General features: G+C 42.9%; 19 protein-coding genes and 3 long non-coding RNA genes across 58 annotated transcripts; 8 read left to right on the top strand and 14 right to left on the bottom strand.

Moving 5' to 3' along the window:
- Nucleotides 1–174,643: 174,643 nt before the first annotated feature.
- Nucleotides 174,644–178,661, bottom strand: LOC119152432. Its single transcript, XR_005105776.1, has 2 exons — nucleotides 178,460–178,661; nucleotides 174,644–177,811 (listed from the first exon to the last, which is right to left on the bottom strand). It is a non-coding gene; the product is annotated as an uncharacterized LOC119152432 (long non-coding RNA).
- Nucleotides 178,662–178,933: 272 nt separating this feature from the next.
- Nucleotides 178,934–187,326, top strand: NOCT (nocturnin). Its single transcript, XM_037397676.1, has 3 exons — nucleotides 178,934–179,249; nucleotides 184,702–184,971; nucleotides 186,060–187,326. The coding sequence occupies exons 1-3, from the start codon at nucleotides 179,066–179,068 to the stop codon at nucleotides 186,893–186,895; spliced, it is 1,290 nt and encodes a 429-aa protein (XP_037253573.1). The 5' UTR covers nucleotides 178,934–179,065; the 3' UTR covers nucleotides 186,896–187,326.
- Nucleotides 187,327–194,062: 6,736 nt separating this feature from the next.
- ELF2 (E74 like ETS transcription factor 2) lies at nucleotides 194,063–233,391 on the bottom strand. Of its 6 annotated transcripts, none has more exons than XM_037397621.1 (9): nucleotides 233,239–233,391; nucleotides 225,324–225,519; nucleotides 224,158–224,323; nucleotides 204,564–204,677; nucleotides 203,397–203,570; nucleotides 201,326–201,412; nucleotides 196,996–197,188; nucleotides 196,265–196,618; nucleotides 194,063–195,782 (listed from the first exon to the last, which is right to left on the bottom strand). In XM_037397621.1, the coding sequence occupies exons 2-9, from the start codon at nucleotides 225,393–225,395 to the stop codon at nucleotides 195,155–195,157; spliced, it is 1,788 nt and encodes a 595-aa protein (XP_037253518.1). In that variant the 5' UTR covers nucleotides 225,396–225,519; nucleotides 233,239–233,391; the 3' UTR covers nucleotides 194,063–195,154. The 6 variants fall into 6 exon arrangements, with proteins under 6 accessions (XP_037253518.1, XP_037253524.1, XP_037253533.1 ...); XM_037397627.1 differs by having other exon boundaries at nucleotides 203,397–203,519; XM_037397636.1 differs by lacking the exons at nucleotides 224,158–224,323; nucleotides 225,324–225,519; nucleotides 233,239–233,391 and adding an exon at nucleotides 211,756–211,924.
- A 10,245-nt stretch (nucleotides 233,392–243,636) lies between these two features.
- On the bottom strand, nucleotides 243,637–271,113 carry LOC119152383 (mitochondria localized glutamic acid rich protein). 3 transcript variants are annotated; one of them, XR_005105762.1, is made up of 7 exons: nucleotides 270,895–271,113; nucleotides 269,082–269,185; nucleotides 267,971–268,073; nucleotides 263,102–263,362; nucleotides 248,498–248,656; nucleotides 247,664–247,787; nucleotides 243,637–245,232 (listed from the first exon to the last, which is right to left on the bottom strand). XR_005105762.1 is itself a non-coding variant. In XM_037397587.1 (7 exons), the coding sequence occupies exons 1-6, from the start codon at nucleotides 270,977–270,979 to the stop codon at nucleotides 247,741–247,743; spliced, it is 759 nt and encodes a 252-aa protein (XP_037253484.1). In that variant the 5' UTR covers nucleotides 270,980–271,112; the 3' UTR covers nucleotides 243,637–245,232; nucleotides 247,739–247,740. The 3 variants fall into 3 exon arrangements, 2 of the variants coding, with proteins under 2 accessions (XP_037253484.1, XP_037253494.1); XM_037397587.1 differs by having other exon boundaries at nucleotides 247,739–247,787; nucleotides 270,895–271,112; XM_037397597.1 differs by having other exon boundaries at nucleotides 247,739–247,787; nucleotides 263,117–263,362; nucleotides 270,895–271,112.
- A 1,843-nt stretch (nucleotides 271,114–272,956) lies between these two features.
- Nucleotides 272,957–275,669, bottom strand: NDUFC1 (NADH:ubiquinone oxidoreductase subunit C1). The gene is made up of 4 exons (XM_037397610.1): nucleotides 275,564–275,669; nucleotides 274,727–274,830; nucleotides 273,856–273,938; nucleotides 272,957–273,112 (listed from the first exon to the last, which is right to left on the bottom strand). Coding segments are annotated over exons 1-4 (249 nt in total). The 5' UTR covers nucleotides 275,625–275,669; the 3' UTR covers nucleotides 272,957–273,111.
- Nucleotides 275,670–276,286: 617 nt separating this feature from the next.
- On the top strand, nucleotides 276,287–318,882 carry NAA15 (N-alpha-acetyltransferase 15, NatA auxiliary subunit). Its single transcript, XM_037397572.1, has 20 exons — nucleotides 276,287–276,502; nucleotides 289,916–290,000; nucleotides 290,879–290,983; nucleotides 291,699–291,856; nucleotides 294,287–294,421; nucleotides 294,592–294,745; nucleotides 297,046–297,165; nucleotides 297,794–297,889; nucleotides 298,025–298,131; nucleotides 298,531–298,603; nucleotides 300,623–300,792; nucleotides 303,174–303,326; nucleotides 305,428–305,556; nucleotides 307,927–308,140; nucleotides 309,313–309,506; nucleotides 311,660–311,768; nucleotides 312,364–312,462; nucleotides 313,205–313,348; nucleotides 314,432–314,529; nucleotides 317,434–318,882. Exons 1-20 carry the CDS (start codon nucleotides 276,449–276,451, stop codon nucleotides 317,632–317,634), a joined length of 2,598 nt encoding a protein of 865 aa, XP_037253469.1. The 5' UTR covers nucleotides 276,287–276,448; the 3' UTR covers nucleotides 317,635–318,882.
- Nucleotides 318,883–333,840: 14,958 nt separating this feature from the next.
- RAB33B (RAB33B, member RAS oncogene family) lies at nucleotides 333,841–342,799 on the top strand. The gene is given in 3 exon segments (XM_037397530.1): nucleotides 333,841–334,196; nucleotides 334,198–334,329; nucleotides 339,889–342,799. Coding segments are annotated over 3 exon segments (693 nt in total). The 5' UTR covers nucleotides 333,841–334,079; the 3' UTR covers nucleotides 340,333–342,799.
- A 10,530-nt stretch (nucleotides 342,800–353,329) lies between these two features.
- LOC119152365 lies at nucleotides 353,330–359,097 on the bottom strand. Of its 3 annotated transcripts, XM_037397559.1 has the most exons (7): nucleotides 358,918–359,097; nucleotides 358,006–358,259; nucleotides 357,068–357,127; nucleotides 356,281–356,412; nucleotides 355,072–355,215; nucleotides 353,990–354,050; nucleotides 353,581–353,804 (listed from the first exon to the last, which is right to left on the bottom strand). In XM_037397559.1, the coding sequence occupies exons 2-7, from the start codon at nucleotides 358,168–358,170 to the stop codon at nucleotides 353,701–353,703; spliced, it is 666 nt and encodes a 221-aa protein (XP_037253456.1). In that variant the 5' UTR covers nucleotides 358,171–358,259; nucleotides 358,918–359,097; the 3' UTR covers nucleotides 353,581–353,700. The 3 variants fall into 3 exon arrangements, with proteins under 3 accessions (XP_037253439.1, XP_037253447.1, XP_037253456.1); XM_037397542.1 differs by lacking the exons at nucleotides 353,990–354,050; nucleotides 355,072–355,215 and having other exon boundaries at nucleotides 353,330–353,804; XM_037397550.1 differs by lacking the exons at nucleotides 353,990–354,050; nucleotides 355,072–355,215 and having other exon boundaries at nucleotides 353,330–353,804; nucleotides 358,006–358,174.
- A 1,160-nt stretch (nucleotides 359,098–360,257) lies between these two features.
- SETD7 (SET domain containing 7, histone lysine methyltransferase) lies at nucleotides 360,258–413,379 on the bottom strand. 2 transcript variants are annotated; one of them, XM_037397488.1, is made up of 9 exons: nucleotides 409,677–413,379; nucleotides 397,475–397,551; nucleotides 377,996–378,125; nucleotides 372,930–373,131; nucleotides 370,977–371,166; nucleotides 369,239–369,320; nucleotides 368,012–368,129; nucleotides 367,565–367,722; nucleotides 360,258–366,565 (listed from the first exon to the last, which is right to left on the bottom strand). In XM_037397488.1, the coding sequence occupies exons 1-9, from the start codon at nucleotides 409,706–409,708 to the stop codon at nucleotides 366,385–366,387; spliced, it is 1,170 nt and encodes a 389-aa protein (XP_037253385.1). In that variant the 5' UTR covers nucleotides 409,709–413,379; the 3' UTR covers nucleotides 360,258–366,384. The 2 variants fall into 2 exon arrangements, with proteins under 2 accessions (XP_037253385.1, XP_037253394.1); XM_037397497.1 differs by lacking the exons at nucleotides 397,475–397,551; nucleotides 409,677–413,379 and adding an exon at nucleotides 383,460–383,585.
- MGST2 (microsomal glutathione S-transferase 2) lies at nucleotides 408,072–420,050 on the top strand. Of its 2 annotated transcripts, none has more exons than XM_037397519.1 (5): nucleotides 408,072–408,364; nucleotides 413,420–413,519; nucleotides 414,721–414,791; nucleotides 416,737–416,818; nucleotides 417,666–419,538. In XM_037397519.1, exons 1-5 carry the CDS (start codon nucleotides 408,307–408,309, stop codon nucleotides 417,751–417,753), a joined length of 399 nt encoding a protein of 132 aa, XP_037253416.1. In that variant the 5' UTR covers nucleotides 408,072–408,306; the 3' UTR covers nucleotides 417,754–419,538. The 2 variants fall into 2 exon arrangements, with proteins under 2 accessions (XP_037253416.1, XP_037253406.1); XM_037397509.1 differs by lacking the exon at nucleotides 417,666–419,538 and adding an exon at nucleotides 419,545–420,050 and having other exon boundaries at nucleotides 408,085–408,364.
- Nucleotides 420,051–423,791: 3,741 nt separating this feature from the next.
- MAML3 (mastermind like transcriptional coactivator 3) lies at nucleotides 423,792–675,665 on the bottom strand. 2 transcript variants are annotated; one of them, XM_037397463.1, is made up of 5 exons: nucleotides 673,918–675,665; nucleotides 514,993–516,483; nucleotides 433,583–433,825; nucleotides 431,344–431,431; nucleotides 423,792–427,959 (listed from the first exon to the last, which is right to left on the bottom strand). In XM_037397463.1, the coding sequence occupies exons 1-5, from the start codon at nucleotides 674,362–674,364 to the stop codon at nucleotides 426,980–426,982; spliced, it is 3,249 nt and encodes a 1,082-aa protein (XP_037253360.1). In that variant the 5' UTR covers nucleotides 674,365–675,665; the 3' UTR covers nucleotides 423,792–426,979. The 2 variants fall into 2 exon arrangements, with proteins under 2 accessions (XP_037253360.1, XP_037253371.1); XM_037397474.1 differs by having other exon boundaries at nucleotides 431,344–431,428.
- Nucleotides 675,666–684,936: 9,271 nt separating this feature from the next.
- On the bottom strand, nucleotides 684,937–747,448 carry LOC119152323. The gene is made up of 3 exons (XR_005105751.1): nucleotides 747,341–747,448; nucleotides 688,185–688,305; nucleotides 684,937–685,238 (listed from the first exon to the last, which is right to left on the bottom strand). It is a non-coding gene; the product is annotated as an uncharacterized LOC119152323 (long non-coding RNA).
- On the top strand, nucleotides 739,408–752,666 carry LOC119152308 (short coiled-coil protein). Of its 3 annotated transcripts, none has more exons than XM_037397429.1 (4): nucleotides 739,408–739,511; nucleotides 748,559–748,630; nucleotides 748,734–748,817; nucleotides 749,397–752,666. In XM_037397429.1, the coding sequence occupies exons 1-4, from the start codon at nucleotides 739,448–739,450 to the stop codon at nucleotides 749,537–749,539; spliced, it is 363 nt and encodes a 120-aa protein (XP_037253326.1). In that variant the 5' UTR covers nucleotides 739,408–739,447; the 3' UTR covers nucleotides 749,540–752,666. The 3 variants fall into 3 exon arrangements, with proteins under 3 accessions (XP_037253326.1, XP_037253334.1, XP_037253343.1); XM_037397437.1 differs by lacking the exon at nucleotides 739,408–739,511 and adding an exon at nucleotides 747,895–747,945; XM_037397446.1 differs by lacking the exon at nucleotides 739,408–739,511 and adding an exon at nucleotides 748,201–748,323.
- Nucleotides 751,901–782,760, bottom strand: LOC119152287 (calmegin-like). 5 transcript variants are annotated; one of them, XM_037397406.1, is made up of 17 exons: nucleotides 782,643–782,760; nucleotides 779,223–779,267; nucleotides 777,765–777,850; nucleotides 777,008–777,183; nucleotides 776,059–776,129; nucleotides 772,563–772,621; nucleotides 769,396–769,537; nucleotides 768,490–768,571; nucleotides 765,293–765,485; nucleotides 763,225–763,414; nucleotides 762,493–762,606; nucleotides 761,724–761,880; nucleotides 759,248–759,463; nucleotides 757,589–757,708; nucleotides 757,272–757,407; nucleotides 754,505–754,623; nucleotides 751,901–752,919 (listed from the first exon to the last, which is right to left on the bottom strand). In XM_037397406.1, the coding sequence occupies exons 4-17, from the start codon at nucleotides 777,167–777,169 to the stop codon at nucleotides 752,839–752,841; spliced, it is 1,842 nt and encodes a 613-aa protein (XP_037253303.1). In that variant the 5' UTR covers nucleotides 777,170–777,183; nucleotides 777,765–777,850; nucleotides 779,223–779,267; nucleotides 782,643–782,760; the 3' UTR covers nucleotides 751,901–752,838. The 5 variants fall into 5 exon arrangements, with proteins under 5 accessions (XP_037253303.1, XP_037253295.1, XP_037253286.1 ...); XM_037397398.1 differs by having other exon boundaries at nucleotides 777,765–777,847; XM_037397389.1 differs by lacking the exon at nucleotides 777,765–777,850 and having other exon boundaries at nucleotides 777,008–777,192.
- Nucleotides 782,761–787,356: 4,596 nt separating this feature from the next.
- LOC119152276 (calmegin-like) lies at nucleotides 787,357–803,509 on the top strand. Its single transcript, XM_037397353.1, has 5 exons — nucleotides 787,357–788,064; nucleotides 789,604–789,723; nucleotides 789,874–790,009; nucleotides 792,672–792,790; nucleotides 802,423–803,509. Exons 1-5 carry the CDS (start codon nucleotides 787,912–787,914, stop codon nucleotides 802,501–802,503), a joined length of 609 nt encoding a protein of 202 aa, XP_037253250.1. The 5' UTR covers nucleotides 787,357–787,911; the 3' UTR covers nucleotides 802,504–803,509.
- Nucleotides 802,371–807,454, bottom strand: LOC119152280 (short coiled-coil protein B-like). Its single transcript, XM_037397368.1, has 5 exons — nucleotides 807,404–807,454; nucleotides 806,719–806,790; nucleotides 806,532–806,615; nucleotides 805,815–805,953; nucleotides 802,371–802,586 (listed from the first exon to the last, which is right to left on the bottom strand). The coding sequence occupies exons 2-5, from the start codon at nucleotides 806,735–806,737 to the stop codon at nucleotides 802,505–802,507; spliced, it is 324 nt and encodes a 107-aa protein (XP_037253265.1). The 5' UTR covers nucleotides 806,738–806,790; nucleotides 807,404–807,454; the 3' UTR covers nucleotides 802,371–802,504.
- A 3,581-nt stretch (nucleotides 807,455–811,035) lies between these two features.
- Nucleotides 811,036–850,956, bottom strand: MGAT4D (MGAT4 family member D). Of its 7 annotated transcripts, none has more exons than XM_037397311.1 (16): nucleotides 850,814–850,907; nucleotides 842,373–842,436; nucleotides 839,643–839,801; nucleotides 836,082–836,222; nucleotides 834,017–834,150; nucleotides 831,769–831,815; nucleotides 829,535–829,648; nucleotides 828,172–828,247; nucleotides 823,017–823,128; nucleotides 821,952–822,082; nucleotides 818,011–818,118; nucleotides 816,947–817,140; nucleotides 814,734–814,812; nucleotides 814,534–814,612; nucleotides 812,672–812,784; nucleotides 811,036–812,124 (listed from the first exon to the last, which is right to left on the bottom strand). In XM_037397311.1, the coding sequence occupies exons 3-16, from the start codon at nucleotides 839,785–839,787 to the stop codon at nucleotides 812,098–812,100; spliced, it is 1,500 nt and encodes a 499-aa protein (XP_037253208.1). In that variant the 5' UTR covers nucleotides 839,788–839,801; nucleotides 842,373–842,436; nucleotides 850,814–850,907; the 3' UTR covers nucleotides 811,036–812,097. The 7 variants fall into 7 exon arrangements, with proteins under 7 accessions (XP_037253208.1, XP_037253216.1, XP_037253186.1 ...); XM_037397319.1 differs by lacking the exon at nucleotides 850,814–850,907 and adding an exon at nucleotides 849,794–849,954; XM_037397289.1 differs by lacking the exon at nucleotides 842,373–842,436 and having other exon boundaries at nucleotides 850,814–850,956.
- Nucleotides 850,957–856,329: 5,373 nt separating this feature from the next.
- On the top strand, nucleotides 856,330–873,877 carry ELMOD2 (ELMO domain containing 2). 4 transcript variants are annotated; one of them, XM_037397266.1, is made up of 9 exons: nucleotides 856,330–856,430; nucleotides 856,600–856,747; nucleotides 857,561–857,589; nucleotides 858,904–858,998; nucleotides 859,763–859,892; nucleotides 860,829–860,962; nucleotides 861,568–861,636; nucleotides 862,771–862,904; nucleotides 867,855–873,877. In XM_037397266.1, exons 2-9 carry the CDS (start codon nucleotides 856,603–856,605, stop codon nucleotides 867,926–867,928), a joined length of 810 nt encoding a protein of 269 aa, XP_037253163.1. In that variant the 5' UTR covers nucleotides 856,330–856,430; nucleotides 856,600–856,602; the 3' UTR covers nucleotides 867,929–873,877. The 4 variants fall into 4 exon arrangements, with proteins under 4 accessions (XP_037253163.1, XP_037253152.1, XP_037253143.1 ...); XM_037397255.1 differs by lacking the exon at nucleotides 867,855–873,877 and adding an exon at nucleotides 863,315–867,189 and having other exon boundaries at nucleotides 860,829–860,947; XM_037397246.1 differs by lacking the exon at nucleotides 867,855–873,877 and adding an exon at nucleotides 863,315–867,189.
- On the bottom strand, nucleotides 872,847–928,056 carry TBC1D9 (TBC1 domain family member 9). Of its 7 annotated transcripts, none has more exons than XM_037397176.1 (21): nucleotides 927,571–928,053; nucleotides 912,480–912,590; nucleotides 905,731–905,849; nucleotides 903,852–904,080; nucleotides 902,568–902,829; nucleotides 901,204–901,411; nucleotides 898,254–898,460; nucleotides 896,274–896,444; nucleotides 895,660–895,810; nucleotides 893,915–894,129; nucleotides 891,871–891,988; nucleotides 890,643–890,928; nucleotides 889,342–889,471; nucleotides 885,774–885,872; nucleotides 885,579–885,647; nucleotides 883,987–884,227; nucleotides 878,637–878,702; nucleotides 877,335–877,421; nucleotides 876,361–876,435; nucleotides 876,123–876,226; nucleotides 872,847–875,135 (listed from the first exon to the last, which is right to left on the bottom strand). In XM_037397176.1, the coding sequence occupies exons 1-21, from the start codon at nucleotides 927,695–927,697 to the stop codon at nucleotides 874,410–874,412; spliced, it is 3,801 nt and encodes a 1,266-aa protein (XP_037253073.1). In that variant the 5' UTR covers nucleotides 927,698–928,053; the 3' UTR covers nucleotides 872,847–874,409. The 7 variants fall into 7 exon arrangements, with proteins under 7 accessions (XP_037253073.1, XP_037253082.1, XP_037253090.1 ...); XM_037397185.1 differs by having other exon boundaries at nucleotides 876,123–876,223; XM_037397193.1 differs by lacking the exon at nucleotides 876,361–876,435.
- A 33,385-nt stretch (nucleotides 928,057–961,441) lies between these two features.
- On the bottom strand, nucleotides 961,442–1,089,412 carry RNF150 (ring finger protein 150). The gene is made up of 7 exons (XM_037397036.1): nucleotides 1,088,764–1,089,412; nucleotides 1,018,530–1,018,780; nucleotides 1,011,257–1,011,328; nucleotides 1,010,756–1,010,838; nucleotides 1,002,313–1,002,409; nucleotides 995,813–996,023; nucleotides 961,442–969,419 (listed from the first exon to the last, which is right to left on the bottom strand). Exons 1-7 carry the CDS (start codon nucleotides 1,089,227–1,089,229, stop codon nucleotides 969,301–969,303), a joined length of 1,299 nt encoding a protein of 432 aa, XP_037252933.1. The 5' UTR covers nucleotides 1,089,230–1,089,412; the 3' UTR covers nucleotides 961,442–969,300.
- Nucleotides 1,089,413–1,103,106: 13,694 nt separating this feature from the next.
- Nucleotides 1,103,107–1,117,073, bottom strand: LOC119152214. The gene is made up of 3 exons (XR_005105715.1): nucleotides 1,116,943–1,117,073; nucleotides 1,116,744–1,116,868; nucleotides 1,103,107–1,107,523 (listed from the first exon to the last, which is right to left on the bottom strand). It is a non-coding gene; the product is annotated as an uncharacterized LOC119152214 (long non-coding RNA).
- Nucleotides 1,117,074–1,117,134: 61 nt separating this feature from the next.
- Nucleotides 1,117,135–1,131,824, top strand: ZNF330 (zinc finger protein 330). 4 transcript variants are annotated; one of them, XM_037397051.1, is made up of 10 exons: nucleotides 1,117,135–1,117,196; nucleotides 1,121,148–1,121,275; nucleotides 1,121,554–1,121,573; nucleotides 1,121,690–1,121,760; nucleotides 1,123,876–1,123,955; nucleotides 1,125,250–1,125,376; nucleotides 1,126,127–1,126,231; nucleotides 1,128,854–1,128,900; nucleotides 1,130,020–1,130,137; nucleotides 1,130,814–1,131,824. In XM_037397051.1, exons 2-10 carry the CDS (start codon nucleotides 1,121,156–1,121,158, stop codon nucleotides 1,131,089–1,131,091), a joined length of 966 nt encoding a protein of 321 aa, XP_037252948.1. In that variant the 5' UTR covers nucleotides 1,117,135–1,117,196; nucleotides 1,121,148–1,121,155; the 3' UTR covers nucleotides 1,131,092–1,131,824. The 4 variants fall into 4 exon arrangements, with proteins under 4 accessions (XP_037252948.1, XP_037252957.1, XP_037252965.1 ...); XM_037397060.1 differs by lacking the exon at nucleotides 1,117,135–1,117,196 and adding an exon at nucleotides 1,117,252–1,117,416 and having other exon boundaries at nucleotides 1,130,814–1,131,380; XM_037397068.1 differs by lacking the exon at nucleotides 1,117,135–1,117,196 and adding an exon at nucleotides 1,117,457–1,117,720 and having other exon boundaries at nucleotides 1,130,814–1,131,380.
- The last annotated feature ends 21,609 nt before the right edge of the window (nucleotides 1,131,825–1,153,433 follow it).

Below are 1,153,433 nucleotides of genomic sequence, written 5' to 3'. Positions count from 1 at the left end.
ATGTACGCTTAATTACCTGCTGCCTGCTAGCACTCTCAATTTAAGCTATTTTTTTCACCTACAGCAACACCCAAGTGAAATACAGAAATACATGCTGTTTCGTGATGAAAAGTGGACTTATATCATTATTAACAGCAGCTTTCATGGGTTCCAACATCGTTTAAATCACTGCAAATACCACCTCAGTCTTCTCTCTTTCATAAGACTGCTGATAGTCTGGAGCTACTCTGGATCTACCAGTTCAGATGAGACGATTGCTCTTCAGAGAACAGAAGCAGCCTGGGTTCCTGCTATGAAACCACAGAGACACCATCATTCTGTGAATCACACACCACAGTGGAAGTTGGCCTTTGATTTTGCAAAATCAAGAAATAGCCTAAGATGCTCAACATCAATTTTCAAAAATCATCACATGCTCCTGTTGTGAATGAGGTACCTCAACACGGTCACAGACATTTCAGTGAAGGCAGGATGTGGATAACTTCAGTAAATCAGTTGTGCACTTAAGCAAGTCATAAGACTAAAACTTGAAATGGGGAAGTAGTGGAAAACAAAGAACATTCTTCTCCCTCTTAGGCACATCCGCACAGATTCGTGACTGAATTTCCGAGCCACTAATCATGACTAATTTCAGAAGAAGAGGCAAAGAGGCTGTGACACCTGAACAAAAGCCATAGGACATGCTCCACAGCGCTCACTCTCACCAGACAGCCCATTACTCAACTCAACACACACCGCAACTTTACCCAGTGTTGATGTGCAGCACACAACCTGGTAAGATGGACATGTGCTAATTGTGGACCTTAACTTTATGGAAGCAGATAAAGTTTGTTTAAATACTTTAGAAGAAACTGTGACTACCACACCGTATTTCAGGATGAGAAGAGAGAGCTACCAACAGAAAATACTGTGGCATAATAGTTCATGTAGTCACAATGTAATTATCCAAACTGGACTTAGTCCAAACATCAGAGTTAATAAACTTCCTACTGTGAAAGGTACCAAGAAACTTTTAATGACAACAGGTGATTAGGACCATGGGTTAAGTCTCATGCTACAGTAGCTCAGAGGTCTTTGCTTCAAGGATGCTGCCAGCACACTGATGAAAATAGTTTTTACTCACAAGCTCAAACAACTTTTTATCAATGTGCATTTTAACGCTCACTCAGAACAACCAAGGTATTTTACTACTGAAGTACCATTGCAGGATGAGGAGTTTATGTGTGTGTAACATATCTATTACAAGGAGAAAACAATTTAAAGTATAAATTCAGAAGCACCATTTGACATAACCCTGTGCTAACATTTTTGCTCATAACCCAATCTTCAGGGAAATAAACTGCTTTTTCTCCAAAAAGCCCTGCAGAGCAGGACCCATGTAGAGTTTCAGGTGAGTAGTCCTGTTGACTCCAAGTTTAAAATTGCACTCAAGCTGAAAATCTCATTAGGCTTAGGGCCTAAAAAACTATTTTTAGACTAGCCACTGTACTTTGTTCATTTCATGATCTATTTTGCCACTATGGAGAGATGCAAGAATTCCCCATGCTGCCTTCCATTTTATGTATTACAGAAATTACTACATAAATTGTATTACATATTCCAGAGATTTTAAATGAAGTGTTTGTGCAACTACAAGGAATTTATGAGAAGATATTTAAAGTCACACACGCATCCTCCTGTGGAGAGGCTGCAAAGCCAGGCATGCACCTCTTGGCCACACAGCTCAGCAGCAGCCCTCCCACCCTCCTCATCCCAGCAACACTTGGGGAAAGCGATAAATGCCGATAGCCTGGGCCTGCTCTGCCTTCCCAGTCAGCTGTGCAAACTGTGCAGAAATCTTACTAAGAACAAGGTTTTAATCTTGTTCCAACACCCTTTCTCCCAACCCCATGCAGGCAGGCAAGCCAACCCATCTCCTGCGTGCCTCTGCTAAGCCTCAGAAGTCCTTTGTTGTGCTTCCGACTGTGTTGCCTGTAGCCTAGTGTTTTTCCTTTGAAGACTTGCAGCATAATCCCTCTCTCTATGGTTTTAGTGCTTTGGTAAAGGGTTTTCTTTGTCTTAAGTAAGTGTTTTTACAAACCCAAAAGTATGCTTTTAAAAAGCATCTTCCCTGTTTGCAAGTCAGTGCAGTGATGTGACGCTCCTGACCATGAGATCATGTAGAAGGAAAAGGTCTCTAGACATTATCAGGATACTCTTCTCACCACTTTTCTTTGTTTCTAAATCCATTTACTGAAAAAAACTTTTAATTCTACGATGTCAGTTGTTTAGTAATACACACCAAAAAATCAAAATCATGTTTGCTACAAAATGCAGATATTTATTTTCAGAGACATAAGGACTTAAAACAATTGATCTATACTTGGAAATACAAAAGAATAACAAGAAAACTTTTATTTTAGATGTTGAGCCTTTGTCTTACTGTAGTTTTATCTTTCAGCAGCTCGTCTTAACAGAAATGGTTTTGCACATCTTTGTGACCCAAAGCCACCCAAAACACAATGGAAACAAAGCAGCTCAAAACCAAGTTCTGAATACATCTCTCCCTCTCCTTCCCTGTGCTGTTGGCATTTGCTTTTTTTCCACCAAAAGGAGAAAAGGTGCAAAATGGGATCAAGGGCACTCACAGTTCAGAAAACTGAGGCTGAACATTGTTTAGGTCACTGAGAACAAAGCCAAGTTTCAGCCATATAATCTATGTGACAAGGTGCCCCTCACCTCACTGAAGCTTGACCACATCAGAGATCATTCTCTCATTGCTTTATCCCACCACTTTTTGTCAACAGGATAAAGGAAAAATGTCACAGAGCTACTAGAACTGCATGGGGATCATCTACATGATGGGATTTCCCTCAGAGTAACAAGTGGTTATTCACCAAAACAGTTAGTTAATAAGTGCAGACCTTACACCCAGGCCCTCGTGCCAGGCTGACAGAGAAGATAGTGCCCAGCTGTAAACACCAAGGGAGAAGTGCAGGACTGGGAGAGCTCCATTCCCCCTCAGGCAAAAGGTGAACCTGCCCTGTAGGACTCCTACAGCTGAAACTCAGTTTATAAATCAACTGGAAAGGTACTAAACTTCCCTCACAGCAGCAGTGCTGCCCTGCACAGAGCCTTTGGCAGTTACGAGGGAGCAGAGGAATGCAGGGAGGAAACATTGGTAATTTATGCTTTTTAATACAGTGCCTACTTCTGTTGCAGGTGATGCAGGTAAAGCAGCTCACAGAGAATGTATGAACTGATTCGGGATTAATAATTAAAGGCCTTTGAGAATTACATTTCTGCTAAAGCCTCTTTTAGAATATGAAATATACTTTTATTTAAAAGCCATTTATAAAAATGTCTGGGATTTACCGATATACAAATTCGTGCAAGACCTTGGAGAGCAGCCTCACCAAACTTGTACCAATTAATATCCCCCTCTATCATGCAGCAGTTGCTTTGGACTGCTTGTACAAGGCTTCCTGCTCAGTAAAAGACGTATTTGTTAAGGAAGTCTTCTCCTGAGCCTAAGATGGTTGGGATGCCAGCTAAAAAAGTCAGATGGAGAAGTGGGACAGAGGTGCAAAGGAAATTGGTGGCAAGACTACACTTTGGGATCCTGCAAAAGAATAGGATGGGGGGGGAAGATGCAAAAGCGGTATTTTGGGTGTGCATTTGAGGCAGCTGTTACAGAGAAAATTGTGCTGAATCTAAACTCTCTTTGTTCGCATTTGCCCATGATGATGGCAGCCAATTGCAGGAATAAACCCATGCATTAGCTCTAAGCATCCCCTAACAGCCAACACAAGCACAAGCATGCTTACTGCTTCTGTCTGCTGGTAGTTTCACCATGAAGAACGCCTAAGGCTCCAGCACCCTGCTTGGGCTGCCACCCACAGCACCGTGCCGGGTAATCAGGCACATCCCCAGCCAAAGGGTCATCTTTCCTACCCACATTACTTTTTTCCAAGCTGTCTTCATGCTGTTCCATGTCTGGTGCAGAACTTCACACCAAAATCCTGTCCCCTTTCCTCTGCAATTCTGGGACAGCGCTAGCGGCGTCATTTCGGTCTTTGATCTACTACTCCCACCTGCTGTCTTGCTGCAGCCCTGCAGGCTACCTCACGAGACCCGGCACAAGGGAGATTAGTTTCTTGGTCCCCATATCTGTTACTCATCCTTTACAGGATGAACTGGGGTATAATCTTCAGAGAAGCACAGATGTAAATACAAGCCATCAGTATGGCAAAGGGTTTGGCTAGTGAAAAATACATACCTTCTTCAGGTATCATGAAACCATCCATCTACTGAAAGCAGGTTGTAGGTTACCTGGATATGAGGTGAAGACTCCACAAAAAAAAACAAGCTGCGAAGAGAAGCTTCTTCGTGTGAGAGACAAGGCAAACATCATGTCAGCCCCACACTCTTCCTTTCCTCCTGGCCCACTTCCCAGGCATGTACCGTAGGCCAAAATCCTCAGACCAGAAAATCCTTTCTAGAGCAAGCAAAAACCAAATCAAGTCCCAACAAGCTGACATTTTGCACCCAACAAGAATGCAGGAGCAGCCCACAGGAGACTTGGGCAAATACAGAAAGGTATTTTTGGCTTCTACCCAAACAGGTAGAAGTCCAAGCCACACATAGTTCAAGGGCTAAAGCAGGTAGGGGCAACCTAACTATTCTGGTACCTCACAGATGTCTCACTTCTGATCACGGGAGATGCAAGGAGCACAGTTACAAAGAATTCACGTAGCAGAGGTCTGGTCCCTTTCCTGAAAGTCACACTAGCACATCATTAGACCATCAAATCACTTCAGTACAAAGGAATATACAAGTAAACACAGGTATTTTGTAAGTTGGTTTGAGGCAAAATTATACCCGCTTCAAAGAACAACAAAATTTCCAAATATAATCCTGACTATGCCACAGCAAGGAGCTCCATTCGGTAGGCTTAGGCTTTTCCACAGCAAAGCAAGGCAGCTTATAAAGATACTCAAATAAATAACCCCATGCTTTTTGGTACACGGGGCAAAAGGAAGATACAGCAGGGAATGAAAGCCCAGCAGCATTTTGCTGCCCTAAACCACTCAAGAGATGAGAATGAAGACTTCAGTGCAGAATGTGTTGGTACATCTAGTCATTCAAATGAGACACATCCAGCACATGTCTGGGTGGGTATTTTCATGTCTAGCACAAAAATCTATATACACTGATAAGCAACAAAGCAGATGAGAAAACATGGTCTCAGAATATGAGGTCTGATTGTCCCAGAGACTTTCTACTCTCCCTTCCCATGGTCTTCCAAGCTTCATTTAAGCCATATGTTTTACTATAGCTCTGAGTGCTCAACACTTTGGAAAATTGCACGAGTAAATTAAAGGACTGCTTATGTCTACTCGTACAGAAATCCTTCCTGTGCTGGCTACAGTAATGAACAAGTAAAACTTTCATGTGCTGCAGTGTTGCTAACTATTTATCTAACGCATTGCTGCTTAGAGCTCGTGAAAGATCAGTCTTTGGCGAGACAAAAACTTTGCTAAACAAGTACTTACAGGCCCATTTGGAAAAGGTTTTGTCTAGCTGCATTCCCTCTGTTTAAGCTCTGGAAGAACTGCGAGCCCCAGATCTGCCAATACGCCTCTATTAATATTTGGAGAATTAGCTGTTTTATTAGAGAAAAAGGCCAGGCAGTCAGGAAGAGATTTTGTGAGCTCAGACTAAAAATAGTAGTGAGCATTTATTCATCTGTAAGTCTGTTTATCTTGGATAGTTTTTCATTGATTTTACTGGGGCTCTTCCAGGTCTATAAGCTTGAAAAGCTTTTAACAAATAAAGGTACTACTTTGTCAGATGGGCTGTTTCCAAGCTTTCAAAGCAAGAAGCTCCCTTTAACCTTTGTGGCAAGCCCATCAATAAAAGGGATGATCAAAGAGGGCAAAATCCTATCCTTCATGGTACAGATCTGTATAAACACACATCCCCAAAGAGCGCAGGCTCCTTTGCCTCAGCACACACGCAATAAGCAGGACCCAGACATGTATGCCACATGCACATTTAACTGTGTCCTGATCTTCTAGGTAAGCAACACCATCCTGGATTGCTGCAAGAAAAGAGGCAATTTAGAAGATGGCAAGTCGTACAGAAGTAGGTAGTAGGCTGCTGGAACCATACCATCTCTTGCCATCAGACCTAATACTTGTCTAAAGAACTGTACCAAAGCATTAATTTGATTTGCACTATAAAACACTCAAGAGGTACTTAGCTTGAAGGATTCATAACTGAAATGCAAACTGTTCTATGTAAAAGGTAGCAAGAATCATAAATCAAATGATAACAGAAAAGCTGGGGGAGAAGGGTAAGCATGCTGCTGTGCTGAGCAGAAATTCAACGGACAGGGAATTACACCCGCAGCACAGGAGCACTGACCACTCTCAGCTATCAAAGCTCCCGCAGCACTTTCTGAAGTCTTGAGGCTCACGCTGCTGGCTTAGTCAAACACAGGTGGTTACACTTTCCTTTCTTCAGCTTCCTTTACAGCATCGATTACAGAAGTTAACCTCTTGCTTCTGCACCGTGGAAGTTTCTGCTGGCAGGTGCTGAGTTCCCCAGGATCGGTCAGTCATCGTCTGTAGGTGGATTCAGTCCCTGTATACTGTATACACAACCATCAGTGTCCCAGTTGGATCCTTTGGGGCACAAGGTATATCTTAAGTGTCCCATGCACCATACACTACTGAAGTAGCTTAACATAGAGCTTAATGCCTAAGCTAAACCACTTTCAAAGCTTAAGAGGCTGCCTCTGCTTGTGATTTAAAGCAGCTTAGTGTGTCTAATCACAAAATCTATGTCCTGCAAAAGAGATCTTGTCATCCCTATTAAACAAAGGATTATCCATTGAGTGTCAATGGAAATAAACTGGCTGCTTGAAGAAAATCCATTTAAACACACTTCTCAATTACCCGTTTCCAAAACTAATTGGAGGGTACTGCATTATGTAAACGAAGGATGTCACTGATTAATGTCCCCAGGGACTCTTAACCTACTTTATGTGAAAGTTCCAAGGCCAGAGTTTTGAAGTACAACCAGTAATAATGGGTTCGAAAGAGAATTTGCTTTTCAAAGAGCACCAACCCCTTATTTTTGATAACTGGCATTCAATTCCCAGCCCACTGAAGTCAATGAAAAATGTTTTGTTCGCTCTTCTAGGGGAGCGAACATTTTTACTTTGTCACAGGAAGAGCGCTGAAAGTAGACAAAGCATGCTTGATCTGAAAAAAAAAATAAAATCTAGAAGTAATTACCTGGTAGAGTTTGTTTAAACTTAATTTGTAAAAAATCCTAATGTGATAATTTTAAAATGTCCTCTGCTCTCTTGTATTTGCCTTCTTCACCAAGTATCGGATAAGACAAACATGTATCTCTACATTAATGGTCTTTCATATAAGATATCTTGTGCTATCTCTAAAATAAATTCAGACCATGACTACTTGGTGACTATTATCAAAATGAAAAGTACATTAAAATGACTATCAAATCAGAAGTAATATTCCTTCATCTTCACAGAGCAAGATAAAATGTACGTAAGTAGTCATGAACTTCAGTTTCACTTGCATTCTCAGTTTTTCACTTAAAATTTCATCTCCTAATACAGTCTTTTTATTGTCAAGCTAGCCCTAATGTCTCCATTTTAGCGTTTGGATAAATATCAGAAGTGCACTTTCAAAACAAATCTCCCAACCATCTTCCCTTTCAGCAAATTTCAGATTTCAAAGATGAAGCGATAGTGATAGTTTCTTATTTCTTCCCACCCTGTCCCCTCATGGTTTTGGGTTTTTTTGTTGGGGTGTTTTGGGTTTTTTTTCGCCTCATGGGAATCTCCCAGAAATACATTTCTTGCTGTTTGTATTGTTGATCACCCAGCATATCTGCTTCACTTGGCATTTGGAACCCATGTGCTGTGAACAGTCACTCATCACTGCTTCAGAGGGCATTTAAATGCTGTTTGCTAATATTACAAGCAAATAGAGATGCTGTAATAACACCTACTAAAACATTTCATATCCAAAGACCCTATGTGCTGAGGCTCTTCAAGCACAGAATGTGGACTGCCATTCTAGCTTCAGTGTATTTACACATATCATAAGGATTCAAACCTAATTTAAATTTCTTAAAATGACATTAATTGAAAAAATATATATATAATCTTACCGTAGGGTTAGTTCTACCAAACCACATAAAGCCACTGTATATCACTTATAGTTGCATGTTTTCTTTAATTTACAATAATTTTATTACTCAAAGTTTCAAAAATATCTTCATGTATCCACTCCCTACTACACTCTACTGGATTGAATTAAGCCCCCTAAAACTGTCACAGAATTTGCTGGCAAATTATAACAGGCATTTTCATTAATATCATTTTTCATACGTATGCATGTTTAGAAATGCACCTATGTTCAATCCCCAAGGAAAGCATAAAGCAAAAACTGAATATAACTTTAAAGTGAAATCAGCAGGCTTTGATAGGCTGTGTTGCTGATTTTATTCATTTTAAATACTATCATGAAGCGATAATGGAATACATGTTTGTCACATAGTTTACCTTCTGTTTTGTATAAATTGTTCACCTTATTGTTGCTGGATACAATACAATATTTATTATAGCTTCAGGTAGAAGCATATAAGTATTATTGGTATCTGTGACTGACAAGCAATACAAGGAGAAAGTGTGACCAAATTATCAGCTGATACAAGTTTACCACCAGATTAAGAATCCAGTTTATGTTTTGATAGGACAGGTCAAATGTTCCTTTCAAACAGAAAAAAATCCCTTAAAAACAGTCATTTTGATTGACCGTTAGGGAGCCTCAGCATATAAATTTTCAAATCCTTCTGAAAATTTTATTCTATCATCAGAAACACTATAATATAATAAATAACTTCTGACAAAAAAGCAATGGCATTTAAAGCTTGCCGCTAGTAAACATTTAAAACTGAAATGCAGGGCCAGACTACATGCTGCGGCCATACCACCTAATTTTGTAAGCAATGCTGTATGTAGCCACACACATCAGCACCCACAAACCCACCGAATCCCTGACTTGGCAAAGCTGCAACGCACACGCTTGGAGCAAACCACCAGAAATTCACTGCTTCACCATATTTTGGAAGATCTCATCCACAGTTTGAAAGGCTCCATTGCACCTCACCATCAGTTTTATCAGCTCAAGCATTTACAAATCAGAATTCAGGACCCTGAAGCAAAGATGATGTGTAAATCCTGAGAGTTTAGAAGTTAGTGTGGTTGGGTGGTTCTTCATCTCACTGAGGACTCAAAGTCAGGGCCCTGAGAATACCAACAAGGTCAAAGGACTTAACAGCCCCAACCAGCCTCACCTGGGAACCCCAACCATGTCAAAGTGCTTAAGCAACTGGTTGCGAACACACATACACGAGTACATAAATACTCACATATGCATGTATTTCTTGAAGGTCTTGTTCTGCAGTGTAAAATCTCATGGTTTCAATTATTGCAAGCACTGTCATACAATTTTTGTAAATACTCTAGCATGGTTTATCCAAAGTACTGAGAACAGCAACACATGCTCTCACCTTTTTTAGATTTGTGGCTATGCAAAAGAGAATTTCAGTTTTTGAAATCTCATAATTGCCTCTGATCTGATGGCTATCAAGAATAACAACAACAATTTGTTTTTTAAAAAGACTGAACACCTAGATCTTGTCTTCTCTAGGAAAACAGCATGCTCTGAATTGTGTTAGCTCTCGGGTGGCGATGAGTTAGCTTTAACTGAATGCAGCAGACCAGATTAAACCTTCTGATTCTCAGTGCACGGTAGGACAGGACTGACAGCCTTATGAAAGTGCAGATCCTTCATCTCCTGGTATGCCAACTTCTCTGGATCCCCTAAACCACAAGCTCGTCTTTAAGAAAGGCTTTGACCACCCTGATCTACCTGGGACATCAGGCCTGCTGATGTCCCTTCCAACCTGCCTCCCTCCCCGCACCATCCTCAGAGGCTTTTCTTTGACTGCAGAATAACAATCTCAACAACAGCTACACTCATTTACCTTTTCACTACAGGCACTGCCATAAACCTGTAAAACTAGAATTAAAAAAATACCTTTTGTAGTCTTTAGACAGAGATAGTAGTATAAATCTTAAGCTCAGCAAGCTTCAGGGTACATTTCAAAATACACTATCACTTTGAGAAGGACTGGTTAGTGCACAAACAGGAAGAAGAAGAGCTGAAAGCAATGCAAAAGCAATTAAAGCCACTGTTTGGACCGGGAGGGAATGAATGCAGGTGAACATTTCACTCAGGCAGGTCTCAGCTCTTGCAGAATGTGGCTGAGAGGCTCTGTGCTGATCTCTCAAGCTGCTATAACCTATGTCCCCAAAGTGTTAGGTGAGACTTACAAGTGTGCTAGAACTCATGCATAGCTCCAATATTACCATTGCAAAGTAGTGTGTGAACAAAGTTCAAATGACCACTCTTTCCATAATGAAACTTTCTCTCTCTCTCTCTTTTATTTTGTGTCAGAAGACATAGCTAAAGTCTTTCCAAACCATTCCCTTCTACTGATCACAGCTTAAACCTCATAAGTTCAGTGGCAAGAAAGCAGAAAAAAAGTCACCATCCAAAAACCTTCCAGTGATTCTTGAAGCTTTCCTGCCCTCTTCCTTTTGTCTGTCCCTTCAGAAATGTTTCCATGCTCTCCACTCCTCCTGTTTCTTGATTTCTCCCATCACAGAACTGGCATAAGTAGATCCTAAGAAAGGAATCCAAGCTCATCACTCACAGTTGCTCCCATACTACAGTGTAAACTGCCTCAGTTGTTCCCATTTAATTATCTGTGATTCATAGCCCAAATCACAAATCCCCACTACAGTCCCTTTTCTATGGAGGATTAGACTTTTAATCTGACGATTTCACAGATCGAGTACATCTCTACATCAATCGAGTGAAGACAATTTCATTCTGACATGGAGCATTTATGTACAGGTTTAAATAGTTCACCTTAAAGAGGTCTGTCAGGGACCCTGTGTTTCATTTCTTTTTTGTTCTGAGCAGGTACAAACTAGCATAAGGAAAAAGTTCTTCCAAGACTAGTGAGGGAGAGCCTTGTATTAAATTTGGTAGAAAGAAAACATGGTCTAATAATAAAAATATGACTGGAAACCCAGAGACTTGAATTATAGACTTCATTTCTCATCCGACTGGGCAAGTTGTGTTAAATCCTATGAGTTCCAAGTGAAAACATTTTCTCATTGTTCATCAATGCTTACAGTCTTCTGAGATTCCCAGATAAAAGACATCATGCAAGCTACAAAGGTCACCCAGTCATATGTTTTTCTATTTTACTTCACTGGCTTAACTTGTGATAAATGCTCATTGATTCTTCTGTATGACATAACTGCAGGCATTAAACCTCCTGTGACATGTGTTGCAGTTCGCAGCTCTGAACCTCTCGCCTTTAAATTGTAGGCGAGTTTACTTTTCCATTATATAACGCGCCAGGTATTCTCTGAAATGCACTCAGGATCAGTACTGACTCGTTAAGCTTTCTTATTTCTTAATGCATCCATTTTCTTGATTCTGCAGCATATTGAACTCAGATGCAATCAAAGTCATGCAACAGGCTAGAGGAAGAAGTATATACAGAGTCTGCATCGCCTAACGACTGACAATAAAATGCACATAGTAGGGATAGTGAAACCCAGGGTATCAAACAGATTTTTGTACAAAAAGGCATGAAACAAAGGTTTTTCAGAAGGATTGTTTTTCCCTGTTTTAAAATGTTGCTTTGAGAGTTAACAAAAACTCCCAAAGGAAGTATTCAGCAAATCCACAGAGGTGGCACTTAAAAGATTCAAGTAACAAAACAACTGCAAAAATTTAACAGGTCTCTAAGGCAGAACAATTTGTTCCCACCAGGAGATTTCTCTGTGGAAGTCCATCTTATATTACAAGTGACAAAACACCAACAGAGCAAGTAATAAGTGTCTCTGAAATCAATCAAATGCAATTATTTTACTGCAGCTATATTTTTATTGTCATTTCTAAAGATTACAATATTTTATTAGTGCTGCCACCACTATAAACTTATTTTATACCACAATTTTGTCTCACAAAGACTCTGCAATTTTATTTTTTGGCCTTCTATTCTATTGTTACTTTGTGTTTTACACTTTTACTGTGTTACAGAACCACAACAGCAGGTCCTGGGGGAAGCCGCTTTGTTAATCCATTTTAGCCTTCTGTATCACAGGAGACATGTCACTAAATTCTCCTCACTAATCTCAACTAACCTTTTCAAGTTATTTTAATTTTAGATTTATGCAGAGGAGTAGACGGAGAAAAGTAGTCTGTTGCAAGAAGCAGCAAGAAAACAACCTCTTACTACACAACCTCTTACAACCACATTACTACACTGTCAATTCTTACAAAACCAAATCCAAGGTCCAACGTATCTGATGTGTGAGAAGCTCCTATACAGGGGACAGATTCTGCATACAGAGGTAAATCTAATGATAAAACCTGAATATTTCTGCATGAGGTTAGCTTTGCTCCCATTTCCATCATTCCTCCTAAAGAAGAAGAAAATGTTTTCAACCGGTTTATGGATTGCGAGGGAATAGTTGATTTTCTTCCGTGTACATCCATATCACCTCCTGGGACACTGGTGAAATTTCTGATTTCTTTCCATACGTGTTTACCCCTAGGCACCACCTATTTCTCAACCTCATCAATATTCATCTGCCACTTCATGAATGACAAATGAACAAGAACGGAAGAAAAGTAATATTTCTGAGAATTTTAAAGTTACTTGTCAACAAACCTGTGAAAATTGACAGGAATGCATCTACCAGTGGCTTCACAGAAGACCTTTCCCAAAAACTAAGTAACAAGCTAAGCAAAAAAAAAAAAAAAAAGCTACTGGCTCTCCACACCTGGTTACACAGCCAGTAACCCATGTTCCTTTAGTTCCTCTAGCTGATGCAGACAACCTGAGCTGCTGGTGAGAGACCTGGGGGTCTCCAGCACCCAGCATTTGATTCCTGTCTACTCAGCTATAAATCAAGAACACACCAAATATGACAGGAGAAGGGAAAACCAGGTCCAGGTACGTTCAAAGATGTCTGGAAAAGTTTTTCTTTGTCTTCTGCACAGAGCCGTTTTCAGCTAGAGGTCAACTGCTACAGACTAATTGCAGTTTTATTTCATGAGCATTAACTACCTACCAATCACCGTACAGCAGCACCAATGAACTATAAGTATTATGGGTTGCCCTTTTAATCACTTCTCATCAATCATCATTAGTTGCTGGTTTCACTGCAAATTTCATCATCCATCCTAGATGATAAGCGGACACTTCTGTGCTACCGGTACAGGATACCAAAGCAGTGACAATCTTTGTTTTCTCAAACCAAGAAAAAAGAAAGCATCATAACTGTCTACAGTTTTTTTCTAGGAAACACTTTTAATCAATCCCCTGAAGTTTTTCTTGCATGTTCATTTATGCTAAATTGAACATTCTGAGTGACTTTGCTAAGCTTTACATAGTAAAAAAAAAAAAAAAAACTAACAAAAAACTGATCATGAAGAAAAGTTGCCCCTGGGCCGGCAGCCAGCCCCGGTGGCCCAGGAGGCCGGTGGCGCCCTGGGGGGCGTGAGGAGGAGCGTGGCCAGCAGGCGCAGGGAGGGGATCCTGCCCCTCGGCTCTGCCCTGGGGAGGCCGCCCCGGGAGTGCTGTGCCCAGCGCTGGGCTCCCCAGTTCCAGAGACAGGGAGCTGCTGGGGAGGGCCCGGCGGGGGCTGCGCAGGGGGTGAGGGGCCTGGGCACCTCCCGGGGGAGGGCAGGCTGGGACACCCGCGGCTGCTCAGCCTGGGGAAGGGAGGGCTGAGAGGGCTCTGATCGATGGCTGCAGACATCTCCAGGGCCAGCGGCAGGAGGACGGGGCCAGGCTCTTTCAGCGGTGCCCAGCGACAGGGCGAGGGGCAACGGGCACACGCTGAGGCACAGGCAGCTCCCTCTGAACGTGAGGAAGAACTTCTTCACCGTGAGGGTGGCAGAGCACTGGGGCAGGCTGCCCAGAGGGGCCGGGGGGTCTCCTTCTCTGGAGACACTCAGAACCCACCTGGTCATGATCTTGTGCAACCTGCTCTAGTAGACCCTCCTTCAGCAGCAGGTTGGACTAGATGATCTCCAGAGGGCCCATCCAACCCTGACCATTCTGTGATTCTGCAGTTCTGTGAAAACTAAAGACACTGGAAAACACCTCAGCACATATCTAAGCCCAAACAAACTTCAGGTCTAATAAAAACTTGTAACTATAGTTCATGAAATATATCTCCTCTATTCTATAATTTCTACATAATGGGGGGGGGGGGGGGGTGTCTGGGGGGGTGATACCCCAGGCTTCCATCTCCTTTAACAGAAAAACTGGTTTCATTACTTTCAACAATTATTTAGGACCATGGCTTCAAATAAAGTGAAGAATTCTTACTTGTTTCTGTCCCCAGATCTATTCACTCTTATACCTACCATCTGGTTCCATTTTGTCCAGAAAAATGCTACTTTTTCTGTTGGAGTCAATTCTAATTTAAGTTTGAAAAATTAACTTTTATATATAGACTGGGAAGCAGATAAAGATAATTGCACTTTGGTTGCATGTGATCAGAACAATTCGAATTGCTAACAGCTAATTCATTCTCTTGACTTCCACTGTTTCACTAATCCTCTCATGCCACACCATGCATAGAAAAGACCATCATGGGGTCCTAGATGCTAAGCTAAAATTAGAATGTAATAACAAATATTTAAATACAATATCTTAATTTCATAATCCCTTACCTTTATGTCAGTTATGTCCCTACAGATGGTTTTTCAAAGCCCTCTAAACTTCCATAATCCCTTTCCTCATACATAAATCCTTCCACTGTTTGTCATGTAGATGCTCTAGGACACATGCTCTACAATTTTAGTACATCTTTCTTCAAAACAGAGTGAACTAAGTTAGGCAATAAATGTCAGATGCAGACAAAATGAGTTCTACAAATTGACAGCATAACACTCCTAAACTTACAGCCCACTTTGTGCAAGCCAGCATCTTATTAAACTTTATTACTGCTGCTCACTGGTCAAGGAATTTAAATAATGTGTATATTAATACACCTCAATCAATTTCTTCTTAGGCATGTATGAACATATTTGAAATTCTGTGAATTGAAACCACAGATCATCCATCACATTATCCTTTAAAGAGCTGGCTGCATTGTCATACAACTGTACAATGCAGCTACAATAGACAAACCTTTCTGTGGATACAGAACTATTTCCAACAACAACACAAGGAGCACAGTTAACTACTGACTGGTTCCCCTCTGCTACATGTAATTGTTCCCTCTCCTTACCAGCTTGCTTCTGTGAAAAAGCTGCTTATTTTATGCTTTTGAACACGTTTTCAGAAGGGTAAGGAAAGGACAACTTTGGGAAATTACAAGATCTTTGTTCTGCATGACAGAATTATGACAGAGTGTGAATTTGCATAAAGTTCACTTTCCTTCAGAGAAATTTAATTTCTCTGCAGAGGTTTATATGCCTTAGGAATTCAGAGACTGGATTTGTTTGGCTTTGTGCAACACTCACCATCTGGCTTCTTGCGTCCCTTCCATAGAAAAGTTTACTTTCCTGTCAATTCTGTGTATTTGAGATCTTTTTAATCTTTCTTTTGAGATCTTAGAAATGGCTCCATAGAGTCTGGCATGTAGCAGCATTTAGAGAACTTTGCTCAGTGAAAATTAGTCATTTATTGTGCTGTGTGCCAGCTGTACTTTTGCCTGTTGTGTCTGTTTTCCTAACTGCAAAGAGGACACTGAACAAAAACACAAGCATGAAAAACCCCTCTGTTCTTCATGTACTGTGGACTGTGAGTGGGCTTGGAGACCCACCAGGATCTTGCAGTTGCTTGTTTTCTACTATCTATTGAAAAGATAAGTGAACCTTCAATACACAGAGTTGCTAAGGTCATTCATATTTTTGCCAGCATATCTACAAAGACTAGAATAAAAAATCCCCAAATTTAAAATGCTTAAAATGTCTGCCTCCCTCCGATCACAAATGCTTATCCAGCTTGTAGTCTAGCTCGTAGGGGGGAGAGGAAATAGATCTCCCCCATCTAGCTGTTCATTCACTGAAATCCACAGTTTCTACTCATTTGGGCCATTTTCTGTTCCCTTTTTCTAATCAAATCTCTCTTCCCTTTCTCAGTCTTTCCTTGCATACACGCCCTATTAATAATCTTATTCTTCATTTCCTTCAAACCCACTTGAAATAGGAACAACTTTTCCCTGCAGAAATAAAGCAGAAAAAGGAGAAGAAAAGGAAGAAGATGAAATGTGAAAAGACAGAGGAAGGTGTTCAAAATTGTCCATCTAAGGACAATGAGGAGGTAGAAGCAAAGCTGGCAGCAGAACAGCAAGGAAGTCCATGCGCCAACCCTATTGGTAGGGGAAGGAAAGCACAGGTCCATATTGGCAGGCTACTTTCGGCAGATGCAGGTCTCAGTTTTCCTTCATTGCCTTGAAAATTACACTTTCTCTTCCACTGACAAATGAAAAACATCTCACATGAAAAAACAGAAATCCTGTGAAACACTGACACTATGCACTGTTCTTGGAGTATATGGCTGTGTAACTCCGGACGAGTGTTACGTTTAGCTTGCAGATAGCTCTGCAGGCTCTGCAGGTGCAGCCATCCCACAGGAGAGAGTGGTAGCAGGAGACAAAGCCCTGGCAGAGCCACGCATCTGACAGAAACCTCTAAACAAGTTGTTTAACTGACCTGGAGAAACAGATAACCTGCTTAAGTCTCCTGATCCCAAGCGACTCACGTCTGTTGGCTGTATATGCCTCTACAAGCATTTGTATATGAAACTCCCCCTTTGCGTGGGCAGAATAAAGATTAACAGACACTAGCAGGGATAGTGGCCTCTGAATCACACAGGGGGAACACAGAGGTGCATTTGTACGAAGCAGGTTACTGCAGTATCTGAAGCCTGAAACAGGACTTATTTGTTTACCAGCAGACATTAAGTTTGAGTTCATCCTCATTTCCATGCAAACACGAGCTGCCACAGCAGCGTGAATCAGCGCTGAGAATCCTCCTTCCTGCATGTCTGCAGGGAACTCCGCGTTTTCCAGTCCCTTTCCTGTCATCACTACAGGACTTTTTTTTTCCTCCATAAGCACAGTGAGACAGATAAGATGCAATGAAAATAAGGAACATTTGACATCTATGGTTACATACGGTCCAACACCATACAGCCTGGGACACTGACACAGGATTAGGCTGAGCCACGTAAGCTCCCAAGTGTTCTCATTACAAACAAGACAGCAAATGACCATCAACTGAAATGTTGAGGAGTCATCAAGAAATACACAGCAAGATACACTACACATAGCGTAAAAAATTCTGGTTGCAAAGAAGCGGTTAAACTGGCAGTGCTTTATACCCATCTGTGCGTTATCAGTGGTGTCAGCAGATGCCAGCTGGTAGTTACCATCTGAGGAGGGATCTGCCCCAAGAGCCTGAACCCCGTAAGTTTCTCGGGTGTCCCCAAATGAGCCTACATGAGTGTTACCTCTAACACTTGTATCTCTTCTGGTGTTTTCCCTGTGTCAGCTCTTCCAAGCCAATTCACAAATTGAAAAATAATTCAGCAAATAACCTATCGGGGAAAAAAACATTGCAGACACTAGTTTGACAAGACAGAAAATATTGGTAACTATGACCAGCACAGGGAAAGTTCCCAGGTAAGAAAAACAGTACTCAATAAGTTTCAGAGAGAAGCCTGCAGGGGTTTCAGAGATGTGTTCAAAACAAGACAACATTTGGAGCCTACCCTGACAATATTTTAACAACAAAATGACACCAAATTTTTTAGGCAAAGGCTTGCCTTCCAAGTGACAAGTTTTTTCACAAGTCCCTGATCTGTCACCAATACTGTTTCCACTACAGCAAGGCACCCAAGAAGGCATAATACAAGTGACATGGTCTACATAGCACGAGTTAGAAAAATACAGAGCTTTTCAGGCTTCGCAGGCTATTTCAATCAGCAATTAATTTTCTACTTGCTTTATAGAAATTTTTTGTTCGTATTTATTACCTGCAAACCAGTACACTTTCTTTGCTCAAAACGCTGTATGGTCATTATTATTCCATAGCTATTTTCACAAGGTTAACCTACATAAGGAGTTATCAAACTAATCATCAGAAGCATTTAGGAATATGAATATTCATAGCAAAATCTGGTGCATGCCCCAAATAGGGACCATTTCCTTCACTGAGAGATAAATTATCAGGAGGCCAGTCAAAACACAGGTTCCCTACACCTGGGATCCTTCTCAAATAAGGAGATTTAATACAAACAAGTTCCACAAACTTGGAAAACAAAATGCCCTTTCTACATGTGCAGTGCACAGAAAGAATTCACTTGCTCACATGGATGTCAAAGCCCCATACCAATACAGAGATACAGATATATTTTAGGGAAAAAAAAAACCAAAAAACAAAACAACCAAAAAAAAAATCCAAAAACTACACAGTAAAGAAAAGTTATGCTGACAGTGTAAAAGTCCTCCTATCCTCCTTGCAGTACCTTTGACCATCTGAGCCAGTGTCAATGCGGTTGTATGAGTGTCCTCTCAACAACTGTTGCACTACTATATCCTTTACCTATTTACCAAAACCTACTGGCATCTGGACAAGAACACGGTATTTGTTCTTGGTGGTCTTCAGCCCTAAAAGCATTTCTACCTAAGTCAGTTTAATGATCTAGATACCACAAAAGTTTTCTGCTGTACCCAGTGTACTCTTTCACGAAAATACTTAATATGGTTCATCCCCTTCTTCACCTTGCTCCTAAAGAGGAAATCAAGGCACTCAAAAACTTCTTTCTCAGTAACAGTACTCAGTACTATGCTGGCAACTACCCTACCATGAAGTATTTGTGCTAAGTAACATATATAAAGTTAGGACCCTACAGCAAGACCTGCCATTTTCACCAGCAGATAGAGCAGAGAGCTCCTGCATCTAGAAATGCAGGACACACATTTCTGGCTTTGTTTCCTGCTCACAAGTTTTCCAGTTCTCCTGCCTGCTTTTTGTAAACTACACTAAATGAAAGAGGCTGTGCAAGAAATTACTGATTTTTCCTCACGGAGAAGAAATGAGTCGCCTTTTGGCTCCAGCTGCACTGGCTGGAGTTTTGCAGATTCCAGATCCAGCAGGCTATGTCTTCTTCAGGCCCACTAGCCATCCCTTCTGGAGTTTGCATAAACTCCAAGTTTATTCTAAAATTGAATGATTCATATGCTGGACTGTATGTCATTTATGTTCATCTCATTCTTCCAAATTCAAAGCAGTTCCAGATATAGTACATGCCCACGTTCAAGCATAGAAAGTAGAGTTCATGCAAATGTTTTCCTGCTCCCCTGCCATCTCAGAGGGGATTTAATCACCATGTGTAGGCAGAAGTGATCTCAGAGAGCTCAGATAGCAGTTTGTTGCAAAAAGGGATATAGCCAAACTTCAGCTTAACACTGTGTTTCCCTAAATATAAAACTATTTCATGAAAAAGTCTTTCGGGAATATTGTCTTTAAACTTCATTCATGTATGCAGGAATATATGCATACATTTCATATGTGTGACACATACTACACATATAATACACGCACAGAGCACTTAAGCCATCTTTGGAGCTGGTTTTCTGACGCTCGTTTGTGCAGGCTCTTTTCGTTCTGCATTCAAGGACCACAAAAGCCAGCAGGGAGGGCACGGTTTCAAAGGCTCCCTTGGCAATGGTTGTTAGCTGTGGCAGATAAGCAACCACCTGTGGATATAAATTGCCAGTGAAGCAGCCAGGTGCCCAGCACTTTTGAAAAATCACATATTTAAATAGGAGCTAGAGCAGTATTCACAACACCGAACTTTAGGTATCTAATTTCTGTTTCCAAGTTCAACAGTTCTTCTTCCTGTTACCACTGAATAGAAACAACTCCTAAATAGGGAGGTTTAGACATTAGAAACATTAAAAATTATATAGTGTGAATATGCACTGTTCTTTCCATCTTCCAGCTGTCCCCTCCTCCTAGAAAGTGTAAACTTCAAGTTACTATTGAAAAGTGTCAAATTAATATATTTCATATATAGAAATAAAATTGTTATATGTATATATGTGTATGAAATTATACAGACAGCTCTCTCCCTGCCTTGTGATGCACCGCTGCTTTGTTTAGTCTTGGGCACCGAAGCAACAGATAAAATCACACCTTGGCATCCCCCAGGTACCACTGACGAGAGAAATCACAGCACTGCACTGTGCAATTTCTGCATTTCTGACGTCTCCTCAGTGTGTTCTTGCATACAAGTCAAGCAAGGAGAATATGAACGTCAACAAGCTCCTGCATATTACCTGCTTCTTTTTCACTTAATCCTTTCTTGGGTTTGCGAGATTTAAGTAATTGCAAAAAGATGGTCGTGCTTTTGTGGGGAGGAGTTATGGTTATGCAGACCTACGCTTCTCTAACAAGGTCCTTGTTTAACTTCCATTCTCAATATAGGCTCTGACAACGTCTGGGACACACGCAGGGATGCTTCGTATTTAAATTCTGAGGAGAAATCAGCAATCATCATAGTATCAGATATCACAGCTCTTTTATATAACCCAGTTGCAGAGCTTCATTTTCTTGTTATGTTAAGCCTTACACAAATCAGTAAAATTACTTGATAGATATTTCTTACCTTTTTCCCTGAAGCAATTCCTTCTCCCCTGTTTTTCTCTTCATGGGAAAATCCTACAGAAAATAAACTCTGTTGACCTCCTTATGCCACACAGTAGAATGTAACTGAAAGTTATCTTCCTCTTACAAAAAATATCTGTAGAATTGCTTTCAGTTGAACATTCAGTTTGTTGCTTCCTTTATACTTTTAGACCTAGATTTATGGAATAACAGTATGTTTCTATTTACATAATACCGATTTTGTCTTTATTAAACTCCAGGAAATCTGGCTCTGAAATTTTGTGGGTTTTTTATTTAATTTATCTTAATAGTTTTGAAAATACACCTGTCACCATTTGTCTGCAAAAACTAGACAGTAAAACAATTCAAGTGCTGTACCCTTGAACTGAAGATAACATGCTTCAGCAGGCACTTCTGTTCCTGCACCCCAATTTTTCCTATGTCAAAGCAACCAACAGCATTAAACCCTTCTGGGGGCCAAGACGTGTATCTGTGGGCACCTGGACTGCATTGGGCCAGACAGCTATTCTGTGTATCAAAGAACTATATTTTGCTGAGCAACTGAAACATCTTGAGGATGACTGTAATCTATTGACCAATGAGCTGACTACTGAAATGGGAGCAAAAATGAAAAAAAAAAAAAAAACCACAACAGCCTACACCTTTTAAATTAATCCCTTAAACCATTTTTCAAACTAGATTCCCAAGCTTCTGAGGTTAGATTCACAAACACAGAAAGAAAAAAATGTCTCCAGAGCCAACGGCTTTCTTTTCCCAGCTCAGCCACTCTCCTCGCTGCTAATTCTAGCCAGGGTTCTGACACACAAAAGAGAAGTGAGAAAACATTATCCTCACGTCACCAGTTACCCATGTAGTTGGACTAGGTGATCACTGCAAGTCCTTTCCAACTGGAATGATTTTATTCTATATCTGGATTTCCAGCTAAAATAACATTCTCTTCACAGACTACAGATTTTGGAAGAATAACAATGTAAATTTCAATTGTCTGTGAACACCTTACCATACATTCCAGCATAAGTGTAGACAACAAATAACTATCCAAGTATGATTTAAAATCTTGGAGCAATCTGGGTTCCCAAACAGAGTTTGACAAATGAGTCCACGAACAGAGAACGTAAATGCCAATGGCTGGGTACTCCAAATGTCTCCTCCTCATTTCTTTGAGCTCTGCAATAAAGGCAGACTAGCACAGTCTTTTACTGCCTCTAGCAATACGCAATGACATTTTAAATTGAGTAACACCTTTCTATCCATCTGTTCGTTACACAGGTGAGTCCTACAGCAATCATACTAACTTCACAAGTGCCTAGAAAGCTCCTGGCTTATAGAGAGATTTTTGCCTTTAACTAACCTTTATCAATACAGGCTTTAGAGATAGGCATGCTACTTTGATGTAAGCTTACCTTTTCATCCTAATTAAAGCAAAGGTAGAGAGAACTGGGCATTACTGATTCCCTGAGGGCTCCAGGGGTTAGTCCTTACCTGTCTGTAGATCAGAGACCTCCTGCATAGCTCATGGTTTTCTGAACAGAGCAGATTGAGCAAAGAAGCCAAAAAAGAGGAGAATTTGACTGCAAGCGCCTCTTTACTTGAACCTTGGCATTTTAAACAATGCCTGATGTTAATAAATCTCCACACATGTTTATTCTATAAGCAGAGAAATTATGTTTGAACTTTATACACAGCCACATGGGAAAAATAATAAAAAAGGAACCATATCTTGTTTCCTGTTTTCATATCAATGAAACATAATGCAACAATATGATATTTTAGTTTGGTAATAAAAACCACATGAAAAGCCTAAGGAAGTTTTACTTAAAATGATACTATTTATTTCACTTTTTAAAAGGTTTTTTTCTGATAAATGGTAATGTTAAATCCTGTCATAAAATCTTCTTGAGGATTCTTCAGGAACCTCAAATGTTTTCTAATAGTTAGGTTTGTACTTAAAAACCTGTAAGAAGAAGAAACACCATACCATTGCAGTGTTCTCTAAGGTACATAGTTTGTTCCAGAATTAGTGTAGAAACAGAAGTGCTTGATGGAACGGAGCTGAATCCCAGTATGTCCCACCTACCTCACCCCCTTAGGATACAAACCTATCCGCTGATTGCACAAACAAATTACCATTGTATTAAAGACTACGTAACAGAAAATATATAAGCATTCATCGTAAATATATGGTATATTTCACAGGTTATAAAACAGTGTAACAAACTCTCCAGAAGGTACTATATACATACTTTTTTTTTTTTCAGATACAAAGTTTTCTTGATTCTTATACTACTGTTACTTCCAAGGTCTACAGGATTCCACATTCAATAAATGGACTTTCAAAACCAGCTGCAGTCACACCACAAAGTTCTTCTAAAAGAAAAAAAAGCTATTATAATCTGCTATTGGTGCATGGTTGTTAATAAAAACTTGTTATCTTTATTTACTGTATGCAGTATTACCATGCAGACTGCAGGGTCTGCCATGTCATCTACTCACCTTCCTACTCCAGGAGGCAGGAAGACATAGGATTCAGGTGTGGAGGTCCAACCCCTCAGGGAAATTATTCCCTTCATATCTGTGGCCAAGTTAAAAGGAGTGGCTGCCTGTACTGTAAGGCCATATAGTTATTTCGCAGTAGTGCAGGTTCGAGCGAGTCGAAATCTGTGGCAAGCTACTTTTAAAATGAAAGGCAACTCATGCAAACTCGAACTTTTGTACTAGCAACCACGTTTCTGAATGCAAGTTCCACTTCTGTTGGACTTGGGGGTGCAAGCAACGGACTTACTACTAAATTCACCACAACTTCTCTCTTAATTGCAACAACCAGTTTTGGTGTCACAGCTTCAGGTCTGAATTAATCCAGATAAAGAAGCAGCTTAATTTCCCTATGGGGAAAAAAGAAGAGAAACAAACGCACCAACAAAAAAATAGTTGCTGCCTTGTTTTATGTAAACTATTGTCATTACTTTTTCACTTGTTCCATGAGACAACCAAGAAAGCCACCAGTTCAGTGGAAATTCCCACTATGTGCAGCATAAAGTCATCTAGTGCATATAGGACAAAAAAACCTCCTCTGTAGCTCTGCTATCACCACTTCTGAAACAAACTAGCAGATGGAAAGTGTAGCAGTCTCTCCTTCACTAAACCAGTCACTGCTGCACTACTGGAAGCCCTCTAATCAGATTTTGTTCATATTCTTTCCAGGACTGCTGAGTCGTGTCAGCAAAAAGTGTTCAGAAAATGCTAACATGCAGCATTTTGCGGTCAATTTGGTGTTTTCATTTGAACTACCTTTTGCAACCCACATGCCTCCTTCCAGAATGTGAAAAAAAAAAAAAAACCAAAAACCAACCATAATCACTAACCTTGAAAATAAACTTGTTAAGTTTTATAAACACATAAGAACTTCTGAGACTGAACCAGCAAACAAGCTCTTAAATATTTTTGCCGTATGTATTTTTTAAGACAGCTAAATATGGACAAGTAACCACAAAGAAAGCAAAGACTGGATGGTTTCGCAGATGCACAAGAGAAGTCAAGCACCTTGCACAGGTAGACCAGGAAGGTTCCCCAGGGGCATCACATGGGCACCTCACCAGGCCACAGCAGCTAACCAAATTTCTGTAAGAAAATAAGGGGGGGGGGGGGGGCAGGGAGTTAAATATGCAAGCAAAAGAGGTAGTTGTTCAGGGCATTTTGAAGTTAATCTGCCACATGAAGCAAAACAAAAGAGGTAAGAAAGTCCTGTGGGTCTCTTTCTACCCTGGGTTCTTTATGAACTCCGTCATCAACCTTTTAAGGTAACAATTATTAAAAGACAAAATACTGTTGGAGTAAACACATAGCAGCTAGTTAGAGACAGTTGTTGCCTTGACAGGCTATCTAGAAATGCATACACTGAGACCCATTTTTATGAAAAGGTACCTTACACAGTCATTTAGTAGAATTATAACTGTCAGCATCCTAATAATCCCCCACCTTACTGTTATCTAAGAAAGAGTTGCCTAATCTTTGTCATTCTATTTTTCAGTTAGCTACATGAAAAAGAAAAGCACCATTTCTCCTTTATTCCCTACTTAATACTGAAAAATAAGAAAGATATTTATTCCAGTGTATAATGTGAGAATACTAGGATTTTTTAATTATTTTCTATTTATCTTATTATTATATTCTTCACAGGTACGTTCTTCCTCTCGACACAATAAGCTATTGACGTTGCATGTGGTTCACAACATCTGAAAGGTGCTGCAGGGTTTAAATATTCTTATCAATATATGTTTTTGTGGCATCAGTCTCTAATCCTTGGAGCTTTTACTGCCTCCAGAATAATACTTCTACAATCAAAGGCATACATGATTATCTAAATCACAGCAATATCACAGTGAACAAAAGGATACACTGCTTCTGCTATGAGGAAGACCTAAAAACATTACAGTACAGTAAAATATCTCATTTTATTCACACCAGAAAAAGCCTTGCAATAAATAAAAGACAGGTTTCATTTACAAAAATAAGTTCCCAGTACATAACTTTCAGAATCTTTTAAATATGATGGTATAAATACATAAAGCCTGTGGGTTCCTTTCCCCTACTTTCTGCTATTTCTTAGACTATTTACATGGTGTGTGCTGGAGCACAGACTTTTCAGATGCTACCTACATTTGGATAAAATATACAGCAGCCAGAATTCCCATATCATTCTCTCTTTTCCCTCTCCCCACCTGGCACAGGCTTCTTCTTACACTCAAAGTATCATTAATATCTAGGATGACTGCTAATCTCCTGTCAAGCAACTTCTGGGAATTACATGATAGTTAGGAGGAGGAGTTGTAAAGAGCCGCTTGCCTTCCACACTCCTTTTGATCCAGGCTGATTCCCCATAGGAAATTACGCCTACTAGACCATCTAATTGGAAAGTCTCTCCAAATATAATATGGTATAATACAATGTAATATAGAAATAGTAACTGGCAGCAAGTGAAATTAGCTGCTGCCTATTTAGCAGCAAGCTCTGCTTGCCCTGTGAGCAGCTCAGCACAGAGGAAGACTTTGAGCTCCTTTGACAGCATTGCTGTCCCGTGAGACATGGTCCAAGAGGTCTTGCACCACTTAGAAGTGCCTGGAACTAACACCCAGGAGCCATTCCCTACAGGGAGTAGGGAAATGGTCCCCAAGATCAGGCAAGACACGTTAAACTGAAGTCCACAAAACGAAAGCCTCTGAACCTGGTTGCGTTGGGGGACAACATTTACAAACTGACCACAGCCATGCACAATATCGGCTGCCAAGGGCCAAGAACAAGACTACTTCAGTCATTTCCTGGTAAAAGAAAAACCTACATAAATTAAACAGTAAAAACAAATACTATTGGGAAATTTACCTAGATTCATTACAAAGAATAGAAGTAGCCTAATCTATCTTACATGAAAGTTGCACGAAAAATCCCCTCATCCGTTCCCAAAAAAGGAATTGGTGGGTTTGATTGATTTATTCTTTTTCCATGCATCATTTTAAAAAGTGATGTAAAACCACAGCCAAGCCAATGCCACTGGTTAACTATGTCTATGCAGTCGTTAGGAGATAAAATGATTCCAACATCAATCTCTTTTTCCAGTTTCTTGCTGCAAAACACAGCAATAAATTGCAGACAGTTCACCACAAGGCTAAGATGTAATGCTGTAAAAACTTCTATAAAGCTTCAGTACCAAATTTAACCCCAGTGATGGCCTGTATCACCAGGCCCTCATGCTGTGGCAGGAGATGGCTCTGCTAAGCAGTAGCAGCAAATCAATTAAAAGTTGCAGTAAATAGCACAATCCCTTAAAAGCATTCACAGTACAAACATGGTAATGCTCAGTGTTATATTTAGAAATAAGATATAAATAACTTACAATTGCATTTATAGTGCTTCAAGCTTTGCTTAAGGATAAAACATAACTGTATAGTAATTATAGCTGAGGAGATTTAAGGAAGTTTTAAGGAGGCTTTGTTAGAAGCACATTTAAAATACAGACTAGCCGCACTACTGCAATATTAAAACTCTACTATTCTGCGTGAAACTCCTAATACTAACAGAACCCTATACTTTGGTATATCTTGAAATACCACTTGCCTGTCTGGTAGTCCATGTCACTTGTGAATGAGGGGTTGTGTTCAGTAGCAAGAGTGTCACAGGGATCTCTGCCATGCCAGAACCTCTGAGGGGACAGATATGAGTTGAGGAGTACGAGTGGGAGACATACTTGTGGACAAGGGCCAGGTCCTGGCTTCAGCACACCAGCAGTGAGCTGCAATGTTTCCTTGAATAGCAAGTGTTGCTTCAGGTACCCTGGGTTACGACTCCAGCAAATACCAGTACTGACCCACGCGCGAAATATTAACATGGACAATCTGGAATTACTATATATTTATACGTAACGATATTTTCCAAGTAAAAGCAAAAGTATAAGTATGGGTGATATTTGCAGTTGACACGTTAAAGAACTACTATCACTAATGAAGATGCTTTATAAACCTTGGGAAACCAAGAAAATCAATGAGACAAAGCAATCTCAGGGACAGGTCTTTGAGTTGCAGGTAGATACGTAGAGCTCAGCATTTACAAAACCCACATTAAACCCCTATGAACACTCCTAAAAAACAACCCACACTTTACAACCTGCATTAACACAGGAATCTGGCTAGTAGCTAATGAAAGCATGCTACTTGCCCCAGAGTCTACCACAACAGAGCCTGACTAAAAGAATGAAAAGAACTCAGGATAAAGTTTCGTCATCTCTTATCTAGATTTAGAAAATTATGGCCAGGTAGTAATCCTGAAATGAATCACATTCCCCTTTAGCACAGGGCCTCTTCTACAAGTAAAGAACACACAATAACTGATACGGGCAGTGTCGCCTGCCCAGCACACAGCCCCACACGGTGTCCTCCAGCTCTTCATTTCTACAAACAGAAAGCACATTCTTGTGCATACTGAAGATCTGCCACACGCAGGACCAGGTGCAGATCTATTAAAATCTATGGTAGCCTGTCTGCTGATTTGCCTCTTATCGAATATGCTCACAAAACAATAAAAGACACTTCACCGTTTTTCATGAGCATGAGCCCTGCTGGAGTTTAATGCATTTGTCTTTTCATGCATTAGAAAGTGCTTCAGGAGAACAGATGTGGACAACACAGAATTAAACAAGAGAGGGGAAAAACAGATAAATGACCACAGGCTAACCATGCATATGTGAGCATAAACATGTGTATATTTTACAACCTTGCACACTGCCAATTAGTCATTTAAAGATTTGGCAGCATAACTGGCAGTTACAATGACCACTATTTCCCTACTGGACTGATTTTTAAATTTAACATATTTTTTGTACAGGGGTGTGGGTAATTTGAAGACATACAAAGTTTCAGCACACTGCAATAGAAACCAGTTTTTTTTGCATACATCCATGCAACACCAAAACCAGCAGAGCCCCAAGAACAACTGGAGCCTTTGTGTACAGCTACAATACTTCTAAATGTATACGTACCCTTTTTAGGTGATTTTTCTGTGACAGAAAATGAGGTTGTACTCTTACCCATTTTAGATTAACAGCTTCTCTTCAGCTCCTGACCTAACTACCAAAGATATTCTCCAAGGGCACCATGTTGAACATTATGTCACTTTAAAAGCATTTAAGTGTAAAGGCTAATTCATTAAAAATGAGAGCTCCTAACTGTGCTTCTAAAAGGCCATCTCATATACTGTTTATGTATTAAAAATACACTCTAGCATTAACAAGCAGAGAATTAAAAGTAGCAAAACTGGTGGACAAGCCAGACTGAGGTGGGATAATAAGCCATTAGCTTTTTTTTCTTTTTTTGGAGAAACAAGAAAGACAAGAAACTGAGATGAAGGCATACTATTGCACGGAAATCATCTTTCTCATCCTAGGAAAATATTAGATGTGCTCAACTTGCATGATAATTGCAAGATGTTATGTCTGCCACTAAACTGCCCTGTTACCTGTACGTTTGCCTCCTGTTCCTCAACACAATGCTAAGAATTGTCACTGTTGTTCCTTTCTTTGTTGCTCAGACTCACATTTGGCACCACCTCTTCAGTAATGAAATAAAATCACCACCAGCAGCTTTCTCCTTCCCTGACAACTTTGTCCCATAGGTTTCCAAAGCACCTGTAAGGCTCCCCAAAGGTCACCCCATCACCTCTCACATGAAGAGCAACAAAGGACACAGAACAAACCACAGGGAGAAGAAAAGGACATCTGCATGAACAGCTCTAGTGTGAACTTGTAATTTACAGCAAATGCTGTAATAAATAAAATGTTTTACAGCCAATAAAACTATATTCTTCTTTATGTAAAGGCATTACACAAACAGAAGAGAGAATAAACAGAAAAAAGCTGAATGCATTGCATTCTGCTTTGAACTTCTTGTGCGTTTCTTGTAGAAACAGATGCTCTATGCAATTCCAAAACCTTATAAAATATTAACAGAGAAAAAATTCATTAAATACATCAAATGAGGACATGAACGGCCATGTATTCTGAGTACAAACTAGAATGAGCACATCCAAATTATGTCAAAACCTATGTACTCTAGGCATTCATGTAATTTCTATATATAATTATCAGATGCGTCATGATAAATATGTTATAATTCCCATTTTATCTAAATTGTATCACAGAAGCCGTGTTTCTGTGCCACAATGTAAAAATCACACAGGTTACTTTTTGTTTTCCTTTTTTGCATTTCATTCTTGAAATGAATTGAGATTCTACAGTTAGGTAATTTAATGCAACAGACTTTTTAACATCTTTAAAGTGTCATATAGTTTAAAGAGATCAGACTTCTAGAGATAAACCTTCCATAGGCATTTACAACTATTAGCTTATCACTTTTTAGGGCCTCCAAATTCATACCTGTCACAAATACACTTTGAAACAAAGGCAATACCCTCCTCTTTCCTTTCCGAAGCTAAAGTGATGCTTAAAAAAAAACCCCTTTTGTTCTGCTCAAAAAGAAATCAAAGTAAATAAGGAGTAATGTGTAGGTCTCACACTGTACCGTTATCAAGACTGAATTCATTGATTTGATGAATTGTCACAGTTCGGCTATAAAGTGCAGAAAATGTCTGTAGTGTATAGTAAGAGGAGTTCTGGAGTTTCCAGCTTCCCACTACCACTTATTTTGAAACTTCACAGTCAGCAGTAACTTTCATGCCAGAAAGCTAAAACACATTTTTGGGTTTTATAGCCAAAGGAGGAGATAATACAAATGCTATTAGACAAGGCTACTTTTCCTGCCATCTACACTTCCTAAAAAATCCACGACAAATTATATTTTCCATATTATCCTAAAAAGTCAAGATCCCAACCCCTTCTGTAACCATATAATTCCAGACAGCTGTACTCTTTGAAGTCCCAAATACATGCCTGTTTTCAGGATCAGCATCCCACAAGTATAAAACTTGACATTTATTTTGGTACACTAACACTTTTAAGACTGCAAGAAATGAGTGATTACTTTGAGCTAATATGTCATATTGACAACTACATATTTTGAGTCATTTACCTAAAGAAGGTCACACAGTCCACGCCAGTCAAGAATTTACACCCAAAATATCCAGGGCCCTCAAATCTTGTCAGTCTCCATTTTCCCTCCTGCAATGGACTATTTTTCTAAACAACTGTAATGGATTCACATCTGCATTGAGAACAAACATTTGACCGTTTATCTATAGACAAATAACTGCTAATAAAAACAAAAAGCATTTCTCCTTTCCTTCCTTTACTTTCTGTCACCATCATCATGACTCATACAGCTTCAATTTGATCTTCTTGGAAAGAATACCTTGAGAAAAAAGCTCCTAGAATCCACCTATATATTCTCAAGTAACCAAAGTAGGTCTGCTTTTACTTCTGTTCTTTCCCTTGTCAGCTGCCTAGTGCAGCAGTGCTTACTACCTACCCGCTGCTACCATCAGCGATGTTCAAAAGCATGAATACCAATTTTTCTGCCTGTAAATGCACTTTAGGCACCCTATCTCATCAGCAATCTACAAACAGCCAAAAATGCAGAATTATTTGCATTGCTTGGAGGTGAAATTCCCCATTACCATCTCCTTCACGAACCAAACAGATTCAGAGATTAAGTTTTACAAAATTCAGGTCCTGTAGGGAGACCAGAGTGCCCCTATGACACACCAACTGCCTGGCACAGCTATACAGCACCTACACAGCTATACAGTCAATCAGCTATGCCAAAGGTGTGTGCCTGACTCCCCCAGGAAAGATTAGAGCTGGGGTGCAGTGCTCTTTCTGAGCTCAAGAGAGTGTCCTGGGATTTGCTGTCAAAAGTAACAGGCACCTGAAAATCAGAGAAAAACATGAAGTATAAATTTGTCTTTAGAAAAAATTACGGTCACAAGACTTAAATATTTTTTCCAACCAAGTGACAATTTGCACATTGGTAATACAATGGTGCAGGTACTGAACCACGTTAAGAACAGGCCTTCAGGGCACCTCTTTTCTGCTTGTCTTCTGATGGAAATCAATGTGATATATACACACTGCACAAGTTGAATTGCATCCTCCATTTTGTGAGGTAAATGGTCAGTAACAAATAGATTCCTCATCGACTGCATCTCGTCTTCACTTTTTCATTTGTTAGAAAACAAGGGCAGTTGCATGTTCCGGCCCCAGAGAACTTTATGCTGCCACAAAGATGTAAGAACTGGGTATAAGCAGCCTGAATCTCTAGGCATCTGGAGCCTTCTTTCTGCTCAAGTAAAGAGAAACAAGCAAAATGATGTTGAACCGCATTATCCGCTGCATAGCACATACAGTGATGTGAGATTATCGCCTCAGAACCCTGTTTCTCTCAGCTTCATTTGAACTCATATTATTTGCTTATACATTGTATTCTACATACAGTGCTTGAGAATGACTGCATGAAAAATTATTTAGTGTGCAAGCATTATTAATAGTATCTGGAGGAGGCTGTTTTTGCCTTAAAGAGTAATTAAATGTGTGTTAGACTCTGGGGAATGCTGATCTTAATCCAGCAAAGCATCTTAAGAGGTTGAAGTCTCTCATACGCTTAAAACTGAGCGTATGCAAAAATGTTTTGCCAGGCTGCAGCTTTTAATAGCTCCACATATGCTTATAATTAATGATCTGTGGCTATTTTTCATTATCAGATTTTGGTGAAAACTGCAGGAGACTTGACAGACCTGTCATAGTTCGCAGTCACTCAACAAAAACTAAGGCAGCCCGTATTAGTGACATTTAAGACCATTTGAGTCTGGTAACAGCCGAAATCCATGCAGTAAAGGAGACATTTTTACAGTGCCTGCTTAATGAAACAACATATAGTCCTGGTGGTGATCAGAATAGATAACTACAGCAGGAGAGTCACCTTGCTAAATAGCTGGATGCTACCCAGTACTAAAACTGCCAGAGCTTTCACTTACTTAGCTGGCGATCACTGAAGGGATTTGTCCTTTAAAGTTTTCGCCAGGTTTGATTTGAAGCGCTACTAACAGGTGCCCTGAAACAGAAGCTCAGACAGGACAAGTTGTATTGGGCCCCTGCTTTCTGAATGAGGGGGGGGGGATATCTGGGGCAAAGACCCTGGCTCCCACCCATCACAAACGAATTTTTGCCTCTTTTTTCAAAGATTTCTTTTAACTAAATATTAGTTCAATATGCTTTTTGTTCAAGAACAATACCTGTCACGCCATCATGTGCAGAGAAGATGCAATTTGCAGTGGCTAGATACACACACTCTGCAGCTGGAAATGGGACTGCAACACCCATAGGAACATTTGCCCTCCACTCAACCTAGCCAGCTGAGGCAGGAACCAGAGAGGTACAAAGCAAAGGACTTCGGCACAACTTTACAAATTACAAGTACACCCAGGGGTCCCCAGAAGCCCTAGGTATCAGTTGCTGACATCCAAGCCACGGCACCTTTGCTGCAGCAGTTATCTATGCTGAAGATAGTAAAACCAGTGTCAGCGTGTCTGTCGCTGCTATAGTATTTCCTCCAGATTCACAGGAGGTGCCTGCTTGCAGTCCTGAGAATGTGTCCACCTTCTCAGTCCCTCCAGAAACACCTTCTGCCCAGTGAGACTCGCGCATTACCACTGTCCCATGATCACCTTTCAGTGGCAGCGCCAGCAGCTGGGCCAGGGCTGCTGCGCAGGGCACATACACGGTGCCACCCTCTGAGACTGAGTTTGCCACCTTCACTGCAACAACAGCCATGCAAATGTGTTTGCACCTTACACTTTATGCTGGGAATATCTACCCATGTGTTATAATCCTATGTACGTGGCACGTTTTCAGTGTGGGCATACTGCTTAACAATAAGCTATTTATTCAAACTAGGTCCCTGTATCAAAATCATTCCAGGTTTGTTCAGCTACAGCCCTCCCTGCCATTTGTTCAGCAAGAGGGGTCACCAGAGATGGAAAACACGTGCAAGTACGTGGAAAGGGAAGGCTGGAAAGGGAAGGCTTTTAAGGGGAAAGAGCTTTCTAACCTCATCTCATGATCAGTATGGAAAGAGACATGATAAAGGCATGCAGCAAATATTTTGTTGTCTGCTTTCATTACTAGCGTGCTGATGAGAAGAAAAGTTTGATTTCTAGTTCCTTCTAGGGGTAACTGAATCTTATCCTAATTGAATATCAAAAGATCCACACAGCATCCTGCACTGCAAGCCACCATGCTTCAACCGAAAAGGCAGGACAGTGGAACCAGAATCACATTAAAACCAGAGGGGAAAGGGAGATCCATGGCCAGGACAGAGGCACCAGGTCTGCTGGAGACTTCGGTGCATGCTGAGTTCTTTCCACAGTGTGATCACAGAATCAATGACTTATTCTGTTTTCCTATAATTTAGCAGCAGAAATGGAAAGAAGTCTTATTTCATACCTCCAAGAAGGAACTCCTAGAAGCTAATACTAACGTCCTTAGATAGGATTGCACAGACACGCATTCCCCCAAAATTACCATGCCATTGAGATCAAATGGTATGATTTCATTACCTGTATAACCATAGTGAAGTCAGGTGTAAATCAGAGTTTCCACTGATTGGTTTACCCATAGGATGGTGTTCCCAACCCAGGAGCTCTGATCCTCTGCAAACACCACTGAAAAAAGACACTAGCTCCATCCCATCCCAAGCACAACCCATCCCAAGAAACTATTTTGTTGGCTTGGTGTTTTGATTCCAGGCCATTGTTCATGACAACTTACAGAGAGAAAGATTATGGAAAATAATGAACGTGCATACTTTTATCTTACACATCTGATCAGAAATTAGTGTTTTACTGGCCACAATACACAGAGAACATCCAAATGCAATAAAAGGCGCACATCTTATACCTCACTTCCCAGAGTCCACTCAAAAACCTAGATAGACGCTGAGGCGCAGTACCCTTGGGGAAAACAGATACCTACTCAGTCTGTGGAGCTTGGCTCCCACGGGCACAAAAAGAACCCTTCAGTTTGTAGAGCCAAGACAGAAGAAGAAACAGTACCAGGGCGTGATGCTAGTCACCTACCAGTGGAGTAAGCTTATTTTCAAGTGCTCTAGCATATGTAGACGCTCAGGAATCAAAGAAAGGAGTCAGAATAAACACACTTTAACTGAAAAACTAAACAAAAAACTTTGGATACACAGGGAAAATATATTTAACAGATAGAGAAACACTTAAGTTATGTGGTCACGCATCAACCCCTCCAAGGCTCCGTTTCATCTTTTGGTCCTCATAGGCTTTTAGCAGGGCTCCAATCTCACATTGATATCAAATCTTACAACTTTGTTGTTTTAAAAACAGCTTCTTGGTGCCAACCAGCCAGAGCTGTCCAGTTCTCTGAGGAAAAAGATGTCTCAATAATCAGTCAACTCTGATCTCCCTCTTATTGACATGCAGAAAAAGAAACTCTCGCTTTTAATAATAGGACTTCCTTTCATGCAAAGATAGTGGAAGCTTTCAAAGGATAAATAATTCATCGTCTTCCAATCTCTGAGAATAAATTTGTTCCTTTTCTGTTTTACTTTCCTTCAAGATATGACATCTTAGCAAAGCAGGGGAAGGAGACTCCTCTTTGCTTCTAAGGATATAAACACGTTCAATGTTTCATTCCCCACTGCAACAAAACTATAAGATCAATAGACAAGCACTGAAAAGCTTTTCCCACTAGGCACAGACTCTGCCATCTAAATAGTCTCTCAAAAGATACAATCTCACAAGCAGAAACAACAAAGAAACATCTGACATATAGCTAGGGAGCATGCTCAGAATAATCTCACATGGGGACATCTCCACAATAAGACATCAAATTAATTAAGCTTGATCGTATCAGTGAATGGTGACCTACAGTTCTGTCTCCATTCTTTTAAGTTTTATCTAAACTCCAAGGGGATATGGAAAAATTGTTTTACTTATTGTGACATTTTTTGTAAACAAGGGTGGGTGGGTGTGGGGGTGTGGGGGGGTGTGTGGAAATAATCTGTAGACCAGGTTGAATAAAAAAATGCAACATACTCTATCTGGCAAGCTGGGCTGTGCTTGTATAGGTCAAAAGCAGAAAAAAAACCTGAACAGAGCAACCACCATTTTTCACGAGTAATTAATAACACCAGACCCCAGCAGGCTAAGCATTTCTGCCCAAAACGTGGGGGTTATTCTTATACATGGGAGTCACTCAGCTCTCAGCACAATTGCATTTGGAAAAGGATCCAAAAATCAGCTTGTAGACTATTCTCATGGCTCCTTTTTGTAGCACAGCAGGAATCACCTTGTATTAGGTTTATTCATGAATCACTAAAAGTAGATGCAAAAAACATAAAAGCTGCCATCTGGTCAGTTCAAAGCCAAACCCATCCCAAGAAAGCATCTCACAAGGAAGGAGGGGATCCCAAGGATTGTGTATGGGCAGGAACACCATAACAAGTATCCCCATCCATCCTGCAGGATTATTCCCTAATATACAGTTACTAATCTTTGTCTGGTCACAGTTTATATTTATTAAAAAATGGAGCTTTTAGTACTTACTTTTAAAAGCTCCCCCCCACATTACGCAGGTAGGTCATTGCCAGCAGCCACAGGATACCGAATGTAAACACCGTTCTGCAGATGACAGGGTAATATTTTCTAATGATAATTTTAAACAACGTATCCCTCTTCAGGAGGCTGGAAGTGCATTAATATGAATGATTTCCTGACTGAAGAGGGAGTAGCGCCATTTGAAACTTATAGCTGTATAGCACAAAGTAATGTTGGGGAAGGTGGAGGATAAAATCACTATATTAGTGATAAGTCATTAATTTATACCTCAGCACTATGGATTAATTACTTGCAGCAATACTGACAAGAGAAGCCATGAAAAAAAAAAGAAGAAATCATTGCCAGATATTTTTTTTTAATGACTGTTATTGTCAACACTACCAATCCAGTTAAGACTCTACTAAAATGATTAAGGAAATGCAAGATAAGGCTTCCACAAATACAGTCCACCCCATGAACCATTTTGCTGCTTCAAGCCCAATTCCATCAGACAGTGTGCTGGTATCTGTGAAACTTCAGCTTTTACAAACAAGGTGTTATGAAAGAGAAAAAGAGGAAAAAAAAATTTCAAATGGTTGATTGCAAATACTTTGCAAGGTTGCTGCTAACATGTTGCTGAGAGGTGGTGAAAGTTGAGGAAAGACAGGAGGAGAGATCATTTACAGTGACAATGCTTGTTGCTGTGGATGTCATTTTATCTCTAAGCTCTGGGAGCAGAGATTCAGAGCCGTTATTGAAATGGTATTGAAATACACTCAACGTTTCTTTTCACAGGGACTGCAGTTCCAAAATATGGAGGGTTTGCTAGGTCTAAGGACTTAATTTCACCATTTGTGTGTACTTGGGTGGAGGATGAAGCGGCAGATGCCTTCCCCTACTACATCCTGTTTCTTCCTTTTCTCTTTGATGGTTTTGCTCCCACCAGAGCAGCAAAGGTGAGGGGAGAGACCAGCAACACTGAATTCAATTCTGGCTCAGCACTCTGTACACATCATTGATCTGGTATCACGGTGGACATTCAGCATCATCCACATCAATATCATCTATGTATAGATAGAAAAGGATAGAAAAAAAATCCAGTAGTCCTTTTTCAGTCTTCTCTTTATGGCCTGATATAAAATAATTATCCCATGCCACTTGTAAGGCAAACATAGCTGAGAAAAAAACATTCAGCCCTTTTCAATGCCAACCATAAAAAAGCACTTTAAGAGCTGCTGCACACCATGCTAGGAGGAATAAGAACTGGTGCAAACAGCACTTCCCCAGCAAATATTTGCCTCAGCAGTGCTGTACTCCAAAGAGAAAGGCTTCCAGGGACAGAAACAGGCTGCTCACCCAGTACACAACTGCCCCAGGGAGGGAGGGAGCCTCGGCTTTGGTCCTGTTAACCAGCAATGCAGCTGGTAAAATTCTCATCTCTGCCAACTCCACACTGCTAGGACTAGAATACAACCAGCACCCAAACTGAAGATGTTAAAATTAGTTCAGGTCATTCCATCCCTACAATACCTATTAAAATGTAAGTGTACTCCCTGCCTAAAAAGACACTGGGTTTTCAGTGCCTCATTGATCCAGTCAAATGGCCTCAGCCTAAATATTTTACATATATATGTATATATTTCTTAGCTAGTATATATTTTAAAGCAATTTAGCACACACATTTAATTAAAATCCGAAGGCATTACTTCAAAGTAGTACTTCAAAAACCCCATTAGCTTTCTACCACAAACAAGCTGGCATAATCCCCCTGGAGAGGTTACCCAGTGTAGTGCTGACCCTGCAGCCTTTAGGTTCACTTTCCCCAGCACAGTTTTAATATACATACTAACATATGTACATACACAAGGGAGCAAGTACATTTCTCAGGCTGAAACTAGAACCTGTTCCAGGTTCACTTTCCTCAGCACAGTTTTAATGTACATACTAACATATGTATATGCACAGGGGAGCAAGTGCATTTCTGAGGCTGAAACTCGAACCTGTTCCCTAAAACTGAGCTACCCAACAAAAGAAAACACATTGCTGTGTGCACAGTTTTCCAGCATAATTTTCCAGGCCAAGCCTTCTCTCCATACCTTTCCCGGGGTATGTGTCAGTCACAGATCTGGAGCCAGAAGATCAGTGTCAGGAAAAGCTGCCAGAAGAGGAATCAAGCTACGGGCAAAACTTCACCAAAGTTTATTCACTTTAGAGAAAAGGAATAAGATAGGCTGATAGAAGCACAGTTTTACCATACCCTCGCCATGTGTAAGACATGCCATTATAAGCTGAACACTTACAGATCTGACCCAAGCAAAGAAGAGGAGCAATTCATGAGAAATTAACTTTCACCAGATGACTGGGAAGACCTTTCGCTTCCCAAAGTGAGTGCACTTTGTTAGGTCAGTAGGGTTTGGCTAATTAGAGCTGTTTCTGGCTCTTCCAGGATTGAACATATCAAACAAAACTGGTTAGAAGAAAGTTTTCATGCAAATTAAAATACTAGTTTTAATATTTAAAAATATAATATTTAAGTATTTTAAAATATAATCTTTAAAATAAATATATTAGTTTCAGTCTCTCAACATAAATTTGTCCCACATTCAAATAGCTCTCAAAAAGACTGGGAAAACTTGGAACGTCATTAATAAAGTCTGCAGAGGTCAGTCCTAGATACTCTGCATGTGCTGACTTACTACTTGCACACAGGGGCTTTAGCAGCTCCTAGTTCAGTGCATTTTTCAAGATTTTGGATGTCCAACGGCTCGGTTAGCATCCCAAACAAATGGCCACTGTCATTTGTGCAGTGAGTGTGACACAGCCTGGATTTACACTGTGTACACTACAGGGCCACCAAAAGACCTGCAGTTCCTATAGACTTGTCGCTTCAGATTTTTCTACAAGTGCATTTGGCCTACTAACACAGTGATTTCATTTCATGTGAACACATGTTTTTGCTCAGGATTTCTCAAAGGAAAATATGGAAACTTCCTGTGCAACTCACAGGTCACATAGCTGTACAGCCCCTTGCACCTCCCTTACTCCTGCCCCTCTCCAGTTTGGATCCCCCTGGCTCAGCTCACACTGTTAGCACATAGCTATGCTTTTACCATCTCTGAAAAGACATTTTCCTGTATTTTACACCTTTGTATCATGGGGTGCCTTCAGTTCCCAAAGGAGGAAAACGTTCATCCTCTTTCTCTCTGTTGAGGACTTTATTGATATAGTTTTACACAAGTGTGACGGGGTGCTTTCTGTCAAAAAGGCAGAAATGTCTGTAGCATATCAGATTCCATAGTCTCAGTTTCAAAACCAGCAATGCCATTGCCCCCACACTTTGTTCAGGCTTTTTCCAACATTGAACAGGTCTGCTCTTATACTACCTGCTGATGACACTTTTTCCAGTTTGATGCTGTACTACTTCGTGAGATGTCATAATTTCTCTCATAAGCTGCTTTTGTCCCAATTAATTTTCCCGTAGTAACTGCACATTACTATAAGCAAACTGGCTACAACTGCACTGGGTATCTGGGTTCCAGCACTGTATCAGCTCTCCTCAGATCCCTCCCCATGCAGAAATCCTTTCGAGTCATTGTCTGAAGAAAAAAAAGTCTCTTAGGTCAAGCGTTCATTTTACTGAACTTGCTTTCATGTTTTACTCTCAAAAGGCACTAAGAGTGCAGAAGTCAGTGGCTGTGAAAGAGCATGTCCATTTGTTTGCTGTCATATCACGGAACAAGTCAGTGCGCATCTCACCCGCATTTCTAAAAAAATGAGACTTATCTTTGGTTAATATAATTGCTCTGCCTTCCTCATTCATATGCTTACATTTTTTTCAGTGGAAATGACAACCTTGAGCAAGTTTTAAAGACAACAAGTTTCGCTGCTCAGGATGAAACAAGCAAACACACCACAAAAGGGATTTCTCTGCAGAATTGTAGTCAGGGCTAAAGGGAGTCCAGAAGGTATTTACATACTACAGGTTTTCTGGAAGTGAATCTGAGCTATATCCAAATCTAGCTGAAGTTGGCCTATCCTGCCAACAGACCCTGGGCAGTCTTACACTGATAACTTAACTTTTTCCAAGATCAAGTCAGATCTGGAAAGTAATTGATCCCTTGTGAAGAACCAAGGACTTTCTGAACAGCCTGGAGGGACTTGGAGCCCTTTCCATGAAACTACATTAAATATAGTTCTGAAAATATTCAGGGAAAAAAAGTCTAGACCTTTTCTTGCAAACAGTCTGTGGGAGCCAGTTATTGTTTGCTTTCAATCTAATCAGTTCAATAATAAATAGTAAAAGTTTGGACTAACTTTAATAGAATTATAGTGAATTATTTTTTCATTATTCTCAGATTTATTGTTCTTTACTGTAAATTATCTGCTCTCAAGTTTCACAAAAAATTCACTGGAACACAAGAGCAAAACTAAAACCTTTATAAGCAGCTTAACTAGTTTTTATAGAGAACTTTTAGGGTTTTAACTCAGTTAGCTTGTAGGGTGCACAAGCAGACCTAAAAATAAACATGTTTCAGAATGTTTCCTCATGTTCAGACCAATCCTTCAACCTCAGTGAAAATTCTGGCTGTATGAGAAACTCTCACTTGGTCCTCCCATGTATATTCTTTACAAGGATCTGTAATTAAAGAGGGAGGGAAGTAGCTTTACATGCTTACCTTTGAAACATGCCATTACAACATTTAACAGAGAACAGAGAGAATCCATGCCCTCAAGCAAAAAAATACAAACAAAACAAAGGTTATTTAATGGCTGGGGGTTTATTTTAGTTTCCTTCTAAAAGAGGAATTTTGCATCGTGCTGGTTGTGTGGACGGCAGCACCTGGTCATTATATGTTACTGCAGGCTCTAGGCTGGTTTCCAAAATACACCTCAGCTGGGTAAAAAGTGCACATCTGATTTATAGGCTGTAAATGCACCTAGAAAATTGGTAGCTTGGTTTTGATGATGTTCCTAACAGTAGAAAGAAAGAAAGAGTCACTGGCTAACCCCTGATGTACTTGCGTAAGATACTATGACTTGTTGTACAGCCCACAAAAGGCCCAAGGACATTCCAAGAGTCTAATATGCCCCAGAAAGGACAAGGTAGCACACTAACCAGAGGGCCAGCACAACTCCAACCACTCCTGCATGCCATGATGTCTGCCTGCTCAGGCATTGCACCAGCTGCAGACCTGCATGCACCTCAAAGCAAAACTTTGCAGCTGCTAAGTTCACTGTAACGTTACTTTATACGTAGCTCCTCCAAAGAGCTTGAATATTGAGATGTCTCCTGTGGTGGACAATACCAGGAAGAAGCCTGTAAACTGTACAAATTTTTTTCTTCCAAATATGGTCACTCCTGTAGCTTCACCCAAGCCTTTAATGTAATTAACCCAGACAGGACCATACATGCAGCGACACAGGGTATTATCAGCACCATAAAGCACATGCAGACCAATGCACACCACAGAAAAATATGTTGCTTAACATTTAAAGCATCAGAAGATAACTTAAAAGATAAAAAAATTAAAAATAAACACACACACACACACACTGTCTAAATAACTCGATCCATGCCTTTTAAGTAGACTGCTTGTGTACTTTCCTCTGGGGAACATTACTGGAAAAGTGTTTTAGCAATCCGTTTTTCTGAATTCTTTACCTCATTCACAACAAGCATGGAAAGAGGAAAGGTATGTCTTGGTGACACCCTGCCCTCCAACGGCACAAATTCCTACACATCCTCTCTCATTCCTCCAGTACTGCCATACTCCCTCCTGGTTTGTCAGCACCCCAGAGAATCCTCATCCCTGCCAGCATTGGGCTTTCAAACCTATAGCTCTGATATAAGCAAGTTTATTATTCCTGCAGCTGAAGGCAAGGATATCAAAGGGGGCCTCTAAGATTAAGTTTTCATCAGAGTTCAGGCAGAAGGAGCAGAATTGTGAAAGATGTTCTTAGACCAAGTTTCTCCAGGAACTGCAAAACTGGTAATTCTAAAAGAAAACAAATAAGTATTTTTTCCAAGTCTCCATGTTTCAATACAAAAATTATTTCAGCAGAAGCATTTTGAAATGGCTCGGGGATCAGAGGGAACTGAAGAAGGAGAAGCAATAATAGAATTACATAAAAGCAAGTAAATGATTAAAAAATAGTCTATTAAGTTGCACTAACACTTGTAGATGCTGGGTTCCACACCTTTCCCCAAAACAGCCTTGAATCTTCAGAAAACTTGTACAAAATCATATTTGGAGCAGTCTCATTCAACGTAAAGGAAGAGACCAGCTCAAAAAAAGAGAGCTACTGATCTATTTATGCAGATTCAAAGTACTCAGGGATGGTACTGATGAAGATACCCTGAGGATTGACGCATATTCAGAATACATGTGGAACATCGACAGTAAATATAAATATATAGGATCCTTATACTGCTTTGCATGATAGTTAAATTCAGTCTTTCAAAGATGTAAATTTGTGATGATGTGTGAGCAGACTTCCTCAAATCTCTAAAGATTCCTGGGTATATAACAAGTGCAACTGTTTAGTAGCAACTGCCATAAATGCCTTCTTTCTAACATCTGATGACAGATTTTGTAAATTGAATAAGCATTTCAAAGATAGAAAAGTGGTGGCAGGTATCCTTCTGTTAGAGAAGTACCTACTGACTATGATGGGGACTTCGTGTACGGCACAGCACAAACCACGTTACGTAAGATGACACAGCTTTATAGCAATTACTGGCATACAAGTTGCTTCTTAAAATAGAAAACACAGAAAGGCTTACTCTAACCAAAGCTAGAATTGCACACCCAAAATCTTTCAATTTATTAACAATGCAGCACAATTGCAACAGCATGGACTTGGCCAGCATACAGGTTTCTAAACAAGCTGTTAATATATTTATCAAGATTGCATTATGATTTATTATTAATTCATTTCCTACGTGGCTGAATCAATATTCAAAGTCTAAACTTAAAAACCCCTGTTAATTATGCAGGAAGATGAATGATCTTATAGGTTAGCTTTGTGAAAACCAGTTGCACCATCTGTCAGAGATTAATTAAGAAAAGATTGATAAGCACAAACGAATTTGTCACACTTATTAAAGAAAAATGACTTGGGTGATGAAAATTATTTTCTAATGAATATACATAATAAATAGGACTGTAACCTCTTGAACTAGGCATGAAACCTCAATTCAAAAATAAGGGAAGAGACAGAAGTATGGTTTCAGAGCTTTGGTTGATTATCATGTATGCCAAGTCAGGAAAACATACCAGAGAAGATTCTTCTTGAAACTGTTTAACTTGCATTGTATTTTCTTAGTAAAGTCCACAGTTCTTCCAGGGTTTTTTTCACAATATTCTTTCCAACAAATCCATCAGTAACTGATCAGCTACTTGCATGTGTACAGAAATAAAACGACTGTCAGCTTTTAAAAAATAAGTCAGAGGAACCATTCAGAGACACAGGGTGCTAAACATAAAATTTTGCTTGGACCCTTTAAAAAACACTGTAGGTAACATTCAGAAACCAAGGACAGAAACTTGCACTGAGGTTCATGTTAAGATAATCAGGCTGTTCTCTCTACAACAGGACTGGAAATTTTGCTTTATCTTTTTTTATGTAGTTATTCATTATTACTTAAAATTCCCATTGCATTAGCCCCTAGCAAATCTGTCCGCTCTTACACATAATTGTTTAGATCAATTCAGTGATAAAGGTTTTTCTAACAATCACATGAAAGATCTTAAATTATGTTCTCAATTTCATACAAATTCATCTTCCAACTTCTAATTTTCCACTGGCTTAATTTTGGGGCATTTGCTTTACACAATAGGCATTCTGAAATCTTATATTCCACACTGCTTTAAAGACCTGACAAAAAAAACACTATCCCCACCCTGTCTTGTGTTCCATTTTCTTCAGAAAATGCAGTTTGAGGTGTGTATTGTGCTGAACGCCTGCGAGGGCAACAGCTGGGGAGGCACATCAGCACTGACTGCTCTAGGTGTTTCGAGGAACTGAAGTACAAGTAGGTAATATATGTGACTAGGAACAGATACTGCAGAAGACGTGTTGATAAGGCCATCACACCTGACTCTTGCTGCAGACCTGAGCATCAAACATGCGCAGGTTCCCCAAGCCCCCACAGCCTGACGGAGCATCAGGGTTACTCTTGGAACAGTGTGTGACATCATTTCTTTAAAAATACTGGAGGGGTGAGTATTTTTTTTTCAAATTGCCTTTTCCAAACTATTTGCTTTCATGGTCTGTTTCTCTTTGTTGCATCTTCTGGACAGCAGTACTGACATACTGCAAATAGTTAGACTTAATGACAATGCCTATGACCTGCCACATGGCTCTGCAAAGCACAAACTGCCTTTCCACACTGTCCTCTTTAATTAGCACTGCCACTGCTGTTCAGCAGTCATAAGATGAGCAGTATCAACAGAAAAAGCAAGGGCAACATTTCTGTTGAGTTAATTGAAAATGTCTCATGGTTACTGTGAAATAACATTTGCAAAACACTTCAAGGCCTTTCAACAGGAATTTTTCTTTAATTCCCATCTATAAACTCACTTAAACAATTCACCTCCACTGGCTCTTATATGTTGTGCAGCAAATTTGGGGCTGCAGCAACAACAGGTTTCTGATGCAAGTTTCCAAGCAACTGGAATTTGGCCATAAGAAAAAGTGAAAACAAGGAGCGCTCTGTACACCCATATATGCAGTGGGGTGGTCAGAAAGCCCAAGAGCCAGAGGTAGCTCAAGTGGGAAAAACCGAAATAAATTAATGTAAGAAGGGGGGGGTGGGGGTGGGGGTGGTGTGCAAAAAGAACACAAGGCTCTTTTATAGGAAGGGAAAGGAGTTTGTTTTGGTCATGTAATAATGAATTTTTTATGCACTCCGAGGCAAACATTAATGGTGAAACCTGTGATGGGCAACCCAGGCCAGCTGAGGCAGCATGAAAGAGAAGATGAGATCCTTTCTTGTCATCCTCAGAAGAATCACACTGCTTTCAGCCTCAGCAACCATTTACAGCAGTATTGGTAATAAGGTGCAAATTGTCATCCTGTCGGCAATACTGCCAGCGCTCAAGTTAATGAAAGCCTAAACAACAGGAGGACCTTAAGTGATGTTAACGACAACATGTTCGCTCTGTCTTGCAAAGAGGTGATGCTCATTACTGCTCTTGATCTGGGGGGTGGTCTTGGAGAACATTGCATTAGCAAGCATGAGAACAGATGGGCGAGAAGAGAAAAAGAAATTGATTGTGGCTGCCTGAATTTTATACTGACTGTCCCCAGCACAGTTTAGGGCAACTTCAGGGGTTGTAATACAGTGAAGAATCTGACCTTTCTTTCCCCAAGTGCAAAAAAAAATTAGGAACAGGGCTTCGCTTCACGCAAACAGGACAGTTTGCTCTTTTCCTTCTGCCCACTTATTTTATGCAGCAGTCTGCTCTATTACCATTTTAATAATAATCAAACACCATCATTTTTTTTTTCTGCTAAGAAACAGAACCAATGAAGTCTGGCTTTTGTTTCATCTGACCCTCGCATCTCTGTTTTCTACCATCCCCATATTCTTTTTAGCTCTCTCCTGACAATTCCACCCGACTGAGACCAGTCTGAAGCTGCCCATGGATTAGCCCGGTTGTGAATTCTCTCTTCCTCAACAGCAGCACTAGTGTACATCTCTCCAATCCCCCTTATTGCAAATTTTGAAATAAAACTAAAAAAAAAAAACCCAAAAAAAACCCCACCCAAACCCACAAAAAAAAGATAAAAGATACTTACTCTTTTCTAATTAGGGTGCAACTGGCCCCCATTCCAAATTTATGAGGGTAATGGAGGAAACTTACAAACTGCACCATTGTATAAAGTCTTCTTTCCCAGGGAAACCTGCTTAAAAACACTTACATAAAACATATCAGATTCACGTACCAGTGTGGACAGTGGTTGCTGTTTCTCCACAAAAAACAGGGGTAGATGCTGGAAAGAGAATCTCATCAAAATATAAAAGGCATACACATATTCAGTGCCAGTGATATTAAATCAAGGATGAATCCAAAGAGAAGGACAGTAAATTCAACAGGAAAAAACATTATTTTAGTAGGCAGAATACAAAGTTTATCTTCTGCTTTCAAAGTAGACTTGGAAAACTTTAGCAAAGAAGTCATATCAGACAGTACATTAGAGTTAACAGAAATCTGTTGGATGTCTCTGACACTAACGACAACTCAAGATCTGGTTTAAATGTTTCATCAACAATCACTTTGATAAGCAGCCCAGGTGAGAACAAATCTTAGCAGTAGGACAGCAAGAAGGTCACAGTAACTTCACTACAGAGGTTTTAAGGCTCAGTCTGATCCTTCAAATCAGTTCCTAGTGACCTGTAAGATACAGAGGTTAACATACAGCTAATTAAAACCTGTAACAGCCTTGACATTTCTCAATAATCCATTGGGAGGAAGGGAAAAAAATATTTCTTTTTTTGCAGAAAACAAAACAAGCTTAATTCAAGAATCAATCCAAACAAACCATTTACACAGTCCTCATTTTTCCTATCCTACCTAAAAAAAATTTCTGAGACTTAAAAATACTTTAGGTATTACATGTTTTGTTTATAATTTACAATCACATGTACACAGACTTAACTTCACTTTTGTAAAGGTGGTAATTTAAGAGAACTACTTATTTGAATAAAGCTAAACATAGCCATTAAAAACAGTTTCATGCCTCATGACTTGTCTCATTCTTTATGCTGCTCTGGAAGACGTTAAAAGGCCTTGCCTTTTGTGCTAATCTTTAAGTATGAGACTGCATTTAGTTGTATAGCTGCTATGCATGCACACTTACATCAGGTGTATAGCGCTTTCCCTACTCACTGAGATCAGCTTAGACAGCGCAAAACTAAAATAGCACCATCGTAGACTTGAACATAGGTATTTTCTTATTGAAACCTGGTTCCCCTCTGACGTAGTTAAGATTTCTTTTTGCTACCATCAATAGTCCATCACAGAAATCCAAGATACGCGTGTTTGTTCTGAAAGTGCTTACCAAAACCAACTTGTCATCCAGCTTTACCCCCACCACAAGCTTCAGAAATCTCCTTACAAGAGCTCTAGCCACCATATTCCCTTTGTAAGTTAAAGGCAGTCACAAACTGCAAACATATACACGAGTCTCAGAGGAAGATATTTCTACAATTACTGCTAGGCGGAATTCCACCTTCTTCCTGGCAAGTCATCAAACTGTGTTCAGTTACTCTACTATAATCATAATAAATACCAGTGGTCCAACCAACAACAGAAGAGTTTTCTCCAGACATTTTTCTCAATGGAACCCAGTAAAAAAAAAAAAAAAAAAGGAGAAAAAAAAAAACAACCAACCCCCAAAAAAACCCCCAAACATGTTGTATCATAAACAGCAATGAGAAACAAAATTTTGAAATATTTTTTTTTAGATAAAATCTCATGTTTATTCTGAAGTGCAGGTAATTACTGTAACAAATTTGAACTATGTCTTAGAAAAAGTAATGATAAATTTATAAAAAGTAAACTAGAGTGCCACAATTTAGTTGATACTTCCTTTGAAATAGTGCTAAATAGGTAAAGCTGCATTACCAACTGGTAATGAAGGCAGGAGCAGGATGCCACCCGCAGAAGTCTTATGTTTTTAGGACCACATATCTACATTATACGTTTACCACCAGTAAAATTTGCACCAGTTGCCAGTCCAGTGTAAGCCACACATGTGCAGAGGGCTGCCTACTGGAGGACCTAGCAGCCACATGGCAAGCAGGGCACTCTAGATTGTGCTCTGGTGCAAACCTTTAACTTCTGTTTAAGCATAAGAAGGACAGTTTCAAGTGTACCAGTGGTGCGATCTAGTGCCTGCCACAACACAAATTCAGACCAAATAGAACACTAAAGCCAACAACACTCAGTGAAACCTAGATAAATAAGCAAAAAATAATCCTGCTAAAAGCTTGGACTCTGCCGAAAATGGGCAGGACTGCCAATTGCTTCTAAAATCAGCTAGGTTATAGAACAACCCAACCCAAAAATTAACCCAAGTCAGAATAAAACTCTGTGAATCTATGGACTTACTGTTGTATGAGAAAAACACTATTCCCCAAGCAGAGCCAGCAAATACCCTAAATGCAAGAGATTTACAGGCCTTGTCGTTTTTCTTTCTTTCTGCTGTCTTTCCAGCTTATGGGACCATGTTTTCATTCTTTCTGGTACTGCATGGTTTAAGCATACCCATTGATGAGGCCTCATGAAAAGCAATAGAAAGAATTGCTCCATCTGCTTTGGGAGAGGAAAAAAAAGGAAGTCCAAGTTTCTGCCCTTTCAGAAAAGCACTATCTTCTCTTCAGCATCATCTGTGTGCAAAGACTCCTTTGAGAAACCTAAAAGCTTATGGAGTCCTTCAAAAAACAAAACAGTAACTCTACTTTGCTGGGATTCAAAGGCCTGACTTCAAGAAAGGTAGGTATTTTGAAGTTTAACTGGCAGCATTTATCTTTCTCACAAATTATATAAATATATATATATATAAAATCCTCTTTTTCATTCTGTTCTGCTACTTTAATGGAGAAAATTAAGCAGTAATTTCAGCCAGGTCCTGCTGTTCTATTCAAATCTATTTTCATTAAATTATTACTTCCAGCAGTGATAGAAATATTAATGATTTTTTTAAAGGGAGCGTTGTATTTGAATATTTCAAAACTATTGGTTTGTGTCAATGAGAAAGAAACATATTGACTGGAAGCTGCAGCTAATGCTGCCTTTTGTAAGTCTCCTGTCAGGCAAAGAATGGCTCTCCATAGATTCCAATATGATGTAGAGCTCTGAAGTAAACACCTCTATTGCCAAGAGGCTCAAAGGGAACTGCCACCGCAATGTCGTGGGCTGAATAGCAGGATTTTAGTTTATCTTCCCCACCATAGAAGCTGAGCAAAAAAGGAAGATGGGTTAGAAACCTTCAAGTAGAAAGTTGATTGATTTACTGAAATGCCAAAACCTCTAGATAAGCAAAACCGCTACACTGTAGTTTACAGGAAATTTCATTAGGTGACAGCACAGCGGAGACAGTGTTTGCATCCTGCTCTTACGGGCACCTCAGGACTCTTACTTCAGTGCAGAATTGCACATATGCACATGTTGCATGGGAATGCACAAATTATAGAGCATTCTGGCTTCAGCGTCTGTGAAGTCTACAAGTACACTTTCAGCTACCTGGTATAAAAACAATATACTAATAATATATATATTTATATGTTATTATTATAACAGCTGTATGTACATTATAACAACAACAGCTACAATGGAAAATGTAAACATAAGGAAAAAAGTTACAATTAGCATGGTCTAAGCATTCCTAACTGCATAATAGGAGAAGGAAAGAAATAAATCAGCAACACATGATAACTTACCTGATTTCATTTCTTATTATGATTTATTCAGACTAACTTCTATGAGTTTTAGCCCGGTTTGCACAAGTTCAGCAAGCACTTTGGGAACTACACATCGTAGCGTACTTCACAACTTTTTTCAAATATTCTGACTTACAAGTCATTGGGACACCAACCCTTTCAAGAATCAGCAGAAACACATCAGAGAGAGTTCTGCCCTACGCCCAAGAACAGTCTCGTTGCTTACAAAAAGATGTTTTTATAGGGTTTATGCAACCACAGAGACTGCAGTAGTTCAGGTTTCTGCCATCACTCCCAAGATATGATACTGCTGATGTGCCCTGGCCATGTATATTCTGCCAGATGCAGTACTGCTTGTCACAGGGAAAAACTGCTCGTCTCACATGGTTTAAATCAAATCAGGATTGAAGCGGTTTACTGATTTATTAATTACATGTAATTACCAGCAATCAATGAACTATACATTCAGGATCAGGATCAGCAACACAAAGGAAAAAACCACAGGACTGGACTATTTCAAAATCTTGGTAAGTATAAGTAAGTTTCCAGCTACCCTTCTACAAATAAATCCTAACAGTCCCTACCCTCACATGCAGACGTGGGTGCACGCTCACTCTGATGAGCATGACTCCTGACGCGCCCTCTCATGGGACACCCAGCCTCGCGTGTCCCACACTGCTCCCCACAGCACAGACCATTTTTGGGTTTCCTGCCTCACACAGTGGGTACACATTCACATGCCCCATCCCAAGAGCTGCTGTCTTCCAGGCTGTTTTGCCCAGGCTGAGCCATGAGAGGTACCCATGGCTACTTTCTCTCCATTTCGCAGATGGAAGAGTTCAAGTTTTAAAAGTTCTGATGTTAGTTCATCAGAAAATGTTGTCTCCTGGGATTTTGGACCACTGGGACCAGAAAGGCCTCCCTCTCCACCCACAGGTAGGTGCTGCCAAGTAGGGCTCCCTCCTGCCCTAAAATAGGCAGGCTCCAGTCAGTGCTCCCTTTAGGAGAAATGCCTCCAGGCTCTCCACCAGACACTTTCCCCTGCGCCTAAAATAGCAAAGTTCACAGAGAAGCATTTTTGGGGTCTGGAAATTTGAGTCTCCTCCAGACACCTATTTTCATAAAATTCATGAGAATCATCTTGGTTCGCAATTGAAACTGTGTGGACTGGCAGGGCTCAAATCAGTCACAGGGCTCAACAGCAACAAATACACATATGCACACACAAGGTATGACACCACAGGGTTGGTTCCAGAGCAAGCCATAAAAACGCTAGAAGCAGCAGAGCATTTTGTGATTATAAAGGTTCAGGCAGGAAGGACATTGCTTTTGTAATAAGCAGGAACACGGCAGCAAGTGTTACACCCCTGGTAGCCCCCCCACTGCCCATGCAGCAGTGTGCCATCTCCCAGGGACCCATCACAGAAATGCTGTACAGAGCTAAAGCTTGGAGCTGAGTTCTGGTACAAGTGTTAACACCAAGTACTTTCTAAGAGATACCTGTGTGTCTTTTTGCAAAACAAACAGGAAATACAATTTGGAAAAACTTGCAATCACTTTAAAAACTAGTGGGCAGTAAATCTGCAGTTGCTCTTTGTGCAGATTTCCCCATGCTGTTGCACTTAGTAATACAAGCACCTGCAAAACTACTGCAAATATACATATTCCCTGCGCATACCAGTTATAACAAAAAATCCTGCAATCTAGTAAGGATTTTTAATGGAGTTCATTCACAGTGAACTAATGGATTTGACAAATGAAATTCTGTTCACAGATCTCCAGGAACAATTGCTTTGATTACAAATTAAAGTAATTTGGTCACTTTCTAGTCCTTGAGTTCCTTTCCTATGCATTCTTCAAAATACATTTTTTAAACACTTCTTATCACTCTGGTTAATGCTTCAATTTCCTGTGCCTAAAGCCCACAGGAAGCAAAGCAATAATAATTAAAATATATACTTGCCTGAATTTTTATTTAATATCATGCTCTGATTGTTTCCATTGTTTCATTGACAAATACTTTAAGAATATTAATTAAAAGGTTCAACAAACTTTGTAATGGATATATTACACACATCTGCCATTCCCCAAGGATATACCTTCTACTAGTCATACAGAATCCTGATCTCTGCTTTATGTGCCACCAACCACCTTATTTGTTGTTGAGCAAGCTGACATGGAGAGAGGACTTATGTCCAATTGAAGTTGCAGAAGGTCAGAAATCTCCAGGAGCTAGTTTCCTTCCAGAAAATCTCTATACAATCTGAGCTCAAAGTATAAGATAGCAAAACAGACCCAGAAATCAAACAAGCCTTAGGTTTTAAAGAGCCATCACATTTCTAACAAGGCGTGCCGCTCAAGTAATAAGATGGTTTCTGGTTAAAGTTTTCAGAAGAATATCTGCTCAGCTGCTGGACACTTTCTGAAGAAGATTAAAATAAACCTTCATCCTCTGCTACAGGCTCTGGTTACCAGTTCCTGATTTATTATCCATTTATTTGGAGCAGAAGAATTGCCTCTAGTCCTCTTATTCTCATCCCAGCTGCCTACCCTCTCTATATATGTGGACGGCAGAAATGGCTCCATGTTCTTTCAGATGGGGCAATCTTTTTAACCTTGATGGGTTTAAGTGACAGGAAGAAAGCACTGCTGCAACAGAGAACAGTCTCTTTCTTGCCTTTATTGCTTTCCAGGACTGTAAATCTACCAACATCTAACCTAGTTTCTCCAACTTCTGGTTCAAAAAACCTCGTATTTGGTTTCAGATCACACTTTGACCTGGCAAAAAGAAACACACACAGCTCCAGACAAGCAATCCTGCTTTTACCTAACAAACAAAAATTAGGTTTTCCGTTAAGTTTTGTTTCACGTGGGCAGAGCTGTACACCTCAATATAACCTGCACTCTTGCATCCACAGAGCAAAAACATTTAGCTCTTCAAAGTGGAGCAAATAATAGTAAAATATTTCACTCAAGAGTTTTTGGAAATAGAAAATAAATGCAATAAAACAGAGGAAAACTCTAAATGCCTGCACCCCTAAAATATCAGTGTAGTCCCCTGGCTTAAGAGTTGCAGGGAAGCAGCTCTCTGATAGCTGGCATCAGCAGTAGAAAGAGCGAGCAAGGTTCGCCGCTCAGGAAGCGAGGAGAAATTACCCTGTGTATTTGTATCTACCTTTGGAGTTGAGCCTCTTCATTAAAAGTGCAGTTAAGTTTGTGCTCCTTGTTACACAGTGCAAGAAGAGAACTGTACTTGATTTCCCTGAAGTGAGTCATCTTCCTGAGGAAAACCTGTTCCCAATGGCCTTACAACAGCACATACCCTGCAAGAAAGGAGAAATGAGAAATGTGCTGCCATTTTGCAGAGACAGGAATTTCAGTAGCCCCAATTATCCACCAAGTGTCTCTCCCCCCATCACAACGGCGGAAGGGAAGCAGGGAAGATGGCATCTCAGCCAGAGATGGGTGCTGGTCAAGTTCAGGGTTTTCACTGGAGGTGCAGAAGACAGCAACAGAGCTGAGGGTGTCCGTGTGAGGATCTTCCTTTTCTACGGCCCAGGCAGCAGAAAAGAAAGAGCTGGAAGACCAGTGCCATCAGACTGCAGCATTGCAGGCTTCACTCCGTGGCTCAGAGACAGCAGGGTAAGGCCACAGAGGCTGTCTCACCGTTGGAGGCACCGATGCAACACAACCAAGCACTGAAGCATGCTTCACAGTAGCCAAGCATAAGTTACCCTTAGCATCTGGAGGTGGACTTGCCAGGTGCATCTGGGATTTCACTGTCAACTGGTAATAAACAGCAAGTGAAGCTAATCAGGAAGGTGGGAAAGTGGTATGTCAAAAGGCACAGCACAGCCTTTCCTGCATGGGATAACACAAGCATTGTGCTGTGACAAAATTAATGATCTGTATCCATTCATTGTCCAGGAGTGAATTCCCATCTGCCTGGTAAATGCCGTGTCAGCATGCCCAAAGCGCATGCGGGCCACTAGACATCTGATCCAGAGCAACCCTGGAGTTACAGGGAGAGCGAGGTGTTACTTACTGTTGTAAATATAGCGCTGCTTTATTGCTGTTAACTCCATGTGGCTTTCTCTCCATACGAACATTTTGTTTGCCTTCCCACAGCATCAGTACTCATGAGAAAAGAATATTTGCTTAGAGTTTTAGGAGATTAACGGCATGAGCAAGGTCTCCAGGCAGATACCAACCAGTACGCTTTGAGAGGAGCCTTGAGGGTATCTGAACCTGGCTATTGCTTCCAACACCATCTGATGGGAATTTTACCGGTGTAACAGACTGCTTATTGTCCCAGTAACTTGAATTCATATTGAGTGCAATACTTCTCCTTACACTTGAATGTGTGGCGCTTTATATTTTCACTTGTGTCCATTGTGAAGGGATAACTTTAGGTACTAGTTGCCAATAGCTGGTCAATATCTCACTTGAGGAAACTTTGTATTCATTCGTAAAATAATTCTGCCTTGCATTGAGATCCTGAGAAAAACTGCAATATGATGAAGCAATACGCTAAATCTGTAATAAAGTACATTTTTTCGAAACCTTAGGTCACGTATTATCAATAAGCATTGCCATTTAGCTAAAGATGCCATTTCTCTGGAAGTTAGATAAAAAGTGATCAATAAGATCACTGCGGCAATAATATCCCTTGTGCTGATGAAATGAGAAAGTTTATTTTAAAGGTAAGTTGTAAATAGAAAACCAATTATTAAGCAGAGAAATCAGATTTTGCCTTGGACTGATAAAACCCTACAGCCATCAACATAGGGCACAAGCTTGATGAATGAACAATGCCATGCAAGTCAAGATGTAATAAATATTATTAATACAGTGTCACAGAAATTGGGTCGCTGCAGTCCCCTCTTGTTCCCTACTCACAAACTACCAGCAAACCTCTAGATCATTTTTAAGTTACAAAGGCAGCTAAGAAACCAATAAAACTCTGCATACAGCACTGTGGATATTTCATGAGATGGTGAGGGATAGCATCCAAAGTTCAAATACTGCATCATAAAAAGTGGTTAGGAAAGGGACAAACAGTCCGAGTTAGGTGTGATCAGCTGGGAGGCACAGCTGTAGAATGGCATGCAGGCAGACAACTATGCAGCAAAACAAAACAACAACAAAAATCAGCTCTTGTCACCAGAAAGGAGCAAGGTATGCCCTAACAGGAGTGTAACTACACAAAGTGTTTCAAACCATCTCCCATGCACCCCTCAGCCTGACAACAGTGACTACAGAAGCATGCAGAGCTACGATCTCATTCACATCATGGAGACATGGTGGAACAGCCTCTATGACTGGAGCGTTGGGATGGAAGGACACAAGCTCTTTAGGAAGGGCAAGCAGGGGAGAGGAGGACTTGTCAATCACCAGCTGGAGTGCGTGGAGCTCTACCTGGGGATGAATGAGGAGCTGACCAAGAGCTTATGGGTCAGGATCAAAGGGAGGACAGGGACAGGTGACATTATAGTGGGGTGGCTATGTATGTGGCTACAGGCCACTTGACCAGGAAGACCAAGCAGGTGAGGCCCTCTATAGGAAAACAGGAGCAGCCTCACATTCACAAGCCCTGGTCTCATGGGGGACTTCAACCACCCCAATATCTGTTGGAGGAACAGCACAGCAGGGCATAAGCAGTCCAGGAGGTTCCTGGAATTCACTGATGATAGCTCCCTTCTCCGAGGGATAGAGGAGCCAGTGAGGAGCGGTGCCATGCTGGACCTTGTTCTCACCAACAAGGAGGGGCTGGTGGAGAACGTGAAGCTCAAGGGCAGCCTTGGCTGCAGTGACCATGAAACGGTGGAGTTCAAGATCCCTAGGGCAGCAAGGAGGGAGCACAGCAAGATCACTACCCTGGGCTTCAGGAGGGTTGACTTTGGCCTCTTCAGGGATCTGCTTGGTAGAATACCGTGGGATAAATCCCTGGAGGGAAGAGGGGCCCAAAAAAATGGTTAGAATCCAAGGATCACCTCCTCTGATCTCAGCACCGATGTGACCCAGCAAAGAGGATGTTGGGCAAAAACACCAGAAGGCCTGCATGGGCAAACAGGGGGCTCCTGGGCAAACTCGAACACAAGAAGGAAGCCTACAGGGGGTGGAAGCAAGGACAGGTAGCCTGGGAGGAATACAGAGAAATTGTTTGAGCAGCCAGGGATCAGGTTAGGAGATCTAAAGCCCTGGTAACATTAAACCTTGCCAGGAACGTCAAGGGCAATAAGAAAAGCTTCTGTGGGTGATAAAAGGAAGACTAGGAGGCATGTGGGACATCCCAAGTAGGAAATGGGAGACCTGGTTACCTGGAACATGGAGAAGGCTGGGGTACTCAGTGACTTTTTTGCCTTGGTCTTCACCAACAAGTGCTCCAGCCACACCACCCAAATCACAGAAGACAAAGGCAGGGACTGGGAGAACAAAGAACCACCCACTGGAGGAGAAAATCAAGTCTGAGACCATCTAAGGAACCTGAAGGTGCACAAGTCCATGGGACCTCATGAGATGCATCCACAGGTCCTGAGGAAACTGGCAGGTGAAGTAGCTAAGCCACTGTCCATCATATTTGAGAAGTCATGGCAGTCTGGTGAAGTCACCACTGGCAGGAAAAGAGGAAACATAACCACCACCACCCATTTTTAAAAAGGGAGAAAAGGAAGACCCAGGAAACTACAGGCCAATAAGTGTCACCTCTGTGCCTGGCAAGGTCATGGAGCATATTCTCCTGGAGACTAGTCTAATGCTCATGGGAAATAAGGCGGTGACTGGTGACAGCCAACATGGCTTCACTAAGGGCAAATCGTGCCTGACAAATTTGGTGGCCCTTCTACAACAGGGTTACAGCATTGGCAGGTCAGGGAGAGCAACTGCCATCATCTGTCTGGACTCGTGCAAAGCTTTGACACTGTCCCACACAACATCCTTGCCTCAAAACTGGGGAGGTATGGATCTGACGGGTGGAGCACTTGGTGGATGAGGGATCAGCTGGATGGTCACACTCACAGAGTTCTGGTCAACAGCTCAACAACCAAGAGAAGAGCAGTGACGAGCAGTATTCCTCAGGGATCTGTACGGGGTCTGGTGCTGTTCAACATTTGTCAGCAACATGGACAGTGGGATCGAGTGCACCCTCAGCCAGTTTGCCAACACCAAGCTGAGTGGTGCAGTCGACACACTGGAGGGAAGGGCTGCCATCCAGAGAGGCCTTGCAGGATTCAGAGGTGAGCCAATATGAACCTCGTGAATTTCAACAAGGCCAAGTGCAAGGTCCTGCATGTGGGTCAGAGTAATCCTAAATACAGGGTGGGTGGAGAATGGATTGAGAGCAGCCTTGAGGACAAGGACTTGCAGGTGTTGGTGGATGAAAAGCTCAACATGACCCAGCAATTTGGGTTTATAACCAAGAAAGCCAACCAAATCCTGGGCTGCATTAAAAGAAGCATGACCACAAGGTGATTCTCCCCCTCTGCTCCACTGTCATGAGAACCCACCTGCAGTCCTGTGTTCTGCTCTGAAGCCCCCAACACAAGAAGGACATGGACCTGGTGGAGTGAGTCCAGAGGAGGGCCACAATCAGAGGGCTGGAGCACCTCTCCCATGAAGACAGGCTGAGATAGTTGGGGTTGTTCAGCCTGAAGAAGAGATGGCTTCATGGAGACCTCATAACAGCCTTCCAGTACCTAAAGGGGCCTACAAAAAAGCTAGAGAGGGGCTTTTTACAAGGGCATGTAGGGATAGTTCAAGGGCGAATGGCTTTAAACTAAAAGAGAGTAGAATTAGATTAGATATTAGGAAAAGATTCTTTACTATGAGTGGGGTGAGGCACTGGGACAGGTTTCCCAGAGAAGCTGCAGATGCCCCATCCCTGGCAGTGTTCAGGGCCAGGTTGGACAGGGTTTTGAGCAACCTAGTCTGGTGGGAGGTGTCCCTGCCCACGGCAAGGGGTTGGAACTAGATCATCTTTAAGGTCCCTTCCAACCCAAACCATTCTATGATTCTGTGCTTTTCCCCTACCACTTAGATAGCGGCCAGCACAATCACCACAGCAGGCTCCATTGCTAAGCCAGTTTAGTCGGTAATCAACAGCAGAACATCTTCCATAGTAGAGTTACATATTAAAAACTCGGCTTGAAACCACTCTAACACCAGTTAATAATTAATTGGTACATAAATCAACATTTTGAAACAAGGGCTGCAAAGCTGCACAAGTAAGTTATTACAAGAGAACGCTATGTGCTGTCATCACCTGAAAACAAGACTTGTAGGGCATCATCATATATCAAGTGAAAGGAGCTGTAGGACAAAGACCAGACCAAGTGGCCAGATAGCCTGGAGGCAAGTGAGTAAGCTAGGCTCACCAAGCAGTCTGCTAAAGCAAAGCAACATCACTTTCAGTGAGTTACACATCTGAAAATGCTGCACACTTAAACATCTGCCTGACAGATAACCTGCAGGCTGACCAAAGTCCCAGGAAATTTTCTGTGACTTCAGTACAATCTGCCCCTGATTCTCACTGGATTTAAAAGAACACTTAGTATCCTTTCAATGCAACCTTGGAATAGAATTGGAGTAGAAGGGGTCTTATTTAAGGCTTGAGTCAAATCACAAGAAAACTAGTTGTCCAAGGAGGAACACATCTACCAAAGAAGTGAAGACACGCTGAAACAGAAACACACAGCATTTTTATATATCCCTTATAAACCAGACCTTGATCCCATTTCAAAGCTTCTAGACTCTTCTGGAATTTGAGTGAATAAACAATTACAACAACTGCCAAAGCCTTCAATAAATCACAGCACTCCATCAATTTTAACGGGTGTAGTCCATCACTTTAAAACCGACATGAGACATACAAAAGGCACAAGGATAAACCATCACTCCAAGAAATAAATTTTAATCCCTCTTCCTATTCAAACAGGGGGCAAGAAGGTTAGGTACAAGAAGTCACATAAATTAAACAGAGGAGGGTGGGGAAGGGAACAAGATCACTACATTCCTGGCCTCGAAAGCTAAAGGCAGTGCTATGATTAAATAATTAAACTGTCTCACCTTGTGCAGTCAAGCTAAATTTCAACAGGAGCAATTAATCTTCATGTGGTCTTTTATACCCTGCCCTATCTGTACTTTCAGCCAAAGTAAAACATTTCCTCATGTTGCCTCTTTCTTTCCGAAAGGTATAAATATATGAGGAAAGAATAACTTCTCATTTAAATTAAATCAATGCCATTTACTAGCTTTCTATTCAAACATAAAGGCTTGTCCTTGTGAGAATTTTCACACACATTTGTGGAGCTCAATGCAGGATGAGAAATAGTTTGCTTTTCCTGAAAAAGCATTCAACATTTCAGAATATTTCCTATATCACATCACGACAAGCCTTAACCTCTGGAATTTTTTCCCTAAACAAAAAAAAAGCAGGCACAAAGCAGGAGACTATCAATAGTCCAGAGTTCAAGGTTTCACCTGTCATGTGGGATACCAGATCCAAGCCCCCTTGTTGAATTGGGTAGACCATGGGTTCCAACCTTGGTCTCAGCCAAGATGGTATTTTCTTTCTCATATGTTATTTCCAGCCTAAGAAACTCGTCCCAGTCCAAGACATACTGAAAAAAAAAAAGCTTTGGCTTTCTAGACTTAAAGTCTTTTTGAAGAAAATCTGTTCTGCCAAGCTCCTGCTTGACTCTGATTAAGCTACAGGAGCTGATGCCCCAAAAACACAACATGCTGGACAACAAACAGACAGATTATCACAAATCCCAAGGGCTTGTTCCACTGCCATTCCCATAGCACCAGCAAGTCCTGCTTTGTATTCACTCTCCTGCATTAGGCAAAAGAGGCACTGACGTGAAACAGCCTGGGGCAAACCACGGGTTCAAAATCACATGCTAAGGGAGGCGTATCACATAGGAAGGGAACTGTACTGAACCTCAGCTGCAATACCAAGGCAAACTTCATGCAAAAGTAGCTTTGAACATCAGCGTTTGGACCTGACTGGATTACAAATGCTTTGATCACTGCTTTGTGAAGCGCCACAGCTTCCTGTCACATATGCCCACTTACAGAAAGTCTTGAGAAGATCTTTTGGACCATGGATGATACTAACAGAAAGTGAATAACAAAGAACTTATAGGAAAAGGTTGCATATATATTGCACCAGCCAGCAGCAGCCTGCCAGAACACAGGGTAAACTGCTGCAAGCTACCACACACTAATCTATCTAACCTGGCTTTGAGGTTGCAAGTTTGCTTTCCCTCGCTGAAGATACAACTCACATTTGAATGAGATGAGGTCAACTAAGAGTAGCAGCAACAGAAAAGATGGGAGGAAAGAAAGAGAAGGAAAGAAAAGAAGGGCTTTCAGAACCCCCTCCTCCTCCCTGCAGCCTTGAACCATTGCTTATACAGCTCTCATCAGGCACAGCTGGACTTACAGGCTTCTTAGGCTGCTCTTTTTAAGAGGCAACTTGCAGGCAAAGCATGCTTTCAATTTAATCTTTTAGCAGTTGTTTTAAATGAATACGCCAGGTGGCTGTTTAGAAACAGAAAAGGTGAGGAGGAAATGGATAAGCAAGGAATAACAGGAGATCATAGGGAAGAAGGGGGAAAAGTAGTAGTTTTCCATTTCAGGAGGTTATCAATTGTCTGGTATAGCATATCCTGGAATATCTTAATGCTTTAGTACTATACTTTACAAATTTTCAGAGGGAATACATAATATTATATAAAAACAAAATAAATGTAAAAAAGAAAAAAGAAAAAAACCAAACAAACAAAAAACCCACACCTTTTTCTCTACCCCCCTAGCCCACATCATGACCAGTATTCTAGGTTAGTGTTTCTTTTGCTTTTTTCATTGGGCTTTTCTTTCTCATTCGTTTTGTCCCTGTACCCCTGCCCCCTACACATACTTCTTTTATTTGATTTTACTCACTTTTTCATTTTTTCCATTAATGAAGGAGTAAAGAGCAAGCCTCCTCTCATTCAAAGTGCAATGCTGCCCTCCAGAGCTCGCGGGAAGAAAATTACTTCAGCAAGCATGAAACCATCTAAGAGTAAACTGCAGTCATACAGATGAGATTACTGAATCTAGTCTCATATTTATTCTCTGGATTGAAAACCAGTCTGCATGGACACGTTATCTGGCTTAGCCTGGTTTACTGACAATCATTTTGCCAGCTCATCCACCTATACAATCTGTGCACCGACTGCAAAGCAAACAAGGGACTTTTCTCCTGTGTAAGATTATGGAAAAATTCCAACTAATAAATGAAGCCATTGCTTCTTAAAGTCACTCAAAATAAGGAATGATAACTTTTCAAATCCTGATTGGAAGGCTCATTCAGAAGAGACTTACTGAGCAGAAGCTCCAGAAGAATTAGTGTTTGGGTCTGACAGGAGTTCAGCTACCAAAAAAAAAAAAAACAAACCAGTATCTGATTTTAGATTTTTCTTTAATCTTAGTCCTGGAAATAGATCTTTCTATTGACAATTCTGAAAATTATAGTGCTGTATCATAGCATATCAGGCATCTGTTTTCTACAAGGGACAAAATTTTAGCTATAATTGGAGAATAAAATTACTCCAGTGACATAATAATGAAAAAAATGCATGACTGGAGCAATATTGTTAAAGTTCTGCCTGGAAGAGCTGCCTTGTTTATCACCTGCAAAACCATAATGTACAACTTGCGAAGAGCTTTCATCTTCTGTAACACCAGGTTTCAAGTCAGCAATTTTCACTAACTTAAAAAATGCATCATCACAAAAAGCAGACCTCCCTCTCCTTTTTATTAATATCACTTCCTAATAGCTTCTAGGAGGTAAAAAGCAACAGTAACAACAAATAACATGATTTCCAAGTTGTTTTCTCTCACCTCCGAAGCCTGATGCAAAAAGTCTAGAGAGGACGTTAAATGTCAATATACAGACGTGGATTTCAACATCCTGCAGGGAAGTCAGAGCATGATGGTGAGCAGCCATTACATCTTAGAAGGCTACATCAAAATTCATTGTTGGGATTTACCCGCACACTTGCAAAGCTCAGAACTATTCTAGCACAGGAAGACAAAAGGAAAGCAAGGGGAGGGCTGGTTCAGGGCTGCCACATAGGAAAAGAAAAGAAGAAAACAAACCCTAAAAAATTCATACAGCTGGTTCAAATTTATTTTTCATTCTGACCAAACAGGGTAAAATAGCTGCCTTCCTCCCTGTGACACCACCAACCCCAGAGCTTGTTATTTAGTTCTTCCATCAATGTGCAGATGTTCTTAACTCCTTTACACTCAAGCTGTGATGGGTCAGACCCTCACTGGTACAGATCAGCTCACCAACAGAAACACACCATGGTTGTAACAGGTGGGAATATGGCCCTGTTTATTTCACCAAAGAAAGCTGCAGTGCCAGGCAAGCACAGCTCCCTAATGCTTTGAACTAAGCGCATCTAGCTCATTGTTGCCATTCCCAGCAAAAGTCTTCAACCCTTGCAGACATACAGCTCTTCAGATACAGGGACAAGAGAGGCAGGCAGGAAGCCTCAGAGGTCAAACGTCATGACACAAGGATGCTGTGTCACGACACAGAGATTCTAAGGGGTGATCTGAACCTTTCTGAAGCGGAGGCCCTAGAAACAAACCCAAGACCAGATTCGCAGTTTGAATCCAGCCTAAGCATTTTATAATTCACGCACTTACTGCTGAATTTAAGTACCAGGGAGGATAAGTGAGAAGCCTGGGAAGTGCCCCATTTCACCAGGCACAGGAAGAGGAGCAGAGACCTTCCTCCACCCAGCAGCATGTCAGCAGGTTGAGCATGGTGCTGGGAGCAGTCCCCTTCCAATTGCTGCACTACCTGGTGACCCAGGGTTAATTGCTCTGCACTTTGCAGTTCCATTTTCCAGTCTTCAAATACTGAGAAAAATGCTTATTAATACTTATACAGCCTCTGAAATGTGCTGAGATGATCTCTGAAAGAAAACCATTAAATAAGTAGACCTGGAAGACAAACAGAAAGAACAGGATGTGTCTTGATTGTTGATTATCTGTTGAAGAACACAAAGTTTCTGCTAAATTTTTACTCAGACACGTTTGCCAAATTCTAAGTGTTTGTCACACCATAATTTACCTCCCTTCTGCCATCCAGTCACTTATCTCTTGCATTATAGACTAGATATTTGACTCTGTGTATCTGCATACTTTTTAGGTGCTATAACTAATTACAGTCTAGAAATACATGCAATCAATTTTAATGGAGAGATTTTAGTTAAAATTACAGGAATATATTTTACCCACAACTCTGAGAAATGGAACAAAGCTGATGGGTCTGTGAATATCTTTTAATAACTGTAACACTAAAGTTTGGACACCATTTTTTCCCCATCATATTTCTTTCCATTTTTACTTAATTTAGGGGTTTTGCTTAGTTAGTGCAATTTTTTTTATATCTCTCTTGCCCAATTTCAGGTGTTTCTGTTAGCTATAAAACCTTAAAAGAAATACTGTTTGGCTACATTTGCTAGCTGTAAAACTACAAATCATGAACATACACCAAGAGTATCATACTTAGTGTAAAGGGACAAGAATTCAATTAAAGTATTTGCCATATTCCAACCTAGACTCCACTGAGAACAACAGTTGGAGTTGAAAAATAGATGACAGCTTTTTTAATTATTATTATCTGTTTTAAAGACCAATTTTCCAGATTGTCTCCAGATGGTGGAATTTTAAAGCCAATTTACCTATTCCCTTCACTGAGAGTTTTGCAGTGGTTTTCTTCAGAAAGCTCTACTATTTATAAAATTATAAACTGCTTCCAGTAGAAATAATCCAGTCAGAAGAAATGCTTGTTTATTTAAATTGTATTATGTTAGATGATTATGGTCCAATCTTGTTACCCTCTCCGCATTAATGGATTCTGAAGTGTTGCTAGCAGTGCTTGGGCCTTATCCAGTTTTCCTTGTGGCTCTTCATTTCACATAAAACATTAGCAGTGATTTGGCTGGCCTTTTCTTAAATGAAAACCTTTTTTTTAAATTATTGAATAAAATAAATGCCATTTTTCCATACAAAGTTTAAGTAGTACCCTAAAGCCCTAGCTATGTGAAAAGCCCATATTTCAAAACTAAAGCTGTGGCTAAAACTCTTTAAAAACATCTCTTCCATAAGACACATCCAGCTTTCCAAGAACACATTGGGCTGCACCTTGTGACCTCATGGTCCCTCGGCTGGTGCGGGTGTGCTCCCCAGAATAAGTACAAGTAGGTGAGGTGCTGGGGATCTGTAGTCAGAAAATCTAAATTGTCTGGAAGATGACACAGCAAATGAATAGCACTGCCTCTTGTCCTTCCACTCTGCACCCAGAGACCCTGGCCCTCTCTTGCCTATAAACCTCTGCCAAGTAGTAGAGGACTAGAGTGAGATACCCCCAGGGCTTTGGATCAAGCACTGTTGGGACCTACAGCCTGGGAGCATCACCGGGGCCACAGCTCACCCCAGCTCACATGATAAGCACACACTGCAGCCAGAAAAAAGCATAGAGGCAGGAGAGACCGTGACAACAGCTTTGCACTGATGGTTCACATTTATCCAGAGTTATGATGTTCATCTCTTGTAGCAGAACAGCAATAGCAGCAAACTAGCACCTTCAGAAATCATGTTGGTAAGCACACCTGAAGGACCACCATGCAGAAGAAGTTACCAAGGACTAAAATAGCACAACACAAGGACAATTAGACACCTTCACAACGACTAAAAGTGATGAATGTGGTAGGAGGTAACCAAGTGGAGTTAACCATTAACAAATCTCTCCTTTCTTCTCAAAACCTCAGTAAAGCAGCAGTGGTTGGGGTAGGTGACAGTTTGCCTTTGCAAGGCATGACAAACACAGAATGAGAAAGACAACATAAAAGACCAGAGGTGGCAGCCTGAAATGATGTGGGATCAGTGTGTGTTATAAAGCATAAAGCTTTGTATTGCCAGGGTTTCAAGATTCAGCATTTCTAGCGTCCATAAATCAGCAACATGCACAGTCAGAAGCCAAGCAGGGTTGTGAGTGGTGAAACAAAGCATGGCCCCAACAGGAGCAATGTGACATGTGGCAGCGAAGGAGATCCTTTTTGCACAGGCATTCCCTGCTGGAGAAACAAAACAAAATGAAACACCTTGGCTTAGAAAGGCACCACCTCATTCTGTCCCTGATAAAATCCTACCAATGCACAAGAGCAGCCTTTTTATCAGAAATACAGACATTGTTTTTGAGAATTAACACAGCCTATTTGGAAACCTTCTTGTCTAGGGAAACTTCCACTTGCAACACTTATTTTATTTTACCAGGGGAGAGGCTGAAGCTGGTCTGTAAGGATGGTCACAGGGAAGAAAACAGGGCTGGGTGAGAGCGAGCAAAATGAATAGGAGGCAATACTACAAACAAATCATCCATCTTTTTGGCTCTGCTCTGCCAGCAGCAATAATGCAATGCAAAAGCCTTATGTCCTGCACAACCTGCCAAGTACAAAATCAGCACAGCACATCCTCTCTGTCACTGAGATGCAGGAAGAGATAAATTTCTTGAATCTATCTGAACAATAAGTAGATGATGTAGTGTCAATCCCATTAGGACTAAGAGAAAGAAATCATTCACTCATCCCTCTGGAGCTGCCAAAGCCAAAGGAGGGGGGGGCAGGTATTATGTTTTTTTCTCCTTAAGAATAAAATGCATTCTTCATCGATGTGATAGAAAAGAAAAAAAAAAAAATGTGTCTTACACTGAAGGCCTGTTGATCATTAGTAACCTGAGGCCAGCCCAAAACTGCTGGCCTTGGAACAAAAATGGTTTAGCAGATCCTTGTCCTGGCTTGAGCCAAGTGTATGACACCAGGGTTTGAGACAAAGAGCAGAGGTTGTCTTTGTGGAAGAGGAGAAACACTAACTCAGAGGCAGAAGGCCAGCATAGAGAACTTAGGTTATAACAACAGAAAAACAGATTAGAAGAAAAACCCATCCCACAGTAAATGAGCTTGTCTGTCCCCTGAAACCATAAAAGGAAATCTATACCACATTTGTGGGTGCAACAGCTTAAATATCTAAATTGGTATCCCTAAACTGCATCACCATTTCCTGATGCTCACTGCAGCCCTAGCTGCAGCTGGCACCACTGCATCACAACTCCTTTGCCTTTCCCCCTTTTCCCCCTTCAAAGGCCATTATCACACCCCCAGCTGCCCAGAGCCATGCCAGGAACTGGTGCCCGTTCTCAGTCAGTCCCTTCAGGCAACACATGGTGGCATTTCAGTGGGGACCGCATCAGCCCTCCTTGGCAGAAACAAGTGCTCTCCTGGCACGAACAGACCCTGCAAGTGAAAGCCTCTGGGTGAAAACAGGCAGCAAGGGGGGACCTAAGAGGGCTCTTGGAGTCAGTGCAATTAGAATAAAGTCCAGTTTAAGAGCCAAGTGTTTAGAACAGCACTCAAAACACTCAAAAAAATTATCTGTTTTCTTTCTTTTTTTTTAAATTAAAAGAGAAAAGAGACCATCTTTTTTCAAAATCTTCCTCTTACCTGCAGAAAAACTTCAGACCAAGGGAATATATGTTTTTTTAAAAAAAAAATTAAAAAATATCGTCACCCCTATCATCCAAGGGAAAGCCATTAGGAGTTTCAATTAGCGAGTGTTGTTTCACTACAGGCAGGAGTTCCTTATAACGGAAAGATGATTATTTATCTAAATCCCGTAAAAGCACCCTCCTCTGTAGAACAAATTGCCTATGACCAAAGTAATTGGCTCAGATGTGAGAGATTTTCATTACATGCGGCACAGTTTGCGGCAGCTGGTAGTATCAGCAGAATCAATACATAAATAGACAATGTTTGAGAAGAAGCCCTCCCCAATCTACCCACATGGGTTGAACATCTCTAACTCCACGCATCTGCACATGTCCACCCTGCGTAGGACAAGTGCAGGGATAACCACAACCCCTGGACCCTTACCCCCCAGGCAAGGCCCTGCAGAAGCAGGAGGTGGGGAAGTGCAGGCACAGAGAAACAAAACCATGTCTTGCTCTGTCCACAACACTCCAGGTCTGTGTAGGTGAAGCCCAGGATTTGGGCTTCCATGTAAAGAAATGGATTGTGTGACTTGGTACTGAAACTATCCACCACTTTATTTTCCTCTGTTCCCTCTCTCCACCTATCCTATCTTCCTATCTCCACTTACTCTGACAGTTTAAACAAGGTTTGGGTTTGTATCAGCTCTTTTAGACAGAAACATATACAATATACTTTTTTTTTTTTACTTTTTTTTTTTTCATCTTGAAGGCTTGAGCCAAAACCAGTTGAAGTCAATTGAAAGACAACCAATGACTTCAATAGGTTTTGGCTTCAGCCCTAAATGCACACCACATGCCAGACATGATGACTGGTTCTGTATCTGTCTCTAGGAAGCACTTAAAAATTGAAATGAGGAAAGGGAAGAAGAGACCAAGTCTGTGTATATCACAGACTGTATGTTCAATTGGCTTCAATAAATTTCAGAAGCAGCACACATGCTGGGAGTTGTTTTCAATCAATAAATAACACAGAGGTTGAATTGTTCACCTGCCACCTCATTACTGCCCCCCAGCAGAGGTGGAATTATCTTTTAGCCTCAAGGTTACTTGCAAACTAAAAGTTACATTTACAGAAACATCTATTTGCCAGCCTTTTATTTTTTCCCTTTATTTCCATTACAGGCAGCAGCAGTATTTGACACCCACAAGGACCCTTCTCAGCAAGACATTATATATCACTCCATGGAAATACATAAATGACAAATTATCCCTGATGGCATTGTGTCTCTGCTGACCTGCTCAAGGTTTAAAGCCAGCTGGCAATTAAATGCCATGGCTACAGACCTGTTAAAGGCTTAGGCAGAGTTGTATTTATATTAAGCAAAGGGAATTATACCTAATGGTATTTTGTAGATTTTATTTCTCAAATGTATTTGAGTAGTATTCATTCTTTCACTTCTCTTATTGAAATTATCTCTCTATCTCTCATGTATTATTGCTTAACAAGCTGAATTCTGACTTGCATTGGCAATTGCCTGGTCTAAAGCAAGAATATTGCTTCCCTCCCCCACAGCCCCCGCCAAGTAATTTGCCAGGAACTGAAAAAAAGTAGAAAGATACCATTTGCTCTGAATCTACAAAAGCTAAAGATTTCATAGCAAAACTGTGCCAGAGAGCACTACACAAAGGGCTGGGAGCTGGATTGATCCTATGGAAGATAAAGCAACTGGCAGAGACTGGCTTTTTTTTTTTGCCTTTTTTTTTTTTTTTTTTAGTGCAGGTACTTATTTTAACTATTGGGAGTCTTGTGGTTTTTTATTAAGCACAATATCGTTGCCTTCCCCTGGGAGCAGGCATATAGCCTAGCCACTATTCAATAGTCCTAGACACAGGAATTTGACTAGATCATCTCACCCTTGGCTCTCTAGGAACAGCTGTAGGCAACACGCTGCATCGGACAATTTCTGCTCTGCCAACATCTTTGTGGGTGAACCAGATGGGATGGAAGAGAAATGCATCACATACTGGGGTATCTGGGAAAACACACATCACACTGGAGTTCAGTGCTTCTGTACATCCCCAGGGCAGAGGCAGGTGAGCAGCGTATGTACAAGGGACACTTCTGACCAAAACCAACTTCATAGTGTGAGAGTAACTGCCCAAACCTCCTGGCTGAGCAGGAATGAGAAAGGAGACCTGTCACAGCCAGAGGAACTGACTGATAACCAGAAACAAGGGTTAAAGCAGCAGAAGCCAGAGGAAGAATGGAAAGTCCATGTTTTAAAAGCTGGCAGTGAATTAAAAGGTATCTTAACTCTACTGTTCGGTCTGCCACACATGCACACCATAAGCTGAGAAATTTTTGAACTAGTTTATCATAGCTAGACTGTTCCCTGTGGTTTAGTCCTGCTATTTTCATGTCTCAAGAAATGAAAGGTCAATGCTCAAATTAGCCATGCCACAAAGCTTCCCTCTCCACACCTTCCACAAAAGCTCTCCTAACCTAATACAACCTGTCCTTGCTTCAGCTTTTCAGCTGTAGCAAAATAAGCCCATGGGAACAATTAGGCCTATAGAAATAATAAAACTTTCAAGTTTTTCAGCATAACCAGGCTTAAGCTGGCAATACCTATCTCAAAGTAAGGATGCATTACAATTCAGACCAAGAATAGAACAGCCTGATGAAGCTATAATTCTCTGTGCACACATCATTAATAAGCCTTGGCCATTTAATTAATAACCTTATGATTTGCAGTTAACCCAGTATCATAAAGGTATATTTAGTCTTCTATCCACTTAAAAGAAAGCTCCTTCCACATCAGATGAAGATGACACAACCACATCTTCAGCTCTTCGCATTTCTATACTTTTCACTTAACACTCAAACAAAAGACATGACTAATGGAGTTTTCAAATGCATTCAATGCCAGAAAAATCTCTGCTCCTATCCCAGTCAATAGGAATTTTCCAGCCGATTTCAAAAGATGAAAATGAAACAAATTTTTGTGCACTTAAAAAAAAAATATTCTATATGTATGGGGGTTTTGTTGGTTTGGGGCTGGTTTTCAGTGTGGTTTCTTTTCCAAGTCCAAATTTAATTGGAGTTATAATGTATAACAAATTTAAAAAGAGAACATAATTCATATGTCACATAATTCATTAATGTAATTCACAAGGACCTCAGAGGCTACAGCCTGCTGTTTTATGATCAGTATTCCTGCCACGCTTATCAATTAAATACAGTGATAAACTTCACAAGTCAGACAGTTTTTCATATCATGTGCTGGAAAAGAAAAGGTATTTGATTTTCTATGATAAATTATCATTATTAATCACGTTTATTGAACCACTGCCTGGAACCAACTGAGAGGCAAGCTAGGTCCTCCTCCTATATGTGCACTGGACTGAAACTAACCCTCCTTTACACAAGTCAGTCCCACCTCCACATTGCTTTTGCTAAAAACTATCAAGATTCTCAGCATGGCATGGCAATCTTACTTTAGCCAACTACTCTTTTCATACTAATAGAGATCCGAAATGTGCCTAGCATTAAGAAAGCTGCAGATCCGACAACCCACTGACTCAAAGGAAAATAAGACCATGCAAAATCTTTAGTAGTCAAAAAAACCCAGCAGAGAAAGCTAGGGAAATGCCAAGACGTCCTTATGTTACAGACGCAACATCACAAGGCAGCAAAGGATTTGTTGGAGAAATAGCTAAGGAATCAAGAGATAGCTGGTCAGGACAAGGAGAGTACCACAAAAACTGAAGTCTTTTAGGAAGAAAATGGCACTGAGGAACCAAGGGGTTTACAGCTAGTGAGGAAATGAACTAAGGACCAAGGTGCCTTAAGAGACTGAGAAAGGGAATGAAGTAAATTAGGATGACTGAGAGAAAGACACAGATTTGGGCAGACTCTGAATGTTAAAGGAAAAGCTGGTAAGTAGACCAAGGAGCATTTTCTGAGTAGCATATAAAGTGTCTTCTGAAAGAAAATGGTAATTCAAACACCAAAATCACTGAGGCCTTTTTAAAATGTCACTAATTTCAGAAAGGTTATTGTGACCCAAAGGCTTTTTTAAGTTTTTCAGTCATTAGTCAGGTCAGACAACATTTTGAAAATTAAGGGTATATATCTGTAGGTTGCCCTGGGAAGGGAACTACAAAGCATCTGTGGGTTCACATGAAAGCTGTGAATCTGGTTTCCTTTATATCTCCCTTCTGCAAGGGCGATACAGTTATTTATACCTTTTGGGCCCAATGCAAACTAATCTGAATGCCTATAGGGACACCCTTTTATATGGTACCGGGAGATAACTGAATTCAGTTCCAATGTCTTTAGAAAGAGACAGGACATGCATAATCTGTGGTTGTCAATAAGCAGATCAGCAAGGAAAAGAAATGCTGTAGTTGAAGACTAAAACAGTTTGCAGATGGGTCCCAATCACTGAAAGCCTGAATCCGCTAGTTTTACTGTCCTGGCACACACTGTGTTACTTGAAAGCAGTCACTTCTAAGCACTGCTTGGAAAGGTTAGCTTCATTTGTGCCATGAGATTCTATGGAATCTCATGATACTGGGGAAAGGTCCATGTGGGACTAAACCCTTATAAACTAAAAATGGTATATCAGCAGTTGGAACTGGGTGGTTTTCATGTGAATTAAGAAGAAAAACCATAAAAATAGCTTTGGGAAGAAAGACTAATAATGTGAAAGCAAATTTCACAGAATACCGATATGAATGTAGCCAAACACAAGTCACTCATCAATTGACCCTCTTTTTAGTCCATTTCAAACAATAAAAAAAAAATCTGTGAACATATGGTACTACAAAGTTTATATACATATATATTTAAAAAAATTGTGTGTGTGCATATGCATGTGTGTACAAAGTTCATGCTACTGCCTTACAAGCCACCAGGTAAAAGCAAGGGAGACTATAGCAGAAAGATCCCAAGAGCACCGCTTCACCACTTATGATTCTCACACAGGAGATGCTTTCTTGCTGCTGTTTTGCAAGGACATTCCATTTTATTCACACATTTTCCATCTTAATTGTTCAGCAGTAAAAAGCAAATGGTTCTACTGTACTTTACGACTAAGACTCTAGTGTCAAAATGTTTCTTAACTGAGCCTAGAGCTATTTCTTTCTCACAAACCTTATTCAATATGTTCTTCCCACGTAAGATAGGTGGGTGGCAATTGTGTCTCTTCTAGAGAAGAATATTCTATGTTATTAACTGCTTTTCCATTAGAGGAAGGCATGTCAAAGTCACACGCTGTTCGTTTGGAGAAAGTGTGTATGTGCAAAGCACACATCTCATACTGTCCATTAGCTTAGAGTATTGCACTTACAGTTATAATAGTCTATTTTTCCTTCTTCCATGGGTAATGGTGCATGGAATGAATGTCTGAATCTTGAAATGGCACTATAAACTACTAATCTTTAAAAAAGTTTCCAGCAGCAAGGAAGGCACAGGAGAGCAATTATTTGCAGTGTCTTCCTGATGGGGAAGAAGCCATCAGCTCAGTTTCACTGCAAGTCAAAAGATTCAAGTCACAGCTTTAAAACAAAAAAAACCCAAAGGAGGAGGGGAAAAAAAAATCCCACCACCACATAGAAACCAGTATTCAAGGCAAAATGCAAAGCACACTTATCAGCTTATCAGAGAGACTTCTAGGAACATTTTATTTTGTTTACTATGTTGCTGCTTAAGATTATTGAAACAGGACTCTACCCTAGATAGTCGATTATAGTCTCACACTCATGTTTACCTTGTATTCAATCTACTATTGAACTGTTCTCCACTCCCTCAGTTTTGCTGAAGTCTTTTTCCGCAGAGTAGCAAAAATTTTGAATAATTGCTGAGAACGGTCTTTCAGTTTCAGTTCACTCTGTTATAAGCTGAAAAAAGTACAAGACAAAGCCTGTGAATTAACTATGCCTGCATGTATCATGACCTTAGAGCATCCTGCTATTGTTTGGCTTTTACCATGTTAGTATGTGAGATGTATTGCACTTAAATTAATTCTAGATGCCTTTCTAGATTAATGTTAGGCTCCTGGATGTAATATTAAAGTCCTGAATGGCTTTCTGTCAAAGTGACATGTCTCATACCGAATAGAAGCATTGCAAATGAAGAAGATTATTACAAGTCAAGACTGTACTGTCATGAGCATGAACAATGGGAGATAAGAACACAGTGCTAGAAAAGGGAATCTGGATGCAAGCAGCTCTCTGAAACGTGATCCTCCCCTTCTTATTGCTGAATATGGCTTTAGGAAAAGATTAACAGCACCTGAAAAATTAAGGTTTATTTCCACAGAGTATACACATCATCTACACACAGAAGTCATGTTTCACCTCCTACTGTCTTTCTACGAAACTTCTGTCTCTGATACCTAGAAATGGGACAGTGATAGGAACTTCATGTCCATTCTGTCCATCACCAGCGTCCCCCCTTTGATCACAATGGTAGCAGCTATTTCCTGCAGTCCAAACATTCGCCTGCTCCAAAACAAGCAGAGAAGCTGGGGCTCAGGAAAGCCTCTAAAAATCAGTTATTTAACAACAAATCTTCCCAGGCAGTTGCCTAGAATTAAAAATATGGGCAGCTGATCATTCAAGTGACCAGAATACAAAGAATTAGATAAACCTGAGGCGGGGCCAGCTATGAATAGCATACAAAGGTCCAACACCACCTCCTCAATATTCTTCTCACACACAAAGGTACAAACACAACCTTGTGATCACCAGCTGGCTGCAATTAACACGGTCCCAAGTAGCACAGTCCTTCCTACAATGACCAGGAGAACCCACATGCCACCATAGCGGTGTAACACAGACTTGACTGGCTCTGGCAGCCATAACACAAGATGAGGAGCAGCACCAAGCGTGCCCGATAGATGTAGAGCAAATATTTCCCTATGTCATAAGAGTGACTTCCCAACTACTGCTGTTCTTTCAGCTAGTCAGAGCTCCTCCATATAATTAAAATGAATGACACACACAGTTATGAAAGGGCAGGGACCAGCCAACACAGTTACTGAATTGTTAGCAATAGCAGAATGACTGGAGAGATGGAAGCAGAAGACAGACCAGTAAACTCAAGTAGCTGCTAACCGTCATATAGTATTTGTATAGAACAGGACCAAAAAAAAAGACCATTTAATGTTATGTTGACATCTGTTGTGCTAAAGGACAACTTTACAAAATGGGTTTCATCCCCACAAGTGATAATCAAGTGTGATGACATATAGCCATGATACAAATTGAAGATCAGTTAAATCCACCTACTTGTAATGTTTACAGTATAGAATACAATGTGTCAAGAAATACATGGACAATCCCTCAAAATCCCTTGGCAGACACTAATGAAGAAGATTCTGCCCTGAAAAATGCAGCAACAAAGGGCTGCACCCTTTTGAAAATATAATTGTCACAAGCACATGTAAAGGCATTTTGTCAGAAATCATCTGAAAAAAAAAGAATGATATACTGTCTTCTACACCACTAGTGATAATTATTCTGCAAAACTGCTTTTTTTCCCCCAGCTTCTCTGTCTGTAAAGGACATCTGTTGCCCTCATCCTTGAAACATGGGCTTTAACGACCAGGAACCTGCACAACTCCACACTGCCCAAATCCCCCACATAACCTAACACAGAGCTCCTGGCACATGGTTAACTCTGACTCCTCACTTGAGGGCAATAAGCCTGTCTAGCATCAGCTAGAAGATTTCAACTATTACAAATAACACAGAGGTCTGTGAAATATGAGCTGCTCCCCGATACCTCAGGAACAGGAAAGCAAGACATTATGAAACTTCCAACTGAGTTGTATTTCTTCTCCTCTTTGATGTGTCTACAACAGGCAGGGCACATTAAAAGAATGAAGATACAAGAAAGAACAATAAAAAGAAATCACTTTGCAAGGTTATTCTAGTAAGGCAATTAAAGAAATCTTGATTTTAAGGTTCTCCTCAGAAAGATAGAGTTCCATTTTTTTGCAAGAGACTGCCCTTTTAGTGAAGGTGTGGCAAAGCCATCTGCTGCTTTACTGCAATGTCTTTTAGTGTGGTAGAGAGGGAAATGGTGCTGATCACAGAAACAGGCTGTTCAGCCAGAAAGTGGTGCCTGCCAGACCCCACAGAATCTTAGCCCACATGAACTGAAATCACAGATGCACTTGCAATTTTATGGGTGAGTATTTTTTGTGTTTATTGGGCTGGACCAAGTTCAGCTCCTACAGGAGGAATATGACAGATTTCATCTGTTTGACAGCCAAGTCTAATTGTATTTTCTGTACGAAATGACCAAAGACAAAAGTACACATGTCTAGGTACTCCAGTGATGTGCCATATGGAGGCTTAGATAAAGGTTTTGTTGGTTGTTAGAGCTCCCCATAATAACTGGCATGACCTGCATCCTGAGTAACTGGAGCAGACAGGACAGATCTGAGGGCTTTTCTGGAATGGAGAGTTAAGGTATCATGTTATTTTTACATGAAAAGAAAGTGAGGCCTCATGCATTTAACTCCTCAGCAGAATGCACATTTATCCTACTTCTTATCAGAAACCTATACACGCACCTCCATCTAAAATATTGGATTTTAAATAGGTAACCATCTGTATAATAAATTCTGACGTGGTAATACTGCTTTCACTACTTGGACCACCAAGTACCACCAAGAAAGAGAAGTTAAAATTGATCAGACATTAACACTGCTGGTAGACACGTTAGTCACCAAACAGTAAATACTTAACTGGTGAAATTCAGTTAAAATAGACAAAATCTCATCTGGTCTATCCATATGGAAAGCAACAGCCCAAACAATCTGAAATCTTTGGATACCTTTTCCTGCATGAGATGTACTCTATCACATTACAAAAGCAAAACAAAGGCCAATATGCCTGAAGAAATAATCTCCAAACACTAGTCCAGCATCACATTCTTAGTGACTATAACCACTTGAATCACACTTACACCACACGTCCTTGGTATTTTCCTTTGTTTCTTAAGTCTTCTCACTTGGTAACTCAATTTTCTTCCCCTGTCCTCTTGGCCATCTGTTGAAAAATAAGCATCATCTTAAACAGACTTCTTTAAAACAGAATAATTAAATTCTCTTTCCTCAAAACTTCATCCTTCCCTGAGAAGTCATACTTTGACATACTTAATTTAGGGAAATAATTTTTATATCCACCATAATCTGGAAATGCTACATTACTAAAGTAACTCAAGCTACACTGCAAGTAGCCCCCCTCTGCCCAGCAATACATCTGTAAAACTCCTACCAGTGTGTCATTACTAATTAGCACATTGAAATTAAAGAATTCTTTCCACTTTAAATGCAAACTTTTTATTAAAAAGAGCTATTAAGAGAAGGATATAAGCTTTCGATATTGATGCTGTTAGATGCACCAACTAAGGTTTTCAAGTACATCATCATCGTTACTGTCATTGTTAAAAAAAATGGTCTAATTTGTATAATATAATATTAGCCATAGAGTCTTTGTAATGAAAACAGGTAACAAATGTTATTGTCCGATATATTTTGTGAATAGTAATGTGTTCTAATACAATGGCCTCTTTCATTTTCTCTGCATTAATTGGTCTCTTTTGGTGCAATCGTGAAACTGGAAATGGATGTATAGAAAGGCAGCAATGAAAGATTCCCGCACAGTCCAGAGCATTACGGTTGCAACTCAGTCAGTATACAAAGTCCTAAAATAGTCCTGCACAGTCAGTGGGACTAGATCATGAAAGCAACAAAAACTGACAAGGCTTTAGCCTTACCATTATAAACTTCCCAGGAAGCCCCTATTCCAACTTTTATTGTGGACATGGTAAGAGGGATGTTAACATTAGAAAAACTTCTATTAACATTAAATTCATGTCCCTCTAGCCAGCCTCCCCTGGCCTGTCCCAATCAGACTTTAAAGATGCCCCTACATTTTTGAAAAAAGAATAGCAGATAACCAAGGAGTGTTTATCTAGTGATGCAGCAAATATTGCTCAATTCAAAATGATCACTTTTGGAGTCCACACGATCAGTTTTCTCCTAACATTCAAGACATTATTGCAATGTGCTTTTTAGATACTTTGATTACTTTGACTTTCTTGCTGAAACAGAAGCGGGGGGGGGGGGGGGGGGGGGGAAGGTACCTGAAAACTTCTCTGATTTTTCCAGCTAATAACAAACCAAACTTCTTTCTACAAGCCTTTATTCACTTCAGACAACTACAGCTACAAGAGCACTGTATGTACTTGATTATAGAAGGCACTACACAGCTTTAAAAGGCATCTAATAGTAATTCACTAATCTTAGAATTACAGTATCTTGCAATACTGTGAGTGCAGTTTTGGTTACAATGTAATTGGACGGACTCCATCCAGTATATCCAATATGCCCATATGAACACAAACAAAACCAAACCAAACCAAAGAAAAAAAAAAACACCCACACATACACATTGGACTCTCTCCTTGTAACTACAAGTAACTGCCAGGTAAGCTCTAGGACCACCCTGCATTTCAATTAATTAATTATAAGTTATGAAGCACAACAAATGACCATTCTCTAATATATCCTGCAAATAATGACTATGACTGTTCTTGAAGAACACAAAAGCAAATCCTTAATGTGCTTATACTGATGGCCATCATGAGGTAGATCCCTGTGTAGAGAAAAGTCTGTCAACAAGGAGTCACCTGAACTCCCTATCTGAGATCCAAAGGTAACGGCTGGATTCTTTAAAAACCTTCTTAGGACAGTATTTAAAGGAATAAGACAGAGTCTCCTGTTGAAAACAAAACATCTGAAGAGTTTAGTTTTGTTTGTGTTAAAAATAAAAATAAAGTCTATGTTTTTAGAAGCTGATAATTTGTTTCAAATACACTGGTTTTTTCGTAGTAAAATAACTCTCAGTTTCTGCAAGTAATTAAGTATTCACAATTATTCTAAAAATATTCAGCATTCGTTATACACAAGTCCAGATGCTCTGTCACAGTGAAACTGGACTCATTATTTATCACTCAGCAGAGAAAGTCCATGAACCCTCCATCATTTCAACAACCAAAGCAATGCCCAACTCCTTCAAGTCAAACTCCTGCTAAAAAGAGAGAAACTCAGGCCTGTTGTTTACACAGGAATCTGTTCACTACATGGGCATCCAGGGAATGACGCACCCTGACTGAAGCTGACCCCAAAATACCTTGCCAGTGACAGGTTTTACTTCTTATCTTTGCTTCTCAGCCACAGACCAAGTTCTGCATTTTTACAAAGAGACATAAATTTTTCAGTTCATGAACAAAAGCACTCTGCTTCCATTTGGTTTCCATTCCTCTTTGTTTGGCATTTGGATGGCAGAAAAAGGAGACATATCTCTATCAGCAGCATACACTGTGCTTTCCAGAAACTGTGCACAAATCCGGAGGGACAGCAATAAAAATGGTCTGTAAGTACCTTGGATGAGTTTTCAAAGTACAGGCAGGATTTTTAGCTGCATGATTCCCATCTATCTTAACTGCTTTGTTGCTGCTTCACAGAATAGGCACACCACGTCAAATGTGTCTTCAGAGCTTGCCGACATACACATCACCACACGCCATCATTTTTCAATCATGGATGCTCCTGTGTTCTGCCACAGCACAGACATCTCCACTTAGGCAGTGGAGAACAAACAATCCAGTTGTTATAAGACCTAGCTAAAGCTCTGAGCTGCACATAGCCTTCTCGTACCAGCCTTCCTCATGCTGAGTGGTATTTTGCTTCAATAATAGTCCAGCTGATTTCTGCAAAACTACTACTCCACATGAGCAAGAACGGCAGCTTCATAACTTTTCACATAAACACCAGGCTAGAAATAGCTGGGCTCCTTGCACCCGGGAACAATGAAGTGCATACACCACTCCTTCCTGAGTGTTTTGTTAAAATTGTTATCGAATAGGAATTAGGAAGAAAAAAAATCAATTTGCTTCTAAGATATAAAATGTTGATATAACTCATTCCAAAGACCTGTTCAGATCTAAGAAAGGCCCAACACAGCACAGCAAGGAAAAGCATGGGAATATACCTGCGCACAGAAGATACAGATCTTGCCTAGGCAGAACAGACTTTCACAAGTGTGTGCTTCACAACCTGCACTAGGTTTAATCGAAATTCAGGTGGTGAGGAGCTGCTCTCTTGGAGCACCATCATCCACCTTCCGTCATCAGCCTCCCAGAGCCCACCAGGCAGGCACAAATGCATCGCTACATGCATGGGACAGCAAGCTGCCCAGCTTTTTGGTAACCAAAGGCTGCCCAGAGTTCTCCACTCTGGCTCCACAACAAAAAAATCCAGCCTGTCTGAAAACAGGTAGTATACAAGGGATATGGAGCTTGCCAAATGCTAGCACACAAATCTTGCAAATGGATTGAATGGGAGATTATTCCAAATGCTAAGACAAGACTTGCTCAAAGATTTAGCACATCTCTAGTGGGACAAGGACAAGCTTCCCACACAGTTAACAGGAAACGGAGTTTAAAATACACAGGAAGCTCCTGGGCTGCTTCACACACCTTGCTGATTTTCCTCAGAAGCACTCTCAATTTGTAAAAATACAATTTAATTTAAATATATATATATAGCATACAAAAATAGTTGACAGTCATGCTCAACGTAATCCTTATTTTATTCCAAGCCAAACTCACAAACAACTTTGCTGTGCAATTCTTTCTTTGCAGCAGCCTTTAGCTTGAGCACTCACACCAACGCTTTCACCTTTGCGATGAAAGATGTTGGGATTCTCCTCAGAGCTCTTTCACAATGGTCTTTAAATCAGGCAGAAAGGTCAACCCAGAACAAGACAAAGTTTTACTATCCTAAAGTCTATGCACAACCATAAGATATATTTATCTCTAACTAACCCATTTCTAGCTCTTACTATAAGATTAAAGAATGAGAGACTAGTACTACAGCTGCTGTCCTTACCACATCAATTACCGTAAATTGGCTGTCATCATAAAAAACACAATCCACTTCCAGGGAGTGCCTAGTTGCATGCTTCAAATGCCGGGCAGAGCATATTGAATACATCCCTGTAACGCAATGCTCAACAAACAAAGGAAGTTACGCAAAAGCGATTGGTCTCAATACTGCTGTTCTTAGCCTGTCCACACTCCAGATGCAGAACTGTAGATTTAACTCCACATACTGTTTACGCCTGATTTCCAACTGACACAAATTACTTCCAATCCCAGCATTTGTGAGTGGAGGCATGTTTCGTACAATATGCATAAGAAGCACTAACATGCCAAAACAGAATAAAAAAACCCCAGAAATTTACTGCAGATTTTGGGTGTGGAATTTTGCCTCCTCCTCATAAAATGATTGATCTTCAGAAATTTATCAAAATTAAAATGTATAAGCGATGCTAATATTTATCACAACATTGTGCTAGCACTTCAGATGCCCTCTATAAGGCAATTACTTCATTGCCCTAGTAAGATGAAAACCAACAGTGTTCATCTCAGAAATGCTTTTACATGCTTGCTCAGTGAGATTCTTTCTGAAGAGTTCAATATATGTAAGATCACTAAGAAATACTATTTCAAATAGTTCAAATGCAATTTGGGGTTATTTCAAAATACAACTACAAAGTCCTCCCATCAACAGCTGCTGAAAACCTGGCCACTTCCTCTGCTGATGATATCTACAGGGTGGTGATGTGTGGGGGTTTAACAGCATTAGGAGCGCTAAGAAAATCCACAAACCCTTTCTTCCTAGTCTCATGGGATGTACATGTGCATGTTTGTATCTGATGCACAAGCAGTACAATAGTTTCTCAGCAGGATCAGAAATCCAGGCATGAAAGAGAATCTATGTATTTTGATACTTATGCATTGGTGGTGAAGAAGCAAACATCATGAATATTAAAGGAATTCCTTAATTCATACTTTCATATATGCTAAAACAAAAGTGAAAAATCTTCTCCTGCTTTTGCTTTTTTTATTTAGTCCTTTAAAAGCACATAATTTTGAAAATAAATTCTTAAATACCAATGTAGAAACCAAATTATTATAGAAACTATTCTGTAAGTTGTATACTTTGTAGAGCTTAACATTAAAACCTTCCAAAACTTACTCTTTATAGGAATTCATAGGGGATTCTTCTGGAACTGCCACTGAAGAACTTGAGAAACAAGTACAGATCCAACTTTTAACTTTAAAACTGTCTTTTCTTACAAGCAAGAAGTTGCCTCAGAGTTTCAAACTTCTGAGATTCAAATTACTGTAATAATGCACTGGAAAAATTAGGCTTTGGGAGAACAGATTTTTCAAAAAACACATTAGCACAGAAGCTCAAGTGAATGTCTTCAATGTGATCATTAACACCTGTCAATAGGACTATTTCCAATTATTCAAAAAAAAAAAAAGGAAGTAGAGAAATTCTTAGAAGAAACATGTAAAGAAGTAGTAAGCATTCATCTAAGACAGAGATTCAAGTCAAAGAAACAAAGCTAGGTAAAAGTTCCGATTTTCACTCAATGTCTGAATAGCAACCTGCTATATGTTTGGCAATACAACGGAAGCCCAAAATACCATTCAGATACAGCATTACCAGATAAAGAAATTTCATTCAGACAGATAATACTCATGTACTGGGTGATTCTTCTGAGCTTCAACTCTATTATCTTTCCTTTAGCCTCCACACTACTTCCCCTCCCTGTAGCCCCTGTACAGATTCATTACAGAGCCTACAGCTGGCATTGACAAAGCCAAGATGTGAATACAAAGAGAATTTCCTAATGAGAGCTAATGCAAGCTCTGATACGGGAGAGAAATACTGTCCTCCCTGCGACCTTTTGCAGCCTAAAAAAAAAAAAAGGAAGTCACACAGTGACTGTCCTCAGACTAAATAAGCAGATACTTTTGACAGTCCAAGCAATTGTCAGCTCTCATTTCAAAAACTGAATTTCAAGAAAGACAGCTTCAGCTTTTATGAGAGATGTCATTCTATTGAAACCGCACTTATTTTTTGAGGTGCCATAAACTGGCTGAGCAAAATCTTAACTGCATTAACTTTTCAAGATACTTTCAAACAACTGTATTTCATCGAATAGCTACAAAACCCCCGACTTAGTGCTTGTATATCATCTCCTGAAAAGAAATCCATTCTGGCATGCTTTATTGAATATAACCCAATAATAAAACCAGACTTCCCAGACCGTACTCCGGATGCACAGCTGTATTGGTGCAGGATTCCCACTGTGCTATCAGATTAGGATCTGGAACGACAGATTCAATTGCCTAAATTATGTGGTGGCTGCTTATGGAGATAAGGGGAGCGCTGGTCTCATTTTTTGTAAAACTACTAAATGTTTAGCCTACTCTTTCCGGCAAGTCTCACGAAAGACATTCTACACTGCCGCTAGCTAAAAGGAAGCCACTGTTGTATAAACCAGTTCATGGTTTGAACAGTTTAAATACAGCATCCCATTCTCCAGAGTACGGACATTCATTATCATACCTATAGATTACATGGCAGCAGCAGCCTTGAGAAGTGTTCTTCAGTGACCCTTACTTATTCTAAGCCCAGGGAGCTTCTCAGGTATCATCCAATGGAGCAAAAAAAATAACTCTCAATGTCAATCATTCTTGGCTCATGTGCACTTTCTCACTCATGCATCTCAACTCTAAAGTGATTGGTCTTTTCCCTCTGGAGTCAGGCTGAATGATATAGCAGCTTTCTCAGTTGTGATATTAACATTTCAAGTCAAGCCTCAATCCACTTCTCCATCTGAGAGACAAGATACAAGACCTTAGGCCTGTAAGCCCTCCGGGGAAGTTTATTTTGATTCTCAAAATCTCTAGTGTTTTAGAGATTTGAAGTCTTCTAGTAACAAAGATGCCTCAAGTTTAAATGCCTCCCCTAGAACACAGAAATACACTGTTGAGATTTCTAATTAACATGGCTATTCTGGTTTTGGTAGGATACTGAAAGCCAGCTAGCTTTTGGAAGAACCCTAGCAAGCATGTTCAGATGGCACGCGGTACTACACCAAACCTGACCAACAAAAATCCACTTTGTGCACACCACAGCTAAGGCTGCCTGCCTACCCAGCCGCTCGCACAGCAAAGCACATTCCTCACAGACCGATTAGGCTGCATGTTGACTGGCTAAAGCCTGGGGATATACACCTCAGGACTGGTAGCTTCCTTTTAGCTCTTTTACTGAGCAGCTGAATCAAAATAACAGGGGTTTGGGTTTGTCTTCGATTCAGAGCCAGATGCCCTGGTAACCCTTCTAGCCAATGGCAGCAGCTGCAAGTAAGAAGTTGCTCACTTGAGCGGGTCAGAATTTTACCACAGAAAAAATCACAACAAAAATAGGCAAATTTTATACTGCTATTTTTCCATGGGTCATTCAGATCTATTTTTTGGCGTGGTTGTTTTAAATAGGCTTCACTTACATTATTTCAGGAAGAAATTTTCATCTTGAACTGGTTCCCAAAGACCAGCATGTTCTAGAAATAGATCCACCATCTTTATACTGCTTCCATTTTCTCAGGATATTGAATGCAACCGAAAGATGCCTTCTGTTTTCACAAACACAGATACATCTTATGCTTGTTCAGCTTTCACTCTAGCTTTTCAAAATCCTTTCAATATTGAAGGCGATATCCAGCTATCCAGAAGAAAAATCCAATTAACTTTTCCACTGTGTAATTTCTACCAAGTTGAAGGATCTGCACAAAGTTAAAGGTGGTTGGAAATGGAAGAAACAAAATCCAAGAACCCTTGGCATTTAGTTTATTTCCCTTAGAAAAGAGAAAGAATAATGTTTAATTTCTCTCCCATTTCTTCTCTACTAATTACACTTTTAACTTCCCAGATTTTCAAGTGGTTAAGGGGCAAAGCTGTAAAACTAATGTTCTGAAGATAAAAAACTCAAATTGAAAAATTCTGGAAGATAAAGCACAAAAACCAACAAAAAACCCCACTACTTCACACAGTATTAGACAGGTGCAAAAAAAAAAAAAAAACCAACACAACAGTGTTTTTCTATTTTAAATCATGTGAAAGAGAGACAACTTAAACAGTTGACAGAGCCACATGGTTCATCAGCTGTTTAGCTGTAGTTCTTTATAGTGTCCTTTGGACCAGAAAGACAACTCGACCATACTCAGAGATAGCTTTAGAAGAGAAGGAAAGAAGGAAAAAAAAAGGCAGTAGTTAACATTGAACTGGCAGTGACATTGCAGTACTATGGGTGACCTGGAAAAGGAACTGCCTAACAAACTCATTCTGAAAAATTCTAGTACTGAAATTCAGATTACAATAAGTAATCTTATTGTTACAACCCTTTAAAACTACAGCATTCAAATGCCATTTTACAATCACAGTTTGGCAGTATAGGAAATAAGTCCCCAGTTAGAAGTCTAATGCTGAAAATCCATGCTATTAAAGAAACTTATTGAAGGGACTAATAGATCTGAGAAAATAAAATATTATGTAACATAATTCCTAATCTTGCAATACTTTCTACCTCAACTATTTTTAAAAAAGTGTATAGCAATAAGTCATCTGGCTGGGTCTTGTATGGTTCGATTTCTGCTCACCTGCTAAAAATGTGCATATGTATCCCTATACCCAATGTCTTCTTGGATTTATTCCAGTGACAGCATGACTGCCCCCTCCTATAGTGTCCAAAATGCCAGTCTGACTTGGAAACTGGATCGTGACCAGCAGCTTTGCCCAGAGTGGTTTTATGGAGTCCTCCTAGGACTAGAGTTTGACATAAGGAGGGAAAACTTTCTCACCACAGTTTGCATAGGGCAGGAAACCTCTTAAGAGGGGAAAGGTAAGATCAAACAGCTCTTGTTTCTGTAACACTGCTGCTGGCACCTGGAAGTCTGGATAAACATCCCATTACACACTGGAGAAGCACACATAAGTAAAAATAAAATGATACAGTGCTGGCAGGAAACAGCTTTACCCGGATTTAAACTCTGTCTGACACCCAAGTTAAAACATATTAGACAGATTCTGGCTTCACCGTAGTCAGTGGAAAAGCTCCCATAAATGTGAAAAGGGACAGGATTAATGTTATTCACTTCAACCACTGATGTCTATAGAGGCAAAGAGAAGCTATTCTATAAAACAAAGGGATAAGTTTTACATTATTCTGTAAAACACAGCCATAGCTGTAGACGCTGAATAAATAAGAACTAGCTTCAAATATAATCCATACTTTTATTTATTTATATCTTAATGAAAAATTCTCTTTTTGAGCTAAAATGTTCCACACTCGCTTTCAGCTGTAAGGTGATTTTGTTTTCTGGAATTCTTTGACACGTAAATATCAAAGTACTGTGAATAATAGAAATAGACAAAGAGAGAATCATCTTTAAAATACCAGTGTACGAGATTTTATGAGTGAAGTGAATCTGCTTATAATATATAAAGGAACTGAAAGATAGTATTGACTAATAACTTCTTTCCCAGATGCCTAAGCTATTTTGTCTCATCCTGAGATTAGCCCAAAGCAAACAGATATACACTTTAAAAAATTATTTTTTTCCTCAACATAAGCAATCCTTGAAGGAAAAAAAATTAACCATAAAAATGTAAAGTTTAAAAATTGTAAGGAGTAAAGTGGGGAGAGGGCTGGACCCTAAATGACTGACTTGCAACCACAGTGCCCGGTCTGCCTGAAAAATTCAGATTTTTCAGAAGGGCTGTTCTCTCCTTGACAACCCCAGCCTATCCCAAATTTCAGAAGTACCCAATTACCCTGCTATTCTGCTAAAATGAACCAAAGGCATTAGACCTTATGACATAGCATCTCTGGACCAGGCAGCGTAGAACAGCTAATAACCACTGTAGACAAGGCTCTTGTGCTAAGACTACCTCCCTGACCACTGGCAGCACTGCACTGCCACGGGGCTGCCAGATCATCCAGATCCCCAACCACGGGCGGAAGCAGGACAGCAGGGGTCACTCGGGCTAGCATCACCCAGTGCTAGGGATGTCCTACGCACCCAACCCAGCCCACCCCCACCCCACCCCACCCGTGGGGCACCCGCTGTGCTGTGGCTAGTCTCCCGCTCATAGGAATCTTCCAAATCTCCCCCTTCTCCAGTCTCATCCCTGCAGGAAGCACCAGGTAACACTCACTGACATGAGTCCTTCGGCACCTGGTAACCAGGCGAGGAAAGTCAGGTACACAGGCTTTTCACATCCAGGGCATAAGGACCAGAGGGAGGCACTATTAAGATTCTATCACATCCCACACTGTGGCAGTTAAAGAGCTATCATGTAGACCTGGTTTGATTACAGCATCAAAACGGCCTACTTTATCTCTTAAAAGACCTTACAATGGCCTTCTTTCCCCTTCTTTCTCTTTGAAAGCAAGAATAAAATCACCTCAATTTCCTTATGATGCTCTCAGTGAGCCCAGCAGGCTGTACATTAAGAGTTTCACAATGCCACCCACAACTCAGGCTTTGGAACCAAGAGGGGTTACAGTATAATTGGGGTGTGGTGCATGTATTTCTTTGTCAGGTTTTTGGATTGCACTACCATCTCTGCAGACGTGCCAGAAAGAACTGAAGCCAAAACCTGATGTAGAAGTCTCCATTCCCTCTCTGGAAAAGGCACTGAAACTTTCCTCTTCTAATCAAGGCGAATCCTTCACACAATAATTAAAATACACCTCCTATTCAAGGACAGAATGACAAAGGTTGAAACAATTAGCTGATGAAGGCAAACAGCACTAACTTCCATCCTCCCCACTAACAGTAAACAAAGTTTTTCTGAAAAAGAAAAATAAATGCATCAAAGCTGAAAGGCAGAAAACAAAGTAGACACTTAAATTAGAAATTATTTAAATTGAATTTTATCTGAAGAATGCTCAGAAGCTGGCCTGTTTAAGACAAACCTCAAGTTTTCTGCATGGCTGGAATCACATTAGCAGAGGAACGATAGCCTTGTGTATTCACTAATCTATTACCGTCAAGTTAGAAATAGAATATTGCATTAGCATGCAAAAGGATGCATGCCAGCACTACAGGGGAAACCAGTATTTCTGTAGTAAGCACCACAGAATAGCAGCGCAGATTTGTATAAATAATGAGTCAAAAGGAAAAAAGTGAGCTGGTGCTGTTCTGAGGCTTATGTGCCTTGATTATAATATTGATACTATATTCATTTTAATGTGTCAGCTGTTCTGAATAGCCTACCAAAGGCCAATGTTTTAACATTGTGATGGAAGCCTCTCCTTCCCTCTGTCTTATTTCTCTAAAAACAAAAAAAACCCCAACAACAACAAACAAAACCAACCAACCAAACAAACAAAAAGTCCTGAAAAAATTAAAGCTCAGAGGTCCTGAAATCTTTCATCCACTGATGACTGTCAACATACAAATTAAATTCAAAGGGTTTACTGCAGCTCACCGTTTTAGCTATATAATTTACAGAGCCCACTCGGAGTCGCTCCAATCTAATTTGCAGTTCAGCAGTTATTATCCTTTGCTGACTGCACCTACCTGAAGTTTTCCTCTGAAGATCAGAAAAAAATGTAAACTTCTGACACCAACAGCTTTCCTCTGGGAAACGCTTCGAGACAGTGTTACCAGCAGGTAGGCTTGCATGCCACTTGCAGCTTGATGAAAGCTTTGTTCCTACCTATTTTCATTGTCTTTAACAGAAATGAGACAAGTCATGACCCATATTCCAGTCCCCAAAAATTCAGGAGAGTCTGAACTGTAAATTTCTTTGCTCTTCTCAACGGATCTTCACTACTTCCTGAGGAACTTTTTTTCTTCATTCACAAAGCGTATTAGCAGAGATGCTGACTGCTGCGCCATACGTTCAGGTTTTATAGTCCCCCCTATTAAGCTTGTATTTTCCAGCAGCCCCCAGAAATATTCATGTAGTTCCTGGGTTTATTTGCCTTTTGAGGTCAAGACTGTTGACCTGGGCAGGAGACATGCCTAGATCGTTTTTAAGAAAGGAGGGGAATTCATGATTTGGTCAAAAAGAGGGTTCAAACTATGACATCTACCTATAATAGAGTTGTTCAAAGGAAAAGGATCTTGCCTGAAGCTCCACAGACTGCAGATTTACTTGTCTGGCAAGGTTCCTGGAAGGCCACACATTCTCCTAGGCTGGATCCTCAAAGAAGGCTGTGCAGAAGGCATTAGGGCACATTGCTGGGCAACATTTCAATCACATGTATTGTGCTCCTGAAAAGTGCAGGCTTGAGGCAACTGAGACTACTGATTATTTTAACACCAAATTTGGCAAGTCATTTTGCCTGAAAATGTGTTTTACGTTTAAAACTTTTCATTTTGACATCATCCAAATACTTGGAAACGTTTCATTTCAAAATGCACTAAAGTGTAAATACTTAAAAACAACAGTTCTGAAATGGAAGAGTTCCCAAAAACAACATTTGATCCAAAAAAATCTTTCCCCCTTTGGCTTTTCAGTTCCTTCAGCAAAAAGTCAGTTTTTCACTGGTCCACCTGGGATTCTGAGGGAGAATTAGGAAAAATGAGAGAGGAGAGACAGCGAAAAACCCTCGGGCCCCAGGACATCCAGACTGCTAGGTCCCAAGTCATTGAAGGCAGCGTGCAAAAGACCAAATAAAGAGCTAGCCAGTATTGTAGCACCTCAAGCAAGAGAAATTGAAGAGTACATGGGCCCCAAAGCACAGGACCCAAATAAACAGCCCACCAAGTGTCCAAACAGAAAATCTGCTTCTCTGTTAGGTTCCAGTAATTTCACATCCTCTTGCTTATAGATTAAATCACTCTTACTCTCAAATAAGCATTCCAAAAGCAGAGACCCTCAACACATCACCTAATTATAGACTCAGACACCCCTAAATATTAGGCCTAACATGCAACTGGCAGAGATGCAAGAAAAAAGACAGTTCTCTGTTCAAAAGCCACTTAGCCAGCTGTCAGAAGGCAATATATGTCAGTACCTCAGATTGGTGCGTCCCACTGGCTTGAAGGCAAAATCTTGACAGTTTTATGCAATAACATTTTTTTAAAAAATAACGTGCAACCTGAAATGCTTTCAAACAACGTAGTTTGAGGGCTTAAACACAGACAAAAAATATTCACTTTTCCCATATTTGAATAAATGACAGGAGATTACATTGATTATTAATTACAATGAGATATGAAAGCAAAAAATCAGTATACATATCTTCAGTGATCACCCTCTCCTTACAATGTCCATTTCAGCTGAAATTCTGGTCAGCTAGATTCAGTCTTGCCTGAAGGGGGAACAGATATTAGCATAGCGAAAATCAACAGTTTTAATAATCCAGTTGTATTTGCCTCCTCATGCAGATGTGCTTATGCTGGGATAGTATTGTTCACAAAAGGCAGTTTTCTAGTACCACTATGATGGAATAACTTGTAAAACTTTCCCATTCAAATAGACAATCTGTGAGAATCTGTTCAGTAAGGAGATAATTTTACACTGCACATCACTATTTCAATGGAGGCAGAAAGGAAGTGTAATAGAATAACAGCAGACACTTTAGTCCCCAGTTCTCCAATTCACTTCAATTTCTTCTCCCTTACCACTTTTCAAGAACTACGGTGAAAGGGTTATTTAGCTGTTCTCTCTGCAACTTTGCAAGAGTTAAGTTTGAATTGCCATCTCCATGTGGACACTGCTGGCTATTAAGATGTGCATACCCTACAGGGGTGTAATTAAGGAAGCATTAAGATGTTTTCACCAAAGGACAGTTCATTCGTTGCAGCTGCACTCTTTTTTTCAGCAGGTTAACTACTTGGCAGCCCTTGCATGTCCTAGAGTCAATCTGCGGCTAAAGGATGGAGGTGAGTGGGCAGGACCGGGCAGTTCATCTTCCCGTCTCTCATTTATTACCACAACACTCAGCAGTGCTGCTGACCTTCCTCACCTTGGAAACCAGGACCACACACTTCTGGGACCAGTGGGACAAGACAAATAAATTCCCTTTGAAATAATCTACCTAATAAATGATAAAAATATTAATAGCACAAGGATACCCAAATAGTCCAAATACATTAAAAGCAAGCTGTTATTTCATTTGGTCCCCTGCTTGCCTTCTCCCCCACTAAATGGTTATAGTGCTGGTAATCATGCAGCCAGCCACAGTTCAGTGTAGTTATAAACAAAATTATTACACTTTGTCTTCAGCTTGAAACAGCATTTGCTTCAGAAGGGAGTGCTGGCTCATGAATGGAAAATGTCACACTCTGTCCTGACATAAGGGCCATCACAGTTCCAAACCCTTCTGCCTAACAATCTATAGCTTACAACTGCCATGGCATCATGCACCATACCACGGTTTATACATCTCTGCCACATTCCTGAAGCAGCAACAGGAGGCCATCAGGAGGCAGCAACAATGAAGGACAGTTTTCTGTAAAAGGAATGGAGAATAAAAAGTTCAAAGAGAAAAAGATGGCTCCATCTCCAGTCCCCTGCAATCAGTGCGGCCTCTTTTAACCCAGCTTCACTTCCCATACAGGGCAGCCAATATCTCAAATGATGCTCAGCAGAGGAGCAGAAGGGAAGACGACAATCAGTAGCAGTAAACAATGCAGCTCAGTCTCTCTGAGGACAGGAATCACTGCAGGACACAACTGCAACTGTTAAGAAAGTAGAAACGCAATTAGCTTCGTCCACTGCAGAAGCTCCTAAGGGGATTTAAACCCCCTTTTATACCTGGAGGGAGACTGTTACCATCACAGGTGCTGGCTATGCCTACTGTGCATAGCTGACCACTGCTGAAACCCAAGGTGACATTCCAGTCGGCATTAATAAAACTATCATTCAGCACCAGCAGCCTCATAAAGCGAAGCAAAGGAGGCTGGACAATGTCAAGTCAGCTGCAAGGGAGAGCAACAACTCATTTCCAACACCGCAATTCCCCAAGTCTTCATATTTAGGTTTTGGGACGCGATACAAAAGCAGCATTTGTTTCTCTGACATGTTTCCCCCTGTTTTCCCTATGCACCCAAATTTCTCCTCCATTTTTTTACCTAAAACCAGTAGTGGCAAACTACTCCTGTTTCCTTTGAGGGAAGCACAGACCCCCTTCCTGGGTTCTTCCACGCAGCCCAAGCCATCTGCAGAGCAATCTCTTGGAAATAGCTGCACAGCAGCTACAGGAAAGCATAAAAGATTAATCAGGTACAGGATGGAACTCTACATACAATTTGGTATTTAAAGTGATTCGCATTAAGAATCTGATAAATCCTGAGCAGGAGAATGAACTTCTCAAGCAAGTTTAAATGTGCTTAGATCTGTGATTGATAGATATGAGTGACTGCCTCATACTCTAGGGTGACCCTATTCACACACTCTCCTCTGACAACAATTCCAGAATAAATTGCCCTGACTGGCAAAGACATAATAAAAAACATTATTCTGTAAACCCCCTCACTTAACCCATAAGTCCATGACTGTACTCTAGTTAAATTACCAGGCAAGTCAGTCTAATAGTGATTAATTTTGGTGACTTAATCATTTTTATTTTAGGGAAGCAATGGTTGTGATGCATAATGATGAATCTACTCTGATTTTAAGGTGTCTGCCATCTGAAAAATGACTTTCAAAAACATCAAAAAAACTTAACCCTTCCTTCATTGTCATTCAATGACTCCTGAAATACATTTTGGATGAGTAGAGATTTTGTTAGGAGCAAACATCTAAGGAGATCAAAGTGGGCAATGGCAGAAAGTGGTTTTAAAACAAAAAATGCCAGTTCTGAAACCAGTACACAGGATTCATTGTTGCTTCTTTAGCACTTTTCCTGCCTACAGTTCAGTGAGGTCTGAACCCCACGTGCAAACAGCATACCCCAAAATTGGTTTTATATATGAGACAAGCCACAACTGAGTTAAAATTAATGGAAGGGGCAGACAGAAAGGGAACAGATTACAAATCTGGGGTGTGAGCTGTTCTTTTCAATCAAGAACTGGTATCACAAGTCAAATTCACTTCTTTCTGTTTCTGACCTTAGCAGAAAGAAAAGTTCTCTTAGTGGAACCTTGGTAGCAACTTGGCTGAGGTTTCAGAAAATCAGAAAAGACAGCCTAGTACATTCTTAGCTGTGCTGGCTTCATAGAGTATCAAAATACTTCTTAAAAAAAAAAAAAAAAGGGAGGGGGGAGGCGGGGGGGAGACAAACTTTTTTATTATTCCTTCAGTAAAGCACCTACGACAGTCAGTATTCTGTGAGGAAGCAGCTGCACTGAGCAAGGAGTCTATTTACATATTCACTTATTACCTTAATAGTACTTTAAAGGAATTGGGCAATCCAAATTTAATATGTAGCGAGAATTGCTGTTAGCACAGTTAACTGAGATAGCAATTAGTCTTAGCTACTGTTAGGGAAGAAAGCCAAAGAAAGAGGAAGAAATGTAGTGCTCCAAGTAACTGAAACGGCTCGCAAGACTGCGATTGCCCCTGCCTCCCACTACTTGCAGTAACGCTTCTGTGACTTTCTCTAAAACTGCCACATCTGACTGATATACAGGCTAGGACTAAGCAACTGAGATTCAACACCCTTTAAAAAACAATCATCAGGAAAGTTCACCAGTGTAAAAGGTCTGTGAAGGATCTAAACACAGGGTACACAGATGAACTGCCTGCCAACAAAGCACAGTTTATTTCACTTATGAGCAAATGAAGTGATAAAGCAGAAATCATGGCATTTTCATGCAAATTGAAGACAAGAAGCTAAGGGCTGAAATCCGGTCCATGGAGGCTGCAGTGTGAAAAAGCACAGCTGGAAATGCAGCTTCTAGCGCAGGCGGAGGCGACTCTCTTTAGAGCACTGAGCAGGAGGGTGAGCTCTTGCAGAGAGCCGGCACTGGCAAAGGGGCCTGGGAGGAAGGGCAGAGGCAGGCAGGGCCACCCCATGCTGCTGCTCGACAAGAAGTGTTATCTCTGACCGTCTTTTCTGCCCATTTAACAAAATTCAGGGCTAGGCAGGAAAGATGGCATACCACCTGCCTACGGTGTGCCAGCATTTCAGTCCCTTCCTTTCACAGGTACAAAAATAGCTGTTAAACAGTCACACTCGTGACTATTTAAATATATGTCTATTCAGATACCTAAAGTACTTCATCTCAAAGCTAATGTCCAGTCTATTCTCATTCAGAACAATCCCCAGATACGTGGCTTATGCAGCTTCGCTGGCTCTGAGCTGTACCAGAAGTCAGGGGGGAAAAGTGTTTTCCCCATAGTCCAGCACACCAGCAAGAAACCTGAAAAAGCATATTTCCCCACAGTCCAGCATACCCACATTGCCACACTATGTTATAGCACAGCTGGAAAAAGACAAAGAAATTCTCTCCTTTTGAATTGAGTTATCTCTAGATATCAGGCAGATATTACAAATAAATATTTAAAGTTCTATGTCTTTAATCAAATCGTCAGAGACTAGCCTTAGAAAACCAAAAGCTAGTAATCACCTCCACCAGTTGTTACTTGTTTTCTTTACTTCGAAACCTTGTGTACCATTTGCTCCAGCAGCAAGAAAGCCTTAAAGTGTGTTAATAAGGAATAAGCTTCCCTGTATTTCCTTAGATTGGCATCCTAGAAGAGAACCATATTTGGGTCTAATCTTAAGACCCTGGCTCCCAGCAAACTTAATTCATTTAAGGTGTTAACTGCTCTTTATTCTCTTGGAGAATGCCCACACTTGAGCTACCAGCTAACTAAATCACTTTCACCAAGAACCTAGTTAGACCAACACAGGTTCAGTATGCAAGGTAAACCGTACGTTGCAGTACACAAGGCCTGCAAGTAGTTGCCTTTATTTACTCCCCAGTTGAGTCCTTCCCTCAGTAATCCCTTCTCACCTCTAGAAAAACATGAGCTCCAAGGAGTAAACGTAACTCAGGGCAGAACCAGTCTTGCTGGGACTGATCCTGCAGGGTACTAAGCTGCAGCTCTCACTGAAGTCACCCAAGGAAGAGACCCATCAGAGGTCTCTGCGGTTACACGCTGCAAGTGGCAGAGCAGCAGACAAAGCGGGATACTGGGCTGGGTGCAGCACCAGACCCAGGCTTCCTCCTTAGAAACTGAGCTGGACATACTCCTGGGGTACAGCTGACGGGGAGAAACAAGTTGTTTCTATAATTCTCCTTTACATAGGGATAAACTGTTGTGTTTTGTGGTTTCTTCTGGCTGCATTACAAATGCTAAACAGTGTATAATATAGACGACAAAGCTCCAGGCAGACTGCACACAGGTTGTTCACCAAATATCGCGCCTTGTGGACTGGCTGCATTAGCACAGCAAGGAAGGAGAGGAGAGTGCTGGCGAGGCATGAATAATATATGCTGCATACTCAGTTCTGCAATCACACATAAACTATTTGTTTTCCCCATTACCAATGGAAGTAAGCAACATAAAATTGTAGGATTTAGTAAGTGCATATTTTGTTTCACACGGAGGAACATTAAGTCATGGGTACAGTAAGAGTATTAACTAGGCTTTCATTTTCTTGGTGCTATAACTTCAGGTGTAAAAGGTTAACAGTTATTGGCAATGCTACTGAATTTTACTGACAGGTGAATCGTTCACAAATAGTCAGACATTTCACCGTATTGCAGGCAATCAACACGCACAAAATGCAAAGAAAACAAAATTTAAGTACACCCTTTGCTTCACTGGAAGACTACTGTAGTGAGACAGCAAGTAGCCTTATGGTGCTCTTTATTCTCTCTTTTCTCATTTTTGCAGCTGAGTGCCCCTTCTTTAGGGGCCAAGGCTAGCAACTGAAGTAAATGAAACAATCCTCTGTAACGGCCCGGGAAATAAAAAGAGTCAGTGTCAAATTCGGACTATTGCTGCAAAACTAGTTCAACCACCATGTGCACTGTGCATCATTCCTTGCATAGGTTGGGTGTTCACTTCAGGAAAGCCAAGCTGGAGAGTCAAAGAGATTGTCATCTGTAAAATGCCTGCTGCATTTGCTGAGGAGGTGGCAAGCATGTCATGAATGTCAGAGAGGATTTCAGGAAGAAAACAGTTTCCTTGTCATAAGAAATGAGAAGGGGAGCATTCATCCAGGCATTTCACAGCTACTCCTGTACCACTGCCACTTGTGCCCTTTGCATCCAACTCAATGGCTTGTCCCCCACTTCCTAGCACCTGCGGGGGAGGCAACAGATCCCAACAGGGACAGGGATGTCACATGCTCCAGTAGCCAAGGGAGAGGTGACCGCCTTGATAACCCTTTCCTCTGCTCACCTCCCAGAGCCTCTGCCAGGTACCCAAGAAAAGAGATTCCCATGGGCAGCTGTAGCATGTAGCCTGGTCATGCAGCCAGCAGCAGTGGGACCCCATCCCTGCACCCAGGGACCCAGGAAGCATCCCCAGGCGTCCACATGCAGAAGCTGCCTCTGCAGTTCCATCACCCCTACACAGGGCAGACACGCTCATTCAGGGTCCACCAGCCACTACCACCCCACAGGTGTTCTGAGGTCTGGGCTGTAAACCCAGGATGAGCTTTCCAGATTTTCAATGCTTGCAGCATGGCACAAACAAGCAGGATGTGGGGTTGAAAAAAAAACCACAACAAACCACCACCCACACAAACAAAAACACCCAAACCCCCCCCACCCTCACCAAAAAAACACCACTCACACATATGAGGGTAGACCCCCTGCAAAAAACTACATCAGACCTGCCCTGAAAGGCTGGGGGGGAAAGAGGAAAGGCCAGGCCTCTAAAGAGAAAAGGTCACTAGAATTATTTCCCTATGAAAAAACTTTCTCTCTGCTTTTTCTCCTCGAAAAACAACAAACAAAACCCCCCACAACACTGAAAGTTCCTCTAAACAAATGAAAAAACACAAGAGCTGGAGGCAGTCACCCAGCATGGAAAATGAGCTCAAATCCTGGAAAGTTATCAAACGGAACAGAAAATAGTCTTATAATGGGAAGTGTCAGGCAACCCTAGTAAAAAGTGGAGCTTCCAGTCCCACCTGTAATCACCACCACTGCACTCTTAATAGGTTATCTACAATTATACACAGATGGTGAGAGATGGTGCAATCTTCTGCTGATGCTGGTGGTTATATATTTTGCTTAACAAAATGCTCAGGCAAATTAAGGGCGCTCCTGGAGATTTCTCCTTTATCTCTTAAAGATCACATCACACATCAGAGGGTGAGGCTTAGCAGGCATAACCAACAGTTTAGAGACAAACTCTTAAGACAGATAACTTCTGTTTTATGTCAGACTTTCATATTACCTATTGTTCTAGTGTATTCTGAAAGATGATGTTAACGTTTATTACATAAAGTCTATTTCATGTAAGTCTCTTACCACAAATGACAAATAAATTATCTAAGAATTCTGTTTTGGACAAAACACAAAGGAAAAACAAAATCATCTTACACACAACCAGGACATGATGAGAGATCATTTTGAAATAAGTTTGGTATAAATAGAACTTTATTTCTGAAAAACAAATTTAGTAAGACATTTTAGAAAAGCCCTTTTGTGTCTTTAAAATAAATTGCATTGTGTTCAGAATGCTTCAAGGAGGTGTTTGGGTTGAAATCCATACTTCAGAGTTGATATTCAAATATTAAGCTAAAGTGACTCCCTTTTTCACAGTAAAGCCTTATTTAATTCCCCATAAAATTTGCACAAAAATATTTTTTTATATTCATTCTAAATGTTTCCTTCTTCTGATATCAAAGAACAACATTTACAGAGAAATTACTTGTAGAAGTTCTCTATTATCTCTACATTGGTTTTTTCTGTTTAAACATGAAAACTTTCATTTGCTTCTCAGACATTTAAAGATGGCTTAATTTCTTGAAGACCAATTTGCGAATATTTTTTCTGTTTTCTATTCATAAGACAAGACTGTTAACAAGGCAAATGCACAAAGACGCTCAAGAAAGGAAAGATCAGAGCCGCACATTTTGAATATTGTTAAACTCTAACAAAGGTATAGCTTTCTCCTTAGTTAAATATCCAGAAGGAAAAAAAACACACAAATTTTTTCTAGACTAAGCAAGCAAGTGAACTTTTTGCACATCCCTCACCTTATCACTGTTTTTTCTGGTCTTTCTGCAGGCAAACTACCAATTACCACACTCAGAGAGAGAACAAAGAACCACAAACCTGAGCTGAGAAGCAGCTGTTTTCCAATTCAGCAGTGCTTTCATCATTGCCAGCAAAATGAAGTTAGCTTAAGAAGAGGCAAGTAATTATACTCTTTATGAAAAAAATTACATTCAGTCAGATATTAAATCATCACCCTTGCAGTTTAAGATAACACCACCTTCTCCTGCTAAGCACCATAAAGCTTACACTACATATTCCTGGAAATAAGAAAAAACCCATATGATGAACAGACAAATTTAAAGAACATTTAAGCTGTTTAGTAGTAGTTTGTTTACCAGTCTTAAAACTGGTCTTAGAATGGAGTAACTTCGGTGGAGTAACCAACTCTTTGGTTTCATACAACTTGGGTAAGATCAGTCCCTTTTATCGACTGGAGTTAGCACAATACATGTGACACAATGAATGTTTTTATTTGCAAAATTATTTTGCCCATTTAGAAACAGTTTAGTTAAGCAGAGTAAGAGAAAGAGTTCCCAATCAGTTGCAGGAGTATTTTGTCCCCTTTGATAGCAAATTCATACTCAAAACTGCCACCTTTGAAGCCCACATACTAGCCATTACTGGGTTTGGGTTTATGGTTTTTACTTAAATTGTAACACTTTCATTTATTTCTTTCGCAAGATATGGCAAGAAACCCAGGCAACTGGTATCTTGTCTCTCAACAGATATCATAGAAACAAGATTGGGCTGGTATTTTCTTGTGTTTCTACAGACAATATAATTTTATTGTTAAAAAAAATATTATTCAATACATTTTAAATACCTCTTTGCAATCTTTATACCTCACAACCCAGACGTTGTTGTAATAACTACACCACCTAAAGACCAGGAGAGTCAAGCTTGAGAAGCAGTCACAAACACCACTGTATAGAGTGTACAGATGCACTAACAAAGTTCATATCACAACTCAGAGCAGAGCAGCCACAGGTCTGCACCCCTCAAAGAAGATAGCCCTTTTCTTTTGTACAACTCTATGAGGCTCTTTAACCTGAATGTATTTGCTAAACCAAAAGCCTCAATCAGAGCCTCAATAGCAGCAATCTGGATACGCTGAAGTTGTGGTAACTGAAAAAAATTAACTAAAGCATAAAAACAGATGCCTCCTCTCAGATAATCAGCTGTATAGTCACATATTGGTAATGTAACATTTCAGATCTTTTTGGCTTATTTCCATTGGTGGCTTATACCAATCTGTTTGTTGCAGCCAAAACCCTCTTCCTAACAAAAACTTTCTTCCCTATCTAAAGGGAAATAGTTTGCTTCATCTAGCTTAAAGTTTCATTACGCACCCTCTGGGACTTTTTCTGATCCAAAATGTAATGCCTTCTAGGCAACCCCAAGCATGCACATACTAAATAGCCCTGTCAGCCAGGAACAGCAGTCAGCCTGAGCTATAAGAAAAACATTGGGAAAAAATGTCTAGGCTCAGGCTGGAGGGCTGCAGAAGAGTCATGGAGAGTGTAAGTGCAAAAGGTGAAGGGAATGCTCAGGTAATTAGTGAATGAGAGACCTGAATAGGCAAAAAGAAATAAAGGAATCCATTCTCTGCTCCCCTGGGGCACATGCACACCAGCGATCAGCATGACACCAGTAATCTTTGTACCAAATTTATGCAGATTATTATACAGAATGAAGGGTGCAAAGGAGATTCACACAGAAGTTTCAAAAATTTTGCTACATAGATTGCATCTGTAATGCTATTTAACAGTAGTTAGCGGGCACTATGCACTCACTACAAGTCAATTGGCTGGCTTAGACTTCCCTAATCGTGCTTTCCATTAGGGAACTGCCAAAAGAAGCTGAATCCCTTCAGCGGAGTTATTAACCCACCTGTTACACTACCTCCTGGAGACCCATTCCCAGCACTAGTCCGCAATGTTTCAGGTCCCCCATGTCAGAAAGATTTTTTTTAATTCAGTAGTCATCTTTATTATGACAAAGTTCTCACTGAAAACTTTGTCTTTTGGGAATTGAGGTCACAGCCATATGCAAGGCTTTCTCTTTGCTATTATAAAAGTGGTATTTCTGAAGAACTAAACACGTAGAAAAACAGAACAAAAGTAAATTGAGTTTACCTCAGAAGGAAGTTGAAAGCATTAAAAATAGAGATCAGCACCATCCATCCAGCAATGGGTCAATTTTCTCTGCTTAGTTTGTGATAAAACAAGCCTCATCTTCCTTCTGTTTTCACTTTGGGATTCTTTACACACATTATGTATTCCAAGTGAAAAAACTCAATCCTTTCTTTAGCAGTGAAGACAAGGCTCTTCATGACTACTTTACAGGGATTTAAATAGGAGCGCGCAAGGTGAAGAAAAGAGTTGTGCAAAACTTGCTGACTGCATTTTGACCTAATTCTCCAAATTCCTGATTTTGAAGGGACTACAGCACTGTTTAAAATCCCAGAGGCACAGATATCAAACCTCAGAAAACAAACCTCATCAAATGTTAAACACTTCAGACTGCACAAGATTAAGAAGTGGGATTTTGGTATAAATCCTTCTTATGTTCAGGATCACTAATGCCAGCAGAAGGTTTGCTCTTAGAATTAAGAAAGGCAAAATTACTAGGCAAATACAGTGCAAAAAAATAATTTTTAATTATTGCTTAGGAAAAGCAGACTTCTGATGAGCAGCCTTCCTTCTTGCCTGCCAGCTCAAAGGAACAAATGAGTTTGAAAAGCAGGAAAAAACATCTGATGCTTTTCTTCACACACACCTAGTCATTGCCAAGATCTTTTGTACCTACACAAATATATATTTTATATTTTTTTTTAAATCAAAGTGCAACCGAACCAGTCATGAAACTCAAAGCATGAGAAAGAAAGAACAAAGTCTGTATAAGAAGAAACAAAGCATGACCCCCTTCCCTGGACACCTGCTGAATCAAAAACCCTGTCCTTTCAGAGACAGTGGCACTAGGGCAACTGGAAAACAGGGCATGGTAAAGATATACATATATATAAAAAAAGAAAGTAAATCTAGAAAGAGAGAAAATTATTTATGGAGATTCCACCCATTCATCACCAGGAATCTCCTGTCTGGTAAGGAATGAATTGCTAATCTGGGTTTCTAACGAAGGGGTTGAGCCCACACCCCATTTATGCCTGATTTATGCCCCTTTCCTGTAGCCTATTCTTCAAATGTAGGAACTCTTCATTGATGGCTTCATGGGGGAAGCCTCCTTCAGGGGCTTCATTTCCTTCCTGGAACTCATACTGAATGTAAGCAGAGCAATGTCAACTCTAGCATCAAGTGAGAAGACTTCTCTCCAAGAACAAACACATTTCCCCTCACTTACTACACTTCCTCCTATATCATGTACTACAGTAACAAATTAACACATGCAGTTCAGTATTGGCCAACCTTGACAATGATCCTCTAGAAAAACATAGGGTAAATTAGTCAAATGGAACCTGAATAAAGAAAATCATTCAAATAGAGAGAAGTGGACCTACACGAGTGCGGGTTTTGTGCAAAACCCACTGAAGCAGATGGAGTGTGTCCCACAGACCTCATAAGGCCCTGGGCCCCAGCTCTGAATGGCTACATGTGAAAACAAGCACTTTTGTAATTATTTGAAGTTGCATTACAATTGCAAGATGCCTCAGTGAGTGTTCCCAAGGCAAGCTGCTTATCACCACCCCAACATGCCTGCTGGGGGACCAACAAAGAGCCAGCCATGGAGAAGGAGGCCCAATTCCATGATTCTTTAAGTGCAGAAGTCTTTTATAGCTGAGGAATAAAATTGAACCAATGCTATTCCGAAGCCTGTTCTCCTTTTAGCTCTGGCATCTTCAACTGTCGTAAGATTTCAAATTACACTGCTCATGCTACATGATGTAGAGATGCAAGTGTGACCTTGAGCATGCAATATTTCTTTCACACACTGTTGATTGCATCAAACCAATAAACCAACCCTCCTCCTCCCCGCAGCGCAGCCACTGCCAGAGCATTCAGACCTGTTCAGGATACTAACAAATAGCTCACTGCTGTGGAAGGTGAATCCTATTTGGGTGCATGACAGAAAAACAGTTATAAAGTAATTGCTGAACTTTAACTTTAAACTCGAAGCATAGTGTGGAGAAATAAAAACAATAAATCTTAAAAAAAGCATCTTCTTACCAAATACAAACGACTCTTTCAAGTGATTATAAATAATCAGTGATTTGTGAAGACCATAAATACTTGCCAGGGTTCTGGGACTATCATAATAAACCACAAGAGTAAAATTCATGTGGGATATGATGTCACTGTTGCCCTGATATGTATCGATACTCCAGTCCACCATGTTCCTGTATTTACATTTCTATAATACATGGTTGCAACCACAAATTTTAATGAAAAAAATGGTTTTTCTTAGCAGAGAAACGTAACTTGGAATTCAGAGTCTCTCTCCTGGCACTTACAAATTGTGTACCTCAACTTCCATATTGTCCAGAAAGAATTAGCAATACACCGATACAACACGTATTGATACAAGGCCTCGTTGACAGCATATGAAGACCTTGATAGTTAGTCCTGGAGCACCTAAGTGACAAGGCTCCTGGGCCAATGTGGCTGAGTGCCTTCATTTATTCTTCTTTTCTGTCCTAAATTTCCCTCTGAAATTTGCAAAGAGCAGGACCTATCCATACCCCTCAGTCCATGTCATTACAGTCTGCTGCAACAGAACAGCACCTCCTTAACATGCTTTGCCTCTCTTCAATTGTTCATAGTCCTCCAGACTCTTCGTTTTGCCCATTTTCCTTTTTCTTGTGATTGTTATTAGTGGTTGATGTTCTGGGCCACCGAATCCAGTTTTATTTCTATCATGTTTGCAGCACCCCAGATCACTAGCTAAGGGCACTTTAAAATACAGTATCAGGAAACAGGAGAGCTGCACTGCCTTTATTTAGGCAATAATTTAGGAGGACTCCATCTTTATAATGCAATGATCAGCCCTGGGGGCAAAAACTCAGAGGTGTGGTGCTTAACAGGATACGGCTATCATCTTGTACGCATGGAGGACCCTAAGGTCATTGCACTAAAACGTGCTTTGTCTCAGCCTTTTCCCATCTCTCCTCTTCTACTGAACAGCTCCCACTGCCATGAGGATGATTTAAAAAAAAAAAAATAAAATCAGTATTTTTATAACTGTTCTCTCTTCTGTCTCCATACTTTCCACAAGCAATACTTTGCTTTCTCTTATTAAACTGTTCAAAAAACCTGAACCAAGCTAGCTAGAGATACTACTGCAAACTCACTGCATGGAAGGTCCAAAAGCCCTGGTTTGCAGCAGAGTAGAGAGCTAGTACAAATCCTGCTGCTGACTTACATATTGGTTTTGTGTTTAGTCCTCAGTCACACATGCTTAAGCCGACACCTTTCATTATTTAGCTGCCACTGCCACATTTAAAAGTCCAGCTTGTTCCCTCTACTGGGCTATCACGTAAATACAGATTAAGTCAACCCACCTTCTCTGCCTCTGGTGAAAACTAATATGAGGAGGGAAGATCAATGCATACCAAAACATTGAAAAGGAAAACAGTAAGACAATGAGGAAAAGGTTTGACGCACAGTGGCATGGCTACTCTACACAACAAGGTTTTGCTGGTCCACATGCATTGACAAGAGCTTGTACAGTCACAAGGGGGTTTGTTGTCAGCAGAGCTTTACCATGCCCTAAAGGTCAAAGACTATAACAGGGTACATTTTTGGCCACCTGAAATCCTTTGCACATTGGTGTAACGTCTGATTACAGGCATCAAAAGTGTTGATTTGCAGACCCCTTCTCAGCACTCCTGGCAATGTTTTATCATGGAGCCCAGCTCTCCCTCAACACAATGCCAGGGTACCACTAACAATGAGAGTGGCAGGGGTTTAACATCACCTTCTCTGGCCCTTTTCTCAGCTGGCTTTAAAGCCACAATAACCAAAATTACTGTTCTCCTGCTGCACAACGGTGCCTATGGGAAGCACAAGCACAACACCACCAGGGTAAGAGGAGAGATTTCTTATGAAGGCCACAAAGACAGTCACCACCTACAAGAGCTGCCTCTTTCAGCAGACATAGTTCTGAGGAGTAGCAAGTTTCCTCCACGTAATCAGAAAAATTAATTTTAGCAGAAATATAATCTTTGCAGCTACCATTTATGATCTACAGCTGTTTCTTCAGCTTCAGATAAACAGAAGTTACAGATCCCAGGAAATGTAAATGAATCTATGACTCCTTTGATGATGTGTACTTCAGCTGTTACCATTTACTCCTATTTTGCAGATCTTTAGTATACTGTTTATCAAAAGAAATTGCTTCTAGTTACTTATGCTTTAAGGGCTGCTCCATCATAATTATTTTTTCATAGTCGAATCCCAGTAAACTTTTATCCAGACTTCTCACTTCCCTTTCACTGCCATAGCCAATCTTACATACCAATTAAAAACATTGTATAGACAATTAAATTGCACTTTGTTTTCTTAATGAGATAGTTTTGTAGGCTCTATTACAATAAAGAGGAGAGAAGATTCCAGTTCCCTCCCTCTCCTCTGTAACCTCAGAGCAGTTCATCACTGGTTCACAATTCTTGTCCTCACCTTTCTCTTGGTTTAAATTCTATCTAAGTGCAGCTGACCTCAGCATTAGAGAGCATGTCTGAGGAAATAAGGATTCTAAAAATGTCATACAGTCTCTTTATGGAGTAAAATTTCCAATTGCTCAGGAAGTAACTGAAAGTTTTATTTTTTTCAGGTATGTAACTTGAGGGATAAGTATACTAGCTGACCAATAACACAAACTGGTTTTGAACTCTGTAAGGCTAAGGCACTTATCAGCTGTGGGGCTCCTGTGTCCTTCAAAGATTGCCTCTTGCTATATATTGAAGATGTTGCTTCCACGTTCCTCATGGAGATGCATGGTTGGGATAGCTGTTTTCCATGAAGCACATTAATTCCAGGCTTCGTTTCCAGGCAATAGGATACAGCCAGAGCCAGACCCACCTTCAAGTCACAAGACAAGGCCACATGCACATCCAGATCTCCCTCTGTAAGAACTTTTCTGACATCTGATACCTACTATATTCATTTTAACTTTTTTTTTGCATGGCTTGACACATTCTATGAACATCTCCAGGGCCAAGCATGGTAAATAAAATGAAATACATGTATTTCTTAATAGTTCTGTAGCAATTAATTCAATAATTCGTACTAAAAAGACATGTTAATGTGGCAATACATACCCTCAGTTCCACTTGCAGTTAGAATGTTGTTCCCATGGATTACAAGATTTTTATAGCATCATAACTGCAAATTAGTATTTTTTCCTCTGCTTCTGATCAGTTAATTGAATGGGATATCTATTATAGCAGTCTATTATGACTGTATCATTTTTCTTAACAGCTTCAGTGTCCTTGTCTAAAGCTCCATCTCTGTATAACAGCTGGTCCAAACAGAACTGTTCATTTAACAAAGTGATCACAGAAGCTACTAACTAGGAACCCGAGTCCTTCACTTCATTGCTCTCCAACATTCTTTCTCAATCTACTCATGATTTATCTTTTTTCCCCTCTCAGACCCTCATTTGTCCCAAAAGTTCTCAGATGTTCATTTTTCCTTTTTTTAATTAATTACTTTTACCCAGTGATTCTCACTGACAGACTTCCACTGGGCCATAAAAAATTCCTGAAGAAGTTATCATGCCAGTAATAAATATACCAGATGGTCCTAAATTGCATTAGGTCTGCATGTAAATCTCTACTTTTAAAGCCAAGCCCAAAAGTTCCTGAATTTTGCAAGTGGTTCTTTGGTTGATCAAAATTCCCATTCTACATGTTGTTAAGTCTTCTTATATTCTCACAAGCTGATTACTGAAGTTTATGTACAAACAGAGTTAGTAAAATTAAATGATGAATTATTTTACCTCTAGGAAACAGGTCAGGTTCTGGAGGAAGTCTGGACAGCAACGCATCCTTCCCTGAACCAAAGCATCCTTCCACCACTTGGGGATGGCTTATGACTTGTCCCAACAGGTGCCGCTCTTAAAAGAAACACGAAGAAGTTGCAGATAGCGGTGACAAGTATAACCACATAACACTTTTCACATTAATTTAGCCTGCTCAGACTCCATGGCTCCAATGGTCTTTGTGCTGCTTTACTGGGCTAGATCACCGTTAAGCCTTTGGCCTGAGAATCTAGCTCACATTGCAAGACTTGTCAGGTTGTTTCTGAACCTGCAAGGTGGAACGCTATGCACTCAAGTACTCTTTGCTGCAACCTTGTTTGTCTGCAAAGGGCATTAACACAATCTCACACAGTAGAAGTCTACGACAAAGCTCTGAGTAGGAATAGACTGGGGCATGTAGACACAGCTAAAAAGGACCGGTTCCTTCTCCCACCCCTGGTCTGAGTTTGCAACTAGTCCCAGAGAAATCTGTCATCTGGCATATGTTATGGTGAGGTTTTATAACCTCCCTGCTGCTAGAAAGCATACTGTTACTCCCCTGGGTTTTTAGCGGACCCAATCAATTTCCCATCTGAAAGCGAAACCTTCCCCCAGACGACTAGCTTTCAGCCATGTCAGCTCACCCCTGGGGCTGCACAGAAGTGGAAAACAGCAGGGGACAGGACCACACGAGCACACACACACACAGACTGACCTTTCCATCCACCTCTTTCTTTTTCCCTTTCTTTAACCTGTCCATCAACCTGCACCCTCAGCGTTTGAGGCACCCCTTGCTCCCTGGCCTATTGCCAAGGGAGAGCTTGTTGCTCCCTCCGGTGCTCCCTGTGAAAAAAAATGTTGCACTGCTTCTTCCACTGTCTTAGAAACAAAGGGGTTCAGGAATCCCATCACCTTCAGCAAAACCTGCAGCTGCCTGTTGATCAAAGACCCTTTCAATGGCAGCCATTAACTTCTCTGCAAATGGCTTTATTATTTTATTCACACAGAGTAGTGCTCTATTAAGCAGCTTGTGGCTCATCCTGGAGGGGTGGTTTCTGTGGCATGGTGCTGTACAAATAAAAATCACTGTCATCTTAGGAAACCCTTCCCAGGCTGTGGCAAACATTTTGCCATAGGTTAGCCTTTAAAAACTGGGAAGCCAACACTGATTATAACCCAGGCTACCAAAACAGGAAAAGGCCTTACACAAGCTCTGGCTGTTTTATTCTGTCACCTAAAGCTGTATTTAATCAGTATTATTTCCAGGATTTGCTAAGCTTTCTCTGCCTCAAGAGAGCTTAGGACTCAGAACAAAACTTGGCAATTTAGAAGAAAATATTCAGCGTATTATGTAAAGCTATTCTTAGCACCAACATCTAATTTCTAAGAAGCATAAATCACAGTAAGTGTTTTAAAGTACTTCAGAAAAATCATAATCCAATAGGAAGTTTCTACCCTGCCAGTCTAAAGCACGCAAGTTCACGTTAAACTGTGCACATTCTCAATAGAATCTGGTGTCCTGAGGGATCAAGGACAAGTAGACATCTTGTTTACAAAAATCATACAACAGGGATATGCTCAGACTGTCATGCCTAAGTACATCTGGTCTCCTGAACAAAGTGGTTATCATCACTGGGTCAGCAGCATGGTAGACATCTCCAGGGAACAGCCCGTACAGGTAAAGTGGTAGGACAAACAGGTCAGAGGACAGCAGTGCCCCTCCACAGCTTCAGCTGTCAGAGGACAAAGCATACCTGGCCAGGTATTCATTGCATGTGAGGCTTTAGGAACAGAACTGAAGAAAATATCAAGAACTACCAAGGCAAACGTTACCTTAAAAGTTTAGTACAGACTGACTTCCTTTCATCAGCTCCTCCTTTCTTGCATTCTTTATGTATAGATAGTCAGAGATTTTCCCTGTCACAAGAGATTGACAGATGAGCAGGCACCCACCTGCACAAACCACTCACCTTTTCTTATTCTAAAAACCTAAAGCTCTTGAGACGATCTCATGTATGAGGGCTATCAATACCAGGCTCCCACCGCTGACAAATGCCTTCTCATTTGTCCCCTTGGTGCCATATTAACAGGATATTTTTATCTTCAGGGCAGACTCATTTACTGTCATGAAGTCAACACAGCCAGTGGCAAATTGCACCGTGGATCTAGACCGCAAAAGGCAAGTCATCATACTATCCTTGCTGGGCCAATTACGTGAGATGAATGGAGCCTGAGCGCCCAGAAAAGGACTGAAGACAGAGAGGCTATCTGATTAAACAAACCTTTAAGGATGAACCACGTTTTAAAATGCCACACACATGCACCTTTTTAACTTCTATCTGCAACTGCAATTTTTTATTTGAAGCTGGGAAAAGACCAGGCTGTGGCCCTAGGCAGCCACAGTAGATGTATATTATGGGGAGTATGCTTAGGGTGACAGTTATAAACACACTGTCTCCAGAAAAACACTTCATTTACAAAACAGATTTGACAGCTCGGTTTGTTTGCAATGCAGAGCACTCCTCCCAAACCCCCACATGGCCCTGTGAACCTTGATTATTTCTTTGATGCCAGCTCTTCCATAGAGACCTCTGAAATGGAAGTGATGAATGAGGTCCTGTCAGGCTCCATTCCCTGGGTGGCCTTGAATCCATCCAGTTATCTGTTACACTGCCAGCCCCGACAGTGATGAACACAATGCAGGCAGCTGACAACACCCCTATTCATTACAAAAAGAAAAAAGAAAAAAAAAGAAAAAGGAAAAAAAAAAAGAGATAGATGAAAAGAAGTATTTTTGCCACCCTTCAATGCTTCACTCATCTACACTACCTTCAGAGGACCTGCTTGGGAAGGAGATGATAAAGTCTGTTTATACAATTCTGTGGAACAGGAGATTCAACATCCCTCAACTCCATCCACTAAGGCTAAGCATCAAGCTGCCCAGATACTGGCATTTCTTTTTCTTCTATTTCTTTAATTAAGTTGTCTGCAGTTCACATCTATTGCAGACATGCATTCTGATGGATCTGTCACATGCACAATGGCCACAGAGCAGCCTGATGACACTTCTATTTTAATGTGTCACAGATATGCTGTCTTTGCTAACCAAAGAAGTATCTCATAAAAGGATGAAAACTGGGAAGAACTGCTAGCTTGGTATGCTGCAATTATGGCAGATTACAGAGCAGCCTTATTTTCTCCATAATCCTAACATGGGAGCAAAGGTTCCTGCATGTGAATTCCTCTTCTGGGTATTATCTCTCTTTTTGCCTCCAGCAGGTCGTCTGAACCACTCAGTGCCCTGCTTGTTGGCTTGTGTCATCAGGACTGACCCATATGACTCACAAACAAGTTTCATCATTAATGGAGGCTGGCAAGGCAATGTATATCAACTTATAAACCCCTCATGCTCTTCCAAACCTACAGACCAAGCAAAAGACACCACAAAACATTCAGACCTTCAACACACAGAGCTTGTGATCTTTCACCCAGGTGGATGCTACCTCACCTCACTCTTCACTTGTTTACTCCTTGAATTAAGCCAGTTGTACGTGCTTGAATTTATACCTTAATCCAAAATTGCACCACAGCACTCATTCTAGAAACACAAGAGTCTCACCCATAAGGCAGACTGAAAAATCTCTGTCTAAACCCTATAAAAGCAAGCTAGGGGTTTTTTGCTTTTAAACCAAAAGTCTTTTTCCATGGCATCTTTAATTTTCCACCACTTACACGCATAAAACCCAAAACATACAAGTGTGTCATCCCCCCTGCCCCATATGCCACTTCAATATTGTATTAAAAAAAAAGACCAACCTGGTTATTTCTTGTCCTCATTAGGACTCAGATTTCCCAAGCTCACTCTCTCACATAGTGTACCACAGAAAACTTATATTACACAGAAAAAGAGGCATTGTGAAATAATTCCAGAACAAATATCATTTCAAACAAATACCTCCACTTTGATTTTGTTCAGAGCTCACAATGTTCATAGGAAGTTTAAATGAAATGGTTTTGTTTATTTTCATTTTCCCAGCAGGAAGAACTTTCATAATGTTGGATTTATCCAACTGATACTAACCATTTAAATGTAGGTATTTACTTTTAATCAGCTACCTGCGCTCTGTCTATAGTCACTGGAAACAAATATCTCTAAAAGCAAATTGCATCTTAGAAACCATTTTATCTTTGAAACCTGTCTTTAGATGGACCGATCCCTTCAGGTGCTTCTCTCCCGTCATTTACTACTGAGGGAGTGACAATATCTATTGTAGACTAGACATCTAAGTTTAGTTAATGATAAGCGAGCTGTCAAAGTAATGAGTAACATACTGCAGAGACCTTGCCTTTGTTTTCTCACATTTAAGTACTAAAACTAGAGCTGATTTAAAAAAAAAAAAAAAAAAGTAGTAATGTTTTATTTCAGGAAGCAACTGCTCCTTCATTTACAAAAGATATTAGAGTTCTTGAAAATTTATTTAAAAACAGAGTGTTTCTTGGATAGAAAGCAATCACTCTGCTTCTCCTGTTGTTATAGGACAGCCCTTCAGGCATATGTAGTGGAAGAAACACAATACAGAAAGTACGGTTGACAAATTTTTGCAGAGGCAATGCAAAAGACCAGTGATAAGATAACCTGTACAGCTGTAGTTTTAGTTTCATCTCTTTTAATTATTTTACCTATTTAATACATCAACATATACTTTGGCTCCAATAATCTCACAAATATAAAACTAACCCACAGAAAGCTGAGCATATAAATTAGTGGTTACTCATGTACGTCTCAATAACCCCGCTGCTGGGCTTCCACAAACAACTCAGTAAAAGCTGATGACCTTCGTATAACCTAATCTAATAAAAAACTCAGCTTCTATTCAAATAGATTGGTGTTTAAATTATTATGAAAAAACAAGCTTTCATAAATCCTGGGGACCTACAGGTTCAGCCCTCCATGCTGACAACTGTTGCAACACCCCAGAAGGGCTGTCTTCCCAGTAGGCAGCTCCCAAGCTGTACAGGCCTGGGACAGATTTGTCCTACAAATTGCATGATTCACTCCTGTGCCCACAGCAAGGACTCCATTTTCTGCACAGATTTAAAATCCTCTCTTATGTAAAGCGTGGAACAAGGAAGAAAGCAGAAATCCACAAGATGTGTGCTGCTGAGGACATAGTACAGAGGATGTTTGCCACTGGATTAACCTCTAGCAGACATTGCTCCACTGCAGACACCAAGTAAGCCCTGTTTATGGCAGTGGTAAATTTGGTGCTCAGACTATAAGTGAATGGAGCATAAATAGTAGAAAGCCTGACTCTTATCTCAAGTTGGAAGACACAAGAGAAATGGCTTTGCCTGCTGATGAGATACTGTATAAGGTCCACGGTACAATTTAGAGAGCCAGATTAATCCAGCGTAATTCTGTTCTCTCAGCTTTAAAGATACAATCAATCAATTAATATTTATATCTGTATTACCTGGATGTGCTACTGAAGAAGAGGAATATTGTAAAAAGAGTCGTTTTTAAAACAACTAAATCTTTCACTGCTGAAAGTATGCCGTAAGCAGTTGCTGAACTTGCCTGGTCAGCAATACACAAACAGCAGAAATGCAGGAAAACAGGAGAACTAACTAATACAGGGCTTCTTAAATGCCACAACCATAAATACATGTTAGGTGCCAGCAACCTCAAAAGTCATAAGCAATCCTGACACTGGACATCTTGAAAATGAGTAATGGTTCTTTGGAGGTCTCCCTGTGGAACCAAATGCACACACATCTCACAATCTCCTCTGCCCACGTCCTAAACAAAAAAACTATCATTTAGCAGATGCTGATGCATGTACACACAGTGAGACAGCTGAAAATGCATCAGGGGACATAAAATTACACACCTCTCAGACAAGTGGCACAAGGCAGCAGAGGAAGACATTAAAGCCTTTACCCTGCCCATAAGCTTGTCCAACCCTCCCCCATAAACCCATCTCCAATGGGTGGATGTAGTGATAATCCTGGACCTGCACCACAACCTAGTACCAACAGATAAACACAAAAACCAGTACTGGTAAGTGTACCCAGAGCACTCCCTCCCCAGGGCAGCAAGCATAGATCCTGTACCACTTTCAGTAGACATAACCAGCAAGACTCATTTACTGATCTCCCATGGTTTACCAGCCAAAATAATCTGAAAAATGTGGCAAGGAAACATAGTTATTTTCTGTTCCAATATAAGCACAGCATATGGCACTGCCATTCAAGAGTTCCCAGAAATGCCTGCAGTTATCTTCCCCAGTTTATCATTTTTGAGCAAGAAGTCACACTTGTCCAATTGTTGGTGTCTGGGATTTTGCAAATAAACAAAAATATACATGACCTTAAAGTTTATCCTACATGATCTTTTCATAACACAGCCTAGAGCATTACATTTAGCTAAAGCTACTAAAATGTAGTGTGTGCAGTGCACATGTATTAAGCTCAAATGACCTTTTTTTGCAGGTAACTAAAGTGAATAACTCAGAATAAAGACTCTTGTATCAGTCCCTTCCTCTTCATCCTACTTAATGCAGGAAATATATAGTGTCAGCACCTTGAGGTGGACAACAAGGAGCACAATCAAGTCCCAGCATCTTTTCTCCTTTATCCCACTTCAGCAAAGGAAGCCTGCAGCAGGCTCACTGCTTTCACATTGCAGGAGTTATTGTTGGTCACAGAGTCACAGGGCTGGCAGGGACCACAGACAGTCACCAATTCCAGCCTCCTGCCACAAGGAGGGCTCTGCTGTACTTGTGTTACTTCCCACAGATCCATCTCAAAACTCTTCCTAGAAGCCTCCAGCAAGGAAGAGCATACGACACCCAAACAATATCTTCAGTGGTTTGTTGTAGCTGGAGTCCAACTCAGTTGGCCTCACACAGGGCACAAATTGTTGCAGCACAACCAAACTATCAGGCCGCAACAAGGCTTTTACATCAGTCAGATTCTACTGTCCATGCTGTTTCTCCTTCCTCCAGAAGTCAGACCACACTGCTCCTCCACTGTCCAACCCCCTCTCCCACGATCCTCAGGGCTATTTAACCACTTAGCAGAATGAGCTACAGCTGCACATTGTCCATGTCAATCCACCCACTGCCTTCGAGGCAAGGCCACAGCTGCATGTTATCAATGCTAATCATCCCACTGCCTTCATTCCTCTAGTGGTTTACCATCATTGCCTTTTGGAAAGCTTTCTGAATATTTTACCCAAATTTGGCCCACTGCAATTTAAGCCCATTCTTGTCCTATTGTTTGTTTTGATGAGCAAACAATTTTCTTCCTCTCTGCCTACTTGGAAGCTATTACACTATGTACCCTCAGTCTTCTCATCTCTAGACCAATCAAGCCCTGTCGGCCTATCCTCAGGCCTTCTCCCTGCACCATGAAGGCTCCATGCACACCACACTTGCTTTTCTTGGTTGACCTCTTTCTGAAGGCACAGTGACAGTTCAAGTAACTGTGAGTGTTGATTCTGACTTCCAGGTTTGAGCCAAAACCAGCATCAAACCTGCACTTCTGCTCATTTTGATGTCAGATCTGGTATAAGCTTAAGCACTTTTACATTGAAATACTGGCAGAGTAAGCCTTTCTACCCATGTATTTTTATACTGCCACAACAGAATCTATGTGGTTTGAAGGACCACTCTGACAAGCAGAATGGAGGAAGCCAAATAAACAGTTTCCAACAAAACATGAGGTAGTCTGAACTTTTAAACAACTACAAAAACCTGACAACTTCTTCACAGATAGGTTATTTTGGGCTCTACAGGAAATTTTTGTGCAATGCCAATCCACTGAGATCTGCCTCTCCTAAACTTGATGCTAACTCAATCCCTGGTGTCATTCCTGGATTTACACCAGAGATTAACTTTACTCTAGAAGTTAAGGATGGATGGATGGATGGTTCCTTCAGCATCCCCCAAAAAAAAAGCAGATTTCTCACTTCACAGCTCAGAGCTAGTTGCTGAACCTCCTGCCTTTTGCTGAAAATAGCCACTGAAGTCTGACTAATCTGGACCCATTTCCACTGCCTTTCTATCCACTAGTGAACAAATAAACTTCTTCATTTGCAAGTTCTCTGTAAAGCGTAGAGCTGATGGACAAGAATGAACTGTCAGTGTCACTACTGGAGCAAAAGAATCTATCAATCCTGCTAGGACTCTCTTATTCGAGTTAATCAAAAGCATGGTAACATCTTAAGCTCCAAGAGTCTGACTCAGAAGCTTCCAGAGCTTCCCAAAAATGATTCTGATCAATGGACCAGATTAATCAAAGAACGGAGAAAGATTCACAGCTTGCCACTCAATTACAAGGGTGATTCACTTCCAAGAGTACAAGGCCTTAAAATGGAAATAACCCAAGCAAAGGAAAGGAGCAAATCAAAGCTTTTGGAAGAACCCTACCAGTGCAGAAGCAGGGTAAAGACAGGAGTTATTTTTACTCACTTCTAACTCCCATCCCATAAAAATTGAATGCAACTCAAATAGAGGGAGAAGTGTTTAAATGAAGACTTAGGCTCATAGCACCTCCTAACAGAAATATAAAGTAACTCAAATTACTGCGGTGTCCTGCAGCACCAGCCATCCCACCATCCTTCTATGCAAGAGCAGACAGTAATGCAGAGGCACCGGCAGTTTTGCACTGTGCAGCTTGAGCCCCAAGAAAGCACAGCCTGGCTGCCTGGGCTGTGTGGAGCTTCTTACACTTCTTTGACTTTTTAAAGACTACATACAGGGTTTGAGGGCCTGTTTCATCAGCCCAGCAATGATCTGCCTTTGTTGCAGAGCTCGCTAGGTTTTCAAAGTTGAGCATTCTTTAAAAAACTTCTCACAAAGGTAAGATTTGGGGACTAAAAGGAAACTAAGCTGGCGTCCTGCTTTTCTCTCCTCCCATTCCCTGGAGCTCTTCTGTCACAGACTGTATGTGTCTCCATTTGTCTTCAGTCCTGTTTCTCTGCTGCTTCTGATAGCCACTTATGCACACAGAGGTCTTTCTTAGACTAACTAGTGGGGTCCTGCTGTGGAAAATCTTTCACTTAAAAAAAAAAAAAGAAAAAAAAAAAAAGAGAAAACCAGTCAGAACAAAGGACTTGTTTAACTTTAAGACCAAAGTGCCTTTCTTTTCTCATACTGTATGTGCTATTGTTAACTTTTATCAGAGGAACAGATATTTCAGGAATCACTTCACAGTTACCACCACAATGATTGATGGCCGGTCAAAAGAAACATCCAGAAAGCAATAAGCTGTAAAAAGGGGAATGCACTGAGCCTGATTCAGGATTGCCTAGCTGTGTCTTTCAAATTTCTTTCATCACATCTGTGACTATAAGCACTGCAGGGTGAGAACAGGCAAGGACTTTGTGGAATATTTGGAGGTGCTGATAGGTAATCTGTGTTGCCATTGGTACCAACCTGAGGATAAAAGATTTACAGAAATGGAAATACAAGGACTTGGGGTGTGTTGTGAAAGAAAAAAAAAAAAGAGCAAGAACAGTGAGATTTATGTAAACCCATTGGGAGTACACTGGAAATCTCTTTGATGAAAGATTGAGACTGCTTTGAAAGAGACTTTATTGAAGAAAAAAAGTGAGTGTTGTGTACTGGGAGAGGGGTTAGCTGTGTCACATACCAGTCTGTCCTGATTTTCCCTGTTCTTTCCCTGAAACTGTGCACATGCCATATGAGTCTCATACCCCAAATCTTGCTCTGAAGTGAAACATCACACAGAAGGGGAAACTTTTTGGAATTTGATTAATTTGAGCTGCTGTTAGTGTCAAAGCCCGAGGCAGTTCATGTATGGGAAGATGGGAGGGGAGAGGCCGGGGTGGGGGGTGGGGGGGGGAAGACCACCGCACAGAAGAGGCTTAGCTTTTACAGGGAGTATACACACAAACGTGCCTCACAATAAAAGCCTGTGCTGTCAATGGGATGCTGGTACAGAGCTGAGGCTCAGCCCATTACTGGCTAAGCAGCTGTATGCTACCTACCTATATATTCCTTCCATGAACTCAATATCGATGGGTTTTTTTTCCCCAGACTGCATCCTGTTTTGGGTACAGTAGCAAGCTTTTCCATTCTGAACTAGAAAATACAGAACCGAGTTCTGACTAGAACGGCCTGCCAGTGAGCGTGGCTGACCAGCTGCTATGTGCCATTCGTTCCCATTATGGCCAACAGATAGCCATAATCCAATCCAAGTGACCAGCATCTTTTAGAAGAAATGACACACTACGTTAATGTAAGTCCTCAGCATTACCTTCGATAAGCTAGTCCCTTTTGGTTTTGCACGAAAAATTAAGAAAATTTCCTCTAATATAGGCAATTATGGCTTTAAGAACATGCGACAAACTGTTAGAAAGCTTTAAAAATACAGAAAAGCCAGGAAACATGCACCGTCTGCTACAAAAACTATAATGGAACTTTGATACTGTAAGCCAGACAGGTCTGAATTTGGATATTCAACACATACATACCCCAAAACTTTAATTCTTGTCCTCTTAGGTGTACAGTTCAAGCAGAAGCACAAAGAATTTAGTGTTTCTTAGATTTTCTTACTGCAGATCAGTGTACTGCTCGTGACAGGCAGGTACACCTCTTCGCCCTGGTTCTCTTCCCTTCATGCTAGTAGCTGTTGGAGGTTTGTGCTCAGAGACACAGTAGCCTGTGACACTGGCTTTCAGCAATTTTGAGGCTTTTCTGCCACACACACAAACTTCCAGGGACAGGAAGAAAGCATCTTATATCAAACAATGTAGAATCTAGAAAACCTTTACACTACTATCAAAATGCAAAGCTCTCTGGCACTTGAAAGTAATTTGATCCATTTGCTGCACAACTAGTCATGACAAAGCTCATAAAAAAAAAAAAATCAATTAAGTTTCCATCCTGCCTACTTCACTGAATCTCTCACTAGATTTGCAGAGATGATTTTCAACATAGATATATTGCAAAAGAGAGCATAGCTTGAGGTTGAAGTCGTGTCATTCTGTGATAAACATGGGAATCCACATTCCTTCAAACAGGTTATACGCAGAGATGTACACTGACTTCTGCAGATCCCACTGAGAAATCAGCAGTCTTTCCACCAAACACAACCATTCTATCAAGAAAAATGCAAGTACAACAATTGATCCTTATGACAAAGCAAGAAGACCCAGCTTCCATGAGGATGGCTGTAGGGATATGACCTTCATCTGGATTTAGGTTTTACTACTTTAACAGTTAAGTTGGTAGAGTGTGGCAGCAAAAAGCACAAATCCACTTGCATACAACTCAGCATGAGATAATTTTTCCCCCCGTACAGCTGAGGACTGCTGATTGTCTTCATTATTTGGCCTGTATGCATGTGATGTTATGTTTAAAAAGAAAGCAAATCTTCCTCACCAACACTGGCAGAAAAGTGCTGATAGGAAGTATGGTTTAGCTTCTCTTTATTTGGCAATATCTATCTCTACTGACAAATCAGGATACCTTCCCCCTGTTTGCTATCAGTGTCTCCATCAACTATGTCTAACAACTGTAGTCCCAATTTACCAGCAGACTATATAGCACAAAAGGAAGTCTCAGAAGGTTCTCCATCACTGCCAGACATCTCATAACATACAGCAAATTTACATTTTCTTCTGACTTACTGCACTATTAAAACCAATATGAGAAACTTCCTGTTCTTCACAGTTTGTCTGATACACCTATAACAATGTCGAGCACGATGTAACAGCACCTTAAAGCAAGTACCAATCATGGATGTAATCCTGGGACTGCTGAATTCAGTAGCAGCAAGTCTAGTCAAATCTTTTCACCTCGACAGAGCTGGCATATAGCTGCTATGAGGAGAACTGGGTTCTGTGAGAAGCATGGCCACCAGTACCCATCCAGGACAGCAAGAACCCATGGTACAGCTCAGAGAGCACCAGGCAATACAGTAAACAAGTCAGCATGATTTACCCCACTTGTTAAGGAGAATTACTCCCCGATAGAAAGATGCTGCTTGTCAGCACAGGTATCTCTGTGAACTACCATACTGTACTTTTGAAGCACGTCAAAAGGGATTCACGGCAAAAAGCAGAGCCCACATGGTAATCACATGAATATCTCTCTCACAGCAAAGTCTTCATTCATTCAGCTGACTACATTGCTATCTTTTAGTACATGATTTCTGGGAGGCTTTTTGCCCCGTCTCAGGCAGATAAGGAAAGGCCAGTAAGGGGTTAAGTAACATTAGCCATGCTGCTGCTCCTGCACACCTCTGCACAAGTCAGCAGCACTGCCTACCAATGCCCGGAGAAGAACCAGCCCACATCACCTGCTTTCTCAGCAAACAAGAAGAAAAAAAAAAAAAAAAAAGAAAAATTGCAAGCTGCACTAGGGAAGGGACAACCATCTCCAACAGGTGTAAATCAACCACAGCTCCCACATAGGAATCTGTGTCTTGCAACAATCCTACCAAAGAGAATGGCCAAATGACAACAATCCAGCCCTGACAGTATTATGCAAAGAGACACCAAAGGATAGTTTGACAACAGATACTTATACGTAAAATAAAAGCTGTGCCTTAGAGAGCTTTCATTTTTGTTTGCAAGTCAGAGTTATCAAACAACACTCATTTTTCACAAAGATGTGTCCCTGCCTAACTCACTGGGAGGAGGTGAGACTGATTAGCATCAACTCAAAATCCCAGCCATCCTTTGGTGGGGGCTCTAAGGACTTCAAGCAGGGTTTGGAGATGAGAGAAGCTTAAAAGGATGCTCTGAAGACACAGAGCTGCATGTGATCAAAAACAAACTTTGTTTAGAAAATCCTCCTGATCCTCAAAAATCTCTGTCATCCAAAACAAGAGCTTACAGTGCCAAATGATCTGCCTGATGCTCACCAGTCCCTGGGTTTTCTAGAAGTTGCAGGCATGTCAGGATAAAATGTAGTAACTTGCATTCACATTGTGTATTTATGCTATTCCGTGCATCCCCATACACCCTCTGTATAACTGTGCCCATACCTGCATCAGCTCATTGCAAGTCCTTTTTCCAGCTCACTCTTGCCTTCTTCTCTGAGACCTTCCATACATAGCAGAAGCCAACCCCCTTCACTGGGCACACAATCTGGAGTCTTTTCTCCACGACCACATAATTCCTCTACCCTATTCCCCCAAAGACAAACAACAGAAAGGGCAAATCAACCTGAGAGACAATTTTAAAACCAACAGCTTGGAAATTATTTCAATGTTAGATTCAAGTTTGAAGGTCACCTTTATATTACCTTTAATGCTTGCAAGACAAAAAAAGAAAGGTTTCAGAGGTTCTGAGTGCCTACAACTGTCTGTGGTCTGTAATGTGTAACATTTGTGCTCTCTCTCTCTGTGAGACTAGAGATGAGCTACCATGTGTGAGTGAGGCAAGGTAAGAAATGCATTAGCAACACATCTGCCTTTGAGAGGGCATTGTTCCTTGTATTTCCAGCTTGCATTAATACACCTCTTTTGCTCAGTTCACTTGGTTCTTTCACAGAGACATCTCAATAGCTCTTCAAGAGACACAAAATAGAAGGGCACGCCTTTGAACTTGAATCAGTTCAGTGATATAAAGCATTATCCAGTAATAATCCAGGTTTTTCTGAAACCTCAAAGGATCCAGCAACTGCTATTAAATACAGTTGCTGAGCAGAGAATACCAAGCAACATTTACACCTTAAGAAATTATTACATGCATTTTCCATATTCTGTATGATTCTCCATTGGGTCACATTCTTTTTTAACAATTGCAGCTTTCCAGTTACAGAAAAATTTTGATTACAGCAGCCAACACCACTAAAGTAATACCTACCAAGGAAAACAGAGACAGACTAGCAAAGGCACCTTACAAGAGCTCCTGAAGCAGGATTCCAAGTCGCGCCCCGGATTCACACTACCAGCTGCTGCCACTGAACCCAGCCACAAGCAGATACCCAGAAAAAAGATTCCCTGCTTTCTGATGCAAACCACTAACTTGCCTTCACCATAAAGGGCTGATGGGTCACTCAAGCTCAGGCAGGCAACGGACTGAATAGGCAAGAGCAAATTTAGGTCAGCTGGATGTGGTCCTTAAGGCTGCTACTACATTTTTTGCAGAGGATAAGCCACTGGAAAAAAAGCTCTTGGTCTATCTCACAGCAGGCAGATAGCCTTCAGCTGTGGGAGGCATTAACATCTAGCCATTGAAGGCAATGGAGCTATAACAATTTACAGAGCTCTGCCCACAGGCCTGGAGCTTCTTGCAGGGTTACGTCCCAGACCTCTTTTTTTTCAGGTCCGTTACTGCTTAATAATGAAGAGCAAGGGTAAATAAAGTGTATAAATATAAAAACGTTAAAGTGATAACACATGCATAATAACAAGTATCAATTTGAATTATAGTCATGTGTACAGCAAATGAAGTCTTACTGTATCTATTGATCAGAATACTTAAGAAATGCTTAAAAAAATACTGAAGTGTGAAATAGATTAAGTTTTCAAAGACATATCAGCAGCTGCAATTCCTTAAAGCTTCCCCAAGTATGAAGTTTCTAGATAACTGCTTCAACTATGCATTGTAAGATAAACAATGTAAATAGGTACTTTGTTTTTCTGAAGTGAAAAGGATTGATCTTGTAGCTTGATTTCTGCTGAAGCCTGCAAGATTCTTGAGTAATTTCATTTCCACTGATCAGGAAAAAGCACATTAAGGTTAACAAGTGTTATGTTTACTAGTCCTAATCTAAACTAAGAGTCAACAAAACAGATCCACATCATCTCAGAAGGATTTAGTTGTAAACAGGAGATTTGTTGCTACAACAAATTAGACATTAACTCAAATACCTGTAGGATCTCTTTTCTTTACTAGTCAGGGTGGAAAGATGCTCAGAAAATATATGAATTTGTACTCACTTTGTCAAAAGTCCTCTTTTCTGCTTCACAGCCTACCAACTGATAAAATCCTCTGCAACTTGTTGGTTCTTAAAAAAAGTATTCTTAGACTCAGTTTATGTCTATCCTTCTTCTAATATGCAAATTCAAAGTGGTGCAAGTTTGCACCCCCCTACCAAAAAAGCATCCCATTAGACTCCCAGGAATCTGAGGGCAGAGCACGCCATTGCAAAGACCTAAATTAATGCACCTCAAGTAAACTACTGTGCTTTCCCTGGAAGCTACGAGTCTCAGCTAAAAGGCAGCAATTTATAACAGGCACATTTCAACATGTTTGTATACAGTGAATCATGTTTAAATTAATCCCAAGATTATTCTTTTTAATCATGCTAGGAATCTACCTTTAGGCCTACCTGTTTTATTTCTTCTTCACAACGAACTAAGAGCACACAAGGTCATGTACTGCTTCTCAGGAATAAACGGTTGTTAGGCTTGACCTGATCATTTATGGTTGTGAACACATTTGGAAGCTGTTAGCCAGATTGGGCTCTCATCAACATTTTTTTTCCTTGTAGTAAGTCTTTTTTTTTTTTTTTTTTTTAACTTATCACCTATATAAAGCTTTGGGAAAAAAAATAAACTGTTGGTTTAAAAGGATTAAACCACATTATTACTGCAGAAGTGTATCTTGCCTTGAACAACCTATATATTTGAAAATAATATTCCTTTGTATTCAAAGAACTTTTTTTTCTTTTAAATGGGAAAGTATGAATTGTATAGTAGACTAAATTTGATTCTCATTTTCTTATGGAATGTGCTTACTCTGGACTAGAAACTGGGACTCATCTGATCAGATTTAAACATCTGTATCTGACTTGGTTGTCAAGGCTCCTGTAATAATAAATTAAAATTAACGTGGCACTTCTAGGGCACAAATAATTTCATACTAAAGCATACCAAAGCAGGTATCTGAAGTAAGTTAGGTGAATAACACCTATTTCTCTTCAGAAAGGCAAGCTAATTCAAATGCAGACAATTGCCTTGTACACGCATAAAGCTAATAAAATTAATTCCACACAGATATGATCTGTGGTGGTGGTGTGGTATGAAGCATTGCTTACAAACTAATAAAACAGCCTACATCTGTTTGATGCTGTTTATCCCTAACAGTTATTCAGGCCTGTTCTACATAGAAATTGGAGTCATTGCTTTATGCATTAAATTGTTTGTTCTCCCTACTCTGGGTAACTTGAAGTTCTTCTTATGTTTTAGAAGAAGGGAGATGCCTAGATGAATAACCCAAGGAGAAGACAACAGGCATACAGTGTCCTAATAGCTGATCTCAGGAACTTCGTTTCAAGAAAAACAAGCATGTGATTAGTGCCCTGTGGATGGTCATGCTCTGGGACTGGGTGGCTTCTGGTACTTCCAAGCCTCAGCATACATTTCCCAGCCTTCCAAGAGTAAATCCATAGGAAATAATTTTGTTGTGAGGATGTGAAATTATTAGCTCAGTGAGGTTACCACGTTACCACCAGCCGACAGCTGGATGGTACTTCCAAAGGGAACACTGCAGAAGGTGAATCACAGATGTGCTGCTATATCTGCTGCTCAGGAAAGCTTTCCTCAGCATGGCATTCCTTTTGTACTAATAGAAACTATAGACTGAGACAAGTATTACATACTCCTTTTATAAGAATTTTATTTGGGAGATTGAGAGAGGAAACAATGTGAGCTGTATGCCAAAGATTATGCACCTGCAACCTAAAAACTTGAAGTTTTCAGACTCCAGTCAAAAGAATCCCAAGTAAAGAATTGTGGGACTGACAACAAGAGGAAAATGTGAGAATTAGAACATGGGCTAAGGATTTGGGGGCAGTAGATTTAGTAGAAAACCATGCTGCACAGTTAGTATGGGCTTTAAGGAAAAAATGTGGAGCTGAGTAATGTTCACATCACATTTATTCATCCACAGTATTTTAGTTTTGTATCAACATGATACTGCCAGATTACCTTAGAGATACAAGAGAATAAAACCAGTGAGTTTCCTGCATTGTAACGTCTATGCTTTTTGGCAAATTAATTTTTGAAGTTATTTTACATAGATCACACTTTTTTCTTCCACTCCTACAACTATGAGCTTATTCTGCACATGGGCTCTTTTTGCAATACCTTACAGCAAGAAGTATAAATACAGAGGTAGCAAAAATAGAAGGACTACCTTCACACCTTCTCAACAAGAAGATAGATATATTTTACTGATATCCAAAAAGCTTTGCTACCACACCCCCCAGAATTGAGCCCAGACCACAGCTGCATTGCTTCCGTGATGCTATATGTATGCATCAACGTCATGTTCTCTCTATGGGGAAAGTATTTGCTTTCTCCCCTGTAATGATAAAACTTTCTTCCTAATTTGTTCTGGAGATTTGAGTATTACAGGAAGGGGATGTTGTTCTCTGTGGCTGGCTGTGAGACACACAGGGACTCTCCACATTATGCTATGAGGACAGGGGTCACTTGCATTACTTACAGCGTCTGTAGTTTACACTTTTCAATTAGGAGGTAATCAGCATGTCATTATGAGTAAAAATTGTTGGAATGACCTTTGGACTGTTTTTTATCTGGTGAATCCCCATGGGCAGCTTGACTGAAGGAGTGACAGGAGAATGAGCTGAGCTAGACTCATGATAAATAAGAACAATTATCACACTTATTATCTGATAAATAATGTATCATGATTTGCCATTAATCCATCACAAAACACCTACTTCAGGAAAAAGCCTGCAGCCTGACTTCCTTTTATGCATCCCACTTAGTGTCAGGTATTTGTGCTAAAGGAACATAAAAGGAGTGTTTACTCAAAAGCAGACAGCCGCCTCTGCATCCTTGATCATTTCAATCAGGGAGGATGAATTATGGCCCTCATAGAAGCAACAAATTGATTCTTCAGACTCACTGCTGTATGTTTAAGTACCAGAGACCCATCACAGGAAAAGGTACTAAACACTCTGACCCTCTAGCTCAGAAAAGACTTCAAAGCACTTCACACATTACAGAGATTATTCTCCTTTTTTCATGGGTAAGTGCACTAAGATACAAGACAGACAGACCAATTTTTTTTCCAAATGCAGTACCCAAATAGCAGGACCTGGACTTGCGAGCAGGGCAGCCTGCCCTGGGATTTCTCCAGGGACTCCCATATTTGCTGCTGCTTCCCAGCTCGTGGGTTCTCATCCTTTCCACCAGGACAGATCAGTATATAATATCACACACTAACAGATATTAATGAAATCAGCACTGATATCCATTTTCCATAGAGTACATTAGCTGCTGCCCCACAATCAGTTGAGTTGTAATTGCTGCAGGGATCAGAGGCACTGAGCTATTAAAGATAATCTCTGTTTCTGTCTGATTTTATTCTGTACACATTTGTGAATGAAGCGCTCTGCTTTCCAGCATCCTAGATGGACCCCTACATAAAATATTCGGACTTTTGAGTTGAGTATCACCATTCATATTAGACACCCAACCTTAGTGGAAGTGGTTTGACTAAAATCACAGAAGAAATCAGTACCAAGACCAGCACAAAACCAGATTGTACACTCCTGTCCCTGCTACAGTTGTCTGGCATGCGGAGGTCCTTCTGCCTGAATGAGGTCAATGTCTGGAGATTAAGCCCAGAGTGAGAACTCACCAGCTAAATAATACCATTCTCTAGTAAAAAACAATACCGACTGAACATGGGTTTACTCATTAGTACTCAGCAAATGCTGAGCCTGTACGTAATCCATTAAATACACTCTAATGGAGGAAGGAAAGACAAAACTATCCTGCTACACGCTTTCATTACAGCAATTCCAACAAGCAAAAATGCATTCTAGCCACTGACCTGGACATCTTGAAAATTCACTACCTTTTTCCCAGGATATTTTAATTTATTGATTCAATGCCATTTTAAAGCATTTTTTGTTTGGTTTTTTGGGTTTGTTTTTTTTTGTTATTATTAATAATTTCTTTTCTTTAAATTTATTTCTGCTTTTATATCCTTCAACCCTAGTTCTCATTATAGTTCTAGATTGGAAAGCTGATATTTAAGAGCTGTGCATACTTGCTCAGGTATTTAAAAGTCTTGCAGACAGCTGTTTCTAATTTTTTCAGTATTTTCTTCACACATTTCATAGCATTTCCTTTCCATCTTCACATTTCCTCCTGTGTGCCCCGATCCTCCTAAAAACATGCTTTACCTCCACACCATAAACAATAAAGCCCTAAGTAGTCAAGCTAATGGAGAGAAAAATTGTTTTCCATTCCAAAACACAGAACTATTGGGCTGTTTCAAGTACCGTATTTTCAAGTCTAACCCAGAACTCAGCAATATTTCTTTAAAAGGATATTTGAATATAGGCTTTCAGGAAACATGCACTTTCAGGTAACTTACACAATATCAGAGGCAGAAGGGAATCAGAGAAAGAAGGGGAACACTGAGGAAAAGGCAGCAGGCTACCAGAGGAAAGGATAGAAAAAAAGAAGCTACTAGCAGAAGAGTCTTAAGGGAAATTTTACCTTAAATTTTACTCTTCCATGATTTAGACACAAAAAGCCCTCACAGCAGTTAACCTGCAAATTGGGGCTTTCTGATTAATTAGGGATTCCCCCCCACCTCTCCAAAAAAATAAGCCTCATTTTTATTTCTGAAAACGTAGTTCAAAAAATATCAAATGCTTTACAATGACACTGCCAATTTTCCTGCAGTTGTCCAGCTGTGCCTTCTCAATTGTCCAAATCTGGAAGGTTTCATGGCCAAACATACATAATCTTAAAGATGAACATTAAATTTTTGGACCTTTTACTCCTTTATTGAGCTCCTAGCTTCTTAGAAATCAATTTTTTGAGGATTAGTTTGCTATTAAAGATTTTTCACCAATAATCTGGCTCAGGTGGAGTTTTTATTAATGAGCTTTATTAATCATTAATCAAGTTTCCTAAAGATCCAATTTACTGAAAAAATGACATTTTTATAGACTATTCTTGCCACATTTTTTATACACCAGTTACAGTTACACCAAATGGGTAAACACATTTTGAGAGAGATAACCTTAGCAATAAGTCCAAGATGGCCACTTAAAAGTAAATACTTTTCCCCTTTAAGTACCTGCTTTTATGTCCATATGCATGTTTCTGTGTTCAGCACTCCTGGAGTTTCAGATAATGAATTTTTCTAGGACTACCCTGTGCCTGACTATGATATTTCTGGCTTTGAGTATTTGAGAAAAGTTTATTCAGCCACTCAAGGAAAATGCTTCTTTTTTTTTTTTTTTTTTTTACTGATGTATCATCAATGTTAAAGGTTGAAAATAGAAATCTAGCAACAATTGGAAATTTCTGTGGAGATACCTGAATCTGATTGTCCTTAAAATACATGCAAATTTACTGTATTCTTATTATTGCACTCAGCCTCCTCCACATTTTGTGCACCAGACCTTCTCCTTTGCAGGGAAGGCTTCAGAGAGCACAGCTGCATGGCGGATGTATTTAACTACCAAACCATGACCAAGGCACTAGCATATAACCCTGTGATGACACATAAAGCCAACAGACCACTATGTCTAAGATTGCTGGGGTAATTCTGTTTTCTGTTCTATTTCCCACAATAAAACAGCATTCAAATGCTGGGTCAGACTGAGAACACTATCTCATCTTTGAGTAGAAAGAACAGGTAGAGATGAGGCTATTTTGTCCATGTATTGAGTAATGAAGGAAGATAATCAAGAATATGAAGGCAGACAGCACTGCCAAAGTAGATGAGTAGGCCCTGGCTGAGAAAGGCATTTCTCCTGTTGCTCCTTGCTTGTAGTGCTATTATTCTCACATTAAAATCCAGCAGGGGAAAATACTGAAGCAGAATGAAGCAGGCATTGCTAAAAGGCAAAGGCGGGGGGTGCGGGCAGGAAAGGAAAGTTTACTAAGAAAATATGATCTGGTAGAGCACTGAAAACTGAGCAGCTCTTACTTAGGGCACTCTGTATCCTCAGGGAAGTGCTATGAATCACAGCTCTGACTTTCATTAATGGGGTTCAGCTGCAGCTGGGCTCATGGGATCTTATAGTTGCACAGCATCTCTCAAGAAATTTCCAGCACCCAACTAGTCAAGCTGGAAAGTAAAGTAACAAAAAGTGTGAAAAACTAGTATTTTCAATCACATGCATATGTACACACACACCAAAACAATCCAAATCATGACAACACTGCAAATTAAAGGCTAAAGATTACTTACGTATAACAAAGAACTGATAAGATGATTGAAAGGAAAAAAAAAAAAAGTGTACAAAATCAGGAAGCAGGTGCTAGAAGGATCCCACAGTTTTAAAGGTCTAGTAGAACGAATAGCTAGTGCCAATGACTTTCCTAAAAATCTTTGAGAACAGGCCCAGTCCCAAAGGGCTGCAGTGAAGGAAATGAACTGCCCATCTTTAGGAAGGAAAACCCAACAACTGAAAAGACCAGAAATTAGAAACTCACATTCCAGTCATCGGCAGATGTGCAACTGCAGAGACTTTGAAGTATGCTAGGAGAAAACAGACCTAACAACCTGGACGGCAAAAAATGTGGGAAATGTTCGGTAGTAGTGGGTGGGAGAAAGTACTAGTGCCCAGACATTGTTCCCTTGCCATTGTGATTACATCAGTTGAATTACTAAAATTATATTCATTAAATTAAATTCATTATTAAATTCATAAATTACATTAAAATTCATTAAGGTAGAGAATATTTATTAAACACTAAGAGCAAAAATTATAGCCCTCCACCGCCTTGTCTTTATGCCTATATTTAACAAGCCATTTGAACACATTCAATTTTGATTCTCAATGTTGGGCATGCCACAATACTTCCATTTTTATGCTCTTGAAAAGAAATTATGCAGGACAGCTGGCAATGCAATGAGCTGCTGAGCCAGCAGAGGGAGCAAAGAAGCATACGTCACCCCCAGATATTCTGGTGTTAATTTGAAGTTTAATTGCAATTAAAATACTAACTACATAACAAAAACAAAAAATATTTGCATTTTTTAAATCTAAAATCTATAGGTTAGATTAGACTGCATTTTATCCTGCCTTATGATGGACTGAGAATTAGAACAAAAGCTAAAATTGCAACCATTTTCATAAGACCAGGAGTTTCAGCACCTGTCTGCTGCAGCCTGGACTTAAAAAATGGGAGACATAACTTCATAATATTTGTGCTGGGGAAAATATGTTCAGATTGTCAAGGGTTCAGAAGTCACAGGCTGGGGAACCATAGATAGTCCGTAGCTCAGCTGGATGTGACCCTCCAGACTACAACCACTGAAGTAACAAAACAGGATTTTGTCTGACATGTCAACATCAACCTGGCGCTCCTGACATCATCTGCTCAGCAACACCATCAGCACAAGCTCTTCCAGTAGCTTTAGGCAGAATTCATTATAGTTCTTTTATATTGGCTTGGCCAGTACTAAACGACTGCAAAGTATCTGTAAGGTCTGGATTATGGGCTTTGCAAAAAGGACTTCTGGCAGTAAACCTAAGAGTTGGTGCCAGATCAAGAATAGGAATCAGGAATATGCCAGGATGAGAAGGAGATGCAGCTATAGGTAGCCTGGTGCCCTGGCTGCACCCCAGCTCTGGTTCTGTGCCACCCATATCAAGTGGGATATCATTTAGGAGAGCAGAAAGAGCTACCTTGGCAACACAGGAACAGGAGAGGAACAAGCTGGCTTACCCAGACCTTTGCAACAGGCTGTGCAAGAGCACAGGCATGGACTAGGTCAGGGGTGTCAAACTACGGCCCATGGGCCGGAGACAGCCCCCCAAGGTCCTCAGTCCGGCCCCCGGTATTTACAGACACCCCCCCGCCTCCCCCTGCCGGGGGTTGGAGGGGGGAAACCAAGCAGAGCAGATGACTGCCTGCCACTTCATCCACGTGCCGGCCCCCTGTTTAAAAACTTTGAGGATCCCTGGCCTAGGGTAACTGTGGCTTCTCCAGCATCTGAGCAGTTCTGCCGATCTTCTAGCATCAGGGTTTGAATTGTTGTCACTAGCACACTCATACTCACAGGCTTAAGCTGATTGACAAGAAATTAAACCTGAAAGGATCCTTTTGCTGATGCTCATTTTCATCAGCTTGCATTTCATTAAATGTTATTCATTTGCATTGTGTGGTACCACATTATTATACTTACCAAGCCATTAATTGCAAAGCTAGTAAATAACAGCAGAGCAGCCTGCTGTCGCCTCTGCCTGCCTAGAAAAATTTAGTACCCACATAGGCCACGGGAGCTGTAATCAGAAAGAGCAGCAGCCAGAATCTGTAGTAGCCTGTGAGTAGACAGTCTTGGTACACAGTGACTCTAAGTGGTTTTTTGGCTCTAGAAGCACTACAGGTGAGAACTCTGAAGCCCGCTGCTCTTTTGGCCTCTCTGCCTTTTAGTTTTCTAGCATCTTTTAAACTGCCTGTCAGCCAACTTGCTCTGCTTTTAGCACAACATTTGAAACAGGAGTGGTTCAGCCTACGAAGTCTGAAAAGCAGCTGCCCAAGCATGTCAGCTTTCAAAAAAAAAGGCAGGGGGCGGGGGGGGGGGGGAGGTGCATGGGGATATGTGAAACTTGCAAACATTTCATAAATCTCTGTATTACTTTAACCAATACTTAAGACCAAACAGAATAGATGTCAAGTGTGAGACACAGTGTATTTGTGGACCGTTGTTCATAAAACTCAGTCACTCTGAGCAGCTCTCACATTGCTGCTGCAGCCTTGAGGTTATACACGGCTGTTTTTCTCTGACAGCTTAACAGATCTGCAAAGTGACTGAGGGAGCAGGGCAGCTCCAGCTCTGCCCCTTGTCCCATCACAGTCCACCTTGTGCCTGCCTGCGCAGGACTGCCAGGTGCCTGGGGCCATGCTAGGAGCACAGCTGCCCCGCCATGCCTTGTGGCTCTGCACAGCGTGACTGCACTGGAGGTCACTGTGGCTGCAGATTAAGAAGGGGCTCCTCTGAGCATGATCTGGCATTTGTGTTGTCACTAGAGAATTAGGAAAATGAGCTCTCTCAAAGACCCCTCTGATATCGTGGAGACAGCTAATGCACTGTACCAATTCTGCCAGAGACTTGTGTCAAACAAAATTCAAAGGTTGAGAGCACGCACAGGTTAAGAAGAAGCCAGAAGTTTTCCATCAGGCAGCAGGGTCCGCACACCACACCACCTCCCTGGAAGTTAAAAGTAAAGAGATAAGCATGGGGCCTAATGCAGCTGCATGCACACACACCCATACCCTGCCGTGACTTGTTCTCATTTCAATGTAAACAATACCCATGCACCAAAGAAAGATTAATCCCAGGCATGCAAAGACTGCACTGCTGCCTTCTGCTTTACAAAAGGAATACAGCTCTGCAAGAGCAAGGAGGTGCCAGAGGCCCTTCTCTTCACCTGTACCTCACGCTTATGCATCTGGGGTAAGCAAACAATGCAGATAAGAGTCTGTGATTAACAAGCAAAAAACTCTTGCACCAGCACACTTATCTTCCATTCTTTGGCCTCAAGAGGTGCATTTCATAACTATTTGGTCCTCTATCAAAAGCAATGTTGTATTGGCCCTAACTGCTACTTTCTGTAAAGTCTTTACAGACAAAAATAACTGTTTGTGCCTGCACCATTACCAGCTTACATCTGACTTACAATTATAGGCCCAATACTACCATCACTGGAAACCTCAGAGTCCATACTCTATTCTCCCCCCATTTTGAATAACACCCTCATCACTGTAAGTATCTACTGCCTTCCAGAAGTATATTAAATGATGCAACAAAGTAATCTCATTTTCATTCCAGCTGGAAGCTGATGCATGGGATTTTAATTATTGATTCATTATTGGTTTGTTGGTTTTATTTTTTAAAACGTGCTGCTCTGTACATGCTTGTTATTGAAAACAAGCTCTGCCTACACAGAGCAGCTGCAGGATCACACACTGTGGGAAACCTCTCACGTGGGGTTCAATGTACTGTACCGCAAATGTCTGTCTTTTGATTTAGTGCCTTTCTCTGGATTCATGTAATGTTCTTCTTTGTTGGTACTGTTGTGGTTTTTAGGAAATTAAGAAACAAAACAAAGACTAAAAACTATTCAAAATAATTAAGAGCAGAAAATCGTTTTGGTTTAGAATATATGGCAATCACAAAAGGGGCTTTAAGAGGAACTGAAGAAACAAAAGGACTGATCATTCAAAACTAGAGATCAGTGATGAACTTCAAGATCAGACATTTCAAAGACTTCAACCACTTTAAAGTCACATGCCCCAGACTGATGTGCCAAAGGTTTCACACCCCCATCATTGCAAAAATCTAGGGCTAGTTCCTCAGCTAGTGTCAACTGATGAACACAGGTTGAATTCAGTGTAGCCATACTGGTTTACACAAACTGATAATCTCATTCTTAGATTCATATACTTGTACAAGCTGTAATTCTTCATTCAGATGAATAGGCTATAGAGTTAGTTTTAATTAGGATTAGTTTTCACTCAAGAAAGTGATGTATGATAAGATATACATGTTACATCCCGAAGAATATGCATAGCTGTGTGAACAACCGCCATTGTTCCCCTACGCTTAGAGATCAGTTTTGAGGACTTGGCCATATGTGTTTCCAAGACCCTGGAATATCAAGTATAAGAAAAATGGAAAAAGTAATTTTATGCCTACCAAAAAAAAAGAAAGAAAGAAAGAAAAACAGAGGAAAGTACTCATAACTCTCACCATAAGCAACGTGATCTTTTAACCAGCCACCTCTGTCTTACCAGTATACAGGGTAACTACAACTGTACCAGCCACAGCCTAACACCAGGATTTGGAAGCCCCGCTAGCAAACTGAATCAACAGATGCAATCATCTACCTTGCCAAAAATGATTCAACTGAAAGCCCCCCTAGCTACAGCAGCACAGAGGTCTGCAAGCAAATTAGTCAGCTCAGAGTTCCACATTGCTGCAGCGAGCCTGTTTCCAGCATCTAAGCTACCCATGTGTGATGTGTTTGTACCGCATGAAGAAGTAACCTTGCCCTCTGATGTGCCCTCATGCAGTTTCTCTTTGACTTCAACTTTGTAGTAAGGGATAGTAGTTTATTGCTGCCTCACACTATCTTCTACGGCCAGTAAGGAAAGGAGTCTTTTCTCTTTACTCCAGTGTCCTCTCACATTTCTCACCCATCCACTCTGGAGAAGAAAGACATCTAGCATATTTGAATCAATTCCCCATAGCAACTGCTTCCTACTGCAGGTATGTGATCCAAGGCATAATGTCATCCTTAAAGGTTATGCCCATCCTGTTCACTTTCTTTAAGAAAAAAAAAAAACAACCACAAAACAAAAAAAACACTTTTAATGGTTTTCTCCTGAGAGGGAAAATGACCTTTCCTTGCAGAAAAACATACTAGCTGCACCATTAATGCTGAGGAGTCAAGTCCTCGCTGCTTTGATTGAAGAGCTGTGTGAACAGCCAGCCTCCTCGCACTGCTGTAAAACTGGAATGCCGCATTTTGTGCTGCTTACGCTAGTTGCTGTCAGTTGCACTTAATGCAAATGGTACATGTGCCAGTTACTGTACATTGTAAGTTTTCCTTTTATTTAATAGAAAGACCCCTTTCCACCCAAAAGTCATGACATTTAATGTGCCACATCAAGGAATGCCAGACATGGTCTGGTATCAATGGTTTCAATATTACACATGTACCTAGTAGGCATATATGTTAGAGAAAATCGGCATCATTATTAAAGTACCTCATCACCTTGTTTATGACACTCAACTTAACTGATAGAGTTCATTATTACTTAAAGTTCTCTGTTCAGCGATGTTCTTCCTACTCCAGAGACAAAAGATAAGTGTTTGGCCAACTGAGCCGTTCGAATATGTAAGTATCCTTGATCTTCTTCATTCACAAACTTGCAGCTCTTCATTCCTAAAATAAAGCTCTGACTATATGGGGGTGTGGGGGAGTACTGTGTTTCTCTATTTCTTGCCTTTTTGTGACAGAAAACTCACACTTTGGAATAATGAATTATCTTTCTTAATATAAAGACTAGTTGTAAAAAGAAACCAATACTATAGATTACTGTAGGGATGTACAGGCTGTGCCTCTGTTAAGCTTTGGTTTAATGCATTAAATTTTTGAACATTACCCAAAGTATACAGACTACTTTACGTGCATTAATACCCAGGACATCAATAGCAGGTATTAATCATACAACCTACCTGCTTTTTGAAGACATGTATCTGGGTATCACAGATGATGCCTGAAGAAACCCAGGTATTCATGGAGTGTTTCAGGACCAGAGGTTCCTGCAGACTGGAGTTACCCACTGCTGTTGCACATCTTTTTCCAGCTCAGTAAGAGCAGAGCTGAGTACCGGCCTGTACAGAGTATCACAGACAGAACAACACCTGTAAGTTACACTTCATATGCATTCCTACCAGTTAGTCTATATATACTCATGGCTCCAAAATTGCGAGGCTTATAGCACCTCTTAGTTTAGTATTCCTTTGCCCTAATACTACGTAACAGTATTAGTGGATATTTTCCTCTCTAAAATGCCCCAAGTCCAGTGCATTACTATTGCCTCGAGTGGAGAGGGACTGTACGGTCTTCCATGCATCCATCGGGATGTATTCAAAAGCCATTGCCCTGCACAGTGGAATAAGACTGACTTTTCTGTATCTTAGCAAGCTCACACATAAGCATCTGTCTTCAGCAAGGCTTGCCCCTGTGATTACTGCCCTGCTGGCACTCTGCAGCAACAAGCACATCCTTTGAAACCATCAGGAAATGGAGGCACAAACCCAACACAATACAAGGGAATCAATCTTGCAGAGAAACTTGGGGGGGGGGGGTGTGCGGAAATCAGTATGAATAACTTCATGTTATTCAACATTAATAACTTGCAGGATGTTTTTCAGTTATAGATGGTCAAATGAAGAGCTAAGCTGGCATCTGAAATTCAGGGGGCAACTTGTGTTGCTCAGGTCTAGTATTCAGATGTTTATAATTATAAGTCACTCATACTTAGTCTCTTACGGTGACATGGCCTTTCCTGCCCTGTTCCCAAGCCAAGCCAAGTGTGAGGGCATCTGCCGGCAGCGCTGACCTGAGCCCTGCCACCTTCCACCAGGCAAACACCCCAGCTCCCACCGCAGCCTTGCCTGCTCAAGGATGGCTGCAGCTAGGAGTATTTTAGTGGCAGTTCATTGTCTGAAATTCATTTCAACAGAAAAATGCCTGGAAACATCCTCAGTGTATCCCAGCCTTGTATTTTCTTTGCCAGAAAGAGGCGTCCCTCCGCGTGCTGCCAGAGGAGGAAGGCCAGGCCGGGCGCTCCCCCAGCCCTGCTGCAAGGCCCCTGCCCCCAGACCCCATCTTCTCAGGGGGGAAACCCACCTTTCCTCAACCCATCCCTGTCCCTGCCAGGCCAGAGCCGGAATGCCCAGGGCCTCAGGGTCCCCAGCCGGGCTGAGGGGGGCCCTGGGCAGGGCGGGGGTCCCCAGGTGGGGCTGGCGGGCTGGGGCAGGCTGTGGAGCGCTGCAGCCCGGCTCCAGCAATGCGGGTGCAGGTACATGAAATGGCGTCTCATGGAACGGCGCCTCATGGAATGGTGCCTCACGGGCCTACTGGCAGAGACCTACCCTGGCTGCCTCCACTCCTGAACACAACTGAAAATGCTGTCTGCTCTGCCCTCACACGGAAACTGGTGATGGGTAGTTAAATTGGATAATTACCAAGTGAGAAGTGCATAATTAAGAAACAGTCACCGTGTACCTTTGGAAATCTGTGAGCAGAAGATGGAAGAGGTGCCCGAACCACTAAAATAAATGGTTTGTCCAGCTCATTACCCGATCAGCAATGGTCTGGGGGTTCTTGGATGCCCTGGCAGCATTATAATTGGTGCCACTTCCATTACATCTTTTGTAGTGCATTCTTACAAATGCTAATTTATGCCTAGAAAGTAATAGCTTTATTTCTTACCTCACAGAAAAGCAGATGAGTGAAAGCCTGCTTCTGCAGAGCAGAGGAGATTATCAGGGGCTCAATGACTATTGGTTTTTGCATTTGCCAAAACACATCCTGCGACTCTGCTAGGACACTTAAAAAACAAGGACATTCAGATCCTAATACAAAACAGACTAAACAGGTCTGGGGGGGGGCAAGGGAGGAGGGAATTGTACTGAGCACACAGAGCAGCCATCTCCGCTCACTCCTACAGCAGGCACGGGAGCGCTGCTACATAGTGCATCTCAAGCAAAAGGCATTTCAAAGGCGGGAAATAAAAATCAAGAAGTCCTCGTGTGCAGCCAGCTGCCTACAATGCAGCATTCGTCCCACAGCAGCCCACGGGGAGAGGAAAGAGCAAGCTGCAGATTCAAATGGGCACCTGTCTCACCAGAGTCCCATCCTGTTCAAAGGGGCCCTCAGCCACTGCTGCTGCCGCTGGCATGGCTGCAGGGGAGCGAATCCTGCTCAGATTTCTTCCTCCCCACAAAGGCAGCAAAGGTTTTCATTCTGGAACTGGGGAGAAGAGAGCTTCTACTCGTCCCAATGAGTCTTACACTGATGCAACAGGTGAATGAATATTCAGGGTGTTGCTGTTGCGACTGGTGAGCCGTGCTTGCTGGACAGAAAACCCCCATGCATTTTAGGTTATGACTGGCAGGGGCTTCATTGGATTTTCTGCCAAGAAGCTTCCTGACAGTCCAAGCAGTATTCCATCTAAACAACGCATTTCTGAAAACCTTAATTGAAGAAAAATCTTGCTGGAAATAGCATGGGGAACTCTTACTCTCCAAGCATGTATTTTTTGTAGCAGAATCCCAATCCCTCACTAGCAGTCCTGCTGATAAGAAAAAAAACAGGTTCTTAACCTGAAGCTAGCCACACTCAGAATTTGGTGAAGAGGGAATATGACCCAAATGGAGAACAGAAATAAGTCCCAAAACAGCTGGTACGCTTCCCACCAGGCCAGACAGGGGTAGCACACGTAGGACGAGCTCCCTTCCCATCAGGAGGTGAGGCAATGTCATTTTAGCCAGATATATTCAGCAATAAGGTTTTTATCTTACTGGCCGGGTCTTGTCCCTCCTAAAGAAATAATAAATGAGGGGGAAAGGGGGGAATGGCAGCTGTGACAGACAGTCCTATTGGTACCCAAGCACAAGCCACACAAGAACATCTGGGGCAGAAGAACTTTGCCTCACTTCAAGAAAAAAAAGACAGCAGAAGACAGCAAAATCAGAAAAGGGAGAGCAATTTTAATAGCAGGAATCAGCACTAGCATCTAGTATCCCCACTGTGATAAAGGAGACAACCTTTCTCTGGGAAGTTTAAAGTCCGGGCTGTAGACATTTTCATCTGCCACTTTAAAAAAATACTTTTATACTGTATGTCAGTATTTTCTGCTCTCTCCCTGTCATGTACAATTGCAACACCAATAGAAAGAGCCCCTGCCTCCATCCTGGATTAATACAAATGACATTTCTCCTCAACTATTTTTATATAGCTACTGTCAGTCATATCAGCTTTAAAAATCTCATTTTAGTCAGGACAGCCTTGAAAATGCTACTGGATTTCCCTGGAAGTATTTGCAAGTATTTTTATTTATTCTTATTTCCATGATGATTTCGTATGATTTTCTTTTTTTTTTTTTTTTTTTTTTTTTACAATTTCTCTTTTCTGTAATCTGGCTGGCAATCCCATAAAGCAAGCAAAGAGCAAAGAAGCAAGCCCTAGAAGCTACAAAGTGTGGAATAATATCTAAATATCTCAACTTCAGAAGCACTTTTCCTCTAAATGTCCTTCAAGCTTTAGATTTACCTTCTGGAGAGCTTGATCTATTTTTAGTTCACAGGGTCAGGAGACCTTTCTTTGCCAATTGCAAGATGGTCAGCAGTTCAAAAGTTATTGACCAACTAGGAGAGCAATAGCACAAAACTGTTTTAGGTCTCATGACCCTGTCTCAGCCAAATGGATTGTTTTTGAGAAGCCCTGAGGATAATAAATTATATAGCCAAATAGACACATTAAAACACTGTGGCTGCAGAGAAGACCAGAAAGTGCTGTGGTGATGATAAGCCACATTTAAACTCTATAATGAGCATAGGTCAGATCATGGCTTTTAATTTACTTGGAACACAGTTGTTTGCGTATTAAGACCTCGGTTCCTCCACCAGGCAAGGGAAGCTAAACACATGACTATGAAATCTCTTCACAGTTTAATCCCAGTGAACTTCCCTCACACCATTTATCTCCCTTACAATTAATTTGGGGACAATGTCAGGCAAACAAACATATAAACAAAACCAAAGCAGGCAGCGAAAACCTCTCTCAAAAAAGAGAACAAGAGGGAAGGGCTATTAAAAGATTAACAAAGTAAGCAACCCCAATCTTTTGGTAAATTAACTATTAAGTTTATATAAAGCCACAAGAAGGAAAGAAGGAGAAACCGTAACAGAGGGCACAATGCAGAGTTTCTTGCATTGTAAAACCAAGACTCGAGCACCGGTGCACAAGCATAACAGGGTGTTAGCTGTTCAGAACGGGGCAGTTCTCCCCTACTCCAAGACCGGTGAACAGTCTGGCAGCTGAGGAAGAGATATTGGGTGTAATGGTTTGGCAGGGAGGGTTATAGGATGTGCTGTAGTGGCCTTAGACACCACTTTGCCAGGGGAACGCTACAAAATGTCCTTCTCTAATCCTTACAGTAGCCTAACTAACTCTGCAAAGCTTTCCAGAACAGACAGAAGAAAAGCAGAATGCTTTAGTGGGCCATTAACCCATTGGTGCAGGTTTATATTTTAACAGAGCTTTAGACATGCAGACTGAACCAGACAAGAAGCTTTGCTGTTGGCCCAGCCTAACCTTTGCCAGAAGGGGTCAAGTTCTTTTTTCAGACTTTGAAGTGGGTCCACTGAGAAGGTCTGAGATAGCATAAAAAGGAATAAATAGGAAATTAAAAGAGAAGAAAACCATTCAAGACTCTGTGAAGAAAAAGCCATGGCCTTTTTGACTTCTTTGAAGTTACAAAGCATCCCTTAATGTTCTTCAGTCCCTCCCTTCATGCAGCTCAGGGGGGCAATACCTGTGTCACCACTGTAGTGGGACACACCACCTGAAACAGGCCACTACAGTTCTTTTTTTTAGCATTTTTTTTTCTGTGAACTGACAGCAGCTCCCTTCGAGGAGCAGAGTCCTACAAGCCCTTTGAGTTTGCTGACACAAATTCATTCTGCATCCATAATGTCAGGCAGCTGCAAGCAATCCTAAAATCCACTTAATTCACACATACAAAAAAATTTGGATTATTAGCTTAAATATAGCTTTCCAGGTTAAGGCACATTAAATGCCAGGGTAAAGAGTTTTGCATTGATATTGACAGCAGGATCTTAGTCCCTGGGGCTGGGTGTAGGAGTTTGGCAGCTCAAGACAGTCAGACAGATATCTTCCCCTTCCCTGCCTTTAGTCACTGAAGTACCTCTGCTAGTTTGTTATTCTAGGCAGCTGTCTGTTTTACTGGTATGACAAGGCTTGAATAAGTCAAGCAACTCAGATGCACATTGGTTTTGTTCTAACACATACAAAGACTGTTTTATCAAATCAGGAAAAAAAATAATCTTAGACATAAGGAAAATGCACACAGGACATCCTACAGAGCTTGTGTGGCAGAAAGCAAATGCTACATCCCAAATTTGTCTTTTGGCGCAGCAAAATGATAACCAGAAATTCGGAAGCTCAAAGGTATATTTGGATTTCAGCTTCAACATATGGATCTACATAAGGTCACTAAAGCAAGCACCTCAACAGAAAATGCCTCTCCTACAGCTTTTCTGCATGCAGTCGACAACATGTGGGTTTTTGGTAGGGCATGTTTTCTCTCATTATTATGAACAGCACCAGGGCTTATCTGTGACTTGTATAGAAGCTGTAAATCATGATTTCAATGGAGACAGAGCATATAAGCCACGGTAACAAGTCCAGAGCTGCCTGTTACTTTCACTGGCCCTATCCTCTCCATACAAACATAAGAAGCAATGAATCTGTCATCAGTACTTACTCATCCCCCCTCATCCTCATACCTCAACACCTCATAATCTTTAATGCACTTGCCCTCACGCTATCTGAGACAGTTTTGGTGATTTTATCTCAGAGGTGAGAACTCAAGGAGAGGGATGCACACAGGCTTGGTCTCTTGCCACCTCCGCCCCCCACCCCCCACCCACCCCTTCTTCAAGTTCCCCGTTTGTAAGGTAGAGACAAAATAGCTTCAGAAACCTGTACCAGATCAGGGAATTAAACACACTTTCCAGCCTAGCACAGTAGCCAGGGTTGTGCCCCCGCCCCATGTGCAAACCCTGTTGCAGGAGGGGCAGCTTCTGCCCCCGCCCGTGGCCAGGCACAAGCACTGAGCACCAAGTATTTCTGCTGCTCGGAGGCAGGAGGGACTCCAGCTTCGCAGCACATTTCAGCACAGATCCATCTCGGGTAGTACTGTTATTAACTGTTAATTCCCTACAGCGTGTCTGATGCTGTGCGAAGGGGGTGGCTGTTGAAAGGAAGCTAACTTCACACAGTGAGTTGATACGGTTTTCGTCCTTTACCATCTCCCTCTCTCGCTTCTTTGTCTTTTCAGTCAATCAGAATTCTTTAAAACTCCACATGAAAAGTAAATAACCGGCCCCAGCTCATTCCACCTCCTAACATAAGCTGTAAATAACATATTCCCAATCATTCGTATTCTGTGACTTGAACTTTATGCTGAAGGGGTTTATGCGTGTTAGCATTGGAAACATCTCTCTAAGGCAGGCTGTGCTTAGTAGTTAATAGTTATGTGCTGCATACCTGGGCTGAGGAATCGTTATACCCCCTGTGAGCAATTCAGTATTTATATATAATGATCTCATTACCAGGCAGCTATTCCAATTTTATCTAGACTTTAATATTTCTTGAAGCAAAAAAGCATACAAAGGGGGTTCAGAATGCCAACTCAATCAAACTCCGTATCGATGGGCAATTACTCAGCTGCAGGTCAGCATAAATAGAAAAAGAAAAAGGATTATCCTCCACCTAGACTAAGCTGTCTTACCTTGCTTCACTGTCTCAGTCTGTATCTAGGATTGGCACAAGCAGCTTCCCAAATGTCGTACCTAAGTGATTCGGTGAAGACTCCAACCAGAGTTGTGCAAATGCCGTGCTGCTGCTTCAGAGGATGCTGTGCAAAGATTTTCCCTCAATTTCCATCCACACGGTTCTCATCTCCTCCTCTTCTACCCTCAGAGTTTCACCCCGAGTCTTGTCTGGATCTCTTATCGTTGTTTCCACACCAGGCTACTGAGCTGGGCTGAGACAGGAGACACACTAAGAATACTCAGAGGAAGGAGGACAAGTGTTTCTCTCCTGTTCCCAAAAGTTCCTTTTCTACACACCAAGATCCTGGTCTTTATCCTGCTCTTTGTTAAACCAATTATTTTGGGTTTCTCTCGGATAAGAGAAAAAATACATGACATTCCCAGAGGATGCCCCAGCAGTCAACCTCATCAGGGTTATTACATTTGCAATCTACCACCTTGGACATGTCTCTTACAATACCAATTAGGTTAATGTGGCATTTGCATGCTCTACGTGAACTTCCCACATGGAAGCAGGCCTTTTTTTTCCTCATATTATTATAGTGGTCATAAGGACCGGCTGAGTCCTTGCAACATTTGTCACTATTTTGTCTTCCTCTTGCTCTCCTTGCTTGTTTCGGAGCTTGCGATGAAGATTGCAACGGGAGCACCTCATCGTATGAAACAGATTCGTTCTAGTGCCGCAAATTGTAATGAGAAGACGGCAGGGAATTAATCCTGTCTCGTCATGACAATCTCGAGATTGGAATCACACAGTCTTCCTCAGACCTGGACGCTGCAGCATCCATCATTCTCACCCCAGCAACACCTATGGGGCAGCAGAGAGAAAACGCTTGCACTGTGCTCCCAGCACATATGACAGTAAAAATAAAATACAACTGGCTTCTGGTTACAAATCCCAAAATATTACTTTCCTACCTAAAATATTAAGCAAAACCCATTTGTTTTAAAAACTATCTCAGAAAGAAAGAATGCCCTGCTGACCAAAATTTGTTACTGTCCAATCCTGTTACATTAGCTGTGGCTTCAGTCTGCTGAGCCCCAGACATACACTCTTTTGCCGTAAGGAAACTCAGTAGATTTTTCTTTCAAGTGGTTAATGACATATGTGAAGTGAGTACGCATGAGTATATTTTTCTTGTCTGCCGAGTTCTTGGCTTGTTTATCTGCTTAAATTTCTTTTGGCGGAACTCCAATTAGGAAACAGTAAGTATCCCTAACAGATTTTGGTTTTCCTGATCTTCAGTTTCTAAGCTGTGCTGTGTCTTCAGTGAGGGTTGTCTCCCATCTCCGTAGCTCAATGTGCAACTGTCTCAGCCATGGCAGAAAGGGCTCTGCCTTGCCTTCTCCTGTGCCCACTGCTAGAAAGTGGGTGTCGACTGGGGGCTGCCCATCCTCATGGTTATTCGACACACTTTGACTTTTCTCTTGCAGTCCTGGTAAGCCCCAGTGCCAGGCTTGGTTACATTCTGAGCTGGGGGGAAACACTCACCACAAGTAAATGATGCAAATGTATATTGTTTGTTTACACACCTGAAAAAACAGGAGGGAAAAAATGAGAGTAAATCAACTGGACCTTACACAAAAACTGACGACTGTTAAGAAACAAAAGGTAAAGTGGCAGCCAGGGAAAAACTACATGTAGAAATCATAACCTGACAACTTTAGCAACTGCAAACACATTGTTATGCCCTTAGCTTTGAAGCAGGCCCTCCTGTCACAGCCTGTCCACTTACATTCAACTAACCAATTAATCTCCCAAATCAAAAGCATCGTCCCCATCCCTATCATCTCATCACTTTCATTAGGACACCTAGATCTTTCAGGCAGAGCTGAAAATCCTAAATATGATTCGGGAAATTCTGGAAAAAGTTATTACCAAATCTCCCCATTCTACCCAAATGTAAAATATATGGTGCCTTCCTGAAGGGATGTGAGGAGCTGCTGTCATTCTCCACCATCAGCTGGTGGCACAGGGCTGCTCAATGGTTTTACACGCTGACAGGGGGAAAAGCACGGTAACAGCACCAAAGGGGAGGCTCAGACCAAGGCTGTCAGAAAGGTATTCCTGACTCAGAGATAATCTCATGTACAGTCATCATCCATAATGGCTGATAATGTAGACTAGAAGCGGTAAACGTTTGTGTGCCAGTATTGAGCAGGCCAGGCTTGTATTTTCAGCTCCACTGTACAGTCCTACCACTGAATTGCTTTGTCTGTTTGTGTTTTATTATTTGTTCCTGTAACAATGGCTTAGTTATTTCCCTGGGAAATAAGAGTGGTCTGTCAGATTATATAACCAGACTTCTGCTCATTTCTGTTAGGTGCTTGTGCACTACAAAAACATGATAATCATAGCCTCCCCCTGACGACTGTTCTCCAGCATTACATGGAAGAGGGCTGGCTGACCAGCTACAAATCTTACAAACTGCACTTACACTTACAGTAAGCTCACATTCTGTAACAAGTAGTCATAAATACTCCTATCAGAGTATTTATTGCAGCTGCAAAATCTTCTACACAAATTGGTAACAACTCAGCTAACCGTCTCCTCTTGTATGTTGTTACCCATTAGTTTTCACTCCTAATGACTAAAGTCTTATATTGTATGTCAGATGATTGTGCTCTATCATGTGATGCATCAGGCAAAATACTAAATGCAACTTTCTGGCACCACCAGTAACATAAAAGGCATCTGGTGTAATGTATTATTATAATCTGTTCTGTTCACTATAACCCACAATTAATTTTATTCACTTGTGCGTTTTTTCTTTCAGACATAGATTTATTTTCAGCTAGGTTCAAAGGCTGGAAGAGGGAAATTAGGTGTTTTCATCTTTCATCACAGATACAGCGATGCAGTCCGTATCTTCCCATTCCTTCTATGGTTTACACCAGAGCAAAGCAAAATACTGGTTTGATACAAGCAAAGAGATTGCTACAGGTATTGGCCATCATTAGATAAGAATATTAATGAAGATGCAGTGGCACCACCTAGCAACTGGAGCAGGGCTGCTGCAGGGCTTATCCTCCAGTTGCACACTGCATACTAAAGCCTGATCTGTACGATTTCATTAGAGAGGCTATGGCTGGCAGAATTAAGTCTGCGTTATACCTACCTGTACTGTAATCACACCTTTGCCTGCTGCATAAATATACCTTTCAAATGTGCCTATTTAAAGGCAAAAATTACTTTTGCAAGGCAATGCAGATTGCCTCCTCCCCACCCTTGCTTAGCTTAAAGATACTGCGCAGCCCTTGCCTCCTTTTGAGACAATATTTGAAATGTCATCCACTTCTTGCTTTCAGAACAAGAAAGCACTGCTAAGGGCAAAGGCCTTTGCTTTACAGCATATGAATTTATCTTTCTCTTATTTCCTAATCCTATTATCTATATCCGCTTTATCTGTTAAACCCAAACTCAGCTGTATTCTAGCTCCATTAAAACCATCCAGCAGTGTATCTTCAGCAATCAGAAGCCCACTTCCTAATGCTACTTCTTGGGTAACGCACTCCAAACTGCCCTTTATGTACTCTTTTCTTCAGAAGCCTTTACTACTGTTCAGGATCCCTTTATGATATGAGCACTCTTCTTTGAATCTGTCACCCAAAAGCACTTTCTGAGTGCCTGCATTCATTAACTGAGGGAAATAACTTGTGCTTGCAACAGTGGAGCCTTCTTAAGTGAATCCCTATGGTTTTTTGAAAGAACAGACTTCTTAAAAAGATAAGATCTGGTGCAGCAAATCCATACACTCTCCACTAATGACTGACTTAACATTAGTTAAGGCAGCAGTCTGGTGATCCTAGTGAAAACAGGGTCGTGCTATAAATAATATGCATAATAGCACTACCCGTTAAAGTTGCAATTTGATTTTCCTCTGGGTATCAAACACATGTATTACTAGTCTATGCAGCAGCATCAAGCTGCATGTCACATGGCAAAACTAGCTCTAAGGCTATCAGTTGCCTCCATCAGCATTCAGTTCCGCTGTATTTCAGAAGCATTGATATTTGGATTCCTCAGCATATGTATATCCATGGGATCATCCTACAAAATAGAATACTCTTCTCCTTTTTCCCCTTTCTCACCCTTGTCTTTCCTACCTCACTCACACACATTTGCAGAGGGTTTTATCCTACAGCCCTACCATTCATGTAGGTTGTTCCAGCACTACATTCATGCCAGTTTGGTTTGGTTGGTTTTTTTTTTCTCCAGGAAATACGTGTCTAAGACTGGGGCAGCTTTAACTGGCATATTTGAAAACGACCTAAGTCAGTAGAAAAGTTATGATCCTTCTGATGTGACTATTCATGGCACCCATTACATCAATATGTGACTTTATGGGGGTAGACAGTCTGTCTGTCTCAGGGTAGATTCTGTATCCTTAACTTAAGCCAAAAGCAGTCTTCTCATTATGTTTTGATAGCCCAAAGCCACAGGAAATAGAGAACAGGCTGGGCCTTTCTGCGCTTTGTTAAAGTGAAAGGACAATCAACATCAGGAACATTAGTGGTGGCAGAACACAAGATTGCTCAGCAGTGTATGAAAAGAAAACTAGTCATCTGAATTGAATTTTCAACTGGGGCCTAAGAGGCCAAATTTAATCAACCACCTAAAATTATCACACAAGTCAATATCCCCTACTTCCCTTTGCAAGGGAAAGAAACTGATTCTCTTATTTTTCAGTCAAGCAGGTGGCCTTGAGGCAGCTAACCAGCTGGCTGATAGCTAAAAACCTTTGCCAAGACAAAAGCTAGAAGCATGATTGATTATCTTCCTATTGTACTGGAAGTGGACCCTCCTCACCAGACTCCCAAGCTCCTGCTCCGATAGCATGCAGCAAAACTGTCCCGAGAGCTGGCAGAGGTGGTCCCAAACACCAGCCTCTGCATTAGCTGCCTACTAGGTCAAGTTACTGATGGGGCAGTAATAAAAACGCTTGCATTTTAAATTTCATTTTAGAGATGCTGAAGATACACCAGCAATATCAACGGGTAGTGCATCCCACACCTTACCTGCGGTGGGTATGTCACAGTGACGCTTGGGGCTGGAAGGGCATCAAGGGGACAGACCTGTTTGGGGGTGAATAGCCTCCTGTGCTGCTGCAGCACCACCGAGCTCAGCACAGCTGCCAAAAAAACACTTGCGACAAGCTGGGTAAACACTTCAGCCATGCAAGCTAAGCTCTGCATGCCATGGCCGCATAGCTAGCAGCATGCAGGATAGCATTCAGCTTACAAACAGCCCAGAGACTGTCTACACTACCTAGCAGTCATACTTTTGATTACTTCATTCCCTGCAGTGCCTGCTAAGATCAACCGTAGTTTTATGTGCTCCTGGGAGAAGGTAAATTCATGAGTCCCATCACACCTCCGTCTTCTCCTTAGATCACATCCTGACCTTCTTGTGTAAAAAATAGCCTTCTGGCTAGTTTGCAGCCAGCGTGTCACCAACAGGCACTCACCTGATGCAAGGTTTTGCTGGGTAGTAGAGCTGTGATCACACTCACAGAAGGAAACTGCGGGGTGGGACAGAAGTACAGTCCCAGGCAAAGCCTGCAAGTTCCTGTCAGTTCTTTAGTAATAAAATAGGAACACAACCTGCAAGCCCAGCGTGACGTGGGGTGGTTATGGCAGTGTGGCAAGCAGCCCTGGAGAAACAGGGCCGGACAACTGAGTGGCATTCACTCTGCTGTTCAGCTGCCATTCCCTTCCACTTCCGGGGCCGCAGGCTTTGAGGGAAGGACAGGAGACAGGCCTGGGGGTTCCTATGTCCAGCCCAAGCACAGAGAAACTTCCTGGGCATTTTATTCATGCCTCTGTTTTCAAGTGTGTGAAATGGCTATGGCAAAAATAAGACATGACATAGATATTAAGAGAAGAAATCAAGTGTAAAATGAAGAACTCTAAGGGTGTAAGCTTGTTTCTCATTATCTCCCTGTCAATCCCCTCTTCCCATCCCAGCCTGCTTTTAATCACCCTGTCTGTGGAGCCCCATCACTGCTCTCATCCCTTTCCCTCTGCAGGCAGGAATCACAGCGCTGTCCACGTATGAGGACACCATCAAATGTTTCTGGACATTTCTGGAGGCAGGAGAGGCTCCGCAGACTCCAGTGCAGCTGACACAGGCAAAGGGCATCCATAAATTACAGGTGCATTGTCTAGGCCTGAGGACAGGTAGATCTGAGGTAAAACATACAGTAATAGCCGGAAAGTAGAAAGGAAGAGGAATTATTCTTTCTATAAGAGATTTTCCAGCTGTACTTTAGATGACATTTTAACTGGGAGGCACATGAAGAGGAAATGTTTAAAATACAGATTGCTTTAGCTGTGAGGGGGTTTCCATCTGAGCCAATGCAAACCTTTAGGGGGAAAAACACAGGTTTTGTTACAGGTCTGTGTTACAAATGTGCAAGTCAAGAGGTTTACCTCACTGTGTCAGTTTATGAAGGCTGAATATTTTATTCAGGAGGGAGAAGGGGGAGAGACCCAATCCAGCAGCTATAGATGCCTGTCTGATTAGGTGTATAATTTCCACTCCAAGCCCAACCATGAGTCTGTTCATGAGCTAATCCACCTCCCACATCACTGTTTGCAGAATCAGGCCCTACAACAACATAAAAGCCAAGGAATGGACAGGAGATGAATTGCAAAAACAGCTTTCACAGAGCACAAAATGCCTCAGGTTGATAGCTGAGAATGCACTGCAGTCTCTAGAGACAAATTCTCTCCTACCAGCTCTCTTACTGTGTCACAGAAACATTGTTTGCTTGGTTTTAGGTTTTAGATGAAGGCAAGAAAAAGAAATACTTCAGTGAAACTATGTGCCATTCATGGTAGGAGCTCGCTATAACTGCCATGTTATTTTTTTGTATTACAAGGGGAACCAGCCAAGTATGTTGGGAATATTGGAAATAACACAAAGGGAACCAAGCATTTACAGTGTAAATAATTATGTTGTTTCTTGTGCATATCTCTGCACCACAGCTGTATGCTTTAGCTTTGCCTGAGGACACACTACAAGCCTGTACCCAGAGGTGCAGTGCTTGATTCTGCACAGTGCAGGGAGTTCTTATCATTGGGATTACTGAGATGTCAAGCGAATGCCTGCAAACTTTGCAGGACAGAAAACTGGACAGTCTGTAGGAGAGAGCCTCTGGCAGGTAGAAACTAGAAGAGTAGTCTACATCTGTCTGGCCTTAGACACTCAGAAGTCACAGTCTTTACTGGGGAGGTGGGGGGACACAACACCACCGGGTTTTCAGCTTTCTGAATCCAGTTCACTGTGCAGCTGCACAAGCAGCTCTGCCACACCACAGAAGGGGCAAAGCAGAAACAGGGATTTCGTATGCTGATGCTGCCCCAAAATTATGGTCCAAGCAGCCTCAGTGTGAATTTGCAGGACTCAAACTCCCAGAGATTAGATTACCCACTAGTAGCAGAAAAAAAAATGCCAGCTCCCTTTCAAAGTAACTTCAGTATTCTCCCTCTGTTTTGCATAACCAAAGATGAAACAGCTGTCCAAGGTGGGAACCAAATGACTCATTTATCACCACAGACACAATGAATGACTTCCTCCAGCCCCATTTTGACAGGTCAGTACCACGTAGCACCACTGAGAAAACGCAGCTCCGTGCACAAGGGTAGGTAGATAGAAATACAAATACTGATGCACTGCCATTCCTCAGCAGTTGCAAATGCATTTAGTGAATACAGTCAAATTCACTAAATTTCACTATGCACTAATGAGGCTGAGATCCCTAAGTGGGATTAAAGGTAACTGTAAATGCTGCAAGAACTGAAAGGGTTGACAGGATTTGCTTCAGATCTGAGCAAGGCTATGGCAAATATTCACCAAGAAAAAAATGCTAATATTCAAGGATTTGCATTTCATCAAAACAATTATTTTTTGAGCTAGAAAAAGAACATCCTGAGATCCCTTTCATTCACTTGGATTCCTCTTCTGAGCACAAATCCAATTAAATTTCAAATTACAAAATACATTTCTAATCTATCTCAGATATTTGACTTCGAACATACATTTGGGCCACCTGTAAGTTTGTGGTGAAACCTGCCATCCCATGAAACCCGTATTTTCTAAGTACTTCAGCCTACCTGGATACAAAAAAACCCCTCCAACAGTATAAAGTATTGTGAAAACTAAAACGTATCTGAGTCAAATGGAACCGTGAAGGTTTTTTCTTTGGCAGTCAGAAGGCTGTGAAGTGCTTTGTGTTCTCTGTACAGTTTACTGAATAACAGTACTGGAATTGCATACCTAAGTATGAAATCAGTGAAACAGGGATTGACAAAGACGCCAACATGCAAGAATGATGCAAATCTTGGGCAACCGATAATGCTTTATGGCATATACCTTGGGGAGCACTAGCTATTCATAGAAGCTGTGCCCATCTCACTTGCACTCGTCTGAAGAGCACCCTGAAATATTACCGAATGAATTTTTCATAACATATCCCTTCCCAACCACCTTCTGCTACAAGGTCAAAGACCTGACCGCAGGCTTCTGAAAAAGAGCATTCCCACAGTCCTTGCTTCCCTCGCAATTCCAGCACATTGAAGGATTTTGAAAGTGTCTAAAGAGAAGGGAAATTATTTTCCACAACATCAAAAATGGTTTGGGGACAAACTGCATGTCAAGCTCAACAAAAAAGAAATCATGAAAGCTTCTGTCAATCATAAAGTGAGGTAGTGGGAAAGTAACGTTATACAATACCTATTGGCCTCCAAGCAGAGTGGGTAGGCGTTATCTGCAGAGTACAGTATCTCCAATTACAGGAAGGGGTAAAAGACATGCTAGGAAGAGGGAAAGGAAGGTGAAATCTGAAGGACTCCTTGAGGTTGACACATTACTTCAGGCTTAGGTACTTACGTGAAGCTACAGGAAAGGCTGAGCCAGCTCCAGGCTCCCGGGGAGCTGGGAGCCCAATGCCCAGGCTACTGTGTGAGACCACCTCCAGCAGCACCACCACCCCCATGCACCCCGGCTGCCAGCCCTGGTCCTACCCCTCCACCCAAACACGTGGCTTTTGCTGGCCCTCAGGAGGGAGGTGCTGCTTCAGCCCAGGCCAGGGACTGAGCCAGGATGACAAAAGAAACCTACAAAATTTCCTGTGGAGAAGTCTTCAAGGGGAATCTGCTGTTGGGTCAATGTATAAAAAAAGGATGGCCTTGAGAGACCAACTTGGCCCTGCATTAGCATCACAGAAAGGCTAAAGAGGGGCAGGATGGGAGAAGAAAAAAGAAAAGAGGATATGAAGTTTAATTTCTCTCCCTTTCTATCTGTCAATATGTCAGTACAAAGTCAAGGCTAAGACTTCCAAGACTACCATTCTAAAGGCAAATTAAGTTATATCCGTATCTTCAAGATACAGCATTGTTTGGAAGCAACCAGGGGTAGGACTCTGCCCTAGATTCTGCACATGTAGCTGTTACAGTACAGAAACCCTAATAAGACAGACACAGAATTTCAAAACCAGGTAACTAAAACCTCTCTGGGCCATAAAAGAGCTTCTACCCCAGAACTTATCATTAGCCAAAGGCATCTTAAAAACTGGCATCGGATCTTGAGAAGACATTCAGGAAAGGTACATCAATAAAATAAGAATTGCTCACACATAAACCTCCCTTGAACCTTTTCCTAGCAATACTTAATCCTAAAACATCTGCATTTTAAGCAAGCCCTGGTAAATTCTTGGTATAAATGAAGATGAAGGGGTCTCGCTCCATACATCTCTTAACCACGTGACTCTTTCACAGAAAAGAAACCACCAAGGGTTACAGAAAACTGCAGAAACTCAGAATACATATACAACTGTAAGGTAGGGAAAATCAAGTACTCACACAAAACGGAGAAAAGGAAATAAAATTAAAATCATCCCAGTCTCAATATTCCTACTTATAAACTCCAGCCTTCAAAACACTCCAAAATCCATTATACTTTCAACCTAGCTGAAATCAAGAGATTTACATTAATTCAGAGCAGCCCAAATGAGGAGACAATTAGACCCCTTCATAGGAAAAAAAAACACCGAACACCTCTAGGTAGTGAGGTTTTGAATACAGTTGGTTTATAACTGAAAAAAACCCAGCAACCAACCAACCACAGCCAAAGCTTTTCAGAACCTCATCTCAGGCAGAACCTGAAGAGTCACAAGAATGACATGTTAGAGGAGGACCAGTCACTCCTGGAGCCTTCTGCAGGCACTCAGCTTTCACGCAGTTCTAAAAGACAGCAGACCAGTAAGCCCCACAGCATCTCCCAAGCTCCCGGTGTCGGGAAGAAGAATACTCTCACATCACAAATCCATTTTCTCCAATAACCCCCATCTTCTTACCCAAATTCTACAAGAAAAGCATTGCTGGCTTGCATGGGAGGACAGCATAGCCACCAACAGACCCTACGATGCCAGCCACCTGACATTTCTGGGACGATTAAAAGCAGAAGGTGCCGAGGAACACCATGAAACAGCCTGTTCTGATGAGATCCTCATCTTTGCATTTCAGATCTATGGCAGCACACGCTGATAACAAGGAATGCTCCTGGCTGGCTGTGCAAGCCAAGGCTTTTTCAGCTTTCTGTCATCCTGGTTGTCCATTAATATGATTCAAACAGTGACTGCTTTTGCATATATGCCCTTACAAACTTCATCAACAGCATCTCACAGAACCAGCTTAAAGAATCCAAAATTGCCTCCTGCACTGCAGCTCCCAAATTTCAAATTATAACCGATGCTTTTAGAAAGGCTGTTTTCAAGCAAATCAGGTAGAACATTCTCTTTAGCACCATTCCCCTGTAAGATGAAAGGAGGAAATCTCGCTAATGGCTTTTCACCTACTTTTCATTACTGTTGCTGAGAAGAATGTGCTAAAAGTAATACCAGTGATAAGAACAGGTTGAAGTGTGGGTGTGTGGCAGGTATAAGTCTGCTTTTCTTCACCTGCATGAACATCAGTAATTCTCTCCATATCACATTATTATCAAGGGAACATACAATGTCACCATGTGGCAGAAAAGAATTTCTGTTTCTCTTCCCACCTGTTTTTCACATCTGAATTCCTACCCGATAGCTACTGATGATGACAAAACAAGGCAAAATCAAGTTTCAGTTTCCTTCTTAACAATTTTCCCATAACAAAGTAGATCTCTGCCAAATGCTTTTCTGCATCTGGCCACTGGATCAGCATGAATACATTTTTGACAAGGGTAATGCTCATTTTTAGGCAAGGAATGACACTCTATACCGGCACTATTTACCATCTTTGTCAGTGACACGGACATTTGGATTGAGGGCACCCACAGCGGGTTTGCTGCCGACACTGAGCTGAGTGGCGCAGTTGACACACTGGAGGGAAGGGCTGCCGTCCAGAGGGACCTTGCAGGATTCAGAGGTGAGCCCCTGCAAGCCTCATGAAATTCACCAAGGCCAAGTGCAAGGTCCTGCATGTGGGTCAGGGAAATCCCAAGCATAAATACAGGCTGAGCGGAGAATGGATTGAGAGCAGCCTTGAGGACAAGGACATGTGGGTGTTGGTGGATGAAAAGCTCGGCACGACCCAGCAATGTGGGTTTATAACCAAGAAAGCCAACCAAATCCTGGGCTGCATCAAAAGAAGCATGGCCAGCACGTCAAGGGAGGTGATTCTCCCCCTCTACTCCAACCTCACGAGACCTGCAGTCCTGTGTTCTGCTTTGCAGCCTCCAACATAAGGACATGGACCTGGGGGAGTGAGTCCAGAGGAGGCCCACAAAGATGATCAGAGGGCTGGAGCAGCTCTCCCATGAAGACAGGCTGGGAGAGTTGGGGTTGTTCAGCCTGGAGAAGAGATGGCTTCATGGAGACCTCATAACAGCCTTCCAGTACCTAAAGGGGCCTACGAGAAAGCTGGAGAGGGGCTTTTTACAAAGGCATGTAGGGATGGGACAAGGGGGAATGGCTTTAAACTGAAAGAGGGTAGATCTAGATTAGATATTAGGAAGAAATTCTTTACGGTGAGGGTGGTGAGGCACTGTCCCAGGTTGCCCAGAGCAGCTGTGGGTGCCCCATCCCTGGCAGTGCTCACGGCCAGGCTGGACGGGGCTGGGAGCAGCCTGGGCTGATAGGAGGTGTCCCTGCCCGTGGCAGGGGGCTGCAACTGGGTGGTCCTTAGGGTCTCTTCCAACCCAAATCATCCTATGATTTTATGATATCTAGTTTGCTAAAGCGGTGGCTTATCTATTTTCACTCTCTTGTACTACCATCCCTGCATTTCCCTGCAACCATTACATAGATGTCTTGGTCAGTGCACATTAAAGGCTTAGCCTGCCCCTTTCTTTCAAAGAAAATTAAACAGTGGGAATATGCTAGATGTGAAAAGAAAAAGAAATAGAAAGGGGGAAAGAAAAGGGCCTTCTCTATTGAAAATGAAACTTTGTATCTCGGGGAACAATACAACATGTACTCTGCAGGATGTATTATGAACCCCTTACTGCATGCGGGATTTATGATCAAGGTCTCTCGCAAGGATCCCTAAGCGACAAACAATTTGTGTGAAAGAAATCCTCTGGCAATGCCCTTTGCAAAAGCCTTTAGTGCCATCTAATGGCACGTTTCGAGAGAGCCAGCACAGCTCTGGTTTTGAGCAAGGTTTGGGAAGTGCCACAGCCTCATCAGGCATTCACAGCACCTTTCTAACACACTGCCCCAGTGTCCTTCAGAAGCAGAGCCGGGGACACACTCCAACCACAGCTGCTGCAAGGTGATTAACTACCTTCATACTTGCTCCTTAATACACTCTGTGCATTAATCCCGGCTTTGCAACGGTTCAAAAAAAGCAGAAACCATAGATTTATACCTGAAAGTGCTTTGTCCTGAGAACAAACCCCCATGAGCAGCAGAGAGCTATGCCTCTTGCTAAACTCACTGGCTGCCCACCTGAGCACCCAGCAGTGCTGGGCCACGCTGGCACGGAGCAGCACCTCCTAAGCGGGATGGGGCACCCACCCCTGTAGTGCCAAGAAGCAAGGGACCAGCTCTGGTTAAGCATCTAGCAAATGATGCAGAAAAAAAGTGGCTGTGAAGATGGACTGAGCTATGAAGGAACACAGATCAGGACCGTGTCCCAGGAGTGCTGCCCAAAGGCAGGGTGGGGTGAGAAGCAGGCTGCACCAAGGGATGCTGCTCAGCCTGTGCTAGCTTGATGGCTCATCCCTGCCCAGGGAAGGAAGGCCTCTGCACTAAACCCAGCTCTAGGCAACTACATCCCCTTCATTCTTGCTTGGCTGTCCCCACAACTCTGCAACAGCCTCCTGTTTTCTATTTTTCTGGATAATCACTCTTCTCCATCCTTTATTTAACCTCAGCTGCACTAAGTGTAATTTCAGGATAGCTATACTGAAAAAAATGGTATAGCAGGAAGTATTGAAGTACCTGTATTCTAAATACATGTTTCCAAGAAAAAAAAAAATTGGTAACAAGAAGTTTCTCCAGTAAGCTGCATAAAAGCTCAAAATGCAAACAGCTGTAGAGTGCTTACTGAAAACTTATTTTAGCTACTTAAATTTAATTTAGCTAGCTTAAATTAGCTAGGAAAGATCTGCGATGCCGGCAAGATGATGGGGAGCACAGCTGAACCTAAGGGCCCTGAATGAGCAAGCAAATGCTCAAAAAAAGAAGAAGAAGGTGTACAGAACATGAAATTATGTTGCACTTACAACTGTTTTCTTTCCATTTTCAAGATTTGAAATGAATGACCTAACCAAACCCAGGAGGGAACCCACCATCGCTGCTTCATTGGTATCATCTTGAAATGTCCAGGTAGCATTGAATTATTTTCTCAGATAAAATCCCATCCATTTGGAGATTCATAGATACAAGGAAGAAAAGGACGTAGCCTAGAATGGTATAAGCACATAAATACATTAACATCAACAAGAAAGAAACAGATAACTTTAAACTATTTCGCTCTGAAAACAAAGATCATTATTGGAAGGAAGGTATGTGAACATCAGCTCCCAGAGCTTGTATCTGTTTCTAAGACAGATATGAGTACAATACTTTGTCCTTCCCTTGTCTGTCTGCTACTGTGGTGTTCATTAGCATGTAATTAAGATGTTTCTGTAAGGTGCACATCCATGGCATCTCCTAAGCATCTCAAAGCATTTTTAAGACCTTCTGTTACTCTTGGACAGCAGGCACCTTGACATATCACAGCAAAGAACCCACATTTCCATTTGCATTACAACTTTTTATGGTCGTTTTCTCAGTCCAGAAGTTATCGGTGACCTATATTACCACTGCTTGTGCTGGTGAATTAAGAGAATCTCTTTTTTACGTATTTACACCTCTCTGACAACTCAGCCCTCACAAAGAGTTCTGCAAGACAAGTTGTGTTTGAACAAATTTTCATGGAAATTTAACTTTGTGTTTATCACTGGAATATGTTTTGTCTCCCAATTAAAATACTTCCAGGGCAATTTGTGTTCAATAACCAGATGAATCCTTAAGGCCTATCAGACAAAAGGTGCAGCAGCTCTTGTTAGGGTATCTTGTAGTATTATAGAGATAACTACCAATAAAGCCCCAAATACCCATATTTTTCAAGCCTAATTATTAGAAAAGGAAGCCTGCAGTTAAGCTGCACAAATAAAAGTTAATTTGTTTAAATTTCAAACTTACTCACACGTTTGCCCAGGTTCTTCTGGGTGCCTCCCTTACTGATAGCCATAGGCAGCTATAGGAAAAATATATTACGTCCTCTTCAAAGAAACAAAATCAAAGCAAGGAAACAAAAATAAAGGCTTAGGATGAGGAAGAATATGGAACCTTTATGATACCGCCACATACTCTATAAACTGAACCACATTGTTAACGCTGATACTACTTTCTCAGTTTTCAAGAAAGAGTTGCCCTATTTTTTGGAGGGACCAGGTCAGCACAACAAACACAGAGTGTGTTACTTCAGCTACCTATAATGATTCAGTCATTTCTGAATGTAAACACATATACACAACCACGCATGCATGCACACACACATATCCTAAATTCTCAGCACAGGAGCCAAGATGAACATAAATAAGCATGGATACAAACATTGGTTATGAACCTGCAGATGTGAAAACTGATGCAATGTGGAATTGCCTTGAGTTGCCTCGTTGATAGATGTACTGGAAATACTAGCATACCTTTCAAGGACAGCATGCTCTGTGATCAATTGGCTGGATTTTCTTGAAACCTTTAATATACCATGCAGTAAAGGGATAATAAAATAATCTCTCTGCATTTTCGGTACCTAGCAGGAATTTGAGCTACACACGAATATATCCTGAGTGATCCAAGACAAATGTGCTGTAATGGCAGAAGCATTGCTGAGCCTCTCTAGTACAAGTCGCCATGAAAAAGCATTTCCAGTCTGAAAGACAAAAGGCAGAGAAAGAGGAAAAGTTTAAGATTCCTGATCCCAGTTCTTGCCGTAGCTAATCTCAGGCTCCAGCCTGTGCTCTCTCCTCTTCAAAGTCTGCAGTATAATATTTTCCTTCAGCTCTGCGTACTCCCTATATTGTCTCTACAGGGAAATACATCCACTTAGTCATATATCTATTCCATTTGTTTATTCAAGTATTATTTCAAGATTTCTTTCCCTCTCATTTCACAATATCAGCTACAAAGGTTGTTGTATAGTCTTTTGCACTTTTTTTAATGTTTGAGGAGATTGCTATAGATAGCCTTGAGCCAGATAACCTTGCTGTCATTATTTTTCCAGGGATGCTGGGATCATCTAGATCCTTTTAAATCTTCTTCACAATGTCCCAGTGGACAGCAATGGAGTATTTTCAGTTCATGGATCCTTTCTTCAGAATAATCTACCTAGGCAGCAATAGCTGTATTCAGTCTGAGCAAAAAATGTGTTTGGTTTTTTTCACTAGGTCTTCCATTTAGTTACAGAGTCATAGCATGTCTCTCGGCTGTATCTGAATTCAAAATAAGTGGTCTTTAATGTATTTAACAATACTGCTTTAAAATGGCCTAGGAAACACTTTGCAGCGAAATTTGTTTCCTAAGAAGATAAGAGCAGGGAGAATAATTTCTGATTTTATGGCTGGAGTGCTGTATTAAGAGGTCTTCTCAGCTATTTTTTAGCAAATAAAAATATTGAGCTACTCACCACTTTCCTCCTCCAGGGAATCTCAGAGTCCTCCGCACTGGTTCCAGCTGAGGAACGTGCGAGGGATGTTACAAACAACCATTTACATAACTGCCAGCGCTAATATCATCAGTGACGCTGGCTGAGAAAGTCCACCTGACCACACCAGCGCGGGAGGACACGCACAGATTCCTGTCCACCCTCATTCTGGCTATGGCTCGAAACATCCTCTGCCACTGGGCAGTCCGGGGATTGGTACCCGCTGCCCTAATGCTGTCTTCCTCTTTCTGTTTTCCAAGGAATAACTCGGTGTTTACAGTATTCCTTCCCCTTAGCTGCAGCAGCCAGCATCTAGTTGTCACGTGTCATCATCCCGCCTGGCTCCACATCCAAAATCCCAGGTCAAAGTTGATTTTGTTACATTTTATCCCAAAGACAAATGTTTCTTTTCCTGGTGGGTGCTATGCTTTAACAAGCACATTCTTATCCTAGGAATACAGCATGAATTGCAAGACCAAAAAAAAAGGAAGCTTCATGAAGCTTTCTTTCAAAAGATAAATGCATGAGTTTACGTGGAGGGAGGAAAGAAGGGGAGGAAAGAAGGGGAAGGGGAGACAGATGCATGCAAGCGCTCCCTGGACTGTCAAGTAGGATGCATGCTTCACTAAGTAGTCATATGGCACTTTTCACCTTTCTAAGCAAGGATGCTTTTAAAGCCTCTCTATCTGTCAGTCCTTGCTAACTCACACACCCAAACGTGACACTGAATCTAGCATCTTCTGCTCATCTGCTGCATGGTGCTGGCCATACCTCCAGCAGCTGCGTGCTCCCTGGTACCAGCCTACCTGCCATTTCCCCAGGAAAAAAGGATTCTGTTACTAGAAAATGCTGTAAACAAATTTCCTAGAGAAAAGACTTCTGTGGAGTTTCTCCACTCCGATATCTTTACTTGAAGCTGAGGTTTGCTATTCTTGCTGTTTCTTCAAAGCTCGCTGTATTTTCATAAAGGACATCAGTGGCTGCAAACCCTTTCATCAAAGAGGCATTGACTATTTAATTTTACAGTTGTGGCTCTTTTCCACAAGGAATACAGAGAATTCATTAGTAATCACACATCAGAGAGTGCATCCACCTACATGTTCTTCTCCTTTGGCGACTGAATAATTACACAATCATCTCTTATCAAAGAAACTTTTCCCTTTAACTTCTACACAATAATTGCCCATGGCTTTGCTTCCCTTTATCTCCCATGAAGAGAAGGAAACGCTAAAAACACTTGTGCCGAGGGTTGCTCTGGTTTCCTTTAAACAGCAAAACACAGGGCATGTGCAGAGAGAAATGTTAATCTACTCCCGAAACCACAGAAAGTAAAACTCAACCAAAAAAAACAAAAACCTTCCAGTCAGCAAGTGACAACCACACGCTACAGGGGCGAGAAGGAGCAGGACCCTCAAGCTGTCGCTGTTCTGTCTCTCTGTATCGCTCCTTCTCTCGCTTTTTTAATTCCTCGTTGGCATTTTGTTATTAGTCCCCACACAGTAAACAACGGGTTGCAAATTCTGACAAAATGAACTGCTGAAAGGATTATTCATCCCTCCGCGAGATTGCTGTGTGAGCTGAGAGCTACACGTTCTGCATTCTGTGACTAAGATACAGTCCCATGTGTTTTCCCAGTTCAATCAAGTGTGCAAAGAACTGTCACAATAGTCCTTGATGCCAAGAAAATAAAATTTAGGGTAGAGTGGGAAACCTGAGTTGCATTTTAATGGCATTTTGGTTGCACCTGTTTTCTCTACTCTTTGTTTATTTTATTTTTTTTTAATCTTTATTGACAACTCATTAAAGCCTTATCATCCCTCTCAACAGCAAAAGAAAAGGGAGTTGTTATTGTACCTGTCTGGATAATTGTTACTGAAGTGTTGTCAAGTTCTTAGAAGTGGCTATATATCTTTCATGTCAGGCCACTGGGACTGATACAAAAACATTTCCAGGCTTCTGCAGGGTTTGGGTGTTGGGGTTTTTTTCTTGCCTTTAGAAGACGTAAAAAGAACAAATAAGTCAAAATGATAAATTATGACAGAAAAAAAAAATCAACATTTGAATTGCTTGATAATAGAGAGAGCATGAAGCTTGAGGGAAGATTAGAGCGGCGTCAGACAAGACCAGAACTGAAAGTTATTTAAAAGTGATAGAAACCCTCTAGGATCTTCAATCCCACCGTTGTTTCCCTTTGGAAAAGCAGTTTTCAGAAGCTCCAATTAACCTTAATTGAATTCTGCCTTAGCAATATCTAGAATTTTAATTGACTGGGAAGTTGATCATAAATCTCTGTTCAAACTGCAGCTTGGCCATTAGCAATTCCCAGAATGGCCCAACACCATGTCATGGAGAAGGACTTGCCTGTTCTGCAGCTAAGGCTGCTTCTAGACCATAAAACAAACATTCAGAAGGGAAAATCCCAGCAGCAAAAGCCAGTCCTGCGGGTAGGCTTTTTCTCCAGTACTGATAGCTATGAATAAGAACCAGTGACTCCTGTGACCAATATATTCATGTATATACTGTCCACAGCATCCTTAAAGATTGTTTATTCCATTTCTTGCTTGCCTTTCTCTGCTCTTACATTTAGCTCTAATACTGGGTGTTTAGCTTCCACTTTAAACATAATCACATCCTTGCTTCTCTGGTGCTGGCTTCCATTACGTACACGCTTGTCTCTCACATATTCCGCATGTTCACTTTTAGGTCAGGTTACTTTCAATCTGACTGATATTCAGCTGTTCTGGAGTTCTGGTGGTTGCAAATAAAACTCTGCAAGGTGACTGCACTCACGGTATTGAATTGCAATGGCTTTCAAGTGCCTAATTCTTTTTTAAAACCTGCCCTGCGTTAGCCCAAACTTTTGGTCTTCAAAAGAGCTCACAAATGCCTCTTCCCTCAGCCATCAAAAGACGCCTGCTAGCCGTCCTGTGTCGCTATGACATGTGGAAAGGGGTTATTTTGCCACTGCTTAAGTACACATTTTTTGACCCTGAACTGACAGTCCAGCCACAGAGGGACAAAAGAGATGACTGTATACACACCACAAACTTCTGATAGGACAGTGATTTGGTAAGGGTGGAAGGTTTGATCCGTGGCGGACACAGATACAGCCTGTGCAAGGACTCTCACGTCTCTGGCTCGGGTTTCCTAAACAAAAACAGGGGACACATTGTTCTGTGCTCTGCAAGCCTGCTGCATGGAAAACACATCTAACACAACGCGTATGCTATACAGTCAAATTCCATATGCACAGCGGCCATTTGCAGATGCCTGGGAAGAGAAGGAGTCCTCATCTGTTCCCCACATTAACCCTCATGGGGCGAGAGTTATGCCAGGAAAAAAATGCCTTGTGCATGTATCTTTACGGATACACTAGCACGACAGCATTTTTCCTGACAAGGAAGCAGAGAGGATCTCTGTGTCCGCAGGGTTGTGTCCCACCACTATGAACTCAACAGATGCTGAAGGCGCCACAAAAAGGATGCACACAACCCCTCTTCTTGCACCTGCACTGGGCTCCTCCAGTGGCTGGAGGCACAGCCAGAGCTCAGTCCAAGGCAAGGCGGTTTTCAACAGGGCCATGAGCTCAGCATCATTTGAAGACCTACCAAGGTCTTACAGTGCTCACGACCATCAAAGCACTTTGTAGCATGGCCATTAACCCTCACAACACCCCTGGCCAGCAGGCAATTACTGCTATCTCAGTTTTGCAGACAAATAAGCTAAAGGAGAGTTATTCTGGGGAGAAAGACAGCTAACACCCATATTCACACCTGCACATCAGGACCTGCCAGACACTCCTAGTTTCTAGTAAGATCAGCAGGTGGTAGAAGTCCTCAGCACCTCTGAGGACGTCAAAGGTGCTGGGTTAGAAATGAAACAGAGGCCTTAATGACCTCTTTAGGGCTACAGTAATCAGAAGGACAAGGAAAAGCTCCCAATATCTTTTTTTTTACTGCAGGATATAAATCCCATTTAATTTATTAGGAACTTACATCATGCAAGAGCGAGATAGGACCTTAGCTTCTAGTTCTGCACACAAGCGGCATCTCCTTTTCCACATTTTTTTCCTTTCTCAAAATAGAAGCAGCAAGAATAGTGACTTGCTACTGTTTCTGTAGACACAGATTGAATTTAGACATGAATGACTGATTAAAAGTTGTGAATTTGGGTGATTTTGCTGACTCCATGAAATTGCTAGTACAGGAGGCAGGGCAGCTGAGTGACAGAGCTGGAAAACACATTAGAGTGAAGTTAAGCTTGTAAGCAGCTGTATTGAGCAAAGGGCCAGCAAAGACAAGATACAAGATTGCAACCATATTAAGAAGTTTTAATAGACTGAGAGAGCTAGGCACAAAGGAAAATCAGGCATCAGAACTAAACCTGCTTCAAGATCAAAAGGGAGAAGAGACAGAAGGGAGCTAAGTGACTCAATTTATCTCACCGAGGTGAGCAGCTGTCCAGCCACCCAGTTAGGACTCAGGCAGGGCTCAGAGAGAGGTGGAAGCAAAATGCCAACCGTGTGCAGAAGAACTCTTTCACAGACCAAAGTAGAAGACATTGTAAGGGTGAGCCCAAGACTAAGCACGTGATATATATGCGATACAGCAGCATCAAGGCTCATCAAAGCAAAGCTCATCTTGGGAAAAGCAGAACTGCTACATCAATCGGCAAGCAAGAGACAGGAACAATTCTTAAGTCCTCCACGTTACTACTTCACCTTACAGCAGAGGGTTTTCCCTTAAAGAAGGATGATTTTGTAAACTGCTGGCAATGGCAATTCCACGTGTCTTGCAAAAATTTTCCAAATAAAATTTCCAAATAAAATACAGGAGACACCTTCAAAAGCATCACCACTACCCATGGAAAGAGGCTCATTCGGAAGTGCCATCATCACGTGCAAGTGCACAGGATTCACAAGAGAACAGAGCTATGCAACAAAACTTGGATCTTTTATTACACACAGGAAGGTTCGGGCAGGATCCACCACAGCTGATTTGGAATTTATCACCTGTCTTTGTAGAGGATACTTCCTACACCAACTGTAATGGAAGCCCAGACAACTAGTTTACGTTAGACACCTAACACAGTAAAGAGAGCTCCAGAGAAAAGCTCACACACGACCACAGATCTAAAGTAAAACCCAATATAAAGGCAACGGTTCAGTTCAAAACCAAATGGATTCATAATGAAAATTAATAAATAATACTGGTCTCATACAGTCTCTCACGATGACACTGTCACAGTACCAGACAACAGAAGCAACAGTATTTATTCCAATCTATAAATGGGAAATTTAAGGCAAGGAGTGATTTGTCCTCTGCCACCTGTCCCAGGTCAGTAACCAAGCCGAAACTGGACCCAAGTGATCTCAGTCAGCAGCACGTCAGCTGGGAGCCACACTGCCTCCCAGATGCTGAGAGATGCTCTGCAGTAGATAATTAACCTCGCAAATCCACACTGAGCTTTAGTATTTCCCTTTCCAAAAAGGGGAGGGAAGGTTCAAGATGGCCAGACAGCTGCAAGCTCTCTCTCTTCAAGAGACTGAATTTGAGAGAGGAGAATTTGGCATGCCATAGCAAGACCTTTATGTCAAGGCTGCATGTAATGGAGTCTTGCGTACTATGGTTGGGAGCAAAGATTTAACAGCCTATATCCGAGGTGGCTGTATGAAACAGGGCATTACAGTGAAAGCTGAATGTGTTCTGAAAACGATCAAATGAGTTACAGTCCATACATCTGCAGGATGCTCCAAACTGACAATTTGGAAAGTGACCTTAATGGTGTCGGTAGAAGTGGAGGCTGACACTCATGACGGGTAGTTTGATGTTACATTGAGCACTTGGCCGCAGAGCACCTGCAATTTCCCTACATATTGATTTTATGGTGTTTTTCTACTTGTCTAAAGTTCGAGTGCCTCGCAAAGGACTCTGTCTTCTCTCCAAGACTCCTCAAGAGCAGGAGGAAAATGTGCCTTTGTCAAGACCACAGGACGATGCTGCCAACAGAGATCTCTGCCGGGGTATCCACCACTCCAGCCATCGCCATCCCTCTTCACCCTCAGGAAGCTGTCAGTCAAGCCAGCCACAGGCGAAGCAGGCAGGCAAGCAGCAGGCCGAGCGCGTTGCTGCAGTGTGTCCAAGGAGCAGGCAAGCCCTCATATATAAATATATAGAGATATATATATCTCTCACCTATGACCATATTGATAAATATTCTTTGGGACCACTCTTGACAGCTCAGCATCACCGCACCTGCACTGCCCAGTGCCCAAGCTGCTGAACTTGGAGGGGCCACAAAAGCCTCCTGCCAGACTGAAGTGGTGGGCACCTACGGCTAGGAGCAGCCTGAGGACAAAGAGGAAGGCTGCAGCGGGCACCGTACCTGCGGCACCAGATACCCACCTGCCTGTATTTCATCCCAAAGCCTGGGAAGCAGCGGCTGAGCCTGAGGTCTGCCAGGCAGTTCCACAGCTGACTGGCACTGCCAGCCCACTGATCCCCACCCCTGCTGGCTGCGAGCTCAGGTCCCAGTGGGAGCTCCCACTTCAGAAGAATAACTGATTTTGAGGCCTTTTCTCATGTTAGCTCAGTGACCGGCCCCCGCAGCCAGGGAGGGGATGGCGAGAAAAGCAGGCTGCCCGGTGCCTGCCTCCTCCACCGGTACCGGGGTGCCACCGCGGGGAGCTGGGGCGCCCACGGCAGGGACCAGGCATCACACAAGTGACGGCAGGAGGGAGGGCAGCAGCAAAACAGCGCAGCCTGTGAGAGTTAAGTGGCTTTTCCGACTTTAAGCCTAGGGAGGAAAAGCAATTTTCTGGTTGTGTTTCTTTGTGCTGCATAAAAGGGTGCCAAGGATGCTCTCGAGCCTCTTTCAAAACTACCAATTTCTCCCCAGCGCTCCGATGTATTTTTACCTACCCCATTTTTCTTACAAGGCTTTATGCAAAAGTGGCAGAGGGGAAGCATTATTATTTTAGCTACTCCTACTGAAAACTGAATGGTTGTTACTAAGAACATGTAGCGTATATCGGGGCGTTTTGTGTATTTTCCTCACCCCCTCCCTAACCGCCAGCGACAAGGAGAAGAGCTGTCCCTGCACACCCTGGCTGCTCCTTTGGGAGCTCAGACATTTCTGTTACCTCCAGGGAAATACAGTGAAAAGTAGACTTCGTACCCCTGGTATTTCTGGTTTTACAAAGACAGAAGGACATTTGCAAGCTTGTCTCATGTATCACATGGGAGCAGAAAGGATTAAAAACATGGACCTGTTTTCTCCTGCCGTTGCTTTTAAGAGTCTCAGCCCTCAAACCTATTTACGTGCAGGACAACCCAAGGCACACGTGGGTAGCCCAACCTGCCATGAATTAAAGGACATCTTGGAGGTACAGGCCCACTGAACGAGTGGTCTGGGCAAACAACCTAACAGCCACAGCACAGGGGGTGGTCCCAAGTTTTGGACGAGTGTGGGAGGGAAGGACACAGGACCAAAAAAACCAGCCAGCCCCACTTTCTCTCCCCATCCGGCGGCCCTGCTGGCATACAGAGCCCAGTCCTCCCTCTCCGAGCAGCATCGCCTTGCAAAACATCCAGAGCCCGGCCAAGGCAGCCTTCAAATGTGACTATGTGACTACATTTTCTACAGTATCTTTCATAAAGCAGGTTATTATTTTTCTGGCAACTCATTCACAAGCTACTGAGCAACGGGCAGATTTTCCTCTTTGATGGTAACAGCCATACATTTACAACACCGGCATATCGATTGCATCTCCGTAGCACCCAAATTCAGTTCTTCTAATAGAGGTTTTGTTGTTGTTGTTTTCCCCAGCATACCAAGAATGTCTCTTTTAAAATATATCTAGCTTGTTTGCTATCATGGATGGTCTATTTCTCCGGCAGTAAAATATCTACTCTGTCATCAGGTTCTGAGTTGAAATCAATCCAGAAATACAATGTTAGTTCAATAATGACCCACTTCAGCAGAATAAATCATTGCTTACCTCACCGCAAGCACAGCTCGTGCTGCACCCAGTCACCTATTTGGAACCCATTACTCCCTATAATCAACAGCGTGGCTGTTTGGGGGGCTGCTCCCTTCCCTTTCTACATGGGAATATGCATGATCTCACCCGCTTCCTTTTAAGCACCCGTGGATATTTGATGCTCAGCTACAAGGGTCGCATAATGGAGGCAATGCATCTTCAGTGAAGAAAAATGACAGTCAGAATAAGAAGACTAAACCAATTCATCACTTAATGCAAAGCGTTATTGTGCTGCAAGCACAGCATCGCACTGGGATTGATTACAAACAAGATGACACCTCCCTATGGACTGTCTGCTATATTATTATAAATAAATACCCATTCATTTTGCAGTCTGTATTACTGCAGAGGATAGATTATACCTCAGGTACACAGCAAATATCCCATTGAGCACAATGTCCCTTCCTCGCCAACAAATGAGTTTTGTCTCACATAATACAGTTTCGTAAACAAGATAAGGGAACGGAGAAACACCAAGAGACGGAGAGATCGGCAAAAAGCTCAACTGATATTAAGGAGCTATTTCCATGAAGGACATGCTAAAAATTCAGTGACTTGTGGTTAGAGGGGAGTCAAGGGGGGAGGCAGTTGCAGAAGGCTCATCCTTGCTCCTGAAAGAGAGCAAGTCCTAAAAAGCTTCCCGAGTCCTCCAGACATCACTGAGACAAAAGCAAACCCTTCTGGTTTCAAACATCTAGGAGCTCGCGCTAACCAGCTCTAATCAGGCATGCCGCAGCGTTCAGAAAAATAAAATAAGAGCAGTTTAAAAGGCTGCGTACTGAAAAGTGAACAGCCTGGGACAAATCTGGCTTGTCTTTATCTCCTTACCCACTCTGCCTGCTGAGCTGTGATCTCCAGGTGCTGCCAGAGCACTCCCTGCCCAGCACAACCCAGGCACCTCCTGTTCCCCCCAGCCACTGCCCCGGCGAGACACGGATGCTCAAATATCAGGCCACGGCTTGGCAAGCACAAGAAGAGCTGTTTAAAGGAATGTCGTGCCAAATATGCATTATTTATTGACCATTTCTCTTATTTACCCTAGGGGTTTTAAGCGCTCTGCACACGGGAGACAGTACTTTAAGCCAACAGCAAAAGCACTGCCCTCAGCTCCACCCTCAGTGCCTGTGCTTGGGTCAGAGCAAGGCTACCCCTGCAGCCCCGCAGCCGCAGCGGTTCTCTGCTCACATACTTCTGCTGCAAAAAGAAATACCTTCCTTCCTCCCCCATGCTACTCTGCCGGCCTCCGGTGGGTTTTGAGGACTGAAGCTTACTTGTGCAACACTCTGCCAGCCCCACATGGATTGTGGCAGCCCCTGAAAGTCCAGTGACGAGGGGGAAAAAATAAATGATAATTCTAAAAATGGCTTTTATCAGTCTTCCACACGTGAGGAAAGAGGTGACACCCATGCTGGGCTATACTTACTCGCAGATGTGGGCTGGGGGGAAATGACACCTCCACAATTTGCAAGGTGATTGGCAATACTGGATGTGTTGCATGCAAGAATGGTGACTGCACCCCTTCACCATCCAGGCGACCCGGTGCCAGGGAGTTTGGTGGGCGAGGGGGAGACTCCTCTGAAAAAATTAAAGCTTCTCACTTCACAGGCGTTTATTCTGCCTTCGAGTGACTAGGGAGCTCGATGTTTGCTCACATTTTGGCCACCAAAGCCCAGCTAAGCCTGTGGATGGGCTTTAGGAGTATAAAGAAATGGATTAAAAGCCACGACAGGAGTGCTGGAGCAGGAGCAAGGTGCTGGTGGGGTCTCACACCCCTGCTCAGCAGAGAGCAGCAGGCAGCCCCATGTGGTGCCCGGCCAGGGCATGCTGGCACTCGCCAACTGATGCCATTTGTCCCTCTGCACCTCTCCACTCTCCTCTTGCTCACAGCATGACATCTACCGGCTCCTTCCAAAAGGCCTTAAGGTGCTGGCACCAGAGGTGGAGGAATATTGCCATTAGAAGGCTGCAATAAGTAAAATATATGTGCCACAAATGGCTGTGGGGTTGGGATTTTCTCCTCATTTTTCTTTTCATTGACCGAGTTGCCAGACAGATCTACAGAAGCCAGTTCAGAAAAGATCCTCACCCAGATCTGGCATTTTGCACTACCTCTGATGCTCACACCTTTCACCCCTCCTTCTCCAAACTAAACAGGTAAAAACCTTCAAGATGTTTTTGGGTTTGGGTACATCAAAAAGAGAAAAACCCTCAACCTTCCCACACCTTCTACGAAACAAATAAGAATCATCCCATTTACCAGATAAGGAGGCTGATAAAACAGCCAACAGATTGGAGCCTGATAGAACCAAAGAATTTGTGGAAAAGCAAAGAAATCATCCAGATTTACAGCCGCCAGAGCCTGTCCCTTGCTGTCATTCCCCAGGGAGGCCTAACACATGCGGGAGAACAGCTTTGAAAAGCAACAGTATTGTTTGCTAATATTGGTAGCAGAATACGAAGTGGAAACAAAAGCAGTATTTTTCTTCCCCTCTCCATCTTCTGCTTTTTATATTTTCCTTCACTTCACCAGCAGAGAAACGCTTCCCTGTGCAGGCACAGAAAAAGTGAAGATAATCAGGCAATTTTCCATCTCCAGTCAAAATGATAACTTTCCCTTTGATTATAAATTCCCAATAAAATGAATATTGTTCCGTTTCCTTTGAATGTTTTACAAAAAGCAATTGCTGTTTTTCAGTGTCGTCTGCTGGTTTCCTCCCTACACATCATTTTCACTCTGGGCCTTTCCAGACATGTTTTATAAAAGCATTAACTGATACCCATCAGACATCGAGCTGCTTTTTCCATTTCTCTTTCAGTTTAACAGAACCCTACAGACCACAATGGCCCAAAATTGTTCTCACCTTGCTGTTTTTTATACCCTCGGTCTCTTTTTTTATGGAAAGACCAAGGCATAAAACCCAGCACTGGCAAGTACCCTTCAGGTCCCCTTTCACACAGGGCACGTCCTTCCAGCCCACAGGCAGGATCTGAGGCTCCGCTGTGCTCTTACCAAGATTAAGGAGGAAAGAAGAGGCAAATTCAGAAGTCACGGCTCATTGCACTACTGCAGAAAGTCCCTCTGCTGCTTTTTTTTTTTTTGCTAATGAAAGCCAAATAGGAAAATTTTGCGAAGTAGCTAATATGACAACAGAGACAAATTGTAGTAAAACATGAGACTTTTGTATTCCTACTTGCACCTCAGAAACAACTGCCAAGTTTGCATTAGATCAAGAATTTTGCTTGCACTCTGGTAAACAAAAAAATCCAAGACAGCCACCAAACTTCACCGCTAGGTCTACTGAGAGATTCAGTACCTGTCCCCCACTCCACCAAGGGGAGAGCAGAGCCACTGAAGAAATCAGCAACATCAGATATGCAAGGGGATGTCATTCAAGCACACAAGTCCCATCCAAGGCCCTACTGAATCAGCAAGACCACTTGTTAGATTTGCATCTTGCTGGCAGTGTTGACTATTTCCAAATTTCACAGTATTCAAGCACCACGAGATCCAAGGGAGCTCGATGAGACCAGCTCACCCCTCTTCATACGTATATTAGCCGAGACACAAGAAAATAGTGAGCAACACACTGCAAACGCTCTCTGCTCTGCGCCCAGGGTTGATGTAAGGCACAGAGAAAGGGTGGCAGACACAGTCCATGGCCAGGCAAGGAGAAATGCAACAGCCAGGTGAGGCTCGAAAGTAGGGTCCCAGTAGCCCCCTCACCTCTCTCAGGAGCATCTCTCCCTGTTGCAGGCCACCCTGCATCCCAAGAAGGTCACCCCTCCAGCCCCCTCACCCTCACTGGGTTTTTATCTTACCTTTGCACAAGGATATCAGTATAATGCACAAAGATGCGTGCCTTTCATTCCTTAGGGGCAAAAAAAAAAAGGCCACACGGTAAAATAAAGGCAGATCTGGCACGGCAGTGTGTTCATACGCTCCATTGCCTGCCAAACCAAAAAGAAGCAATATTCCCAGTGCAGCAAAGCCCAGCTCTCAACACTCTCTTCCAAGTTAAAATCTTTGAGGAAACAAATTCGGTAATTTTGAGGACATCTGTGATACTAAACCCACACCAGAATGTAAATAAAAAGTAACAAAAGCCAGATTTGCCTTGTTATCAACCCTGCCTAAAGCACTATTTGTTAGTGCCATAGCTAGCTGCCTGAAGCATCCTTAGAACTGACTAAAAACCTGGAGGAAAAGGAAGAATAGCAGTACAGCACACAAGAAATACTTACTCTTTTTAGCTAAGACAACACAAACACGGAAGCAAACGTAGCCAGCAAAAACTGCTCATCGCATGCACTCTCATTTCTTTGCAGTCTATTTATCCTGTCAGCTTAATTAAAGGGTTAATTTAAACTCCTCACAACCCAGAAAGATTTTTTTTAAAAGAAACTCCAGAAACTAGATGAAAATTGTCCCTGCATTGCAGTCAGCATGCTTTTTCTTATTTACTATTCTCTTCAGTCTGCGCCCCAAGAGGAAGATTAAAGCAGGCTCCATCCTACCACCAGCACTTTGCAAAGGAGGGGACAGACAAGGCGAGATGGCCACCAGCCTCCCGCGCCTTCCTTAAAAAAGGGCTTGCGGGGACTTCATTTTCCCGAGCAGCACTTAATGTCTCTGCCAAAGTGCAGGGGGTAAGAAGAGGAAGACCTTCTTATTTTGGTCATCGTTGAATGTACGTTTTCCAGTCACTTACACACCCTCTCCAAATAGCTTGGGTTTGGGGTTGTGGGTTTTTTTTCTTCTTTTTTCCTGATTTAATCATCCGTTCCACCAGCTTCTGAAATTCTCTGTATAGACAGTGACATCTAGTGACGGAAAGCCGCACCTGCGCCCACACAGGGCCGCACCTGCGGGAGCGGAGATGGGGATTTGGAAATGCTGGCAGGGAGATGGCCAAGGGTCACCGCGAACAAGGCTGAATTACAGCCCAGCAGAAACTCGTTTATTCCCCTAGCAACACCACGCGAGCGCTCGCAAGGCACTGCATTTCACTTGCCTGGGGGGGGTGGGGGTGGAAACCCAAGCAAAGCTGGGTTCACAGGACGTTTCTGACTGTCGGAGGGCTGCCAAGCGCTGGCTGAAGCCCACCAACGCGCGGCACTCAGTGATGGTAGATCCTGTCCTTATGATCATACCTGCAACAGGTACATCTGCAGCCGCTGCAGTGCCAAAATGCACGGTGGCAACCCTGGGCTTCACACCCTGCACGGTGCAACGAAACCTCTGTCCCCGTGATGGCACTTATTGGAGCTAATTTGAAGGGGGTGTGTGAAACCTGGAGTAATTTGATCGGCTCCTGTGGAGCGACGAGAACCCGAGTGTTTCTCATTGCTGCTATTAAAAAGCCGCCTCCCTCTCCATCCCACAGCCACATGAGTCTTCCTGAGCACCCGCCTTGAACCCTGGTGTGCAAACAGCTCTTAACGAGCCCCACGCCTTTTCTCACATCGGAAGAAGTGTTTCTCCGACAGCAGAGGTGCGTGCATTTGGGACTAAGCAGACGGGTAACGGATGCGGTGCTCGGAGGGACTTGGAGGGGGAGTTCAAGCACTCGGCATTGCCATTAGCCTGAACATTGAGAACAGCTCTGCCCCACCCCCTCCACCAGGATTTTCCCCCCTGAGCCTGATGAGTAAGTGATAGAAACAAACAGTTCCCATTTCTGCCGTAGGTCCCCCTCACGCAGCAGTGAAGGTCCAGGAGAGGAGAGAGCAGGCTCCCAAAGCCGGAGGGAGGGCTGGGCTGCACATGACATGCCCGCTGACTGTCTGGGACCCCACTGCCTTCAAACCATGGCCAAGCTGGTGGACACCGAAAGAAAAAGAAACAAAACAGTTGGCAAATTCACTTGCAGTGGATGCCCACTTTGTCACTGATGCGAGGAGGTGCTCTTACCCATCCTATAACACCTTAGCATTGGGAGGAATGAAAAGGAATAAGTTTGCAGCCATGGAAGAAAGACACCAGTATCAGGGGGGTTACTGCAAGGAGAGAATAAAAAGAGGGAGATGAGTCAAAAGAGAAACAAGCTAAGGGACAGAAACAGCAGCACTTCTGAGCACAGGCATGTCTGCTCTTGTGGCAGTGCAAAAACCAGAAGATACAACAGCGATTGTGAGGGGGATTAGCACAATGTACCTCACTGTCTCTGACATCTGTGCAAACAGCCCAGTGAGCATTGTCGGGGGTCACAGGTGCCAGGAGATGCTGCTGGCACATGTCTCTCCAATTCAAGGAGAAGCCCATCCACTTTCCAGGGCGAGCCCGGGATCCCTGCACTAGATGAAGGCAGCCCCAAGCACGCTCAGGAGGAGCAGATGTGTGGGCAGCACTGCACTCATCTCAAAGCAACCTGACAGCTGGACAGTAGTTGGAAAATGCATAAAATAGAAACTGCAGCAAACACTATTTGAAAAACAAACAGCCCTGGGATCCCAGCACCCCCCACCTGCAGTTAAGGCAATGTCACCTCTCCCTGCAAGAGGCCTCAGCGGGGCATCGCCACATCATCAGAGGAAAGGCATGCAGCACATAGCACTGATGCTGCAGACAGCGAACAAGTGATGTTGCAAATAAAAAGTGCCATCACCCAAAATCACCATCTCATATTTGATTATTAAATATAGCTTTTTGAAAAAAAAAAAAAAAACCCCACACAAAAAAACCACAACTAAAAATAATCTGCTGCAGAGCTCACCGTCTATCTCAGTGGAAGGCACTGAAGGACTTGGACACACTTAACTGGAAAAAGCACAGTGCTTATTAACCAAGGTGTTTTGGTAAAGCCCCCGCTCTGCCATATGCCTACAATATGCAGCTGTGGAATCAGCCCAGCTATGCTGAGCTCCCCAAGCCAGCTCAGGCCCCAACGCCACACAATTAAAGCGACACAAGGCTCATGCTCACATGCTTCAGGCTACAAAAACCAAATACAAAACTCATCCCATGACCTGAAGCTGTCAAGCACATGAGCTTGTGTTTTTTCCCCTTTAAAACAGCCTTGGGCTATGTTTATTTTTCAGTCAAACCCCACTGTTTTCCAGGCGAGGAAATACGTGCAGAGCCTGCCTGAGTTTTCACAAGCAGGGCCAGCTCTGCTCTTTACCTGACACCTCACCTGGAGATGCAATGGTATTTCATCTATCCTGCTTGTCTCAGAAACTAGAAATGGAGCTGGCCTTCACGTTCACCCTCAGACATTTAAATTAAGATGATAGCAGAGGTGGTAAGGTTTTCTTCAGGAGGAGAGAGGCCACTGCAACTTAGGGTGGTACACCCACGCTGTTTCATGAGCACCGTCAAACAGTAATGTCCTACATTTCCCAGAAAAGCCAGTATCGTGGTTGCTGAAAGTTTGGGGACGACACGAAGTCGGTTGTGCCTACCATCAGCCGCCGGTGGGGTTTTGGTCGGCAGTGGTGAGTGGGTTTTCCTTCCTGCATGTCTGCCCCATACTGTACAAAGAAGAAGTGCTGCCAAGAGTGTTAACTCCTGGCCTCAGGCCAGGATGCTGCCCCTTGACAGTGCCCTAAAACCCCCGAGCTGGAACAAAAAATCAGCCCTTTGCTTTGCTAGACTTTGGATCTTGCATGGCATCATGGAAAGGATGCTCAGCTTGGTCACGGACAGCGGAGCAGCAGGCCTTTCCCCTCCAGGATACACGTTCAAGCCTCGCTGGAGCCGCTAATGATCAACCACTGCAGCTTCGCTGCACTTGCAAGAACATTTCTCGGTCTGCAGGTCTGCTCTGTGCCACCCCGCTGTGGGACCAGGTCACCGGGCTGCCTCCGAGTCACCCTCCCATCCTCCCTGCCATGAGCTTCAGTGCCCAGGGCTTGTTGCCCACCTCAGGGGGAATTTGCTGCTCTCCTGGACCCAGCTCAATGGAGGGGAAATGGATTTAGCCTCAGACAAGGTCCTGTTTTCTCGAGGCAAAGGGGCTTTCACAGGGCAGTGTCTGCTCCCATGCAAAGGACAAGTTGTTCAAAACTGCACCTTGTCTGTCCAACATACAGAAATCCTGAAGTCACTCCAAAGTCTTGTCTTTTTTTTTTTTTTAAATACCACATACTTGGATCTATTGCATGACTCTCCTCCTGCCCTTGCCTCATCAGCCACCGAGTGTGTCACTACTTCATATGGAGAAGCCAAGGCTGAAATGTCACATAAACACACACCTTCAGCAGGAGCTCAGGAGGGTCCTGGGCAACTCACCAACACTTCCACCAAGTAGACAAGAGATAATAAAAACAGTATCATTTCGGACTATTTGCCACTTTGGAGCACCTCTCTGGCTTCAGACAGCTCCGTAAGTCACAAGCTGCCAGCTCCATGCCTTATCCCCAGAAGCAGGAGGTGGAGGTGGCATCAGCTCTGAGCTGTGGTGAGACACCAAGCCCCAGGACGGTAAAGCACTGAAAGAAGCAGGCTGAAGAGAAGTTGGGGAGACTGACATATGGCAATGGAGGGATCCTGTACTTCCCCCAAAGCCAGCCGTGCCGGGCAGAGCGATGCTTTCACGCTGCAGGGATCAGCATCTAACCATGCCTTTCTCTATAAGTTGTCTTCTAGAACGAGAGCTACTGGAATTCCATTACTGAGAGCCCACATCAACCCCCTAATATCCCTGGGATGCAGAGGTAAAATTAGAATTTCTTTCGATGAAAGACACTAGAATATAATGAATTCAAAAAGCCCAGCTGCTCTCCGAGGAAAACAGCAGCAGTTTCACCCAAAGTCCAGCACATACCTGCAGAGGGAAAAGTGCATTTCTACGTCTCATAAAGCTGCCCTGGAAGGACAACATCTATTCATAATTAAATCTATGTTTGATGCATTACAAGTAGGAAATTCACAGAGGAACTTTCTATTGAATACACAGAAGATCTTTGCAGGGTGCAAAATTTATTCTAGGCACAGCCCAGGTGGCACTTGCCATGACTTGCTCGCATTACCTCAGCAGAGCAACCCCTCCGGCGCACAGCTGGTGAGAGACGAGAGCCTAGCCAGCCACCTGGGAGGCTGCCAGCTACCAAACCTTGCCCTCATGGTGGGGATCAGCAAAACCTCTGGCTTTGGCAGCTCACCGGCCCGGCCCAGGGCAGTGGGCCAGGGGATGCTCAGCTACGTGCAACTGCAGAAGGAGCACAAAGCCTAAAACCCTGTTAGATGCCCAAAAGGGAGTCTCCGATTTGGTGGGTCTGGCAGCGCCAAGAGCTTCCCAGCCCAAATTTCAGGCTTCCCCACTCCTGCCGAGGCCAGTCATTGCTGAGCAAAGCCTCATGCCGAGGAGACCCAGGGCGCCTGGTGGGGCAGAGGGTGAAGCACCCCCAGAGCCCCACCAGCCATGTTACAAAAGCCATCGGGAGGGCACGCCAGTACAGGGGCACTTGCACAACCAGCAGGCCCAGTGACGTGGGGCAGAGCTGGGTGCCAGCCAGGTGGTGGGAGCTGCCTGCAGCCCTGCCTCCAGGGCAGCCCAACCACCGTGCTGCGGCTGAGCACACCCCCGAGGAGAAAGTCCAGCCCGGGCTTGGCTGCCGGCTCCACCGCTCCAGCCCCTCTTCCATTACAAATTTACTGGCTGGAAACTGATGACCAGCACATTCATTTGCCGCAATGCCAAGGTACCATGAAACCAGGGTAATAAAGCATGACAAACAGAAGTTGTATTTATTTCCCAAGATGAACATTAACATCATTTTACGTGAGAAGCATAGTGCCCAGCCAAGGATCCTCAGCACCTCCATGCCAGAGACAATAGCCCTCCATCAGTACCCATCACCTTGCTTTTCAAGAGGAGCCCAAACAGCTGCAATGTAGCTCAGTACATAAATACCCCAAGCGTGATCTGCAGAACAGCTTCCGAAATCCAGTTACTCAGGAAAACTCTGGGACTCCGATGTATAACTGTTTAGATCAGGCAGGGTATAAGCATTGTGCCCCCACCACGGGAAAAACAGCTGAGCCTGCTCAGATGGGACTGGAAACTGGACCCCGGGTGATCTGGAGGGCTTCAACAGACAGGTGGTGGGGTGGTTGGGTCCCCAGGTGGTCCCTATCACACCTCACTTCTCAGTCTCAAGCCTGCTAATGTGCAACACCATCTGCACATGCAACACATGCCGAGACACCCAGTGGCAGGGTTTGTTGGGGGCCACGCCGCAGTCGGCTGGCAGAGACCTTTAAAGCCAGGCAGATAGTCTCCACCCCAGACAACAGCTGTATGGCCAGTGCCTGAGGGCAGGAGCAGGGAAGCTCCTTTGCCACCCCTTAGCAATGCCAGAGTGCGGTTTTATAACAAAATAATTCAAAACTGTACAAAAACTAGAGTTAAAGCTCTTTGGCATGGACCTTTTTGCTCTTCCCCTCTCCTCCCAGCTCAGGCTCACCACCCCGGCAAGCCAGAATTTCAGCCTCTGCTTGCAGGTTGTTTTCATGGTGCAGGAATCAAAGACATCATTTGGCAACCTGCTGAAAGGGGGAAGAGAAGTGGATCCCAGCCAGATCTCCCCAAGGCAGGGAACACAAGGGGAGGGTAGGAAGAAAGTCCTCCGCAACCTGTCCATAAAACTTGTGCTTCCTCCAACACAATGGAAGACACTAAACCAATCTGAGGCCACACTCCTCCCAAAAGAGGTCTGCTTGCACCTTGAAGAGGAAGGAAAGAAGGAAGGAAAAATGATGCTTACACCAAGAAAACTCTCCTTATCTTAGCCTAAGATATTCTCACCCCCAACACAGTCACTGGGAAAGAGGCTGCATCTTCTGCCCCTTGGAGCTCATGGCAACCAGCAGGGTTTGCAGACCACCTCCGACTGGGCATCAGGTGCAGTGACCAGGCTAACAGGCAGCCCTGGCCCCCCTCCCCCTGCCTCTAAATGTGCCAGAAAGCACATTGCTACCAGGAGCTCCACAGGGTCAGCACCTCCGCCGACCTGGCCTCTGGAAAAGCATCACTCGGTGCTGCTGTGCAAACCCCAGGCTTTTCACAGCGCTCACCCTACCTGCCTCCCGCCTGGCTCGTGCTCGCGGCAGAGGCAGGTGAGCGGCTCCTGCATCACCAAGGGCTCCAGTACCTGCCAGCAGGTCAGGGGGACATGGCAGCCCTGCCAGGCCTTGCAGAGCCTGACCTTTCCAGAGCCCTCTGAAAATCATGTCAGCATCTGATAGCTGTTCAGAAGCTACCACCAAAACGCTGATGGTCACACCCACGTCCTAAATGGACAATGTGCCCATTTCTGTCTCTCAGCAGACAAAGGGTTGAATAGAACTATTTCCCCTGTGTGCTAAACAGCAATGAATTACCCTCCCCTTCCTCAGACACAGGTGAGCACCAGCAGCTGCAGTGGCTCTAAGGAAAGCTATTTACACACCAATTCCCTTCAGCGTCGCTAGCATTATAAAGGAAATTAAAATGGCTTTGCCCCAAGAAGCTAGGTAGTAGGTCTTTGGAGCATAAATAATTATTCCAAAAATTATGAGGTGTCAGAAAGTGGATCCAGAGAGTTACTGAGCAAGTCAAGCCAATAGCTGGCTGCCACATATAGAAGTCTTGGAAATTTTGACTCAACAGGCAGACAACCACTTCTAAATATGAAGTACACTGTTTAATCACCTGCAGTGCACATTCATATCCAAGACAAAGCGACATGCGTGTTTACTTAAGGAGATGTCAGAAGCGCCGCTGTCGTGCCCCCTCTCCTTCTTAGCTGTGTGGAAGACTTTACCAGCTGCTGCCCAGACTTACTGCTACTTATTTCTCAGTGAGACAGGTACCGGGTTAAAGTGGCAAAGCTCCGCTTTCTGAGACACTCTCAAGAAATCAGAGCCAAGTGCCTTGGAAAGCCATCATCTCAGCTACCTATAGCAACACTGCCCATTTCAAACATCCATCCTCTGCCCTGCTGTCACCTCAGGTGAACCTGTTTTGGGGCAGCCTCCTTAAGCCTACCAAGATCCCATGTTTGCCACCGAGTCCTGCCTCCCAGCTTCTTCCCAGGTGCCCAAAACTGAGGTGAGAGCAAGCAAGCACTTCCAGCCCCGCTGCCTGGGGAGAGAGGATGACCCACAACAGGGCAACGGTGGGGAGGTGAAGGGCTCCTGGGGATGTGGGCAGGGCAAAGGGGCATCCCACGAAAAAGTAGCCAGGAGCCACCACCCCTATCGATGGCTTCACTAGTGGGAGAAATCAGAAGCTGCTGGGATGTGCGTGCACTGTGAAGTTAGAAACTACAGCGCTCACAGCCATCCGCCCTGTGCAGAGGCAAACTGCCACGTTTTTTTTCCTGTTAATCCACTGCGGTATTTCAGTCATTAGCGTCCATCTCCCCCAGGATCATAGTTTCCTTTCAGATCATGCTTTTTCAAGCTGAAAATGCTGGGAGCATTAGGGCAGCAGCACCAAAGGCAGCACAAGCACTTTCCTGGCTTAAGGATGACCAGCTGGGAGGAGCTGCCTGACCAAGGCGGTGGAAAGATCATCCTCAGCTCATTATTAATCACAAGGAAGCGGAGTTTGTGGAAGTCACTGGTTTTACTACACACTGGAAAAACGTGAGTCATATGTATATGTTCTTTAATAAGTAACACAGTTCTGCTGGGCCTGGGATTTCCACAGCATCGGAAAACGATTAACAATGTCCACTGACCAGGATGTTTGAAACATTAGCATCTCCAGGGTAAGACCAGGTCAAAAAGTTAAAACAGCATTTCTTGCAGTCTATGCAGCCTCTGGTGTGGACTCCTTCTCTCCCCTTGCTCACTGCTTCCAGCTAGTGGAAACACCAGCCAGATGTGCATGGGATTGCTTTCAGAAGAAGCTTCTCTTTTCTCTCAGTCACATGTACCTAAAATTAATTGCATCTTTCGTTTCTATTTTCAGAAGGATTTTATTTTCTACGGCAGGCTATTGGGACTTTTGAATCACCCCGAGGGACGCCAAGCAAACATTGATTCATACTTTGGAGCTAAATCACTGTTCTTGCCAAATCCCAGGGACAAAGCAGTAAGTGTGCAAAACAGCTTTGTGCATCGTCAGTAACTTCTGTTTCTTTCAAAACCACCGTCATTATTGTCACACTGGCATGGTCACACACGGCTTAGGAAAGCCAGCACCCAAAACAGCAGAGAAAAGCACATTCAGTACAGCAGGGAGCAGGAAACCTTCTCTCCTTCCTTCTCGCAGGTCATGAGGTGGTGGTTTGGCCTAAACTCAGCTACTCAAATCATCAGCGTAATAAACTGAGTAATAAACATATCATACCTCTGATTCATTAGTTATTTAACCGCTGAGCTCTCTGGGCAGCGAGCAGCTCCCTGAAACCTGCTGGAGCAGGAGGCTGGGAGTGGTGGCAGGGAGGACAAGCGGCCAGCTCTGGAGGGCAAAGGGTTTTCCCATGGAGCAGGAGAAGCAGAACCAAGAGCCACCAGGCTAGGACGCACCTGAATATCAGTGACTGCTTGACAGGAGCTGAGGACACGGAGCTCAGACACAGGCCCAGCTGCCTCATCTCCTGAGTGGAACCACACAGTCAACCACCAGCTCCCCCGTCACCAAGTCTGTAATCTCTCAGCAGTGTTGTGGCACAAAATACAACAAAACCTGTGTTACCTATCCCTAAGACCACTGCTGTTACGTATTTTCCTAGCCAAATCCCAACAGAAACGGCAGGGGCATTAAGCTAGCTCATGTATTACTTTAATCACCAACCACTCGATCCTTCCAGAAGCATCTGGTCTTCTAGAAAGGGGGGAAAAAAAAGCTGGTTACAGATCATCATGCACAACAGGCATGGAAATAAACTCTTAGTCATGAGTTTGCCCTTCTGGGTAAGTGTTCCCAGACTTGAGACCAGCCCAGTCCAGTCAGGCACAGAGTCTGGTCAGCAAGGAACCAGGGCTCAGAGTTTTGCATGGCAATCAAGCCTTCGTCTCTACCATGCAGATTGAAACCACAGAGGGTATGAATCAGAGCTGAGAGGTCTGCTGCAAGGAGTGGTCAGTGTGTCTGAAAGCAAAGAAAGTGAGCTCCAGCCGTCCCTCTGCAGCTCTCTGACCGCCTCTCCACCATGCCCCCAGTGCTAGCAGATCTCTGTCGAGAGCAGGCAGCATGACTGCTTCACTTTACAGAAAACAAAACTGAAGAAGTTAGCAGGGTACTAATTACCTACCTTTAAAATGTTATTTAATTATCTCATTCTTTAATTATCTTCATTTAAGATCATTAAAGTATTAAACTTTTTGCTTAGGGAGGAGTAGGTGAGCCTACCATGGCCAGATCTAAGTTTATGCACCTAGTTCTAGGACCCACCTTTGAAACTGCAGTACCTCTACACATGTTCCAACTTACTCTCTTTATTTAATAGAAAAACAGTGTAGAGAGAAAAACACTGTCAGTAGAGGGCTTGTGAGACTGGAGAGGAAATTAGGAACAATGATAGATAGATGAAATTACAGATGAGAATAATAGGTTAGCACAAGCCTTCAGGGATGAAATCAGCATGGCTCATAACTGAAATCCCTCCGAGCCAAGAGGGTTCAAAGCATCAGAATGGTACAAGGCATCAAAACCACCTCTAGAAATGAGAGACAGACACAGACAAGTCTGAAGTAGGGAAGCAAATCAAGCAGAGAACAGGCAGAAGAAAAAGCTAACGAGTATCTCCATCATACCAGAAAGCTCTAGAAATTCTCCCAAGGCATCTCTGAACCCCTAGCAAGTACCTTCCAAAATCCAGGCAAGAAGAGTGCTCTCAGGTGACAGAAGAAAGATAAACGATGCACCTGCCTTCAGAAAGGGAGGAAAGTTACTGCGGGCACCCTTGTACTACAAAAATCTGAACTGCCCCAGCAGAGATGCCAAATGACAAATACAAATGTCTGTTACTGGCATGGAGAGTTAACACAGCACAGCTGCAGAAGAGAGAAGGGCAAATTTGCAGCAGGCTGTGCACGGGATGCAGCAGGGAAGTGCAGCACCTCACTTCTGAGCTGGGTCAGGCAAGGAGAAGCTTGAGGAGAAAGCAGTAAGAAAAAAAGATTTAGAAGACATGATCCGAAGAAACTCTTTTTTCTAGGAGGGAAAAAAAAAAACAGGCCAGTAGGCCCATGACAAACAGTCTTCAAGCAGATTAAAAGGCTGTTAGAACAAAGGCAACAATCAACTGCTCTTCACGTCTCCCAGAGACAGAATGCAATCACTTTCCTGTACTGGGGAAAGCAGGATAGGCTGTTACACTTAGGAAAGATAAGCACCTACGCTGCCCTCTCATCATATCAGAGCAACAACCCACTGGAAAAAGAGTCCCACCTTTCTGACAACACCTGGCATTTGTTTCCAGACCCAGAAGGCCGCCTTAGTCCCCAGCAAGGGCAAAACTCCCTTTTCTGCATACACGCACACATGCCCAACAAAAGCAGCCGCAGCTTCCTGGGACCTCTGAGGGGCTGCGAAATCTCCTTCACCGGCAGTTTAGAAATAGGTCGCACATCCCCTCGAGGGCTGCCTGCAAGTCGTTGATCCTGGCAGTGCAAAGAAAAATAGCAAAGTTAAGCTCCTCTCCAAAACCCGACCTCTGCTGGGTTGAGCCTCCCCCCAAGCTGAGGTGACCCGGCTCCTGCCTCTGCAGGACCGCTGTAATCGCCCTGCGCCCCGCAGGCAGCGAGCTGGAACGAACACCCTGACAGAAGCACCGAAGCACAGGGACCGGCAGCGGGGCTCGGCCCCCAGACCCCTGGGGAGGGAGAAGGCCCGGGGGGGTGAGGGGAGGCCTGAGGCCGCGGCGAGTGTAAGGGCAGGCCGCCCGCCGGGCCCGCTCCCGCGGCAGCGCCGTCCCAGCAGGCCCCCTCCTCCCGCAGCGGCCTCCGCGATTTATCCGACCCGCCATCGCGCAGCAAGTCCAGCGAAAAGGCGGCGACTTCAGCCGGAGAGCGCAGGCCCGGCCCGCTCTGCCTGAGGGGAGCGCGCCCGCCCCGGGCCCTCCCGCCCCCGCCAGGCCCCCCCCGGGCCGGGACCCCCGCTACGAGGCCTCGCCCCACCGTCACCCCGCACCAAGCCCCTCGCGGGCTCCCATGGGGGTGACGCGCGTGACGCGGCCCCGCCGGCGGAGCGCCCTGCCCGTCCCCTCCCGCGGGCCCGGAGACACGGGGCTGCCCGGCGCCCCTCCGCACCTGACGCGGCGCGGCGCCTCCCCGCTCCCGCCTGACAGGCTGGGAACCCGGGCGGCCCCTCGCCGCCCGCCCCACGCGTAGGGAGCCCCGGCGCCCCATGACCCACGGCCGCAGATGGCCCGGTCCTGGCCCTGGCCCTGGCCCCGGCCCCAGCCCGCCGGGCGGGGGAGGGGAGCGCGGTCACGGGGCCGCCAACCCCCGCGCCGTGACGTCCGTGGGAACTCAACGCGCCCCTCCCTGACGTCACCAGCGGAAAAACTCCACCGGGCGAGACCATCCCGCGGCGCGGGGCGGGGGAGGAGAGGGGAGCGGGAGGGTGGTGAGCGGCCGCGGGGCGCGGCCCTCCCGGCGCGGCTCCCCCGGCCCGCGGCAGCGGGAGGCGCGGAGCGGCCGCGGCACACGGCGCTCCCCGCAGGCGGGCTCGGGGAGGGCGGCGGTGCCCGCGGTGTGTCCGCGCCTCCCCCCCCCCCGGGTGCGGGTGGTAGGTGCCGGATGTACCGGCCGCGCGGGGCTCCGCCGCCTCTATAAGCGGCTCCGCAGGGCGGGCGTGGGAGCCGCTGTGTGTCCCGTCTGGTCCCGTCCCGCTCCGCCCGCCTCGCCGGGAGCATGTACCAGAGCCCTGCGCGCTGCCTCTGCTCGGCGCTGCCCGCTCTCTGCTGCGCCCCTGCCTCCGCCTCCCTCCTGCCCTCGTCGCGGCCGCGCGCCTCCCCACCGGTTCTCGACCCCGCCGCCCCGCGGGCAGCAGCAGCGGCGGGTGGGCCGCCCGCCCCGGGGCCCTCGCCCCGCACAGGTGGGTACCGGGCGGGGAAGGAAGCAGCCCAGCTGGGAGCGCTCGCTGCCGGGAGGCGGGCCGGGTGCTGCCGTCGGAGCGAGCACCGGGGCTCTCATCCCCGGGGCCGTGCAGGCGGTACCCGCAGGCTTCCCTGGGGAGGCGACGGCGAGCGGCGCCCGGTAGCAAAGCGGCCCGCGCCACGGGTCGGGGCCCGGCAGCGGCGGGACTCGCTGCGTGCCCGGGCTGGGGTCGGCCGCGTGGGGCGGGCGCAGGCTCCTGCCGTGTCCCGGCGGGTCGGTGTCCCGCCGCCAAGCGCCTCCCGTCGGCTGGCCGAGCCCTCCTACGGCGTGTTGCCCCCTGCGGGGAACGGGACTGGCGGTGGGTTTTTTCGACTGGAGACCGCGAGTGGGAAAAGCGCGAGTGACCCTCGGGCAGGCGAAGGCGGCTGTGCGAAGCCATCACGTTCCTGCTTGTCTGTCCCGTTAAATGATTTTATCCCGTTCCTAAAACGAGACCTGGAAAGCATTCAAGGTACCGCATGTCCTTGGGTGTGTGCTGTGCCGGGACGTCACGGCACGCCGGCACCTTGGCACGCAGCTCCCGCCGCGCCGTGGGGTAATGCGCCCACCGGGACCCCCCAGTCCCGCTCCAGCCTCGAGCCACATCTCCTGCCCAGCGGCTCGCCTCTCCCGGTGGGCAGATGTGCGCAGCTGCAGCACAGGCTCCCGGTGAACGCCAGGGAAGCGGCTGCTTTTCCTCCAGGCTGCTGCTGGCGGGAGAGGCGATGTGTCCAGCACGCTTTATGCAGCAGCCGAGGCCGTCTCACTTGCCTGGCGTGCAGGAGATCTACTTTTCCTTGCCGTCCTCTGCTGGGGTTGGAGCGATGTGTGTTGGTTCCCTGTTGGCGCTGTTGCAGGAGGGCTGGACGAGCCAGCTGGGGCAGGGTGCTGCCGTTCCTCCTCTTGAAGCCAGGCCAGGATGCTAAACAGGAGGATTGAAGCTTCATGCTGCTACGGGGAAGAGGAGCTTATGTGTATGTGCCTGCGAGCTGGCAGAGTCAAGCCCATGAGCAGAGCACTTTAACGGGTGGGGGGGAAAGGATCTCCAGAGCTTGTGCCAAGTACTGATTTTGTGTATTACTTAAGGCAAGATTTGAGGTTCCCTCCTATTTCTGGTCCTGCCTGTTGACTAAGCAGCACTTTCCTTGCTGTGCCAAGCTCTCCTAACTCCCACATGAGAATCCAGACTTCCCTGTACGTAAAACTGGCGTAAGCGCCAAAATCGGGACTCTAACTCAAAGCAACAGCAACAACTGCTGCTTTGAATGCAGGTGCTGCAGGGCTGCGGCCCCATTGCTGGCCCAAACAAGGCTGTACATGTAGTATGATACCCTGCAGCACAGGTCTTGTCACATGAGGATGGTGTCTGCCAAGTTTCTTCTAGAATGAGGGTTGCAGGGAGGGCATCTCCAGCTGCTGCTGGCTGCCTCTGCTGTGGAGGCTGATGTGTAACTACTGACTGGGCTGCAGGTGCTGTGGAGCCGTTCACCTGGCAGTGAAATCCCTGTGGTGAACCAAGTGGGGGCTCTCAGCCAAAAGCGGTGCTGGGAGGCACGAGATGAAAGGAAGGGAAACCAGAATGCTGTTTGCCTTACTCAAAAGTTAAGGGCCCTGGCTCTGATACTCCCTACAGTCCTCTGGTCTGCCTGCATGCTGTGGCCCTTATCTTTGAAGCAAAGTCCTTAAAATAAAGTCTGTGACTGCTCATTGCCTGAGATGCTAGAAGTTTATCTTCTGTGCTGTTGCTGGATGACATAAGAGACCTTGAACTTTGCACCCTGTTCTGAAGTTTAATGAACAGTGTAAATTGTTCCCTGCCCTTACTGCGTGGAGACACCCCCCTTGCAGGGAGGAAGACTTTTTTTTTTTATTATTTTAAGCACCTTGTATAGTAATTGCTGAGCTGGTGTTCCCTATTGTGACATCGCACCATGAGAATTGCTTCTGTGTTCACCCCTCGCTGCTAAAGTGCAAGCTCAGGAGTCCACTTGTTCCTCTGTGTACACCAGCACCACGGTGTCACAGCACTGGCAGCAGCATTATCCCAGCAAGTTACAGGTCATTTAACTTGGACTGTAAGGATCTCAGAACGGTGACCTTGTACTTGCCTCGCTGCCACGAACTTGTTAAGCGTTGGAAAAAATAACAAATGGGTTTTGTTTGGAGTTTCAGTGTTCAGGTTGCTGGTCTGGCCCCTGTTCTGCAGAACAGTCCAGTCAATGCTGTGGTGGTTTCAGGCACTTTGGCGACAAAGAACTTGTGCAGTTCATCACTCATCCTAAGCTGGAGTCTTCCTGCAGGAGTGCCCCTTCAGCCAGAGACTCCCAAGACCCCTACGGGAGGCCTGAAAGCATTTGATTTACAGCCCAGGCCCTTGATTTACAGCCCAAGCCCAGCAACCTTCCCTGGGCTTTCAAAAGAAAACAGCAGCTCTTTTTCTTTCCTGAGGTATTACTTAATCTAAAGCTGTCAGATCTGTGCTGTACCACATCCTGTGTGGGTTAGGCTATGCCTGACTCCCCGTAAAAAGCTGGATATCCACAACCCCAGGGGTGATGTGGTTTAGATGATGCTCTGGCTTCATTTGCAGCTGGCAGGTGCATGACTGAACTTAGAATTCACCCTGCTCTAACAGACATAAGCTGCTCAGAGCTGTAGCGTAGACTTTTGGCTCCAGATGCATTGCACCTTGCTTGTCTCAACATCCTCCCTCTGATCCAGGTCACAAGCAGTGAGCAGCCTAGGCTCTTGCTGTCTGCTTCTTGGGGCAGAACAACTCCCTAGTATTACTTCGGAGAGCCCTACAAGAGCCATGTTCGTCCATGGCGCGGCAGGGGCTGCGCGGAGGGCACTGCCTTCATGTGGGCTTCCCACTTGCCTGGCTAGTGCTGTGCCAGGAGGGAAGGGCAGGGCGTGCTTCTGGGGCAGAGCTGCGCAGGGCTTGTGGCTGTACTCGGCAGCTGACTGTATCCCTCGGGTAGCAGAAAGCACTGTGTACTTCTCTTCAGCTGCAGCACTTAACTATGGGTTGGTACCTGCCCCAAAAACAGGCGAGGAGCTCCCTGTGGAGCTTTCCTTAAAAGCTCTATAGACTTCTTTGGATTTCTGCATGGCAGCTTTGGTAGTGTGTCAGCTGGACCCTCTGTAACCAGTGTGCTTTCGTCCCTGCTCCTCCTCGCAGCTGTGTCAGGGTCCTGCTTAGGGGGTTTCATGTTTGGGCCAGCTTCCCTCCTTATTAAATGGCATTTCTTCTACTTCAGCAGTACTTGGCTTCTTGACAAGAATTGTGTACTAAAAGACTGCAAAAGCTGAAGCACCTTAAACACTGTTCTCCTAGAAGGACATTCATGCTTGTGAGCCCAAGCTCACATCACAGTTTGAGGAACTCCTGGTACTTTAACTAAAAGGGTGGGGGTGGAGGGAGACATCAGATGTCTAATTCCAATTCCCAGTTTATGACTTTTTTAGAACTGTTCAGAGGCACTATTTCACTGGCTTGCACATACAAAGCATATGTTAGAGCAGCAATTTTTTTTAGTGTCTTTGAAAGCACCCATTTTCCAAAAGGCAAGGGTGTGAGGCTTCTGCTGCAGAGTCTGTCTTTTCTCTTTTATTCCTTCTAAGTATGTTTATTAAAGTATTAGGGCTTCCGTCTTCCTGCCTTCCCCTCTAGCCAGGTCTGTCACTATTGTACATCTGTCACCAGCTTTTATGACTCATAATGCTGTAGCTTGGGCTACCCGAGGCCAAACATGCAGATGTGTTGGGTGGCACCCCAAACCTGTTGCAAGATGCGAGTGTGCAATGACAAGTCTTTTCCGTTTTTAAGTAACTCCAAGGTACAAATAAACTTAGGTAAAACCTGCTGTGGGCCAACAGCAATGCAACACTGAAATTCTTTTGCTCAAGATTACCTTTGCAAAATGCACTCAGGGGGAAATAAGTTGAGGTAACCATGAAACTCTGGAAGTGTGGCCTCTGCTGTGGTGCAAGCACTGCTCTTCCTGCCCGTGTTTGAAGGGAAATCAAGTGTCCAGGAGTGCTACTGGGGCAGACGCCGAGCATGGAAAAGCACAAACAGCCTCTTTTCAAGTTCTCGCCAACTTGTTGTGGCAAGGGTGGCACTGCAGAGCAAAACGCCCCCCCCGAGGAAGGGTTGGAAGGGACCTTGGGACACATGTGGCCCAGACTTGCTGCAGAGGTGTGGAGGGATATCATGAACCCTGGGCAAACTCCTCCACGGCTACCCAGAAGCCTGGCCCTTAGCCCTCACATCTTGGGTGTGTTTGCAGTAAGCAAGCCTCGGGGCGTTTGCAGCTGCCTGGTGGTACTGGTTGAGCCCTTGGGAAGGGGAAGGAGGAGGTATTTTATAGCATGATAGTTAGAGGGCCACCACCTGAAAGGGAACAGCTCTGCTGCTTGACCCCTGCTAAGGGAAGAGGGCTGCACCTAACTCCGTGTAAGCCAAAGGGCAAAACAGTGGGGGACACATGCACACTCCCCATGTGGCAGCTGTGGCCCAGTGAGGGGGGGACGGACCTCCCTGTAGGAGACACGGGGCCAGGAGGGTGGCTGACTGTGTTAATGGGGGGCTGGGGCACAGCTGGCGGTTTGCGGGAGGTGTGCTTGAGACGGCTGAGGGAGCAGGGGGTTGTGGGGGCCTGGGGAGGACCATGGGGTGCACTGGAAGCTGCCGAGCGGGGGCACAGCATGAAGGAGCAAGGAGCCGAAGGGAGAAAGGAGGGCGAGGGGCACAAAGGGGAGCTGAGAGACCCCCTGCTCTGCTCCACATCCCCAGGTCTAAGGCAGCAGAAGCATTTGGCCGCTCTGCGCTCGTGAAAATGTTGCTCCTTTTGGGGTGAATGAAGCCGTGGGTCGAGGTTCCTATGAAATACCAGCCTGAGGGAACGAGTCACCGTGCTCGCTGTGCTGCAGCCCGGAGGGAGCCCCGGCAGGCAGAGGGTGTCCAGCTGTGAGGTGCCATCTCCATCCGAGACAAACTGCACACGAAATAAGGAGCAGGCAGTATCTGTCTCCCTGCTGGGCTCTCTCCTCTGTGAGGAGGGGAAAAGGACACTCTGTTCTGTTTCCCACAAGACATGCAGAAGTTAATCTTAGCCCTGCTATTCTGGATGAAAGACTCCTTTCTTCCCTTAGAAGACACCTGCACGATCTCTTAAACCGGCCCGTTTGCGTGCTGCGGGGGTGAGCAGCCCCTGAGATGAAGCAAAACACGAGGAGACTGTGGGCAGAACTAACCCTGTCTCTGTATCCTTATTTTACCTCGGGTGCAGGAACAGGCTCCCGCACAAACCATCAACTGCTGGCACTGTAATGAGGTTATCCGTAAGGCACCTAAGTGGTGGGAAGAGTTATGGTGGTTGTCTCTAACACCGTTTTCTCCTTTCCAGTGTGTTCCATGGGAAACAGCACCAGTCGGCTCTACAGTGCGCTCGCCAAGACGCTGAGCAGCAGTGCCGTGTCCCAGCACCAGGACTGCCTGGAGCAGCCAGACTCAGCACGGCTGGATCCTATAGACCCCAAGGATTTGTTGGAGGAATGTCAGATTGTTCTGCAGAAACGGCCACCCCGGTTTCAGAGGAACTTTGTGGACCTGAAGAAAAACACTGCCAGTAACCACCGCCCTATTCGGGTCATGCAGTGGAACATCCTTGCCCAAGGTAGGAGCTGCCTCTAAGCTCAAGGTGTGACCTTGAGGTCAAATGCAGCAATGAAAACCTTTAAATGCAGCGGTGTCTGTGTAGTTAGGCATGCCTGGGACTGGCAGAGCAAAGGGGGAGAGGTGAACTACACGAGGCACAAGTTGACCGAGGGGCGGGGAGATTTTCAGCGCTTGAAATAGTGGCTTGCCTTCTGTTCCATAGGAAAGGAAAAAAGGTGTCTCCTTGCAACTGTGATGCCAAGGATAGCGCTGAATGCCTGTCCGAACACAGTGTTTTCAAAATACTGTGACCTGTCACTTCTAGGTAGCTGTCAACCCCCCCAAAAAGACTCATCCTTGACTAAGTTCTGTTCTTCATAAAGCTTCTGTAGAGTTTTCGAATTAGTTTATCAGTGAACTATTCAGGGATTCAGATGTGTTACAGGAATTCTTAGTTCTTCAAAGTAATTTTAACTGATTTTTTTTTTTTTCCTCAGACCCCTAAAATCAAGTTTGTAAATTGACTTATGCAACAGCCTCATCTTAAAGTCTTTTGGGGTGGGAAATCCCCCATGTAGGGACCGACTGCCTTAACATTCTGCAGTTAAGTCACTCCTATACCACTGCATTTTTTTTTTTCCCTCAGGCTTAAGCTGTGGCTGCCACATGTGGAAGCACTTGCCACAGTGTAGTGACTTCTGGGAACAGGGGGAAGGAATCTCTTTAACTTGTATCTGTAAAGGGAACTTGAGTTTTTTGGAGAGACTTCAGTGTTTAGAGAAGGGGTTCTCGCACCCATTGGCAAGCCTGGCACCCTTGAAGTCAGCAGCTGCTCCTGGAATACCCATCACCTGCATGTAAACTGATGTGCAGGGTTGTACAGGGAAAGCAAAGCATTACAAAAGCCTCGTGCTGCCCCCCATTATAACCCCTTGCAGTGTGACAGGCTGCCTGCCCTCATGCGGGGATGCAAGCAGCCGCTGGCTGCTGCACGGTGGCAGCTGGCTCCCGAGAGCCTCTGCAAAACCTGGAGGAAGACAGCCTGGTTTAGCTATTGGTAACTTCTAATTTTTTTTTTTTATTGCCCCCCCTTCCTGCCGATTTCAGCTCTCGGAGAAGGCAAAGACAACTTTGTTCAGTGCCCTATGGAAGCTCTGAAATGGGAAGAGAGGAAGTGCCTCATCCTGGAGGAAATCCTTGCGTACAAGCCTGACATCTTGTGCCTGCAAGAAGTCGACCACTACTTTGATACCTTTGAGCCGCTCCTCAGCCGACTCGGCTACCAGTGTACTTTCTTCCCGAAGCCGTGGTCCCCGTGCCTAGATGTGGAGCAGAACAACGGGCCGGATGGCTGCGCCCTGTTTTTCCTCAAAGACCGCTTTGAGCTCATCAACAGCGCCAACATCCGTCTCACCGCCATGAAGCTGAAGACCAACCAAGTGGCCATAGCTCAGACGCTGAAGTGCAATGAAACTGGAAGACTGTTCTGCATTGCTGTCACTCACCTGAAAGCCCGCACCGGCTGGGAGAGGTTTCGGTCCGCACAAGGCTGCGATCTCCTCCAGAACCTGAAGAGTATTACCCAGGGTGCAAAGATCCCTCTGATCATCTGTGGAGACTTCAATGCGGAGCCAACTGAGGAGGTCTACAGAGAATTTTCCAACTCCAGCCTCAACTTGAACAGCGCATACAAGCTGCTGAGCCCTGACGGGCAGTCGGAGCCCCCATACACCACCTGGAAGATCCGGCCCTCGGGAGAGTGCCGGCACACGCTGGATTATATCTGGTATTCCCAGCACGCCTTGAATGTGAACTCAGCCCTGGGCTTGCTGACTGAAGAGCAGATTGGGCCCAACAGGCTGCCATCGTTCAATTACCCTTCCGATCACCTCTCTCTGGTGTGTGACTTTAGTTTTAATCAAGACCCCGACAGACTGCTGTAATGCGTTGGAATGCCACCTGGTATTGCAGTGTCTTAACTCACTATTTTATTTTAGAGAAAACTTTTGAAGCTGGAAGCTGTTGAAGGATGAGGAAATACTGTTGACTAAACGTTATTATGGGCACTTGTTTGCAGTTGCACTTGCCATTCAGCACTTGTTCATCTGGAGCCTCTGAGGGAGGAAGAAAGGAGTGGGTGTTCTCGTCGCGGTGTTCCTGCCCTGTCAGGGTTTGACAACCAGAAGGCAAATGAGCTTTGTCCTTTCACCAACCCCCATGCGTAAGGATTTAATCCTCTAATGAATGCGGAGGCCTTAGTATTTAAATCAAAACACTTGTGTTTGTAAAACAACCTGCCCTGACAGCATGCTGACTTAATTTATTTCATGTTAAGCTTGTGCAAGTACTGAAGGGAACGAGGCTCGACTACCCGGTGGGATTGTGTTCTGTCTTTTCTGTTGCAATAGGAAGGAAGTTTAATGCAGTTTAGACATGAACAAATCTAAGCTCATGCGTGTCTTTTCACTCTTACATGACTTGAGATGACTGTTCCATTAAAAGTGAATGGATAATAGTGCAGCGTGAGGTGGACCCCCTCCCGTAAGAGCAAGTGAGGAAATACAGGCTAACCACATCGTACAGCAATATCCTCCTTTTTCCAGATGAATGTGCATGTGTCAGTTGCACATATGGCCTGTAGGTATGTATACCCAGTGACCATTACCTTTGTTTATTTTGTGCTCCTCTCCAGACAACACCTAACCAGGGAGTATTTCCTCCTCTGCTTCAAGTATTACTTGAATGGTTTAAATTTGTAGTCTTGTCAATCTTGCTGTTTCTGTAAAGGGCCAATCTTTATGTTGAAAGACTTCATTTTATTTATCTTCAGAATCTAAAGCTACACTGGAACCTGTTAGAAGATAAAATCTATTTATTGAGAGAAACTGGTGATCCTGCATCTGACTTGAAATCATACAGCAGCAGTGTTCAGGAGCCTCTCTCCGTGGCAACTCTGGCGAAGCACCCAAGCGACAACAGGGCTGTGCTATACAGTAACTCTGGTGCATGGAGTAGCGCTCATTGGTATTGCATATATGGATTGTAAATGTGCCACTATGCTGGAAAATGAGGTGGGGAGAGAGGAGGGAAGAGAGACAACAGTTGGAGTTGGGCTGACGTTTAGATAGCTGGAAAAGATGAGGGAGAAGAAATAAAGCAGTACTTCCATGTAGAGTAAGGCCCATAGTAAAGTGTTCAAAGTGTTTATTAATAAAAGTCTTTGGAAAAAAAAAAAGTTATGTCTCTCTGCTGCCATCTGGTTCATTTCCCTGTCGGTAGCAGTTGATCTCTTTCAGCTACTGACTGTTCAAGCTTCAAGGCAGTGGTGACGCCACCTGCTCCAGACCTCTTTCCCCTGACCCTGCAGTCCTAATTTTAAAAGTTGGCACGGCTGCTTTGCTTTCACGGCAAGTGCGTTCTCAAACTTGAAGTGCCCAAACAGGGCACAACAGACAGCTGTATTTGTATTTTAAAACATCATCTGAAGAGCAAGAAATGCCAAGGTAGGTGTTTCACACAACCTGTAAGTTACTGTACTTGCGTTGCTGGTAGCAAAGCAGAGTCTGGCCACCAGAAGTCCCAAATTCCCACACAAACATTCCCTTTCAGGCAAATGTGTGAAGTGCTGTGGTGCACAGCTGTAACATGCTCTGCGTGTGTTCCTGACACTTGCGGAATGAGAGCGATGATCTGCTTCTGAGCAAAGAGCTGAGGCCCCTCTAACCAGCCTGGGATGACAGATTCCTCTAGCAAGCGTGGATTTGGAATTCTGCAGACAGAAAGGATTTTACAACCAAGGAGCCTGGCTTCCTTGGTGAATGCTCTTCCCAGGATGATGTGGCATCAACTACTGCCAGCCAGGGCCTCCTTCAGCTGGCATTTCAGAAAGAGCAAATTGTGTCCCTGGAAGCCAGAAGGGGTGGCTCCTTTCGGGGAGATTCTGGGCCAGGGATGAGGAGCTCCTGATGCCCCACAGAAAGGCAGACCTTTGAGCTGCTGTAAGCATTTCACACCAGCTAGACTGAGACAGCTTCCTCTGTTCATGGTGCTGGCTGCCCTCAGTTGCTCTCTGAGGGGAGATGCAGTGCTTCTCCTTGAGGGTTATCTTCTCTTAGGCTCTGTCCTCAAATGGTCTTTGAGAGGAGGAGAAATAATCCACTTGCCCGTTAATGGAGATATCTAGTCATCTGTAGCTAAACACTTCTAAAAGCAACACGTGGCACCTTTAATAAATCAAATCCTTGCTTATCTACCACAGAAAGTCACACCAGAAGCTGGAGTTTCCATTCAGACCCTGTAGGCAGTTTCTAGAAGAAACTACACTTGTGGTAGAAAATGTGCGTTGCCTTGAGAGCAAGGACAATACTGCATTCAGCTCTGTATTTAAAACAAAAAAAAAACCCACCCCAGAACCCAAAAAACCCTCAAACCAAACAAACCCACAACAACAACAAAAAGCCCTTAATTTCCATTTTACTTTTGCACAGGCAGCTCTGTTTTCCTAAGGACAGCCCAGGGTGGCCGTTAGCGTGGTACTGCACCGCCACTGCCAGGGCGCAGAGCCACAGCACCCGTTACGGGACACTTTGCTTTACCAGCAGGAGCTGAAGTGTCACAGCTATGAAACTCCCACCATCACTCTCCCAGGGTGACGATATTTAGTATCTGGAAGGTTCTTACGCCATTTTACTCAGACCCTTGCTTTCAACGCTCACTCTCCAACAAAAAGAAACCAGACTGTGGGGAGCAGCATGATTTGTATGCTATTGCTATCCTTGCAGAGCTCTTCCAAAGTGGAAAGGGCCGAGATTCTTATCTCACCCTGGACATGTGACAGTGGATGTCCACCGCTTCACGTCCTTAAAGGGTAATTTGGGAGGGGAGGGGAGGGGAGGGGAGGGTGGAATGACTGCGAACAGGCTGGGGTCTCTCCCCACCGCAAGGCAGTTCTTAGGTTATCACTCAGAAAATCACACCCCCCTGCCACAGCGTAACGGTGAACCCTTTTCTGCTGTATTTTAATAAAAGGTAGACATGGCACAGAAATTATCTGGTAACTTCCCAGTCGGCTTCGCCCTTTTATTCCAGTACTTGCTATAAAAATGTATTTTGCAGACAGGCTCTTTTGGAAAACTTAAATGAAATATTGCTCTTGCTTTGTTTTATGCAGCAAGAGGCAGGCCTGCAGCACTGAAATGCTTTTGCCTGCTATAAATACCAGTACACTGAATATTTTTCATAGGAAGCAGCAGGAAGGGTTTCTTTTTTTTTTTTCTTCCTATGTAGCAGTATGACTCTTAACAGTAAAAAATGTCTTCAAAGCTCTTCTTGTGGCCTTCTGCCTTACAAGCACACCAAGGCTAAAAAAAGTCTCAACAGATCCCTTGCTCTAATCTTGAAGAAAAGCTGCATTAGCTTTAGCAGTGACAGTTTTCCCTCACCCTCAAGCTAGCTAAAGGAAGAAATGACCCACTTAATTAATTTGCTGAAAGGCAGAAGCTGTTGCAAGCTTATTAAAACGCTATCTCTCCTAGAGAACAATTAGATCAGCAGTAGATAGCATCACTTAGACCTTCTTCACTTAATGAGCTTAATACCCGCTACTTGAACTGGCTCTACCAGGCAGAAATGGAATTCAGCTTGTTCTGGCTGCGCCAACCTTCACGCGTCACTGAGACCCCTGCTGCACACGGCAGGTGAACAAGAACCGAGGCTTCAAACACCTCTCTGCTTTCTTATCAACTCCTGACTGCCCCTGGCTCACTGATCCTCGATCAGCTCAGATGTAATTCTCCAAAGTCCTAAATTTCATTAAATCAATTAGCAGAGGCTCCCAAGATCTCAGCCTTCCCCACAGCACCCTCCGCCCAGATCCCTTGGGTTACATCCAGGCACAGAACCCTTTGCTAAGCGAGACGCGCTTTGTCCAAGAGACAGTAACAAAAAGACCGGTCTCTGGGATAGCATTCCCCTTTCAACTTTCCTTGCCACAACCCAGAAATTTTGATATTCAGATCTTTATTCTGGGTTGCAACAGTTAGCTTTTCCCCTGTGGATTACCCAGCATTACCCTGTCTGTCCTGTAATTACAATAGTAATTTGAAAAATAAGTGTTGGTGTTTACATCTATAGAATCCGTGGTACCATGGCTGTATTATATTTCAATGCCTTCTGTACAAAGCCTGCTCACTTCACATGAGAGTTTCATTCCACTCACACATCTAGAGAAGTTACTACACTTGCCGAGGAGAAATTAAGCCTGGACTCTTCTATATGAGCCACCCGTTTCACACGTAAAACCTAGTGCTGCTTCGACGCATGGACAAAATGCGTTTTTCAACAGTTTGCAGAAGTCTAGGAGTATAGCTGGGGACTTCTTCAGTGTTTTACTGTCCCCTTGCCCATTTCAGATATTACAAACCTGACCAAAGCTCCCTCCTCCTGAAGTCACATCCTCCAACACCACCAGTAAAAATATTTCTTGCCCCCATCGTAATTGCTTAGATCTGCTTAAAGCAGCCACGATAAAGAGTGAGCTTGCAGAGAGCCAGAGAACAATCCCAGACTTTCAGTTACGGGTGGGAATCTCGCCCCGACATTTAGCTGCAGAAACCCCCAGGGAGAGGCTGCCTCTTGCAAGGAGCACGGCTTGTCACCCGGATTACATACCACCTCTGACGAACAACGGGACCTCGGAACAGCTCAGAGGAGCCACGCACCCGCAAAGCAACGCTGGAGAGCTGTGCTTAAAACGGACCCGCTGGAATCCCCGACTCACAAAAAACCTGTCTTTTTTTTAAATTTAGCTGCTAGCTAGAAGTACAAACACAAAAGAGAAGAATACAAAGGCACACACGGGAAGGTTAATAGAAACACTCTTTTACTGCTCAAAGCCGGGTTAAGAACCCTTTCCATTTCAGTTACAGCGCATCCTCGTACAGATTGAGGTTCTCAAAACGCTTAACAAACTTTTGGTTAACGTCCTCCAGTGCCGCTCGCCGGGTGGCCGGGGGCGAGAGCCAGGCGGCCATCGCCAGTTCTGTAGCAAGACACAGCACCGACAGCAACAGCAGCGCCCGGGAGCTGCTGCGAGCAGCCTGCCACCAGTAGCCGAGACGGGGCCTGCGATCCTTTCGGTTTTGCTGTTACACGATGGAAGTCTTGGCTCTAACTTAAGATAAGGAGACCATCAGCTGGAGATCCTTATCTATTTCCAAGAAAAGTCTGTCCCCATTTGACTTCCAGTGTATCTAAATTAGGTGTTGGAAAGGTCTCGACTACAAATACTCCAGACAGACACTCCGCACTGAGATACAGCGGCTCTTTCATACATGACCAAGTAACAGCCATTTAGAGAAGGATTTCTTACAGAAGACTTATAAATGTGGGTTTTAAAATGCTATTACTTTTCTCTCATCTTCTAGCTCCAATTTGTTCTACCCCCCTCTTCTCTTCACACTGCTCTGTTTCCCATTACCCAGAAGATTTCTGCCTCTCAGACTACTGAATTAGTCAAGCCATCGCCAAGCTCCCCAGGACCTCCCTTCCTGTCCTATCTTTCCTGGCAACATAAATCCTCTTTCTTCTCCTGCATCTCCTTCTGCCAAGGAGTCTTTGTCCTCCTTCCCAGGCCAGAAACACAGCTCATCTGTAAGAACCTTTGCTTCTTTGGTTTTAACTGCTGGCGGAAGGGTTTGCTGCCTTCTACACCACACTTACCTGTTTCACCTTGTTCATTCATTTGCTCTTCAACTTTGCTTCCCTGCTTAAGAGTATGAAAAAGAATCCCTTTTTCAGAAGACTTGCAAAGTTCCCCATATGCTGGCCTGGCTGCATGGAGCTATTCCCACATTTCTTACTTCTCAGTCGGAGGGAAGAACAAGGATTACTGCTAGGACTCTAGAGGTAACTCGCTTTTCGGTATTTTAATTCAGGCCTCCTTTATTGTAATTGAAGACCCTCAGTTCCAGACTTCTGTTAAAATTGCTCCTCCAGGCATGAAGTACTTAAATGGGCATTTAGACTTAAATTATTTCAAGATTACCCGAGCCCCTGGCTCTGAAGACTTTCCAGGGCACCTTACTGGGAACCGGGGGTGCCACTGGGCACCTGGCTACCCACAAACTGATGTGCTGCTTCTCTAGTCATTGTTGCAGCACCAGCACGGTCCCCATGAAAGCAGGGTAAGCTACCCGGCATCTATTTTAAGCCGAACTCTTGCACGCGGATTGCAACTATGGAGCAATTTGCGTACAGTGTGTTCTCACCCGAGCTTTACCCCACAGTAATGTATCATGATACCCGTAACTTCAGTGCAGTTCTAAATAGAAAATCTATTTAGATACTTACTTCATTCGGGGGGTGGGGGTGGGGTGGGGGAGTCACTTAATTTTGCTGAAGTCAAAACACCACCAGTTGGAAACATTAACAGCAACACCACCAAAAGGACCAGCAGTATAACTTTGTATTTCTCTCTTCTCACAGTTTCTACTTACTGGTACTTTCAGCTTGCTTCTGTGAGATCGTCAGATCAGTACGCTGGAGTAGCCAAGTCTGCTCATTCCTACCTTGCCTTGCAGCGCAGCCTTAGGAAATTAAGGTGTAGCTGGAGGAACAGTTAGGTAGTTCACAGAGCTCTACAGGTTACTGACGTTCAGAGTTATTTAAGCAAATGAAAAAAATAAATAAAAGCCTTCTTTGCATGAAAGCAGCTGGGAGCACACACAGTTACCACCCGCCTGTCTGCTGGAGGGCAGTAACCTCTTAAGCTACTCAAAGTTATTCCACAAGCACGCACGTGATTAGCCACAATGCAGGAACACTGTGTATGCTCACCGTCCTGAAAAAGACTAAGAGAAGTAGAACCCTGTCAGAAGTTACCTCACCGACTACTGCAAGTTTCACAGACATTTCAATGAAAGACATTTCAATGAAAAACATTTCAGCGTGAGAGCTGGTCAGCTGTTCCGAGTACCAGAGTAGAGAGGAGTTCCCAATTTCCACACTCTATCAGCTACCTTAGGCTGAATGCCTGGAAGGTTTCAAATAAGCAGAAAAAAACATTTATAGGTTGAAAAGAAGAAAAAGCAAAAAATACAAAGCAGACTGAACACCATTAAATTTTGTTTCTATATTTCAGTAAAACCTACTTGAATACACTTTGAAACAAGAGTACAACAAAATAGAATATACTTCAAATGTTGAATATACAAACTATTATAGTTCATTCTGAACACTGGTACTTCCCTCTTAACTTCAACTAAAAAAATTTTACAGGTTAAGAACTACCTGACAAAAGCTCATGCTGGGCGTGACCTTTCAAGTGACAGGGTAGAGCTGAAACTGTAATGTATGCACAGATGTCAAGGCTAAGTGAGAGACACAGGCATGTTACAGCAGAAGGCAGCAAGCCTGCTGCTATTTTGTCCACAATTAAGAAATTTAGACAGGCTTTTAACTACCATACAAAATATGTTACATGTAATTCTATAACAATACTGTGCTAGGTACAAGATTTTAAAAAAATTTGTTTTAATAAAAAAGCTTTACACAAACAAGCCATTAGCTTATTTCAAGAAAGGTAACTGAAAATCAGTCTAAGGCTTTCATTTTGAATCTGCTTAAGCTGTATGATACAAAAATCCCTCTAGGTCTCTGTCTTCTTTTAGAAGCTCTTTAATCTCCTCCTTTATTTCACATTCTACAATACCTAAGTAGCAGAGTTTTTCACATAGCACCAGTTGAGTACTGTGGGCACACAGTAGTAATTGCTGGTATGCATATAAAATGCATCAAATTTGCTGTTTGTAACAATGAGACTTTCCCCTCCCCCTGAAAACTAAAAACCAAGGCAAACCTCTCACACAACTCTCGTTTAGTGTTCCAGGTCTTAGTGTAACTTGGTAACAGGTAACGTAGTGAACTGTTTGGTCCCTTTTCAGTCCCTCTATCTTTCCTTCTCCATTGTTTCAGCTGTTTCCCAACTGGAAGAGACAGTTTTTGTCAGCATATCAATGTGGTTCAATTCCCACTGAAACACGGGAAAATAATTTTTTTTTTTCCAGTAAGTCTTCAACATGTTTATTAACATTTCAAAACTCTCCTTTTCGACTTGGTGATCACATCCACTTCCCTCCCCCAGTTATGTCAGTATATTCAAAACCGTAACAGTCTAGAAGTCCATGCTGGAAGCAACCTATTCTTCATTTCTCGCACGTTAGGATTCCTTCTGTTTTCATTGTTACAGGAAGGGCAATAGCCGAGGGCGTGCTAACTACCACTACGTGGGTCACAGTCTTGCTTCCATCTGCCGGCTTCTCTTCTTTTACCAGCTGCAGTGTTTTCACTTCATGTTCCTGTTTTAAAGCCGCTGTGTCTGATTTAACTTCTGGACTTTTTATAACTGCACTAATCACCCTGGGAGGAGTCTGGCCAGACGCCTGCTGAGCAGGCACTGATAGTCTCATTACCGGTGTCCCGTGAGCTATAGACACTGGGGTTAGTGCTCTAACAGCCAACGGGGTTCCCACGATGTTAATACTTCCTGACCCAGACAGGCCCGTTTTTGTTTGTAACTGACACTGCGTAAGTTGCGTGGCAGGGATTGTAATGATTTTGGCAGGCTGCATTGTGATTTTATCTCCGTTTTCAGCAGAGGTTGGCATCACAGTAGGGATTGTCTGGATTACTACCTTTGGAGTTGTTGCTGTTGTTGGACTTGTGTTGGTTATTAATGGTGACCCTGTGTTTACTGACTGCACTGCCACAGTTGAGATTTTCTGTCCCAGAGAGGTCATTACAACAGGCACTTGCATTGCCACACGTACAGTCCTGCAAAATACAGACAGGTGCGTTTAAGCCAGAACACAGGGCACCACTAGAGATGACAACAGGGACAGCCAGAGCTAGGATTTACAGATTTTTAATTGGTTCTTTAAAACCAAATCAGAAATTTAAAACCAGAACAAAAACTTTTAAAAAGCCCAAAACAAACCACCTAACAAAAAAAAGCCAAATCCTTTGGACATCTAGCAATAGAACTTTGGAAAATTAAGCAAGATTTCTATGTCCTTTTTTCCCCTTCCGTCTCTCTACATAATTTTAAAATATGCACGAGGACAAGCGTACTGACCATTGGCTCTGGTCTCATAAACTAGACTTTCCTAGTATTCTAACATGTTACACTGCTGCTTGCAAATCAGAAATAATTTTCAACATTTCAAACACAAACCAAAACACTAAAAGGTTAGCTTCCTAACCAAAACATTGCTTGTCATCAGCAAATGACAAGCCCAAGCCATGTTAACACAAACCTGGGAGCTGTCGTTGCTGGGACAGTAGTAGTGGTAGTTGAGGGACGAGATGACGATGTATCATGCGCTGGCGAGGCAATATTCACAACTCTGGTGACTGCTTTTTCTGTTCTGGTACAGCTTAACTGAGAGGAACTTTTTCCTCCACGTGCAGAGGTTGCTGCTTTTAAAAGGTTTTCTGCGGATAAAGACACCCTTTCCAATGACTTTTCATCTGTAGGCATTGACAAGTCTTCATTGCAGGACTCGCTTTTGTCATCGTCTATGACAACTATATTTTTTGGCATCTCCTTGAACTGATATACAAGCCTCTGTCCCTCAACTTTTGCAAGGATTCCTCTTTGATAGTAGTATCTGCAAGAAAATTACAATTACATAGTAAACAACATAGTGACAGATTTTAGAGAAAACCTCATCCTATGCTAACAAGAAAATCTGAAGTAACCACAGTAAAACCTACGAGGTGAGAAGGTAGGGGGAAGTAGCTGGCAGAGCATACTGGCAAGTATATGAAGGATCTAGCTGAAAAAAAATCTGACCTTTTAAATATACACACTTCAGGAATTAAACTGCAAATTAACTGGTAACGTAAAAAGCAATAGAAACTGCAAGTCTCTGATGCTTTTTAAGCAGCTAAGTCAGCAAGGGGGCAACCGTTGTATTTCTATAGCCAAAATTAAGAATCAGGCTTAAAATTATAGCAGATAACTTAAGGATGTAAGAGTTTTTACCTCAGAGCTCTTCCCATAGTCTCATAGTTCATGTCAGGTTTGTTTTTGTGTTTTCCCCATAGTTTGGAGACAGCTTTTGAGTCCACAAGTTTAAAGATTCCCTTCTCTCGCTGAGTCCATTTAATGTATCGAGGACAAGTATTTTTGTCCTGGAGAAGGTCCAGAAGAAACTCCCATAAGTAAGTCGTGTTTCCTATAATCAGAAAGCATTTAAATATTAGAAATGCACTTTTAAAGATAACACTTTTCTGTTCCCCATATATAGGTAGCTGATGAACGACCTGCATTACAAGCAAATATTACAGATGGTGTAACGTAACCTGCACATATTCATTCATTCTGTTAAATTTGGTAAAGCTTCCATAAATATTTATGTTCTGAAAGCAGCTAATCCACATGACCTGCTATATAGCACAGGAGCCTGTTCAATCCAGCGCCCATTCTCAGCTCTTGAACACAAGTGGGGGAGGGCGTTCCAAGTCACTACAACCTACATCTGTTCAGCAGAGGCAGGACGAGAGCTCAGAATTTTCTCCTCATACTTGCTTAAACAGGGAATGGAAATGCCAGTCCATTTTATGACACCGAAGGAAAGGATATAAATAATTTTCAAAAGGCATACAACCTTCGATAGCAAGCTATCTCAGCTGTGATAAGTTTGTAACGTAGCCTCCTGTCCAGGATCTGGGGGGCTCACACCAACTGCTGACAGCTCCATGTTCTGACCCTTCCCAAATACACGCTGCAGAGTGACGAACGTCCTTCTAGGCGCAAAGCCACTTCTTGTGACAAGTATTCCCCTAGTACCCTTCTGTAATTAGGGGGATACAAAAACGAAGTCAGCCTACAGAACAAGAATTTAATGTACTTCTCAGCTCTTCAAGAGGATTTTCCACTCCTCCATTTCCACTGGAGGAACCCCAAGACAGGGTTTATGTCAGTGACTATCAGCATGGCATAAAACATATGGGGGTTTGTCTGCACTCTGACTATACCATTGGCATCTAGGAAAAGGAGAAGAGAAGCAGAAGAAAAAAAACCCATCACATTCCAATTTGTACAGCTGGAAAAGACTCCTCAAGTTCTCTGAAAAGGGAGAACTAACACAGAACTACGAGCATAATAACCTTAGAACGTTAACCCCAATTATTCACTTGATCATGCTTCCAGGGGGTGACACGGGCCAAATAAAAATATATTTCAATTTATTTTTTGTGAAAAAAAGTCATTAATTCCTGAGATGTAGTGGTCCAGCATAGCACTTGTTATGCCATGTTGAAGACAATTACAATACGTTAATGCAAGTTAAAGACCACTGCTGCAGACTCCAAGAAGTTAGCTATCTTTGGAAAAAAATCTGGAAGCGTAAAAAAATATTACAGTTTCCATCTTCTGGAAGACCGCCCCATAGAGAGGGAATAAGCCTATTCTACCATGTGCTCCAATAAACAGCAAGTACTGCCACAAGAGTTCCCAAAATCCAGCTTCCACTGGATTTGAAAGACATTCAAATAGGACCTACGTGAGGAAAGAGTCAACAAGAGAACTCAGGAATCCTGAAATCATCCTAGAAATGTTTTTGGTTTTTCCTTAGCTCCTCAGAAACAGAATTTCTGGGTCCACCACCAAACGCTGCAGGTATGCTACAGATTCTTTGCAGAAATCTAAGTGGGCTTCAGTATTAGGAAGTAAACAGGAACATCAAGAAGAATCATTCCTCAAAGTGACTAACCTTCCTGAAGGAACAGTGCTCCCAGCTAAGCACTTTTCCCTCATACGCTATACTGACTTAAATAACTTCTTTTCCACAGGAAGGCTATGCAATAGCTATACTATTCAGAAACCACCTACTGCTGGTAAAGGCCCAGTGATACTTCAGGACGGCTGCTGTGTCAGCTATAGCTGCTACGCATTTAACAAAAAACTTAGTTTAGAAACATTTAATACAATTCTAAACCATTTTTAAACCCTTTCTGCTTAGAACCAGCCTTTCCTAATGCTATCAATCCAAGCTTACAGACTCCTGAGGAAGACATAGCTGTAAAATTTATCATCTGAACACTTGCATTAGTGCCACTCAAGGATCCCAAGTCCAGCCTGGTGGACAACCTTGCTAGGAAGACAGAAGCCTCATTTAACAGCATACAGCTCTCATGCTAAGCAGTACTGTAAGTGGCTGCTGAGCTAGACGTTGTTATTACCTGTCTTAACTTCAATACAGAGTAGATTTTGCACAATGAAAGATATCTTTGTGGCTAGTTAATTATTACAGCTGCCAGCTACTTAATGTTAGCCGTCATCTCAAAGCTGAAGGATTAATGACCAGAAAGCATGTGCATGACACAAGGCATTGTGACAATGAACTGTCACATTGGTACCAGCATCTAGGTGGAGACTCAAACTCAGTTTTGCTCCCTCCAACTGCCTACGATTTATGCAAATGAAAAACAAAATATGGAAAGAGAAACCACGCCTAAACTGCCAATCCACTAAAGGAGGACAAAAAACATACTACTATCTCACTTTATTACAGAGGAGAAACTAGAGACTTCTTAATATTTTTTTCTTAAACTGAAGAGCATCATTAAATCAGATTTACAGCTGCTTCACTTTGCACCAGAAGGTATCAGAACGCACAAAGGAAGGAGTACCTGCGTGGACCACAAGAGATCCCCTTTCCAAATGTGCACAACCAGCTGTCCTCCTCCTTCATGACTTAACTCTGCTGACAGTACTGTGCTCTAGAAATAATCTCTGGTTTTCCAAAGCCACGCTGCATGTAAAATAGCCTATATTTTCAAGTAATTTTTTGAAATAGATAACAAAAAATAAATCCAGTAACAAATTATTTTGCAGGACATCAAGTTAGCTGACATCAAGAAAAAAAAAAGTATTTTATGCCAATTGTAGTTAAAATCTGGAATGAGATACCTTGTGAGAACAAGAGACATAAGTAGATCATTATGAGGGTCCACAGAAACAAAACCAAAACAGAACACATTTCCCACTTCATAGAACCAACAGCTATTGAGTAAAATCAGCACTACAGACAAAAACTAGAAGAGACACAAATACAGACCTCCTTTCTCAAAGTTATTTGTGAATAAACTAGGAACTGGGACATTTTACGAGTACTATTCAGATAACGGAAAGCTGTAACAGTGAAATCAGAATTAGAAAGAGAGCTAAGAAGGCTTTAAGAATACTAAAAGGAAAAAAAAAAAAAAAAGAAAATTAAGCAAGATGTACTTTTAAGTAGAGCAGATGCCAAAATCTGTGATCTTCGTTGAGGTCCACTGCTATACCCAAATCCGAAGACAGCAACAGTGGCCACTACAGAGAAGTTTAATTACTGTTTGCACTGGTTTTCGTAAGCTAACATCTGCATGGACGTCAGTCCCATTCTTCCAAATGTGACGACTCAGGAACTATACCCAGATAAGGAATTACATAAACAGCAGGGATCCTGCTTTCAAACAAATCCCAAAATAATAGCGGAGCTGACCACTGCACACTCTTTTTCAGCTAGTATGCTGCCACTGAAAGCCACTAAACTTTGTTTCTCCTAGCCATAGCAACCTCTCCAAACAACTGTCAGTGCAGTAAGCAGGGAAGAGACCCACATTTTTCACCTATATCCAGGGGAAGCGCTGATCCACTGCATGCCAAACCTGTAAGCAAATGTCCTGGTCTGTCTCCCTGCTAAGTGAATAGCAGGGGCTTGGAGTCCAAGAATTTGGTCCCTGCTATTTATCAGGAGACACGCTATTCATCAGAAGAAACACTAGGAAACTATGACTCTCCTGCACAAAATCCCTCATTCCCCCAGTAAAAAAACATACGAAAAACATACCACGTTTTTCCCCTCAAGCCAAATTGAATCGATTAGTCAAGCAACATAAGCACACTGAAGTTTGTGAATCAACTAAGAAAACGTATTTTCAACCATCACCATTACAAACACCCATAAGCTGTTTCTACTTGAAAACAAGCCTCTCAGCAGCAGCTTAACAAATTACCGTCTAGCAGTAAGTTAACACGCAACACCAAAGGCAGCACGAGTCAATAAACACAAAACAAAGCAAATGAAAAAGGAGAAAGCCTTTTAACAGCAGAGTGTATTACAGGGCACATTTCTAGAGCAGTTCCACACATGCCTGTGCTCAACCTTCTACAAAAAAATTTGAAGACATCGAATAAAATTAAAACTCTAACGAAGTCAGTACAAACTCATCCACCAACTTTCTGAAGATCTGTGTATTTCCTGTGACAGATACAATACATATCCACCGCATAATTTTAAAGACTTGATAAATGAAAAAAAACATACCTTTGCCTTCTCTAGGCTTCTTCTTTATACCCAGATCTGGAGACCCATCAGATATAGCTGATTGTTGGGTCTTTGGTTTACGGCCAGCTGCACATAAAATATGAGAGGGGGTGGGAAAAAAATATTAAGCATATGCAGAATGAAAGTATTTCATTGCCTTTGCTGAAAGAAAGAGTTCATGCATTTTTTCCCCTGCTGTTTCTTTACCATGAGTATGGATAAACTTAAATTCTTCGATTACTAGTACTGCAGATACAGCTTAATTCATCATGTGGTTGCTTATTTCACAGGCAGATTTAACTCAATTCCTGACAAGTTAATGGCAGGTGAGGTAAGCACCAAACGTATAAAGTAAAACTTCAATTTATTTGCATTCTTTTAGTTTAGTGTTTTACTCTGAAATGTATTATTTCTTGATCTGCTTTGGGTTTTGTATTCTAGTATGGGTGTTGATCAAAGCACCATGTTTCCCAAGAAGTTTTACTACTGAAATTGTGAACATTAATTTCTACCTTGTGCCTGTCAAAAGCTACAGGTAACAGCTCCCACTCAGCGTGCAAAGGCTGCCGCACAAGACGCACACACGGCAGAGCACTGTGACGGCCTCCACCGGCACCCGCAGCCTCAGGGATGCCAGGAAGCCTACCTGCCCCGCTGCCCACGCGCGGGGCTGCCCCGCCACGGCTCGCTGCGGGCTGGCAGGGCTCCCACACGCCGCCCCCGTCCTCCGCCTGCCCCTGCCAGAAGGCTCAGGAGGGGACTCCTCGGCAGGCGGCAGGCTTAAGCTGCTGCCTTCCCGTGCCAGGGGAATCCTCTCCCGGCAGGACCTGCCGCTCCTTCATCCTTCCACACTTCAGTGACTTTTTTACTCAAGGTAAACAGGCCCAAGCAGGGAGGAGGATCACACCCCAGGGCAGCCGGCTGTACACAGCCCATGCTTCTGCCTGCAGTTACAGGCAAGCAGCGACAGTACACTCTCCTACCTCAGGCATTAATTTTGGCTGATGAATAACGTTCTTCATTAAATGATGAATTTCACAACGCACTAATTCTGAAGACCAAAGTTATGGCTCTGTAACTATGGCTGAATGACCCTACACACTTAAGAACAGGGATTTGGAGTCTGTAATAGGAAAAAAATATTTACAAAATAACCTTCACAAAATTTCAGAACTCCCTGAGCACAGCCCTGTAACACAATCTGCCCAGTAACGACCATTCAAACACACAGAGGAATGTAAAGAAATAGTTCCGAACCAGTGTACGACTACAGCTACAGAAAAGCTTTAATCATAATTTTCTTGCTTATGCAATTTACCTTAGAGTTACAGTTAATTTGCTATGTTTGTTTCTGTTAACTCTAAAACTTAAGAGATCTTAGATGCACATTGCTTTATCGCTACACTGCATTTTTGCCCCCTCTAAATTACAAGTAAATATTCCATCTTAGTACGTCTGGAAGCTCTGAGAAAACAGTATTCCTAGTTAATGTGAATTGTATTGATGCCTGTAAGAAAACTGCTAGACCAGAGAGAAACCCTACCAGGTACCACCCTCCCATTTGGTAGCTGAACACTTGGAACTCAAACACTGTTCTGAACAGTTTCTCCCCCAAGACACACCCATCAGACAAATAAGATACTTCTCTCACAAAGAAGATCTTGTACTGATCTTGTAAACCGATTTATGGGTTTGTAAGTTACTATTTACCCTGCCACTTCATTGGAAGAATCCTGAGTGTACACACTCTCCAAATACATTCGTATTTCAGACACCAACGGTTACCCACACAAGTCCTCTTTGAATCAGTCTCTACCCATCCTCCACCTTCGTGAACTGTGCTTATAAACCACAACAAAGACATCATTTTCCTTTATGGCTTGGTGAAGCTCATTCTCTTGCTACTCTTTCCTTGTTGCAGACTCGTTTTCTAAGAGCTCACATTTCAGCCTCCAAGGAGTCCATGTGAGTATAGAAATCAGATCATCCAACCTATCTTCACCACTATCAACTGCAGCAGTGCACATCAGAAGGCAATTCTGAGACCGCTCCTACGAAGAGCCATACACACCTTTTTTCTTTTTCATTGGCTCATGGATATCGGGGGAAGTTGGAACAGGAGATGCATCCATCGGTTCAGACTCCTCTGTTGATACCTCCACCACAGTTTCTGTGATCACATCGGGTCTCATGGCTGCATGGATAAATTCTGGGGTTGACACACAAGGAGGGACAAAAACTTCCACTATGAGGGAAGTGGGGGGGGGGAAGGAAAATCTGATGAAATTTCTACACGGTTATTTTAACATGTCTTACAAAAACTTATTTGAAACAAAAGCATATGCAATAGTATATAAAGATTCTGCTCCAACAACCTGTCACCTAGAAAAACAATCCAATCCCCAAAAATAGGCACGCTTGCCAGTATTGCTAGGCAGAAGACAAGTATCACACCAATATTCTTTGGAACTAAACTCAATTTTAAAGGAAACTAATTAGAGCTTAATCTTCAATCCTTATTCCAATCTCCATTTCCTATTTTGTAGCTTTTGGGGTTCAGTTTGACCATTATTTCATCCAACATATATTAAGTAACTTCAGAAGGAACATCAAGTTAAAGTAATCATCAACACTAAGTTTTGGATTTTTAAACTGACAATGCTTTGCAACATAGTGTGTTTGGATATCCTTTCTAAAACAGGAAGACAGACAAAAATACTTTTCCCCTAAAATAACTCTTTTATTTTAGCAATTTAAAATGTCAAATTCACAAATGGCTGGTTAGAAGTGACCTTTGAAGGGCACCTTGTCCAACCCCCTGCTCACGTCCAGCCACCTAGACCCAGTTGCTCAGGACCGTGTCCACACGGCTTTTGAATACCCCCCAAGATGGAGACCCCATGGCCTCTCTGGAGCAACGTGTGCCAGCGTTCAGCCCCACACACAATGAAGAGGTGTTTCCTCATGTACAGACAGAAAAGTTAATTTTAAATGTGTAGCCACTCAAAGATCTCCACCCGACCACCTCTCCTCAGATCAATAATTTCATCTGTAAGTATGCTTGTTATAGGGTGGAGAAATCATGTAAAAATTCAAACGAATCACTAGTTTTGAAATAAGCAAGCAAACATTTTAAACACCATACAGTTCTCCACAGAAGCAGGTTTCCCAATTCGCTTGTTTTACTAATCAGCGGACGGAGAAACGGCTCACGGGGCAGAAAGTGTGGCTGACATACCAGGACTCCTGGCATCTCTCAAGCAGGTAGGAGACTCCATATGAAGCAAGGCCTCTGCAGCTTCAATTGTCTTATCCGTGCAGTGCACATTACTTCCATGAACCGATGCTTCCACTGTAGAAGGATTAAAAAAAAATAAATGAGAACAGATTACTTGTGAAAGTCCACAAGTATCACTGTGCAACTGCACTAATCAATCTTAAGCATGAAAATCCTGAAATTGTCAGGTGTCTTCACACCTTTTATAACTTCCAGTAACAGAAATCTTTAGGGAAGACATGAGACAAGCAGAACCAACACTGTCACTTCTTATGATTAGATTTCTGGTTCACAACCAAGCTTCTCATTTCTATGAGGTGCTCAAGAGCTTACACAAGCAGACTTCTGGGATTTGTCTTCTGCCTTCGAGTTAACCAGAACAAACCAGATTGTAATGAGGATGGTTACAAACACAGCAGAGCAGGGAAGCAGTACCGTCTTCAACTATTACCCCATTAAAATCTAAATGTCACCTCTCTTCAGGTTTTCAGTCTATTTGTATAAATATATATGTATAAAAAATATAAATATATATATATATAAAAATACAAGATCAGTTTGCAGAACAGATATATCCGGTTTCATTTTCTGACACTAAAAACATCTGTGAGTTGGGTTTAGCAGGCTTGGTTGTTAAAAAACAAAACACAAAGCATAACAAAACAGTATGCAGGGGCACGGGGTGTTAAATGATAGCTAAGGGAAGAAGGTAAAATTTTATCTTTTTTTCAAGTTCTGCAAGTTTATAAAAAAATAATCAATCAAAAATAGTTTAAAGTAACTTCAAGAGAGCACACTAAAGCTTGATACAGCACAGCCCACAGCAACCCAAATGCAGCAGCAACACTAAACCCCCCCTCCCCAACTTATCAATTAAAACTACAATCCTATGCACAGCCAAGTATTCCTCACCCTTGCAAAGGTTTTTACAAGTAGCGACTGCAGAAACACCTGTTGCACACCATCCACACTGGGGCTAAGGTACGCGGCTCGCTCCAGTTGCTGTCCCCATTTATGGCCATCTGCTCAAAGCTGCACCGCTCCAGCAAGGCAGCCCGCAGCCCAGGAAATCTATCTTTAGCGTAAGCAGGGTCACCCATCTCCAGCGCCAGAGAACTAAACAGGATTCCGTAATAACTCTCTATGAGAACTTCAAGGCATCTATCCCGTTACTGAAAACATCTAAGAAATGACCTGAGGTTCATTTGGTGAAAAGCAGGGAAAATACTGCTATAGCGTTGCTTTTGGGTTAGGAAAACACGCTAACAGATTTGTGCAGGCATGTATGGAGTAAAGCTTTTCAGCAAAATGCAGCTTATTTAAATGCAAGGATTAAAAACTTGAAAAACCTACTAGCCAGCGGACTAAAGACACAAACCAGAAGCTGAAAGTGAACAAAATCAGGAAGATGCACAAATGCAAAATTCTGGGCAACTGAAACGTCTTGCTGGACCAGCCCAGCTGCCCACCCACTGGCTGGCTGCTGGGACTCCCCCTAGCCCTCTCCTCTCCTGGGATGCTATTTAGGGAGCTTTATCTTTTGGAATTGTAGATGCCTGGTAAAGCTGACATTCCACCACCATGTCGCCCCAGGCTGGGAACGATAAAAGCCTACTACCTAAGGGCACAGGAAAATCACACTAAAGGGTTTCTATTGCAGCTCTGCCCTTTGGATTATCAGTGGCAGTAGGCAAGAGTTCTTTCCCCAGCTGCAGTCCTGGGTGCTCCCATGCCCAGGCAAGCTGCTGGTTCTTTCCCAAGCAGCATTTTGGGGTGTCCTGAGTGAGAGGCTGAACACCTGCACTGAAACAGAGTGGCCCTGCAGGAAAAGCTCTACCTAAAGATTTTTTTTCTTTCTAAAGAGAAGCTTCAGTTTCACGGGAACTGATGACTAGAGTTTCCCCTCATCTACCTGATGAAACCTTCCACTTATCATCAGAACACAGGAATAATTAATATTCAGCTAGTCATTATAAATGTATTGATTCTACATCAATACTGAAATCCACAACTCCAAATCAGCATTTATTATTACCCTAAAGCATGAAAAAATATTTAAAGCAAAGCTTTTCCACCAGCTCCTCTGCTACCCCTGCAGCAAAGGACTGTATCATTTTCATTTGTTTCTGCTGGTTTCTGTGTTCGGGACAACTAGTTATCTTGCTTCTACGCAGATATCAGCTTCGATATATAAAGGACTTCTATAAAGAAACTCAAACAACAGTTGCAAAATTTCAATTGTAAAAAGAGTACTGATTTAGCTTACTGAAGTCACCTACTCCTAAATGCTTAAAAGCCTACAAAATTTTCCTACTTTTATATCCAAAGTATTTCCCATAGGAAGCAGTTTAGATGCTGCACCACAAGAGAGATGTACTTAACAGAGAACAGGAACAAGGCAAAAGAGACAGCTGAAAGCCATCTTTGTACTTCTGCAGCTTTATGGCATTCTGCTGAGGGGCTAGAGCGGAGGGAAAGGAGACACAACCCGCCTAGCATTAGGGACTAAGGCTGCAACCCCCTAACAAAAGAGCCAAGGAGCAAAGGAGCCACCCAACCTCTGCCCAAAGCCAGCCTTCCGTTTCCAACAAAACCAGCACTATCTACTCCTCACAGGCTTCTGCCATTTGAAAATACATGCTTCACAAATGTTTTTCCAGCATGAGTTACTTAGGTCTCCACTGAAATTGCCACCTAAAAAAAAAACCCAAGCAAAAAATAGTAACACTTCTGGCTTTGGCTGGGACAACACACATGCTGTCTGTCTATCATGACAGTTAACAAATTAACCTAACATTGCCAAAAAGACATCTATTAAAGTAGTTACCAAAACAAGTGCTACAACCAAGTTTGAAGTCTTCTCAGCTACCTATATTCTCCTGCAGCCAGTCCCTGGGTTTAGCCTGAGGAGCTTCTGCCCACCCAGCGAGCATCAGGAGTCTGCAGTAGTGATCAGGCAACACTACTGCACCAACACATTTGGAAGAGAAAAGTGTGAATTTGTAACTCAACAGAAGTTTTACCTAAAACATCTTTTTGCCACTCTAGAAAATGTCGAATAGAAGACAGCAAGTCAGAGTGTTCAGTCAGGGGACGTGATGAAAAATACAGCTAGAAAAGATATCCCAAAAGATTAAGTGGGGGAACAGGTTCTCTCACAGAGGGGATGGGACAGGGAAAAACCAGGCGGCTGTTCTTGCAGATGGCTAGATCAAGTGTCATCAACACTTGGTAGCACTTCTCACAATAAAGACAGGGGGTGGGGGGAAAGTAAACGAAAGGAGTAGGATTCCTCAATTAGAAAAACAAAGCCTACTTCAGTCAAAAGCCATCACCACAGAAAATCGCTGGCAGCTACTTACCATGCAGTACCTATCAGGCTCCTATAGCTTGTGCCAGACAAACACACATCATCACAGCAACCTTAATCATCTCTCAATACATCCAAGGTTGTGATGCACAAACACAGTATCACTGTGGGCAGAAAAATTTCTAACCAAAGAATGACGTGTACGAGCCTTCTCTTTAAAAACGTCCAGACTGACAAATTTTTTATTATAATTATACTATCAGCTTACCACTGTACACATATATAAGACTCCGAGACTACAGTAGCCTGTATTGCTTGAGTAAACAACTTAGTATGGATCCCTGTTACCTTATATATCCACTTCAGGAAGAGTATCAGTTGCCCAAACAAAGCAAAAGAGTTTAATGGATGGAAGTAAATTTCCCAGACTTTTGGTAAGTTGAGTAACAGGAGAACGGCCATTTACAGATCTAGATAGAACACATCAGAGCTAATACCACCACTCACCTTTCATTCTTTTAAACCAAATCTCATCCTACTGCTCTTATGAAGAGCTCTGATTCTCTGGCATTTTATTTTAATTAAAAAAACCCTTCTGATCTGTTTTCAGGAAAAAAAAAATTCCTCTTAGAAAATAATTTTTAAAACGTTAACAGTTAACTAGGCTGGTTGGGTCTATCTTCACTGTTGACCGAATGTCTTCTAGCTTCACTTTCTAAATAAATAGCGCATACAGTAGATTATTCAAGGCTCTCAACAGCTGTTACAAAATACCAAACTTGGTAATTAAGTCTAACAGGGCCATACTTTAGCTTTACAGAAGAAAATATTGGCAACATATCCATTTTGAAACAATGCCCCAGTTTTAACCTAAAACAAGAGTAACAAAACGAATTAAAGCAAAAGAGAAGAAAAAAAACCAAAAGGAACCGAAATTTTCAAAACAGTGCTTCTTGAAACTATGATACAGCTCCCCCCTCTTTATCTGAAGACCTATCGATGTCTGCATTTACAAGGTCAACACTTAACTGTAGCACCTGATTTACAATAGCTTATCCTTTAATACTATCAGGCAACCAGAGCAATACTTTAATGAAGAATTCCCAATTCCAAGCATGGAACTCAGTCAAGAGTGACTACACATAAGCTAACAGACCTCATTTAAGTTTACTGGCGTTCACATGCTTGTTTTATCTCAGCATTTAAAAGACCACAGTAAACAGTAGTAGAAGGCAGTAACAGTGCTTAAACCACATTTTAATTAAAAACAGCTGAATTGCCCATATAGCTAACACCCAGAAATCTTTCTGCATGCAACACTTGACTGGAAAAGAAAGCATTTTCAGTTTACTGCTTGTTTTACGGCAGACATTTGTTGAGAACCTGAAGAACAAATTCCTTGGGTTTTTTAGTATTTCCCTAAGCCTGGCTCTGTTCATTCAGAAGACTTTCAGCTGCATACAATTTAAGGATGATACATAACCCGCTGCATAGCAGCAATCAATGATGAAGACAAGAGCAAACACCTGAAATGCTTGTTTCCCTGTGAGCCCTATCTGTTATCAGCCCAATACTGAGAGAAACATCAGCTACGAAGCCAAAACCTATCTTTGTAAAGTCATTTAGGAGTTGCTCTTAGAACCAGCAATTGAGGTAAGGCTGGACTAAAATTGTTACTGCTTCAGGTTCTTCTCCCAGTTACCAAGCACTGTGAAGTTTTGCCAACACTGAGGCCAGCAGCCACGGGAAAAGGCAAGGCAGAATTAATATAATCCCGTAGGATAAAGCATTCCTCTCTTAAATCCACGTGATAGCATCTACATACGTAAATAAGTAAACAGATATGGCATCCTGACAGTATATACAGATGGGAATACTAGACGTGCATAGGTATCTGTATCCCTCACTGCAATGCAAATATATATACATATAAAAAATTAAGTCGGCTGGGCTAAGGACATCAGAAAGAGCAGCACAAAGGTCATTTGTTATCTATCCAAGGGTTGACGCACAAGCAGTCTAGTTACACCGTTGACACAATAATCAACTACTTTAACGTTCTCTATTTTATCAACAATAAAAAGCAAAAGTCAATTAACTGAAATCTCCTGCAGCAGTGAGCCCTGCAGAAATCCGAGAGGTGTGTGTTCTACTGGTGAAGCAAAGCAATCTTCTTCATATACGGGAAGGTGTCTAAACACTCCACTTTTTCTGTTCTGCAGCAGAACAGTTCTTCGTTGCTTTGTTGTCTGGGGGGGGGGGGGGCTGTTTTGCATGTGGCTGGCATTTGCTCCCCCACTCTGAAAAATCCTGAGTGTCTTTCCACATTCAATAAAATAAACCATTACAAAAAAGGCGACTGGCTCCCCTTTTTTTAAAAGAACAGCTTAACACACTGGTTAAGTGACGGAGCATTTACCCTTCGCACGCCTCCGTGCTAGCACAGACCTACAACGCCGCACGCTGCGCGCCATTCCCACCGACTGCTTTAAAAAAAGTTCAGCTCCGCGCTGGAACGACAAAAATAAAACCGCAGCCGGCACCGCCCCGGTGGAGAACGGCAGGTCTGAAACGGTTATTCCTTTCGGAGCGGCGAGACCCGGCCCGTGCTGGCCCCAGGGCTGCACCGCACGCAGGGACGCACGGGGGGCCGCCCCGCGTCCCACCGTCAGGAGCGGCGGGGTTTAACGGAACCAAACCAAGCCAAACCATGCCCGGTTCTGAACGCGGCCCCGACAAGACGCCGGAGCTCGGGTAAACGGCCTCGTCCCGGCAGAGCGGCTCAGGCGGGGGCTTCAAGACGCGACGGTGCGGCGGGACTGGCCCGGAGGTGCGCAGCACCTGCCCGGGCCGCCGGCAAGGAACGGCACTACCGCGGCCTCTCTTCCACTCCCAGCACGGAGCCGCCCGTAGAGCCCCGCTGCGCCGCGCCTTCCCCGGCTGCCGGCCCCGGGCCGGGACGCGCGCCCGCCCGCCGGGAGGGGCGGCCACGTGCGGCCCGGCGGCGGCGGCGCCCCCGCTTCCGTGTTTACACTCCGCTTCCCTCCAATTCCGTGCGCGCCCCAACAGCCCCGCGGGGCGCCGCCACTCCGCCGCTCGCCGCGCTCCCATTGGCGGCCGCCGGCCCCGCCCCGCCGCCCGCCAACGGCGGCCGCCCCTCCCCTCCCGCTCGGGGGGCCCCGGGGGAGCGCGCTGCTTCCGCTACGCAGCGCGCGTGGGGGAGGGGACGCGCGCCCCCCCCCCGCTTCCCCCCCCTCCCCTCTCCGCACACGTGGGCCACGGCCCCCGCCCGCGGGCGCCTCCTCCCGCTCCGCCGCCGCAGAGTTTAAAAGGGCACGGGGGGGAGGGGGGGAGGAGATGGCGGACGGTGTCGGGGGGGGACACGGGAGGTGGACACATGGACGCGCAGCGCCCCGGGAGGCCGGGCCGCGGCCCTGCGTACGGAGCGGAGCGAGGCAGCGAGCGCTCGGCCTTCCCGCTCAGACAGCGTGGCGGCGGCGGGAGGAGGGCCGGCCCGGCCCGGCCCGGCCGGGGGAGGCGGGAGGACAACAACCTCGCACACTTCCTGGTTCTGACCCCGGCCGCGCAAACCCCGCAAAACTCCGCCGCCCGCCCCGCCACAACTTCCGCCGCGGCAGCGGGGACGCCCGCGCCGGGGGCAGGTGCCGCGGAGCGCCGGCGGCCGCACGCCGGGCCGGCCGCACGGACGGGATCACTTCCTGATTGCCCCCCGGTGCTTCCCCTCCCGCCGCCGCAGCTTTCCCCCCCTCCCCGCTCCCCGCCGCCATCCCTTCCCGCCCCGGCGCTGCCGGCGGCGCGGTGCAGCCGCGCGGGGCAGCTTACCGGCCCGGATGAGGAGGTCGAGCTGGTTCGTGGGCCCCTCATGCAGGGACGTCGCCATGTTTACGCTGCCGGAGCGGCTTCACATTGACCGGCGGGCGGACGCGCGCCGGGAACGCGCGCGGGGCCCGGCGGCGGGGCGCGCTCCCGCGGGGCGGCGCGGCGCGGGCGGCGGATAGGGCGCGCGGCGCGGGCACCGCCACGGCGCGGCGGCGGCGGCGGGAGCGCTTCCTGCGGGGCGGCGCGGCGCACGCGATCCTTCCGCCGCCGGCCTCAGACAGGAAGTGCCGCGCCGGCACTCGCCGCCGCCGCAGCGCGGGACCGCCCGCGGGCGGGGGAAGCCGCCGGGGCCCCGCCGGCCGCCCGGGGCGCGGAGAGTGCCTCCCCCGCCGCCCCGCGGGAGCGCGGCCCGAGAGGCGACCGGGGCCGGCGGCGGCCCGAGCGCCGGCCCCGCCATCGCCCCGCCGCTCGCCGCTCCGTGCCCCGCTGACGCGCCCGGAGCGCTGGCCCCGGCCCCCGCCTACCGACACAGCCCCTTTCCACGGGGGCAGCGCTCCCCTCGGGATAAGCCCGTTAGTCCTCACCCGGGCAACCTTAATCAGTCCGGCCCTAGGCTAATTGCCGGGCCACCTACTCCAGCCGTGCTTTGCCAGGAGGCTCCGGGCTTATGGAACGCGATTATCCCCCTCGTCCCCCTGACGGGAGCAGGGCCGAGCCCAGGGGAACTTCAGGCGCCTTTTCCAGCCCGCCTGGGGCCCCATCCTCATCAAACCCACCCCCCGGGCGCATCCGCAGGGACAAAAGCTGCATCGCTCGCTTAATTGAAAATACAACCAGCACCACCGCTGCGCAGGGATGTCTCCTCTCCCCTCTGAAGAACAACCCGCTTCAGCAACACCGCAGCCTGCCCGGCCCGCGCTGCAGCTGCACAGCGGCACGGCGGGAGAAGATGCTCTGCAGGCTCCCCGGCTGAGTCCCTGTGCTGCTCGCTGCTTACTCTCGGGGTAAAACTTCAGAGCTGCATGCCAAGAGCAGCAGCTGTGCCAAGAAGACCAAAGTATGTCCCGCACAGAGATCACACATAGGAGCCTGCACAGAGCTTCGCATGGAGATCATGCATAGGAGCACGCATGAAGAAGCTACACTTGGAGCTCACACACAGGAGCCTGCACAGAGCTCACGCATGGAGCTCACGCATAGGAGCTCCTGCCTTCACGCCACGCACACCTGACGAGGCCCGTGTTATTAAGCCATTAGCAAAAGTATCGAGCAACCGCTTACTGCCCAAAGAGGCTCCCCTGTACACAACAGCTTCACAGCTCCGCTACAAAAAGGTGAAGGGCACCGGCTGCGTCAATCTGACAAGAAGGTGTCTCTCCCTTTTTTAGTAGTTTTAGTAATTTTTTAGTCCTCTCAAGTTTTAGTAGTCCTAGGACCTAGACCACATGCAAACATTTTGAAGCATTTTTCCCCAGCACAGAAATCGCAGAGTAGCATTCAGCATAAACCACCTCCAACTGGCACATTCAGGACCTCAAACTTTTGACAGGTCATACACCTGCTGCAACTCTCACAGCTTCTTAGGAATACAATTTGACAATCACGTTTATACACACAAATAAAAATTCAGGCATTTTGTAGACTTCACTCATCTATTCCTGGCTGTAAGGAATTAAATCTTTTCATCACCTCAACAGATAACGAATGAGACCTGCAAGCGAGATCACTCAGTCTCACATTCGAGCCGTGATATCTAAAGGTAGGTCTGTGCGGAAGTTTTGCCAGCCGAGCTCTTTCCAGCCAGAAGCATGGACAAAAAAGGCATGCTCTGCCAGCTGTGACGGCAACAAGCTCTCATGCAGATACAGCTCTGCCAGCAGCAGAGTGCTCCTGTCAGCTTGTGTTATTCAGAGAGGTGGAACAGCAGTGTTAACAAGAATTCCTTCTGTCAGCATTTCCACTAGGGGACTCTGCTGTATTCTCCAGCAGAAATTTTTCTCATGGAGACAAGCCCAAGGACAAGTAAAGGCATTTTAAGTAGGCGTGCACTTTAATGTGCAATAAAACTTCATAACCCTTCATTAAAACATCCTCAAATTGACGTGGAAACCTCCTGCAGCATAGTTTAGCAGCACCGTAGATTCAGCTTGCATACAGAGTATGGAAATACCTGTGCACTCATGTCACTTTGTCTTGTGTACCTACTGTTATTAAAAACCATAATTTACCTCCACTTCTCTTCAAGCTGTTAGGTCCGCAACAACAAAACACAGTTAAAAATAGTTTTCCAGTTTAGATCCAAATCAAAAGGTGCACTAAGACACTAAATACCTTTGAAGATTCAGACCTGTGTCAATAGGTGTTCACACTTACTTTGGAAAAGATGCATTCACAGCTTGTCTGCTTTACTGTTCGCTCTGCAATTCAGTGGGGATTGTTTACTGATTGCAACTTACAGTCACAAACGGGAAGCATTTGACTCCTGTCCAAGTTGTTCCCTCAACCCGCTATGGGTGGAACAAAGTTCTGAGTAAGATATGTGGACTCCTTGAATAAGTGCATTCAAGTAACTGGCACGTGTAATTTTTGACAAACACCATGTGTCCAAAACAAATAAAAAACCCAGTATAAAACATCAAGTTCTTGATCTAATAACGGTTTTCTAAGCAACATTTATTTACTACTGCGAGCACAGACTTAGCACAGTGTTTGCCAATTCACATGAAATGGACTCGAACAGCTGCACACATTATTCTGATTCTTCGCTCTCCCTGATCGTACATGGAGAGAGTATCTTTGGATGCCCAAGGGATTCCAGTCAGTTCAAAAAAGTCCAAGCCCATGCACTTCCAAGATTATAATCTACACAACTACCACAAATCTATGAAATGATCACTTTGACCTGTGCCCAACCTATTTATACAAGTATAGTATTAAAGCATAACACTGTCTTTAAGGAGGAATGTGATTTTTCCCAGAAGTTCTGCAGTTCTGTTTAAACTATACGATTTCCATAATTTTATGCTGGACACTAATTGATTTGTCACACTAATAAAATCTTACCATTTCAGGGGAAGAGAGACAGTCAATAGAGAAAAAAGTAAACATGCTCTTAATTTTTTCACTTCTTTTAAAGCCTCCTTTCTAGGCAGAAGGCTAACAAAGAGCGCTACAAAATCTACTCAAAGAGTGCTGGTGGCCCAACGAGGCAAGAAGTATTTACTGTAATGTAACAAGACAACATAACATTACAGATTAACTTATGTTTCTCTGGCATGAAAAATGTAGAAAAAAATAACAGAAGTAAACATCATCATTCTTTGTCAGCCAGAAATGTATTTCTTAGCCTACTATCTTTTCTTAACTGTTAAATGTACAGAGACTAAGCTTTACCGTAATTTTGTAAACCACAAGCTCAGCTGTCAAGACAGCCAGGTAGACCTACATGCTCATCCCATGCTACATCTACCAGCTGCCAGAAACAACAACAACAAAAAAAGTCAACATGTTCTAATATGCAGGAAAGCTACCATTCAAAACTGTGCTTATGACACACAGGAATGTAGTCAGTCATAAGTAATTTCAAGACAATAACAAGTTAGCACATTTTTAGCTGACAGCACCTCCGTGCCTGTGCACTTCAGAGTCTTTGGTAGATAAGGAACTTGGACAACAGGAACACCCAAGTGAATTGTATCCCGCTACTTGTACAAACACACAAGTAAAACACGTATCAACTCACACTTTCTTCTCAAGGGATACGGACAACTTTGTTCACATCAAAGGAAATAAGCTTCACTACTTCTTTGCAATATGCACCAGTTAAACTTCATCCTGATTATTTTGAAAAAGTGAAAGACAACTCAGGAGAAGAAGCTGGATGCGATTAAATGTATGAAAGGCCACGGATGTAAAAATTCAAAATACGAAAAACTAAAAGGTTTCAGCATAAGTGAATGGGTGTGGGATCAATTATCTCAAGCACTTCCTCGAACAGCCCTCAAAACTAATACAGCATTCAGTGGCTACAGAGGAATTGTCAGTCTCCTCTCCTGTTGTCTCCCATGCAAAGTTGCCCTACCCACAGTTCTGACAAATAGGTTGAAAACATTCCATGGTAACAGACTGTAGTTCCTCTCAGAAAACTATTTCACAAGCTTTGTGACTTGAAAAGCTTCAAGTACAGCCTGCCAGCAGCACTTCACTAACAGCAAATGATGAGCCAAGAAAGAAAAAACTCCACACATTTAACTACTTTTAGCCACAGAGGTTTCCAGTTGTATTCTAGTATGACAAAGCTACCCTGGGAAAAAGCAATTATCATAAAGCAGTCACTTATTGTTACAGAGGTGATATGTCTGACTTCATTTAAGCAAGTAGTCAAGGGCAGATGGCATCTGTCCAAGGGTAGTATTTGCAGTCTACATGAGAAATTGCAAGCAACAAAAGAAAAACAAAACTGAAGGTTTTTAGCTTGGTTGACATTTCAAGTAACTTCAGAAGTCCAAGTATGTCCTGTCCTGAGCATCAAAACTGCCTACAAATTTTAAATAGTTACAGAAAGGTCAGTTCTTCTCAGCACCCTGAAGAAATTCACATCTAATACTTAGAGAAGTAGTTGCTGTCCTCAACAGCAGGCTATCAAATTGTTGATAATTATTACTGCATCACAAGGATAACAATACAAGGAAACATGTTTAAGTTAGATTCCAGAAACATGCAAGAAGACGCAGCAGTCTCCTTTATCAGCACATCAACATAACCATTACTATCCACTGTGGATTCGTGGTAGAAAAACTCAACAGTAATAGCAAAATAAACTCAAAAGTGTCCCTGGAGGAACCAGGGAAATACTGAGCAACAGGGTCAGTGACCACACCAAATTTATCTTCCTGACTACACCACATGAAGTCTAGTTATACCAAAGCCATGAGTCTGTCACAATCTGCACCTCTGATCAGGATCCTGGTGTCACTATTCATATGGCAATTAGTGGTTCCACACAGAAAAACAGGTGTGTTCTCAGGATTTGGTACTACCTTTGACAAACAGAAAAGGAGTTACTCAAAATAGCAAGTGTCTACATTACAGCATTACTACCTGTGAATGTGGAACCAGAAAAAAATCGGCTGTCACAAAAAAAAAAAAAACCAACCAAAATTGATATATGCACTTCCCTGCCTCATAATGAAATTCCTTAACTTCAGGGCAGTCTAGCTAAATCAGGTATTTACATCACACATTACATGATTTTACAAAATGGACAGTATTTGAGACTGGTAATAGGCTGGCATATGAATTATGCCACCATTAAGCAACTTCTCTGTTCAAGCCCTAGCATTTACAATTCCTTAAGACTTCTCCATTAACAACAAATGTCTGTTCTATAAGCCCACTGAACCTTTATAAGGACTAAATGTCCTGCTCAAACACATACGGCTTCACTGTGATCCTAGAATTTGTCAAATACAACCTCCCTTTTAATAGACAGATCACCTTTTAAAATTGTTACTTTCAACTTTGTCACTGTATTTTTGATCAGTAAGGACCACGATGGTTTTGGCATGCCATACTGCATTCTAATTTCAAGATACAAACCACAAAATTTTTCAGCTCACATTAGTATAATGCTGTGGCTGAGTCTTCACAGTAACATCCGGCAATTTCTCACTCCCAGCTGCAACTGGAATTGGGAGTTGAGAGGAGCGTGCATCTGTACATCTCAAGTCCAACCCATAATGCCCCACACTAGCAAGCCATTCAATTAGCCTCACACCAGCCTCATAAAATAAAAATTATGCCTGAAATGAGTAGTTAAATTAGGCTTTATCACAAGCCTTGCAGTGTTCTTTCAGTATGAATGGAGCACTGAACACACCAAGGCAGAAACCTGAAATCTAGAAGGAACTGGACACCGCAACCTGACTGTTACCGTCACGTTAAAATAGTATCATCCATAGAGCAGCTGCATAGCTCTTTTCATTAACTTCTCAGAAAAGGAAACACCAGCAAGGATGACATAAATTTTAGGCTGCAGCTGAATTTTATTTCTGAGTTAAGAATGTTACTGAGAACAGTATATGCCCTGGGCGTAACTGCTCCAAGTGCTATACTACAGCACATGCAATGGGAGGGGGATCGTTTTGTTTCGCCGTCATCAACATTTAACTAGGAAAAACGCAACTGATTTCTTGGCAGAGTGGGAAATCACACTGATGTAGCAGCAGCATGGTGTCAAAAATAAAATTAGTTCACATTCAAAGGACAAATTCTTAACCCATGAATGTGTTAGAGGCATCTAATTCCTGCAGTAAAGCAAATACTGCACGCAAAGTTTTACCTTGCTTTTGTCTAGCTAACGGGCTTCATCTTAGCTCTTTGATGAAGGCAGTACCAACTTAAACTGAGAGCTTAATCAAGTTGTTAGAACGTCCAAACTCTTGTTTGTAGTCAGTTGAGCCTTCTAAAGCAAACTGCTCTCCACTTTCAAAAATCTCATCAAGCTGTCAGCGTAAGGAAATTAAGTTCAACCAATAGGGTATGTCAACACTACCTGAACATATACCAGATGTTAGCGTTAACTCATTTTTTTTTAAGTCAGTTTAATCAAATAATGTCTGGACAAAATGGATGATCACAATGTTTTGTTGATCCCTTACACACACATGCCGTAATCAAAGGTAAGATGCTAACCAGACCTAATACTGAGCTCTTAGTATATGGTATTAAACAACTGATGAAAACTTAGCTGAGATAACCAAAGAGTTCACAGGCTCAACTCATACAAAAGAAGTCAAGGGAAGCAGTTTTAATTATAATGAGAGAATACATATAAAAGCAGAAGGAAGAACTAGTAACTAAAGACTTTATATAGAGATATAAAGCTGGTTTCAACGGTGACAACAGTCTAAGTAGCAATCTGAAATTTCCTCTGTAAAAAGATTTGCCTTGAAGTATATTTTTTATTTATGCATTTGTTTAAATTGGAGGAGGAGTTAAGCCTAAATCTCACTGTTTATTCAACCTCCTCCATCCTTAAGAATGGTTACCATTTACATGTTAGTTTTAACTGAACTTCCTGGTAAGGGGGAAAAAGTATTAGAAGATTACAGACAAACATACCATCATTGTTGTCTTTGTAGGTCAGTATTTTTCCATCAGATTGTAATCCTGGAGGGGCTCATTTTCAGATCCCCATTTTTTCATGCAGATCTTCTACCCCCCTGTGGCAATAACATTTTCAGAATTAAAACAGACTTTCAACTTGCACCACAGGGAGGATTTCTGATGGAACATCAAATGAAAAAATGTGGTGACAGTTCACAGGTCAAACGGTATTCTCAACTTCTTGAATGCAGTGGTTTTGTTTCCTCTTTAATCTTACAAATTGTGAGGAAAAAAAACCCAATACTGTACTTGTAACTTTGATGATTAATAAAAAAAATAAGGGGAAAAATACTATTGATACAAGAAGTTAGATTCACTGAATCAATTAAATCAGAGTGTATAGTAGCAATATGATTTTGGTATACCTCTCATAGTGATCAAGCTTTACTGTACCTACAGCAACATCTGCTTCATAGCTGCCTACTGTTCAACAAGATTTGTAAACAACAAATAATGCTAGTTTTGCAAATTCATCGTAAGTGGGGTAACAGAGAAGAAAAATAGGACCTGTGCAGACATCAGATCAGCACAAAGAGAGTTCAGAAAGTACTACCCAATTTTAATGACAATGTTCCCAATAACTTGGTGTTTTTAAAACGGCATTATCCTACTGAAATACTCATCTAATGCCTTACTTGACTAGAAGGCTAGGCATCACCCGTGTACAAGATCTGCTGATCATGACTGTGGTACCTTCAACACTGCGCATATGGTAAATCCAAAGATTAGATTACCCCCATTAACACACCTACACATCCACCGCACAGGTTCCGTGTCATGACCAACAAACAGAACTATAGCAACAGTTGATTTCAGACTGACTGATTCTTTAAAGTCAGCAGCTTCTGCTGTTAGGTAAACTACAAAGATTTTGCTGAATAAATCCTAGAATTGAAGTGGTAATTAACGACAAATAACTACTCGGGAAATGGAAGCCTACAAAATCTGGATATTATTGAAGAATTGTTAAGAAGGATGTATTGTTTATGATGCAAACACTTTCACTGTTGCAGGAAACAAACTTCTAAGACTGTAACACTCAGAACCAACAGTCCAAAGGTACCACTCCTAAGAATATCATACACACAGGAAAAGAAATTTAAACACTCTGTCAATCTAAAGCTTATACTTTTCCTTTCAAACATCATAAAAGGCACTCACTACTTCCACTCAGAATGTCATTCGGTCATCTGAGAAGATCAAAATTCCTACATTTTGTTTTCCCTAGAAAACTCCTTTGTCAAGATTTTTTTATATTCCAAGCAAACAGGCAGTTTTCTTCTGGAACAGGACAAAAAAAGAAAAAAAAATCTAACTTGAACCATTAAGTCTTTCTTGCTGGTTAAAAGACTCTTCGGTTTTACTTTTATAGTTAATGGATTAATTTTATAATTAAAGGATTAATGATCCCTGATTAATGAATCAAGATAGATTATTGGGAAACAGGCTGGAAAGAGTCTGACAGGCAAAACCCCCATACTCTGCTAGAATTAACTAAAAATTCATCAGTAATTACAGACACAGCTATTTGTAATTATTATATAGCCTGTATTATTTGAATTGTGGTTTCATAAGTGCAGGAAGTTTTTTAATACAAAACAACATTACAGGTCCTGATTCTACATTCAGATCAGCACCGACAGTCCCTACAGTCCACAGTGTCTCAAATCCAACCACAGAACAGCAAACCACTAACAGAACCATTCACTGCACAGCACAAATCATCTCTTCAGTGTCCCAAGTAATTTTTACCACATCAGCTAGCCCATTACATTTATCACAAGGGGTACTGATCCCTACCTCTGAAGGCTAGGATAATACTATGTTTTACTAAATTACGCAGCTTTTGATTAGCTGCAAAGTAGCTGGAGGCTCTTGGAATATGTACGCTGTAACACTGTAAAGCATGTAAATCAGTAGTCATTGGAATTGCCAATGGACTGTCACAGGAAGAAGAAAAAAAAAAAAAACCCACCAGGTCCATGGCCAACAGTAGAGATACTGACAGCTGGGTGTGTATGACGTTACGTGGATATGTATGATTTCAAATACTGCCAAGACTTCTTTAAGATGAGCTTTTAGTATTTACCATGCTGTCTGTAGAGTCTAGAACCACAAAAGATAAGTCTACTCATTCTTGGTGCAACAACTATACATTATCAAATAATGTGAATTTTTTTGTAGCAATTAATTCTGACATTTATGAAGTAGAATCAGTTGAGACTTATTTAGCAACAATTGATTCTTCTTCTAAGATGCACAGAAATCAAACTGTTGCACCTATCTAAATTAGGATCATTAGCATAATAAAGATATGCACTTCAGAAAATTAGCATCTTAAAACATCTTTCAATAAACACTATTATACCTTGTTTACTTGTTACTGCCTTAGCCTGCTTTCTCATGAATATTTCCTATGGCACCCTTTACCACCTCTCCCAGTACCTCTTCCCTTCCCCTACAAAAATTAAAAATTAAAAAACGCATCCAGATTCACTCTCCTGCAACTCAATACTAAAGGCACACTACCAAAATGAATGTTTCTTGGGGCCTTTATACTTTCTCTCCACCCAATTTACCTCTCTGTACCTGCGATGAATTCAGAAAGACTCTTGGTACCAAAACACCTTGGTCAAAACACATGCCCCCCAGTACTGCCTCCCCCAGAACACTCTAAATTAAGCACTTCTTTCATCAACACTAGATAAAAACTCTGTGCAAGAACCATTAGTCACTGTCACGTATAATTACACCATGAAAACTGCACTGGACTAATGGTATATATACTATACAAATAATAACGAAAATAGCATCGGAACGGCTGTGCAAGGGGAGATTACCTCTCTCTCCAAAGACCTTTTAGAATCACAAATGGTAATAGTCACAAACAGCTTTTAGAATCTTCATTCATTTCTCCTCTACATTGCTCTAAGTTGGCTTTTTAGTGCACATTGTAATTTTTATATAAAAACTATTAAAACAAAGTTTTAAATATTTGAACTTATTTTAATATTTTATAACTAAATTTTGAAAGACAAATTAACTTCAAAGTCATTGCGAAATTAAAAAAAAAAACACAAAAAATCTCAGCAAATAACACAACCAAACTATCTGCAGTCAAGACATTCCTCAACATTTCGAGCCACAAACTCACCGTAACATTGTATCAACTGCCCTATATATTTTAAGACTGTACTTTCAAACATCAAAACTTGGAAGCAGCCACATATTTGTTTCTTTGAACAGTAGCTTAATAATAATTTAAAAATTCATACAGAACATCTACCAGTTTTTAACTGTCATTTCCACCGATTTATTGTGGCCGGAAAATGATACTTAAGAACATAGAGTTCATTTGCGGTAGCTTTTTATTCTAAAATAATTGTTTGTTCTGTTAGTCATTAGTCTACCAAAATCTTACAAGAAACAGCAGACTTAGTGTTTAAAAGCAACACTTCTGATGCACAAGCCTTCAAAGTATAAGCTCTTCAAGGTTTTCAAATACAAGTTTAATTTAGAAAACTCAAGCTTCTTGGGAAGAACACCTGCACTTCTCACTTACCTTACTCTTAAAAAAATGTATTACCACCGTCAAAAATAAATAAAAAAGTATGTATTTCATATCTTTTCTTTACCTGAATTTGTTGAACTTATAATTACCATATTTAAATCAAAACACATTTGAAAAAACTGGAATTTTAAGTATTGTCCCAAAACCCAAACCATGCACTCATTCATGCACATCCTATAAGCTGATGCACGTGATTTTTGATGCAGTGCTACAGGAGATTAATATCCAGCTTCAGAAAGATGTATGAGCAATAGCATCTACTGTACAGAGAAATTTGAACTGAAAGCCACCTAATCTGATGGGAATGCAGTGTGTTTACTGGGCTGCAAAGTTAAGCAGCTGCAAGAAAAGAAGAGTCTTTCTGATTTCTTTTGCTTCCTTGACATCATGAATTCAAACAAACAACTCTAAATTACGCAGCCCAAGGATAGGAACGTATGCCATCCATGGTCTAGTCCAGTGGTCTCACCAGTTCAGTATGGAGTGCCCAAGACCTGTCCTCCCTTTGGTTACACATCTGTGTACTCCCTACTCCAGCACTCATCAGGCCCTTGGTTGAGCCATATCACAGCATCGTTTAGGTTGGAAAACACCTTTAAGATCAAGTCCAATCGTTAACCTAGCACTGCCAAGTCCACCACTAAACCATGTCCCTAAGTGCTATGTCAACATGCTAATCCAGCAGAAAGTTAGCTAAACAAAAATACAGAAGCGTTGAGTGTTTCCTGGCTATTTTTTCTTGCAAAATTGGCTTACTGAAATGGCTAAAAAAGGTTTAATGAGGACGAGAAGTAGCGCAAATAAGCAAGCGGGAGGGACAACTGGAATTGCAGCCCAGCAGCAGCCTGGCAGTCAGATGTAATTAGGCTCCCACAGGAGCACAACTTTCATCTCTTCAGACAGCTTAAACTTTGGTCCCTCTCAGAAAGTTCAAAGCTCCTGATCACGTTCTTCGGAGAGAGGTGTATGGAAAGATACACGCTTGTCACTAAACAGGTCAGCTGCCTTAACACCAAAGTTCTACCTCTTCGTAACTTGTTATTTTACCACATAGAGTTAATTTCAATCTATTAGGCTTTTTGCCCATAAAAAAGACAGTCCAACTCCATCCCCCCCCCCCCCCCCCCCCCAGCCACACGCTCCTGCCACTAAGGCAGTAATAAAACTGCTTTTGGACCAAAAAGGCAGGATAGCAAGGGACAAAGGATAGAGCTTATGGGAAGGGGGAAGGTGTTGCAAGATGAGGTGTAAACAGAGCTGCACAGCACATATTGCCAGCTACTCTGCAGTTATATGGCTCAGACACATTGTAAATCTAAATTCTAACCAGCTTCGTGGCTCAGCTGATTTTTTAAAAAAAGTTTAGTTATCCAGTTAACTCCCTGCATAAATAGGTAACAAATATATAAACGAAGATCCACCCGCTCACGAGGGTACATAGTGTTACAATGCAGAGTCCTGAACCTAAGGTGACATTTTTACCTGTCAAGCCCCAATCCCGTCACCACTGAAGCCAAGTAAAACTAAGTTTAGAGGGAAGAGATATGAACCCAAGTCAGGATCTCCACCCTGTGGGTAAACACAGAGTCACATTCCTCAGAGACTTCTAAAAGGACAAAAATCTCATGAAAAAAAACCCCAACACAACAACATTAAAGTCAGTCTACCTGTTTCCACAGTTTCAGTCTCAATTTCTTGTTCCTCTGCTACATCTTGCATCAGGTAAGTCTCGTCATCATAAACCAGGACCTGAGCAGCGTAACCCTGTTCTAGTCTGGCACTAGGAACTGGCTCCACAATCACTGCTGGGAATTCAGAGACTGGCTCATTTTCCTACAGAAAAGAAAAAAAAATAAACAAAAACAAAAAAACCAAAAAAACACGCTCTAAATACTGCACTGTTGAACTCTACATCAATATTTTCCTCTTATGTTCTTAAATATTTTAAGAAATAATGATAACAATTTTAAAGATTATTAAAGGAAATTTTCCTCTAAAGCAAAAGAGATTTAAAAAAAATTAAAAATAGCTTATCATCCACCAAAGGGACCTTCCTGAATCTCAAAGATATCTTCCTGGCTTTAAGCGCTCAAAATTTAAAGCATCAGTCAGCTTTAACATAATGGAAAAGAGAAAGCTTTCTAATTAAGACATTCAGCTGTGGGAAGTGTTTCTTCTCCCTCTGCTCTCAAAAATGTAATCAAGGCTTTGCATGTGTACTGCAACATACCTACATCTGACCTGTATCTTATGAACACTCATGTTTTGGATTAAGTACATAAGCTATCACAAAAGAACTGGCTACTTCAAAGCCCATATGCCTATCCCAACTTATTTAAGGATCAAAATGTCTGTAACAGCATATTTAATCTGTTAAAGTGTTGCAGAAGTGGAAGTCTGCCAGATTCAATTTACTACAAGCTACAGGATAGTAGAGTATACCTATTATTTGTTGATAAGAATGCAAAATACCAGCAAATACATCACATGGACTAATTCTGAAAAAGGTCCTTGTACTGTTCTCATCTTGTTCTACACCTCAAGACACATCTGAGATCTTTACTTGAAAGAGATGCTTAGTATAAAATATAATTTTGTAAACCCAGTCTACAGTTGTACTGCAGACTTTAAAACTTACTGCTTCCATTTCTCTGTGATAAAAAAATCTTCTAATAAAAAAAACATTTGAAAAACAGGCTGACTCCCTCCTCCCCACACAACAGTCTCCAATCCATTCCACTTGCTTTCACAGCAGGTTTACAGTGAATTCTTTCAAATTAAGATAAAAGATGTCAGGTTTGTTAGTAAAAAAAATGCTATTTATTTTTCTAACCTCTTGATTTTTTATTCCATTGCTGTCAAACTCCAGGCCAGGGCCTCCAGTGTCAATCACTGCTGATGTCATGGTGCATCCCCAGAAGATGCTTTGAGAGTTGTTATCTATCTCGAAGACAGTAATGCTGACAGCCTGAGGTTATCAAAGGCTTAAATTCACAATCCACTTCTGTTAAACAGCTAGGCAGAGGTGGCTGAAACACAAAATAATTTTAAGTTATTTGCATAGTTTATATTCAAAAGTCTTCCAACATTTATGAAAGCTATTGCATGCTACATCTCTGCATTAAAAGAGGGCATCGGTGAACACAACAGATGCGACAGAATGTACTGATCTTGGTAAAATCGACACTGAAAACTGCCATACAACACAGGTTTTACGCTAACTTTTAATACTAAGATAAAAGAATTTCAGTTTGGTTCTTTGCTATTTGTTAAATTTCACACAACTTTACAAATAAATAATATCCTTACATGTTTTCCATCAGCCCAAACCATTACTTTCTCACTGAGGTCAAATACCAACTAAGTTTTTGAGACATACATACATTTGAGTTACTGCGGCTTCACTTAAAGTTACCGTTTTCCTATTAAAATTACATTTTCTTCTTTGTCCTACTAGTTTCAGTCATTTCATAAAGCTGTATTTTCATAAAACTTTCAAACATACTGCTTTTCTAAAGCAATGCATATGTAATACAGATCTCACAAATACATACCTTCTTTCTAATGTACAGTTTTATTTGAAATAAAAAGGATTGTAGCAGTTTCCTATAGAAGAAATGCTTAGGAGTCCAAAAAAAGTAATTCCACATCATAATGCTTCAATTTGGGTATACGATGGACTCCTTGAACTTACAAAGATATATAACCTCCATCTTTCTGAATTTCTTTAAAACTAGATTAACAGCAGTGCTTCATTTCTAAACAACTGCTATTTATTTATTCTGAATAAATATTATTACTCATATCCTGTCTTTGGAAGAGACAAATGATCTGTCTTCATAAACCTTTGGCCGTGAGGAGCAGTTTACTACTTCAAGATGCAAACTAAGAAGTTTGGCTTCTTGTACAACAGAAAGCACATATTCCACGTGAGACGTAAGAACCAAATCTGTTATCAATTACCCTGGCGAGTAACTCCACTGAGATCAATGCTTTATAACAGAAGCCAGAATTTAGCCCAACATTTTTAATAAACTCCATCCATTTAGAAAGCTAGCACAATCACCAAGGTCTGCAAGAAAACAGGATCTCCCAACATATACTGAAGAAAAGAAAATTATAATTAATGCTCCAATGGATAAACTCAATAAGGTTGCTTTTCAATAGCAGGCCACCAGTTTAAATTAAATTAATTTTGCACAGGTATCGGGAAAAGCTCTCTCAGATTCATGCCGAGTAACCGGTCTTCCTATGGGCGTGGAAACTTTTACAGGTACAGTATCTCAGATATACTATTAAAAACTACAATTACTGATCTCCCCAACTGTATGTTAACCAACTAAGAAAGTCAACAAAAAAAAATCTTATGCAAAAGCTGTTTAAAAACTTCCATTTATCAAGGTATTAAGGATCCTCCAGCATGCCAGAAAAATGTGCTCAGAAAGACATCCTTTACATTGCCATACTAACCTATCACAAAAAAAAAAACACAGTAGCCACACCAATCGACCAAAGAAAACCTCAAGAAAGACATCACACCAAACAAAAAAATGCAGACACAACAGAATAACATATTCAGAGTTTTCACCCTTACATACAAAAAGGAGAACAAGCTCTGATCACAGCTTTCTCAGCAATTAAGCCTCATGAAATAAAACTGAAGAACAGGAGATCATCTTAAATCACTGTCACAGCAGCAGCAGAACAGGCACAAGATATATTCCAAAAGAAAGGGAAAAATATATGTAAATTAGAAGAAAAACTAAGGCATTTTTTGCTTATGTAGGCAGTCAACTTGACATGAGAAAGCATGATTCATAACTAAAAATATTTTATTTGTAATAGCACAAAAAAAACCAAACAGAGTAATACTTTATTTTCCATTGCTTCATTTATAAACCTAGCGTCACTTTTTGATTATCAATATTTTCCTTGATGAAAAAGAAAGCAAAACCTCCTCTGCTCCTCAGACAAGATTCAAGCTGGAAAGTCTTGGCCAAGCACCCTTGCAGCCATATACACCGGCCACCTTCCAGGTTTTTAGCACAAAAAGCCCACTCCCTACCTGCCTATTAATTACCACATTACTTCAAAAGTCTTTAAATACAGAAATTTGTGAAGTAGAAAAACAGCTGTTTATGAATACACTAATAGCATTCCTCCTCAATCAGGAGGAAAAATAAAAAATATAAATCACTTTTACTCCAAAAAGACTTTTTCCTCCTCTACCATTTTCCATCTACATCCACACTAGAAATACTGCCAAGCAAGCATAACCCAAAAGAGAAGTCCAAAGAATGGAAATTATATTTTAATTTGGAAGTGCAGCCTCCAACCAGTTTCAAACATCAGCATTATTCCTGCAACTCAGACTTGTATTTATGTAAGAACATACAGCACTTCATGTAGTACCTCTGCATAGCTTAAGCATGTCACAAAGCTAGTTTGGTTCTCAGGCAGTATATAATGCAAATAAGCAATCATATACTGGACGTGTAGTGTATATTCATATTTTATGTACTATAATCCCACACAGGTGGCCAAACAGCTGCCAAACTGCAGCAACTGAAAACACTTAATACTGTGTGCTAGATCAGGTTATGTCAAAACCCTGCTATTTCTGTCTTTTAGGTTACAAGAAGTTTAGATTACTTTTGCGCTGATTTCTCTCTACATGAATTACCAATTACCTATAGAAGTGACGATAGGGCAATGCAGGAACATAAATTATAATCCTCATTTTCCAGTTCCAGCACAAATTCATAGCGAGTAAGAACCTTGCAGGGGAAAATATACAGAAAAATGAGCGAGATGTTAAATTTTAGCATTCACTAAAAGGACGCTATCTAGACTGAATGCACAGCACAGTTCGGACAAGGAATAACTGAAAGACCCACGGAGTCTTTCTATTATAGAATTTGAACTTCATACTATGAGACTTGCTATCCAACAACCTTTTGCAAAACCTGACAGGGTGGGGGAAAGAGCAAGCCCACCGGCCAGCAAGTGGGAGGTTAAAGAGTTTCAGTTCAGTCTGCTTTAGATGTTCAAAGTTAAACGCACAAACACCCCCCACACATCTAAGTGTATGTTAGAAGCCTGCAGACGCACCCCTTTTTGAGTGAACCAGCTAAGCATCTGCCCTCTTCCCTCTCCCTACGTAGTATGCCCTTGTGGAAGCCTTTTTGCATCTCCCTTGAACTTCGGCAGAATATTGGATCTATTCCACATCCTCTCCCTAGCAAGTCACAACTAATCTGACTTCTGTAAAAGATTGCCTAGCCACTTTCAGAAATTAGTTCCAAAACTCACATTTCCCAAGTCTGAGAGAAAAAGGCCAAAAGACAATTAGCCTCACATTCTTAAGAAAGATATGACTCAGATTTGTAAAAGACCAGGTTACCGCCAGTGATACAATTAACCAGCATAACAGCTGGTTCAAAGTATGATTATTTTCGAATTACAGAAAGATTATTTTTTTTTTAAAAAAAGTGAATTTTAAAAAACACACACACACACTCTACAAATTTAATTCCTCTCTGGACAAGTGCTTACAACAAAGAAAAATATGGAATGACATCAGGGGAGGGGAGGCAAATAATGTAACTAACATTTCCAAAAGAGATGATCAAATATTTTGTTACAGATCTGACATCCACTCCTGTTCTTCCTGGTTGTGGAAAATGCAGGAGAAACTAGTTCTGAAACATTTGGAATATCCCTTATGACAAGGAAAACAACTTTGCTGCATCACCTGTTATTTTTATACAAATCTCATGGGAAAACAAAAATAAGTTTAAGTGCTCTCATCCTACAAAAAAAAATATAAAATCCGAATCTTGAAGCCATATTCTTTTCCTCAACATCAAGAAGTTTCTAACCATTTACCGCTAAAAAAAAAAAACCACCAAAAACTAAAAAAAAAAAAACCACCACACACACAAGAAAGACTCAAGTTTTTGGTAGTTTTCACTGGTCAGGAAGACCGGTTACAGCACGTGCGTCTGCAGAGGCTACAGGGCACTTGTCATAAAGGCTGCAAAATTTATTCACATATTTAACAGTACATTTATACAGCCTACACTATGTATCCAAGTGCCTGCCTACATGAAATCCAAACAGCCCTCTTGTGTTTTCAGCAGCTACCAGAGAAGCTTAAAAACACTGCAAATCACAACTGTGATGAACGTGCAGTCATCCCACAAAACCCAAATCTTTAATCAATCCCCCTGTGCATAATCACCTATCAAGTTAATAGAGAAGCAAACATGCAGCTCAACAGAATTAAAAAAAAAACAATGGAAAAAACAGCATGGAAAGGATGACAGTGTCACCTCTACTAGGCCAGACCCAAAGTGAATTTATTTAGGACTGGCTTCAAACCAAAACTCTAAACATAAATCTGCAAATAGTTTTAGTACCCTTTTATTTAAATTATAAAACAAATAAATGAAAAAATCAATGCTTGGGAAAAAAAAAAAAATGCACACACTGGTACCCACACATGAAAACAAGACAAACATGCAGGAGACTGGGCAGCAGCAACCAGAGGCAGCTGCTCCGGCAGCATTCAGAAGAAACGTAAGAGTACTTGGAATAATGTCCCCCTTTTATTCAGCTGGCATCCCAAATCCTGAGGAGAGATTTATGCAGATACCTACACAGATGCAACCACAAGAGCAGGACTTGCAGCCAGCAGTAGCATCACACACAACTTTTTTTTTCAAAAAGGCCCTCCTTTGGTTTAATCAAAAAAAAAAAAAGTTAAGGAAGTCTGCTTGAAAATGAAATTAGTTGTACGTGCAGAATTACACCAGCCAAGATCACTGCAGGATCCCATTAACTGTAACAAGGCTCCCTAAGGGTACAAAGGTGGTCTTTCATAGGCAGCACCTCAAACATACCAGTAAATGTCACCATCACTCTGATACATACAAACCATAGCACACTCCGGACACCAATTTTATGTCAACTGAAAGGCCTTTTTAAAGATATTTTCCCAGATAATTTTAACAGCTCTGCCTAACTGATTCACACTGGCATGTGCAGAAGAAACTGCAAACTCTGGTCGTGGTTTTGGTTTCTTTAAAAAAACCTCAGAACAAATCTAAAAACTGAAAAATTAAGTTACTGAAAAAGCTGACTGAATGAAAAAAAGTAAACTTGTGAACAGCTGAAGAGGGTGGGGTATACTCAAAAAGATGATAAAATAAATCTTTACATCCACAAGGTTGAGGGAACAACACACACAGTCCCTGCAATTTACAATACCTTATACATTATAGCTATCACAAAGTTATAGAAAAGGAAATCAAAATGAAGAATTGTCAAAGCAAGTAGTCCAGGCCATCATCATACTTCAGAAGGTTCCATACAACAAGGTAATAATTTTATTGTTGAACACACAGAAATTATTACCTTGGATCAAATTAATGATGTGCCAAATTCGGAAAGAATCTAGAGGAATTCCTTCCATACGTGTTTAATTTGATAATCTGACCATCTAAAGTTTGCTCTGAAACCTCAATATCTAAAGCTGATGAGCCCCAAAACATATAAGCTTATAATAACTTAAAGACTATTAACGTTCTGCAAAAAGCTGTGTGGCTTCAGCAGGCTTCTTCTGGACCTTCCCGTATTTCATCCTATTAGCAGGCTCTCTTCCCACTGCTCTCTATTTAAAGATCTCCTGAAACCTTCTCTTCCCTCTGCCCGAATCCTCATACACATACCCTGACTTTGTACCAGTACTTCTCTTTCCAGTGTGTCAATTGTTTGTCCTTAACATCCATTTCCACACCCCCACAAGCCAGAGTAGGAAGCAATTATTCATCATTTTACATAATAAAAGAGCAGACACATGAAATTAAATGGTGAGGATGCGGATTTAAAAAAAAAACAACACAAAAAAAACCCCAACACACAAACGGAAGTAGTGCAACACAAAATATGCAATTCATTTTCATAGGATATTCTAAAGGTCAAAAGAGTTAAGTTATACAATTTAAGACAGCTTATACAATTTATAGAGGTAAAGTCCCTGAATGGCTTATACAACTATTAAACACAAGGATGCACAGAGAGCCTGAAGCTTAGGGACCTTCCGAACCAGGTATTACGGAAACCTGAGGGATGGAAAGAGTAATGTCACTGAAGGCACCATACAGCATAACCATCCAGTTCCCAGAACTTTTCCTAAAGCAACTGATCCTTTCCCACTGTCAGAGACGGAGTGAAGGGAAAGGGAAGAGGATCTCGGGTCAGACCCATTACACACAGTTTTGTACACTTACATTTAATTTCTTTCAGATCCTTGAAATAAAGTTTTGTGCTAACAGGCACTGACTCAGATCTCCCCTGCAGTACTCAATAGCATAGCTGGCTCCACGACACCCCTTCTCATTCAACAATACGGGGTTTTCAACATACCCGGATAACAGACATTTCTGTAAAGCGAACCAAAACTCTGATATTCTCCGAGCTTTCCCCAAATCAGCGGTGCCCACACTTCTCCCTCACTTCAAAGTTACAGCACAAAACATGCCAACTTGCTATTTCTACATTTTTGAGGCCACAGAAATACCTGAACTGCTCTGAAATTTTACTGTTAGAGCACTGGTCTTACGAATCTCAAGAATTCTCCAACATTCGTATCCCCATCCCTGGCTCAGCTTCGTTTCACCCTGTTTGTCTTGACTAACTAGGAAGCCCTCGAAGCCTGATGCATATATATACACTAATGAGCGCTGAAAAGCTTTATGATTAAACTGTAGCACAGGTGAATAATTATCAGCGCTCAGCAGACGGACAACTTCAAAGCACAACAGGAGATGAGCTCAGCGGACGGAGAACCTGCCTCACAAACCGATTGCTTTTATGCTGACAGTCAGTAAGGTTTGGCCACCTTTGCTGAAGAAGTTAAATGGTTAAAATAATAATAATAAAAAAGTCACTAGGAGCACGACAGAGACTAGCCATCAGGGAAGGGGCACGCAGAATGAGAAATTGAACTGGGGGGGGGGAAGGAAACCCATCCAAAAAGCTGACAGATGCACAGCACACCAAGCTGGCCCAGTACGGCATTTTACGGGCAGGGTAAGGGACAATTAAAAATACGCCCGAGCGCAGCGCAGGGGGCTGGGCAGGCCCGGCGGGGCGATCCCCCCGCCCGCACGGGGGGGCGAGCACGCATGACAGCGAGTGGCCAGCGCGCCGGGCTGCCATGTTCTCCCGCCGCCCTGTGTAAACAAGGCGCTGCCCCCGCGGCGCTGCCCCGGCCGCCTCCCCGCTCCCGCCGCCGCCCGGGAGGGGCTGCGGGGCCCGGCCCGCCAGGCCGCGGCCGCCTCGGGGCTGTGTTTACACTGACAGCCGCCGGGAGCCGCCCAGCGCCCCCCGACGCCCCCTCCCCCGGCGGGGCGGCAGCCCGGGCGGGGAGCACGGCGCGGGGGTGGGGGTGGTGGAGCGGGGCGGCCCCGGCCCCACGGCCGCTCCGCCGCACCCGGCCCCGCGCGAAACCGAAAGTGCGGCCGGGGGGGGTGGGAGGGGAGCGGCGGAGCAGCCCCCGGACCCGCCACCCCCAGGCCGCCCGGTGCACCCCGGCGGCCGCCCCCGGGACGGGCCGGCCCCGTGCCCCGCCGCCCCCTCGCGGGCCGGCCGCCCGCTCGCCCCCTCCGCGGGCCGCCTGTCAGCGCCCGTCCCGCCCGCCGCGGCGGCAGGAGCCGGAGCCGGCGCCGGCGCCGCGCCCTTACCGTGCCCGCACGCCCGGAGGCCGCGTAGCGTCGCCCGCCCGGACCGGCAGCAGGAGCGGGAGGCGGTGGGCGCCGCCCGGGCAGCGTCAGCGCCGGAGCCAGGGCCAGGGCCAGGGCCGCCCCGCGGCGGGAGGGGCGGGCGCAACCTGCCCGGCCCCGGCCCCCCCCGCCGCGCCGCCGCCTCTGCACATGCTCGCGCCGCCCGGCGCGCGGGGGCGCTGCGGGCATGCGCGCCCGCCTCGCGCCTGCGCAGGGACGCGCCGCGGCCGCTGCTCTGCCTGGGGCGCGAGGCTCCCCTCGGGGAGCGGCCGGCAGCGCCGTGGCGGCAGCGTGCCCTCCCGCCCTGCCCCCTCTGCCTGCCCTGCCCCCTCTGCCCCCTCTGCCCCCTCTGCCTCCCGCCCTGCCCGCCCTGCCTGCCCTGCCCGCCCTGCCCGCCCTGCCTCCTCTGCCTCCTGCCCTGCCCGCCCTGCCCCCTCTGCCCCCTCTGCCCCCTCTGCCTCCTCTGCCTCCCGCCCTGCCCGCCCTGCCTGCCCTGCCCGCCCTGCCCGCCCTGCCTCCTCTGCCTCCTGCCCTGCCCGCCCTGCCCCCTCTGCCCCCTCTGCCCCCTCTGCCTCCTCTGCCTCTCCTGCCTCCCGCCCTGCCCGCCCTGCCCGCCCTGCCTCCTCTGCCTCCTGCCCTGCCCGCCCTGCCTCCTCTGCCTCCCCTGCCCCCTGCCCTGCCCATCTGCCCTCCCGCCTTCTGGTGAAAGGTGGTTCGCGTCGTCGTGCGCTGAGCTGAAGGGAGCCAGCCTGCGGGAGGCAGGGAGTGAGGCTGAGGGGAGAGCTCTGGCAGACGGGGTGTCGGTGGCCCTCAGCCGCAGCCCTGTGTCAGGCAGGGGTGAACAGCTGTCTGCTTTCTCTCGGAAAGCCCTTCCAGCGTTTGCGTACAGCCCCAGGAGGCGTCATTTTTTTCCTGTAGTTGATTTTGGTACGTAAGAAAATGAGCTGCCCGTCTGCTTGAGCAGCTGTGGAGCCTCGGGCGTACAGAACTGATTTCAGCCAGTGACTTGCAGGGGCAATGCTGAAATGTCAGTTTCAAGTTTTCTTCAATCACAGCTATCTCTTTTACAGCGCATAGCTTTTGGAAATAGCCAAATTCATCATACAGCATTTGTTATTCCCTTGTCGACGTGAGATACATCGTCGTCAGAGTCGACTTGCAAACTAAATACCTGTCAAGACTGTCTTGGTCTGGCCTGGTCTGAGAGGTTGAGGACAGAATTGGTCTTCTCCTTTACAATTACTGGCCTTTAACCATTATACCCTTCTCTGCTTTTCACAGAAATAAACAGAAGAGCTTTAGCTGAATAGGAGGCATTCCATTTTCTTTACAGACTAAAAACCCCACATTGCCAAGGAGACTTTCAACATTGCAAAGCCATTTGCTCAAAATGAACTCTAGACTGAAGGTTTTCTGTTCAAACCCATTTGGGCCCCCTTGTGCCTGTACGCTCTAGAAGTCTGACATACTCCTTTGTAACAGCAGCCCTCCCAGCACTGAGCAGCGGTGCGCAGATGGTACACAGACAGTACGCAATTGCACACACATGCTCCTCACCTTCACCAGTGTGAAAGCATTTCTCTGCTACATCTCAGTTACTATCTGACCGTCTGCATGGACTGTTCCCTTGGCATGCCATCTCCTCTACAGAGTCTGATTTCTAACGCTCAGTTTCTGCCTCAGGCTTATCACCATCCATGCTCTACAGGTTTGGTTCTTGTTCCTTAAGCATTTGAACTGGATATTTATTTTCCCTACATCTTCAGGGCATCACCTTCCTCTCTTAAGGAAATAAGATCTTCCAAGGGTCTTTAGGCCTTAGAATCTGAGTGGCTTTTACAGGTTATGTACAAATTGCATGTAACGCAGGCAATTATTTTCCCCAGGGATGGCACAAACATCTCCCCGACAATAAAGGTAGCCCTAAAAATATCAAGCCTGTGCCCTGAAGCATGCAAACACTGGAGATTCTTTCCTTTTCAAAAACGTGTCAGGCAAGATTAGTAATAGATGGCGCTACCAGCAGCCTCTTACGTAAGTGGCCACTACTGAGGTGTTAAGTTAAACTTAGCTGTCACTTTGTAATGAAGCACACATCATAGCAAAATCGAGGTTTATGCACTAAGCCTGCCAGACATTTAATAGGGCATACACTTGGATGTTGTTAATGACAGAATTTGCTACTAGTTTACATTAAGCAACATAAAATTTCAGTTGTCTGTCTGCTCTTTAAAAGATGAGCGATACCACTTTTAGATCTTTTGTTTGTCTTTAAAAGGAAGTTTCAAACTACATGGGGGATAAAATATAACTTATTAATAATATAGCTAACATTCATGTTGCTGCTAGGAACTATAGTGCTCAGTGTTTGCAGGGTAGAAAATGTAATTATTTTAATGTTCTAGCATGAAAATTGTATCAACAAAGGTGTAAAGTTAAAATCTCATGGGCAGTGCATGATGGAAGTTCATATTTTATAGGCCTTGAGCTTAGATTGGCAATAGCAGCTGACAATATAAAATAAATGAAAAAAAAGACTAAGCTAAGATCAGCGTGAGATACTGGGAGGAAAAGATTACAGGGTTCCTGGCAAAAATTACCTTGTTATAAACTGGAAATAAGTCTAGCTAGGTGGGAGTTTTAGCCCCCAGTACCAGCTATTTTGCAGCCCCGCAGACCTAGGTGCTGTCAGTTTGATCTTTAGTGCTTCACTAGTCCTGACTTGGCTTTTAGTTTTGTTTATTTTCTTCTTCTTTCCATGCGTCCAAGTGAAAATTCAGAAAAAGAAAACCTCTTGCCAAAATCTTTTTTACAGAGAAGAGCGGACAGCTTCTTTCAAAACATAGGCCCACTGTCAGCTGAACAAAGGCCATATAAACCACAGCCACCCTATACACCTCAGTAACTCCTTCATGGAGTCACTGGGCATGAGGTGACATGGCCACCACTTAGGGGTGTTCTGAAGATAGATTTTAAGTAGCCCCTTCTATAATGCTTATGTTTGTTTTCCTGCCACCAGGCCTATGCAGTCCTCAGTTTATTCAGTTTTTCTCCACTGTCTGTTTTGATGCCACAGGACAAGAGTTTCTGCCTCCCTTAACCTAGTTTATTTACACGGCTCCCAGTTCTCACTTCTTCTGTGCTGACATTTTCTGTGGAAGTTCAGCAGCATCTCTCTGCGAGGGAGTCATGGCAAGTGCTCTCTGAGTGTGCTCTGAGAAACCTGTGTTGCTCTGCAGAGAAAAACAGCACCGGTTTGAGAGCATCACAATGGCATCCTCATTTCTTTCTCTGCTGCTTCTTATTTTTGTTTGGTTTGGGGTCTTTTTAATGAAACTAGATTAACTCTTCATGTGGAAAATTGTTATTTCTCTTAGGAACAGCTCTTTTTGGTTTACCTTAAGCTAGCTGGAAAGCTATGCTGAAAAATATTAGTTCAATATCAAAAAAGCAGAGCCACTTCAGGATTTGGATCAGTCCAGCTGGATGGTTTTTGAAGTTATGTGATGCAGCTATATATATGAAAAAAAGTAGCAAACGGAAAAGGTGGCCCTTTTCACCCACTCATGAGGTAGACCTGCAGTCAATTCAAAACTGCTATTGCTGGGATACTGCTGTGTGGTAACGTGGGGTCAGCAGTTCAACAGATGCTTCTATGTCCCTTCTGCATATAGAAAGCTGCAGTCCACATTGCTTCTTAAATGTTGGTCCTCAAAATACTGTAGCCTATCTAATTCTATATGCTGAGCTTACTGCCTTTGGTTGTTCAAATGAAAGGGGAAAGTTACACTGGCTCAGACTCAGAAGTATGACCTGGCAGAAATGACCCAGAAGAAATAAGGGAGTGAGGGTCCCATGACCCTTATGTCAGTCAGTCCATTCTGTAAATCATTATTAATGAAGTAGCATTAACTCTACAGGTGTAATTAGGTTTTTTCCTTCCTAGGATAAACTTGCAGAACATACGGACTATTTTTGCGAAACCTCTAGAGATAGAGAAACAATAAAAGCTATCAATAATTTCTAGAATAAAAATGTCACTACTTTTGATTGGGTGGGTGGGTTTTTTTCTTTTTTATGTGAACTTTTAATAGACTCCATACTGTGCTTATAGAGTCATAGACAAACATCCCATTTTTGCTGTGCAGTGTTTCAACATCACTAAATTAACCTACATTTTAGCCTAAGGAAACAAGCTTTACTGAGACCTGGCTACCTATGTGTCCCTCCACCTCTCTGTCATTCCTTTTCCTTTGACATTATTTGCCAATTTCAGCTCAATTTTATAAAAAGGTAGAGATCTTAAAGATTAGTTCCTACAAGTTTCAAGAATGAAAGTATCAGAGGAGGCAAGACCAACACCAGTGCGTTTTCCCACCAGAAAGCAGCTATTTTTTATGCTGACCCACAGCAGCCAGTTGATGTATTGATATGCTACAGCAATGCTTTTCTTAGTGGATTTGCTTTCTCCCCTGCTAAAAAAGAAGGCATGTGAAGTATATTGAGATATAGTGGAAAACCAGTGGCACTATGGGATTAGAAGACATGAGGAAGGCCTGATGGGGCAGCAGCAAAAGGATCACACGGACCACAGAGGATACAGCTGGGATTACAGAGATAAAGACAACAAAGGAACTTCTATATAGACCACAAATCCATAGTAAACCAAGCATTACAGTAGAGCTTGCTTAGTATATAGCAACGGGAAACATGATGCTGCAGGACACACATTAAAATTGCTTAAAAGGCATCCTAATGGAAGGCCTGCTTGGCCTCAGATACATACCACGTTACCATTTAATTGTAAACCTATGAACTCAGTGTTTCCAAGGAAGTTTCCAAGCATAGAATTATTCGAAATAAAGATAGTATGTAGAAATCAAATCCAAACCCCAGTCTCTATGTTTGCTAAACATAACGGTTCAATTCTAGGATATTCATTGTCAGCCTGTTACAAGGGATGTTAGTGGCTGCTGCTTGACACATTACTGAAGCCATCTCTGCCAGCAGGAAGGAAATTCCTGATGGGCTATTTGGGGTGGATATTTTGTTGTATGTATTTGTCCCAAAAGCAATCACTTTACTAGCACAACTCTGAAACATTTGAATGGTCTTGCTTTTATGTAAGATGATGTCTGAGACCCTACCAAGCCCTCACAGGAAAAAAAGTATTGCATTGTGAGTTGTGAGCTCAAAGATTATTACTGGTGGGAAAATACCACTCAGAACCGTAAGAAGCAGGAGCAGTCTGGACAGTGTCCTGTCCTTCAGTTGCTGCACCCCCAGTGCAGAGCAGACACGAAAGTCAGGAGACCAGTTCTTCCTCTATCCTGCTAATGGGCTTTTTTTGCAGTGGACCAATTGGATGGATCCAGAATGGAGAAGGCTATTTTGACACACTATTGATAACTGAAACAGATCTTAGTACCAGTCCCAGGCAAGTGCAGGTAGCAACATCACAAATGCTGAGTCCAGAAAGGGCCACTGGATATCTGTCTCATATGTGACAGTGATCAGTGTTTCCCCAAGTCCTATAATACTTTGTACAGATGATACAAAAATATGACAGAGAAGTAGTGGAGGTGGCACCAGTGCTTTAAATCCATGCCACTGCAAGGTCCTGGTCAAACAACCAGTCGATGCTAGAAAGCAAACTGGTATTCACACTTCACAGGGGCAGGCATCCCTTCTCCCGCAGCCATTCCTGCACACAGGGCAGGGGGGAATACACCTTCCTGACCCCAAACTGGTGGTCAGGTTAACTTGGCATGCACAAGAAATGCTCACCAGCTTTTGGAGTTATTTTTGCAGGGATATGGGACCTTATTTGAGGTCTATAGATCTGGTAGTTCACATATTTCTATTGCCAAGGACAAATAAATGTTCCAGCCGTGAGGAATTCCAGATCTGACAGCGCTGAGGCAAAGTTTCAGGCTTCTTGTTGCCCCCGAATGCAAGGTTTCTGTGCTGTGGAGACACATGGCTAGTGTTGGCTTAACTCAAATTTCCTATCTACCCCTTGATTTTATCCGTGCTGTAGGCTACTTAAGCAGCTTATATTTTAGGGTGAAGTCCTTTAAATTGAATGTCTAATCCTAATCTTTTCTGAATTCATTCTGTCCCCTTGATAATTTCCCCTTAATGGCATACAAGTTAGAAGAAAACAAACAAACAAACAAAACCCCTCAAACCAAAAAACAAATACACACCCTCCTTTGCTTAAGACTACAATGCCACTTTGCCTGTAAAGTAGGTAACCACAGGAAGCTTCTGATCCTCAGCATTGCGGGGTTTGCAACGCCACTAATTATGTGGGAGTTATGTGATTAGAGCAGGAGAGCAATGCAATGCTGAAACAAGCCTGTTTCAAGCAGGATTTTACCCTCTAATAAATTTGTGTTGCTTTTAAGAAAGAAGGAATTGCACGGATATAAAGGAAGAAAGTCTGTAGCAGTCTGTTGCTGTATGTTAGATGTACTTTAAAATACAGCAGTTATTTTTAAATAAATATTTTTAAAATAAATATTTAAATAGAAACATAAAATACAGCATATTCGCTTTTCTATAATATTGTAAGTTAGAATAAGCGTGAAAGAGGACTTCACCTCATTTTTACTCAAAAAATACATGGGATGTACATGGCGCATTGATTTTCTTAATTTAGATGTAGCAGAAAACAGAATGCTTATGAAAGACCCTTCTGATACAGGAAAACTCTTTGAAAACTGTGGTGTTTTGTGAGAAGAAATTTCTTTTGGAGGCTATCTAGTTTGTTTTCAACTGTTTTGCTTTAAAGAAAAATTTTAAAATAATTGTCCTTAAAGACAAATTTATCTTTCATAGTGTAGTATTTCAGCATTGGAAACTACTTTTCATTTAGGAACTTCCAAGCTCCACAATTAGCAAATGCCTTCAGGCAGACAGCGCCTGAGTGAGGATCTCTCAGTACTGGTACAGAAGACAAAGAGTTTGAGAAGAGACACACAGAAAGCAAACTGGCCAGGAGGTGGAAATTAAGCCGCTAAGGTGTTTCTCATAAAGTAACAACTTGAAACACTTCAAAGCCCTTCTCTCTTTGTTTATAACCAGGACCGAATACTTCGTGTAACCTCCTTCTACTGCTGATACTTGTAGTAAGTGAAAAGGGACAAGACTGCAGTGATTTCGATTTTATAGAACTTCATTAATCATTTAAATGGAAAGAAAGACATTCACATCCAGCCTCATTATGTTCCCATTGGCAAGAACTGTCAAGCCTTGAACAGTTCCTCCAGGTTTGCCCCCTCTCATTTATGACAGCCTCAGCACCAAATACTTTGCACTGGAAACTAGTCACTTACTACAACAGTGGAATGAAAATAATCTGTATGATTTTAATTTTCTCCAAATCACAATTAAATAAATAATAATAAAAAAATCAACGCGATTTTCTCTGGTGAAAAAAACCATACATTATTCATTTCTTCCTGTATTGTACAGCTCCAGGGTTTGGAGATTGGGGATTCTTTCTCTGTTCTAGGTTTTAGTAATCATACAGCTTTTGATTTAGTGCCCTCTTCTGCTTGGTAATGTGAGTGCATGTTGCCCAGTCTATTATTCTCAAATAGCCCTCATTGGAAAATAGCATTTCCCAGTAACTACTGAGAAAGAAGATAGCCTTATGCAGGAAGAAAGAAGCCAGGAAAAAAAAATAAAAAATCATCGCATTATGGGAAGGTGATCAACAAATATCCACAGACCTCAGTAATTTAATTTAATTGCAGCAAGAAAAAAAAAAGAAATACGATCTTGATTCATATTACTCTCTCTCTTCTTCCACTTATTCTCTGTATTTTCCCCTTTAATTTGTTTGCATACTGCAGTCAACGCTGAACCGGGAAGACAAAATACAGGCAGCCATACTTCCTGAGATGAAGCAAGGAAATTATAGCAATGTATAACACTTTTCCTAGGGCATAAGCTGAGCTTGCACATACATCTTTTGAAAGATCACTGAGTCATGAAGGTATAAATAAGGGTAACTATTTATCACTAAACGAGCAAGATTTTTAGGTAATTAAGAGATGCTGAATCTACACATGAAGCTGATACAAATAACTAACAGATCACATGAAGAAGAGTCTTCTGTGCCATGGAAGCTTCCCATTTGTTTGTTGTACAGGAGCTGTTGAACATCAATTGCAAACAGCCTTTCAGAGCTTGCTAAAGCCATCATTTGAGTTTGGTAGAACCTCAAGAGGAATTGGAGAATATTTGCAGATAGCTAAACCATGAAGCAAATCATGCCATTCCGACAACCTGTTTAACTACCTGCAGTTCAAGCAAACGGCAGGAAGAACTCCAGCACAGAAACCTCCCATTTTAACCCTTCTTCCCATCCCAATAAAGCTGGAGGAAGCAACATCTCCCGCAGCATCCCACACAAAGGAGTAAAGACCAGAACGCAGGAGAATTCAGTTACCCACAATGATGTTTGGTATCTATTGCTCTGGGGTGGACTTTCTTTCCATCATCCTGTGCACCTTCCATCTTCTGCAGCAGGCAAGCAGGGCAAGAGCAAAGTGTACAACCAAGAAATACCTTTCCTGAGAGCAAAACTGTCTGTGTGTCAACAGGAACAGCCCCCTGTGGAAATGAGTTAATCCATGGGCAGCAGACCAAGCGGCACTAGCTCCTATGTCCTGTCACACAAAATGCCTCCTGTTCCTGCATATCTCCCCCCACCCAGTACATGCCGGTGCCCTCTGAGCTCTCCTCCTGTGGCACTGCTGGCTCAGTCTTTTACCCTCTAACTCCCAGCAGAAAGGAAACAGCATCTGCAGTAGCTGATTATGCCTGCCGAAGTACTACTCAGCTGCATCATATATGTGCATTTGCTGATCTGCTGGCAAACATGACAAAATAAGCTACTGATGTCCTCTGTCATCACTCAGCTGACAGGAACCCTGTGTCCCTCCCACCCCTCTGGTAAAGCAGAAGTTGGGGTCGGCTAGTTGGCTCAAAATTTTTGAGGTAGAGGAAAGGAGAGAGACCAACAGGTAGGAAAAAAGCACAGCCTCAGTTCTTGGCTTGGTTTGGGTTCGTTGGGGCTTTGTGGTTTTTTTTCCAGAAAAACAATAATATTTTATCACATCATCAAAGCTTGCCACACAGGCACAAGAAATCTTGGCTAAAGTATTTCACCTTCAGATTTTCCAGGTTTTGTGTACCAGCTTGCAGTTTGAATGATCTGTTAAAGTAATTGTCTTATGTTTTTAAGAAGCGCATGGAAATAAAGTTGAAACTCTATAATGGCACCAACATGAGCAAGAGTAAAACTGAGGCTGTTAGGTGGACTTCATTTGCCTCCAGCATTTCAGCTAGGTGAATTGCTGCTAGCAGCAACAGGCTGTGATCCTTCACGTGAGCTAGCGCTAGAGGGAGGTGAAACGCTTTGCCAGTGGATTTCACAGATGCTTGCTGACAGCAAAGGAGTGGTTTGCAGCTTGAACAAATTCAAGAATCTCAAGTTTTACTCTGAACTTAGAAGTGTATTGCCAAGAACAAACCTTTTCCCCATCTCCTTTAGTCTTGCGTTACGCCTGCTCTCTGCTGTGGTCTTGCTCTCCTTAACAAGCCAATGCCCTTTCACCATTCTCTATGGCTCATCACAGTCTTTGTATAGCGACTAAAAAATTCACATTTCTGGAGGTAAGGGACAGAAAAATATTAATCTATGTGGTAGTTAGATTCCATACTATAGACTGATAGAAGCAATCAATGATGGCTAGGGACAACCTAAACCAGTAAGACAAAGACTTTCTGATTAAGTGACATGGCATTCTGCATGCAGTTATTGGCTATTTATTTTGAAGTGCAGGCCTCCGCAAAGTGCAAAATATCTTTGTTGCCTATCTAGAATAGTCAAGTACTGAAGCAGACCACGCTGTACTACATGCCATCACAGCTACAGTTTATTATATATTCCTAGTTCCTTTGGCTTTCAAGAGTATTGTCTTTAATTTAACCCCCCCCACATCTCTGACATGAAGCATATGCACAGGCTATCCCGGGATTTACATATTTTTTTTAATGGAAAGGATTAAAATTTTTAGAAAGCACACCATAGATCATGCTACAATTCTTCAGGCACATATTCCCAAAAGCTAATGTATTTTGCCATGTACCAGAGCAGTTCCAGAGATAAAGGGACATTCAGCAAAGCCTACAATTTCAGAAAACCTACTGCCAGCTGCAGAAATTAGAAACAACTTCTTCCACTAGGAATTAGAGAAAATTAAAAAACAGAACATGTAAGAGTATGCATCCATCACAGGATGTTTAATCTACCAGATAAATAAAGACTCTCATCCAACAAAATATCAGTCTAAGACTTTTATTCCAGTAGCTTTGTCTACAAAAATTGCATTTAATCACAGTGGCTTTATCCTTTAAGCAGAAGGCTGTGGTATGGCTTCTTGAAGCTCAGGAGCATCATTTTGCTTCTGCATTATTCCAGTTATTCCTAAGCCAGTAGAGGGGCAATAGGCTACATTTTTGTTGGAACGCTATCATAATTTGCTTTACACTGGGGGAAGGAGCATATGTTGCTTTGTGCCATGGGGTAGGAATGTTGTAATGCTGTTGATTTCCCTTTCAACATTTTTCCAAAGTTCTGCTTGAACAGAAGGCAGTCAGATACACTTTATAATTCACGCTTTCTGTACAAATTGTGTATAATATACATTATTTGGCCCCGATTTAGAATTATCACCATTCTGTGATGGCTGTAACAGCTCTTAGGAAAAATTTTCTAGTAGATGCACACTCATGCACATGCATATAACACAGTGGAGGGTCAGGAGAACAATGTCATACAAATCCATTATTCATTATAAGTTTTTTCATTAAGATAATACCAACAAGATGAGATTATTTAGCTGTTCTGTTCTTTATTAGTCCCTAAGAATCCTTGTCCATTTGAACACCTGTGGCACAGCCTTTCACAGGGACTTTGCCGGCCACCTGCAAGTGCTTAGAGAGGAGCTTTACCATAGCCTGAATTGCTCACGACTTGTACAAGAGTGTTCTCTCAAACCACCACGCGCGTTGTTACGCCATTCCCACATGCCCCTGCTCAGACAGAACAACGCAGAAAGACTACAGCAAGCTGCATGAAGTTTGGTAGGAACAGGGCCCAGCATCCCCAAAGCAGGAGCTACCACTTCGATCAATGATGGTAACTTCAACCAGTGTTATTTTGATTTTCATGCTATAAATTACCTATTGCTACTACTTGCAAATAGGTTTTGTTCTCAAAGCAGGAGCCTTAAAAATGTTTACTCTTGGATATTATCGTGCAAGGAAGGGTAGCATCTAAAATGTTTATGCAGGGGGAAAATTAGATCTTGTACAGCCAAATGCCCTATGCTTACAATTGTAAATCCAAACCTGGCAGCAAACAAGGTTGTTATTTTCCCTGTGACCCGATGTAAAAATACTAGCAGGTAATTTTCATAAGATTTTAACTTAGTTAAAACCTTTTACTTAAATTTTAGCCAGGAATGTTACAATGTTATAATTATGCAGCAAAGTCTGAACAAAAAGTAAGAAATCAATGTACAGAATAAGACAACTAAGACCTAGAATGAGTTCTGACATGGTTTCAGTTAAGTTTACTGTTTCTATTAGCACATAGATTTATTACATGCTGGGTGGTGCTTTGACAGTTATTACTGGATGCTACTTTCTAAAGCAGGGACGTTAATCATAGAAGCATCTCTTTAACCAACTTAAACAGTATTAGGTTGTCTGTTGCAGCATTGAATACTGGTCCTAAGGAGCAGTGTGTGGTATGAAAAACTGCACAATTTCTTTTATGTCTCCAAGGAAGAGTATAAGGTTTCACATGGGAATCAGCTGGTTGATTGCCACAAATATTTCCATTAAACTTTTCAAAGGCTTCAGCACTGCTTACTGGGAAAAAGAAAAAAGAATCTGGTTTAGAGGATGCAACAATAAATGATGTTTAGCATCAGACGATTCATCAGGTCTGTTTCATTGCAAACATTCAAAGCACTCTGTAAATTTGACTGCAGGTTATCACTTCAGTGAATTACAGCATATAAACACAACTGCCGCATAAATCACACTTATCTGATGGCTTGTAAAAACTTGCTCTGCTACCAACAACAGAGCCCAATTTCAAGGAATCCCTCATCTTCAGCCCTGTCGTTCAGGTATAAATGAGTTCCCCTGCACGCTGGACACATTCCACTAAGCCTTACTTCTACAAATAGTTACTTGCTTAACTTTAAGCATGCGGTAAACCAATTGTGTTTGCCGAGATTACTGATATAAGTAGCTTCATAGCAATGTTAATTTGGGGCCAACAGTCACACACAGTAGAACTGCTGTACTCTGAAAAAAAGGGGAACAATTGTATTTTCTTACTCAGGCTTGCTTTCAGCATCAGTTCAAGGTTTATCTGAGGAATTCATCCATTACTACTACTTCTATTCCTTCACCAAATAATTAGTATTTTGTTTTAAGGTTAACTGGATACTGATTTGATTCTCACATCAACATTCTTTTGGTTTTGTTTGTTTGATTTTTGCTTTGAATTCCTTAAAAAGTATGTGTTTTAATGCAAACTTAAAAGTTGTGGTCTGTACTCTGAAGTGTTTACAATAAAAACATACACTAAAAAAAAGTAAAAATATCTCCTGACTGGGAATGCATGGTTGCTCAACTTGTTAACTGGAGAAAGTAAGCCAGCAATCTTCCAGCACTAAGTAGTAAAATATTTTATAAACCTGTTTTCCTCCCAACAAGATCACATTGGAACTCAGTAAGAAACCCTTTTTGTAAGCTTTTAATGCTACAGTCATAAAAAGTAATTTTTTTTGTCAAAAAGAGGCCAAGCAGTTTAAGCAGAATTCAGTAGACCTGTATTCTGGTAGCAGATTCATCTATTTTTCACCTGCGTTCAAACTGTTCCATCAAAAGGGCTTCCTCCAGCTTGCCCTCCCTCCCACTCCCACTGCTTTCAGTTACTGCCTCTGCCTTCATTAATTAGATTGGCTGTATTGGGCGTTTGTTGCCCAAATCAAATTCTGCAATAACAGTGCAACAATCTGTAGGGTTGCAGATGTTTACAGGAGGAGATTCCTAACTACTGCTTTCTCTATATCACTGCATTTATGTGCCCTAGAATGGGGAGAATTTCTTGGTAACTTATTTTTTTCTGATGTGCTATTCTCAGGTACCCCTAGCTTTCACTTTGAGCAAAAAGTTTTGAGAGGCAAACCCTTGCAACTTTTCTGTACATCTCACCCACATTCATTAAATATCTGTTCCCCTTTACACCATTATTCTCACTAAACCACATTATTTCTGTTTGGTAGAGGAACATATCTTACTCCAGCATTTATAAATTATTTTATAATTGTGGGGTTAGCTTTGCTTTGATACATTTTTTTTTTACTTTTGAATGCTAAGACAACATTGGAAAAAGACCATGCAGTTTAAGAACAATATTTACCTCTTATCACCAGAAGATAAGAGGCATTACCTTATTTTATTTTGCAGTGGATGATGGAATAAGCAAACATACATTTGTGAAGGCCTTGGAACACAATGATGAGGTTGTATAACTGCATTTAGAATATATGTTTTGAGGATGCAATGAAAAATAACTTTATTTGCTCCGTTGTCTTCTCCTCTTGCATTGGTGTGCCAGGACTTAGCGTATGAATTGTTAACCAGCAGCAAAAATAATTTTGAGAATTCCTGACCAGGGAAGTTGATTTGCTCAGCTTTCAGTTGTTTCTATTCCAGTTAATATCTTTTCTACCAAGATTCATGTTCATATTTCAGCCAAACTTTTTATTCCCTGAGGTTTCTGTCACCATCTTACAGTCCATTTTGGAAAGGGGAGTCACAGGGAATAGCAAAATAGTAAGAACATTGTGGACAAAGTATTTTATTCTATAAATAAGCAAGATACTAGAAAAATATTAAGAATATTATATTTAATATTTTTCATTAACTCAAAGTGCAGAGAGACTAGTCATGAAAAAACATGTCTAAAAAAAACAGTCCAGAAGGTTACAACCTCATCGTGTTTACACTGAGGATAAGAAGAGAAGGGTCACTTGTACAGGACAATAATCCAGAAGTCCAGCATCTCTGTAATTTAAACCAATGCCCAAAGTACGCTTTTTGCCTAGAAGAAAGCTACAACAGTTGGGTCTTTATCCAGTTTGCATGAGACTAAGATAAAGCCATAAATAAATACCCAGTGTGACAACTGATATAGAAACGTTTTGCTCCCTAGCCTCTAAAAGATGCCAGCAATGGTACTTGTTGGGAGCAGAACACCATCAGAATGCATGTGCAGACTTACCACATGCTGCAACTGCCACTGAGAAAAAAAGAAAGGTGAAGAGTGGGAAACCGCATGTTGCAATTGTCTGTGTACCTTTAGTGCTCCTTAGCAACTTCTTCAGGTGTCTTCTCCTCCACAGAAACTGAAAATGGAGATAAAACACCAATGAGAAACATTGGAAACAACTTACTCAAAGACGAACAATCCAATAAGTTCTTTCCTTTAGTCCAAAGGATCCTTTGGACTAAAAGGATACAATTTACAAAGTCACATTAGGCATGCAGACATTTTCCCTTTTAGCTTTTCTAATTGTAAAAGAGTTTAGAGGCCAAACTTCTAAACTCCTTTGAAAATCTCCCCAGTGACGATTTTAACACACATTTTTATTTGCATTTAATTATATCGTTCAACTTCAATAGCAATATAAGATTGTTCATAGCTGCATTGAAACACTGCAAGGTTTATAAATATCACATGCTCTATATTTCTCTTTAAAGCAATATAATTTACAAAATTCTATCTTTCAAATTAGGTCAGATATTAAAAAAGTGTGTTACAACCCATGCAGTACAAGGGAGAATTTCTTGTTCTAATGAACTTTGCAACTAGCCACTTAGCAGGGCAGTGAGCTCAAGACACCGCTGCGATCCAATTTAGCGATACCTACTTCTACTACGTGGCTTATCATTCCAAAATTAATTTTTCGGCTAACACTATGATGCCAAACACAGTCATCACGAGCAGCCACACTGCATCACTTGAGTTCTGCATGCTCTTGCAGCCAGTTCAGCGCAAACAGCCATTAGTGCTTTTCAGAGACAAAACATTTCAGACCCAGCTGTACTCCTGCACCTTCTGAAGTTTGCCCCGACTCCTCAGCATCAATGTCCTCACTCCTTGAGGATGTGTCAGAAATTTCTTGAGCTGCTGAGGCTACTCCTTCCTTGACACTGTCTAAGTTTTCCTCATGGGTAGAAGAAGCTGCAACATCCAAGACTTCACTCACAGTTTCTATGAATCAAATTGGAGAGAATCGTCTTGTCTTTCCATTCACCAGCAGAAATTAGGGAAAGCAGTGAAGGCTCACAAAGCACGAAGTACCTGCCTAACATACATGTGTGAAGTAACTGAAGACAACAGGATCTATCAGATTATTAATTTTATCATGCAAACAAAATTTTGCGAGTGGAATTCTGGGGAAGGTCTGACTTTTCCCATCCCTGGGGCAGAAAACTACAAACATGAGCTATTTTTATGTCTTTAGACAAAGGTAAGTATTCTCTAACATGTACATTCTCTCGCAGATACCCTCATTTTATTTTCTTTTTTCTGTACAACTATTAAAATGGTAAATTTGGATTAGATATTAGGGAGAAATTCTTTGCTGTGAGGGCAGTGAGGCACTGTCCCAGGTTGCCCAGAGCAGCTGTGGGTGCCCCATCCCTGGCAGTGCTCAAGGCCAGGCTGGACAGGGCTGGGAACAACCTGGGCTGGTGGAAGGTGTCCCTGCCCATGGCAGCGGGAGCGAAACCAGATAGTCTTTAAGGTCCCTTCCAGCCCAAACCATTCTATGATTAATAATGTGCAAGATAGTAATGGTAAACTTCCCATGGAAATAATCCTAGTTTGATCCATACCATAGGACACTACACGTAGACCCCACGTAACCTTGCAAAGACATCACAGGTAGTTTTGACATAGAAATATCCTAACATCAGGTGGAAGGTTCAGGCTGTGGTTCCAGTGTAGCGGGATTGCCAACTAGCCATTGTTCAATACTCCTTAAGGATAAAGCAATCTATCTTCACAAAAACTTCGTGATATACAGATAACACTCTGCAGGGAGACTGAGCACATCATCCAATGGTTACATATTAAATGGTACTTGAGTAAATTCTCTCTTACCAGCTTCTTCTAACCTTCCTGTTGGAGGTCTCCATCATCACACACCTTAACTGCTCGGCAGAGTAAGGTTTGCAGGGACTGTTGTTATAAATGGTGTCCTATACTAAGCTACATGTATACTAAATACAGCTAACTAAACAGCTTCATCAGAAGTTCAAAATAGGAGTTTTATAGAGCTAACATCCCAATGCCTTTCTCCAAGCATCAGCTTGCAGCTACTTAAATACAATATATTCTGAAGATCAACTATTCCACTTTATTTTGCAGAACATTAACTGAAGTTTGAAGAAGCAACAGGAAAGAAAAATCGGGAATTGCTGCCTTTGTCTTTATAGGGAACAGCTATGCAATAAAACCAGTACATTTGAAATTCCGAACATTAGACATTTTATAGCTAGCATCACTTGATGTCATGCAATATATTTGCTATAGTAACAAGCTGCTGGTTTTGAGTTTGCAACATCAAACATTCCATTTATATTACCAAAAAGGTTCTCCCTGGCTTATAGTATTTCATCTTCCCAATTTTTGTTTCTTTTTTGTGATGTTTCAGTGTTCTAATTTCTTTTGCACTAAGAAGAGTAGATCAGTAAGCAAGTTAGAGGGACCGACATCAACTTCCCTGCTTTTTAATAAAACCTCATTTCCTTTCAATGGGAATTGTGTTGATTTGTCACCTGCAGGAATATCTGCCTTGAAAACAAATGCTAATACTAATACCACTTGTACTAAATGATTTCTCTCTGGTCTGAATTATTCTTTATAGCTATCAGAAAGGCAATCTACTGCAACAAAACATGGATTCCTCCCACATGTCCATCCAGGTCTCTGCAGAGTAGCTGTCACTCCCTAAAAGACAAAGGGCCTGGTTGCAACAGGCGTGTTTTTGAAAACCTGTGTCTGTACATACGAGTGACTGTCCTTGGTTACTGCAGAAAACTCCAGCTGGTACTTTCATGCAAGTGGCTTTCACCCTCATTCCTTGAGCACACGTGGCTAGAGTTTCATAGGACCCATCCTCCTGCTGCCACAGCCTTAGTGCTCTTTTCAAGAAGAGAAAGCTGGCAGTAGCACGCAGCCCAAGCACTCTTGCTCATGGCAGCACCAGCCACGGCAGCTTGTACCCAGTCATTATCCATGCTTTAAGGTCCAGCAAAGGTTCAGACTGGTCCATGAAGATCATTTTGGCATCAGTTTTTTGGCCTATTGCAACTACAACAAGCTATCCAAGTGTCTTTTGCTGCTTGCAGCATCATGAAAATAAGAACCAGTCTATAACCATTAAGGCCATTTTGAGCATTAATGTGAGATACCAAAACAAATCTCCGTGTATTTTTTGGTGGTTCGTATATAGCTTGGTCTTGGAACAAATGCTCTGTATCCCATTCACAAGGTCAACATGTTTTTCTCTGCCCTAGGGAACTGCTGTGATCCCAGGGCAACACCAGAGGAATGATGACCTGGCAAGCTGAAGTCCCCTGCCTCTTTCAGAATCAGGACTGCCACATGGCCCCTTCTCTGCAGGGAATACCAGAGACACTGCCCGAGTACCTTGCATCCTCTCCTACTGATCAGCTGGTAGCACAAAGCATTACAAAGTTTAGGAACTTCTTTTTGTTTCCCTGGATGTTAAATTTAATCTAAGTGCTACTTCCCCCTCACCCCTTTTTTTTAATCTGCATGCATTTCATATTTTTTCAGTCCAGCTTAATCTCTTGCAGTTGTTGCATGTGAAATCCTGCAGTAATACCCTATTTCATAAAAGAGATTTTAATCTATGCGTGGTGCAATGATGACTCATTTTCCTTAATCCTTGGAAGAAGGATTTGACTTTCCTGTCTGTTCAATTCTTGCAAGGTTGTTGATAAGCCTGTTGTGAAACTCTACAGCAATTAATAGATGCAACTGAAATGACTTCCAACTTTTGTTAGTTCAAATACTAAAAAAAATAATCTTATTTTTTCAAAATAGAGTTGTAGAGGAGTTACAGCATCTTAATTGGTTCTGTGTTGTTTTCTGAATGAGGATTGGTTTGGAATTGTGAAGTCCCCGTATTTCCTTTTGCAGCAATGACTACAACCCACTTTGTCTATTTATGCCAGCTTTCTTACAATTTCTACAGGCTTTGACTGAACAAAATAACCTGCATTGTTCAACTGCAATGAAGACACATGGTATTTAAGTGCTGTTGGTATTAGGTTTTCTGCTGAATGCCCAGCTACTTTATTATCGATATTACACAATGTTACTTCAGCTCCTTAAGATCTTTGACAAAACACCCACTCCCAGCTTTCCAGCCAAATTTGTCTCAATCAAATGATTCACCCTGACCCATACAATTTAAAATCTGCCAAAAATGGGAATGTTCTTGATTATTTAGTTTCTTCTTAGATTTACAGAAGTGGGTTGGTTGGGGTTTTTTCTTAATTCTGTAGCTGGGACACAAGTCCCAACATCATTCATCAATAGCACTGGAATTAAATGGTTTCATAATTTTACTGTTCATTGAGTGAAGTGTCAGGTCCCATCCTGTCCCCATCTTAGTAGGATATATTACTCTACAGAAGCTATATGCTTCACAGTTTCATACACGGTAGCAAAATCTCAGCCTTTGTGCATAATATTATTTTTCCTGAAAAACTGGTATTTATTTTTCTTGTGCTCCTTCACCAGGCATTTGTCAATTTTAAGTTTTCCCCTGGGATAAGCAGCTGCATCCCAGTATTAGTGGCTACAGTTTTCTTTCATTTTGCTAGGCATTTGTATATACTGTCACACCTACAGATCCGAATTAGGAGCTTAACTTCCTTGTGATTTCAACAAAAGGTAATACAATAGAACTTCAGGCCTCAGAGAAATCAAACTAATCATGTGTACTAACATTAGGAAAGTGGTTAGGCTTTGCATACTGCATCAACAGCTGTTTTGAAAGCATTCAAAGGGATTTTAACACACCAAGGATTTTGAGGACAAACACCCTCAGGCTAGTTAGACCCCTGACATAATTTCCACTACACAACCACCAGTACATCACTCAACATCTGGGTAATATCCATCTCTTAATACTGAACCCTAACAAAAATATTGCCTGCTTCTGCCCAGAATAGCTATATGCACTCTCCAGTGGCCTTCAGCTCCCCTGCTTTACAAGATATTCTGAGAAATACATCCCTCCAAACTGCACACGCAGGAACAGAACATGATGGGGCAAGCACCTGCAGCACATTACATACGCACCAAACGCAGTACCAAACCATTTATGTTATGAAAACACATCTGTTTTGAGTTGAGTGAATACAGAAAAGGAAATTTATTTTACAGACAAAAGGAAATTAGGTTTGTGGGTTTAAACTTCTTTTATTTTTAAATAAGGCAGCAGCATTAGGAAGCTCCAGTAGCTTGTTAGCACAATACCCAGCATCTAGTTCCACCTAGAAACGTAACTTTTAGGAAACTATCCTTACCATGTCAGTGGAGAGAAAAAAGAAAAAAATAAATAAAGAGGAAAAAAAAGCTGCTTCCTGTACAAAGCAGTTATTCCTGCAGTCTTTAAAGACCCAATTTCTACTCTCACAAGTGCTACAGTTGTGAGAGTGCAGGACTCTACATTTCTGTGCATTCACAGTAGAACATAAACCAGCCCAAATCCAGGGCACTTCTGCATTCTCATGATGGTCAATTGAATTGTCTGAATATTAGTGAGCTCAGCATTCCCCCAGCAGAACAGAGAAGCACAATAAGCAGGGACTTGCTTGCCCTGACTGACTCATCTGTGCTCCAGCCAATAATAAAAAATAACCCCACACATACAGATTGACTTTCTCCTGCTGATAATAAAAAACCCCCAACACAAAACCCCATGCGCACAGACTGACCTTCAGAACCCAGACCCTACTGCTTCCATAGCGGCTTCCCCCAAATCTTTCAAGCATTTAAAACAAGCTTTCCAACTTCCCTGGGGGATTTTTTAATGCAGAATCAGCTTGGATTTTTGTTTGGAATGCAAAGCTCTAGTCCAAAATTAAACCAGCTCACACTGGCAGTCATGTCATAGCGCTGGGGAAACAAGATAGTATAGGATGATCTTGAAGCAGGCAGGTGAAAAAGAGGTATGGAGAGAACTGAGTTGGCGCGGATGATGGCTAAGTGGAATCTGAAATCTGCCAACAACTTGGTTCTCGCAAGAATTTTTGTAGAAGCTACTGTTTCCGATAGCATTTCTACAGGGCATATCTCGTCAGGCTTCAGTGTTCAGTGTTCACAAAGCTGGATTTCCCCAGCTGTGTTTCATACCACTTACCATGTGTGAAAGCTAACAAAGTAAGCTGCCAATTCTCCAATGCATATGTATTATTCCATATGTCAGCTTTCATTGACCACAATGCAACAGGATATATGAGATCAAGAAGAAGAAGAAACAAATAATTGACTTCTTTACACGTCTACAGCCACGTCAGCATTGCTAAGAGGAGTTAAGCCAACAAGTCAAGAGTAAGTTCTGCTCCTGTCTAAGCAAGCTTGGGCTACTCTGGGAGCAAGGAACCTTTCCCTTTGTTAGAACACTGAGGTTTCTTTAGTGCTAATTTAAACTACTGCTTTAAAGCTTAGAGCAGACCTTCAGAAAAATCAGTCTTGTTAATGTGAGGGTTAGGTCTCCACACTTCCACTGAAGCAGCAGCTAGTTAGCAACTAATTGTTAGGAAAACAAACAAAACTCATTTTACATACAGAAAGAAATTATTCCAAGAAGGAAAGAACTGCTTTCCTCTCTCCCCGTGCAGGTGAAGCACTTCACCTTGTGAAAGAAATATATATTTCTCTTAACATGTTAAAACACAGGAAGCTGTCTCTCATAGAACAGCATTAAAAGAAGGAAAAGTCCCAATTTTTTTAAAAAGTGTGGAGGCACTCCTGGAATTCGGAATTTCACTCCTACAGCAAGTTTTACCACCTTTGGCCAGTCAACTCAGCACTGCTGCAAATGCTCTCCTTGTTCAGGGTGATTTTGTGTTGAAATCTTTTTATTATCTATTGATACCAATTTCTAGATGATCAATACAAATAGCCTAACTAACTTGTACGTTATATTTTTAAATTTTACTGGACTTCACGGTTTTACCTTGTATTTTTAAGTAGCTTTGTAAGTATGTTTTCCTTATTTACAATACATATGAGAAGGCAGCTGTTCCAGATATTTTTAAAATTAAAGCCATATTCAATTTTTCCCTTGCTTGGGGGGAGGTGGGAATTTCTACACCCTCTCTCAGGATGGAAGTTTCATAACAAGATCATGCACGATAACCACAGCCTTCTCAAGAGTACAGCCTATATTTTTTTTCCAGTTTTGCATTTCCTTACTAATACACTTAAAATTATCATATTTTTATTCTAATCCTAATTCTTTGATTCATTTTAAAATAGGTATTTCCTAGTTAGAAATAACAACAACAAAAAAATCTGAACAAGCACTGACTGGTTACCTGCAATTTTCAAAAGATATTTAAATATATACTTTCCTGAGTGAAGTATTTCATGTAAAGCAGTATCCTTCATATCATGAATTTTCTTTTTATGCAGTCAAGATGAGGCTGATATCTTGTAATGCAGAAATTCAGGATCAATTACTTTAAAAAATATTATTTGCAGAAGAATGTGGCTTTATAAAGCTAAAATAATACAAGTAAGCCAGCATAATACAAATGGAATTTGCCTGGAGCACACAAACCAAAGCTGGAGTACAAAACAAAGCTTTGATATTTCAAGCTGCCTATAACATAACCAAGTCCAATTTAATTGTGAAAACAGAAACAATATTTCATTTAGTCTTTTAGAGAACAATCATCCCAGAATGTGATGCTTTTGTTTACATAAAGCTTCTCCTCAGTAAGGTCCCCTGAGGGTCTCGGGACGTCCCCTTAAACGTGAGGATAGGCAGAACAGAATATTCCCTATTCCTTTTCATAGTTTAAAGACCTGCTAATGGAAAACTGATAGTAGAATAGAATTCACTTTTTAAAAGTCAAATTCTGCCATCCTTGAAAAATAACTCAAGAATGTATTTGAGAGAGGCTGCAAAACAGAGCACAAGAGGCGGGGGTACCTGGCTCCCTCGGATCTAATCCAGGGTAGAACACAGCAGCTGCAGTAAGAAACTGCGACTCCCCTTAAGACCACCTTCACATATTCTGGTTCCATCATCAACTTTAAAGAAAATGGAAAAGAAGTTCACTCAACAATGGCTTCTGTTTTCATTCCTGAGGTGGTGGTGACAGCCAAGGTCCCCTTTCTTCCTTTCATCAGAAGCCACCTGCCACCCCACGTATGGCTGACTTGGGTTCAGCACCTCCTCCCACCACTTACAGGGGTTCAAACCACCCTCAGCCACATCAGCAATACAAAGAGAGGGAAATAATAACCACCAAGTCATTTGGGGACAAAATAGGCAAGTCTGTGCATAAGTCCCTGTAAAGTGAGCAAGTGCTTCAGGTTCCTTTGGCCAGGAAGACGCAGCGATCTCGGCATGGAGGGCTTGGACATACCCACCTGGGACATCCCAAGCACCAGGAATGTCACTCAGGACTACCTGAAATGCTCTCTCTCTGCTCACTGGCAGTTCAGTTACCATTTAAGATTACAACCAGCTAGAGTACGGTATCCATCTCTTCAGAAAGGAAAAACACTTAACACTTAAACATTGGGCTTAAAAAGGAAAAAAATCTACCAGATGGTTAACCACAGACCACCTCCTCTCCCTGACACTGTGAATTCAGCACTTGAGCTCAGATACGAAAAAATAAACCTCTCAGCTCTACATGCTAAACCAAATCAGGGAACTAACAATTCTTTAGAAAAACAACGACTATTTTTCAGTCTGATCAGTTCCTTGAATGCAAAGGACAGCAACTCATGGCTGGCAACTGCCAAAGCCCAGGCGGACCTCAAGAAATTGTTTGCAGAACTGCCCTGGCCCAACGACTCTGTTGAAAGCAGCCTCAGCCCTCCCTGCCTAGCAATACCCTCGCCTCCTGCGCCCACAGGCGTCGGGAATTCTCTCCCTTTGGCATGTCAGCTATTTCATAAATTAAACCTGAACCAGAGGCTCAGAGCCCAAGGTCTTTGAGAAACTGATGAACAAAGGAAGGCTGGGATTTCTAATAATCCTGCCACTGTAAAAATACGGCAGCTTTTTCTTTTTGCAAGCCATCCATAAGTAATCCAGATAAAAATCCATGGGGTCCAGCCGAGAGCCTAAACCATGGTGTAATGAAGCACGTTTTTAAGAAAAAAAAATTTTTTTACACTGCATACAGCAAGAAAAGAAAGGAATTCAACCAACTAAACATTTTACAGGTTGGTTGTGCCTAATGTAAGTTACTAGTTCCTCAAAAAAGCCTCATCAGTTCATACTAATGACCAGAAGACTAACTTCAAGAGAGCTTATTCCACAATGGATGATTAAAAGAGGATTCGGAGATGCCGGTCATCGTAAGAATGAAAGCATAACAGTGCATACCACATTAATCCAGAACAGTTTATAATACCTCATATATTTTCAAGTATATCAGTTTATATTCTGTAACAAGAATTTGTAGCAATGAGAAGCAATTCACATTGTGGTTGGTTGGTTGGTTTAAACATCTAACCACTGATTGGAATGGATCACGAGGAAAACTAGTGCAAGTTGACATAAACAGCATATATGAAAATGTACTAATAATTTTATGTATGAAATCCTCCAGAAGTTCTAAAAAAAAACAACTTTTCATTAAAATACGTTATACACTCTTCATACAAAGTAATGCACCAAGTTTTACCCACTTACATTGTTTTCAAAGAAGCAACCTAAGTTCGGCATGTTGTTTTTTGAAAAGAATGTTTCTCTCCGCAATGACAAACGCTGCCCAAAAATTAATATAAAAATCCCCACCATTACCATTCTGGTTTGAACTTCCACCACACAAGAACAGAAAAGAGTCCCTGCTGCCATTTTCCCTGAAGCAGGACACTAATAGTATTCCTCTGCATGCTGTATTTAAAGATTTTTTTCAAATAACACAGGTAATACTACTCAAGGTAAACGCCAACAGTTTTTGTTCACCAAAGTGAGTTCTTGCTTACCAATTTAAAGAAATAAAGTTTTTCTAGGATCTTTTTTAGGTCTCAATGAGTTATAAATGTTTTATTAGTAAAAAGCAGCAAATCTGTTTTCTCCTTAATAGTGTCAGCCATTTAGGCATTATTCACTTTACGTCCTTTTACCAGCTTTAATGTTTTTTTGAGAAGCTACTTGTCCCCTCGTTCTACAATAGACAAATAAGACAACAATTAATTAATGTAGCTGTCCCTCACTTAATTGTTTGCACTCTTAGCTGGGAAGTTCTACGTTTTTTTCCATTTTACTGGACTCTTCCTCCCCAGCCCAGTGCACGCTGTAAAATTCTCTTTTCAACTAAGCTCATCAAAACCAGTCTCCCTATTTACAACTCGTGCCTTCAGGTGCTCACAACTTTTACAGAAGTCTTTTCTAAATATTGTTCATATTCTTCCCACAGAGATTTTCCTGTTATGCTGTGATGACTCGTCTACAAGCTTAGTTTCAGGAAGGAAAAACAGGAGGAAGAGAGAAGAGACCAGCGTCCAGTATGTGGCAATCAGAGAGATAAAAAAATTAGCGCAGCAGCTCAAGGGACAGATAAAGAAAGTGGCAAAAGTGAAGCAGAAACATCCAACAGAAGTTCCAGAGATGTGGATACTTCCCCAGTAGGATAATATTCACGTAATTCAATTTTCTACAGCCTAATTTAGCTATCTTAGTCTACCACAATCAATGAAGAGAAAAAAAATCCTCTAAAAGAAGATTCAGAATAGAAAACCTTTATTACAGTTGGTAATTAAGCACAGACCTTGTCAGATGATATACTTTCCCTGATTCTGTCTTCTGTTATGCCAGTCTACACCTAGAGACACATTTCATGCCATGACATTACACGTATGAAAACGGCCACTAATAGGCCTGTTATGAGATGCTTCTGACATACACAAGCAAGGCTGAGAAGAAGAAGAAAAAAAAGTGGTTGTTTTCACGAGGTCCAACTGTGAGCAAGTAGTATAACCATAAGGGATCAGGTCTGTCCAGCCCTACCCACACTGCATCTTACCCAGCACCTACAGCTGTAAAGAGCTGCAGGTTGCACAGCTTTTCCTCCTCCTTCCATCTCATACAAACAGATGACTGGAAGGATGTATTTGTCCTACTGAGCAACATCATTCTGAAAGCCTCTGAAGAAGTATGAGCAATTGCAAATCACTTTGAGGACTTTTCAGCAATTTTCAAAATACTCCCAGCGTCAGAGCATTTCAACAAGCACCCAGATTTTGGTAACTTACCAGGCAAAAACAATATACCTCAGTCATGTCGGGTAGTTTTATCTGCTTGGCATCATTACGTGATCAGGTCAGCAAAAGTCCTGCCCAGAAAGCAGGAACTCCTGTCCAGTGCAGCCTGTATTTGTTTCTCTAGGCTGCAGACAACTGGCATTGTAATGCCATCCAATGCTTAACATGGAAAACACTGGCACATTCACACACTAATCCTCCCCAAACCTCATTACTCGTTCCAACGGTGTTTGAAATAACAGAGAAGACCACACCCTTTAATACTTCGAAAATTAGAAAAGAACCCACACTACAGAAGTCAGGAGTCCAAGAAAGCATGGGTTTGGGCTAATTGCTTTTTTGCTATTCCAGTTGATAACGCTAAAACCTCAAGCCTCAGTACTAGAGCTGGAGAAAAGTTTATAGCAGCAATAAAAAACTAAAAGTCACAGCCAATCTGTGCATTTTATAGCATTTGTTCTATCTGAAGAAAAACTGATATTAATTTATGGTCCCGAGCCACAGAGTACACTAGAAGGAGAACTGCAGGGAACTTACCAGCATCAGGCAGTACCCAAGAGTGACAGTGCAACAGCTCAAGTAATAAAAAGGTACAGAAAAATACAATTTAGAGGAAGCTAAAACCTTGGGAACAGAGTAACATGGCATAGGACTTTTTTCGGCAACAGTATTTCAAAGAATTCCAGATACCAGTAGCAGGTTCTAAGTTGCTTAAATTGAGGCAAGGAGAAAATTTCCACCAGGTACAATTGTAATTAACTTCTTAAAATTGAAATTATCCTGATTAAGTATTAAGTACCTACCTCCAAGGTTGAGGGTTTGGGTTTTTTTGTTGTTTGGTTTGGGGATTTTTTTTGCACATCCATGTATAATCACACATTCATGTTATCTGTATACATACACATCTATGTATACTGGAACTAGAGACAAACATCCATGGTCTTGCACTTCCAAACGTATTACAGAATGCCTTATAGATTAAAAGAAACAATTTGAAAAAGCAGAGTTTTACTGGTAACAATAAAAATACTTGCACCTTCATCTGTAGAAGTAACATCAAGCTACCAAAAAAATAATAAAGATTATTTAAATAAGTATACTTTTTCTAAGTAAGCCTACATTTTCCTGGGCAGTTGTGAAAGAAAAAATCCTTCTCTACCTCAGTAAAAATGGAGATAACACTTTTTTCTTCCTCTAAATGGAGAGAATACAAGGGATAAAGATGGTTAAATACAAAACTGAAAGGTATTTCCAGAAGGTTTTCAATTATAAAATTACTTTTTTTAAAAGCACAAGTAACTGTTGACTGCAGGCAAACACTCAACAAAGCGGTACATAGAGAGCAGAGAACTTCTGAATCAAAATGCCATCATCTTGTATTTTAAGTATTATGCCAGTGGAAACTAACTTTTACACAGCTTAAAGGGATACCTGTTTAAGCCTGTGCCTGCAAGACCCCGTGCTGCTTCCTAAACCCTTCACGAGGTCAAGAGCCAGAGGCCCCTGTCAATTCCTTGGAGACGCGAGGGAAGGAGCGCTGCAGCAGCCATGCTGTTCTCCTGGGGTCTGGAGGAGAGGAGCAGCCAGCGTTAAAGGTGAGCTGGCAGCCCGAGCCCCTGCAGCCTCCCAGGGCAGGACGGGACCCAGGCCCCGTGGGGAACCTCATGGAACCGCTTATGAAATCCCCAGGGCTCGCCCTGGACTTCGGCACGCCTGTTACAAACAGTTATTTACAAGTCTTCACCGGTGACCAGTGGCACGAGAGAACTGTTCTCAGAAGCAAGTCTGAACATCCCAGAAACGTCAAAGAGATCAGGCAACGGCTATACTGGGGAGAACACTCCCCTGCTTTAGAAACCAGTAATTACTGAGAGGAAGTACAACTTTTCTTGCTTGATATGAAATGCTTTAGCTAATATGTGATATCCTGATAAGAGGCTGGAAGGAAGAAACAACATGCAGAAGTTTCTCAACAATTTTATATCCCAGAGTTTTGTTTCTGCCAGCTTTACCACACAGCAAAGAACAACTACCGCAGCAAGATTCGACACAGGACACCTGAAACAACCCTCAGATACCCTTATAAATATCAGTATAGCAGAAGTGTTGTTCTAGTGCTGTTTTTTTTCAGCAAGTATGTTGCCAGAGAAAACAGATCTAAGAAATCAGTAACTTTTAAATAGCACATCCACTTCCAGCCAACACCAGCAGCAACTAACAGTTAAAATACATGCTTCCTCTTATAAAATAATGACCACTAACTACATGAAGTCACCATGTCTAATTAGACCCTCGGACTTTATCCACTCATGCACAACGTTTCTCAGGAATAGCTGTTTCTTCTTCAATAGAGTGGCAGGAATATTTACGATATGGAAGATCCTACACCCTATCCGACAGTTATCAAATATTCTTAAATAAGCGTTGTGAATGGAATATTCAGCCACTTCTAGATACAAGCAAGTGCTTACTCCCTAATGTGCAAGTTTGCAATTGCTCTGTAGAGCAAGAGGTGACTACTGTAAGACACTGTAAAACTTATCTCTTAACATCTATAATTCACTAACCGTAACGTATACCGGAATACTTCCTTTCTAAATTAAATGGTCTGAACATTCCATAGAAATGGAAATTTTTAAGGCTTTAGGTATTTAAACTACTACCTTAAAGCATTTATATATATATATATATATATAAAAATATATAAACCCTAATAGTGACTACAAATATACTTACTTGTACTTTTTAATAGGTATATTACTTTTAGCACATTAGACCAAGTATTGTTTTAAAATCTTATTTGTAGTGGATTGTTTTGCAGAGAAGCACAGGAGCTATTCACACATGAATTAAAATCCCATTCATACCTAGACCTTTCACTAAAGTCAGCCATTTGAAGTGCTGCACCATTTCTGAAGTTCATCTCTTAACAAGGCAATTAAGATGCACCCATTCTTCACTGGAGTCACCAAGGAAAAAAGTGAAAATTCTGAAATCTGCTCAAACCTTTCAAGATCCTACGATAACCTCCTGTGGACTAGCAGGCAAAAATACTTTTCACCTCAGCTTGACCTGTGTTTTAGATATATTCTCTCAAGTAGATGTTTGTTTTCTCAAAGCAAATCAAACACAGGTGTGCAGTATAGATTCCATGTTTGAGTCAAGCTGAAAACCACTTCAGTGATTTTCAGACTTGCTACAGCCACACTGAAGTCTCCCCTTTCACAACAGGAATCAAGAGTGAAGTTTCTCTTTCATAATAGGTTGGCAAGTTTTGTTGTCGTTGTTTGTTTTTTAATGGAAGACACCAGATGCAAATGTTTGCTGCTTTCCTATTGACTGAGAAATTGCAATTGCTTTATGTGTGTCACTTCCAACTTAAGCTGAACAAATCAAGAGGTAAGAGGATAAGCCATTGCTCTATCCTTACAGGTTAATAATAATAAAAAAAGTGCTAAAAAATAATCAAGTTAAATTATACTCCTGTAGTTTGTGCAACTTATGGATAGGTTTGCACTTGTTTTATTCTGATTTTTTAAAAAGCACAGTAAACCAAAATACTTCAAATGCCCTGACAGTTCAAAATACTGAATGTGTAGCCACTAATTGATTTAAGTGTTTAATACCAATTGGACGACTTATTGAATTTTGAAATTTTTAGCCTAGCATATCCTTAACACTGAGATCATGACAACACTTTGGTTGCTATGCAAGATTCTGTTGAAGTTACGTTAACAGAACAGCTATAATTATTTAGTGTGAATATCTTAGGAATGGCCAGTGAAATATGGTGTTTAGATTCCTTAACAAACTCTTAAGAACGAGGTCACTGAAGCAACTGTTTAACTGATCATATTACATGCTCTCCTTAATATAAGATCTTAAAGAAGAAAACCAGAATGGAGTAGTAAAATAGTCTTTTCATTCTACTCGTTCTAGACAATAACTCTGGTGCCACAGGCAACAGGCTTTTAGAGACACTGATTTAATAAACTTAATTACGTTATGCTCATGGTATGTCAACACCTGAATTAGTTTTCACTGCAGGACAGACTCCATTAGGAATACCGATGTTTGTTCTTAATGTTCTGTAGTAAGAGGCAGAGTTTTAGAACGCACAACACACACGCGCACAAACCACATTCATAAGTTAACCTTGCACTGTAGCACCTTCTGAATCAGCAGCAACTTCCAAATTAGCAGCAGCTTCCTGCTGTGCTTCCTCTACAGCAGGGGATGCATCTGGAGCCAGCAAGTCATTCTCCCCTCCAGTTTCTGGGGATACCCCAGCACTTTCATCCTGTGCTGCAGGTCCAGCACTGTCGTCCTGTGCTGCAGGTCCAGCAGCAGCTACTGCATCAGCCTCTTCCGTGGCTATCTCTGCTTCAGTGACTTCAGCCGTCTCTTCTTCATCACCTTTTAAGGATTTATTTAATACAATAAAGAGAGTAAAGTGCATGCATGCAACAGAAATTCACCAACTACCTTTTACCATCATCACCATCTAAATTTAAAATGGGAAACTAAGCTTTGAGATCTGAACGCACAAAGTAATCAATAATTAACACACCCCACCCCCCCTTTGTCTAATGTGGCACCAGAAAGATGTTTACAAGATGAGGAAACCATATTCTTAATTACCGAGTTTCATAACTGGTTCAGTGTAAAAAGAAGAGAAACTGTGGCTTAAAGCAAGTGACTGCAAGAGGTGGGAGTGCAGGGAAGGATAAAAGAGGACCCCACCAAGTGTTGCTGCAAACCCCCTCTGCTGAAAGGGCCAGTGATCATGCACTCACGGGTGTCAGAGGGAGGAGGATTCTTGCCCCGTTCGCACCCAGCAGTGGAATTACCACACTGGCAGTAAGACATTTGCTACCATACCTAGAAGCTCTTCTGGAGTTTATTATCCATCAGGCTCACAGCTTAGAAGCTCTGCAAGCCAAGATGCACCTTCAGTTTGTGCAGTTATTTTCGAGGTGGCTAACTTGGCCGGCAACAGCTACAGGAATGCCAAGCTCAACAAGCGATTAATTTTCAGAAGGGTTTTGTGCCATCTCGTAGCTCCACGCTGCCACAGGTACACGACCATCCCTATTCACCCCACTTTCTTGAAAGCTATACTGAATGCACCGTGGCCCCTGCAAGAGCCATAGCGCTCAAGGAAGACAGGTAGGTTCTGTGGGGCAGATTAAAACAGGGGACCCTTACTGAAACTAGGCATATATAAGTAAGAAAATAACTTGCTCATTGCAGATGGTCAGCCTTCACTTTACTAAAGATACGACCGCTTATGACTGACCATTTTCTTTTTTACAAGTCCCAGTTGCTTTTCAAAGACTTGCCTACACTGCTGTGGGTTGGACTCATTTAGAATTTGAAAAATCCAGTGTTTCCCAAACATGCATTACTTCAAACTCAGCTGAGACAAGTCATTAAAAAATAACAGCACAAAGCAACAAAGATGCACAATCACCATGCAAACATGCACTAAGATCAAGTTAACAAAAGAAAGTTATATACCAAGTGTTCATTGCAAGTTTACCACTAGAACCAAATCACCATGTGAAAAAACATAGCTGTAAACGAAGTTTGTAATACAGTGTAAACTAAGTGAGAATAGAAAAGAAAGAGCTTAAAGAGACATAGTCAGAATTTTATTCTTTCGTATCTGTTTAAAAACTAAACAGATCAGTTTTAATCCCTAGATGCCTTATGCTAGCGCAAGCCCATCTTTTTGTGTTCAGGTTTAAACGCAAATCTATTCATTGCTCAGTAAAAATCAAAGCTTTGTATTATGCAACCTGATCATGTCCCTTTAAGAGAATGCTATATTTAGAAGAAACTAAAATTGATTACACAAAGAACAGACTAACAGCCAAGCTCAGCATTCAGTACACTTTATTGGACAGTCAAATATAGAGTGCATTCATTCAGGACAGCCAGCTCCTCAATCTCAGAACTGCCTTCCACAAAGCAGGTTCAGTAATAAGCTCAATATGGTTTGGCCTTGCAAACATAGGCAATTCTTTTAAAGTCTCACAAGAATAGAGTTTTACAATAGAAGGTATAAAGTCATCCCAAGGTAGGCTGCAAGGTACGCAATGGTGAACGACTGTCCTTTGTTTGTATTTAACTTCCTCGGGTTTGGAAAGAGATTTCCCTTGTATTTTAGTCTGGAAAGTGTAAAAGCAGAGTATAGATTAGAAAGATTGAATCAGCTTGCATCAAGTTAAAAAGAAAAGTCATTGATAAAAGTGAAGGAAATCAGGAACAAGTTTAAAGGAGACACACAAATGGAAGACAAAATGCAGTATTTGCTAAATAAGCAAGTAGAATGTTCGGCAAGGCAAACATCATTTTACAGTTCAAATGATGTCCCAGATTTCCTACTGCTACTTCAACTCAGGCTTCTGCCAGGGGCTTTTTTAAACCTCTCCCTAAATTTGAGAGTAGCTTTCACTTCAGAAGAGCTACAGAAAATTTGCTATTAGATCTCTTTTTAAACTTGTGACATCATTAATTAAAATACCATTAACTATCATTTCAACCCTCTAATAAACAAATAAGCATAGAATAGCATGTGATTATTTCTCATGTTTTGACAGCCTTGTTTGCTACATGCAGTTCTTTCTAACAGACACTTGGAGTTTGGGCATAAGGGGAGAATTTTCCTCAGGTTGAAAAATCACAAAAATCATTTGTATCCGGACAGTCTGTCTCTGATCAGCTGCTCCCTGCTATTAAGTTCTTCCAGCTAGAAAGTTCTTCTCTTACCATAGGGCATGTAGCAAATATGCCATGAACGTGCTCTTTGGCACGCTGCTTTTCTATCTACTACTTCATATTGTTACCTGCACTGTCGTACAGCTTATTCGAAGCTTGATTTTACGTGACCCTAAAAAAATATTGAGATTACCTTGAGAACAGAATTTTTGATTGCTCTTATCAGCAAGGCTTACTGTGAAAAAGTATAAGGACTAACTGAATCTAAAGAACGTGTGGGGAAAGAAGCTGCCCTGGCACCTCTGGGAAAAGCAATACTATGGTAACACTCTGTGACAAGATACACACAAAAACGGGACTATGCAGGGAACAGGAAAAAAAGGGGAGGAAGAGAGATATTAATTCTTTGGAGAAAGCACAGAGGATTCCATGGGAAAAGTAAGAACAGAAACCTCTTTTCGGAGGATACAGTTGGGAGCAAAGAAGGATTTAAAAAAAGAGCTGATTCAACAGTAGATTGTATTGTGAATTGGAGTTAGCTACTCAGAAGTCCAATTGTAAACTCTGGGTTGAGCACTTAATTCAGAAGTCCAATAGCGAAAATAATAAAGGAAATAAGTTTCAACTGCGGTCACTGTGTGGCCTAGAAATGTTTTGGACTTCTTACTATCAATAACAAGGGAGGCAGCAATTATCTGCCATTGGTTGTGACATTTATGTAAATTACTAAGCAATGCAAGGCATCAGATTATGGGATGTCTGGAGAGTACCCTAACTCAGAATTAAGTGAGTTACAGAGCACTGAGTGCTCTAACCCCAGTCTCAGGCTACCCTGGTAAAGCCTTCAGTGGGTCAACAGCACCACTGACTCTGCGGGTATCCCACTCAAACATTTTGGTAGACTAGGGTTAAAACTCAGTACCTTGCAGAAGTGAACCTTAAGAGAAAAGAGAAAATACACTGACATCATTTTGAGCGCCTTGGAAGGTTTGCTTAATGCTTTCACATCTACCGTGTTCTTCTGACTGTCAGCCAGAATGTAACCAGTGTAACCCTTATTTCTTCCCTGAAGAGCAGACAACTAGGTCACTGGGAGAAAATATCTGCCTTGGTCCTGGTTAGATTTTTTTTTTATTTTAGCGACAAGGAAGGACTGCAGTAAAATTGTGGCCAAATTCTCAGCATTTAAAGAATTAAGTTTAAAAATTGTATCGCTTCCAGCTGCTCAAGAGAAAGGAAATTAGGTGTTTTGCCATTTTACATCTTAAAACCTGTAACCTTAAAGTTCTAAAACCAAAGCACGTGTGGTGGAACTTCAAGACTAACAACTTCAAAAGAAATAATTTTAGAGGTAGACAATTCAAAGCATGTTCTCACATTGAAAAGAAAATTTAAACTCAGCATACTTTATTCAAATCTGGGTTTTGTGTGCATGCAAATATATTAAATCAATTCTCTAGATGTCAGCATCAGTAAAAATAAGAAAGAACTTCAAGTGCTATGGCTTCATAAATTATTTATTTTTTAAATAACAACTAAATAAAAATAAAAACATCCTTAAGAAGTCATTTTTTCTAATTGCTTTTCCTAGCAAGGCCATGCTTGCCAAAGTTCTATCTTTTATATTAATGCTGCTGTAACACTAATTGATGTAGACAGAGACAACATTCCATTACAAGCATTTGAACTAACATGGTCTAATTATTTAAGCATGAAGAGCTAAGTAAGGATTTGCCATATATTTAGGTGGTGGCAATTTTGATTTAATCCTAAATTAAAAAGAATTAAAAATCAAAATTGTGGGACAAGAAATGTGTCCAATTTACAATATTTTTTAAAAACATTGTTTTTTTCCTATTGTGTTCCCTGATGGCAGGTGGCCTGCAGCCAAACTGTTGACTGAGGAAAAGGTAGTTATCTCTTTCCCCCCAACAAACAAAAGAACAAAACTGATTTTGACAGCATTATGTATTTAGTCAAGTTTCATTAAGCTACCAGTAAATCAAATGCAAATATCCAATATACAACTGTTAAACCATTGTTCACACATCAACTCTTTCCATCCAAAGAGACTCCTGCAGGTTGATCACAGGCCAGATTCATGGCCTAAACATTAAGACCATTCCCAAAATTTGTGCAGAAGTAGCTTCGTAACAGAACACTGCACAACCACCTCTGCCTTAGTCCCACTCAGCGAGCTCAGAAAAGGACTTGGACAGGGTTATGGCCTGATTAGACAAGCTAGGAATCCGTTCCAGATCCTCATGTACCCAGGGAACAAGCGAGAACAGCTCAACTCACCCTTGCTTGACCAAGTTTTGTTTTTCCGCCCCTCAGCTCTCTCATGAAGAATATTCATATGTTCAATATAATTGCTGCGGGATGAACTGACTGTTCTGTAGGCCTGAAAAGAAATTATACCTAAACTTAGTGCTATATCCCTACAAAGTTGGCAAACAAAAAGAGGGGAGAGGGAGAGAAGAGTTTTTAAGCAAGTGCTACCGCTCATCTTAAAAGGCATACTAAATTACGCTAAGCAAGGCTAAAAAAATAATAAATTAAATCTGTTTTGCTACACTAATACATTTATACATTTCGTATTTCTCCATTGTTAGAAAGCAAATACAATATACGCTGCAGCTTTCAAAGTGTTTCAGGAACCGAACACAGTATTTTAAAAGACAATTAGTCAGAATATAAAACAAAAAACAAAAAACAAAAACTCTGGTAAAAAGCTGACAGCAAGAGCTTTTGTTATTCCCCCAGATATGCAATCACATAATTTTAATATTTTGAACAAGCAGAAGCTACTTACCATTCAAGAGGATTATTTTGTGGGAGAGGGAAACATGTACCTCTCTGGGATGTGCTAGTCACTATCTCAGATCTTGGGGGGTGGTGGAAGGAAGCTATGAAATGGCTTTAGGGACATGAAGCATAAAGTCTCGTACACTTAGATGCAGGGAAGAAAATGATTACTGAAAAGCTTGACAAAAGCAGATGTTTACAAAACTTTTAACATGCTTTCTCTAACTAACTACTATTCTTATCTTTCTTTGTACCCCAAGTAACCCCAATAATTTTCCCCTTGCAGCTCCAGACAGCTTACTTCACATCTGCCTTGCCCGCTGAGATATTCCTAATGTTTGTGGTTGACAAGAAGAGACAAGGGGTTCGATGTAAGTGCCCTTCTCCATCTTTGGACACATTGATATCAGCGACAGCAAAACAGGCAAGCAATCGGCGTGCAGTTTCACTAGTTCTCTTCAACTAATTTTTCAGACTGTATTTAATGATATGCTACGACATTCACATTCTATTGACTGCGTCTTGACCATATTCTGTAACCCAGAACACACCGTACACCATGCCAACTGAGCAAGCACAAACAGGTTTGTTCCCAAACACTTACATAGTATAAACCACCAAAAGCAGCAACACCAGCAAGGAGATAGTAAATCATGGTCTCCCCGGAAGAGCCAGGAACACTCCCAGATGACATCTGGCGAAGAGGTGCTATAAAAACCATCATTGAAAATGATGTAAAGCGCTGCTAAAATACGATCACAAAATCTGAACTTTGTATGGGAAAGGGTAATTTAAAAAGGTGTAACAAAACAGAGGTACAGCTTAGCAATCTTTAGTACAACTGAGTAACACAGGGTGTGGTGCCTAACTGAACAAAGTACTTGGTTGAGCTCTTCCTAAGAGTGTAAAATTTTCTGCCTATGAATTTCTTCAACTATGCTGTCTGCCTGTTGGCTTCCAAGTACTGGGTGCAGTCTATATAGACTAAGGAACTACCTAAGGAATGTTAAGAAAAAGGAATGTAAAAAAGTTCCTGCCTAAGGTACGTAGAAGAATTAATCTGTCCTTATTCCATCTCGCTGCGGTCTTGATCAGGAGAAGTAACAAAACCTCTTCAGTTTAATAACAGAGCGTGTTAAGAAAAAGCCTTTTCCTTCAAATCTGCATTCCTTCATCCCAAAAGAGATGACCGACATTAAGATAATGCCCGTAACCTCAAGTATTGGCCAACAGGGTACAGAGGCAGGCAGGATGACACAATTTTATCCCTGATTGAATGCATATTCGCTATAATAGCAATGTTAGCCATTTATTTTTTGTTCACCGTTTCTCTAGTTTGATGCTTGCTATAGCCTTGGATTCTTCTGTACCTCTCAGAAAGAGACGCATGGAAAACAGATGTAATTCTGTTCACCAACAAAGCTTTCAGCTGAATTTCATGACTTCATCCCAGGCGAACAGCACAGATGACAAGCGCCTTACTGAAAGAGTGCTTATGTTTAATAACATAAAATGGCTCCGAGCATCGCCGTGTGTAGCTGCAAAAATAGGCTCAACCTCAAAACATTGCCGTCGTGTGCTGGATTACGTTTAGCATCATCTGTCTCATGACGCACTTCAGGATCCTCTTCAGCAGCCAGGCACCCCGATGGATCCGTGTACGTTTCTGTACAGGCTCGGCAGTAGTTTCCCACGCACACCTTCCCCTCAGCGGCTGCACCTCACCGGTGGGAGAGCGCCCAGGCCGCCCGCAGCCCCCCAGCGCGGCCAGGCGGGCTGAGCCCGGTTACACAACCCGGGACGCGCCAGAAGCCATGGCTGCCACACCGGGCTGACTCACGCCGCCCCCCCGGGGGCAGCCCCCGGCGGCGAGCAGCCCCCCGCGGCGAGCAGCCCCCCGCGGCGAGCAGCCCCCCGCGGGCACCGCCGCTCCGACGGCCCCCCCAAGGCGCTCCGCACCCGCAGTGTTTCCCGCGGGGGCTGGAGCCGACTCGCCGGCGGCCCCTCGCTGCGGGGGGCGGGGGCGACACCCGTCCGCCACCGAGCCTGCACCCCTGCAGCGGGGCGGCGGGCGGGGACGGCCCCTCCGCTGCCCCCAAGGGCGATCCCGCCCCGGGGGGGGGGGGGACAGGGGCTCCCCGCCGGTCGGTCCCCAGGCAGCCGGCTCCCCGCGATGACCGAGCAGCCGCGCCCGACCCCCGCCCGCCCGCCCGCCGCCGCGCGCTGCAACCGGCAGCGCCAACGGCCGCCCCCGCGCGCGCGCCCCCCGGCCCGCGACCTTCACGCGTATGTCCGCCCGTCCCCCCCCACCGCCGCCTCGCGCCACCCCCCCGTCCCCTCCCGCCCCGCCTCGCGCGTCCTCCCCGCCGTCCCGTTGACCTCTACCCGAGCCGCGCTCCCCGGCGGCCCCCGCGTACCCCGCTGCTTGAGGCGGCTCGCGGCAGAAGGAGCCCGGCTCAGGCGAGAGGCCAGCGCCTGCGAGGCGGCCCTGCAGAAATACATGGCGGCGGCCGGGAGCGGAGCGGGCACCGGAGCGGGCACCGGGGGCTGCCTGACCGCGCGGGGCTGCGGCCGCGGCACAAGACACCGATACCCGGCGTGTCCCCGCTGAGGGCTGCGCGGCGGGGCGGGGCCAGCGCGGCGGGGCGGGGCCAGCGTCAGCTCCGCCCCGCCTCCAGCCCCGCCCCGCCGCACCTGGCGTCGCTGCCGGGCTCGGCCGAGGCGGCGGCGGCGGCGGGGAAGCCCCTTCCCGGGGCGCTGCCGCGCCGCGCCGCGCCGGCGGGGATATGAACTACTCGAACAGCCCGCGCCAGCGGGAGCGGCTGAACACTCACATGCGCCAGAGTGAGAGGGAGGATACAAGTCGTTGCATTCACCAAGGTGCGGGGGAAGGTAGCGAGGAACATACTGCTGTTTCACTGAAACAGCCTCTGAGAGAGTTCCTTTGCTAACAATGCCCGCGGAAAAAAAATCGGGAGAAATAACTGACGTCCACAGCAAAGGGCAGCGGGGTTAAACAGTAGGGCAAGCGAGCTCGGCGCTGGCAGCAGCACGCTTGTGGAAGTAACTCAGCGCTGCGGGGTCACGTTAGCTGAAGCCACAGGCCCCTCGAGGTCGGAGCTCGGCAGCTGCCCTGCGGCCTTGGACTGTTGCCCCATTACTCATCCCTTCTCCACGCATAGCCCTGGTGCCCTCAGTGATTCTTTAATGCCATTTTCTGCCGATTATCTTTATCCCATTCTTCCACCCTTTGTCCTTGACTGACCTTGACACCTGCGACTCCGCCGGTGCAGTCCCACCACTGAGGCTGCAGGTACCTTTCAGGCACCGCAGTGAGCGATTCCAGAAACACCGGCGGGGTAAGGCCAGCCCTTCCTCTGCCACACAGCCCCGAGCCTCGGGTAAAGCACCGCACACCCTCCTCTACCGCCCCAAACAGCCAGCACAGCCCCCTCAGCTGCCCGCTGCGGCACCTCCACGGAACAGATCCTTGGGGGACAGCAGTGCATGGCTTCATCTATGACAGGGGTCCTCAAACTTTTTAAACAGGGGGCCGGTGCGCGGATTAGGTGGTTCCCCCACCCAAACCCCTGGCGGGGAGGGCCTGGGGGGGTGTCTGTAAATACTGCGGGCCAGACTAAGGACCCAAGGGGGCTGTATCGGGCCCGCGGGCTGTAGTTTGAGGACCCCTGATCTATGAGAAGCCTCAGAGAGCTGCAAGACAGAAAAGCAGCTGTGCCCAAGAGGACCTAGCTAAGAGCCACTGAGGAAGGGACAGACTGACAAGCTGCAGGTGAGTTAAACAGTCTCCCAGATCCAAGACTGGGCTTTCATCCTTGCTTTTTGACAATACAGAGTATGTTTCCGCTTTGCATGCAGAAGCAAAAGCAAAGCAAACTTCCTGGCAAGGACAAATAATAAAAACCCACACAGTATTCAAAGGTCAGCCACCTCTGATTTTTGTTGTCTCTGACAAAAGCTTCGTTTCTGCTCTAGGGAAAGAAAAAGCCAATCCAGATTACAGAGGACTTAAGAACAGCAGCACTCAAGGAACTAGCTCAAGCTTGCAAACAGATGTGTAACTTTCATTATGGCATCTCTAAGTCACTAGGTCAAGCTTTGAAAATCTACCCAGCCAAGACCGAGCTGAAAGACGCTGCTTTGATGTGTGAAGTAGCAAACACACATTTTGGCATTTGTACAGATTAGTTTCATTAGGTTTCCCATAAATCCCGTTCTTATATATTCACTTATTGCTTATGTTATAAATTTAGCAATGAAAATTATGGCAGGGCAAAAGTACACTTAACTTCTGGAGGAACATTTGCTGAACTTCCTCTGAACTGATGTCTAATTTTGTAATATACCTTCCAGAATAACAAAGAGAGTTTTGAAAATAACATTGATAAACTATGAAACAGAAATGCCACATAAAACAATTTCAAGACCAGCAGAATGAAATATACACGGCAAGGGAAGTCTTCATAAGTTTCTTCCATACTCCATAATTTATTTCTTAATTCTGCACATGAAATGTATGAGCGTAAGTATTGAGATACTTTTTACTTCTGCTGTGCTCATTTATTTGTAGGACAACTGCTGATCACGTTACTTCTTAGTGAGCATACCGTCAACCTAAGAAAGAAGGGGAGGGGAAATATCTTAGCGACACAAAAATAGAAGCAAAGAATATCGTTCGAAACATCTCACAACATACTGTATTTTTAGCTGGAGAGGAGTATTTATGGGAAAAATGACCACAGCACTACAAGTTCTTCTATACCTAGTATAATCAGTTCTTCCATGTGACATATTAACGGCTCTGAGACTTTAATTCCCAATAGACTTTTTAACTGGTAGAAACAATTATGTCTTTTACATTGAAAAGGACAATGACCACATACAATCTGCACCATAATGCAGGTCTACAGGCTTTGACTTTCTATCATTCTTATGTGTAATGTACAAGTGAAACTGAAAAAAACGTTTCCCACTGTAGACCTGTTAAAATAAAAGAGAGGCAAAGACAAGCTATTTTTAGTGAGCTCGATATCCTTGCCACTAAAGCACTTGTAAGGTATTCTCTTTGCGACCTAAATTTATTATAGGCACTGTAAGATATATGGTTATTTTCCAAAAGTTTGCATATCCAATACAGAAAGCTGGCAGTGAATATGCACACAAATGAATATATGAAAATACAGATCAGTCACCTTATCACTTTAAAACTAGGAATAAGTTAGAAGAAAAGCAAAACCCAATAAGTATAAAGGAAAATAGTACAGGAAGAAGGTAAGTCAGTCCGGTATCTTGATTGCTAACAGAAATCAAAGATGTGCAGAATTTATATTCAGCTAAGTAAAAAGCACCATACTTACTACGAACATCCTGTACACTTGTGTTGTCTCTCTGCTTTTCTTCTCTCATATTCCATTACATCTTCATTATGCTGCTTGAAAAGCTATAAAACAGCAGTATACGATAAACAGCTAAACAACACACAACTGGAACCAGAGAACAGAGACCTCGACAGCATATAAAATTCCTGTTACCAGAATGCAAACCAGTTTGTAATGGGGACAATACAGAGTAAATTATCTGTAAATTACTAACTGCACAGTGAGGCATTTATTCCACACCTTTCTCAAACATCTTCTGCGGGGTGACTGAATGGGGGGAGGTCCCTACTGTCAATCAATCCACCCCACTCTGAAAAGTGCTGTCATCATGGGAGTGCTGCTTATCCTGCACATATCTTCATGGGAGCTACGACACCCTGCTTACTTTATCAACATTGAGCCTGTTAGCTCTCTGAAACAGGAAACATCTTACATCTGCATTTTGCTTTGGAAAAGGGGGTCTTAATAGACTACAGCTGAAAGATGAGAAGACATTGCATTAGTAGTCTGACAAACACAACTTTATTGAGGCATATTGCTACGTCTTTTTTAAGATCCATGGGGGAATACAACATTAAAGCCTTAAACCAACAGGCTTGAGGAATTAATTCATCTGATGTGGCCATTTTAAGTTTGCAACACAGAGAAGTTTGGTAAGTTGTTCATTTTTATGAAGAAAAATGCAACAGAGATTTGGGGAAACATAATTAATCAATATATTGTGCTTCAATCTTGATACCTGCTGTGACAATCCGTTATCCCAATCAGCTAAGTAGCTTGTAGTCATTGCCTTCAGATCACTATGGTCTGGGAATAGTTAAGTTCAACAAACCCAAATGAAAACACTTACAAGAGCCCACAAGGCAGCACTGGTGCTAAAAGCCAAGCCAACTCCAAACCAGTTTGGTTGGTCATAATTACGTCTTTTTGCAACAAACGCAGAACGAGTAAAAGCTAAAAAGGAAGATTACAAATGTGTTAATGTTTCTCAGGTTTAGACTACCAAGTCCATTACTAACACTCACACAATCAAGGGGGGAGAGAAGCAAACCACAACAAAAAAATACAAACACATCCAATTAATTTTGTGTAAGTGGTCCCTACGACACTGTTAATAGCTCACCCATTTGTGAGCACCATGAACTCCCTGATCAGAGGAGGCAAGTGGGGATGGGGAGCAGTTCAAAGCAGCGCCCTTCGCCTTCCCTTGGGCCACAAGAGTCATACCCTACTGCATCTTTTGTTTGCGCTTCATCTTTTTTAGGGTGTCCCCGGCAAAAGCTTCATCCCCAGGCGCTTCCCGCGGCCTGCCCCACCGGGAGGGCACCGGCACAGCCTCCCTAAAGAGCTGCGACGGGGAACGGGCGAGCCTGCTCTCAGCCTGGAAGCAGCACTAACTTCAAACCGAAATAAATAGATTAATTTAAAACAGAGTGGTTGGGAATTAAAAAGAAAAAAATTAGAAAAAGGAAAATTGCACCGCGGCTTGCTTTAAGCACAGCCACGAAGAGGGGCGCTAGACCCAAGGAGAACGAGGCCGGCCCCGACCGACACTCAGGTCAACGGGCAGGCCCCAAGGCACCGACACGGCCCAGTAACGCGCCGAGCCCTCGGGGCAGACCCCCCCGCCTAAAGCAAGAGCGGGCTCCCCGCCGCCCCGAGCCACGGCGGGCTGGGCCCCGCTCACCGAGCCTCGGCGGCCCCGCCGCCAACCGCAACCGCTCCGCCGCCCGCAGCGCCGCCGCCATCTTGTCAGCCCGGCCTGGCCCCGCCCCCGCGGGCGGGGCCGCCCCGGCGCCCCGCGGACGAGCTGTCCCGCACGAGGCCGGGCGCCTGCCGCGCTGCCCCCCCCCCCGCCCTTAACGGCGCTCGCTGTCGGTACAGAGCCAGAGCCGGTCCCCGCCCCGCCGGCCCCCGCAGCCCGTCCCTTCCGCGCCCGCAACGTCGCGGGCAGAGCGGGGCGCGCGCCGCTCGTCGGGGCTCCCGCGGGCCCCGCCGGGAGAACCAATGCCCGCGCCGCGCGGGCGGCGGGCTGAGGCGCGAGCGGCTGGCCCCGCGCCGGGGCACGCCCGGCCCGCGCTGAGCCGGGACCCCACGGGCTGACTCGGGCCCCACCGACCCGGGCCCGCGCCGACCGGCTCGGGCCCCGCCCCGGCGCACCTGGCCCGGGCGGTGCCGGCGCGGGGTCGCGGCGCATGCGCGCGGGCCGCCGTGACCCGGCTGGGGAAGCCGCGGCGGTGGCCATTTTGGCGGCGCCTCGCTCCGGCCTGCTCAGTTACCACGTGAGCCGCCGCCCGGGGCTCGGCGCGGGGCAGCCCGGCGCGCAGACGGCGGCGGCCGGGAGGGGCCGGGCCCGCAGCCGGCGAGAGCGCGGCGGTTTGAAGGAGGGAGGGCGGGCGGGGGGTGGGTGGGGAGGGAGGCGGCGGTAGCGGCGGCCAGAGTCCGGTGGGGAGCCTCCCGGCAGCGGCGCCCGAGCAGCGGGGACGGGACGCAGTCCGCCCGCCCACCCCCCCCTCCCCGGAGCCCCTCGGCGGCGCCGGAGCCAGCGGCGGGAGCGGGAGCGGCGGGGAGGATGCCGTCGGTGAGCCTGCCGCCCAAGGAGAACGCGCTCTTCAAGCGCATCCTGGTGAGTGGCGGGGCGGCAGGCCCGGGCTCGGCCGCGGCGGGCCGCGGGCGGGGCGGGGGGGGGGGGAGCGGCGGTCCGTGGCCCGGCTCGTCCCCTGGGCTGGTGGCGAGCGGAGCCCCGGCGCCACCGCCCCGGCCCTGACGGCCGCCGGCTCCTTCCTGCCGGGCCGAAGGGCGCCTGTCACCCGCGCCCTGTCCCGCCCGGGCGCGGCCCCGCGGGGCCGGGGCAGCAGCGGGGGCGGCCGCCCCTCCGAGCTCGCCCACCCGGGGGGTGACCCGGGAGGTGACCCGTGTCCCAGCGCTGGCGGCGGCGGGACGCTCCAGCGGCTCCGTGAGAATACCCCCGCGGTGCTCCACTCACGGGCATGCCGCCTGCAGCTGCCCTCTGTTTTTTTTTATTTATTTTTTATTTGATTTTTTCTAGTAATCCAGATTTTTGGTGTAGATAGGGGCCAGATTTGTTGGTCGGTGGGGAAGATGGCTTTCAAAGGAGGAAGCGGAGCAGGATGAAGGTTTTGAAGTCCTCCCGAAGTTTTAACTTGTAGCTAACTCCCGTTAAAGTTTGACAAATCGATTTTTCTGGGCGGCAGCTGGCATGTGGATGCGGGAAACTGCGGTGGGATTTGGTCATTAAACCTGGTTTTTAGGATGCGATTGTTAAGAGTACAGTCCAAATACCACTGAAGTGTAACAGAGCTGCGCACGTCTGAAGGAACTTGTTCCAGCTTTGGTGCAGGTGTTGTGGGAACCTTGTCTTACCAAGGTCCTGGGCCGAGTGGAAAACAACAGAGTTATATTAGTGAATAAATTCAGCGGGTTGATTTAGAAAATTCTGTTATCTGGGTCAAGCGCTATGTTGTTTTCTCTCAAAAAAGTCAGTTTTGTCTAAAAATCCCATGTCCTCTTCCAAAGAGGCTTAGGCTGCTATATTGGATTGTTCCCAAGATCAGAAGCAAGAAGGGTACTGCAGTCCTCTTGGAGTAAGAGCAGGCTTACTGCTCTGTAAACCGCTGCCACTTAAGGGGGGGGAGTGTGTGCAATCTTCAGTCACTTGCTTTTTCAGAATATTTTGTGAAAATGAAATAAATCTGTAGAACCAGAAATCCACAGACCAGTCATCTCATGACACATGCAGTCTCGTTTAGGGTTACAAAGTAGGTACAAGGAGCTGTAAAGCTTATTTTCCTTGGAAAGACTCGGTCCTGCTTGGGAGTTGGTGTGGCCTTGTTCTAAGTGTGTAATTTTTAATGTGTTGGGAGCTGCAAAAGCGGTAGCCTTGTTGCTCACTCGCCCACCTTCCCCTGCATTGAGGATGGCTTGTGCAGTTCCCAGACAGACTGAATCAAGGAGCCTGTCTGTGTCTAAAACTTTTGGGGGTTATGGGGTTTTTTTGGGGTGGTTTTTTATTTGGGGTTTTTTTTTTTTCCTGGGCTTGATGCATGACTGTCTGAGTACTTGTATGGATGGCTGGAAAAAGGGAAGAACAAGAGTTTATTTGGAGAAAATGCTGGCTCAGCACATGCAAGTTGGGTAAAGCTTTGTGATTTGGTTCAGGTCAGAAAAGAGAAAGGTGTGCTCCAGTCCAAGCAGATTTCTTAGACTGAAGCAATTTTTATTTTGTCCCTTTTGTTTTTTAAACTGAAATTCTTCAATACAGACACAGGAGTTTCAGAAACTGGGTAGGCTGAAAGTTACTGTGGCATTTTGGTGTTTTCCTGTTATCTTGCAGGGATGAGCCTGTGATATGTAGTTTAGTGTTAAGACTGCCCTGCGATTAGAAAAGCCTTAAAGCTGGTTTTCATCACACTGGAAATTTGGCTAATGAACCACTTCTCAGCCTTGTTATGGATAATGACCCAACTTTGTGAAGTTTTGATTACGTATTTGGCTTGAATTAGCGAGATGTACATTACTTCCATACTCCTATGCTTTTACTCCACCTCTCTCTTCCTGCAGCCTCGCCAGTCTACACCTTCTTTTCAGGAGAGTGTAACCCTTCGTTATGCCATATCCCCTGCTGCGTCTTCCTCTGGCCCATGAGTGGTTTAACAGCAGCAAGAGGAGCTTGAGTCTGCCTGGGCATCTGGCTCCCTGACAGGACCCCTGAGCCCCTGAGCAGCTAACAAGGTGGTCTGATTGTCTGGCCCTGGGTTGGCACATGCTGTCTTCTGGCTGGGGTGGACCATGGAGGAGTTCTGTTGAGTGTGCCTGGATGAGATTTTTTTTTTTTTTTTTTTTCCCCCAGCAGATGTTTTGAGAACCAGCCCAAGTGGTATCAAAAGGATGCATTACCCTTCAAATAGATAATTGCTGTGACACAGGCTGTTTACAGAAATAGAAAATCATTCTGATTTTTGTGGAGGTAGTAAACACAGGAGTGAAGTAGGCAGCAGCCTTGTATTTTTGTAGGTGAAGCAGAAAACAAAGAAAAAATGTTGATTTTGTGTGTGTTTTAAGTTTCTGAGGCCTCAATTCTTTGCCATTTTTAAGAAGTATGCCTGTAACACAAACATTAAGGTCTACACCAAGCTGCCTAGCTTTCCATAGCAAAAGGCAATAATAACTTAACAGAGTTTGTTTGTTTGTCGTGTAGTAAGCATCTTACATGATCAGTAAATTTCTTTTGTGTATGGGTTTGCGTGCAAGCCAGCATTTCCACTTAACTGACAAATTCTGAGTTCAGAAGCGTGTGCGCTTTGTCTTTGCATGTTGCAACACACTGACTAACCTCTCTAGTCACTTTGCAGGTATGTGGAGGTTCCAATAGAAATGTTTTTCCAGTTGAAAGGCATTTGACAGTATAGTGTTCCTGTAGTACAAAGGGAACAGGATCTGCATAATTAGAATTAAGAAACCCCACAAAACAACAACAACCCACAGGATTATTGATCGTTGTTCTGCTTAAACTTGCACTTCAGTTAAAAAGAAAGTTTCTAGTTTATATTGCTTAAAGTTTTAACTATTTACTGTTAAGTCTGCAGGTAGATATTCCTGTTCTTCTGCTCAAACATTCTGTGGAGTTTAGGAGGAAAGTAGATCTCTACATTTTTTCTTTTGGTTTTTGATCCATTTGAACATTTAAAATTAATTGAGTGTGTATCATTATTTTGGACACACATCATCTCTAGGAAGTCCTGAGATTACTCAAGAATTCAGGCAGAGGCAGAGGAAAGGGTAGAATAGCAAACGCAGGAGTTGAAGGGATTGAGAAGTTGACTCTTTGGTACCCAGGAGGCTGGATGCAGTATGAAGTAATGGAAAAAGTGGTTTACTCCATCCCCCCCACCCCCCTTACTAGCAAGTATAAAACTAGTAGTTGTAGGACTGTCTGATTATGTTTGTAAATTAAATATAACCGATGAATGTTCCTGGCATGTTGCCAAATCATTCAGCCACTTATCTAGTCAGGTACAATTTGTCAAATATGTTCAGGGTGTTTTTTTGGTTGGGTTCCTCCCCCCAATCCAAAAGACAATATTCAGTTAACTTTTGTTTGGATGTACAAGTTAAATACATTGAAAATGTATTGAACAAATGTAAAATACAAAGTTGCTAGAGGTGCCCTACATCATGTGGAAGAGTTTTCCAGTTCCTCTAAACAGCAGAGAATAAAGTTCTTGGCGTCATGATGGTCTGGCAGAGTAAGTGGTGCAAATAGTTCTCACGATAGCTAGTGGGCTTAGCCTCTAGCTGAATATGGTTTAAGCAGGGAGGAAAGAAGTCCAAGTATTTAAGAAGCGAGGCATATTTTATGATGCAGACAAACAATTCAAGTGAGGAACTGTGTGTGTTCAGGCCGTGTTGAGGTAGTTTTGCTGATTTATAACTGGTATATACTGTAGAAGTAGCATCCTGGAGAAGCAAGGTGCCATGCTGGTCTGGGCTTGTGTATATTACATTGTATGCTCATCAGAGTTTCTCTGCTCAGGACTGGTGATTCTGTGGTCTTCATGATGTCTGGAGAGCCGTACATCTTACATCTCTGGATCAGTTACCTTATGTGCTGGGCAGGCTTAATTGGGTATGGCCAGAACCAGTGTCCTCCAGTGGGGCATTACAGTAACCAAGGTGTCTGCTGCAGGAGGAGGGGGCTTTGAATTTAGCCTTTTGGTGGTCATTTCTACAGTAATGCTGCTGTGCTTGAGGGTTTTTGTCTTTGAACGGTCTTCTTTCCATGCTGGCTTTGACAAGCATTCTACCAAAAGATACAGGAACTTCCTGATGATAAAAAAGCCTGTTGAACAGCGTCTCTTCAATGTCTTTGCTGTAAATATGCCAAGTCCCTCCTGCTGGGCCGTCTTCCTGTTTCTTCATTCCAGAATCTGTTCCCTGTCCCTCCACTTCCAAACTAGACAGACCTGTGCTTCTCCTTCACTAATACTTTTGCCAGCACCAGTTCTTTTAAAAATAATGATCTGTCTCGGAGAAGTTCAGGTGCTGACTTTAAGTTTGCTGAGGTGACAGATTTTGAAATCTCTTAATTGATCTTGGTTCAAGATTAAAGACTGATTTCCAGAACTTCACTTTTATCAGTAACCAAGTAAATTAGCACATTTTGTATGCAATCATTGTTGCATTTGCATGACTGTACAGTAATCAAGTATGCTCACCACTGGAGTTTCACCACATACTATCTCATCTGAAACACGGAATTACTAGGAAGGCTTTTCCAGTATCTTTGCTGCTGAGATGTCAGTCATTTGTTTCTTCCTTTGCCAAAAGGAATACATCACTTGGCTTTGCCAGAAGTAGTAGAAAAAAAATTATGTCTTGGTTTAAACATTGGAATGGAAGTAAAGAACAGACCTGCTGCTTTAAGCAGAGTCACCGTTCTTGTTTTTCAGAAATACTTCTCAAACTTGTTAAAGAAAGAAATTACTGTTTGAGACTCTAGGATACTATGAAGGAATTGCTTGAGCAATACTTGCTGTTACTGAAGCCTCTTCACCAAATTAGGGCATTTGTTGTCGTTGAGGCTGTCAGAAATTGTAGAAAGAGGATTCCCTGTTGTAAATTACAGAGGAGCAACATAATTTTGTTCATTAGCTGTTTCAGTTAATAAAGTATTTTCGTAACAGAAATGCATCCTAATTTCTTCAGTTGGAAGATCATAGCCAGTCTTACCTATAGGTACTCTCAGCTAAACCCGAAGTGGGGTAGTGGGGTTTGTAATGATCTGAAACTAACCTTATTTGGGGAAATAGACTTAATCCATCCAGTACCCTTTATTTTGGTTAGAATTTGATCAAGTTGTGTTTATTCCTGTTTTTCAAAGGGTTTTTTTGGGGTTGTTTTTTTTTTTAATGAGTGTTTGCTGGTTGCAATTGCTGGGCATCTCAGGTTTAAATCTCTTCATCCACAGCAGCACTGGGTCAATGCATCAAGAGTGGTGATAAGGAGTTACGTCCTTTCTGATTTTTCTTATAAGGCATTTGGAGAAAATGAACAATTATTCATTGCCACCCGTTAAAACTGAGATCAGCGAGACTTGTTACAAGGATTTGTTTGCTTCTATGATACTACGCAATCAGGTTAGCAAGCCTTGTAATGTTGAAGAACAACCTTTCTTATCTTACTAGCAACATTTAACTATTTCGCAACAGCTCAATGCTACAAGACAACATCTCACATACCTCAGAGCTAAGGGTGAAGAGTACTCTGGTCATATAATACATGGGTAGAAAATGTCAGTAGCCTTACCGCGTGTCTTGGGCTATGTTGTGTGATACAGCTGAGTTGGAGTGTCCGTGTAAATCCAGAAGAACCTATTGTGTAGGCTCCTTTAGCACTTTTCATGCCATATCTTGGAATTGATTTACTTAGTTGTTTCAGATGATCATGAAAAGCCAAATACATCCTATACAGACTGATCTTTTGTGAAGTACAGTCAGACTGATCTTTTGTGAAGTACAGTCAGTTTCATGCTAAATTCAGAGGTGAAGCCTGAACATAGGGTTCCCAGGGTAAGGCACAGAAGTCAGCTGATCTTAGTTGACGTGGCCAGATTCATGGTAATTCTCCCTAGGAAGGAGAGATTAAAGTAAGCAACTAGTGGCCAACAGAACTGATGTAGAATAATGAATTTTTCAGCAATAGCCTTGCTTCAGTGAGTGCAGATTTCTAGTTTTACTTCTGTAAGACCGGTAACTTATTTGTCAGCAGCCGTTCCCATACTGATTTCATCAAATACAGGAATTATTACATTATTAATAAAAAAATATTATTACTGCCTCAGTATTAAATGAAAAGACACAGATGTTTCTTACCTTCTTCCTAACTAATTTCAGTTTGAACTTGTTCTGTTCCTCTGGTTATATTCTACCAAGCAATGCTAATTATGAAGGTATCTGTCACTTCTGAAAAAGTAAGGTGGGCTGTGCAGGAGGAGGGTTTCTTAGTCCCTTAAATTAGGCAATTGCTAAAGCTGTTTCTTATGAAGATCAGTTCTGTTCATTAACACTGCAGAGCAATGGAAGAGGATTGGTTTCAATCTGACAGCAAAAGAATTTCTGCAAGTTTGCCCAAGTTTTAGGCATTAATGTATCTGTAAGTTTTGTTTTGGCGGGAGGTGGTGGTGGTGTTCAGTCCTTGGGTTTATACATCTTCTATTTGTCATGGAACTGAATCAGTGTGGTGGAAGCTTTCGCCTAGAGCTGTTGAGCTGTTTGACATGGTTAGTGCTCAAAAGACCCACTAATTCAAGGTGAGTAGTTTGATATGGCTAGTGCTCAAAAGACCCACTAATTCATGAGTAGTTGCTCTTAATGCTTCCAGCTTTCAGAATCTTCTTTACTACATTTAGCTTGAATTAGTGCCACCTTAGAGACTTGACCTGATCAAGTCTAGCTGTAGAGAGAGTAACTGCTGGAAAGCAGCCTTGAGCTGTGCAGTGCTTGGACTTAGTATCTTTTGAGTTGCTGCATCTGAACTGTGCTGGAAGAAATGGATAGCATCTGAGTGGCGGACATGCATATCGTGCGTTGTAAGCGCACACCTTGGCTAATGCAAAGACCAGCTACACTAATGCTTTCTGCTGCCAAAGGTCTTGGCATTGTAGTTGCCAACATTGCTATGTGATGCTGCAAGCGTACGTGTTCATGGCTGCTACTGGGAGAAACTGTGGAGTCTGCTAAGGAGCACATCCCTGTACTGTAGTTGAAAGGATTTGTCCACCTTGGTTCTCCTCAAGCCTCACAAACCCTCAGGGGAGAGGATGGCAGAGCGTGGAATCCCTGAACTGTTCTGGTAGAGCAACCCATCATCCTTTCTCCTGGGGACTTCCAGGTGCAAGTAATACATTTGCCTGTGCCCATGTATATTATCAGTTGTCCTGTCTGGTGACTCTTGTGTATGCTGGGGAATAGTCTGCAGTGTATTGCCTCTTACGATAACATGGGCCGTGTCTCCTGCTGAGGAAGAGGAGCTGAGCACATTGGATTGGTGATGAGAAGTTTTAAGTTTGCATCTTCACTGTCTCTTGTGGCTGAATCCAGTTTTGGTACTCGTTTGGTGAAGAAAATCGCATTCTTTGGCTAGGCCATCATAGCGTTGACTAAATTAGGATGTTTGCTTTAATGAAAGGAGTTACAGTCACTGAGAATGGATTTCCGATGGGGTTTTTGGTGGTGTTTTGGCATTTGGGTTTTTTGTTGGTTTTGTTTGAGGGTTTTTTTAAAACAACTTGAATTTGCATTCATTTTAATGCCATTAATTTGCAGATACAGGAGTCTAAAAAATTGGTGTTGTGGGGGTTAAGTGTGACGTGGGAAAATGTCATCTTCAAAGAGAAAACAGTTAAAAGTTTTTCACACTGTGCTTTGTAAATTTCTGTCTCTTTTAATAAACTTTGTATGCTATTGTTCTGTTACTGTTCCAGTTCAAAGGGCATAATGATTGAGAATGTGATCCCATCCCACATGCCTGGGACTGATTTTTTACTCTCACCCCATTCTTGTAACTAGCTGTGCTCCTCCAAGTAAGAATAAAAAGCAAGCAGTCACTTAACACCCCAGTGTTCCCATTTGTGAGCTTGGGGAGCAAATGGTACCTTTTTTGCTTTGGAAAAACTTCTAGTTTTGCATGCGTCCGGCTAAGAAGACAAAAGGCAGGTTCTCCTGTATGATGTTCTCCTATGACTATCTTCAGCTTGCTCATGAGATGCTTTTGGGTCTGCTTCTCACCTGTTTAATCAGCTGCAAAATCCATCCTGGATGGACTTTCATGAGACTTTTTTTTTTTTACTACTGCAAAGCAGTTTTGAAATGCTCTTGAACGTTAGATTGGATATACGCATCTTCTCAAGTGCCCTTCTAGAAAGGGAGTTTTCTGCTTTCTGTGTCATGATCTAGGTGATTCTTTGCTTAGGTTAAGTTAAGTCATACCTGGTGGCAGTGTAGATTCACTGGGCTATGAAGCTTCTGGTAAGACTGATGGTAACTCCTGGCATTGTGCTTAGATCTGTTGTTAACTGTTGATGTTACTGAACATCCAGAACACTTCAGTGTCTACTTGTAGTGATTATAAAATGTCTTACAAATAGCAAATTTAAGTTGGGATGGCTATTAAGTATTTACTTGAGTTACTAAATGCTTGCAGGACAGGAAGACTGCTTTGTGATAAAAAGAAATTGCACTTCTGGAAGTGAATATGTGCAAAATATTTCATGTGTAATGGCAGAATCTGGTTTGCCGTGTGCTGTGTATTTGATGCTGAGATGCATACCTGCATGTCAAAATACTGCACTTGACTATTATCCTTGCTTTTTAGTTGAAAACATATGTACTTGACCATTAAAATCTGTGTTTTGAGAGAGGAGGAATATGTCAGAGGTAAAATGTGCTGCTTGCTTACAGGTAGCAATGAATTAGAGCCTACTTCTCTACATTGCAAACTTACGACCGTCAAATTTCTAAAATGCATTTGTGAAGATGTATTTGCTTATGCAATATATAAAGAAAGCAATGCTGAATTAAGTTTGGGTGAAAAGTCATCTCTGCTATTGTCAGCAGCCCTTAGGAATGCAACTATAATCAGTAGCATGGCCCTTGCATATAACCTTGCAGGTAACCAGAGTAGTTGTTTAAGAATCAAGTCAGTCTTATTTGCTAGCCATAGGTTTGGTAACGAGGTTTAGAAAGTAGGTGCACTAGAGGGGGAAGATTCAAAACTGGATTATCTGTGGCAAGGGGGGAACAAACTCCATCTAGCAGTTAGCTGTCTAGACATAAGTAAGCCATAAATAGTGAAATCTTTTCACCTTTCTTTATGGCAGCCATCAAGGAAGAAATGCAGCGGAATTCACTCGCACTTGGCATGCTGAGCCATGTGTAAGACATCTGCTGGCCAAAGACTGATTTTGTGCAGATGCCCTAATACAGTGAAGGCATCCAAACACCAGCACGTGAGCCTTCTTTCCGCCTCAGACTTCAGTTTCTAGAGAATATGGTCTAGCTGTGTTCCTTACAATCGCAGTCTAGTAATCACCATGTATACAAATCCATTGAATAAATACTTTGGAGGCGGGGAGAGCTGTGCAAATGCAAGTTCTCTCCTACCTGCTATAGTCTTGCATGATTTTGAAGGAGTCTGACTCTGTCTGCTTCATCTTATTAATTCTTTGTAGAATTGCATTGGAGCAGGTGCTATTTCCTTGCTATAAATACGGAAAATGAGTTAGAGTATAAAAATAGTTTTGGTGTGTTTGGAGTAGGTTGTAAGTCTAGCCATGACATGTATAGAAAAGCTTGTTAGATATTTTAAAAATCTGGTAATTTACTAAAGGAAAAGCTTTGAAGGGCAGCAAATGTGTAATAGATATTAAGTGCTGATAGAGAGCTACGTTCTTTTGTTTTAAAGCATTAACCTTACTTTTTTAGAAGTTTAGCTTTTATGTTTTTTCGTTGCATGATGTCACAAACCATAGCTGGAGCACTTGTCTGTCAAGCGTCACAAGAAGGCTCTTACTGCTGGCTTTGGAAGTGTATATATGCAAGAATTCAGCTTGGAGGAGGCAACCACACTTTTGTAGCGGTCTCTGCAACGGAGAAGTATGTTACTTCTGCAGAACAGCTGTCCCAAAGTAAGGGTCGGAGGCCTGGGAATGACTACTACAAGCTGTTCATCTGGGAGGAAACAAACTACCCAGATGAAGACCATTTCTGCTTCCAGCAGCGTCCCAAGAATACTTGAGATGTCACCATTCCTACTTGTTAATATTTTTTTTAATTACTGGTTCTTTTTTCTCCTCTTACTCAGAAACTACTGATTCCCTTAGGGAATTTTTCTCCCAGGCTGTGTATTATTCATGCTCATCTTTACTTGTGTTATTCTTTCTGTTCCTCCTTTCCCCTTTTTGGTATCTACTGTCTCCTTTTTCTTAAATTTTTTTTTTTCTTTTGTGTTTCTGCTCCTTGAAGCCACAGTTTCACCAAGGTTTGTACCACCCATGGTGGCATGTGCTGCATTCCTGACTTCCTTCTCTGTCGTACACACATTTATTTAAGGTTGTTAGTCCGTAACCTCTTTGGAGAAGGAGATAAGTATATATGCATGGCTTCAAGTAGTAAAATCTTAGCGAGGTGGTTGGACCTGCTTTGATGAAACAATCTCTTTTCTGAAAGAGGATGAAGCATGACCTCATTTTCATTTGTTCCCTTCCTTTCACTGTCAAAATAATACAGTGTACATAGAATACATACATAGAATAGAGAAACTTATAAAATGACACAATTTGAAATGGTTCCATTAATAGAATGAAGTAGGCTTGAAGTATTAATCTGAAAGGCTGGAGAAATTCTTCAACTTGTCTTGATGGGAAAACGCCTGAAAATGGAGAGCTGATACTTTGCTGGGGATTATGTGCAGCTATGGCTGGTTCTTTATTTGGTACTTCAGGCGATACACGTACACGATCAGTTCCTGATAATTTATTGGTCCTACCCAGTGTCGTCTGGGTTGATGAGAACCTTTCTGTAGACATAAGTGGGTATAAACTTATAAACTTTTCCTCCCTGCAGCCTAAAGGGAGAACTTGTTACAATTCTGGGTGAGTTTAATAATGCAAGGTACTTTTACTCTGTGAAAAATCTATGTGCAAATTTTCCTGTGCTTAGCATATATATACCATCCTGGCTGAGTTTCCTTAAACTTCAAGGTGAAAGGCTGGTTGTTACAGTATGTAAAATGGAACTGTTTAGAGATAAGATTTCATAGAATCGTAGATAGCCAGCATCAGAGCAGCTGTACTTAAAGGCAAATTGCAAAACCCCTAAGTACCCCTTCTCCTTGTGGCAGTGCCTTGGTTCGACTCGAGACGTGTTCTTAAGTTCCTGCGGCTGCACCACTTTTGTGACAGGTTTTGCTGCTTTCACAACTACCTAGGTGGGAGCAAATGGAGGTTCTGCTTTCAGGGAGGAGGCCTGGGTGGTAACTTTTATGACTGATGATTTCAATTAAAAAAAAGCTTGACCCTGTTGTGTTGTCACCTGTAAGCTCTGTCAGCTGTGGCCAGTGGCTGATTAAAGTGACTCAGCCAGCTACTTGAAAGCAGGTAATGACTAAAAGGTGTGAATAATAACCAGTGAAGTTTAATAAAAATACAAAAAAAAAAAAAAAAGCCTACACAGATTTCCTCTTACCTAACCCTTAATCTTCCTTTGGCTAGGTGGTTGCCCTGCCAACTTTTCCTGTCCTTGCTGACAGAGGGTGTTGTCTTTTGGAAGTGTTCAAAGTCAGAGTTGGATAGGGCTTTGAGCAACCTGATGTAGTGAAAGATGTCCCTGCCTGTGGCGGGGACATTGGACTAGATGATCTTTGAAGTTTCCTTCCAGTCCAGACCATTCTGTCGCTCTTTTGTTGATACATTCCTCTTTGAGTCAGTCTTGCTTTGGATGCTCTCTCTGGGCATCTTCCTTTTTCTCCTCTTCTTTACTTTTCCCATTATTTCCTTTCTCCAAAAGTTGGCAGCAGGGTAGGGGGAGCAAGATCCTTGGTTTGTGATGCCTCTTGGTCTTTAGCGTTGATACTTCAGTGCCTAGCAAATAATACATCCACATAGTGGTATACCAGTTTTTTACACCTTTGAAGTTTATTGTTGGTGTTTCCATCTGTGCTTCGGAAGAGAAAACCGGATGCTGAACAGCACCTTTTGTGATGCAAAAGCAATGTAAAGCAGAGAAGTTGAGGTAGATAAGCCATTTCTTTTTTGAGCATTTCGATAATATCCATGTAACCTTTTAAATTTTTATTCTTAGGATTTTCTGCTTGATGACCTGACCTGTTGGGTCTGCCTCTCCGGACTTTTTTTTGATGGAAATGCTTGGAGAAAAAATGGTGTCAATACGTGCTTATTAATGCTCTTGCGTAGTTACTTTGGAGCAGTGAGGAAAGGTGGAATCCTGAACTATGACTGACTTAGGAGGACTTGAAAACTTGTCCACTGTACCTAGTTTTACACTCCTGTCAGCCGTGCTGCCACCAGAACTGCGCAACTGGAGTCAGTGAGGACCTGTTACGGAGTCAGTTACCATAGGATTTGGGTCTGTGCTCAAGCAATGTGTGTTTCTTGATTCTTAGACTCAAGTTGGGGCATTGGTATCACAGTAAAATGAAAACGAAGAATTTCCTAGGATTTGCTTAAGTGACTTAAAGCATATGAATTGGTGTTTACAACATTACTTCTTCCTCCTTTGGCTTCAATTTAAAGATTAGCACGGGGAGTGGATTAACAGAAGTAAAATACTAAAACTGGTTTTAAAAGTTCGTTCTGTGTGCCATTTTGCATTGTCATCTTGTGTAACAAAATGACTCAAACACAGGTCAATCATTACAGCTGGATATAATAAAACTGTAGAGGAGTGTTTTTAATTTCCAGAATGGCAAGATAATGTTAGTATATCCCAGTTTTGAAAGTTTGGATGTGTATGAGAGATGTGGTATTCAAATTGATAGTAAGAAGTTGCTTTCAGAGATAGTTTAAGCCAAGTTCCGATTTCAAATTTTTTTCTCGCTTGTATGGTTGTTGGAGGTTATCTCGTGGTATTTCTCTGAGAGATAGTTGAGCCAAAGTGAGTTGAATGCTCACCAAAATATGTTATGACATGAGGTTTGCTTTTATGTTATTGGAAACTTGAATCTTTGTAGGCACTTAACACTTCCTGTGGCATCTTAGCCAAGGAATTGCTGTATGATAATGATCTTCAGTTATACATTTAAGTTCGTGTTCTTACTAACATATGCTTCTTTTTTTCAGGGCATGTGAAGTATTTTTAATGTCAGGAAGCACATTAAACAGGGTTAACTAAAATATTAGTACATTTTCTGAAAGGCCTAGGTGCACTGATGCCTAATTTTGGGGGTGCAGAAATAATTTCACTTTAAATTGTTTTAATAAATGTATTCTGCTTTTCTTCAACAGAGGTGTTACGAACATAAGCAGTATAGAAATGGTCTGAAGTTCTGTAAACAGATCCTTTCTAACCCAAAGTTTGCGGAACATGGAGGTAAGTTTTTAAAAATGGCATGTGCTCTTTCCCCCTATGCTTTAGGGTGGGGTAAGTCTTATATTTATAGCATTTTATAGTTAACCTTTTGCGTTTAAAGCAGTAAGGGCATCCAGGAACATGCGCCATGTTAAGCAGTTATCGTTGCTAAGATTTGTAATTTTAAAGACTGGTCTTACCAGTAGTCATAGCTTACCATTCTTTATCTTTGTGCTGCAAGTCTAGTATTCATCATAGCACAGTGCATGTTTCTTAATACAAGTATGTATTGCTTAAATGACTTTTCAGGGGAAATTGTTATTCACTCATGTAGATGTGAAAGACAAAAGGAAGAGATTGGTTATTGTTCAGCACTGTATGCCAGTCAGGTCTGTGGCCTGCTACTTTTTCTGAAGGAATAGCCTTACTATAAAAGAAGAAAAAGATGTTTGGTTCTTAATACTGAGTTGAGAGTTTCTTTCTGCTGTCCAGAAATTTTCTTTTTCCTTTGCCAACTAATTTGGCATGGGTGGATGTGTGGAAGTCTGTGTTGTGAGTAAATACTTTAGTTATAATGCTTCTTTGCAGAGGAGGAAAAATGAAAACACTCTTCAAGATATTTGTAGACCAGACAGTTTTTAAGTGCCTTTAAAGTAAAATGCTGCTTCACATTTTGGTGGAAGTGATGCATAGATTTTATTGTTGTAGGTGATGTACTTAAGTGAATGATCTGCCAGTATAGTTTTCCATGTGAAAAAAGAATGCAAAATCTTGGTGCTGATAACTGAGTCTAAATTTGCATTTCTACTGTATTTAGAGTTGCTATATTAAGCTTAAAACCCTATGGAAATGACTGATACTTATTTAATATTATTATTATTATTATTATTATTTGTTAGAGACCTTGGCAATGAAAGGACTAACATTGAACTGTCTAGGGAAGAAAGAGGAAGCTTATGAACTTGTGCGTAGAGGCCTAAGGAATGACTTGAAGAGCCATGTCTGTATCCTTTTTGAAACAGCTTTCTTTTGTGAATGGAAAACGGTTTATTTCTACAACTACTTGATTTATAGAATAGCAACAGAAGCTAGTACCATTAGGCTTCAAACTGTAAGTTCAGAATTTCAAATTTTGTTTCCAATACATCGCACTTTGTCTACCCTATCCAAAGGGCAGATGGTTTGCAGTTACCCTTGCAGTCACAGTTGGTTCAAATACTACTCTGTCATGTTCCAAGTACTTTTTTATCATTAAGCTGCAACTCTAAACTGGTGGTGGGCTGAACTAGGCATTTTAAGTGTGTGATTTGCTTTAAAAACATCAGTAGTTGCCACTACATTGATAAGGACTTGTCATATACTTAGAATGCAGAAAGTGCAAGCACTTCAGTTGTCTAATATAAAATCTTATTCAAAAATGTGTTCGAGTAAGCCTGATAGTCTTTTCAGAGAACCTATTACTTTATTTCTTCCCCTAGTACATGAAACTACAGTTTAGAGCATCTTATATGTAACCTGTACATACAATGGGCAAGCAGTTCTCTGTCTTCAGTTTGCAGCTGGTTTTTACACAGCTAAAGAAGAGAATTGTAATGATTATAATGTTACTGTCCATTTCTAAAATGGCTTAAGAGCTTTTCAACAATTGCTCTCTGTGCTGTGTTGGGTCTTAATTTCTCCCTGCTCAAATTCAATAGAATCTTTAACAGAGTTTTCCAGGTTGGCATGTCTATGGCCTTCTTCAGAGGTCAGACAAGAAGTATGACGAAGCTATCAAATGCTATAGGAATGCACTGAAATGGGACAAAGACAATCTTCAAATCTTGAGAGATCTTTCTCTGCTGCAGATTCAAATGAGGGATCTTGAAGGTTACAGGGTAAGTACACATACTGCATTTATTATAAACTTCTAGGGAACTGCAGCAAAGGTGACACATTGTTCAGTGATGCTTCCAAAAACAATACAGTTAGATCCAGTGTTAAAACTGCTACCCAGTACTTTATGGCAGTAAAAGCAGATGTGCCACTGAGCAATTTCTGTACATTACACTGATTTAATGGCACATTAAATGATTCTTTTTCTGCTCAGTGCAGAATTGTTTGCTTTTCTTTTATGCTGTATAATCCAGCTGTAGATGTTCCCCAGTCTTTATTTTTCTGGAAGCATTCCTGCAGGTAAAAGGCAATGTGTTCAGATGATGACTGTTACTCAGGCAAAGGAGTTTCTATTTTTTTAATAACTTTTTACAATATATCCTTCCTCCCTTAAATCGGTGACCACCGGTGTTCTCTTGGCAGTGGGTAACAATGCAAAACAAATGGTATGCTGCATGGAACATCATATTTTGCTTCCCAGCCAACCTGGGCATTAGTGACAGCTCCTTTGGGTCCAGATCTTTCCCTGCATTTCCCGCCATTTCCAGTGTAAGATTGTGGATCGGAAGTCTTGAATATTCCTCTTTTCTTGATTTAATACTCAGAATGTTTAGGTTACTGTATTGTTTTTTTTCTGTTTATTTTTTTAGTAAAGCTGAACACAGTTTGGTGACTCAGATTGGAACCCTCTTTCTGCCTGTTAATGCAGCACCCAGTTACTTGCTGCCTTGCCTCAATTGTAAAGAACAATACAGACTTTCTGTTGTCTTCTCTACAAATGCTGCTCCTAATGTAGTTTTATTTTTTTTCTGTTGTCTTGAATTGTGAGCTGATGTCTAGTTAGACAATACCTTTATTTCTTAAAAAACTAGCAGCTTCTGTTTAGTTTGCATGTTGCAGAAATGCTCGTGTCGTTCAGGCTTAAGTCATAGTTGCTGCCTGTGATCCGTGTATGGCTCAGGATTAGACAGAACAATGACTATAGAAGACGTGTTTGTTACCTACTTTGCCATCCAGAGAAAGATGACAATGCTCACCCTAAATATTTATAATTCAAACATTAATCGGGGGGGAAAAACCCCCTTAGATCATCCTAAATTACATTTTTTGTGCCTGCAAACTTGTTTGTTTTTCAGCTGATGTAGTCTGCTGTAGTAAGATACTCCTTTTCCCTGCAAAAATAAATGTTTGATTTTTTTACTTCAGAGACCTTGGATGATGAGTTAAGTCAGGTTTTCATCTTTTCAGGTTTTCCTTGCACCTTTAAAGTTGTGGTCATTAAAGCACATTAGTTGATGTCTTCATTGATTATTTCCTTTTCAAATAAGGGTAATATTAGTGTGCCAAGAACACATTTTGTTCTCAAGAGCCGTGTGGAACCATCCGCTAACATAGGTCCTCAGTGAACTTATTCCTGAGTTAGGACATTTCTTAATCACAGGTTTTTTTCATATTAGTAATTTAGAAATTTGACTCTTCTTGCTGAGACAAGACAACCAAAACTTAGCATAGGTGCCAAAATTAATTTACAAATGTACTTTCTTTTAGCCTCTGAATAAATGTGAGTACAGATGCATAATTGTTAAACACACAAGGAACACATAGTTATAGAATGCATTAAGGATTGAATGTTAACATGGCAGTTTCTGAAGAATGTGAATTTACTCTCAAAACTGGGAATAAGGTTGTGAGTGGGTGGTTTTCCTTTGCTTTAACTTCTACCCTCTCCTAATTTATAATATTTTTAGTCATCTTCATTCTAGTCCAACTGCTGCAACTAGTTTTAGTTTTTTGTTAACCCCTACTTCTGACTGGGCTTTTTTAGTAGGCAGTAATGATTTTTTTTCCTTTTTTTTTTTTAATTACTTGAAGATGCCTTTCAGAAGCCTGTAACAAAACAAGCAATAACTTTTCCATCAGATTAAACCAGCATGATACCAAGCAAATCTGTTTCATCTTCCAGCTGTAATTATCATCTTGCCAAAGAACAGGGATGCACTTGCGTGACCTACTTCACCTAACAACTCTTGTAATGATTTAATACATATGTACTTTCAAGGTGGATTTGAAACACCAGGGTATAGTTAATGTTCCTGCAACTCAAACCAAAGTATCCTTAATTGCATCCTGTTCATAAGCAGTAATACAGGAAAAGCACGTGCCATACATCAACAAAGTTAGTCTGACTTATAAGTATTCGATTGGACCTGATGTGTTTTGTGTGATGGTTTTTTATTCAGTCGAGACCATCATAGTGTTTTAAAGGTTATTCTTTTTTTTGTGGTTCACAAAAAAACAATTTGCACATAAAAAAACTTACTTTTGGTGACATTCCTGAAATATTAAAGAGTACTGAAGACAGAATGTTGCCTAATGGATTCTACAAAGCATTAGAATAAAGTCAAGAAAACTAGTAGCTACTTTTTTTGCAGGAAACAAGATACCAGTTGCTTCAGCTTCGACCTGCACAGCGAGCATCATGGATTGGTTATGCTATTGCTTACCATCTGCTGGAAGACTATGAAATGGCAGCAAAAATTTTAGAGGAATTTAGGAAGACACAGCAGGTAAGAGGGTAACATGAAATTCCTCTGCGGATGGCTGCGTAAGCTAAAAATAAAACTTTGCTTCCTTTCATATTGTGAAAACTTTATGCTGTTCCTTTAGCTAAATGAATTAAATCCCAAATGCGTCCTAGAAGGCTGAACTTTCTCATGTGTCTTGTTTTCCTATCTAGACATCACCTGATAAAGTGGACTATGAGTACAGTGAACTGCTGCTGTATCAAAATCAAGTCCTCCGGGAGGCAGGACTATATAAAGAAGCCTTGGAGCATCTTTGTACTTATGAAAAGCAGATCTGTGATAAACTGGCTGTCGAAGAAACTAAAGGTCATTTCTTTTTGAAGATATATTTAAATGTATAGTATACAATGGAATGCCTGTACTGTCAGCTTTTCCCATCTTTTGGAACTTTGATTTGGTTTTGTTTAATTCTGCTGAGGTAAAGGGCTGCTTGCCTTGCAGCTCTTTGGTCCCCATCATACTCTTCTTCCAGGCTGATAAGACGTCAGCAGAGTACAGACGTACTGTTCTGAAACTTTTGAGCTGATGAGCGTTTCAGACAGATGATCCTGAATTGATGTCCTGAAATTCTGTTTGGGTAATGTACCTGGACCCGTGCTATTACAGCCTTAATAGTGGTCCTGACAGGGAGACCGCTTGCCTGAAGGGGCAGAATAATCTTTGGCAAAGTATAAGGCTCGTAATTGCACTCGGTCACTCTTGGCGTGTACGGAAATAGGCTTTTTAGCTGGGTAACCCAACACAGGCTTTTGTATTGTAATCCTGGTGTATGATATCGTAGCAGAGCAATATAATACTCTATCTTATATTCCATAGCTGGAATTGAACGGTGATGGAAGTTCATTCTTACGGTTCTGTTAACAGGTGCACTTTTTTTAAAAGTATGCTTTCTTCCTCCTCTGCTTCATGCTTGTACAGTCCTTCTGTGAAACTTCCAATCTATTGAAGGTACTGTTTGTTCACGGCCCACACTGGAACCTATTTGGATGATTGCTTGAAGCAAAGAGAAGTTCATTTTTACTCTATAATATTATTCATGTAGGTGTTGTAGCTAGCTCCCTATTTCTGCTAACGATAATCTCACTGTCTTGCAAAAAGAACCTAGGAATAGAATAGTGACAGTATTATGGAAGGTGTGTGGTACTTCCTCAAGATTGCAGACACCTCTCTACAGTTGCTGAATATGTTATTTGGTTTGCATATAAATGGAAATGAATGTAGAGATTACAGTATCACAGACCATTTTTTAGAAATAGTAGCAGGAGTTTTGGTTAAGAACATACTATTTGTTCTTAAGTTCTTGATAAAAGTCTGAGGCTCATACTGAAATAGGATTTTGAAACAGGACTTAAAAAAAAAAAACAAACAAAACAAGCCACACCACAAAACCCCAAACCAACACAAAACCTTCTAGCAAGTTACCAGAAAAAAGGGATGGAAATACTCCTTGCAGTGTCTGCACTTTCAACGGGGTGTAATGGATTCATTTTTTGGGACACAGCTACTTCTGTGTTGTTTGGTCTAGCTTTGTTGCTGTGCATACTACAGCAAAGCATGCTAATAAATGAGTGTTGTCTACAGATTTTAAGTGCATGTGCAAAAGCCTTTGTGGATGAAGTACAACTGCGAAACACTGATAATAGTGTTGGCATTTGCCACCATTATATAAAAATTGTAACTTTCACCTCGGAGAAAGAATTTAGGTTTATTTTCCAGATTCGGTCTTGTTCTCAGTGAGTGAACTACTGATGTTTTCCGTAGCACTAGATACCGCATGTAGTCCTCAAGTTCCCCTATCTATGGGGAGCAGCATCGCTTGACAGAATTATGTGACATAGGGAAGAAGAGAGGTAATGCTGACAAGCGTTTTCCTCTTGAAATTGGATGAGAAAATCTTACCTTAATCTGGAATGACATTGTGTGACCTCTGGTGTGTAATCTTGTAGGTGCCTATTTGTATTTGCTGATAGCAAAGCTTTGTAAAATACGGTTTCCCGTTGTGAAATTGGAAATTGACTTTTGTTTCAACTACAGCACCAGCAAAGATGCTCTATACAGTTGTTAGATCTAGACTTTATTTTAACGTGTGTCTTGTAATGAGGTATCATTAAAAGGAAACTTGCTTGCAGAATCTTGAGAATTCAGTAATCAGATCAATGTCTTGATTTCAAACACTGAAGTTAAGTTTTATGAAATACTAGACCGAAGAGCCATTCTTTTATGGGCCTCTCTGCAATTTTCAGTTTGGTTTTCAAGATGCTATATACATGAAATACCACGTACTGCTTTTAGTTGCCTTCTGTAGTAAAAACTGCACTTAAAAGTAACCCATCACTTCAGGAAGTGAGAAAAAAACCCACGTGCATCTGGCTTTTAACATTAAACTTTCAAGTAAGTTTCAAGAATTACTGGCTGAGTTGCAGAATTGTACCATAATTGTAAAAGCATATACGTCAGCTAGTCTGTGATGCCACTATGATCATTTTTTGTAAGAAATTAGAATCTACGTTGGGTTAAGGATTATCTAATCTTTTACTGTAGAGTGATTAATGTTACGCTGCTTCAGTATCGTTACCTGAATTTAAAACTTCCTGGATTTCACACAGGAGAACTCCTGCTTCAGCTTGGCAGACTTGAAGAAGCAGTTGAAGTCTACAAAGGACTGCAAGAAAGGAATCCTGAAAACTGGGCCTACTACAAGGGCTTAGAAAAGGCACTTAAACCAGGTAACGATGCAATATGTTGTAGTAGATAAGCTGTTTCTGCACATTCGGAATTTTTATCTGTATCAAAATCTTGTATTGCTCTAAATAATAAAACTATTATTCAAAAATGTCCCCATTTAAGTTTTGCTTTTTAGTCATAGTGTGTAGATATTGTCGTAATTTATTCTTCTTTAAGAAAGGCTGGAAGTATTTCTTGTATTGTTACACTGTCTTATTTAAAACCAAAACAACAAAAAAATGTTTGTATGTGGTTGAAAGAATAGGATTACTTCTTAGAAGACAGTTTTAGTTCAGAGTTTTTCTTTTACTGTCTCCGTTACCTTAATCTTGTATAGTAGGTAATACAGGTTTTGGAAAAGCCAGCATGATTCTCCTGAATAGTTTTCTTTGTTGAAGTTTTTTTGCACAGTGATAGGGCAGGAATTCTTTTTAAGATGAGAGATAAGCAGTTAAGCCTTCCACAGCTCAAAGAGGAATTTACAGATACTGGAATTAATGTTTTTTAGGAAGTATATAGCCAATAGTTGCTATATATTCTGATTCTTTTTTTTAACCATATAGAAACCCCCCATCTCCCTTTCCCTTGCCAAAAAGGAAGGAAAAAGTAAAGTGTAAAATTCTGTTGCAGCTAATATGATGGAAAGGCTAAAGATCTATGAAGAGGCCTGGACTAAATACCCAAGGGGACTAGTTCCAAGAAGATTACCATTAAACTTTTTGTCGGGTAAGTGCATTTTTCTGAGCAGGTAGTGACCAACACTTGTGTGTGTTAGATAGTAATGTTTTAACAGCATAAACAGTCTGCAATTGATGAGTAATGTGTGGTAAAACAAAATCAACAGGTCTTTTTCCTCTCAAGGTGAAAAGTTTAAGGAATGTCTGGACAAGTTTCTAAGGATGAATTTCAGCAAAGGTTGCCCACCAGTCTTCAATACTTTGAGGTCCTTATATAAAGACAAGGAGAAGGTAGGTTTCCTCTCCCCCCCCCAACATTTTACATGTTCTATCTTGTAGCTGTGCTGCATTAAAGAGACGAAGGAAACTTTTTCCCAGTGCTCACTCAATCAGCTCTGTTGTATATAATGGCCTAGTATATCTAGAAAAAGTAAAGTGCAAGCTGGTAAATGTAGGAAGCTAAGATTTACTAATTATAAGCTGCATGAGTATTAACCGAGGGAGGGTTGTTCTTAATTTGTTAAAAAGAGGGGCAAGATCGGGTGCGTTCCCATATGTATAGTAATTCAGGATGTAGCAGAACTCTCTTAGCAAAAGTAACTATTTTGGGTAACACCAAGTAGCTCAAGTAGAAATAAAATTCTGCCTTGCCCACAGATTATTTTTTTTTGTCTTGTCTTGCATCTGTAGGTGGCAATCATAGAAGAGCTCGTGATAGGTTATGAAACCTCTCTAAGAAGCTGCAGGTTATTTAACCCAAATGGTGAGTGCTAAGACTGTCGTACTTCATGGAAGTAGTGCCTGGTGAAAGCATTACGTGACCATTCAGAGGCAGGGAATCAGTGAGGAGTGAAGAAATTGAGATGATGGGGTTTTTGCCCTAACACAGAACTGAACTAACTATCCTTAGAATGGATTTAAGCTGTCAGATGCAAAGTCTGTATTCAGAATCTAGTCACTTGTTCAAAAATACGTCCTGGACCTGCAAATTCATTCATCTCTTTGCAGTTTTGAGTTAAAGTATTCAGTTTTCAAGACTCAAATTTATCATTGTCCAAGAAGCTGAAATTTGAAAGCTATGTTAAGACTTTAGTTACAGAAATGTGAAATAAAAAGGTATAGGTACTGATAGCACAGTCTTCAGGAGGAGGGAGTTTTGGAGTTTTTGGTGGAGGCTGGGTTTTGTGTTCTCGGGGGGGGCTTGTTTGAGATGTAAAAATGTTTTCCAGGTTTTCACTGACAACTGTTCTGTTGTGAGGTATGGTTATACATATACTGAATCCAAGTCTCATAGCTTCCTTTCTGGTAGCTTTATGATTTCTATTTTTTTTTTTAAAGTCATTTGCCTAACCACTTTATAACGGAAAATCTCCAGGAAAAAAACCTCTGCATAGAATATCGACAAAGGATAGTCTTGAAATGTTGGGAGATGGATTTTAATGGTGTAATAATCCAGACAGCATGAATGACCATATACGTTAAAACAGGGGTCCTCAAACTACAGCCCGTGGGCTGGATACAGCCCCCCAGGGTCCTCAATCTGGCCCCCGGTATTTACAGACACCCCCCCCACCCCCCCCACCCCGGGGGTTGGGGGCAGGGAAACCAAGCAGCTGCAGATGACTGCCTGCCACTTAATCTGCGCGCCGGCCCCCTGCCTAAAAAGTTTGAGGGCCCCTGCGTTAAAACTTCACAGGATAATCTTAAATATGAAAGACATTTCTGTTGAAGCTATTAGTTATGTCCTTGCTTTGCAGAAACATTAATGTAATACTTTGTTACGAAGTTCTCACCTAAGTTGCCTTTTGTACTTTTCCCTGGAATTTAATATTATAGGCTACAATATAGCCACTTAATACCAGTTTAAATTTGTGCTGGCCTTTCAAACACATTGTGCTTTTCCGGTTTCAGGAAATGGCTTACTGTCGTTTCAGTTCAGTGTTTGCTTCGATACTAAATTTCATTCAAATTAACAATTTTTTGCTACCTTAAAATATATGAATGCATATAACAGCATGGTTAAGTTATATCATAAACTGAAGAACCAGCACCTTCTGACAAGACTAGAGCCCCCACACTTTTTTTAACCCAGCAAGGTGCTATGCTTCATAGTCAAAACTGCATAGTGAACGTAACTTTTAAGACTTCAGTAATAGTTTGAATTTTGATCAGAGCTCCCTAACTTTCAAAACTGATTTGTGTATAGGAATGTTTTCTAGGATACGTTTAGACAAACAGTGATGGTAAATTTGTCAAAAGTAGAGAAATCTTTTTAAAGCTAGGGTTTGGAACAGGCAACCTCTTTTGTTTAAAAATACTCAAGTCTATGGGTTGAAAACCTGTAAATACTGAATATACTGAAATCCTTTACATTGTTGCTGTGCAGTGCTTGTTTTCAGCAGGACTCTGCTATACCCTTCATCTAAAACAGTTTTAAGTAAGAACTCTGCATCATGCACTGCAGTCTTGCATATCTGACTATCCTGATTAAGTGAACCGTTGGAACAAAATGCAACTTCCTTCTGACTCAACTCACTTTTCCTTTCCCTTAAAACCACAGTACAAGAAGGGAATGGTATATGCTCAGGTCTTGTCAAGCCATAGACATAGAAGTTAATGGACTTACTGGGACCCAGGTGATTGGAAGCACTCCCAGGTCTGCCCAGGTCTGGTGTGACAGAGGCAGAATTAACTTCAGTGGCTGTATTTATAGCAGTCTGCTTCTGGCATGTTGTTTTAATAAACTGAATGACAAAACGAACCCTCATTTTTCCCCCTCCAGATGATGGTAAAGAAGAACCTCCAACCACTTTACTCTGGGTCCAGTATTACTTGGCTCAACATTATGATAAAATTGGACAGCCATCCCTGGCTCTAGAATATATAAATGCTGCTATAGAAAGTACTCCCACTTTGATAGAACTGTTCCTTGTGAAGGCAAAAATCTATAAGGTAAGTTTGCTTATTGAGTACTAAAGCTAACTCAAGTCAGGTCACTGCTGCACTTGCACTGCTTGTAAGGTTTGTCCTCCATTGGTTCAGGTGATTCCTGCTATAGTAATTCCTTACAAGGTGCAGCTCACATCCCAGGTTCCAGCAGTTTAAGGGTACATGCATTACAGTCTCCACACCTGGTCTCTTTGGATCAGCCCATAGGGCTTAACATGGCAATGAACTCCTCCCCTTGCCCCTGCTCCAGCTTGGATTTATCCACAGACTGCAGTCCCTTAGGGTTATACCTGCTCCAAGTGGAGCCTCATCGCTGAACCACTCTGAACCAGGGGTATATCTGCTGTGGCATAGACTTAGCTGCAGCCACAGTCACTTCGAGGCACACCTGTTCCGGTGTGGCCTTATCCGTGGGCCTTGACCACAGACCTGCTCCAGCATGGCCTCGCTCACAGCCCCAGTCCCTTCGGAAGCAAACCTGCTCCAGCATGGCTGCACCCCTGGCTGCGGTCCCTCCAGGGGTGTACCTGCTCTGTTGTGGGCTTATCCATGACGACATGCTTTGAGGTGCTCCAAGCCAGACCTCGTGCACAACTAGTGATGCTTCAAGGTGTACCTCCTGCAGTATGGACTTGTCTATAGCCACAGATGCTTCGAGGTGTACCTTCTCCGACATGGACTTGTCATTGGGCCACAATCCCTTCAGGGGTATACCTGCTGTGGCACAGACATAACCACGGCCATAGGTGCTTCAGGATACACCTGCTCTGGCATGGGCTTATTCATGACCACACATGCTTCAGGATGTCCTGTTCCCAGGTAGACTCATCCACAGGTCACAGTCCCTTTGACTCCAATTCATGCTGGAGTTCCAGCCTGTCCAGTACAGCAGCACAGAAACAGCAGCCATGCCCTGGCCATCTGCCAGCCCAGGCACATCTCCACTGCTGTTATCAAAATGCTCCCGGGCACCGCACAACAAGGTGATAAGCAGTGCAGGAGCACAGCAAGCAGCAAAAGCAAAAAAGCAGCCGCTAACGAGCACCAGACTAATACACCGGAAGGCAAACAAGCCCCATGGCAAGTACAGAAACCTGTCTTTTAATAGCTAAACAACAATAAATTCAAACTAGCACATTCCATTCATATCTGTTGTTATCTCGAACCCTTGGAGCCCTTCGTTGGGTGCCAAAAAGCGCTGCTGTGGCTTAACCCTGGCCAGCAGCTAAGGCCCACACAGCCGCTTGCTCGCTGTCCTGCTTGGTAGGAGGGGGGAGAGGATCAGAGAGGTAAAAGTGAGAAAGCTCCTGGGTTGAGCTAAAAACAGTTTAGTAGGTAAAGCCAAAGCTGCGCACACAACCAAAGCAAAGGAGAGAATTCATTCACCACTGCCCGTGGGCAGGCAGGTGCTCAGCTGTCCCCAGGCCAGCAGGGCTCCATCACACGTCACGGTTATTCAGGAAGACAAATGCCATCATTCCGAATGACCCCTCCTTCCTTCTTCCCCCAGATTTATATACTCGGCACGATGCCGTATGGTATGGAACATCCCTTTGGCTAGTTTGGGTCAGCTGTCCTGGCTGTGCCCCCTCCCAATTCCTTGTGCCCCTCCAGCCCTCTGAGAAACTGAAAAGTCCTTGACTTAATATAAGCATTACTTAGCAACCGCTGAAACCATCAGTGTGTTTTCAGTATTACTTTTACATCAAATACAAAACAGGGCACTTACACCAGCCACTAAGAAGAAAATTAACTCTATCCCAGCTGTAACCAGCACAGTTTGTTATGATGGAAGACTGTTACGTATGCTTATACTTTCCTGTAATGTTTTTGATGTGAACATCAAAATGTTAAGGTCATATTAAGCAAAATACATGGAGAATCCATGGAAAATTACGTACTGAATTCTAGTGAGTTTCTACATAAGGGTATTATTTGGCTACTTGGGGTTTTTACTGTGCATGAAAAGCTATGAATGTTTTTAAGTAAATAAAGGAAAAACACTGCAAAATGTGAATTCTCAGTTTACAATTATATTTTCAATATTAAAAATCATACCAATAAATTTAACTGATGTTTTAGTCTTCCACTTGTTCTTACCCCCTTTTTTTTTAACGACTTAAAAGCAATTTCTCAATTGTGCTGAAGTGTTATATCGGAATGGGGTTATGCAAAGTGACCTTCATGTATTTTTCGGGAGGAATGTCTGATGCCAAAAGGCTGGTAGTTCCGTAATAAGGGAAAGTAATTTTTCTTTTTTCTTTAAAGCTTTCCTGAAGAAAGCTAATGTCTAAAAAAATTAACTAATTGTATTAAACAGTAAGTAGATAAAACATGCATGTTTTCTAATCATTGAATCTCATTTTAATTTCTATCTCTTTAAGCATGCTGGAAATATTAAAGAAGCTGCAAGGTGGATGGATGAGGCTCAGGCTTTGGACACAGCAGACAGATTTATCAACTCCAAATGTGCAAAATATATGTTGAAAGCAAATTCCATTAAAGAAGCAGAAGAAATGTGCTCTAAGTTTACGAGGGTTTGTTGCATTTAACTGTAGATCTTTTGAATATCGTGGATGTAATCCCTTGTGGAATAACTTTTTGCATTGACTTTCTTCTTACCTTTACTATAATCTTTTAAGTTCTGTTTCAGAGCAACTGTGGTTGCGTGCTTCACTAATGGCAGTCAGTATTAGGGTTTGAATTAACTTAGTTAAGCATAATTACGTAGTATTAAGTCAAAACTTAAAGCTTGGATTTCATTATTTTTGCCAGGTAGGGAAAATACAGCATGCCTGTTTGAGAGAGAACTTCTCAAATTATTTTTTAAAGTAGTTTTTGGGCTTGATGTTGATTCTGTAGGATCCTTGAAAGGTCTGATAAAGCTGCCTACGTGTCACTTCTTTTGTAATGGTAGTAAGCTAGAAATCGGGCATCTCTTGGAACAAAATTTCTGTATCTGCTAGGTGAGAGGCTTGCCAAGGTGCCTTCCTTGTGTGAACCAGCTCTCATCCCTAAGGCCATATCTAACAGTGATAAAGGGAAGTGGGCTATTGTGTCTTCCCCTTGCCCTGATTGCCTACCCATGATGAGTTAGCTGGCAGAAGAAGTTTGCGTTATGCAGATTGCTTAATTTCATGCATCAGCTTTTGTCCCTGCCGTAACCCATTCTAATAGGTTTGCTGGTCTCACAGGTTAGTTATTTTTTTTTTTTTTTTAAATTGATTTTTCTTGCTGTTGCTCTTCCATAACTGGAAGTCAAAACAGCTCAATGTAGTCTTTCCAGAATATTTGGCAAATGATAGTTTTAGAATATGGGTGATACCATTTTATGCTTTGTCAGTGGGAAGCGAGCAAGAAGCTCTTGGGACCTACCTGCAGAAGTAAAGCATTTTTTGCTTGTTTGTCCCATTTTTCCCTTCTCTCTTGAAGAGCAGGAGAAACCTGGAGGAAGGTAGGTTGAACAGGAAGGGGGGAGTGGGATGTGGATATTCATAAGGGGAAAGCTGCAGGATTTTGGGGAAATGGAGGCAGTATGCAGGCAAACATGGGAGAAAGGGCAGTTTGTTTTATATAAGCTTAGCTGTATGTAGAGTTTTTGATGCAAAACTGCTATGAATCTTAATTGACCTCTTTCAGTGCCTTAAGCAGCTTTCAGATGATGTCAAACAAGCAAGCATACCAGTTGCCCAAAACTGAACTTTAAAAATAGAATTTGCTGGTGGTGTTCTGTGTAATTTTTTTCTAATCTTTTTTTGCCCCTATGTCTAGCTTATTAATTAAAAAACAATAATTGAAGAAGACTTAAAGTAAGCATAATGAAAATGGAGCGAACAGTTTTTCTGATTTTTAGCTGCCTAAATTGGACTGGTTTGAAGACTGCCGTTCTGTCTCATTTGGGGCATTCTCCTTACCCTTCCATTTGATTATTATCTGTCATTTTCCAAGCTTTGGCTCTTGCCTGGTTTTGGCATTAAGCTTGAAAGGCATATGATGAGTTCTACAGATCTATGCAAGTATATATAAATACCAGATTTGGAAGACAACTGTCATCTCCTCCTTTGAATCGGGAGGTGTCAAAGCTACCAATATTCCTTTTGCTTTGCCACCGCTCTCTAGGACTGATCATATAAGAAATAGCCTATTACTACTGTCAGTTACTATGCTTAGCTCAATCAGCAGGTATCTGGAAGATACAGGTGGCAGTTTTAGTGTACAAAAAAAATAAATTCTCAAGGTGTTCGTGTCATGCCACATGCTAGAACTTTTCAGCCATTTCTCTTCATGCTGCAATGTGTTATTTGTGCACCCTATATTAAAAACACTGAATATCTCGCTTATTCTAAAGATGAGGAACTGTTACAGTTAAATGCTCACTACCTGGCTATTCATTGTGTATTTCTGACTCTTCCAATAAGTGGAATATAGAGGAATTTTTTTTATTTTTTTTTTTTTAGTTAATGAAGAAAGCAAGTCCATCTTAACTGTGGCATTTCTGACTTTCAGGGCTCCAATTTTGAAATTTAGCATTCTTTTGATAGCCTCTTTATTTGTGCTTTTAATTAGAACAAGGTAACAGAAATGGCAGTTAAATTGAATAAGACTTATTTTTTTAAATAATGGTGTTTTTCCTTTCAGGAAGGAACCTCGGCAGTAGAGAACTTGAATGAAATGCAGTGCATGTGGTTTCAGACAGAATGTGCGCAAGCTTACAAAGCAATGAACAAATTTGGAGAAGCACTTAAGAAATGCCATGAAATTGAAAGAGTATGTATCTAGTTAAACTTCCTAGGTTGGAAAACACTAGCTTAAGTTTACTGTGCTGGTATGTTTCCTTTCTGAGCGGTACGAGGTATGTGTCATTTAGCTTCAGGAGAGATTTTGTTTCATGTTGGCTACTGGCGAGTTGATTAAATTACATTTCCTCCTCAAAATGGCAATGTAAACTATCTATTATAATGAGATTCTGTAAAGTCATTTGAAGATCCAGGAAAGAACAGAAAACTCAGAAATAATCTTATTTTTGGCAGGGTGTGTAAAAATAGGTATTTGGGTACAAACCAAGAGTATGTGTACTGTAAGTCCAGAATGAACATGGCTGAGCTGACAGACCCAGCCTTAAAGTAAAGGGAAGATACTGCCTTCGTTATTGTTAAGCCACTGTATTTTAGAGGGAGAGAATAAATGTAAAAATCTTATCAAAAATATTAGATATCTTCTCCTTTAAACTGTAGCTTAATATTATTTTTTTTAAAAGAAGCTATTAGAAACATAAAGCCTTCTTAAAATAGAAATTGTATCCAAAAAGGGGAGGATACTTGCACATTAACTGCAGATCTGTAGTAAGGCTAGCCAAAAAATTGGGATGCACAACTTCTGAAAAAAAAATCAGTCTTGGTCTCGTTTTTTTAAGCACATTAGCATCTAGAAAAAAAGACCAGACAGCTGAGGGTGTAAATCACATGTTCAGAGAGGAGAACATAGTAGGAAGCTACGCCTCTTTGCAACAGAGAGGCTTAAGGAGATTTCAACACATGCTTTTCTGCAGAAGGGACTAGTCTGTGGAATATTCTTAGATTAGAACATACCAACAAAGTGATTCACCAAGACCATATTCTGTTCACACAAATCCTTTAAATATATTTGTGTAAATCCTTTTGAAAGAATTTGTGTAAGAAACTGTTAGTCTTGTAAATTGTCTCGTGTACCAGAAGAGGTCAGCAAATGAAGAGCTGATTTTAGGTCACCCTGAAAAAACATTCCAAAGGAATTAAGTCGCTGTGTTTATAATTTATTTATTAGAGGAATTGATTGAAGGTGTGGTAGAGATCAGAAGTAAGATAGACAAATACGTTGCATTTGGAAGCCATCAACAAAGCTTTTGAAAGAAAAAGCAGTGCCTCTTCAATCTCTTAGGGGTACCGGTTATGCTTAAGGCAGTCTAGTTGATAAAATGTATTCTGGATTGCAGAAACACTTTTGAAGTCATCCTTCACACCATAAAGTATCTGAACTGTCTCGGAAAAAGAAGGGAAGTTGATCTCGTGGATTTAATAGCTGGTTCACGGCTGGGAAAACAAGAGTAGGAGCAAATAATCAACGTATACAAGAAAAATAATTTATCATGGAGCTTACCAAGACGTGTCTCTGGGGTCTCCATTGTTTGATGTATCGGCAAATGATCACAGAAAGGGAGCAGTGTAAGGACAACACCTACAGTCTCAGTACTAAATAATAAAATGGCACATGAGACATCACGTTCAGCAGTGTACTTGGTGGAGGAGGGACAAGAAGAATGCCTATGCTTAAGTAGTAAAAGGTCTTACATGAATTATTGCTGCTCAGAAATCCTGGAACTGTTACAGACAGTGCTGCAAAAACTTCTGTGTTGGTGTGGAGCAGCAGTCAAAAGGACAGTGTTGGGAATTAAGGGAAACTTTTCTTCCGTTACATAAATCCGTTGTACTGTTTACATCTGAATATCACACCTCCTTAAAAATACTAGTAAAATATGTGCTGTGGAGTACCTTCTGACATGGAGAGATTGCAGCTGGCTTGTCACGCTTACTGTTTTATCCTCAGCTTTGACAAGCAACAGCTGAGTTTAGGATGAAGGTATATGAGATCATAAGCACATGGAGAAGTAAGTTGGAGAGGGCGATGACCCTCACTGCTTCTCAAACACAAACAAGGGGACAATGAGGTTGCAGTGGGGAAAGCAGATCTTGAACAAAAGAAAGTACTTTCTTACACCTTGTGTGGAATTCCCTGCCACAGTATTTAATGGAAGTAAAAATTCTACTCTTGACTGAAAAAAACCAGAGCAGTTCATAGAAGAAAAATTCTTCTAGTACTTTTTAAATATGAATGTAGAACCTTTGCCCCTTAAACTGCAAATTGTCAGAGGGTAGTTACTGTTAAGAGATTGTGAAACGGGTGAATTTTGGTTCTGACCTATGTTGCCTTCTGTTCTTTTCACCATGACTTTATTTTTGGAGAGTTTTGTTAACTCGTATATTTGTCAAACAGCGGGCTTTTACTAAATTATTCCTCTGGGGAGTGTGTGTATTAGAAAAGCCAAGGTCAGTATCTGATTTGTTAATACTTGCTAAATAATGTTATGTTCTATTGTGTTAGCATTTTGTAGAAATCACGGATGACCAGTTTGACTTTCACACTTACTGTATGAGGAAGATTACCCTTAGGTCTTACGTGGACTTGTTAAAACTAGAAGATGTACTTCGACAGCATCCGTTCTACTTCAAAGCAGCACGAATTGCCATAGAGATATATTTGAAACTTCACGATAATCCCTTAACAGATGAAAATAAGGAACACGAGGCTGATACAGGTATTCAATCCTCGGGATTCATTAAATATGTAGTTTCACTAATTACTGGATATTTTATGGAAATCCACCTTTCTTATAGTTGTCAGTTGTAGTAGCCAAAAATAAGTTTTGTCACAAGTTGAAGTAGATGAACTGTAACTTGGCCTCCATATAAAAGTAGATGTTTTACTGAAAGTTAAAATAATGCCCATTTTAATTTTGGTTATGATAAAACAATTACGTTTTTTGTAGTCACAATTGTAAAACATGTTTGTGTTATAAAATGGATGGGAAAACACGGAATTCTCATGGTTGCTGGTCCATGAAATAACAGATTGAAGCAGGTGTGTTTGGTAGCTCTTCGTAAACATTTTATTAGTATGCAAAAAAGTTGTCTAGATGGCAACTTGAATTTTATAATCTCTTGCTTCTGATGTAAAAAATGATGTTCAAATCCATCAATTTCTTTTTTTCTTTCTCATCTCTGATTTGAGAACAACTTACGTGATTATGGCTTGGAGCACCTCAGATGTTATGAGATAAGGGCTGTTGAATCCTTCAAGAGGAATTTGTCAAGTTTTAGTATTTCTCATCTCGGTTCATTTGTGTGGCTTCAGGTTCAAATTAAGACAAGCAGAAGTGAAAAAGAATTCCTGGTAGCTGCTTTCCAATGTGTTTGAAATTATTTCTCCGTGCTTTTATTTGGAGGGAGGAGAGGATCTGAATATGAGTCAAAAGTAAGATGTCTGTAGGGCAATAAAAACAAAGCTGGAACTGCCTGTGCCAAGGTGCAACTATTCCACCTTATTTTTGTTAGACCATTTAATTAGTACGTTAAATATAATTCACGTTGTGTAATGCCTGAGGAATAAATCAGTGTGTATTGGTGTGCACTCTTACTCCTGGCACTGGATTTATGGAGTCATGCAGTAGTTACTTTGTTCTGCCTTTCAGCATGTTACGCTTCTGTTGAATTCCTATTGCCGTGATTTCACAAAGGGATTTGTGAATTGTGAAGCAGCGGCATAGACTGTAAAATCCTCTGTCGGTAGTACATAAGCTTTTACAAATGTAATAGCAGCATCACTAGTTAGTATTTATGGTGTAAAGATGATGATGCAGTCTGACAACTGATTGAGAATGTTTGTATTAGATGTCAACATTGTCTGGTTTTGCCCTTTGCATGTGTACAGCAAATATGTCTGACAAGGAGCTAAAGAAGCTACGAAATAAGCAGAGAAGAGCGCAAAAGAAAGCACAGCTGGAGGAGGAGAAGAAGAATGCTGAGAAAGAGAAGCAACAGAGGAATCAGAAAAAGAAGAAAGATGATGATGATGAAGAAATCGGAGGACCGAAAGAAGAACTTATCCCTGAGAAGTTGGCAAAGGTGCTTACTAATGTAATAAGAAATTCATAGAAATTTCTAGAAAAGTTACAGTGAGCACACGTACAATTTGAAAGCCATTCAGATAACTTGTTTATCTCTTGTATGGCTTCTCTTCACAGGTGGCATTTTAAAAAGAATTCTTTTCTAGGAGTAGTTTGTTGGATGTACTGTCAGTAATGTGATGAAATCACAGTTTTTGTGCCTAGTTCTCAAAGGCAGCGACTGAAGTCGTAGACATTTGCTACAGGTGGAATTATCTTCATGTGTGTGTTGCACTAACTTGTTGATTATACCCTATTTCTAGTTGATCGGATGGAAGTCTTTCTATTCTGTATGTAAGGTGATTATCATTCACTCTTTGTCCCATACTATTTTTTAATTTATTAAGCATAGACAACCTGTGAAAGAGGAGACACAGAAATACTGAATGCTTTGACAGCATTTGTTTGCATTTGTTTTGAATGGGGGCGGGGAAAAAAGGATAAAGAAGCTGTTTGGAAATAGTGGTAGACTAGACCGAGGTGGACTTTGAGATCTGGGTTAAGAACTGTAGAGTTATATAAAGGGGACATGACCCAGAGGACTGTTCTTGCACTAAAAGTTGTTACCTGTAAGGAGCAGGAAAACTCTTGGAAAATGTGAGGAAAGGTAGTTTACAAAATAGATACAGACTGGAAAAACTAGTTTATGGTAATAGCAGTATAGTATCCTAGATACAGTATTTGGTATTTTCACATTACAAAGCATAAAGGCTGTTATTGGCTCTTGGGGTGATAATTGAAAATTGAAATGGTAAACTTCACTCTCTAGCCAGGAAGCAAGCGACTTAAAAAAAAAAAAAACAAACAACAAACTTGACTAGTCATTTAAGAATATTGTTGGTGTTCCCATTGTTTAGCTCACTGGTTGCAAGAAGGAGCATTCTAATTGCAGGGCTAGTTAAGATTGAAATGGTCACTATGGCATGTATTGAAATGGAGTTCTAGAGGAGAGAGAGATGTCATGGGATATCCCAGGAAAATCTAGGCAGCCCCCAAGATTATAGGGAATAGTCGCAGCTGTATAATGCATTCCTTTGGTAAATCTCCCCTGGTTATATTACATGTAATACCAGAATCGTGATACAGACACTTCCAAATTCGGTTGGTTGCAAGTGCCAGAAGACCATTTCTGACGTGGTCACTTGCAAACAGTTTTCCTGAAACGGTTGCCCCTAGACTACTTTGGGTATGTAGCTTCAGCATTAAAGGCATAGCCTTGAAATCTCTTTTATTTTACGTCCCGAATAGTTTAAGTGTACAGCTATGACTGATGTATGCAAACTCATAAGAGCACGTATAAATTACGTGATTTTATAATGAAAACTGCTGTAGTATATGCTTAGCAGGAACCTCATAAGCTGTCCATCATTGTCTTCAACTCCGTTATTTGCAGTGAAGTGTATTGCTTCAACATTGCTAAATTGTTATTGACAGACAACAATTAAATTTTGTATCCGATTCTTGGAGAGTGGCTTATATTCATAAAATGTAAATATGAGGGACAACAGAGAGTTCTTGCTCAAATTATCCCTAACCTCTAGATGCCAGTGATCTGTCTGTAAAGAATCCTTGCACAAACTTAATTTGTGTTAAAGCTGGCCATTTACTGGATTACGCTAGCCAAGACCAAAGACCATGATCAATATCTGGTTCCTTCAAGCTTGCTGTTAGTATCTTGGCTGGGAATGTCACCGTGACCGGGCAGCTTTCAGGAACCTGTCTGAAGCTCACATGAACAGACTGTTGTGGCCATAAAGCAGTCGTTCACCAGCGTCTCGGGCCCGTGTGTGTAGATTGGCGTGGGGGGCTGCACTGCCCATTACAGTGCAGGTTCAGCTGCAGCTTTGTTTGCCTTCTATCATACGTCAGCAGTGAAGACTTGTATCACTATAGGAACATGTGATTTGTAACCACAAAGCAATTTTTTTAGACTTAACAGTCTGCGTTTAGACACTAATGTTGAGCGAAAAATGCAAAATTTGTAACAGAAGAGGTAATCTTACGCATTTGCCTTATGAGAGTTACTGCTGTGACTCAGAAATAGCTAATTCTGTTGTGAATTATTATGTTTAAACTTTGACTTAGTTCTGTGTCACTTCCTTGAATCTGTAGGTAGAAGCACCTTTGGAAGAAGCCATTAAATTTTTAACACCCCTGAAGAATTTAGTGAAAAATAAAATAGAGACGCATCTTTTTGCCTTTGAGATTTATTTTCGAAAAGGTAGGTGAGAAAACTAATGAAAGAAAGCAATTTGCATTACATAAAGACGTAAATTTGAATTTAAGCAAAAATTATTAATGAGATATGAGGAGTCGGTCCCTGTTGAGACACACAACTTTGCATTGGACTGATACCCCAGCCATGAGCAGTCTGTGAAAAACCAAAGTTTGAACATTTGGTGATTATCCACTTTTTTTTGCTGTGTTTAAATCTATAAGCAATGAGACTGTAGTTAATTTTCCCAACTTGCATTTGCCCTAGTTATTTGTTTGTATCTATAGTTTGCAGAACTACACACTGTAAAGAAGTGGTGTACAGTTGCTAATGAGAACTGGTCTTTTGAAACACTTGACTTTTGAATTCTTCTATCGGGTAAATATTATGCTTTAAGAACTTATTATGTTCAAATTTACATACTAGTTTAACAGGCTTAATTCAATGGTTAAATAAACGCATGTTAGAAAAAATGGCTGTAGCGGTACGCTCAGCTTTAATTTCTTCGAATCAGTCTAATCTCAAGCACTGAATACTGGAAGATAATGCAGCGAGTTCCAGCCACAGGTTTTTGAACATTTGGCAACGCTTTCTTTTCCAGAGAAGTTCCTTCTGATGCTTCAGTCTGTGAAGAGAGCCTTTGCTATTGATTCTAGTCATCCTTGGCTTCATGAGTGTATGATCCACCTCTTCAGCAGTGGTATGTATCTGTTCAGTACAACTTCGTCTGTACACGCTTCCATATGATGCCTAACCCTCATAGTCACTGATTTTTAGTTTATGGACTGTTAGCACAGTTAATTCAAGATATTTGAGACACATACTAGATAGCATGAATCAGTTGTTTTAAAAGCTAAAATTAAATTATGTTGATTATGACTGCAGTTGGATGTAGTGGTTACTCCAACTTGTGCAGTTAAGTCTTGAAAAGCCTGTGAGTAGTACGGTGAAGTTGTGAAAGAGTGAGTGAGGAAATGGAAACTGCAGTGATAAATCTGACTTTTCTGCTGGCGGCCTGTGTCAGTGTGCGAGAAAAAGGCTTTGGATTTTGTCCTTTGTGTTAGAAGTCTGGAAGGGTTCTCTCCCTTCCTTTGCCCCAAAGGTCACCCTTCCTGTTGGTGGCTGCAGACTAGATACATTTAAGAACAGGCTTGTATGACCTCTATCTAAACTCCTAATGGATTTTAGTCTGTAAGGGAGAAAGGACTGGAGTAACAAAGGCTTTGGCTTTTTTAAGTATCAGAAAACTGTCACAGTTAAGCTTTTTCCAACCAGATCCATTTATTTACCCTTTTGAATTTCATGCATCTTTGAGATATTTTTTTTTCATTTATAATAATAATGTAAGTGTGACAGGTAGTAAAATAAATGCATTAAGTAGATTTTATTGTGATTACCTGTGCTTACCTCTGTTAACTTCCCCCCCCCCCCCGATTCAACAGTATCTGAAAGTAAGGATCTGCCTGATGCGGTTAGAACAGTGTTAAACCAAGAAATGAATCGGCTTTTTGGAGCAACTAATCCAAAGAACTTCAATGAAGCTTTCCTTAAAAAGAACTATGACTCATTACCACATAGGTTATCAGGTATTCTGCCTTGATCCTTTTTCTGCCCTGCTTCTGCATTTTCTGTGCTGCTTTAGCAGCGGTATCTCATTATCAGCACCAGTGATGTTAAAAATCACTCTTTCCATGAGGAATGCTTTCTTTTTCAGCTTGCATTTTTGCAATAGCATGACCACCAGGTTGTCTGTGGTTTTCTCTTAATTTTTTCTATATGCTGCTAAAATACCAATTTTTGGACTTCTCTGTCCTGTCCTCATTTCTGATGCATGCGGAATGTATCATAAGGCTGCAGCTATTTAATGCATTTGTGAAATAGTTGGTATGTGAAATAGTATTTCTGAGTTGCAAAGTTGTTGGGGTTTGGATTTTGAGAAGTGTGTTGGAAGAGGCTGACCGTCCAGAGAAACGCGCTGAGAGCTCAGCAGGCCCAGGTGGCACCCAGCGCTAGTGGTGTGCCTGACCAGGAAGGGGAGCTTGGGTGGTGCTGGTCACCTGTTACGAAGGGCTGCCTGCCCACAGTGGTCACATACTACGGTGTGTACACCACTTAGGAAAGGGGATTTAAATCACCCAGGGAGCAGCGTTACCGTTGTGGCTCAGTCTGGGCTCAGGCCTGGTCACAAAAAGCAGTGAGTTTACTCTTGCATCTTTTCTGGCATCAAGTCCCTTCAACTAAACTGTGTCCCGGTTGTGTCCTGAGCACCGTGTTACAACAAGAGCTCTGTGTGCACGCCTCTTCTGTGCCCCAATTTCCGTGTGAGGAACACGGGAGCAGTGGTGCTGGAGGGAGCTGTGGTGTGTTGCAGCAGGTCTGATTTGTTACCGGTGCTGCCTGGGATTCCATAGCATGCTGCAAAATGCTCCGACTCTGCAGTAAAGACAGCGCCGATCTGTTTTAATGCTTTGTCTAGCACTGAACAGTAGACTTAAAGCTACCCTTCTGCTTGCTGTGGTGTCAAGCTTCAGTGCTCCAGGTGGTTCCCTGTTGAGCTACTACTGTAGAGTCCAGTGTCCCTTCTTAGTCATATTGTCTCCATTTTACGTTTGTATACAAGATGTTTTTGGTCATCCACTGGGTGATGAAACATATTTTTCCTCCTGTAGCTGCCAAAATGATGTACTATTTAGATCCTTCCAGTCAGAAAAGGGCAGTGGAGCTGGCGATGACCCTGGATGAATCCCTCATGAACAGAAATCTTCAGGTAACACATTTTATAAATTGTAAACAACTTCTGGTATATCTATGGAAGCTCTATGGAGGTAAGAGGAAGCCGAAACGATTGCTGTGCCTCGTGATAAGGTTGGGTTCTCATGAGAGAAAGCGGTACTGGGTTCATCTGGACTGCAACGTTTAATGTCCTTTTCACACATTTATTGTAATTTTGTTGTAATATGAAGAGAGCTAGCTAGCAGCAGAAACCATGTTATCGCCACAGGGAACAGGAAAGCTTAATAAACGCAGGAGGGTTCACACGGCAAAAGATGCTACAGTCCTCCCCAAAAAAAGGATTGCAGTCTGGCCAAGCTCTAGCTGCTACACAGGCCACTGTTCACAAGAAAACGATTGAGTTAGGAGTGGCTCGAACTCTGTGAAGACTTCCTATATTCGTTGTTCTGCAGGCTGTGTGCATTATCTTTGCTTTAACAAAAAGTGCGTGTGAACGTTTTGGCCTTGGTACGTAGTTTAGCAAAAAGCTTATCGAATTTTGAAACTCTCCTCTATTCTGGTGGTCGTGGAATGATCTCACTGGGCCACTGGCACTGTGCCCCCTTCCCCACTCCCCCGCCTTCATTTGGGAAGGCTGTTAGCTCTGACTTGCGATTCAAAGTATTCAATTTTTGATAAATTGTGTTTAAAAATTTATAATTAAAAAAATAAATTTTGTTTAAAAAGTAATTTTTGTTAGTATCTATGTTTCTTACAAAGAATAATAAACACTTTTTTTCCCTGCTATGACTATCCACTGGCAGAGCCTTACCGGACAAAGCAGAGAAGGAATACAATGGCCTTTCTTTTTTCTAGTCTTTTTCTAAACTGTTTCTGTATCCCAGTCAAAGCAGTTCCTTTGCCATTACTGTGAGTGTCCGGCGCATTTAATTAAGTATTAAGAGAGATTCCTTGGCAGGCCGTGCAAACCTTAGGATGTTAGTTTCTCTCTGTCCCCCTGGCACTTTATTTCTTTATTGTGCTCTTTATGTCTGGGGGCTTAAGAGATACTTTTTTTAGACCTATTGCAAGTAAAGTAGGTGAACTTTCTAGTAGAATTATTCTTTCATGGGCCAAAATCAGCATTTTACGAAACACATCCCTTTGGAAATACAGTGGGTCCAACAGAACTTATAATTGTGAAGGATTTTAAGTTCAAAATAGAATTTTTGGACAAAACAGAGGGGTGAAAAAGAGAGACAAATGAAGACAATTTGCCTTGATTTATGACCTTGCTTAGGATGTTAAAAGATTCAGCTCCTTTCTCTAGCTGATCTGGTTACGGGAGACACTCATGTCTTTTATATCCTAAATACATATTTAGCAGTTTTCGTAAACTGTTTTCTTCTTTGGGTTCTTTTTTGTTTGTTATTGTTTAAGCATTCTCAAAGGGCTTAAAATAATTTATCAATAGATTTAGAGAACAAAAAAATTAAGTTGCTTTGAACAGCATTCTTTTTGCCTCATAGCTGCTTTTTGCCTGAGAGCGGGATTCTGGGACTTGGACTGGGGAAAGATTAAAATGTAACGAAAAATGCTTGGTTGTTTTAGAGGTGTTAACTTGATAAATGCTTCTTGTAGTCCTGCTGACTCAGCAGCATGTAAAGATGATAGACGCAGCGTTGTGATAAAACTCAGAAGGTTCAATTTTAGGTATTCTTGGTGTCAGCATGAAGAAAGACTCGGGAGTTCTGCTGAACTTCTATATGGAAGTTGAAAGTGCCCTTAAAAAAATGAGTATCTGAAGGAGTCTAGGCATTCGTTGAAAGGCGTTCTTATGCGCAAAGAGATCAAATATATTACATTTAATTTTGGTGAAGACCAGTTGTCTCAGGGCACGTTGCAGGCATAAATCTAGATATATTTGGCCTTCTGTGGATGCCAGTGTCACGAACAGCAAATGTAAGGAAAAAAGGGGTTGTTGAAGAGAACGTCATAACCCCATAGCAGGAGGACAGAGCAGTTAATACACAGAACAAATAAAAGCTGTAGTAAATGTCAGAGGAGCGGAAAAAGACTAGCTTGCTGTGCTAAGGCTGGCATACACGACATGGGTGGATGTTAAATGCTGCTGGGCTTTAGTGAAGCTCAGTAGGTCAGTTTCTCATGTTTGGAATGCAAGTTGGAAAAAAACGCAGGCAATCTCATTTTTCTCTCCTAATTCATGAACAAAAATGGATATGAAACTGCAGATACATTGAAGGATGTGATAATATCCGGGTAATTTTGTTTAATTCACTAGTTAGACACACTTCAGTAAGTCACGTATCCTTCAGTGTAAAGAAAAATTTTTTCCCCTACCAGAAATGTTTTCACATCTAATTATGGTTATTCAGCTGATGATATTTTTACATTTTAGTTATGTATTATTAATGATTAAATATTTCATAGTTCTTTCAACTCTATCTGAAAGCACGTTCACAAAAGTGATGATTAGGAAATTATAGTATATATTCTGGATCCGTTGTTTTATTTGCGAACACTAAAATACAAATGTATGTTATGTATTGCTGAAATGTTCAGCGTGTCCTGGGAGGGGAGGGGGAACCACAAACCCAAAAAACACATTTAGATGCAAGTAAGCCCAGTTTTTGGTTGCCAGCTAGTAAGATTCAATTCTTTTTTAGGAAAATAAGGAACAGCTGACAAATTAGTGTTTTCATATTCAGTCAAGATTTCTAGCTGGTTTTGGAATCCCTTTTTAAACTGCATTATTTTGACTCAGACTCCACTGGTATTTCATGCTGTGTCTAGTTTAAAGGGAAAAAAAAATCATTTGATATTGATAGAAAACAATACTTGGAGTTTGTTTTCTTTGTAGTGTTATATTTCTGGTTTGTGAGTGTTCAGACCAACTTTTAAGAAGGCATAACACTTCTTTATTTTTCTCTTTAATTAGACTTGTATGGAGGTATTAGAAGCTTTATGTGACGGTAGCCTTGGAGACTGTAAAGAAGCATCTGAAACTTACAGAGCAAATTGTCATAAGCTTTTCCCTTATGCTTTGGCTTTCATGCCCCCTGGATATGAAGAGGATATGAAGATCACAGTTAATGGAGATAGTTCTGCAGAGCCTGAAGAACTGGCCAATGAAATATGAACAACTTTATTGGAAAAAAATGACATTGGACCATATCTGGTGTATAATATTTTTGTCACGCACCTGCTGAATTGCTCTAACTTACACAGAGAACAGAAGGAAAAAAAATGTTGCCTTCAAATAGTTTTACTTTTTTTTTTTATCCTGCTGACAAAGTATATATATAAAATATCTAACATATTACTGGATATAGGTTGTTCGGTTTCTTAAAAATTAAAAGCTGCTAAAATTGAAGAAAAAACCCCCTTCTCCTTACCTACCTACCCATGTTTTTAAACTAATTTATATAAAATCTGGAGGCGTATAGCCCTCGGAGCAGGTGTGTGGCAGAAATATTACTTTAAATTTGTCTTGTGAGATTACTGTTATCTCAGACAGCAAAAATGCTGTTTTAGCACTGGATTCTTTCACTGAGCACAAAGAGTTGATGGGGCTTTAGCATCTGACTGATTTTGATACGGGGATGATTCTGTCCATAGGAAGTATGCAATGTGAATCAGAATATACAGAGAAGCCCGCAACATACGCGCTATGTTGTGGATGCTGGGACATACGGATATCAAGCAGAATTAAGAAACATAGTGTGTTCAATAAGCTTGTTGTGTCTCTGAAACTCACTGTACACGATCAGTTTGGTGTTCTTGCACCACAGTTTTTAACTGAAGGAACCAGTTAAAACTCTCTCTCTTTGAATTGAACTCGGGGGGTGGGGGGGGAGAATCAACATTGCTGTTCTTGAGATGAACCTATCGGCGTAGGTTGGCCAAACTTTTTAAAACTGTAATGCAAGAACCAAATAAAATTATGCACTGTGATGTGGCACCAACTAATAGGAAAGATAGCATGCATTTTTCACATAGAATGAAACAAAATGAGGACATACTATGGCTTGAAGTTGCAAAGAGGAGAACTCCTGACTACCATTTTGACTGATCAAGAGACTAATAGTTTAAAACCTCAGCAGGCCTTGTTCACGTTATGCAGAAAAAAAAAAAAAAGTGCTGCAGTTTAGATACCTCTGGAACTTTTCCACAGTGTCACAGGTTTGTAATACTTGAAGCCCTACATTTCTAAGAATATATTTCTTGCTCAGTTGTTTCAGGCAAGCCCAAGACTTTGTAACTTTTAAGGGGCCCAAGATTTTTTTTCAATAACAGACCAGCTTCTTATTCCTGCAGTTACAGATGTAATTTCCTTTGTCAAACATAAGGTACCAAATATAATGCAATAAAATGTTTTGAAAAACAATTGTGTGAATATTTAAACCAATCTCTGTTGTACTTTGAAAATGAATGGGTTCACTACAGTGCAGCTCAGGGTTGGCTTACTGTGCTGTCCAGTTACGCTAATAATGTCACTGCTGATGGGTGGTAGCTGAGTATAAAGTGCAAATGCATTATATGTAAATACTGAATGTCTGGGAAGTCCTATAACACAGAATGCTTTACTACTTGGCTTTTAAGTTCCACCAATGTTACGTTGAATTTTATTTTCAAAGTCAAGCTTCAGTCTACGAGTCTACTGTGTTAATAATATCGATAAGCGCTCAAATTTTTTTTAATAGGCTCATCATATAAAACAGAGGAGAAAATAAACTACAGCTTCTAAAGTGAGTGCCTTCTTTGCTGCAGAAGTTCAGTTACAGAGTATCCATCGTGTGGATACCCAGCCTTCCTCTTCCACGTCATGGAATTCAGTGATTGACACATACAGTTAAGAAATCCAGGAAGACTTATTGGGGTTTGTAGTTTTCTAACTGTCAGAAGGACAGGATTTTTTTTTCTTGTATATTCAGCCCCACTTTTTTCATGGTTAGACTATCCTTGTGTATGTTTGCAGTGTAGTTCATGTCAGAAATGTAGGTTGTATGGCAATATTTGTATATTTAATCTGCTGGGCTTTTAGGGACTACTAGAATACCTATAGAGCCTTTAATTGACTCTGGTATTTATGTCTAGATCTCAGTCTTTTCTGCAGCCTGAGATACCTGGACTGCATGTCTGCTGCAACTACTGAAGATGGTTCAATCTTGCCTACACAAGCTATGAGCTTTTGGCCTTGCCTCTGAGTATTGCTGCCGTTTTCTTGGCTTCTGATGCTTAGCTGGAGGCAGATGAGTGCTCACTCTTTTTAACAGATTGTGAATTGCATCAAGCAATTTTTTTCCCAAATTTTGTTTTTTGGGTGCTGCCTATAAATAGGATTATTTCCTTTACTTTTTCACTGCCTGTTTGTGTTTGTGTTGAAATAGATGAACTAAGAGCAAGAGGTTACTTGTTATCTTTCATTATGCAAGTGGGAAAGGATATTTCTGTGGGCCTTCCAGAAGCCTCCATCTACGCATCCATTGTGATTTCCCCAAAGGCATTTCTTCATAACCTTGCTGAAGGGCGTCCGTAGTGCTTCAGAGATTATGCTTTTGGATTAAAGAGGTTCCTCATCCCATTCCAGAAGACCAAGTCCCAGGAAATGAAACTCAAGTCAAGAGTTTACTTGCAGAAGAAGGTTCTTTAACTGGCAAAGGAATTGCTATTCCTTCATCTTTCAATCTCTCATGTTAAATGCAATGCTAACTTCCAAGGAAGAGTTTTTAAGAGGTGGAAATGAAGTCAATCCAATGCAGTGAGTCTTGCGAAGCAGTAGTAGTAGTAGTATTACAGAGTGTCATGCTACAGTGAAAACTTGGCTTTGCATGCTGAGATCCAAAATCGTAATCACGGGTACTTGGCTGCAGAAGCAGGTGAGCAGGGATTGCGGTCATGGCCAGAGTGACCCGGAACGTTGGCTTGCTAATGACATGATGTGTTTCGATTCGTCATGTTTTTCGCTGGAGAAATGTTTTCACCATCAGTGGAGCCACTGGTCATGAGATACGCCATGGATATCTTTCCTGGGGACAAAAGTCAAACCCGATTTTTTTCCCTGATGGAGACTGTAGATGGTGCAAATGCACGTTGCATGAAGCAATGCCAGAGTCAGAACTGGACTGAAATTGTAAGTAACTGAAAGTGGTTGTTTGCCCCGAGCTAGGCGATGTTCTCACTTTTTCCATTTGGAGACCAGAGCATTCAGATATGTGGTATGTGTGAACAAACAGGTAAAATAGTCTCAAAACTATCTAGTCAGTAACTCGCATTTTTTCTTTGCATCTTAAATGCCTTAAAAGCTCCTATATTCTTCTACAGTTACGGTTTTTTTCAGTAGAGGTCTTAATGCTTCCATGTTCATGGGGGAGGAATCATATCCTGATGTGTGGTGTGTCAGCCATAATACAGAAGAAAATTTGTCGCTCAATTTTCCTCCTAGTGAGGAAGAAGAAAATTCCAGTTTTCCAGGGAGCTATCTAGGGCTAGATGAGGTACATACAGTTAGCCTATTAAATCTTCCTGTAGTGTTTGCTTTGGTTTGTTTTTCCAGGTCTGGAGGTGCTCCAGCTCTACAGTAGACCCTGGAAGTTGGTGTAGCACCTTACTCTTCAGCCAGATTGAATTGTCAAAGCTCATAGACAGGAAACGCCAATGAGAGTAGGGTGAGATCAGGCCTGAGAAACCAGAGGTGCAAATACAATTTCGGTATCACGTGAGCAAGTTAAAGTAAGAAAACTTAAGATCTTTGTCTAACATGATGCCTTTGAGAGTTTGAGCGATGGTGCCATCATTCCTGCAGTGCTAGCGTCCCATACGCCGCAGTTGTGCTTTGAATGTGTGCCACTAATTCTAACAAAAACCACTTGATACAATAATCCAGCTCTATACCTGAATTAAAATGATTTTATTTTTCCCTTTTAATGATTGCTTTAAATGTTTTTTGTGTTTAAATTGCTTTAAATGTTTGAGTGTTCTGTACTGGGTAGCTAGCTAGCTTTGAATCTTTCCCCTGTCTTTCCCCCTAAAAAAGTTTGCTCTAAAAATGCAGTTGGTATCTAAGTGGTAATGTAAAATAGCTCAAACTATGTGGATATAAGAGTTAACGCTTGTCTGATAACATACTGCTTTGAGATCCTGTGGAGGAAAACCATGCAAATGTAGTACAGTTACAATTAGACAGTAATATCAGTAAGGCATTGAGCAGTCTATAAGCTCATTAATGAAAGTTAACGTTCCAGACAGAGGAAGATAGTTGCTGAGCTTGGGGAAAGGCTCTTGCTTCCAGGAGTATTCCGGTTGTGAACTGTTCCTGGATGTGGTAAGGAGCAAAGGGCGTACATTTTTATAAAACTCGTGGTCATGTTGTAATGATTGTTATTTCCTGGAAATTAAAGCTGCAGTCTACAAACACCAGTTTTAATGCCTCTTTCAGGCAGAGACTCTTCTTCCCAGGAGCATACGGCCAGCAGTGAGAATGGCAAGGAGCAACTGATAGAGCCAGCTCAGCAAAAGGAGACTGAAGTGAGTTATAAGGAGGTGGCATAGTAGAAATTCCATTTTTAGATTAAGTATAAAATAGCAGGGTTTTATTACTAGAAAGATTACTGAAGCTGTAAATACTGTAAATGCAGTCTTCCCATGCTGAGGAAGCTGTAAAATATGTATTACTTCTACAACGGTACAAGCAAATAGTAGTATGTTCACAAAGATTCTAGCTTTGTATGTTGGTCTTCAAGTAAATCGTGGCAGAAAACTCAAGAGGACAAAGATTGTCCAGTTTACAAGGGACCATATCAAAGGGTTTGTAAGAATATTGCAAGAGAAATATTACTATGAAATCCAAAGCATCTTAGAATAGCTTTCCTAAGATGTTAGTTGTTTTAATTGAAAATGTTACATCTGCTAACTGTTTATAACAAAAGTCAAGAAGTACTTTTACGAAATATTTCTGCCTGGCACTGCCCATTCAATATCTACCTCTACTAGTCCTAGTCTAATTCAGCTACAGCATAATTTTAGCCATTTAGCATCTAACGTAGGAAAAAGTGTCATTTACCTGGTTGGTGAACAAATGTATGATGATGGATAATGTTTAGTTTTGAACTGTAATGCAATAAACCACGAACTTAGTGAAAGTCCTGTTGTTGGTTCAGTGCAGCAGCATATTTATTGCTTCATTGCTGATCCGTTCAAAAAAATCTTAATTATAAACTCCACAAAGTTACTTGCAATTGTACTGGGATTTGCTTTCCCTTCCAGCCTTCCTAACTGGTTAACAATGTTGTACTGTGTTTTTACGCTCTTCTCTGGTGGTAGCAAATATCAAAACTGGCAGGAAGTCAATCAAAGAATAAAAATGCTGAGTTCTGTTTGTACATGAGTACTAGTGTTTCCTTGTAGGGTTCAGCGTCCTCCTTAGATGCCCGCTAGCTTTGTAACAAACCACCCCTTGACTAGTTCCCTTAATTTCCCCATCACCTCCTTCCATGCTGACGGGTTGTAAACTGGGGTGCGGGTCTCGCCCAAGGGAGCAAGATCAGTAGGGAAAGACTGTGGCTCTCTTTGGAGTCGGGCTAGAAAAGAACGACCTCAGCAGAGAGCCGCCTTTCCTACCCTTCAAGCGAATTGTATGTACGTGTAAAAAGAACCTTTGATTTTTCAGGCTCCAAAGAGCCAACGTGGGGATTTGGGAAATGCTCTTACTGAAGGATATTGAACAAAAGGGGTTTGAGGGGCAAGCTGAATGAAGAAGCGTTTGCTATTTTCCTCGGGTCTGGTTAGGGGGGAGAAAATAACAAATCTCAGTAGCCTCCTCTTCCCCACCCATAAGCCCTCCTTTCCTGACTCGGCATCCCCGGATGTCTTGTGGCTTTAATCAGTCAGCAGACAAAATAATATGGTAATGCTGACAAACTGGAGCAAAAGTGACTAGCTAGCAGCTGACACAGCATTAGAATAACCCATAGCGTGTTGTGAACTTGACCATTAAGATTACCTGGGAAAAATTGCTTGTTAACTCCTGTGTGTAGTGAATAACAGTTCTGGTGAACACTGTCTGCAGCGAGCACAAGGGGCTCCAGCAACATGCACATTCTGTACTTCGTTATAAACGTCTGGCGGGGAGGGAGATGCTGAAGTGACTACAGCACTATCCTCATATCCATCCCTTTGGGTGTGCAAGGGGAGCTTGTCACAGTAAGGGTTGCTTTGCACGGATCATCCCCTGCTGAAAAATAACATCCCGTCCTTGTCAGTGTCCTCAGCAATTTCATTTTTCTTTTGTGAGAGGGAAGGGGTGTTCATGTCGGGTAACTGCCTGCCATGAACTTTTAATACTTTCAAACTTCACCCTTCTCTCTCTGGGAACAGCTCCTCATGATTGTCTACAAGAGGACTTAAGGCACAGGAGATTTATGAGGAGCCAAGGTCGTCTAGCAGTTCATACGTTATATTATCTGCATAAATCTGTCAGGACTGACTTTTCATCAGTACCTGTCCGTTCCATCAGGTATAAAGGCTCTTCCTACCTTGTCACTATGCTGCTGGAGATTGTTCTGAAGGTCTCACATGCAGCAGCAGGAAGACACCACCTCTCTGCGGTCACTGCCTCAAAACGCTGAAGGGACACATACCAATTGCCTAGCGAGTCCCCTTCCTGCAGCTATCAAACCTCAGCAGATGCTGCTGGAGGGGAAATAAACACTGTTCTGAAAACAAAGAAAAGCCAAGTGGGCAAGTCATCGTACAGTTAGCAAAGCAACGTCAGGGTTCTGTTCTCTTTATTTTTTTTTTTTAATAATACGTACAAAGGTAATGTTCTCGTTTGGATTGCATGACTTCTGCAATGCCTAAGCTGTTGTGAAGCAGGGGAAGGAGGAATCCCACTTGGGCAATGACTTGGCTGTGCTGTGGACGAAGCAGGCGGTGGTTCTCCAGAACTGGGGCTGGCTGGTACGCTTGCCTTCGCACCGCTAACCCAAGGGATGTGGAAACGCCCTTTATTTAAGGGAAGGTAAAGGGTGAGCAAAGATGAGGCTGTTGTGTGGTTCATGCAGTAAGACTGCCGTTTCCATGGTAAGTGCGTGCAAGTCACGGGTTTGTGAGGGCTTTTTCAGGACCTTGCCGTGCCTGGCATTTTCCCCTGAACTTCCCAAAACCAAGAGCCATTGCTCCGTTCTTTTAAGAGCACCACAGAGATGTCCCGTCTGCCCCTGGCAGCAGGAACAGCTCTTCTTCCCTGAATACACTTTGTATGATTTTATCGCAAAAATTTGAAACTTAAAAACATAATATACTGACTCCTCATAATATATTGAGCTGATTTTAGTAATTATCTGCTAATTTTTTGCAGTTTTATTTTTCCATTTACAAGTATTTTTATAAAGTTCTAGGAAAATGTAAACAGCCAGAAGCCAACATCATGCATTTCAATCATTACTTTTTTTTTCTCTTAGGAATCACCAAATGCTCGTAATTCTGCATCTCATTTCACTTGCAATATCAATAAATGTCTTAATGAAATGTAACTGGAAAATATTTTTTATATGTTTGAGCTGGGAAAACAATCTCTGCTTTATTGAAGAGTAAACTTGTTTGTGCTTTTGAATCCCTATTTTGACCCCTGATGAGTGTCTTTCTAGATCACGCGTCTTTTACTTTCTGTTTAATACCCCAGGACCCTGATGAGGGAGGATGGTTACCCCCTTCAATTAGATGTTGGTATTTTTTGCCAAACTGGGCTGAGACTTCTTCATACTAGTGTATAAAATTACATACAGCAGCATCACAGGCTGTCCTGTGAGCCACGGCGCCTGTCTGAAATCCCCTCCATGCAACACCTCAAATGCAGTGGGCCTGACCCTACACTATCCCCTCTTTCCCAAATTCCCTGATGCTCCAAACTCAAATACAGAAAGTGCGTGGGAATAGAGAAAACACAATTTTTAGCTCCTGTCACTCAATCAAAAAAAATTCCCTTTTTCATGGGGATGGAAAAAAAAAAAAAGGACAAAAACAATCCCTCTTTGCTTAGCTTTTCCCCCCTCACTAGGTGACCCCAAAAGCACCTTCCAACTGGTAAACCCCCCGTGTATCCCGGCTTTCCCGCCCACCCAACGTGTGCCTGTTTCCGAAGGCCAAGGCAGCTGGTTAAGGTTAGCGTGAACCACGGGGAGAGGGCGGAGGGCAGGTCTTGTTCAGCTCTCCGATTACCACCGTCTTTTTCTCATAGTTTTATTCCATGTTTTCCACTGCAATCAAAGCCACGGAGGGAGAGGGATGCAGGAGCGCCATGCAGACCGAAGAAGAGTTCAGGTGGCGGGGCCCACTGGGCAGCTGATCCCTTGTTCCTCCAGCTCCATCTGCCACTGGAGTTGCTGGAGACCTGCCTGCTGGGGGTACTGCCCTTGGAGGTGAGCTGGAATCACTGCGCAAGGCGGCACACGTGGGCAAGGGAACGTCTCCACGCACAGAGAGTACAAAAGGACGCGAGACACTGCGTTTCAGACAAAAATATGAATGAGCAACGTGAAAGCGTACCAAATCCTCCGGCTTGGTTGCACTGAAAAGGACAACTGAGAGTGAAGCCGTCCTGCCTTTTATAAAGTACTGACAGGTACACAAACTGCATGCATACTACGTGAATAATGTGTGGTGACCTAAATCTGCCCTCGTATAAAACCCTGAAAGAGAAGGGAACGGGGGGAAAGCCTTGCGCTGCAGCTAGGCTAGAACTGAGGAAGCAGGCTGACCTGAGCGCGGGGCTGAGCCCTGGCTCTGGAGGCAAGGACTGCTGCTGCGTGTTAAGAAAGGGCAAGAGAAAGAACGGCATCGCTGGAATAAGCACAAGCAGGAGCTCTGAAATATAGTAAGAAAACTAAAAATCTGATAGCAGGAGGGACATCTTGGCAAACCACCGGGAAAATACAGCTTTTGCCTCGTACTTAAGTTAACAATGTTATGAGATGCACAGGCTCCCTCTGGTTTGGGTGGGGTTTTTTGCTTTTTCTATATACGTTATTCTTCCTGGTGAGATCATAGTATTGTCAATAGCACAAATACGTTACAATATTTGCTTTCTAATATCCTTTCATATGCAGCCCTCGTAAAAAGCAGATTTGTGTGGCTGACACCCTGAAGACTGATACTCTTTCAGAGATGTCCTTGAAGCAGCGTTTCAGCGCAGCTGTGGCACCACAGTACTGGTGAAGAATCAGGTTAGTTACCACAGCCCGCCGGGTCAGTGACTGCAAAGTTTGGGGAGAGGAGAGGAGAGGAGGTTTTGTTATTTATACAGGTAATGCTGATTTTACTGGAGGCCCCAATCTTGTTCTTGCTGAAAACAACAGATGTGGCTCGTTTAAGCGGGGTTTTGCTAAAAGGGACTGAAGTGGGGATGGTTCCCAGTTTTGTTCATAGGTGGGATGTTTTTATTCAATGTTTTGATTAAAACAGGAGTAGCACTATGCCCTTGGTAACAAATGAGAGCCTAGGAAAAGAAGGAGGAAACCTTATTTTTGCAGAAATAAGTACCAAAACCACACTGTGATATCACATTATTTGAAGAAAAACCTGCCGCCAGAAAATAAAATGCACGATACATTCTCACATCAAACGAAGCCTCGGGGCTCAAGGTCTTCAGTCTGGAGCTTACACATGTGGGCAGAGCGCAGTACAACTGGGCTTGTTTTCTGCCTGGCAACGATTTATCGGAGGCCATGGTGCACAGGTAAATATAGAAGCCTTGTGACATTTAATGAACCTTTCTGCGGTGCTTCTTTGGGACGTGCAGAAAGCCCCTGAGCACAGCACGTGCGATTGCAGGGAAAGAGAAAGCAGGGACACAGCTTTTGATTTAACACACGCTTAGCAGATCAAAATGCTTCAGAATAGCTTTCCTGTCAGCTGCTGCTGTCTACACCTCTGCTGCCAAGATGCTCCTCGTTAGGTTTTCTGATCCCCCTTGGGTAAGTCAGCGCAAGGAGGCAGAGGGCATGCCCAGCACTGGGGACGGGATGCCTAGGCAGTGCCGCTACAGGTTTGGGACTTGCCGACACCTCGTGTTTCAGCAACAAGCTCTTGACGCGGAAGTTATGCAGTTACCACCTCAGCTACCTAGACAGGCCAAATGGTTTGTTATTTCACTTCCTTTCATCCAGGAGCTGCACGGCATTATGTTTCTGTACAGACCCAAATGGCCAAGCAGTGCTTCAAGCGCTGAAGATGCAATCCCACAGCCATTCCAGTTCCTACGAGTAGGGGTGTCAAGTGGGTGCTCCTGTTAAGCTACCCGTCACAAAGCTGCAGGTGCTGCCGTTAGCACTAAGGGTCCAGTTTTTCTCTGCCCATGTTTGGCAGGGGATTGTCATGGCAGGGGGTGTAAGCTATCTGTCAAAGACTATGAAGGTATGTCCAGTGGGTGAGGCCTATTATTTTCATCCAGACAATCTAAAACATACACTGATCTGAACATTAAAGCCCCAATCTCTGATCAGGCACGCAATGAGAATGAAATCCAAGCACAAGCCAGAAAGGGAAAAACTTTTCTTTCATTTAATTTCCTTAAAGCTTTTAGCTTTACAGTTTTTGACAAGTACAAGGGCATGGACGTGAATGTGAAAGTCACATTCCAGTACCTGACAGTAAAAGCAGCTGTGTCAAAACTTTACTTCAATGCAAAGACAGACGATACATTTGGCTTTGTGATTTCATCAGAGTATGTTAATACTTGCTTTTTCAGTCTGCTTTAAGAACGTGACATGCAGGGTCCTTAAATCCTGTCTCTTAAAAAGCAAGGAACGTGTTCATGGAAGGTCAAACTCTTCTTAGACTTGCAGACTCAGGTCTTGCAATAGCAGAACTTTTCCCTGCAAAACCACAGGACTTTTCTTTGCAAAAATGGAGGACACGAGGCTTTGAGCAGAAGGACAAAGCCCCTGGAGGAATTGAGAAATCAGAGGTACAGTATCTCTGCAGAAACATTAAAAGCATTTTTAAATTACCTGTCATTAAACTACCAGGATCAGAAGGACACACCTGGAAACTTCTGGATCCCTTCAGAAAATATCAAGCAATGTGAGACAGTCTTAAACTTACACCTTTTTTCTAATTTGTTCCTTAACTTAAAACCCAGTAAGCGTAATTTTTAGATATTGAACAGTCTGCATTTTCATGGGGCTGACAAGTTAAGACATGTCTTCAAGGGAACACAAAAATAACTACTCTTGAAATGCTAAGCAAGTCCAGAAACTTGCAACTATTTTCAGAATCCCCTTCCTTAGAAACTTCTACATCTGCTAAATAAAAATAACTGTGAACTTGGGCTCTTGTACATTCATTCACTGAACACATCCAAATAGCATATTAAAAGTACTTGTCCTTGCAAAAGAAGAAAAACAAAAGCGTTTTCAAATGCTTATATAGCAAGAAGTATTTTTAATTTATTCTGTTACTGTAAATAAATTCAACTATATTTGCTGGTCTCCAAATATATTAGAAAGGAACATCCAGAAAGTCAGTGCTGGATGAAATGAAATTATCTAATCAACATCTTTATCCCTACATATATATCGGAAGTGATGAAATTTCCAGTTCTACACTGAAATAGCTCATATAAAAGTGACTTAAGCCAAGATTCTCCTGAGACCTCCCTGCATGGGAGTTACTCAATTAGCCATCATTTTTTAACCCATCACTAATTAAGAAGATCTGGGCTTGTAGCCTGTTTCACAGCTGAGGACCTCCAAGGAATTGTAAGATCTTCCTTCTCTTCATGAAGAATTTTCAAAGAAATACTGTACCTCCAACTTGCTTTGGCCACATCCCTGTATTTGCCAGAGTGAGGAGCACTTTGGTTCATGAGGATTTGCGGGAGAGCAGTTCCACCCACTGCAGGGGTTGTGTGGGAGAGTGATTGGGAAGATGTTAGCTGATATTTTTCCTGTAGCACTGGAAACATCTCTCAAAATTTTGAAAAGAGTTGTTCCAGTTTGTATTTGGAAAACATTGTAACCTAGCATATTATATTCAGGGTTGAGCTTCTCAGCTGAAAAAGGGCTTCAGGGCAACCAGCTGGCATAAAATGTCCTGAGGGAGTAAAAAACCACAGTGAAAACAGAACACCTCAGTTAATGCGGATCACAGTTGTGGAGGCATCAGCTATGGGAAAGCATTTTGGACACTTTACCTTGCTGTAGAATTAAAACAGAGGGCTTCACTGATGATTTTTTTCTATTTCAGAGTAACTCCCGTGGACTTGTTGCTCTAAGATAAGCACAGTGAGCAGAAGCTGTTAAAGAAGATGCTTGAATCCCATTCAAATACTAGTGTGAATGTTCCCTACAAAGAAAGCTGGGAAGGCATTTTATGAAGTACTGATAACCTTCACTGTTTATTGACATTCGCTCCTGTTTGCAGTTCAATGTCATACGAGGTTTTTGTTTGTGTTTTGGTTTTTGTTTTTTTTTTTTAAAATGCTTAGAAAGCAAGAGCGACCTAGTTTGGAGTACCTCTGACTTAACCATACTGAGAATTTCTGTGTAAGCGCTGCATGGATTGATCTAAAAATCCTTCAAGCTGGTAAGTATATTTTTAAGCTGCTTTTATATAGGCTCTGCAAAATAATAACTATTCAGAAAGAGAACTCTGTAACATTGTGATATACTTTGTTCAAAAGGTGCTTTAAAAATAAATAGATTTTCTTTACAGCTGTTGGTAGAGCACTTCCAATCAGTTAGAGGATCAACTTTAAAATAAGTTTTAGGATAATTTTTAATTTACAAGTGAAGCATTTCAGGAATATTTGTTCTTATACGAAGGCAGACTTTCAACAGAACAGTTTTGATGCAACTTCTGATTGTGAAATCCCTCACCACGGATCAGCAGAAGACACGAGGGTGTAAAAACAGGCTCTGGGTCCTCCCTTGTTCTCGTAGTCTTCCCTTCAGCTTCCTCTTCCCAGAGCAGACAGGAGAGCAGACTAGCTGGATTTTCGCTCCAGCCAACCTGGAACCGTTACAATTGTCCTACCAAAACCACATGGCATCAGTTTTGCATGGGTTTACGTACCCAAAATTCATCAGGCTGCAAACTTAAAGCAGTTGTTTACATAACACCCTTCATATGTCATCTTCCACACTGCTCTGGCTATACTGATAAAAACATAGCTTGTCCTCCTGTTGAGCTACTAGATGGACTAAGTGACGTGCACTGAAGGCTGCTGGGCCGGAGAACAGAAAGTTTTCACCTTTACCATTAACAGATATGTAGCATACCCAGCATACCTAAAGTTTCCATTTTCCTTCAGCTGAAATGTGTGCTAGCAATTAGTTGCTGATCACTGTGGGACAGGTAATCTCTCAGCCTCAACTGGATTTGGAAATGATGGGTGTTCCACCTGCTGTTCTGCAGAATAGGGTCTTGGGATTTCTGGTCTGGCTGGCAGTGCGGGGAACAAAGTGGTTCTGTGAGGAGACAGAGAGAGGTCTGCACTAACCGCCAGCCACCCTGTCCTTGGGGCATTTACCCACTATGTGAGACCCTGGGTCAAGTCCCTGTGATGGGACTGAAAACTGAAATTAGATTTTCTGGGTCCGATGTATTTTAGCCATCACCTATTCCTACTCTCCTGTTCTCCATCTAACCAGACATGGCATTTTCAACCACAAAACACTCACCTGGTAAGATCTGAGCCACTGAAAATACATTCCCATGAAAAAAATCAATTTTGACAAACTGGAATTTTATCATGTACATAATGTTGAGATTTAACCAAGCTCTATACAGCTTAGGAATTCTGGCTGAAACTATGAAGTCTGTCCATGTAAATCACTTGACCTTTCCGTCTCCATCTTAACACAATTCAGAAGGGCAGTGGCATCTGGCCGCCAAGCAGAAAACAGCTGCAGTGACTGCTGTCCTCTTGATGGGAAGCCACCTTCCCCCAAAACTCCTGCTCTGGAGGAACAGCCTTGCTTAAGAAAGGAGGAATGGGTGGGATGGGTGAAGCTGCCTCATGCCAAATCACTGATTTCTTAAGGCTGCTCAGGAAATCTCATGACTGGGGTAATAGGGAAGTTCAAAAAGGACAGCTGAAACTCCCAACTGTACTTTTACTAGCTCAAGCTAAGGCAAGCTGCTGCAAGAAAAGCAGGCAAATACTGAGTATGACCAAGAAACCTTAAGCAAATGAGGAGCTTCATTAACTGCACTGAGGATTTTATTTTCACTCCTGGGAGAACTGTGCATTTTTTAAAGTAAAGAATACTTTACTCTTTCAGTAAAAGTACCTTACTTTCCGTACCCAAAACTCTGAGCAAAATCTTTACATATCGTCGACATCTGGGATAATATTTAAACTCTCAGAAGGTATTTACTTCAAGTCCATTCTTTCAGGGGCCAGCTGTGTTCCAGAGCATCCCCGTGAGGGCGATTCTGCCTGTCTTACAGCTAACAAAACTGCAACGAGGGTGGCTGTTGATGCTATTGAGAGGCAAATTCACCAGCGAAGTATCAGGGCTGTGAGTGTAAAATTAGTGGAGTATAAAACTAATGAGTAAGAATGCCTTCGGCCACTAGATGGGGTATAGATTCTGCTATTTAATAAGTCTTAGTTGTTAAAATAAAAGATACTGAGAGCTGTTGAAGAGCTCAGATCTAATTATAACTCAGTTTGGCCCTCTTGGCATAAGCCAGATCAAACTCAGTTAAATGAGCTGTTGGCAAACCCTCCCAAACAGCTGTTTAAACTCTGCTTTTAGCACGTTAACCCAGAGCCCAAGTCAGAACATCCCTCACTAGAATTAGGCTATCTCTGCTTTTCATTACGCTACAGAGATATGCTTGCTTGTGCTCCTTCTCCTCTGCCAAACATATTTTATGTTCTGGCTGCAAAAAGGAGCAATTATGTAGAAGGGACAATAAGAACTCAAGTGTGGCACAACCTTTTCACCTTCCTTTGATCTTACTTTCACACCAGAACAAAATCACTCTTTCTTGACAGGATAAATTATTGACAGCGTTAATGAAGGCGTCTTGTCTTAGAAGAGTGCTACAAGGTGGAGACACTTCTCTGAAATCTTCCGTTAGGTTGGTGCAAGGGAGGGAGAACAGGGAGTAACAAGAAAGAAGATGGGCACTGTAACTGAAGTTGCTCTGAACTCAGGGCATTTTATTATTTAATCTAGCCTATTGTTTTTATATACGAGCAATGACAAGCTGCTCCAAGCACTATCCTTCAGCCACAGGGCAGCTGCTCTATAGAGAGCAATGATCCAAGGATCATTTCTTATTTGTGCAGGCAGAAGCCACAAGTGCCCACAAGCATGTGTAAGAGGATGAAGAAGAGGACTTCCAGTGGCTGTTATTAGGTATCTGATCAGAACCTTAGGCATCCCGGCCCAGCGATCAATTTGCAGGCCAGAGAGCTACTGTCAAGAGTAACAGTTCTCTCAATTACTGCTATCTACATTTGCTCTTCAGTGTAGGGTCAAGCCCTTCATAAAATTTTTGCTGGTGGATGTTGCTTAAATTTGATGTCTACATTCTACCTCTCTCCTAGGTCGATGCCCTTGGTGAGTTTAGTAACAGATTCTTAAGGCAACGCTGTACTTCCCTTCTTATTGTGAGATACGTCGATCACTTCTGGTCCGAGTGTCTGTCAGGGATGAACCTGCTGCCATTGCGTTAAATGACAGCAGAACAGTCAGGCTGGAGCGCAGCAAAGGCACAGGGGCTGGGCAAGATGCGTCCCCCTTGCTGCCTCACAGCGCACAGGCGGCCTCAGGCCTGCGGAGCCCAGCAGTGCCGGAGTGCGAAGCCCGGGCTGTCCGGGTCGTACCGCAAGCTGCCTCACAGAATTATCACACAGAATCTTCCCCACGATTAAAAATAAACCCTCGTGATCTCAGCCTTCCTCTGCCTATTCCGGGCACTGCGGTGAGGCCTCCCGTCTTCGTTTACTCCTCACCAACGGTAACGCTTCACACACACGGCCTGCCGGCGGTGCTCCTCCGGCACGGGAGGGAAGGGCAGGCCGCTCCCGCTTCCCCGCGGGCTCCCGGAGGGTGTGCGGGTACACCTCGCTTGCCGGGCCCCGCCGGTGCCCGAGCTGCCGCCGCAGAAGCAGCGCGGCGGGCGCCGGGGCAGCCGCCAGCCCGCCCGCCCGCCGCCGCGCCCGGCCCGGCCCGGCCCGGCGCCTCGGGGCCTGCGGCTAACCCTCGGCGGCGCCGCCGCTGGCGCGCGCGGGCAGCGCGCCCGGGGATTGGCGGATGGGCGGCCAGCACCGCCCTCTCGCGAGACTCCCGCGCGCACGCAGCTCCCCCCGCCCCAGGCGCCGGGCGCAGCCGGGACGTGACGTGTGGCGCCGTGCGGGCGGACGGGCGCGGCGCTACCGGCAGCGCGCGCTGCGGGCGAGGCGTTTCCCCCCCCGCGGGGCGGCGGCTAACGGACCGCGGGGCGCGCGCCCGCCCGCCGCGCCGGGAGGCGGCGGCGACAGCAGCAGGAGCAGAGCGGGGCGGCCGCGTCCCCCGTTGCCCCCCGCGCCCCCCGCCCCCGAGGCGGCCCGCCCGGGCCCGCGGAGCGATGATGGCCGCGGCGGCCGACCTGGAGTCCTCGCTGGAGCTGAGCCTGACGGGCAGCGGCGCGCTCCCCGGCGCGCTGCCCCCCGCCCGCTCCCGCATCTTCAAGATAATCGTCATCGGGGGACTCCAACGTGGGCAAGACGTGCCTCACCTACCGCTTCTGCGCCGGCCGCTTCCCGCAGCGCACCGAGGCCACCATCGGCGTGGACTTCCGCGAGCGGGCCGTCACCATCGACGGCGAGCGCATCAAGGTTACCGCCGGGCCGGGGCGGGCGGGGGGCCCTGCGAGCCGCGGTGGGGCGGCCGCCGTCGGGAGCGCGGCCCGGTGCCGGCCGCCGGGGGCCCTGCCCGCCGCACGGGGCGGGGCGGCGGGGGCGCCCCACGGGCCCGCTCGGCACGGGCCTGGCCGCGCTCCGGCACCCGCCGCACGGGGCGGGTGGGTCACGTCTCGGCTGGGTCTGCTCCACAGTTCTGCTTAAAGCTGGTTTTGCCTTGCTGCTGGTAAAAACCCGCATCCCAATCACGTTTCCGTGACGATGAAGAATTCCTCCCGTAGGCCACACCGTTGCACGGCTGCTGGCAGGGGTTAATCAATAATTTCTTCTTAAAACGGGGAATCGCTTACGTACCGGTGTGTCAGTGTTGGCTGTGCCTGGTGTGAGCACCTTGTTGCCTCCCAGAAATCCTGCTTCCGTGTTTATCACAGACCACGTTTTTTATATGCCTCAACCTTCAAGTCCAAAGCTCTGCAGGTGCCACGGTTTGTGCACGTTTTGCTTTTAAAACGTCAGGTTAAGAAACTGAACGTTTTTCGGGAGTGCACTGCTGCAGCAGTGATAGCAGTGTGTTACAACTTTTAATTATTTCTTTTTAGGACTCTGTTAAGCTTGTGGCACGTTTAGGCAAAAGCGGTGCAGCACTGGACAGTGACAGGTTGGATACCAAGCTCACATTTCACCGTTGGCTTTTACTCCTGATTACAGGTTTACCTAACACCTAGTCTTACAAAACTAAATTCAGTGAAAAACTGGATGGGAGTTAAAAATGCTCTTTTACCTTTTTTGCATTGTAAGGCAAATCTTAAAAGTATTTAAAATATACCTGGGCTGCTTGGTAGACACATAAATGCTAGTGGTGATTCTAACAGTCATTTGCAGATCAGACTGCTAGCTATTTGCAAATGCAGTTTATTTACTAGGAGTAACACGGTTTTAAACAGAATCCCATTCTGCTTCTGTATTGAGGTTTGTTTCTATGGGCAAAGTTTAATAATGCGTAGAAAAAGGGAGTAACAGTAGTCTTGGAGTTGTACTTCTGCATTTACTGCCAGGCCTTGTAATTACAGCTTACAGTCACGTAGCTGAAAGCTGTAGTTTTTCCTTGCTTACCGATTCAAGAAATCGCAGAGGGCATGTGAGTCCATTTACTTTCCTTCTCTTGTGGTTTTTCCACCTCTTATCCTTCTTTTTAACTAAAAAAGAAAAATGAGACGGTGTTTGCTACTCCTTTTCTTCATAGAACCATTGAGTAGCGCTTCTTTGGCTGATAGCTGAGATTCTGTACTCCCGGTTCTGTTGGTGTCTATGATGGAGGAGAGGGCCTCCTGAGGGATATCTTCTTGTCAGCACCATCTGGCATTTTCGCCACCTCTGGGTTATGCCCAGCCTTTGTTGGAGAGAAATGAAGAAGAATATAACCTAACCCGTGGTTCCGAGATGCTTCACATAGGTTATTGTGCCATTTTGTTACGTATGTTGTCCTAGGTTGTTTTGCTGCATTCTTGAGAATATTACCTGTTGAATATACCAGTTCTGGTTGAGCGAGGCAGACGACTGAAGGAGGCTTTTTTGAGACACATTGTTGTGTGGGAGGTTCTGTTTTGGCTTTAAAAGGGATAAACTTTATGGTTAGGACTCTAGCTTTTACGGGGATGCTATGTGATGTCAAGTATGCACAATTTTGGGGTTTTTTGCCACCTCCTCTCACTCATCTTCACCTTTCTCGCTGCTCGTAGCAGTCAGCTCCAGCAACACCTGTTGACCCAGGAAAGAGAGAACCTCAGATGGACAGAGTTACTGCTGTTCTTGCTGTGCCCTGAAGGGAATTTTTCTTCTTGTGCTGAAGGAGATTATAAAATAGCATCTTCTCTTTCTTTCCTCTCCCTTCCCCCAGCCAGCTGGATGGTCATTCTTGTGCTGCTACAGTACTGAGTGTTTCCCTCACAGCTGGAAAAATGCTGTGTCACTGGCAGGAACACAAGCATAGCTCTTCTAGCCGGGGGTCTCCCACACAGGAATTGTGTAGAATTCCAAGACACAGGGACAGGTGTATTCCTTTGCAGCTTGTACAGCTTTGTATGAAACACTGATACCTAGATGTCATGAATAAATTAAATTTTTCAGCAAACAAATTTTTGGCATTCTAAATTTTCCGCTTCCTAAATTGATTTAACCATTGAAAAATCGAAGGAAACAGTGATGTCACTCTTTACTGACCTACATTAAAAGCACAGAGGATGCAAATGAAATTCAAAGCAGGAAGCCCAAACGTCGTCATCTATACCTTCGAGCTCTTGCAGTTTTTCTCCCACATCTTGTAAAAGGAGACACAATTTACCATTTTGTCTTTATAAAGGACAGTTATGTTTTTACCAGCATGTTCTAAACCAAGCACGCTAATGGAGCCCTGGTTTAGAAAATAGCCTTTCTGGATCCACAAAAAGGAGTCAGAAGGTGGGAGGTGATAGCTGAGTCAATATATTCAAGTACCATTTATCTTGCCTAGGGAGTGTGACAAAGTGTTTCTATCCCCAGTTCTATTAGCTTAATTATGCTGTTAAACGAAATTTTCAAATCACGTATTTTACAGTGATATTACTAAAAAAAAAAAAGTGCTCCCTCGAAGATGGACAGTGTTGAACTAATAATGAAACGGTAATCTTAATGTTAATTCATCAATGCACATCTCTTAATGTGAACAGTTTCAGTGTTGTTTTTCAGTAGAGGAAATGTTTTTTGCAGGGCCTGAAAAGGAATGGTGTCTTCAAGTTCACCTGGTAAGAGGAAGAAAGAGACTTCTAAACTGAGATTTTCAGTCTTGGGGAAGGATTTGCCTCTCAGTGCAAATTATTCCATGCCAAGAATATCAACATTTTTAATTTGAGATAATACCCTTCAAGCTTGAAAGTGGCATGTAAATAAAGTTTATGAGGAACTGTAGTTTAAGCTTAACTTGGAAGGTATATAAACCTTTAATTTAATTTCCCCTTTTCTACCCAGGGCTGGCAATACACTTGCGGATCTGTGCTTGACTGAAGCTTGACTGATTTCTGCTCTGTGAATGAGTTGGGGAGAGAAGTGTAAGCTCACAGCTGCCTGTGAAAATGAGCACCCTCTTTAAATTAATTTGATACAGCATTTTCCAAGAGTACCTGTAGTGATTCCTTAACATTATGTTGTCTGAACATAAGGATTACTTCAGTCTGTGCTTCTTTCTTCTCTCTTTTAGTTTGTGAAATTCCAAATTGGTGACAATTTTCTGAGTCTCCTGACTTTGTAATGTTTTATAAGTGAATAGAATTAGAAGTATCTCTCATCAGGGTAGGTGAATGAATCTTAACCAAACTTAGGTACCTATGTAACTCCCTTAACAGACCACGGAGATGCAGTCAATTGTGTTTGGAGTGTAAAAAGTGGGTACTCGCTCTAAAATGAGATGGATTGCAACTGACTGCTGTTTTCTGCAATCAGAGGCTAGGGCAACTTGCCTTGCTTTTCTTAATAATCTTAATGATCCTTTTAGAAGCACTTAGATATTTGTAAGTCTGTGGATCAGAAGCTGCCGATAACTGGACTAGACTACGGAAGCCAAGCTGTTCTGATGATCTCATGTAAATTCTCAGTTCCCCTGATGAAACCAGTAACTGGCATTTTCACGTGCTCCAGTCTGAGTTTTTCTTGACAATGGACGACCAGGGTTGAAGATAACATTGCAAAAAAAGTCACACCATCCTGAAAGATCACTTTTTTTCCTTCACTCTATCACACTGCTGAATCATAATGTCCTGTGATTGACTACTGTATGGATCATCATCCGTTTTAATAGTTTCCAGACTGATGAATCCTGCACTTGTAGGAAAAAGTCTTTATTATTAGTCACTGTTATTGAGACTCTGCATCTGCTTCTATTCAGTTTTACCCTATTTCTGCTGTTCCAGCTTTCAAAAGGCTTTTATGTGATACTGTAATCCTCCTCTCTATCTGTGATGCATCTTTGCTTCTTGCTGTTGTAAATTTCCCTGGCACTTGGGCTTCTTTTTTTCTTTTTAATATCAAAGTCATTGGTAAAAATGGTAAACAAGGCAACTTTCAAGACACTTGCAATTTCTAAGTAAGTTTTACTGAAACGTTTGGATCAAAGGAATGCGGAACTATGGTAATGGCAGAACAGTTTCTTCAAGGGAAGACAGCAGCTGTACTTTTCATGAGAACAGATTGAATTTTAAATTTACCTTCATAATTTACAGAACATTTAATATTCCTTGAATTCTGAGTCTCAAGAAAAAAACTCCATTCATTCTCAGGAAGGAAACGTTTCTTTCTGACATTTTCTGTTCAAAAGTTAAAAGCTGAAGGTACTAATCAAACTGCCTTAGCCCTCAGGGGTCAGCTGTACAGGCAGACAGGAGTCAGCTTTAACCCAAGACATCGAATGTTGACTTTCAGTATTAACAGCATCACTAAGGTGCGTGTGATAGAGCCACACGCTATTTCTGACAGTGTACAGTTAATCTGGCGTAGGTCAACTGGCTGTATATTACAGTCCCATGGCTCTTGGGGAGCAAGTTTGTTAAAATATCACTGTGTCCATAAGTGCACAAATCTGTTGCATACTCTACGTGTCTGAGGACTCCAAGCTTCGATTATACCAAGGTGATTGATTCATTTAAAATTAGTTGTTGCTTGCATCTGCTTGTGCTTCAAGGCTTGTTTTGTTTTAATCTGAATCTGAAAAGTTTGGAAGCATTTAAGTTCTTCTGAATTTTTTTGTCCGTTACACTGACTAGGCTTCAAACAAGTATGTTCAGTCTATTTCGGACAGAATGGTCATACCTGGAAACATGTCAAGCTAACAGGAGGTTTATGCATTATTTTTTTCTTTTATTTTGCTTTCCTTTTATGGATGCTTTGATACTACAAACCACAGCACAATCCTAGTTTAAGCATTAAATAAGCTGAAGATAGGGGTTCATCACAGGAGGGTTTGATTCCAATAGATACACTGCAGAGAAAGATTTTTGTCCTGTTTTTGTTGTTGGTGGTGTTACTCGTGCATGATTTTATTTCTTCCTATTTCCATGTAGTACCACAATAGGTAGTTAACTTCATGGTAAGAACAAAACTTTGGAGAAGATGATGTTACTTTTGGCAATAAAAAAAAAAAAATCAAGTCAGCCAAGAGTTGTGCTTTGAAATACCTGTTGTTTTTCCAAATAAAAGTGCTGTTGCCAAGACTTTCAGGGTTTGTTTTTGTAAAAATCTTACAAAATACATGCTCCAGTAAACTTCCAGAAATTCATATTTCTAATCAAGTTGCATCATCATTTCTTCCTGGCTTCAGTTGTGAGCAGCTTTGAAAGCAAAAGTTTCTGAAATTGTGTGAAAGCAACAGTTTTCTTCAGCACAAACTTTTCAGTATGATTAATTCAGAAGAGTGGATTTCTGTGATCGTGTGACTACCCTAGCTACAGGTCATTTTCCAGCATGACTAATGAAACTTTTTTTTTTCTCTTGTTGTCTTTCCCTTTTCAGATCCAGCTATGGGACACAGCAGGACAGGAGCGCTTCAGAAAGAGCATGGTGCAGCACTATTACAGGAATGTACATGCTGTTGTGTTTGTATATGATATGACAAACATTGCCAGTTTTCACAGTCTGCCGTCATGGATAGAGGAATGCAAACAACACCTTCTTGCCAACGATATACCACGGATTCTTGTTGGAAATAAGTGTGACCTGAGAAGTGCTATTCAGGTGCCGACGGACTTGGCCCAGAAGTTTGCTGATACTCACAGTATGCCATTATTTGAAACCTCTGCCAAAAACCCCAATGACAATGACCACGTGGAGGCCATATTTATGACACTGGCTCACAAGCTTAAAAGTCACAAGCCATTAATGCTTAGTCAACCCCCAGATCGTGATGAAATACATATAAAGCCTGAACCAAAACCTGCCATGACCTGCTGGTGTTAAATCATACTATTATCGGCTGTCGTCTTGTCTTGTCTGCAAATACTTCAAAATTATGATCTTGGCAAAGTTCCAGGTTTTGGTAGCAATTGTAGTGAATCTCTTTTGGCACTTTAATGTGTTTTGGTTTTTTTTTTTTTCTGGTGTAGACGTGCCCATCCCATGTTCTTGCACTTTGTAATTGTACTTTCTGAAGTGTCACTATAAATATACAGAAAAGTAAACTCTCAAGTGAAGTTTTGACAAAGCAATTCTACTTGAGATCTTGCTGCCCGAGATAGTTTTCATCACTTGTGGTAAGGTTATAAATAGTAAGCCAGTTTACTTACATTTTTGATTGCTACTTGCATTGAAATAGTGTAGGGGAGAAAGTGTTTTGTGACAGCCAGGTAGCTCGATGCTTTTGCATCAGCAAGTGGAGAGATTTTTAGCATATGAAGGAATATTCAGTGATTGCTACCAAATTGTTAAGCAAATACCGTTATAATTAAAAAAACCCCCATCAACAAAACCCAGGACTGTCAGATAAATTTTGGGCTGTCAGTGTAGGTGCAAACTGCTAGCTTTTAGCCTGTCATTCCACTGTAAACTTTGTCCGTTTCTTCATGACTATGGTAAGAGAATTGACAAACTTGTCCCTACCTCTAGACCACTTAAAACTTCCTTACTTTTTCATAATTATTACATAAAACTAAACTATGCATACCTTCTTACAGAAAGTACTGTCGCACAGGCTTTGGGGTAAATTTGGGACTGTAACTGTCCATAACTTCTCTGACCTTACTAAAACTTCAATGAGGATTTGTTTCTAAAGATGCTGTGTTTGAGTTGAGTGTCCCAGGGTAAGTAAAAACACGTAAGTAAATAGAAAATAGAGTGAAGTTGGCAGAAGCATACTGGTTTTCAAAGACAGGGTTTCAGAGGATTTTAGTGATGATAAATGCTTCTGAAATAGCTTGGAAAAAGCTTTTTACAGCCAACTTGGTAACATATTTTAGGGATGGAAATACTTAGGACGAATGTTAGGGGTATGGGACTTCCTTAAAATACTTCCGAAGACAGAATGAATTCGATCTTGAAATATGGAGAAGATCTGCTAAATACATAATTTATTACATATTTTTGAGCTAAAGCATGCTTGTGTAATGTCATGGCTGTATGTGAGGCATCCTTGGCATTACTAATGTGAGTTAGTAACGTGTTTGGTCAGAGGCGGGAAATTACTCCTCTAGAACCATCTTCCTCTGTGTTCTCAGAACTGCAACCGTTTATTTCAGTTCTGTCTGAAGGTCAAGTTTCATAATAAAAATGGTGCTAGGTTGCACATAATTACATAAAGCAAAATGTAAGCTGCAGAATGCAATCTACAACTTCATGTGCCACGTCAAACAATGTTTTGTGACTTATTTTTTGAAGGGATTGAAATAATGAAGAATTGCAATGTGCAGTGTGCTACGCTGACTGGAAACTAAACAGAAGGGCTAGTTCAGAAGCTGCCACCCTAGTGATCACATTAGAAACAAATTACTGAAACAAGGTAACTAATAGTATTTAAACTATTACAATTAATAAGATGTAATTCTATTGCAGGTTGTACTGACAAAAGAAAAATGCATTGACTTTTTTTGAGATGTAGAAAGAGCATTCAGTTTCGTCTAATATGATTAAGTTATTTAAAAAGAATCTAAACAAAATATAATATTTTTTTTTCCTGTATAAAGCTGCTACAGCCATGACAGTAATTTTGTTTAGGAAACATTTGTAAAAGGGAACTTTTGTATTCATTCTAAACATTACATGACTAGAATTTGGTTTATAGTCCTTTCAGCAACAATCAGCTTTTAACACTAGTGTCCTTAATGTTTTTTTAAGAAAAGGATTGATCTTAAATTTATGTGTATACTATTGTAAATAAATATGGTTTACAGTCCTCTTGGACAATTTGTTTTTCACTCATGTCCTTAGTCCTTCTCCTTCAAAAGGATCCATCTTAACTGTTTGTATAATAATTATCAGCAAATGTTCTTTTTTTTTTTTATTAAAAAAACAGAATGAAGAATTCTAAAGTCAGTCAGTCAGGTTGGGGGTTGAGGTAAGGAAATTATGTCGCTCCAGTGCCAACATTTGCAAACCTGTTAAGCTTTGAGTTACTCACAACCTGTAAATAAGGGCCCTCGTCATGAAAATTGTGTGGAAACAATGTTTAAGTATGTAATTTCATCTTCAGCACAAAGCATGTTTTAATGGTTCTGCCATAAAGGTAATGTGGTCATTAATGCAGGATTCAGTATGCTTCCTGGCTTTCAGTGGTAATGTTCTGTCCACAAAATGGATGTTAAAATTACTGAATACTTTATATATGTATTTTCACTTTAACAAATTGTAAAGTTGGGTGATTTTGTATGTGTCGGGGGGGAGGGCAAGACACAATCCCAGAAACCTAATAAACTGGCTGTGCCACAAACTGTCATCGCTTGTTTTCAATAATTATACTAGGGATGATTGTATAATATCTTATGGTAAAATCTGTTAAAAAAAGTAAGGGAGAAGAAAAGATTTTCTAGTTTCTGCATGTGTGGGTGACAGTTTTGTGAAAGACTGTCACAATACTTGGACTGCTGTCAGTGCTTTGCTGGGATGGCGCTCAGTTGTTTTGAAGCATCTGAAGCACCCACCTGATGATTCAGAGGCATGTTCAGAATTTACTTCAGATCTAGAATGGGAAGTGATACAACAGTTACAAAACGAGGAGTTGCTGACCCTTGAATGTATGTCAAGACATTAAAGGAGTCTTCTCTGTTACTCTTTTAGTTTCCCCTCATGTTGAGAAATAGAAGTTGACTTGTATGTGAAGTTAAGAGCTTTTTTTGTTATCTCCGAAGTTGGTCTTGCAGGTTTCTGTATGTGTACACATGCACACATGTGTATACGTGCAGGCACGTACAGCAAGACTTCAATTCAATTAAGCTGGCTTTTTGGTAAATTTCATAGCCCTTTCCCCACAAAGAAACTCTTAAATAATTTGTGTAATATATTGTTTCACTACTGTCCTGTTCATGCCCCTCTTCTGGTTCCACACCTAATAGTGTTTTAAAAACAAAAAGGTAAAACACCTTTTTGAGATGATTTGTGTCTTTAAGTATGATTACAGTCATCACTGCTCACACAGGCTGTTAATTTTACTGAATGATTAAAAGAATCTGTTGAATGCGTATACTGCGTGCTTTTGGACCCTGGGAAGGACCAGAATGGCTCTCGGTAGGCTACCAACAGCACGTTGCAGTTGTGAGCACTTGTCCTAGATCAGCACGAGCTATTCCATCACACTGCTTGGGAAGAAAGCAACTTTCAACTTACTTACTTAGGAAGGCAAGAGACCAACATACAAACTCTAGATGTGTCCTAGTATCCATACTGTGCATTAGGGCTTTCTTGGTTTGGTTTTTTTTTTTTTTTTTTGTCTCACGTCTTTGTCATGATGCTATAACTAAGCAGCATCAAAATACATGGGGGTTTTATGTGTACTGTTATCTCCCCAAAGCAAAACATTGCTGATCCAATAAAGGGTCTAAAAGCAGGTAGTCATTAAAGAATTTGAAACATGAAATAGCTCTACCCTTGTCACTTTTTCCAGCTTTATAAACCAGTAATTTTAAAAGACAGCTTTCCAGATGTAGTGAGAATAGAGGACCCCTGATGAAAGTAATAGCTTTCACTTTAATCTTACTGGCTTAATGATCTAAAAATCAGTTAAGCTCTGACTTTGCCGGGCGTAATGTGGGAGTCCATACAAGAATTAAGGTGGAGGCAGTCCTGCCTCCTGCTCCCTCTTGGCCCTTTACCAGGCTCATCTGTGGCTCACAGGTGCTTCCCACCTGCAGGCAGCAAAACTGGATGGCAGAAAAAACATCAGCAACTGGTATCCCTCAAACACCAGAGTTCTGCATAAAGACAAACCCGATCAGTGTAACACTTGCCTATGCCCCTGATCACTCTTGGATGAAAAACAGCTGTGTTTGTCTCCCATAACATTTGATCGTGGGCCGGGGGGGGTGTGTGTGTGTGTGTGGAGCTGGCCATAGGCTCTCCTTACCTGATTCATCCTCTACCATGCAGCACAGTTGTCATCTTTAAATTGTAACCCTGCACTAACATTCATCTTTAAATTGTAACCCTGCACTAACATTCATCTTTAAATTGTAACCCTGCACTAACATTTTCCCCCACTCATCAGCACCTTTCTGCTTTCATAAATTCATTGGAAGTCCCATTCCTCATCCGCTCTTGGTGAATACTTTCACTTCCACCTGAATATGTAGTTCTAATGGTCTTATTTTTTTTATTTTTACCCCCAGAGTTCTGCTTTCAAGGCCATTCACCGATGTTTCACAATATCTTGATTCCCAGACAAAAATTAGAGCCACATGTTGTCTTAAAGTAATAGTGATGTTACTTTTAAAATGGCACTTTGGGTTTCTGTGCAAATCAGTGCCAAGCTGACATGTAATCTTAGATCTGAAGTTGTAGATAGTGTTAGAAATTGGCATTATTCTAAGACTGACAAAACCCCCACTGTTTTAAGTTTGAGGTTTGGCGTTTTTTCCATACCTCTTCACCCTGGGTACCCGGCGGAGGCCTCTCATTCATCTGGCTGAACGGCGGTGTCAGCCGGAGCTGTGAAGTGACATTGAGAGGGAAAGAATTGCTGCTGGTTCCCAGTGACGTCCTGGGGCTCTGTACAGCCTCCCAGCTGCAAAACCAGCCTCGTGGAGTCTGACGCCTATTGAAGCACTTGCTGAAGGCATCTCCTTGTAGTTCAGAAGATATTTCCAGAGCCCAAAGGCAGGCAGGCAAAGCTGCGAGCCATCCAGGGACACTCATGCAGGCACATAATCCTGCTCCATGCAGGTACTCTCACCGGGTATTGTTTTCTGCCTTTGCTGAATCACCCCTGGTCAATGCGCATCTGGAATGATACAATGCTTAGCTAATCATTTAAAATGAATGAAAAGCAAATTTCCCAGCAATACCAATGATCATCTCAAGAAACTCATAATCCTCCCCCCATCCTGCTCTTCTCTTCCCTGAAAAGCAACCTGGAATTGATGTAAGTGACGGAGGCCTGGGAACCGAGGTACAGCAGTGATCATTGACCAGAGGCACAGCTTGTAGTTGCAACTAAGAGTGAGAACGTCAAAGTCTAAGGGTAGGCAGGCTGAGCAGTGCACACGCTGTTTGACTGTACCTTGGCGTCAGCAGCAGCGCTCCAGGCTTGGGCTCTGCTCACCCCCGTGGAAAGGGCTGTTCAGTGCTTCTAGCAGCGACAGCAGCTTCACCGGCCCTCGGCTCAGAAAGCCACCCAGCAGACTGGCACACGGCATTTAACAAATGTGCCGCACTCCCCCTCCTCCCCTTTTTTTTTGGTGATTTTTTGGGGGGAGGATAGCAAAACTTGCTACTCACTTGACCATCAGGTGTATAAGAGCTGGTAATGCCAGGATCAACCATTCTAAGAGAAGTAGCCTGTTCTCTCTTCCCTGAAATTAATTATAATGAGATTGGCTTTGAAATAAATGGGCCATCCTAAAAAAAAAAAAATAGAAAAAAAAAAAAAAAAAAAGAGGCAAGGGGAAGCATGTTTGGGATTCTTGTCCACTTGCATCTTATTTTGAAACCTGCAGGGTACACTTGGGCCTCACAGTCTGTGTTTCCATTAAGAGGTGGAGTTTAGAAACAGACTTTTGCTTTTGCTTATATATTTTAAAACAACAACAACAAAATCCCCACCAGAACCTTCAGGTAGTTACATGCTCCCAGAGCATCAAGGAAAAGCACCTATATCTGACAACACCAAAGAGCCCAAGGGGCCTCTCTCTTCTTTTATCTGCTCATCATAATCCATCTTTCTGTACAGTCACTGCACATCAGGTCCTGGTTCAAACCAGCTCTATAGCACTGCAAAGAGTTTGCGGTGCAAGCTGGAAGCAGCAGCCCTGCCTCTGTGTTTGAGAGTAAAAGCAGTACATTAGATGACAGACAGATCTTAATTTTGGAAAATAACGGTGGGGTTGTTTTCTTTCTGCTTGTACTAATATTTTTCAGCAGGAGGTACACAGAGTGTCAAATTTAAAAAAAAGGATAAGCGTTGTCTTTCTAACAGTTTATAAGCTCCTTTTTAAATAGACTTCCTCTTTCAGATGCCATCAAATCCCTGGAAAAGAGGTGTGTTGCATAGACATAGCCATAAGCATCCAAAAATCACAACAACGCAGTGCCGACAGAGCTGTGTGATTACAACTGATATTTTCCATACACACATACACGCACACACACATGCAGGCACACACAGAGGTGTTAAATACAAAGAGACAACTAGTGTAAATGTGAGCGTACAAAAAGTCATAAGACTGTGATCTTAGCAAAGTACTTCCTTTTTTTTCCCCCTTTTTTTAGATTTTTTACTGTTTACATTGCCCCTTTGGAAAGGTCACAGGCAGGAAAACAGCTCTGTTGTGAGGCAATATGGTAAACCCCCTGTTAATGAATATTTTTAGCTATTTACTTTTGAAAACACCATTCTGTGCATCTAAATCCCATGTCATAAAGTAGAGGCCGTGTTCGAAGGCCATTTCTCCTCTCCCATGGCTAAGTGGTTGTCACTTGGAGTGCAGACCCCTAGAGCTGGAAAGGCTTTCCTTCAGCTCGCTTATTTCCCCCCCTCCCTGTGTGGCAGCAGGCTAACACTGGGATGCTGGGAATGTGCAGGCTGCTGAATGCATTTAAAAACCCCATCTTCAACAGTCAGCAACGGGGGAAAAAAAAAAATAATCAACCAAAGCTTAGCGCCACTGAGTGAAGCTGTCAGAAGACAAGTTTAAGCAAAATTGTGTTTTGTCTTTTATGCGACAGTTAAACTGGAAGTCCTGGCCCTGGGATGGTCGGACTGCTAGAATTTTCTGAAGGTTTAAGAAGAAAACCCTATACACATTAATGGAAGAGAATTTCTTTCTGCATCTGACTCCACGGGTGGGAGGTGGGGGGTTCCAAGCTACAAGTAGTTGGTGGTGGAGTAGGGCAGCATGTTATGTGCTGACCCTCCACTGACACTCGTTCCTAAGCATTTGGGGTTGGGGACTTTTTTTTTAGCTTTTGGCCAGTAAAGCCTGGTTGGCTGTGTCTCCCAGCCCCTGCCCACCCAGGGGACACCCCTCAAGCCCTGCCTCACCTGCCCGTGCCTCTCCCGGCAAGGCTGATGCCCTCCCCAGGGCTGAGGCAGGCAGGCTCGGCTTTGGGGCTGCTGCAGAACGGTTGAGGTACTTTTATGTAAAAGCCTGGCCACCCCCACCCCCCTCACAGCCACCCCTGGGCAGGAAAACACACAGCCCTCAGGGGTGCTGAGGGGCTGCTGTTCTTGTCCTGTGCAGTCCTCTGTCCCCTGGTGCTTTGCTTAGACCAGGAAGGGTCTAATGAGAATGAGAAAAAGATTAAACTGACCCTAAAATACATGAAACAGCTATGCCATTTACTTCAAGATATTTTTAACCCACTCATAAATCAGAGGCAATGAAGGGCTCCTGGCTTCAGCAACTAAAGATTCAGCTGCGGATAAAAAAACCCCATTTGCTAATCAGAGGGGGTTTTCAAGTTCCTGCATATGATTATTCATCCTCATCACTACCATGAAGTACTAACCTCAATACTGAGCTAATGTCTGAGTCACTGTGATGCTGCCGTTAAAAAGCACAATCCTGGCAGCCCCTGAGCGGCTTCTGAGGCTTGGGCTGGTGCTGTTCGCAAATTGCATCTGAAGGGAAATCATTCAATTAAAAAGTTTCAGCTTTCATTAAATAGGTGTATTTCATTTTTATGCATGGTGATAGATAACAACATATAAAAGAGATGCATTCCGTAGGTATAAAACAATGATCAGAAAATACGTCTATTCACATATCTATATTAAGGCCACCATAAGCATGCATGCTTTGGCATCATAATGCAGTGTCGTACAGAATTACAACTTTTTGTTACAGCGGTGAGGTGACCCTGTGGTACGTGGCACTTGTGGGAATCTGGTGCCAGCATTTGCTTTAAAGCTCCAGCTCTTGGGCTTTATGGGTGAGGGGCTGTTTGATGTAGCAAATACTTGGGTCAGTCAGAGCTGCCAGGCTGCTTGCGCAGGGCAAAACAAGAGGCACACAGGTGACTCCTATGAGATACCGTTAGGGCAGAGAAAGCTGTAACCCTAAATCAGTCTCATGATTATGGGGCGGGGGGCAAGGGATTAACAATATTTGCATACTCCGTTTCAGTATAAACACTATACATACAGCAACATATACTGATTTCTAAAAAGTGTGATGAGTGTATTTGAAAACATGTAGCGGACAGAAGTCAGAAGGTGAAACACAATATATAAGCCAAAAAAATTTTGTTTTTTAAAGTAAGATGACATATAAATAGCATATCAGTTAGAGAGTACACACATGTTCCTGGCAGAACCAAAGCTGCAACAACAACAAAAAAAAAGACATTACTGCAGCAGCCCAAAACGTGCAAGTGAAACCGTGTACCTTTATAGTTAGATTGAGCCAAAGATGTGCAGAATAAAGCAGTTGCTACCTCTACGGAAAAGCTGCTCGGGAAGGCTGAGAAATGCCGTTTGCTATGGCAGGCTTCCCCTCCTCAAGTTAAAGCCCAAGAACTTTTCCCCATACTCACACGCTGTTAGTTACCATGTGTACCTGGAGCCTGCAAACTGCCTTAGGGGTGAGGGCCAGAGAGACTAAACACACATACCGGTAGCAAGCAGTGTCCAGCGCATGCCGTATCAGTCTGAAACCATTTCTGTTACCCAACAAGGCTGAGAAAAAAAGCAAAATGTTCCTGTCAGACAGGGTGATGTAAGTGTTGTATTACAGGACTGGAAGTGAAGTTACAAAAAAACCCGCAAACCAACAAAAACCCAAAAACCTACCTGAAACAGTTCTCTGATCCTCCCAGTGATCCAGACCCCTCCTCTTCCCCTCGTCCCTCGGCACTTTCTAGCCCTTTCTGGTGGGAAACAGTTTCAGTAAATACTTTGCCCTTAGTTGAATGTTAACTCACAGAACCAGCTTCCCTGATTAACTTTCTGATTAAGGCCTGCGATTAACTGGCCACTGCTAATGGAGAGGCTGGCAGCCCAGCCCTGGCTTCTGTAGCCTGGGGATTTTGTGTGCTTTGTGTGCCAGGGAATAGGGAAACGTTTGGCTAAGCTTACTCAAAATAGCAAACCGCTTTTGGACCTAAATGCCTCATCTTGGCCTTAATACAAATAATGTCTACGCAAGGTGAGCACGGAGTGTTTGGTGTTTGTGTAATTTTGTCATGCAGGAATGCATAACTGGGGTCCTTAATCTATGCAAAAACAAGGGGCTGGTGTCCTGCCTGCAGGCTGCTCAGGTTAGATTGCCAGTTTCTGATACACCCAAGAAAAGCGCTGGATGTTTGACGTCCAGGAGATTTGAGGCACGTTTGCATTATTCATCTTCAAAATGCTAAGTTATTTCCATTTCCTAGCGGTGAAGCATAAGGTACCTGTGGCTAAGGGGCAGCACCCACGGGTGCAGGGTGTTTGGGTGCAGAACAAGCTCTGGGCTCAGGTGGAACCTGGAATTTCTATTTTTTTTCCCCTGGGCGTTGCTTGCCTTATTCTACAGGCACCATGCTGAGATGCAACCGCTGCTACACCCACCCCTCGACACAGACTGCCACCACGTCATGCATGACCATACCTCCCTCCAGCAGCCACCGGCCTTTGCCCATCCCAAAGGGGAAATCTTGCAGTGCCAGGAAGGAACAGGGAAGTCGGCTCAGTTCTTGGGATCTTGCCAGTGAGGAGAAGTCTGTGGGGAACAAAGAACAAGGCTATTTCTTCTGGAGGCACTATGGATGTGTGTTTGCATAATAAATAAAAATCCATCCAACTTCCACGAGTGAAAGCTGGGGGTGACGCAAACCATGAAACATCCCCAGAGATACGGGCAGGCTCTGGGAAGGCACCGTACGCAGCACGCAGAACGGGCCACTAAATATAGCAATGGAAGCTGCAATCAGGAATATATTCTCTGCAATGCTAACCCATTAGAGGGAGTGTCGCTGAACTGGTATGCAGTTTCCACCGATTTCCATATTGCAGCTGTTTCTTCTCTAGAAACTCTCCTTTTGTAGAAAGAACTGTTGAAATTGTGGGTCCGTAAGTGATCTTAGTCACACCACTGGAAGGCCTATAAAAAGAAGTAAGGGCCATCAAGGGCTTTATAGCTGCTGCTGGATCAATGACATACATTTTTATTTAGAAGTAGCATAGAGCATACTTCTCTTTTACACGCTTACTTCAGTACCTGCTGCTAAGGCTGCTTCACAGCCAAAGGAGTGCCGGCCGTGCTGGCAGGGGCCTGCCCGTCACTAAGTGCCCCTGATGGAGAACTCAAAGCTGGCCGGGAGAAAGGGGTTGGGTTCTTGGCTTGTTCCTCACAGCTGTGCCAACAGGACCTGGCCTGCACCAGCTGTGGTCACACACGCCCTGCAGGACAGCTGAGGATCTTCTACCCTCACCTCAGCAGTTATCCTTCTGGGACAATGGAAACAGTCCTGCTTTCAGACAAAAGACTAGTAACATATAGGACAGAATCATAAAATCATTTAGGTTGAAAAAGAGTTCTGAGACCATCAAGTCCAACCGTTAACCCAGGACGGCCACGTCCACTGCTAAAGCGCGTTCTCTGCACAGCTGCAAGAGCAGCTGACTGCTCTGTCCAACCAGCAGACAAAGGCTGTGGACTTCTACTGGGTACGTGCCACCTCCGGCTGCAGTGACTAGTACAGGGTAGCACTTCTGGATGGGACCATTCCCTCCCCCCGGAGCCCATGCAGTGGCTGAGCCGTGCACTTTGTGGCCGAGCAGGGCATTTCAGCAACAAGCTACTTCTAGAAATTTTCTCCTTTCAAAAGCAGAAACTGTTTTAGACTAAAGGAGAAGCAAGCCACACTGCTTTTAGCTATTAGTAATCACAATAACCTCTCAGGGAGTCTTACTTTCTTTTAGCGTACAAGAACAGCCATTAATGTTAATCAAGGAGAAAAACTCCAGCATTTAATTGCAGTCTGTTTGGAGTTACGCTAGAAGTATCTGAGGATAAAGCAGTCACGTTCAGTGTTTTGGTGCTTGCTGACAGGCATTACACCAGAGAAAAAGAAATAGCATCACTTCGCCAATTACAATGTTTGATATTCACTTTAATACAGCAATTCAAATATTGATACCTGCAAATGGGCATCCACAGTGACATCAACTGTGTTTTGGCTGGTGTAGGCAAATGCATGAAGGTATCTGGAGCCAAAGCCAGAAAGATTTTGGCTACCATGGCGCACAGTCAGCGTACCGGTTGCTGGAGTAGGACCTGCAGCCCTGAGCTGAACTGCTGGCCTGAGCACCGAGGGCTGGATGGGTGCAGCTCCTCCGGCCAAAGCGCGGCAGCAGGGGAAGCAGTGTGTGACTGGGGGAGGGCTGCGGAGGGAGCACGGTGGTTAGGGCTGCTCTCCTGATCCCAGTACCTGTCTTCATAATTCCAGCCATTGATAATCTCAGTGGGTAATACCAGTAACCGAGACGCTTGGTAAGCATCTTACGTACAAAGGGGTGCCAGAGACCACTAGGACTTCCTCAGCACGCAGCTTAGGACGTTTTTCTGTTTGAGACGACAATAAAAGGTATACATCATCTTCAAATATAAACTTCAAAATCTGAAGATATAGTGTCCTAGGAGTTTTACAAATAATTTAATAGAAACCAACTGTCCGTCTCTGCACCACACCAAGCCCAAGAGACTACGAAGTTGGACAGGATTTGCTAATTTGCATATGCCAGGATTAATTGCACATCATAATGCTAATTTTTGATAACGTAGCTGTGGCAAGCTGTTTTGGAACCAAGGGCATTTTAAGTGCATGTGTGATAAGCATGGACTCAGAGGACTGCCTGGCATTTTGTCTCTATAGCACTTTCATCAGGTGAAGGTCTTCATTTAGGTGTCAGAGTCCCTTTACTAGTGTTACAAAAAAGACTTCCCTCTCTAGAAAAAAAAAAAAAAATAAAATCAAGAAAAAATTAATTCCCTCTTCTCTTGGGAATGGGAAAGGCACCTTATATACTGCAATAAAATAAACCTTATCTAAGATCATTCCTGGAGTTACATGCCTCGTGGTGGGCATGACTTATCCTACTACTCACAGCACTTTCTCAAGACGGGAACTTACTTTCCAAGCCCTGTTCAAATGAACGTGCTGTGTCAATCTACATCATGGGATAAGTAATCTACCACTTCATGCTCAGGGCCTACAGGCAAGATGATCACTTGACAGACACCACTAAGCCTGCCTGAAAGTGAATCATAAAGTACATACAGGAATTTTATGCACCTCAGGAGATGAAGGGAGCTGACTGGAAGCTGTATCCTTGGTCTAGAGAATCAAGAGGTCCTCTAGAGAACGCCCAGCAGAGGACCTTGGTCTAGATCTGTAATAAATTTGAGCAGAATGGGCCCCCAAATAAGCATTTTTTAAAACTAAACTGTTAAACTTTCAACTGCCAAGTCAAAATAGAAAAACCTGAATTGAATTCAGAGTATCAAGGTTACTCTGTAAGAGGAGCTACTGCAATTCCAGTTCCTGCCACGCTCTAGCATTACACTTCAGCACTAAAACTAATTGTACCGACACATGTACACCCCACAGAACTCACATTTTGACAGAGGTACCTGAATAGCATTGGCAAGGCTTTGTATCATAAACATCACCTGCCCACATCCCTGCCAAGAAGAAAAGGAAAAGCATTCCAACGCTCAGTAACGAAGTGGGTCGTTCATTATCCTTCACCCACTATCGTATCATCCAAACAAGTCATTGGCTAAGGGGGAGAAATTGAGGCAGCAGTTGGAGCAGGGAAATACTCCACAACCAGTTTCTTTTAAAAATTAATTGTATTTAACATTTGTATGCCTAAGGCTAGCACTGCTAGACAAATTTTATGATTAATTCTAGCGGAATAAAACATGATTTAAGTACAAAACCTGGAGGAAAAAATGCTCACGCTTTCCAGAGGCAATGAGGTATTTTAACTACACGAAGTCTGAATGTCCAAAACCATCTGCAGATCCTCCCCTTTCCACTGTGATTTTTGCTGAACATTGGGCATTCAGTAGTTCTCTCTTTTCCCGTGTGTTTTTCAAAAGGACAAGGAAAAGTACATAATCATCTTTAAAGATGAAGAACTTCTTACAACTGCCCTGCCGCATTTTTAGACCAGCAGCTTTAAAATCTTTGACCACTTTTTCAAGCCATTCTGATATATGGTGGAGGTTTGGATGCATCTTCCTCTGCGTCTGCGTCCTGGGCTGGAAACCGATCTGGGAAGTTAAAAATTCTGCCCCCAGGGCCTGTGTGGGGAAGGAAAAAGGAAACCATTAAACCTGTTGTAGACACTCGCACAAAATCCTGCATTCCTTTTGGCTCGGAGTATTTTGGTTATCATGATTTTGGCCCGGGATGTAAAGCTTATTCAGGATGTTCCTTCCACGTCCCTGGTGAATATCCAAATACACAGAGGGGAAAAGTTACTCACTTTGTACAGCACAAACCATTTCCACTGCCTGATTTTGGTCCTCACTAGGTTGCAACCATTCCTATGAAAGAAACAATGCCATCAAAAACCTCATCTGTGAGTTTGTTCAAGAAGATACACCTGCACTCCTTGACAAAGTCTGTGTAGTCCACTCCTCCTAACAAGTTTTATTTTGAAAGTTTAAAGCAGCCTCACATTACACACTCGGTATCTTTAGTCAAGAACAGCTGCCTTGTAACCTGTACCCATTAATAATAGCAAATGAGGTGGTCGGATGTACATGTTTAATACCATCAGAATTGCTCCAGTAAAGTAGCTGGTATTTACTGAGCTCACTTAGCAGAGACATGCAGCATGTGCCCCATCACTTGAGGAAGAGTCCTCATAATTGAGCAGTAAAATGTGGTGCCATCATCCTCCCTACACTTCACACGTGGTACAGGGGATATTTTTATTACCATAGAATCATAGAACGGTTTGGGTTGGAAGGCACCTTAAGGACCACCTAGTTCCAACCCCCTGCCACGGGCAGGGACACCCCCCACCAGTCCAGGTTGCTCCCAGCCCCGTCCAGCCTGGCCTTGAGCACTGCCAGGGATGGGGCACCCACAGCTGCTCTGGGCAACCTGGGACAGTGCCTCACTACCTTCACAGTAAATTGTTACTGAATTTGCGGTTCTACAGATAAAGCATCTTGGCGTGTAAGTACCAGTAAGTCTTTAAAATGATGCACCAGGAGCAACTGTTGGTTTAAGAGTGAGAGAAGAAAGAGCAGCTTTTGAGGAGAACAGGAATTCATAGCAATTGGGACCACAGTAGCTTTAGCACTAATGGTTTGGAAAATGGAGAAAACTTACGCTAGGTCTGTAAATAAGACTGTAAATAAGAGGGAGGTAGTAAAAAGAAAAATACAAACAGTATAAACCCCTTCTAACATTCACTTATTTCTCAGAATTAGCCTTGGATGACCAAGGTAGAGCTGAGGCTAGGTTTATCGAAGAACAACACCTTTTCTCCCCAGTTTCTTCCCCTCCCATCTGTACTCAGTACAAATAAATGGGTGCCCGGGACTTCTCACTCACCATCCCAGTTACACTGTCATAGCACGAGCAGCGTGGAAGACTCCGGCATCCCAAGTAAGTGACCACCAGCACAACAAAAGCACTGCAGATAGATGCAACTAGCATGGCTATGTTAGCACCCTTGACTACTTTTTTGAGTACGAACTGCAAGCAGAAAAGGAGATGTTAAAGCTGTGTTAAAAAACTGAAGCTCTCCACCAAAAAAATATCACAACGGCTGCAAGTATACCACAACGGCATCATAGGAGATATTCAGAGTCAGCACTATTTAAGGCTTTTCTTCCTGTGCTCTGAAGAACGAGCAAAGTGTGAACCTCAAACAGTAAAAGAGCAAGCAGTAAAATAAGGCTTCTGATCAAATGTGAGACAACACGCAACATCATCGGGTTTGGAAATAGCTTTAACAATAAGTAGAAACCCAAGGAATGGCTGCTCCTCTTTACACTAAATATGACAAACGTCTTCTTGCTACCCTGTCCCTTGGCAGCCTGATATTTCAGTTTGTCCTGCAATAAACTAATCCCCACAGGCAGCCATCGCTTGTACCAGCTCTAGGGTACAAAAGGGCTAACTCATTCCTTCTTTTCAGCTTTACTGTGGAGGACGTGCTTTAAGTAATACCCACTTTTAACCAGCTGACCTGTAACTGCCCTAACTTTATCACCTGAGGTGCACGCTGGAAAGGATTCGAGCCTAGCAATTGCTGTCTCAAACCAGACCAGGGATACAGCCAGCAACCTACCACCTTTCCACGAGCAGCACCGTGACTTTTTCCTGGCACAATCGAAACCCGTTGGCACTCAGCAGCAGCAAAACTGCAGTGCGTCCAGGCGCACACCTAGTGTGCACGTCTCCGGGGACAAGCTGTTGCTCTCAAGCAGCTGCTTCTCAGATGGGCGTCTACGCGAGCTGGGTACTCATGCACATAGCCACCAACACTAGCCATACTGCAGCAGCAGCAAACGGCAGGAGTTAACTATGGAAGATCTATCCAGCCCTGATGGGTTTTGTGGTTTTCAGTACCTGACCTGATACTTAACTATAAACTTACCCAAACGTTTTTTAAACGAGTGCTCTGCTCCAGGCACCACTTCAAACTTCCGATTTAGGCATCCAGGAAGCCTGCTTCAGTTTCTAAGTCACGCCTAGTAGCATTTGCAGATTAAGACAGCCATGTTCCCCAGTAACAAGCATGATATCAATACTTACGGTATGCATAACATGGACTGGGACAGAACTTGGCTCCTCCTCTTCACCATAGTTCAGTGTGAAGGAGCTATAAACTATTATGATGAAAATGGCGATACAAGAGATTATGGAGGCAACTATCAGCACGTTCACCTAGAGAGAGAAATTAAAGGAGGTAAAGAAGGGGAGCAGAAATTAAAACTATCCTCTGACAAGTCCACACAATTAATACAGACATAATGTACTGACAAGCATTGTAGTCACTAGCCTTTGACCCCTCGTAACACTAAAAAGTGGTAGCAACAGCCACCTGGAAGCCAAACACAGAGCAGTAAAGGTTTTCATGACACTGGATTTCTGAGATACAACTAGGTCCTAAACTTTAACCACAGGTGCTAGTTGAACCAAAGACTTTGTTCTTAGAGATCTCTTACTTATAAACAATATCCCCCCCCTGGGGTTTACGTGGCTGCCTAGGAAATGCAAGACAATTAATTTGTTTCTGATTTTAGTGTCCATAATTTTTCATAACAGGAAGGAACACCAGAAGAAATGCATTTGGAAGCAAGCATTTTTACAGATTTTTGCTTATTATTAGAGCCAGCACTTGTCTGCTGCAGTGGGCAACACTGCATCCTCCTTTTGCTTAGGAACGTAGCAGCTTTTATGAATATAACTCGAGGAAGTAAGCTCTCAATCCTGCAGAAGGACCAGCCAGCTCATTCCCTACCAAAACTGTTTTCAATTGCCCCAACGTTTTGCCCCTGCCCTGTAAACACGCAGCCAACCACCTCCCTGCCCAGCTTACAAGGACTGGATTCTTCCTCTGAGAGGAAAACAAAGCCAGGACGCCTGGGACTCCCATCACCTGCAGAACACAAAAGGAGTTGGTAGCTGGGAGACAAGTATTAGATTTGGAAGATAAACTACTACAGAGCAGGTGAAAAGCCCTTGTTTTCAAGGCTTGGGTCAGAAATGGAAAGAGAATTGCTGATTTCTTCTGTTTTCCTCTGCAGCATCTCCTGGGTGCAGGACACCGCATGAAATGCATCTTGCCCGCTCACTCCCCCCACAGCAGCAATCCTCTGACTGGCTTCACAGCTCTGGCCAAATAATAAAAATGATTAAATAAGTCCGATTAAAGTGCTAACAATGCACAACACTTTTCCAAGTCCTTATGCATCTTGTAGATGGAAGAAAGATAACTATGAAAGGAGACAGGCAGCCCCTGGATGGAAGGGAGTGCTTGAGTGCCAATGCCCTCGCGGCGTGGCTCACCAGTGGGGTACTGAACGCTGGCAGCGAGGATACCCGCTGCCTGCTCCTCACTGTGTTACAGAGAAGGAATGGCACTGTGCGTGGGACACCCATCATCACCCACATGTTCATCTAACTGATGTGAGGATGAAGCATTCGCCTCTGAATCTTTGGTGCCTTCTCTGGGGTCACTACGCTTCTGCAAAAAAACCCTGTCGATTGCCACTAGGCCCCTAGTTATCTAGAAAACTAGATAATTTTCTACATTATCCAGTAGAAATGTATGTTATTTAGCTCCTTCACAGGGAAGTCTGCTTGCATGCTCCTGCCTATGCCATGATAAGGAAACTTTTATTATCTGGGTTCAAAGCAGGAAAGCAGGGAAGAGCCAGCAAGAAGTCCTAGCCTCCCTCCCACCCCAAGCTGAGTAGTAGCAATGGCAGGGAGGAAAAACTTCAAAAACAGCACAGAAAATAAGGCGCCACTTACCATCCCGGCCCAAATTGGAGCTCTGGTTTTGCCCAGCTGAGCCTCCGTTCTGAAAATGTCATCTATGAACCCACTGACGACGCACACGGTACTGAAGGCGAGCTGGAACAGGCCCAGCACCACCATGCTCCTCTGGTTGAAGATAAAGTACCGGTAGCGATCCATCCTGCTGCGGGGCACACAGAAATCCCTGCCAGCGGAGCCGGGATTGCTGCGGCCTGGCCCTCCTCCGGTGGCAGGGTGAGCAGCGGTGCCTGGGCAGGAGGCGCAGAAAGGGCAGAAAGGGCGGGAGGGGCAGAAAGGACGAGAGGGGCAAAAAGGGGCAGAAAGGACAGAAGAGGCAGAAAGGGCAGAAAGGGCGGGAGGGGCAGAAAGGGGCAGAAAGGACAGAAAGGGCGGGAGGGGCAGAAAGGACAGAAAGGACGGGAGGGGCAAAAAGGGGCAGAAAGGACAGAAGAGGCAGAAAGGACAGAAAGGGCGGGAGGGGCAGAAAGGGGCAGAAAGGACAGAAAGGGCGGGAGGAGCAGAAAGGACACGAGGGGCAGGGGGGACGGGGGTCAGCGCCCAGCGAGGGTACCGGCCGGCCCGCGCCCCCCGGCAGCGCGGATCCCCCTCCCGCGGCTGGGCCGCCTGGGCTGCCCGCTTCGGGCCCCGCCGCTACCGCCACCTTCCCTGCGGGCTTCTGCTGCCCCGAGAGGTTTACCCGGGTTTCGTGCCTGGGGCGGGGAGCGGCGGGTCCCGCTGCGGGCAGGGGCAGCCGCGGAGGAGCGGGGGGGCACGGCCGGCACCCGGCTGCCCCCCCGCCCCATTTGCCCGGCCGAGGCACCGAGGGGCCCGGCCCGCCCCCCCCCCCCGACCCGGCTGGGGCTGGGGCTGGGGCCCGGGGCCCGGGCCCCGCCGCCGGCTCCTCACCTGCGGCCCGGCCCGGCCCTCCCCGGCGCTACTGCGCGGTGGCTCCGGGCGGCCCCTCCGGCGGGGCAGGTGCAGGCGAAGCTCCGGCTCCGCCTCCGGGAGAAGAAAGTTCCGAGTCGGTGCGGAAAGGCTGGGAGCGGCTCCGCCGCGCCGACACGGTGCAGGGCTGCTCCCCCCAGGGCCCCGCCGCCCCTGCGAGGACACGGCGGCCCCGGCGGCGAGAGGCCGGCGCTGCGCGGAGCCGGGAGGGCCGCCCGCGCCCTGCGGGCATTTTGCCTTTGTTCGGCTGCGGCCTGCGGGCCGCTCCGCGGGACAGGCCGTGCCCGGGCTGGGCGCAGCCCCTCGGTGTGCGCTGCCGGGGACTTGCGCGGCCGGCCTGCGCAGACGGACGGGCAGGGGCTGCTCCGGCACCCCGGCCAGCCTGCCCAGACGGACGGGCAGGGGCTGCTCCGGCACCCCGGGGCCTCTCTCCGCCGGGAAGGCGGCAGCAGAACCCACCCAAGCACCTCCGGCCAAAGCCATCCCTCACAAGCACCGCACTGAAGCATGCCGACCCTTTTTTTAAGGAATCAATGAATAGGTCAGCTATCATTTCTTTAGGTAAACCCACGCCACCTCCGTGTTGCGAGCAAAAGATGGCTGGCCTGGGCTGGAACCCTGGAACACAGCCGGGCTGGGTGAAACCAGCCCACTGCATCACCTCCCACGCTGCTGGGTTTGGGGACAGTGTAAGCCCATAGCAAGCACTCACCCTTCCAGTTTTAGGATGGTGAATGTTCAACTGCCGATGTCGAGGCCGAACAAGTCTTTTCCCCACCCGAGCGCAGCGCTCACGGCCTCGCCGAGCGTCACCCCGATGGCAGCGGCCGCCAGGGCAAGGCAGCCCAGCAAAGCAGGAGGCAGAGCAGTAGGTTACCTGCCTGGAAGGCACTACTGCTGCTAGCTGCCGCACCGTCCTGCTGCCTCAGCAAGGGAAAAATACACCAGGGCACATTCACATTTTAAAGTACAAGTGCTTAAAGCCATTCTGGCATACGCAAGCAAGACGTCCTTCCATACCACAACACAATAAAGCCAGCGTTACGTGCACTGTGAAGAGAGAAGGGAGTAACAAAAGCAGCAGAGGTACCAGAAGAACAACAAAGCAGTGGTGTCAGGAGTGTTCTGCTGTTCGTTTGCTGTTAATATGATGTGGCCTAGAAGTGTGTTACCTGTGCGCCAAATCCTGCCTCTGTGCATCAGGATAACCGTGGCTGCAAAGCAACTGCACAGCACACAAGCAAGGGGGAGAGACCCACAGATACCCCAAACCCAGGATAAATAACAAGGAGAGATGACAGTTCTGTTGAATATTTTAATATCTGCATTGCCTTCATAGCGCAATTAAAGCAATCTTTAAAATTCACTTATTACAAATGTTTGTCAAGTCTATTTTTCCCCAGAAACATTTTTCTTACTTCCTTGCACATACACCCAAACACACTATAAAAACCTCATTCATAACATCAAAGGAAGGGCAATCATCATTCATGTAAACATCTTTCTTAGAGTTATCCATTTTTTAAAAGTCATGAATAAACCTACAGATGTTCAGTAAGGCTCATAGTTCGAGTACAAATGTCATAAAACACCTATCAAGTACTGTATACAAGTTAAATACTCCGGGGTTAACTGTTAACACATGTATAAGCTTACCCCAAGGATTATTCTTTAGCACTTAGTTCTTCAGAACAGAGACACCCAGTAATTATGGGCTAAAGAGTATTAAAATAGCAGAAGGCCCAGCAGAAACTGTTAAGTAATACACAATTTTAGTCTGGATCTTAGCTCAAGAGTTATACTCAGTACAGTTACAGTAGGAAAAAGTCTCCTAGGAGGAAATCTGCAGAAAGGAGGGATGGGTCCATTTGTACAGTATCATGAAGGGACAAGCTGAGAGGTATGTCCTGAAGATGTGACTGGCCTTGCTATTGCAATTATTTATGACAGCCATGTGTAATGCTGCATAAATACTTCCCCAAATAGCAGAAACGACCATTTGTAATTGTAAAGATCATTTGTTACATCTCCCCCTTAAAAAAAAAAAAAAATCTACTTACTGGTAATCAATTACACTTGCACCTTACAAAAAGACATCCTTTTAAATTTGGTTTAGATCTTACCGGATTTTTTTTTTTTGAATATTCATTCTACCGTGAAAATATTTCATACAAACATCATTTTACATACAAATTATGTTAAAACTTGTGAAGTGGGTCTTCCCACACTCATGTTTTTATGGCTTGAACGTTTAATTGCTTAGATTTTTTGTATATATACTTCTCTCGGGGAAGGAAAAAAAAAAAACCAAACCAGTAGTTACAGTAAAACTGATAGAGAAAGAGGGCAGGAGCTTCAATTGCCTGAAGACAGAAGAGCGCCAAGAGGAGGGTCCATTCAACAGATAGTGACCTTAGTGTTCAAAACCTTTGATCTGGGGCAAGTAAACATGCACTCAATCTTGCACCTTTTTTTTTTTTCCTTTTAAGAATAAATAAATAAATAAATGAATTCCCTTATAAGACTGCTTAGAAATGCTCTGTCCAAAAATACTACTTCTCGTGTTTCCAATACACAAAGCAAAAGGAACAAGTTCTTCCCTGGGCGCAGGTGAGCATGAAGCCCACTTACACCCACAGGTAAACTGCTCCCACGCCTGCGTTCCTCGCGCAAATGCTCTCAGCATACAACCGTGGGGTGTAAGTGAGGAAGAGGCGTCTAATGCAGCACCTCAGCACATAAGGAGACACTTCAGCAACATTGTTTTCAAAGCAATTGGTTTGTGGTTTGGTTTTTTTGTTGTTTGTGTGTGGGGTTTTTTTGTTTGTTTGTTTTTTAAAGTGCTTCGAGGCGAAGTCCTCAGGCACCCATAGCTCCAGCAATTCTGCTGTGCCAGAGGAAAACAAAGCAGCAGATAACCAGCTCTGTACAACTCGTTTACCTCATTGCATCGGCAGCATTTTCCAAAAAGACTATCAAATCGAGTGAAAGGATAGAAATCACAGAGGTCTCTGGGACAGAAGTGACACCGTACACTTCCTAGCGCAACTGAAGGGGTGAGCACCGGTTTTGACTGAAGGACAAGGGCAGTCAACTGGGAAGGAAACAGAAGTGGCAATTTCTACCACTTCTCAGTTTCTCATACCAGAGGGGATGCGTTGGCTACTCTGCTCCTCCAGTGCCTGGCAAGAGGGTGAGAAATCCCTGATGGCACTCTTGCTTCCACACCAGCATCGTAATTCAACAGCCCCAGGAAAGAAACTCCAGCCACTGCCAACTGTGTGCAACACTGAAAGCTCTGCACCCGGAAAGGGTGAACTAAGGAGAAGGCCACCGAGTCGCCTCCAGACCATGCAGCCTGGCAAGGTTGAGCCATCGGCCTCCCAAAGGTCTTGAAGCCCGCATGAGTCACCCAGGAGCTGCATCTGGGCAAAACCATGCACCATCCTAGCGGGTGTTGTTGCAACTATGGAAGAAGTCAGAAAACTATCACAGCTCTCACTCTGATCACTGAAAAGCCATATCCATGGACTTCCTTTGACTTTTTCAACAGTTAAGACTTACATATATTTTATGTAGGTTAATGGTTTTTTTAATCACTAACAAAAAAAAAAAGAAAAAAAGCCTTTTCAGATTTGTGAAGGAAAACCAGGTATTTTAGTAGATTCCAAAATGTAAAATTATAGCATGAGACTCAACTTGAGACACCTCCCCTAGGCCTAAGCCCTTTTCCCTCTTATCCAGGAGTGACCCAGCAGCAGGTAGCTCTCAGCTGTAACTTCTCATGCTCTTGTCTCCAAGATTAACCGCTTCTCCAGAAAATTAAGCTTCTGTATTCTTGGTGACAAAACACAGTGCTGCCGTAGCAGGAAGATCCATTTACGATATTAAAAAAACAGAGAGAGAGAGATAGAAACAATCAGCAGCCTTTAATACAGGCTGATAGAGGCTCCTTCTCACAAAGGAGCTCAGGTAACGAGCCTCCCATCACAGAGGAGCCACGTGCAGCACTGCAGACCAAAGGCAGACATTGGGAACTGATCCATACCTGAAAAAAGCAGCGGTTCAGGTTCTCTTATGCCATTCTTTAGCCACAACAGGTATTCCGAAAGCCAGCTGCTCACCCAGGCTCAGCTGATAGGCATCAGCTCTTCTTCCAGTTTCTGTGCCAACAGGACAGGTCTTTGGCCAGACTCCTGAGAAGTGGAGCTTCCTTCCTTATTGCATATTCACCAACAGACAGCTGCGTTCAACAGGCTCAAACGGAGAGCTCTGCAAAATGGCTGCTTCCTCTGCTCCAAATTCAAACCGTGTTTTGGTGTGGGTCTCGTGTTACTCCTGATAAATTGTTCTGCTAAGCCGGTCTCGCTACCTAGTGAGCCCCAGAAGCTGAGTTGCAATACGCTGACCAAGTTAAGGCATTATTTGGAGTTCTGCAACTAACCTGTGGTTGAATCTGTGGTTGCCAACGCACACCTCTCAGACACCTCTGAAGGACACACTGCGGCCTGAGCCCTTTCACTACCCAGTGGTAAAAAACATCCCGACCGCCTCCACTCTACCAGACCACAAAGTAAAAGCAAACAAAAAATTGAAAGGCTTGGTCCTGAATCAAGCCAAAGCAGCTTTATAATCACAAGTTTTATAGAAGGTTGGTCACTGAAGAAGGGATTGCTAGGACGACCAGTAGATTTTAACAGAGCAGAGAGAAAAAGGACAAGTAGAGCTAACAGAGACAATAGTCACAGTTGTGGCATACTACCAGGCTTACAAGCATACACAAGAGCAAGAGAAGCTTCTTGACTGTTGCCAAAATAACAGCTTTTGAGAACACACAGAGGATACCTCAGTGCCTTTTTATCCCCTACAATTTCCCTATTCTAGGATGCAGCCTTCAAACCTGATGCACAAAGAGCACCTATCTTGAATTTATCTCAAGAATCAGGCAATATGAAGACTGTAAAATCTATTAAAACGTAAGCAACTCAACACTAAGAGGAGATAGAGGAACTGGAGACTGATCAGGAATGAAGCCAAAGGAGCTCTAGAGATCAGAACATTTTAAGCACAATTCTCTAGTGGGCACAAAGAGGCCAGCAGTCCAAAGCAGGTTGTCAAGACTGTGGAAGGAATTCCCATCCATTCACAGCAGGGTTCAGTCATGTATCTTCCCTCTCCTCTTCCCTGCACTTAAACACAAGCCTCAACTTTGTAAACTTCACGATCCTGGCAGAATAACCCACAAGATGCACCCAACAGCTTCCTACCAGAGAGGCACGCTTTTCTGCAAATGGCTGAAACAGCAATGTTGTAAAATAATGACCCGTGGGCAGGTAGGAAAAGATCAAGACATGCACATTTCTTTCCGAGATTCATGTGCTGAAGCTGTGCTGCCAATCGGCCTTTGACAACTCTCACTCACCTGTGAGGCTTGGTTCTGTTTCTGCACACTCAGCTGAGTCCCTGAGCTGTCACCTCTGCCAGCCACCTGCCCTAGACGAGAAGCGGATCTGTGGCCTGAGTCTCCAGCGCGAGGAGATGAGTGGTGTCAAAGCTCACATTCAGATCATTGCTGGAAGAATATCAAAAAGCCCTGAGCCTACTCGCCCCCCCTCTCCAGCACATGCACAGAGTAGCTTTTGTGCAAGCTTAAATGGTGAGGTGCTGGAAAAGGTCTGTTCTCAGTCACAAGGACTAAACAAAGCCCCAAATCGGAGAGGTTCTTATTAATAATTCCTAACTTTGTCCAGGTACCAAAGCAAGGATTTTCAGACTGCACAAACCAGCAACCTCACCCTTCCACTTGCAGGTACCAACGCAACACATTCTCCATGTCTAGCTCCCCAGACAGCCAGACACCATTCGAGCAACCAACCAACGTGTTGCAATAGAAAGGTAGGTCTGATTTCCAAATTGTTTATGTTACATATATACAAACTTTTAAAACTACAAACATTTCAAGAAAGTGTTGCAAATGCATTTGAGTTTTTCCTAAGCTGCTAAACCCAAAAGAGAGCATCAGAGTCCCAGAAGGGCTCCAGTATCCAGACAGAGATGACACATTATTTCTCTCTTACACAGCATTAGGCAAGACCAGTACAGTACCTGAAAAAAATGCACAATTTTCCTACCCCTGAAAAACCCCAGAACACAGCCCTGAAGATGAATATTCACAAGCCCCCACTGTTGGCTGCAAAGCAGCTATGGATTGACGGCTGTTTCTAAATATGAGCGGTGAGTGATGTTTTTACATTCATTGTTTGTCTTTCAAAAACAATCTTTTAGTATCTTTTTTTTAAAAAAAAACACCTTATTTTGATATCTCATACTATATTAATTTACTGTGTCTTAAACCAGTACTACTAGAAGATGGCTACAAGGCTATATTCTTTGTCAACTGAACATGTACAAAAGATACAGCTCTCCTTAACCAAGTACTACAGCCTGCCCTCAGATACATACACCTCCTTTATGAGAATTCAGGCGAGATGCAAGCATCTCATTGCTAGAATTTTTGCCTTGAGAACTGGCCGCTTTAACTGGTGAAAAACGCAAACCAACTCGCAGACACTAATGCAAGTAATGTGCTTGCCTTCCAGGACATGTACTTCTGAAAGTCCTTCAAAAAGCAAATCTGTTTCTCCTTTCAGAAAATCTTCATGCAAAGAACAGCTTCATTTGCGTGTCATAATCATAAATTAAATAAAATAAGCCAGCCATAAAGGCTAGATAAATATTAGGTTTGGACATGTTGCTATACTATTTAGAGAGCCACAGAGACCAACACACAGCACTCTCACATACACACACAAGCCTTTCCACTAGTTAGAAAGGATTTTCTCCTGCAAAAGAGGATTTGTAGAAAGAACAACGTTCAGACAAGAGGAAAGGGGAGTTAAAACCCAGCCTCCTATATGCTAATAAATAAACTGCTCTATTGCAAGATTCAGATCAAAGGTTTAAAAAGGCAAAATTATGCTACTATTAGAGAATATCAAAATATTACTGTTATCATCACAAGTGGCATATATGCAAAATGCAGTTGCACAATAATGCCTAGGCAGATAGAGAACGACACTAAGTCTGCCGACTAAAAGTGAACGATATACCCATTTTAGTTTTCTGTCTAGTCTTTTGGCATCTTTGCATGTGGTGCAAAAGCAGAAGCTACTAAAGAATATCACATCTCGTATAGAATATTAAATAATTTCTCCAGATAAGACTGGTGCAACGCTAGCTAATTTTAAATCTGCTATGAGTAACACAGTCAAACCTAGTTAGTATGCAAGAAACTTATCTCTTAACACAGAATGCAAAGTTATGATGCAACAGCATGAACAATCCCTGGTTGTCCAGTTTTCAGTATAAAGGTAGTGCATAGATCCAAGTTTCTATTTCAGTTTGCTGAACAGAGAAGGAACTCCCATTTCACTTTTGCTGGGCAGCCTGGAAAGCTTTCAGTTCCAGCTGGTACCACTCCGGTGCTTCTGGCCCATTTTGCCCAACTGGGTTGTGATCATATCCATAAGCCACTGTTAATTCTTCATCCTTCTCCACAGCCCTGATGGTACGGATACACTTGATAGGCCCAAAACGAGGATGAACAAACCTAGACAAAGAGTGAAACACCTTTGCTAAGCTTAGTTGTCAACCCACAGACTCTGTCAGCCCCTTCTACAGTTTCAGAAGTCGCTCACAGTTCAGAGTAGTATCACATAACCTGGTGTCAGATAAGTTGATTGCTTTGAGTCAACCTTATAAAGACTTAAATAATAAGGGCCAAAATATTGGTATATTAAAGCAGCTTTGTGTAGCTCTGTTATTGGAAATTTTTCACCAGTCCTGCAATATTGCTTGTCTGTAATACGTAAATAAAACAAAGTTAATCACTGCCACATGCCTTGGGCTCGCAGAGGTAAACATCTGCATGACAGGAAGACAGTATAGATTATGAGAGACTGGAGAGCATGGAAAATTGATCATCTTCATTTCCTCATTACACACTATCTACCGAACAATAATAACGTACTTTGTGCTTCTTCTCCCAGGGCCTCACAGTAAAGGGAACTGGCTTATTTAATGAAGGAAAACTATTGTCTACATACACATCTCCACAGGTGTTTACTTATACATTGGTATGAAAATATTTATACCCTTAAGCACATGTAAACATTAAAAGTTTCCTAGTGCTCTGCACAAACTGCAGGGCAGCAGAATGCTTATTTTTTGAGTGTCAGAAATGCCAGCACATGTGATGGCGCTGATCAAGCATCTGTAGTTCAGCAAACAGAGTGCAGTCCTAGTCAAGCTCAGATTTAGAGCTGTGCTTATGGACTTTAGAATCAAGAGGCAGCTCCCAAAGTTCACAATAAAATTAACAACAGTTGCAGACTTCAAGACACTCCATGGTGTGAAGGCCCAAGAGACATCAAACACCCACAATGCCAGCCACTTTCCAACTGGGCCCAGGTGAGCGGGAATTCCTTCAGTGCCTGGACCTGTCACTCCCAGCCCCACCGGCTGCTCCTCATCCAGCTGCCCAGGAACACCCTGTGAACCCAGACTGCCCAGCTGCAGCTCCCACTCCCAAACATGGGACTCTACTTACGGGTCATAGATGCAGTTAGGAGTGAAAGAATGGTTGGCCTTATGCCCCAGCGAGGCACAGTACTTGGCAGCGTGGTTGTAGGGCTCTGGCACGTCTATGACTGTTTCGTCATCCAGGGATATTGTATTTCCATTCAGGGCCCAGTCTCTGCTGTCTACCTAGTTTGCAAGGCAAAAATCCAGTGTGTGTGTGTGTAGGTTTCAACTTTGCCAGCAAACATTCAAATATACGCATCTAAAGCTTTCTCTGTAAGCCATTAAAAAAGAAACAAAACACCACTGCTTTTTTTATATATATGTATACATAGGTGAACATGCACTTTCTTTCAATTAAACTCCATCACATTAAGTGTTAAGGGTGGAAAGGGTGCTGCATAAAATCCTACTATAAGATGTTGATTTCAGAAGGAGCAATGAAAATTCAGACTGACTTTTTTCTCTCCTTTACCTCCTGGTGTGTAATTCGCACTCCATTGTAAAAGGACATAACCGTACTGGCTTCTGCTGCTATTTTTGAAAATAATCCTTCTCCAGCACTGGAAATGAGAGAGACGTCAACATACACCCTACAAGGGGAAAACCACATGGAATTAGTCATTGGCTACAGTTTTCAAGAAGTATTATCACAACACTACTGGCAGGAAGACTAATACTTCAATATAATAATAAAACTAATAATAATAATGATGATTCAAAACCTCCAAATGCAACTCCTTCTTCCCCTCTTCCATACATTCTCTTAATTTTGGTAAAATGGAGATTTTGTGGGCAGTGGGGGCTGACTTTACCTATTAGTTTGAAATTATTTACTTTTTTTAAGTGCCAATCTATCATTACTCCTCAATGGCGGCTTCAACTCAGGAACACCCTCAATAACATACCAGAATCCCAGAGGCCCCCACTACACTGAGGTTGCTGGTGTGTACATGCACAGATGAGCAAAAGTTTTCAAGGTGAAGCTTAGATCCTCAAGCACTTGACGCAAATTAACGCCAGCATTTTACTAGTCAGTTATTTCAGAGTATCAGAAAAGGATATAATCGAATATAATAATATAATCGAAGTATCTACAGAGATAAGACAGTTTAGCTTCTTAGCCTAGATAAAAAGTGTAATTGTGGAATAGCCATGGAAGAGATTACCACTGACTGACTACAATGAGACAATTGCTGAGGAATGTGTTTTGAGATTACAGGGTTGTCGCATTAATGATTTACTCCTGCCACTTTGCTGCATTTGTAGGGAGGGGAGAAAACTTCATACAATGCATGCCATCCAGCAAGACACCCCGAATACACCACACTGCAACCTGAACCTACTTACACATATAGAAAATAGGGAATAGCGTACTTTTTTGCTCAGAATGTCATAGATGTGAACTATTACTGGAGTCCAGGACGTGACTGAACATGTCTTTGAAATGCTATGAAATTATCCCAGTTTAATCTCTTGAAAAGTATAGCTGTGTTCTATCTGTGAGTGCAATTTTATTGTGTGAATTGGAAAGAAATTCAAGTCAATCACTGACTGATGTGCAGCAATAGGTTCCATTTCAAACCCTTATGTGTCTCTTTTTTTTTAATTTTACATGAGAAAAGGTTTGCAACTAGGCCCTAAAAATGTAACAGCAAAGAAATACGGACAATATTGCAAGAGGGGAGAAAAAAAAGCCTACCTCTCTGACTCGTAAGGATCAGGAAGAAGTGCATTTGTAGAAATGCAGGATGAAGTAGATTTGTCAAAACTGTATACTGGGCCTAAAGAAACAGAAATCAACAAAGGAGATAAGCTAACTGGCAGTACTGAAAGCACACAACCCTTAATCAAGACATGCATAAATTAAATTTTAATGACTGCAAGAAATAAATGTTATGCTTCCAAAAAAGGGTATTGAACAGAACTGCACCTGTAAGAGGTCTTCAGTGAGACACTGTTTCTTGATTATTTTTTCCCCTCAACATACTGGAGCAGCAGTATTACCACAAAAGGGTGATACATATGTTCTTCAACCTACTAACTTTCAAAGGACTGGACAGCCTTTCAAAACTGATCCTTCCAGAGTCTCAAAATTAAAAAGTAAAGCAAAATTTAAAAGGATATATTCAATAACACATTAATTACAAAAAATATTTCAAATATAAAATGTTTTCTAGTCCAAATCCTGAAGAGACTTCAGCCAGAAGGTAATGTTCAGTAATCACAAAGTACACTTGCCACGGTCATTTGTTTCCTGCCATTAATAAGCAACTCAGTAGTACAGCTCTAATTATATCCTTACATTCTTCTCCAATCAACTTCCAGAGCACTATCTGGGAGTTAGGTTAAGATGCAGGTGGAAATAAGATGGGGGAAAAAAACCCAAGGCAGAATATTACGAAGTTCGATGAAAGGCCATCGCCCCTGGTGTCCAAGATCTGTCCTAGCTGAAGGCAGCTTCCTCCAGAATGTAACTAAATTCTATTTATAAAGCACAACTGTCCCCTCTCAGAAGATAACGTTTAAATTTTGATTTGCTACTGCAACTGAGAGTTTTGAAAAATCAAAACTCACATGCATTTGCTTCTCAACACCTTTTCACTGAGTTTTACGTTCTTATTTCATATCCAGTGAAACAATCTTTGCTGGCAAAACAGTGCATGTGTTAGCATAGTCCCTGTTTATTACTCGGGGCCCTATCCACAGCTTAACCCACTCACCTCCAAAACATCGCACACACCTCAGAGCGACAAGGTCACTCCAGAACTATAGGCCCAAGCCACCACTGCCCTGGAGAATGAGTACTGGCTACACAGCTTGAAGGCACCACTCTGACCCCAACCATTTCATAGCCACTTCCTACCAGCAGGACTTGATAGACTGGAGGGTGCTGGTGAGTCACACCACTACACAACAACCAAATCTAGCTCACTAATCGCAATCCCCGTGTCCCTTCAGCCCTGTAACACAGATGCCAGAATATTCATGGTGCTAACATTCACTTGCACAAATGCAACGGACAGAGCTACAACCAAACCACAGCCTCCCTCTCCTCTTTGAGTTATTTTACTAACAAAACACAGCCTGTAACTGTGCCAGCATTAATACAGTTAAGCAGGTTTTGCTGCTGGCAGAGATGGTAACGGTGTGCACGAGGAGCCGGACAGAGCCCGTGAGCGTGCAAGAGAAGGGTTATGAAATGCAGTTCAGCAGCATCACCGCACGGGTCACTTCCCGTTTGTTCCCAGAGGAAAGGGATCACTCCACGTGCCTTTCTGTCCAACTACAATTTAGAAAAAGGGCTTCTCACTAATAGACTTCTTATCTCATCCCAGCCAGACTTTTAGAGTCTCTAACGAGGAACATTCTGGAAGCCAAGCTGTTTGCAGTGAAGTGCTGGTAGCAAGAATACAAGTTTCTGTGTTAGCTGAACTTACTGCCTGGTACTACTTCAAACTGAGGTTTCCCATCCTCTACAGATGTCAGAGTCGCCAATTTTGCTTCTATCATTTCTCCATCTATGAACCTTCCAGAATATGCAGTCTTTCCATCAGGGTACACATAGGCTATTTTCTCTCCAGTCATTTCCCCTTCTTCATTCACCTCTCCCACAAGGCTGCCTCCATCCTGAAAGCATGAGCAAGAAAGAAAAGGCAGAGCATTTACTATATTCTACTGTCTTCATTACATGAAAAAGGTTCTCCCCAACTTTTTAAAGCAGCAGTCTAAGCTACAGTAAGTTCAGATGCAAGATCGTGAAAATGAGTGGGAAACAGACACATGAGGAAGCTGGGTGAAGTCATTCCAGCCAGGATAAAACCGATAAAAGAAATGAAAAGAGTTTTTTACATTGTTCCAAATCAGCAATACCCAAGGTCTTTCCTTACATGTGACACAAATACAGCATTTCAACTGGCAACATTTTTACGTCAACAATCCATGAACAAATTTTGTGTTTTCTTAGTATGAAGCTGTGCTTCATAGGAAAGAGGAAAGAAAAAAAAAATTAAAATGCTGCCTTGCTTACTGCTAATTCATGGTACATCAAAAGATTTGAGTCAATCAAAAAAAAATAAAATTATTTGCTGGACGACTGGAGTTTCTCTGTCCCAGCATCACCCCACAGTGTCAGGTGGCACTTGATGAGAACAATTGTTTGCTGAAAGCCATCATCAGCAACACTTTTCCTCTCTCAGATATACACATTTTAGCCCTGGGCTTTGCCATCTGTGATCTTCCTGCAACTCCAGTTAGGTCTATTTACAGAACTGCAGAATTCTGCAGAGATGCATAGATTAGCACAGGTCTAACAACTTAGGGTGTATATTTCAAAAAGGACAGCTTCAAATAATGCTCTGGAACAAAAACAGCAGGTGTGATGTGGAAACAAGACTGGTTTAGATCAAGATCACTGTGCACAGACTCTATTTCATAGTGGCACCATTTTGCTCAATTCCAAGGATGAAAGAGCTTCAAACACAGCATAGTAAGGAACAGTGAACCTTAAGTTTGGCTAAAAATGTGTGCACATAGCATCATGCACAGAACCATGCATATACAATTGCTTCCATGGCAAAGGTAGTTTTGAAACACCTTGCATCCTTTAGTCTGGTGAGATGATAATGATAAACAACCTCTAAATATCCACATTTCCAGAGGTACAGCAACACTTTGTCAGCTGGAAGATGAAACAGGAGACATATGACCTGAAGGGTCAGCTGTGTGTATTTTATACAGTACAGTAAAACTGCTACTTGTTTGGCAGCATACACCAAACATTTGTTGATTTTAACACGTGTCTAATAGCAATAGTGAAAACCAGTAAATAAAACGAACAATCAATGGTGAGCATTTGAAATGAATCTGCAAATGGAGTATGGGCAATAGGTAGCACAGAAATAGATTTGGTTTTGACCAGCAGCTTAATTACATGCAGTTGTTTCCCCCTCCTCAGCACAAGGCAGAGATTGAAAGGGTCAACTCCGGAGTGCTGTATAAGGCTGAAGAGGAATTAAAATTGCAACGCCTTGCACAGCTCCCGTGCTCCTTGCCTGCCGTCAGCACTACAAAGTGGCAAAACCACCCACCCAGCCTTCCCCAGGAGATACATAAATGCACTCTGAAGGGGCTGGATTCCCTGTAGGATGAAAACAGTGGAGGCAGCTCGCAGCCTTGCTGAATCCTGTCTATTGGGCAAACATTCAACAATGAAAAGCTTTTACTGTTATGTTGGATTATCCAAAATCAGAATGCACAGATCTTCCACTCAAATTTTTGTGTGCTGACTTTTGGATAGCTGGGTCACGGTGGGTATTTGTTTCAGCTGGAGGGAAAAGAATGATACATAATGGTGCTAATCTGCAGTAAAGAGAGCAGGTGATCAGGCTTACCGGGTAATAAATCCAACAAACTCCATGTCGAATGTTGTCTTTATACTGCCCTTTGAATATCAGCCGCCCATCACTGTCATACTCCTGGGCTGGTCCATTCAGCTCTCCATCCACATACGTGCCATGAAGGACCACTCCATCCTCATACGTGTAGATTCCCTGGCCTTGTAGGGCATCATCGACATAGTACCCTTCCAGGGTGCTGGTGAAGAGAGAAAGGAAGCAGCAGTGGAAGACTATTCACGTAAGAGGTGAACCTGAACCTCGACACAGGGCGCAGCACAACCCTGCTCCTCTGCTCATCATCCTACATATTACTAGCGCAGAGAGGCTGAGGGGAAACCTTCAAGAGAGTCAGGTCCTAGGAGGAGGTAACTGTTGACACCTGGTTTGCTATGGCCAGGCACCCTACAGCCCTCCCCAAAACGCACACCGCTGCAACAATTGCAGCTTTTCTTCTTTTTCTCAGTGGTCTCTCTCCAAGGGCCCAGGCTGCCGCGTGGCAGAGCTGCGCACAGGCGGACTGAAAGGTACGCTGTATGGCTCGGCAGTGGCTGCCAGGGCTCCCTCACTGAGACAGCACTTCCAGCACCTACGTCCCCTGCCAGGCATCGCTATCCCCCACGTCCAAAACTCTGATGCATTTGCTAGTTTCATTTTTTTTTCCAAATTCAAAATTTGAGGGGGACAAGGGGAACAGGACTAGGAAGGTACACCTGACTTCTCTGGAAAGCCAAGATGAAAACCAGAAACTTGTCTCTACAGACCTCCAAAGGCAGAAAACAACTTACACCGTCCTTGCGCCAGGGTGCGCTGCATGGACGCAGCATCATTCATCTAAATTACATTGCTGAACTTTTTTTTTTTGCAGGCTAGGATAGCAAATTACAGCAGCGAATGGATGCTCATGGTCAATGATGAAATTATTGCTCAAGCAGGCATCTCACGTTAGGATTTTCTGCCTCCTACATTTGGATCTTTACTGACATCCCTCTGGTGAGATGAAACTGAACTGCTATACAGATGGACCACAACAGGGCAGAAACTGCAACCTGCTACCTGTTCAGTATTAGTTCTCTAGTGATGCACCCAGCAGCAGTCTGTACCAGATTTGCTAAAAGCACTGTATTTCATGTATTTCTATTAAAATGGAACACAGCCTGTCAAACAGAACTCGTGCTGCCTGGATTTGAACAAAGAAACATGTCACTTCAGTTTTGTCTCGCAAACCCTTTAGCAGGGGCACAGTATCTTGCAATCTGCTTTGCCTTCCCTGCTGAGAGAAACTACAAAGATGAAAGCATAACTGTAAAAGAGGATCTACTCAGGGTAGAACTAGCATAAGGAATTACAAACTGTTCAGCTTTTACCCCAGCATATTTAGCCAACAGCCAGTTGCAGTACACATACTTCCACTGCATCATTCTTCCAATGCAGACATCTAAGGTATAAGCCCAAACAGTGTCTGGGAGCACGTGACTCTACATGTTTTACAAAACTTTACGAAACAGATTTTCAAGAGTTGCCCAAGGAATGTTTTCTTAAAATTGACTTTCTGGTTTCTAAAGCTTCACTCTCTGTTTTTACATAACTTTGGCAAGCTGGCTGAGGTTTCCACAGGAAAATACACTACAGTAAAAGCCTCAAGGCAAACCAGATGCAGAGCAGGAAGGGGCAGGAAAGCTGTTTTACTTTCCAGTCGGATGAATTTCCTGATCCAGGTTACTACAGAGCTGCACAGACAGCTATGGCATCACAGTACAGGGAAGGAGCAGAGCAGATACGGGAACCACCAGAGATCTGTGCACTTACTTGACTATAAATGACACCGCTTTCTTCTCTAGTTTATCACAGATCACCAGATTTGAATTTCTGGCAACACACACAGAGGCTGCACATAGGATTACTGTTTAAAAGATGCAGCCACCCCCGGTTTATGTAATGAAACGGACCCAAAAAACCTTTCTTGTTACCTTTAATGGTATTAGTCAAAGTTAACAAGTTGCTGAATGACAACAGTCCTTCAGCACTGTAAAAACCAACCTTTTCTTTTACTGTAACTCAAATTTCAAGGTTTTCTTTCTTTGTATCAAGCTCCAAACCATGCCCAAAAGATCCATCTCTTTCAACGCTTATATCATCTAAGGAAATCAAAAGGAAGATACCTAAAAAAAGAACTCCACATCTTTCAACCTTGCCTAAAAAGTCAGGTTCTCTAAAACTTTCATACTTTTCAGTTTTTGAGTTATTTCCACCCCACTCCCCCCCTTTTCTCTCTCTCTTTTTAAGCTGTCAAAGTATGATGCCTGCAGCAGGTGCCTGCACAGTACTTGCAACCAAGACCTGACCAGCACAACGAGGAACAAATAGCTTCTGTGTCTTGCACAAACAAAATCTTGTTAATACAAACCCTGAGCTAGCCTATATTTCTCCAGCTTCCTTCTCAGATTATCGTGTTTGTGGTAATGTAAAGTTTTACTAAAGTCAAGATTGATCAGATGTATGTACTCTGTTCCCATTACCCACCAGGCCTACAGGGGATCTAGGATATCCACTACCTAATATCACACTAAACTGGTGAGAAGAGTTGGGATGGGGAGGGGTAGATACACGTACTGCAATATCCTTCCAGGTACTAATTCCCATCGATAGACCCTAACCCATTGATCCCTCACTCCCTGATCTCCCACCTTTCCCTCTTATGGGAACATTGAAAACTTTTTCTTAAAAGTAATGCTGTTCTCTGCTGTGTTTTGGGCGATGTCAGTTTACAAGAGTTTCTAGTTAAGGAAGATGGCAGCTGCAGCTCAGTGCCAAACACTGCTCTCATGCTCACAATTATTGCGCAAAGTGTTTTGTAAAGTGCACTCCAGCAAGCATTAGCACCAATGAAAGCTCAACTACACGATCCAAAAAAGGGAGTATGCCAGAGGTGAAACTTCTCTCTCTGAAAAAGTATGTTGGGTTTTGTTGCATTTTTGAAGGGGGAGGAAAAACAACTGGTATTTCATTCCCGGTTTCCACTCCCTTAAATAATCAACAGGAAGAAGGCAGCTATTCCAGTAAAGGCGAAAGTTTTCACCAAGGCAAACAAAGCAGCCAATCCTATTTCCCAACACTGAAAAAATGGAAACGCTTAGGCTGCTGCCAGTCTGACAGGGCTCAACCACTCCCAAAAAACAAGACCTACAGCGGTTCAGCTGTCAGCCTTTACCAGCAGCCTGCAAGGGAAACAAGATCCAGGAATGCTGAAACCAGCTAACTTACTGCACTGAAGCACACAATACTGGAAGGGGAGAAATGCTGCGACGAATTTTGGAGATTTGTTTCTCTTCTTCGTAAACACTCTGCCTTGCCCATGGCACAGTTAATGGAAACATCATGTCCTGTTTTATACCAGGTCGTTCTTCCTGCAACACATTGTAAGACCTGAACCATCCGCTTCAGAGAGCGACTTACTTTTGCTGCCTGGGTGCAGACAGGTCTGCCACTGCTCAATTAAGGCTGTTTTAGTTAAATGAAAATAATCTTTCTTAGGGCAGTTTATAAAACCATTCCATTTCCTGAAACCACATTACAGACTATTTTTGTATATTTTCGTTCTGCTAGTTCCCAAAGTCATACAGTAGCCAACTGCTCCATTTTTTTTAAGGGTTACGAAAATTATATTAAAAAAAAGGAAAAAAGAAAAGTAAAAGGAGGGCTGGCAACACTGAAGCAGTACAGAACAGGTTCAGCAGCAATCTGAATCTTCTCACAGAGCACTGCCTGTACCATGGATTACTTGGAGGAGCAGCCCTACCAACAAAATAGCGGGTCAGTTTCTTTTGACTGTACAATCAGCAACTGCTCTGCTGAGATCAACAACAAGCACAGAAGCATTATGTACATGTGTCCATAGAGACACTGTCTGCCAACTTAAAAAAAAAAAAAAGAACGCTATTTTAGAGAGGTCAGTTGCTGGGCAGTACTGATTTTCAGTTACTCACAGAAGATTTAATACGCCCATTACCAACAACAGTGGGGAATTTTTCTTCATCCAAGTTTGGAGGCCTGATCAGTTTCTGCATAACTGAATAAATGTATTATCTTTCTCATTGAAAAAAACCCACAATCCCCAATACGAAGCAATTGCAAAGGCAAGTACAGACAAGGAGCTGACTCACTGAGGCAGCACAATACCTCTGCTCCTGCTCAGAAGTTAGCTGAGCAGGAGGAGAGCAGACCCGGCACGACTGTCGGTTTAACAGTTGCTATTCATAGTGCCACCAACAGCTGCAAACCCATGAAGAATCGTGTCATTTTATACATCTGCTGCTCCTTTGCAGGAAGTTCTGAGCAACTGCAGAGAGAAATGCTGCAGTTGGGCGAAGATGTGTTCATAACGAAGACACGAAGACCTGAGAGGAAAACACACACACAGGCACAGACTAGCCCAATTTCACTGTCACAATTCCCAGTGAAGGGAGGGTAAATTATAGGGGCTTTTCTGAAAATAAATCAGGCCACAGGCAACTTGAAGAGGATTAGGTAGAGCTGGGAACAAACCCATATTTATCTCAGTCCTTTAACCACTAAACAATTTCCAAGACCAAGCAGAGGGTAAGCATCTCTATCAAGGCCCCACATCTGCGCGTGAGGTCTGGCACAGGGCACTCCTGGTCCAGCTGCAGTCTCTGTATAAGGCTGTAAGACAAAGAAAGAATTCCACCTGCAGTTATGGACTTGAACTTCGCAGTCCAAGTCATTGTCAGCGTGGTTTCCAATAACCCTGAGACCTCCCAGTTCTTACAGTCTCTAATTAGTTCATAACTTTATAGCGCTAAAAGAGCTCACACTGCTGCATTCTCCCACCAGGAAACAACTCCAGGCATCATGCTACAGACAAAGCCCCCAAGCCCACAAAGGCATGGCTACAGCAGCAGCAAAGAAAACCTCCCAGCTACTGTTTTTAATGAGAAAGTTTACCCAGAAACTCAGCAGCATACAATCAATGTAGGTTAGTTTTCTATCACTGCAAGCAGGAGGTAGAATACAGAATGAAAATCGAAGTGTCAGTGGCCTACCTTCCATCAAAAAAGAAGAACTTGCCGCGGCCATTCTTTTCTCCGTGCACAAAGTTTCCCTCAAATCTGTCTGTTGATGAATAGGTGACTGTACAGAATCCATGTGGCAATCCATCATCATCTAGATGCCCTGAAACAAAACCCAGATGAAGAACAAAAGAACACATTGAATGTTATATAAATTGCAAACCTGTTCTGACTATGCTGACACTTGAAACGCAGTAGGCTCCCCAGCACAAAACAATAATCCACATCAAAACATTTCTGTTAGGAACAGGGGTCAGAGATTCATTACAACTGAAGTCTGTATTTGTGTAACACACTTTGCTCAAAATAAAAAATGAAAAGGGTCAGGATAAAAGAAAAGGGATGAGACAGGAGAGAGAAGAATAAGCAAAAAGACATGTTTCTGAAAGAATCAAGGTTCACACTATTCTAACTTGCGTTAATACACATCTTCAAAAATATAATAATTCTTTATCTAATATACGTATTTCCTGGCGAGAACAAAATAAGATTTATACTTCAATCCACTGCATAAGAAAAGGTTTGGTTTTTCTTTTAATAAATACATATCTTACAACAATGTGGGTGTGCCACCTCATCACCTATCCACAGGTATTTAAAGAAATGAAAGTATGTAATATCTATAATACTATGCCCTTGTAATATGTCAGTCAACTTGCTGTTTCATATTTTAAATGCTGCTCTCCGGTGCCTTTCTGATGTGTTCACATTACATGCCCCCATCCCCTTCCTTTTCCTAGCCGTATCAGTTTTTCCCATTACAGCTGTCACACACGGGGAAAGCGGAGGGGCAACACATACGGATCTTCATCTGCACGGGTCTGTATTTTACAGAACACAACTGGCCAACTCTGATTAAGTTAAAGCATGATAAGGCCCCTACTGCATCTCTATCTGCCTCTTTAAAGCCAAAAGAAAATGGAACAAGAGTGTTTTAAGCAATTGTTACTGTCTAGTTTACCTGTGTGAGCTTGAAGCTCTTTGCACTGCACTAGCAGAACATCGCTCTGACTGCAGAATGAAGATGTTCAAGCTCAGCAGAGCTGCTTTCAGCACAATGATACACCAGGCGCAGGTGTAACAGGCGCCCATCGTGACATTTTATAAGGTATACATTTTGCATGAAAAGTGATGAATAAATAAAAGCTAGTGTATATTTATGTTCTTCCACGTTTCTAAATAAACACTGACCTCTGATCCTCCAAGCCTCTTGGTGAGGCATACAAAGCCTATTAGAGATGACAGACAGCACGTGCACCCACTTCTACAGGCTTTGGGATGAGCTCTTCACTGACCAAATTCGCCCTAAACCAAAAACGTTCAGCACACATATGGAAAAGCAGAAACACTCCAGTGTGGGGGGGAGTGATTACAGCCGGATGCAGACAATGGGAGGCACTTCAGCGTTACCAAACCTCAAGTCCTGCACCTGGAGAGAAAACAAGCTGTGCAGACAGCAGTGGGAAAAGCCACCTACCCATGTGGCTTCAGAAGTTCATGTATTCATGCCCCAATTGCAACAGATCCACAGGGTTCTGCAGGGACAAGGGTACCCTGAGGGCACACGCATACACACATCTTCTTAAATCAGCCTTAAGCTTTCCTTGGGATGCTTCACAGCCTCTCAGGGACATCACAGACAGGGCATGGTAAGGATGCGGGCAGCATCTGGTTAAGAAACCCTCTCCTATGAGGCAGAAGACCAAGCCTTTTAATATCAGAATGACTGATGGAAGAATGCCATACTGCACAGGATACTTTGTTAGGATATATTTCCAAACTTTTCTCTATCTCAAAATAAATTTCATAGAAATCAAAAAAGGATAGAAAAAAGAAAGGATAGAAATAAAAATATGAGAGACCGACAAAGATAGATGAAGGAAAAAAAGAACTAACTGATTGTTCCTCAAAGTAAACAAGGCACCTAGAAAGCAAGTGTACAGGAGAAACTAGTGGTGAGATACCTGAGCTCATCCAAGAGCCAAGGTTCCCTCCTTCAACCTTCCCATACGTGCTCCCCAAAGTTCCTCTCACACCTGCTCTGGCACTTGCCAACCACCCTCTGCAAGCGGTGCAAGTCACTAAGTTGGCAGAAAATTCTTCCCTTCGTTGTTCTGCTACTGGTTCGGGAGGACGACCCTGCACCCCACTGCCACAGCATAGCTGGGCGGCTGGGCGCCCACCTGCCCCTCTCGGGGGTAGCGACCCACCTTGCTTCCAGTTCAGCCACTGCACAGAAGATCACTGTGCTCTTAAGTTCTCAGTCCAAGCTAGACTGAAAACAGTTAAGAGTTTAAAAAAGTTAATAAAACCGATCAGGCACTGCTTACTGTCTAAGCCGAGATAAGCAACAGAGTAAAAAGAGAGAGAAAAACGAGGGGGAGGGCAGGGAGGGTAGCTACATCACTAAAGGCTTTTAGTAACTTCAAAGAGGAACCCTTTAAAACAGCAAGGGCAGCAGGCTGCTCTTTCCAAACAGAACTTTTTTTCCTCCCATTCAGTCAGAGCCCCCTTTTTGCAGAAGGAAAAAAATTTAGCAGTTATGTCAATGTAACAGAAAGGTCAGTGAAATTACTGACATGGAAACCTCTTTTAGAACAAAAACAACTACGTCAACATTTATGATTTTAATTAAAGGCTTCAGTTTTATCAGCGTGGGAGGGGTATACTGCTGTAAGTTGACAAACCCTAAACAACACAGCACGAGTTTTCCCCTCACTATCAGAGCAAAACTTCTATAAAATACGTTGAGTTAAAATAAATATACTGACAGTGTTGGTACATTATACTATTTAAATAAATAAATAAATAAATAAACCCCCAAAGAACACAAAACTTGCAACTTTGTTCTCTGTGACTATTCAGTTTTGTCAAGATTTTGCTGGAATGCAAAGCCCAGCACAAAAGCTGCCATGCTTAGACACAGCACGCATGTCAGGACTTTTGCACAGTAGGATACAGACTATCCCAGAGATTTAAATGGTCAGCTTTGATGCAATGGCCTCTATACAGAGTCTTAATCTCAGCCACAGTACAAAGAATCCAATTCTTCTAATGGGCTAGAGATTTCCCCCTACCGATTTAAAAATAAAAATAAATAAAAAAATCCCCCACCCCAACAAAACAAGAGACATTCAGTCTCTCTAAGTCAACAGATGGGGAAAAAAGCAACTTCAAGTTTAATTACATAGATGCAACTTTTCCTATATGGCTGAGGCCTTAGGCTCTAATTCTGCTTCAAATGAAGTCAATGGAAAAAAATCCTTATTTCAGTGGGAGCAGAGCATTCCACTTCCCTTTCTCACCTCTCTCCTCCATTTCTGAAAACAAATCCAAAATGTTTAAACACATTTTAGAAATATTGTATGACCTCACCTTTGTTACTTCTTTAAAGGTCTCTCAATAACTCCTCTTAAGCTCTGACCATGAACTTTTAAAGAAAAGGAATTACACTGATAGGGGCTAGTTCATAACACAGTATGATGGGGGCCCCTTAGCAAAACCACTGATGTATACAAACCAAAAAGAAAAGCCCTTTACTGGCAGTATTACTACTACAGTGTGCATCCTCAATAACAGATTCTGGCCACAAAGATGCTAGACAGATGTTCTAGAAATGACAATAAACCACCCCCACCCCCCGAGATGTGCTGATTTCTGTCATATTTCTAACTTCCCCTGGGTAACTGCAAATCACCCAGCCATCCTATTCACCCCCCAAACAGCATCCTGCTTCTGTGTCACTCACAAAAACACATGCTTTCATACACACTGCTGCACAGCACAGGCTTTAAAAACTTGTTTCCTTAGCTGACAGCAACACTAAGCAAATGCACAATGTGGCTGAAGGCTTCACCTGTGATATGAGGATCAAAACTACCGACTCTTTGCAAAAAAAAAAAAAAAATTGTAATCCCTTGATCTGAGGAGCAGGAAGGGAAGGAAGAGGAAAAGACCCATCTATTCGGGCACAGCATTTGAACCACCTCACCCTGCCCTCACAACCATGTTCTACACAACAAAGCTTCTCTTCGGCTCTGTTGCCACATACTTAGACAATAAATCCAGATCCTAGCAGCAGCCGCTTAGCTTGCATCTGCTGTTAGCCTAAGCTGCGGTGCCCGTCAGTCTTCTTTGGAGACATGTGCTTTGAGGCCCAACCCTCCTGCCACAAGGCACCAGCAGCGCACCGCTGCACGGTGAGAATTACCGGCATCGTCACAGGCCAGCTCCTGACTTGGCATGCTGAAAATCCCAACAGCTGAAAATCCAGGATTGCTCTGTCTGGCAGGACCGTGGTCCCTGTGAGGAACCTTTGGGGAGCTGGTGTTTCCACGTACAGCCGGCACGCTCTGCTCGGGGGCTGCCCGAGGGCTACCAACCCACCCCGAGGGCTACCAACATGCGCTCCCGGGTGCCTCGCAGGATGACAACTGCCTACTGTTGAGCTGCAGCACAGCGTGCCAAGGTTTCCATGTGCAGTGCCTTCCAGAGGCAGGCGCCTCTGCTTTAAAACTCTTACAGGGTTGGGTTCTGCACTCCCAACAGCACGAAGGGAGCGTGCATCGCCTGTGAGATGGGCCTTCCTGCTCCGGTATGGGGTCCCACCCCGCTGCCCGCGTACCCCGCGTACCCGACCACGGTTACCTCCCCGGTTGCTTTCTCTCCCCCCTTCCCACCGGCCCGGAGGTACCCGCAGGCTCCGGGCGCGGCTGCCCCTCGCTGCCAGGGCGCAACCGGGTGCAGCTGCCACTCCCGGGAAGCCGGGTGAGCTCCGCCTGGACGGCATCCTCCATCCCGAGCCGTGTCCCGGCGCCAGGGGACGCGGCCGCCCAGGACACCGGCGGGCGGCGCTGCCCGGGCCCGGAGGGGCGGCGGCCGCCCCGGGGACAGCGCCGGGCAGCGGCCGCCCCGACAGCCGCGACGGCACCGGGCGGCAAGCGCGGGCCGAGCACCCCGCCTGCACGGGGAGAGGGGGCACAGCGGCGACGGCAAGAAGCGGATATATTTTTTAATTTTTTTTTTTTTTTTTTCACATCGAGAGCAGAGCAAACGTCACCGCCAGGCTCCGGGGCCGCAGCCTCACGGCCGGGCCGGCACTGCGGCGGGCGGCAGCCCAGCCCGGCACGCCGAGCAGCAGGGGGCTGGGGCCGGCGGCGGACGGCCCCCGGCCTGAGCCCAGCGCCGCAGCCCCGCACCGGCGCCCGCAGCCCCCGCACCGGTCACACACCGCCACGTGCGCGGCGGCGGCCCGGCGGCGCGGCCGTTGCATAAGCCCGCTGATGTCATGCGCTGCCGCCGGCCCCGGCCGCCCCTCCCGACCCGCCGCCGGCGGCCCGCGGCCCCCCTCCCCGCCCTCGCCCGGCGCCCCCGGGACTGCCTCGCCTCCTCCCCTGCCGCCTGCCGGGGCCGGCTGCCCCCGCCCCGGGGCCGGTACCTTCCACGGTCTCCTCCAGCGTCTCCTCGTCGCTGTCCATGGCGGCGGCGGCGGCGGGCGGGGCGCAGCCGCTGTAACCCTGGCGGGGGCGCGCGCGCCGCCCCGCCCCTCCCCGCCCCCGAGGGAGGAGCCGCCCCACAGCCCCGCCCCCACCGCCGGACAGGGCGGGGCAAGGGCGGGGCCGAGGCGCGCGGTGGGCGCGGGGCTTTCAAGGTGGAGACACCCCCCCCAGACACAGGCGCGCACACGCACCCGCCCCGCGGCGGAACGGCTGGCGGCGGCGGGGGGGTGATGTCCGCCAGCCACCCAAGTCACCTGCGGCGGGAGCGGCGCCGGGGAGCGCGGGCCCGGGTCCCCGCACACGCGTGGGGGCCGCGCGCGGAGATCGTTACTTTCCCGCCGAAGAACGTCCCGCCAGCGCGGCACGAGGCGGCGTGGGCGGCGGGAACAGCCGGGCGCGAGGCCCCCGGGGCGCTCACCTTGTGAGGGGCCAGCGCGGGGCAGGCACATAGCGCCCCCCCCCCCCCCAACAACCCCCCCCCCGCCTGCGGCTCCGTGCGTTGAGGGGTCCGACTGCCGCCACACGGGGGACCTGGGCCTCGGGTTTGCGGGGGGCCAAGCGGCGGGTGCGATCTGTGGGCTCTTGCCCAGGGGACGCGCGGAAGGTGCTCTGTCCCCTCAGGCCTCGGCGTACTCTGTCCCCTCAGGCCTCGGCGCGCTGCAGGGACACCGCAACGCGCGGGAATCACCTTAAAGGAAAGTCGGAGTGTTTCTAGGTCTCCCAGGCTGTCAGGGGAGCGCAGGAGGTATCTCCATGTCCTACTGGAGGTGACCCAGACAGTCGGGGCTGGCGTGTGTGCTCTGCTGGGTGAGGAGGCCCAGGGAACCGGGCTTGTGAGGCCTGCAGAGGCAACGGCCTGGGGGCACCCTGCAGCAGCCCACTGGCACCTCCAGCAGCTGCAGCGCTGAGAAAACGGGCTCTTCACACGGCAGTGGGAAGATGTAAGGCAACGGGCATTGCTGAAAACAAGAGAGGTTCAGGGGTGACACAAGGAGAAACTTGCTCCCCATGAGGACAGCCAAGCAGTGTAGCAGGCTGTCCTGAGAGGTGGTACAGTGCCCATCCTTGGGAGTGATTAAAGACCAACTAGATATAGCCCTGAGCAGCCTGATCTGACCTGAGAGCTGAGCCTGCCCTGAGCAGCAGGTGGGAGCAGAGACCTCCTGGGGTCCCTTCCCACCCGGAGGACTTGGTGAGTCTGTGCCGAGTCAGCCACATGCTGTCAAGTGCCTGACATGAAGTCAGGGACAACATCACACCAGGAAAAAAGGACAGCTATAGCTTGGTGAAACCAAATAATTAGATATGTCTGCAGAAAGAGAGAGTTTGGAAATCTTTAAACAGGAGAATAATGAGGTTACTATTTGACCTAGTTGACATGAAAACTTATAAAATATTAATCTCAAGAGCTTTGGAGAGGGTGATGGAGAGATGTACAGAAAGCTTGAGCAGAACAGAAGGGCTTGTTTCTGTATCATAGGTGGTTAATTTAACTAAAGGACAGTGTTTTGCTGTTCAGGAGAGAGGATTTGTGGTTTAAAGCCCATATATTTAAACCAATTCTGATCTCAACCCACCAAAAAGGAAACCGAGGCACAAGAACAAGGCATAGTCATTGGTTTCCTCACACCTGCAGGTTTAGTGTGCTCAAGTGCACTAATATTGTGTACAATAGGAACCCCTACACAACATATCTGGTTTGTGTCGCTAACTGTGAGTGTCTGAAGAGATTGATGTTCAGTCCATGTAGCATTGAAGTTATCAAAGGTGATGTGCTTAAGCTATTAACGTATCTGGTGAGCAGAAAGGAAATGAGGCTACGAGGCTGGAGCTCAAGCACACGGTAGGGCACCCTTTTCAGTAGGAGAGAGCAAGTGTTCAGGAAGTACAACGGAAAGCAAGGCAACGGGCTCTGCTGTGACCTACACACACGAATAATTGCAGCTCAACAGGACCTTTAAACGGTAGTGTGGTGGGCACTTACCTGCAGAAGCTCATCAGGATGTGGGACAGCAGCATTCATACTAAAAGCACACCCTCTTCCCCTGCCTTTTGCCCAAAATCACACAGGAAAAATGCTGAAGTTATAAGTTCTCCAAATATAAGAAGGAGCCCTCCAGCTGCTACGTGCTGTGATCTTCGCACAAGCTCTTCTCCTGCCTGTAGCTGCATAACCACATACTCTTTTTTTCCAGAGTGCCCATGCCTCGGTGTGTGATTACAGTGCTGCCTTTTGTCCTGTTCATTCCACATACAGCCTCAAGCCCTGCTTATTCTGTTTACTGTCCTCCACTGCATACAAGGGTAACACTTATGAGAGCTTCTGCTCTTCTCTCCTGTGTGGTACCCGGCTTCCTCACACATTAGTTTACTTTTGCAGCACAGTGATGGCACTAGGCATGTTATCGTTTCTACAGTAGGAGAACTAAGAGACTCAGGCTGAGACTGTTACAGTGTCTGGTAAATGCCAAGTACCAGATTGTTGCCAAGAGTTCTTAGCATTACAGGGCATTTCACATGTTCAAAACATAATTTCCATTAACTTCAAATACAGTGTAGGAACAGCATAGCAATGCCAAAATAAAATGGTGGTAAACACATTGTTCTAGTATTTCATGGTGGATATTAGCAAGTGGGGAAAAAATTAACATCAAACTAGAAAAAACTTGACTTGCACCCATTACCCACAGCCAGGCTGCTGCATGAGAGCTCAGCCAGCTGCTGAGCTATTCCCTTGTGGAGCAGAAAACAGGCGGTGGTCAGCCACGAATGGTTTCGTTCAGCCAACCTGCCCACCACAGGAGCAACCCCAAGCCAACACCTAGTAGGCTGCAGTGTTTAGCGGTCTCATCAATTTACTTCTTCACTTGTTTTGGCAGACTGCAGAGGCACCTCTAAGTTGGTGTTCAGCTTTCTTAAGTGTCCAAACAGACAAGTACACACGTTGGGATTCACAGTATGTCTTCAAAACATTAAGCATTTAAGCAAGTTTCTTCCAGCTGCTAGGAAATGGTTGCCTCTTTTATTTTCTTCTAAGCAGGGACCTGATGCTGCCTTGCTCTCCTTAAATGTTAACTCTGCAGCCAGCAATCTAATCTTATTATTGTTTATGCAATCCCTTGCCTTACCTATTATTTAATGCCAACCTCTGGGAGGAAAAAAAAGCCTGTTGCTCCCTGCACTACTCTGGCTGTGCATCAAGGATCCGTTGGAAACAAGCTGGTGATTACCAAAGGAAACAGAGTGGCAAAACATACAGAAAAAGGGGATGAGGTTGGACATGCAATCTCTGTTCCTTTACTTCCTTTGCATTTCAGTGTGGAAAAGCAGTAACAGTCTCTTTTAATCAAGTTCCTAAGACTCCTAATAAAACCAACGGTGACTCCTAGCTATGCTCCTAAGGTCACGGAATTAATGTAGAGGCTGGTAGCACCAGGACTTTGTTGCCCATGGGGAGAAGATGGTGGGACGAGGAGGAGTGACTGCTGTGCAAAAGGGCCATGGAGCTGCTTGCTGAAAGCAAGACAAATCCAGAGATTTGGTCTGTCTGAGGAGATTTTGGAAGGAAGTGTGTTTGGGTGATTTAAAATTGCCGTTCATCCCCTATGGTCTGCCTTCTGGCCCCTTCCTTACAGCTTTCCCCCTCTTTCTCTTCTTCTGGTCCTTTTCCCTCCTCTCAGTACTGAGCCCTGCCAGCTCTCGCCCAGCTTGCCTGTGTGCCCTGCTTAGCTGCACTTTTTGCCTCATGCAACCTAAGCAGAGCTCAGGTACAGCCACCTTGTAGCAAATGGTTTCTGTCGTCTCTAAGTAGGACAAGCTTTACTGAGACAGGAAAGGAAATGACCGCTTCCTAAAACTAGCATTTGAAATGCTAAAATAAGAAATAACCCTTTCAACACTCCAGGCTGTTGCTTATTTAATCTGCAATGCTACGTGTTTACAGGATACTCTATTTTCTGAAGGACAGTACTTGAAGGCTTAAATTGAGGCACAGTGGGTTGTTCTTTGGTGATTCCTGAACTGTGAACAACGTTCCTTCAGACATTTGTAACACATAATGGCTCCTCTAACATATGAAAACTTTTGCACCTCTATAGCAAAGCAGCAATATAATCTATTAATACAATTTACATTCAAAACACTCTCATTCTTGCTGCTGAAGTTGGTTATCACTGCTCCTTTGTCAGATGAGACAAAGCAGCTGCAATCAATACTTTCTTGGGTATCTGCTGTGGGGCTCCGGCACTGTGAATCTGCTGAAGCTGCAACATCAGCACATGTAGAGGCAGCCATTTATCTACAGTTTTTGTAGGAGGTTCCCCAATTCAGGGCTGCAGTGAATGGTCAGGCCCCTGTCTGTGTGCAAACACCTTGGGATGGTGGGTTTTACGGAATGGCTGGACAGTTTTCTTCAGCCTTTCTGCAGTGGGATGGTCAGAGCTACCCCAAATAATGCCAGAAAACCAGCACTTTTAAAACCCCAGAGACTGGATAGGTCAGGAAGTATCTGATCAAACCCAGGGAGACCCAGGGGTCCTACTGGGATGAAAGTAGGAAACTTTATTTTTTGGTCTAGCTTAAGCCAGGCATTGCTGATATAGGGAAAACTGAATGGTTCAAACTGCAAACCGTGGAATCTGCCCACAGGACGCTCACTGAGAAGCTGGGCGGCAAAAAGCACGTGTACTGCCTGCTGCTGGGTCCAGCCTCATCGTCCCGTTACAGGGGACTTGTGGGTGGATTTCTTTCAATGTATACTCCCAGGGCTTCCCTTGTGCTTTCAAGGGGGGAAAAGAATCACTGAGCCTAAGGAACCGTAGAAGCTTAGCTCAGCAGCCTGGCAATATTGTAGACGTGCTTAGATATGGAAGAGACAAGTTTGTGTCCAAGTTGTTTATCCTGAATGAATATTGAATTATTTCCTTGGGAATGTTTAACTTGATAGGAGAGACTAGACAAAGCGCTATCCTGAATACCTGATTTTCCAGATGCTTCTTCATAGCTAGGTTAATGGAGGTTGGGCTGTTTATTCACGAAATCTGAGACTCTGTGGGGATAATTTACAACTCTTGACTCCCCCATGCCTTGCTGGCTACTTTAAGTACCTTACCAGGTTCAGTAAATGGCATTTGCAGGTGTGAATTGTATGAGCAGCCTGAGCTCACTAACTTGAAGGATTTCTGTGGGTGATTGATTGCCTGTCAATAGGTTGTATTGCTTTGGAGATGGAAAAATCCAGAGAATGGATGCTACAGGAAGAAATACATATGTTCTCAAATTCTTTTATCATAATGTCATAGCATGTGCAAGCTATGCTTAAGGCTTGGATGATAGAGAGGAATATCCTGCAGGGTAGAGACACTCTGCCTCATACCACGTACAGAGCCAAATGCCATTCTTCCTATCTGCTCACCAGTATGGACAGAAGACTTCCCTCTGCAATTGAGTGCTCTACAAGACATTACTGTGTTTAAGTGACACTCCTCAGCAGATGGCCTATGGTTCCTAGTACCAAAAACGTGCATCTTTTCTCTATGGTTTCTTGCTGCATGCATTAAATAATAAATCCATCTGAGATGGTTACTGAGGGTGTCAGAATTTTTCTCTTCTGTATTTCATTTCTCTCTTTCCTCAGAGATAGTGGAGGAATAAGGCAGATAAAACTCACATTATTATAAAAAACTGAGTTACTCTTGAGATTCTTTTCTCCTTGAGTTTCTTTACAGCAAAAAGTGCCTGCATCTTGCTATATCCCAATCATTTGCCTGCCTGTAACAAAACCTCTAAACTCAGTACTGGAAACACAGAGAAGCGTTCACATTAAGTAATGAAGTAAACAGTGAGGGAAGTTTCCAATGCAAAGCTGAATTTGAACTTTTAGTCCACAAATTCTCATTAGGGTTCATCAGTACAGGAAGTCTTATGTAACAGATAAGGTTTCCTTGGTGTGCACATTTCTTATGGTCCCCTTGCCTAACATTTGAAATTACCTCTCATGCCCAAGATTGGAGGAGTTTATCGTATTTCCCAGCCTTTCGAATATACTCATTATCTAGAAGCTATTCTGTTTTCTAAATCAAATTCCATCCTAATCTAGTGGCTGCAGAGGCTCTGCATCTGCCAGATGATGTACGCAAACCACAGCATGTTGTCAGTAATGACATTCAAGCTATACTCTGTTCTCTTGTTTGGTCTGGGAAACTGGTAGTACTCTTTCACAGGCTACAAGAGTTTAGACTAGATGGGAACAAAACAAGGAATAAGGTAGATGGAAGTACAGGGAACCTGGTGGAGAGTTCTCTCCCAAAGACACGGAAGGGATGTGTCTTTCTGTCTCTACAGCATCACTTGACTAAGTTCACTGGTGGGTTTGTGCATCTGATTTACATTGCAGCAAATTGCCCCATGTCTACACTTTTGAGGGAGGTAGAGCAAAAGGCAATGAGGGAGCACATGCACGTGAACTTTTTGTAACAAGCTTGTTTGAATCCACTTTTTTTCGTCAGCCAAATAATTAGCGGCTGGCTCCACATAGTGGCTTCTCATGTAATTCCACTGAGTAGGGGGGGTGGTATTTGGTATTTTCTCTCTCAAAATAGCATTGCATCAGTTTTCCAGTGAGGTGTCGTTTACAAGCCTGAACAGTCTCATAGCCTTTGCCTTTACAAGCCTCTGAACAGTAGAGCAGTGAAAGCTGGCTGGAGTCCTTCTGGCCACTGCCAGTCCCACTTGTGTCTGGAGAGATTAGGGATTAGAAAGATGGTTGTGTTCTCATGCACATCAATGAGTGCAGTATCAGGTGCCTGCAGAAATAGGGATAGCGTATCAGTGGATGAGTTTGCCCTCTATTACCTTAAGGGTGCACTGAGAATTCTTAAAATAAAAAAAAAACAATCAACCAGAGAACTAAATGTATGGAAATATGGTACCAACCGAAGTCAGTGTCTGGCACTTAAGAAGTAACCATGCATATCCCACAACTTTGGCTTAGAGGTCTTACAGCAGACAAGTTTTTGACACATGGTTATGGAAAAGCACTCTGCCACTCAGAACTCTTACTTCATTTCCCCCTCTGGAGCCTTCTTCCTGGTAGAAGAAATCTCACAAAAATCTAAAAAACTCGTTTCTGCTGAAGCTGTCTTATTTTCCTCAATGCTCAGCTATTTAGCAGTGATCTGAGACATACAAACTTACAGCTCATGCTCCTTCAGTGCTACAAGCATGACTGATTGTATCAAGCATTTCTGCATGTCAAAGACAGCATACATGCTGCTGAGATGTAGCTGTTTACCTGGCCTTTTAGGGTGCTACAATGCCAAAGACACTCCTGTGAAACATCTTTCAGAGGCCAACATACCTATCCCCTCATTCTACTCATCTTTTAAAAATGAGCCATTTTTAAAGCAGAGGACTAAAAGAAGAAGGGAAAGGCATGCACCTGTTTTTATTGCCAGCTTCCAGCTTTGCAAGTGACAGTACCTTTTCTGCACAGTACCTCCTTGTCGCTCAGCCAAAGCCTGAGTTACTGACAGGGCTGTAGCGCAGTTCTGCGTACAGTTTGCTAGAGCTGAATCCCGGAGCTTTGGAAGAATCCTCTAGCAAAGGCAAAAGGTCAAAGGGACTCTCAGATCTTGCTGTTTGTTTCTAAAGCCCTTAACAATATTTATTTGCACATCTGAAAGCGAGGAATAATTTTCAGCCGAGTGAGGAGTTTTAAAGCTATGACAAGTCTGCTAAAAGTATCTCATTTCAGTAGAAGCTGTGCTGAATTAGATGCTTTACTGTAAAGCCCTTGTTCATGTGTGTGCTGTGCACAGCTGTGTGATTTTGTATCACTTTGCTAAGCTATGACCCCCCATGCTACTCGGAGGCTTTGATTTCAGTTGCATAAACATCTGTGTCAGCCTGAGAGGAAGCCAAGCTGATCCACACAAATAATGCTGGACTGTGTAATAATGTGTACTGTTAAAAGCATGACTAAGCTCTAATCAGAAACTTTCTGACACTTGTTAACAGCAAGATGGGTTCCTGTCTGCTCCTGATCATGCCATCTGTCCTCTCTGTGGGATGTGTGGTGTTAATGTGTAGCTTTCCATTAAAACATGATTCAGTAACTGGTACCAATCATCATCTCTGGGAACCATATGCACTTCTGGGACCATCCAGTGAGAATGGGGACTCTGATGTTCCTTTGAAGGTGCCAGCACACGCGACTCCAGCTGTTGAGTCTTCAGCTTACAGCACTGACAAACTCTCTTCTCGCCCTGAATGCCTGCTGTTTTGTGATAAGCTCTCTCTCGCGATGCAGTGACCGCAAGTCTGTAGGTGCAGTGGGTGGGCTCTTCCTTGGCCTGTCTCCGCACGGACCAGTTGTAAAAATAGATGAGGCGATGCACAGGTGTTTAAGAGGGCAGCGGGGGAAAGGAGAGAGGAAAAAAAGAGTCCTTTTCTTCCTGAGGATGCATATATAATGTATAAAGGCAAACTCTTTAAAGATCTGATGCGGCAGGACAAAATCTTGCCTGACTACATCATGTTAACACGTTCATCAAATAGCGCTTGCCCTCTTGAGACCCAGTTGACAGTTTGGTTCACACAGCAAGACCACAGTAAACAAACAAGTGCTGTGTATGTGCATGGCCACAGAGGGGGACCTCGGGCTCCGAGATGTAAGGAATCATAGCTGTCGTATGTACGGAATCATAGGATAATGCAGCAAGCAATAGAATGGCAACCTGGTGTCACATGAGATGAATAACTGACATGGTTAATGTACACGTGCAAATGCATCTGGATACTACTCTTTAAAGCTCTTATTTCTACCACACTGATTTTTGATAATCTGCCTCAGTTGAGAAGCAGATGGGGATGCTTAGCACTTGCATTTTCTATTGATAGAAGTAGCATGCTATAAGTGTGTGCACGAAACACCCCAAATGTCCATTGCTACAGCAAATCAAGTTTTTATAGCCTCTTCTTTTTAAAGACAGTTAACAATTCATTGTTGTATACCCAGTTGCACTACTATTCAATTCTGTCCAAGTTTCACAGAACGCAGGTGCGCAGTTTTAATCTTCTATCTCTGTGTAAGTCCCTCACTTCTCACTGTTTTTCAACAGGACCACTCTTTCCAGAAACTAGTCTGACTTGCAAACAAAAGAGAAAGTAAGGCAAGGTTCAGTACAGTGCAGCACTCACTCTCTAATCACATCCTTTCAATTCATTGAAACAGTGACTATGCAGACCTCCATAAAACAAAAATAATTTCTTCCAGACGTTTCTAGAGGCATGGCTAGTGTTTAGAATGGTGTTGCCAGAAAACGCTAAGAACCTGTATGTTTTTATTTAATCTTTGGTCTACAAATCTATGTTAAAATGCGCAAGAAAATATAATGTATACCTAAGTACTGTAATAAGTGGGTTGGCAAAATGCAGTCATGAATCCATACAGTCCTCAGCTGCGGCTGTGTATGGAGATCCCACGTGAAAAGCTGGGTTTGTTCTAATCACCAGCATGCCAATCATGTCGGATAGCGCTTTGTAGTAATTTAAACTCTCCGTGCTCTTTCTGAAAACATGCCTCAACAACACACAACTTAGTTGGCATCATATGTTAGTGGGGACTGTTATCGCCCTCCTATTGCTTATGCTCCAACTTAGGCAACTACCTTGAGCCTACTACTTCACACCAGCCAGTCTTGGGCAGAATTTTCCTTGGCAGTTTTTTCCTTCAATATACACAAGCCTTCTTTTGAAATTCTCAGGGCTGTTCTGAAATTGTGCAAACCTACAGTTAATGGTAGATCAGCTACACCTTGCAATGGCAGAAAATTAAAGCCACTGCTGTGGAACTGCTGTGCACACTACTTGCTTTCAAACATTGCTGAGAGCACTTACTACTTTTTTTCTTAATAGTGATAGTTCCAAATGTACGCTGCCAGTGTAGCAGTGAACGTTTATGCACCCACCTAGTGCTGAGAGAAGGGCTGCATTCTGATCAGTTTGCACAGGGAGGCACGCAAAGTAAAGCCATTGAAATAAGCTCCCTGTTCAGAGTGCCTCTATCTTGTTAGCAAGGACATCCACACATCCACCTGCACAGAGACAGTGCTCCAAATAACACAAAATTTGGGTTAACTCTCAATTAAAAATGTAGATGTTGAATCTCTTTCCTCCTCTGAAATGCCAGGTTGGCAATATCATTGGACCTGGGGGCAGACAAAATGCTCTTTTGATGAAGGATCTATTCTTGGCTGTGTGACAGACCCCCTAGGGAGCCTGCTACAAGTCATTTCAGGCAGCGCTTTCTGTAACATTTTGCCCTGGCTCAGGTCTATTTATTGTCATTGACTTCTGCTTGTGCAGGAGTAAGCCACTGCTAGGTAGCTCTGAAAAACCTGTGCTTGATCCTTCTGCAAGCTTGACTGAAGCCTTGAGCTTGACATGCTTCTCACTGACTGTAAAGCCACTCTCCTTCTCTTTTTCTCTCTCTCCATACCTTACACATACCATAGATGTAAAGATGTGGGATCCCATCTGGATACCTGTTTAGAAGCTAAATTAATTTTTGTAAAGCATTAAGACCCTCAGTTTAAATAAATCTGAAGTATCGCTAGTAGCTCGGAGCTTCTTTGGCTGCAGACCTATCAAAAGAGTGTAGAAAGATGGGGTGGGCAGATGCACGCTTGGGGAATTCATACTTCTGCTGAGTTTTTACCTGCTGCCTCTTCTGTCTTGGTCAGTCCCGTTCCATTAGTTGCCTGTTAGTGCGAGCTAAGCCACGTGCTGCGCTGATACATACCCTGCCATTCAGAAAGCTTAGGGCTGGCCTTGGTAATCGCGCCGGCCTGTGCTTCAGGGAAAACTGGCACAATAGCTCATCGAATGAACTGAGTCATTCTCCATGTACTTCCTGGAAAGATTATGACCAATGGTAATTGCTTGTAATGAACAGGCACCCATCTTTTCCAAAAGATTAACTTCCATTGCACAGGGGTGAGGTAATCTGCACAGGTTTATATCATACTCCCTGCTTATGCCCAGCTCCATTTTAAGATGGATCTCTTCCCTCAGGAAAGTTCATAAAATGCTTAGGTCTTGTCTTCATTTCTGAAGCCCCAGTGGTTTTCTTAGGCAGATGCATGGCTACAGAAAAATTTCACACATTTCATGTGTGAAATGCAAAGCAACAGGCTCAATAGCCCTTGGAGCAGGGAGAGGGCTCTGTTGGCAGGGAAGGAAGCTGTTCTGGGGGGTGGAAATGAGAGTCCCATGTACCATTAGAAAGGCCACTGCAGAAATGTGGGAGAATTGCAAGTCCTGACCATGCAGAAGGGATAAATTAATGCACATGCTAGCTTGTTCTGGCCATCCTTCCTTTGAGCAGTGCCCTGATATACCCAAGGACAAATGTTCTTTGATGTACCCATCTTGGACAGGACCTTCTGCTAACATAAACCAGGAAGGCTGGTGTAACTTCTGAAGCACCTGATCTCCCTGTTAGGGTGCTGAAAGGCAGCAGCTACCACACATTCACATACTCACTGCTGTCTCTCCCCCAGTGTCCCACAGAGCCAGGGCTGGAGCACAGCTCTTGGCATGCTTTTGCAATCCTACATGCATTCAGAGCTGGTTTGCTGCAGAGGAAAGGGCAGGAGCGAGAAGCAACCCGCCCTGGCTACAGGCGCGGAGCAGCTGTAGGTGTAACGCACGGATGTTCGGTGCTGCTGGAAGCAGTTACTAATGGCTGCAGATCTGCAAGCCCAAGTAGCTTATCAAATTATACTTGGGCCTACATCCCCCTCAGTAATCAAGGCTCTGCTGGCAGCTCCAATTACAAACTCTCTTTATCACAAGCTAATAACTAAGCTGTAAGCACTTAGTCTATGGCAGCACACTGTGGCAGCAAAGTCGTGGAGCATTTTGTTCTTAAAAAATGTTATTTCTATGGGTTGGGTTTTTGTTTGGGTTTTTTTTTTTTTTTTTTTTAGGAACAGCGATTGCAAATAGTAAGAGAAACAATTAAAAAACCTGAGACACTCAGAAGTTCCCTAGGCTCATAAGATGGAAATGTGACCTGCTTTATTATGGAGGTTATTTCAGTATTTTTGCCTTTCTAATCTAAAAATGTTATTTATCATTCACCAACCAGTCACCATGTACTTCAGTATTATTACCTGCTTCCCTATTATCACAAAGGTCCGACAGTAAGGCCAGACCTAACAGAAAAGAGCCAGTGGATAAACTGTCACGAGTTGCCGTTTCTATCAAGTCTAGTTTTGAAAAGTGTTTACACATTTATTAGGCAGACCCTTCACTTCCTGGCTGTTTGTGCCTTCGCTGACATGAGCCCTGGCAGGCAGAGGACAGAAGTTGCGCACCAGCATATATGCAAGTGGTTGTGATTATTTCAGCAACATGTTTTCCTAAAAGCCATTTGGGGACACGGCTTTTCCATCCTGAGAGATTAAGCATGGAAGGTGACACAAGGCATTCCTGCAGCCATGCAGACACACACACACACAGGTGTACTTCTCTGCAGCAAGGATCAGCACTAAAGGATTTAAAGGATCAACCTAATAAGCTTTGGAGATTCCCTAAGCTATGCTGTCCCTAGAAAATGCTTATTTTTCCACTCCTAGGAAGTGCCACAGCAATTACAGAGAGAAGTTTGTATTCAAACTAGTGAACGCAGACTTGAGTTTGTGCTAAATCTGAGTATTTGCCTACAATATTTGATAGGAATGAAATAACATTAGTGTTTTGCAACTGGATTCAATAACAGCAGTGGCATCTAATTAGTTCCCGTCACCAGAGGGCATTGGAGGACAAGTTGATTTTTAGAAAGCAGGGGCTCTATCAATTCAGTTAAACCAGCAAATATTAATGAAGCCAGTGGACCTGAGACCTCCCTCTTGTTGGAACAAAATGAGCAGTTCTGGCACAAGCAAACGGGGAACAGGGCCCTGGGTCTGCCCCCCGCAGAGCTCCAGGCAAAGGGGCATGTCCTTGCTTGTCCACCTGCAGCTACACACACATCTGAGGACAAGCTTGGGCACAAATCTGGAACGTGACTAAATGGTGCTTCAGCGATTGCTGTGCACCCAAGTCACAAGTGTGTTGGGATAGCTCTTGAGGTACCAACCACTTACCAACGAAAAAATGCCGATATTTGGCATTCAGCTTCTTGGGTCCCCAGGTATGGTGCAGCAGGTTACTTCAGAAGACAGAATGCAGGAGAGGCAAAGTGCCCAGTGAGCTTCCTCCTGGAAGGAGCTGAGCAAGGGGCAGCAGGGCAAATTTGCACAGTCAGTCCATAGCTCCCCAGCCCAGGCCAGCTGTCTTGTAACACACCTACAGCAGACATGGAGACTACGAGGCTTTTCTAGGCTGCAGCAGTTTTCTTCTAATTCCTAGTTTGATTCATGAAATTAATTTCCATGTTAAACACAGATTCAGACGTTTACAGCAGGAGAGGATTTTTCTAGACCACCCCACTTGACTGAAGGGTACCTCTTCAGATTAGCAAAGGAATAAAACCAATCTGAGCCTGGAAACAGTATCAAAAGTACTTACTTTGTCTGGTGCCAAAATGGCAAATATATTTCAGTTATCAGAAAGAGATACCATCCATCAGCATCAAACAACGAGGCTTTCTATGCGTTATGAACACTTTGCTTTTAAATGGGAGGGAGCTGGCCAAGTGGCCCTGGTCTCTTATCACCATAAAATAGCAATGCTCATTGATAAACTATGACTGTGGCAAATTTATGTCCCATGTCAGATCCCCAAGGCTATGAGATCATTGACTTCAATTAGAGAGTGAATACTGCTGGGTAAGAGTCAAAGGCCTTTAAGTCTAAGGCAGGCAAAGCAGGGTCAGCTCAACACCCTAATAGTAATAATGTTCCAGGTTATATCAGGCAATTGTTTAATTTGGATCATATTCTATTACCTTGTTTTTCCTTTAGACATGGGGGTTTTTTTCGCTCCAGTTTTCGCTTCACTTCTTTCTTGCAATATGCTGGGCAACTGCAACAGTCAAGTGAGAGAGGGAAAGCAACAGGGTGTATTAATTTATTGGCTGTTTTAGATTTAAAGCCTTGCTAACTCTACAAAATACAATAATCAATGTATGGGCCTTTCCAGCACATCACATATTCAAGAGGTAGCATATATACACTGCCAACAATGCTAACTCGTTCATTTCTCTTTAAAAGCCAGGTGGTCTCCAGAAAATGAATACTCAGAGTTGTCACATTGACATTGATTTGGACTATGGGAAGGACAAGAAACTATCTTAAAGCCCTTATAGAGAATGCTTCCAAGTTGTCCATGAAGTTTAAAATAATGGGGATCTGACATGAATTCATGACTTGTGTTGATACTGGGACATGCCTCAAAACAAAATGCATCCCGTTCTTTAGCCTGTATAACCTGCCTTATTCTTCTCAAAGTTTATCATCTGGAAAGACATATTTTCTCACCAACACCACATCCTTACACTTTTTATATAATCAGTAGAACAGACTCAAAATTACAAAAAGCAGGGACTAAACAAAGCAATACATCTGTTGGGACACTTGTTTTTTTCACTGGTCTAAACATTCATTAGTGTGCTTTTAGCAGGAGAACTATTACAAGAAATTCTGAATTTTAATTTATTTTGAAACTTAATTTTTGCATTTTAAACTATGTTAAATTGAATTTCTTATCCAGGTAGAAGTAGTTTTTAAATTTCAAAATAGAAAGCTGGTTGGAATATTCACCTTTTTTGCCAGTTAAAGAGTTGACCTCCTTCTGTTCCCCTTTGGGGAAATGTGGGATTTAAAGAGATAAGTAAAAACAGAACCAGAATCTTAAAATAATACTAAGTTAGCAAATGCCCGAAATGAAATTTTGATAAAGAAATAGAACCACAGTAGTGCCCATAAGAAATTAAAAAGAGATACATTTCCAAAATGACCTAAAATGCTTTTCTTTACTTTAGAACTAGCATAAGTTGTGAATGATACTGAAACAATACAACTTGAAGTACATTCCAATATTCTCTGCCCATGGTTGTGCTGTGCTTATTTTAGGCTATGGGTATTTTAGAAGAGAACGCTGCTTATACAGTCATGCCCACGTATGGTAATGTGCACATAGCTCTATCCACCAGGGAAACTAAAGCACAATTTATATGTTGATGCACTTGAAAGTTAAGATAGTTGAAATGCTACTTCTCTACCTGCAACTCCAGATTTTGGCAGGTAGGCATTCCCCTACCATTTTATTTATTGCTTTATTTACTTTCTCCAGTCATTTTTCTTTTAGATCACTCGAGCAAGGCTTCCTAAAGCAACAGTACCAGTCAGAGAAAACAGATCAAAACTTCCCTTTTGGTCCCCCTCTAGTGCAACGCTGCCTGCTTCCCGTAACTCCTCAGTGCTTACAAAACAGATCTGCACCAACTTCTGTGAGCTGATGCTTTTCTGCAGCTTCAGCAAAGGACCCACAGCCTCTCGTCTCTTTGCTCCCTTCTTATTTTGAGATGCAGGTGAGGGAAATTCCAACATTTCCTTGCAAGCAGCAAGGAAAACCTCTGTGCACTGCTTTTGCCTTGTAGGCACTTCAATAATTTGCAGAAGCAGTAAACAAGTCTTGTGAGACAAGTCACACTGTGAGGCTTGACCGCTTGAGCTGTTCCTGGTCAGAAATAACAGCTAATGTATGAAGCACTTGCATGTAGCTCCCACTAGCCCTCACAGGAGATACCATTTTTCTGGCAAGTGAGGCAGCCAGGATGGTAGAGAAGAACGTGATCAAACAGGAGAGGGGGTTACAAGTCTGTCCAGGCTTTGTGACAGATTTTGAGAGCAAGAAGTAAATTTGCCATCAACAGACTTTCAATTCTTTCATGCTTGGTCCTTTCTATAACACGTTTACAAATAAAGTGTTGTCACTCTGAAGTTGTCACAGTGCCTGTGTCAAGTGCCTGGGTAAGGACTGCGTTGCTTGAGGCACCAGTAAGCAAAGGAGAGCAAGGATGGAAGCAGCTTGCACACGCTATTGATTACACAAAGAAGAACCAGCCTGCTGAAATCCAAGAAGTGTCTAACACTAATTAGGAATAGACAGAAATGGGACATATTATATTTCGTATCAATACAACACATAACGTGCAGTTTCCCACAAGCATCCCCTTCCTCCTCAGGAAAATAACTAATGGATTTTAGGAGCTGAGGGGGGCGTTTTCTGTCAGAGGGGTGCAAGAGTGCTGTGGAATGGAAGGAAATACGACTGCCATGCGCAGCAGGGAGAAGTGCTACACACTCATGTCAGAGGCCCCGGATCTCAACGGAAGATATTTATAACTGCCTCTGAAGAAGATGAAAGTAGTTCTTATGCTGAGAAAGGGAACAAAAAGCATTACCTAAAAATAAACGTCCCAAGTCAATGCCACCTATTTCTACATCCCCTGTTTCAGAGCTGGCTAAATGAACTATATCAAGAAACATTCGGGTTGTTCGAAGAGTAATAAGGCCATTCTGGAATTGGAATGTCTTTTACTCTCCAATGCTGCTAATTTATCAGCAGTTTTCTGTACTCTGCAATATCATCTCTCACTGAGTTGAGAAAGGCAATTCAGTCAGCACAAGGATGTTAGCTGATCCAGACAGTGACCAGGGTAAGGTGACCGATGAAAGCACACGTTAATTGCGCTCCCATGTTACTCGGTTTAACTCCTGCGAGCCTCCAATGAGCATTGCCAGGCTACGCTTTGAGCTGGCACTCCTTCTCCACCGCTGCTTCCACCAGAAAACGCAGAGGGCTTTTCAAGCTGAAGGAGGCTGAAAACTACCCCCGACTGGTCTGTGCTCGTTCAAGAATTTCAAAGCACTCTCCAAATGACTTTGCAGAGTTTCACCAGACTCCAGATCTGTGAGCTATCGCACCCCCCTGGGGGGCAAAGCCGCTGCTGAGCAGGTGGAGCTGGGAAGCTCTCTCAGCTCTGCCGGTTTGGCTATGGGGCAGTCTGTGCTTAGCAGGGGTGCAGAGTAAAAGAAACAAACTAGAAACCGTAAACAGGATACTGTTCTCCCAGTCGCTGTAGATTCAAGGAAAAAATGGCAGACAGTGGGTCATTGCTGCAGACCGCCTCTGTCCTGGTTTGATTTCAGGGAACTCCCTCCTAAGCAAGCAGCCTGCCTAGGCTAAGTGAGCCTCATTTGGGGCTTGTACCCTTTCTCCGAAAAACAGCCGGGCTATCATCTGCTCTTCCTTCTCTTCTGGTGCCATCCCATAGAGACGCAAGCTGCCCCCTCCTCACAGGCATACCTCTCTGCTGTGGGGCCCTAGCACTGGGCCTTCACTTCTATAAAGGTCTTAATTTCAAAGCCTTTCAAAGGTCTCCATCGTAAAAAGCCCTTTCAAAAAGGCCGTCCTTAATAATGCCTGCTGTGGGAAAGCTGGGTTTTCAAGTGGATTCAGAGTCTCCACTTTTAGACCGGGACTTGCATTTGTCCCCACTCAGATGGAATAGGCGAGCGGCTGGAGGGCAGGCAATACGCCTTAGGGCTGTGCTCAGAAACCATCTCTGCCTCCAACTCCAACAGGTCACAAACACACGAACAACAACTAAACATACAATCTGGATAATACAGGGGCAAAATAGCAAGCCAGCCCCGTATGTACGCATACCGCTGTGAAGTCAGCTCAGTAGGTGAGTCAGACGAAAAGCAGAATCAGAAAAGAAGTTTACAGGCCCATCTTTTTAAACTCTGCTCTACGTTGGAGATGGCTTTTCTCCTCCTCCTCCACATCTGGGCCCGGGTGAGGCGGGCACTGCTGTCCTGGCTTAGCCACCCTGCTGCTCCTGGCGCTGACAGTCACCTGCTGAACAAAACCACCTGCCGCCTTTGCTTGCCAGCGACACCCAGGCAGCCTTCCTTCCCAAAGGGGTAATTTCTTAAAGTGAAGGAGAGGCTTCTGCTCAGGAAATGAAAACAGGGTTCCTGGGGCTGAGGTGGCGGAGGGCAGCTCTTCTGGCAGTAGTTCTGGCGCACCCCAGCAGAGGGCAATGGCAGATGTACAGATGCATCCATCACTGCACGGCACCCCTGCCGTGTAAAGCAAAAGTTCTCCCTTCCCTGCCTTGTCACAACCTAGGGAGCCGGGCTGGGCTAACACACGGAACAAAACCTACCTAGAGCTGAATCAAGGCCCAGCGGAAGATCTGTCAGCGCATAACTAGCCAGCAGCAGGAGCAAAGCTTTCCAGATCTGTCCTGAGTGACAGCAGCCTGTCAAGGAAAGGCCTCAGCAGGATTTTCATTGTAAGATCAGAAAACGCACGTGGTCTGGCTTTCTTGCTGTGCTGTTTTAAAGAAAACAGATAAGTGAAGCTATATTTCTCCTCTGGCACATCCACAAACGCAAACCGGAAAGGCTAAGCTGGAAGTGGCTGGTGTGGAGGAGGGAAGGGCAAAGAGATAAGGTGGAGACTCAGACATCAGGGAGAACCCTGGCTGCTTTATCTCTGTTCATGGAAATGGTTTCATTTTGGAATCTTAAGGTTAGCCTCGATGTCCTTTTGAAAGGGACTGACAGGGGTTCAGAGCAGAATTTGTTAAATGTACACGTACCTAAAAACGAGAGCCAAAATTTGAGGCAGTTAAGCTGGACTCTCTTACACCGGATTTTTGCACTTTTCAGTATAAAACCTGGGATGTCTCAATTTGGGGCTGAGAAATAGAAATGTCCAGAACCAGCAACCACTTAAAAACCCATGCCAATAAGACTGTATGTCACATGCACTGAAATGCAATGACCATTCATTAATTATGCAGGCGTGCCACAAAGGCATGTAAGAAAACTGTTTTGACCAAGGATGTGAAGAAACGTTTACAAATCCTCTCACAGCAATAACCATAAATAACAAGTAAACAGCGACAGGAGCAACTGCTGCTGTAATATTGCTGTCATTTGTTGTGTGTGCATCAGCAGGCGCTGCAAGGGGAAATGACTGCTGGAGGAAAGAGAAATATGTTGCCAAGCAACACGAGACCCCGGCCGGGGGGACCCCCTCCCCTGCCCAGGAGCAGACAAAGCTTCCCAGGCCTTCTGGCTTTAATGTACAACCACTCCGAAAGCTAAGCCAGCATCCATCACGGGAGAGTGGACACGGGCAGAGCGAGCGAGCAGGAGAGGGGATGAGAGCAGAGCCTCTAATTGGCAAGGAGAGGCTGCAGAGGCCAAAGGAAGAAATGGCAATTGCACCATGAAGGGGTACAGAAAGGAGCTAGGGGGGCAGACAGAAGCCAAGCCAGGAAGAAGCAGCCGACCTGGGAGTGTGGCTGATCCAACAGCACTTGGACCAAACCCCGCTCCAGCATGGAAGGGCTGGACCTGACTGGGGCTGCCCTGGTTGCAGAGAGATGGAGCAGCGTGGAGTAGAAGGAAGATACTCTCCAGGGTTTTTTTTTTCTTTTCAAAAAATGCCCGTGTAACTGTAAAAATGTGTGTAAACCCACAACATCAGCTCTTTACGTTATTCTTCTGGGTCCCTGCATGCTCTGCGACCTGCCGGATGGGAGGAGGATGCAGAGTCTGGAATTCAAAGCTCAAGGGCAGCAGCCAGGTACCTGCTCTGGTTCCTGTCTCTGCCATTAACCTCCTCTGTTAGCATGGCTAAGTCACACAAGACTTTCAAGCGAATCTCAGGGAACTGGCCATCCCACCCGATAGAAACTGGGGAGCAGCTGAATGCGTAATTACAGCAGGCACCTTGGAAAACCGTCAGTTTTTCAGTTGTGACAATGACTGGGACTGCTACATTTCCCTGGTAGCTGGGGTCAAGCAAGCATCACTCTGACGCCGAGAGCCAACTTTTACCAACAGCGTCTCTCAAAAGTTGAAGATGCCGGCAACAAATAACGGCGCACAGTTGTGACTCTCTAATGCCAGCTGCACTGAAGGGCCGGCCAGGCTGGAGGGCCTGGCGCACCAGCTACCTGAGCGAATGCTGAGATCTGCCTTATCGCCTAAAGGCATCGCATACGGCTGAACATGAGCACAATTTACCTCCTACTTCCCAAGCATGGCTGATTTCCACAAAGATGAAATTAAACTTCCTTCTGTATGGATGAAAAGACTCCCTCAAGCTGAAGTGGTTCACTAATTAAAATAGCCCTTTGTCCAAGGTTAGCAAATTGAAAAATAGCAAGTGCTACGTTGTCACAAATCTACTAGGTGTTGTGAGGGGAAACTAGAGATGTACAACCAACATGTCTTCAAATCTCTTGCTGAATCTCTGTTAATCCCCTGCATTCCAGATATCAGAGCAGTCACGCCGGCCTGGGGATCTGCTTCCAGTTGGTCAATAGCAGCAGGAAAATCTTTAAACCTCCTTTTGATCCAGACATAAGTCGTGCAGGATCTGCATCTTGCAGACCAGCCCTCGGTTCTCCCAAGACTACCTGCTGCAAACCGGAGATACGGTACGCAGAGCCAGCGGGACTGCGCGATGCAGAAAGTATGCTAACGTTTGGAAGCACTGCTGCCTCCCAGCTCCCATCACATATTAATGAGCTGTTATTCATGGATGAAATGCTGCCAATTTGTATTACACAGGCAGTCAGGCAAGATGATCATGTTGGCCCACAGCAGCTTTAGCCTGTGAGGGAGGCGTGGAGTGTAAGCCACACTGATTTCCATAGGGTGAAGATTCTGGGAGGGTTCCTTCTAACCTTCAGGCGTAATCACATGTCCGGACAAAAGAAATGTGACTTTGCCTAATTCTCTCCTCAGACATTGCGTGACTGCAGGGCCCACCACATCCCATCTCCAGGCTGGTACCTTTTGCAGCACATGTTATCTCTCTCACAAGGCAAGTGTTCTTCACAAGGGGAGGAATGAGAAATAGCTTTGTATACCACATTTGCTTCTCCTCTTCTGCTGAATGGGAGAGGCAAGGTTTGCAGAATCCCCTTCTTCTGTTGGGCTGTACCTCTTTCTGCTTGTTCCAAGAAATGTTCAGGTTAGGAGCAGGAGGTCTGAGACATGGGAGGTGAGGAATATTAGGCCTCTACCCAGCTGTATGCCCCAGGTATTCCGTGATCCCCGTATACACACAGGTTTTTCACATGGCAGTGCAGATGTGCTTGCGTGTGCACCATTTTCCTGAACGGCTTCCGATAATCTCTCCCAATCCATTGCACTTCTGAGTTCCTCAGAGCCAAGAACTGGTGAAGGTCTTTTAAGAAAACCACCACGTTTTTTAACAGAAAAGCACCGTTTTAACAAAAAACAACCCCACACCTTAATTACGTGAAGGTACTTCTTAAAATGATCCAGGCTCCTCTTGTTGCTGCTATTTTGAAAGCCTGCTATGATTACAATGGGATGTTATGCAAGACTGGCACAGTTTATGTTTTATATACATATGCAAAAATACATTATTCTGTATCGCAGTCCAGAATTGCATCCCAGATACATTCTTGCAATTTCCAAAGTAAAAAAAGTGTAATGATAACCAAAGGTCAGAAGGAAAACCAAGGAATCCTGTGGACATGCAGGCATGTGGGAATTCATGTGCGTACAGCAACTCACATTCACACTGATGGGAGTTAAAGCACGCCTATCTTTTGTACACCCAGATGAGAACACCATGAAACAATTCTTTCCTGACTTATATCCACTATTGATGGAGGTGACATAAGGCTTCAGAAGGTGCAGATGAGGGAAGAACCCAAACCTCTGGCTGCTACTCTAATCCTTTTAAATCTGCTCTGCCACCACCACCAAAAACAGCCTGATCTTTTGCCACTGGTGTCCAGAGGACAGGGAGGGAAAACGAGGATCTGTTTTACCATTTGGTAACACTACCACAAAGCAGGGGACTCTGAATAACCAGACTTTAAAATGAACTGGATAAAATGGACTGTTCATCCTTCCTCTGAGGCCCCATACAAAGTATGTATGAACCAACAGCAGGCATAGGTTACAACTGATATTCAGGAGGTAGAAATAGGAACATTTGAAGGAATAAATGTATTTTCCTCCTCTTTCACCTGTTTCATAGTTCTGATAAATTTAAAGCACGAGTATAACCCAGTGCCACACAGGCCCGTGTTCTTGGTAATATACTGTTGAAAAGCAGAGTAAATTAATAAACTGCAGAGCTCACTCCTGTTGTTGTTGTAGCTAAACTGCTTTTGATACGTGAGCCAGCCTCATACATTCTAATAGTCTTGATTTACCCTATAAACGTTTCCAGTGAAATATATGAGAGTTCAGATATGTTTTCCCTTCCAGCCAGAGGAGCCTCCCTGTTCTTCAGAAGAAGTGTCTTCTAGGAAGTGTCTAAAAATAAAAGATGCTGCACTGCCACTTGTGACTGGCCTGTAAGAAGTTGCACCCCAGCATAAACTGAACACTGCCCTTTGCAAAGTTTTTTCAGCTCTTTCGGAGACAAAAACTGAGCAGCTTTGACGGTGTAACTCCATTAAAAGAGCTTATTTGATCAGTCTGGTTTCAAGCTTAAAATGCTTTTGGTCTCACTACCCCAATCATCTGCTTTCTTGTGACAGCAGTTCTGTCACCCTCCTGGGATTTGCCTTTGCTGCTGGTCAACAGGCGCTTCCCTACAGAAAGAAGAGCCGGCCTCTTTGGCAATGTCTGCCAGGTCAGCAAAAGGCAGGACCACTAATTTGCCTTAAATCCTGGGGCCATGCAGATGCTCAGCTCTGACAGACAGCTGCTATGTGGAATAGCAAGTCCTGTCCCTACCCGATGCCTCAGTTTCCAGTGCTGTAAACTACAGTTACAGAAACTTGTTTTCCCTGTAGGGCACACACACAAACTACAGTGCAGCAATAAAATACCCCTGTTGCCAAATGGGAAAGACCTAGGTCTGGTAAGATACCACCAGTACATTTGACTTCATGTTACATTTTGCTGCTCAGGGCTTCTGTTCTTGCTTTGGAGAGAGCTTTGGACAGCTGCAGAAAATGCATGTGTTTACAACAGCAGAAATAAGCAAAGCACATATGAAATACATGCAAGTGAAAGAAATGCAGAATCAAATTACATTCATCAGAAGCAAGCTGAGAAATCAGCCACAGACAAACTGTCAAAATGTCCTGACATAACTGGAGAAATCTCTTCGTTGATCCTGTCATCTATTTATATATTGGGGCTTATACACATCATAAAACTCTGTGCATCTGAGGTACGACTGTGTTTCCACAATCATAAATAAACTCAGCCTTCTTTTGTATGTGATCTGACTTTCTGTTCTGGGTTGCACAAGGAGGAAGCATAACATTGGCTGCGGACTATGTATGACTAAAAGCATTATAAATCTATAGGCAACTACAAACTCTGCTACCAGTGGAAGGTGAACAGAGTTTTAAGCAGGCACTAGCTCAGCCATAATGGACATGCAACTTATATATTTCTGTGGATTTAATCCCCTGCCCTAAATTCTATTCCCGTCTACTTTTGTCAGTCTTTGCTGGATTTTGCGTGTCCACTGCCATTTTGAAATTCACACCCTTTGAATGAAGTAAAAAAAACCACCCGTAGTTCAACGTCAGCTGGCCTTAAAATGTATAGCCCTTGTGGTTTTAGGTTCTGTCAGAGTTTTACTTCATTTCCCTATATCAGCAGGGTGACAGTGCTTGAACACTTCTGAGCCAGTCCCTAAAGTCATAGAGAGACTGTCTGGCCAGAAAGCCAACCCACACTACAAAGAGAACTGCAATTAAAGCGCATAAATCAGCAATTAAAGAGTTACTAATTTCAAATAACCGACTACTGTTATTACAGTGTATCTATCTTCTGATTTTTAGAAACAACTATGTACTGAATTAATACCCAAGAAATAACCTTCTAAAAATTGGCAAGGTAAAATAGCTGATTCAAAGTCCTTTTTATGTTAGCCTTTAAAATTAGCAAATTTGACTGAAGTTGGTGAAATACCCTACTTTAACATAAGCTGGAGGCAAAGTGGATAGATAATCCTGGAGTCACAACAAACATTACACTGGTTTTGTTCCAGTGGTCTTAGGGGATCATAAAGGCTAAAGACATTAAGCTTCCTGTTAGTCAGGGCTAGCTGATGAAAAAATGTTCCTTGAGAGAATTTCTTCCAGTTTTAGGACTAGGCATAAGCTATAGGAAGTGTACGCCAGGCGGTAAAGGGGGATATTTCTTTTTTTTCCTCAGTTGTTTTACTCTTTGAACTACCCTGAACAATTCCTTTCTGGATGCTGACTGCTTGCAAAGTGGCTGTCACGCCACCTGTCAGAGCCCAAGTTGTTCACGTTTGGCAAAACCCATAGATCAAGTGTAGGGGCAGCACAAAGCTCCGCTCCCCCCCCGTGCATCTCCTGCACCTGCTGCTTTCGAGTGGCACTGCTAGTGATGGACGCAGACCTTGCCACGCCAGACCCTGTGCAAACACGGAACAAAACGCCTTCGCCCCCAAAGAGATCGCAACTGAAATCTAAGACACAAAAGAACAGCTGAATCCGCAGAGGCAGGAGAGGCTTGTTTTGCTCCCTCTGTGCTTTCACACAGGCAAGAAGCAGGCAGGGCTGGCTGACTGCATTTGAACTTTTCCAGGAATGAAAAATGGCCCTAATTTTGCAATCTTGTTTTAAAAAGTTACGCGGTTTAATTTCCAGGGCAGACCTTTGTTACAATGCTGAAAAGCACTATAATTGCCCCACCTGTTGTTTTCCTTATTGCTCACTGAAGGTCTCTACTCACGTCCTGCTCGCACGCGGAAGCTGCTGGGAACATGGCTGGTGATTCAGCTTTGCTTGCGGCTGTCTCTCTTCTTTCTGCCTTCCAGCAATGTAAGATCTTTGGGGTTGCGTGGTTGGGACTTGGGGAGGTTTCCACCGGTTCTGAAGTACTGGAAATTATTTTATGATAAACTGGCTGCTCTGTAACTTTAATTTCTGAGAACTCCCAAGATTTTTCCTGTCGGAGCATTGTTTACCCTCTCTGTAGTCTGAGAGGGAGCTGGCTCAGCGGGACAGATTACTTTTCCTGGTGGGAGAAACTAATCTGTTTTCAATTCTATTTTGTTTGCTGACTTTTGGAATCATACTACTGTGAGAGCTCATAACTAGCTGTAAAGTTACCCCAAAGCCACACTGTGTCTCGGTTTTGAATCTTATTTAGGCACCTATAGAACTGAAAACCTCAACAGTGAGAGTAAATTCGTGAAATCAAATACACCAAAGCTGGCTTGAAAGTGCTGTAAAAACTGTTTCCTGAAATAGAGATATAATACTAAGTATCTGAAATGAAAGAAGAAAGCAAACCTTTACACCCAGCAGCAATAACATAAATTATTCCATATTATGTCTTCACTGTTACATTTCTTTAAGATCTAAACGGATTGATTTTATCCCCTGCTGACACGCCTCTGAGAATCAAGGACTAGAGAAAGAAGTGGGCAAGTCTGAGACGCTCTTTTTGCTTTATCAGTCTAAGACTGCCATAGCATTTTTAATGTTTGTTGTTATTTTCTTAGAAATAAATTGATTCATATAGTTGTATTTACACTAGGAAGCAAGATGCATGCAGTTGTGCTACACTAACATGAAATTAAGAGCAAGTTAAAAATAATTACTCTACCTTTTTTTTTTTCCAAGTATCTGTAGCACTGCCAACTTATCTAGCAAACTATCCATGCGGTTTGATTTTTCATTTGTTCTCAAAGCTTCAACTACTGAAATAACATTTGTACCCAGCAGAAAAAAGAACCCTTGAGAACGTGACCCTTCCAGGTTAAAAAAAGCCAAAACAACAGAAGGCAAATAAAAAGCACCTAAAATTTACATTCTCTTTTTCTGTCAGCAGATCAACTACAACATACCCTTGTGAACTTCACAGTGCATTTCTAACTGGTGGCAATATTTATCATCAACTTCTGTGAAAGCTCAGCTTGCCTGCCTTGATTTTTAACATAAAGGTGTGAAGGATTAAAAAGAAAGAAACAAACATTACCTGGAAAAATTACTGCAGTTTGAAAACTCAAGGAATTTTACAGATAGTGAAACTGTGAAGGGAGGAGGAAAGTACCTACCTGGTTTTCCTTGTGACGGTTAATCCGTATTAGTTAATCTTAGTTAAAAATCACAGAAAAGACAAGATAACCTGGGTTTTAATTTCCACTGGCAGTCTGACATCAAGACCAAAGAGAAACCTGTGTAAGAATCCGGTCTGCTGATCTGATTTAAATCATCACAACTTGGCTTACTTTCAGCAGGCTTTCTAGCATGGGTAAACCTGCACAGATTAATTTGTGGGAGTTCAAATGAACGTCGTGAAACGAGCACCGCAAGCACGTGCCTGGCTCATGCCAGGGGAGTCACCCAGCGTGTGACCGCTTGCTGTGAACAAAATACACCCCGCACAGGCAGCACTCCTGTTTGTTGGTGCTCACCCTCCCGTTTATTCTGCTGAACCTCCGGCCATGAGTTGCGAAGGTGCTAATGGGCGACAGGACCCCCCTGAGGCAGTGCTGGAAGTCAGGTTTCACTTCACAGTCATCAGAGGTACAAGAATCGGGGTCTCAGAACCGCCAGTTATTGGAAGAATCAGGTCAGGTGAAGATTAAGCTGTGCAAGAAATGCTCTAGGGTAGAAAGAAAAAGCAGAAACAATGCGGGAAGCGGTTTCCAGTCATGAATCCAGTTTTAAGCAGCTGAGATTTGCTTGAGAGATTAGCGTTTCGCAGACTGATGGGAAAACAAGGGAATCCAACCAAAGGACAGAATGAATCCTAGTGATTCATATAGGAGAGAACAGGGAAGACAGGAGTCCCACGACTCCTCCATTTTGAAGCATTTCTATGAACTAGCAGCTTTTAAAATCACTCTTAGTAACTCCAGGACCCAGCAAGAAATTATTTTCAAAGTTTGTTGTTTTTTTTTAAAGTATGTTAGGCCAGGCCATGCAAATGAACATGCACTATCATACACTGTGGTACAGGTAGCAGCTTCTCTACAGGCTTTTTAACACATATAAAATGTTTGGGAGTAATATTCCTTGAAAGCCTGCTTTGTCCCATATTTTCGGAGTAAAGGTATTAACTCAGTAACCATAAATGCCACCTAAAGATGAAAGCAAAAAGAAAAAGCAAACAAAGGCAGTCAAACGTACTTTGTAACTACCTCAGTCATGTAATTTAGCCTGCTAGAATTGAACAATTTGATACAGGGGGAAGAAAAAGCTATGAAAATCTTTACTTACTCCTGCTGCAATGCTTTCTGCAGTCCTCCCGACAGCCCCTCCAGTGCGTAGGGCAGAAGAGCTCTCCCATTGCTTTATTATTTACTTTAGCCCATGTAAAACTATAATCACAGAACTTAAAATTCGGCATTACATCATTACTTCCCATTCACCAGAAAGGAACTAAAAGGCAAGTCCTATGCAGTTAACCAAAAAACACAGTAATTATTCCTCTCCTGAGCTCTTTTCAAATCCCTGGTTCACACCTGTCTTGTTCTGCACACCGGGCTCACTTTTTCTTTTAGGGTGACGTACATGACTGTAGTTCTCCCCTTATGCAGTGCCACAGCTTGGTTGCTTGGTTTTCATTGGCATGTAAAAGACCGCTTGTCCCTAACTGAAGCAAACTTCCCATCAGTCGCAGTGGAAGCCACTAAAGAAGCGGATTTTATGACGGTCGGCCGTACTGCCGTACTATCACAAGCAGTTTCTGTGCATGGTTAGCCTGTCCCCCATGTGCAAACCCTGCCCCTCCAACCAGAGCCTTGCTGGCCAAGCAATACCAAGGGAAAACCGCATTGCAGCTGGGGCCGGGGTCATACCATGGCCTTGACGATTTGCTTTGGTTAGCTGTACCGAACAAACACGAATGATTTGGCCCCTACAGTGCCTTCATCTTCTTATTCCCTCCAGTAAGTTTATTTTGTCCAGCATCCGTTCAAGGCCTTTTTTCAACTGATGTGGATGCAATGAGCCACCTTGGCTTGCCTTAGTTCCCCAGTAGAAAAAACCCGGTCCCAGACTGGCTGCAAGCATTGCATGGCTCAGTGGGGCCCAAGGAACACACAGCTGGCTAAAAACACCATTGCACAAACCACAGCATGGCTCAGCTACTACTTTGACTGATAAGCCAGGCAGGATTTGCCAGCATGTCTCGTTTGTCATATAAAATAGATCATTCTGAGGGCAACAGAAGTTAAAAAGCAACTTTCCAGTTAAGTTTTCCAGGAAAATATTTCTCAGAGGTAATTCTTGTGCTTCTGTGAGTTTCAGTCTCCCTGAGGCATGTTCCCTAAACCCTCCTCCCTGCTGCCATTCTCCCCTTCTGAAAAGGCTGCAAGCTGGCAAATAGCACGTGAATCTCCAGGCATAACAAGAGATACATGGGTGGGAGTGGAGGAGGTCTTGCTGGATGTAAATACAATGCAAGGTCCTGCAAACCCGCCTTACAGAGAGGTAGCTGAGATGCTGTGACTAGTCTCTGGAGAGAAAGGTTAAGAGGTCACTTGAACACAGCCCGTAATTACTTATATGGGGAGAAGACGGCTGGGAAAACACTTTTTTAGGAAAAGGCTTTGGCCGCAAGGCTAAGATAAGAGGGGCACAGGGCAGCACCGGTGGTATCTCTAGCCATATTTTAATGCCACCACTCCCAGAAGGGAGGACAGAAGGTATGCTCCGGCCTTCCCCCTTAGCCAAGCCTTCTTAGTGAACTCAGGTGGCTGCCTGGATTCTGGACCCAGGTAAAGTTTTGGTACAAGGCAGCTAGCAAGCTTCTCATGCAGGGTGGCTATGACATGGCCAGAAGAATAACCCCAAGTGCTCAGGGAGTTTTAAAGTCAAACAGGGTGATGCCCAGTAGCTGTGCTACATACAGAAAAACGCTGTCTGTGTATTGCCTTGTGTCCTTGTCAGCTTCTGTTCAACTTTCAGGGGGAGACTTCCACAAGGAGGGTATCAGTAAAATGAGGTATACGTATACATGTCAGAAGTGATCCTAGAAATACAGTTGAGAAGCGCAGAGATAGTCTTTGATTGGTTTGGGGGTTTCTGATAAGCAACCAATACTTAGTCCCTGTACAGTAAGTAACCTATCCTGCTCACGGCACTGCATCTGTTCTAAAAAATGCTTTTTACAAGATGGGTAAGTACTATCAACTCCAATCAGTGGAGGCAGAAACAGCATAGGTCTTTCAACAGCTAGCTCTCCAGCAGGTGGGGTGGAGAGCAGGGAACAGGCTCCAGCCTCCCCAGTTGCAGCTCTCCACTCTTTCCAACATACTGAATTTTGAGAGTCTGAGAAAATAACAGCAGATGGAAAAGCATGCGCTATATGATACGGGCAATTAACTTTAAAAAGGTGGCTACCAGATTTTTATTTCCAAAGTCTGTAATGCTGACCTACACTTCAAAGCATCACAGCTCTTAGTGTCACTAAACCAAAACGACCATATGCTATTCAAACGTATGGAAGGGAAGCGACCTCCACCAGTGCAATTTGGTTGCTGAGATACTGCTCAGGCAGTGCGCTGCCGCTGTGGTGTGACTGGGCTGCTCCTGAGCTGTGTTGTTCTGGGATTCAGGTGAGGCAGAAGGATACTTAAACCATAGCCAGTGTAGCAAATGCAAAAAGAGAATGCGTATATTTCGGAAACAGCAATTTCCCCCTTCCTCATGAGTGTCACTTGTGAAGATAAGATCTAAACTTCTGTAAGGAAAAGCTAGGTTATCTAATATTGGTCTCTATGTCAAACAAAATGGAAAGAGCTGAAGAACAACGATCTCTATTAAAAATATTACTGATGCAGTTGTAAAAATATTACAGTTGCAGGGATGCAACTGAAGCGAGGGACTGTGTAATTTGTGAGCCCTTATTTTTGCTTGCAGGTCATTTTGCTTGGCTGGTGGGGAAATCAAGAATGAAGCACAAGGTCATGCCCCCCGCTGTCACTGGGGCTCCAGAGTTTGACAGAACATTTCGTGCACAGTAAGTCTGGAGATCATTAAGATGGTGGCATTGAATAACAATTCAGTCCAGAAGAGAAGCGAAAACATTACCTTAGAAACATTACCTTCTCTTTGCATCCATCGCTCAAAAAAAAAAAAAGAAAAAAAAAAGAAAAAAAAAAGAAACATGATGAACAGATCACTTTTCAAATGCTTTGGCTGTTACTTAAATAATAACGGGGTAAGTTCAGCTCAGTTTAAACAGTCACTACTCAAACTCTGATCAAACTAGGCAATCAGATTGCCCAAACCTAAGTAGGGGTTGAGAGCTAATTGATCGCAATTTAGAGAATTCGGATGTTCTGGATCTAGCAAGCTGTGCTGTCGGTTCTTGGACTGTAGTTAACGTCAAACACGTGGAAAGCAAGAGCACAGAAAACCTCTGTCTTCCCAGTGGGCCATGGTGGAATGGCCTGTCTAAGAAGATTTCATTTTCCTAACGGTCTTCGGTCTGTGGTTAGCTAAGGACCCTATGCAAAACTGTTTATTTCAAACAATCCCACCTGCTGTAACTGTAGTTGTAGTGGATAACAATAACGAGACATAGAATACATCAGAAAACATATTAGATAACAGAATATATGAGCTATAGAAGGTTGCCTAATTTGTTAAAAAGAAATCCATTCAGGACAACCAAGAAAAGATATCCCAACAGAATCTTGGGGGGAAAACCAAAGATGTCCACAAATCGAAGTGTTACGGTCCTCGCCATAAGAAGAGCTATCGTGTGCTGTGTGTGCCTGATGGTGCTCATCAAGGCAGTTGGCCTGGGCAGAGCAATCCAAGCCGCCTGTGCACAGCTCGGTGCTTCCCCTTGCAGCCTGGGGAACGCTGACCCACACCGAGCATGGGGGCAAGTGATTAACAGCACATCCATGTGCTAGAATTCCTGCCTGCCTCTGCTGCACAGGCATGTGGCTTGGGATTATTTTCCATGTAGTTAGAATGCAGATCCTTCTCTAAATTTAAATACCAGGAAAATATTTTAAATAGTTTGTATTTGAGATTACCAAGAAGAGAATTTTTAAGAGTGCCTAATGCTGGCTGGCCCATGCTCTCACTGGACTCGATAGCGTTCACTTTAGTGACAACAAAACGAGACCAAAGCCGATTCTCCTTGAAAATCCTGCCCATAGTTCTTTTCCTTTCCAGACTAACGTTCTTTCATATTTATTCTGCAGACAAAACTGTGTGGAGTTTTACCCAATATTCCTGACTGTCCTCTGGACTGCAGGATGGTTTTTTAATCAAGGTAAACACTTTTTGGTTTTATCGTGGACTGAATTTTTAGGTAACTTTTTAAACCCCTTTAGTTTTATCAGGAGGTAAATGACTGCAGACATCTTTTTCCCTTCTTTTAATTGCATTACCTTAGCGTGGCCTTCCTAGAAGAATGCTTGGTGACACTGAAATCCCCACTTAGCTGTGGCATTTCACCTAGCCCCACCGGCTTCCACTTCTCTCTGCACACCAAGGAGCCAGTTGCATGGCACATTTATCATACATCTCGTGGATTTTCAGGGTGAATCATTCAGAAAAGCAGCTCCCAGATGCTTCCCACTAACAATTATTTGCACATTATGGGACAATTCTCACAAAACATCAAGCATAGCTGTTGTCCCTGGGGACAAGGCAGCCTGAAAAGACTCAGGTCAGAGCACTCATCCCTGTGGCTGGACCCCTGGCTGATGGAGACGGAGCTCAAACCAGCAAACCTTTGGTTTTTTTACATCCCAGATGAGTGACACCACCACGGGGCTATGACTCATTTGTTTGTTCCGGGACACAGCACCGAGCACTGAAGCGCAGCCTTAACAGTGGCATGTCCAGCCATAGAAATTGTACTTCAGGGGAGCAGCAGGGACTCCTGAGCACCCATTACATTTTCTGAGGCACCTGGCAGGGGGCCATTTTCTAGCCAAGTGTTCTGAACTCAGACACCCTGGAGCTTTCATACCTCTCACACTGCTGGACTTTCCAAGGCTGGACCATGTTACCCCTAACAGTGATGGAGTGGGCTCTTGTAGAGCTAGAACTTGTGACAGGGCCCAACTTTTGCATTTTGCTTTATTAACCCTTCCCCAGCTGATGTTTTAGAAGCACAAGGTCTGTGGGCTGGTGAAAGGGTAACTAGCTCATGCCCACTACCCTCCTCTTCCCGAACGACTAGCTCACTTCTCCATTTTCTATGTCTGCCCCGAAACAGTCATTTTGTTTTGGGGATCTCTTATAGTCAGAGTCCCGTCTCCACTGCAAATCCAATGTAAATCCTAAGTAGCATCATGTACCAAACTAGATATGAAATATTGCACGTGCTCATAGACAGATGATTGAATCAAGGAAGATCACAGCTGCCAACCCACAGTACAGACAACTGCTCTCACATGTAAGAGAAGACAGATTATGTTAACCTCCCCTTCAAGTCATTTTTTTCAGCAGAGTATCTCCCATAGGTATGTTTACACGAGTTAATCCAGAACACAGTAAAAGCTGTCCTCTGTAACACTCACCCGCATGGTTTGAAAGAACAGAAAATTAACTAGCACTGCTTAGTCCTGGGTAATACGACTGACCTACGCACCCTGCTCCATCTATCAAATGGAGGTGACTTTATACTCTTCCCACAGGGAGGTCAGAAAGCTAACTTCACTACAGCTTTCTCTCATGTCCTTGGATAAAAGCTGCCATATAAATGCAAAGCAGGTTATTAACAACATAAATAAGATTCTCTTTCCAAAACAAACACTCCTTTTTAGCATGAATGGCCATAAAAATACAAAATGACAGCACTGGGTCAAGCCACAGTGCTCCAGCCCACTATCCTGCCTCTGGGATAGCCACCAAGCGGGGGTGGGGCCACAGGTTCCCATCAGTTCTTGAGATCTCCTTTTCAGGGAAGGCTTTTGTATTTTTTTTGCACAGTCCTATGCCCACCCCTATCTGTAAACCCACATCAAGGGCATCGTATAGTGAATGTTTAAGAATCCATTTATCTCTTTGGAATCATTCTTTCTCAATATAACTTCCCAGGGTATGGCTAGCTATGAAAATGCCCAGAGCTATACAACCAGGAAACATAAACTAAAGTGGTTAACTGTCTACAATCCTAATATTTTAGTTTTCTGGTTTTTTGTTTTTTGGTTTTTGTTTTGTTTTTTTTTTTTTTTTACCCTCTCTATTAATCTTTTCTTTCCTAGAATTAGCTTCCTTTCTGGGTGTGTTGTACGTGTTTGCCCGCTACAAGTACTTCCACGGTTACGTACAGTCTGTGAAAGGAAGGTAAGGAGTTACCGACTGGATGCACATTCGAAGCCCCAGGCTGTGGTCTGAAGCTGGGCTGAGAGCCAGGGGCTGGTGGTGAAAAGGGACTGTAACTGAATGCAACGTGTGTGAAGTGTCAGCAAGAGGTCAGGGCAGAGGGCTGGCTGTTAGGGTAGGAGCCTCGGCTAAGACGGGCACGTGCTACAAGAAAGAAAGAAAAAGTTTGCTGCCCACCTTGTGGGTGCCTGCTTTGTACTGAGCATATTTGCAACCTGATTCGGAGAGGCCTGAAAACAGCAGCACAATTTTGCAGCTCAGGACTGCTGTAGGATGGGGAGACTGCTCGGGCGAGGCTTGCAGTGTGCCTGCCCAGCTGCTGTTTTCATTTGCCCTCAGTATGTCACATTAAGACCTTTACTCCAGCTGTACAAAATGCACTAAAGGAACGGAGCAAATCTGGCCTTGTAGGCTGATGAACTTTCACCAAACAGATAAAAGAACACAGCTTCAGATAAGCACACGTTAATGAATGTTAAGTGCACAGCTTGTAACATGGATTTTGCTTCAACAAACATGCAGGCTGGCAAAACACCGCTCCGCTATAGGCACTCAAACACACAGTTTATTCCTTGTTTCACTGAAGCCACTGCGCTGTCTTCTGGGTCCTGACCTAAGGCTCCTCTTCCAGCACAGATTGCCAGTCATAAAAAGAAAATAGCATGATATGTGCTTGTCATAAGATCAAAAGACCTGCGATGTACGTTTCTAGAGGAAGAAACAAAACAAAAGACAGCAGCAAAAGACTGTACTACAGGGCTATTTTCCATAGCTTGTATATCGGCGTTACCATTCTCCTTCACTGCAGTCTCCGCCAATCCTTCATCCTCTTTGGAAGAGCTGTTGATCAAGAGAAGGGAGAGGCTGTGTTTCCCAGAGCAAATATATGGAGATAATTTTATATCTCCCAGGCAGAGATGCAGTAATTTAAATGACGCAACGAACACCAGCCAGAAGACTAGCAACTACTAAGGAAGTTTGGGGGGCAAACCCGTGTCAATAAATAGACAAGCACAGCATAAAAGGCTTTTCCTTAATCAACAAACTAAAAAGACCTTCGTTCAAGAAATCTTTCCCGTGCTTTACTTCAGTACTCTTAGACTGAATAGGTTCAGCCTCTCTGGGAAGTCTAACAACAGGGGCTGGCCTCGCTGTTAGAGCTTTACGCTCTGGCGAGACTCTGATTTCCTTGCATCAAGCAGAGGGTGCCGAGAGCCAGCCTGGCAGCCCTGCAGAAGGGCTTTGCTGGAGTGCCTGCCGGGTGCTAACCTCCAGCAGGCGCTTCAGCTAGCAACAGGTCAGCACAAGTCAAGCGTGCGGAACCCGGCCCCTAAACACAGCGCGAGCCTCCAGCAGCCCTGCTGGCAAGAGTCGCGCTGATTCCCAGCTGTAATCACTGACCACAGCCCTGCTAGTGACAAAGACAAACCCGGTCCCTGTGCGCAAAGAGCTGGTTACCACACACACTCGTGCGCTTGCCTACAGGAATTGCAGTTCGGGTTTGCCACGGCAGGGGTTCTTAAGAGCGCAACAGGAACATGCACCTTCTACTTGGTTTCTGTGCTGGAGAGGCCTTTGCAAGTGAGCTGTATCCTTTGCTTTTCCCTCCAGCTGGCTCTAACAGATACTTAAAGGGCTAAGCTAAAGACTTTCTTCATGCTTTCCCAAAACCGGGAAAATCTTGTACTTCACCATTTTCAAACCTGTGTCTAGATGTGGCACACCCAGAAAGGCTGCTTACATCTCTAGGCTCCAGTGAGATTCTCAGGCTCCCCATACTCCCAGGGTGCCTGAGCACCCAACCTTTCAACCCCCACGGGGACGGGGATGGCTAGCTATAAATCAAAGGCTGACAAGCTCCTCGGATCTATCTCCAGTGCTAACACAGTGGGATTCCCCAAAGAGACCTTCCATCGCTTGCTTTGCGGGCAGAGTCCAGCCCAGCAGCAACTCCCAGAATATGCCTGTCGGACCAGAGCCTGCACCTGAGAGCAGCCCCAGGAGCGTGCGGGGAGGGGAAGCGCCCCGCTCACCTGTGCCTGCACAGCACGCTCCGTGTGTCAGAGCGGCAGCGCTCTCCCAGCCTCTCTTGTGGGAGCTTTCAGTTTTGTACAAATGAAATCACCCGATCCTCTCCCATCCTCAGCAAGTACCCTAATGGCTGGGTTTTTAGGGTCGACACTCCAGTCCAAAAATCCATCTCCAAGCCAAAGCGATAACCCGTAGCAGACCTAGCAGACCTCCCAGCTCAGTGGGGAGTACCTGACCAGCAGATGCGGATGTAAGACACACGCACACCTCTCCCCCCGTCCCTAACTAAGGCTTCTCTCCCCCACTCCTACACCTAGAGTGGCAGTGAGGCGCTCAAGCTTGTCTGCAGCTTTACCTGCAGGTCTTCATATCGTGGGATGAAGTAGCTTCATCCTGGAGCAAGTTCCTAACTTCCACATGAATATCTGAAAACACTGGGGGAGAGTTTTCCCATAGACTGGATGTTTGGAGTATCTCTCCTCCCTAGCAAAAGTCACACGCAGGGATGGTTTATTACCAAAACAGCCCAAGGTAGCATCACAGCAACGATCCTTTCTGATTCTACACACCTCTTCTTAACTGGCGTGGACCAGCAGTTTCACTGTAAACACACCATGTACAGCTTGTAACAGTATTTTTCTGCTTTCCACTTCTAGGTTAACAGGTTTCTATTTGAATTTGATAATTCTAACTTGCTTGATAACCCTGGGTGCAGCTGGGATTATTAACAGCTTTCTGGATGAATACCTAGACTTCAGCATTATGAAGAAACTGAGTAAATTGTTTTGAAGACTGTTTGTGGTGGTTGTTTTTTTAAAAAACAAATACGTAAGATGGATGCTTTCCCTGAACACCAAAAGGATGATAAGTTGCATGTGAATAAAGTATCAGAGCTCTTTACTAACAGCCCATTGCAATGTAAAATGCATGTTTTTCCTGAGCTGTTTACGCTTTCTCCTTTCCCTACACTCTTGAAAAAGAGTCGGTAAGACAGAATGTCATGTCACATCTGCATTTGCAATTAAATGTTCTGTTCTCCTGTACAGTACTGTAAACCCTAAACAAACGACATAAAACTAAAAGCATTAATTCACTAAGTAATGTAGTTGCAGCTGGCACCGTGTGGTGAAAATTTATTAAATTGATTACTGCTTATGAAAAAGTCTTTTGTCTTTAATTAGGAATCATTTAACTTGGACAGTGAGCTCAGGGAGCTCAAGGACAACTTTAATGAGCAGGTGGTGTTTGTCTGGAGCCCCCTGAACAAGCCAGATACAAGCAGGACCATCCAGGCAATAAATACTGTGTGCAGCTATGTCCTGACAGTAACTCCACCGTGCTCGGGCATCTGGCCAGCGTCCCTGGAATGTGTGAACCTTACGAATCATGAGATAGTGCACGCCTGCACTCAGCATAAAATTAAAAGTTTACATACACTAGGTGTGTAAACTATTTTTCTTTTTCACCAAGTATAAAGGCAGGCAAGCTGTGGGACTGGGCCAGAAGCCCCACCTACGGGTGGATGCACTGTGTAGGAATTTTCCCAGTTACTGAGAGACTCCTGGCTCCGCCGGCTGCAACGGGGCTTCCCAGCCAAAGGGTGGGCCTGGTGATGTTAAATTGGTAACTGGTGATGTGTCCTTTTCTTAGTCTCTGTAACGCTTTGCAGTAATGCTTCGACACTTTGCTCCTATTGCTCTTTTATCATATTGTGCATAATAAGTACTACTGTTTCCTTTTATCATATCACATGCTATTTTCCTTTATTATATTGTAATATAATAAACTGCATTTATTCTTGTATTTGGGTTGGAATTAATTTTTGCTTGGTGTCCAATCAATCGGCAAAGCACACTGCAAGCATCAGCCCATCTTACCCGATGTCCTTCAGCTTTGCCAACGCCTCTGTAGTCTTCCTTCACTCCTCTTCATTTCCCCCAGCAGTGCCATTCATTCTGCACAAATGTAAAGACACACTGATGCAATATGCTGCTGCGAGGTCCCGATTTTCCAAGTATATCCAATCCCACTGCAGGAGGCCGTTTAAGCATATATGGAAACACTGCTTTCTTCAGGAAAACATTTAAAGCTGCACACAACCCTACACTTTTCTGAAGACCTTTTGGTTATATACACACATTTACAGCTCAACATGTGCTCAAACGCTCTTCTCGTGGAAGTGGGGCCCTCCAGTAGGCAGATCCCAGTCCTCACACAAAGCCTCTTGAGCACAGGCTGTACGGCTGTACCCACAACGTGGCACTTGTGAGAGGGAGAGCCAGCCCAGACAAAAAAAACAAAAAAAAACCACCAAAAAAGAGACACAGATGCTTGCTCTTCTAAGAATTGGGTCTACTGCGTTGTCTCTCCCTTCAAGGCACAGATGGTTGGGGTGTGGAAAAGACTAGAAAAATGTCCCAGCATGGCCTCAGCTCTGGGAATCATGACAATGGAAAACAAACTGACTATGAAAACAGTTTTCTGCTAAAAGAGGGGAAAAGTCATGGCTTACCACTGAGAGCATAAAGTATGCTGATGGTCAGCTTAAGCTATGTAGAAGAACAGAGGAGCAAGGCCATGCCTATTTTGGTAGCTCCTGATAATTCAAATTATTTAGGCAATACTGAATATACTCATGCTAGAGCCAGCAGGCAGAAATTTTCCTTGTCACGCCTCAGAAGACATAATCTGGCCAAAAATACTGCATGTTAATAGTGGTGCTCGGTCAGGCCTATATAATGAACATGCTTAAGGTATTTCTAAAGGTGTACTGAGGTTGATAACCTGACCACAAAATAATCAAGTGTTGGATCAGCTTCATAACAACCTTTCATACAAAAAAAGTGGACACGTGTGGAAGTTAAGTTTGTGATTAAAAGACACAGCTTAGTGCCTGCAGGTGGCAAACGCTGAAATGGCATTTGAAACAATAAAATGACACAAGTACAAAGGTACAAGACTTGGGTCCAGCAACGGCTGCTGAGGGGGAAAGGATGGATTGTGGTGGTGAGCAGGCTGGAGCTGACACAGCTGTGGAAAGGGCAACTCTCCGGCACTTGTCTCCAGAGAGAAGGTACGACAGGGCCAGATTTAACAACCACAGAAACCACCAGGAATTCTTCCACTAACTTTCCTTCTGCGGGCTGAAAGACAGAAAATCCACCCACCCATGACGCCTTCAGACAGTCAGGGGCAGCAGGATGTGCTGCCACCAGAATTAAAACCAAGACAAAGGTCCAAAGTACGTAACAGGCTTGGAATACACTAGAGGAGGCCCAAAGGTCGCTGCCTGTGCTCAGACAGGCCTTTGCCTCTGACATTATTCCGTTCCAAGCTGACCTGTTGTGGTGGTCTGGCGTGTTTATAGACAGCTTCCCATAGCCCATCTACTACTGCATTGCATTGCATAGAAAGGAACAGGCTGCTGTCGCTCAGGAACAATTTCACATGCCAAAAAAATGTAGGTGTGAGGCTGCAAAGCGTCACCCAGCAGCACAGAGCTAGAATGCCAGGGCAGAAACACGAACCTAACGTTTTAGCATCTGCACCAGCTAACGAGAGGGCAGAAGCAGGCCTAGAGGTGAGGATGCCACCTCTCTTCTGAGTCACTGCTTTTTCCCCACTAAGCCAGGGCAGAACGTTGAAAAGTGCTAAAGACTGACTCATCTAGGATCAAGGCCAAACCACACCTATAGCAGATGGATGCTGCCAGGGTCCGTAGTTTAGTCCTAGTGAGAACCACACCATTGCCTACCTGCTGCTCGAGGAGTCAGCATCAGGCTGCACATTCAGCACGCGCTGTGAGTCGATGCAAATCTTCATGTTGGTCACGATCGGAAACAATGACGGTCCCTGCTGCAGCTTCAGAGCCAGTCGGTACCTGGGGGCCTCTTCCCGAGAGCATCTTCCCAGCAAGCCCTGTGCCAGCACACGCTGAGGGGCAGCTCTGGTAAGCTGCTCTGATCTGAGCCCGCCTCCTTCTTCGCACCCTGTTCTGCACATCCAAACAGGAGAGGACTGGCGTTAAGGAGAGAAGGGGCGCCTCACCTTGAAGGTTGTGTGTGGAGCCAAGCCACACTGGCATCCCCAACAGCAAGCTGTGCAGAGGTCCGGTGCCTGATGCCCCACGCCTCTGGTAGGCTGGGAACACGGAGAAATCGGTGTCGAGCCTTGAAGGCTACATCGCGTGTTCGTCCTAAACAGGTCATATAAATTCAACAAGTCTACATGCACTTTCCAAAAGGCTTCTGACAACACGGTTCTTCTCACACTGTAGTACTAGTAGGTTACAAGGAACTACTCTAAGTGTGCATCTTCACACTTCCCCAGTTTCCCCATGTCTTCTTTCCAGTTTCTACACCCAGCCCTGCATCTCCCTCCCTCCACCCTGCCTCACTTTCCCCAGCCACCAGACTCCTACACCCTGGGCTGTCCACCGTGTTCCTCCCCCGAAAGCACTTCCCTACTCCTTGCTTTTGCTCCCTACAGAGAATAAATATGTAAGTTTGGAGCCGCCACCTCTAACCGCCCCAGTTACGAACCAAATGCCTGGGCACAGACCTCACCTCAGAGCACAGGCAGTTTCGGCAGCTCACCTTGCTCCGGGGTAGGGGCACGGCGGCCCCCAGGCAAGGCAGCCACCTGAGGAAGCACTGCCCCCCGCAGCAGCCCACCACGGTGACCTTGTGGCCCTGCTGTCACAGGGGAGCTGCTCCGCTGTGCCTGCTGGGGCGAACTGGGGTGCAGGGACCTTACCGGCTGCTGAACAAGTGTGGGGCAAGGGGGGCAGCCTGGTATGGACTATACCCCCCGTAACGCCCCAGTTCACCTCCTCCCCCGGGAAGGTCACCCACCGAGGCGCAGGAGTGGGGCGAGAAACGATCCTATAAACCAGCCTGGTATATGACTCAGATAACCATCTTTTATTTGGTTCTTTTTTGCTTTTGTTTTGTGTTTTGTTTTGTTTTGTTTTTTTCTTTAAAAGTGGTATGTTAACATCAGGTCTTTTTCTACATTTTCAGAGCTCTGTACAGGTCTTAAAAGGAAATAAGCAATGCTTAATGTACAAAATAAAAACAGAAAACTAGAAAAATCTGAATAGAACGGAGCAAGTTGCTGTCAGGGATACAGTACAAATTAGTAATTAGACGTCATCTGAAGTGCAATACCACTGCAGTAAGGATGAGTTAAGGAATGAAATAAAAATACTCTATTTTAAACAAACAGTATATATATATATTTTTATATGTATATATTTTACAGATAGTAGACCCAGTGATATCTGTAGAATTGTAAAAACATATTTACAAATAACTTTTTTTTTTTTTTAACATTACATATACATCAGCACCATAGTAAGAAAGGAAAAAAAAAAACCCAAACAAACCAACCCCAAATCTAATAAAATCTACCTCTCTAGTACTTGGTCCCAGTACGGAGTATTTGGAGGAAGCTTAATAAAGACAACAGAGACTCAGTCTTCAACACCATTTATTCCCCAAAGCCTGTACCTCCCTGACGCACACGGATTTGCACGTGGCTGCTGCATGGTGGTCGTGTGTATCTAAACCCTCATTTCCCAGCTCTGTGTCGGCAGGCGACCCTCGGCCACTCGCTCCCAAGAAAGGAACGCTGCTGTGCCGTCCCCAGCGCCGTCCCCCGCGCCATCCCCATGGAGCGGGCTTGCTGCCTCCTCATCCTGGCACCTCTGTCACACAGGGCAGGACAGGTACGTGCCACAGCAGCTCGTCGCTCCCTCACCCACGCGCTCACGCAGACACACACGCACGCACGATGCCCTCCTACCTTCAGGGTACCACTTCTCCCACTGTTTGCCTGTCCCTTCTGTCCCAGCTAGCCCTACCAAGAGCCGCTTACCCGCAAGATGGACTGAAAACTTTGGCTGGTGCTCTCTTTCACTGAATTAGTAGGGCCCAACCGGGCTCCGGCTGAAGCAGCAGACAGGCAAACCCCTATCGTCTTCAGTAGGAACTGGCAGAGGTCCTTGTGCTGTATTTTAAAAAGGGGTTAGCTAAAAGAGATGTAGTAAAGCATTTTTTAAAAATTTAGCAGTCAGGGCAAACTGGATTGATAGCTCACCTTGACCAGCTAGTCCATATTAAAAATGCAGCTAGTCCTGCTCACATTATAGCATATAAAACAGATACTTCCCCTGTCCAGGTAAGCCCTGCCAGGGATTACTGCACAAAAGGGAACCGTAAAGGTGCGCCGAGATGGTTCCAGGCCCATTTTGCTCCCACTCCTTAATGCGATGCATACCTGTGCTCCACAGGGAAAGGCAGGACTTCAAAATGCAAAATGCCAAGCCCCTCAGCTCCCGTGGATTTCAGTGCTCAGCACTTTGCATCGTCGGGCCCAAGGAGAGCGGCGCAAAAGGAGGTAATTGGTAGTTGGTACTGGTAGTTGTACACTAGAGACACTTTCGCTGCAGAGCACGTCTTATGGCTCACAAAGGCCAGCGTTAGGCCAAAAGTTCCCAAACTTTTTGGATTGTGGATCATGTTAACATTTTTTATGCACCACTATATAACCTGATAAGCAGCTCTCAACTGAAAACACTAAAAAGGTGATAGGTTTTGGAGGACAGCTTACCTCAGCCTCAGAATGCAGCTTGGGGACTGCTGCTTCAGACATTCAGAACGGCTGGCATCTCAGTATTGTGCAAGACGCATCACAACTTCATTACAGTGCTGCTCAGCACCGGTCCACACAGTGGAGATAGTGATGCATCGCTATTACCTAAGAGCTTATTTGGGCAGACCCTGTGTTTGTAATAACTACATCAATTATTTTACCCATCCATGAATGATCTTTCGAGTAGTCCTTCACTGGTTCCTGTTCTTCAAATACTGCAGTGAATTTTACCCCGGCAAACCAGAGAGATTAGAACAGACATCTGTTTAAAACCGAAGATCAGGTTGCGTATAACATCACATCGAGAGCCCAGGCATGCCAGGGCAATATCACTTGCCAAACTTGCACTTCTCAAGAGGAGAGGAGAAACTCATTCTGCATGCCAAACCCTGCCTGCACATTTCCTCATGCCTGTTTTCTCCTGGCCTGCCTGCCCCTTTTGTGGCAGTTGTCGCTCACCTTGCTTGCCACTGAAGGATAGGAGGGGAAGTAAGCGAACTCAAAACATACTGGGGAGGAAGGAGAGAGAGAGACCCCCACTTAAGACCTGTGCTGATGTCTTTTGGTACCTCTTCACCCTTCAACACTGTTTGAAGCTGCTGTTCTGCACCCCCAGGCAGCAGATCCACACCAAAGTGCTCCGACAGGGAAGTGCTACTGCAAGTCCCAAGGGGACTAAATAGCTCATTAAGTTAACCCTGCCACCTAAGCCATCTCTAGCAGCAGTCCCCTAATCAAACTGTCCTCACCACACTGCCAAATTTATGTTCTCCTACACTTCTATTGGATTTTTATCACTCCGCGGTGAAAACGGTGACCTGCCTGTGACTGTTTAGGTTTGTCCTGTGTGTGCTGCACATCCCTCGTGACAGCCCAGAGCTGGCCCTGTGGGTTTGGCCGTGGCTCAGCGAGACCCGCTTACCCCTGGGGCTAAGCCCGTTTCTGGCCAGGGCCCGTGCGATCGCCCGCAGGCATCTTTAGGCTCACTCCTGGCTGTTTTCATCTGCTCCCCTGAGAGTTGCAGCGATTGCAGTTACAAGAGGTGGGAGATACTGGGACTGCGCCACTCAACTGTGCAATGAAGCCTCACTTCAGCGGGGAAGGAACAAAAGTTCCCAACCAGAGGCATCAGCTGGCTTTTCCAGTTTCCCCATTCTGCCCTCCCTATCCCCCCCACCCCCACAGCGGGTGCTGCCACACAACGGAGATTGCTTGGTGGAAGTCTTGGGATGCCGATGTTTTCATCGTCCCCTGAATCTTCCAAAGTTGGCTACAGATCAGCTTAGTTTGCACGATTAAAAACAAAAGAAAACAAAATAACCCCAAACTAAACCAATTCGAACAAAAAAACAACAATCCAAGGATGGGGAGAACATCCAGCTCTCTCTCTTCTTTTTTCAAATGCAACAACCAAAGCTCCAGACTATACAAGCCCATTCACTGGGGGTTTCCAAACAACTCATCAAGTTCTTGTATCCACTCATCCCCTGGTCCGCTCTTAATGATGGAGTCCACAAGGTCTGCGCCCTCTGCTAAACTGGAGAACGACCCCCCTGCTCCTTCATTACTGTAGTTGTAGGATATGTCCTGAGTGGGATTCCTCTCGTAGGCCTGGCCTTGGCTGCTCTGAGCAAAGTTACCACCTGGCATTTGCTGCGTTGGAGGCTGGCTAAAGCCAGACATAGCAGGGACCCCTTGGCTTATTGCAGGCATTACCATCGGCCTGGCCTGGCTGGCTCCTTGTTGCCCAGGTAGTGGCTGCAGCAACTGTCTCCCCATCGCTGGGTTCAGGGCTCTTACTGTCCCACCCGTGTCCACAACTGTCTGTGGGAAATGTTGCTTGGACAGCCGCGGCTGCCCAGCCTGCATCGGGTACGTTGTGCCGTTGTTGAAGGGCCCCATTTCACCGCTAGTCCTTCCGGGGACACCTTGTAAGCCTCGCTGCTGCCAGTTTTGTGTTCCTTGAGGGACGGTCCCCATCAGGTTTTGAAGTCGTGGTGCTTGTGGCCTGGGTAAGACCTGGCCCACGGGTCCTTTCATCTGCTGCTGATGCTGGGGAAGAGCAGAGTTTACCAGCATGTTCTGACCAAAATTGCCGACCATTCCCACCGCTTGTCCAGAGGCGGTCTGCCTCGTTCCCTGGCCTGTGTTATGTGCCATGTTCATGCCACTTTGGTTTGGGTGCTGCAACATTTGGCTCATCCCTGTGCTCATACTGTACATTCCCGGCTGGCTGGAAGAGGCGTTGCTGTAAGGAGCCATGCCCATGTCTGACTGGCCTGCGGTCGTGGGCAGTGTGCTCGGGTTCTGGGAGGGACCCATTGCCATCATGCTCGCATTCTGGGCCATCATTCGGGATGTCCTCATGCTCTGGAGTGCTGCTTGGTTTCTCACGGCTGCTATATCCTGGGGAGAACCTACACCAAAAAGGGAGGAAGGTAAGGAAAAAAATCAGAGTCCTGTAAATCTTAACTAACGTTCCTTTGCATAAGAGACAACCTGTAGGAGCCTTCTGCATCACAGTAAGATTTCAGATCGCTGTGCTTTCTGAGCGAATAAATTATTGTTTCATGTGAAGGTTAGCAGTGAGCTAGAAGGTTATCCATCCTGGGGAGATGTGCTTGCTGCCTAACGTTTGTTGTGTTTCAGAGATTGTATGTTCCCCAACTCGCTCTGGCTGCACCCTCTGTCCCGACCTGCCAAGTCCCCTCTCCTTGAGGGTGACAGTTCACACAGCTCAAGCGCTGCCCTAAACAGGAATCGCCGATCACGTTATGGATTCGATTTGTGAAGCGGGACGCTGTTCAGCAGAGAATACCATCAATAGAGACTAGCAGCCTAATTTCCCTTAAGGCCTAAAACGAGGCTGGCAAGATTAAAAGGCCAATGATTTACCCACTAAGTAATTCTCAATTATGACAATTTTGGGATGCGTACCCCAAGGTATTCATGGCTTCAGGTTTTTGAAGAATCCAGGCGACACAACTGCATGCCTGATGCGTGATTACAGCCATGGTTGCCTCCCTGATAACCACCTTCCCAGGTACCTAAGCTAGACAGCCACAGAAGCTGCAGGGCTAAAACAGGCCTGCCTTTTCCTTACTTCACTAGGATCAGAGCTTAAATTTTTAAGAAGTGACCTGAGAGTCAAAGTCCCCTTTCTAAAGCAAATGTGAGTCTTCCTTTTTGTGTGTATTTTTTTTTCCCCAGGACCAGTGACAATGTGCACCCTCCTCTGTTAAAAAAAAAAAATAATAAAACCACTCCCTAAGACTTCAAAGGTGTGTATGCACTGTGGTTCAGTAGCACTCATCTCCTTCAGATAAGCCTAATTCAGCTTGTAGCAAGCAAATGAGAAAGCTTCCACCCGTCTTCTTCAATGGCAGCAAAGCAGCTGAACTTCAGTTTACCATTTGAAGCTCTCTTTTGAATATCTCCATTTTCCATTTTCAAGGCTTACTTTTGAAAGACATGTCAGGCTTAGAAGGCCAATCAATTTTTTAATAGCTCAGGAGGCACAGATGAATGGATTTTCTATAGCATTGTTACGGATTAAGTCTATGGAAAGAAGAAAAATTGTTTTTTGGGGACATTTAAAGCAGGGAGAGTGTATTAGTGAATTGACATTATAAGCACATTTTACTCCACCTTAGGCCAGCGATGGGAAACCAGAAAATCCTAACCTTGTTAAATTCCCCACCGTGGCAGATAACTGAACCATGCTTGTGTCTTCCTTTCAGGGGTGGGGGGAGCTATCGATTTCTGGGAAGCCAACATGCTTCTGTATTTACTATCTTTATTTAAAAACAATTACCAGAGCTCTGATTATGCCATGGGTCTACTGTGGTTTTCAGCCACCATACCGAACTAAACACAATGCTCTGCAGCTGAAGCTCTAAGAGTATAAGGCACACAATTACTCCCAGCTCAAACATTATTAAATGCAAGGTATAAATATAAAATGGTTGCTTTAAGAGTCATGAACTGTACGACAAAATCTGAATGTTCTTAAATCAATCCCTATCTGTTGTCCCTCAGTGGCAGACAACATGCTTGAACATCTGTGGGGAACAGAGAACACTGGGCTGTGTTATTCACGTTGGCTTGGTTTCCATGAGGAATAGGTACGAATAAAGGAAATGTCATTTCTATAGTTTTGCACATAATGCAGAGGACGGCTACATCTCCTTTTTGCTGCAGCAGGACAAGCTTCTAAAGGATGCTTTTAGCTCCAACATACAGATAAATGAAACATTTTGTAGCATGAAGAGAGACCATCTGGCTCTAAACTGAACAGGGCAAATGTAGTGGCAGCTTTTTACTTTATCTGTGCTATGAAACCATCTTCTTAATGATCGGCACCGGGGTCCCCTTGATCTTTCTTAATTTAGATCACCTCCTCCTTCCATGATTAGAAGCAGTCTCTTTTTACAATGACTTCAGCAAGTGTTTAAGACACAGATAGTATTAAAAACTTACTTAATGCATCTTTAGCTATTTTTTTAAATTGAAAACAGCAGCTGAAAACCTCCAATGGAGTCACTACCAGCAAGTGGTTCAAAAACTACTTTTGTTAACTACCCTGCTTAGCTTAAGAGACAGGAGATCAGACAAGGAGCAGTTAAAAGAAAGATGCAACAGATTTTAAGGTTTTGGGCCACCTTCTGGTCTCATTTACACATAACCTACTGCACTGGATTACAGTCTTGTGACTAGATACAAAAATGGTGAAATATTTATATTTAAATTACCTCATTTATGAAAATTAATTCCTTGCTCTGTCAGATTAGCCTAAACTCTCTTCTCCATTTCTTTTAAATAATACATATGAAGGCAAGGTTTCAAAGAACCATTAATGCAGAAAGATTTTACATGTGCATCTCAATGTATGGCAGTGCACACACATACATTTTGATTTTGCAAATGAATTGCTGGGAGAAAAGAATTGTTTCATACAGAATTTATGCTGCCACAGATAAAAATGAGAAGGTGCTTAGAAGAAGCCACTCTGATATATACAAGCAGAAGATCTGGCTGCCTGTGCACTTTCCGCATACAAGAACTACAATACACTTGCCTCCCTTGTTTTCTGTTGCAGTTACATGACACGATCATGAATATACAGCACATGTGCATGTTCGTTTCATGTCCGTTTAGAATCCATGGCTAGTGAAGACATTCAGCTGATGCTTTGCAGCTGAAAAGCTCAGAATTAACTTCTTTTCCTAAAGCAAAACGATTGTACTTACATTCTTCAGTTATCTGCAAGCACATTGAAATAACACTTGCTTTTTTTGAGATAATTAAAAACTCTCCATTTACATCTTGGGTATTTCACTGTGTCTCCCACACCTGACATCTGTCAGTCACTTCTCTAGATAAGGATGACCTCTGTGAAATTCTCTGCTCATCAAATTGGAAAAAGTGGGGAATGAAGAGGTGTAAAACCAAGATACAGTGAGAGACACTAGATGGAGGGGAAAAAAAAAAAAAGCATAATGAGAGTGGTGGCAAACAAGATAAATCCTAGAATCCAGATGTCAAAGAGGCAAAACAAATGTCAAATTAAAAATGCAGCTTTTGCTGAGCGGAGCAGAAAGGAAATTAGAAATGTAACTAAATACACAAACCTGGGCATTCCCCTTTGGTAAAAGATGTGGTATTTGCAAGCATGCAACAGCCTGTCTTCCTGTTTTGGCACACTGCTTAAACCCTGGCCTTCATAAAATGCATGAACTTTCATGTGCCTGCTACAGGAGCATATATCGGCTCCAATACAGGAAAAAGAATTTGACTTTTACCTTGGAACTGATTGACCTGTTGCACCGGATACGGGCTCCGCTGTTGCTGCAGATGCTGCCGAGGCAAATGTGACTGCTGCTGCAACTGCTGAAAATGAATGAGGGAAAGAAAGCAGAAAAAGATGATTAATTAATTAGCGAGCTGAGAAAGGGGCTGGTGGCAAAAGTACTGCAGCAGAACTGCAGCATTTCTTATCTAGCAAACTGTTCTGGAGAGACAAGCAGAATCATTAGAAGAGTCCTCCTGAGAGCACTTGGGCTACTCAGCACACAGACTCTCTGGTTCAAAAAGGAATAAGCATCGAGGCTAACATCATCTCTCCTTAATAACAACCACTTCATCCCGACCTCTACAGTGTGACCTTAACTGTCTCCAAGCTGAAAGGAGAGGGAGGGATATAAAATAACTTTGCCCACTTATGTCTGAGGGCAACTGTAGCCACACACCCTTTCCTTCGGCCAGCCCTGCCAAAGTCTAGAGGTTTGTGCTCCTGGTACAAGACTTTCCTCCACCTCTGCACTTAAACCACACTGCTGCAAGGAGTACTGCATCCTGACCTGAGCACTGTGGCTAGGACCATTCCCGAGCCAAACAGAAAGGGCTACTAAGGCACATTTCCTCTTGTGCTTCAGGGAATGATAGTTGGGAAGCAGGTGATTGCAAAATGTCTCCCTCCCTTGATCCAGCCCACACTGTTTCTCCGTGATCATTTTCTATGAATACTCATGCATCTAAACCAGAATCCAGGGCTGATTATAAAAACAAAGAGTGTTTACCAGAGCTTTCAAAGCCTAGGGTATACTTGACTAAGCACTTACTAAAAGGACGTGTCCTGGTGCTTCATCTGCAGCTGTACAAATACTGTGTCCAAACCCAACGATGTGTAACGAAGGTAAGAGAACGGCAAAGATTGGAAAGAGCAAGTACTAATCCCCGTGTTCATAAATGTGTGTTACAAACCATCAAAAGGATAAAGGGAACCTTGTTAGGCACAAAACACCCAAAAGCTAGGAGCCTGAGGACTGTGACTTTGTCACTTTTCATCTATGCCAGCACACTTGACAGCCTCAGCCTTGTGGTTTTTCAACACTTTCAGGTTTGCCTCCAGCAGCCAAGACAGCGACTGGCTCTCAGCTTTATGCAGTTGAATCGACCTAATCCACGATGGGCGAACGTGACTGCATCCTCACTCTTCTGCACTTGTTCACCCCTGAACTGCTTCATGCATCTTTATCCTGAATATTTCTAGGAGCATCCTTCCTCTTCACTGGGGGTGAATTTTTCTGTTTCTCAGGAGGACCACGAGAAGAGGGGAAGGCTATCAGTATGCCTGTGGCTATACAACATGCACAAGTTCTAACACAAATTAAAGCAGACCCCAGGTCTTAAGCTGTATTTCTCCAGCAAGAGAGCTGAAGCCAAGCTTAAAGCAGCTACAGACCCCTCAGAACATTACCTAGGTAACACTGGGGGACTGCAAGTTTAAACTTGGGTATGAACTTACAGGCACGGAACAGTGTGACTTCCCACTGACTTTCTCCTGGGTTGCTTTTAAACTACAGCTGAGTTAAACACGCGCAAGACATCACCATTCAGACTGGGTAATTTAATGTTTACATCGCAAAGCCCGAGAGCTCCACAAGCCAGGTGACAGGCTCCAGTGCAGCAGTTCCACGCTGCCACTGCACGGGCTGGTTTTACTGTTCTCCCACTTCAGCCTCTGGTTCCCCCCTTAATGGTGCCCTCCCTTGTGCTAACATAATTGCTCATACCGGTACATGATAAACCAGATTAAAGAACTGAGCTGGGTAAACACTAGCGTTTTTTCTTTGCCAGGTTACTTTTAACCCATGTCAATTCTTTGTCCCAGATCACTGCACAGCTGTATGTAGCTTTTGCCAGCGCAAGACCAGTCAGAGGTAGGGAAGAGGACCAGCAACTGTAACTGTAGCAGTTTGCTTCTGCCGGAGTAAATGCACCATGAGATACCAGGTTAAGAGCTAACCTCTCTGGTGTCTAAAATCCCATGAGACCGTCAAGCCCATCACTGGGAACGTGGGTGATATTTGCCAAGCTTATGGTAGGACTGAGACAGATGCCTCTTCTTGGATAAGCATTGCTGAAATACTATGATAGGAGCCACCAAAACACAGAAGGAAAGGCTGGTATTGCACTGTCTTGCGCTCGTGCCGTCATACCTGTGTGTGCTGCAGTGCCTGAGACAAACGGGTACTGTACCTGCTCGGCTAGGATCTGCTGCTGCTGCTGCCTTTGCTCTCTTAGAAACTGCTGTTTCTGCTGCTCTATCACGTGGAGCTGGGCTCTCTGCTCAATCAGCATCTGCTTCATGATGGCTGCTTGAGGTTGATTTCCTAGGAAGGGACCCCCCGAGCTCGTGCCCGTGACCACGCTGCTGGAGCCGGGTGGGACTGAAGGCTGCATGGGCCCCGTGGTCCGGGACAGCCCCACTTGATGCTGCTCCTGCGCAAAGAGAGAGAGAAGGCCTTGTTACTCGGGGTGCTCCACCGGCACGGGAAGTTATGGCTCATTAACAAGAGACGTTGACTCTGGGGGTGAAGACTGGAGCTTGACGGAGGTAACAGTCCTCGGAAAGAGGCTCGTGGCCGTGCCACGGGCTGCTCCTCGCAGGCAGCAGGTGGCAGGTTCCCCTTCTCTCCTGGAGGTCAAGCCCACTCAGATAAAGCAAGAGCACTTTTCAGTTCATTAATAGCAAATAAATAAAGCTGCGTACTAGGTTTAATTTCATTCAGGATACGCAGCTTCAGAGTTTTTCTAAAATTCTTCCCCCTTATCATGGAGCCAAGCATATTTTCTCTCCCTTTCTGCTGCCCTTTCCCCATAACAGCAGTTCCGCAGTCACCCGGAGTGAGGAGCGGAGGTTTTGGGTGCACGCAAACAACGGCAGGAGCCGGCTGCATTAATTCCGCCTACATTGCACCCCAGTCGCAGGATTTAACCACAAAACGTGTTTAAGCTTTCCCTCCCCCAGCGAGGGGCCAAAGCCTGAGAGGCCGCAGGGCACATGGTGCCACCGGCACCCTCTCCCAAACCCGCCCTGCTCTGCGTTTCCAATCCAGTTTGCTACCTTGGAGTGCAGGGACACGGAGCCGGAGCAGGCACGGGTAAGCCTCGGCACCCCGGCGGGCAGCGCGCCGCTCTGCCGGCCCGCACCGCTGGCACCCCAGCGCGGTGCCCGGGGAGGCTGCGGCCACCTGCGCCCCCGCCCGCCGGCAGGTGGCGCTGCCCGCCCGCGGCCCGGCCCGCCCGGTGGGGGCACGGCGCGGCGGGGCGGGACCGGGCTCCCCCCGCTGCGGGCAGGGGGGGGCGGGGGACACCGGGAGCGGCGGGCAGCGCTGCCGGGGGGCACCCAGAGACACCCCCCCCCGGGCCGGCGCCAGGCTGCCCCGCTGCCGGGGCAGAAGCAACCCCACGGCCACCAGCGCCCCCGCAGCGCTCCGGAGGGGCCCTGCCCCGAGGCGGGGGGAACAAACAACGCGGGGGGGTGGGTCGACGGCAAAGCAGCAGGTGCAGCGCTGTGCCCCCACGCCTGTAGGTCCAGGTACTCCTCGGTGTAAAAGAGCGTGAAGGGTTTCTCTTGTGCCCCCCAGCCGCTGGCCCCGCAGCAGGGTCGGCAGCGGGGACCCGCCGGGGTGACGCCGCAGCCCGCGTTCGGCCGGTGCGGAACCCCCGGGCCGGCGCCCCCCGCCCCCAGCCTGGGGGTGCGGAACGCCGTGGGGAGCCCTGGCGGGCCGCCCGCAGCGCAAACCACCCGTGCGAGAGCTGCTCCGGGCCAGGAGCACCGGTCGGCAGCACACAGGGGTCTGTGGCGATGGCAGCCCCCCCGCCTCTGCTGGGCTGAGCACGCCGGGGCCGGCGCTGCGGAGCGCTGCTTGCCCGGCAGGACCGGCCTCGACGTGTGCTCCTTAGAAGCTCCTTAATTGTTTTATAGAGACGGGTACTAATTCAAAAGCACTAACTCGACGGAAAGGATCTCTGTCACTTGAGGGTCCTTTGGGCAAAGCTTGCCAGGGTGAGGTTTGGGATTCTTCTGCTTCATCGACGGTTTGAGTTACGTCAATTACCGTGTGATTGAGAATGTATAGAAAAGTAATCTTATGACGGCCACGCCAACCCAGTCAATGCACGGGTTAAAATCAATGCTCGAGTGTACCTTTGGAAATTAGGATCAGCCTTTCTGCATGAAGGTCAGGTTTTCAAGGAGCCTTCCGAGGAAATAACAAGAAAATACAATTTGTCCACATCTCTGCTTTGCACAGATATTCCCTGAAGGGCTCTCTGCTGAAAGGCAGCTCTCTGGTATTTAGGTTCTCTCTCTTAACATCTGCCCTGGTTTGAAAGTTCCCTCCCCACACTCTTCCCACTTCTCCCCTGGCCCCATCTCACACTGCACTTTACAGCCCGGCGAAGCGCGGTGCCCGCAGCACCTCGAGGGCTGTGGCAGCTGCTGGGGTGTCCCCGAGCCGGGGTCAGGGAATCGCACCCGCCATGGATCCCTCAGCAGCAATCGCACCGAGCCCTTTCACCCAGCCCTGGCGCTGGGCTCCGGCTGGCTTTTCTTGGGGAGGGGACACAGACATCATCTGTCTCCAGCCGAGCCGACGGTAAAGGCTTTTTCCTACCACCCCCTGGCCCTCCCCCGACTTCTGATGAAGTCATCAAGCTACAGATTGCATAACTGATGCACAGGACTATCTTGTGTTATACTGGGAGACGGGCCAACTGCTTCCATTTATAGACGAAAGCAATGCCACGCTGCCAAATAATGGAGCCTTTGCTGCAGCTACTACAAGGAAAAAGAATGGGGGGGGGGACAACGACGACAACATGAGGACACAGGGACGGACACCCAGGAGCCAAAGGGCATGCTGTGAAGTGACATCGCTTGGAGCTTCCTCTGCTGAGCCTCAGCGCACTGCTCCCTGCGGGGCTGAGCCCGAGCCCCCACCGAATGGCCTTCCAAACAATCTTACTGCAGAACTAGTGTCCTGGCGCTCCCGCACACACGGGTACGGCGGAGGGACACAGCCACCCCACCGTAACGCCGCACAAGGCACTCCAGTCTGTATCCTATTACATGGCGAGTTAATTGCAGAGTTTAAAAAGGAAGAAAGCTTCGAAAGGAGCCCCACCTGCTGACATGAGCCCCCTGCACCAGCTGGAGGAAATACGAGGATTAGCACAAAGGTGTTACTTCCAGGGTTGTGCGTTTAGTCACGTCGAGGTACAAGAGTTTACCTACTCATAGCGAAAACTTCCTCTTTCCAGTTTTAATAACAGGTTTAAAGCCAGGCCTTCCTCACCAAGACAGAACACCACCCTCCTACCCAGAATATTTCTTCTCCTTTCCATTTTTTTTTTTTGGCAAAAACACTTCCCAACCGATGATGAAAGGCCCCGGTGACATCACTGGGAGCAGCCCCGGGTTGTGTGTCCTGAAAACCAGAGCAGAGCCCAGGCAAAAGGTCTCCACAGGCAGGAAAATGCTCCCTAGCACCTGGGAGCAGAGCTCTTTACCAAGAGCACCTCTGCAGCCCGGCAGTGCCGCTGTTAACCTCCAAGGCAGGGTTGCGCAGCTCTGCCCAGCCCTGGCAGCGGTGTGGGGCCACGTATGCTTGTGGGTTGCTTCAGTTACCCAGCCATGGTGTGCACACCCACCCTCCTTCCACTGTTCCCTCCGGAGGTCCAGCATGGAGATGAAACCTGGAAGCAGGCTGGGGGATACGTGTGTGGGGCTGGGAATCGGTGATGAAAGAAGCAATGCTGGGCTTTACGTGGCCGCCTCTTACACACCATTGCCTGCTCCAGGCCTGGGTGCAGTCTCACCACAAGAGCCGAGCACCAAGTCAAGCAACTCGGGCTAAGTGCAGCACTTACACAGCTATAGAGCTTCAAACCCAAACTGATCCAAGCTTCGCTGACAGTGCTCTGAGCTCCTGCTCTGCCTGCCAGCCCCCTCCATCCTCCCACTGCAACCTGAGCCTTCCTGCCCCTAGAGCTCCTCTCATTCCTTACCTCCCCTTTCTCCTTCCTACACCCCCTGCCTCTGCATTTTCCTTCCTCCACCAACTGGCGCTGCTGCCTTTTCACCCTCCAGACACCCTCATCAACTCCCCTGCTCACCGGCTGCTGGCACCACATCACCTCCGCAGCCGACTGCGCTGGTACCCAGCGGCCCATGCCCACGGCCTGACTCACCTGTGACTCAGGCTGTCATCTCTCCGGAGGGATCCCCAGCAGCAAGGGGACAACCCAGCTCCTTTCCCCAGGGCCCTGTGCTCCTGTGCATGTGGGCACATGCTGCAGGGGTGCCCTGCATGGGTGTAGGCATGTAGTCCGTGTAAAGAGTGACGAGATGTCCTGGAATGGGAAACACGTGCAGTATTCTCAGCCTGTCTCTCATCAGCCTGTTACATTTGGGAAGAAGGTATAGTGTGACTTCTGATTTTTCACTGTGGCTATTTTCAACAGCACCCAAAGCCACTGTGTGCTACTCACAGGCTGCAAACAGCTCTCTCCTGATAACAGTGGCTGGTGCAGACACATGCTTCAGCCGGGAACAGAGAAGCTGCAGCTCCACTGCGAGGTCCTCACCGAGGGCCAGATGAAGCCAAGAGGCTGCTTATGTGAGGAGGGACGGCGGCAAGAGCTTTTCACCTGATGCAGCCATGCTGCTGAGCAAGTTCAAACACACGTGCTGGCCCTGACTAAGCCTCCCAGGGACCTTGCCAGGACCCCTCCTGCCTCTGCAGCCTCAGCCACCTGCTTTTAAAGCAGGCCAGGGCCAAAATCAAGTGCTTGGCCCCTGGGAGACTCACCAGGTATTGAAAGAGCCAAGCTGCTATTTGCGGAGCCAAAAAAGAGCCACGATTTCCAAATGGTCAGCATAGCACATCTGGACAGGTTTGTATAGTTGCAGAGCACCCAGTAAGATGAACTTCTGTAGGGATCTGGCTGCTTAGTTAACGCCTACACAGGAGTCGCCCTCAGTTGATAATCTGCTCCTGAGTGACAGGAGGATAAATCCTGTGTCCTCCCAGTGTATTTCCAAGGATCTACTGGAGTGAGGGAATCCGCTGCAGGAGTTCAGGGGTGATGTGTGTGCATACATGCACAGTTATGCACAGTAAACATAAGTGACTCTAAAAAGAGAACAAAAGGGAGTGGAAAACGTATTTTCCTCTGTCTCAAATCTTATATGCCTCTTCCTGATCATGCAGTGATTTATTCCTTCCGTACGTTATTCAATCTCCCAACTGCAGCTAAAAGCAATCACACCATTTTCTTTCAGAACAAGCAGAACAACCACCAGCTGACGCCCTGAGAGCCGGGCAGCTGGGTGCAGGTAAGTGCAGGCAGGGACCAGCCAAGCTTACTCAGCTGATCTGATCCATGCTGATCTGTGGTGATCAGAGCCTTTGGGCATGGGGAGCCGGCTCTGCTCCTGCGGAAGGCCAGGGGAGCAGAGCGGGACCCCAGGGTAAGGGGGGGCTGTTCCAGGCAACTGCTAGCAGAAACCTACGGCCAAAGGGTTTTCCACATCTGGGAACAAAGTGTTTCCCAAAAAGCTGAGGGAAGCAGAGACTTGAAAGTAGGGTCTTAGTGTGACAATTGGACATAAATTCACTGTGCTGTTCTGTGGTATGTGAACTAATGCAATCCTTGAATATACAAAGAGCAGAAGAGCAAACAGAAGCCAGGAGGTGGCTTATCCTGCATACCGCATTAAAAGAACGATACTAGAAAAATATATACAATCACACATCTACATTTAGAGTCAGAGCAGAAAAAGAAGACACAAAAATTATTTGAGCCAGAAAGTGTCTGCCAGTGAGTGACTTAAAGAGCTCAATCCATTTAGCTTACCACAAAGAAAACTGAGAGATGCTTTGACCATGGCCTATAAAAATACCTTCACAAGGGAAGAAATCCTTTAAAGAGTTCGTTTATCCAGTGAAGAAGGCAAAACCAGATACAAGGGCTGGAAGCTGAAGACAGATTCAAATCAGAAAGAAGAATCACATTTTTACACTATGATTTCATTACCCATCAGAAATGGCAGATCTCCACATTTTGATGTCTTCAAGGATGACAGCCTTTCTGGATAAACACAACTTAGCGGTGTGATTGAACGGCCCGCAGTGTACACGATAGAACAGCACCGCCTGCCCTTAGCTCCGTGCAGCTCCGAGCTGCTGCTCCCTGGCACGGCAGAGGCAGCTGGCCCTGCTGCATCCCGCTGCTGCTGGGCTGGCAGGCACCGCGCCGCTGTCGCGGGGCTCTCAGGTACTGCCCGCCTGCCTCTGTGTGCGCGTATGCATGCACATGCCAAAAAAGGGGGTCTCCAACCTGTTATTTGGATCAAAAATATTATCCGTTTCCATATACTACATCACATTTAAACATCGTCTCTATCTAGTGTTTTCGGAGCAGCCTGAAAGCATGTTCCTATATTCCCCCAGAAATATTTCTATTAAATTCCTTGTAATGTTGTTACTTATTGCGTCTGGCAGGGATCTTAATCCCTCTCTCTAAATCAGGTTGCCCAAAGCCAAGCCACCTTTCTTCACAGGATAGCACCATCTGACAGACTAAGGGAATTACAAATCCATTCATTTTGGACTTCCCCCCTGCCCTTCCCTTAAAAAAGCCAGCATACAGGACGAAGGGACGGAATATGCTGGTTTACAACTCCAACCCCGGCAGCAGGCTCTGCAGAGCCGACTGCTTCACCTATTCCTCTGTCATCCAGGCTCACGGATGGGCTACAAACCTCTCTTCTCTCCCCGGCCCCCGGTTGCCATGGTCTTTCCTATAGTATCTGAGTGAACAAGATCCCTCTGTTTGACACCAGACCTCTGCATGCAGCCAATTTGTTTTCCTTTCACCTCCCCTCGCCTGCATCTCTCCTCCCTGTGTTTTCGATACAGTTTAGTCTTTCCACAGAACAAACAGGATCTGTCAAACTATTACTTCTGTGTATTTTATTTTGTTCATCAGAGGGACTAATTTCTTCATTTCTGGTGACGAAGCAGATAACAAAGGGTTCTAAAACGAGCAACTGTTTTTCTAACACCATGGAAGAGCTAAAGACCATCAGAAATTCATCTCAAAGACTGTAGAGGCAGGAGGGGCCGTGGTTTTACCAGGTGGCACCAGAAGCCCTGCCTCCCCATGCACCCACTTCTGCTTCAGCACAGTGGTTTGACTCCACAAATCCTGAGCACCGCTGGTAGGATTCAGAAATGCAGCATTTCAACAGAATGCTACCCAACTTCACCCAGCGTCGTTAAACCAGGCTCATTTCCTATTTTACAAATAACAACTCTGGCTTTTTCTCCCCTCCCCCAAGAAAGAAATCTTTGCAGGGGCAATCACTCCTGCTTTTCAGTTTTGTTTATCCTCAGTTTCATCAGCTAGTTCCAAGGTACAGAGCATAACAATATAACGGTTGGGTTTGTGCGCTGAGGGAGAAGTGTTCATTTATCGCAAATAACTAGTTTCCTTGTAATTGCAATTTTTTATTGGTCTTATTATTTTTAGGAGGGAAAAAGCGAATCAGCCCAAATTAAACCCAGAACAGCCTCTTTACAGGTATCTCTTAAAAAAAAGGGAGAAATAAGTATACACATGTAAAAATATTTGTGAAGTGTCAAATTAAGATGAGCTCTTCTTATTTGCTTTAATGAGTTACAAGTCCTGGCTCCAGCAGAGTCTCTTGCAAGGGTGTGGTTATCACCTAGTACCTGCTTGGGAATCTATGGGACGTGAACCTCGCAGTCCCCTGCAGGTCCCCATGGATATGCCCCACACACCGTGTATGGCAGGGGGCTTGTGAGTGTGCTGCCAGCTGGCCGGGAGAGGCTGAGACCCGAGCAGGCACAGAGCCTGCGCAACTCCGGCAAGTCTGTAGGGCGGCCGGGGCAGCTTCTGATGCTCCCACCCAGCCCCTGCGATGGAAACGAATCCTCCTGCTCTGCAATCTCACCTGCTCTTGAGCCGTTTGCACCAGTGTTCATGGTCCAGTGAAATGCTATTTTACATAATTTTCTTGCAGGAGTGAACTAATGGGGTTAATCAAGCCATTAATTTGACCCGCACAGGGAACGGCTGCACAGACAAGTCTCTGTGAGGCAAGCCCGGGTGTGGTTTCACAGCGCATCGGTTACTCAGAGGTTACTCCCACGTATGGCTCCCATCCCACAGAAGTATGGAGCAGCCCTCCTTTCCCTAAAGAGCAGCCACCTGGCACTTGTATTCTGGGGCAGGAGGTCTGAGGGGGCTGCCGACGTGCCGCAGAGCCAGCCCCGACCTCGCCTCTTGGCACCACCGCTGCAGCCGCGCTCTCCAACGCCTGCCCACAGCGGCGGCACCGCTTTCCGAGCTCCAGCCCCCGAGCAGGCAGCCAGGGAAGGAAAGGGGCTGAGAATCTGAAGAAACACCAAAGTGCCCAACCTTATATTTTATGCATATTATGAAGGCTGTAATTACTCCCCTTAAAAACTGCGGGGTGAAGTTGTGCCATCACGGCGTTTCACAGCGTGCCCTACTACTCTGAAAGCAACCTTTGGGGAGCAACAGGCAGGAGAGAGCTGAAAAACCAGCCCACACCATAGAGCATTCCCACACCCTGTCCCCGCTGCCTGCCACCACAGGCTTGGCTGAGGGCTTGCAAAGGTACAAATCAGGCTACTCCACAGGAGCCGAGTGCCCTCTCGGTGCCAGCTTGGCCCTCGCTTGTCCAGTTTCCTGGGGCTTCGGAAGCTGGTCTGGGAGCAAAGTGGAGCGAGAGCTGAGCTCACAGAGGCCGCCAGACCCTGAAGCCGGTGCCTGATAGAAATTCTCCTGCCAAAGTTTTTAGCTTTAATCAATGCCCCCTTCAAATCCATCCTGGAGCAGGAGAGAGGAAAGCTAACGTGAAGCATGAGGACAGATAATCACGGCTGGAGAGCCCCCAGGAAGGGGGGGGGGGGGGGGGAGGAGAAGAGAAATGGAAGATGAAAGCAGGCAAATGGTTTAAACAAACAGTCGCACAGGGCGAATGAAAAGGGGGAACAGAGGGAAAATGACACAATAAAAATAAATGCTATAAGAGAAAGAAAAGCTTCTAGCACACACAGGGAAAAATGTGGGGCTTGGAAAAAGCAGAAGTATGAGCCGAAGATGTTCTAATGGAGCTCTCTAGCAGCAAACACCAACCCATTACCAGGAGCCCCTTTCCTTCTAATGGCCTGAGCCTGTATCGCATTAACACCTTGTACCCCATGGAGTTCGCCAGTTGCTGAGGTATTTCACGGAGCCTGGCTTTAGCTCACGCCTGGCAGAAGCTGCCTGAAGTCTCCTGCGGACGATCGCAGAGATTTTTTTTTTACTCTAGGTGAAATTTTGTTAAATTTCCCCTTGCTTGTTTTGTTTGAGCATAAACAAAGGTATTTTTCACACTTAAGGGCGTTTTTCAGATCCGTTTCTCTGTGCTGTGATAAATGAAATCCCTTTCATTTTTAGAAATTCAAACTTGGCACTTGTGTTGCTCCTCAGCAAGCAGCACGTAATTTGCCAAGCCTGAAAGAATCCTGGCTGAGAAGTAAACACAGTGGGCCATATGCTCTCCTTCCCATACACAGAAGGCATCTTACCTCACCTCAAAAATTGGGAAAGGCTGCAATCACCCCATGTCGTTGCTTCTGCCAAGGGGAAAAAAAAAAATCCACAGAAAAATTCAGAGCAAAGGTTTGGGGCTATCGCAAAGTAGCCCTCTTCCTGCATGCCTCCAGGGACCTCCCTTGCCCTGTCACTGATTCTGTCCCTGGCTTCTGGCCTGGCAGAAATGCGGTGAGGGGTCAGGGAGTACGTATGCCACGTCCCTGGTGCTCACAGTAAAGCTGCGTTATCTTTATCGGTATTTCCTGGCCCAACTTGCTTTGCAAGTGAAGAAGCTGCAGAGCACAACTGCTCCTCCATTAATACCACTCTTTTCTAGCTCGTTCACATCATGCCCTCGTGGGAGGAAGATCATACACCAGAAGGACTCGGGTGAGGTGAGGACTTCTTTCTGCTCCATGCTCATAAGAAACACAGAGGGAGAGCGTGCCATGTACGTGCGGTAACTCAGTTTTCTGGTGGGCTCTGGCAGATGATGAGTGTCACTGATAAAAGCACCAAAGCAGATGCACTGGTGCTTATAAGGAATGGTCATCTCTACAAATTCATGCACAAATTCCATGATCTTCCTCTGTCTGACACGGACTTCAAAGAGCTGGAATAACTCCCCTGTCTTTGGTTGCAGGTGCTTGTCTGTGCAGCCTCTGTGCAGGTGGTATTTCAGTCTAAAATCGAGAGCCAAGTGTTTCCAAAAGGTAGCTGGCAATACCAAGGGAAGTGGTCGTCCACTGCAGCTGCCCAGCAAAGCCACGTTATCTTTGCTGTGGTTTCAAATAGCTAGCTGCTGATAAGCTGAGGTGGCTGGGATGGCACACCAGGTTTACGATTTCACAAGCTAGTTCTTTTAACATGCTTGAATCCAGGCTACCCGGATCACTCAGTTCCAGGACTTGAAACTCTCTTGATTTTTCTTCCACCTTGGACATTGTCTTTGTGTTTCCATGGGCCACCCAGCCTTTGTTGTGACATTTAATCTTATTAGCCCTAGTGAAAACTGAGACAAGGTATTCTGATTTGGGCTATGCCTAGGTTGTCTTTAACCTTGGCGTGCTCTTCACTGCATGGTTCCTCCTTTCTCTCCGAGGTCTCCTTTATTTATATGGCTAAGGAAAACTCCACTATTCAATTACTTTCTTTCACAAGGTCTAACTCAGCTCGGCTTTTTGGCAGTACTGACTTTATTTCTAGACTTCCAGGTCTCTAAGGCATAGCTTCCTTTGCTGATCAAGCCCTTATTCACACCGACTGAGGTTTTCTGGATATCCTTGATACCTCTTCTGAGACAATTACTTATCTTTTAAGCTTTAAACTTCCTCTTTTTTTTTTTTTTAACTTCCTCTACACCGTGAATGCTTTTTTTGCCTTCTACTATCCTGCCATCTTCCTAATGCATACTTATGTTCACCAGCTTAACCAGCCCTCACAGCTGCAATCCCAGCTGCCTTTCTGCAGCCTTTGACTCACTCCTCAAGCCCTGCCTTCTCCTGCCTTCACCAGAGACAGGTCTTTGCACAGGATTGTGTTGATCTCTCCCATGAGAGACTTAAAGACAGACATGATCTCCCTCTCCCTCTGCCTGTTTTCCTTTGCATTCTGCCTGGCTCTCCACCCCTGGCCACAGAGGCAGTGGCCTCACCAGCGGTCCCCAGCCCTTCTGCTTGTCCTGGTGACCTCACTGTGTCCTGTCTTATCTCTCTTGCCCCCACCTGCATCCTACTTTTTCATATCTCGCTCTCCTCTTGCTCCTGCCCCTCACAGCACAAGCATGCTTTATCTTCATGCTCTTAAAAGAATAAAATAAAATCCAAACAACCTTTGACTCCAAGCGACTCTCCAGCTCCCCACCCTCGCTCTTCTCACTGTCATCTCTACGCTTATTGAGTGTGCTGCCTATGATTTATACGATTTAGACTGAATTTAGTCTCCATCCCCAACACAGATTCTTTTCCAAACAGGCTTTCCCTTCTCGCCTGTCGCAGAAACCAATATCACAGAGTCTCTAATGTGCTTTGTCTGGCTGCAGCTCCGCACTATTACACTAGGCTCGCTGCCACAGCCTGTCAGCTCCTTCCGGCGCTGCTGACCACACTCTGCTGGAAACCTGGTCCTCCTTTCCCGGTGCTCCTGCTGGACTCCAATGCCTTCAGCTGCTTGCTCAGTGTCACTTGGACTAGTTTGTCACTACTCACCCTCCCACCTGCTGCCATTCTGTGGGTCTGCATCCTCATCCCTCATCTCCTTTCCTTCTCACTCTTACCTCTGAGCAAGCTCACTCTCTGTACACGTTCAAGGACTTTCTCTACACCAGCAACTCACAGACCTACCTCTGTCCCCGGCCAGTTCCCATCTGTTCCAACTAAATTCATGCCCTGCCTCTGGGATCATCTTGTGGCTATCTGTCAGCTCAAGCTCAAAGGCAGCTCTTTTCCTACTCCCTAGGCCTCCTCTCCTTCCTGTTTCTTCAGTCCCCATGGAAAACACCATCACTTGCCTGTCACTCAGCCCAAAACCTGGTTGTCATTTTTGCCTCGGCCCTCCCTGCAGAGTCCCACAGCCAGGCTCTCATCACCTCGCACCCTGACGGTTGCAATCTTACCCTGCTTGCAGACAGCCAGTGCTGCTGCCCAGGTCGTTTTCTTTGCCTGTCATCTTGATTGTGCCATCTCTCTCTTTGCAGCCCTCTCTTGGCTTCCCCTTCTTCTGGATTTCAGCACCCTCCCTTGCTTTCAAATCCAGCTGCAGCATATGCCACCTCACTCATCAGCTCTGATTCACGGCTGAGACTTTCCATCACCCCATCATGACCCGCTCTTTTCCACAGTACATTTTATCTAGAAGTGCCTTCACGCCTTCCTCCCTGCTGGATTTCATTTTGGGGAGGAGATTCTCAAACTCGTACGACTCCGACCCTGAACTCTGCCCCCAGTATAGTTACATTTGTAGAAGTTTGTAGAAATTCCTGTCTCCATGATGTCCAGCAGCCTCTCCTGTTTCCTTGTACTCCCTGGTGTGTTCATCTCCCTGTGTTATCTCTTATCTTACGCTTAGGTTGGACATATTTGGGGGGAAGGAAACGTATTTACATCCTGCATCTGCAAGGAGCCCCGTACAATGGGACTCCTAAGCTGTGACTACGACTCAGAGGTGCTACCCACCATAGCACAAGCCGTTACAAATGCAACTTAAACCTGCGTACAGCTAAATATGCTGGTTTATATTCTGCAGGTGGAAGAACACCAACATTTCAATGTGCCCTTGCTCCACTACTTCTTATTTTAAAGGACACAATATTAGGATGAGATATTGTATGCTGAAAAAGTCAGGAAATGCTAAGTTACAGTTCCCACGGCAATTGTAACTCAGCCTCATACGGTAAGGCACAAAGGTTATCACCATATACACTAACAGAGGATGCTGAACACATGCAAAGTGACCAAATTACTGTTGTGGCAGATAACCAGGTCTTTGAACCTCTGTGCAGGTAAAATCTTAGAGGTTTACTGGGCTTTTAGCATTCAGTTCTAGAAACGTGAAGTCCAGCACCCTATAAATAAAAGGTAAGATTATGTTGTACAGCAAGAACTGGACCCAGCAGTAGCTTGTAGCCCTTTTTGCAGTAACACAGCTAATGGCAACAAGAAATATTTCCATTACTTTATGAGCTCTGGTAGCTGTCAACTGAGAGAGGGATCTGCCGATCAGAGAAATCTGGGAAGACATCAGTGTGTCAGAACAAGTGAAAAGACTTGACACAGAGGGCACATTTTTGTCGAGCGATTTGCATTAGCACTTCCGGACAAATTCTACATTTCACATGCAATTCACAAACCAACAGCAGCACTGCTAATTGGTGCAGTTGCCACTCAACTGTGGTACCTTGTTTGAGCTATCACTAACGTGAACGAAGACTACAGACTTCTTTTGAAAAAAATGCAGCAATTATTTTGCAGGCTTTGAGTTGGGTTCTCCCTTCCCCCACTTTCATCCTAATAATTTCATTATCTCAATAACTTAAAAAAGGATCTGGAACAGAAAAAATGCAAACCTCAGAAAAGTCCTGTTGAAGTTACTAAGAAAAAATAAAGCCCGTTTGCAAAGAATGACACCCTTCATTAATGCAACTGTTAGCCATCGGGAATCTGACTGTGCCCCAGAGTGCCAATGCAAAACTACATGTTGATCTGAAAAAATAACAGTAAGTGGCACGCTACTGGTGACTCTGAAAATCCCAGCCTTCAAACCAAGGCTGTGCTCTGCACGCATCTAAATTGCTGATGGGATGACAGAATCTCTCTGCCTCCTCTTAGGTGATATTAGAAGTTATTTAACTGAAAACAGGGCAGAATCTCTCATCCATCATTCTTTATCCTTTGTAAAATCGAGTCTCCTGAGAAAAGGAAAGAGCTTCCATACTGTAGCTTTCTATTACTGCTGCTCAAAATGCTCAGGCAGCTGCGGCTCAGCTGAAGGAAGGTTTGGCTGGCTCCTTTTCGTAAGTTGGACAGCTATTTTTAGGCCATATTTCCTTTAGGCCCCTACAGTGCAAAACCCAAAGGAGCTAATGGGATTGGCAGGTGCATAGATTACTGGTGACCTCCTCTAGCCCAGCGTTCACATTTCCTTACTATATTTTTTTCATAATGCACAGTGAAAAAGGGAACAACCTACAATTAAAGATCTTCCTAGCCAGCCTCGATACCTTTTATATTCAAATCCTCAGTGAGAAACTGATGTGCAATAGCGAAAGATGGAACAGCATGAGAAAAACTATGCAGATGCACCTAGAGCTAAATAAATCTAAATCAGAACTTCATTTCTAATGGAGTATTTTGGTTGCATCTCTACAGACAAATGGGTATCTGTAACGTAATTTCATTCTGACCCTGACCTTTCTGCAGCTGCAAGAATCCCATCTCCTTTCTTGATTCCCTTGAGATTTCCTAGGCCCCATTCTACTAAGGGTCCAACCTCACCATTGTAAAAGTCACTACCAAAAGCCACATCTTAATTCACGGCTCCCAGCTGTGCTCTCCTCAGAAAGAACAAGAGAAACTACAGTTAAGCTAGTGTAACTCCCAGTCCTGATCACAAGTGGGTCTGAATCCTGGGTAGAGATGTCACCTCATTTTGGGCAGTGAAGCACAAACCAGACTGTTGGGCAAACTCCCGTAATACACCTTTGTGTTGTAACTTGCTCAGCTTGGGCTTCCTTCCGCCACACCCTAGGTGACAGGCACCACAGTCACGTTTCGGTGACTAAATCCTGATCTGCAGGCCCAATTATTTAGAGTACTGATGCAGAGTCTTCATGGAAATTGGTGCTATGTATACCTCCTGCTCCCCAGGCCGATTCAGCGGTACTCGGGGAAGCAGGGGCTGGCTGGGAGGTCTGTAGGGCGCCCACCACTGCCTCTGCAGGGCTGCTCCGGTGGGCACTTCAGCCCAGCAGGGCTCGCCTCTCCCGGCACCCCTCTGAGCATCGCTCCAGTATTCACCTGGCGAGCCATGAAAAAAAAAAAAAGAGCCCCAGAAATCCCCAGGGATATGGGGTTGCCTCCCTCCTCCCAGCTACTTTATCCTTCACCTGTATTCAAAAGACTTTGTCCAGAGAGCTGATACCTAAAACCCTTCACAAAGAAAAGCAAATGGTGCCTCCGTGAAACCACAGGCTGCACTTCCCAATGGTAGAGCACGGCTCCAATTTACCGATACACGGTGTGGCCGTCAGCTGTGATTCTACAAAAACTGCAGAAGATATCTATGGACCTCTTAATACCTCAGTTCTGACATATGGAGGGACTGGGGAGTTTGCAGCTTCCCACCTGCTTAAATATAATTCACTACAAAACATCAAACAGATGCATTCAGCCCTTTGTAGACATATCATTACCTTATGTGTTCATGTAACGCACATCTGTAGCACATTGGCAGTACACCTAGTTAATGTGTGGGAGACTCCTAGGTTCAAAGCCTCCAGTGTTTCTTTTGTTCTCTAATGAATCCTTCTTTTGTTTAACTCCCCCCTCCCCTTAGGTTGTAGCTGTAACTCTGTCATTAGCATCTTAAAAATCTTTTCCTCCCAAACTACCTACAACACTGCAATAAGCTGGGAACATAGGAAGCACCTAAATGAATCACGATTTTTACTTAAGACAGGTTTAACAGGTCTGGGTCACTGTTTTCAGCAGCACTATTGCCAAATTAGCAAACTCAGTAATCAAATATTCCCCTAAAACCCACGTGAGGCGAGATTCCTATGCCATATTCCAGCGGGTAAGCTAGGTTCATAACGTTTCAAATAAAAGATGCATTCATGACTACTAGGAGTGTCACAATTTTTGTGAGTCCCTGCAGACCCACATCTGCTTCTCAGTGTCCAAAACTCAAAGCCTTCATGCACCTCCCTGAAAATGCTGAGATACTGTATCCTTTGTGTGGAAACATTTTGTTGCATTTTTACTAGACTTCAACCTAATTTTCTAGATATTATGCATGAAATCACACGTGTAACACTGAGATACCATTTGCACCACAGACTGGCAGCTGTGGTGCCCACCAAACTCGCTGTCCCTCACAGTGCTGGCGTCTTCCTGGGCTTCCCCAAAATGGACCCGCTACCAACAAGTTCTGAGAAACAGGCAGCACAGGATGCTGATAGGGAAATGTCATCACAGATAGGCACAAATACAGAAAGATTTCGCTCATGTTCCGACAGCCACTTGTCTGTGAATGAAATGCAGCGGGGGTTTTGCCTTTAGAAAAATACCAAGCTGATATTCACCGAGTTACTGTGCTTTCAGTGGGCACACTCCACTTCTTTCCAAAGCTGTCAGACCTCTTCTCCAAGACAGCTTAGGGACTGCTAGAGACGGTCAACAGCCAGGGTGTGATCTGGGGAATTTCCTCTGTGAGAAACCCAGCAGCAAAGCAGGAAGGCCACACCACTGGCAGAAGCATCAGGACTCCCAAGTGCTGTGCTGCTTAAACCTCATGGACATCTCTGGCAACTTAACTGCAGCTCACACTCCCACGTACTGTTATCTGAATAACTGTGCACCCTAGTACGACGGTTCAGCTTTATAAGAAGGTTTGTGATTCTTAGGCAGCGTGCTGGTATGTGCCTATGTTTGTCAGACAACTCCAAATTGTAACAGAATTGGCAGATTTCAGCATTCAGTTTGTCACTGCAAAAAAATCATCTCCTTAACGAGCACAACACATTAGCAGTGTCTATTGTTGCCCTATAGTCATCAATTAGCATTATTATCTTTATTTAACTGTAAGTGGCATGTTTTCTTTGCTGGCTTCCTTCCAAAATGTGTTCTCACTGCTTCTAAGACATTTCTCTTTTAAAAAACCATAAACACACCACCACCTGAAAAATGGTATACTGACAATGCCCTGGGAAAAGACAACCATAAATAAACCCCATTCTTCCTCTCCCTGACTTTTCAGAAACAATCCTGCAGCAAACTCCAGCTCCTTTGGCTAGCCACTAAAATCAGCAAAGATACAAGGCAGAGCCCCAAGCCTTCAAAAGCCACTGGGGGAAGTACAGGGAGCTCCTGGAGCACCCCTGCGTTCCTGCTGCTCCTTCTCACAGCGGAGCGGGAACCTCTGTCCCATAGCTCTCTGCAGTGACTGCAAGTGCAGTGACAGCCTCAGTGAAAGCTCCCCAGGTAGAAACCTCCCTTCTGAAAACCAAACAGCTCCATGCTCACACAGATCAACGGTGAAACGCAGCCGCAGATGAGGAAGACCTGCTGCTTCTTCAGCAGGTGCTGGTCATGGACATGTTCTGCTTAGAAGAGGAAATGACCGAAGATTTATAACGGCAAAATCAAGGTACACAACCTGAAAGACCAATTAGCTTTTTCCCTCCCCTCAAAACATTTTCTTATGACCTAAAAATACATACTGTATCTTCTGCGAAAAGAAAGAGGACTGCATTGTCTGCTGACAACCACATCATGATAAAATCACCTCTAAAAATTCAGGAAGCAAAGATATTCCTATTGCCAAGCTAGCACTCAGAAGAATCACTTCAAGTGTGCGGCACCAGTTTGGCACTGTCACTAGGAAGAGAAAAAAGCCAGTGTTGTGTGTGTCATTTATATGTTTTTACTGTTATTTTTCCTCACTAATCTTAGACTGCTTCAAAATTCATTTTCTCTTCTTTCTTAAAGGCTGTGGCCAGGCTGACTAGTACAAATGAAAAGTTATAACATTTTTCTGAAGCCAAAGACATTGCCTACAGGATGAAAACCTTTGTCCGCAACGGACTTGGTAGCTAAAGCTGAGTGTAGAGTGCAGTGCTGCAACCTAGGTCATACGCTCTCTTCTACGGGAATACAAACAAGCTTAGCGCAGAAAGAGGTCCAAAGAAAGAGGCCAAAACAAACTTAATTGCCTTATTAATTGAACTAGGCCCCACCAGGTCCAGAATAACTCAACCCGTTCAGCACTGGAAAAAACTCGTGTTGACACTGCCCTTGTTTGTTTGGCTGCATGTCAGCCCGAGTGGGTATATTTAGCTTCAGCGCGCTTGCAGGATTGCATCTTGCAGCTTAACAGGAAATCTCTGGAGTCAAAGCTAAAGATATCACTGCACACTCGGAAATTTACGGCCAGCTGTAAAAGTGGAGCTGTGGTGGTCAGAGCGCTCAACAGCCTTCTTTTAAATGAGAGAGGAGGCTGAATTAAACACTTCACTGTACTGAGTTCATGGCAGGCAGGGTGCTCCCACCAGGCTAAAAACAGCAATAGAGGAGGCTCTTCTCTTGCTGGGATGATACTGAATTGATACACCCTGTTCCCATTCCCAAGCTTGTGCTCACGAGTAGGTGGGAGGGGGAGAAATCTGAGGAGGGAGAACTGAGGACCGCATGCACGTGAAGGGTTGCTCAAGGAGCACAGAGGATCTCCTCCTCCTCTGAAACCTTCAGAAATTTTAACAGCTGTTGGATCCATTTTAAAAGAGATAAATCAGAAAAGAGAACACACATCCAACACAGGTTTTCTTTTCCATTAAAAAAAATCAGACACAGATTATGGCACCAATTCCAGGGCAAGTGAACAGACACAGAACCCTTTTCTTTCAGCCTTGCCTGTCCTCAATGTCTTTAAGTGCTGTTTTGCCTGATGCTTTCATGGTTTCTGAGCACACCTCTCCAGTGCTGGCCAAGCATAGGGCACCTCGGCTGCAGCCTCACCTGATGCCTCTGTCTCAGAGAAATGTGTTACTCAGGGGAAGATTTTACTGAGGGGACTTTTGTGCTAAAAGTTGAAATGGTTAAAAATTAACCTGAGCATGGCAACTCACACCTCTAAGGTCTCTCACAAAGTTGGTGGTGCTATCCTGGTGGATGGCCCACAGCATCAGCACCCCGGGCGAGCACCCGAAGGGGCCCGCAGTACTGAGATGATGCCAGCCAGAAAAAAGGCCACCAACACCACAGAAGCCCAGGGAAGACAAGGCCTTGGGGCAAACTGTGACTCATGGGGAGCTGTTCTGCAGCATCTTGTTTGTATGGTCTGGTGGTACAAGCTTCATACGGTGTTTTGTAAAGCAGTGGACCGTATTTACTCAGCGAAGCTCTGTGGTACGCTGAAGGATCAGGCCTTTCTACTTCATCCCAGTTAAGGCACGAACGTGACCCAGGACCATCCCCTACTGAGATAATGAAAAGGCAGGATGTAAAAACAGCTCTTGTTTTCTGTTAATAAGTGCTTTCTTACTCTATCTTATCATTTTCTCTCAAGTGACGGCTAGCTGACTGTTTGCATTTCATCTCAGCTTTGGGAATGCTTTGTACGGTCCGAGTAATCAGAGTAAGCTGGAGCACACCTCTCTTTGCTCACTGACAGGACAGTTATGTATGTTTATGAAGCTAAATCAAAAAGGAGTAAATGTAAACAAGCTGCCCCTCTTTGAAGAGCTCCTCGGGATACAAAGTGTTCTGTCAACAGCTGTATAAGGAAGTACCCTGGCCTTAGACTCTCGCAAGTTGTTGATAACAAAAAAAAGCAACTTCGTTAATCTAAATAAGATTAACCTGTTTTCTTTCAGCAAAAAGCCATGGTGCCACCCTGCCTAAAGCTGACTGGTCTCACACGAACAGACTAATTTCTTTGCCTCCAGACAGGTCATTAACTGTTGGAGAGGTGGTAGGTAGGTTTATGTAGTCTTAGCAACTATGCAGATTTTCTTTTTATTAACCCTACCACAAGAGAAGGCTAGTTGTAAGGCTGGGGTTTGGCAGCCTGATGCATTCACAGTCTGGATTTTTGGACAAATCACTCCCCTGCCTCAGGCCTCAGCAATCCCAACCAATACGGCCCAAACGATAGCAGTTCCTCTGATTCCACCAGACTGCCGTGACCGCCATAAGGTAGCCGGGATCCAGGGAGCTACAGTGCCAGCATGATGTAGTTAAACCCTCAGAGAATACATTTCCTCCAAAAAAGCCCTGAATTGTACATCTTGTCTGCACACACCTGAACAAACCAAAAGCCAAAAATCTTACTCAGAACAGAACAAGGAAGAAAACTCTCTATCCTATTTGACTCCTGCCTTTTTTGAGCAATGTGACTAAAAGCATAGGTTAAGGAGTGAGCAGGAGGGGGAGAGCAGGCTTCTTGGCTAAAACTGAGGGATTTGCTGTGGCCCAGACAGTGCCAGCTTTTCGGGATCCTGAGACAAGCCTCTCCTTATTTCCAGAACTAGGTGAGATGGAGCGGCAGAGTCTGTCATGGCTGTCGGGAGCTGACAGCTGTGCGCTCACCCTTCAGCAAGCCTCTTCCTCTTTGTCAGGTGCAATCTGAGTGCTGCACACCACCAGGCACACATCGGCCCCTCGGTACAGGCACCTTCTGCAGTGCCAGAGCAAGGCTTCGCTGCCGTCAGAAGATTTCAGGGATGATGCTGAGATGGGGACTGAGGCTAGCCCAGGCCAGCTGCTTTCGGTTGCTCCTGCTGCAGTGCTGCTTGCTGGAGTCGGTGGGGTGCCTCCCAGGCTGTGATGGTGTGTTCCACTACCGGCACGAGCTTATTGCTGAATCCACAAAAGGAAGCAAAGTTCAGCAGTAAGCAGGAGATCGCTCGGGAGAGAGAAACCCTGCAGATTTCTCCCACAAGTGGAAGGATTGGAGGAGGTGTGGAGCCCTTCTGCACTGAGGCACTGGTCCAGTGGCCTGAGCATGCGCCAGGGTAAAAAGGCTGCTCAGCAGCCTGCTCTCCTGGGACAGCTCTTCAGGATGGTGACAGCTCCGCAGAGCAACGCATCACGATCCCAAAAACTTGCTGTGCCAAGTCATGACCTGATTGGCAGATGATGGGAGTCAAACCACAGTCCCCTGAGTATGCACCAGATGCTTAAGCTGCAAAACCGCTGCTTTGGTTAAGCTGTCTACACTTCCTATTATGTGATGTACTTTGAGCTAAAAAGGCTCTCCTTCAATAATCCCAGCGTTTTAGAGCTTTAGTGCCAGGAGTGCTCTCTAAGGGCACTGTTTAGAGAAGTGTCATGTACGAACGACGGAATCACAGAAGGCAGAGATGGAGAAGATCACCTAGCCCGTCTCTCAGCCTGTACAGGGTTGCTCCCATGGGGACTCTTTAGTCCAACACGCAGGAATTACTGTAACGAGAGAACCTCTCGGCACATCAATGCTCCTTAACAAACAATGAAAAGCCTGGGAAGAGGAGGTGATCAAGAACTTTGTGATATATGGATATATGCCCGTTAGCGGACAGGTCCTTCTAGAGACGGCCTGGAGAGTGTTCTTGTTAAAAGCCAATTGGATGAGTGACATTTTTTTAAAAGAGAGAGAGAGATACGTGTGTCACTTTTCACCAGCTTCCCCCTGGCTCAGTTCAGACAATTACAGCTTAACTACCAGGGTTAAGTTGAAGCCTTCCACAATGTCAGAATATAAGATAGAGAGGGACACTGTCAACCTCTTCAGGTATTGAAATCTCATTTATGAGAAGGGAAGGCATTCTCTGTCAGCTCTTTCACATCTGAAAGAAGTCAGTCCAAGTTGTTACAAAGGAAAAGTGTGGTGGGTGTTTTTCATAGTAGCCTTTGCCTGTGGTCTTTTATTTGCATGGCTGCTGTGAGAGAAGCCTACTCGGAGGCTCTCTGGGGTAAAACTGTTTTGTCATTTGACAAAAGGGGAATGGTGCCTTCCCCACAAGCCTCCTCCTGATGAGCTCCATCAGAGGCTTCCCAAGCGAGTTTCCAGCAGAGCTGTCACCACACCGCCCACAAGCCTGCTGGCTCCGTGCCCAAGGACAACATATGCCCACGGGTACAGACCGAACCCGCAGTGTCACCACCCTTGAAATCACATCCCTGCAGGCGCACCAAGGTGCTGCTCTACCACCCTCCCTTGATGCGCTCCGTGAAGCTGCCACTTGGCACTAAGAGAGAGGAACTGGGAGCTTACCCGTAACCAAAGGTGCCCACTCATGGGCATGAGGTGCCTCTGAGTTTCATTCAGCTTTAAAGTGCTCTTGAGGCATGGCAAACACACCATGGGAGGTGAAAGATAGGTAAGAGAGCGGTCTGAAAGCTTCTGCTGCCTGGGAGCGAAATGCCCTTCTCACGCTGTTGAAGAGGCTAAGAAAGTAGTCAGGCTTGTAATAACTTGCAATGTACCAACTAGTACCACTGGAAGACAAGGCACCATGGTGATCACTGCTTCTGCAAGAAACTCTTGGAAGGACAGGATACTCCTGATTTTTGGAGAGCTGCAAATCTCAGTGCTGCAGCGCTCTCGTGTTTCAAAATCAGGACCTCGTCTCTCCTCCTTCTACCAGACAGTTAAGGAGATAAAATAATACACCTGCAGTTGGTTCCACTCCAGACTTAACATTTTACATCTGTGGAGTACAGAAACTTGCTGAAAAAATGTAAGAGCTGAGGCGAGATAGTCAATCACCCGACTCCAGGAGTCAAAGTCTTGGGACAAAAATTAACGGATGAAGTCCTAAGGTGTGACAACATTACCGCTTTGCTTACACATGGTCAGATTCAGCAAGAGATAAACAGAAGAGACACCACTTTCTGTGAAGAAGCCTGGGATGGGAGCAATTTAAAGCAAGATGATTTAGAAAGCTATTAAATTTTTTTCTAGCATTCCCAACAGAACAAAATGTTATGATGGCATTTAGTTACGTTTACAAAGGGAAGATAAGTTTTGCTGTTTGTTCAATACCATTTCTTAAGACTTTTTTTCCCCCTGATGTTTAAGCAGTTATCTGGAAGACTAAGAACTCAAGAAATCCAAGATGCAGTGCTTTGCTTGCCCAGAATCCACTATCAGATCCTGAATGTACCTATACAATGGGGATAACATTTCCAGTTTGTTGAGAGATATGTACAAAGCGCTATTACTCCTTCCACATACATTTCACCACTTTTAGAGCAAAATTTGTTCTTGGATGCGTGTACAAAGACCATGCCAAAAGCAATGGATGTGCATGCACGCTTTCAAAAAACATGCTTTGGCTTCCTGAAAGGAAATTTTTTGTTGTTGTTTGGTTTTCAGCAAAGGCCTCTTTCCAAGGGCACAGGGAACCACCCTTCTGCAAAACAACAAATTACAAGTGTTTCCCTCAACCACACACAAGTTCTGTGGAAACTTAAGAAGATTCATTTGGTAAAGCAGGGAGGGACTGCTCCAGCCTCTGGGAGGAAGGTTTTATTTCTTTTTCTCGTGCTTCTCATTGTTAAATGATCTTCCTGTCCTCTAGGCCACAGTACACAGAGCATAGCTTTAGCTTCAAACGCTGTCCACACGCATCTCTGCTTGTGAGGTTCACTGCTACCTTATTTCATGAAGCAAATCTCAGACTTCTCAGGCTGGTGTGGGACCCTAAGGGATGCGACAGTAAGCAGCAACCCCCCACGAAGAAATGGTGCTCGCGAGGAATTTTACTGCCGTGTCCACTTCTGATGCAAAGAAAGGGAAGGGGCAGCCAGCAGAGGGAAGGGGAAAGAACAAATTTCCACCTTCTGGGGCAGCAAAGTCACAGTAACCTTCTGTTCAAATCTTCTACAAGATGCTTCTTTATGCTGACTACTTTCCACCCATTCTCAACAGCTCCCTGTTTTAACCCAAGGCCCATCATCGCCTTTTCCTACTTTCCTTTAATAGCCTGCAGCAGCGCATAAAGAACTCCAGGATTCTCAGCTGCAACGTGTTCCTTTTTTTCAGCAGAAACATCTGTTTTCAGGGATTTAACATGCAGGCATGCACGTGGCCCTCTCCTTCACACCAACTCGGCGCTGGCATCTTGTCCACTGAACTGAATGAAACTGGTACTGTACCCACCAGTCCGGACAAAAGTCAACAATTTTAGACACTGGAGATCTCAACCAGAATGAAGATGGCAAATGACCCAGTAACACACAACTATTGCTGTCACCAAAAAGTCTTCACTGTCACCAAAAAGGCCTCTCAGAATATCTCTACCCATGTCATTTCCACACACTGCGAAAACTGCTTAAGTAGGTTTCTGATGCTCAGCATTTTAAAACCTATACTGATGATAACACCTTTTCCTGTAGAAAATGTGGTTTCCCAGAAAAGGCCATCTTGGAATTTGGGGTGCTGGGAGAGGGGCAGGACAGCTCAAAGTCCTACTGCAGTACAGGGGTCATCTCTGACCTGACTTGTGAAATAAAAGTGTCACTCATTATTCATGTTTGCGGACAACCTTAACCACTGGGTACAGTGTTAAGGCTTTTAAATAAGCACAAGTGTCAGAAGACAGACCTGCGCAGCACTGTGGTCAGGCCGAGGTTACTACAAGGTTCAGCAGCTAGAGCGGTTATGAAAAACAAGCACCAGCATTTATTTACAGATCCACATACCCACCGGTTTGATTTTAATTTCGTCTGCAGTGGGATCTTCCATCTATACAGCCTTTGAAATATGAATCTGTAACTTTATTTTGGGGGACAGTCTTCAAAATCATTTGTCACCAAATGTCATGCTCTTCAGTTTATTTCAACTACTGCTCTCTTACTGTGCTAAAATAATGAATAATAGCAATGGCAGCAGCTGCAGAGAGACATCCAAACTCAATCCATACTACAAAAGGAAACAAGTCATATCTATTTCTCTCCTTCTCCTTTAATTTCTTTTCCCATTTTTTACCATGGATTCTGCTGTCATTATTGTCCACTTCATCTTTTGCTTCCCTTGCTTCTTTCTACCAAGGAGTATGGCGGTCTCTAAGAGGTTGGAGAATTTCACAACATCAGCCCAACACTTATTTTAGGTACCGAATGTTGCTGGAATATGTAATTAAATCTTAACAACTGGGTAAGAAGAAGGTGCCCCTACGAACCTTTGCAATCACTTTTCCGTAGATCTTATGCCTTTTGGGCCCATCCTGGATAAGGGTGATAAAAGTCTATTCAGATAAATGTTAGTCAGCATACCTACCCCCCTGGACACCGATTCGGTTTATTATTCTTCCCTCTATCACCTCAGATGCTGCTGAACCAGAAAGCACAAGTAAAACAGTGCCTGAGGGATGAACACACACAATGCCATCGGATTCCTCCTCCCGTGAGTGCTGGGTCTGTTTTCCAGAGTGCCTGGTCTGCTGACAAGTCACTTTTCCTTGGCCAGTCACATAGGAAACCACCAAAGTTGCATTGTGGTCTTTGCTGGCTGCCTTATCCCTCACACCACCATAGGACCAAATGGCTCCTACCAAGCTAATAAAAACCCCCGTGTACATGCACTTCAGAGCTCCGAGAGAGAATTACAGCCTGTGGAGGCAAGACAAAATACTTAATAGGTCTGAAAACACTGAAGAACAAAGCAAAGCGTAAGAAAGATGCATCCATCGGTGATCAGAGGCTGCTCCAGCCCTGAAAAACAGCTATCTATCTGCTTGCCCCCTCTCCAAATTTGACTTAAAAAACCGAGTTTCAAGAGAATGGCTCAGCAGCAGCTTTTAGTGACCGAAATACTAAATCTCTGACTTTCACACAGATGCAGGAACTGCTCCGTGTGATCTGTATGCCAGGCTGATTACTGGATCTTTGTTCCCTAAAACAGCCACGGTAAGGAGCGCTACGAAGTTCACATCTTGGAGGAAAATGGGTGATTCACTCTGACCACGTTTGACCACTAAATGGACACTGCTCGTGGCACTAAAAAGGCAATGCACACTCTTCTTGGCTGGGAATACAGTGACATTGCTTCTAAACCGTGGCCTCGCAAAGTGCTTTCACAGATGGGCAGAATTCGAGCACAGAGTTTTACTTAGATACCAGGACTGTGCTAAAAGTTTCTTTTGAGACTTCTTTTCCTTGGAAAATAACCATTTCAACTGCATAACATTCATCACAACAGGTTCCTGTTTTCAGGGGAAAAATTAATAAGTTTTGCCAAATACTGGGGAAAAAAGTGCTTAGAAAACAGAACACTTCAGAGAAATCTTCCAATTTTCAGCAAAACACATTTTTCAAGAAGTGTCACTAAGTTTCTACAGAAGAAAAAAACCCTACCCTCTATCCAGCAGTACTTGATGCCAATTTTTGTCCAGTGACACTCCCTTAAAGGCAACCCTCTGACCAGAGTCTGATGGATGGCTTTGTTGATGGCTCAGCATTTAACTTGATAGATCACTGTATGCTAAACCAACCAAACAAAATACCCCTGTGCATACTAAACAGCATGTGCTGACCACTTCTAGAAGGTACAGTCTCTTTGCAAAAGTTGATCCATTTTGTGACAGAAGTGCATCTGTTCTGTAACAATTTATGAATACTGTACACTGTCGGGGTTATTGTAATGCTTACTATAAAAATGCACTCATTTCATTTCATTTCATTAAAGGTTATCAAAAAAGCAACCACGAAGGAACAAGTAGCCCTGACAAGCCACCCATTAGTCATCACGAGTCTGCTTAGAGACAATACTTGCACCGTTGGCACTGAAGATCCTACCGCCTGCCTCTAGCCAGCTAACAACTGGTTTGGAAAGGGCTCCACACAAATCAGGTGAGAACAAGAACAAAAACTAAGCGAGTTCAGAAAGAGACTCCACAAAAGAGAAAGACTCACACAGGAAAGAAGACTGGGAAGGATATCTGCTAGGATGTCCTGAAAAGTACCTAAGGTAACATCATCTGGGCAGGTAGATGTGCATGTCCACCACTGATTTAAAATATGTTTTACCCGTAGGGTCTCTCTCTCTACTGTTCAAATAAAGAAAACTTTATTTGCCACTGGCCATGTGCTCGTATGAGAAGATTCAGACTTAGTGCAGTCCAGCTGACCACAAGTTGAGCAAAAGCCTACAGCCCAGTGTAAGAGTAGGAGGGTGTCAGACACGAGTCTTGGGAAAGATAAAAGCCTGATGCTCAAGCCTTGCAAGACAGACTTGAGAGTCCAGGAAGGGAACAGAAGAGTTACTCTGTCACTGTGCCAAGTCTCACCTGAGATTTGGAAGCTTCAGAGTTGAATTTCACGAGTCTTCCACTTAATGAACGCACAGAATTAGTCTGAAGGACCTGGAGGAAGGGAGATACCAGCCACCTTCTGTGGCACATCAGGGGACCAAAGCCCTGCCTTTGCCATCGCGTGGGGCTTTCTTTGCACATTAGGAAGGCTCATAGAGGTGGCTCCTTTTGTAGATACAGAACAGCATTACTTGTGAACTGCATCTTATACAATGACAGTAGTCTGAAATCAGGTTATGGTACTGATAATTTACCTATTGAAGCCAACAATGCAGACAATGAAAACACACGTTACGCTGCCCCTTGCTCTCCCGTAAGTGCTTTCCTCTATAGACACACACGCATTGCAAAAATAAAGCAAGAAACATGCTCCTAAACTTGAATTTTTTAACCATTGAGCTAGGGAACTTGTCCAAGGGCACTCTGTTTATCAGATCTAGGTATCTGACAGCAAAATACTGTAGCTGTTTAGTTTTTATTTAAAAAAGAAAAAGAAAAAAGTTACATGTCTGTGCAGTAGAAATTATAAAGACAGTCCTTCAGAGCAGACAGTGAGAGACCTGGCAGTTCTCTCTGGCTGTGTGGCTCAGTGTGACTAACACAACCAAATGTCAACACACGTTCCCTAAACCCTTGCCCAGACTAATCTAGTAGTAACTGTCCCTGGTGACAGGGAGTTTCTTAAATCAAAGTTCCGAGCAGCGACTTGATGGATGCCCTGCTCTGAGCGGTGTGGAGCATGGCCACGCTGGGTGAGCTGATAAACAGCCACGTGGCGCTGATTAGATCCACCCGCTCCTCTCCCTCTCAGGATGCAGTGTCGCATTCAAGGTTTGCAGCCCAGGAATATGCTGCAGAGCCCAAGCCTGTACCGGTGCCGGCTTCCTCCTGCCTGAAGCCAAGGGCTGTAAAAATCACTTTCCCTCCTCATTTGCAGTCAGGCTCTGCTTTCCACTGGTAAACACCTATGTCCCTGCCTCCCGGCTTTCCACGATGGGACATCTAAAACTGACAGGCATCTCTGCAAGTGGCACAGAGGGGAGCAGCTCTCAGCTGCCACTAGCTACAAATGCCAGGGAGTGTTTGTCAGGGTGGCTGGTGGCAGACCTCTATATAACTGCAAGTGAATGGGGCTTCTGTGCGCCTTTCATGCCATTGTGTACAACTGAAGTGCAGGACAATGAGAATGGAAACATTTTGCCTGTTGTTGATGTCTAACTGCCTCCTGGAGGATACAGTCTCCACCAGACAGATGGCTAATTTCTTTACCCTAACCTCCTCCTACAGCACTCCAGCGTTAGTATGATGTTCTGCCCCTGGAGTGAAGCCCTAATTGCTGTCAAACGTTCAGAGACAAAAGTGGTGTCTACATATCATTCATGCAAGTGTTGTTACCAGGGTGTGAATTAAACAGCAGAAGCCACTTGTCAATTGACTCCAATGTGAGCAGTTTTGCTCAAATGCTGGCTCACATTTTAAAGGATCAAGGTTGACAATTTTTATTTCAGTGGAGGCAGGGACCGCGTGCATCAGAAGACACAGCATCTTTCACTGAAGGACCCTCAGCCGCTCTGCCTCCATTAGACTTACAAAGGACGCAGGGTGCTCTTTCCCCTGATCATTCAGAAATCCTCCCACTGAAGAAAAATGTTCATTTTCCTTTGTCCTCGCCAGCTAAAGCCAAGTGGCTGTTCAGCATGAAATGGGCGCTGAGCACAAAGCCAAGGCACAGAGTTCCTCATTTGTCTCGTTCACACATAAGACATATTTTGGGACTGACGAACTTCTTGCTTCCCGGAGACGCGGCTGCCATTGAACAGACAGGTAATACTAATGGCCAGACGGTGACAGTCAGCTATTGGTAGGCTGATTGGATGCACATTCATCTTCAAATTATGTTGTGTGACAGCACAGGCTGCTGAACACCATTTTAACATGCAGAGTAACTCCTCAGGAGGCTCTTCATTATGCATTCAGTGGGCTATTTTCAGACTAAACAGCATGTCAGTGGCTGTGTTTATCCCTTTCCACCTGGGCAGAGGAAACAGTTCAATGTCCCTTCGGGGAATTAATATATATTACAACCCACACGTCAATTCTCCTCAACAGACAGAAATGGCCAGACATATTACATGTTTCCAGAAAATATTGAAGTCCTGACAATGAGGGATTGCTATGGGAAAAAATGCGTTCGAGCAGAGATCCTCAGTTAAAAGGGAGCCAAATTCCCCAGGATCAGCATGAAATGCTCCCTGCTCTCCCTCCATGCACGAACATGCACACAGACATGCACAGTCTCTCGCACAACCACTTCTGACAGCACATTAGAGGGGCACACTTTTCTAATTTTCAGGGGCCTCTAAAATGGAGTTAGGAGGCACGATGCCCGGATCCCTCGCAGCCCTGTGAGCCGCCCGGGCGAGCAACATCCAGTGTCCGCCCCGGGATGCTGCTGGCTGCTCCTGGGCTGAGCAGGCAGCATCTGCAATGAGGCTCAGGGGGGCCTTTCCCTCTCTCTCCCTGTCTCCTTCCCAAGGTGATTTACTTCCACTTGCTGCGAATACTTCATCTCATGCCCTTTAACAAATTCTGCTGGTGGCTTCCTGAGAATGGATTCATGCCCATGCCTGCAACTCCACAGCAGTGACTGAAGAATGTAAAAATCAGTATTCATCCTCTTTTTCTTCCCTTAACACACACAGCTTTGACAAGAAATGGCACCTGCAAGAAGCTACTCTCCCCAAGCCTCGGGTAACACCTGGGAATTTTCCTGGACCTAGCAAGACCGACAAAGAGCAATAAAAATTTTACAGGGATGCCTATGGTTTTCTTGTTAACAGAGCAGGGGTGGGGGTCCTGGCTGAAGGTGATAAAGGTGGGGGACACGGGTGCCCGAGGTGGCAGGGAGAAGGGCAGGAAGGCCTTGTGGCAGGAGAGCGGTGCTGTGGGCAGGTCTCCTCCTTTGAGAGCTCATGGCCCACACAGCTGTGGAGCTGCAGAGAGGTACCTGAGCCCCGAGGGCAAGACCCCCGGTCTCAGCCCACCTCAGTCCCATTGCTCAGGCTCCTAGCAGGGATTCAAGCTGAGATGCCAACTCTGCCATTTATTTATTCCCAGACTTTAAGGTGGCTATACTACAGTACTGAAACTTATCAAGTTTGGCACAGTCTGGGCTCAAAGCAGAGTGTGATCCAAACAGAGCCACTGCTAATTAAACACCTCTAATTAAACGAAGAGGCATGAGCAGTGATTCTGGAAGTCCCTCAGCCACAGCCTGCTGAAAGCTTGGGGAGGCTCTTGGGGGAGAGCTCCACAGCTTCTCCCTGCCCTCATGCTCCTGCCAAGGCCTCGGCTCACATCCACTGTCTGGGACGGGACACCAGGTCCATGGACTCAGGCTTGTCACCGTCAAGTCCTTATTGTGTCCCCCCGCTCCCGTTTCCAGCGGCGCGTGCGGGAGGGGAGCAAGGGGGGAAGTTACACATGTTCAGTGAGCAGCCCTGACATGGGAGATCGCAAGGTCAGCAGTCCCCCTCTCCGCCGGTAAAACCTAAACTGAATTTGAAATGAAAGACTGTTTATTAAAATTGACATTTCTATGGTGCCTGCCCAGCTGATTAGAAGTAACAGCTGTGAAGCCGGCAGTGAAGAGGCCCGATATCCCAGAAGCTGCAAAAGCACTTTATATCCTGCTTCATTACTGATTTAACAGCCACAGGAAAAGATTTAGAGCCAAGTTTCTGCAGCCCGTGAGGGCCGCGCAGCTCTGCGTAACCACCTGCAGTGCCAGCTGCCTGGCCAAGGGGAGCTTTGTCACCGGTGTCCGGGGATGGGGCAGACGCCGGGGATGCTCGTGCAAGCGCCCACGTGCATGGGGTCTGGCAAGGGTCTGCTGGCAGCAGCAGGAGGTGGAGGTGATGCCCGGTTGCTCCAGGCCAGGCAGCAGAGGAGGGAGATGCTGCTGGTGGCTCCTCAGAGGCTGGGCTGTTCCTCCTAACAGTGACGGTAAAGCACACTCAGGAAGGCTTTCTATGGCAGAGGAATACTGAATTCATTATACTGCAGGGAAAACCTGAGAGGTTAAAATAAAATGGCAGCAGGTGCATCTAATAAGATTACAAGGTCCTCCCGGGATGTACTGGGAGAGCAGTTTCACTGTGTATTTTAAACCAGACTGTACTGTTGAAATCAACAGGATTTTAGTTGCAAAAGGCAAGCTAATTGGGAATTCAATTCATGATTATTCAGGTATAAGGCATAACACAGCCAGAGATGTGCTCAAATAAAATCTGCTTGATCTAAGCTAGGAAGAACAAAGTGGATGTACCTCATGAGTACAAATGTATGAGACCTGAGTATGGAGATATGGGTGGAAGTGTACCTTACAGAGATTTCTGTACTGTCATTAAAAAGACATTCCAGTGAAAACAGAATGAAATACATTGTGCTAAAATACCATTTAGATTCTGAGGCTTTCTGCTTTAATACCTTGCACAGCCTCAGAGGCGGGACTCAAAGTGCCAGTATATCACCCTGAACTAACCAAGCTGTTCTCCGATCCGCAGCTTACAGATGACCTTATATAATGAACTGAAACAAACCTTAAACTTCATTTTAATGTATCTGTAAAAAAAATTAAGAGACAAACTGTAATTCTGCCGTGTTGCATTTAAACAGTACCTGTACAGCCACCTTTCAGACGTGCTTATAAGGCAGAACTGACAGCCTGAACAGAGGAGATGCTCTGAAGAACCTACACAACCCTTCAAATAAATCTCTGAATTCCTATTTGAGCCAATCAATCTGGCTCTCCAAGTGTCAGCTGGTAACACACACATCTGTCAGCATCCAAGTGCTGCAGTCACAGGGCAAGCTGTATTCACAGCTGGAAACTTAGCTTAGCAATTGCTTAATTTAAGTAAAAGATAACCCTGGATTATGCATTTCACACAGCAGAGGTTAAAAATGAGATGGGGGTTTGGGTTAACGCCAGTACAATGTTTCTGTCTGACCCCAAGCACGTATAAGGTTGCCTTTAGTAATGTTTCCTCTCAGTTCCACCTCCTGTGCTGTTCAGGAAAAATAAGGAAGGGCTCCCCCTGCAACTGGGACTCACCTGCACAACTTGTAGATCCAAAAGGAGTCAGCTTTTACTATCAAAAACCCTACCCTATTCTCTGAGGGCAGCCTCCAGCTTTGGCCTGAGAGCACAAGCTTGCTCACCTTTAAGTCATTACGTTAGCTTGCATGTTGACAACTGCTATTAACGTCTACACAGACATCTAAGCACCCTACGGGATCCTACCAGCCCTTACAGATCTTTACCTCTAGGGCTCCGGTTTGGAAAGCATCTCTCTGTTTCACCTGAAAAGATGGCAGTAAGGTAGACCTGTCACCTTGTTAAGTAGAAACAAACGTGTTTTTCAAACAAGCTCCAGCTGGGCTGACTGGTACCAGACCTCTTAGTGGGTAATGGATAAAGAAGGCTATTCTCATCATACTGAAGACCCAGCTTCCCACGTGCCTTAGAGAGACGTACCCATTTCTGGCCTGGCCCTAGCAATGGGCACAGAGCTACTGAAATGCGGCTGGCACTGGTGCTTGCTCACCTGAGGGTGCAGGGCACACAACCTGCCCTCTCTGCCAGCAAGCAGGGAACTTCCTCCAAACTGAGCTGCTCTGACTGAGAAGCTCCCTCTCCCTCATGTGGTCCCTATGCTGTTTTCCACCGCCTTCTAATGAGAAGTGACAACTCACTCACATTATCCAGTGCAGAAACTTGTGTAAGTGCTTTTTACTCCACTGCAGTCCAAATGATAAGGGCTAAATAGTACAAACAGCAAGTCTTCCCTAACCGGCTCCTTTTAGCCGAAGCAGGTCAGGGAATATTCACGAGAGCAGCATGCTGGCACACTTGAGAAGAAGCACAATGAACTCTTCTAGTAACACAGCACAGTAATCGGCAGCCCGAGCTCCTACCTGCACCCTTCCGCAAAGTGGCAGGATTCAGCTAGACCAAACCATCTGAACCTTCATGTTTAGTTACGATGTGCAGGAAAGAGAGCTTAGCTCAATTTTAGATCTTGGATAGTATTAAGAGAGAGGAGTGGAAATGAGAAAAATTTGCGCATTTCTGATAGGCTGGAGCATATATGGCAGAGAAGAGAAACTACCACCACCCTCACTTCCCAGTTATTTCTCAGGCAAGAGCAGTACACGAAGACCTGCGAGGCTAGCCCTTGACTACACGTGCCCTGGAAGTGATCAATCCCTGCTTCTCCTTCCCAAAAGAAACAAAAGCAGAAAGGGAATTATTTCTGGTGCCTCAGAAATGTCACTGCTCACACAAGACTATCCATTATAAGTGACATGTGTACAGCATTGCATTAACCCCTTCAGTGCCACTCCTCTATCACACCTACAACGCTGCTGTTATCTCTTCATATCTTATTGAAATCTCTCTACCCATACATTTCCTGAGCATCTCTCACAGATGTGTTTATGACCAAACTAGAGCCCTAGTAAATTCCACATTAAGAGATTAAGATTATTTAAAAATCAAGCAATTAATGAAACAACTTTACCATGACTCAGAAGCGCTTCAAGAGGCCACAATCAATCAATCAACAGAAAGATGACCACATATTCGACTGCAAAAGACGCAGATTCTTCTATACTTTCAACCAAGGCTTCCCAGAGCTGCAATCACAAAGGACTACTTGTTTAGCTCTCTGGGAGGTACCAGGAACACTGACTTCAGCAACCAGGGTCTCATGGGGTAATCTGGTCCAATTTTCTGGTCACCCATGCTATGAAGCAGCATCCCTGCATCCAGCAGATGTAACAAATGAAAAAAGAAACACCCAGCAGGTGGCCCTGGGGCTGCTGTTTGAAACTGCCAGAAGGAAGAGCTGGGCCCTTTCTCCAGGCCATCATCCTTTCCCCTCCAACGGGGGACTCCCACGGTCTGGCTTTCCCTCCAGTGAAATCAGAACTGCTCCCGTGTCAGCTGGAGCCAGCGAGGGATGCCAGTGACTAAATGGCACAATATGGCCCTCAGTGAGGCTACCTGAGGGGCTGCGTCAGGGAGCAGGGAAAGCTCACCCTCCCCTCGCTGCACGGGGGCTGCTCGCCCGTGCCAGCCCACAAGATCAATGAACCACTTTGCAGTGTGGGAGCGCAGCTCTCAAGATGACAGTCCTCACTGAACGACGACGCAAGGGCTTCATCACCTCCTCTGGCAAGTGCCTCAGCGCAGGAAATCATCCCTCCCCTACCACTCCACACGGGAACTGCCATTGTTTCCACCAAGTCAGCAGCTTCCTTAGAACCGAGACCTGCTGTGAAACAGGGTGCGGGTGCAGATATTTTAATTCCATTTTATGATTCTTAACATCTTCACCTCAAAGGCAAGGTGCTTTTTAATTCTGGTTCATTCTTAAACAGCAGGAAATGCAGTTTAGCATGTTTTCCAAAAGTGGTAAGAACAGAAAGAGAAAAATACAGGCAATTGGGAGAATAAATTCCAGGAAACTGAATGTTGTATCTGCAAAACAGTATGTACTTTTCATGTAGAGCTGATGAGCATGAACCAAAGGGTTTAAGAAAACAAGAAGCATGGTACTAGAGAGAGCAGGATGCCACTGCTGACACAAAGGTCTTTATCCTTAGCACTTCACGTACCCTTCTTCCTCACCCTTGGCCCTCTACCTCTTTGTGTACCGGATTTTCTAAAAGGGAAATCACAACTGCTTCCTTCCCAATACATAGGAGGACAACCCCCTGTCACTAACTGGCACTGTTGGCACACCTACCACAGACCACGGTGGAGGATCTGGGCCAGGAGAGCTCCCTGAGCTTGGCCCTACTGCATAGGAAGCGCACCAAACCCCTTGTGCTTCCCTGCAGCATGAAAACTCACTCATCTTCAGTTCGACAGTTAGCTCTCAAGTGCTGACGGATGAAGCTGGGGCTGTGTCCATCCCACTGCACTTCCACAGCAGGCTACCTGTGTGGCAGGGAGAGCTTCACTGCTGGAAAAGCCTCTCTTGCACGGCTGCAGTCCATTAAAGCAAACTGCAGTCTGTGCCAGTTCACCTTAATGTGCTGGGCTGTGAGCTATGGCAGCTCAGGAGCTGATTCAAAAATGATTAAGCTGCTCTCACTGCCAGGGGAGCTACTTCGGGACCAAGGATGGATGACAGTTGGGCACAGCAACCTCCTCCACCGCTGCATGTTAACTCACAAGCATCTGCGGGCCAAGACCCTGAGAAAGAAGGAGGGTCACCGAGGGACTCCATGGGGCAGTCTGTTTTGATATAGACACCATCAGGTACACACGCGCGTGCAGCGTGTACGTGTGTATGGCCGTGCACCATCTCTTTGCAATTTCGCTGCCATACACCTTATCCCATTCCCACCCGCATACAGGGCTTAGAGCCCATAAACTATTTTTCCCTCACTGTTATGAACACTTGCGTGTTCACCACAACTTCCTAGAGAGAGGGAGGAGTGTCTGCAGAGCATGGAAAGGGGCAATCTGAAGAGGGAAGGACACTGCCGGCTCCAAGTGCCGTGCCCAGGGCCTGGCACTTGGGCACCTGGCAGCCAGCAGCTGGAGAGTGCACTGTGGCCACGTTTATCCATTCTTTTCAGCCCAGAGACTCTGCTGGAAATGGTGCAAGCAACTTGTCCGGGAGACTCCAGCTGCCAGTCAGCCACGCTGGCTGCACTCCTTTGTTTCTCATTCTTTCTCTTAGGGCCCTGCATAGAGGGAGGCTGAAGCGTGTGCTCAGCAGCTGGGCTCCATGCCCACAAAGAAAGAACGGAAGGAGATGTCTGAAACACTGGCAGAGCAGCTTGTTTGCAGCAAGAAAAAGAGGCAATGTCAGCTCTGGTGCTGCACTGGAAATGGAAGTGGGTTTCCCCTGTGGAGACCAGCAAAGCAAGTGGGTGCTGCAGAAGCAAACGGTGCAGGTTGTATTTCAAAACTAACAGGTATCACTACTGAGAGGCCCTTAACAGCACTACATGACTTACCAGCAAGGCAGCAGGCACAGGCTCACAGAGAGCCAGCAGCACCCCTGCGAGATGCTGGGAGCCGACATGTTGGTGGGTGCCACAGCAGCGGTTCCCATGCCACCACGCAGCCCTGCTTCCCAGCTCACGTATCGCCTGGCACACAACCCAGGTTGTAGAGGCGGCGCTGGCCAGGCTCCAAGGGATGGTGGGCTCAGGAGACAGAAGCCTGGCCCACCGTGGCCCAGTGACAGAGCAGGAACACAAGACAGACCTCCAGGCTCCCGCTCTGGTCCTCCATGCCCCTCACCTTTAGCCCACTCGCTCCTATGCACTGATTTTACTTTATATATAATTTACACATTCATTCTTAGTTGCAGCTATGCCCCCAAAGCTACTCAGACCACAGGGGTTCAATGAATGGTTAAGAGACGATCATTGTGATAGCAGCAGTTACAGATATTTATTAAATACAGTAATAGCTACACCCCACTGCTTCTACCATGAAAGCGAAGGGGTGAATTAAGAAGCGCCCTCTTCATTTGGTTTGCGGCTGGTGGCTGCTTCTGTAGTGCTGCTTTGGAGCCCTGTTATTTTATTATCACCATCTTCACGACTGCCCAGGGAAAGAGCAACCGCAGCTTTGCGGCTTGCTGGAGCAGCTGTCCTCCTGCACTGCTGCAGCTGGCAAGCTGACACCAGACCCCGGCACTATGCTTTTTACAGCCATTCCACTTCTAATCGGAGTGACAAGGAGCATGCAGAGTCATGCACCAACCCAAGGAGATATTAGCTAATTGAAATTGTGCCGCCAGTGCACTAAATGCTAGTCACTTAAATCAATCTCTTGCTTCTTCCTCTCACCTCCATCTCAATTCTCTCCACCTTCCCTGCACCTCCAGCCTTCCCTCCCCCTCTCCTCCTTCTCACCACCACCCCCCCCCCCCCCTTTTCCAAAATCCCCATCTGACTCCTAATCCCTCCAGGGCGATTAAAGCAGGACCAACAACAAAGGGAAGGCGACAGGAAACCCTGATATTCATCCTCTGCAGCACAATCTCCCCTCGGGCTTCCAGCACCCACCCCTGCTGCAGGTAGCTGCCCCCCAGGCCGGGGGGGTCGAGGGTCCCCACCAGCTGGGGTACCTGGGGCGCCGTGTAGTTGCAGCGGGCACCTTCCCCCCTCCCTGCACCTAAGAGGCACTCGTCTTTCTCAGAGCAATTACCACGAATGATTTATGTGGCCAGTCAAGAGGGCCTGCCAGGGTTCTTATTTCATCTCTGAAAAAAGGAACTCTGCTGGAATTTTATCAGGGAGCTTGGATTAAATTGACAGCTGCCTTTTGTTTTGTTTTTAAAGACCTTCCCTTCGGAGCACAGCATTCTGCCTGGATCTGAGGGGGGAAATCCAACACCATGCAAAGGGTACAAGCCCCTCCTGTAAGAGAAAAATTCATTTTCTTCTCTCCATATACATTTTAAGCGAGACCGTTTTTAAGGAGCTGACATCTGAGAACGATCCCCACTCCCACTGACTCGAAACAGCATTTTATTTCACTTCACTGAAGCCACCAAGGCAACAGCTTTTCCTCCCTGATACAAGTGTCTGTTAGGCTGACAGAGGGAAACGATGGAGTCTCCATCTCAACAAGAGCAGAGTCACCAAATTCAGTTTAAAATGCTGCCAGCCCCACCACACACAAAGCCTCCCACATACCGTCCCGTGGCCAGGCGCCCAAACACACCACGGCACACAGATGCACGGGGAAAGATGCGTGCAGGCAGACAGGCAGACACGCCGGGAGATGCACATATTGGAAGTCAAGACTGCACAGGGAGGCAGATGCCGGCACGTCGGCTGACTCAGAGCCCCGCGCAGCCAGCAAGGCACAGGCAGACATGCTGGGACACACCAGAGCAGAGCCCGTATGGAGCACGCAGGCAAACACAAGCTGAAGCGAGGCGCACACACGAGAGGCACGCCAACAGGCACGCAGCTACAGACAAAATCGCACGGCACAAAAACGTGCCAACAAAGGCAAATGCAAATGCAGAAGGCAGACACAGACAGAGCTGATTAAAACTTCAGGTCCTGCCAACAGCAAGAGGTATTAACGAGTATTTAACAAAGTCAGCTGCCTCTTGCCTTCCTTCACTTAGAGGCTGGTTCTTGCACACCCTTCAAACATATTTGAAAGCATTTGTTCTCTAGATAACACAATTTGGGCTTTGTATATATATATTTGTGAGGCAAAGTCTAACACAAGGACATAAAATTATTGAAGATGCCAGCGGAGATTGCAGCATCAATGCTGAAAAGTCTAGATCTGCGTGTGTTACCTTAAGAGCAATTCTGGTTTTGATACAAAGCAGCAGCCTTTCTCTGTACCGCAGGGTGGGAGGCAGGAGGAAAAAAGAGTATGTTAATTTTGTATAAAAAAAGTGAAAAAGATTACAAACTAGAAATGAGCAGTCCAATAAAAACACTAAAAAGGTGACAGAAAGAGGATGCAGGGCGGTATAGTTCACACAAAGGAGAGGCGTGTCTCACTGCAAAAGGACTCTGTCAACTGAAATCCAGGCATTTCCCAGACACAAGTTTAAAGTATTTTAAACAAATTCACCTACTTCGATGTCTACTCTAGCTTCTGGTTTTTTCTACTGACATCTCCACACTTTCTGATGATTCCCTGCCTGCTGTCACTTCACAGAAGAGCTAAACATGCATTAGGGAGAATGAACCAACTACACAGAAAAAACACAGGCACCAATGACACGCGTGTTCTGCTAAGCACACCAGGACATTAGACAGAAGAAAAAGAAAAGCCACAGTTTTCCCTCTAACTTTCTGCTCTTGACACCTTTGGTTTTGCCATCGCCAACAGCAACCCTAATCGATTTCAGCAGAAAAGACCGTTTTAAAGCCAGTTGGCATCCCCTTTGAGAAGCAAAACCTTTAAGGTCCATTTGTCTTGCTATTCTGCCCACCCAGACTGCTGCACACACTCCGGGCACAGGCGTCGGAAGCATGGCCCAGCTAGCCAGGGCCAGACAGGTCCAAGAGCACCCTTCCTTTCAGAGACCTTTCAGCTTCTTCTTCTTCTACCAGAGATCACCAAAGTGCTGTGACCACACACTGCAATGCAAACTGTCTTGCTGGGTCTGTTTGCCTGGGTGCCTGCCTATTTAGGGATACTTAGGAACACCTAGGCAAAACAATTTTGTATTTCAATGCTCATACAGCAAAGCAAATTAAAACCCCCACAAATGCTCTTACATGCAAAGAATGTGGCCGTGGATCACAAATTCTCCATGGTGGGCCCAGGGTGAATCATAGCACTTAATGTTAAAACCAGAAAAGCTGCGCTTTGTGTTGCTACCACATGTATTACAAAATGGCCACATTTCCTTACTCCTTCCTGCCTCCCATCACTACTTTTCCCCTAAGTGGACATGTTTACAGAAGCTTAAGAGCTTCCAGCTCCCGTGCCCTGGCCTCACTGGCCCCGCTATAGGCTTTCTGCCTGTCCCCAGGCAAACCTGGCACTGGAAAAGCAATATGGAAAAAGGACCGAGAAAGCAAGAAAGAATACAGCCTCTCTGCAAAATGGCAACATGCCTTTGTCAAGTCCCTGACTCAGCTGCGCTGGCTCCTCTAGCTTCCCAATGGTATGGTAACGGTGCAGCTACAGCTGTATGGTACGCTGGATGACGTGCAGATGCATCTCCTTTGGCTGTTGCTGGAGGGAAATAAAGGCTGACACAGGCAGGACGTTCTTTGCACTCGTACAGGGAAGAGAAGAATAAAATCAATGTAAGAAGCCGCTGGAAGCTGACTGCTGTGAATCTGCCCCTTACCACAGTCTCAGTAAATATGCTTGCTGCACCAGGCCGTTTGGTCGGTGGTGTGAGATGGTGGGAGCGCCGTTATCCTGGTCAAAGCAGCACACTCAGCAGTGGCACCCAAATCCTAGCCCTGCTCTCAAAGGTAACACAAGAGCAGTCACATCTCAGAGTCTGTAACTAAACCTGAGCAAATGCGGTGGATTTTTCCAAGCTCTTAGCATCTCTGACTCACAAAGATACTGGTGCTCCCAGGACTCGCATCCCTGATAAATCAGGCTACTTATATATAGACAAGCTATCCCACGTTGGAGCCCTGTGTTTGAAAACGTATCAGTCATCTGCTGCGTATCAGTTGTGCAGCTGGCAGGGGCACCCTGTTCTCCTCTTGAAGTCAGGGGTGAATGCTTTGGCACGCAAAGACCCAGCTAGCATCTTCACCACTGATCTCTTAAAGATCTCACCAAGACCAGTCACTCCTCCCTGCCTCTGGTCACATTACTTGGATAAAGGAGGAGTGCTGGATACTCTGTTAAACAAAGAGAGTTATGTTAATTTTATGCTAATTAGGTGTATCCATAAGGCCCTGCTGTAGAATTACTTCCCTCTGCCCAGGCCTTCTCCACGCTGCAGGAAGGATGACAGGGGGAGGTGAGAAGTGGAGCACAGCAAGGATGACAAGTATAATGCAGGGAGTCCAGCATCACTCAGAACCAGCCCCTGTTACCTTCGGTGGGCTTTGCTCCGTTTGTGGCTCAGTCCTCTCCCAGTGCAAACCTCTGCAAGACTGCCAGGCTCTCAGCCCCAGAAATAGCATATCAGGCAGCAGAAAAAACAGAGGGGAGGGGGAGATGCAGATAAAAATAGAGAGAAATGTTGATTGCATTGTTAATGCTTCAATTAAGCTCAGACACTTCAGCCTGATGAGTCAACAGCAAGGACAAGAGGGCACAGAAAACAAGAGTAACTGCAATTCAAAACCAGTTTACCAGTCCCATTAATGTGGAAGGCACTAAACTCCCAAACGAGTCACTTTGCTAGGGAAAGGAGGAACAGCTCTGACATCATTCCCTCCATGCATGTCTGACAACAGCAGTAGAAACAACAAAAAGGCACAGAGTTAGTAATGACTGAGCAGCAAGAGCCAATGGCTCTGTAAAAGGGCGGCCCTCAACAGCCCAGCATGCAGCAGTGGGGCAGTAAAAGCGGGGTATTAGAGGCCAGCTCGGCTTGTTCAAATGAAGCCATTGTATTCTCCAGGGTCTTAAATCACACTCGTGATGCTTTGTGTGTTTGTTCAGCAGCAGAGGAGACAGGGAAGTAACAGATGGGTATAATTACAGGGACCAAGACACAGTCCGCGCTCCACCACCCTGTGCGATGCACGTTTTCTCTACAGGAATAGCCTGCCTTATGCCCCCCCATGAGTGGGGGTGATCCTGCCCCATTCCTGCATCATTACTACTGCTGGGAGCTGACAGAGCAGTGATTTTAGTCAAGGCAGAGGCGCAAACGCAACACGTGCTGAGTAAGGGGAGGACCAGCAGTGCTACAGGATGAGAGGATTCCGTGGTGGCTCTGCCCTCTGAGTGGCAGAGGACAGGCACAGGGCTGAGGCAGGAGACAGCAGGGTGGAAGGTGGGCAAAAACTCTCAAATAAGCTTTGGACTAAGAAGTTAGTGTTGTGGTTGTCTGTGTTGCCCACCACATAAAGTCATTTCTGAAAAGAAAAGAAGAGAAGCAGTTGGTCACAACTTCAAACAGTCTGCCTCTTGGCCTTGCCACAGCACACCCTGGGAAACGTTCACCTCTCTCTGTGAAGTGGTTTACAACACAATATAACATCAGCATTTATTGCACTGTCTGCCAGTGCTCCTCCTTTGACCATCCCCATCAAAGGGATGCTGAGGAAGTCACGTATGGGACTGCTCGCAGTTCCATAAAGCTGTGCTCTGCGGCTTGGGCTGCCCAGGTTACCCCGCCATGTCCTGACACAGGTGTTCACTCCACCCTGTCCTGTCAGCATAATGGAATGGGTCTTGCGAGCAGAGGTTTTCTTAGCCCGGTATCCCATCTCTGACAGTAGCCAGCCATGAATGCTCAGGGAAAGCGTAAAAGGAACAAGGACAAATAAACCGCGAGCCTTCCCCTGGGAACCCTCCCACTTCCCAGCAATCAGAGGATTAAGAGCATCCTGTGCTGGAGACTGTGTCGATCTAGCACACTCTTGTTCTCAACTGCAAACCTCTCCTTCATGCATTTATCCAATTCTTTTTACATGCAGTCTTTGCAACAGTGTGCAGCAGGGAATTCTGCACATTAAGCAGATGTTGTGCAGAAAACAAAACAGAAACAAAACATCCTTTTGCTTTAAAGCTGCTGCCCACTCCTGCGCTGCTGGCGTGCTCCAGAGACACTATGAATCTCGTGCTGGTTTTGCTTGACAGTGGGGAGACCCCACGTTTGGGGCAGTTCCCTGGGTACCTGGCTGCCTTCTGAAGTTCAGCTTGTGTCTCCCTTTACTAAATAGCTTTTCAAGTGATTCCCACCTGTCTGTAGCTGCCTAGCCAGCCATCAGTTGTGGCAGGGATACACAATTCCAAGATGATGCTATGCTTAGGTTAGGAAGGTCCCCCTGTTGAGCCCAGAGGCCCATTAATTTGCATGGGTCGGGCTTGCTGTGCCCACCAGCGTTTGAGAAAGCCAAGAGCCAAGCAGCAGCTCCAGCTGCCTTTGGCTCTTTGGCCCAGGGGAGGAGGTGCTCAGCCAACGTGGGGTTGGTTGGGGTGGCATTTGGCAGAGTCTGGAAAGGGGCTCCCAGGCCTAGCGTGGCACTGCCACCCCAAAACACACGCAGAGCACACCAGGCTTTATAAGCCGACACGCTGACAGTTTAACACCGGACAGCCGAGGCGCGTAGATGCTGGTGCAAGAGAAAGGAAATGCCGACTTACTGTGAGCCTGGGTACTCAAGAGCACCTGGGAATTGCACTTCACTTTCTCAACTAGGGCAGTGTCTGAGTGAAAGAGAGCCGCTGAAAGGAAAATTAGTACACCTGGAAACACACAGCAGCACCTTGAGTGAAAAACAGCATGCCCCACTGCCTGGTGGGGACAGTTACCCGCTTCCGAGACATGAATCTGCCAGAGAGGAAAAGGTCTGGCACAGGATTAGAGCGAGTAACATTTGAAAGTCCTTAGATCCTGTGTTTGCACATGCACGGGGCCAGATCCAAGGTTCACAGTTTTCTGGTAGCTATTCATCAAAACATGTGCATTGCCAGTTTGGAAAACATTCGTTAAAAATCTGTGTTTAGTTTGCAAGGTTCATGCCAGACTGTCCAAATAAATGACCCACTGAATTAATCTCTTTTCCTAATGTTATCTCCTGATATTTAGGATGACTTCATGCCAGACACCCTGCTAAAGAGATGAGAGTTGGGTTGGGGGAGGAGCGGAGAGGGGGCTGCTCAGGGGAAGAGCCCAGCCGATATTCATTCTGTTTCACTCCCCTGTGAGTCCCTTTCCATCACACTACTGAGCACAACACAATTAGTGAAAAGGGCCCATTTTTCCTCCAGGAGCCAAGGTCCCAAAAAGGTACAGCTTCAACATCATTAGCAGTTCATCTTCTTAAACCTCCGGGCAGCCCCTAGGCAGATCCCCTCATGCAAACCCCACACCCCTCCCCCTTTTTGGTGTCTGCTTATCAAACTAATGAAGCACATCTAGACTGAAAGGTCTTGGGGTAGAAGACAGCAGCTTAACCATGATTCAGTACATGTCCTTTCCCCTCCTCCTCTTTATCAAATAAAGCAAGCAGAATTTCCTACACTTAAATGGAAGGGAGGAGGAAGGAAGGAGGGTAAGGGGAGGGAGACATTTGTCTAGTAATTCCCCGCAGAAGGAGATGTCTGTTTACTTTCTTTGACTGAGCACTTGCATATTAAAAAGGCTCAGCTCCTTAGCAAACAGGATTTATCAGTGCCACATTTTCTACTTGATAGGGCAGAGCTGGCAATGCCTGCTCCAGGTAGCCAGAGAATAAAAACAACTTCTTGTGACCTTCCCCTCGCCCTTCTCTGAGTCCACTCAGGGCAGGGGAGCCAGTGGAGGATGCAGAAGGAGCTGAAAGCCGAGAACCATGCGGTGGGGAAGGATGCTTCACGTGTCACAGTCCTAAAACAAGAACACCACTGCAAAAGCAAGGAAAGCACGACAAGGCTCCATTAGCTTTTTTCCATTCAGTGATATCCGGAAAGGCAATCTCCAGCTTTAGGTAAAAACACATAAACATCTTTCATCATGTCACTGACCTAAATATAGATGATTACTTCAAGGCAAGTGAAAAAAAAAAAAGAAAAAAAAAAGAAAAAAAAAAGGAAAAAAAAAGGAAAAAAGAGCTTTATTCTTATACCTTCAAAAGCTATGAAGCCCTACAAGCCTACAAGCAGACTGCAGTAAAGAGGAGCAATAGATAACCAGTCAGATGTGAAGAGAGAGAGAAATGCGTGTTCTCGAATGATTGTCCTGACGGACCATTATCCTGTGGCCAGCATTCATTTGCACAGCCTGACACAGAGGGCTGCTCTGTGCCCTCCCACACAGGGCTGGCTCCTGGACTTCTCCTCCCGGCACCTGGCACCCGCACCCTTCTCCCTGCTGCCAGTGCAGCACGGCACGGCACGGCATGGCACGGCATGGCACGGCACATAGCACCTTTGCTTTGGCACAAAGCCTCCAGAGGCCAGGTTCACATCAACCCCATCTTAACCAGGTCATTCCACTGCCCTCAAGGCTCAGACCACATTTTTCAAAGGGACATAAAGCTGCCCTGGGACCTGGGGGCACACTTTTAAACGTGTCAAAGCTACACGGGAGCCCGAGTTGTGCTAGCCTTCAGTAGCACTTGAGCACCAACCTAAGAGTACTTGGGCATGCTTTCTCCAGGGTCATGCGCACACCAAGAAAGGCTGCACTCCTTCTGTCAAGGTTAAATGAGTGGGTTTGCTCACAGTACCTGTGCTGGTTTGCAGCAGCAGTCCCTGAGACTACAGTGCCAGGGACCCCACCACTAACTAACAGGCTAGAGGGTCCCTGTATATAAACACACACACTGCCAGCCTGGCAGCACGGGAACATGCAGGCAAGCTTTTCCTGCTAACGCAACCCAATTATTAAATATCAGTGCCAAGTCACGACCCTCCACGTGTAATGCCCATCCTACTATTCAGGATCACAGAATCATACTTAATGACACTCACTGGTACATGCTGGGGACAGAACTAGTTACTTAATTGCCCCCTGCCTCAGTTTACCCCTGTACATAAATGGTACACCAGCAGCGTATAGAGAAAAACTACCATCTTGGGACAGTGTGTGAACTAAGTTGCAGGGTTTTGCAAAGACATCCATGCATATTGTTGATAACTCGCTGTTTGTTTTAAATCAAGTAACATACACTTAAATACTACGTGCTATGAGTCATAGCTGTTGTCACAGTTTCAACTCAGTCTTCATTCTGCTGGGTCAGCGGGAGCTTTGCCAGTGAAAGGACTTCAGGAGCAAGAAAGCTATTATTTGCATAGTAAAAAATTATTCTTGTCAAATAAACTGGATATTCTTTTAAAAGAGCTTAGTAGGGATACCTCATTGTCATAAGCACTTGCTGCTGTACAGTATCCTCCCCAAGTGCTGCGCAACTGCCTGCTGCTGAGGGAGTGACAAGCCACTTTGAGTTTAGTCTGCCAGAGATTGCCTTCCTTTAGACCCAAACAGAAATTCCCCCTTGCTCCCTAACAGCAGACCATCCTGCATCTGCAGCACTACTCTTGGTTCTTCTGAGACAAGGCAATGGAAGAGCTCTTGTACTGATCTATTGTACCTGATTTGAAATCTTACTGTACTGGAAAGACTTAACAAACTAAGTTTTGTCTCCTGACAGGCAAGGACCAGGCAAAACCAGCCAAAAATATCATGCACATATCAACCTCATCACAGACCAACCATGCAGATTACAATGTTGAAAGGGACTCACCAGATCCTTTTTAAAAACCAGTTTGAAAAATCTTAACAAATGATAATTTTTTCTCTCCCGTTAACATGGGTTAAGAGTAATTTCCATCAATGCAGGTGAGAGAAACATGTGGGTATCAAAAGGGGAAAGCCCCAGACCCCTAAGAAGCTGGAAGCAGATGGCTCAGGGAAGGCCTCCCTAGCTGACATGAGGTTTACAGGGAACCAGCCCTGTCACTACTTAATGGAAACCTGCCTGCAGACATCAACAGCTCTGCCAGTGAGTGACACCTGTATACTCAGTCCTGGTTGCAGATCTTCAGGTCGGTCAGTTTAGCAAGGTCGGGGGCCTGGGCTGCACTCTCACGCCTTCCTCTCTTGACTGTCTATTTACTACACAGAAATAAGCAGTGACCAAAAATAGCAGCACAACAAAACCAGCGTGGTGTCAGACAGCAAGTAACCCGTGGTAACTGCACAAATCTTTCTCCTCGGGAGACCGATTTGAACATGGATTGTGCCACAAGTGAAACTGAAGCCAATGCCTTATTCTGGTCTTGTTTCGCCCAAAAGACCCCACAACTAGTAGTCCTAGCTGGGACCGGCATCGTTCCAAGGGCACCCTTCCAAGGGCCAAAAGCAGACAGAGGTGTCTCCAGCTGGGCTCCCCAGGTTTGCTGGGATCCCAGAGCTGGAGAGAAGGAGACCAAGCGATGGCTTGCAGTTTAGCTGCCCAGAGCCATGTTTGCCCCCCACTTTCCATATAAGAATGGAAGCATGAAATGGTTTTGTGGAACTTTACAATATCACTACAGATTATAAAATACACTGCATTGTGTGTTCTGGGAAGTCCTGAGAATCACTGGGCCTCTTCCCTGGAGGACTCATGTTTAGTGAAGAGTCTCTCAACTACCTCTTGTCTTTCTGATGTCACTTTCAACACCCATTTCAATCAAGAGATGAAGGCTAGAGTGTCAACCCCCCGTATTCCTTGTCTCACAAAATACTGCTTCAACTGCCAGAGGAAATTAAAAGCTACATTCTCAACTTCACAACAAAACTTGCTTTTTTTCCCCTTGGAAACACACAGACATTCTTACACTACAGACTACTTCTCATGCTTGATAACGTGGTCTTTGACACAGAGGAACCCATGCAGTACCACGTTTGTAAAATTTGCTGCCAGTCTGATATGCCTCAGAAGATTTCTCCAGCACTGTCAATCCTGTGCACATACCCAGCTGACCTAACGTAAAGCCTACTAAAAAAGCTCTGGTGCCCTCCATGACAGGTGCTTGCAGGGCTGGTAGGTTCTGTGCTTCCTGACTTTCAAGCCAGCATGGGAGTTGCTCAGTGCATGTGTCCATGCAAGTGAAAAGTGCTTTATGAGCACGTGGTAGGGTAAAGAAACCCACTGCACGAGGGATTTGCTTCTGAGGGCTGGCACCAGCTGGATTGCTGTTTCTCTCCCAGGTTGCACTATGGCTCTTCTTTCTAAGAAGCATGCACAAAGCTGCAGACCAATCCCAAATGACTGCATCCTTTGAAATCTTTTATCAACCACTCCACGGGTTGAAGAGCTTTAGATGGCACCAGGCCAATGCCTGGTCCACAGTGTTAAACATTGCAGGGGATTACTCCGAGTTATGATACTGTTCCGAGGTTTAACATACCCAGCATATTTACACTCGGCTCTCCATTATCATGCCTCTTTATCATTTTTAGCTCGAGGTAAAAACTTATTCCTCCCTACACAAAAGACCTGCTTTTTACCATCATTATTGAATGTATCTCACCACTGTTAACACTCAGAAGATGTGCAATCTGAAGTTAAGCTTGCTGGGTCAAAACCAGGGGAACTAATGGGAACCTTGTCATCAAAACTGCCCTGGGGAAACAATGCAGCTCTTCAGGAAATTTGTGTGAAAATAAACCATGAACGCACACAAGCATACAAACACAGACAGACGGACTGCATACATGATTTGACTGAGTGCCCTGACACACAAACTTATTTGTACAATGAGAACACCCAGAGGCACCAAGAACACAAGCATGTCTTTTCTTTAAATGTCCTCCCTGATTGTGCCATCCTTAGGTTTCTGCCACTAGTAGCTGGTGCCTGGTCATGGTGCTCAGCTCCTCCGTGGCCTGCCTGAGCTGTACGCAGAGTCAAATGCAGCACTGGAGGCCAAGAGCCAGCCTGCCCCAGCAGCTCTGCTCGCTCCCACCCATGGTGCGGAGTGCTGGCAGCAAACTCTCCGCGTAAGCAGCTAAAGCAGCACAGCTGAGAGCTGCAAGTGGGAAGATGTACAGGGTCTAGGACCTACATGGACACAATGAACTGAAGGAATGGAAAACCTGAACAGATATAGCCTGAAAACATGTCTCAAGAACATTTAGGGGGGTAAATCTATGAATTCAGAGAGTTATCCAGTTTCTGTACCCGACAGAGACAAGCTTGCTCTACAAAATGCGAATCTGGAAATCAGGTTCCATTTTTGTCCCTTTTAAGTTCGGATTGATGGTTGGATTGCAGTTCCTAGCTGAGTCAGACGGACATCTTTCTGAGAGTGCTGCGTTTATTGATAGCTTGTGTGCATTATCACACTGTAATCAGTCCAACAGCCCATCTCTTATCTAAAATGTAAATACTAATTTGAGGGCTTAGGGAGAAGAGCTTATTTTATAAAAAAAAAAGAGAGAGAGAGAGAGAGAGAGAGGAGGAGGAGGCCGGCATCATAACAGTAATTTATGATTTTACTGGTGTATTATCATCGGGTAATAAGAGCAACTTGAAACTGCCAATTATCTCATAAAAGGGGTATCACCTTTTCTATTTTGAATGACTCCATCGATAAATGCAGGTTCTGCTTGCTAACACTCCGTCACATAATCAGTGGCCTTACAGCAGGAGAGATGAGTGCATGAGAAAGAGAGAAAAACAAACCCACAAACACACAAACACTTGATGTGAGCTAAGCCCTTGGCTCGGCAACAGAGAGAAGGGAGGGGGCCAAGGGGGCTGGGAGGAATCGCCCGGAGCAGTCGGCAGGTCACACACACAGAGTGTGCAACAGCAAACTCAGTTTACAAAGAGACATCTGTTCCATTACTTCGATGCATTGTGGCTAATTACATCCTGGCCCATCTGTGAAATGACAGCCACTTATTCTCCAGTGAACCGTAAAATCTGTACATGTTCGATGTGGGCAGCGGGGAGTAAGAGGACTGCAGGGGAGTAGGGGAGGGGGGAGGACGGAGAGGGGAGAATGGCACAGGCACAGCACCAGGAAAACATAGCATATCTCTCCTACCAGTTTGGCGTCAGTAGGGAAAGGGCAAGAGAAAGCAAGCTACTCTGGAAGAAAGGCCCTAACAAAGCACTGCCATTTTGATGCAGGGCTGCAGCGCCTGCTCTAACCCGAAGCTCCTCACTCCCCATCTTTGGCTGTGCAGGGGGAGCGAGAGGTGCCAGCAGCAGAAATTACACCAGACCTGCATCCGTGTGCTTTACTTGCAGATTTCTACAGCGTTTCTGCCATTGCTGTTTATACCTTTCTTACCTGCTAGTCTTACAGCTTTGTTACAGGCTAATCTCCTATACACCAATTTGATTTTAGACTTAGATGAATTAAACCCAAGGACTTCTCATCTCCCACACCTCCCACAGTTTTTTAGAAATCTGAAGGAAGCTCTAAGAAGCTGAATCTCACCTCAGCTATTCTACATAACAAAATGGGCCTTGCAGCCAAGTGTGCTTGCAAGCCACTGAGTCAGGTAACACAAGACAAATCGTATTTCCAGACGTAGAGTATATAAACCAAGGTATGGCATTCAGCACCGTACCAGTTAACAAGGGTTAAATCCCGATCCTAGTAGGGCTGTCAAGAAAATTGCAAACTTTTCAGTAAAGCTGGGTCAAACATTAAATGACCCAAAGGCTGCAAAGGTTCAAAAGTAACTTTTTCCTAAGGGAACAGTGGCTTTGCTTGATGCTAGCGCAGAACTCTCACAGCTGTGGCTCTACCAGCAGCTGTCGGCTGGTGACTTCTGATGCCATGTCCAGACACAATCCCCTCTGTACAGCTTCTGCAAAATTTCATGTTTTGGTGGCTCTGGTGAACAGAGAGCTGGGGTGGGTCAAACTGTTTAGGTGGCAATTAAAAAAATTGGCCTCATGGTTAAGATGGGGGACGCAGACTAGAAACAAAGATTGGCTGTTCAGTGCCAACTGACCAGCTCTGTAACCGGGGAGGGGCACTGCTTTTGTTCCAGGATTTCTGGCTGAAAGCATCACTTTTCCATCAATGCAATCACAGCTTGTGGATTTGGGTAGAATCTGCTCATTCTGATGAACTGCTCACTCCCAAAATACAAGCAAAGCTAAACTAAGTGTACAAAGAAGGAAGATAAGGAGGATTGCTCATATCATCTACAAGCTGAAGCTGTAGAAATCTAATGAAGTCTAAAGCCAGTATTGCAACAGCCAAACTGAAGAAAGCTAGGATGCTTTGGGATGGGATTTCTTCTTGCATTTGGCTAGGGGCTAAAGAGACATTAATCCATATGAATTCCTCACTGTACCATATCCTGCAGGTGTTCTGGCCATTCAAGATGGTCAGATCTAGAGGGGAAGAAAAACACAATTAATCTATGTTCACTTACATGATACACAAACAGATGCAGAAAAGGGAAGCACTGTAGGCAGCTGCTTTGTGTTCACAGCTTAAAGCAAAACCACCTGAGGCTGAAGCAAAACTACTACAAAAGTAGTGTGAGTGTGATGGTCTTGCTCCAGCTTTAAAACTGGCCTCTGTAGCTGTTGGCAAACCAATGTAACAGGGGAAAAGGATCGGGACCTAGTGTTCCTTGCCAGGCTGGGGAGTACAAGTAACTGGAAAACTTAATGGATTTTTCATTAAAACGTTCACCACTTCCTCCAACTTTTGGTCTGCATTCTGTGGTTTCTGTTTTAATCCTCCTTTCCTGACAAAGGCTTCAACACTTCTTAAGGCCAGAATGAATATTTAGTCACCTTGCTTGTGAAACACAGGTCACAGACTCTCCGGCAGTAACCTATGCATGAAGCTTGTAATGTCTGGTTGTGGTCAAGCAGGGATCCTCCAGGGCAGCCTTTGGGAGAGCCCTGGGCTCTGCTTGGGGCAGCTCCAGCTGTGGGCCTTCTGCTGGGACATGAGGATGCTGGAAGAGCGCTGTCTCCAGGCCAACCTACCTCTCCTGCATGAAGGCAGCAGCACCTTAGCTGTGTGTGGAGTAGAGAAGTAGAGAGGTGTCTTCATAACAGACAGGGTGACTGGCCAGGGTTTTGAAGGGTTTCTCCATGGGTAGATGCAGAAACCCCTACACCTTTGAGCTCTGCTAGTGGTTGGCATATACAACACTTCTGCGAAACTCAGAGGAAAAGCACAGCTCTTCCAAAGCACCTGCTTTAACTGACAGATTTAAAGCAAGGGGCTCGGTATCACTGTACTTGACAAAACCTGAAAAGCTATTGAAAGGCATCTGGGCAACTGAACGGTGTCAGTCTAACTCAGAATGGACGAGACATCCATTTTACCAATCTCGCTGCACAACAGGCAATTGGAAAAGGCAAACCAAGGGGAAGGAGAGGGCTGAGTGAGCTGAATTCAATCTTGCAGTGGGTTCCGCTGCTGGAACAGCTGGCGCTTAGTCTATGGATAAATACAGGATTTCATTTTCCATGGACATCAGGCTGCCTTTCCTCACCAGCACTAAACTCAGCCTCACAAAAGAAAAGATTAACAGAAAAAGAAGCTCACAGTGTGTAACTCTACAAAGAGCTTACAGGAAGGATTTGTAGTAAATTAATATCACCAGCAACCATATAGTTCACAGAAGCTCACAACCTTTTGGTGTAAACTGTGATTTAGTTGGCTAACACGTTAGGTGTAAGATCCAGCAACCTCACTTAGGCTCTTCCTTCCCTGCCTGTGCAGAAGGACCTCCTCCTCACACTGCCTTAATGATGAACTTAGTTTCAGCCATGTTTTTGTTGTACATATTGACCTATCACTTCTGATCATTCATCTGGGCGTGATGGTCTGCACAGCATCTTAGCCTGTTCTTGTGTCTGAAGCCTAAATGTTTTACAGTAGGTTATCACAAGTTCAACTTAATGAGAATCAAGAAAGCGTATCAGGTGCAGGCCCAGGGTTGATCCTGGGTTCATTCTGCTCTGAAAAGATTAAAGGATATATTTCCCCTCCTCTATTTTATTTTTCACTTGCCTTTCCCATTGTATATGGACACCCAAGGAGAGTTTCTCCTCTTTTCTCCGGCAAAAGCTATGACAACTGGAGAAAAGCAAATGAGTGACATCACAGGAGTCAAAAGTGAAAAATGAAGCAATGGGAGAAGGCAGGGTTTTTAATCATTCCATTTAGAATGCTGCTTCCCCCTGAGTTTGTGTGGTGTGAATTCTTGCTCATATCTATTTCAATAAGGAATGAAAAATATGTAACAAAAGACAGCTGTTCTGTAAATGCAAAGCTTCCAGCTCTTCAATAAAGATGAAAAAAATGTCTTTGAGATTTTCAGGAGTTTCTCTGTCAGAAAGCAGAGATATCCTTAAGGCCTACATGGCAAAGTGAAACCTACCTGCTCGCTTTCAGAATCTGTCCCTTCTCCCCCTACTGTTGCCTGATGCGAAAGCCTTTATAAGCCATTTCCCCCAACTGTAAAATAAAGGCGACCAGCACAGGGTTTCAAAGATATGGTTCTATGCTTCCTCTTAGGAAAATTCTTCAAAGGTAAGGGAGGTATGACTTTGCAAAAGCTGAAAGCATTCCCAAGCAGCAGCTGGAAAGAGCAAAGTGCTAAATTCCTCCCCGAGAACCTTCCCTGTTCACGGAGAGAGGCCACATTTACAAGCCTTCCTGGTTATACCCCTCTCCCAGATTTCCTGAGCTGATGACACTCATCCCTAAAGTAGGGCAGATAAATGCACTGATTTTTCTTAGGGGAGAAGACAGCAAGCCAACTGCTACTTATTCCCCCATTACCTGGTTACAGTCTTGCTACCAAGGTGATTAGACAGCAACGCATTAAGAAACCAGACAAAAAGAGGGAAGCAACCATTTTTGCCTTAACAGAAAAGACTGGAGGGGGATATTTGTCTCTAAATTTGAAGGCTGACAAAAGCAGCATTTGAACTAGCATTAAAATATTAGTCCCTCACCTATCAGAGTTATGCTGGTACAGAACTGGTTAGCACGGGCCTTTGAAAGTTCATTATGAAAGGGATACAGAAGAAAAAAACCCTTCAGGTATATCTATTAATTAACAAGCCAACAGGGGAAGAGTTTTAGGCAAATGAATGCCACGCTAACCAAGGAAAACAAAACCTGGAAGAGGCATTAAGAATACGTGTGCACATACACAAAATATACTGGGGTGCTACATGCCTAACTGCTTGGACCCCTGCAATCAAATGCTAGGTCTTCTGTGCACAAATGCTACCTGTAAATAACTCTGAAAAGGAACTGCTTTTGAAAACATAAGAGTGAGGCACATGACATGTTCTTTACAGATGCATGCAAAAGTGACATGTTCCAGGTGCTTCAGAAAAGCCATCCCAGGAAACAAATGAAACACACACAAGCTGCTGTGGAAACACCCCTTCACATGTGAACCTGTGTGTCCCAAGGCGGGGGGAGAGGGAAGGAGGGAAGGAAAGGGGCTGTATTTGAGGGAGGACAGGCTCAGTGTTCCTCTTCGTGAGTGCCCATAAAACCAAACTGCGAATATAACACATGGCAGGCCTGTCTGACTCGTGCCTGCAACCACATGGCATGAAGCAGGGCCGTGTACTTCAACGTATTTGGCCAGTGGCAGGGCAGAGCAGGGTGCTGAGTGGTCTAACGGGAAGAGCTTACCCATTGGGATGGTCAGACTTAGAAAGCGTATTTCAAGGAAGTCGGAGTGTTCAGTGTCACTCAAATAAACCTTGTGTGACTGCGGTAGCTTGGAGGAAAGGGCTGTGTTTATTTCTGACAGGCACACTGGGAAGAGGATGTCTGAAGCAGCACTGGGAGGAAGAGAGGGGAGCTCTGCCTCTCAGTCCTTGGCCACTGACCTTGGCGCTTAGGCTTCCAGAGCGTAACACTCAATTACTGAAACGGTTGCTGGCAGAATAAAAATCATGAGTTTAGGTCACAATTAGTAGCGCTTGCTTGAGAGAGACCCGAGTCATTAGCTGGCATAGAAAGTTAATCACCTGTCCGCCATTACAAAAGGGATGGTCCCTTCAGGAGAAAGGTCGGTGGCTGGGACCACTTGGGGGACAATGTCTGTTCTCTAAATGGTGCCCTATGAATAAATCAATGTACAAATCCCAGGGCTTCTAAACCTCTACAAACACAAACACTGAGAAAGTATATACATTAAAAAATGATCCGGAATAAAACGTCTCTCCCTGAGCCCCAGCTTTCGAACAAATCTCTCTGGTTAACCCCTCCCTGCCCAGGCTATCCTGTCTGCCTTGCAGAGTGTGTTTTGTTGTTCCCATAGTACATTATTTGTTGAAATAAATATGGAAATAAGGCTGAGCAAGACAGCCAAGACAGCCAGACTGAAATAAATTCATCACTCACAGGCTCTCAAGGGAAGAAAACCGCGCATTTTTTCTAAACGATTATTTCTGAAGCACTGAAGGAATGGCTATATCACTAATGAGGCCAGTGCTCCATGACTGCTGATTATAAATGACCTAAAAAGAGACAAGGGGATGGTGTATGTGTGTATAGGGGGATGGGGAAAGAGATGAATTGTTCTTCCTTAGGATCTGGAATCATCTCCCTAGGCTCCTCAAAAGTCTGAGAGCATTTGTGGTTCACCATGAAGGCAGGCCTGGCATATTTACAGCCACGCGAGGAAGTTTGGGCTTCAGTGTTGGGCTATTCTAACAAGTAGGCATGCAATTCCTCTCTTCCCTTGATAGGTCACCATCTATTCACTGCAATAATAATTAAAAAGGAAAACAAGCTCTCTCAGTCACCCCTGGGTCTAAATGATAGGTCCTGCAGGCTGATGCAGTCATACTTGAGGCAAGAGGAGGCTAAAGCCAGAAGTAGGATTCACTTTTGTCTTCTCTCACTCGCTAATTCCCATGGAAACAAGCAACTCACGACACATGACTCAAGTATGCTTGCAAAAACCTTACTCATGTTTTGCTGGCTACCTTCCCCCACACCTTTATGTTGAATGATAACAGATGCATTACAAATGCAGCAACCCTAGAGCAGGGCAGACTGTGGAACAGGACAGGATGGACACACGTAAAGGTGGGCAGGGTGTGAGCCACGGGCAAAATCAGCAGTGTGAATTCAGAGAATAATATAACAATTTGGCCATAAAAAGCTGCAGATTTCAGGTCCCTAGTGGTATCATTTACACCATGTGGTATGTGGAAGTGACAGCATCCAGAAGTAAAAAAGAAATCTACGGAACAGCCCCTAATACATAATGTGACCTATTACCCAAATCTGAGGGTACTGAGAAGATGGGATTTACTTATTTATATAATGGTTTGGTTTATACACAGAAATTACCCATGACACTTTGAAGAGCAGAGATCTGAAAATGAGCTTCTGCAGAAGCTCAGACAAAGGAGCCCTGACAGATATTAGATGGATTATAGTCATGCACCACTGCTAGAGGTTTCCTAACACTTTCTGAAGACTGTCCCTTTTTGCAGGCAGCAACGTCGTCTTGCAAAAGCTGACGAGGTTTGGGAGATGCAGCTTTGCTTCCATCAAAACCGTTCCAACTTGCATGTAGACTTAGGGTAGCAAATGGACACATTCTCAGCACAGAGACTCAGGCACCTGTAGTCTCTATTTCGGCTGACTGGGACAGCTCATCACACAAGAGTTACTGCAGTCTCAGTGGAGAACTCCAGAAGATTTCCACCCCTCACAGGCGGCACCTTTTCCTTGGAGCCTGGGATCACTCACCGATGTCCTCACAGGTACCCATCTTTACAAAGATCAAGAGCATACCTAGACTTAGCACAGCTGCTAAATCTAGGGGTGGGAGCGGCGAAGAAAAGTTTAACTAAGTTTCCCTCCTTCTCCCAGGTCATTTGTCACAACCCTTTATAGCTAATAACCTCTCTGTAAAATTTATAAGCCAAGTTAGGGAATTACAGAATAGGGAAATAATTCACTAATAGCCTATATAAGGTAGTTTGGAAATCTTGTCAGAAAGAACTCCAATATATTAAATGCCACAGATTTCAGAAGTAAATGCTATAGTTGCCACTCTTTTTAACCCTATCGAGTTCAGCAAGCCTGGATCTATGTAAGATCTATTTGAGCCTAGCCCCTGCCACAGTTCTTCTCCCAGAAGCTGAAAGCTGGGGCCACTGGCCAGCTGCACACAACCCATGCTGGAGCCTGCTTCCTTCTCCTCCCTCAGCAGTTGCAGACAGGGTTCCCCTTCCCCCTCTTCATGTAAGCACACCTACAGACAAATTAAGCACCTCATTTGCTTTTCCAAAAGCCTTGGACTACTTCACCACAGAAAGTAATCCTGGCAAGCAAGTGAAGAGCGTCCAGTGGGTTACACTGGCTCTCTCCCTCTTGCTTGGAGCAGGGAGCATAAAGAAATCAGGCCAGATGCTGTATTGGTATCACTTCTGAAGTACTCTGATGAATCTGACCCCAGGCTCAAGCTTTAAAAGAGTGTAGTGGCGTGTCAATGTAAACAGTTACAACTAGTGTCATGTCAAGTGGTAACAAGGCCACTGCTGTTTTTACAAGCATCGTGCACTTAGCAGATAAAAATGAGCATCCTATCAAAGTCCGCCACAACTTGCCCTTATCGCCAGAGAGAAGAAACAATGCCCTGCACGATTTCTGTTACTCGGTGCCACAAATAGCAAGTCCAATTTCTTACAAGCTGTCCATTAAGTATGATGAAGAGACTAATAACCACCACACATGGGGTTTTATCTTTTCTTTTTCTCGTTGTTGGTCCACTGGCAACTGCTAATAGCTTTCTGGGGCTCCTTTAAATAAACAGAACTAATTACTCCGCACAACGACACCATGGCTTACAGACAACTAATTATGTCATGGAGGGGTTTCTTAACATGCACATTTATTTGCAGAGGGCCACGTCTAACATGAAGCAAATTTATTCAGCCTTTACGCTATCAGCTGGTACCAAAATAACACTGAATACACAGCAGATCCAGATTGCAGAACTTTAGCAGGGAAGCTCTCCCAGGAGGCTGAAAAACAACACATGGAGTACGCATATTACAGAACATGTGTAGTCGCATTGCTGCTAGCCTCCTGTGCATTTAATGTAGTGCCATGGCACAGACTGAAACTGTTGTGTAAATAAAGCTCTGCTTTTCTTCACTCGCATTTGCTATACATTGAACAGGCAATCACCACTTGCTATGCCTTATGCCCCAACTACATGCCTTGCTGGAGGAACAATGGAAATCCTTGTCCAAAAAAGCACAGAACTGAACAGATGGGCAACATAAAAGACAAGAAACACTGGGAAACTGTTCTATCAGTAAGAGAATAAGAAAGAGAGAAGTTAAGTGACTCACTGTATGTCATGCGGCCAGCTGTGTTAGAGGCTGGAAACAAACTTTGGGTTTCCTGACACTCCCTCCCTTTTCAGACAGGAGATAGCATCAAACCAAAACTAGTTTTTCTAAAAAATAGACTTTGCAGACAGATATCTAACTGACAAGCCAGGTTCATATCAAATTATTCAAAGTGGATGTGACTGAATGTCTTTTTGAGATCCTGCAAATCTAAAAGGACTTTGTTCTTTAAAGTGAGATGCTGGGTGAGAGAATTTTTTAAGGTGTGCAGCCCCCCTCCTCCTCCCTCCCTGCATAAAAAGCAAATGAAAGCATTTGATTTGCAAGCATTTCTGGACAGCCATGTCGTACAAACAGTAACTCCTTCTCCTCAGAGACAATATCCTGAAAGGATGTAGCAAGGACACCTCTCCACACACACTCATAACGATCCTCAGCATTAACAAGAGTTATATGCATAAAAAGCAGCATATATCTTGCTAAGCATGTCTGAGTGGCAGATGAACTGATCTAAGAGGGCAGAGTGTCTTACTTGGAGCTATTAGCTTACTGTCTGGTCAAAATACCTGTGTAGAAATGCATGCCCAATTATACATGTATTCAACTCTCATTCATATATCAAGACCACCTACACCTCTACAAAGAACATGGTCCTTAACTTGCTGTTTAAAGAATTCAAGTCAACGAGTTTCACAAGCAAATGGTAGCCTTTACAAAAGGGCTTCAAAAATCTCACTTAAGATACGGGCCACTGTTTTCTGCAATTCTCTAAGGCTCTGCCTTCCCCCTCTACACAAAAGGATGTCTTTTACAGAGAGCAAACTGAACTACATCGCAAGATCACTGTAGAACTGTAGCAGAAACAGGAGATGGGTAGTTTTCTCAGGGACCAGGCTGACCTTGACAAGCAACGTCAAGATAAAAGCTACAGTGCTTGGTCTCCCACTATGATTTTGCAGAGGTGGGTCACTTGAGTTATATCCCTCCCCTCAGAAACAGACAGACCTAGCAGAGACGACATACTCTCAGAGGGCTCCCCACCTTTACAAAAGGAACCATTAGAAGACGACAAGATAAGCACAGAAAACTCTGACATAGAAGTCGAGAAAAAAACCGGCATGAATGAGACTGACGAGGGTGCATCATGTCCTCGATCCCTCAGCGTGCCTCTGCAGTGCAGTGCCGTGGAGGGGGGACCTGCCACCACAGTTTACATGAACAAAGTGGAAGCCTTTGGAGCGATGGCTGAGCAGTGCTGCAGCAGGTCTTGTATTTATTAACTATGCAGAAGGTGGCCAAACCAACCTGTTGAGAACCATGTAACGTTAAGCATAAGGAAGTCATGTGGGGTGTGTAAAGGGTATCATTACCCACCTTGATTTCGTACTGCCCAACTTCAGGTTGGTGCCAAGTGACAACAAAAAAGGAACAGATTCAGCACAAAGGGTTCATTTCTCTTAAGACTGGACAAAAAAGTTGAACAAAAGGAAGGAAAAACATACTCAAACCTGAAAAATAACTTCTGCTCAGAACCATCTCCTCTTCCTTTATGCCTCTGATTTTCACATCAATTTAAAGGAAACTACATGTACTTCCACAGCAAGCGTACCCATGACCTAGTTATAGTTTCCCATGGGAAGCCCCAAGGTCTCTTATAGCATTTTTCTTACTCTTAATGCTGGGGAGACTAGAAGACAATCACAGAGCAGCCAACACTGAAAGTTTAAAAATCAGGAAGTAAATACCTAAAAATTATGCCACTGGCCTTCATGTTTCTTCTGAGTATCATTCAGGTTTGTGTTTTTCTCCATTTTGCCATTGCTGCAGGTACCAGGTTCAAGCTTCCCTTTCCCAGACAATGCTTTTTTAAAAACCCAAACCTTAAGACTCTTACATAAGCTAGGGGTCCAGAATCTGAGGCCTCCCAAAGAAGGCACCAGATACCAGCTCCGTGCTAAAATGTGAGCTGGAAAACATGGATCGTCACCTGTAGCTCAAAGCATGGTGCACACTCATTAACCCTTCTGAGCCTCAGAAATAGGCAGAAGCCACATGGGAGTTTTGCACCTAGGTCTCTTCAAATGAAAGCATGTTGCCTGAATTCCCAAGGCCAATGGCCACACATGGAGAAAACCAGAGGGGAATTAGCAATTTCATACAATCTGGTATTATACTCTTGCTCTTAATTTTACCATGTTGGTAGCAAGACACCCCTCCTAGCCTTTCCTGTTAAGGTTATTGGGGTAGCAATTCACTTTTTAGTTATCTTAAGTGAATATAGGATTTATATGTGCATCTTTCCCTCCAAGAATGAGGATGTAAAGGGCATGGCAAGACACATCTTTTATCGTCAAAGCGGTCTGGAACAGGAATGGAAAACCTCTGCTTTCTGATATTACAGGTCGAAGCATGCTGCAGGTGAAAGGACAGGCTCTTGGTGCCTCCACACATGCAGGTGCCCCCGAGCAGCTGCAGAGATCCATGCTCTGATCACAAAGCAGCACTGAAGAACATCAAAACTGCAGAAGAACTCCATGCCTGCAGTCAAGCAGCAATCTCCCTCTGCCTTTAAGACTTGTATCTTCAATTTTATCGCCCAAACAGGAGTCCAAAGATGGGCAACACATAAACACCTCCCTCCGTGAGGAGGAAAGTGTTTGTTCCAATAGCCTGACTGTCTGAACCACAGGTCATCTCCAGCGTGCAGCTGCAGCAGGGAAACTGAATTCCTCGTAGGATGCAGTTCCACATGGGTGACTGGCATACGTGGTTACTATTGACAGGCAGCCTGAAACTTTGGTATGCCTTCCACATTTTAATTCCTCAAACTTCAGTACTGTGAAAGCCGTGAGTTCTGGGGACAGCATACAATTTACAGCGGGCCTCTGCATCTTTACTCGCCTCTCGCCCTTCTCTTCTGGGTATTTATACAGGATTTTAATTCCTCCACCCACAACTGCTTGCAATTGATACAGGAGAAAGTAGAGGTCACAGGAAGAGTAAAGACACATAATCTAATTTTCATTTTGTCCATTAATCATGCACGCTTTCAGCCAGTCATTTAACAAGGTGGAACTCTAAAGCTCTCTCTGCACTGATGGGGGAAAATTCACTGTAATTCCTTTTGCTGCTTTACTCTCCTGTTCAGGCTGCACAGAGCAGCCTCTCCTCCTCACACAGAAAAATCGAATCCATGTGTCCAGGAAAATGTACACTCTCCTGGAAGTTTTGTCAAAAGCTTTTTGCTAAATTTAAGTGTCCGGCTGAAGTTGTTGGTGCTTTATTTGTGGGCGGCTGGTTTTGAGGCGTGTGTGTCTATCAATGCAAGCCCAATAGGAAGCTCTGTATTGAAATACATTTTGGTGTGAAGTTATCAACAGTGCTATACATTATCCTAGCTCACAAATAAGAAAGCTTAGAAGAAGTCCCCTGTGTCTGTACCCCTTCTACGCTCTCTGCCATTTGCCAGTCTCCTAGTCCTAGTCAGGACCAAATCTCTCCTCTTTCCTAAAGCAAGATGATACTGGAAATGAAAAAGATGTGCAGTCGTCATAGGTAAGGTCAAGGAGATTGGAGGAATCAGGCCTTGGACATCCATAGATGAGGCAGCAAAAAGCATCTTTCTCAGCTGGGGTTTGATGAGAGTACTGCAATATTCACCACCTCGGCAGATGAGGTAGAAAAATGAGGTGAGGTCCAGACATCGTCTTTGTTTAATTCTTTGCAAAAATTAACTAGTGTGTGGAGGGGCAGAAAGCTGTCTATGGTTTAAGAACAGTCCTTAGCAGCTGTATTGGGAGTGAGGGCTGAGGAATCCAAGAGGAACTGTAGCAAGGCACACTTCTCAGTTATCATCTGTCCGCTCAACAGGAGGGGAACTGACTCCCACTCCACAGCATTGTGAGAACTGTGCAGAACCCAGTAACTCCATATTCAAGGAAGCTTCAGTATGTCAGCTGTAAACGCCTCGGTCTCCCCTCCATTCACTGTGCTTTTGTCAGACAGAGGAAGAGAGCAAAGGCTTATCCTGGACTGAGGGGCAAGAGGCCCAAGGACATTCATACCTCCCTGGTTAATCTAGCAGGGAACAAAAGGACCTCCCAAACCAAAAAGGCGATATACTTGAGAAATGCTGTCTCTCTCACGAGAGACGCTCAAGGGCAGCATTCAGCAGAAAGTAACATTTATCAGTAGATTCCTTCACCCTTTCAAGGCTTCAAAGAAACTGGGATGTTTAAAGAAAGAGGAGCGTAGATGCACAAAAGCAGGATAAGATTTGAGTCTGTCAAAGACTGAGTTGCTGTCAAACACTTGATCTATTTTGGAGGGATCCTGAGCTGTTCTGCTCTGTGACAGAATGCGCATTTGCCAACACAGCATTGCCACTCAGGAGCCTTCTTTTTCTACTCTGATGACCAACAAATGCTCATCTGTTCTAGGGAAAAAAACTTGTTCTGCAGCTGGCTGCCCATCTTTCTCTAAAAAATTACATCCTCATTTCCAAGAGTGCTACAATTCACAGGCCCAGTCTTTAAGTTGCCAGAGCTACAGGGATTTCCCAACGTGCCAGTGCTACATCAAGTCCTGATGCTGGCTATGGAGTGGGGAGCAAAAGCTCCTTAATCACAACGCTGAGAGAAACAGGGTGACAAACAGGTGAAATGAAAGATTTATTATGTTTTCTTTTCATATTCTGAAATTGGTCTGATAATCTTAGGGGCTAACAGCCAACATCTATGAAACCAGGAATGTGGGAAGGGTACCAGGGATTATACTTATCTGTCAGTGTTTCTGATTAAATTGGCCAATTCTGGGAAGACGTGTGGGCGTTCTTGTCTAGTCTGAGCAAAATAATAAAGATGCAGAGAGAATTTTTTAAAAGAAGAAATGAGAATTAGAGATCCAACCTGCACTCACTTTCTGTGGGATTTGGGGGCATCACTGTCCTTTTGAAAACTTCCCTTTGCACATGAAGAACACAGTCATGTGAAACAGAGATACTGCACCTGCAGTCAACAGTATGGAACAAGAACAGATGCACTGGCTCAATTCTTACGATTCTATTAATCTTTAGCACTCCAAACAGAAATACCATAAAGCTCAGGAAAGACCTGCTTTGACACAAACATTGGTAAACAATTACATATAATAATTAAAAGGATTTTCACAGTGCCATTACTGAGCAAGCACTTTGTATTACAAATAGTTTCATCAGGTGCTGAACTAAACCATATTTCACAGGGCAAAAACCTTATCAGAGATCACAGTGGCGAGGTGAGTATGTTCATGCGTTTGTTCTGAAAGTAGCAGCACACAGCTAAAATCTTGGCGGTGGGGTCTGATTTTTGCTACATGTGTGTTTAGTAAATTACATATTGCCAGCAACCCCTGGGTGTGCAATCCCGTCTCTGCTAATAGACTTTTATATTCTGACAGGGATACTCAACAGCATGAAATAATCCTCTTCAATTTACAAAAGAAGTTCCCAGTCTCTGAGTTTTAAACTATCAGTGATCCATCACTTGCAACAAAACCCAATGTAGCTACTCTGTTAACAGACTGGATTTTAAATATTCAGGTGGCTGTTTGCCTGTGTGCACTAACTCTGCACTCCAGCTTCCACGGACACCATCAAAACCAAGAGGGGATTGTATAAGCAGACTATTTCCTGGCGAAGTATTTTAATGTTTCATCTTTTCCCCCATCCTGCATTATTCTAAGCAAGAGAATGTAACTACTTGCAGGGGGAGGGGGGGAAGCAGCAGATGACGCAACAGGAAAGCAAAGACAGACATGCACAGAGGCCAATTAAAAAAAAAAGAAAATTTAATAAACCACCATTTGAATGCAAAATGCAAAGAGAAACAACAATAAATATACAAGCTTGTTTCTAAAGGAAGGAAGAAGCCCCAAATTCCTTCAAAAAGCTTGTATTAAAAAATCTGATGTGTGCCTTTTAGACAGACAAAGTACTAAAACTTTGGAGTGACTGAGGTACTTCAACTTTGCCATAACCTTAATTTTGTACTTGGATCCAGATACTATGATGACAAGCTCATTAGGAATCATTTGACATGCAAGGTGAAAAAAATAGGACATATCCCTATACCTGACCAATAACGACCCAACACAAAACACACGCATACACTTTTAAGAACAACAATAAATTCTTTAAATCCTCATCTACCTTCTGCAACTGAGCCAGGAGATTTCCTTCCAAAATACGCCTGAAACACTTTTTTTAAAAAAAAATCACATGCTGCTTTTAGACCAAGATTTGTGCTTTTCTCTTGGTACTCAAATTCCTCCTTTGTGGGAAAATAAAAGTAAATGTAAAAAGAAACATAGTAAATGGTCAAAATGTCTCAGTGCTGATCACTTTTCTTGTGTACACTGGTTATAACAGAGATCATTTTGCCATTTTAAAAATCAAGCCCAACTGAATGCTGCTAAGGCTTCCAAAACTGCACGAAACAGTAATGTTCCTACCCTATCAATTTGCGTTTTCCAAGAATTGCTATTGATACCATCTATTGGAAGACATGACCTACTCACTTTCAGAAAATATCCATAAAGATTTTATTGCTAAATATATTTAAAAGGCAGAAGAAAGAGGGGGAAATCACAAGCAGTAGGGCAGAGAGAAGTGGGCTTGAGTGAGGTAGAGGCAGTTTGCTAGAGAATGCAAAAATCCTTGGTTTCATTCTTGTCTGACCACAATGTTTTTTTAACAAGGACATCGCATTTATGTAACAAGGTGTTCACTCATCTGATGCCAACCTGTGCCTGTGTACTACAGGGAAGGCAGACAATTACATCACATGTACTCTCTTTCTCTCTGGAAGAAAAATGTGTCTTTGCACAGTGCTTGACCACCTTAAATCACCCCACAAAACCCCTCTGCAGTTGCACTAGCGTGGGGGCCAGGAGCACAGCTCAGGGCACCAGCTCCGCTGGCCAGAGAATCACCTGCACTGGAACTCGCAGGGACTACGGCTCCACTAGTGAGCACTGGGACTCAGGTGCATCATTAAAGAACATTAAACTGCCCATGTGTGGAGGTGGCTCTCGTACAGGCCTGAGGCTTCGTTTGCTGTAGGTTACTTCCTGGGGTCCCCATGTGAAAAAGCCCTAAAAACATCCCCTGGGTACCAACTGCGGCAACCTCTGCCCCAGTCAATTATTGTACTCTGCCCTGAGTATCGGCACTTGTTCCCCAGCTTCACACAGCTTTTAGGCATCATATGACCAAGCAGCTTATGACTTGTTTCTGCAGTAAAAGTCATTAACTCCTCTGAACTAATTACCAGAAACAGTATACACATTCTCCATGAATCCATCTAAACACTGAAACTTTAACAAACATACTCTGTTCCCTGTTCAAACTACGTGGGTCAGATTTTCCCAAGCACAGGATGAAGTAGGATCTTGCTGCTACCCAGGCTGCAGGCCCCGAATGCAACACGACTAAGAACTGAACGGCCCTGTTTCAAAGCTATCGCAAGCTCCACATGCTAATTCTCTGCTAAGCCAAAGCATGGGGCTTTGATTTCCTAACCTCAGGATGTTATCTGGCTCCAGTATAGAATTACCATTAGCTCTGTATGTCTGTCCTTACAGCAGGGTCACTGTCATGCCATATGCCACTTGGACAACCTTTATTCTTTCTAGATTATATTTTTTTTAAATCACAGTGTTCATCTGGAAGAGCCTGGATTCCCTTGGCTTTCAAAATCTGCTTTGCATTGCTAATGCATGGGGCTGTAGGCAAAGTTGCATTAGAGAGACAGAGAAAGACAGAAAGAGAGTTACTAAAAACCTGTTAAGATACAGAATGTCTTCAGGGTGCTCTTCTCTTAAATATTAACAAAAACACAGAGAAGGTTTACTCAATTTCCATTACCCAAACAAAAGATCTGATTCTTTTCTAAAATGGCTTCTGCATAACTTCAACTTCAATGAATATTCGTGACTTGCACCCGTGTAACTAGAGGGTCCGACCTAGAAAGAGCAGGTCAGGCTCCGTGTGGAAGTCATAGCAGGATGGGGAGTCACAGCATCAGTACACACAAGGTACCCTGATCGTTTGATACAGCAGGAGAAACCTCCCACAAAATTCATAAACAATTAATTCTCCCTCTCCCCCTTCCAGTACTGCCGTAAGAGAAAGGGTCATCAGTCTCCAGATGCCACTCTCTCAGTAGAACAGCAAAACAAAGAAATCAGGGAATCTGGAGGGAGAACTGAAATGGCTTTTCCAAGATCGATGGCCAGCCTTCTGGGACATTAAGAGGATTTTATACTCATGTAGTACCTTGTATCCCAAAGGAACCCAAACATCTTTCTAGATGATATACGGATCTCATATGAAGACTACATCCATTGAAAGGAAGCAGAGAAAATCACGTCCATACAGGTGACAGTGTGACAGCAAGGGGGGACTGTTGAAGCAGTCAGTGAGGACCAGCAGTGTTCCTCCCCATGCCTGGCCAAGCATCCAGCCCAACCAGCTCATCTGAGGCTGCCTGATCCTCACGTCAACAGCGCTAGAACCCAAACAGCATCTCCAGTGCTTTGTAACACTCCTCCCTGTATTCCCATTTCCCCTTTCAGTGGACGTAATGCTGAGAGAGCTTACTGTGCTTTATATGGGGAGGTGAATGAAGAGAAAGAGTTTTTTCGGTCAACAAAAATGACGAAAGGAAAAAAGTGTGAAGGTAAGAGTGAAAGGAGAATGGACAAAGACTGTAAGGGGGTGCAGGGAGGAAGGAGATGACCAAAACATAGGGAAGCCACCAGAAAAGGAAAAAAGAAAATACAGTTATGGTTTGTTTCAGTGGGGAAGAACATCCAGTCGAACCACATATATAAGAAGCAAATGGAAAGACCCCACAGCCATCCAGAAACATAAGTAAGGACAGTAGAATTGTACTGAAGTGGCAAGGGAGATCCAGGGCACATTCCTGTTGTCAATAAAGATGACGGGACATTTTCTACCAGCTTAAGAACAAGCAAGTCACAGCAGAGTTTGGACTCAAGATGAAGACGCCAAAGAAAAGAGCCCGTTGCTCATTGAAAACCACCACAGTTCCCTGCCCCACTTCCACACCCTGTATTCCATTGCTTTTCCAATGAAAAAGTTCAGCATGGACTGCAGATAAAAGAGCAGCACCAGCTGCATCCGTACCAAGGTATCCAGTGGAATAAAGGTGCTCCTGCAGCCCTGACTCAAACTTGTCAGCTCAAAAGTGTCATTGGAAAGCTCATCAAACACAGGTTACAAGCAAATTCAGTTACACTCAGACTCAAAGATACAGCAAGTATAATCTATTGTTGTTCCATCTAGGGTAAATCTCCACTTAGGGTGAATCTTCACCTAAGCATCAGATGCTTAAAAACAATCCTAACAGCTTGTCTGCCTGTGCCTCCTGTATTTCCTTATCCCCTCCTAGTCTGTGGCATCCAGCTATGGCTGTGATCTTGTCCATGCTGGGACAGTAAGATACAAATGACAGAGGAAGAGACTACAGGTTGACCTCATCGTCAGAGAAAATCCATTATGCGTGATTAAAACTTAACAAAATGCAATCACATTAAAAATGACTATCATGAAGTGCACCATGATTTACTGACTAAATGAATGAGAAATTTATCTGAATAAAATAGCCCTAGCCCTACTGCATTGGCAATGTATGATAAATTGCTGATTGTGAGAAGATCATTGCTTGCTGTTGGATGACATACATACATTGATTTTTCCTAACAACGCTAATTAGCATAATAGCATCTCCACATATATTACATAAAGTTTCCTCTTAGCAAGCAAAAATTATTTCAAGACTTCAGGTCCCAAACTGCAAAGAATAAAGATGGAAAGGAAGGATTTACAAACTGCCTCCTTGTTCTTTATTATGCAGATCAAAGGTCCAACCCACTGGATCTGACTTAATCTTGAAGAGATGGGAACAACGCCGAAGAAAGCACAGGCATTGTGTAATTAAGCTGTGATCACAGTGGGCTGTTTTTTGCATTGTGGTGATCTAATTTTGTGAGGCCAAAAAGAGCCTTTGAGAAAGAAGAATCTTTTTGGAAAGAAGAATCTAACCCTAAAGAACTAGGAAAAAACCCCAAACATTTCTCAATTTCATTAAGAGGCACAGGGGGCAGACTGCAGTCCTTACATAAGTGCTTTCATTGACTTGGGCTGTGTAGGTGAGAAAGCACTCACTAAGTTGAAAAGACAAAGCACAGTCTATTAAAGGAAAAATAAAAGCAAGGGAATAGGTAAGGGAAATGGAGGAGAGAGACACCATGCGATTCTCAATTAATTTAAAATCAATCAAAATAACCCACATTTTTTTTCTTTGAAAAATCTGAAAGGTGATAAAAAAACAGTTTAAAAACAGTGCCCGGCCATTCAGTGTCCTCTGCAATGCATGGATTTCAGATTTACCCATGAGGATTTTCCAAAGTCCATACTTTTTCCAGAAGAATGTGCTTCTCAGGTCCATCAGTAAAGCAGCTCATTTACCTACATTAATGTTTTGGGTGTTTTGGCATAGTACCCGTCACCTAGAGCAGAGGACCTGAGCTGAAGCAGAAGAAAGCAGACACCTAAGCTGCCTCTGGTAAAAGCAGCGATGCTGGAGTGCACCCAGGGGAGCACCCAGTCTGCGCTGGCCACCCCGCAGCTGCTGTTGTGTTCTATATAAAAAGCTATAGCAGTTGCAACACTGGGAGTTCTGCTGAGGTTACAGCCCTGACATTTCCACTCTGCTGTGACCTACGCTGCCCAGAGCCAAAGCACAGGAGCCCTCTCTGGCAGGAGGCTTTGCGGGGTGGCTGGGAGGCACGGTGGGTAAGCAGGGTGCTCTGCACGGGTGTGTGGATAATAAACTGTAAGTGGTTTGGTTTCTGCTGGTCTTTATTCAGCTTCCCCTGCCAAGCTGCAGGGGCAAACACCGTGCTCAGCTCGCAGCAACACATACAACATGTGGTCATGGCCACATGCACACCGTGACAGGCACACAAGACCGAGTCAGGAGGGGCCAGCAGTGCAGATTTCACTCTAAGGCAAGAGAGCTTAGAGGCCCCGCTCTTCCCACAAGCTGCTTTCTCCTGCAGGGCTGCCCCGGACCCTTGGTTTTACCCCACCCTGACCCCAGTCATCACCACCACTGCATTGTGACTAACTGGAGCCTTTTCCACCGCTTCGTTAGCTTTAAAATCATACGCTGGCAGAGCACCTGGCGTGCTGGCCATCCCTAGCCAGCACAGCCTGCCTCAAGCTGCGAGTGTGTCTGCAGGTGACACCTGTGTCCCTTTCAGCAGGGCCCTTGGAAAACAGCCCACCCTTTATGTAACCGGAGTCAAGGATTATTTTTGTTGGTAGCGGTTTTCGCTCTTCTCTGCGGCCTGGGAAGGACTGAGGATGTAATCCCCGTGCTGTCTGCAAACCAGGTGCAGGAACCGGGCAAGCGCAAACAGAAACTCTTGCAGCAGCACAGCCGGTGACTCTTTTTGTGTCATGGTATGAAATCTCCGACATCAACTGAAACTCAAAGCTTCATCTGCTTCAGGCATACCAGTTTTTTGGTACTGTCCCATACATTTTCCCCACCTTGCTCTCTTTTATGGCATAAAGTGAGATTGGTGGGCATGGGCAAGCGCTTTGTAAAGCCACCGGTACCTCCCAGAAACACAGAGATGTTTCTTCTTGATCCTGGACTAGCAACCCCCATGTGGTAAAATGAATGAGGTAAATACTGCCTCACTGCCTCAGAGTGACCACATTCACTAAATTTTACTACGTCTGTGTGCATTGTTTAGTCCGTGACGTACATAGTCAGCTATTCCAGAAATGTCTTAAAAGGCTCTAAATATTTTTGTTCTATGCATCTCTCTGTGGGAACAGAGAAGCTGTCTTCAAACGATGAGACCAGTTACACACAACATGAAGGGCAACAGAAGGTATCGTTCATATAGCTTAAAAGTCACCCCAAAAAATCACTGAAAATTGCTTTTCCACCTGTAAGAATGCAAGGGCTTTAAGACTAATCTACTGCATTCTACTGCCAGAGACAAATCCTCAAGGTGTGGGAAACTACATGTCACTGGCAATTCAACAACAGAAAACTCCTACTTTTTTAGTTTTGTTTTAGCCACAAACAATCTTGATCCAGTGAAGCTGCTCCATAGTTCAGAACTTTAAAGTCCTGGCTGAGATGGATTAGTGGGCAGACCGAATGTATCACATGGATGGTGCCACCACATTAGTGAGATTATAGCCAAGATCCCCCAGTCCCTCATCTATCCCATGACTGGTTAAAAAAACATTTGATATGACAACAAATATTTCGTACTATTTCCATCTGCTGGAGGTATACAGACCACGGAAAGCTGTGGTGTCTACAGTGATTTCTTGCACACTGTGACAATACTAAAACACAATGCTATTAAATGGGTAAGAAGGGGAGGCAGAGAAATAAAAGCTGGATGAGGGGAAACAGAGGGTAAACTTGAGCAGGAAGCTGGGAGGGAGAGAAAGAAAAATGGCTCATGGAGTAGCAGGGGAGAGAAAAGGAATGGACAAATTATATAGGACAGATTTTTTTTAAAAAAAAGCTAACCTGCTGGACTCGGAGGGAAAGAAGTACATGCTGGAAAAATAATTCCCTGGGAAGCGCATGTTGGGCAATCTCATCAGGAATTTTGCTTTCTCTAGGCAATACTATACTAAAAAAAATTAAAATGCAGATTCTTTTGAGGATGTTAACTCTCAAGACTACAAGGAATATCACGTCATAAAAGAAGGAGTCATCTTCTCAGGGCAGACCTTAAACTCTTTCTAGGCTGACCCTTTCAAACTATTTTTCTTTCTGTTTTTTTAAAAAACATTGTTTTTTCCCTCAGTTTCTCCGAACAGCGTAAGGAAACAAAAGACAGCTTACAGGTATACCTCTGTTTTTCAAAAAAATGAGATTCTAGCTAGCAGCAAGGAACCTGGCAGAACAGATTTTACAGAAGGATGCTAGCAAGAGCAGCTAAAGACAGAGCTTCTGGAGTGAGGAATAGACTTTAATATTGCACAAGCGTGAAACAGAAGTTAAAAGGAGACAGAGAAAACATTAAAACATGATTTTGTGACAGTGCTGCTGGACTTAGTTTTGCTTTCTTATGAGATACCCAACTGTCTCCAGGCAGCTCCCACCCCTACTGCAGAGTGAGAATTGCTCGCAAGCTCACACCGGGCGTAAATGAGGAAGGCACCTCTTTGGAAGATACGCTAACACAGAATGGGGTTAGATGCGTAAGACACACTTGCAGGCTAACGCATGCAAAACATCCCTCTCACATACAGGAAAAGGGGCTAAATAAGGGCAGGAGGACTCAAAAATACATGTACACAGGCACTACATGAGAATGAAGAATGTAGGGACCAACAGACTGGTTTTTCTCCTTAGCAACAAAGTTGGCTGTCTCAGACTTAATACTAAGCTGGTGAACAATAACATAAAAAGGGAAAGTTTCCCACTGCCCATGAGGAATGAAATCTTTGCTGAGAGAGCAGAAGCCACATTCTTTAGCAAATTAGATGCATCAGCTGGGATTTGGCAGAACCTCCTGAATGCAGGACTCCAAATCTGCACTTAACCACTTACTGGGACAGTCTTTCAAGAGGTATTAAGTGTTCCTACTATGGACAACTGCACATTGCAGACATCAGGAAATCTTTCTGGAGGGAACACACGTGCCAATAGCATGGTAGCATTAGGCTTGAATATCCAGAAATGCTGTGGAAAGCACCAGAATAAGGATCCACATAGATAAAATAAAAGACAAAACAGTAATTCAGAAGTACAAGGTACACCTCACTGTCGAGCTGGAGCATCATAGCCAGCTGGGTAGCGTAGACTGCTCATCAAAGAGTGCTCCTTCACACAGACACACAGAGAGCAGAAGTTGAGCTCAAGGCTTTGAACCCATGCTGACACCGGTCCTGGCACTGCAGTGCTGCTCCAGGGTCGGGTGGGCAGGCCCCCCCACCGATGGCTCAGAAGCAGGCTGTAAGTCACACTGCTTTAGAGAAAGGACAGAAAAGCTCCTGGTAATGTATGTCCACAAAAGTATGTTAGTCACATAGTATGCACATGTAGTCACAAGGAGTATGCATATGCAAATTTAAAAAGACCTGGTGGGCTCCACATGTAACTCCACAAAACACAGTGACGTTTGTCTGCTCACAAGTTCAGTACACTCCTGAGCTACAAGCCCTGAGTGAAAATGAGCCAATGAAGGTGGGACTATTACTTTTCCTCTGAAAATACGAGTCTTACTTGGTCCTAAGTTCCTGGCTGGAACATTAATCGGTACTTACTGATGTTCTCCTCGAGCAAAAGAGCTGAGCTGTATTCATGCTCTTGGGATAAACAAGCAGCCTCTTTCAGTGTCACTGGGATGCTGCTTAGTGCGGGAAGACATTTAAGGAACATGGGGATTGCAACAGAGCAGGGGATTTTCTCCTTCTGGCAGTGCTCAGCCTCCCCTAGGATATTTGTATGCTCTAGCTTCTTTCCCTGTGTCCCTCTTCCTCTTCTGCCTTTTCTTGCACCTTGCTGAGTAGCAAAGACAGCCGTGGACAACGTCAATTGTGGCATTTCTGATTTTTTGAGCTCTTCACAGTTCTACCCAAAATGAAGCTGTCCTATGTGTAATCTTTAATTAGCTGCAAGATCTTGGAGGTGGGCACTACTTCTTCTGACATGTGGCTCCCACACCTCGCACAAAGGCCCAAGCTGAGCAACACCACAGCAGAAATACAAAGATTTTCTTCCCTCGCAACATTTTTTTTTTTGTCAGCTTGATCGGACAGACATGACTACCTTCAGGAGCAGTTGGAAAGGCACTCATCAAGGAGCCCATTTCCCCATTACACTGGTAACTCTGGTGATGGATATGGTGGGAGGGGAACCCAGTGGTCTGCCTCGCTCCCCAGGCTGGCTCTCTACACGCACCAAAGCCCTGCCTTGGAAACAGGGCAGCCCTTCTCGTCTGCCCCCCCCCCCCCCCAGCCACTGCCTTTGCCAGTGAGCCTGCAAACAGGAAAGAGGAGCTGGCGCAGGAGACAGCAAAGGAGGATGCATACAGCATCGGGTGCTGCCCACACTCCTGCCCCCCAGCAAAAAGCCCTACGGCGGGCAAGGCAGACCCCATGCTGACTTCCCTTAATTCACACCACACACACACACACACACACACACACCCCCCGATGGAGTCTCTTCTTCTGTTTACCTGAGTGTAGAGCTATGGACAGGGAAGGAGTCACCTACATGTCACAGGGCAGGGAAAAAAATTAAAATAAGATTGAGGGAAAAAGAAAAAGAAGAACAGGACAGAGTTTGCTTTTAAAATAACCACAACCTATTAACAGTTCAAAATAGGCTTTTTAATTACAGGATACCCTATAACCTTTACCCTTATTGACTGATTATTTGATAAGCAGTTTTGCTTTCTGCAAGCTCCTTAACAGACAGAAATCTGAGCAGAGGGAGGATGCAGGGAAAGGAAAGGAGGTCCTTGACATAGCAGGCTGGGTCATCAGCGTAGAACAGAAACTGCATGAAACGTACTTAACCCAGTTAAGCAGCAGAGTCATTCCAGCCCTCCCGCAGTAAAGGGAGCACAGGGGGAGGGTACTGCTTATTCAATAATAATTCTTGTTGCAAAAGTATTTCTATATGTAAAATGAATCTTTTCTTCAAATACTAATAAAAAATGTACAAGTTTGCTTGGAATTAAATCTCAGTTTGTATAAGCCCCTGCTATAGGAGGGAGATGGAAAAAGAGACGGAAAGTGTTAATTTTTAATCCAGTCTTTAGTTTTCTTTACAAAGGTTGGAAAAGACAATGAGACTACACTTAAACGGAAGAATAAACTCCCAGACTACCTGGAAGCGGCTTTCCCAGCAAGGGGATTTGCTAACAGTTTGCTCCCTGCAGAACAGATGAGTCAAAAGGCAATTTTAGATCTAACACTGGCAGAGATACACAAAATGACACTCAGGCTTGGAAGCGCTGCTAGGGGTGGAAATGCAGCCTGAAAGGAAGCAGTCCAGCTCATCTCGTACAATCAGCAGAGCAAGCAGTAAGGGTCCAGCTCTCATTAATCTACGCGGACTGTTACGTGCCTGATGAAGACTAATGATTTATTTACTTGGAAATAGATCTTTTAAAATGATATGGGGAAAAAATACACTTTAAACTGTTCTTCTGTGGAAACATGGTTAGGTCTGAGTATCTTCAGATACAACACACAACAGTGAGTGTTAGCAGAAGGCCACTGTTAAATGCCCCTCTGCTTGCTCACAGCAGAGGTATGCACCATACAACATGTCTGCTGTTTCTTATGGTTGGCTGACTTGGAAAGTGTCCCCTGCAGAACTGCCTGCAGCGCGGAAAACGGGTAGACAGCTGCAAAGCCTTCCTCGGCCTTCCCAGCAAAGCCTCTTCTCTTCCAAAATTAGCTGCAAGGCTTGCTTGACTCCCTTTACTGGCAAGAGAAAGCTGACCACCGACCTCGGTGTGGGTTAGCGTAAGACCTGGAAGGTTGGGCTGAGAAGGAAGACGAGATATTCCTTGTGCCTCTGAAAATTGTTTCAGATGAAATAAAGGCCCCCGTAGCTCTGAATCTATACTGTTATATCTGGTCAGGAGCTGCTGCTGCTTTTATTACTGCTGTTAGCTGCAAGGTCTAGTAAATCCACTCCACGCAGAAAATGCAGGCACAGCCTCCTTGTCGGTGGCAAATGAAGCAATGTCAGTACACGCTGAGCAATTACTTCAGCCATGTCCTCAGTACAGAGAGTAACTTGGAAACAATGCCATTTGTTTTTGTGAGGGGTCTTTTCTAAAAAGACTACGTGACACATTAGAAATACAAACACAACCAAAGAGCCGCTTCCGAGAAAGAAGTCTGGAGTCGCAGCATAATCTTAATCGTCCAGTTGGGTAGTACAAGGACAGGTAACACTGAAATGGAGGTAAGGAAAATCCCCAGTATTACATTATCTTGCAACACTATCGTAAGATTAATAATTTGACATGTTCTCCTTTTATATTTTAGAGTCAAAAAGGTAAAGCAGAATCAAGAGTAAACTTCTGTCCCAGATGGCTAAAGGAGAGCTGGAAAACAAGAATCCTAGCAGTTCAGAAAACAGGAGAACAACTGCCACCTCCCACCCCCCACCCCCCCCAATATATGTGATTTTTACAAGTGCATGATTTCAAAGCAATTTTAGAATTTCTGGGTATTTATGACCTGCAGCGTGATGGGGCATGAGTTGACTTTTTTGAGACATTCAGGCTTACGTACTCATGAATTTAAACATAGAAATATAGATTCCTTGAAAATGAAGGTCTAATTAATATTTCTGAGTTGTTGAGAAGCAAACTGGCAAAACTGAGAATTATGGAAGGAAAATGAAAAAAGCCTTCTCTCAAAATAAAAATGGAGAATAACAGAATCCAACTCATAAACTTGAACCCACTGTCAACATCAAAACACGACAGGTACCATCTCACAATAAACACTTTTCTGGATCCACAAAAACTAAAGGTATCAGTGGATGACTGGGTTTGCTCCTGTAGCTCTCCTGCAGCGAATATGCTGATTCTCAGAGGTGACCACCTGCATGGAAGAAGAAGGACAGGCTGGAGGGCTTTTGATTTTCCAGAGAACACTGGAACGCTGTTATGTGAAGAAAAGGCTATGTGGATCTTTCAGTCACCATATAGCATTGAAAGCATCAGCCTTTTTGTGCTAAATTAGTTATGCTGATGCTCGGAGGCAGCAAACTAGCCTGCAGAAGAGCACAGTATGGGGAGAGCATAGCATGAACATCCCAGTACGGTTCAGCAGTGCTGGGTCACCAGCTAATGACAGGTCCAACCATAAAAGCTCATGGAAAGAACACAGTTTTACACCATCTGTATACTAACATTAAGAGCATATACAATAAACAAGAAGAGTTAGAGAGGCTCATGAACAATGAGAAATGGATTATGGCTGGCATTGCTGAAAGCAGGTGGAATGGGTCATGAGAGAGGAAAACTAAAATTGATGATGATAACTTGCACTTTAAGGAGAAAAAGGCCAAAAAATGCATAGGAAAGGGTAGCACTTTACATAAAAATACGCTGCTACTGGCTACAGACATTTCAAAATCACAGTACCTCATGATTGCAGTCGTAACTAATAAAACTAAAGGAGAGTTGGTTGGCACATGTTTTATCATCAGACTAACAAGCCTCACTAAATAACAGGACAAACCGCTCTTTACACAGTAATCTAGATCATGCAGGAAGAAAAAGTATGCTGTCATGGTGACTTTAAAATGGGGGACATTTAATATACACCTCGTGCAGTCAGTAATACAAATTTTCTGCTTCTATAAGTAACGTAGACAATTTCTTTACAGATGACAATAACTCACACAATCTTCAAGAAACTAGATGAGAAGCAAATTGTACAACAACGTACTTTCACAAGTCGTGGACAAGCAGAGAAGTTTCTAATAGCCAAAGATTAACCGCTACAACTGTGATATTTAAAAAGAGGAAAAGACTGGTTATTCTGACACACTCTCTGGCAAAACAATGGAACAACTGGTTTCAGTTCTTTATCAGCAATGACTCAGAGAATAAGACAGGAATACTGGTCAGCACTGTTTCAGGAAAGCAGGTTTCTCCAAAGACATCTATGGTTTTCCTACGATAAGATGATTGGTTCTGTTGGGGCATGGGAGCAGTGCTCTTATACTTCGATTTTGCAAGGCTTAGACTAGAGAAAGAACTCTGTATTGCAGAAAGACATTTACCATATGGAATGAACAAAGTATGTATTAGGTTAAAACGTGCATGCCCGCGGGTCACAAAATGAGGAAATAGCAGCAAGCCCAAACTTAGGTTTTAGGATTATGCCATGGAGGCCTAATATTAACCAAGTGCTGTCCAACACTCATTTCTAGTCATTTATGGCTAACATGGTGCCCTGCCCAACACAACAGGCAGATGATTGCAGAAACAGTAAGGCAGCCAGGCTACTGTTTACAAATTGCCTGGTGAGATGGTCAGAACCCATCTGAGCACATTTCGCTTACCCGCCTGTTCTTAAGATCTATGGGAGACTGATTTCTGGGGAGCAAATTTCAGCACTTGTAAAAGGCTGGTCCTGCACCTGAACTCAGGGGCAAACCTTTGGCAGAGACCAGTGGCTACGAGTCAAACACAGCACAGACAGGCATTCGCTACACCTCTACAGGCTGTTCAGCAAGTCATCCTCACAGTCTCAGACATTATTTCCATTCCAGCTTGTCTGCCCTAAAATCTGGTAAGACAGTTGCGTTTCTGTGACACTTTCATGCAATGAATACAAATCTGTAGACTTTCTTCTTTACTTTCAGGTAGGCTTTTAAAAAAGGCCAAATCCCAGAACATCAACAATCTCTTTTTCTCACTATCCCAAAGATAACCTTCAAAAAAGTGTAAAATCTCTTTTACAATTCCGGTGAGAAACACACCTTTTCACTTAGAAAGGACAAAGACAATTACATTTTGGAAATGTTCTCTGGACACGGATCTCCCTCCCTTGATCCTTCACATGCAAAACCAGACTGAGCAGATGACACATCTTAAATTGATAAGATTAAAACAAAAGACAGAAAAGAGAATTTGAAGATATTCTTCCAGTATGGTGTCATTTCTCCTCTTCATTCACATCCCTCCAATTTCAAACAACATAACTAGTGGTTTCAATAGGAACTATAATTGCAGCATCCTCACAGTCCCATGCAGGCAAAGAGCTGCAGTCTAGGGTTTCTTTTTCTTACACCCACAGAAAATTCTGTTTTGTTTCGACCTCTCATTACTCTCCCTCCCTCACTTGGCTCCAAACGTCAAATCCTGTCTCAGCCATTCAACATTTATTCCACTGGGCTGCTTTTTTCTCTTACCATTACGCATTCATATTGAACAGCTGGAACCAAGAAAAGGCACAATTAATGATTCTGATATTTTCCAAAGAAAATGTTTTCACTTTTCCCAATTTGAAATTACTTTCTGGTTTAAAGAAAATAAAATAGAAAAAATGAATAGAAAAAAGTGCCTCCCATAAAACCTTACGCACACCTCAAAACCTAAATGGAACATTTTAGGTTAAACAAAGTTTTGAGAGAGGAAGTTGGTTTAGGCTTGCTTGCTTTTATTTTTTATATCACATAAAAAGCTTAAACAAAGGCCCTGTTCCATCTTGGTATGAAATCAATTTCTTTTACTACCACATGGGAACCAGAATAGCAGAGGACCTCTACCCCCTCAAATACCTAACAAGTTACCAGCCCAAGTGAAAATCTGTACTTGCGGTTTTAGCCTATAGCCACAGATAAGTAAGAATGAAAGAACCATCCAGACAAAGCAAGAAGCTAAAGGGCAATACCTGCCACATACTCACAAACTAACAACTGGTTTTAGGGCAGATCAGGGTCAGGGTACATGGGACAAGGCAAAGAGCAGGGATTTCAAAGTACACGCCTGACCAAGTGGGGAACAGTCGGGCACAAGGGAACACTAGTAGCAGGATGGAGCCTCGCTGAAGGTAGATGGGTCAGGATCTGACCATGGTTTTTGCTGAATACAGATGGGTGAGGATTTGACCTTGGTTTTAACAGTCAGTTCCATAAAAACCAGTCAGAATTACCTTCAGGTTCAAAACCCCAAACCAGTATCTGCTTTGGGAAAAAACAACAAATACCCCATCCAGTGCTCCTTTGAAAAGAACAAGCTATAGTATAAAATAGAGGACACGGTGGTTCAGTGCATATGGGTTGTTCAGCAGTAGCGTGATGGGAGCCACAACCACAGTGCCAGTACCAGTCCTGGACCTGCACAGCAAAGCGACAGGAAAATTTTCAATACCGACAGTGTAGAAAAGACTTTAGAGAAACCCTACCTTTGTCGGATACTAGTTTTGCTAGCTAAGCTGCTGATTTAGCACTCTGCTTGTCCTATCGCTCACATGGATATTGAACGGCACGGCTTTCTCTCTTGCTGTTCACCGCTGCTTACAAAAGTACGTAGTGATGCTCAGCAAGGCCAGGACACAAGCCCTGAGCACCAGCACTGACACGCCAATAGGACAGCGACAGGGAACTGACCTCCACAGAGCACTTGCAAGGTCCAAGCTGGACTGAAAAAATGGTGTGTCTCCCTACAGTATGCTCAATGACTGAGGCAATGAGTGCGTGTAAAAATTCTGCTTATTAGCAACAGAAGTACCTTAGGCCCAGAAGAACATGGGTTTAATTAGTGTACACGGTGCATGTGTGCACGCATACACACAACCAGCCATACATCAATTTTACAGCAGTACACTGAAAATAAGACAAGGCGTTTTTGTACATGTCTGATGTTCCCTAAATCATCTTTTGGTTCTCAAATATGCCCCTGTAACGGTCACCTGACAGAAATATATGGACAGTGCTAACCATAAGACGCAGTATCTAGAATTTTTTCCCCCTTAAATGCCATTTGTTAAACCCTCAAGATCATTTAACACATACACTTTTACAATTGTGTAGCAAAATCAAAACTACAATGAAAGTAGAAACTATAAACTGACAGAAAGATACATTCACTTCACATTCAGAAATATATTTCAAACTGAAGTGTGCAATCTCCTTATTTTCCATATATGTTCTGGCAAGTCTGACTGTCTGCATCCTGCACTAAGTAGCAGGATCAGATAATCTGCATCAGTCTGGATTTAACTCAACAATATCAACATATTGTTTTTACCACCTTTGCAAAAACAATCCGTTTCCAGCAAGCACATCCCACAATAATAAGCTTTCCAATTTTCCACAGAAAAATGCTTTTCAGGGAAACAGGAAGGGAAGTAATTAAGAAATACATTACAGCTAGAAATCTATTATTTCAACTTTCCTCACCAAACAAAATCCCTTCAGCATAGGCAAGTGGGTTCCACAAGTAGTAAAGGGACCTTTCTTCATCTACACACAAGCAATAAGTCCCTAGTCCTGACTGGGTCAATAAATGTGAATTGCACATATTATACAACAAGGTATGGCTTTGTCTTAAGTTTCTTCTTCATTTGACATAGAAATTAATATCTGGACATGTTTTCGGAAGAATACTTGTATCCAAATATCTAGTTTTTCCTACATTAAAAAAAAAAAAAAGGAACTGAGTGAGATTAGATATATGAAACTTTGGTTTATTGTTCACACTGGAGAACTGCAGTGAGATATTAACATGAATTTCTCAACACAGGAAATGGAAGAGATGACATTAACTCCTTCACAAAGGCAGTTTGTCCCCTCAAATGTTTGAAGGGTCTCCAAGTTCAACAGATTTCACAAAAACAAAGAAAAGAAACAATCAAGCATTAGACAGTGTGATCAAACATCCTCTGCCTCTCAGTTGCAACCTGACAAGTCTGTAGCTCAGATTACAGCCTGAGTTTTATGTCATTACTGCAGTATTCCTCTACATAAGTCTTCCCAAAAGGAAGAGGCTTTAGACCAGTGATTTCTAATGCAATAGGCAAGCAGAATTAAAATAAAGGTACAAACCCTTGAGCTGTCACCATACACCCTGAACCAAAAACAGGAGGCAGATGAATATTTGTTTTGCAACTGATTTTAAATAATACGTGATGGGCTTTGGCCTGGTAAAGCTCCTACTCCTCCTATTGGTGGATCCCCAAACTCCACAAGCTGAAGAAATGACAAATGTTGCTGTATTGCTACATGCATTGCAGTGTGAGTCACAGTTAAACCAGGCTCAGAAGGAAGTACTCCTTGTAGGTGGTGTGGAAACGGCTAATTTGGTAAAAAGCTGTTACAGCAAAACTATCAACCAACAATACTATTAGTGAACTATTATATCAGAATTCCTGACACGTTTTGGTGGCACGTAACTTCGGCGAAGGCATCACCTACTTTGTGAACAGATTATCAACTTGAATTCTTTTTAAAACCCTTAAAACAACATTCGGAACATTTGCTATCGAGCCTTTCCATGACAACAGTGCGCGGATGTTTACAGGGGCTGCACAAGTAAGAATACCCAGCTGACTTAGGAGGCGACAGGGCATTACTATAACCATTATTCAAATCGGTCATCAATTCTTTCCAAAGCAATCCCCAAGCCTGGCAGCTGCTGCTCCAGTGGTTAGCATGGAATACATGTGAGACCGTTACGCCAAGTCACTCAGGCCAACATGGCTTTAGCCTCTTGTTGAAAGACATTATGGATTCATAACAATAAAATACTTGAGGCTGCTAAAGACTGCTACAAAGTCCCAGAATAAACCATTTCATTTCACACATGGTTCAAGCGCCACTAAAAACATTCGGCTATGCCTACTTCTTCCAGTGCAAACCAAAGGCACTCAGTACCCCAAACGTCTTTCCTTTGTTCCCTGAGCCAAAATGCCAAATGTGCTGTTCAAAGCCAGCTCAATCTCTGCCCCAAGAAGAAGGGGCCAACCACTCTGTCTTTTTGTTACAACGCTAGCTACACTGTAGAAGCCACGCAGTGGTTTAGGATTCAAACCCATGAAGTCTTACATTATAAAAAAAAGGAAACAAACCCTCCGAGGAGTGACTTCCAACACAAAACTTCCCTTAGTGGCCCTCAGCACTCATCAGTAGAAGCACAGGGAAAGACTGCTAGTTCAGAAAAACACTTAACAACATTTCTAAAGCATAAAGCAGTATCATTTCAGTCATTAAGAACATAATTTCTTAAAATAATCAAGACACCACGTCCAAAGTCCAAGAAGCGTCTGCAATGACATTCCATACTTTCCAGGAGAAAGAGAAGGAGGGAGGAGGAAATTGTACAAAGAGACGCTAAGCCTTTGGTTGCCCATGCATTGTGCATTCAAGCTTACCTGACCAAGGGAAGGAAGTGTTGCATATGCCATGGGCTGGTTCATCATTCCTTTCTGCTTCATGATGAGCATGCGTTTCTGTTCCTCGCTCAGGTGCGTCATCTGAGCTTGCATCTGCGCCTGCTGGGATTGCGGCTGCTGGATGTACGGCATCATGGGGTTCTTGCTGGGATTTGCCATCGGTGGGGTCATCCTCTGACTCAGCTCAGCGCTGAAGTGGGTCAGAGGTTTGGTGTTGCCGTAAGAAAGCATGTTGGGCTGTTTGCTTAAGGAGTTTGTGCCCAGGTTATTTGGCTGCTGACTGATCATATTCATGTGATTTTGAGGGAGGTAGTTATTAATTGTGGTCTTCTGTGGATTGTTTGCCATAGGAGGCACTATTGGGTTTTGGTTGTTAAAGGCTTGGGGATACATCATTGGGCTATTTGGTTTGTCTGCACTGAAGGGTCCTCCATACGGACTAGATGGAGGGCCCACTGGTGACCAGCTTGAGGGCTGATTTGGATGCTGCTGCTGCTGCTTCTGCTGCATGAGCTTAGCTCTTTGCTGCTGCTGGGCTGCCATTTGCTTGAGCTGCTCTGCTGGAGACAAGTCAGCGCTCGGCATATTCACAGGCCCAGGCCCTGATCCCGCCACAGCTGCTGCTGCTGGATTCATAAGGTAGCCATTTCCAGAGCGCGCCTGCGTCTGGCCCGGGGTGTGGGCCTGGCTGGGGGTCTGAGGTGACTGAACAACACAGTTTGCTGGTGAGCCGGCAGGGAGGGGGGCTGGCGGGGCGCTGGATGCAGAAGCTATGCTAGAGGCTGTGGAGACGTTTGAAAATGGAGGACCAGAAGAAGAAGGCCTCACCTGGGGAGATCCTAACGGGACGTGAGCGAATGGAGAATGAGATGGATCGCTTTTCACGCTTGCGCTCTCCTGAGTCTCCGTGGCAGGCCTGGGGAATTCTGGCTCCTTCTTTTCCTCAAAGTCTTCGTTGAACAAATCTTGTATATCATCCTCTGGCACGGTGTTTGCTAGTTCATCTATTAGCTCCTGCCACTCCTGATCATTCAGGTTAATGTCCGAGAAGAGTTTGTTCTGATTTGAAAGAGATGTTTCAGAAGTGTCTATGCAGCTGGGGTCATCCAAAGGCTCTTGCTTTAGCTCCTTGTTCTGCAGGATGTTAAAACTATCGTCTAGCTCATTGCACCCATTAACGGGGAGCTTTATCTCAGAAAGCCCACCATTTTTACCCAAGTCTTCTAGACCACTACCGTGAGTTCCACTGTTCTGCAGGGGCAGGGGAGCTTTCATGTCGAGCTGGTGAAGAGGAGAAACAGCAGCCAAAGGCAAATTATTGGGCAAGCTGTTGATTGCCTCGATGCCTGGAACATCCTTCCGTATCCGCTTGCTGGTCGGAGAGAAGCTCCCGTCACAAACTCCATTCTGCTGTTCTCCATTGAGAGGTGAACGTGCGCCTTCCAACTTCCTTTTGACCGTCTCTTGAAGCTTAAAGAAAAACAAGAGGGGGAAAAAAAATTAAGCAGTTGCAGATACAAAAATGGTGCTGATAAGCTTTGTGACAGATACTCCTCATCGAGCCTACTAGTGACAAACTCTGATTGGGAAGTTTCTTTGATTTCATTCTTATGCCTTAATCAATTTGAGAAGACTGTCTAAAACCATGTGAAAGAAACACTCAAAAAAACCCCCAAAACCAAACCTGCTTCTGAATAGGACAGCAAAACTGTAAGATATGTCTGTGCTCTCCAAGCTACCAGAATTTCGTGGAGTAAGTTCACTAATTCAACTTTTTAGTGGCCAACATATTAATGAGACTTAAACAGCGCCTAACACAGCGAGGAGTCTTAAATTGGACCAAAAAAAAGGAATCACTAAAATTTACTATTTACTCTGAAAATCTTTTTGTTGGAACTTTCTAGAAGCTTCTTGAAAAATACCTGCAATCCAATTGATTTACTTCTTGTATTGAAACGCGTTATTGACACTAAATTTTTTTGAGAGAATTCATTAACATAGTTTCATTTGATTAGTCCTCTGTTCTTCACTACAAAACATATTGAGAATCAGTTTTAAGTGAGGAGAAAAATACATCCAACCCTAAAAAATAGAAGGTGCTTTGCATGATGTTAACTCAGACAAGTAACTAAAAAAAGGCAACAACCTGTGTGCTAGGAGCTAACGTAAAAGATAAATACCTAACAGAAATGATAGCAAAACAAGTCTCCGGGAAAGTAATTAAATTTGAATATAAGAAAGCTATAAAATAAAATGTATTTATGCAAGCTTTAACTCAGGTTAAAAGAAGCATATTAAAGCACTGTAACAACCTACAGTCTTCTCCTATCACACCAAACATGAAGTCCTTCGTTTATGTACCGGGCTAAAAAAAGCATCCCTCTTAGGTTAAGGCAAAAAACAATAGTGGGGAGGGGAGGAAGCAAAGAGGTCACAGCTCTAGCGAACGCCTTCAGGACACACTTGCATCCTTGATAATAGAACAATAGAAAATGAAATACTGAAAGATTTTATCAATTTTTAAAGTATTTTTACTGGTATGAAAGCCCCAGACACATAGCTCCCACCCCTTCCCTAACCTAGAGGTCTTCAACCTTCTTTCTTCCCACAATCCAGATCCCATTTATTTCTCCCATCCCAGAGGGCTGGTTCCCCTTTCACGCCGCGTGTAAGACAGGCAAGCAAATCCATATCTCATCCCCATTTTAGAGGGAGCAGTTCTGCGAAGGCTGTGCCTTTCTCCTGCCCTTCAGGCCTGCTGGCCTCTTCAGCATGCAATGCAGACGGACACGGCTGATGCACGCATTGCTGCAGTGCCAGCTGACCACGCATGGGACGCTAAGCTACGTGGTGGCCCTCTGCAGAGATGTGACCTTTGTAACAATGCAGAACAGCAAACAGCAAGTCTAGGAGTCCTTAAGCAGGCCGTCAACTCCTTGATTTGTAAATGCAGAAGAGCTCTTCTATGTGGCAACATGATTAACACACAGCTCAGAGTCACCAGTGGGTCTCTGTTGGCATTTCGTGCCTGAAACTTCGCTGCCTGTTCCATCTGCACAAAGCCAGTATGGGCCAAGCCCCCCACAGGCTAAAATTCCTTCTTCTCTTGGCTTCTGTGGTGCTGCACAGACTGGCTGCTCTGTGACCACAGCCTCTGCCACACAGACCACTGCTTGGCTGGGCACCTCCTGCGCAGCTCCACAGGAGCTTACCCTGAGCCCTTCCCCACCCCTGGTTTCTGAGGGCCAGGAAACAGCAAGGCCAGCGGTTTGCACCAAGAAGCTCTTCTCCCTGCGCTACAGGCTGCAATGGGGAACCCACCTGCAGTAGGGTGTGCGTCAGGATGTCCCACTGCATGTGTGAGCCCCCATCACTGGGCTCCAACTCTTCTCCCCTCACCTGACTGCAGCAGCTCTTGCCCCCATGAGCTCCACTGATGCCCAGGATGAGGTCCTGCACGTGGTGGCAGATGCAGGCAGGAGCACACACCACGCTAGCGCTCTCTTGATTAAAGCCTGGCAGTCAGGTTAACGAGCCGTGGTCTGCAGGAGCACACTAGGCTGCAGAGCACGGAGCCCCAAAGCAGAGGCATCAGCTTTCCATCTCTCCGTGCCACTAGCAGGAGGCGCTTGCCCAGGGGTGGTAATTGCCTCATCTGTGACAGTTAACAGCAATGTGGAAGGTAAGTCGACACCCAGGACTAGCGTGAAGGAGAAAAATCAGATCCCACAAGGAGGCTTATGATATGGCTCTCGCCTCCGCTGCTTCCCTCCCCTAAAAACCTATGTTAAGCTGAACACCACCGTATGGCACTACAGCTCCCTGCTGCTTTTTGACCGGTGTAACTGGCTGCGGCAGAAGACTACAGCTGAGCCACTGAGCTTGTTTTACTGATCTTTATATAACCCTGGTTCAGACCCCAGAGATGAGGAAAGGACGACACAGACGTGGTAATGGCACCGCTTCACAAGTACGGCAGCACAGTCACTTCCAGGTTGCCTTTCTTCAGAGCAAGGAAAACAAGAGCACAATCTGTCCTCAAACCCAGGGGGTAAGAAACACAGTTGATATAACAGCTTAAAATAGCATATGTAAATGTCACCCCTGATGGGCCACTCACACAATTTACAGCTGAAATCACTGCCCATTTCACCTCCTAACCCGTCTCACTACGAAGTGACTATCCCTGTTTGCCTTCCACATCAGAAAAAGAGTCACCTAACAGCATGTGACTCAAGACCAAGTTCGATGGACATGCACATGCAAAAGCAGGGGTCGAAGAAATGTCCCAAACTTGCGATGCCCCTTTGCCCCAAGTTCATATTTGCTAAATGCTGGGCTAAAGAACAGTCATACCAAAGGACCTGGTGATAGGCTTCTAGTCCTGAAGAAAAGTTCATATAAGGAAAAGACAGGGAAAACAAATGTCTTAATGACAAGTTAGGGATTAGTGAGAGCAATTATCTCCTGGGAAATACAAGAGAACTCACGCCCATTCCTTTCACAACAGTTTGAAAGTAACCCTTATAGCGTGATACACTTCCACATCATTTCACACTTCCGGGTTTCACAACATCGACCAATTTATTCTGAATTCATCACCTTATTTATACATGAACGTTTACCAAAAGAAAACTATCAAGTGTAGTGACAAATAACCGGTCCTAAAAATATCAGCTCCTGAAGTTTTATTGTGTGCTAAAACTTGGATGTCCCCCATACAAATATACAACGACTTTAGTGAAAGTACAAGCAGGCCCAGTATATAAATATTAATAATCATGTTTATCATGCATTACAACAAAAAGAAGCTTTAACATGGAAACTATTTTCCATCAAATATCAAACATACATAAATTGAGTCTTGTTGCAAATGAAAACAAAATGAAGCCTATTCTAAGTTTGTAGCTCCACATTATTCTCCTTCAGAGCTTCTATGATTTGGGGGGTTAACAGGCACTAGAAAAAACCCAATATTTTTATTTTCTTTGTTTGCTCATTGAAAAACTGTAGGTAGACATAAACATATCATGAAAGGTTTATTTGAAGGCAACATGCTAGATACAACCTTTGCAGATGGGGAAGAACCTTGGCTTCAGCATTTTGGAGAGGTTGGGAGCCATAACAATAGATGCATCTCCTGATTTTGGGGTACAACACAGAGATATTCTTATCAAATTATTTCAATGCAACCGTTCATTTTCGTATCTTGATTTCATTCCCAATCACCATGTCAGCTATTGGATGGCTTGAATATCATATGCTGACACATATGCTGACCATATACTGGCAAACAGTTTACCACCACCAGGACTCCACAGTGTCCAAGAATAAAACCCTAGAACTTCCCCTTCCCTCTGTAAAAACGATGCCTGAAGTGAAATATTCTCCTGTAAAGTACCTTCCCTCTTCTTCTAAGTAGCAGTACATAGCTTGTACATGTGATATACAGTATGTATCATGAAGATATTAGCAGCAGCTTGCAGATTTATATCTAGGAGCAGAAGACTCTTCATGCGTAAAATAAAAAAGGAAAAATAGTAAAATAAAACAAAACGAAAACAAAAATGTTAAAATAACACCCTTGCCAGCTGCATAGCCCTTCAGCTTTATTCATACAAAACATTTGGCCAATGGATCTGCATTTCACAGCAGGTTTCTACCCTCCAAGAAGAAGAGTGTGAGGCCGAACTCACTAGTCTTTATGTGCCTTTGGAGAAACTCTAGCTGTAGAGCAAGAAAAGGTCAGACTTTGGCAAGCTGGCTTTTTAGATGGCTCTTGACTGGGGGAGAGGCAGGGGGGCACAGAGGCTGTGCTTGCAAACATGCAGACACACGTGGACCCAAATGGTCTAATCCAACCCCATCCTGAAATTTTTGGCAGAGCTGCTCGGACATGTCATGACAGACCCAATACATGAACAAGAGAGTGTTGAGGCTGTCGGCAGAGCTTTCATCTGCGGGAGAAGCTGCTCCGCTTCATCCCACCAGCAGCAATTCATTTTTCAAAAGAAATGAGACTGAGGTGCTGTTGTTATAGCAACAGCCGAGCCACTTGCGGGCCCATCCTCCACCATCGTGCTGCCTTCAGTGGGCGGCTGTTCCACTCATCCATGGGGAGTGACCAGGGCTGTGGCGGCAGCTTAGTCCTTTCATTGCTCTTTAGGAAAAAAAAAAGGGGGGGTGGGGAGTGGGGTGGAAGCACGAAACAGGGAAGCAGAGAGGCTAAATTCTCTTTTTGCCTGAGCTGAGGCTGAGCACGATTTACAGGGTCTAACACAGGTCCGCTTCCACTCAGTGGCCAGATGATCTCTGAGCCCACAGCCAAGAAGGATGGGGTCACTTAGATGCTTTTGTGCATCAGCTACATAGTGGACATGTTGCTGCTGACCTTCATCTTGTTAAGGCAGCTCCAGCACTTCAATAAGAGGCAAGGGCCACAATTGTTAAAGGTCTGGCATGCATGCTCCCCAGCTGTACTGGGACGCACCTTGCTCCGTAGCTATCTTTGTTTCCCGTGGGAAAGAAGAGAAACCAGCCAAAGCCCAAAGTCCATATTCCTCACAGAATATGCATGTTTACAAAAGACAAGGGTTATCGTATTCTCCATACCGCTCTTCTATGACTCTTCCTGTTAAAAATAGAAATTGATCTTTTCCATTCCTCACGTTGAATCACAATCTGGCCCACCAGCCATCCGTGTTCAGATGGGCTTCAGAGTTCCCTTCCATGGCAATGACTCATCCTGGCCCTTCCTGCAGGACTTCTACTCTCCCTCCCATCGGTCTGTCTGGCTTAGCACCTCTTCTTCCAGGTGTTCCTGAGCTTGCCTCACCTTTATTCTCCCTTCCACTCCCAGAACTTTTCCAGATAGATCTTGACCCCTCTGCCTCTGACAGGGAGTGCTCACCACGAGCTCTGCCTAACACCATCCCAGTTCAGCCGCCTCCAAGTTCTCTCCTTAACCTCGTGTGCTGCACTCAACTCCTAACAACGATGTATCGAGTGTCCCAGGAGTTGCTGTGAAGTGACACTAAGCAACTGGATTTGACGTGACAGCTCTTCTAAGCAAAGATGTAATGACTATAACGACCTTATCTGAGATCAATAAGGAATAATCAGTATTGCCAATTGCGTGCCAGCAGTTCAGCTTCAATATTTGAAAGGATTCTCATTTCTTGCACATCCTTCCTTGCTGTACCACTTCTCAGACTGCCACTAAAAAGTCAACAGTGCCAAAGGGTGCCACAGTCCGAGGTACAACCATATCTGGTGATCAGTGCCTGAAGTCCCTCACGTCCACAGTGGTCTCTGAATGTCATTGGCTGCAGATGTCACGCAGAGATGGTGAGGAGCACAGGACAGCCTTTCGAAAGCCGAGTCGGAGCTGAACTCAGACAAGTGGCCAAGCAAAGCAGAGGTGGGTTACATACCACTGCTTCCAACACATGAAAGTATTTCTCGCATCAAACCACTCCCCTGCTACTTGAATTTCCTCACACTGCTGAAAGCACTGCACCGATGCCTGCTAACTCACAGGATGAAGCCTGACGTAGCAAATTGATTTTGGATCACAACTGCTCACTTGAAGTACATGCTGTGCTCTTCCATGCTGCGCCTGCCTGCCCAGTTCTTGTTGGCCAGGGCAATATCTCAAATACGCAGGAAATTCACATTGTGAAATCTGTCTGAAGTTGGTAAAATCTCGATCTGCCAACCTACCCAATAACCCTGCTCAACTCCGCAGGCTCACAGAGTAACCTCTGCCTCACAAAGGAGGCCAAACCTTTGCCTGTTACCCAAGCTGCTAAGGGCTGACGGGGTCTCTGTCATCACCCTTATTTTCACAAGCAGCCGACAGAAGAACAAACCTACTCCCATTCATGATAAGAAGAAAAAGATGCTCAGGGCACCAGTTAAACCTGAAAGAGCTAACAGTGAGGAAAAAGCCACTTCTTTGCGTTGTAGCCAGGCTGGTTAGACAGGAAGGATTGTTTTCTCAAGCAGCCAGAGTAGAGAGTAGGGGCTGTCTGGATGCAAAGCAGCAGCACAGCGGTGTGCAGGGTCCTCACCGGAGCTGCCTGCCCCAGCCAGCTGTCAGGCTCCCAGCCACCAGCAGGAACTGGATCATGCTGGGAGGTCAAGCGGAGGACAGGGAAGAAGGGTAACAAAAAAGGCACTGGATGAGAGCAAAACAGCAACAGCACTGGCGAAGTCAAACCAGGGAAATGCCATGACTCTACCTGCCCTCAGTCAGCCAGGTAAGGATGCTGATGAAAAGCAAGAACTGGCATGAGCTTTCATCAGAGCTCTGAGAGAGGGATGAGCAAGAGAAGGGAAGGAGACATTTCTGGAGAGATGGAGAGAAAGAGAGGTAGCTTCTCCCATGGCTCAAATCCATCTCATTATCACAGACTGAAGAAATTTCATACTTCTGTTGCTCAGGTCATGTGATAACAGAACTTCCAGCTCTGTGCATATTAATTTCATCAAAATAAAAAAGATAAGCATATATATCTTAACTGATGTTTACTGCAGTCTTTTAAACCACCCCATCACATTGCTGCCAGAAAGACATTTTCTGCTGTAGAAATGAATGCTGTTGGAGAATGCCTAGCTAGTGAGGGATGCAGGAGTGAAGAAACTGTACAAAGATTAGTGGAGAAATATATACAAAAAAATACCAAGTATGCTGCTCAAATTGTATGTGTCTAGAACAGGCTGGGGAAAGTGTGATCCTTCTGAAGCCTAAGTGCATATATCATATATCAGTTCCAGTTTGCCTTTATAAAATATTTTTCTTTCGCAACTTCTGTCTTTCCCTCTACACAACTCCAACTAAAATCTGAATACAAAGACACTAAATGACATGCTTCTGCGGAGATTTGGCATGCAGGGTCCCTGGGGAAGCTGTTGAGTAAAGCACAGGCAATGGATGCAATTCATTTTCTTAATACAAAATTATTGGCAAGTTTAACTGGACTTCAAGAGCACAAATTATTTCATGGATGAAATGCTGTCAAACAGCCTTCCTGCCCAAGTGTAGGATCTACATGGCTTCTTCCTTTTCAGGTCCACCCAATTTAATCCTTCTTTAGCCCAGTAAAGTAAACACTGGCAAAGCAGTAACCTCATCACTTAGGGAGTGCCAGCATTCCTGTTTGTGCAAAATGAAGGTGCTAAGAGCCTGAGACCTAAACTACTTCGCTGGCAGTGCTTACTCCTGTCTCTCACACCGAACAGCAGAGCTACAAGCTCCCTGCAACTGTCCTTGCAGACCGCAGGAGTTACATTTTCAAAGAGCGTTATGAGGATTTAGTCAGGCAGCCTCTAATTGACTTGTCTGGGAGTTGCGCTGATAAATCTTCACCCTTTGAAAACGTTCCCAATCTGCTTTGTATCTGGACAGGAGAGAAGCTAATGACAAAAAGCAGACACTGCAGATTATTAAAGCTGAACCTCCTGAAGAACTGCAAATCAGGATAGAAAAGAAACACGGGAACCTCTTGTATTTCAAGCTAAGAAGCAGCAAAGCAACATATCCAGCACACGCACCGTAGCTACTCATTCACTACACACTAGCTCTTTAAACTGCGTATGTGACATTAGAAACAGTCTCCTGGAGCAAATCTTGCCCCGATCCATCCTTGGATAGGCACAAGTTGTAGCAAGCTAGTGAAGCACGGGGGTGGGCACCCTGCCTACCCAGTGAAGGGGCATTTCGGACACGAAAGCATTCTTATGCTCTGCAAAGGAGCAGCAGCTCTCTGACACAGCCAGCAGCTCTCTGACACAGCCTCTCCTTTCCTTCATCATTAAGGTGCTGGTAGGATATGAGCTCTGTTTATGACTTCAGAACTGACAGACTAAAAATCTTGCCTAACTGCTGTAAGGCAAAAGCCATTCCTATGCTTAGAGCAAGCAAATTATCTTCCAGTCGCATGCAAAGTACCGCACCATGTCACAATCTACATATATAATATAATGCTCCAGAATATTCTTGGATGAAGGAGGAGCTGGAAGAGATAGGGATGATGGAGGCATGACAATACTCCTCCAGTGACACCGTCGGTTTCCATGGACTATGAGCCTCTATTCAACCTCTTTTATTACCAAAGCTGCCTAGTGTACGGTCTCTAGAAGAAGGCTGTCAGAAGGCTGAACTCAGAAGGGGTATCGCTATCTCCCATTCATTTCACTGGTGTTAACTCCCAACAAACACTACCTCATGCCAACATAGCTACTTGATTCCACAGTTGCATGAAGTAGCACCTTCCAGTTTCTCACATTAATGTGAGGTAAGTAATTTCAGGGATTCTTCAACATGACTAAGTTCAAGTTCACACTTTTCAAAGCAAAGTGCTTGATGTAATCAGAAAAGGAAGGAAATAAGAGCCAGATAGTCTATACACGGTACCTGTTCAAGCCCACACATTTTAGTCACCCTCTTGGGATAACATCATCATAAAGGAAACTCCTATTTGAAAATAATTTTAAGATCAGAATTAACCAATTTCCACAACTAACACATAAAAAAAAAAATAATCTTGTGAATCAACAACAGGACAAGTTATACTGTGCTGCAAACAAAACAGTGAATTCATTCCAGAGCTTGTCTCCATAAGCATGCCTCGCCTTCCCCAGGTGTCCCCTGCGCCTGACTGTGCAGCTTGTCTGAGGACATAGGTGACCTGAAGATTTCTTTCCAAGGGCAAATACTTTTAAAGGAGTGTAGGTTATCTAAGTACAGGTTAAACAATTAACAGTGCAGTAGGCATTGCAAAGGAGACCCAAGCATGGGGGGGAGGAAAATCAATCTTTTGCATGCTAATGAATTAATACTTATATTTTTTCAAAGTCCTCATTCTCATTATACTCCTGAGCCACGTCTTTTGGGGAAAGGAAAAAAATAAAATAAGCACAGGACAGGTGAGTTTGTAAGTAGAATTGTGCTAGGCTATAGACCATAAAAAAATCCAAACAACTAACTAAAAATTCTAAAATAGAAAAGATGTCAGAAACATCCAAAATAGATCTGGCTTTTTCCTTCATCCAAACAGTTCCCTGATCAGCACAATCAGTTTGATCCATCTCTAGGAAAGAAAAGCAATGCTAGAACTGCTTGTTTGCCTTGCCTTTGCATATCTATTTAAAAGAATGCACGCAGCAGCAGTTTTGAAAGACTCCTGTACAAAATCCATAGCCCAATCATGAGAGGTGCTGAAGCCCTCAGCTCCTGTTAAATTCATCAGGATTTCGAGGTCCATTGATAAGATCACTTCCTCTGCACCAGAATTCCTTCAGAAACAGTCACTAGGTCTGATAGAACAATTCTTCTTTACATACCCTTTTTGCTTTCAATACAAGTTATAGCCAGCACTGAAGGGGGGGTGGGGGGTGGTGGTAAGGCAGGAACATTGAGGATCTGTGAAGACTCAGGGAGTCAAAGGATTGTACAGGATGCCCCAGACATGTTCTGAATTACTCTGAGCACAGTGTGAGAGCTGTTTGCCATGGGCTAAAGGCCAGGCAGCACTGAATAGCAGTTTTGCCCTAAATATGGGCAAGCAAAACATACAAACTTTACTTCTTTGTTGCCTCAATACCTTCCCCTCAAGCTGACCCTGGGTCCCACAAAGGCACACAACAACAACCAATGAAAAAGTATGTGTCTGGTCTCCCAAATCTCAGCAATTATCAGTCACAGAGTCCCCAAGGCTGGACCTGCTGTGTGGGGTAAACTGCAACTGTACTATTCAAGCCTACTGATGAAGGGTAAAGAGGAAAAGAGATTCTAAGGAAACCAGGGCCCTGGTTTCAGCACAGTATTTACGCACATGCCTCACACAGAGTAACCCAAGCAACCTAAAATAGAAAGAATGGTCTGTGCAACAAACACCACCATCAGACCAAAGACCTTCGCTCAGGTCTTACCTTCCTTACTTCATCTACAGCAGCTGTCTCCAACCCAGGACAAAACTCTTGCTCTCTCCCATTGCTAGTCTGAATATACATACACAGTGTAGCTGATCTGCATATGGGCATTTGGCTCCATGCTTCCCCCAAAGGACAGATCCTAAAAAGGATGCACTTCGTTGCAAACTGGTGAATCTCTTTGCTGCCTGCACATACCTGGGGCACCTAGGAAAGACAGCAGCTGTGGGAAATTTGCCTAAGCAATTCATACTGTTTGCTCCCAGCTTTCATGCCCTTCCCGCGGGCAGCATGGACCGTTTCTCCCCGTGTTCCCAGTACCTTCCTCAACAGTGCGAATGCACATTTGCTGGTTGTGTGATAATGACGCCCAGCATGGGCATGGGTGCGGTATCTGTCTGCTGTTGGGGAATGGGCTGCGAGGCACCTAGAAAAGGTGGTTTCCAGGATCTGATGCCAGCAGTAACTGTAAAATCATCTGGCCTAGAGCCTTCCTTCTGGTGATGTCTCAGTGACATCAAGAAAAAAAAGGCCCATGCTCAGTCTCAATGAATGACACTGACAGATTGGGAAGGGCCCTCCTCAGCAGTAACCAGACTCTTGAGAATGGACATCCCATCCCATGCTTGCCTGATCCATCCTCCTCCTGAAGCTGTTACATGAAGTTTGCAGATACCTTATCATCAGAGTATCTTATCACTGAATGCTTTTGAAAAAGCATCAGCTTTTAGGGGAAAACCACACCTCTACCTTCTCAAGCCATCTATGTATAAAGGTGTTTAGTTCTACGCAAAGCTTGTCTAAAGCATCAGTGCCCCAGAGTACAGCAGCAGCAGCCTGTCTGCAGGAAAATTCTCCAAGCTGCTAGCTGCTGGGGGGTTGAACCCATTGCAGCAACGGTGGGAAAGTTTGTCAAAATCCCAAAGGTATGCGAGGCTTTGAGATGTCTCCATACAACCAAAAAGATGACCAGGAGAAAAGTGGTCAGTGCTCTGATAAACTGGTCAAATTCCAGTCGTGGCCACACACCAGAGTACTATCAGGCATTTTTATCTATCTCTGTATTTTGAAAACAGCCCTCCAAGGAAAGGAACCGCAACTCATAATGTTACCCAGGTCTGCACATGCTGACTGTACACAACACAGGTGGTTGGTTTTTTACTTTTTCCTTTCACTGGCAAAAAAATTCCCTGCATTTTCCACACATGTGCACACATGCACATGTAGTTGCTGCCCATGATACTCACATGGGTTTTCATCTCAGCAATCTATGCATATTAAGCAGCAGCTAATTCAAATTGAATTTAGACTTCAAGCCTCATTCACCACTGAGAGCTTGTGCCTCTAACAAAGCGTCAAACACAAGATGACAAAAAACCATTTGCTATTGTTAGATGCTGTAGGTAAGACTGAGTCACTGAGAACACTACAGTTCTTTCCTAACCCCCTTGGAGGTACAAAGCACAAAACATAGTTTGCTGTTAGATAAGCCATAGAAATGCACCATAAGCCAGCTGTGCCTTCATATAATGGGCTTTCACTAATCTGATTTTCCTTCTTAAAAGACTTCTCATTCCCACCTTTTTCTCCTGTTAGAGGAGTGATGAGCCACCTAGTACTAAGGCACTTTTAATTTGTTAGTCTGGATATAAAGTACTCTTGGGCTACTACCAGAATTATGTGGATTTCGGTCTCAGAGGAAAACAGAGGCGAGCTGAATGTAAAAAGAAAAAAAACTATTTGTGTGTCAAAAAACCTCCAGAAATCACTACTTAGGGCTTAAATGGTGTCTGTCACTCAGGTGCAAACATATATTAAACCTCTGAATTTCACTTCAGAAAACAGAGCAGGAAGCTTGCCTAATGCTGTATATGAAGTCAGTGGCAGGGTTAGAATTGGACTCAAATCTCCCAAATCCTGTGCCCAAGCCAATGGGAATACAAAATACCTTATATCTTCTCAGATCAATAGGTGCTTTTGCTTCTCTTTCTTTTTTTTTATTCAGGAAAAATAAAGGCGGGGGGGGGGGGGGGGGGGGGGCAGCTATGAACAGGACAGAAAGAGCCTGGAAACTCCTGTAGGCACCCTAAGAAAGTTGCAGGCAAGAACAAGTCGATTCATTCCAGTCTTAAGGATGCCATTCACATCCCATATACCAGGCTGAGATAGGAATGAGATAAATCATGCTCTAAAGTGTCTTTTTCTTTTCACTGACCTTAAAGGGAGCCTTGGTAACTAGTTCAAAGAGAGGAATCCAGAGTCAGATGCCTGGACCCTTCCCAAGCCACCAACGTTATTTGCCCAGTCACAATTAGGGCACTAATTACATACTACTGCTGTTGACATCTGTGTTTAATAAAGATTTCTGTCTGCATTAGGTCAGGTCTTTCCCCCAGTTTCATTTCCAGAGGCTTCAGTTTTGTCCCACTAAACTCTAAGAAAAAAGCTTAAAATCTTCATAGTTTGGCCTATAATTATGATATTACATTTGCTCTTGGAAAGAGTCTTACTTTCTTGTAGCGCCAAGGGAAAGAAGGTTGTGCAGCTCCAGGTTCTTGCTTAGTAACTTACATGCTTAATCACTTCTGGATTTTTTAAAAGAGGAAAAGATAAGAAGAGAGGTAGCAGGAGGGGCTGTGAGTTTAAATCCAGATAAATAGTAATGTTATAACCATGATGGTCTAAGCAAAGTATGTGTAGAGAAGAAAAAAAAAGTATTTTTAATTAGATGCACAGATAGCAGGGAAATATAGACAAGCTTTGTGGTAAACAAGCAGTTCTTCCTTCTTAAATAACAGTTGTAGTAACCTTAGTAACAACTTTAACAATGAGCAGGCATACTTAAGAAATGATGGAAAATCATGTAGATATCAGGTATATAGGATTGTGTGCAAATCTGCTGTGTGATAAAGCTTCCCACAGTATGAAAGTTTGTTTTTAAAGGAAATTACATGGGCAGCAGGTTGAGGTTTTTCCTAGGGCTATTTACAATACTCCTGTATTTTTCCCTCTTTCTTCTAAGCTTTTCAAAACTGTCAAATGAAAACAAAAGACTGGCAATTAGCATATTTCAGAATTGCATTAAGGGCCCGGCTTTAAAATGCACAGCTGCCCAAGACTGACATTTTTCAATGCCAGGTGGAAGACACCAGGCCAAGAACCAACCTTGTGTATTTTGGTTCATGAGGGTTGCAGGATTTGCAGGAGACCATGGTCTCAGTAATGTCTGGGACATGAAGTCACCTTTTTTTTTTTTTTTTTTTTTTTTTCCCCCAAAACCAAAGCTGTCTGGTATTGCCAAACTCCAAATTCAGACCCACAATGATCCTATTAGAAGCATTCAACACTGCAAACCATGAGGATTTTCCTGACTCATCAGTAAAGTAGCGGCAGCCTTCTCCTCTCCCTGCTAATGAGGAAAGACTGCAATGCCTGAAACTAGAGCAGGTATGTTCCCCCTCAAGTGTTCTCCTCTGTACAGCAGCATACGCTACCCAAGGATATCCTCCCTGTACAGGGCCTTGAAATGTTACCAGACAGCAAGCTACTAAATGGCTACTGGGTGAAAGGCTCGCTAAGGAGCTGCAGGGGGAACACAGCAGGGCACAGCACCTCTCTTGGGAACGCCATCTCTCCACGCAGCCACTGTCTAGCAGAGGTTCAAACCACAAGGTTTCAAACTAAACCACAGAACCACGCAGATTTGCCTCTTGGTCTCAGCACAGCAGGGCTGCAGAGAGCCTGTGCGCTCTGGCATTCCTGGCTTACACTTCGGTATCTCTTAGTAAAGGCATGCAGGCAGGCATCCCTGGGGACAAAGCTGCTCTCATGCTGCTGCCCTGCAAGGGGCTAAGAGCTGTAAGTGGTCGCTGCCTCCTCTGATTTCCCATAGCTCTGCCGGACCCCTGAAGCTCTCATCTGGGTGGCAGCAGCCATCAGAGGAGGCTATGACAGACAAGTGGCAAGCTAGCAGCAGCGGCAGCAGCTCTCTGCAGTGACGGGAGGCTTCAGGTAGCTGGGTGTGAAATGTGCATCAGGCAGGTTGGGAACATTTGCTCCCCCCTGGCACAGTCCCATCTTTTTTCCTCTGCTGTCACCATTTCCCGTATTTTCATAGTTTAGCTCTCACAGCCTCACACATAAGTTATATGGCTGCAGAAGGCAAAGTGGCTCTAAAGCATTAGCCTTCCTTCTGACAGTTACAGGGCCTCTTCCTGCTCTCACCCTCAGCACATTTATATTCTGCGATCAGGCTCTCCCCATTTATCTGTCTGCTCTCTTCCCAGCTCTGCTGGTGTTTACAGGTCTTGGAAAAAGCCACAAGGAAAAATGACCTCATTAGCAGTTTCTCCAAAAAGTCAATTGGAGCTGGGCATCCACCTCGTCCAGCAATTCTCAAACTCACGAAAAACATGAAAGGAAACAATGCCTAGGGGCGCTCCAGGAATTCCAGCTACTGCCGATGAGAGGAATTTGCATAACTTGCCCCCATCCACAGTGCAAGCAAGAAGTTTCTGCTGCATCTGTTCCTTGGCCTCCTCATTTTCACCTCACCCTTCAGGAACAAGAAACCTTCTTTGCATATGCACAGGGCTGCAGGAGCAAACTGCTTACAGATGGGCTCAGCAAGTGGTTTTTACACCTGCGATGGCCGGAAGATATGCCAGGGAAGGCCAGCTCTGTGCCTGCTCTGTTTCCTACACTGTGCTTACTGACTTCAACTGCAGAAAGGACACTGGGCTAAATGCCCCTTTGATATGGCCCAGTACAATTGTTCTTATACCCATACCGCCTGCAGAAGAAAAGCTACTTAGAAGCTTTTTACTAAAAAAAAAACCAAACAGAACCCTCCCTCTACCAGTTTTTGAATGTTCTAGTTTTGAACATTTTGATGATAACACATGATTTTATAAAGCTGCAGCAATACAATGCAAAGTGGTACAAACTCATTTCCAGTGAACCCTAAACAAAGCGGAGTTGGTGCAGGAATAACAACCTTAAGTACTTGCTTAGCTGCTTTTTGAACATGGACTGAATGCCAGACTATGGTCATCCCATTAAAAGATAAACAAACGACTGTACTTTCTCCTCTTCCTCTGGTCAGCCCCCACCTCCTCCCAAAACTCCCACCTCCAACATAGCCGTGACCTGATACCTATCTGATTTTGGGTTCCCAAAGACTGTTATCACAGTTTGGTATCTAAAAGGAAGAACTGTGATAACCATCACACCAAACTTGAGGAGGCATAAGTAAGTGATTTTTACTGTTCATTTTTCTAGAGGATCTCAACTTTCTTTAGCAGGAGAACTCTTCTTCCTAATAACCAGGGCATACAATGTAAACAAAAGATTATTTGGTACCCAGGGTATCACAGCGAAAGGCCATGGAAAGCAAAAGACACCAGTAGGAGCAGCAGACAAGAGAGCCTAGAGGCCTTCAACCTGCCAAGGCCCCTGATACGAATGACAATGTCGTACACAAAAATTAGGCTTTGCTAGAGAACAGACCAGCCACATCATCGATAAAAAGGCACAGCACTGATAGTTACTTAAGGAAATGTGAACTGTCATGATACTTGAAGTGTTTTTTCTCTGCTTCGTGGGCATAATGGGATCCTCTCAGAAAATGTAATCTAATTGGATTTAAACAATCAACTCATTAAATTATTGAAAATACAGAAGAATAAATATATGGAGATCCTAGATATGCAAAGAGACTATTTATTCTTTTGCCTAGCTTTCCTTACTTTTCACATACAATGCTGTGACTCAAACTCCACAAATTCTGAATATAAAAGGATCACAAAATTCATTTTTTAATAGGGAAGGAAAAAAAAATAAATCAACCTCCTTGGCAGAACTTGAACTCCATTCCTCAGAATGATTAGTTTGGCCACTGGAGGGCTCCAATATTGTTCCATAAAAGCAAAAGAAAGTTTACTAGGAAGGATAAACACATAACAAATAGCCTGGGCAATAAAGTTCAAACATAATAAGCAGTCTGAACCAAGATCTATGGGTTTGCAAGCATTTCATAAGAGTCAGAGCTAATTTAACCGTTGTTTTGCTCTTGTAGCACAAAAGAAGTTGAAGAAGAATGATCTTCTTCCAGTTTGGCTATAAACGTCTCCTCAAATACAGCACCTATTAAAATGATTTTTGTAAGCAATAGTAGAATTACTAGTTGCAGAAAAGCAAAACCCACAGGTTTCACTGGTACATGTCAGTAAAAGACTTCTGCACAGAAGCCCAGTGCTGTGGAGCACAAAAGAAGTACATTCTCTGTCCCTCTGGTGACTTCAGCCTTCTCAATGAAAGTTTACTGAGATACATCATGCAACTTGGCAACTGGGAGCACAGGGAGAAGAGCCTGCTACATAAAGTCCCTGATTATTTCTTCTTTTTTGGAGAAGCCATTGTTGGGAGTTGCCTTTTATTTTCTAAGAGGATTTACATGTTCAGGTATAGAAAGTCAAGGAATAACTGGCCCTAAAACTAATGGGTATTTTCCCAGTAACATGGCAGCCAAGATTTTATCAGAAAAATCTATGTGGTCCTGCAGAAGCCAGTACTGGCACTGATGTCAGCTGATAAGCTAATGACTGCAGTCTATCAGCTGATAAGCTAATGACTGCAATGCTCCAGTTAAGGATAAAACAAAAGCTATTTCAGTATAGGAGCATGAGAAAAAGTATTTCAACCACCATTCTATCTACAAACTTACAGAAGAAAGCAAAATGTCGAAGTACCCACACACACTCCCCAGTTCGCCTGGTGGTGGTGGTTGGGGGGGGGAGGGATTAATCCTGGGCTGAGATCCTGAATGTTGGAAGTTTCACACTGAGCCAAATTTTACAGCTGAGTTAAGCACTCCTGAAAATAAAGGACGTTTATTAGAAATACTGAAAGATACTAGTGGGTACTATGATAAGCCCAACTGAGCGCTGTTCTTGTTTGATGAAGTGTATTGTATTAGGCTGATGCACGAAACATCGTGGTTCGCTGGCACCTTGCCCTGCACACACTATTTTTTCCGCTTCTTCAATGTAAAGGAAAAAAGGAAAAAAATAGCTTGCTTAAAATATCCCTGCCGCTCTCCTGTAGCCCCTTCCTCCAGCACATCACACGTTAATACCAATCTGCTGGGAGACTGCAATTCGAACATAATGAGATATTAATGAGCTTTGCACATGTCCCCAGTCGCAAGTCTGTCCCCATCATCCCCCCCACCCCCCAGCTCATTTCTCACAAACCTACAGAGATGCTTTGCTTGTTTTCCTGACACTGCATTTGTGTCTCCCCCATCCCGCCCCCCTCCAAGCAAGGCCTGCCGCACCGTTCCCCTTAAGCTGCCAGCTCTAAAGAGCACCAAATGGGCTGGCACTGTCTTGTTTCCTGGCCTAATGGATGCTTGTTTAAACACTGGAGCTGTTTGCATTGCTGCGGCTCACTGCATGTTAAACACAGTCCTCTGAAACCCTACGCCAATCCAATAAAGGTCTCAGCAGTTCAGCGTGGGGAGGCAATTACTATAAAGTCCCAAGTGTGCCTTCTAAGCTCATGGAAGGAAAATTTGATCGAACAACTAAAAGCAAAATCTGATTCGGTTCAGCATCACGTGGAGGACACAAGGTTTAACTGCAGCCAGGCCTATGGAGGGCAGGAGGAAATCAATGGATGGGCTGGGGAGAGCAACTGCACGTTGTTAAGAGGGCTTTAAGCTGGCCTGTTAGTGATGCTCTCTCCTGCCTTCACAGAGCTGCCTCCCTCCCCCTCCGTCTACGTGCCAAGGTGTGCTGTCTTTCCTTTTTCTTTTTTCTTTCTTTTTTTTTTTTTTAAATGATATGCTGCCAATTTCTTTTCACCCTTCATCAATTCTTGAAACAATCCTTCTTCTGGTAAAGGTCTTTCCCCTGTACAAAGTCATTGTCATATCAAAGGGAAAGTATTAAACGGGAACAGCTATGATAGAGGGTTGATGGTAACCAAAAAAAGATCTGTGCTTCATTGAGATTAAAAAAATCCAAATCTCAGACTAATGACAGTCAATATTTCAATGGACCAGCTCTTTACCTGGCCGAGGGCAGAAAATCAAGGGAGGAATAAGCTGTATTTCGGTTCATTTAATCCATAGAAACAAAGGGGCTTTAAAATGTTCTACTTCCTTTACTTCTAAGCAAGAGATGAGGAGATGGGGGAGCAAGGGAATGTTTCCATTTCATACTTTTCTTTTTTTTATATATATAATTTTAAACAGACTCTACAAGACATCCTCACTCTAAGGGCAGCATTGTAAATGATGTTGAAAGTTTTCCAAGCACTTGCCATGGCCACAGCTACTCTCAGGAACCTAGGAAAAGGGGATTTGCCACACCAGATCAGGCCAGCAGGCTTGGCATCGTGCCCCTAGCTTCGTCCCACACCTCCAGCTGCTGAGGGGTCTAAACCCCTCCCCCTCCACACTGCAGGGAAGGGATTGTGCCTACGGCTGGGAATCAGGGGAGGTATCTGTGAGGGGGAACCTTCCCTCCTCTGAGCAGTCTCCCCAGTCCTGTGGGCCAGGTTTGTCCAGTGGAAGGACGCAGCCGGCTGTGCACAACCGGCACTTGCCTATGCCCAGAGTTACCCGTCATCGCCCCAGCCAGGGCTGGCATCTGGCTAATGGGCTTAAGGATCAAGCTGTCCCTTCAAAGTTCTCACAGGTCAGAAATCTGGTGTCATCCTAAGAAGTGCAGGCTGAAAGGTAGAGGGCTGTGCCAATTAACTGATTACCAAAGGATAAATGTCACTGGACTGCTGTCACTCCCCTCTGGAGACACCACCTTTTGCAACACTGCAATGAGGAGGGCAGAGAGAGGAATCACTGTCTAGTTTGGAAAAGGGTCATCGCGGCAGGGGGAGGGAGATGTTTTAAATTTACTTATTTTCTCTACAATTTAAGAGAACAGTTTGTGGGGACAGGATGGAGTTAATCCCAAAATCTTGCCTTCTGTGCTCTCAAGTTACTCTGGGAGCTGCAAATCCCCTGTGGACTCAAAACTCAGTGCAGGCAACAGGATGCCACTGGTGGCCTGAGTACAGCTCCTTAAAGAGTGACTGCCCGGTGGGTGTTTTGACAGAAATTAAGGCCTTTCAACCAAGAGGGAAAAATTGTTGGGAAATATCTGTTTTGTTTTTTTTTAAAAAAAAATTTTAAAGCACGGTAACTTTCCTATTTTCAGTTTTGTAGCAAAATACAAACAAACAAACAGCACTTGTTTTCCTGGCATTCCTTGCCAGGGCTGGAAGGCAGGGGGAGGATGAGCTGGAGACATCATGTCTAGGTAAAGGGGGAATCCTTCCACACACTGCCCTTCAGTTAGGGCTTTGAATATGGAGATTTAATTTCCACATCTTACAACGAGGATCATTACTAAAAAGACAGGGCAAAGAGCACTGTCCTTGTGGGTGGAGCAATGCAGCAGCCAGAGCTAACCAATACCAAAACAAACAAAAACCAGGCTGTCTTGAAAGCATCAGACCCAGAGACCCCCAAGAGACTCTTGTCACATTACAACTCCTTCCCTCTCTCAAAGCTGAGAATACAGCATCTGTGAGGGCTTGAGAAACCCACTCACCTACACACCAGTGGTAAGTGGAATGATTTCCTGATGAGACTGGGGAAGGATGTGGCTCTCGAAATCATCAGCTTCTGCAGAACCGAGCCTTTAATTTGAACAAAACAACAACAACAACAAAAATCCAGCCCTTGTGATTGCGCAGATAACTCTCCAAATACGACCCACTGCCGTGCTGTGTCTCTAAGTCTGCAGACAGGCTTCTACTGTTGTTCCCAAGAAGCCACACAGTGAAATCAATAAGATTCATTAATGATAATCAGTACCCTATGGGCAGCAGCAAAACTGACAAGAATCCTGCCAATTTTGTCCTTCTGCTGTTACTTGGGGAAGCTCTGATTGACAGGAAAGGTAGATTTCCCACTTGCTTGCATTCAGTAGTGAGAGGAAGTTGCAGACAGAGTCCTGTGGGAAGGTTCAACCACAGCATCCCACAAAGAGTACCAGCATTAGCTCCAGTCAGAGAAGGGTTTTGCAGTCTTGCAATCACTTATACACGGGATGAAGCTCTTTTCTTCTTTTACATCCTGATACACTGCTTATCCCTCAACACCACAACAGGCTTTCCTGCCTCCTGACCTCACCAAGCTGGTGAGCCGATAAGCTTCAAGTCTTGACACAAGCTATACCCTCGGCTTTGAGATGCACAGGGAGCTATACCATGAAAGACAGACTAGGCTTTAAAAAACACACGGTGTGCTAGACATTACTTTCACTCTCTTAACTCTGGCACAGTGACTAGAGGATCTGCCACCCATTGTCTTCCCATCTGTTGGTGGTGAACCACTAAGGAGATATTTTGGGACTCAAGGAAGGGACCCAATGGTCCCTTCAGCTTCTTCAATGTCTGCCTCCCCCCAGCTCTACTCCCACTTCAAGGACTTCTGAATTTTGCCTGTTCCCCTCAGACCAGAGTTTCCTTGGGCACAAAGTCGGCCCTGAACCCCACCACTCATGCTCTCTGACATGGACCGGCACAACTGCAAAACAGACATGTAGACACGGCCACTGAAATTGAATTCCCATGGAGCTTTTAATTTCAGGATGAAATCATTACTAATTTTTAAGATTCAGTCACTTGAAGGCATACATTGCACACTTGTTACTCGTTTAAAACATATTTCACTCTGATGTAAAATGGTACCTCTGAAGGGACTTACTGGTTTCCATCTTTGAGATCTGACTCAAGGAGATAAGCAAAAAACACAGTAAGGTTTAGAGCAGCAAAAATGTCCTCCTTCCCATCCCCTTTGAATAAAATGCACCATGACAGCATAGCTATACATTTAACACTTTGAGTGGATCATTCCTGAGAATGAAATAGCACAATAGAGATAGTTTCCTAATAATCAATATTGTGGAAGAAAAGTGTAATAAATTGGTATCTGTACATCCAATGTCTGTGATCTGCTTAGACAAAAAACCTGAACATTCTTATAATTCACGCTTTCAAGGGAAATAAAATGGAAGGATTGACAGACCCTATGTTTGTCAGGAGAAAAACCCGGGCGGGTGGGGGGTGGGGAAATCCCCTAAGTGTTTCTCAAGCATAGTATCATCTCATCAGAAGCAGCGCAGGGTGACGCTGAGGTAAAGGAAATGGAGAAAATGCCATTTCCTGCTTCATTTCCTCCAGGGAGAATCTGGAGCAAGGTTTAATCAGATTAGAAATCCAAACAACCACATGTAGACTAAATGTTTTGTTTGCAGTTCCAGGCCTCCAAGGGAAGCACCCAGCTATGAGCGGCAGTGGGTCAGCTATGCCTCTCTGAAGGAGCAGCAAGAAGTGGAAGCGAAGTAAGAGAAACTGGTGATGGTGAAGAGTGAGGAGCGGTGGTTGTCACCTCCAGTCGATTTCTAGGCCCTGAGTAGGGCACGTACAGGCTCCACTGCAGAAGACAAGGTTACTGGCTGAGGGGTGTGTGGGTTTCAGGTTGTCAGTTACAGAAACAGGAGAGAAAAACAAAACAAAACAAAACACCAACCACCTAGCTTTTCATTTCCAGAACAGTTCAAATACTGAGGCTGCCTCAACTACATATAAAGGAATCAGGTTTTGAAAAATGCCAAGAAGTATCAGATCTCTAAACACCAGGCCTTTGCACATACAGATACCCCAAAACTGAAAGACATTTTTGGAAATGTTTCCTGTTCCTGCCCATTCACACCAACAGTCACTGCCCTGAATTAGCAATGTTAGACTGGCATTTACCATCACCAACCGCACAAATCTACCACATAACAGCGCACAAGAACGGCAAAACAGTCATCAGTTGCGCTTTATTTCAAACAAAGTATCTAATGGGAATGTTGCTATATGCCCAAACATTAATCAACTTACATCAGAAACTGCTGACTACATTTGGTTTCGGTTGGGCTCTTTAATAGGTCTGAAGAATGGAGACAAATTGGATGCTGTTCGTATCAGAAAGCCCTTTGCAGAACACCGTGACAGTGGCCCAGAGGGCAGAATTTGGAAAGCACACATGGGACTGAGAGGCTTTGGGACACTGACATTATAAGGGAGGCTAAATGTTTGTTTCTGTTTCAAACAGCTGGAGACATCCCCACTTTTGGTCATTTGACATGTTCTATCCCGGAACCTTTGGTGCTGCACCTCAAGCACCTCCTAAGATCCCTGCAACTCCCAGCATAGCGTTTAAAACAAACTGAAAACTGTGCGAGGTTTACCTTCAAATGCCCCACTGAAATCTTTCTGAATTTAGTTCAGGGACTGACTGACAATGCTATCAGGTGCCTGTGGGACAGCTCTGTTAAGTCATTTCAAACGGAGAGGCCTTTGCTTCTCTAGCACAGTCCTCAGGCAACAGAGCCCAAGTGTTTCACTTGCAGTTGATGCCAAGGACTGGGGATGGCCAGTTGGTGGCATAGGGCCTGGATCTGGCCTGCAAAGTGGTTTTTCTTGGTGCCCATGGCAGCAGGGCTAACAAATTGCATTTTTCAGCATACTCTTGGCATCTTGAGCACTGACAGTTGATGGAAAGGATTGACAGTTATGAAAAGGATTCTGCTTCATCAAGGCACCAGGCATTTTTCTACCAACTAAATGGAACAATTGTCCTCTTTGGCCTGAGACACCAGGATTTATCAATCCTACAGTGTAGATAGCACATGCTTTCTTTTTTCTCTGCTGCCTGTTTAGATGATCAGAGAAACAGTTATTACTGTTGAACATGGTATCAATAGGGCTAAACTGCTCAGAGTAATGCAGTTCCAGTAACTAGCAATGGTAACTTCTTAGGGATCCAAACTGAGACACCAACCTGGAACTCTGATCTCAAAGTCATTTTTCACAGACAACTAATGCTGCTGCTCGCAGGAAACCTCAACCAGCTTTGATACAAGTACCCAACCCCCTCCAAGTCACTCAGGCCCTATGGTGGCCCAGAGAACTCCAACTTACGCTTCCTCAGACATGCTGCCAGGGTGCTCTTTTCATATAGGAAACACCATCACGTACCCCTCTGGCCATAACACCCTCCTCCCTCTCTCTCAGTGCACAGTAAAGCACATGGATGTGTGAGAAAGTTCACGACATATTTCAGATCTCTGCTAGTTGGTCAGCTGTACTTTTGCCTTGCATCTGTTCTGCACAAGCAGACATTGTAGAAAGCTTCAAGAAAGGAAAAAAAACCACGTCCAGACAAATATAATACTCCTCCTGGCAGTTCTATATTAGCAGCCAGTTGATAGTTCTGCCTATAGAAGTGACAAGTTTTGCATTATACGTACGTGTTGCGTTGTCTGCCGTTCTCCTTTGGAAGCAAGCACACAGACTCTAGCAGCAACGGTGCTGTACAGATTGAAAAGAAACAGTATAAATCTGCTCAAGGCCTTCCCTGGAAGCCCTTCCAATAAAAGTTGAAGGATTACTTTTTTGCAATTTAAACAAGTGATCGCTCTGAACCAGAACTCCCAAAATTAAAATATTCCTGTGCTGAATATAATTCTAGATTCTTATCTACACTTCACATAAATCCCCTACCTGGGTAACAGCTGAAAATCAAATCAAAACCAGACATAAGGTCAAATAGGCAGCCTTTTGGGCTGCCTGATTTTGGCAACTAATTCCTATGGCGGCTCCTGCCTACCCGCTACTTGCTGGCCAGAACGACCTCAGGAAGTTGGCAGATCTTGCAAGTAACACACAGCGGTGAAGACTCAGATGCACCAGGAACCAGTTGTCTTGTGTCACCCCTGACCACAACCCAGCTGTGAATGCCACAAAATTAGAGAAAACTTGAGTCGTACTTTGTGGGTAGCCCTCCCGCCTCATCTTGATTACTTGGGTCTTTCGGGACTGTATCTTCATTCTGGCTTACGAAGCATCCCCTGCCGGTGGCTGACACAGGCAGAGCCAGCAGCAAAGGAGTCTGCTATTGCCTTTGTCAGAAAAACCTCCTCAGAAGAGTGACAGGAGGGAAGAGGAAACCCCGTGGAGCAAAAGTACACAAAGCCTGTGCTGGTGCTAGCTCTGCTTCTCTAGCTCCTATTGATGTATATTTCTGAAATGTGTCAGAAATAACAGAAACATCACCCGGCGTTGATTTTAAGAAGGGAGAGAAAGGAGAACGTCCTTTTCTTCTCTCCCCCATGTCGCACAGGAGGCCAGCCCCCTCCCCAGCCTGGCTGCCCCCGTGCACGCTGGCTCTCCTGCAGCTGGGGCTCCACCAAGGAGGCCATGCCCCAGATCACAGGAGTGAATGCCCTGCGCTGTTGTGCTTGCATTTGCTGGGCCTTTGGCCAGCTATTGGTGGTTTACCTGATCATATATCATATGCTCCTTGATGTTTACAGGCTGGACAGCCTATGCCTGTGAAATATTTACCTGATCTAATTTGCCCAATCAAACTTTGGGTCTGATGAACGTATTATAGCAACAGGAGGCTCTGGACCTTTTATGCCTCTCTGAGGTCCACTCTGGGTGTGTTGTGAAACCAGAGCCTTGCTCTTACTGCATCAGCGTCTGAGGAGAGCAGATGATAGAAGTGACTTTCAGCTCAGACCTGGCATGATTTTAGTCTCTGACATAAAGACTTACACCCTGAACAGACTTAAGTGTCCAGCACTACTGCTTATAGGAGGAAGGCGGCAGACAGACTATCATTCTCTCCAGTGCTTCCCTGCTCCTTTCCATCCACCTACACTTCTCCAGGGAGCCAGAGGACAGAAGGTCTCAAGGTGCCTATTTTCCACTTGGCCATTCCTGCCAGACCAGGCTCTGAGGTGCCAGCCATAACCTTGCAATGAAGTAGCAATACATTAAAGAGACAATGAACACCATTAATACAGCTCTACTTGAAGCAGCATACTGATACTGGGACCAGGAGTAAGAGGAATTTCTTTCTTTCAGGGGGAAAAAAACAAATCAGTGCATTCTCACTTAAAATTACTTCTTATGCAGAGATACTACAGAGGCCTTTAAAGAGCAGAGAAAGGATGGAGAGAGACCAACAAAAGGTAAAATGTTTGTTTTATGAAACCCCATGCTCAGTCTTCCCCAGTAAGTCAGTATTTCTCAGCATCAAACAGCCCAATTCATAAAGGAAGCACCTTCATGCAAATAGGACAGTATTTAGCAAAGAAATTCTCTGCTTTGCCATTTATTTAATGTCCTGGGCAAGGTATTAGTCAAAACATTTGTTCTATGAAGATATATTAAATCATTCATTTCAGTTCCTTCTCTTCCGAAAGCTCTGGTCCTCTGTGGAAGAGCTTGTCTCTACACAGAAACACAAGACACTCAATCTCCTTTTTTCCCAGCCAAATATTACATTAACCCTTACTAGTTTATTATTTTGACTCAAAACAATCAGATTGTTATGTAATTCTTAATTGCAGCAAGAATTATCTACAGACTAATGCTTAGATCTCACTGACAGAAATGCGGGGTTTTTTAATGTCAGATTATTTTTAAAGAAACATAAACACACCAAAGTTGTTCTAGGCAAAACATTCATTGTACTTTCCCAGATGATGCCACTCTTCTTCTGGCACATTGTCAATACAGCAAAAACAGAATTATAAAGGTCTTGGCTCTGTTTTTACATTGTCTTAGAATAGGGAAGCACAGAATCAGAACGTCAATATTTGGCCCATAATTAATAAACTCAGCTCAACAGCTTCTTTCCTTCACTGTGAGCAGTATTGTTTGAGCCAGGAGTCCAAAAGCCCAGGGAAAGCTGGGACAAGTGAGGTTTATTTGTTCAACTCTCAGATAGCAGTGCTACTCAAGCAAGTTTCTGGAAACAGAGGGACCTGCAGTGTTTCAGAAAATGAGGGAGCTTTTCATCCTTTACATAGGAAATGAGCGCCCTTCTCAGGGGAGGGCTGCCATGATACTGGTAAAGCAAAGCCAAGAAACACAACACATAAGTAAAATACCACCTCATGATCTTGAATCGTTTTACCCACCCCCAGCCATCAGGGTTGTTTATTATTGTAGCAGTGATTTTCTAGTAAGATGCTGGAATGTCTTTGAGAATGATCCCGTCTAAATTAAAAATGTTTTCAATTATTATTATTTCCAACTAGAGTCTCTCTCTTTTGAGATTTTGCAAATGCCGCTTGCGTAGATTTCTGCTATCAGGTGAGCAGTCTCAACAGAATCCTTGCACCATGCTAATAGGAGAAATTTGTTTGAGTCCCATGGGAGTAGGAGAACAGTTTACTTCAGATACATGAATTTATATTGTTACATTATAAAAGCTTTGCAGAAAGGAGAATTTCTACCAGGTGTCAAGCTTCTCTACTGCATAATCTATCATCAAATCTCAAAGACACCTGGCCAATTACTTTATTTTCCTTTTAAAAACTAAGGGGGGGGGGGGGAATAAAGGAGAATTCAACGTTTACATTACTATATGAGAAAGCGAAAACAGTGTTTCTTCTGATAGCCCCAATCAATATTAAAAAAAGAAGAAAAAAAAGAAAAAAAAGAGGGCAGATGCTGCTCACTTTGAAAAATTACTTCATTTCTTTAAGGAATCTTCTCCTAGGTGCAGACTGAACCTGGACTTTCAAATTCCTTTGTTTGATCAGACAGCAAAGTATATCTTGGCTCTCTTCCCCCAGCACAGATCCTCTCCAAGTTCCCCATGCCTTTGCACAGCAAAACATCCCTTGCTGCCTGTCTGCCCAGCACCCTCTGTCACAGCACAGGCCACAGTACTCCTGGGATTTTCCCTCTTACTGTCTCAAATGCCACCCCAGTGGGCTAGCAGGAGAAACAAGCACACTTCTCTTCTTCAGTTTCAAAGAAATCCCTCTAATACCTGACCCTCACGTGCAGCCACGTGCCTCCCACACCTGTGCTTCTATGAGGTTCGTGTGTTTGGCTTCTGCACGTCTTGCTGCTTCAGTACGAAATGACCCTTGAAATCAAGTGAGACGCTTTCAGGAGATGACGCTTCCATCTTGTGTATCTCTGTAGGTACACAAGGCTTGAGGACTTCACAGACAGCTAACTACACAGAGGTACCAAGTCTTCAGGATTTGGTGATCAAGAGAAGCACCCAACATCTGGCTGGTGCAAAACACCAACCCTCTCCTGCAGCAAAGTGTTCACAGCAATGCAGTTTTCTCAGAGTCACTTTAATAGGAACTCCGCCCTGCATTGCATGTGAGACCTTTCCAAAAGGTGCCAGGTGTCCTTCGCAGCTATGGATGTAATTTAGACTGTAGCCCTTACCCTCAGCAACACTCAGGACATGCAGGTTGTGCCACCTGAACAAGAAATGTGTATCCCTCCACACAGCACTGTCTGGGGAGAGATCAAGGAGGGGTTTAACACCATTTAAACTAAAACCTTCCCTATATTTGACTCCCACCACCTTGTACGCACACACAGTGCAAGAAGACTGACAACTCTGCTGAACGAGGGAAAGAGGCCTTAAGAAAAAACAAACACGTACCATCCAGCCCCCACTCCCCTCCAAACCTTCCACATTTCCTAATTTCTAAACACTTTCCTCTGTAGCCTTACAACCCTTCGCTGTTCAGGTACAACACAGACCCCACAAGCCCTCTACCACCATAGCTCAGATGCAACAGCTCTGCTGGTCTGGTCTCTGGAGCAGAGTGCTCCAGCTTCTGCAAGCCACGTCTTGATTCTATGATAAAGACAAAAGCCTCCTTACCGCTTGGCACTTATTGTAAGGAGCTAGCAGTTACGTCTTAAGGCAGGAAGGCTAAACCACGTATAGTTTTTCATTGTTTTTGGATGTAAAACTTGCTAACTTCCCAGTTTTATTTTTCTATTGCAGTCCTCTAGCAGTTACCCAGCCATAAAAAGAGCCGCAAAAAGAAGATCCGTATTAAAATCTTAACAGATAGTTTGGGGTACAATAGAAAAGTGAATTGCAAGTTACAGGGGGGTGGGGTGGGGGGGTGTAGAATAAACAAGGAAAACAAGGAGAAAGAAAAGGAAAAAAAAGAGAAACAGAAACCAGCTCCGCCTTCCTCCTGACATTGATTCATTTCAGCTGGTGAGAAGTTAAAGCTGGGAACTGCACAACTGCTATCACTAGTTTTGTCAGAGAATCCTTCTCAAGTATCACCGAACCCATTTCGACTCCTGCTGCTGTAATAAAAGCATCATAAAAATAGCAGCAAAACTGTGCTTTTTGAAGCAAGCAGTGCAGAAAAATATCCTTCACAAAAGCAAAGTTTGCAGCATGCTGTAATTAAGCTCACATCCTGACAGCGGGAGCAAGAAGTTTTTTTCTAAATATAGCAGAAGTCTCTCCAATGTACAACCCCCTTTTTAATGCAAGATTTACAAAATTAGTCATTATATGCCAGCACCCTCCTAGGAATTCTTTAAAAAATATTTGGGGTTTTAAGGCAGGGAGCATTACAGCAGGGATTCAATGTAATCTCTAGCGTCAAATAATTTTGGTTTGTTTACTTATTGCCTACACAGCACTTGGAGTAGGGCAGGCACTACATGCAGGCAGGAAGATGGAGCCTCTGCCAGGCCTGGCGGCTTCAGCAGGCAGCAGCACATGCAGAACACAAAGGGTAGACAAATCCCTTGACTTTTCCCCTAACATTGATCTCTTTTCCCAGCCTTCAGCACCTGTTTCTCATGGCATTTTACCTTGAGTTGGCAAGGCAGTAAAGACTCTGTCAGCTTTGGGTCATCCTTGCTTATTTCAGCCTAAACCAAAGATGTAAACCAGGCTAGCTTATGCTAAAGTGCAGCTCAGCTTGGCTGGCTGGCATGAATGAGACCACACCAAGTTTAAACTGAGTTGAAAAACCATGTTCTTAAATAGATATTCTTAAAATAGATCAGGTCCAAATCCTGATCCTAACTTCATCAACTGAAGGCAGAATAGTTAATAATTTCCACAAAGAAACTGTCCTGTAACTCCAGGGAAAAGAGATTCTGGCCCATGTTTTATCTTTGTGTTTCTGGCTCCGGTTGCTGGCCTCATCTGCATCCTGCACCACCTTTGCAGTGGGAAAGGGAAGAGGAAGGAAGCTCCTGGGTCACCCTCCATGGCAGTGCCCATGTTGCAGGGCTTCTCCTGGGCGGGTAAGTGGCCTGGCTTGCTGGTGACAGCCTCTGAACAGCTGAACTTGGGTCTGAAGTAGCACAGCACCAAGCAGTGTGTTTCCAACAAGGTGTGCACTACAACCGTTTCAGACAGCTACGCTGGCTCCAAAGCAAGTGGGTAAACTCCTGTAAAAATAGCAACCAGGTCCCAGCAACAGCCATTTTTGATTGAGTCCAGCCTACCCCCCTACCCCGGCACGCTGTAAACTGAGCCCATCCACAGGCAACATGCAGCCCAAAGCTGGGCTCTGCGGGTTGCATCCCATTTCACGGACTGGTGCAGCACCTAGGCAAGTTTGGTAGAAGCAGAATCCAGCTCCTGAGCTCCATGGCTGCTGGCTAACCCAGCCATGCTGAGCCTCCTGAAAGCAGCAGGAACATGGGTATACCCTGGGGATAGTAGCATGTGCCACTACACTCAGATACTTAGACATCTTGTTTCCCAGTCTATGCTGCCCCAGATGAGCCCAACATTGTACCTTTTTCTGCCCTTCTGCCCAGCATTTAATCTGTGTACAATGCAAGCCTGCTGCAGCGCACAGTATTTAATACTGATCAGCACACTTTGCTGTCTCTACGTCGTTCACCTTCCTGAAGGTGGGCATGGCATTGACGGCATCTAACAACAGACCTGTAAGTCCCTCTTTGATCCCCAGGCTGTCTCCAGGACAGCTGAATTACCTGACTCAAAGCCCAGGGATCCTGCATGCCTATGGCTGCTGCTCTCCTTGGAAGTCCCAGTATTTCTCCTGTTCTGTACAGTATGATGCACAATGAACATCTCTCCTATGGTACGTACCAAAAGTCACACTGAAAAGTGAGCAATGTCATAACCTGTATCAATTCCCTTTAAAAAAAAAATTTCCAAACCCTGTCTTTTGTAAGAGGCTCCAGACCGTGCCTGGAAGCTGTGAACATGTAACAGTGAGCAAATCCACCATTTACCCAAGGCTGTTTTCCTTGTGGTTTTTTTCAGTAGCATGCATGCATGCCTTTGGTGTTTACTGTCAGCAATTTTCAACGTGCTGACACAGCTAAAAGTGACCACAAAGCCAATGCAAGCAGGCAAAGAGAAGAAACAGAAGTAGAAATGTCAGGAGGTGCAGACTCAAACTATGCACTTCTGCAGCAATAACTACCAAGGTAACCCCAGCTATCACGGGAAAGAACGTGATGAGCACAACTTGGAGCAGCCTCACCTTTTTCCTCCTCTTTCATTAACCAATAGAGCTTTGTTCCCGATGTTGCTATTTTTGTGGCTGACGCATGCAAGAGCAAAGGAGAGTGCCTTTCACACTACAAGTGTTATATTTCTTTCCCCGCTATTGGCTCATTCAGGGTGGCTGGGTTGTTTTCCCAGGAGCTTCACGGACTTCTCCGCAGTTTAACTCCAACAGCAATTTTTGGTTCGTACTTGCTTATTTCTGAGCAACAGTTGAAAGCTAGATGAACAAAACTAGATGAATGCAGTGCCTGAAAACATCCCAGGAATGATTAATAGAGACTTTAGAAACATCACCACAAAGTTTAGGTTCCCAGCTCGCCATACCTTTAAGGTACAGCAATGTAAACTAATACACGTGGTTTTTAAATATCTAACCTGAATTTTAAAACACCGTGCAAAAGCAAAAATATTAATGAACTAGGACAGGCATAAAAAGCACCTCTTAACCTGAGATTATGTAATAACAACTTGCTCTTGGTTTTACAAGCAAAACTTGTCAAGCTGGGTTGCCCTTCTGTCTAGAATAAGCAGCTGGAACAAGCAGAACAAAGCTGCACGGGCCATGGCTTCCTGTAACTCCCAAGCTGATGCAGAGTCATTTTTTTTAGAAAATGGAAAGAACCAAGCGAACGTTTTCTTACCACTCCACTGGAAAAAGCCCATCCCTGTGGAAAAGCTTTACTATAGTAACTTGTAACAATACACATGAAAAGCTGCCCATGTAGCATTAGTTTCCATGTCTCCTTAAGTTTAATATTTCTCTGTTTTTACATTCCAGTTGTAATACAGGTGACAGATGCTAAGTACCCCACATTCAAAGAAAATCTACAAAACAAGCTGTTGATTATACTTTGAAACCGTGCTTGGAATTATACAAACTTCCCTGATTTTCCTTATTTGGGTAGTATGTCCATTGTTAATAGGCATATATGCATTAAAACAAAAAATCCTGGGGTCACCGTGTGTAAGATTAATGTACATACCACATAGCATCCAAACAGCAAGCACTGAAAAAGCATTGGCACCTGAATGTGTGTGTCTAAAAAGCTATCAATTACAGATTTAATCTATAAATAATGGCAACAAATGCTTAAGCGTCAGCATTTTTGCAAGAGAGATCCAACCCTCTGCAGAAGGAAAGAGAGTAAGGACGACCGGGGAAGCACATTCCTCTGCACACGGGTGCTTTCACAGGCGAGCACTCGGTCCCTCCTGTGTTTACTGACTGGGTTCTCCTCATCCAAAGTTCACCACCGTGTGTGCCTCCCTGTGCAGACAGCTGAATAACACATCCAGCTATGATGAAGCATTTGATGTCATGGAGCTGCTGGACGCCTGTGCCGTGATGCTCATAACTCATACGAGTGAGGAAAGAGCACAACGGTATAGATCACACCACCTCCCTGCCACGTGAGGCTGTTTGTTGAGAATCAATAGCTTCTCCAGCCAGGGTCCGACATCCCAGCCTACAGGATCAATTCGGAGACATGATTTGATAGTTATGCTGCTGTGAACTCCTTGCAAATCCCAGCGGTGATTTAAGAGCTGTGCTAAGAGCAGAGCCATGAACTCTCCTTACTGGAGGCAAGATGTGAGTTTCCCTGGAGTGACATTTAGCCCAAGTCTTTTCCTGGGCTGTGCACGACCACTGCCATCTGCTTACAAATGCCAGACCTGGAGTGAAACAAGGCGAGCGCAGCCATTCCACGTAGACTGGCCTCGAGCAGCCTGGCTGTGCAAGCACCCCTGTCCATCCAGCCCAGTTTCGGGCTGCTGCTCAGCAGGACCAGCGCGCCTGGTGGCACACCCCTCTGCAGCAGCTATACAGCTCCTGACAGCTCTCCTCTGGATCAGCTTCTGGCCTCCTTGCAGGCACTGAGTGCTCATTCATACACACAGCTTCGGGCAAACACAAACTAATACCAGCACAGAATAAAGGCGGCAACGGGAGGCCTTTAAAACATACCTGGGACCTGATAAAATAGCCACAAGAGAAACGTTTGGAGAAAGGCTGTTCTGTAAGTGCTTATCTCTTCATAACCCAAGTAAGATCCCCACTACCCCCCACAATATGAATTTCTGATTTCTTAAGAACTTCCTTACACATCCAGTTGAAAATATTAATGAAAGTCTTTTTTTAGCCTAATGCAGAGTTAATCCTCAGGGCCTGATGGACACTAATGGGCTCCAGTGGCCCTGACCAGCCCCATCCAAGCCCCGCAGCCCAGGACCTCATGTCAGCCCCCAGGAGGGTCAGCCCCCTCCCCAGTGATGCTGCAGCAGGACCAGTCTCCAGCTCCCCACAGTCCTGCCCTGCCCAGCCACCCGTGGGCCACGTCCTGGTCCAGCCTTGCCCCATCCCCAGGGAGGTGCCCGATGCCTGGGATTGGGGCTGTCCTGCTCCTGGCTGGGACGAGCCCAGCTGCCCAGCCTTGCCCTGACAGACCCCCATGGGGAGGGAGCCGCTGCTGCCCCCAGCCCACGCAGCACCCTGATATAAGTGCTGGAGGGTTAGAAACAAGCTTCCATTAATTTATTAAAATATGTTTTTCAAGGTCAGTAACTGCATGAAATATGGCAAGTTTTGATTTTTTTTCCCCCTCATAGCTGTTTTCAGTCCAAGATGCCAAAAAGACAGCCATAAAAATAACTGACCCTGTCCGTTTTCCTTTGTCCGAATCAGAAGAATTGCAAATTTGGGCGAACTTCAATGCAAGTACTTATCGCAGCTGAAAATCGCAATTTTTTATTAATGTTCTCTGTAATTATGGAAGATAGAATTATTTATGTAGCAAAATGTACCCACAAGCCCTAATAAAACACATTGTGAAGCTTTTACTTTGCAAGGGATGCAGACAGTTTTTAAAGAGAAAGACGAGAAATTATGGCTTCATGATGAGCTCCCAGCACCACTTTAACTTTAGGTACTGCTGCTGCAAGGTATAGGGAATATAGCTCCCTGTATAGTGGGGACAGGGATAGGTGAGCCCTCCAGAGAGCTGCTCGGATCCTCTAAACTGGTTCCTGCTCCAAACGTGCCTCTGGAGGAATCTCTTGACACCTCAGACGCAGTGCAAACACCCACCTTTCTTCACAGAATTTGAAATTTGCCTCTGGCCAACAGAAGAGGCTTGTGCTGGTCATCTTCATGGGACCTGAGATCACCCACCACGAAAGACAGTGAGCTTGCAAAGCTCTAGCACAGGAACGGGGACAACCTGGCGCTTGCTTGACAGTGCTCCCAGCACCTGCCAGTGCAGGCCAATGCGGCACAGGCGAAGCACATCACCCACCCTGCAACCAGGTGGACATTCTTGTCTAGTCTGTCAAAAGCGGCTCATAATGCTAAACCTGAGGTCCTTTCACTAGAGATCTAGGAGAGAGAAGGTGCTGTCCTTTGCACGCCTGCCAGCAGCACACAGAAAACCAGCCGGGATTCTACCTGGTTTTGATTGATCAGCATAGCTAGAAAGCAGCTATATTCTCTACTGCTGCTGTTTGCATTTCAGCTTCTAAACTAAAAGCACGATCAAAATGCCACATCAGCTGCAGTAGTGAGACATTAATTAACTGTGGGTTGTTTTCTTGCTCAGTCTCTTTCATATCCCTTCCTAAACTGCAGTAAAAACATTCCCCCAAACTGAAGCCAGACAGGGCAACACAATTATGATAAGAGTCGCAAAATATATTCATTTGCATATCCTTGACTGACACACAAGATCATTAATTAGGCATTCTGAGTATAAGTATATATGTATAAATTAGCATCTATTCATCATTTAAACTGTAATAGTTTTTTTTTTATATCTGAATATTAACTATGTAGGAAAATTACGAAGTTTTCTATGGAAGGGCATCCAACAAGAAATTTTATCAGCAAAAATAAAACCAGAATTACAAAAATAATCAGAAAGCTGGAGTGAACAGTGAAGAATCGGACTTCGGTGGTGTCTGTCACTGCTCTGTTCCACATCACCTGTTGCAGGCTCTCTGCTACCTCTCTCACCGCTGATGCACACAAATCCCCAACAATTCTTTATGGTAGGAGCATTTCAGGAGTTCTATCTTTGACTGAATTTAAAAAGTTTCAGGATTTCACACATCTGCTATCTGAACAATCTCTGCACCTCATTCAAGATGACACAGACTGAGAGCAGAACTTATAACTACACCTCTAACTAGCAGAGCCCCCGAAGACATGCATCTTGCACCAGCACAGACCAGTTCTTACTAGGGAAAATAATTAGAAGGAAACAGGAGTTCTAGGTTTTTAAAAAAGCTGGATGTAACCTCATTGCCAGGAAGTACAAGACACTTCAAAGACTGTATTTTCGCAAGTGAAAGAAGTCTGGTGATTTTGGAAGTATGAGGTGACAACTTGGAAAATTACCAAAGCTCACAGCTCTTGAGCAGAAGTAAACAAGACAGAACCGCTGGGAAAATGATAGGCAAGACAGAAACTAATGAAGATATAATTGCCAGTAATGATATTAGCAAAGTTTGCTTGGAGCTACAAAATGCACAAAGAGTAGATTTAAAAAAAGATAAAAAGGGGGTCCTCGGGTGGCAATTGCTCTGCTATGCCGATTTACCTTTTCCAAGAATCTGGCCTGTACATTTAAGAACAGTGATGCCTGCAGTCAAGCAGCGAAATGGAAAACCAATAGAGAACAGCATCCTCCAAAGGGTGGATATTTATCCAGTAGAGAATGGAGATGAACTTCATAACATGGAAGTTCTTATTGTGCTATCTACATGTGACAGAACTAGTAAGGCACAGAAAACAAAGCATTTAGCAAAAGACCAAAGTGTAAAACCTGTTTTCTTCTGTTATTTTTCTCCTTAAGAAATACAGAACACTGTTCCCTGTCCATCAAAGCTGTATCTTTTATATGCACGAATTGGCAGCTGCTGTCCCAGCATCTTCTGCATTGGTAGAGATGGAAAGCCCATAACCACAGTATGTAATTCAGTTCTGCATGACAACATTGACAATAATACAACTGTGTGACTGATACCTAAGTTATTTCAGCTGGACAATGAAATGAAGTAGCTGGGAAAGAAAAAAGAGAATAATAAAAAAAGACAGACATTTAAGGAAAATCTGACTAAAAAAATTAAAACATGCAGGTTCCATTGTGATTCAAGTTTCCTGAATTCAGCTAAATTTAGATTCAGGGTAGCAAGCACAAGGAACATACTCTCACAAACCCTCCTCATTCCTCCCGCTCTTTGGCTTCATCAATATACAAGCCCACTGACCTTGCCCAGCATCCCTGACTTACCCTGTAATTACAATATCAGCTTATCTGTATCTTTAAAATACCCATATATAGAACCCATTAAAAGAATGAATACTCATTGAAACATGTACACACACACATCCAAAAGGAGCAAAACTGGTTGCAGAGTGCTTAGTGGTCTAGGCTTCTCTTCTTTGACTTTAAAAAAAACACCACAAAATTGGAGGAAGAAAACTCTGGCTTAATTTTCTGCCTTTCTGCGAATGTAAATCTGTCTATCATACCTCATCTCTGTGTTTTGGGGTTGTTTTTAGCTCTCAGACACCAGGTCTGATCTAGAGTTGTAGAGCGCTGACAGCTCCCACTAAACACACGCACGAATGATTCCAGCTTTGCCAGAACGAAGCAGGGGGCGGGTACAACTTTCTAAAGGTCCTTCAGAACAAACAGAAAGAACTTGCAATTTTCTGCATGCCAGCTTTCGAGCTCATGCCTGCTGAGCATGATCCCTAAAATTACAGGGCTCAGGAGGGTAGGGAGAAGATAGGTCATAGCTATGACTTGGGGTCAAGCAAAGCTGCACTGAACAGTACGTAGATGAGGCTAAAAGGGGATCACAGATAAGATAACACAGACAAGCATAGGTCACTTCCCCTGGTGTCAGGGCAAGAATTATAACCTCTGAAGCTAAGAAGATCAATTTAAGTGTCCTTAGTGCCAAGAACATCCATCCACCAATACAGACTAACGCCTGCCAGGCAACAAGCCATAGGCACCACACAAACAGAAAATTCAGATAGTAGCTAAGTGAAAACTGATGAGGTAAATAGGTGTAACTTGTTACAGGTGGGTCTTTTCAAATGTCACTATTAAATATGAACAGGAGGAGGGTCATCTACAGGACCCAGGGCTCAAAGCAGCCTTGGAGAAGTGCAAGATTCCCATTTCAGCAGTTAATGAAAGAGCAAAGGCAAGTCTGGGTCATGGCCTTGCAGATTTTATCACAAGGACCTGTTGTTCTGTGCCTAAGAAGCTGCTAATGATCTGGTTGAATGGGCGTGAATCCCTGAAGGAAGGATCCTTCAAAGACAGAGCAAAAATCTTTGATTGAGGCTTTGATGTAAATAAAGTGGCTTCAGATAGTTTGGGACAAATTCAGCTCTCAAAGCTGAACATAATTCAAGCGTTCATCCCAAACCCTTCTAACATCCACTGGCTATAGAAAAGGACTCCTTTCTTGAAAAAATCTGTTCTGGCAAAAGGATGAGGGACAAAAGGGAAACAAAGCTCTGTCATTTACATGGAAGAAAAAGACCACCTTTGGTGTGCTAGGCCACAGCTTTTCTGCGAGGACAATTAGACTGCCTTGCACTTCATGCCGCTGCAGTAAGCCTCCCTCTGGAGCCTGGGACAGATGTTCCTCTGGGACAGATATTCCTCTGGGACAATGCAGCAACCCAAGCCTCACTCATACCTCATGCCTGGGGTGGGCTTGGAGGGAAGGGTTCACAGGAGAAAGCCTACAGTGCATGGACTCTGCTGGGGGACATCATCCCAAGGAAAAAAAAAACAAACAAAACCAAACAGATTGGAAGGAAAAAAAAAAAAAAAAAAAGGGAACCACCTACAAGGGTCCAGCAGCATCACAGGAGAAAAAGGTTACTGAAAATCTGAAACAAAGAAAAAAAATAACAAAAACCCAACAACAAACTTCCCAGCCCCACCACCCCCAGAAAAACCCAACCAAACACTCCCTCCACCACCCCAGCTGTCAGTTTGCCTGCTGGCTCTTGCCAACAGGTATCCTTTTCTGAGCCTCAAAAATCTGAATTTACCAGAATTCTGCTCTAGCTAGAGCAACACTAGTTATACAACTTGATGTTAATTGAAATATTTGGTGCCTGCTGATATGTTCAAACAAATTCACCAGATCTTGATTATGCGCTGGCAATTAAAGCCATTAAGTCAGTAGACAGACAGCAGGTTATTTCATTGCTATTTGACAAAGCCAGTCGTCGTTCTTTCCCCCTGTCTATGTGACAGCACTGTAATTAGCAGTAATCAAATACTATTTGTGCTAGGTGTTGTGAGTTTGCTTCCTTAGCTAGCAAGATACCTCTGCCAATTGCAGAACACAGAAATCTACCCCTGGTCAGACGATACACAAGATACAAAGAGGAGAAGAAAACAATGAAACACGAGGAAGGAAGGATGATTGCTTATTTCAGGCTGAAGGAGTTTGTTCTCAAAAGCAAGATTCAAAATTAAGAACATTTTTTATTTCTGCAAGCTATATATTAAAAAAACTAAGCTAAATTACAAAAGCCTGGTCAAGTAATATTGTGAAATACAATAATAATTACAATTATATTTAGCATTTATGTATTCCCTGCTTGAGAAATGCATGCAACTTCCATTAGCATTAATGGGTGTTCTACTCATGCATCAAGCAGAGACTAGAGCCTAATAGTGCATTACATCTTCAAAGTGCTGTACAAACATTAACTAATTAATCCTCATAACCACCCTGCGTGGTAGGTGATACATGAAACATATATCTGAGCAAGCCCAAGAGCAAGACAGCACCACTCTGTGCCCTTCAACACAACCAGAAATTAATCACATTTATACTGCTACCAAATTCAGATGTATTTCACAAGAGCAAGAGAGGGACCCATGGTGAGCCAAGTTCACTGAAGCTAGCAAGAAACGAAGTAAATTACACCTCTCTCCCTCCTCCCTGGGCTCTGGTGGGCTGCTTGCATCTGGATGAGCAGGAAGTATTAATGCTCACTGCTTCCCCTTTGGATTTCTGCTGGGGGGAGAAGGCTCTTGAATCCTGGGAAGGAGCAAGGAAAAGATCCATGGGAGCCTCATCACTGTAGACTTCTCTGTTAGTTCCATCTCCTTTGATATCTTGATCTTCCCCCTTTTCTGCTACTATTCTTCCTGGCAGGCTTTCTGTCTTCAAAACCTTTTGACAAAGTCTGTATATCAAAGTTGCAACAGGACCCCAGGAGGAAGAACTCTGCCCATGATTTGGGTATTCCAATTATAGCCCCCGAGTGATTTCTCTTTAAATAGTAATCTAGCAATGAACATGATTCATGTTCCCCTGATGAAAAGATACTGCATTCTGAAAACCCATTTTGCAATAGGCCATAGGCAGGAACCTTAATGGCATATAACTTCATAAGCAGCTAACTATGTTAATACCATGCAGAGCGGTCCCCTGGACTTAGATGCTCAGAGAACATTTTAGAAAGATAGTAAGACAACACAGCAGTACATAATGGGGGTGGGGGGGGGTGGGGTTTGCTCTTGGAGAAGAAAAGAAGGGAAAGGGAGAAATGTTAAATCAGAAAGGAAAAGGGAAAAGCAGACCAGGTACTTATGAAAACTTTGCACTGCACCATTTCCATTACTGCTCTGCTCTCTAAAGCTCACTCAGCCCAGGATACGCCACAGCGAAACAGTGAGGTAGCGGGTGTTCTGGCAAACAAACACAAAGATACTAAAGCTGTTTAAGTTTCTCCCAAAGCTACGGAAGCTCAGTGTCTGAGTCAAGGTCACAGCTGCAATCTGTGGGTATCCGACAAGCTGGACTTCCCCATCAAGAGAGGCCGAGCTCAACCTTTCTCTCTGCACGCGTAGTCCTGATCTCGCCAGCAGCCACAGGCACTTTTCCATGATTGCTACTTGCCTGCGAAGCCATGTGTGCCGTTTACAAGCCCCAAAGCAGATGGGTGCACAGGGAGAAGCGCAAGCATGAACAAAACCACACGTTCAAGAGAGAAAGATGCTTTTAAAAGTGTGCTTTACTACCTTCTGGTGCCGTATCAAACACAAGAACAGCCGGCATGAAATAGGAGGAACTTTCTTTGAAGAACGCTTAGAGTTTTGCTTAAAAGTGGTCCACACAACAAATTATGCTTCACATGCCAAATCTTCAGCTAAGGGTGGTTTTCAGAACCAGTTCACCCTGACTACTTTAGCATGCAGAGTTCGGGGCTTGGATGGCAGCGGGAGCTGTAGATGGCTCAGCTGGTGTGTTTGGTCTTTAAAGATAGAAACACATTTAAAACATTCTGTTTTCATTTGCCACAGGCTGCCTAGAAAGTTTACAGACATATCCTAAATACATACGTACTTACTTATATCAATCCACAGTATCAATGAAGTTTCCACAAGGCTATGTATAAGTCTTCTCAGAAAACGAACTTCCATGTGCCCTAGACTTTCCTGGTCAATATTTCAATAAAATGTACCATGGTGCAGAGAGGAAACAGTAGTGACAACTGTGAAGCTCCCAATGCTTGGGAAGGAAAGCAGATCTGAATTATGGCTAGAACAATTAAAAATGGAATCGCACTTTCTGGGTAGTGCTTTCCTGTTTGTAAATAGCAGGTTAAGACTTTCAAAACTGGGTGTTCACAACTAGAGGCAACCAAACCCAATGGGGATTACAGTTCCCCTTCTCTTTATTTAATGTGATTCAGAAAGACCACAGTGGTAGCAAATGCAGCCTTTGCCCTAGGACGGGTCCCCTCCACTGATCACTTTTATATTGAGTGATCCAGCAGTGCCTCTGCTAACACAAGGCAAGCATATGTCTGTGGAAGGGAACAATATATTTTTTCTGCATTAGAACTAAGAACTTGTGTATTATTTTTATCTGCTTTTCTCTCAAGGAAAAAGAGGTTTTCCCAAAACCTTGTCTTGGTGAGATATTAGTTCATAAGCATGAAGAGCATGAGGCAGCCTCCTCACCCTGGAAGCTTTCCTGCACACTGAAAAGCCTGCTGCCAGCTCTGCCCTTACAGGTCTCACAACTTTTGGGGCAAGGGTGTGCCAGCAACTCCCTCTGCCTTGCCCACCCCATCCCTGGCCAGGCACCTGGACCCACCTTCCCTTCCCTGAGCAAATGGAAACACTGATGTGGTCCCTGCAGACAGCTGCAACACCAACTTCACACTGCCCCATCTTCCCAAAATGAAGAGAACTAAAGGAAATTTCTTTCATGCCTTCCCTAATCCTGTCACTTGATATGGAAAGGGAGAGAGAGCAAGCACACAGCACAGAGAAATGAGATTGCGGAAACTGGTCTCATTTCAAAGAAGCCCTCCCTCTCTGCTAGTAAATATTCAGCAAATGTTGTGACCATTTAATTTCTATCCTCTCTCTCCCCTTCAGTCAATAAGTATATAATTTCCAGATATGTTGAGGAAATATTCCCTGATCAGCTGAAATTTAGTGTAGACAAATGCAAGGTAATGCACATAAAAAGTGGCAGTTTCCTCACATACACTGATGGATGTTATCTTAACTCAATTGCTCTGGAAAATTCTTCGGCATTGCTGTAGGCAGTTGAGTGAAAACACCTGCTCTGTACACAAGGACAAAGAAGTGGCAAAGAAACAAGACAACAGGGTGACAGAATGTGTTAATACAAGGAAAGAAAAAAAAAAGCAAAGCCATATGTAAAGCCTTCATGCACACTCAAGCTCAAGTACTTACTACCTCATTTCAAAAATTATACAGGAGGACAAAACTTATTACAGCCATGAGGAAGTTCCCATCTGAGGAAGGATTTAAAAGATTATTAAATTTAGAGAGAACTCGGGCCAAGACTGAAACGATAAAAAGTATGTCAAATAATACATGCTTTAAGGAAGGTCCCAGAAATGTGTCCCTCTCTCTTTTTTCTTATTTTTTTTCCTAAACAGAAGAAAACGAGGAACCAGTCATTTAATGGGAAATATATCTAAAGGGTAGCATGTTTGAAAATAATGCTCAATGCCTTGTTGAGACAAAGGTCTCAAAGATTTTAAAAAATAATACATGTTCATAGCTGTAGTGGTTTGCATGGCAAGGTGTTGGTAGCAGGGGTGGCTTCTGTGAGAAGCTGCAAGAAGCTTCTCCTATGTCCGATGGAGCCGATGCCAGCCAGCTCCGAGGGGGACCCGCCGCTGGCCATCAGCAGTGGTGGTAGTGCCTCTGAGGTGACTTAAGGAGGGGAAAGAGAAAACTGCACAACTACAGCCGGGGAGAGGAGTGCAACTATGAGAGAGCAACAACTCTGCAGCCCCCAGGCCGGGGCAGGAGGAGGCCAGGGGGGCTCCAGGCCCGGAGCAGATCCCCCCACACCCCCGGGACCCCAGGCCGGGGCAGGGGGTGCCCGAAGGAGGCTGAGACCCCATGGGCAGCCCGCGCTGGAGCAGCTCCCGGCAGGGCCGGCGGCCCCATGGAAGGTAGCCATGCTGCAGCAGCGTGTGGAGAACTGCAGCCCGTGGGAAGGACTCACACTGAAGAAGTTCATGGAGAACTGTCTCCTGTGGGAGGGACCCCAACGCTGGAGCAGGGGGAGAGTGTAAGGAGGAAGGAGCGGCAGAAACAACACGTGATGAAGTGACCTAACCTCCTTTCCCTGTTACTCTGCGCTGCTTGGAGGGAGGAGGTAGAGAAATCCAGAATTAAGTTAAGCCCAGGAAGAAGGGAGGGGCAGGGGGAAAGTGTTTTTTTCTGATTTGAATTATAATAAACAAATTCCCCCAGGTGGCATTTTGCCCATGACAGTAATTGTTGAATGATCTCCCTGTCCCTATCTCGACCCGCAAGCCTTTCATTGTATTTTCTCTCCCCTGCCCCGCTGAGGGTAGTGACAGAACAGCTTTGGTGGGCACCCGGTGGACAACCAGGGTCAACCCACCGCAACAGCCTAAGAGATTTATAGTTTTGCTATGAGTTTGTATGGGTTATCATCCCTTCTGCTTCAGCCAAAAGATAACTGTGATAACCAGGTAGGGGAAAAGCTCCTCCCTGGAGACCTCACTATTCCATCTCTCAGGACTTCCAAAGCACCTATGCAAGGTGAACACCTGCCTCCTTCTGAAACCCATGGCAGTTAGGTGCCCAGATCCCACAGTGCTGTTGACCAAAACCACAAACCTGTAACTCCAAACATCTAAAGCTATCCCTACGTGGGGCAACAGGCCAGCACCACCTGAGCCTGGGGGGACCAGACCAGCTCTGGAAGCAGGAGAGCTGAGCTCAGCGTGGGCTGTGTGGATGCTGATGTTAGCTGGCAGAGCCTGTGGTGCCGGTGCCTCCATGCAGCGTGGTGGCCAGGCAGGGGGGACGGGTCTCTGCCCGGAGCCACTGTACAGCACAGACTTGGCTGGATCACCGCGGCAAATCGTGTGCCCTGGTTCTAGGCACTGCTGGGTTGGCTGGAAAACCAGGGCCCCAGTCCAATGCTGAGGACAACCCCCTCCTTCGGTACGTCACACAGCTACTGTTTGGGATGAGTATGAAACATCCGCGTCTCCAGGATCACAAGCAATGCGACAGGCTTCGCATTCAAAGCTGAGATTGAGTTGCATCAGATATGATTCTGGCTTGATTTTCAAACAGGCCTAATTCTGGTCTCACTTTGACTTTTTCACTAATGCAAATGAACTAACTCCAGCTATATGCTAATGCCACTAAGAATACAATTCAGAAATTACAGAAGGCTATTTTAGGGATTTTCTTGTATTTCATGAAAGACGCTTAACTCTCCTAGTCTTTCAAAGTAAGCCAAAGCATTCAGATATTGCTGGTACAAACTGCATCACGCAAGACACAGACATAAAAGAGTAAAATAAGTGCTATAATTTAACATCCAGGCAACCACTGCAAAACCCCTACGTACTGTTGCAAAGAAACAAAAGTTTAGAATTGACTCCTCTTTCCAGAGAAGCGAAGGACCCCCTATCCCACTGGCTTTTTGTTCTGTTTTTTAAATTACAATCTCATGATTTGTACAGTTACAAGAAGAATGTATAAATGGAGCTGCTCAGCCTAAGGAATTTCTCATAACACAAAGCAATCCAAAACACTATGATAACCTGCTTGCTTGTTTGCTTTTAATGCTGCTGATCGCTTCCCACCACAAATACTTTCTACCCTTTACCCAATTACTCATTGCCATAGTTCACCAGTTCCTTTCTGCTGTACTTCAGCACTTTCAGGCCTGATTTGATCACAATACTGCAGGAGGGTCTCATCCTGCAAAGTGCCCAGCACAGCCAGAATCTGGGGTTCACAGTGACCATTCCCCAGCAGTCAGGACTGCTATGGCCAAGCCAAGCGCACACTGCAGGCCTGCCCTCCTAGCGTGCGGTTTACAGTCAACCAACACCCTCCCTTCATTTCATAAAGGATTCCAGAAAGACGGCAGTCAGAATGCAAATCTCTGTGGAAAGAAGCCAAATTATCCTCCCTATGGGCAGAAAGGCAAGTAGCCCTGTAAAAAGGATGACAGACTTGGGCTCTCTGCTTTCAGTGCCTGAGCATGTACAAGGAAGGAAAACTCATCTCCTGTCCCTTTGTGTGACATTTGCCTCATCGTAAGCATGCAAGCTGCCCGGAGCACCGCCCTCCCCGTGCATGCTGAGGGCGTTTCGGAAGCATGCAGGAGCAACGTTATTTCTATAGTCCAAAGGGAAGTCTGAAAGGATTTCTGCAGTTTCTCCGAGGAGAAGGAGGGGTGATGCTGCCAACCAACATATGCCAAATTCTCTTTGAAACCCAAGACCACGCTGTGGGGACAGGAGCTTCTGTTACTTTGGGCACAGGTGGTGGCATGAAGCGCAAGCTCCACTCCTCTAGCCAGACAATATTCTGCCCTGTGTGACGGCGGTCACTGTATTTTACTCCCCTTTGTGCTGGCAGTGAGAGCAGACCATAGCGCTCATTGTTCTCAGGGATTTACACGCTGGAAAATCATGTGCACGCTTTCTTTCCTTCCCTCCCACCGTCTCTCTCTCTCTCTCTCACACTTGCATGTGCACACACAGAGCAGCCACCCCCTCCTCCTTCACATTTATCCCGTGCGGTTGCACCAAGCTCCAGGAGCACATCTGCACTGCCAGCCACACCTGCTCATTACACCAGACTCCAGCATGACTCAGAGCAAAGAAAGTTGCAGTTCAAGGGGTGGGAGGTGAAGAGAGAACGTGAAAAATATCTGGCAAAGCAATGGGATTAACATGAGCAGTACTGTGTAAATCGTGATATTGTGGGTGTCTTTGCTACTCACACCAGCTAAAAGCAACAAACCAGAGCATGAACAAGACACCTCCCCCAGCACAAGTTACATTAAGACAGGAACTGACTGATGGTGGGGCTGCGGCGGGAATTGCATTACTTTAATGCAGAGTTGCAAAATTTTACTCATCCACTCAAGGCAAGTCATATTTTGATGGACAAGCAAAATAAATAGATTTTTCATTGCAAGTGTCCTACTAAAAGGCTGACAAATAAATCTTCCCGCAGTGGTATTATCTTCCATAGTAGTTTTGGTGCTCTGAATGCCAGGGATATATAACAAGAATTTAAATGCATTTTTTCATATTCATATAGAATTACCTTTCTGCATAACAATGAAAGTCCAAGTTTTTGTCTCAGCCATTCTGCTGTAAATCCCAATTAAATCTACTGCTGTTTCCTATTTAGGAAGAGCAAGCTTATTCCAAGGACATGTAACGGGATAGTATCAGTCGGCCCACTAACATTTCTTAGTACACCCCGATTTAATCTGCTCTTCTGCTGGAAATAAAAAAAGAAAAAGGGAACCACTATAAAAGGAAAACAAGAGTTTATGTTCTCACTCCTCTATTTTCTGGGTGCATTTGGAATTCATGGGGATCACTGTACAACACTGTTCAATGGGAACTTGATAAGGTGAGCTCACAATTTACATAAATGTATTTGTTAGATCCAGCAAAATCTGTCCTAACGATGGAATTTCTTTCCTGGTCATGCTGTAGAACAAAAATATTTCTGAAAGGTTCCCCAGCGTTCTGTGCCTTCCTGTTTATAGAGAGATAAAACTCTTTCAGAGCTGAAGCACAGTAAATTACTGCTTCAGAGACCTGTGACTTTCCTCTGCCCCCAGTTATGCACATTAATATCAACTGTAACCCAGGTATCATCAAATTCCAAAGGTGTACATGCTTTTAGAATGTGAAATGCAGTTTTTCATTTAAAAATGAAAATCCATCTGTTCATGCAGGGATTTCTAAACTCCTGTCATCTTGCTACCTAAACAGAATTAGACAAAAATCTGCTTCAGTGGTTAACTACTCATTGTTATGAGTATCAGATTATTTTATCCAGCTTCTTCAGAGAACAAAGGATATAAAGAGGATTTAAGCACAAAACAAGCATAGTCTCTCTGTTGCTAGTGGCATGGAAAAGAGAATACAGACAGCGAAGCTACTGCCTAAAGAGGGTATGTAATAGATTCCCTATAACCAGATCTGCACACTCGCACAAAAGCATCTGCCGGTAGAGCTACTGCAGGCACCAGCCAAGGACTATTTTAAAAGTGCAGCTTATGGAGCATTTCCTCAACCCAAGATGCAAACCCCAGAAAAGGACTTCCTGGCTGGCACCACTACAAGTGTGCTCAGGCTTTAGCAGCACCGCCCAGAGCCATGCCCCAGACTGACGCGAGATGCCAGTGGGAGCACGGCCTGTGTCTCTCCAAGGCTGCCGTTTCAGCAGGCTGAGAACCTGCAGGTGCCCCCGCCGAGTGCCCTGCTGCCACCTTCCACCCCAGGGCTGCTTGGCAAAGATGGCCCCGGCCACCGGGAAGCCCTCCACACCCTGGGTTTATTTGCAGTCAGTTCACTTGGCCAGCCTGCACGGCCAAATTTAACCTACTTCCATTGCCTGCTTGGAAAAGAAGCAAAAATAAGACGGGATTGTGCTGCCTCCATTTCGAGAGCATAGTGTCAGACACTGAACTTCAGAAAAACTCCCCTGGGACTGTTAAGACTAGGGGGGAAATGCTGTTTCCAGTGAACTGCCTTAACTCGATTGATTATCCCACTTTAGTGCCAATACAGATGCATTTTAGCCCCTCTCAGACAATACCAGCAGGCCAAGTAAATGTTACAGACTGACACACCATTGCCAACGTGGCTTTACTACACAGGCCACGAATAAGCCCAAGACAAAAGGAGCTATATTTTGTCACTAGACTCAAGCGGACAGCTATCTGTAGGCACATAAACTGTCCTTCATGTCACCACTTACTGCTTATTTACATATATCGTACCAACATCCAGCCTCTTATGTGGGCACTATGATACGAATTTCAACGCTTAACTGCGGGCATGTTAAAAACATGTAAAAGTGTCTTTCTCTTTGCTGTCCCATCTTGTCTTGGTTTAAAAGAAAGTGGTGATTGTGAGGATTCAAACACATGCTGATAGACCGTATTGATTCGAGTTACATGCCAAGACATTCTATGCAAAAATCCGCATTGCTTTCAGTTCCTACAGTTTTAACTGTAACTGCTTTGAACAAAGTCAACCAATACCTTCTCTACCTATATTAAACTGTGTCATGGTTTAACCCCAGCCGGTAACAAAGTACCACGCAGCTGCTTGCTTCCTCCCTGGAGGGATGGGAAGGAGAATCAGGAAGGAATGTAAAACTCAAAGGTTGAGATAAGAACAATTTAATAATTGAAATAAAAGAAAATTAAAGCAACAACAACAATAATAATAGCAATAACAACCACAATTACAATGAAAAGGAGGGAGAAGGGCAGAGGAATGAAATCCAAAAGGAGGGAAAAAAAGAAAGACAAGTGATGCACAACACAGCTCTTCACCACCTGCTGACCAGTGCCCAGCCAGTCCCCCAGCAGAGATCAGCAGCCCTGGCCAACTACCCCCAGTTTATATACCAAGCATGATGTCCCATGGTATGGAATACCTCTCTGGCTAGTTTGGGTCAGCTGTCCTGGCTGTGCCCCCCCCCCCCAATTTCTTGTGTCACTCCAGCCCTCTTGGTGACAGGGCCTGAGACACTGAAAACTCCTTGACTTTGTGTAAACTTTACCCAGCAACAACCCAAACCATCAGTGTGCTGTCAACGTTGTTCTCACACCAAATCTAAAGCACAGCACTGCCCAGCTACTGAGAAGAAAATTAACTCTCTCCCAGCTGAAACCAGGACAAACTTTTTTTTTGGAAGACCCCTGATTTATATGATGGAGCCAGACACCTGACAACAATCAACTTCAAGTAAAAAAATAATCCACGGTCATAAACCCAAACTGAACAGGCATTACTTCTGGGAAGGAAAACCCAAGTAAAATACCAGTGTAAAAATGCTTTCAAAGTTATGGAGGCGTTTGGACATGGTCAAATCATGCAGGCTGGAGGCAAGCTTCAGTGGTGCAGCCAGCCCAGTGAAGGCAGGTGCACACCCCAGGACACTGGAGGAGGAGTAGGAGGTGGCACAGGGGGCAGGAGGAGCCAGGGCATGCTAGAGATGCTGAAGAGGACTGCAGACCCAGAAGCCGAGTCAGTGGTGGTGAGCAGCTAGAAGCCCCATGGCCCAGTGTACGCAAAGGCTGCAGGAGGGCTGTCCATGGGCCCGGCAGGATGGCTATCACTAATAACAAGCCTCTGCGGCTTTTCCCAGGCCAGTACTAGCTGCCTACCCTGGCAGAGGAAGAAGCTGGCTGAGCAGAGAAATGACTAATGATCTGCATCTCCACAATCTCCACCCTCCCCCTACTGCACACAGGGTAACGCTGGCTGCAGTGCTCCCTTTTGAGACTGTTCACATATCCACACCACTGTACGAAATGAAAACCCCGTGCGGTTATAAAGGCGCTCCCGGCACTAGTTTGCTCTGTGTCTCTGATCTCTGTTCTCCTGAAGATCACAGCTGCAATATAAAATATATGATTTTAAACTGTTCAGCAGGATTATTCTGCCAGGGCTGGCAGCAAATAAAAGAGAGGTTGAAAGAATGAAGAAAGGCCTTCTCTTCCTCAGAGCCCTGCAGCTGAAGCAAAGGAAGAAAAACTGCTGAAGGCTTCCTTCTTCCTTCTCTCTCCCACCTTCCTTTCTCTACAATTCACAAGACATGATGTTCTCATTCCGTAACAAAGGTCACACACGTGTCTGCATAGCAAGCGCTGGCCCAGGAACTGGTGTGGACTTGAGTGACACGCACCCGTAACAGCCTTTTGAGCAATGAGCCTATTCCTCACCAAGATTTCAGCCAGTGAGGAAAGCAGTGTTGCTGGATCTACGCTCACGTAGTCATGCTGCTGCCACTGCAAACTCTAAAGCCGAGGCCGTGGAAGGTTTACAAACATGTAGTCACACCCAAAGGGAGTTAAACTGCATTCGGCACCAATGCAGTAAGTCGGTACTAGGGCCTCTGAACCCCAGCAAAGTGTAATAACACAGAAGGTTGAAAGAACTCTGAAAAACTTACTCAGAAGTCCTGTAGGCCCGATACAACTTCCATCAGGTGTCACGACCTGTCCTGCAGGACTCAATAACGACCTCAAGTCATTGACAGTGGACAAAAACTGAGATTTGCAGTGGCTAGAGTCATCCAAAGTAGTTGTAATTCTTATTAAGTGCAGGAAATCATAGAAAAACTGTAGGCTTCTGCAGTACTGCTCACGACTTGATATTCTGCATCTCTATTATACATTGACTGATAATATATGCATTGTGCATGTGAAATGTTTTAGAGAGACTTTACAGAAAGTTGCCTAGCATTGTTTGTTCAACAAAAGGTTCAACTTTCTGCAGAAAACAGAAATTATTCATTGAAACACTTATGAAGCTGAAAACTTCACTGCTGATAGAAAATTTTCTGATGACTGCTCTGCCCTGCTTGAGCATAAACATCCATATGTCCATACATCAACATACTAGACCTGTTTCTCAGGTGAGGGTTGCCTGGCCCTTTTATGAGTGCTCTCCACTTCCTTCCCCCATGTCAGCAGTAACATCCACGTAGCTGCACAACAGACTGCACTGGAGTGCTCCCACATTTGAAGTTGCGCTCCCCCAAAGCTGAACCACTCCTCAGCCAGCTCTCACGAACGCTGACAGCACACGATAAGCCATGGGAACATGGAGGGAGGGGTGAGAGACATGTAGACCTGCCTGTCTTGCTTCACCAAAGCCTCATGCCGGACTTTAAGTGACTGGAATAACCTGGGCCTCAGGGTACTCTTTGCCCCAGTACTTAGAATTATTAAACACAACTAATTTCCACCATTAGCTTTATGTAGAAATCACACTGCTCACTGCTGAAAGAGGAACCTCATGCTCATGCCCATACTAAGTTGTGTTCTGTGGTATTAAAGACAAAATGTACAAACCAGCAGCTCAGCTGTATGTCAAATGATAAAACCAGGTTCCTGAAATCTTTTTTTTCTCTTTTTAATAGGCAGTAGGCATCTGCAGAGCCTCCCAAGTGCACCAAAATGTGTACAAACACCTCACCAGCCAGGGACAGTTTCTTTTCTTGCCTTCCTTCCACAAGCAGTCTCACTGGTGTCAGTGGAATTATTTGTTCAACTGCAGGGAACACACTTTGATAACAGATGTGTTCTTCAGTGTCAAAAACGCCACAAACTAAAATGCCTGACCTGAAGGGCTGGTAGGAAATACTCTCTCCTTACACAGCTCTGGCACACGGCAGAAACACAGAGAGTTGTCATGAAGAAGTCTGCCTCTGATGTGAGGGGCATTTCCCAAGGCTAATATTACCCCCAATTGCCATGTGGATCAGGATCGTTCCTGACTGAGGTTCCAGTCCTGGAGCATCTGGTATGTTTTAGGTTCTTTCCTCCTCAGGACAGCAAATTCATCACACAGTTAAACAAACATGTGCACAGAGGCAGAGAACTGACTGGATTACAGCAAAAGAGTTACTACATCCTCTCATCTTTAAGAAATGACCTTGATGAAGGTCAAAAATATTGGAAACACAGAGAAAAAGCACACTGCCAATGCCCCTGCGGTGCCAGTTCTGTGAATAAAGGACTCCAGTGTTCACTGCTGTCATTTTTGTAGCTGTTATGAATCCGGAAAAGCACAACTTATAAATAAAAAGCCCCAAAATGCTATTAGAAGCCTTGAGCCTCCAAACAGTTCCAATAATTAAATACTACCCTAACTTTAAAGGCTGTAATTGGCAACTGGTTATTTAAAATTAATCTTTAAGCACTGCTTTAACGAAAATGGCTTTTCCTGTGAAAAATCAAGAACTCCATCCAAGTCAAACACTTGTTAAGAGATCTTGCCACCCTCCACTGCAGTGCTGAAAAAATGTATTAGCAGAAATATAGGTTGGCTTCCTCCCCCTTTTCTGCTCATTACCATCAGTTTTGAGAACTGATTAGCTGTGGTTGTTATTCATTAGTCACATCTCTAAAATCTGAATTATAAACACCTCTGTGAGGTCTTATTCTAATCAACCTATTTTGAGTCTTGCAATTAATACTAACACCAGAAAAATAATTGAACAGTGTACATTTAAAGACCACCCCTTCTTCTCACAAAAATCCAGGCTTAGATTTGCATGAAAAGGAAAACTAAAATAAGATCTACAAACTCTGCCATCTCTGCTATACATCTTTCTCCCATGTACACTGCAGCCAGTTCAGGTGGTTTATATAGGTGACATAATGAGTACACAGGGAAATACCAAGCAGCCATCAACGATTTTCCTGATGGGGTCAGATGCTACACAGCTGATAGATCTCGGGAGGACAAGAACACGCAGGCATGACAGATTAAGTGACTGCCATTGGCTGTGTGCTTGCTCTGAATACTCAGCTATGGACAATAATCAATTACGTGGGGCTGCTAATGATACTGATCAAATGTACTTAGCACTCAGCAGCTTGAGGGCTACCATCCTGACACTTGGAAAATACACAAGCTACCGACGGGCGAGATGAAATAAGAGGCTGGTACCAGCAAAATCCTCAAAGTCAACAAGAAAAACAGCTTGTTCAGGCAGCTCCCTGCCTGATATTATATACATTTTAAAATAACTGCTTAGGAGTAAGCACAATCTTTCACAATTTAGAGGTGCTATGGCCATCTGTGAAAGTTTGGGGCCAGCAGTTCACATGGAGGGACCCCACCACTGCTTGAAGAGTGACTTGTTGCAGGAAACAAAAAGCACATTACCAACATATGTATTGGCTTCCAGAGGTCTGTGTGGCAGGCCGCTTGCCTCCTGACGTTATTTCCCAGGCTTGACCTATGATCCAGGGTGATTTGGCTTCCTCATCATTATCATCAGCTCAAGATGTTGATCTCTTTCCAGCTTTTACAACCGAAGTAAAAAAAAAAAAAAAAATGCCACTGGTTTCAGAGAGTGCAAGACCAGGACAAACATTTCTTAGTTTGTCTCAGGCATCTTAAACCACAACTCCCTCTTTTGAAGGTTGGGACAGGGATGAAGGCTTGGGGGTTTCTTGTTTTTTGTTGGTTTTTTTAATAACTAAAGCCTTGTTCATGCACAAAGTATTCTACTGCTTTAACTGTACAGGTTATTTATTCCCTATTCCTATACAGGAAAAAGGATTCACTGCACAGTGATATATACATACCTGAGATTATACCCTTCATTTTAGGGGATTATAGCCTTCCTTTAAGGGGTTAAAAGAAGTATTACTCTAACTGACAGAAGAAATCACTCTCTAATCGGTAAGAAAAACAGTAAGACCAGACCTAATGTCTTGACTGGTTCTTTGCTCTCAGCTCCCAGAAATGGGATTCTGGGCATCTGAAACCAACTTTTCATCCCTTGGGAATCATCCTTCCTTCTGCTGTATGGCAGATAGTCCCATAGCAACACTCTAACTGACCACAGGGATCATTCAGCAAATGGAACATACTCAAAAATGTCTTTACAAGTACACTGCATTCAATCATCACAAAAAAAAATATTAAAATTTAAGAAATTACCAAACAGAACTGCAAGGAGACAGTTCTTGTAACAGTCCTACAGCTAACTGTATTTTCCCTGGCAGCCCTTTCTCTGAACACTGAAAATTACTGTAGAAAATGTTGGGTGTTTTGTTGGTTTTTTTTTTTCCAAATAATAACAAACTGGCAAATGAACATAGTGCAGATCTGTACCACCAACTTGTTTTTGCAAACCACATGCCAAGATTACTGTTCATCTGTTCTGAGGTTACCTCATCAGCAAGTATCATCCTAGGACATAAGGCAACATATACCATACCTGCTTGAACAGCAAGGGGGAGTTTCAACAGGCAGAATGCAATAACTATTCGGATTTTTAGCTAAAATTTGCTCATTGTGTAGAATGAAAAGAAGAAGAATCCTCACTGCAATGCACAGTGAGGATTCATTAAACTGTTAAGAAAGAAGCTTCTGCTAAGAGCCCTGCTTAGTTAGTAATTATTCATTACTGAAAGGGCTAGCCCTAAGTACGCTGGCAATGACTGTTAATCCCTTCTTTCCCTCCCTTGTTTCTACAAAAAGTGCCACAGGAATCCTTTACAACTGCCAGTTTTCAAAAGCTCAATTTTAGGGCTCAAGATACCCCAGGAGAACAATAGCTTCTCATACCTCCAGATGTCCCAGCCTTCTAGTAAGTGCTGACTGAGCCCGACAAGCTCATGACATAAAGCAAGGCTGATGGGGACAAACGCAACTTGGTCTGCACAAAAGGACCTTGTGCGGCATCAGGTCCAACACAGGTGCCTACAACTCCAACTATTACATACTCCCTCCCCATTACTGCCTACAGTAACAACCACAAACTGGGTTGATTAAAAATGGTGGGCAAAGGGGAGGTTTGCTTGCTCTTTTCAATGAATGGGAGGGTAGCCAGTCTCTTAGTGGACCACATAGTGGTAGATAGAGGGGCAAGACATGAACTTCAACCTAGGAAGCTGGAATTACATACCAGGAAAAAGGTTTTCAGCATGAGTGGAGTCAAACACTGGAGCAGGCTGCCCAGAAAAACTGTGAGTTCTCCATCCTTGGAGATATTCAAAGCTCAACTGCACATGGTCCTCAGCAGCCTGATGCAGCTGACCTTGCTTTGAGCAGGAGCTGGGCTGGACGACCTCCCAAGCTTCAACTACATTATCCTTATTCTGCAATGCCCGTTCTAGCAGAAGGACCTACATAGCTCCGGGGATTTCTTCCCCCCCATTGCTGTTTAGCCTCAGAATACAGCAGAATAGAAGAGCACTGGAAGGTGAGAATGGAGAAACAGGCACTCTCATTACGGATATTCAATTATTTCAGTTGTGATTACTGAAGGCACAAGGGTATTTTTTTTCCTGGTATATCTGTGCGGCCCAGGTGTGGATACCTTCAGCCATCACAGTGGATCCCGATATGTGGCTAGGGCTTATAAAAACTTCCACAAGCACAAGCTTGTTGCCAGCTTGAAGCATGTTAGTCAGGTGCTTTTTACTAGCATGGAATACACTCCAACATCTGCTGTCAAACACACACACACACAGCCCAACCATTCTCTGCTCAATAAAAGTACATTAAAAGGCAGAGAACGGGAAAGAAGATCCTATGCTCCTTGTGAGCAGACATTAAACCAGCAAGGTTTGTATTCTGCAAGCTGGAATGATTTCTCAGCAAGCCTGTTGGCCACAAACTTCTGAGAATACACCAGAGAGCGGCTACTTCAATGCAAACTTGCTAATGCCATGCATTATATTATTCTTGTTCTTACCATCTGCTCCATCTAAGGGCTGCTTTGAGGAAATTATTAGTAACTCGTTATTGCATTCCACTATACAATTCAACTCTAAAAAAAATGCAATAAACTAATTCTTTCCTGCAATGCACTCAGTCTTCTCGTTCTCCTGGCTACTCCCCATACCCAGATAAAATACAGATTCAAAAACATCAGCATTTTCTCCACAGCATTAGGTACCAGATACCTAAGATGCATACATAAGTGTTTGAAATGCCACAAAGAGGTCCACAAAGAGGTTATCTCCTTGATCAATTGGTATTTTGAGCAAACATTTCAGAAATAAAATAATACCTATTATTTAAGTCCTCCAGAATATTTAATTCACTGTGTCATTCCAGTTCTCCCCTCATTCATCTGAATGCTCAAATGCTGCTCTCAGAGTTGTGCCTCTCTTACCTTTCTCTGGGACTAGAAAACTAGTTTTGCATATTGAATCATTATTTATTTCCATGAATGTCTCTGGGTTCCTTTGACAGCTTCATCTTACTGATGAGGATAAATGTTCTTTCAAAAGCTACTGCCAGACTCCCCTCATTCTCAGATGTCAAAGGATGTGGTCGGCAGAATCTGTCAAAAATAACTCACATGGTCTGAGGGATCTGAAAATTACAATTCATAGTTCTGAAAATACAATTGATACACAGTAGCTTTGGGCAGGTCCGCTTTATTACTAGCACCCAATCCCTCCTTGCCTTTTCATTTCTCCTGGTCAACATGGGAATTATTAATTTGAAAAACAAATTAGAAAGCAGCAGTGATATGACTTCAGGTTTTTTTGAAAATGAGAGAATGCTTTTTCTCTTCAGATTCTGCAGGTACTCATAGCTAGAAAACCAGAAAAGTTTTTGACTAAAGTAAGTTAATTTAGACGTAAACCAGAATCCTGTTGTAATGGTTTGGAGATTCTATAGTGACCGCTTTTACTGACATCCAAATCTGACTCTGGAAGCTAATGTTTATTTTTCAAAGCTAAATGCAGGACGTACTAGCTGAGAAGGATTAGCAGAGGGAACCAGACTGACCCCACAAGTGCCAACAGGTACAGCATGCGTCACCTGAGCCAGCGAGGGCACACACAGTAGCAGGCTGGCTCTTATCCCCTTCCACCTACCCTGTGGAGGGGCAGTGATTGCCTTCAAGAGGCCCCATACCCAGACCAACCACTCTCCTCCACATCAGTGGCTGCACCGGTTAGTTCACGCATTCCCCCTCCCAGAGAAGCGGTGTCAGGATGCTTTCAGAGCAGCATCTTGGCTTCAGGCTTGCCTCCTCTGGGCTCCCAGACAGGACACAAGGGAGCAGGGGAGCTAACTGCTTCCGGACAATGACAGCATCACATTTTAACCTCAAAAGGGCTCTTACAGAAAGGAAGATGATTCTTCTCAATCCGGGCTACTACAAGTACCTGAGAGAAACAGTACAGCTTGACAGCAAGCTCTCTAGAAAGCGGTTCCTTCATTGATGGTCCAGACCTGAAGCACATTGACCTTCATGGTTTAGCGTCAGGCTTTCAGCTGGGTGGCATGAGCTGATGGCAGTCAAAAAATGCAATGGCAGGTAGTGTGCTGTATTTGGGTGTGCTGCCAAGGTGAGCACCGCCTGGTAAAAGCGTAAGCCAATTTATTTAAAATCTTTACATCCATAAAAGGGAGGATGGCACTTTGGGTGACGGTTTACACAGAGCAGTACGAGCTGTGTAGCTCTTACCAACCACCGAGCCCCATGTGTATGTTCATGCAGGCACACACACAATGCAGTGTAACTAAGCCTTGCAACATTTTATCTTCACAAGTGAGAAGATCAAGTGGCTACGGCACTTGAGAATTATCCAGCGCCTCCTTTCCAGTGGAGATAAATAGAAAGCTCGTATCAAACCTGAGCCATTGTGAACTGCATGCTGACTGACAGCAGTACATTCAGCTTGTGTGTTCTCCCAAGACACTGAATCACGGACCTTTTTTAAAAGGAATTAAACAAAATGATGTAAAATATCTTTTCTTAGGCTCTTTACAAGAACTACCCCATTATACTAGATTACAGATTCGCTTTGCCTGGTATCCTTTCTTTGACAGTGCCCACCAATGGGTGCTGAAAGACTGCAAGAAGCAAGGCCTTCCCCTTGTACACCCTACCCAGCAGCTCAGGCACCCTTGGACCTGAAAAAGGTATCCAGACCATCACAGCCTGACACAGTCCTCCCTCCCAAGAATTTGCCCAACTTCACTTTTGACCCGATTTAGGCTGCAATAATGGGCAAAAGTCTATGGTGAAGTTTCACGGCTTCATTACCTACTCTGCTTCTTCCATTTGCACTGACTGCCTAAGATTCCTGCAGCTTCTACATCTGTCTTTTGCACTCATTTGCTATTTTAGCACAACTCTCACAAGTCTTCAGCTTGCTCTTACCCAGGCTAAGCAGGGCTCAGCTATTCACAGCATTCTATCAATGGAAATCTTCAGGCAGCAGTATCTGCATCTCCAAGGGCCCCATCTTACATTTTAATTGTGATTTTACTGTATATTTGCACAAAGAGTGAAAGTGTTCATATGAAGACTTGTGAGCTGTTGCTTGCCATGTGCCTGCAGTTTTGGCATAACTGGGTGGCACTTCTGAAATGAAGATGAAAACTTAAAACATTTAAAACTTGTAGCCTTTGCTGAGGTTCATCTCAAATGGAGCAGTATGCTACTTGCAGTGATGTACACCCTGCTAGAACACACAGCCTTCTCTCATTCCCCGCAAGCAGAAACACCAAAGCAATCAAAAACTGAAATTAAACAGACATTTCCCTTCTTACATGGCCAGGAGTGCTTTCAAGCGTGTTTTAGATAAGGCCAGCACTCCTGAACCATGCATTGCCCTGTTCAGGCTGGTCTCTAGCTGCTCCAAGACTCAGGAGCCCCACAGCCAGCAGCTAAGGCACACACTGGGGCTGTCCTGTGCTGCCTGAATCTGTGCAGGTGCCCAGAATGGTCAGTTCATCAAGCAACATCCGCATGTGTCGTTATTAAGATGGGACCAGCCAAGATCCAAGCCAGTTCCAGGCTTGGTTCCTCTAAGTGTTGTCCAAGTCACCAGTCTGACTGGATGTTGTCCACCTCCCTGCAGCAGGTCTAGCTAAGACCTCTATGCCTGTCTGCATCTCCCAAGGCATCCGTTAGACAGGGACCTACTAAGCTGTCCTTGCAAACGATCAATTGCTATTTGCTAGCGGTGATACCTTGAGACCTTTGTCTGCAGCAGGTTACTTGGCGTGGCTGCAGCTTAAGAGGTATTTTTCAAGAGGCCATTCTGGGATTCAGCCAGATCTTTACAAGGTCCTGTAATTTCAATAATGAAATTAAAACCAGAATCTAGCACTTGCAAGACTGAAGGAAATTAAACATGTGGCTAAGTAATATGCCTGCTCACATTTTTTTCTTTATGACATTTCTCAATCTGCTAAATAAAAATGCCACAATTCTTCACAATCAAGAATGCAAATCATAAACCCAACTTCTTGATAAGGCAGCAAGCAGAAGGCTGAGAGGTTTAAAGGGATATGGCTAAAAAGAAAACATTACACATTCTAGAAAAATTATCTGAATTGACTCCTCTCATCCTTGGATCTAATTTCTGCTGTGCTCACTGGTTCTGGACTGGTGTATTTAAGTAAGTGAGAATTCATTAAATTTTTTAAACAAAAATAGTAAAAATGAAAAGCTGCTTAAATATTAGACAGAGAGGATGTTTTGGTCCCAGACAGGACTAGGATCCCTTTGAGAGATCTGGGAATACATACTGGTTAGGACTCCGCTTCCACTGGGGGCCGGAGGGAAGGGGGACGAAGGCCCCTTCTGCTTTATCTGCCCTTGAACTACATACAAATACATTCAGCGGAGATTACCTCTTTTAAAAGATAGCTTTTCATGCATGGGGTTTGCCTGGAGTGCAGATATGCCAATTCACTTGTGTGCGCAGCCAAAGCCCTGAAAACTGAGCCTCATAGGAAATCAGAACACATCTGGCCCCAACTCAGGTTTGTCATCAACCATAGTCCAAACATTAATACAAAGAGTCAAAATTACTTCTTAATTCCTAAATTCTGACTAATACCAATTTTAACTACCAATTTATAATCCCTTGGGTCCCTCCAATGAAAAGGAATGAGAAATAAAACCCAAACCTGCAGCAGACCCTTATGTAGAAAAAAACTGGAAACGGTTGCTGTACAAACACAAATTATATTACTAATGTGATCTGGCAGTTTTACTTGGGTCCCATAGCTGCAGCTTAATCACATCTTTGACACAGCTAAATTGCTAGGATACAATGGGACCTGTAGCTAATAACATTGCTTCAAAAATAAACAAACTCCTGTTTTTCTAAAGTGATTATGAGGAACTCCCATATATTTTACATGAACTGCATCTGCTTAACCATCCTGTTCTAAGGCAACATCACAAGTAACTGGCCTGTTTTGTGCCGTTACAGCGGGAAGGGATCAGACAGTATTTTGCAACAGGCATTCTCGCTGCCGCTCTCAAACGCTCTCTGTTGGTTTACACTGACATCTAACACAGCAGCGACGGAGAGTGGGAAGACTGTTCTTGTTTGTAAGGAGAGAAAACAAGATAGTGTAGATAGCAAAATCACCATTGATAGCAAGGACACAGGGCAGATTAAAAATAAAAAAATAAAAAACATTTAACCACTGTGCCTAACTTCCAAACTGATGTGAGGCCACAGGAACTCTCAACCTCAGACTTCATTGCTCGGTCCTGGAAAACACTGCATCCAAGCACGGCTGGGCTCAGCAAGGTACCAGCTGACTGACATCCCCCCTGGCACCACCAGATCTGCAAACTACCCCTTGTTTGAGAGCTCCCTAACCTTCTCCAGTTAAAACCCCTTGTGCTTAGTGAACGCCCAACACTTAACTCAGTTAACTGAAGCCAGCTGATTTTTGACTGAAGCGTATAAAACATTCACATAAAAAATTCACATAACAGTGGCAACACAGATTGGCGGAGGCGCTCATCTCCTGCAAGGGTTAGCAAGAGCTGCAGGTTAGACTCTTTAAAACTCATTACAGCTCTCTGAAGATCCTACCCCTACCTTGAGCTTGCAAATGCTGGCTCTGAATATGGCTCAGAATTTCTTGTGTTTGCAAAGACTGGAGGGAGAAGTCATTCTGCTATCCCATGGATTGGAAAACGTTTGGGAATGGGATGGTTTGGATAAAGATGATGTGAACTGTAAGCCAAGCCTCTTCCTCTTTACCATTCTGGAGTACTGTGTTCAGCTCTGGAGCCCCCAGCATAAATAGGACACGGATCTGTTGGAGCAAGTCCTGAGGAGGGTCACAAAGATGATCGGAGGGCTGGAGCACCTCTCCTATGAAGACAGGCTGGGAGAGTTGGGGTTGTTCGGCCTGGAGAAGGGAAGGCTCCGGGGAGACCTTATAGTGGCCTTTCAATAGTTAAAGGGGTTTATAAGAAAGATGGGGACAGACTTTTTAGTAGGGCCTGTAGCAATAGGACAAGGGGCAATGGTTTTAAACTAAAAGGGTAGATTTAGGTTAGACATTAGAAATTCTTTACGGTGAGGGTGGTGAGGCACTGTCCCAGGTTGCCCAGAGCAGCTGTGGGTGCCCCATCCCTGGCAGTGCTCACGGCCAGGCTGGATGGGGCTTGGGACAACCTGGGCTGGTGGAAGGTGTCCCGGCCTGTGGCAGAGGTCTGGAACAAGAGAATTTTAAGGTTCTTTCCAACCCAAATCATTCTACGATTCCAAAATTTACGGTGGAGACATCTAGAATTGTGAGTATGAAAGGTATACAGGATATTATAAAAACAGCCTGCTTGGTCCATCTCAGTACACCACGTGCCCATGGCGTAAGTTCAGATTGTTCTGAGTGTTTGTCTGTTTCTTCTGGAAATTTAAGCAGTTCCTTTTCAGGCCTTTGCTGATACTCTACTCTTACAACAACTTTGCCTTTACCACTAAGGCTATGCAACGTACCTGAAGTCACAAGCACTGTTTTCACCATTTTCTAGATGGGTACAGTGAAGTCTCACTTTATCTTACTCACTTCAGGGCGGCACACAGGTAAAAGGACCTTTTCTGACTATCTACACTGCAAAATCATGCTGGACACCGAGGATGAACACCTGGTACTAATGACATCAAACCAGCCCCACAACTAACTTGGGGTTTTCCCCTGCGTTTGATCAGTTTCTTCCTTGAATTATAACCTGTACTGAAAAACTTACTGTGTCAAACTGGTATTTCAGTTGTATCTATTATAGTGGCGATTCTTCTTCATTTCAGTTGATACTTCTATTTGTGAATTTTTAATTAAAAATACATTTTCTTTATTAAAGGGAGTCAATATGATCCAGTCAAGGTCAGTATAAGCCTGGAACCTCCTCCCCATTTTTAATGCCTATTCAGACAGGCATCAGACTTCACATGTGCATCAAAAAGAGCTTATTTCAACGCATTTGAGACAACACAGGTACTTCACAACGGGTTTATGGTTGTGTTCTTTTCTTTTTTAACCATAGCACGTAAAGTAAAAGCACAAAGGCAGTTCTCAAAGAGAAAAATCCCAGAATGCTTTGGGAAAAAAATATCTAAACAACTATTCTGCTGTTCTCTAATGTGTTACTAAAGACACCATCATCCCTCATCCCTCCAGAAGTGTTCTTAATTAAATAAGAATCTATCAAAAAATACAGTGCCCCTCAGTGTAAACTCCCACACACACCCTTCTCTCTTGATTTTAAAAGTGATCTATCTTGCCTTCTCCCTGCCTAGGAGCTCATTAGAACCAGCTCCTTCTGCACATATGCATCACCTAACACAGATTTGGAGGGAGACAGACAGAAGAAAGGGAGAGAAAGAAATTAGAAGGTGAATGAAAATAGTAGGCCTGCAAGACAAGAAAGCAACTGCAGACAAAGAACACCCGGTACTCACAAGGGAACAATGAAGGCTGAGAGACAAATGCTGGTACCGTGGGATTAAAACAGAAGCTATTGGTTAACTTTGCAGCAGAGATGCAGTGTTGCTCTAACTAAATCCATTATCAACAATAACCAAGGCAAATCAGACAGATCTATCACATCACTTTCTCAGAGTGGCAAAAGGTCACCATTAAACATACCTTAAACTTCAAACGGAAGCGCCAAGCACAGGCAGCGTTCCTGTTGCACGCACAGCCACTACCTGTCAATTGCTAAGTAAAGTCCAAAGGATCGTTCCCTGCCACCCTCTTTCCTGAGCACCCACTTCCAAACATAGCCCAGCTCACCTGCAGTCTGAAAAGTTCAAATTGGTCAAGCAAAAAAGAACAACCACCAGATCCTTCTAAGAGTTACAGAGGTGACAAAACCAGCAACCCAGGAGTGGCTGATTTCTCCATCCATTTTCCATAACAGAGCTTTACTCGAGGAATTAACTCCTAACAGTTCATCTCAAAATCACTTTTCCATCCTGCAAGAACTTTCCCCACCTTGAGCCAGATATCCCAAGGAGCAGTATGGCATTTGTTGCTGGCAAGTGACTCCAAACAAGAAGTTTGAGCCTCATTCTATGGCAGGATAAATTATGAAGTAATGAGCATTTATTTCCTCAATCTTTCTTGACACCAGAAAGGATGAGAGGACAGGCATCACAGGAGTACTGGAATGGAGACAAATTTAAAACGCAGTAAATCTGCCTGCCTTTACGCTAGGAGGGCGTAACTTTTACACCTAACTTTCAGCCATTGCTTAAAATATCTGCAAAGAACAATCTGAACTCCAGGCTCAACTGAGCCCTTTTACATAACTCCCCCCAACACATCTGCCTAAAAGGTCACTTTGCCCTCAGGATAGCCTCTGCTTGTCCTGCACTGATCTCTGGACATAAACCTGCACCTCCTGATACTTGAGCTGTAAAATTACAGGAGCCACATGCCTTTATTGCATTTTTTTAAATAAAAAGTTGTTTCTGCAATGGATTAAATAACTTCATACAGCTGCCCAGCGCAGCTGCCTGGCAGTCCCTTCAGTACTGTAGTAGGAAGATCCTTCCATCTCTATCCCTTGGAAAGCTGTACTAGAAGGGACTAGGAGAGGAGATCCAAAATAAGGCCCATAACTAAGTGTGACTGCAGGGGTTTTTGAAGTGTTTTGCTAAGTTTCCTCCTCCACGGGATGGATCTGTCCTTCACCTAAACTACAATGGTATTTGCTCCAACCTCAATTTTAATTAAATAAATACCAGGCATCCCTCTTCAAGACCAGTGCTTTCAGAGGATGATGCAGTAATTCGTTCAGGGAGACCCCTAGGAATTTGCTTGCATGTGTAAAAACAAACGGAGGCAGCTTGACAAAATGTCTTACTGATATGAAGAAAAAAAAAAAAAAAAAAAAGCATCCAGAAAAGATTTTGTCTTCCCCAAAAAAATTAAGAGTGGTTCACCTTTTTTCTGAAGTTGCAGAGTCACCCCCTTGCTGAAACTCCAAGGCATTTTTATTTGATGGCTTTTTTCCAGCACACTCTCCTGTGAGAGTTTTGTTCTTTATGATTGCTAAGATCACACTTGTGAGAGAGGACAGATAGCAAAAGCTGTAAACCAGACCGAGGTAACTGCAGTCACGCTGAGTAGCAAGCTTGATTAGATTTTTAATAATGCCAACATATTAAGCAGAACTGTGACAAGAAGAGCAGACTTGAAGCAGCCAAGGAGGTAGCTACAGTTTTAATAAATCCTTTGCTGATCTGGGAAGTGGGAGGGTGAGAGAGCACTGATCTCAGCATGTAAAACTGAGGCAGTAGCTTAGAAATTAGACCTGCCATGTTACTGGACTACTGCTGGGAAACCACATGGAGAGATGTAGCTTCATATTCTAAAATTTAAGTAGTCAGCAATTTGTTTCTAATATGTTTCTTCCTGAAAAGTATTTCTAAAAATAATAGTAAAATTAAAAAAAAAAGAAAAATCTCAGATAATTTTAGGCAGCAACCCAAACTCTGCATTTGGATCTATAGGCTCGAAGACTATAGAATACTCCAAGTCTTGCCGTGCACACAGTTGTTTCAGAATGGAAGTTATACACCACAAGTTACATTCAGTCTTTTAGCCTCTGCCAGGCTGCACTCAGACCATGGCATTGCTGGCAGCTATCTGCTTACAAACCCTCTTGGCAGATTCTGGGCCAGAGTGCCTGCCTTAGCTGGGTGCCTAAGGGAAAGGACCACCTTGTTCATGTTGCCGTTGCACTCCAGGTGCCCTTCCTATCGCCTGTCCCTGACTATCTCCTCCCCGTGCGGACTCCCTTGCTTCCTGGCACTTGCACATACCTTCAAATAATACCTTGCCTTGTGCTTTTGCTTGGTCTCTGACCATGCTTTCACCCGGATCTGGGTAAAGGCACGCCTTTTGATTTCTCCAGTTCTTGATCTTGGTCCACACTAACTGCTTGCTTTTTGTTCTGTTCTGGGCTTAAATGGACCTAAGTGAAGCAAACTTATTTGTGATTAGCTAATGCGAGCCTATGCCTAGCAGCTACAAAGCCAGTCTCCTTGCAAAAGAAAAACTGCAGGATCAGAAGCTCTGTCAGTAAAGCAGAATATTTTGGTTAGCCCTTAGAAATGAGATGAGGAAAAGGAAAGAAAGAATATCACAAAGTATCAAGAGTCATTAAAGGCAACTAATATGTACAATTTTGCCAATGCCCTCTTGCAGTTCACAACAAAAATATAATTTTATTTTATCATCAGCTTAAAATGCAGGACACTTTCCAATGAAGAATCTTACCACTATCTTCAACAGGAAGAAAAAAACAGGAAAGAAGACAAAAAGGCCTTCAAAGACAAGGTTTGCCCTTTGACATGCAGACCTGTTACGGAGTTGATGGAATTTTTAGCTGAAAAACATTTGGGTACAAATCGCATCAGGACCTTCAGATCTCTTTGGATGATCCAAGTACCAGAGTCTGAATATGAGATGCTGCTAATACTGTATTTCATACATATAAACCTTGCCTTTCATAGGTTTGTAAAAAAAGGCATGTAACACTTATTTGAGTAATTGCAATCCAATTACTGCCCCAGGACAGACCTGCTCTTTTTCAGAAATACATCCGGGTATTTGCATGTATTTCAGAATGAAGATAACAGAAAGCATCTTGCTCAGGTACAGAACAATCCTGCTTCTAACCTACCTGGTTCATTAACCAACATAAGCAGCGACATTGTCCCCAGATATCCAAGGCGTGAGCTGTGGTTACTGCTTGGAGTTGCAGGAAAGGAAAATACAAGGGCAGCAAGGGGCTACATGTATCCAGCCTCCCACTCAAGGCAAAGGAAGAACACTGTCTGGGTGTGCGCTAAGTTGAATATTAATGTGCATGATAGTTACTGGAACCTTTACTATTTACATTACTTGTTTTTATGTTATAGTGAAGGCCAACTGACAGAAATAAAACATTGCTTCTCTTGGTACTCTCAAATTGCTGCAGTAAATATTCTTAAGAGTAATGTTGTCAGATCTCGAGTACAGGTTCATCCCTCCAGATTGTACGTCATGCTGGCTTGTTATCTACCATTTCATTATGAGCTTCCATAAATAAACTGGGAGCTACCTCTCTCCTGGGCTGTCCATTTCCAGAATTTGTTTCAGTAAAATTCCTGCCCTTCTAATCTTCCCACACAAGAAACTGCTTTATTTCTGCTGAAAGGAAGCTAACTCTAAATACCTGCCCTACCTGCCTGTGAGGATCTCTTCAGCAGAATCATAGAATCATTTAGGTTGGAAAAAACCTTTAAGATCACTGAGTCCAACTGTTGTTTTTTGGGGGGGCGGTTCAGCCGAGGCAAAGCAGCTGAATGATGAGCTAACATCAGCTGTTCTGTTCATTGGCAGGAAGCTCTGCATATAACTTGTCCCATTCCAGGCTGTCCCATGACCACTCTCCGGGAGAAGGGCCATTCAGCACATTAAACATTTGGGGAGGACAGACAGAAACAAGACAGGAACAAAATAACAGGTGACACCACCTTTGCAAGTAGCTATACAGATCCAACTTAATTTAAACTGCATTTAAAAACATTAAACATAATGTAAAGATTGGTTCTCACATACTTAGAGAAACATGAGTCCTTCATAACCCACATTTCACATAAACTCCTATTGCTTTTCTCCAAAAGAGAAATAAAAGTGACGATAGATTGAAAATACAAATTTCTAATTTCTCAGTCAAAAAAGAACGAAACCAAACTGATTTCCAACCAAGTCTGAGAAAGGATGAAAGAGCAATAACTGAAGAATATGCTTTCCCTGATGTGCTAAGGCTGTGATTACCTAAGATGATTTCCCTTTCAAAATTCTCCATTGCTGTGAGTCACAAATGTCTTTAATAGTGGTTTGCTGACAGTCTCCCATATGCTAGTTGTCTCAAAAATGCGCACAGCTTGTCCAGTGAAGTGCTAAACCTCAGCATTTTGCAACCCCCAAGTTTATCTAGCAATTACATTTGCTACAAAAAAAGCTGCTGTTTGCTGAAACACATTTATAATCATTTCAGCTATTTCTGAAAGCATATACAAGAACAGAATGCCCTGGCATATACAGTAACTAAAAGAGAGGGACAGCTCTATTTTGTGGTTGTTACATGTGCTGCTGACAAAGGAGATGCTGTTTGGTAAATAAATATATAAAAGACTGATATTGGCCTTTATTTCTGTTTCCTGATTTAACTTTTGTTTCAAAACATTACCGCTTTGGCTTACACACTTTGTCTTCCAGTAAATCACAGCACGCACTTACAAACACAGAGGGAGTCTCCAGCTTTTCCCAGGCACTCTAATGGTGATTAGAAAATCGTCCTGTATCAGGTTCAGACCTGCAGTTTATGATGAGTGACACACAAGCTGTAGAAAGAAGGCAGCTGAGGGTGAGAAAGGAAACTGTTGCGTAGACTGCAAATAGATTTATTGTCTATTTAATTACTTTTTGTGGTTTGCACTGGCAGAAGAGACTTTACCTGAAATTGTTATAGGTTTTGAGTATGCAGGATGCCATAAACAGGCAAGTGTCCAAGCAGTGACACAAACTCAAATCGCATTGCAGGGACTGCCTGGTTTGTGAAGTTTTCCATGAGATGTTGCCTGCTCACAGCACAAGGGTACAGAACTGCACACATGCTAACCTGGCAGCGCTGCAGAACACTTCAGCCATGTATACCTCTGCTTCAGCAACAGAGGACAAAAATAGATTCAAGTTTTACAACTTGCAAACCCAGCTTCTCATTCTTTTCCTCCAAAGCTCTTCCTACACCTTTAGATCTTTCTAAGTCGTTCACCCATCCCCCCCACCCCCAAGACCTTCCCTGCAGCATAGCAGTATATGAATTTGCCTGGCAACCTGACATAAATATCCAACCAACCAGCAAATAAAGCCTGGCATGCTCTTAGCTACAATGTTTCTGTGCACAGCCTTACAACAACAAATCAGAGCTGTCCACCAGACAAGGAATTAACTCATTCTCTTTAGCTCAATTTATAATCTGAAGCTGGAGGGGAGAGGTGGACGTTTGCCTGTCTTTTACTCTGCTGCATGCAATGTTCAGAGCTCTGCTATAGACATCTCTCCATCTTTGTTGGGAAAATATAAAAGCACTGTATCTCCTCTACTCGTTTTTAAACTGGTTAGATAAGGAAAGGTGGGGTGTGAATGAGCAGAGAGGCACTGGAAAACATACTGAAACAAACTACGTTTGACTGACAGCCTTGGGTCCAGCCAGCAACCAGCACCCCGGCTCTCATCAAAGCCCAGCACAGAGAATCCAGGCTGTGCCCGGTGCTGAGGGGAGCCCCCAGGGAACGGGGCAGAGCTCTGGCACTGAACAGGAGGACCATTTCAGAAGCAGCACGTCACAACAGGGATTGCTGTGGGCCAGGAATCTCTGTAAAACGTCATGGACAACCTCCTTCAGGATTTTGGCTAACACCGGTCTTCACAGAGCCCTGAGCTGCCCTGCGGGGAGAGAGGACTACCTGCCCTGAGCAGCTCCTTGCATCCGAGCTTGAGCTTGCAGCCGGTGGCCTTTCACGGCGGTTCCAGCTGATAACGGGAGCTATGCCCTGTGCAGAGAGCAGTGCGGTCTCCAAGCACTGCCAGCTTTGTCCATCCATTCTCTGGGGACATGCGATACATAGTGAGCGTTTCAGAGGTCAGCATGTCCTCTGGACTTCAAACCAGCAAACTCAAAATAACTACACATAGCAAGAAATCCCCATCTCATTTCTTTCAACTTACAAATGTGGAAGAAATAGATGAGACCTGTATCCCATCTCAACTATGAACAGAGTTGAAGAGAAGGTGACATTAATAGTTTCACTGTAATTGAACTGTTACATTCCATCCTGCCCCACAAAACAGCTTACTTGAGACTGGAAAATAAAACACAGGACCAAGTCAATTCACTCCATCCTTATTTGCCACTGCAACTGCACCAGCTTGTACCAAGGTCTGAGGCACTGCTGAGCACACGGGAGTCCATCCTGCTGCTGCTACCTTTTATATGTGCAATAAGTAAGAGATCCTCTGTAAAAGAAGTAGACAAGGAAGGCTGACATGAAATGCCATGCTTTGACACATCACAGAAGTCTTTTTTACCCTTTAAGATAAGGCATTGCTAATGCAAATAATTTTCAGTAATAACGCAGTGCAGTAATACTAGGACCTTGTCTGTGTGGGATAGAGGCAAATTTAAATGACATGCCTTGTAAAAAAGAACAAATGGAGATTAGCAGCCAACAGGCTGTTCCACATGTACTGTTCTGCATAGTGGCATGGCTGGAGTACAAAATGAATGGAAAGCCTTAACCCGTAACGTGCTGTTGTTTCCCCAATCCACTTGCCAACTAAGTGGTTAGCAAGAGTGCTCATCAAGAGAGAAAGGTCAAGAGAGAGGAGCACAACTCAAAGATAAAAATATTTTTTACAACTGAGACCAGCGCAGATACTGCAGACTTGGAAATCCAAAGGACAAAAATAGCTTTGCAGACTCTCCCTCATTACTTAACTTCGACTTGCAGGGTCAGGCCCTTCCATTTGTGGCTGGTACCGTAACACTTTTGTCTGGCTGGCTGTACCTGATCATTGCTGTGGCACATACTGCAGCAGGCTTAACACCCACCCACCCCTTTCCAGCCTGCACGGTTTGCCTACATACTCAGCTTGTATCAGGACAAACACCGCATCCTTTGGATTCTCGCTCTGAGCTGATGTCCCTGGCTGCATGGCGCACACAGCTGCTGGCTCTGTTGCCACAAGCAGAGCCCAGGCTTTGTGGGCAAGGAGCAAGACACTTCTCTTTCCCTTTCAAAGCCCCTGGCTTACCTGACATGGCTTGCTGGCTTACACAGAAGAGAGGAGACAGAACTAGGTCCACTAAGATATCATCTCCATCCTCCCCGGTGCAAAAGGAAATGTGAAGCAAAGGCTTTCTTCTCCTGGGCTTCCACCTGGCTAAAAGCTTGGTCTGTCACATGCACAGAGCATCACTTCCTTCCTTGATTTTTTAAATTTATTTTTCCCTGTCAATACCATTTCCCCACCAAAACTGTCTCAATTCTGATTACTTCTCAAACTGACAGTACACCCCTTGTGTAAGTCTCTCAGATACTCAGCTTTTCCTCTCTGAAAAGAAAGAGACTAAGCTTGTTGGCCACATCAGATACCTTCATGCTTTGTCTTTCCCCACAGGAAATAGTAGGAGCAGTCAAACTTCAGAAGAGTTGGCAAAGCTTAAACGAAGTAGAGGTACACAAAAGCAGAGACTCATCCACCACCCTGGTTTCTAGAGGTAGATGAACGCAAACAGACAACAATTTTTATGATAAGCTGTCTTTCTCCTCAAAAGCTTCATTCTATACAGTATGGTGTTTTATACAATGTGACTTCTACTACTTGTGAAGGCACACGCTGAATATTTGGGAAAGTCAGTCAAGGTACCAGCTGACATTTGGATTCTTATTTACATAACCAAAGGAACATAGGTCTCCTTTCCCATTTTTATTATACTTTCTAAAACAAAGCTTACATTGAGAGAGATCCTGGAACATGTGGGAAAGAGGCTGGTGACACGGAACAGTCCTGAGGTACAAAAACAGGGTAGCTTTATTTATTCTTCTAAGAAAAAGAGAGGAAAAACTAATCCAAACAACCACATGCATTCTGCCCTGTTGGTCAGGTATGGAGAAATCGCATGTCAAACACCCGAATTATACAGCATGTCTCCTGAAACCTGACACACAAGCTAGTTTGTCTGAATATGCTCATTTTACAGCTTCACTGAATAAACCAAGGAAATAAATGCTTTAGGCAGTTACCCAATGACAACTGCCAAATCCCAACAATTAAAATAATGTGGTGAAACTGTATAAAAAAAGCCCTATTTTGACCAGACCCCACATAAATGTAATGCTCCCAATCAGCCTGCAGTCACGCACTATGCCCAAGCTCAGGGCTTTGCTTTATCACTGCCCATTCCTCTGAACCAAGACGCAACTACGCTGTCCTGAGCACAGGCACCGTAACACAAACAAGATGTAACATCTTAGCTGGGCATCTGAATGGGAACACATGACACTGATAAACTGAGTGAAATCAACAGGTTTTAATCCAGACCTCTATACAGCTATTTCAAACTGTGCTTTAAAATATTCAGATAAAATTAGAATGTTCATTAACACCATGACAAACAGAAGCACATGAATTTCATTCTGCTAATTCTGGTAACCCTCACCCTACAGTCTAAGTCTTTTACTCCATATACCTCAGGAAAACGTTTGAACTGTTGACAGTTCATATTATGACAGGTACTACTCAGTATTATCTCAGTTACTACTGCAACGATATATATCTATATTTTTTAGGTATATGCTTGATCTTTTTCCCCAGAGAAAAACAGAAGTGGCACACTTAAAGCATATGCGTGAAACAACATTTCTGAAGTGGCAACCGTGACAGTAGCAGCAGCACTGGCAGCAGGTTAGCATTTGGCTAATTGAGCCATTCAGGTTAATGAGCTCCACAATTGTGAGGATCCACTGGAAAAAAAAAAAAAAATTCCTTTCTTTATCATCATTATCATCATAAGCATTCAGAGCTTGCTCATCCAGGTTTCCAGAAGAATCCTATTTGTATCAAAGAGGAATAAGAAGGACACAAATCAGGGATGGAAAAGAGCCCCTCCCACACCCCCACGTACCCCCAAGAAAGCAGGACTCTCCAGACACCACCTCTTTGAGATGCCAAAGTGGAACGCTGAAACAAGACTCTTACTGATAGCAAATTGTACAGACTCTCCAGCTCCTTCCTTCCAGTGGAATAATTAACAATGCTGGCAAGTACATTATCATAAACTTCAGCGTTAACACCCCCACTGCAAAGAACAAAGGCGGTTCACATCCCTCCCTGAGCTCCTGCTGTAGACTGGGTGCCGATTCTGACAAGTTGCTCTGTGCCAATTTAGATTCCGTTCACATTTGTAAGATTATGCTCGTAACCACGAGCTAGAGAACACTTCTTAAATGATGCCGGAAAGCACAGAAAATAGCTCTGTGAAAACCCACAAGCCAGCCCGGATCACCTCCTGATTACACTGTTGATTTAGCTGTATTTATGCAGAACTCAAACAAATCATTTATAACAACCACAGATTGCGTCCTTTATCTCAACGGATGCTGAAGTGCTGCTAGACCGAGGCTGGATCTTGCACACTTATTACCAGGCACCCTCTCCCTTGACAGGCCTACAAGTTGGAAGCAGCCGGACACCTGCAAAAGCAGGTCCTAAACACTTACGTGAAGAATTTTTTTCCACCTCTGATACATAGGCAGCAGCTGACAACGTACAGTAACATTTCAGCTCACAGCAAACCTTAAGTCCTGGTGAAAGTGAGTTGGCTGATACCCACTCGGCACTAGGTAGAGGTGATCAGGAGGACTAGTTAGCACAGCCTGCATTAGCTGACCAACTGGAGCCTGCTCATCACTTCATTTGTTAGTAAAGCCCACAGCTTGAAAATCTAGTGAGGATCTGAGTTGTTTTAGAGCCTTATTTTGTCACATAAGCAACAAGGGCACGTTTGTACTCATGTCTGGTGGCTACACTGCTTTCATTTGGATACAACATCATCAGCACGATCCATCTCCAGGCCATTTTGAGATTAATGACACATACTTGGCAAGACATGTCCTACGCTACTGTCAAGACTGCAAATGCTGTAAGGTGTTGCAGCTGGGAAAGGATATGCAAGCAGTGTCTCTGGTGTTTCTGATCTATGGTCCTGAGAGCAGACCTCAGGTTACTAACACTACTTTTAATTTACAAACTCCAACTGGCCTGAGAGCCACCCTAACACAAGCATCATACTTTTGCATGCATCAAACTTCTACTCTGTGAAGGTGGAGGTTTACAACAGAGGAATAATTTCTGTAAAGGGGCCTTGGGGATGGGACTCTCATTTTTTTCTCTTGCTGGTCTGCCCCATAGTCAGGACAAAGTCTCTGGTAGTGGGGTTGGCACTTAATTTCTTCTGGGATAGCTAGGCATGGAAGGGGGAACACCTAGTTTGTATTTTTAATCCATTCTACTAAGTGAGACTAATGGAAAGCCAAGATATGTATAGCACCATTTCGATGTGCTGAAACAAGCAGTAAACAAACCCAATCCAAGGAGCTTCACTACAGATACTTTAAAGTTCCTGTGGCTGTTAATTTATTCTGCAAAGTTGTCTTTCAAACAGCTGTCACAAAGTCTGCAAGTGTGACAACAAAACCTGACATTTCTAGGAGACAAGTGATGTCAAAGTGCAGCAACCTTATCCACAATTTACCAAAACAAAGAAGAAGATTATCATGCACTGGAAAAATAGATGGCCTGTAAAGAAGCAACTACACTGTAAAAATAAACTGAACATGATTCCAACTGAAAACCAGGCCATCCCTTACCTCTTCTGACCCTTTCAAATACCTCTGCTTGGTAGCCTCCAAAATGGAGGAACTGCGGCACCTGGAGCTCGCACTTTAACCAGTAATTAGTACATACAGCCTACCTCGCGCAGTATGCCCTGCTTAAACAAAAGCCAGCCCTCAAGAGCTTGAGAATCTGGTGTTTCTGTGTCTTTTACAGGACAAAAAAAAAATCCCTCTCGCAGAAAGCAGACCTGTTTTTCACCTGACCTTTGTCAGCTAAGGATGCTGCACTACCTTTGGACGTAAGTAGTAACAATGGCTGTGACCTGCCTTGTTTACTCAATGTTAGGGATTAACAAGGCCTGTGCTATCTCAGCCACGGCCACATTTCGCTAGGCAAGATCTGCCTGCGTAAGTGCCTTTATGCAAACAGCGGCCCAGCCTCTGGGAAGGATAGCACATCCCAGGAACAGGGAAAAGAGGCCAAAGGTATTTTCATGCTGCTTAGAAGAACCCAGTGGTAAAATAAGGGGGGAGGGAAGAGGGGGAATAATCCACGTTTGTAGAGAACTCCGCTGTTTGTCATTCACAGAATGCTCATTTCCATCTTCAAGAAATACAGAAGATTTCACCTTTGGAGGTGACTTCTGGGTTTCTCTCACAAATAAATAACTACTTCTCAGTAGACAAAGAAACAATGGTCCTCAGACTCTAGTCTGTAGGGATTCATCTTTTCAGTTCCTTACACACAGTGGAAATGTAAATTTTGTTATCTGCTGCTGTGGAGAGGGAAAGCCAGTGAAAGTTTATTGCAGCACATTCTCAGGATTCTAAACATACCGTATCACATACACACTGTAATGAGTTTTATTTTAACTGCTTTTGGAGATTGCTTTAGTGGACACTGAAATCGAATAACCAGCTCTGCTCACAGAATGAAAGAAACTATAACAATATACATAAAAGGTCTGTCATTATTTTACAGAGGGCCATGCACATAACCCAGGCAGGGGGGATGCAACGGACAGCTGTTGTTCTTGGGTGTTTAAAAACAACAACCCACCAAACCCACCAAAACCAACAAAACAAAAATAAACCCCCAAACCGAACAAACCAAAAACCCCAAGACACACACATCATGGACCCATCATTTTCATGCATACGTACTTTGCCAGGGACATACAAAGATGCCATGGTTACAAGCTGGCAATTCACGCAGCAGCACTAAGGTAGCTCCCTCGCCACCCAACATCATTACAGGCAGACATCTGGCCCTGGAATTTACATTTTCCATTTCCTCCTATTTTAAATACTCTATTTTACCCTCCTTTCCCACCTATAACCTCTCATTGATAATTTTGGTCTGGGGAATCGATGCATTAGTAAAACTATCCAGCTTGCTCTGAAGCAGAGAGAGGAGGGGATATTCTCCACAGCTTGAGGGTCAGTCATACTTTCCACACTTACTGTACCCAATTACTTGGATCTCAAATACTGACCTGTCTCCCAACTTTAGTTGTTCCACGCCACATAAATGAGCTGCCTACCCATTAAAAAAAACCTACAGTGACCTCTCCTTCCACCACCTCTTCTTTTCCACTGCTTTCAAAAGGCAATTCAGGTTCAATCACACTTTCAGTGATGCTGGAGGAAATTTTCTTTGCCATTTCCTTCAGTGAGAGCAGAAAGAGGTTGCACCCGAGGCCTGATCCTGGCTTGTCTGCATAGTGTTACTAAGTAATAAGCCTATAGGCGACACACATTAAAAAAACCAAAACAAACCCCCAAACCACCCCAGAACACAACACAACTATTAACGCTAAGTTTTTCCTAGCAATTTTGTAATGAAGGAGAAAACTTCCTTTTTTTCCCCTTACAAGATCTACTGCACATGAAACACTACTTTTACTGATTGCCCTGAGCCTGCCTCATTTTGTGTTAGTCCATGGCCAATGCCTCACTAACAGAACTCTAAGCTAGTGTTTGATGTTGGTAGGTCCAAGAAGTTACTAGTTTTGCAGTTCAAAACAAAGCACCCAAGACTGCCAATATCTGAAAACACTCCCCACTAACGACAGGGAAGAGCAAGAGTCACATTAACAAATGCTTCCAACATCAAAATAAAACCACATTGCTGTTACGTTGCTTCTACTTTGTCCCTACTTCTGAAAAAGATTTTTCATCCTCTTTACAGACATAACAAGGAAGACGTTGCTACAAAGAGTGCATTGTCACACGCAGATTCCACCTGCAACCATTTCACTACTAACAGATGAAGATAATGTTAGTTTACAACCACTGTAAGCTCATTCAGCTCCATTCTGTCCTTCAGTTTAACATTTGGACACTGTTTACATTTGTTCTGTTAAAACAAAAACCATGTAACAAACACTCAGACCTTAACTTGCCTATGCACAAGAAAACAAAATGGAAGATGCTAGGGGGAAAAGTTTTTGTAAAATAAAAGACCGCTAAGCGGCAAAGCACTCCTCCATTAGAATTTGATGAGAACAAAGAAATATTTTTCAGGAACATTTATGCATTATCGATACTACAGGTTATGGCTACCTGACCGCTGGTCATTGTGTGACAGATGTTAAAAGTAGCAGGAAGTCAGAAGCTATTAAGAGCTTCCTTGGTAGGTCTTAAAGCATGTATTAAAACAAAAATCAGCCAGACCTCTAAACCACCAGGAAACAGAATCTTCAGATGTTACAGGCTGTCCTGGTTTCAGCTGGGATGGAGTTAACTTTCTTCTCGGTCACTAGTACAGTGCTGTGTTTGGCTCTGATGTGAGAACAGTGTTGACAGGACGCTGATGTTTTTAGTTGTTTCTGGGTAATGTTTATGCTAAGTCAAGGATTTTTCGGTTCCTTGGGCCCTGCCAGCCAGAGGGCTGGAGGGGCGAAGGAAACTGGGAGAGGACACAGCCAGGACAGGTGAGCCAAGCTAGTCAAAGAGGTATTCCATACCATATGACGTCGTGCTGAGTGTATGAACTGGGGGAAGGAGGAGGGAGGTGGGGACATTTGGCATTATGGCGTGTGTCTTCCCGGGTAACCATTATGCGTGATGGAGCCCTGCTGTCCTGGGGATGGCTGAGCACCTGCCTGCCCGTGGGAAGTAGCAAATCCGTGTTTTGCTTTGCTTGCATGTGTGGCTTTTGCTTTACCTATTAAATTATTATTATCTCAACTCTTGACTTTTACATTCCTTTCCGATTCTCCTCCCCATCCCTCTGGGTGAGGGGAGAGTGAGCAAGCGGCTGCATTGTGCTTGGCTGCCAGCTGGGGTTAAACCACGCTGAGACAGCCCTTTAGGCAGTGCTGGGGACAGCCTACAAAACAGTCTTTCCCAGCAGCTCCCCAGCGCGTATCATACCTTCTTCCTTCAGCTGGTCTCAACACAACCTTGGTACACAGTGCTGGCAGGCCTGTATTCATCTACCCTTACTTTGCAGGTGCAAAAACTAGTGAACTTGGAGTTTGTTAACGTCTAGGGAGATCTGAGTAGCAGAACTTACACATGGAAAGCCATCTGTCTGAAGAGGTCTGTTTGCAGGGGAGTATAGCACTGCTGTACCCATAGTTTCACACTCCTAGTTCCTCCTCCTTCCATGGACTTTGTTAGTACCTTAAGCATACATGACGCACATTACCCTTTTATTCCTCATCTCTTGCACCATTTGCCATTATTCTCTTCACTATCAGGATGTGCTACAGTGATTTTACTAATCCATGACACGCGGCATCACCTCCCCCACCCCTCTTTCTACATGACCTCCATCCCCTCCTGCCAGTTCACCACCAGTGAGAAGCCCCTCACCCGGCTGCACTTCCCACCCACCCACTCACCAGGCAGGCAGCGCACGTCCCCACACGTCTTCCCCAGCCTGTTACAACTCTGTATTGTTTTGGTACATCTGCTTCATTTCGCCTCTACACACTCGTGACACCCACCCAGCAGCAAAGGACCATGCTCCCAGGGCATCAAACCATGAAAGTGTGGCAGAGCATGCCCTGGGAATGCTCTTGGACAGCAGCAGTGAAGGGTAAATGGGGGGAAAAAATATGCTTGAGAAGCAAAAACATGTAGGAGAGAGAAAAAACAGAGAAAGAGAGAATGAGAGAACTGCTCATTATTACATTAGCAAACCTAAACTATTTATAAGCACTACATCTATCTATCTATCACTTCAATTACATGTTTCTAAATGAGGCTGAAGCAAGATATCCATAATTATTACTGAAATGCCATTTTTACATTAGCCCAACAGTTGTGCGTGTTCTTCACAAAATGCAATAAGCAAACCACCAATTTATTATTTTCTGTAAATTACAGATAAATCAATCTAAATACCTCTTTCACAATAGATTTGATTTTTAACCCAGAATTCCTATTCCCTTTGAACAGCACAAGCTGCAGAAAGCATCCATTTCCCTTCTATCTCCTCTTTTAGGGAGCTTTTTCCTCCTCCATTCTCTTTAGTCTAAGGATGCTCAGAGGGAGAAATGACATTAAGAAGGCTTGTTTAACTTGCTTGCTAAGACGGTATTATTCTTTATTCCTCTTCCCCCCTTTTCTTCCATTTGTCCTTTTGTAAAGCTCCTTCTTACAGCCCCTTAATGCTATCTGCTCTTTTCTGTCACTGTGCCCTTTGCCTCTGGCTTCCTTAGCTGTAAGAAACACTGCAGGTGACGCTTGCAGCCCAGAGATGGGCTTCCTTCATTTGAGCCTGGGAGCTGAACCAGGCCACATCACAGGCACATGTTTGCAGGCTCACCCCAAGTCAGCATGTACCATGGTCTGGGGACCACCAGTATTGTGCCCTTGTGCCCCACACTATTCTCCCATTTGCACATCCCTTATGCCCAGGTGTTTGCTATCCTGCTCATTCCTTCCTTCCCTCCCTTGCTGGTAAGACCAGATTCTTTCCAGGTCTCCTTTTCTGTCTCATCACTGCCAGAAACACTTTTCCATTTTCATAAAGGCACCAGGGAGCTTTACAAACCACAGACTTTGCCTTCAGACCTCCTCATGAAGAAGGAAATGGAGGCACGAAGAAGTGCGATACCTTTTCCAAATCAAGCTGACCACACTGAGCAGGCCTGAACACAGATCCTTAGAGGTACCAATTTGCTATTGTATAGTTTAGTTTGCTAGAGATGTAGCTGTGGCCTAAATATTCTCTCTCACCACATATAATTTCCCTGCCTGTGCTTTTAAAGGTTTAAGCCACATGCAAAGTATAATCTATTCTAGGACAAACTTTTTTTTTTTTCAAACTAAACTGTTACAGCAACAGAAGTTGTTTGAAATGGTTGTGCAGAAGCCCCCACAGACACTCCCTGCTATCAAACGCTTATTTTCCATCACTCTCCACACAAAGAGCAGCAACAAATCAGATGACGACTTTTTACCAAAAACTGTACTTAAACTAGTTTTAAAAGTTGATGAAATTTCAATCAGCCAAAATAAAGACTAAAATCTGTAGCTGAGCCGCAACAGCACTGTAATTCGCTTGTTTAATACACAGTGCTGGCCTAAGTCACAGAGAAGTGTGGGAAGATGTCTAACTATCCCATGGTAAGGCTACTGCAAGCTTTCACCACTGCCCACAGCCTACTAGTAACCCAGCAGCCTACAGCCTTGTTCCCAGCCTGCGAGGTTACTCGGCCCTTGTGCTGGAGGTGCACTCACTGGAGACAAGAAAACAGATCAACCTTCAGGTTGGCTCCTCTCCCACAGACTGCTCCAACAGTCAAGAGCCACAAGAACAAAGTGGCTCAAAGCAGAGAGCCCCAGACAATTCTGAATAAGCTCAGAGATACGCTGTCCCCCTCATGGCTGCTTCTCTTGCCTTCCCTCAGGCCGGCTGGGAGCCTCCGCTGCCCCGTACCCCTTTACAACATGCTCAACCCTACAAAACACCAGCAAGCTGCATCCCAGCCACCACCTGAGCTTTTTGCTCTGCTTCAGTGGATTAGACACAGCAAAGCACAGCGGCAAGGAGAGGAGTCCCACGCTTGCAGCAGCATCCTGCTCTCCTGTCCTCCACAACTCTGTCCTCGTTTTGTATTTACCTACTGCTATTTCTGCCTGTTCGATAAGACATCCTTCTTCAACTATGACAGCACCACGTTTCACTTGGTGCCGTATAACTTGCAAAGACTTTTTTCCCCAGTCAAGATACCTGGTCACTCTTTCCCTGCCTGTGAGGCCACGCTAATACTCTTTCTTGATTACTCTTCGACAGCTATCCATTCTCTTCTCACCTCACGCCCGCAAGGATATACATAGAATCACAGAATGGTTCAGGTTGGAAGGGACCTCAAAGATCACCTAGCTCCAACCTCCATGCCATGGGGGAGCAATCCTCCACTAGACCAGGTTGCTCAAAGCCCCATCCAACCTGACCTTGACTACAACTCAAAACAAGGTATTACTAAAATTAAAAAGAAAGCAAAACAAGAATCTCCTATGTTTACACCTGTGTGATCTACACATTTGCATGGTCCTTGCCTACATCCAGTCACCCACAGTTTTTGACTGACTCTGTAATCCAGATAGTCAGCTTTCTGGGGAAGGGAACTTGCCACCTGGGATTTACTTTGAGAATGTGATGCCAATCCTTGAATTACTATTAAGTTTTCAAAAGCAGAGACTAGGACCCAGATACAGATCTACATTTTCACAGTGTACGGATGCCATAACACAACAACTTTAACCTGTAAGACCATGTTGTTACAAGTATGGCAGGAGCCTGGATTTTGTTTTTATTGGTTTATTTTCTGCTGGATGAGTCCTACCAGCCAGTTTCCTATGCAGCTGTAGGAAATTTGGTGCTGACATGAGAAGGCAGCAGGAACAAGTGTACAAAAGTGAGACCACCACTATTGGCAGCAGTGCAGATTTGTACTAGATGAAAGTGAAAAAGTGAGTGCAGCCAAAAGCCCAAGGAACTCGCCTTGTAGTTAGGACACTTGTAAACTTGTACTGAAGAGGAGGACAGCAAAATGTGACTGCAAATGTGAAGGAGGGATAATCTAATTCTTACATAAATATTTTGAAAGAAAGAATTACTTTAGTAATTTTTAGCGGTAGTATGTTCTAGCTCTTTGCACGCCTACTTCTGCTGTGTCTGTTTTCACCTGATTTGACTAAATAATCAAGGACGTATTTGCTCATTCTGAGATTACTGAAGCCGTGAGCTGCGCATCCCATGGACAGGTGTTTTCGCATTATTCCAGGAATGTTCAGTATGTCACACGGGTGCCTAGAGCACAGAACTCCACCCTAAGGTACTGGCAGGTCCTATAGATATTCAGTTTACGTAACTATATAAAAAAATCAAGCCAACGACAAACTTATTTTAAAATCAAAACCTGATCCAGTACAAGCTGGACACAGTGAAATAATTGGTAGAATTCATAGGTCTGAATCAGAGTCCAAATGCCTCAAATAGGACATCATTACCTGTTCCAATAATTACAATTTTTGATTAATTGTGACAGAAAATACACATAATTAACACTTACAAGAAACACGCACACAAAGCTATTACAGTCACATTAGGGCAAACAGAGAGCATGTAAGTGAAAGTTAACTCAGCCTCAGCATTATCTCTCTTAATTCAACCTTGGTAACTGTCAGGCAGCAGCTCTCTCCGTGTCTGGCAGATGCAACATTTGCTGGGACACTGCAGCACCAGTCTGGGGCCACTCCATAAGCCAGAGCTCCAGCAGTGCACTGGGGCTGAAGAGGCACATCGTTCTGTCTGAAGGGAGCATCACACTGACATGTGGGCGGTTGGCACGTTAAGATCTCCCAGAAGATTTATGTCATGAAACCTTGAATAATTCTTCACATGCAGCATGATCCTACCTACAATGAAGGGCTACATATGCTAGAATCAAGGCAGGCTGGACAGAAACTTACAATGATATCTTCAATTTTTTTTTTTTCAAAGTTAAGAAAAAGGTTGGGATGGCTCACCCGGAACAATGAGAAGCAGATGTTCACACTGAATAAAACCCCACTTCGGCTGGCTATGCCTAGCATGTGGAAAATCGCAGTTATTAGCGGGTGAAAGAAGCAAACATATACTACTTTGCTGACTAATTTCAGCCTTGGCCCAAACCATCCTTTTCCTTACCCAGGAGTGCAATTATCGCATCTTGGGTTGCATCTCTTAATAAAATATAGCTTTTAAGAGACAGCTCATTTCTTTACCTTTAGGGAATGCCTGGGAAGTCTTTTCATTAAAATGCTAATAGAACAATAAAGTTTAACACCGAATTTCCCCCACTTGAGTTTGAAAGCAAATGCTTTGGTCTAATTCCGATCAGAACACTGTCTATTTTTCATTAAAGTTTTATTCTGATGTATTTATTATTGAGGGGCCTATGAGGAGATGCATTATATTCAAGAATGAACTGAAATGAACTTTGAAGCAAGAAACAAAGCCTGTCTATGCAAGGGAGCAAACTGCACAAGGAATTAAGAGATGAGGTTTACTGCATTTCTAAGTTATTTGTCACCATAATATAGCAGCATTTTCTTGTTCTTGGGGCTACTAACTGCATTTATCCCTTTGGTCTACTTTATTTGGTGTATTCATTAAATAACAAAGCATCAACACTTAGCATGCATATTCGCGATGTTTCCTGGACTGGCTCTCGATTAATCTACATACTAATGCAAGAGGACACATTCTGCAATACAAACAAGCCCTGTGTCACGTTGAGTTACATGTTCTCTGGCTTTTCCCAGTGTGTGGGAGGGTGCAGCCTCTCTACAAAGCTACTGCTACCCAAAAACCAGGGCGAGAATCCTTCCAGCTTCCATCGTCCTTGTCAGTCAATAACAACTGAGGATGACAGAAATGCTTAGCTTAAAACTTGTCTTTCTCAAAATAGCTGTAGATCAGCAGTGCCCAGTGCCTCTTTTACTTCACTACTGCAACCGTCCAAAGACATAATTTGTGGGCCAGCCATGCAGAGCCGAAGTACATGATGAGATTTAAAGAAGATTCAATGTTCCAACACATTTTCCCTCAGCTCTGCTCAGCCCTCTTGCAGTGCTCTTTAAGAGCAACCGGTTATACGCTCTCAGTAACAAAATACTTAAACCACAATCCATGCACTCACATGCACACACAGCCATGTGATTTTCTCATGGTAACAGTCTCCTTTCTTCGCTACCCTACTCCCATCTCCCTTTCCTTCCCATCCATTCAGGTGACAGACTCCGGGGGACAGAGCCCACACTCTCTCCCAGACATCCTCAGTGGTCCCCTTCCGAAGGAGCACGAATATGTAGTAAAGTTAAGAGAAAAAGGGGAATACAGTGTGCACGTGCTTTCCATTTTGTATATGAAAAGGAATCCACATCCTCCTGTGTCACCTGCCCTTATTTGAGAAATTTCTTTTCTTCTGGTTCTCATTATAGTTTTAATGAAGCAAGGAAAGCTTATTTAAAATCATTCTGCTACAAATGAGCTGACTTACAAAAAAAAAAAAAAAAAAAAAGGTAATGCATTACTAGAGGTGAGCTTCCCAGCCAACTCTCTAAAGGCATGTTTTTACAGAATCCACAAGGAGCACAGTACCAGGGAGGCAGATCTCTGCTTCCTGGGGACACTGGAGCAGCACAGAGGGCCTGGCAGGACTGCTGTGCTGGAGGAAGAGGAGGGCAGCTCTGGGCCTGGCAGGACTGCTGTGCTGGAGGAAGAGGAGGGCAGCTCTGGGCCTGGCAGGACTGCTGTGCTGGAGGAAGAGGAGGGCAGCTCTGGGCCTGGCAGGACTGCTGTGCTGGAGGAAGAGGAGGGCAGCTCTGGGCCTGGCAGGACTGCTGTGCTGGAGGAAGAGGAGGGCAGCTCTGGGCCTGGCAGGACTGCTGTGCTGGAGGAAGAGGAGGGCAGCTCTGGGCCTGGCAGGACTGCTGTGCTGGAGGAAGAGGAGGGCAGCTCTGGGCCTGGCAGGACTGCTGTGCTGGAGGAAGAGGAGGGCAGCTCTGCACTGTGCCTCCCCGAGGGCTGCAGGGCTGGGCAAACAGTGCTGAGGCAGAAGACAACAGGATGAGGAGAGGAGAGTAGCCCCACTCAGCTGCTCTTCCCAAAACTGCGAGAGCAACCCCACACAGGGGCGTGGGTCTTCCCAGCATCTTCTGTCCTGGTCACTGGGCCACTGGCGCTGGGTGCCAAGGGCCACAGGGCAAGCCCACGCTCCAGCGCCCACGCTGGCTTCCCAGGCAGAAAGAGAAGGAATTCTAGTTTTGCTACCGATGCTGGAAAAACAGCGAACGTTCCCAAAGCGCTGGAAACTAGGCCTGTGAGAGGATTTTACAACATGCTCTCCCCTTCTCCACAAAACTGCATTTTCATTTCAAGCAAAGATTTAAAAAATTGAAGCACTAACCACAAAGAACAAAAAAACCCTCACAACTTGCCATCTCAATTACCGCACAAACATTCCTGTTAGAGCTACATGAAAGGAAAACAAGCACAGAAAGAATTTGAATAATGCCCGTGTCTAAGGGTTACTATCTAAATAGCACATACCCCAGCACTTACCAATCACAAGGCTCATTCAGGTATAAATCTCTCTAGAATACAAGCTGTTAACACCTCATGATGCCTCCCTTTGTTTTTAACCTGCCACACCCACTTAAGGTCACTTAATGTCAAAGCAATAACACCCCAACCCAAAATCAGTACAGGGGTTGCCTGACTTACAGAAGTTTCAAGGCATTCCGAATTATGCTTGCATACACACAAAAAACCCAAACAAAACAAAATAAACAAACAAAAAAACCCCAAATCAAAACAAAAAACCCCACCCAAAACCCACAAACAAAGAAACCAAACCAAACATAACCCCAAAACCCCAACCCAAAACCATTTAACAGTTTAACAAAATCTCAGCTGGCGCTGACTAGACATAATCTTATAAAGGTCTTTTGTCTCTGCCTGAAATCTTCGGGTATATAGCACTCTTTGCTGTGATAATTGGTTTGGCTGTCCATTCCACCCATCAGGTGATAGAAAACTATCAATCAGACTAAATGCAATGTGAGAGAAGTCTCTTTAGCCAATTAGTTGGTAATGAGAACATTAGCCACAGTATCTTCTGCAGAGGGCACCTTAGCAATTCCAGTGGAGCCCACAAAGATGACAGTTCTATCTGTATGATTAATAGCGAGCGTATGACACTATAGGAATTCTACACAGTTGTGTAAAATCGGGCAGGAATGATCCACTTTATGCTGTTAAATATTTTAGGAGCCACAGATGATTTTATATTACATTCTAATACATACACTTATTTTGTGTCTTGAAATTAACTCTCCTGCACCAAGAATAGTTTTTAAAGCATTTGGAGTTCTCCAGACAATAGGAATTGTACAAATTCAAGTAATCAGGAGCAGCAGTTACAGAATGATAAGACTCCTCTTTATACAGTGCAGGTCTGAACACTAGGAGGGCAAAACTAAGTCAGCCGGTGTCTCCACTTTCACTTTAAGTATATTATGACTCTATAGAAAGTGACTTAACTTCCAGTCTAGCAGGTCCAAAACAACCACATGCAAGGCAAGAGGAAGCCAATATCTATTTTTCCCCAAAAGATTTCTGGAGCAGAGGGTACCTTCCATGTGAACATACATGCACCCATGCAAAGGTATATTCAGACGTGCTCTCATCTCAATGGGATCGCACCCCAGAGTCCTTCATATTGATATAAGAATTATTTCATTTTAGAAAGAAAAAGATAACAGAAAAATGTAAATATCTACAGTGAAAAACATGAAAGAATTTGCAAAACAGAGGATGTTAGTTAAATCATTACAAGCAGTTAACAAAACATGGCCTTGGGAGAAGGAACAGGCACCATAAATATAACAAGCTGGGAACTAGATAAGCTCAAGGAGAACCAAATAGTTAATGAGACTAAACATAAAATTACTGAAACTATGGCTGAACTATCCTAATTAGCATGCTAAAAGATCCACCCTCCAGCGAAGAAACCCCCCTACTAACAAAGCCCCCTTCCCACAGAACATGCTGGTGGAAAAAAGAATGTACCTTTAAACGGAGAGGAGGCTGGTAAGAACCAACGGGAGGAACTATGTGTAACTAAACATAATTGCAAACAATTGTTGGAAGCCTGTGAGTTTTACTCTGTGTTAAGAGGTGTGCTGGCTGTGTGCGTTTACCCCCCCAGCAGCCAGCTCTGTGCAGACATGCAACAACCAAACATCTCGATGCTGCGCATGGATGGGCTCTTGCACACTGCGGGAAGAACCCAGGTTTGGGATAACAGTATCAACCCCAAAGCAAGGGGAACTGCGTGCCTTCAGCTGGACTGTGGCGCCAGCGAGGAGGGGACATGGGGACCACCACACCCAGAACGGTACCAGCAGCCACAGGTACCGCTGACCTGTGAGATGCCTTTGAAAACACCGGGAGAGCACTGCCAAATGCCAGCGCCCAGAGCTGCCCGCCCGAGCGAGCTGACGCTAAGCTTCAAACGTCATCTAGAGACCCATGTCTCTACTGCCGGGCTGCACAACAGCTTATCTGTGCTACAAGAAGAAAAAACCATAGCAGCACTTGAATTGATTTAGTTACACCAGTGAAAAATCTTTAAATTGGCACACTGCAAGGCTATATTCCAGATTAGCCTAATTGGAGTTAATTGCGAAACCAACTTAAACAATTTGCGTTTCCTGTTGTGCCAGAAGGGTGCTTGCAAGAGAAGTGTACAATGGGGCAGCTATTGATACATCAATTTATTTACACTGCAGACTTGCCTAACACAAACAAAGCCTGAGCGAGCTGTGTCAGAGCAGAAAAAGAGGGGAAAAGCAGAAGAGATTAGCAAACAGCTCGGTTATGGGAAGTGACAGGGCAATCAATAAACTCCAGGTTCAGAGGGTAAATTGAACTGACAAAAGTCGGCCTTAGTTTGCATACCAAAATTTCATTTGTATAAATCCTCTGCAGGGAAGGAAGGAGTAGTGCAACCACTAGAATTATCTGAACCTATTTTTCTTCCCCAACTACTCTTGCAAACGTATTTCTTCCGTAGTCCTTCCTCTTATTGAAGCTTTGTTAAGCTTGAAACGCGCGGCAAATTTCAGATGGAATGTATTAAAGAGTGCTTAGATACCATGGTGATAGGCACATAGGGAACACCACGCAACACGACAGCTGGATAGACAAATGGGTTTGCACACAGTGAATTTTGTACAAGAGAACTAAAATAAATCTGCAAAAGAGGGAAAACCCACCAGTCTTCATGGGAATTTTACAAAAGCAGTAAAACATAACAGGCCTACCATGCAAACTCACACCTTTGGTGTGTGAACAAGCCAGAGCAGTAAGAAATATTCTCATGCAGCATTATACAGAGATCTCAACTTAAAGCAAGCAAAAACAACCTTTCAGAAGTGCATGGACTTTGCTGTGCGAGCCCTACACGTACAGCAACGGTCGCTCTGGGGCAGGGGAACAGCCAAGGCGCTGGGGGCAGGACAGTGACTGCGTGTCACCCAGAAGGGCGATAGGTGCCAGGTGCCTGCTCTGCCCAGCTCTCAGCACCGGCCCCGCAGAGGCAGCGAGCCACGGGCAGGAGCAGCCAGAGGATGGACGTGGCTGCAGGTAGCCCAGGCCCAGAAGAGCTCAGCGCCAGTGGCCTTGCTGCCAAGATTCATGAGGGAATGAGACTGCTTCCATGGAACAAGACTCCCCCAGCCTGGGCCTCAGGCTCAGGTGCCTGCTACACCCCTCAGCTTTGCTAAGGCTTTGCATGAGGGAAGAAGACACTTCTGAGAGCAGAGCCTCTGAGCAGAGACACAAATGAGACTTTACCCTGAGTAGTTTTGTTAATTTTCTGGAAACCTATGGATCTGAACTCTATTTTTATCAAGCACCCTTCTGTGCTTCTGTGTAAAAAAATATTTTTTTTATGTAAGGGCAGTTAATCTGGTAATACTGCAAAGGCAGTTGTTCAAAACTGGAAAATTAAAATTGGATTGACAATTGTGGATTGACAACATGCTATCTGTTAATTAAAGGTGACAGCTGTAACATTATATTTCATTGTACAATGCAAAATTACTAAGTGTGGCAAGCTCTTCGAAGTTTTATCACTCTCTTTCAGTAGTCAGCCGGGTTAAGAGGCAAGAATGGTATTAGTTCTACAAAGCACTAAACAAATTTGCCAGATACTAACAAGACAGTTTCTGTCGGCTTGAAAGGGCCTGTGTCACGTCCATGCTCGGTGGCACAGCAGCAGCTGTGACATGTCAAGGCAAAAGACATGAGTGATTCACATGTTACCTGACTGTAAGCAGAGCAGCCTTCAGTTTAAAGGAACACCCATCAAAGCACTGCTGACCCTACATTAAACTGTTGTATCACATGGATTCATTCAAATTTCAAGTTTCTCTTCCTTAGCAGACAGGAGAACAGTCTTTGTCCCCAAATCTTTGCCTTGACATTGACGTCCTCACCAAACACCACCCTGCCTTCAATGTCCCACAGCAGGCAGAGATGCTGAAGCAGAGCCACCCCAGCACCACAGGTAAAACTCTCCTTCATGCCAATCTGCATGTTTTGTTACCCTACCTACAACCTGTAGGTTACATTATGCACTGTGGTATATTATGGGCTTCACTGTTTGCTCATCGTCTTCGGGTGATAGCTGAAGAAAAGAGAGGTCTGTGCTGATCCTTTTCGATTATCAGGAAAGCCTTCACTGCTCCTGCTCAGAGCCATCAATGTATTGTCTGTTAACAATCATGACATGGGTACAATCTTTGTAAAAAAACTCATTTCTTTAAAGGTATATTTAAGTTTCACAGGCTCATTCTGCTCATCAGATCCAACCACCAGTTCCAAGGGGTGATTCACCCCACCCAACCATTATCCCTCCATATATCTCTCGTTTATCTGCCCACCATTTGTCTTGAGATTTGCAGCTGGGGGGAACTCAGTGGCTGTAGCACCCAAGCAGCGATTGCTGAACATGGCCCTCTCGTTTACACTTAACAAGAAGGTTACGTCTTTTCCTTCCACATCCAGAACTAACTGCAATCTGCCACACTGCTGCTTAGAGGCAAGGCCAGTGCTATATTCCCCACACACAACAGCAGACTCAAGCCATCCATAGGGCAAACACAAGTACTTAACACTGGTGCTTTGTCACTGGCTCTGATGGTCTACAGATAAAATTTACTCACTTCTTTGCTGTGCCTAGACAACTGTGATCAAGGTGCAAACACATTTAAACAGGGAGAACTTCAAATACAAGAAAAATAACCTACAAGAAGGCTTCACAGTAGGTTAACACTGAACATTAAGCTACCAAGCACAAGCTTTAGCTTATCACTTGAATCGCAAAAATCCTGCGCTCTATTTGAGAGAAGTGAGCCATAACCTACTTCTTTTTATGAAACATGACTACAAGGTGGCCAGTTCCTACAGCTACTGACTGTGTGGCTGTTTGCTCGTTGGGACTGCAACAATCACACAAGGACTGCAGTGCACTGAGCAACCTCCCTCTCCCCAAATACTCATGGAGAGCAGGGAAACAATAGTTGTAAGGTGATAAATGTGTCATAATTAGCAAGGGAAAGGCTGAAGCCTCACTTAGTGTTCCTCTGGCTGAGGGAAAGATAAGCCTCACAATATATTCCAGAATCAGTGATTAGTAGAAGATTAACAGCTATGAAGACCACAGTATTAACTCATTTCCTAATCACAGCTTGGACCTCACAGCACAAGGAAAAACATTTTTGCCTGTGTGTACGTATAAATACAAAGGAGCATCATATTCTCTTTCTTTCCCCAGGTATTACTGCGTTTATCTCCAGAACATGAATGGCTATTATGAATTAGCTCCACCATCCTGCGTTCTCCCTCTCACCTCCCCATTTCCTTGTGAAAGGGGGGTGAGAGCAGAGCAAAGAAAAGACAGCACCGTTGGATTCCCTTTCTTCAGCTTTTACCAGCCGTTGGAGGTCAGGATGCTATTGGCTCCGCTCTGTGTGTGAGCTAGAGCTGTTCACTTAGCAACAGAAAGCAGAAGCAGCAGACAGCAAAACTATCTACGTGTGCGTGCGCCTCTGACAGGAGGAAAAAGGGAGAGAGAACGGTTTAGACTATGTACTCTGCTGCTGCGTGCAGAGGGTCCCCTCCACAGAAGTGCTGTGCACCTCCAGGGATGGCAGCAACAGGTGCCGGTGCTCTGCATCCCACTGGCTCCCACCCACAGAAAGCTGCTCAAATGCTCAGCATATTGCCTTTTTAATATAGGAGCTTAATTAGAGTCTACTAACAACAACAACAGACAATCTCAATAAAGCCTGCATTTAATGCAAGTCATAAAGAGTGTCTTCTGTGCCTGAAACAAACAATAAGGATATAAAATGTGATGTGTTAGAAGGGGAAAAAAAATGAGAAAGGAATGAAAAGCTATGGTTATGCAGAAAGGACAAATGAGTTTACTTTCATCTACTTTTTCTCCCACTACTAAGGCAAAAGAAAGTGTCAAAACTTAACCAACTTTAGTAGATGCTGTCTGTAGTGTTAGTCAACCTCCAGAAGGATGAGCTTGTATCCCAGCTACTTCTAAATAGGTTCTTACTGAGAAGAGAAAGAAATAGCAAAGGAAGGTGTAAGACAAGAGAAACACGTATTTTGCAGATCTCAGTTCCTTTATGAAACACAAGAGACCTGTGTTGAGAGATTAGTGAGTGGAGAGATTTTTTTCACGCTGCCATTCAGAGTGACATAAGAGATTTCATGCAGATCATTCCGCAGGGAACATACAGCCTGCAACTCTCCCATGTGACTGGCATCAGATATTTTCCTTCCCACCACTGCTATAGAAGAGCTCTGAGCACACAGCAGGGAAAGCATCATTTTCTTATATGTAAGACATGTCTCCCTCCTCACCACCCACCTCTAAATACATTAATTTTGGAGCCAATGTAACTGACCCTATTCTTTTCCCAACTGCTCTACATTTCTGTTCAACTTGAATGTTAAATGTAACTTCCCCTATGTGTGGAGTGTATCACTGCTAGCCTTTCCGTATTTGAACGCCTAACATCTCAAATCAAACCCACTCTGCAAACTGCCAAAGCCTACTGAAATACAGCAGCTGAACAGCTACTTCAGGTCTGAACAGATGGGGTCAAAAAAACCAACCAGGACCCTCCTGCTATTTAGAATGCGGGGCTTAAAATCAACCAAGTGTGTTGTCTTATCCTTTTCACCTCTTTTGTGTGACAATTCTATTACGCTTTCCTTACATTCAACAATACAATGGATATGTAATAAAGGAAAGGAAATGGTACTTCCCTAGATTCAATATATCCAAAATGTATATGTAATTGTTAAAGAGGAACCTGTATTTTCCAAGGAACAGAACTGCAGCCTGGGTTACAGGCCTAGATCTCCTATTATTGCCTCCATAGAAGGACTTCACCTTGCCAACAAAGCCTACAGCTTTCAGGAACTGGACAGAGGTGGAAAAAGTTGGTGATCCAGAGTACCCAGTTAGTGCTACGGGGAGCAGTCTGGTGTAAAGAAAGAAAGAAAAAAAGGAAAAAAAAAAGGCGGAAAAAGATTAAAAAAAAAAAAAAAGAAAAAAAGAAAAAAGAGACTGAGAGGTTTACCTGCCTGAGCAGGACCAAAGACCACTGCAAGAAGCCAATAGCCCCGAGATGAAAAGCGATCCACGCAGCAGGTAGGAATCGCAGCCACGCAGTGCAGCGCCAAAACCAAAGTTTGCTGTCACATAGTTTCAAGAGATTGGAAGAAAAATAAAGTATTAGAGCTGGTCTCCAATGAAAATTAGCATCTATGAAACGTGACCTGAACGATATCGCCCCAACCTCCACCCAGAGGCTGAGGAGGCGCGGGGCACCGCGGCCTCCATAGGCAGCCCCATGGCGCAGACAGGCCATGGCCGCTGTGGCAGGGCCTGGCAAACACCCGCTTTGCTTTCTGGCCCTCCTGTAAATGCGAGCAAGCAGCAAAAGGGTCGATTTTCAGGACGCCCTGGCTAAGACAGGGAGAAGTCATCCCCGAGGCGAAGCCTTCTTCAGCAGCCGAGGCGCCCGCAATGGCCCGGGTTACAGAGGCGGCTGCCTACCCTGCTGCTCAACCCGCTCCCGTCAGGGCGGCCTCTGCAACCACAGCTCACCCTTGCGCCTCTGTCAGTCTGCAGGAAGAGCAGAGACGAGGGCCGAGGCCACCCAACGGCGCCCTGCCCGGCTCGGCCCGCTCGGGCATCCAGCCGACCTGCTGCATCACCTGCGCTCTCACCCATGGCTGCTGCACAGCCGCCTCCTTTGGCTTTAAAGCATTTCTAATTGGATTCACCAGCTGCTTGGGGTTTTGTTGCTTCATTTCTTTTAAAATCTCTTCACCTCTTCTTTCAACTCAGCTATGGTTTTGCTCACCACTGCTTTATATTAGCGCCTTCCTCGTTCCTGCCATTCCTTTGCTTTCTCATGGCATCTTCTTCTTGCGCTAGTGACGGGTTTTCACCTTTGTTAGTTTTCAAATCATTGCTAACATACACAAATAAGTTCAAGGCATTATAGGAAAAGGTATGAACATTTGTCCTGAAGATGCAAACATCAGTGATCCTCTCAGTTTGCTTCCTGTTGTTCCTGAAATTTATGCATTCACTTACACTAGGTCCATCCTTTTCACAGCTCTAAGACTGAAAAAGCCTGACAGAAGCGAGGCCCTGGTACGGTCACCTTTTCCGCACCTCAGTCAAAGTCTTACTAAAACCAGTGGGATGGGAATGCTCCTTTACTGAAAATTGCTTAATTCTTCAGATTTTGTAATATGAAGAAAAGAAATACTGATCACCTTCACCAGTAACATGAAAGGCATAATGTAGAAGTCAGTCACATCGATGCTAACCCTGGACACAGATGGAATACAGAAAAATACACATTGCAGCTAGCTTGGATATTAACCAGCGAATGTTCTATGCATCCAAAACCTGCGTTCTGTTTGCCTGCCATCACATGAATGTGATGACCTGCATTCAAGGGACAACCAAGAGGTGTAATTCAATTTCCTCAAACTCTCCTGGGGCCTTGGCTCTGCAACATCACCTACAGCTCTGGCTACTGCTTGCCATCGTCTTGCCAGCCACCACGGTAGCCCATGACTTCCCCAGGGGTTTGCCTGGCTTGCCCTCTGCAGAACTGCTCTGGGAATGCACAAATGTGTGGCACCAAGGGCAAAGCTGCCAAGCTCCAGGGAAAGGAGCAGGGATTTGAGGACTGCAAAAAGCCTGTCTGGGATTTTGGTGGACTTTTCAGAAGGTGCCTTTGAACACTTTTTGCAGGAGGTTACTTGAGGCATTTGAATTTGCAGTCATCTTTATTAGTGCCTAAAGAACTGACTGAAAATGTAAACTTAGGTATTAGATGGCTTTGAGGATTCCCAGTGGGATACATTTGTAATTTTAAATAAAGTCATGGTCACTGTTACAATCTCATGAATGTGAAATCTGTTTGTGATATCAATGCAGTTAGCAGAGATGAAAGCCCAGACACAATAATACATTTAGCCTTCCAACATCCCATTTTCATATGTCTGCACATAATGCTTTAAGTAGAGAAAAAAACAAAAAGAGCTGTGATAGTGGGGCTCCAAGCTTGGCAGCACCGGAGCCCTCTGCCTGTCAGTACATCTGAGACCTTTTCCTCATCTCTCATCCATTTGCAGCAGCGAGGTGTTAGAATTATCCACTTCTTTCAGAGACCCAGTGCCCACCTCACATGGAGCACCAAGGTGCCAGGAGCTGGGAGCCAACAGCAGCAGCCCTGCGGAAGGCAAGGACTCCGTTCTCCTGAAGGCATCATCTTCTATTTGTCGCTGAGCTCTGAAGTCAGGAAGAGCTGGGAGCCAAGAATAGTATCCTGCCTTGCAAGATGTAGCATCTCTGAAGGCAGCCTGCTCCACAGTGCTTGTAGGTATTATGGTACTGAATGTACTTTAAATGTCATTCTCTCTCACTGGTTTCTAGCCCCCTCCTCATCCCCTAATAGTGGCAGTGCTCAATTTTCAAAATAAAAAGCGAGTGACCTAGTATATCAGGCTGAATCACCGCATACTGAGGTAATCTTCTGTTTTACCCTGCAGTTCCTTGTCACAGCACACAGCCTTGTGTCCCACAGGCCAAGCGATGCCAGAAGGACTGGACCACAGTGTTCATCCATCTTGCTCACACCGTGAGGAGCGGTTACGTTTGTTTGGTACTTATCGTGAGCAGCATGACCCCAGTCCTTCCTGTATTCCAACAACCCTAATCACACCAAGATGGTCTGGCTGAACAACTTGCAGATTTTTAGTTGGATTTCTCAACTGACTAAAGTCATGCAGCTGTGCTCAGGGAGGCACCAAGCCCTGAGGAGCAGCAGAGCCCCTTTGCTGGACCTTGGGATGGTGCTAACACGGCCAGCACGGCTCCAAGCAGGGACACATCAGATGAGCTCTCGCCCACCTGCAAAGCAAGCTGTGGAGATACCAACTGTATCCCACAGTGTCTGCACAGGCTCAGGGCTGTCCCATAATTTCCACATTACACATACGCAGCTCAAAAGCTTTGCACTTTAAGGATTGAGTTGGATGCCCAGCTCCGAATTGGCATGACCTGAGGAAGAACTATGTCTGCTAACAGCCCAGCTTTTAATTTGTACTTTAAGTTACCGGAATAAGCAGGGGGGAAGGGAGTCATTAAGCGATTCTTTTTCTTTTCTTTTCTTTTTTTTTTTTAAACACCACAAACATCACATTTCCTATATGCTTCAGCAATTTCACTGTAGGAGACAAATCAATACTCTACTTTTGGAGTTAAAGATTCTCATTTGGTAAGGGAGAATAGGGGATTTGCCTTAACGAAAACAATATATACGTCTTTAGAAAAAAAACAATGACCTTTTGTCTAGTTTCTATTTTGTTGATAAGAACTAAGCATGCTAGAGGGAAGGGTTTTTCTTTACAGACAAGATTTTCATAAACAAACTTGCTCCTTTCAACACATTGAAGGAAAAGCAGGAACATATGCCGAGAACAAGAAAAAGCCTACAGGACAAAACCATTTTAGAAATGGCTTGGATTTTTCCTTCAAAACCCAGCTACCTTCCATCCTTCCTGCACAGCCATGGAGGAACAGCTTATGCCAACAGGACTCCACCACAATAAAACCACCACCAAAGTAGACGTCCTCACTCTCTTTGCACATGATTTAGTTTCATTTGTGTTTTGGAAGGTTTTTTTTGAGGGATAGAGGAGGCAGTATCACTCTTCACCCAATCCCTAGCCCTGCATGACCACACCACAATCCTTCTGTCTGTGATGAACATGACAGCTAGCTCTAAGCTCTCACCTTTTCGTGTCACTCATTTTAGCATAACTGTTTTTGTAAACTAAATGGAAACATTTACAGAAAGGTTTTCTTAGTGTAAATAATCTGGAATTCTTAGCAGCCAAAGGAATTCCCCACTGCTTCTCAAACTAAGGTTTACTTCTATTTTATATGGATTCTCTTTAAGCAACAGGTTGCTTTTAAAATGTCCATATTGGTTTTGATAACAGAAATAAGGCCAATACACAGAATGATGGCGTTTTGGTGACAGACAGCTGATAAACAAAACGTAAGGAGGTGATCTTGCTACCTAGCATACCCTATGCACTCTCACCGAGGAATTCTCAGTAAACGTGACCCGGCACTAAACCACGTGCTTTTTGCTTTTGTAATGGACTTTCTAACTTCAGGGGGTGCCTTTCCTCTGCCTCATTTTATCAGAGCAACTCTAGACCTTTCAGTGGGGTCACACCCTTCTTGCACAGGGTGGATCACCAGATCCTATACAGTCCAAACGGTTTTACTGTTTGACCAACTCTCACAGCTCATTTAGGGCACACCTAGGGCAAAGGATCTATAAGGGATACCGCCCTTCTCTCCTACAGATGAGAACTGAGGCAGCTAACGTTAACTGCTAAATCAGACAATATGTAAATCACAGCATGGTAATCTGAAGCCCAACTAGTCAATTCCTGGTCTTAAACTTATTCTGATTACATCATTCATTATATCTTAAAAAAAAAAAAAAAAAAAGTCTTATGAAATTATCATTAAAACACGTTTACAAGCAACTGGGAGCCATTGCGTAAAACTGCTGCTTTATGTCAATCGCATCACTGGTAACAGAACGCCAGCTGAGAATCTCGCTGCTGGTGTCAAGTGGTTCCACCAAAAAACAGAATTCTTTTTCAAAGTCTCAGCGGAATGATGGCTCTTATCATGGAAACAGAATTTCACAAGGCAGAAGAATAATGGTGAAATGCTCTGTGACTGGCAGAGCGAAATCCAGTCCAACAGACAGTCAGGAAGGCAGCAACAGTAGGTGGTTATCAAGACAGTTTCATCAGACAGTCGAAGGCCATGCAAAGCTTTATAAATCAGTATGAAGAGTACACAACTGACACACCACTGAACAGAGAACACTAAAGACTTCCCCTGTTCTGAAAAGCTGATTTTTGGCATCAGCCTTTTTGCAGCTTTTTAGATTTTGCTTACAAGAGTTAAAGAGTGGAAGCAGGTAGAATCAAATAACTCAGTCGCAAACTCAAGAAAGCATGAATTAAAATCTGTCTCCATGACTGAGGGAAATTATCTGTTGCTGATGATATTCCTCAGATAATAAAAGTCAGGATGTGAAACAGCCTAAGTACTGCAGGGGAATCAAAACAATAAATCAGGGAGCTAGACAAGTGTGACATCCTCTACTACCTAAAAGACATTTTGCCCACCTGAGGTTGGACCTCACTGCCAGGGTCCTACCCCCTGGTGAGAAACCAAGGGGGGAGGTCTGGCAGATGCAGGTACCCCAGGTAGCCCTGCCCGGGATTCTGGCACCCACAGAGGCAGCATGCAGACAAAAGAATGCCCCTGAAATCAACTTCAAATGGAGCAGAATGACACCTGCAAACAACGGCTAAAAAATTTGAAGTTTTACAAGATGACAAACATGGTATCTTCCTGCAAGCCCAAGATGTGATTCTAGTGACAATTGCAACAATTCAGTAGTCAACCTTGTAAGTTTGTAAAGGCAAGAATTGACAACGCACCCAAACAGCATTTACAATTACACATTTCACTAATCTAAGGTCTAATATTACTGAGGAGTAATTGAAACTGGAAAATCTAAAACAACTGATAGGTGGCAAAGGATGCAGGAACAGCCATATTGTAGACTACAAAAAAAAACCAACCCAAACAACGCCCAACCCCCGCCTCCGAACTTTAATCACACACATACACACACCCCAACAATATCACAGTCACTGAAGAAGAAAACTTCCTCTCCACCATTTACTATCAAATGGAGATAACACAGAGACACAAACAAGAAATCCCCACAGACTAGGGACACAGGAACTAGCCACGGGCTCAAAGATCTCATATATACTTCATTAGCCGAAAACCATCCAACGTATGAAGGGGGGAGGCCTTTGTTTTCCAGCGGAAATACAATGAAGCAAGAATAACCACCATGCAAGGTAACACTCATATATTCATTTTAGCTATGTGGGTAAAAACATCTGTTAATGAACCCCAAAAAGAAATTCACAGAATATTCTTCTACCTGTAATTCAAAACCTATTCCTGTACTTCAAACAATACACCAGGTTTTTCATGGCCTTTGTATTATTTTTGGGGGGTGGGGAAGACCGCCACCAAGACAAACAGAGAAGAGAGAGATAAGAGAGAGAGTCAGTTCTCATTTTAATACCCCGAATCTTGGAAAGACTGACCCTCCAGAGAAAATAATTAGCAAGCAGGCCAGTAATTCTCTTTAGCCACACAAGTACAGCTGTTAAACCTTTCTCTAAAACAGGGTTAAGACACTGAGATAAAGGATAACTGCAGTATGGATCTTGTGTGACATTCCAACAGCCCAGTGTTTTCTTACCAAGTTTGACTGGTCCTTCTACATCAAGCAGATGATGTCATATAAGAGTTTAAGATGTCCTCTACATACAAGGAAGTCCAAATGAAGAGAAGAATGCAATAGTTATGGAAAAAAAAGCTCATAAAATAAAGGAAAGCTCGTAAAATATTTGAAAGAAGGAATATAAAAAGTTTCCCTGTATAACAAATCCTAAGTTTGGAAGTGAATTGTGACAGATACCCATGTTAATGTGCTAATCACATGACACCAAGAAACAAAGATGTCATTTTAGCAAATCTATGGTAAAACCATGAGAGATCTGAAAGAAAACCTGAAGTGGGACCGAGAGGGCAATAAATAGCCAAAATTAGAAGAGGATTTATGGTGTCACAAGAAACAATAATGTGTTCGAGAGAACTCTTGTGAACTGAGCGCCAAATGAAACAATTTGAAGAACAGAGACGTAACAGAAGTGTTACCGTTGTACCCAAGAAGCAGAGATTTATGGGCACCACAGACATCAGTGGGAGTATGTTTTGCCTATTATAAATCACTACCTCTTCACCGTTTAAAAAGCATTTTGGATTTCACAGTGATGTGAAACACTCGTAGGGCCACAGGGAGCTATGCTGATTTACATCTCCGAGGAGAACAGCATATGATGCTGATGAAGCAAGAGCAGTGTATGCCAGCTGAGGCATGCTCCAGTGACTCTGGAGGAGCTCTGTTAAGTCTAGGCCACTCGAGGGGCTCCCTCCTCACTTAGTTTGAAGGTTCAGACCCTGGGACTTCTCTGAACACCGAGCAGCTCAGAGTCCACCAGGAGATGAGATAGACAGACTACTTACTGGAAGGAGAAAGTTGACAGACTTTTTTTCACAACGCTCAAACTGATCTCCTGCTGGGTGGGTCACCATCAGGGTCCACATTTTGTCCCATGAAATAAACACAGGCTTCTTCCGGCAAGAAAATTAAATCCCATTAGACTTGGAAGAAGGAACTTGTAAAACACACCAACAAAAGTAGCAGTAACACGATGACATACCCTCTTCCCCAATTCAACCAAAAGCACGGACAAGGCGTGCTCCTCAACACCCAGGGTGTCCCCCCACTGCACACAGTCATATTCGAGCTGAGACAACCAGGAACAGACACACCGAGCCACCCTAAGTCGTTCAGGCATTGGCAACAGCCTGGTCCTACCTTTACTCATAAGTTTCTGTGTTATGCAGCAGCTCTCATTAATGACTGAAGGGTGGAACCATTTGTTATTAAGTGGCTACTTCAGACCCTAGCACCCAGTTAAACTTCAGCGACAATCCAAACGCATTACACACAGGGAGTTTTGTGGTTCATTAACAAACCTTTTTACGTGAACCCCTCTGAGATCTACATGTCCCTTCTAGTGCTGTTTTGCTAGCAAAGAGCATCCATCTTGTCTAAACTGCTGGAACAAATCCAGAAAAAAATGCATAGTAACTGAAAGCCATTACCATCTGGTGACTGTTCAACATCCTATGTGGATGCTAGTCTGCATCCAGCACTGGGTGAACAGGTGTCCACATAATACCAGCCATCACAGTTGTCACTGGTTTGTAATCCCATTTGCAGACTTGACACCCAGGCAGAATACTGAAAGCCTATCATCCTTCAGCTGATCCCCGGCATGCTCGTGAGAAACCTTCCTCACTGCTCCTCCGCCTCACGCTATCAAGTGGCTGTTGGTGAATTCTGTGCTGGATTTCATTCACTAATACCTCCATTCTTGTTCGTTTGAAAAGAACAAGCAAACAGCACTAACAAAAAGGAACGCCCTTGGAAATCCAGTGTTGTGCAAATACGCAGGGACCAAGACCTCTCTCTTCACCATTAGGACTCCAGAAACGCTATTACTCCCCACAAAATGGGACTCCTTCACATAAGCAGTAGTGAAACCAGCTATTACTTATGCCCCATAGAAAAAAACATTTGCTATCTATATAACTTTAGAGGAAAAAAAAAAAAAAAAAAAAAAAGAAATAACAGCCTCCTTCCCTGGGTTCAGTGAGTATCTGAGAAAAATAACCATTTTCTTTGAAAATGGCTGACCAACCATAAAACCTTCTTACTAACCTAAGAAACATTTACATTTGATTAACAGACAAGATGTCAAATCAGTTAAAATAAAATAAAAAGTCACACAGAATAAGGCAGTTTGGGGGTTTCACTAGTGTGAGTTCACAGAAGTAGCCAAGTTTACAAGCACAGCAAATTACCAGGACTCAGACGAGCCACAGTAAGTAATTGTTTGCGCATTCCTAGATCATAACAAATATGAGGTAAAGGCTCATTAACTTACAACTTTCCCACTGAGGTATAAACTAATACATTGTACCTGGTATTTTCTAAGAGCTCACACAAAGTCATTTAACTCTTCAGCTGGGGCTGGGTATCTTGCAAAGCCATGAATTTCCCGCAGGCGCAGGACCCCTGAGTTGAGTGCTAATAACTAACCCCCATGTTCACAAGCAAAAGCATCCTCCATGTGGAAAATCCCTCACTGGTAGCCACCGCTGTGCCGTGTGGCATAGGAGCAAAGGCTGCCTGCACAGCTCTGTGCCAGCCACCTTTGTTATGGCCATTTGAATCCCCCCATTCCACCTAACAGAAGCACTTTGAACCTTTGAGTGCCAAGCTGGTTGGAGCAGTCTTGAACAGAGAAAGAGTTAATGCTGCAGAGAGCGAGGGATGTCCTCCAGCAACTTCACAGAGGTGAACATCCAGTTCCTAGCTGGTTTAGTTTGCTCCCTCAACAGTCTGCAGAGAACAAGAGCCACAAAGAAACTGCACTCCAAAAAACTCTGTGTTTCGCTCTTTATATCCAGCAAAATGAACTACAGGTACTCACATCATTAACCTGCTCCACAATTAGCAAATGAGGAACATGCCTGGCAAGCTGCCAAAGAGCCTCCTCTGAGCAAAGGACAGGCATCCCAGATTCTTGCTCTTTTTGGCAAGTGTTCCCTACTATCCAAATATTTGCAGGCCACAGTCAACTCCGTCTTGCTCCTCAAGACTAGCTACTTTCCTTGTTCTACATAAACTGGACCAACATTTCCACGTCCAGAAAAGCATAGCCACCCTACACAACAATCAAAGTGAAGCTTTCTAATTAATAAAGCAGCACTGCGAAGCTTTCTGGAAGGATAAAATATGGTTACTTTCCTAACACCAAGAGGAAAGCAGCTTCAGAAATGCTTTGGCAAGGTCTAGGAAGCGAGATTCTTGAAGTGAATCTGGAACGACCAAACTCAGTAATTACATATTTTATGACAGAACATACATATCTAAATCTCAGTCTTTGTGCACAGGGCTTTGCCGTGCTGTTGCTCCAGCCTTATAACAGAGCTATTACCTTTACATCATGAAAGTTAATTACACCAACACCCGACTACAAAAAATGGAGTAGAGAATCTGGATTGGTTTTTTGGCCCATGCCTGCCTACATATGTTAATATATGTCTGTGTGCACACATACCCATGAACACACACGTTATGCTGACATAAAACACGAACAGAACATTAAGGCTTTTGTCATCTTTAATATAGTCCCGTTTATATATAACTTTGCAGCTTAAATATAAGCTTAAACTTGAATCTCTCACAGGCATAAAGATATATACTTATTTATAGCTACAGCAATAGGGAGGCTGCTGAGAAAAGTAGAACATCTTTGGAAAAAGTGGGTGGTGATAATGCAAAACAGAATCTGCTTTTCAGTTTTACCGGCATCTCTGGTCTACGAAAACTGTGAACATGAATCCCCTTTTTCTGCCCAGTGGAATTCTTTGAATCATCTAACATAACCCTATCTTTGGGGTTTCTTATCTGCCCAATCTCCTCAATTGCACTAAAGGAATTTGGCTGCATTCTGGTCACCAGAAAATTGCAAAAGGAGAAATGGAAGGGGACTCCTTCATATATTTTGCATTCTTATACAAGCAAAAATGCAACAGAAAGCAGGCAGTGCTGGGCACAAAGATGAGTTGAGTTCAAAGTTACCTTGCCCCACACCGAGTGACGGTCTGTAAACTCAGCTATGACTGCTGGAAATACTGGGAAACAAACTCAGATCTGAGGGTGCCTTACAAAACGCAGAACTGCCCAGCCTCCCTCACTGCTTAATACCTGTGGTATAAATTTTGCTTCAATTTCATCATTCAGAGGAAGAGAACAAGTTCACTATTGGGAAAGTCAATCACTCGAAAGAGTAGTGACTCAAAGTTCATTACTCACCGAAAGGGAAGCAAATGCTTAAGAACAGGTCATATGCTGCTGGGCTGTACCCAGGAACACGCTGCCGTGCGTACCAGCACGGCAGTACGAGATCAAGCACAGGACGTGGTCTGTCTGCAGTGAAGGTACACTTGACTGGAATCGTGTAAAGCTTGATGGCAAATGCATTGTGGTTTGTGGCTTATTCAGCTCCATCTTCATCCCTATGTTGTTGTTTTTTCCTCTAGCCTTTCACCTGTAAGGCTCTTCAGGGAAAATTTGTGTGTTCTGCATTAGAAGCTTTAGCAAAGAGTAATTCAACATGTTTGTTATATAGCTTCTAATAGCCGGCAACCCGTCACACATTCTGGTTCAACATGTAAATCCTGTGTCTGTAATGCATGTTTTACATGTTATATTTCTACATGCAACTGCACAGACTGTTTAGAGAGGCTCTTTTCACGTATCCTCAGCCCTCTGTTGTTCCTCTCAGCTCCCTGTAACTGCAAGAAAAATAAAGCTGCATCTGTCTCCTCACAATGACAGTGATGGGAAGTGGGAAACAACGAAAGGTTCAGGCCTGACTTGCAACTTGCCAAGCACTGCAGGTAAAATTGCCTTTCACTGCAGTCACCACAAGGCCTGCCGCTTGCTTCAGCAGCGCCAGAATTTCACCTATGCACGTTGCCTGGGCTTTATCCAGACACACCATACCAACCATGCTTGTTTTAACTACAGCCTGCAGTACTTTAAAGCTAACTCCATTATTTAACATTACATTAGAAAGGCCCAGTGAATGCGATGAACGTGGAACAGACTTCCTGTACCTGCCTTGTGTAGGCAGAGACTTCGTAAATGCAGTTTTTACTTGGGCAGGCTGTGCAAACTGTTCAGCTGTTAAGAAATTTTGCTAACCTCTTGTTTAACTGCAGACTTACAGGGAGATTTGTAAAACATCGCTGCTTCTAATATGTTCAGCTTATAATCTAATAACTTGTTCATGGCTCATCCAAATTGGTCAGGCATGAAATGTTTTCTGTGGATAAGACAGATAAAACAGTTGTAATCACTCCAGTTCCCTGACCTTAGTTGGGCTGTTGGGATTCTGCATGTTGAGTCAGGCAGAGAGCGCACTTGAAGAATGGGGTTAAAACTAAGTCAGCCTTTCTGTTCTCTCTCAATGATTTTCGATCGATTCCAACCTCTGCTATTGTCAGCTCAGCACAGATCCACTGTGAAGTTTGCTTTTCTCTGCCTCTTACATTACAGCCACTACCAAGGACTTTGCAGTGTTAGAACCACCTGATAATTTTGTTCAGGCAAGAGACCCACCATTGCTGCTCCACTGACACAGCAACGCTAATAGGAGTAAAATCTCAGTTGTGTCACTGAAATGACTAGTTATGACTTGCTGGATGTGCTGGGAAGAGATCTGTTGAAACAGAGGGAATAAAGTAGGTGGTTTCACCTTGGGAGCAGCTGTATTCCAGTCTGGAAACCTTGCATGTGGTACTGATGTTCTGGTGTACTCATCTGTGGGGCCTTACACGCATACAGGAGAAGAAAAAAAAAAAAAATCCTTAAACATAGAGATGGCACAACAAAGGTTGGCTTTCAACACAATAAACATGGGAGGAGGTGTTCCCACATCCTCTGGAAAAAGTAGGAGGCAACACAGAAGCACGCGATGGGTCTAGTGCAACATGCAGACCACCAGCTGAAATTTTTCATCTACGCTGGCAGACTGGCAGCATGACATATCATGTTATCATGACTGTGGTGATAAAAATACATCTTGGGGATATATCAATTATGTCCTACTGTCTGAAATCTCTGCAGGCCCAGTAACTAAGCAACCTCTAAACCTTTGCATTCCTCATTAGAGTAATGCAAGCCCATTAACTTTGCTTGGACTGATAAAGGTCAGAATTTAACCCAGTATTTCCAAGTTGGCTTTCTTTTTCCAGTGCTGCCAAAAGTCACGATTATCCCACAGGGTACCAACAGCCAAATGAACACCCAAAAGAACCCAGTGTTAAAGGAGACCTGGTTTTCCACACCTTCCATCTATACGGGAACTAACATAGTCATGAACTTTATTTTGTATGTGTAAAAAAAAAAGAAACCAGGAAAGTCTGATCTTCATTCACACCTCTGCCATTCCCCCTAGAACGGTGCTGGGTACGTCACCTACGTCACCCTTTTGCTTCCTCTCTCTTCCCTATGCCACTGGTGCTGCATCTGCACACCTCCCTCTAGCCCGGCCCAACTCACTGAACGGTAAAAATGGAATCAATTAAAACAAAGTAGAAGATGAAGTGGCTTCCATCAGAAGAGATGGAAGCAGCAAAATGCTCGCCAGGCATCACCAGGTGTTTCACTAATGCACTCCATACCTTGCCTTCAGTTTTTCCCTTTAGCCCCATTCAACAAAGCATCCTTATTACGATACAATCCAAACAAGTACTTAAATGCTGTCATTAATACAGATGGTTTAAATACTTTTCTGAATGAAACCCTTTGACTGTAAGCTCCTTGGGATAGAAAGAATGCTTTAGTTTTGGCTTACACAGAGCTCAAAAATCAGATGGAAAAATGAATACTCTTCATGGCTACATCGGTGGCTTGCTGACAGCACACACAAAAAAAGGAAATATCATCTCAATTCCTCTCAGCTTTGTGCTTTGGATGTTAAAGAAGGAGCAGACAACAGAAAACACTTACAAATCTCATCAGACAGACCACTAAGCATATGCTCACAGAAAATCCATGGAGCTGCCATTTCTGGAACAGAATTACAATCATTCAATGTCAGAGTCTTCACTTGTACAACAGGAAAAAGTGCTGCTCCATCTATCCCGAAAGACATTAATATGATTTGTTGCTTGCCCAGTACTTCAAGATAAAGAGTCCTCTTTATGCCAATACTAAAATTACCAGAACATCTTTTTTCCCCCCAGTCTCCAAGCGTTGTTCATGGCCTCCCACTGTGGGTGGACTACCTCCTCCTGACAAGAGCAGAGTACAACCTCCACCAATGCCTGTGAGCAGCACCCCTACAGAAGGCAAAGGGGCCACCACAAAGTAACCACAGATAACCCAGAAGGGCTTCAGGGACCCTACAGCACTCCTGAGCCTCGCTGCCCTTTAAAGGAGTTCGCTCAAATCAGCATTTTTTGAGTTTTTGAGTTAGGAATTGCATTTTTCCCTCCCTTCTCTTTCAATCATTTAATTAAATCTTTGGTAAAACAATAACAAACAAAACACCCCCACCCTCCCATCTTCTATTTCCACGGCAGAAAGTACAGCACATGTTTTGATTAGGCAGCCTCCCTCCCAGCTGTGAAACCGAGCGAGCTGAAATTCATGCATGCAGCAAGGCCACAGAGAGTATGTCATATTGTACAGTCTTAAGCACACACAGGACTCTGATCGTGGTGGCACGTTTTGTGTCATTTTAATGACGCACAGCCCTGCTAGCTCCCCCCCCCCCCCCCCAGCTTTATGTAGGAGGCATAATTATGTAATAAAATTCCTGTTTCTGCAGCATTCGCCCCATACCAACACAGAAATGCAGGCTTTATTATTCTTCCCAGCTGGCAGGCGCTGAATTACTAGTGTTTTAACCCTCTTTGCACTAAACCCTCAGTTTGATTTCTGACTTGCAACGGCAGGAAAAGCAGCCACTGATCATTTCTGTTCTCTCCACTTGTGTGGTTGATTCTTGGCCTTTGAGATCCTTTTTTATCAGCTCATAAAACACCTGCTTGTTAAGGATCCAATCTATTTCCCAGGGAATCTTTTAGTCATTGTGGTTGAGCTGCTTCCAGGACTGGTATGCCTCAGCCTCAGGACAGAACTACTTGACCTGGTTTTACACTGCGACTGCACCGAGAAGGATGGCACGCACACTGCAAAAGGGCAAAGGTACAACCGAGCGGTACGTTACGCCGCTCTGCTGACTACAAGGCCTCTGTAAAGGTGAGACCCTGGGTATGTGATTGATACTGAAAGGGTAACTTACTTTGACATCTTGGTTTCATTCTTTGAAAGAGCAGGGACCACGTGATCGCAGGACACATCTCCCCTTGCTGCGAGGAGCCTGGTTGTTAGGCAGGCTTTGCTTCTGAATAGCAGGGCATGGGGCTGCTGTTCGGTACCTTGCTTGCTGCTGCTCAGGGGCGCAGCCGTTTTGGAAGAGAAGTTAAGCAAAATGCAGACTGAAATCTCGCCAAGACAGGAGCCAGTGGCCAACACACCTTATCGGTGCCTTTTCCACCAAATGGGAGCGCCTTCTCTACTGTCGAGGGGGTGTCCACACCCAGACAGCAAGATGGTGATCACCCAGAAAGAGAAGGCCTCCTACATTCCCAGATTCATGCTCTCTCAGCCAAAACATTAAAGAGACTTTATGATGGTTTCTGAGCCAGATGCTGCCAAGCCTATGTCTGAATGGGCAGGCGTTTACAGTTAATTACCGTATAACCCATCTTGTGGTACTGGAACTCCCACGGATGATTTGGAAAGGCATCAGGTACCTGGGAACGTGCACGCTACTGGAGCGGCCTTCAAGCATGATCACGACTTGACGTCTCCCTCTAGTGCCTAGCACCAGAGACCAAAGCATGCCCCAGGACAGCTAGGCAAGGAGGTGCAAGGGCGCTCACACAGCTCCTCCGCCTGTGCCTGTTCCAGCCCTGCTAACGCTGTCCTGGAGCCCCAGTTCCTCCGCCTCTGGGAGAGTGCGCTGCCAGCTGAGGTACATCACATCTGACCCCTGTACTTTCAAACTCTTCTCCCTACAGAGCAGCAACTTCCAGAGCCTTCCCTCCACCCTTCCTTGTGGCAGCAATTCTGTCAGCTCAGCTAGCAAGAAGGGACAGGATCTGGTCCCTCGATGAGGTACTTGTTGCAGAGAAAATTTGCCACCAGCAGGAGCACGCCTGGGAGCAGAACCTGAATTCTGCGGGCTTCAGAGCCAAATTATGCCCCAGCGCTGTGCATCTGTAGATCATTTCCACAATTACGATTCACAGCAGCTTTCTTACTAGAGAATGTGGCTGTCGCCACTTTAACAATACTCGTTCATCAACCCTGACTGACCTTCATTCGCAATCTCCCCGAGCAAGTATTTCCAGCTACCTGTCTGTGGTTGACTTGAAACACCCAGCAGCCTAATTCTGGGATACAGATACCTCTCCAACATTCACAGGGAGCTGCAAACACGACACAATCTCCCCAGTGACCTGTGCTGAGGAAGGCCTGCTGAGTCACCATCTTAATTCTTCCGTAGGCATAAATTTTCACAGCCCACCATGAGCAGAGCGTAAGCAGCTCCACAGCAGCACAGACCAAAAGAATAACCTTAACACCAAGGAAGGAGGGGTGCTTTATCATCGTTACCCGAACGCCTTAGAAACCAATAAGGAGTTGAGGACAAGACCCTCTTCCCCCAGCCATGCCCCCTGCACGCTGACGCATCTGGCCAGCCTTACTGCTTCCACCAGCTCTCCTCCAGGATGGCTACTGGGGAGAAGGATCCTGTGTTGGTTACTGGTGTCCCGGGACATCTGCGCTGCTAGTGAATGGAGTTGTCATCTGCTTATGCCCAGATTGGGTGCTATAAATACACTTTCTGCTTTCACCAGTGACCCCAGTTGAAGTTCCCCACAGCATGGAGCTCCGAAGAAATTCTGCCTTCTTAAATAAAGTTATAGACAGAGTTGTAAAATCTCCAGCTCACCTCTCCTTTCTTTCCTGTGACCATTTGTTTTGTTATGTAAACGCGTTCAATCGGGACGAAAGGGCGAGGAAAGAAAACATTTTTAAATATTAGGAAGATGAATTTTTCCCTTTCTCATTCTACAGCTTCCCCTTATAAGCACACACTTAAATAAAAGGTAGTGGGGGGCTGTGTGTTGGGGGTTTTTTTCCCCCCTGAGCCATGCCACAAGAGATAGTGTGAGAGGGAACAGGAAACAGCAGAAACGATCTGACCTTTGCCTATAAACAGCTTGGGGGGCAGCGGGGGGAGCTCAAGAAGGTTTTTCCTCCCGTGAAGCTTCAGGCAGCCACAGGAATGTATCTCTAGGAACAGGCTGGCTGCGTAAACTGGCTAGAACAAGTTCAGATCAGCGCTGCAGCTCGCTCTGACGCCATGTCGGAGGGGGCGGGGGGGGTTCAGCGGCAGAGGAGCAGCTGCGGTGGGGCGGCCGCTCACGCCCTCGGCGGGGGCAAGGCAAGCTGCGAGTTCTGGGGGGGCTGCAGCAGGGAGGGGGGACAGGCACAGAGAGCAGAATGGCAGGCTGTCACTGCTGTAGCTGCTGCATCTTGAATCCCTGTGCGGGAGCAGGGCCTGGTGCCAAGGCTTGGCTGTGGTCATGAAGAAGCTTGGGTAGGGCAGGGATCAGGCTGAGACATGAAGCCGTGTCCCTCAAACAGGGCTGGGATAGCAACGTTTCCACTTTCTAATGATAAGTCTTATGAACTTTGAATAACAGGAAGATCAGCGCGTGGGTGTATTTATGTTGAAATTAACTTAAGTATAATCACATACAGCAAATAGTTGGTTTTCTGTCTACTTTTACAGAGTCTGTTTCCTCCAACAAAAGTACTTGCCTGAACTTGAACATTAATTCAGATTAAGGTAGGAATTGAAACTAAAGTACGACTGTTGATCCTGAAGAACTGCAGCTGTGGGTATCCCCCTGTGGAACAAGAATATCCTGATCCAGTTTGGTTTAGCTTAGCTAAACTGGATGACAGTGTAAGTCACGCTTCTGAGAAGTCCTCGAAACCATCAGTTCCTTACATGGCTAAATTCTTATTAACAGATTTCATTTCCATTGCATACAGTTAATGAAGTAGGATTTTTTTTTTTTCTTTTGAAGTGGTAAAGAAAAAGGAATTTTTTCCCGTAGAAGTCCAGATTTACTTTGTTGAGTGGTATTTTGAGTGTGGTGGGGTTTTTTTTGGCTGAAGAACTGCCCACACTTGCGAGTGCGGTTTCAGCAACAACTGCATCCTCTCAGCAGATTAGTTTGGTCGGGCTAGGACCATTGTGCAAGAATGGCAGCTGACATCCACAGCTCTGTTCTGGGATGGCTAACCTCAGCACTTGCTGGCCAGGCCAAAGTGAACATACATACTGCAAATAAGCAGTCATTTATGGCATGGAGCTCCTTTTATAACGCTTGTTTTACACTGCCATTACTTGACTAACGTCCACAGAGGCAATATTGCTGTAAAACAGAGAAAATGCAAGGTGCATCAAATCCAGAAGCTCTTAGATGGAGCCTAGTGGAATGTTTTTCCCCTCTCAGTTGCACTAGAGAAACTCCAGAGCATCCCCGTACAACAGGCCCCTGCAGATATGGACTTACCCTGGTACTAATGACTTTCAACTTGGTCCAGATGTTTAAAACACCCTCCAGGAAGATAAATTTGTATTCATTCTACAGATCCCATTGATGATACAACCTGATGCACCAAGAATCTAAATGACATGCCCAAACCTATAAAAGTCAGTAGAGAGAAGGTAAGGAATAACGAGTCTCTTACAGAAGAGAAGTTATCTGAATTCTCTATGCTGTCTGTTCTATGCATATTCCACATAAAAAAGCCAACCCCCCACAACAGTATTTATATTAATTTAGTTCTTTCTAATATGGAAAGCAAATCTATTAACTCAAATAATTTTTCTTTCAATTTACAAAAGTTAAAGATCTGAGTAAGTAGTGTATATCTGTAGTCGTAAGCAAAAGTTTTTATGTTGTAAGTATATTTGTGTGCAAATACATTTCTCCTGCAATGGTTAATTTGCAGGAAAGGAGGAGGGAACATGTGTAATTAGCACAAAAGTAATCAGCATAAAATGATAGGAAGGGAAGACAAATGGAAGTGCTTTGGAAAGGCTGTTGGTAATCCTGCGCTCTTTCAGATAAAGATTTTTCCATGCTTCCCTTCCAGGTTAGATTGCAATTTCTCTCTCAATAAGTTTAGAAAGCCTAGGCAAAGTTCTTCCTCAGTGTAATTCCACTTGGATTGATTATATCAGGATGAATTTAACTCAGTGCTTCAAAATCATGCTTAATTTCTTTCTCAGGTAAATCTGAATATAAATTATGTAGCCGGAGAATGAGATAGAGCAGAGCTAAGTAACTTGAAAAACAATGCATCTCATCCTTCTGGCTTTAATCAGGCAAAACTCCAACACAAGTTGTACCTAATTAGAGAGAAGGTTTTTCTTCCCTAAGACCCACGCTACCTGTTTCTTTCTTCTGTTTCACACTTGCTATTCTTATAATTAACATTTATAAGCACTATAATGGAAATACATTAGAGATGAAAAAAAATCTCTTCAGAACAGAACGCTCTTCCAGCTGTTTGTGAATTGCCAGCCTCACTGTGGTACTACAATTTCTACTACAACTGCAGACTCACTGCACAGAAACAGCCAGCTACAGCGTAGTGACACTGTGGTTACAAAACACTAACTGGCAGGCAAGTTTGGGCAAGTGCTGCCTCCAAAACAACTTTTACTACTATTACTCTTTCTTTTTCAAAACCTAGTTCACAAGATTTCACATTAAAGGCCGTGGTTGTCGAAGTGTTTGTTTTCTCCTTTTGTCTTATTTTACATGCTCTGGCTTCACATTTTCTGCAAAAATTTAAAAAGGCTTTAAGCATTAGAACTGAATTTTCTTCCCAGCTGTGTGAGGATATCCTACTGACAGGCATGTGTTAAAAAAGCAACCACCCCCCAACAAATCCAAAACAATCAGACAAGAGCAAACAAACCAAAAAAACCTAAAACTAACTCATTAAAAATGTTTACAGAGTTGAAAAGAACTGTTCAGTTGAGAATCAAAAGGTGCCCCACCACCACTTTAACTTTTTTTTTTTTAAAACTCTGGCTGATGTACAGCCAGACAATGAATGAACTTGAAATACCCAAGATAACCATTAAGTTTTTAAGGAACAACGGTGAAATTAAAAAGAAAATATTCATTTTTGAAAACATTTTTTCCAAGTCATTAAAGTTTGTTTGCAGTGCTATGTAATATTGTTCCTTTCCACTACAAAAAAGATACACACATGTACTGAGTCACACATGAAAAAGTGATCTCTGTTGGAATCACGATGAAAACTGAAGGCACAGGAGGCGAGGCAGGAACACAGGGAGCGCAACAGAGAAACGTCCTGGGCTGACCATCACCCTCTGCTTCGGTCCAGCCAGGCGGTTCCTCACTCCGGGGCCACGTTTGGTTATTTGGGCTGGAGTGGGTAACGCCACGCGCGTAGGCAAACTGGTGCTGGTGCTGCTAGAGACTGCAGCGCTGTGCCGGGAGGAACCAGCTCCGCTCCAGCATGCATCCCCCAGGAGGGGAAAGCCACAGGAGGGCAGAGAGCAGGAAAGGGATTAAGTCCATAATGCTGCTGCTTGGTAGAAGTACACAGCGAATTCCGGCAGATCAGATTTCATCACTGCTCTAGTAAATGGGGCCTATATTTGCCATTTCACCTAGACAGAAGCCTAAAATACAGAAACCATGTTCTAGGCACAGGCAGCCTGTGCCCTTCCCGCCTTAATAAACAAGGCATATCACCATCAAAGGCCCTCCTGGAATGGGGCTGAAGTTGTTTAAACTATCCCTCCTTCTATCAGATCTACGTTTCCCACACTAACCTTCACCTCATTTACTGCCAGGTGCCTTTCTGCAAAACGGGAAGTTTTGCTTTGAAGGCCCGCTCCAAGAAATCTAGAGGGGCAGTAAAGTTAAAGCGGAAGCCATGGCAACAAAGGGATAAACTGAAGTGACTGCTCCCACAGGAAAAAAAACCCATAGCCTGAGAGTAGCTGTCCAATGAGGTTTGCTGCGTGAGCATAAGGCACGGGCTGGGAAGCTGCAGAATATAAAGAATTCCTGCTGTGTTTCCCCCAATGTGTCTCCTTTATATTCAGGAGTGTTCACTAAAACAGCTTCTGAATGCATTAGCTTTTCACATCTGGAGGCGCGGGTTCCATCATGCATTAGCCTACAGATCTCCATTTCTTCCCTAAAGAAAAAAAAAGTGTATCTATAGATGAGCAGGTATCCAGAGGAATGCCACAATAACCGTCAGGGAAAATAACACACCTTAACTTCCAGAGAGAATCTTGCTGCAGGTTTTCAGCATCTCATGTCTTCTTGTGAGTTGCACACAAGCCACAAAAATTTTTTTGCATCTTTGAATATGAGAATGTACAACCATAGAGAAGTACGGATGGGTATTTAGGAGATCTGAAGTCACGCTTAGGGCACAACCCCCCATACCAGCTCACAGCTACTGAAACACAGAGCTCCCATGTTCTCGTGCGGCCCGCAGCCCCTCACCCCTCCCAGCCATAGCTCATAAAGCTCACTCAGTGTTGTACCCATTCTTCTAATATCTGCCAATGAGCCATTTTAACTCATTAAAAGGGGCGAATGCTAGGGGTGGGCACAGATTTCCAGTGGTTTAGCGAGTTAATAAAAAAAACACAAACAAAAAAACCCTCCTGAGATGGCCTAACAATTGACCAAAAAAAAGTGAGGAAGCAGAGACCAGGAGAAGCTGGAAATGATGGGGAGAGAAACTTGCACTCAGAAAAACAACTTCTTTTCTGAGGAGGTTTTTTGGCAAGCCATCTTCGGGCCTTTCGGAGAAGGTTTGAAACCTACAGAAAAAAGCCGCCCACCATGCAGCGGTGGGAAACCGGGCAGCGGTGTGTGCAGGCCGAAACTGAGAATGGGCTCAACCAGGGATTAAAACAAGTTAATAGACTGTTCATCCATCAGGTTTTTCTAAACAAGAAGGTTTTTGGTTGAGGAAATCCTTTGACCACCAATTATCAGAAACTGGACGGCTGTAAGGCAGGATAGGAGGAGGATCCCTCTCTGCTGCCTTGAGATTTGCTAACAGCCGCTGCCAAAAATCAGAAAGTCAAATACAAACTTGGCCCCAAACCACCCTGGAAGATGCCGATTTTAACCCAGAACGGCGAGCAGACCTACACGAACTAGCTGAAACTGTTTCCAGAATGTGGCTATTTTCCAAGCATGGATCAGAGCCACACACAACCAGGGCTGACTTTCTCATGCAAAGGTGACGGTTTCACCATAGAGCCTCTTGAAAAGGCTTTCACACGACTATGCCACAAATACTTAACATATTGTCAAATATTTATTTTATGCCTGGTTTTGCTTTATCTTTGGGCACCACCGTCACACTCCTTACACTTCAGTCAATGTTTCCCCACACAGAGTTCAGCCACACTAAGCACTTTGGAAACTCCTCCTGGAAGGTTTCCCAGTTCTTCTATACAGGCTTGATTGACAAAACCAATGTCTTATTTCTATCAAGGGTTGGTAATCAGGCTGTTTAGCCCCTCTTCCAGATCATTAGTACTGTTACCGTTCAGTACAGTAGTATGACCCCCAAGGTGCTCCACGGTTAACATTTTCCCAGAATGATAAATCAGCCTTTTCCCCTGATAAAACTTTGCAATTTCTTTGCTTCCTATCTAAAATAGTTTTTAAAGCTGTAGTTTGTCTATAAAAGTCATCCCACAATTACCAGCTTTCCTAATGGCCTCTTCCAAGAAACTTTAACAAAAACCTTCTAGGAGTGTAAATAAGTTACAGTATATCTAACATATCTCCCATTATTCACTATTTTAACTTTTTCAAAGAATTCTAATATATTAGACAGAGAAAGCTATGCTGGTTTGTGCCTCAGGAACTTTATAATGACATCTGTAATGACTTTCTCAACAATTTCTAAGGTACTTAAAAGAGGGTCATGAGTTTATAATTCCCTGGATCACCCTTATCATCTTTCCCACCTCAATAAGAAGAACACGGGCAATCTTCCAGATTCTTATTATAGCTGTAATGATAAATTAAATTACATTTATTTTGGGGTTGTTTTTTCCTGGGAGGTAATTCAGCTAACACCAAACAAATGAACTACTGACTTCACAGATTAGCATAGTCCAAATATTAAAAATACTAACAGACTCTACATTTACATAACATACCAATCTCAAACTGCTTCAAAAACAAAGCTGATATATCTTTATCCCATTCTGAAGACAATGAAAATGAAGCATAGACCAGGGCATTACAGGGCAAAACTACAAGCAGAGTCCAAGTCTCATGCTTGTATTGTTGTCTGCTAAATAGTGTCGTTCAATGAGGTCTTATTAACAATAAAATTATCTCTACTCCTGCCAGTGCTTTACCTTTACCAAAACTAATGCTAAGCTCAAAAGGTATCCCTCTGCTGTATGGAAGACCAGTGTAAAAAGTATTTTACATTCCAATTTACTCTTCTTAATTGTCCCTTGAGCCTCCTGAACTATTCAGGCTCATCAGCTCTCCAGTGGATTTCTAATATAATTCTGGAAAAGATTACCTTTTATATATATATATATATATATTTGTCCTTTTAACTTCATTTCATCCATCTTGGTGTCTAGCTTTCCTACAAAAGCATATACTTCACTCTACTTGCATGACTCATGTTGAGTTTATTTCCCTCTCACCAAGCTATTCCTCTAACCTGCATAAATAGTATTTGTCCCTCCTCATTTAAACATATTTTAAAATTTTCTCTCCTTCTGCTCCTTTCTCTCCCATTTCACTATAAAGATAAGTGTCATCATTCTGTGTGACACTTTTATTCATATAAACATCTAATCACATTCAGTAGTACCATGTTGATGGATGCAGAGATACCCTGCAGCCATCAGTTTTCCATGGAGTAAGCAATTAGGTGTTTGGGTTTTTTTCTTTTTCTGGGCCATATCCTCAAAATGGGCTAAACCAGAGCTGTTCAGTACAGCCAAAGACCAAGAGAGAAGTTGGTCTTCCTCATATTAAGTCAATGCATTACTCCATCTTGTTTCCTCAGTCTTCTATTCTAGTAATGACAACCTGATATTCTTTCATTTCAATTTCCTGAAAAAAAACCCACCTTCTTGACACTAGGCATCATATTAATATTAATAACTTCAGTGTACATAGCATTTTTTATCTAGAAGGATCCCAAAGAGCTTTGGAAACTCTACACAGTTTCATTCACCGAAGTGACTCATCCATGAACAGAAGGAGGATATACAGCAGCTGTTTATCAGCACATGGAAACAGGGTGCACAATAGGATGGGACCGGCAAATCGACAACAGAGTGTGAAGTTAGGTGAGCAAAACGTAATTATTGCACCTGGAATTGGGTTGGACATTACTGTTAACACCCTTTTTCTGGGAGAAGTGTCATGGGATAGCTACTACTTATAATATTTTCAAATTCTTGAGGAAGCACTTCATCTGAAATACATACACAAGGTGAAATTTCAGCTCCTGCTCCAGTGCTTCTTTACCAGGGGAAAAGAGAAGGGAAGCTCTCTTGCATGAAAGCTCCCATGATGTTGCAACAGTAAAAGCCAGCTCAGCAGCTCACTTCATGGTCCTCCTTGGAGGAGCTTTCAAGCTGCGATATAAAACAAGCATCCCAAGAAATGCATTTCAGTGGGCCCCTACCAAACAGGACTGCAGACCTTCTGGTAGTGCTGTGCTCCTGTGGCCAGTGCAAAGGATCCCAGGTCACACACTCATGAGTATATGGTGCCTTATGTGGGACAGCTGATCCAAGTTACTTGCTACGTGGATGGCTGTGTCTTGCAGGGTATCCTGACTTGTAATAACAACCCCATTTTTACGTAGGTAGCCACCAGATTCAGCACGGCTAAAACATTGGGCTGTAAACCACAGGTTCAAAAGCTACCCTGAGCAGCTCTGCCACCCATAGAGCAGAAGTGCAGCAAATAGCTCAGGGTGGTATCTTGGCCAGTTATCCTATCCAGTCATCTCTATTCAGATGAGAGACCACTAGACTGTGTAAATAATGTTGAGGTTGCTTCAACCTGCAGATCAGCCCAAGACCAGGAGCATGCAAGAGCAGTTTTATTCTGCTCCATCCTGTACCTTTCTTGAAAACAGACATTCCGTGTAAGCTATCCTCTTCCTTTATTCTTCATCGTGCAGCTAATGCTACAACACCTGGACATGGACTCAAGGCATTTAAGCTGTAGGCACCTGAGTGTTATGCTTAAGTGTGTCATGTTCTTCAGCAAAATTATCACTTTTCCCTCTCCCTCTATAATTAGTCATATTAGAGACTCCCACCAGCGACCTGCCCAGCCTAACAGTTCACAAAGATGAGACAGCATTTTGCAGTACAGCACAACTGTATCCCTTTCTGAAGATAGCTACTGGAAGACATAAAACGAGTCATCAAAATGGGCCAGCCATATTTACTTCTAGAAAGAAATCTTGCAGTGAAACTCCAGACAGACTTCCTCTTGAATACTTGAGAAAACTAAACCCAACCCCATTCCAAAATGTTACTGTTTGGGGTCCTGACAGATTCCTTACCCACTCTACAAGCTATGTCCTGTATCATTTACAACCTGTTTACATTAGTAGGCAGATGGAGCCATTATTGCCCTTCTGGCTAATTTTGCTGGCTCTTTAAACTCGTCTTGAGATGCTACACTTGCTCTCACTGCTTTGATCCAGAGACTGACAGCGCACTACTTACTGCTGCAGCTTTACTGTCTGTCCTGGAATTTTTATCCCTGCCATTTCTCTACTTTATAGTCCTTCACGCTGAAACACTCTTGCAAGCGAGCTCCTGGAGTCCTTTATGCAACGCATTACTTTTCTACAGGTAAAAACAACCTGCGTTTTCTATAGAGTTTGTTATGTGCCAGTATTACAATATTCATTGCCCACACTATGTCTCAGCCATGCCAGTCCGGCCTGTTCTGCAATAGCAACAGAGTCTCTTGTTCTCAGACTCTCTTCTACTAAAGTCTTTAAAATCTTGTAAAGAAGGAAGTTTTGGTTGTCACTTATGAACACTAGCGAATGAACCATTTTCACTTGTTTCTACGGCAAGGCAGGATGGAAACACTGAGGAAGCCCAGTCAAAGTCTTCCACATGACTAGTGTTGAATCTCAGGCTGTAAAAAATAATTTCCAAATTAGGGAGGAATTGTGTAGACACTGAAAATTAACTACTCAATACACATGTATATTTTCTATCCATTTACTGCCGGTAGAGTTTTTCTTCAGATGCAAAGGAAATACGTCATCCCTAAACTGGTCGGTGCAAAACATACGTTTTTAATTTGTAAGCATCAAGATCTACGGTTTATTAGGAAAACTAAAACCCATTTCTAACTTGCAGCTAATTCTACATCTACCTTGTATTATTTCTCTCCTAACGGCTCCTACCTTTAAAAAAAAAAAAAAAAAAAAAGGCAGCTAGTCAATCTTAGGAGACGACATGACAAATGACACACATTTCAAGAGGATTTAACAATAAACAGCCACCTCAACAAAGAGGAGCCTTCCCCCACCTCCCCACTAAAGCAGAATCAGACGAGAAACTAAGTGAGACATGTTAACAGAGAAGCACTCCAATTAACGTGTTACAGCTCCTTTAAAGCAGAGACCAAAGGGGGCTGCTGCTCAGGATGCTGGAGGATGCAGAGCAGTAATTGTCACTTAGGCACTTAACTCCCCGGCTCCCTCGCAGCCTGCTTTATCTCTCGCCAATTACTGCTGTCATTTGCATTTCAATGTGTGCCATCAGGAGCCCGGGCAGAGGCACCAGCCACCGGGAAACACAAGCAAAGCCAGCCGCTTCTCCAGGCGGGCTGCGGGCACCGGGGGCCAGCCCCCCCCCCTCCCCGCCGCCAGCAGGCTTGTCCCCAAGGTGGGCAAGGCACCCAGGGCCCAGAGGGGGCCTGTCACAGCCCTCCGAGGAAGTCTGCAGGAGTTCACCCACGACAGACGTGCGCTTGGTGCACGCTGCGCAAGCCTCGCTTCTGATGCACCTCCCGAGCGTGGTTTTTGCCGTTTCCACTCAAAATCCATTCGCGCGGCGAAGCGGCACGGCCCGGGATTTGCGTGCCTGGCCACGGCTGTGGCTTTGCGTGCTTGGGCCCGCCACGCCAGGGTCCGTACAGAGCAGCCCCGAAGCACCCCATGCCGCACAGGCGAGGGTCACGGTGGGCTCCCCAAAAAGCACTCTGGGGCCGGCTGGCTTTGCTGCTGCGAAGAGATCCACCTCAGAGGGCAGCAATGGAAGGTCCTGCCTTGAAAAGTTAGCAAGTGAGAAACTGAGACTGCAATATGGGGCCAGTGGATGGAGGAGACAATCTTTAAGGAAAACAAAAAGGACAAGGCTGGGAAGGACCTTAGCCACAAATGCAATTATTCTGTGCCTGATGCAAATAGCAAAGAGCAGCCAGTGAGGTTATTGAAACAGCATGGGTTACATTCAAAGAAACAGGATAAATTCTTTTTATATATATTCATATATATATATATCTGCTGCTGCATTCTGCATGAGAGGAGGCAAAGGCAGGGCAAAGGCATGTCACAATAATTTAAAGTGACATTATGAGAGCCTCAACAAGCTCTTGTTGAGATGTCCAGCAAGATGAAAGTGTATCAGCTCAGTGGTCTTAGAGGGGTAACTACAGGCTGTGCCCAAACCTTTTCCATGAAAGATGCCAGAACTAAATGCCAACATTTTAACTTGGAAGAAAAGGAGGCAGTGTATCACAAAGGAGCGAGCAGACACGAAGGTTGTGTGTTAGGGACAGTGACTCCAGTTTTTTCCTGCACATGTGATTTGCCCTGATACGAGGTACAGGAGATAAAGGACATCTGCACAGAAAGCCTGAGTGGAATGAAGATGTTTCTCCAAAGCACAAATTCAAAAAAAGCAAACACAGAGAGAGGAAGAACAGGGAGTAGACAGCATGGTGGGAGACAATGGAGTCCCTGTTGAGTAATAGAAAGCATACATAAGCAGGTTCAAGGTACTGGACTGGTCGAGGAGGAACGAGGATGGAACAGGGGTTCTCAGCTTCTTGGTGAGGGAATGGTCATGATACATGTTGATGGTGCGCTATGACTTGACTGCCTAGAGCTGGGAGTGGATGTGAGAGGGTTTAGGATGAGGCTGGAAATCCAGAGGGCAAATGCTGACTGCACGCTCCGTGGAGGACAGATGAAAACACTGCACTTCCAGCTATTCATACCTGTTGCTTTGCTTCCTAGACGGCGCAGCTTAAGCCAGTATCATGTTAAACATATCAATACTTAATGGATTCCCTTCCCTAAAGGTTGAAGCCTGTCTATTTGCAAAGCAGCACAACGAAGTTCACCACCCAGTTGTTAGACGGGTTTCAGCTCTTTAAACAATCCGTGTACTTAATAGTATTTGGAGCTCAGGGGGATCAGTCTTCCTACCTGACAGAAAAGTCAGCGCTGCCTCCATTTGTCAGCCCGCTCCGTGACATCTCATCACCACCTGAGGTGCAGCAGATACCCCTGAGGAGACGGAACCACTCTAGCTAGATCCAATTCAACATGGCCTCTGTAACTGAAATAGGGTTTCTTCTGATTTCTGAAGCCTAAAAGAATCAGATGTACAGAAGCATCGGTTTTATTTGCTGACAAGACGCATTTCCATGGGTTTTCCCCATGAGTGAGAGAATTAAACAAAACTCTGTGGGCAACTCAGACTGTCCACCCACTGCACAAATGGAGTGAGATACAAATAGCCAGCAAGTGCAGAACAAATGTTACCTCCTACTTGAGTGTGTTAAGGAAAGGTTGTTTGTCACCCATGAGCTGCAATCACAGGGGTACAAACTATCCATAGCATATCCAAGAAACATTTCACTCCATGCTAACCAAAGTCAGAGGTAAAATCAACTCAAAACAAAAATACACTGCATGTCTTTTCTTACCTTGCCACCAAAAAAAGCAATGGAAGACTAAGATTTGCTGTGACACCTAGATAGCTGCTCCCAGTTAAGAAACGCACATACATGTTAAGCTGACGCATGCAGAGCTTACTTTCCCCTGCCATCAAGACCTCTCCACCCAAAGAAAAAGGAAAGGATATTTAAATAAAGCCAAAGCAGCTTCTAAAAAGTAAGAAGCCAGATTAGGAACTATAGTTAATTGAAGGCCAACACAAAAGTAATTCCCCCGTTTCGTTTCTTTTTAAGTGTTTTTAAATGCTTTTTTTTTGGCTGACTGTATATTTGAAACCCTCTGTATTAATACGCTGATCAGTTACTGGCTCTCTATCTGCTAAACTGAGCCAACAAACTGCTCTTTTCTCTTTTGTCTCCAAGCCAAAAGAAACTTTTATGGGGAGTAAGTTCTCTCCCTCCCCCTGCACTGAGTCACAACACAATGGTGATTTGGAAACCTTCCATTTATCACCAGGAACAAAAATGCTAAGCCAGACAGCAAACAAGGGTTTGAAAAAGGGTCTCTGGAACAAAAACTCCCACTGCCACCACAGTCCACACAACTCCTGACTGAGGCACCCTGACTCCGAACACCGCTGCTGCACAGATCTGTCTTGCCATTTCAGTTCACACCGGTTTGACTGACCTTGCGTTCTCCTGCAGTTCTGTATTATTAAAGTATGGGGGGGTTCTGCTACAAAATGTAACGTAGCCTTTTGTTTCTTGATTTACTGATCTGGTTCTGCCAAACTAAAAATCCGCATTTGTGAAGTACGCATTTTCCCTGCGCTTTTAGAAGTGGAACTGTAGCCTGTTGCGGGCATCAAATCTGTTAGGTGGAGAAGTTCCACAGAGGGAATTTCTTAAGACAAGCTGAATGACAGCTGGGGAAGAAGAATCTGCTGGGATCATCTGGGATGAATTTACTGACTGCCACTGCTTCTCAAAGTAACACAGCAAGACAGTCTGGACAGTAGCTAAAGACTAAGGCTGGCTCCAGATGACCCTGGCCAAATGGTCCACTGCAGGCTTACCCTGCTAACCCTGCCTTTAGCAACTGCTCCAGCCAGCTCTCAGATAGCTCTAAGACCTTGGCCACGGAGGGCTCAGCTTCCTGTCAGCAGAGCAGCTCAATTAGTACAAAATTGTGGGCAGCCTGTCACCTTTTTATGGAGCTTTGACTAAAACCTGCAGCTGCTCCTGATTTCACTGTCCTTACCGTACAAACTAAGGGATGTAAGTGCACCCGTCCTACCCAAAGATGGTTGCTCCCTCAAGAACACAGTATCTACCCTCCACGTACCAGTAAGCATGAAACACTCTCCATGTGTAGTTTTATAGAAGGATCTTAGATCTTCTCTAAGTCAGCCTAATTCACTGTTTCAGTATCCATCGCTACCATCTTCACATGCACAAAACCACTTCATACCAAATTCTCAGATAATTATGCTACCTGAACCACAGACAAAATAATAGGTTGACTAGTTCGGTTATAAAAGCTGTATATTGGGTCCTCCCAACTGAGATAGACCATGGCCTTGGCTGAGTAGCAGTAATTATTTGAATGTTAAACTATAAAAAGCAAGACAAAGTTCACTGAAATCCTGGACCACTTTGAAGGAAGATGCACAATACAGCCAGCTTCCTTTATGACTGCCACACATCCCCAAACAAATACAATGAGTCAGATAGTAAGAAAAATCCAGCTCTCAGATTAATATTGCATATAGTCTTCCAGAAGATAGTAATAAGAAAGACACAGGCAGAATTGCAACAAATAACTATTATTTTTTTTTTAAAACCCACACAGGACAGAACGCTGCTCTTTTGGGACTGTGATTTAGTGTTGCATCAGAAGCAGAGCTTCTCGTGCATGCATGTGCACATATTGTCTGAAACAGCTGAGGATGTATACATTTCAGTTTCCCTCCCACTGGTCAGTTAACTCAATTAACAGCAATCATTAATTGCTACAGCAGGCAGAAGCAACCTGACTATAATTTACATCCTGCCAGTAAGCAATCAGCCAGATTTCCAGAGGCAAACAGCACTCGCCAGTCTTGGAACTTAATTGAAGTTTGGGTGCTTGGCATCTACTAGGTTGTATTTCAGTTTCAGACTCTGTTTTCCAGGATTTCCTGCTCCCTGCCCTCCGCCCCCAGTCTCTTACCCTGTGGGTCTGCAGCAGCTTTTTTTGCTTGAAGTTCCTCTCCCTGCCATTTTCTGCTCTTCTGCATCTACAGTCCATTTCCCCCTTCCTGCATCTACTATTGAAACCCATACAGCTTGTCTTCCAGGCAGTGTAGCTCAAGCTGTAACTAATACAGCTTGATCTTAAACGACTGATGTAGGTCTCTAGCTTGAGCTATGTTGCCTTAGCCAAACTGTCTGGACCAAAGTCAGAGGCTAAGGTGCATCTGTTAGACACCGAACACGCTACGAAGATCTAGTTATTTAGTGCTATTACTCTAACCACTTCAACTGATGAATAATATTTTACAAAGTAGCACTGACAAGAAGTAGGCCACCCTTGGAGGAGTTAGCAACTCAAGAGTATAGGTATAGTGACCTCCGCTGCAGTGAAGAGTTTGAATATTGATCTCTGTAATTAAACCCTTATTTCACACTTTATTCCAGTTCTGCAAAAATAGGATAATATGGAGATGGAAGATGATGAGGCTTATGAAGCATATGGAGGGTTTGGAAGCAAAAAGAGGCACTGAACACACGTCTCTGCTACATACTCCAACTCCCTCACTGCCCATGTGTTCAGTTCAAGCAATACTTGACATATAGTAGATGAAATATTTCTTCAACCCCAATAGTTCATGCACACTCATAAATGAAGAAGAGATGCCTTAGTAACTCCAAATCCCATAAGCAAAGAAGAACTACTACACTGTACACTGTAAATTCTATTAAAAGCAAATTGAGGATGTAAAGTCAAACCCTGGGAAATGTAGGGTTTTTTTCTCTCTACATACAATATTTGGCTGCCAAAGTAGCAAATGCACCAAGTACACCTTTTTAAAGCTTCTCTTTTTGCTGTTGTTGTTTTGTTTTCCCCAAATGTACAGTTCAGCAGAGAATGCGCCTGCTTTTCATCGTCTAGTTCCCTGTCTCAAGAGAACTCCGGAAAATTATTTTTTCCTAGGAAACACAAGTCTGTACGAATTTCCAAATAAACCATATGTAGTACAGCAACTTGCTTTTATTACAGAAGAACATACCAGCATCAATATTCCACTATAAAATACTTCATTCAGGAATTTTCAAATCTGGATGCCTGAAGTTAGGTTTCCAGAAGTTCCCAGAAGCGAACACACTCGAACAGGAGTATTTGCCTGGAAAAAGTATCCTCTGCTTTTGGAGCAGGGGAGGCAGCTGAGAGCAGCATTCTTGCCTCCCACCTTGACAAACAGCCTAGCCTCACTGCACCCATCCCAAATGAGTTGCAAAGAGGTTGTATTAGCTTCTGGATTGGTTTGTTTGGGTTTTTTTTTTACCACATCATAGATCATGTTCGCTTCTCTAAGAAGCTACTTCACGGCTCTTCATAGCCTATCTCTTCCTCCCAAATCACATTGAGACTCTCACCTCTCTGATCAGCCCATGGCAGACACTGCCCCCTCTCCACTTGTTAAACTATCAAACAAATCTCTTCAAGCTCTTTCATGTGCTCTCCTTCGTGCCTGTCAAGAGTCCCTCCATAAACTCTCATAATTCCTTAAATTCCTCCAGCGTTGGGATGGAGAACATACTGAGACCATTGATATCATGTTGTTCAATATCCCGTCACTGCCACTTTGCTTTCTGCCTGCTTTCCATCCGTTGTCTCTCTTTATACCTGGAGTACAACTGTCTTTTCTTGTACAGCACCTAACATGCGAGCTTAGCCAGAGCCCGAGGCTCTTTTGATACTCTGGCAATACAAGAAAGTTAAGAGCAGCAGTAACAGGGAAACTGCAGAAAGGTTTAATAGATTTGGCCACTTACAACACTAACCTGTAGGAGCACTTACTTGTCCCATTACCTGTGCTGGCCTTCATCAAAAAAAGTTGCACAAAAGCTTCAGAAATCATCCCTATCATCATCACCTCCTCCACCACTTGGGCAGCGGCCTTTTTACCTTTCTTGCATTATTGCTAAAAGGAATGGAAAAAAACTCTGCTGCTGGAACTTTTACCCTGGTCCCCAAGGGGTGTGTTTTCTTTTTCTTCAGCACATTTATTATTTCCTCTAGTGTGCGAGGATATTTTCAAGTAGAGAGAAAGGAAGAGCTGCTCTCCCTAGCAGATGATAATCCAAAGGCATATGGAGGACCCATCAAGCAACATGACAGCGATGGCCTGCTAAAGCCCAAGCTTTGGTATGTGCTTTTGAAGAGAACAGAAACTCTCAGACACCAAACGTCTGTCAGTCCTGGGAATGGACTATGCAGTGACTCCACCTTCACTGCAACTTTTTTACCCATGCCAGCTATACTAAAGCCAGGATAACTCGCGCTAGCCTATACCACAACTACAGCTTCTTATTAACATGTGAATAGTTTTGGCTTTCCTCTGGCTGGTCCAGGGCACATGTTGATCAGTAGGATCATGCACATGTAAAAGCACATGCTCTGATCCCCTTTGTTTTGTGGCACAGCTGCACTCAAACTGACAGCATGTCAACGTTGGCATCACTGGCAGAACAAAGGAGACAAAGGCTGACACAGGAGAGGGAGACTGTTGGGCTCCCAAGGCAGCAGTGTTAAAAAACTTTAAAAATGAAAAAAAAAAAAAAAATTAAAATCAAACTTCAGGAAAGAATGCACCCGGAGGAGGAGTAATTTTTAAAGGAAGAGGCTCTGCCCATCTGGAACCTGTGAAATTGAAGACTCACCATTCACAAAATCCAGTCTTTCCTTACAGTTTTGTGCAAGAAAGCATGGATTTGGTGAATGGAGACAAATCCAGTGGCTCATTTCTTATGCTACTACAGCCCCAGCAATGCACGTATTGCCTTATCTCTTTGTAAACAAGCTAAACCAGGCTGGGCTAAGTGCGCTGGGAAGTACACTAACCACGAGTGGATTTAAGGCTCTTGGCACTAAACGCAGTCACTTGGTTTAAGTGGCATGTGTCCTCGTATTAAGGCTCATGCTAAGCAGTTGCAAATGGATGTGGCAGACACACTACACTCAGCACAGAGTTTAATGCAGGAAATTGCGTATGCTCCAACACAGCAACATAATAAATGATCTCAGAGGCTAAAAGTGCATATTGGAGAATTAAATCTCAGATCTTCTTCCCCACCATTCCCAAATCACAAGTGCCCATATCGGCCTTTGTATAGCCTCATCTCCAAACATACCCCAATCAACAATTATTTCCAGTACTGTCTAACATGCAAGGGGCATTTCCAGGGAGACAAAAGGCTGTATCTCCATCCCAAGCAGCTCATAAACGCAGGATATGCAGAGAGGACTGATGTGCCACTTCAGTCTCCCCCTTTGCAGAGCATCAGAGCCAAAACTTACTTCTATCCGCCCAATTAAAAGTAGTACATTGCTGCATTTATTTGGGTGCTAGTACAGCAAGAGACATCATCAGTTGCACTGAAACTGTGCAAGTGACTTTTGCAAATGCCATTGTTCTTAGAAGATTTCAGTACATGAAACCTGCCCACAGAGAAATACGGGGGTGGGGGGACAGGAAGGGGAGGAAGGCTTTGAACAGAGGAGGGGACAGAAACCCTCAGAGATCCAAAATAAATGATTCTTGATTCACAGGGAGGCAGGAAACACAGCTCACACCCAAACAGAGACACTCCCCCATGGCAGACAAGCATCCTGAGGATTGTTGGCTTTGTTGTTACAACAGGAAGCCCCCCGCCCTGCTCGGCAGGGCTGGATGGAGGCAGTCACCCAGATTTTGCTTCCCTGCTCCCATCCACCCACATTTTGCTTCCCTGCTCCCCTCGCAGGAGCTTTCAGCTAGTAGTCGCTGGAAGACGCTACACAGCAGTTGAAATGAGAAACGTTTCGGAGATGCAGCATCTTTCAACTCACTCAACAAATACCTGCTTTAATTCCATGGACTTTGTGGATATTACAAAAAAATACTTCCTGTGGGTTCACCCAGCAAACAGTATAGTACCAAACTTACTATACACCACCATACAGCTTCTGTGTCTTTACTAATAACGTAAAACAACATGTACAGTTGTAACTGCAACAGCCACAACGCTAGCACAGCTTGTTTGTGCTGGGATTAACGCTGAAGTGGTTTCTTATTAATTATTTAGGTATAGCATTGCATAAAAAAGAAAAAAGAAAAAATGAGAAGGGAATAATAGTATTTTTACTTAGTTATTGTTGATGTAGAGTATGATTAAACCCTTTGAAAGCCAGGAGTCCAATTTTACAGAAAATCTGGGATGTGAAAACACTGCTTACTTTCAAAACTGAAAGCACTACATCGGCAACCTAATAAAATACCTCTTAGAAGGTATGGGTTTACAGCAAGCAATAGCTGCAGCCACTCTTCTGAGCTGAAGAGACAGAACCAGACAGATCTGTCCTGCTGCAATGAACTGCAAACTTAATCAGGATCCGTATCGGTTTGAAATATGTAATCTGTATTGTCCGTTTCCCTCCTCCTCTCTGCGTGCGCACAGATGGTCAAAATCTTACAGCTAACCCTGAGCAATGGATAATGAGGTAATAACTCTGCCCAGCCTACAGCCTCTGTGGTTACTTCCAAATTAACATCCAAACTGCATTATCAGATTCACAACACCAGAAACAAGAGTCTAGTTCACCAGCCAGACCATCTTGTTAGTCAGGAAATGGTTATAAGCAGCTACATTTCTGCACCTATTTTTGCTCTTTAAAGTTGCGTACAGCTACTGTAAACATACACATCAAACCATCTCTATGTTCCAGCTTCAAGAGAAAAAGAACAACAACAAAAAAAAACACTGAAAAAAACAAAAACAACCCCCTCCTACCCAGACTTTTCCTGAATACTAATGCTAAAACTATTACAAATGCTAATTTGGTACCAACAACCTATGATTAAAACAACAATGAAGCACCTCAAGCACATGAATTAAGGCATCATCTTAAAACAGGCTCTTTTCATCTTAAACTAGAAAAACCCTTATATATATACACCTGCGCCTTTTTTTTGCTCTCCATGATCTCAAAGCTATATTAAAGATGCAGGTCTTTATGCAAGATAATCTAATGCATCCTGGGTCTGAATGAAAGCTAAAGACACAAGGGTACTTTTGAAGACAAACACAGATAAAGCCAAAATCTCAGTTAATTTTTTTTTTTCTTGGTAAGCACATGCTGAAGGCAACCTCATGGATTACTGGGATGCCGACTGCGTTACCCAAGTACCACTACCTAACATCCAGCACTTGGTAAAGGACATCACTACTTTACATACGTTTTCTGTCCCTGAAGTACTTAAGGAGTGGGAAGCATGCACTTCCACAACACTTTGAGGCAAGGATCCCAAAGTTCCAGTAACACCAATTCATCTTCACAGTTTTTATTTCTGTTTTAAAGTATAGGAAACCCAAAGCTTGAAGGGCCGATTTCATTCTCCATGTTGCACTGCTCACCAATGGCAAAGCTTGAAACAGGAAACCTTAGTGCTCAATTCCTTTTCATGTGCTCAAACCACCAGACACTATTCCCTCAATATTCAACTTTTTTATTCTGATCTTGTATTGCGCATAATGTTTAAATCTACCTAATGTCTTCCATCAAGAGAATGAAAAAGCAGGCAACCCCCCCCAAAATTCTTGCAAACATACTGGCCATTAGAGAGAAGGAACAGAAGATTACTTGCCCAGAGGCAACTGTTGAACAGCAGGACCTCCCTTTCCCATCCCATCCTTCACTTCTGTCTAAAACTGCAACATTTAGAACAGGGGCACAGACTTAACCTTGGTCAAGTGTGTGACAAAAAAGTCTGTTACCAAAAACAGAACCTAGAAGGTCCTCTGCTCTCACACAGGCCAGAAATTGCCTTTATACAATGTGTCTTTGCCAGATCTTGTTTTTATTTTTGCTAATTCATTATAAATATTAAATAACTCCCTACATCAATAGTAACTTCGATAGATTCCTGAGTCAGTATTTGATTCCCTCCACAGGGACCTTTGGTGAAAAATAAAAGCTCCTACTACCACCAGTAGAAGCATTTGTATCACCTAAAAACCCAGAGATACATCAAACCAAAACACATCATGCTGGACTCTGGAACATGGAGAAGCCAAATACTACGTCAGAAAGCACTAAGCCAGGAAGTTAAAAAATAATTGTATTTTTTTTTTTTGAAAACCGTAGCCACATCAGATTGATCATACTTCTCAACTGATAAAACTTCTACATTGCATGGCTGCTGTTTTCCAATTCACAGTTCCATGCAACTAACAATTCCAAGCGATTCCAACCTCACTGCGGACAGCTAGGGTGTCACACTGAAAGCTGTTGTGATTATGATTCACTTTTGGTGCTTTTTTTGTTTCGGATCTTGCAAGAAGTGCCATGATTCCAAAGGTGACGACACAAAAACCCCACGATGCCTAGCCAAGCGCAGGATTAGAAGCGCTCTTTCAAATGCCTGCCTTACTTCCAACGCTAGTTTTTCTAGCGGTTTTAGTCTTCAGTACTCACAGTAACAGAGAGGTGGTGATTTTTTCCTCATAAACGTTTCCCATGCCTGCCTCTACAGTTGAAGTAGTGAGACCTGCCTCACCAAGGCAGGATGAGTAGATGAGAGCGGGGCTTGCCAGATGCTGGCTACCCCTGTGAGAAGTCGTCACTTTCCCCCTCGCTGTGTTACTGGTTGGGGACCAGCAGTGTAACAGAGCAAATGAGATGCAGGATATAAAGTTGGAAACTGAACTATTGTGTGCACACTGAAGCAACGTTGGTTTTTCTAGGTACAGTTTACCCAAAGGAGCATGGAGGATATGAATTTATGCTTCGGACAGACCACAAATGGCATATCTGAGCTAACAGAAAGTGTATTTCAAACAGTGGAAAGAGGTAGGCAAGTCTTCCACAGAAGATTTGCCTTCAAATCAGAGTAAGCTACCAAGACCAAAAGCACCCCCAAAGCCACCCAACTAAATTCCCATGGACAAACTATTGCAAGAAACAAATACTTAAGATTTGACTAGAAGAGAAGTTTAGGGGGGTGTTACCATCGTTTTCATTATTCTCTTTGCAAAGAGTTTGTCTACATTAGAGAATGAAGGTAGGTCAATAGCTAGTACGAGGCAGCGATACTTCGCAAAATTATACAGATTAACTAATTTTAGTGCCAGGAACTACTGTAAGTCTCAGCAGTTTGAAAGGTGCTGTCAGCTGGAAAGGGAAAGGGATGAGACTCAGAATCTATTTGGAACTTCATGGAATATAGACTACAAACCCATCAGAAAGGTAACTGCTCTGAAAAAGAAATTACTTTGTAGCCAGTCTAACAGATATTTCCTATAAGACATCTTGACTTTAAGATGCTATTTCACAGTGTAAGTTTTGATATCACTTTAACATCTCTACATCTGGTCAACTTTCTATTAGCAATTGCATCCCAAGATACAGCAGTGAACACATTTTCCTCAGTATTGAGGTTCTGGGGTCTGCTCCAGCTGTCAAGTAGAAGCATTTGCCTTTCTTCCCATTTCTTTTCCATTTCAGCCTAACACCATCATCACCTTGACTTTGAGAAAGCAGAAAAGACATAATAAAGATGTGTATTTGTATATATTTTCCCCTTTAAAACTGTTTTTGCTCATATGAAGGCATAAACACTCTAAAGAACCATCCCTGAGCCATCTACAGTTTTCACAAAAAGCTGCTTTTAAAGCTGCCTAGCTCTCTTCCACCTGATCCTATAAACACTGCTGGCAATTTTTCCCCCATGCCTCTAACATATTTTCACTTAGCACCAGTTTGATGTATAAGATCTGACAGCCAGGCAGTTATAGGCCACCTGCATCACTGTCGCCATGACAACAGTGAAAGACAATCCATGATCCCATGCCCTGGTCACACGTTTCAATACAGCTTATCTGTCCAAAGCCACTGAGTCTAATGGAAGAGAGTAATTACAATCTTCCACTCATTGTCAAAATTCTCACCATATAATGCTCTTCAAAATTATTTTATTCCTCTCACATGGCTGCCTTGCAAAAAAAAAAAAAACAAAAAAACAACCACAACCAAAACCAAAACCCACCCAAAAAACAAAACCACAACTGAAAACCAAAACCAAAGCAAAAAACCAACCCCAAAAGAAACCTGAAGTGGGTTTGGGAGGGAGAGAAAGAGAGAAAAGCAAGGCTGTGACTGACACAAAAGTGTAGCAGTGTGAGCAAACTGCCTCTTCGCAGTGTTAAAGGACTAATCAGAAGCAGGCAAACGTACCAACCACTAAGAGGGATAAATGAAAATTTCTCTTCTATTCGTAGAGCATCACTTAAGATCCTTTCAGCTTTGCACTGAAGGTGAAGAGAGGATATGAGCTGCCCTCTTTTCCCCTCCCCTTCCTGGAAAACTTCTTCCTATCAAAACGAACATGCACCATACTGCACCATGCGGCAGCCACAGCTTCACTGAGCAGCATAGCTCTTCAGATGATCATGTCACTATACACGGAGAGGGAACCCTGTGCCCAAGACAGCTGAGTAGCAGCTCCTCCTCTCCATTTCACCGTAACAAAGTTCCAGGCTACCCCTTTGTTTTTCATTTTTAAAGCAGAGGTGTGGGAACAGCTTCAGAATTGTACCCCTTCTCATCACCGTCCCTAAAGGATCACAATGTTCTCTTCGTTTCCGGCAGAAAATGATAAAGCGTTATTCGTTTGTCTATGGCCACAGCCATAATTAGGATGGACTGATTGAGCACTTTTCCCCTGACCTTCTGGACTGGGGCAAATTAGACTCAGTTTGCACCTGTAAAACATGGACACAACTTCCCTGCCTTATAGGGAACCGAGAGAACAGCCACACTAGAGAGCAGAATACAACAGAGACCAGTAGCACCTATCCTGAACGATGGCAAGTGTTGGACAGCAAGTGCCCTGCACCCTCATCTTGCAGTAGATATGAATACAGTACCTTCTGGCACAGAATTTAGTGCTGGAGGATCAGGTCACAGCTACGATCAATGACAGAAGGCTCGCTTTCTGCTTGCTAGCCCCTGTCCCAAGGCTTCCTCCTCCTTCGAGCACCTTAATGCAAATTGGTCAGAATGTCAAAGCTCCAATTCATTAGGCATGTAATACCTCTTGGATTAGTAAAATACGATAAATCAGAAACGGACAGACAAAAAGATGCAGTAATTTATTAGAATATTTCATCCACCCATGTCCAAACCACACTAGTAAACAAAAATGTCAGATGACTGCCCATTTTAGAGACATATTTTTAGTTGGATGCTTTAGGCCACAGTGTCAGCACCAGGAACTGAATGCTTCATTCACAGCACATTACTTGCATTTGCCATACACTGTTACCACGGATCAGCTGACGCACAGTAACTCGACTGTACGCTTGGGCCCCAGAGCCCTAACTCTCAACTCCCAAACCACAAGGTAAATAAAAAGTCAGTCTCTTTCAGTCTGTACTTACAGGAACACAAATAGGTCTGAGGACCCTCAGCCCTAGCGTAGCTCAAGCATGCATCTGAACACTCACGTCACCTCCAGCGTTCATGGCAAAATTACTTTAAAGAGAAGCGATGCTGTGATTTAACGAGTACCTTTTTAATGATTAGCCAAATCAAGTGTTATAACCAACGAAGGTAATAGTATCTGTAAGCTCCTGCAGAGCTGTGCCTCGCTCCCAAAGTGTGACACAAGCTCAGTGCCGGTGCACGTGGCGCTGCCCACCACAGAGGCACAGCCACCTCCGCCGCCGCACCAGGGCCAGCCAACGCTGCCCACCCAAGCTCCCGGATCCTTCCGGAGGGGCAGCACGCACCGCCTGGCACCGGGCTCAGCCTACGCAGCGCATCCCGTAGAGGATGAGTCTACCGATGACAAGTAGGCAAAGCTCCGCTTTCACCCGGTGTGTTTAAGACGGGACAGAATTTTCTTTTTTTTTTTTTTTTTTTTTTTTTTTTAGCTGATGTAAATGAGGCACCTCAGCAGACTGGTGAGGATATCCACCAGGCACACACCTGGCCCAGGGCTCCCATCTGCAGCCTGCCCCTACCCCTCCTTCTGGCACTGGTTCAGCACCATCTCAAAGGGAAGGGTGCCACCTACAGCACTGCGAACAACTCTTCCTCGAGCACCATGGCTTTCCTTGGACGTCTCCCAGTGAAGAATTAATCAGGGCCAGCCACCTTAAATGGAAGCTTGGCGATTCTGCCATGACAGCGCTAGACAACGTCCCCAGACTGTTTTATTTACTTCACAGGTGTGGAAGTACAGTCTCACAAACATATTCCTTGCCTTTATTTCCTTGGTGTCTTACTGTTGCCCTGTGTCTCCTCTCCTACTATATTTGCACGTCATTACTATCAAAACCACTGTGCCATCTTGAAAAACAAAACCCCAAAATAACCTTAGAGTGTCATACATGCTTTACTTCAGAACTTCTTCACAGAACATTTTGTCCCTGCCCCTCACACTTATGCCCCTAATTCCTTTTTCTCTCCCTTCCATGGGAAGGATCAATTCAATAACATGTTTTCATTCTTGCATGAGCCACATCTTTTGGAGTTCCTGTGTGTGCATCATCTGACCTCTGAAAAGGTATTAGGCTTGAGGTGCCACTTCCTGGTTTTAATCTTACTAAAGCACTACTAATTCATACAGGAGATGCATAACCAATAGGTAGAGTCTGAAAAACAATTCTCGCTCTTACAGAAGCGTACCACCTCTATCCATCAATGCTAATCTGAGATAAATATCCCTGCGCAGAATACATGACACACACATTGTCCAGAAGGAAGACAAAGAAGTTGAATTAGTCTGACAGAACCCACCTGCCACTGTTGATGAAACAGTTGGTAAATGAATACGTATCCATAGCCACTGCAAAAACTGAAAGCATAATCCAGTAAACCAGGATAACAGTTTAGCTAAATGAGGATTAGGTTCTCTTCTTTTCTTCAAGCTCTGGTTTTATTATGCAAGAATTTTCCTAATTATTACAAATCTGCAATGAAAAGCAAGCTCTGCTCAGTGTTGACTCTATGAAGTCAGAAAAACAGGAAAAATCAGAATTAATAACTATTTAATAGCTCTAAAGGACAGACAGTTTCATTCATAACTGCCCGAGCGTTCTCCCTGCTTGGGGTGACTTCAGTAACGACCCCAGCGAGCCAAGGGCCACAGCAGCATGCTGTGGAAGCTCAGTGTGGTCAGAAAGGATCTTGCCTAGCAAATTCTGGATACCGCAAGGTAAAACCCACTGCTGGTGCACCAGGCACTGTATCTCCACTTCTAGAGACCAGTGCTTGGGACAGGCTAGAAAGCAGCCACCGATGGATAGCCACAGACCACCCCCACCACATAGGATCTTTGCCAGCACTGTGTACAACTAGCGTGTGCGTGTGCGCGTGTGCGTGTGTGTCTCTGTCTGTCTGTCATTTACAAAAGTCACACTGGAAACCCGCCAGTGAAAGGCCACAAGTCTACCTCTGCGCTAATAAAGCCATTTCGGTGCTCTGTGTGCCTGGTGCAGTTCAGCTACCGGGGGGGAACAGCAGCTGGGAAGCTCCTTCACCAGCTTCCCTGTCTTCCACACACTCACTGTCCAAACACTGGGCTTCTACACGGGGGTGTGCCTTTTGTCCCCAAGCCTTGCTCACCTCCGCAGCTGCTGCAAGGATCCAATTCCTTACCAAGTGTGGCACGGGGCGGGGGGAGCGGAACAGCAGGACACATGGCTTTTGCTGCGATCTGGTGCATGCACAGGATCACTGAAGGCTTTACACTGCAGCCTGCTGGCAACAAGCCAGCTGGAAAGGACCAGATGGAGAAGCAAGGCTGGTGGCCTGACAGCAGAAACCCAGTGCAGAAACATGAAGGCAGAAAAACAAATGCCCAATATCTCACACTGTTTGGAGGCATTCGGTCTCTTAATGCTCTGAAGTCTTCAATGGCTCTTTGCCACAGGAGTAAACCTATACGGAAATTACTGTGACCCAATGAGTATTCAGCCTTCAGAAAATGAAAATCCTACCAGTGAAAGCGACATGGGTCGGAAAAATCTTACAATAAGGTTTCACCTATCTGGATTTACAAATATTTAGATATAATATTTATATTTATAGCTAAAGAAAGACTACTGGAAGCCAAAATGTGATGAGCTCAGCGGGCAGGAGAAGAAAAAAACCCCACAGAAATATGAATCACACTCAAAAGTGAGAGGAAGCATCAGAGAAACACTAAAAGCAGCAGCCAGAGATACCTGTGCACCTATGCATCATGTTTGCCTGCATCTATCATGAGTCTCCTCTGTAAGTACAGGTGTACAAGCTGCAAGCCAGCACGGTAGCTGGCAGCGTGCTGAAGAGAAGAGGTATAATACTTGATACTTGCTTTGCCAAATGAGATGTTTCCAGACAGGCATACCAGATACGAATGTATCTGCACATTTAGTACTTGCATACAGAGTGCTTCTATACTAATGAGCCACCATGTTCACAAGCAGCAAGTCATATGTTGTTCAACTGGACACTCATGTTCAACTGGACAAGTCAGGCATCTCCAGCTTCACTGTCACTGCACGTGTTAATAAGTATCTGACTGCATTTTTTTCTGGTCTATCTATCCTCTCAGGCTTAATTTATTCAGATTTATTTTCATACAGATGCAGGATCCTGCATTCATAACACTTATCTGCTAGGCTTTACATCAACTGAAAGACAGGCCCAACTTGTGCTGTCTAAGAGCTATTGTTTAAAAAAGAAAAAAGAAAGATCCTAACTAAGTTTAAACCCTTATCCTACAGGCTCCTGCGTGCTTCAAAAATCTCACCTGAAATCCGAGGGTGGTGTGGGCTTTCTACATACACGGATGCAGTATGTAGAAGGGAAGCTTTACAGCAGCTGGGACTAATCCCACCAATACTTGCCTAGTTTATTTCACAACAAGCATGTGCTTTTCACAGTGTTGACCTCCTGCTCAAAGCAAGGAACTTAGCTACTTCAATGAGAACTGTTGGAATACAGCTTCATTTGTAGTTGGCTACTAGATATGGACTTACAGGAGTGGAATCCCCTTTCACTGCTTCTTTCTCAAATGTGTAAGAAGGATGGTTTTGCTAATAGTAAGATTTTTAAAAAATTTTCATCAAACTACTGTTTTGTAGAACTAGTACTTGCACACAGTCTGGTGAGCATCTAACCTACGTAACTCTGAATCAGTGTTCAGCCTTTCCTCAGGAATAAACACAAGAAATCCCCTAACAGATCTTCACCTTTGTGAAAGGCAAGCCACAGCATTCCTTCCCTATCTCCCTACAGCAGACCTCATACTAATCCTAAAGAATATATGCTGCAGAGAAGGATTATTAAAAACATTTCCTTTTCCAAGACACAACCATTAACAGATTTGCCAGGTGAAAACAGAAACTGTGTCATGATCAAAAGTTCTCAGTAGTGACCATTCCTGTATGTCAACAAGTAAACTAATAGTAGTTGTAAAGCAAGCCACAAATCACAATCAACCGCATCTTCTAAAGTGAAGCCTGACTAAAGGGAAACACCTACAATGTGAACCTGGATGCCTTTGCTAATGAGTAATGAGAGGTATTAAATTACAGGCTGCCACAGACACCTCCCCTGAGAAAGCCCAGCTTTTAGGGAAGGTGAAGACTTACACAACAAGCTACTAACTATGGAGAAACCAACAGAACACTCTGTATCACTCAGTAATACTCCAAACTCATGTAGAAAAGATGCAAGCCACAATTTGTAAAGTTATGACTATCAGTTTTCATAAATAAATCTGTTTGATTTCTCTTTCCACCCTGGCTTAATGAACGGTTAGACACTATTGACAGCAGAGCCATTGCCACTTTCTTCTCCTTCCCTTCTCATAATAGATTGCCATCTTAGCGAGTTTTCATGTTTCTCATTAACATTTATTATACTAAACCCTAAATCCGCCTACAGGTGTGACAGTACTGAACCTAATCTCTGTCTGGAATGCATTGTAGCTATCCGTACAGCCTGCTCCAGGCCCTGCTGGATCAGGTCCTCAGACCAGATTACCTGGGAGTTACTGTGCCTACCAGTACCCAGAGAAAATGTTATGTTTAAATGAAGTTTCAAACTGCAGAAAAGGTGTTTTCTAGCAAATATTGCAAGATAACCAAGAGGCTGGGGGGCAATGGGGGACTTTCTCCAGTACTCAGTTACAGTGATTAAGGAAAAACAACTAAGGTTATAGTACAGATTATTTACACCAGCAAAACTGAGGGGCAATGGTTAAAATCTGGTCTGAATTTCATAGAAAAGTAAAACCTTTGAACCAATTGTGAACATCAGGTGGATCTGGGCGAAGCATTCCAGGTATCATTAAATACAGAAATAAACTCTACAGGTATGTTCTTATTAATAACTGTAACGCATGGCAGACCGTTCCTACTGTTGTGCTACTCCATTAGGTATCCATTTTTATTCCTGCAAAACAGCTGATGATGACTCATTTCTTGAGAGTTCATTATATACAGAAGTTTTGCGCCACGTGAGTCTGCAAAGAAATGGCCTAGATGTATCTGTCTACATTCTAACACAACGTAACCGGGAAAAGGAGATCAACCCACATAAATGCTTCTACATTAATCTGTTGCATGTCATCGTTTTCCCATTTTTCCCACAGTCCAATTTTAGAAATTCTATTTTTAGTCTATCAGAATTTAATCTTTTTCCATGGTCAGAAAGGAAAGGTTGGTCATAGCTGAGATTTGCTAATGTTTTCCTAATCACAGCATCTGAGGGGAAAAAAATGCATGCAAATACATTTTATTACTTTGCACTGAATATCCAACTCCAGAGAGCAAAAGAGAAAGAGTTCTCTCTTATGTATCTACAAATTAAAAATGATTGCGGTATTCGAGCAACCTCCAGCTACGCACTCTCCAATGTGGTCCAGCAGGTTACAGTTAGCAAACTACACAAATTATTCCCATGATACAAAGGTTGTCTTTTTCTAGAGAAAGCAGTATTTACTGCATTTGCTAGAAGATCGCTATGGATGCTGAAGTGGCAACAGCATCAATTACATTTTTGTTAGGTAAAGATAAGACATATTAGCATTTTTGGCAAAACTGCATGTCATAATAGATACTATGTAATCTTTAAACTAACCGTTCTTTTCAGTCACTTCTAATAAACACAACCTCAGAATTTGTTTCTTGTCTTTGTCGCCGTGCATCTCCACACACCGCAATGAAGCAAACTTATTAATCAAAACCACAGTGAACCATGCTGCTTATTATTTACTCTGATCGATGTGGCATCATCTCAGGTGTGCCAGGTACTTCCCTAACAGCCACAGGCTCCTTGTCCCAAGAAGCACTGGGAAAGGTTAAAACCTTGTAACTTCCACTTTCCACTGCAGCAAGATCTGTACAATCAGAAAAGCAAAACATCTGCCAAACAATTTATTTCTTTTGATCCCCACATATATCCATTTCCTCAAGGAAATTTATTATCAAGCACCCTCATATTTCCCACACGTGTCCTTCTAAGGACAGAGAGCTATGAGAATCAGGTCTCCAGCAAATCTAACATTGGTGATGGAAACATGCCTCAGTCTGTGCTGATTTTATTGTAATCTATACAGCTAAATAATGATGAGAGGGAGACTAGATAAAAAGATGCATTCTGACAAGACAGGCTAACAGATACTGAACAGCAGCTGAATAATATAGCTCGGGAACTTGAACTCACCTCTACTAGTACTTCACAATTTCTTGACTACATTTGATTTCCCCCCCCTTCAAGACCATGAAAACTAGCCATTTAACTAAGACTCTGGAGATGGTATCAGCATTTCACAACCCTCAAGCCCATCTGCTAATTAACTTTAAACTAAATATTGAGGAATGAAATCTAGGGCATTATTCTTGAATTTAAACACAAATATTTATTTTGTCACTATGTCTACACCCTAGTTATTTAAGGGGGGGGGGGAAGTGCTGTTCAGACTCCTCCGCCAAAGCAATTCTGCATTTCTAACACCCACTAAAACAAAGACCACTAGTTTACAACTCAATTTCTACAAAAACAACTTCTGTGTTTTACTTAAACATTTTGTCTTTCTTGATTGTTTTTGACACTTAGTGTGACAAATTATTCTGAAATTGCAGTTGGCAAGTAAGAAAACTTCCCATAATGATATCTCATAAAACACAGTTAAATTAGGTAAATAAAAGTAATGAATTTACCCTCGTTAGCTGAACAGTGCATTCGTTAGGTCTGTCTGCTCTGAAGACCACAACGCACACCTTCACCACCTGGCAGATGGACAAAGCCCAGCTCATTTAGAGGCTGGAGTGGAAAAAGCACCATTTTCTCCTACAATTTCAAGCTAAAGGAAAAGGGACAGGGAGGGCCAGAGCTTGATGCCCGTAGTTAAAGGAAAAAACCAAAAACCTCATCAAGGTCTCACTGAATTTAGCCCAGTAAAACCAAAAAGAACATAACGGAAAATGGTATAAAGAAATTAACTGTATATAACCAAGTTTCACTATGATACAAAATATTTACTGGTCATGAACATCTGTTGAAATTACACACTTGTGCTGCATTATCATCTAAATTATACTGTTAAGCTATGCAATCCCTTCCTTATTCTGATACACGAGATTCATGTTAAAAAACACCACAAAGGAAGATGTTTGAACCGATCAGCACAGCAAAGCAAGTGCAGATAGGTATCAGACAAACTGTGTAAATGACTTAAAATACGAGGATGGAATAAGTGTGGTGCTAAATGGTAGAGGGTCTAAAGCTCCAACTTAGTTTGAAGGCAGAGTGGCTGGTATAAATCAGAGTGGTTTAAATAAATTGCTGATTTTAATCAAGATTTAAGTTATCAGGCAGGAAACCCTGATCTGAATAAATCTGTTTGGGAACATTTTTGGTTTTGTAATTGTCTGTCTAGGGAAGGGTCAATTCTTACTGGTAGGTAGCTATTAAAACACATTACTTGGCAACTCCGTATGTCCTTTGCATTAACACATAAAAGACTGCATTAGCAGAGCAAGACACTTTTTAAAATTAATTTTTAAAAATACCTTTGGTGTACCTGTTATGTAAGAATAAAAGTTTATCAAACTGGGTTTTCTCTGTATTTAAAAAGATTTTAAAATTAGTAGATACCTTGTCTTCTGCCCTATGGGAAGCAGAAGTCTCTTCCTGCTCTCTCCGCAATCAGCTTTCAGCCTTAAATGAACTAATTGAACTGAGTAAACCCATGAAGACACCATGTCAGTATCGGCACAGAAGGCTCCTGTTGCCTTGGTTAGGATTTTAGGACCCCCTTGTTTCAGATTATTTCCTAAGTGTCAACTTTTGCTGGTTCAATTTCCTTTAAAACTTCAGCATAAATATAGTGCTTGGATAATTTTTTGTGGCTGGATTATTTTAACAGGTGACAGTAAGTTTAAGCATAAGCTATCCTATTGTCACATCTGAATTATGTTTTAAAAAATAATTTTAAGTTTACTAATTGAGCTCTCAAACCTGAACTATTAAGAAATGGGTAACAACAAGCGTTTCGGGTTTGTGATTTTTATCCACGCTTGGGGTGGGGGGTGGTGTTAAAAAAAGATTTAAACGAACAAGCCAAAAAAAAAATCACACCCCAAACAAGGGCCTGAGCAGAGAAACAGAAATGAACCCCTATGACCAACAATTCATGAAAGAATAACTGCAGCTGACACGTGAAATAAAATCCCCTCCTCCATCAGTTTATTCCAGGCAGTTTGGAATTATCTTTTTGGAACGTAGACTGCAAGTAAGCAGAGGGACACCGTAACATCAAAAATCAGGGGAGGAAGAATGCTTTATGAACCTGTGGAAAAAGAGCATTAGGGTAAGATATTCTAATGCTTAAGATCTTGTTTCAAGTTTTCTTGTCTTACTATTCTAATACCTTCTAAGTAGGTGGGTTACATGAAAATCCAGACAGAAAGTACGTATGAGGGGTAGCGATGCTGTTATTAGTGCTCTAATATAGTGTTCTTCACTATGACAGGGACTACGCTACTGCAAGTGTGAAAGAAACCCTTCAGACAACCCTGCAGTGATCAACAGATACGGCTTTATTTTAGTCTCCCTGTATCCCTCTCTAGCTTGCAAGGAGCATGATCACTCATGCCTGCAGGGAAAAAAAAAGAAAAAAGAAAAAAAAAAAAGGCAGCAGATTTTTCCTTTATCTAGTCTAATCTATTTTGCTAAGTATGGTAGCAGTTCTTCAGAAAAAGACACAGAGTAATTGCTACTATTACCAGTGTAAGCCACCTTGTGTTTCTCTCTTCTGTCTTAGGGAATTCTTCACTCGCTGCCTCTGTCCATCTGCTTTCTGAGGCAGAAGCCGAGCGAACAGGGCATCGTACAGAGAGGTCAGTAACAGATGCTTATAAAGGCTAAAGTATACAGTGAACATGCAAGCCTCTCTCACGTATCAGTCTGTGCCAAAATAGGAAAACCAAATGCAGAAATACTATATTATGTTTGTTTTAAAGCTGTTGTCAAATCTTTCTCCCACTGCACAAAGTAAGCAGGAGACACTGTGTGAGGTGTATTGAAAAAAATCCACTACAGAAAATTATAACGTGAAAAAATAAAATAAAGTCAGAATATGCCAGGTGGAATATGAAAGGGACACACGCTTCATCGAGTATTTTTTTTAAAGCATTTGCTCCCCTACCACAAAACAGTTCACTAAACATTTGAATTTTAGCCCCAGAAGGGAATACTAGTACTTTGGCCATTAGTTTGATTTAATAAATTACATTTTAACACCTGGAGCAGATCTCAGTCAGATGGTCACCAACAGCATGTATTATTTTACAAAATAATATTTTTTTTTAAAAAAGGAGACATCTCAAACATTAACCTCCAGTTAAGAGTTACGCATTACCAACCCTCTTAGAAAGGCTCTGTAGAAACACACAAAAGCAAGGCAGTTAGAATTAAAATCATTGCGCTCTCAGCGGGATGCATCGGGAGCACCACTCTGGCATGTGGGGCAGAGCCACAGCTCCCCACGCACCACGACTGGACTCTCCTCACAGCGCTGCATCAGCAAGGGAAGGGAAGAAAGTCCAGGCTCAAGCCAAATGCACCTAGCCAGTGGCCATCGGAACGGATGCTTACATGACTTGGCACACTCCAGCAGCTTCATGGGACTGCTGGCCAGAATGACCTCTCAGCTAGTCTTCTCTTTCAGCTTCCAGAGAAGTTTGGACTTTCTCTTGTCCGACTCAGTTTCCAGCAGCAGGTAAAGATTAAATAAACATCCAAGCCAAAGACCAAAAAGAGGTAAAATAAAACCTTCCTTTGAATTAAAATGACTTCTTTTTACGTAAAGCTCATCTCTTCCTTGTGGGGATGCTGACCCGCACATCAAGCAACAACTCACAAAGGAAGAGAGCGCACACCTCTCCTCCCGCCTCCTAAGCCTCCTCGCAGGCCTGGAGTTCACCAGGAATTCAGGTAAATGGGTATCAAGAAGACAGACCCAGATTATTCACAGCAGCGTGTGGCAGGAGAGCAAGAGAAGAAAGGCATGAACTGAAACAGCCTGGACAGCTGGCTATTTTTATGTCCAGGATGGCAGGTGAGCTCGGGGCTTATTCCCAAGGTTCCCCCCTGCACACAGGAGTAATCCCGAGGGTTCTTTTTATTTTTTAATTGTGGGAATGGGCTCCAGATATTATACAACTACAACATCTTACACTTTGTGAGAGACCTCAGTAACTTCCCCTAACTTGTATTTTAAGAACAGACTTTATTTCAGCATTCACAATTGCTTTCATTAATTCTTGCTCACATGACTGTATTGAGCCAGTAAGTGCTCTTAATATTAAATATGGGAAAAAACAGCTTTTTGATGCTCTTATTTGTCATCCAGAAAAACGCAGACTCCTGAAATCACGCAAGTGAGGGGATCAGCCCAGAGCGGAGCACACGCTCATCAGGCAGCAGTGGGATTCTGCCTCTCCACGTTATCCCCTCCAGCTCAAGCAGCAACGGGTTGCTGGGGTGGCTCTGAGAGGACAACAGGGAACAACGAGCCAACAGTCCAGCCTTCTCATTCCTTTTTAACTCATGCTGCTGGTGGCATGAGGGGGCAGATTAATGCCCTTTTCCCAGTGCTTCCTCATTTGCCAGACTAATGCAGACAGGTGTTACTGCTTAAAAGAATACAGAGCTGGCATCACCTTGACAGGAGGCAGTCAAACAAAAAAGCCGGCTATTTTTGCCCATCAGGGTCTCCACACCATGACAAGCGGCACGTAATTAGCCTTTCCAAGTCAATAGCTATTATTTACTACAAAAATTCAAGACATGTATTTCTTCAGTTGTCCTGAAGAAAACCTGCAGCCTTCATTACTGTATGGGTCAGAATATATTTCTCCTAACATCACACCAAATGGAAATAGCTTCACATACCACTGCTGGTAAAGATATTGCCACCTCTCCACTCCTACGCATTCCGCTCGATGGGATGACTAGATTGCAATCCAGCTTTCACAAAACCAACAGTCTACCTCACAGAAGCTTCGGCCAGAAAGAATAAAGCCAACACTAAACAAATTGTTAAACATAGCCTAGTTCTGAAACTTTGTCACCTATATGCGACTGAGCCATTATGGAGATAAATCCATATGCCAGTAATAGGGATACTGAATTAAGCAGCCAGTAAAAACCCTGTTGCAGAAAGGGAGAGTTGTATTGTGGGTGTCCCCCCCGCTCCACCACACACACCTTCCTTTGGAGGAACTAAACTAACTTAGCAGTGCCAGGATGAAAAGCTTTTGCAGAAAAATGATTTTGGAGGAAATGAAGACTTTTTCCAATCACATAATTTTCTGCAAGTGTCAGAGCCTTCCAATTCTTCAAACTTCCACCTTACAAACGGAAATTAAAAGTATGGTCCCAGTTGTCAAAACACACATTTACCATAAATAAATCCATTAGTCACTGCAAGGTTCTCTCTGTATGAATTATACTGTCTTATGAGCAATTTCGGCGTGAGGTTAGTGAACTGTAAAGACTAGCCATACATCTCTTCCCTGATACTTAAAAAACTAATGCAACAACCTCTGCTTCACAGAATGATAGCCTTAGAGCAACATGACACATTTATTATTATAAAGCACTTGTGAAAGTATGTTTTCCTAATAAAAACTGAACCATCAGCGGACATCATCTATGCTCAATGAAACCAATCACGCAGTGACCGCACATAAACACACACAGATATACAACATGTATGTACAGGTTTACTGTGAGGAATTAGAAATACAAGTACTTATGTGCTTTTACATCAGTTATACCACCCAGACAAATAACGTTTACACGCAAACACTGAGATTTTGGAAGATTCGGGTCTCTTCCCCTTGAAGGACAGACACAGGTCCCTGCCACTGGATGTAAAAGAAGTGGTCTGGTTCGCACTCATAAATCCTTTATCCTCTTCCAGTCAGAGCCCAGCCCACACACCTCAGCAATAATTTGAATCTAATCTCTCCTAAACTTGCAATAATATCTTGCATTTGACACGTGGCTTCTAATGTCTTAGTTTTTAATGGCTTACAATTTGTGGAATCTTTGCTTTCAGGGAGGGAGCAGGGGTTTCCCAGCAGAGATGTGGGTAACTTTCAGAAATTTCATAAACACAAATTTCTTTTCTTGACTGTCATTCACAGAGTACTGCACAATCCTACAAGTGTGCAGACTACATGTGAGAAATGACAGCTCTGGATTTCTAAATTCTAGAGTTTAGAAATAAAAACTACGCATAGGGAGTACTGGAAAACAGAGCCAGGAAGCCCTGACACCTGACAGACAAAATTTATTAATAAAATCATTATAAATGGCTCAAATAAAAGCAATTAATCTGGTTTGTTTGGGGCTTTTTTTTTTTTTTTGGCAGTTTGCCAAAACTCAGTTTATTACAAGACTTAGCATAGCTCTTTATGCAAGTATTGCATTTTGCCTGTCAGTAGTACCCTTCCAACATCTCCCCCCAAATTTGTTTAAATATTATCACTAAGCTCCCATTTCTGTCTCCACAGATATCTTTTACTTTGTTTCTTTTTTGTATTGCAAACATGAACTAAATGAAGTTAAATGACCCCTTTAATACCTCATTATACAAACAATCTCTTCACAACATAACGAAGAATAAGAGATTGACTTATATTGATATTTACGGAACAACAAAAGGAACCGAAGCAATACCAAAAACCACAGCTGTCAATAACGACAGAGGAAGATAAGCACGCTATTACTTGGTATTACCAAAACACACCAGACCTACAGTTCTACAGTCCTAGGAGAAAGAAAAGGTTGTCTTTCACGGTCTGGTGCATCCTACATCCTAGGTGCGGAACTCGATGGATTTTTCCCGTGCTCTTGCAACACCAAGTGCCCACATCTGTCCTTGTCTTTACCTCAAGGTCAAACTCGAACTTCTTGTGATGAAGGCAAGTCAGATTATCAAAACTGAGTACAGATACTTCTTGGACAGGTGAAATATTGTGCTGAAAATACATAACCAGGTCCATCTGTTCTGCCACCTCCCTCAGATGAAGGAGGGCAACTCTGTGAGGTAAGGTCCCTTACTGAAATGTCGGTATTGTGCGTGTTTACTAATTGAAGAGTGCTGCTATCTCAGCATTATGACTGAAACATTAAAAACTGCAGACAGAACTAAGTTTTGCCAACTACCCAAACAACCTAAATCTGCAATAGGCATGCTTTCGGATCATACAAATCCTACCACAGAAGCACTCTGAACATTAAGACATTTTAACAGAAAAACTCGGTTCTCTCGCCTGAGATAGTAACGGCCTAAGTTGTGCAGGTGCAAGTAGGTCTGATGAAACGTGACATTAATTTTCAAGCTTACCTGTTAAACAACAAGCAACTCCATTAACCCCCACGACGATGTGAAGTGCTAACCACCTGCTTCACACACTAGGGCACAGCCAGGACTGCTCAGCCAAGAGGACATGATTATAACTATGGCTTACTGCATTATCGAGTCTGTACATCTTCTGAAAACCCTGGCTGGCTGGTAGCGTAGTTGGACCTCCAGGACAGAAGCTTGTTCCCTCCCTTCCAAAAATATGAGACTCCCACCCAAGGGAAACCAAATCTCTCAGAGCTGTTCAGTAACACAAGGCCTGCGGTGGCTCGGCAGCATTTCTCTCTGTACCCACCAGGAAACAGGAATGCAGCCAGCCACTAAACCACCGTACCTAAAATACCTCCCACTTGTTCCACTGGTTTGAGAAATACACATTACCTTCTACCTGCCACAGTAATCAAGTTTGCAAACTGGTTTATATTAGCACTGAATGTACACACTTTGGGGGTGGGGGTGGGGGTGTAAGTCTGGAAACATAGCTTGTTGTAGCAAAACAAAGCTAACCCATTAGCAGAAAAAGCTACGCCACTTACTTAACCAACTTCAGAAACATGTAAACAGGATTTGGACATAAAGGACTTTAAATACACACATACGGCCGTTACTAATGCGCGAGAGGTCACTTGGGCAATGGTTTTCATGTGAACTGCTGCAGTCTGTTGGTGACTTCCAAGGAACATGCAACAGGTAACCAGGAAAAGCAAGCCTGCTGTCTGCAGGCTTACATTTGCTGAACAACTGTCATATAAGTTCGTTATCCATGCCACTGCAAAGTGTTGAGGATTCCCCAAAATGTGAACAAAACCAAAAAAAAAAAAAAGTCACCTAACAACAGTGCAGAAAATCAGATAGCATAACATACTGTAATGCTTTGGTGGATGCAAGATCTGGAAAAGCGAGAAACCCCAGCTCCTAACCAACTGATTTGCCTGACATCTGCAGCCAGCCATGAGATGGCCCTGTTAAAAGCCCCACCATCGAGCTCTGGCTACTCCAGCCAGCAAAAGCCAAGCTCATTACAAGCACCTGTGCTCTCACTGAGTAGCCATGGCCAGCATTTGGTGAAGCCTGAGCACATGGGCAGAAGCAAAGTTCTACCCATCGCCTGACCCACACTTTCTTCCTGTCCTCCCTTTCACTTCCCCAGGTCTTGGCATTTCTGATGCAGCACCTTCTTCTTTCTCCTTCCAAACTGGAAGGAGCTGACAGCACACAGAAGGCAAACTTTCTTATCTACCACTCCCAGGATGAGTGGGATAGCAGTCCTTGAAAGCTGAGAGGAGACGCTGGGGGAAAGACCTACCAAGTTCCCACTAGCATCGGTAGGAACATGCTCCGGGCCCACGTGGGCACCTTCCAGTCAGTCTGTCAGGGTTACAGGGGGCCAGACTAAATCTTCAGCACATGTTTGCAAGCAAATACTAAGCACATCAGAAGTATTTTTTTTTCCACACAGGTAAGTGCTGATCTCCCTCTCCTCTCTAGTTCCACTCCTGCTAGAGGGACCACAAACGGCAGCCCACAACATGGAATTCATGCGTACTACAGTTTCTCATTGTAATGGTTTCAAGAACTTCCTAAAAAAGCAGGGAAAACAGTAGGTTCACCCCCCACCGCACCCCCAATCTAATTCTCAGACTAAATAAGGACACCACTTTAGGCAAATTTCTCCCCAGGTTTCCAACTAAGAAAAAACAGCTTTGAAAATACAAGCGACCGAAAACAGGACCCTTATTTTCAAGACAACCCCACTCCCTGGCCTTAGGAAGGCAGCCGTATCATGATCTACACCTGAGCACAACTGCTGCAACACACAACCTCCAAGGGCAGTATCCAGATAGCTACAAAACTGTGATAACCGCAACAAGAAGTACATTTGACTCTCCTCTCCACTCGGGCTAATAATCCTTCTCCACTAGGAGAACTATACTTGGCATTCTACCTTTTAAAGCAGAAACAGGCATAACCAACCAAAAAAAACCCCAACAAGAACAGAAAAAAAAAGCCAAAAAAAACCCCTCCACAACCCCTCCAACCAATTAAACCGAGAGCAAAAGAAAAAGATCCTACCCAAAGTGAATTCTTGCAAAAACTCTGTCAATGTGCATCATAAAATTAATAGTATATGGAACTTGTCTAGTAAAAAACCCGTTTATATTTGATATCACACTAATAGAAGTTTTATACAGCTGTAGGCATTTGGTTTCCCTCTTTCACAACAGGAAGGATTCAATTCCCAGTTTAAATGTTGAATCTTAAAGCATGTAAAAATTGTATATTTGTAAAAAAAGTGCATCTCTGAATACTATGAAATATTTTATATAAATTTGTTTATGCTATGTTCCTCTGCAGAGCCCCGTGTATGTGTATATTATTTAGTCATTGTTTTTCACTTACTGGCCTCAGTTATTTTCCTACATTTACAAAAAACTAAGTTTGCAAATTAAGAGCTCAGAAAAAAGCTTTTCTTACTTTTATATATTAAAAAAAGCACATTCTAGAAACAAGGAAAAAGATGAGGTGAAGTACTTTGGAGTAAAGTATTTCTTTACTATGTATTATGTATAAATACTCTAAAGTATTTATTTACTATCAAGTAAAATTTGTACATATTCTACTGCTATTTGAGGTGACCAGCACAATTCGCTCCTGCTGTCACATTTACGGGCACACTGGCCAGTCCAAATCTGTTCTGATAAACTATCTCTTTATGTGACTTTGCAACATATGTTCACCAGGTGTTCATTATCCACAACAGGTAAGTCACAGATTTGGGAAGTAAATAATTTTGAAACCAGAAACAATACCTTCTCAAGCAACCACTACAGAAACTTGACATATGGAACATGCTGTGTTAGAAATACCAATATTGCTAATAGAGTTGTTACCTGTTGTGCTAACAGGTTGGATTGTAACAAGCGAGCTAATTCTGAAATAAAACATCTGAGAAAGGAGGGAAAAACAAACAAACAAAAAATCCCAAACAAACAAAACAACCCCCACTGAACCTCCCATCACTAACTTACTTAAAAAATCAGCTAAATCACCTAACTAATAAGCATTCAAAGTACAACTTCAGGAAAAATCCATTCAGAGAATTACAGTTTACATCATCTTAATTAATTCTCCTATTACAAAGCAAAGTTGGCAGAAGTTGCTCCATCTGTGATATTTTTCCTGGACTACTTGAATAAAAAGTTATCATCATACTGCCTGGAGTCGGATTCAGATAGAAGGAAAGTAAAACTACGTGCAAGTGCCTTTATCTTGGACACAGCAGCTCACCTATTACCTCAAGTCCTCTACGTAAGTCAAGGTATCACATTCCATGAATGGCAATACCTGTTACATGGGCCTCTCATAATAATTTTTCCCAGTTTATTATTCTACATGGAATTAAAATAAGCATAAACACCTGACTAGTCTGAAAAAAATACAATTACCATGCTGTAAAGATCAAGCAAAAGAGCATGTTTTTCCTAGTTTTACCAAGAAGACATAAACAAAGCTTAGCAATTTTCAGAAGGAAATTAGGAAACAAAAGAAATACGAACACAGGCATTTATTCTCCGCCCCCCCCCCACACACACACCCCCAGCCCCCGAAGGACAGTGGTCACCTACCTGAAACAAGTCCACACTGTGGCCAACACGATGTCTTCTTTAGACTAGATTGGGGTGCAAAGATATTCCTCTCAGCCTCCTTGGATCATCACCTCATCCTTACGAGTAACCACATCAGCATTCCCAAAGACACTTCTAACACCGCTCTGCCTGGTGTTCCATAAACTGCTTCAGTATTTCAGTCCCCAGTTAAGGCCAGCAATGTCCCACAGCTACCAGGCTCTCAGCTGGGAGCTGCGCCTAGGACAAGGCCACAGTCACAGGCAGAGCTTATTTCGCAGCTTTGCTGACGTGGTACCTTCTGCCTTCTCTTTCCTCTATTCCCTCTTCCCTGGCACCACCGTGTAACTTCACCTTCTGCCAAAAAATCAACCCTGTTTTTCTCCCAGGCAGGTGATTTTCCCGCTAGCCAAGTGCCACAGATGGGCTCACCAGAGCAGCACCAGCAGAAGTACAGGACTGCAGCACAGAGGGGAAAGAAGAAGGAGGAGGAGACCACCCCATTTAATAGCAGCAAATTGTTAACTTGCTTTAGCTGCCTCATCTAACTAACCCTAAGGCAGTAACACATGAAGAGACCATAAAAGAGGTTAACCAGCTAGGTTTTCCAGAGACTATAATAGTTTTCAGTACCTACATAATAAAGTTCCTGTATTGTATGCAGTGTGCTATGAGAATGCAGGTGTTTCATTTGGATAAACTACTTAAAAGACAGGTAAACATCATGTGTTCTTACCACCGGCTCAAAGCGGTGTGAAATTTCACAGTAAAAAGAGAGTAAGAGACGAGTTTGCTGTTCCTGAGGAATCACTTTTCCAAGATACTTTGTATTTTGACACAAAATGAAACCCACAAAATACCGTATCTATACGGTATAGATATATAGATATATCTATCAAGTATCTGTAGCAGCTGTAAAGAAAGATGGTCTATGCAAACTTCCCAGAACCCCTCTCTGGCTGTAACTAGACTGCTATAACCTTTATCACAGTAATAGGTGAGGGAGAGGTGAAGCTTTTAACTCCACTAGTCAAAATCAATTTTGGTTTTGCTATTCTACATTCACAAATCTCCATTATCCCTACCCACCGCTGGCATTTCCCACAACAAAAACGTCAGTAAGAAGGGCAGTAAACCCTAGTGTGAACACAGTTTTTTGGTTTGCTTTGTTGTAATTGAAATGGAGGAAAGAAAATAAAGAGCTATTTTTGGTTTGTTTTGCATGACGTGCACTATGGATTAAAATGGGTTAGAAAAAATAAGCCCCAGTCAACTCCTTTGGGGTGAAAAAAATGGAAAGCCAAATTCTCTCAGGTGAATTTTCAAAACTGCAGCAATCCAGCCCTTCAGTAACCTTGCAGTCTACAAATTAGAAAAAAAGACAGTACTACAACCTCAGCATGGTATCCCCACTTTTACTGGAATGCAAACACTGCAAGCTCAGCCCAGGAACGTGCTGTAATAGAAGGACCTACAGATCATTTTGAACCATCACTTCATACCCAGCCACGGATTACAGGCCAGAACGCTTCAGCCAATTTGGAGCTCAAACAATGTGGCCACCGCTCAGTTACAGAGGTCTACAGTCTTCTGTAGGAGTCCACTAAAGCCTTCAAAGCTGCATGACCTGCTGCAGTGACAACTAAAAATAATGTGTAATGAATAGAGAGATACTGCTTGCCAAAAAAATCATTAAAAATCAGTTATTTAATGTCAGTAGTAGTTTTCCCTATGCTGCCTGTTATGCACTGGAATGCAATCCAGAGAAGTCAGAGCAACAGCCACCAGCTTTGGAGACAAAAACAAACAGCAGCAAAAATCACAGCTGAAATCTAACAATCTTTTTAACAGCCTAAAGACAACTACTTCCAGCTAAGGCAGCTGTATTTTAAAATAATTTCCTCAAATACTAGACAGTCTGTAACCAAAATATACTAGACTTTGCAAAAATGCATAAACAGAAGTGGTAGGAAATGCTACAATTTCTCCTCTGGCAAAATGCTGGTCTATCCTCCTTAATGCAAGGAAATATCTTAAACAATTAAAAAATTCCAATACTTTCCAGAACTCTACCAGCATCTCATCTGCCATAACTACCTCCCTTCCTCCTTTAGACCAAATACAATGAAGACGTGCCAAAACATCACTGTGGGTTAGATACAAGCTAAAGGAAAGAGGCTGAAAGTACAGAAAATGGGTGCGTATCAGTAGTTCTTAAACTTACCGGACGAGTACATCCCCTTTTGCCATCAAAAACCGATCGCCAATCATGAATTCTTTCACTTTGCCTTGCAGTGCAGTTTGAAAACCATTGTATATGTATGGGTACTGGTTTATATAAACACACATACATAGGCGTATTGGCTTCTTGTTGTGATAACGCCTGGGGTCAGAGCAAGGGTAAGGATAAGGTTAAGGACCAACTCTCTGCTCTTTACCTAGGTACATAATATCCAAGGACTTTCTGAACTGAGATTTTCACAAGCAGCAGAAAGACAGGGCAGAAAAGCCACACCTTCACTGCAGTGCCTAACAGCCGTTCCTCTAAATCTAAAGACCAGAGAAAAATGAAGCTGAATGGTTTTATTAAACCCCAAACGCTCCTGTATGGCACATAGCTAAAGCAATGTAGGGAGGAGACTGAAGTATGAAGAAGGGAGGAGGGGAAGAGGCACAGCCCAGCAGCCCCACCTTCAATCAGCTAAAATGCAACTCCACCGGGCTTCTGTTGCTGAAAGCCGAGAACCTCACAGAATGCTACAGAGCCCTGTATGAAGACCTTACAGAACACTATAGAGCCCTATATGAAGACCTTACAGAAAGTGGCCTTGATAAAAAACAAATATGTGAAAGAAAATCCTTGAGCTGTCGGTCTTTCTGTTTATTAGCTTAGTTATTCTGAAAGTCATAAATTCAAACCTCTTTCCTACTCCATGTATGCTGTGGCTGTGCAGAACTGACAGCAGGCAAACATCAATAGATCATCTATGCTACCAACAGCACTGCAGCATTAGCCTGAGCAGTTACACAAACATATGGAAAATTCAGAGTTCCGATGGGCGGACACACTTCTCTCAGGTCTAGCTAAAGATTAAAGTATTCTTATCTCCTTGCCAATTTTAACGGTATGTGGTGGCAAACAAAATAAATACAAAAGAGGGAAGTCTCGAAAGAAGGCAGCTCAGCCCCTTCCTGTAAGCACAAAATTTCAGCAGCTGCTATCTTATTAACTGCTGCAAGTTTAAAAAGACATTTTCTCTTAACCCCTATGAAACTGGGTTTCAAGTACTCAAAAAGCAAACAAGGGCAGTCTATGATGACTTTTGAGCTACAAACATTGTGAAAGTGAAGTGTGTGAGGGGGAAGCAAAAGCGTAATCAAAGTTACATGATTTTGTGACTCACCGACAAACTAGGAAAATAAATACTTCAAGTTGCTAAGACTCCCAAATTCCCACTGAATGTACAAGTACGTTGCTTAATTGAACAGCCCGTGAGATCCCAGCTAGAAAACTGATTACAGGTTCGTAACTTCAGTCAGAGATGGTACCTCACATTTCAACTCACAAAACAACACACTCCAAGGATTCCAGTCAGCAGTTCCTGGCTGTCAGACCCGTTCTTAAACCCCTGCTAATCCAAAGCACCTTTCCCCCACGAATTATAAATATGAGAGTAACATGCAAACAAATATCGTATATATGCAAGTGTTTAAGTAAAAATTAACTCTGACTCCTTTGCTACTTACAGCCTTCCCTGTTTCAGCATCTGTATTCAGGAATGGAACCATGTGCACTGACACCAGGTGTTACTTAGCTCAGGTAAAATGTACGCTACCAGGCCAGCATGTTTTAACTAATAGGTCCTAGATGTTTATCCTGGGATAAGGGTGAAGTTTCACAAGAGGATTAAGGTGTTGTAAGACCGTGCTGCCTATGGGAGGGACAGTCAAACAAATGGTGGATGCAATCCAGCTGAAAACTAACCAAGAAGAAAGAAACGGGCCTGTCCTCCCTACCTGCACGGTGAACCAGCTGGCCACGGAGGTACACGAGGCAAGGGCTAGCATTAGCAAAGGGAGGCAGCAAGAAAATATGGCCACTGACAAGGGCATGAAAGATGAGGCTTCCTCAGTGGCGGCAGCTCAGGTTTGCACCAGCCCAAGCCACTTGTGAAGCCTTAAGCTTTAGGCCAAGTTACGGGAAGTTTAGGTTAACCTAAATGCAACCGATTGTCCTAACACAACCACATGGTAATATTTTTGGCTCTGCATGAGCAGAAGGAGTTTTGGACATGTTCCAGCCAAAGTTGTTCTTCCTGGACTTGACGGGGCCTAGGACTTCACTGCAGGATTTTCAGCACATGCTATATAGTCAATCTGAAGCTTATATTTCACGATGACTGGCTAACCTATGCCAAAATACAACTTGCCCTGCTCCAGCTATGGTTCATAATAACCCAACCCACGATCTTCTAAAGAGACACAATTTCTATCAGAGCATACAACGGTCATTAGAGGCTAGTAGTGCTTGAAGAGTCTCCATTCTTCTCAGTTTGCTAAACTGAAACCTATTGTGCTGACTAGCTGCAAAAGGAGGTCAACACAAAACCTCCTTGTTCTAAAGGACAGTAATCACACCGGAGCATCAAGCGTGAGTTGGTATGAAAAGGAGAAGAAAAATGGGAGAGGGTGTGGAATAAGAAAAGACACAGAGATCCACCCTTATAGGAAGAGCTAAATAACAAGGGTTACACGATGACTCCTTCTATGATGCGTATGAAAAAGAAGGAGCATTGCTGGCCTGGGATTTAATTCTAGTATCATCCCAGTTTTGCATTTACTACTGACTTTACCCCAGTGTGAGCAAGATCAGGCATAGCTTATTAACTGAAGAGAGGCTTAATCCTACTTAGTCATCAGGCATGACTAAGGACTACAGTATTTGACCTCTTGTGGAAAATAAAAAGAAGCAGCTGAAAAATCATCTTTCGTCTTTGCTGTGCTAGAGAAACAGACATTTCCTATAGCGTAACTGATGAACTCAGAACCTGCAAAGTAAGTTGAATGGCAATATTACACAAGAAAGAATGCAAGAAATGTGCATGTTTATACACACAGGTACACATTAAATAAAGCAGGTGTAAGCTTTAAAAAACTACTCATAAGACTGACAGCATTCTTCAGCACTCAGTTTCATTAACAACATTATCCATGAATCACTAAGACAAATTAAGAAGTTACACTTTTCACTCCGGATATCTTTTTCAACAGAAAAGGAGAGACTGTGGGAGAGGAGGGAACTACTTCTCTGTGGTGGAATATCAGCTAACAAGGAAGAGAGATAACCAGATTTCTGTAATTCTGAACATGTCATTCTGTCCCTACACCAAGCAAGCTGAAGGGGCTGGCCTGCCCATCTCCCTTCCCTCAAGTAGAAGGGCAATGTGATCATTAACTTCCATGAGGCACTGCATGAGCCCAGGATGGGTAAAAAGTGGTATTGGAAAATACTGTGTTTGCCAGCCGCGTTTTCTCTAACTTTAAACTAATTCTGAATTGGCATAGTATGCTTTGGCAGGGGAACAGAAGAGATGATCTAATAGGTCATTTGACTTCCGTCACTAATTTCAGTGATCTAAATAACAATTTAGGTTTATGGTGTGTAAAACTCCAATTTCTTGAGGCTTGTTTTAGGGTTAGAAATGTCAGTATGACAGTAGCTATCAAACCCATAATGATGCAAACAAGAAAAGTCTCTTAAAGTTTTAAAATAGGAAAAAGTAGCTCCAGCCCCTTTATACTTCACAGTAGAGCTCAGATGTAAATGAACATGATTAGAAGGTCGATATGGTAACTACAGACATGGTGTTTCATTGAACAAAAAAATGACAAAAAATGCACAGTAAGAACAGCAGTGACAGGGATAAGAAACAGCTGATATAACTTGCAGTATTTATTATATATTTGGCTATATATTATATACTTGGCTATTTATTATATGCTAAATATACATTATTTATTATTTATTTTATGTATGTGTGTATACACACACAATCTCTCTGAACCACACACGGTAACATGGATGCAGAGCCAGAAGACTCTTGCACTGCAAGGAGGAAACAAGAAGGCAGATTAGCTCACAAAGAACCAAAGAACTGAAATAATGTGTTGATATTTCCTGGAACCAGTCCGAAGATGAGCAGCAAAGTTTTGGATGGACTGCAAATTTTCCCAACACTTCCTTTGAAAACCAAGCTGGTACAGCATTCTAATAATCCAACTCAAAGGCATGGAAAACAACTTTGGCTTTTGCCAGGTTGCACTGGGGCGGGGGGTGGGCGGAGGGGAACTCCTCCCAGACATTTATAAACACTTCTGATTTTTATGCATGTCCCAATCAATGCCTGTATGGCAGCAAACTAGTTCTGAAGCCCACTGTTCTTCTCAAGTAGAAGAGGTTGAAATAGTTGTAAATCCAGATATTTCAAAATTCAGCAAGTGAAAACTTGGTCTATAACAAGACGCAAATTCAGAGTAGATCAGCAATTCATGAAATACAGCCAAGCCTATGCTCCTACATCCCTTTTTGAAAAAAGGCTCCCATTGATAACTGCTTGTCAGTTGACAGAGCCCTAAACAGTGGAAACTGCATAATCCCTTTAATGAACTCAGGGAGTGAGGGTGTAAACTGTGGGGGTGGCGACAAGGAGCATTGTACAGACTGGATAGTTTGTACTCCGTCAAATGAAGAAAATCAGAGCGCATGTCTTTAAATAACCATCTTCTAAGGACATTTTTACCCAGCTTGCTGAAGGGCACCTCAGCACGTGTCCCAGCACCAGCCTCTGAGAGGGTTTTTTTGGGTGACCGGCTGCCTCGACCCAGCAGACATGTCCTTTCCTTCTCAGCATCTCTCAGTTTGGAAAGGGACACACACACACACACACACACACAGATACTGCTTTCCTTTGATTTGGCCTGATAAAAAAAGAATTAGAAGCAGTATTTCTTCCTAGCCTCATTGTATTTGTTGTCATGTAATCCTGACTACTTCATTTCCAAATTGTGTTGTTTAATAATCTGAGGGAAGAATTTAATAATGCTTTTGTATGAAGAGTGAAGCAGTAGCAGATCCACTGTTCCACTGTAAACCACTCAGCTGGAGTTTAATAATAAATTATTATTTTACAGAGAATAAATATAGGGAGAAAACCCCAAGATGTAGTTTACTGTTTTCTCACGCCAAACTAAAATGTTATATAAAGTTGAACTGTTTTGGTAAAAGACGCAGATAAACAGTGAAACTTACCAAACTGTTATGATTGCTAGAAATGAAGAAGTTTTGAGTGTTTGGGGTTTTTTTGTACTATAAAAAGCATAAATGTCTCAAATAAAGTACTTTTCAATTGCTTTAAAAGGAGCAATTTCTCAGGTCTTAAGTATTACTTTCATGTACCCATGGATGTTCCTTACTGTTCTTAGACATTAGATAAAAATCATAATCACTACTCTACAAGTGAAACAAAGCAGATGATGTTTCTAAATTTTTCGGCAACCTTTGTGTACCCTTTCTTAAAAAAAAAAAAAAAGTTGATGGAAACGGGTCTTTCTTTATAAAGTATTATAATTTGCCTTTTTAAGATGAAAAGCATAGCGCACATCAAGTACATGCTAAGAGCACGAACACTAGCACAAAAATTCAGTTAAGATTAATTACATGGCAAACTACCCTTTTTAATTGGGCTACTCTTAACTCTTCAAGTGTCCCAAGCTGCAACGAATTAATAATAGCGGAGACCTAACTGCATTTCCTTCTTTTGTTACTTTGTTTCCACAACTTTCACATTATAGCATGGCTTTGTGTATCTGCCCTGGATCTTCAAGGGATAGGCCAACAAATGAGCCAGTTAACCAGTAAATCCCGGCTTTTAGCGCCTGGGTTTGAGAAGGGAAAGGCTGGCCCACCACCAGCAAGGGCTGGAAGCACGCCGGCTGCTCCGGAGCTGGACGGGCACACAGCACACCGCGATGCCGCCCTTGGAGCCAAGCAATCTCGGGGTCTCCTCAGCCTCCAGCCCATTTCCCGGCTCTTGTGGAAACAGCACGGGATGTGAAAAGGGATTTGAGGCCGGTTTGGCTGGCAAAGGGCAGTCCCCGCCGATGGAGCCTGATGCCGGGCGCAGCTGTGAGGAAGGCAAGGCACGGCGGCGCGGGCAGCCGGTGTGAGGGCCGCGGCCCTGCGGAAAGGCGCGATGAGGGGCAGAAACGTGGTTGTGCCTCGCTGGTAACGCCAGGAAAGCGACAAGATGTCAGTGAGGTTCTTCTGCTTCCTGTTTGCCAAGCAACACACACACACACACACAGAGACACCCCGCCGCTTTGTGTGGCTCTGCTCCTCTCTCCTCTCCGCCCCGCTCTTCTCCGTCCGCTCCCCGCCGCCGGCCGGCGTGCCCGGGGGTTCCGCCGTGCTGCCGGGGCGGCCTCCGGCGGGGGGGCGGCGGCAGCCGGGCCCCGCTCCCGAGCGGCGAGGCGGGAGGCGGGGGCTGCGCTCGGCTTTTGTTTGCTGCTGGCGAAGCGATCGCCGCCTCCTCGCCCCCCTACCCCCCCCACCCCCCCCCACCCCCCCAAGGGAGGCAGCGGGGCTGTGGGGCGGACAAAGCGCCCGGTAGGACAGCGAGGGGTGGCGGGGAAGGGTGCTGCCCGCGGGGCTGCGCGCAGGGAACAGCCGCCGCCGGGACGGCCGCCTCCCCGCCGCTTTGTCACCGAGACCCCCCCCACGCGGGGGCCGGCGGCAGCTGCCGCCCTGCGGGACCCTTCCGCACCGCCCCGCGCAGCAGGGGAGGGCGAGAGGGAGGGACGTGCGAGGCTTGTAAACCACATGCTGCCATCGCACCTCCCCTCCCTCCCTCCCTCCCTCCCTCCCTCCCCGCCGCTCTCCACCGCCCATTGTGCGCACGGCAGACGGCGAAGACCCAGCTGCCCCGTGCCCGCCCCCGAGCGCCGGGCACCCCAGGCACGGCACGGCACGGCACGGCACGGCCGGGGGGGCGCCTCAGGACACACACGCGTCGCCCCCGCGGCAGAGCCGCCCGCTTGCCCCCGACGGCCGCGGCGAGCGGCACCCACGGGAGCGGTAGCCGGCCGCGACCTGCTTTAAATAAGGCTCAGACGGAGCGCGGGGCCCGGCTCCCCCCGCACCTCCTTTTATTATTTATCATCGGTGCAACCTGGGAGTGGGAAACTCCGCTTCCTACTTGCCGCTACGCTCCGACCGGCTCAGCCCCCGCCCCCTTCCCCCCCACCCCCCCGTCGCTACGCTCCTTAAAACCCAAGCAAACTTTAGGAAGCGGTTCAGCAAGAGCCGCTGCTCGGGTGGGGAGCCGGGCTCCTGCACGTCGGGGCCGCCCAGGCGAGAAACCTGCCCAACTTTTTCCTGCAGCCGCCCTGCGCAGCCAGCCTGCACCTTCCTCCCCGGCGGGACCCGCAGCGGGTGTGGGGCCGCGGGGCCCGCACGCCCCCCGCGCGAAAAGTCGTCGCGAAACACGCACACGCACACAAAACCCTCCTGCGGCTTTCGGCAGCCCACGGCGCACGCCCGGCGCCGCTCCTGCCCTCTCCCCCGGGGCAGCTCTTCCCTTCTGAAAGAGGCTGGGTGCGGGGAAAGTTTGTCGGCTTCCCCCCGCCCGTGAGAAGTTGCGAAGCCGCCCGGCAGCCCCCCGCCCCGCTCGCCCTGCCTGCCCGCGGCCCTGCCGCCGCCAAAGTTGAGCCGAGCGCCGGCCCCCTCCGGCAAACAAACGGGGGCGACCTCCAGCTCATCCCCGCGAGCGACCCGGAGCGGACAGCGACCCCCCCGGCCCGCATCCCCTTACCATGATCAGAGTGTGGTTCCTCTGCTCCGCCGCGGCAGGCTCGGCATCTTGCTGCTGTTTGCTCTGATGCTGCTGCTTGCTGCCGCCGCCGCCGGTGCCCGTTTTCTTGGCCCTCTGCTCCAGGGTCCGCTGGTAGAGGCTCACCGTGTCCCTGCGCTCCAGCTCCAGCTGCTCCGCCTGGGCTTGCTGGTACCTGCTCTCGCAGTTGACATGGTGCCGCCGGCAGCCCTCGATGCGCTGCCTCAGCCGCTCCACCACCGTGCTGTGCTTGGGAATGCCGCCGCTATTAGCGTTATTGTTACCGGGAGCGGCGGCAGGAGGACCGTGGGGAGTGCTGTTAACCCCGATACCGGCACCGCCAGCCCCGCCGAGGCTGCTGTTCAGGTTATTGTTGATGCAGATACTGCTGCCATTCGCGGCGGCAGCGGGGGCTGCAAAATCCCCCATCCTCTTCCCCGTGCACACTATTTTGGAAGAACTTTTTATCCTACCCTTCACACACACACAGTCTTCTCCGGGGTCCTGATGGGATACTTTTTAGAGAACCGGAGGGGGGGGGGGGGAGGGGGCACCACCATGTATCAGGGAAACAGCGATCCCAAGCAAATGTTTCTCTTTCCCCCCAGCCAATCCCTCTCGAGAAGCTCCAAAACATTAAAAAAAAAAAAAAAAAAAAAAAGGGGGGGGGGAGGAGGGAAATAAAGAGAGAAGGTGCTAAAAGGTTATCACCGGCAACACAACCAACAAACACACACACAAAAAAAAAAAAGGGGGGGGGGGGAAAGCAGCACAACAAACTAAACAGCAGCAATTCGGGTAGCAAACTCCAGGAAATATCAGACCAGTTCCTTTCCTCCTTTTTCTTTTTTATAATCCATTATTTCAAAATAGATTCCATGAGATTTCCGGCGATTTTGCCAAAAGCCTTCTCTCCCCATGTATAAAGAGAAACACACGCGCCCCGGCACATGCACACACATACACACACACCCCCGTTCACACGCACGTTCGCGCACACACATCCAAGCACAGGCACACGCCGGGCACACACGGCACACTCACTCGCACTCCCCGGCATCAAGAGACAGGCAAAGCCGCTTGCTTATTGTATTTTCCTTCTAGAAAAAAGTTTGGGTGTTTATGCCGCACCGTGTTCGCAAAGTACTTTGGCTGCTCAGTTGCATTTCAACAGGAACCTAAATAGCAAATCCTCGGGCTGGGGGAAGTAAACACATGAACAATCCGGGCCGAGCTGGAAAAAAAAGTAGAGCTCTGAAGTCTTTGCAAAACGCCGAGCTGAGACAGCCTAACGCTTTGCTCTGCTTTGCTTGCTGCTGCTCCTCCTGCCACCATCACAATGATCAAATGCTCTCCTCCTCCACCTCCTCCTCCTCCATGCCAGCGGAGTGATATCAGGACAGGAGCGCTCAGTAAACACCGCAGCAGCAGCGGCGGCGGCGGCGGCAGCGGCGGCAGCTCCTCCAGGCCGTGAGGCAGGCCCGGGGACAAGGTGCAAAACCCGGCACGGACGTCGCCCAGCAGGAGCGGACATGGCGCTCCCCCCCCGCCGCTGCGCTCCCGCCCGGCGCGGGGGGTGCCCGCAGGCGCGGGGCGGCGGCGCGGCGGGGAGCGGCGCGGGGCTCCGTCACCTGCCGCCCCCGGGGCACCCCCTCGCCGCCCGCCGGGGCTCCCCGCGCCGCCCCACTGCGCGCCGGGGCAGGCGGGGCGAGGGCCGGCGAGACGGGGCGGTCGCGGCGCCGGGCCCGGCGGCTGGGCTGCGCGGCGGGCCGGAGCTCGGCGGGGCGGCGGCGGGGGGCAGCGGCGCCCGAGAGCCCCCTCCCCGGTCGCCGGGGGTGGCGCTGGGGCCGGCGGCTGCGGGGGGCGGGGGGGGCGGGCGGGAGGCAGCGCCCGAGGGGCCGGCGGCGGCGGGAGGCTGCAGCCGCGGCGGGGCGGCGTGTGCCGTGTTTCCCTTCTGTGTCAACTGTTGCATAATGAATGCAAACAGAGCGCGGAGCCCTGTGCCTCCCAGACACGGGGCTGAACTTTCTATTTTAAACAACAGAAGAAACACGACACGTTGGGCAGGAACATTTTTCCAAGCGAGCGGTGGCTGCCTCCTTATAGAGCGCGGGTGATTAATGGATCAAGAATAACATCCCGGGAACCTAGTTTTAAACCGTTTGGCAGACAAAGCTATTGCACGCACGGGTTTAATTGATCGCCGTTTCCTAACTAGCGCTATCAGAGAGGCACTCCCGATTCTTTTTTTTTTCTTTTTTTTTTTTTTTTTTAAATACACCTATATAAACCAGAATTATCTCCCAGAGACACCCTTGTTCTCTACCATGCGGCTGGAAATAAAGAAAATTGGGAACTCATACATTAGTCATGAGATCTGATTTAAACCATCTTCATTTCTGCCACTGCAGATTAGCATAGGATACTATTTCTAAGCGGCTCACACTGGTAAAGAGCTGTCTTTGTCTTCTTTTAAGTGCTCAGCAATATCACATTTGCTTTTAATTTCATCCCTATTGCAACAATTCCTGACTATGTCGAGACGGAAAATAACAGTGGACAAATAAAATTTGCAATTCGTTACCTTCCCTGCTTCGGGACCAACGGGCACGTCTCCCCCCTTAAAACTTTTCTTTAGTATCGGTTTGAGAACCGAAGCGAAGCGACTTGAGCAGTTCTTGGTGGCCACCGATCACCACTGTATCACCAACCAACCAAGGGAAAAGTATGGCCCTGGGCAGAGCAGCCCGAGAGCGAGGGGGAACCCCAGATCCTGCCTCCGTTACAAAGGCGGGTATGTGGATGGGGGGCGGGGGGCCGGGCTGCCAGGCCCCCCTCAGGAACTACTGCTCACCCCCCACTCTGCAAGCCAACGGTGTCATTTGGTTGGAAGGGAATATAGGGAATATGTATGAAAAGATGGAATGTAAGAAGTAAAGGGGGGGGGGGGGGAAGGAGACGTGGGCTTTCTTGTTTGAGGGGGTTTTGTTTTGTTTGTTGGGGTTTTGTTTAATTGATAGTTTTTAACGGAGAGGGCCAGCGTCAGCAGGCCGGCGCGGCCGGCAGCGTGGCACGGGCATTTAACTGGGGAGAAGCGGGTTTTGGCTTCCTGCGCAGCGCCCCCTGCAGGCCGCCGGCAGCGCCACTGGGAGCCCCCGGCCGCGGGCGGGCACGCGCGTTCTTCCGCCCGGGGGGGGCCGAGTGGGAAACCGGGGCCGGGGGGGGTGACAGACTGCTTTTTGGTGCCTTTTGCTGAAGCTGTCTTATTTTCTGATGACTAGGATAAACACCGTTTTTCAGCCTATAAGGAGTTGCACAAACGTACCTTTAACTTTCAGCAGATCACTTCGGCAGCAAACGGCTTTTTTTTAAAAAAAAAAGTGCGTGCTGGATTGTTATAGAATTAAATTCCAGCCTATTAAAAAGGGAGGAATTTTTCCTCTCTCAGCTACATATCTTGGTTCTGCCAGGCTGCACAGCCCAATGGTAGTGATTTCACGAAAAGTTTTATAGTAACCAGTGCTTAGTGTTGGAAGTTTTGCAAACAGATCCATCATCGGGTTTGTGGAAAAAACATCTGAAACCCTTCTAAAAACAGTTGATTCTGTTCAAAAGATAATTTTTAACCGGCTGAGGTTAAAACAAAGCTCAGCAAATATGTATCTGTCTGTTTCCTCACTCATTTTAACAGCCACAGTGGTGATACTTGCATGACTTTATAGTACAGCCTTCTGTAAGATAAAGCACTATCCCCTCTACCTAAAACAATCCAGAGAATCGGCATTTCATAAAAAATGTCAGTCGTTCTATGTTATTTTACAGCTGTCATCCAGCACCTAAGAACTAACTACAAAATTTCTTCCAACAAGAGAGCTGTCTTTTCAAGCCAAGTATTGAATGGCAATTGTAAAATAGCATAATAGAGATAAGATTTCACAGTTCATTTTTGCGTCACTTCTCTTGCAAGGATACTTACACAATCACCAGCTTCTGAAAAACTAAGGCCAAAATGAGCTATTTAGGGAACTATTTAAATTCCATTTTTGTGAAGGACAACACTTCTGCTAAGCCACTGAGTCTGAATAAATAAAAATGGGGAAAAACCCTCAGATTATAGCCTGGGCAATGCAAGAAATAGAGATCTCAGTGTTGTTCCACTGCTGATTATTATCATTAAAACAGATGTTCTTCACAGCCTTGACCAAACAACTCTGTTCTGTGATCAGACACAAGCACAGACTCACTCGTGACAGATGCATGCGCTTACATTTAGGACCACGGACTTACGCACACTCATCTCTTGCATATTTTACTTTGCATGCACAAATGTGTGTATTTGCTCTATACCTTTTTTTTTTCCCCCTGCACATCAGCTTTAGAAAACTATCTTCACATATGAAATTTCAAAAGAATCAAATCTATCAGAATTCTAAGTGATGTAAGATGAACTTGCTGATGCCAGCGGTTGAACACTAATGCCTACCGGTATCAGCTGACAGGACACTAATTACTAGTTACAAGAGATGATTGCTTGGTAAAGGATCTATTCAGTGAGTTATGGTTTTGAAAAATTATAAAGTACAGGCCTGATCTGTGAAAAGATACGCAGTATGAAAATACAGCATACGTTCTCAAGATGATTATCATGACAGAGATCTGTCTAATTAGGAAGAATCTATTTTAATGCTAAGATATGAAAGAGCCCAGCTGGGAGAGGAATTTAGAGGAAGACACAGAAACATGACTGTTAAGCTGACAGCAAGTGCAGCCTAAGCATGTTCCAATGACAGCTTCTAAAAAAAAAATTCATCTCAGCATTTAATCAATAGTGGTTTCAGAACAAGTACAGCCTCACAGATAATCTAGCTAGTCATATTAGTGGGAGGAGCTCCATAAATAATATAGAAAACACGCCTTTGCAGAGCAACTTACTGAAACCGCTTCCCTTTTGTCAGCTGAGCTGGGGGTTATCCAGTAGATGGGTGACATTAAAAATATCACTATAAGGATAAATATGAATCCTCCTCTATTAGAAACTACACTTCAGTTCCTGACGCTGCCAGTCCTTGCGGCAGCAAGTTTCAAACCATCTTGGGCAGCAGATTAACCTTTAGAGTGGCTGCCTGGGTAGAAACCTTTCTGAAGCTCCTACTATAATTAAATGGTTTATGTCTAAATCGATGGATGACATGGTGACACAGGCATCTGCTGAAAGGCGAACCTAGAGTCAACCACGCAGCGTGCCCACTGAATATAACTTTGAAAACCAGCTAAAAGATTCTTTTTGGGTCTGCAAGAGGCAGTTCGCTTAGACAGTGAAAAGGGTTTCGGAAGATTTCTGCTGAAGGCTCTCTTGGATACAGTGCTACCTAAGCGAGCACATCAGGTGTACTTCAATTATTACCACAAGCTATTTAAGTGCGTGTTGCCTAATATGTCCGTAGTCAAAAAAGAATAGTAATGGCATTTGGGGAGTAGTTAAAGGACAGCCATATAGTTGAGGGTTGACTGAAAACAAGAAAACCCACAACCTCCATGAATGTATCTGTGAAACCCAACTACAGCATGGCAAAAATTCTCATGACAGCTGGGGTGGCCAGGAGCTACAGCTGACAGAACATCCAGAGCTGTAGGAATTGTTCAAGGGATGAACCGAGTCTGCAGCAAAAGAGGTTTCTCTAAATAGTTAAGGAAAAAGTCATCAAGGCTGCAGAGGAACAGAAGAATGAAACAATAAAGGGAGAAAGGGGAAGCAACAAAGAAAATCAAAAAGCAAGTTACAGTTGCAAGTCAGAGCTTTAAGGCACTGCAGGAAGTCATCACTAGGTGGACATACAAACAAAACCAGAACACCCTCAAACCTACGCTTTCCAGCCTATATATTTCAAATTGTAGAACACAGGGAATCCAAGTCAGAATTTTTACAAAATCCTCCCTGTTGTGAACAACGGTGAAAGCTCCAATTCGGCAAGGTACTACAGCAGGACACGCACGTGGATTGACATACACGCATACCTATGTACTCTGCTGAAATCAGGGCTGGAAAAATATGGGGAAGGAATGCAACATGTGTACTTGTTTTCTCCTATTCTGATTACAGATAGGTCACAAAAAGAACATTAAAAAAAAAATGAATGCCACAAATTGGCATTGTTACCCACACACTCTCCTGTCAGATTAATGTTACTGAAATACATCCTAGTTTAGGAAGCAGAATTCAGATAATTAATCCCAATATACCACAGTACGTCTTTCTGTTATTTTGAAAATCTGGTTCTGGAGCTAACAGCTGCAGGATATATCCACGGAGAGAGCTAGCAGAGAGCTTGAAGAGGGGAGAGGGAAATCATTGCTCGGGCACAGGCCCCATCTAAGCCTTTGATCTGTCACACTGATCTCAAGAGAATAACTGGGTTGTAATGGAGGAGGCAGGGGAGTGGAGGGAAGGACACTAGGAAAAATCCCAGAGAGATGCTTCTGGAGGTTCCCTGTGGCTTACACTAGAAATATACATGAAGGAACTTAAATTTCTTTACCCGTTCTTATACTGCGCAGCCCACTGCTTCTCAGTAAAGACCACCCCTTTTCCATTTAGCTTGAATTAACAGGGCAACAAACAAAATAAAGTTCCTCATCAATAAAATCAAATGCAAACTTTGGTGATGAGGAAGCAACTGGGGGGATTTTTTTTCTTTTTTTCTCTCTGAGGCAACTGCTGTTTAGATGTCAGCCACTTGTAAGAATTTCAGAGTGAACATGATCACTTTGAATTTCCTGAGCTGGAAGAAAGACTGAACCTATTGAAAACTATCGTTCATCCTCCTTCATATCGGAGACTGATGATTCTTCTGCAATCCCTGGCATAAGCAATTAATTTTAATATTCAAACAAGAATGTTTTTATAAGTTCATAAATTACAGGGAGAAAGAATTACAGGGTCATCTTCCACAGTGGTAATTTTTGTAAGTTATGTGTAAGTTCAGTCTTCAAGGTAGAGAATACGGTATTTTCCTCCCCATGCCAATGTGCTGACTGACAGACACCACCACCGTTTCATTGGAACTGCTGTAGTTCCTAGTCTACAAATACACGTTATATGACATAGATTTACAAACCTGCATTAAAAGTACATCACTGAGGTTGTAGTCTGGCAGTCAATGAGTTTAAAACTACCAAAATCAAAGCGCTTATGCAATCTTTATTTGGCTTCCTTGCGCAATCAACGGTATGGTGAATTCTTCAAATACACCCTTACACACTATTTTTCCACAGGATGTTTCCTTCAGTCTGTACACAGAACTGTCAGTGCTCACCAGCGAGCAGCTATTTAATAATTTTTTTCCTTTTTGTTCCACATATCAACTCATGCCAATTTACTAATTCAAACCCTGTTCACAGACATTGGCTTCCTCAGAAAAGCCACCGCTACTGCTCCTGAGTGTTTCACACATAGCAATAAACTGATTTTCACAATCCATTGCAAGTGAGAGGACAGTGCTCTTACGTTAGAGACTGGAAACTGAAACAAGGAAATTAAGTTTAAAAAGTTTTGCTAAAACACCTTATTTGAGCTGATTTGTTAAAAAGACTTAAAGTAGACTGTGTTTTGTAAGAGCAGCCCACATCAACTTCAGTTGAATCTGTAGGTGGTTAGTGTTTCTGCTAGGCAGAACCCCCTTCTCAAGGCAGAAAACAAGGAATGCAATTAGTGATCATCTGCAGGAAGCAGAGTTTATGTGAACTGAGCAGCATCACTTAAGACAGCTCAAACATTTCATCTCAAACACACAGAGTTCAGTAAATTACGGGCAAACCCAGAAATTAGACCTTATAGGAAAGAAAGAAACTATCACATACTGGTTTTCAGTAATATTTTAAAAGAAATCTGTTGTCCCACTTTTTCTGTAGACACACCTTTCAAATAGCCTTTGCCGAAGCAAAGTCAAAACATGCTGGGTTTAGAAAGTACAGCTCAGGGAAAGATTACCTGAAGCCAGAAAACGCTAAAGAGGTAAGACATTAAATAACATGAAAATGCCTAATGGATCCCTGTTCATGCTCGGTCATATTAACCACAATACAAACCCCAGTAACTACTAGCTTCATTAAAAAACCAAGCCTGCGCTCAGACTATTTCCAGAGTCACTAAAGTTACTAGACAACATTCATCAGAAGTCTAGGACGCCTCCCATCTTAGCTCAGGCTTGCAGTTAACTAATGGTTTACAGCAAACAACAGCTGATTAGATTCCAGCTAGGCAGGAAAAAAAATCCTTCTCATAGTATGAATAGTGAGACTTTAAATAGATTCCGTACGAAGGCTGTTGAGTCTCCATTGTTGAAAGCTTTAGGAACAGGTTAAGCAAATTTGTCAGTAAGGACACAAATATAATTGATTTTGCCATGGAACAAGGTGATGGATTAGATGACTTCTCAAGGTTCCTTCTGGTCCTAACTTTTCATAACATTACAATTACTTAGGGAGCTTGAAAGTTATAAATATATTTAAGCTGTTAATAACTTTGTGTATTTAATTCTGACATTGGTGTACAATGAGGTTACATATGAACTTACACATTGGCTCAGACCACAGGTCCATCTAGCACAGAGCTCTACCTCCTGCAGTAACCGTGGGAGTGGACACTCAGGGTAAGCACATTCTGCCTCCCAGCCTTCAAACATTTTCAAGTTAGGTTATGTGATTTATCTAGTTAATAGACTCTACAGCAGCTCTTCCAAGTTTTTTTCCAGTCTCTCCTTCCACCTCTATAAACTCCTAGATCTAGAAAGTAATTGGAGGAGTACCACAAATCCACATAGGTTGTCTGAAGAACTGTTCCTCTGGCTTGTGCTGAACAAAGCTCTTCTTCCAATATCCCTCATGCTTGCATTAGAAGAGACAGTGAAAAGCCAATCCCACTCCACTTCTCTCCAGACCTCTCAGTTCTGCACACCTCTTCTTAAATTCCCCCTATGTCATGTTTTTATTCCAAATGAAGATTCTTGGCTATTCAATGGATGGAGTTCCTTGCATGTTGTAATGGAAGTCATAATATACTTCTGTTCGTCCTTGTCATCTCTGAATACTTTTCAGTTCTAGCATGTCCTGTCAGGGATAAATGGGCCAGAACTGCATGCAGTATTCAGGTGTGTAAACCTTGGATTTTTAGAGCAGCATATGCACTTGAACAGTAAGCATAACAATCCTTTCTGGTTTGTTTTCCATTTGCTTCTTAATCATTCCTAATCTACTCTATCATTTTTTTTCTTCAGCTAATACTAAGTGATACTGTCATGGAAATGTCTACCATAACCCAAAGGTCTTGTTCCTGAAGACCTTTGGGTCAGCTTACAAATGATCCAAGATGTGAAGACAGGACTATCCTCCCCAAATGTATCACTTCATAATTACCTACACTGAATTACACCTGTTGTTTTGTTGCACAGTCTTTCTGCAAGCTATGTAGCCTCCCTTGTCGTTACTACCTTGCATAACCTGTCATCAGCAAAGCTTTGTCACCTCACTGATGGCTTCTCTTCTCCAGGTCCTTTAAGAATATATTGAATGGCACAGATCCCAAGATAGACCCCATATGGAATTTCAGTAGTCACCTCCCTCTCATGCAAGAACTGACCATTTACTTCCATACGATGACGGTCTACCCTCTGCTGACATCTTTTAAACCATGTTCTCATCTATTCCAGCACCTTCCTTCTTACGCCAGCGACATTCCCGTGTTGCTTGGTTTTCCTAAAACACTTTGATAAAAAGTTCTGTCTTTCAGAAATCCAGGTTGACTGTATCAGCCAGATGATCCTCAGCTACATATCACCGACCCTTTCAAAGAATTATGAGAGCTTTGTTAACTCTCACTGATTAGGTAATATTTATTCAGGTAGATACTAATTCTCTCTCTTATTACAGTGTCTACTCATTCACTTGTAACAGATGTGGAATTTTAGTTTGCTGGATACTCTTGGAACCTTTCTAAATGACATCACATTTGATACCTTCTGATTTTCATGTACTGAAGAATATTGAAGAGACAGGTTACATGCTGCTATTAGTAGATATTTCATCCCTGAGTTCTCTTAGCATTTTTGGGTGAATCCTTCAGATCCTGGAGATGCATCTGTATTCATCTGCCTTTTGTACCATTACCTCTTCAGATTACTTCAATTTCAGAGGCATTCTCTGCTGTGTTCCCTGAATGCCCCAGAAAGGGTCTGAAAGGACAATTTCCCTGATTCCTTCTGTACTGGATTTGAGTAGCAAGGTTTCAGTAGCAGAGGGGGCTACAGGGAAGCTTCTGTGAGAAGCTGCTGGAAGCTTCCCCCATGTCTGATGGAGCCGATGCCAGGCAGCTCCAAGATGGAGCCACCACTGGCCAAGGCTGAGCCCGTCAGTGATAGTGGCAGCACCTCTGGGATAATGTATTTAAGAACAGAAAAAAGTTATTGTGCAGCCAGAGAGAGGAGTGAGAGCATGTGAGAGCAGCAACTCTGCAGCCCCCCAGGCGGGTGCAGGAGGTGCTTCAGATGCCAGAGCAGAGATTCCCCAGCACCTCTGGTGAGGCAGATCCCCCCCGCATCCCCGGGACCCCAGCCTGGGGCAAGGGGTGCTCGAGAGGGCCGTGACCCGTGGGCAGCCTGCACTACCACAGTAGAAGAACTGCAGCCTGTGGGAAGGATTGGCATTGGACAGGTTCATGGAGAACTGTCTCCCGTGGGAGGGACCCCAGGCTGGAGCAGGGGCAGAGTATGAGAAGCCCTCCCCCTGTGGAGGAAGGAGTAGCAGAGACAGCTTGGGATGACTATGGACTGACCTTAACCCCCATTCCCCATCCCCCTGTGCTGCTGCAGGGGAGGATGTAGAGAAAATCTGGAGTAAAATTGAGCCTGGGAAGAAGACAGGGGAGGGGGGAAGGTGTTTTAAGATTTAGGTTTTATTTCTCATTAACCCACTCTGATATGACTGGCAGTAAATTAAACATATTTCCCCAAGTCGAGTCTGTTTTGCCCGTGACGGTAATTGGTGAGTGCTCTGCCCATCCTTACCTTGACCCACGAGCCTTTTGTTATTTTTGTTATTTCTTCTCCCCCCTGCCCGGCTGAGAAGGGCAGCGACAGGGCAGCTCTGGTGGGCACCTGGTGTCCGGCCAGGGTCAGCCCACCGCATCTTCCACAGTGAACAAGGATGCAAATGGTTCAGCTTCTCTCCAGAGACTTTGTTCTCCCTGGGAGTTCATTGTATATCCTTGTCATATTCAGACTCAGTGACAATGTTTTCTTCCTCTTGATGTGCTGGAAGAAGGATATTGAACTATTTTTTATTCTCTTAGCTAGTTAGATCTCAGACTCATCTTTGGTCTGCCTAATAATAATTTCAATAGTATATCTGTCAGTCTTTATGATACTTCAGGTTTTTTTCATTTGGACATGTTTTTAGCTTTTGGAAGGACACCTTATTCTAATAGCCTCTCTTTGCTGTTTGGAAATAACTGCTTCTTTTTACTTTCTCAGGCATGTCCAGTAAATCCTGTGCATTGGCATCATGCTTCCTCTTTGGTGTCCTTCTGTAGCCTTCATGCCCCCTTTACATATTTAATTGTCTTAGGTGCCACTCTGTTCATTCTTGGTAAACTTTCTCATTTTTACATAGTTCCACGTGTTGAAATGAACACAGCAGTGGTGAGCATTTTGGGCCCTAGTGCTCCCCAAAGATACTGAATCCATGACTGTTATGTCATTCTTAAAGAGCAGTCTTAATGTTCAGCAAGATATATATGCATCTATGTATATATATACACACATGTATGTGTGTGTATATATGTATTTATTATATATAATTGTGCACATTGAAATATAGGGCAGATGTGGCCAGTAAACTGAAAAGAAAGTGCAAAAGAATTTCTGGTTCTTCCCAGATATAACCAGCCATAAGCGAGGGTTTGTTTGGATCTAATCTTGTTTCTGAGTTTGCCTGAAATATACGCTGATAATAATTAGCATTTACTGCATGTAGCTCTCAAACCCTTCTAAGCATCATTATTCTTCTTTGCAGAGCAATTATGAGCCACAGAACAGTGAAGTGACAAAAGACAGTACCTATGATTCTTCATTTCACTCTGCTACATATATTGGCATCTCCTCTATTTACCAGGAACCACTAACTCTGCAAACTACTGGGGGCATTGCTTTCCAGTCATGCTGTTATCATTATAGTTGATTTTATGTGGTGAACATGCCCAGATGAGGTGTTCACAACCTTATTTTCAGTCTCTTTTCTCTGCATATAACAAATACTTGTGTTGTAACAATATAACATAGCATGATTTTCAGGCAATAGATACCTTAAGGTAACTTACTAGTTTCTTCAGCTTGTTTTGCATTTCATAGCTCAACAGGGCATTCTGATTGAATAAGGCAATACAGCCACAAAGCCATTGTTGTTGGGGCTCTGAGCTCAAGGATATACCCATGATTCATGTGGTACATATTCTAGAAAAATCTGGCCCTACAGACCAAGTAGATGTGGTGCTTACAGACATGGTTTGGTGGTGAACTTGGCAGTCCTGGGTTAATAGATGGACCTGATGATCTTAAAGGTCTTTTCCAACCTAAATGATTCTATGACTCTATGATAAGAATAGTAGAGCACTATCTTTCCAAAAGTACACAGTCTATAAACAATACCCCATAAAATAGGAAATAACTAATAGCATCTAACCTAAGTGTATAGATTTTCTTTGCCCAGTTCTTGTCCTATGAGATGTACAGTTATTCCTTTTCCACTTCACCTTTCTGACTCCAGTTTCTTCTAGTCTATGTTACTCATCCAGAACTCAGTAAAAAATAGCCTCAGCTTTGCATGTCTCACTCCCAGGGAGACAACCTGTCAGCACAATAATTTTGCATATTAGTCTGTACCGCTCTAGAGCCTACACCATTTTTTCCACAGTAACTTGCATATTGGTATTTTAAGTTCTAGGTCAGTTCACTGACCACAGTTTAATTTTGGGGGTAGAGTTACTTGCTTCACTAGCCAACCAATTTGTTTTGTTGAGACCTGCAAATGATAGAATATAGGAAGGGAGTACCTTTTCATTACAGGTTTGGTGGGGTTTTTTGAATCTACATTTCCTTTCTGCAAAAGGGAAACACATGCTGCCTCAGCTAGTATGGCACCAGAAGCTTGATGGTTTTTTCTCTGAATTGACCACTATCAGCCATTAATTATCAGTTAAAGCAGGGTCACAGGATTTACTTCCTGTAAGAACTATAGAGAAGAAAAAGCTGAACTGCATACTACCCAGTGGGTAATATTTATCAGCCCTTCCAGCACTCTCACACACTAGATGTAGTAATGCTTTGACGGTAAGTCAAGCTCTGTGTTGCATATCATCTTAAGCTGGAATACCCAGAAACTACTCCCGTTAACCCCATCTTACCAGTTTTGTCCCAAGTATAGCTATGCACATTGCCAGCTGGGGGAAGGAAAAAAAAAGGCTTTCTTTGGTGGGCTTTCTTTAGTGTTTAATAGCATGCTGCTTCTACAATTTCTATGTCACTGTCACACCATTCAGTTGCTGTATGGATCAGGTACCTTTATGTACATAAGCGCATCTTGTGATCCATGAAAATTAATCAATTTGAATATTGTATTTATGAAAGCATCTAACTTTGTGCAGACAGGAAAAAACTGAGAGCTGAAGAGTATACAGTATCATTCCATAAACAGCAAAGATATTGTATTGACAGAGTTACTTATTCTTCAGCTGTCCACATCATTTTGTTACTAAATGAATATTTCATAAGAATGTATACTAGTTCGATAGACTTATTTATTTGTGGATGGTTCTTTGATGTGATTTTATAGTGGTGACACTAAGAGGCCAAATGCTGGATAAAGAGTTTCCCCATTTTTCTGTCTTGTGACTCAGAAAGAGGACTGTCAGCTCTCCCACATTGCCTGGTACAGTACCTTGATTGGAATTTCACCTCCAAGACACAGTAACAATAGAAGTTTGGTACTCTACCAATATTTAAAATTCCCTTACAGTCATTGCTAATTTACTGATTCTTAGCTCTGCTGAATCAGCATCATGGAAAGCAATGTCTTCCCTTAATCACTGACAGAAAGCAGTGCCTCTGCAAGGGCAGAGTCAACTAAGAACAGGATTAGGGTAGACTGACAGTAGCTGTATCAACTCCTATACAATCGTTTTAAAATTATCTAAAATCACTAACCTTTCACTTTTGGAGCATGGGGTTCAATTCTGTGTTTAGCCATGCATGAAAATGAGTCCAGCAATCTTGGTTTAGCCTCCACAGAATCATTCATGTAATTTGCCATGACTGGCAGATTTTGCTGTGGAGAAAGAGTGAATACAAATTAGAAAATAAAAGTGAGGTTTTGTCAGCTTGAAAAATCAAACATCAATAAATCTGAATGTCAGAATCACAGACAGCAAATCCAGATCTGAAAGCTTGGACCTTTGTGCAACCCTCACACGGACAGAATAAAAAATGGAATAGAAGGCAGGATCTACTGTAAGCACAACGTAGCAGTCATCATAGCATCAGTGGAGCAGTCACTGAAACCAATACTGTGAGTAGGATGGTTGCACACCAATGGACTACTGAACTCCACTCCTCGACACTCATGGTGTCTCCTCATCCACAGGAGGGGCTCTCAGAACTGCCCACCCGAGTATAGCAGGCAGCTTTGTGTCTCAGACATGCCCAACATCGTGCGAAGGCCAGTAGCCCTGCTTCACCTGTTGCCAGCAATTCTGGGGTGCCGCTCAGAATAGAAGTTAACAGTCTATTTCTGGACAGCGAGGAAGACTGCAAGTGCCTCTTCTCCATAAAGGAGCACTTTCTGAACAATAAAAAAAAACCAAATTAAAACCTATAAATACACATGAAAGAGAAAAAAAATAGGAAAAGATAAAAATAAGAGTGAGAGAGAAGTAAAGAATGGCAACCCCTCATCTGCCATAATCCTCTTCTCACTTGCTCTGGGTGACTAACTCAGATCTAAACCCGAGCCTCCCATACGAAATTAACCCAGGTGACAATCACTGAACTGCCTCAGTAAGGGCAGTGGACAGTCTTTTGACTCAGGCTGTACATAAAACTGCTCTGCGGTTAACTTTTTCTCTTTATGTACAATTTCTTTTCCTTCGACAAATACTAAACTTTGCATAATCAGAATTCTTTGAAAGTAACCACACTTTAATGATGCGCCGTCATTTCAAAGTTTAAACGGAACTGAAAAAATACGGTATCTTATCTCTTGTGACCCAAATCAAGACACGTGCCTGATGCAGATGGCTCATACACACTTTCAAGAAGGAAGGATGTCCTTATAATTGTTTACAGAACATCTGCCTCAAAAGGATACGGATTCTGACTGGAGCCCTGTGCATTACTGCAGTATAAATACTGTAAAACCCACCTACACCTTTCACTTATTGCTCTGTCTAAAAAATGAAAAAAAAAAAAAAAAAAGCCAAGGTGAAAAAAAGATAGAGAAGCACAAGAGGTTGGTTGGTTCAACATAAATATTAGCTGCAACTCTTCCTGTAAGATTTAACTGGTTTACTTTAATAAAAGCAGTAGCAGCATGTGTACAGCAGACACTAACAAAGGGGATGCCCAAAGCACCCACCACCTCTGCAGCTCTCCAGATTATAGTCAGCACTCCAGTCATCGTGTTACGTGGGGAACCCTGCAAATGCAACTCCAGCAAATCTAACCATCTTTGTTACTTAGCGAGGAAACTGCTTGTTTCCAACCAAAACCTTGCCCTTGCATGAATTCCTGTCTGATACACAGCGTAATTCAACCTGTTGTATACTAACTTTAATGTACAACAGCTGTCTAGCACAATGGTAGTCTATATTTGAATATCTAATAAAGATGTTCTGAGCTGTGATTTGTTGTAGAAAACTTTTCAGTTGTAGAATTTTTTTTAGATATTCCTTTCCCTTCTCTTGGATGTGTCTTCTGCATCAAAGACTATACAGTTAGGCTGGCGTTAGTGCTTTTTCCTCTCTGGATCTTTTGACAATGTGGTTTGCTTTTGGGAAGAGACAGTGCCACTAGCAGCAGGAATTAAATGCCCTGTCATACTCCTGTGTTGTAACATCAAGACAGGCTTTTAGCCCACATCTCATTTCCTCAATACTACTTCAAGAACTGTCATTTAACAACAAAAAAACAAGCAAAGCAAAAGAATGACAGCAAAATCTAATTTAACCATCCTTTGGCTAAATCCACCAGGCACATTAGAACCTAATCCACCATAGTCTTATTTAAAAATGGGTGGCTGAAAGGTGCCGTAGGATTTATAAAAAGAAAACAGATTGTCTCAGAGGCTGATGCCAAATAACTCATTGCCTGAGTTATCACTCTTCAATCAAAAAGTATATGAAGAAACTACATAAGTCATTTAGACAGCAATCACCATGGAGTTATGCTGGCCTCTCATGTCAGTGATGAAACAGCCAAATTCCCTGACAGTGGTGAGTTATTCCTTTTATCACTGGCAGAGCTGCCAAAAGAATCATCAAGGCTACAGGCATGGAAAACATGAGGCCTCTCCAAATTACAGTGATAAAAATACAAAGTGTTTTATTACTATACTTTCATCTTCATAATTTAAGTTTTGAAAAAAATTACAACAACATCAGCCACAGTTAGGCAACAATGTGATTACTTTAAACTCAGCATTTAATTCCTGTAAGGAAGCTTTCTTCCAGACCATGATCTTTGGGATTCTGTTCCCACCTCCCTCTGCCCCCAATCTCTCTCATAACTAAACACCTATCTTTCAGCCCTGACAAAGCTAGTATAAAATACTGGGTGTTTTATTACAAACTGTAATTCAGTCACTTTGGAGGTGGATTTTCTTTCTGTAGTTATAGCAATGCCTTAGTATAGGAAGTTGGTAATTTTTTATTACACTTTAACATTGCTAGAGAGGTCACATGCTGTAAGTGAGAGCATAGGTGTTTAGAAGTATTTTTCTGCCTGGCCTGATTGCCTTTAAAAATCCTAAAAAAGGGTAAAAATACATTCATTCTCTTGTATATTTTTAAATACTTGTTTTAAAAACCTAGCACGTACTGAAGAAATGCTAGTTTTGTGGGCCTGATTTCAATTTGAGCAGAATTTCAGTTAATAATGTTGCACACATAAACCCTCTTTTAACAGCCCATAATATTAAACTGAAGACAGGATTGCTAAAGAACTTTGTTATTTTTTCTCCCTATTAAATCAGCGTTACAGACTTTCAGCAGATGTCTTTAATAGACATGGTTATTAAAAAAGTATTACATAAAATAAATTCAGACCATTTCTTCTGTATTACTTACTCCCACCATTAAGAGCAGAATTTCTCCTGTATCTTCAAGTTATTACGTTTATGCCTAATGCAAATAAACAAAACCTCATCTCCAGACACTATAAACCTCTGTCAGCATCCATACAATACCTATATTTCGAAAACTGTCACTGCTTTGCATTTACAGTAACTCCCTATTTTTACAGGTCTAAAAGCTAGCCTTAAGAATGTGTTCTAGTAGATAAGTTTCAGACCATAAGCACTTTCATTTTTTTCAAGCTGGGAAAAATCTACCATCTTTTTTTCAAGCTCTTGGGTGACAAAGAGGTTTTGTTGTGTCAGGTATTTTTCTGAGCTTTTATAACTCAAAAAAGAATTTCAGTTTGGGGTTAATTTCTTGCAATGTATCAGCTAATAGATATGTACCTTTGCAATTTTACTGTTTGGGAAATGTTATTAAATATAGTCATTTTATTCATGGAAAATCTCACCACAGGTGATGTCTCTGGGTCAAACTGCCCATAATACTACATGCCTGAGATAAGCGTATGAAGTCACATGTATGCTCCTGCCATGAAATAAGCCTTGTGATGTGAACGTAACAGTTCTTTATCTCCAACAATTAGGCTGTTTATTCACCTAAGTAAATACAAATTTATGAGCTACAGATCTCCTCCATTTCCCTCCCATCTGCACAGGCATATAAACTGGGAGATGTCTGAGTACTCCTGAGTTCCTAGGCCTTGACCAGTCTTGTCTTCCTATTGGAATCAGCTTTCTCCCTCTACAGCCAGATTTCCACAGAAACCTAATGCACGATCAGATGGGAACAGTGGCAAGTTCTTGGTCTGAATAAGTAGGATACAGGAGCTAGGACAGCCTTCAGAGAAACATCTGGAGACTCTGGAGTAACTGTACTGAAAGCAGTGAAGTTATTCTTACATATTTATATATCTATATAAATAAATATGTATTTTTAAACCAAGCAGATTATTTGGTCCATTGACAGTACATAATACTCTTTCTTACACATTTATTGTGAGAGAAAGACAGAAACAATGGCATCATAGTTAGGTGGTACTATAGTTAAATGCACCTCCCCATCAGACCGCTAAATGTTCAACTTGTAACTCTACAATCGTCTCAACAAGAGACCTGTCAGGGTAAATGCATTAAACACCAATGCATGCAACAACTTTGAACTAGAAATACCATTGATGCATAGTTTTGTGTATTTCCTTGATGTTGGAATACAAAAAGATGCCTGAAAGCGCATCCAGAAATTCTTAGTATGTTGCCTTAAAGGTCCAAAGACACTTTGATTAGCTTTGAAGAGCATCACAGCTCTACGAATCCGATCTCAAGTGCTACGTGAATTGCTCATGTAATACTGGTGCTTTATTGTCACTGTTTGCTGTGCAAATCTTTACAGAGATATTCACAAAACCTTTAGGGTCATACTTTTTTCCAGCAGCAGGCTCTTTTATAGCCATTGAAAAGAACAGTTTAAGGCAATCATTAAGGGTTGTGGGATGAAACTGGAGCAATTTATTTCATAGAATAGAATATTTCAGTTGGAAGGGACCTATGACAATCAAGTAGTCCAACTGCCCGATCACTTCATGGCTGACCAAAAGTTAAAGCATGTTATTAAGGGCATTGTCCAAATGTTTCTTAAACACTGACAGGCACAGGGCATTGACCACCTCTCTAGGAAGCCTGTATAGACAGACAGAGGTACTTCCACACAAGCAGCACCCTAGCTTTGTGACTGAAGGGTCACCAGCTCAGGGTCATAAATTTAGTCAACTCACTAGATTTTCAGGCTTCAGGAAAAGAGTCTTCATTCAACAGTAATCATTATTTATGTTAAAATTTCAAGCTCTTTAAAAACTGGCAAGGAATTTTAAAGAAAATGAAAGCTATTTTCATTGTCCTCCTAATTCTGATCGAGGAAAATCACAGTGAGAATTTTTAAGTAAATTAGGAAATAAAAAACCAAAAGCTACCCCAAAGCTCTGATTGCCACTGAGGCATATTCCAATTCACACTATGAATTCTGATACTCCTTCATGGTGTTGAATGAAGAAACCTCATCTTTTAAACAGGAAAGCGCATCTGAGAAGCTTGTCCAAAGCATCCTAGTTTTAATATCCTCTGGTAGTAAAGCAGCCGTAACAACCTTGAGTTGCCCCCCAGACTCAAGACAGCTGTAGCTGCCTAGCTATATGTAGTATCCACATACAGCCCTGAAGTATGAGACATGAAGCACAGAAATTGTTTGAAAGAACTGCTGATGTGATTAGGCAACACCTGAATTGATCAGACACTTCATGGCATAAGTCATCTGGATGGCCCCAAGAAGTGTCTACATCTGAGAAAGGGAGTAAAAGAAGAAAAAAACCAAACCCAAGTCACAGTTCTGCTGTATCCCCAGATACAACGCAGCACAGCAGGTAGTCTTGCCCACCTTTACATCTTTTCTCTACTATGCACCTTGGCTGCTTCATCTGCTACAGACATAAATCACTGTTGCCTAGAGGGGCCAAAATTTATAAGGATGCAACCACAGACCAGGGAGTTGACGACTGTCGCTGACATCTGAGAATAGCTCTGAGTAAGCTGCTGCTTTTCTGTCAAGAGCAGGATCATTTTTTTCCCCTCTAGGTACACACATTTCATAGCAACACATTCTGTTGCTATTTAGGATTCACTGGCCACTTCCATTACAAACGTTCTTTTCCTGAGATTTACAACCAGAGCTTTTGTTACAATGTCCAGTGCCAGACAAAACTTGCCTCATTTTGGGTTTCACTGCAAAACCAGGACTACAGCCACCTTCACAGAAATTTTTGCAATTTTTTTTGGCGAGCTCGAGACAATTACTAGGTGATGTTAGAACAATACATGGCTTAAGGTCAAGAGTCCGCAAAACCTCTTCGACGGCAAAGTGATGTGGCTGTTTAAAAACCAAAAATAAGGAAACCTCTGCATTCAAAGCAGAATCAGCATTGAGTGGAGGGCTGAGTCCAATGACTGAAACCAAAGAAAATGTTTGTGTGAACCCCAGTGAGAATCAAAATAGCTGCATTTTGCACTGCTCTATTTATAACTCTATAATTTTAAATGGTAAGGCCAAAAATAGTCATTGCAATATGTCAGCTCAATGTAATTTTTCTTTCCAAGAGACATAAATCAGTCTAAATTTATTTTTTTTTAGAGAGTAGTGAAATAAATAATAAATAATTTTCCAGATAATTTTAGAGGGGTTTTTTGTACTGAAGTTTTAGTCCTTTGTGGCAGGAGTTCCTGGCATCTGAATACGGCCTTTCCCTCATCTGCCTTCATTTAGGCTATATGCCTATCAAGGGACTTCCAGAAATATGTAACGATTTAACAAGGCAGCTAGTTCAAGTGGGGGATAATTAGGCTTTCACCCTCCCCTTCCCTCTGTGCCACTGTTTTTACTCTCTCCGTCTCCATTGTACCCTTAAAAGCAGCGGATCTGCAGCCAAGCATTGCACACTCCCCACAGCCAGCAACTTCCTCTGAAGCTGCAGCGTGTAATTACAACCAGCTGCGAAGGGCTGCCGAGAGCAGGACAAGCAGCACCGTCCTGCCCAGACAGTAACCCCCAGGCTTCGCTCTGCAGACACCCCAAGGAGGCTCCCATGCTCCTGCATTAAAAGTTAAGAGTGAGCAACAATCTGCCCCCACTTCCCTGTACCAACCGAGATACTAAAAGGACGGGGTACTTCGGGCTCCATCCTGCTTCTCTCCTACCCCTAAATCCATTTCTTTGAAGGGAAGAAGAAGTTCTTCCATGGCCCCTGCTGCTCTGACAGACCCACGCCGGGGCTACCGGGCAGGCACACCGCTCTTTCCCCCCGACTGACAGCAGGCACTGCACACAGCACAGCGAGCTGTGCCATGAGGCTGTGGAACTGACAGTGACAGCAAATGGAGATTAAGACTCTTTTTTTAATTGTACTTGCTAGCTCCTGTGAGCTTCACCTGCAGTGCGGGATTTTAGCCTTTAAAACACAGAACCCTTGCTGCCAGTCGCCAAAGTTCAGGGTAAACCCAAACAGTATCACCTGAGGCGTTTGGGACTCAGGGATATCAGGTATATACAGACGGTGCAAATTGCCAAATGTTTTGCAGTCATTTAGCACCAAGACCACAGAACACATGCACTGATGAACTCTTATCTCTTAAAATTTATAGCTAAAGAAAGCAATACCAGCTGCATTGAACATTTTGCTCAAAACAACACAGAAATCTGTGATGGAGTTGGGAACTACAAAACTTGCATTCTTACCCTAAGATCACGTTAGAATTTCAGAATAATAGCATTCAGACAGTGAAACTGTATTATATACAGAACTGCAGACTCAAACTGTATAGATAGGTAGATACAGCTCAAGTGAAAGAATCCTACACCAAATCACCCTGGGTTTTCTCTTACAGGATGCTGACCTTCACACAGGTATGGTAGGAAGCTCTCACGAGGCTGCACAAACAGGAATTTCTGCAAAAGGAGGAGAATACAAAGTGCCCCATAAACCCATGGCATATACAATTAGGGCATCAGTATCGGCTGCATCCACGTGCAATGACTAATAACAGTAAATGAAAGTATCAGAAGGGCCGAAGTGATTTAGGAGCACAGCACGTATTGTCAGAATATATTTTACACTCTGGGAATTTAAAAATTCAATAAAAAATTCAATAATGGGGTTTGGTGTTTATAAGTCTTTTTTTTTTTTTTTTTCCTTCCTTTCTTCCTTCCTGGGTGGAGGAGCACAGTCAGAACAGTAAATGAAACCATCATTCCAAAGTCGCAATGTTTTTTTGTGCCATAATACATAGCTGTGTGGGAATCCTGCCAGGTTCACCATTTGCACTTTCCTCATGGGTGTAATGCCTTAAACACTCCAGCTTTCACGCCATACTTTTCTTTTGCATTAGCGTTGCCTATGTACAGCACACGCATCTACCTTTCTTTGCCTCTCATTGCAACACCGGGGGGCATTGCACCCTCCTCACTTCTCAGGCTATAGTTTTGCATTACATTGGCTTTGGCACTAAAACAGGCTTAAGAAATTGCCCTCTGCTCTTCGCCTTGCCCACTCTGTTTATCCCGATTCATTTCACTGACCCCTTTCCAGCTGATCTCATTAACACTAGCAAAAGAGGGAAGCAAAGGGTGGTAAACTCTGGTAAAAAGAGGGATAAATGAGCAATGAGCAGACAGACGAAAGCATGTCCTGGTTTTTGCCGGGATAGATAATTTTCTTCCTGGTAGCTGGTACGGTGCTGTGGTTTTAAATTTAGTATGAGAACAATGTTGATAACACACCGATGTTTTAGTTGTTGCTAAGTAGTGCTTACTTTAAGTCAAGGACTTTTCATCTTCCCATGCTCTGACAACGAGGAGGGGCACAAGAAGCTGGGAGGGAGCAGAGCCAGGACAGCTGACCCGAATTAGCCAGAGGGATGTTCCATAGCACAGAACATCACGCTCAGTATATAAACTCGGGGGAGTTGGCTGAGAGGCATTGATCGCTGCTGGGGGACTGGCTGGGCATCACTCAGCAGGCAGTGAGCAGGTATATTGTGCATCACTTGTCTGTCTTGAGTTTTATTCCTCTCTTTTTGTTGTCTCCCTTTTCATCATCATTATTATTATTAATCTCAATTATTAAACTGTTCTTATCTCAGCCCATGGGGTTTACCTTTTTTCCAGTTTTCCTCCCCATCCCACTGGGGGGTGAGCAAGTGGCTGTGTGGTACTTACATGCCAGCTCAGGTTAAGCCACAATGAAGTGGTAAACATTAAACCATCTTTGATGTGGGAGAACATACAAGGAAAAAGTGTTCTCAAAGAGCTTGGTTATTGGTAAATCAACTTTATTCCTTTGAATGCTTCTCTCTGTTACACATACTCCACTTTGCATGATTCAAAGTGGCAACCAGAACACTTGGAGTGGGACCTCAGAGCCTTCACAGACTGCGTAAGTTTCACTTTAAGCTAAGGCAACTGGGAAAGGAAAGCAGAATGGGGGCATAAGAAATGCACAGGGCAGCAGAGCACAAGGACAGGAAGGGTGCCTATAGCTTCCTGTAACAAAGGGGAAAAAAATACTAATATAAACCCAAGTGCCTGAGTTACTCAAAGAAACATCCCCAGAAGAGACCTGGAACAAGAGCCCAGTCCCGACCGCTGTCAGGGTGTTTGTAATTTACGGAAGTCGCACAGGTAGCACAGGGAAAAGCACACACATGAACTATGAAACTTTAGTAGCGTTTTGCACTCATGGTGACCTGGTGTCAATGATGAGTAAGCAAAGTGGTGAAGTAGCAGGAGAGGCTATATAGGCACAAACATATACCGCTGGAGTGCCTACTTTTTTGTTCTGCCTTTTCAATTTCTGATAACCTTCTGAAATTTAATTCCTTATTCTTCTTCTTTAAGATCAATCCAAATTCCTATTTTTCTACCTTCAAGGATGGGCTCACACACCTCACATAAAATCCTAATCTTGACTATTCATTCTGAATGTTTTCTTGAGCAAGAGCAAGCCCAGATGACCACCTCATTTTGGGTGATTTGCAGCTCCCAGTGGCCTGGCTACAGGATTTGCTAAAGGAAAAATCTTAGACTCCTAACTATGAACAAGCTTAATACCCAAACAAAAATGTTTAGGTTTTCATACACCTAACATAACAAAGCACTAACAATTCAGCATGCAAACTCAGAAGACGCTGTCATACAATTACCACCCTGTTGGTACCACTTTCCAATCAAACCACAGATTAGCTGAGGCCAGGAGATACCTCTGGAGATTATCCACTCCAAGCCCCGTGCTCCATGCGGGTGGCTCAGAGGTGTGTTCTGTTGGGGTCTGAATATCTCTGAAGATGGAGACTCCACAACTTTGCTGGGCAACCTCTGCTTGGTCACCCTCACAGTGAAAAAGCCTTATTTTAGGTTTAAATTGAATTTCTTGTATTTCAGTCTGAGCCCACTGCCTCTCGTCCTGTCACTGGATGCTACTGACAAGTCTGGCTCCATCTTTACACCCTTCCATCAAATATTTAGGTAATTTTTGTAGGAGGAACCATATCATAGGAAAAGGTTGACAAACACAAGCCTAAAGCACAAAAGGTCATCACTTCAGTCTTGACACATAAAAATATGCTCCACTGCTATTTTGCTATCAATATAATTAAAGCTGCAAATTCATCATCTACCCTTTTCAGCAAGGATTCTGTTCATCTGCTTTACTTGTGTATATTCTCTATGTTCCTCTGCCTGCTCAGTAATCCCTGGGATGATTTGATAGCAACTAAGTTATTTTATGCTTACAGATATACCAGCACAGTTCCAGTTAAAAAATTCTGCTGATTTATTTGTGTGTGAAACAAGAGGCCAATCCTGACTAAAGGCAAGCTACAAAACTCTGCCCAGCTAGCAACCTATCCGTCAGCAAACTATCTTTTCAGCACTTGGTGAAAACAACAAAATCCTTTAATGTTTGTTTTTTTTTTTTTAAAGTGTGATACAAATCAGGGAGTTTCTCATTTTTAGCAAAGAAACAAAAGGTAAATTTCTGTTGAGGTTTATACATGTACCAGCAAGTCTTTCCAGACAGTCTAGGAAAAATTGTCAACAGTGTTGTCAGACTTCAGAAAAATAATGAGTATCTTATTTCAACGAATGCAATTTGATCACTAAATCCAACCTTCATGAAAGAGAAATGCAGTTGTAGGTTTGGGGCCTCTTACACCTTCCCCCAAAAAGCTGACAGTTAAAAGCTTGTAAAAGCTGATGGAGCTTTAAAATCAAAAGCTTACAAATTTCAAAACACCCCTGATCTGCAATATCCTAACATTCCCTTCCCCCAAGTCATCTCTGGATAAAGTGTCCCAGTGGTGACCGTGCTTGAAAGCATGATTTTCTTTGTTACATTCAAGTTCTATAGAACTGTTCACTATACATTCACTGAAAATTTGGTCTTGGCTAACTATTTTCCTCTGTTAGGTTTTGGTCTTAGCAAAGTAAAACAACTATTGCAGTTTTGGCACAGCAGAGTAGGAAATTTTGGCGTTGGTTTTTTGTTTTTTTTTTACACTCCTTTTGCATCACGAGCAGCTATTAACTTGCCCTGAAATCAGAATGTACCAGTGGGGTGTGGGAGACAGTTTCTGGCTACATTTGCAAGCCTGGTAATTAGAGATAATCTTTTATTTTTATCTGTACATTTTTGAAAGCTAGTAACTGTAGTGCCCAAAACCTGCATTTTTACCATTTTCCTTCAGAGAAAAACTGCGATTTCAGGTATGCTGATCATGAAAAAGTCACTCTCAAGAAAGTGGACATAAGATGGCAGTGCAATGAATAGCAAAAAATCCTTATTAGCCTACAGGCCAAAGCAGAGATGGTGTAAGACTGTAAAGATGCAGGCTAGGCATGGATAGCTGTTCTGATTAAGGGACAAAGCATTAAGAAAGAACACAGCTTGTTAGAGCTGTCAGTATCACAGAGTGGCTGGAATTACTTAGAATGGTTCAAGGTAATAAATCTTCAGCAAATTACTGTACTTAAGAAAGGAGAAATTTAGACATTTTTTTCTGAGATTTGACCTAACAGTGAAGTACAGAAGGTTATGGAATATTTCCCCGAAGGAAGAGAAACAAGGCTTATCCCTGGCAAGTTTTGAAACCACACCGGAAAAAGCACTGAAGTACCTGGTACACAATAATCCTACACCAGGAAGGAGAAAGGCTAGATGATCTAAAAGGGCTTTTCCATCTCTGCTTTCTGTGATTCAGTGGTAATTCCACTGGTCAGTTCTATCTTCAAATACAGAAAATCTAACATCAACTGTAAGCATCCCCTGTTGAATGCAAATGCTGTAGAGTAACTTACCTCTTCACCCCAGTACAGAATGCAAATGCTCTTCAGAAATGAAAACAGATCCCATGTTCTAAGCTACTTTTATTGGAATATGCCTACATTATGGTTAGAAGAAAACACAATAAAAATGTGAACACTCACTGTGCTTGTACTTACAGCAGTGATCAGGCGTGAACGACCTGGACACTCACAGTAAAATTTCTAAATGTTGAATTGAAATTGTACAGATACTGTTTAATTGAGGTAGATTCTGTAGGTACTGATATAATGTTGCTCAGCATGAGTAAGAGTGATAGAATGAGAATCTGTGAACTTTCAAAGGTAGGCTTATACCTTTCTTACTTGCCTTTTTTTTTTTTTTGAGCTGATGCTGAAGAAATAAAGAAAAAAAAGAAGTGGTATATTTTACATAGACTCCTCTGAAAATCTTAGTCTTTTCACCTAAAATAACCACTACCTAGTCTTGATCTCAGGTTTGGAAAGAACTGCAGTTATCTGCTCTTCTGAAATCCAGAGACACATGCTGTTCTTTGAAAGCTCTTGTTCTATCACAGTTGATCACAGGTGAGTAGCAAGGATTGGGCTGGCAGTCCCTCTAAACTTCATGGAACAGCTGAATTACATAAATGGTACTAAAAGTGAGTAAGGGTTGTAGGACTGGATGATGTATTAACAAAAAAGCATGCACAGAACGCATCAGCATTACCACATCAGTTCGTATGAGAAGTGTGCTTCTGAAGAAATTTCTCCTGATCGTTCCATCCTGTCTGGTTCATGCCGCTGAGCGGTGTGAAGCTGGATTACTCTTAATGAAGCTAAACTGGAAGATGTGTTGCAGCCATTACTGGCCATTCAGTCCAGTGCTCCAGACCTGAGCTAGTACGAAGTATCCTGCAAGGCATGCAGCACGGTCCTCAGCACCAGCTGGAGTCACTGTACAGATCCACTCCGGCTGCGTCACGCTACTTGCTAGCGCAGGTGCAGCCATAGCCCCTCCAACAGCCCCCTCCCCAAACCCGACACTAACGAGCCGGTCGGGAAGCTGATGGAGAACCCGGAGCAATACCACGCGCGTCAGAAGCGCGGCTCATCAGCGACTTCCACCTCCCTCCTCAATCAGGTTCTCTCGATCATCCCAGCACTGCATTAACTCGGGCCGAAATCCTGCGGGGCGGCTTTGCAGCCCGCACGCCGTTCGGTGCCTCGGGGAAGGGAAGGGAAGGCGGCCGCTCCAGCCGTTCCGCCCCGCCATCCCCGGCCACGCCGCCCCCGCCGCGGCACCGCGACCCGCCCCGGTTCCCCCCCGGCGCCCCAGCCGGCTCCGCGCTCCCTGCCGCCGCCGACCGCGGGGAGCTCCCCGGAGGGACCGGCCGAGCGCCCCGGGCCGAGCCCTGCGCTCAGGGCCCTCAGCCCCGCGGCACCGGCCGCCGGAGCTCCCGCCTCGCCCGCTGGGGGGGCGCCCCGGGCCCGCGCGTGCCCTGCGGGGGGCGCGGCTCCGCCGGGCGCTGCAGCCCCCGCAAGAAACAAGGCTGAGGCGGCGGCCGCCCGCACAGGGCCGTGTCTCGCCCGGGGAGCGGGACCGGCGGGGTGCGCCCGGCACCGGGCGCTGCCTGCCCGGCTGGCGCCGAGAGCGGGCCGGTGTGTCGTGTAACCCAGCCAGCAGTGCCACCGGCCCGCAGCGCCGGGGCTCGTAAGAACGGTGCCCGTCCAGGTGTGTCGGTATGTCGCATCCCGGCTGGGGGAAGCCGTGCGCTCACGCCTGGATCGGTGAACTGCTGCGCGGCCGCGGCCGCTCTTGGCTTCCTACCGCAAAGCTGCGGGGGCACCAGGACAGGGAGCAGCGCCCGGCCGCGGCCCCTGCCGCAGACTGTACTTTGCAGGGCTGGTCCAGGCCTGGCAGCGCCGGCACCCCCCCGGCAACCCCCCAGCCTCCTGCAGCTGCAGCAAACCGCCCCCGCGGAAAGCGGAGGGGCAAGGCGGAGCGAAATGCACCAGGAGTAGCTCGCCTTGGAGCTAACTTTACCAAAAAATGTTTTTTTTTTTTTTGAAAAAACAAACCTTTTTTTGGGGTAAGAGAACAAATGTAAATGATGGAGATAAACAGGTGTTGCATTTTACCCGGTTTTCTATTTATCCCCTGCCAGATGCTGCAGGTTGGCCTTCTGCTTTGCAGCCACGCCAGTGCAGGAAAACAGAGGTCAAACACATAACACTGCCGGACAGGACCCTGACAACCACAGCACTCGTCACATGGAAGGAGACTGAAACATCTTGGCTCACAGGGCCTAGCAAAAGAAAGGGGACAGGGCTGCTCTTTGCACGGGTATCCACCACAGAGAATGTTCAGCCCTGAGAACAAGTGAAAACAGTGGAACTGGGCATCAGCACAAATATCTGAGCCACCCTCAGGTGGTGACGGAGGTCCTGCAGTGATCATCCAATCAACACAGCCTAGGCAAGAGGGAGAGCTCACATCTTAAGAATTTATAAAAGCAGCTGCTTCATGGACTTGGCAGAGTTAGATTTATGGTTGGACTTGCTGATATTAAGGGTCTTTTCCAACCTAAATGATGCTGTGAGTCTGTGGTGGTGCCTGCAGTAGTAACGGCTTGGGTGGCCTCTCAGTTTTACATTCCCGTTACCTCCTTACATCCAGTCTAGAAAGGATGAGGCAGCCCAATTCTGAAACAGCAAACAAAATGTCTTTTGAGCGCTCTCCACTCTGAAGAGGCACAATGCACAAATAAGAAGATGAGGAGAGCCCCTACCTACACATATGACAAAGGCAGGGTGGGCACACAGAGACCAGGCTGGGCCTGAGTGGTCGGGTGGCCTTTCTGCAGAAAAACAGACCTCCGACACGGGACAAGCAGTATGTATCAGCAGTGTCATTCTGTGGGAGAAAAGGCAAACGTCGTATCCGGTGTGTAAGCAGCAACTGCTCTGTGAGACGAGTGAAGTAACCCTCCTGCCTTACTCAGTACTATTAAGGCATCACCCATGACGGCAGTGCCTTGTTTTTGGCACCGCATTGCAAGAATCATGTTGATAACTGGAGAGAGCAGCAAAGAGCAATGAGTGATTAGAAAACACGACCTACAATGAAAGATCAAAAGACCTGCAATTGTTTAATATCCAGACTGGAAGACTGAGGAGGATTATGGTTTTCAAAGGAAAGGAGCAATTTGTTCTCCATGCCCATCATGAACAAGAAGTAATAGATTTAAATTTCAGCAAACTTTTTCAGTGATAAGCACAGTGAGATGCTGGAACACATTGCCTGGAGAGGTTGTGGTATATTTGTCACTAGAGAACAAGTTAAACAAACGTATTTCCAGACTGACATAAGCAGAGTGGAACTCCTAATGGGGATGTAGTTTATGACTGCCAGAGACCCCTTCCATTTTTTGCTGTTACTTTATGAGAGAAAAAAATGCCCTTTTTTTTTTTTTTTTTTTTGCTTTAAACACAATTATGATTCAATAAAGAGGGATACTATTTCCATTTCTTTTTACTGGCTTACTGCATGAATTGAGAAACCGCAAGTATTTCTGTATCTCAGCTCCCCATCAATAAAACGGAGGTAGTAATACACAATTTATGAGAGTACTGCGAGTCTGTAATGCATTATTGTAACCTTGTGGATGCTGGGAAAGAAGGCGGTATACAAATGTAAAATATTTCCAGACCCTCAGTTTCTTTTTCATACTTGGAATGCTTTAAATACTGCGATTTGTTTTCCTTGCTTCTCCAAGAGTTTATAGGCCAAGTACACTGTGATCTCTACCAGTAACAGCAGTGCAGCTCTTCCCGAAGAGGAACAAAACAGAGTTCAACACTGAAGCTGAGAAATGCCTCTAGGTTAAAAAAAAAGAATCACAAACCCTAACCCATTACATTTCATACTACTACAAGTTTCTTTTATCATGTAAATTTCACCAGAAGAAATTTCTGATTCAGAAACAGTGATCCTTTCTGCTCATATGCTGAAAGGCCTCCTGGAAAAAATCTACCTCCCCAAAACAATTGGTGAACGCGAACAGCCAACACTAGCAGTGGATGTTTAGAAGACCCGTCCAACTAAAGCAGAGCTGAAGTATCTCATTATTAGTTCCCTTCCAAGATGCAACAATGGCTTATATTCACTAGAACTTTAGAATATTCTTTGTTGTTAATAAGGTTTATATATTACAAAAAAAAAAATCACGTGAATATGGCATACTGTATAATCCAGAGCGATAACTGCAGTTCAGATCCACTAAAAATGTTGATCCCAAATTTAAATCATTTTAAAAAGCCTTATTCAGACACCTCTTTCTAATCCTCTTATAAACAAAGACTTCCTTTCTGCAGATTTCTGCAACAATATCCAAAATAAACCCTGCCCCCTCTTGCCATGCCAGGATCCTGCTCTCCTGTCAGCCAGGCAGCCGTTCCTCTCAGTAACTGATACAGACCCCCAGAGCCCAGTTTCTCTGTGGTACCAGGATGGTGGCTGTGACAGCGCAGTGCCTGCCGGTGTCCAGGACAGAAACTCTGCACGGGGAAAGCAAGAAGGACAGTGCTGGAGATGGAAATACGGCTATGGTACACATCAGTGCAAGGCCTACCAAAAAATGTTGGAAAGCCCTCCTTGATCCTCGGCAGGAACATTATCCTCATTCCTGTTGTCTGCTCTAAGATGACATTTTCAAGTCCAGTGCTGACATACATGTTTCCAAGCACACGTATATATGTATCAGTTTAGCAAGAGACTGGGCTTATTTATACATAACTTGTTCCTTGTGTGAATCTACATTTAAATGTTTAATAACACAATTCTGGAAAAGTAATTTGAAAAATAATTTCCTTTTAGCATACCAGCTGATGAGATGATTAAGTCACTAATACTTTGTAAGTTCTCCAGCTCCCAAGAGACCTCTTGCATTTGGTATTACTTGTAGAAGTGCAAAATCCCTAATTCCTACCTAGCTTAAGTCAAAACCCATTGCAATCAACTCGCTCTCTTAAGAAAAAAATATTACAAAGATATCACAACAGACCTGCTGCTACATTCCATTGCTCTTTTTTTTTTTTACAGCACTGCTTTTAAACTGATTACTTCTCATTTATTGAAACTGAAGACAAGTATTACAAACTAAATTTAAAAGCATATTTGTATTATTTTAACAACTAGAGTTCTATACAGGAGTTGGATTACTTTGCTCTATACCATTTGAAGATGCAAAGAAAAGTTTTGCTAAGATATGATCAGCAATCAAATGCTTATACCACATAGGAAGTCAAGGAAAGTCAGACACTTAACCCTCACCTGTGCTTATCAAAAGCCTCCTCTGCAAGATGTATCATATATGGCTTTTGCTATTAAAAAAAAAATAAATTAAATCACCGTGATGAGCAGAAATTGAGAAAAAAGAGATGATCTTATTAACAGGGTTGCTCAATATTTGGTACTATACATTATTTTGAACCTTTATTTTATGCAACTCTCTTAAGATGTCAAGTGATAGCACTGCAACTGCCATCTCTCTTCTGTAGCTGGGGAAATCCTTCAACATCCTTCAAAACCTTTTAGTGGGAAAATAAAAAAAAAACAAACAAACAGGAGAGTTGGTTCTCCTTGACTTCTGTCAACTTTCTGTTCTGTAATATTGTTTTTGTGTGCAAAGCCATCTACATCAACAGTTCTTCACTGGTCACTGTCAAGAGATTGTGATACTTTCTGGCTAGCTGACACTACATACCAGTACAATTCAATGATAAAGCAAATTTCTAAGTTCTATCAAAACCAGTAAGTTGTACCTAGTCAAAGCCATCAAATTACAAACATACAAACTGGTGTTAGGCAATATAGTTTCTTGAATCAGCTACAGAGAGGTCAAAAGTAAGGCAAGAATGACTGCAGTTTTGAAGAAGGACCTTGTTTGTGGGTAGAGTCAATCTGAAAACTGAAGTAGGGAAGGAAACAAACATGTACTATTCTGACAAGTAGTGCAGGAGTATGAATCACGGAGGGAAGTAAAAGATGAGAAAGGAACTGATTCATTAAGATAACTGCAGTAGCCAAAGAAAGAGTGGACCTGCAAACCAGAGAGCATCATAGTTTAGGCAGGATACTAGAGTATCTACGAGAACTACTCTGATGTACTAGGACCATGAACTGATGGAAGGGGCGGGAGGAACCAAAATTGTACCAAATATCTAAAGAAAAGACATGGCATCCAAAAGCAGTAGGTATTAGGAAGTGCTCAAAGAGTGAGTATAGAATCAGTCACTGCGAAAAAGGCCAGAGAAGCGAGGGGTCAGGAAGATGGGAACTAGTATTGACTGGTCAAGGACTGGAACAGGGAGCCTGGAGGGATTAAATAAGGAAGAGGAAATGAATAGGTGAAGAAAGCAGCATGGAATGAGGGCAGAGAAAAAAAGGATGACTAGGAGAAGGACAGTCTGGAGGAGGCAGAGTATAAAGGGTCATAGTTGTCCTTCTGACAGAAGCTATCATTGCAAAGCCTGGAACAGCCCCTGCCAGGCCCGAATCCCAGCTGTGGAACCCACTGCCAAAGGCCTTTTGCAGTGTATGTGGAAAACACGCACCAAAGCAAATCCAAGTTTTTGCAAAAGATCTGAAGTTACAGAAGTGCAGAAGATCTGTACAGATGCCAGTATGTTTATGCTATATGCCAAATACAAAATAGCATCTCCCAAAGACAACAGCAAGTTTTGCCAAGCTATGCACTCAAATATTAGCAAATGCCAGAACTATCCTTACCATGCAGCCTTTTTCGTGTATGTATTATGACACTAATTACATGATCATGTGCTACTTTTCCCACAATGTCCTTACTTAAATAGAGCAGCTCTGGTGACAGCACAAAAAGCTATTCTCCATCTCGTTTCTGCTTCATTTGTTGCTGGAAATGGAAAACAGTAAGTGAAGCAGAGACTTCCAGAAAGAGAAAGGAGTATGTCACAGTTAAGACACCTGAAGAATACCTTGGTATGCTACTTCTATTCCTGCCCCAAGTTTTCCATGTAATTCTAGTTCCAGTGATCAACTCTGCAGACATACTCTGTATTCACAGTTTTGGTTTAGCCAGTGGAACTTGTGCATTCAACTTACCGACGTGCTATATATTAACTACTCCAAAAACTCAGATCTTATGTGCATTAAATGAGATGCTTGTAATTAATGCATACTCCTAGTACCTTCACATCTGATTTTGTCCTCCACAAAGCAGTATCAAGGCTTCCTTTTGTTCACACATGGGAACTGTGCACAGCGACTGTCCTTGACAAGCAACCTCCTTAATAGTCTCTAATATAAATTCCTATGCTTGTGAAACACTCAGGCATGTTATGGATGCACACCTATAAGGAAGGCCTCAGGCCACACACTGAACAAATATGCAAAACATTAACCCCCCCCCCCCCCCCAAAAAATAAATTCAGTAAGTCTTTACAGCAAAAGCAGCATGTGGCTGTTAACGCAAATAAGCACCTCCATAACCCTGCTAGAGAGGTTAAGCAGTCATGGAAATGTGGCAGAGGTTTCAGTGCTAGATTGTAAAAATCCTCTAGGGAGACTGGGCACATATTTAAGTCATGCTACAACAAAACTGGAACCTTTACACCACTGACAGTGTTACCTGTACATTCTAAGTTATAGACTTCTATTTTGATGCACAGACTTATCTAACACTGTCCATGCTAGACACCAAGACAGACAAATGGGAAAAAAATGGGAAAAAAAACCCCCAAACCAACAGGATACAATGATAATTCAAACGGTACGTCACAATGAACATTAAGTAGGTTAAATAAGGTGTTAATTATGACACTCCTCGATTTTGAATACCTGACTTTGCAGTCATAATAATGTTATTCCAAAATAGTTGTGTGTGGATAGATTATGGACAGATACAGACATAAAATTATTCTCATAAATGAGTGTCAAGAGAAACAGTATGTTCAATGCAGTGATTTTAAAGAATATTTTAAAGCAATAAATTGGTTAGTGTCCTTACATCTTTATATTTTATTATGAAAAAAACTTTTATTTTGAACAACTGTTGGGTTTATTAATGCTATTTAATAGTATTCATCATTCTTAAAGCTGACAATTATTCCAAAGCAACTGATTATTTTATTTGTCAGCTACACATATTAGGGCAACAACAGCCTCCTTGAAACAGGTTCTTAATCCTCATTAAGTTGAAGAGCTGTCAGTAAATATCATGCGAAAGACAAGGGTATTGATATTAGAATATGTAACAGAGGTTCAAATCCTGTTGTCCCAAACTTGGTTACAAGAGAAGATATTCTGTCCAATTAGTGAAAGGTGAAGACATCTGGAAGCACAAGGATGTAATGATACAAGCACACTTAAAAAATAACAGGGCCCACATGTTAAGTGGGACTGTGGGATTTCAGCCAAGATACACGTGTGTCAATCCCGATTCAACTAAACTCCTCTTTTAGAATTCTGTCTGTGCTTATGTGGCTGCAAACATTCAGATCCAACGAAGTTAAAAAGAACTGATGGAAGCTACAGGATTTCTAATGAACTAACAGAAGCTGTTGTTCCAATAGACCAAGATGTCATAATTTAAGAAAATTAACACTGTCTTTTCATCTACTTGCTAAAACGTCCGTGGTGGTGTAAGTGATATTATTTATAGCATGCTATGAATAGCTTCTTTTCAAGCGTGGATACAGTTTTTTGGATAAAATACATTAGAACAACTGCAGAGAAGCTAACAAGAAGTCTACCCAGCCCAGTACACTGTATCTCCAGCAGCAACCAATAGACTATGCACAGGAAGAGTATCACTATATAATTGCCATGTTCGTAAAGTGTTTGTATCTCAGGGATTTCCTTGCTCCAGAGTTAGAAGCTTAATAGGTCTGTCTTCTGTGCTTTGAAAATGCACCCAGTCACTTTTATGGGAACACTAACCTTCCTGTCATACTTTCCAAAGAATACAGCATGATAACGCAAAATAAACTGTGCATAGTTTCATGCCAAGTTTCAAGATTAGCTGTGATGCAGAACAGATGAACTTTTGAAGCAGCATTAGATAAGCTGTTTAATTAAGCGAGTTCAGATTTCTTAGGAAAGCTACCGGGGTTGTTTAAAAGAGTAAAGAACTCTGCAATAGTAGTAGTAGACATGCACAGTGTCAAGTCAACACCAGAATTAGAAGGAAAGGTGAAAAAGAACCTCTCTCTTATGATAACAGAAAAGTCCATCCAGAATTAGTAAATCATGATTCATTTCAGCAAATGACAGAAAGGTCAATAACTTTGGATAGAAAGCAGATTAAAAAAACTTGCAAAATCAGCTATCTCACTTCTGAGAAAGCTAAAGGCATCCAAGGTAAATAGAATTGCTGTAATCCCCACTGCTCATCCCAAGACAAATTACTGGTTTTAGACGAGACAAGGAAGTTTTTAGGATGCATGATTCTGTAACATCTGTGCAAAACCAGAAATGAGAATTATAGTTCCTTTTTAATGCATCAAGGCTATTGCCCATGTTATGTAGTAGCATGGGCTGATAGGAACATACTCATAAAATGAAAGACTTGGCAGTAAGAATCTGACAGCTGCCTTGTGTATGCATTTCAGAGCACTTTTATTCTGGAGCAGTGGTGTTGGAAGCTTTGTGGAGAGCATTATATTTAAGGAGTCAGTGATCTTGAGAAATCCATTTCTGCTCTTTTGGGCCTTGTACTTCAGGCTTGAGAAGCCTGTACATTAGCACGAGGAGCCTCAGTAACGACCGCATGCCCCACGTCAGCCTGTGCTGTGTGCCAGTGGATGCTGTAACATTCCAGCCCCTCAGGAGAAGATACACAATTCTGCGTGGTCCACAACAGAAAAGGCACCGTGGCGTGGGTGGGAAGAGGAACCTCTTCACAGACAGAATCTGTGCAGTGTGCTGTGGGAAAAAATCCATTCAGGGCCCCTCAGATCCACAAATGCGGGGTTCCCACCGTCTGAAGGGCCTAACATCTACTCAATCTCTGTATTCTTCTTTTTATTCTACCTTATTAAAACAGCTATTTTATTAAGACCTTTGTTATCTCATCTTTCCTATTGAGATCCAGAAAGAAAGAATACTGCACCATCTCTGTCTCTCCCTGGCCTGGGCAGAACACTAGCTGTAGGTTGATTCTATAGGCCTTTTAGTGTTTGGAGTATATGGAAGTGTGGTCCCGGTGCCCCACTGATTTCATTTCATCCAAGACGAATCAGTTTGTACACTTAGATCGATCCACGATTTGAACAAAAATCCCAGCAAGTGAGAGTGATCATTGCATTCATGATCTGACCAACACAAATGTAAATTCACCCCTAATTTAAGATTAGCAAGTAGACTGCCTAGGTTTTATGCACAAGTACTATGGACTAAGACCTGAGGAAGAAATGGAAAACAGGATAGAGAACAGAAATGAAAGGGAAAAGCGGCTTAATTTTTTGAAAGACATGTTTCAAGATTAGGTTAGGTAGTTTACATAAACAGGGAAAGGAAGTAAACGTATGATAAATAAGAACTGGGCAGTAACTTTCTCCGAGAAAGTTTTATATAAGAGTTGTATTGCAAAAATGGTAGGACAAATTCTGTTTTAACTTACACCAACATATAATCACACATATGTGCAGCTTCCCTGGAAACCTGTCTCCTCAATTTTCTCCAGAGAAGTTAGCTAACAAAATTTCTGCTGCTTTTAGCTGCTGAAAATATTGGGCATGGAATACATGACTAAGTAATTCTGCAGGAATCCCATTGTTGCCAAATCTGAATTTCAGTTTGAATTTTAGATTATTTTAAGTTAAAAACATTGTATTATTCTAAGTTGAAGGACAGCATGTGCACTACTCCAGACACTTCAAGCCCTACTACTGCACATAAGAATTGGCGCTCTGAGGCAGATGCCACTGGCTCCAAAGAATTAATGCTTTTGAACTGGGAGACACACACTAGTTTTATTACCCAGTTAACTGAGCTCCCTGAATACACTTGGCTGTCTACAAACAGCAATGTGCTGTGACAGCTCAGGGATCCAAACTGTTATTACTGAAAAAAAAAGAAAAAGAGGGGATATCAGTTATTTAATTTGCACAACCTGTAATGTAAGTAGTTTAGAGATTGGACTATACAGAGAAGTTCAGCAGCTGCTTGTAGTATAATGTATTCAAAACAGGAGTCACTTCTGATTATGTACCGTTTCTAGTAAATCTCTAAAGTTAATTTCCTGTTATGCCCAGGAGGGCTCCCTCTTCAGAAAGGCAGTGTGTGGCCACAGGCAGCTCTGGGGGCAAGGAGGAGCAGGGAAGATTATAAAAACAGTGGAATCTTTCAGACCAGACTGAAGTATGTTTTTGCGGAAAAAATCCTTGGTAAGCAGCTGTAACCCATCGTAAGACAATGAAATTGAAGGAAAAGGAAAGAAAAGACTGATGCCTCCAACAAGATGAAGCTCAGTTCAGGTAAACAAATTTATGGGCATGTAGTGAGGCAGAACAGTAACAAAACCCACAGGCTGCAATGAGTTGTCAAGGTATGAGTCTTTGCAAAAAGACTTCTCTGATTTAATTTGATAAATAAAAAGTAAGAGGGAAGGGAAGAAATTGCACATGTAGGAAATTTAAAATGCCTTGAAGGTAGGAACAGGTACTGAGCTTCTTAACAAAAAAAAAAAAAAAAAAAAAAAAAATTTAAAGAACCACCAGCAAAATAATTTCCATCCACTCCATCATAACCCAAATGTTTCCTTCTTTAATCTAAATATTCATGGTCCTGAAAGAAATGTGAAAAAGCTCCAAATTAAGACAAAAGTGAAATGATCAACAATTAGAAAGTTGTTTTCATATACACAACATTGCTGTAATTGTTGAAGGGTAATGAAACTGTAAACCAGGAATTTTTCTTAGCTCAAGAAACTCTGTGAAGATGATGTAAGAAGAATCTATGAATATTTTTGAAAGGAGATCTCCCATCTGGTTTTGACTTTCTATCTTGATCAAGGAGTTAAGTGGCTGAAAAAAGGACAGTGCACAGGAAATTCTTCATTATGTAAGAAATTGTTAACATGCGTTTCAGTTATTGCGAAGAGCGAAATGTCTGGGGAGACCTCCTTTTCACCCCAAAATTTTACAGACTCTCTTTAAAGTAAGAAATCAGAAGGAATAGCTGAACTTTACTAACTGAATCTTTTAGCAGTCCTGAGGTAAAACCTGAAAATACTCACTCTCCAACTGCCAGGTTGCAGTTATTAAGTGATGGCATTAGTAAAACAAATTTAAGATTACTGCAAATTCAGAAAACCCCCCAGAGGAAGCTGGCTGATTGCTTCGCCTTTTCCCAGGACCAAACCACAATATCTTTCTTCATAAGGCCACTGCAAAAGCAACATGACAATACAGGTTGAGTATTTCTTCGGCAAGATAGATTTCTCTGCTACAAATACATCTATGTAAAATTGTGATTCTCAGAATGTACTACAAACAAAAAGCAGTCATTCAGAAATCCTAGCCTGTCTTTTAATCAATCCTGTGCTCTAACGAGCTGTCTCTCTTGCCTCTCAAATAACCTACACTTCATTGGTTTTCTTGCTTTCTGCTTCTGAAATACAGTCACTCACATCTCTAGTTCAGTGCCTTAGACTCTACGTTAGCTATCAGCAACAGGGAAACCTCTCATCTCCTCTGTTGGCTTTTCCAGATGTTTTTTGCCATGAAGACCATGCTATCACAGGTAACAACTTCTAGCGTTTCACTCCTGAAAGGAACTAATTCCATAAGGCCCAAGCAAAACATGGCTTTGCATGCCCCATAATTCCACCTGTGACTAGCTGGGGTATCAGATACACTCCCAGTCTGGGTCCCAAACGTCAGCTCTGAGAGTGACTTAGCCCAACACACAAAAAAAAAATAAATCAGCAATTCAACAACTGACTTAAGGAATGATTTACCTAACTTTTATCAGAACATTTTCATGAAAAAAACCCAAATATATTTCCACCTTGTCCATGTTACTCTACAGCTTTTTTTTTTTATTTTCTCCTTCTCTCCCAATTTTCTTTTAGCAAATCAGGAGAGGGTGTTTCTAGTTCATTCCTGACGTGGAGTGGCTGGACTAGAATATGAACATTCTGTTCTAATTCATTACTAGAAACTAAACCTGCAAATCATACATTATTCTTGTATCATGGAAGCTTTCAAATGCACTAGAGACTAATTGTGTTCTCTGTGTTCCTCCTTCCAGGGAACTAGGATATTTCCACTTCTGACAAGCAAGGAGGAAAAATGACAGCTGAGCTTTTATCAGCAGACACATTTTTCACTTCCCTGCTCTCCTGCATGGAAAGATAACACCTCGCAGCACTGTCTACAGACAGACACCACCAGCATGGTTTTGCTTATGCCTAGACTTAAGTGCAGCAGCAACATCACAATACTGTTTTTCACAGTCATGTGACATGTCCTGAGAACTCCTGAATCCAAAGTCCCCATCAAAGCGATGCACTTCATCTCCTGCCTACAAACTCTCTTTCATACAGCTGATGGTGGAAAAGTCCTGCAGGTTTAGTCACGGCTGTAAATTTCAGCTAGTGCAAGTAATTTCTCCATGGAGAGTCTCTCCTGTAGCAAGCTAGCAACATCATTTGTGTCCTGTGTCAGCCAGTAAGTTCTGAAAGTGGAGTCCAGCATCAAAAGGGCTCTGAAACAGGTGAGCTGAGAGCCACAAACTCCCTTTTCAGTTCTGAAAAATGTTAAATCATGCTGTTGACTCCTGGAATGGTTTGCCTTTTTCATCCAGCCTATGCAGTGGTTTTGAAATATGGGTAAACTTACAGATAAACCTTCTGTAATGGGAATGGAGCCCTTTAAAAACCTGCAGACCTGTGAGTTCTGGGGGAGTCAGACAGTTCTGCAGTATTTCCATGCTCCTGACCCCCCTTCCTCCAAGCAAATTCTTGTCTCACTAGTTATGCCTAAGGTGGCTTCTCTCTCTCTCCAGAACAACTGCTATTTCTTTTGCTGTAATTACAGATTGATAGCCTTCAGCTTATTCTAAATCATGTGCAAGAGTACAGATTCCTCTTCAGAGGTGTGGTAAGCACCAAGACATCTTCTACATGTAAAGAGACTCCTGATTCTCTATGAAGCTCTGAAGCTTCGTATGTCCCAAGCAAAAACCCAAACCCCATTCATATTGCCAAAGGCCATATCCTGCTGTGAAAAAAAATCTATTTCCTCATCTTTTAAAATGATTTGATTTTCAAATGGTCTACAGAGAATCTAATGCTAATAATTTTTCTCAAGTATATGCAAGACCCCAGAAATGGCCAACAGTGCAGTTAGATTATTCTGACAGATTTCCTCTGTGATCTGAAAAGCTTCTGCCCTCTTCAAAACTGCTTAATTAGCGAGCCCCTACCCCACACACCCATTTTGTACAGGATCAGTATAATAGGACTTGGGTCTTTGTTATGTTGGGGAAAAACATTCCAATGCCTAAGCAGATCTTGGACCATTCTATTGCACAGCATTTGAACATATAGCATAGTGCTGAAATACACTAAATAGAATCTCTTGACTGTCCCTGACGAGCATTTTTCTCTCAGCTGGTACTAGGTCTGCTAGCTCACACTTTGTGAAGCTAACCATCGCAGTTATTTCTCGCAGGGCAGGAATATTCAGCAACTGAACATGATCACATTGTTGTTCAGATCCACACAGACTTCAGCAGGTACAATCCCTTCAGGATTTTTCTTTCAAAATAAATCTTTCTCTCACTACGAAGTCAGCGTAACTTTTGAGCTTTGAGCTTTTACCTCTCAGATCAGGTAAAAGCATCCCACCCTAGCAATAAAAACATTTACCACGGGCAACCCTATAAATTTAAGAATTCTCCTTCTCCCCTTCTTTCCTCCAGCCTCCAATTATCAATATTTTTTCTGCTTCACTGCATTTTTTTAACATTGCCGCGCTTCCTTCTTTTAAAGAACAAACTTCCCTATCTGCAGGATTTTCAAACCTGCCATGAATGAGATTCAAACCTGCTTCCATTTTCCCTGCAACCACACCAGGGGTTGTAGGAGTTACAGCAGTGTCATCCCATCTCCCACAGCAGCAGCTCCTGCCTCAGTTGGCCCCAGCCCATGGTGAACTTGCCAGCCCCTCTGCAGCAGCACAGCCATCCCATCACCAACCTCAGCCCAGGACAACGCAGGTACTCTGCCTTTCAAGCTGTACTCAGCCAAGAATACTTCAACTCCACTAAATGTGAGAAGACATGCACTGAAGGAGAAGTACAAGCTTCAGGCCTCATCCCAGGAGACACAGAGCCATTCATATAAATGCTTAGCACCAAGGAGACTCTCCGTATTTTGTTAAATTAGATCCAGAGCAGCAAACACATTTAATTCAAAGTGCATTTTCATACACAAATACATGCCGTACTCTTCAGACCTTTTAGAGATTTCTCTAATACTGTGTTTTACTTCTCATGGGCTTAAACACAGTTTTCCTTAATTTCAATATAAAGATTTTGAGAATCCTTCTTCTGGCTTTAGAGAAGATATTACTGTGTTTTTTTTTTTTTTCTCCCCCAAGTTTAAAGAACTACCCTGTTCAGTAAATTTTGCTCTTCATATTCCAAAATTACAAGGATAAGTGAAGTTACATCATGTGAGTTATGAAGTGATAATGTCTTTAGTTCTGCCCCAATCAGAAGTGTAACTGTTTAAGGCTCATAATAATCATGTTCAAACATATTCAGATTATAATTACTTTTCTTCTGATAATGATAGCCCGTCTGATTGGATGATTACCTATTTGACTTTGATAAGTCTCGAAGGTCAAAGAAGATAATTACAGACATCTGTTTTCCAAGAAAAATAAACTCCTGGAAAATAATATTTAAAGTGACATCTGCAAATAAGCATTTTAATAGCACGGTGCTCATGTAAAAGTCACAGGCAGGCAAATAAAATAACAAAAGCAAATTGTAAAGTTACCAAGTTGTCACACTTCATTTGTAACTGTGCAAATTTTCTTTTGTTACTTACATAAGCATAAATAACTTCAGTTTGGCCAGAATATATTTGAGTAGACATTAAGAATAAAACCAAATGAAATAAAAGTAACATATGTTTCATACATGTTTAAACTATTCTCACAGGTATCATTTACTTGAAAAAGAAAACGGTGTGTTTAATCAAAGAGGGTAGCAGATTATGTACCCCACCTGTTGCTGTTTCCAAGGAAAGAGGAGGAATATTATTCAGAGAAAATGAACGAAAGTATTTCAGGGTCCTAGCATGCAGTGATCAGAATGAAATCACTTTGATTTGTGCTGTCATGCTCTCCAGTGGCCAAAGGTGCACTGATTAATCATTGGTACCAAGGCCACGGACTACTGAAGCATTAATAATTGGTAAACAAACAAATCTAAAGCAAAAGTCACATACATTTGTCTCCAGAAGAAGCAAGGAAAGAGCCATAGGACCTAAGACAAATTTTCTGTAATGTAATTGTTCTTCACTCGGATGCATTTCCTTTTGCCTTGTACCCTCTACAGCAGGTTTCTCTTCGGGGAAGTGAGCACAAAAATGCTGTCAAACCAAAATTCTCTGCTCTAATAGTAACTTATTCATTCTTAATCTTCACCCATTTCTTCTGCATCAACAAAATCCTGTAGTCTAAATAGCTTTCCTCCTCAGCAGGCACTCAAGTAGACACTTTAACAGAAGCTTCTGCACTGCTTTCCTTGTGCGTCTGCCTTCACAGAATGTAGATTTTATTTATTTTCTTTACAAAAAAAGGTAAGCAATTATACTTAATAACTTTATGGATGCTCCTCAGTGATGAAGACCTAATTTCTGTAGCTGAAGAAAAGACAGAAGTCACCATAACGTACTAAAGCCAACAGCTGACCAGAGACACATTTTCTTGCTGTTCTTTGTAATTCCAAGTCATAGTAAGATCAGCTTCAATTACTTAAAATATTCTGTTAGATTAGTACACACAATCATCCACTTAGTTTGATCTGTAACCTTTCCAGTTTTGTGAAACTTCACCTTGAGGCAGGATTCCTAAGTTCTTCTACTTAGAATATGCTGGTGAAAAGAAATCAAGATACTATTACGTATCTTCCAAACTAGTCTCCAGAGGTAGACTGAAATCAAGTTAGAATCACCATATCTTGAACAATGCATCCAGTTGGGCTGTATAATTGCAAATTAGGATATCATAAAACTGGGAAATACCTGTTCCAAAAGAGATCATACTAAGAAGCAAAAAAGACCATGCAACAGAATGAGGAAGAACACAAATTCTTGGATGGTGAAAACATGCCAATGAGCATTGTGTCTTACTCAGGAGGGAATACAGAAGATGATAATTAGGACAGTCATCGGCAACATTAGACTCAGGCAGCTGGCCCATGTCCTTGGAGAAGCAGCTAGATGAATTTCTATTTTGTACTTTGAAATATTAAATCCAAAGATCAGGGGCCTGAGAATTTACAATCTATTTTGAAAAAGAATAATCACACAGTTCAGTTAATTTTAAAGTATCAAAAAGTGTCATAATCTAAAGATAAGCAAATGGAAAATATAGGCAAGTAGGTTGCTTTTTCTACATTTCGTGAAAATCTGAAGACCTGAGAATCCTGACAGTCATAATGGACAGATCCTTTTCAGGTAAAGTCTGATTTACAGTATTGTGCTATAGCCCTCAAAATTATAATAGACACCTATCTTTTAAAACAAAGTCTGTTACCTATTGTCAAGGAAATACAATGCTGAAGAAAAGGGTACTCAAACTTTGTTAATATATGATAATAAAAATGTAGACATTCTTCTGAAAAATTTAATTTTTTTAATTTTTTTTTTAGAACAAATGCAAGTGAGTTTGGTAAGTACTGAAACAGGAAAAGTAACAAGGCATTAAATGAGAACAGAGATGAGTAACGGGATAGATTAACCACAACTAAAATCGGTAATGTACACGTACACACCAGCAAACAGTTCTCCAGGGAAAGATGAACAGTCTAAAGAAATGAGCCACAGAGATGACAGGAGAAAAGATATTCTCAAATTAGAGAAAGGGAAAAGAGCTCAAGACCCATTAATGACCTTGCCCGAACTTAGACTAGACATTTTTATCAGTGCTGGAGTTTTTTGTCTCCCGACTTCCTAGTCTCAATCTCTAGGAAGCATTCCTCTTCTCCTGCTTCCACAGTAGCACAGAATAAAAGAAAAGAAACAAAACCATTTGCCACGACTACTCTGATATAGCAAGACAACAAAGACCTGTAAGGCAGTCAGCAGCAGGCTAACACTACAGTTTACACCAGTAGAGGTAACTGCTGCTAAAATAGACACCAAACATCTTTGCACAGAGTAGCACTTCTCATTCTACCTGCCGATTTTCTGATCTCCCCAGCTCTGATCTAACTAGATCATGACTTTGGAGTAGGCATAGAAGAGCACCCAAGGGGCTGGTAGACCCCAGACTGAGGGGAAAAAAAAAATCTTGGGCTGTTCCTTATCTGCCAGGATGGAGGTGGGAAGAGAGAAGTAGAACCTGCTTTTCTCATTTGATGCTGAATCACAGACTACAGAACAATTGCTCTTGCTTTGAACAGCTTGATGGCAAAGGAAATAATGCTGAGGCTTCAGGGTGTATGCTGTATTTTCTGGCACAAGTACTGCCCTTAAGTCAAGCGGGATACAATGGAAAGGAAAGAAGAACTAATCCCTTGGGAAGTTTGCTACTTGCCCAGGATCCACGTCTGTCTTCTCTGTTCATTCATCTCCACTCAACAGCGTGGTCTTCAAGCTCCTTTTATTCTGTTGCCTACTGACTTAAAAGCAGGCTTAAATACACAGACTTTGAAGGAAAGCATAGGATGTCCTGAGTGTTCCCCCTGCCCCAAACAGGCCTTAAAGCAAATCATTATATTACTACATAATTAGCCTTATTACTATTATGCCAAACAGAGCAAGACATAAATAAATAAAAATAATTCATCTCGGAAACTCATGTTTGCAGAAGGTTATCAGCTGTGATAACATCCCCCTGAATGCAGGAACACTTAAAAAACTTAGGGAACATTTCAACAAACTAACACACTGATGTTACAGTTTCTTAGTTGTCCTAGCTCTTAAGAACTTGAACGTGTACTTCCCAGTGCATGTAAAACTTTCCATCTTTTCAGCCGTAACACCTAAAGAAGATGCATATAACAAATCCAGAGATCCAGGTTGTGTGCATCTATTGAAAAGCTGCACCCAAATCATCATTTTGTGAGTATCAGTGTTACCCTACTCGATGATCAGGAAAAAACACAGAACAATGGATGCACCTCTTTATTTTTTTAAAAAAAAAAAAAAAATTAAAGGTCAATTTTGACTGTAAAAAAAGTCATTTTTCAACAGGTTGAATGTCATTCAGTGCAAGAGATAGTTCATCTCTGCGAGCAGACTGAGCTGGCCTGTCATCTCAGAGAGGGTAAAGGAGTTATTTTGTAATCAAATTATATTTTTAGAGCATACACCAGGCAGTGGAAGAGAGACTTCTGAACCAGTTTTGACACTTCCTGGCAAAAGAAACAAATACTATAGACATGAGAAAGAATAAGTTCAAACTGGATTTTCAAAAGTGCTCAACATTGGTCCAACCTATGTTTTGACACACAGACCTTACTATATAGTCAGTAACAACAACCACGTTTTTGTACTATGTTTCTGGAGCTACATAATTGTGCTGCAACAATGTACACTAAGTATTTTACGTGGCAATAAACCAACACATATTTACAATATATGTGTGGGCAAGTTTTTAATTTCTTTAAGTAAAAGAGGAACAGCTCTCTGGTAGCGAATAACAAACGCCAAATCCTTGTTCCCGACATAGACGCCTGTTGCAGTAACTTCACAAAGGGGAAGCTGTCATTCAAGCACATTTGTAATTGCTATTCCTTTTGAAATTTTTATTGAAATATGAGACCCAGGTATAAAATGAGACCAAGACAACCTAAGAGTTAAATGTTATTCAAGTCTCTCATTGTTGGAACTATGGGTGAAATTAATGTGCCACTCAAGAAGCAATATTAACCAAACAAACATTATTTCACCTGATGAATGTTTAATTTTCTTTTCTTTCATAAGCTACCTAGGCAAAGTATAGCATCCTGAGATCTTTGAAGATAATTCAGTATCAGCACATTCTTCTGCTGTAACACAATTGACAGGAAAGGAATTTTAACTTCTCTAATGCTTGAAGACGACCTTGTCTGCCTCCTTGGGCTGTGAAATCTTAACCAGACAGCCTTAACAGAAAAGAGGTGTCACATCATCTATAATATTGCATGGTAGGTTAGATGACTTTTGAGCATCCTAGAGAGAGAAAAAGGTATAAACCTTTAAGTAGGACACCACATTTTTTGCAGCACATAATGAATTTTAAGAGCCAAGAAGCGTTCTGCAGACAGTGACTGAGTAGGCCTTCCAGGATAGTCTTTCCTCACATGAAATCACATGGGTTATGGCTTTCCCTGGCTGCCACAAACAACAGAAAAATTAACATGATGGAAAAGGCTGTTTGTCCTTACAGCTGTAGGAACAACAGAATCAAACACCATTATTTTACACCATTTAGTCACCCTGAATGATTCCCATCAATCTCCCTTCAAAATTATCCATCTGCATCTGGGGAGCAGTGTGTATATAGGGGCCTCCTCATAAAGGCAGCACAACAGCAAGGAAATGCCTTTAAGTTTCATGAAGCAGTCATGGGCATTTATTAGTTTTCAAGACCTGTACTCTTCAGTTCCCTAAGCTAGTTTGTTTTAGCGACAGATGCTAGAAATTCTAACAACCAGAAAAAGTGAACATGTCCCAGGAAAACTGAAATTTCCTGTGAAAGGACACAGGACTACTAATGTCAGTGACAGGTCCAGCTGTCAAACTGTTCCCTGGAAAAAGGATTGTACAATGCCAGGTGCGTTGTGAGTGTACCACAGAAGTCAGAAGCAACAGCAGGTACCTCACTGTTACAAAAACACTGTAGTTGAAAGACCGCTGCAGTGACTGACCCAGACAGAAATAACTCACAGCAGAACATGATGGACCATCAGTATTTTCCACCCGTAACTCCTTCATGTCTCACCATGCAGTGCTCTCTCCTTACATCATGTACTGCTCTTCAGGAACAGGAGCCACACATTTATGCAGAACCGTAAGTCTCACCTCCCTGTGTAACAAGCCTGCTGCCCTTTTTTTTGCCTTCTTTAAGCAGCTAAGTCACTCTACCAAAAAAATTCCCAGGTCTCTGCATTCTTCTCTTATACTTCTAAAATCTACATGCAACTGCAACTTTAGTGAATTAAGAATTTATTTTCAGCACCCAATCAAGTAAAAGGAGTAGATACCAACACATTATCTTGTTTGGAGCAGCAAGCATCCTTCCCTCACATTAACTCTCAACAAGATTTCATGGGGAAGTACTTCAAGAAAGTTCTTAGAGCTACAAGCTAGCTTTCAGGTGAACTAACATTTTGGTACATAGGAAAGACTGTTTGGGAAACATATGAGAAAGGTCCCCAGCAACAGAACATGGTGATGACTCAGCTAGGATTTAAATTTTTTTAGAATCATAAAACCATTTAGGTTGGAAAAGACCTTTAAGATCATCGAGTCCAACCATCAACCCAGGACTGCCAAGTCCACCACTGAACCATGTCCCTAAACACCACATCTACACGTCTTTTTAAACACCTCCAGGGATGGTGATTCCATCACCTCTCTGGGCAGCCTGTTCCGACGCTTGACCATCCTTTCAGTCAAGAAACTTTTCCTGGTATCCAATCTAAACCTCCCCTGGCACAACTTGAGGTCATTTCTTCTTGTCCTGTCACTTTTTTCCTGTGAGAACAGACCTACCCCCACCTGCCTACGGCCTCCTGTCAGGCAGTCGCAGAGAGCAGTAGGGTCCCCCCCAGCCTCCTTTTCTCCAGGCTAAACACCCCGGCTCCCTCAGCCGCCCCTCACAACACTTGTGCCCCAGCCCCTTCCCCAGCCCCGCTGCCCGTCTCTGGACACGCTCCAGCCCCTCCGTGTCCCTCCTGCAGCGAGGGGCCCAAACCTGAACACAGGATTCCAGGGGCGGCCTCACAAGTGCCCAGTATAGGGGAAAGATCACTTCCCTAGTCCTGCTGGCCATGCTATCTCCAATACAAGCCCGGATGCTGTTGGCCCTCTTGGCCACCTGGGCACACTGCTGGCTCATTGTGTTCAGCCATGCATCAACCGGCACCCCCAGGTCCTTTTCCTCCAGGCAGCTTTCCAGCCACTCCTTCCCCCAGCCTGTAGCGTTGTGTGGGGTTGTTGTGACTCAAGAACAGGACCTGGCACTGAGCCTTCTTGAATCTCATACAATTGGCCTTGGCCCATCAATCCAGCCTGTCCAGATTCCTTTGCAGAGCCTTCCTGCCCTCAAGCAGATCCAACACTCCGCCCTGACTTGGCGTTGTCTACAAACTTACTGCAGGTGTACTCAATCCTTTTGTCCAGACCATCAATAAAGACATTAAGCAGGACTGGCCCCAGTACTGAGCCCTAGGGAACACCACTTGTGACCAGCCACCAGCTGGATGCAACTCCACCACAGTTTTTTGGGCTTGGCCATGCAGCCAGCTTTTAAGTCAGCTAAAAGTGCACCCATCCAAGCCACAAGCAGCCAGTTTCTCCAGGAGAATGCTGTGGGGAACGGTGTCAAAGGCTTTAGTAAGGTCCAGGTAGACAACATCCACGGCCCTTTCCTCATCCATTAGGTGGGTCGTCTTGTTGTAGAAGGAGATCAGGTTAGTCAGCCAGACCTGCCTTTCATAAACCCCTGCTGGCTGGGCCTGATCCCCCAGTTGTCCTGTGATGGCACTCAGGATGACCTGCTCCATAACCTTCCCTGGCACCAAGGCCAGGCTGGCTGACAGGCCTGTACTTCCCTGGATCCTCCTTCCTGCCCTTCCTGTAGATGGCTGTCACACTGGCTAACCACCAGGTTTTCTGGGACCTCCCTGGTCAGCCAGGACTATGACGGAAAGCAGCCTGGCAAAGCTCCTCCGCTGGCTCCCTCAGTACCCTCAAGTGGATCCCACCTGGTCCCACAGACTTGTGCGTGTCTAAGTGGAGCGGCAGGTCACGAATTGTTTCTTCCTGGGCTGTGGGGACTTCACTCTGCTCCCCATCCCTGTCTCCCAGCTCAAGGGGCTGAGTACCCATAGGGTAACTGGTCTTGCTACTGAAGACTGAAGCAAAGGCGGCATTAAGTACCTCGTCCTTTCCTACATCCTTTGCCACTGTGTTTCCCCCCTGCTCCCTCCAATAAAGGGTACATATTCTCCTTGGCCCTCCTTTTGTTTCTAATACATTTGTAAAAACATTTTTATTATCTTTTATGGCAGTGGCCAGCCTGAGTCCTAGCTGGGCTTTCACTTCTCGAATTTTCTCCCTGCAGAACCTCGTGACATCCTCATAGTCCTCCAGAGTTGCCAGCCCCTTCTTCCAAAGGTGGTAAACTCTAAGTATAATACACCAAAGCAGAATTATGTATCTTTTTAGCAACATAAATTATTTTTACAATAAAGCTTTATTCCAGGGTTCAAACATCAGAAGAACAGGTCCAGTTATCACCCTTAGAATTTCTAGAGTAGCAAATTCTGTGGTCGCTTGTTTGTCAGATTCTGCCTGTTTTCTTAACTCTAATGAACAAACTGCTTAACTTGTACACGAACTGGGAGAAAACTCTGAACTTTCTACTCCGCCCAATGTCATTTTTCAGTAAGTAACACTTAAAGACCCAAACATTACTACCGAGTAAGGAAGGAGATCAAGCCAAACTTGACTAGTAAGTGGTTACTGTCAGTGCAACACAGGGCTGGTAAAACCCCATAAATCAGTAAACAGGGCTTGGTTAATAATTTAAGCCCAGTCAGCTTCTCTGCTGGTGTTTGAGACTCTGTATTTATTCAGTCCTGCAGGCCCTTATGTTTCAGTTTAGCTTGTGAGAATCATCACCTGTAAGGGCGGACACACAATGCTTATGCAAGGTTACAGTACCAATGCTGCTCATATGAGGAGCACTGAAACAGTGAAGAAAAAGACCAACTTTGACCTTATAATCAGATTTATGCAGACAGACTCTGGCTGCAGTACGCTGCCATATGAAAGCAGGGCTTTGAAAACCCTTGCTACAGCTTACTGTTTATCTCTTTCACCTGTCTTTTCACCCTTCCTCCCAGTTCCTCTCAAATGAACAATTTGATAACTGTTTTAATAAACACCTGCTGGAGACAGATGACCCCTACTTCCATTAGAAATTAATTTGTTCAGCACAAGCAGACTACCTGTGTATCTTGTACATTCTTGCTGTACAACATATCTAAGCCATGACTCTACTTATCCATCCACACAGCTGAAACTGATTCTCATCTCAATTACCACATCCTTCTCTTTGGCCTTGACAGATGCAATCTTGCCTGTCTTATTTCATTCAAAATACTACTGACAAAGATGATTTCTCTTAGCTCATTCTTTTGACCAGCCCATCTCCCTTCTTCTAGTTTTCAAATAGCAGCTGTTTCTCTACTACAAACTCAGCTCACTTGGTTTAGTTTCTAAGGCTTCCCAATCCTCTTCCTCCCTCATCTTCTTCTGTCCTACAGATATGCTCCATTCTGATCACACCGTGATGCAAGCTTGCATGCCTAATCGTTACATTCCCGAGCTTTCTGCCATGTTTTCCCCCGGTGATTAGGAGATCCCTAAAGATAGCTGCAATGTATTGGCAATATTGCCCTATTATCTTTCTCCACAATTCCCGTCAGAACCCCATTTCCCTTGATGCCCTAAAGAAAAGATTTGACAATAGTCAGACTGTCAGTGTGTTGAAAATACTGCCTGGCATATTGCCAACATTATCCCGCTGTTTCCTCACATCTCCTCCTCTTTTTAGTTTGTCTTAATTGCAACCTCTTTGGAGCAGCGATTGTTTTGTTCTGTATTTGTACAGCATCATAGTGAAATCCCCATCTGCAGCTAAGGATCAGGTACACAACATAAATATAAACAATAACAAAACTAAAGAGGTTCACAGTTTCTTTGAGAAAATACTGCACGGCAGAGTCTGAAGAGCTGCCAGTAAGCTCGAGTCATATTTGTAAGGAGGACTACATTTATGTAAATTATGCTGGCACACTTTCTCATTTCAAAAGGACGTCATAATATCTCTAAGTACCGTTTCTGGCAAAGCATTATTTAAAAATATATTTTGGCAGAAACCAAAAATATTTCAGAGTTAAAAAGTTACAAAAAAGCATTCTGCTAGGGCTGTTGGCACAGCTGTAAACAGGATCCTCAAATTACTGCACTCTAGATTAAATCCAGAGGTAAGTTTTACTATGAAAGCAACTATGGTGCAGGGAAACTCGGCATTACAAACGCTTTTTTCCTCCCCTGTGTCTCATGAGTTCAAGTATTTGAGGTAAGCATCTCACCTGCCCATCTGCACAGCTTTTCTTTATTCTTAGTTTCACATGAATGAATTTAATACACCCAGTTACACAACCCAGTCCAGCTCTCCCCAAAAAAGCACATCTCCCTTTCATTTTATCCAGCCTGGTTCTCTAGAGTCTCTGGTGATTGAGAAGGTTTACACACTTGGTATAACCTGACTACAGTTGCCCTGTAGTCAAAACAGCTTGATCTGGATTAAATTTTACTCCACTAAATGTCATCCTTTCACTTCTAGCATACCACTCCATGTAACTCTTCTCCATCTTTGGTACTTACCTCATCCAAATATCCAGAAGCATGTGGCTTTGCTAAGGTAAAGCCATAAAATTCATCTAATCTCTCCTCATAAATAATATTTCTTCTGAGGATGTGTTTCATAATGGATTTAGTACTGACTAGGACACAGGAAACTCGTGATAAGTTCCCAGTTCTGCTGCCAGACTTCAACTGGAGGCATTCACTATATCCCTTTCTGTTCAATGGGGATCAGAGTATCAGCTTGTTTTGTGAAGTACCTCGTACCAAATTATGAAATCTGAGTAAAACCAATAGAGTTTGAGGTATGTGAGATCATCAGAAATATCCATACAGCTTCTCTTTTTTGTGATTTAACTATCCAGTTTGGGCACATTTAGAAATACACTAAAATAAAAGATACAGATAAAACATCCAAACTTGTGTTTAAAAATTCACACTGAATTTGCTTCTCATTATTATTTCCACAATTCCATTCAAAAGCCCACTCCAGAAAGGAGCTCTGTTGTACAAAGAGAATTAATGATTGTCTCTTGACTACGTATGCTCAGAAGAAGCATGATGAATGACTACCCCTTCTTGCATGTTTCCAATGTTCTTTGAAGTTCATGCAAGTTTTTAATATTGCCAGTGTTCTTTATTCATCAGTTTTATCTTTTGCTACAGGAAGAAACCAGCCAGCTACTAAGCATGTCCCTTTGTCCATGACTTCACATCTTATCTAAGGTATATTAGTTCAGGAATCAATTCAAAGACAACTGAAACGTTTCTCAATAAGCTTTGAGACCTACACATCAAATGTCTCCCATCACAGAAACTGTGCCAAAGTTTTGTAAACCCACGAATTCTTTTCATATCCCTTGCTACCTTCAGCATTCTTCTTTCTTTTCTTATATGAAATTCTGTGTGGCTTTCCAAGGCATATTGTCACTATCTCTCACCAGTCTTCCCTTGCCATTGTCTGTTTTCACACAACAGAAAACAAGCAGAAGTATCCAGTATTCTTCAGACTGCCTTTCTCTTACTGAACTACTGCACTGCATTAGAAAAGCTGGTTCTCTAACCTAAACGGGCAGGTTACTGAGCTCAGTTCTAAACCCCACCCTTATCAGACATAATTAACTTTATCATACTACTGGTTTTCCAGAAAAGGAAGAAAATTGTAAAAAGTACCCTTTTAATTATACTGTCTAAAATGACTTCAGACTCCAAATATCACTCCAATTATTTCTAAAAGATAAGTCGTATTGCCACGTTACACACAATAACTAGCTAGTGAATCTCCATACAGTGTAACTGTCAGCATACAGAGAAGAAACTCCATGCTCTCCCAAAAGAGATCACAGGAAAACTATGTTAAGATCATGGCATTTAAGAGATCCGTGCATTATTTATCCCCATATTTAACAAACAGTCACATGCTTGAGCTACTGGAAAATAACTGCAAGATTGCCTCAAGCCTGCACCACCGTGCAGTCCTGTGCATAGGCATCCGATATGACCAAACAGTGATACCCCATGCACAGCTGTAAACACCTTAAAATGGGTATGGCTATAAAGGCAATGAGCTGTGGGATACTGAATGTTTAGCCTCAATATAAACAGAGAGGCAGAAAGAGGAAGAAAGTGAGCGTGTACATCTCCACTGATGTTACTCAGTGACGCTAGTGCACTATAGCGAGTAAATGATGCAGCTTTACACAGAAGCTCAGCTTTTTGTGTCCTACCATCTTAGTTGCTATGCTTCTTGCTTAGCTACCAGAAGAGCTTGAATTCCTATAGTTTATTCATCTGTCCCAAGGCCTAACTTTTCAAATCTTTGTGCACAGGTGACAACTGCATTGCTTACTTGAGCCTCATCACCCAAAACTGATTTAAATTAGGGATGTGTGTTGTGGATATTAGATTCATAGCATTAAAGTGCTAAGATTAGGAGTGAACAACAACAAAAAGCAGAAGTACAAATGCTGAGCTTTGACTTCCTTGCTCTGCGTGTGTAAGAATTCGTTGCTGAATTTTATTTCTCTGACACTCCTAGAATCAAGCAAACATTCTCTTCAAAACTAGGCGCTTTTATAGATTTAGTTCCACTGTCTATTCTACTCAGAAATACATTCTGTAAAAAAAAAATAAAAATAATAGTTACAAAAACTTTACATAAATGTTGGGTATATTCAGCAGAATTAAATGCAACTGAACTATCCTTGGACTTTCCGAATTAGTCTGTAGTAACTACATGCGTTCCTGGTACACCACAGCTATGCTGCAGAATGTCTTAAGTTTAACTCACCTTTGTGAGCTGCTCTGTGAGCTTATGAAAATACTCATTGCCTCATCCATAATTTAAAATCAATGACACTGTATCAGGCAATGATTTAGTAAAATGTATTTCTCCATTAGCTGCTGGTAATTGGAAGCTGACCATGCTCTCTGCTGACCCAAGCAACAACTGTCACAGCAAGTTCAATTAAAAAATAAAGTCTTTCAATGAGACCTCTTTTTCAAACAACAGAAAGAACATTTCCCGTTAAAAAAAAAGAAAACACTGCCCTCCTTTGGATCACACATCAATGCTCTTCTTCAGTTTAGAATGTAGCAGGAAGATCTCTTCTGGAGGAATGTAGCCTGGCACGGCATCATTTAGCAGATTCCTGTGTAAGGTCCATCTTGAAAGAGACCTTGCAAACCACAGGCCACATTTTGTTCTAAAATACCAGAGTACAACTGTACTGTAATTTAAAGCAAAAAGTGGGAGAGCTTGCTGGTTTGCTTTTATAGGGGACTGAGAGCCATTTTAATATTTTTTACAAAGTTGCAGACATACCTGGAGAGAAAATTAAGTGGCACAGGAAAACAGAATTTTTGCCTGCTGTATGTAGATGTTGATGAAAGCTAGATAAACCATAATTAACCAAATTAGAAATCAGAGCAATTATCAGTGATCAAAATTTAGAAAAAAAATAATCATGGTTTAAAATCTTATCTAAATGATAAAACCCTGAAAAACCATGCATCTCATGCTATGTTTTCTGTGGACCTGGGAGTATTTATTAAATTTAACACTTTATGCAGTAGCCCCTGGAACCAGCCCCCACTGAAATGACAACAGCACACTTCTAGACACTTACTTATTTAGGGACATTACAAAATGGCTTGGCAACGCCTCCCCTACTTTCAATAGAGAGGATAATTTGCATACAAAGCAATGGATTTTAGCAAACCTGTAGGTAGCACTCTCAGCTAATCAAAAAAAATAGCTGTAGAGATCTGGTTTCCATACACGTGCAAAGTAAACAACACACAAGCATGAATAGTTAGCATTAATGAATGTCAAACTCATCACTGAAGACTGGTTGTTGATTCAGAACACTGCTGGAGTGTGGAACTACCACTCCACTGGGAACTAATACAAGGAAAGGGTCTGAAATCTACTGGGAAAGTCAAAGATGAAGGGGACCTTCTGTGCAAAGAGTATTAAGAAAAAATGTTTCTTTTTCCTGTTGTAAGGCAAATACACCCTCTGACAGTTTGATTAAGGATAAAGTACTTTAAGAGTCACATCCTAAGAGTTTATTTAGGTGGTTGTTGTTTTTTTTTGTTTGGTTGTGTGGGTGGGTTTGTTTTGGTTTGGTTTTTTCAGCCACAGTTCTTCCTCAGAGTTGTCAAAATTAAAACTGAGTAGGCATCTTAGGATCTGGCTCTTCATACATTAGCTCAATGTACAGAACTAATAAGCCTTTTTTACAAAGAAACCATGGAGCTTAGAAAGCTGTTTATCCATTAATTTCATGTACATGCAGACTCAATCTTCACTTTGTCAGAAATTTTTCCACTGGATGCCACCTCTGAAGTTATTGCATTCCCAAAGGGTAAAACTCATGATAATGTAATTATAAAACAATTCTTCATTTTCCACTATGAAGGCATTATTTCACATTAAGCTGTTCAGTATAATTTTCCTAAAAATAAGACCAGATTTCCCACTCATCCCTCCCCTGTGGAGCAGCTACTAGACTCTTGCTTTATATTTATGATCAAAGAGTAGGAAGCTGTGAACCACAGCACAGAGGTAAGATACTGCCCATCAAATAATAGTAATTTGCCCCTGTGGGAGGCAACCTACTATACTGGGTCTGCCAGAACTCAGCAGGAGTCAGGACTTGCACAAAGTGGCTTCCGACAGAAATAGGTTCAAGTAAAGAGGGCTGAGAAGGCAAGAAAAGGTAAAGGTACACAGGAAAAGGGCTGGAGCAGGAGAAGGGCTGGAAGCATGAAGCTGGGATACTGAGAAGAAAAGCGTGTATCAGAATGAAGCAAGGAGAGGAGAAAAAGGCAGATGTCACAGCTTTGCCTTAGTCTACAGAAATATTCTTCCCTAAGACACATAAAACTAGGGGTGTTCAGGGCTGCCTTGTACTTGGGTAGGTACAAAGCCTCTGTGATTAATCCTGTGAAACTGCATTAAAGGTCAGATTCCCTTCGGTGGCTAAAACTGCATCTCAAGTGAAACAGAGGAGACCCGAGACCATGGGAAGCTAACAGATGTGTTACTGCCATTGTCCCTGGCTTTTCACCATGACAGAACAGCTTCCAGGTCCACCCCATGTTACACAGAAACTTCAACAGGGGCATAGACAGAAGACGACTTCTTGCTGCTGCTTCACTTGGTCCCTTTTTTGGCCCATGCGAGCTAATTCCACCGCTAGACTTGCAACATCTGAGAGCAACTTCTCTGCTACTTGGCTTTTGGTGAATTTTTTGATAACAGACATTCCCATACAATATGTACTGTTACTGTTGCACAGACCTTGCAGCTGGTTCTCACTAAATGAGATATTACAACTGTTACAATTTTATCCTGGACTGTGTTAACATAATGGTGTATTTCTTCCAGCCTCAACTCTTGAACTGATATACTTTGATAACATCTTAGGCTTTGATGCACTATTTAATAGAAAAATAAATAAATAAATAGAAATTTACTTGGGCCTGAAGGGGTGTTAGAAGCATTAATGCTCATGATTAAAGAAAGCCAAGACTAATAAAACAATCCCAATATGTATTTGTTTTTTGAGACTGAACCATTTACAAAGTAGCACTTTTGAGTCTCTGGGTTTGGCTTTACTATCACAGCTTCGTTCTTTCCTTCTTAAATAGTTTACTTGGCTTGGAAATTGAAATTCGAGTTTGTTTACCACACTTACCTGTTTTCTTTCCCCCCCCCCTTCTGCTTTCAGGTTTCCCAACTGGAAACCTTCACTCCAGCGGGATGCAACTGCCACCCAGGTAAGTTGGCAATGGAAACCACTCAAACACAAATATAAGAGATAATACCTTGTAACAACCACTCGCACAGTCTCAAACTTTTTTTTTTTAAACTCCTAAATAAAAACCCACCTTGATAAAGCATTTTTATGAAGTGACATATGGGAATAAAGTGTTCCACCATTTAAGTGTTGTGACTCCAGGAATTAGATTCAAAGTAACAGAATTTTTTCTTAATACATTCAGATTCTTCACATTTGTGTTCAGCTTCAGCCGCAGCTCACAGGTATCGCTCTTTTAAACTTTCATTCCTTGTCACAAGTCTTGCATTTTAAGAATAATAAAACAAGAAAAATATGATTAGATAATTTCAGACTTTTTTTAAGGAAACACCAACTATTGTTAAGACTCATGATAAAACTAAGAACTGGGCACAATTCTATTAAAGTCATTGGGAAATAGCCCGTTTTATAGGGGTAAAAATGTGTTCCAAGATCCCTTCCTCCAAAAACTGTTTTAACATACATGAGGACTCTCTCAACTGAGATTTCTCTGATATTGTATTATTACAAGCAAAATTGATCATCAAGTCCATTAAAAGCATTAGACACCTTAAATAATTCATGTCTCCAGACTAGCCTTGGCCACAGATACCATTGGCAATAACCTTCCAGGAGACTCATACTAAAGAAAAGCCAGCATAACTGCAGCTTAAATAGGCAACGTCCAAGAATAAGCAAGACACAAATGACTGAGCAAATGTGTCACATGATTACATTCCACTGGGGATTTCTCAGAATTCTAGAAACCAGGTATGTGACAACAGGCAATGTGAGATCTTCAAATGGAGCACCTGTATGCAAATGATAGCAATACTCATTAAAGTATGGGACATTGAAAAATATGTATTATAGACTTTGTCCTTCTCATTGTCAGCCTTTTCCAATCTGACTGCTGACTGACCGACACCTTATTCTGCAGGGTGCTGCACGGGCCACTCAGCAGGCAAAGTGCAGCAGCCTGTTTAGGTGCTTTTGCAAGTGTTTCAGATACGTGACAGACCACGAGGCAGGCAGCAGCAGAGAAAGTGACAAATGCCCAATTTGTTTTCGCTAATAAATTGCCAGGGCTTTGGAATTCTGCCTGGTACTCTGGACCCAGTCTTCTTCACCAGTGGCACATTACAGAGCTATGAACAAGTAAAAATACTCTGTAAAGAAAGTCCCTTGGTATACAAAGTATGCAAGACCAGCATATGCAGTTCCGCACGACCCTCTCTTTCAAAGCCTGTGGCAACAGCAGGCATCCCAGTCAGAATACTTGCAATGAAGCTGATGAAGCCCAAGGTAGGCAGAATTAGGCCCTGAAGAGATCACATTTGTTTTTTCAAAAAAGGTTTGAAATGGCAAAACACTTTAAAACATCTCCCCTATTTTCCTCCTTGTTAAGTGCTAAGATTCAGAGAAGATACAGAAAAGCCAGTGGGCTGACATACTGTCAAGACTGCGTACCAGTATCTGCCTCACCGCTGTAGCACAGGGCTCATGAAAGCCAACTTACTCTGCTCCTGAAGCTAGCAGTTAACTCTGAAGGCAGCACTGAAATCTCTGTTGCTACAGCTAGACTGCTTAAGTACGCAAACTAGCTATCTCTGCACCTGAACTGTTTTGCAGGAAGTTTCTATGGTTGCATTGAGATCCACCCGGCTTTGCAAAACAGAGTAAAATCTGTTAGTATTGTATGAATTTAATTGTTCATTAATCAACAAATGTTGATGTTTGTGGGACCTCACCCCACCCCACCCCCCATCCACTTAATGGTAGTTTTCATGACTACACATTTTAAATCTTAAATGTTTTGCATTTAACTGCACTGTGGAACAGAAGAAACATGCGAGTTAGCTGGTTACAGACCAGGAGGGCTCTAGGAAGGACTGAAAAGAAGGAAAAGTTCCTATGTTCTGACTGGTCACACTCACTTTAGAAGGATGCTAGTGGTCAGACACATTAGAGAACACTGTCAAAAGCATAAGGAACGCATACCCTGGAATAGTGTATGCACTGCCTGCCTCTCTGCATCTCTGTATTACAAACAAGTGGAGGAAACATTTCGTGTGACTATAGAGCGATGAAAGAAAAAACGGAGTCTTAGCTTGTTGGAGAGTACCAGTATAGAAATGGCCAACCAATAATTTCCTAGTATCTTTAACGAACACAATGAAAAATTACTAGACATGTAGAAATTATTTGAGCCAACACTGTTCCTGAATTGCTGCCATCTCTAGAATTATAGATCAATAGAGTGAAGCAGAACGGGCTTTCATTCAAAGGGAAAAGCAGATCGATCATTCCAAAGTCCAGTGGACAGCCCTGTTCTGCTGCACACTGCACATGCCAAGTCACCTAGTTAAGAATTATGAGACAATGACGTATCAGATGAAAGAGAAAGGAATGGGAAATGGAAGAGGACACACTAGTAAAATATAGATAGGCTCGCTCATTGCCCGGTCAGGGTTTTACTGGAACCATAATCAAAATAAACTTTAAGAAGTATTTGAAGTACTCTGAAGCAGTAGGGGGGTTTTATTATTTTTGTTTTTTAATTTAGCGGGCAAATGTTCTCTGAGTCTAGGCAGATGCACAAATCTGGAATCTGAGAGCAGAATGGACAAGTGTGAAGGAAAGTGTGTCTATTTTAAGACATACATACCAGATGTTATGAACAAGTCACTCATTTTCAGACTGCTTATCCAAATTTGAAAAAAAAAATACTAATGCAGAAGAGAACATGCTTGCATTTATGAAAATTAAATGCAATAAGTAAGTGGATATAAATGCAAGTGGGCAGTTGTGGAGGGTTTCCAGGTGGCCAATTTTGGATGTAGCTTCAGAAGCAGCATTTGCAAATAATGATGCTCATTTGAGTAACATGCCTTTGAAGAGTATCTCAAAATATGCAAGACCATCTCAGCCACAACATGGTTTGTAAGTATCTTACACTGCTAAGTGATGAGTGAGGAAGGAAGCAGGGAGAAGAGAATATACACCTAGGAGACTTACTGACAAGTATAAATATACCTCAGTTTACAGGTTAAATCTGCAAATGACACGTTTAATAAGCTTCTGTCACCACCCTAGTAAACTGCTGTTCTGCAAGTAGGTTACTGTCATACAGTGTCAGTCAGACTAGCTTTGAACATCCTGTGAATTTACTAGTACGATTACTGCTTTATTAGCATGCACTAAACACGTGCCACAGTTCCTTTCTGTCAAAGTTCATTAAAACAGAAATACACTGGCAGCTGTCATTTCCTAACAAGGCACATATTTTTTAAAATGCTGTGTCTTATATACAGTGTGAAAATGGTACACTGAATGCATTTTTACAATGTTTGTGTAAGAAAAATAATTCCAAACACTTTGTCTGCTAGAAAGTATCGGCAAATTTATACAAATGTGTATTACCCAATTGTACAGTCAGAGCTGGATTCTACTCTTTACTCAAACCTTACTGTCTTACTTGAAAAAAATACAAACCAAAAGGAATATTTTTGGTTTTGCTTTTAAATGTGCTGACTAAAAGCAGGAGGATACAGTAACTCCTAAGAATGTAAACCATAGTTTTCCTATTTCAGAATCCTTTAGTCGTTTACTTAATATACTGTGTTGCTTACATCATATACATCCACATTCGCAAACCTTGTCTTCAAATTGGACTCTTGATCAAACCACTGTATAACAAAAGCAGATGAACGCACTGAGACTGTATGGTGCAAGCTGATGGAAGATCAGCCATCACACCTGTGTTGCAACAAGGATTTAACCCACCCAGAGTACTCTGACTGTCCCAGTATTCTCTGAAATCAGCAGAAACCTTCTTTTACTTGAGTGTTTTTCTGACTTAAAAAAAAATAAAATATCTTTCCTATTATTGATACTTAGAAAGTATCAGAGCAACAGCAGGCATCTCTACACAATTACACTCTTCGAACAAGGAGTCAGTGAGGTTTTGCCGAGTGATGCAGACAGCAAAAGTTTCTCTCAACTGATCAACCTCCTGTCTCTGACCCCACTCTTCCCTCTTGCCTTCCCAAGCTAGAAAAATATTTGAAGTACAGCCACTGAAAAGTGTTTCCAAAAGGCACTGCAGCCATGGACTTCCAGGGATAACAAATTAGCAGTGTAACAGGAAACAAGGGAAGCAGGTGAAAAGGGCTGTTGAACTTTTGATGTTGTAGCTCAGTTCATAAGTGCAAGGCTGAACCCTAAGAAAAAAAAAAAAAAGAAAAAAAAGAAAAAGAAAAAAGTGGTATTGAAGTCTGCCTAAACCACACTATAAGCACTGTTCCACTCTTAATGTAAGGAGGAATCACAGCACATGCTGTGGTTTAGCTCAAATGTTCCATACATCTGTACTTAACTCTGAGCCAACTTCCTATTCAGGTCACTATTAAATCATTTTAATTAGGAAATAGTTACATGGTACTTACAGTAATAAAAATATGGACCTACTACCAGGCAGGTTTAGCTACGGTGTTTTAAATCTAAGGATCTAAACCCCCCTGTAATTCTGTACTTGGCACAAAGTTGCCTTACCCGCTACAAAATCCTGGGCCTGGAGAATGATTTCAGTACCAAACCTGAAGACATTCTTGGGCATTCATCTGCATCATTCATGACCATCGCATCCAGACAGTGGTATGTTAATGTGCTTGTTATCAATTTGCATCAAAACTGGGCTAGCACATGGCTACATCAACTGACGTTGTTGCTGTAAAGTCAAACAAAAGGCTCACAGGAGTGGCTGTAGGAGAGGCTGTCCCCATACTTCCCCTCCCCTCAACCCCCCTCTGATAGTTTATGCCACCTATTTCAAAAGTCAGCCTGACAGCTGCTAAGTACTCCACAACCTCTGTTCAACTTAGTAATGAAGCCCTCAGAAAGATGAACTGGTGTGTTATAACCAAATTAACTTTTACATTAATGTCCATTACTCCGGTGAAAATAATTCACACATGGCAATAGCTACACTCACTGTACTCTGACAGTTAATTCCATTACACTGCTTTCTTTTAAGCTGGTCAGAGTTCCTCTGCTGTGGTTCTTTTTGTGTTCTTCCTTATAAAAGAAACATAGGACAGCAAGAAATGGGTACTTGGACTTTACATTTACATGGCATCTCCTATGCACAAACTTTTATTTCACTAATAAAATATCAGGCCACCACCAAAGAAAATGTTTCTCACCACAGCACACAAAACCAAGCAAGCTACAGATATAACTCTATAATGCCTTTAAAATTTAAAACACAGATGTATGGTTGAACATGAAGAGTCTTTTGGGGAATAAAGAAACAAGATCACATCTGTAGATCCTCTCAGTTAAACCCCCTCACTCTTGCTGTTGGTAAATGAGTCTCTATTTCCATGAACAAGCTGTGTAGGTCTCCTCCAAACCTCTGATTCCCAGGTCCTCACAAAAAGCAAAGGCTGTCTGTAAAACAGTGTAGCTCCAGAGTCCTGCGTTGGTCTTTGCTTATAGAATCATAGAATCATTTAGGTTGGAAAAGATCTTTAAGATCATCAAGTCCAATCGTCAACCCAGGACTACCAAGTCCACCACTAAACCATGTCCCCAAGCATCACGTCTAAGTGTTTGGTTTTTTTTTTTTTTAAACGCCTCCAGGGATGGTGATTCCACCACCTCCTTGGGCAGCCTGTTCCAGTGCTTGACCACCCTCTCAGTCAAGGTATTTTTCCTAACATCCAGTCTAAACCTCCCCTGCACATACACATGCACCCAAACACGTATATCTATACTTTCCACGCTGTCCTTTGGAAGTAGAGGCCCCGACTGAGGAAACAAGCAAGCAAACTGTCCAAAGGCCTCTTTCAAAGAGAGCTTTAATGAGGTCTGAAACACTTGCAGAGCAGCCTTATTTTTGACCCCTGACTCTGTAGGGCAGTAAGAATAACTCCTTGGGTAACCCGCTCTTTGGTACCACTTGAACCGAATGCACTTGGCACAAAGGCAAGAGCCTGACTCCGTAAGTTGCAGGGATCAGTACATCTCACATGAGGTAGCCAACCTTCTCCCCGAATCATATTCTCCTGCACCCTGAGGAGTCTTTCTTGCTGACTCTTATTAAAATACAGCTTTTACTCTGCATCACTTTTACTAATGGCTTTGATCTAGACATGAATAACAACTGCACAACATCCATATCCGCTAGGCTACCGTGAAAGTCTGTCTAAAACCAGCTAATAATTTACATGGAAATTGTATCTACCAGAGGGAGCCCATATGGCCAACGTAACAGAACAATATTGACACAGGCTAAAGTAGTTAATGAAAACTTTTAGATAAGGGCTACACAGTTCAGACAAGATACAACCCTCAATTCCAGAGGTGTATGATTTTAGAAAATTCATAGGTAACATATGATATAATTGCACATGGCTTTAGGATCTGCCCTTCCAAACTGAGTTATTGAAATAAATAATATTTATTATTGAAATATTAAAATACATATTCTACTGTATGTAACATGTATGAGAACAATAGAAGATGTAATAAAGACAAATGATCAAAATGTTTTCTAGCTTTACTATTATCACCATGAGAGCTTTGAAGCATGATGCTACATCACTGGAAAAAACAAAAAACCCCCCACCTAACGCAGACCACCCCTGTGATACTCAAGTATTTAGAATGAAACCAGCAGGTCTCTTTACATAGACTACTCAAGACCAGTAAGGTAAATTTTGAACCGGTTCTGAGCAATGTGAAGCAAAAATGAGTAACTCTCAACACAATTCTGAATCTGCAAGATGTGCTTGGCTTTCATCAATCTCTGAAGGCAGCTGTCAGTAACTTCACTGACACCAACAGAAAAGCTTAAATAAAATGAAGCAGTTAAAGGACAAGAAGTAAAACCTAAGTAGCTGCATTACATTTGCGATTTCTGTAAGCTGCACCAATTCTGATACTTAGTGTCTCAGGCCCTTTGTCCTGCAAAGTCACATGCATTTACCTTTGCACACAGAAGACATCTCGGGAGTCCAAATCAAGATTATGTCTAGAAGTGTGAAATGCAAACTGTAAATTCTGAGAACTATCTCATTCTGCTGTTCGACAGTGCTTCACAAAATGAAGATTCAGTTTTAGTGAGCCTTCAGAGAGGTTCCTAATAACAATTAAGAAAAAAAATTATCTGTTGACATCTTAAACTTACAGCCTTTTTCTAAATACAGATTAAAAAAATTAAAAGATGGGTAGATTCTTATGCAGCCCCACTGAAAACGAATTGGTTCCACTATTCACCCTACTGTCTTTAATCAAGATGAGGGCGATTTATACTTTTAAACTAATTGCAAAAAACATTCTATTCCAGGACTACAAAAGAAAGCTATTTCTAAAGAGGCAAGTAGTTTGAGGTGAATTTCTAGTTTATATGCTCAAACTATGTCCAGTTTTCTTTAAGAAGCTAAACAAGATTATTGAAGTGTGGTTTTCTTTGAACTCGATTTCTCTTCCCTCCTCCCGCCTACTATCACAGAACATCACATGCTCACTTACATAACTTCACTTGTTCTCATTACCTGATTGGTTTTGATGCAACTGTTCATGTAAGTAAAATTAGTCACATTCCTAAGTATTTGGAGATTGCATTTTAAATTTGCTGCTCCCAGATCTATCCATTGCATTTCCTTGGACTGCAAATAACTTTTTTGAACACTTGAAGTTACTGTCTCTCTTTTCTCTGTCAAAAAGCCCTCCAAGAAAAACCCATACACAGCCCTAGAGAAAATCAACAACAACAAAAAGCCAGCTAGGGTGAATACACAGGTTTTTCACAGAAAGAACCTGCAGTAACAGCGTTTGCTCAGCACATATCTGACGGAGCAGAACTCAGAAACCTTCTAGCTTAACAGCTTCCGGAAAAGAGCTCAAGGTTCAGATGAGATACCACACAGAGTAAGGCGAGTGTAGTTGCCAACAGTATGCAATAACACCTGTGTGTTGGACTCATTAAAGATTTAACCAGAGAAGTCACGTGCACGCTGAAAAATGGCTGACAACTGCCATGCCTAACGCATGTCTGAAAAGCTTGGAAAAAAGGAAGCAAAATGGAGTTACCTTTGGATGAGGAGGATGGCACTTTCACCAACATTTCTTTGGCAGATGATTCAGGTAAGAAACTACAGTAATCTACTGATACAATACGAATTCCATGGGTTGTTTAATAGTACTGGGTGAGCACACAATCTGTAGATCCTAATTACCAGGTACAATGTATTTTCAGCAAATGCCCTCAAGTAAACTTTTCTAGTTGTTTAGCTGAATAAGCCTTGTGATTAGCTAAGAATTGAGATTTTGGGGGTATGGAGGATACCACTTTTCACATAATAGCATATGGTAATACACATTCATAATCTGAGCACATACAGCCTTTCAGCGTTTAGAAAAAGTTCCAGAAATGTTAACTCGGTAGTTACTACTGTCACAGAAAATACACATAATGTTGGCGCTTTCTCCTGAATATGGAATGCTAATCTCTTTGACATACTCTAGTGAGAGCTCACAAGAAGTGATGCAAATTAATTGTAATGGAAATAAGCTGATCCATGTAAATCCCCACTATTACGCATCTAATTATTTTAAAAGAAACTACAAAAGCAAAGACTGCCTCCCTTTTCCTGCCCTTCTAGCTGATGGAATAAAAATTATTTGGCACGGAAAATAGGATAGTTCTACATACTGAAAAAATGAAGTGAGTTAATATGAATTGATAATAAATTATTTAGAAAGGTGCGGCCAGAGTATCAAGTTGATCACATCAGCATGGCTGCCACAGAGCTGTGCTAATTTACACTAGCTAAGAATATGGATTTCTTATTAATAATACAAGTCCTAGTCCCCCCCTGTTTTTTTTTTCTCTTTTTTTAATTTTTAGCATAAAGAAGGTTGCTGCACATGCCATCTTTACCTCCTACATGAAAACAAACCATGGAGTTAATCTTATTTTTAGAACACCATTTTCTGGCAATTTCATATTAGTGTGATGGTGCTGAACTGGATGTTCGAATGCACTTAATTTATATAGCATATAGCTTAATGACATCAAGATGTGGTTGACCCAAAGTATTCACAAGAAGGTAAAGTGGCAGACCTTGGTCCAAGTTCTGCAATAATTAAGGGTTCTCCTGACAGTGAATCTCACTCTTCCCCCATAGCAAGGTGTAGAACAGTAAGGAAAAGGTATCCTATGAAACACCATTTCATGACTTGCTGCACAGCTGATAACATGGCAAGAACAGAGGAGGGGCAGCATACAGCAGCAAGATTGTCTAGTCTTTGAAAAGCATCCATAAGTAGCTGATCTAGGGATGACTCCATAACACTGGATGGATTTGAATCTGCTCTCCCTCACAGATGGGTGTTTTTGCCATATTACTTGCTTAGTCTTTCAGAAGATGTCAGGTTGCTTTCTTTAGAAGGTGAATGCTCACTAGCCTCCTCTACTACTCTAACCTCAGACCCCTGCAGCTTGGAAAACGTTAATACACATGAGAAAACTAAGGCACAAAGTTAAAAACTCTCTAATTCAAGCACCAGCTGACACCAGATACCCAAGTCAACCTAGGCATGCAGGGCTCGATACTCACAAATGCCAAGCCCTGACAGATGTCACTGCTATAAAAGCAGCTGCTCAGCAACAGTGCAAATAAGATTCTACTGCATCTCAGAAACTGAGCCCTTCACTTCCACTAGACTCTTGACTTCAGTTACACATCCAAGGTCACAGAAAGCTCATGTTCACAACACAGAGAGGACCACAAATAAGACGACTTTATGCAAGATCTGCTACCAATATCAGAGCTTTTCCTCTAGCAGGAGGTGGGGACAGTCACTCAAAAGGAGAGAGATAAATTTAGAGTAACTGAAAATAAGTGACATTTTCAGGCAAGCTTTTAGCTTGAAGGCATAGAGGAATAACCCTGGTCTGTTTCATCTGCCAGAAGGAAACACCTGGAGGCTAGAGAGAAAGGTATTAGAAAATTTCTAACATATAATAGGAAGAGGCTATCATATACTTTGTAGGAAACAGTCTTTCTTATCTCTCCCAACTGAAGTTAAGACTTATTACAGTAACAGGGGCACAGAAGGCAACAAACAGAATGTGCCTTGTAGCTGTAACTGTAAGGCTGGAGAAGAATGTTAATACTAGAAGAACAGGGAGGGTGAGAGAGAAAAAGATTCCTTACGATGGACAACAGCAAGTTCAAGCAAAGAATAAGGAAACTAGACTTCCAGTATGTAGATCATAAGTGGACTTTGAGGATGACCTGACGTTTTAGAAGCAAGTGTTCCATAATTAAATTTTAAGTAGGATCACAAAGATGCTCTGGTTTTAATGACCTTGAGTATGTTTGTAATTGTGTAAGGCTTCCCCCCCACATCTTCTTAAAATCTACTGGAAAAGATACTGAACAGCCAAGTAGAACAACATGCTGTGCATGTACAATCTGAAGCATAATCAGAATACAGCCTTCATATCACAGTTTCTTTAGTACACTGAAAGGCCATTGTGGCAAAGCAACAGGGGTTACTGAGCCTGGTTAACTGAGCGCAATGCATGAAAATTTAATAGCTATTGTTCTTTCAAAATAGCAGTTTCTCTATTTAAGTACACAGGTATTAAAATTAAGTTACTTCCATGTAAATCAAGATGAATGCAAAATGGTAGCAAGGCAGAAGTTTCTTGATGTGTATTTTAATAGCAGTATCAAAACCACATGAAATCAAGGAAAGCATTCATTAAAAGCATTTGTGGAAATATTTTCACCTTTGATTATAAATGAAAATACTTCTTTCAAGTCATATCTCTGGATAAAGTTCCCTCAACAGATGACCTATTCAAACAAGAGCACAGAGGAAATTAAATCAAAAATATATCAGTGAGATGCCCCACAGCTACAACAATTTCTTTATTGTTCTTCTGATCAATGCTGTATAAGTAAACCAAGGCTATCTTTCTTTGTCGTAAAGAACCTAGAAATTATCTCACTTTTTTTCAAATACGCTTTACAGAAAGCCAGCATTGAGGACTACATTTCTCACGTAAAACCCTCCTTTTAAAAAGCAGATACAAACCCCTAAATATTTAGAAATGCAAACCAATTTTTCATCTCATTAAGTTACCAGTAAAGCTTTATGGAACCCCGCTAAATTTCCTTCCACAAAATCTGATGGCAAACCTATAGCTGGTGATTACCAGGAGGACGGAACTGTTCACAGGCCAACATTATGTCATATACGTCAGTATTCACAGCCTAAAGCTGCAAAGTATTCGGTTGCTCAGTCTATTTAAAATTTTTACACAACCTTGCAAAAGATAGAATGCGATTAGTTAGAAGGCAGGCCTCTTCAAGGTTAAAAAGAAAACATGACTTTCTAAGGCTTTCTTCTTGTAGACTTTCTAAAGAGACTGAATCTTTCTTTTTTTCCTCCAACTGTATGCTCACAGGTTACGTCACCTGATGAGGTCCCGCTCTGATAAAGGCCCTAAGGCACTACTAAAACAGTCACAATAAGTAAGGACAAAGACAACAGTCAGACCAATGTAAGCTGAAATAGCTGCTCATTTTCCATCGTTTCATTTGGTTGAAAATGTGCAAACTAAGAACTACTCAAATTCTGCATTTGACAGAGGTCTGAAATTGTAAATTTGCACAAGCCTGTTGAGGTTACTCAGAAAGAGTAACAAGAATTGCAAAGAATTCTGGTGTAAAGCGACATTACTTGAAAAAAAACCTCAGAGCCTGTCTCTTATTTCTGCAGAGAAACAAAATTACCAAGATTTGTTGTAAAGGGCCTTGTGAGTTAGCATTGCAAGGAAAAATAATTAAGCCGTTTGTATTCCTTTTTGTCTTTGTGGCAATAATCAGTTAAAGGAGAAAACGGTACGGTTCAAATTGCAAATTCATCTCGGAAATATGTACTATACTTTCCTCTGTTAGTGAAAAGGAGAATACATTTCTATTCTAGTGGTGAACAGCGAAGCCTCTGTCATCAGTCAGCTTACGCAGCCGCCTCTAGTGCCTGTAACGCTGCCAAAAAGGAAGTGAAAGGCTTGTTGGTTTGCACTGTGTACCAAGGAAAAAACAGAACATATACCAGAGTTTTAGACATAAACCGTCTGAAAACGTACGTCATTAGCAGCAATGACTTAGAAGCCCAGTCCAGAGCAATAAAATGACCTCCTGTAGTTTTGTAACTGTACGCATATATGCATTCAGGTTAACTATCAGTGATGCTCCATACCCTAGTCAGATTGTTGCCATTTTAAGCAAAAAATGCTCCTTCAGTGAAACTGAATTAATTCCTTATGCCAGCAACGCGAGCTAGCTTAGGAAAGCTTATTTGGAACTTAGGATACAAGTACAGATAATTGCATTTGTAAAGTGAAAATTGTCGTTCCTATAAATTTAATACAGATGACAATATTATGAATGCCTCTTCCACTTTAACCAAATGCCTTAGAAACTATAAAATGAATTAGTAAGAAAGAACGGGATTAGCACCTGTTCTTAGTTACCTCCAAGTCAGTTTTGACTTCAGGAGCTCTAACCCACTGCTAAAAATCATGAGCTCTTTTTATAACTCTTCAGTCAGAAAGTAGACTTACCTGAAGCGATCTAATGTGTAATGTAAAACAGTTCAATAAACCAAACGGTGGAACACTACTTAGGGCAGTGTTCAAGTATTTCCAGTAATAAAAGAGAATCCTCTTATTTCTTCTTTTAAACTGCAGAGTGGCTATTAGCATGTTGTTACGCTGCTCCACAGAAGAAAACGACTAATTTCCACCATTTGTGAATATTATTTAATTTTCTTGATAAGGTATATGTTCTCTAAAGTAGAGAGCTGTAAGTTTGTAAACAAAACTAAAAAAACCTGCCCAGTCTCTCAGCCTCGTGCCACATATTACAAAGACTCCAAGCAAACAGCCACATAGCAAAGCTGACAAATTTGCTCACACTTACACGTAATTAGTATTTACCCCATTAATTTTGCCTCTCCCAGTGAGTGGGAAACCACAGAGAAGCAAATGCTGCCAGATCCCTGTCAAACAGCAGCCAGTCTTTAGAAGGATTGTTTCAGGTTCTCCTGGGAACAGTCCCCAGACAAGACTTGCCATGCTGACAACTTACAGAACAAAGAAATTACACTTCCTAACACAAGAGTTAACAAAACACTACGGGCTGATAAAAGCAAGAATTGTTACTCAAGGGCTTGAACTGGCCACCTCCAGCCAAAGGGGACACAAAGCACCCCCCTAAAATACAACATACTATTTGGTTACTTGACACACATGCGTAAGTATGCCTTCCCTGGGACACATTCTGCATTATAAAAGGAATCTGATTGTTTGGGATATGCTGTAAATCCCTAAAGCTTCAGGTTCAAAGAGCACAACAAATGTCATTGATGATGTGTTACCCAGTGCAAGACAGGTGAGGTAAGGAATTTGAAAAACCAATGGGTAAGTCATGTAATATGCTACGCTTCTGTCGTTTTGGTCGATCTCTCACAAAAAATACTTTGAGCGGTGGGCTTTTTTCTCTGGTGTATTGGGCTTGGGTTTGTGCTTGTTTGTTTAAATCTAGTAGCACATCAGATATTTAGAATACTGGCATTGAGTTCTTTGTGCTGGAAAACAGAGAGAGGGTTAGGAAGGCAAACCACTTCCAGGGAAAGCAAGATGAGCAAGGCATTCTCCCTGTGGAATTTGTACCCATCAGCATCAATCCAGCAGTCTTGGTCCCTGGACTCTGCAGACCTGCAGACAGCAGGCTCAGCACTTAGCACTTCCCTCGGCAATCAGGAGATGAAGGACAGGTAAAGAAAAAAAGCAACATGCACGGATCTTGCCATGACAAGGAGCCGTGACATAGCCAGTTCACACAGAAACAGTTCCTAAACATTGGGGCCCAGGAGCGCAGGCCAGCTGCACAATCTCAGATACTAAGGTAAAGGGATTCATAGTAAGCACTTACAGTAGGAAGAGGCATTGTGTAAGATCAAATATGTCAGAGTATACTGCAGTACAAACCTAAGGAAGCATCTGCGCGACTGTTTAACACTAACCTAGTAACACACAGCACCATGTAGACTAACGATGCCATCTGTTCTCCGCTGACAGCCCCTCTGCAATGCTAGCAGCAGAGGCTCAGATAAGACAGTTTTCTCTAAAGGAAAACCAAAAGACCTCTCACAAGTTAACTTCTGAAAAGGACTGTCAGCCTAGGGCTCATGCTCAAACATCAGAGTTAAGAATCAAAAGAAAATACTCCAGTCAGAAACCACAATCATGCAAAGTATAATGAACCCTCCTCAACAGTTTACGAGCCAAAGTGGAAACAGGAGGTAAACCAGCAACTCTTGGAATTACTACTCTGTTTTGGCTACAACAGCATAAGAGCCAATATGTCTGGTTTCCATTCTGTCCCATAATTTCAATGTCAAGGATTTTCCCACTTTCCTCATTTGGGGACAGTTTAGACAATAAACTACAAGTGTTACGCACTGAGCAAAGTGGAATTTCCGCAGCAGAGAGGTGCATTTCCCCAAGATTAGCCTGCAATATTCCCCCCTGCCCCATCTTACAGCATAAACACTGCAAGATCTTCACCAGGTAAGCAAGCTCTCCATCCATCTGTATATTACCTGAAGACTCGGGCCATAGTTTTCCCTGTTAATCAGAGTGCTGGAGACTGTCTCACTAGAAAGAATGAAGAAGCCTGATTTCCAGGCTTGCCACACAGCAAGTGCAGCAAGCAAGATTGTAACAGGGTGAGAAGCACCTGTCATTTTAAAAACAGCAATCAAAGAGAGTTACTAGCAAACCCCTAAAGCCCAGCCACCACCTGAGAGGACGGCTTGCAGGGATTAAGGAGGATTACTGGGTGAGTTAAAAAAGCCTTTTATAGAGAAGGTGATAGACTTTTAAGTAAACCAGCCAATGGAACTGAGAACAACAGGCTCATTTTTCAATACAAACAGACTGCAGGAGTTTAATTAAAATACATTTTCTTAACTTGAACAGCATCCAGTCCAATCTGAATTTAACCAACTGTGAGGTTAAAAGAAGTTATTAACAGGCTGTTAATCATACTGTGGAGGCACCCAGAAGATGTAAATGATAAACATGTATTTTCTGAAGTGTATTAAAAAAGCACAGCAGAGGGCACAGTTCCCAAATACCTTATCCCCCTGAGTATTTAAACAGCATCAAATTATTTCTTTATAACCAGATACATTCTTGCAACACATGGGTGCGATATCAATGTATTTCACTGCAATATATGGTTTAAGCAACACAGTCCCTATAAAGATAGCATGGGTTATGCAGTGCAGTCACTTCCGTGAGGCCACTAAAACTAGCTTGGGTCCTGCATGTTGAATTTACTGTGGCACACAGGGTCCAAATGGAGCACGACATGCAGCACGTTCTGCAAGGATTATTCCCTCCAGGGAGTCAGGAAAGAACACAGAGACTGGGCCTTGGTCTGGAGCTACCAAGCTATGAGATGAGAGCAACTATGAGAAAGTTTCCACACCATGCGATCTCCAGACGCAAGGAGCTAAACCACACATTTCATAACCTGGACAATGCTGCACAAAAAGCTTATCGATCTGCCAGGCGGGAAGCAGCTTGGCCAGAGCAGGTGAACCCTGCTGGGCCCCGGCCCAAGGCCCTGCTCTCCCAGAGCTCCAGGTGCTACCCTGAGAGTTAACTGCGACCGTGTTTCAGCTTTCAACAGCTCCCCTCGAGCTCTGCCAACCTACCAGGCTCCGAGCTCCAAGGGAGCAATGCTGCAGCCTCCTACTGCGGGCTCAGCACACCCTGCCTCGGCCCGAACCCCTGTGCTGGCCCACCAACACAAACCCCACGGAGCAAAGAAACGGCAATAGCAGTTAAAACACACGCTTACTAGCGACTTCCACTGTTTTACCTGCAGTTCAGCGGGGTCTAACGGGAAGGGCCCGCGCAGAGTGACAAGCGCCCCTCAGGCAGGCGGGAGGCCCCGCCGGCTGCGCTCCCCTCCACCCGCCAGAGCCACCTGCGGCCGCACCGGCTGGGGCGGGCGGGCTGCGAGTCTCGGACCGGGACCAGCGGGCAGTGGGCTTCGAGGCAACTATTTGTGTGCGGGGGGGGCCCGGCCGGCGCCTGTGTGTGTGCGGGGGGTGCGGGGGGTGCGGGGGCGGTTGGGCCGGCCGCGCTGGCGCAGCCGCCGCAGGCCGGAGGAGCGGGGCTCCCCGCGCCCCGCCAGCCGGGACACGCGCCCCGCACGCGGCACGGGGCGGGGCGGCCGCGGGGCTCCGCCCTCCCGCCCGCCCGCCAGGGAGGTGTCGAGGCCCCGCCCATTGGCTGGCGCGGGCGCAGCGGTGCGCGCGCGCAGGGCCAGCCGGCGGGGAGGCGGCGCAGGCGCAGAGCGGCGGCCGGGCCGGGCCGGGCGAGGCCGGGCCGGGCCGGGGGCGGGGCCGGGGCGGGCCGTGCCGGGCCGGGCCGGGCCGTGCCGGGCGGGGGGCGCAGCCCGCGGGGAGCCGGCGGCGGCAGGTGAGGAGGCGGGGCGGCGCGCCGGGCCACGGCCGCTCGGGAAGGGGCGGGCGATGCTCTAGGCCGCGGTGCTGGGGGCGGGCGGCGCGGGGTGCTGCGCGGGAGGGCCGCGGCGCTCCGGCGGGCCCTGCGCTGAAGCCCGCTGCGGCGCTGCCCGGTGCCCCGGCGCTGCTGGGCCGCCCTGCGGGCAGGGGCAGAGCCGCCGGGGGGCGCGGGGAGGGGCAGTGGCCCCGCGGGCTCGGCCTCCGCGATGGCCGCGACGCGGGGTGGGCAGGGCAGGGCCCCGCCGCCGCCTGAACCGCCCGTTCCAGAAGGATCGGCGCTGGGAAGGCGGCAACGGCATCGCTGACACGCCGGGTTATTTTATGCGGATCTAGAGTAAGCCAGAGCTGTTATTTTTGTACGCTGAAGCGTAGTTACTTGGAGAATCATGTTTACGTACTGCCTAAAGCTCTAGGAAAAAGAACCCGGGAACGTTAAGAAATGCTGTTCTGCCTCAGGCTTGAGCGCTGGCTTTCAACAGCGGTTAGAAAACGCACCTGAACCCCAAAGGCGGTTAGGTTTACTCTTGCCTCAGCTTTTTGTTTTGTTGTTGTTGTTTATCTTTAAGCAGACCATCATTCCGGAATACGCTCTTCAACAGTGGAGAGAGCCCATTCTACAGTGATGAACGCCGACATGGATGGTATAAGTTCTTAATGTTCTTGTTCTTCATTGTTATTTTTTCTACTTGATATGATTTCCAGCTGTTACAGAGGTTGTATTCAAACTCATATGATTTATTGCAGCTGTTGAGGCTGAAAATCAGGTGGAATTAGAAGAGAAAACACGGCTTATTAACCAAGTGTTGGAACTGCAGCACACACTTGAAGGTCAGCAGTTTGATGCATCAGCACTGGGTTTTTTACAAGCAGGCAGTAATGAGCAAAACAAGAGAACCTTACTGCTCTGCCCTACCTTAGCCAAAGTGTCTAGAAGTATGTCACTTGGGCAGCTGAAGGTACATAAGCAAGGTCTCAACTATTTTTTTTCCCCCCTCTTTCTGCAACATCATGTCTGCTCGACATATAATACACATCAGGCAGAAGGGGGGCAACAGTGAACTTTCCCAGGCTCATTAGCTGACGTGTATCTTTGAGTCTGCTCATCACTGAACTTTTGTTTCCGTACAGTTTAGCCTGCAGTAGCTTAAATCAAAAATTCAAAAGAATAAAGGTACAGACTAACAGTAAGTTTACGGAACGAGTTGGTCAAAACACTCCGCTGCAAAATAATACAGGAAAAATGGGCTTTAGATAAAACTTGTGAGTAGCACAGCGTCTTTTAAGATAGTACCTTATAGACAACGTTTCCCTCATTAAAGTGTGAATAGTTTGATGTAGGCACGTAGAACGTACTCATTATTGTATGTGATAACGTCTAATATTTTTCTTATACCATCACCTTCGCAGATCTCTCAGCACGAGTAGATGCTGTTAAGGAAGAAAACTTGAAACTGAAATCAGAAAACCAAGTTCTTGGACAATATATAGAAAATCTGATGTCGGCGTCTAGTGTTTTCCAAACAACTGACACAAAAAGCAAAAGGAAGTAAGGGTTGACTCACAGATGATGTCATTGTATTGCTGCTGTCTTTTTTTGTTTTAATGGGCACAGGCTACATGAGCTCAACTACCTTAGTTTGTGGCTTTACTGGATACCTGAAGATGATAAATTTTGGTGATAAACAGAATTAAGGACATATTGTGTATTGTTAAGATTAAGCAATTTGCAAATGTAGCGTAGAGACTTACTAAACTTTTGTATTTGTTTTTAAAATGAGCATACCTTGTTGAAAACTGGATTTGGTTTGTCAGGTGAAACAAAAGTCTGTTGGTGCTCTTTGAGGTCTTAGGGTAGGATTCGTGACTAGCAAAATAATACGGTTATAACCAAGTCGGGAAAAATATTTGAATTGCATCACCTCTTTGACTTAAAATATATTTAGTGTCTAGTACTGTTAATAGCTCTGCAAAGCACCTTTAAACAAAAACCTATAAACCAGTTAAAGAATTTCTGTGAGGTAGTGACAGCATGACCTTATTTGTAGGGTTTGCGTACAGAAAAACACTTAAGATGTTTTGGGAAGGGGGAGGGTAAGGGAAGAGGAACAAGGTTAAGCAACTTCATCGGGGAAATACCAAGCTGATGCAGTATCGGAGTGTAAGGTGTACACTTCAAACAGTTTTCACTTTCCTGTTTCCTCAAAGAGTGATCAGGCACAGCATCACCATGTATAATCTTCCAGAAGTTCTTCAGTTTTTGATTAAGAGTTAAATTAAAATCTGAGTAATGAGCTTTACAGAAACAGGTCATCAGTGTTGCTCACGCTCGTTGTGACCAACCTGCCGTGAGGAACCGAGTACAGGTCTTTCCTTGCCACCTGTTACTTTCTTCTGCAGTGCCAAACTTGTCATTGCTTCAGGCCTTAGAGCCACTGTTTTCCTGCCCCAGAGGCTCAGCTGGTGAAGTGCTTCGTGAAGGTGGAAGCTAACCGAGGAGCAGCTTCAGTTGTAATTAAATAAGGCGGCCTTGGTACTATTTAGTCTTCCCTGACTATAGAAAATTCTCAGTCTGGGATCTGGCATCCTCTCGGGAAGACCACTTTTACTAAGCTACGATGTGGCTGGTGAGAGTGCAGGCTGCAGAGGTCCGATACTCTTGGAGTTCCAAAGATGACCGAGTTTTAATAGCAAGGCATCCTGGAACTGGATTATCATCAGTTTGTTAATTTCAAAGCACTTTCAAGCAGCCATGATAGCAAGGTCAAGTATTTTTCCTGAAATACCTGTTCAGCTATAAATGGACTACACGCAGGAACTGCGTGTGAAACCTCAGTGTTAAAAGTGTCAGTGGAAGGGTGTTCCCCTTTTGCCTGGCTTTCCAGATCTACAGCCTCAGATCCCCTAAAGCTCTGACATTTCTCCCCCAATTACTAGCATAACACTAGATCCAAGTAAGCCAGCATGCAGAAGGATGTCTTCTATCTCCAGGTTCCAGATAGTCAAAGTCATTAAGTCTGTGTTAGAGTGAGACGGGCCTTAGCGAGTCAATTACTGCGAAGCGCACCCTTGAGTCGTGGCCTCACAAGACCATCTTACCCATAACAAATGGCTCCTTATTTACTGAAGCGAGGCACAAGCAAAAATGTTGATGGGGCATTAATTAAGACTTTCTGGGAACCCGAAGTTCAAAACCCTAAGGGAAGACTAGCATCCCCTGCCTGCCGGGGTGACCAATCCCTGGGGTAACTATATCACAGCACAGAAAAAAAGCCACCCCGAAACCACTCCCAAATACCGGAACAATTCCAAAGGACTTTTACCAGGCTCAGACAAGATTCATTCAAACGGAATGCCAGACTGTTCCCTGACAGCTCACAGTAGCTGTTACTAGCGGGATACGGCATTGCTCGCAACTTCCATTGCCGAGAAGGCACAGGCAGGCAGAGTGCTCACTTCTTAACCTTTTGCATGTAGACCCTAAATAAAGAGGGGGGAACCTGCATTTAGCTGTCAAAACCCCAAGCAAAAGGCCAGAGGCCTTTCCGTGTAGTTTGCACAAAACGGAGCCCCAAATAATTAGTTTTTGAACACTTCAACACGAGCACTTGAAGACGCTGGCTTCCTCATTAGGGTTAATTAAGCATTCGTTTGTTAAGAGACTTCCATGGAACCTTTGCTGACTTTACTTGTTGTGAGAATATTTCGGTGAACTAACTTCTTGTCAGGCATGAGGAAATCTGTTAGGTTCCTTAGGAATTAATGTATTTCTACTTGGGTTTAAGGTAGAAGTGCTTTTGCTAGCCTTTTACGTTCTACTAACAGTATTGGCAGCTGCCAAGCAGCAAGAGGTATCTGGTGACTGCAGTTTTATTGTTTGTTTTAACATACAGCTGAACTTTAACAAAACAACGTTTCTTTCACAATAGGCAGTTTATTCAAACTGTATTATGAGAATGCCCAGTTACTCACATCTGTAAAAAACTTTTATCAATCAAAAATTCTTATCTATATTAATAAATTTCATGTTAAGCAAGAATTACTAAATATTTTTAGGAGGCAATGTACACTTAGCAAGTGTTCTATAAACAAAGGTTATCCCACTCTGGCTTGGAACACAAGAACTATAAAAGTTTGGAAAAGTTGCCTGTGGATCACTTCTGCAGATTTGGTATCTGCATCCGAAAGTGAAACAAGTCATGTCAATTATCACTTGCTCTAGGAATGTTCTACTTTAAAATATCTCTTAAAAATAAATTACTGTTACCAATGTCTAAAGTGAACAGGTGACCACCAATCTAACAAGATCAACTAAGATAAATAATTTACAATAAAATTGTAAATCATCATACAAAAACAGTTATTGCATTTAGCTCTGCACAGAAAAAGAGTACCTTTTCTCATAGCAGCGTGAACTGCTATAGCTGTGACCTATCTCTACTATCATCCACTTGTAGCTGAAAAGTGTAAACAGCTAATTTTGTGCTAGAGCTGCAAAAATATGATAAATTATTAATTTTAAAAAATACTTGGAATAAGTTTATCCCCAACTAGTATTAATTTCTAGGAATCTTCACACTGTAAGAATCTTCACCTTAAAATCAGTTGGCCAGCTTGTAATTTCACTTCTATTCTGAATTCAAAACATCACTGTACTCCTCACAGATAGTATTTCTCCTTAAAAAAAAAAAAAAAAAGAATCAAGGAAGTTATGGAAGGTTAAAAGAGGTTACATAGCAGTGAGTCCCCTTTTTTCCTTCAAATCGCAGGAACTTGCATGCTGTGAGGCCTGCTGAAGTGGCATACCAAAAGTTACTGTTAGTTAGACCTACAAATACTAGCTGGAAGTAACTCAGTGCTTTTGTACTCTCCTTTTGCGCACCGATTTCAGCGGACCATCTACAGAACCTGTGCTTTCATCAGCTTCTTTCATCTGAAAAAAATAAAAAAAATCCAGCATTTAAATTGTAAACCCATTTTAATTTATTGAAACTGTCATGGTACTTCATTCCTCCTCCTAACACCCCCAATCACATTATCACTAAATGCAACACTGAGGCGATAGGACATTTCTTTTTCCACAATACTAATTTAACAATGGAGTGGGTAGAAGACTTTTCCTTTCTGTATTCAGAAAGAATAGTACCATCTAAACTGATGCCAGAAATTTGGTTTTGCCCATTTACTCGCTGGCTTAAAAGCAGTGACACTAATGAATTTAGCAACTTCCTTAAAGTGTACCTTAAGAATGGGAAATTAAAATTTGCATAAGTAGTATTTTAAAGATTTTAACTGCTGCCTTTGAAGAGCTACAAAGAGAAGAAACTGTTCTTAAATCAGATGTGTTCTTCTCAGTTTAAAAGTGATTCGCTTGCAGAGGTGCATGAAAAGCCTTTCCAACATGAACTCCGCTCGGACAATGCATTGCTTCCTCACTTTCCTGCACCACCTAATGGCGAGCACCCCATTCAGAAGGAACAGCTCACAGAATGTGGCACAACCTGAGTGAGGACATGGTGACATGACGTCTCTCAAGTAGGTCACTAATTCATGACAGAAACTTCTACGCCCTGAAAATACCCAGAGAAAAGCAAGTCATAACCTCAGTGCGATACCGTGTAATGGTATACACACATTGAGATCTTGTAATTACTTTTACAAAGAGTCATACGCATTTTAATGGGGTTTATCAGATACTCTTTTCCTAGGGAAATGTACCAGGGAAAAAAAAAAAAAATAATCTTACAGGGACAAGAGGAAGTACTGAATAAGGGGAAATTGGTGAAGAATCTCAGTGGTGAAACAATGCACAAGATGACCAACATAAATACCGTGGGTGGGTCTAAAGCATTTCAGACATACCCGAGTTTCTAAATGAAAGGATAATGAGTAGCTGACAAGCAAGAAAAGCACACAGAAATTCCATTCTACAATATTATTTTAATGAAAACATTTTACAGATTATCTAGTGACCGGATTAATCTGCACAAGAAAAATGTAATTGCAAGTGCTGAATTCAAAACCAGTATGGTCATTTTGCTTAAAACCTTATTTTGGAATTAGCAATCAAAAAAAAACCAACCTGGAAGCTTAAGGTTTTTCTGTGTCTCACTGAAGGGCTATTCAGTTAGAAACATATTTTCTGTTAAGTATCGTGATAAAGAGATTGACGTCTACCACAGCACCCGAATTTTCAAGACTTGCAATACATTTAATAATCTGTTAAAAAATTATACTCCTGTAAAAATGCTTCATGTTCAGAGACCTGCACGATCACTTCTATACTACAGCCGTACTTTACAATAAATATCACCTCCTAGCCAAAATTGCACAGAAAGAGACATATTTCACAGACTTACACAGAGCATTTGCGGCGTCACACAAATAAAAACACATTCCCGCCTCGTGATTGGTTTAATGGCTCAACGGAAGAACTCTCTTCCTGTAGGTAACCAGGCTTAGAGGTGCGATGTTGGAGAAGGGCAAAGACAAAACTGGCAGACAAAACGTGAGCTTACCTGATCTTCTGAGCCAGATTTATTTGACTTATCACCTTCTTCTTGACTTCCATCTGCAACTTCATTTTCTTCTTGCTGTTCATCATCATCAATATCTTTACCACCTTCACCCTCCTCTTCTGCGAAGAAATTAATTTTACTTTGTAAACATAACTGCATTAAAAATGCACTACATCCAGGCACACTAGTAAGGAAAAGAAGCCCATTTCGGTCTTAGAAGGAACTGCTTGTTTACAATAACCCATAAAAACATCTCTGTGATCCAGAGTAGAATTCTCATGAATTAGTAGAAATCGATCACCGTCGGATCTAATAACGAATTTTAACAGCTTCCAACTAGCCTCTTTTCGCAACAGCATATGCTCTCTTCAGACTTGTAAGTGACTGACTAAAATGAAAACCTTAAGTTGGTTTCCTTTAGGGAAGTGCTGAAGTCCAAGTATTCTATTACACAGTTTGAGACTGGAGTCCAAAACAGGACAACTCGGGCATCACAGATCTTTGCCTAAATTCTGACTTGGCAAAGTACAATACTGCAGTCACCAGTCATCCACCGTGGGGGACACCTACATCCTAAGGTAATCCCCTCTGCAGCAGGGAATTCTTTTGGCACGCTGTTTTGGTTGCGGGACAAGCAGCTCTGTGCTTACCCCCTTCTTAGGCATTATTGCAATACAGAAACCAGTCAGAAAAGCACTGTACTTCCCTCAGCTCACCTGAAATATGCCCACTACCCACAAATCGGTAAGCTTTCTATGAGACCTGAAGTCAGTTAGACCTTTGAACTGACAGGGACTGGAGAAGAAGGAGGGGAGCTGTAAAAATTTTTACTCTCCAGAATTCCCTGGACAAACCATAGGCTAAGCAACAGAGGGGGTTTCTGCTTTCTTACTGGGGCCACGTCACTGCACTAGAATAATGCGTGCCCAAAGTATCGCGAATTCTAGGCTGCTCTCTGATCAGCACATAGGTTGCCCTTCTAGGGTAACCAACTCTATAGATTCTGCGTGTTTTATGAAGGAGGCCAGGCACCCAACTGTTTTGATTTCTAGTTTTTGGGCTTCAGTACTTACAAGCAAGCACTCCCACGCCTGCATTTTAGGTATCTGTGCTCGTTATAAAAGCTAAACCTCAGCAACCACAGCATGATTCAAAGAGAAGTTACTGAGATTTGGCAAGACTCTACTTCAAACTGAGGTCTTAAAGTGAAAATTTCTAGAAATTGAGTACCCTTTGCAATACTTTCTATCAAGAGCAAACAAGAAATCATACCCGCATCTGACAGAAAGGACGTAAGATGGCAATTTACAACTAACAGTCTGCCAGTGGCTCAGTTACAAACAGTAATGAAGCAGTGCTCAATTCTGTCCTTGTCAGGTCATGCCTGCGTCCCATAAGCACCACCTTCAGCGTTAAAAAAACAAAATCACAAAGCCAACACCACCGACACCTCCAATTCTTACTGCTTCAGCTCAGTAAAACCGAAACAAAAGTAACCATATAAATTCAAACAGCAGTCACATATAAGAGACAGATATAAAATGCAGGAAGTTACAATGCTGAAGTGCTGTACCTACAGTTTATGCTAATGTAAAAAATACACGTAGCATAACTACAATAATTAAAGGCCTAGGTAAGGCAGATGGACCAAGCGTGATGCGGCAAGCATTGCGCCAACAATGTACTCCATTCTCTAAGTAGTGGCGTGGGAATATCTGAGGGGATGCCGAGCAAACTTTGAAGTCATACAGGCAGAAGCCGTCAGCACTCATGGAACACAGTGCAGAGACAGATGAAACCCACAAAGTTTCAGTCAGTAACACAAAGTGATGTCAGTACTAAGAAAGAAAAAACAAACAAAAAAATTAACATCTGCTAGGTTTCTAGCTTTCCATGCTAGTCACTTGACACTTTCTTTGTTCCTTCCGAGGAAAAGTAAAGGGGCAGAATCTTGCAGAGGTCTGAGGCTAAGGATTTTCTTGTGGAAGTCAAGATCTTGTACTGTAGGTTAGGTGATTTGCTTTTTATCCATTCCTATAGACTCTGGGAAAAGCTAAGAGAACCTCAAAGCCATAGTTGAATAGTACCAGTAATCTTTGGCACAGTAACAGAACATTATTTTCTCCTTGGATGCCAAAGCAGAGCTCAACTACTGAATCATTAATTTCTCCCTTGGGGCAGCAGGGCAGACCTCGGCAGGTATGCAGTGCGTTGCTAGAAGGCAACACAAAGGAAGCAGCGGACTTCAGTATTGCAATTCTACTACGTTTTCAGGCTTTATGAAGAGTTACTAAAATCAGTGACCAACAGAATAGTTCCAGGTAGAAACCCTGACACAGATGCATCAGCCGAAACCTTTACATTTAAGGCTTAAAGCTATTCCAGACACGTTTTAAAAACAACAATGTGACTTTAAACACTTCATGTACCCAAATCTGAACCATTCAAATGTGGTCGATACATGAAATATTTAGAAGGGAGAAAATATGCATCACTGTCTACAAACATGACTGTTGGAGGCACGTTAACTGACTGAAAGTGAAAAAGCACTAAGGAGAGCCATACTTCCCGCTTGTATTATCAAAGAGCTATTAGCCACGGACCACCACTCGCTGGAGGTTGCCAAAGAGAAAAAGGAGACCCGGAGCAAGGCTGGTTTCACACCTTCTAAAACAACTGGTTGTAATTATTGGCAATGTAAGCTGTGAACTAGTCCTATTCATGTTTTTATATTTAATCAGGCTGCAAGCTGGCTTGCTCATCTTACCATCTTCAGCAATTTCTTCGTTTTCTTTTTCTGCCATTTCATCATCTTCTAACTCCTCTCTCTCTTGTTTTGGTTCTCCCTTTGTAATTGGCTTAGATATATCAGGGGGTTTTAAGTCAATATCTTCATCTGTTTTCTACAACAGATTAAGAATCAATTTACATTTAAGCTGAAATTAAGAATTACACATAACAGCCACTGTAAGCTAAACAGTATCAACAGCACATTAAAAGTGCATCTTATTGCACAGATGCTCAGAGTTGTCAAATAAAATATTAAGAATAAAGCCAAATAAAAATACAGTAAATTTCTCTAACCTTTGCTGGCCAGCAAAACAACACACCTAGGCCAACGGGGAGACCCAATGTCAAGATGTAAAGAACCCAGAGCCATGGGTGGTCTTCCGCAGCAGTCACCAGTTGACTAAACATACCAGGCTGTATTAAAAAACAGTAATAAAAAAATTTTGCATTTACGTCCTTTTCAACATTTTAATAGGTTTAAAAAGTCTACTGTATATATTTTAAGCTTTACCTTGCCCAAAGTAAACCCTTCTTTACCTTCGCTTTTTAATGACTAAAACAATATCTATTTCGGTAGTCGTAAAGGAACAGCTTAACACACTGCAAATAAACAGCAGGTGCTGGGTAAGAAGGAACAAACCTGGTACTCCAAACATACCAGACCGGCCACTACTCAGTTTTGTAAAGTGGCATTTGGAGTCTTGGCAACCTCCCACTTTACACCCTTCCCAGCTGTGCTATTTTCTCCCCATGCTGTACTAAGTCAGCTGAAAGATCCCGAAGCATCAAGAACCTCAGAGCATCAGCCGGCCTCCTGAAGAGCAATGTCTTGCTGCGTCTGTACTACCATAGTCTCTCCCCTGAGAGCCGATTATTCAGGGCGTAAACTGTCCTCCCAGCCCAGTTCTGACTTACACGGTAGAGGTAGGAAGGCAAGTGCCTGGTCCAGTAAGACCTCTGAAAAGGGTACATCAGCAGCTAAGGTAGGACATTTGAGAGGCACAGGGGAGGGAGGAGTCTCAAGGGAATGTTTTTTGCTATTGTGCATGCAGGGACAGATGCAAGTCCAGACATAAACCCAAAAGATTTCAGAAAAGGGAAAGACACCGGGAAGAGGTGGATTTCCTCACTGCATGGGCCGATTTGCTGTTGCTACTTGCTCATCCTGTGACAAACAGCAGCTGTCAGGAATTGGCCACATTTGCCACCAACCCATCGCTTCTTTCCCACAACTGCTCTTGCCACTCAAGGAAAACACAGGCCTGATAGAAAGAAACTGTAGTCAGTAAAGGCAGCCACTAGAGGGGCTCAGGGTCCCACACGTCAGGACAAGTTCATCCTACAGCACAGGCCAGAGATCTAGAAAAACCTGTGGCAGCTGGCCAAGTGCAGTATACAAACAAAATGTGGATGCAGACGTAGAAACAGAAGAACAGATGCAACTCCGTAAACATACGTGCACTATTTTCAGAGCTGCATAATGTACGTCTAGAGCAGCCAGAGCCATAAAATTACTAAACAAAAAAACCATATGACTATATATCCGTTTGTCTCCCATGAGGAATATCTAAAGAACATCTATAATGGAGTTAGCCACAAGGGGAGGGGGGGGGAAAAAAAGAGGTCTTTGAGTGTAAGTAACTCAGCTTCCATTTGCTGACAGGAACTGAATTTCTAGCATCACCATGAAAAGCAGAAATCCCATTAACTGTAACGCGGCCCATTTCTTGCTAGGTGTTTAAGGAAGGTGTTACAACCTTTTAAATCAAAGAGCATATTGATCTAGGAAGGGCTAAATGCCAAACTACAGGAAAAACCCTATCATAGTTACTCAGCAAGATTATTAACTGAAGACAAATTAATATTGTCAGCATTAATTGACAGAAAACTCTTCCAACCGTTGCACGTCTTACTCGCTGCTTTCAGCTATCGAGAACGTAGTGAAGTTTATACCTCATTAGCACTTGCTACGAATTTCTTCAAGCCCCAGCCATCTGCTGCCCAACGGTCTGCTACTTCTTTTTCTGAACATATAATGAAGTTATCAAAGTAGATATCGGGTGTCATAGACCAGAGTTCTAAACCAATAGCACTGACAGTGGTCATCTTGAATGGGTGAAGATCTTCAAAATAGTCTGGGTTCTGTATTTTTCGAGGGCTCCAGATCCCCTTTTAAGGAAAAAGGATGTAATCGCGTTACCTATCCCCAACTCAAAAACAAACCAACTGAAACAAATTTTAAAATAATTAGAACTTCCTGGTTATTTTAAATGCATAATTTAAAAAGACAAGCAGTAGGGTTTAACCTCCATAAAAACCAGAGACCGGCAGATGGGTGTCAATTTTCTGGCTTAGAGCAGACCTCTTAAAATTAGGGGGTTTTGCCCACACAGGGTTACAGTAGTAACTTGACTGTACAAAGTACCTCTTGTCCTCCTGGTACTGGTGGTTCCAAGCACAGACTTTGTAAGCTTCCTAGAGTAAGCCTAGGAAATACTGCAGGGAAGTAAGACATTGGTGTTACTTCTTCCCATAGTCTCTCCCTACGTAATACAGAGTTTTGGCTTTTGTTCATCAGTGTGAGCGGACTGAGAACGGGCTGAACGGCGGAGCTGAGAGGGCTGCGACCAGCAGCGCAGAGCCCAGCTGGAGGCCTGTGGCCAGCGGTGCTGCCCAGGGCTCAGCGCCGGGCCCAGTCCCGTTCAGCTGATTCACCGGTGACCTGGGCGAAGGCACAGAGCGTCCCCTCAGCAGGCTGGTGGCTGGTACAAAGGCGGGAGGAGCGGCTGATGCCCCAGAGGCTGCGCTGCCATGCAGCGAGAGCTGGGCAGGCTGGAGAGCTGGGCAGGAGGGACCTGATGGAGCCCAGCAGAGGCCGGTGCCAGGCCCTGCCCTGGGGGGGCACAGCCCCACGCACCAGCAGGGGCTGGGGGCTGCCTGCGGGGAGGCAGCTCTGCGGGGAAGGGCCGGGCAGTGCCGGGGCACAGCAGCTGCCCCTGGGCCGGCAGCCAGCCCCGGTGGCCCAGGAGGCCGGTGGCGCCCTGGGGGGCGTGAGGAGGAGCGTGGCCAGCAGGCGCAGGGAGGGGATCCTGCCCCTCGGCTCGGCCCTGGGGAGGCCGCCCCGGGAGTGCTGTGCCCAGCGCTGGGCTCCCCAGTTCCAGAGACAGGGAGCTGCTGGGGAGGGCCCGGCGGGGGCTGCGCAGGGGGTGAGGGGCCTGGGCACCTCCCGGGGGAGGGCAGGCTGGGACACCCGCGGCTGCTCAGCCTGGGGAAGGGAGGGCTGAGAGGGCTCTGATCGATGGCTGCAGACATCTTCAGGGCCAGCGGCAGGAGGACGGGGCCAGGCTCTTTCAGCGGTGCCCAGCGACAGGGCGAGGGGCAACGGGCACACGCTGAGGCACAGGCAGCTCCCTCTGAACGGGAGGAAGAACTTCTTCACCGTGAGGGTGGCAGAGCACTGGGGCAGGCTGCCCAGAGGGGCCGGGGGGTCTCCTTCTCTGGAGACACTCAGAACCCGCCTGGACGTGATCCTGTGCAGCCCGCTCTGGGTGACCCTGCTTTGGCAGGGGTTGGGCTGGGAGGTCTCCGGAGGTGCCACCCAACCCCGATTGTTCTCTGATTCTGTGAATACAGCATATACATTTTCGTAAATGTACAATATTTTGTGGCCAGTGATGAAATCTTCCGAGGTAAGCATCTATTGCCTACTGGCCTAAGACTGCAGGGGAAATACCTGCCATGATCCACACGGTCCCTTCCAGTATATAAACTGACAGCGACTGTAACCAGACAGGTTAGTGAAAATCTTAGGGTAGAAAAATTCAGCCTTGTAACGCCTGTGCAAATCAGAGCCAAATTTTGTTTACAAATGTGCTTATAGGACCTTGGGCTCAACACAATCCCCAGCCGTAACTAATACAATGTAACTACCTTTAATATCCAACTGACTACCTCTTATATCTGGAGGGGAGGAGGGGAATTTAGTTATCCAAAATTGATGCTTCCTCTAAAGCTTGACCTAGTACATCAATCTGCTTACTGAAAGGTTTCATTCTTTTAACAGACCCATACTTAAAACCCCAACAAAAGAGAAAAGTATTTCATTAAACGATAACATAATTGAGAATACAATTCTACAGAGCACATTGAATAAGCGGTACCAGTGCAAATCATTGCAAAAGCAACTTCCAACAGAGAAAGTGTTTTACTATAGAGAGCATTTCTATTTTCTAGTATACGTGAAGAAAAAAAGGTGCATTCAATACAAAAAAGCTCAAAACGTTCAGTGAGTGTATTCAAACTCATTTTAAATATAAATATACTGTGAAAGAGCCTAGCTAAATATACTTTATATTTAAATATAAATACACTTGACTCGCTCGCTCTGTTGAAATCTCTACCTTTTAACAACCTACAATATTGCTATTACCTGATAATTAGGATTATCGATCAGAGGTGCTTTCCATTTTCCTTTATAGTTTGGGTTATTCTTCATAGGACGCACCCAGTGTCCACAACCAGGTGCAGTCTCACACTTTGGATTAGGGATCCGAGGAGCTTCCCACTCCCCATCCATTTCTTCATCCCTACAGGAAAAAAAAATAAATTGCCAACAACCTATTTGAGACTGGACTAGCCTGAGCCCTAACACTCAGTCTGAAGTTAGGGTCCACACACATTTTGCTATAACAACCGCAGAATTCTGACCAGCTCACAGAACTTTACCCAACAGTATAAACCCCCTTTTTTTTTTTTTTAAGGAGTACTACACCATTTTGTTTTGGGTTTGTTGGGTTTTTTTTTTAAAAGGTCGTAAGTTCCTAACTGCCACTTGAAACACTTCTCTGTAAGAAGCTTAGCAATACCCTTGAGACTATAAATTGGTAACTTGAAATTATCATGTAAAACTCTTTCATGGTTTAACACTGTAGCAAATTCTCTCAAAGGCACTCTTCATATTCTGTTTTTGTTTATATATCTTCAGAGAACAAAAGGCAACGGACACGTTCATGTTTTTCTAAAAGCAGTCCCAAACCAACAAATATTTGGCCATACCTTATACATTCCAACTTACTGCCTCAAAAGACTGTAAGATTTGGATTGAATTCTGATCCACAACTCCTAGTTTGCCACAGAGAATAGGTGGGCTTACCTGTAAGATGCATTAGCCACCTGCACTTACTGAACCAGGTTCTTACCAGTCCTTGGGTTTTTTTGCATTAGGGTCTGGAACATACTGTGGTTCATCATCAAGCCACCCCTCGGGCTTAACAGCATCACGGTCTTCTACTTTGGAAGGCTCATCTTCATCCCTTCAATTACAGACTTATGTTAGGAAATACAGCAGCCTGACTTTGAACCAACACTCCATTCAAAGGACTCAAACTGGCATGAAAGGGATTATTTTCATAGGCACCACAGAATTAGACACACCAAATTAAACATCCAATTAACTGTTTCTAAATATCTGAGTTGTATTTACATTATTTCAAAGTACTACGTAGCCCAGAAATTGCTACCATCAATCAGAATAGAAGGTGTCAGTCAGGTCTTTCTATTAAGTTTTTCCCTCCTCTTCCCACATTACCACATGAACCACAGTTGAGGAAGCAGAAATCACTGAAGGTAAATTAAGACTATTCAGTGAAAAAAAACCACCCCTCTTCCTAATCTTTCAGGTACAGTAATCTTAGCTATTAACTGCTATCATGGAAGGTACAAAATCAGCAAAAAGCACAATTTTTATTTCTCTCCTTAGAAGATGACCAGATCCTTGTACCCACAACAATTATGTCTTCAACTTTAGTGCTTTTAGTAGTGAAACACAATCCCATTGTCATTAGCAAAAAACCAAAATAAAATCAGTCAAATCCTTCAAATTAACAACCTGCGTGTGAGAAGTAGTGTACAGATAAAAATGTTCTCCTCACCAATCATCTGGTTTGACAGCATTTGGATCAGGTATTTTTGGTCTCTCATCCCAATCATCAGGCTTCTTATCACTAGGATCCTCTATTTCTTTGGGAGGGTTTACTGGAGGAACCATATCCTCAAGAAGACTTCCTTTACTAACAACCGATTGGTCAATTAACATTTCAAATGTGTCATCTGGCTTTAGCACTACATTGAAGAAATTCGTATTAAAGGAATAAGGGAAGCATTCACTTTACAAATATCTTTAACCAAAACCTATATAATAAACACAGACTCAGACAATTAATGGCAAACAGGATCCTCGCTATAGCAGAGCAAGAGACAGACTCCCCACTCAGGTACTGGATCTGGACACAAAACATTAAAGTGGCTACAATTGCACAACGTATGACCAGCGTCAGGCCCCCCAAAATGAAGCCTCTAACAAATCCAATTGCTGGATCACATCCAAGCACATTCTAAGAGATTTTTCAAAAACCTACCACTTAGCCAAAATTCTGCTTCATTTATTTATTTAAAAATAGAGACAAAGACAAACCTCTGCCCCAAAAGGCATCTCTGCTACCAAATTACAATTTCACACTTGAAAGCATAGAAATACAAGAACTGTGTCAGCAACACAGCTGAAGGATCATCAAAGAAGTAATTTCTCTCCGATTCAAATCTCTGATAGCTATTTCCCTCAAATGCCAGACTGCAAGTACAGAAAATCCTCTTCAAATGTTTAAGTATTTTAGCAAGTGTGAATAACTGAGAAGCCAGGGTCACAGAACTAGGCAGCGTCACTCAGTAACAGACATTGTATCCAGATCCATTTCTCATAGCCCGTAAGCATATTTGTAAGTGCTTAACAAGTATATTCAAATGTCCATTCAACACAACAACAGTTATTAATTCAAAATAAATACTGTTCCACTTTTACAAATGGTTTTCTAAAGATGGATCATGAAAACCAGAGTAACAGCGTTACAATGACAGTCTGGTAATACGTAATTTAGCTCTTGCAGCCTAGAAGTTTAACAGTATTAAAATATACATAAGTGCAAAAATTAAACACCCCTATAACTTTAGATACAATACAAAGAATTTATTTTTAAACTTCTGTTATCAGTCGCATTAGAATCACACAGCTCTATGGAGTCTATTTGAACAATTAGAATAAATGCAATCCAAGTTTAAGTAATTTTAATCATAATTTCTTAAGAACAGCCCAAACACAAGAACACATGCATTCCCTTACCACAAGGACAGTGTTTACTTTCACTTATTCATACTATCTAAAAGTGAAAGTCTGCCATGGCACACTACAGTAATCTATTTTAAAAAACAGTGTTTTCCCATGGCACAACAGTTGAATATGCCTTCCATTATTACGCAATGGAAGTTCAAAAGTACAGTCAATTTTGCTGTATTTGCAGCATGCCACAGATGAGCCTTTCTCTGACTGTTTATTCTTCCACAGAAATTAGAAAGGGGGGGGGGGGGGAAGAACCAAGAAATTCAACTTTTATCTCTGCTGTACTGTTCATTGGTACAGAAAGAGATGTCCCATGAATTAAACCCCGTCCATATTCATTTATTCACCTTCAGAGAATGTGATTAACATATCTGTTCATGCACACTGCTGCAGATGCAGGTGTTAGCGAAAAAAATCTTAACACATGGAGGAGAGTGGCGGGTGGCGTGCTGCAGATTTAACTGAATTCCTGTGAATTCTTAATGTCTTCCCAGAGTATTCAACAGTTGTATGTGTCTTTTAATATTTTTCTTAACAAAAATATTGTTATCATGATAAGTACCTGGAGTACTAAGCAATTCTTCACACTAAAGGCTGGCTAGGGCTGGTATGTTTTTTCCTGTAATCGAATATCAAACAGCAGCATTTGAAAGCCACTTTTATGTCCTGCAGTTAAGCCCAGTCATTACATCATTTAAGCACAAACCATTAAGCAGCCACCCCTCAGAATGAGCAAACAAACAAAAACGCAAACAAATACGAAGCTTCAGCAGACAGAAATACATTTTTAATCTTTCCAATTTAAACTTTCAAGAATTAAACAGTACCTAGAGTATATAGATGTGTCTTCTTGTCCAAATAGAATTTTTTTAGATCTACATCTGGACGTTTTGCATGTTTTTCATCATATTTTCCAGTTTTAGGATTCTTATGTCTGAAGATAAAGTGTAGTTTGTAATCTTCTCCACATTTATCTGGTCCAAACATAATAGTATAAGGTGTTTTGTCAAAAAAGTATTCCTGTAGAAGCAAGAAAGCTAAACATGTGTTATACTGTACAGTTTATCAAGTGATTTTGGGTACTTTTCCTTGATGCTGTGGCATACAGCATAGTCTCCTGAAAACTGGTATGATATGTCATGAGAAGAACTGAACAGTCCTCATGAGTTTCGGGTGCTCCCTGTTCTCAGGGAACAGCCTAACCATAGGGATCACTTAAGCCTCCTCAAGGAGGACGAATATATTTATTTAGAGCTTACCCTTACATAGAAATGCCTGTTACAAATCAAAACACCCCATATTTATATCCTTCTACAAACAGTATACTAAAAGATGGAAAGGAAGTAGGTACTTTCTTTGTAACACTTATTCTTCCATAAAGATAAAACCCAGGATATTCTTATTCTGTATTTTATCAGTTCCCTTGCTCCACATTAAATGACAACAACCACCAACACTGGAAATATCAGGTATAGTTATTCTCTCCTTCAGAGTATGTTGCATGACGCTGTTCAGACATGTCAGTATTTTTCAACTATTTATATGATTTTTCTATTTGGAATACACAGTAATGCCTTATATTCTTAAACAATTGCTTGAAGGAAGAGGACCGCATGATTTCCGGAAGTTTTCTCCTTGAAGATATATTCTGACGCAAATGTATTGTTTGAAATGAGTCTGTATTTTTAAAAATGTTTTGAATGCAAAGTAAAATATTTTCAGTTCACACACTAGAGAGTGCATGTATTTAAGCTTGGTCCTTCTTACAACATTCTGCAGTCTTAGGAAAATGTTACTGATAAGAATTAACAACAATTAAGTGACTATTCTAGTAGCAATAAGCATATATACAGCATTGAGACATGTCCAATTTTAAAGTTAAAACCCCCACAAAATAAGAAAGAGAGAACACTGACTCTTAAATCACCTCAACACACAGCCAGTGAAATTCCAAAAAGAGTACCGGATGAATTGTGAGCCAGGCCATAAACAGGCAAACTTTGCATTTGCTGTCTTCTGGTTTACCTTCTAGTAAGACGACAGATGCTGGAGAATTACAGTTTCATGTGTAACTGAGCTGAATCCCTTTGTCTCACACCTTTTAAAACGTAGAACTTTTCAGTTTTACTACCATTTACACACCTTTCTGTTATGGCAGATGCCATGCCTCTACTTGTTCTCCTACAGCCTGGGTGTTTTTCTTATCTATTAGTACTCAAGTTATTTACGCACAAAACACATACTGCCATATGAATTTTAGGAAAATGGAAGAGCATTAGGAAGCTGCATTAACGCTTTTATCACTTCTTAGAAATGCTTGCAGGTAACTTCTTATGTATGTCACCACCTCCTAAACTCTTGCAGAGGTACATTATATGTCATGAAGAGTCCCACTGTTAAGTAGCTCTTCCTGACTGATGACTTGTAAGTCAGGTCAAGCAGTGTCTTGAGCCTATCCTTAGCAATCTGCTCTTCATTTTGCACATACACAGGGCATCACACTTCACTGCTGTTCTCCTCAGTACTTGAAAGTCAAGGGTATGGCCTCACGGGTCAAGGCAGCAGCAGTAGCACAGACATCTCAGGGATAAAAGCACAGGTGAAGAATCTTACCCAGAGAGAAAATTATGAATTCCACCTGCGCTCCTGTTAATAGGGTTGGTTTTTTTTCCAGACTATTCCTTATTATTTTTCCCATGAGCTTGCCTTTCTAGCTTACCAAATCTTGGTGAGCAAATGAAATCTGATGCATCTCAAACACAACAACCTCTATAGCCTATACAAATTATTACTCTGATTGCCCTGCAAACTTCTGTTACTACACTACTGCATGTTGGTTCAAGAACACCAATTAGCCACAACCCTGTAGCAGTTAGGGTAGTCAGCTTTCAAGTAGCTACAGCAGCCTGCTTCAGGATTGGAAGTACCCTTATTTCGTGTTTGTACTGCTGACTCAGCACAAGTCCACTAGCTCATGATGTAACATAACATTTTGAAACCACACTGGTTATTCCAAGTCTGTCCAAAGCACGACCCTGTTCTGTAACTGTTGCTATATACCAAAAGCACCAGCTCCCATCAAATCAGCTGCAGCTACCACTGTATGCATCAGCCACCCTTACTCTGTCAACACAAAATCTGCATTGCCCAAGCTCCTACGCAACAATTCACTGCCAGTTCTGAACATTAAAAAAAATTGCTAAAATATCCTTTATTACAGGCTAGAAAGCTTACATCTACACCTCAGTGTAGCGTCAGAAATACTGAAAGCAGAAACTACCAGTCTGCTTATGCTACAACCAAAACTTGACTAGAACAGGCATTTTAAGTAAGAAATACTTGATTGCACTGGCATGGTAATAAAGAGTTTTGCAGACAAGTTTGGAAAAGGCAGGCAAGTTCACATCAATATACCGAGAAACAATCTACAAAATGGTCCAGCATACCAAGGCACTTACTAATTTTTCCACATCTGATCATTCAGACCTTTTCCTGAGAACAGAGATTCTCCATCACTTTCAGTTTCTAAACCCAAGTTGTGGCCCTTTCTAAGATGTCACATTGCATGCCATGTAGTAAAAACAATTGCTTCACAAGTTATGAGTTGAGATTCTATGGCTTCTATTATTGCAGAAAGACAGACTAAACAGATGCAAAAGTCTTTTGTCCTGGACATAAGACATCACTCGTGCAAAACCAAGAGTATGTTAACCACAGCAAACTATCTACATAGCTTACTTGAAGTTTTAGACTACCTATAAGTTTCATTAAAATAAATGGAAATTATAACAAGAATAGCATTATCAAATATTCCACCAGTAAAAAAATGCACAACTTCAAAGGTTTTGTGTATATATAATAAATTATATGTATATTATCTTGCCCAATCTTCTGCTTAAACATTTAGTAAGCCTTTAAGAATTTAGGATGCATTAGGAACTAGTTTCTTATTGACATTTCACAAGAACAATTATGCATTCCTCAAATGAACAACTGATAGAAAATGTTAAGTAAGAGGACATACCAGATTCAAGTCATCACTACTGGAGAGAAGTTTAATATATGCACCACCACAGTCAATGCCTTCTTGAAAATTCACTTCATATCTGGGCAAAGAGCAAGTTAAAAAAGCCATTCCAAGTATCAAATACAAATTAACTTCTAATCTGCAGTTCTAATTATGAATACATTAAGACCGTGCATTAGTCACTACTGCCAAAACACTTCTACAGGACCAAAAGTTTTTAAATGCCACACAAGCTATGCCAGCCGCGATGCCAGTCAAAAAACACCACAGTAACAATTGCTAACTAACAATTGGTATCAACAGTAAGAAAAATTTCAAGGTGGTATCAACAACATGCAAACATCAAAGTGAAATTGGAACCGGAGAGAGTTCTAAAAAGTTTGTGCCATCTTTGAAACTGCCTGTATGGCACACTAACTTTAGCCCAAGGAGTTATCTGCGTATCTGTTAAGTACAACAAAGCAAGTCCAAGTATCTGAAAAAATGAGTCATATTGCCACGGTGCTCATCATCATTAATATTGCTATAACACATTCAAGATTCAATTTGCTTTTACAACCTACACAGAAGTATTCTGTAAATGGAAAAACACTGTATTAAGACTACACAATTTAGATCTTTTAGAGCAAAGACTGAAAATTAATTAGCTTTTTCAGCTATCTCATAAAACATTAGATTTCTGTCCAAAAGTATTTTACAAGAGTTTAAATATCACTTCTTAACACATATACTACAATCTTACTTGATTATTCAATCATTAATACATATAGTTCTGACGGCTGTGGATACGATAGGTCAATGCTATACAGAAGCCAGTATTTTCTACAGGGGTTCACATTACTTTGACTTAAAGACTCCAATAATAGTAAATATTATGTAAAAAAAATATGAGGGATTACTTACTGAACAATCAAAGGCTTATTATTGAAAATAAATGCTTTTGTTAACTTAGCTGATATTGCATGGTGCTTTGCCACCGATTTTAACACTAATCCTCTGTCTCCAGGCATTGCGTTTTCTTTCAGCTCTTCTACTTCCCATCTTCCTAAAACAGACATACACAGTCTTTCAAAAAAATGTAGGCTGAAGTAAAGAAATCAGTCTTGTTGAAAGCAAAGAGTTAGCAGCAAATAAAGACTAGTTGCCAAAGCATGGAAAAAATCTTGGTATCTGATGACAAAGAAGTTAAACACTAATCATCCAATTAATTGTTGGCAATTCTACTGTGGCTACAAAACATTGCTCAAGTCCAGCTTACACTTCCCCAAATTAAGAGCTCTACAGCACTCAAAAAACCCCACATTCATTGTACACAAATTTGCTGCTTTTATCTTTCTATCAAATCAGGGATAGAGTGTTCTAGCCCGTACTTTTCAAGAATTGGAACCAGAATTCCAGCTCCACAGTTAGGTGATAAAATAAAATTTGTGTGATGCCAAAGACCCATCTAACCCAATGTTCTGGCTTAGACAACAAAGAGAAAAGAAAGCTTAGGGAAAAAGACTGCAAGCAGTTGTAACAAGTGAAAAGCTGCTTCTTTCTTCTTTCCCCAAGCAGCTGTTTCTACAGCAGTAAAAATCCCTGTTTCACAACTGATTACAGCCAAAAGAAAGAAAATTAACAAATAAAACTGAGATTTTGATAAACAGAATTTTCCAAATAAAATAAAAAGCCAGTCATGGACACCAAAGTAGGAAAGAACCGCATCTTTACCATAATCCACCATAAAGCAATGAAGCTGAATAGAAAAGCATATACATTTAACAAAAATTGTTTTATATCACAAAATTTAAATCTATTGCACAAACCTGTAGCATATGTGAATATCCACTGGATCTCTGTTTAATTGCAATATTATATGAAAGAATCAATACATTCTAGATACGTCATTTTATTCAAGCCTAAAGCTTGCACTGCAAATACAGAAACTGTTTCAAAGCTCTGGTTTGTATTAAACAAGTTTTATTGTAAAAAATCTATTCCAGTCTTAAAATATTGGTGGATAATTAAAGAGATGCTTACACTTCAGGTATGCATAGCTCTACACAGAAAAGCCTACTCTCCCATTTCACTAAAAAGGTATTCATTCTAGACTATTAAGGTAACACCAGCTTTCAGTATTTTAAAGATGACACGTGTAAAGTATATGTTATTCCTTGTTGTTTTCATATTTACAGAAATCTACAAGAAAACTTCAATATTGTGGATCTCTATACTTAGACTGTGGTATCACACAATGCCTAGAGGAACATAAAATATTTCTCCAGATTTCAGATTTTAGATTTTAGATTTATTCCTACCATCGTCACAAAAAGCATTAGTCACAAGGCACTGTGTAAGCTAGATATCCACATGGTTCCTCCACTCCTGCTTACATCGAATTAGAATCTTTCAGGTCAAATCTAATCACATGGGAGATGAAGGTCCCCATGCAGAGTCTTTCCAAGAATTAGCAGATTTCATCTTAAAGACAAACAAGCAAGCATACAGCTTTAAAAATAAAAATTAGATAATTATAAATTCTCCAAGTTTGGGAAAAATACAGTTGATTACACATGTGGGCAATATCCAAAGAACAAGATTTCTAAGAGGGTAGTTATATTTTCTCAGAGATTAGCAGCACAAGATTCACTGATTTTTTTTCCAGGAATGAACACAGCACAAAATAAATAAGACTTTGACAACTCCCTGTAATCTTGTAAGAAGCCTGTGTCAATGTGAACAAAAGGCAGGAAATGTAACTGCAGCATGTGTTTTAGAGAGATTCATAAACTGCTAAATCCAAATGAAACAGCTATTGACTTTTATGCAACTGAAGCGCGATTTGTGAAAGGTCATTAAGGAAGGGCTGATATGTATGTCAACAAATCCCTAGTTTCTTCCAGTCTGCTCAACAGAAGAGAGGAAAATCCCCTCCTCTTCAATAGTGCTCCTTCCTGGAAACTAAGGCCAAGCAATAATGCCAGGCAAAACAACGAGACCAGAACAAAACCCACTAAGTTGGAAAATAGTTCAAAAAGGTCTTTTCACCACAGACTTAATGTTGAATTGTCCGGGTGACTTTTAGAAATATGACTGTTTCAACATCAGAGACAATTTCTATCTGAGGCCAAGTAATGAGATGTCTGTTCTTACAAGCATCTCATCTGTATGGGTATCTGCTCTGCAGCTTCTTTTACCAGTTATATCTGGTAACGACTAAACCTAAAAACATCTATTCTGTACCATTTTGCACACCAAAGTCCTACAAGTTATGTTTGCTTACCACTTTCTATTAACATTGATTTTATTTCACATAAGAGCAGTAGCAAATACTTTTCTTTTGCAGCAGTAACTTTTTCTGTTCTCCCCACTTGCTCTTCAATTGGATAGATGCATGTTGCAAAATTGTTGCCACAGATGACGTATCTGTCAAATAGTTTAAAATTACATTCAAGGAGGCAGTTCTAGCCTATGAATTTTTAAGTCGAGCGCAAGCCCCAATGATAAAAACCATCGAAACAACTTGTCAGTATTACTTCCCAAATTTTAGACTACTGTAAAAAACCATTCAAGAAACACTGGAGAACGCTACATGCAAGTACAGATGATCTGAAAAAGTATTTTAAAGAAAAAATCATTCCATTTAACTTTTGTTTCAGAAGCCAGACTGGGAGACCAACCCGTGAATCAGTAGGACAGACGCAGCAACATGGAACGTGCTGCTTTAGAAACGTGTTTAACAGCTGAAAACAAAGCGGTAAATCTCTCTGATGCTTTCAGAGAAGGCATTCTCAAGAAGCACTATTCATAAACAATCCACACTGAGCACTCAGATGCCAGAGGGTATTCTCGTATGACTCATTGCAACAGGTTGTTGGGATGACAAAAAAATTATCTTCACGCTAAGTAACCCAACAAGCAACATTTCACATCTTAGTTTCAGGATAACAGTTGTTACACAAACTAACACTTCTGACCCATGTAATCTCAGATTTCAAAGATAAGTTCAGTGTAAGGGGTAATTACTTCTCAAAGAACAACAGAACAACAGAAATTATGTAGTGGAAGTAAACATTAAAACCACTTACCATCGTATTTAGCAATGTTATCATCCGTGTCTTCTTTCTTGGTTTTAGACAACACCCACCTAAAACAAGAAGCGTAGCAGTTACTGAACTGTGTAATGCTGTATTATTTAACAAGCACAGGAAAACCAGCTTTTGCTTCTAGGCTGTGAACCTGTGATGATGATTTTGACACTCAGCATCATGGAACTTAGTTTAGTTCAAAGAACATGGAAAGAAAAATTAAAATATATTAGTCTAAAATAGCATTTCAAAATACTTCCTAAGACTATAGATGAATATACAGTTACAACTCTAAAGTCATTCAGTTGTTCTCAATAAACTTCAGTTTTACATACAAGCTGAGTTTGACAGAATGTAACAATATTGCATAAGCATAAAATATCAAAAATACATGGGTAATAGCACGGTTCAAGTGTAAAACCTTCAATATGATAAGGAAAAAAATTACCCAAAGAAACCTTAACACTATCTGACAGTAACAGTACACACGCATAGCAGAGGATGAAAGGAAGAGGCAAAAGTGTCCATATGATGCAGGAGGGGGCCTGGAAAGCAGGACCACAAGTAACAACCAGTTAGTTGAAAGGAATGTGCTTGAGCTTGTGGGTCACAAGCCCTGGTGATAAGGGACATGAGAAGTTACTGAAGGGTATAGAAACAGGGACTAAGTATCGAGCTGAGACTACACAAGGAATAAGGCGGTCTGTTTGTCAGCTTACTCAAGGACGTGGTGCGAGAACTGCAGACATTGTTATCTTTAACTATTGCTGAATTGCTAAATAGCAAGAGATCTCCACACGAGCTGCCACACAGTTATAGAATAAGCAAGTTTTTTGACCAATCAGAATAAGATGTAACAATTGCTTGTGTGTATATAATCATGATATTAGGCTAATTAAAGTGACATTTGCTTGCATCAAGCTGCATCCCGTCTCTCAATCGCGGCAATATCACAAATGTAATTATGGACTGAACAGATTCCAACAGGGATCCCAACAGGGCAACAAATTCCTGACCTCCTTGATAGTACGAACAAGGCAAACTCAGCTTATCATATTAAGGGGATAAGCACATACCCTACATACAAGCATTCATCTGGAGCAGAGAAGTAAAAAGAAAAAAAAAAAAAAAAAAAGGCAGTCCACTCATCTGGTCATACAGTGGTTCTATCCTGAGCCATGCACAGGAATATCTTAAGCCAACACTGTCACTGAACTCTTCATTGTACCAACTACAATACTACATTCTCATGCTTACTTCTGTAAAGCACTATTTTCATTCATTCTGAACTATCCTCTGCATAGACTGTTTCAGGGATGAATCTTTATCTTGTCTGCCTTGAATTTCAGTCAGATTTGTTCACTGTTAACAGAAATACTGGGAAAACTTCACAGTATAAATGGCAAACTAGAGCCTTGGTCTACCAGAAGACTGACCAACGAGGAAATAAAACAACTCTACAAGTCATGCAGATTTTCAGGGCCCATTCTCAAGAAATAATTTCTTTTCCGGTGATTTACCTAGTCAATTTATATGTACACTTTTCCCTAATTTTAGGGAAGAAAGGCAACATGCTGCTTACTTTCTCATACTTCCATACTTGGTATTGTTATGTAAATTATGTACAGCTAGACCAAAAATCCCAAGCACTGTAGCTGAAGCTTGTAGTATTAGATTTAGTAAGGCGACTAATCTTTGAACAGATGACACAAAACTAGAAACTGAGATAAATTATATCATTCAAGTACCCCAGTTAGGTTTTTGCATTTGTTAATCAAGGTTTTCAGTTGTTTGGTGTTTCTTTTAAAACACCACTTACAACCTCTTCTATTTTATAATTTTCCTGTCATCATTGGTACTGCTTTTGTATTGCACTTCTTAATATTTAGAAGTAACATTAAGACAAGTGATACATCGAAGACAGGAGCTTGTTAACTTACTGTCCTTCTACATCTGATCTAAATATATATCTAAAATAAAAGAACATGAAAAAACATAATGTGAGTAATGACAGGCTAATGTTCAGTGGCCTGAAGTTCCCTGTAACTCTACAGCAGAGAACAGTTCAGAAACAACTGGAAAAGGGAGTAAGATTCTATCTTACAGAAGTTACTGGTGCTTGTTACCATGCTATTTTGTTTACAGTTTAACTAGTGCATCCTCAACAGACATAAACGTCTTAGGATTGTAAAACCTCACTCCTACAGTAGTTGGATCTTAGTCTTCTGACAGGAGGTAAAATATAGGCAGCTTTAAGTTCTATCACAATGAATATATCACATTGCATCTCCTTTCACCTCTATGTCTGGATCTTCATAGGAGAGTTAGTAGTTCCATTGATTTTAGTAACATAGGAAAACACCTTTTCCCATGATTGTTCACAAATCAAGGAGATGGGTCTTTTGTTCAACAGCAAAAAAAAAAACCAGCAAAAAATATACCAATGACAAGGTCTGACTTGTCATTAGAAGAGAGACTTACTTTCATATTTTAAAAGCTTTTTTCATAGTAAGAAAGTACTCGTAACAACTCATCACACCAGCTCTTATTAAAGAGATTTCTACTGTATTCACAGATTCTGCCTGGATACACACTTACTTAACTTGAGCCAGTAAAAGCATACTAATCTGGTTTGATTCAAAAAAGAAAAGTCAGTGATCATACAGATCACATTTACATGGTACTCATTTGTTTTTCACTGGTATTCTACACTCTTTACATCTGAGCTAGAAAGAGGACTGAAAGCCAAGCTGTTTCCCACCTAAAAGTAGTAAGTCTATTCCAGAAACAGAAAATAATAGATTATATTCACTCTTATTGACAGTGCATCAGTGGCAACTGACTATAGCTCACAACACACAGGTTTTCATTGAGCAACACAGATCACCCAGAGTACAAGTTACACCTTACACTGCCATACTGTTGGAAGAAAACTTGTAAGATACAGACAAGACAAAAATGTCTGGCTTAAGAATTGTGAGATAAACCTGAAGATTATTCTAAAATGTCAATGCAGTAAGGTCAAACTACCTAGAAAATACTTCAGTAGTCTCAAATATATAATACTTATTGAGTATGGGAAGTAATACAATAAATAAAAAAACCCACTAAAAAAAAAACTTAGCTACAATGCTGAAGACACTGCCCTCTTACACATAAATAAGCAGAAAGAGTTTGCTAATGCAGTGTAATAGCTATGCACTTCACCTTGCAGCTACCTGAACTGGCTAAATCTTTAAATTATATTTCTTTATGTTGATTAACGTAGAGTTTATTACAAGCTTCCTTAAAACACAAAAAATAGCAACATACCTGAAATGTTACCTGTCCAGCTTAACATTATGATGTATTTGGAGCAAGTATTACCAGCCTTTCCAATTCTAACCCCTGTAAAACTTAACTTTTGTAAAGATACTAGCAAAAAATACAAAGTCAGTCCTGCCACTGTAAGTTAAACTGCCGAAAGTAAGTTTATGCCTTATAACTTTAAACTTACCCAGTCAATACTCCATCAAAGGTTTCTGTAAAATACACTTCCCCAGTTGGCTTTGGAGTCTGGTACACAACCTAAAAGACATGTACAAACATACACACTAACCTAAATTACAATTTTTCCATTTGCAATACACTATCATACCTCCAAAAGTAGCCCACCCAGACAGACCACCAGATTTCGTTCGTTAGAAATACCTAGCAGCATAAAACAATTTTCCCTGTCCCCAACTCCTCTCATTTCTACAGTCTGGCCGCATCCCTCTAACAGTGAGCAATTTCACATCTGTGAATTTTAAAAATTGCTTCCCGTGTTCAAAGCTAATAACATCTTATGTGTAACAAACACCCTGAAAATTTACTGAACTTGCACCAGTACTCTGCTTCCTCCCTACTTCTTTCTGTATGGGTTTTCCATCCTTCTGTTTTCCTGTCTACTTGGCACATCACAGCTGGGCTACATATTAAAAAGGAAAAGTTGAAAAAAATAACTTATGAAGTACAGGATAATAAATGCAGAAAGATTTTCTGGGAATAAAGACAGTGTCAAAAGGCAGCTGTGACAGATGAAATCAAGAAACTGGCCTAAAGTCAAAACACCAGTAAGACCAAGATTCTTTCTGCTTTCTTCTCTAGAAATGGCATGTTAGGATTTACAACAAAAGGTTCTGGCACCTAGATTGAAGCACAGACTAGCGAAACCTTCTTTATGACTATTTACCACAGGCAGATCTATTTTACACATTGGCATATTACAGTCATTCTTTAAGCCCGTCTTACACATCACACACAGCAACTAAAAAACTCTGGCTGATGGGTTTGACCCACTCAATTGTCAGCTGCATATTAACTTGCTTTTTTTAAAAATGCATTTGTCCACCAATTTCTCTACTAGTTATAACTGTGTATCTTATAATTAAACAAGCTTTAGTTAAAGACTTCCGTAATCTTACCTCTAAGGAAGATTTATCTCTGTCGACATCAGCTTCTTGAGACTGCTTGTCAAAATCCTCCACTTCAACATCTGCATCCAGGTTTTCTTTGTTTTCAGTTTCTGCAGTCACTGAGCTAATTATCAGGACACCCAAGCACAGCCAATCCCACTGGAAGTGCATCCTGGTTATATAAACTGAAAGTTTTAAATATCATCACAAGGACATTATCAATACTATTACAATTTTACTCCAGACTATCTACAGTAAGAAATAAAGATCATAAAGCGTTGTCAGTACAGTATTTTAGTATAGTGCTATATCTTAATTTGGAAAAGTTCTTACTACACAGCCCTGACTTTTTCCCTTCCTGTTGTCCCTCCAGGAGTGCTTGTAGCCTGTTCTCTTATCTTGCCACATCATTCATACCAAGAGTGAATCTGACTGCAGTATATATGTGTTTTTAAGAACTAGGTAAGACTGCTCTTATTTTTCTCATTCCTTAACAAGCTGAATAAGTAATCAAATTTGATCAGTCTCTATAATGTAGCAAAAATAACATCCCTTTTCATTAGGGACAATAAAATGGATAGATTTAGGACATATCTACTGCCAGAATTACTCATTTGTATCTGGCTCTTCTTCCACTGTCTGTCTTTATAAGAGTGCAGAGTTTATAGCAACTCCAGCTGAAACTGTCAAAACAAAGTATAAGATTGTTTCAGAAAACATTTTAAAATTATTCAACCAGCAAAAGTTTCAGCTTAAATGCAAATACCTTTCTAAGATCAGGGAAACCAAAAAATCTTTAGTCTGTGTGACTATCGATAGCAGTTAACGACCCCAGCCTCTCGATCTGACCTGCTGGCGAAAAAGAAAAGATTTTGCCCAGTATGTTTTGCTTCACATCTGTAACATACAAAACCAGTTTTATATTAGAACATCCAGTGGTTTGGAGCAATGCAGTATCAAGCACAAGTTTCCTCAATGGTCCTGCCAAAAATGCTTGTTTCTGAATCTGGTTTTGTCTGAATTTGGAAATAGAAGGAAGACAGATTCTAGATACCACTGCACAGGTATTTATCCTTTGGTTCTTACTAATTTCTATCCACAATAAGTTTAAAAAGATAGACGAATACTGATATTTAGTTTGCTATTGTAAGACATTTCCAAACCTTTCATTACTTTCAACTAGTCATACTAAATATGCTGCTACTGAGGTGCTTTCTGCACCTGAGAAAGCAGTCACCCTCTTAGTTGTTTCATCACTCTTTAGAGATTAAATTAACTCTACAACCCTAAATATCCCAGAAATTCAAGACACCACCTTATACTGGAAGTGTGAGTCACCTTCATTCTTCCTGGCTTTATCAGATTTGCTGAGCAATTCAAACATTCAAGTTTCACCAATAATTACTAATCATTCAATTTATAACACCTGCAAGTTCTATCAAGCAACACATACAGAGATCAAACAGTATCAGGGCTAAAATACCCCACATCCCAGCATGACTGTACTACAAGCATCCAAGAAGAAAACTAATTATTTTTCCTTATTTAAGATCTATTAATTTGATATTAACTGCACTGATTATACTTACAGCCAAAACCTAGAAGTATCATAAAGAACTGAAGTGTTTCACACACTATGTCAGCATCATGAAATCATCAAAAGCTTCCTTTCTTGGGACAAACACCTATTTTCCATAAAACTAAATTAATTACCATTCTTTTTTTCTCCCCCACTATTAACTACAATCCCTACCACATGTTGTGGGACTTTCCACCCTGCTGTGCATTTCACTTGAGGGTGGCAAGTCTATATAGTTCCCTCTTTTTTTCAGTTATTAACACAGTGATGCATCTCAAAAGTTACCTCAAGTTTCAGTAGTTTTTTGGGTTTAGGTTTTTTAAAAAATTTTAAATACTGCAGATACTGTTAATTCATGCACTTCCTTGGCCAATTCTAGAACTTCAAACAATCCTGCCCTGAAGACTTCAAGTCTTTCAATTTATCATACATGAGCATTCAATCTTACGGTGCACTTTTGAACACCATTGTCTGGAGGTTATCACAGTTAGTTCTACCATCCCCATTTTCTTGTTCTTAATCATATTAGGACAAACAGTTGAAGAACGTCATATCAATGCCTTCTGGGCCTCCTTAGCTCTTAGCTAAAGTGCTATATATTAACCAGGTATTAGACTTGCTTTCTTAGCATAAAATTTTGCCTACCTTACTTTAGCTAGTTTGTCACACAGGTGGTCTCCTCCTCTTCTCCTAAAGCAGATGAAGAGATACATCTTTCTTGGTCAATATATTTCAAGTGTATTTTGACGATCCAAAATGCCTTTCACTTACATAGCTGTAATTTTACTGTAATTGGCCCCATCTACTTTTGTTCCATACACACACTAGCAAGGGCATCCAAGAAATCAGACTAGTACTCACCTTTCCCACAGTTCCCTTCCAAAACTACTGATGCTTTCACTTCGTTCACACCAAGTCTTATGACTACTCCCTGACCCTAGCCTAGGACACTCCTAATTTCATTTAGTCTTCTATTGCAACTCTTACTTTTCCCTTCAAGAAGAGAAGGCACGCTTTTTCACCTTTAACTTTTAAACACTTTTAAAATAATCCCAGAAACACTGAAATACATCACCAAGAACAATTACAGTTATCACTAAATTGCCAGGCAAAGATGGTTTTAAACAAGACCATTACATCTTTTACTTTTGTGAACTCTGCCAGCACTACAGTCTTAGAACGTCCAATATATCTATCAACTAAGCTGAAGATTCAAAACAGAACTTCACACTACACATTTGTCTTTACACCCTACTGAACTTTCATAATTAACACATGAAGGCCTATGAAAAACTTCTCTTATTCTTTCCTAAGGTGACCATAAAAACAAGGCGAAACCATCCCCACTGTCAGAAGTTCCTCAGCAGAACAGAACAAGTTATCCCAGTCTATGGCACTCACACAAACGACGACCATGTTCACTAGCAGTACTGGCTAAATGCCAAAGACCAGGGACTTCCAAACCATCTTTCACAGAGCTACAGCAAATAGGTAATTGCAAAACCATACATCTTGACAGCAGTTTCAATTAGGAACATGATAATAGTTATAGCATGACCCATGAGAGAACTGGATAGCTTTCTTCAGATTTCAAAGCTGTAATCACAGAAACTGAGTCACAGAAATTCATCCAATAATTGCACCTCCAAAACAGGATTCCAAATCATTCCTTTTGGGATGGGCAGCTTACATTCTGCTTGCTCTCTATGTATATATTGATGGAATTGTCAATATGTTTCACTTCAGACCTGTAATTTTTAAACTTAATTACTGCATGGCTTGGTCGCTCTTTACCATGGGGATACAGGTAACTACAGAACTTTTGACACACCAGAAGAGACATCTGAGCCAGCAGTACTACTGCAAAGCATGCTCTTGGGACCAGCCACCATGCTGCAACATCAGCATACTATTGCACCTAAATTAATGAGTCACAGTTTCTGAGACACATACTAGTATTTAGGAAAGACAACAGGCATAAACTGAAAAAATATTCTGACTAGACTATTAGAAATTCTTTTCCCCATGAGAGCAGGGAAGCTGTGGTACAGGCTGCCTAGTCACAGTCCTCAGGGTTTTCCAAGACCAAAGGAATAAAGCTCCGAGCAACCTGAACTGGCATCAAAGCTGAGCCTGCCGTGGTGCAGCACATTGGAGCACAGACTTCCTGGGGACCCTTCCCACCTGAATGACTTCATTTCTGCAGATGGTTGAACACCACAAGTACATCAATCTTCAGACCTCTGCACCACGATCTTTTGAATATTCTACACATGCTATTACATTAATGTCATTGTCATTCTACTTGATGAAGAACTATGCAGAGGTCAGGATCCTTTAGAATATTACTAACCTTTCCCTGGACTTTGAAGGGAGCCCTGCCTTTTTCATGAAACACTCAGTTCTGCATTCTCAAGCAGAAAGGAAATCAGACTGCTGTTAACAGCCTTTCTCTCTCAGAGGTCTAAAGCTCCTGCATCCAGTACCATCTGTACCCAGTAGCAACACATGGGCTTCTCCTATGGCCACAAATCAATTCCATCCAGGGCAACAGAAAATAGGGGGGTTTTCCCTTCTTCCATCCATGATCATGTGCTGCCTTATTACTCCCCTATACAGCTGTACCGGCATCAACCTCACCAAGGACAACATCCATCTAAAACTAAAACTGCTCCACAAAAAGCACCCAGGAGTTCTTACACAACTTTCTATTTTTTATTTTGTGTGAAAATTATACTATCTTTTGCTAAAGTGTTAAACCCACTTACTGAAGTGAATACTAAATGCATAATTTAGCAATTACTCAAGACACAACCTGCCGTCGTGCAGTGCTTTTTCAAGCATTTTATTGCTAGAGTCAGCTTGACTAAAACCTCCAGGAAAACGTTATTAAAAAGGAAAACAACAGTTTGCATCAAGCAGCCACTCAGTATTAGGCGCGCCCATGACAAACCAGTTTTCACCGCATGTCATACGGAGCCCGCTTCTCGAAAGACCACGGAGGGAGGGTCCGCAGCGCCGCAGGAGCGACCCCCGGCCCCCGCGGGGGCGGCTCGGCCTCGGGTCACCGGCGCAGGAGCGACCCCGGCCCCGCGGGGCGGCTCGCCTCGGGAACGGAGAAGGAGCACCCGGCCGCAGGGAGCGACTCCTCGGGCACCGCCTCGGGCACCGGCGCAGGAGCGACCCCGGCCCCCGCGGGGCGGCTCGCCTCGGGCACCGGCGCAGGAGCGACCCCGGCCCCCGCGGGCGGCTCGCCTCGGGCACCGGCGCAGGAGCGACCCCGGCCCCCGCGGGGCGGCTCGCCTCGGCACCGGCGCAGGAGCGACCCCGGCCCCCGCGGGGCGGCTCGCCTCGGGCACCGGCGCAGGAGCGACCCCGGCCCCCGCGGGGCGGCTCGCCTCGGGCACCGGCGCAGGAGCGACCCCGGCCCCCGCGGGGCGGCTCGCCTCGGGCACCGGCGCAGGAGCGACCCCGGCCCCCGCGGGGCGGCTCGCCTCGGGCACCGGCAGGAGCGACCCCGGCCCCCGCGGGGCGCTCGCCTCGGGCACCGGCGCAGGAGCGACCCCGGCCCCCCCAAACCACCGCCGCGGCCCCGACCGGCCCCCACACACACACACGACCCCCAACCCCCCAAGGCCCTCAACCTCCCTCCCCGAAACCCACCCCCAGGGTCCCGACCCACCCGCTCCCACGGCCCCGCCGCCGGCCAGGAGGGGCGGGCGGGCTGGGGGCGCTACAGCTCCCCCCTCCCCACCGTGTGCAGCCTAACGGACGGTAACGGCCGGCGCCAGAGGACCCCCCACGGGAGGGGGAGAACACGCACGCTGAAGGGCGGGAGGCCCCACCTCCACACGCGGCGCGCCGGCGGCGACCCGCCCTCGCACCAGCCGGGCAGCGGCGAGTGAACGGGCGCTGCAGGGGCCCACCGCCGCGGGCCCGGCCGGCCGCCGTGCCCCCCCCCGCCCCAGTTATCCAACACCGCCACGCAGACAGCGGCCGCCCGGCGCCGAGGACCGGCCCCCGCGGCGGGCCCAGCACATCCCCTCCCCGCGGCAGGCGCGCTACCTGCGGCGGGATGCGCTCCGCGTCCCGCTGGCCGAGCCCTGCCGCCTGTCCGGAGCGTTAACGGGCAGCGCATGCGCACAAACCCCCACCGCTCTCAGAGCCTCGGCCGCCGAGCAACAGGTGCTGGCGCTGCGCCGCCTCAGCCAATCAGAGCGCAGTAAGCGCAGCACTGCCCAATCCGCCCGCGGATCGCCACCACGACTGGGCGCCGCGGGAGGCGTGTGGGCGGAAACGACGGGCAGGTAGCCCCACCAATCGCGAACGCCCTCCGTGCGGCATGCACCAATCGCGGCCTCGCCCGGGGATGACAGCCTCCCCGCACGTGGTGCCCGAGCCAATCGCCCCGCAGCACCGCCCCAGGCCGCTCCTCGGCCTCGCCGCCGCGACGCCGTTGGGCGGGCGAACTCCGGGTGCGGGAGCGGGATTGCTCCCCCCGCCCCTTCCCCCGAGTCTGTCTCCTCCCCGACCTTGGGGCCAGCACCGGGCCCCGCTGTGAGGGAAAGATTCGGTCACGCTGGGTTTGACGTGATTCGGGGGGGTGGGGTGTGCTCCAACATGAAGCAGTTAAGATGGACTCTGGTGACAGGACTTTCGGATGTGAGGGCCACAGCCAGTGGGACATGATGTTTACGCGTGGTGTTACCATGCTGTGGTCAGTGATGAGAAAAAAAGGGCTTTTTCTGCATCTCTAGTTGGAGTGATTTAGCTCAAATTAACATCACCCTTTATTACAATTGGAGACACAGCCTGGTGATCCAGTCTGCACTTGAAGGATCACTAGGTACTGCTTCAGTTCCTGAGTTTTGGAAAACCTTGCCCAGGCCTGCTACTCTGAGGTGATTCCTGGCTTGAGTCAAGTTGTACCTTTACACTTTGGGCAGGGCACAATTTATGAGCATTTAAAACATCACTCACAGCACCGATACTCAAAACGTGCAGGAGAGGGCTGGGACAAAAGCGATTCCTTGAGGGATCAGGAGGAACACAGAAGTTGTTCTATTTGCCCAGCTGCTGACAAACTGGGTCAGGGATTGGTATATTTGTATGTGACACTGTGTCACTTGGTGACTCACAACGTCAGAGCCTCCTAGCCAAAGGCTGTAGGGGCTGCCGTCCTCATTTCAAGCTTGACGTTTGTTGGGGACACCAAGCATGATGCCAGTACTTGTGAGATGAACCATATAACTACTGCCACTGCCTTTCATTCTTACTGTTGAATCTCTTCAAAGGGTGCATCCGCAGCTCTTCACAGAAGACTGAGACTGCTTTTAAAAAGTACACTTTCAGGCAGCCAAATGTATCATTGCAGTACCAGCCATCCCCTCCAATGTGGGCAGATTTCACTGCCCAAGAAATTCTATTAAGGCACATACACAGAGTTTTTCTTTCTATGGCCAATGAACTGTGGGTCTGTGGAAGATGAGAAGGAAGGAAATCCAAAAATTGTTGATAGCCATAAGAAAAAGTGTTACTTTTTACTCATAAGTCAGCCTCTTTCAGTCAGTGCTCAGGCCACAAGAATCTGGTTTATGTTATTTAGTTCTTACCATGTTGAGGAAACTGTCTTTTGGACTTAACAGTTACGATCTGTACACCATTAAGCTAAGCTTCCCCCTCTCCTAGAATAATTTATAACTTACAATAATTTTTATAGGTTCCTCCATTTCGTTTATGTCTACCACATACTAGTTTGTTGACTCAGAATGGTTTGGAGTTGCCATTAGAATGTGTAATAGGAATTGTAAATCCAAATGCTCTTTTTTTTTTTTTTTTGTGATATTCTGCCTTTCAAGTGTTCCAAGGTCACTGTAAACTGATGCACAAGCTTAAAACTTACATCGATTATATTTCTCTTTTGATAGTGTCATCAAAACTTAAGCTTGCCATAGATTATTACAAGCTCCAAAGAGCAATGTAAACTTCACAACTTAAACACAGTGCATATTTATGTCATAGAAAAATGGCAAAATTTCTTCTCTTGTTAAGGCTTAGCTAGAGCTGTCTAATTGTTTAAGATTCTGTAGGACTATGGCACCATTTCTCAATCATATGATTCTATGATTCTAATGCTGATCAGGAAAATCTGCTGTGCCTTAATTCAAATCCTTAATTGTACTTAATTCAAAAGTACATTATTTAATGTACTTTTGAGAAATGGTACCATAGTCTTACAGAAACTTCAATACAGCTAAAAAAAAAATAAAAATTAATGTTCTCGAGCAATCCATCATGAAACCAAGTGTTGTAGTTTAAACCCAGCTGGTAACTAAGTACCATGCAGCCGCTTGCTCGTTCCCCCCTCACCCATGGGTGTCGGAAGGAGAATTGGAAAGGAATGTAAAACTCTGATATTAAGAACAGTTTAAGAATTGAGATACAATAAAAAACAAAAAACCAATAATAATAGTAACAGTTATAATGTAAAAGAGGGAAAAGGAGAGAGGAATGAAATCCAAAGGGAAGGGAAAAAAGAAAAGCAATGATGCACAACACAACTGCTCACCATTTCAGACCAGTTCCCCCTATTCCTCAAGCAATGATCAGCAGACCCAGCCAACCCCACCCCCCACCCCCAATTTATACACGAAGCTCGTTGCCCAGTTTGGGTCAGCTGTCCTGGCTGTGCCCCCTCCCAATTTCCTGCACCCCTCCAGCCCTCCCGCCTTTGGCAAGGCCTGAGACACCATAAAGTCCCCAACCACACCATTCCCACACCAAATCTAAAACACAGCGCTGCACTAGCCACCAAGAAGAAAATTAACTCTGTCCCAGCTGAAACCAAAGGAAACAAAGACAGATGAAAACTATCTTCACAGCTTGAAGTACGCATACATTCTTTTAGAAGCATTTGCAGAATTAAAGATTTCTGTTTACTGCAGAATTGTTAATATTCCAACCGTTCATTGTAAGCCCTCTGTGAAAGATTTCTCTGGAATCTTACATTTATGCGAATAAATGATAGTTTAAAAAAAATCCCACAACCCAAAACGCTCTCAGATAAAACAATTAGTATGTGCAACCGATAGTATAGCTAACAAATTTGTGACTTACGAGTAATAGAAAAAGTAAATGTTGGGGAAAACTGGGATCCTTGTGTAGTGGACACTATCCACTTACTTCCTCAAATGTGACAAAGATTTTCAATTCAGTAAGCAAATACATCTTCAGCTTTGGATTAAGTATCTCCTGAATAATTTTTAACAGATATTTGTGTTAAGAGTCTAGTGTCTTCTCAGTGTACATTTAGCATGCATTAGCATTTACAGTACATGTTTGCTTGTATTAAGCTGTGCAAAAAGTCACAGTGACCCTGATGAGATTAGGGGCCTACATAATGAATGGAAATAAAAACATTTAAAAAAATCGGTAAAGCCAACTTCATAACTGCCTTTTGAAGACAACTGTTACTCCCCTTTCAAAAATCCCTCAAAAAATTTAAGAATGGAGACACACTGTTCAGAGGAATGAACAACTGTGCTCCAGCAAAAATGAAATTGGGTTGAATAAGCCTCCATTAATATTGAATTACCTTGAAAAATGTGCCTTCTTCCCATGCAGGCATTTAACCTGATTAGGTATATGTACAATGAGCCTGAGGTAGTCAATATTTTTGAGACTATGTTTTAAACTATGTGGAAGTACTGAAGTAAAATTTCCTGCGGAAAGAGCTTGGTGATCTGGTATGGAACCTGAAATTTCTTTCCAGTGCTCTGCCACCCTCACGGTGAAGAAAATGTATATGCTGTATTCACAGAATCAGAGAACAATCGGGGTTGGGTGGCACCTCCGGAGACCTCCCAGCCCAACCCCTGCCAAAGCAGGGTCACCCAGAGCGGGCTGCACGGGATCACGTCCAGGCGGGTTCTGAGTGTCTCCAGAGAAGGAGACCCCCCGGCCCCTCTGGGCAGCCTGCCCCAGTGCTCTGCCACCCTCACGGTGAAGAAGTTCTTCCTCCCGTTCAGAGGGAGCTGCCTGTGCCTCAGCGTGTGCCCGTTGCCCCTCGCCCTGTCGCTGGGCACCGCTGAAAGAGCCTGGCCCCGTCCTCCTGCCGCTGGCCCTGAAGATGTCTGCAGCCATCGATCAGAGCCCTCTCAGCCCTCCCTTCCCCAGGCTGAGCAGCCGCGGGTGTCCCAGCCTGCCCTCCCCCGGGAGGTGCCCAGGCCCCTCACCCCCTGCGCAGCCCCCGCCGGGCCCTCCCCAGCAGCTCCCTGTCTCTGGAACTGGGGAGCCCAGCGCTGGGCACAGCACTCCCGGGGCGGCCTCCCCAGGGCCGAGCCGAGGGGCAGGATCCCCTCCCTGCGCCTGCTGGCCACGCTCCTCCTCACGCCCCCCAGGGCGCCACCGGCCTCCTGGGCCACCGGGGCTGGCTGCCGGCCCAGGGGCAGCTGCTGTGCCCCGGCACTGCCCGGCCCTTCCCCGCAGAGCTGCCTCCCCGCAGGCAGCCCCCAGCCCCTGCTGGTGCGTGGGGCTGTGCCCCCCCGGGGCAGGGCCTGGCACCGGCCTCTGCTGGGCTCCATCAGGTCCCTCCTGCCCAGCTCTCCAGCCTGCCCAGCTCTCACTGGATGGCAGCGCAGCCTCTGGGGCATCAGCCGCTCCTCCCGCCTTTGTACCAGCCACCAGCCTGCTGAGGGGACGCTCTGTGCCTTCGCCCAGGTCACCGGTGAATCAGCTGAACGGGACTGGGCCCGGCACTGAGCCCTGGGCAGCACCGCTGGCCACAGGCCTCCAGCTGGGCTCTGCGCTGCTGGTCGCAGCCCTCTCAGCTCCGCCGTTCAGCCCGTTCTCAGTCCGCTCACACTGATGAACAAAAGCCAAAACTCTGTATTACGTAGGGAGAGACTATGGGAAGAAGTAACACCAATGTCTTACTTCCCTGCAGTATTTCCTAGGCTTACTCTAGGAAGCTTACAAAGTCTGTGCTTGGAACCACCAGTACCAGGAGGACAAGAGGTACTTTGTACAGTCAAGTTACTACTGTAACCCTGTGTGGGCAAAACCCCCTAATTTTAAGAGGTCTGCTCTAAGCCAGAAAATTGACACCCATCTGCCGGTCTCTGGTTTTTATGGAGGTTAAACCCTACTGCTTGTCTTTTTAAATTATGCATTTAAAATAACCAGGAAGTTCTAATTATTTTAAAATTTGTTTCAGTTGGTTTGTTTTTGAGTTGGGGATAGGTAACGCGATTACATCCTTTTTCCTTAAAAGGGGATCTGGAGCCCTCGAAAAATACAGAACCCAGACTATTTTGAAGATCTTCACCCATTCAAGATGACCACTGTCAGTGCTATTGGTTTAGAACTCTGGTCTATGACACCCGATATCTACTTTGATAACTTCATTATATGTTCAGAAAAAGAAGTAGCAGACCGTTGGGCAGCAGATGGCTGGGGCTTGAAGAAATTCGTAGCAAGTGCTAATGAGGTATAAACTTCACTACGTTCTCGATAGCTGAAAGCAGCGAGTAAGACGTGCAACGGTTGGAAGAGTTTTCTGTCAATTAATGCTGACAATATTAATTTGTCTTCAGTTAATAATCTTGCTGAGTAACTATGATAGGGTTTTTCTTGTAGTTTGGCATTTAGCCCTTCCTAGATCAATATGCTCTTTGATTTAAAAGGTTGTAACACCTTCCTTAAACACCTAGCAAGAAATGGGCCGCGTTACAGTTAATGGGATTTCTGCTTTTCATGGTGATGCTAGAAATTCAGTTCCTGTCAGCAAATGGAAGCTGAGTTACTTACACTCAAAGACCTCTTTTTTTCTCCCCCCCTCCCCTTGTGGCTAACTCCATTATAGATGTTCTTTAGATATTCCTCATGGGAGACAAACGGATATATAGTCATATGGTTTTTTTGTTTAGTAATTTTATGGCTCTGGCTGCTCTAGACGTACATTATGCAGCTCTGAAAATAGTGCACGTATGTTTACGGAGTTGCATCTGTTCTTCTGTTTCTACGTCTGCATCCACATTTTGTTTGTATACTGCACTTGGCCAGCTGCCACAGGTTTTTCTAGATCCCTGGCCTGTGCTGTAGGATGAACTTGTCCTGACGTGTGGGACCCTGAGCCCCTCTAGTGGCTGCCTTTACTGACTACAGTTTCTTTCTATCAGGCCTGTGTTTTCCTTGAGTGGCAAGAGCAGTTGTGGGAAAGAAGCGATGGGTTGGTGGCAAATGTGGCCAGTTCCTGACAGCTGCTGTTTGTCACAGGATGAGCAAGTAGCAACAGCAAATCGGCCCATGCAGTGAGGAAATCCACCTCTTCCCGGTGTCTTTCCCTTTTCTGAAATCTTTTGGGTTTATGTCTGGACTTGCATCTGTCCCTGCATGCACAATAGCAAAAAACATTCCCTTGAGACTCCTCCCTCCCCTGTGCCTCTCAAATGTCCTACCTTAGCTGCTGATGTACCCTTTTCAGAGGTCTTACTGGACCAGGCACTTGCCTTCCTACCTCTACCGTGTAAGTCAGAACTGGGCTGGGAGGACAGTTTACGCCCTGAATAATCGGCTCTCAGGGGAGAGACTATGGTAGTACAGACGCAGCAAGACATTGCTCTTCAGGAGGCCGGCTGATGCTCTGAGGTTCTTGATGCTTCGGGATCTTTCAGCTGACTTAGTACAGCATGGGGAGAAAATAGCACAGCTGGGAAGGGTGTAAAGTGGGAGGTTGCCAAGGCTCCAAATGCCACTTTACAAAACTGAGTAGTGGCCGGTCTGGTATGTTTGGAGTACCAGGTTTGTTCCTTCTTACCCAGCACCTGCTGTTTATTTGCAGTGTGTTAAGCTGTTCCTTTACGACTACCGAAATCGATATTGTTTTAGTCATTAAAAAGCGAAGGTAAAGAAGGGTTTACTTTGGGCAAGGCAAAGCTTAAAATATATACAGTAGACTTTTTAAACCTATTAAAATGTTGAAAAGGACGTAAATGCAAAATTTTTTTTATTACTGTTTTTAATACAGCCTGGTATGTTTAGTCAACTGGTGACTGCTGCGGAAGACCACCCATGGCTCTGGGTTCTTTACATCTTGACATTGGGTCTCCCTGTTGGCCTAGGTGTGTTGTTTTGCTGGCCAGCAAAGGTTAGAGAAATTTACTGTATTTTTATTTGGCTTTATTCTTAATATTTTATTTGACAACTCTGAGCTGTTGATACTATTTAGCTTACAGTGGCTGTTATGTGTAATTCTTAATTTCAGCTTAAATGTAAATTGATTCTTAATCTGTTGTAGAAAACAGATGAAGATATTGACTTAAAACCCCCTGATATATCTAAGCCAATTACAAAGGGAGAACCAAAACAAGAGAGAGAGGAGTTAGAAGATGATGAAATGGAAGAAAAAGAAAACGAAGAAATTGCTGAAGATGGTAAGATGAGCAAGCCAGCTTGCAGCCTGATTAAATATAAAAACATGAATAGGACTAGTTCACAGCTTACATTGCCAATAATTACAACCAGTTGTTTTAGAAGGTGTGAAACCAGCCTTGCTCCGGGTCTCCTTTTTCTCTTTGGCAACCTCCAGCGAGTGGTGGTCCGTGGCTAATAGCTCTTTGATAAATACAAGCGGGAAGTATGGCTCTCCTTAGTGCTTTTTCACTTTCAGTCAGTTAACGTGCCTCCAACAGTCATGTTTGTAGACAGTGATGCATATTTTCTCCCTTCTAAATATTTCATGTATCGACCACATTTGAATGGTTCAGATTCGGGTACATGAAGTGTTTAAAGTCACATTGTTGTTTTTAAAACGTGTCTGGAATAGCTTTAAGCCTTAAATGTAAAGGTTTCGGCTGATGCATCTGTGTCAGGGTTTCTACCTGGAACTATTCTGTTGGTCACTGATTCTAGTAACTCTTCATAAAGCCTGAAAACGTAGTAGAATTGCAATACTGAAGTCCGCTGCTTCCTTTGTGTTGCCTTCTAGCAACGCACTGCATACCTGCCGAGGTCTGTCCTGCTGCCCCAAGGGAGAAATTAATGATTCAGTAGTTGAGCTCTACTTTGGCATCCAAGGAGAAAATAATGTTCTGTTACTGTGCCAAAGATTACTGGTACTATTCAACTATGGCTTTGAGGTTCTCGTAGCTTTTCCCAGAGTCTATAGGAATGGATAAAAAGCAAATCACCTAACTTACAGTACAAGATCTTGACTTCCACAAGAAAATCCTTAGCCTCAGACCTCTGCAAGATTCTGCCCCTTTACTTTTCCTCGGTAGGAACAAAGAAAGTGTCAAGTGACTAGCATGGAAAGCTAGAAACCTAGCAGATGTTCATTTTTTTGTTTGTTTTTTCTTTCTTAGTACTGACATCACTTTGTGTTACTGACTGAAACTTTGTGGGTTTCATCTGTCTCTGCACTGTGTTCCATGAGTGCTGACGGCTTCTGCCTGTATGACTTCAAAGTTTGCTCGGCATCCCCTCAGATATTCCCACGCCACTACTTAGAGAATGGAGTACATTGTTGGCGCAATGCTTGCCGCATCACGCTTGGTCCATCTGCCTTACCTAGGCCTTTAATTATTGTAGTTATGCTACGTGTATTTTTTACATTAGCATAAATTGTAGGTACAGCACTTCAGCATTGTAACTTCCTGCATTTTATATCTGTCTCTTATATGTGACTACTGTTTGAATTTATATGGTTACTTTTGTTTCAGTTTTACTGAGCTGAAGCAGTAAGAATTGGAGGTGTCGGTGGTGTTGGCTTTCTGATTTTGTTTTTTTAACGCTGAAGGTGGTGCTTATGGGACGCAGGCATGACCTGACAAGGACAGAATTGAGCACTGCTTCATTACTGTTTGTAACTGAGCCACTGGCAGACCGTTAGTTGTAAATTGCCATCTTACGTCCTTTCTGTCAGGTGCGGGTATGATTTCTTGTTTGCTCTTGATAGAAAGTATTGCAAAGGGTACTCAATTTCTAGAAATTTTCACTTTAAGACCTCAGTTTGAAGTAAAGGAAGAGACTTGCCAAATCTCAGTAACTTCTCTTTGAATCATGCTGTGGTTGCTGAGGTTTCGCTTTTATAACGAGCACAGATACCTAAAATGCAGGCGTGGGAGTGCTTGCTTGCAAGTACTGAAGCCCAAAAACTAGAAATCAAAACAGTTGGGTGCCTGGCCTCCTTCATAAAACACGCAGAATCTATAGAGTTGGTTACCCTAGAAGGGCAACCTATGTGCTGATCAGAGAGCAGCCTAGAATTCGCGATACTTTGGGCACGCATTATTCTAGTGCAGTGACGTGGCCCCAGTAAGAAAGCAGAAACCCCCTCTGTTGCTTAGCCTATGGTTTGTCCAGGGAATTCTGGAGAGTAAAAAGACAGGGTTTTTACAGCTCCCCTCCTTCTTCTCCAGTCCCTGTCAGTTCAAAGGTCTAACTGACTTCAGGTCTCATAGAAAGCTTACCGATTTGTGGGTAGTGGGCATATTTCAGGTGAGCTGAGGGAAGTACAGTGCTTTTCTGACTGGTTTCTGTATTGCAGTAATGCCTAAGAAGGGGGTAAGCACAGAGCTGCTTGTCCCGCAACCAAAACAGCGTGCCAAAAGAATTCCCTGCTGCAAAGGGGATTACCTTAGGATGTAGGTGTCCCCCACGGTGGATGACTGGTGACTGCAGTATTGTACTTTGCCAAGTCAGAATTTAGGCAAAGATCTGTGATGCCCGAGTTGTCCTGTTTTGGACTCCAGTCTCAAACTGTGTAATAGAATACTTGGACTTCAGCACTTCCCTAAAGGAAACCAACTTAAGGTTTTCATTTTAGTCAGTCACTTACAAGTCTGAAGAGAGCATATGCTGTTGCGAAAAGAGGCTAGTTGGAAGCTGTTAAAATTCGTTATTAGATCCGACGGTGATCGATTTCTACTAATTCATGAGAATTCTACTCTGGATCACAGAGATGTTTTTATGGGTTATTGTAAACAAGCGGTTCCTTCTGAGACCGAAATGGGCTTCTTTTCCTTACTAGTGTGCCTGGATGTAGTGCATTTTTAATGCAGTTATGTTTACAAAGTAAAATTAATTTCTTCGCAGAAGAGGAGGGTGAAGGTGGTAAAGATATTGATGATGATGAACAGCAAGAAGAAAATGAAGTTGCAGATGGAAGTCAAGAAGAAGGTGATAAGTCAAATAAATCTGGCTCAGAAGATCAGGTAAGCTCACGTTTTGTCTGCCAGTTTTGTCTTTGCCCTTCTCCAACATCGCACCTCTAAGCCTGGTTACCTACAGGAAGAGAGTTCTTCCGTTGAGCCATTAAACCAATCACGAGGCGGGAATGTGTTTTTATTTGTGTGACGCCGCAAATGCTATGTGTAAGTCTGTGAAATATGTCTCTTTCTGTGCAATTTTGGCTAGGAGGTGATATTTATTGTAAAGTACGGCTGTAGTATAGAAGTGATCGTGCAGGTCTCTGAACATGAAGCATTTTTACAGGAGTATAATTTTTTAACAGATTATTAAATGTATTGCAAGTCTTGAAAATTCGGGTGCTGTGGTAGACGTCAATCTCTTTATCACGATACTTAACAGAAAATATGTTTCTAACTGAATAGCCCTTCAGTGAGACACAGAAAAACCTTAAGCTTCCAGGTTGGTTTTTTTTTGATTGCTAATTCCAAAATAAGGTTTTAAGCAAAATGACCATACTGGTTTTGAATTCAGCACTTGCAATTACATTTTTCTTGTGCAGATTAATCCGGTCACTAGATAATCTGTAAAATGTTTTCATTAAAATAATATTGTAGAATGGAATTTCTGTGTGCTTTTCTTGCTTGTCAGCTACTCATTATCCTTTCATTTAGAAACTCGGGTATGTCTGAAATGCTTTAGACCCACCCACGGTATTTATGTTGGTCATCTTGTGCATTGTTTCACCACTGAGATTCTTCACCAATTTCCCCTTATTCAGTACTTCCTCTTGTTCCTGTAAGATTATTTTTTTTTTTTCCTGGTACATTTCCCTAGGAAAAGAGTATCTGATAAACCCCATTAAAATGCGTATGACTCTTTGTAAAAGTAATTACAAGATCTCAATGTGTGTATACCATTACACGGTATCGCACTGAGGTTATGACTTGCTTTTCTCTGGGTATTTTCAGGGCGTAGAAGTTTCTGTCATGAATTAGTGACCTACTTGAGAGACGTCATGTCACCATGTCCTCACTCAGGTTGTGCCACATTCTGTGAGCTGTTCCTTCTGAATGGGGTGCTCGCCATTAGGTGGTGCAGGAAAGTGAGGAAGCAATGCATTGTCCGAGCGGAGTTCATGTTGGAAAGGCTTTTCATGCACCTCTGCAAGCGAATCACTTTTAAACTGAGAAGAACACATCTGATTTAAGAACAGTTTGTTCTCTTTGTAGCTCTCCAAAGGCAGCAGTTAAAATCTTTTAAATACTACTTAAGAATGGGAAATTAATATTTGCCTAAGATACACTTTTGTTACTGAAATCTTGGAATGATGAACTTATCAACACCAATGTGATGTAGATAAGCAGACACTTCATTAACGGCTGGGTGCATGAGTGAGTGAGTCCTCTCATGATCAACGCACACCAAGTTTCAAAATCATACACCATATATAGAACGTATTCATGCATATTCATTAAGTATTCATGCATAATCATAGTATTTCCCAAAAATCATTAACATACTCTCCTCCCATATCCGATTCTGCGCAGTAAAGGTTAGAAAGGTCCACAAATGGGTCTGGGGTACGATTTGCGTAGGTGGTATATGAGTCGGTGGTCGCGCTCTCCCCCTGCCGGAATTACCTTTTACTAAAGTTCATGGTTTCTTGGCAGGTCACTACAAGTTGTTCCAGTCGACCCTCCCCAGTTCCCATTAATTCTATATTCCAACATTTCAATACACTTTCTACATACAGAAGACTAGTCAAATGCACAGAAATCTGTAAAATCCCAAATCTGTTACCTAAGTTTTAAACAATGATTCTAGCCCATTCTTCTGGCCTTGGTACAGGGCTGTACAAAGGATTTCATAGCAGCTTTTGCTGTGCAACTACAAGTTTCATTAAAATATATTTCTTATTCCAAATGATTTTATAAAATCAAATAAAGTCAATTAATTCTAACTTATTAGCAGATCTGTAACATTTCCCCCCTTTGAAAGTGTTGAAAATTATTATTTCAATACTTTCACATTATTTACATAAAATTTCTTTCAGCATATTTTGGTGGTGGACTTTATCTTGGTGGAATCAGTTGCTACTTCTCTCATGATCATGCGATTGACTGCAATTCTATTGGTAAACTGTTTCTTCAAACAAGCATATACTAGCATGAGCATCAGAAAGACAATCAGTAACAGAAACAAAGTTTTGATTATGGACTGTATCCAAGAGCTTAGATTCCATCGTAATTTGCTAAAAATTTTTCCCAGCCATTCTTCTGACATATTTTCTTGAATTGATTCTGTTTCCTTTTCAATTTTACCCAGTAACTCCAGATCATGTTCCACATCTGGGTGACATTTGGAATATGAATGCAACAGTGGTCTAATCTATCCTTGAGATATCCACATACCCCATGCTCTTTAAATAGAAGCATATCTAATGCCATTCTGTTTTGTAAGGTCATCCTGGAAGTCGCCTGTAACTGTATAGTCAATTCCTTAAACCCTTTCTCGGTGATGTTTGCTAACTTTTCTCCTTGACCTGTTAACTGATAAAGCCGTTCTCTATTTCTATATGATGCTATAGGATTCAAAAGTGATGCAAGAGCCCAGCCAATTTTTACTCCGGTTGATGGTTTGTTCCAAGTATCATCATCTGTTTCAGACCTCTTGGTTCATTTTAATTTCAAACTTTCCAAGGGTCCTTTAAATGGTATTTTTTTCCAAATTGGACACAATGTTGACATGCCTAAAGTAATTTGTTTCACCTTACTTTCTAATGGTAAATGAGTTGTCCAGGTTCCATCACTTAATGCCCAACTATATGTCCTGGATTTTGAATAGTAGATTTTCTGCAACTAAACAGAGTTCCTTCCCTAGGTGTAAAGGTGCTGGTTAAATTGAGAGTATTCTTAAGACCTCGGCAAAACCAACCATATTTTAAAGCAGCTGCCAAAGGAGGAATTCTTTGAATTATTAAATCTGCATTGCTGCAATCGTACACCTTTCCACATTTCCACTGTGGCACTATTTTGTGCTCCTTCTCTCTCAATGAAGTTGCTTTATCATTGACTGAGGGTAAAACTGCAAAAGCTTTTCCATCCCAAATAAAACACCAAGGAGTTCTGGCCATGTACTGGAATTGGGAAAATATGGACATGGACCATATAGAGTCCCATTGTCCTACTAATTGTGTACCTTGGCCAGTTTTGTTACACTTCCATTCCATGATACTTTTGTTCACATTGGTTTTAAGTTGTACATCATAAGAACACCATCCTAACTGGGGATTTGGACCCCCAGGAAGAAGAACTCGAGCTACGGCACTAGGTCAGGATCCTGTTATAAAATCATAATTCAGTAGTTTTTTACAATCTGATTCTTTACCTGGCGACTTCCACTGTTTTCTGATAACCTTTACTTGTTCATACCATTGAGTTACTGGCCTTTGTTCACAATAAGTGGTTTCATTTTTATGTTCCAGATTGGTCAGATTCATAGTTAAAATTCCCCATGGAATAGATTCATCTACTGCCCTCGGTATTGGTAAACAAGCAGTAATCTGCGTAACATTTTGCAAAATGGCAAATCCTTTAATCAATCCTAACATCAATTTTTCCTCAAACATTTGTTTGGCAATGTTAATCACTTGTTCTGTTTCTAATTGTCTTTTGTTCCTGTCCACCAAGTCAGTCCATGATCCTACCAACACTACTGACCAAAATAAAAGAACAATCAAAACCTGATATTAAAAAAATAGACATGTTTCAAAGTCAATTTTAAAGTCTCTGAGTCACGGTTAACAATCTTCCATGGAGTAGGTGCTTTCTTCACCCCAGTATAATGTATCCAAGTACCTGATTCTGCAATCTTGATAGCTGTAACAGCGGTTAACAGCATCTGAAAAAGGTCCTCTCCAACGTTCCTGCAAAGGTTTGGAGGTCCAGGTCTTCACATAGACCTAGTCTCCTGGTAGGAAATCATGCATTGAATTCTCCAGGGATAAAGGTCTATTCCAAATTGCAGCCAAAGTTTTCCCTTGAGAAAGCAAATAGTTACACACATCCTGGTTTCCTTTTACATGTATGTTTGGATTTGGTTCTGGAGACTCATATGGTTTTTCATATAATAATTCATGATGACTAACTGAGGTTCCACTCTTTGGCTGTACCCTGATTCATAGTAATGCCAATGGAAATGCCTGAGGCCACTTTAGATTAGTTTCTTGACAAATTTTACTTATTTGTCTTTTTTAAGTCTGACTCATCCTTGCTACCTTCCCACTAGATTGTGGCCTCCAGGACGCATGTAAATCCCAAATAATACCCAATCCTTTGCTAATACTTTGAACTACTTCTGCAACAAAGTGTGGACCTCTGTCAGAAGAAATTCCAACAGGAACTCCAAATCTTGGAATTATTTATTGTAGTAACCAGTTCACTACTTCTTTTGCTTGTGTGGTGCGACAGGGAAGGGCTTCTGGCCATCCTGTAGAAGTATCAACCCCCACCAGGATGTACCGATACCCATTTTGTCTAGGTAACTCTGAATAATCTACTTGCCAATAATCTCCAGGTTCTGTACCAGATTTCAATCTACCCATTTAAACTTTTTTCTTAATCACTGGATTATTTTTCAAACATACTTCACATTTTGCAGTTATCATTTTAGCTATTCCCAACATTTTAACTGATACTTCTTGTTTCCGTAAAGAAGTTACTAAGGCTTCCGCTCCCCAGTGACATTCCTGATGTCTTGTTTGAATTACCTCTCTCATCAAAAGAGGTGTAACCACTACCTGTCCATTAGGGGTTACCCACCATCTGGCTAGGTTTTTCTTAGCATTTAATAACTGACCTAATTTGTCATCTTCTTCTGAATATCTTGGTTTCTCCCTGGGAAGGATTACTGTTTTAGAAGGAATTACTGGTATTTGTAATGCTTGTTTCTTTGCTACCTTTCTTGCCATTTTGTCAGCCAAATTGTTTCCAACAATTATTTTTGTGTTCCCAATTTGATGTGCTTTACAGTGCATGATTGCTACTTGATCTGGTTTCTGAACTGCTTGCAATAATTGTAAAATTTCCTTTTGATGCTTAATGTTTGATCCTTGAGAGGACAACAGCCCTCTTTCTTTCCACAAAGCCCCATGGACATGCACTACCCCAAAGGCATATTTTGAATCTGTCCACATTATTTACTTTCTTGTCTTTACTTAATTCTAGGGCTCGAATCAAAGCATTAAGTTCCGCTTTCTGGGCTGATGTGGTACTTGCCAATGCTCCTGCTTCTGTAACTGTAGTATCTGTTGTTACCGCATATCCTGCATATCAGACTCCTTGCTCCATAAAGCTGCTTCCATCAGTATACAATTCCCAGTCTGGTCGCTCCAGTGGTACATCCTTCAGATCTTCACGACTGGAATAAACATACTCGATAGTAGCCAAGCAGTCATGTTCCAGTTGTCCTTCTTTCTGTATGGAACTTAAAAACACTGCAGGGTTTACCAGGTTAGTTGTCTTTAGATTCACATCATCCTGTTCAATCAGTACCACCTGGTACTTCATCATTTGGCTCGGAGACAGCCAATGTATCCCCTTCTGTTCTAAACAGTTATCACCATGTGTGGGACACAGACTGTTATTGTTCTTCCCAAGGTCAATTTCCGAGCTTCTTGTATGAGCATCACTGTTGCCACCACTGCTCGAAGGCAGTTTGGCCACCCTCTACTCACTGTGTCCAGTTGTTTGGAGAAGTATCCAACTGGTTGTTTCCAGCTTCCTATCTTCTGAGTTAACACACCCAGTGCAAGGCGTTGTCTTTCATGAACAAACAACTGAAAATCTTCGGTTACATCCAGAAGTCCCAAAGCAGGTGCAGACATTAAGGCACGTTTTAACTCTACAAAAGCCTTTTGCTGTTGTGGGCCCCATACAAAGGGAGAATTCTTTTGGGCCTCATACAACGGTTTAGCTATTAGCCCATAGTTCATAATCCAAAGGCGACACCACCCTGTCACTCCCAAAAACACTCTGAGTTCATAAATATTTTTTGGCTCAGGTATACTGCAAATGGTTTATTTGCAATCTTTTCTAATTGTCGCTGCCCTTTTGAAATTTCAAAACCCAGATATATCACAGTCTAGCAGGCTATTTGGGCTTTCTTCCTGGATACCTTGTACCCATTTAGTCCAAGAAAATTCAAGAGGTCAATAGTCACGTAAACCTTTCTTCTGGTATGTCATCCACATATTGTAAATGTCCAGGCCTTGATTTGTCCTGTTTCCAGATTTCAAGCTCCTTTGCCAGCTGATTTCCAAAAATTGTTGGGCTGTTTTTAAATCCTTGGGGTAATCTTGTCCATGTTAACTGCATTTTTTGCCCAGTTTGTGGATTTTCCCATTCAAAAGCAAACAGTTTTCTGCTTTCCCTTTCCAAAGGTATACAAAAGAAAGCATCTTTCAAATCAAGCACTGTAAACCACTGGTAAGTCTCCTTTAACACTATTAACAGCGTATAAGGATTTGCTACTACAGGATAAATATCCTTAACTGTTTGATTCACTGCTCTCAAATGTTGCACCAGCCTATATTCACCCGAAGGTTTTCTGACTGGTAAAATAGGATTATTATACTCAGATTCACATTCTTCCAAAATTTTATACTCCAAAAAATTTATCAATCAATTTCTTTAGTTCCTGTCTATCTTCTGGTTTGATTGGATATTGCTTAATTTTTACTGTCCCTGCTCCTTTAAGTCTATTTTGACAGGCTCTGCTAGTTTCAATTTTCCAGGAATATCTGCTTCCCATACTGTAGGGATCACTGCCAAATCCACCTCCAGTGGAATTTCTTGCTCCTTTACTTTTTCTTGTATCATCAGGATTTCTCTCGTTTTTGACTCAGGTATTTTCAAGAAAAATTCTCCTTCCTCAAAAACAATTTGTGCATTTAATTTGGATAACAAATCCCTTCCTAACAAGGGTATCGGACATCCTGGTACATACAAGAATTCATATATAATTATCTCATTTCCAAATTTCAAATCCAGGGGTTGCAGGAATGGCCTGTTCTCTTCTTTCCCTGTTGCTCTTATTATATTGGCTGGTTTTGTTCCAGTTTTTCCTGTACAGGTATTTAGTAACAAAAACGTTGCTCCTGCATCCACTAAAAATTTAACTTCTTTTTCTCCCAGCTTAATTATAACCAGAGGCTCAGCTGGGTTCCCCTCCAGTCCCCTTCAATCATCTAAAACCATTACTTTGGCTATCTCCTGCTGAACATTTCCATTCCATCAAATCCATAACTGAAAAAGGCACTTTCACGTACAGTGGCCCATCATTACCAACTCCCTGTTGCAGGGGAGCTATTGTTTGTGTCTGCTGTCGAGTTCTCTGGGAAACAGGGGTATGAATTACAATCTCGGACAGTCCCTCCTCCACGTCCTCTGTTCCACTACTCTCCGGTTCCTCCACCTGCTCCTGTTCCCTAAATTCTCGACCCCAATTCCTTTCTCTCCTAGGAGGGGATATATCTAATTCTGGTCCTTCATCAATTTCAGAGGCAATTCTCTTCTTCAAACAGTCCTTCCCAATCTCACAGGTTGAGCAACAGGATTTTTTTTTTCATTTTCTTATTATCAGAGAGTATAGCCATTACCAAATTATCTCTAATAGTTAGCTTACATTCATCCTGCCAATCTTTTCTTTGTCTTAAGTAAAAAAAAAAATCCACATATGGCATTTCACTCCATTTCCCCTCTCTTTTACAGTCCGGCATTAACTGCAGAATAGTGTTATAATTTAGTGTCCCATTCATGGGCCACTTTTCCTGATTATCCAACGTATACAGAGGCCACCAATTATTACAATACTCAATCATCTGGTTTTTTCGCAAATCATCATGTAAATCTCCCCAATGTGCCAATAAACATCCCAAAGGAGAATTTTTTCGGGATTTTGTCATTTGCAGTAAGATTACCCATACTTTTACTTTTAAACAACTGAGTTAACTTAGATGCCATGGTATAATCACTTTACAATACACAATCACTCAAATCTGTCACTCTGATCCGTAGATCTGAACTCCACAGTCGCTTTCGTGCTCAGTTGCACGTCTCACCCTTACAGCCACACTCACACTTTTCCACAATTGTTACCTTAAACAAAGGTATATAACACAATATTACACACTTAATTTTCTCCTCAATACACAACCAAAGTAAACAATTCTGTATCACACAAAGAAAACTTCTATCTTCTTGTTAAAGGTGCTGCCTTAGAGAACGCTATTAGCATATAGGTTCTTTTATCTCCGCTATGTTCTTTTATATCCGCTACTGTCCAACCCTGCAATAGCTTTCGCTTATGTCTTACAGGCAAACGCCTAAACTTCCACTTCCACAAGGATCCTTTAGTCCAACCCTGCGCAGCTTTCGCCGCGTCTGACAGGCAGACAAATACAGTGGGACTCTAACCCACTTCCTACAGTGCGCTTACTTTAGTGGAACTCTTAACCCACTTACTACAATTACAAAAAAAGAAGTGTCTTACCAAAATCCAGGGAATGTTGCGAAAAGCCTTACAGATCGGGAATCGATGGGTATCCCCGAGAAATCCTCGGTGCCGGCTGGAACTGATCAGGTCCCCAACTCCTCCAGTCTCCTTCAGCGAGGTCCCATCTGGGTCGCCAAAAACTGTTACCGAAATCTCGGAATGAAGAACTTATCAACACCAATGTGATGTAGATAAGCAGACACTTCTTTATTAACGGCCGGGTGTGTGAGTGAGTCCTCTCATGATCAACGCACACCAAGTTCCAAAATCATACACCATATATAGAACTTATTCATGCATATTCATTAAGTATTCATGCATAATTGTAGTATTTCCCAAAAATCATTAACATACTCTCCTCCCATATCCGATTCTGCGCAGTAAAGGTTAGAAAGGTCCACAAATGGGTCTGGGGTACGATTTGAGTCGGTGGTCGCGCTCTCCCCCTGCCGGAATTACCTTTTACTAAAGTTCATGGTTTCTTGGCAGGTCACTACAAGTTGTTCCAGTCGACCCTCCCCAGCTCCCATTAATTCTATATTCCGACATTTCAATACACTTTCTACATACAGAAGACTAGTCAAATGCACAGAAATCTGTAAAATCCCAAATCTGTTACCTAAGTTTTAAACAATGATTCTAGCCCATTCTTCTGGCCTTGGTACAGGGCTGTACAAAGGATTTCATAGCAGCTTTTGCTGTGCAACTACAAGTTTCATTAAAATATATTTCTTATTCCAAATGATTTTATAAAATCAAATAAAGTCAATTAATTCTAACTTATTAGCAGATCTGTAACACTTTAAGGAAGTTGCTAAATTCATTAGTGTCACTGCTTTTAAGCCAGCGAGTAAATGGGCAAAACCAAATTTCTGGCATCAGTTTAGATGGTACTATTCTTTCTGAATACAGAAAGGAAAAGTCTTCTACCCACTCCATTGTTGAATTAGTATTGTGGAAAAAGAAATGTCCTATCGCCTCAGTGTTGCATTTAGTGATAATATGATTGGGGGTGTTAGGAGGAGGAATGAAGTACCATGACAGTTTCAATAAATTAAAATGGGTTTACAATTTTAATGCTGGATTTTTTTATTTTTTTCAGATGAAAGAAGCTGATGAAAGCACAGGTTCTGTAGATGGTCCGCTGAAATCGGTGCGCAAAAGGAGAGTACAAAAGCACTGAGTTACTTCCAGCTAGTATTTGTAGGTCTAACTAACAGTAACTTTTGGTATGCCACTTCAGCAGGCCTCACAGCATGCAAGTTCCTGCGATTTGAAGGAAAAAAGGGGACTCACTGCTATGTAACCTCTTTTAACCTTCCATAACTTCCTTGATTCTTTTTTTTTTTTTTTTTTTTTTTTTAAGGAGAAATACTATCTGTGAGGAGTACAGTGATGTTTTGAATTCAGAATAGAAGTGAAATTACAAGCTGGCCAACTGATTTTAAGGTGAAGATTCTTACAGTGTGAAGATTCCTAGAAATTAATACTAGTTGGGGATAAACTTATTCCAAGTATTTTTTAAAATTAATAATTTATCATATTTTTGCAGCTCTAGCACAAAATTAGCTGTTTACACTTTTCAGCTACAAGTGGATGATAGTAGAGATAGGTCACAGCTATAGCAGTTCACGCTGCTATGAGAAAAGGTACTCTTTTTCTGTGCAGAGCTAAATGCAATAACTGTTTTTGTATGATGATTTACAATTTTATTGTAAATTATTTATCTTAGTTGATCTTGTTAGATTGGTGGTCACCTGTTCACTTTAGACATTGGTAACAGTAATTTATTTTTAAGAGATATTTTAAAGTAGAACATTCCTAGAGCAAGTGATAATTGACATGACTTGTTTCACTTTCGGATGCAGATACCAAATCTGCAGAAGTGATCCACAGGCAACTTTTCCAAACTTTTATAGTTCTTGTGTTCCAAGCCAGAGTGGGATAACCTTTGTTTATAGAACACTTGCTAAGTGTACATTGCCTCCTAAAAATATTTAGTAATTCTTGCTTAACATGAAATTTATTAATATAGATAAGAATTTTTGATTGATAAAAGTTTTTTACAGATGTGAGTAACTGGGCATTCTCATAATACAGTTTGAATAAACTGCCTATTGTGAAAGAAACGTTGTTTTGTTAAAGTTCAGCTGTATGTTAAAACAAACAATAAAACTGCAGTCACCAGATACCTCTTGCTGCTTGGCAGCTGCCAATACTGTTAGTAGAACGTAAAAGGCTAGCAAAAGCACTTCTACCTTAAACCCAAGTAGAAATACATTAATTCCTAAGGAACCTAACAGATTTCCTCATGCCTGACAAGAAGTTAGTTCACCGAAATATTCTCACAACAAGTAGAGTCCGCAAAGGTTCCATGGAAGTCTCTTAACAAATGAATGCTTAATTAACCCTAACGAGGAAGCCAGCGTCTTCAAGTGCTCGTGTTGAAGTGTTCAAAAACTAATTATTTGGGGCTCCGTTTTGTGCAAACTACACGGAAAGGCCTCTGGCCTTTTGCTTGGGGTTTTGACAGCTAAATGCAGGTTCCCCCCTCTTTATTTAGGGTCTACATGCAAAAGGTTAAGAAGTGAGCACTCTGCCTGCCTGTGCCTTCTCGGCAATGGAAGTTGCGAGCAATGCCGTATCCCGCTAGTAACAGCTACTGTGAGCTGTCAGGGAACAGTCTGGCATTCCGTTTGAATGAATCTTGTCTGAGCCTGGTAAAAGTCCTTTGGAATTGTTCCGGTATTTGGGAGTGGTTTCGGGGTGGCTTTTTTTCTGTGCTGTGATATAGTTACCCCAGGGATTGGTCACCCCGGCAGGCAGGGGATGCTAGTCTTCCCTTAGGGTTTTGAACTTCGGGTTCCCAGAAAGTCTTAATTAATGCCCCATCAACATTTTTGCTTGTGCCTCGCTTCAGTAAATAAGGAGCCATTTGTTATGGGTAAGATGGTCTTGTGAGGCCATGACTCAAGGGTGCGCTTCGCAGTAATTGACTCGCTAAGGCCCGTCTCACTCTAACACAGACTTAATGACTTTGACTATCTGGAACCTGGAGATAGAAGACATCCTTCTGCATGCTGGCTTACTTGGATCTAGTGTTATGCTAGTAATTGGGGGAGAAATGTCAGAGCTTTAGGGGATCTGAGGCTGTAGATCTGGAAAGCCAGGCAAAAGGGGAACACCCTTCCACTGACACTTTTAACACTGAGGTTTCACACGCAGTTCCTGCGTGTAGTCCATTTATAGCTGAACAGGTATTTCAGGAAAAATACTTGACCTTGCTATTATGGCTGCTTGAAAGTGCTTTGAAATTAACAAACTGATGATAATCCAGTTCCAGGATGCCTTGCTATTAAAACTCGGTCATCTTTGGAACTCCAAGAGTATCGGACCTCTGCAGCCTGCACTCTCACCAGCCACATCGTAGCTTAGTAAAAGTGGTCTTCCCGAGAGGATGCCAGATCCCAGACTGAGAATTTTCTATAGTCAGGGAAGACTAAATAGTACCAAGGCCGCCTTATTTAATTACAACTGAAGCTGCTCCTCGGTTAGCTTCCACCTTCACGAAGCACTTCACAAGCTGAGGCTCTGGGGCAGGAAAACAGTGGCTCTAAGGCCTGAAGCAATGACAAGTTTGGCACTGCAGAAGAAAGTAACAGGTGGCAAGGAAAGGCTTGTTCTCGGTTCCTCACGGCAGGTTGGTCACAACGAGCGTGAGCAACACTGATGACCTGTTTCTGTAAAGCTCATTACTCAGATTTTAATTTAACTCTTAATCAAAAACTGAAAAACTTCTGGAAGATTATACATGGTGATGCTGTGCCTGATCACTCTTTGAGGAAACAGGAAAGTGAAAACTGTTTGAAGTGTACACCTTACACTCCGATACTGCATCAGCTTGGTATTTCCCCGATGAAGTTGCTTAACCTTGTTCCTCTTCCCTTACCCTCCCCCTTCCCAAAACATCTTAAGTGTTTTTCTGTACGCAAACCCTACAAATAAGGTCATGCTGTCACTACCTCACAGAAATTCTTTAACTGGTTTATAGGTTTTTGTTTAAAGGTGCTTTGCAGAGCTATTAACAGTACTAGACACTAAATATATTTTAAGTCAAAGAGGTGATGCAATTCAAATATTTTTCCCGACTTGGTTATAACCGTATTATTTTGCTAGTCACGAATCCTACCCTAAGACCTCAAAGAGCACCAACAGACTTTTGTTTCACCTGACAAACCAAATCCAGTTTTCAACAAGGTATGCTCATTTTAAAAACAAATACAAAAGTTTAGTAAGTCTCTACGCTACATTTGCAAATTGCTTAATCTTAACAATACACAATATGTCCTTAATTCTGTTTATCACCAAAATTTATCATCTTCAGGTATCCAGTAAAGCCACAAACTAAGGTAGTTGAGCTCATGTAGCCCGTGCCCATTAAAACAAAAAAAGACAGCAGCAATACAATGACATCATCTGTGAGTCAACCCTTACTTCCTTTTGCTTTTTGTGTCAGTTGTTTGGAAAACACTAGACGCTGACATCAGATTTTCTATATATTGTCCAAGAACTTGGTTTTCTGATTTCAGTTTCAAGTTTTCTTCCTTAACAGCATCTACTCGTGCTGAGAGATCTGCAAAGGTGATGGTATAAGAAAAATATTAGACGTTATCACATACAATAATGAGTACGTTCTACGTGCCTACATCAAACTATTCACACTTTAATGAGGGAAACGTTGTCTATAAGGTACTATCTTAAAAGACGCTGTGCTACTCACAAGTTTTATCTAAAGCCCATTTTTCCTGTATTATTTTGCAGCGGAGTGTTTTGACCAACTCGTTCCGTAAACTTACTGTTAGTCTGTACCTTTATTCTTTTGAATTTTTGATTTAAGCTACTGCAGGCTAAACTGTACGGAAACAAAAGTTCAGTGATGAGCAGACTCAAAGATACACGTCAGCTAATGAGCCTGGGAAAGTTCACTGTTGCCCCCCTTCTGCCTGATGTGTATTATATGTCGAGCAGACATGATGTTGCAGAAAGAGGGGGGAAAAAAATAGTTGAGACCTTGCTTACGTACCTTCAGCTGCCCAAGTGACATACTTCTAGACACTTTGGCTAAGGTAGGGCAGAGCAGTAAGGTTCTCTTGTTTTGCTCATTACTGCCTGCTTGTAAAAAACCCAGTGCTGATGCATCAAACTGCTGACCTTCAAGTGTGTGCTGCAGTTCCAACACTTGGTTAATAAGCCGTGTTTTCTCTTCTAATTCCACCTGATTTTCAGCCTCAACAGCTGCAATAAATCATATGAGTTTGAATACAACCTCTGTAACAGCTGGAAATCATATCAAGTAGAAAAAATAACAATGAAGAACAAGAACATTAAGAACTTATACCATCCATGTCGGCGTTCATCACTGTAGAATGGGCTCTCTCCACTGTTGAAGAGCGTATTCCGGAATGATGGTCTGCTTAAAGATAAACAACAACAACAAAACAAAAAGCTGAGGCAAGAGTAAACCTAACCGCCTTTGGGGTTCAGGTGCGTTTTCTAACCGCTGTTGAAAGCCAGCACTCAAGCCTGAGGCAGAACAGCATTTCTTAACGTTCCCGGGTTATTTTTCCTAGAGCTTTAGGCAGTACGTAAACATGATTCTCCAAGTAACTACGCTTCAGCGTACAAAAATAACAGCTCTGGCTTACTCTAGATCCGCATAAAATAACCCGGCGTGTCAGCGATGCCGTTGCCGCCTTCCCAGCGCCGATCCTTCTGGAACGGGCGGTTCAGGCGGCGGCGGGGCCCTGCCCTGCCCACCCCGCGTCGCGGCCATCGCGGAGGCCGAGCCCGCGGGGCCACTGCCCCTCCCCGCGCCCCCCGGCGGCTCTGCCCCTGCCCGCAGGGCGGCCCAGCAGCGCCGGGGCACCGGGCAGCGCCGCAGCGGGCTTCAGCGCAGGGCCCGCCGGAGCGCCGCGGCCCTCCCGCGCAGCACCCCGCGCCGCCCGCCCCCAGCACCGCGGCCTAGAGCATCGCCCGCCCCTTCCCGAGCGGCCGTGGCCCGGCGCGCCGCCCCGCCTCCTCACCTGCCGCCGCCGGCTCCCCGCGGGCTGCGCCCCCCGCCCGGCACGGCCCGGCCCGGCCCGGCCCGGCCCGCCCCGGCCCCGCCCCCGGCCCCGCCCCCGGCCCGGCCGCCGCTCTGCGCCTGCGCCGCCTCCCCGCCGGCTGGCCCTGCGCGCGCGCACCGCTGCGCCCGCGCCAGCCAATGGGCGGGGCCTCGGCACCTCCCTGGCGGGCGGGCGGGAGGGCGGAGCCCCGCGGCCGCCCCGCCCCGTGCCGCGTGCGGGGCGCGTGTCCCGGCTGGCGGGGCGCGGGGAGCCCCGCTCCTCCGGCCCAACCGCCCCCGCACCCCCCGCACACACACAGGCGCCGGCCGGGCCCCCCCCGCACACAAATAGTTGCCTCGAAGCCCACATGCATAACCCATGGTATCTATATAGGGACTATGTAGCTTAAACCATATATTGCCGTGAAATACATCGATATCGCACCCATGTGTTGCAAGAATGTATCTGGTTATAAAGAAATAATTTGATGCTGTTTAAATACTCAGGGGGATAAGGTATTTGGGAACTGTGCCCTCTGCTGTGCTTTTTTAATACACTTCAGAAAATACATGTTTATCATTTACATCTTCTGGGTGCCTCCACAGTATGATTAACAGCGTGTTAATAACTTCTTTTTACATGATAATTTCAAGTTACCAATTTATAGTCTCAAGGGTATTGCTAAGCTTCTTACAGAGAAGTGTTTCAAGCGGCAGTTAGGAACTTACGACCTTTTAAAAAAAAAAACCCAACAAACCCAAAACAAAATGGTGTAGTACTCCTTAAAAAAAAAAAAAAAAAAAAGGGGGTTATACTGTTGGGTAAAGTTCTGTGAGCTGGTCAGAATTCTGCGGTTGTTATAGCAAAATGTGTGTGGACCCTAACTTCAGACTGAGTGTTAGGGCTCAGGCTAGTCCAGTCTCAAATAGGTTGTTGGCAATTTATTTTTTTTTCCTGTTGGGATGAAGAAATGGATGGGGAGTGGGAAGCTCCTCGGATCCCTAATCCAAAGTGTGAGACTGCACCTGGTTGTGGACACTGGGTGCGTCCTATGAAGAATAACCCAAACTATAAAGGAAAATGGAAAGCACCTCTGATCGATAATCGTAATTATCAGGTAATAGCAATATTGTAGGTTGTTAAAAGGTAGAGATTTCAACAGAGCGAGCGAGTCAAGTATGTTTATATTTAAAGTATATTTAGCTAGGCTCTTTCACAGTATATTTATATTTAAAATGAGTTTGAATACACTCACTGAACGTTTTGAGCTTTTTTGTATTGAATGCACCTTTTTTTCTTCACGTATACTAGAAAATAGAAATGCTCTCTATAGTAAAACACTTTCTCTGTTGGAAGTTGCTTTTGCAATGATTTGCACTGGTACCGCTTATTCAATGTGCTCTGTAGAATTGTATTCTCAATTATGTTATCGTTTAATGAAATACTTTTCTCTTTTGTTGGGGTTTTAAGTATGGGTCTGTTAAAAGAATGAAACCTTTCAGTAAGCAGATTGATGTACTAGGTCAAGTTTTAGAGGAAGCATCAATTTTGGATAACTAAATTCCCCTCCTCCCCTCCAGATATAAGAGGTAGTCAGTTGGATATTAAAGGTAGTTACATTGTATTAGTTACGGCTGGGGATTGTGTTGAGCCCAAGGTCCTATAAGCACATTTGTAAACAAAATTTGGCTCTGATTTGCACAGGCGTTACAAGGCTGAATTTTCCTACCCTAAGATTTTCACTAACCTGTCTGGTTACAGTCGCTGTCAGTTTATATACTGGAAGGGACCGTGTGGATCATGGCAGGTATTTCCCCTGCAGTCTTAGGCCAGTAGGCAATAGATGCTTACCTCGGAAGATTTCATCACTGGCCACAAAATATTGTACATTTACGAAAATGTATATGCTGTATTCACAGAATCAGAGAACAATCGGGGTTGGGTGGCACCTCTGGAGACCTCCCAGCCCAACCCCTGCCAAAGCAGGGTCACCCAGAGCGGGCTGCACTGAGCCGTGTCCAGGCGGGTTCTCAGTGTCTCCAGAGAAGGAGACCCCCCGGCCCCTCTGGGCAGCCTGCCCCAGTGCTCTGCCACCCTCACGGTGAAGAAGTTCTTCCTCCCGTTCAGAGGGAGCTGCCTGTGCCTCAGCGTGTGCCCGTTGCCCCTCGCCCTGTCGCAGGGCACCGCTGAAAGAGCCTGGCCCCGTCCTCCTGCCGCTGGCCCTGAAGATGTCTGCAGCCATCGATCAGAGCCCTCTCAGCCCTCCCTTCCCCAGGCTGAGCAGCCGCGGGTGTCCCAGCCTGCCCTCCCCCGGGAGGTGCCCAGGCCCCTCACCCCCTGCGCAGCCCCCGCCGGGCCCTCCCCAGCAGCTCCCTGTCTCTGGAACTGGGGAGCCCAGCGCTGGGCACAGCACTCCCGGGGCGGCCTCCCCAGGGCCGAGCTGAGGGGCAGGATCCCCTCCCTGCGCCTGCTGGCCACGCTCCTCCTCACGCCCCCCAGGGCGCCACCGGCCTCCTGGGCCACCGGGGCTGGCTGCCGGCCCAGGGGCAGCTGCTGTGCCCCGGCACTGCCCGGCCCTTCCCCGCAGAGCTGCCTCCCCGCAGGCAGCCCCCAGCCCCTGCTGGTGCGTGGGGCTGTGCCCCCCCAGGGCAGGGCCTGGCACCGGCCTCTGCTGGGCTCCATCAGGTCCCTCCTGCCCAGCTCTCCAGCCTGCCCAGCTCTCGCTGGATGGCAGCGCAGCCTCTGGGGCATCAGCCGCTCCTCCCGCCTTTGTACCAGCCACCAGCCTGCTGAGGGGACGCTCTGTGCCTTCGCCCAGGTCACCGGTGAATCAGCTGAACGGGACTGGGCCCAGCGCTGAGCCCTGGGCAGCACCACTGGCCACAGGCCTCCAGCTGGGCTCTGCGCTGCTGGTCGCAGCCCTCTCAGCTCCGCCGTTCAGCCCGTTCTCAGTCCACCTCACTGTCCATTCATGTAAGGTGCTAAAGCACTTCGTGTTAGGAGAGAGAATGACTTCAAATAACTCAATTTTGCCTTTCATTCATGTAAACTAAGTTGTGTTTTACTCCCTTGTACAAGCTTTTGTGACTAAGTATCTCAGACGCCTATATTAGTAGAGGGAAAAACATGACCTGAAAGGTGATTCTGAGCAAGGTCAGAGGGAGGTGGCTCTGCCCTCCTCATGCCAGGTAGTTTGCTGCAGAGCCACTTTATTTCCCTTTTTTCCCTAGCTGCAGTTTTAGCCACTGCTTTTTAACAAGACACTGGTCTCAGTTTCACTTAACCCTTCTTTTTACTGTAAGCGCTGATGGATAAAGTTGTCCCTCTCTGTGTCTCTAAGCGTTCTGGATTACTGCATTACTTCTTAACATGCATTAAACACTTAATCTAATGAAGGCTGCAGTATTTGATCCAAGAAATATATGCATACGTACGTATCTATATCTACACGCACAAATATCTAGCACCACAGTGTGTGATACTATAAATTATCAAAATAATATTAGAGATGGTCTTTAACGAAACTCCCTTCTGAACTGTTTTAACATTAGAAAATTATTTTCATCTTATTCTAAATAAAAATACTCTTACATTAAGAATACACTTCTACATTAATTTAACCCATTTAATACAAATCCATGCACAAGTGTACAGTGCAGTTTATTTCTCGCTGTCTGCTGTTACGATGCAATGCATGTGCAGGAGAATGAGGGCACAACCATGCTGCAAATATTAAGGAAGCAATCCAGGAATTCTGCACATTAACAGGTGGATGTCCAAGGTGGATTGTAATTTCTCAAAAACATTTCAAATCAGACTACTGTGGTATACCTTCTGTTTTCAAATTTATATTGAGTTTTGCCTTGTGACCAAGAATTAAGTATCAGTACATACTGACTGTCAAATTATAGGATCCAAAACTTTATTTAAATAATTTACTTTCTACAAAAATATAGTCATACATAATACCCTTATTATTTTCTGTATTTAATTCAATGCACAATTCACTGAAAAGATTTACAATCCTCCAAACAATACCTCTTTAAGTTTCAAGTTATTCAAATGGTAAATTGTAGGCACTTCCTATTTAAAAAATATTAAACATAACTTATGCTACATTAAGGCTGAAACACACTTCTGTTAAGTTTGAGATTCATTTTCATGTTTTCAAGATGTTCCTATTTCTGTGGACTGCTCTAAATACTTGCAATGAATATTGACAACTTTTTTTTCAGTTTCTACTTTCCCTCCAAAACTGACTAGTTCTTAGTGGAGTTGAAAACTGTGTCCTTAATATTTTTCAAAAACATCCATATTTTTAGTTCTGGTGAAACTTACCATACTTTTTTGCTTAAGTCCCTGAGACAGGCTGTAATGCCTTATCAATTGTTTATCACAGTATGTATCGAATGTTGCCATGCTAAGGTGAGATTTTTATATAAAACACCTTATCAAGAATATCTTATAGAAATTACTAACATAACTGGGTTCTTTATATCTTTTAACTATTAAATCTTTATATAAAGAATATTATCTCAACTCTTTCCTAATACACAGTATTAAGAATTAAATGGGTTTGGATTTGTTCTTTTCACCCAGCCAGTTTTTTGTTGCTGTTGGCCTAGTTTACAAGCAATTTGTAACAAGTGACATGGCAAAAGAAATCGTTTTTTTCAGTTTTCAGATGCCTTGATAAGTACCTGAAAAAACCCAAAAATACATTATTTTCTAAAATCTGCAGAAGCATTGCCTAAGACATTAGCTTTTCCCTTGTTCCAACTATAGCTATAGTTTAAGGCTGTAGTAATTCTCAGTAATTCTCTCCAGTTACTTCTGCCAAATACTTCCTACTTATGGGTTCACATGCATTCAGAAACTTGGGTGAAACTTGAATAATAAAAAAAAAGTAACATGTTCATCTGAAAAAATGTGCACATTATACCTAATATCCAAGATAGTGACTGGAAAAGCTAGAAAAGTCTCCCTGTCTCCTTTGGTTGGTTGGTTTATCATGACCCAAATTCTGGTGGCTGTACTTACAGCACTGCAAAACTGGAGAATTGCCCCATTTGAGTATTTCCAGCACTTTCTATGAAGTAAATTTAAGTTCTCCCCTGAATAATTACTATAATTCAAAGTCCCATTCAAAATTAAATAAAAATTAATGATTATCAATACTGTATGGTAAGAAGAACTGAAATTCATTTAATAAAGTTTTAATTAAAATGTTTTTATTAACATGCTTACCTCACTAATGATTGCCCATACAGGAGAATCAGAATTGACCAATAAACGAATAGCCTGTATTTTTCCTATTGACTGATCGACACTGCCTTCTGCAATTCCATTTTCAAAAGCCCCTAAATAAAAAATAAAACAAGACCTGTAAAAGCTTATATCAGAATGAAATACACTTCCAAGTAAATTTATACAAAAGCTCTAAATTCCAAATTATAAATTAACTCCAGCGATAGGACATTAGGGGAAAAAAATCTTTTGGAAGAGGTCAAACAGTAAGATGAAGCTATAAACAAGAAGGATTCATTCCTTCAGTTACAGCAACTAGGAGCTGGAGAAGAATACAAGAAAACAAAGAATCTATAGCTACAAATGTTAAAAAAAAAATTTATATGTGTTAGTAGTGACCATATACATATGGCGCACATGTTCATGTAAATAATCTAAAAGAGCTTTTTCTGAAAAGTAAGATTATTTTTAAAAAGATATTTTTAGGAATCATGGACCAGTTCTGCTGCATTTTTTCACCAGTTCAATGCTTTTGAACTAACCTTGTTAAACTGGCATTAAATCGCTGCAGACAAATGAAAAACGCTCATCCCATGTCTGATATTAATTTCTGATCAACTTGCTTGTGCAACTGTGAGTTGCCAGCATTTCAGTTTGGACCTCTACTTAAAACAAAACAGCCATGAGGAGCTAGGAGAGAGGAGCCGAGGTGGGAGAGAGGAGCAAGTCAAAGCAAACCAGAAGCCCTGGTGAGGTGAAAGTGGTTCATTGGGAGAAAAGTGCAGTTATGTGGTAGAAAAGACAGAAGAAAGTGGCAAGCAAAGCATATCTCCCAATAGTCTGTTTCTGTTTGCATAGTAGCATTTTAGTTGAGGTAACAGCAGAACCCGGGCCTTGGCAAACACGCGGAGAATCCCCAGTTCATTTAAGAGAAGCCCCGCACCACCCTGAGGAAGGAAGAAGGGGAAGCAAGGGTGGGGGTCAAAAGGGGGTTCTCCATTGCCTTATGCTTCCCCTTCATTTCAGGTTGGAGCACAAGCTAATGCTGTCATAATCAAGAAATCCTTATCTTCAGCTAAGGCTGCAAAATCCAAACCAGAATCAATTATCCGATGTTGGGGGCTGACCCTGGCCGGACACCCGGTGCCCACCGGAGCCGCCCTGTCACTGCCCTCCTCAGACGGGCAGGGGGAGAGAAAATGCAGCAAAAGGCGCCTGGTTGAGACAGGGACAGGGAGCGCCCTCCGTTACCGCCATGGGCAAAAAGGACCTGACTTGGGGAAATTAGTTTAATTTATTACCAATCAGATCAGAGTAGGGTAACGAGAAATAGACCCAAACCTCAAAACCACCTTCCCCCCACAGCTCCCTTCTTCCTGGGTTTACCTTCCCTCCCGATCGTCTCTCCCCCGCCACCCCCCCAGCAGCGCAGGGGAACAGGGGTCACCTCAGCCCCCCACACGCTGTCCCTGCCGCCCCCTCCCCCACAGGGGACCCCTCACACCCTGCCCTGCCCCAGCCGGGACCCCCGGCAGGCTGCCCCCCACCGCAGCCCCTCAGGCCCGGCCGGCTCCAGCGTGGGCCGCCTGGCATCGGCTCCATCGGACACGGGGGAAGCTTCCAGCAGCTTCTCACAGAAGCCGCCCCTGTAGCCCCCCTGCTACCAAAACCTTGCCACACAAACCCAATACATCCTGTTAAGACCTTGCAGAGACTGCAGTTAATATGCAGTAGCGCAAAGGGTTTCTTTTTGTCACTAGTTCACCTTGGAATATTACAGAGTTACTAAAATTCTCAAATGCAGAAATATTCTATATGTAAGAACAAAATTTCTGGTTCCGAAGTGACAGTAATCAATTTACCTATTTTTAAATATCCGTCTTTGGTTGCTGGGTAGTTAAATTTACCTCCATTGTCAACCAGTTCTTTCCTTAGCATTTCCTGTAAAAAAACAAAACAATAAAATCTCCAGAAATATTTTCTAGGGCATGACATTTTATGCTGAACATCATTCTTAACATGAAATAGCACTGTGCATTACAGTTGGAAATGAGAGACTTACATCAGCTGGCAACACTTCCACGGTGGTGTTAAACAGTTTGTCACCTGGGTGCTCCATGTTACCACTCCTGAAAAAATACCTGATGATATGAAGGTATATTATTTCCAGGTATTCTATACTTTAGAAAAGTTCTAGGGAAGTAATTCTTTCCAGATTTGATAGAAAGTTTTAAATACCTTTTCTTTAATTAGTTGTGGGCTATAAAGAACAGAAATAGGCGTTGAAACTTCCCACTGTGTGATCAAATCATATTAGAAGCTTTTTATTTTAAACAGAACAAGCATTAAAACCGTCTTTTGCTGGAGCCAGGAATGCAAGTGTTCCCCCTTTCCAGTGCTCAATTTCTAAATAAATTAACTTTCCAGGTTTAAACAGCTAAGGAAGATCTGCCCTCTGATCTGTTCCTATCATCCTACAGCCAAAGGTGAGATGGGCCTTTGGAATGCAATGGCAGGAAAAATCCCTGTTTCTGCTAGACCATATGCTACATGCCAAGAGAATCCCCCTTTTTATCAATACTGTTCAATTCAGGTGCTTCTAAATAATCTCCTTTATAGCCAATGAACAGCAGCACTGTCAAAGCTAGAATCCAAGCAAAAAACAATTATGAGATTAAAAAAATAAGAATAAAAATCCCTGTTTGGTTTTAAATGTCTGGCATTAGAGTTCTTAGGCTTTTAGATCCCAAAAGGGCTAATGAAATTTAAAGCATCAGTCTCCCTTTTCTGGTATCAAACATTCAAGACGACCACCAAATATTACAGGATTAACTATACATTTTCACAGGATAGCAAAGGGATGAGGCTGGGACTAGCGATTAGGCAATACCATCTGTAAATGAGTTTCATCCAGTACAGCTTCCTAATGACAGGGACATGCAAAAATACAGGCTACCCAAGCTTCCCAAAGCAAAATCTAGTTAACTGTTGATCACAGAACACCAGTGTTTATTACGACTGTTATTTAGCGCAGCTCACTAGATGGAGATACAGGCTTGCTTTCTTAAGATTTTTTTTTTTTTTAAATAGATGAGACATCTACAGTCTTTGCAAAAATGGAAGTCTCAGTTTTGTGACCAATTTGGCGAGGAAGTGTAACAACTGTGAAGGAGTTTTCTCTCTGAATTATCATTAGAGAGATATGGTCATTATGGTAATTTGTGTCAGAGACACTCTCCTGGAACCACATTTCTTGCTGGGTTATTTAACTCAGATCTGTTCTCCAGTCTGACACAGAGAGAAGAAGAAACTTTGCTGAACCAGGCAGAACTGCTTCTTTTGTTGCCAACCTCAGTTTGTATTGTTCATAAAGTAAGTCCTTCTGAAAAACACTTCCCTGTCTCCAGCTACAGGTGTCTCTTCCTTTCAAATACACCCAAGCTGAATGATTTGAAGATAGAGAAGACAGTTTCATCCTTTAGAATGAGAAAAACATGCAAGGTGGATTTTGGCTGTAGATCCAAACACATGAAATTAGAAGTTTGGCTGTGACCCAAGTGTTCAAGCTGTCATTACAGGCAATGGAGATACACTCCATGCAGTCACAGCAACTGACTCAGGTGACCAAACAGAGAATGAGATGAAGGTGTCTAGCTTCCACTGACTGCATCAAGTAGATCTCTGCCACATATAGTAGGAGCTTACACATCTGCCTTATGTAGACATCTCTACGGTAAACACCTACATTCAAGTCTTTGAATCTTCAATTGAATCCCACCTTTATTAATTCACTTTTCATCATTTCCCCACAATACTTGTATTTTCTCTTTGCTTTCACCTACGCTGCTAAGTGTGTGGTCTGGGACATGGCCTTTGACTTGACATCATGCAAACAACCTTTCTGTTGACAACTACAGAAATAAAGCTTTCACTGACTCCATTGATGAGTTATTATGTTATATATATTATCCTATATATTATCATTATAATATATCATTAATTAAAAACAAATTCCTTTGAGAATTATCTTAAGAGAATTTAACAGAAGAAATAAAGGGGAAAATATCCAAGAAGCTCTCTAATTACCAAGGAAAAAATGTATTTCAGGAGGGAAGGTCAAGAAAGGGAGCAGATAAATTGCAAATCATTGATTTTTTGTCAGTAAAGAGGCTATGGTTTATGCGCATGGTTAAGCCCTGGTGATTTTGAACAGACTCAGTAATTTCCAAACTGGACACATGTAGGCTTCCATATTCTATATCATGTGATACTTACTTTTCAACTTTTAGTGGATTTAAAAAGGTGAAGCTGATGTAGTCACCTGCCACTGGAGCTGAAGCCCAAAACCAGTCTTTTCCTTTATAAACTTTTTCCAAGGTATATTGCTGGTATATTCTTAGGCTTGTATCCACTTTTGCAGGTGGATTATTATGTGCTTTATGTAGCACGTTTTGGCCAAAATCTTTATCCTGTTGGATATAAAGAAATGTAATTTCGTTCATAAAAAAAAAAAAAAAAAAGTGCTCCTATATCTTGAATTACTACAGGAAGCTATTCCAGAAAATAATTACCTCAGTGTCAAAAATACACAATCTATTTCTAACACAAACAGAATATTCATTTCAGTGTAATCACTGAGACTTATGTTATAATTTGCAGACAGAGCTGTACCGATTGCTTCTCAGTTGCCTAGATTTCAAAATAAACTTCACCACAGTAGGCTATTTCATAGTTTTCTACTATGCCTTCTGCCAGAACATCTGATACTGGTCTCCGCTAGAGGCTAGGTGAACCTCTAGTCTGATCCAACACAGCAATTCCAATGATCTCACAGCTAGTCTAAATGGGGCCATCAGGACATCCCTGAAGTCTGGGGATTGCTCTTGTCCTTATCAGATACACGGTAGATCCGCAGTTTCCCCTCCAAACTCTCCCTAAAAATCTATGGCCGTCACAATAGCCACACCCTTACGGTACCAGTATACCTTCTTCTTAATAGTCCACGGTAGATTATTCAGCCAAAACAAATCATCACAGCCGTTTGTGTCTGTAATGGTGCAGAGCACGTGAAACCTTGTGCTGCAGAGAGGGTTCCTACATGCCATGAAATGCTACTATGACTGGTACAAGTGTTCAGATTAGAGATGCAAAGATGTCTGTGGAGCAGCAGTGTGCCCCACCTGCAGTTCAGATCCCAGGTCAGCGTTCTCCCCCAAATCTGTAACTGGATAGGGAAATGCCATCTAATGCCAAAGATGCAATGCTTGAAACTGATTTGAGAAACAAGTTGGAACACAAGCTTATAATTTAGAAATAGGGCATTAATTTCTTGTCCTTACTTTCAAATTTTGTATCTTCCCAGCCAATGATGAATAAATTCCTACATGCTGAAAGAGAGATGGTTTAGCACGGATACGTAACTTTGCCTTTTCCTTTTCACAGTGTATCTGGAAAGAAAGTAAAATAAAAGGGAATGAAGGTGTACTTAAATAAAGGAGAGAGACACTAAGTTCCATAAAGCAATTTCATTCTGTATTTAATATCTATATTTAAATGAATAACTGTTAGATTAACAGTCACCTTATTTCAAATACACTGTTTCTAGACCTGAACTTGTAATTCCAGTCATGGTGCTATGTAGATTTAAAGGCTCAACCACCACTAATGTAGGGATTTCTGCACTGTATGCCATCAATCACACCTCAGAGTGGCAAAAATGGATCTCAGATCTGAAACTGATTTTTTTTTTAACTGTTTCTGGTAAATTTCATTTCAACTCTTGGCCTTGCCGTATCATTCTAATTAAACTATTTTGACCAAAAGTGACCTTCTTGAGATAGGTTCTGGTTACATTTCAACCTTTATCATTTTGGCTCTTGCTGCTATGTTTGAGAGGCTTATAATGTACTGTACTATAAGTTATGTATCTTTTACCTTATAATCTGATAAAGCACTTGGGATACTGTATTTCAATCCCAATTTTCCAGTTAAGTACACTTTGTGACATGATATATACCATGGAATTACATAACTGTAATTGGTACTAATCTTGGAGTTTCTTGATTTTTGAATGATAGCAAATTACTATTTTAAATGTAATTTTAGCTCTGTATCTATAGAGCATCATAGTTTGATACAATGAAGCGAACATGCTACAATAATTAATGAGGTGTAATGAAGCATAATGGCAGGGAACAGAACAATGAGCTAAAATGAGACTCCTTGGGCTCTGCCCTCGGTTTTGCCACAGAATTATTATATGAGTTTGGAAGATCATTTAACTTCTCTGTGTCACAGGTCTTACATCCTTAGATTTGAGGGGATAATGTCTTTACCTCTTCAGTCAAGTGCCTTCAGTTCTATAAAAGAAAAATGTTACATAAACTTTATCAATACCTTCTGAAGCTAGAAGGGATAAAGACTTCACTCAGCTGGTTTAAACACCAAAACTCATGGGGGATTTATGGTTTCCACAGTAGTACTAATTAAAAGTTCAAAAACACCTGGAAGGCTATAAAAATAACCAAGTATTTTTATGTTTGCCCACAGCAGATGTTCAGCAAAACAATGTAAAAACACAATGCATGCAAACTGATCCATTGGCAGCTGTTTCTTTGAAAAGCACGCTATACTTTTGTTAGAAAAAAAAAATCATTAGAAGAAAATAAATTTGCGAACTTTCTACCGACAGGGTTTGCAGTTCATCCCCTATAATAACGCGGTCTCTAGCATGTCTCCTGTTATGCTACGGCAGCACCACCAAAAGAGCTACTTAGGGTAGCGGCTGAGAATAACCAGCAGCACTGGACTGGTGTGGTCATTTGTGCAGAAACTGAGATAAGGCTCCTCGCTGGGGCAGGGCTCCCGTCTGCAGCCTGCTGGTCCCCGCCACACTTGCTAGGTAATGTGCTGCTGCATATGATCACAGAGCCACAGTCTGGGTTCAGAGGGACCTTTAAAAATCATGTAGTTCCAACCCCCTGCCACGGGCAGGGACACCTTCCAGTATCCCAGGTTGCTCCCAGCCCCGTCCAGCCTGGCCTTGAGCACTGCCAGGGATGGGGCAGCCACAGCTGCTCTGGGCAGCCTGGGACAGTGCCTCACCACCCTCATAGTGAAGAATTTCTTCCTAATATCTAATTTAGATCTACCCTCTTTCAATTTAAGACTGTTGCCCCTTGTCCTGCCACAACAGACCCTGGTAAAAAGTCTTTCACTGTCTTTCTCATAAGCCCCCTTTAAGTACTGGAAGGCCGCTGTAAGGTCTCCCCGGAGCCTTCCCTTCTCCGGGCTGAACAACCCCAGCCCTCCCAGCCTGTCCTCACAGGAGAGGTGCTCCAGCCCTCCGATCATCTTTGTGGCCTTCCTCTGCACTTGCTTTAACAGGCCCACGTCTTTTGTACGGTGGCCCCCAGAACAAATGATGGTTCACAGGAGGTAAACATGAAGTTTCTGAACCACACAGAGATCTGATGGCTCTGATCATCACAAACTGTCTTTTCCAGCTCAGTGAACAGACGTGGCTGAATCTTGCTATGTTAATACTCAGCCCAGGCTGAAAACACGCCAGACACCCATCACCACAGGATGGCACATAAAAGCCACAACCTGGTGCCCCGTTGGCGCTCCTGTGAGGTGCAGTGTGTGATCACTTAGCGACATCCTTAGTTGCTCGGAAAGGGGAAAGCGTGAGGATTTCTGTCAGCTTGCCCTCTCTGGCACCTGTATGAAAGCCCACTGCCTTAATCTGTTGAACAGAGGAGCAGCAGCAGCTGGGACCCTTGTTCTTCTCCCAGCCTCCACTTTCTGCATTCCCACAAATAGTCCAAGCAGGTCATGCCGCTGGTCATTCTCACCCCAGGGCTGCTCGAGACTGACGTGTCTCAATAGGTTTTTGCAGCCCGCAGCAATTGAAATTGCAATTGCAGAAGTGAAACTCACTAGAAACTTGCTGATACCGCTCTGCTTCAGCTCGGCCAGGGCAGACGCGCCTGAGCTGCCTGCCTGCCTTTCAGGAGCACAGCTTTGTTTTAAGGGTGAATCAGGTCTTATAAGCTAGAAGACTCATTTAAAAAATAAAAGTAAAATGTTTCATTGAGTTGGCACATGCTAGAACAGATCTAGAATAGATGATGTTAACATAACAGTATCTTTTTTTTTAATTCTGTTATCACAGGTTGGCAAGAACCTAAATTAAAGGTACTTGAGGCTCACTCTGACTCCTATGAGCCAGCCTAACCCATGCAGTAGGATGTCTTACTCTTATCTGTATGAAGTGGGAACAGAGACTCCTCCAGTGGCCTCACTAAGTGTAGAAGCAGGGACCTTCCGTTATCCCCAGGGGTCACCCCTGCTACGCAGTAAAACTTGAAGCTTGTTTGTTCCGCTCCCCTCCATCTCCAGCTCTGCACAACTCCTGTCTGTCTCTTCTCCCTTCTTTATTAATGCAAAAGTAAAAAAAACTAGCTACACAAATCAAATAAAACTCTTCAGCCTTAAAAACCAAGAAGGAGCAGAAGCTCTGGTCAGTCCTCTATGGCACAGTCTGTTATACAAGAAGCGTGTGGGCAGTGACCAGCACCAAAGACTGGTGAGAGAAAAAACACAAAAGGACATACAGAAATACTCAGCATATCATTTGGCTCACCTGTAGTGCTAGAAACGGCACCTTTTGCAATTCAACACAACTCTTTCTTTCATTTTTATTGAAAAGTGTCATTTAGTTCGATCAATCTACGTGTTTCCCTGCACGTTTGGTTATTTTTCAGGCAAACAGTCAGTGTTTTTCCCAGATAGCAAAAGATTTAAAGCAAAACACTTAAGTTCAGCTTCCTGAAAGAAAGGAATTGGTACGCAAAATTCAGAATGACTGTGATTGCAAAACTGTATGCTTTACTGACTTTCATATTAGCAGGTCAGCAGAAAGTTATGCAAGTGGTAGCCCACGTAGCTTTACATATGCAAAATTTTCTTTGGTGTTGCAGGGTTGCCTACGTGACCAGCTGCAGGCAGATGTGAGCTTGTGCTGTCCATGTTGTGAGCTGATGGAGACAAAACAGCTCTGGTGTGGAAACGTGAATCTCTGTGTCAGGCATCTCCACGTGCCCTAATGGGCTCAAACACTGTGCCACTCTGTAGAGATCTGCAGCAGATCTTTCCCCACAAACTCCAAAGTAAGTCAGGTTTGAAAGATTTCTATTCTGTTTTTTGAAAATAAATTATTTTGCCACCAAGACTGTTTGAATATTACTTATGTTCATAAATTCATAGACATACTTACTGCATCCTTTTCTGGATTGCACACTTTAACCCAGAGCAGGTGGTCCATAAGCCAGTCTATGGGCTTATCTTTATAGAACATGAGAAAAAAATCCACTATGAGTGGCAAGTCTTCCGATTTAAACAATTTTCCTGAAAGCAAGACAAGAAGTTGCATATTCAGATATTTTCATTGCTGTGCAAAAACCACCAGCTTTATGTTTACTCCTGTCTTAAACACATGGATGTAATTCTGATATTTAGTGAAAATTTCACACAGAGTCCAGCTTTGAAGAATTGCTTATCCTCCAGCTTGTTAGGATCTTGAACAGATTTCCATCCCATGCCTGGAGATATTCTCACACAGCCAACCAGTCAGTTAATAAAGCACACAGTTATATCCTGGTTCCAAACACAAATCTGCCAGTCACCTCTATCAGTGTGTCGGATAAAATGGAGTCTGAATAATTCCTTAAAATGCTACACATGCAATTTCACTGGCAATACTATACTGACTATCTTTAAATTAAGACCTAGGTATGAGAAGTGTTGCTTTTAAAATACTATCACTGTTCATTTCATTCTCTTGCTGTTTGTATCAGGATATTTTGTTAGGTTTCTTTGTTTGACCTAACACGTGTAAGGTGTGATCACAAGTAAATAGTATTAGAACCAGAGAAAAAATATAAAAAGAAAATTAGACTAAAAATAACAAAAATACTTCCCTATGATATGGGATGCATGTTCTGCTCCACAAAGGAAAGGAAGTGGATTTTTTTTTTTAATTGATTGTTCAAATTCCATTCCTGAAAAGACTACACACTACAGGAGCACATAGTACCCCGAGATGAAACAATTTGCTTCTTATGGGAACCCAGCCACTAGATCCTAAGCTGAGGACACTCTGCATTAAAAAGACAGTTTTAAAGAGCACAAAAAGTAAAAGACTTTTGGTAGGAGCTTTCCTGAAGAACCAAGGGAGTTTTGATACGAGTCCTTCCATGCTTTGAAATGTAATTCTGAGTGAGAGCTACTTGACCTATGCAGCTCCAAGTCCAACTGATCCTGCTGAGGTCTTAATACTTACCAATAAATCCAAGCTGGGAGAACTCCAGAATCATCCACTCTTGGGACTGCTTAGCAGCAAAGTCTTTTATACTTTGAATATAACCAGGTTTGGCTATTATATCATCTTCTAGCTAGGTGAGGGAAAAAAGCAACAAAAAAGAGAAGGCAAGTGGTAGTTTTATTGCTTGCAGAGGGGGTGGTGACGTTGCCGTGTGTAAGCGATAACTGGATTGTGTTTGACTGGTGTGCAGTGTGCACCGAAGCTGTGCCAAAGTACAGTGGATTGCTATTTAGCTTCTACATATATCTCTGTTTCAGTATCATTCACTAAGTATTTATTTACACAAGTGACTATAATGCCATGAGTGCTCCTCACTTTCTTGAGTAAAGACGGCCTCCCTACCTTAAGGGGATCTCACTTAACAGAAAACACGAAGCAAAAAGATAGAGGTTAAGGAAGAAGACAGCAGACAGTTTGTACTGAAGTTGTAGAAGCACTGGTAAGCAGCAGGAGCAAACTGTTTGAGAAGAGAGGCATCTAAAGCAAACGGATGGAAGATCTGTAGAGCAGCCTGGGCAGGCTTTGTCGTACCTAAAAGGTGACCGAGAAGAACTGTGGATGAGTCCTGAGACACTAGTAGAAAGCAAGTTGTTTCAGGGAATACTAGTCATGAAAGAAGGAACGTGCTGTGAATCGCACTGAAGGACAGGAATACACAGAGCTTTTGAGGTGTTATGAAGGCTGACGCCGAATACAGCAGTAGAGCCAGCTAGAGGATACTTGGAAAAGGAGACTGACATCCATCAAGGAAATGGGAAAGGCCTTGGCTGCATTTTTGCACGGCTTTCAGAGAAGAATAAGGGGATCTGAAAAGCCAGAAGCTGTTCCATTACTAAAGCTGAGGATAATGAGTCCAGACAAGGAGTTTAGAGGTAACAACACAAAGGAAATAAATGAATTCCAGAAATAATTAGGGAGCAAGTAATTCAAAGTTTGAATTCAGTACGGATGTGAAAAACACAGCCTTCAGGAGAATGCTGTTGGGATGCAGTGTAATGATACAGTTAATTTGATCTAACTGCTGTACTTTGTTGGCCCTGGGGCTTGCCTGGTGGTGCTGGAATCTGGTTCAGAAAGCTAAATAAGTAGGAAATGACTGTTAGGAGAAAAAAAAAACCCAACCCATGGATTCCTGCTGGGTTTGTGTCCTCAACTGACTCAGCACAGAGTCAGCAGAGCTTCAGAGAGCAGACCCACAGGTTTTAGCTAAATTTGGCCATTATTGCAGGTGTAGGGGTGGCAGGGGAGAAATGCCTTGTCAACAGGGAACCCGGGAGGAAGCAGAACAAAGTTTGCAAAACAAGATTAAGAAATCTGGTTTGACCCTGTGAAGAGATCTGGTTTGACCCTGTTAGCTTTTGCTGATGGTAAGATAACAAAACCCAGACAGATGGAGACAAAACTGATCAAGATGAACGCATATTAACAGATTCTGAGATCTGGCGATGGCGCTGAGGTGACAGTTACGCAAAAGAGAACAACAGAAAAAAAAAAAAAAACCAAACATGAACTTACAAGAAATTTTGCATAACATTAAGTAAGATAAGAGTATTATCCAGTAGCTACATGTAAAGGGAGAAGAACAAGGAATCAGAGAGTTTCAGAGAATACTTAGAAGGAAATTGAGGAGCACCCAAAAAAAGACAAAGGGCAAAAAGAGGAGTATCTCAAAAACCTAGTGAGACCACCGTATCGAGAAACACTAGAAGAAAGCATACACAAGTAGTAAAGATGAAAAATACAGAGGCTGTGATGTAAAGGGAGTGTGAATGTGGTTATGAACTGAGAGCAGTTTTGCATAGTGAGAAGCCCGAAACAGTCTTGTCTGAAATTGACATTAAAAGGTGAGTATTAGAGAATGTAGTTTGAAATCCTACGTAGCACAGGACGTTAAAAGTTATTTATTTAACCCTGTACTGAACCCTATAACTTGTGTTCAACTAAAGCACGTCTTCTTGAAAAGCATCTGCCATTGCTTAAGAGATTTCAGTATCGGTTCTTTTTCAGTAAGTTACACTATGTGTGATTATGAACGTTTAGGATGTGGTACCCAAATTCTACTTCCAGTTTTTCTGGCTTCAGCTTACAGTCACTTGTTTTTCATATGCTCTTATCTACCAAAGGAGATAATGCAGTGGTTGCACACAGCTGGATCCGGAAGTTTAAGATATGAACTGTCTATTCCACTTGCCCCATTGTCATGAGGACACCAGCAGAACACACAACCGCAGCTGATTTCCCTTCACTCATCAGCACTTGGGGATGAAAAAAAGATACAGGCGCAATAGCAAGGCTATGTACAGTTCCTAAATGATAGACAATAAATGGGTTTTCATTCATTTTTCTTACATGGGTTATCCATCTAAGAGAAGTAAAAACAAAGAAGCAGCAAAAAAATGGTAGCATACAATGGAAGTGTAGGCATCAGACAGGAAAGGATCTCCCTTTCGAAATTAGGGTATTTTTATATTTTGAATCACTGTTCAAATTGTGTGTGTGTGTTTGTATCAATACAAAGATTAGTAATGGGTGTGTGTGTGTGTCTGTATGTCTGTGTGTGTGACACTGGAGAAATTGTATTAATGGTATAATGGTGCACAGATAAGTGCTGCTGACAATATATGTTACCAGTATATACATCTATGTTACATATAAATGGACAAAGCTTCCCCAACCTCTACAAAGAAAAAAATAATGAGGTTGAAAAAAAGCATGGCAGTAGTTCAGTTAACTAAATTTGAAGTTTTTAACAGATTTTTAACTGAAGATACTAAAAGATCTATTTAATGCGTGGGGTTTTTTGGTTCATCTGAGTGCTAATAGAAAACACTTCCCCAAAACTGCTGTATCTGAGTTTCTTTCAGGTGCTTGCAGATTTGAAATGTTTAATTACTACAGAATGAACTAAGTCTACAGACACAAAGCACAAATTCATGTCCTCACTGCTAGGCTGGGATCCGAGCGCCTGCTTTTATGGCTACGTTAGATCCCATTATCTTGTCTCTGACATTATCACAAGTGTCTCAGGGGGTGGACTCCAGGAAGTGGAAACAAGTATTTGAAAGTTCTCTTCGCTTTTTATTGCTGATTAAGAAGACTTCACAGAAAAGCCTGAAAGAAGAAGTAGCTGGGGCGGGGCAGGGGGGGAGTAAAACCAGCAAAGTAGAAGGGATGCTTCAAGTAGAAGAGATGCTTTAAGCAGGAGAGCTTGAGATGACTGATAGGATTTATTGTCTATTTTCAAAGATTATGTTTGATTGGTAGGTAAGGTTCACCCACAGTGTAACCCCATTAGCTTTAATGGGCTTCACTTCACAAAGCTACTTCATTAAATCCTGATTCAGCAGTATCCTAGAATGAGTGTTTACGTATTTATTCAGCAAAGATCTTGCTTGACTCATGACATCAACTGTTCTGTAGCCATCAAGACTAATCATGTATGCTTATCTTCTTTCGAAATTCAGAAGTTAATACCAGTCACCCAAATGATACTATTCCTGACAAAACGTTAAATAAAATCTAAGCTAGGTCAAGCGTTCCCTAAGATTGCTGAAGTAAATCTTTGTACAAGGCTGAGGAAAGGGATTTTTAAGTTATTTGCTTTCTGTTAATACAAGGCTTCCAAATGGAGGGAGATCATAACTAACTTCGTGGCAGCATGTGTTCCTCCTTTTCACCTGTACTCAGGGCAGACCAGCATCTGTGCTACATCTACTCTACACCTGTACTCAGGGCAGACCAGCATCTGTGCTACAGAAGCGGCTACAGACTGGACACACAAATGAAGAAATGGATATACTAGGTAACGGTATGAGGAAGGCATAGTTTCTTTCTAAGAAAATTCTGAATGCAGCCATAACTGCCACTAGCCCATCACAATCCAGCTGTAACACAGTTCAGTCCTTATATAATACATATAGGGATATATATAATATATCCAAATAACACAGTTCAGTCCTTATATGATGTCTCAGTTAAAAACCCCACATATTCTCAAAATTTCTTTAAAAATGGAAATACATAAGTAAGTAATTTCCATGCAAGCATGAATGCTCAGAGAACTTTGTAATAGAAAGGGCCATTAAGTATGCTTAACATTTCCCTTCACCGTGCCTTAATGCTCTAGTGCACTTAGAAGACTTGGGTAGCACTCTTGAAAACATATGAAAGTCATGGGAAAATACTTCATTTTCCAGTAAACCTTAACTGTTCAATAGATGACATTTTTCTTTGTCCACCTGTCTCTTGTGCCAACGCCAGATTTCAGAACAGAGCACAGGCTCCTGAGCAGCCCAGCTGCAATGCTTTTGTGTTAAATGCTGACGAGACTTGCCCAAGATGCCAGCTCTGGTGGTCATCTGCTTCTGGTAATCTTGTGATGTACTTAAGTGATACAGAGTCTGAGGCCTGTTGGAGCAGGAGAAGACCCAGGAAAACCAAGAACTAAACAAAACGCTGTTCTGAGTTTTTTTTAAAAAACTGTTGACATTCATGAGCTACATGAAATTTTCTGGAGGTGTTCCATTATTGAACAGTCATGATAAATTTGGCAAACTCTGGTGGCGATTATCATCTTTGTGCAGTGCAAATTAACAAAAACCTAGAATGATGGCTAAACTTAAGCCTGAATGCATGGGGATCTTCTTAAAGTCTAATACTCTAAATCCTCTGGAGAATTTAGGATCTGTACCAGCTTGCAGTTTAACCTTGTCTCCAGCATCGCGACACCGGTATGTTTCCGTGCCTGTTAAGGGGGTTTTGGTTCATTGTGATCTGGGCTACAACCTGGACCCACCACCACTCTTCTGTCTTGCTGCACCAAGTGAAAACACATTAAACTGACTTTCTTAACCTAATCAAATTAGGGTTTCATGCTTCAGTTACCTTTACTCAACCTCACAAATGACAGGAAGGTACAGATGGATTTAATCAAATAGTACCTGGCTGCAGGATGTATATAAACACAGAACGTTGTGGATGCTTGTAAAGACCACAGGCAAAATACACAGAAAATGACAACAGATTGCTGTTCTTCTCGAGGCCTTTGAAACAAATTAAAATTGCCAAATCAGTACAGATCTATTGCAGCTACTTAATGATAATATGAACATACCTGTAAATAAAATGTTCCCTTAGGCTGGGCATATAGCATTAAAAAGCTATAATCCAGATTCTGTTTAGTTCTCCACCTAAACATAAGCAGCAAATTCTGATAAGCTTTTTGGGGGGATTGCAAGAGTTATTTCTATAATAAAAGCATTTCTAATGCTTTGCAGTTTTTCCTCTACAGTAAAATTGTAAAGTTGAGCATTCTAACTCATTGTTAAGTGAATACAAATTCCTCTATAATCAGTGTAAACATTTGTAAACAATTGGACTTGCCTATAAAAGTTAACATTAACTAAGCAAAAAATTTTGATCTGTATTAATGCAGCCTGAAACTAAATGCCTAACAAGTACATTCATGTCAAATGACTTAAAGATTCTACTCATTACATTATGAACAGTAGAGGTCAGCACACAATGATTATTTAAAGATCAAAAATTAGGTACTTTTACTGATGAACAACACAGAAGCAGGCTGATAAGCTTCATTTTCAGGTTTAAATCTGTTTAAAACACAGATTTTTCTCTACAAAGTACAGTCTCTCATTTCACCAGATTATAAAGCTGATGTTTGCTATCAATGCTAAAAGACTAGAGGAATTAATCAATATTGGCATAAAAGTCTGATTCAAATCTAATCATATCTGAAACTTAAGTATAAATATGTAAACATGCTTATGCTCTGAAAGATAAAAGGTTTCTAAACCCAATATGCATACACTTGCTGATTTCCTCCAACCTAAACTGTCAGTACTGCAGCTCTCTTGCTGCACTGTCGGGAAAACTTCTGACAAATTAGTTATTGCTGATTGAGAGAAAATTACTTTCCTCCAATAAATCAATTTTGTTGAATTATAATCTCTGTCTCAGTGAATTTGGGGCGCATGAGCGACTGAAATCACAGTTAGGATATATTATTAACAGTAGTATAAAATGTCCACGATCACCAAAAGTTAGGTCATTAATTAAACCCACAGTAGCTGTTACTAGTCAGCTAAGGGGCCACATGGGGTTTCCTTTGTGTGCTCACAGAGCATCTCCCTTACCTGTCACATAAAAGATTTTCCTATTTTTTCCTTTATGACCAGATCATCTAGCCTATCGCCCCTTGGCATGATCCATCTGGTTTAAAACCTGCGGGATGCCTAGAATCAAGACCCAGAGGAGAAGCCTTGGCTCTGACCCTGACACTGCTGTGCAGCACAGCTTTCCTCAAAAACCCCTTGTGTAATAATTTTTTTTAAAGTACACTTGCTGTCCATTAGCTCTGAAATACAAAAACATTATCATCTCAAACAGTGTTGACTTTTGCAGAATTTTCCGTTTTATACTCATAGCAAAAGTTCTTAGATTTTATACAGCTATCTTACCTTACTCTGTCCTCCGAATCCCCAAGTGTTTTCTTCAGGTTGGAAAGATCTGGGTAATAGGAAGCAGGAGGAGAAATAACCTCTAAGACTCCAGACTGGATTTCTGTGGGGAAGCTGAGAAGAGAAGCTTAGTGAGACCCCATTCCTCAAAATAACTTTTAAGGGCAACCACGCACAGCAGCTCCACAGAGTTACGTCTGTTCCTCCAGAAATGCAATTCACAACTCCAGCAAAGAAACTAAGTCACAGGGGTGGCAAATTAGGAACCAAGAAGGGGTCTTTGACAACCACCAGAACAGACAGGACAGTAACTCATCATGAGTCTCAGAAAACAGTGAAAAAAAGTGTGTCTCAGAAATCCTGCCCTTCCTGCGTCTATAGATGCCTACTTGTAATCCTGAGATAGTGGCCAGAATGCAGCAGTAATTCACAATCAAATCCACTATCTAGAACTACACACAACTGTTCCCCCTTGCATGACAGCTCCTCACACTTGCTTGAACTCTAATTTTATGTTCTAGCCAAAATTATACTGTCCTGGAGTGGGAGTTTGGTATGGGCACTGTGGATCTAGTCTCTGCTCCAAGGATTAAATTTTCCATTGAAAAAGTCATTGAAAAAATGTGTAATCGACTTTAGGAGCCAAATCTGGAAGTCAAATCTCCTCCTTCCTGCAGAATATGTGGGGGAAAAAAAGGATCACTGATGCTTATGAGAAAGAATCTCAGTCTTACTGTGTAACACTGACAAAGCATCCACTCTGGCCGAATTTTTTTCAAAAAACATAAATAAATCATAAAAATTAATTCACTTCTGGGGGAAATCTGCACCCTAAATACAGCCTGGAAAAACCCTGAGTGGAGCAGGATGTGCAGAAAAGCCTCAAAAGTGAAGCAAAAGGGCCACGTTTCCAATGATCTTCTTCAGGGTTTTCTGTTTTGTTTTATTTTGGGTGGGTGTCCATCTCTCTTGCCAAGTAACAAGCGACAGGACAAGAGGAAATGGCTTCAAATTGCATCACGGGAGGTTTAGACTGGATATTAGGAAAAACTTCTTCACTGAAAAGGTCAAGGATAGGAACAGGCTGCCCAGGGAGGAGGTTGGGTCACCATCCTTGGAGGTATTCAGAAGATGTGTAGAAGTGGCACTTAGGGACTTGGTTTAGTGGTGGGCTTGGCAGTCCTGGGTTAATGGTTGGACTCTATGATCTTAAGGGTCTTTTCCAACTAAATGATTCTATAATAAAACACTGATACAAAGACTGAGAGCTCTCTTGTAGTCATTTTAAAGAAGGAGAGAAGGGAAAGGCCGTTTCACCTCAAATACTGGCCAAAGTGGGGTCCTGTCAGAGTAACCACTTCACAAATAAGTCTGTGCGTCAAAGAAACCAGCAACACCAGTACGGCAGCATGATGCACATTTCATCTCTTGCTTCTTTCAGTCAGCTGGGCATCAGGGCCTTTAGCCTCACCTGTTTTGTGACTGTTGGCTACCCTCTACCATTTCTTAGAAAGCAGCTTTTGCAAGACAAAATAAACCTACTGAAGAGTGTATTTTTTTGCCCAAACATTTTAATTTAGTAGTTCCTCTCGAGCTGCTCTAAGGATTTTAACAGGCACAAGATGCTGTAAAAGTCTATAGGAAAGAACGATAGATAAGAGCAAGCAAAACTGCAGGGGGAACTAAGCCTTCATTTGACAGCTCTTGCAGTGATTTGGCATGGTAAAAAATACCCATCTCATGTTACCCGCCATAAAATAGTATTTCACGTTATAAACTTAATCCCATTGCTGTCCAAAGTCCATGCCTCTTCATGAAAAAGAGGCAAACGAGGAGACAAAGACAACTAGAAAACACGACAGACATCAGAATGCATTGCAGGGCTGTGAAGTCAGTGGGGACCTCACGCATGTAGCCTCAAGGTGCCTTGAATCGCATCGTTAACTTTGTGCAGAAAAGACTTCGGTTCAAGTAAATATTTAGCAGAGGCTTAAGCTGAGACCTTGTCTGATTAGTTAAGGCATATTTATGAAATAAGAAAAGGAAAATAAATCCTTCTGTTCTGAATTTCAGTGTGTTACGATACACATAGTGAGTGCACCTTTGCCTCATTCATTAGCGGTACCATTTCAGTATGGCAGAGCTGTAATTTATTGCTGAAATGCTCTAACTCTTTCCATAAAACCTCAGAATGTCTTTACTCGCTGTTGGGTGTTACACTCTATAGGACTTACCTGGTTTTAACACTTTCTGCAACTCTGTTAACATACTGTGCATTCACCTGAAAAAAAAAAAAAAAAAAGAAGGGGAGGTTCATTTCAAGTCACCCATTTTTGTATTCAGCAACATTTTGTAGGGAATACTTATATGCAAACACTTCATTTTTATTCTTTTCATTCCAAATAAAAGCAGTATGTTATAGCAGCATTTCTACTGAAGGACAGTATCGCATTTTCAAGCCAACTGAACTTTCAACATAGTTGAGATTAGAACTGAACTATCTCCACTATGGTTTCTGCATTTTATTTTTTCACTGCTTCTGCAGGAGGCCAAGCCATTTTCTGCCTAAAGTTCTGTTCCAAAGCTTTCAGTTATGCCAGAAAATCATAGTCATATGACCGTCAGTAAAAAGAGCCATTTCAGGTTGATCACCCCAAAATCACAAAGAAGCCTGAGGCTGTTGAGCTGTCACCTAAGCAAAATTTTCTAAAGCTAGCGATACTTAGAATTTTTATTTAGAGCTTCTTCCTAATATAACAAGCTTACAGCTCTTAGTCCGGAAATTTTGAGGACGTACTTATTCATTGCTGTTTCGTAAAGTAACAGTTTTAGTGTGCAAAACACATCTGTTAGCTATACTAAAGAGTGCTAAGTTTTATGGATGTGATTTCCAAAGCAATACAATACCTGCCTTGGCAGTTCAGATATTTTTTTTTAGATACTCGTTTTGTAAAAAAATACTTGTTACCAGCTACATACTAAAATTGTAGTAAGTAAAAATGATGTGAAGTGGTAAGTAAAGAACTGTGCTAAGAAAAAAACACCCAAACCCCTGCAAATCACTTTCAGTCATTAAGTTACACTGACTTAACCTCTGATGTAAACATTTACATTGATCCTCTGAAACTTTCTGGGAAAAAAGGAGGTGTGGATCCATCATCAGTGAACACACCTGCCCTCCTCTCATCATAAAATGTTCCTATCACCTCTCACATCAGCACGATCAACCTGCTCTAATTTACTGCACGGCTGAAAAAAGGAAGCTGCAAGAACGCGACTTTGGGGATGGGAGAAAGGGGAAAGACCGATTTTTACAAATGTAGTTTAATCCTGAATTGGCTGAAATGGACTATTACTACAACCAAAGGTACTACTTGTTAAAAGTGCCCGGTTAGGACTGTCCACAGTGGGAGACTGTACTATTCAGATGTTAACCCTTAAAAACTCACGGAGCTCTCTGAAGCCCGGTAAGAGAAGTTTATCCTACTGGCAGCTAGGTAAAGCCCGTCGTTGCCAGGGCACTTCATTAGGAAATAGCGATTGTAAAATAAGTTCAGCTCCTGAGATTGATGCTTGAAGAGGATCCACAGTCACTAAAATCGGGCCTATCTACTTACCTCTGTGGTCCAAACAGAAAAGTGGAAGTCACGACCTAAATAAAATGAACTATGTTCTGTTTGACAGTATTACAGCTGCAAAAGCTGCTCTAAGTGATGACTGAACTAAAAAAGCAAACTTTAACAGTTAACGAACACTCGTATGAAATTTAATGTTCCTTATGGAAGGACAAAGAAATATGCAGAACAACTATGAAGTCTGAATAATCGCACAGTCTTTTTACCTTCAAGTAACTATCACTAGCTAATTCCCTTCTGTAGCTTTTTTTCCAATGTGATCAAGACATTTCGGAATGATAAAAAACGTCATTTACGCCTAATATTTTACCTTGACCACTGTTTACTTTCCTAAACATGGAATGGTTCAAGTCTCTGAACAGTTTTCTTTTTCACAAGAAAAGCCATCGCACACGAAGGCAGCGAGGCTCCCAGCATGTCAATGTCCTTTGTGAAGCATGGTACCAAACCAGCAGATAAATCATCTGAACTTTTGTTAGACCGAGTAAGTTTACTTTTTTCAGGTTCTAAGGAACTTTTCTGTGGAGGATTTGCATTTCGCTCTTGAAGTAGAATACTTTCAGAGAGAAATCATGAGTTGATACGGGTTTATTTGAAAATCTGACTGCCACAACTGTGTTTGTAAATGTGATACGACTTCTTACCCTTCGGTCATCTGAGTTACAGTGGGTTTCCCACATATGAATGCCGAGGCACTAACTCCTCACTGCCTCCTCCAGCCCTGAAGAAACCCCCCCCAAAGGCCAAGCTAGCAGTGTTTTGCAGCCTCTCCTACACAATCACACTAAGACATAAATCTCCACATTGTCTTTCTATCAGCATACTGCACCTTTCCGCGCAGACTTACCTCTGCTACAAAGATGATTATTACACAGTCATTCTTCTGCTCTTCAGAAAGTTCATACAGTAGGGAATGCAGCGTATTAATCAGATAATCTTGTTTTTCCCTTTTCACGGTAGGAATACCCATCACCAGTGAAACTGAAAAAAAAAAAGTCCACAAACCATGTAATTTTAAGCCAGGTAAAGGGAAACTGAAAATACATTCTAATTCTATTACAATTAAATTACAATTTAATTGTGATGTGACCATGAGACTTGGTGACAGTTAATTCTCCTATAGTACTGTGACAGCATTTGCTTGATTACCTGGAAGGGGAGAACTTTGCTAACCAGCTATGTTCAGGTTAGACACACCTGTGCCTGTGTATAACCACCAGGTCTATGCTGCGTGGGCTGTCAACACTTGAGAACTTGGAGGTATTACCACCTCCAGCAAACACACAGGTATCTGCTGCTGAGTTTCAAAAGTGGGTATTGCAAAACAAGTGCTAGCTCTTGGTATAAAGTTGGAGGTCTGAGGAGTAAGAGTTAAACCGACACTGCTCCAGTGAGCAAGTTCTCACAAGAGGTGAGCGCTGTGTATCTCAGAAAGGGATCCAACTCAAAGGTTTTTCCAAGCTGTTTAATTAACATGAATCAATGGCTTTGACATAATCAATGATAAGAAGAAAGGACCTTGGATGTTATTGTTATTAAGAAGAAAGGAACCAAAATTGTCTCTGGCAAAGACTCTACTGGTAGCAAACCTGTGCTGTATTACATCTTTAGATTGCAAGCAGGACATCTCCATTTTCACTGGTGTGGGCATTAACCTAAACCAGTTACCTAATACAGCTCAGTAAACCTGTGGAATTCTTAGTCCTTGCAGATGATTCCTGTTCACCAAAACCTTGTGAGTCTGGTAAGGAAGCAGCAGACTTTGAAGGAGTAGGTGCAGTTAGTGACTTGCTCCAGACTTCATCACCCATGCCAGCATCAGCTCAAAAATGTCAGAAAAGTTCCGGCGTTCCTTCCCAGCACATAACCTGCTAAACCGTTGGGGTTTTGTTTGGATTTGCATGCCAAAGGTCAACCTGTACTTGTTAAACTGCCGTCTTGCTATTGTGATTTTCATGTACAAATAAATGAAAAGTAAACACAGAGCATTCTTTTATTACTTATTATTTTTCTTCCTTTTTTCCTTTCTTCTTTTTTCCCTTGCTTGTGAGTGTATCTGGTTTTCTGACGGTTTTTTGCAAACCCCTTTGCTGACAACCTCTGATCTCCTGCAGACTGACACCGATCTACGGGCGCTCCAGTGAGAACTACAGCACTCAATCACGTTGCTACAACTACACCTACTAATGAGAAGACTGCAAAAAGTTATCCATTGTCACAGGCAAGGGCAAGGATTTTTTATAGTTAAATCACAAGTGGTGCAAACGTTTCTTTACGTAAAATCACCCCTGACAAAAGTCAGAATTTCAACAAAATAGAAAACCCAGCAAATTGTTCCTTGTTCGCTTATCGCTTTTGAATGTTCTTTTTACCTATCACTTAACAGTGAGGAGAAGATGAAACTTTGTAATTTGTATATAGGAATTAATTATCATTTGTGCAGGTGTCACCTGATTTCTCATGAGGATGAAAAAGTTACATTGAAGATTTATTAATATCCTTTAAGCGAACATAACGCCTTTCCATTTGCTTCTAACCTTAGCAAACTGAGGGCATTATAAATTCTCCTTGGCTTCCTCACTCGTACTAATTTTGTGGGGGAAAAATGTCAGCTAATGCATCTTAGCTATATCAATATACAAGTAAAGTAAAAAATAACACTGTTTTTCAATGATGACTACTTTTTGTTGGTGTTTCAGAGTTTATCACAATACTTTGGGGTAAAAACTTGACATTTGGATGGGCATGGTAAAAGCGCTTTTGCCATCCCTGTTCAAATTTACTCCGTTTGGCAACATTATAAAGTTTAGGGAGAAAACCCACTCTGAACCGCAAACTTCATATGCTTCATTGCTAGAACTTAATATAAAATATAAACATATGGAAAATATAAGCCAAACTTTATTTCCTACCTCCAGTTCTCTGTCGCCCAAAAATAATATCTGGGAAAATGGCATCTTCATACTCTCGAAGGTGAGGTAGATAGTAGTACATGTTTGTAAGATGCATGGGGAGTTTTCTGGTAAGGTTTAACATTTTCCACTTCGTATCATCTTAAAGAAACAACAAACCCACACACACACATAAAATAAAAAGCCAGCAGTGAAGCCTATTATTTCAAACTGTCTTCCTCAACCGAATACTAGCAGATTACCACACACAAGGTTGTTCAGTCGGAACTATTCCTCAGAAGTGATTATATGTTACCCTCCTGTGGTAATAAACAGAGAATTGCCCAGTATGACACCTCACCCCAGGCGATGGTGCCCAGCTCCGAGCCTGAATGTCCTGGTAACTCTGCCTGCCCTTCCCTGTGCCTAAACCGCTGCAAGACCCAGCCATCTTAAAACACAACAGCAGTCATTTTAAAAGCAGCAGGAAAAAAAAAACCCCGAACACCTGGTTTGACTTTTGCACAGTTGGCAAGTGACTTTTTAAATGAAAAGAAATACAGGTTCTTATTCACAGCTTTCTTAATTACTTAACACTTAAGTGCTTTCCCAAAAAATGTAACAGAGGGTGGTTTTCAGGGCTCAAAACACAAGTTCTCAGGTTAGAAAAAGTCCTACGGCAAAAAGGACAACCCCATTCAGGCCTTTAGAAACTACTCAAGAAACAAAACGAACTTAAGAGAAAAGTAGGGATATTTTTTTTCTTTAGCAGTTTAAAATAAAGATGAAAATAATCAGAATATTTATTCATGTTGAAATAACTCAAGTGTGACCTTATAAAAATAATCCTGTTCTTTCTCTTTTTTTCGTAAGCCATATAAAAACCAGATACCATTAATTTACTAATTTATCTTCCTTGATATATACATTCATGGATGTTCCAGTGGTGGCAAAAATTGTTTAGAACAGATTTAATAAAAACTTGAACAACTTAATTCTAACATCATTACAAAATTAATTATAAGCTTGAGAAAAAAAAAAAAAAAAAAGTGCTTAATGTACGATACCCATGGGGGCAGAAGCGATAATGCACCATGCCATTTTAAAAAAGGTATTTGAATGGCTTAAAATGAAGCTGTATTTATGAAGAATAGCAAATGGTCTTTCTCATATTTAAGAAAACTGCTTGGAAAGAAAACTGAAGATCACTCCAGACTTTATTTACCATCGTCTAAAGGCTTAAATCTTGCTTTCCTGACACAGGCAGCATATGGCTCTAGAATTCTGTCATTCTCCGTGGCTGAATTTTTCTTTACCCTCCTGGCTAGCTACAATGTGTACGTCTTTTTGCCCTGAAAGAAAAATAAAGCTCCCACGGATTTATCTAAGGTAATCATACTGCAGTGGGTGCCTCCTCCAGATGCCTTATCGGTTGTGCAAGGAGGCTGGTGCTAGGGCACGCCGCGATACCAGACCCACGCCTTAGCCTGAGCCAACAAAGTCATGTTAACAGCCCTGCAAGTCACAGAAAACTTGAAAATTATAGTTTCATAGTCAGGAAAGCCACAGAAGGTTTATTGACTTAGATGCACCGTTATTTTCCCAAGAAATGCCTCTAAGGTAACTCCTCCAATTTACCACCCTTCACAGTTACTTGCAACAAGTCCTACAAACAGCCACGTGCTCAGATCAGTGAAGCCCGAGGCTTACTGAGTGGGCAACATTTGTTTGAACTTTTTCAACTTCCAAAAGATATTCCCACTGAAAATTAGGACTCGACAGAGAGCTTCACCACTCTACAGAAAACTTTCAAAAAACAAAAATCCAAACCTATATACCTGTCCAGGCATTTGTGTATGAAAGAGAGACCCACAACTCCTCCCGCGCTGCTTTGCTGGAATTTTGCTGCATAGAAACTTTTTTTTTTTAAACCACCTTCATAACTTTTCAAGTATTTCCCGCTTTTATTTGGAAGCAGTACCTATCGAGGGTTGGGTAAGGGACTTTGGTTTTATAGCGTACAATAAACTTTTTCATTTTTGCTGTATGGTAAAACTTGGCTGGAATGGGAAACAGAAGAGGAAGTAAAAACAAAAGGAAAACTGTTCAGTGATTGTAAGAAATTTCAGCTTTGAACCCTGTGAACTGACAGCTTCAATGCTCTCCGATATCCAGCTGGCTCCAACAGGAATGAAGAGCAGAGGGAAGGGGAACTTGCACTCTCCTCTGCCGCTATCGGGCATCAGGCAGTAACTCCTCATCCGCAGGGTGTGGGGCTACTGGGGGCTGACACCGGGATCTCTGCCTAAAGCTCGTGAGGGGCCACAGCCCTGCCAACACTCAACCATTTGTTTATACGCATCTGAACAGTCCCAATGAATTAATATTGAACAAACAGACAAAAAGAGGCAGGGAAGAAGAAGATAACCAGCTGGCTACGCAAAGCTGGAACGCTCCTTGCTCCTTCTTCCCCTGTAACAATGCTGGGTAATTCCCTATTTTAATTTAACGCCAGCCCACGGTACTGAATGCAAATAAGGATTTTTAAAAAGTAGTTTTCAGTAGCATCCAGACTCTTTGAAGTCTTGATGTGTTGTGGAATGCCTCCAGCGCAGAGATGGATGCGCCTTCTAGTTCTCCTTCTCTCCCCTGGGAAGTAGCTCTTCCAGTCTGAAGAGGGAGGAAGGCAGATCCTGCACTACTGCATCGTTACTTTTAGGGGACAGAGTCAAAGTGCCTGATCTATGGTACACAACTACACTGTGCAGACAGATGGGGATGGACAACAGTCTATAAGCAAGGATCTAATCTATTTTTAAATAAAAGTTTAAAAAACAAAAAAGTTTAAAAAGTTTTTTTACAGTTTTAAAAGAAGTTTAAAAAGAAGTTTAATGGGAAGAAGCCAGATCGCTAGAGTCAACTTAATTGCATGTTGGTGTCCATCTTAAAGCAAAACAAAACAAAAGGCAAAAAGCTGAGACACAGACACCCACCCCCCCACACCCCCACCCCCCCATCAAAGGTTTTCTTTTAATTGGCATCACTTGCAAGCATTCGCATTTTCTTCAGGTTATTAACAAACTACTTGCAAAACAAAAATAAATTCTAGAGGGAACATTCTTAGGCTGTACCCCCCGCCAACATCACTCCACCTGGACAGCAGAGCGACCAGGACTGCGGAACATCTGACGAGGTGTACCTGCCTTCCAGATTAGACACAGACCTAGTATTTATCAGAGTGTAGTCACATAGTAAAAGCTGGTAAAAATACCTTAGTCAGTGCTCTGCTGGCAGCAAGGGAGGGCTAAGCAGTGTAAGAAACCCCATTAGCAGCATGTACAGCTTTGCTGTGATGGCACCGCTGAAGTCTATTGTGTCCTCCCTTTTTTCTCTTATTTACTAACCAATCCCATTTAAAGAGGGGCTACAGATTACTTCCCCACCCTTCTTTTTTAAAGCAGAAACTTCTACCTAATGCTAATATAATCTAATCAATTATTTTTCTCCACACACCAGTGATAAAGCAACTTGAGCACACAAAACTTTGAACTGTTAACACAGTACATTTGTATACATACAAACCTGTATGATTTGTTAAGTTCATTCTTTTTGCAACTACATGTTTAATTTCATCTAGGGCACTGCTCAGTTCGTGCGATCTCTTTTTATTTTCCTTTTCAGCATACAATAGTCTCTGTCGAAGTTCCAGAAACTGGCTTTGGTACATGTCTAACTCATTTCCTGCAATGAGAACATAATTTCTTTTCAAAGAGGTGAATCATGCGATGGAATAAAGAAAAAGTTTAGGAGACAGTTCAGAAGACGTGACCAGAAGTGTATAAACAATAATAAAAGAGGCTGCTCACAGCTTATTCATGGAATGAAGAAGCCTGGAAGAGTATTAAAAAGTAGGGTTTAGGTAGCATAGCTGGGTAACGGCTTGAAACTGAAGACAAGAACAAGAATATGACATCCATAAAATGGAAAAAGGCAGAGAAAGACTACAGCTTGCAGGGGAAGGTGCTATCCAGGAAAGCCAACAGTATTTTTCACTAAAGTGACAAATCTCGATGACACTAAGATTAAAATACAGATATTAAGTATTCAGCCTTCATCTGCAAGTTAAAAAGCATCTGCAGTATATTAAGAACTATTAGTAAAGATGGTCATTTGCACTCTTGGATAATATTTAATTAGAGAACAACTGAAACCATGCTCTGGATTGAAGAATACCTTCATAATACGTAGCCCACCTTTGATGAAATACTCTACAATCGTATCAATATTACAAACACTGTACTCTCAGTCATGTTTTTCAGGCACCTCTGCTGTTCATTATCTTTAAGATAATGTTATGTTTACAGAAGATCCACTTTCCTGAGAAGCAAGTACCATTTGAACTTCCCCGATAGCACAGATGACATACAAGGCTCATACCGGTTGGTGCCTCCACTGCTCATTGCCACGAGAACAAAGAAAAGTTAGACTTATTAAAATGAATATAATATTCAGTAATGTCACTCACTTTGCAATGGGAAGTAAAAAAAAAAAAAAACCAGTGCAGAAGGGGCCTTCTACTTCACTTTAAAATGTTTTATAACGCTGGGGGGTTTTGGTGCTGTGTTTGTTTGGGGTTTTTTTAGTTAAATGTTGTTTAGACACTTGATCCATTGACTGTGCTGAGTCCCATCCTTGGCAGGACTCATTTTCTCAGACCCATCATTATCCCTCAGCACTCCCAGTAAATTGCCAGGGAATCTAGCCTGTAAAAGAGACTAAGAGCAAAATGCCAGATAATATAAATTCGTAAGGATTTGCAGAGGCATTTAAAACTGGAATTAATTTGTATTTTGGATAGACAGGGTTTTTTATTTACAGTAAACACAATCCCTTAATTTAATCAATAAATGTATGATTGAAAGACCTTGAAGTTTAAAACACTTAGGAAGAACGTAGCTAGAAAGAGAGAAGAAAACGTGTGATCTGCATTGTTATTATTATTATTATTGGTCTCACTAAAATTTTGAAGTATGTTTAGTAAAATGCCCGTAAAATGAATGCTTCCTAAAATTTTCCGACAGCCCTAAAAACATTTTAACTTGCAAGAAAGGCGTACATATCTAGCAGTATTTTGTACTATGCAACTATGAATGTATGTTTGGTGTTGTTGAAGGGAAGGGAAAACTGGATTATTTCAGCTGTGTGCAACAAGAAAGCTCTACTTCTTTCTATACAGCTATACTGTATATTATAATGTATTTCAATTATTAAACCGTTCTTATCTCAACCCTTGGGGTTTACCTTCCTTCCGATTCTCCTCCCCATCCCACCGGGGGGGGGGGGGGGGGGGGGCAGCGCAGGGAGTGGCTGCGTGGTACCTAGTTGTTGGCTGGGGTTAAACCACGACACTATAGGAATGCACTGTCTTGTTTTATGCTTTTCTTTAGCAGCTGTGTTTGCAATGCCATAATCCAATCTTTACCTTTTTGCTTTAGAATGTATATGAATAAAATGGAAACAGAAGGTTTAAGCTGATTTAGGTGACAGACACTAATCATACTGTTTTCACAGCAAGAAAGTGGTCCCAAATAAAGCATCAATACATGTAAACACAGTGGAGATTCATCTTGCAATTCCAAGACTAATTCAGAGGCATAAACTACAGATACAGTAATGGATGGATTATTTTTTTTTAAGTTCCAATTGCCTTTGTTAGGAGTTAGATAGCATCAAGTGCCAAGAAAATGTGGAGGTTTGATGCAGTAAAGTTCCATATGCTCCTGGGAAAGCGCAAACAAAATCAGCATGACCACAGTCTTAGGGTAAATACATGTTATCACAGGAGCAACTTACTGCTGCTGAAAAGGGAATAAATCATTCTGTAATGGAAGTGTTTCTTCATAAAACGTTGGAAAGACTTGTTCCATTGACATTTCCAGTGCTGTATAATGTAAAATTTTGCTAAAACAAAGCAAAATTCCCCTCAGTGCAATATGTTACAGAAGGAATCAGTACGGAAATCGCAGCAGAATAACATTGTAGTTCCTCTCTCCAGAATTCTTTCAATTATCCAGTGTTAGCGTGACTCAAAACTAGCGGTGTCACTACTGGGCCGACGTTTTTGGTGAGCACCAAGTAACTGTATTTTTATTTTCTTGCTTACAGGCTATCGGTGAGTGCGCCCAAAGAAGCTGGCATTTGTCATCAGCCTTACCTAGTGCTTCAGGCAGAAGAGGGAAATAGCATTTTAGAGTCTTTCAGAATTGAAGCCTCTGTTCAGTTAGTAGAACAAGACTTTTAATAATTGCTTACCTCATCCGATTTTGACAGCTGGGGAAGCATGGGTTTGGCAAAAGGGATGTAGTATTCACTCACCCTTAGCAAAGAAGGAGTTTGTTATTATAAACATACACAGTTTAAAACAGAACCTGAAATGTTCTAGGTGTTACTAAAGCATAAGCAAATGAGCAGTATTAACTACCAGTAAACCTTTGACAGAAAATGAGTGTTTGGAAAGCAGTACTGAACTTTTTGTATTTTGCTATGCAATAAGGTGCTGCCATGAACAGTATTTGTTACCAATATAACTGTAGCAAGCTAAAGAGATAAAATTAGAAGCATTATGAAGCTAAATACTCTTAAATATTTATATGGTCATTAAGTTTAAATGGATTTTAGTGTGCGTGTGGAAAATGTTGCTCTTTAGGTATCGAAGGATCTCCAGAGAACTAAATGAGCTGCTTGCACTAGCTGCTTGCAAAGAAGCAGACAGGGCATTTTCACAAATATAGCTGGTTCTGGCAAGGAGGGTCAGGAGAAAGGAGCTTTGGTTTTATCATGAAACACTGTCTGCCCCCAGCAAGAGCCCGACTTGGCAACACCTCGTCTACCAGCAGTTCTATCAGCAACAGGCAGCGTCAGGCTGCAAGTAGAAAATTGTGAGATGAGGACCTATGGCAAAACTATAAGAAGTAAATGAAGGTAAAGGCTTCTTTTCCCTTCGGTGAGCTGAAGATGAATCACTGCTGGGCTAAGAAAACCCTACTAGGAAATTTCAGTGGGGTTACAACTGGCTAATAGTCTGGGCAGAAAACACCCCAACAACCAACACGCCAACCAGATGCAGTGACAGCACTCAAAGCTTTTTCAACAAAATTTCAGCTCTACTGCAGCATTTCCCCTGGCTATGCTCAACCATCATATATATTTTGTCATATATACTTACAGCTACTGTAATTCTAAGATGGTGATACTTAAAATGCTTTTAAATGTGGTTGTTATTTCCTAATATATATAGATATAGATATATACAAAACTTTTTGCACCGGATACTGAAACTGTTAAGAAAGAACGCTCATTTCTAAAGCAAATACTCATTCTAAAAGTCAACTGATTTTTTTTCTTAGCTCAATGCACACATACTTCCTATTATCATAATATGCTTCCAGTTTTATTAACAACTGATTTCTGGCAATACCCAAGAGCTGCAAAACAATTCATCACTCCTAGCATTCAAAGAAAAAACAAAATAAAAGGAAAATTGGGAGTGGCAGAGAGTAGGGAAGAAAACATCCCAAAGTCTAGCAATGACTCTTGTTCTTATTTCTTGATTACAAGGCACGCTGTTGATAAAGACACCTAAGACCTGTTGATAAAGCACCTAAGACTCTTTCTTTCAGAAACTGAATTTTGTGTAATGCCTTCCTTGAAAGAAAACTACGTAAGCACACTTAACTGCAAAAGACCTTGTCATACTCTGCACTTGGAACCACTGCGCACTGTTCAGGTTAATGAAGCATATTAAACCACTGAGGCATGCATCGCACTAACAACTGTGGCTGTTTATTATCTTCCTGGAACTGATCTAAAATAGACCTTTCTCAATCCTGTTACACGCTTTGCAAGCTCGGGTATTGTTCTCTCAGAGTAAGGAGGGGGGGAGGGGGGAACAAAAATCTCCCAAACAATGCATCTGCCTTAGTTCAGAACAGCCAGTTCTTACGCAAACACTTAAATTCAACAATGTGCTAATGTCTAACGGGATTTAAGCACCTTCCTGAATTTGTGCATGATCTTTTAATATTTTGTTTGTAGCATGACAGCACGGAACTGTTTGTGTCTCCCAACAGGTTAGAGACAGCCGAGCAAAACCACCATGAAGTCAGAAGCTGCTTCACCTGCACTGAGTTATGTTCACCCATTATGTTTCATGTCCAGCCCAACCGGGGTAGCTTCGATGGTTGAGCTTTAAGCACAGGACACAGCATGCCTTAATGCGTATCTTAAATGTTCAGGAGCCTCTGAAGTCAGTCAGCGCTCGGGCTGGTTTATTTTACATGGCTGAAAAGGGAAGGTTAAGTGAGCAGGTTAAGAAGCTTCTGATTGTTCCTACTCATCCATCCATCCTGTCCATGCCCTGACGGCAACTGGGCTGCAGGGCCCGTTGCGTTAAGTAGGAGGAGAAACACTAGTTTCAGCCAAGCACAAACCTCGGCCTGCTTCTAACTGAAAATAGGTAAACAAACTTGTTTCAAAGAAAATACAACTTAAGTTCTAATATTTTCTTAAATGTTGGCAAACAATTCTCATTTTAGATCTGAGTTTTTTCCTATATTAGAATGTTGTGAAATGTGATCTTAAAACATTCAGTCAGAATATCACTATACAGGAAAGCAATAGCATTAAAATAAGTGGAAAAATATAGAAATTGAATGGATATTGTATGGTGTTTGCCCATAATTGGCATACCTTGGTTTTAAAACAGTAATGTTAGTAACAATACAGGTTCTTAATAGCAGTGGAAAATTCTGATCTGAATATGGCCTTTACCAGTTAAATAAAAAGCACTCATTCACTTCAAGCAATGGTTATTGTTTCGTTCTGGTTAGTATTTTAAATATTTTTACTGTTCTGTCCGATGTAGCAACAATAACTCATTTACACACGCATTTAATGAAATGCCTAGCCACTGAAGTATTTCTAGATACAACTCGGTTCCTCAAGACTCAGTGTGCTGCATTAGGAAAGCGTGAAGGTCATGTGTTTACACCTGTTTAAGTACAGGTTGTGATGAGACACTTGCACAGCGAACAACGAGAGTTCTGAAACGTTCCCTATCCCTTTCTCTGTGAAAACCAACAGCGGTCTCATTTTGTACCTGAATCTTTATAGGATTTATGACTCGGTTACTCTGCTTTTGAGGACAAGGCAGCCACTATTCTGCCTCAAGTAACTGCAAGAAGCAGCAGACTCTTAGTTCAGTGAATTACATATTTAGAAGCCAGTACAACTATACAGCTTTTGTAAGTATTGCATATGAATTTTGGTGTAAAATTTCGGATCAGTAAATACTGCATCTTAAGTCTCATTTGAGGTCGTTGTATGCTGTGGGTTTTTTTAACACCTAAATGCAGAACGACACAAGACACTGAGTAAAGCCATCAGTGGACTGGAGAAACTGCTCTTACCTCACTGCATTTCCAGCTACATCCCGACTGCATATTGAGGCAAAACCTGGAAGTGCAGTAAGCTCTGTACCTCTCAGATCCACTGGAAGGAAATGCATGCAAGGAGGGAAGGTGCAGCGTGCTGTCGTGGTTTAACCCCAGCTGGTAACTCAGCCCCGTGCAGCCGCCCGCTCGCTCCCCCCGGTTGGATGGGGGAGAGGATCAGAAGGTACAAGTGAGAAAACCCATGGGCTGAGCTAAAGACAGTTTAATCGGCAAAGCCAAAGCTGCACACACAAGCAAAGCAAACCAAGGAATTCAATCCCCACTGCCCACGGGCAGGGAGGTCAGCCCCCCTTCCTCCTTCTTCCCCCAGCTTCATAAGCCAAGAATGACACCATATGGTATGGGATATCCCTTGGGTCAGTGGGGACCAGCTGTCCTGGCTGTGTCCCCTCCCAGCTCCTTGTGCCCCCCAGCTGCTCGCTGGTGGGATGGGGTGCAGAGCAGAGAAGCCCTTGGCTCTGTAAGCCCTGATCAGCGGTAATGAAAACATCCCTGTATTATCAACAATGTTTTCAGCACAAATCCAAAACATAAGCCCCACACTCGCTACTATGAAGGAAATTAACTGTATCCCAGCTGAAAAGAGCACACCTACCAGCCAACTGTGACAAGAACTGTGGAAAATGGTGGTTAAGCACAGCCTAACAGGCCTAGAGAAGGCAGGAAAATTGACTCTTGCATGTCCAGAAATCCGGATAAGCTGCACTGGCTGAAATGAGAACGGCGTAATTCAAGGCTCCTTATCAAATCTGACAATTTGCCACTGTTTAATTGAAGCTTTGAGCCAGCATGTGCCAGTTGGGTCTGGCAGGAAACCTGCGCAGAGCTCCATCACAGATGACAGAACCTCCTGAGGACCTGTGCTTGGGTGCACAGCGGGAGCAGGGGTCAGCCAGCTGAAGCAAGGCAGCACACCGTGGGCAGAAGATTATTGGAAATAAAAAAGAAATTTTTAATCAGCTGTTTGGACTAGCCGTGTACATGGCTATATTTCAACTGCAAAAAAATACTTTCATTAGAAATACCTTTTTGACCCTTTGTAGCCCTTTGCCTGATGAAAGTTTTGTGAAATAATGAAAAAATTAGTATGTTAAACAATTTAATAAACCTTAAATATACTTCTGTGAACACACAGCACAAACAGTTTATCTCTTCTTCACCCCAGTTCAAAGGAATAACTTCAGAAATCCAGATTTCACAATGTTTGACTCGACATGTATATATTAACATGCTTAGGTCTTTGTGACATCACATTTTAGCATCGCATTATCCTAAGTTCCAGGCAAAGCTTAACTTTAATTTACTTGGTTAAAGTATCCCACAAATTCAGGTGAAGAGGGCAGCAACACATTACAACTCAGTTCAAGGAGACCTAATCCTGTAACCCGTACAAGCAACATGAAGGAGCACTGCCATGTGAGATGATACAATTTACCTCACTGCTGTGACTTCCAAAAAAAGTAATTGTTATTCAGCCAAACCACCAAAGTTTCTTCTTATTCAGGAATAGCGTTTCCTCTGAAGAAACTATGTAAGTTCATAACGAGTTTATTATGAACTCTTGCCTTCTCCTTTACTGTTTTTCAGGTGGTGTGGCAGAAGGAAATTGCTACTTCCTTACATTTACTTTCATATTTTTGTATACCTGTGATATTTCTTGTTGATTAATATCTACATGGAAAACAGTAGCTAAAACTGTGTGAGAAAATCACTCCATCTATTGTAAGTTGTATACTACTTCCCATAACTACAAATCTGTATGAAGAGTATTTATATGAGAGCAAATACTTTTGGTCAGGTGAATTAACAAGTGGACTGTAATTCAGTTTCGCAAGAGTAGGAACATCTACATCATCCTGACAACTGCCTTTCCTAGCCTCTGATGCAAACTGTTTCAGACAGGTTTTGCTTGGGGCATGGGGAGGGACCGAAGAGTTCACAGCAAAACCATGCAGGACGTGGAACAGGTGTTGCTACAGCGTCCATCTGATTACTTGCTAATAGCAGCCTGCGTTTGCAAGCACTCCAGAGGATGCTGAAGGAATCAGCGTGCAAGTTTAGGCAGACAGTTCCAGGTTTTGCTGAAAATCTGGTGCTTACTAATTGTCTCCTCCATAATTAAGTTTTCTTTTTTTTCCCCCCCACAAAAATATCAGCCTATTTAAAATGAAACCTGTGCTTGTATTTATAAAGCAATGGAAACAGTGACTATGAAAACATCTTTGTAAGGATAGTTAAAATGTATATAATATTACCCACAACAGCTGAAGCCTAGTGACTTCGGTAGATTCCGAACCTTCATTTTTAAGGGCATGAGTGACATAGGAGCATCTTTCCTGCCGTGCCAGTTCAAGCGACCCATACTCAAGTTAAGCCTCACAACTGCAAGTCAATGCTTAAGCTCCACCGAGTAGTTAGAAGCAGTACCAAACAGCCAATTATTTACTGCTGTTGTTGACAGCAAACACATTGCAACTCAAATCTCTGAAGATAGCTAGCCCTTTAGCGTTTGAACGAAATGCTTTTAAGTGTTTAAAGGTTCCCAGCTTAAGCTGTTGATTTTTATTTGCACAGAGTCGGGGGCAGAGCCAACTTACACACTTTCAGGGGCTGAAAGGCTCTGAGCCTGCAGACAGACTGAACAGTGGTTTACAGGACTATTATATAGCTTTCATATTATGGAAGTACTTGCCCTGTCCTATGCCCTGTCCTAGTTGTACAACAGACAAAAAAAGATTATTTGCTCTCCCAATGTCACTACAATCCAAGAAACAGTAACTGGATAGAAACTGGAGGGAATACTACAGACTACTGCTGCTTAGCATGATATGCTGCACTCAAAGATTGAGAGTATCCTAAACCCTTTAACGGGCAGAGCAGAGGAGGAGACTGAAGTAAGAGGAGGTTTAACAAATGTGTGGAAGAAAATGAGCAGGAGAAGAACTTTTGACAAGTAAGTGAAAGAGTCTGGAGCTGATAAACTGAGACAGTACTTGACCTCTCTGTAACAGGTGTAATAAGTGAAGATAGCATTAGAAAAGATAACAAACACCACATTTGAGATGGGAGACAAGTGGGAACTCCTGTAGTGCTCTGGACATGTCACTGGAGAGGCAAGTTCAGCAGTGCGGAAGGGAAGAGAGGTTTAACAGTAGCTAAGCAGAGGTATCTGACCGTTTGCAGAGGAAAAGATTAATTTCAAAGCACCTTCTTAAATAGGTGTTCTTTGACAACAACAGAGCATTAGCTGGTTTGCTCCCAACGCTTCTCTCTCAAACTGTGGAAAAAGGTAACAACATGCGGCTGTTCTTGGGGTATTTCTGGATGGGCAGAAGGCTTCTGTCTTCTAACATCACTCAGGAGCAAAGACTACCCTTCCAGTGAAATAAACTTAGCACAAAGTCATTCACACTGTGCTGCCACCTCCTCCTCTAGTTACCACTATCAACTCTTTTATTTACACATTTGTGAGATTTACCAAACTGAAGAGATATTGTGTCTCTGAACACTACGTATTTACATTTGTAATAGTTAAAAGTTTGTTGAAAAAAAACAGGTGCTAATAATAATTAGGAAAATGATACCATCTGAGAGGAATTAATTACTCTGTTTACTGTGGGGGAGGCGACAACTATGGAAAAAGTTAAAACAACACATATAGCACAACACATATTGCTCCCCCCCCCCCAAAAAATAAAAAAAACCCAAACAAAAAAACCAAACCCAAAGCAAAACACCCCAGTACAGAAAGACCAAAAAGAAAACAGGATGAAAATGGCATTTCAGTAACAAGGAGTCACAAAATGACATGGTGACAGGGGTGGTAACTGTGGACGGAACAAACGCTGTCATTCTATCATCTCTCGGATCTTGGTTTCTTAGGACACACCCTGCCTGTACTTCTGTTTCTCCTTCTCCACTCCTAGCAGGATTGCCCCTGAGAAAATCATCAAGTATTGCAAGATAAACAACCATACAGCTGACAAGAAATGATAAAGGCAGGAGGATCACCACCATCAGTAGTCCGTTGGGTGGCTGAGATCTCTACTGCCACTTCTTTCTGTTACAGAAACAATGAATATAAATACATTAACAGCTAGTTGGAGCTCTGTGTTCATCACAGAAATTGCTAATTGCCTTGTTCTAATTCTGCATTTATAAACCAGACCTTTATGAGGGTGTATATAGGCAGTACTTAAAGATCCCCGCTCTCACCCTCACCTGAAACGGTCACGTAACAAGCCACGTCTGCAGGTCTCAGAGGTGCTATGGGAAGAGATCTTCTAATTTATTTTTGGAAAAGAGCATCAGTTTTCTCTTTCCAACGTAGGCTCAGAGAATCTTAGACATGGCTTTCTGTAGGTCTACCCAACATGTGCCACCTATGTAACCCATTAAAAAGATCTTAGGCAATTTTAAAGTTTATAAATAAAAACACTCAGGTATTTTTTCTATGGATTGAAGATCGCGTTCCGGTGCTGGCAAGGTGCACATGGAAAAGCAACTGTACATGAGGCGCAAACTCAACTGCAGGATGGATAACGCTTCTTCATCCTCCCTTGAATAATAATATTAAAACCAAACCCACGGCCAAACTGACAGCCATGGCAATCGCCTTGACACGTTCCCTCCATCCCAAAGCGAGACCCTAGTTCGTAACTTTTATTAAATTGTTTCTTAACTTTGTTCCGTTGTTAGTTTTTTGGTGGGTTTGGTTTTTTTTTTTTCAATCGGACAGCTTTGACCGAGGGTCAAATCCCGCGGGCTGTTACACAAAGCTACTGGAACCCGGTGCGCCTGAGCCCGGCCCCTGGGGAACCGGGGTTCCGCACCCACAGCGCACCCGGCGCCCCGCTCCCGCCGCCCCCCCGCTCCCACGCGAGCCAGCCGCCGGGCGCCGACCCGGGGCCGCCGGCGGGGCTTGCGGAGCGGCCCGCGGATCAGCCCCCGCCCCAGCCCGCCGTCCCGGCCCTCCCCTCCGTCCGCGGCGGGCGGCAGCTCCGCGAGGGGACGGGGCGACCCGCCGCCTCCCGCGCCACGACCTCCCCTCCGCGGCCCCGGGCGCCGCCGTCCCGCCGTCAGGCGGCCGTTGCAGCGGGCGGACCCCGGCCGTCGGGCGCGGGGGGCCCAGCGCCGCGCCGCCCCCGACGGCCCGGCAGGAGGGAGGCGGCAGGTGCCGCCGGGCCGCCCGCCCTTGACGCCCCCCGGCCGGGCCGCCCCCCCGGCCGCTGCCGCGCTCACCTCGGCTGCGCTGCCACGCCGCGTACCACAGCAGGGGGACGGCGGCGCCGAGGCACAGCGCCGGCAGGAGCGCGCCGGGCCGCAGCCGCATCTCCCGGCGGGGCGCTCCCGCCCGGGCTCCGCCGCGCCTCCTCGCCCCGCCGCCGGGCAACTGCCGGCCGCGCCCGCCCCCGCGCCGAAGGGGCCGGGGCAGCGCCGCGGGGCACCTCCCGGCCCCCTCCCCGCCGGCAGGGCCGCCGCCCCGCCCGCCTCACGTTGCCGGCGGAGCGGCGCCCGTCGGGAAGGTCCCGCGGCGGTGGGGGTGGCTCCCCCCGCTGCGGGCCGCGGGGCCGTGAGCCTGCCGCCGCAGAGCCCTCCGCACGCCGGGCCCCCGGCCCCAGCGGCTGGCAGGTGCTGCCTCGCCCGGGTCACACCGCCGAACTGCTTATCCGGTACATCCAAAGCCAACGGTGCGTTTGCTTGCGTGTTGCTTGTAAGACTGTGTCAGGAAGCCAAGCAATTGATACCTGCGTTTAGCACTCGGGTAAAGAAATAAAGCTTTTTGCTTCATCGTTAAAGTAAGGAAAGCAGCCGCAGGGATCTAAGCTGATGCAGTTCTGATGTACGCTGGTGAAGGCATTTTGCTTCGTCCACCCACACACGTGGTTTCCCACCATGGCAGGCACACCTCTTCTCCTTCCTACATCCTCAGCAATCCATAAGCAAACAAAAAATTGTCACCGTTCAGAAGACGTCTTCTATAATGTAGTTTAAACAGGGAAGGGGTATCTTACTTGCCGGGCTGCCCACAGTCTGTTAGAGGGACACAGTTCTAATAAACCACCTGTTCTATAAGAAAAAAGGCCCTCCTTTTTATACCTGATCAGCAGGGAGCCAGTGGCCTTCGCTTTGATGTGTTCTCTACCTGCTCACAAACCTACCCCCCATTCCACACCTGAAATGATGAACATACAGTTTCCCGTTCTGTGCTGCAAAGACCTAAAGGACAACTGTCATCATACTGGACTTGAGTCACTGATTAAAGCAGTAAGCTGCTCGCTACCTACTCTGTAACCTACTTCCTTAACTTATTACTAGCCTATATAATTTATTACCTTCCTTACCCAAAGGATATAGTATTTTATATAATTTGGTTTATAAAAATATGCTTATATTCTTAATACACAACCTCTTCCCTCCCTTTCTCTATTTGTGTACTTAACAACTACATCTCCTCTTAGACCAAAACCCAAAATCATTTGGAATAGTGTTGTGTAAAGCGAAACAAAACCCTGTAACGCTGGTGTCCAGGCGCAAGCCCGCGGGAGGCCCAATGCGATCGCTGCCTGGTGCATGTGCCACTCTGTATATACTGCCAACAGTGTATCTATGTCCTGTTTTGACAGTTAATCTTAGACTCCCCAAATGGTACTTCGTTGCTCTTGAGAGGTTAGTGTAACCTTCCTGTGTTTGAATGATGATATGGATGGGTTTACTTCTCTGTTTACTAATGATTTTGAATTATAAATGTTATTATTCATTAATAATGCAGGAGACTGATAGTAGCCTGCATCGCTGTACAAATGGAGAACTAAAAATCTGAGTATGGCTCCATGAATCACTGTGAAACCTTAAGTGAGACCTCACTATTCCTGATCTACACTCCTTCACTCTAAACCTCCCCCTTCCTTCTGTTTCTGACTGTATCATTAATATTTTTACAGACAAATCTTCTTTAAGCTACATTTTGAATACCTATTTGTAATTGTTCATACTAACCAATGTGATTACGACTCAAGTTCTCTCATGCTGTTGCCTCCCCATCGCTGTTTCCCTCTCCAAGCTGACAAACTAAAAGCACTATACTTTTGATGGAAGACCAATGTAGACTTTAGCACATTTGCAGTAAAATAGAGGTTTAGAACTAGGAGTAACAAGTAAGCATTAAATGTGTCACATGTAATGAACAAAATGCCTTTGAATTGACTGGCTGTTGTTTTATCTGTTACGAAGCCAAAGCGAACATGTAAATGATGTGGTCAAGGAAGAAGGCCAATGGAGATAAGAATAACAGAACTCTAACACATGTTCAAATTTAGCTTATTTTCAGAACCAGTAAGAAAAAACCCCAAACCACCACATATTTCCAGAAACTAATAACAAACCTACACACTGTACAGGGAATGTCTGTGGAGACTGCCACTGAATGCATTAGATGTTATTTATTAAGGCTGACTATAAAGCATACACAGTTTACTCAGCCATGCTGCGTTGTGGTGATCATTTACTTAATACTGACTTCTTGGGATAGCGCATTAACTTACTATGAGGTAGTGCATTAAGTGTTCCTAAAAAAAAAAAATATCTAAATACCCAATCACTGAAAATGCCATGAACTTCCACTGCCTTGGGACCTACTTGCAAGCAGGCCCCCTTACTCACTTAATGCTTTCCTAACCTCTTCCTCCCAGCGCTCTCTACATATGTTATTTCACATGCTCAAGAACTATGTACAACTGGAATAAGACGTGCAGGGGTTTTGTTGGAGGGTGTGTGTGGCGTGTTAAATGTTTCAGACCAGTTTTGCCTCTCAGCAGCAGACTTTCTGCCATTTTGGCGAACTGATCATCTTTAAAAATACTGTATAGAACATGTTGCTGCATAACCTGTAATACTTAGCCCTAAGCAAGTCATTCAATGGACTAGTTCCATTGAGGTGGCTTGCCTGCAAGAAAAGGGTTTCTAGGCTTGTCTTCATGCTTTGTAGCTGAATGCTAAGATGATTGTGTCACATTTTCGATACTGTTTTCACACATCTCTGTGTAAGCAGGAGTAGAGATAAGAAAGATTAAAATAAATATTTGACAAAATACAGGCTCATGGGTGAAACAAGCAATGGATTATATTGCATGCGGGTTGCAGCTGTCCTTGATCTACAAGGGTACAGGAACAAAGAATAACTACCAGTAACAATAGGTAATAGTTGCTGCCATGGAAAGTTTTCTGACCGTGTAGAGATCCAACTGATATTGCTGGTTCAAGTCCCCTTTTATTTGCTCTGCTCTCACCTAAGAAATATGATTTTAAAAGGTAAACAAAAGATCATTATCTTTCCTCCAACCAAAGTCTCTGTGAAGGTAATATCGGAAGCCAACTACTGAACACAGAAAGAGGAAGCTAGAACTCTTTCTCTCAAGCTACCACTTTATATTTTTGACTGTCCTAATATAATTTATGGATTGACTGAACATGACGATACAGAAGCATCTTGCATGATTCAGGTACTAACAGTTGTGTAAAATCAAACACGCTCACTGTTTTGTGAGTTATAACAAGCTGTAAAAAACCTGTCCAAAACATGTGCTTTAATATTTTTAAATAAATAAATGTAACTGGTTGCAGATTTTACTTTAAAAAACAGATTTAAGTAATGAAAATGTTGTATGAGCAAAAAAAAAAAGTACACACTAGATAAAAACTGGCATCTTTTAAACTCTTGCATTTCAGAAACGCTTTAGAACAAGACCTCAAAAACTGTCAAGCTTACCTCAACAAATCTAATTATAACATAAACAAGTATGGTGCAATGTATTGTCAACACCGGATACTCTACACGTCAGTCCCGGAGACTGGAAGCAAAGAGAACTAAGAAAACAACGATCATGTACTGTATTTATTGTTACGATAAAGTTTAAGATTGTCATAAACCAAAATAGGAAGTGGAACAAATTCCAAAATCTGTAGTAGAAGTTGCCTCGGTTGTCCACAATCCATGCAAAAAGGAATTTCTTTTTAAGTATAAATAACAGGAAAACCTGTATTTGTATTGGTATGAACTCTTTAATCCATTAAAAGATGCAACGGAAAGTGAAACTCTTGAAGCAGTTAGGTTTTATTTTGATATACATCAAGAAAAGTCTCATCAGCTAGAAATGTCCATGCTGTTCGCACAGACCCACACTTTAAGGATGCACCTGCTGGACTTTCTAAGTAATTCCGGTAGCTCATGCTCCTAATGAACTGAGAGCAATCCACACGTGGGCATAAGGAAGTGACAGCAAGGACCTGACCACCCTTCCATTGCTGTTACAATTCCTCTGCCTTCCCAACATCAGACTGTTAACACCCCGCTGCTGCTGAAGCCAGGATTCTCCCGAGGACAAACTTTCAGCCTACCTGTGTTTAAACACTGTAGCAGCACCAGTGCTCGGCCAAATGGCCAGATGGGAGGTGTAGCACAGTCTTTTTTCTTGATCTGGATTATTTGCTCAAAGTTGTCTCACATACAAGCTAAGCAGGAGCTGTAGCTTACCCAGGCCTTGCAACGCAGATGAATTTCTTTCTTCCAATTCCTTTTACCAGTTCTTAGGCACTGGATCTTTGATACTTTTTAAAGGTGTTTTTTGTTTTTTGGCTTATGTGTAGGTAACGCGATAGAACCATCACGCCATCCTCTCACCAAGTAAGAATACTTTTTAATAAAGGGAAATATTTATTAGTTTATTTTTGTCCAGCAGCACGCCAATGCTTTAAAATCCAGATTACTTGCTTAAGAAGTTACACTGAAGAAACCAACCACCTGCTGCCTCAACATGCACCGCCTCTCCTCGTGGTTGTGAGGAGCAGGAATCAGATCTGCGAACAACTGAAGCTCACATATCAAGGTTTCCCCCACATGAAACTCTGCACCCCTCCAAAGGGAGGGTGCCAGACGTGTTGGCCCCCCCTCAGAAATCCTCTGTGGGCCACAGGCCACCAGACCTGCTGTGTGGCTTTTGATTCTGTACGAAAGGTGCTTCAATTTCCTCACATCAAAAAAAAAAAAAAAAAAAAAAAAAAAAAAAAAAAAAAAGTACCAGAATGTGGTCAAGCAAGTCTGTCAGCTGTCTTCCAACCCTCCAAATTTTGCATACAATTCAGAGGAACGGGCACCCCTTCCGCTGCCCTCAGAGGAACTGTTCAACCCATATTTACCAAAACAATCGTTAATTACAACACAAACACAATGGGCGCAGCAACCTGGAACTAAATGAAAGGCTTGGGCTGAACCTCTTCCCTTCAGCCACGGCAAAGCACCCCCCCTTAGAAGCGCCGAGCCCAACTAAATCCCCAACGTCCTTCCCGGTAGCGTTGCCTTCAGCTATAGCGGCACCTTGTATGTATAAATATATATATATATGCATAGCAAGGAGCCTTCAGGCACGGTTTTGTGACCACTAAAGGAGCACAAGCGATCCCCAGCCGTTTTGCACGGCGCCGCCAGCAGGCTGGAGGCGGTGGCCAGCGGGACGGCCCGCCGGGCTCAGCCTTGAGGGCCCGGGGCCGGCCTCCGCGGCGCTACCGGGGGCGGCCTGCGCCTGCCCCGGGCTAAGGGGGCAAGAGGCGGCGCTCCCCGAGCTAGGCCGCCCGCTCCCCGCTCGCCCCTCCGCCCGGGGCGGAAGGGCGGTGGCAGAGGGAGGGCGGGGGAGCGGGACGGGGCGCCGTTACGGCTCCTCGAGGAGAGCGCGGCGCGGCCGGTAACTGCCCCCGGCCCCTCCGCACCGGCACTTCCGCCCCGCCATCACTTCCGGGTCGGGGCAGGCCGGCTTCCGGCGGCGGGATGCGGGGGGCGGCTGGGCGCCGCTAGGTCGCCGCCACGGTGGGCGCGGGGCGGCCGTTGGCGGCGCAGGCGGGCGGCGCGGCGCTGAGGGGACGCGGCGCTGAGGGGACGCGGCCGGGCGGCCTTCCCGGAGGGCTCTGGCGGGGGCGGGAGGCGCGGGGGGCGCGGCTGGGGGCGCGGGCGCTGACGCGGGGCTCTCTTCCCGCAGAAGATGCTGGTGCACTTGTGGGGCTTCCTGTACAGCAGCTACGTGCGGTTCTGGCTGAAGTGGCTGTGGAGGCTGCTCACCGGCAAGTGCGAGCTGCAGCGCCTCCTCGACGGCTGCGGGGCGGGGGCGCGGCGGACACTGAGCATAGGTAATGCGGACTACCGGCCGGGGGGGGGGGGGCTGTCCTGCCGGCCCGGGGTTGGGGTGGGGGCTACCTCTGGAGAGCTTTTTAGAAACGCCGTGGAAAGCGGGAGGTGGGAAGCGGTGCCTGTCCCCGGCCTGTCCTGGGTCGCTGTGCCCGCCCCGCCTTCCCGCCTATTCCCTGAGGAATTTACCTCAGAGTGCCAGGTTTAGTTCCCTCTGCCCGCTCGCCAGGGTAATTCCAGTTCGCTGCAAAAGGGGGTTCGGAAATCTCAACATTCCCCAAGCTTTGCCTTTGTTTTTACGTGCCTGTTACTAAAAAAAGCCCCGCAGAGCAGACACAGATGCCTGCTGCGGGGGACACGATACACACACACACACGACGAGTGCTTAACTGCACCGCTCTGCTTGATGCAGAATTCTGGTCAAAAATAGTAATTTAAGTATCTACTTATAGTTCTCGCCCTTTGAACAACAGTTTGAGGAAGTGACTTTGCTTCCTTATTGTCTGCAATAAACACAAAAACATTTCTGAGAAAGGAGACGTTCTTCTCTTGACAGCTTTGTACAACTGATGGATGTTTTAAAAAATCCGTCTCCTTTCAGCATTGTACTGGAGGTCGATAAAAGGATCCATGTAAACTAAGACCTTCAGTTACCTGATACCTGTTGATTCTAAGGTGCAGTGATTTTTGATTCATTACATGTATATAAGTGATGCAAAATTTTATACTACCTGCATGCCACAAGAACACCCATTGTCATTGATTTAAAACAACTCAGTTCAATTTAACTCTGACATATTTTTTTTGTATTACAGAACATTCACTGGAATCATCAAAGAGTAAGGTAAAAGATGCTAGAGATTAAACTGTAATTAAACCTTCTTTCAGCATCAGATCCCAGAAAAGAACATGTCCATTTACTTTCTGAGGGTGGAGGAAAGTAGGGGAATAAAAGGCAGAGGGGAGAGAGCAGTGTTTTGGGTTCTGGATGCTAGGGTTAGTCAGGGTTTCTCAGAAATAGCCCCATGTCCCTATTTGCTTCCGTCTCTCTGAAAGATCACCTGCTCTCTAGCAGGAAGTTGGACACGTCGTTAAGAGCTGCTGTTCTTGGAGAGGGTCAGTTCTCCCTGTCACACCGGTCTCTTTTGCTGGTTTTGTAGAAACCAGAAGTGTGATACCGACAAAACAGTTAAACCCAGTGTATGCAACGGTGTCTTGAGTTGTTGAAAAAAAATGTCATGCGAGTTTGCAGGTAGACATTTAACTGACAAGCTCATTCCAGTTGTACTGTAGCAAGTTAGACATAAGCTGACACTTGAAACCCTCAAATTTGTGTGTCTGGAACAAAACTTTTCCTCTTTTGACAGTGAGGTGACTGCATTCTGCCTTTTTGTAGCTGTGATGTTGAGAAAGAACTAGTAACTGCCACAAGCATCTTTGTTGCAGTAGAGCACAGTATGGGTAAATCTTTTAGCATCTCTTAATTAGGTCAAATGTATTAACATTCAATTTTATAAGAGTTAACCTTTTGCTTTACTGAAATGAAGCTGCTTTGGTGTTAGCACGAATTCTGTTAAAGAATGCACTGTAGCCATAAAAAGTTTAGAAGATGAAGTAAAATTGTTGTGATTTTAGGTGGGCACCGTATAATTGTCATTACTAGCGTTTGCCCTTTATTCTAGAAGACTGCAAAAGAGCAGTATCTTACATCAAGTTTGTTTGTTTCACACCAGCATTGAAACCTCAACTCTGTTAGCTCTCCTAATTCTGAAGCATTATTTCCTTGTTGAAGTTTTACCATGTCTGCTCCTCCGTAGCTGTGTTTGTTTCAATTGGATTAGGAAAAACATCTTTCAATTCAGCATTTGAAAGCAAACAAGAACCTGGACTAAGCAACTCTTGAGCTCTTTATTCTTTGTGGGACTTCTGTGTAATCATTGTTTACAGTCTGACAAAGTTATAAATTATGCTTTTATGTAATTAATACCTTTTATATGCGAGTTGAGCCCATTTGTTGTAGACAGTTGCAATAAACTGACAGTTCTCCTTTGATAGTAAAGAATACATACACGCCAGGTATACAGAAGCTGAGAAATAAGAATAAAGTGGATAGATTTCTGCATTCCTTATTAAGCCTTTGACTGTGTTAACTGCCTAGGTTTTAAGAAATGCCGTACATGTTGAGGAAGCTGAAGTAGAGAAGTGTGTGAGAGATGTAATGAAAGAAAAGAAAATTGAACAGAAGGATACAAGGTATGTTTGGAACCCGAACATTAAGTTCTTCATTCCAGACAATTCTGACTTCTTGGCACGTTCTTGCAGTTGCTTAATCTGATAAAATATTTAGGCCATTAAGCACACATCTTTACAATGAAATTAGAAATTAAGGTATGGTTACATCCTCTTGAGTTCTAGAAAATAAATTGTGAAGTTTTACTTGACATGGATTTGGGATAACTGCACCTCTATCTTGTAAGTCCCTTCTGTTACTACTTATTTCTAAGTAATATGATTATTGCATAGGTTGATTACGTGAACTGTATGTAATGGCTTGGATATTGTTTCTGTTCATCAGTATAAGTAATTATGAGTAGCTGAGAGGAAATATTGTCAATAGTCAAAATTTTAAGGTTTGTGAAATGCTTCTTTGAAGCTATAAATATTTCTGACAGTTTCATTTTAAGACTTAGAAAAAGGCTGGGGGTAAGTGAAGGTAAAAAGAGTCAGCATGGTATACGGAGTTTTCTTGTGTCATCACAGATTTTAGCTATTTAGCTTTTTCTTCCATAATTTAAGTGACAGGGCCTGACTGAGTTTTTCTAAGTAAAAATAAGTTCCGTATATTAGTATATTTAACCAGTATGCTTTAGTTTGAAAGATAAATGTAAAGCACTCCTAATTCTAATGTTCAAATTGCATTAAGGTAAGAAAGGTCTTACCTGGTAGTTCAAGCAATAATTTATGGCTGACTACGCCTCTTTAACAGCTTCTGTGTGGTGTTTTTTTAATTATTTCAGGTTTAAGACAAATCTGCATATATCCTTACTGCAGATATCTGGTTATAAAAAACTGTATTTGAATGTGGAAAATCTGAGGAAGGTCCCATATGATTCGGAAAATGAAGAACATGAGGAACAGTTAATTGAGGTAAAAATAATATTTTAAATACAAAAGCTGTTTGTTTGGTTTTTTTCCCCTCCAAGTCCAACAGCTTGATTTATCAGTAGTATTCTTACCAGCTGGCCTATTTAAAGCTCTTTTCTACTTGTGAACTGCTAAGCGATTATTGAAGTGACACATTGAAATGCAACATTAAAGCAAAACAAATTAGTAAACTAGAATTACTTGCTCTGGGATTATTTTATGTGAAATCAGACGTAACAACAAGAAGTAAGTAGGAAAACAATTTTGTAATGGGTCACTGAGGAATCCTAACTAAAGAGATATTTAACCTTATGCACATGTCTAACATTGTAAATGAATAATTACTAAATAAAAAAGACACTAGTGTTTTCTTATATCGCATCCCATCAATGTCAGAGAGGGTAGTCTAATGCTGGAAGATAAACCAATCAGTAATGTATTTTAGGTAAGAATAAATAATAGCAAGCAAATAGCATAATACTGCTTGAGGCTTTTCTCAATAGCTTCTACTGTGCAAATATATTAGCATGTCATTTTCTTAGCATTTCATAATTAACTTGCTACACAAGTCCCAACATTGACACGTTAAGTAAGCATTCACTGAGAATTTGTATTTTGGTTTATAGCTGTCCTGTTAGAAAATGATGCATAAATTAATTTCTGAAGTGAAACAAAGTCTTTGTTTCTTTAGTGTTGATGCAGCGGCTTATGTCTGTGAAGGGGAATTATCGCATTTAATGTTAAATGTAATAATTTTCATAATTGCTGAAATAAGCCATTGTAGCGTGACTCCAGATTGCCACTAACGGAAAAGAACAGCATGCAGATTGTATCCTGTTCCTTGGTGAATGGTTTCTAATGTGCAGCAGCAAGTGTTCTGAATGATGTGACCTGGAATACTTTAGCAGCTGTGCATAACATGGAAGCATATTTGTGCAGCTTTGGAATTTGCTGATGCCTCATGAGAATCTGAAGGCCAGAATCACCAAGCAGTGGTGTGACATTGGCTTCCAAGGTGATGATCCCAAAACAGACTTCAGAGGAATGGGCCTGCTGGGGTTAGTGAATCTGGTGTAAGTGAAAAGAAGTATTTATGTTGTAACTAATTTTCAGTATCTGTGTATTTTCTCTAGTTAGTGTTGTTTCTAATAATGACTGAATAGAAGCAAATGTAAGTGGTAGCTTCTGTACAGCAAAGCCTAGTGTTTTCTAAATAAGTCAACATTTCTGGCAGCTGCACATCTGTAAACGTGGTTGGGTAGAGGCCAACAAGCAAGGGGAACAACAGAAAGTTACCCAAGACACCTTTTTTCTTGTCATATGATAGATTCAGTAGGTTATAACTTAGAAAGTAACATGTCAGAAGCTTAAAAAAATCCTGAATTACTGTAAGGAAAAAAACCACAGGTTTGCATAACTTTGCTAAGCTAATTTGCAGACTGGAATGAACTTCTTATTTGATGTTCAGACACAATGATTTTTTTTTTTTTTTTTACTGTATTGGTTCATGCTGAATATAATCTAATTTGCTACCTTCTCCTTGGTTTTCATTTTTTGCCATTTTTCAGTACAGAGTAGTTGTCAGCTTTAAAGCTACATGTTTTTATGTTGAACGCGTTAATATTTTTTCATATGATCTTAAAAAAAAATAACGGAAGATTCTGTTTTACATTGACAGGTATTTCAGTAAGCATTACACTGATGAAGCTCGTCAGATCCTTTCTCGTTCAAATCACCCAAAGCTGGGGTAAGTCACTATAGGACTTTTCCTGGCTTGTTCTGTGCAAGAGCTCATGTGAAGATTGCCAAGTGCATGTCCTGAAAATAAAGAGGAAAATATTTGTGTGTTTTTCCATTAAAGGATGAAAAAAAGGGCCAAAGCAGAAAGGCGTGAAAAACTGAACACAGAAGTAAATTTCAGGCTGGGAATTATGTGCAGCTTTTTTTTTTTTTTTTTTTTTTTTCCTCCAGAATAGACTTGTTGGGACAGAAAATACTGCAAAGTATTGGCTCTGGTTAGCACAGTGAACACCTTTAACGTAATTGTTAGCTTTATGTGTAATAAGCTTAGGTTTGATTTAGAAATGAATATTAGTTTTTTGGCCTTTGTACTAATCCTGTGTGGGGATGGTATAGATTATCTCTTATTTGCTAGGTTTCTGTTCTGTAGTAAGCATCTACAAACAGATATTTTGTTGTTCAGCTTTAACTTCATTTCTGAAAACTCTGTGTATTAATACACTTAGCTCATTTTACAGGGAAATATCCTCTAAAACGAGTCCGATACAGAGGGAAGCTGGTAAACCTGTGCCTATCACCTGATCCATCTAGTCCCCAGTTAACTCAGCCACCTACCAAGAATGAGAGGCTTTCGTGACTTCAATTGTAAATCATACTGCCTCACGCAACTAGGTCATGAATAGGATATCCGAGATGTTTAGATCAATTGAATACCCGTATCATTGACACAAATTAATCCCTTTCTTTTTTTCCTGTGCCGTGCAATAGAAAACCAGGGTTTTCCAGCTTGAAGAGGTTGAGATGGCCAGTCCATTTATATTGTAACAAACATTTTTGATGTCAGATTTTTAATATTCCAGCAGATGTAATTATTTCAAATGAGCAGATGGAGGTCAATGTTGATTAGCCTTAGCATCTCATTATTGCCTAATGGAGGCATTTGCCATACTATCGTATAGAAAACTAGCATTTTAAAATAACTTTCTACATGATTGGATGCACCAGGGAATGGAAAGAGTGGTCTGTAGGCCGGAGTCAGCTTGTCCACAAGCACCATCAGAAAAAATTGACTCTACAGTTACCTTAATATAGACCATTTCAGATCCATAAGGTAAAACGTGACCTATGATTGGTGTTGCAGATATTCTTATGCAATAGTTGGAATCAATCTGACAGAAATGGCATACAGCTTACTTAAGAATGGTGCTTTAAAGTCTCATCTGTACAACATGGTCTCTGGATTGCCACAGATGGAGCACTTCCATCAGTTTTACTGTAAGTATCCGTAGCTGCTTTAGTACAGACTGCTCTGGGGAGGCCTGCAACACAGGTTAGGTTTTTTTGAGTGCATTTCTGCTCTTTTCTCATTAGGCAGAGCAAGCTGTTTATCTTCTGGATCAGGTGTTGGAAATGCACCTGGTGCTTATATGTGCTACAGAAATGTGCATTTAAGGGATAAATTTGGGTGGCTTTCTATATATTAGAGACTGCAGTCTGAAAACTCAGTATTTGTAGATAATTTTTTCTTTGTTCATTGTTACAGTGTCCAAAAACCTGCAGTTGACCAGGATGGAATAGCCTCTGTTTTAAGGGATTGAATAGAGTCTAAGGGATCATTCTAAGTCTAGCTAGATCAAGGTAGAAAACTCTGCAGGTCATTTTTGCAGATTTTATTTTCTTCACAGGTTATCTGGTTTATGAGTTTGACAAGTTCTGGTTTGAAGAAGAACCAGAAAGCATTATGCACTTCAACCAGTACAGAGAGAAATTCCATGAAAAAATTAAGGGACTTCTACTGGATTGTGATGTGATACTAACCTTACAAAATACAAAGAAACCTTAACTCCTCTGCAGTCTATGAGGTTCTGCATCACAAATGGAATTATGCATTTGGATGGAAGTTTTGCATGTTTCACCAAAAACTGTTTAATAACAGAATTTTTTTTTTACATTTTAAAAAAATAATCAAAATTCAGTTAAGAAAGCTTGGACAATCAACTTCTGTTTACAGCTCTTTATATGCTATTCTCCAAAGGACAGCTTTTTATAAAAAAAAACAAACACAAAACAACCCACAAACAAAACCCCTAACCAACACACTAACACAAAAACCAACCCACAAATTTGAAGAGCCTCTGAATCACTTGCTTTCACAATTTCTTTAATACTTCTTGGCGCAGGAACATGAAGCAGATATTTATGCTGCATCATGTTTTCCATGAATAGGTTTGACTGTTAATTGTCTTTTAAAAAACTTTTTAAAATTGAAGTTACTCTGCTTTTAGACTTTTTGTGTTCTTGTTCTGTACATGTAGTTGACACTCATCCATGTTAAATTTTTCTGTAACGAAGAGGTCCACAAAGGGGATGTATTAGTTGCTTATTATTTTGGAGGAGAGGCTTAATCCATCAACATACTGACATACTTACTAGAAATTACTTCCAAGGAAGTTGTTTTTTTTTTATCTATGGATTTGTGTCAGCAGATTCCTATGCTTGGAAAAAAGCTTAGTTTGCAAACGAACAAAAAGAACTACAGATCATCAGTGTGAGGATCAGATCCTCAGACTAAAGCTACTCCTAAAAATATTCTTACTGTAAAAATATACAATTCTTTCTGATCTGATTGAATCTGCTCAGGTTGTTTGACTGTCTGTCTGTTGTCAGCCCTTTCTTTTAGCAGCTAATGGAGTATTCTCAGTGGGAAGTACAAGAGAGTTAATTAGCCCTTTTATAAAGTTCACTTGTAAAAACCTTCATTGCAGCTGCAGTTCCTATTTTGTGAAAATAAATCCACACCTGAGTACAAGTCTCTGACAAAGATGTATTTTCCATGGAAGGGATGCAACTGCGATGTGTTGCTTAGTCTTGGCATCCTCAGACAATCTAGTCAATAGGACTTCATATCTATATTGTAACTAATTATTGCTTAGAGTAACTTTAAACAGATTTGGTATGACCATCACTTCATTTTTTAAAACCTACTATTAAATAAGTGCCTTCTGCTTTATTCAATCAGCATTTTTATGATTCTGTAACCAGATCATACCCTTAGAAGCTTGATTTACTTGGGAAAGACTCTTTCAGTATATACCTAAATAGCACACAGTGGCACAAAATTTGTATGCTAACAGAAGCTTTCATGCCTTTTATTTTTTTTAAATCATCTCAGGTAAATTAGTTAACTTCTAGTCAATGACTAATCATGAAGAGATTCCTGAAGAATACAAACACTGAACGCAAGAAGAAAAAAAAAGACAAGCCCCATTTTGTAATGAGTAATGTTACACTACATAAGTATTAAACGTGTTGTTAATAGTATTTAATACAACATCTCCTTGGAGATAATCAAAACCCAACTGGACATGGTCCTAAGCACCTGCTTTAGGTGACCCTGCTTTAGGCAGGGGGTTGGACAAGGTGGTGGTGTCATATCACACATCCAGAGGTGCCTTCCCACCTCAGTAGTTCTGTGAGTTGGTTTTGTGTAACGCGGGGCTTCTTGCACTGCATCCACCCAGTTGCTCTTGAGCCCTTAGGTGTCAGTGGTCTTTTATTTGTGGGAAAGCTCCTGATCAGGGTAGACAGGGTGTGTGTAGGAGGTAATGCACACTGGGTTCTTTTTATGATACGCAAGGTACAAACAAGAGTTAAACAGTTCTCAAGTTCAACACGTGCAGGGTGGAAAAGGGTTAATTTCATCTGTGTTGGGTTGATGCTGCTCTACTAAAAAAAAAAAACAAAACTAATGTTAAGATGCTTGGAGGGAGCATATTTATGGTTATGCCATGGTGTGTAAACTGAACAGCTAAAGTGACTGGATTAGGTACAAAACTGACTGCGGGAAGCCTAGTTCTGCTGCTCTGAGGTACTTGGGTCCTGGAATTCTCACCACTGAAAAAGCTGAGATCCCGTGGAGAGTGTTCTGGGATTTGGGTCGTGCGGCAGAGCTCTGGTTCTCTGACCCTTGTAGATACTGTACTGTACATCCCTAAAATCCGAGGGAGGAAGCGGGAAGCGGACATTCCCCCAGTGGCCGAGAGGTTAGTTGTCTGTTACTTTCTAGCCTCAGCTTCTGTCATGTTTGTCTTCCTTCATTAATAATTGCTTGTAGATTTCCTTTGCAGGTGACATGAGACTGACCTTTTAAATTTCAGAAGCCACCCCAGTATGTTTAGCAGCAGCAGGAAAGGAGATCCCAGTCTCTATTGTCATCTACCGCTTGCTAGCAAGTACCCCCGTGCTAGACTCTGCAACCTTTTTTTGTTTTTTCCCCCGATTTTTGCAACTGTTGCCAAAAAGAAATCTACTCGGTCCTCTTTCCAGCCCCGAAACTTTCACTCTGTTCCTTGTTCAGGAGGAGACCGATGGTTTAATTACTGTTGTGGCTTTTAAAGCCCAACCATCAAGTTTCAGATGTCCTATCACACACCTAAGGTGTTTTAGTGTAGAATGTAGATTAAGACCGATGCGAGATGCATAGTCATTTATTTTTTTTTAAAATCCAAGTGTTAGATGGGAGTAAACTGTGGCAGTATACAAGGAAAAAAAGTAAAGCCAGCCATCATCAGATGAGTGAGATATATGGGAATTAATTAGTTTGCATGTAGTAACTATGGTGAATGTTTATGTTAGGCTCCAATACAACTCCCCAGTAAACAGTTAGGATTTGCATGTAGCTTCCTATGAACAAGTAGCCCGGTCCTGTCTAGGAGTCACTGTGCGTAGGTAGACTAGTACTGGGCATCCCTGTTTTGCCCCAGTGGTAGGCTAATTGTATTATGGTGGTAGCTAGAAAATATATGGAAAAAGGTAAAATTGTGTTTAGGGAAGGGAAGAACAATGTTTTACTAGTCAGTGGTATTTTATACTAACTGTGTTGTAGGGTGACAGTCCTAAGGTTATGGAAGATTCAGAATGGAGGTAGGCCACCTTTCTGCAAGTTGATATAATCAATTTGTTGTTATTTTTATTCTAAGAGTCTTGAAACCTTGGTAAATACTCTTGTTATTTATTAACTGTTGTGTTTTAAAATATGTGTTACTAGAATTCACAAGTACTGTTAGTTTTCTAACTTGCTGCCTCTTTAAAACATTCACTGTGTGAAAGCTTATATGCAATTTAGAAAAAAATAATCTAAAACTGAAGACAACAAGGTGGTTCTCTAAACTTTTTGTTGTTTCCTGTAGCAAATCTTCTAACAAACTACCTCCACTTTTGTTGTTTAGTGTACACTTGAAACATGGTGCCACTCCCTGAACTAATTAGTCTGAAGATAAGTAGAAGTTTGACCACAAGCAAAAGCAAAATCTAGTCTTTTTACTAAGTAAATGCATTGTTTCATAAGTAACCGACTTGGTTGGAAAGCGATTTGAAGATGGTGCTACTTAGGAAGGAAGAAACTGAGAATGTTTTTAAACTGGTTGTGCTTCTGCCATCTGGTACAGCACTGTAAAGAACAGGGCATTTTGTCATTTTGTCCTAAAGGACAATAAATAGGAAAAGGGGCCAATTTTAAGCACCTCAGATGAATAGTTTTGGATTTTTACTCTTTGAAAAAGAAAACAAAAAAAAAAAATGAAAGACACACCCAAAGCCCCAAGCATTCATTTTCCTGATTTTTCATCCTAGTTTAAATAAGAAATATTTTATAAAAAAATATTGTTTAGCCCTTTTTTTTTTTTTTTAAGAAATATTGTGATGAAAAAGTTTGTATTTAGTTAGGTGGGAGTTCAACAGTCAGTATTCTTGAAAATACTTGCTAGTGAATGCGTGGTAAAGGTGTAACCTATTGTTTCTCTGTCATACTTGTTTTGTGTTGCTGTAGTACACGAGCGATCAGTCTCTGGACCGGTGTTTGTTGTACCGGTCTGTATATTGTCTTTCTCTAGGGGAGAAAAAACCCACAGCCCAAGACAGCTCGTGGGCAATTTCTTCTTATCACACTGTGCTTAGATAGCTGCATACTAATAGCAATTTCTGTTTACCACAATATTAAAGCAATAATGTAAACTGTGATGTCTATGTAATAGAAAGATGTTTACAATGGTAGCAAATAATAAAAAAACCCAGTTACTCCAAAATATTGTCAACATTAGTGTGTTAATGGCCTGCTAGAAAAACATAACAAGTTCCAGTTAGCCCTGCTCTCAGTTCATGCACGCGCACTGTGATATGGCAGAAAGCTTTATCCCTTCGTATTTTTTTTTTTTCCCCCCTCTCCAGCTCTGAGAATTTGCTTAGAGGTCCCTGTGGTTCTCGTACTGGGCTGTGTTTGTGCCTGGGAAAGGCATTATTAGGAAACGGCGCTCCAGCACAAGCTGCTGAAATGGCAGGCAGCAGAACAGCTGTGTCTGTGGAAGCTGAACTGGAAAACACAACAGCTGCAACAAAGGCTAGCTGGCTCACATCTTCTAGTTTGTAAATAGTCATCCATGACACGTGCCTTAAATCAAACACCAGAAGAAAGGAGTAAGATCTAAATCGGACAGATCCATACAAAAAGTGTTGGCTTTTAACTCTCAAGATTAGTGTGATACCACAGGAAAACATGCTTACATGCAAGTCCACTTGAAATCTTACATCTGTTGTAACAGGATACGGTGCAATCAGAAACTCCGAGCTCGACACACGTTACAAATGTGTGTTACGGCCTAATTTAACTCTCACTCCCCTGACCTTCCTCAACCTGTTATTCCTGATGGAAGCCACAGCTGCAGAGTGTGGCACACGCCAAAGGTGAGAGCAAAGGTGCCCTGCTTTGCAAGCTGAGGGGTGTCTCCGTCCATCTTCTCACTTTGTCTTACACCTGACCTGAAGGGTGGTGGCATCCCTTGCTTCAAATTCTTATGGTTCGTGCCATGGAAAGCAGACCTTACTTCCTTGATGTATAGCATATATTAAAAGCATGTTGTGTTGGAAGGAGGCAGAGTAGTTTTGCTGAGTTTCTTTAGCCAGAGCACTACGTTGCTCTCTTTAGTGATGGACCAGAGTTTTGATTATGGAATGTAAAAGAGTATTACACAGGTAGGCTGCCATGCTCTGCTGCAAGCGGTAAAGATTATTACTGCTTTACTTCAGTTGCTTTTGAAATCCTTGCTTTAAAAAAACCCACAAAACCCACAGAAAACCAACCAAACCCAATCAACCCCCCCCCCAAAAAAAAACAACAAGGGTTTTGTTTGAAGGACCTGGAAGTTAACTCTTGGAGTTAACTGGAAATGCAGATATTTTTTTTCAGGAGTGCGAAACTCCAGGAACAAGACTGAAAGTTGGGGAAGAACTCTGGAGAACTTCTCTGGAGAAAGAAAGAGAAACCCTGATGAGTTTTAGTGTTCGGGTTTTGGTTTTTGTTGTTTTTTTGTTTTAAACCAAGAGACTATTTTTACCTTTGTCATTTCTACCATGCCTTCATCTCCATATAAGCTACATTAAATAATTTACTCGTTTTTTCAGTTCCATTTGATTTCTCAGGTAGCCTTTGTTTCTGCCTCTGAATTTTAGGCCAAACACATCTATTAACATACCAGAATACCACTACATGAGAACAAGATGTCACCTGTAGTCATTTTTATTTCTTTGGAAGCACACAACAGGCCCTGCACTATAGAAACATCCCACTCCTCCAAACCCCGAATGCCAAGTTGGTCAGTTACGCAAATACCAGTTATTTTAGAGAACAGGATGAGGACGCAGCTATGCAGGAAATATAAGCAGAGATATTGAAGACTGCAGAAAAGAGAAAACCAGAGTTAAATTCCCTTCTGATGCGACATGCTGCGTGCGAGACGTTATCTGCCACCATTTATTGGGAGCATCTTGCACTGCAGTTGAGTGCACTGCGCTGTATTTCCATCCCTTGCATTCCCAGCACTGAAACACTCGTAGCAGCAACACTGCGACTACCAGCTTGTGTCACGATTCTGTTACTAGCCATGTTCCAATGTAGCATTCACTGCCACAGTTTTGTTCTAATTATTTGCTGTTGGGCTAATCCATATTTTCACTATTGACTAAATCCGCATTCTAGATGTGCATCAAAAGACACAGTTCCCACTTGAAGTATATAACATCTGACTCAAGACTATCTTCTAGCGGAAAGAAACAGAGATAGCATAAAAGAAATGTTTTTTTCCCAACCAGAGGATGAGGCACAGTAATAGATGCGACTGCTTTGCTTTCGTTCTTGCTTTAACGTTACACCTCAGTATGTATCTAAACTGGTGAGCGCTAGTCACGGCCCAGCCTTCTCCCACAGCATCAGGTGTTGATGCCAGGGTCCGAAGGACGGCCCCAGGTGCTGGAGCCTCATGCTTTAGCTAAGCAAAAGGCTGAGGCACACTCCACCAGAGGCTGAGCTAACCTACCAACCCATATGCTATTCCTCAGTATTTTCCTCTCTTTTTTTTCCAGCTGTTTTAGTCTTAAGCCCAACTAGTCCGTTTGTCTTACAAAAACATATACAACAGCACAACAGCATCCAGTATTTTTTGCAGTTAACATTTCATTTCTGATAAAAAGCATCTTCTAGCTACAGCGTACCTCATTATTAATGAATTATCAGGAACTGGAACAGACAAAGAGATGATGGTTAAGTCAGTCACAGGGATGCCAGAAGTTTGGAGAGTAACAGCACTGGAAGTCATCACCGCGCGTACAACCCAAGTTGGTGGGACCATGGCAAGGGCGAGCTGTGCTCCCTGCCTGTAATAAATACACCGGTACCGCCACAGCTGCCTTCTCTGAGCTGCTGCTTTTTCCATTTGGGAGGCTGTGGGTTTACAGTGCTTACGCACCAGCTTCATTTTGATGCCCTGAGCACCCTGATGGAATCTGGCCTCTTTGCAACAGTTTCTTGGTTTCTGGATCGCACCAGATTCAGATTGCGCCAGACTGCACCATGACCTACTGTTGTGAGACCCAGTTACCACAGTTTCAAAACGCTGCCACAACATTAAAGATAAGTAATGAAGACCCTCTGACAGGGACCAGGCACAGCTTCCCAAAGAGAAGCACCACCTCTTTGCGTGACCATCTGCGTTAAGGCTACACCATTCTCCCACAGCCCCACCATACATACCATACCAGCCTCTGCCATCTTAATTTACGATACAACACCTGACATACGGCACCTACTGTAACGGAAGCTCCAGCATCGCTGTGTAAGAACTCCTGAGGTGCTTTTCTCTTTACAATAGTTTGGATGTCAAATTTTCAGTAGGTTTAATATAACATAACAAACTTTCTGTCTGCTTTTCCAAAACTCATGTCGGAAACCTTTAGAAGTCTTGAACACAACCTTCAGCTCTAACATCACCTAAAATGCAGGGACTATAAGATGCTATAACAAAGAAAGTAAGTACCATCAATCAGCATATGAGTAAGTTGAAAGACAGATTGGAAGAAAACGAGAAGAATGCTTATGGCTTTTTTTTTTTTTTTTTACCTAGAGTAAACTCCATAAAATAACCTCCCACTGCTCCATCATCAACTGTCTGTCTCTCGGCAGGCAGCACCCTGTTGCCACCAGGCTCCTACCAAGCTAGAAAAGCAGCTCCGGTCAGTGCCCAGTCAAAGATCTCAGCTGTGAAAAGGAAGCTTTTCCTTTTATTTCCGTCCCAGCTTTGAGACGAACAGCCCTAACTAAACTCTACAGTTCACAGATTAAAGAGACTCCATCTCAAAGCACACAAAGAACAAGACATAGGCGCTTCTAAAGCCATACCAACTTGTGTTTAAGTAGCACCCCTATACACAGAAGTAAAACTTGAAAAACTTACTCATTTTCTCGAAGGTTTCACATCACTGTATGCTGTCGCTTGAACTGTAGCTTTCTTCTCATCAGCTCCCACCCAGCTACTGAAAAACAGGTCACAGCAGATCTTGTCATCAAATAGGCAACAGCCAGGTGGCCATTTGGTGTGGCCCTAATGAGGCGAGCCGCCTCACCCCCAAAAAATCTGGAGAAAATCAGCTCACCCAGCTGCTACCTATAGCAAAGCCATTCTTTAAGATGACCTGGCTTACACTCAGGAGCTTTGTTGACACGCTCAGGAAGGTAAGGAAGGCTCCTGGAGCAAAACAAAAAGCAGATACCTTGTAAAACAGCTCCTGTTATACCAGAGATCCACTTGTGGATGTCTCTTTTTGTTACAGCAGAATAATTTTCATGATACCGTGGTACCCCCAGCCCTGTGGGTGGGGTGTGAAGCAAAGCTGGCAGGCCCTTCGAAGACAGATGTTTTTCGTTTGTGCGTCTCTAGGGGTGTGTGGAAGAATGCTGATAGGCTTAAACGTACTTTGCAGTGACATGTTAGTGTGACAGATGTTTAAAAGAGAAATATTTTAGGTATTCTGCAAACTTTAAAAGGTCAACAGGCTGCTTAAGGATGCAAACCCTTAGGGCTGAAGACTTCTGTGATGACTTATTCAGCTGCCAGGCATTACAATAAAGCACCCTGCTCTGGCCTCAGCATCTTAAGTTAAAACAAAGTCATATTCTTCAAAATGGTGCTTATGGCTTCAAATTAATGTCATTATTTGATACAGATATAAACCAATCTGCATAGTCTCATATGCAGAAAGACTATTGCTTTTTCATACTGTTACATATATTCTACATATAGCTAAATTATAAAGAACTCTACTCCCAACAAAAGGGGGAAAAAAATCAACAGTAAACTGACTGAGGCAAGGGATATACGAGCAGTGCTCTGAAATCAACAGTCGTGTTTTGCAAATTAACTTTATATGCACACAAACAGATGGTAAGCTTCAAAAATGTAATTCACTGAGTAGAGCACCATCCATGTCTGTTCTGTCACTGCCATGGTTTCAGGCTGACATCTCAGCTTACCAGTACCCTGTAAAAAAATACATTCAGATATTTAAAGCTTTAAAAGCATGCCTAGTGAGCTACAGCCAAGCATAGATGGGTCATAAAATATCTGGAGTCTTAAAAAGTAATTACAACTGTTGTCACCAAATGTGAGCATAGCAGGGAAAACTTTAATGAAATTGGGTAGTGTGAGAGAAGCTTGCACGGGTTGCTGACTGCAGATGAAATTAAACACATTCAAGTGTTAAAACCAGGCATGGAAACAACAAAATGTTTTTGTTCTGAAACCTGGTGTTGAAGATCCAAAGTCATTTGTCTGTGTAATAAATCACAATCACCTATTTTTCCCTCTAGCATGACTTTAATAGTTAAAAATCAAATCTGTGCAGAGTGTACTTTATTTGTTCACATAACCTATCTGTGGTTAAAAACCACTTCATCTGACAGTTTAAAAGCATTCTTTCGAAACAAAAGAATTAAACATAGCTTTGGCTAAAAAATCTGCAAGTTACATGGATGCAATATACAGGAGTATAAAAAAAATCAACAGTATTCTACAGAAAATACTCTCAAAACAGCAAATAAAGATTAGGCATGTAGGCATGATCCTGAACTGAACAAATAAGAATTAAAAAATAGCTAACAAAATTTAAAAAAAAAAAATCCTGAATATCTGTATAAAAGAAGCAAGGATTCAAAGTGCAGGTGCTCCAGTTTCATTTTAACATATTATTCAGTAAGTTGATACAGGATACTATTCATTTTATATAAAGTGACAGTGTTCTCAGTAAGACTTAAACATTCAGTTACATTATCTTGCAGATTTTTTTTAATTACTGCTACTTTACACTGTTGTAAATGAAGACTTACGCAATACAGGCTTTTATTTTCTTAATCTAACAAGGATATAATAGGTTGGTGGTAAAGGTTAGTTTTAAGAGCTAAGCTATATATGCTGCAGATCCAGCTTTAGAAGTATATATATAATTTTTTTTGTTTTAAACTTTTAAAAACACCTTTCGATTTTTAAAAAGACACTCTACCAATCTGTTCTGGGACCTGCATACACTGTCTTTGGAGCACACCAGCAAAATTTCCAAGTCCACTGGTTAGGAACACAGCTCCAGGCAGGGTCATGCTGGAGATCTTTCCTCGGAGGCTGCAGCTGGGAAAGGACTTTTTCTCTGCCGGGTTTGGTGCAGCCAGAGGCCGCCAAATGCTGGGGAAGGCAAATGGGCTCTGCCTTCTGTCAGAGCAGAAAGCATCACGTTTAACCACGTCTGCCTGATGTGCCAGCTAGGCTCGGGGTGGACTTCTCACTTCTATTTGAGCGTATCTCGAGCAGAGGAAGTTAGGAGCCAGGCAGGTGTCACTGAAGTGACGTATTCAAAGTGGTACGTTCAAAAAAAAACCCCAAAAAAACCCAACCAAATGAAGCTTATGTTAAAACTCATTATCCTCTTTGAAAAAAAAGATGGCATGAAATAAAAGTTATCCTTCCGGGATGTTGCCTGGAACTTAATTTCACCTGAGGTCCTATTCAGGTTGACAGTGTCCCTTCAAATTGTAGCTACTTCTTGTTTTTTTTATTTTTTTTCCCAAGAATCAGATCTCTATATATGTCTATTTTAAAAATGCACATAAATATAGGCATTAAGTTTACATTTAGAAATTAAGAACTAATCTTTACCATTTTATATTGACAGCAAGGTTAATAATACACACACTTCACTGACAACTGTTACTTTTTTTCTGTATTTTGAATAAAATTTGCATTTGTGTAACATTTCCCACAGAAAGAGTGATTATACTTCAAGATAGTTAAGTTTGCACCCCAACATTTTCACATTAGTGAAAACAATCATGTTTTGAAAATACCAGGGACTGTGCCAGGTACTAATAAATACAGAATAAAAAAAATAAATAAAAAACCCGACTGCCTTTTATCCCGACATAGTAGAGATTTCATAGTCACTGGCCGAGGTTATTGGCTTACCCCTCATCCTTACATTTTTAGCATTAGTAATCCTAGCCATCATGGACACAGGCTTGTCAAAGTACCTAACCAGTGCTGGCTCAGTCAAAAGGGAAGCTAAAAATTGTTCGAAGGTGATGGCCCAGTCTCTGTCAATGCTAGTGCTTCTACGAAGAGAAGTGGAGTGGTTGCTCCGTACCAAAACGGTGTCTTCACCGATGTCCTCGCAGTGCAGCTTTTCTTCTTCATGCGAACCTGCACTCAGAACTGAGTAGGAGGACATCGAACTATCATCCTTTGTATCATCATCAGAAATGAGCATGGAAGAACAGGCTCCGTTGTCCCTGGGAGAAGAGTCTTCAAGCTTAATGTCTTCCATCTGCATGCCCAGGGCGCTGTTGGTGCAAACGGCCTCCTCGTTGTGGGTGACGAGGCTGCTCTGGAACAGCTTGTGCTGTTCGAGGGGGTACTGCTGGTGTTCTTTCTTCTGAAAAAGCTCACTCTGAATAGTTTTGCTGCAATTGTTACTGCTGCTGTCTGTCTCTTTTGTGGGCTGCGCACTGAAGAGCTTACCAACCTCACCTATCTCCAAAAGCAAGCTCGTCACGGCAGCGGTCGCGTGGTACAGATCTTGCTCATTGGGGTCTTCACTGAACATATTGTACATCGTCTTGCACAGTTCAATGAACTGTCCCTAAACACAGGGGGAGGAAACAGCAGAAAGCAGGGAAGAAATCAGACTGAGATCTACTAAATCAGCTAAAAAAGTCTGGAGTGGAGGTATGACACAATCGTTTCTGTGATTAGACTGAAACTGGAAATAATTAGGTGCATTCTAGAAAGCACTTTCTATGATCGGACAGCCAGATGTGCTGCTTTTCTCAAACTATTTAGAATAAACTGTTGGATGTTTCCTCCAACATACCACAAATGTATTTCTCTGCAGCCACAGGAGGGCAACAGAGGGTGAGCAGTGCGACACCTGGTATTCATTCTGGTGGATTTTCTTGTAGGAATGATGCTAAGTATAATATACATGTATATACACACACGCAAACACATACATGGGTCTGATAAAACTGATGAGAAGTAACGAATAATGAAATAAAAGACCTGCAGCTCTCTTTTAATTGATAGTGGTAACTTAGTTGAATGCCAGCCTTTTGGAATTCAAAACTCGTTATTAAATAGGAAGGGGATTTGATTAGGGCTACCTTAAGTAAGACGCATTGTTCTACAGGGAATAAACCTTCTCTAAATGCTCTGGAGGAAACAGCTGTCCCAAAGGGTCTCCCGCTCCTTAGCAGCTATGGATCTAAGGGGGCTGAGACTGACAATATGAATTACAAAACATAAAACGCTTCTTTCAAGTAATGTGCATTGGACATTATGAGCAAGTTGGTGATAATACTCGGTGTCATATCACCCTTTGTCTAGAGATCAAAATAATACGTTGTCATTCCTATATGCATGTATCTCATTTTTAGGATGTTTTGGGAGCTGAACGCCAGTTACAGTATGTTGAAAACAACGAACCCCTGTCTGTAATCAGCTGACTGCTGCTCTGGTAAAAAAGTATCTGCTTCAAAATAAAACCTTTGTTCAGTGTTAATGTATCAAATATTATGTAGAAAAATATGTATAGATAAAGTTAATGAAAAATAGGTGTCAGCAGAAGTACCTGATTCAGTTTGGGCAAGTCCTTCGTGTTTTTTGCTTTGGATTTGTTCTCTTGGCTCCACATTCGCAGATAATTTCGATTCTCTTGTGAGCTCTTCTTGCCTACCGCCAACAAATTACCCAGAGATGCAGGAAAAGTCCATGAAGAAACCTTAAATTAATACTTTTTTTTCCCATTTTCAAACGAGCATCTTTACAAGAAATTAAAGGTGTAATTCAAATGGAGACACCATGCATACCTTTGTCTGTTTTCAGACTCACTGTAACAAACCCATCATCTACTCCTTGTTTGTTCCTGCTGTCTAGGCCAACAACTAGGAAGTGGAAGGGCAGGGGGAGAGAGAGGTCAGTGTGGTTCTAGATACATACATACTTTTCAGGTGCACAGTGCAAAATAAAATGTTTACACTGCAGAAAACGCAGAGCAAAAAGGATAGGACTAAATGATGATTTCTGCTTATTCTTAAACCTGCTGACAAATTCCATGTGGTTACTAATATAAATACTAAGACAGGGACCACCTTAGGTTTTGTTTGTGTAGTGCAATGATTAGCCTGCATAACCACAACACAAACAGCATCTAGTGTGATAGGTGTTTGGTGGTTATATTAGCACATTTTCTTTTGTCTGTTAAAATTGCCATCTCTAGCCTATTAATTCTCATTTGTATTTTCAAACAACCTTCCTTCCCCCTGTAATCTGAAGGATGGGCAATATTTTTCTTGCATCAAAGAGAAACTTACGATCAAATATTTCAAGAAAGAGAGTGCCATTTAAGACAACAGCAATGAGACCCAGGTTCTCATTAGGGCACAAAAGACTTCTAAACCGCTGAACTACATTTTGGTGTATCTTCTAGCTTCAGTGTTTTAGGATATTTTAAGTCCTGATCGAAGTATGTCTTGAAAGCCAATACATTTACTCTCATTCTCCATCAAGGCATATATGCTGCACTTATCACAAAATTACTTCTACTGCAACAGACCGATGACATTACTCTGTGAGTACTTCCGCAATGCACAGTCCAGGGGAGTTCTTTGTGTACACACGCCTGCACCTCTATGGATATCAACATATTCAAACTGCGTACTTCTTTTTACAGAGAGTACTTCACTTACAAAGTTTAATCCAATAAAAGAGTAGCTTCCTAAGAAGACATGTTGTTTGAAATGCCTTACTTCGTCTTTTCATGCCTGAGACAAAAGATGCCTACCGTGAGTACATTCTGGTGTGATGTCTTCAAAAAAGTACTGAGTAGCTTCAAAAGCAGAGTCTGGCTCTTCTTGCTCAGGGGATGGATCTAAGCAATATAATAGAATTCTTTCATTAAAAATTCCCCCCTTTAATTAAAAACTAGAATATATTTCCATTGACTCATTTAGAATGTCAGTCTCTAGAAGTAAAAGTGTGAGGATGTGATGGGTTAGGAATCATCTCTTTTCAGCTTACAGGAGATGAACTGGACCTGTACGGTCTCCTCTCGATATCCAGCAAACTCTGACCAACAAGTAGCTGTTTGCTTTCAGAGGCTGACTTGCCCATCTTCCCACCTCTACTGCCATTACTTTCTCCTGTGCAGTTCAGCGTGTCCCAAGCAGGGTGTGAACTCTTTCCTAGCTCAAAACGGTCTGTCATGATTTGGTATGAGCTTACCAGTCCCCAAATACCAGAAGCGGCATTCTTAAAAATGGATCTCTTCTGTCATAGTTCAATAAAATTGTATTTTTTTCCAGTTAAATTAGTGAATCACTCAAGCCTACCTCCAGCAAAGCCAGCTGGGAGCAATCACAGACATATGTTCAAAGCACATGAAGATGAACGTTCTCTCAAAACTTCTGGATTATCTTTTCCAGAGGATGTAAATGTGCGCAAGAATTAAACTACTCAAACAGCTCCAGTATACCTAAATTGCACATTCAATGAGGACAGCAACAGGTTCTTTATGGCACACATACGACAGGCCAGAGAGGATATAGTTCCAGGACATAATTTTCTTCAGGGGCAAAACTGTTTTGAGGTGGTTCTGAACTGCCCTTCTAAGGCTAAGTCCAACAGTTTGTACAGCTCCCTTGAAAACACATCTAGGAAATAATCTGGATTTTCCTTGGCAAAGAGTTCTATCAGACCAGAGGGGAAACCAAGAAGAAAACCTGGGAACAGAAACGAGTAGCCAGGGCATGCTAACTTTACTATTAAATAAAGTGCATCATGGCACCAAATGCTGAGGAACACTGCATTTGTTACGCACGGGGGGAGTCACCAACCCCGGCTAAACCAGCAAGCGACACATATGAACGGCCCGTTTGTGGTCAGAGCAATAGAGGACTGCACGGGTGCTTTCAGACTTTCCAAACCCATGTCTGGTTTGGTAGAAGGTCTCTTATTTTACTGCTGCATAAACAGCTACGATACTTCCCACAAATTAATTTTTAATTGGAAAAGCTAGTCATAAACAACTCTGCTCCAAATTTCTGTTCTCAACAAGATGACAGCTATTTTAACATCATTTACTTACCAGGCAAAACATGCATTTTATACAGTAGCTTCAGCTTCTCTGTAAGATCTCCGTGGCATGCGGCACCTAAACAGCATTATACATACACAGTATGTTAATACTCAGCATTCAATGCCATTCTATTTATTGCTACAATAATTCATTTTAGAAGCTGCTACATTCACCCTGGGAACCACTGTGCTCCCTTTACAGCCTGAGATCATAAGGCAGTCACTTGACTTCTAAGATCATACGGTCTGCAGCAGAAACAGCAAGAGAACGCAGACCACCTTACCCTGAATTCCGTACTTCACCCTTGGGTCCTTCATTAAATGTCTTTTTCAAAATGCTCAAAAATAATCTACAGTCATCACAATACCAGTCAGAAGGGCCTCCAGCTGAAAGTTAAGACGACCTTTTTGTGCCGACTTCAGACTTTCTGATCTGAGGATCCCGTAATAACGTCACATGGCTTAGAACAGTAAGATACTTCTCAAAAAAAAAGAGAGAAACTGAAGTAAACAGCATTTATCACAGCTTAGCCACTGGCTAAACTGATGTTCAGGCAATACTCTCTAGTGATTTATCCACCTCAACCCTTATTCCTTTCTGGTCTACGCTACAATTAGCTGTACAAAATCTATTTGTATTGTAGCCCCTCTTTCCAATTAATTAAACAGATATCTGTCAATTTTAAAGTACTGAAATAATAAATAATCAGACTTCTTCACAAATATTACTTGTTATGATGTGTAATTCATAAACAAATGAATTAACCTTCATTAATTAGGTTACACAGAGATTCATTTTACTTTACAGGCTACTGTGTCAACTCACCTCTGCGATGCAAACCACAAAATGTGGTTTGGCAAATACTAACAATCACAGTCTACTGTAAAGCTTAAGACTACAATAAATACAGAAGTTAGACCAAAGAACCGAGTACTTCTACGTTAGCCATTCTGCTTTCAACTTTGTTCTTTTTAAGCACAAAATGTCCTTACGTTCCTATGTGGTATACTACACCGTGCAGCTAATGCACTCTCTTCTGGTGAAACTGTGCCTTAGGTTATGCACCCAGGTACCACAAGAACTGCCCCACTGCTAAAGGCAACATGAAATAACCAAGGCACGCAATGGGCTGCAGTTCCGCATCCTCCAGCAACAGCTAGGGATGCATTCACCAACAAAGGATACGGGACACGGGATACCTGGTGACACATGTAGCCTTGTTCCTCTCCCTGTCCCCAGATGGGAACAGAACTGAAAAAGCTGAACTGCTACCACTTTTCACTTTTTGCCTGAGATGAATCTACGTGTACTTCCTAATGTCAGACCCTTTTCCTCCCTCAAAACATATGCAAATAAAGACAACAATGCGAGACCAGATGTCATGTGGACTCTCAGAGACAACCCTCCGGGTCTCCCCCTGGAGAGCCCAGGAAGCTTTACAAAAGAGCAGAACAGCCGACTGGCAATTTGCAGGAACTGCTTGACAGTTAGCTGCAGTGGGCCACCCAAAATCTGAGGATTGATGGTGTGTTAAGAAATGAAAAAATAAGGCCACATTCATAAAGACAACAGAAAAGGAATGGACCTCTGGTAGACGTGCCCCTGTTATGGAGAGTTTGTATGGGTGGATACCTCTGCTCAGGCCACCGTTTCGACCTGCACACTGCAGTACAGGGCTAATTTCATAGGAGAGCTCAGAGAATTCAGCGGCCTTCCGCACCGCCCCTGCATCCCTGAAGAGCAAGGCAGATGATACTGGTGAGGGCCTGTGAACAGCACTGGGGAGGTGCTTAGTCCCAACCAGAACTCCTTCCTGGCACCCTGGAGTCACAAGTCTTTAAACCTTCAACGGTTCTCCGCAAACCATGCCTTTTTGCCGTCTGAGTCTCAGATGATGCATCACCAGTTTTTATCCAGAACTTTTAAATTTACTTTGTGGTAAGAAAAGAAACCGTGCTTGGAAAAAAGTGCAGCTACACCCTTTGATTCTTTCTACCTGAAACAGCAGCAGTGAACACTGTCACCTTCACGCCGCAAGCAGTGTCCTCACGCCCACCTGCTCTTGCCCCTCTCAGGGCTTGACCAACACCCCCCTCCTCACAGCATGACCAGAACAACTGTCACTGAGCCCCCTTTCTGACCCTTCCCCTTCTGTCAACACCATGCAGGTGTCAAGTCTTTTCTGGGCATAGTGTCATATGTGCAGTTTTCCCCCATCTTCTTTGAGGCCATTAACAAAGTAATTAAGCAGGTTAGAACTTTATTCTGTTAACATAAAACTTGGTAGCAACATAGAAGCGTTGGCTTCAGTTGCCCCTCTCTTGAGTGTAAGTGGAGAGGGGTGTGGAGTGTTTGTACAGCATTTAGCTGCCTGAAAGAACTGGGGGAGTGGTGAGGTTAACACTTTGCTTTCGGAACATCCTCCTGCAATCTGTGCTTGGTGAAAAACTCTTTTTTCAGGAAAAAAACCCCATAAAATACACACACGCTCAGATACTCCTTGAGAGATGGAGTTTTCATGGTGCTGACTTCTGCATGAGGCTGTGGCAAGCGCTGCAGTCACCAGCAGTCATTGGGAAGGTGGAAGCGCCGCATGCTCTGAGAAGGGAGTATTGCAAAAACATGATCGGAGGCAGGGGGCCACTTAAGAGTCCATGTGGAAATGGCTCTAGCTTACTAGGATCCTGAGTCAACAGCTGACATGCTGTAATCTAGCGTGGTATAGAGGCGCAGGTAAGCTGCTTCACGAGTGCATACCCCAAACAGCTCACAACCAAGGCTGACGGCCCTTTCTGAGCAGCACAACTCCTAGCGGAAACTAGTCAAGATCACTCCTTTATTTGAACTTGCAGCAACACGACACAGAGTAAGTGTACAAAATATGCCAGGTTGTTCCATCTTTGCTCAGCTGAGGCCCTAGAGGCACCTGAAGTAGGAGGTTCTTGAGCTATTTGCTGCAGAGGCTACAAAAAGGAAATGGAGATTCCCAATTACAATTATGGTGCTTTCACGTCCCACGGATTTCACGCTGACACAGAAGGAAAGGGCCATCAGCCCATGCTGGGACACACAGCACCCCTTTTTACCTCCTCTCCGTGGAGCTCCTAGTAGGTGTCAGTGGCTTCAAAGAGAGGCTTTGAGGGAACAAATCCTTAGGGGCGCATGGAATAAGGCCATTGCAAGACAGAGTTGCAAAATGGAAATGCTTCAAGGGCCATGGCTGCTTCAGCCGCCATCAAGCACCCCCTGAGATGGGCCATGCCTGGGAAGTACTTGAACAGACACTTCCTTTAGGAAAGACAGACTTGAGTAACCAGGGCCAGAGCCCAACACTGCTGTTTGGACACAGTAAGAAGAGAGAGGACGGTGCTCACAGGTCACCTCCAGAATGCCCACCCTCTGACCATGCCTCCTGCGACAGCCACAAGGAAGAGGCGACACAGTCCCCTGTTGCTTCAACAGAAGATATTTCTCATTTAGGAGATTTTCCTAGCCAAGGAATATTGGGTTGGTGAGGCAGACTGAAGCAGCTGGTATCGGTGGAATGTTTCTAAGTCCCAGGCATGATGAAATATGCTTAAGCAAATCCATGTTGCCCTTGCTAGCATTCATGTGCTTCTCAAACAAGGAAGTGCCAACAAGAAAGGAGGTTGATTTAAAAAACCCCACAAACAATCACCCTCAGCACAACAAAAACCTCCTGTTTTCAAGCTATGCCACACTGGGCTTAGTCTCTGAAAAAATATGGCTTTGCAGAATGAGCAGTTTTGATTGTTTAGTCCAATGAAGATATCGTTCAGTCATGTTGGCTTATAGCCACATTTGTGCATTTAACATTCATTTCTGTTCACAGCTGCTAACGCTGTTCCTTGTTCTTATTACTCAGTATTAGCTCTAAAAAATGCTGTCTCAACCACAAACCGGTTGATTGTTATTAACAGCATCCTGCAAACAGCAAGAGTAGTTAATCCATGGGTCATGTCTCAAAAGGCCATTAAGTGTTACCTGGCGAACAGTCCCTCAGATACAACGCAGAACTGCATCACAGGAAGCACCGTTTTTTTAAGGTGGTGTGAAGGCAAGATGCGCAATCAGTTTTACTGCCACATGGCTATTTTGTACCTGCGAGAGAGCAGGTGTTACCATTGCTGTACAGAGGATTTCATGCAAGGCTGCATTTGGTGCCCTAATGCTTGAAAATAATTGTTACAAAGAGTTGCTGAAAGCCAGACTGGCAAACCTTTTCTCTCTCAAAAAGGATCTGGAGGAATCCTTGAAGAAACAGCTGGCAGAAACATTAGGTTGCATGAAATAACACATAATAAAATGGTGAGATACTGGTCACTTACAGGGAATAATTCCTGCTGTATTCAAAACATGGCTGTATTCAAAAGTGGCCAGCTCCCGCGCCTCCTCTTTGCTTCTTCACGTCAATCCTAGGATTTGCCTCTTCCCTTTGTTGCAACACTGACTTTCATGTCTTGAAGTCTTGCTTCTTCAAGACTTACATGGGCTGTAATCTCCATCGGCAACACTCAGCATTCCTATCTGACCTGTACCTCCACTTTCTCCTTTTCAGGTGACTTCCATCCTACTCTCTCTTAGTCAGCAGTCTTGGGTATTGATTTCAGAAGTAATACATGTAGTACCTCTCACTGCATATACTGTGAGGTACAATACCTTCCCCTCACACATGGACACATGTATGTGGGGTGTCAGCAGACTTCTAAAGAGAAGCACTTTTATGCAGGGGCAAACAAAACTAGCATCCTCACCCTATCCCTCTCCTGCCCCTTACATGTGCACATAAATTTCTCAAGTCTTCCTGAACAACCAGGGGAGGAAATGCTGCCTCTCTTCCTCTTCCCAGAGCGGGTAGCACTGACAAAAGGTGTACGTTCCCAGCTTTCAGGGAAAGTTTAAGGAGCAGATAATAAAATGCAGTGTCACTGAGAGGAACATACAGAAGAACATGCAAAAGACTTTCCTAAAGGAAATACTTTGATTAGAATTAATCACTCCATTAAGCACACAAGCTGTAGGTCATTTTTGTGTTGAAGGTTAGCAGTCGGGGAAATCCTCAGACCCTAATGGATGTGTAGTTCACGTGTAGTCCTTCTCTCTCTGTGATACACCCCTGGCAAATGTAGATGCACCTACTGAGAACAGCCTAAATCCGAGTGGGAACCACTGTCACAGACATGATAAAATGAACTGAACCGTAGCGTGAGCAACTCTCAAAACCAAAGGTGACTTATGCAAATTGGGATATGTCAAACTCAGACTCTTTATCTGAGAACCCTCCCCTTTAGAAACAAACTGTTTTGGTCTGATTGAGAGTGCTGTGAATTCTCCTTACTTAGCCCAGAGACGAATTCACGGAAGTTGATGAGCAAGTCTCCATTTTCATCAAGCAGCCTGAACAAGCGTGCAGCTAACACGTCTGAATGAGTTCCACATGCCCAAGGAAAGAGGAGAGCGAACATCCCCTTGAACTGCTCAAAGTCAATACGGTACTGCTCCAGGTAAGGCAGGCTGGGATCATGCCGGTCAATAGCATTGCTGTTTCCTCCCCAGTAGCAGCTAGTCAGATGTTCTGCCTGAACAGAAGGCAAATGCTGTGAGATCGTCATCACCATTGCTCTCAATGATACAAAAAATCCAAACAACTCATAAACACACATTCTTAAAACAACACAAGACTAGCAGATGTATTTCCGTCTATCTAGCCCTTGTACTTCTGCGAGAGGTTTCTCCTCTAACCAACACAAAAATGCACCCCTCTACATAAAAGAAAAAGCAAAACTTTTTCTGCCTCCCAGCCAGATGAAACATGAAATACCTGTTTTGAACAGAGCAGCAGGCAGCTGCTTACATACATACTTACATACATACATACACACACAGGCTTGCTGTGCTTGGTCACCCCCTTCAGCCTCACCACACAGTCAAGTCAGAAAGGGGATTCATGAAATCGTTATTTTCAGAGCATATGAAAATAGCTGTTTATTTGAAATATTTGTTGTTGAACTGTATAGTCTCAAAACCACTGTGTAAAGTCCTACTCTTTCAGTCTTACTGGTCAGTGAAAGTTCTGGAGCTGATTTCGGTGGAATCTAATTCTAAACGATTCAGAAGGTTAGAGAAAGAGATCCTAGCACTGCAGTGTGATCAACTGGAGTGGGCTGTCCGACTTGGTCTCACTGGTTCCACGGAAGTCTGAACGAAGGCACTGCAGGAATTGTAAGACCTGACATTATAGATGGGAAATTGAAAGGAAAGAAATTCTTTGTGGTATATCAAAAAAAATCTCTGTTGAAATAATACAGAGGGAAAAAGTATCTTATTTTAAGGCAACTGTGCATGAAGGTGAAGCTAAAGCATTTTAACTGCTCACCTTTAAATTTGTGTACCTAATGGTATTGCCATACAATTAACTTACAAGGACACATCACTTCGTGACACTGAAGTCCAAATAATGCAGAATACATCACTGCATTAACAACGGCAAAAGTCAGCTATTGTGATATGGAAGTGTTAACTGTCTAAGATAACAGAATAGAAGCATTTCTGTGCTAAATTCCAAAAGTTGGGTCAGGTAGAGACACACATACATGAGTTTCTAAAGACTGAACACAAACCCCTCTCTCTTCACTTTTTTGTTATAATACTTTTCATTTTTTCCATGAACAAATCATTTAGTGAATTACTTATTTCCTGAGCTTTTAAAAACTGGTGGGTTTGGGTTTTCTTTTTGGTTTTTTTGTTTGTTTGTTTGCTTGCTTTTTTAATATATTCAATAATACAGCAGCTAATTAAACTTTGTATTAAGATAGCTGACAGTAAATAAATCATAGACTCAACTTGGTCTTTAGACAAAAGCAAAGTCCCACATAAAAAAAATGTTTGCATTTCCTGCAGGCACATGACCTTATCTTCACTTAGTTTTACCTTGAAAAGAGCATACAGTTCCTCCAGTTCATCAATAGTAAAAGAAGTCTCTGTCACAATAGTTCGTACCTTTTGAAACACAACATAATCAACAGTTACGGATTTGAAATCCATGTCTCATTGAAAAACTAATTTAAATTATTTCAGAAACTGACTAACCTTAATCTTCGCACAGAACATTATTTCAGTACTTACCACATTGCGCTTTGTAGTATCTTCAAGGGTTTGGATAACTTTCAGCCTTTGTTTGAATCTCATTTGTTCAATTAAATCTGCTCGGATACTTCCAAATTTCTTAAAAGAGAAAAAGAACTGCAGTATAGCCTGTGTATTAATATTTGGAATAGATAGCTTGCCTTTAATGGATTTGAGAAATTAATTTAATTATGTGATATACCACAAATGGTGTATTTAAAAAACTGCTGTTAAGGCATTTTCCTAGCATATGACAGAGTTACAAAGACTTCAGGAACACATCACTAGATTTTGTTTTTCCCAGTAACTTATTTTCATTTAATTTGAAAGGTCTTTATTAAGTTACAAATCCTCACATTTCAAAGCATAATCTCAGTAGTTAGAAACGTCTTGCTTGGCAAATCTCTATGAATAGATTTTTTCTTAACTCCTTCTGTAGGGTTTTATTTCAGCTTGTCCTGGAATATCTCTTAATTGCTAGATTTATATAGAGAGAAGATATTCAGACTAACTGGATCCCCACCAGCTGAGACAGCATACCAGTCCTTATGTTCACAAGGATCTGAAACCAAGTATGAAGAATGCAACTTCCATTTGGAAGTACGTTCTCTAAAGAGCCCAAGTCTTATGTTCAGAAGTTGTTTTTCCACAAAGCACATAACAGTCTCATGGAAGCTCCTGTATATACTACACAAGCATGCTAGGGAAAAACCTATTGGGAATAATATTCAATGTTTTCATACGTACAGGAATGTCTAATTCCTAAGGTGTATTTTTGTGAACTGTAAGCAGAAGTTTTGTGCCATCAAGAAAACACTAACATACTTAGAAATGCACAGATGACCAGCAGGAACAATAATGCTAGATGTCACATGTAAAACTAAGAGGGAGTGGCAAGATACACCTTCATAAGGGTGGATTTGTATTTCCAGCGCAATTGCATCTACAAAAGCAGGTCATAATCTGTTAGCACATTCTTGTGTGATCAAATTAACACTAAAGCTGTGCACCTTCATCACGGACCTTGGGAGGAAAATATGTTTCATGTGTTTGGAGTATTCTGCAAATAAAGAAGCCTTTTGAAAAAACGCAATCTAGATAAACATCCATGAATATCAAGCATCCCAGAGTTCAAAAAAACTTGAAAAAGAGTGGCTCTGAGGCCGCATCTATTCCAGTTATCAGGGCTTATTCTTTGCTCTGGAAGCCAAATGAGATGGTCTGTTCACATCCATACAAGTGAAAGTCACGTAGCCTACAGAAAAGGAAGGCTGCATGCAATTGCCTTCTGGGAATGGTCCCTTGCCCATGTTAACTTCCAAATCATAGGAAGAATTTCTGGAAGTGTGTCACTTGTTCTAGGTCAGAACTCTATCAAGCCTTTCAACAGCACAGACCTCTGAGTGTCAGCTGTTTAGTTAAAATGGCCAAGACGCAGATGCTACTACAGATGGAGCTGAACTTTTTAAGGCCTATTTTTTTCCAAATTAGCTAGACACGCAATCAAAGGAATTAAGCACATTACAGCTCTGAATATGTGAGTCTACACTCCATTGACAGCTAGCGAGCTATGCACAGGCCTCTAAAGCTGTAGTGATTATGCATTATTTCAGTCACTTCTACTGTAATTATTATAATGCCAGGCTCTGTGACTTCTGAATTAATTGCAAAATTGAACAAAAAGAGATTTCTTACTGAAAAGTATTTTCAGTAAGTGAAAAAACTACTGGCAGGATAAAATGTATTTGTTATGTGTATTTCAAGAATGCCTCTCTTCTTTGAAAAGAAGTAGAAAGTCTGTTCAGTATCATCACAGACAGGGGTGCTAATTGCTTAATTACCAAAAACTTCCTCTGAATTACTTCAGTTTTCACTGGAGACTTCTCACATATGCATCTGACATGATTACCTAAGAGCTGGACAGGATCAGAGCATGATGGAAGCTAGCTCTTCATAAAACAATCCAAACAGTTCGTTTCTGCCAGTGCTATGCCTTCACCAAGTTCTCAGACTCATCACGTTCCCACGACAAACAACATAGGACAGTCTGCAAGGGACATGTTTTTTTCCCTCTTGGGGAAGTGTGTGTCAGTTTGAGGGAGGGCAAAGGACTCCCCGCCAAAAAAGCACATTTTTTTCAGCTGTAGGTCAGATGGTTACCCAACAAGTACCTTTAACAGCTTAAATTCTAAAAAGAGCCAAGATATGCTTGCTTACCTGCTATTTTGCTCTTTGTAGCCGCAATAAAGCTACCAGTGAGTTCCCAACCTTTGAGTACACACAACTAACTGAGGAACATAACAGTCATTGAGTAACAGATGTCCTGAAGTTTTTTTATCTTGATAGTTTACTGTTGAATTGTTGGGATTTTTTTTTTTAAAGTAATCAAATCAACCAACAACGACTCTCCCAAAACTAATTCTCTCTTTACAACTAACTCCTGCTTTCCTCACAGCTCTTCACTTCCCACGCCATTTGTTTTGCCTAACTATACTGGAGTACAGCTGGTTATTTATCTAGAAAGAGCTACAAGGTTCTGTGCTGCATAAGCCCCACAAAGACAGACTGGCTCTGCATGGAGTCAGGTTATTTATCTAAACGCAGTTGAGCCAGTGCAAGCTGTCTTCATGATGAGGAAATCTGAAAAATACAAGGGACACAATTTCACAATAAAAGTCCTTCTCCCCATTCTAACACTGTGTGAAGGAGAATATACATCTACCTTGATGCAGTTTGCCCTTCAGCGTAGAATACACTATGGACTACCTACCTCCTTAAACAGGTATCATGTTATTAAAGCAAGGTGGGTTTAGGGACATAGGAAGTGCCTCTGAAACAGCTGTCATATTGCCAAGTATGAACCTACACCTTGAACTAAAAATACTAATTTTTACACACAAGGGTAGAAAAAAGGAAATTAAGGAGTAACTCTTTATAAAGTTACTCTTTAATTATTATAAAAAAATTAATAGCGTAATCATCAGGGGGATTTTAACTGATGGCTTATTTTTTAAATTTAAGGACAATGAAGCTGGTTTGCAAATTATAGGTTTTTTGCAGGCTTTATTCTGTGCTTTACAGATATTGGTTGTTACCAGCTACTTTCACTTGAAAGTTTTTTTAGCTTTGGTGATAATATAGAAGCTAGTGGCCCACGATCATAATCAACACTTGCCAGAAAAAAAGGTAAAAGAAAGTTCCACTAATAATAGAAAGGTCTTCTGAAATCATATAGATTTTACTAGTATTTCAGTTTGGAAAAGCATGAAAAAGCTTAGATGAGAATTAACCTTTTCTGAATTACAAGGTCAGCCTTTTGTTTGTAAATCACTTTTTGGTTGTGGGCTGCTCTCCTTTGATTCTGCAAGCTTCTATACAAAATAGCTCCAGTTAAAAGAAAAAAAAGACTAAACCCTCTCCCCTGCCCCATTTCAGACTTCTAAGATGAGTCTGTATTGCTTTTATGTTCTTTCAGTTCCAAGCAAAGCCAAACTACAGAGCATCAAATTCCTCTGTAAAGCAGAACTAGTGTGGGTTGGCAAGTTCCTCTTAAGAAATCCTATCCTACCTCATAGGAAGACCTGATTAGTCTGAAGATATCCACCTCGGGATAAGGCTCTACATCATCACTGAGCAGTGAGTGAAGATGAGGAATGGGTGGAAGAGTGCTGTCCTTATTAGTGACGCTGTCCAAATATCTGGTGGGGGAAAAAAAAAAAAAAAAAAAAAAAGAAATGAGGAACCCAAGATTCATTTGTAACTCCTCCCTTCTGAGAGTTAATAGAATAAGGGTTACATATAGATTATTAAATGTAAAAATGATCAAGGTGCTCTCTACTAATGAACTACATGATTTTTTGACATCAGTAATTTGACAAAGCCTAACACTGCTTTTTCTCAAAGAAAGGTAAGGTAACACTGGTAATTCATTATCCTTATAAAGAAAGAGCTGAGATACTGCTAGTCACAAACAAGTGGCTTACCGAACAGGTTTGTTGCTTCTGGCTGTTTAAATATGCTAAGAGAATTACAACACCAAGGGAACAAGGGTCAGTGTGCTTTAGTCTACATACCCTCCTGTCCTGCTACTGCCCAACCTCGCTGCAAGGGGCTTTAGGGGCTTGTTCCTCCCATTGGTGCAGCTTCTGTAGATCATCTATCTTCTACCTTGCAGCTGCAGAACACTTAAATCCTCAGCAAGCACTGGGGCTTACTTCAGAGAAAACGTAACCATAGTCTTCCTTAATCCCAAAGAAATTAGAAACAGACTTCAGTAAGGCTATCTATACTAATGAAACTTATTAGGAAAAAATTTTCCAAAGTTTCAGCAGCATATTGAAAACTAAATACTACCACCAAACATGAGGAAATCAGAGATTACACTCAGCAGTATCAGATTGTATTAAAGGACTCAATCTGTTTTATTTATCAGCCTCCTGTTTCACTGAAATCTATTCATTCAAGAACCTACCCAATTCTTCTGAGTTCTGTTTAGTCCATTCCCAAAACAATTTCCCTTGAGCTCAAGGCTTTTTCTTAGCAGTGTTCAAAAGGTAGCAGGCAAAAGATGAAGTAACAAAACCCATGTCATCAACTGAAATAATCAATCAAAGTAAGTTTCTATAACAAGGTTTGGGAAGTTTATTTGAATGTCTTGAAAGAATAATTTATATCCTGTTGGTCACTTAATGTTATTTTTAGATAATGTAAAGAGTACCTTATATCAGTGAAAGGGCACTGTAAGCATGTAAAAGATTAACACATACTGTCCTGGTTTAAGCTGAGTATTTCAACATAGAACACCACAAATCAGAAAAGTAAGCAAAAAGAAAAATAAAATTAAGAGACTTTATTTTCTGTAATAAATACCTTCCCAAGACTGTCATGGCTTCTCCATCATCTTTACAGTTAAGCAGCTTGTCTACATTAGCATCGAGGACAGCAAGCGCTAATTGAAATATCACCTTTATTCCTTCACAGAAGAAACAATCCACAACAACCACTGCACTTTCAAATGGCATTACACTGAGGAAAAGAGTGAGGAACCAGGACAGGGAAATGGTGGATATTACACCCAAGTCCTGCATGCAGTCATAAAGCTGTGGAACATAGTCACGAGCCAGCTCTTCAAAGACACCCTGATCCACCAATGCTCCTGTTGAAAACAAATAAGGTTGGGTGTCCATTAATTTGGGAGCAACTGACCACATCACCACTTAGAGGAGAAAAAAATATATACATATACATTCTCTCTCTATAAATACAAAATCTAAGAATATTCTACATGATGCTCACACACATTTTCTCACTTTCAGATGAACAACGATTCAATTTGTATGTACAGTTCAGCAGCTGAACAGAATCTATAGTATGTTTTTTTGTTTTAATGATACATTTTGTAAGAGCTAACAAAGGATCAGTTTGGCCTAACACCTACAGAAGTTATACGATGGCTTAGTACTTACCATTACTAATTAGAGTAAGACTTCTCAGCATCACCTGTTGGAGGAGGCCAGGGTGACTGTAAGGATTTGGATTTATTTCAAGAGAACCCCGTGTTATACATAACCATGCTATAACATCAGTGTTTTAATCAGTCCAGGAAGAGTAATTTCTAAGGCTGGATAAGTATCTCAAGCATTTGTGAACTACAGTAAGACAGTTCCCACGATAAACTGAAGAGCCATTCACTTCCGTATACACAAGGAGACAGTCATCTGACAACAACAGCTTTCAGATACTTGTGCCCTTTCAAATCAGAGGTAAACAGGCACAAAGACTTCTACTGCAAATTGCCAAAGCTTCCGTATCCACCTTACCTTAATCAGGATCATCTGAAATTCAAATTTTAGCCTTCTGTCTGTTTTTTATTTACTTTAAGCCCACTTTAGAATGCATCTTATCCTAAGTAAATGAAAAACTATTGGCTATCACAGTATCTGTTTAGGGAATTATTTCTATGCTCCTGAACAAACTGTCTTGCCACTGGCATTTACAGTTGCATCTGTGCTACACATACATCTACACACATGGTTGTTTCAGTACAAATAATACCAATTAATTTGCTTAAATTTTAGAAAATTTCTCCATAACATACCAACAACTCTTGTGTTGTAGTAGTCAGGTAGCATACGTTCACACAGAGCCACCAGCAGCCAGAAAGCTTCCTCCTCTTTTGCATAAAGGAGGAGTACTGAAGTGACAATATTCATAGCCTAAAAGAGAGAGAAATATAAATTGCTAGACCCATTTATTCAATATGTACCACAGTAACTGGGCAGGGAAGTGGTTACTAGGGTTAGGAAATTAGCTACATCTCCCCCTGCAGACCCCAAACTCTTCAAGTATTTTCCTGTAAAAACAGTAGGCAGTGGTTTTTCCAGTGCGCAAAGGAAGGCTTAAGAAAGCCTCAAACAGCTGATGAAAAATTGTCAGCGTGTTGGTTTTTTAAAAAGGAAAAAGTAAATCAATATTTTTTTCATAATCAAGGGCCTACTCAGGTGTGCAAGCATCTAGTTACACTGCTATTGATATTCTGCCAATAGGTGCTCTGGGGAACCGGGGTCTGATGCAGACAAAGTGTGTCCTACAGCACTACCGATGGCCGCGGCTGCACCATCCCTTGCAGAGGCAGTCTGCACTCCCCGTGCTTTATGCTCCTACAAAAAGGTCAAGACAGCATCTGAGAATGCAGGCAAATGCCTATAAGTGTCAGCCGTGAACAACCAGAGCATAGCGAAACAGAAGTCTCTTCTGTTGCTTACTCTCCACGTTTGATTGTGTACCTGACAGTTTTTTATGGCCTGTTCCGCTCCATTTCAAATATCACAGCATCGTGCAATGACCTCTGAATTGTTTGCTTACAACCTTTGACTAGACCTCCGTTAGTCTGAAGAAATGAAGTATTTCAGCACCATTTTCTTCTCAGTTTGCCTTCTAAGGAATTAGCTACTCATTTCAGATCCTGTAACATTTTAAGACTCCAGTCTGATCATTATCTGTTTGAAACAGCAACTAAGGTTTCAACTGAAACTCAGAACAACGCTACAACTCTGTCGAAGTCTATGCTACTCCTTTTTATCTTGTCTACCAATGTATTAAATACTTCAGTGCCTGATTTCTCACTGTAACTGTGCGTGAGCATTCGGAATGCCACGAACCAAGGCCCAAGGCTATTAAAAATTACTGTGACAGCTGCAAGAAACAGAATCACAGTGTCCTTCTGAACAGCGTCACTGTTCCTCTGTTAAACAACCTTTACAAAAAGCTATTGTGGCTATTACTTAATATTACATTTGTTATTAAATAATTTATTATGGTATCTGTTAGAGTTGCTTGTACTTTCACTTACTCATGTTGTAACTAGGAGTCTTCACAGTCAGACATTAATCAGGCTTCTTAATACTCATGAATTCAAGCTTCCTTTTTGCAAAAATAGGTAGCAAGACCAAAAAATAACCCACAGGGGCCCAGGCGGTAAGTCAAAGTTACATCGCAAGAAGGAATGACTTGCACCCAGAAAATGCAGTGATCTGAATCACAGGCACAAGAACTTCAAAATCATACACTGGTTAGCATTAACTCTACTGATACACGGTTGTGATGCACAGTGATAAGATATCTTCTAGGGTGCTTTATTTTATTTTATTTAGTTTTAGCTTATTTTTGAATGATTTAATGACATCATTGAAAAAAAGTAAAGTTGGTTCTGGAGGGTTATTACAGCTAATACACTGAATAAGTAGGTAAAAATTTAAGGCTGAACAATAAAAGTTTGTTGTTGGTTTGTTTTTATTTTTTACTTAAAAGAAAAGAACGCTTCTTCAGGGTCCATTTGTCATTTTCTGTAGATGCACATCAGGACAGCTCTATTATCCTCTGTCCGTTCTCTAGGTTATGGGCAGAAAATATGCTTACAGAAAACTATGCACACCTCAGCATGTGCTGCTAATACTTCTGTTAGAGTAGGTCCTTGTGTCAAATCCCTCTGAACTCAGCATTACCGTAATTCTGCGGCACTGAGGCTTTACCTCACACACAGCATTATACATGTATTGTACTTTACACAGCCAAATGCTTGTCTACATGACTGAAGAAATAAGCATAAGGAAACTGACAGAGTGCCAAGGCATTTCAATTACCTGACAATATCCTATGTTTGGATTTCTAAAAGCATAAGCTGTCAAGACTCTCCTTAGAGCAGCAATACCCATCTCGTTCTGGAATGCAGGGTGTTCTGGAAGGGAGCGGTGCAGATCCCTCTCTATCTCTTCTGTAGCAAGATTATACCTTCCCATTGATTTCTCCACTAGGTCCTCATAATAGCCGGGATGAGTGGCCATTTCATTAATGGCTCCTGAGAGCGGGAGAACAGTATTAAAACAAGAAGAAAAAAAGCAAGGGTTAGCAGATACAGTATCTCAGCACTACGATCTTCTGCTACCCTTTCATCTTGAATGTCACCAACAAGAACTTTGAAAAAAAAAAAAGATATGAAATGTTATTTTTGTAAAGGTGATAAAAACCACAAAGGATGTACTTAGGTGACTGAGGTATAACCCCTTCTTGTCTTCTCCTCTACAGGCATTTTATAATGAGGTTGAAAAGGAAGAAGATAAGCATCTCCCTCAGCTGGAACAAACCAGCTATGCAGTCACATGGTATCATGAGCTCTCTCTGCAGCTGGCTGTGGGTTTGACTATCCTAAATAACTCAAAACATGCCTCTGAGAAAGCTACATGCCCCGAGGAAGAAGTAAATTAATGCTTGGTTGCAGAAAGTATGGTATGTCAGCCAAAACAAGAGACAGGAACTCCTGAGCTCTATTCCAGCTTCTGAAAATGACTGTCATCTTGGGTAGAGCACTTAGGCTGTCTTAGGGATACTATTGCATGCTCACAGAGTGGCTAGGAGATTTCACTGCTGACTTTAGAGCTTCTCTGGAAATGAAAATCTCAGCAGTGAAGGAAATCAAGCATCAGTAGCACAAAGTAATGCACGTGGAAGGTACTAATCATACATAGACCATGAAAATCAGTCCAAACTAGCTATTAATCACACACAGGACAGATCTCTGCATTCCTGTGTATATTGTCTGAAAACATTTGTTTAATGCCCAACAGCAAAGAGAAGATGTACAAAATTAAGCACTGTTAGGGAAGAAACAGAAAAACCAGAAAGCATCATTAGATCACCACGTAAAGTCCTTGGTTTGCTCATATGGAGTGGGTACCTGTGGTAACTATCTGGGGAGGGGCAGAGCTACAGGTGGCATACAGTAAGTGAAAGGTTATGAAGAAAGCCTGAGGTATGGACTGATTTCCATATGACTAGTAGCAAAACGAATAAAATTCTTCAACTTTGGAAAAAGTTTAAGGGGACATAGATCTAAAGAATTCTTCATGGTAGATGGAAGATGGACAGAAATATTTTCTCACCATTTTTCACATACTGAGGGCACCTAATAAAATGGTCGAGTAACTTTTTGTTACTATTATTAAAAAACAAACAAACAAAAACCATAGCGGTTCCACGCAACATGCTTAAGCTTTGGAATTCCTTGCAACAACTTGCTGTGAAAGCCAAAAGCTTAATTGGATTCAGAAATTATTAAATAAATGGGAAGTAGGCCTGCTGGTGGTTGTCGAAGCCCCTAGACTGCTGACTGTTGGTAACATTCTTCCCTAATTATTAGAGCCTGTTTGAAAAAGGGTATTTACTGGTCTAAACAGAACTCCTGTCTAAACCAGTGTGGTGCCTGCTAACAATCGCAGCCTTACTTGCTCCAAATATTTTTAGATGCTTATGATCTGCACCTTTAAATATCTTTGAAATCCTTTCTTCCCTCACACTTTTGCTTGTACCCCACATTCAAATGAATACCTACCTGAAAACAGTAGCCAAAGTTCCCCTCTCATGCTTTCTGGAATGCCCTTCAGCACAAGGTCTCTGGTTTTCTCTGTACGATACATACAGACCCCCTGGCCATATTCAGCAAAGTGAATCTTCCAGGCCTGTTCCTTCAAAAACTCTTTTGCCTACAAGCAAAGAAAGGCAGGTATAAAGATGCAGCTTCTCTTTCTAACACTCTGCCCCACTGAAATGCTAACTGCTAAAAAGCTGCAACATCCTAACTTTCCAAGCAAGCAAGAAATAACTTGGCTACAATCAAATTCTTTTCTTAATGGGCTGCCTCCTCCCATTTCTTAGTTTTTATGCCAGCAGACCTTGCTGTTAAAAGAATATTGTTGAAGCAGTTGTACTTAAGAGCAGGCATACAGCCTTTCCTTGATTTACATCCAACTTTGCTTTTTAAACATAGTGCAGTTGGTTTTGTTGGTAAAATGGCAGCATGTTTAACACTTTATTTCTGTGAAAAATACTGCCTCTTAACTGTCTGTGGCAGAACGAAACTCTTCTGGGCCAGAAACATGGATTTTAAAGAAAACATAATTTAACAACTTTTTCCGGTCAGGTACAGCACTCTGAAGTGTATTTTACCAGCTTGGGATTGAACTCCTCAGGCGACCTTCGCCTATACATTGTCATTAAAGCTTGGGTTGCTGTTGGAATGCCATTGTCATTGAGATTGAACTGGCGTTCTCCCTCCGACTCAGAGCTGAGGCTTTTATGAGGACTGGCAGAAATTAAACTACTCGATCTTGTGAACACCTGTAGAAAGCAGTCACAAGCAATAGAGACATGGAGCTGAGCCAGCATCTGGACTTTTTACTTCATTTTACTTCAGAATTATTACATGCCAACGGCTAACAAAAACTGAGCAAATTCAGTCACCCAGGTACTTTCACAGGCTGAGCATATGACAGCGGAAATTAAACCAGTATAGATGAATGAAATTGTTTCCAGTTTCTCAACAGCTACCCCACCCCCCTAAAAAAAAAAAAAAAAAGTAATCAAATTATGTAATTACAATTGCTAAGGTAGCGTTAACTTTAAGTAGTTCTGGGCAATTAAATCAGCTCCCTTGGTCTCCAGTCAACATCACAGGATTGTTGACTCCCCAGATGGCTCCTTGACCATCCAGAATATCAGACTTATATAAAATACGTATTTATGTATGTGTGCGTACACATACACACATGCCTTTGTATATATGTTCATATAGACATACATTAAAAAAAGTTTGCTTTCCCACTTAAAAAAATGTCCTATAGAAAATTCAACGCTGTCAGATTGTGATTTGGAAGAAAAATATTTTGAAGAGAAAGGATTTTCTGACTTCTCAAGCAACTTTGAAAATTTATCACAGGATGATCTCATATAGCAGTTCACACCAAATGCCTGAAATTTAAATGCATGTCTACCTATGTAGTTTTATTACTAAATATAATAATAATGCTGGCAATTATTAATTTGTGTTTCTAGTTCAATGGGTAGAATATGTAGATCCATTAAGGGCAAAAGGCAAGACAAAGTTTCGGCATTATACAGATATGCAATATATGCCCTGGTATACAAGTACAACACACTAATTACACCTCACCATTCACAAAGTAAAAAAAAATAATCTTACTTTTAAGATTTACATGGCAAACAGGGTAGGGCTACTCAGCACAGTACTAAGGTATGGCTTGGTACAACCTTGGGATGTGAGATCACCTACATAAAACCAAAATGATACACTACAAAACCCTTTTCTGCTTTGAGACCTGATCTGCTAAACTTTGCTGGGTTTAACAGATCAGACAAGGTTGCGATATGAAGCACCTAAATTTCATACATAAAATCTAGGAATTCAGTAGAAGCCTTTATATTCAAAGTGTCTGAGAAACATTTACCTAGTCATAATCTTTTAAGAACCATTTACTTTGCATAGATAAATAGGGAGGTGGTTCAGAATAGGGCCATCTGATGTCCAGGACAGATTTATTTGCTTTCAGGGTTTTTTTGAGTGTGTTTTTTGTTGTTGTTGGTTGGCTGGTTTTTTGTTAGTTCAAACGTTCCAAAATTTGCTAGCAGTGCACATGCAAACTTGCTCAGCTCAGACATCGTTTTCTGAAGAATCAAAGGATGAGATTTAGCAGCTAAAGTCTTCTATAAGAAGTTTCATATCAACTGATTATTTCTTCAAATTTTCGAAATTCCACAATTACATTTTGACTTGGACAAATTGATAGATATTAAACAGTATTATTCATTTAACCAGTTAGTTAACTATGACAGTTTCCCACAAAATTACTGTAATTTCACAACGTGGCAGCAGGAGTTAGAGGCGCTCTTCCACAGCAATAGTGATTTCTCTTAGGTCTAACATGGAAAGAACAGATATCCTAATCCTCACATTTTAACTGTTCAGCCTAAGGAAGCTAAAGGCATTAACACAAAAGACATTAACAGAAAACATTTCTGTGTACAAAGGTTTAGCTTTACATAAACTTAAAGGGTTTTCCTGGCTTCTCTCTCTCCATACACCAGTTAAAATCCCTTCTTCTAGTAAACGATTCATGTTGCTCCACATACCTCATCATCTGAGCTGATATAGCTTCCAGAAATATTTTTTTCCAAGTATATTTTTGAAGTGGTTTGTTGCAGGAAGTCTGAGATCCTCTGTACAAGAAAGTCTCTGTCTTTCAAGTTGGCAAAGAGAAATGTCATTCTGTTTTTCGTGCTGATTGATAATGGGCTAGGCAACACACTGGAGCTGTCTGCCTTTTCCACTATTGTCACCTAAGGAGAAACAGTAGCTACAGCTTAAGACCTTTCATTAATCAAGTTGCTTAGTCTAAGAAAGAATCTCAACACAATAAACCCACACCCCTTCCTCCTTCTATTGGATCACTATGGACATCCCTCTGCAGGAAAACAGGATTTGGACGCAAGGACTCACAAGTCTGAAAGATGAAGGCTGACATCCCTCAAAGAGCTGGCTTCAGTACATTCTCCAGTAAAACTCCTTTGAGCTACTTAGTTTATTTTCCTCAGGCTTTATTTTAAAAGAATCAGTAAAACAAAATTTCTTCTGTGGGATGCAGATCTATGGGCTTTCTTGTAGGACCTTCAAATCCCTCTCCTGCTCCCCAACACCAGCACAGGCTGAACCAACAGAGACTTTTGCTTACTTTTTATTGCCAGTATATGTGAACAAGCCATTTTTGGGACAACGCTCCTGTTCTGCTATACTGTAGTGGCATACTGTGATAACAACCGTCATTGCAACTGTATTTTCACAGTACATAGAAACCTGCAACAAAGGGAAATGAACCCCATGTCTTTCCTTACAAAGGAAAACATCTAACCGTGTGAAGTGGTTTCTGTTTGGCCTTCAGTTGTTAGTGAAATTGTCACTAATCTAACTGAACTCCAACGTGTAAACAGTACTCACACCGTAATCTAGTGAGTACAGGGCATCAGTTCCCCGAGCTTTTGGTAAAGCGTATCAGTACAAAGAGATTTTAGGGTTAAGTCATACACTGTGGGTGAATTATGTAACAGCTGTGTGTTATACATTACCAATTATTAGCCTTAAATAAAAAAATCAAGTCTGTGCAGTTCATACATTGAACAAAACAGAAATCACAACCATAAGTACTTCTAACCAGTGCTTTTATGACTTTAAATAATTCTCTAGGTAATGAAAACCGTCTTACTGCCTTCAGGCTAGAAGAGGGCACATTTCAGTTTATTAGGACCTTTAATTTTGCTTTTGCTTTTTTTTAACTTTTTTAAAAATAGTAATCAGCGGTAAGGCATTAGTGCTATAATATTAATAACTCTTTAGCTAAAAGGATAGGATAACCATTTTTCACACAACATTTTCTTTGAAGATATATTTGAAGACTGCAATGCACAGCTCAGGTGATAAACCACTTCTCTGTCCTTCCAACTTCCTCTTATGTGTCTGTTAACTGCAAATCTATTAGTTATTAATTTACTTAAAGCACCTTCACTGACAGCATATTGAAAATAGCTAAAAGGTGTTCCTATGTAATTTTTCTGTTCCACTCTAAAACTGCTTGAGCGTTATCAGCACAAAAGACAAGTTTGAGAGGCACAGGGCAGACATTGTGGTAGTCAGCATGCTCTGCTGTCATGAGAGCTGGCATCCACTTATTTCCTATTCAAGCAGAGACGTGCACATATCTATAGTGCTGATCTCGGAGACTGCACCTACTGGGTGCAGTGAGCAGTGCGGTCAGCCACTGAAAAGCGTCTCTTCCGATCATAATTTCTGAATTGATGCTTTGTTATTGTCTCATCTGTCAAAACATTTCCAGGATATCAGAATACTGGAATTAGGTTAGGGTCTGGCCCAAAGCTTTAATTAAATAGGAAGCTTCCTTTTAATTATTAAGAGTACTGATCAGTTGTTCTGAGGACTGGTGCTACCCAGTGTGTTACTGTTCTCCTTGCTGGTGCTGAGAGTTCACACAAAAGCACTCATCCCTTCAGCTATTTCTTTCTCTTAAAGCTTTAGAGCTGTTTTGAATCCCATGCTGCTGCAGCTGTGGTTATCAAAAGCAGTTGCTAAATATGCATCCAGGAAAAGAGGTCTTGTTAAATACACTTTGTTCTCCTCCTCCACTTTACCTGGAGGACTGTCGTTGCCTTGGCGTTCCAGACAAACAGTGCAACCATAATCTAATGTCTCTTCTCAAATAACCAAAGTCATTGCAACACACTGTGGAGAAGCTGTACTTCAAAGTTACCAAACAAAGACCATTTGTTTTTACTCTTGATGATTTGTGGGGGAAAACAGTGCCTTGAAATACTCCACAGTTCTTCAGTCAAGCCAAACTGTCCTTGGTTACATCAGCTTTGCTACTATTTCCAAGACTTACTTTACACATTTTTCCATGAACCCACAAATCAAGTCAATCAAAAAACCTCCCCAACATAATTTTTTTTTACTGCATCAGTCTTAAATACTGTTTACTGAATACATGTTTTAAGCAGCCAGCTTTAAAAAAGGGAAGCACACCAACTTGTAAAATGCTGACAAATGTTTTCCATACACAGGAATAAATGGTTGCAAGTCTGTATGAAAAGAAAATTCCAATCTTTAGGATTATGAATCTTTTCTTACATTTGACAAAAGCAAATTTTATCTGACAGATTCTTTAATAGAAGGTCCACTCATTAGTCTAGGAAGTTTTATCGTCTGTGCCTCCCTGTGAGGCACAAAAATCATACCATGGGGCTGTAAATCAGAATATAAGTTACAGAAGAGGAAGGACTCATAAGGGTTGTAAAAACTGACAGAGAAAGCTCCCTGTGAATTTTAGTAGTAGGAACTTTGAACTAAGACACACAGTCATTAAATATTACTTAGAAAAAATCAGAATAGTACGCTCACAAGAGATTAAAGGGATGAAAAGAGGCTTTCCTCCAATGAGAAAAACATCAAAGCTAGAATGCAATTTCCAACAGGATATTGCCTTATTATTTGCCCTGTAAATTTACAAATACTTACCTCTCGAAGAGGGATAATAAGGCTGCACAAGTTCTCGTCTTTACTAGTAAAGCAAATGTAGTTTGTAGAGACAAACATCTGACCCAAAATATGCATTTTGTTGAATGGAGTCCAGAGAGTACAGTCTGTGTGTCCATCTAATTTCTCATCCTTGGGAAGTCGGAACAATGCACGGTATCGCTCACTCTTTGCTCTGGCATCAAGATCCCTAAAAAAACCCCAAAAAACACATCACAGAAAGCTTTTCTTGTTTTAAGAAATACATAATACATTTTAAGATACAGTTTACAGAAATCATTGCAAGCTACCTGCAACATACAACTCAGTTAAACACTGGGTGTACAGCAAAACAGTGGAAACAGTTTGCATATAGGGGATGTGTAGTCTTCGCTGCTGGAAGATTCTAAAACTACTTGAAAAAAAATCTGCCATGAATGACAGATACATCGATTGTGATTTCTCGGAGAAGACAGGCTGGATCATCTTTTCATATTCAGTCCTACTTTCTGTGAATATATACAGTGAATCCATTTATTATTAAATAACACATGACTCCGTTCAATACTACACCAAAAATGCTTCTTTGAGGCTTATTTATTAACATGATGGAATCCTCGAGGCTAGAGTTTGTTAACAATTTCAAGACTTAGTGTTGATAATGCATTCAGTGCAAAACACTGAACAGTTAGAAAGACAAATCTAAGTGACATAACGCATGTCAGGTGTCACTAAGTAATGAAAAATCAAAAGCAGCACTGGTTACAATTCCGTATGTTCACATGATCAACATAAATAATGAAAAAATTAACAAGAAACTATCAAATCGCAGTATGGTATCTATAAAGGAAGCAGAAACACTTTCCAGATAATTTTTCAGCGCTTACAAAAAATGACATAAAATTCTCTCTCTGTTACCTAAAGTAAGTTCTAGATAAAATTCATCACCTAGCGTAATTTTTCAATTCCCGTTATAGGGCCAAGTATGCATGTTAGACGCATGTCTTAATAACACTTCAATCGCTTTGCTACCTTCCCCTGGTAACATAAAAGGGCCTTACAACAGATACCTAATGCAGCCAGTGTCAAGAGATATGTTAATGAGCTTCTGAACAAATGAGAATTTGGCTCAAATATGTTTCTTTTATTTTTGTAACACACTCGTATTCAAATGTTTTCCCTTTCTTATTTCAAACAGGAAACCAAGTAATCATATTTAAAGAATTATTCACATTTTGCCACTGCTGGAATCAATCATTCCTTTTGGAGTAACAATAAATGGCAGCAATATTAAAAAACTTTCAGATAAAATCCTGCGAGTAAAAGGACTGAGGAGAAATAAATAACTGAGAACCAGTGCTACCTACCGTTTTAGTGCAGATACTTTTTTGGGTGATTTCTTTTTCAGTTTGGGTAATGACCTATCTTGTTCAAATCCCTCATTGTCCAAAAGCTGTCGCATAGCTATATTGGCAAGCTGTTCCATGAGTTTAAAGGTCTCACTGATATTAAGGAATACTGAGAAGAAATGTTCACTTGACCTTGTGCTCACTTTGATCATATCAGGGAAGAGCAGTGTTGCATTCTTCTCAAGTTGAGTGATATCGACCCAGCGGATAACTAACTTTGCTGAACAGATAAAAAAAAATAAATTCAGTACAAAAATCAGCATATTCAAAACCATTTACCTTCCTCTTCCTATAAAATGTATTCAGCTGAAATTTTCTTGCATCTTGAAAAGCAGGGAGAGCATAAATAGACCCAGCTTGTACAAACAAACTATGATCACCTGACAAACAGCAAACAGCAGAGTTTAAATATCCTTTACTTCTGTGCAGGACACTACACAAAAGCATTACAAAGCTAGGAGGGCTAACATAACCTGTCATTGCCACAGCATGCACTCAGACTCTGATGCCCTCTTTTCCTGTGGAAGCAAAGACACATAGTCTAAACACATCAGACAGGCTTACGTTAAAAATTTCACATATTACAGTAATGGCAAAACCTTGCCTCTTCTTCCAACACTGCTACGGGTTAGGATATTGTCCTTAAAACAGGGACTAAATCTACATTTATTTTTGTCAAAATAAAAAAAAAAGCAAAAAAAAAAAGCAGCAAGCAGCCAGTCATTCATTAGGGTATGCCTACACAGCTAAACAGAAAGACTTGGGATTGCTCCACACAGCTTAGAATTAACTCCCTCTGGAGCAGACTGCATCCACACTGTAGTTTTTGATCCTGGGTCTGCTCTGAACCCTTTGTGATGCTCTGGTGTTGTACAAGAAATAAATGTAGTATTTGAGGTTGCAAAATCTGCCAGAGTAGTACTGGAGGACTGTGTAAGAGCAGAAGTCATCAAAACTGGTGTGATTTCATCCCTATTCCCTTTTGGACACAGTCCCTGAAGTGAACATGCATCTAAACTATGCCCAAGTATTGTTTTACAGAGAACTACTCTAAGAAACACAAACCAAACGAGGGAACAAGCACACAGTCTGGCAGCATGACAGTCAGGAAACTGCCCCCTGCTCCTCTTTTCCTCAGCAACGTCTTTGCACCCCCAATGGTTCAGCAGGTGAACAGTAACAAACTACAGATTTCCTAACAGTTCTTAGATGCACAGACCACCACTCCACTGTAAAACGTACCTTCCCTGCCCATGAGGAAAGAGTAAAAGCAAAGGTGATTAATGCTGAGATACACCCAGCCCTGACGGGGAACCTTCCCCTTCCAGTAACTGCAGGAATAGTAGTTCACTAATTTCTCTTCTTCCGGCATCCCAAAGAGCTTGTGAAATTTTACTATGGCTTCCTTAAATTTTTCTGTATCGTCATCCTCCTTGATGCCATTGATTTTGTTGTACTCAGCGATGATGCCCTAGTAGGGAGTGAAAGAAGCACACAGCAGGTTAGTTGCCATGGGGTATCAGATATCCTTATCACCACTGTTGTCTGGGCCGGAGGCCACAACAGCTACTGCAATGTCAAGAGTCTTTTGCTTATGTCTCATGCTTCTGCTCATTCTTTTGCTTATATATTTATTTACTTTATTCAAGTCTTTCTGATGTCCTTGCTCCCTAGCGGGCCTATGTCAAAAGCAACCAAAGACCAACCACTTGCCAGTACCCTGTTATTAACTAGCCTATCTCAAATACTCCTAACAACCTTGTAAAGCACCTATGAATTGTAATATTTTCACCTTCCAAGAAAACATGCTCCCTGAGGAGACAGGGATAGGATTTAACCAGAAAAATTTCTTTAAAAAAGCAAGAAAAAAGGATCTGTTACTCATTAGGGGAAATATCAAACAACTTTTATGACCCCTCCTAGTGGACCTCGAGCAAAAGAGAAAAGCAAGAGGAAAAAAGGAAATCTCCTGTTAGATTAACTGGCAGGATGGAAAAATCATTCACTTTCAGGTGCAGAAGACCATCATCAAATTTCAAGTGGCAGCAGTCTGGTGAAAAGCTGCTTTTTGATGCCTCAAAGACCACGGTACTTTTCCTTCTGTTCTATACTGAAGTTCTGGTCTATTCGCTTATTTTCCCCGGTTTCTTTTATGCCTCTTCTCTATTGCCTTCTGTATTAAAGTTATAAAAAGGATAGTGACTTCTTGCCTTCAGATTGCTCATTATTTACATGGAAAGCAGAGTATAAGACAGCAAACCATCATTCACATTAAGTATTTGTCCAACCCTAAAAAAATAACAATTTCCTTAAATTGTCACAAGACAGATGTCTTCTCGTAGAAAGTGTTTCCATGATCATCTATGGCCCTCATACCTGATTCACCAGTAAAACACAACCAGGGATTAGGACAGTTGGCTTACTACATGAAATGTTAAAAAGAGGAATGAGACAAAGCCAGTGCTGAGAATACACAGCAAGCAAGTACAGTAATATTGCTTACAATTAATCTCCTACCAAAATATTTATTTTTAGGTAATTCTTAGTGTGGATAAAGTACTTTTTACCAGTATAGCTACTATCTCTCCTATAAGGAAAAAAGTAATTCGGGTAAAACTGACCAAAAAAAACCCCCCAACTCCAAAAAACCAACCAACCAACCCATTTAACCAGTAACTCCTAACACCTATATGAATTGTAAATGCCAACACTACAGATTTAACTACATAGAAGAGGGTAAGGAGACATTATACGATGAGTGTGTGGAAAAAAATATAAATAATTAAAGCTTTGCACTGGAAAAGCAGTTACATAGAAAGCTGTCAAAGTTTAAAACAGAAGCAACAGTGCAATTAATTTTAGAACATACAATGTTTGAAGCCCTGCCTATAGTTTTTATGTATCTACATATATTTTAAATACACTGCTATAGTTATTTATGTGCACTAATCCCAGTTTCCCTAATTTTTACACACATGCTGTTACTTAGAATGTGGCTTTCCTTCAAAAAAGGTGGAGCAGCCTGGAGACTATCAGGTCAAACTTGTTTAGAATTCACATCAGTTTTCCTTTCACAGTCACATTTATCATTAACAACATTAATAATAACATATTTAACTACCTGTATTTTTCCTCTGACAAATGTATTTATGTCATTCTCATTTTCAAAGATTGAAAGAGTTTGCAACAAATTCTGTTCAAGCCATTCCCAGTGTTCAGTGATTTCCTTCCTTGAGCAACCTGTATATAAAAAAAACACCCCAAAAGTCACAAAATAAATAATTCATGTCAATGTCCTCTTAATAATGAGCAAAAGACTAATAAGACTCGCCAGTAACTGGAGATGCAATATTTCACCAGGTGCTGTGTCCCTGGAAATTCCAAAATTTTCTCCCATAGTCTTTGATTTCATAATAAATAGGTAGCAAACTTCAAGATTATTCTGTGAGAAGCACAAGCTACTTATGTCAGTATCATGAACAAGAATCCCCTCACTTAGAATTCTAACAATAACGACACCAAGCTGCCCAACGTCACATTAAAGAGTTAGCAAAGGTATTACCTGCATCTGATAGGAACTGACAAAAATACCCGACAGCTATATATTCCACCATTGTTCCCTAATTCTTCACCATTACATATATTTATAAATTATGAAACAATTATAAAATTCTGAGAGTAAAAGCTGAAAAGGATCATTTTCCTGACAAGCCTATTACAATGTCTCCTCCTCAAAAGAACAGTGCTGAAAGACCTTTAAGAAAGCTGTATCTTTTCAGGGGAAGAGGGTTGTCAGAGGTGGTTACTTTTAATGATGAAAAAATAAACCAAGCTTTGATGACCCTAGTTTGCTTAGGAGATTAAAAGGGCTCAAGTGACATATCTTTGATACTGAGGAATCAGCATACATGCAGTCTGTAAAGTGATACAGAAAAGCAATAAAAAAGCTTCTTGTACGAACTAGAGTTTAGATATGCAAATTTTTTGATTCTATTTTACTTGAGATTGATTGTAATAAATACAACTTCCATTTTGACCCCATTCTCAACATCTTGCAGAACAAAGTTGCTGGTGCCTTTCAGAATCTCTGTGCCCACTTTGAAGCAAGGATAATTCAAGCACTCACAAAAAATTGTTCCCCCCCCAAAAAGGATGTTGAGGGAATTACCGGGCCATTGAACACATTTTCAGAAAACAAACATTACATGTTCACACAGGAACACCTGTACCTGAAGCTTGATTAGAAGTACCCCAATCCAGGCACGAAACAGCATCAGTACTTTTCATCAAACCAGATTTGGCTCATTTTACTCAGAACTAGCAAATAAATGTACCTACCTGCTAACTAATGCCTACAGACCCCAACCAAGCGAAGGGGCTCATGTGAAGCCACCATTAGAAAAAGGCTGAATTGCAAGCTGTTGCTAATACCGGCTTCAGCTCCACTACAGGCACAAATTGTCACATGCCTGTGCGTAAGCGTTTCCATGGTTTGCAGAAGAATTCAATGCAACAATCTCAAACACATACCAAACAGTCGTTTTCCTTATTGTTCAGCTACAAATGATGGGGGAAAATATTCTTTCTACAGAATACGGTAAGAGCTTTACACAACTCCAATGAAAGCAACAGAATGCAAAATTCTGTGCAACTTCCATGGGAATTTAACAACTCTAGCTGTAGTATGGATACATAAATCATGTTGCAGAACAGCTTGCATATGTAACCAATATTTCAGAACCACAAGTGATTTCCACTGCTGCTTCTCCTTAAAACTACTGGATGCAACCAGAACTTTCTGGAACTCAGGAGGTGGTCTGAAGACTAATTTCTTCCTGGCTTTTACACTGCTGTCAAAAGCAATGATGAAATACATGAGCTATGTATATAAAACTAGACTATCATCAGAAAAATTCCTCGTCTCTTGAACAGCAGTGACAAGCAGGGCAGACACTATTATGATGAACTATTTCTTAAAGCTGTCTATTTCTTGTTTGCGGTTCATAAATTATTTTTCATCCTTCCTTATTAAGCAGCTTTGGTTGATTATTCTCAACCTGTAACAAACCACCTCATTGTTTCTGTTGCTGTTTCTCTCCACTATGTTACTGTTTACTCTCCCAGTCTCATCTACAGCAGATCATGCAATCAGGCCAAAACCCGCAACACAGTTCTCATCAATTTAACATCACAGTCATCTTTCTTTTTGCTTTGTTCACTCAGGATTAAAAACCACTTTTCCGGCAACGCTTTACACTACAGGTCTATTTTAACTCTGTTACTGGCAATTCTTTGCCTGTCTTGCATATTAGAAGCGTTCTCCGCTGTGCCATCATTGGCCTTTTAGGTAAATCAAGCAATACCTCTAACTCTCAGGGAAGGGAAAAAACATTTAACGCTGCACGTTGGAATACAGACCCTCAAGAGTGGCAGGAAATAAAAGGCAAAACGGCTGCAATGCGTAGAGTAGGCTACTAATCACTCCTTCCCTTCCTCTAAGTGGTACGCTCAGCTTATGGTATGCTCCATGTCTGAAACCGTGTAGTGCTGGCCAGCATCCCTGGCAGACCAAGCTATTCTCCTTGGCCTTCATGGAGGAAAGTAATAAATGTGTTAAACAGAAGCTGAGAGCTAAGGGAGGTCTAGACAGGAAAAGCTGGAAGGAGGAAGGATGCATGGTGCTGGAGAGAGGATGAGAAGGGCCAATTGCCTGGCAGGTGGGATGAAGTAACAGCATGAACAACACGGGAACGTCTCTGGGTGTCAAGGTTAGGTTTCTACCATCTGGGTTGGTTTGTCCAAGCTACGAGGTGAAGGTACAGAGGGAACGTGACCAAGTTCAGGACTAAGAAGAAAATTAAGAAGTCATATAAACATGCTTTCAAACACATTCAGAAGTATAATCTCAGTATTGTTTCAGTCAGTGCTTGAGGAACAGGAATGGCTTAACTTGAGATGTATGATGAGACTGTCACATCTGGTCTTTTCCTCCAAGTAGATACTTACCCGAGACGTTTATCTGTCAGCCTGAACTGCTGCCATTAACAGAATGCACTGCAAGAGAACCTGTAACACTTCAGAGAGCCTAAAATTGTTCTTGCAGGCTCAGGAGTGGACTGGCAAAACCTCAGTTTGTGCAGAAAGGGGGGAGAAAATAGCTACAGCTAGTAAACTCAACAGCATTCTAACAAAAGCTTGTAGCTTTGTTAACCAAAGCTCATGGGCTTTTGTGAAAACCTTTTACGAGGCATGTAATAAAATTTCAGTGTTGGTGCTTTAAAATAATCCATAATTCATTTTTTTAATCTGTAAAATACAGATTTAGAAACTTCTATGGAAATACATATAATTACCATTACCACAAAACCCCTACAGCAACGGTTCTAGACCTGATAAACACACAAAGCCACAGTAAGAATGACTGATTTTACAGGTGGAGAACGATCTAAAAAAGTTGTTCATTTCCAAACTGAAATTACATATGCCATCATTCTTCCCCCTAAATTGAGCACTAGCAGATTGGGGATGGACACTGACATGGGACACAGAAGGGCTATTGCAATATGCAAAGCTGATGACATACAACAGTTTGGATTCTTAGACCATTAGAAAATTAATATGCTTAAAACTGATCTTGAAAAGTTACCAAGAACATCTTTCCAGTATAGTTCAATAGACAGAACTCTAACCCAGAACATCTTCAACGCAACTCTGCACTGGAGAAAGAGCTCTTGACCAGCCTCCATTACAAAGCTAGAAAGCCTCAGATCTACCTGCTAGCATTCTCATACAGCCTAGGTCAGTAGAGTTAATACTCAAGAAAATTCACATTCAAAATTATTTATAAACAAATCTGGGGTCTAAACATAACTTAAGTCATTTTAGAGCAACCAAAACCCCTTGGATCGTTTTTTACCCTCTGAATAGTCTTGTACAGAACAAGACCTAATGTCACGCAGCATGAACGATCCAGGAAACAATCACATTTCTTCACGTCACTCCGTATAGCTACTTACTGAAGACAGAGATTATTGCTCTATGGAAGGCAGAGGACAATATGAAACATTTCTGTAAAACTAAGAGATTACAAGCACCAAATAACCAGCAGTCTACCCCTAGGGAACAGGGAGGGACAGCTGTACAATGTAGGACAAATCAGGCAGCCAAATCCCTTAGTAACCTGTATAATTGTAACACCCCTTACCAGTTCAGAAGGAATTGCTTTAGTTGCAAATTCATTAAAATAACCACAGCACAGAGCCTTAGGCAACACTGGGCTGCTCAGCTTCAAGGTTGCATAGATAAATAATTTGTTCTCTGTAAAATTTTACCTTCCTCTAAGACCCACACTATTCCCCTCAGGTGATGAGACTAAGCTAGTGTGGTCTCACAATCTAACAAAAATAACTAAGCCAACCTACCAGCTAGGTATTAGGAGACCAAAAAATTCAAGAAACACTTCACAAAATGGAAGCACAGATATATACATTAACTACTTTAGCAATTTCAGTTAGGGTTAAGATTTGTAACTGAAGATCACATTTATTAAAACTAGCTTAAATGTAATAAAACCTGCAATATTTGTCACAGAAGAGAAACAAAACCTTCATAGTTCAGCAGCAGTATAAATTTCTGCATTTGTTTATTCTGAGGCCATAACTCATCTGACTTCAATTTTGTGTCCTTTGTTATCTGAGAACACACATAGCAGGTATAAAATAATAGCAATTATCTACAGGTGTCATGCAAAAAAACTGCAAATGCACTTCAAGTCACAAGGCCCATTTCCAAAGTCTTAAAAATTCATTTCTGGATATCTGCACAGTGTCTTTCAAGAAACACTTTTATCAAGAGCTTTGTGATACATTATCTTCTTTGGAAGGAAGTCTGCAAATAGCAAGAAAATTTGTGCCCTCAGTTGCTCCCTTTCAAGTTTATGGGACAGAAATGCTTACTAATTGCTGTGCACTTATCTTTGGATGAAAGGAAAAAGTTATTGTACGTGTACTTCAAACCACCTCTGCTTGTGCACAAATAGTGTAAATAAACATACTGGCAAGTACTTCCACCATTCCTTCTCATGACTGAGATGCATGGAAAGCTGATATCCAAGGTCCCACTACTTATGGTTACAGTAGGGTAGCTGACAGTAAAAAGCAAGCAGTTAAATGAAGATTTGGAAACAACCTTCATAATACTGACAATTTCATTCGTATCTGTTTTTACTATTAGCCGTTGCTAAAGGCAAATTGCATTACACAATTTTTTTAAATCTTCAGTGAGTTGATACTAATAGGTGTAGAGGGAAAAGCAGCTGTTTAAATTGATGCCTTCTTTCAGGTCTGATAGCACCGAAAGTAGCAAGAAATAGTTCTGCTAAGATGAGCTATTAAAAAATTTTCTATTCAATTCAGAACATGACAGAGCTTTGATATCACCTTTGTCAGACACATAAATCATATGCTTATAAGAACAGAGCCTGCTTTGAACTGCTAAGATTATTCGATCTATGGCAAAGCTTCATCCATTCCTTCTCCTCTTCCCTTCGCAAGAGAGATTCGTCTGGAGGAAAAGTCATCCAAATAATCTAAATGTCAAATTTTACTGGGAGAATGGGCAGATGAGAGGGCACTCTTAGGCCAGAAGTAGTCCACAGCTTCATTAACTAGTATTTTTGAATGCCAGGGAGCGTTGGGAGTGCTGGAAGTCACCAGTCTACTAAAGAGATGACAGGCATGTATGCACTTCTCATTTGTCCTCTTCCTCAATTTTCTTTCAAACGAACAGAGTTCTGGCTGCTGCCTAAAACAGTGTTTGAAACTTTAGAGCTAAAAGAGTTGCATTCACAAGTTTCCATTTGCTAAGACTGAAAAGCAATACTATCATACTGAGGATCTGACCTTACAAGCTTGCCCAATTAAAGCTAAATAACCTCAACCTTCTGCATTCAGCTTCAGACACAATTTTCAGAGCCAGCAAACACAACCAGCATACTGTTTCATGCTACTTGCAATGGGTATCTGACCACAGAAATAAGCATTTAGTATTTACACCATCTGATGCATGCAAAAATCCTATTTAATGTACCAAAGTAACTGCATTGATTTCACCAACTACTATAATGACAGAAGAAACAGTCTTACAGTTATATCTGTCAAAGTTTGAGCCACGAAGACCAAAACTTTTCAGAGTTGTTGCATCTAGGTAAGAACATACTCATCTGTATTTAACTCTAACCTAGCTACCATCTTACTGAATTTCTGAGTACATCATATTTAGAAGGACAACACACTGCCTGAAATAAACGTTCAGGAGTTGGGCATCCCTGGGATCTAGATGGCATTTATCCTGAAGGAGACTGAACTCACTATCTAGGAAATGCCATACCAATATTCAGTACTCAGGTGAGACCTGGGGTTGCAAGTTTCCATTTCAAGGCAAGCCAGATGCCCCGTCTGGGTCATTTGGGGGCTATGACCCAGGTGCTCCTCCTACCATACTCTTTAGAGATACTCCATCACCCAGGAATGCTGTGCTTTAAAAGTACTGTAGGGAAGAGCCATGGGCATGGAGAAGAGCATGCAAGGAAGAGGGATGGATACTAGACTGCTTGTCTGGGAACATCTTTGGGAGATGAAGCATGGGATTTACTCAGTCATTGTGCATAACACACTCACACATGCTGGCATTCAAGGTCTGAATATTAGAACCTCTGGAGCTTCTTAGTTTAACCACTAGAGCAGGTTTTCATCCTGCCCCATTTATTTGTCCTGAAATGACCGTGCTCAGTAGGCAGGATGCTCTATTAGTTATGTGGAACAGTGTCCAGGAAGAATAAAAAAATCCACATGTCAGTATGTTTGTTCTTACCACAGGCGATAGTCCAATAGACCAAGGAGTCTGGTGCTTGGTAGAGGATTCGATATGGTGCCACTCTGGCACTGGAGTCCAGGACAACATCAAGAGTACCCACAAGGAGACCTATGGAACAGGAAATTCTGATAAATACACAATGATAGATCATCCAAGATCCCACAGGAAAGGGCTCCACAGTCATCTGTCCCCCCTCCTCCTCTTCCATTTCACCCTTCACAGCAAAATGCAGACCTATGTATTCATCCTCACACTTACTGCCTCATGTTGTGAAGAGGGAAAGTGACTCAACAGGGAAAAAGTCTTTGGTTTCAACAAGACTTCAACTCTTAAATATACATTGATTCCAGCATTGATAAAGGCAGATGAATTGAAGCAAAGCAGAAGGTAGCTGTTTTATAAAACCACATTTGAAAGTTATTTAGCTCTTTCCTGTTTCGTGTTGGAGCCCTGGGAAAAAAATAACCAAACCAAAACCCAACAATAACAACAAAAAAACCCACCACCGCAACACCAACAAAAAGCCCCAGACAATACACTCTAAAAGGGTTCAAAACTCAAAAGTCAGCTAGAAAAAACTAAGACTTGAAGCAAAAATAATTATGCTACTTAATGGTCTGATTCTCTAGGGTAGAAAGAATCAAAATGCCTAACAGTCAAGCTGTTTTCCAGCTAAAAGGATACTGATGAAAAACAAAGCCATACTGTTTTCCCGAAGTAGCTTTGAAAATTCTTTGCTACTGAGGGAGCCATCAACAGTTGCATACCAAATGCTACCAATAATCCCTAACTATACCTCCACAAACTCTAGATCCTATTTTTATAAGAAATCACACACAAAACTTTAACCCCCCCAAACCCTCTCCCCACAGGAAGCCCTATTTATTTTTAAAAGATGTAAAAGTTTTCCCCCTTTTCATCTCCACAAAGAATTTTCAACTTCCCTGCAGAGATGTCAGACACAAATTGTCATGTTGAAGTTCTCAGCAAATTCACATATTGAAAATAGATGGATGAACTTTCAAAGGTTTTCTTCCCCCACAAATATTTACTGGGGTAGAAATCAGGGGTTTGGTGTAAGAGATAAAATAAACAAACACACAAAAAAAAACCCATTCTAAAACACTCCTGTTAAAATTGTCTTCTCCTTTCAAGTGGCTGTTTTCATCTTTTACTGTCATAGTTTTATTAGTTCCTCATTCTGCACTGTCATAACTGGAATAGAAGACTGCTTCTCTCACTGCTCTTCTTTCAGATTTGCTTTATGCATCACAAATATATAAAAGCACTACCTGTTTTCCATCTCAGTAGATCCCTTAAATCCAAACTGAAACTAGTATTTGGAAATACCCCACCTATCAGTGGTTTCCCCCCCATTCTATGTTTTTTATTTGCACTTTATTTTATACAGATCTTCGCAGACCAGATCAAACGTAATCTCTTCCTGCCTGATGCATTAATATCCACCACTTTTTAATCCAAGAAATCTGAAATACATGGGAAACAAGGCTGAACACAACATCAGATTGATAACATTACAGAGCTATCTGCTGATACCAGGATACGAACACAAAATATCAATGTAAGATATCCCAGTGTTCATTAGTCTGACTAGCTTCAGTTGTTCCTACTGCCACCTTAAACCCCCACACCTCATGCATTTTGAATACTGGTGTACACGGACAAGCTGCCTCTGATCAATCCTCCATCAGACTTCCTAGATACAGCTTGACTCCTTTCAAACTCAGGAGACTGAAGTAGGTTATAATGTTCCTTTAAACGTCTTTTTTTTCTGTTAAAAATACTCTCCACTCTAGCTTCACAAAACCAGCATGGCCTTGGTCCAGAAAGCACATGTGTGCTTCAATCACAGGCAAAGATTCTCAGATGCTTAAAGCTGCTAGCAAGCTCAAGTACTGCTCAACCGGAGTGCAGACCAAGCCAGACACTACACTGGTTCATCACCTGGGCTTGCTGCAAGCATGTAGCAGAGCTTATGCCAAAGATTCTTCACGCTTTGCAGCCTCACATGTCTACTGACAGTACTAAATATGCACTAGGCATGACACAATATCTAAACAAACTTGTACGCTGGCCAAATGTAATCTTCTGTGAGGTACAAATACTGTTAAGTCCCTGCACTCTGTAAAAATATGCTTGTTACTCTCCTTCTGCTATATTTCCAAATCTGTTGGTGTGTGGGTGGTCCTGCCAACCAACTCTGCCACTAGCTCTAGGAGGACACCGCAGCTGTAAAAAATGGGATACACAGGTTAAGGTCAGGGCGACAGAACAAACCTACCAACTTGGGCTGACATCAGGCTATGAGGAGCTTCCCATCCTACCTTCTCCCTGAGATATGGGAGATGGGAGAGAAACATCCCCCTGTGCCACCAAATAGGAACAATGTAAGATAGAGCAGTATATTAAAGGAATGTGGAGAATATTGAAGAAAAAAAAAAAACCAAACAAAATCAGAAGAGACTAGCCAGCACTGAAACAACAAATGGGAGGTCGGTAAGGGAAAGAAAAGAAAAGAAAGAATACTTTCCACTGGTGCAGTAAGTAGGAGTTGCCCAGTGTCTTCTCACAATGCAAACAGGTTGTAGAAATACCCATGCAGTGGGGTTAAAGGAAGACAACTCAGAGAACTCCAGAAGACCCCATGGAAATTCAAAAAGTCTAGCTTACCAAGATAATTGCAACAGACAGTTTATCAGTAAAATGTTACTTCTATCACAAAATAGCTGTTTTGATAGATGATATATGTGATATGTAAAAAGTGATTCATGTGTTCTTATATACATTAAAAGTCAATTAATATTTACTCTTTCAATCATGCAGCTAGCCCTGATCGCTGTCCTTCAGGAACTGTTCCATTTTGCATTGTAGGTCAGTGGTTTGGGGGGTTTTTTTTGGTTGTTTTTTTTTTGTTTGGTTTTTTTTTTTTTTGGGGGGGGGGTGTGTGTGTGTGTGTTTTTTTTCTCTAATGCAGACATGTGATGCAACCAGAATGAAATCGCAGCAGTTCAGACTGATAACCTCTCTGAGGGATTTTTATATGAAGTGTTCATAATAAAATTTTTAAAAAATATTATTTTAATATTCATTAATTCTTCATCTAGCAAGTACTTTTTCAGACATGATTAAGAAAAACATAACCAAAAGTTTCCATAGGAAGTTTCCATGGGCAACAAAATCATATTTCTTAGATTAGACTGGTCCTTGGGCAAGATCCAGTGAATTATTCAGGCTTCAAATCATGTGACTATATACCAATTTCAGTTTTTCTCCCCATTATTTCATCAGGTTTCTGCCTACATAGTGAAAGAAGGGAAAGAATTCTCAATGTATGAATACTAAATCTGCAAGTCCTTGTTCAAGCAAGCAGTTTTCATGAGCAAAGGTTTAAAGCATGTGTTCAAGTTTGCGGGATTAGCATCAGGCTAACTGATGACAACCCTGATCCTGAAGGCACCCAAGCACAAGTAACCTTGTATCAAGGAACAGTCCCATCACACACACGTGCCAAATGTCTAGAGTGACCATACCTGTATGAGGGGGCAGGAGGGGAAAAGGGAGCGATAACGCCTTCATTTTGATACAACTTTTCGAATAGTCAGCCTGCTCTTTTGCAAACTTGGGTTCTAAAGCAAAGGTCCAGAAAATTGTTCAGTGTTTTCTTTCTTTCCTGTAAAATACAGGTATTAGCAGAGGAAAAGCAGTGAAAAGTAGCATCTGAAACCAGGGAATACAAAGCCACAACTGGCTAGGGGGCCTCGGCAACTGCTCTTATGTTTCTGGAAGGACATACAGTGCATTAGAGTGTATTACTGGAAAGGGGTTCAGTTACCTGATGCAATTTATGCTGAAGGAAGAACTCATACTACTTTTTACTTATCTGACCACTGTGCCTCGCGTTCCGTAAGCTGGAGGGGGAGCCTATAGCCACTACATGAAGTGTACAGATGAGTAGTCTGTATTCATGCTTTCAATAATGATGTACTGTACTTGTATCCTTACACCAGCAGTCAATTTTCCAAACTGGTTTTTGCTAGGAGGGATTATGATCACATGAAGCCTGACGTCCTGCACAAGACAGGCTCCCTTTAAGTCAAATTATTTGTATCTGACCAAAGGATATTTTCCAGAAGGATGGTCATCTTGATTTGAAAACCAAGCCAACTGATTCAGCCAGTTAAGACTCTTTGAAGCACCGCAGCACTCTCTGCTCTTTGGAGACCACCATTTCGGTTGGCTTACAGTCCAGACCAATTACAAACTGTCACGTACAGTAATGAAATCAAGGGATGACCTGCAGTAGAATCAACTTACTACGTTTTAAGTTACCATCACTGAAAACACACACACTTCAGGTACATGGACTTGAACACCTGTAATAAGGCACAATACTTTCAGCTATTTGGTTATCTGTGGCACAGATCTTTGCTGCAGGAATATTTTTCCCTCTTTCATTTCTTTCTTTTACAATATAACCAGTGATTATTTTTTTATCTTTCCTAAGAATTTGCAAGTTTCTTTGAAAAACACCAATTACTGGTGTTTTTAAAGGAAAAGCAAGTTTAGACACCTTAAACGTGAACAATATTTTTATTAGAAAAGGATTTTCTCATTGAAAAACAGCAACTCTCTTTCACAAAAATTCACGCTTTGATTTAAATAAAACACACACAAAGATCAAGTAGTCTTTTATCACCTTTCTACAGTCCCCTTGACAGCAATCTTATGATTATGTACATGAGCCTGTAGTGGTTTACCTGCTAAAATACACAGGGTTCTCAAACTACATTGGATTACATATTCAAGAGTAAAGAGCTGTATGATATATTGCCTCTAGCGCACTTTATTAAAACACCAAAGCCAATTTATTTACTGTTTATGAATGATAATAAATATAGACACTTCAGACCTTAAAAATTACCAGCAGCCATGGTGCTGTGGCACAGCAAACGCTATCAAAAAGAGCGGGATAGTATCAGTGACACTTCCCATTGAGCTTTAACCATGCAGTCCTCAGACTCTAGGTGATTTCAGCACGCAGCACTGACCTGTGGTACATCCATTCTTCAGTGTCACCCACAACTTGCATCAAAGCTTCGCCTAGAGCTGGAAGGTCACCCCCACAGCTGGTGCCACTGTTGTCCCTGATACTGCCACCCAGGGTAACCTTCCCCTCCTCCAGTTTGCCAAATGACAAACATGTTATTCACCTGGCTCCTGAGAGCAGAGCCCTGCCCTGCTGCATCCTTCTCCAAGTTCCACGCTAATATAACCTACAGCCTGACAGTCTCTCAAGATACCTGTTGTAAGAGATTTTTATCTTAAAAGTGCCTAAAAAAACAGCATACGTCTTTTTAGCATGTACAGCAAATACAGAAATATACCCTCTAAAAGAGCTAAGATTTAATACGGGTCAGACTGTGACTCTCAGAGTCATGCTCATGAGCTCTCATTTGGAGAGTCCCACAGATGCCAGCAGCCTATTTGTGTATGAATTCAACACCGCAACCAGGAAAACTTGCAGTGTCACATGTGTCATTAGTAAGAATTTTTCAAAACAGGCATTGTGACATTCTAACACTGAATGAAACACTTACTGCTTAAACTGTTTCCAACATTTAAAGTGTGCTGATGGCCCCTTCTCTTTCCACTAAAGATGGACACATAATAATGACCTCCAGTCACAAACCTGAAACATCCAAGGGACCTATTTGGACTGTAGATGTCAGCTGATTCTGAGAAAGTCTCAATCAATAGGGTCGACATAAGTCATATTTGCACGCTGAGCATTCAGTTTTATATTGATTTCCTGGACAAAGAATAAACTCTTCCTGAAGTTTAAGCGTTACTTCCTGGACTATCAAAACAATAACTCATAACAACACATAGCTGAAGCGTACAGTACAAACTATTGTTTTTCCTGGTAACTGTAATGAATCATTACTCTTCCATTCTTTCTCAAGGCAGTCCATGTGATTACTTCTCTCATTTGTTATTACAGGATGAGGTCATCCAATTAATTGTACGTCAAAACCCAACCTACAGCAACAATATGAACTGCATGGGCAATACTGTGGACAAATAATTTTAAAGGCTAGGGTCAATTTATTTGATTTAATTTCATGGGAGAGCCTAAATGAATGGTAAATGTTATACACCACTCAAAAATAATTACAATGTTAAACTTCCAATCCTGGCAACAGTATCCACAAAAGTATGAAAATAACATCTTCATTGTGAGCACCACCCTTGGAACTTCATGAAGGGTTATACAGTTTTGGTTTATAGGTGTTCATTCATACAGACAAAAGCTAAATAACATCTAAATACTTATTTGATAACTGCCTTCCCATGTGGGTTATACAGCATTGGCTTATAAGGACATGTCATATGGTATCTAGAAAAACAAATTCTTCCTCTGAAATTAAGGCCTAAGATTTGTTAAATCTTCCCCAGTGCCTGCCTTTGTTGCTCTCTTTCTACCGATCCAGCTTTCCAGAGCATTGATTTGCCCAGCCACCATTTCCTTTGCACATGAGTTTTCAGAGACCTTCAGTGAAACTGACTTTGAGGAAGTACTGTCACCCTACTGACATTTAGCAAGAAAAGCAGCAAAACCAGTACTTGCTTTTTCTGTCTTCAGGCTGACGAATACAAACAAGAGAAGACTGAAAACCCAAACCACTAATCTTTAAAAAAAGCTCAGGAAGGGGCAGTGTGATGATCTATGGCTTGACTTCTGCAGGATGCAGCGGTTACAAGTGATAAAGCTTTCATCCGTCCTTCAAGTTTAACAATTGTGATTGAATTAGACTGTCTTTCAAATATCTTAATTTAGAAGTGATCAGCAATTAAGCGTCTACCACAGTACTTGTCAAGGTGTTCAAACAACTCATCACCATCCCTGTAAAAAACTCAAACCTAAATCTGACTGGGTTTAGACTTCCAGCTTTTAGAACTTTCTGTTATGTCTGCTAAGCTGAAGGGCCCTAATCACTTGAAGATGTAGCCACATTTGTCAGTGTTATCTACTAAGCAGTACTTAAAATATTTCAAGCTTGTAAAACCGGTTTTCTCTTCAATAGAAAGGAAACCAGAATGTGCATTATATATCTATCTATCTGTTGCTACATATAGATATATACACACACAGCAGCAGAACTGCCTTTACTTCCATTGAGGCCCAGTTTGCAGATGACGAAACGTCCAGGTACAGAAACTCACACAATAATACATCCAAACAGTAAGTTCCTAGAAACAAACCTACTACCCTTAACCTGAAACAAAAACCTAGTGGAAGTAAAAGGCTGAGTAGAAAGATGAGAACTGACAGTACATGCTAGACATATGCTTCACATACAGGTATGTGAAGGCTTACAACACAGAGGAAATTGATATTTGGATAAAACCTCAAACAATCTCACACGCCTGAATAAATTTTATACTACATGTCAATCACACCAGACTACATGAAGTGATGGAGAAACAGTGAGAAGAATACAGATGGAGTTAACAAAGGTTATGGTATGATACAAAGGTTCAATATGATACAAATATTTACTCATAAATTTGTAAAAAAAAACCCCAAAACACCACAACCAAATGCAATACTTAAGAAAAGCATGATCAAGTACCATTGACCACAACAGCAGGGAAGTCACTGAATTTCACTTAAAACTAATTCTTTTTAAGTATCTCATTCTCTCAAAGTAGCATAAGCAAATTAAGTAGATTTCATCCAAGAGCAGAATTTAAATCAGCTACATCTGCATCAACATAAGATTCAGATAAACTATGTAAGATTAAAGAACAAATCAAGTATGTATGAGCAACTGAAGAAAAAAAACCAACCCAAATAAACCAAAACTCAACAGCCACCACCACCACTAAACTAAGAAAAACAGTTGTAAGCTGAACCAATAAAATCAATGGTACAATTTGAGAACTGAAGTGTGCACAGTAAATCCAGCTTGAACTAAGGAACAGTCCTGGAGCACAGCATAGTCAAATACAAGCTAAATCTGAAAAGAACCAATATCTTCAGAAAAAAATCATTCACAATCTAACTGTTCTAACTGAACACCTGCAGACAGAACAGATTTCAATAAGCTATCAGAGGAGGCACTTTACCAGGGAAAGGAACACCGAACAGAAAAATCTCAAGAACTTTGGCTAATAAAATACTGGAAAACGCAGGGGGCAAGCACAAGACAGGACTGTGAGGAAAAAAAAAATAATCGAGAACAGATTAAGAACTTACAAGCTGAAACTAAAACTGCTGCTGTAGTAGAAATTCATACACCCCTACCTGGAATCTTCAGAAAAAAAGAGAAAAAAAATAAAAAAGAACAATGAGAAATCAAGCCTAAAAAATACAAACTTCCTTTTGAAAAGAAAACAAATGGAAAGATTTTGAAGAAGTCCTCCAGAACCTAAGCCCACCTCAGCATCAGATTTAAAGGCAAAATGCAAACGTAGATTACTAAATATCAACATTGATCAGACATCAGTAGTATGATTAGTGATCAGAGCTTACAGTCCTTTATACACCTTGTATCATCATACTTCGCAAAGTCAGTGGCAGCAATAACTCCTGTCTATTACAGGAAAAAGCAATACAGTGTGATATTATGAAGGATAAATAGAGATCACAAACCTTAGGGAAGAACAGAGAAAGCTGAACGGATTCTGTCTACACCAAATATTTACAGAAGAAAAATCATATGACAATACATATGTTTTAATTACTTTTCAAAAGCATTTCAGAATATATACAGGCATATCTCCTAGAACCTTTTTTAATTCTACAGAACTCTTAACTGAAACTGTCAATGGCCCAAATCTTTGTGAAATATGATATATTCTTACAAGGATGCTTACTGGACAGTGGAGTGATGGAAATATGGAAACTGATGTGAAGAAGTGACACTTTCTCTATGCCTTTCAGCGTGGGACCAGAGTAATACCAAAAAGCCCATAAGCAACACAAACTCTGGTACATGGCAGAAAATTACTGAGAGGCTTAGACATTTATTGCTTACTATATTGTGATCCTGCACGACATTTCCAACAGAGTTTCATACCAACTGAGATCTCAGTAGAAACAACAGGCCATCCCTGAATGCCACGTGTCAAGCAATAATGTTATGTCAGAAAGCAAAAAAGGTAAATGACAGCTCAGCCTTTATGGTTCCCACTACTCAAAGTGTAAAAGATGAGGTAACATCAAGGAAAATCTTTGACCAAGAAGCATTACAGCATAGAAACCAGAGCTACCCCAAGCACCATCTCAGGCACTGTATCTGTGCAAACAGTGCGTTGCCTGTAAGAACCGGAGATCAAGAGAAGCATTAAGCAGGAAGTGAGACACCTTCCAATTTAGCGCTATGAAAGCATCTGGGACTTCAACAGAAAGACTGGTGAGTCAATCTGGAGAATCAAACAGCAGTTCAACCCTAGACATCTGCCTGTCCTCTTGAAGTGGAAATCTGCTGGCGTGAAGAAGCAAACACCCCCACAGCAGAGCCTAACTAGAAGCTCAGCAGCACCAGAGCAGATATGGTCTAACACCTAATGACAGAGCGGAGCGGAAGGGACTGGCTTCCACCCCACAAGCCCACAATGAACATGGAAAGCTGATGGACAGGCTGACCACTCACGTGAGTTCTGCTAAGTGCATGCATTTTGGTAAATGCTCTATTTCAAGTGTCAGAAAGCACATACTTTCTACTCAAGTGGACCAAGTTTGATGTGCAAAAACCTAACTTCTTGAGTCAACAAGGACAGAAAGCGACAAGTTTGTTAAAGCGGGTACCATCCCTTCACCAGGCAGACGACATACTGGCCAAAAGCTTTTCTAAATTTTAAGTATAAAAGGCTTTCAAGCAACCTCTCTGAATCAAGAGGTTGCGAGTAAGATAGAATCTTATCTCCAAATTAGGGCTACTAATTGTGTTGTCCAGCAAGGCTGCAGAAAAGTGTTCCGAGACATAATTTTTAATACTGTGGCAGTGTTCTATCAGATTTGACATTGAAGGCTTGCATCAGCCAGCTGAGCTCAGAACCTCTCCTTTCTGCCTTTCCAGCATGGAAATTACATGACAACCCCTTCTGCAAAAATATCTGGGGAGTAAGATAGTACTTCATCAATGTCTTTTATCACCAGAAGTCAGCAAATTTCCATCTGCTCTCTTCTGCTCAAGCATTTAAATCATCTTTGGCAACATCTCACAGACTTAGAAACTCATATTGAATCTTTCACACATGCGCTGTCCCAGCTGTAAGCATAAATACCCTATCTGCAAAATAATTCACTCCTAAAAAAGTTCTTGCAAGCTAAGAACAATTTATTTGCTTTGGCATTCAGAGAGATCTTACAATAACACTTCAAACAAAATTACTTATAATTTCATCTCCACGCCCAAAAGAACCACAGCAGCCACAAGCTAATCATAACACACCCCCAACCTCTCTTCCTGCAAGCTCTCAGTGAATACATTGCTCTACCGTCAACTACCAGTGGCACTAATTCCTTGCAATATTGTTTCCAAATAAAATAGTTTGGCAAGCATCACCACAGCATAGCAGAAAGCAGTTTGAGATTTTTTAAAAGTGTCTGTTGCATCAGAATGCATATACACTTATTAACAGAAAGAACATGACTCTCTTCAGTTATTTATAAACTTTATGACACGCTCAGGATCCTTACACCCATGAAAGGAACACAGTCACACAGGGTACAGTACCCAAACGATGGGAGAGATCTGGGTTCATATCCGCTCCAAATGCCTCTGCTTCAGCTGATGCAGGCTGATGTGTAACATGCTGGATCCCCCAGGAGAAGGGAGCATTTCCTACAGGCCAAACTACCAGGCTGCCCAGGGAAGGAAGCTGACAAGCAGGAAGCAGAGGAAGTGTGAAAGAAAGGGTTAAAAACATCCAGCACTTTTGAGAAAACAAGAGGAAAGAAAATACTTTTCCCCCTATTGGTGAATAAAAGGAAGGTGAAACTCCTCAGTGAAGGTCATGCAGAAGCAAAATACAGGCATGGCATTATGTGCAAGGCATGAAATAGTTTTCGTTATGGAGAAAGTTCACCAACCATCAAATACTTTTAAAGCAGAAAAGTACATTTTTTGGTCTTCTCCTGGAAGATCACAGAGTGATGCAAGATAATGCAAGTTTGCAGAACAGCGAAGAAAATCAATTTAAATTCCAGTCTACAAGTCCTTCCTATTTTTCTTTTGTTAAAAAGGAAAACAAAAACCAAACAACCCTTCAATTAAGGCATGCTTACAAAGGAAAGTCACATTGATGCGACTGGTACTGACACAGACACAATCACTTAAAAGAGTCCAGGCCTCAATTCAGTATAAAAATGGATCCACTTTGCTCAGTAGAAGAGCTGTATCACTTAAATAAACTATTAATCAAAAACCTTGTTAGCAGAGGTGACTCCTAGCGACTCACTAATTAGGCACTGTCCTAACACATAACAAGAAGATCATTATTCTTCTTCTAACTTGTTACAATCCAATATTAAAATAAGTGGGAAAACATGTCCCATGTCCAAATAAGTATTTAAATAAGAGGGTCTTCTCTTCAACAGTTCATAAATCAAGGCCAAGAGGAGAGTATTGGTGCAGAAAGGGCTGATTTTTCACCCCTTCCCCCAAAGTGACCGATACTCCTTTTCCTGCAAAGTGTTGCTGCGCTTGGGGTGGATCCAGGAGAAGAGGTAACATGAGTACTGCCCTTCTGCTTCAACATAAAGCCACTGAGAATTACTTTCACTCGCTCCCAAGGCTTTTAAACTTGTTTTCAGACTGAAACATGACAAAAGACCAAAAAAGATCCAGTCTTCTGGCTTTTGCTTTGCTGATGGTAACCTCCATCCACAGCATGGTAATAAGGAAGTGATGGAGGACAGGTAGCACAGAGACCCTGGCAGCCACTTTGAGGGCGGATCATCAGCCTTCAGCCACATTTTCAGTGTCACAGCACCCAACCACAGTGCTGCCTGAAGAGGTTCGTCCCCAGCCTTCCCTCATTCCCATTCACCCACGGGAAAGCACTCCCTCTCTTACTTCAGCCATGCCAATACAACCAACATTACAGTGCAGCCTCAGCTAGAGTTCTTCAAAGTTTCACATGTTCGCAGATGGAGAGAAGGGCATTACACTGGAGCCCAATCAGTTTGCTGACCTAGATTTAAGGGCAACACCAGAGAATCAATACTTCTCATTGTCCAACCACTGCTTAAGTTACATAGTGAAGCCATCTCCCATCAAGCCCATAGTCTCATCAATTTGAAAGTCAAATGTCAGTCTACAATTTAAGACAAAATTACTTCAAGTCAATAATGAGGGAGTAAAAGTCAGCAGAAATTAGATCACAACAAAAAAAAGTGACAGCTGTATTTACATCCTCTCTTGCATATATGAATTCAGACCACTGCCACCACAGTGAAAAAATCTTGCATACAATATTTATAATCAACTTCAAGGACACAATCTGGTTTCCTACAGAGCAAACAGGCCAAATTTTGTACCACAATCATGGGTGGATAATTTTTTAGATTATATCTAAGCAAATTTCAGCATTACGTCACTACAGAAAGGGCAAGTAAGGGAAAAAAAAACACAACAAACCCAAACCAAAAAACCACAAAAGGTTCTTTTTGTAGTTTTTTCACTTTCAACCAGACAACCTCCACCTCTGTCATGACAGCTCTATCGTTATCATCTACAGGAACTTCCTCAGGATCATCCTAAATGCTATCATTATTGCAAATTATGAACCCTGTTGACTGTTTCAGCGAGTGTGTTTATTCTGAACCCTCAGGATCAGCTAGGTTCCACAATACCTTGCTTTTAACCAATCTCACCTACCAAGAAGAATCCATTGGCTTCCTTCACCTGCCTTGGCCCTCAATGAGTAGACTACAGCTGTTAGAACAATGGGTCTAAAATTCCAGTATTTCCATTAAAAACCAATAATCATAAGTTCCACTTATTACTGTGCCTACCAAGCTGGGAGCAGCCTGGACACTCTACATCCCTTTCTTTCTTCCTCTCACACCTTTTGTTGACCACTGTGTCAAAACCCCATGTGCTAAAATGGCAAGGTCTGATAAGTTCCCATACAGCCCTTTAAATGTTGCCAGCACTAATAACTTTCTGCACTCTAGTAATTGGTGTTTGTTTGGTTCTGGTTCTGGCAACATACTGCAAAAAGCTGAATCTTTTTTCCAACCCTTCCCCAAACAAGCAAACCCCCTAGAAATTGCATAGTTTCTTGTTCCTACCTCAATGCTATAGCAGCTGCAATTCCAGGCAAAGCACAGACACTAATAAGCGCCATATGGAAAGCAGTTTTCAAAATCAAAATGCACAGAGAACTTTTGCATTGTAAATCACATTCACTATACAGACTGCATTCACATACTGAAATAATGGATACCGTGCACAAAAACTTAAATGCGGGGTGGCTAGAAAATGCAGAAACAAAGAACTATTTCTGTATTCTGAACTCCTACCAAATACTGCCAGCTTCTCTGACCTTCACCCAAAAAGGAGTACACATTAATGAATCCTACTCCCACTCAAGGATTAAATCTTCAAAAGTGACCTTTCCATCTGTACAGTGGCCTATTATACATACAACTCCAAGAAGGCTTATACATACATACACTGTGAAACAGGTTGAAGAGAAACTCCCAAATTCTCAGAAAGTTTCCCCAATAACTGAGCAATGTTTGGAAAATTGACTGGGCATCTCAAATGATCTCCAATTCAAAGATAACATAGTCAGGTAAAGAATGCCTTGTCTGGCCACCTACAGCAAGAGAGAGGAATAAACTCTCAAGAGGCCTGGGCGTAATCCATGAAAGGAGAGTCTGCAAAGAATTTCTCAGTAAATACAGCAGGGGTGAACTTTTGAGGCAAGACATGCTTTTTATGGGTCTGACAACACTGTCAGTAATTCAAAAGATTTAAAAATAAAAATCAAAAATCTATAGCCAATGTGGAGTGGCTGCTGGCCACTTTCCACACAAGAATGAGGTGGTTTATCAACTACAGCAATGAAGAAAACTGAAGATCTCAAGAGCCCACATGAAAACACACTTAACAGTGGTGCGTTAGTTTAGATTATAAATTGTTTACAGGTCCACAGAGCATTCAAAAGCTGAAGAAACACTTAATCTCCTGGTAAATACGCACAGGACCTTGAACCAAACATAGATGAACGCTGTATGTTTATTTTGATTAGCCCGAACAACTAGCTGCAATGCAAGCCGGTAAGGAAGAAACCACAGCTTTTCAGAGAACCCGTGGGACTATTTCTGCCGATTCAAGAGGGACCGGTGCTAACAGCATCGGGTTCTGCATCTCTGATTTCACAGAACCGCACATACGTTGCCTAAAAATGATGAAGTCTCGACAACCGTATATGCCCAGTATTGCAGAGACCAAGATGCACACGACCCAAGCATCTACAAAAGCGTCTCCGGTTGCCAGCAGCCGAAAACAAAGCGTTCAGGGAACACGCCCGGCAAGGACATCCCGAGGAATAGGGAGAAGCTGAAGTAAATCTGCCCTCAGAGCAGGCGTTTGTGCATTACAACCGGCTGTTATTTTAAAGAACACGTGTTGGAGGCTCCAAAAGGCACCACACGCACCCCCGGGAACCCGGGCAAGTCACACCCCGACACAGGGAGGCGGCGCACACCGGCGATCGCCCGCAGACCCTCAGGGAGCCGCAGCGCGCTGCCCGCACCGGCGCCCCCGGCCCCGCCGCCTCATGGCGCCTTGCCAGCCCCCGGCCACCCCCGGCCGCCGCAGGGACGGGCCCCCGGCACGGTGCGGGCCCCCCGCTGCCCGGGAAGGGGCCGAGGAGCGGGCAGCCCCCCCCCCTCCGCAGGCAGCCTCTCGCCTCACGACGCGGTGCCGCCGCCCGAGGGCCGCGATCCGGCCCGGCCGCCCCGGGGGAGCCGCTGCGGGAGGCAGACGGCGCGGTAGGCGGCCCCGCCCCTCCCTCCCGGGACCCTGGCCGCCGCCGCCCTTACCCGCCAGGCCCCCGCCGCCGCCATCGCCGCCGTGCCCCTTCCTCCTCTGGAGGATGAAGTAGGGGTTGGCCCGCTCCGTCACCCACAGCGCGTTGGCCAGCAGCACCTCCTCGGGGTTCACCCACATGCTCCCAGCGCAGACAAAGGCCGGCCCGCCCGGCCGGCCGGCTGCGGGGCGCGGTGACTCACGCACGCACCGTCCGCATCAGTCGCCACCATGCCCGGCCGCCGCGGCGGACGGCGCAGCCCCGCGGGCACCGGCGGGCGCAGGGCGGAGGGGCGGCAGCCGCATGCCCCCCGGGGCTCCCGCCGCCTACCCGCCCACCGCCGGGCGCGGAGGGGCGGCCGCAGCGGCCAGGGACGACGGCGGCGACCCCGGCAGCTCCCGCCGCAGCGCCGAGGGCAGCAGTGACATCAGCGGCCGGCGGCGGCGCCCCGCAGCCCGCCCCGCACGGAGCCGCCTCTCGCTCTGCCTGGCGGGGGGCGGGGGCCGCGCTGCTCGCACCTGCGCGCACGGGGGGGCGGGGCCGCCGCGCGCCGCGGGGAGGGGGGGGCGGGGCAGCAGCCACCGGTTTCCTCAGCGCGGCGGTTGCAAGGGCGGGTCCCGCGGCCGGTGGCGGGAGCGGCCGCCCCGCCCCGCCCCAGCGCGCCTCAGGGGCCGTGTCCCTTTAGCTGCCGCCGGCGGGCGGTCCCGTCCCTCGCGTTAATCTGCCGGGTCGCTGGGGAGGAGACGGCAGCGTCCTCTTCCTAACCGCCGGCCGGGAAAGGGTTGGCCTTCGCGGCTCAGAGGAGCTGGTGAAACGGGGTGGCGAGAGGCAGGGAGAGCCTCGGCCCTGTCAGCGAGGGAAGCCGCCACAGCGGGGGCGGGACCGGCCTCCTCCGCAGCCCCGTCCCGCGTAACCACCTTCCCCGCCCTGCCCAGCGCCGCCGCCCGCGAACTCCCCTCTGAAGACCGCATCGGGGCGTGCGTGCGTGTTTCTGAGGGCTTGAAAAGCCCTCAAAGAAGCCGGTATACTCGACAGGTACGCCAAGCGCACCCAGAGGGTATAGCGGTACATATAGATAACACAGGTATGTTTTGTACCCTTGCAGTTCCGAACACTGTGTGGTTTCCAAGTTGTCGGGAAAGGACTGGACTCACTGGCCTGCCTGTAGTCAGAAAACTGTTACTGTCCAACCTGTACTGTCCAAGACTGTACTTGTCTTCGGTTTATTAAAGATGTTGAGTAAATTAAGCCCCAAGGGAAATACTAAAACTATGTTCCACGCACAAACTTCCCATATGCAGGCCACAGCTTTACAGTACAGTTCAGCCTTCCATCAGCTGGTGCTGGCACGGAGCTGGTTCCCAGCCCTCATCTGGTGGGGATGGACGCTTGGTCAGGGGAGAAATGGTGCTTCATCTGAGGTGGTGATGGCGCTTTTACTTCAAGGTAAAAAGCTCAGAAGAGGGAAGTGAGTGTCTCTGATGAATGCTTAAAAATTGACAGTCCTGCTCTCAGTCCCCCTGCACCATGGAGAACATTTGTCACCGAGGCAGGTCTCGACAGTCTGAAAGACAATGTAGAAGAGTTTCTTCACCCTTTCCAAATTTATCACAGAATCAGATTATTTTGAAGGGTAGTATTGAAATGACCTCACCCTTTTAACGGGAAGGGTTTCTTTAAGGGTAGTGTTTTTAAAGAAAAATTCTGAACAAGTAAGTTCCTTATAACTTTGAAAAAAAAATAATAAAATGCTGAAATTTCACCAGCTCTAGTTAAACCCTACATGCCAGGGAGCTTGAAAGTTAAATTGCAGTCTGGCTAAAAGTAGTGGCAAAAATTCCGAGTAACTTCCTTTAGTAAGGGTAGCATGTCACACACACAAAGCCCATCAACGTTCCTGTGTTGTCATAGCAGTCCTGTTGGCAGTGGATACTAGCGGCATCATCACTGCCGACAACCTGCAGTACAACTACAAAAGCCATACTGACATTTTAGGAAAGAATAACCAAATCATACTCCACTACAGTCAGAGATGGTGATCAAGTTAGTTTTCTTTGTGAACAGTGCAGCTGACCTCAAGGAGGAAAACATCATTATCAGAGGCTGGGAACTCCTCCTCCTCCCCATTCCTAACTTGCTTTTCAACAGCAGGCATGGACAGTTATCCATGCAAAACTGTTGGCGCTCAAAAAACAGCTGCCAGGCTTTATTAGTGCCAATTAGTCGGTTCTGCATGTGAGTAGGGTGACATATGTTACTGGCATAAAGAACACCAAAAGCCTAATTTCTAACATCTTTCCTATTTATTTTCCATTAAACATTCTAAAACATTTCAATAAAACTGAGAAGAAATGAAATGTCATTACTCAAATAAATGGCATTTAAAATGATGTTATATTGTGTCTTTTTGCTGCTGTGTTGTAGATAGTATTCAAGGCATTTTTAGGTGGAAACCTGGTCTACTTTCATGATAATGAAAAATGTGTTATGCTATCATGGCTGACCTTTTTGTTGAAGCCAATGCAAATATTTTCTCCTGCATGCCCATCACATTTTTATCCCTCACATAAAATGTTTGTCTATGTGTAATTTTTTTTGATCATAATGCTCCATTATAATGTTTCAAAAGTTTCTTTTTCATCAGGTTGTTTGGGAACAAAATACAGTCCTGTGAATTATAATAGAATTTTTAAAAAATCTGAAATAGAAATAAAGGAATAATTGCCCCTGCCTGTTTTGTAATGGTTTGTTGAAAAAGCTGTATCAGCTTGAAACTTCGGTGTGGTTTTAACACTGAATGGGACCGTTTAAAGATCTCTGTGCCATTAGGTTTAAAACTTCAACATATGCCCTTCAATTCTGAAAAAATAATTAAAGAAATCAGGAGCAGATATAAATACAAGCTAAGGAGTTATAATGCTATATTATAAATCTCTCAGGGAAGAAAATGAACAGGATTCTATAGAGGGATGACCATTCTGTGCAATGTCGTCAGACTCACAGACAGTAACAGTACTCAAGCAGGAAAAAGATTAAATAAAGCAGACATTTTACCATTTATTCCCTGGAAGACCTTCTTAAAATGGACCTCTTCTCTTAGATGCAGCCAACTAGCATTTGCTAGTGGTTCAGGACAGCTGTTCAGTGGACTAGGAGCAAAGATAAAACACCAGGACGCCACAAATTATCTTTGAGAAATGCACGTGTTGTTCAGGTTTGAACAATAGCTGTCGAGGCCCTACACGAGGACTTACCTTAGCACGGAGAAGCACCGAGCCATCATTAGCTAGAAGCTTAGAGCCTTCAGCTGCTATAAATCAGTAAGTTATTTGTACATGGAGAGGTGGGTGTTTAGATTTTTCTGAGAAGTGTTTTATAAATAGTGCTAAAGCTTTAAAAGACTGGAAGACATTGCTTTAGGTGTGATGTGAGATGAAACAGAAAGTGTGTGTGTGGGGGAAAGCATCTGAGATTTCTTAGTGTGTGGTCAGCACTTGTGCCACAAGCCTTAGTGTTTATATGCCCGTAACACCCTGTATTGAAGAAACTCAAAGCATTCAAAAATAACATCGCTTTTCTCATGTTCTTGCAATTACATATTACAAGCACTTTTATGGATGAGCAAACTGAATCATACAAAGTAACTCTTGCTTTGGGTCGTCCGGCAAGTCTGTGATAAAAGTAATCAAATCACAGCATCTGCTAGCCACAATTCCCCACTTCCCAGCTGCGCTCGCAGTATCTGCAAAGGCAGGACCAGGGTTAGTCACTCACAAGCCCTTTATCATCCCAGAATAATTTTATGCTCCTTGGGTCTCGTCTCAAAAGCCGTTAATGGGTTGGTTGCATACAGAAGTCCCATTTGCATCAAGTGCCTGTGGTAAGATGTACATTTTGTATAAAGTATAAGATTCAATGCGTGTCTTTACTCCAAACCAGAACACGACCTGCCTGATAGGAAAGAGTTAACTCCTGTAGGACCGAGGCAGCTATTCAGTACCAGGCCACCAGAAATACCTTCTACCATCCCAGGAAGACGATGTCAAAATGTGTCCCAAGGGAATCTGGAAACAAAATATTTCAAGGTCAAGGAGCAAGAAAGAATCCCAAATAACCCCCAGAAGTTTGCAGCAAGAGGTGGGGGGCATGTTTAGCAGTATGAAAGCAATTTGAGAGGACAAAGCGTGCCCTAACTGCATAGGCTAGATAAGCATCCACACCTCGTTAAAAGGATACTGACAGAAATTTTTTTGGGGTTTAGTTTTGCAGAAGAACAAATATAACTTTTTTTTAACTCATTTTCCTTTCTCTAACCTCTCTTGCCTGTCTTGTATGCCAAAAATGAAAAAACTTATTGGCTTCTGCATTAATTTAGCTGAAGTGAAAGGTGATTTCAAAATAACAGGCTAGCAGCAGGGCATTCTGTTCCTATCAGTGTGGTGATTCTTAGAAGGGAAATGTCTAGCATTTCTTCCGGGTAGCTACACAGAGCAGCGGGGTAGATCTTCACAAAGCTCTAGCAGCTTGTTTTGGAGCTTGGCCTGCCAGAGGTGGGACAGAAGAGCAGTGTTCAAATGGTCTCAAGCATGTGGCAAGGCACCAGGGAAAGCACCTGACCCTCTGGCAGTAGCTTTTGACAGTGTGACTCCTGATTTACCCATCCGTATTCAACAAGAGGCTTTTACTAAAGCTACCTACCTACCAGGAGGTCTGTTACAGCTGAATTCTTCTGTTTGCAGATCTGACAGGAAACATCAACTTTGAAGATAATATCCAGCTGTCTGTGTCGCTTCCCAGAACGTTTTCATTGCCTAGGAAAGACTGTCAAATTCAGGACAAACAAACTGCAAGCTTTCAGTCTGGATGAGGAACCTTTATTTCCAAGGAAGGTTAAATAAAAGTTTCACATTCTGTGATGCATTTTTGCACTTCCCTATAATTATGACAGCTCTTCTTGAATACACCATGTACTACTTTTTCCTCTCATTGTGAACGTTAGCTTTTTTAGTCCAGTCTTTTGTGAGATTTTGCTGATCTCCCATGGCAAAGGGACAACTTGTTGCAAGTTGATAAAAAGTAGTACCCTACTTTTCAGCAAGATGTTATGTTTAACTACCCTTCGGTATCATAATGACTCCTTTACTCTTTCTAAAGCACTGTTGATGTCCCAGGCTCTACACAGACAAGGCAGCGACCTGCCTGCAGCCCACACATCTGTTTGTGGCCTGACTTGCTTCATGAGATGCGTCAAATAGGACAATTTCCAGCTCTCCTGACACATCTATACTATCCTTAGAACTCTGATAATTTCAGAAGTGAATGTACTGGAATTGGATACGGTATTTTAACAGAGCTTTACCAATTTTTGGTTTATTTTGACAGAAGCAAGGTCTTTGCTACTTTGGAGACATTCTGTCTGAATCATTCTTTTTTGACAGCACTGCACTGGGAGCACACAGAGCACTTTATCCAAAATCTTTGTGCAGGAAGAGCTTTCCACAGCAGCCACCCATATTTTAGATATAATTGGCACTCTGCCTCACACCTGGTTTAGGGACATAAGCACTGGGCTGTAGTAGAATGATCTGGGTCCTGATACAGCAGTGACCTTACATCACTACTATCTTGTCAATCTTTAAGTCTTTAAAAAAACGTTGTCATTAAAGATCCTTTAGCGCGGTGTTGATCATGTGGAGTGTTAAAATTATATATGGACTGCTCCACAAACCATCCCACTCACCGTTGTCTCCTTGTTCTGAAATCTCTCTGTGAGTTTGTTTTATATCCAGCTGTTATGACCAAGTTAATTCCATATATGATTATCTTTACATTTAAAATTGCTTTGGCAAAATCCAGGCAATTTCCTACAACAAAAACAAAGCCAACGTAATCATAAAACTGAGAAAAAAAACAATAGCTCTTTGAATATGCCTTAAGAGGCTACACACAGCTGAGCTATTGTTACTAGCATAAGCGGAAAGCCAACATTTGATGGCAGCTGATACTTTAAATGCAGCATTGCCTTGAAAAATGTTCTGCTACCATACTTCAGGGAGATGCTAGAAAAAAATGGAGGCGTACATCTCTGTAACAGCATGATCTGCCCCTTTCTTTCAGATTCAGCCCTCCAGCTTCACCCTGCACCTTCAGGAGCCACCAGCAGTCAGCCAGATGAGAAGTCACTGAACCAGCTGAGCAAGCAGCTTCATTGGCACTGCTTCTTCAGCATGATGGGAGTGAGAAAGTTGGAAGAAAAACACTGGCAAGGCATGAGGTTTCTTTTAAAGATTTTGATGGTTTCATTTTATGCTCTTATAATTAATAACTTGAACCAGTTGGAGATGATAGATTTGAGGGACAGCATAAGTTACGGTGGACAACAGAGAAAGGCTGGACTTGATTTGGCTTTAAGAGTGTTAACACTCAGTAATTACTTCCCCGGGAAGCTTTTCATTAACTACTTACACTAAGTACTTGAATTTAAATACTTTAGTATGTGTCATAAGACTTAATTAACTTTGCTCATTCATAAACTGGTTAGGGTTGTTTATGCTGAAGTTCAGAATAAATTTTGTTTACCCTCCAATGACATTCCTTGCATTTCTATGTATTGTTTTTGTTATCGTTGTTATGCTAAAATCAAGCACACATCTGATTTGAAATTATTTAGGGAAGCCACATTGCACAGAAGATCAGGAACACACCTACATTAGACCTATGGAAACACAGGAGAAAAAACAGGGTACTGGTTTTTGTGTATTGAATTATTTACAGATCTAATTTAATCTGCAGTTAGTTTACTCTGGTGCTTCCCTCACTGTTAGTCTGGGGTCTCCAGGAGTGTTTCTGGCTGCTGAAACCAGAAACCCGCCTCAGAGATCTCCAAATTGTAACTGGGCAGGGAGACATCGTGAAGCAGAATAGAAGATTTTCCCACCTGGTTTAGCTTACAAACTCATTTAAGAAATAAGAGTCATAGTAATATGATTGCAATTCTTCTCTTTAACTGTGGTGTCCCTTACCTTTTACCAAATAATCCAACATGATTATGGAGGGAGTTGACAAAGATGTTTATTTGGCAAGTGCTAGCATAGAGATGGTAACATAATTTGTGGGTGCAGATGTGTTCATTTAGAGCAAGTCTGTAAAAGGGGGTGGTGTTTCGTTTATTTGTGGGGTTTTTTGTGTTTTGTTTGTTTTTCAATAAATATAAATTTGTGCTCTAAGTTCTACTAATGTCTCTCATCGAACAGGCTTTTCAGAAGACAAATTATCTTTGATAGTTATTTCTGACACAGTGCTACATGTCTTTTGAACATGGGTCAAATTGGGGGCATCATTTTTAGTTAAAACTTCTTGGTGTTCTTACCAGGGCCCTTTTTAGAAAAACAGTGGGGGCAAGTCAGGTATAGCTGAATAATCACTACCTTAAGTATTTCACAAATTAGTGTACAGTGTATTTTTGTTTCATTTTACCTTTTTAATTTTTGTCTTTTTAAGTGTCTCTGAGATGTCCTCTACTTACTTACAAAATATAAGATGTAGCATACACCAGATAAATTCCTAATAGAACTCCAATGCAATCAATGAAGATACATCAAGGAGGAACCTTGCTCTGTGCCACTAAACACTCAAAAATTTACTATGTGGCAGCTGGTAATTGATGCTTAAAAATTTCTGTTATATGTTCTTAAAGGAACTACATAGTTCCTGGAATGTTGATAGAATATGCTTGATTTGACATCTAAATGATAGGTAATAAACTGTTTACCAGTTACTTGCCTGCTTATTGAAAATAACATAGGCAACACCAAAATGAGTTAAGGTACTGAAATTTGAAAAAATGACTTACTTTGAAAACATCACATCAATTCCAGTTGAACACATTAAAATCCCCCGTAAATAATGTCATCATACTTTGTGTAACCCAGGAGGCCAGGTTTCCCATAGCAGTTGATCCACATAGCCTTGCAAAACCAGATACATTAATTGGTTTATGTTAATTTTCTGAATGAACTGTGTAAAGAAACACTGACCTGGATAATGGTGAGATATTTTTCAGTTTCTTAGAGCACTGCTGCCTGCATGTAATCAGGGGCTTTACAAGATGACTTTGTGTGTTTAGCTGTAGTGGGCTGACCCTGGCTGGACACCTGGTGCCCACCGAAGCTGCTCTGTCACTGCCCTCCTGAGCCAGGCAGGGAAGGGAAAAACTAAGGAAAGGCTTGTGGGTTGAGATAAGGACAGGAGCCATCTGGCATTGGCTCTGTCAGACACAGGGGAAGCTTCTAGCAGCTTCTCACAGAAGCCACCTCTGTAGCCCCCCCTGCTACCAAAACCTTGCCATGCAAACCCAATACATTATCTCTCTGAAACCTAAAAAAAGATGAAAGCATGCAAATTATTATTATTACTATTGGCTTTGTAGATCAAATAAAGAAAACATACATTTCCCTATTCATTAAAAAGGAGGCATTGAAATGCATGGGATGAGGCAGTACTCTGTAAGACAGTGTGATGCCAGGACTCTTTGGAAGAGGATATTTAGGTAAAGAGAGATAAAAAGTCTCAATTACCACGGGAAGAGAAAAGGTATGAAACAATATTGTGAAAAAACATAGAAGGCCTACTCTGGTTCCTGTCAAAACAAGTAAACAAAAACAAGTGTTCCCCCCACTTCACCTGCTTGAAGTTCAGACCTACCTCATGTCCATTCAGTGATTGGATTTAACTTACCTCCCTCCAGGGTGGTGTCCAAGGGGAAATAAGTTGAAATATGCCTGGCCACAGACATGTTGCTTCATCAGCTTAGCACCAGCAGTCGGATCCTGAGCTGTCTGGAGTTGCAGAGGTCACTACAGGGGTTGTTACCATGCTTGGGTGAATGTTAGGGAGAGGATCTAAGTCACCACTCACCCCTCAGCATTTTTCTTTAATCTGGTCTTTCTCACCTCCGTAGTCCCAGCCTGTAAAATCTGGTATTTCTTTGTTAGGATCCTCTTTACTTTCTTCCAAAGACCTCTGCTTCCCATAGGCAGAAAAGAGTGGCAGTTTATTTTGGTAATACAATAAATCCACAGCAAACAGCTCAAATAAGAAGTGTCTACCCAAATGAATGTAGAAATCAACAGTTGATGGAATTTCTGTGCAGCTCCCTGCTGGCCAAAGAACACATTAGCAGCATGCTCATTTCATCGTGCAAGTTATGGAAAAATACAGAAATTGATTGTTTGAAATTAGAAAGGCAAGACTAGTGATATATTGCAGAACACAACAACTCACAGTCCCCCTCCCTCCTGGAAGAAACTGTTGTTGCAGACTGGGAAATAAATTAATGTGTTTGCTCGTGGTGATGTCTTGTGCTAATGGGTCCTGTGGAAAGAGCAGCTCTGCACTCCCTGTGCTGATGGAGCTGTATGGGAAGAATGTGGAGTGAGGGAATAAGGGACTAGTAGGTGCTGGTCGGAATAAGATGCTCCTCAGAAATACTTCAAAATGATTCTTCAGTCATAACAATTTCCCTTCCATCCCACTGCCTATGAAAAACTATACACAATAAATTACATGTTGCAGTTGACTGTATATTAGCGGTAGCTGTTTGTAGAAAAGTATAGTCTGGATCATTTTCAGGTGGACATTCCCAGTGATACAGACCTCACAAACCAGGAGGTGGAATTTCTTCAAATTTTCCTCTTTTGCTTGAAAACAGCCACCGAGAAGCAGTTGTGGAAAATAGCAGGTCTAAAAGAAATCAGTTGAGAAAGTCACACATCTCAAGTCATGACCATGCAGAGCTATGGCAATTGGATTGCAGCCCATGCACTACACCAAGAGCTTTCAGTACAATTTGTATTTTATAATCGCTGTTCATTCAATTTGCAGTTCACATGGACTCTCATGTCCGGGATGGTCTGGCAACAGCAGTTCTAGTTATTTGTGTAGTTTTGTTTTATGTCCTATAGTAATTAATTCTGACGCCATTTTACTCTTCTCACTTACCCTGATATAGCAGGAAGGATATGTAGAAGTTGATCTGTACCAGACACGAAGCATCTATCTGTTAAACATATCAGAGGTCATTTTTGTTCTAAAAGCCCAGTACATTTTTACTATAAAGAGCAACATAACAGAGTAATGTTCGAAATCAAGAGTCAGGAAGAAGTATGTCTTTATTAAAAGCTTTATTTCCAATTTTTTTTTTTAGGTGGAAGTTTGTGTTAGGAAAGGCCTTCAGGACATTGTAGAAACTAAATCAACAGTAGCAGAGAGGATCGTGCCTGTGCTTTCTACTACACATACCCAAATCTGTTCTTAATACTTTCAAAAAAATCTAGTACAGATGATAGGTACTCTCAGCTCAACTGCCACCCTGCTTGCCACTGCAAGTTAAACTATAGCACCCTTACGTAACAATGTAAACTTTAATTTTACACATTACACTTTGGGGGTCAGGGAGGGGAACTCCATGAACAGCCCTGTTTGTGGTAAGGATTTTGAAATCATGAAAATTGTAATAACGTATGCAAAGGAAAAAATAACACTGAAATAATGCAAATGTCTGTAAACATAGATATATATTTTATTAGTCTATATGCATGCATTCATATATAATGTATAAAATGCATGTGCCAATAATAAAGGGTGAAAGCCAGCATCTAGCAAACCATTTCTTAATGTTATTTTTAAAGGAATTTGTCAGTATGCATACTATGATCACATCCTCATGACAATTTCCAACAGCCCTGAGTTGCATCATTTTGGAGAAACTCGCAGTTTTAGATGTCTCAGAAAACCAAGACAAGCAGGAAGGTCAAAGTTCAGATGTAAGAACTAAAGAACTGAGAGACTTCCGAGCCACGTACACTACTGACGTAACTGAGGTATCTGCAAGGTAAAAATTGAAGCTGTCATTTTCAGGTAATATCCAATTAAAAGATTAATATCCACTACTGTTCTGCTTACAACCAGCACAGTTATATAGTCTTTGCTGCCCCAGGAAAACAGTTCCCACTATTGTTTCTTATGATGGAGAAGGCCTGCTGATGCAGCCCAGCTGCTGCATGGTAGAAGCTACAGGGAGCTTGTCTTCATCTGGGTTTCTTAATGAAGCCACAGTAAGTCACACCCCATTTTAGCAGTGCAGACAAAAGCAGCTCTTTGGCAGGCTCCTGACTGCTGCTCTCCCTCCGTCCCACCCCCCCTGGCTGCCCACCAAGCAGCTGCTGAGAATCTGGGATCAGGGCTTCTGTCTCCACACAAAATGCCTGTTTTGCCTGGCTGCCCTGCTAGCCCGGGTGCTCAGCCAGCTTCTCCACCAGTCTCCTTACCATCACACAGCCAGCCCCTGGGAAAAAAGAGGTGTTCTGGGATAGAGCTAGCCTAAGTAGCTGTAAGCTGCATAGGCTCCAGGTTAATTCAGCTCAGTACTTGCCTGCTTTCCAGCATCTATAAAGGCCATAATGTCCTCCCACAGCTCCCCCGCCACCAACCGAAGGCAAAGACAGGTTTTCCCTTATTTGTGGATCAAAGCATATTAGTATAAAGCACTAGAGTACAAACAGCAAAAGCACTGTTAAACCCAGTAAAAACGTGCTTGATAGCAAAATATTGACTATCACTGGTGATACTCTCATAAGTCATTGCTTGATAGCAGCAGAGTTCAGGGTAAAACCATGCCTTTGAGCCAAAAACCCCAAAAACCCCTCTCTGCCAGGGGCTAGGAGAGGAAGACTCATCATTCTTCAGCCCATTCTTGGCTATTGTCAAATGAAAGTAAAAGAAAGGGATGGGAGAAATGGAAGAAAGAAAATGCAGAAAGGAATTGTTAGTTTGAAGGAAAACATGAGAGAAAGTTATATGTAAATATAGCAATAAAAAGCAGAGAGAAAAACAACTAGAAATGTATGGAAAAAAGGGGTAGAGAAGAAATGAAAGAGAAAATGGAAGAAATAAAAGAAAGGACTGAGGCAGCATGTCAGGCTGTCACAGTGTTTTAACATTGGCAGATTCTTTCAGTACCTTGGTACCTGCTTTCTTGCAGCACAGAATTCAGTTGACAAAACCGTCACAGCAATTCATGCTGAGGTACGCGCAAAGCCAACTCTGCTGGATCGCAGCAAGTGCTGCCACAGCTGTGCCCTGTGCGTTGCAGTGCTAGTGCCTCACTTTCTGCTCACTCCATTTCTAGCCCCTCTAGGGCACTTCCTTTTGTCAGGGGTAGTTTCCTTCTGGCTTTCTAGCCTCAGCTGAAGGCAAATCTCTTGTTACTTTGGCTAGCGATTGCCTAGGTCCACAGCATGCTAGAAGCACCACTTTCTACTCTAGCAATGCATTATTTTCCACCTTCTCCATCACAATTGGATGTGTACACACATGAACCAGAACAAAGAGGAATTAAAGCTCTTCACTTAACTTGTTTTCCAGTTCGCAGTGCATGTATCACTTAACGCTCTAATGACAGCATGGAAGCAAACCAGGTACCCATAGCATCTTGAACAACATTTCCACACACAAAATTAAAGACATGCAAAATAAGCGATTTTCTCAGTTTTCTTGGCTTCACTCTTGCTCCCACATCAGTATGCACTGCATAGCGGGACCTTGCTTTGGCTTTCTATACAACTAGAAGGCATTGAAACAGCACGCAGAAGTGTCATCAACAGTCTGCCCAGTTTGGGAGCTGTTTCTCCACGTGGCAGACCATGGAGCTGTACCCCATGGAAACCCGAGGCTGTTCACTGGCAGCTGCCTCCGTAAGGAGCATCCTTGCCTGCAAGACGGAGCTTCCAATTGATGCAAACCTAACCCAGGAGCTGCATCCCCCACATCAATAACTGTAGGTCCAGCACTACCAGCCCACACAGTGGTATCGGTCTGATCCACACAGGATCGTATTGTCATTGAATTAGAGCGTGGTAGTAATGTCAGTCCTGTGCTGCCTCCAAAGGACAAAACATTTGAACCTGTCCCCAGCCTGTCACAAAGTTTCAGTCACAGGTTTTGGACAAGATTTGAAGGATCAGGTGTTCCAAATGATCTGATCCAGCACAAAGCCCTAAGTTACAAGTACCATATTGTTGAACTGCATCTCCAAAGCCAGCTTTTACTTGTTATTTTAGTTGATGAATGGGGATTCTGAAAATTGCCTATGGAGACACACACAGGTGCAAGAATCTTCACCTGTACATCACCTTTTCATGTAGGGGCTGGAGATAATGCGGAAAGGAATGTTAAGTAGTAAGAAGAATGGTAGTTTATCATAGAAGAAGTCACAAACCAATGTGTTTGTTCTTAGACAAGGTTACTGTTGATGCCAATACAGCTGTGGATCACCCAGCTTTGTTGGGGTCTGTACAAGCCACGTACCAGTCCTAGTAAATATGAACACTGAATTACCTGGGTTTATACTAGCAAGGTATCCAAATATCATACTGGGTGCACCACTGAAATCAGGGGAACAGCCTCTGGTACAAGCTTAATGCAGGGTCAGGCTCACTCTTCCACAGCAGAATTAAGTTGCCTACTTTCAGTGCACAGTGGCAAGGCAAGAAATAAAAACCACAGCAAAGCCAAAAACCCCAAACAGGTTCTAACGAGAGATCACTTCACACAAAGAGAGCCTTAAGCCCGTTAATCCTGCTGGCCAGCATCAGCCTAATTTGAGCAGCCTTTGCCCATTACACAGAAAAGAGTGAGGAACATGCTACTGGCTAAGGGAAAAAACAAAGAAACCCACCAAGAACAGTAAAAACAATGACCTGGAGAACACAAATAATTCAGAAGTTGAAGAAGCAGACATTTGATTAAAGTGGGAAAGGAAACTAAATTGGATGAGGGTTAAGTATGACAATGCAGTGATGAGGCACCAGAAGAACAGAATTAAAGGAGTAGCGCAGAAAGGGTTTCATATCAGGTGGGACAGAAGTGTCACTAGAAAGAAAGGTAAAAAAAAGAAAACAGTTGACAGACCAAATATGACAGAATAAATGAAAAATAACAACAGCAATGAGAAAGGAAGGGAATAAAATATGCCAGTACCTCAGACTGATAGCAGAAAAATTTACTTAACACTCTCATGGAAAAAAGTCATTATCTCACAGCTAGTAAGTATATCAATGTGCACATCATGGCTGTCTTCCTGAAATGATTCTTGAAATCTCTATTTTGTCATGTAAAGAAAAAAAAAAAAGGGATGTATTGAATGAATCTTTCAAAATAATTTCTCAAGACATACACATTTAAAGTAGTATTATATGCTCCGTCAAATCACCAAAAAGGCTGTTTCTGTGGGGTTTTTTTGCTTCCGGGATGCTGTGAAGAGAGTTGTTAGTGGCACATAACCACATAACCGTAATTTTTCTAGGTATGACTGAGTATGAAATTGTGTCACAACAGGTAGAGCACCAGAGGTGTTAACTACTCAGCATAGCTGTAGACTAAGTAAGTTTATTTTTTAAGTTATAACATCTATTTTTGGAAACACTACCCCATAAAATATCAGCTATAAATTATTCAGAGCTGTCCATAAACACAACAACATACAAAAAGAGAAAACTCCTTTCTAAGTAACTCATAATCCATCTTAAACCAATTCCAAGGCTGAAACAAGTTTAAGTACAAAATGTTAAAATTTCATTAACAATTTTACCAGTTAGAAACTCTGAAATAACTTTCTGTGCTATTCTAAAAGGTCCCCCACTAATAAACTCCATTAGTATCTCTGTAGAATCAATTTGTTATGTGTACGCATTATTAACAGCTTTGTAAACCCATGCTAACGACTTTGGTATTGTCCCCTTCCAGAAGCCACTGAAGACCAATGAAATACCTGACCACCTGTGGATTCCACTGCCCTCTCCCCCTCTCCAAAAAAAAAAAAAAAAAGAGCATATGCAATCCTTTACCTAGAAGTGGTGGATAACCTGGAGGAGCTCCTGTCCCCATCTTCCCTCACTGGGAGTGAAAGGGCAGATGGTGTCACCAGGAGGGCAGTGACACTGCTGGTGCCGCACACTGGTGATCCCTGGAGCCCATGGGAGGGCCTGGAGGGCACAGCATGCTGCCCTTTGCACACTGCCTTGGTCTATTCCCCTGTGACAAGAAAGAAGGCATCATGTTTTTTCCACCAACATGCATCCAAAAGAGAAAATACAACAACAACAAAATCACAAACATGACTAATGCACAGCCCCTTACACTCTATTTTGCTTCTAAAGCATCTTTTACCTTGTCTATAGCTCTGATCCTCAGAGGTGGTGGTGGTGCTTTATATCTCAACCTGTGTAATAATCCTGGTGTTTCTGTGGGCAAGGAAGCTGACACCATCTCTCTTCCCCACGTGGAAGAGTTCACATGCAGCAGCTATCTTAAAAGTCCACAGCTCATAGCTCTTTACAAATCAGCAACTGCAGGCAACAGAAAATTAGGGTTGAAAATAATGACCATGAAATAATGTGGGTTTTTTTTTTCCTTGTGGAAGCACAGATGGCTTCCACATAAAAAGCAAAGTCTGTGTCACTCCATATATCTGTTTTTGTGGTATGGGATGGAGGCTTGAGCATTCAATCTCCATAATTTTACAAATAAAATAGTTTTCTCCTAAATTACATCTCTGAACTCAGTTTTTCCAGCAGCTTATCCATGCACAAACTAGTATTTCTGTAGCTATGAAAACCAGTTGTGGAATATCAAGGAAGTTAGTCAGACAATATGTTGAAAATTATGGAAGGTGATCTGGTACAACAACTTCAGAAAAAAAAAGATTCATTCAATTTTATGTAACACAACCACTAAAGTAGTTATAGTCCTAACTTATTTCAGAATGCACGTGTGTGTATTTATAAAAAATGGAAAACCCTCAAATCAATTTATTGAAATCTGAGAGAGAAGCAGCCAGGGATACATCTGATTCTCTGTACAGCCTCATGACTTATTTTATTTGAGGTTTGCTCTCAAGGGAAGAACAGGCATGGAGCTTTCCAGTCACTGAAAAGTCATGTGTGTCTTGTTCAGACTAATTTTTTTTCTCCTCACCTAAAAAAGCAAGGGAAAAAAAAGGAAGCAAACAGAAGGAAAATGCTATAGAACATGAAGACAGGCTCATGCAAACACACACAGACAAATTTTAGGTAGCCAAACGTCCTGTTTTTCCAAGCATGTTTCAGCAGTCACAGGCTTTCTTGCTCATCTATCTATATTTTTTAATAATGTTTTCTCCTCATTCCTATTGTTTTTGTAAAAACCAATGATGTACTTGAAAATGCCTTTTGGAGGCAACCCTGCAAGTTTCAGCAGTTTAGCTGTCTGTAACACTAAGGGCACTCTCTGTCAAACATGGCTCTGCTGCTTGCTTTAGATCCCATCCCTCTGATTGTGCCTGCAAAAGCATCTGACACTCTTGGTTCAAACCTGTGAGAACATAAACTGTGCTCCAAAATAGAAACATCTTCAGATATCAAACATTTACTGGGGCAAGAACAACACTGAAGGGATCCATGAATTACCACCACCCTTGTTAGCAATCTCCTGTAATGGGGGATCACCAACAAGATAAATTCTATTTAAACTTAGAGTTACCTCTCACTTGGCTTAGAAGATGCAGAAATGTGCCTTCCTGACGCAGAAGGACCTCAAAAATGCTCTTCTGTGCAGGATTACAAGAGGTTAACATAGCCCACAACATTTAATGAGTATGGAAACAAGGGGTCTGGTCACAGGTGCAGAATGTGAAAAACCAGTTACACACTGGTTTCCTCTACCTTTCCTGTAAACAAACCAACCCACAACCCAAACCCAGCTGATTTGTAGAGAGTCATTTACCCTCAGATAGTCTTGACAATAAAGTGCCAGTACTAGTTTCAAAAAAAAAAAAAAAAAAAGCAAGAAAAAAGGAAAAACACCCCAGTGCTAAAGGAAAATTGTTCTGACCCGGTGAGGTTTTCAGCTGTAAGTCTGTCTCTCAGCATTTCCCATGTGCTCTCTAGTAGCTGAGCAGCAAAGTAATTGGAAGAGAGGAAAAAATGGATGGGGGGTGGAGGAAGAAGTAAAATTTGTGGAATCTGGGTAATCTGTTCAAAGAATAAAACTCCAATGCAATAATCACCTGTGTAATTATTTCAAAATAACTCCATGTTCAGACACATTTATTTAAGAATAATTTTGCTTTCATCAAGCATAAATCTGAAAGTGGATTATACTGATCTGGACTAAGGGACTCCTTTTACCCCCAGAATAAGATTATGCTCCAAGAAATCATCCAGATACAAATACTGCACTATAAATCTACAACCTACCTTAATTTTAAGGTGTAGACCTGTGCTTTGCAGAAGGACAAAGTTAAAAATGATGGCTGCTATAAATATTTTCAAATGATACTTTAGTGGCTGCATTTTAGTTCATGAACAGGGCAGCAGCAATAATCTGGAAAAATCTCCAAGCCTCCATCAATTGCCAATCGTTGCTTAGTTCAGTAGACCTAGATCAGTGTGATACTGACTGGAGTAATGCTGTGGGGACAACAGTGGCTTTCACCCGGTGCAAATCAACATGCCAACAGACTTATGCCAATATATTTTGGATGTCTCCCTAATGACCTGGTATTTTGTTTCCACACATCCCAGCTGGCCGATCTACCTTTCTGTTGATGGCTTGGGTAACCAGGGGCGCCCACATGTTTGTTTCCAGGTGTTCACCCACACGTCCAGCTGGAAGGCCTGGTAACAACCAGAACAGCCAGGCCCATCTTGAAGAAGATTTTCTTTCCTGCTGCCTCACTCTACTTTATTACCTGTGCCCCTGAAATATTTATAAAGCTGCACTGTCTGCTTAACCAATCACATCTTTTAAACTTATTTATGAGGGATGACAGATGGGGTCACCAGGCAGGGAAAGACTGATAGATGGTGCGAGTGTATTATCACACCAAGATGGCATGAAAAAAATCATTCTTTGATTATTAAGAAAGAAGATTCTCCTACCATAGATAAACAGACCCCACTATCTGCTGCACCTCCGTCACCCTCAGTACACGGGGAAGAGCTGCCAAATCAGGAAACCTTTATTGCTAATTTGCATTTATTCAGCTTATAAAAATGCATCTACTAAAGCTCAGAGGTCATGGAAGAATACTTATTTACAAGTCCCTTGGCAGAAATATCTTTTTCATAGCTTACATGTCAGTGGTAAGCAGCATCAGTGAGAGACTTAACCATTTCATCCCTTTGAAGGTTTAACTCTTTTTGAATAACTACACTAGCTCAGATACCAGGTGGGTCACTTGCACAGGCTTTCCTGTACTGCTCAATCCAGATCCCCAGCCTTGCTCTTGCTCCAGCAGATCTAGATTTCAGAGTGCATCAAGCAATCCACTCACCCCCATCTCTGCATCCTCTTTGTGAAGCATATTGCAACTCTCTCACCTCTTTAGGTCTCCAAGAGCAACTAGGCCTGGGTAGGAGCTGGAAAAGGGGAGCCACTCTGTTCATGAAAATATACCTTTCTATGGCGCTGTGAACAAGGGGTACAGATTTAAAGTCCCAGAACAGGGTCAGCTAAGCTCTGTCACCTTCCCTCACTGGGGCACACAAGGCTTTTTGCAGTGCACTGAGGGGGAAGTGCTTTTGGAAAGGAGTCAGGCTTCCTCCACAAAAAATGGAAACCTTTACCTGGCAAAGGAGGGACCCAGGAGAGCAAGTTGCACGTTCTCATTGTTCTGCACGCCAAGCAGCCGAGCATCAGCCTTGGAGGCAGTGCTGGTTTGTCCATGAGGCTCGGCAAGCTGACCAGAAGGTAGTTCCTCCACGTGTCAGTGACCTTAAATTTAAAAGGAGCAAGGCAGTGAGCTCAGGAGGAACGAGAAAATCCTGCGGTGGGAGCAAAGAATGTCCCTGCAGAGCCATGAGCTCAAGGGATGGAGCACCACCTGCAGACTGGCTGTTGTGGCCTTGCTGGGACACCTCTGCAGCACCATAGGATGGTAAATGTTACACCCCCCTGCCCAGGGGGTGCAGCCCAGCCCTCCCACTCACCAGCTCAGACAGACAATACCATGGATCCATCTTTAAAGGGTGAACACTGGGAGCGATGCCAGGGGTGTCAGCAGCCCTCTCACCAGCATCTGCTTGGCAGGATGCAGAGGCGCATCCACACCATGGAGGCACCAGGGCCTCTCGCAGGGTGACCCCACTCCAGCACTGTTTCTTTTAGGCGGTTTCACCCTCACAGCCCTTCCAGAGCTGCGATATGCAGGGGGGAAGGTGATGACTTCTGAGGTAGAAAAGCTATTTGCAGCGTGCCCCTGCAGAGAGCATGCCGCTGTGCTGCATCAAGTATGATGAGATCTGGCGGGGAGTCACATCTCCTTCCTCTTTTGAAGGAAAGCGCCTCAGAAATATCACATTAGGAGCTTCCCTCCCCCCTTCCTTGCCATTAAAGGCAATTTTGTGTAGCTATTCACCCTAGGTTCACATACTTTGTGCCTGAAAACAAGCTGTAGAAAAGCTCGTTTACCCAGACTTAAGGACAGTATGCAGGGGCAGTGTGCCCATCCATACTTCTGTTGTTACAGTCCTGACCCCCAGTGTAACTAGCCTGGGCACGGTGCTGGTGATGAGCTCACGGGAGATGCGATGGGACTGCCAAAGCTGCAGTAAAATAACCCTCCCTCCCTGGCACACAGAGACCAGTTAGCGGACAGGGTGTTGGTGTCACCACCCTCGTCCTTGCCATTTCTAACAGCTTGGTTATGTCTGAGCATCCCCCTCCTCTTCTCCCCTTGACCACACGGGCAGCAGCCTTTGGTTGAGTCCCCCTGTAAGAAATCGGCAGCCAGGAGCAAAGACTTTTCCAGAACTAATACAGGAACAAGTAGTTCAGCCAGCAAAGCATTTACTATCCGGCAATGACTGTCAGGCACCAGTGTCCAGTCTGCTCGCTGTTTATTCATCACCTTGTTTCTCCAGCTGAGGTATTTCAGTTCCTTTCCCCAGGGTCTCCGTCTGTACCATGTCTGCACTACAACCCATTCTGTGCGCCTGGCCCAAGGGACACGTGGCCACCACAGCACTGCAGCCCCTGCACTAGCACCATGTTGCCTTTAGAGCAATTAGTTTACTCTTATTTATTTTCCAAGGCTCTCGAAGGAGCTGTTGCCAGATGCTCTTTCAGGTATGCCCTCAGCCCTTGCAGACAGACAGATGTTTCTGGCAGGGGGCTGTTGTCTCCTGTGGCCTTTGAAGGCACAGGCTCGGGCTGTGGTGCAACCAGAGACCCTTTGTTGTACAGAGAAGCTCATGTTTATATCTCTGAGCCCGGATACAAATTCCAGCTGTACATACCACCAGGCTAAGGGCAGAAACCATTCATGCAGTCACATAGCTATATATCACTATAAGCACGCAGACACCTTTTTGCTACTAGATAACAATGTTTATCTTTCTTACTCTCCTTCACAATACCCAGCTGTTCTCTCATGTCCTGCCAGGTCCCCCATTCTCCATCCTCCTCTCATATATCTCTCTTCAGATATTCTCTATCCTCATCTCTCTTATCTCCTATCAGTAATGGTCAGACATTCTCCGCACTCCTCTCACACATGTCTCTTCAGACATTCTCTATCCTCCTGTCCCACAGCCTCCTGCCTCCATCAGCACCTCTGCCCAAGCTCCTGGTGAAACTGTGCCGCACCACTGGAGCGATAATTTAACTGGATCAGTCTTTGTAAAGAGCAGCTGCCCCCTTGGGTAAGCCCAGCTTCTCCTGACAAGGGAGCTTCCCCTGCCTGTGCCCGGCCAGCTGCCGGGGACAGGCACCGTGGCTGCTTCTCCACCATGTCCCACAGCCTGGCCTCTGGTTGTCCAGTCTCCCACTCCAATGGGAGACCACAGCCACAGTACCGCATTGCCTCCAAGGACCAAAGATGTGCTTCATCTTCAGTCCTGTCTAGTCTTTAATTTCTTTCTCATTCTGCTTGCTAGAAGGCACATGCTGCACTTCCAGCCAGACAGTCCCTCTAGCCACACTACCTAATCACTGTGTGAATCACACACCTTCCTGGTGAGGAGAGGCAAAGCTGCTCCTGCACTACCTCTAACTTCCCCTGCTACTTCCACCAACACCTCCCCCCCCCAAAAAAAAAAAAAACCACAACCAAACAAGTCCCTATCCATGATTTTTTTTTTTTTTCTTTTTAAAGCTCAGCTATATAGTTAGGATCAGGAGTCTATCTGGAGGTAGCTAGAATCATGAAACTTCATTGTTAATCAGCCAATGACTTTGGCTGGGATGACATTTTCCCAGCTATTTTTAGAGTATGACTCAGGCACTGCGCTATGGAGCCTGCAAAATCCCCGTGGGCTGATACCAGAGCCTCATTCAAAGCTGTGCTGAAGCATCACACAAGAGGGAAAGGGAGTCAAAGCGGGCAAAGGCTTCTGTTCACCTGCCTTTGGGGCTGTCTTTAGAAAAGCAAATAAATAGGGGAAACAAGGTGTTATGGCGATGCAGTGGGATATTAGGAACTGGAAGGGAAACCCTCTTACATGGCTCTCACGGGAGCATTTCCATCATGTGCTATTGTGCTGGTGGAAACAAACCCAGAGCCTTGCAAGTGCCCGCTCCTAGATGGGCAGCTGAAAACGCAGATGAGAAGTTTGGAGGTTTTTTCCACAGCCAGTCACACGGGTAATTGAAGCCCCTACTTCCCTGCCCATATGAGAGTCTGCTGTTCAAGTCTTCGCTCTCACCTGGTCTCCAGTTATTGTCTTGAAGAGACAACCCACAGACTCAGTTAGTGCCTCTGTTTGGTGGGGTCCAAGGACGCAGGAGCTATTGGGGAAAGGAAAAAGGCATCAGTCTTGTGAACTGCCTTGTTCTCATGCATAACTGTTGTATGTCACTGCGGGGGGGGCCGATGGGGATATCCTTGGAGGCTACATTTTGCACATATTTAAACCCCTGTGTGGTCTTTGAGACCTGCCAGATGAAGCAGCACACCACTGGAGAAGCCATTCCTGCAAGCTGCGTTTCTCTTACAAAGGATAATGCAAACTGAGCTCCCATCAATCAGCTCTAATACAAGTCAAAAGTAGTCACCACTTTATAAGAATTAAATCTCTGTTTTCTACTGTCCCCGTGTTTTATTTAATAGTGTGTGCGTGTATTGGCGTTTTTTTTTTTTTTTTTCTTCTTTCTGGTAACAAAGTAGATTTAGTCTGAAGTGCAATGGAAAGGAAACTCTGGCTGTGTACCAGAAAGAAATCATCTAAGCAGTTATTGCTTGACATGAGCACCCTCAAGTATGTTTCCAACTTGAGTGTAAGCAGGCAGCAAGGCACCTCCGTGCCCAGTCTGGACATGGGTAGCCAGGAAGCTCCACAGGGGTGGTGAGGCCAGGAGCACACACACACACACCCCCCCCGCCCCCAAAGAGCCTGATCCTCCCTGTACTCTGAAAAGGGAAGCAGTAAAAGCCACTGTAGCCACATCCACAACACTAAGCTGTTACAACACACACAGAAACGGTGTGCAGGGAAAGGTCAAGCTGTCCTCTTCCTATTGCCCATCCCCTAGCTCCCGTGCTTGCTCAGCCTGCTAATATCCATCAAACAGGGTTTGCTGGGCTGCTTATTACAGCAATGTGTTAACTACAGCTTAAAATTAAAAAAAAAAACAAACGCTAGAGCTCTGTAACACATCATAGTTAAAATTAATCATTTCCTTAGTGCCACGGTGCAACCAATTACTCCTTGACCACAGACACGTGTCAGGGGCATAGGTCCAGGCAGCTGCTAAGGCACCGCAGCCACCCTGCTGCACTGGGGTAGAGGCAGTGGCAGGAGAGGGGCTGTTAAAAATGCCGCCCCTCCACCATCTTCCCAGCCTGCACGGCCAGGCACCGCATCTTCCCCGCCACCTTGCGCCATCCAAACCGCCTGTGCCCACTCCCCTGCTTGCTTTGAGATGCCAGCCTGTTGTTCCCCCCCGCCAGCAGAAGCAAGGGTTTCCTTCACTTCCTACCCTGTTTCTTGAACATCTTTCGATTTTATTGCATGCACGTGATCCTCCCAGCCCAGCGCTGCGAGGGAGCCGGCTGAGCCTGCGGCAGGGGCAGCCTGTCTCCAAAGCCAGCAGCACCGCATTGATTTCTACCAGCCGAGGGTCTGGCACTCGGCCTTCCTGAGGAGATGTTACGAGCGAGACATAAAACATTCATAGCGTGTGTAACTGGGCACTGCAGTACTACGCATGGATGGCAGAAAGCCTTTCTTCTGGACCGCACCAGCCAACAAGGGCTCAGTAGAAAGCTTTAAGCCCAAGGAACTTGTGTTTTGGTTTGTTTCCATCCTATAATTATTTTAATTCTACCTAGTACAGCTACAAATGTTACCTGTGGCACCATCATCTCAAGCAGCAGCAAATCCCACAGATCAATAGGACATTGCATTGTGGTATTTCCTTTCATTGCTTTTAGATTTCATATGTTTCATGCCTTTATCTCAGGCAGGAGTAAATAACTAGATGATTGTTTTCTGCAGTGCTATTTTACACGTCTCCTAAGCTTCCTGTACAAACCAAGTAACCAGATATCCATCTTTAATGGGGTAGAAAGTGCTTTGTATTCTACAAAATTTACAGCTCTCCGGGTGCTTCTTGTGGCAGATACCAGTTTTCTGAGGACTGACTAAAAATGCCCAGAGCACTGCAGACACAGGACTGAACACCAGCTAACACAAATCCCAGTGCAATTTCCAGCCCCCCCCTCCCCTCCAGCTTGCCAGGCAGCCGTGGCTCCCCTGCCCTCGGCAGCTCCCCAAGACTGGCTGCAAGAGGCACAGCCCTTGATATACAGCAAATACACACCACCAACGTGGGTTTCGCATTGCATCACTGTAGGGCAAACAGCCCCACCACCACATTGCCCAGGAACCTGGGCTTGTGATGCTCCAGGCATGCAGGCAAGCGGATGATAAGTGAAGGTGGATGATAACCACCACTGTGAGAGGCAGGTGGCTGCCGGGCCTGAATTTCTGTAGGTACAAACTGTACAGAGACTATAGACTGTCCACAGCCAAAGAGCAAAGATACTGTGGAGAAAAAAAAATAATCCCAAAGCAAAAAACACCCACCATACTCCCAGCTCATGCATACACACCCCAAAGAGAGAAGAACCTTTTCCTTCGCCTTTTGTATGATAAGCAAAAACCAGGTCAGAGCTGCATGAGCACCGTCAGTGCAGGAAGGTGTTGCTGCAAAAAATAGCTCCTCCTGTGTGATCAGAATATGAACATCTGAAAACTTGCACTAAAAGGGTAGAAGGAAAAATGCACTTCAAAATACGTCAGAGCAACCAGTCTGCCTTTTACTAGCAATTTGCTGCTAGCTCCTGGATACTTCAGAGGGACACCACAGAGAACTCCTGCCCTTCCTCTTCATGCACTGCCTAAAATGCATTTAGGAATTGCTCCCTGCAGAGGAAGAGGGACTGGGAAAGGCACTGGGAGGCCCATACCCAGTTGGACTGGTTTGAATGATGCTTGCGTTTATCCAGTTTGCCAGACTGGGCATCAGCAGCAGGAGGGCTGACTGATGGGTGACATTTTCCCTCGGGCTAGAACATTGGGAGGGAGATGAACCCTTTCCACGTGGCAGCCCCAGGCTTTGAGCATCCCCAGGGGTGGGTGGGTGGGTGACCTTTGGCAGCTGTTGAGGGCTCAGACCTGACCACCAGCTGGGGCACATTCCCTGCTGAAGCCATTGCACACACATAAGTGTTGCTGGGGTACAAAGAACAGAGGAGGCTGTCTCCTCTGGTATGCGCAGGACCTGCGAGGAGGAGGTGGCTCTCCCCTTCCAGCTTCAGCAGCTACACACGTATGCGGAGAAGCCGAAGCAGCAGTGACCAAGGGAGCCTGCCTTTACGTGCCCCAGGTCATGGAAGTGAGCCCCCAGGCATCAGTGGCCCCCTGTGGCACTGAGGGAAGGCAAACCCCTCTTCCCATGACCACGGAGCAAAGAGGCCATGACAGACGTGCTTACCAAAGAGCCCAGTGGTGTCACCCAGGACACAGCCGCTGCGGTTCAGGGACACCCAACTCCCTGTGTGGCAGTGCTCGTGGGTGCAGCAGCTGCTGGTCCTTGGGGTCAGGCTGGAGCTGGGGTCCCCCATGCCAGCCCTGGGCTCAGCAGTGCTGCTCCTCTGTGCACAGGGCAGAAGCCAGGCAGCTTCCTGGGATGCAGCACTTGCTAGCATGGGTGCCATGAATCTGTGGTCGTTCTGTTACATTTTCTAAGCTCTTTTCCTAACTGTCCCATGAGTGCCTGCACCCAGAAATGCTCTGGAATCCTTTGCATAGGCGAAGCCAAATGCTTGCATTTGCTCTGCTATTACTGTGGGCTTGACCCACCATCAGAAGACCCCTCTGAGCTTTCTGCACCTGCCATTTATCCAAACCACTGCTCCCAACATACAACTCCGCAGCCTCTTTTCCCTCCCCAGTCAGTTCACATGCAACAGCACCACCTCACTGCTGGTTTTTTGTGTCCTGTCCCCTTCTCTCCTCGTTTCTTCTGCTTTGCCAGTTGAACTACGTCAGAAAAGGCACCACACATCCCAGAGATTTCGAAATACCCTGCTCCATTGTAGCCAATTTTAAGAGACATTTCTTTAAGGCGTAACTCATCTGCAGCTGTCTGCATGCAATAATTTGTTGCCATGTGACAAGCTCAAAGTCAGGTCAACACAAAGAATTACAGCAGTAATGGAGAAGAGGCAGGGAAGGAGAAATGCTCCTGAACATCTAGACTTCTGCAGAAGCAAGCAATAAATGAGGTCTAAGCCTAACCTAAGGAACAGGAGGCCCAATTGCAACCTCACTGAGTGGGAGTCTAGAATAAATGCATCAACACCTGTGGGGCTGCAACAGCAAACTGGATCTGACCAAGAGGCTCCAGGTTGGGGAAAAAAAAAAAATCATACGAAGGAAGCAAAATTTAGGGGACTCCATCCACTGTCATGTCTTACACATGTGGGAAACAAAGGTACCCAGCAGGTCTGGCTCCTGCTGCCTACTCCTCCATCAAACTCAAAACGACCTGTCACATGGGTCTCTCCCACCAAGTTGCTGCCCCAGCTCAAGCTACTGGTCTTCTTCAGCCACCAGCATCCCTCCAGCAAGGGGGCCACAAACAACACCTCCTGCACAGCTCTGTTGAGCCCGTGCTCTCACAGCTCACACCAGTGGTCCAAGACCATTGATTCCCAGCTCCAATGTTTAAAAGAACCCCAAACAAACCCCTCTTCCTTAACATGCATAACACTGAACCCCCCCTCAATACAGCTAACCCCCGAGATCTTTATTTAAAAAAAAAAAAGTATTTTAACATGTTGCTTTCAAAGGTTCTTTTGTAAAAAAAAAAAAACAAAAAACCAGCCAGCAGTGTGACCTTCTTCTGAAGAGGAGAAAATGGAAGCATGGATATTTTTTTGAGCTTTAAACACTTTAATAAAAGCTCTCAGTCAGGTCTTTGGAGTAACTGCAGTTTCTGTACCCCTTGTTCAGTGTCAGAGGGCCACAGTCCTTTGAAAGGGGGTAACCAAGTTAGTGAGAAAGGAGCAATGAGGATGACCATGTTTACAGTAAATTATTTAAAGCAAAAGAAAAGCATTTGACTTCCTGGCTATCAGCAAGCATTATATAAACCAAAAGGCAGGAGTAACCTATGTTTCCATCCAAATTTGAGAAAAAAAAATAGGACAGATAATATTTCCTAACACCAGCAAGAGTAACAGTATTTAGGGACATTTCTGGTGTTACAACCAAGGGCAAACCAAAGCAAGCTGACACTCTTCTTCTAGAAAGTCAAAGTTGTATTTATGCTCCAAGTGCAAATTATATTTAATGTGTCACCCATGTGGAGTCAGACTTCACATCTTGGAGATGGTCAAATAGATTTCTGAATTGCTCTGTTTAATGTCTCAGATGTCTGAGGAGTGAGATTCAGTAGCACTGATTTGCTCCTTTGCTAGCGAGGTTTCATCTCAAGGGAGATGATCTCACCGCTGCATAAGATTATCATCTGCAACACAGGAGAGAAAAACTCTCGCGGTCAGAGCAGAGCTGCTTCGCCATTGATGGAGCTTGGCTGCCAACAAAACACATGTACAGCACTCAAGCAGTAACTACCACCGCCCCGGCCACGCGCTGTTTCTACACCCTTGATCTGAGGATGTACTCAGTCAGTTCACTCAACGCTCCATCACCAATTTGCCCAAATTAAGCCCACACTATGCAAAGATTGTCAGAGACGCTACGGACCCCAGACTGGGATGGGTTTGATGTCCTCAGAGCCTTCTAACACCAATCTGCCTGTGCCAAGAGTAGCGCAGCTCTTGCCCCTACCCGCACAGCCCTCCCACACCACCTGCCTGTAGTGGGAACATCGCTCCTGAGAGCATTTCAGACTGCATCACCGCTCCCGAGTGGACATCTCTGCTGTGGGCTGCATCAGCCTGACCACCCAGCGGTGGATGTCTCCCCCCAGTGAGCAGGGGAGCTGGGGGAAAATCATCAGGCTTAGCAGAAGCAGGAGTGAAACCCACCTGTCTCCATACTGCCCACTTGCCCCCTCGAGCCCTGCTCTGCAGGGGGACCTGGAGAGACACGGCTCGGCCCTGCAGCTGGCCTGGGGCAGTCACGCCGCTGAGCGGGTCCTCAGCCCAGAGTAATGCTCCCTCGTCAGGTAAGGAGCCAGCCACCAGGGAGTACCCAACCCCAAGTTATTTTTGGGGAAAAAAATAGCCTTTATTGATAAAGAGCACACGTCAAACCCAAGCAAACCAAAGGGTCCCAGGGAACAATGCACCAGGAGCACTCAAGGAGCATTTTAGACCATGAGCTGGGCAGACCACTCCAGCAAAGGACAACCAGTTTCAGGGGGAAAAAAATAAAACACCAAAAAACCAATCAATACACTTCCCTACCTGTCAAAGCACAAGCAAGTCCTTTCTTCACAGCCTGACCAGCAGCTCCCCAGCATTACTCCAAGCCATTTTCTTCCACAACAGAAGGCAAAGCAAGTCCCTAAGATGCAGCAAACAAAGGGAAAACAAACAAACAGCACTTTCCTCTCCAGGGCTCGGTGGGTTTTATAGCACCAGCCCCACGGGTACTGCAACTGCCGATTGCTGCACCCACCCCCCACACCTGGTGGCAGGAATGACCCCGGCTGGTCACCGCTACCCCCATCGCACGCAGCTGGGGGAGTTCGGCAGCTGCTTGTGTTTGGGGCTTCGCTGATCGCAAGCAAACACAGAAGTTGTTTCCCTCAGCACTAACGATCCTTTTCAGAGCAGCTTCACAGCTGACAGTCACCCAGGGTCAATTTTCTGCAAGAAAACCCCCTTCTCTGTTGTCCTTTAGGACAATTACTTATAAAAACATCACCCTGGCCAGAAAAGCACTGTAAGAGACACACCGTGTGTGACTCCCCTCATCCGCTCTTTGGTATTTTCTGACTCTCACACTCAAACCAGCTTGAAAGCAAAACTCATCTCCTGCCTCCCCAGAGTTCCTCCTGAGGCACCTGGTGTGAGGGCTGGGCAGGAGGGACCTGATGGAGCCCAGCAGAGGCCGGTGCCAGGCCCTGCCCCGGGGGGGCACAGCCCCACGCACCAGCAGGGGCTGGGGGCTGCCTGCGGGGAGGCAGCTCTGCGGGGAAGGGCCGGGCAGTGCCGGGGCACAGCAGCTGCCCCTGGGCCGGCAGCCAGCCCCGGTGGCCCAGGAGGCCGGTGGCGCCCTGGGGGGCGTGAGGAGGAGCGTGGCCAGCAGGCGCAGGGAGGGGATCCTGCCCCTCGGCTCGGCCCTGGGGAGGCCGCCCCGGGAGTGCTGTGCCCAGCGCTGGGCTCCCCAGTTCCAGAGACAGGGAGCTGCTGGGGAGGGCCCTGCGGGGGCTGCGCAGGGGGTGAGGGGCCTGGGCACCTCCCGGGGGAGGGCAGGCTGGGACACCCGCGGCTGCTCAGCCTGGGGAAGGGAGGGCTGAGAGGGCTCTGATCGATGGCTGCAGACATCTCCAGGGCCAGCGGCAGGAGGACGGGGCCAGGCTCTTTCAGCGGTGCCCAGCGACAGGGCGAGGGGCAACGGGCACACGCTGAGGCACAGGCAGCTCCCTCTGAACGGGAGGAAGAACTTCTTCACCGTGAGGGTGGCAGAGCACTGGGGCAGGCTGCCCAGAGGGGCCGGGGGGTCTCCTTCTCTGGAGACACTCAGAACCCGCCTGGACGTGATCCCGTGCAGCCCGCTCTGGGTGACCCTGCTTTGGCAGGGGTTGGGCTGGGAGGTCTCCGGAGGTGCCACCCAACCCCGATTGTTCTCTGATTCTGTGAACAACCTCCCTGCTCCTGCAGTGCTGCTGCCAATCGTCTCCCTGCAGGTGAATGCACTCCAGGGTTGGGGGGATGAAGTAATTTACACCTCGAAGCTGTACCGCCAGCCTGTGCTGTGTCTTGTGGGAATGAAACTCAGCTTGGATAGGTAAGGACCTTGGCTGAGGTGATGAATGGTACTAAGGCTGATCCAGATACTGGCTGAATTGTGTCCAGTTAATGGTGTCTGTGTACACATGGGGTTTTTTTTTCATAATTGGGCTGGAATAGGACGTGAGATCCAGCACCCTACAATGGGCATCATGCTCCAGTTTGGGGTTGTGTAGTGTCATCATCATCATCCCTCCAAGTCCCACTCCCACTTGACTACAATTCCCTGCGCAGGGTGACTCTGGCATTCGTGCCTGGGTCTGTTCTTCCACAGACTGATCTGTAACCAAAGCCATGCCAAAATAACCTGCTTTAAAATGTTGTAAGTGTGTGCACAAACGGAAGTTCAACTGTTTTGCTTTAAAAACGCTCCTTTAGCTAAAGTGCAGCTAAAATATGCCATCTTCTTCACCCAGGGGGTCGGGCTGTGGCGGAGGCTGCAGCACTGGCCTCCAGCCCTGCTCTCGCCCCTGTCCTGCTGCTCACGCCACCATCAGTAGTTGTCCTTGCTCGGGTTTCCCTTTGGTTTTCCTCTCTGTGAACAGTCCTGCTCCCCTCCAACAAATCTACTGGGCCAGATGGATGCACCAGCAAGCAGAACCCCTGCTGCACTTACGGCTTTCCTGGGCTTTCCTGCAAATACCCCCCGGGTGACCAGGGGGACCTGCCCAAGCCGGTGTCAAGGGCTAATTGCAGCCCTTCAGTTCAGCGACCTCCGGCCCTCTGTCCCCATCCTGCAAGGTGCTGTGCTCCTCCAGCACCTGCCGACTTGCACCCCAGACCTGGGGGTCTCGTCTGGGGGGACCCCCTGTGCTTCCTCACGCCTGCTGAGACGGCCAGAGAGCTTCCCCCGACCCGTGCGATGGCCAACGGAGGGGGGGGGGGGGGAAGCCTGAGAGGGCTCTGTCCCTTTTATTGGCTGGGGGAGGTGACAGGGACCTCGGGCTGGCACAAGGGGGGACACTCAAGGGACGGCAGGGAAAAACACCCCAGCGGTGCCTTTCACGTATTTAACAGAATAAATACTCCTTATTTTAACTCAATAAACAAAGACAATCCCGCCGGGTGGAGTCATAACCACCGCCGGGTGGGTGCCGTCGGCCCCAGGCAGCCCAGCAGCGCCCGGCGGGGTGCGGGGGGGAGGGGGGGGGGCACCGCACGCCCGCGAATGTCCCCCAACCCCCAACCCCACGGGTGTCCCCCCGGGGCCACGGTGCCCGCCCGGGGCCGGGCCGTGCATTTGCGAGGCGGGGGAGCCTCCTGCCGGAGAGACGCGCTGCGGGGAAGGAGCGGGATGCAGCAGCTGCCTCCGCCCCGAACGATAAACGCCCCTTGGCACGCATTTTTTGGAAACCCTTTCTTCTCATCCCTCTGGGCTGCAAGCCTGCATCACCCTCCAGCCCTTCGCCCCCCCCCCCAGCCCTCACTCCTTCGCCTCCAGCGCCTCCAGAAGCTGAGACTGGGCAGAAAACACCGAACAGCACAACCAGCCTAACAGCCAGCACCTGGGTGGGCACCCCCCCCCCCCGGTGGGCACCCACCCCCCGGCACCCCTAGGCTTTGGGGGTCACTGGCTGGGATGCTCCGCCTGCACGCTGGGTGGGTGCATGCAGGGAACAGCCGACACCCGTGGGTGCTGGGAGTGTTTCCCATCACGGTGCTGCGTGGTACCTTGGATGCGGTCCCACCGTGGGGCTTGTCTCCATCCTCCCTGCCCGGCATCACGCTCCGGCCGGGACCCCCCACGCTGGGCAGGTGAGGAAAGGGCAGTGGGGTCTGGGAAGGGCAGCGGGGCCGTGCTGGGGCACGGCGCAGTGTCCCACTGCGTGAGGTTGGCCCCTGCACCTGGGAAGCGTTGGCACCACAGGGATATAATCGACCTCTGCAAAACCGGGAGCGACGTGGAGGGGGGCGGCTGCCCTGGTGGCTTTACTGCTTTGTGGGCACCTGCTCCCGGTCTCGGCTGAGCCAGGCGCGGGCTCGGTGGGCGGCTGAGCCAGCGCGGCTGCCCCGAGCAGGGACAGAGGAACAACGTCAGCTGAGCTACGGGCTCTGAGAGATGAGCTCTGGGGCTCTGCCAACACATCTAAGGCGTTACCGCTCCCAGACGACTGCTCTGTCCCCCTGCCAGGAGCTACCATGCTTCCTAGCTGGAGCAGGAGGATGGACATCTGCCTGGGCTTCAGCCACCATGGGTCGCTGCCGGCCTCCCTGTGCAAGCCTGTCTTTGCTGTCAGGCGAAAGGATGGACCATAAAGCCAAGCTGCTGAGATGCACGTGTCCAGAAGGATGTCCCCAGGAGCAATGTGGTAGCCTGCAGCAGAGGGTGGCCCAGGCACATGAGGGTGGTGACACTTTCCCGCTGCCAGGGCTTGCTGGCAGCTTGTTTGCACAGGGATCAAAGGCTGAGGAATGAGCTTGTTGCAAAATTACACCCTCACTTACTGAGCACTGATTTCCTATGACTTATCTATGACAGATGCACCAACCCATTAGATGGTTGTGGGCTGTGAAGGTCTCTTATTCCCCCTGGGATGCCCCCAGACCCGATTTGCCTGTGTTACATACAGAACTGCCTTCTCAGAGCATTTTTTTTCCACAGTGGCTCCCCAAGACCCAGTACAGATGACCGCGTCTCCCCTTCAGGTGTGCAGCACAAAGCTGGCTTGCTTTCCCAGCATGGTTGGGGTATCACAGGACAGAAGGGACCCCGGGCTGCACATATCATCGCACGGTGCAAATCTGGGTAAATTCCGTTTGAACCTCGAGCCCTCCCCACCGACCGTGACAGGGCTGAGGGTCACCTCCTTGAATCACAGGAGTGAGTATTATTCGCCTTATTCCTTCTGGAGAAACAAAACCCAACAGAGCGTAGAACAGCACTGCTTTATTTCCATATTTTGACCAGAAACGAATCCCATATATAGTAGAGAAGAGAGTGATGTAACACCAGCCCCAAGTATGTGCTTGCATCCTGGAATTAATTGCCTTACACCCCTCGTTATTTATAGCCCTGATGCCATTCCCAGCAGCTCCACGCTGCGTTCCTTCTGAGCGCGCTGCCTCCTGCCAGATCCGCAGCACTGGCGGCAGCTGTGTTGTGTGTGCAGGTCACATAGCAACTGCGCACAGCTGCCTGCCAAGGGAAACCGGCCCCGCTCCCTCGCTCCCCTGGCCAGTTATTAAATGAAGGCAGAGAACAAAGCAGTGGGCAGGGAGCGAGACGTGTGGGGAAAAGCGAGAGCAGATTCCTTGGCGCTATATATATCTATCTATATAAATCTCAATACCTACAATCTCTTTCCGAAGGCGGCCCGGGGTTTGATTTGGTGAGGAGGGCTTCTGCCCTTGGAGCAGGGCTGGTGGGATGGGGAGCTCCAGGCTGTGCCGCTGACTGGCTGACATGGGTGGGGAGAGGAAAAATAATTCCCAGCATTGCTGATAAAGCCACATTAAATCACACTCGGTTTTCCTCCTCTGAGCCAGCCCGCTGCCCCTGTCGTGAACAGCAAGAGCAAAGCTCAGTGGGAGGGTGGGTGCACAGGAGCAAGGAGGCAGGGGGAGCTGGCTGTGACGCCCAGCCCATGGCTACTGCCTTCCTTGCTCCTGAGTGAGATCCGAGTTAGGGCCCCAACCGATTTGGCGTGTCGACGAGGCCCTGAATGCACTGCTGTGGCTGGGAGAGATGCACGTGTGCTGGCGGCACTGGCCAGCAAGCACAAAACGTGGGCCAGGCTGGGCCCTCGTGGCAGGATGTGGCCCTCCTTCAGGGACTGTTGCCTGCTGCCTTCTGTGCCTACTGGAAAACTCCTCCTTAAGCCTCTTAAAATTTCTTTTAGGCAGGAATTTTACTGTGCCTCAAACCTCTTGTAAGCAGCACACCTATGCTGGATGGCAGGACACCCCCTGGGGCTGTCCCATGGCCCTCTGCTCCCAAGGATGCGGAGCTGTGGCTGACGAGGCAAGAGAAGAGCAGCCGGGAGACCCCTCACAAGGGCCATGCAATTCCCACCGAGGCACGGTGGAGCCGTCACCTTTTAAAGCTATTTTAACACATCACGCCCATCGTCCAGGGTGAGGCTGCAGCTCTCCTCCGGAAGCGGAGGCACTTACCTCCCACGCAGCCGCGGCTGTCCGATCAAAAGAAGCTGAAGGATAGGGGGGACCAGAGCAGTGACTGGGGCTGGAGCGGTGGCACAAGGGCCAGGCTGCCACCTGGGTCCCTTCCTGCTATAGGTTCTGCTCCTGTGAACGTCAAAGTCTGCAGAGGCCGAGTTCAGAAAGAAACAAGCTGCAAGTTCCACACACCAGGAAACGCCACCTTTACACAGTCTGTTAGAAAATATGTACGACACAGTAATCAGATTCGTTTTATTAAAAAACCTGCAATAAAATTCCTTGGAATTCACCATCTTAACTTTGAGAGTTGCAATATTTTACTAGTACATAATAACACAGTCTCACATATTTACATTATAATTCTCTATATAACAAAAATAGCCGTGTTGTACTACTGAATAATGCTTCCAAATATTAGCCTCAACATTTCGGTACTTCCCCCAGTTGAGTCACTGTCCATGCTCTTTAGCATTTACAGTATATAACAAAGCAAGAAGGAAAAAAAAAAAAAAATCCAAAATCTGTGTGCCTCGATTTCAGGCAAATCCCTTTAAGATGATAGTTCTCTGACTCCCACATTTTTCAAGAGAGATAAAGTGCATTGGAGGGGAAGATGTACATGTTATAAAATATCAGAAAAAGAGTTAAAGTATATTTGCAATACTGTACAGAAAGTCACGCTAGAAAAGAAGGCTCGCTTCACAGACTGCTACTGCACTGTTTTGGCAGCAAGTCACAGGTAGCGGGGCGGGGCGGGGGGACAGCTAACGATAAGAAAAAGAACCGCCTGTGCACCGTGTGATTTTGCCACGGTCTTCTCCTAGGTGTTTCACAAACAAAAGTGCAGCCATCTAGAGAAAGGAAATTTTTTTTTAAAATGTGAAGATGAAGGGTGGTTTCCACAGTCAAACACGACCTGGCCAGCCTGCAGAAACCGACTGCCTTATCAGCAAACCAGCTTCAGTTCAGACAGGTTCCCATCTCGAGGGAGCCCCGGTGCAACCAGAGCCACAGCATGTGGGCTGAAGGCCTCCCAGTAAATCCACTCCTCCTGTCCAGAGCAGGAGCAATTACCTTGGAGAATTTCACTGGGACAGGCCATTGCCTCCAAACTGGAAGTTATTTCGGTAAGCTGTGCGCTGATCCATATGGTATTTATTTAGTTAGTGATTTTTCTTCCCTTTTTAACACTGGCATTTGCTGGTATGGCTGTGCAGCGTGTGAGAAGAGACGTGGCTGGAAAAAACTCTGGAGCCATCACTGAAAACCAGGATACTTCTGCTCTGTCCATGAACTGCGTACGAATGGGACGCCACATTTTTTTGGTTTGCTTATAAACTACTCTAAATAAAAATAGTTCTCTTCTGGAAATGGATGGAATGTATATTTTGACAAGTACAAAACCATTTTAAATGTTCACTAAATACAAGGAACATTTTGCTATAAAAATCACAGACCCTCCCACCCGCTGTCCCCTCTTTACATTTCTAATTATAAAATGGTACCGACATTTCAGGTTCCTAACATGAAACAAGCTGGAAGGATGGTATTACGTATACATACAAAACGTTTAGATATTTGACATCTGAAATAACTGTATACATTCAGAGCAAACAAGCATCTTGATCTTGCTATTGTTTGTAATGCTACACAGGACTGAAGAATCAAGAAATAAACAAGAAAGGGAAAACGTTTTTTTTTTTTCTCCTCTCCCCCCCCTTTTTTTTTTTCCCTCCTGGCATTCACTCCAGAAAGAAAGAACTTCCACTGATTCACAATTAAAATAGTTGAGACAAGATTAATTTCAGATGGAAAATTAATCCATTGGCTTTTCATTCGAAATCCACAACACCTTTCATTCATCTTTCTTCTCCATTTCTCCCCTTGAAATGTAGCTCCTGCTCAGAAGGTGTTTTTTTTTTTTTTTCCTTTGAAAAAGAAGTGCCAAAGAAGAGAAAGAGAGCAGAGTGGGTTTCCAGCTGGGCAGGGGAAGCTGCGCGGCAGAGGGCAGCCTGCTCCTCACCCGCCGTCCCAGCCCGCCGCTGCCATCTGCTATGCGAACAAATGCAGACTAGAAAGTCCATCTGGCGTTCCTCTTTCAACTGCGAAACCATCAATTAGTTCAGGTAACAGCTTGGTAAAATAAAAGAAGCACTTCTGTTGGATCAATCGCCCCCCTTTAAAATGTCTGCAAAAACAACGCCTCCACCCTCATTTTCCCTCACCCCTAAATACTTCATGACATTGTTTTTCACCGCTTGCGTTAACCGAGCCCATTCATTTCTGTCACGCTGGTTGCCCCATATACGCTCACACATTTTGCATCTATAAACCAAATGAATCAACGCTTGGTGTTCTTCAATGGAGCAGCAATCCCAGTCAGCACTGCTTATGAAGAAGCTCAGCTGCCCTGAATCTGCCAAAACCCCACAGTCCACCTTTCATTAGGCTCTCAGGCTGAACTTAGGCTGGCCCCTTGCCCCCACGCCAAACCAGAGCAGTCCCACCTGCTACAAGAGATACAGGGAGCACAAAATGCAAGAGAGGAAGCGATGCAGCGTTAGCTTGATCCCATAATCTCCTTCCCCTGCAACAAAGGCTCACGCTAGAACAAACATTCGCGAGAGGGGCTGGTAAAGGAACGTGCTGGACTTCTCTACCATTTCAGTCCAGCAAAACACAGGCCTCCCAACAGAAACTAAGCACTCTCTCTTCTGTTTATGAGAGTCAGCTTGTCCTGGCCCCTGTTCCTGGCAGACCTGTAACTTTGGCCCTACAACAGGGATCTACAAGCACAACTAATGGTTAAAAATAGTCCATTATTGCTAACGAACAGAAATCAATAAATTACTATTGGTTTTCTTGGTTTGCCCAGCTTATAAATTCCTGTTCCTGGCTTATTTCAAACTATGTGCTTAGTCAGGAGCTTTTCTACAGAGACCACGAAGGAACGAGCCTCTAACAACCGCAGCCTGGGAGCTTCCCAGCTGCCTGGGCTGAAAGGCATTTCCCGCTGTTACGTACAACCTGTGTCGTCATTTCAGTACAGACCAATCGTCACAACAAGGACTTGCAGTTCAGCAATGTATATATCAGGACCTGTGCCCCCATCTCTGCCCGTTCATCACAGAATCCGCTCAAAGGGCTGTGGCATATATTCAAAGGAAAAAGTCTGTAAGGCAAAACGCTGGAAAATCTATACGACGACTGCACTCCAGGTTTAACAAGAATGGCAAATAAAACACACTTTATGGAAAATCTGTAACTGTGTTGTACCGATGACTAGAAGTATACACAGAAGCGTTAAGTGATCTGCAGACACCTGCCAGGGCAACCTGTCCATACGCAAAGGTCTTCTGAGCCAGACATTTTTCAAATTAGATAAGCACTTAGCAAGGGGGAAAGGAGGGTGGGATAACAGGTTTGACAACAAAAACTTTGGAGCACAAAATGCATATTCTTTGAGAAAGATTAAATTCAGAGCTGGATCTATCAAGAGGTGCTTGGGTTCAGTTTGTTAACTAAAATCAGAATATCTCCCGAACGAGTCATTAAACAAGAGACCAAGTACTGCTCCCTTCTTGCAGTGGCTTCCTCTGGATCTGATCCAGGGGTCATTAAAGTACCGAGATCCGAGGGAACTCTTACCGTATGGGATTCAATAACTGTTTTTTTTCCAAATTGCCTCTATAAAGCCTTTTTCTTTAGTGCCACAATCTCCCCCATGCAAAAGTCTAACAACAGCAGCCGCTTCTATTTTTGTTACCATATAGTTTCCATAGTCATACCAATGCACTTTTATATGCATACATGGCAATTTAGTTCTATAGAATACTTAAAAGAATGAACTGCAGTACTGTGATTTTCTTGATCCTGGTTTTGAGGCTATCAAGCAGTCAGAAAATAAAAAAAACCCCAAAACCTCAGCTAGTGCCAGACCTGTATCCCCACCAGGATGGGTCAGCTGTGGGGAAGCGATGGAGAGCTGGTGCCCTGCACATCTCCATACACACATTAGGTCATTTTTGAATGCAAAATTCTGCCCATGTAACTTTTTATGTGTCCTACCTACTGAACAGACCTTTGGGAAGGCAGTTTAGTGAAACCCATGAAAATCAAAGGATACTCAGAGCAGTCTCTGTCTGTCCCAAGTTTCACCCTGTGATCCAGCCTCAGTGAAGATGAGCCCCACCAAGGCGAATGCTTCTCCCACCTACTACGTGGTCATGGAAAAGAAGGAAAAAAAGAGCCTCAGATGACCAGACAGGAAGAGCTCAGAGAGAGACAAGATCAGCTTAATGACAAGAGTGCCTTGCTCAGAGAGCTGTGCCCCCCCTGGCACTGGCCCTGCGCAGGAGGAGCCCTCTGCCCTGTGCTGGCGGACAGTCACAGCGCCAGCCTGCAGAATTATGTGCATGAGCAATTGTTCGTCAGAGGGCACCAGAGGATTTTGCTTTCTCCTGGCTGTGTGCTAAAGGCTGCTCTCCCTTCCGAACAGGCAGTGCTGCATCCCTGGCATCGACATCCCACGTATTTAACGCCACAGCCCAAGCTTAGTGGGCAGCAGTACTGAGGACTCACACAATGCTCAGGATAGGACTGATCTTGCCCAAAGCTTCAAATCAGGAGGTTTCATTTTACCCTGTCATGAATCTCAGTGGAGAGACTCATGTAAGCAAAATTGTGCATGGGCACATAGAACTGCAAAATTAAGGCTTTCATATACGTTACAAACATACATCTGCAGGTCTTACTATTTAGGAAGCACCTCAAATTCCCAAGGCATTTCACACGTTATATATACAAAGAATGTTGTCAGCCAGGTCCTGCTTTAGGAAAACATTTCTATTTGACACAGGGGCTTAATTATGCTCATAGAAGACCTGTTAAAAATAACGTACAAGTCCAAAATCAGCAATAAGTGCTTTTCTGAAAAAGGACGGAATAAAACATCTACTTAAGTGCTTTCCAAAGTTTTGGCTTCAGTGATATGTAACCTGGCTTTGCGCTTGTTATCACTTAACAGTAGAACACCTGAGCAGAGGGATGGAAAAACCTCTTTCCTGAGTGAAACTGCAGGTAGAACTGGGAAAACGAAAGCAGAAAGGCTCCTGAAGCAGATTTGCTAGGATGTCTCTTTTGAAAGACCACAGTACAGTGATATGTAAAAATGTCTCACCCAGCCTAGACCCTGTCGCTGCCAGTGGGCCACCTGTGGACCCTGAGGGACCACAACGAGTATGGGATACTTAGGAAAAGAGCACGCAGTGTGATTCCTCTCCAAAAAGCCTTCATTAACTCCTAGAAATATGGGCAGAGTCTCAGTTACCATCCATGTGATGCCCCTTTAGGACAGCTCCCTCTGATGATTTTGCTGGTCAAAGGACCCAGCTCAGTATCAGCTGGGAGCTTCACCTCCTGCCTTGCTTTTCGACAGACCTCGCTTGCTCTGCTGTGGGTGACTCCGCTATAGCAACAGGTAATTGGTCAATCCATCATTAAGATTAACTTAATTAAGTTTGTGAAATAAAACAAAGACTTTGTGACAGCTCCTCTGAAACACAAACGGTTTGGCCAGGAGTTTTTTGTCTGTGTGCTGGGCTGCAATGGGTGGACACTGAGACATCACTGACAACTTGGACATTGTGTTTGTGATGTTCCTGTGACATGTAGCACCCAGGCTCCAGCGCTAGAGAAGAAACTGGACCAGTGTGTGTACTTTCCATAGAGAGATCTGAGTGTGTATTACCACCTTCACTCTTTCCCCTGCAGTAATTTCAGATGAATTTCATTCCTGTGTGAAGGGCCACTATTTGGTGTAAGCACCACTTAAATCCCATTTCAACACTATCTCCAGAGCTAAAGTGGAGCTGATGCAGTACCTTGTGCAAACCCTCTGGTGTAGGGCTGAATTTCACCATCGGTTTCCCCTAATGCTGTGGGCCTTTCCCATAGCAGCAAGGAATAGAGAAAACAAAAAAAAAAAAAAAAAAAAAGGAAAAAAAAAGAAAACACAATTACAGAACCACAAATATCAGGAAGAGTGACCTAGCTCTGCCCTCTGGAATGATGTCTAACTTTTTGAATCAAGTGGATTTCCAGCTGCCTGTATCTCTTTAATTAAAAAGTGATGTCCTTTCAAATGGCTTTATAAAAATGTAACGGCACATTTCCGGATCACGGTTTTGAAGGATGATTAGGCTGTGCTCTTTGCCTCAAAGTTACCCTGCAATTTAGGGACTGAGAACATCACAAAAATTAAGGTACAAAATGAACTGAGTTCTAACTGGACCGAAAAGCACGGAATATAATTCTTCCTTCTTCCTGTACTGAAGAAGTAAGTCAGCCAAAATTTTAGGGATAGTTCTAAACACATTTGCTCCCGAATAAGATCTGACAAACTGAATTTTGGCTGGAAATTGGTTTCCACATCTAACTAGTAATCCACAAGGAGATTAAAGGCAGCAAGAACCCTAACAGTTGCATTCTGAGATGCTGCCATGACACCACCAAGTCAAAATGTTTGACCTCTCCACGAAATTTCGATGCAAGATGAATTGTTGATTCTATGGACTTACTCAGGAGGCAGTAATGTGATGCAAACCATCTGACTGTCACAGAAAGCATGTACTCTTGTGTAACAGTAAGCTAAAAATGCTTCTTCACAGTTGAGTATTTTGACTGAAAAACAAAATCGTACACTGAACAAGTGATGATAAGCTTTCTCCTGGAAAGCAGAGCTCGGAATGAATTAAATAATCATCACAGATCATTATTATGTAGATGTTTTGACTTACGATATAGTTCTGTTTATTTTCAAATTCCCTCCCCTCTGCCCAACATATTTTGGTATATATATATCTATATACAAATTGCAAGTATTCCATTACACTTGCGACAATGTTGACAGAGACTCTGGAGGGCAACAAACCACCTGAACTCCTGTGTTTGAAAAGAAGCAGACAAAACCTGCCATCCAAACTTAAGAAGTGAAACGCACTGAGAAAAAACCCAAAATAAACCAGGAAGTAAACATTTCAGCTAGCTGCTGCCTCCTTCATTAGCAGTTTCTGACACCGGTATCAGCATCTCCAGACCCTTTCTAAGAATATTCTTGTCAGCCGCATAATGCACAGCTGTTAACAAGCTGCCTCTGGAAACCTCTGCAACACTCCTTTAGCCTACTGGTCAGTAAAATTTAGAAAAGACACGATGTTGTACTAGATTGTCTTTTCTAGCCACTGAATTGTGATTTGAAGGAAGGCCATTAATGTGCTGACAACTGCTAATAGCATAAAATAGAGCAAAGGACTACAAGGACAGAGTGAAGGCTTAAGCTTTTCTTTCTCTCCTTCACACTGTACAATACTTGCCTAGAACAGAGCTCCAAATAACAGCCAACACAATGCAGTTTTAACCCAGATCTCAGCAATCTCTGATAATTCAGAGCTCTCTTGCAAATAAAGGCCTTCCCAATATACCATTTCCAAGGCTCCCACTTAAGGAAAGCAGGCTTCCCTTTAATGCAGGGTGCTGGTGCACCATCCTTCTGAAGCCACATGTACTTCATGCAGAAACAACAAGGCAGTGATAAATCTTGGGATTCAGATCATGAAGTGACCAGTGAATGGGAATTCAGATTTCTGGACTGAACTCTTGAAAAAGCTGGGGTCAGTCAACTGAAACAGAGTGTCCGTCCATAACAAACTATAAACAAACAAACAAACATAACAAACATATGCCTTTTCAAAAAAATAGAAACAAACCCCCGATCGAACAAGTGTAGAAAACACTCAAGCTGTCATTTCAGTTGCGTATTTATGAGCCACTGAAGAGTTACATGACCGCTTTCAAGCACGTGGGTAAACTGGAAGCGTTCATCTCCCATGTGAACAAAATGAACGTATGTAGATGATGAAATCGCATCCAGGCAGACACAACTGTTGCTATTGCTTTTCGTGACCATCTCAGAATGGAGTGTGCAGGAGTGACAGTGCTCTGGAGGCATGTGCATGACTGGTCCAAATCCTAGAAAGCTGACTCGGTCCCTCCCTGTGACCCTCCCCTGTAGTTTAGTGTTGGATCTCTGTTCGTTTTTCAAGATTTCACCTCTTCGCAGTCTTGATCAGTGGAAAGCTCCACATCGGACAGTCCAACCTCCATTGCCATAATCAATGAAATATCTGAATCACTGCTGACTGCTGGCTCCTGTTCATCTGTGAGGGTAGAAAAGACAGGAAAAGGGCATTATGGTCATGTCGTTCTGTCAATGTATTATGCTTTTTAGTTCTGCAGAGGGGACCCAGAGGTTTCTCCACCCCTGAGGTTGCGCTTCAACTCCAAACTGTGCTCTTCTTCAGTATCCATCTAAAGCATTTTAAAAAATCAGAAAGTTCAAGCCATCAGTAGCGAGAAACACAATGTCAAGGAGCCTGGATGGGTAACACTTTCTTCTCCTAATCCCCCTAGGACTCTCCAGCCAGGCCCTTCATCTCCCTGACCTTCCTCCCACCACCTGAGCACTTTGCTCCCTGTACCCTTTTATTTCCTCAACCTGGCACCATCCTACTCTCCCCACAAAGGCAGCAAGTTAAGGACAAAGCCGTGGGCACCTGGGGGAGTGAGTCAGCCATCAGGAAAACATTTCTAACAAAAAAAAAAAAATCTGCCCAAACCCTCACTGGGTGACAGAATCTCTGTTAGCGGAGACTTTTAAGAGGGTGCTAGGCTAATGTCTGGAAGGAGTGGTACAGGTGGCGTTAGTTCTGCCCCAGGACTCAGGACCAGGCTACCTGCCTTCTCAGGTGCTTTCTCTCATCCTTTTCCACTCCATTTTCTATTCACCATTTCCTTAAATTTGAAGATACCTTGCAGGTTCTTGATCCAGGCCAAAGGCATCTACTTTAATCCACCATGATCCCAAATACAGTAAGAGTCAGATTATTGACTTTTGCCAAACTGCAAATCCCATCAAACTACAAGTGTAGGAGTAAAAACTTGTTTTTGTTTTGATCCCACAGCACTTACTATGTGTGTATTTAGTAGCAGATAAGGCCAACAGATTTTAAAGGACTAAAAGCTAATTTTATTTCAAGAACAATCAGGAGGAGCAAAGCACACTGGGTGTCTGGGGAGATCTTCAAAGGCACAAAGCTCCCATAGGTGGCTGAGTCCCTGAGAGAAAAAAGTTGATGGCTCATATTTTCAAGTGATTTAATTACAATGATGATAGTTATACTATACATATACTATAACAAGAGAATATATTTAAATCGGTGGCAGTTTTTTCTTTACATAGTTTACTTTCCAGACAATGGAAGCAATGCTCGATTGATGCTAAAAAGTCTAAAAGTTGGTATCTAAGTAAGTAAGAAACATTACAGAGGAGCCAGGAAAATAATAACTCCTCACAGTTTAATTATTCACTTGAAGCTAAGTGAGCACAATTAGTCTCCTCTCAAAAGCTGCATGATTTTTAAATCTGTTCTAGAGAAAAAACCATGTATTTACTTGTACTAGGATTAGACCTCACCTTCTGCGGAGAAAGCTTGAGTGGAATCTGTATTATTCAAACTAAAAGAGTCCGTGCTTTACTTTACAACCCTTCCCAATTTTCACCCTGGAGTATTTTTATACTTTCCTGATTACAAGATAAATAATTAACGCACACAACCTCTTTACAGCTGTATCTTTTTTTCACTGTCAATATGACAGTAGTAAAACATTTCAAGGCCTTGCTTCTGACTACAAAAGTCCTCCACTGGAGGGGGAGGAAGTACTTACAAACTGAGTATCACCTGCAGACTTCAGTGGCTTCAATTACATGGAACCATTAGCTGAACTGCTAGATCCAAGAGTACAAAAGTGCATCACAGACACCTGTATGACCTAAAGCATCATCTGTAGGGGCAACAGCTCCCCGAACCAGAATGATGCGGTTCCAGGCCACTGGGTGATCTATCATTCCTCTATAACTAATAGGATTCTTAAAAACAATGAAAATGATGCCTCAAATGTTGACCTAAGAGCAAGTTTATATTTGCACGACAGAGTTCCTGAGGCTTAGCCATGTTAAACAGCCGCTTGGCGTACTCCTGGGAGAAAGGTGATTTTCATCTGAACTAGCTGTGCCGGAAAGAAGGTCTGACTCAATGGTGACAGCCGCACGCACGCCAAAGAGGCAGCCTGAGCTGCCAATACCAAATGTCAGCATCAAATGAGAAGCGTTTTTGGTGCTGAAATGCTATTTCAAGAATTGTTGTTTTTTCTAGGGTTGCACAGCAGAGAAAGATCTTAACTGGGTTCAAGACAGGCAGACGTGACAGAAGCAGATTTACAGCTCACCTACCAACCGCCTAACCTATGTACAGGAGCACCCACTTTCCAAACAAGCTAATTTGAGTTTTACATTAAAAATCCTACACAATTATTCAAATTCCTGGCTCTTAGCGTCTTTCCACAGTGTGGGCTTTGTAGCTTGTCTTTAGAACTGAAGTGCAGGTCAGTAGGAACAATGAACAAAAATGTCCATGCCTGTGCCCTGGCATTGCTTTTCCAGCACTGTGGAAGTGCCTAGAAACATGAATGCTTCAACTTCCTTGCTTGCTAACAGTGTGGTGGTTTAAAACCCTAAAGCTACCATCTGCTGCTTCAGCAGAGTGAGGAGAAAAACTCAGACACCACCAACCCTTACACCTTCCCCCTCAGGGAAGGGGTCCGCACTGACATTTCTTTGGAAGACACAGACAACACAAGGAAGTTAATGCACCCCTCAGCATTACGTGCTTGCTCTTGCCAACAGGAGTCCTACTACTGATCCCAGCATGCACAGAATGAAACTCTGGGATGCTTGCATCAGTTACGGATCAGCTGTAGGTAACTCTGGCTGTGAGGTCTACAAACTGCCTCACCGTGGCTACCACACACAACACAGGCTTTCTAGACTGCGTGGGATTTTTTTTTTTTTTTTTTTTTTTTTTGGCTGGCTGCTCAATAACACGAGCCAGCAGTGTTAGTGACATTTGTTAAAGGTAAGCAAACCTCTACTAAACTGCAAGTGCCAGGAGCTTAGCCTGCATTTTGCATCCTTGCTTTTTAGATCCTATTTACAATGACAAAGCTTATACAATCACACAGCTTGTATAAAAGATGCCCAACTCACTGTTAAGAATTTTCATGGGCTTTCTGCAAGTTTTCTGAAATTTGGTGGTTTTCTTAAAGCCCTGAAGTCAGGCGAGGATCTCAAGTTTCAGTGAAGATCTCAGCTTTCACTTAAAAATAAATGAATCTTAAGAAGTAAAAAGGAAATAAAGACTTTTTCAAAAACGTATCTCTAACTTCTAGACAGATTTTATGTTGATATATCTGATTTGCGACTTAGATGTTTGAGATTGGCAATCCTGTCTAACAACACACACTATAACACTTCCACCGTGTTTTACAGCACCTGACACCACAGGCATAAAGCCTCTTGCTTAACGAAGCAAAAGGCACATCCCAAGCTGCTTTTCAGCCCAAGTGTCAGTGCCTACAGCAGGCAACTGTAGACCTCACTGCCACATTCCTCTCATGTCAGCGAAACGCAATACACCACAGCATGCTGCCTACTTCCAGACAGACTTTTTCCATTCACTCATATTCCCTGACACACATTCATTTGAGAGGTGCAATAAACCAAACTCCTCCTCTAGCCAATATTACTTTAATTATGCGAATGCAGGAAGAATATCACCATGTAGATATGGAACTGCCTTACATAACAGTGGTACAGCCCTTGCTTATTGCAAAGTTCATTAATTTATGTTTATATTTGAGTACACTTGCAACCAAACAAAGATGAAAATAGCTAATTACTCCGGTGCTTTAAAAACATTAAGACTGTACACAAGTAACAGTTACCTACTGTTGCTGCTGCTCCTAACGCTTTGAGTAAGTCTGTAGCGGTTGTACACTAATAAATATTCCAAAAGAAGAAGGTCATACGATGGCTTTCCAAGAAACTGATACTGTTTGCAAGAGTCTTGGGAGGGACCTAAGCATTCAACAGGGAGTGAAAAGTGCATTTACAAAAACCTTCATCTGTCATGTGTTTGTAAGCATAAAGGCACGGGCAGAAATCAAGATGTTTTAGTAGGGTCTGCAGTGACAGGACAAGAGATAACGGCTTTAAACTAAGAGGATAGATTTAGGTTAGATATTAGGAAGAAATCCTTTACTGTGAGGTGGTGAGGCACTGTCCCAGGCTGCCCAGAGCAGCTGTGGGTGCCCCATCCCTGGCAGTGCTCAAGGCCAGGCTGGACGGGGCTGGGAGCAACCTGGGCTGGTGGGAGGTGTCCCTGCCCGTGGCAGGGGGCTGGAACTAGATGATCTCTAAGGTCCCTTCCAACCCAAACCATTCTACGATGCTAGGATTCTATATACTTGTAATGACACACTCGAGGATGAGGAACAAGCTGATGTAACTGTGGTGGGTTTTGAACTCACGGAGGCCTCACTCCTGCTCACCGCTGTGCTCCTCCCAAGAAGGCCACATCCAACACTGTGTTCTGATGTCCCTAGGACATGGGCAGTGCTATGGGGCTTTCCTAAAATTGTTCCTGCTTGCCCCAGCGGCTGAGATTTCCCCCAAGCTCACAGAACCAGAAAAGCTGCAGAACCCCATGACTGGGCTAAAAGGCTCATGAGCAATTTGCATCCAGGAAATCAGCAGAAAAATAACACACTAAAATGTTATACAGCAAAAGATTCTCAGCATTGAATGCGTATAAGGTTTGTCTACGATGACAGACCTTTTTCCCTCTCTGGACCCTCAGGTAGCTCTCTGCTATTACACCCATTTGTGAGTAAGCACGGAAGTATCGATTATTACATGTCAAATGAGAGCGGCCAGCAAGTGTGTAATTCGTCTGCTGAAAGTGTAACTAAAACCAACACCCTCCTATTCTTGTGCATTAAAAACTTGGGCCACAGCAATAAACTATTCAGTTGGGAGACAGTTCTCCCTTCCCTCATTTATTATCAGCTCTCCATGAACTAATTCAGCATACTCAGTCCTGCTCCACACACAATTAAACTGTTACACAGAGCTGTGCAGCTGCTAACGGCCTTCTTCATCTTGTGACAGTCACAGGAATCAGAGGGTAAGAAAAAAGCTGCTACCGAGCTGCTGACCTAGGTGTAACCCATTTGCGTAGCCATAAAGTGAGCGTTTAGCACAAGAAACAAATCTTGTTTTGCGCAGATCTCCTGTTCTTGATGGTAGGTGCCCAGCTTTGAGGAGAAATGAATAATTATTGATTGATCCATCTAATGAAATGCTGTGAAAAATTCAGCTGGCAGAAGCTGGCAGAAGTTGTACAGCAGATAATGGGATTGTCTAAAACCTCATTTTGACAATATACAGCAAAACGTGGACTTGATTTCATTACTCATTTCACATTCTCACCATGGTGAAATACACATTTCAGAACTCCTAATTTTCTGAAGATAGAACATGAAATCCCTGATGACAGGTATGCTCGCAGATCTAGATAAATATCTAAAATTTATCTGTTAGCATGAACCTTATTCCAGTCTGGGGCTTGCTTCTACTAAACAAACATTGCCTCCAGGCAGGTATGTCTAGAAGCATTTTGCTCTGGAAGAAACCAGAAATGTGACCATCTCCTGGAGCTCTGAGGACCTGAGAAGAAAACATATCCAGGCTCATTAGAGGCATTGATATGGAATCTTTACCAAAACAGATTCTGTTCAGCATGAAGCCACAGCAAACTGTCAACGCAAGCAGTGTTATTCAGATTGTTTCCATTATCAGAACAACGAGAACACTATTCGTCACATTTGATTTATGACAGCCTGGAGCCCTCTAGTTTTCTTTGCTCAAGAATGCACTTCACCATACAGAGTTTACTGCTCTCTGCTACTGCGGCCCTGCCACAGCATCACTTTGCTGCTTATAGTCTAAAAGGAGGAGCATGGTCCTATGAAGTTAGTACCTCAAATAGCAACCCCTTCCACTTTATTGCTAAGACCCTCTCCTTCAAAAAATTACCAGTTCTTAAAATCATTCTCAAATTAATCATCCAATACTTCTTATTGAATCATTTTACAAGTCTCAAATACTTCCATGTCATCTTGATAATCGTAACACTTTAGAACAGGCTATAACTGCACTAAGAAAAAACAACTGAAATAAAACACACAAAGAAATGCCTATAAAATCTTTAACACAAAAGCAGCAGGGGGAATATGTTTGAGGAGAAAGGGTTATAAAAAACCTGTTACTATGCAGTCCTTTTGTACAAAGAGGCTAATAAAATGGATGAAGAAATCTGGCCAGCTACAACTGAGAACAAAGTACTGGGGAAATACTTTATTGCTGTTCCCTAGCATCAGAGACACGCTTATCTGAGCAGCAAGGGGAAAAAGTACTTGAGCATGGTAACTGCTTTTGGAAGAAAAGGTTAAGAGTCTTTTCCATAAATAACAAGCCAGAGCTCTGTGAATGTATTAATGGCAACAGGGCCTCATCCAGTGGATAAAGCAGATGATGTCTGAAACACATTGCAAAGAACATCCGAACATCAGCACACCAGGAAGAACCAAATGCCATGACGTGGCAAGATTCATCCAAGACAACATTTCAAGAATGTGTTAAACTGAATGAAACCCCGAAGCAGTTGAGAGACTGGGTGACATAAACACTAGACTCCCTCCCAAAGAAAACTTGTTTTTTCTTCTTACTGCGTGAAAAGGCAACAAACTTTCTTCCCTTAATCTTTCTCTAGGATATATGTTTTGGGAGAATGGCATCTCTTAACGGAAAACAGCCAAAGCCACAGTTCCCTGTCTTCAAACACCCTGCAGTACAAAGGGGTAACATCATCATCATCATTCTGGCCTTCACTGATTCTGGGTAGCCAGGTAAGAACCCATAAACCTGATTTTTTCAGTTACAGCATTAACCTGCCCATTGTCTGACTCAAGCATATCTTCTAGTAATTTCGGCTACAGTTGCAAGTACTCAGCACTTCTAGAAATCATATACAGTATCTCAAGTCAAGTATCAAATAATGAAGAGGAAATTATTAGCAATACAACCAACTTTCTGAAGCCTAAATTTGGAACATGTTGTACTTAAAGGAATAAAATTTAACACCAGTTACTCCAGAAGGCTATTTGTGTTTTGGCAAGACCAATAAACTAATTTTCATAAACAGCATAGAAAGTATCGGCACCCAAATGCTCTCTCCCAAAAATAGGGGGGAAAAATCTGTCCAAATAAGGACATGTGATATAAAACACATGGAGCAGAGCACAAACACATTTGCAGAAAGCTGAGCAAAAGGGGAAGAACATGTACCAGATGTTCTTGCAGGGAGACAGTTGGGCCCAATTGGCGGGAAAAGCAAAGTTGGTGGGTTTTTTTTTCATTGAATAGCTATATCTATCTTTAATGAGCATATACTAGCTCCTTGGGATTTTGTCCACGAATCAGAACACAAGGCCTTTGAAATTCACAGCACTTATTAACATTATTTTAGGAGTCAACACTTTGGAGATGTGTCTTCTCTCTAAGCGAGGCTGGCTGACATTTTGGGATCTCTTGATCAGCTGCCTTAGTGCGGAGCTGCCAACCCTCTCTGTGATACTATGAGCATGCCTCTGCCAAGTATGACACAAGAAAACTTAGTATCTTTACTGTCAGTATACTTTCCACTTTCGCCTTACTTTTATGGGTCATGCTCGTCACATTCCTGCCCTGGGACCAGCAGGGAAATTCCTTCTGTGGCCTAGATACTGCAGTATCATTTTATCTTCCCATGACTACTCTTTCCTCTTTCCTTCTGGAAACACTGTCAAAATATCAGAAAGATTACCTGAACAGTCAACAGAGTCATCACACTAAGGTCCCTTGCACTGACCTCTGTGCGCTTGTTTCAGCTAATCCCCATATTCGAGGTCCTTCACAATTTATCTGCACATCTGGTCATGCTACGAAGTAGTTTCTTCCATCTTTAACTGATCCCATTCTTCAGTCCTGCACTCTCCGCTTGTTTGATTGCCAGACAAGAACCACTCTACCTCCTTCACAACAGGGCATCCAGTCTCTTAAACCTTTGCAAAGCTGCTTTTCCTTTTTCCCTCCAAACCTTCCCATTGTCTGAAAGGGGAGAGCAACAGCGGGATGCTGCTGCACACCCTCCTCAGCGGTCACCGCTGGTCATCTTCAGTGCCCAAATACTGCACCAGATGCACCTCTGGTCAGGACAGCATGTTCTTCTGATGTCCACAGAAAGTTTCAGAAAAATAAACGCAAATGCTTTTCATTCAATGTACAGATTATTAGAAATGACTGTTTTTTAGAACATGCAAAATTCTTCATGTATTTGATTGAAAATCAGAAATGAGATCTCCCATAAAAAGGGAAAAGATTCAAAAATACTGAAGCATGGGGCTGAAACTACATGACAGTTTTGATTCTCAAGTACCTTTGCTCCCTTTGGTAATGTATTAAATAGTCAAAGGTCTTTAATTCCGAAAGCACTTAGCCACTTTTGGTAACATCCCGCCGTTTCCTACATCACACTAAGAATTATAAAAAACATTAGATTCAGTTTTCCATTTCAATTTAAACAAAAATTCTAATTCAACTCATCAGCAAACTCACTCACAAAAAAGCCTCTCGGGCCCAGACTGAACTAAAATCACTGTTATTGTGCAGTCCCAAGCACTGTATGAACACTTCATGTGCAGGTATTACTCTCTGATCATTTCTATTACTCTTGCATTTAATTTCTCTGTGGGCAGACAAAGTTTCTGACTTAGCTGGAGTACGGATCCCTGTACCAGCAGCATGCCAGAGCCAAGAACTGGATGCCCAGCCCCGCTGCCTTAGCTCACCCTTCTGCCACCTACTCTGACTCAGCGCTGCTAGTCCTTTGACTGGCCAGGGAGTTGACTTAATTTACAAAAAACATCTGCAAACTACCCTGGAAACATTTTTTGCTAAGCTAGCAGCTAAACAGGCTGGCTCAGTCAGAAGGCAAGTAGTGCAGCCAACTTCAGGAAAGAAGCATTCAGAGAGAAAGGAAGGGGAAGGGACCCCGCCTCACACCTGACATCTGCAAGCTGTCCCTGTGGTACCATGATGTTATATGTCTAAAACATCAGTTGTGGCATGGGGGCTACTTTCTTACTTGGTTTTCTTAGCAGCTGCTAAACCAAGGCTCCTTGGTGTTACTGCAAAACAAATAGTAATAAGTGATAAAGTTAAAAATAATCAGGCTTTGTCATGTTAATGGTGCGTAAGGGACACTGCAAGGATTCTTCCAGTAGCCAAGGTGAGAAGCATGGAGAGACAGACATCGTTTGAGCAGTGAGCAAACATCTTTAATCATACTGCCAGCCATTTAAAAATCTGAAGGCATAGCAGGTATGTGACAAAAGCAGAGATAAGTGCTGTACATACTAGCATATGTTATATGCTATATATCATAACAGCAGGCTGTCAATCAAGAGACTTTTTACATCCAAGAAGTATACTCACACAATTTAATCATGTGCATCTCAGTTTCCATGGGCTATACTGGTGACTGCCATTGTGACCGAACTTTCTTATATATCTATATTTTAAAAACCCGTGTCAGCAGTGTGCTCTGCTTCCTGCAAGCCTGAAAGGAGAAGGAAATTACAGCCTGACTCAGACACATCATGTGCGGGACTGAATGAGCGAGACTGCAATGATAAGAGAAACTTCTGTTCTGTTCTTCAGGAACGTTAAGGAAGCAACATCCTTTTCACGGGGTGATTTAGAGATGTACTGGCCAACAGCACACAACGCCCTCAGTCACACCGGAGAGGAATCGCAATACCCCCAAAGCATGACACACTATTAAAGCAGAAGACTCAAGCTAAGCTAGTAGTTTCTTAAACCTTTTTCTCTGGTCTGACCATGCTGCACAGCTGTGACCACTCCCTGGGGGACTCAATGGCAGAAGCAGCTGACAAAGCCACCTGAGATCGCTCCTTCTCAGGACTGCAGATCCCACCTGCACAGCAGCTCTGCTTTGCCCTGCTGCTGCTGTGCCCCCTGCTCCTGGCCAGGATGAGCGAGAAAAGGGATGCTCAACCCACAGGCACACTCCCTCCCACGGTGGCAACCGAAAAGCCCATCCCAGAGCACCTGCAGCTGGGTGGTGGCCAAGGCTCGGCAGGGTCTGCTGGCACACTGCAGGGCCTGGGCGAAACTGCAAGCCATCACTAAGATCTCTGCCTAACAGCTAGGTCCTGCGAAGGCACCCAGGACTGTGGCCCTCCTGGAAAGTGGGAATGCCACGTCTGGTACTCGGGAATGCAAGAAGGGACGTTTGCTGCTTGGAAGAGCAACCCACCGAGACCAGGACGTGCAAGTGGACCTGCAGAGCGAGCCCTGGCTAAGGCTGTTGTAAGAGATTTCAGATTACTGCAGCTCTTCTTCAAGGATGTTAGAAGGTTCTCACTCTTACTTCAGCTCATGCACGAGGTGGCTACTAGCCAGCGAAAATCTGCACGGGGGCAATTAATTCTGAGAACTTGATGTGAAATATAGACCGCTGTGACAAGCAGAAAAAGATAACGTTACTGCCTAATCACTATGAACTGCTTCCTCAATTACAAGTATGCACGCAGCTGTAACAGAAAACAGCTTGCTTTAAAGACAACTCCTGTTAATTTTGAATGAGGGATTTGGAGAAGCTCATGTTGGTCTGGCTGAGTCTGTCTGTCATGGCAGCATGTGCATGATTTTCAAATATGTCTCTTTAAATACCTTTTACTGCATAAGCTCTCAAAACCCCTAGGTCACTAGCAAAGCACAGTACTGAGGAATCATACACTGAACTTTCAAGAACAGTTACATCCTTGCGCAAAGATGTCACAAAAATGCCTGTGCATATGTTAGAGGACTTAATGAGAAAATACACAAGGAGGTGGCTGAAAAGCTCAGCTGTGCTGGAATTACTTGAATAAAGTGCATGTGTATCTTCTCTCCCTCTCTCTCTCACAGTCCTGCCTTCCCTTCCAATGCTGCTAACACTCCACCTTTGATCCTCAGGATATTTCCAGGACAAAGGGGCAAGTCATCAACCCAACACCTCCTGGGCCTTTGAGTTTTGTGTGTATCGCTAGGAACCTCTTCCTCACCACGCGTGTTGGTGATGGTGATGCTTGGCTGACATTTAATTCCACTAGAACTGTCCACAATAGAAATTTTACCCCCTGGGATGTCTTCTCATTAGGTATGAAAAAAGTGCACACAGTAATGAAGCCAAAAGAGGAAAACCCCACAGTGGTGGTAGAGGAACTCATGTGTTGGATATGTAATTTTTTACTGTTGTCACCAGCAAAAGACAACTTTTAACAGTGTAACTTTTACCTTGAGGGAAAAAACAGTCTTCCTTTTTGTTCAGTATAAGGAAACAACACACCTGAGAGCAGGCCTGGCTCTGTTGCAGCAACAGCTCCGACGCCTGAAGCAGGGCACAGCTGTGGGACCACCATGCCTACCAACTCTGGCCAGATTAGTACTGCATTCAGTGGTCATTCACCCACACAGCTTCAGCATCCTCTGTGCTACCCAAGAGCTGCCCACAAAAAACAGACATGCGCAGGCACTGTAACATTGTGGCTCACACTTTTGTTTTTTTCCCCCTCCTTCGACAGCTTGTAGCAAAATCAGTGCCTTGCCTCCCACCAGCCACCGGTGGACTTGCAGGATTTGATCATTTCTGCTCTCCTGTCAGATGCTCATGCTCCTACAGGACTGTCAGCTACACACCCCCCAAAAAACAGGAGACTTTTGACCAAAGTACACTGCTTTAATCTAAAGACCAATCGTCACAAGTCCATAAAAACTGAGAATAAACGACAGAAACAGCACAGCAACCCAGAGAAAATATGTTCTTGAACTTTACAGGACTGTCTAACCTGATTTGAATCAGACAGCCTAACTATATATATATATATATATATATATATTTATATTTTGTCCTAGGTCATGGCTTATCTACTTACTGTAGTTGAAAAGATAAAGATCAATTTAAGTGCAATTCAGCTGTAGAAATGTAGAAACACTGTACAGTGTCTCCATGACCCTGTAAGAAATCCCCTGTTTAAAAGCAAAGTACAGTCTCACAAACTCCACCAGGTACTGGAAGATGTAGTCATTCGTGATGGCGTGGCATCAGCACCAGTACAACATTCTGCAGACAAAGTCTGATGCATGTTTTGGAACAAAGTAAGAGCCTGAACAGACAACTGCAGCCATACCCTACAGCTATACTACTTCTGCTGTGCTAACATGGGCACATAGGTAAATGGACATTTTTCTGAATACGTGGAGGGGACGGTTCAATTGGTTAGCCAGGCACTTTAATGTCTACACAAAACATTTAAGAATTAATAGAAAGATCAGTAAAGGAGAACAAGAACATCCAGTTTTCCATATAGAAGAAACAATTTTAGCTATTTTTATGTGCATTAGCAATGAAGAAAAATAATGTGACAAGCTGAAGTGTCACCCCTTAATTTCATTAGAATTGCAGTATTTTATTTTTTTTAATAAATTCTAGATGCTTTAAAGGTAACATATTCTGCTAATTTGAATGTCCTTCCTACAGGCTTTTTACAGCATCCATACACTCCGCTTTTGAGGCCCCCAAGATAATTTAAAAATTCTGCAAGGAAGCTTCTTTTAATATCCAGTGTCGCAGAGACTTTACATAAGGAATTGAAAACAGTGTACACTTCCAGTGCCCCATGTGCAGATGCACGCTTGGTAGGTACTTGGGTGTGATCTTCCTTCATACACACACAGAAAAGACAGCCCTGATCTTCACTGAGCACTGACAAACACTTAAGATGAGTCACTACCAACTGCCGGAGCTACCATAAACGTCTCCTTTAAAATAAGTAACCCAAACCGCTTCACTGTTTTCAGATTTTTCATCTTCTCTGGAATCTAAGTGACAATGTTTTTTAAAACAATAGCAAGAAAAGGTGGCTAGTGCAGAAACCACGCTTCAAAATAGCTTCAGTAGAACAATTTGTTTAACACATGGAGTATTTCTCTTTATTAAAGAGGAAGCCCTAGGAGACTTGCACTGGAAAGGATGTCCTGGGTAGCTGAGTCTACTCTCCACTACTGTAGTGGCTGCACGATATAATCCCTTTCAGATTTGCTAGCAATTAGCATCATTCACTGTACAAGCTCCCCAGCTACTTAGTTCATCTCTTTGCCAGTGCAGAACCCTCAGCCGGATGTCAGTTAAAAGCTGTAATACCTGGTTTTCAAAAGAACTCTTTATGCAACACCAACCCACAGAGATTTACTTTTTTTTTTGTACATCCTATGATGACAGATGAGTTCAGCTGCTAACACTCCTTTCTCTTAAACCTCACAAGCCTATCAAACCTTGCAATACATTTCACATTCCAGTGTAATTTTGCAGTTTTTGAACAGGAATTATTCCAGCTCTGATCTTCCCTGCAGCCTACTCAATAGTTTCACTTTAAGTAACTTTTTCTATCTGAGGTTGCGTCCGGTTCTCTGAGAAGAGAATCTGACCATGGCTCAAACAGAAATCTCCCTAGCAAAATGTAAGCTGTTATACTTAAGACCTCCTAAAACAAGACCTTCCCACTATTTGGATGGATTGTGTACCACCAGGGAGGTCCCCGTGTGCCACTGGGCAGTTGTAGGCAGAATGTGCCTTGTGCCAGGCTGTGGGTTGGCATCGTGCACAGGGTGCAAAGTGACTCAAACTGCTGCCGACATTTATGGATTGCAGGTAGGATATGACATCGTCAACACTGGTATAATCTATACATTTTGTGTAACTGTGACTGAGTAGTAGCAGGAAGAGTAAAGTTGATGTATGCAGCCAGAAACAACCCATAGTTTCCAGCAGGAACATTTTCCAGGACTTTCTGAAAACTTAAGCAAAAAACCCAATTTAATCTGTCTATGCATTGCTGTTTTTATGAGAAATGTGGCTCTTTTCATTACTTTAGAAATCAGAAAAAGACCCCACCCCAGAGACTGTATCAAAACCTTTCCTTCTTGGAAAAGTAAAACCTCTTAAATGTCCTTTGGCTCTCTTTTAGGTTGCTTTCACGGTTTGTTTAAAGGATTTAGCAATATTTTTGATGTCACCAAAAGCATTCTATAGGAAAGAAAAATAAGCACATTTAAAATTCATCACAAACACATGAAACGAGGATTAAAATATGACTAGGAGGTATACAGAACCACTGCCTATTTGGTGTCCAAAATGTTACTGTTTCTTGCAGCAGGGCTAGTGTACCAGATATCATTCTAAAAAGCTAGGCTGTGTGTATTATTAATGCAGATTTACAGGGAAACACATGAGTACAGAACAACAACCAAGAAAAGCATTCATAAAGAAAAAGGTCAACAGTTTACCTCGCTATCTTCATTTAAGAAATTTCAAATCAGTTGATGCCAATCTCCTTTAATTGGAACATTTCTTTAACAATGCTGCAATGGCTCAACATTTTGGGTTTTTCCCCATTAAAAAATAAATCTTTGATCTGCCAGGCCAGGCCTGCTACATTCAAATCTTGTCTGAAAATATATTTACAAAAATGGCTTATGTAAAATAGAAAAAAAAAAATATATCAGCCTTTACAAAAACTGAAACCAAACCAACAGGGTTTTTGAGCAAAAGATTTTAAACTAATTTAATGTGAGTCTGCCTCTGATCCCCTGTCTCCTTCCTGCCTGTCTCCCTGCACAAAATGAGCCTTTATGAAAAAGAACATAGCAAGAGTTTTACTTGACCTGACTCCTTGACCTGAGATGTGAAACCAACAATTTTGCTCACCAGCCTAGAGCAAGAGGGCAAGCATGCTCCCTCCGTACTTAACTAGCTAGCTCCTTTTGCTTTCCTGGCTCGTGGTTCACACAAGCAACATCACAAAAAAGTGAGCTCCATTTACTCGCTTACAAAATGCTGGATGTGACCATTAAAACTCAGGGAGGGGCAACCAGGTCAATAAGGAGCAAGGCTAACACTGAAGAGGGAACGCAATCTCACCTAAAAGCCACTAAAGGTGCCTAAAGGGCATCTCAGTCCTAGCACCCAGGATAATTTCTCACTTGAACATCTGGGTCTGGTTAGCAGGAAATCCTGCAGGGACATCAACAGAAACTGGTCTTAGGCTATATAAATGTAGGACCATTTAGCATTTGCTTTCAAATAAGCTTGCAGTCACAATCTAGTTTCAAGTGAAAAGCTTCTGGCATCAGAAAATCCCCTCCAAGCCACTGCTTTTATCAGGGACTCTTGCTGAAAAGCTCATGAGAACATGAGGGAGGCCAAGACCAAGACATCAGTTTTCAGAGTTTCCTCTTGGACCAATGCAGGGGAAAAATCAATTTAGGTTTCAACAAACTGCAGCTGGATTTTTACTAGAAAATATGTTCATTAGGTCACTTGGACACCACCACTACCATCAAGACCTCCCTAAGACTCAAGAAGTGAAACTCAAATTAGAACAGAGTAACTTTAAAAGACTCTTTTCTCTGAATTAAAACATTTTGTCTCTGTTTCAATCTTTTCAGTGAATATATACTTCCATTCCACCTTCTTTTGAGTTCTGAGCATTCACACTCTTCAGAAAGGCAGAAGAAAGAGATCCTACCCTGTGCACCAATACATACCTGGAAAAGTAAAAATAAAAAAAGCTCTCTGAAAACCTGGAAACCAACCATATAACTTCAGAAAATGTAAATGCCTTTGCACTGGTTCATTATTATTTCCCTCAGAAACGCTGCTGTAAAGTTAGAGTCAAAATTTTGTGACTTAAGTTCTGTTATAACCCCTTCTGACTTTTGTTTTCCATTCAAGTTCTTTGCTTTCAACTCCTCATTGAAAATCAGTTTCCAGAAGGTTCCCAAGCAGTTCCATAAAAATATTTGAACCTCAGGCGCTTTTAGAAAAAAAATTAAAATTGATCCATTATTTATCTAGTCTGAAAAGAGGGCTTTTAGAAGCTGAATATAGATTTACAGTAAATTTTCAGTTTTTACAAGGTAAGTGGACTTGCATCTTCCAGTCACAATCAGGCAAAAACTGAAGGATTAGTTTATTAAAAAAACAAAACCCAGAGCCACAGAAGGAATGAATTACTGCAAACAAATGTAACTGTTTTCACCCCGTGAAATATGCAGCCATTACAGTATTTTAACAAGGCACTTTTGAGGGTGAACAACTGAAAATATAATCCTTCTATCATAGCTTTTCAAAAACGTTTCCTTTGAAATGTATCTTTAAGCTGCAGGTTACTCAGCAGCTGGGAGGACATTATATCTCCCAGAGCAGGTTGGCAGAGGGTCATTTTTCTAAAATCTCCTACTCTGAGACTATTTAGGTCTTACAGACTGATAGCTTTTCATGCACAGGAAGATAATTTGCTGGTGCCACTACCTTTTCAAAAGACAGTTATAAAGAAGTTAATAAACTTTAGCAGCATCTCAGTTGCATTTAATACCCCATGTGCATGGGGTCAAAATCTGAAGCAAGGTTTGTCACACGCACCTGATATACCTCATTTGGTGGCTGTCTCCTGAAGAAACATTAAGAGCTGAAAACATTGCATTATTTAGCTGCCTGCGTAAGGAACTGGCAGATTTTAAACTTCTTTCATGTGATGGCCATCTGTCTCTCCTGAGATACTACAACTTAATAAACCTATTTTAGTTATTGCTTTTCATATTCTGACTTCACCAGTGGTATCTTTGTTCTATACATTTTTCATGCATTTTTCCTCTAGGAGTACATTTTTTCATTATCTTACAGCACTATACTACTGAAAGTGGTGAATAGAGCAGAAATTCACCACAGAGTTCTCCAAGTTGTTTTGCACAGTAATATGTGTATTAACATAGGGTTTAATTATTGCCACAGCAGAGCACATGTTCTTGCCTACTCTCCGAGTGCCTCAGACACGTCAACATGAATTAAAATGTAAAGAACAGTCAAAGGTATTGGCATTTACAAAATACAGTCACAATACAAGGCCAAGTTGGGTGGATATTCCATCACGTATCTCCCGGGTGCTTTAGGAGGCCGGATATTCATTAGTGCAACTCTGATGCTATTGTGCACTGTGCTGAGTACAGCCCGAGTATATTCCTCAGGGTACCAGCCTTGTCACTGGAGTGGCAAAGGCGGCATCTCGTTGGGCCAGAATATAACCACACGGGTCCTATTTTCAGCATCCCTGCATGTGAGGGCTTACCCACCTCTCCCGTGCCCCACAGGCCCTGAAGCAGGAGAAAATCCTCTCCCAACACTCATGCCAGTAGTTGGATATTTCCTCTTGGATGTTGGGCTTGACCTGTTAGCTACTTTTCTTCTGATCATTCATGTTTTATATAAACACTCGTAAGTCTGTTTCTCCATCTGGCCTATCAGTTTAGCATCAATTTCAGGCACCATCTTCACTTAAAACTGCCCACATCCAGAACAATAAAGATACAAGTCCAATTACTAAAGATTCTGTGAGAACTCTCACTTCTAAGTGAAGTAACCTGGTTACTGCGGTAACCCTAAAGGATCCCTGAAGCACCCTAACTTCTGCTGGAGATGGAGATAGGTAACAAAAGAAACAGCTGTTTCAAACACACACTACGACTTGACCGGTTTTTATGAGCAAATACCATTTTTTTTTTGTTGTTTTTGTTTTGTTCCAGGCTGAAATACTAGATACTGCGTGTGGGAATCTGAGCCATTGCCCCTACAAGAATCTGGAGAAAGCTTGAAGCAGAGAAGTTTTGGAAGCCAGACATGTCCTGCAAGACTATTTATCATACAAAAAAACCTCACACAGGTACGCACACACAACTCTTTCACTTAATTTGCTTCTAAATGCAACTCTTTAGCTTTCTGAGAAACCAGAACTGCTGGTTACAACACAAGAACTACAGGTGTAAGCATGCATGTGACCCTTTAAATGCTTGTCTGAAACCAGACAGCTTCCACGTGCAGATGATTCTCTTGCACGTTCACAGACTCAAAGCTTAAATGAATGAGGAGAAAAATGTACCAATGACTGGAAACAGGACATCAGTGGAGGTTTTGCCTGGTTTACTTCTTTCATTTGAGTTACCTTCAAAGTGGTCATGACACTATGGGAGCGCTAAGGCAAATGTGTGCTTCGTTATGAAGCGATGCAACCCGAACAAAAAACACGCAAGCAGAATCAAGGGTGACTGCTGCAGAAATGTCGCTATTTTCTGTGAGCGCCTCCCATATCTCAGCCTTTTGTTTTTCACTCTCCCATAGGCACAGCTGCTTTTTCATTCTTTCCCCGCTAAATTTATTAGATTTGCTTCCTTGCTATAACCTGCTTTTACCTGTGAATTTTTCAGAAGTGGGTCCATCCGTTACTATTTGTGTACGGAATGACTGGTACAGCGGAGCCTGACCCTGGTAGGGATCTCTGAGGTCTGTGCAGTAAAGGTGAGCAGTACTTCTGCACTGCTGCTCCGTCTGAAATAATGGCAGTAACCAGCACCGCTGACCCAGGGTTCCCCCCTTCCCTCTGCCTGCCTATTTAGAAAGCTGTTGCTCAGTCTTACTTAATTCTTACTTTCAGGAGCTGATCCAAGCTGGATCCTTGCGTCTCCCATTTGTCTTTGTTCCTGAATTGGTCAGGAAAAGATTCAGAATCGCAATAGCCCACCGTACCTTAAACAGCACTTCTCGATGATGCCAGTTGTGTAAAAACTCATGAGAATAAAAACTACACAGACATCAGAGATGTGAGAATGAGTCCTAAATAATCAAGCAGATTGCATGCAAGATGCTAAACATCTCTTGCAAGGCAAAGCTTTCACTCTCAAGTATAAACGAAAGAGATCAACGAGTATTAAGTCATCCAGTCTCTCTGCAGTTCAGATTTGTATTTTACACTACATTGTCCATTTTGCTTTAAAAGCTTTCTCATTTAATGTTTTATCTAGCTGTCTGCTTAAGACAGCAAAGTATAAATAAAGATATAAGCTATGTTTTCACTGACCCCAGTCTGATCTTGCAATGCAACAAGGCACAATCAGAGTAACTGGGAATGATGTATCTAAGGATAGACCTGTGTGCCATCAGTGTTGGGGGCTGACCCTGGCCGGACACCCGGTGCCCACCGGAGCCGCCCTGTCACTGCCCTCCCCAGCCGGGCAGGGGGAGAGAAAATGCAGCAAAAGGCGCCTGGTTGAGACAGGGACAGGGAGCGCCCTCCGTTACCGCCATGGGCAAAAAGGACCTGACTTGGGGAAATTAGTTTAATTTATTACCAATCAGATCAGAGTAGGGTAACGAGAAATAGACCCAAACCTCAAAACCACCTTCCCCCCACAGCTCCCTTCTTCCTGGGTTTACCTTCCCGCCCGATTGTCTCTCCCCCGCCACCCCCCCAGCAGCGCAGGGGAACAGGGGTCACCTCAGCCCCCACACGCTGTCCCTGCCGCCCCTTCCCCCACAGGGGACCCCTCACACCCTGCCCTGCCCCAGCCGGGACCCCCGGCAGGCAGCCCCCCACCAGCCTCTCCGACTGCCCCTTCCCCGGGGCTGCAGCCGCTCACAGGCTGCCGGGGGGGATCTGCCCCCGCCACCCCCCGCGGGCTGAGGGGCACAGCCTGCCCCGCCAGGGGCTGCACCGGGGGCTGCGGGGGGATCTGCTCCGGGCCTGGAGCCCCCCGGCATCCTCCTGCCCCGGCCTGGGGGCTGCAGCTGCTGCTTTCACAGAGCCTTACTCCTCTCTCCAGCTGCAACTGCACATTTTTTTCCCCCCTTCTTAAATACATTATCCCAGAGGTGCTGCCACCATCGCTGACGGGCTCAGCCTTGGCCAGTGGTGGCTCCATCTTGGAGCCGCCTGGCATCAGCTCCATCAGACATGGGGGAAGCTTCCAGCAGCTTCTCACAGAAGCCAACTCTGTAGCCCCCCTGCTACCAAAGCCTTGCCATGTGAACCCAATACACACAGTTTTTACAATGACATTTCTCCTTATTGAGTTTCATTGTCATAGATGAAAAATCCCTGATGTCGCTCATATCCACTGACCATTAATAAAATGCCTGTATACTCAGATATGGGCATTCCAATGAGATTTGAAACTTCATGCTTACTTTGCCTATTAATTTATCCTGATTTCTGGGCAAAACAGACAGCTGTGTAGGTCTAGTTGTGCTTGAGATAGTGTGCTTGCTTTTGGCAGTAGTGTCGTGAAAGCTGCCTTACATGTTCTTCTCCTGCGCTCTACATTTCTTTCCTCCTGTTGTACAGGCACAAATACTTCTGGATCAGGGAAGTGACCCAAATGAAAAAAAGAAAACCCAAACAAAAAAACCAAGAACAAAAAACCCCAAAAGAAACCACAGGAAGAAATTGGTTAGGTTCTGGATTGGGCTCACATACTGGCTGCACATCAGAAGGGAGATACCAAGTCCGGAACAAGTAATTTGGGACAGAGACACACAAGTTGGTAACTGCCACAGCATTTATACATAAAGGCAGACTTACAAATGGAGCTTCCACTACTAAAGGAGAACATTTTCTTCTCATCTCAGTCTCCCCCTAGAGTCAATTATTGAGCAAGTTTCTTAAGATCCACAGCCTTTTTGGCACCTTAGGTTAGACCAGACTACTGTGTGTAACCACCGTGCCCGCCGACTGGGCCACAGACACAGCTCTGTGTGTCTGCGGGGACAAAGCGAGATTCGAGAACTGACGGTTTCATCCCTGCTCTGTACACAATGTCAATATACACAGCAGATGTGAAACAAAACAAAAAAAAATTAACTTCAAATTTGTTCCTTGTTTCACAACCTTTTTGTACATCCCTTTTTCAAATTTGCTGTACAGAAAGTCTTTGTATTTCACATCTTAACATACAGAAAGGAAGAGCAGTTTTATAATGGGGAAACTTCACTGTCCATTCACAGAGCCTGGCAAGGAGCCTTGTAGGTGTACGGAATAATCCAGAGCATGTTCTCAGTGCCACTTAGGTTTCACTCGGTTACTCTTTCAAACCACTGCTGGCCTTTCAAACGAAGTTACGTTGGTACTGCTTTAGTCTCAAAATGAATTTAGGACCTCAGCTCACTGGAATTTTCAGTCCATGGTAACTATTTAGTGCAACATCCGCACAGGCTTTTAATAGAGCTACCAGGACTTATATCATACTCCAGGCACGTGGGACCCAATCTGCTCAGTCTTTAACTAGGTCCCATCAGTATTCTAACTCCAGGACCAGTGTTAGGTGCTAATGCAAGTGTTAATAACTTTCCATATTAACTACTGTCTAGGGAATTTTTCCACCTTTTCCTCCCCATTTACCTTCTGCCTAAAAAAGCCCTATTAATAGCAAGGAGGAACAGTCAAGCCGTTGCAAGACGACAGTGGATCAGATCCTTATTATGCGCTTCCATCCACTTCCAAAGGTGGATTATTCTTCACAAAGAAGTTTTAGACATACACAGATGAAAATAATTACTTGAGAAGTTATATTAATAGATTTAATGAAGAACTATCAAAGAGACTTGAAAGTGCCCTAACTGTCATGATGAGCTATATGTTGGCAGGGTTTTATGGAAAGAACAAAATGAGAGGCAGAAAAGGAACTGCCAGTATTCTCTAGACTGCCCACATTGCTGTACAGCCCGCCAGACTCAGTGGACTTTGCAGATGAAATGACACCTTGGGGAAGCGTTTACATTTTTTCATACTAAAACTCCTCCCGTGTTCGCAGTAGGATTCCTTATGGACCTTCCTCCAACTACAGAGACAGTGCTACTGGGATTTCTGAGGCCTTATGCAGTGTGACGAGACATCCCCCTGAAGAGAATATATAAAAGATTGTCTAAATTGAAAAACTAGAGGTATTTACCAACAGAAAGCAAAGACTCAGGCAGTGTATATTATCTACTGCAGAAATTAGCAAAAGCCCCATGGGTTGAGGGAGATGAATGATCACGGATGCTAGAAAAGATGAAAAAAAATTAATAACTACTTTTTCCTCTGCAAGTGTCACACCATACAACCTTTAAAATATCTAGTGATTTCCCAGAGAACCATTTTTAACCATGGCATTCAATCTCAGCTGAGCCTGACCCAAAGAATATTGCAATGTCCTCCTCAAATCCCAAATCCACCTTCGACTCCTCCAAAGCCTCTTCAGTTTCAGACCTTAGCCAAGTCCAGCTCACACTCACATCATCTGTACAGCAGGAAATTCCACCTGCTCTGAAATTTCTAAGGATGTTAGCATTTTGCATAACTCACTGCCAAAAATTAGGCGACGCAAATTGCTATGATGCATTATTGTGGGAAAAGATCCTCAGCTTATCTTCTTTCATACCCTCTGGAGATCTAAAAAGTAATAGAGTCAAAGCAGGAAACTCAGCTGAGATGAACTCTTACGTATTTCACACAATTTTTTCACCCTCCCCCCCCCCCCCTTTTTTTTTCCAACTCCAAGTTTTTCAATTTTTCCATCCGTCCATTTTCAGCAACTGATTACAGAAATATCATGTCACAAGATACTATCCCAGGATCCTGCACAAAATCCCAACACAGAAAGCAAATGGTCACTAAGACTACTGAACAGACTTTGGGCTGTAGATACACCTAAGGGACTTGATGAAAGCTTGGAGCTTGGTAGAAGCCAGCTGGGAGAAACTGCTGGTCCATTTTTAAGTGCTCAGTACTTCTACGCAGGAGATGCTCGGTTTAGCAAGGAACCACAGGGATGGGCCCCCAGATGAGGTCCCATCCAGATGTTCATAGCACACTATTGTCGCCCAGGGTCCCATGGAAGGCATTATCTATTCAGAAGCACGGGGAGAAAAAGGGAGGGAGAGAAGAGGAAATGTCTGCTGAGCACACACACAGAAATAAAAAGAAAAGCACTGGCTGAGTTCCAGAAATGAAAATCTGGCCCCACTGAAGTAGGTGGGAGCTTTGCCACCAGATTTCAATGGAGACAGAATTTCGCCCGATGTGAACAGCACTCTGGAAATATCCTCCCTCCAGACACACTGTGGGAGCTCTTCTGGCTCTGAATACTGACTGGAAACACAGAAAGGGAAATTAAACCCAAAACAAGACAACAATACCAGAATGATTAATCAACGAACAAAAAGGATGCAATGACAATTAAGCAAAAAGTACTGCAGAAGTGGGGGGGAAGGAAGGTGGCAAGCCCTTTACCTCCTGCACCACTGAACTTTGCCAGGAATAAGGAGGGATGCAAGGACTTGCGGTGCCAGGTACAAGATCGCACTGGAGGCGGTCTGCAAGATTCAATAACAAGAAAAAGAAAAACTTCTAGCACATATTCAGCCTTGGAGTATGCTCCCATCACTAATGCTATATAAAGAGGCCAGAACCTAGCAACTTCAGCAAAGATTCCTAGGAGCAATCAGCGTCATTGCTTACAAACTCCCAGGCAGGCTAGTTCACAGAAAGGGCACGTTCAGCAAGCTCTGCAGTTGTGTAACTGTGAGGATCCTGAAAATGAGAAATACATCGCCTGAATACAATAAACAGACACAATGCCTATAAAGCCGCATCTATATGACAGCTATGACCCAGTTGTTTAGCCTACAGTTGCCTTTTGATTTAGTTAGCATTTGGTTTCATACCACAACTATACAGCAGTCCTGGATGTTCCCTTTTCACTGGCTTGAGTTCAGGCTGCCTAAGATGCTAAGTTCTAGCTTTCAGAATGCCTGAACACCCCAAATCCACATAAGGCAGCTGGAGAGACGAATTCCCATAACTGCTGGAACTCAGCCCGTAACTCCCAACCAAAGACCTCTTCTTTGCTGCAAAAAGGGACCAAGCACCTCTGTTTCTGAGAACTGCTGGAAATTGCACCACTTTGGATGTGGTGATGAAAGCATGTAAACTTGCACACCCACCACTAACTAATATTCAAGTATCTTTCAGAAGATTCACGTCTACCTGTCAATGACGGCTGGGTGACAACAGCTAACCAAGCATTAAACCAGAGTTCCCCGAGTCACTGACTGTGACAGGCACATGCCAGGGTTTGGAAGCTCCCAAGGTCCTTTGAGCTTTCCTCAGGACTCCTCTTTCCTCCCAAAACAACTGGAAAGGTCTATTTTTAGTAGCGGGTCCCCAGCCACCCCTGCGATGGTGTGAGGCTCACAACCTTCGCAAAGCTCAGGCCATCTGCCAGTTTCCCCTCCCTGCTCTCTTCTTGCCTCTCTCAAATAGCCAGGGAAAACCCTTCTCACAGTCCTTCCTCAGACCACATGGCCAGCCTCGTCAGGTGATGGAGATCTGAAGCTCCGTGGTTTGCTGCCTCATTGCCCGTGCCTGGACAGCCCTCTGCTCTGGTCCTGGAGCGAGTTCCTTGTCCCTGGGCTCTGCTGTTAGCCCTCATGGCTGCCCAGTGTTTGTGTCTACTGCCCAATGTTATCTAAAGTAAGGGGAATAACAGAAGGCACCGAAGCAAAATAAAGCATCTCTGTGGGCTCTGCAGTATTGTGCTGGCTCAGAGCAAGTTTTTCACCCAGTTACTTTGCTGGCAACTTGGGAAATGAAGAACGAATGTGTTTGGACTGACACTGATCCTTCCGCAGACTCTGGAAACAAAACTGGAGGGGAAGAGAGTAGCTGAGGAGTTACTTATCTCTTGTGCTCGCTGGCTGCCTCAAGACCATTGTTATCCCTGATGAGAGACCAGAAGAGCTGCTTCTCAGCATGCCAAGATCCTGGGATGAAAAGCATGGACTACCCCTAGTGCTGGGCTTTGCACCAGGCTGCTGGCTTTCCTCAGCACACGCCATGCAGTTGTGGGTGTAAAGGACAAACCATGGCCCTCCTTCCCAATTTCAACAGTGGACCTTGTGAAGAACAGTGGGACAAGGATAATAAACTGCTGGAGGAGCTACTCACTTCAGGAGTGTTAAGAGGGTACGGCTGAGACCAGTGTCTTCAGTTACATGGTGATACCATGAAGTAAAAATCTTTCCTTTATGGTTTAAATCAACCCCAAACGCATTTAAAAACAATTACTGGAAGGAAAAAAATAACATCTCATTTTGAACAGCTCTTGCCAGTGCTCAAGGAGGCTTGAGAAGGTTGGATGCCAGCAGCTGACAGGCTGGCCGTGGATGACACCTGAGCCTATAACCTTGTTGCTCACCCCTTGCTGGGTCCAGGACTTAGACCGTAAAATGGTCAAACCTGAAACCAGTACCTAATCCACAAAGGGAGAACTTAAGGAGCCACTTCTGGGTCACCTGTAGCTAAGGTCACAAGTCCAGCGTTTCCAGAAATTATTTTCACTGCTGTGACACTGGCTGCAATATGAGGGAAGATATGATTATCAAGGCTCTCCACAGAGTAAGGTGACTAATGTAAAATAATTTCAGCCTAGTCCCCTTATCTCTCCTACCTTTTACACAGTGTATTATTACTTGCCTTCTTTTTCACGCCCAGGCCCCTAGGAGTACCTACAAATGTTTGAAAATATGTCATTTTTTCCAGGACCTATGCTGACTCCATACACAAACCTGTATTTTATCACATTCTTCTACCTCTGTTCAAGTATACCTGATGATTTTCTACAATAGTCTTGTCAATACTAATACACCAACTGGTATCAAACAGATATGTATTTTCTACTATCTGCTATTTTACCTAAGAATTAGAATTTTAGACTAGTACAATCCTCACTCAAAACAGCTGACAACATTCTTTTTAAACTGTCAGAAGTAGATTTTTAACAAAGAACATCAATTTTAGGAACAGAGAGACATGCAAACATATTGAGAGTTCCTGGTTCAAATGGTGCCCCTCAAACAAGTGAAAGCTAAACACATTGAAAACATACAAAGTTCTCCTTTTTTTTTGTACAAATTGGCAGCATTATTTCACTACACTCAGGTTTTCAAGTACAGAAACTCTGACCATCAATCCCTCTGAAATGAGAAATTGAAGTATGAATCAATAACCAGAAAAGCTTCAGTTGATTTAAGCAGATAAAGGAAAGGCAAAATCAGAATTCACCACTTGTTTTTTTTTTTCTTGACTGAAGGCAGTAAAAGTGATTGCTGCATTCGCTATTTATTTTATGATATGCAGGTAAGAATAACTTCCACCTATCACGTAGCCCAGTAAGGAAAGGCAGGCCACAGGCCACATTCACAAAGAAGCCAGCTGGATCCATGGTGGGTTATCATGGTGAATGGGATCACTTACTATAAACAATATCTGAAGATGACCGTAAATTTATATTGTTTTGTGTTGACTGAAATAGCTTCTTCTGTCCATGCAGGAGACTCCTGCATTAGAGTTTGCTATTGAACACATTGATTTGCATACATTCTGGAAGTATTTGCAGTACAGCAGAACAGCACAATATTTAAATGTACTTTGTAGATTTCTGCTGGGCTTAAAAGTAAGGCCATTGCTCCAGTGACAAAGCCCATTTTCCCCACACTAGAGATCAGTTTGTGATTCAGGATTCTAAACATTTATTTCAGCGCAAATTCTGCCAGAAAGAGGAACTTACTGCTTGTTGTGAAATTACCCTCCCCAGCCTGGGGAAAGGAGTCTACGTCTTGGATGACTTGTAGTACTCCCACAGTCCGCACCGGGGGATCCAGGGCTACAGAGCTCTCATTCACTGTTATATCACTAGCTCCTGTTATCTGGTTAGTTGGCGGTCCTCCTATGGATGCTTCCAAGTCTGGAGGTATATCATCCATGCAATCCGCATTTGGCTAATGGAAAAAAAAAAAAATAGAAGAAAATTGAGTTTTTACTTGATAAAAAGATTTAATTTACCTGTTCCCAGTTCTTCAGGGATTTTCACTTTCTTTTGGTACTGAAAATGGCAACATATAATGAATAAACATGCAGTTTATTTTCATGTACTTAATACAATCTGTTGGAAGAGAGACCCAAAGTATGCATTGGAAATATTCAGTATTAAACTGTGTCACCTGCAATCTCTAAATGTCCTTATTTATACTTTTTAAAGGCTTTGGGAGACTGCACATTAAAAAACTCACTCACTTATTGCCGTGATCTGTTCAATACAGGCAGATCGCTGAGTCAGATTACAAATGTAAACAGAGACAGTAGCTGAAGGGGAATGATTATCTGTTCCCTAAATATACATTTTATAAAGCCGATATCAGGGCTTACAGGAATAAGAATTCAAGGGAACTGCCTGTGGGCGCATCTATGTGTGGGGTGCAGAAATAGAAGCTAAAGCTGTTTCTAAGACAAGTTTTTTAATATCAGAAGATCTTTTCCTTTGCTAATGCTATATTTGCGACAAAATAAAATTATAAGAAACAAACAAGCAGTAATGGGAATTCTAAGAGTATCATTCAGTCCATAGTATTTCTTGTTTGTGATTCAGAGAGACCAATGATGGCACCCAATTCTAGAGAATTTAGACATTTCTCTCTTGCAGTTAATTGGCGAATGCGCCAACACCTCCAGAATGAGCCAAGCTCTTCCAGTCAAGGGAAGTGATGAGAGAGGGCTGTGGTGCCCACCTTTGGCACAGTAGCCTTAGCACTGAGCACCTGTTCATGAAGAGCAGAGACTTCCAAGTGGGCACTGGGCAGCAAAGAGGATCGTTTGTTCAGGGGCACTATGTCCAAAACTAGTTTCTACCCTCGGATTTCTCTGGGCCTGTTATAAGCCTGATGCTCCCATTCAAACAGCAGTGACTTCTACAGAACTCCCCATAAACATTGGTGACAAACAGATGAGTAAAAAAATCTCTCTTTCCTCTAAGAGGAAACCGATTCTTGTGCCGTTTGCCCATAGAACCAGGTCTAGTTCTCCCCAAGGCATGGAGAAAAATTGTTTGCATAACTATTTCAAGAACTGGGTTTTGAAGTTTTAACATACTGTTAACAAGAACAAGGCTAATTCAGAAATGAGGATGCTGTGTGTCAGGGTGCAAAGCTTCCAAAGTGACAGAGGGACATAGCAAGGTTAACCATTACACAGATAACTTGTTAAGTTAGGAAATGTACAGTTAAGTTGTTCCCATTTATCTTTATTCTCCAGGAGTCAGATAGCTGATCTGGTTCAGTCACTTAGGGTTTCCTCTAACTTGAACGGTTTGAGACAATTTAGCTCTGTGATTCATCCCACCCTAAGGTAAGTGGTATGAATTGCCCCCTCTGCCTTCCCACTGCGCAGCACTAAGTGGAGACGGGGCTTAAACTGCTAGACTGGAAATCCAGCGTCTGGATGGCTAAAGTCAGAAGAGACGTACTCTGTTCTGTGGATCTGATTTTTGCTATGCTTAATTGTCTCACTTGCTAAGGCATTTTTGAAAACCTCACTACCTGCCTCTGTCCAACAGCAGGCACCCAGAAACTAAGCAAAATATGATACAGCAAAGAGTAAAAGAGAGGCTTAGCTTTAAGCACAAGAGTAATCCCTTTCAGCTCAGGCATAGAGAGTTACCATATGCTTACATTTTCTGCAGAACCGGGAACTTCACATGTTTTCTGTTTTCTCCTACAGTCCCTGTGTGATTGTTGCCACCTCATAAATATTTTTTCACAAATGTTCCTAATGAAAAAGGCAGGCATTTTAAACAGTCCTCAGGTGACTTGTATCCACAAACTGAAGTTTGGGATAAAAATCAGAATTGTCATTGTCTGGCTCCAGTCTAATCCACAAGCAGCAAGAGCTCCTCAGAACTGGGATAAAGGCACATTCAGCTATACCAGGTTTTAATGAAACCCATTGAAACTGTATTTTTCAAAGTGAAATACCAATCACTTTTCTGTAGGACCTGGATCACTTATCTGTAGGACTTGGATCCAAAATTATTCCTTAGATCTATCAGTCTTTCCTTTGCTTATAGCTGCTGTAACAAATGCTTTCAGAATTTCATTTTTAACTTAAATTTGGCTTTGATGGCAGCGTACCTTAAAGGAAAAAAAGGCCTGTTTTCTTTTCTACTCTACGAAAAACTATTTCAAAAATTTTTCACGGGATCAATTGTCTGCTCTTTGCTCTGAATCCAGTTATTCCTAGAATGGGATTTTATCACTAACTTTTAAACCTTTAAAAATGGGGGATTATAATTGAAAGCCAAACCAAACATTAAGAATGCAAAAATAGCATTGCCTGATATAATTAATCCCTTTACTCCTGAATCATTTTAGTTGGAAAAAATACCCCAAACTAAGCATAGTATACAGCTAACGATATGAAATACTGATCGAAAAAAGATACATTATGGTTTTTGCTGTCAGAGTGACCCAGATACATTTTCTAAGTTTAATTATACTGGTTTCACTCATTCCCTGCATGTAAGTGCTCTGAGGGCACAATTCCACTAAAGTCAAGGGAATGCTTTGTATTGACTTCTGAGGGCTTGGCTAAGGCTCTTAGTGAATAGCTTGAAGTCATCCAATCTGTTGCCAAAAATGCAGCTGTCTGCACATCCAGCAGATATTTGCAGAGAAGGGGGAGAAGCAGAGGGAAACTATTTTATGTGATATGATCATCCCAACAGCAACGTAGCTCTCTGAAAGACACTTAACTCATTTCAAATCTTACAGCCGAAAGAGGTAAGTCTGAGCTGGATTCACCAGCAAAGAGACAGTGGAAAAGGTTACACCAACTGTCTGCTGACAGTTAGTAATCTTCTGGAGCTGCAGAGTGTCACCGTGAAAAGCAGATGCCAAGGTGCTCAGCTGCCCTGAAAATGAGTACGGTCAGTTTGGTGCCTCACGGCAGCCCGGGAAATCTGCTTTTAGAGCAGACAATATTTGAAGTCTCTGTTACAAAGTCAATGGAGAGTTTAGAGGTGAACCGAATTGAAAGATTTAGGTATTTGGGTTTCACCAATCATTTCCTGGAAAATGAAGCACAATATATCCACAGTCATGCAAGCCAGCTCTTTAATAACAACCATAGGACAAACATGCAGCTGGCAGGAAAAAAACCAACGCATTAGCCCTGCCTATGGTAAGATTTCCTCATTCCTCCCATTGTAACAGCCTGCAAAAGGACTTTGGCAAATTTGTTCTCAACTCTCCCATCAGAGATGCTGCCTGCCTAAGGCTGCTTTTCTGTATGTGGAAATTTCAACTAGGCAAGACTCAGGAATGTGGTTAGGGAATGGCATTTTGCTTTATCCGCTCTACAGAAATGTTTGCCACCTCTCACTGAGAAGCCCTAGAGCTTTACAGCTTCTTCCAGGGAAATGTCTTTTCCCACAACAGCCTACTGACATCTGGCTAAGTTATGAGCCTCTGAAAATATCAGTTCATGTGTGCTGATGGAGACTGGTGGCTTACTCGGGACCGACAGCTATACTCCCCAAAGAAAAGCTTTGCATGGTGCCTGCACGCTCACGGTGGCACCAGAAGGCACCCACAGGACCGATGCCCACCCTGGGCTGCCCTCAGCTAATACCAGCTGATAAGAAGGGCGAGGAATTTCCTCTCAGGAGAACAGGTCCTGCAAGCTGAGCAAGGAGTGTGAGCACAGTGGCACCAGGGCAGGAGTTCAAAAGGATCAAGGTTGGGCAGAGGAGGTTATACAGAGGAGAAAAGCAGGAAAGGGCAGGAGGTAGGAGAGGGAGAAGCAGGAACTGAGGCATATTTTAGAGAGAAGGCAGGGAAAACAGGGGAAGAGGAGCAACTGATAGCAGGATAGGAATTTTTAACCCTCAAGCTACCAGATTCTCTTAGACTCCCACGTCCTTCGCTGTCAGCCAGAGGAAACCCCTGACATGAAGGCTACCGTCTGATCCCAGTCCCACGGACAACAGCTCCTGCTGTAAGTCACCTTGAGTCTAGCACACAGCTCTCCCTTCATGAACCTAACTGATGATCCATGCCAGTGGCAGCCAGTATGCTTTCTCCAAATGATGGAGCAGGCTGTTTTCAGTTTGCTGTCTTACAACAACCCAGGGAAATTTTTACAGAAATTCATAAAATAAAATCCTCTAAACAAACTTTGCTAGTGAAATGTTAACATCCAAGCACTTGATTTTTACAGTTAAGACAGACTAGTGCTAATGTTCGTTCTGAAATCTTAATTTGACCCTGCTGTTTGTGCTGGTTGTAGCAGTATGTTTCATTACGTGATCCGTACAATTATTTCCACAGAAGCTCCATGTGGGGAGCTCTCAGTGAGGGGAGCAGGATGGATCCCCCTTCTGCTGTGCGGTACAGAGAGAACAAGACAGGGAGCTGTGAGAAGAGAAATGATGGCTGAGGAAACTGCGTGGTGCTTTTAATTATTCCTGGCACTTAGGTTCTACACCTGCTACTACAGAGCTGTTCCTGTGTAGTGAAAGCCAGTCATGTGAACCAAAACCTTTACACCTGGCCTCTGAGCATGTTTTCCCTTCCCCTCGATGTACCCAACCTCAGACGGCCTGCGGACACTCTGCGCCTTCAGCAGCTGTCAGTGAAGTCACTGAGAGCAGTATATTGGATTTAAATATTAACATTACTACACTTTCTGGAAAGACCTTAATATGTCACTGCAAGCCTCCAGAAAGTGGGGGTCTGATTTGTTTATATCCCCTGATACTGAAGCTGGACGAAGAGCATGTTAATGAAACGCTCGGGGAAAAATGTGAATGGACCAGTGTGAGAGCAGAAATCGTGTGGTCCTGCATGGTGCAGAAGAAAGCCATGGAACAATACACCAGGTAGAGAGAAGAGGTGTGAAAATCCCGGGTAACTGCTCACTGGCAGGCCTGCGAACTGAGACGTGGAACCTGGGGGAAAATTTCTGTATTTAAGCCTAGGCACAGAGATGCTGAATGGCAAAGCCAGCCTTCAGTCCGGCCTTTCCTGACATCTCAAATACCGATATAACAGCTGTAAAATCTTTTAATATTTTAAAGATAATATACATGCTCAGCAGAAAAATAGCCCAACTATAATGACATGTTACCCTAACTACAATGCTCTACATCTTCCCCATTGCATGTTTTTAGCTTGGATTATATTAGGTTGATTACAATATCTGCCTACTTCAGTAAAAACATACTTCATTGCTTGCTGTGGAACCTCTCCTGCAGCAGCCTGCTTGGCTTCCTAGTCTCCATGAAAATGAACTTCTGGGGAATGGCTGCATCAGCTCCCCTAATATGTTCATGAGGTATTTTACTTTATGTAGTAGCTCTTCCATACATGAGCTGGCATGTCACCATGTGTAACGGCAGGGTATCTACAGCACCTGTTAATGCATCAACTGGTGGCATTTCAGTATGGAACTTCACTATCACATGGCCAGCCTTGCTGAGTGTGAGAAAATGACTCTCTTCTTCCTGGTGAAGCCCCTGATCTCTGTGATAGCTGCCCTTAGGAAGCTGTGTGGCAGACAGGACATGCACTATCTGAATGTAAACATGCAGCCTAAAAAGATCAATTGCTTTGGCAGCTTCTAACTATCTGAACCTTCCAAATAACAAAGGGCTCAACAATTTCTTGTATGTCATGTGGTCTGCCACATGCTTAGATACTGGGAGAAATGCTCCCTAATTGGAATTGGGAGGACAAAGCTAGCTACAGATCGACTTTAAGAGAAATCTGACAGAAAAGAAGATTTGGTTCCCCAGAATGAGCAGTCAGTTGTCCTCGACTAGTATAGCAGGGAAAATTTTATTTGCAGACCTTCTGCTTTGAGATCTGAACTGAGAGCTTGATTAAAAAAATAAATCCATTCCTGATTTAAAACCCAAACAGCAGCTATATGAAAGAATCTATAAATCCACCAAAACACTAGTAAACAATCCTCTGCTTTACAAAGCAGGCAACCACAGACACACAAATCCCAACACCCAACCAACACCCCCCCCCCACTCTTCCTTGCTAATAAAAGTGGGGTGCAGGAGAGAGGCAGTTAGACATTTCAGCTTGTATTCCCCTTAATAAATCAGTTAATACATCAGTAACACGGCAAGAAGAGTAGGATGGGAACAGACAGGCAAAGGGCTAGGGATATACCCGAGTAGCTGGTGTTTCCCTTCTGCCCCGACCAGCTGCTCTGCGATGTGCTTACCGGGATCCCTAGAGCTTTTAGAATATTCATTTTACACATCGGACAGGTACGATGGTCTAGCAGCCAGGGGTCTACACAGGACTTGTGGAAAAGATGCCTGCAATGAAAACCAGGATATTTCAATTCAAATCCACCACAGCACAATTTACCACGTAGTACCAGATGCTTCTTCTGAATTCAGTAAAGTAAGAGTATTTCAAATTGTGTGGTTTGCGACCTCTGCAAGGACTGTAAAACTATATCCCTTGCAACAAAGACTAAAATTATTTCTGCAGCATCTCAAGCACATGTGCAGTGTTTCTCAACTGGGTTTGGAAAAGAAGACATGTATGTAATTAGAGAACTAGGAAAAATACACAAAATGCATCAGCAAACCCCTATTCTTTAAATATTAAAGGCTGTCAGTAAACAAAACCTGCTTGCTGGCAAAGGTAAAAATCATATTAGTATTTCTTGATGGTTCTACAGACAAACCTAATTACACATAATTTAAGTGTGAAGCCATCAGGGCTCTGGTATTTTTTAGGTTGCAGGCATAAGGAAATAAAGTGAATTAAACACCTGCTGTTTTTCATATACATGGAAAAAACAGGACGATGCTTTTTAAAACATTCTCCCTGACTCCCCTGCTCTTTAGAAGTTGCCCATCAGAGCAAGCGCCTAAACAATTCCGGCCCTGAAGGGATTGTTGCTAACCCTGTGCTCAGTCTGAAGTGACCACTAAGCCACTACCCGAGTTCTGTGGCTGCCGGGGACCACTTACTGTCCAGGTGGAGGAACTGAAGGCTTCTTGTCTAGCTTTGCCTGACACAAACTGAGATTTAATATAGAGATATTTGAGTACGTGTACCTGACTGACAGACTGCGTTTTCTCTTGTAAGCATGTTCTGTTATGCTGTAGTTGTAGAGAACAAATGTTATAGGATGCTGGAACGTGGGACTCGGTATATAAGAAACGCTGTTGAGCAGGCCAGGTAGACAAGTTGTGGCTCAACCCAAAGCAGTGAAGTTTGTTCAGTCTGAACCCCCCTGAAGAAGAGGAGGAAAGTTTTCTACCATGCACGCAGCCCCAGGAATTACACTGGCATGTAGGAAACTCCAAATTGACTTGCCTTCCTAAAAATATTTTTTAATCAGTTAATTGAACAGAACTTCCAGTTGGAAAGGACAGTAGTCCAACTGCCTAATATAACTTAATAACTTCAGTAAAATTGAGAGAGGCTACTTTATTCTGAAATATGAAGCTTGATACACATAGTCTTGTTCCAAAAGGTGTAAACTAAGACTAATTTGCCTGTTTTGAAGCATCATAAAGACCAGCTCTACGTTTCCTTTCTAAGGCTTGCAACAGATGTCCCACATTTCATTTGGCAGAGCCTGAAAGTCACGTTTCAGTCTCCTTGAACTTTTACATTTGAGCAGTGCCAAGCCTGTGTTTCCTTGTGCTGCCACTGCCCCATGTGCATCACTGGTACAGTACAGCCACACAAACCCACCAGCTACCTGCAGGTGAACAGCTGCCCAAGGCCAACTGCATGAGGTTCAGCAAGACTCAGTGTAGGGTCCTGCACGTGGGTCTAACAACCCCATGCAAGGTTACAGGCTGGGGAAGAGTGGCTGGAAAGTTGCCTGGAAGAAAAGGCCCTGGGGGTGCTGGTCAACAGCCGGCTGAACATGAGCCAGCACAGTGCCCAGGTGGCCAAGGAGGCCAACAGCGTCCCGGCTTGTGTCAGAAGCAGTGTGGCCAGCGGGACCAGGGCAGTGACCGTCCCCCTGCACTGGGCACTGGTGAGGCCGCCCCTGGAATCCTGTGTTCAGGTTTGGGCCCCTCGCTGCAGGAGGGACACTGAGGGGCTGGAGCGTGTCCAGAGCCGGGCAGCGGGGCTGGGGAAGGGGCTGGGGCACAAGTGTTGTGAGGGGCGGCTGAGGGAGCCGGGGTGTTTAGCCTGGAGAAAAGGAGCCTGGGGGGGACCCTACTGCTCTCTGCGACTGCCTGACAGGAGGCTGTAGGCGGGTGGGTGTCAGTCTCTTCTCCCAGATAACAAGCAACAGGAGGAGAGGAGATGGCCTCAAGTTATGCCAGAGGAGGTTTAGATTGGATGTTAGGAAAAATTTTTTGGCTGAAAGGGTGGTCAAGCATTGGCACAGGCTGCCCAGGGAGGTGGCTGAGTCAGCATCCCTGCAGGTGTTTAAAAGATGTGGCAATTCAGGACATGGTTTAGTGATGGACTTGGCAGCGTTGGGTTGGACTCTATGATCTTAAAAGGTCTTTTCCAACCTAAATGATTCTACAGTTCTAAGACTTCGCCTGGAGCAGGCCATATACCAGCCTCCACAAGGAAATGCAATCTCTGAGAAAGCCAGAATCACTTAATGCACCAAAACAATTTTAAATATTTAAGTGGTACGTACTCAGTTGAATGGTCTGGCCTCTGTATCGTGTCACCGTCTCTCCACAGAACAAGATACACACAGCCTTTCAACTTGATGGAAGATACTGAGGTGCACTTTCACCAATATTTATTTGCAACCCTGGCTCTTATTAACATGATACTGGCCCACATGCTCGCTGGTTGGCTTACTGGCTGGCTTGAGTCCTAAATAACACTAGAATTTCAAAGCCAAAACTGTGTGACATCTCAGAATCTTTTTCTTTTCACTATGATGCTCCTTCTCACTAGTTCTGGGAAAAAAGGGTTCTTTGTGAGACAAAGGTATGTGGCAAATTATTGCATTCCTGTACTTGGTCTGACTTCACAAAACTATGGGAAAGGGCAAATCTGTTCTTGGAAGTTCAACCTGGTCTAATTATATCAGTTGGCTGCAATACCAGACTTTGTCAGACCTCATCTGATCCTGTATGTCAATATGATTAATGCAAACGAAGTACCGTGACACTTGAAGTTTAAACCAGCACTTTATGAAAGCTACTAAAGCTCACAACCCTCCTTCCAAACAAGACTTGCCTTACTGGATAAAACCACAATGCATCAAATTTCATTCTCTGTCCTGCACAATTTGTCCTTCCTTTTACCTCAGGAGGGACATACTCGGCACATCATCAGGCAAGCATTCTGAACAGGTGAAAGCATAAAGATACAGTCATCAGGCATGTGTAATTTTACATTCAGAAGTCTAACCAACAGAATTAATTCCTTGGGTGTGTTAATTCATGGAGGTACTGAAAGTCAGTGTCTTGCTTTTCAGCTATTTGAAATAACAATGAAGATCTTGATAGTGATTGGTTTTCTTTAAGTCTATACCCAGATTCATAAACAAATATGCTTAAGGGCAAACATCTGAAGTATATTTGTGCCAAAACAATCAGTACATTTACAAAATCTGAAATATTTATTCTATTCTGTTGAAAAAAAACAGATTTTCAAAAATCTGTTTTGTATGAAAAATATGTAATTTCTACCAAGCCATTTCACCACAGACTAGAAAGTCCCCTTTTGTTTTCAAGTTCAAACTTTACAAGCCTCAGTCAAGCTGTGGTTCATATTACAGCATTTCATAATATTTGTTGGTCACCAAAAGCTTGAAACTTTCATGCCTTTAAGACTTCAAAAACTGAACTTTAGTGTTCCTAAAGTTGGCTTCAAACAACAACATTCTAAAATTAATTCTACCAATGCTGAGTAATTTAAATACATGACAGATCACGTCACTTTGCACTTCCCAATACTAAATTAGCACAGTGTATTACGGCTCTATTAATTTCAGATTTGATGTGTACAACAGAAGGAACTTGATTATTTGACAGAAATCTACAGAAAAATGGAATGTTATTGAAAATCAGATAAAGACTTGTGTTTTTAAATTTTTGAACCACCTTGTACAGTTAGAGTGCTCATAATATCTATTTTTGAACATGTAAACATTTGTGCAGAAAAGTGAGGTGGCAGGCTTTGCAATTTGGATTTGAAAGTTTATTTTATTCGTTATTAGCTATAGCATTATGTATGTGCTTAAGGCTTTCAATGAACTGTCAATTGTTTGATGTCATGATAAGTTTGTCATCCAAATTCAGGCAAAATAAGCATCATCACAAAGTAAAATCAGGGAGTAACTGCCACATTTCACTGTCACATGGTAACACAAATATGCAAAAAGATAACTGCAACAAAAATCCCTCTCCCTCTGCAGTTCTGACTGATGCAAGTTTTAAGAGGAAGGAGTGGTCAGAGGTAATGACCCATACAAGGAGACAGTAAAAGAAATATTTCAAGTGCAGGCTCAGGACGTGGCTTTGACAATCTAAGTCAGAGCTAGGAAAAAAAAAAGTTTTTTTTCTGTTGTGTGCAACCACATGCATTGCAAAACTACATTGATTTGGATGGATTGAAAAGTTTCTCAAAAGAACTGTAATTTATTAGTTAAGAGAGAGGAAGACGAGAGGAGAGATGTCATAACAATCCTCATACAAAACAAAGGCTTCCGTAAGGAGAAAGGAAACAACTGTTCTTCACCTCTCCTAGGGACAGGAGACACAATGATGAATTTAAACTGCAGCAAGTGAGATCCAGGTTACACAACAGGAAAAGCTTCACCACAGTCAGGGTAATGAAGCATCGCAATAAATTATCATGGGAATTTGCAGAGACTTCATCCCAGGAGACTGAAGAGAGTGTTGGAAAAAACTCCCAAGAATGACACGTGCACAGCCAGTACCCCCGTGCTGTTCCAGAGGTGGTGGCCTCCTGGGATCTCTCCCGCACTCTTCTGTGACTCTGCACGTGGCTGCATAAAGCTCACAGAGCACAGAGAAAGAAAAAGAACCTCAAAATCCCAGAGCACTTCATTTACTATTATTTAAATAGCACTTCATACGTTTTAACTGGAAATTACTTTTGTTTGAAATGTATTCAAATTTTCTTTAAGGCTCCAATTTTAATCATACAAGGTGAAAAAAATAATTCATTTCAGGCTCAGCCCACAATTATTATAATAATTTGTTGTAAAACTACTGTAAAGCTTTCAGCTTGCCAACAATTTTGAGAAGCTTTTTTTTCAAGATTAAGGGAATCTATTCTCCTTCCACCTTCTACTCCTAGTCCCACCTTTCCAAACTGCATGCAAAGAAACCTAGCAGCCATGTAATTTTTCTCAGTACTAAAATGCAAGCTAAGAAAAAACGAAGGAAAAGCAGAGACATGCATCCCTAGGGACCCTGAGTAAAAGCATCAGTTGCCTGGATCAGACATAGAGCTGAAGCAAAGAAGGGTTTTGGTGAGAGACTGAGCAGCACCATAGTATCTAATGAGAAGATTCGAGCTTTTGGGGGTGCATGTACGGTACTATTTGTTTATTGTTGAGGAAGAAAGAAGGACAAAAGATGATGATGTGAGGATAAGTGGGAGGAAGGAATCAAAGGGAAGAATGTGTGTGATGACATAATTTTCACAGGAAGCTAATCAAAAGAGAAAGGAGGAATGAGGAGGAATGAAGCATTCTTTGAAATCATAGTTGTTCACGGAGTGAATGTTCAGGGAAAGGGAATGAGCTAAAACTGGGTCAGAAAGCACGTTTATTGGCGTCAGAAATGAAGCAACCAAAAAAAGAGCTTATGAAGAACTCTGTAGAGATGAGGTTGAAAGAATTGTCTTGCCTCTGTGTAGAGGTTTAGTAAAGTTAGTGAAAGTTTAGTAAAAGGCACACACTGGGAGCAGCAGCACCTATAACTTCTCCAAAGCCAGAGCAGAAAAGAAAATTGTTTTGAAGCTAGAGATGGAGGACAAGCAGAAGGAACTAGGGCTATGACAAGAGATGTCACTCTGGGAACAATGAACTTGGTTACAATTGATGTTGTGTCAGTGCCCTCAAAGATAACTTCAGTGGTGCTTGCTACCATCAAACGTAAAACCAGCTGCAAGCCAACCCTTTTTTTAATCAAGTGTCAGTCCTTATTTATTTAATACATTCTGTAGAGTGAAGTTTATTAATGCAGTCAGTTGTGGGAGCTGGCTAAAGAGGACAGAGAAGAAGCAGCACAAGTTAACTGGACTCCTCCTCCTAGCTCTCCAGAGTGGGATACATAACGACAGGCTATCCCAGTGCCGGCTCTCTGCCAGCAGAAGAGAGAGGGCATTCGGGGAAATGGCATAAATCCTAGTAAACATGCATCTATCTGTATGACTTCAGAGCTCATCCATTGCAGTATTGGCCGGTGGACTTCTGGTACCAGTTTCTTAGGAGACTCAGGCTCCACCAGCCTTAAAAAGAAATCTCAAGATGTATAGGGCTTTATACAGAGTGTGCCTGCTAGCAGGGGTTTTCCCAGTACTGCCTACAGTACAAAGCAGCATCTTTCATGTGCAGCTCTTGGGGCATACTTGGCTTTGCAGATAAAAAGTTCTACATGTTGAGCACCTCCTGGATAGAAACACTAAGGTCAGCCAGCACTGGTGTCATATGGTGCTGGCTTCTGTAAGGCTTGGTGAAATGCCAGCCTCTTATTAAACAGCAGTCTAATGAGGTTCCCATAAAAAACTACACAGAGTTTAACTGAGGATGCTGGAGGAAGAAACCTACAGAGTCTGTGGGTCGTTATCAAGATATAACACTCTCCTACTCACTTAACAGAGACAGAAATTAATTCCTTTCTTGTTTTCTTTTTTTTTTTTTTTTTTTCCTTCCATGAGGAGTTGAGACTGACAACAGCAGAAAGAATCATGACTGCCATTTCCTGTTTTGGAAGTCCAAACCCATGTGAATGAGTAAAATACTGCCCTCACAATTTGTGTATCAGGACAGCCAGGGTTTGTGAAGTAGCTGCTTGGGAAAGATCTCTTGAGTTTTTATAATTCAAAATTGCTGAGGCTCAAACTAACTGTGAGTATTTTACAAGACAGTTCTGCTGCTGCTACCCTTTTAGCATGAGTCATTTTCTAGGTGACCTTTTAAGTCAGCCAAGAACTGAACATCACCTGTTAACTATGTGCTTCCTATTCACTCTGCTTGACTCAACGCTGTGGATGACAGTGTCTGACTGGAGCCTCACTGAATTATGAGGCGAGACACAAGTGAAAGCTAGAGCTTCGACATGTTTTTTGCTTTTGTGTAACTACCTCCAAAAACTGCCTGTCTCTATCATGCAGAATTTCCAAGTTTTATTATGCTTCTATGAAAAAAGGCTTAATGTCAAACCAAGGTCCGTATTTTCTGGTAATTTCTCATTTCTCTGTATTTCTGCTTCATGAAGTGATGCATTTGTGTCTGTCTGCAGAAAAACGAGTTCACATGTGATTTGTCATTGTGGGGGATTTACAGTAGGTCACATTTATGATTAATCTGTTGCTTTTTGTTTGCCATTTAGTGATGGCAGTAAACAGATTTAACGAGTCACATGAACAAACCAAAATGGACAGCCTGTAGCATTCAAGTATCTACTAGGGAACAACAGAGCAGGAAAAGAAACAAGCATTTCAGTTTCTCAAGCCAGTGAACATGTCTGCAGGAGAAGAAAGACACTCTATTAAACAAACCATAATCTCTGCTCTGTATGTATAGCACTTGAGATCCCTATTTCTATGGAAATCAAACACTTGCTCTTGCTCTCCTAGGGGAACCAGTGTTCCTAGGAAAATTCCTAAGAAGTTGATTTCCTTAGAGAAATCCTTCATTAGCTAACACTTCACAGGTGACAATACAATGGCACAGAGAGATGAATACCACTGTTATGGGCAGCAAGAGGCTGTGCTCCTGTGTCACATCACTGCGAGTGTATGTGCTGCACCGGGCACCTTCACATGAGGGGAAGGAAAGAGAAAAAACAAACCCAAAAGCTCCTCTTGTCACCTCCACATCCCACATGCCTGAAAATATTTTCATGGCAGCAATAGATACCCCATTCTTTGTCACATTCCCTTTTTCCTTTACTGTTCTACTCAGCATATCTCTTTTTATGGCTGGGTTGTTTTGTTTTGGTTTTTCTTTTTGTTTGTTTGTTTTTTTTAAATAGAAGTCATCCCTTTCTCAGCACCTGGACACAGCCCAGGACAGCAAAAGAAGTAGCTCCATGGGGAGCTGGAGCCTGCTCTGCCCCTGGCTGCTCGGCTCAGGGCTCACCTTGAAGTCAGGGGCAAATTCTTCTAAGGCACTTATTCTGGACTGATACAAAACCTGGGAGGTAAATAGAGGAATGAAAACCTTTAGTTTAAAAATCCTACTGAAGACTTCGTAGTAGGTCCAGATCAGACAAAATTTCTGACTATCATGCTAAACTCAGGTTCTCACCACCATTAATATTCCTTACACTTCAAGTTGAATATGAGGCACTTCAGATATCTTTACCAACAGATTTTGAATAAATCAAAATGATAAACTCACCCTTCCCTCCCCAAGCTCTCGGGTAATCTCATCAGCATGATACTGTGAGAACAGAGCCTATCTTAAAGTAGTGAGACTATGAGAGCTAAAGCACTTTCAACCTTCAACTTACCTGCAAGGCAAAATTCTGACAACATCATTGGGCTTGTAGCCTTCAATACAAACAGCACAGTTATCAAAGTCTGGCTCAGTTTCCTACAACAAAGAGAACATTCATCATTTTCATCTTTTGATTTTGTCAGCTAATCTCTTCATACAAGAGCCTGTGTGACAAAGGAAAACAGTCACTGATGCATGATGCAAATTCAATAATGCATTTCAAGACAAGCAAGTCAGATTTTCCAACATGTTTCCAGTTGGAAACTTGCCCTGGGAAGCATGCAGATTTAGGTAGCATGTTTTAACCTCCAGGATTTTCTGCACCTTCACACAATCACCTTCTCTCTCTACTCCACTCCATCTGTAAATTGCTTACCAGCATTCTTCCCCCACCTGAAGGATGCATAGTAGCTAAATAAGCAATTGCCATTTCTGTTCTGCCTCATTGTCCTGGTGGTCTGAATGAATCCTCAGCACAGAGTTTCATTTGGTAATGAGCAATTTGAAAAATTACCTTATCACCTTTCCTGATTGTTCTGACTTGCAGCTTGCTGATTGCTTTCTTTGCAGCATCTCCAAGCCGGCGCTGTAATAGAAAATTTGCTCTTAAGCAAAGAGTGTCTCTTCATGCAGAAATCATCACCTTTTCTCCCTAGGCTTCTTAATAATCTGAAGTGACTGTACATGAAATAGGACCGTGCTGTATAAATATAAACAGATGAGGTCAGTCATACTGTTGTTCACAATAAGGGCACAGTAGGTATTCTAGGCTCACTGGCAACCCACAGCTGATGAGGCAAAGCTACTCTAATGGGGTTCCAGTGGAGACTGCACGTGAGCCCATCACGATGCTACACTGCAGCCCTTTTACTACGCCAGTGTGTAGCAACGTACGTAAGAAGTCCACTATTTGGGTATACTGCTTCTTCCCTCTCTTTTTCTAATGGCAGTTGTGAAAAATACATTATTAAATGAGGCCTGGGCTAGTAAGCAGAGTGAACACTGCACTTAAGATTCAGAAAGTCTTTGTTGTTCCAGAACTAGTTCATGATCTTCAGCAAGATGCAAGTGCTGAAAGTGCGCTGTTAATTTGTTACCCACAAAACACATCTATAAACATCTCTGCTGTTGTTCTCTCTTCCTGCAATACACAGTTGCCTACTTTATAGAAGCAACGCAAGGTATAAAAGTAAGGTGAAAGCATCTCCAGTTTCTTACAGGTAAAGCACTATAAAGTCCTGCAGTAACATCCTATCCATACACAACCATTCACTTGTTCTTTGCCTTTCTATCTTTCCTTCCAGCGGACCACGAATTGCTTACTACATGATGTTTCTGACCTCCCGTATTTCCAAAACATTGTTACTGTGTTGGCAGGGTCACAGCCACTCAGGATTAAAGTATGTAACGACAGCCTGATGAAAAACACCCTGTTCTCAAATGCTGAAGACTGAGATGCCCGCCTCTTGCAAGGGGCTGAGAACATTATGGGGCAGCTCATGCAATCACTGCTCAGCGGAGCTACCTCTGCACCCTGAGCTATTGAGCTTCTATCAGTGCTCCAAGGACTTGGCTGCTCACTCGTGCTAACCCAACAGTGAGGTGACCTGGAGACAGAGACTCACAGGCTGGGAAGGTCTTTGAGAGGTCATGTATTCCCACCCCCCTGCTCAAGGCTGGGTCAACTTCAAAGTCAGAGCTGCGTCCAGCCAAGTATTGAGTATCTCCAGGAAAGGAGATTTCACAACCTCTGTGGATAATTTGTTCCAGTGCTTAAGCACTCTCACAGTCTTTTTTTTTTTCTTTCCCTTTTTTTTTTTTTTTTTTTTAAAAAACATAGAAATGGAATTTCCCTTGTTGTAATCTGTGACCATTACCCTGTGTACCTCTGAGAAAAGTCTGACTGCCTCCTCTTCAACCACCCCTCACGCAGCTGAAGACTGCAGGCAGTGCATCCTCCCCTGCTCCCCTCCCACACAGCAAGCCAAGCTTCTGCCGCCTCTCCTCAGATGTGCGCTCCTGTCCCCAGACCACACTGGTGACCCTCTTCTGGGTGCTCCCCAATTTTTTTACGCCTTTCTTGTACAGTTTCACATAGCCACACCTACTCCAACGTCTTTTTGTCAGTTTTACAACAATTCAACCCAATTTGCCACCAATAAATGACTGAAACTCTTCTCTTCACCTCCCCTCCCCATCCGTGTGTCCAGCCATGTGTTGTTAGATAGGAGGGAGACTGAGGAGTTTCGGTGACTCAGAAGACATTCAACTTTTTGGGCTGGGAACACTGCCCGTGCTGGAGTTCAGAGGTGCCTGTCAGCGGGAAGGGTTTCCAGCTGGAGGGGGTGAGAGCATGAAGCCAAAAATGGAAGGAAGCTGGATGTAGCTTGTAAATTGAGACCTAATTACCATACCGATACGATTAATAAATTACCACTTTGTTCTTCAGATTCAATTAAAATCACTGAATTAAATTTAGACAGTAAGCTTATTGGATTGGAAAGACACAGAAGACTGACAAAACGCATGGAATATTGAAAGCGAAGAGCAATTTCAGATCTGGCTAAAGAGGTGAAAATGATCTTGGCTATCATATGGGATTTACATATGAGCTTTCCAGCATAACTAATTATTACACATGAGGGAGTATCTGGTAGTTATACAACACCTTTTTCTGTGGTATGTTTTCTCAGTCTCCCTTAAATAAAGGTATCCGACTAGAGTTGGGAACAGTTCTTGCCAGCTATTTGTTTCTTTAATATAAATCAAAAGACAGACTGATAACATACAGCATGACAAGAGCCGTTATGTCCTGCTACAGGAATTGCTTGTGATTCCTTTTAATCATGATTATTACTTAAACTAATGAAATGTCTCAGTTCTTTTTTGCACGTTTTTCAAGGGGAAAGGACAAAATTAAAGACTCATATGTCTTTGATCTGCTTGTTTTCATGTTTGCTTTCTCTTATCTATCTTAAATAGATAAGTTCGTGACTTGCATGCGAATGAGAGTAATTTAGTTTTCCAAAGAACAAGAGTATCTTGGAGTAAAGTCATATTTTCAAAGGATTCTTCCATTTGAACAAAAGTCATGCTATCACTACCCAATTATTTCCCCTAAAAGATAAGAGGCATTACAGTAGTTTAAGGGTTTAAAGTCTGGCTTAGAGATATACAGTCATAAATCCCATAATCTCATTAGGTTTGAAGGCTGCAACATTCAGTACTGGACTGGAAAGAGTTAAGCGTATCAGATGCAGTGGTCTTGCGAAGAGTGTGATACTCATGAAAAAGCAAGTAGCATGGAAAGCATCACCAGTCTGTTCCTGAGGAAATAAATGACTGCAGATGCTGTGGAAGAGAAATTATGGTACGTGCTTCTCTCTTAACGGCCTTACTAAACTATCACCTTTGCAGGGAGGAGATGGCCTTGTGCAGAATGAAGCTCACCATCAGGACCAGGCATCAGACACACCTCCTGTACCACAGATACAGTTTGTGGACTCCATCACGGGACGCACCTTTCCAAGAATGCTTCAAAGACTGATGTCTCTACCCAATGGCCCAAAACTCTCATTCAAAGCCACGGCCAGCAGTCTTCCTTCTCAGATAATTGCTTGACCCTCCACATGCTGCCAGTCACATACTAAAGCTGATCCTTCACTGGAGACGAACCCAGGACACACAGCACCCTCCTCAGCACCAGTGTGATCACTGCCTGCTTTGGCTTTCACTGTCCTGCAAAACTCACAGAGCCCAGCCAGATTCAAAATGACTTTACAGTAAACTTCTACTTCACAAAAAAAAAAAAAATGGGAAGAAATGACAGGACGGAAGAAGGTCAACAAGACTGGCACTTTAGACATCATCCCCTCACCATCACCCCATTTCACGTCTCACAGATGACAAAAAGGGAACTCTGCTATTACTGGCGAAATACGAAATCTGACGCACTGACAGGGTTGGTTTTGTTGTTGGGGTTTTTTTGGTTGTTTTGTTTTGCCTTTTTTTTAAGCTTGTGCCCTGGCTGTTACAGGGCTGAGACAGCAAGTCACATTTTGCTGAACTGTCTCCAGGACTTGTCATATCATTCCAAACTGCTTCCAGTCAGCTCTGCAGACTCATGTCTCTTGATGCAAACAATTCCCACAGTCTTTCACAAAGAAACTCTCATCTTCAAGAGGGCTCCAAGAACAAGCTGCTGAGAAAGCAGAATGCCTATGCTTTCCTTACACAAATTTATCCTCTTCATAGCAAAAGAATATATCATCTGGGCAACCAACTACTTTCTGGACACCTTGTCAGGTGGGAAAAAAAGGCGGCCTTGGATTACCATCCATGTGAATACTACTACCAATCTTCTACTTCCACACGTACCATACGATCGCCTGTGCTAGAGATACTCAATAAAAAATCAAATGTATTCACATAAAAATTGAAATCTAACCACATTTGTAGTTGACACCCTAGAGGCAGGTGCACAAGCCCATAATGAAAGCCAGTTTTGTGCTTCACTGCACTAATCCCCAGCCAAGTTGGGACGAATGGGCCAGGGCATTCAGCGAGAATCCTTGAAGTCCTGGTTCTCCACTCATCAAAATCAGGCACCTAACTGGAGTGAGCTGTGTCTTCCTTCTGGTACATGAACCTAGATTTTGAACCTTCCTCACATGGTGAGGAAGAGTGGTGACTGAAGATGTACATGCTGCATGTCCAGGTTTCATCTCACTGGGAAGTCACAGGGAACAATTCTAGGAGATTCCTCAGTCTTTCTAGCTGCCTCTCTCACTAGTTGGATTTGTTGCTCTCTTGATGGAGAAATAAATCAGTTCCTTTTGGGTCTACTGCTTGATCAGCAACTTACACGTGTGCAAGAAGGGAAGTGGACCTGGAAAGGAGGGTCACCTTATAAAAGAGGACAAGGAAGCAAAGGTGGTTATGAGGCTTGATTAAAAGGCACATGATGTTTTTAATGAAAGGATGACATAGTTGCAATGCATCAGCTTCGAAAAGGCACAATGGAAGATGACTTAGGGAGACTTGGAGTGGCCAAGGACAGATATTCAGCAATCTTGCTTTCATGTAACAGTGTTTCATGTAACTCCTCCTGCTTGGAGAGAACGGCTTTTTCTGCCAATTGTATTTTGCAGTCAGCCACACCATCCCATTCCCCCAGCACAGTGCCCAGACCACCAATCCAGAGGAGGCTGAGCTGCTCCCAGTAGCAACTCCAGTATCAGCCAAACCTAGGAAGGGCATGCATGACGGAGGTTAACAAGGGTGCAGGCCTAGGTTCTTATTTGACACAGGAAACACAGGCCCTCACAAGCCTTTGTTTTAAAACTGTGGGATTTTAAACCGTTTAGATGTCAAACTGAATTTAAGCTTTTTAAGTTTTATTTTTCAATTTAACTGAAGTCACAGTTTTTTGCAGTTTCAGAACAGGGCAGTCAGTGTGCACAGTTAGATGTTATTGCATTGTGGGGTAGGAAGTGATAGCACAACTTCCTCTGAACAGGCTAGCTGGCTCCCCCTTCATCTGATGCTCTGTTTATCCAAACATTTCAACCTTTGGATAAGCTTTAGCCTGAGTACATCAAATACAAACAGGAGGAAGCATCCTTTCTAACGCTGGCCAGCAATGAAAGTGCTTAAAACCCTTGCAAGGCTTTCCAACAAGTAAGCACACTACCTTCACACAGACACATGCAAGTTACAATGGCAAAATGTTCTGAGCACAATGACAAAAGAATTTTGCTCCAGCAAAGCAAGATGGAACCGTTTTCCTTGTATGTATCGAAATATCCAAGATACTAATATAGAACTCTGTGATCCCATCCTTGTGCTACACGAAAATATGTCTAAGAAAAAAAAACAAACATAACTTTAAGGGGAACAGAGCGTCATCCTCATGGAAAGGGCAAGAGCAAGATGAGCTCTTCTGAACTATCTACATTATTATATCCCATAGCCAGACCCAAAATTAAAAAAACAAACCAACCAAACAGCAGCAACTAATTAACAGTAGTGGTTTAGCTTTGTCTGTATATTGTTACCATTTTTCATATGAAAAGAGCTAATCAAGGGATTAGAGATACTAAGCAAAACTGGATGAAGTACATGAAGAAATTCTAGGTTGCCACATATCATTATTACAGCTTTGGCAAAAAAAAATAATTAAAAAAAATTGCTTAGGAGGCATGCTTTCTTATTCTTCTGAAGAACAGAACTAGTATAATCATAAGTTATTAAAACCAAACCTCTGCACAGGACAACTGTTTGTGCACATGTTAGTCTCATGCAGACTTCAGAAAGAAAATACTGAAAAGGCAATCTGCTTGAATATATAAACCTATCAGTTCCAAACTATAGCATATTACTTGAATGAGCTTCTTATTCTCTGGGTTTCATGTTTATGTATGTCTATTTACACTGCTAATCTGCCTGTATAATTACTTGATTGAAAGCACACTTACGGTACTCACATACATAAATTAAGCACACATGTGCTTTTGCAGCCAAAGCATTTAAAAATTATCACAGCCGTTACAGTCACAGCGAATCTGCTGCCAGTGATGTTCAAATTCCAGCTGGGATCGTCTCATTCTTGCTATCCAAAACTTCATATTTAAAAGGAAAATATATTCTTGCTGTCTGTAAATACAGAACAGCTGTTCTCTATCTCAGAGGATGCCTGAATTTCAGTGGAGGAGGGTGAAGGATCCCTATACATTAAGTATATGATACAGAGTTTGTGGCAGTACCTTTTCTCTACAAGATGACTATTAACTCTCTTAGTTTTACTTTTTCTGCAGAGCAAGCAAGGCAACCCTCCCCCTGCCCCAACAGTAATCTATTAAAGGTCCAGAAACATCTCTGAATTACAGGGCATTTTTTCCCCTGCAGTAAAATGGTTACCGCCTCAGATTTCATACATTGATAACATTTTCTACTGTACCATTAGCATGAAATGTAGAAGCCTCAGCTTCACAGTTCTGCTGATGCTGAGATAGTTGCATCCAGACACAAAAAGATTAAATTTATTATTATCATTGCTATTATTATGCACTGCTGAACCACCATAAAGATGCACCGTGCTTTATAAATCCAGAGGGCCTCAGGACCTAGCGTTCATTTCCACTGCTGTTGACTTCTCTCCAGCGCCATACATTTTGTATCTCTTTCATGGGGTTTGGACAAGATGCCAAAACCAAAATTAATGGAATAATATTGGTGGCTATCACTACAGCATTTATGTGTTCAGTGATCATTGACAAATGAACAGGGACATGTTTGCCTTTCAAGCCCAATACTCTTGTAAAGGAGCAAGAAAATGAAACCACTTTCTGTTCTTTTTTTTATTTCTTCACTTACTGTGAACCCTCGTTTCACACACAACATTTACATATCTCGCTGTATTTCAGTCATCATTTTGATCTCAAGGGTCATTAGTTATATACATTTCTACTTCACTTTGGCTATATGTACCAAGGCAATCTTTTCACTAATAAACATTACCAACTTTCTATTTCTTGTGTGTTTTCCATGGGAGAAAAAACCCATAATATATTCACAATTTATTTTTTCCTGATTCCCATCTATATTGACAGAAGTCTTGGCTTTTCCCAGACACAGGCATTTTAATATTCCCATTCTTTCTACTTTCTTGTTTTTTGTTTTGGTTTGTCTTTTTTACCAAACATTCACAATTTCCTCAACTTCTACTCTTAGGCTGAATCCCATGGTGATTTTTTGAAAACACAGCCAGCCATTCCAGCACTGCTCACCTGATTTCTGTCTCTGGCATTTGCGTAGCGGAATCGCTGGATGTAATAGAAGACCAGCCATGCCAGTGAGATGATCATCAGCACAATGAAGGAGATGGAGACGAACACCACAGAGGTCCGGCTGACGTACTTCTGCAAGTTGCGCGTCCCAATGGTTATGTACATCATCACAGTAATGTTCCTCTCCAGGAGGCTCACTATCTCTTTTCCTTTGGGTTCAGGAATCATTATTGCTACAACATCTTCTAGGCCTATCAGACAGGAGAGAGAGAAAAGAAACCTTAAGTAAAATGACTGATTGCCCTTTCTCTTGCTCTCCTCCCTCCTGCTTACCAAGAGGATGGGTCTGGTGAAGGTTTCAACCAGAACCAGTTACACAGTGTGTTTCTATAAACTGATCTCCATGAGATACATGAAGTGTGTTTCATAGGTTGACATAAACACAGATTTCCATCAGTACCGAGGCTTATCTAGACGATATTACTGTAAGCGCTGCAGAAAGTGAGACAAGCTGCAGCCAGCATCCTTCCACCCAACTCTTCATATACATTTATCATAGCCCATTTTGCAGGGTCACGAGACTGTCAAGCTTTATAAATAAACTATTACCACTTTATGGTTTAATATTAGGGGTATTCTGTTCTTCCATTTCACTAAACAAGCATGTAGACAATTTTTTATGTTTTGCAATAGTCAAATTCTGAATTGTACTATGCAGCTAAGGACAAACAGGATGTATTTTAACGTAGAAACGTGCTAGAAACAACAGTGTATGCAATGATCACAAACTGGCATTTAGAAAGAAAGGTACAAACTGGAGGTGTCTGAAGTCAGAGAGATGATGCTGGGGTGAGGTTTCAGAATTGCAGCTGAAATCCCTGGAAATCACCCAGCATGTTGTTAACACCACGGCCACCTGTATTATGACTCTGGCAGGAGGACAAAGTGCTGACTGACTCAGGACATTCACAGAAGTGGAAAGGGATCACTCAGCTGTGAACGGAGACACAAGACAGCGACTTGCATTTCACAGAATAGGGTAACAGAATCATAGAATCACTTAGGTTGAAAAACACCTTTGAGATCACCAAGTGCAACTATCAACCCAGGACTGCCAAGTCCATCACTAAACCATATCCCTAAGCACCACATCTACGCATTTTTTAAACACCTGCAGGGATGCTGACTCAACCACCTCCCTGGGCAGCCTGTGCCAATGCTTGACCACCCTTTCAGCCAAAAAATTTTTCCTAACATCCAATCTAAACCTCCTCTGGCATAACTTGAGGCCATCTCCTCTCCTCCTGTTGCTTGTTATCTGGGAGAAGAGACTGACACCCACCCGCCTACAGCCTCCTGTCAGGCAGTCGCAGAGAGCAGTAGGGTCCCCCCCAGGCTCCTTTTCTCCAGGCTAAACACCCCGGCTCCCTCAGCCGCCCCTCACAGCACTTGTGCCCCAGCCCCTTCCCCAGCCCCGCTGCCCGGCTCTGGACACGCTCCAGCCCCTCAGTGTCCCTCCTGCAGCGAGGGGCCCAAACCTGAACACAGGATTCCAGGGGCGGCCTCACCAGTGCCCAGTGCAGGGGGACGGTCACTGCCCTGGTCCCGCTGGCCACACTGCTTCTGATATGAGCCAGGTTGTCATTGGCCTCCTTGGCCACCTGGGCACTGTGCTGGCTCATGTTCAGCCGGCTGTTGACCAGCACCCCCAGGGCCTTTTCTTCCAGGCAACTTTCCAGCCACTCTTCCCCAGCCTGTAACCTTGCATGGGGTTGTTAGACCCACGTGCAGGACCTGGCACTTCTCCTTATTGAACCTAAATTTCCAATGGCATTCCCCTCCAAGCTGATATCCAACCCAAGTTTCACTGACGCAGCACTGTGCTCTGGTCCTCATGGTCCAGCTCAGATGTTTCTCCATCAAAAACATCTGGGAGGTATAAACCAGGTTTTCAGAGGTATTTAGATGCTGAAGACCAGGGGGTACCCAGCAGGATTTCAGATAAACTAATGCAGACAGGTGGGCGGTGTTCAATGAAAAACACTAACCATAGCAGAAACTTTATCAAGTTCTGTTGGGTGCCTTGGTCAATTGGACGTACTGAAATAGCTGTGACAGACTGTTGCTACTAATAGATGATATATGCTGCTCAGGTCTTGAGGTAGAAGTGCAAACACCACCACTCTTCCTCTCGTGAGACTTTCCATCATAACACTTTCCTGATTATGGACAGGCCAGTCAATGAATAGTGGGACATCAATAGTTTGGCTAAGTCAAAAGTTTTAGATATCTATGATAGGAAACTAAACCTTTCTGCTAACACTCTTCCACAAAGCATTAATAATTCTCAGCTATTTTGCTTTATTTGTCTATTAAGAACCCACGTTCAGGAGCCAAGATAAATCCACCTTTGCAACTCTTCTGATACTTGTTTATTACAAAAGGCTAATGCAAACATTACCCTAACAGCCTAGGGAGAATTTGCCAAGTCTCAGAGTGGCTGAGAAGGGCACTGCTGCCACGCCAGTAATTTTCCTGCAGTCAATAGACAAATTGTCTGGAGCAGTGCTTAGCTGTCCACATGCCTGCCCTTGTTCTCTTCCCTTTCTTGAAAGAAAATAAAAAATTTTAAATCACTCTACAAGAAAAGCAAAGTGACCACCTCACACATAGCCAAAATGAACCCGTAGTGAAAAATACCACAGCCAAAAATACTGAAACGCTTTTCCATCAGCTCCTCTCAAAAGCCACCATTCTGACCCACTCAACTTGTCCAGCATGGGCCTCTAACATCCTTTTCAGTACCTGAAAGCCTATAAAAATAGGAGATACAGACAAAAACTTTTTCAGTAGAAAATTCAGGTAGTATCTTAACTGTTTCATTATCCTGAATCTTAAGTTTCTTTAATAATTACGTTTAATTCAACTGAATATAGCTTTGTATATTTCCGGAGAATTGCAAATAATGGGCACATACCAGATATGGCATGTTGCAAATAAAGAATCATACTCAATCGTTCAATTATGAAATCAGTATTTTTGTAATAATAAAACAAGCCCACCACAGTAATGCCTTATCTGTCTTTAATAGTGAAGTAACGAAAAAAGAGGGAGAAAAAAATTGTGATCTCATGCATAAATTTAACTTCATTCCTGTTTTTCATCACCTGCCCTTTCAGATTAAGCTACGGTGCAGTTTGCTGGCATCAGTTCACAGTGGAAGCGCAACTGGTTTGGAGTAGGAGTGCAGCCACGCACATCCCTTCTCTGCTCTCTCCTCCTTACATCTCTATGTCCAGACAGTCTACTACCACCTCAAGGTCTAGGGTCTTTTAAGATACTTTAAAAAACACAAGATACTAAGTAAATTGCTGTGGATACAGGCTTAAGTAAAATTGTGGTTAGAAATGCCAAATAGAAGACACAGCTATTGCAAGAGGAAAGCAGCTGCTTTTATTTATTCAAAACCTTAATACATTCACGTTTCAGGCTATCTGGTTATTTGCTTGGAAAAGATGACCATTTGTAATGAAGCATTCTTGGAAAAAAATAACCAAATCAGCAACAAATAATAATCAGGATTTTTTTTTAACATTTTATTGTGTTTCTGGTAATTTCTCCAAGGCACTATAGAGAATGCTACTTGATCAATCGAGTCATTAAGCTAAGTTTTTAATCTCAACTATGCTCAATAGTGGGAAGAAGAAAGAGAGAAAGTAATTTATTTCCCTTTCTTCCCTTATACAAGAAAATGTTTGTATTAGTTTCAATATCTAATGACACATGAGAAGCTCTGACGTAAGTGAAAACTATACACATTAAAGAAGGGAAATAATGTAATGAGACACCAATGTTACAGAGGTGGGTTTCTATGCCCCGGTGCACATTTGTTCAACGGACTTCAAAAAAGAGAAGGTAGCTGGTAATATGTACTCATGCTTCTCTGGTGCGTTAAATGCTAACGATGCCTTTCATTTAACACACCCACAATGGTAACTGCATTTTGTGGCACTCTTGTTACCTAACACGTTTCATTTCTTTTTCTGGCCAAGATTAATGCAGGGTTTGACATGAATTTTTAAGTAGCTGTCAGGATGAATCAGAGATTCATAAGTCAAAGGTATTCAGGCTGCAGTGAATGGATTTTTTTTTTCTTTTTTTTTTTATGGCTTAGGAAACATTTGACATATCAGTGCTCTCTCCTTATGAGCCAATAATAAAACAAGTAAGGTAGAACTCTGGGATTTGGGATTATTTAAGTCACTTTAACTTACTGACGCATATTTGCCTAATCAAATACTTCTGGGTAGAGAAAATGTGCTGCCAGTCTTCAGGCAGTTATTCTGCTTCTTGGCTCTGCATCCCATGGCACTAGGCAGGAGGGCCACCAGCACGGTTATCGGTGGGCACCGGACAGCCCTGGGCATCGCAGGCTCCAGAGGGGCCGTGCTGGAGAGCCGTGGACAGGCTCAGCTTGTTTCCCAGTCACCAGGCCGAACACGTAGCCCTGTGGCTAATCCACTGATGGCACAACAACCGCACCAAGCTGCGGCTACTTTGTTCACTTACAAAAAAAGTTGCTCTGGAATTACTAGTTCTCAGTATACTGCGTCCCCTAAGCACTGTATCTTCCTGTATGGGTCATCCTGGGCTCTTCCTCCCCCCGGCTGCAAGAGGAGTCCCATCTCCTAACAAACTGCTAACAGCAGGAGGAACCACAGGGCGAGGGGAGGTGGAGAGAGCACCTGCAGCAGGTGCCAGCCGCCTGTGACACCTACATGTGGCAGCAGACGACAGAGTTGTGCAGCAGCGATGAAGTCAGAGAATGTTTTCAACGGCAAGATGTGCACTTTGGAGAAAGACGTGGAAAACCTTCTCCAAACCTTCCTCCTCCATGCAGCCTAACAATCTATTCAATGGTGACAGAGAAAAGAAAGTCCTCAGTTCTGTACCAGTGGCTTTTGTAGAAGAAATGAAGAGATTTTATAGCCAGAAGACGTACATAAATTCTCCACCTTGGCCACAGGTTGTGCTGACAGACCTGTGGCATTTCTTAGTTCTGCTCTGGGAGCTTCAGGGACAATACTGAAAATGGTCCTCTGCTCTCTGAATTTGCAGTCAGGCCGCTGCTGTAATGCTTTGACAATTTTTGATGGAAGCTCCAAGAAGCGGTATGTTTCTGACACATCTTAGAAGGGACGACTTAATTCTTCATGCTTGGCAGCTGCCAGAAGTCAAAGAAATGATTAATTGAATTATTTGAATAGAATTCCATTTTGGGAGCCATATAGAGACTTCAAGAGATCCTAGCAAGATGTAAATAAGGATTTCTCTGTTGCTGTACAGCAAAATCAAGTACGAAAGTACTCCTTTTACAGATTTCATAACCAAAAACTCAAACACTATTTCAGAGTTTTGAAATTACCCTGATAAAACAGACTGCGTTCAGTCCTGCTCAAAGCCCAGGAACAGAAACCTTGCAGGAGGGTGCAAAAACTTAAGAAGTAAACAAAAAGTTGCTTAAAGACATAATTTCATTTTTAGGAATCAATTTCAGTAACTAGTAGCTATTGGAAAAAAGCAAAACAAACACAGATCTAAGCAACTTGACGGCCTGTCTGTGCCCAGCTCTGCAGCATCTTCCCCAGGCTCAGCCCCTGGGTCCTGCCAGCCCCACATGGTGTGAGCCAATTCTGCGGTGGTGCTTCCTGCGAGCTCAGCATCGCTCCCCCTGCACAGGGACTCACTGTGCTGCCAACCGCGCCAGTGCTTTCCTGCCGTAGCTCCTGCTGCTGCCTGAGTCTGTGTGAAGGGATTTTACGATATGATCTGGATGATGTATAACATTTTAAAGCATGTTTGGAGCAAAGGACACCTGCTGTTTTTTAAAAGAATACTCTATTTCTTTTTTCCTCCAGAACAGCTCTGCTGAAAAACTAGCACTGAAGAGAACGAAAAGAATCCCTGGTGATGGTGCTGCAAAATGGTCTGTTGGGCTATTGGAAGATACTACCTTTTGCTACAGTCCTTGTTCTCTTTGAAAATACTACTGCTTTGTAATCACGTTTGGTTTCTTTACAGTGAAATTACATGGGAAATGGTATATAGGTTAATCAGATGGCATTTCCACTGAATTTTAATGCAGCTGTTCTAATATTTTCATAGTTGCAACAAGGATTCCAAGTCTTTAACACCATCCAATAAGAGTTCAATTTCAGTTCTCCTGTTCTGTATAGTGCAATTATAAGTTGCCCAGAAGATCAGCTGTTACCCATTTTTCTGCTTTAAAAGTAAACACAGGCTTAAATTACATTTTTTGTGAACTCAAAAATGACTTTTGGAAATCACAGCAGTATTTTAGAAAAGCTGATTTCTAAGTTTCACCCATTTCAGAGAAGCAGCTGCATAATATTGTTTAAACAACACCCTGAACTCTTACGTACGCCAACTGGGAAGCGTTACCTGTAAGAAATCAAACTGGCTAAAAGGACTGTTCCCTGCAGGCACTCTCCTTTATGGGGAATTCACTGCACTGCTCCCAAACTGAAGCATCAGTAAATGAGACTATAGAAAAAACTGGCAAAGAGAAGAGCAATATATAGTAAGTAGCAGTAATACATAGTCAACACATCATATATCATAGGTGAAATGACTACAAACTGTCATCCATAATCTCTTGCATAAACTGTCTCAATGCCAAAGGTCTAGAAAGGACACCAGTTTCTAATGAGCTTTCATAACAGATATGGGCAACTACAGATCGGGTTGTCCAAAGTTACTCACTGAGGTTCCTAACCAAAGACTCTTAAGCACAAAAGGTGGCTCTGAATTAAATAGGAAGGGCCTCACACAAGAAAATAAGAGGTTAAAAGACAGGATCTCGATGCTCAAAACATCAGAGCGCCAAGTATAAAAGACAGCCAGGGACCACAAACTGCTGGAGGCTAGGAGAACAAATCTGGGGAGGCAGGACTAAACCTTCACCCCACGCTTACACTCTTCCCCAAGCAGCTGCCATTTACCATTATGAGAAACACAATGCTGGGACAGATGGACATTTGGTCTCAAACCATAGACTTGCTTTTACGTTAACAGGGAACTGAAAGTTGCATCTCCCCTGGAGAGAAGAAAGGTTAAGTCAAGTCATCACAGCAAAACGATGAGGTCTGATTACACCAAGAAGTCCCCCCTCTGAGCCAGAGTGGGGAAACCATTCCTGTTTCCGTGACCAGTGATGAACAAGAAAGGACTGGTGCCTCTTGCTTCTCAAAGCCCCAGTCAGAGCTTGACCCAAGGAGGAGGGTGTTTTTCCCATGCGGAGGCAGGAGGGTGGGTTAGTGGCTCAGAGCTTCATGCCACATACATGAGCATTAAGTGTTCAGCTGCCACCATGGGGGTACGAACACAGGCACAAAGCAGAGGAAAGCAGCAGCAAGATGGGACACGCACCGGCTGGCCTGGACAGACAGTGCGCATCACTCCCGATGCTGAACATCACACCTGGGTCCTGCAGATGGGCCCATCCACCTCTTCTCTGAGTGCCCATCCCAGGAAGGTATCACTGTCACCAAGGGCAAGGGATCGGTGAGATTTTGGGCAGGATTTCACCCTAGAGGGAATGAATGCTGCCGAGGGGGATGCAGAAGTCTGTACCCACCTACCCCAGGGCCAGCAGGCACTGCCTGCCCCGGGTGCTCCCCAGGCAGCAGCACCACTCGGCCCTTGCGCCCCGCCGGGTGGAGGAGGAGAGCTGTCGGCTGGGAAAGGAAAGCAGGACCGTGACCATTCTTTGTCCCCACGGCTAAAACAGGGACACACCAGGCAGGCAGAGCTAACCCCCCCCCTCTAGAGTGCCCAGCCTGAGAGGAAAAAAAATGCAGGGGAAGGCCAGAAGCAGAGACAGCATAGCAGCACGTAGCCCTGCTCTTGTGGATATCAAGCTACTGAAGTTATCAGAACACGACTTTTCACCATATAATCTTTTTTCTTTTTTACTTTAGAGCCCTTGCTTTGCAATGATGTAGGTGTTTTCGCAGCCCCCCCGCCCACATTTCCCATTTGTTTTCCTTCTCTGTATAAAAGCAGAGAGATATTTCCTTCAGCTTATCCTCTCCCTCATTTCCCGCTTCTCCTTGGCACTGTTAGCACTCGCCTTGGTCCTTTGCCCATCTTCCAAAACATTTAACTGTAAATCAGGTTTCCTTAAAAGGAAAATGCAGCAACCAGGGAGAGAGGAGCAACACCTTTTCCCTACAGCACTTTTCCCATTTGCAAATGAAGGAAACTCTTTTATGCAAACTATTTTCTTATTTTCTTAGACAACCTTATTGTCACAAAACACTTTTCATCGCGGAAGCACAAATATCTAGTAGGATAATTAAGTGACCTGTAAAGAAAAAAGACCTACTGATGTTAATGACTAGCTACGGTATGTAAGTAACTGATATAAAAGTTTTCCATTCGGCCCAAAGTGAACAATAACCTCCAGCAGAGCTGTTCTCGGTTCATTTCTTTTGATGCTAAAACCAGGAGAGGCAAGATGCTTCTGGCTGTGATCTTTCCTGTGAAAAGCAGTCTCAGCCACTGTTTATTACTTTTTAGGGACAAAGAAATTTCTGTTTGTGTTTTTGTAATCAATGCTGATCTTGCCAAGGCTGTGAGAGCTCAGAATATATTGACTTCCTCTGATTTTCTGCAGAAACTGCAGCAAAGAAAAAAGAAGTAAGAAGGTACAAAACTCACAAACCCAGATCAAGCATGATAGCTGCATTTTTCCTGGGCTTGCTTCCCACAGTGTCAGCTCATCACTCTGCTGAACTAACCAATGCTAATGAACCAATGTGGTGTTACTTATTCATACTTAATTATAGAATACGGGCGGCTCTTGGAGAGGTTTCCTCAGACCCCAACACAAGGCACAAATTTTTGAGACTCTTATCTTAACCAGGATAGTACTTGTAAAAGGTGGCCAGATTCCTTCATGCAGGTCTTCCAGCTAGGATATGCTTCAACTCGTAGCAAAATATGCTACAGGGATAATTTATTAGTAAAATATAACCCTTTCAGAGTTGTGGCAAAATACACCCACTAAAGCAGAAGCTGCTTTGCTATCTTCAGTGGAATTGTGCCCCCCTCCAAAAAAATAATAAAAAAAAGGTCTTAAATAGCATCTTATGCAGTCAGGGTAGAGGACAATGCAAACACGAGCTATTTACTGTGCCTGGTGCTCTTAGAACAGGTATACATACATTTTCGTTTACAAATGGGGAAAACAGAGCACGTGTGTCAATAAAAGTTTGTGAAAGGTAAGGGCAGGGCACCTAAATCCCACCCTCATCCCTGACAGGAAAGCAGCACCAATACTTTGAAAAGGCAGGATGAATAAGCAGAACGGCTGGAGCTGCTCACACCTTCCTTGGAAACAGGGGCAGGGTTCAGCACAGCCCTGCCTGCCTGAGGCGCCTGCCCTCTGCTAGTCGTTGTCCACTCCCTGCACGGGGGGACACACGAGTCTGTCACTGTACCCCTGCTTTAAACCCTCCTCCGTCTTTGCGTGAATCAAGATGCTGATGCCAAACTTTAATCCTATACCTTGTAAATACACAAACAATTTCAGTAGAAATGCAACCTACAGGTGCGCAAAGATGCATGGAATACTCAAAGATAAAATGAGGGAAACAAATCAACGACACTGGAAGTAACCGGAGCTGTTGTTTGCATAATTAAATAACCTACAAAGAATTATGTCCTGCTAATACAGTTATGTGCTGTCTGTGTTTTGCAGACTTCATGAACAAATAATATTGAAAACACACAGAAAATTAGGAGGTAAGCATGAGACTATACGCAGAAAAAATGTAGCCATTATTATGCAGGTTAATTACAGCTTTTAATCTGAACTTAGAGACAGAATCAGTGATTTTTTTTTTGATGTAGTGACAAATCCTGCCTATTTACCTATAATGTCAGAGAAAGTGTTAAAAAAAAATAGTGCCATATGCAAGATAAACAACACTTGATCCTGGAGAGTAAAGTATCATTAGGAACTTTCTGAGCTGTTAAAAAAAGAAGAGGGGAAGAGAAAGGCATGTACGCAAAAATCTCATTTCAACTCAAATGTCTGAGATGTTTCAACACTTCTGACACAGCTGAAAACACCTGTTAACCCATGAGACTTCATCTACAGCTCTGGCTGAGAACTATTGATTAAAGGAAATAGAAGGGGACCTGATGAGGGTTTCTTAATCCCTGGTTCTCATCACCGGTCCCCATGACTGGGACTACCTCAGTTCCCAGCACAAGTCCGCCCAGTTTCAAAGGTACGGCAACACCTGCGGGCTGCTGAGGGCCCCCCCCGGGCACCGCAGAGCCTCTGCCACCATGCTGCTCTGAGCCTCGATTTCTCCTTCACCCTCTCCATCTCCCCCAGCACCCCCTAGGCGCAGCAGGTCACCCCGCCAGTTAGCAGAGCTCCCACTGAAGGTCTTCCACCTCGGCACCCGAATTATTACGGAAGGACAGTTGGAAGCTGCTTTAGCTTCCCCACAACCCCTCTCCCCTGCTTTCGCGCTGACCCAAGGACTGGGAGCCACGGGCTGCGGGCTGAAGGACAGGGGACACAGTGACACTGTCTGCTGCTTGGAGAGGCACGACTGCGCACGTCCTCCTCTGGCACCACTGAACCTGCTAGCCACAGCAGCTTTACAGGTCATCTATTTTTCTCCAGAGAAGACAAAGCTTCACAGAAGTAGCTCTCAGACACCCTTGCCTACAAATCCAACACAGAAAACCCCCAAATTAAGAGATTTTAGATGACTCTGGTTGAAGCCACGTACTACAACTCTGGTGGCTCTGCGTGGGCCAGAGCAGTTTGTGGTTTAAAAAGCACAGACGACTGAAAGACTAAAGAGCTAGAAAACAGCACAGCACATCTGGTGTGGTTTTAAGCAACGTTGCTGGGCACGTTCCAGTTCAAGTGACCCTGAATTAGCTGGGCAAGAAACAGGTTTGGGGCAGCAATCCGGGAACTTTGTAAAATTACTTCAGGGGATTTCCTCTTTCCTCACTCAGATAAAACCTCCCCAGAGGTGCAAAACCACTAACTGCTTTTATTACTCTGTGCAGGGAATGGGATTAAAAATAACTGATAAACGAATGAAAATGGAGCAAAAGAAAGAAAACAGTGAAAATAAATGGCAAAAACAAACCAAAAGGACAAATAAGCCAAATCTCAGGCAAAGGGCCAGGAACACATCAGCAGAATGAAACAAGCTAAATCTGATGCAGAGTATCACCAACACACTGCCAAACCCTTCAAAACTGCTGAACATCCTTCAGTGCCATTAGATTTTTATGGGAGTTTTGTAGACATATTGTAGACAGTATGTGCCCTTAGTCATCTCTTTTCCAAATTGAATGATCCCAGTCTTAACTCAGCTGCTCCTCATATGGAAGCCATTCCATACCTTTGAACATACTTTTCCATATAGGGGGATGGATAGGTTTGATTAATAGTGGCACTAATAGCGGCATGTTTGCCAACACTTCTTCTAGTTGCTGCCATCTTGAAGACTTTCCCAGGAAGAAAAAAGGCTTCAGTCATCACACTCAATAGTTGTAGCCACAAGGCTGAACCTTCTTTGTCACCTCATGTTAGCGTCACACTGATGCCACAAGTCTTTGTACTTTCTGCAAAGCAGCAGTCTAGCTTTCATGTACAATTAGCACTCATTTGGTTTTATCCAGTGATAACAAAATCACTCAGAAAACTACAAACAAATACTGAAAAGCCCTTCTTTCTCAATTCAAGTAACCCTTCTCTTTACATCTTCCCAACTCTTCAAAAAACACACACTCCTGAGGGTCCAGCAACAGGCTCACATCTTGCCTGCAAAGCAACCTTTTCCCTGCCAGCAAGGCAAGCACCCAGCACCGCATGTCTTCCAGGTCCAGGGAGAATGGGAAAGAAGCCACACTCTGCGTGCTGAGGCAAGAGGAGCAAGGCAGGGAAGGAGGGGAAACATTCAGTGCAGCGTCAGCTGCCTCCCTGGAAATGCCACCCAACCCAATTGCAGGTTTCTTTGCTGCCCCCAGCCTGGTCAAGGCCATACACTAATTAAGGGAAAACATCTGTAGCCTCTGTCTGTTTCTGAGCTATTAAAAAAAACCCAACCCAAATGCCAGTGACTTCCTGAATTAAATAAAGAAGCAAAAATCAAGCAAACACCTCAAAATAGAGGGAGACATGTCTTTACTTTGTTTTACCTTGGACATAAACAGGCATAATAAAGTCTCTCTTGTTTTTGCTGGAGAGATTTTGTTTGCTCAAGAACCTTGTCAGAGGCAGAGCTGCTGAACCTTTGCCCTTCGTTTTCAGATAGCGTGGCTATGAAATCAAAAAGGTAAAACTAGTCTAAGGCAGACAAAAAATCAGGGTAAAACCATATTATTCAGATAGTAAAGTTCATCTCCTTTCTCAAGAAATCAAGTTTTATTTCATTAGTCTCTAACACTGTTAGTTTTGCAATTCTCCAGCTGTGCCCACAATCCCTTAGGGTAAACAACACTTAAAATGTTTAATAGAAAAAAAATAATAATGATAAAAAAAGGCAGAAGATAAATGTTAGGTCTTTCCTACATTATGAGCAGATATAAGCTTAACTAAAATTGGATTTCAAACTGATAGAGTTAAATTACTTACACCAATGCAAACCAGGTTAAAATAATTTTTAAGAACATCAACTTCAGAGAATGTGAGAGCTTTTAGAGTAAAATAAAACCTCCACAGCCTCTGTACATCATGGAAAAGGTTTGGGAAGCAACAAACTCCTTTTGAACTACGGTGTCAGGGTTTTTCTAAAGACAAAATTCAGTAACAGCTTAGCTTTATAGGATTAAAAAAACCAGAATAACAGGAATAGAGACATAATTAAGAATAACTGAGACAAAATTGAAAACAAGCCACCTAAAAATGCTATTTTGGGGTTTTGTTGTTGGGGTTTTTTTTCCCCCCAAGTAACCTATCTTGGTGTTAGCTAATGTTTCTCTGATGGACTGATTCAACTGTCAACTCCCCAGCCTAGGGCTGGGATGATTTGACCTTGCCTGCTACTGTTCAGTCTAAGTAAATAACCAACCTGAGCCCTGACTCCTATAGCAAAAGAATGTGTGGAAGCAGCTAAAGCTGTCTCTTTACCACCACAGCCACTGAGTTCGCTCTCTGCCAGTACTCTGCCACCAGTACCAGCAAGTTGAACCAACCTGGCTAGGCACCATGGATTCTGCTCTTCTGCATTTGACCCTGTCTGGAAATGATTGCTTCTGATCCTACTGAAAGGCTGGATGTCATTCTCTGCAGCTGTAACACCATCATCCTCTCTCCAGTGGCCCTGATGTAGCGGGTAAGTATTATCAGCTGAGAGTGGGGCATAGTGTCCAAGTCCCAGAGAAAAGCCAACAACAGCAGAGCTGGGAGTGCTGCTCTGGTTTCCCCAACTCACCCATGCTCTAGTCTGCAAGTCCCACTTTCTGGTTCCACTAAAGCACAGGAGAGAGCAATCCAACTCACGGATGACTCAGCACTTCAGAATAAGCAATATCTTCTCATACCTTTGTTAACCTTTACTTTGTGTAACTCCCAAGGCATACCTAGTAATGTTCCTGAGGAAAAGCCAGCCCAACCATTTACCACAGAGCCAGTTTCTTATATTAAATAGCATAACAAAGACTGAATGGCAGGGGAGGGTTCCCAGGGATCACCTGGCTCCCTGTGGCAATACACATCTCCTAATGCAGCCTACAAGCAACATGGTGTTTCTAGGAACCAGGAAGCCAGGCTGGGAAAACAAATCAGGGGGAAAAAAAAAAGAAAAGAAAAAAACCCCGAAAAAAACCCAAAAAACAAACCCAAACCCAGCACCCCCCCTCAAAACCAACAAAGAGACTGAAAACTGGAAAGCAGTTATTCTGGCAGGATAGCCAACCAACCAAAACAAAAAAAAGTACCACCACATCAGGATGGAGTTCAAAGATAATGTTTTGGAAAAAAAAAGTACGATCCTGGGATTTATAAACAGGAAACAGTGAGCAGAAGGAAAGAGCAACTGAAAGTAACAGCAGAATAACGCAACTGCTCGTGGCTGCGGAGAAAGCTTTTCAGGGAGGCCTGAGGAATGCCAAGAGCTCGGTTTACTGAAAACAGGGCCTGGAGATTGATTACATGCATATGTATATATACCTATATTATATCTCTGCATATACATATGTACAACATGCTGCGAATGACAGAAAATATTGGTTAGAGGGCCTTTGTCTACCTAGAAAAAGGCAGAGCTAGAATCAATAGCTGCAGTCTTAAGGTAGCCTTTTCAAAACAGAAATAAATCACAAATAAATTACAAATTTTTAAACTGTGAAGGTGATTAGACAGGGTAAAAAAATATTTGTTGGGGGGAGCACCTCATTTGAGCTGAATAATCTATTCAGGCAGTGCAGGAGAAAATGACTGAAACTTAATTATCTGTAGTAAACAGATCAGATTAGAAAACTGTAAAAATCATTCTGTGATTTCTCATATGAGCAACCCAGCTTCTCAGAAGCTCTGAAACTTAGCGACGGTAAGCTTACCTGGTCTGATCGCAAGCACATTCAGCTATTATGAGAAATAAGTTTTACAGAATACAAACTTTACTGGGTTTCTTCCCGTGTGGACAGAGGTCCAAACACACACTCAGGAAGGAGGTGTACGTGCATGTGTATATTCAGCACTGTCACCAATACCTGCCATGGCAACTGTAACTTCCATTTGCATTGGGATTAATGTAACCTGAGTGCTGAAACGAGATCATTTGATGGGAAGTAATACTTATTATTGAGCCGGTCATCCTTGTTGGCTCCGGGAGCAAGACCAGAGAGGCACCAAAAGCTGCAAATTATAAAACACACACAGTCTTTTATAAGGTGATAATCCAACTCAAGCACAGAGCAGAAATCCTAATACAAACCAAGAAACAGAACAAACAAAAACAAACTGAAAAGAAGAAAAACTCGACAAATCAAACACGGGAGAAGTGTTTTTTCAGGCTTCAACTAGACAACTGAACCATGTGAACCCAGAAATAGTTGGCAGTGTTAACCAAACCTCAAGCTCTGCAAGATACACCCACCCTTAGCTAAAACTACACATCAAGCCTGAAAATGTTTTGAATATGCAGACCTTCTCACAGCAGAAAAAAAGAAAAACAACCCTCAACAGCATGTGAAAGTCTAAATGTCTTGGAGAAAAATATTTATACTCCTATAGAGACACACTGTTTATCTCTCCTATTTTCACATGGAGATAGTCACTGGAATGCCGTCTAATGCAATACAGAGAAACAATTATGCTCCAGGACCTTATGATTATTAAATCTATATGGAGTTTGGATATGCAGCTTCCTTTAAAAAATCTTTATAACGCACACCTTGCTTGTATAATGACAGTAATATAAAGACCTCAAAATCAGATTTGTAATATATGAAAAGCAAATGTCTTACAAACCTTAATTCCCCACCTTACAACCAGGGAGGAAAGGTATGTGCTTTCACACAGAAGTCACACATCTTTTCTTTGTAAGGCCAGTTCTCCCCACAATGAAATGAAAGTTAAATTCCCCACTGGCTTAAAATGATGCAGAACTGGACCTTTAGTAGGTAAAGTCAACTATGGAAGGGCTATGTCTACCACCACTGAAAAAGCTGGGTACCTTTGTTTATACACTGCTTTTTAGACAACAGGTTTTAATGGACTGGCTCACAGGCCTTATTTTCCAAGCACAGGATATGAGCAATTCCTATTGATTATATATGGAAGTTACAGACATCCTGGAGAATGGAACAGGGCCCCAAATATCCTGGCAGGTGTAAGAGCAAAACATTTTCTTAAAATCCTACAGTATATCCCAGCATTTCACAGTTTGTCACTGTCAGCAAAGCAGAACTGCAGACTTCATGAAATGCCATTTTAAACAGCATCTGACTAAATAACCGCCAGAGATATGCCCTGGCTAAAACAACTCCACAATCTCATTTCATAGATGTTATTTCCAAAGAGTTATTTAAAAGGAGTTATAATTACTGAAGAACGTTCCCCCTGCAGACAAATCCCTCTTCATCTGCTCAGCGCATCCTTTTTCCACTGTCAAAAGCATGTGGGCATGATGAGAAGAAAAGGTTACTGCTCCAATGTGCCTGCCTTTCAGACATAATGTCTCTATATTTCTTTAAAGATGCCATTATTTTTACATCACCATTCTCAAATCTTATAGAGCTGTATGTTTCATAATTGAATGATACGAGGAATCAGGGGTTTTTTTATTCTTGCATGTAATGCTTCTTAGCCTTTCAAGTATTCTCACTGGGAATGCAGACTTCAGAAAACACACGATTCAAATCAACTTGAGATGTCACCAATCACACTAGGATACGCAGGATACACACACAACTCCGTATTTCTACTGATACATGCTACACTGGGCAAAGAAAATCTTGTGTTTCTTAAACCCACTATTTATAACACCAGGGCAGCTAAGAGTAATCTCCTTCAGTGAAAATATCAGCCAACAATTTTATTCCAGACATTTTTCTTTGCAAACACTTTTAGTACATTTCTCCTGGAATTACCCTTACTCAAAGCCTCTCAAGACGTTTACTAACCAAAGGCTAGAAACAAAATCAAGAAATAAACCAGTGTTCCCTGCCCACAGGGAGGTACTCTGGACTAACTGGGCAGTTACTGTATCACTCCTGTATGCTACCCAGGGATTAGCCTGGTTTGGTGAGAAGAGTCACCACCACATAGAGAAAACACCTAATCCTCATGTAGTACTTGAAAAGATACAAGATTTTCACAGAATATAGATGTTTCTTCCACACGTCATTTGGAACCAAAGTCCGCAATAATACAATGCAAAAAAACCCCTTGGAGTTACTCTTACGGTTAATGTAAAAGGCTCAAAAACAGGGTTCTGTGGCTTTTATGGCATCATCCTGTGCCCGCACAAGGCATGGGAGCACAGTGACTGCCAAGCTGGCGGAACGGATCAGGCACCACTGGTGCAAGTAGTGACACAAGGCAAGAGCAGCTGAAACCAAGCAGCGTGTGGTCACTCGCCACCGAAAGCTGAGCCTGCGCGATGTGCCAAAGCTCATGGAAAGCAAAACTGGTTTCTTGAGAGCCCACATTCCTGAGGGATGATAATTCTGAGAATACAAGGATATGGATTTTTTTCATGCAAAGTTAACGTATCATATATACACATTTAGCAATGAAAACGCTGCTGTCTGCGTGCTTAGGTGTTTAAATCTGTCATGAGATAACAGCACTGTCAACCTTCAGTCTCTCCTGCTAATTTTTCTGATTCTGCTTAGGTTCAGGATGGCTTTAAAGTGGCATACCAGTTCCGTAATTCTTGTAAATGTTTTGGGGTTCTTAGTATTTAGGGTAGTGCCTCAAAGTGCCACTGGCTCACACTAATGTCAAGTTTGAATAAATCCTCTCTTGCTTCCCTTTTTGTTTCTGTTCACCCAGACTTAAATCAATTCATGGGCAGTGATTCAGCAATTTCAGTGTTATTTATGACATGAAATGAAGGAACTTCAGATATAAAAGAGGGAAATACCAAAGACTTTAAAGAATTTAGACAAAAAGCAACACACTTTATGTGACACTCCAATTATGTAAAATTTCCCCAGAAAGTGAGCCTGGCAGTCTCAAGGATTGGTACATTAAAAGTCAACACATACAGGTCTTCTACACCAAAAAATATACTCCAAACACAATCCTGGACAGCCACTTACAGAAGCTAAAAGAGAAAGAACAAAAAAGACCCCAAACTGAATGGAATTCTTTAGGTGATAACTTTTTAATGTTCTTTCAATACACCACTGATATGGGAAGTATAGTAACAAAGATTTCAGATTTGTTAGTGAATTCTTTTAGACCTTTTTCCTCCCTGCAGATGGACCACTGCTTTGCCCTATGAAGCACTGTCAGGTTATTAACAATATAAAACGGAGTCCCATGCATATGGCACAGCTATTTCAGACAGGATTCATCCCATCTACAAACAAAGTAAAATGCACCTAGCTTATCAAGCAGCGTGCCTTTTTTATGAATTCTGGTGCAGTATGAAAAAACATTTAAGCCACTACAGAAAGAGCACTAAGGTTAGCAAAGATGCAAACCAAACCTTTGTGACCCATAAGAACAGTTGCTTCTACCTTGCAGTGTACAGAGATGGCCTAAATGACTTTTTGAGGTCCTTTCCAATGCTATTTTTAATGATTCAGTTACTAGTTTGTAGCACTTACAGGCATCATAGTAGTTTGTAAAAATATTTAGTAGAAATGTACTTGCCAAAAAAAAGAAAAAAAAAATGCTAGGGAAAAAAGCATAGAAACAATGCATTCTGCTTATGACACTTCTGTAGATCAGTTGTTTGAGTTTCATTTCAAAACCTGAATACAGCAATTAAATATTAGGGGAAAGAAAGAAAAGCACAGAAATGTTATACCTAATACTCTAAACATGGGATGCCTCAGGTTGTATGAGTCAGTGCCCAGAAAATAAAATAAAATGGTGCTCAGGTATGATCCCACCAAAACCAATGAGTGGTCTGATTTAAAATCATAAAGTGGAATTAACGTCATCTCAACTCAGTTGGTAACAAGTTAGCTGCCTCAAGGCTCTTCCTACAATCAAAAAAAGATGAGATACCCTCTGCAGATGCCTTGCTCTCCTCTTCAGCAATAAATGGAACCCACCTGACTCACTCAGATTAGTGGCCTCACTTTCAGATAGCTCGGCTTAAAAAATAAATAATTAAATAAATAAAATATGAATGCCCTCCAAAGCAATCCACCCACTGACATTAAACAAAATCTGTGGGAGACCCAGGAACACACACCGAAGGCTGCTCTGAACCACAAAGCTTTTCAATCCAGTATAGACTTACTTGAAAAGTGTTATAGAAAGCCCTCAGGGAATAATGATCACACCAGTCAACACCTATTTGTTTACAAGAATTGAGACAAAGACCAAGAACAGAATAGGTTTTTTTATATCCATAATCACAGGTCATAGCAGACGTGCGTGCTGTTAGACAGGCTTTGTCAAGGATCCAAAAGGCAGGTCACCAAGCAATTATGGTGAGCCTCACTGACCTAGAGGTTTGAAATCTATGTCAGTCCATTGTATTTTCATTCCCCATATGTGTGGGGGTACACATCCACCCAGAAATACACCAAAAAAAGCATGCAAAACTTAAATGCTCTCTTCAGTCTGCTTTCTTCAGACTTCGTTCTAGTAGGAAATACTGTGGGCAGCTTTTAAACCAGTTCCCTTTGTCAGGCAGATCAGACGGCACAGAGCAGAGCACAGAGACAAACAAAAGCTGACTTTCACCTAGCCCCAGAGAAACCGGGCAGAGCAGCCATGCCGAGGCAGGGAGTCCTGCTTCTGACTGGAAACTGCAGCCTACGCAAGTTGGCGATAGCTGCTATGGAAAGCTTCACTGAGAGTGCTACTAAAAATGTTAAAGGGCAGCAGGATCCTTCAAAAAAGAAAGCAGTTCAGCTATCACACTGCAGATCTACATTAGTGGCTTTTGCTGGGATGGCGATTCCCATTCCAAGTTTCAGAAAGCAACGCCTGGGTTAAATGATGCAGAGTAACTTCCATGGATCAATGACATTATTATTTAACCTGAAGCAAAGTTTGCTTCACTGAAGCTTTGATTACAACATGAAGTTTTTAGAGCTCTCCATTTTGTCAGGATCCTAGCAAGAAGTTCCCACAGAAGGAACTGAAACCCTCATATTACTATTACGTGATATTTACAATGCTGGTTAAAAATAAGCCAAATGCTGCCAGGTTGTACATTGGCAAGGCTTCTGTAGTTGTTAACACACAATACTGCTGGTGTTCAGATGTTCAGTTTAGAAATTCTTGTATCACTACTCTTGACTGGGAAAGCAAATCCCAAAAGGTTTCAGAGGTTTGACAAATTATTTTTTTTGCGTTTTAGGAATAGAGAACTGCCGTATTACTCTAATGTGCTTAACCACAGTGTTATTATCAATTGCCTGTCTTGTTTCTCACTCTGATGCACTTCAATGTTAAATATAGTGTTTTTCGCTTGGCTCCAAACACCTGTATGTGTTAACAAGATGTCTGGATTACAGCAAATGCAGCCCTTTTCAGTTTCCCTGCTTATTAAGCTCATCAACAGTTCATGTACCTTATGTGAACTCTTCTGGGGGGATTTGGTTTTGAATTATACATGACTTCACATTTCTAGTCACTAATACAATGCTCTTTACATCTCTCAGTAGTTGCATTAGCTTCCTAAACCAACTTGTTTACATTAAAAAGTGTAATTTCTGCTCTTGCTATGCTGTATTTTCTTAATGTTTAGAAATAAAGCTGGCAAAATTGAACCGTAGCTGTCAAAAGTCACCACTTAAAAGAACCTGTTACACAAGCAGTAAGTATTTACATACTCATGACATGCAGGCAGTTAATCTTCAAAATGTCTTTGTCAGGCATACAATATTAGCCAAATGCTCTGACGGCAAAACCTTCCTGGTTATATGGGAGTTACACACGTCTGAGTAGAAGAAACTGGAGAAACTGACCCAAGAGAGGCAGAAATCTGGAACTGTAAAGAAAGAAGACTTTTGTAGTCCTGAATCTTTGGCCAAGGCAGACCGATACTGGGTTTCAAAATGAAATAAAATCGATGCCTGAACCACACAGGGCCTAATGGTTGCTTTTTCTTGGTGGGGTTCTCAGGGCAGCTTGAATCGGAGAGAACAAGGGCTGGACACCACGTGGCACTGTACAAGGCGCCTCTCCACATCAAATCCTTCAGAATGACAGATGATGACTTCAAAACAGACTGATTAACTATGATAATCAAAAAAGAGTGGAAGGGTTGCATTTACAATAGGGCTAAGGGTTGGGGCAGGAGTCGAGTCGTACGTAGGGCAGACCCGACAAATAACACAGGGAAAAAGCAAGCTCAAGGAGGACAAATAGAAGATTCAAGAATCTGGGCTGCTCCAGCCACTGCTGTTGGCCATCCTTTGGAAATGGAATGCAGAGGAGATAGCGGACCACCAACTTTGATCACAGACAGAGGTTTATTCGTGACCCTTCCTGCTCTTTTTCTAGGAGCTAAAAATCCACCAGTAGCCCAAGGGGACTCTTTCCTGACTGTGATTTCCCAGATTACTCACAGCCATGTATACTCACATATACATGGATACCATGCCCCATCCTTCACCAGCCGGATCAGAGGTTCTCCCCAGCATTTAGCACCACTGAGCCCTTTTCAAAAGGCTACTTGGCATCTCTCAATCCATTGCCTTCAGGATCTTCTGAACACCATGGTGAGAAGTATCACGCAATTTATACACTATCCATGGACAGAAATACTCAGATACAACCAACGTAGGTATATAATGAGACAGGACACTTCCCTACAGTGGTTAGGACAAGTTTAGCAGGTCCAGCTAAGCAAACACAGCATTCCCAAATAAAATACACATATTATGCCCCTGTGACTCCACGCTGAGGCTTCCTGTTATCCTGGCAAGACTGTCTAGTTCTTGGCTTGTGCCCTACACTTTTGTTAGTTAGTGATGTCAAAATATGTTCTTACGCCATTTCCACACAGACTAAAGTGAAATGCAGTCCTGGAAAAGGCAAGGTATCTGTAGTTTCAGCTTCCCCACAGCACTTGATGAGACTTGTGAGAACTGCGCATTGTCTTAATTTCATTAGGCTCTTAGCTCCTGACAGTTGCAACATATTAGCTAACATAATTTGTTTTCCCCCTTGTGAAGAGGCTTTGTGAAAGCTGAAGCTGCAGAGTCTGGATTCACCCTGCACGAACACACTGCAGTAATCTATACAGATAAGGCACTCGGGGTCCGCACCAGGGTGCCCTTGTGATGTGCTCCTCAGCTGCCACAGTAATATGGATAAGAAACAGCAAAGCCTCTGAGCAGCACGTACAAGACAGATTTCATTCACTCTAATTAGACTTCGGTCTTCCCTGCCCCCCTTTATCCTTTATGTCATGAAGGGGGAGAAAGATGACGGCATGAGGCCTCACCGTTCAGACATTACACGGACTACCAAGCTCTACATAAACTGGTAGTCAGGAGCCATATCAAGATGTACAGACTAATGGTCTTCAGTGAAACAAGAAAAAAGATGGTGCAATCAATGCTGACAAAGCAACATATGTATTCCTACATCCCCTCTAGGTGAGGAGGAAACAGGCTTTCTACTTAGCTTGAATATGGATGGTTACATACACACATACACTGAGAAATAACAGTAATTATGTCTAGAAAGGAAGGAGGTTAAAAGTAGCACAGAGCAATTCCAGCTCATTTCACAACTACCCTGCATACCCTGAAAAGAAACACACAGAGACACAAAGGCAAAAGGTGAGGGGGGATTGTGAATTTAACCACCTAGGGTTTGGTCAGCATTAAAAGGCGATGAAAAAGGGTAACCACAGCCTTATAAGCTGGTCAGGGGAGACTGATGGTGATAAACTGCAGCTCTATTTTTTCCCATAAGGGAAGCTGAGGAGAAAAGCTGACGGGATGAACCCATTGGCTGTTAATGCCAAGTTCCATAGGCAACAGACTGAAATTTAATCCTACAAATCACTAAAAGGAAAATGTTTGGCTGAAACAGCTTGCTGTCAGAACTGCTCCCCCCTCCCACCCCAAGACTGTTCCTGAATGAGCTGCTGTCGCTCAGCACATCAACAGAACAGCTTAACTGTTAGATAATCTGATGGGGGAGGGGGGTGGTGGTGGTGCAGGGAGGGGGAAGCTACCCACTAGCCATGCCACACTCTGCTAAAAGCACATGGCACAAAGAGTCACAAACATATGGCTGTACAGTCTGGTCCTCCTCTTGCCTTTGCACCCAGTTTGGAAGCATTTCTTCTCTAGCCAAAAAAGGGTTTCATGTGGTGACAGTCAGCTCTTTGCTTAAAAATGCCCACAGAGCACATGGATGCTGATCTCTGATTTAAGAGATTATTCTAGGCCTATAAGCAATGAGTATTATAAAAACCTGCCTTAAAAAAAACTCAAACCAACAAACCACCAAAAACAAAAAAACAAACCACCGAAGAACATTTTAATTTTAACTGCATAAAACTGCATGTATACTTGTTATACTCTGAAGTAAGGAGTTAAACCCCAGTAGTACATCATCTTATTTTGATGTTGCTTTCAGCAGCATTTTATTAGTTAAGCCTATTCTTCTCTATCCTTGCAGTGATCCTTTTCAATTGGTTTTATTTCTTGGTGTCAAGTCAATGTAAACGGCTGTTGCTGAATTAGAGATCTGCTTTTCTCCACCCAAAGAAGTGATTTAAATCATAAAGCACCTTCCAGGAAAGAAGCAGGCAAGGAAGCACAGCAGCTGCTGCTTTTCCAGAGCAGCTGGACAGCAACAAGCTGAACACATCACAGCAATACATTAGCTTTTCAAAATTAGGACTTGAGTTTGCTTTTCATAATTTATCACATTTACACAGGTGCTAAGAATCTTGACTTCTTTTGTCTGGGCTTCAGAAACAAACCATTATTCTGTGCGACTAAGTGTTATAAAGTCCATTAAGGTCTACATTCCTAAGTGCAAAAGCGAAAGAAGAGGTGCACAAAAGGTACCACGAAGTAGCTGATACTGAAAGTCATCCCCCAGACTATCCCATACCACGTTTCATGACAGAGGAAGATTTTATGGATTTAAGCAGTCATCACAGAACTTAAGTGAAAGTTTTACCTTATTGATTTTTAGTTCAACAGCTCATTTACTGTAATCCTAAACTGAGGATAAAGGCCACTACTTTTAGCTCACAAAATGTCCCCTTTAGTAGTTTCCTTACCGGCAAGTGACTTGCCCATAGGCTGTCCTTTCAAGATTTTTTGTTGTGTCACTTTTCTCTAACATTGTAATGCAGATACGCCAGAGAAAGTCAAACATTTTCACAGGACTGCCTTCAGGCTACTTTGCACCTGAAGAAAGCTGTCAGTAGGAGATCCTGCCCTACCCTTATCTGTCCTGAGGACTCAAGCAGTGACTTTTCAGAACCCTAAATTCTGGGGCTCCGTCTCGGAAGATGCCTACAGCCAGGAGACTATTGCTGTGCAGGTGGACAGCAGCCTCCACTGCAGGTGCAGGGTGATGCCCAGCTTGCTCTGTACAGCCACACTCGCGGCATACGTAGGCTCTCCAGGCAACAAATCCGCATGCTTGCTGGAAGTCTCCCAAACTGGTCCATAAGGACCGCGGATGAAGGATTTTCACTCTGTAAGCCTGTTTAGCATCTGGAGGGCAAAGGCACAGCTTAGCACAGGTACCTCTGCCATCAGGGCAGATTAGAGGACTGAGACCTGCATTGACTGGGCTTGGAAGAAGTATTTGAAGCCTATTCTCTACAAATTTTGTTGCCAGACAGACCATGATTTGTAGAGCGTCTCCTCCTCAAGCTCGCTTTCCTGCAGTGACATTAAATCCATCTAGAACTAGAAAAGTAGTGACCCAGACCCTAAATCATCAGGGAAAACTCTTTGGCCTTTGTTTAGGGTGTAACGTTATGCGCTGGGGGGTATGGAAGGCATCTCTGAACAGAATCCCTGAAATTCTGAAGAACTGACAAATATTTTCAAAACTTGACTACGCTGCCTAATACAAAGCAGTAAGTACAAGAAGAATTTTTAAGTACAGCTTAAGGAACTGATTCAGTGCGTACGTAGGGCCACCAGATTACAGCTGAGTAACAACACTGACATCCTGTTGTGTGCATGATGTGCCCAGATGTGTGAAATAAAGCGGAGCTGCAGGAAAAATGACCTTCAAGCTACAGTACAAAACAACTGCTCATCAGAACATCATCCACGCAACGTATTTATGGAAGGGCTAGAAAGAGGTGAACAGGTGCACATTTGGCACTCATTAAGAGTTAGCGCCTGCAATTAGTCAGAATCCTTGACCATTAATCACAGAAATTCTGTTACAAAAGAACAGCCATTTGGCCAGATGTTTCTTACATAGCCTTTAAAAAGAACTGCCCTATGTCTGCACTGTAAATATTTGACTGTCTTGCTCATTCACAATGGAAATTTATTTAGCCAACAGCTTGTTAATAAGATGACAAACATATAGCTTCCTAGGGAAGTTTTGGTTCTTTGCCACACAAAAATTACAGGCAACATTCAATGAAACAACACAGTTTCAGGTGGGTTTTTTCTGTAGGGGAGCTGTGAATTTATACTGCCATAAAACCGGCTCTGAAATCACAAAACCATTCTCTTTAGTTCTAGCTAAAGTTGTATAAATCATTTCCTGTCTGATGCCTTTAGCGATATAGAAATGTACCTTTGCAATTATGTCAGGCAACGAAATAGCTCTTCAAAAACGAACCACCACCCCACCCAATGGAGCATATATATTTCTTCCAACAGTGCCAATAATCACTTTGAACAAACAGACAGATTCAGAAAGCGGAAGCAGAGTTATACTAAATGGAAAAAAATCTCTAACAATGCTTCACAGAGTTCAAAAATCCATGAGACACTCGTTTCCAATGTTAAAAGGAAAACCAAAACAGATCCTGTTCTTCTTGGAAGGAAAATGCCTTGCCTTCAATGGAAACCGAGTCAAGTTCCACGTGTGCAGCTTTTCTTCCACCAAAGTTTAACTAGCGGGAGCCTGGCAGATTTCTCCAGAAGTATATAGTTCAGTTGTTCCTGGCTGCAAAGAACTCACAAAGTTCCTGCCTTTTGCATCATTAACATACAAAACTGAGCCAAATCCTTGGATCTGAACACAATCAGCCTTAATTAAGGATTAAGTCCTTATTATCTAAGCAGAAAGGAAAGATACCACCTACAGGGCCAAATTTCCAAGGATGCCTCAAACTGATTTTAGAAGCTAGTCCAAACCAGTCTTTCTTATGATCAAATGTCTTCTGTAGTTAAGATGTTCTTATGTCATTTTAGACATATCTGTAGATGCCAAAATTTTAGCTGGGGTTCTAGTCCAACCTCTTCTTGGTCAAGAAAGATTTTTATGGTAACTTCAGTCTAGGCTAGGAGAAATCCTGCATGAACCGCTGCTACACCTCTGCCACCTCACATATGCCTCAGGCACAAGGGCTCAGGCATACTGCATTTGAAGATCCACGGGTAAATTGCTACTGCCAAAAAGCATAGTTCCTATTTGACTCCCCCACTTCTGTGTGTGTGTGGCCTTCAAAGTTTTCCATAATAGTTTTTCTTCACACCACTGGCACCCAACTTCTCCAATACCTCAAACTTGGTTAAGGCATTGCTTTTTGTGTCGTGTCGTGTGTGTGTGTCCCCCCCCCCCCCCCTTTTTTTTTTTCTCTTTCTTTTTTTTCTTCTGCTTATAAAGTGATTAACCAGCCAAAACACTCACAACGAAATCAGGACCACCACAGGTAGAAAACCTCCTCTCTTCTAAGCTAAAGAGATTTACCGCACAGGATTCTTCACCCCCTTATAAAAGTTACCTTTCCTCTATAACACATTATAAAAATCTTTCCAGTGCTGAGGCTTCTTGTACGTGGTGAAAGCCAAAGAAAGATGCAAAACCTAATACCAAAGAGGCATGACCCTTTAACGAGGCCTCAGGGAAAGTGTTTCAGTACCTCACTCTCAGAGCACTGGTTCAACAGAATAGAAAATTGGGAGCAGCCCGCTCAGTTTCTCAACATCATTCTTCAGTTTCCTCCTCCTGTCTGAACAGCCTAGCAGGACAAAGGAGGTCATTACACTGGAGGCAGCTGGACTGAAAAAGGATTTGGACCACACCTTGTACAAAATGTCTTACATTTTCTTCTTTTGTGGAGCTCCTTCATAATGTATTTTCAAAGAAGTTAATGCATGAGGAAGAAGAGAAGAGAGAGAGAGAAAAGAGGAGAGAGAGAGAGAAAAGAGGAGAGAGAGAGAGAAAAGAGGAGAGAGAGAGAGAAAAGAGGAGAGAGAGAGAGAAAAGAGGAGAGAGAGAGAGAAAAGAGGAGAGAGAGAGAGAAAAGAGGAGAGAGAGAGAGAAAAGAGGAGAGGAGAGAGAGGAAAGAGGAGAGAGAGAGAGAAAAGAGGAGAGAGAGAGAGAAAAGAGGAGAGAGAGAGAGAAAAGAGGAGAGAGAGAGAGAAAAGAGGAGAGAGAGAGAGAAAAGAGGAGAGAGAGAGAGAAAAGAGGAGAGAGAGAGAGAAAAGAGGAGAGAGAGAGAGAAAAGAGAAGAGAGAAGAAAAAGGTTGTTGCTTCTGTGCCCAGTACTGCCACACAGAAGTCTGATGTCAATAAATGGAGTTTTGTTAAAGTCAAGAAATGGAAGGCTGACAGACGTTCTGAGACAGAACGGGTATACCTTCTGAAAGATTTACAAGGGACATAATCAATGACATTTTTCACCACATCGTACACCGCTCTCTAAAAAATCCACTGTGAATATACATTTCCAGTGTTTTACTTTTTGAAGGTTCTTACTGTGCTGTTTAGAAATCTGGTGTTTAGTAGGCCCAGCATTCCCCAGAGTGTAAAAAGCCAAAGCACTATGCATGGCAAGGGCTCTCCCAGCTTTGCGAAGTCGCATTTCAGAGGTGACCTTGATGTCACATCACTTTGGCCACTGCCAACAGACCTGTTCTCCTCCACAACTACGTTATCTGGCACAGTTTTTAATTTCAATATCCTGTATTAAACTAGACTGTCTAATTATTCTGTCTCATAGCAAACAGTTTATAAGAAAGGGTTTTTGATGTAGGATGAAAATACCAGATGGATCAACTTCCATTTAAACCATAACGCTGCAACTAAACGGAGCATAAGGGTGTCATGCAAACTTTGGGCATAATCCTGCCACCTCTGCTGTACTCTGGGAGGAGCCTGACCGACTGAGTAACTATTGAGCATGCAGCAGATGGTAAAAGATGGTATTTTATGACTACTAAGAAAGAATTTACCTTTGTTTTCTGCTCCACTATTGTTAACTGAGTAATGGAAGATAATTCTGTACATGTTTATTTTCCCAGATTTACTACATAAACAACAGAAATCAGCTTTCCAATGTCCAATAAACAATGAATAAAGAAGACCTCTATATTTCCCATTTCTTTCCTTACTTTCATCCCACTGTCTTGTTATTAGTGAAGACAGACTTAGGTGGCCAGTTTTCTCTGTTGGGACAAAGCACAAACCAAACATTTCTGCACCACCCAGGCCTTTTTGCTGTCATTCATTTATAAACCAAGGCTGTTCTGCAATGTTACAGCTTACTGCATCCATAAAAGAGTATGGGAGGAAAAAAAGCGTCATTTTCTGAGTATTATTATACCAAGCAATGCCTAACCCAGCTACTGGTACACATATAGGAAATTACATTATAATAGCTTACATTATCTTAGAATCACATTCTATATTAATGGAAAATATAGGTATATTTAAGTAAAGCCAACATTTTTTCACCTAAACCAATTTAAAGCACTAGTATATTTACTTCTCTTTGATGTGTATTCTCATAGTGCATTTAGAGATGAGCAACTGTTAAAGCCCATCTCATAAAATTGGTTAGAACTTGTAATCAGCATCATTACATTTTTTTGGCTCAGAACAGTATTCTTCATCCTTCTCTAACTAGAAAGTGGCTAAAATATAGGAGCAGAAACAACTGGTACGAAGATTCATGGGTCTGATGACAGACAGACAACTAAAAAAATGTTCCCTGTAGAATGAATCATCAATGTCAATATAGATTGAAAAAACATTTTTTAATTTCTATTTAAGATGTTAATAAAACATTGCTGGAGAATGAAAGATGCAACTTTCTGTAAAAATTTCCTTGACATGTTCTGCCATTTCCATACATTTTTCTATCCAAATCAATCCACATTTGACATATGCTGTTTTACTAAAAGTCTGAAACAAAAATGTTTTCCACATTCTAGATTAAAAGAACATTAGTCTACCTTTCCTAAATCGTTCAGCCTTCAAAATAAAATGCAGCAGAACGTGGCCTTTTAACACCAGCTCAGATCAGGCTTTTCAGAATGGAGGCCAGAGAAACAAGGATTGGATCCAGACAAAGAAAACAATTGTGGGAACTGTACTATAATTCAAGTTACAATGATCACTACTCACAATGGACATATTATGGACCACATTAAATATACAAATTAATATTATAACATTATGCTCTAATGGCAAAATATCTCTCCTGAATCTTGAGTCTTGTAACTGAAGTACTCTGAAAACACAGAGCCAATAAAAATCACGAGATGAATATGAAGAAAAGCTTTTGTTGTAAAAGTACACCCAGAAGGAAGTAACTGTCTGTACTGCCTAGAACCAAGTCCTCCACCAATATTTTTACATCTACCATGGGGCACTTCTTCAGCAGGAAAAAAAAAAAAAAGGCAAGGCAATGCAGCTTGCAGGGGGATTCAATAGCAACAGGACTCCACTAGAAAGTTTCTTCATGATCACCTTGAATAATAGTTAGGGGCCATAAAACTGAAAAGACCAAATGTATCATTTATGAGCTGAGAGGATTTCAGGTTTTTTGTGTTAGGAGAAATAAAATTCTTCTTGCCTTTATTTTAATATCTAAAGCACACCGAAAAATAAAAAAAAGCACGGTGATACAAATGCTGACAATCCTCTAAAGCATCACATTTGAACCTTGAGAGTAATTTATATGCAAATGCAAAACCCCCTTGCACTAAGATAAAAAGTCACAATTTGTTTTATTTCCAGTTATGACTTTTCTTCCACAACAGCTCTTTAGACTAAGAGAAGTCAGGCTGCCATCAGAAATGATATTTAAAATCAAGATGAGAAAAATCTTTAAAGTTCCTTCCTCCCCTCTCCAATTTCCAGTTTTTCCTGTTTTAACAATATCTTAAAAATATTAGGCATCATATGTGACACAATCAAGCATAAAGTCACAAAGTAAAAATTAAATTAATGCTGTATTGGAAATGTTGGTCCCAGCAGAACAACAAGAGATTTCAAGTATGTGTAGTTATGGGCTTTCTCTCTATTACCATCATTCATTCACACAGGCTTCTACATACAAGCACCACAAAGCAAGGAATAATAATAAAAAAAAAAAAAATCAAGACAAATTAGGGAATAAATCAAAAGAAAAGACAACCATAGGTTGACAAAATAGAAAGGCTCAGCTTCTGTCTACAGAATTGGCTCTCTTATATTCAAGATGTGAGACTTTGTACAGAATGCTTATTACCAGTAGCTGTGTTTTTGAAGCCAACAGCTCCTGCACTTAAAGCACACGTGGATCTTCCCAGGATCACATATTATAGATTCGATAGTGTTTATTCGCAGACATGGATGTATGTACCACTTCAGGATTATTTTTTTTTAGTGAAAAGTAAGGCAAAATGAAAATCTCAGGGAATTCAGGTACTCTTCCATTTTATGCCTTGTCTTCTGAGAGTCTTGGGTGAATAATTCATTAATACTCCACTGGGGGAGAAAAAAAAGAAAGGGAAAAAATACATGAGCTTTTTCTTAGCATGTACAAAGTGTGAGTGAGCGAGTTTTCAGAGCAAAACCAACAGCTCATCTTTCAAAGAGCACATATATCTGTAACACAGCAGAACTGTAATAAGTTATTTGTTGACAAAGGGACTATTTCACACTTAATTTGGAAGTTTAATTTCCTCTAACATAAAAGATAGTTTAAAAAATAAAAGCTTCAAAAGAAACAGATGAAATAAGTGAGAGGGAAAACACAAGGCTGACAACACAGTACAGTTACTGTCTTATTCTGTTGGGAATCTATAACAAGCATAGTTAAATCGTATGACCTGGAATCACATTGTGTAGAAGTAATGAAAATCTTGAATGTACCCAGAAATTCCACATATTGGGCTTGATTAACTTCTCATAAACATAACTGGAAAACCTGACTGTGATGGAAGGTCTCATTAGGGTTGCCAAGTAATTTCATGCGTTTTCCAAGTCAATGGGTTTGCTTTCTCCCTCTTGACTTCAGTATGTGCCCATCCCTCTCACCTGCAAACATCACTGCAAAGTAGACTGGAGGACACACAGCGCTCAAGTCTTTCCTGAAATAAACCCTCACCTGTTTAGTACCCTGCCTCAGAAGCTATACATTTTCACACCTTGTTGAAGGTCTCAGTAGTGTCTGTAGGATGAATGGCAAAGCACTCAACAACTGCAGGATGCTCCCGGTGCAGGATGCTCCAGCAACCTCTTAAAACAGTGAAGGTGTGGGGCTTGTTCAGAGACAGTGATGGGACTGAGGGGAAAACAAGATCCCAGGTAAAAGATGATCTGACTGTCAAGCAGCTAGACAGACGTGCGAAGAGAATGAGAGGACACTGTGGAGGAAGGAGAAATCAAGGAATTATGTATGAACCTCAGCTTGTCTTAGAAAATGCTGCTGGACCTCAGAGTTTTTTCTGGAGAAAACTGCATTTTCAAAGGGTTGAAGGCCTGAAATTAAATATGTAAGGATGGACTGTATCAGTGTAGGTAAGAGAATATTTTGACATGGACACTTAAAATTCCTAGCAGAGGAGTGAGATACAATGGCTACGGAAGGGAGAGGAACATTAAAAAAATTTTTCAGCTTTTCTTCTTTCACATTCTGAAATTCCTGCAGTCATTCTCCAAGTATAAGCAATGCTATATAAACAGATTAATGTATAGAAAAATAAGAATCTCACTCATATTTAATTAAAATGGTATCTTTTCACTTTCTTCTTTATTTAAAGAAACCTGACTATATGGGAATTAGAGCTTTTAGCACATTTTAAGGAGGATTAATTAGCTTTGTTACTTCTTCCATTTGGGGAGATTATTCAACATACAAAATTCAGAGGACTATTGCAACAGCTTTGTTCTCTGCAACATCGATCCTAGTTTCTGAAAAGGTCACATCATAGCAGCTTCCTTTAGCAGTGCTGGGTGTAAAAAAAGGCTTCTGTAAAGCACTAAAATGAAAAGTTCAAGCCTAGTGTGAACAGAATAAGAAAATAGTTTATTTAAAAAAAACACATTAACTAAAAAAAAACAAACAAAAGGAAAATAAAAGCAAAACATCTGCACAAATACTTAAGTTTCTGCTAGAGGAAACCGGAGAGCTCAATGTTTAGTCACCCTGTCTTCATACCTGCTTACCATTTGCATTCGCGGTTTGCTTTTTTACTTTGGTATGTTTAATTGTAACATGAACTTCCCAGGCACGTCTTTGCTCTGGCAGGTGTATGTCTCCCTCCTCCTCTCAGCTCAGACTAATGTTGGTTAAGGTTCACGTGAATAAATTCTTAGATGATGAGATAGGAACATGTATCACAGGTCTTCTCACCTGATAGCAATGATCAGTCACAAGTAGACAGAAATACTAATCTTTTAGTAATGCTAGACTTCATCTCCAGACATCTCCTTTTCCAGGCTGTAAATCAGCCTTAATAACTTCACCTTGTCAAGGACAGGAGCAGAATTTGTAAGTGGTATTTATCCATGACTGTAATATTAGGGGGGAAAGAAACAGAAAAAAGAAAAAGAACCTGAACTTCACAAATTACATGTTGGAAGCAGTGGCTGCATCAATGAGCTCTTCTGCAAGAGTTTCTCAAAGCAGGGACGTAATGGTGCAAGGGTAACCACTAGAAAGAATATACATTAATATAATACTTGGGTTTAATTGGGAAAAAAGGGAAAAGCAGACAAGAGAAGGTAATCAAATCAAACATCCGTGGCCATTTAAGGTCATTATAAGGATATTAACGATTTCTCTCAATATATAGCTGGAGCAAACAAAATCCTTACACACCAGGCAGAGAGGGTAATGATGCAGAAAAGGCAGAAGTATCAAAATTAACAAAGTTGAATAAATTTAAATGATCATTTAGAAAGGATAAAACACTGTATGGTCAGTTTCATACTGGTCCTCTGCAAGTTTAGGAAAAAAGGTATATGTAATGTATTAATAAAAAATGAAAGAATAACAGCACAGCAAATCTAAAGAAACAGTTTTCTTTTTCAAAAATTGTTACGTTAAGCAGATGCAATTTTTATGAAATCACAGTTAGTAATGTCACTGACGCATGAATATTAGACACCACCTAATACACCTTTTTGTCAAGAAACAACAGCACTCAATATCAAAACTATCCTTGCAAAGCAGATTTAAAATCCAGTTGTACTGCCTTTATATTATTCCCAAGCAGTATTCCCATCAATATTTCTTTTCCTGTGACCTACAATAAGCATAAGTTCTGTGACATACTTATTTATCAGTCTTGATTGGATGCTAATTTAATGCGCTAAGTAACTGATTTGCTTAATTGCAAAAGTTTTAATCCACCTTTCTTGCTCATGGCAGTCTTAATTACTTTTCAGCCATGACACTTTGCTAACACCAGCCTTTGTAATATGTGTTTCAGGTGTTAACTGTTTTTAATACCTGTGTCCCACACACTTTGCCATTTATAGCTGGGAAAAGAAAAAAAAAAAAAAAAAAAAAAAGACAACCCTGGGGCCTTGTACAAGCACATACTGCATCGCCTTCAGCCAAAATGACTGATATTTTTGACAAGAGCTACCAAAGGCACTGTCTGCAAAGAGTTGGACCCAAACACAGACTTGGAGAGAATGAATACTCCCGCTCCCCATAACTCAGCAGCCTCCACTCCGGCTGCCCTGAGCTCACTGTGCCAGCACAGCAATGCTCTGCACACGCGTGCACGAGATCTGACACTTCTCCAGGCGCTGGGATGGCAGCTCCTGGGCACATCCCACAGTGCCGGCACGCCAGCGGCCACAGCCAAAACCAAATGGGCCTCTTTTCCTTTCGACTTCCAGATGCTGGAGTAGGAGGAGACTGTTCCTAGTGCAATGGCCTCCCTTGGTGAAAGAAATCACCATCTTACCAGTATGTGAAAAGCTGCAAAACTTTAAGGCATTACTTTGTTGTCAACGCTATAACTGAAAAATACCGAAGAGGTAAAAGAGGACATTAAAGGATATGGCAGCGCTAAAAAGGAAATTTATTTTTACTGCCAGAAGAAACGCTGCTTAAACAATATATTCAATGCCTTCTTTCTTTACAACATCAAAAATAATAATTCAAATGTATTGACCGCATGCTGCCGGCTAAGACTTGATCTAACCTAGCTCTCGACAATTCATTAATAGTAATTCACTGGGCAACTTAGAGGCAGCTCTAAGCTTAGACAAATCGTGCCTGGGACAGCGTTAGGGCAGGGCAGATCCTGGCCGGCTGCCCCACCACGGCAGACTGAGCACATGCCTCTGCAGCTACTGTCCTGCAAAACGCTCTCTCCGGGGTCCCTGCCCCCTAGTTTTCACCTGTTCCCTCCCTGCCCCTTCCTTTGCAGGGGGCCTTGCCGAGGTTCTGCCTGCCACACGGCACTGGCTCGGCTCCGTCCTGAGCAGTGCTCAGCCAGCAGTACTGAGCTGACTTGCTCCCAAGTCACTTTGTCTACAGCCAGGTTTTTAATTGCATGGACTTTTTGTTCAAATTCATAAATCTGGTACTCACTTCTCAGTAGCCTTTCCATATATTGCTTCCCACTGCAGCATACATATGCTAGATCTCTTCCCATTTGGAGATTATTTTTTTTTAAAGCATGGCCTAGTTAGTGACATCATTGCTAATGACTCTCCAGTCATGGCTCTGCCGCATGTATTTTCTTTACCTCTATTTTTGGCTTTATACTTCCTTGAAAATACCTCTCTATGCCAAGACCGATTTACTTCAAAACAATTTTGAACCATCAATTTGGTTCATATTAGTCACGTACAATATTGACAAATAAGTGAGTCTGCAGGCTGTAAACCCTTTGGAAAGGAATTTTGTCAACAAACCTAACCCACAGAACAGCAACATATTATACACAGGAAAAGATCTACAGAAAGATAAATCCAGCCTGGACTACTTTGCAGTTACTGCAGGAGGAAAGTCGCTAACGTGATTTTCTGTCAAGGAACACATGTCAATGTATAAAATCAGGCTCCTATATTTTAAGTTTCTTTAATTATCTGCCTGCTCCTCGGCACCTACACTCTTTTCATTTGCCTTGCTCACACCCCCCTTATCATGTGCTCTGGCTGTGCCTTCATTGCTGCCCAACGCTCCTGGCATTTCTTCCAGTAGCCTCCCCAGACGCTTCCTTCTGCCACCATATCCAGTGGCCTGAAGAGAGGTGCCCAGTGCTGCTTTACACTCCTTAGGGTCCATGAGAAAACTGCACAGGGCCAGCAGGCAAGATGCGGGACCTCTGGGAGCCCAGTGGGAGCAGGGTATGCTACAATGCCTACAAAGTTTCTAGAAATCTCTGTTCAAGTGACTGAATACTGCTCCCAAAGTCAGGTATTTTTGTTCTGGACAGTGGACACTTAAGTGACCCTGGTAGCACACCTTCCCACCCGAGGCCGCAGGCATATAGCCCATAGTTTTCTGGCAGTACAATGCCCTTTTAATGGTTTGACACCTGTTTTTTCAAGATCTGTGCCTTTTCAAAAGTAAGGAATTGTACCTCCGGTAAAGGTTTGAATGCCAGCTTTGATGCGTAAATAGGAAAGGAAAGCCTAGCAGAGCAGAAAAGCAGGTCCTTTTGGTTCAGCGAACAGATGCTGTCCCATCTCGTTGGGATCTCTTTTCCAGGTACCTATTGCACAATCATGCATAACTCTGGGATATACATCTGGAACTGCTGGTCTGTATCTTTAGAACAGTTTCTTTCATGCTTTTGTCTAAAGCATACCAATTGCAAAACAGTTCTAATTATTTTAGACTTACCTATTAAAACACAGCATTTCCAGATTTGAAGCCTCCTAATTGCCACTTGAGAACATAAATTAGCACACAAACATACAGTGATTCCGGAGACAGAATGCTAGGAAACAGGAGTATGTTGGAGTCTTGCCATCAGTTACTAGTTACCATTCTCTTAAGAACTACAGAAAAAAAGTCATCAATACATGTCTGTCAGTGTTAAGCCCTGGGACCATGGTGGAGACACACTGCTCACTGAATGGGGGTCTGAGAGACAGTCCCCCTTGCCAGCAGGCTGCCGCAATACTAATGTCTTTGGAGGCAGTAGTAACTGTAAGCAAAGAAATTCTGCTCTGTGGGATTCTTGTCTGGGACAAGAAATGGAAAGATGGAAATAGAGGCAAAGGAGGAAAGAGAAATCCTGAGGATTCTCTCATCTTCCTGCCTCTCTGAAAGACAATGATGGAGCTCTGGAACTTGGAATTTTCTCAGCATTTTTCTGTGAAGTGTGTATGCATGTGTGTGTGTGTGCACACACGAGGAGGGAAGCAAGTTACAAGGAAAGCACAAAGACATGAAGAGAATTCAGAGAGCAGAAAAGAGAGAGCAAGAAAAAAAAGATATGTGATAATCTTCAAATGAAACAGAACAGTAACATCAATTTTTAACCAAAGTCATCTCATTGGTCTCAGGTAATGCATTATTCAGCTGAGACTCAATTATTTTTCAAAACACTGGTACTCTGGAGTGGCACAACAGCAAAACAACCTGATTCTTCCAGTCACACACCTATGAGCCTCATCCTTTTTTCTGACCTTCATGGACTTCATCAGCGTATCAATCTGCCCATGAGATCAGTTTCTGCTTAAGCATGAGATGAAGAGTATGATTAATTTGCAGAGGAGGCTCAATGACAACTCAGTTACAAAAGCAATCAGGAAAATATATGTAAATAAACATGATTCCTGTTGGAAAGGAGAGGCCAATTGCTGTGTGCACAACACGACGGCAATTTTCTGTTTGTACCAACTCCCACTGCCATCTTCCGCTGAATGGGAAGTGGCAGAAAGTATGGCCCAGAAACCAGCCAGACACAGTGAGCGTTACCTAGAACGGCCACGTTTCATTTCCAAAAGGCTGCAGGCATATTCCTCATAGAGCTGTCTAGTGTATATCTACAGCTTACACACAGAACAGAAGACCAAATTCTGGGGCCAAGACCCACCTCATTAGTGGAGCTATAGATCAAACCACAGAAAAAGCAGTCTCATAGACAAGCACATCAATTATATAATTATCCTGCTGGCAGCAGTTTGGCCTCTTCTGCTTTCACTGTATTTATATTCTGTTTATTTAAAAACGTCCTGTACATCTCTGTATATTTCTCTGTGCATTCCTTATGCATAATTGCTGTTTGCTTTATGTTTGTTAGCTTTTGCACTCTCTCACCCATGACCTGTTTATTATTTATAAAAAAAAACCCAAACCGAAACTCAACCAAATCTAACTTGCAGAATGCTTATAAAAGGAGAAACATCCTTTCTTAACATCCCTAAAGGAGACAAGTACATGAAATTATTAGTTATGCATATTCTGTCCTGTAACTGCCTCTGTACCTAGCTTTTGAAGAAGGGAAGCAAAATAGGAAGGTGATCATTCTAAAGATCACTCCCAACAAGAATAAAAATGAACCAAAACCAGCTTTTGTACCCATATTTTCCTTACCAAATCCTTTTCTTTCACAAGCTTTACCACTTCACTACGGAACATGCACATCTCTTCCTAAGACTTCAGGCAGAGGGCATAAACTCCATGGTGTTCAGATTTAGCTGGGAATGGTGACAAACTAGCATCTCTCGTCTCTGCCCCTTCATTCCCACTACACTGCATCCGAGCAGATTATTCTTTCAGTGGATGTTTTTCAGACAGTCTTTCCCCGCGATGCTTTTTTCTGGCAGAGGCAGAGATCCGTCCATCCTAGCGCCAGGAAATGAACCAGCAGTTAGGCAAAAACGTGACTGCAGCTGGCAGACAGCAGCAAACAAAGCAGGCTCATGGCATGCTGTTTGGAAGACAGTTCTCACAGCTTATGCTACTGTCATATTTAGATTAATGATGCATTTTATTTTCTAAACAAGCTAAAATCCCTCCCCTCCTTCCCCTCTTACTCATATGCACATACGGATGCTTCCATCACACAGCTCCCTGTCTCACGTATAATTTAGCTACAGCTCACTACAAGCTGATCAAATCATCTTTTACACCAAACTGAGGATGAACCTGAGGCTGATGTGAAGTAGGCTTTCAGAGAAAGGAAGGCTATTTGGCCTTCCATCAGCTCAGATTAAACCTTCACCCAAAGAGAATGCCTTTTGGAGGGAAACGCAACCTCTCCTTCGACCAAATACACCTTCGCAAGAATTTGAAACCCAGATGTGGTTAAAAATAGTTTATCTGCTTTAAAAAAAAAAAAGAAGGAAAGACTGAAAAAAGGTTTTTAAAGGGTCGTTAATGAAACATTGCAGTAACTGTACTATTCATGTCCAGAATAGACAATGAAATTCAAATGTTTCCCAACTACACTGAAATCACAGCACAGGCACAGAGACAAACCACAGCCAGTACTGACCCTACTGTCCCAGTTCCACCTTACAACCTGCTAGGAGAACCTCCTGATGGCACCAGAAGCTCTGTGGAAGTCTGTGAGCTCTGATATGAAAACAGAAGTCCAGTATGAGGGCTAACAGTTGCACAACATGACCCAAAGCGGATTTTTGGAATGCAATCTGTGTAGTTCTGTTCCTAAAAACTACAGCCTGAAATATTTTGTTTTCCTTGTGCATCCTCCTGAAGCGCTCAGTTCCCATAAGCTAAGTAGCACTCAGGTCTACAGGTCATACTGATCTATATATATATATAATAATAGAAATAATAGAGTGATTTTTTTTTAACTTAAGTGTTACTAAATAGAAGTATATCTCTGATTTTCCTCCCAGTCATCACTGGCAACTGTACACTCACCCCTGGCAATTGGGGAGTATGTGGAATACAACTCCACATGGCTCTCCTGAGTCCACACCTCCCTGATTTTTGGTGCTCTGTGAGCTACTGATTACAGGCTACTGCTGCACCACCCAAACTTTTCAAAGGAATTATCAATTATAAATGAATGGGTATCAAGGATCCATCACTATCATCAGACAAATTACCTACCAGTAAAAACCTGATAGCATGCCTTTGATATTTTCAGAGGAGAAGGTGACTATCTTTTACTTCTATCTGCCTATTTTTCTATTTTAACCCTGTTTAAAGGTGTTATAAAAACAGATTCTTAATACACCCAACACATTTATTCCTGATCATTAAATATACTGCACATCTCTAGGCCAACGTCTCATCTCATCTGTGTCCTGCCGATAATCTTTTCTTAATTCATCCTTAACATTTCAAAGTACGTGATATCTCACGAGGGAGCTCAGTCTTACAAGGTTTTAATTTTATCCTGCTGGGGCTTGCAATCACTTAGGCACTTCATGTTACTGAAATCCTCAGTATGCAACAGAAAGTACACCGAAAATTGGACAAAGCTATTGCACTGGAAACACTCCAAAAACAGATCAATAAGTATTGGGAGGCTCTTGGTATTTGCTCCACCCTGAAAGGAATGTAGGTCAATTCATTACGGCTGCTATGATGTTACAAGTGTTCTTTGTACCCAGGCCTCCACATTAACAAGCCCTGTTGCATCTTAAATAACAACTCTCACCAAAAGAGTAAGCACTGCATATTTCTTGAACCTGCTAAAGGGTATTTGGTCAATGTTAAAATCAAAGAAAAGGGATAATCCAAAGATGCAAAGAGTCCACATCTTGGTGATTTACACAAACTCTGCCAACAACAACATGCATTCAGTCAAGTTCATTTTCCAACTTTCCATTCCCATTCTGGTCTCCAGTTAACTGCATTCCCTTTTTGTTGTTGGGTTTTTGAGGGGCATTTGGTTTTTTTTGGGGTTTTGTTTGCTTTTTGGTTGGGTTTTTTTTTTTTTTTTTTTTTTTTTTTAATTTTCATCGTTCTGTTGAGCAGAATCTCATGAATTTGATTAAACAAAACCATCTTGTCTATTCTCCGCTATCATCCACTGTCGTTTGTATTTTTTGGCTTTTAGATGCCTCTGCAATGATAGATGAAGAAAGTAAATTTTGCTTATTTGTAGGTATTTGTATTCACCCCTGAGTAAATTCAAACCAAAATTATTCCATTGCCGTAATAACCTCCTTAATAGGACTGAATCACCTAGCACACCTCTAGATAAGTCGTGCTATGGAAAATATGCTCTGGGATGGGAAAAAGGAGCCATTCAATCCAAATGGTGCAAAGGACTAGCTAGAAAAACCTCAGTTCAAAATGCTTTTGTTGGTCAAGGTTTGATATTACTAAACTTAAGGTGATGCCTTCTGGGAGACTGCGCCTGGGGATGTGCTATAGCATATATCAGGGTCAAAATCATTCTGATTGTTGAAACACTCAGAACTATGCCCTTAATTGTACACTGGAGCATTTGCACAGAGATAATCACCTTTACTTTGTTAATAGTTCTGACTTATGCCAAGAAATAAGCTTCTGAGGATCATGGCTATTTTTGAGTAGATTTGTGATGTGTTTTTCCAGGGCCCCGAGCAGCCACTGTTTCCACTAAAGGAAAAGGAGAGTTGCAAGTGCTTAGCACCTCTCAAGAAAGACCACACATGCAGCCAGAATTAAATCACTGAAGCTTTAGCTATCAACTATTTGCAACTTTTCATATCAGATTAGAGCATGCACAACAATGTAAACTTGGTCATTAGAATTGACACAATCTGGAGCAGTGATAGGCAACAGAACAAACTCACAATGGCTCAGCATGGTTAAAACAAGCAAATGACGATTCACACCTACGCAAAAGGACGTGCACTTCAAACGTGGAGTTTATTGCATTTTTTTTTATTATTTTCAGCCAGTACTGGAAAAAAAACCCATACAAACCCCAAAAACCACCACGAAATCCAAGAGAAAAAACTGCCCAACTCTTAACCTGAACTTGGATACAGCAAAACCAAACTAATCCAAATACCTTATTACTAGATTTCTGTTCCATAGGACTGAGTAGTTCAGGAAAAGAAAGTACTCCTGATGATTCAGTTCAGCACTGAACAAAAATAGTACCTACTATTAGCATAAACAGGTTCAGCCCCCAAATTGTGCCACTTTGTCACCTGTGGTGAGAGGCTGTGCTGCATGCATCTTACTGTGTACCACCTTCTAAGCGATCACTGAAGAGCACTGCAGCATCCATTCAGATAGAGCACGCCCTACCTGACACTCCCCACTCTGCAAGAGATTCAAGTGTAAGTACCTGCTTCAGTGGGAGTTGGTGAGGAATAGCATGTACAGAAACCTACTGCGTGACTAGAAGAAAAAGCCCACATTTATGTAAAATTATATGATACAGGTTTGGCGATTTATTTTTTTTTTTTAATCCTGAAGCTATCTGCGCTGAGATGACTTGCTATATTTTAGTTGTTCCTAAAAAACAGCATCAGTTACTCCCTGTGACCCATTCTGCATTTAATTGGCTCTTACTTTAATATTTCTTATTCAAATTCACCAAGCGTATTCATTTCTTAACTTGAGAGCCCCAGCTGGGGGTGGAAGGAGGAGGGTAAATCTGCAGAAGTTTCTGCCCTCAACTCCCCTTGCACTTTTTCTTGATAATTTTAGACTGGATGTGAGCACAACGGGCAAGCCAGGCATTGATTACTGTGGGACAAGTTAAACACTCATTTAGCGAAAAGCATGCCCTGCTCTCAAACTTATTTCTTTATCAAGAAAATGAATATTGCCATTAAATAAACAAAACGTCATCTCTCTGCCCCAAGCACCATTTAAATGCCTAAACAGATAATTTCTCAGAGACAGAAGTCACCATGCACTCCAAATTCTGACTGCACTAATCTGCAGCACTTCACTTTGTATCTCACTCCATCAGTGAACATTTTCTCTATATTCCAGCAATCAACTAAAGTGAAGAGATAGACAGGATCTTTTTATGGCAAGGAAGTGAGTGCACTGGCATTCAGACAGTAAAGCTTAATCTGGAATTAAAGTCTGTGAGCCTGCCTTAAATGTCACTTCCACTGTTCGTTCATGTTATTTTCTCCAAAATTTTCTCCTCTGAACCAAATATAATATAATTTTGAATCATCTACCAGCCTGTCAGTGCTAGAGTTAAGTGCACTTGTTTTAAATTAGTTGTTTGTTGCTGTTAGGATGTGTTCCGATCATTCCAGAGCTAACTAGTGAAACCATCCTAAAATAGCACTGTCAGGAGCTTACAAGGGCAGACGGTCATCTCTGCAATGAAATGGACATTTTGGAGAGCATTTCTGATTGAAGCAGAATTCTCAATTTATGCTAGACAAGGCACTTACAGTTTGATTTGGAGCCACAGGTGCTTAGCACCTGAACAAATTGCTCCAGTTAATCATGGGGGGGGGGGGAAGATACCATGTCTTTCATTACCAGATTAAATGGCATTCAGAAATAGATCTACAGTGTTGACAGACTGCTGAATTTCATTTTAGTTCGTGATCAAAATATATCCCACTGTTATTTTTATCACAGAGACCAGATATGGATTATTTTTTCAGGTCTGAATTTGATGAAATGTCCAATAAATAATACTCTTACATACTTTAATCTATTATAGCTATGCAATATTTTATAGGTATTTCATTTCATGTATTTTTTAAAAAAGTTAGTAGATCATCAAAGATATATATGTATTAAACTGTTGATTTATATATATATATAATTATTCTTTTTAATAAAAAAAAAATCTCTGAAACCAACACAGACCTATGCAAACACACCAAGGCTACTAGACTATATAAATCACAAGCCCATAGTGGATACATGGGTTTTCTAAGCAAATTGCTTTCTTTTGCTGTTACAACAGCAGTACACACTCGTGCTAATACTATTATTTCTGCTTGCAGTAACAGACTATTTTTTACAGACAGGTCCATTCCGAAAGGAATTTCAAAGGAGAGAAACACGTTAAGTTTTAACTGGCTCTTTCCAATAACATGCATATCAAATGTTCTTAATCTACAAGTAAAATTGTATCTCACATTTAGTAAATAAGTAAACAAATGAGTCAAGCTTTGTTCTAGCTGTTAAGTTTTGTTATACCTTCTGTACTCTCCAGCCTTCACAGGGGGTTTCAAAGGACAACTGTTCGCTAACACAGCAATAGAAAGGGGCTGAAGCAAACAATAGTTGTCAGTAGTAAGCTCCCTGTTTGCTATATTAATTTTTCAAAACCTTACAGAAACTACAATAAACATGAATTCATTTGAATGTACACAGGGAAGAAGTCTTTAGCAGAAGAAGGTATCACACCAAAGCTACTTTGCAGAATAGAGGCTCCCTTTGAAAAGCAGGATGGAGTACTTTGCCTGCCTGTCCTGTCTCAGACACCAACCCTTTCATTCTAGGCGCCTGCGTGTTTCCAGGACTGAGCCACAGGCTGTAAAACTCAGGACTATGATTAAACGGAGAGAGAAACTTTGTATCTTACAATTGCATAGATTCCAATGTAACAAATTAGACCATTTTGCTAAAAGGCAATGTTGTATTTACACAAGTAGTACAGAAAGGTGCATCAGGTTGTAAATACAGATTTATAATAAACTTCAATCATGATTCCAAACTATCACAGAAGGGAATTAAAATGGAAACACATTTTAAAAGCCGAATTCTTAAAAATATTTGAAATGTGATTTTCATCTCAATATGCAAATGGATGTATAAAACCTAGACAGAGTGTTTTTTTAACTGCAGTGCCTGAACATTCTCTTGTGAGAACCTATTTGCAAAACAGATTTCTCAGGTTCACATATACAGCTTGGGAAACAGTTTACTGACTTTGCTACATTTTTTTAGCAAATTACATAATTTTTTCAGCAAAGCAATGGCCTTCAGAAATGCAATTAAAATGCCAACTGAAATTTTATGCCTACAATTATGAATATCACAATTCTTTCATGATATTAAGTGAAAGTGTTTCAAACACAGAAGATGACTAACTTTCTTTAGATCATCATAAGCCTCAATTTTTAAAAACCAGGAGAGCTCTAAATTAGCCAGGTGAGACTTCCACCAATTTACAAGAGAAACTGAGTTCTGGACTAAAAAAAGAAGAGTGACAACTTGAAGCTTAAAGGACACATTAAAAAAAGGTACAAAAACCAACTACAGCGGGATTAACAGAAGTGCCTTGTCTAGCATGATGTTGTAACTAGCACCGTAATTCCAGCCAACACGCAAAGGACTTTTTTTGTGCTATATGCTGAACTGCTGTTAAACACATTCACCTACAGCACAGTAACTGGAATTCTAAGAGGTTATAATTGGAGTTCTTGTTCATCTAAAATGAAAACCTATTTCACCCTATTAAATTCTGACAGTATGACACTTGCATGTAGAGAGGCTGACAGCTGTAGCATTAGAACACATCTCAGAGCCCTCCATCTCTGAAGTATTGTACGATTTCCTTCTTTTCCTATTTCACAATGAAATTCAGACTAATTTTCTTCTTAACACATGTACAATTTTGTATTTACAAGCACTGCAGAAAACGAGGCATTTGTGATTGGCCTACATGGATATTTTGCATAGAAGAGATAAGAAATAACCCAAAGAGGCTGCTATTTGAGATTCTGCTTTAACTCTACAGAAATGCAATTAGCAGTGTTTTCTTCCTCAGGGAGGCCAATGCATGCCTTCCCAAGGTTTCTGCATCGGAGGACCTATCTGCACCACAGCCCTCAGTGAAGGCTTCAGTGGGCACTAGGTAGGGCTCTCTAACCGGCATGAAAAAAATACAGACAGGACAGAAGGAAAACCACTAAAGACAGGACCCAGGATGCAGACAGTTGCATTACTTGTGCTTTGCCTTGCTCAGGGTTAAATCACAACCCAAGGGACCTTTGCATAGCTGGAAGCAGGACTATATGGGGAAAGAGCAGGATGGCTAACAGATTCCCATGCTCTCTGGCACTCCCTGGCTGCTGCCATGGACTCATCCCAGCTGGGCAAGCCACAGAGTTTGCCTAGAAGTAAGTCTATATAGCGACATGAAGCTGCCTACTTGTCACTCTTTACTCCAGCTAGCACAAATAACAGTAACACTGAAGATACAGGGAGTGGGTGTTTGTGTGCATTAGTAAACAGAGTAGGAGAGGCCGGGAGCACCCGGTCTTGCTGCTGATGCAGGCACTACTGACGCTCTTGAGCACTCACCGCTATTAATCACCAGTCCAGGATAATGCTGCTTGGCCTCAGGGGTTATAAACACACTGTTTTCTAGGTGAGCATACCTTAAACTGACCTGTGGGACAAAGCTTGCCACTGATTTGTTATCACGTATTCATGATATTAGTGTTACATCCCATACGCGCAGCAGAACTTAATTCCACAGATCTAGGGAGAACAGGTACTTCTTTTCAGAAGAGTGATAAAACCCCCCATGTAAAATACTTGTAGAAAACTAAATTTCAAATACTCTAGACCATCAGCTTTCTCTTCTACTGAATGTTATCAAACCTTACAAGAAGATAATCCTATATAAGGCTATAAAGCTATGATATTTTTGGTAGCTCACAAGCATTCAACAGAGAAAATGAGTATAAACAGAAGTAAAATCACCTTATCAAATATAATCACATCACCAAACTGGTGAAACAGAAAAGACCTTAGGAAATGCCATAATCCACTCACGGTCTGGTAATGATTCCTATCTTGACAAATATTTCAAATCTTTTTTCCTTCATAAGGATTTCTACCACATCCCACACTCCTGTATTTCTCTTCCACCTATTTTTGCTGTTATTTGTTCTTTCTTTGGCAGCTCCTGTGTTAGTCTTCTGGCTCTCCAAACATCTGTAGCTTTTTGTCATTTCTATTTCTATTTCCTCTTTCACAGCACTCCTCCTGTTTGGAGCTCTGAATAGCTCCTTAACATGCACGCCTGCCTTTTCCTGAGACCGTTCTCCTGGCAGCAACAGATGAAGCACAACGTTGGCAACAAGCCTCTGATGAGTCAATGAAACTGTGAAATGATGGCACAGCACATGTAATTTTGAGACAATGTACTACACAATAAGGAAACGTGGAAACTTAGCCTTCTTCAGAAGGTTTCTTGTCACAGGCCCTGATACAACAGGGTACTTGACCATAAGCCCAACCTTAGGAGCAAGCTGTCTGAATTCAGATGGGACTATTTCAATGCTCAAAGCCTCCTGTGCCACAGACAGCCTTACTGAGCCGAGGTATTAATTGGACAGTCAACTGTACTAGAGATTCAGTTTAAATAAACAACACAAACCGCTGCCTTGAGCCATCAACTGCTCTCCCACAAGTAGCTATGAGTGCTGCTAGCGCTGTATGCAATGCCTTTGGTACATACAGCACTTGGAAAACTAAAACTGGAAGCAGAAACAGAATAAGATCACACAATACCATTTAATTATGGTCACCTCTTGTCTTTTAATGTGGCAACTAGTTCTTTTTCTTCTAGAGCCAAAACCAAAGAATGCATTCTTCTTGTATTAAGATACAATAATCGCAGCCCAGGTATGCACTTCTTAACAAGATTTTGTGATAACAGATACTTTTATTAATGCTGCTTTCCAGCCAGTGATTAACAGCCTGACAAGAAGCCTACACTGTTACTAGAATCCAGTACCAGGCTTTTAACTCCTCATTCATTCTTACTGACATAAGAGGCAAAATATTTCTCTCCTAATCTGTACCTACTCTGTAGCACTGGATGTATTAAAAACAATATTTAATGAAGGTAGCTGCTATTCCCTGCTGTCTATCACAGACCTTTTGGTACATTTTCCTAATACACAAAGATCCCATCTCAACTGCAATGCAAGCACATATTTTAAATGTAAAGTATGTACTGGACTCTGTGGGAGACCAAAACAGCAAAACAAAACCACCCCAAAACCCAATCCATGTTTATGCAATACTGAGGTCAAGTATTCTGATGGTATACGGATCTTCTGCTTTGCTTGATGCTTACTCAAATGAGATGTGGAAGCATATTAAGCTGCATTTTTAGCATATTACATCTTCCATCTGCAAGATAAAATAAAATTCAATAAAAACTTTTCATTTGCTGAGAAAAATGCTTTTCCACTCTTTATTGCGGTCAGTGAATACCTTCACTTTTTATATCCTCTTTTAAATTGCTACAATTTTCACCTTTGCCAAACCTGCTAACAAAATTACAGAGAAAATCATGTTAATGAATTAACAGTACATCTGTGACGGAGAGAAAGCACAGGATTAAAGGACTTCAATCATTTAAAATGCGTTTTAAAATGTTCAGAATCTTACCCAGAGATAGGTTTATTCACCAAGTCTTACTGAAAGTTGGATAATTGCTTTAGAACTAGATGTTCCATTTGTTTGCAATGACTTAATATCAGTTCTGTTAACTCACAAGAAAACTCACAAATAGAGATGTGAAGAACGGTAAGGCAGAGATGCTGTCCTCTGCCCAGACTGCGATAAAAGCAGAAACTTCATCAGATAATTCATTGCCATTAGCGACAGACATGCAGTTGGGTACCCATGTACTAGACTGATCAGATACACCTCCATAAAATAAGGTCTACCTTGATTTTAAAGACAGACTGAACTATATCTGTAACAGTTCAGCTCTATGCAAAAGAGAGAGCCAAAACCTGCAGGTCGGGACTGACCTGTACTTTGAGTTTCAGGTAGCTTTTTGTAATGTTCAGTTGCTGATATTTAAGTGAACTTCTGGTAGGTCTGAAAAACATCTGATGATCCATTGAGGCTGGTGACTATAGGAGAGTGGAGCAGAAAAATGTAACAGTTCCTTGAAACTACAACAGGGAAGTATGTTGTTATGTACATGAAAGAAATGTTGAAGAAAATGGTTTCTGATTTTTCGCTGAAGTCATAAAGGACAGAAAGAAGATGCATAGAGAGAAAGATGCAACATGTAGCTTTGATCAGAAAAACTTACTTGGGAAGAGTTGCACTTACTATACGGCTTATAGCTTCTCCACATTTGACTGGAGTATGGATAGAAGATGAACAGCCATGCAGCCATGTCATGTGAAGAATGAGCATGAACACTGCATTTGTACATCCCCCCCACCACCAGGAAGTTACAGGTGGATTTACCTGAGATGCATTCACAGATTACCCAGCATAAGTAACTGTTCTTCCCTGACCTCTGCTACCTTTCTCGAAAAATCTCCCCCTGCTCCTTAAAACATTTTGGATAGAAAGACAGACATTCTGCATTTAGTTCTACTACATATCAGAATATTACAGCTGTCTCAATGAGCTGCAGCTACCGAAACTGCTAGATTAGAGACCACCCTTAGGAAAAGCACTGATTAAGCACAATCAGGCAAGCACATGGCTAAGAAAAAGAAAATGCATGTCCTGTAACCGTATGGGATGTGACATGATTTGAAATCACAGTTCAAATAGAGAGGAAAGTGACTGAAAGTGAGGATGAACTGCTAACGGGAGAGGAGGTCATCAAGGATACAATAAATGCCCTACAGCAAGAGATGGCTCTGCTGGAACAGGGAATATCATCAAGCCAGCCAAACCACAGGGCATGCCAAGACCTGAGGAGTGGGAAGCTGCAGCTGGTGCGATAGAAGTGCTGTCAGAACAACGCAACATGAACAGCCTAGGGATGTATGGCAGGGAAGGACTATGTCAGCAGTCCAAGGCTGGGAAGCTGGGCCATGCACATTTTATGGTCAGTCCCACACCCACACATGACATGCGAGTTATTCACAGCAATTCCAGTCCCTTGGTCCTCTAACAAAGCTGTTTTTCTGTAGCCCAAACCACTTCAAATGACATTTGAATATACAGCAGATCTATGTACAGGGCCTTCCTCTTAAGCTGGAAGTTGAATCCGGGAACAGGGGAATCCTTTATCGACTGACCTCAGATTAGGAAGCTGCTAAGGGGCTTTTGAGCTTTGCCTGCACACTACTGCTCTATTTTGCAGACAGTGTAATAAACACAGCTGCACTTGATGTTCAACTCAAGACCTAATCCATACGCAGCTCCACCATGCACATTCTTTGGGAACAAAGCCATTCTACAAAGTTACTGGCCCTCCTCACCAACAGCTGCTCGCTCCAGCCGCAGCACCACCACTCACCTACCATTCAGCTGGGCCAATATGGTACTAAGGGACTGCAGGGTGAATCAGGTCTGATATAATCTAAAAACCAAGCAATTTTTTAATTTTTCAAAATGTTTTTAAAGCCCAGCTCCTTCTGGAACAGCTAAAAGGGCAGAAAACTGCAATATGTGAGTGGGAAACAAGTAGCTTGGAGAAAGACAAGGAAGGAAGAGATCAAGGGAGAATGGGGAGAGACTACTAAGATGTCTGTGCTTCTGAAGAAAATATACTGGGTCATTAACTGTCCTGTTGCCTCAGACCTTCTGCCAACAACCTGCAGAACACATCCTACCTGGTAACTTCATGAACACAAGAAAGCAGAGACTCCGCCATGGACAGAAGAGCAAGAAAGACAAAGTAGACTGATGCAAAACTTCTAACAGTATTAAAAAACACACATATATACATGTGTTCTGGGGAAAAAAAAATAATTAAAATTATCTTGCAGATTTTTTCCAAAGGACATTTCCCATTTCAACTCTGTCCTCTCAGAACAGTGACAAAAAATGTTTTCTAAAAAATAAAGGGTTTATGCCAAATGTATTGAAATTACAATGAAGACAGAGCCACTGCTGTGAGTGCTATGACTAAAGAGGCAGTATTCCCTTCTTCACTGCTTCCCTGTAACTTTTAGTATCTCCTAAGTTAGAATCAGTATGAGACCATTAGCTTTTAAAACTGGCGATCAGTACCTCATAGCATCTGGCTGCTTACAGTGTCAAGTTATACGCAGTGCACAAGAGGCTATATTAGAACCCAAGATGGGTTTCATTCACGTTACAGAAACACAGTAATCTTACTACCTTGAACTCAGTGTGCTGAATAGTTCTGATCAAGAAAGAGACCTGTAATGTTAATAATCCTACAGTTCCTTTGAGGTAATCCCAATCTACTCATTTATCCTGTTAAAAGTCACAGAAAATATTTTGCAATCATTGCGCCCAAATAAATCATTCAATTTCTATTTTCAAATGCTTTTACAAGTAACGAACTGAAGGGAAACCAGCCTCCTGACACTTGCTGCACAGGAATATAAAACAAGAAATCCTCATAGTTTTAGCCTGGACTCATAGGGAGCTTTCATTTGTAACCCTCCCAAGGACAGCTGCAGGCATCCTTACATATAGTCCTAATATCTGCCCCTGCAAGAGTTAAAATCAGCCATCCTAGGTGTGTTCATGTGTACCAGACACCTTTCACAAGTATCAGGGTATCAGCAGATGAAACTCCATTCAGTAGCTGGAAATGTCAAAAAAAAAAAAAAAAAAGTATTATTCAAATTTTGTATTTAACATGAAATCTATTATTTCAATAGGAGGGGAGGGGCACAGGGAAATGCATTTGCTCCAGCTGTAGTTCAATGTAAGCATCCATTGCCTGGATTACGTTCTCCCTTCACAGCTATGTTTTTTTTCTCTGAGATTTACAAAACTATGAACTGGTAGACTGAAGTAGAATTTCAGAATATATATTGAAATGACAATATATTTTTTAAATGGAATCACAACAATAGCATATGGAAGAAACGAATACAAATGGACTCCAGTTAAGCACAGAGGAAAATTTCAGAGAGTTTTATTGTAAAAGAAATCCAAACCAATCTTGGTGGGAGTTCAAGCATATGGGAAGAGTAAACACAGAGAACCCAAAATGGCAAAGAACATGCTCGGAGAAGCAAGGTGCTGTGGAGATGGGAATGATATATTACTACTGAGAGAAGGCCTCTGGAAGGTTGGAACCTGCTGACACACTGCAAGATCTGGCTACTCCACCCCATTTGTCAGTTTCTCCATTCTTAAAATTGAATGTGATTGATTTATCCTTGTAAAGAAAATTATTCAATTTTTTTTAAAAAAGCAATTTTACAAGTTCTATCAGTTACAGATCCTTCTTGCAGAGAGACACCAGTAAAAAAAAAAGTCATAAGTATTCTATTTACTAATTGTGAACATTACTTAAGCATATTTGTTTGCTACCCGCATTCTTGTCTTGTGCTCTGTAGTGTGAACTGCTGCTCATACACACAGCCCAGTGAAATTTAAGGAGCACCATCTGGGTACAAACACACTGAGTAAAGCTATAAATAGATCAACCAAGTTCATTACATGCATGAGGTATATGCCCACATAAGTATTTTCAGCATGAGGGCCTAAGACTATAAAACGAACCTCTACAGTGTTCCTACAAACAACCTTGTCTTTTTAGCTGAGGAGATGAATACTTTAACAAAATTTTTAAAATTTCATATCTGAGCTTATCACAGAGTACGTATATCCAGATGGAGAAGAACACAGAGACCACTCTCTGACTCATTTCTAATCAAGCAGTTGGAACAACATGGAAACAACATTTATTCCATTTTTGTACCCAGAAAACTGAGAAACTCATCTCCAGATGGAATCTCTTGTTTCTAGTACTCTGAAATACTAATGAATAGAAGACAAAGTCCTGTCCCCACTCTGCTACTCCTATGCATCTAGAACCTGCAGGACATCATTATGAGTGAGTTGACTGTATGGCATATTTTATTTACATTTTAAGGCAACATTCTAAGCCTGAAAGGTTAAGGACTAGAGCTAGCTGAGCCATAATTCCTCTTCCTCCCTCTCTCCTCAGCATCCCCTCCCTCCACCGCCGCCCCCAAATCCAAAAAGAGCACAGAAAAGGGGCTTCTTTAAAACTGACTAGAAATTTTAAAAAGCTCTGTTATTTATTCCCCCCCTCCCCCCATGTTTCCCATGTTCTGCACAACTGCAGTTGAAACGAACCCCAAAGCAACCGACCAAAGTACTACCACCACCACGCCATATGGACTCAAAATAGGGCTGTTTATGTCTACATAGATCATTCCTAGGCAAAATAACTACATCTGGTATCTACATGCCTTGGCGCATCTGTGAATTCAATACCACGTATGGGTTATCTGCTGTAGCTGGTCTCTCTGGAGGAAGTTACTATTTTTACAGATAAGTGATTGTGAGTAAGGACACAGACATAAACTCCTATCTGTATCTATAGGTAAAGGACTCAAGGTATGTAGTCCCAAGAAAAGGTATTTAAGATGCCTTGATGGTAGTTATGTGCACGAATGGGTCCAAATCTGTTTTAAGCAGGCAGAGTCCTTCCTTTGTACTGCTCCTTTTACAGGAACGTGGCAATACAGACTTTGCTTCCGACTATTCAGTCAGAAATAAATTCCTCTTAGCACATACTTCTCGGGCAAATCCATGATGCTCTACTGAAATGATCTCTTCAGAGCATGTTGCATGTGCTCATATTTCCAAAGCAAAGCATTTGTCAGAGTTACTTGTCAGTATTTGCAGGCTTCACAGAAAAGTATGTTTTTGCCCACACTACATTATGTACAGCTGTGACTGATGTCATTATACAGTTCATTATATAGCTTCCATCATTCCTCTGTGAGATTTAGGCAAGCTTTGAGGATGATGAAAACAAACGCACTTAACATAATGCTGATATCCCAGCACATTGCTAATTAGATTCCTTATTTTTAATATTCAATGAATACCAGTGCAGATCTCTTTATAGGACCTGCTGATTACAAGGGTTTCCCATGCTGGATCTATCTGCAACAAAGTGCGTGCCACATTCCCCTACTGAAATCTGGTTATCTGAACACGTACCAGAGTCAGATATTTCAGATTAGAGTTCTAGATTGAATGTGAATTTCATAACTCTTTAAATGACTCGAAACAAGAGTTTTATATCAAACACTACAGCTCTAAGATGTTCAGAAACTAAATCTTGCACCAAATGTAGCAAATTTTAGTACATAAGACACAGCTGAAGATGTGAAGGGGATGTATTTAAGTTATACAGTTGACTTTAAATCAAGGTTTGTTTTAAGCCAGTCTTCAGTTTAATGATAACTTCTAGCTGTTTCCTGAACATGCAACTCAGATGCTGCTGTTTCAGATATTTACATGGCATTTTACGTGCCTGTTTCCCCTCCCCTCTCCTCAAAAATGAAACAAACCCTCCCCCCAAATAACCCACACCACCACATATAGGCTCCCAAGGAGGAATATGAGTCGTAACTATTGGAAATTTCCCTCTGCTGGTAATATTTCTGCTGCTCATATACTCCTATGTTTGGATTGCATCAGAGACCAATTTTGCCCATATGCAGGACATGAAAGGAGGGTAATTCTATTTACCTTGGTTCTTGTATGATGGCTTATGTTCTTTCTCTTCATTTAGCTTTCAGGCCTTTGATGAATCAGTGCCTGAGTATGAGCAGATCAGAACTACCAGCTTAAATCATGAACTTCAGCCACCTTGTTATTCCTATGCTGAATCACCTATCTGGACCTCTCCTTTGATTTCTGATACTTTCATGTAATTGTAATATTTCTGTTAAGCATAGCTGTGCATCTGGTATTTCTGTCTGCATTTAGCCTCCTACAATTAACTTGGATCAAAGAGATCAAAAGGCAAAGTATCTTTAGAATACAGCAATGCCTACACCGACAGAGATTCTCCCATTAGCAAACATCTTGATTAGCAAAGAAAATCACCATAATAAGGCACGCTGAAGACTTACAAAGAGGTTAACCAGCCACAGATCTCCAAAATGAAGGTGTAGTGAAAACTGAAAATAAACAATTTGCAGTACAAATCACACCGTTCAATATCTTGTCATCAGACCCTGAAAAGACAGAGTGATCTGAAGCATGTTATAGAAGCCAAATTAGATTAACATAGCAGTGGTTTTGAGAATCCCACAACTTCTCAAAACAGATCAGTATCACTCAAAACACAATATGCATGTTAGAACAAAGGCACTGAAATCGCCGTGCAGTATTGCCTGCATTGTGGTCTCTTCAGCTGAATTTTATTTCCAGGAAAATTAAGAAAAAAAGAAAAAAAAAAGTCAACAACCAGCCACATATTTCAAGATCTAATAACTAATCCTCTGACTGGAACAAGTTCAGCCCATATTAAATGCCATCTTAACTTGGTCAGGCTGGGAACAGGTAAGGAATGACCTCTGCTAGGCTTAATGTGGATAGACTTTGTTTCTCTATTTCTGTGACAACTGTCTGCATTTATTTGGTACATAGATGGACAGTATAAAACGCAGATTCCAGTCCTCCACTGGAGATTGCAAATACTGACAGCGCTCTCCTAACAACCACTGCTGAAGCATTCCCCCTGTGATAAGGCTGTCATCATTGCCATTCCTTCTTAGCATATCAGTTAGTGAAGAAAGGTGTGAAAACCACACTGGTCTCACCCTCCAAATGTAACACAGGCCTTTTTTCACTGCGTCCAGCCAGTACCTGCTGAAGATTCAGAAGCTTTTATCTCAACTATGACTTCTGTCAGGCAGCAACATCTCCTGGAGCTCTTGAGAGCCTGGCTGCTCGCCGCTCTTGGAGACAAGCTAGCAGGCATGTGCATCTTGCAAAGCAAGCTTTTCAGCCTCTTCCTGCAACACAGCTCTAACACCCCCCACCCCGATTCTTTTCATTTCACACAAATGCCATAAGCCTTGCAAGAACTAAATTTTAGCTGTCAGTTGATTTCAGAAAAATTTGTTTTGAAGCCCACTGTCAGAAATACGAAGCAGACATGACCTACTATTCTCGAGCACTTCAAAAGGTAAAGAAAATTAACTTCTACCTATATCATAAATGTAACAGTGGCTATGTAATTTATACAGTCACTTGAGGCCAGACGGACCTTTTATTAAATGCACTGGAGAACTCACGCAAGTTAATACTTACACCTTCAAGGCACTCACAGGCTGGCCCATAATTTTACTCAATTACAAAATGACCTTAATGAAGCCCTGGTACTGTCTGTTGTGTTACTTGAATCTGGTAGATGTGTGCAATTCATATGAAATGCAAACTGTTAATACTCCACCAAGATTGCTCGTGAAAGACTGGTATTATTGCTGTTGGGGTGTGATCAATGGGGCTTTTCTGTACTTTACAACACGTTAAGTACTATGGGGGCAGCAGAAGATAGATAATGAGCTCAGGAATTTATTTTCTTGCTTTAACTACTTGGCAATGAAATCCTTAGGAAGTTTTGGCCTTGACTTCAACAGGGTTAGTATTTCAGAGGCAGAGGTCACAAATTTAACAGCGTAGGTAAATGCATTGCTGGTAATCAGCAAACAATGCTTTTTCTAAAGGAAAAATTTGGGGGTTGGAATTTTACAGGATAGTTTTTGGTTTTTTCCTCACAACGTTAAAAAAGTTAATAAATGAAATGGGGACTTGGGAGACTCTTAAAGTAATGGTGACTAACCTGAAAGTTCAGAAATCAGCATCTGAGCTGGCCTGAAAGCAGACTGCATAAAGAAAATATGGCCTGTGAAAAGTCAGTTTAAAGCCCAGTCTAATCCCAGTACCCCACGTAAGAACTATGGAGACCATCATAATGGTGCTGGAGAATTTTTTTCTCCTGTGACTTTTTCAGCCAAGTCATTTGTGTGCTTCTTCAAAGTAGCTAGAGAAGTGGATCTAAAATTCATCTGCCTATTTAAAATTTCATACATTCTTTCAGTTTCCATGACACCAAGCCTGCACAGTGTAGCATCCTTCCACAAGAAAAAGGTACAATCTCATCATTGCTATAGCTTGAGGGTGCTTATATATTATCCCTTTTAGTGATAGGGACATTGCCATTATTAAAGACTGAAAACAAAAATGAAATTGTCTTGGGTTTTTTTTTGGTTTTTTTTTTTTTTGCACTTGAATAAAGACTTAATGCACTGTCAGATCCTGAAACTCTTGCCAACAAGTGGAGACAACTGTTGGATAACAGCATGAACATCAACTTTATTTTCAAATTAATCAAACCTGCAATAATTCTCTGATGGATGGATTCCAACTCTCTTTCATTAAACAAGGAGACACAGGTGAAGGCAAACTAGGGCCCAGGCCTGTGAAAAGCATACACTCACAAATGGATACTTATCACCTCAACTCCATTCACACTGAGCTTATGGAGGAACTTAAGGCTTGTGCTGATAGAGGCAGATCTGCAGAGCACTGAAGACACTACCGAGTCACCTCAGGTATTCATTAATACTTGTGTATTATACATTAATATTTACCTGGTCTGGCAAGTCTTACTGTGATGTTAACATAGCTGTCATGGGGCACCCTTACGTACTTACAGGTTATTAAAAATAAGTATTGCATTATTTCCAGGCAGATCCCTTTAACTAAATATGGCAGTTAACTTGTTAGGAATGTCTAATGGAGGGACATCTGTTAATTTTATGCTTCCCTCCTCCTTGGTTAGTTTCCCCATTCTCTCAACATAAACCCAACAACTGTCCAAGTGGCTGAAAGTTCTGTTCCAAATTGATACATACCATCAAGAATACCGAGGAAACCTCTCTTGCAAATTTCTCAAAGCAAAATGAAGCTGACAGACTGATAAGGCCACAAGGGAGGATGCAAAATTTTCTCTACTGGCACCAAATCTGCAACACATTACAATAATTACCCCCAGCTGGAATGGGTGTAAGGTATGGAGCTGCCATGTATCTGATAGGCCTTAGATATGTATTTCCAAATTAGGCATCTTCCTGATTAGCAAGAAATGCCGCGTGGCTATTCTATACTACAAGAACTCCTCTAGCTCACCTAGCAAGTACAACTGACTGGTTGATATAAATCTCTAAGCCACCTGCAAATAACTAACCAGCTGTTCACACTTCTCACAGCTGTGATTGTTCCTCTGCATGCACTGGTAACAGACATCAAAGCACAGCTAAGATGAGAAAGCATCGGGGTTTTAAAGGATTTGGGTCATCAATTCTTCCTCAGATGGAAGGAGAACAGTGTTCACTGGAAGCTGAGAGAGGCACCCTTGCTTCTTACCACAGATGTGCCTGATAACCCAGAAAGCAGAAGCCAATCTATGTGGAGAAATGTAAAATAATCAAAGCATCTCTTTTAATTGGCATTTATAAAACACCTGTTTTAGGAAGTATATGAAGTATATACCTTATAGTCACAATTATAAATAAAAACACCTCATTGTAAGGACCTTGACTATTCACAGTGCTACAGGAAGGTGGAAGATCCCCCAAGATTACCACAGTAACATTCTTAGTAATAAACCTCTGGACTACATCAGACACTTGTACCTCTTTCATAGATGACACTTTCTCATAAAACCACTTTCAATCACATTTAATCAAGGTGTTCAACTTCTGCCACGTTCTTAGCAAGTACTAAACATGAGCTTAATTATAACCATTTTTGCAAACATTCTCCTGAACTGGGACATGAAGCATTGCCCAAATTACCTTAATGTAATGTCGACATTAGAAATAATGTCTAACCTAAATTTTAAAATACCCACTAGTGAGTTTTACGAGAAGAAAATCACTTATCAGTCTCATTTGTAAGTAAGAGATTTTGGAGTTGCTGTATTGGTCTAGGTGAGACACAGTTACACTTGCCTCCCTACTACAATTACTACTGAACAGTCTATTGCTTTAAATATGCACAATAGCTCCTGTTTTGCAGGCTAATCCACAACAGATTTGGCTAATCAGAGCCAAGGACAATATCTTTGTGATAAAGCTAGCAGAGTTATCTTTGCACTGGAGAAAAATATTTCTGGTCTATGTGCACAAAATAAATTGTCCAGAAAAGACCAAGAGCAATCATTGTGCTGACTTCACACAGTTTTGGTTGAGAACTAAGAACAGATTCTACACTTCAAATATACAATATAATCAATAGAAGACATTCTGTACTAAAAATTCAGTACTTGCTTTGTTATTTTTCAGAAGTCTAATAGCAGAAAGATGGTTATATAGATTAGTTAATTGGAATGAAGCCCTTAATTATTGGAGAAAGAAGTGATAGGTCACGTATATTTAAAAACTAGACAATATCAATTCTCTGTTACCAAAAGTTTCCATGAACTATCAACCATTAGAAATTATCAATTCAAGAAAACCCCACAGTTATACAATCATGTTTTTCTCTTAAAAAGAGGCTATGGACTCTCACAACTTGCATCTCATTAAGTTCTGGTTAGTAGCCTAGGATAGAAAAATAAAAAAAGGGAAAAATGTCTGTTTGAGACTTAGATGGCTAAAGAAAACAGAGTGTCTCAGGGAGGAGGATGGGGGAAGAAGAAATGAAATTTTCCTATGTGGTTTCGTTAGCAGATCAGGGGAGTAAAAACGACAGATGAGTTCCCTGAAGATCAATATGCACTAGAGGATTCCAACTGCCTTGACATAGCTCATTCTCATACAGTTGAGCTGTTTGGTAGCTTTCTCCAATTCATCTATGGATCCAGCTGGGCAGTACTCTGCGAGCAATACAATCCTCCATACTCAAACACCAAGCAACATGCAAAACTGCTAAAGGCAACTAGAAAATGTACAAGCTCAAACCTGAGCACAAGGTGACCAAGATCCTCATCATCTCAGGGAACGTTCCCACCACCTGCAAAGGCAGCAAGGAAGGACTGCAACAAACAGCAATGAGGCAGCAAACAAGGCAATTTCAAAGATCATGGCAATGGGTACCAGTGAGAAATGGAAGTCAGTGCAGAAGTGAAATGGAGATTAAGATATATGGATAAGTCAAGTAACCTTCATAGCCTCTGGACAGGAAGAATGTCTCCCTGCTGCTGATGCCACAGGGGTCACAAGCTACTTCCATAGCTATTATTTTCCCTTCTACGTGAAATCACCTCTCCAGGATTCAGGTTCATTCACATGACTTTCACCTAATGGCTATTTTAGCTATTCCTCTGGCAAAGTGAATGATGGTACTATCCGCTTTACAAGTATTGCATCCCCACCTGTGATACCTTTGCTGCTCTGGACTGCATTTAACCACGATACTCCCTCATGCAGGCATTCAACATTTAAATAGAAGTTTTGGAAGAGAAAGGCTTTCAACTTCTTTTACGATATGAGACAGATGCTCCAGCAAATGCTTGTTTTGCAGGCTTACAGGCAGTTCTCTGCATTTGTTGGCTATCTTCAGACACAAAAAAATAGAAATGGCTCAGACTTTTTCTTGCAAGTGCCTTTTCTTGCAGCCTTCTCTTCTATGAGCAACAGTTACAAAGAAATAACAAATTGACATCGGTTCCCAGCTGTCACTCAGCCAAGTTCCCTCCAGGTGATAAAGGACATCTATACAGAAATTCCATCTTGAAAAGCTGATGCTTCAGGCCATAGGCTTTACCTCTGCCCACGGTGCAGAGCTTCTGCAGAGCTTCTGCCAGAGCTGTTTTGACAGACTCCAATTGTGGAAAAGAGCTGGGTGTTAGTTCTAGAGAGGTACAGTCCCTGAAACCATAAAGAACTATCATGATCACCTTCTTCAACCTTCCTTGTACACATCCTACCACAACTTTCCCAGACAATGGGGCAATTTTTTCCAGGATGTGACTTTTAAGAGAGCTATCCAAGCTCATTCAAATAACATTAAGTTATGGGCAACCATTTAGGAAACTGCATCTTACCACAGGCCTGAATTTGTCTCACTTCCACTGACAACTCCTGATCCTTGTTATGTCTTTGTATATGAGGGCAATCTTTATCTCGCACCAAGTGTCATTCCCATGTGTATCTAGACACAGTGCTAAAGTCACATCTAACCTGCTGGTAAGGATATACACACACAGAGCAAGGGCCAAAGATCCGATGGCTTAAGGACTACGCTATGGGAAGACAGAAAGCTGTTGGCACACTATCACAGGGGAAAGAAATTCAGCATTGCAAACCTGCATTCAGTTTCTTTAAATAATACTCAATGAAATGTATGCATTGATTCCTGGAGAAGTGTAAAGTTTGAATTGGGAAGAAGTCAGGTCTGTGCTCTGGGGTGGAAGTAGTGTCTAAAGCTGGTAGAAGCTGATTAAAATTTAATAGATCATCAAAAAAGCAAAGGGAAATGAAACTGTTTCTGAACCTGAAATCCCGAGACATTAAATATTTACTAAAACAAGTTCTTTCCTCCAACTCAGAACGGTAAGATCTTTTCTGGGGAGCAAAAACTTTGCAAAACAGTTTTTTTTTTGTTGAAAATCCATTTCAAAAGAGTTTTGATGGAAAAACTCCCTGTCAGTTTTCTTAGCACCCAGTGGGGGAATCTTCATCTTCTGCAAAAGCATGAAAGAGCAGGATCCGCCCCTTTACATAGGGGGGATCATAATTTAGTCTTTTAAGAATTCATGAAAAAGACTTAGGAAGTCTTCAGCACAAAGCCATTCTATGCATAGCAAATGTGCCATGCCCGACTAGCAGTTTTCTTCTGTTCATAAACGGCTCTGCCACGCTCCCGACTGCTGGTGTCCCACTCCTCCAAGCTGACCCTGTGCAGCAGAAAGTAGATGCTCTTTACTCCCAGAGTTAGCTGCAAAGCAAAACAACCACAAGAGTGTAATCCTGCTCCTGCTTCCCCTAACAGCCAACTTTGTATGTAAAGCCTTTGGCTATTTTTGTCAACCTGGTATGGGGTGAAGAGAAAGGAAAAAAAATAATCTAGAAGAGATGAAAAATGGGTGCAGAGCACATAAAAGGGACATGAAGACGACACACAAAAAAAGGTGGGAAGTCCAAGGGAAAGATTTATTGGAAGTGTGGAAAGTAAAGAAATTATACCCTCTTCCCCCCCCCCCCCCCCCAAAAAAAAAAAAAAAAAAGAGAGGAAAAAACTAAAGTAGAAAATGAAGAGGATAGAGGATTGAAGGAAAAATAAGGCAAGAGAAAGACATCAAGGCCAGTATTATAACAAGACAGAATGGATTTTACTCAGATATCTCCTTGTTCTCCAGTGTGAAAAGTCTTGATATAGTATTTAGTAAAGGTATGAATTTCATGGACAACCAGATGGTACTTCAAACACACGGACATAAAAAAGCAGTAAGAGACCAGCCACAGAGATTACACAATCTTGGGAAAGCTGTCTCACTCAAGGAGCATGATACTGGCAGGTAAAACTAAGAGACTGTGAGTGTATAATAAAAGCTTAATAAGGCACAAGAGGGGAAAGCACATTCTGTACAAGTATAAGAAGCAATCATGAATGGGACTGCAGCATCAGACTTGTGTTTTAAAGCTTTTTTCTTTTTTTGAGTACAAACATAGACATGTCCCAAAAATATGGCCAAAGATTTAAGATTCTCTAATACAGAGACTTCTGAAAGGGCAAGGGAAAGGCAGAAATATATTTCTGCCTTCTAACAGAAAATACTGAAACGGAAAAGGAAGAAGAATACCAACATTTTAGCTAGCATCACAGGGTGTAAACCAAGAGAGATCTTTATCAGATACTGATACAGAACTCTCGCAGAATTGGAAAATCCAAGAAATCTTTTATAGTAAAAGTGGTTAGACACCCAGAGCTTTGATCATGAGGAACTGGAATTGCTTTGCTAGTATGACAGTGAGAACTAAAAAAAAAAAAGGCTTCTCAATTTAAACAAAACAGTAAAACTGTACACCTTATCGTACTGGGTCTGAACCCAGCCAATCCACAACACGTTCAACTAATGCTGGCACATTTTACAGTAATCTTAAGATTAGACATATATGTCCAACTAAAGATGAATTTACCTATTAAGGTTCTTGAGTCCATTCATAGTGCTGCTGTGTAATGTCAGACACAATCAACACAATATAACTGTGATGATGCTAGAAATGAATTTTTTGACAAGGACTGCAAGATCAAGCAATAAATAGATGAGCACACTTTAATGATGTGTGATTTATAAAGCTGGAAGCCAGAGATGAAGGTGATGCATAATTCTCTTTAAAATACATGTATTATCTGGTGAGATATTCTTACAATGACTTGCAAAAGAGATGCCTTGTAAGGAGACATTTGAACAGTAAGAGGTAAACCGTAGAGCATACAAAACAGGAGGAAGCCCAAGGTATGGAACAAATCATGAGGAATAATAAAATCCTACATAATTAAGCCAATGTTCAGGGACAAACAACGACGGCTCATAGAAAAATATGTCAGCAGTAGGGGGCTGTCTTGGTAGAAGAGCATACTGAGAGAACTGCTTTACTATGGAGCACCCCAGTGCCAGGGATCCTCTCTCATGATAAAGGTTTCAAGACACTTATGGAATATAAATTCATTTTAAAAAAGCTATGTCTCAGTAAGTGCGTAGCACAAGGGTGCACTTGCAAACTCACCCTATTCCATGTATCCCTAAAGGAACCACATTACTACGCAGATGTAATGCTTCTATCTGTTTTTAAGGAGTATACAAGATATACTCAAACCAGGACTCTATGGAGTTACATGGCTGTAATTTCAGTTTCTGTGGTTTGAGAATTAAAAAGATAAAAAATAGACAAAAAATGTTTTTCTCAAACTAAAAATTAGGTTAAAATAAATGGGCTGTTTCCAACTTACAGCAGGGACTATTACATACATAAACACAGTTACACACATCAAATTTGAGACTGAATCTCTGACAGACCCCTAGGTCTAGCAGTATAATTCACTATCACTATGATTATACTGTCAGAAGCAAATGAACAGGCACTTCACTTTATTGATGTTATTTAGAAGTTACTCTTGAGAGGGAAAAGAAATGAACAATTATTTGAAAAAGCTATTTTATCTTTAAGTAGCAAAGAATCAAAGATGCTAGCTTTTCATATTTCAATGTAGAATAGCAATAAAACAAACAGGTTAATCTTTTCATCACCTCCTTCAGTTCTACTCAGTTCGGTTTTCTTAGGTTTATCTTAAACAATTTATTGAAGAAGAGCCAAAAAATAAATAATGCCCATGTTAAGCCTCTCATAAAACGCAGCTGCCTAGCATCTCTTTATAACCAAACCAATCTTTACAACCTTTCTCCATCTACTAGAACTGGTAAAAAGTGTTTCCACTCATCCAATTTGAATCAGAAAATGTTGTTTCCACCAGGGTGGCAAGCACCTAAATCAGTAATTTTCAACCTATCCTGGCTGGAGAATTCCTCTAAGGGGTCCACAAAATGCACTGAAGAACTAAGCCTATTATTGACGAGCTTCAATTCACAGCAAATTCATTAGTAAACTTGTAGGTTTATGAAGCTTGGCATCCACTAACACGGGCAGTGGGTCAGACAGTAGATACAAAGCTGGAAGATTTAATACAGGAAATTTTAAAAGTTGAGGTTTCGCCCACATGATCTGGGTTTTCTACTCTAGGTAACAGAAACTGTAGTTCCTAGCAGAATTACCTTCTGAGATACTACATCTAAATGCACTCATGAACAAGCAGGATACCCTGGGTACGGATATGGAATAGGGACCCCTGCTCATCCATATTCAGGATCTGATGAAACTGTGCAGTGGCTGGCCTGTGGCCTATCATCTAGATTTCTTTTCCAGAGAAACCAAAACACTACAGAGTGAAATGAGAGGACAGCTGGGCACAAATGAAGCCCTGGGTCACATCCCACCATGGAATCAAGACCCAGCAGAGTAAGCCTGTTCAGACATAACTTGTTACAAAACATTTTGCTGCCTCTTTCTTCTTGCAATTGCCATATACTCCCCTACACGGTGCGGTACAATGGAACAGTTGGTTTTAAACCTTACACTTGCAGTTACATCTCTGCTGAGATGACTTTGTGGAAGTTATGAGAATAAAATATGCTACATTTCATATCTCTTGCCTCAGCACCATTCTGCTGCTTACATAGACTGCATTTGGTTCTGAAGCACACCAAGATTCTTTCCTTTGCAAGACGCTAAGCAAAAAGCACTGTGACAGTAGTAGACAGTAACATGGTAGGAAGCAGTCCTGCATTAGTAAGGTGACAGATTACATGGACTACTCAGTCTTTTCCATATCTGATTTCTATGAGTCAATGATTGTATTGTTCACTCACTTCCATACCAAAGAAGTCATCAAGTGACTAGTACTCAAATGCAACTGATAGGGCAGAAGTGGGGCTTGTCTTGAAATGAATGCTGTTTCTGTGCAGGTTAGCTATGCGGGAGTTATTGGGAAGTGGAGAAGTCACTGGGCTATCCCTTCATAAAGATCTAACTTTGCATCAGCCTGGCTTGCGGTGTAAGGAGGCAGAGGTCACTTGAGACTCAGTTGTCTCGCATGACAATGCACTATGAGCTCCACCAAACAAGTGCAGCAAAATGATGGGTTCTTTTAGTCCTTTGCTTACATGAGAAAAGTAGGAAGAGTCCTCTTCTCTTACTAGAAAAAGAGATTCTTAAAGTGCCAACGCTGAACTAACTGTAGGTTTATCTTCCCTTTTGCTGAAGATGTTCCTCTGCTCTGTGGCATACTGTGAAGGAGGGCAGCACAGAAACATATCTGCATGAATAAGTGAGCTACAATGGAGTTAACACATTAGCCACAGACTGCCACGGGAGTCTGATAACCCAAGCTAACATATACCATTTCAAAGCCAAAATACCAATAGGACTAGAAAAAACTATCACTTTATCAAAAGCAAGCCATTCTCCTACGGACAGCATACCAAAAGGTGGTGCCCCAGATTAACAGGCAGCAGTTAGAATCAATGCTTATCTGATACAGATTTGTTTCTGAGGAAGATTTTCTTCTTGCTGTGTCACTTCTTAATGCAGAGATCTGAAGACAACACTTGTATGAATATCACTGCAAACAAATGCTGCAGATAACCAAAGGGCATGCAGAAATCAGCTGCTTTTGCAATCAGTAAGCTTGGAGGATCAATGCGATCTTCAATGAATCAATACTTGACTACTTCGTAAGGAAAGCTGTACCGTACGATTTGATCCAAAGTTCAAGGGACTCCCTGTCTTTCTGCTGACTGCAACGGGCTCTGGAGGAGCTACACAAGCCAGTCGTGAGGTTGAAAGAAGATGTGAGACTCAACCAAGCAAAAAGCACCTGACCTAATGACAAAACTCAGTGCCTCAGTGCTGCAGTGGCTGTTCCAAGCGGTACCGGAGACTAAGATTATTTTGTCGCTCTAGTCCTTGTAGGTCAAATTCATCCCTTCTAATCCAGTTAAAGCTAAACCAGTTACCGAACGTCACAAAGTCTCCCCACCACTTGGCATAGCTGAACACATCCACAAGTCTAGCGCTGAACCACGGCAGAACTAGCAGGCAGAAGCGTTGCTCCCGAGCAAACAGCAAACGCAGGGGGACAGCTGTCGGCAGTCCTGCTGGCTCTAGCCAGTGTTACAAATCCTTGATTTCAATAAATACAGAGAACCAGATTTTCAAAAACTACTGAAAGCCAGGCCTACGCGTTGGATCCGGAAGCTCCTCTGAGTTCCTAAGGATGGCAGCACACCCCAGCCATGCCTCAATTTCATGATGGATAAGGCTCAGAGATGCACTAATCTCCATCGCCCTCCCCCACCCAGTTGGTTTCTATTAGGAATGAATCCTGGGTGCCTGGAACAGAAAATAATTATGGCAGGCCCTGAAAGCCTGAAATCTCCAACCCTCAATTAATTCACACTTATCCATATGTTAATTCAGTGTGAATGCTGTCAGCACATTTTCCTCATTAGAATTCAACAGAAGTTTAGGAAAACAATTGTTTTGATAAAGGAAAAAATGTAGCTACAGTACTGAATTATGTCTGTGAAGAGAGAAATCTTCAACTTCAGTGTTTAATTTGCACATCAGTAAAAATCTACAGGGGAGCCTAAAGCCAAAACTACTACTACTAACACATCTTAAAATATGTAAAAGGCAAGAGTAGTCACTGATCACAGAACAAAAATCTGAGTACAAGGGAAGAAACTGTTACCGAACTGAACACACAGAGATCACGCTGGCCACATTGACCGCATCTGTGGAGAGACGCACCTGGTTTTGCAGCGGGATGGCCATGCCCTCCCTCCTCGTGCAATCCGGTGCACACATGCTGCACTGGGGGGCCAAGGAGGGAGGGAGGGAAGAACTCACAAGTCATGTCTGACCACATATAAGATTCATGTCTCAAAGATACAGCTGACAGTTGCTGCCACTGTGTATGAGCCATTACAAAAAACAAGGCATCTGCCTCTCATTGAAAATGGGCTGTCATATGTGCAGCACACGACTTAAAACTTTATGACGGCATGCACTGGAAAAGCAGAATACAGAAAATGCAGAACTGCCTGACTCACATATGCTGGTGGTCCAAAATACTTAGGATGCAAATTACTTCACATAGTAATCATATCCATTCAGTGAGACACTCTGATGCACCCCAGAATTCAAACTGAATGTTACAAACTCTTGAATACTAAAGGTTTGATTTTTACTCACATAGGATCAAGGTGTACAGTTGCAGTTAACATCCCTCCCTAGCCCCAAGCACATGACAGGTGCCCAAGTTAGAAGCGGTCAGCCTAGGTTACTTCAAATAAGAGCTGGAGAGAGGGAAGTTCTCACCTTGAATCACCTTCTGGAAAGCTCGCTTACTGTATCTATTCAGAGCTCAGAGGAAGTGTTAGGTCATACGCTACAATAGGTAGTAAGTACACTTCTAATTAATACTAAGTTATTAAATGCAGACACAGTGGCTAGAGCTTTTTCAAATCTAAATAACAACTGATTTGTTCCAAATGAGACAAAATGCCAATCAGAAACCCTAGCCAACATTATGGATTATTATTCCGGAAGAAAAAGAACATCCTCTGTATTATTAGAGTACATTTCTTCTAGAAATGTTGATTTAGGAGAATAAAAAGTACCTGAAACAGAAATTCTAGATGCTTTTTTTCCCTCTCTGGTTAAAACCTATTTAGGCAAAAAGCAAACGGAGTTGGACTCACAGCTCCTTACCATACTTCAAGCCAATAAAAATAAAGATGCCGGTTTGCAAAGGCTGTAGCAGATGATGTAAAAGCTAAGCGTGTCCTAGCACAAGAACCACAGAGCTCTGCATTCCCTGTGAACACAGATGTTCACAACTCTGCCTCACTCTTCCAGATGTGCAAGCAGTGACCTAAGTACAAGCTCCCTGAAAGCAAAACTTTCAGTACTGTGACTGAACTGGTTCAAATTGCACACTTTGTCTGTTCCGTCTGGTGCAGTATAAATAAATCCTGGAAAGTTTTGTTTGAGGTTTTCTGCAACAAGTTTTGATATAACACCCCTCTGGTTTTGACTTGGGGGTTGGCGGTGTTACCAACCCTCCTTCAAATTCAGCAATGGTATCTTGCTACAGTTCCCTATAGATTTTAAAATGAGGAGGCACCAAGTTAGCAAAGGGTCATTGGCATGCACTGTAGCAGAAAACAGGAAATATAATTAAACATACAGCTGTGAGGTAAGATCTTTGGCAGGAGAAAGAGAGCGCTTTGCGAAGAAAGTCACAAGGGCAAAGCACCATGAAGTAGCACAGTCACATCAAGAGGGAGAATGAAGCACAGGGGTAGAGTTAAAGAAATGAGAGTGGGGCTGAGAGAAGCAGAAAAAAAAGCAGAGATATAAAAAAGAGAGTAAGACAAAGAAGGTAAAGCATAGAGAAGAAAGTACATAAGGAAAAATATCTCTCTTAGGAGTCATAGTTCTTTAGTAAGGGCAGGAACCATGTTGTTATGCAACAGGATATACTTTTCTTCATAGAAGAGTATTTGAGCTTATATGAAACCTCAAAAAAAAAATCTGTGGGAGGAAAAAAAAAATAAATAAAAGAGTAACATCATATTTCTTTTGACTTTGAAATTGCTTTTTAGGTCATATTTCACCCTCCCCTCCCACCCCCCAAGTATTTTCCAGGATGGAATTTTCTTCTTCCCACTCCAGGATTTGGCGTGGGCAGAGCACCACAGATGCTGCTGAACTCACAAACCAAGAACCTGATTCATTCTTTGCTTGAATCTTGTGCTATCATTTAGACTGGGACCAAGCAAACGTCAAAGGCTGCAAGTCCAAAAGATAATTTTACACAGCTTGTACATTCACTTTGTCTCAGCATAAGGGTGGTACGAGAGGAAAAGTAAAGATAAATTCAGTTCTGTAACTCTGCTAGTTTGTCAAATATTTAAGAATCAATATTTTTCCTCCTGTTCCAGCAGACTTAACGCTCTAAAACTCCTCTGAGTTTTGACTGTACGCAGAGGGCAGGTTTTCTCTAAGGTAAGAACAACAACCATTTCTCAACTCGGCAGAGCAAAAAAATCCTGAAAATGAAGACAGCCTCATACAATCAATCAGCAAAGCCCTTCAGTCTCACTGACAGTGTTCTACAAGTCCGGATTATTTTCTGCAAGTTTCTTTTCATTTCAGCTTCTGGTACTGTATAATCACACTGCTGGGTATCAATTCAGTACTCAGAAAGGATTCTCAGAATAAACTGTAAGGAGTCATATGACATAAAAGAAGCTGCCCCCAAGATAAGTGATACAGTGTTCATATTTTTGAAAGCTAAGACCACTTTCCTAAGAAAGAGTCCCTGCTTACTTCATTTTAGGCTTTAAAACAAACAAAAGCTCTAACATTTTAAAAGGTTACACACATTTTTTACTCCCACTGTTTCTTAATAAAACATCATTTGTGTGGGAAACCAGCTTAGTGCATACTTTAAAAACAGGCAAACCATTAATTGATCCAACATGTTGGCAGTTCTAGAAAAACTCACTAGACAAGAACAAGCGATGCATCTTAAGTTTTGAAACAGCCTGAGCTTTACTTCAAGGGTGCATAAGTATGCCAAGCTCCTACTACTTTATACTGCTTAGTATATAATCTGTGATACTTAAAGTACCAAGAAGTATAATCTGAACAGCTACCAAACCATGTGCAGGTTATAAAGTGCAGTTTTAAGAAGCTCAAGAGGTTATGAGTTGCTTGTCTCACAAAACCAATGGAAAATACTAACCTTCCCCCCCCCCCCAACTTCCACCTTCCAGTTCTACCAAAGAACCATCAATTTGCCCAAATAAATGGTTAATCTCTTAAAGAGGCTACACACAAGAGGTTCCAAAGGCGCTACTTTTGCATCAGCAGTATTATAGCATTATAGTTAGGCAACAAACTGTTTTTCAGCACATCCATGCTAACTAGTTCACTGTGGAAATTTAAAATGCCATTAGAATAACATCCTGTTTTGCAGCCTTTCTGTGTTTCAATTTACCCCTAACTTTGCTAAGATTCAAGTGGCATGAAACAGCTGGGCATGATTAGTTACTGGATGCAAACCAAACTGAGATTTCACAATAGGTGGCATTTTAGTCTCCATGGCATAGGCTGCTGGTATAAAATACCAACGACCCCTGGCAGAAACCACCACCCCTAAACATAAACCTGGTGATCTGTTTTTAAAACAACATTATTTCAGATCAAACAATGTTACAAAAATAGCGGGTTTTGTTGGCCATAACACCAGGCTTGGACTGTTTCTGATGACTGGGTTTCTGCTAGGTGACAAGCACATGTGGGGACCCAAGCACCCATGTGCCAACACTGCAAGCACAAACTCCATCAGAGCGTTCACCTGGCAGAGTGAAACTCCCCACACACACACCCAAGCCCAGTCCTGGACAAAATATCTCATGTTCTCACCAAATCAGATACTGGGCATTCCGGCTCAATCTCACAGCTTTTACGCTATCACAGGCAAGATAGGGGACACCGTGTTCCCTACTTTATTGCACCTCCCGATAAGCCGGCACCATAAACACTAAGCTTCTCGTCTTCTGAAGGTCTCTGTCACACCCGATCCTCACGGCACCTGCCAGAGGATCCTCAGGACACACCACCACATCGGTGCCCCGCAGTGGGCTCAGGGTCCCATCCATTCCTCCGACTAAACCCAAACTTCACCTCTCCCAAACTTTCCACCCCTGGCACGCCAGGGTGCACCGCTCCCAGCAGCACAGCCGTCCTTCGCCGTGCCAGCACGGAGCGGTGCTCCGCGGCCCCCGCCATGAGCACCCACCGCCCCGCGAGGCCCGCAGCCCACCCTGCTCCTCGCCGGGGGGTGCGAGGCCACCTTCACCCCCTCCCCCCAGCAGCTGCCACCGCACGGCTGCGGGACAGCCGCGTGGGCTGCCGCACGGAGGGACACGGGGCCGGCCCGGCGGGCAGGGTGGCGGGGCTCACCTGCGTGGGGCATGGTGATGGTCTCGTTGGCGTTGCTGGAGCCCACGTTGTAGATGACCACGGCGGAGGCGTTCTGGGCGGCGGCGTGGCGGATCTTGTCCTTGTAGGTGCAGTTGCCCCGCGGGATGAGGGCCACCCAGCTCTTGCCCGGCGCCGGGGCGTTAAAGCGCGTGCCGGGGTCGCAGGCGTAGCGGTCGGTGGGCGAGGCGGAGAGGGCCACCTGCCCGCGGGCGTCCTGCTTGGGCGACTGCTCGCCGTAACGCCCGCACTCGCTCTTCTCGCTGCGGAGCTCGGCGCTGCCGGCCGCCGGGTCGGCGTAGGTGATGTTGACGAAGGCCGTGTACCACTCCTCCTTCTCGGCCACGGTGAAGTCCAGGCACAGCAGATGCACGAAACAAAAGGACAGCAGCCATGTTGAGAGAGCCAGGCTGCGGCACGCTTGGATCACGGACATTGCCATCTTCATCTGCCGGGCCCCCCCGCCCGGCCGGCCCGCCCCCGCCGCCTGCCTGTGTGTGTCTGTGTGCGTGGCGCGCCCCGAGCAGCGGCTCTGCGCGGGGCGGCGCTGCTCCCGCCGGGCTGGGGGGAGGGGGCCCTCCCCTCTGCAGCCCGCTGCCTAATTCATGCCGGGGCCGTTTGATTTCCTCGGGCTGGCCCCGTCTCCGCCCTCCCCTCGCCCTCCCCGCCGCCTTGCTTCCTCCTGCCCCTCTCCCCCCCTCCCTCGCCCTTGTCCGCACAGCTGCCTCCCCCGCCGCTGGCAGCCCGGCCGGCCACAAGGCGCGCAGGCGGGGGGATTCCCACCGGCGCAAACGCGCGGCGCCGCTCCCGCTGCAGGCCCGGCCCCTGCGGACGCCCGGCGCGGCCCGCCGGCGGGGCTGCGCTCCCCGGGGTGCGGGGCGGCGGGGGGCGCCGTGTGCGGGAGCAGCGGCTGCCGCAGCGGCGCGGCAGCGCCACCTGCCGGCAGCGCGGGGCCGCCGGGGCCGGCCCGGGGGCTGCCTCCCGCGGGGGGGGGGGGGGGGGGGGAGCGGAGCCCCGGGAGGTGGGGGGAGCGGAGCCCCGGGGGGCTCTGCAAGCGGCCGGTCGCACCTCCGGTTCGCGGTTTTAACCTTGACTTTATTTTTCTTTCCTCTTTTTCTCTGCTGCAGGATAAGTTACATTGCACATGGCAATGGTGTAACGTAATTATGCCCCGTTGCTCAGAGGAATAATCGCTTGTATAGCAGGTGTTACAGTACAAACCCGATACGTTTCTTACTGCACGTTTACGAAAATCGGGCATGCAACGGGCAGGAACACAGAGAACCCCGACGGTGAGACCCCAGAGCCGCTCCCCGGACATACTAAAACTCCATAGGCACAGACAGAAAAGAATAGTTTAGTTCTGGCTCAGTGAAAGCCCAGATCTGGGGAATTTTAATGTAGAAAACGCCCCAAAAGAACGTGGCCAAGACTCAAATGCCTTTCAAAAGGGTCAAAACACAACTGACTCTATCCTAGTGCGAGTAGCAAAAAGTCTAATTCTCCATAACTATGTTCAGCAACGGAAGGCTGTCTCACAAGATTAATAGATATTGCCTATTTTAGCCCCCTCATGATTAAAATAATCTGCTAGGAATACCATTCCCTTTCATTTAGATGAGATGCCCAGGTATGTCATTAGTGTCAGTTTGCTGGTTTCCAGTTTATGGTCATTGCTGCACTGACCTAAGCAAACAGATGACAGCCTTAACCGTATTTTACACACACGTGCACGTGCTGCTTTGAAAGTTATTTCCCCAGATTGAAAGCAGTGAGTTTTGGAGAAAAAATGTACAGGTGAATAGGGGAATAAAATCAAGACGCTTACTGAGAAATATGGTGAGTTGCCAAAAAGTCTACAATCAAGCAAGAGGATAACTTTCCTTGAAAGCCCAATTCCTGGAGAAGTCAGCAACTGAGAAAAAAAAATCACCGTGTAGAACTAACATTGAGAGATGAAAGTAGATGGCAATCAACATTAATTAGAAAGTGTTGAGACTTCATACGGGAAGCAAAAGTTTTAAGAGGAAAATCCATGCCTGGCAGGGCTATGGGCAATAAAGCATTTGTATATTTGGAAGACTAAGAAGTATTATTAGAAGAGAAGGCAAAAAAATTATAAATTATTATTTATAATAAAATCACAAACATGTAATAAAACCAATAAAAATTATAAATACTTCAGGTTTATATCTGGAAAGAAAGTGAGGGTGTGTTTGCCAGATTATTGACTCAAGAAAGAAAGATTAAGAAGCACCTCCTAAGAACATACAAAACACAGCAGACCCGGAAAAATGGCACACATGGAATCCCAAGAGTGGGCAGGAGGGCGGGGAGAATAACCAGCTCTCTGGCAGAACTCCAAGCAAATCCTGGCATAACAGGAAAATCTTGAAAGATTCAGTGTTCTGTTTTCTGGTAAGATCCAGAAAAACTAATTATGGTGACAAGGTAGTTACAGGCTGGTTAGCCTAACGTTAACCAACCCCAAGAAAAACAGAAGAGAAAAAAAATGTAATGTACGGGTAAAATTTTGGGGGTTGTTTTTTTTCTCTGGGAACTGGCCTGCCAAGCAGACACGATTCATGTTATTGTGATGAAATTATCAGTGTGGTTAGTAATATTACACAGCCATAGACATTACAGGGTTTTGAAAAGTGTTATTCAATGATACATGACATTCTCATTACACATGTAACCTACCGAAGCCCAGGTAAGAAAAGCTTAGTTGAAACAGAATGTGTTTTTATAGAGCCCAATGCAAAAACATGACTCCAGGAGACCAAAACTGCCAGCCACTCTGCACTCCGGAGCAGAACTGAGCAGTGGGTGATTTTTTCTGCCCACAGGCAAGGAATTGTGCTATATTCCTAGGCAAAAGGGGCCTAAAGAGGATGCAGCTACCCTCAGATATTTCAGAGGAGTAACAGGAGTAGGGAACATGCTCTGCATGAAGCATCAGTGAGACAGAGAGTGGGAAACTGTCCAGTTTTGGTATCTGCATTTTAAAAGGGTATTGAAATAATAGAGCAGGTTAAGAAAGGAACCCTAAAAATAATTTGAAGTAATTCCTCTCCTGGCAGAGATTTTGGGTGCCCTATCTATTCAGCTTTTCAAGAAAAGAGACGATACGATTACATTGTGTAAGTACCATCACAGGGATATAACAGCAGGTATTTAAGCTCTTTAAGCTCGTGGATAAAGGCATAATAAGAACCAAAGTTTAAACTAGACCGTGCAACTTGGAGCAGAAGTAGCTGATTAAACAGGGATTGTCCTTTGGAGAAAATTCAGAAGTAAGACTGTCCTGGGAAGTGAAAGACAATTACTCTTACATTCAAATTAAACAAAAAATACCGCTGGAAAGCATGCTTTATTTAAGTGCAAGATATGAAATTCTTCACCATTAGTTTATAATCCAGTGGTTACTTCTCACCTTAAAAGTACTCCTGAATAAAAATAACTCAATAAAAACAAAGAATATTTGATTTCTTTTGGCGCTGAAAGCTGAACTACAATGAACTAGGTCAATGCTTTGACTTATAACCACCCAGTTTGGTATAATAGTTGATGGTGGTTCTTCCCATATTATTTGTTTCTGTTCACAGGACCAGCTGAGGTTCTCCCTTTGCCTGGCTCCCCAGAGCTCTGTTCCGGTCCTGGCATACCACTGTACTTTCAATGAACATCCAAGAAGCTGTAAATATGTTTCCTCTCAAGCCAGCAAGACATTTGCCACCCCCTTACCCTAGCCCATGCTCTCTTTCAAAAAAACCCAAACCCTGTGACTTTTATCCCACTCCAGCCTCCAGAGAAGCATCCAAAGCACTCATCCAGCACGACCACACATCACCTTACCTGCATTACAGTGAAAAGCACAATCTCCACTTTGATATGCTATTGAAAATTAAAATTTACAGTGTCTGTAGCATTGGGGTGAGGGGTGTATCTCTGAATTTTGGATGTTATATATGTCTTCCATAACCTTTTCCATGTTTCTGAAGTGAGGGTAATTCCAGCTGAACTATACCTTGTAGAAAGTTACAAGACCACCATATGCAAACTTGAGTGTGTGAAATGTGGTCAGTAAGTAGAAAAGAAGTGGCATGTGGGGAACTCGAGTTCCTGATTCTTCATATACAGACACTCAGAAGCCGGATTTAGGTAACAGCTGATAATGAGCAAATGACACATCGAAATTCACTACATGACTACCTCTCGTATGTGCTGCGCTACTTTGTTAGGTTGCCCTTTCACAAGGTAAAATTCATCAGTTTATACCTTTTTGGTTTAAAAGGTAACTTATGCTTAGCGTTTGCTGGATTGTGTGTCTGTACCCAAACTTTCAAATGATCTCAGAGCGAATGGCTACAAATTGCTTCAGTTAAAGATGAGCAATCTCCTCCAGGTTGCTAAGCTCCTCTTTTATGGAATCTCATGGTGTTTTGTGGACCTCTGTCTCAGCCTGTTGGGACACTCATTGCTAAGAGGTAAAATGGCAAATGTTTAAAAGCTAGGCTTTGAAAAGACTAGGCTGCCTAAATTCTCCTGAAGTAGGGATTTACCTGGAAGTTAAGAATTTTAATCCATAAGAATACTGAAGATGACATTGTAGGGTATTGAAACGGCCTAAATTAGATCTATTGGCTCCCTTTACCACTCATGGTAGCAAGCAATTCAAAGCATGCAAACTGGATGCCTTATTATATATAGGACATGGAAACACCCAAAGGTCAGTGATCCTGTGTTCAGCTGGGCATAGGCAAAAGCAAACCTATGGAAAAACACACCACGGGGTATTTCACACACAAGGTGAGAAATCCCACTTCTCTCTCTACTCTCGGGAAGTTTCGGTTGGCAGCTCAGTTCCCTCTGCATCGAGTATGATGAGTTGCCACAGGGGTAGGACCCCAGCAGGTGCTGCCTGGGAGAGACCTGGGGTTAGTGCTAACTTCAACGCAGCCTGAAAGTTTTTTGATGTTGATGGACAGCAGGGAAAGTTGGCTGAAATAGGATCTCTCTGCAGGTGCTCAGGAAAACGATTTCTTTTGCCTTCCCTAGCTATAAGACTGAAACTGATTCTTGTTTACAGCTGGAGAAGAACAGAAGAGATGTTAACACCAGGAAGCCACACAGAGGATAAAGCAATACCATAGCCTCACCCATTTGCTGCCAATACTGTCCTTTGATTTAAAAAAAAGACAGTAAGTTTATTCATTTAGAGAGTTAATTGAGCAATACATCTTTTCTTGACCTGACATTGTTACTACTCAAACCGTCTTCCTATTCATATGCTAATAACTATATTGCCTGTCACTTACTTTATTACAGAATCTTCTCTTAGATGGGAATACTGCTTCATTCTTCTGTAACATTGTTTGAATTACTATAGTTGCTGCTGTAGTTCTGGTTTCACTTACTTAGGTCAATTTAATATTCTTGCTAATGCTGTGACACTCTAAAGATATCTTCAGAGTATAGTTTCAGAAAAAATACTTGTGTTGCAGCCAAGACAATCACCTCACTGGAGCTATAGGAAGAGTTCAATAGAATTTATAGGGAAAGTGACATTTTCATTTTAAAATTATGAAAAGATTGAAAGGAGCTTTATCTTGTTTGTTCTCTATTAAGTTTTTATAGTGAGATAGTACTCCGTGTGTCCCAGAAGCAAAAATTGCCATGTCTTACCATATTTGTTTAGTGTCTGCTTTTGTTAGAGATTTTTTTGTAAACAACAAGATCCCAGGAGACTGCTGCTGCTGAACATCTTTCTGCCTGTTCCTTCTCCTATTATAGCTTCCTAAAAATAAAAAGCATTTGAAAGAAACATGTCTCCTTTCTGTAATTTCTTTCTCTTCCATAATAACTCACTCATCTCCCTTAAACTTCCAGCATTTTCCACATTTCTCATTAATCTCATGTAGAGGCTTACTTCAGCCCTCAGTCAAAAGACTGGCTTTTCCTTTGCAATATAAAAAATGTAAAAAAGCTAGTTTTCTCCTGTTATTAGGTTATTTTTCTTGGTCTCCTACAAAAAGAGTTATTTAAACATCTTAGAGAATAAACAAACTGACGGAATCCAGCCCCAGCCCTGCAGGGTAGCCAAGGTGTCAGCACTGGGCCAGCATTTTCTGCCGTCCCAACGCGGCGGTTTCTCCTGCAGTTCACCGGTGACTTGACTGCAAGTGCTCCCCTTACTTACTGCTCCTCTCCTACCTGTCTCCTTCTATGGCAGAGCATGTGTAACCAAAGACATCAAAGGTTTACCAGGACCTAACAAGCTACTGTTACTCTTACCATCTTCCATAATCTACAGCATGGCAGGGGGGGCGGAGAGGGAAGTACTGTGACTAGCATCAAATGCAGGTGCCTTCATGGTCTTTCTTGAATGGCCAGCCAGACTGGCTGGAGACAGCCTTTAGCTTAAGTGTGGGATAAGGCTCAGATTTGTATTCCTGCGTCTGTGCTAGCTGCTCTGGTGCCGACAGATGCACACAGAATGAAGCGCAGTCCTGCTGAGGCAAAATTTCTTAATGCACAAGAATTCAAGCTCCAAAACATTGCCAGTTCCTAGTGTTTTAATCATCTTCCAGGGGAAATATTGTGAAGAACCTAAAACAAGCTGTAACTTAGAGATTCTTTCCAAAGAAACAGACAAATTGGAAATGTATTAGCCAAGACTGTGTAAAGAGTAGAACCTGCTGCAGAAGCTGCACAGAAATGTGTGACTAGAGATCATCTGTGCCTCATGCTGGAAGTTCATGGGATCTGGAATGAAGAGAGCTGTGCTAAGTGCTAGTTAGGTGGCTCATAACTTCTGTGGTATAATGACAATTCTTGGAAACTGAGGTTGCCAGCTATATGCCATTCTCTAATGCTTAAGGAAAACATACAGACTTCAGTTTCTGTGCAGAAAAAAACACTATTGTGGGCAGCATTTATTAAATATTACTGCAGTTTTCAAATTAGCGGTAGAATCCAGCTTCAGACTATTTTGGTTGAAACACATTAGTGAATATGCTGCAGAAGAGGTAGTATTCACAGGGACAAAGTTACTTTCTCAACAGACATCCTGTATCTTGCTCCTTAAGCAATCACCAATGGAAGAGGTTGGCAGAGCTACAAAATACAATGTCCACCTTGCCAAGGCTACACCACAAGTTCTGACTCGCGTAGTCAAACTGCAAGATTTTCTGGTGGGAAGCTCAGCTTTTGAGAGGACACTCCCAAAATTCTTCCACCTTTGCTGAAATGAAGCTATGAATTACCAACATAGCAGGTGTGTAAGAGGGGACAAGCTACATGTGCACATCCTAGCTATGATTCAGAGACTGCTTACAAGTGGCATTTCCCTTACAGTGTTACACTTCATAAAGCTACCATACCCAGATCAAAAGCTGAGCGCACCCAGTAACACTGAGGTACTAATATTTGTCAAGACTTCCACCAACAAGCCTCTGAATGCAATAATGAAAAATACATATATCCAAAATAATGGTGGGCATGTTTATATGGCCCAGTTCAGACATATACAGAGATTCCTGGTCTTGCTTGAGGGACAGGAAGCATATACCTGAATTAATTGGGTATTTTACTGTACTAATACACCTTGCTGATGAACTTCAATAGAGAATTTATACAGTGCCACACAGGTGGCAAATACAGACACTTGGCCAATTGGAAGACAGTAATACGTTCTGCTGAAAACAGGTTACTAATGGAGGCTTTCCAAGAGAGATTTCTGGGACTGATCATATTTAACCTGATCATCCATGAACACAGCGCATACAAACAAAATGGGAAATTCATCAATGGCATAAAATAAAGTGCCATTGGCAATAGAAAGGCATGTATGGAATCCAGGAGAACCTTATTGATCTGACTGACTGAGAGAGATGTGATGAAATTCAATAGTACATAATGCCAGGCCATGAGTTTAAAGACTAAACCCACATATTTCTGCTCTTCACTGGAAGCTCACTGGTTGGGATACTGGTTCATAAGGATGTCAATGTTCCAAAGATCCCACTAACACGCACCCCCACCCTTCAAATGTGGCCTTAAAATGCATTAGTGGACAGGATCAGCACCCATGAGGGGCAAACGGATCTCACACAAGGCCTCAAGGAAGTCTACCTGGAATTGTGTGTAAGAGGAACTGCACTTGTAGAAGATGCAGATAAGGGCAGCTAGCAGAGTGAGGGAATGAAGAATTATTTAGGAAAGTTAAAAGCTTGGCAACAAGGGGAAGGCGATATGATTGCTCTCTGTTGGTATATCAGGAAGGCTAAATGCAGTGGAAGGAAAAAAGCAATTTAGGATTTGTCACTTAAGAAAAAGCCTGCACGCTGATCATATATAAATGAATACACAAAAAATGGAGGCAAGTTCTTAATTAACAGAACTGTGACATTTTCTAATTACCTAACTGGAATTAAAGAAGACATGATAAACTGATGTGAAGAAATTATTAAATGATTGCATGCAATAGCAAGGTCTGGACTAGCTGATCCAGGAAATCCCCTTTGTCTATACCCAAACTTAGCTTTGAAAGTTGGCAGGATATTTCTTTCCTTTCCCTTCTCTAAAAATAGCACAAATAGTATTATTGGAAGACACCAGATGGTGCTGTCGCAGACAGTTTTATAAGCTCAGTACATCCAGACTTCCATTTTTACAGGTTATGCCTGTAATGCTGTGTAGCTGTGTCACATTAAGCATATTTTACGATGTTTCTGCATACGCTATTAAAGTTTCTTTGCTGTTCAAATCTGTGACTGAACAGGTTTTTAGAAGCAGTGCTACTGCTCAAAGGAAGCACTTTCATATGTAGATATTAAAATTCCTCTTCAAATGGTATTTTTACCATTGGTTTGAATGAAAATCACACTGAATCCTAGGGATGCCAAGCACACGAAAAAGATGAGAGCCCAGGATTTTGCCATCTCATTTTCTTATTTCCTCCTTTGGATCTTTTTTTAAGTTAAGTGGAAGAATATTTGTTACCTGGACTGCAACTCAGACTGCAGCATGTGAAGACTTTGAACACAGAGTTAAAGGAAAAAGTACACATAGTTGTTACTTGCAAATTTCATAGAGCTCTCAGATGGGTTTTATTCATTTGGGGCTATTACCACTTCTCATCTTTTTTGTGCTTTAGATTTCTGTCCTCCTATAAACCTAGACTTTAAAAGTGAGCGTTCTGAATTCATCACTTAAATACTTCAGACATTGCATTTAGAGTTTAGATAATAGCCCTGTCCTTTGTATTGTGTCTTCTTATCTCATACATTTATAAACTGTTTACTGCTGCAATTAGAACGACAGAGAAATGGTCTGTGGTAGAATGACAGAGAAATGGTCCATACAGGGTAAAAACTGATGAATGATTTATAAGTACTTTTAGCAAAAATGTTGTTCAAGAAAGTTTGCTCATCAAGTTCTAGTTCTAATCTCTGATGGGAGCTTTTTTTTTCATATAGAATTGAGCACAGCAGCTTGCAATAACCCTGCTGTTTGCCTGACAGTTAAACTCAAATTGCTCAAATCCTTTTATATATTGCACCTTATTTGGCATATGCCTTAGTCAATCTCTTATCTAAAAGCTTCTTTTTGTGAAGAGACTAAAAGTTTTGTTGTACAAGTCAATGTAATGGCTCATTATAACATTGTCTTGGGAGAAGAAAAGGCTTTTCTGGAGTCAGTATGGGTTTGTTTGTTTTTGTTACAGATTGCAAAAACTAATTAGGATTCCTGTAAGAGAGTCCATTATGATCACCTATTCCGATTCCTTACAATGCTAATGATTAACATTTAAATTGTTAATCTTGTTTTTAATATCAGCTATCATTTCTACATCCATTTAAAAAGTTACAAAAAAAGCAATTTTTCAACTTGTTAGCATTTCAAGAATTTATATAGGGTTTCATATTCCGTTATACTTCTCAAAATAATTTTTGATCTTCAAAGTAAGTTTGTAGAAATTCATTAATTGACTCCTAAGCTACCTATGAAGATAGGAAAAAGTTACTTTCACTATAAATCATTCTCCTCTTGCTATCCAAACTGTCAATAAAACCTAGCAAAATGTTTCAATAGGTGGCAAGGCTGCTCCGCTCATGTTATAGACAACCAAAACTACATATAAATGTAAAACATGCATTTAGAAAAAACTAAGGTTCTTTTCTCTAGCTATAGCATAGCCTTGTTCTGGTTTCTTTACCCTGAATACTTCGGTCCTAAACAGAGTGCTTGGTTTAGTAATTACTACAGCTACCTGTTCTGACACATACAAGCTAACAAGAAGTTTTGTCTTGCCTGCTTGCTTCCAAATAGCTTGGAGAGGTCTAAGAGCAATATTTTATTCTATTTATCAACTATCAAGCCTTCCACCATCCAGCTTTTAAAACATCAGCCTTTTGGCGAGTTTTTGAAAGACAAGAGGCTGAAATGATTTGTCAGGAAACGCTCAACTCTTTAGGCTTTTAGGACCTCCAAAGCGGTCAGAGAAAGCAAACAGAGACTTTCTCTCCAGCTGGAGGCAGATGCCTCACAGCCTCCTCTCCTCACCATGCCGGGGCAAGTTAGGGCTCTGCGCTGCAGGAGCAAAGGGAAGGAAGACTGTGACTGATAAAAACATTACACAGTTAAGAGTGGTTGAAGATCATATGATTGGCAATATGTGTGTGTGCAGTTTCTACAGATAGCTATACTTGTGAGTTTTCTGCTGATGTTCTGCTTTAAAATAAAATATTATTTATTATTATATTTTAGGATCAGGGGATTCATTTGGCACCTTTCACATTGCTGAAAGGTCTTTTGAATGAGTGTCCTCTCTAAGCAGGAATCATCTGTATCTTCTCTATTTTAAAGTAGAAGGAAAAGTGCACCAAAGTGAAAATGTTCCACTTCCTCTGTAAATATATTTAAAACTTTTAGGGCACTTATGTGGCACCTGGTAACTAGCCAATCCCTCAGTAAAAAGAAGCACTTGATAGACATCCTTGGAGTTAATCTGTAGCTGTAGGTCAGCCCCCCTGAGGAACTGACTGCTCCTGTCCGTTACTTCAGGCTGCTCTTGTGTGTTCTGTGCTGACCCCAGATATTTGACCAATGTTCCCTCAAAGTATATTTTAAATCAAGATGGGAACTTACAAGCGGTAGCCAACATGCAACGTTTCTCTGCCTTTCAGAACTGGAGGGCTACTGACTCCTGGAAAAAAAGAAAACCAAACTAAAAGAAGAAAATCCTTCATTTGTGTCCCATGTCCATTGGCCACCTGACAGTAGGGACAATGGAGAGGTGTCTGTCACTGACATGGGTTAGGAGCAGACCATGACAATGCTTGCATGTAGGCACTGCTTCATACCTGACTGACTGTAGTAATGTGCATGTGTGACAGTTTCTAAATTTGGGTTTTTTTGCAGACCTTCTGATGTCCTGTGGACACTGATTAGTCCTGGATAACAGGCCTGGTAACACCGGTAGAATATTGTGCCCCCTAACCACGGAGATACAGCAATTGCGGTAGGTGGAAAATAAACACATCACATACTTGGTGTGCTGCAGTCCACAGGTAGTGGCAACATTTCCACACTTATTTAGGAAATGTTGTGTTGCTTTCATGCGTATCAGTGATTCGTGCAGAAAGAAAACTGTTTTCTTCTAGTGGTCTCCTTTTTCTGATATTCAACCTAGGGATTTATTCATAGGACCTTGGAACCTGATATATTTTAGCAGACATACAATCTATGTGAACCAGCATCCCACCTCTGAATGGTTAGAACAAGGAGACACATTGGAAGGTACAAGAAGCCCTGTGATAAACTGATGTGAGGTGATCTGTCCTCTCATCATTGCCTCCAGCTCACACTATACTGCCTTCCAGAAATGACTGTCTTAAATCTTGAAGCACAAGATCTCTGCTTTGTGACCGCATCCACCACCAGAAATATGCACCTTGAAATACCTCACAGTCCAGACACTGAATTTTCCAATACTCTCAGTTACACTGACATCTCATGGAAATGAAGTCTGTGTGTTTCTAATCAAGCCTTTCTTCCCAAGGTTATTGAGAAGTTTAGATGGGCTTCTTCACTGATATATCGAGATTAGAATTTTTTTATATTGACTTCCCAATCGTCAAGCTACAGATTTAACATTGACATTGGCAATGCATACCAAAAGAAGAATGACATACCTTAGGTCTGTAAACAGCCACTGAGGGCTACTTACACATCACATTTCACAGCATATTGCACTACCTGGCACAGGCAGAAAGGAAGTCTAGCAATGATTTTCATGCTATACAAAAGAGAGATAGTTTCCTTCCTCAAACCCACTGGTAGTTTAAACCACATTTCAAGTCAGTCGAAAGATTTTTAACCTTCAGACCACAGCTGAACATAATTTCAACTTAAATAATACAAGTTTTTTACACAATTAAAGATAATTTTGTAACTCTAAGGCCACATTATGAGCATGAAGTATCCTTAAAAACACCAGCCAATGTGAATGTAAGTTAGATAATTTATAAGCAAGCAATTTTAGAAATACATTTTTTACCAGCTGATGCAGAACGTTTAGCCTCTGTACTTCAGTCAGCATAAACAGCGCAAATACAGTACTTTCCTGTATACTAGCACAGTGCCACAACTTTTGGGTTGCATGTATTTAGACTGATAGGAACATCTACCTAGAAGGCTTTAACTGCACAAAGTTTATTTTCTTTTTTTGTTTTACTTTTACAGATCTAAAAAAAAATAATCCCACATCGGCTTAGAATATTAACCTCAACATGAGTTAGTTTCTAGAAAAGAGGCAAAACCTTCCTTTATGAGAGTAAGCTCCGGTTCCCCACTTAGGTAAATTACTTGTAAAGGAATAGCTGGTGTTGCAGCCAATGTTGTGACTCTCCCTAATTTAAAAATTCGAACTCCTTTATCAAATCTGAAGCTTTACCAGATGACCACAAGAGGACATCATTGCTCCATGAGAAGGGTTTCATGCAGTCTAGTGAGAAAAACACCGGTGTCTTCTCAAGTGTATTGGATTTACTCAATTATTTACGTGAGTTAAAGGACTAAACATAAAACTGGCACAACTGAGTGTTTTCTTTTTTTAAATGAAAAAGGGAAAATAAAGTTTCTGCAATAAATTCAAAGCGATTCCTTAAAATATGTATATTTCTCTTTAATAAATCTTTTCTCACTTGCATTAAATTTCTTTCTTTATTGAATCTTTCTGCACGCTCATAGTTCAACTTTAACACAAGGATCAAGGAAGGGGATATTATTTGGGACATTTTTCTTGCTAGGAGAAACAGCTACTTATCAGTCCAAAAGAATGGATGGTAAAAATCACAGCTCCCTTCCTTCCTTAAGAGATCTTCTGACATTCTACAATCAACCCTGTCCCTTGTCCCATTCTCAATTTTAAAACCCAGCTGAAACATTACAGAAATGCTTCTTGTCTGATACAAGGCTGTCTCACTAGCATAAGGAGGCAGAAAAGTTTGAAAACTTTTATACTGGAAACCTTCAGAGGTTCTTTTACCCTGATTACATCTAAAGCTTGCCAATTTCTTTCCACATAACCTCTTGATAGTCACAGACCTTCTTAACCATGCTTGCACCTAAAAATTCTTATCTAAGAACCCATCTCATTTCCTGACAGGAACTTCACCTATCTCATGTATTTACAGGAGTTTCCTTTTGTCTTGTCCTGGCAAATGCAATCGTACCATATTTAGGTCAATTCAGAGTACCATTCAAATAAGATCATCATCTTATCTTGGCCCTCCCCCCACACGCACTTTCTTTATATTCCTTCACTAGCTCTTCCTTCCTGGTCACACCAGAATTTTCCTACCAATTTCACGTCGAGGGGCACCACAATCTCTCTGGGTTTGCCACTGCTGCATCCTCATCTACCTTACCACTCCTCTGCCCATGCTGCCAGCCTCTGCTGCCCACTGAATTTCCAAAAAGCGCTGCCACACTTTCTTCCACCTGCTTCACTCAGAAGAGCAAATCACTTTTCCATCAAAAGCCTCCTTAAAACTAATGTCAATTATTTACGTGGCAAAATATCAAACCCAATGCAGTCAGGCAACCAATTTGCTTTGATTGTTGCCAATTCTCCTTACCTCAGTCTTTCCCAGTCTTTCACATAAGCTCATTTGTATCCACCTTTAGGGTCCTTGAAGAGGAACCCTTTTCTGTATTTTTATGATCCTTTATGCAATATTGTCCCACTGCATTCTAAGGGCTTCCATGCAATGAAATCAAATAAGCACAGATTACGGGTGTAAATTACGAAGGAAATGGTTTGCATAACTTATTTAATGTGGAGACATGGTCAGTCTGGGAATGGGTTTGAACATCAGCAAATTCCATCTGGTTCCAAGCAACACAGTGAAGAGTTAAGTATTGTCTTGACTACTGCCTGCCTTCATTTGGGACCTGTATGACTCCAGAGCATGTTTCCAAATCCAGTCATGATAGAGACAATGCCAAATTGACTAAAATCAACAGCAAACTACCATTGTTTTTCAGCAGAACTAAGATTTCATCCTCAGCTAGGTAGGCAGTTCAGAATCGCATCAGCACAAAGAAATTGTTGTAGTGGCCATAGTCTCATCTGGTGATATCACCATGGAAACCTCATCACAGATCAAAGCTAACAATCCAGTAGTATTCAATTAGCACCAGTGTCAGGCTACTCTCACAAGCAGCTACGATTTTTTGAAATACTAAAAGCTTGCAAGACAGATGCTGTTAAAGGAAAGAAAGCCAGTTCATTAATTACATGGATATATGACAACATGCAAATTTTCTAGCTATAGAGTATATTTGTCATTGTACTTTAAAACTGTTTTAAAATAAAGAACTCTACAATTTGTATTTATTTCATATTTTATTCATGACTGTCCTCATCTCACTTTTTCTAACTCGCACTGCTGTTAACTAAGATTAGAGAAACAGATTCAAACTGCAAAAGAACTATGTTGGGGAAACAAATGTACTGCTGAAGTATATTCAACTTGCGGTACAGACAAAATGCGTCAGATATTCTGAGTAATTGTATACAACTGATGTGTAAGAAAAGCACAGTATTGTGGCTTGCATTTGAAAGCTGTAATAATACTATCTCTATCAAATAGATCACTTTCTCTGCATGTAGAGAATTGGTTATTTTTTTACACTATATGAATCATAGTCTAATGTTCAACTACTCTGAATACTCTAACTAGATTACTAGTCCTGAAAAAATACATTTTTATGTTACATCAAGAGAAAGGCGATAGAAAAGTACGCTGTCTAAAATTTTCTTATTACAGCTACTTCCTGTAGTGTAACAAAACCAACTCCAGCTGTTTTACATCTCTATGTATTTCCCATGAAATCTGCAACATACTTTACACAGGCAAAGATCAAATATTAGCTTTAATGTCAGATTTCATATCTTCCACCTTCCATCAAATGCACATTATCTGCTAAATCATATTATGCACATGCACAGACATTCTATTAATGCCCAAATATTACAAAAGAATGCTAACTTTCATTACTCTGCTATATCATTTATTTTATAGCCCGACAGATGAATCCAACACGGCTCTGCAATCGCAGTGAATCCAGGCCCTTTTAGGTATTTCAAAGTTCAATATCCCCTGCACATTTCATGAAATAAGGAAAAAATTGGTAACAGAGTTTTCACTCCTTTGTATTCGCAAATCCTATGCAAAACCTTGATTCCTTCTGTGTTCAAGGGACACCCACCCACAATTTCTCTGCTTATGGCTTCATTCCCCCATTTTACCCCAAATATCTCCTACTCAAAGTAAATGCTTTTCTGGTAGCTATATCTAGTAATTCTTTGTCGCATCTTCTATCAGTTTATCTGTTCTGTCTGCTGATTCCCTGCAGATGGCTAGATAAGGAGCCAAAAAGTATAGTGGGATTTACGTCTTAAAGCCACACAAGCTCTCCCTGCACTATCAAGTTTTACAGGCATAACTACACCAGGGAAGGTGGCAATGAATCCCAAGTGACAAGAGAAAGGGGTGCTATAGAGACTACACCACACCCTGATTTAGATAGTGCCAGTTTAAGAATTTGTGTTTCTTCTCCTGCCTTACATTATGCTTCTGTTGCAGGACTTGGCCATTGCAGACATGCCACATGCAGCCATGCTGTACTCTAGCTTGCTACCACATAGCATGGTTTTAGGCTGTTGCTTCTGCTTTCCGGTGTGCCTGCTACATCAGCTACGCGTTACTCAGAAAAATATGACTTCACGAAGCTATTTTAAATGGAGGAGTCTGAATTCCCATCTGTTAGTGCCAAAGATTTAATTCAGTGTGTTTCAAAACAAAGGGAAAAGAAGTCTCCTGCTTTCTTCCTTTCTGTGTGATGACTTTTCCACAGCTGGGATCTTTGCACATTTCCCAGCTTGAGATGACAGCGGACTGCATATCTTGCCTTTTTTTGTCACACAGCTTATGGAAGCATGCAAACACCCAGCATATTCTGGCGACTTCCTTCTCTCCCTCCCTATTCCAGTTTTACTTTGCTGAGTTTTGTTGAACGAGTTATTATTTCAAAGGGAAAAAAAATAATCAATAGAAGATATTCATTAAATTGAATGTCTTGCATAAGAACTGCAATTTTACTTTTTCTCCAGTTTGTAGGAATCATCTCTGAAATCAGCATGAAAGGCATGAAAAATTGCAACAGGAAAGGCAAACACCGCTAGCAGCTGAAAACACAAAGGATTAGATGTGCAGACCAACAATCAACCAGGGATTTACCACTACAACCCTGTAACTATGTGGGCTGAGAGCAGATTGAAGTGCCAGCCTCAGGCTGTGCAACCAATCTTGCCCACTTGTTAGGACCAAGGGCTGGAGCGAGGTTATACTGCCAAGGACCCATGGCCAGAAACAGAAACCAAGATAACTGCCAAGTCCCACAAGCTCAGGACAGAAACCAGGATGTGAGCCAACAGGCATGGCACAGCCACCACAGGCTCCAGCTGCTGCCCAGCCAGGAGGCCTCCGTCGCCTGCCCTGTAAAAGCAGAACCCCGCAGCTGCCAGTCACAGCAGGGGCACCCCTGGAATCGCTCAGGGCTGGCCGAGAGGTTTTGCTCATCAGTCAACTGCCAAAAAGCCTCAGCTAGGGAAAACCTCGCAGCCCTGTCAGTCAGCGATTCAGTAGGCAGCAAGGACATTCCCTTTCTGTCAATAATGAACAAAAGCTTCTGAGGGCTGCTAATGTGTATTAGGCTATGGGAGGTGCTATCTTCTATCAGAGGATGCAAGTAGAAGGTCTGTTTCTGTAAAATTCTCCAAAGGAAAGGCAATAAGAATTGCGTGGCAACCCATTTCCAAGCTGGATAATTGTATTTCATGTTTATCTGCATTTACCTCTGTATCCTTGGAAAACAAGGACGTCTGTAGTATTCCTGCACCGTATTTATTAGCTGCAACTGCTCCACAAGAGATGTAGCTGCACAGCAGAGATAGGGCAGAAAATTCTCTGCAGATGTTATTTGACTAGCTTTCAATAACTGCTTTTATTTTAGCATCTCAGTTCCAGCTCTGTTCTTAGATGGGCTGTGTCACATGGAGTTCTCTCTAAGCCTCTAGTGTAAATTGCTGAATGGCAAGGATAAAGTATTAGCAATAAGAAAATCACTCCAAACTTTACATCAGCTTTACCTCAGATACAAACAATGCCATCTGCCAGCTACCCAAACATTTGGTTGGATGAGATCAGCACCACACTGAAGAGCAACTGTTGAAGCCGAATCCAAGGAAGTCTGAAACAATGGCAGATTGGGTTCTTCAGAATCAATAATATATCATTTCTTTAGCTCTGTTTCAGCACACCCTCCTAGTGCTCTTTTAAGAGATGCAAGGCACAAATATTCACTGAGACACCTTACGCTTGTGCCTACCCAATTAGGAAATGAAAAAAATGACACCATTCTCTAACAAGTACAGCTTCAAAACCTGCATCTTGCTTTCTCGGGGTCAAACTCAGACTCACTCACCAACTTTGTGACACCTGTAGTGAAAAAAATAGCCTTTTAGAAAAGCTCTGAGAAGTTCATAGCAGAGGTCCATTTACCCAGAGCTCAACCTGCTGCAAGCGTAGTGCAGAAGTACCTGGTTGCCCTGGGAGCAGAGGGTGACTTCAGAGCTTCCCATTGTGAAAGCCCTCCATGGGAAAGGATGGAAAGGATGCAGCACACCCCACTGCACTGGGGGACAGCCCAGCTGGCTGCTGTGCTCAGGCCAGCCCACAGCCTGCAAGTGCTGCAGCTCTGCTGGGTGCTCTGCTGATTCTGCACATATCACGATCACTTGTGTTCAAAGACTACTGTATAAACCTTTCAGCCATTCATTTCTTCCGAACTTGACCTCTGTGGGTAGCCTTCAAGTGTCTTAATTCTTGGTATTGTATTAATTCCTGGCATGTCCTTATATTCATCTATGGAACAGCCTACTTGCCTCATTTAACTTCATTTGTGCCACACCATGGGGGGTGGGAGTGATGGCATCCAAGAGATTAAGATGAAATGACAGACTGGCAAGCAGGGGAGGCTGTGACACAAAGGTGCCCTCGAGTCCCAGCGCGAGGCAGAGGTAAGACAAGGCCAGGATGACAGCAGGGGCAGTGGGACGCAGGGGCAGACTGGGCCAGTGTCTCGCTGAAAACACCACTCAGTAGGCCTGTGTGAAAACCCAACCAGATAAAGCATAATGGTAACATATGCTCAGCAAGTGAGCTCTGAAATTCTCTCCCTTGCATTCTCCCAGCACCTTCAGCAAGTATCTGCAGGCTGTCACTCACATTTTACACATACTGTCCTCATTGCCAAGTACCTCCAAACCCCAACCCACCAATGGATGAATGTTACAGTCAATGCCCGATACGGTACAAAGCTAGACAGATCCACCCAGGACCGCTGGAGACACTCGTGGAACTTGAGAGCATCCCACAATAGGGGATATGTGCACGGGACTCTGAACACATCACTTTTGCCTTTCACACAAGTGATGCCATTTTTGTTTTACATTTTTAAGAATCTTAATTAAGGGTCTGTCTTTGATCTTCCTCGAACTTTAAAATACCTGGGAGAAACTGCTGGGGTGCTGAATTTACTTTAGTCCCTGAAACCTCAAGAATAAATTCAGCAAGCTATTTGATAGCCTTGATTAAACCTTTTAGAATGACTGCAGGCTCTGGATGTTATTTATTCATATCCGAGCACAGAAACAGTCACTCATGCATAGAAATCCTCAGTGACTCACAAAATGACGTGCTTGCTTATGCATAGCAATCCTCAGCAACTCACACAGCAGCACACTCCTGCCCAGACATACTTGGTAACATGCACAGTGACAGACTGGCCCAGAGCACTTATTTTAGAAATCCTCACAAGCTCCCACAAGATCCTCCTCTCCCTTGAAGCTAAAACCAAAGCTCCCCAGTGACTCCAGCCCACACCGTCAAACACACTCATCCACCTCCCCCTCCAAGTTGAGCCTTTTCTCACCACTGTGGCATTTCCCTACTGAGGGTTCCCCTAAGGTTGCTAATGCACTTATGAAAGGAAATCTTATTTTCACTACCTTCACATTTTAATATCTTAATGCCAAAGAGCTGCTGTTCTGCTTTTTGGGTTTTATTTTGTTTTGTTTTATATGGAAATTTTACATTAAACAAACATTACATGCCAGTCAAGGGGATGAGATGGCTCAGGGGACCGGTAATGGGCTGTGAAGCTTTTCCTTTCTAGGCCAGTGCTCCAATTCATTCTAGGCTGTTTTAGCTGGATTTAACGTTGGAAAAAAGTGTGCTCATTTAAAAGGTCTGAGCTCTCTGAAACAAATTAGATTTAAAATGAACTGTCCAGTGGCAAAAATACCACTATGCAAATAAACTCCACCAAGCAGCCACTTCAAAAAAACAAATGGAAGTAACATTTTATTTCAGCTGGGTAACAATAAAATGGAAATGCTCTGGAAACATACTGGCTGCCAGGGGCATCCCATCCATCTTCCAGCCCAGATCTGTTACACAACTAGCTTTTGTAGGATGCCTAGAAGGTCTTCAAGCTCAGAGTGGGTCAGACCAAGAGAAGGTGGCAGTGACCAAAAATTATTGCTATCTAACTTCACTCATTATTATGCAAATAGCAAATTCATAGCCTTTTTACCTTTGTAATTATTTTTTGTAAATTATTTTTTTGTAAATTATTGCTATCTAACTTGACTCAGCGTTATGCAAATAGCAAATTCATAGCCTTTTTATATTTGTAGACAAATATTTAACTTCATATAAAATACACAGCCACATCCTGGCAGCAGACTGTCCAGCGACATGACAGCAGCAAGAAATATAATAAATAAACAACTCCCCAAACACCTTGATGATACTTCCAGTGACCCATCAGACATGCACTCAATGGGGAGACTGCACATCTACAATGAGTTTGAGAGAAATCCATCTTGTCAAAAAGAACTAACTAACCTAGTAAAAATTAGCAAAGAAACCAGATGCTGGTCCAGGGTGCTGTTTTCAGAAACTGCTTACTTTTTTCTTGTCCTCCTTTTGGAGTTTTACCTTAAGTACATCAGTGTTGTAGTTTTTCACCAGTGTTTTAAATAATACATAAAAACAATAAAAAAATTGAAAAACTCTTGAATTCCCCCTTACAGTCCATCAAAAAGGCTTTTGCTCTGCTTTTTAACACTGCCACACTTAGAACACTTATTATAAATAGAAAATGTATTTCAAAATACATCAACTGTTTATAAGCTCTAGCTCTGAGTAGGACTGCAGATTCATTACCCCACAATAAATATAAATAAGGAGTTTAGTGAACATCGTGAGCACCTAACTATTTATAGTGACACTTCAATAACTCTAAAGGTACAGGTACTTGAGATGCAATAAATGAAATCTAACAAATAAAATACAAATGAGAATGAATAGAAACTATTGTCAGAATATCAACTAACAGCAGTGGAACATAACCAAATGGGTTTTCTAAATCAATCAGAATACTGAGACTGATGTCCATGCCTAGAAATGGTTCCAAGTCTTAATATTCATAGTGCCATAAGCATATGATTTGACACTCGATTACCTGCTTTTAAACACCTTATTTATAATACAGGTATTACATAATCTACAACATGAAGCTCCATATGTGGTGAATTGCTGCATGATGCTATTATAAACACAGGGTGTAATTCTGTTCTTTACCCACAATGCTTTTCAAAAACATGGTGAGGGCAAGTAAGATGGGAGCTTGTTAAGTTTGTGAAAGAGATGGTAAGGGAGAGCTCTCTGCAGTATCAGGGAAATTGAACTGTCAATGCAAAAATTCTCTCTCAGTCCTCTGAACCAACAGCTAAACCACCCATGTTGTATGCTGTAAAGCAAACAAATCTGTCCTTCAGCTTTCATTAGCTGAATAAATTCAGTATTTAATTCAGCCAGTGCTCAGTACCACTGATATTACTCTCATCTAAATGGAGCTATAATTAGACAGGAAAACCATTCAGTTTGTATTTGCATAAGATTTCTACAACCAGATTCTACTGAACAAGGAAAAGCCATAATTAAAGGAGAAAAATTGCTATCCAGATAAGAAGTGACACAAAAGAGGAACATGTCACACAGCTCGATAACTGAGGAAAAACACAGAACAGCTGAAACGCTAAATTTGTTAGCACAGATATTTCAGAAAAAGACGGCAAATACTCTGCCTCATCTAGGCCATCATCCAACTGCCTTCAAAGTCAACAGGATCCTCCTATTCAAGATCTTTGCAGGGACAGTTGTTAAGCCTGGGAAAAGGTTGCCTGGAGCAGTTGCGCAATCTCCAACCTTGGCAACATTTAAGATTCAGCTAGACAAGGCCCTAGCCAACCTCATTTGATGTGGAAATTTTCAGCAGGAAACTTGGCTAGGTGACCTCCAGAGGTCCCTTTCAATTTAATTCATTGTGTTATTAAAATAATTTCCATTCTAAATTACAAGAGAGTTTCTTGTCATCAATGTATGAGGCTCCAGCACAGCTCTTCCATTACTTAACCACTCTCCCTCTGAACAATTTTTTTCCATATACCAGTCATAATTCCCCTTGCTGCAGCTTGTGACCATTGCCTCTCATGCTTTAACTGTGTACCCTTGAGAAGAGTCTGGCTCTGTCTCTCTATAAATTCCCTCTAGGTCCTTGAATACAGCAATTAGATCTTCACAGTCTTCCCTTCTCCAGATTAAACAACCTCAGCTCTCTTCATACATCACACAACTATAGCCCCTGAACCTTGACACTCTCCTGCTGCTGTTATCTCTCTCGCGCTGTGTGGCCCCAGACTATAAAGTTTCATATCCCTTTGCTCTTGTGCTAGAACAGGCTTTTTGCTCACCTCCCCTTACTTGGCACACTGATGGAAACCCCCCCTACCCCATTCTGACCTTTCATTTTGCCAGATACAGCACATCTTTTTAACCTCCTCCTATGTAACAGGCTTCTGTTTCCTGATCATCCTGGCAACATTTCCTTCTACCTGGCTGTATGAATTCTTTACTTGAACAATGAATTAACAGTATTAACTGGTCCATACTACAGGGGGACTTGTGGGAAGTCTACAGGAACTTCAGCCCCTCTTTTTCCTTCCTCTGCTTTAGCATGCTCCAGCGTAACCCATGTGGTATGGCTACAGCTGTGCAGCCCCATTTTTAGATCTTAGATTTTAGATACAGGTAACTGTACCAACTATTCCAGATAATGTCTTGTGAGACATTTTTGATACCGCGCTCTCTTCCCTAGTCCTACTGGAAACACCATCTTCAGTATACCCTTAGAACTTTACTTTCTTTGGCACAGACAGATGGTAGGCACCCTGGGTAGGTTTCACGGCACCTAGCTTTATGTCAGAAAAAAAGTGATCAGCCTCTCCTGAGAGATGGTTGACCTCCTTCAGGTGCCCATCTCTCCCTGTTGATTAGAGGGAGAGGCCAGACAGCAAGCTCAGACCCACAAGATCATTATTACACAGTTGAAGTGAGGTGAATTTATCTTGTATCCTGTGACCAATTAAAGCATTCACATTTCTCACTCTCCTCTGTCACTTACACCTGACAAGCCTCCAGCACTGAGAGAGAAATTCTCGTCATCAGTCATCCACTGTCTGACCTTGATTTTTTTTTTTTTTAATTTTTTCCATTTCTGTCACACAGGTGCTCCTGCTTATTTCTGTCGGGTACCTCCCTCTTCTTTACACACAAAGCCTCCCAGTGTCACATATGCAGCAAATTTATCACCATGTGCCAGACTTTTGATGAGGTCAGAGGGAACAAGATAATCTACAACATTACAATCTCATAATGGAAAGCCAATACTAATAACTTGCTACTGGCCAACAAGTTATTTTTCCATCACAAATATTTATTGCTTACCCTTTTTGTTAGAAAATGAGTAACTGATTAGTCTTGCACTATCCTCTCACCTCAGCAATCTTAATTAACATATGATAATTAACTTATGATACCACATTAAATATGCCAGAGAAATTCCAGCATTGGCTTTACTGCATGTCTTTCATCTTAAAAAACAAAACAAAAAAGCCCTGACAAACTACCAAGATAAAATGCTATTCAGTTTGTTATTGAAGTCATGGAAGAAATGTGAAAATATACAACTTGAATATCATAGGAAAGATTAATAGATTTTAATAAAGAAGTTAACAGCTGAGTGGGCTCCCTGAATCAGAACTCTAATCACTTAACAGCAAATTCTCTTTTTTCCTTTTATCTTTTATTTTCCTCCCCTTTGATACATTTCACAGTGACCAGACAAAATAAGCATTTAGAAATTTCTTGGGGAATAATTTTCCAGGGGTAAGATTAATGATTGTAAGCATCAGTTACAATAGCAGGGGAAAAGAAAACACACACACACACAAAATCTTTCCAACACCTAATTCAGGAAGGCCTGTTTAAAAATATTATATTTGAACATGCCAATTCAGTAGACATCAGTAAAGATTTTTTGCCTCAAGTTCTTTTCTTTGTTTCTCTTTTCTTTATGTAGCTAAATCAGCAAGGATAAATGTCTGTAGACAAAATTATCTTACATCAAACAAATATTGACATGACTTTTAAGGTCAGTTGTTGCAAGGCCAGGATTGAAAAACAAATTTGATGTATGCTGTTTCAAAGGTCAGTTAGAAAGGTATATGCTGCACCCATTTTACAATGCATCCCCCAGGGAGACAAACATTGAATGCTGCAAGGAGACATTACAGTAACGAAGATAATTACGATAATAGGTAGGTAGGTAGGTAACAAGGGCTTAATTAGATCAGAACCAGCCTATTATTTAGAGAAAAAAAATTTGCAGTGTATTAAATTAAAAGTAAATTACAGCAACTCAGGCCATCATTTATTTCAAGTTGATAGTTCACACATTTCATTGTATCTTTAAATGGACCGAGATATTACAGCAAAAGACAATAAAAATGTGTCATTGTCATCCAGCACAGTCCAGTGTCACTGCATATGAAAGTCCTATCTCTCCCAGAATATTACCATTCTGATAGAGACCGTGCACACCTAATTTCCTGATTTTCCTTTCTGATCTCAATAATTTTCAGTAGTAGAAGTAAGACGCATGAATCCTTTGTTATTGAGTAGTTTAAGGAATAAATAAGTGTCCATCCCCAAAACATGCCCTCACTGGAAAGGAAGAATTTCCATGAGATGAGCAGACAAAGGAGTGAGCAGCACAACTCAGAAGATGCTTAGTGACCACATGAGCTGGTACACCGTACTGCTATGGTACTACTCAGCTTTGTCACTACAAAAAGCAACTCCCACCTTCCTTCAGACAACTGTTCCCAACACTTTTTTTCACTGAATTATTCCCATTTAAAATGCTTGTGAATTTACTGCCTTAAAAACGTGTATTTGACCAGCAGTCAATATGTAATCCATAGTGCTACTGTTCTGCCCTGCCAAGACTCCAAAACATGAACAAAAAATGGAGTGAGGGGTAAAGAGATTGCACAAAATTTCACTATTCTGCAACCTGGACAGCAATTTATTTTGGAGGGATTCTGATTTATTAGCATCCTGTGGCCCTTTGCATAGGTGAAACTAACTTTAGGAGATGTAGAGCAGCGTAGCAGAGGAAAACGGGAGTGAAAAACAATGCATGCTGTAAGGGTATACCTTGAACATGTAAATACCAACAAGGATGGCTGTGCTGTCATTCCATCATTTAGTTTACAAGAGTGATATACACCGCCAGTTCTCTCTACTGTACAACTTTTACTCTGCAGGTTGCACAGCTTAGGGTTAAGACAGTCACCAATATTTGTGCTGTCATGCAAGCTCCTGAATAGACAAGCACCTTTGTCAGGCAATGTAGGAGGCCCTCAAAGAGTCCTGTCCTGTTTCCTCGGCTAGACAGACAGTGGCCATTAAGCAAAAACATGACAGTTCTGATTCTCTGTAAGGTAATATAGAATTATGACAGTTCAGAGACACACACACTGTCCATGGTTTCTATTACAAAGATCACTGAAAACACCTTTAAAAATGGGGGTAACTCTCACTACATTCTGCATATACCTTTGAAACAATAGTCTGCACTAGGTCCCCAGAGAGTAGTCCAGCATTGCTAATAGCTCCAAATTGGCTATTTTCATCTAATTTTTCTTTTTTTATTCACTTGTATTACAGCCCTAGGCCACTTTACCCGTTCTGAAAACAAGGTATTTTACCGTTCATGAGTGAATGACTAACTCCTGCCATCTAGAGGGTGGTTTCTGGAACATAATCGAGGCAGTAAGAGTTTCACAGGATAAAATAAAACAACTGCTTAAAAGCCATGTAAGTGAGATCAAGATAAAAAAAATTAGCATCCACCAGTCTCCTTGGGATTTTTCTAGATTTCCCCCCCTTTTTCACTCATGTGTCTGTTTATGCAAAAACACCCGTTCAAATGAGAGGACAATTGCCACATCTGTGGATACATATAAGTTCTTCCTTTAATAGCTCCATTCATTCATTCATTCATTCATGAAAGTAGATTAGATGACTAGGATAATTACTCTAAAATAGAATAAAACTTCCTGTTTGTATTTTTTCCAATGCTGTATCATTTATTCCCATTGTGTACTTTTCCCAATGCTATATTGTTTATTCTCATTGTGTTCTTGCACTCATGACTAGACAGACTACAATGGTCACAACCAGAATAAAAGAATATTATTATTTAATTAATTAATTAATTAAAGTGAGAATGACACAGAAAGCTCTAAGGTCTCACAAAAGATCATATTTTCTGCTTAGGTTCTTAGTTACACATGGAGCCATGGCTACTGACAATAGTTAAAAATTACTTCTCCACGTGCTTTATTACAAAGGAGAAATGTCCTGTTAAGGCATCATCATGAATTTTTGCCTTAAACAATAACGCTGATTTCTGTGTGTCCCACTAACCTGATGTGAAGATTACATCTTGAAGGTGAAGCATGACAAGCAAACGATTTGTTATGTGAGGTACAACCCTGGCCCCATAAAAGTTAAGAGCGTTCCTGGCAAGATAGCGGTGGCCAGTGAATACCTGCCTCTCTCATTAAGCCAAAATCACATTCCATAACTAGCAACAAGCTTTCAGTAAGAATTCCATGACCCAGTACAATGTGAAGCAATACAACCACCCCACCTGAGTGAAAGGATGATCAAAGCACACAAAGAATAAAACAGTGCCCTAGGACTTACTTATACGGAATATGTATCAAACCTTCCAAGGCAAAAGACTATGAAATACACTAGAATGTAACTGCTCCATGGTCCTTGCACTCATCTTCATTTAAATATCTATACAATACATCATCTAATGTTTTCAACAAAGGGTTTTGTAAGCAATATGCACAAGAGCAATAAATATGCTTGTAGGAAGAACATTTGATATTAAAATGAATCAGACATCCTTACATTTTTATTTGTGCGTATACTATTTATGAAGAGGAATTAAGGGCTCACCATTCACACAAAGAAAAGGGGGCAGCAAGTCTCCACATCTGTCTTCACCTTCAGCGCATACTTCATACCCTTTCACACCTCATCTAGTATCTTTCATGCCTGCCAACCAAACCAAGCTTCAGAGCTCACAGCTCTTACAGAACTCAAGCAAGCATCACTGGGTTACAGACCTCTAGGGTGGCTGAGTGGGAAATGAGCAGAAATTGCTGAGCAGCAGACTGAATTCTCCTGAAAGGCACAGTGATCTGTGACAAAGTATGACTTGCATAACCTCAGGTAGGACACAGATGTGTACAGTTTGGGGTGGTTTTTTATGGTACAGGTATTATTTCCCTTTTTAAGCTGTGTTGTATTTCTACCATTAAGATTAAACAACACTTTATTTTGTAAACTGATGAAGCCACTGATGAAGTATTTCAGGTGCTGACCCTAACCAGTTACAATCACAACTAATTGTTGCAAGCACTATGCCCTAAATTCGGTCTCTGATGAGTGGAAGTTGTGGGGCAATTGCCACAAAAGTAAACAAAATTTGAGGATAGAACCACCATTAACATCCATACAAAAAGCATATTAAAACTTTGCTCAAAGATTTCTCAACCACAGTGAAACCAACAGCATCTTTTAAGCGAGAAGAAAAACCCTGTTAACTAGGACCCTCAAAACAAGACCAAAAGAGGGTTTTTTTCCTGTTTCTCTTCAGAACACAGACATCCATGTGGAGATAACACTTTTGGGTTGTTTGGGTTTTTTTAATCCAAGATGCAAGTGCACCAAATGCAGCGTGCGTTGTAACACCAAGTGCTTCAGTAGTACACAAGACGCAGGTGCCAACTACTCCTGCTATAAGAACGCTGCCTTTGGTAACCATATATTTACCATTTTTTACGGTCTCCTTCCAAATCTTTCCCTGCAGTGTGGAAATCGTGCCCTTTCCTGGTTGCCAACCACTCGAGCTCCAACCCGCAGACACCGCAATTCTGTGAGGAGAAAGTACAGACTTGCTATCCTGGCACTCGTACTGCCCCCTGCCCGCCGTCAGAGAGACCCCGGCCCCCCCGGCTCCCTCAGCGCCCACCTCGCCTTCCTTCCCGTTTCGCCCCTCCAGCCTCCCCTACCCAGCACGCCGGGCCGTGCTGCGAGGCCGGCCCCTCGCCCCGCGGCTGCCCGCCTCCGCGAGGGGAAGGCCGGCCGCTCGCCGGTGACAGGGCCCTGAGGCGGCGGCGCGGCCCCCGCGGCCGCCCTCGGAACCTTCCCGCCTCGCCGCGCGGGGCCGGCCGGGCTCCGCACCGCGCGCGCCGCTTCCGGCTTCCGCGGGGCCGCTGGAGCCAGGTGGGCGCGGGGGGCGGCCGCGGCGGCGGGGGGGCGCTGAGGGGGCGGCAGCGGCGGCGGGGGGGCGCTGAGGGGGCGGCCGCGCCTTCCTCGGTCCGAGCTAGCGGAACGGTCGCTGCCCACCCCCGGAGATACGGGCCGAGAAATACGGAGCGCGGCGATCCGCGTTGGAAACGCGTTGCGACAGTTTGGGGGCCTGGGTGAAAGTGCTAAGAGTAAGGTAACAACGCAGCGAGGGGCCGCAGCGCGCGTGTTCTCCGAAAAAGCTGTCGTCTGCTGGTGGCCTTTCACCTGACAGCCATAAATCGGGCCGTGCGAGCGCGGCGGCCTGGCGACCTTTACCGGCGGGGACGGGAGGGCTGCGGGGGGCCGGTCAGAGCCGGGCCTGAGGCGGCCGCTGCGCGACCGGGCCCTACGGAGCGCAGCCGCCCTCAGGGCAGCTCCGCAGAGGTGGAGAACGGCGTTGAAGTCACAGCGCCTTGGAAATGATTTCATCATTAGGAGGAATTGTGGACTGGAAGGACGTAAGGATGAAATACTGCTAATAGAGATTTTTCCAAATATTGATGTCTTGCGTAACGCTTGCAAAGTGGAAAAGCAGATTTTGTTGAATTCTCCATAGAATCAGATGTGACCCAGTGAATTCACTGTGATTCCTCTTTTGATGCTTATGCATAAGGTAGAAGCTATTTTATGCTCAAATACAACAAGTCTTGAAATATGGAAGGCCTCTTTTAGCTGTTAGTACATGCATGGCATGACAAGAGTAACGCAACAGTTACCCAGCCCCCCAGATGTATAGCTTGTTACAGCTGTTCATTATATTTGTGACAGCAAGGTGGTTAGCGTGTCACATAAGACAAGATAATATGACGCATGGGAGTGTCGCGCTCAGCACAGAAAATCCAGAAATCTGCTGATGCAATCTGCTTTCCTGTCTGCTGCAAACTTAGTGTGCATCTTTGGGACCTCATCAAGGACAATCTTTAAGGTGGGGGAAGAAACGGCACAGGCATGGTATGAGCAAAAGAGAATTTAGATGCCAGACTTTATGTGTTTTACATAGCACAAACCATCAGTTAAAATACACAAGCAGGCTTTGGAGTTGTGGTGGGAACTGCTGTCTTTGCCCTTACCTTCACCTTACCAAATAGAGGAGGCACGTGAAGAGCAGTAGGTGAAGCTTTTACAGAGTGAAACACACAGTGGTGGGGACCCAGTACTCACACAGTACATTTTGGGGCTTTTCCTTTGAACTGCTGTTCACCTCATACACAGCCTGCCGATATCTGAACTCTGAGCTTTCTGTGCCACAGCATCAGCCGTTAAGTTGGAGAGTCTGGCTGCTGCACCCTGCAGGGGAGCTGGACTGCAGACGGATTCCACTGGGGCTTTCCTGTCTGAGCATTTAGTAAAGGTGTTATCGTGCCTAAATAACAGTTTTGGGTCATCCATCAGCCTCAGATGACAGAAGCGTGGCCAAAAGTAGAGGTAGAACATAATGTAGCGGCATTTTAGATACTGATTAGTGCTTTTAAAAGGTGCAATACTGTGATTTGAAAGGAGTTGTAGGTAAACAAAGTTTTTACTGTCATGATTTCTGGCATCGTAACATTATGAAGCTCCAGTCAGAAAATCAAAAGATGGTAAATTCCCTAAAAATTTAGAACTCGGGGCGAAGACAACAAACATCTTAAGTGGAAGCTCGGAGGGAAAGAGTGATAGCATACTCATCTATAGGATGTTTTTATTTATGGGATGGTGTTTGAAAGCGTGGTTTGACTTGATGGCTTTATTAAAAGGACCTGACATTGCAGTTTTGTTGTTGTTCAGTTTAGTGCAACTTTCTAAAAACTATCATCTTAAAGAATTCTCATAGTGTGTCCTCAGTATCACTGAGACCATTTTTCATGAAAATGGTTTGTCATTTTGGTGGTTTCAATTACGAGGTAATGTGTAGAAGTCAAGGTATAAATACTAACCATTAGATTCTGTTGTAAAAATCAGCATTCGAGCAGTTTGAAAATTAGTGTGCAAGTCCAATATGAGTCCTCACATTGGACTCCCAGTGTCAGAACCGTCACGCTCTAGAATAATAACAACTGCCAGCAGGCAGCTCAGCAATACGATTTTGACTACAAAATATGACACTAATACAATTTAAACACAGTGCAAAGTGCTGCAGGGTGAGAAAACTGATTTATGTATGCTATCAAAACCAAATTTTAGCATTTGGTCAGAACAATATATTTCTTTGTTCAGGAAAGTTAGGATTGTTGGATTTATTTTATAAGACTTTTTGAATGAAGATACTAATTTTTCTTCCAAGTTTAAGCTGCTACAATTTGCTGCTTGTTGATGCTTCAGCTCTCCCTTACAGATACCAGCATACATGTCTGCTTGAAGTTAGGGATGAGGCTGGGAAAAGCTGGTACTTCATTCCCTAAGTGCAGATGGAGATTTTAAGATTACACTGGAGTCTCACTTATCAATTGTTTGCAAATACATTTCTGCAGTTTTAGAAATCGGAGGCAGAGCAAGGAGCATTGTTAGGTGTACCTGTAGCTAGAGGAAGTGCGGGTTAGTTGTACAGTGCAATATATGCCAGGGCAACTCGCTAGAGAGGCCAGATTTTCAAAAGAGAAGCACAGTGGTGAGGTACCAAGATAAGAGCTAAACACTTCCAAAACTTAAGCCATCTTGTCTGCAAGGAAATGTGATTTGGTAGTGACAGCACAAAAAGTATGTCCACCTAGGCCATAGACTTGGGAGTGGTTTTTTTAGAACTATGTTTAATAAGGCAACTTTTTTGTCAGTAGAGAGGTCCTTGCCTCTTCCTTAGCTGCTTTCTTATTCCCATGCTTGCTAAGCAAATACCCCTGATGCCCCTTTCACTGTCTTCCCCCATCAGATTGTGCTAATCTGGGCCTTGTGGGTGCTTGTTGGTTTGGGTTTGAGTTCTTTAACCTGTATCTAGTTTAGAATGTGACACCAACAACAGTTACATCAGCAGAAATGAGGGGATGATAAAGATGGAGCGTAAGGAAGGGCCTCTATCTTGAGTGCCCATGTTAACGGGAGAAATTCTGACATCAGACCACACCTTTAATCTTAGTTGTCCATTTCATGAAGTCAGGATAATACTTGCCTAATTTATTATAAACACAGAGTAAACTAAGCATATGTGAGTACTGTGGATATGACAAGAGAACAGTGGTCTGATTGATTGCCTGATGGTCTCACCACTGTATTGCATTCCATGTTAGAATGTTAAAGTAGACACATACGTTGAACAGATAGAATTAAATCACTGTGAACCCTTTTTGGGAAACAGTGGCATCTTAAAGCAGTGCATGCTTATCTCTTCATTATTGCTCATGTGCCAGAATGATAAGCAGTACAAACATCCTTTTGTCATAGCTCTTAAATCTGTATGCAATTTTGTTTTCTAAGCCTTCATGAAAAGTGAAATCTGCAGTTTTGCAGTACACAACAATTTGCTTACCTGAAGAATGCTTTTTAACTGATTGAAGTAGGTACCGAGCATGAGAAGAGAGAGAAGTGAAAATGAGCTGAACATTGTCCTTATTAAAGAGGCAAGGCAAACTAAAACCAGAGGCCCATCGCAAACCAGCCTATAAAACATGGCAAGATTGTTTTTTTTAAGACAAAATACTTCAAAGACAGTTATGTGCAAAGTGTAAGACAGCAAAGTCCTTTCCAGATCACAGTATTCTTAGTGATTTATCACATAACCCTTCCTAAGGGACTGGCCCCTTAATCTACGTGTCAAAAGAAACTTTCAGAAGAGAAAACGAATGGAGATGAAGCACAGTTAACATGGGAACTCCGAGATCCAGTTTTAGTGCTGCATGTGTCACGTGTATCCACGTATTTATGTACGTCGTTTTGTGTACATTCGTTACATACCTGTTTTTTCCCTTCCCACAGAGTGAAAAATGCCTAAAAAGAAGACTGGTGCTCGTAAGAAAGCTGAGAACCGTCGTGAACGTGAAAAGCAGATAAGGGCTTCAAGAGCCAACATAGATTTAGCCAAACACCCTTGCAATGCTTCAATGGTAAAATAACCTAAAGTATTATATATTACAATATGTGATTTTAGATTATGTAAACCCAGTGATAATATATTGATTGTATTTAACACCACTAGAATGTCAATCTTCCTGCCATCCTTACTTTATATTTAAGGTTTCATTTTGCATCAGAGGTATAACACTTGAATAAAAACTCAGATTCTTAATCAGAACTTAAATCAGAGTCCCTGGTGGGGTCTGTAAATTTTATGTAGTGTAGTTAGAATAAAAATAGTTACCAATGTTTTATTTCTTTTCTTTAGGAATGTGATAAGTGCCAAAGGTAAGTATTTTTCCCCTTCTAAAACCAGTAGTTTAGTATTAATTGGTTTCAAACGTTTTACAGGTCTTTTTTTTCTAATGCTTGCTTGCTTTTTTTTCTCCCCTCCATGTGCCTAGACGACAGAAGAACAGAGCTTTTTGCTACTTCTGTAACTCTGTTCAAAAATTACCTATTTGCGCACAATGTGGTAAGTAGAAATAATGAACAAAACCATGGTATCTTCAGTCCCATTTGTAGCGTTAAACTCTCAGCAGTTAGAGTACCTTTGTCTTAAAGTACCTTTGTGAATTGTGGAGCAGGTTCTTTTAAATCTGCTGTGAATGTCCTCCTTGAGAACTGATCTTGCTCGATCATGCACTCATGGGTATGCCCCTGACACCCAGAGGTTTGCAAGTTAGGGTCATTGGTTTGTCTTCAGTAATTGATCCTCAGAAGAATTTGCCTCACTGCCTTTTAGGATTGAGAACATCTTGACTGACCATTACCCTAGAGTGACCACGTAGAGTATTGTTTCATAAAAATGTAACAAGAGCAAAGTTAAAAATGCTTTGACTGCCAGCAAGGTGCCAGTAAATTTAGGGGTGATATAATTTCTGATCAGTTTAATGTCAATTAAAGCAACAGTACATTATTCAACTTACATAGTTTTGTAATGTAATATGCTGCTCATGTTACTTATATGTGCTAGAGGGCTGATGCTTTGAAATCAGAAGAAAAGGACTCCTAGTGACAAAACTCAGCTCTGAATCAGGCTAAAATGCACACCCCCCCCTGCTTTTAAAAAAAACAAAAACAAAACAGCCGCTTGCTTGCAAGGGATGTTGATAGTAATTTCATACTTTAAGGTGAATTTTGTTGGTTTACTGTTTCAACACACCCTTGCAGATTTTTGATTTGTCATTAAGCAGTTTGGCTGTTTTGTAGTTTGACTCTGAGAGCTGCTGACATCTGCAGCTTCGAGTGCCTTTGTTGGGACCTGCAGATGCTGAGCATTTCTGGAAGCCAGGCTGTTAGTGTGCAATGGCAGTGTGTCATCCTTCCTAAGTCTTCCCTCTGTCATGCAGTGAAGCACTGAAAACATACTATCTTGCAGTATATTATACATCTGAAGTTGACTCCTGTGTGTTGAATTTATCTTAAGCTGCAGTATGTTTCTGGAGGAAAAGGGATCCTAACAACAGCCACAAAATTAATATTGAGTTCCAGGGTTTTCCAAGACAAAGACCATTAGAGCTGTTTGGTGCTTAGTCAAATATTGGGGACAGCTCCTGTAAACCAACAGCATCTTTCTTAGAGAAGTTGCTGAGGAATGGGAGCAAGGTAGCTGTACTGCAACGTTCAGGCCCAGCAATACCCCCACCACCTCCCAAATGCCATTTAGTATCTGAGGTGTGATTTAATACAAAACTCTGCTGATGCTGCATACTGGGATTTAATGACATTTTCAGAGTGTTGTTTGGTTTTTGTCAGCTCTTGAATGGGTTTGCAGGGAGCACCCTTTTGCTGGTTTCTCTAGGCAGGCAATAACACTTACTGAAGGGGTCTGTGGCAGGGTAGCTTAAATCAGTGATAAAACTCCACTGCAGTAGCCCGGACTAACTACAAGATTTTCTTTGCTTGTATAACTGCATACAGAGCGTGGATCTTTCTGGTATGTCAGAGGCAAGGAGTAGGAGAAACTTGTCACCCTAACTGCTTGATTTTTAAGTGCAGACTGCGGCCTTTTCTCCCACACAACCCCTGCATTTAAAGGGAATTATTTTGTCTAGGAGGTAATATCTCTTCAAAAAAGAAAAAAAAACCCACCAGCACCACCCCCCCGCCATGTATCTAAGTAAGTAAATGATCAGATGCACATGTTTTTTTTTCAGAGGGCCTCAGCCCTGCACACAGCACATGCTACTTTTATAGTGGGACAGAAGTAGCAGCAATTTTAAAGGCAGCTTTATTAAGATGTCATTGCTTGACTTTCACCTTAATTTTGGCTTTTGGTTTGTTTTGACATTTGAAATTCTTGCCAATGCCTCAAAACATAAAGCAAGACAACGCACTGCCTCATTATCTCAGTACTGGGGCAAGAGATTTTGGCTGAAAACGGATAATTAATTTGATCTAAGGAAGATGTGAGGGTGGGTTGCAGGTTGCAGACATTCCTTTGCATTATTTTTACCTAGATTTACAATTAAGCGCAGACGTTTGGCTGAAGTACTGCTCTTACATGAACATTCGTTCTAAGTGGTTTTGATTTTTACATAGTTTTCTTCTGGTTGCTTGCCTTTTTTTCTTTTTTTTTTTTAAACAGGAAAAACCAAATGCATGATGAAGTCTTCGGACTGTGTTATAAAACATGCTGGTGTGTACAGTACGGGACTAGCAATGGTGGTATGTATACAAAATCACAAGCTCTTTTGCCCTATGAGACTATATTATGCAAATCTTGCTCAAAAAAGATAAAACAGATCTATGGAACGGTAGCATGTACTGTGCCAAGGTTTTTTTCTCATCTTACCATTCCAATCTGATTTTTCCCATATATGAAAACCCAAATTTTGCATTTTTAGGTTCAGCTACTGCAAACTCTGACACACGTCCTGGATGCTAACAGATACGTGTTGGTGGCAGGCCCTAAGCACGTGCATTAACAGCACTGGAGCTTACATGCCCCATAGCCAATTCCCAGTCTTCATTAAAATCTAGGATCATTCTGTAGAAACCAGTGGAATTCTGTCACTCTCTTCTCAGTATTGCAAAGATCATCAGTGTTGCAGAGAGGAATCTGTTCCATGGCATTAGGGGGGGAATTTTATTTAAAAGCGTATACAAACATTTGGGCTTTTGGCAGAGATAGTTACAGCTTCTGGCCTTTTGTTCTTAGAAGTTAGTTCTACATTCTGGAAAGCAAAGCATGGCATGTCACAGCCTCTGGACTGAACGCTGTATGGGCTAAACTCTGCCCTGTTTCTGCCTCCAGCTGGCAGTCAGCTTTTCTCAGTAACGCAACCGGCCTTCCCAGTCTGAAGTTCCTGTACTCACTGATGCAATGTTTTCATCAACAATCAATTTGGATTCACCATTGTTTTCTTAGTTTTGTGTGCTTGTAATGCACATGGTAGTTTGTTACATACGGGCTGAGGAGGCTTCTTAAATGCTGCAATTAAGGGATAGTTGATGTGTAGATCTTGTAGTTTAATCACAATGAAGGTTAGTCTGACTTCTAATGAGTTATTTGATCTTTGCTCTCTGCAGAGCTTATTTTCTAATATAGCTTGGTTTAAAATCCAAATGAGTAATTTCAGCTGTAAGAATCTAGTGGCATTTTTCAGGTCTTTTTTGAAATGGCATTTTTGCCAGAACATTGCTGTCATTTATGGATCTCAGGTTTCAGCTGGAGGACACAATTTTCATGCATAAGTTTTATGATAAGAAATGTAAAAATCAGAAAAGGAGAAAACCAAGTTATTTTGCATGATATTTAATCCTGAAGAAACGAATATCAAACAAACGAAATGAACCGTGGAGCAGCTTGATAGGAATACAGATGCAGCTCATGCTCTCTTGCTCAGCTGGAATGAACCCACTGAGAGAATGGATACTTGGATACATTCAGGGTTATGGAATAAGAGTCTGTCTCTAGATATTGCAGAATTCCCAAGATGATACCTTTCTGTAATTGCAGGGTGCAATCTGTGATTTCTGTGAAGCTTGGGTGTGTCACGGGAGGAAGTGTCTCAGCACACACGCGTGTATCTGCCCTCTTGCAGATGCAGAATGTGTTGAGTGCGAAAGAAGTGTCTGGGACCACGGTAGGTTGCTTACACTTGAAAGTAGGAAAATCTAACCGATACTTTTCTACTCACGTTGCTTAAATTACTCTATATTTTTAACATAGCATTTTGAATCTTCACTCACTATCAGTCTTTGCAGTATGTTTGTTCAAAGCAAGACACTCTCCCCATTTTAAAAATAGGCCTTATGCAGCGGGGAATGTAAATGACCTGCTCAAGAACATAACTGCTCAACTCATGGAGGGTTATGTAATCTAAAGTACTAACTGTCTTAGCAGCTGAGCCCTTCACATAATTAAGCACTGCATCAGATTGTCAACACACAATTTTCTGCCATTCCTTCTTCACTTGTGCATGCTAGTATGGGTATTTGGATTCCCAATTGCATAGCAAACCATACTGATCTCCATTTGTGGAATCCTTTAAAGTGTTTATTTCAAGTGCCCATCAGAGGTGAGGCGGTGGGAGGGAAGGAGGCTGGGTGAGAACGTGATCTGAATTAAGAAAAATACTTAATGCCATAGTCAAAATAAAATGAAGAAAATAACTAGAAGTAACACTTGCTTTATGTTTGTGCTGCCTTACATTGTAAGATACATGGTATTTTTCAGTGTAATAATGGATGGCAGTGTCTGATTTAGGACTTTGTTGAAGCATTTGTGACAGAAGGAAAAAGTCGTCAGTCAAAGCTACTGCCTAAATTGTTTGCAGAGCAGAACTTGATGCTTATGCCTATTGCTGATTATTTTGCCTTGATAAATCTTTTAGGAGGCAGAATATTTGCCTGCTCTTTTTGCCACGATTTCCTCTGTGAAGATGATCAGTTTGAACATCAAGCCAGCTGCCAAGTTCTGGAAGCAGAGACATTTAAATGTAAGTTAGTTATTCATAGTCCCTTTCACCACAGCTAAGCAGACTCTCCAGTTGCTTCCTCTGTGCTCCAGGATACTCTCCATCACCTTTTCCAAATAGTTTTTACCACCACTGGAGGAAAGGGCCTGTTTCTTACGTGCTTGCTCTTGATACCCAGTTATCTAGATTAGAGCTTTTGTTTCTGACCTTCCCTCCATGCCAGATTGTACATGGTAGTTGTTTCCCTGCCTGGCTTTTACAGGCCTCCCAAGGGAAGTTGCCTTTGCAGGAGCCAGCCGTCTCTGAAGTTGCAGGGTTGGCAGTGGGCAGGACTGCAGCAAAACTGCCGGAACTGCTAATGCTGCTTTTTTAGTCCACAGAGCTCTGCAGGCAAGGAGCACTCTTCCACTCTTCTGACCACACCGATGAACTGTTTCGACATACCTGTTTCTCATGGAAAACAGCTGCTCTAAATAATACTACCTGTGTTAGTCTGGCTAAACTTTCCCAGATTGCTGTGTTTCCCAGATGGCCTGTATGTTGGTGAAGGTTTAGCAGCTGTTGGTTTTGCAGAAGCAGCAAGTCCTGAGGAAGGCTGTGGCTCAGGAAGCAGTCATCATCTGATTCAGTGAGACAGGGTGAGCACAGAAAGAAGTAACAAAACTAGGGTTCATCCAGAACATGAACTCAATGTTAGTTTCTTCACTGACCATTGGACTGTGGACATATATGTTAGTAATGTATCAAATGTGTCAGTATTGATACATGTCCACTTTTACTGAGTAAAGAAGGTGTAGCTGAAGACTTTTTGTCCTTTTGAACTTTGATTAATTGCGTGGACAAAACTGAAACTGGTGTTTGTAAGAGGACATGATGGTCATGCCCGAATTTTCTAGTCCACTACTCATCTCAGGCTGAAACAGGGAAACTTCAGGGGAAGTTAAAAAAAAAAACACACACAAAAACCCCCCACAAAACACAAACAAACCAAGACTATGCATAATGTTTGAAATAACTAATCTTCTGTAGAAGTCTTTCTTTTCTGCCCACCATTAGCTGCTATTTGGTTTATCCCCATGAAACAAGTGTTTATCCTTTCCAAAACCTGTGTGTATTTTGATTATCGCAACGTTTTTCAATCCATATTATAGAAGTTCAAGGTGCTCTATCATGTATAAGACTGTTTTCTTCAGAACTGACTTATCTCTTGTCCTAATTGATTACTTCCAATTCAGAATGTTTGTTGATTTCAGTGTTGTAGTCTGCATCTAGAAATCTTTTATATCGTTTTTCATCTCAGATCCATTTTTGCCCAGCCAACTATTTTCTAAGCCTTGATTAGCTTCTCTTGATATATTCTGCCAGAATATCATCCTGCATAGCAATGTTGAAGCAGCAACAGCTGTTCCACAAGAATGTTTTTTCAGTGATTGTTGGAAGCTTTTAATTCACAGATGTGATGTCACACCCTGAATAGGAAAATTGCTTTTTTGAGGGTTTTCACGGTGTTCAACATTTTGTGGCACAGTGCAGTCTTGGTAGAGAGGCAGGATTTTCATCAGTGTGTGGTAACAAGATTATAAAAGCTGAACTTCTACAGGATACATGAACTTGAAACGTAGTCATGCAGTTGTGGTCTAAATCCCATTCTAGTTGTGGAAAAGGTACTGTTACTGTCCATCACTCTCTGAGAGAAGTTTTTTAAATTGCGGATCCTCCAGAAGTGTTTGAATATATATGCATTAGCATTTCCAGTTCCATCTTTAAACACCTAACAGAGTGCTAAATCCCCTGGCTGTCCTGCTCATGTGGAGAACTCAGGATATTTATTACTTCAGATTCAAAAACTATTCTCACAGGGGTAAGGCAAGGTGGAAGGGAATGGGTCTTGCACAGGGACTGATAAAATTACTGCTTCTTGAGGAGTAACTATTCACCTGCTTTGTGTTGCTGCCAGTTCCTGTGTGGTTGCCTTTACTATACTCCCTCTCGGGGAGTAAAGAAACCAATTTGAAGCTTAAGGGCAAGTTCGATTTTGAGCACTGATTCTTGTTGCTGTTCATGTGCCAGCTATAATTTTTTAACACGGTTAGATAGATTTTCATCTGAAGTTGTGTGTAAGAAAGTACATTTCCGGAGGACGTGACAGAAGCTACGGAAAAAAGTAACTGTTCTAGTTTTGGAATTTTGCAAGCTTTAAGTGTTCTCAAATCCCATATAAATGAGATAAAGGTATTAAAGGCTGCTGTGGTGGTGTTTGAAGTGACTGTAAAATACTAGCACTCCTTCTTTTGACATTGTGAGAAAAGGAAAAGCAAGATGATCACTTAATACCAAATCGGTCCTGAAACTTGTGTTTAAAAGTTCGGAAACTCAAGAAATAGTTAAACTTTTTCTGCTCTTGAACTTTTACTTTTAGTGTCAAATCACATTACTGCAATGAGACTTAAACTTGGAAAAAAAATGTAGTAAAAAGGTACTGTGTGGTAAAACGACTGGTTTGCGTTGCCAAAGTGCAGTTGTGTCAAGGAATTAAAAATAAGCACCTCAGTTACATTATTACATACTTTTACAAGGTTTTAAAATCATCACAGATCTCCAGTTTCCAAGTACTGAATTTTCCTTACTGATTTTCTCCAACAGGTGTTTCCTGTAACAGGCTTGGGCAGCATTCATGCCTGCGTTGTAAGGTAAAGAGTAAAAACAGTTGCAAGTAGCTGTGATTTTTAGACTTGTTCTCCTTAGTCCCCAAGGCTGGTAACAAGCCTTGTCATGCCTTCATCTACATTATTAAAAAAAATATTCATACTTTTGTATTAGTTTCTGAAGCCTGGAGGCAGCGTTATGGGGGACAAAAGGGCTTTTATCTGTGCTTGCACACTTGCTACAAGACAGTGTTGTGCATCCTTACACCAGGTGAAGTGATCTTCACTTTGTCCAGTCCTCTGTGTTTAAATTGGCTCTGTAGAATGTTTGGGCCTTTTCAGAAAAAAAACGCAAAACAAACCCTTGGCTTTGGACTATGTGTGGATCCAGTGTAGAACCAAGACAATTTTAAAAGTTTTTGGTTTTTTTTATAAAACAGTCAAGTGATGATCTCACCAGAAAACACTGCTGCAGCCTGGATCCAATAGAAATAATCTCCACAGCTAACCCAGTTTTGCAGATGCACAGGCTAATTTGTTGATGTCAGGCTTTTGGTTTTACACACTTGGAAGTAATTTTGTGTAAAAAGTTCCACCTGCTTCATCATCAGCATTGCCCAGATTTCTGCAGGAGCTGGTTTCTTGCCTGGTCTTGCTCTTCTTATGTTCTTTATGTTTCCCTGCAGTCTCCCATAGCATTGATTTCATATTCCAAATTCTTCCTTTCTCCAGGTATGTTCACTGGCACCCTGGTGCTCAATATGTGAAATTTCAATCTCTTAATTCTTGCCTTGAGGTCACTGCATAGATATGTTCTGGCATACATCTCTGATTGTATTTTGTTTAAGCTTGTCAATGTAAAGCAAAATTTTCCAGGCTCCTTGTGGGCAGCACTATGACCCTGTTCCTGAATGTGCTACTTTCTGTGCTTGTTTATCAGTGCTTTTACCCAGTCTTTTCCCCAGGAAGCCATGAAACTTACTTTCAACACAGGAGCCGTTGCTCTGCGCACAGACTCCAGTTCCACTGCAGATAGAGCTCATTAAATTTTAATCCCAACCAGAAAATCCTGCTGCTGTTAGACACTTTTTTTGCTTGCTTCTGGCTGGAGACTATTCTTCTATGATTAAAACATTTAGCCTTTTTTATTCTTTCACCCCACAGGCATGTTTTTGTGATGATCATGTGCGAAGTAAGGTTTTCAAGCAGGAAAAAGGAAAAGAGCCTCCCTGCCCTAAATGTGGCCATGAAACTCAGCAGACAAAGGATCTCAGCATGTCAAGTAAGCCTGCTTCTCTAGCTAACAAACAATGCAAGTACTATTGGCGACTGCTTTTCTGCATAGGAACACTTAAGTAAAGTCCATTTACTTTCAGTTGACTTGCAGAGCTTTGCTGCATTTGTTTTGGGGAAAAACTTTGTTTCTTAGTTCTAGAATAAAGCGGTCTCTTATTCTTAATCATTAATTGATTGCAATACAGTGAAAACTGTTGTCTAGTTTGAGATTTTAGTTACAGAACAATTGCAAAAAAATCACCACCTAAGTCATTATTTCATCTACAAGAAGCTGGCTAATGAAGTTCGAAGTGCAATTTGATGACATACATACAATCTACCTCAACCAGTCTTGAATGAATCACAATATATATTCTGTCTGCAAAGCACATCCAATTACAGGTTTTCTTGGTTAGAGTACCAAAGGTTTATCCTAAAACCCAAGTCATGCTCTGGGAGCAGTTATTGCTTATACAAACTTGGCTGCAGAGGGATAGGCTGTTTGTAGCAGAAAGGTTCTGTCAGAGCAAGAATTGAATCTGAAAATGTCAGATTTAGAAGAAGGATGTGTAACATTATATGCTCTTTGCTGAGTAGTGAAAAAGGATGGAAAAGAAATGTCAGATGCTCAGCTCAAATTGCTGTTGAGGAGCGGGAACATAATGATTTTTGTCTGCCTGCAGCACGCTCTTTGAAATTTGGCCGACAGACTGGAGGTGAAGATGCAGATGGAGCTTCTGGTTATGATGCCTACTGGAAGAGCCTCTCCTCCAGCAAAGCTGGAGAAGCAGGTGACCGTGAGGATGAGTATGATGAATATGAAGCAGAAGATGATGATGAAGATGATGTTGATGAGGGAGGGAAGGATTCAGATACTGACACCACAGATGTATTCAGCAATTTGAATTTAGGAAGGACCTATGCTAGTGGGTATGCACATTATGAGGAATCGGAAGATTAAGCTTAGTATGCTGGCAACTAAAAAAACTTGGAAGGAGCCAAGCAGTGCTTCACTTGAATCATGTACATGCCAGTAGGATAGTTCTATCAGGTACTTCCGTATCAAAGTTAGAGAGTAAAGAGTATGGAACTTCTGCAGTAACTCCAAGTGAGGTTTGGGGTTTGTTGTTTTTTTTTTTGTATAAACCAATATTGAGTTTGGGACTGGGGAAGAAGACAAAAATATTTTTATTCCGCTAAGCAGTGAAGCGGTTTTGTTCTTGAATTACTGAGTATAATGGTTCAATGCCATTTTCTCCTATCAACACAGGAATGTGGGAGAGCTGTACAACTTGTTTCTATTTGCTCATTAGAAAATAAGTTATTTTTTACAATAATTTTGTTAACTGATTTCATAAAATTAATGTAGTGGTGTGTTGGTGACTGCATTTTTTTGTTGTCTGCACAGTAAAAGTCAACTGCATTCTTTAATGAATTGTCATAAATATTGATCTCCCTTGAATAATTGGAAAGCAGGTTGTATACAAAGCGTAAATTGACACTAAAATAACTTGTTTATATAGGTAAGGCAGATCAATGTCGTTCTCTATGTACTTGAACATTACCTTTCCAGCATTTTTAGTATTGGATATTAATCAGTGAGGCTATATGCAGTCATTACAAGTGCACCCTGGATAATAAAAAAATTTATTGCAATAAAAATGTTGGTGCATCCTCGCTACCACCAAAATCTATAATTTCTCATTAGCTCAGCAAGAGACTGGTTTCTTCTGTGCCTAGTCTTCAACTCTTTTCCTTGCACACGACAGAAAACCCCTACAAAATTGGTAGGAAACAACCCCTGTATGTGAATTGGGAAGGTGAAAAAAACAGGTGGGTTCCAAATACTGGGTTCAAATACGGTTCTGTGCAAATGTGCTGGTACAAGGCTGTGTGATCAGCACATCTGAGCTGAGGAGGTGACACTTGCAGAAGTGTTAGCAGTGATTCCAATTTGAAAGTCAACGTGTTAATTACCAGTCTACACATCTAAGTGATAGAATGTAGTTCCCTCCTGTAGGGGAACTTTGGTAGGATAGCAGCTTTAACAGCAGACAGATCAAGATACAAGGGCAGCCACCTACAACGTTACTCCAGCTTTTTAAATGTCATGCTTAAATGCAAGAGTGCTATTCCTTGTTATCTGTCAAATACCCGAACTGATTATAGAATTACCTACCTTTGTGGTGTTTTCTTTACTGTTTCTTAACAGTTAAAGGTCATATGTTGGCAGAGCATACCCTATTGAGAATAATTTTTAATGATGTTGGGATTGCCAAATGAGCCTTTCCTAACAAAACAGGATTGAGGAACGTGGCCTTGGTACTTCCCTCCTAAATTCCTCTTGTACCAGTTGCATAGAAGACATGAGCTGGAAGGCATCCAAAACAAAAACAATCTGACAAAGAGCACAGCTTGGTTATGGCAGCTGAGGAAAGAAACCATACTGGAGAGAAGGACATGAACTGATCAGTGGGTGTCAAGTGCTTGCCTTCAGAACTGGAGAGGAAACCGGTTAATGCACTGACTGGAAGCCAAATCCCATTCAAAAACTGAAACTCCAGGGCCATCCAGTTTCATGCACTAGCAAAGACCTACCCATCTTAAATTACGTACCTGATAGATGTCTTGGTTAGTCTTCGCATAACCAAGCAAAGTAGGATGCCTGCCAGTTCAACAGCAATTACTTTTTTGTGAAATTGGCACCCGTGATAGAATTTCTGCTCAATTTCATATGGTCCAAAAACTTTCAAAGTTAGTCCATCTGTGGCTGGTCAATTCCAGCAGCAATGCCAGTTTTTTTATCTTGGCTTGAAATACAAAACAATTATACATCAGTACAAAGTCTTATATAGGATTGAGGAAAGTATGTGCATTTCTGCATGTATGTAAAATTATAGCTGCTTGTGTGTCATTAATATTATTACTTCATTGAAATTCCCCTTTAAGGTTCTTGGCTCTTGAATTAGGTTTTTCCCATGTGAAATCTGCTGCTGTCACTGTCTGTGCCAAAAGCTGCTGACGTAACAGAATTAATCATCATAATCAGAGTAAAGAATTACTCATTTTCTCATTGAAATGTCCTTGCACTGATCCTCACAAGACCAATCCTCCAGAGCTAACGCGTGTTGCTGCGATACTGTCGTAAGAGAAGGCCACAGCACTGCCTGCAGCAGATGCTCAGGATACCTGCTGTAACCTAGCAAGGTTACCGCTCCGTGGGCAGAAGCATTTATTTGCTTGTTCTTTGTACTGCTTTTCATACCACTGGAAATGCCTGTGCTGTGAACCCAGCTGGAAATAGGGCCCAGGATTTCAGCCTGCAGTGGCCGGCCTTCGAGGGGTCGCAACAAGCAAGTTTAAGCTGCTTTAAAGTAATCAGGTGGATTCAAGCTGGAATAGACAACCGTGACCGCATTTTCTACTAATGGATTTGGTCAGTTTGTAACAGGACAGGCAGGATACGATGCTATGGGTTGTACTTTCTCATCCTTCTCTGCTTTTTTAGTAAAGTTGAAAACGTGGTTTGTCGGGCACAGGTCCTCAGAGCTTGCTTTCATAGCAAGTGCATTGTTTTGGTTGTCTTAAGGTAAATTGCAGGAACAGGATGAAACAGAATGAGCACGTTGCCTAGCTTTATTAAAACAGAGGTCTGGGCCAGACTTCCAGTCTTGGCTCCACTTTATTGCTGTAAGTCTACTTTGAGGTGGCCTGGATAACCATCTCTGCACCTAAAACGTAAATTAGTGCTGCCTTTACTTAGTCTTCTGAATTCAGCACCTGATACACCTGTTGCTAAATCTGAAGGTGAAGATGCTGTGGTACTAATGAGGTACATTTCACAGCCCACAGGATCTCAAGCTAGTTCAGACCCTGCCACAGTCCACCAAGAACTTTCAGGTGACAGCTGAGCTGCTTCTGTCAGGGAGACGACTCTAAAGTCACCTGAGGCCAGGGCTTAGTGCCTGGGCACACAAAACCGCCATGCTTAACTCCGTGTTTCTAAGACTGCAGTACTGCAGTGTGCTTCCTGCTGGGGCAAGAGTCAGATAAATAAAACCCTGAGATTGTACAGGACATTGTCTTTTCCTTTGAACGTCTGATTAAAGGAAATTCTGAGCTCAGAGAGGATAGTTTTAACATGTAATCAGGAATACTTGAGTGTGATATACAGTACCCCAGAAAACAAAGACCTTAATAGAGTCTTACACTTAGTTCTTTTCCACCTCCGTGATAAGCATTTGAACAAAGCTTAAATCGGATTTGAATCAATATCACAGCGATATTTATTGTGCCTGTAGATGCTGGAGAAAAAAAAAAAAAAAAAAAAGAGCTCTGGCCACCTCTGTAAACTCTTTTCTGGCATTAGTGTTACAGTGACAGCACCAGCTCAGTATAAATTCTTTGGGTGCTTATGTGGATGTAATGCATTTTCATTTATACTCTGGTGGTTTAGCACCTGTGACTGGGAGTCTTTTGGTCAATCCTGTTGCAGGGTTGCTGGCTTTGTTTCCAGAAAATTAATGTGAAGGTCACTGTAACATAACGGAACATTTTCAGTTGCCAGTTGATCAAGTAGTAGCGTGCATCACAGAAAACAAGCTTCAGAAATGCTTTAGAGTTCTGTTTGTTCAGGCAGAAAACATACTAGTGTCTTACAAGACATTACATGCATCTATCCAGGTCCTGAGCTTATTTCCAAAGGAACCAATGGCAAAGCTTCCATTTGTCCGAGTGGGAGCAATTTCATAGTCTTTAGTATCTGCATTTCATCTTAAATGTCAAGAGATGTTAGGGAAAAAAAGCATAAGGATAAGCTGAAGTGAAGAAGATGGAGCAAAGCTTAACATGAGGTTAATGTGCTACCATTAGCATAAAAATATTTGTTCTAAACTTCAACAATTCTACTGGAAAGTGCTTTCCAGACTGAAAGAGGAAGCTGTTTAAAGCGGGAAGAGGTAAGATTCTACAAAGCACATTTAACAAGTAGTACAAATTTAATTAGTCGTCTCCTGAAAGTCTGCACGTAGTCCATAAGTATTTGCTAAAAGCTCAAGGCAATTCGGACACAGACAAATTTTACCATCCCTACTTTGTAGGAACATAAATAGAAACCCCAGTAATTGACAAAATTACAGCCCGAGCCATCCAGTTGGCAACACCCTCTACAGCTTGGACTCTCCATCTCCTACCCGTGAAACTCCAGTGTAAACATACTTTATAACTAGTGACACTTATTTAATAAGACTATGTGTACTGTAATTAGCTACCACACATCTAAAATTTGAAGCAGGGCCTAGTTTTTAGTTTCCATAGCCAGGATAGAAAAAACCCCAAACCAACAGCAAGAGAATGCACAGGTATGAGGATCATTCCATGAAAAAGCCACTGGTTTCCCTTTGCTAAACAAACAATAGGTTCACAAGCTCAGCCTTTGTTTCCTGCAGCTATTTACTTGATTAGATACTTGATGAGATTGATTAGATGCAGTATGGGGGGAAGGGGGAAATAGCCACTACTAACAAGCACACAGTTGTGCTGCTAGTTTACAACCATCCTGTTTTTAAGCACTGCACAATGTTTTTTGGAAAGAAACAACTGCAGAGCACGAGAAAGCTTTTTGTAAGTATTTTCTACAATTTCCTAATGCTAAAGTATACTAAAATGCTTGCTGCATTTTTTTTTACCTCACTTCTGAAGCCAGTGATTCCCCCCCAGTGTTCCCCAAACTTAACTGTAATTGGAAATTGACTTTTGTTTCCTTCTGAAATGAAAAGTGCCGAGTGCCTACAGGGCCTGAGTAATACTGGATTTCATCATGTTACCTGACAACTGTTGTAGATTTTCACATTACAGAACCAGTAAGTATGTTTGGGGTTTGTTTTTTTTTTTTTAGAGAGTTAGAATGCCAGACCCATGATTTCTTTAGCAGGCAGCACGAATATTTCACTGCTGTAGATGCCCATTGCTCTTCCTGCCGTTTTATTTTTGGCATAGGGAAAGAGGTTGATTCTTTCGACAGTGAATCACTGCTAGTCAGGCACATAAACCCTTGGGCTGCCTCCAGTCTGATTTAGATTCAGCACCTTATTGTGATGGAAGAGACAAGGATGAGCCCCTTTGAGATTTCCCACCAGAAGGAGAGATACACAAGGACCTCACCCTTGGTGTCAGCATCAATTCAAAGTGCTGTGCTCTCCTGCCGGTTCAAGGTGGGAACAACTGAAACGTGACCTTTTACTAGATTACTTTGGAAGCCTGCAGAAACCCAAATGCTGCAGCCTCTATGTCTCTTTAAACGCACACAGGCTGGAAAAACAACAACTACAAAGCTAAATCACATGAAGAAGGTATTTTCACTCTGCTTCTTCCTCGGGGATAACAGAATGCATCCACGAGCTTATACAGAAGTCATTATTACTGGTTTTCTCCTTATTAAAAAAAATAAATCTATTGAGCACGGATTTAAGCAAGAAAAAGAAACAGCAGCAGAAAGATAAAGAAAGATGTTACCCTATCAACAGCTGAACAACAAAGCCATACTGAGGGCTTTGGAAGAGGCAGATGCAGAGACAATACCGTACGCTCACAAGTGGCTTTTCCTGCACCCTCCTCTTAAGTCTGGAGGTTCAGGCCAAGACAGCATCATGCAGAGCTTAACCTGGGATTTTTTTGTTTGCCAAAGCGTTAACAGTTCCAAGGGAGCACTGTACAATTTCTAACTAGGTGCTCAGTGCACACAACCACTTTGCCCAGATTTGGAACATTAAGGAGAATTTAGACATTAGATGAAAAATCGTATTCCTTGCATATTCTCCTGACTTTCTTGATGCTACATGCATTTCAAAGATCCCACCAGGACATTTACATGATAATACTGCACAAGCACACCTCTCTGGTCTACCATCAGAAATCATTTCTAAGCAGAGAGTGCCAACATAAAACATGCCAGGTGCTGTCTAGGTTCACCACACCTTCAGAAAAACACTAGTCATCTTTTGTCCAACACTTCACAAAGCCATCGGCAAATAAACGGTTTAAGAAGCCTTTCCAGCAAGCAACATTTCTGACCTTGGTTTAAGTCAGTAAGTTTTGTTCAACTGAGGATGGACCTGCACCCAACATACTGCTAGTACTGGAGTACAGACGGACACCCGCCGTTCCCCAGGTCCTATCAGGGCTGCTGCACCACAGGATGCTCAAACCCTGCCCTGAGTTCAGCTACAGTATGCAAGAACGTAAACACAGTACCTTGCCATGGTCTTGTGCAGGAAAGCACCAAAGCTCTCTCACAAGGGAAATCACTCACCACCTTTGTCGCTCCTCTCTGGGTCTGTGAGCCATCTCTTTGCTACTAGCCACGTCCAACCATCACACTTTCCTTGCAGAGAAAGCTAAAGCTATCACTCGCCCACAGGCAAAATGGCTCCAAACCAGCACGGCAGCTAATGCCCTCACTGCCTGCTCCCCTCTTTATAACCTTCCTCCCCACCTGCACCCCTTCATCAGGGCCCAGTTATCCCCTCCTTGATGAGACAGGTGTGGGTGGTTTCTCTGCAGCTGGCCTTCAGCAACAGCAAGCCCGAGAGTTACCACAGCCTTTACCTGTTGCTGTCAGATGAGTTGCCATGGCCCCTCTGCACATTTGCAGATACTGCGTGATGAAGTACTGACTCCTGCTGCACCTTCAAAAGATAAAATGTTGCAGCATAAAGTATAAATAACATTTATCCTATTTAAAATGTGACAGATCTCCTGTGGTCTGCTATTTTATTATATCTAAAATGAATTTGCAGATGATGATATATATTTTCTACTGACCCTGGATGTTTCATCATTAAAATACTAGTACTCTTGTTACAATGCCTTCATAATATATTAATGGGACTATCTCAGCTTCTAGAAAACTAAAATATAACCTCATGGTCTTTTATATGCTGTAATTTGTCTCTGGGTATTAAAAAAATATTATAGCTGTATCAGATTATTAACAGCAAAAATGAGCCACAGCCCCTACAGTGCCATTTAAATATGTCTGAAAGTCTTTGTCCTCTCGGAGGTGTTTGGTTCTCAGATAATCAGCTTGCTTCCAGCTTCACAAGAGAGAGTTCAGAGGTCTTCCCACATGCTCCATTGCTGGTCCCGTAAGCTGCAGCCCAGCGGGAGAGTGTGCCCTGGGGTGACAGAGGTTGCTAGAGCTGGCAGAGAAGTAGTGTTCAGCCCAAGCAGTGACCTGCAGGACATGGTATTTTGTTTCCAACTAAGCTCAGGTCCTTTGGTGAAATGTCCTAAGGTGAGAACAAAAGCCAAATGATGTGTCATGGTCTTTACTGGACTACGTCTGGTGTCTGCATTTGGCTCTAATATATGGAATGTAGTCAAACCAAGTTACTAATAAACCTGAGGGATGGTTTTCCTGTACCTGCCTATTCCAGCCCTTCAGCTCCCTGCGTGCCACAGGGCGCTCTGTGTGCCGTGGTCCTTTGCTCATCTCAGTCTCTGCACTCTTCACTCCCGCCGAAGGCCCCGCTGCTGCCCACTCACCCTTAGGTTCAGTTGAACTGCAGGAGCTGGTGTCTAGCACCCCATGGCACTGCTAGGATGGGCTGGGTGCCAATGAAACACTGCCTGTGGACTGGGCGAACGTGGTCTTTGGACAACCTCCTCCCTTGTCTGAGCCTGCAGGACCTTGGGGTGGGGGGGTTGCCTGCTCACTCCCAGCTGGGCTCAAATACCCCTTGCTAAACCACAGCAGATGATAAGTGTTCCTTCTGGCACTATTACTGATCATTCAGTATGTGAGATCAAACATTTGAAGCCTTGTACTTGCTTTTGCAATACGGTGAGTGATGGAGAGCACCAGTACAACTCACTTCTATTTACCCAGAGCTGGCAGCCGGGAACAACAGAAGGCAGTTGTTGTCTCTGGAATCTTCAGCCTAGCACCAGTCACTGGTTTCGAGAGCGCTGTTTCTGCCTAAAGAATGGAGCCTAGTCAAGGACCAAGGCAAAGAGCACAAGCTCCAGCTGCTTGCAGAGCCCACACTCCCTGGAGCGATGCCTCTGCACAGAGCCTTGCAAACCAAAGCTAACAGCGCACAACGTTTCTCCCTGAAGTTGAACAAAAAGACCAGCAAAAAACCTGTTTGGGTGCTTTGGTTTTCCACTAATGACAGGGCTTTCCACTTTCTGAGACTCACAATTAATGAATATATGTAAATGTAGACTTAGTAGCTGTGGTTTAAAAACCTCTCACTTCGGACTCAGGTGAGATTGCCTGTGTGTTTAGTGTAGGCAAAATGCAAGTGATAATTTCCTGTAATTTAAATTGAGGGAGTTGTGCAATTGATCCTGGGAAAGTTAGAAATGCGCTAAGATAACAAGTATCCACTTCCAATTGTCACTACATGAACAACGAAATACCTTACATTACTTCTAAGGGCACAGTCTGAAAACAGTTTTTCCAAACTCAGCTTTCATATATCGTGAGACCACTACCGCCATCTTAACTGGAAATTTATGGCACCCTGGATGAATTTTATGCTGCTACAGCCACACTCTGCAGGGAGAAGGAAACTGATATGATGCCTGACTGAAGGAATACCTTTTGGAGATGTGGAAGATTAAGTAGAGATGCCAGGAGAAGGAATTCCCAGGTCTATTGTATACTGCAATATATTTTGAGGTATTGGAATTGCATGCCATCCTTAGTCAGTTCAGATTAATCCTGAGATCCGGCTGCACCAGAAATCCGTGGTCTTCATCCTTATTTCTGCCACAGAAAAAGAAAGCTCTAATTTCACTCTTGCATTCTGCTAGCCACCATGAAATGTTTCATCATGGCTGAAATGGTGAAAGCTGTTTCTTCATCTGTGCCTGTAAGCCCTGAAAACACTAGCTTTTGATAGAAATAAACCCAAGTTGTTTAACGTTTTGAAGATCCAGCAGGTTCGTAGAACTTTCTGCTTTTACTAATGCCACTACGCCAGACATTAGGATTCCAGGTTTATCCCGTTGCTCCCTTATCAGTAGAAGAGTAGCTTCTAACCAGATGGTCTTAAATTTGTGTTCCTAAATATTATGGAACGTGCACTAATCAGGAAAAGAGATCCTCCTGTCACTTGTCTGATTTACATGCAAAACAGTTACTTGATACATAAACTATATCACTGGCCAGTTGAAATTGCTAACCTAGTATTAATCTAGTTTCAGGTGCATCCAGGTGATTACACAATAGCACAGGTACTAAGCTACCTTTGTGATTTCAATTACCTGCTTTTTATATGCCTGGAAACTTCACTGTAAAGTTACCAGCACAAAACTAATAAAGCAGAGAGTTCTACAAAAGTGGCAAGTGAGTTACTGCACTTGCTCCAGGCAACGTAACCTACTTCTGCATAGTCACATATGGGAAAGGTTTACTCACTGTCTAAATTTTATGTGCACGGAAAGAAAAGCAAAACACAAAACCCAATCCTGCTTCCTCTCTAAACTCAGTTTTTCCTTCTCCTCAGCCCCCAGCAGCCAAAAAATCAAATCAGTTTCTTTTAAAGGTAAGGAGTCTTGATGGGACTATACAGTAAGGTGAAGGAGGTTATTAACTAAAATTATATTGCAGCTTAGGGGAGAAGAGTAACAGTCTAAAGAGGTGGTGAATTTCAGAAAACCAAAGTGTAACCGTTTAAAGTTGTATTTTTATATTTGATTGATCAGGCAAATGTGTTACTTTAGAGATAAGGCAAAAGTTATCATACTGAGGTGGTTTCCAGCCACACTATCATCTGGTTAAAAAGATGCAGCAACCAAGGGCTTTGCTTGTTTATTAGAAGCATCTGTTTTATTTCCAGAAAAATAATTTAAAAATCATTGCTTCAAAAACCGTGTGACAGAACTGGAAAGACAGAGTTACTTTAAGTCTGTGAAATGACAGGGGTCCTGCCTCTACCCCTTGCTAAATGGGATTGTCGGTCACGCCAGTGGCCCTGCTGACTTCAGCAGAAGTCCTTTGGTGCCCGAGCAGTACTAACTGGAGCACGTCAGCTGTGCCGCTCACGTGTGGGTTTAGCTTGTGCAGATGAACACGATCTAGCTGTGAAGCAGTAAAAACCAGTCCAAAGCCAGCGGGTGAGCTGCCGTTTGCTGAGCCCAGGGTGCCTCAGCAGCACTCAGCGCCTGAGCTGGGTGGGTTGACCCTCCCTTGGGTATGTCTGTATGAGGTGGCTGTCCTGGGTCATGGGCCCGGGATGCCCTGAAGCACTGTTGTGTGCAGTAGGGCTCACGGCGTCTCAACATCTGGCCTGACATTGCAAGGCTTCCTGACCTGCTCACAGCAGGGGCTGAAGCCTCCCCTAAAAACGTCCAAGCAAGGCCTGCCCCATGCTACTTGGTCCTGAGGGAGAGGGGAGCAAGCTCACTGTGCCCTGGGAACGCGGGTCTCTGCACAGGACCCGCAGGTTTGCGCTCCAGGAGTGCCTTGCACATGCCAGCTGTTTGGAAGCATCAGACTTGCTGCACCTCTAGCACAGGGGTCACTCAGGAAATCCCAGGTCGAGGCATGCCAACCTTCGCAAACTTCTTGCTGTGCTTGGGTAAGGCTCCTCACTAGGGCAGTACTCCTGCTGGGCTCTTGCCTCTTCTGGAACGGGCAATGGGGAGAGAGCCCTTCCTCTGGGCAATTGTGGCCTCGTAATTCTGCTGCTTTTCAGATCCCAGTATGCCAAATGCAGAGGGAAGGATGGGAAGGGACCTTCAGATGTCTTTGCTCTCCCCTGCCGTTTCATGAAACCTGAAGACAGAGTACTATGAAAAGGTTATTTGAGGGTTGAGTTGCCTTTCTTTTCAACAGCGCTCTGCCTGCTTTTAATGTTTATTAAGCTTTTGGCTGTAAAAAGTGTACACGGCTGAGAGGGTTCTGTTGCTCTGTAGTCGCTGCCACAGAGGAATTCCTCCAGGATCCTTTGCCTTCCCTCCTGAGCTCCTCCGAGACCTCTGTGGCTGTCCCTGGCAGCAGACCGAGGGGAAACAGCTTCAGCTAAAGCTCCCCTTGTGGCAACAAAACACCATTGATCAGCCATGTTCTTTCAGTGTCAACAGCTTTTTGGAGCTGGCATTTTTTTAATGCCTGGTTTCTCTTTTTATTCAGGTTTCAGATATGCAATGTAAAGAGAAGCCCCAGAGAGTTAGTTTTCTTTATTTCATCCTGTGCATTTGAAAAGAAAACCTGCTGCAGCTGAGCACCCTTGAAAACCTCAGTTCAGATCCATCTCAGGCCAAGCCTGGGAGGTCCTTCTCCTGTCCTTCAGATCTGTAGGCAAAGCAGAAGAAAATATGCTGGAACACCAACTGAATAGCTAATTGCCTGGCACAGCAAGCAGGAACTGCTGAGCGATGCAACTACAGTGTCAAGGCAGTCACTAGTTGTAAGAAAAAGGCAGCAGCACATCAGGACACAACCAAGTGAAAACTAGTAATCCATCGGTTCTGCTGGGAGAGAGTGAAATGCCACCCTTCAGTGCTAGAGCTGTGGGCAAAGCACCAATGACAAATTTTATAAAAGCTGTTTGCGGAATAATACTGCAACCTCTTTTCTCCACTGAACAGATGTCTTATTTTCTTAAAAAGGTAAGCAACTCCACGCAGTCAGAATAAAACAAAAGCCACTCGGAAAACTACAGTAAAGCTTAGCGCTGAACAAGGTATCCCGCACTTGCGAGCAGGCAGGAGGAGTCCGTGATGCCCTACATTGCTCCTGGATCAACACATCTGGCTGCGGCTCTGTGCACACAGGCCAGCAAGCCGCTACCGCCCGGTTCAGAGCCATGGGCACACCGGCCCCGAGACATCCAAACTGGGGCCCTGGGATTCAGCTGCACCAGTGGGATTCAGGGCAGTTCCTTTAACTAAACTGGAGCTATTAAGGATTTATACCTGCGTGCTCACCGACAGGGCTTGGCCTGTTGTGGTGAGAGATCATAGTCATGCGTTCATCCCCATGGGATATTGACTTTAACAAAAATACTCTATGCTTCATTTCTCAGCATTGCAAAACAACTTAATGGATCACGTACTTTGCGGAGCATTTCCATTAATTTCCAGCTTACATTCTCTCTCTATGACATCACCAAAATGTCAGTGGCTTTAGCCTTTTCAATACCATTTCCTCCAAGAGCATGCAAGGAAAAAAGAAGGCAAAAAATAAGCTTTTATTTAGATAAAGCCATTCACGTATTACCTTTGAGTATGGAGGAAGAGTTATACAAAGGCCCTTCCACTTACCTTTCCTCTGAGCAGGCTAAACCCCCCACTTACTCCTTGATGATTGGCAATTGTTTGTTTAGCGTGACCCTGATTCTCATCTTGCTTACACATTTATCAGGCATGACGGTTTGCTATAGCTGACATCAGTGGAATTTTATCAGCATAAAGGCAGACAAAAATGTAAGTACAACTGACAGAAGAAACAGCTTCTGAAAGCAAAAATATGCATTTGCTGTTGCTAAAATGAGAGAAATGAAACTTATACTTGTCTATTTGCAGCCATATTCCTTTGAAGCATTACAAAACTCTGTGAAAATCTAGATGTTAGAGACTGTCTAATCACTTAGAGTTAATGTGCATAAACATCTATAAAATGATTGTTTGCATTTTTCCTGCACAGCCTTTTTACTATATTACTGTATAAATCAGACCTATTTTATTCTCACCTGCTAAGCCTTGTACTCTTTTTAAAGCATCTCAGTGAACAAATACATATTTCCAGATCCTTACAGCCTTAAAAAAGCAAATTTACTTGTATTTTCACAGAAATGCCTTCAGGAAATTTTTCTACAAAGCCTATTATTCAAAATAGGACTGGGGGATTTAATGGCTCAGGATATGATTTCCAGCCTGTGAGGCGTATGACAAATCCCAGTGTAAAAGGTCAAGTCATAGAAGAATAGAGTCTCTTAACAGGAGAGCTCGAAGCTCACCAGCTCTGCACTGTTATGGTGGCAGCTGTGCTAATGACCGACACAGTTCTCTGAAGATCATCTTTTCTCTCTTGCCCCTGCTGGTACCCAAAAGCACATGGCCATCGTTGCATGGATGAGACAGTCACAAGTCATACCCATGCAGAAACCAGGAGAAAAATCACCCTGATCATTTGAAGCGTATGGATCCAACGAGGCTTGAAAGCTGGGCTGAGCAGAGGGCTAAGGCATGCTCCACTGGCAGCAAATGACTGTGTTTCTCAGAACGGGTGATCCCGCAAAATGTGGACTGGAAAGTGTCGTCTCCCTCATGCCAAATGCAAGTAAAGGCTGGTTTACGGGGAGCAGGACAAACCAGAGTGGTATATGGGAGACGCTGCCTCAGTATTAAGCTCTGAATTTAGCAGTCTCCCACGGAGAAAAATCACTGGCAGGTTAGGGAGAAGTTGCATGGCAGGGCAGAGATGTCTGCTTACAAATCTTTTTCTTCTAATTGATTGGAGTTCTGTTAGATAGCAAAGCCCTGACCGTGCCGGATGTCATGCACCCAGAGAGCTGCTTTGCAGGCACACCGTGTCCTTTGTCTGCAGCAATGCCTTTGACTGCCGTCTGCACACGGGACTGGTGCTGGATGGGCAGGTAGCAAAGAGGTACCACCCCTCTCTGCGTAAAACAGACAGTCTGACAGTTTTTACTTGCTGCACTTACACCAGTCATGGCTTTCTCAGTTGGCCCATGCATATTTGTATTTTATTAGTCACCCAGCAGCCCTGCAGATGGAAGTTCTGCCCTCAGAGACCACAAATGTTACGAACATGGGCGGTGCTGGGGAGGAGGGAGGACACAGTGTCCAAAAGTGATTAGCTCTGCTTCCAAAAGGGGAATTCAGTGAGAAAATGCATTACGGCCCGTGCTCCTTGCCAACGACACAGAGGCTCTGGCTGTAATGTAGATGTCTGTCTAAAGGGCACTGGGTTAAGACCAACAAAATGCAACTCACACAGGCCGCTGAACAGCTTTCGATTACCACTGGCCTGAGTTGCGTCTGTATTTTACTAACACCGTGTACAGAGTGAGCAGAATTCCACATGGAGTGCAAAGTACCTTTTTTCTTGTTTTGTTCATAATGGCAAATGCTTAAATTGTACTTGTAGCTGTTTTATGACTCGACATCGACCTTAAACTCTGGGCATTTGCTACAGTAGAACATTGCAATTTCTAAGGAGTAGAAAGATCATACAGAACTGGCCCATGATCCCTACGATGCAAATAAAAATAGTACTGTGAGTGTTCAAATAAGTATTTCTTTCCGGTTTATCTTTGCATTTTTATTGCTTCTCCAGGTCACTTGAAATGGAATTGTCCTTCACAGGTCAAGCTACGGTTGCTTTGCAGAGAGCAAAAAGACAGTGCTTTAAGATCATTAGAGCCCTGAAGGTGTTAGAACAGTCCAGATAATTTGCATTTCTGAGGGAAAGGCTTTTATTTCTGAACTGTTCACCTATTATTGATCTGAAAAAGTACCTTTTTTCTCATGAAAATGCCTTTCCTCAGAATTAAAAAGAAAAAGACATACTCCTAGCCTTGATGCACCAACTCTCCTGTCAGCTCCCTGATGAGGTGCCCACTGCACTTTGGGTGGAAGTGATGGCGATGGCAGAAATGAGCACTTTGGGCTGCAGAGCTGCCCTGGGTCTCAGTCGATAATGCGGAGGGAAAGAGGTCAGATGTTCAGCCCCAGCTCAGGGAAGTGATGTGCCATCTGCTCTGCACCACACTTCCCTCGCGGGAAGGCAGCCACTTCCTCTCCGGCAGCTCTGGAGCCCAGGGGTTGGTTTTTTTTGGGTTTTTTTGGTTGTGGTTTTTTTTTTTTTTTTTTTTTTTTTAACTTGCTGCTCACTGCTGGCAGGCAAAACTGTGCAGCCTTGTAAAACTTTGAATCTGAAGTGGATGTTTTAACAAGGCTCCCTCACATCCCCACCAGACAGGGAAATGCAGTGGCTCTACACCTGCGTTCCCTTCGCCACCGCCCCAGGGACCCCAGGGGGCACGAAGCACACTTGGACCGCAAACGCTTCAAGAATTGCAGAGAGCAGATTTGTGGGGGCCCGTAGGATCTTCACCACCACTGCCCTTCCTTACCTCCAGCTGATCCATGCACCGAAGTTTGCTTTTCTGTTTCCTTTTGCCAGCGAGGGACCCTCGCCTCTGGATCACCCACTGGTGGCTGAGGCTCCTTCCCTTCCTGGGGCCAGGGAGCAGCTGCTGGTGAAGTCTGAGTCCAGCCCAGGAGATGAACGAGGATGTGTGAAAATAGTATATGGCAATAGTTAAGGGAAAAGAGTGCCTCGCTGCTCACAGAGACGTTATCACATTTTTAAGGCCTTCATGAGCAAATAAAACGCATCTACAGCTGGGAAAAGAGTAAACCCCTGCCTGCCACGTTCCCCTCCCCACCTAAGAGGAGTCCTCTTATTAGAATTTCAACACTTCTTTTCTTTGAAGTACAACTGGTATTTTAGTTATATTCTTTCCATTCATGCTGTGGAAATAAAACTTATGGCAGCGTTGATTTCTCAGATCTGCTCAGAGTCTTTGAAATTTGCGTTAGATTATTCTAATCACTTAGCCTCGTTGTATATATTTACACAAGCACTTTTGATGTTTGAAGAGACCAGGCTGTAATGAGATATGCAGGGGGAAATATATACCCCAAAGAAAAGGAATGTTCTTTTTTCTCAGACCACATCTTAAAGCAAGAATTTTCAGATGAAACAGTGGGTCAATGCCTTCGGGACTTGAGGGGGATGACTGTAAGGCTGGGAAGATGGAGGGATTGGCTCTGCCTTCAGCTGCAGCAGGCAGAGATGGAGCGGGGCTGGGTCCCTGCGAGCACAAGGAAGGCAGCGAGAACTTGTCTTCTCACACCCTTCATTGCTGTCGTAACCTGTGCTCCTGGCCATCCTGATGGAAGAAATAGTCCAGTCCGAACCCATCATGTCTATACTGACAGACACAAGTTTCCAGGGACTAAGCAGAAGTAACAGTTGCCAGATTGCAACTCTACCGAATTCAGTGGGAATAGTAAAATGTCCTTTTATGGGGACAGCAAAAAGCCTGGGACTGTGGCAGAGCTGTGCCAGCTCTGACCATGGCCCGCAGGCAAGTCCTACAGGACCTGTGCTCCTGCAGGCAGGAGATCTGGGAAGCATTGCAGTCATATGCTCAAGTTAGTTAGTTTGGTCTCAGGGCTGGCTCTGTTAGATCCAGAACGAGAGGTGACAATGGAGACAGAAGTAACCCTTACGGAGCAAACGTGACCAGGAAATGGTGGCGGGGCAGGCCAGATGAAGGGGAAACAGATCTCTTGAGGACTGAAGAAGATAAGGAATCCTTCCAGAAAATGCAGGAAATTGCCAGTTATCTCACATGAAGTTTAGCTTTGCAAAGGCTAGGGACTGGACTCTATTTGCACATTAGTATAGAAAGAATATTTGAAATTCTTAGAGTAGTGTGAAGGAGAAATATTTTGGATGACCCTATTGTTAACTTGATCTTACAATAAAATCTGGAGCAAATAATTCATTATCCAACATACCAGCCTAAGGGCTGTAAAACCCATGTTAAACTGTGTCATCACATATTGATTCTGTAACTTGACTTAGTGAAGTTCATGGGTAAGGACCTTAAAAAAAAAAAAAGAGAGAGAGAAGCCTGTTCCAAGAACATACACTTCCATAAACTCAATGACAGATGACAGCAGACTTTCTAACTCATGCACTGAAACTGATCTATCCACTTAGACATGCAAATGTCATGTTTTGAATAAGCCTAACGTTTTGAACTGTAGCCAGTGAAAACAGCTTTTTCCAAAGGCAAGCTGGATTTTTCAGGTGTCCTGAGCTTGTAAGCCATGTAGAGTCAAGGAAAAAAAAAAAAAAAAAAAAAAGAACAAACCTAAAATGTTCTGGTTTATGAGGATTCAATGATCCAAAGAGGTTTTTAAGGTAACATTTTCCACTTCACAACCTTTTCACAAGCAAATATTTCTAGGAGCATAGCTCCCTCCCTCCCTAGGACTACCCAGAACAGGGCAGCCAGTGCCCCTTCCCTGGGCTGGAAGAGGAGCTGGCGCATTGCCAGCGCTGGATGGGCAGTCACCAAACATGCTCCCACTGTCCTCTGGGGATGCAGCAGGAGGAACACCCCAGGGCTTTCATCCTGGCCAGCTTATTTTGTCCTTATTCCTAACCTGCAAGTTACATGCCTTGCTGCACTGGTAATGAGATAATGCGGTTCATGTGAGGTACAGTCAGGACAGAGAGAGGCTAATGGTCCTTTCTCACATTAAAGGACATGAATTTGTGGAGCAATCAGAAACATCAGGAGATTCATAACTTTTCTCCCCCACAAAAGTGTGACAAGACATAGCGCACACAGCAGGAATCAGGTGTTGGTTTTTTTTCTGAGGTAACTGGTTTCAAGAAGACCATTTTGACTTATGCCACAAGTGCTGCTTCAGCTCCATATCTGTGGAGGGAAAAATGCGTTCTGATGCCTATCCAACACTAGCAGAAATCTCCGGTGTGGTGGACAGGCTCATAATACAATAAGGCTAAAGCTTCTTGCTGGTAACCCTCCAAACCTAAATGGGATCTCCTACCAGTTCTACCCTGAAGTCTCACGGATGCCTAGTGTAGCTTTGCAGCTTCCTTGTGACAATAGATCAGCTTTCCATCTTTACCATCATGATCTTACTCAGATATTCTAGGTGGTGCCCTCTCCTCTCCCAGTAACAGATAGGCACGTAGCCTTGTATCTGAGATAATGCAGGTGAGGTGCTCCAAAGCTCGTGTCTGACAGTAACAGTGGATTTCAAGGCTGTTCCTCTTTCAAATCCAGAAAATCCAACTTAGAGCTGTGTGAACTCGTACTGCTGATTATAAGTGGAGGCTAACAGACTTCTGTTCATCAAGGGCAATTGAATATTTTCTTTCAACTACATACAACCTAAAGGAGTCAGAAGACTGCTTTATGTTTGTGTCTGATAGTGTACAAAAAGAAACAGAGAAATCACACCTCACCTTGCAACTGTTATTCATCCAGGAGATGTTACAGCTTTTTCTACAGTTAAAACCTACAAGTTGCTAAATTTGCTGCCACTGTTTTATGCTGCTCAGGCAGAAAACACACATATAGTTATCAAAACTGTGCTGTGAGGCCACCGGCTGTGAAAGACCTAACTAAATGTGAAGCTCTGGCTCTAGGTAATTTTTTGGGTTTGTCACAGAGAAGATGAAAGAAACGTTTATATTAACAGTTCAGGTCTCACCAAGGTGTGTTAAAGCTGAGAATAATTTTCATATTAAAGAACCGCAGTAATTAAGCTTTGAGTTCTCTTTCAGATTTTGGAAGCAAATTCTTAAAACAATAAATATTTATGACTAGGATTAAAAGATGTAAGGGATGGACAAGTGCCTTGACACAGCTTCTGAAGTTAGTTTTGCTCAACTTGCTTATCCCTAATGAGGACAAAGATGATGCCTATGCTAAGGAAGAATGAACGGAGTGATTTGCTTGAGAAGTTTCCAAAAGCCTTGGTACCTTTTCCTAAAATAACCTAAAATGATATTAAAAAATCCCTTTCCTCCTAAGAAGAAACATAACAGAAGTGCATATTTCAGCATGCTTCCTCCCTAAGGATTTCTCAATCTGGAAAAAAATGGATGTTTTTTTTCCAATTGCCTTCAAAAGGTTAGCATCTGACACTCAAATACTGCTGATGAGAACCATCAATTCCTTCAAGGATTTGACACTGCATCCAATTTGTAATGCAAGTGACTGTAAAAGGAGGTGACTGCAGCCATCATTTTGTTAGATTTAGTCACAACATCCCCAGAAGAGGCAGGAGGGCATGCTGGGAATTGTTTGATGAGCCTGCTGGGAGGATAATTACATGGCCAGCAGTTGATTCACTTCATCTTTTGTAGCACTTTCTCAGTAGGTTTTATGTGGTTTGAGCACTTGGCTTTTTGAATTAAAGATTCTTTACTGCCATTGTCTCTTTAGGTAATTCCTGGATTATGCAGTCTCAGATGTGCATTCCAGGGCTGTCTCTGTATTACATGAAGTATCAGAAATTTAAAAAACTTCCTTCAATATTCCCATTCTTACTTGAGGTGAAATTTTCTGCACCATAGCTAGTATTGAATTACAAAGAGTTGCCTATTCTGATTGCAATGCTTACATAGACCTTAGGCCTATTTGTGTTTTAATCCTGCTTCTTCGAGCAGGATGAATGTCAAAATGGGCAACTTCGATACTTTTTTTTTTTTTGTTAAAATTGCACATATAAACTTGCTTTTTTTTTTTTTTTTTTAATGAAACAAGTTACAGTTTAAAGTTTTCAAAAGCAACTTAGGTACCAGGGAACCAAAGATCTGTTAGAATTTTAATTTGAGTCAGCAACTTTTGAAAAAGTGAGTGGGTACAAACCCCTGCAAGACAGTATGTGAAAGTACTACAAAAATATTAATTCTGAGTTGACAGGAAAATCGAAAGCTATGAAAGGAATCACATTAAAAACTAGAAGCTGTGCTTATTCAGCTGACTACAAGGGGTCCATGATAGCTGTGGGGGTGCCTTTTATAAGGCAGGTAGGCAATTAAAAAACCAGTGGTAACAGCAAACCTGATCTGGCAAACCATCCTGTCGAGAGCAGCCTGACAGGTCCTCTCTAGACCAGTTCTCTCCTCAGCTGCTGCTCCTGATAAAATAGACCAGCCTGAGTATACCTTAAGCCAGCCCTAGCCTCTGGGTTTTGCTGGTGGGTGTAGCACGTGTGCTTTTCAGCTCTCCAGTGTGAATGCATGTACACAGCCGTGTACCTCTTGCTTTAAATACATTGAGATGAATACAAAGGAAAAAGAAGAAAAGGAAGTAAAGGAGGTATAAATTACCATATCAGAGCCTTTTGCTGCTGGATATATGGATAAAAATATATTGCTTGTGATTCCAGTGAAATGAGAACCTGCTGTTAGAGAGTTTACTACAATCTATCTTGTTCATGCACTTGGGGACTTCAGAAGACCGACTTTACTGGAATGGAGCTGGAAAAAACTGGATCATTTGCCATAGCTTAAAACCCACCCCAAACGTTTCCTTGCTGTGGAAAGATTATTAGCATTGTCACAAAAAAGGTTTTATAGAAACAAAAATCATATCTTTAAATTAGCAAAACTCCCTTTGATGTGAATCCCGCACAAAGCACAAAAAATGTAAAAGGGCCTGTGGGATACTATTTTCTTCTGTGTTTCCTCTTCCCAATTCCTCTTTTTGCTAACGGGTCACTTGGGATGTGCCTTCTTTCCAGTAGCTGAACTAGGGCATCTGAGAAGGACAGCAGGGATACAAAGATTTCCTAAAAGATATGCTGGTGCTGTAACCAGTTTCTCCAAGGGGAAATATTTCTGTTTCCCTTTCCCATCTTTTCTGTTTTTGCACTACATCTACTTCACCTCACAGTTACTTGCACAGCAGAAGAATAACTTGACCTGCCCCAGCAATCTGCTCCTGATAGAAGTTAGTATCGGAGAAAAATCCAAATAAATTACCTTATGGGCAATGAAGAAATTACAGGTATATACAGTGAAAGTTTCTTTTCTTTGTTCCATTCATTAGAAATTTGGCTTAACTCTGAAGCGTAAGTATTTATATCCCTTTTAAGTGTTTGGTAAATTAAGGTAATAAGTTTTTTTTGAATACTGAATATCTGTCAGAGGTCAATTATGTGCTTTGTGTTCCTCATAAAATTATTTTCTTTTACATTTTTAACTCCTGATCTTTTAAGCTGCCTTTTATTTCCCATTAAAAAGCCACTCTAGCTAAGGACTATGTTATTTAAAGCTAAATTTAATTATCATTTTATCTAACTCCTTTTATATTGAAGCAAGGCTCATTGATCTTCAATTTACGGTGATTTTAATTTAAAAAAAAAAACCACCCAAAGAACAACAAAAAGAACCTCTACAATCCTTTTGTAAATAATAGCTAGCTGTAGCAGGATTGCAAGTAAATGTCTTTTTGTTGTTGTTGGGGTTTTGTTTCTTTTTTTAAGGGAGCGAGGTTAGCGAGTTGTACATTTCATCCTTACGTCTCCTCAGGATTCTGTTAGCACTGTCCTGTTTACCAGGTTCTTTTAGTTTCTTGTGCTGAGATACCACTAGCTAACTTTACCTCAGCTCTATTGCCTAAGAGGCATCTTCAGTTTCAATGTAACACCTTTTAATATGCTTTGGGACACATGTTTAGAAAGCGCGGAACTATTTGTATACAAAAATGTGCCTTCAAGTCAATGTTGCATTACTGGCTGTTGGATTTTGCACTTCATTTCTAAGCATAGTGATGAGTTATGCCCACTCCTCTTATATACAGTTCAGTACTTAAAAGTAACAATTGATAAAATTTGTCCTGACAGAATGAACGCATCAGATATAAACTGGCTTAATACTTTGTCAGCTGTGTCAGCAGTTTCCCAAAATTGTACAAGTTCCATGAGAGAAGAACTGTCTTAGCGATACTGCTTCACTCAAACTTTTCCCCCCTTTTACAGTTTCTTAATGTTATTAATGCACTTTGGATTTTTAGGGTACTTAGATATTGCTCAGAAATGCCACTGTTAATCTTCAAGCTTCAAAATTAAATTTAGTTTTGAGAAATGGTGAAAATTTGGGTTCATATGGTGCTTTTCTTGAGTCTCCTCTAGATTCAGTAATGCATTTTTCTAATTTCTATAGCTATGAAAGTCAGAAATGGAGAGAAAACATGCTGGGTCTTCACTGAGAGCAGTATGTTTTGAAGATCCAGCTTGGATATTTCAACCAGTGAGTCCTGAAGTTTAGCAGCAGCTCAGACAGATCAATGGCATGGTATGTTCTCTTTGCATCACCCATAGATATTTAAATGTCTATGCTTTCTTATTTAAAAGGTTCTTGCAGTCCATCCTGACTCAGTATTTCACAAATGCCTCTATAGTTAGCAGCATTTTCTGTTTTCTTTTACATTTTAATGATTTAGAAACCCCAATTCCACAATACTCAGTGGCACAATGACTGGGGGGAAAGCAGCATTTGGGACAGCACTAGCCTCATTAAAATTCTTCAAAATTCCACTCTTCTGCTTTTTGGTGTCCCACTGTTCACTGAAAAGTAGGCATTGGCTCAAATTTTAAGGAATCATCTTTTGTATCTGGGAGATGTTGTATTTGTTGTTTGTCATCTTCCCATGTTGTTTTTGGAAGGTCAAGAGTAATAAAAGAATTTTCTAAATTCCCTG

This window comes from Falco rusticolus, chromosome 1 (genome assembly GCF_015220075.1).
Source record: "Falco rusticolus isolate bFalRus1 chromosome 1, bFalRus1.pri, whole genome shotgun sequence".
Lineage (NCBI taxonomy): Eukaryota > Metazoa > Chordata > Aves > Falconiformes > Falconidae > Falco > Falco rusticolus.
This window is presented reverse-complemented; position numbering and strand designations above follow the sequence as displayed.

Coding starts and splice junctions, on each gene's coding strand:
- ELMOD2 (XM_037397246.1), top strand. CDS start 856,603: ATGCTGGTGCACTTGTGGGGCTTCCTGTACAGCAGCTACGTGCGGTTC. Junction 857,590..858,903: donor TGGAATCATCAAAGAGTAAG/GTAAAAGATGCT, acceptor TTAACTGCCTAG/GTTTTAAGAAATGCCGTACA. Junction 861,637..862,770: donor TCAAATCACCCAAAGCTGGG/GTAAGTCACTAT, acceptor TTGGTGTTGCAG/ATATTCTTATGCAATAGTTG.
- TBC1D9 (XM_037397176.1), bottom strand. CDS start 927,697: ATGTGGGTGAACCCCGAGGAGGTGCTGCTGGCCAACGCGCTGTGGGTG. Junction 894,130..895,659: donor ACTTTGGCTACTGTTTTCAG/GTAGGTATTCAT, acceptor TCCCGCTCTCAG/GAGCCATTAATGAAATGGCC. Junction 876,227..876,360: donor GAGTCTGAAAACAGACAAAG/GTATGCATGGTG, acceptor ATTTGTTGGCGG/TAGGCAAGAAGAGCTCACAA.
- RNF150 (XM_037397036.1), bottom strand. CDS start 1,089,229: ATGAAGATGGCAATGTCCGTGATCCAAGCGTGCCGCAGCCTGGCTCTC. Junction 1,018,781..1,088,763: donor CATCACCATGCCCCACGCAG/GTGAGCCCCGCC, acceptor CCTGTCTGATAG/GCCTAGAAGATGTTGTAGCA. Junction 969,420..995,812: donor GGGTAATTTCACAACAAGCA/GTAAGTTCCTCT, acceptor CTACCCTCACAG/ATGAACAGGAGCCAGCAGTC.
- LOC119152276 (XM_037397353.1), top strand. CDS start 787,912: ATGACCACTGTCAGTGCTATTGGTTTAGAACTCTGGTCTATGACACCC. Junction 789,724..789,873: donor TGTTTTGCTGGCCAGCAAAG/GTTAGAGAAATT, acceptor AATCTGTTGTAG/AAAACAGATGAAGATATTGA. Junction 792,791..802,422: donor AATCTGGCTCAGAAGATCAG/GTAAGCTCACGT, acceptor TATTTTTTTCAG/ATGAAAGAAGCTGATGAAAG.
- LOC119152280 (XM_037397368.1), bottom strand. Junction 805,954..806,531: donor ACTGCAGCACACACTTGAAG/GTCAGCAGTTTG, acceptor TCACCTTTGCAG/ATCTCTCAGCACGAGTAGAT. Junction 802,587..805,814: donor GACACAAAAAGCAAAAGGAA/GTAAGGGTTGAC, acceptor TTCAAATCGCAG/GAACTTGCATGCTGTGAGGC.
- NDUFC1 (XM_037397610.1), bottom strand. CDS start 275,624: ATGGCGGCGGCGCTGCGGGCGGCGGAGCGGTTGCGGTTGGCGGCGGGG. Junction 274,831..275,563: donor GGCGGGGCCGCCGAGGCTCG/GTGAGCGGGGCC, acceptor CTTCCTTTTTAG/CTTTTACTCGTTCTGCGTTT. Junction 273,939..274,726: donor GTGCTGCCTTGTGGGCTCTT/GTAAGTGTTTTC, acceptor GCTGTTTTATAG/CTTTTCAAGCAGCATAATGA.
- LOC119152287 (XM_037397406.1), bottom strand. CDS start 777,169: ATGCACTTCCAGTGGGATTGGCTGTGCTTGGGTGTCCTGATAATTAGC. Junction 769,538..772,562: donor TAACATTGCTAAATACGATG/GTAAGTGGTTTT, acceptor TGTCTGTTTTAG/GAAGATGGGAAGTAGAAGAG. Junction 763,415..765,292: donor GACACATCTATATACTCTAG/GTACTGTTTAAT, acceptor TCTTCAATGTAG/TGCTAAAGCCAGATGACACA.
- ELF2 (XM_037397621.1), bottom strand. CDS start 225,395: ATGACATCAGCAGTGATTGACACTGGAGGCCCTGGCCTGGAGTTTGAC. Junction 203,571..204,563: donor GAGAGATGCCAGGAGTCCTG/GTATGTCAGCCA, acceptor CTTCCCTCATAG/TGGAAGTTTTTGTCCCTCCT. Junction 201,413..203,396: donor GCCAATGAAAAAGAAAAAAG/GTGTGTATGGCT, acceptor TTTTATGTGCAG/CTGGCCGTAAACCAAAGACC.
- MGAT4D (XM_037397289.1), bottom strand. CDS start 850,904: ATGCGGCTGCGGCCCGGCGCGCTCCTGCCGGCGCTGTGCCTCGGCGCC. Junction 823,129..828,171: donor AGGGAACATTTTATTTACAG/GTATGTTCATAT, acceptor TCCCTCACCTAG/CTAGAAGATGATATAATAGC. Junction 818,119..821,951: donor GCAATCCAGAAAAGGATGCA/GTAAGTATGTCT, acceptor CTTTCTTTCCAG/ATACACTGTGAAAAGGAAAA.
- LOC119152308 (XM_037397429.1), top strand. CDS start 739,448: ATGGAGTTACCTTTGGATGAGGAGGATGGCACTTTCACCAACATTTCT. Junction 748,631..748,733: donor GATGAACGCCGACATGGATG/GTATAAGTTCTT, acceptor GATTTATTGCAG/CTGTTGAGGCTGAAAATCAG. Junction 748,818..749,396: donor ACTGCAGCACACACTTGAAG/GTCAGCAGTTTG, acceptor TCACCTTCGCAG/ATCTCTCAGCACGAGTAGAT.
- LOC119152365 (XM_037397542.1), bottom strand. CDS start 358,170: ATGGATCGCTACCGGTACTTTATCTTCAACCAGAGGAGCATGGTGGTG. Junction 357,128..358,005: donor CTCCAATTTGGGCCGGGATG/GTAAGTGGCGCC, acceptor TGTGTTCTGCAG/GTGATGGGAGTCCCAGGCGT. Junction 356,413..357,067: donor AGAGGAAGAATCCAGTCCTT/GTAAGCTGGGCA, acceptor TTCTCTCTCTAG/GTGAACGTGCTGATAGTTGC.
- ZNF330 (XM_037397051.1), top strand. CDS start 1,121,156: ATGCCTAAAAAGAAGACTGGTGCTCGTAAGAAAGCTGAGAACCGTCGT. Junction 1,121,276..1,121,553: donor ACCCTTGCAATGCTTCAATG/GTAAAATAACCT, acceptor TCTTTTCTTTAG/GAATGTGATAAGTGCCAAAG. Junction 1,130,138..1,130,813: donor AAAGGATCTCAGCATGTCAA/GTAAGCCTGCTT, acceptor GTCTGCCTGCAG/CACGCTCTTTGAAATTTGGC.
- NAA15 (XM_037397572.1), top strand. CDS start 276,449: ATGCCGTCGGTGAGCCTGCCGCCCAAGGAGAACGCGCTCTTCAAGCGC. Junction 290,001..290,878: donor AAAGTTTGCGGAACATGGAG/GTAAGTTTTTAA, acceptor ATTATTTGTTAG/AGACCTTGGCAATGAAAGGA. Junction 298,604..300,622: donor CAGGTTATTTAACCCAAATG/GTGAGTGCTAAG, acceptor TTCCCCCTCCAG/ATGATGGTAAAGAAGAACCT.
- MGST2 (XM_037397509.1), top strand. CDS start 408,307: ATGGCTGGTGATTCAGCTTTGCTTGCGGCTGTCTCTCTTCTTTCTGCC. Junction 408,365..413,419: donor TCTTTCTGCCTTCCAGCAAT/GTAAGATCTTTG, acceptor TTTTGCTTGCAG/GTCATTTTGCTTGGCTGGTG. Junction 413,520..414,720: donor GACAGAACATTTCGTGCACA/GTAAGTCTGGAG, acceptor TTTATTCTGCAG/ACAAAACTGTGTGGAGTTTT.
- SETD7 (XM_037397488.1), bottom strand. CDS start 409,708: ATGTCAGACTGCCAGTGGAAATTAAAACCCAG. Junction 368,130..369,238: donor GATCCTTACGAGTCAGAGAG/GTAGGCTTTTTT, acceptor TTCCCCTTGTAG/GGTGTATGTTGACGTCTCTC. Junction 366,566..367,564: donor CCTAACTGCATCTATGACCC/GTAAGTAGAGTC, acceptor CTCTTTGTCTAG/GTTTGTTCATCCTCGTTTTG.
- LOC119152383 (XM_037397587.1), bottom strand. CDS start 270,979: ATGTATTTCTGCAGGGCCGCCTCGCAGGCGCTGGCCTCTCGCCTGAGC. Junction 263,363..267,970: donor CAAAACTTGGTCAAGCAAGG/GTGAGTTGAGCT, acceptor AATCCTTAAAAG/GTGATGAAGAAGAGACGGCT. Junction 248,657..263,101: donor AGAAGGTGCTACAGTGCAAG/GTTAACTTATGA, acceptor TTTGATTCATAG/AAACTGTGAGTGAAGTCTTG.
- NOCT (XM_037397676.1), top strand. CDS start 179,066: ATGTACCAGAGCCCTGCGCGCTGCCTCTGCTCGGCGCTGCCCGCTCTC. Junction 179,250..184,701: donor GGGGCCCTCGCCCCGCACAG/GTGGGTACCGGG, acceptor TCTCCTTTCCAG/TGTGTTCCATGGGAAACAGC. Junction 184,972..186,059: donor GTGGAACATCCTTGCCCAAG/GTAGGAGCTGCC, acceptor TGCCGATTTCAG/CTCTCGGAGAAGGCAAAGAC.
- MAML3 (XM_037397463.1), bottom strand. CDS start 674,364: ATGGGGGATTTTGCAGCCCCCGCTGCCGCCGCGAATGGCAGCAGTATC. Junction 516,484..673,917: donor GGAACCACACTCTGATCATG/GTAAGGGGATGC, acceptor TTTTTCTTTAAG/CTTCAAGAGACGGTCAAAAG. Junction 431,432..433,582: donor AGCAGATCCTAGCCGAGCAG/GTACAGTACCCG, acceptor ATTCATTTTCAG/CAGTTGCAGCAGCAGTCACA.